The sequence below is a fragment of the Rhinopithecus roxellana genome, chromosome 1 (assembly GCF_007565055.1).
Source record: "Rhinopithecus roxellana isolate Shanxi Qingling chromosome 1, ASM756505v1, whole genome shotgun sequence".
NCBI classification, from domain to species: Eukaryota; Metazoa; Chordata; class Mammalia; order Primates; family Cercopithecidae; genus Rhinopithecus; species Rhinopithecus roxellana.
The window spans coordinates 20,138,053-21,221,820 of record NC_044549.1 but is presented as its reverse complement, the minus strand read 5'-3'; the positions used below and the strand labels follow the sequence as shown (position 1 = coordinate 21,221,820).

Here is a 1,083,768-nt window from a genome sequence, read left to right as displayed (position 1 = left end):
CCTTAAGTTAAAAATATCATGAGTCAAAATGCATTAAATATACACCTAACCTGCTGAACATCCTAGCTTAGACTAGCCTACCTTAAATGTGCCCAAAACACTTACAATAGCATAAAATTGGGCAAAATCATCTATCACAAAGTCTATTTTATAATAAAGTGTCAAATATCGCCTGTGATATATTGACTACTGTAGTGAAAGTGAAAAACAGAATGGTTGCACAGGTACCCCAAATACGGTTTCTACTGAATGCATATTGCTTTTGCACCATGGTGAAGTTGAAAAATCAGAAGTCAAACAAACTATCATAAATTGGAAACCTACATACTAGCCCCTTAATACCTACATACCAGTTCCTTCAGGAAGTATTAAGCAAGTCTTTACCAAAAAAGGCTTTACACTTAAACTAGACCTTTAGTTAACCCCCAAACACTATGGGGGTTTCCAGTTCTCTGTGACATTCACTTCATAAATGTTTCGCTATAAACATAAGGCCCTAACTTTACCCCTCCCAAGAATTTTAGAAAAACAAATTGAGGTAGCACAAAATGGAAGAAACTAGAAGTACTGCTGCAGAAGTACAAAGCAAATGAATGCAAACCCATTACCTCATTTACTGGGAATAGATTTTTGAAAATCTGTTTCTGATATGTCTGCATATACATGCACAGAAAATGTCTGGAAAGGTACATGAAAACATTCCTCTTGGGACTCTGAGGAATCTGAGGTAGGAGATAGTTTTTAAATTTTATCCCTTTTATGGTTTAAAGTTTTAGCCTTGTGTATTCTTTCTATTATTATAAATAAATATATGTAACTTTTTCAATAATAAAACAATGGTTTTCAGCAAATAATAAATCTGAGAAAAGGAATTAACACCTATCATTTGTGTAGCGTATACCAAGGATGGTGCTGTATACTTTACATATGTTTATCTCATTCACTCTGTGCAAAAGCCCCACGTAACATAATGTGTTTGCCCTTTGCATGAATGAGGAAATGAGACTGAAACTGGTATTATTCTACACCGGAGCTTTATGGTTAAGTAAATTTGCATGATGCCAGGTTACACAAAGTTAAACAGTTTTCTCCACTCCAGCATTTCTTAGAGCTTTCACAATGCTCATGTCCATTGTGAACTACTAGAGAAGACATGTATGCGAGTATGTTCTCAATGTTATTGGAACTCAGAATCCTCCTCTCAAGAAGGATCTCTCAGAGGCAGGGTTCCTCAGCATGTGTTTAGAAACACTGCGCTGTGAGATCATCTGCAGAATGGTCTTAGTCGAACAGTGTGACTGAAGGAATGCATCCTGGGTCTCAAGTTTGCCATCTGGTGATGGTATTTTTCTCTTGTAGGGTTCCGAATCTTTTGAAGGGATTATAGTCTAGTGACCAGAAAACTAACTTTGATAGTGATCACACATCCTCTCTTCCACAGTTGGTGGAAGTCCTGGAGTCCTGGAATGCTGTAATGACTGCTGCTTTTAAGGCTTCCATGTCCTTAACCACATGACAAAGTTTATAAGGTTTGCCATCTATCCAGCTAGAAACTCCAGAAATTCATGGAATTGATGAAACTCCTAGGCACAGAAATTAAGATGTTGGCATTTATGTAAGGGCATTAATTACTACTGATAATAGACAAATGTGTAAAGAGTCACCAGTATTTACACATACATACAACACGCACATATCAAGATGACAAAGAAGAAAAAGAAAAGAGTTAAACAGGAAATAATACATTTATTCTTTCATTCTACTCAATGCAGACATTGTGCTAGGCACTGGGGATAAAGTAGTGAACAAAAGACAAGATCCCTGTCTTTACCCAACTTACACTCAGGGAGAACTGGATTTGTATCGATGCTGCCACTAATTTGCTATGTGACTCTGGGCAAACCATGGGGCTTCCATTTCTTTATATTTTAAACAATCCAGTTGAGGCCTTCCCTTCCTGAACATTTCAGTTCTAAAGTCATTAGCTGAGGAAGAGCAAGGCAGGTATCTGTGGTAGGGGGTAGAGAGGGGCAATGGCCCAGAGTAGGTGTTGGAGCCCCAGTGCGGTAAAGAAAGCATTCATAGGCCAGGTGCGGGCGCTCACACCTGTAATCCCAGCACTTTGGGAGGCCAAGGTGGGTGGATCACCTGAGGTCAGGAGTTCAAGACCACCCTGACCAACATGGTGAAACCCCATCTCTACTAAAAATACAAAAATTAGCTGGCCGTGGTGGTGCATGCCTGTAATCCCAGCTACTCAGGAGGCTGAGGCAGGAGAATCACTTAAACCCGGGAAGCGGAGGTTGCAGTGAGCCGAGATCATACCATTACACTTCAGCCTGGCAACAGAGCAAGACTCCGTCAAGAAAGAAAAGAAAAGAAAAGGAAAGAAGGGGAGGGGAGGAGAGGGGAGGGGAGGGGAGGAGAGGGGAGGGGAGGGGAGGAGAGGGGAGGGGAGGGGAGGAGAGGGGAGGGGAGGGGAGGAGAGGGGAGGGGAGGGGAGGAGAGGGGAGGGGAGGGGAGGGGAGGGGAAGGGAGGGGAGGGGAGGGGAAGGGAGGGAAGGGAAGGGAAGGGAAGAATTGATAAGAGGGAGACCTAGCATGAGATGCCAGAGCCCAGGCAGGATAAAGAAGGTATCAATAGGATGGGGGTGGGGGGAGGGGCGGGTGACCTGTCATGGAAAGACAGAGCTCAACCAGGCAGGGCAGGAGAGCGACCCAATGAGAGATATCCAGGGTGGAAAATCAAAGCCAGAGCAGGGAGAGGAGGGTGGCCTTCAGGGACCACGAGCGGTCAGGAGGGCATCTAGACAGGCCAGCAATGCAATGTAGGAAGCCCAAGCCCAAGCTCAGTGAGGAGGGTGTCCACATGGAGTGACCACCTGGAACAGGGAGTCAGAGCCCAAACACAGAGCGAAGGGGGCCCCCGCATGGATGGGCAGTGGTGGTGGAGCTCGGAGATTGGCTGCAAAGAGGATGACGGATCAAACAGGCAAGCACAGGAGGATGCCAGGAGCCAAGTTTCTCCTTCAGAGCTCTGGCTCTGACTTCTCATGCTGCGTTGCCCACCTGTATAGATGAGAAGGGGAAGGACGTTACAAACATGGAAGGGGAGAAAATGTAAGTTCCATGAGAATTTCAAAACAGGTCATCAGAAATAAAGAAAAGCTACATGCTGTTAATTCTGAAGGAAGCAATACCTCCAGGAAAGATGGCTGTCAGACAGACGCATAAATGAAGTCAGGAACTTCTCATGCAAAGGAGGAAAACTGTTATGACAAATACAACAAAGTCAAGTATTTCAAAGGAAGGGATGTGATATTATTTCTTATTTCCAATACTTGAAGTAAATAAATTTTATTGTGCCTTTAGCATAAAAACCTATAGTGTTGCATTGGAACTGAATGTATCACATGAATCATAGTATATATATATATATACACACACACACAAAGAGAAAGAGAATACTGTATATATTTTAAATATATCTAATAATATATACTTATATATAAACAATATATAAATAAATATAGACATAAAAGTGTGTTTATATACATACACATGTTTATTTGTACATGTTTTTTATATATATCACATATTTACATACACATGTTCTCTAGCTCTGGCCACTCATAGGGCTGGAAGCAGTGACACCCCATTAGCAATGAGCACTCCCAAAGCCCAGAACTTGATTTATACATACAATTTTCCACTAAGAGGAACATGGCTCCTTGGAAAATGGCTAATTCCCGGACTGCAGCAGAGAAAGTCTTAGGTGAGCCAGGAATATCTTGTGCAGAAAGCAAGATACAGTGAGTGTATAGCAAATGGACACAGAATCCAGCTTGAAAAGATTCCCCATTATCAAATGGTGGACAATTTCAGCATCAAAATAAATAATGCTTATAAATAAACATTATTATAAATAATAGGTGTTTATAATAAATAACATTTTTATTACATTATACATAAGTCCTAAAAATAATAAATAACACGTATAATAGATTATAATCCATTAAACAAAATAAAAAAACTAACGAATCTGAAATCCCAGGGTGGCACCCAGCAATCTGCATTTTAACAAGTCCTCCAAGTGAGTTGATGTCTGCTGAAGTTTGGTAATCACACTACTCTGGGGTAATTCTCCCAAAAGAAGTAAATCAAATTTACAGCAAAGTAGCAAATGGCAAGAGATTAAATGGCATTTTCTTGGCATTTTCTAATTTGTTTGTTAGTTTATGGGAATACGCACAGCCTTAAAGAGAGCCAGATTTTCAGAAAGCCCTGCTAAAATTCATCAAGAGCCTGTGTTTCTGTTGTCTGTGCAACCACTCTTTTTTGTTTCATTTTATTCACTTATTCTTTTTAGCAGGTTTTTAATGAGCTTGTACCTGGAAGTGTCAAGAGGCTCAGAAATCCCCTTTATGTCCCTGCAACCTGAACTGTGACCCCACTGGAAAGTTAAGAACATAGAAACCTGCTTATCATACCTCTTGCAGCACTGATGAAGGCTAATCTCAACTTCCCCATCTCAGAACAGAGCCTCTGAGTGTCTCCACTGGGGAAACCACCAGTGCCTTTTGCTGCCCCTTCACTGGTGAAAGCTCTGAGCTACTGAAAACAGAGAAACCTTAAACTCATCCTTCAGTACATCTATACAACACAGCACCCTCCGTTTCCACCTAGTAGTTAAGGGAGGGCAGGCAGAAAGGGATCCAAAAAGCTTTTCCAGGCCAAAAGGAAGTCACCTGGTCAGGTACCTCTCTTTGCATCTTCTCACTTTTTTCTATAGCCCTTTGTTCTTAGGAACTTTCTACGCTCTCCAGAGCCAGGTGTTCCAGATAGGATCTTCAGGGCTGATTGCTTCGTGGAGGCATCATTTTGTGCAAAGTCATTCACTTAACACTAGTGGAAGTTTATTGTCCATGAAACTAAAATATGTGCCCATGGGAGATGCTGAACTCTGATTCATGTAACCCTGAATGAAGCTCTCTGCGCTCCAGAAGGTGGAAGAAAAGGAACTCCCGAAAGTCTTTTTTAGTTTTAAATTTACTTCTTCATTTTGCTCTAGAGAACCTCAGTCCCTCTGTTTATCTCTGCGGATTTGTTTCCTTTATCTTTCTTTTTCCCTTTCTCATCTTTTGTTTCTTCCATTTGCCATCTCCAAAGTCTGAGCTGGTTGGCAGAGGTGTATAGTAAAGATTAAAAGAGCAGAGAAACAGCCATGGTTAGGTTGAGAGGCACAGTGTAGGGTTAGGTTGAGAGGCACAGTGCAGGAAATAGTTTGATTTTCTTCTTTTCTTTCCAGAAAGCCCAATTCAAGTGAAAGGCAAACCCCAAATTTGTAGTAACTAAGCAAGAGAATCAGTTGAGAAATAGTCCCGTATAAACACGAGTCCTTCTAAAAATAGTAGTAGGAAGTCATAAGCTGATCGGAGGCAATATGGGTTGAAATTTGCAATGTCCTGTGTGAAATAACACTATCCTTTCTATGTTGACAAGATAATATTCTGGATCCTAATTCTTTCCATTTAGTAAAGTATAATTATTTAATGAAATCATCAGTGTAAGTTATTTATTACTACATAACAGGTCACCTCAAAACTTAAGGATTTAAGATACAACCACCATTCATTTGCTCATGACCATGCAATTTGGACAGGACTCTGCAGAGATGGCTTTGTTCCTCATTTTTATTTAGCTGAGTATTCTGGAAGCTCAGCTGGGGCAGGAGAATCCAAGCTGACCATTCTCACATGTCTGGGTCTTAGCTAGTTGATTAGAAAGTCTAAGTTGGCTGGACCTGTCTTTACCTCATAGTCTTTTCTCCTCTGGGGCCCCTTTCTTCCTGAAGCCTCCGCAACAGAATAACCTTGCTTCTTCACACAATAGTTGAGTTCTAAGACAGCAACAGCGGAAAATAAGACCTCAGTCTACAACCAGAACTTGTTCAGTGTCACTTCTACCATATTCTATTGATCAGAGAAATCACCCATGATTATTGCAGCACTATTCACGATAGCCAAGATACGGAATCAACCTAAGTGTCCATCAACAGATGAATGGATGAAGAAAATGTGGTGGATATACACAATGGAATACTATTGGGCCATAAAAAAGAATGAAATCAATTAACAGCTGTAGCTGGGGCAGCTGAGGAAGTCAGGCTCCCCATGCACTTCCCCAAGAAAGGAACATAATCCAGTAGCTAAGAAGCAACTGCAGACCTCGCCTCCACTGCATCTTACAGGCCATAGTGTGGAAGTAAAAGAGTGGGAGTGTCTGATCATCATGGCGAACAGGAGACAGGACTAGCTTACAGCTCTGACTTGCACAGACAGAGCAGTGTGCAGAGGCTTGCATTGTGAATTTTAGCTCAAGAATGACTGCAAGAACAAACCAGGAATCCCAAAGAGGACCCACACACCCTTTGAAGGAAGCAGACTGCTCCTGCAGGACCCAGGAGACACCCCAAATACTGTGAGTGCCCCAGCTGCGGAAGTGGGAAAAGAAGATTCTCCGCTCCCGAACACACCTCCACTGGGGAAACTAAAGGTCCAGTTTGCAGGAGAAGTTTCTGACCCTACCTGAAGCTGAGTCCATTTAGAGAGCCGAGCAAAATACAGGGGTAGAGGAAGCAGCGGGAAAGGCCCTGGGAGCTTCCTGGGTCCCCGAGTCGGCCATTCCTGCCTGGCACCACAGGGATCCTTCAAGAGGGCGGCCAGAGGTGTGGGGGGAAATGCCACAAACACAACAAAATCTCTAGCTAAACTTTGTATTTGAACCAGGCAAGAAGCCTCCTGTCCAGAACTCGGGGGAGGACAGGAATCTTGCATGCAGACTCCACAGGCATGGGAGGAACCAAAGTCCTTTTCTTTCCAAGCTGGGAGGCAGGTAGCCTGGGGCAAGTTCTCAAGCCCTACTTGCCCACTGCCTGGACACAGACTTGAGACCGTTTGCAGGGGGGCATGGTGGAAGACAGACTGGCCCTTCAGATTGCGTGGGAGCTGGGTGAGGCCTGTGACTGCCAGCTTTCCCCACTTGCCTGACAACCTGCATGACTCAACAGAGGTAGTGATAATCCTCGTAGGTACGCAACCCCAGTGACCTGGGAACCTCACCCTCATTCCCCACAGCAGCTGAAGCAAGATCTGCCCAAGGAGAGTCTGAGCTCAGACATGCCTGGCCCTGCCCCAACCTGATGGGCCTTCCCTACACACCCTGGTAGCTGAAGACAAAGGGCATATACTCTGGAGAGTCCTAAGGCCCCACCCACCACCGGTTCCTCTCCATACTACCATAGCTGATGCTCTCTGGAAAGCACCACGTCCCGGCAGGAGGCCAACCACCACAAAATAGAGCATTAAACCACCAAAGCCAAGAACCCTCACAGAGTCCATATCATTCCCCTGCCACTTCCATCAGAACAGGGGCTGGTATCCATGGCTGAGAGACTCATAGATGGTTCACATCACAGGACTCTGTGCAGACAACCCCCAGTACCAGCCTGCAGCTGGGTAGACTTGCTGGGTGGCCAGACTCAGAGGAGAGATAACAATCACTACAGCTCTGCTCACAGGAAGCCACATCTGTAGGAAAAGGGGAAGAGCACTACATCAAGGGAATACCCCACGGGACAAAAGAATCTGAACAACAGCCTTCAGCCTTAGACCTTCCCTCTGTCAGAGCCTACCCAAATGAGAAGGAACCAGAAAACCAACTCTGGTAATATGACAAAACAAGGCTCTTTAACGCCCCCCAAAAATCACACTAGCTCACCAGCAGTGGGTCCAAACCAAGAAGAAATCCCTGATTTACCTGAAAAAGAATTCAGGAGGTTAGTTATTAAGCTAATTAGGGAGGCACCAGAGAAAGGAAAAGCCCAATGCGAGGAAATCCAAAAACAAGGTACAAGAAGTGAAGGGAGAAATATTCAAGGAAATAGATAGCATAAAGACAAACCTCAGGAAACATTGGTCACACTTATAGAAATGCAAAATGCTCTGGAAAGTCTCAGCAATGCAACTGAACAAGTAGAAGAAAGAAAGTCGGTTCTTCAAATTACCCAGTCTAGCAAAGACAAAGAAAAAAGAATAAGAAAATATGAAAAAAGCCTCCAAGAAGTCTGGGATTATGTTAAATAACCAAACCTAAGAAAAATCAGTGTTCCTGAGGAAGAAGAGAAATCTAAAAGTTTGGATAATATATTTGGGGGAATAATCAAGGAAAGCTTCCCTGGCCTTGCTGGAGAACTAGACATCCAAATACAAGAAGTACAAAGAACACATGGGAAATTCATTGCAAAAAGATCATCTTCTAGGCACATTGTCATCAGGTTATCTAAAGTTAAGACGAAGGAAAGAATCTTAACAGCTGTGGGACAGAAACACCAGGTAACCTGTAAAGGAAAACCTAGCAGATTAACAGCAGATTTCTCAGCAGAAACCCTACAGTCTAGAAGGGATTGGGGCCCTATCTTCACCCTCCTCAAACAAAACAATTATCAGCCAAGAATTTTGTATCCAGCAAAACTAGGCATCATATATGAAGAAAAAACAGCCTTTTTCAGAAAAACAAATGCTGAGAGAATTTGCCACTACCAAACCACCACTACAAGAACTACTAAAAGGAGCTCTAAATCTTGAAACAAATCCTGGAAGCACATCAAAACAGAACCTCTTTAAAGCATAAATCACACAGGACCTATAAAACAAAAACACAATTTAAAAAGCGAAAACAAAAAGCCAAGTTACACAGGCAACAATGGCATGATTAATGCAATGGTACTTCACATCTCAATATTAACACTGAAGGCAAATGACCTAAATGCTCCACTTAAAAGATACAGAACTGCAGAATGGATAAGAACTCACCAACCAACTATCTGCTGCCTTCAGAAAACTCACCTAACCCATAAGGAATCACATAAACTTAAAGTAAAGGGGTGGAAAAGGGCATTTCATGCAAATGGACACCAAAAGTGAGCAGGGGTAGCTATTCTTATATCAGACAAAATAAACTTTAAAGCACAGCAGTTAAAAGAGACACAGAGGGACATTATATAATGGTGAAAGGCCTTGTCCAAAAGGAAAATATCACAATCCTAAACATATTTTCACCTAACACTAGAGCTCCCAAATTCATAAAACAACTACTAATAGACCTAAGAAATGAGATGGACAGCAACACAATAATAGTGGGGGACTTCAATACTCCACCGACAGCACCAGACAGTTCATCAAGACGAAAAGTCAACAAAGAAACAATGGATTTAAACTATACCTTGGAACAAATGGACTTCACAGATATGCACAGAACATTTAATCCAACAGCTGCAGAATACACATTCTATTCAACAGTGCATGGAACTTTCTCCATATGATAGACCATATGATAGGCCACAAAATGAGCCTCAATAAATTTAAGATAATTGAAATTATATCAAGCACTCTGTCAGATCCTAGTGCCGTAAAACTGGAAATCAACTCCAAAAGGAATCTTCAAAACCCTGAAAATACATGGAAATTAAATAACCTGCTTCTGATGATCACTGGGACAAAAACAAAATCGAGATGAAAATTAAAAATGTTTCCGGCCGGGCGCGGTGGCTCAAGCCTGTAATCCCAGCACGTTGGGAGGCCGAGATGGGCGGATCACGAGGTCAGGAGATCGAGACCATCCTGGCTAACATGGTGAAACCCCGTCTCTACTAAAAATTACAAAAAACTAGCCGGGCGAGGTGGCGGGCGCCTGTAGTCCCAGCTACTCCGGAGGCTGAGGCAGGAGAATGGCGTGAACCCGGGAGGCGGAGCTTGCAGTGAGCTGAGATCCGGCCACTGCACTCCAGCCTGGGTGACAGCGCGAGACTCCGACTAAAAAAAAAAAAAAAAAAATGTTTCCAACTGAATGATAATAATGACACAACCTATTAAAACCTCTGGGATATAGCAAAGACGGTGCTAAGAGGAAAGTTCATAGCCCTAAACACCTACATCAAAAAGACTGAAAGAGCACAAACTGACATTCTAAGGTTACACCTCTAGGAAGCAGAGAAACAAGAACAAACAAAACCCAAACCCAGCAGAAGAAAGGAAATAACCAAGACCAGAGCAGAACTAAATGAAATTGAAATTTAAAAAAAAAAAAAAAAAAAACACGCAAAAGATAAATGAAAGAAAAAACTGGTTCTTTGAAAAGATAAATAAAATTGATAGACCATTAGCAACATTAACCAAGAAAGGAAGAGAGAAAATCCAAATAACCTCATTAAGAAATGAAATGGAAGATATTACAACTGACACCACTGAAATACAAAAGATCATTCAAGACTATAATGAATACCTTTACACACATAAACTAGAAAACCTAAAAGAGATGGATAAATTCCTGGAAAAATACAACCCTCCTAGCTTGAATTTGGAAGAATTAGATACCCTGAAAGACCAATAACAAGTGGTGAGATTGAAATGGTAATTTTAAAATCACCAGCAAAAAAAGTCCTGGACCAGATGGATTCACAGCAGAATTCTACCAGACATTCAAAGAAGAAGTGGTACCAATACTTTTGACACTATTCTACAAAATAGAGAAAGAGGGACTCTTCCCTAATTCATTCTATGAAGCCAGTATCACCCTAGTACCAAAACCAGGAAAGGACATAATAAAAAAATAAAACTACAGACCAATATCCCTGATTAACATAGATGCTAAAATCCTTAACAAAATACTAGCTAACCAAATCCAACAGCATATTAAAAAGATAATCCACCATGATCAGCTGGATTTTATACCAGGGATGCAGGGGTTGTTTAACATACACAAGTAATTAAATGTGATACACTACATAAATAGAATCAAAAACAAAAATCACATGATCATCTCGATAGATGCAGAAAAAGTATTTGACAAAGCTGGCATTCCTTTATGATTAAAACTCTCAGCAAAATCGGCATACAAAAAACATACCTCAATATAATAAAAGCCATCTATGACAAACCCACAGCCAACATAATACTGAATGGGAAAAAGTTGAAAGCATTCCCTCTGAAAACTAAAATGACACAAGGATGCCCACTCACACCACTCTTCTTCAACATAGTACTGGAAGTCCTAGCCAGAGCAATCAGACAAGAGAAAGAAAGAAAGGGCATCCAAATCAGCAAAGAGGAAGTCAAACTGTCCCTGTTTGCTAACGATATTATCGTTTACCTTGAAAACCCTAAAGACTCCTCTAGGAAGCTCCTAGACTTGATAGAATGATTCAGCAATGTTTCCAAATACAATATTAACGTACACAAATCAGTAGCTCTTCTATACATGTGCAGCAACCGAGCAGAGAATCAAATAAAAAACTCAACCCCTTTTACGATAGCTGCAAAAAAATAAAATGAAATACTTAGGAATATACCTAACCAAGGAGGCAAAAGACATCTGCAAAGAAAACTACAAAACACTGCTGAAAGAAATCATAGATGATACAAACAAATGGAAACACATCCCATGCTTATGGATGGGTAGAATCAATATTGTGAAAATGACCATACTGCCAAAAGCAATCTACAAATTCAACACAATCCTCATCAAAATACCACCATCATGTTTCACAGAATTAGAAAAAGCAATTCTAAACTTCACATGGAACCAAAAAATAGCCCGTATAGCCACAGCAAGACTAAACAAATAGAACAAATCTGGAGGCATCACACTACCTGATTTCAAACTATACTATAAGGCCATAGTCACCAAAACAGTATGGTACTGGTATAAAAATAGGCACATGGACCAATGAAACAGAATAGAGAACCCAGAAATAAACCCAAATACTTACAGCCAATTGATCTTTGACAAAGCAAACAAAAACATAAACTGGGAAAAGGACACCCTTTTTAACAAATGGTGCTGTGATAATTGGCTAGCCACATGTAGGAGAATGAAACTGGAGCACTTCTACACTGCTGGTAGGAATGTAAACTATTATAATCGCTATGGAAAACAGTATGGAGATTCCTTAAAGAACTAAAAGTAGAACTACCATTTGATCCAGCAATCCCACTACTGGGTATCTACCCAGAAGAAAAGAAGTCATTGTATGAAAAAGTTACTTGCACACACATTTATGGCAGCACGATTTGCAGCACATGCATGTTTATAGCAGCACAATTCACAATTGCAACATCGTGGAACCAAACCAAATGCCCATCAATCAACAAGTGGATAAAGAAACTGTGATGTAGATATATACGATGGACTACTACTCAGCCATAAAAAAGAATAAATTAATGGCATTTGTAGCAATCTGGAAGAGATTGGAGATTATTATTCTAAAGGAAATAACTCAGGAATGAAAAACCAAACATCGTTTGTTCTCACTGATATGTGGGAGCTAAGCTATGAGGACACAGAGGCATAAGAATGATACAATGGACTTTGGGGACTTGGAAGGGTGGAAGCGGGGGTGAGGGATAAAAGACTACAAATAGGGTGCAGTGTCCACTGCTCAGGTGATGGGTGCACCAAAATCTCCCAAATCACCACTAAAGAACCAATCAGGTAACCAAATACCACCTGCACCCCCAATAACCTATGGAAAAATTATTTAAAAAAGAAGTGAAAGAATCATTCTACCAAAATTAATATTTCTAGAAACATCAAAAGCCACAATAAAGCAATTCCCCTTTATGTTGTAGAACATCAGTTGAATAGCATTGCTTTATAAAGCCATATGACCATAATAAAAAAACTAATAGAAAATGAATGATATATATCACAATTGAAATCAATAAATCAATAAAAGAAAATAACAGTGACTCTTAATAAGCCATTCAGCATCCTTAAGATAAAAATAAAGAAATAAAATCCTGTCATTTGCAACAACATGGATGAGACAGGCAGACATTATGTTAAGTAAAATAAGTCAGGCACAGAAAGAAATGTCACATGTTCTCACTCATGTGCAAGCTAAAAAAAATGATCTCACGGACATACAGAGTAGAATGGTGGTTACCAGAGGATGGGAAGGGTAGTAGGGAGGGGGAGATAAAGAGGAGTTAGTTAATGAGTACAAAAATATGGTTAGATAGAATGAATAAAATCTAATGCTCAGTAGCACCATAGGGCAACTATAGTTAGCAATAAATTATCGTGTATTTTAAAATAACTGGAAGAATCGTTTTAGAATGTTTCCAACACAAACAAATGATAAATGTTTGAGATAATGGATATTTCAACTATCTAAATTTGATCATTGCACATTATATGCTTGTGTCAAAATATCATATGTACTCCATCATACAACCATTATGTATCCATAAAAAATTTTAAAAACCAATCATCACAAGACCAGTCCAGATTCATGCTACAAAAAGCATGAATTTAAGGTGGCAGGATTCACTGGAGGCTGTGATGATTAATTTTGTCTGTCAACTTGGCTAAGCCATAGTATTCAGCTATTTGGTCAAAAATTATTCAGATTTTTTGTGAAGGTATTTTTTATTTAATTTTGTTAACATTGTCTCTTACATTTTATCTAATTTACAAATAGCCTGGCAACGGAAGTTCTGATAAACTGAATTAAAATCCCAGTGCTGAGCTAAAGCTGCACCTTATTTATAAAACTCCTTATTTTCCCCTGATTATTAGTTTATCTCATCTCAATTGTTCAAGATTTTCCATTTTTGGATGTTATTAATTTGCCTGAGTGTTTTGGAAGAGACTACCAAATAACCTAGTATCTATTCTTTCCTTCTTTAAAAAAAAAAAGAACTTCTTTAATTTCAGGGGAGCTAATGGCCTGCAAGCAAGTCACGATATTTACCAACCTCCATTGAAGCAAAGTGTGGTTATATGACTAAGTTTAGGCTATTGGAAAATAGGCAGAAACAATGATTGCACCTTCCAGATTTCCAGATCACGTTAGAAATTACACATCACATTAGAAATTCCAACCACTCTATTTTCCTCTTCTATAGTCTTGAATGCCACCATGGACATCTCAAAAAATGGTAGAACCATCAAACAAAAGGAGCCTCGTTCTTGAATGTCCTCATAGATCAGAGATGAAGATGAAGGTATTTTATAGATGAAAATAAACACTTAACATTTAAGTCAGTAGACTTTTTGGATTTTGATTTTTTTTCTTTTTTTTTTTTTTTGACAGAGTCACACTGTATTGCCCAGGCTGGAGTGCAGTGGCATGATCTCAGCTCACTGCAAGCTCTGCTCCCCAGCTCAAGCAATTCTAATGCCTCAGTCATCTGAGTAGCTGGGACTACAGGCATGCACCACCATGCCCAGCAACTTTTGTATTTTTTAGTAAAGAAAGGGTTTCGCCATGTTGGCTAGGCTGGCTTCGAACTCCTGGCCTCATGTGATCCAACCACCTCAGCCTCTCAAAGTGCTGGGATTACAGGTGTGAGCTACCCGTGCCCAGCCTTAAGCCAGTAGACTTTGAGTAAAGTGAATTCCCCTCCGTAATGTGGGTGGGCCTCATCTGTATTGGGCCATTTTTGTGTTGCTATAAAGGAATATCTGAGGCTGGGTAACTGATAAAAGAGGTTTAATTGGCTCATGGTTCTGTAGGCTGTACAAGAAGCATGGTGCCAACATCAGCTCAGCTTCTGGTGAGGGCTCAGGAAGCTCACGATCATGACAGAAGACAACGGGGAGCCAGCATGGCACATGGTGATAGCAGGAGCTAGAGAGACAGCAGGAGAGGTGATACCCTCTGAAACAAGATCTCACGCACTCAGAGAACTCACTATCACCAAGGGGATGGTGCTAAGCCATTCATGAGGGATCTGCTGCATGATCCGATACCTCCCTGTAGGCCCACTTCCAACTCTGGGTATCACATTTCAACATGAGATGTGCAGGGGTCACACATCTAAACCATATCATTATACAATCAGTTAAACGCCTTTTTTTTTTCTTTTTTTTCCCAGACAGGTTATCCCTCAGTCACCCAGGCTGGAGTGCAGTGACACAATCATATCTCGTTACAGCTTCAATCGCCCAGGCTCAAGCAACCGTCTTGCCTTATAGCTGAGACTACAGGCACTGGCTAATTTTATTTGGTTATTTATTTATTTATTTATTTTTATTTAGATACAGGCTGTCTATATTGCCGGTCTGGTCTCGAATTCCTGAGCTCAAGCAATCCTTCCTTTTTACCTCCCAAAGTGCTGGGATTACAGGCATGAGCCACCATGCCCAGCCCAGTTGAAGGCCTAAATAAAAAAGACTAACCTTTCATAAAGAAGAAGAAATTCCTTTGGAATTGAAATGTAACGTTAACTCTTCCCAGCCTGCTGTCTCAAATACATGCCTTATTTTGAATTCTAAAACACAAAGCTTAAAACTAATGTTAAAGTAATAAGCTTGTATTAGTTTGCTAAGGCTGCTGTAAGAAAGTAGCACAGGTCTGGGACTTGTCAGCCTCCACAACCACTTACGCCAATTCCTTAAAATCCTCCCCCCAACCCTACATTTGTATGTTGGTTCTGTTTCTCTGGAGAACTAATACAGGGGCCATTTTGCAATAAGCACCATGCATTTTACAGGATATGAAGGCCCATAATCCCCAGAAAGCTTAATAATAATGTATGATATTCAAGGATACTCAAGGAGTTTGTGATCTAGTTAGCAAGCGTATAAAACATTAGAAGACTCCAAAGACAACAATGCAGAAGTCACTAGTTGATAAATGATTTACAAGTGTAAACACTGCCTCCCAGAGGAATGTTGGAATGACAAAAATACTGGTTAAGGGAACTTGCCAGCCTGGTGAGCCCATAAAATAGTATAAATGTATAACTAAGCCAAGTTGTCAGTAAGCTTCTCAAGAAAGATAATGCATTTTATGGCTGGCAATAAAACTTGGGGTAGATAATATCTTCATCCCTGGCATTCGCCGTATTGACCTCAGTGTACCATTTTCCATGCTTTATTCTGAAGTCTAAAAACATTAAGCTTAAAACTAATGTAAAGTCATGGGGTTGTATGAGTTTGCTAAGGCTGCTATAAGAAAATATCACAAATGGAGTAGCTTAAACAACAGAAATTTGTCTCACAGTTCTGGAGGCTAGAAATTCCAGATCAAGGTATTGTCAGGGCCATGCTCCCTTTGAAGGTGTTAGAGAGGAATCTGTTCCATGCCTCCCTCTTAGTTAGCTTCTGGTAGTTTGCTGCCAAACTTTGGCATTCGTTGACTTGTAGACACATCACTCCAATCTCCACCTTTATGTTCATATGGTGTTTTCCGTGTGTGTGTGTGTGTGTGTGTCCAAATTTCTATTTTTTATAAAGACATAAGACATATTAAAGTGGAACCTACCCTACTTCAGTATGGCCTCATCTTAACTAATTTCATCTGGAACGATCATATTTCCATAGAAGATCACCTTCTAAGGTACTGGGGATTAGGACTTCAACATATGAATTTTGTGGGGGACAGACACAATTTCACCCATAACAATGGATTAAAGTACTAATAAATTAAAACCTAAGATTTTTTAAAATAACTCAAATTCTACCTCTAACTATTTTTGGGGTCTGACTTGTTTGGGTTAAGGACGCTTCTTCGAGGATGTGAACTTGGTGTTTGCTTATGAGTTGTGTTTCTACACTCTGCCACTAGAGGGCAGCATCATCGCTCTTGTCTTTTCCACTGTTCAGCCTGTTCTGCAATATCTTCAGTCCTCAATCATCCTGCATACTACATACACAATAGATACGGAATGTATTTCAGACACATATCTCGAGGAGTGGGAAGTGGGGAAGGCATCTTATCCTGGGGAGACTCGTGTGCCCTGGCCATCACTGTCCTGGTGGTGATCCTCCCTTTCCTGAATCTCTGACCAGAATCAAACACCAGAGATATTTGAACAGAAACTGGCATCTCTTCTCTGAATGGGACACAGGAAGAGGGGTGGGGGTATGAAGACAGATGGTCCTTAGAATAAGGCAGGTCCATCTGAGAAGGAACTGAGCCATTCTCTATGCAATAGTCTAACCGCTAAAGTGGAAAGAGCCCTCACTTCTGGTGCCTGGAGACTTACCTCTGATGATGGGCTTGGCCACTAACTGCATACTCTTGGACAAGTCACTAGCTCTCCAGTCTCAGGGTCTTCATTTACAGACAACATCTTAGGACATATTGATAATATCTTCCTTAGACTTTCTCTCTTCTTTCTGCATCTAGAGCTCCCTATTCAATACTACATGTTAAGAAAGATTCCTTAGGTGCTATAATAGAGACCAAAGAAATATGGTTATCTTTAGGGAATTATAATTGCAGTGAGAAGAATTTATGGATAGGGATAATTAGAGGACTAAACAGCATCTGATCCAATAATTCCCCAGGCTCTCTGCTACAGGAATTTATAGACAGAAGAGAGCAGTATGAAGTAGTAGGAGGGAAAGGTTTGGAATTTGGCCATAAAGAATCTTCAGAATTAAGCTGATAGGTTGAAGGAAGAGAGGGCGTTTAATTCAACATAGATATGGGAATTGAAATAAAATTTTTGGGAGAACAGAAAACAAGTCAGCCTGATTGGTAAAAGCCGTACGTTGAGAACATAAGATGAGCACATAACTATACATTGAATCACATGCAATTGACATTATTTGATTTGTTTTGATACCCAAATAGTCTAAGCTTTGAGAATAATGTTAATTAATTTAGACTTGGTATCAGAGGCAAGCTGCGTCAATTTCTGAGCAAATGAAAAAGGGTTATTCCATTCTAAATTGCTAAGCCCCTTGATTACGTGGGTGAGCTTATTCCTGTATGTTTTAGAGGCGGTATGTGTTTGGGCTTCAGGCACAGATCAACAAATCAGGTGTTATTTGGGCTACACTTTCAGCTTTTTACTTGAAATCTTTAATCCTCCCTTTAGAAGATGTGAAAATAGGCAGAACAGCCCAAGATCATGAGAGGACTCAGATAAGGAGCACTTTTTCACCTCCATTTGAACATTTCCTTAACCATCATAATTCTTCTGACAACTCATACAAGCAGTCAAGAAACATGTATCATCCCAGCTTTAAGGAATTAAAGGTTAAAGGCACTAAGAAATGCTGATGTCCAATCTCATAGCTGTTGGTTAAATTACTTTTGAAAGAGAACTAATGGAGACGCAGAGCAGAATGATGGTTACCAGAGGCTGGGAAGGGTAGTAAGGTTGCAGGGTAGGATAAAGTGAGGATGGTTAATGAGTACAAAATACAAGTAGATAGAAGGAGTAAGATCTAGTGTTTGGTAGCACAATAGGGCAACTATAGTTAACAATAATTTATAGTATATTTTAAGATATCTAAAAGAGTGGAATTGGAATATTCCCAAAACAAAGAAATGATAAAAGTTTGAGGTAATGGATACCCCGGTTACCCAGATTTGATCATTATATACTATGACAGTATCAAAACATCACATGCACCCCATGAGTATGTGCAACTATTCTGCACTCGTAATAATTAAAAATTTTAAAAGTTTTAAAATTCTTAGCATAGGATTAAATTAGTATTATGATAATAATACTTAAACATGTAAACATAATAGTTATGAAATTCTTATAGATTTCTAGAGCCATAAAAATAAAATAATGTATTATTTTACACATTTTATAAATCAAACAGAAATAAAAGTAAAAAATATAAAACTTCTAGAATAAATAATTAAAATAAAAGAGGGCAACCTAGAATTCGTTAGGTTATTGTCCTTAATAGCTATAAAAATTAAGTAGTCCTATGAGATAGCATATTTGGAAAAAGTGCAGGATTGCATCACATTCAGAAGGCTTTAGACGTAGAATAAAATCTGTTTAAATTTCCTAAAAGCTAAAGAATTGCAAAATATCTCATCAAGTGACATGACATCCTGGGTGGGAGTTGCAGATTTTCCGGAGTAGGCAGCAAAGACAGGTAATTATAACTCCAACTCAGGAAGGTGCACACCCTGTATATGGAAGGCTAGAACACAACCTATGCAAAGGGTTTGACATGTGACTGTAATGAGATTCAAATGTGCCATGATGGTCACTGTCAAGAATCCTATCCCATTCAGTACCCCTGGGTCTAATATCTCACCAGCTGCCTAGGTATTCCCCAACATTACCTGCCATAAACCAATCACTTTCTTAAAGCAAGGCTGTTTTAACAGAGAAAGACTCAGAATTAAACACAGATATACTTAAGAGAATCAAGACCACAATGTTGATATTTTCTATTAAGGAATTGTGTATGTCTAGCATTGTAGGTATTTGTAATTTTCAAAATGATTTTTTTCTATTCAGATTAGTTTTATAAACCCAATTTATCAATGTGCAATTCAGTAACAAACTTAGGCCTGTGATTTTATAAAATCTCATTAAGTTTTTACACAGTATTTGAATATTTAAGAAAATTAAATTTCATCACAGTTGTTTATAAGTTTAATAAATTAACTTTTAAGTTTAATAAATTACATTTCTAAGAATAACATAAGAACTTGGGAGGATTCATGAGTTAATTGGAGCATATGTGTTTCTCTCTACCTGCTTTCTCTAGAATTTGGAAACTATTTGTGAGTATTCTTAACTTATGGCAATATAGTTATTTGCATAAGTGCAATAAGAATGTTTTCTTTTGCAACAGAACACCATGAGAAATACTGGTTAGTTTACCAAAGCTTTGGCTGGAATGGTATGCTTTGCTTTAAGGAATCAAATCTGACTTGTAGAGCCAATATAAGCCCCTTGGGAAAGCTGTCCTCATACCCTGTCTATGCAGCCCCTGTACAGGGTTCCTGACCTGCGGTAGGTAAAGAACATCACTTTCTAATAGACTCAAAACCCCCAAGTTATCTTGGGATCTCAAGAGGAGAGGAATTTATCCAACTCATAAGTATTTGAGGATACAAATCCATGGCTAGGCTCAGCTTTAAAAAAGTCTTATCTGATAGTCCTTATGGAACAGAGTTCCATCAAAACCAATTTTAAAAGCCTATGTGGAAAATAAGTATTCTTGCTGCACTTCATGCAAATAATCAGGTCAAGTATAATAAGACTAAAGTTTATTTTGTAAACACATCAGTCCTATCATGATTTGTCTGTGTGTGTTTCTTGGTTTTTGGTTTTTGGTTTTATTTGAGACAGAGTCTCGCTCTGTCGCCCAGGCTGGAGTGCAGTGATGCAATCTCGGCTCACTGCAACCTCCGCCTCCTGGGTTCAAGCGATTCTCCTGCCTCAGCCTCCCAAGTAGCTGGGATTACAGGTGTGTGCCACCATGCCTGGCTAATTTTTGTGTTTTTAGTAGAGATGAGGTTTCGCCATGTTGGCCAGGGTGGTCTCGAATTCCTGACCTCAGGTGATCTGCCCACCTCGGTCTCCCAAAGTGCTAGGATTATAGGCATGAGTCACCGTGCCTAGCCCATGATTTGTTTTTAATAAAAACAGGGACTGGAGAGAGAAAACTTATGTTTCAAAAAACTATAGTACACCTGATGTTAGCTGTGCTTGACTTTTTCCAGCAGTTTGGCCTAAATTCTAAACTGTCGGCAGGCTACAAGTTCCCAAACTAACGCTTTCAAATCTTTACTTTTGAAACTGGGAATTGCATTCCTTATTCTGGTACTCATTATTTACCTTATAGTATGCTGTTCCCTTAAATGTGGTACTAAAACTATAGTTGACAATACTAACACCTTTATCACGCAAGCCTTGGACTCTCAGCCAGGCCTGCATGAGTATGCTCTGACAGTTGCAAAGTGGTTCCACTCCTTTCAACTTGGGGTCAACACCTACCCCCACATGACCCTGGTCAACAGGAAGAAGTTAAAATGGTCTTTGCCCTTTTTCTGTCTTCATTAGCCAACACCTGAAGATGAGGCACTATAAAACTCAAAGGGTTTTTTGGGATTTAAATTGCCATTGCAAGATTATAACTGAGACAGTGAAAGAGATCTGACATAACCAACTTCAACTTGCTTCTAACCTCCAAGCTGTCCTTGTTCATTCCTGGGTGCAGGCCCAACTAACTTTGGGAGGAACTTATAGTTTATAGGTTGAAACAAAGATGATAACAGCCCTTTCCCGAAACAAATCCCCTTCTTGCCTGGGGACTAGACTGATTTTATAGGACTGAGAAATTAGCCACAAAATTATAAATTATCTTTTAGGAGTCATGTAGCTAGAGGCTACAAAATTCTGACCCTCCCCAAATTGCTCCTGGGGGGTAAAATCACTATTGTAAAGCCTAAGACCAGTGCTTGAGATGTTTTGCAGACCCTGCACTTGATGGATCAGCTAGCACCACCCACATTGATAAACTGGCTCATCTGATCTTGTGGCCCCCAATCTGGGAACTGACTCAGCACAAGAAGACAGTTTCAACTCCCTATGATTTCACCTCTGACCTGACCAATCAGTACTCCTTGGTGGCTTCTCCTTGCCCACAAAGTTGTCTTTAAAAACTCTGATATCTGAATACTCAGGGAGACTGATGTGAGTAATAATAAAATTCCAGTCTCCCACAAAAAAAAAAAAAAGTAAAATGCTTAAAGGGAAATCTAATTATTTAAGATTATATTCAAACATTAAAGGCTCCCTAAAAATGAGTGTTAAAATTTGTTAGACTTAGAATAACAATATTCACAAACTGGACTTAAAAGTGTAAGACAGGATGAAGCTTTTACATTTTTATTACCAGAAATCCACTCTATCCACTGAAAATCTCTCAAAACACCCTTCCAAGTTTCAAGCAAACATCTCTTCCTTGCCATTAAGGGATATTCTCTTATATTATTTCATGCCTATCCTCTATTCTCTCAATTTTCTCTACCTGGAATGCATATGAAACAGAATATAGAATTTCTAGATACATTCTTCATGTATATTAACTTTCCTTTCATACTTTTAATCTATCATTTTCTTGTATTTTGGGAGAATTTCCCACTTCTCAGCATTTATTTTTATTGTTCCCATAGCATCCATTGACTTTTGCTTCACCTTATCAATCCACATCCAAGATACAATTAATACAACCTTGATTAATGAGCTTCTCTAGAAACGAAACAATGAGGAGCGTACCATGACCAAGCCTCCCATTTCAACAATAAGCTGGAAGTTAGTGCAATCAGAGGTTGCAGCTTCCCAAGCAAAGGAGATTGGAGAATTACAGAAATCACTAAGGAGTTGGTATCATATCAATAGCCAAACTTGATATTGCTTAATAATCAGTCCCCACCCTTCACTTTCCTGTGTATACAGCCACAGAGGCTTTCCATCCACAGGGTTTTGTATGCTTTATAAAATGTCCTTCAGTCTTTCCTACATTAACACCTGCACTAGAAATCAAACACTGATTTATGTAAAGGTTTTCTCCACTTTGGTTATGACAAATGAAGCACAGGATACTCCAAGAAAGTTTGGCAAAAGCTCAGGAATTGAGATCCTAGGTTTTTGGAAGAATGGAGACAAAATACAAATATAAAGTAAGGGAGTAAACCTCCATCCCCATCTCTTCTTTGATAAGGTTTTCCTTTCAGAGCTAAAGGCTTTGGAAATATATAAACACTATAATGCCTGATAATGATAAAGAGGGATGGGCAGACAGTCAGGGGCTATTTTCCCCAGGGCAGTCAAAGGAGCACCTCTGGGAAAGGACCACTCTCAGGAGAGTGGTGCTTTCCCCCATCTGTCTTAGCCTGTTGCGTTGCTATAAAAGAATACATGAAGCTGGGTAATTTATAAGAAAAGAGGTTTATTTGGCTCACTGTTCAGCAGGCTGTATAGGAAGCATGGCACCAGCATCAGCTTCTGGTGAGGGGCTCCAGCTGCTTCTACTCACAGTGGAAGGGGAAGGGGGGCTGGCATGTGCAGAGATCACATGGTGAGACAGGAAGCAAGAGAGGAAAGGGAAGTGCCCAGTCCTTTTCAACACCAGCTCTCAGAAAAACTCTCCAGAGAACTGATAGAGTGCAAACTAATGAGGATGGCACCATGCCATTCATGAAGGATCCACCCCCATGACCTAAACGCCTCCCACTAGGCCCCACCTCCAACACTGATGACCAAATTTCAACATGAAACTTGAAGGAGACAAACAAATCATATGTAAGCCACAGAAGCACCCCACCATTCTTTATACTCCTTCCCAGCTTTATTTTTCTTCATATAACTTGTTATTGCCTCAAATTATAAAACTTATTTGTTGACTTTGTTATTGATTGTCAATTACATCTCATGGGAATGTAAGCTTGATGAAGACTGGGACTTTGGCTTAAGTACTGCTATAGAGTACCACTGTATTCCCAGTTTATTGAACACTGCTTGGCACAGGGTAACTGCTTAATAAACAGTCACTGGATGATTGATTCCATTGGTACCCAGGGGTTAAGTGTAGCCTGAAACTAATTTTTCTCATCCCATGATCTAGAGTTGAAAACTTTTCATATTTTTGTTATAAAATATTTTTCACAGTTTCAGAACATTTACTGAAACATACTTTTTTATAAATCAAAACCTTTATAAATTGTACTTATTGATCTAAGGTTTCCTAGCACGAGTAAAGAAAATATGACTGTCTCATTTTGGCTCAAGTTCACAGTTTGCTAATTTTTCATGTCATTCCATAAAAATGTGAGTCATAAACTACATTACATAAAAATGTAGTCATAAACTACAAATCCAATAATGTAGCCATAAAGTTGTCATGATAGTGTTCCAATATATTGCTCATTTCAGGAACTAGAGGCAGATAGCCCTAGAGTATGGACGTAGCCCTGAACCAAATATTCCTCCTTTGAGAACTCGTTGAGTTGATTTTACTTGTAATCGCTGTGTGCAGACTACAGGAGTGGAAATTTCTGCTCTCTCACAAAGACTGTAGACTATTTGCACTTATAAGTTTTCAAATTTCCAGGCTTAATCTGGTTCATGCTAATTATTCCTGGTGTTTCTGCTCAGGCCTAGATACCAGTAATGCCAGCTTCACGTAACTGCTACTGATTACTCGCTCACTCACGCCTTTGAAACCCAAACTTGCCAAAAATTATAGAATCTTGTGGGTCTAGCAAACAGCCCTGAGAGATAAGACATATATGGGACAGAATGCCATGACCCCCAAGGACTGTGGCATGTGGGTGTTTTCATATGCCAGAAACATCCTAAGGTTCATGGCATTATTCAAGATAAACCTTTAGACACTCACATCTGCTCTTTTCAAACTTATGTGACAAAATGAATGTGTCCAGTTCTGGGGCCTGAAGAATCTGCTCACCTGACTCTTCAATGTCAGTGTGACATGTATGAGACTAGGCAGCCTTCTGGACTTGCCAGTGCTTCTGGGAAGCTAGGGAGCCTTCAGAACTTAGTTGACCACATTTCAGCTCCAGCTGTGCACAAGGCTGCCTCCTTTCCTCCAGGTTTGGGTCATCCCTCAAGGATTTGTGCAATCCTCCTTCCTTTTCTCTCATAGCAAATACAGGTCTTTGTAACTAACATTGTACTAAATTATTAGGTTGACATTGAAGAGAAGACATTGCTTTTCAATGGCAATAACCACAATTACTTTTGCACCAACCTAATAGCTTTCCACATGCTTCCATTTCTAGATTCATAAAGTGTGACGACCAGAAGAGCTCCATGGTTCATTCAATTCAATTCCTTACTTTAGAGAAAAATACATGGTGATTGCCAGAGATCTAAAGGCTGGTTAATGGTAGAGCCAGAATCAGAAACAAGATTTCTTGACTATCCACTGGGGGGCTACTTAGATCACAGACTAGGTAAGGGGTTCTGACTTTTTACCCAAGCATTCCATAAAAGACTTTTCCTTGTTTTAACCTTTCACCTATTGTAGCAGAGGGGATGGCGTGGTGGCCATGCTATGGTGCATGATGACTTTTTCCTCTTAGGGACAACACCCCAGTCCTCCTTTCCCAGTCTCTCATGGCTTTGCAACCACGTGTCCTAGAGATCATCCCTTTTATCTTCTCTGAAAGATCACACACCCTAGGAAGACTTCTGGCCTACTATTCCCGTGGAGAACTTAGGTGCTATAGTGATGTCTCACAAAAAAGAATTGCTGTGTCCTGCAGCTTCTTCTGCATGATATAAAGGAGGAGTATAGTAAATAACAAAAACAAAGATTTCAGGTGTCTGCACCAAAATACGTACATTCATTTATTTGTCATTGCAGCAACAAGATAAACAAGTGTAATTCCATGGTCAAGGAGTTACAAATAGTAGTAAGCCCAGTAACCTTGAGCATATCTATAAGGCAAATAAAACAAATTTTTTTTTATAGCGTGGGCATCCAACTTTAGATAATCTGGAAAAAAGTCACTCTAGCCCCTGAATACCATGATATGCATGATGTGCAAAAATGAAAGTATCACTCAAAATATTTTCAAAGCTAAAAATAAAATATTTAAATTCAAATACTTTAACCAAATTGGAAATGCAAACAGTACACTGAGAGTCATCCTTAGCCAGCTGTTCTCCAACAAAAAGATCAAGAAACAAAACCAAGAACAAAGACAATGTAAAAAAAGAAAAGGTTTATCTAGAAAAACTGGAAGCTCATCAAAGTCACATTTCTTCTTCTGATTCTTGTTCTCGTTCAGCATTTTTCAGAAGTCCAACTTCTGAGGAGCAGAGCCTCTTAAGTCTAGATTTAACCAACCTGAGGAGAAAGAAAAGCATCTCAAGTTAGACGGTGTTTAAAATGGAAACCCGGAGCAATATGCACCTGTATGCCACAAAGTCTAGATGATTTGGGCAACTGGGGAAGGCAATCCAAAAAGGAAAATTACTTTTATTTGGCTTTGGAGTTGCCTGAACATTTTTGTGGATTAAAGCAGGGTATAAGTAAACAGATACAATGTGGCTTTCCAATGTATTGCATCATTGTTTAATTAGGCATCAGAAGACAACTTTGATTATTCTTTTACATTTTTTCTTTTCTTTTTTTTTTAAATGAGACAGAGTCTTGCTCTGTCACCCAGGCTGGAGGGCAGTGGCACAATCTTGGCTCACTGCAACCTCCGTCTCCCAGGTTCAAGCAATCCGCCTGCCTCAGCCTCCTGAGTAGCTGGAATTAGAGGCATGTACCATCACACACAGCTAATTTTTTTTTTTTTTTTTTGAGACAGATTTTTGTTGTGTCGCCCAGGCTGGAGGCTGGAGTGCAGTGGCGTGATCTCAGCTCACTGCAACCTCTCCCTCCCAGGTTCAAGCAATTCTCTGCCACAAACTCCTGATTACCTGGGATTACAGGCACCCACCACCACGGCCAGCTAATTTTTTTTGTATTTTTAATAGATATGGGGTTTCACCATCTCGACTAGGCTGATCTTGAACTCCTGACCTCGTGATCCACCTGCCTTGGGCTCCCAAAGTGCTGGGATTACAGGCGTGAGCCACCGCGCCCGGCCAATTTTTTTACATTTTTAGTAGACAAGAGGTTTCACCATGTTGGTCAGGCTGGTCTCAAACTCCTGAACTCAAGTGATCTCCCTGTCTCAGCCTCCCAAAATGCTCGGATTATAGGCATGAGCCACCGTGCCCAGCCAACTTTGATCATTTCTAAAACAATTAAGAGAATCGCTGGTCTGTGGCAACCCAGATGAAACCAAGCTCAGTTGAGTTTCTCCATTAAAGCCACATCTTACTGTGTATTGCAAACAGGTGCTATATCATATAAAGGACGTGCATGAAGCCCTCCTCTAGGGTTGGCAGCCCAAGTCAAGGCCCATGTCAAGTCTGGGCTAAATTTAGCCCCTGCTTCCTGCTACTGGCCCCCTGCAGGGGGATCTTTTGTGCAGCGGACAAGCTGTTCACCTGCACATGATGCCTCTGCCGTGATGAATTAAGAAGCTCAAAGAAGTACCCTCCATCATGGTGACTGTTTTCATAGTTTAAGAGAATCTGGGCCGGGTGTGGTGGCTCACGCCTATAATCCCAGCACTTTGGGAGGCAAGGTGGACAGATCGCCTGAGGCCAAGAGTTCGAGAACAGCCTGGCCAACATGGCAAAACTCCATCTCTACTAAAAATACAAAATTAGCTGGCCATGGTGGCACATGCTTGTAATCCCAGCTACTCAGGAGGTTGAGGCAGGAGAATCTCCTGAGTCTGGGAGGTGGAGGTGGCAGTGAGCTGAGATCATGCCACTGCACTCCAGTCTAGGCGACAGAGAGAGACTCCATCTCAAAAAAAAATTAAAAAAAAAAAAAAAACAAAGAGAATCAATAGGCCTGGGGGAAGCAGGGATTATAATTTTTGATACTGGAAGATGTGACACTGATTAGCAGCTGAACCTCACCAGGCTCTCCACTTCTCTGATGTGAGAAAGAGTATGTCGTAAGAACTAGGCAAAGCTTTTCCTGTGCATCATTGTTATAAAGGCATTGTGCTGTGACCATATCAATAAAGCATAGTTAACTCCCAGAAATACATAGGAATATGCAAACAAATTTGATAAGCCAAATCATCAATATCATTCGTCACAAATGAAAAACTTCACCAGTCTACCTGCATCTTTACCCTTATTTTCTGCCATAGTTTTTCTGATGAAGGTCTGGCCTGCCTGTATCAATATGTAATGGCTTTCCTTGTGCTCTGAGAGGGATTTTTGAGATACTTCTGTGGAACTATATATCAGAAAATTTAACCCTTGGTCTTATCTTTTCAAGAGCAATATGAGAGTAAAACTGAAAAGCATATAAAACATGATTTCAAAACAAATGAAGCCTATATTTAAATAGCTCTACAACATAGATCTATTACCTATTAAACAGCAAACAAGGGTTTACTGAGAATCTACTATACGTTTGGCAGTGTGCCAGGAGGTGTGGGCACTACGGAAAGGGTCTCATACTCTAGGAGACACAATCTAGCCAGTAGATAAGACTAACCCACATGAGCTAATGGTGAACATCACAAGAGAGATCCCAATTGTTAAAATGCATGGTGGAGATGACGGGCTGTAAAAACTCTTCAGGGGAGATGAGCAAGAGCTAGAGTCATCACAGAAGGTTTCACAGAAGAGACGCGCATTTAATGTGAACATGCCAGGTGGAGGGAACTGCGTGGTCAGAAAGATTAGGATAATACATGTTGGGGGTAGAGGGGAAGGTTGGAAAGTAAAAAATGGAGTGTCCAGTTTCCAGAGTACTATAAGTGGATAAGAGGCCCATTAGGGGTCTGAAGGTTTTTGAAACAGGAAGAGACAGTAGTCTTCTTTTGGCTCTGGAGAGGAGTTGACATGAGGAAGAGCATTTCCTTGGATGCTGGCACTGATCTTGAAGGCTTTCCAGCCCCTAAGGAGATGAGGCCCAACAGTCAGCCTAGAACAACAGGGGAGAAGCCAAGTTTCACTCAATGGCAGAGCCAGCCTTGACAAGGAGCACACGCACATGCTTTGGAGGAACTGAATGGGACTAATAGAATGAGAAGGTGGAATTTCCTAGTACCCAAAGCACTTAGACCTCTAGAAGGAAGCAACTATAGATCAAAGTGGGCTGACCTGCAGCTGAACAGAGACAGCTGAGAGCTAGACAAAGGAATCATTTCTTCACTCAGTGCCTCAGCATGACAGCTGCTTCAGCAACGACGCATAAAGAAGCACAGAGCAGGAGGGGTGACTTGGGGCCCATGTCTAAAGAGAAGAGTGGAAAGTTGGTTCTAACTGGGACCTCACTGGGCCTAGCAGTAGCTACTGCATTTTAGGAATCAGAGAACCTGCTAGATGTGTAGTGTCCAATACGGTAGCCACTATCCACACATATATGGATATTTAAATTACTAAAATTAATGTGGCATGAGCCACATTTTAAGTGCTCAATAGCTAGTGACTACTATATTAGACATTGTAGATACAGAACATTTCAATCAGCACTGAAGTCTGAAGGATTAGGTGCTGGAGCCTTCATGCCTGGTCATTGAGATCAGCCAAACCAATTGTGGTTCAGTGTTAACCACCTTAGAGAAAGGAACTGTGATCACCCCTTTCTATTCCTGCTCATTCTTCAAGCTGCAGCCTCATTCTCAATTGTAAAGAGGCCTCCCCTGATTTCAAGAGTGCTTTGTTCTTCTACTATTTCTGTTTATTGCACTGTGTTTTCATTGTGCATCTCCCTAATTTAGTCCTAATTATAAGACTACAAATTCCTCAAGGGTAGGGTCCATATCACATTCATTTTTTTTTATACCAAAGAGGAATAAGGAAGAGGAGAAGGAGGAGAAGAATAACAAGAGAAAGAACAACAACACAATAATATTTATTGAGCTCTTATTATGTCCTAAGCTTAAATACTCGATCTCATTTAGGTCTTATTATTTCCCCATTTTACAAACAACAAAACTAGTACTTAATGTGGTTAAGTAATTGGCCCAAAGTCATACAGTTGATAAATAGTGGAGCTAAAAATATGTGTTCTTATAACTCTCTTCTACTGCTCCTTACCCACTTACGAAACATTATACTGGAGTTCTAATAAAAAATGTATTCAACTGGATCTGACTTTTAGAAATATTAGTCAATGTCAAATTAGGCAGACACCTACATTTAATGGAACACACACAAGTTGGTCAAAAAAGGACTCTAAACTTAAGAAGTGCTATAATTGAAGTATCTACACATGGGTAAATGGAGGACTCACTATATAGGCAGTGCAGGGTGAGGGAGACCATTCAGAAGAGAGAAGAGGAAATAGCATACATGGAGACAAGGAGGCACAGAGGAGTGTGATGAAGGGTAATACGAGCATCAGATGCACAGCCGAGGCACTCTTGAGTGACTCCAACTTTAAACCAGCATTTATTCCTTTTACTAAGAATTTTTGTGTTTGCAGATAATATTCTGCTATGCTACCCTGTCTTATGGGATGATAAGGAATGAAATCCCCTTTTGAATTTTCAATTCAATACCACTGAGTCTTGATAATCACATACCAAGGAACAGAACTTCCATGAACAGAAATCGCTAACTTACCAGGTGATGAAAGCATAATTCATTCCAACGATGACAATGGTTACTGCATAATGCCAACAAAAGCATATGGTAAGAAACAAAATATTTTCATGATCCACCAGATCCCATGCAGGACCTCCACTGGGGGGATACAGGACAAATCCAATCTGTAATTTAGAACAAAAAGCACATATTAAAATAACCAACCACATTCCCAAAAATAGTGCATTTCAAAATGCTTGCTTCCAAGGTAAATAACTAAGTTAACTCCAATTATCTAAGATGTAATAGATAAAACATCAGGTTTTGCTACCTGTTTTAGTAATATATAGAGTCTCTAATATGTCATATTTTCATAAAAATTTTAAAAGGACATTTAATGATCAGTTTTCAAAATATAAACAGTCATCTCGCTAGGAATGTCTGAACTTTAAGAGAATGTTTTCGGTTTCTACATGGTGCAGTTTCACTCTGTTATTTCAAAATTGGAGTACAAAAAGGTTTTAAAATAAATAAATGCCCACAGTTAACATTATATTTAATGGTAAAAGACTGAAATCTTTCCCCCTAGTATCAGGAACGAGACATGGATGTCTGCTTTCACACTTCTATTCAATGTTGTACTGAAAATCTAGCTAGAGCAATTAAGCTACGATTCAGCTAGAGCAATTAAGCTAAGATTTAGCTAGAGCAATTAAGCCATGAAGAAAAATAAAAGGCATCCATACTAGAAAGAAAGAGGCAAAAATATCTACATTCACAGATGACATGATCTTATGTATAGAAATTCCTAAAGAATCCACAAAAAAAACTATTAGGGCTAATAAATGTAGAAGCAGGATACAAAATCAGTACACAAAACAGTTGTATTTCTACACAAAAGCAATGAACTCAAAAATAAAATTAAGAAAACAGTTCTGGCCAGGTGTGGTGGCTCACGCCTGTAATCCCAGCACTTTGGGAGGCCGAGGCGGGTGGATCACGAGGTCAGGAGATTGAGGCCATCCTGGCTAACACGGTGAAACCCTGTCTCCACTAAAAATACAAAAAAATTTAGCCAGGCTTGGTGGCGGGTGCCTGTAGTCCCAGCTACTCAGGAGGTGAAGCAGAGGAATGGCGTGAACCCAGGAGGCGGAGCTTGTAGTGAGCTGAGATAGAGCCACTGCACTCCAACCTGGGTGACAGAGTGAGACTCCGTCTAAAAAAGAAAGAAAGAAAACAGTTCCACCTACAATAGCATTAAAAAGAATAAAATAAGAATAAATTTGATCAAGGAGGTTTAAGACTTGTACACCAAAATCTGCATAACATTACTGAAAGAAATCAAAGAAGACCCAAATAAATAGAAAGCTATCTCATATTCATAGACTGGAAGCTTAATATTTTTGAGATGGCAATACCACCCAAAGCAATCTACAGATTCAATGCAATTGCCATCAAAATTCCAATGTCCTTCTTTTTTTTTTTTTTTTTTTTTTTTTGCAGAAATGGGAAACGCTGATCCCGTAATTCATATGGAATTGCAAGGGACCCAGAATAACCAAAACAACCTTAAAAAATAAAGCTAGAGGACTTCAATACTACAGAACTACAGTAATCAAAACAACAGTGTGGTACTGGCATAGTGATAAACATTTAGATCAATGAAATAAAATTGAGAGTCTAGAAATAAACTCATATGTCTATGCTCAATTGGTTTTTGACAAGGGTGCCAAAGCCATTCAATGGGGAAAGAACAGTCTCTTCAACAAATGGTGCTGAGATAACTGGGTATTATATGCAAAATAATGAATTTGGACCCTTACCTCATATATAAAATTAACTCATATATAAAATTAACTCAAAATGGATTAAAGACCTAAATATGAGATCCAAAACCACAAAATTCCTAGAAGAAAACAGGGAGGAAGCTTCATCACTTGCAATTTGTTGATTTTTTAAAGCTATGACACCAAAAGCACCGTCAACCAAAGAAAAAACAGAAAAATTGGACTTCATCAAAATTAACTTTTGTGTTTCAAAGGACACTATTAAGAAAATGAAAAGACGACTCACAGAATGAGAGAAAATATTTGCAAATGATATATCTGATAAGAGATTATATCAAGAATATAAAAAGAATTCCTAAAACTCAACCAAAAAAATTTTAATGGGCAAAGGACTTCAAGAAACATTTTCCCAAAGAAAATACACAAATGATCGATAAGCACATGAATAGATGATTGATATCATTGTTCATCAGGGGAATGCAAATCAAAACCACAATGAGATACCATTTTTTATTCATTAGGCTGGCAATAATAATAATAAAAATAACAAACATTGGTGAGGATGTGGAGAAATTGAAATCTTTATATATTGCTGATGGAATATAAAATGGATAATCCTGATTATCTGGATAATGAGGATAATAAGACATTAAAACGAGGATAATAATATATCCTCAAAAAGGGCCATTGCAAGGAAATGCCTAAGCACTGTAACTGACACATAGCCAGTATATGGTAGACATTTGTAGGATTATCCATGATATTATCTTGGTTTTGAATTTCATTTAGTTTTAGAAACCTGAAATACATTCATGCATTTATCTATCTGTCTAATTTTTTATTGGGATAAAATTCTGCAGCTACTGTGGTAACAGTTTTGCAATTCCTCAGGAAGTTAAATACAGAATTCCATATGACCTGTCAATTCCACTTCCACCCAAAAGAACTGAAAATAGGTATCCAAACAAAACTTGTATACGAATGTTCATAGCAGAACTATTAATAATAGTCAAAAGATGAAAACAACCCAAATATTCAAAAACTGACGATGGATAAGCAAAATGCGGTATACTCATACAATGGACTATCAATCAACCATAAAAGGAATGAAGTATAGGCAACAACATGGATGAAACTTGAAAACAATTATACTAAGTAAAAAGAAGGCAGACACAAAAGTTCACATATATTATGATTACATAAAATATCTAGACTATCTACTGTCTGATAGATGATGGTACCACCATGTGCTTGTCATTTCATCCTCACTCATGTACATAAATGTCACAATAATTCTTAGTCCTTGAAACAACCTCAAGAAGAAGACATCATCATCCTTGTATGTCACAGGAAAAGACTGGAACTCAAGGACTTCAATAACTTCCCCCGGTATTACAAAATGGCTGAATGACTACGGTAGGGATCCAAACCAGTAGTTTCTGGCTCCAAAAACTCCATGTTCTTTCTCCCACTCCATACTCTTTTCACCATATAGCCTTTCCATATGGGGCAATATGAAGGACAGTGGCCTGGATAACAAGATCAGTTTGAGTCATCTCAGCAGTTCTGGTATGGTTTGAACAATCAGTACTGAGATGGAAGGTGGTTCCACGAGGACATGGCACTATATTACCATTAAAACATAAATGACAGACCGTTGGCCCTTGAGCTACATCTCTAATTCCCAGACATGCTTTGTCTGGCCTGCATATTTAAAACAATAATTTGTGGCCGGGTGTGGTGGCTCACGCCTGTAATCTCAGCACTTTGGGAGGCCAAGGCAGGTGGATCACCTAAAGTCAAGAGTTTCAGACCAGCCTGGGCAACACAGTGAAACCCCATTTCTACTAAGAATACAAAAAATTAGCTAGGCCTGGTGGCACATGCCTATAATCCCAGCTCTTGGGAGACTGAGGCAGGAGAATTGCTTGAACCTGGGAGGCAGAGGCAGCAGTGAGCTGACATCACGCCACTGCACTCCTGGCCCACAGCCTGGGCCACAGAGTGAGAATTTGTCTCAAAAATAATAATAATAATAATAATAATAGTTTGCTTAAGTTCCCAACACTTAAAAAATTAGGAAACATTACACAAAAGTTTGCATTCTCAGCTTTTTTTTTTGTAAAAATAGATCTGGCAACATTAGGCCTGCATTCCTAAATGGCAAACATGAGTGGAAGCATGTAGCCTCCATTGATTCGTCATTCAGTTTACCTTCCTGACCAAGTGGAGCGATCCAACCAAAGTTTTCTATTTTTGTCCTGGCCCAGTGCATTTTATTTGTCAACCAATGTCAGAGTCATACATTTTCCCAAAATATCTTATTAGTTGAAATTAGCAAGGTACTTTACAATAACTTCCTCTTTCCCTTCTTTATATCCCAGGAGACAGAATGCATTTATTGTCTATTTTATAGATAGGAAAATTAAGTCATGCACGCCCCTGCCCCTCCATCCCCAAACAGCTGCAAAAACGTTTGCATCACTGCCGCTGTGCCTCACCCACCAAGGGCTGGGGCCTCTGCATTAGAACATGGATATATTCTAAAGGCAAGAGGTGTCAACATCTGTGGCAGAAGATACATCAGTCATTAAGTTAGAGGTATGAGCTCACAGTACTCAGAAACTGCAGGTGGAAAATGTCACCCTGCTGGTTAGACTGTTGTTTTGGACATATCAGTGTTTTGCAATACCCCTTTTATATACTGCTAGGAAAGCTCACTGTGGGAGCCAAAGTGACCAGAGCCCAGGTCCCTGAAGCCCCTGGAAGAAAGCAAGAATTGCTAGGTCCTCTATGCTCACTGTTTGGAATGACAAGAGAGAAAATCAAGTCACATGGTCAACTCCCAGTTCAAAGGCCCAGTTATCTAAGCTGGGGTCTCATGCCTTCCTCTTACAATGAATTCACGGAAATTGAGAGAAAAATTCTGTGCAGAAAGGGGAATTTTAGGGAAGATGGGTGTTAAGAGCTGTGGACTAGCCCTCCAGATCCCACCCACAGTCCTGCCAACATTCCTCCAACGCCATCCACATGAGCTGCCCACCCCAGGCCAGCTCCCAGAGGTAAGGGTCAGCATTTGTAGTGGGTTAAATTGTGTCCTCCAATATGTTGAAGTCCTAACTCCCAGTATCTCTGAACGTGATTGTATTTGGAAACAGAGTCTTTGCAGATGTGATCAAGTTAACATGAAGTCATACTGGATTAGAGTTGGCTCTAAACCCAAAGACTGGCATCCTTATAAGAAGGCCATGTGAAGACATAGGAAAACAAAGAAATACAGGAAGAATATCTTGTGATAATAAAGGCAGAGAATGAAGTATTGCTGCCACAAGCCAAGGAATGCCAAGGATGGTTGGCAGTTGGCTAGGAGATCAGCATGGGACTGATTCTCTCTCTGAACCCCAAGAGAAAACCAACCCTGCCAACACCTTGATTTCAGATTTCTGTTCTCCAGAAGAGTAAAAGAATAAATTTCTCTTATATGTCACCCAATTTCTAGGGATCTGTTATCATAGCTCTAGGAAACTAATACAGCGGTTGAGTTCAAATAAGCAAAAGGGTATCACTTGCCCTAAACCTTAAGCCTAGACACATTGGTGACTCTCTTCTATCTTTCACCTTCTTCTGGAAGCTTCCTCTGCTCCCCTTCCTCTGGAATTAGCAGTCCTCTCCTCAGGGCAGCATGCATTGTCAAGTTATAACATATATTTTTCCCAATAACCCCATGAGATATTATTAATATTTCCATTAATATAGAAACGGCACGGAACATATTATCTATGGTGATTCATGTAATTAGTGTGGTAAAGCTAGCATTCAGATTCAGGTTGGTCTAAACTGCGGGCCCAGGGACTTGTCACTACATGCGATATTCATAATTGCTTTTTGGAGCTTCCAAAATAAAATCTCAAGTCATCTCCATTAGGCATCATTAATTCTACCAAACTTTTTGCTGTTTACATCAGGAGAAGAGAAACTTGGAGCCCCTCTCATCGCCAATCTCTTTAGCACCCTCAGAGCCTAATGCTGAAAGCTAAAGATTTGACTGAAGCCACTGAACAGAATTAACTGATGTGACTACAGTGAAAGCCATAGAAACATCCCATAGTCATTCGAGGCCAAACACAAATAAATTAGGAAAGCTGAAACCCCAAATTAAAGCTAGAAACTGCCACAACTCATTAAATCCTCCTTTAAATACAGAAACTTCACTTTTATTTGTCGTCTTGTTTCCTTATATAAAATTCCAAAAAAACCTCAACCTGCAAAAAAAAAGTTTTTCTTGCTACAACCTGTATGCCATTCCTGAACATCTGGTTTCGACTAGTTTAGACTAGTTTAAGCTTCATTGGTATCACATTTCAAGTGTAAATAATTATCTTCTCTTATAGGCAATAAGCCTGGGGCCGATTTCCTATAGCGAAGTCTGAATTTCCTGTTGTTATCTGATTATCCAATCATTTCTTTCAACACTAAAAGCCTAAGCAAATGTTTGATCTGCTGCCGCATCAGACCTCAAACGATTACTGCTTAGTTGGGCCTTTTTGTCATTTAAAAATGAACTTTTGTCCTTCATAAAGGCAAAACAAAGACTGAGCTTTCATTTGGGCTCAGGATCTATGCAGTCGTGGGAGGAATCCCTGTGGGAATCAATGGAGCTGGGAGATGCAGTGGAAGCAACTGTCCAAAATAAGAAGAAGCAACAACAGCAGGAGCACCTTCCTCATTCCCTGATTGTCCCCACACCTGGGCAGTGAAAATGACTGGAGGGAGCTTGGGAATGAGAAGGTGCAAAGCGAGCTTTTGAAATATTCTCCCACATAGAGACACAGGGAAAACATGATTCATGGAATAAAGGGGCTTGCAGGATTTTTTTTTTTTTTCTTTTTTAAAGTGTATGATGTGGCTAGGTTATTGAGAAAACATTTTTGACTGTGATGTGGTTCAGGAAAGAAAGCGTTGCTAATAAGTTGGAAGGGAAATTCCCTCTCCATTTACGTATTACCCAATCATTTATATGTGTGTGATAAAAAAGTGGCCAGTCTGAGTATTTGTTTCCTTCAGTTCACATCTCCATACTTATGGTTCCAAGAGTCTAGGTGAGTGTTTTATCTAATCCCTCTATACACAGTTTATGCACGAGTATTAACATATTAACCATACATGAAGAAGTAGTGAGAAAAAAATATGGTAATATGGTGAAAAGCAAGTCATGACATAATATTGTTAGCTTAAGACAGCGTTTTGCCATAAACATTCATATACCACACTTATCAACTGGAAGCATAATAAATTCACCTAAGTTTCTAGACATTTTTGTTTCAGAGGAGTACAGTAGTGGGAGTGTCACTATGCCTAAACCTTCATTTCCTGCCAGTGTGTGTGTTTACATTGGTATTAAATGTTCATTTTTCTTTAAGGCTGCAGACATTATTTAGGCTGACCACCAGGAAAAAAGGAAACAGTCTAGTCTAGACATATTGGTAGATGAAAAATTTTCTAAATAATCGTGGATTTATGCCCAAAGGCATTAATCTCTTCCTTAGAAAAGCTTTTGGGAGAAATATGAAAACATTTATCTGCCAAAAGGGGCAACACTAAGCCAACCTATTCCCAGTTGAGGCATAACCCACAGCTTCCTCCTTCAGACCCTAGACAGTAGTCACTATTAACTGAACACTAATTAATTTCATTCATTCTGCTCTTATGTTTATAATTCTGTTCTCTTTGGGTCTCCCCTCTTGTCCTGCCTTTCTTTATTTGAATGTTTAGCCTTTTAACAAACTTGGTCTAGTAAATATATGAGGACTCCTAAACCACACAAAGAGGATATACTTTCCTTTTGACTACCTGGATCATTTACAACCACTGACATTGGGCCATGTTCCAAAGGAAGTCTCAACACATTGCAAAGAGAACACATTCCCTGACCATAAAACAATTACATTAGAAAGAAATAAGAAGAAAAAAAGAATATTTTTGGAAACTTCAAAGTGTACTCCTAAATAACTCATAAATTAAAGAGAGAAGCACCTGGAAATAACATTCAAAATTACCCAACAGTGAAAACTACATCAACACATTGAAAAACTACAAACTAACACATCAAATTTTACGGAAGGCAGCTCTAGCACTGTGCAGACAAATGTATTTGTTTAAATGCTTTTATTTTAAACCAAGAAAGACTGAAAATAAATGAGATCAGAATCGAACTAAAAAAAAGACTGAAAAAAAAAAAAAAAGACAGAGAAGCAGAAAACAGCCTTACAACAAAGCAAAAAATTAACATAAGAAGAAATGGACAGATCCAGACCTGTAATATAAAACTTCAACAGACTTCTATTAGAAAGTGAGAGATCAATCAGATGAAAAACCATTAGGAATATAGAATATATAAAAAACACAATCAAAGAGTCCCAAAAGCCTGGTTTCATCCTCCACCTTGAAAGGAGTCCTTTTACTTTCTTTTAGTCTCACTGGAGCCAAAAAAACCAACCGTCACCGTCTGCTCTGGGCTTGTGGGCTCAGCTTGACTCTTGCTCTGCATTTCTGTTCTACATCCAGCGCACAAGTTTCTTTGGCCTCTTTTTGTTTGTTTTGCTTCATTGCAGTTAGTGTTTTCTACTGTATTGTTTAAATTTATTTTTAACATTTTCTTTCCAATTTTCTATTTTTTTCTATTTTTCTATTATTTTATTTTATTTTATTTTATCTGTCATTGTTATGTGTGAGGAGCAGACAAGATACACAAGACACAGTAACATATATAGAGTGTTTTATATAACATTTTACATAATTAAATTCACCAATTATCAGCTTCTTCACATTATAGAGTATTTGTTAGTTTTTTCTATGAAGTTTTCCGTTAAAATAACCGTTGGATCTAGTCCCTCTTTACTGGCCTTTGCCCCAACAGCCTTTCCACTTTCTTGCATGCTTAAATAGTACATCTTTTCTATCCCATTTGACAATGATATTTCTCTCCTGCTCCCCTACCAATGCTTTTTACCACTCCTCATGTGCAATACAAATCTCTAAAATAACCTCATTATCCCAAATCTCTGCTCTCTGGTGACTAAAAATCTCTTCTAAGGAGTCTCCCCTGATTAAACCAAAATTCACCTTCCATCCTAGACTTTGTTTACAGATATGTATGCATGTTGGATTATGATTCATCGCTCTCTATAAAATGTATGTTCACTGATTGGAATTCATGCTTTCAACAACACATCAAGGTTAAAGAGTTGACAGCTTAAAATGGAAAAAGCCTGGGGCCTCGGGTCGGACGAATCCAAATTTAGATCCTAGCTCCATTATTGTATGAGACTTGGTCTCTCTGAGTCTTCCTATCTGTAAATTGGTGATGATAATGCCTGAATTCCAGGCTGTTGCAAGGAAAAAATAAAACAATGTATATATAAAGGTTTGGTACAGTAGCCAACATATAGTTATTTCTCAATAAATAATAGTTTGCTCTCTTTTCTGCCTTCTATATGTTTCTTAAGCTTATTACGCTATAAGCTGCTTTAGTGTCAGGAACTGCTTCTAACTAAAAGCGTCAGCTCAGAGTTCCTACATAATGGATGTCCAGGTATGTGATGAAGATGTGCATGCACCACTTCCCAGCTGCTTGACAATTCTCCCATCAAGGCTATTGGGACAGTCAAACATCACTTCTCAGAGGCCCATGATCTTACTACAGGCCATACGTTGGAGGGAAGTCTCTGGGGTCTACAGCAAACTGCCTCATCAAATAAACAGAGAAGTTACAAGCAAAGGGTCCAGGTACATTAACTAGAGACCCCAACTCACCTGAAAGAACCAGCTCCCCTGAAGCAGAATGAGGCTTGACCGCAGTAGCTCCAGAAGTACATTGTTCCGAACAAGGAACTCTAGAAAGGCAATGAGGCCTGTCAGAAAGACGACCAAAACCAGCAGCTGGTGCACAAAGATGTCCAGTATTTCCCGGCCATGAGTGTGGTTGTAGAAGATAAAAGCTGATGGGGAAAAAACAGATTATCTTCTTCAGTGGAACCAAGGGTCACCCACTGTTTCTCTCTCGCCCTCTCTCTGTAAACAGAATTTTACACATACACACATTTGTCCAAAAGAGCAGGTGCCCACTGATTCCCACAGTACTGCATTTCTGGGGACATTACCACCTCATTAGAATAGAATCTTTGAAATCTAACCTTCTTTTTGTTTTCCCTGACCTTTATTCTCTAACATATTGTGACATTTTCAAAGAATGGATTCTCATTATCTCAGGGTGTTAACTGTATTTTTGAATGAATATCTTTTCCTCTTTATCCAAATGAAAAGTATTAAGATGAAGTTGGAATCTCCATAAGATGAAAATATTTCAAAGCATCTTCTAAGCAGGACAAAGAACAGTAAGCATGGCAAGTGTAATAATTCAGATGAGCACCTAGATGAATAAATCAAAGCATCGCCTTAAGCAATTCAGTCCACTGGAGGAGGCAAACACATATAAATCATAAGGGTGGATTTTGACAGGTATAACAACAGACTCTGGAAGCTCCCAAGAAGTAGTAAATAACTGCATTTCTTCATCCCATGGACAGGTTCCAGCTTCATCTTTTTCATGAAGACAAAGAGAAAAGATGTTCATTCAAAATATGGTAACACCCTGAGATAATGAGAACTGGGCTATTAGTTGTTGACATCCATCTTTTGTCCAGCCCTTGTTCCCAAGAGGTATGGGCAAAAGTTCTTATCATCAGATGCCAGAGGTAAGGTAAGTAGGAAGTGACTGCCTCCTGATCAATTTGTGGTTATCTATTTCCATAATCAATCTATTTCTTACCTGTGTAATACATGAAAACAAATCATTAAATGCTTGTTTTCTTTTTTCTCCCTACAGTAACTGGGGGACCAGCTGAACAAAAAATATTGTTTTAATTAACTTTCCAAAATTAGGACCCCATATTTTTTATGTGACTGCATTTTTTGGACCCTACTTGTCATGACATGGCAGAGTATTACTGTATCAATATGAAAAAGCCTATTAGTAGATAGTGGAAGCTGTTCCGCTGTATGTGGCTGCCTCATTTCAGTGTATTCATGCTTTATTACTCTGGGATCAGTTTTCATTTGTTAAAAGTAAAAAAAAAAAAAATGATAATCTTCAGAACAACCCAGAGATGAGTAACCTTCGTAAGTGGTCCTTTGAGACAGATGTGAAATGTGAACATAGCAATTGAACAATTGTGTTTGCCCAGTTCTACTAAATGAGTCAGTACAGCACGTAGATCTTTGGCACTCTGCCTAGGACACCCAAATATTTCATTATGGCCCAAATATATGGCCCTATCAATCAAGGCTGCAACAAGATGCTAGAAGTATATTAATATGAAGGGCTACACAAATGCCCACTAATAGAGAAAGGTACATGAAAATACTCATTAATACTTACCCTCCACAAATAAGGCATTTGACAACATTAACTTGGTTAAGGAAACAGGAAGTGAACTGATGGTGAAACATATTATGTTTGCCACACCAAACAGCCCAAAGAAGAAATACATGGTGAAATGATGCCAGCCTAGGAGTTGGTTCCAGTGGCCCTGTTTATAGTCATATAACATCAGATAGGGCCCTCCAGGAATAAACTGCTCCCCAGCCATGCCTGCAAAGAAACATATCACAGTTTTAGCAACTCTGCTTTACCTAGAATTCAAGAAGATGCAGGAGGATTAGCCCATTGCTTATTCCAATCTAATGGTCTCTTGTGACATTGATTCTTCTCTCTGAGGTGTTCCCTAACAGCTGAGCACTGGCACTTAAGGCTTGTTTTGGAGGTTCAGATGCTGGTTCAAATAAATAGTTTTAGTCAAAGATAGCCAATTGAATTAAACAGCTATTTCAGATCTTCAATGCCAATGATCTTAGTTCCACTGCCCATTCCAATCTAATGACTAAGATACATCCTGAATTATTTGGAGATTTGAATTTGGGAGACAACTCCTATGGAAATTGATTACTTCCTTCTTAAATACTACATCTTTCAGTAGCTGCCATAAAGTAGGGGGTTGTGCTTGGTACCAGATAAAAATGCTAAAGAGTTCAGCTTTTCTCCAATTATGATAACTGAGAAAGCCCAGACAAGACTGAGCACAGTGGCTCACACCTGTAATCCCAACACTTCGGGAGGCCGAGGCGGGCAGATCACTGGAGGTCAGGAATTCGCACCGAGCCTGGCCAACATGGTGAAACCCCATCTCTACTAAACACACAAAAATTAGCCGGGTATGGTGGCAGGCACTTGTAATCCTGCCTACTTGAGAGCCTGAGGCACAATTGCTTGAACCCAAGAGGCAGAGGTTGCAGTGAGCCAAGATAATGCCACTGCACTCCAGCCTGGCTGATAGACCAAGACTCCATCTCAAAAAAAAAAAAAAAAGAAAAAAGGAAAAAAGAAGCCCAGACAGATACAGCAGATGATCTAGTCTGATATGCAAACAGTTAAACTTTCTTACAGATACTGCCTTATTTGTTAATCTATAGGATTTGGCAAGGAAATTTCCCTCTTTGGAAATGTTACTGTGTAATTTGATGCCATAACAAAGACCTGTTGCCATGAATAAAGCATGAAGAAATCTAATGGGAAAATCAGAAAATTTATCTTTTATAACGGAGCGGCTAGAGTGGAACTCTCAAGAACGCAGAACATTTTCACTGAATCTTCAGATGGAAGATTCAGTGGAAAGGCCTTAGAAGTTATCTGGCCTAATCTCTTTCTCCAGCTTAGGAACCAAGAAAAAAAGATGTGTGCAGAAGGCTAAAGTCTTCTACAGCCTATCAGAAATAATGTATTACTGAAGTTTTTCCATAATTACTTGATTAATTTCACATGATTTGCAAAATGGTTTTTGATAGGGTTTGTTCTGTCAGAGATCGGAACAATTGATATAAAATTATTTCAGAAGCTCCAACCAATTCTTTAAAAGAAACTCACTTTGGGCATGCAAGTTAACTATTATGACTAATTCATTAAGAAATAGCTCTTTGTATAAGTGTAAATTATTACCTTCCCAATGAATTGTATCTGATAGAAATTACAATTAGAATATGTGTTGAGATTTTTTTAAATAAAAATTCCTTTTAGCAATTTCATGATTTTATATTGTTTCATATTTTACATATGAAAACACCCAAAAGGTAAAAACAGAAAACAGATGGTCCACTCACCAGTTAAAGCCATGCCAACTATTATAATTCCCTCCAAAATTTCCAATCGACAGAATAATGTTTTGGAACCAAGGTAGCAGGTGCGCTTTTGCTTTTTGAAGATATACTTCAGAGTACTCATTGTACACCACCAAAGACCCATGATAAAAAAGAAGGTTCCAGGGAGGGCATGACCTCTGAAATTCCCCATGATCTACAAATATAAGAACACACAGAAAATAAAAAACATTTTATTGCCAGAATCTGGACAAAACCTCACTTGTTTCCATCAAGTACACTGTCTTCTGATTATGGATACAACACTGAGGATGATTCTGAGGATCCTACACTACTGTGCATAGTAGTAAATGCCACTACAATATCAATAATATCAATGAAAACAAAATAAAAACTCACATTTGTTGAATACTTACCATGTACTCTGCACTGTGTCAAGTGTTTTATGTTCAGTCTTCAACCTAATTTACGCAACATACCCCTGAATGAAGCACTGTTATCCCCTTTTTCTTTAGGGATACTCATTTAGAGAAGTTAGACTACTTGCCCAAATCTCACAAACATTAAGCAAAAGTTCCATTATTTTTAACACAGAAATCCAAAGAATTTCTTTGCATCGACAGTGGGTACTTCTCCATACAGTGGCCCTTCAAGCCTCTCTGAAGGAAAGTGATATGAAACTTTTATCTTTATGTTTAAAACTTGAAATGATGTGAAATTGCCTACACATTTTTTTAGGTTGATAATTTCAAAATATCAAGCATCAAGTGTATGGAAGAAACAATTAGTGTTCATTAAATATCTGTGTGCTGCTCCCATTCTTTCCCAGCCTCTCCCTCCAGTTAAAAACATGGACCCATGTTTTTAGTTCTGGCTAATACACTGTAAGCTGAACTAGCACATGTCACTTTCCAAGCTGGGTCAGTTAGCAGTCTACATGACTCCTTTACCTCTCTCTTCTCCTGCCTGGGCAACCTTGGTGTGGCATATCTGCAACTCAGAAGGTGATCAACCAGCCTGCTTCAGATTTTGTAAGAAACAATCCCTTATTGTGCTAAGGCAATGAAACTTTGAGATTTACTGTTAAAACACCTTAGCCCCACCTAGCCAGATATCAAGCCAAATCAAATTGCAAATTTTGTTTACATTATTGCCACATGGTGGAGTCAGTTCTGGTTAATAAACAGAAATACCCAGCCGGGCGTGGTGGCTCACGCCTGTAATCCCAGCACTTTGGGAGGCTAAGACGGGCAGATCATGAGGTCAGGAGATCGAGACCATCCTGGCTAACACGGTGAAACCCCGCCTCTACAAAAAATACAAAAAAATAGCCAGGCATGGGGGCGGGCGCCTGTGGTCCCAGCTACATAGGAGGCTGAGGCAGGAGAATGGCGTGAACCCAGGAGGCGGAGTTTGCAGTGAGCCAAGATCGCACCACTGCACTCCAGCCTGGGCGATAGAGCAAGACTCCATCTCAAAAATAAATAGATAAATAAAATAAAAAATAAATAAATAAACAGAAACACCCTCCATTTTTGGTCACTGCTATTAAAAAAAAAAAAAAAAAAACAGGCCAGGCACGGTGGCTCAAGCCTATAATCCCAGCACTTTGGGAGGCCGAGACGGGCGGATCAGGAGGTCAGGAGATCGAGACCATCTCTGGCTAACACGGTGAAACCCCGTCTCTACTAAAAAAAAAATACAAAAAGCTAGCCTGGCGCCTGTAGTCCCAGCTACCTAGGAGGCTGAGGCAGGAGAATGGCGTGAACCCGGGAGGCGGAGCTTGCAGTGAGCTGAGATCTGGCCACTGCACCCCAGCCTGGGTGACAGAGCGAGACTCTGTCTCAAAAAAAAAAAAAAAAAAAGTCTTAAATTATGTGAGTTTTAAATTACGTGAGTAGCCCTTTATTGACACATATCATACCATCAACACAATAATGAAAAGAGAGTCCAGAATCACCCTCGTGGATCTGACACTAGGCCAGGTCAAAGTAAATTCATGAAAGGAGATTTCAGGATTTCCCCTGGCCCAGCAGACTTCTTTATCTCTAGGTGATAATGGGCTTCTCAGTTCAGGACAGACCCCTTTGGGTTACTTCCACCCCTCTGATACGACTGTGAAACTCAGGGGAAAACTTGGAAGCTGACCCAAACACTAAAAGTCTCTTGTATCTCAGGGGCGACCCCGGGCAGTCATTTCAGGACACCCTGGAATCGTCCAAACCATCCAAAAGTCTCAGGCTCAATATAGCACATAGTGCTGTATGCAGGTCCTTGTCCAACTATGCCTGTAATGGCGTGTTTGGGTCATGTTTCTTAACCTTTCTAAGCCTTGGTTCTTAACAAATAAAAGAGGGAGGCAGGCCTAGATGAAACCTGGAGTTCTTTTCTGCCCTAACAGTCTCTGATTTACTATCCTAACCACCACCTTTATCACAGTGTTGCTGAGTTCTATTTCGGTTTAGACAATCATATGGGATTGAGAAAACTTCTATATGGGATTGAAAAGTATATACAGACTGCAAATTTTTTGAACTTTTCTGAAAATGAGTTGTATTTGGTTTAAGAAGTCTTAAACATTTTATATTTCTTAGTACAGGAAGCCCACTTGCAGGGATTTATCTGGAAAATATAAATGGAAATACAGGCACTAGGAGAATGTTAAATAAATTACGCAGTCACTGAAAATAAGGTTTTCAAATAACTTAAATGATAGGGGATATAGTTAGTTAAAAAATAGGATTAAAAATTAGGGGAAGGGGCTTTGATTTTGGATTATCTAAGTCCAAATACCAACTTTATAATTTGTTAGTTACATAACTTTGGGAGAGTTACTGAACCCCTCCGTGCCACAGTTTTCTCTTCTGTAAAATGGGACAAATAACAGTACCTACATCATAAATTTAAAATTAATTACTCCAAAGCAAATAACCCATGGTGCTATTAAATAAGGTCACGCTATTTTCAACCTACCTCTAACTACCAGAGTGAAACAAAAGGAAAACCAAATGCACGATTTTACTTAAATACTAAGATGGATATAGAAAATCAAGAAACATTGATACAATTCATTTGGCAATCACTGTTGTACCGCCTAAGACATTTCTCTTGCTGTTGTCTTAGAGGGTTACTGGGATAATCTGTGGTTATTGAACTCCTTGACTGCAATTAGAGAATAAACTCCTTGAAAGCAGAGGCCATATATCCATTCTTCTTTCAATTTCCCCCTGGACTATCCACTGCCTTACATACTATGAGGTTCTGAATTTACAAGGAGTTACTAAGCTCTTCTTATAACACAAGATCATACATTTGCAAAACATCTCTACTCTGATGTCTCAAAGGCCTCTCACCCTCAACATACCCCAACACTGAACTAATCATCTTGTCAACCCATCTACTGCCAGAAAATAGTTTTAGTTACCCTAAAAGAATCCCTGGTTACCTAGTTTGGTTAACAACACTGCCAATTCACCCCTTTGCCCAAACCCAAATTATGAGCATCATCCTAGAGTTTGGCTCTTTCCTTAAAAACCAATTGGTTATTGAGATTTATCACCTCTGCTGTCTAACATTGATCCCCTCTAGGGGAAGGGGAAGAGGCCCCTTCAATTTCACCTGCTTGGAGAAATCCTTCCTGATGGCCCAAATAGGGGAGGGTCCCTATTACACCCTTTCAAGGCACCCAGTCCTCACATTAGTGACTTCTTTGCATGATTAGTTATTGAAGGTCTGTCCTCCTCAATAGCTGCTATGACCATTACCATAGTATGAAATCCTATGCAACTGACTGTGGGGGCCCCTCAGAGTGTAGGTGCCTGGGCCTTCTCCTTTTTTTTTTTTTTTTTTTTTTTTAGGCTCCTAGTATATTAAAAAAGAAAGAAAATGCCAAAACAGAGTCACAGGAAATTTGGTTGCTTTTAAATATTTAGAATTACCTAGTAAATACTTTTAATATACAAGCAAACATATTGCCTATGTCATAGATAAGATGAAATTTTAAAATGCAGGCTTTCCCTGAATGTACAGCTCTAGGCCAAATAGCCCTCTTGACCCACCCCTATGACAAGCTAAGAGGCTCCTGCTGCCCACAAAGCTGAGAGGATCGATATATCTCAGCACACCAGTTAGGATGTAATAAGGAGGCAATGGGGAATAGTGGAGGGTTTGTGAAGAAGAATATGAGCTGATCAAAGAGGCGAAAGAAAGGAGTCCTCCTTCCTACTTCAGTTATACAACTCCTGTGTCTTCAGCCTTTCAATCTGAAACAATCTGATTGTTCCAATCTTTCTGTTTAAAGATCCAGACAAAATGAAGTCAAAGTATAAGGGTTGTTATATTTGCCTGGCTAAGGAACTCAACAGATGCAGTTACTTCTGGCAATAAAAACATCATTCACCTTACTTCACTTTCATTGTGAAAGAAAACATTGTCCATATCCTCAAACATCACTTCACTCTCATCTCCTAGAAATCATTATCTGTAAATCTCTTTTGTTCCCTGCTTTACTGACGCCTTCAGGTACAACTTATTCCTTGTAAAAGCCAAGTAAAGTAGCATAGAGTTTGATCAGATTTAAACACAAAAGCAGACCTTCTCCTTTGAAGGAGAGCACGGGGCTTTCCTTGACCACAAAAGAGAACATGCAAACAGCCAGCAGAAACCCCAAGGAAAATCCCAGGGCAGGAAACATGAAGGCCCTTCCTCCGGACTTTCCTACCTGATCCCACCACTTACAACCTCCTAAGAAATGCCATTCAGCTGGGCGCGGTGGCTCATGCCTGTAATCCCAGCACTTTGGGAGGCCGAGGCGGATGGATCACGAGGTCAGGAAATCAAGACCATCCTGGCTAACACAGTGAAAGCCTGTCTCTACTAAAAATACAAAAAAGTCTCCAGGCGTGGTGGCACGCGCCTGTAGTCCCAGCTACTCGGGAGGCTGAGGCAGGAGAATGGCATGAACCCGGGAGGTGGAGCTTGCAGATCAGGCCACTGCATTCCAGCCTGGGGGACAAAGTGAGGCTCCATCTCAAAAAAAAAAAAGAAAGAAGGAAGGAAGGAAGGGAGGGAGGGAGGGAGGGAGGGAGGAAGGAAGGAAGGAAGGAAGGAAGGAAGGAAGGAAGGAAGGAAGGAAGGAAGGAAGGAAGGAAGGAAAAGAAAGAAAGAGAGAGAGAGAGAGAGAGAGAAAGAAAGAAAGAAAGAAAGAAAGAAAGAAAGAAAGAAAGAAAGAAAGAAAGAAAGAAAGAAAGAAAGAAAGAAAGAAAGAAAGAAAGAAAGAAAGGGAGAGGAGAGGAGAGGAGAGGAGAGGAGAGGAGAGGAAAGGAAAGGAAAGGAAAGGAAAGGAAAGGAAAGGAAAGGAAAAGAAAAGGAAAAGAAAGAAAGAAAGAAAAGCAGTTCATCTAGGTCTAAAAAAATGGACTGCAAGATTTCATCATTGGCTTCCGGTGTGATTCATCCTAAAAATTCTTCCTCCTCCCCTATCCAAAGAAGCCCTCCACTTCTAACGATACAAGCATTACCCTCTGGCCTGAAAACAAGAAACCCCTCCTGATATCCCCATTACCCTACTTTTTGATGACCACCCCCTGGCATATACACAGACTCACTCCCCACACAAAAGGGAAACATTTGAAAACTCTATCCCTTAAGAGAAAATATTGGGTAGAGCCCAAGATCTAACTCAGGTGTGGGGAAAGAAAAGTGAGATCAGACTGTTACTGTGTCAATGTAGAAAGTAGACATAAGAGACTCCATTTTGTTCTGTACTAAGAAAAATTCTTCTGCCTTGAGATGCCGTTAATCTGTAACCCTAGCCCCAACCCTGTGCTTGCAGAGACATGTGCTGTGTTTACTCAAGGTTTAATGCATTTAGGGCTATGCAGGAAGTGCTTCATAAAACAAGTGCTTGAAGGCAGTATGCTTGTTAAAAGCCATCATCATTCTCTAATCTCAAGTACCCGGGGACACAATACACTGTGGAAGGCCGCAGGGACCTCTGCCTAGGAAAGCCAGGTATTGTCCAAGGTTTCTCCCCATGTGATAGTCTGAGATATGGCCTCATGGGAAGGGAAAGACCTGACTGTTCCCCAATCTGACACCTGTAAAGGGTCTGTGCTGAGGAGGGTTAGGAAAAGAGGAAGGCCTCTTTGCAGTTGAGATAAGAGGAAGGCATCTGTCTCCTGCTCCTCCCTGGCAATGGAATGTCTCGGTGTAAAACCCGATTGCATGTTCTATTTACTGAGATAGGAGAAAAGCACCTTAGGGCTGGAGGTGAGTTGTGCTAGCGGCAATGCTGCTCTTTAATGCATGGAGATGTTTATGTATGTGCACATCAAAGCGCAGAACCTTTTTCTTAACCTTGCTTATGACACAGAGACATTTGTTCACATGTTTTCCTGCTGACCCTCTCCCCACTATTACCCTATTGTCCTGCCAGATCCCCCTCTCCGAGATGGTAAAGATAATGATCAATAAATACTGAGGGAACTCAGAGACCAGCCGGTGCGGGTCCTCCGTATGCTGAGCGCTGGTCCCCTGGGCCCACTTTTCTTTCTCTATACTTTGTCTCTGTGTCTCTTTCTTTTCTCAAGTCTCTCATTCCACCTGATGAGAAACGCCCACAGGTGTGGGGGGGCTGGCCCCCTTCACTCAGGTGCTAGGTGTTAATCCCCAGGTGTTAACAGCCACAAAAACCACAGCCCAGGTCTATACACAGAAAGGGAAAACAACTCAAAATAACCCAGAAAAAGAGATGCAATGGTTTCATTGGTGGAATTCTAATCAAATAGCTAAATTCAGTATAAAATGAATACCATTATGAGAAAAAACTTAAAATTTCATCTTGCACCACCACCAAAATGACGTATTCCTAAGTCTTCATTAGTGACTCACATTTCAAGATACATTTGTAAATTCCAATGCACTAAACAAATCTGAACAGCTTTGCTCTATTTGCCTTAATTCTCAAATTGTATCCACATACTATGGATATCCCCATTACCCTACTTTTCGATGACCACCCCCTGGCATACACACAGACTCACTCACCACACAAAAGGGAAACATTTTAAAACTCTATCCCTTAAGAGATAATATTGGGCAGAGCCCAAGATCTAACTCAGGTGTGGGGAAAAGAAAGCAAGATGTGGTTTTAAAATTTCATTCTCCATAATTCTGTACCAGCACTTTCTCCTCCAAATTTCATTTATTTTGAATGAGTCTTCTTAAAGTATCCTTACCTTCACAGTTTCCTCAATGTCAAGTCCAAATTAGTTCTCTTATCTCAAAGATTTATAATGGCTCCAGACTCAAGATGGAAAAGCAGATGCTGAGTGGCCCTAAATCTAAAATTGCCCACTCTTCCTCCTTTGAGATTAAACCAATGTACTCCTATCTTTCTAGCATGAGCAGATAAACCTTCAGACTAGGTTACAATGCATTTAAACCCAGAGAACACACCCTTTGGAACCTCCTGCCTCCCTATCCAAACATTGTGCCAGAGGACAGTTCTAGTTGCAACTCACCTTGCCATCCTACCTACCAGGCCACTAGCCTCAGTTGTGTGCCACCTGCTCTGAGAACCAAGGCCAGTGAAAGATATTGCCACTCTTGCAGGCCATGGAGACAGCAGACAAAGGGAGTGGTTAGAGCAGCAATAACATAATAGATCGTGTTCTGTAAGGCCTAAGAAGATAACCCACTTTCGTTTTGGTTGTTTTTTGGACTTTTTGTTTGTTTATTTGTTTGTTTGTTTGTTTGTTTGTTTGAGACAGGATCGTCGCCCAGGCTGGAGTACAGTGGGGCAATCTCAGCTCACTGCAACCTCCACCTCCCGGGTTGAAGCGATTCTCCTCTCCTGCCTCAGCCTCCTGAGTGGCTGGGATTACAGGCGCATGCCACCATACCTGGCTAATTTTTGTATTTTTAGTAGAGATGAGGTTTTACCATGTCGACCAGGCTGGTCTTGAACTCCTGACCTCAGGTGATCTGCCCACCTCGGCCTCCCAAAGTGCTGGGATTATAGGCATGAACCACCATGCCCGGCTGAAGATAACCCATTTTCTAACATGCAGTGCCTCAAGCAAGAGATCGCCACAGGGTTGAAGTCATGGCCAAAACCAAAGTTATAGGAATAAGAAAAATGATGAAAGAAAACTGCTGTAGGTCAACAATGCAGTGCAAAGCATTTGGGATGCTCTTCTAATCATCACCTGCATCGTACAGGGACACTTCAGGCGCTTAGGCACCTACTGCAGAACAGACACAGGCCCTCCTCACAACAGAAAGCTTATAATACACTGAAGAAACCACAAAAGACAGAAATGCTAAAATATGTCCCTAAGAAACAAACTAATTACAAGTTCTATAGAGTTGTTAAGATGACTGGCATGCCTAAGATGGGGAGAGGACTCTGTCTAAGAAGATGCCTGGTGGAGGAGGTCATTCTAAAGCAGTGTTGTAGAGGAGGAGCCCGCAGTGACCAGGGGACAGTGGAAAGGAAGCTTCTCAACAGTGGAGAGCAGTTAGGCGAAATCAAGAAAGAAGTGAGAGCTCTGGTCTGCAAGAGGGCTTCTCATTCACTCTCAGCCCAGCAAGCCCAGCCTTCCAAATAAGACGATGAGTGTCTCTTCTTTTTGCAAATGATAGTGCCAAGACACAGGAATACTATTTGAATGAGCATGTGGAGACAAGTAGAGTAGCATCAAGATACTGAGATTTAAATCTGACTTCCCCATCTCTGTACCCCAGAGGCCATCTGTCTCTTGTCAGTGTCATAAGCCCGGACGTGCTCACTCATATTAGGCTTAGCATGTGACCAGAGATGAGTGGCTCAGCAGCTGCTCCCAAAGCCAGAATGACAATAAAGCTCTGTCAGAAGAAAATAACCACTCTAGAGTGCTATGACCTTATTTATTTTATCTTATTTTGATCTCCTCCGTACCTCTGCCTATAGTTCCCACTACCAACCCCTCTCAATGTTTAAATAACTAAAACCATCCACTACACATCAGTTATTCTTAACCAAACATCTAAAATGACAAGAACCCTAAACTTGAAAATATAAGAAAGGATGAGGCAATCCAAAAACGTATGTCTTTAAAAATAAAACCTAAAAACAAAAATTAAGAACAAACGTCATATGGCATCACCTGCTTGTAACCAACTCTTCAAAGTAAATAGAAGTCTGGAATTGTTTGTCAGTAGTGATGCACCTGTGATGGGAAGGAAGGCATTCATTGAATGCCTATTGTATAGTAATAACTTTACATACATACATCTGTTTATTTTATCATTAAGACAACTCAAGGAAATACAGTTGACTCATGAACATATGGGCTTGAACTGGGTTGGTTCACTTACACATGGGTTTTCTTCTGCCTCTGCCACCCCCGAGACAGCAAGAAAGACCAACCCCTCCTTTTCCTCCTCCTCCTCAGCCTATTCAACATAAAGATGACAAGGATGAAGACCTTTGTGATGATCCACTTCACTTAATGAAAAGTAAATATATTGTATCTTCCTTATGATATTCTTCATAACATTTTCTTTTCTTTAGCTTACTTTATTGTAAGAATACAGTACATAGGCCAGGTGTGGTGGCTCACACCTGTAATCTCAGCACTTTGGGAGGCCAAGGCAAGTGGATCACGAGGTCAGGAGTTTGAGACCAGCCTGACCAACGTGGTGAAACCCCATCTCTACTAAAAATACAAAAATTAGCCCAGCGTGGTGACTTGCACCTGTAATCCCAGCTACTCAGGAGTCTGAGACAGGAAAATCGCTTGAACCTGGGAGGCAAAAGTTGCAGTGAGCCAAGATCGTGCCACTGCACTCCATCCTGAGAAATAGACCAAAACTCTGTCTCAAAAAAAAAAAGAAGAAGAAGAAGAATACAGTATATAATGAAGCTACATTTCATAACATACGAAACATGTGTTAACTGACTGTTTATAAAAGGCTTTCAGTCAAGTTTGGGGGAAGTAAAAATCTATACTTGGATTTTTTACTGCAAGGGGTGGCCAGCACCTCAACCCCTGCTTGCTCAAGGGTCAACTGTATTATTATCTCTACCATAGGTATAAGAAAACCAAGGCTCCAAGGTATTTAGTAACCTACTCTACGTCACAGAGTTAGCGAAGACCAGAGCCAGGATTTCAAAGTCCTTGTATGTCTGACTCCAAATCCCTTACCTAAGAACAAAGACTAGAAAAGACTTTTCAATGGCCCCATCAAAGGGTCTCAGTCAAGTACCTTTGAGTAGGTTAAATACCACAGGGAAAAGGCATCTCCTTCTGTTCCTTTCTACCACTGAGCTGCCAGCACAGGTTAAGGAGGTAAAGCTTTGCACAGAGCCAAGAGTATTTATTTACCACCACTGTAGTCAAAGTCAGAGGGCGCAGGACTGCTAACAATAAGGAAAGCTGGGCTTTGTCATTCATTCGTCATGGATTGACAAAGGTCTAGATGCTAGTGATAAACATCAGACTGATCATCAGTGATGTAGTAAGAACATAAAGTTGCCATTCTGTAGTTCCAAGCTACATGTTGCTTCACAATTCAACTCAGTGAACAATGATTTATCACTCTGTATCTAAGGATCTGCTTCAAGTTACAGGGGACTCTACGGTGAGCAAATACATCAGTTTTCTATTGCTGCTGTAACAAATTACTACAAAGTTAGTACATTGAAAGTACACACATTTATTATATTACTGTTCTATGGGTCAGAAATTCCACACTGATCTCACTGGGCTATCAAGGTGTCAGCAAAGCTGCCCCTACATGCCTATCACTAAAACCAAGGTGCCACCAAGGGGGCTGCTATGTCCCATTGAAAGGCTGTAAGGGAGAATACATATCTTTCCCTTTCCCAGCTCCTAGAAGCCACCTCTATTCCTTGGCTCATAGCCCCCCTCCCTCCATTTTCAAAACCAGTAATGTTCCATCTCGGACCACTTCCTAACCATGGATTCCTCTGACTCTGAGATTATCTGGTAAAGGTTCTAATTTTAAGAACTCATGTGATTAGACTGAGTCTACCGAAATAATCCAGGATAATCTCTTCACTGCATGTCATTAATTTAATCACATATGCAAAGTCCCTTTTGCCAAGTAAGGTAATATATTCACAAGTTCCAGGAATCAGGACATAGGCAGGTAGGAACACTGTTCTGCCTACCACAAAAACACGAAAGGGCTTACAGCCTGGCAGGACAAAGAAGACAGACACAGAAGTGACTATGATTCCAAAAAGACGGGCTAAGATTTATAGTAAAGGAATAAAATGCTATACGTGTGCCGAGCCCCTTCATTTAATTCAAGGAAGGGAGAGAGGCGTATGACTAGATTTGGGAAGAACTTTAAAGGTCATCTGAGCTAGACCGTGAACAATGAATGGATTTCAAAAGGTGGAACTAAAAGGAGTCACCCTCGACATAAGGAAGAGCATGAATAAACTCACATTGGAAGGAACATAGAGGAGACATTGTAGTCACTGGGGTAGGAGACAATGAAAAATCCAACTAGAAACTATACACATATGAGAAGCTGGTGAGTGATAGAAATGACAATATAAATTACCAGTCCATGGAAAAATTATTAATGTTACTAGAACTGAGTTTCTATTCGTGGATAAAAATTAAACTAGACTCCCTACTCACATCAGATTCAAAAATAAATTCTAGGTGTATTAAAGACTTAGTTATGAAATTCCAACTTTAAAACTTTTTAGAAGAAAATATTTGAAGACATCTTTATGACTTTGGGATAAGAAAAAAAAATTTAAACAAGATACATAAAGCAAAACAATGAAGAAAACAACTGAGAAAGCTGACCACATCAAAATTTAAAACTTCTCTATACAAATGGCAAACATGAAAAGATGTTCAAGATCATTAGTCATTTGGGATAGGCTAACTAAAATAATAAATACCAATACACACTCACTAGCATGGCTAAATTTTAAAAGACTGACAATTTCAAGTGTTGGTATGGATGTGGACCAGCTAGAACTCTTATACACTGCAGGTGGAAACACAAATAGAACAGCCCCATGGGAAAGCAGCTTGTCACTTGTTATAACATTAAACATACACTTACCATTCGACCCAGCAATTTCACACTAGGTATTTACCCAAGAGAAATGAAAACAATGTCCGCAAAGAGACTTGTACATGGATCCTCATAGTAGCTTTATTTGTAATAATCCAAACCTGGAAATAACCCATTGACATGTGCATGAATGAACAAACTATGATACATCTCCACAATAAAAAGGGACAAATTACTGACACATGTAAAAATCTGAATTAATCTCAAAAGCATTATGCTACATGAAACAAAACAGACGCCAAAGGGTACTTACTGCATAGTTCCATTTATATGAAATTCTAATATAGACAAAACTGTAGTGATAGAAAGCAGATCAGTGGTTGCTTCAGGGTAAAGGGAACAGAATTGACTGCAAAGGGCATTAGGAAACTTTTCAAGTTGATGGGAATATTCTATATACTGATCGTGACAATAATTACACAACCGTATACATTTGCCCAAACTCATCAAATTATACTCTTAAAAGATGTGAACTTTATCACATGTAAATTACACTTCAATAAAGCTGATTGAAAAGAGTGGAAGAAATATCACTTCTGCCCTTCCTTCTCTTGAAGGCTGGAACAGGATTATGATGGTTAATGCTTTGGCAGTTATCTCAGATTATGCAGATAAGGCTCACATCTAGGGGATAGGAGCAGTGCACCTAAAAGAGGCTTATTCCTGAAGACTGTGGATCCACCATTCCATCCCTGCATATCTTATTTTATGTGAGATGGAATCAAACTTTTATCATGTACAAAAGCAAAAAAATTAAATCTACCTTGTATAATAGCAAAAAAACTTCTATATGTCCAAACATTAGCTAACAGTTATTGACTGCTTTCTGTGTACCACTTTTCATTTATGTAACTGCTCTTCATCTTAACTCCTTTAATCTTCAAAACAAACCTCTGAAATAGGTACTACTATCATCCCCATTTTACAGATGAAGAAACTGAGATGCAGTTAGAGATTAACTAACATATCCAAGGTCATGCTGGTGATAAGTAACAGAATCAGGATTCATACCCATCCTTGGGCCTATGCCTCTCCCACAATGGTACCATAAATAAAGTTTTAAAATACATGACAGACAGAAAAAATATTTGAAATAAATGTCAAAGACAAAGGACAAGTACTAGGGAATGTAATTTTTTAATTAGGAATCAATTTGAAAAAGAAAAACTGCTCCCCCATGGGTAAAAAATAAGAATAGACAATTCAACACAAGGCAAAACCCTCATTGTCCAATAATCTTAAGAAAAGATCCTTGATTCACTAGAAAGCAAAGAAAACCAAATTAAAAACAGGTATTTTTCATCTATTTTACTGCAAAATTTTAAAAATCTATTATATCAAGTGTTGGTGAGGGCATAAGGAAACAAGAACACTCATATACTACTAAAAGTGCAAACTGGCATTACTATTACACTTTGCCAAGAATTTGGCAGTAGCTAGGAGAGCTGAAAATGCACATATGACACAATCCAGCCATTCAATGTTTAGTGTGTAATCCCCCAAAATTCCTGTAGACGCTCTCTTGTATATGTCAAAAAAAGTTCATTACCAGAATTTGTTGTAGTAACATAAAATTGGAATAACACCAAAATCTGAACATCCATCAATAGAGAAATGAATAAATAATATGATATAACATGTATACAACACAATATAATACTACCAGTAAAAGATTTTTGAATAAAAGAAGTATATCTATATTCATAAACACACCAAAATCTGAACATCCATCAATAGAGAAATGAATAAATAATATGACATAATATATATGTAACATAATATAATACTACCAGTAAAAGATTTTTTAATAAAAGAAGTATATCTATATTCATAAACAGGAATTAATTTTGAAAGCATTGAGTGAGAAACGCAAATCGCAAAACAGTGGTAAACGTTGATGCAATTTGTGTACTGTTTTTATTTTTCCATTTTTATTTTAGTGGATATATGATTCAGTGGATACATGTGGAAGTTTATTACCTGAGTATATTGCATCATGCTGAGGTTTGGGGTATGAATGATTCCATCACCCATGTACTAAGCATAGTACCCAACAGTAAGTTTTTCAACCCTTGTCCCCTGCCTCCCTTCCTCCTCTAGTAGTCCCCAGTGCCTATTATTGTCATCTGCATGCCCATGTATGCTCAATGTTTAGATCCCACTTATAAGTGACAACATGTGGTATTTGATTTATTGTACCTGTGTTAATTCATCTAGGAAAATGGCTCCAGCTGCAACCATGTTGCTGCAAAGAACATGATTTTCATTCCTTTTTATGGTCACACAGTATTCCATGATGTAAATGTACCACAAATTCTTTATCCAATCCAGTGAGCACCTCAGTTGGTTCCATGTCTTTGCTATTGTGAATGGTGCTGCAACGAACATGTGAGTGCATGTGTCTTTTCAGAGAACAATTTATTTTCTTTTGAATATAATACCCAGTAATGGGATTGCTGGGTCAAATGGTAGTTCGGAGTTCTTTGGGAAACCTCCAAATGCTTTCCATAAGAACTGAACTAATTTACATTCCCACCAACAGTGTACAAATGTTCCCTTTTCTTCAAAGCCTTGCCAGCATCAGTTTCTTTTTAGATTTTTCAGTAATAGCCCCTCTGACTGGTGTGAGATGGTGTCTCATCGTGGCTTTGATTTGGATGTCTGATGATTAGTGATGTGGAGCATTTTTTCATGTCTATTGGCTACTTGTATGTCTTCTTTTGAGAAGTGTCTGTTCACCTTTTAATGGGGTTATTTTTTTTTTCTCATTCAATTAAGTTCCTTGTAGATTCTGGGTGTCAGACCTTGGTTGACTGAATAGTTTGTGAAAATGTGCTCCCATTCTGTAGGTTGCCTGTTTACTCTGTTGATAGTTTATTTTGCTCTGCAGGAGATCTTTAGTTTAATTAGGTCCCACTTACTGATTTTTGTTTTTGTTGAACTTCTTTTGGGGACTTAGTCATAAATCCTTTCCCAAGGCCAGTGTCCAGAATCGTGTTTTCTTCTACAATTCTTCTAGTATTCATATGTCTATGAAATCACGGATGACACAAACAAATGGAAAAACATTCCATGTTCGTAGATTGGAAGAATCAATATCATTAAAATGGCCATACTGCCCAAAGCAATCTACAGATTCAATGCTATTCCTATCAAGCTACCAAGGTCATTTTTTACAGAATTAGAAAATACTGTTCTGAAATTCATATGGAATCAAAAAAGAGCCCCAATAGCCAAAGCAATCCTAAGCAAAAAGAACAAAGCCAGAGGCATCACATTATCTGACTAACTTCAAACTTTACTATAAGGCAACAGTAACCAAAACAGCATGTGCTGGTATAAAAAAAAAGACACATAGACCAATGGAACAGAATAGAGAACACAGAAATAAAATCATGCATGTACAGGCATCTAATCTTTGACAAAGTCAAAGAAGATAAGCTAAGGGGAAAGGACTCCCAGTTTGACAAAGGTGCCAGGATAGCTGACTAGCCATATGCAGAAGAATGAACCCCAACCCCTACCTTTCACCATATACAAAAATTAACTCCACTTTGGGAGGCCTAGTGGGCAGATTGCTTGAGCCCAGGAGTTCAAGACCAGCCCAGGCAACATGGTAAAATTCCATCTCTACTAAAAATATAAAAAGTTAGCTGGGCATGGTGGCACATGCCTATAGTCCCAGCTACCCAGGAAGCTGAAGTGGGAGGATCACCTGATCCCAGGAAGCTGAGGCTGCAGTGAGCCATGATCGTGCCATCACACTCCAGTCTGGGTGCCAGGAGTGAGACCCTGTCTCAAAAAAAAAAAAAAGAAAGAAAAGAAAAAGAAGATGAAAACAATTAACTCAAGATGGATTAAAGATTTAAATGTAAGACCTTAAAGAATCCTAGAAGAAAACCTAGGAAACACCATTCTGGACATTGGCCTTCATAAAGGATTTATGACTAAGTCCCCAAAAACAATTGCAACAAAAACAAAAATCAACAAGTGGGACCTAATTAAACTAAAGAGCTCCTACAGAGCAAAATAAACTATCAACAGAGTAAACAGGCAACCTACAGAATGGGAGCAAATTTTCACAAACTATTCAGTCAACAAAGGTCTAACACCCAGAATCTACAAAGAACTTAAACAATTGAATGAGCAAAAAGCAAATAACCCCATTAAAAGTGAGCAAAACACAGGAACAGACACTTCTCAAAAGAAGACATACAAGAAGAGGCCAACATACATATGAAAAAATGCTCCACATCACTAATCATCAGAGATATCCAAATCAAAACCATAATGAGATACCATTTCATACCAGTCAGAGGGGTTATTATTAAAAAGTCAAATAAACAACAGATGCTGGCAAGGCTTTGTAGAAAAGGGAACACTTGTACACTGTTGGGAATGTAAATTAGTTCAGTTCTTATGGAAAGCATTTGGAGATTTCCTGAAGAACTTAGAACTACCATTTGACCCAGCAATCCCATTACTGGGTATATATCCAAAAGAAAATAAATTGTTCATATCCAAAAGAAAATAAAAAGACATACGGAAGGACATCTTTGTGCATCATTGACAATTGTGAATAAATCTGCTACTCATATTTATGTGCAGGGTTTTATATGGACATTAGTTATCAAGTCATGAGTAAATACTAGGAGCACAATAGCACAATTCTGAATTGTATGGTGATATGTTTATCTTTGCAAGACACTGCCAAACTGTCTTCCAAATAAGCTGTACCATCTTGCATTCCCACTAGCAATGAATGAGAGTTCTTGTTTCTCCACAGTCTCATCAACATTCTGTGGTGTCAGTATTTTGGATTTTAGCATTCCTGATAGGTGTATAGTAGTATCTCATTGTTGTTTTAATTTGCAATTCCCTGATGACATACGATGATGGGCATCTTTTAATATGCTGATTTACCATCTGTATGCCTTCTTTGATAAGATGTCTGTTCAGATCACTTTTTAATTGAGTTGTTTTCATGTCATTGGATTTCAAGAGCTATTTATACTGTTTAGACACATGTCTTTTATCAGATTTATGTTTTGCAAATATTTTCCCCAGTCTGTGGTTTGTCTTTTCATTCTCTTAATAGTGTCTTTCACCATTAATATTCAAAAAATGAATCTAGACATAGACCTTTCTTTTTTCATAAAAATTAGCTCAAAATGGTGAAAGACACCATTAAGACAATGAAAAAACAGAAGTTTTAAATTTTAATGAAATCTAACTTTTATATTTTTTCTTTCATGGATTGTCCTCTTGATATATTATTTTAAAACCCTTTTCCACACCCAAGAGCAACTAGATTTTCCTCTGTTATCTTTTAGATGTTTTACAGTTTTACATTTTACATTTAGGTATTTAATCCATTTTGAATTAATGTTTATGAAAAAGGTATGGTCTATGTCTGATTCATTTTTTTGCATGTAGATTTGGTGGTTAATTTTATGTGTCAATTTGACTAGGCTAAGAAATGCAGAGACAGCAGGTAAAACATTATTTCTGAGTGTGTCTGCGAGGGCATTTCCAGAAGAGATTGGCATTTGAATTGGTAGACTAAGTAAAGACGATTGCCTAGGTGGGCATCATTCAACCCATGGGGGGCCTGAATAGAACAAAAAGGTAGAATAAGGGTGAATTCACTGTCTGTTCTTGAGCTGAGGCATCCATCTTCTTCTGCCCTTGGACATACGAGTGAGCCCCTGGTACTCAGGGCTTTGGACTCTGAGGCTTACACCAGCGGACCTCCCAGTTCTCAGGCCTTCAGACTTAGGCCTCCATAATTGTGTGAGTCCATTCCCATAATGGATTCCCACATATACATATACATACACATACACATACACATACACATACACATACACATACACATATACATATCCTATTGGGTTCTGTTTCTCTGGAGAACCCTAACACAGTGGGTATACAGTTGTTCCAGCTCCATCTGTTAAAAAGACTATTTTTTCACTACTGAATTGCCTTTGCCCGTTTGTCAAAAATCAGCTGACTATATTATGTGGGTAAATTTCTGGGCTATCTATTCTATCTATTCACCTGTTTGTCTATTCTTTCACCAACACCATGCTTTCTTGATCACTGCAGCTTTAAAATAAGTTTTGAAGTCAGGTAGTATCAGGACTACGATTCTGTTCTTCTCTTTCAATATTGTGTTGGCCTATTCTGGGTCCTTTGCCTGTCCATATAAACTTTAGAATCGGTTTAATATCCACAAAATAACTTGCTGGGATTTTGAGTGGGATTGCATTGAATCTATAGATCAAGTTGGAAATAAATGACATCTTTACAATATTGGGCCTTCCTCTTCATAAACAGAATAGAATATTTCTCCATTTATTTAGATCTTTGATTTTTTGCATAAGAGGTTTATGGTTTTCCTCATATAGATCTTATATACATTTTGTCACATTTACATCTAAATCTTTTCTTTTTTGGTACTAATGCAAATGATGTTGTATTTTTAATTTTGAATTCCAGTTGTTCATTGTTGGCATAAAGGAAAACATTTAACTTTTATATTTTTTAAATTTTATTTATTTTTGTTAACTTTTATATATTAATCTCGTCTCCTAAAACCTTGTTAAAATCACTTAGTTCCAGGAAGGGTTTTGCTGCTGTTGTTGATTCTTTCGGATTTTCTACATGAACAATTATGCCATTTGTGAACAAAGAGAGTTTTCTTTCTTCCTTCCCAGTCTGTATACTTTTTATTCCCTTTTATCATATTACTGCATTATGTAAGACATCCAGTAGGAAGTGGCATAGGAGTGATGACATGGGACATTTTGTGTTGTTCCCAATCTTAAGGGGAAAACACCTAGTCTCTCAGCACTAAAGTATGATATTGGCTGTAGGTTTTGTGTAGATACTCTGTATCAAGTTGAGAAAGTTCTCTATTCCTAGTTTGCTGCTTTCTGTTTGTTTTGTTTTGTGTTTAACTTATCTTTTAAAAGAGAAAGACCTAGGAAAGGCTTAGAGCCAAATAACAGAAGACCCTGAATGCCAAGTTCAGAAATTTAAACTTTAACCTATGAACAATAAGAAGCAATTTTTGAGCAAAGATGGGATATGACAGGGATATACATCTCTCTGCCTCCAAGAGCCCTTAAACCATCCCATAATGCAAGAATCTAGTTTCTATTTAAAGACATCCAGAAAGGCAAATTCTTCCAAGTGCTTTAGTAACCCATTCTGATGACAAACAAATCTCACTCTCTGTTGACCTTGCCTTATAGCCAACCTGAATCCCTTATAGGTCCCAGGAAAGATGCAGAACATTCTTTAGTGTTGATAAACTGCTTCAAAGACAGGACTTCCAAGCCCAGTATTACTCTACCGGCTCCCAACCCAGAAGAGAAAGCTATTTCTCTTTGGTTCAGGACAGAGTCACAGGCACCCAGTGGGCCCGATGAGTTTACAAAAAAATGTACAGTTAAAATGCAGTGACCACACCTGAATCAGCAGTGCTGACACATTCATTTGCATCACAGCTTCTAAAGGAGAGAGTCGCTATTGTCAAGAGCTCTGTGACAATAACACCTGAGTGAACGTTTGGCTATCTCCTGGGCCAATCTACAGAGAATGCCCTGTGGCTCTGTTCTCATGGCCTCACCTTCCTTGTCTCCTCTTTACTCCTCTTACTGTCATCCTGCTCTTCTCTCCCCTTTCTGTCTTCTGCCCAACACAACCAATTCTCAGGAGGACACTACAGCACATTTTGGCTTCTGAGCAAATTCTCTACAAGAGCACAGGGACCACCTTGGGAAGGAAAGCCACTCCTAGATAGGATTCCAAAGTCTGGCTTTGTTTGGATTTCCTTGTGTGCAGAAGGTGGAAGACAAGGGCAGTCAATGGAGGCCCAGAGAGCCAAAACAAGGAAATGATTTGCCAACTGAGGTTAATAGATCTCTGAGTTCCCAAAGCTCACAGGTGAAGAAACGACACCAACATCTGGTTCTCCCCACCCCTCAGCTCCCTGATGCCCACTAGAAGACGTCTTTTCCCCAGAGGCTACACCATGAAATTCATTCTAACCTGTTTTTCCTTCAAAAAGCTATTCTGGCTGGGCGTGATGGCTCACGCCTGTAATCCCAGCACTTTGGGAGGCCAAAGTGGACGCACCACAGGAGGTCAGGAGTTTGAGTCCAACCAAGCCAACATGGTGAAACCCTGTACTAAAAATACAAAAATTAGCCAGGCATGGATGTGGGGTGCCCATAATCCCAGTTACTGAGGAGGCTGAGTCAGGAGAATCGCTTGATCCTGGGAGGCGGAGGTTGCAGTGAGCCGAGATCGTACCATTGCACTCCGGCCTGGACCACAACAGCAAAACTCCATCTCAAAGAAAATCCCCAGTTCCTCCTTCCCCTGACTGCCAAAATACAAACAAATATGATTTCATCTAGGCCTTTCACCTTGGGACAGGCCGGGGTGTGGGGCCAGGGTTTGGGTCTCGGGTTTTTCCCACTATTATCAGCCCAACTATCTATCCATTGGACCTGCATCGGAAGGGACAGTGTGAGACATCAGAGAAACGAGACCATTTTTAACCTGAGGAAGACTGCCATGCTCTGGGGAAAGCTTATGGCAAATTTCTGGCTTTGTTAAAAGGAAATTTAGGTTTTTTTAAAGAATTAGTGCCTCTAAGGTTCTTCGGAGATATGTGTGGGAATAAGCAGTGCTTTCACCTGCCTGCTTATTTATTCATTTCTTAATTCCTCCGTGGATCCATTCATGCTTTTGACAAGTATTTATTAAACAACTGTGATATGCCAGGTAACAGTTCTAGCCACTGGGACAGGACATAGACAAGGTCTTTGTTCTTATGGAATTTATCTTTTGGTGTAAGAAGACAGATAAGAAACAAGAATTCTAGGACATTTAAACTCAAAGTGTGGGCTCACACCAGCAGTGGCTGCACCAAGTGGGACCTGGTTGGAATTACAGACCCTCATGTGCCACCTAGACCCACCAAATCACAATCTTTTTAAACCAGATCCGCAAGTGACTCATATGCATATTAAAGTTTGAGAAACACTGATCCAGGACAGAATTTCTCAACAATGGCACTATTGACATCTAAGATAGGATAATTCTTTCTTTCTTTGGTGCAGGGGCAGAGTGAGGGGTTCTATGCATTGTAGGATATTTAGTAACATCCTTGGCTTCTACCTATGAGATGCTGGCAGTACCTTCCCCCAGGTGTGACAACCAAAAATATCTATGGATATTGATAAATGTCCCCTGGGGGGCAAATTCACACTCCTTTCACTAATTAAGAAACATTGGTCTAGGAGATCCTTGATCAAATCCCCTTAGCATCAAGACTTTTTTTCACCTTTTCTCTTAGGAAAAAGAATGCAACAAACTTAGCTGTTAACTGTTTTATCAAAGTAAGTACAACCAAGATCATGTGCACTTTTTTCAAATGATAAGGTACAGCAACTAATAGAACAAACAGAACATCATTTGGAAAAAATGAAGTTTGCGCAACTCCCATGAGAAAACTTTCATACAAAAGTCATTCAAGTTTGCGGTTTAATATTACTACTATGGATAAAGAGACTTAGTATTAAATGTGCATATATGAGGCCAAGGACTTATGATTGGATGTCATCACTACCAATTAATTATATTTGCACTAGGTACAGTCATACAAAGGTCTAGAATATCTCCCCTTTTGGAAAGAGCTGGCCAATTAGACATAATGCCCCATGTCCACCCTCAAATACTGGAAGTAGGGCAGGGAGAAGTTTGTGAAAAGCAAATAAATCACATAAGCAGAGTCTGAAGCCAATGAGGTGATATCAAAACATTGTGCAATTTTGACTGGAGGAGGGGGGAAAGCCAACAGAATAACTCTGGTCTTTCAGTCTCCTTGGTGTTGGGAAATTTATAGTTCATTGTTTATTTTTAAATAATTTCTTTAAAAACTAGGCCCAGCCATTCAAGACCAGCCTGGCCAACATGGTGAAACCCCGTCTCCACTAAAAATACAAAAATTTGCCAGTTGTGGTACCTGTAATCCCAGCTACTCAGGAGGCTGAGGCAGGAGAATCCTTTGAACCTGGGAAGCAGACGTTGCAGTGAACTGAGATTGTACCTCTGTGCTTCAGCGTGGGTGACAGAGTGAGACTCCATCTCAAAAAAAAAAAAAAAAAAGGCCCAGCCAAGGAAAAAGTGCCTGTGACAAGTTAACACACAAGATCATTTCAGCCAGTGATAAAATAACCCAGGGCAGTGTGGTAGAGAGCTCAGGCTCAGTTTGAGGGAGCAGGAACAGTGGTTCCTATTGCGAAGCACAGAGCCGAGCTGGGCAGAAGAACCAAGGCTATGGCAGGGAGTGCATCTGTGAGGCATATGAGGTCATCAGCCCAGTCCTGCCCTCAAGGACATCTGGTTTCTTGGCTCTACTTCCCAGAAGAAACAGCTTATCTTAAAGACATCTGGTGGCTTGCCAGAATTATTCACAGCCAGTGAATGGCAGAGCGCAGAAATGGAATCCAGTTCTCTGGGGTACTGGAGGACGGTGCACTTTCTACAGCACCAAATACCCCTGGTTTAATTTCCCACTGCTGATCTAACAAATTACCACTAATTACAACTCCAGTTTATTATCCTACAGTTCTGGAGGTCAGAAGTCTGCAGTGGGTCTCACAGACGGTGAATCAAGGCGCTGGCAGGGGCACGTTCCCTCTCGGGGCTGCAGGGGAGAATCCCTTTCCTTGCCTTTTCTAGCTTCTAGATGCCTCCTGAATTCCTGGGTTCCAGGCCTCCTCCATCTTCAAGGCCAGCAGCATGACATCTTCAAATCTCTCTCACTGACTCTGACCCCCTTCTCCTGTTGCCACAGTGCCTTCTTCTGAGTCTGATCCTCCTGCCTCCCTCCTTATGAGAACCACAGGGCCTACCTGAATAATCCAGGGTAATCTCCCCAGTCCCCAATCCTGAACTTTAATCATGTCTGTGAAATCCTTTTGACTATGTCAGGTAACATATTCTCCGTTTCCAGAAAATAAAATATGGACATCTCTGAAGGCCATTATTCAGCTTTTCACAACCCTCTTAGGAATGCCAGTCAGACCGAGGATCTCTAACAAGCATGAAAACAAAAAAATTTTTAAATCACCAACAGAAAAGGGGAAGAAGAGAACAGGAATAAAAGGAATCTTTATAGACTCAGGCTCCAAGTCAGCCTGGGAGACAGCAGAGCAAAATGTCATCCAGGTCTCACATCTGGCTTGAACGGCTCATAAAAAATACCAGTATATAGGGCCCAAACTCTAGAGATTCTCCTTCGATTAGTCTGAGTGGACCTAGATATCATCATTTTTTTTTTTTTTTTTTTTTTTTTTTTTTGAGGCGGAGTCTCGCTCTGTCGCCCGGACTGGAGTGCAGTGGCCCGATCTCAGCTCACTGCAAGCTCCGCCTCCCGGGTTTGCGCCATTCTCCCGCCTCAGCCTCCCGAGTAGCTGGGACTACAGGCGCCCGCCACCTCGCCCGGCTAGTTTTTGTATTTTTTTAGTAGAGACGGGGTTTCACTGTGTTAGCCAGGATGGTCTCGATCTCCTGACCTCGTGATCCGCCCGTCTCGGCCTCCCAAAGTGCTGGGATTACAGGCTTGAGCCACCGCGCCCGGCCGATATCATCATTTTTTTAAGACCCCAGATTCTAGAATCAGACAACTCTAATACAAAGACCACTGTGCCCTTGACTTGGGGCATGTTATTTAACTTTGCCTCAATTTCTTCTATAAAATGAGAATGACAGTATCAACAAAACTACTTTATAAAAGTGAGGATAGCCGGGCGCGGTGGCTCACGCCTGTAATCCCAGCACTTTGGGAGGCCGAGGCGGGTGGATCACAAGGTCAGGAGATCGAGAACATCCTGGCTAACATGGTGAAACCCCGTCTCTACTAAAAATACAAAAAATTAGCCGGGCGGGGTGGCGGGTGCCTGTAGTCCCAGCTACTCGGGAGGCTGAGGCAGGAGAATGGCGTGAACCCAGGAGGTGGAGCTTGCAGTGAGCCGAGATCGTGCCACTGAACTCCAGCCAGGGCGACAGAGCGAGACTCTGTCTCAAAAAAAAAAAAAAAAAAAAACTGAGGATAAGCAGACATAATACAAGTAAAGTTCCTGCCACACAGTAGGCACTGCCTCATGTCATAGGTTAGTTTCTCCTTCAAATGCCTCAAAGCTCTCCGGAGGGGTGTCTTCTTCCTCAGGCGGGAACCCAAAGGGATTTCTGTGTGTCTCCCTGTGAAGGGTGGGGCCGGGAGGCATGCTGAGCTCTGGCTCCCCTGCCCTGCCTGGCTGTGATGGGTTCCAGAAGTGCTCACCGCAAGGTACCAAGGGAAGGGCAGAGTTGCAGCCTCCTCATGGGAGTGCACAAAAACAGGAGTGTGTAGGAAGAAACAATCAGAAAGGCGGGAGCTGGGAGTGGAAAAGTTGTGGTGTGGTGTGCTGTGCAGACGTGAAGAATGCTAAGAGCCATCTGATAGTGATCAAGGCTTAGCTTGTGATTCTCAGCTTGGATGAGCTGTGATTCTCAGCTTGGATGCCTATGCAAAATATCTGGGAGAACCATAAAAAATAGGCAAGGTATCTGATCCCCAACCCAGACCCTATTAAATCAGAGTCTCTTGGGGTGAGGCCTGGGAATCATTCTTTTTCCTTTGTAAGATCTCCAGATTATTCTAGTCAACTGAAATTGAAACCATGGGTCTCCTATCTCAAAGCTGTGCCTAAGCTTGGTTGACCTCACCAACTGCATCACTAAATGAAGGAAGGGAGGGAGAGAGAGGCCAGTAATGACTGGGCTCCTATTATGTACCAAGACATTTTACATGCACCCATTAATTTAATCATCATAATTATTATCCCCACTTTAAAGATAATGAGAAAGAGCTGCATTTCATAGGGATTATAATGCAACTCACAATGTCACAGAGCCAAGATTGAGCCCCAAATCTATGTCCAAAAGGAACAAAGGGAGAAAAATGGCATTTATCAAATACCCATCTCTCTAGGAGCTGCATAGCATCCTCTTGATTTCATGAGGTAATATTTTTCTCCCCATTTAACATTTGACAAGAAAGAGGCTTAGAAAGGCTGAAAAACTTGCCCAGGTCAAACAGCTTATAAATAGCAAAGCTGGGATCTTAATTCAGGCCTGTCCATCTCTAAACTCCCATCTTCTTTTTCATCATTTCCACCCATCTCCATGCCTCAAAAACTCACCGTAACAACCATAACAAGAACAATGAAAAATTACCAAACGCTGGCTCTGTATCACACACTGTACTGACAGCTTTCTATGTATTATCCTAGGAAAATAAAATCGTGGCATAAAGACAAAGCAGTTGGTTGTTTAGACTCAGATTACTCAATGAATGGCATATGGGCCAGCAGCATCACCTGAGAGAGTCAAAGCTCAGAATCTGCATTTCAAAAGACCCCTTAAGTACACTGAGGTTGAAAACCTTGCTGTAGATGACTTTTGTTCTAGTTTTTATCTTTCCAAAAAGTTGTTTTTGTAGTGTGTAGGTATGGCCGAAGACTCTCCAGTTATCAGGCCTTACAAGGAACCAGCAAAAGATACAGAAGGAGCCAAGTGCTTCTGTTCTCTGGTTTGAGATGATGTTGGGGAGGGCAGGAGGCACCAAAATACCCTTTCACAAATACAGCTCTTTTTCTCTGAGTGTTCCAGGGTGTTGATCTCTAGGCACACACCATTTGACTCCAAGTACTCTAAGCAGAGATCACTCCTTAACAGGACAAATTATGCTGAATGTGAGACTTGCTAATAGTCCTATGAAAGCAAGAATAGGATAAAGCAACACTTTTCAAACTTGAGTAATGTGAAGATCTTCTAAAAAGGAAAATAATTATTCTTTCAGAGCCAGTATGTTGGCCCAAATCACTTGTATTATAAACTTTCTTAAATAGTAGAAATATAGGTCGGGTGCGGTGGCTCAAGTCTGTAATCCCAGCACTTTGGGAGGACGAGACGGGCGGATCACAAGGTCAAGAGATCGAGACCATCCTGGCTAACCCGGTGAAACCCCGTCTCTACTAAAAAATACAAAAAACTAGCTGGGCGTGGTGGCGGGCGACTATAGTCCCAGCTACTTGAGAGGCTGAGGCAGGAGAATGGCGTGAACCCGAAAGGCGGAGCTTGCAGTGAGCTGAGATCCAGCCACTGCATTCCAGCCTGGGGAACAGAGCCAGACTCCGTCTCAAAAAAAAAAAAAAAAAAAAAATAGTAGAAATATTTACATGGACAACTGTAAAAATGAAACAAATTTACAAATTCAGCAAAACTACAAACCCAGCAAAAATCAAATAAACTAATGCATCTCAAATATGAAAAAAATGATTCTTGCTAAAATAAATCACCAGCATCATTATGGTACTGACAGCTACAATGTATCATCTTTCCTGTACAGAATATGTAATTACTGTATGCCCCAAATTGGGGCATAAATCTCTATTCAACTCTTTATTCAAGCTAATAGCTACTGAAAAGTTATTTGGCATATTAAGCCCATCTTCTTTCTTCCTTAACCCTTGATAATTAAAGCAGTGCTGCTTACTACCATCATGATCCTAAATACAAATGCAAACTCCAGCCCTGAGTTCATTGATTTAACTTCAATAGATGATCATCTAGGTGATACAGATATACTTATAATGTTTCTCAATCATTATTGAGATAAAAATGCTGAGTTATATTATTATAATAGAAAGCTTGCAGACCATGCACACACACACACACACACACACACACATACTCACGCAGACACACACACACAAGAATATGTCAGCACATTTCCAGGAGTTTATCAATCCCAATTAGGGAAACACTGAGATAAATAATTAGGAAAAACTGTACTGAAATAATTAATTAGGGCAAATTACTCTTTACAGAAATATTTCAACTAATAAATGCAAGAAGAAATTACAGAATTTAGAATTTTACATACCCTAATAAATTCATAGAGTCAAACAATGTTAATCAAAGACTGCTGACATCCGAAAGAGAGACAGCTCAACAAGATACACCCAATGGACTCTTGCAGAAAAAAAAAAACCCTGGGTGTGATGCACACTATTTATATAATTACTAATTTATGGGACATACAGGGCCAAAGGAACATTTAAATTATATCATGGGAATGCAATCAGTAAAATCTAGATGATGCAAAATTCTACAGGACAAAATAGTTTCTGCAACAAATGAACTTAAAGAAAAACAAAAAAGAGATAAAGAACAAACCCACAGATCAAAAGAGACTTCTGAGTCATATCTGTAATTGCAATGTATGGGCTTTATTTGTATCCTAATTCAAATAAAAATCATTCAGGATGCTTAATTTCATATGGGTCCTAATAGTATTGCACATACATGTTTAAAGAATCTTTATTTTGTAAAGATATATACTAAAATATTATGGATCCAATAATGTGATGAGTTGGATTCGCTTCAAATTGTGATGGTTAATTTTATGTGTCAATTTGGTTAAAACTCAGTTTTGGGTGAAAGACCAATCTAGATGTTACTGTGAATATATTTTTAGATATTATTAACATTTAAATCAGTAGACTTTGAGTAAAGCAGATTACCCTCTATACTGGTGAATGGAGGTTGGAGGGGCAGGAGTCATTCAATCAGTTGAAAGTCTTAAAAGACTGAGGTCTTCCCTAGGATGAATGAATTCTCCCACGAAACTGCCTTTGGTTTTGAGATTGCAACATCAACTCCCCCTGGGTTCCCACCTCCAGCCCAGCAAATTTCAGACTTGCCAGCCCCTGAAAATTGTATGAGCCAATTCCTAAATCTGCCTCTCCACATCCCACACACAACCTTTTGGTTATGTCTCTCTAGGGAGCCCTAACTTACACAAATATTATCTGGGGGATGGGAGAAATGGATGGAAGAATAGATAAAGCAAAGTTGGCATGAGTTAGTAATTGTTGTTGAAACTGGGTAATTGGCATGTTATACTATTCTATTTTTATATATACTTGAAATTTTCCATTTAAAAAGTTGGGAAGGATAAAAAGAGATGGAAGAGTGAAGGAGCAGAGACACAGTCTTTCTGTACAGGGTCTGTACAAGTAGACATGTTGTTCTGATAGAACAAAATGTCAGAAATCAAGGTTGGCCTAGCGCAGTGGCTCATGCCTGTAACCCCCAGCACTTTGGGAGGCCAAGGCAGGTGGATCACTTGAGCCTAGGAGTTCGAGACCAGCCTGGGCAACATGATGAAACCCCATATTTACCAAAAAAAATACAAAAGTTAGCTAGGCATAATGGCATGTGCCTGTAGTCCCAGCTACTCAGGAGGCTGAGGTGGGAGAATCGCTTGAGCCTGGGAGGCAAAGGTTGCAGTGAGCTGAGATCACAAAAATAAAATATCACAAAATAAAAGTAAAAATAAAGACTGGCCTGAGCAATCTGAGGTTCTGACTCCAAGACTCACAAGGGAGTCTTGGAAGTGATTCTTGATCTTGAACTTCCAGTCTGATTTAGGCTGTTCCCACTATGCCCCCACAGCACTTGCACGTCCCCTCGCTGCAGCATGGCCTCCCACACCATGCTGAGATGACCTCTTTGAGTTTCCATCTTTTTCCACTACCCAGGAACTTCTTATTTATTCAAGCACCAACCTTGCACTTTAAAATGTTGAATGACTGAATCAAAGCTATGCTGAGTGTGGGACTAGCTAATGCCCAGTGAAAGAAAGAATGAGGTAAAGCAGTGTTTCTCAAACTCATATACTGCCTTCTACCCTGTGGTTTTTTTCTGTTAATTGTTAAAGCCTACAACTAATTGCTCCATTTTTAATTTCTTCTTGTTCTCTGATTTTAAATCCCCCTGCACAACCAAACACTTGAGGTCTTATGGGGGAAATGAGTGTTTGTGTGGAAACAATGGCATTCACCACCATACAACTTTATAAAATGAACTTTTAAAATTCTTGTCCTTGGTAGGAGAGAAAAAGCCCATCCAACAAATAGGAGCTTCATTTGCAGTGCTTGCTTTCCAATCTCCTATAAAACAGAAACTATCTGACCCTTAAGGCCTCTTATGAAAGTCATTTTTTTTTTTTTTTTTTTTTTTTTTTTTTTTTTTTTTTTTTTTTTGAGACGGAGTCTCCCTCTGTCGCCTGGGCTGGAGTGCAGTGGCCGGATCTCAGCTTACTGCAAGCTCCGCCTCCCAGGTTTACACCATTCTCCTACCTCCCGCTCGCCCGGCTAGTTTTTCGTATTTTTTTTTTTAGTAGAGATGGGGTTTCACCATGTTAGCCAGGATGGTGTCGATCTCCTGACCTCGTGATCCGCCCGCCTCGGCCTCCCAAAGTGCTGGAATTACAGGCTTGAGCCACCGCGCACGGCCCCCCATGAAAGTCATTTTTACATTGCTCTGCCCTTATGGGAACAGAATTTTAATGTGAATGTTCATTAAAATAAGCTGTTTATTTGGCTTTGTCATAGTATTCTGCATGCTTTTGGAATAAATTCATTGATTCTACAATCAGAATATAAAATCCTAGGATACCTCATTTATAAATTAAATAAATGATTTAAAAAACTGTGCATTGCCAGCTTTTCTTTTAAACTTAGCTTATAGAGGGAGAAGGAAACTGCATTAAAAAAAAGAGAGAGAGAGAGAAAGAGAGACAGAGCCGAGCATCTAAATTCCAATCTCCTTTAAATTCAAATTTAGACAAGAAAAGGTGGAGAGTTTCTAGTCTGCCATGCTTCGTGGAAAATGTTCTGACTCCTGTACAGAAAAAAACAAGGGGTCCAAGTGAGTTGAAATCTCCTTCCATCCTGCCTCTTCCCCTGTCCCTTGATTTCACTCTTAAAATCATTTCTTCAGCCCCAAGAAATCCCCATCTTCGATTCTGCCCTCACTTCACAGAAGGTCAGGTATACAAATTCATGACAAAACCTCAAAGTAAATGAAAAGGAACCAAGAGAATAAATCAATAACATCCTCCTGGACTGCCACTGCCCAAGTTGGTTTGCACACCCCTGAGGGAGAGCAAGGATCCCTGAGAAAACCAAATATAGAGCCTTACAGCCTTAGAGATGCAAAAGGTTCCCAGAAAATGCATCAGTAATCTATGTTGACAGTCATGTTGGAATATAACCCATGTTTTTAGTTCCTGTCCTTCAACCCTTGGCACCACAGTGGATATCTGAAGGTAAAGTGACCAAGCTTAGCGACAACAAAAGCGCAGAACACCCAGTGAAATTTAAATTTCACATAAACAACAAGTAGTTTTTGAGCACAAGTATGTTCCATAGAGTGCATATGTTATTTATTCAAAATTCAAATTTCACTAAGTTTTCTGCATTTTATGTGGTGATCTGTGAAGGGATTTCCATTGGGTAATAAACATTGCAACAGTTCAGGGTGAAGATTTCTCAAGCAACACCAGTCTTATATGGTGTCCTGAGTTGTCTTGGTTGTGACTTCCGGATATTTTCAAATCTCTATTTGAACATCCTATGCTTTTCTGAATTATACCCGGGCTATTCCTAAACCAAAAGCGGTCCTGTGCCTCATTAATACAATTAGAAATTTGGTCTAAAATGTTGGTGGTTCCATCTAGTGAACTGAAGATTCCTCGGCCAAAGTTGCATTGCAAGAGGTCGTTATGAATTGGTATCTTTCTTCTCTATCAACAGATACTAAAACTACACCCACAATAAAATTGCAGGACAGGATGGAGAGATATCTGGAAATCTTCAGATGTTAAAAATAGGTCCATTTCATGTTTCATAAGGTTGGAACCCCTGGTCAAGGAAGATTTCCAATGTTTCTCCCAACCTCTTCACAATTCCCAGAATTCTGTAACCACAGTCATTGAATCATTAGTTTTTTACTGGTTCTGAGTAAATAGAAAAAAAGGCCAAAGCCTTGGGCCCAAAGTAAGAAGGACTATCATGAGGGTAGCTGAGAATGATGGCACTATACTAACTTTGTTCCTCTGAACAGATTTTTAAAATATAGTATACAAGACATTTGAATTCTTGTTGGAGTTTTCTTTTCTTGTCATCAAATACTGGAGTAATCTACAGACATTTCAGTCACCATAAAGCAGTTTTTGAAATACTTTTTTTATTGACCCTCATTTATTCTCACTTTACAAATATCTATTGTGCACTAACTCTGGACCAGGTGTCATAGTCCTCTCTTGTTGACTAACTGCTACACACTAGATCTTCCAAAGAAATCAATAGAAAGAAAGGCGGTCTCTTGCTCAGTGATTCCTGATGTAGGTGGTGACCCAAAAAGCATATATATTATAATTTTAAATTACATTTATGCATTTTAAATACCTATTTTAAAACACTGAAATAAATAGAGCATATAAGATTTTTATGTCTTGGTCAAAAAATTCAGAAACGTGATGATAGCCACATGGACTCACTTTTTGCCTGTTACTGCAAATACAAAAGCCAACTAGGGCCGGGCGCGGTGGCTCAAGCCTGTAATCCCAGCACTTTGGGAGGCCGAGACGGGCAGATCACGAGGTCAGGAGATCAAGACCATCCTGGCTAACACGGTGAAAACCCGTCTCTACTAAAAAATACAAAAAACTAGCCGGGTGAGGTGGCGGGCGCCTGTAGTCCCAGCTACTCGGGAGGCTGAGGCAGGAGAATGGCGTGAACCTGAAAGGCGGAGCTTGCAGAGAGCTGAGATCCGGCCACTGCACTCCAGCCTGGGCGACAGAGCGTGAGACTCCGTCTCAAAAAAAAAAAAAAAAACAAAAGCCAACCTTGAACTAGATTCTTCCTTCCACTTAAAGCTTCCTAATTTGCAAAATACCTTGCTTAATTACTTAGGGGATTCTAAAACAGTCTGTTCTTTGTAGCTTGATTTGTTGGAGTTGTGACCAGTCTGTTGCAATCCAAAACTAATGGATTTCAAAAGAGAAAAGAAAATCTAGAATTTTTTTGGCAGATAATTTTTTTTTTCATTTAAAATAACAAAGTTCTTTATGGCTAACTTGCCTTAAGTCTATCTGCAGTACTATCTAAAGAACCCAACCGCAAGGGGTACAAATTACTTTTAGCCTCATGGTGTCAACTGATGAGAAAACTAAGGCTTAGAAAAGGTAAATGACTTCTTGAAAAGGTTCCCACAGCTAGCTTAATGGCAGAGCTGGGATTTGAAGCTAGTTTGATGGACGCCAGAACCTGAGCTCTTGTTAATGCAGTGGCCCTTAGCATTTAAAGAATGATGACTCAAGTATGCCTGGCCCAGAAGAAAATGCAAGGCAGGAGTAGAAATATGGGAAGATGGCTGAAGATGAGACTTTAAGAGCTCCTCAAGTTAAAGAGGCTGGCAGTAGAACATGCTTCTCTGCAAACAGTGTCATTGCCCATAGAAGGAAAAAGTAAAGGTGAAAAGTGAGAGATGTACAGAAGCACCCTGCACACTGCTCCTCTGCCAGCAGCAGCAGGGTGCTATCAGGGAAGTTACATGGGCTAAATGGTATTTCAGGAAGATTAATTTGGCAGCCTCACACAGAGTATATGAAAGGGAGAAAGAGGCTGGAGGCAAGGAAACTAGCTGAGTGGCTGCTACAGACGCTCATTTCCCAGATGATGAGTCTGAGTCAGAGCTGGGAACAGGGAATAAAGGGACAAATGTGAGTGTTATACTACCCACCACGAAGGAAGAACAGACCAGCCCCGGGACCTCCAAGGTCAGGTCTGTGGTCAGTGACGCTTCTGAGGCAGAGAGAAGAAAGGAAGGAAAAGTGCTTCCAGAGCCGGTACTACTAGTCGCATCCCTGCAGCCTAGAGTACATGCCTGTCCTGCCTGTCTCCCCGTACCACAAGCTCTGAAAAGCCAGGGGACCCTTCATGGGTCTGTTTCTCCCCATTGCTGACTGCAAGTGTCTGGGAGTCTCAATAAATACTCACCGGCAGGCTTTTTTCCTCTACCTGGAATGCTCTGTCTCCACTTTTGGCTGAAAACTCTGTGTAGGAAGAGCCTTGCTCAAGGCACAGCATGAATGTGCCTTCCTCAGAGAGGCCTTCCATGGGCCAGCTGAATAAAGTCAGGTCTTCTCATTTTCCTTTCCATAGAAACTTGTCTTCACAGTACGCATCACAAGGTGTAATTCTGTATTTGTTGTTTTTTAAATTTATTTTTAAAATATCTTTCTGTTGCTGTTGTCGCTTTTCCACCTTCCCCCCACAGTCATAAGCTCCACAAAGTGCTGCCCACCAGAAATACAGTGCAAGACACATATGTAATTTTAATTTTTCAGTAGCCACATTTTTAAAAGTAAAAAGAAACCGGTGAAATGAAACTTAATAATATATTTTATTAACCAAATATATCCAAAATGTTGTCATTTAAATATGTGCTCAATAGAAAAAACTTATTAATGAGATAGTTGGCTTTCCTTTTTTTTTTTTTTCTTTTTCTTTTTTTTAGAGACAAGATTTTGTTTTGTTGCCCAGGTTGGAGAGCAGTGGCTCAGTCATAGCTCACTACAGTCTCAAACTACTGAACTCAAGTGATCCTCCTGCCTCAGTCTCTCAAACAGCCAGGACTGCAGGCACACACCACCACACCTAGGTAATTTTTTTATTTTTTAAAAGACAAGGTCTCACTATGTTGCCCAGACTGGTCTCCAACTCCTGGCCACAGCAATACTCCTGCCTCTGCCTCCCAAAGTGCTGGGATTACAGGTGTGAGCCACAATGCCTAGCCTTTTTTTGTTTTTGTGCTAAGTCAACATTTCCAGACTTGTGTGGAAATTAACACCACATACTCGGAATTTAAAAGCAAGACTGTCATTTATAAAAATGTCATTGCAGGAAGGAAGGCAAGTTTACTGGTCAGCAATTGAAGACTACCTCGGAAACCCATCAAAGACTGGCTTCTTATAGGAAAAGCCTCCACAGACTCAAAAAGCCTCTAGTCTCCTGCCCATAGGAAAGCATGCCCTGGAAATGGTGTGGGGACAAGGCAGAGTGTTAACTACCCCAACTTCTGTGTGTATTTCACACTTACGACACATCTCAGTTGGGACTAGCTACATTTTGATTGTTCAATAGCCACATGTGGCTCGTGGCTACCGTATTGGACAATGCAAATCTTGCAGGATGCCTGAAAAATATTACTTACCTAATAAAGACCTGATGTATGAAGGCAGGGGAAAGGGAAAAGAGAAGGAAAAGAGGAAGAGAAAAAAGATGGGAAGGAAAGAGAAATTAACATCTGTTGAGTAGTTACTATGTTAGATTCTTTCATACAACAATAAATTATGTCATTTAATTCTCATATCAACCCTGGTGAGATAGGTATTATTAGAACCACCTTTATAAATGAGGACACTGGTTTGGAGATGTCACATCACTTGCCCAAGATCATGCTGTCTTTTGAATGAAAGAAGTAGGACAGAGAATGCAGTCTCCCCTGTCATCCTCCCGCACTCACAGAAGTCATACATAACAAGTCTCTTCAAGCCAGCTTGCCATCTAGATTTCTTTCTCCTCCAATGGAAACTTTCCAGGGTTTCTATGAGTGAATCCCACAGACATTCTCCTTCCAAAAGTATGATCTGACCATTGCAGGCTGATGTAGAGGTCTCCTCTCCCTCCTTAAGTGATACTTATTTCATTAGCTGCTGTTGCCCATTAGAATTCTACTATGACCAAACAAAATTGTGGCACTTGAAGTTCCACTCTCTAGCTCTATGCAGTTCCCTTCCTTCCTTCATTCAATTAGCACACATCCCAGGTAACTCTGTTCAAAGAGGAATAAGAAGGAGAAAGAGAAGAAAGAAAAAGAAGGAGAAGGAGGAGGAGGAGGAGAAGGAGAAGGAGGAGAAAGGTAGAGGAGGAGGAGGGGGAGGAAGGAGGAGAAGGAGAAGGAGGAGAAAGGAGGAGGAGGAGGAGAAGGAGGAGAGGAGGAGAAGGAGGAGAGGAGGAGAAGGAGGAAGAGAAGAAAAAATTCAAGCTAAAAGTTATCTCATCTCAGTCAGGGAACCTCCTCTGACCACTCTCCAAGTGCAAGAATCTTCCCCCTCTTCTGTGTTCCCATGGAACCCAGTGGAATTTCTCATGCATATCATCATTGTTTACTTCTTGGATCTCCCTCACTGCACTGTGAGCTCCTGAAAGGCAGAGACTATGACTTTAATCGTTAAATTCCCAGTACCCAGCATTTATTGAATAGGGTTGTTAAATGAGTAAATAAATGAATGAATGGATGGATAAGCCCATAGCTCTGTTTAAATGTAAGAACCACCACCTGGTACCACACAGTCATAAGGGCTAAAAGAGGACTAGTATGTACTCTTGCAGTAGCTGAATTCCACCCAAACCAGTTATCCAGGTGTGGTTCACGGCAACACAAACAGACAACATCAGCAGAACATCTATGACGCCTCCAACTGTTGCATAAGAAGTGATGTTCTAAGCTATGCAGAAGATGTAGCAAAGCCGGGAAGTCAGGAACCTGTGGAAATCATGTGAAATACCCCCAGAATGCAGTAGGATGGAAAGAAGCAGTGCTAAGCATTAGAGTTTGGCCACAGAGCCAAGGATCCCGGTCATGCTGACCTGGGGGGGACAGGGAACATGCAGTGTTGGCATCCTTCTACCCTTCCTTCTAGAAGGACAAGTGGTGGCAGACTGCACGAAGCAATGGGTGCAACCACAGGAACTCAGTTCTCCCAAACTTACAACATCCTGGGAAAGTATGTGCACCCTCTAGGATCATCTTCAAAGATGTTTATGGACGAAACACTTTGTTGCAACTCGAGATTGTGGTCTATGCTAGGTCTTGGGCCAGAACTTCTAAGCTTAGCTGTAGCATACCTGTGTGGCCCCAATGGGAACAGGTGTGCCAGAGGGAAACACAAATCACCTAAGCCCCAGGAACAGCCAGGTGAGGGTGAGGGGTCAAGGACTACAGTAGCCAGACCCCGATGGCCTACTGCCTAGGAATGAGCCCTCCCATCTACATAAATCATATCATGTCCATGTATACCGTGATGTGAAAAAAGGTTGGGAAGCATTGATTAGACTATAGGCCAGCACCAGAGAGTTAGGACTTTTAAGAAGAACTTCATTTTGACAGGCCAAGTAGATTGAAGTCTCTCAAATGTGAGTCCAAGCCAAGGCCAGTCTATTTGTGTGGATGTTTCTGTGAATTCAGAAGGAGGATGGAACGTTGGGGCCTTGCACCATTGAAAACAACAAAATGCACAAGAGTAAGTTCCAGACTGTCAACAAAGGTGCAATCTGGAAAAACAAACAAATCAAGAGAATGATGCTGCATCTCCCGCACAGCTGTGACACACAGGTCAAGGGCCAGAGTCAGGCCCCAAACCACTGCCTGGCACCTCCACACATCGCTTCCCAACAGGGTATGGTCCAGGGAAGAATTACTCCTTAGAGTAGCTTCACAGACAACCAAGGAGGGGTGGCGAGGAGATTGTTATTGTCAGTGCAGCTGGGCCCACTATCCCCACCCCCAACATTTACTCTCCTGTTACTGTTCAGGTTTGTCTTTTCAGGTATAGATTGGAACTCAATATTGGACAGAGCTGGGCAGGTATATAACTGGAGAACCATAATGCTGCCTAAGAAGGACTTGGGGTGATAGGAAAGCCTGGCTTCTACAGAACTCTTACCACCTGAAACAACAAGCAAAAGTATAAAAATAAATACTTCTCCTCATTACTACTAAGCTGGACAGAAATACACTTCACAGTCATGGAGAGTGGCCCAGAGCTGTACTGGGGCCAGCCTAGAGGACGTGGGCAGGAGCTGAATGTGGCAAGGAGGCTCTGGCCACCTGAACAGACATCAGAACAGCCCCACCTGCCACAGCAGCTCTGGCTGACATCACTGTCTCTCTAGATCCTCAGTGACCAGAAAAAGGCCAACACAACTGGCACAGAATGATGTGGGGTGGATAGCTCCAGGGTGTGTGTGTACGTGCTGCAGCTGGCATGGCAATGCTATGTTCCTAGCCAAGCAGAAGCCACCTCAGAGAGCCATATCAGAAAAGGGAAATGAGGCCAGGCGTGGTGGCTCACTCCTGTAATCCCAGCACTTTGGAAGGCCGAGGCGGGCAGATCACCTGAGGTCAGGAGTTCAAGACCAGCCTGACCAACATGGAGAAACCCCATCTCTACTAAAAATACAAAATTAGCCAGGAATGGTGGTGCATGCCTGTAATCCCAGCTACTCGGGAGCTGAGGCAGGAGAATTGCTTGAACTTAGGAGGCAGAGGTTGTGGTAAGCCAAGATTATGCCATTGCACTCCAGCCTAGGCAATAAGAGCAAAACTTGGTAGAAAGAAAAAGAAAGAAGGAAGGAAGGAAGGAAGGAAGGAAGGAAGGAAGGAAGGAAGGAAGGAAGGAAGGAAGGAGGAAGGAGGGAGGGAGGGAGGGAGGGAGGGAGGGAGGGAGGGAGGGAGGGAAGGAAGGAAGGAAGGGGGAGGGAGGGGAAGGAAGGAAGGAAAGGAAGGAAGGAAGGAAGAAGGAAGAAAGAAAGAAAGAAAGAAAGAAAAGAAAGAAAGAAAGAAAAAAAGAAAGAAGAAAGAAAAGAAAGAAAGAAGAAAGAGAAAGAAAGAAAGAAAAGAAAGAAAGAAGAAAGAAAGAAAGAAAGAGAAAGAAAGAAAAAAGAAAAGAAAGAAAAAGAAAAGAAAGAAAGAAAGCAAAAAGAAAGAAAAGAAAATCCCTCACTAGAAAACAAAGAAACCCCTCCCCTCCTCCCCGCCCCGCCCACCCCCCCTCCCTTCCCTTCCCTCCCCCTTCCTTCCCTCCCCTCCCAAAAAACCCCGAAAAGAAAAGAAAAGAAAAGAAAAGAAAAGAAAAGAAAAGAAAAGAAAAGAAAGAGAAATGAAAGTTAAACCCTACCATATCTCATCTCAGCTGGAGGTGCAGACGTTGCCCAGCCCGCATCCATTCACATTGCCTTTGGGAAACTTAGGATGTATCAGTGGGAATTTAAGCTCTCCTAAATCCCAAATTAAAAGGCATCCATGGCCTTCACAGAGCTTCACACGCTAAACTTTGCTCCTAGCTTCTAAAGGGGTTCTTTAACATTTTGAAAACTACCAGAAAGCAGATATCCCCTTTTATGAAAGCTAATGAACATTCACTGACTCGTGATCCATCATAGGCCACAGAAAACTGGGTATCTTCTTGATGTGGATCCCATCCTCATACTGCAAAGGTTGCTTCCAGGTCCCAGTGACACCATGATGTGATTGGCTTATTTGCTCCTCTTTGTTCCCTTACCTCCTGGACCAAGACAGAGAAAGTGAGAGGCTTTTCTTGATGATGAGACACTCTCCTTTCAAGATGTTGGGACAGGAAATGGTGAAGGTAGAGGTTGCTATTGTACAAAAGCATGAAGTTAGGTTGGCAATCCATGCCTGCCTGCTCCTCCAAGAAACTAGAAGCAGAGGCCCAGCTCTACAAGGGGCCATACTTAGCTGCATAATCAGAGGTTTGTGTGGGATGTACAAGAGGGACTAGAGAGGTTATGCAAAAAAAAGCTCTGCAGGTAGGTACCCAATGTATAAGGAACCCAGGAAGGGCAGAAAAGAGGGCCCCTTTTTATGTTAATGTATCCTTTAACTAGCATCTACTAACACCTTAACATAGCCCTAAAGGAAAACCCAAAAGTCATATTCTGTGCTCTCAAACAATTATGTTTTTCATAGACCAAAAATGGTGAGGCCTCAGTGAATAAACAGGAGAAAGACAAGGCAATGAGCACTGTCAGCTGGTAATAACAAGAAGGCACTGTGTGTTCAGAGCTCTGCAAGGGAGCTCTTTCTCAATGAGACCTGCTCTCATCACCTTATTTAAAATTGCCTCAATACCATATCCTCTTTTCCTGCTTTATTTTCCCTGTAACACATTCCCTTTTAATATACCCATAATTTACTGACGTATTTTGTTTATTGCATTCCTCCCTCACTAGAATGAAAGCTCCATGTATATAAAATTTTTTTCTATGTTTCTTCACTGCTTAATCCTTAGCTGTTAGAACTATGCCTGGCATATAGTAAGCAGTTCGGTACCTAAGTGTTGATAAATGGATAGATGAGAAGGATGGATAAAAAGAGTGCCTGGTAGACCTAATGCTTCAGCTGCCAGATTCCTGAAGTTCCCAGAGGAAGAAAATGCTACAGAAATCAAGAGAAGCATTTAAGGCACATATCTTCAACATCAGCTCTTCCTATCCAACCACAATGCTAGATCCCAACATAAAATGAAACAAAATTTCCACAGAATCATCAGCATTAGGCTAGTATTAGCTTTGCCTTGATCAGCTACAACCCACAAAAAGTCACTTGCACAATGTCATAAATACACAGTACAGTCAGATTCAAACAAGGTCTTTATGAATCAAAAGCTCTTGCTCTTTTCACTTTATCACACCAAAGGTTAGTGCAGAAATGCCAAACTAACCTTTGGGTGTTTAAATCCCATTTTGCCTTCTGAGTCATTGATCATCCTTGGTCTCAGCAGATCAAGCACGTTAGAACCGTGGCAGAAGGGATAAGAGTGAAGCAGCCAAAATTGAGCCTTTGTTTCTTAGGTAATGCTGAAAAGTTTCTGGAATAAAAAAATCAATAGGCTGAAATGTGACATCTTACAGTCAGTTTTACACACACGCACACACACACACAAACCTGTATGCATGTCAAAAGCAACTAGTAAGAAAACACAGTATTAAAACTTACCACACTTTTACCTCTGCCCAAGTTCCCCACAAATCATGAGTACTGAAGACGTGCCACTCAGTAAGTAACAATCCTGGGAGATGCTGCTTAATGCTCAAGTCGATTTCACCAGCATACACATTGCAACAGCTCCAGAAAGCTCTCTCTTTTCTTCCTCCCACTCACATGCTTCCCCCTGGGCATTGTACTCACTGCCAGTGGCCACCTCCACCCAACTTACAGAAACCTGGCCCATAGCACCCTGCAATTAATGTCATCAGACATGCAAATCTGATTGTCAACCCATGGAACATGCTCACAGCTCACCAGAAGATACTGTCCTTTACAATCAGGGAGGCACTACTGAGTCACCACTAGCAGATTTTTCTTTAGTGGCTATATAGTAACTATACTCATTTATTCACATTTTTACCAAGTCTGCCTCTTGATTATTTGAGCAGCCAGCTTAGATGTTCAATGTGTAAGCATGGAAAAGTAAAGGCTCCCACAGGGAACAGGGCCACCCATGACTTTGCTTCTCTCACCTGGGCCAATGTGCCAAGCCAACCATCTCACGCTCATCTAAACCCACAAAACGGGAATAGACGAACACTCCAGTCTGCACCCCTCGCCTGAGTCTGAACAAATACAGCTCAGGAATGAATATTCACAGTCGTTAGTGCTAGTTTCAGCACTTGCACCTGCCAACCAATAAGGTTATTTCTCGTCTCCTGCTTAAGAAATAAGGCCTGCTGGAGTGAAAGTAGAGTGCACGTATGAAATAAATAAGAAGGTATATTGTCTTGTTACCATAAAACGAAGTAAACCAATATTTTTAAAATGACTTCTTTTCAAAGGACAGAAGTATCACATACTGTGAAGACCTGAATCACCCTTTTAACTACAGACTCTAAATAAGTATGCAAGTTGTACTAGAAGAAGAAAAGAGACTGCTGTAAACCTTCTGTTAAAGGAGATTAAACATTAAATCAATTAAGACAAGGGTATGGACAGCAGTTTCATATGGTGCACATGTGGATACAGAAACTTGGAAGAAAGTGATGAAATGGGCCCTTGATTCTAATTTCTCACTCCTGTTACACTTGAGAGACCTGAAAGCATAGAGGCAGAACCAGCTATGCAATCTGTGGGGCACAGAGCAAAACGAATCTTTCAGCAGACTTCCAACAAAATGTTTGAGAAGACTGGCTTCCTTTTTTCTCTTTCTACTTCTTTTTTTTTTTTTTTTTTTTTTTTTTTTTGAGAAGGCGTCTCACTCTGTCGCCCAGGCTGGAGTGCAGTGGCCGGATCTCAGCTCACTGCAAACTCCGCCTCCTGGGTTCACGCCATTCTCCTGCCTCAGCCTCCCGAGTAGCTGGGACCACAGGCGCCCGCCACCTCACCCGGCTAGTTTTTTGTATTTTTTAGTAGAGACGGGGTTTCACCGTGTTAGCCAGGATGGTCTCGATCTCCTGACCTTGTGATCCGCCCGTCTCGGCCTCCCAAAGTGCTGGGATTCTCTTTCTGCCTCTTAACTAGCCTTCCCCTTCATACTGTTCAGGGTCTCAGTGGAACTAACCAGCAGACCCTCCTAAACCCCATAACCACCCCCAAGCAAAACCCACTTATCTCCTGAATCAAACAGTTCCTCTAATAAATTAATTTTAGGAACGTGGCTAATGATGGTGGATGGCTTGGGGGTGGAGGTAAACGCAAAAGTGAGGCCCGTAGACAAGCCCATTTAAACCACAGTCTTTCCTAAAAGGATGCCACTCAAGAACAGCTTTTTCCAATCACGACCATCACCGCCCTTTCAATAAGAGGAAGATGCTCAGCTAATTAAGCTAACTTGCTCATCATTTTTCCAGCTGCACAGAGAACACCAGAAACAATATTCACTCACGTTTATCCTCACTTTTTTATTCACCACAGACTCAGAGTTGCCCTCCAAGAATTGTTTCCCAAATCACGCCCACAGTAATAAACAATATCAGCTTAGATGCTCAAATATTTCTTTGACAATTAAGGAAAAATACGAAAGGCTGATCTTTGGCATGCCGACAGTGGAAAAGAGGATATTTCTAAACATCATTTGTTAACTAACTCGCGGAAAAGGAAAGTAATGATGTGCCAAACCGTGAAGGAAAGATGATGCACTTCGAGCCTGTGGCTTTTCCTGAAAATCTACTTTTTCAGAACTTGTCAAGTTTCTCATTAAGAATATTTCATTCCTGGCCAGGTGTGGTGGCTCATGCCTATAATCCCAGCACTTTGGGAGGCCAAGGTAGGCAGATCACCTGAGGTCAGGAGTTCAAGACCAGCCTGGCCAACATGGTGAAACCCCATCTCTACTAAAAATACAAAAAATTAGTCGGGTGTGTTGGCACATGCCTGTAATCCCAGCTACTTAGGAGGCTGAGGCAGAAGAATTGCTTCAATCCAGGAGGCAGAGGTTGCAATGATCCCAGATCGTGCCACTGCACTCCAGCCTGGGTGACAGGGCAAAACTCCGCCTTAAAAAAAAAAAAAAAAAATTTATTCCCACATCTAGCAAAATGCCTCGTGATTCAACACCATCAATGATTGAGAACACATGCAAAGGAAAATTCAAAGGCTTAACCCGGCTTAATGTGAGAGCAGATGCTGTTCTCCATAAAATGTGGGCCCGGAGCCCTCTGGGAGCAGGGATGGGTGCGTTTCCAAAGATAGCCCCCAGCTTTTCACTTCACAACGACTCATCTCATGCCAGAGAGAGGATACCTCAAAGTAAAAATCTCCTCTCAGTTGATCTCTTTCCATTCCCAACTTTTCAAAAACTATTTCCTTCAACGCATTATGAAAAAAAAAAAATGGGTTCTATCAATTTCAGAAAAATTGAAGAAGGATCCCCTAAGGTGGTATGTAAATTCTATTTCCAGTCCAAATATAAGATTCACAGAAACAAGGAAGAAAAATATCCCATCATAGTCTTTTCTGAATCTTCACAATTTCTGTGTTAATGAGAACCTGGAGAGAGTTGCTGACAGAAAGGAAATCACGAGTTTGGGGAGAAAAGGAAGGAGAATAAAGGGAAGAGAAAAAAGTGAGGACGTGGGAATAAGACTGCAATGGAGGCAAAGTAAACTTCTCTTGACTTTGCCTTCAGTGGTTTCACATTGGTAAGCTAATTCTCTTCCTGTAGAAAAATCAACTCCCATCTGAGAACCAATCAGAACACAGTCACTTATCAGGGCATAGAAGCAGTTTCATCAACTCACCCCACCTCTTTTACTCATTACCACCACAAAACATAAGTCATTATGTATGAAGCCAAAAGTAAAACCAGCAACACTTATCACAACTAACATCAATTAGATTATATCAAGTTTCCAATGCATTTCTCTCCAGAAGGCATAATCTGGCCCTTGATTGAGACTTCCTAGTATCATGTCCAGGAGTATGGAAGGCAATCCGGAGCTCATTAGATAAAAGCAGAGAGCTCTCACCTATGCTCTCTCTTTTTAGCTTTTTTTATTGATGCATAATCATTTTACATATTTACAGAGCTCATGTGCTATTTGGATACATGCATACAATGTGTAATGATCAAGTTAGAGTATCTGAGATATCTATCATCCTTGAAACATTTATCATTTCTTCGTATTGGGAGCATTTCAAACCTTCTCTTCTAGCTATTTTGAAATATATAATATATTGTTGTTAATGATAGTCACCCTACTGTGCCATCAAACACTAGAACTTATTTTTCTATATGAATGTATATTTGTACCCATTAACCAACCTCTCTTCATCCTCCTCCCACACCATTCCCAGCCTCTGGTAACCACCATTCTACTCTCTACTTTCCTGACATCAACTTTTTTAGCTCTCACATGTTAGTAAGAACATGCGATATTTGTCTTTCTGTGCCTGGCGTGTTTCACTTAACATAATGACCTGAAGTTCCATCCCTCGTGCTGCAAATGACAGGATTTCATTCTTTTTGTGGCTCAGTATTTCATTGTATATCTATATACCACATTTTCTTTACCCATTCATTCATTGATAGACACTTACGTTCATTCCATACCTTGGCTATTGTGAATAGTGCTGCAATAAACATGGGGGTGCAGGTATCTCCTTGATATACTGATTTCTTTCCCTTTGGATAAATATCCAGTAGTGAAATTTCTGGACTATATGGTAGTTCTACATTTTTTTTTTTTGAGAAACCCCCATATTGTTTTCCACAATGGCTTTACTAATTTACTTTCCCACCAACAATGTATAAGAGTTCTCTTTTCTCCACATCCTTGCCAGCATTTATTACTTTTGGTCCTTTTCATAACAGCCTTTCTAACTGGGGTGAGATAATATCTCATTGTGGTTTTGATTTGCATTTCTTTAATGGTTAGTGATATTCAGCAGTTTTTCATATGCCTGTTGGTCATTTGTATGTCATCTTTTGAGAAATATCTGATGGGATTTTTTTTTCTGATAAGTTGATGGAGTTTCTTGTATATTCTGGATATTAGTCCCTTGTCGAATGAATAGTTGAAAAATACTTTCTTCCATTCAAAGTTTGTCTCTTCATTCTGTTGATTCTCTTGCTATACAGAAGCTTTCTAGTTTAATATAACCCCACTTGTCTATTTTTGTTTTTGTTGTGTATGCTTTTGAGGTCTTAGTCATAATATCATTGCCTACACCAATGTCCTGAAGTGTTTCCCCTATGTTGTCTTCTAATAGGTTTACAGTTTCAGGTCTTAAAACTTTTAATCCATTTTGAACTGATTTTTTTTTTAATATAGTGAGAGACAGCAGTCTATTCATTCAGACAGTTTCATTCTTCTGCACATGAATATCCAGTTTTCCCAGCATTGCTTATTGAACAGGGTGTCCTTTCCCCAATATATGTTTTTGATGCCTTTGTTGAAAATCAGTTGACTATAAATATGTGGATTTATTTCTGAATTCTCTGTTCTGTTCCACTTCTCTATGTGTCTGTTTTTATACCAATGCCATGTTATTTTGGTTACTATAGGTCTGTGGTATATTTTGAAGCCATGTAGTAGATACCTCCAGCTTTGTTCTTTTTGCCTACTATTGATTTGGCTATTTGGGTCATTTTTTGGTTCCATACAATTTTTAGCATTGTTTTTTCTATTTCTGTGAAGAATATCATTGATATTTTGCAACCATCTGAGTAGATGTAAGAGAATGTCAATGGGGCTCCAGGGATATGGAGATTCATGGGCTGTTGTTCTCCAGGGCAAGATGCAGTCTTGTTGGGCCTGAGCTCTCAAAAGGGCACCATGCTGCAGTTACTTCAGTCTTGGGCTATATGTGTGACCCATGGTGAAATCCCTCTCTGAGACAATGCTATCATGTGGGCACCAGGAAGTTTCTGGGTTTTTTTTGTTTGTTTGTTTGTTTGTTTTTTTTTTTGAGACGGAGTACCGCTCTGTCGCCCAGGCTGGAGTGCAGTGGCCGGATCTCAGCTCACTGCAAGCTCCGCCTCCCGGGTTTACGCCATTCTCCTGCCTCAGCCTCCCGAGTAGCTGGGACTACAGGCGCCCGCCAACTCGCCCGGCTAGTTTTTTTTGTATTTTTTAGTAGAGACAGGGTTTCGCCGTGTTAGCTAGGTTGGTCTCGATCTCCTGACCTCGCGATCCACCCGTCTCGGCCTCCCAAAGTGCTGTTAGCCAGGATGGTCTCGATCTGCTGACCTCGCGATCCGCCCGTCTCAGCCTCCCAAAGTGATGGGATTACAGGCTTGAGCCACCGTGCCCGGCCTTCCAGGAAGTTTCTTATACTAGTCTCAGGGTCTGAGAGAGCCAAAGGGCACTCTGTAGCTAGGATTGCAGTAGTCCATTGTGGAAATGTGGAACGCATGGCTCTCTCCCTTCCCTTTTCCTTCACTGAGGAGTCTCTCCTGACTCCCATCTCAGCTGGGCCAGCTGCTTTGCTTTCCTCTCCTTCCATGCCTGAGAGGTTTCCTGTCATTTTCCCACTGAGTTCCTGTGTTCTCTCTGAAATACTCTCTTTGATGTCATGCTTATCTAGTTGCTGTTTTGGTCCTCCTTTGTGGAGGAGAAGAATAACAGGTGTCTCTAGTCAAACATCTTGAAGCCCCCTCCTATGCTCTCTTAATCTCTTCTGTATCTATATCTCTCTCACTGGAAAACACAGAGAGGGCAGAAGCTCCTCTAATCCATACTGATCTGAAAGAAATTAAAGTATAAACTTTACTCCATCTACTTTCTAGTGTTGTTGTTGTTGCCTTTGTCATTATTAAAAACTGTAAGTGAATTGTTCTGGCCATTCAGACCATCGTGGTGGTCATGACAATAATGACTAGCATCCATTCTTCATCTCTACACCCCAACTCTAGTTACACAATCCATGGTACAATAGCCATTGGGAGTGAAAATAAAGAGCTCCAATAACATTTATTAAAAATGCTTTCTAGGTGAAAAAGTGATTTGAAGACCCCCCTCCTTTAAAAGACCAACTCAATTCCACTTTTCCCAAAGACTGATCCTTGAGTCCCATTCTCATCTCCCAGAGCAGGTAAAATTTCTATCAAATAACAGTAATATCTTGTCACCATCTTCAAGTAGGAGCTTTCCCACAAATTCATCTGGGCTATGATATTTTAAGAAACTTAACATTTTCCAGCAGCCAAAAGGTTTGTAAGTTGTATGCAGAAAAGCCACATTTCTGTATAGGCAGAGTGGGAAAGAATGTCCAGGTACCAGCCAATCTGAAGAAAACATGTCTGTTCTGGCAGCCAAGTGTCTAACTAGGGACATCCTAATGACAGAGTGTCAGGTTGAATTTGGGGGATGGGAGAGAATCAGAGAATAGGCCTGGAAACCAAATTTAAAACCTTCCAAATCTCAGAGGAAGAATATACACCCCAGGCTCAAATAGTGGCTCTCAATTATGAACTTCTAGAGCAGTAAATCCATGCATGATCCCAGAACACTCCTCTCTGACCCAGTCTCCAACCTCTGCCAATGAACAAGCTCTGATTCTTTAGCCTTGACCAAATCCTAATGAGACTTTACTCACTTCACTCTCCGTATGTTCCTGTTGGGTTCCAAAGGGCTTCTGGTTCTGGAACTTGGCTGAGCTAGCCCCCTCAGACCTGTCCAAGATCTTGGCCTGCCTGGTTTGGTCCTTACTGCTCTCTAAGGCTTTGAATCTAAGTCATACATTGACCTCAGAAAACTTGTCCCATCTCACCCACCCACCACCATTACCTATGACTCCTAGCTCCAACCCCTTAGGATGCACGATGTAATTGGCCGATATCTTAGCTGAGTGTACCTGACCATAATCCAATGGCAAGGTTGAAGGTATCAAACACAGACAAAATATTTTTTAAAACAGTCATAGACATGAAAGTGGAAGTGCTATCTCAGAAGCCAAGATACATATCAACACAGACATGGTTTGGCAGTCTCTAGATTGTTATGTATAAAATGTTGCACTGAAGGCTTAAACTGCTGGGCTCTTTAAGGGTACAAAAATGTGCATGGAAGTTCACCTCCAGGACAATCAGGGAGAGTGGTGTGTTTCCATTTTAAACTATGTTACTATTTTGGGTTGTCAGACATTGTGAATTTTACCTTGTTTGGCACTGGATATTTTTTTATCCCCATAAATTATCTTTTTGTTTGTTTGTTTGTTTATTATACTTTATGTTCCAGGGTACATATGCACAACTTGCAGGTTTGTTACATATGTATACATGTGCCATGTTGGTGTGCTGCACCCATTAACTTGTCATTTACATTAGGTATATCTCCTAATGCTATCCCTCCCTCCTCCCCTGACCCCACAACAGGCCCCAGTGTGTTATGTTCCCCACCCTGTGTAAAAGTGCTCTCTTTGTTCAATTCCCACCTGTGAGTGAGAACATGTGGTGTTTGGTTTTCTGTTCTTGCAATAGTTTGCTGAGAATGATGGTTTCCAGCTGCATCCATGTCCCTACAAAGGACATGAACTCATCCTTTTTTATGGCCGCATAGTATTCCATGATGTATATGTGCCACATTTTCTTAATCCAGTCTATCATTGATGGGCATTTGGGTTGGTTCCAAGTCTTTGCTATTGTGAATAGTGCCGCAATAAACATACATGTGCATGTGTCTTTATAGCAGCATGATTTATAATCCTTTGGGTGTATACCCAGTAAATATTCCCATAAATATTCTTGAACTCTGTTCTGGAATGAGCTTAAGTAACTTAGATGCAGTTTAATACTTTTGCGAATTGCTTTTTCATGATTTATTAGACAAATATGGAGCAGTGCTCTAGACTGCTAATTATTCCCCACTACTGAGGCAAGACTCTCCTGACTGTTCTACCAGTACTCTGTGAATTATGGGTTTTCCAGTCTGACTGGAAGGAACAGGCAATATTCCAGCCTTTGGTGAGAGCCAGGCTCTGTTCTCTTCCCCCAACAAGCTTGGCCCCCAGTCCCTGGTCGTTTCCCCACATGCAGGTGCTGATCAGTACAATGCTGAATCCTTGAGGGCCCCTCTGCAGTTATCAGGGTCCTCTCTCTCCATGCATCTCTCTCGTTCCTGGTACTCTGTTCTACGAACTCTAACAGCCTTGGTTTCCCCAGCCTCTTCATACCTTCTCCTCAAATCAGGAGTCTGAATTGCACGTGCCTTCCTTTCCCTGTGTCTCAGCCTGGAAATTCTCTCCACGCAGTAAGCTGGAGCAGCCTGAGCATACACCTCTGTGTCTCCTGTTTCTTAGAGATCACTGCTCTTCCTCATCTGATGACTGGTGTTTCGAAAATCATTATTTCATGTATTTTATCTGACATTTTTGGTTGCGTCGGCAAAAGGGTAAATCTGGCCCTGTTACTCCACCTTGGGCAGAAACAGAACTTCTTTAAAACACTTTGCACTCAATACCAGTATCATTACACAGAACAGACACTTCTAAAACCAGTGTTTTTCAAAGTAAGGTCCTTGGACCAGCTATGTCAGAATCACCTGGGACGCTTGGCAAAGACGCACTTTGCTACATCACACTCTCAGATCTATTAAATATAAATTTCCTGCCACTAAAATGTGAAAATCGTTGCCATTGCCATGGCAATTAATTAGCAAAAGACAATGAAATCTTCTGAAAGTCCAAAAATCACTGGAATAGGCAATGGATTAAAAAGTCACTAGGGGTTGGGGGGATGTTAGGGAGAATATTGGGAATTCAGTTTCCTAGAAACCACGGCTCTCTGTTGCTAAATGAATGATTTTCCACGTAGCTGCTTCCTTCTCATTCATTGCCATGGGAGAGCACATGGTGAGATGGGTGCCTCTCCTGGCTGCCTCCACATTAGAGGCTCTCTGGGCAGCAAGCACTAAACCAACCAGGAAATTGCTTAACCAAGATGTGTGTTTCCCCCTCAGTCATTAAATAACCAATACAACAATAGTAGCCATGCTCCCCAGCAATGAGTTCACAATAGTAACAACAATCACATGGTCAACCTTTTGTTCTCCAATCTCAGGAGCATTTGGAATGACCCCTCTGTCATCTTGACCTACCACAGACCCATTTTCTGGGGGAGGAAACAAAGAGTCTAAAAAGCAGGTAGGAGACTTCAACAGAATACAGGCATCTTCCGGCTGAATCCACCAGAGAGGCAACAGGCTACACTACATAATAATTAGCAGTGCTCTAGACTGCTAATTATTCCCCACTACTGAGGCAAGACTCTCCTGACTGTTCTACCAGTACTCTGTACTGGTAGAGTAAGTACTGTAAGTACTGTAAGTAAGTAAGTACTAGTAAGTACTGTACTACCAGTACTTACACTACATAAGCACAATTGGGCACAAATCTTTTCTGAGACTTGGTTTTGATCATCTTGTTCATTCAGAAACTAGTGGCATGGCTCTCGCTGCTGGAGAGAAAGTGATAGAAGCACTCATCCATGCTTGATCCAGCAGAGGAAAGGACAAAACAGAGTGTATCTCACATCCCAGATTATTATGTGTTCCCTATTTGAACCAACTTTTACCCAAACCTACCTATACTTCACTAGCGTTGGAGATATCCAGTGGGCAAGGAAGGAGATGAAAGCAGGTGGATACAGGCAGGGTCAGATTATCCAGGGACTTTTGGGCCATTGGTAAATATCTGGATTTTATTTTAAATGCAATAGGAAGCTACTGGAGGGTGTAACCAGGGAAATGATGTGACTTCTAGTTGTATTTTTCAAGAACCACTCTGGCTGCTTTGTGGTGCATGGGTTACAGAGGGCAGGAGTCAAAGTCAGGAGACCCTTGCAGCAGTGCTATTTCAACCACACCCTGTGGACCAGAGATAGCCTGCAAGTTGTTACCATCTACAAGGACAGGAACTGAGATGAAGTGTTTAGAGGCCTTTAAATATCTTGAAGTAGTTTAACATTGTGGTGATATCTAAGCAAGATTTTTTTTTTTTTTTTTTTTTTTTACAAAAATATAAGGCTACAATGGACTCGGGAGCTGGGGTCGGAACTGGTCCTTTACCACAGATAATTTGAGAGCCCTTTGCAGTAATTCAGGGAAAGGGTGCTGGATGCTTGAACAAGAGTGGATCAGGCACAGAGAGACAGTGTTTCAGTCTCCCAGGATCACAGATGGACAGTAAGAGGAAGCTGGAAGTTCAGGATATGGAGGCTAGAGCACCCAGTGACACCTCTGCCTCTGCCCACCTGCATTAAACCTGAGCACTTGCCAATTCTCTGAAAAGGGGCAACCAATAACTTTGTTTCATTCCTGAAAATAATGTTACACATGGCATAAATGTTAACAGTTCAGACACTAGAGTGAAGCTATCCTGTATCTAAATCCTGATTTCACCATGGTGTGACCTTGCATGAGTTACTTAACCTCTCTGGGCTTATCAATAAAATGGGAATAATAATAGCCTCTTCTCAACAAGTTGTCCATGAGGGTAAAATAAGAAGAAGCCCGAGAAGAGGTTGACACCTAATCAACAGTCACTCAGTCGTTAGTTGTTCATGCATCCTCCTGTGAAGAAAAAGCTTCATAGCAAGATCATGGTCACAGAATCACTCACTTCTGCAAAGTATCTTACATTGGACAAAGTCCCATCACATACATCACTTCATGAAACCTCTGCAATGGCATTGAGAAGTAAGGAGAAACAGGCCCAATTTTCTGTTGAGGAGAATGAGGCTTAATGCATATAGAGAGATTCCCAAACTTGCCCCAGGTGGATGAGGTATTGTTTCATCTGTCTGCTCCCCCACTGGAAACAAACTGTCCAAGAAGTCGCAGAAGCAGCAAGGAGAGGCCAGGTGCAGTGGCTCAGGCCTGTAATCCCAGCACTTTGGGAGGCTGAGGTGGGCAGATCACTTGAGGTCGGGAGTTTGAATCCAGTCTGGCCAACATGGTGAACTTCATCTTTACTAAAAATACAAAAATTAGCCAGGTGTGGTGGTGTGTGCCTACAGTCCCAGCAACTAGGGAGGCTGAGGCAGGAGAATTGCTTTAACCCAGTGGGCGGAGGCTGCAGTGAGCCAAGATTGTGCCACTGTACTCCAGCCTGGATGACACAGTGAAACTGTGTCTCAAAAAAAGAAGAACAAGAGGAAGAAGAAGAAGAAGAAGAAAGGAGAAAACAAGGTCACCGTTCTCTTTGGCAGTCCAGCTTCATGCCCAGGTACATACACACAGAGGTCAATGCAGAAGGAGGAACAGCAACACCAGGGATGGAGAAGCTGGGGGTCAGTTCTCCTGGGTACCTGCTGAAAGGTAAGATGCCTGGAGGGAGTCTGACCCCAGTACTTCCCATTCTTCCCCTACACAACCTTGTTTACTCCCTTTTCACTCTGTCTTCCTCTGGTCTTTACCCCCAAGGTTTAGCCATGACATGATTTTGCTGTGAGCATTTTCCATAATTTTTTTTCTTCCTTGCTAACATTTTTAATATTATTTAATTTTCATTAATATAAAGTATTTAGGCCAGGCAAGTGGCTCACATCTGTTATTCCAGCACTTCGGGAGGCCAAAGCAGGAGGATCACTTGAGGCCAGGAGTTCAAGACTAGCCTGGACAACATAGGGATATCCCATCTCTACAAAGAAAACAAAATTAAGTTAGCTGGGCACAGTGGCAAACATCTGTAATCCCAGTTACATGAGAGGCTGAGGCAGGAAGATGGTTTGAGCCCAAGAGGTTGAAGCTATGGTCATGCCACTGCACTCCAGCCTGGGCAACAGAGTGGGACCCTGTCTCAAAAAAAAAAAAAAAAAAAAATTGATAGATCAATAGATACGCAGATAGAATACTCGAATCTGTCCTAAATGCACTTATTATGATATAGCTCTCAATTTTGGTTTCTTTTAATCTGCCTTTAACAGTTTGCCATGATCAATAGTCTGAATTATGCCTGGCTTGTAAGGAGAGAGAAAGAAAAAATTAGATAATTAGTGAAAAACTCCCTGAGGTGAAGAAAGACATGGGTCTTCAAATTGAAAGGACATATCACAAGCATTCCTGTACACCAATAACAGACAAACAGAGAGCCAAATCATGAGTGAACTCCCATTCACAATTGCTTCAAAGAGAATAAAATACCTAGGAATCCAACTTACAAGGGATGTGAAGGACCTCTTCAAGGAGAACTACAAACCACTGCTCAGTGAAATAAAAAAGGACACAAACAAATGGAAGAACATTCTATGCTCATGAATAGGAAGAATCAATATCATGAAAATGGCCATACTGCCCAAGGTAATTTATAGATTCAATGCCATCTCCATCAAGCTACCAATGAATTTCTCCACAGAATTGGAAAAAACTACTTTAAAGTTCATATGGAACCAAAAAAGAGCCTGCATTGCCAAGACAATCCTAAGCCAAAAGAACAAAACTGGAGGCATCATGCTGCCCAACTTCAAAACTATACTACAAGGTTACAGTAACCAAAACAACATGGTACTGGTACCAAAACAGAGATATAGACCAATGGAACAGAATAGAGCCTTGCAAATAATACCACACATCTACAACCATCTGATCTTTGACAAACCTGACAAAAACAAGAAATGGGGAAAGGATTCCCTATTTAATAAATGGTGCTGGGAAAACTGGCTAGCCATATGTAGAAAGCTGAAACTGGATCCCTTCCTTACACCTTATACAAAAATCAATTTCTAGATGGATTAAAGACTTAAATGTTAGACCTAAAACCATAAAAACCCTAGAAGAAAACCTAGGCAATGCCATTCAGGCCATAAGCATGGGCAAGAACTTCATGACTAAAACACCAAAAACAACGGCAACAAAAGTCAAAATTGACAAATGGGATCTAATTAAATGAAAGAGCTTCTGCACAGCAAAAGAAACTACCATCAGAGTGAACAGGCAACCTACAGAATGGGAGAAAATTTTTACAGAATTAATCTGCCAAAGGGCTAATATCTAGAATCTACAAAGAACTCAAATTTACAAGAAAAAAATCAAACAACCATATCAAACAGTGGGCAAAGGATATGAACAGACATTTCTCAAAAGAAGACATTTATGCAGCCAACAGACACATGAAAAAATGCTTATCATCACTGGCCATCAGAGAAATGCAAATCAAAACCACAATGAGATACCATCTCACACTAGTTAGAATGGTGATCATTAAAGTCAGGAAACAACAGGTTTCTGGAGAGGATGTGGAGAAATAGGAATGCTTTTACACTGTTGGTGGGACTGTAAGTTAGTTCAAAACTTGTGGAAGACAGTGTGGCGATTCCTCAAGGATCTAGAACTAGAAATACCATTTGACCCAGCCATCCCATTACTGGCATATACCCAAAGGATTATAAAACATGCTGCTATAAAGACACACGCACACGTATGTTTATTGCGGCACTATTCACAATAGCAAAGACTTGGAACCAACCCAAATGCCCATCAATGATAGACTGGATTAAGAAAATGTGGCACATACACACCATGGAATACTATGCGGCCATAAAAAAGGATGAGTTAATTTCCTTTATAGGGACATGGATACGCTGGAAACCATCATTCTTAGCAAACTATTGCAAGAACAGAAAACCAAACACCGCATGTTCTCACTCACAGGTAGGAATTGAACAATGAGAACACATGGACACAGGGTGGGGAACACATCACACACCGGGGCCTGCCGGGGGGTGGGAGGAGCTGGGAGGGATAACATTAGGAGATATACCTAATGTAAATGACAAGTTGATGGGTGCAGCACACCAACATGGCACATGTATACATATGTAACAAATCTACATGTTGTGCACATGTATGCTAGAACTTAAAGTAGAATAATAATAACAAAAAGAAAGAAAGATAATCTAGAGATATGTGAAATTTAATAGTTGTTCATCAGGAAATTTTGCTTTTCATTTATGGTTTTCCTTTATGGTATGCTTTTCTTTACCTGTCGATTTTGGGATTTGAGGAAATAATCCATCAACAATTGCTGAAAATGTGAGAATATCTTTCACTTCAATTTGTAGATAAATTAATTTTCATAGCCAAAAAAAAAAAAAAGAAGGGACATATCAGGAGAAAAGGTGTTAAAAAAAAAAAAGTTCCATACCTAGACATATCAAAGTCATATCTGGAACTTTTTCCTTTTTTTAATTTAAAATGTGAGGGTAGTTATATAAAATGTAGGCCTATTTGGATATGAAGAATGTATTCTGAATTTTATGAGAGTAGTTAATAATCCCAACAGTTTGATATTTTTTGGAGGAATCTTTAAGGAACTAATATGTCTTGTTTTAAGAGATATTTGTCTGAAGTTCAAAAATTCCTTAAATTTCACTTTGGCTTCTTTTTCTTCTGTGAAATTTAAGATAAATTAAAAGTAATATTTTTTACTGAAATGTAATTAGTGGTCAACTCTGGGTCTGAGATAGACACAGTCCCTACTAAGAATTGGATCTATTTGGCAACCCTAGTTGTTGATTCAAGTAAGAAAATGGACTAATTATACTTTCAGGTCATTGAGAGGGAATTCAGATGTCTCCTAAACACCTGTTACTACCACGAAATAACTGCGGCACTGAGGGAAGTTTGGCTCCCAAAAAAGTGAAGTTAATAGCAGCTCTACAAAAATTGGTGAGAAAGATTCCACCTCTCAGCTTAATTAGACAAGTGAGTTTTCATGGGAATGAGGCAACAGGATAAAAAAGTAACCTCTGTAAACATCCCAAGAAGAAGGAGTTTCCATCCAATTTATTTGTTTTTAATTAGGACCTTAGGTAGAGCTTTCCTCCAACTGTGACTGCTTGAGGCCAGTTCTAAGCATCATCAAGAATGAAGGCCACCAGCTCACCTGTGAGGGTTTGGAACTTTGGCTGGGAAACTCCTCCCACTAGATCTACGGTTCTCAACCCAGGCCAACCATCAGATCTCTGGGGAGCTTTTCACAGATGCCTTGGCCTCGCTCCACACCTTCTGAAAGAGAATCTCCAGGGGCAGGACAAGCATGGGTGTATTTTTTGAATATTCCACAGGCAATTCAGCTGCACATTGGTTAAGTACCACAGGACTAGTCTGTAGAATTCTCAAGGGCAATGTGCTGTCTTTTGGAGGCAACGGGAATGTTCAGTGAAAAGAGAACTAAAATCAGGGAAATTTTCATATTCTTTGCTTGCTATACAAGTAGTACAGTTTACCTTTCTAAACATCAATTTCCTTAAGCATATCATATTTTTTAAAAATCAATTTTCTCATCCACTAAAAAGAATTTAATAAAATATTGTGTATGTGTTTTTAAGTCTGTGGTAGTTCAGGAATTCTGGAGAAAGGTGCAGGCGTACCACCCGCTTCCTTGCCATGGAAAGCACCACCTTGCTAGTCACTTTTTTAAAATTTCTCTTGAAGGAGAAATAAACTAAGCCACAGCGTATAGCAATCTTTGCACAAAACAACAGGAAGGAAGGAGGCATTTGCCTCTGGACCTGTTGCCACTTCAGGATTGTTGATGGCACCAGAGGGGCCCGGGCAACTCAGAATTGGTGATGGGTGGATGTGGGAAAGGATTTGTTGTCTTCCAAGCTTTCACTGAGACAGCCAAACGTGAGAGTCCTTGGCAAGGGCATTGAAAGTCAATCAAGACTGGAAATAGTCTATCTAATGGCTCACAGAGAGGAGCCAAGAGAGAGGGAACAGTGCAAACAGACCTGTTCAACAAATGAAACCCAATACCACTGTTACGTCTTATAGAAAAAGAACATTCTTTCACTTGAGTGCCATTGTCTGTTCTCCAGGATACAGTATGTTCATGAGATCTCTGGGTCTCAGTGGACAGATTGAGATATGTGTATTTTTTACTGCTGAGACTTTTTTAAAAACAAGGTCAGAACAATGTATAAAATATGGTCCCATGTATATCTTAAAATAATATTTATGTTTAGATCTATATCTGTGAATGGACTCTTGGAGAAGGTCTAGAAAAATGTAGACCAGACTATTAATAAAGGTTAACTGTGGGGAGAGTAGTGGAAGGGAAGAAAATATGTAAATGGAAGGGGAACCATTACTTTTGACTCTGTACAATCTATTTCAATTTTTTTCAACATGGGGATATTGCTTTTTAAATTCTAAACACCACAAAAAGGTAAAAATAGTTAAAAAAAAAATAGCTATCAGCCACCAATGCCATTTGACCACAAGAATACTTTTTCTTCATTGGAAATACTAAAAGCTACAAAGTGTAGGGGTTTGATTGTTTGTTTGTTTGTCTCGTTCTGTTGCCCAGGCTGGAGTGGCAGTGGTGCAATCTTGGCTCACTGCAGCCTCTGCCTCCCAGGCTTAAACGATTCTCCTGCCTCAGATCCTAAGTAGCTGGGATTACAAACACATGCAACCACACCCAGTTAATTTTTGTGTTTTCACTAGAGATGGGGTTTCACTATGTTGCTTAGGCTGGTCTCGAACTCCTGGCCTCAAGTGATCCACCCACCTCGGCCTCCCAAAGTGCTGGGATTACAAGCATGAGCCACTGCACATGATCCAAGTACAGAATATTCGAGTAATTCTATAAGAAAAAATCAGTACTTTAGACATAATTAGAAAAATGATGTCATGAATGAATTAATATTTTTATACTATGTCTATGCTAATGATATCTACGTAGAGACAAACATTATAATGGTGATAAAAATTATTAATGAATTGCTTAACTATCCACATGTGAAAGAATGAAGGTGAACACTTATTACCTTAGGCCAGTTACAACATTAACTCAAAATGGAACAAAGACTTATACATATGAGCTAAAACTATAAAATTCTCAGAAGAAGACATATGGAAAAAGCTTCAGGACATTGAATTTAGCAATCATATCTTAGATATGACACCAAAAGTGCAGGCAAAAGAGAAAAAAATAAAGAAATTAGACCATCAACATTTTAAACTGTTATGCTCAAAAGACACTACCAACTCAGTGGAAAGGTAACCCAAAGAATGCAAGAAAATATCCACAAATAATATATCTGATAGAGAATTAATATCCAGAATATATAAAGAACTCCTACAACACACACACAAAAAAGCCTATAATTTTAAAATGGGCAAAAGATTTACAAATGGCCAATAAGCACATGAAATTATCTTCAACATCACTAATCATTAGAGAAATGCAAATCAAAACCACAAGATGCTTCACACACATTAAGATGTCTGTAATTTTTTTAATTAATTACAGAAAATAACAAGTGTTGGTAAGAATGTGGAGAAATTGGGACCCTTGTGTATTGCTGTGGGAATGTAAAATAAAATGGTGCAGCTCCTGTGAAAAACAGTAGGATGGTTCTTCAAAATATTAAAAATATAATTATCATATGATCCAACGATTCCACTTCTGGTTGTATACCCAAAATAATTGAAAGCCTGAACTTAAATAGATATTTGTACACCAATGTTTGTAGCAGCATTATTCCCAGTAGCCAAAAGATGGTGTATTAATTAGGGGCCTGGGTTCTGCCAAAAGATGGTGTATTAATTAGGGGCCTGGGTTCTCCAGAGAAACAAAACCAACAGGACATACACACACACAAACACACACACATACACAGAAAGATTTATTTTGAGAATTGGGTCACACAATTGTGGAGGCTAGCAAGTCCAAAACCTACAGGGTAGGCTAGCAGACTGAAGGTGCAAGGAAGACTTGCTGTAGTCTCAAGTTCCAAGGCAGTCTGGAGGCAGAATTCTCTTTTCCTGAGTGGAATTCAGTCTTTTTCAATTGAGGCCTTCAATTGATCAGATGAAGCCTACCAACATTATGGAGGCCATATTCAAAGTCTACTAATTTAAATGTTAACCTTATCTGTATTAGTCCATTTTCACACTGCTATAAAGAAATACCTGAGACTGGGTAATTCATAAAAGAAAGAGGTTTAATGGACTTACAGTTCCACATGGCTGGGGAGGCCTCAGGAAACTTACAATCATGGCAGAAGGCAAAGGGTGAAGCAAGGACCTTCTTCGCATGGTGGCAGGAAACAGAGAAAGCAAGAGGGGAAGATCCCCTTATAAAACCATCAGATCTCATGAGAACTCATTCAGTATCACGAGAACAGCATTGGGGAAACCATCCCCATGATCCAATCACCTCCCACCAGGTCCCTCCCTCTCCAAGTGGGGATTATGGGGATTACAATTCAAGATGAGGTTTGGGTGGGGACACAAAGCCAAACCATATCATCATCTAAAAAATACCTTCAAAGAAACATTTAGAATAATGTTTGGCCAAATAGCTCAGTACTGTGGCCTAGACAAGTTGACACATAATTAACCATCACAGGTGAAAACAACCTAAGTCCCTCTACCAACGAATAAATGGATAAACAAAAGATGGTATATACATACAATGAAATATTATTCCGCCTTAAAAAGGAAGAATATTCTGGCACATACCACAACATGGGTGATACTTGAAGACATTTTGCTAAATGAAATAAGCTAAACATAAAAGAATAAATATCATATAATTCCACTTATATGAGGTACCTAGAATAGTCAAATTCATAAAAATAGAAAGTAGAATATTGGTTCCAGAGGCTGATAAAGTAAGGGGTACAGAGATTTATTGTTTAATGAGTATGAAGTTTCAGTTTGGGAAGATGAAAAATGTCTGGAGATGGATGGTGGTGATAGTTAAACAACAATGTGAATGTATTTAATGCCATTGAACTGTACACTTAAAAATGGTTAAGATGGTAAATTTTATGTTATTAAATATTTTACCACAATAAAAAAAGAATTGCTTACATGTACAGGCTTTACTGTGAGCCAGACAATATACTGAATGCTCTCCATGGATTTTCTCATGTAATGCGTTTGAGTATCCCCATTTTACAGGTAATAAAACCGTCTAGAGGAAAGTGACTTGCCCAAGGCCACATTGGTAAGAATCAGATCTGGAATTCAAACCCTCACAGTCTGACACAGTCTGACTTCAAAGCCTGTGTGCTTAGTCACTATGCCACACTGAAAAGAGCAGCTACCTTAGATAAAGAGCAAACTAAAACATTTTTCCAATATTTTAAAGTTGATTCAATACACAAAATATTTGAGGGATGAATTCCAAAAAAGATAGATGCCAAATCCAGAATGGGTATGATTAATAACTATACACCTAAAAGAGCCCTTCATTGATATTCACCATGAGAAGTTCTTAGCCCAAAACCACAGCATCTCCAGAAATAAAAAGAGAAAGCGGGAGGCCCCAAAAGCAGGAGTAGAATGTTTACCTGGCGTCTGCCCCATGTTCCCGTGAGTCTTGAGACACTGCATAGTTTCTCTATTTATTTTTTTAAATAAAAATAGTGCGGTCACAACTTCCTTTTTCAAAAGGGACAGTTATTCAAGTGACATGTATTGAGTGTCTACTAGACAACCAGGTGCTATGTGGATTTTGTTCAAACAAGGTGAAAAGACAGAGTGCACGTCTGCAATGAGATCCAAATGTCTCCTGTTTCCATGTGGAGCACATTTCATAGACAAGATTCACGCTGATATTCTGGCCCCACTAGGCAAATTTTATCAACTAAATATCTCCAAATACGCCCTTTTTCCAATGATCTTCCTTCCATGTACTTCTCAACTATCACCACCACAAACAAGAAGAGCAGTCATAGCTGTATTATACCTAAGGTAGTATAGCCTATTGGTTAAGACTTGGGCTCCAAAGTTAGACTGGTCTACACCTGCCACTTCTTCACTATGTAATCTTGGGCAAATTTCTTAAACTTCCTTTGCTCCTGTCTCCCCAACTAGAAAAACAGGATACAAATAGGTACCAACCCTCACAGGAGGCTGTGAGGAGGACATGACCATTATCGGAACGTCCACCATGTATTAAGTGATCAGAAAAATATAGTCATAGATGTGTCAAATAGCCATATGCGAATAATGGACTGTTCCAGGAATCATGGGAGAAGAATAAATGATCATCTGAGAGAAAAAGGGCCTTTAGAGATCATTTCACAGATGATGGCAAGGAGGACCACAAGGGTTCAATGTCTTGCCTGAGGTCACACTGGTGGTCAACGGCACAGAACAATGCTCTCAGGGAAGAGAAAGCAAGGGAACTCCAAGCTGATCCTCCACTTAGGTGCATATTACAGTTTTTATCTACTTCAATAGTGGTAAATTATGAAGTTATATGTGTTAAAATATGAGTAGATGATTCTATCAGCAGGATGAGAAAGAGCTACTCGGCATACACTATGGGCGTGTATGTGGATGGGGAGGGTTGTAACAATCACATCCATGTCAAAGACTTTAGGGCATGGCCTGTTAACAAAAAGCAGCCTGGGTAACTGCCCTGAGCACCAGACCACTTAAGCGGAGCTCCAAGACAGCCACCATGGAATGAGTCCAAAACGTAGGACCCGGACTCACTGCCCATCCCTGCCCGCCCAACCTGCAGGACCTGGATGGATGCAGTGGAGCAGATGGGAAGGGAATGCTGGGCAAGAGAGGAGACGGGACCCCAGAGATGGATTATTCCAGAAACACCTTTTCTGTGTAACTGCTGACAGTTCGGCTTGCCATCTCCCCACGAATCTACCTCCCAAGCCTCTCTGTCCTTATCACGTAATTCATGCTGTCCCTTCCCACCTCTCCCACCTTTCCAAACTTTCCTCCAACTAACCTCCCACAGATTATCCCAATGTCCCAACATCCACAGGATAGCTCCTCACTTTCCAGCCATAGTGCCTTTGCCCCTGCAAAGGGTCTCCTTCCTCCTAAAATGTTCCTGCTCCTCTATAATCCCTTCCCTTCCTCCCATTCCCAAACCAAAACTGTTTGTCAAAACCCATTCCCAGAAACACAAGTCCTTCCGTGAAGCCATCCTACAACAGATGGCCTTTCCCTATCCCCTGCACTTCCAGAACCTTCTAGATCTTCCTAAGATCAATTCTACCTCACTCCTCATTCAAGACTCTCCTTATAGCCTCATACAATGCCGGCTAGCAAGTGGTCAGCACTCAGTTAATACCAGTTGCTACAGCAGAAGTCAGAATGGCAGCTAGGGAAACTGATGTGCAACACCGCAGGCTGGGAAGGAAGGTAACAAAGAATGAGTACAACAGCAAAGACATACTATGGGACTATGGGCCAGAACTATTCCAAGTGTTTAATGTATGCTAACTCAGTCCTCGAGACAACCCCATGATGTAGGTGCCATTATTATTAGCACATTACAGAGGACGGAACTGAGAAGGAAACTCACCAGAGAAGAGGAAACTCTCCATGTTACAGAGGAGGAAGCTGAGGCACAGGGGGGCTGAGTAACTCACCCTAGGTAACTTACTGTGGGACTGTGAATTGAACCAGGCCGGCTGGCTCTTTACATTGCTTCTCTGCAACACTGTTCCTTCTAAGCCTGCTTCCCTGCAAATCATTTGAGCTGCTCCATCCACTTTGTATGCATTACCTTTCTGAATCAAAAACACACTCAGATTTGTTTTTTGGTTTTTGGTTTTTTGTTTTTTGTTTTTTGTTTTTTGTTTTTGAGACGGAGTCTCACTCTGTCACCAGAGCTGGAGATGGCTGGAGTGCAGTGGTGTGATCTTGGCTCACTACAATCTCTGCCTCTTGGGTTCAAGTGATTCTCTTGCCTCAGCCTCCTGAGTTGCTGGGACTACAGGCATGCACCACCACACCCAGCTAATTTTTGTATTTTTAGCAGAGACAGTGTTTCACCATGTTGGCCAGGATGGTCTGGATCTCCTGACCTCATGATCAACCTGCCTTGGCCTCCCAAAGTGCTGGGATTACAGACATGAGCCACTGCACCCAGCCTGCAACTTTTAATTATCATACTAAATTCCTATCTACTGCTTTCTGAGCCAAAAACTAAAGATCCATTCTATCCAGCTCTCCCGTGACAGTAAATAACATAAGACAAAAGTCTCAAATCCAAAACATTGCTTAAACAGAGGGAATTATAGATGTTTCAGATGGAGTGGGTCTCAGGCTACTCACCTAACTCAGTATTTTTCATCATTCTGTTTCTAAATCCAGAAATGTATACCGGAGCTATCTGCAAGCATGTACGTATAACAATTGCATATTATTTTGATAGAGTTATTGTTTTAATATACAATTATAAGGTCAGGTACAGTGGTTCACATCTGTAATCCCAGCCCTTTGGGAGGCCAAGGCAGGCACAAAACCTGAGATCAGAAGTTCAAGACCAGCCTGGCCAACATGGCGAAACCCAGTCTTTACTAAAAATACAAAAATTAGCTGGGCGCAGTGGCGGGCATCTGTAACCCCAGCTACTTGGGAGGCTGAGTCAGGAGAATCGCTTGAACCCGGGAGGCAGTGGTTCCAGTGAGCCGAGATCACACCATTGCACTCCAGCCTTGGCGACAAGAGCAAGACTCTGTCTCAAAAACAAACAACAACAACAACAACAAAAATATATAGCATATATAGAGTATATATACTATATCGCATACATAGTGTATATATACTATACTATATAGTGTATATATATACACTATATAACATACATACGATTATAAGTTTATGAACACACAGGTGGTCTGTCACATGTTTGTTTGTTTTTTAACTTTTATAAAGGAATATAGGTATCCCACTATGGATGGGAGAATACCGAAAAGACACATATTTGACTTGCAACTACCTCCAGATTTAAGTGAAAAATCCAGCAACTACCTGCATAATCCAGGTTTTACATAATTTATATTAAACACCCTATCAACAGAAGCAAACGTGTTAATTCTGAATAGATCAGATAATTTTCTCAATCTCCCATCAAAACAGTCCCAGAGTCAGGGATAGAAAACGATTTTGGCTTTACAAATGTCCACAGTATTTTCACAGAAAGAAAATAGAGAAATAAATTTATCAATAGATTAAATTTTGGAGTTAGAGGTTTACAACAGGACACCAATCAAATTTCTGTTCCCCGTATATTTAAAACTAACGCACTTTAAAAAAAATGAATAGCAAACCAAAAAAATTAAATTAAAATGTTAGTGAAACGGAAGAGAAAGGAGAGAAGGGTCCAGTTTGTCAGAGCAAGTGTTACTTTTCTCCCCTTGATGACGAGAAAGCTGGTGAGAACAGCAAAAGACACAGGACAGAGATAACAGCAAGAGAAATATGATATCCAGCACGTATCCAAAACTTACCCAACTTGGTCTGTTTACTCAACACTTTATTTTTCCCACTTTGCCAGTTTAAAGTCAGACAGCGGCTGGGCTTTTGTTGTTGCTGTTTCTGTTCTTTTGATCCCAGAGCCCCATGAAAATTGAACCGGGTGTTGGATGGGATCTGGCCACGTCTCGCATTAGGGGTGGAAAAAGTTTTAAACTTGGGTTGCTTCTTTGGGAAAACGAATAAATAATAAGTGGCGAGGAGAGGACGTGGGGGACGTGCTCGGCTGACGTCGGCCCGCAAGGGGGCCGCACAGCTTCTCAGCACAGCTGTCCAGCTGTGCTTCATCTGTTCCGCCCGCGGGGCACGAGCTTCGGCGGCCGCGGCTGGCATAAGCCCCAGCTCATTGGTGGCCGCTGCTCCTCACTTGCCGCGGATTGGCCGGGCGACCCGCCACTCCTGTGGGCCTCGGGCCCGCCCCTCCCGCAGGCCCGCTGGTTGCATCCTAAGGGAACGTGGAAGTGCAGCGCCGTCGCTGATGTGGCACTAGGCGGCTGCACGCCCGGGACGGCTCGGGGCCGAGAGGGAGGTTGCCTACTCCCCGGTCTTTCTCCTGCCCCGAACCTGTTATGCCCCTCCTTTTAGACAGACCGGTTTGTTTAAACAGGATGATTTGTAGCCGTTTGGGGGCTGAAAACAAGGCGGATGATTTGTAACCTTTTGGGGGCTGTAAATAAGACGCGCCTGGTGCTTGGAGTGGAAGAGGCTGGGGCTCCGGGCTGCCCACGCCCCCAAAGGGCGTTCAGGCCACGGCTTGGGATTCCTCTCCCTTCACTTTCTCCAGGGAGCAAATAATAGGGCCCAATATCCTGGGGACGGTATTCTTTCTTTCGGTGGAGGGAAAACCTTAATGAACGCTTCATTGAAGTCCTTACTAACCAGAAGTGAAGTTGTTCCTGCGGAGATGACCAGGGCTGGGTATGAGAGTGGTTCGGCAGACCTGCTTGATTTTTTGTGTTGACTGATGGTCGTTGTAGGGAACCGAGAAATGCTGCTTTGTTATGTGAGAATTGAGAAAGGACTGCGCCAAACGTTGCTTTGAACTTGGGAAAGTTAGTTGGAGAGTTAACCAGTTTTTTGATTAGTAGGTTAGGAGGAGAGGAGGAAAGAAGAGATCTGCAAATCAATTGCCATTATAATTTGTGCATATTGACAGAAACGTGACCTCATTGAAATATTAAGTTGGCAAGAGCCACACTCACTGGGCTGCAAGCCAGAGAAGGCGCCAGACCCTGCATTAAACAGCTTTTACCTGCATTATCACACTTAATTCTTACAACTACCTTATAAAGTAGATATTAAAATAATCTCCAAGACCCAGCACCTATCCCAGCATGCCACATATTTCTCCAAATATATGTTTGCAGTACTCCATCATAGTACATAAACTCATCTGCAATTTGCCATCCCTGCAGGGGTCAGAATTTATTATGAGTGTCTAAAGCTTTCACTACAATGATAATGTCTTGTTCGTTGGTGTATTTGTAATCTATTGCTGTGCAACAAATTACCACACACTTAGTGCTTTGCACAACACATGTATATCACTACATAGTTTCTGAAGGTTAGAAGTCCAGGCATGACCTAAATAGATCCTCTGCTTATGCTCTCACAAGCATGCAATCAAGGTGTCAGCCGGGCTGCATTGTCATCTGCAGTCTCTACTGGGGAAGAATCGCTTCCAAGCTTTCTCAGGTCATTGACAGAATTCATTTCTTTGCAGCTCTAGGACTGACTCCCCAGTTTCTTTCTAGATGTGAGCTAGAGGCTGCCCTTAGCTCCAAAAGACTGCTCTTAGGCTCCCAAAGGCCATCCACAGTTCTGAAAAGTCAGGAGGTAGAGATCACAGGGGCCACCTACAAGTCTGTCTGCCACAATTGGATAGTCAGACACCTCAATTTCAATGGATCTGACTGCAATGTTATCATAACTCTGTAAGACCCCCAAAATCCAGGAGCCTGCTCACCAAGTAAAGTGGCACTACGTGAGTGGAACCACAACACTCCAATCCTTCTGGCAGTCAAGGAAACCCACAAAGGAGCAACGTTTGAATATAGCCCTTGAAAGTAATGTGTTGTGTGTTCGCCTTTCTGAATCATTTGTAATCTCACAATGCTGCACTTTTTATCACAGAAGCCACTCAACAATGGGCTGATAGTCAAGGTATTCATCAATCCTCCACACTCATTACCATCAACAGGCATCTGATACTGACCAAAAACCTACTAAAAAAAAAAAAAATCCTCCTGCTTTTAGGAAGATGGAGTAGACATCAGTATTCCATTTCTCCTGCTAAGCACAACAAAAAATCCTGGACTTTATATATTTTCCAACATAAGAAACTCCAAGAGGTTGAAAGAAGAAGACAGATGAGTTAGAAATCTCAGAACCCAAGGAATGACGTGATGCTGAGTTCCCTGGGCTTTCTTTCTGTTGTTTATTTGTCCCAAACTTGAAGCTGAAGAAGCCAGTAACCCAAAAATGACAATAGGCACAGACAAAAAAGTCTCAACGAACCCTGCTCTCTCTAGTCAAGGACCAGGAAATGAGAAGCCTAGAAAGACAAAAAAACTTTTAGGCTGTAATGGCTCTACTTCAGCCAAACACCACAGGAGAAACCCTGGCCCCACTCACTCCTACATGGACAGAGGCTGAGTAGAAATCCTAGACTCCCGCCTTTTCCAGGCTGTAACAAGGTGAAGAAGCAGGAATCTTTAACAATGTATTACCAAACAGAATTCAGCAGTATATAAAAACAATTATACACCACAACATAGTGGAGTTTTTTCCAGCGATGCAAAATCAAAATTATAAAGTCAATCAACCCAGGCATGGTGCCTCATGCCTGTAATCCCAGCATGTTGGGAGGCCGAGTCCAGTGAATCCTTTGAGCCCAGAAGTTTGAGACCAGCCTAAGCAACATGACACGACCCCATCTCTACACAAAATGTGAAAATTGGCGCAGCATGGTGTCATGACTCTGTAGTCCCAGGTACAGGTGGGACTGAGGTGGGAAGATCACCTGAACCTGGGAAGTTGGGGCTGCAGTTGCCACCGCACTCCAGCTGGGGCAACAGAGTGAAACCCTGTCTCAAAAAAAAAAAAAAAAAAAAAAAAAAAAAAAAAAAAAAAGTCAATCAATGCAATTCCTGATATGAACAATCGAAAGAAAAGGAAAATCACATGAATATATCAATCAATGTAGAACAAGCCCTTGACAAAATTCAGCACCATAAAAATGCTCAGAAAAAGAAGAATAGAAGGGAATTTTCACACTTGATAAAGAACACCTACCAAAGTATATACAGCTGGCCTTATACTGAGTGTGAAAGACTGGATGCTTTCCATACATACTTTGTAATTCTACTTATGCAACATCCTTCAAGTTACAAAATTATACAAATGAAGAACAGATAAGTGGTTGCCAGGTATTAAGGAGATGGTAGAGTAGGAGGGACGTAGGCTTGGCTATGAAAGAACAACATGAGGGATCTTTGTGGTGATGGAAATGTTTATTAATAGCTTGATTGTATCCATGAGATATTGTTGAGATATTGAGATATTGTAATTCTGCAGAATGTTACCACTGGGAGAAACTGGGTAATGAGTACACAGGCTTTCTCTGTATTATTTCTTACAACTTACATGTGCATCTACAATTAACTCAAAACAAAAAGTTTAATTAAAAAAATATTTCTGACTCTATCTGACTCACCTCCTCCTGACCCCCACAATTTAGTAATGCAGTTTGGTCACTGGATGCAGCTCTCTCCAGAAAGGAATCATCTTGTTCAGCTGCTTCCTGGGTCATGTTCTAGATCAAAGGAGCAGAGGGTTAGGAAAATTTGGGATCCTGACCTGACCATTCTTGGGCATGATGTTTCATTCTTTCTCTTATTGGTAGCACTAGGCCAGCTGGGTTGGTGTACCCTTCAGAGTTAGGCTGGATAAAAGGCTAGGGGATTCAAACTTAATTCTGGTTCAGCCACCTGCAATCTCTTGTTGGACTGACCTTGTCCTAGATCGTAAAGGCAATGAACACTTAAGAGTTGAGTTGAGCTGGGCACGGTGGCTCAAGCCTGTAATCCCAGCACTTTGGGAGGCCGAGACGGGCGGATCACGAGGTCAGGAGATCGAGACCTTCCTGGCTAACACGGTGAAACCCCGTCTCTACTAAAAACTACAAAAAAAAAAACTAGCCGGGCGAGGTGGCGGCGCCTGTAGTCCCAGCTACCTGGGAGGCTGAGGCAGGAGAATGGCGTGAACCCGGGAGGCGGAGCTTGCAGTGAGCTGAGATCCAGCCACAGCACTCCAGCCTGGGTGACAGAGCGAGACTCCGTCTCAAAAAAAAAAAAAGAGTTGAGTTGAGTTCACTGCTCACTGAGTCCTCCTATAGTATCCTGTGTGGGCCCATGCAGTGAGCATAAGGGATCTCCATAAACTTTATCAAAATGTACTATCCTTCCTTTACCTGACCCTCTGGACAGAAGGGCTTGGTATGAATAGAGGACAACTGAGGTGAAAGGAAAGCAACAAGCCTGGCACATGAGGAAGATACACCTTAGACCCTGTGATATACAGAAGAGAGAGGGAAATTAATGATACTTTGTCTTTCAGAACTGCCTTAGAGCCTCCCTCCCCAGAGAAAATGCCTTAATAACACTCTCCCAAACTGTTGCAAGCACCTTAAATTTATGCCACCCCCTGTCAGATAATTCTTACCACAATTTGATAACCATTCCCTTAACCTTACCAAAAAGACTGTTGGCAACATCAAAGGATGACCCCAATTCCTATACTTCCCACACCAAGCACCTGTCAACACCTCTGAATGTCTTCATCACTCCCATTCTCAGTCACTCTGGGGGATAAACAAATGCCACTCAGCCAGTGGCACGGACAGACAGGACAGATAGGATGGGTTCCCCTCAGACAGTCTTTCCAAAAACAACTAGCTTCGATATTTCTAACTTAACTAAGAACCCCAAGACTTGCCAACTAGCCAGGAAGCCGCATTGAAAGAACTGTCATTTGTACTCCTTCCCCCAATCCCACTGATGTGGGTTCCCCTGAAGGTCCCAGCAATTGTCGACAATCCTGGTCTTTCTATGGGAACCATGTGCATCCCCAATACCATCCTTCTTGAGAAGCCTGGCATTAACTTGCCTCCCTCCCGGAAACATAGTGGGCCAGGCCTGGTGGTTCATGCCTATAATCCGTGCACTCTGGGGGCTGAGGAGGGAGGATTGCTTGAAGCTAGGAGTTCAAAACCAGCCTGGGCAACATAACAAGATCCCATCCCTACAAAAAATTAAAAATTAACCTGGCATGGTGGCATTCACCTATAGTCCCAATTCTTCCAGAGGCTGAGGCAGAAGGGTTGCTTGAGCTCAGGAGGTTAAGGCTACAGTGAGCTATGACAGCACCACTGCACTCCAGCTTGGGCAACAGAGTGAGACCCTGTCTGTTAAAACAACAACAACAAAAACCATAGTGAGTTGCATCTTAGGAGTTGTCAGAAGAGACCTACTAGCATTTAAACAAACACTAACATCAGATTATACAACTTTCAGATCACCAAGGAGATCTCTTTAAAAAATGAGACTATCCCGAGGCAGGAGAATCGCTTGAACCTGGGAGGCGAATGTTGCAGTGAGCCGAGATCGCACCACTGCACTCCAGTCTGGGCAACAGAGTAAGACACCATCTCAATAATAATAATAATAATAATAATAAAGTGAGACTACCTTGTTACTTGGAGAAGCTTCTCAGAGGGTAAATAATGCATTATTTATGCACACCTTCCTGGTAGTTTTTCCAACAATGGAAGTTGTATAATTAGAAATGATGGGCCAGGTACAGTGGCTCTGGTCTGCAATTCCAGCACTTTGGGAGGCTGCGGCAGGCAGATGGCTTGAGCTCAGGAGTTTGAGACCAGCCTGGGCAACATGGCAAAGCCCCATCTCTACAAAAAAATACAAAAAGTTATCCAAGCATGGTGGCACACACCTGTGGTCTCAGCTACTTGGCAGGCTGAAGTGAGAGCCCAGGAAGCAGAGGTTGCAGTGAGCTGAGATCACCCGACTCTGCACTCCAACCTAGGCAACAGAATAAGACACTGTTTCAAAAAAAAGATGTAAGACTTACCCCTTACTTTAAATGATGTCGTCAATGACACCACTTTGGTCCTTAAAGGCATTCAGGTCAGTCTCAACTCACTAGTCAGGATTGTTACAGATGATAGACTTTCTCTTTACACACCAAGTCAGAGTCTGTAACATCACTCATACATCCTGCTGAATCTAGATTAATGCTTTTGTGGGCCAGGTGGAAAGGTCAACACAGAAACCTAAGGAAAAAGCCATTTGGTTTTCAAAGATAGATTCTGATGGTTTGTGGCATTTGGTCAGCTGGTTTAATCCAGGAGCCTGGGCAGTAAGGGAGGTAGATTTGAAGTCAATGTTCCGGGACTCCTGATATTTAGAGTCCTGTTGATAATAGCCTTAATTAAATGTTGTATGGGACAAATTAAAGAGATTTGGTCCCAGCCCCTATTGGTCAGGTAAATCAGATTGGCTGATGGAGTGGCATATTCATAGGAAAATTTGCCCCAAGTGAAGATGGTATTATAAAAACAAGGGTCAATATTGTTAGGAGACAAATCACTGATATTTCAGGTTTCTGCATATCTTATGAACAGAGACACAGAGAGCCTTTCTTTTAGACTATCACCTCAAGAAGGTAGAGCAAACAGCCTTGGAAAATAAAGATAATGCCTCCTTCCAGAGGAGAGGGCATCTTTTTAAAAAATAAAGACAATGTCTTATTTCAGGGCAGAAGTTGGAAAGGTTTGCTTGCAAGCATTATAAAATATTGGAAGTTTCTAAGCTCAGAAACCTGCTGCATGTTTAGGCATCAACTGGCCCTCACCATGTCATCCTGTAGGATTTGGCATTCTGGGAACCAGCGCAAATGCTGATAATCTTGCTACTGCTATGACTATGAATAATAAACCTCCTTTTGTCCCTGATGCAAGAGTCTCATGTCCTTTGTCATCATCCACAACACTGTAGTAGACTAGTTTGTTAGCTTACATGTAGGGGAAAATCTCAGAACCTTCGGAGTTCTTAACAGAAACACCATGGTCTATTAGCCATCACCACAGATCCCAGACAGCCAAGGCACTAAGGCTGGTACTCTGACCCTGCATCCCATTACAGTAATTAAATCCAGCTTATCCCCACCTGCACTCTCATATTCTGAAATCTTATCATTGCTTTTAGGGAGCCCAGCACTTGGCAGTGTCTCCTACCATACCCTGGCCTATAGTGGATGGTCCCCAGTGCGCAAAAACACCAAGTGGGTTACCCCCTTCCTAAGGAATTCCTTATTATTACAATGGATTCAGTTTACTCTGGGTTCTCTTAGGCAACATAATCAAAGGATGAGCTCTCTAGTCTCATATAATAAATCTACATCCCCAAGCCCTCTGATCCTCCCTCCCTCAATAATCTGCCAAGGCAGATCTGACATTTCCACCTTTTTTTCTTTGTATTTTTTTAGAGACAGTGTATTGCTCTGCCACCCAGGCTAGAGCACAGTGACACAATAACAGTGGCTCACAGCAGCATCGAACTCCTGGGCTCAAGTGATCCTCCCACCTCAGCCTCCCGAGTAGCTGGGACTATAAGTGCATACCACCTTGCCCAACTAAATTTTTTAAATGTTCTTGTAGATATGGAGTCTCGTGACACTTTTCAGGCTGGTCTCAAAGTCTTGGCCTCAAGTAATCCTCCCAAAGTACTTGGATTGCAGGCATAAGCCACCACACCACCTCTTTTATTGTAAATCCTTACCATGCCCAAGCTTCAAGGAGTCGTTCCAGCAGGCTTCTAGTACAGACTCCAAATGTCCTTTCCAGGTTACTAAATTCGGAGTCAGAAGAGAGTGCGACCATGTTGATAAATTCTTCCCTGTCTGGTCTTATATTTCACCACAAATACTCCAATATTCGTATATGTTCTCTTGGTTCCTGCTGATTCATATTAGCTGGGTCCTCAAATTCTTTTGGAAAGCAAGATTTTTAATATTGGTGAAGACTGTATTTCTCCTCTTAAGCTGTTAGTCTGTAGGCAGTGAGATATAGCATGAGCTAATCTCAAGAAGGGGGAACATCGCCCTGTGAAGCAGCCACCTGAGGGAGTTTTTTATGGTTAACAGGAAAGTGAGACTAGTCTCCTCCAGAAGAGGGAAAGCAACTGCTTCTGCCAACCTTGAAGGGTTAGGGCACTTGCTCCCTTTTGCCATCAGAGAAGTCCCTGGGGCTGAAAGTGAAAAATACATATAGAGTGCTGGAAATGAGATGCTGTTCACCTAAGGTAAAGCTGCACTCAGAAGGAGCTGTCTACTACAGTCGCAGCAGAAATCTGAAGTAGAGTAAGAGGATATGATGCAAGGTATCAGCTACAGCCACCAAGCTAATATAAGGGGGAAATGGAGTAGGCAAAAATACTAAATTTAAAAGAAATTAATAAAGGAGAGAAAAGGGAACATATAACAAGTGAAGCAAATAGAAAGTACATAGTAATATGGTAAATTTAAGCAACAATATAGCAGTAATTACATTAAATGTAAATAAACCAAACACTTCAAATAAAAGACAGATTGTACGAGTAGATAAAACACACACACACGCACACAAATGCATATACAGCTCTATGCTGTTTACCATAAAAGCACCTAAAATATGAAGATAAAGAAAGATTGTGTGTAAGTGGATGGAAAAATAAACACCATATGAACAGTAATCAGAAGAAGGCTAATATGGTTATATTTTAATACTAAACAAAATAGACTTTAATGCCAAAAACATTAATAGAAATAGAAATATTTCATAATGATTAAAAAGTTCAATGCACTAGGAAGATATGACAGCTCTAAGTTATATACACCTAATAAGTTATATACACCTCAAACTATATGAAGCAAAAATAGGCAGAAATACAAGAATAGCCAGGGGTGGTGGCTCAGGCCTGTAATCCCAGCACTTTGGGAGGCCGAGGTGGGCAGATCCCTTGAAGCCATGAATTTGAGACCAGCCTGGGCAACATGGGGGAAACCTTGTCTCTACAAAAAAAATACACAATTAGCCAGGCGTGGTGGCCCGCGTCTATGGTCCCAGCTACTCCGGAGGCTGAGGTGAGATGATCGCTTGAACCGGGGAGGTACAGGTTGCCATGAGCCAAGACCATGCCTCTGCACTCCAGCCTGAGGAACAGAGTGAGACCCTGCCTCAAAAAAGAAAGAGAAAAAAGAAAGAAGAAAGAAGGAAGGAAGGAAGGAAGGAAGGAAGGAAGGAAGGAAGGAAGGAAGGAAGGAAGGAAGGAAGGAAGGAAGGAAGGAAGGAGAGAGAGAGAGAGAGAAAGAGAGAGAAAGAGAGAAAGAGAATAAATTAATACAGTGACAGAAAGCACATCAGTGGTTGTCTAGAGCAGGATGGGAGGAAGGAGCAAAAGGGAACATTTCCAAAGGGTACATATGTCAAAATTTATCAAGTTGGTAAATTTTATGTTCTGTGTATTTAGCCATAATAAAAAAGAAAATTATCAAATTGTCACTTTAAATACGTGCAGTTTATTGTATACCAGTTATACCTTAATAAAGCAGTTCAGAATGGTGTATTTAAGTAAAATAATGTAAAAGACACCATTACACAAAAATCTTTGATCCCACAATTATTATTTCTTAAGAATGGATTCCTATAAGGAAATGTACTGGGTGAAATAGTAATAATATTTGTAATATTCTTGAGACACAACTTACATTCAAGAAAGGTTGAACAAATCTCATCTCACTCTTCCAAGTACTGAGAATTATAGGTTAAAAACATTTACCAATTTATCATTTCTAATGGCCTCTTGTTTTCATTTACATTTTTATTAGTATGGACACCATATTTTAAAGAGAACATTTATGAGCTAGAGGGGTTAAAAGGAAGCCATTTAGGGCAATGTGGTTGTGGAACTTAGGTTTTCTAAGGAATGACGGATGATGCAGGGATGTTCACCTGAGGAGACCCCATGGGACCAGAGAGGTAGAGAAAGGCATGAGAGCTCTTAAAGGAATTGTAGTGACATCATTCAGGAGAGGATTAAGACCTTTGCTTTGGGATACCAGAGGGAAATAAAAAGACCAAGTTTCACGTGGATGGAATCCTTCAAAGAAGATTTCAGCACAGGGTGAAAAAGGATCTTTGGGGGTGGAAGAGTGGAGAGGATTATAAAAATATCCACTACTGGAGCTTTAATGCAGTTAAATAATTAATAATAGCTACACTATTATTATACTATGAAGGTTAATATGCTTTCCTAGCCCTTAAACTAATCAAGAAAAGCTGGGGCAACTTGGCAGACACGTTGCAGAGGGAGTTCCTGCCTCAAGTGGGAGTTTGAGCTAGATAGTCTTGAATCATGATCTTTAAAAGACCTCTGATTTGTTATTCTCATTACCCCTATTTCACTTTTTTTTCTATTTGCTCCTGTACTTCTTTGGGAATAGTGACTTATCCATCTCACTATGTTTGCAAATTGAAGGGTGAGAAATATAGCCACTTGTTTGTAAGAACATACTGAGCAGACTTTAAACACAAATTCACTAATCACGGATGATGGAATTATTTCAGATATGACAAGAGAGATTTCCTGGCAGAGTACCTGGTTGGCTCCTTAATCCTATTAAAGTGGTTTATGACAAGTACAACAATATTATTACCCTGTTAATGAATGACTAGCCAGCGCCCATCCCAGCTGATGAGTCTAAACAGACACAATAGTCATTATGAAGATTTAATTTGTTTGCACCTATCACTCCACCAAAGCACTTGAAGGCAGTTTACACAATAGCAATGAAAATATGTGCTATGAAGAAAGGTACTTTATACAGTACACAGAACAATGAGAAGGGAGGAGAGCTGGAAGAAAGTAAGAGTTTGAAACAATGTCTTCCTTAATGGTTGAAAACCTGCTTGAAGGGGTAGTTGCTCAAGGCTTTTTTGTTTACTTTTGTGAACAATGAGTAGCCAGTCAAGGTCTTCAAACTAGCAAGTGACACAATCTTTTTTTTTTTTAATGAGTTATCTTTGTGGAAATGATGCTCAGGGTGAAAGGAGGTAGGGAAAAAAAAACGAATGGTGGGAAGACAAGCTAGGAGACTGCTGAAATAATTGAGATAAGAAACAATGTTAACTAATCCGGTGGTTGTGACAATTGCCAAAATGCTTTGAAACTGCAAATTTAAATCATTTCACAATTGTTAGCACAGGTCCCCAAGGTCCCTGATCTTCTATTAAAACCTTTCCCTCCCACATTATCCTGGCCCACACTCTTCTTTTCTTATTTAAGGTTGTGTAGAAAGATGAGGAAATTGCATTTACCAGAACTTCTCTTGGGGGATAAGATGTCATATGAATTTAAAAGAAATGCTTTAATAACTCACTTGATAGAGGGAGTGAAATCCCAAAGATTGTAACAATAGAAACTCACCAATTCCTTCCATTCCCTCATTATTTCCACAACTAAAGACTGACTGACTGCCGGGGGCCAGACATTGGAAATACAAAGAGGGATAAGAAACACAAAGCTCCTAACTTACATTAACTTAAATTAGAATATCTATTATGGAAAACAGTACAGAAGTGCCTCCAAAAATTAAAAATACGATACCATATGATCCAGCAATCTCATTACTGGGTATGTAGCCAAAGGAAATGAAATCAGTATGTCAAAAAGCACACCCATGTTCACTGTAGCTTTATTCACAACAGCCGAGATTTGGAATCAATCTAAGTGTCCATCAACGAATGAATAGGGAAAATGTGGTATATACACACAAAATAGAATACTATTTATCCATAAAAAAGAAGGAAATCCTGTCATTTGGGAAGACATAGATGAACCTGGAGGACATTGTGCTATGTGAAATAAGCCAGGAACAGAAAGACAAATACCACATGATCTCACCTATTTGTGGAACATGAAAGATTTGAATTCATAGAAGCAGAAGTTACATGGTGACTATCAGGAGCTTGGTGAGGTGGTGGGTGGGGCACAGGGTCAGAAGGTTGGGGAGATGTTGGTCCAAGGATATGAGATTTCAGTTAGATAGAAGGAATAAATTAAAGGGATATATTGTATGGTGATTATGGTTAATTAGAATGTATTGTATTCAAAATTGCTAAGAGAGTAGATTTTAAGTGTTCTCACCACAGAAAAAAATGATAAATATGTGAAGTAATGCATACATTAATTCACTCAATTTAACCATTCCACATGTATATATATTTCATAAGATAATGTACACAATTATACATAATTTTAATTTATCAATTAAAAATAATGCTTTAAAAAAAGAAATACAGATTGAGAGTTGCTTCCAAGATGGCCAAATAGGAACAGCTCCAGTCTGCAGCTCCCAGCATGATCAATGCAGAAGATGGGTGATTTCTGCCTTTCCAACTTAGGTACCTGGTTCATCCCACTGGTACTGGTTGGACAGTGGGTGCAGCCCACGGAGGGTGAGCCAAAGCAGGGCAGGGCATTGCCTCACCTAGGAAGTGCAAGAGGTTGGGGGATTTCCCTTTCCTAGCCAAGGGAAGTTGTGACAGACTGTACCTGGAGGAACGGTACACTGTGCTTTTCCCATGGTCTTAGCAACCAGCAGACCAAGAGATTCCCTCCAGTGTCTGGCTCGGTGGGTCCCATATCCACAGAGCCTTGCTCACTGCAAGAGAAGCAGTCTAAGATCAACCTGTGATGCTCCAGCCTGGTGGGGGAGGGGCATCCACCATTGCTGAGGCTTGAGTAGGTAAACAAAGTGGCCAGTAAGTGCGAACCGGGCAGAGCCCACCACAGCTTGGCAAGACCTACTGCCTCTGCTCTAGACTCCTCCTCTGTGGGCAGGGCATAGCTGAACAAAACACAGCAGACAACTTCTGCAGACTTAAACATCCCTGTCTGACAGCTCTGAAGAGAGCATTGGTTCTCCCACCATGGCGTTTGACTTCTGAGAACTGACAGACTGCCACCTCAAGTGAGTCCCTGAACCCTGTGTAGCCTGACTGGGAGACACCTCCCACTAGGGGCCAAGAGACACCTCATACAGGCAGGTGCCTCTCTGGGAGGAAGCTTCCAGAGGAAGGATCACGCAGTTATATTTGCTGTTCTACAATATTTGCTGTTCTGCAGCCTCTGCTGGTGATACCCAGGCAAACAGTGCCTGGAGTGGACCTCCAGCAAACTCCAACAGATCTGCAGCTGAGGGACCTGACTATTAGAAGGGAAAACTAGCAAACAGAAAGGAATAGCATCAACGTCAACAAAAAGGTCATCTACACCAAAACCCCATCTGTAGGTCTCCAACAGCAAAGACCAAAGGTAGATTAAAACCACAAAGATGGGGAGAAACCAAAGCAGAAAAGCTGAAAATTCTAAAAACCGGAGCACCTCTTCTTCTCCAAAGGATTGCAGCTCTTCACCAGCAATGGAACAAAGCTGGATGGAGAATGACTTTGACGAGTTGACAGAAGTAGGCTTCAGAAGATCGGTAATAACAAACTTCTCCAAGCTAAAGGAGCATGTTCTAACCCATCGCAAGGAAGTTAAAAACCTTGATAAAAGGTTAGATGAATGACTAACTAGAATAGACAGTGTAGAGAAGATCTTAAATGACCTGATGGAGCTGAAAACCATGGCATGAGAACTTCCTAATGCATGAACAAGCTTCAATAGCCAATTTGATCAAGTGGAAGAAAACATACCAGTGATTGAAGATGAAATTAATGCAATAAAGTAAGAAGACAAGATTAGACAAAAAAGAGTAAAAAGAAATGAACAAAGCCTCCAAGAAATATGGGACTATATGAAAAGACCAAATCTATGTTTCATTGGTGTACCTGAAAGTGACGGGGAGCATGGAACCAAGTTGGAAAAGACTCTTCAGCATATTGTCCAGGAAAACTTCCCCAACCTAGCAAGGCAGGCCAACATTCAGATTCAGGAAATACAGAGAACACCACAAAGATACTCCTCAAGAAGAGCAACCCCAAGACACATAATCGTCAGATTCACCAAGGTTGAAATGAAGGAAAAAAATATTAAGAACAACCAGAGAGAAAGGTCAGGCTACCCACAAAGGGAAGCCCATCGTACTAATAGCAGATCTCTTGGCAGAAACCCTATAAGCCAGAAGAGAGCAGAGGCCAATATTCAACATTCTTAAAGAAAAGAATTTTCAACCCAGAATTTCACATCCAGCCAAACTAAGCTTCATAAGTGAAGGAGAAATAAAATCCTTTACAAACAAGCAAATGCTAAGAGATATTGTCACTGCCAGGCCTGCCTTACAAGAGCTCCTGAAGGAAGCACTAAACATGGAAAGGAACAACCAGTACCAGCCACTGAAAATACATGCCAAATTGTAAAGACCATTGATGCTATGAGGAAACTACATCAATTAATGGGGAAAATAGCCAGCTAACATCATAATGGCAGGATCCAATTCACATATAACAATGTTAACCTTAAATGTAAATAGACTAAATGCCCCAATTAAAAGACACAGACTGGCAAATTGGATAAAGAGTGAAGACCCATCAGTGTGCTCTATTCAAGAGACCCATGTCACATGCAGAGACACACATAGGCTCAAAATAAAGGGATGGATGAAGATCTACCAAGAAAATGGAAAGAAAAAAAAAGCAGGGGTTGCAATCCTAGTCTCTGATAAAACAGACTTTAAACCAACGAAGATCAAAAGAAACAAAGAAGGTGATTACATAATGGTAAAGGGATCAGTTCAACAACAAGAGCTAACTATCCTAAATATATATGTACCCAATACAGGAGCACCCAGATTCATAAAGCAAGCCCTTCAAGACCTACAAAGAGACTTAGACTCCCACACAATAATAATGGGAGACTTCAACACCCTGCTGTCAATATTAGATCAACGAGAGAGAAGGTTAACAAGGATATCCAGGACTAGAACTCAGCTTGGCACCAAGTAGACTTAATAGACATCTACAGAACTCTCCACCCCAAATCAACAGAATATACATTCTTCTCAGCACCACATCGCACTTATTCTAAAATTGACCACATAATTGGAGGTAAAGCACTCCTCAGCAAATGTAAAAGAACAGAAATCACAACAAACTGTCTCTCAGACCACAGTGCAATCAAATTAGAACTCAGGATTAAGAAACTCACTCAAAAATCACACAACTACATGCAAACTGAGCAACCTAGTCTTGAATGACTACTGGGTAAATAAGGAAATGAAGGCAGAGATAAAGATGTTTTTTGAAACCAATGAGAATAAAAAGGCACAACGTGCCAGAATCTCTGGGACACATTTAAAGTAGTGTATAGAGGGAAATATGTAGCACCAAATGCCCACAACAGAAAGTAGGAAAGACCTAAAATTGACACTCTAACATCACAATTAAAAGAACTAGAGAAGCAAGAGCAAACACATTCAAAAGCTAGCAGAAGGCAAGAAATCACTAAGATCAGAGCAGAGCTGAAGGAAACAGAGACACAAAAAAACCTTCAAAAAATCAGTGAATCCAGGAGCTGGTTTTTTGAAAACATCAACAAAATAGATAGACTGCCAGCAAGATGAATAAAGAAGAAAAGAGAGAAGAATCAAACAGACACGATAAAAAAATCATAAAGAAGATATCACCACCAATCCCACAGAAATACAAACTACCATCAAATAATATTATAAACACCTCTACACAAATAAACTAGAAAATACAGAAGAAATGGATAAATTCCTGGACACATACACCCTCCCAAGACTAAACCAGGAAGAAGTTGAATCTCTGAATAGACCAATAACAGGTTCTGAAATTGAGGCAATAATTAATAGCCTACCCCCAAAATAAACGTCCAGGATCAGATGGATTCACAGCCGAATTCTACTGGAGGTACAAAGAGGAGCTGGTACCATTCCTTCTGAAACTATTCCAATCAATAGAAAAAGAGAGAATCCTCCATAACTCATTTTATGAGGCCAGTATCATCCTGATACCAAAGCCTGGCAGAGACACAACAAAAAAAGGAAATTTTAGACCAATATCCCTGATGAACATCGATGTGAAAATCCTCAATAAAATACTGGCAAACCGAATCCAGCAGAACATCAAAAAGCTTATCCACCACGATCAAGTCGGTTTCATCCCTGGGATGCAAGGCTGGTTCAACATATGCAAATCAATAAACGTAATCCATCACATAAACAGAACCAATGGCAAAAACCACATGATTATCTCAATAGATGCAGAAACGGCCTTCAACAAAATTCAACAGTCCTTCATGCTAAAAACTGTCAATAAACTAGGTATTGATGGAACACATCTCAAAACAATAAAAGTAATTTATGACAAACCCACAGCCAATATCATACTGAATGGGCAAAAACTGGAAGCATTCTCTTTGCAAACTGGCACAAGACAAGGATGCCCTCTCTCACCACTCCTATTCAACACTGTATTAAAAGTTCTGGCCAGGGCAATCAGGCAAGAGAAAAAAATAAAGGGTATTCTGAATTGAAGAGAGGAAGTCAAATTGTCCCTGTTTGCAGACAACAGGATTGTATATTTAGAAAATCCCATCGTCTCAGCCCAAAATCTCCTTTAGCTGATAAGTAACTTCAGCAAAGTCTCAGGATACAAAATAAATGTGCAAAAATCACAAGCATTCCTTATTCCAATAACAGACAAATGGAGAGCCAAATCATGAGTAAACTCCCATTCACAACTGCTACAAAAAGAATAAATTACCTAGGAATACAACTTGCAAGGGATGTGAAGGACCTCTTCAAGGAAAACTACAAAGCACTGCTCAAGAAAATAAAAGAGGACACAAACAAATGGAAGAACATTCCATGCTCATGGATAGGAAGAATCAATATTGTGAAAATGGCCATACTGCCCAAAGTAACTTGTAGATTCAATGCCATCCCCATCAAGCTACCAATGAGTTTCTCCACAGAATTGGAAAAAACTACTTTAACGTTCATATGGAACCAAAAAAAGAGCCCGCGTAGCCAAGACAAACCCAAGCCAAAAGAACAAAGCTGGAGGCATCATGCTACCTGACTTCAAACTATACCACAAGGCTACAGTAACCAAATCACCATGGTACTGGTACAAAAACAGACATATAGACCAATGGAACAGAACAGAGGCCTCAGAAATAACACCACACATCTACAACCATCTGATCTTTGACAAACCTGACAAAAACAAGAAATAGGGAAAGGATTCCCTAGTTAATAAATGGTCCTTGGAAAACTAGCTAGCCATATGCAGAAAGGTGACACTGGATCCCTTCCTGACACCTTATACAAAAATTAATTGAAGGTGGATTAAAGACATAAATGTAAGACCTAAAACCATAAAAACCTTAGAAGAAAACCTAGGCAATACCATTCAGGACATAGGCATGGGCAAGGACTTCATGACGAAAACACTGAAAGCAATGGCAACAAAAGCCAAAATAGACAAATGGGATCTAATTAAACTAAAGAGCTTCTGCACAGCAAAAGAAACTATCATCAGAGTGAACAGGCAACATAGAGATTGGGAGAACATTTTTGCAACCTACCCATTTGACAAAGGGCTAATATCCAGAATCTACAAATAACTTAAACAGATTTATAAGAAAAAATCAAACAACCCCATCAAAAAGTGGGCAAAGGATATGAACAGACACTTCTCAAAAGAAGACATTTATTCAGCCAACAGACACATGAGAAAATGCTCATCATCACTGGCCATCAGAGAAATGTGAATCAAAACCACAATGAGATACCATCTCACACCAGTTAAAATGGCAATCATTATAAAGTCAGGAAAAACACATACTGGCGAGGATGTGGAGAAATAGGAACACTTTTACACTGTTGGTGGGAGTGTAAGTTAGTTCAAACCTTGTGAAAGACAGTGTGGCGATTCCTCAAGGATCTAGAACGAGAAATACCATTTGACCCAGCAATCCCATTACTGGGTATATACCCAAAGGATTATAAATCATGCTACTATAAAGATACAAGCACATGTGTGTTTATTGCAGCACTATTCACAATAGCAAAGACTTGGAACCAACCCAAATGTCCAACAATAATAGACTGGATTAAGAAAATGTGGCACATATACAGCATTGAATACTATGCAGCCATAAAAAAGGATGAGTTCATGGCCTTTGCAGGGACATGGATGAAGCTGGAAACCATCATTCTCAGCAAACTATCACAAGGACAGAAAACCATACAGTGCATGTTCTTACTCATAGGTGGGAGTTGAGCAATGAAAACACATGGGCACAGGGTGGGGAACATCACAAACCAGGACCTGTCAGGGGGTGGAGGCTGGAGATAAGGATAGCATTAGGAGAAATGCCTCATGTAAATGTCGAATTGATGGGTACAGCAAACCAACATGGCACATGTATACCTATGTAACAAACCTGCACGTTGTGCACATGTATGCTAGAACTGAAAGTATAAAAAAAAGAGAGAAAGAAAGAAATACAAAGTTCCTGTTGACATGGATTATGCATTACAACCCTGTTTGTTTCAGGATCTTTTATTTTGCTGAGCGCTAAGATTAATAGAGTAAGCACTTATGAGGAGACAGAGAAATTGCCTTAAATAATACAAGAAAAGGAAATCAAGGTGGTATATTGCTGTACAGAGAACGGTTAAAAAAGTATGTACATGAGCAGAATATATATGGAAAATAAAAACAAACTAAAAATGGTTTGGAGGTGAAGTGGGAACTTAGTAACCCATATAGGAAAAAGGATTGGGAGGGAAGTCATGTCAAATGGGATTTTCTTTAAAGTATAGTGCACTTAAAGGGAAGTGATTAAAACTATCTTTTCTCTTGTCTCCCTAAATTATTCAGTAATAGCTTTTCATTCACTAGTGCTTTGGTGCATGATTGAAATAGAAGAGATGCCAGTTTTGCTCCTAGGTTAACCCTAAAGAAAGCAAGATATAGACACAGAGGATATTGCTAGAGGATGACGTGACATCTGACCTCAAGGTTTTTGTCCATAATAATGGTGATCTGCAACTTTAGCTATTTGTTAACACTGTCTTTATCCATTTGTCAACAGACAATTTTGTGTTTCCATTTGAAGAATGCTGCAATTAACATAGGGATTCAAATGTCTTTCCAAGGTGGTGATTTCATTTCCTTTGAGTAGATACCCTGAAGAGAGATTGCTGGGTCATATGATGATTCTATTTTAAATTTCTTTAGGAACCTCCATACTGTTTTCCACCATGGCTGCATCCATCTGCATTCCCACCAACAGTGTAAAGAGTTCCCTTTTCTCCAAACACTAATGTCTTTTGACTTTTGAATAATAGCTGTCCTAACAGGTGTGAGGTAATATCTCATAATAGTTTTGGTTTGCATTTTCCTAGAGATTAATGATATTGAGTGCCTTTTCATATAATTGTTGGTCATTTTTATGTCTTCTTTGGAGAAATGTCTATTCAGGTCCGTTGCCCATTTTTTAGTTGGCTTCTTCATTTGTTTTTCTACTGTTGAGTTGTATGAGAGCTTTATAAACTTTGAATATTAACCTCTTTTTTCAGTTTTTAAAATTATTTTATTTTATTTTGTTTTGAGACAGGGTTTCCCTCTGTCACACAGGCTGGAGTGCAATGGCACAATGATGGTTAACTGCAGCCTAAAGGGTTCAAGTAATCCTCCCACCTCAGTCTCCTCAGTAGCTGGAACTACAGGTGCACACGACCACGCCTGGCTGTTTTTTAAAAAAATTTTGTACAGTGGGGAGGTCTCACTATGTTACCAGACTGGTCTCAAATTCTTCAAGTGATCCTCCCACCTCAGCCTCCCAAAGTTCTGGGATTACAAGTATGAGTCACTGAATCCAGTCTTTTCTTTCAGTTTTAAACCACACACGTGTATTAGCTCACAAGTTCTGTGGGTCACAAATCCTGGCTTGCCTTAACTGGGTCCTCTGCTTCAATGTCTCTCACAGTGATGCCGGATTTTTTGCTCCTTAGCTCAACTAGGTCTGGGTTCTTGTCTCACAACCAGGAAGAAGTGGAGACACTTGAAAAGTGAACAAGGGGGGAAGTTTTATTGAGTGATGAAACAGCTTTTAGTGGGGAGGGGACATGGGGGTGATCCCCCTACCCAAAGGCAGGAGAGTTCTAAATATGGCTGAGCCTGTCACTTTTTATGGGCTCAGAATAGGGAGTGTCTGCTGATTGGTTTGTGAATATGCAAAAAAGGTTAAAGCAAAGACACCACTCAAAGCTGGGCATGATAGTGTGGAAAAAAAAATAGGAAAGGATAGGTATACGTAAAATAGGTGATGGCTGGGATTCAATCAGAGGAAAGCACACCAAATGGAAAGGCGGGTTCTCAGTCCAGTTCAAGGATTTACCCAGGAATGTTTCTGACTCGAATGTTGGATTTCACCAGGTACCCACCTCTATCTGCTTAAACATTTGTCTGCCTCCTGCCTCTATCATTCCCCTCTCTGAAGAAGTGCCTCTAAATGTAGTTAGAATGGGCAGGAAGAGCAATCTTAACTGCTTCCTGTTGACAGGGTATGCTGTTTTGGGAAGATAGCAGTCAGATCTCCCTCAGAGGCCTATCTAAGGGTCCACAGTAAAAGGGAGCCATCATTCAAGACTCTGTTTCCACGACCATTTGGAGTTTGAAGGCCTAAAGGAGAGAAGAGACAAACCGGGTTGTTAGAAGATATATATCAAAGTAAAACAAGGGGTAAGGACAGCTAAAAAAATCTTGAGGCTGCTGACACACCTAGATAACTGGTGGCTATAGTTATGCCTACTAAGATTTGGGTGCATGGGGCTTGGCTTTGGATATCTTCCTTGGTCTTATTTTCTCAAACAAAGAAACTTCTGGGTTATGGGCACCCTATGCCTTTGGCAGAATTTACAGGATAATTGCCCAGAACTATAATATTGTTCCAGATTCTTATATTACCCATCCCTTCTTGTTTCTTCTGAGCTGCAGCCAGAAATCAGTAGTTGGTTCATAGAAATAAACAGGGTTAGTCTAAAATATAGGCCCAAAAAAACTTAAAAACAACTAATAAGACTAGAATTTAATGACAAATGTATAAGTTTTGAAACATAATGTATCTCTCTGCAGTCCTCATTTTTGTTAAAAACAAATTATGATAGGACTGAGTTGTTTGCAAAATAAACTCAGTCTTGTACTTGGCTTGATTATTTGCATAAAATGCAGCAAGAATAATTATTTTTCACATAGGCTTTTAAATTGGCTTTGATGAAATACTCTTCCACAAGGAATCTCAGATAAGACTTTTTAAAGCTGAGTGCAACCATGGGTTTGTACCCTCAAATACCTATGAGTTGGGTGAATTCCTCTCTTCATGTGGTCCCAAGAATATGGGGTTTCTGGGCCTGTTAGAAAGTGGCATTCTTTACTCACCACAGGTTGGGAACCCTTATCTACACAGGGACTGACAGGCACTGTGTAGATAAGGTATGAGGCCAGTTTTCCCAAGGGGTTTTTATTGGCTCTGCAAGTCAAGTTTGATTCCTTAAAGACAAGCATGCCCTTCCAGTCAAAGCCTTGGTAAAACACCCAGTTTCTCCAATTGCATCCTGTTGCAAAAGAAAATGGATTCTTACTGTGCTGATGAAAGTAACTATGTTGCCATAAGTGAGGAATACTCACAAATAGTTTCCAAATTCTGGAGAAGCCAGACAGAGAAAATCAAATATGCTCCAAATTTTGTTCACAGGAGTATACCTTCCTGAATTACTAAAGAATGTAAATAGCTCAAAATAAAAGTTTCCTTGACTCTGAAAAACAAAACAAAGATCAGCAAAGTGTTAAGCAAAAAGGTTAAAAACATTAGTTCAGTTTTATCTTAGTTCTGTCCATTCTATTAACTCTTGTTCTGATTGATATTCATGAACATTTTAGCTCTTTGTTTACGTTTTTCCTTTATTCCCATGTCACAGTCTCCAACGTTATCAGAAACCTGCACTTTATGCACCTGTCAAAGTCCTATAGCTGATTATAAACCATCTTTTGAAAAGGATCAAAGCAAGACAATTGCCGGTAAATGACAAAATATCCAGGGTAGTTACAGTCAGACACAATTAACAAAGAAATTTGGTTATCTCTGTGGTTTACAATAACTTAACAAAAGAATCTTAATTATGATTGATAGCATACACTCAGACATTAAGAGTTTTAGAAATCCTCTACAATTTTGGAATATATATTATTATTCACTAAAACATTACCTAAAGATGAACATCACTTTGGCAATCCCATGTAACTAAATATGTTAAATAATCCTGTTTCCAAATAACCCAGGGGCCCTCTGTAGCATCCAAAAGCTAGAGGTCAGGAAAGACGATTTTTGAAGCTGAAGTTTGATTTTGGGAAGCCTGTTTAATATGTTAGAGGTTCAAAGCACTTGATATGATGAAATAGAATTCCAGATTACCATAAGCTATTTATTTACCCAAAATGAGGACTCAAAAAATATTTTTTAAAGGCAAACAAACTTTCATTATCCTTTGCTATTACATGAAAATCTTATTCAAGAGAGAAAGCCAAATTTTACCCTTACATTAGTCTACTGTTAATGTCAACCCCATTTTCTAGTGAAACCTTATAGACAATTCTATCCAATTTTACCAGTTTGACCATGAGGTGAGATTCTTTTTTATTTATTTATTTATTTTATTTTTTGAGACAGAGTCTCGCGCTATCGCCCAGGCTGGAGTGCAGTGGCGCGATCTCGGCTCACTGCAAGCTCCACCTCCCGGGTTTATGCCATTCTCCTGCCTCAGCCTCCCGAGTAGCTGGGACTACAGGCGCCCGCCATCTCGCCCGGCTAGATTTTTGTATTTTTTAGTAGAGACGGGGTTTCACCGTGTAGACCAGGATGGTCTCGATCTCCTGACCTTGTGATCCACCCGTCTCGGCCTCCCAAAGTGCTGGGATTACAGGCTTGAGCCACCGCGCCCGGCCGAGGTGAGATTCTTATAAACCTCTAATAATTCTTTACAAACTTTACTAGAGAGCAGATTTGTGCCTTAAGAGAACTTTGTTGTGCTTTTATTTCAATGCACAATTTATGGAAAAACTATACAATACCCTTTCAAATTTATTTTACGCACAAAATTTATGTTCACGCACAAAATATTTTTGCAAGATTAATTTTTTAAAATCCTTGCATAACTTGTTTAAGCCTTCAGCTCTATCTCATCTAATTCAAAACAATTATTTAACCCTAGGCAAAAACTTACTTTCCAAGCCTTCTTATAATATTTTACTAAAATCACATTTTTTACTGTTCTTACACACCTTGTTTGTAAATCCATTTTCAGTTGTCTCGATTACATGTTATAATGGTAACTCTTAGCAATTTTTAACTTTAATATAAAAGCTGATAAGTTACTTTAATTATGCACTAGACACCAATTAAACTCTGACTCCTTCCAGCATAATTAAGAGCACAGTTAATTTCATATGTCCCTAGGCCTTACCAAGTTGTAAAGCAGGCTAGTCGAACAACTCTCAAAGGCCAAAGAAACAGTTTACAACCTTAAAACATTTAGCAAACCTAGCTAAAACCTGATCTGACCTACAGGATTCAGCCCACATATTTACATTTTTATGACATTTGCTTTTTACTAATTACCTTCAAATTGCCTCTATTTCTCAAAGATTAAAGTCACATGAACTAAAAGGCATTACAGCTTTTAGTTTTCCTTCAAAAATTATTTGATCTAAGCACTTATTTTTCTTTAAACAAATTAATTAGTGCTCTTTTTTATATAAACATCACACATACAACACATATATGATTACACAGACAGACAGAAGAAGATCCAGTAGTTGTAACATTTTTCATCTGCCAATCTCCTAATCTGATTATTGGCTTCAGGGTGGAGCCCTTCAAGAAACAGAGTAATCAGAATAATATGGTTTGGCTCTATGTCCCCACTCAAATCTCATCTTGCAGCTCCCATAAGTCTCATGTGTTGTGGGAGGGACCTAGTGGGAGATGATTGAATCATGGGGATGGGTCTTTCCTACACTGTTCTCAGACAGTACATTAGTCTCACACGATCTGATGGTTTTAAAAACAGGAGTTTCCCTGTACAAGCTCTCCTCTTGCCACCAACATGTAAGAAATGCCACTCTCCTTCTGCCATGATTGTGAGGCCTCCCCAGCCATGTGGAAATGTAAGTTCTTAACCCTCTTTTTCTTTATAATTTACCCAGTCTCAGGTATGTCTTTATCAGCAGAGTGGAACATGACTAATACAGTAAATTGGTACCAGTAGAGTGGGGCACTGCTGAAAAGATTCCCAAAAATGTGGAAGCAACTTTGGAACTGGGTAACAGGCAGAGGTTGGAACAGTTTGGAGGGCTCAGAAGAAGACAGGAAAATGTGGGAAAGTTTGGAACTCTCAAGAGACTTGTTGAACGGCTTTGGTCAAAATGCTAATAGTGATATGGACAATGAAATCCAGGCTGAGGTGGTCTCAGATAGAGATGGGGAATTTGCTGGGAACTGGAGCAAAGGTGACTCTTGCTATATTTTAGTAAAGATACTAGGAGCATTTTGCCCCTGCACTAGAGATGTGTGGAACATTGAACTTAAGGGAGATGATTTAGGGTATCTGGCAGAAGAAATTTCTAAGCAGCAAAGCATTCAAGATGTGACTTGGGTGTTGTTAATGGCATTCAGTTTTAAAAGGAAACCAGAGCATAGAAGTTCAGAAAATTTGCAGCCCAATGATGTGATACAAAATAAAAACCCATTTTCTCAGGAGAAATTCAAACCAGCTACAGAAATTTGTGTAAGTAACAAGGAGCCAAATGTTAATCACCAAAACAATGGGGAAAATGTCTCCAGGGCATGTGAGAGATGTTTGCAGCAACTCCTCCCATCATGGGCCCAGAGGTGGAGGCATAGGAGGAAAATATGATTTCATAGGCCAGGCCCAGGGTCCCCATGCTGTGTGCAGGATTGGACGTAGTACTCTGCGTCCTAGCTGCTCCAATCACAGCTGAAAGGGGCTGACATAGAGCTCAGGCCATGGCTTCAGGGGATGGAAGCCTCAAGCCTTGGCAGTTTCCACATGGTGTTGAGCCTGCGAGTGCATGAAGTCAAGAATTAAGATTTGGGAACCTCTGCTTAGATTTCAAAAGATGTATGGAAATGCCTGGATGCCCAGACAGTAGCTTGCTGCTGGAGCGGTGCTCTCATGGAGAACCTCTACTAGGGCAGTGAGGATGGGAGGGTCGGAGCCCCTACACAGAGTCCCTATTGGGGCACCACCTAGTGGAGCTGTGAGAAGATGGCCACCAGTCCAGATCCCTGAATGGTAGATTCACTGACAGCTTGCACTGTGTGCCTGGAAAAGCTGCAGACACTCAACACCAACCTGTGAAAGCAGTTGGGAGGGAAGCTGTACCCTGAAAAGCCACAGGGGCAGAGCTGCCCAAAACCATGGAAACCCACCTCTTACATCAGTGTGACCTGGACCTGAGACATAGAGTCAAAGGAGATCATTTTGGAGCTTTAAGATTTGACTGCCCTGATGGATTTTGGACTTGCATGGGCCCTGTAGCCCTTTGTATTGACCAATTTCTCCCATTTGGAATGGCTGAATTTACCCAATGCCTGTACCCATGTTGTATCTAAAATGCAACTAACTTGCTTCTGATTTTATAGGCTCATTGTTGGAAGGGACTTGCCTTGTCTCAGAGGAGATGTTGGACTGTGGACTTTCGAGTTAATGCTGAAATGAGTTGAGACTTTGGGGGACTGTTGGGAAGGCATGATTGGTTTTGAAATGTGAAAATCTGAGATTTGGAAGGGACCAGAATAACATATTTTAGCCCTTTGTCCCCACCCAAATCTCATCTTGTAGCTCCCATAATTCTCACGTGTCGTGTGAGGGACCTGGTGGGAGATCATTGAATCACGGGGGTGGGTCTTTCCTCTTCTGTTCTCATGACAGTGAATTAGTCTCATGAGATCTGATGGTTTTTTAAATGGGAGTTTCTCTGTGCAAGCTCTCTCTCTTGCCACCACCATGTATGAAATGCCTTTCGCCTTCCACCATGATTATGAGGCCTCCCCAGTCATGTGGAACTGTAAGTCCTTAAACGTCTTTTTCTTTATAGTTTTCCCAGTCTTGGGTATGTCTTTAGCAGCAGTGTAAAAACTGACTAATACACAGGGCTAGGAAAGCATGCAGTTTCTAGGGCTCAATAAACAGGCATAGCTGGAAGACAAAAACAGATTTTTAGAGGGATCTATCCACTTTCAATTCCTGGGGTTCCATGAGGAAAACAGAGGTTTCTTCCCAAAATGGGGTCAGTGGCACACTCTCTGTTTTTCCCAAGCAGTCTCATGTGCCCAGAAGTTATCTTAGGGCCTCTCATGTGTGCATTAAGAGTGGCAAGACAAAATGGAGAAAAGTAATTCAGTCAACTGAGAAAAAACCTTTTCCAGAAAAACAAGATCCAAGAAGAGAAAAAACATAAAGGTCTCTTAAATATACCTATAGCTTCGATATCCACTTTTAATTAAGCTGAGCATTCTTTAAGAAAATCCTTTTAAATCCCTTGTTACCCAACCTTAGCCATGTGAAGCCACCAACATTTCTGGGTTTTGAACTCTACCAAAAGTAACCTCACAGGTGAAACCAACAAGCTTCAATTAAGGTTATGACTTAACTGAATGTGCAAGGTATATTTTCAAAAAGATGGGAAGCAGTTTTTACAAAATCTAGAACCTCTAAAGGTAACTCAGAGAATGGAAGCTAGAAGTTGTTCATGGGCGGGAAGAGAATCAGCAAATGGTAGAAGTCACACAGCTGTTTACTTGAAAGTAATCATTCCCCAAGCCAGGATTGAACCCAGACCACCATTGTAAAATGTCAGAGACTAAAATTAAGTACTGCCACGTAGTTACATTTCAAGCTCCCAAAGACATAAAACAATATGGTGGCCTGCAGTAAAGTTTGTTACTGACCAGTTTGTTGGGCTAACTTGAACAGTGGGCTTATGGGGTCCTAGGCCAACTTTCTATCCTAAGGCACCCCTCTTTCTGACAGAACTGTACAGAAAAACACACAAAGTACACCAGATTGACTATAGCTTAAGGCAAACTTCATGAATCATTTTTAATCAATCAAAACTTTACAGAGAATATAAGTAGTAATCCTTACCATTTTTTTTTTTTTTTTATCGGTTTGCACAGGGAGAGAGGCCAAAAGACTTGGCCTAACATGGCCAAAAGTCTGACCGTTTAAAAAAAACTTTTACCCTTTTGCTGGCAGGTCAGGCTTCTGGGTTCCCTTCCCTTGAGCTCAATTCTAAGCCAAGCAGTTTAAGGTTTGGTAAATTAGCTTTTCCTAGTTTAGAGGATGCATCTGAGAGGAGTGTCCCATGGTATGGGAATGCAATTACCCATCCACAAAGAGAGGACAGAGGAGGAAAAAGGAAAAAGAAGGCTTTTTTTCCAAGGTGCCCACCCCCAGGACTCAGGATGCATTTAAGGGAGGTACGAACTAAAGATGAATGGTTACCCATTCATGAATGGTTCTTTAGACAAAAGAACTGCCTCAGCAAGTGCATGGACTAAAACAGAGAGAGTGCCACTGACCCCATTTTGGGAAGATGAATGGTTACCCAACTGGGAAGAGGGGATAAGCCATCCCCAATTCCTTTTACTTCCCAGTGAATACCCAGGGTACATGAGGGAGAGAAAGAGTAGGCATCCCTTTTCTTACTTATGTCCTTGTATCCCTGAGTCCCAGCAACCTTGACAGGGTGCCACCCATGGGTGCCAATGTGGCTTTCATTCATACTAACAGACTGGCCAAGGGGGTAGGAATATTTGCACTCACTCACTGATGCCCTGTCCCTGCTTGTTGTCATAACCTTTGCGTTCCCTAGACCTCATTTATGCCATGGATACAGGCATGACCTCTATCCATGAAACAGGAGGCTTGGTTTAATTGGCAAGAATTAGCCATGGTCACCAATGCTGCGCATTTTGACTTCCATTGTTGTCTGCCTCTGGATCCCTCATATTCAATTTTCTATCCTAAGTCTTCAACCTTAAGCTTGGAATTGAGTTTGAGACAAAAGAACTGCCTCAGCGGGTACATGGAATCCTCAAGTCCCAGGTGTCCCTCGCCAGACTGCAGCCAGCAGCCAGGGGGACTGCTCCTCTGCGGCCTCCTTTCCATAAGCCAAATGCTAAGGCACAGCTGAGGAGCTGAGTCCTCCTCAAACAAGGGTGCAAAAAAGGGTGTCCTGTGGCCTAACAAGATGCCTTCCAAAAGGAGAAAAAAATTATTGCATAGAAAAGCTCCCTATATCGGCCAGGCATGGTGGCTCATGCCTGTTATCCCAGCACTTTGGGAGGCCGAGGCAGGCAGATCACGAGGTCAGGAGATCAAGACCATCCTGGCTAACACGGTGAAACCCTGTCTCTACTAAAAATACAAAAAAAAAAAAAAAAATTAACTGGGTGAGGTGACAGGCACCTGTAGTCCCAGCCACTCGGGAGGTTGAGGCAGGAGAATGGTGTGAACTCGGGAGGCGGAGCTTGCAGTGAGCCAAGGTCACGCCACTGCACTCCAGCCTGGGCAACAGAGCGAGACTCCGTCTCAAAAAAAAAAAAAGAAAAGAAAAGCTCCCTATATCTACAGGGCTGTGCTAACTGTTGACAGGGTGGAGAAAAGAAAGAAAAAAAAGCTTAAGTTCAGGGCTGGGAAGATGCCAGGGGTAGAAACCTCTTATTTATTCTTACGCAAGTGGGTTTCTTCAACAGGGAAAGAAACTTTTAATTGCTATCTCCTCCTTCTTGGCTAAACAAGGGGAGAAAAGACTCCTTGGGCACCTAGCAGGAAGGGAGGGCAAGTGAGAAACGCTGGTCAGCAGGCCATGTGGGACCCTTGTGCCATGTGCCCCAGCCGGGAGGGGAGCAGGACAGGGAGCTTGCCCATCTGTATGCCTGTGGCCATTGGGGTAGGGGTGGAACACCCCCACTGTTGTAAAAGAAAAGATAGATGCCATTACAGTCCTGAAAAAAGAAGGAAAATGCCATAGAAAATACTGGGTTGAACCAAGTCCAACATTCCTGACCCCTGAGAGCAACTCGGGGGCGAGGGGTGGGGGTTGCAGTATCCCCTGGCGTCAGAAAAAGTCTGAGGATGAGAAAGCTCAGAAACAAAAGTCAAAGAGATTGTTGGGTCCACATTTTACTCAACCTTCTGACAAATGCCAGACAAGCCTCCAAAATGATGCAGAATTTTTTGCTCCTTAGTTCAGCTTGGTCTGGGTTCTTGTCTCACAACCAGGAAGAAGTAGATACATGGACACTGGAAGAGTGAGCAAGGCAGGAAGTTTTATTGAGTGATGAAACAGCTTTTAGTGAGGAGGTTACCCGGGGTGGTTGCCCTGCCTGAAGGTAGGAGAGTTTCCAATATGGCTGAGCCTAGGGCTTTTTATGGACTCAGCATAGGGAGTGTATGCTGATTGGCTTGTGAGTATGCAAAAAGGGTTAAAGCAAAGACGCCACTTAAAATTGGACACGATAGCGTAGGAAACCAATTAGGAAAGGGTAGGTATATGTAAAATAGGTGAAGGCTGAGACTCAGTCAGAGGAAAGCACACCAAAGGGGAGGGCGGGTTCTCAATCCAGTTCAAGATTTACTTGAGACTATTTCTGGCTTGAAGGTTGAATTTAACCAGGGACCTGGCTGTATCTGCCTAGGTATTTATCAACAAGGCTGCAATCAAGTTGTCAGTCATGTGAAGCTCGATTAAAGAAGGATCCATTTCCAAGTTCACATGGCTGTTAGCAGGATTCAGTTCTTTGCAGTTTTTTGGAATGAGGGCCTCATTTCCTTGACAACTACTGGCAAGAGGTCACCCTCAATTCCTTTCCCATGGGCCTCTTCACATGGCAGCTTAAACCCCCTTATACATACATCGTTTGCAAATATTTCTTCCCAATCTGTAGACTGCCATTCCTTTGCTCTGCAGAAGCTTTTTAGTTTGATATAGTCCCGTCTGTTTATTTTTGCTTTTATAGCCTGAGCTTTTGGTATGATATCCAAAAAATTATTGCCACTGCTAGTATTGAGAAACTTTTTCCCTTTGTTCTCTTTTAGGGAATTTATAGTTTCAGGTTTACATTTAGGTCTTTTATCCATTTTGCAAAACTCCTAGTTTTGGTACAAAGCATCTATTACACTCAGTCCTTTGTATCTGTGGGTTCCACATCCATGGATTCAACCAACCATGAAAAAAATATTTGAGAAAAGACAAATGGTTATGTCTGTCCTGAACATTCACAAACTTTTTTTCCTTTTTATTTTCTCCTAAATGATACAGTATAACAACTAGTTATATAGCATTCACATTGTATAAGGTATTATAAGCAACCTAGAAATGATTAAAAGTACAGTTATTCCTTGTTATATGTGGGGGATGTGTTCCAGGACGCCCAAGTACACCAAACGCCATGCATACTCCGGGTCCTGAAGTCAGCCCTTTGGAGCCCACATATAAGAAGAATTGGTGCTTCATGTACACTGGTTTGACATTCCTCAATAATGTATTTTCCATCTGTGTTTGGTTGAAAAAAATCTGCTTATAAGTGGACCTGCACAGTTCAAGCCCACACTGTTCAAAAGTCAACTGTGTACAGAAGGATATGCATAGGTTATGTGTCAATGCTGTACCATTTTATATAAGAAACTTGATCATCCACAGATTTTGGTATCCACAGGGGGTCCTGGAATCAATCCCCTGTGGATATTGGAGAACAACTATGTATCTTGATGCCTCAGTCAAAATCTCAATATAAGAATTCTGTTTTGTATACATGTCTATTTTTCCAACTAAAATTGAAGTTCCTTGAAGGCAAGGACTGTGTCTTACTCACCTTGGTGTGCCCCACCTATTACCCTGCAGTACATGCAGCCCTTAGTAAATATCCATGAATTAGCAAAGCAGAGAGGAAACTGTTTCAAGATGTTTATAATACTTAAGAAATGGCTTTGCTGGCTGGGCACGGCAGCTCACACCTGTAATCCCAGCATTTTGGGAGGACAAGGTGGGCTGATCACTTGAGGCCAGGAGTTCAAGACCAGCCTGGCCAACATGGCAAAACCCCATCTCTACCAAAAATAGAAAAATTAGCCAGGTATGGTGGGGCGTGCCTGTAATCCCAGCTACTAGGGTGGCTGAGGCAGGAGAATCACTTGAACCCGGGAAGCAGAAGTTGCAGTGAGGAGTTCGCGACACTGCACTTCAGCCTAGATGACAGAGTAAGACTCTCAAAAAAAAAAAAAAAAAAAAAAGCCTTCACTTGTTGTTTCATTCATTATTTCTTTCAGTCATTCAACAAACCTCTTCATATACCATGCTGTTTGCCAAGAGGATGTTCTCAACTTAGAAGGAGAGTACCATAATTTTTTCCCACTTCAAGAAACTCTTCCTTGTCTTCTAGCCACAGAGCTAACAATGACTAACGATGGACCTTTGGGAAAGCAGCATGGTAATATAGCTGAAGTGGCATAGCAATGTTGCCTCCGAGATGTATCCCTCCATGAAATGGTCACACCATGTGATTCACTCGAAACCTTCCAGTAGCTTCCCACGACATTTAGAATAACAACCAGCTAGGTAACAGATTATCCACCCTTTGCATTTTCGAGCTTCGTTTTCCATTACGCACCTGTCATGCACTCCTTTCCAGGAATATCTTGCTGTTTTTAAAAAAAGCCAAGCAAGCTCTTACCTTAGTGCCTTTACACTGATGTACTGCTGTCTGAGACCCTTTTCCCTCATTTCATTCACACTTGAGCTCAAATACCACCTCATCACACAACCACACAGGCTTTTTTGGAAACACACTTAAAAAAAATTTCCATTGTCTCTATTTCCTAACTGTTTTTGATTCTTCATGACATGATGCTATATTTTTCTTTGATTTTTGTTTACCATCTGACATGGTTTGGTTCTGAATCCCCACTCAAATCTCATCTCAAATTGTGATCCCCACGTATTGAGGGAGGGAACTGGTGGGAGGTGATTGGATCATGGGGGCAGTTTCCCCCATGTTTTCTTGTGACAGTGAAGAAGTTCTCAAGAGATTTGATGCTTACACCCGTAATCCCAGCCCCTCAGGAGGCTGAATGGGGGGATCCTTTGAGCCCAGGAGCTCGAGGCTGCAGTGAGCTATGATCACACCACTGTACTCCAGGCTGGGCGACAGAATCTAAAACAAAACAAAAAAAAGTAACGATAGTGATTTTGTCATTGGCCAAACACTGAGGCTTGGGTCCAGCACTACCTGTCCAAATGCTGGTTCAAGTCTGCCCCCTAGAGTAGAGTAACCAGAATGTCTTGACAGTAATAATGAGCTGTGTTAAGGTCGTAATGACACTTGGCTTTTCCGGGAGGCTGTCATATTGTTTTCTGCGTTATTTGAAAATGTGTCAGCTATTACTTTTATAAGCAAAAAAAGTTTCCATTTTAGGAGGGAAAATATTAACTACAAATACAATTTTTCATTGTGAGAGAGTAATCTATGACAGTGTTTTGCCTACAATAGGCAGAATTAATTCAAGTTTTAGGGTTCTGCTTGTTTAGAGTCACACCCTCAAACTGCATATGGTTGTCCCTCAGGATACACAGGAGGTTGGTCCCAGGATCCTCACAGATACCAAAATTTGATGATGCTCAGGTCTCTTATATAAAATGACATAGTATTTGCATATAACCTATTCACATCCTCCTACATACTTTAAATCATCTCTAGATTACTTATAATACCTAATACAATGTAAATGCTATGCAAAAAGTTGCTATACTGTATTGTTTTTATTTGGATAGTTTTTTATTGTATTATTATTATTATGATTGGTTTTATTTTTGAATATTTTTGATCTGTGATTGGTCGAATCTGATGATGTAGTGCATATGGAAGGCCAGGTATATATTGAGATGCTACTACGTGATAGGTGCCTACTGAGTTTTGGGAATGGAAAGATGATTACGATATGGTTTCTCTCACTAAGAGTTCACAGGCTAGAGAGGAAGACAGACATGTAAGAAAATCATTCCATTACATAGTGAAACCTACATGAGGTATACTATAGCAAATTTCAATACATTTTAAGGTCAGTTAAACTTAAAAATTAAAATTTTAGTAATCTAAAAAGAGGCTTGAAAGTTAGCCAAAGTATAGATCAGTGCTGTCTAATAGAAGTATAATATGAGACATATATGTAATTTTTAATTTTCTAGTAACCACATTTATATAAGGGGAAAAAAGATAAAAATTAATGTTTGCAATATATCTGATTTAACCAAATATATCTAAAATATTATTATTTCTATTGTAAGAAACAAAGCAAGATATAAAGGGCCTGAAATCAGGTAGTAGCAATGAGAATGGAGGGAATTGGGTAGATCCAAGTGATATTCAGAGGCAAAATAGGCACAAGTTGATGATTAATTAGATGGAGAATGGGAGAAGTGGAGGAGTACAAGTGGCTCCAAACCCAGGCAAGTTCTTCTACGAGCAACTATTAAATGATGCTACCAGTCACTGAGATAGGGAACACAGAGAGAGGGGGAGGAGAGCACACAGGGCAAGAAAGAACAGTTTACTTTCAAAAGATGAGTTTGAGATGTCTGTGAAACCTGTAACTAACATGTCCAAGGGATGCTTTTATGTATAAGTGTGCTGCTCAGGAGAGAGTCTTCACCACAGGGACAGATTTGGGAGCCATCAGTACATAGGTGGCAGATACCCTGGACATGTTTGAGATTGCCCAGGGAAGATAAGGTGACTGAGACAAGTGCTTAGGCAGAGCTCTGAAGAAAATCCGTATTTAAGGTGTATAGATCTCCCACCAAAGCACCAGAGACAACCAGGAGTGATCGGAGAGGTACAAGGAACACCACAAGAATATAAGTCAACAGCCAGCCAGAGAGGGGGCTTCAAGAGGGAGGGAGTCATCAGCAATGTCTGATGCTGCTAGAAAGTCAAGCAAAGTCGAGAGACGTTTTCACGGAATTTGACAGTAAAGACCTCAAGGGTGACTTTGAAGAGAGCAGTTTCTGTAAAGGGTAAGGATAGAAGTCACATTGCAGCAGACTGAAAACTGAGGGGAAATGTAGATAACTCTTCAAGAAGTTTTCTGTGAAAAGGAAGATAGCTAAGTTGGTTACTATTGGCTATCAAGAATGGTATCTCTTGGTATGTTATGAGGGAAAGTTTTTATGATAGACGTGACAGCTGGGCGCCGCGGCTCACGCCTGTAATCCCAGCACTTAGGGAGGCTGAGGTGGGCGGATGACGAGGTCAGGAGATGGAGACCATCCTGGCTAACACAGTGAAACCCCGTCTCTACTAAAAAAATATAAAGAAATTAGCCAGGCGTGGTGGCGGGCGCCTATAGTCCCAGCTACATAGGAGGCTGAGGCAGGCGAATGGCGTGAACCCAGGAGGCGGAGCTTGCAGTGAGCTGAGATCGCACCACTGCACTCCAGCCTGGGTGACAGAATGAAACTCCGTCTTAAAAAAAAAAAAAAAGATTAACTTGACTCCACTTAAAGACCATTTAAAAGTATGTAATAAACAATTTTATTGATTAAAGAGATGTTAATGATATATTCTTAACTGAAGATTATGACTGAAAAAGTGTTTAATGTGTACTTATGTTCATGTACACATGCACACGTAAATAGCATTCTGGAAGTACATACACCAAGATATTAACCATATTTATCTCCAAGAAGGTAAACAAACATGTTTAAAATTTTTATTCTGTCAGGCATGGGGGCTCACACCTGTAATCCCAGCACTTTGGAGAGGCCAAAGCAGGAAGATCTCTTGAGCCCAGGAGTTTCAGAACAGCCTGGGCAACATAGGGAAACCTCCCCGCAATCCTTACAAGTAATTTTTTAAAATTAGCTGGCTGTGGCAGTGTATGCCTGTGGTCCTAGCTACTGGGGCAGCTAGGGTGGGAGGATCACTTGAGCCCGGGAGGTTGAGGCTGCAGTGAGCAGTGTTTGCACGTGGAAGATGATTGGATCATGAGGAAAGTTTTCCCCAGTGCTGTTGTCATGATAGTGAATGAATTCTCACAAGATCTGATGGTTTTATAGAGCAGTTTTCCCTGCTCTTGCAAGCGCTCTTTCCTGCTGCCATGTGAAGAAGGTCCTTGCTTCCCCTTCAGCTTCTGCCATGTTTGTAAGTTTCTTGAACCCTCCCCAGCCATGTGGAACTGTGAGTGGATAAAACCTCTTTTCTATGTAAATTACCCAGTCTTGGGCAGTTCTTTTTTTTTTTTTTCGAGTGGAATCTTTCTCTGTCGCCCAGGCTGGAGTGCAGTGGTGCAATCTCAGTCCACTGCAACCTCCACCTCCCAGGTTCAAGCAATTATCCTGACTCAGTCTCTCGAGTAGCTGGGACTACAGGCACCCACCACAATGCCTGGCTAATTTTTTGTATTTTTATTAGAGATGGAGTTTCACCTTGTTGGCCAGGCTGGTCTCAAACTCCTGACCTCAGGTGATCCACCTGCCTTGGCCTCCCAAAGTGCTGGGATTACAGGCATGAGCCACTGCATCTGGCCTCAGGCAGCTCTTTATAGCAGTGTGAGAATGAACGAATACAGGAAACTGGTACTGCAGAGAGTGGGGTACTGCAATACAGGTACCAGAAAATGTGGAAGTGACTTTGAAACTGGGTAACTGGCAGAGGTTGGAACAGTTTGGAGGGCTCAGAAGAAGACAGGAAAATGTGGGAAAGTTTGGAACTTAATAGAAACTTGTCAGATGGTTTTGACCAAAATGCTGTTAGTAATGTGGACAATGAAGTCCAGGCTAAGATGGTCTCAGATGGAGATGCAGAACTTCTTGGAAATTGGAGCAAAAGTCACTTTTGCTATGCTTTAGCAGAGCAACTGGTGGCATTTTGCCCCTGCCCTAGAGATCTGTGGAACTTTGAACTTGAGAGAGAGTATCTGAAATTGGAACTTCTGTTTAAAAGGGAAGTAGAGCACAAAAGTTTGGAAAATATGTAGCCTGATGATACGATAAAAAAGAAGAATCCATTTCCTGGGGAGAAATTCAAGTTGGCTAGAGAAATTTGCAAAAGTAACAAGGAACAGAATGTTAATTGACCAAGACAATGGGGAAAACATCTCCAGGGCATGTCAGAGACTTTCACAGCAGACCTTCCCATCCCAGACCCAGAGGTCTAGGAGGGAAAAATGGTTTCCTGGGCCAGGTCCAGGGCTCCCCTGATGTGTGCAGCCTTGGACTTGGTGCCCTGTGTCCCAGCCGCTGCAGCCGTGGCTAAAAGGGACCAAAGTACAGCTCAGGCTGTTGCTTCAGAAGGTGCAAGCCCCAACTCTTGGCAGCTTCCATGTGGGATTGGTACTGTGGGTGCACAGAAGACAAGAATTGAGGTTTGGGAACATCTGCCTAGATTTCAGAAGATGTATGGAAACACCTGGATGTGCAGGCAGAGGTGTGCTGTAGGGGTGGAGCCCTCATGGAGAACCTCTGCTAGGGCAGTGCAGAAGGGAAATGTGGGGTTGGAGCCCCCACAGAGAGTCCCTATGGGGGCACTGCCTAGTGAGCTGTGAGAAGAGGGCCACCAACCTCCAGACCCAGAAAGGTAGATACACTGACAGCTTGCACTGTGAACCTGGAAAAGCTGCAGACACTCAACACTAGCAATGAAAGCAGCTGGCGTATGGGGTAGCTGGGCAGGGGGGCTACAAAGCCACAGGGGTGGAGCTGCCCAAGGCCATAGAAGCCTACCCTTTGCATCTGTGTGCCCTGAATGTAAGACATGGAGTCAAAGGTGATTATTTGGGGGCTTTTAGATGTAGTGACTGCCCCACTAAATTTTGGACTTGCATGGGACCTGTAGCCCCTTTGTTTTGGTCAATTTCTCCCATTTGGAAGGGGAGCATTTATCCAATGCCTCTACCCGCATTGTGTCTTGGAAATAACTTGCTTTTGATTTTACCGGCTCATAGGTAGAAGGGACTCGCCTTGAGACTTTGGACTTGGACTTTTGGGTTTAATGCTGGAATGAATTAAGACTTTTGACTGTTGGGAAGGCATAATTGTGTTTTGAAATGTGAGGACATGAGATCTGGTAGGGGCCAGTGATAGAATGATATGGTTTGCCTGTGTCCCCACCCAAATCTCATCTTGAATTGTACTCCTCACAATCCCTTGTCAAGGGAGAAACTGGGTGGGAGGATCATGGGGGTGGTTTCCCCCATGCTGTTCTTATGATAATGAGTTCTCATGCGATCTGATTGTTTTATAAGGCAGTTTTTCCTGTTCCTGCTAGCTTTCTCTTTCCTAACACCATGTGAAGAAAGGTCTTTGCTTCCCCTTCACCTTCTGCCATGATTGTAAGTTTTCTGAGGCCTTCCCAGCCATGCAGAACTGTGAGTCAAACCTCTTTTCTTTATAAGTTACCCAGTCTTGGGAAGTTCTTCATAGCAGTGTGAGAATGAACTAACACACCCCTTTTCCTTCTTATTTCTACTAAGTCAAAGTCAGTGCTTGCACAAGCAACCAATTACAGTATTAGTTATGAGTAGTACTTTTGGGGGATTTTCCTCTTCACAAAACGGAGTATGTAGCTGCCCTTGGGCACTTGAAGGTCTAAGACAGATGAGGAACAAACAGAGAGAGCATTAGAGAACTCCAGTATCTTTGCTTTCAGGGGAAAACAATTACTGATAGAGTATGGTTCCACAAAGTTAAAACCCAGTGCATAAATCTGACCTCAGAGAATCAGTCTTCACCCATGTAATCAAAACTGCAACCTACCCCGCTCCTGCTGCTCTTGCTCACATCCACCCATTCACATGCACATCACACACAGACTGTCTCAGAACCTGCTACTAGAGGAAAATGAACATCCTGCCTCACGTTAGGACCATAAGCTCTGGCATCAGAATGAACTCGTCTCTGGCCCTAACTCTGCCACCACACCAGCAAGCTACAGAACTCTCTAAAATTTGTTTCCTCATCTAGAAAGTGAAGAAAAAAATAGGTCTGTGATGGTTAATGCTAGGTGCCAGCTTGACTTGATTAAGGGGCACCCAGACAGCTGGTAAAGCACTATTTTTTTCTGCACAGATATATCTGTTAAAGTGATTCTGGAAAAGATTGGCATTTGAATCAGTGGACTGAATAAGGAAGATCCTCCTCACCCAATGTGGGCAGGCACCATCCAATTGGTTGAAGACCTGGATAGACAAAAAAGGCAGAGGAAAGGAGAATTTTCTCTCTCTCTCTCTCTCTCCCCACCCCCCCTCCCTCAAAGCTAGGATGCCCTTTTTTCCTGCCTTGGATATTAGAACTACAGGTTCTGTGTGGCCTTTGGAGTCAGGGACTTGCACCAGTGACTCTCCCTACCTTCAACCTAGGACTGAAAGTGATATCATCAGCTTCCCTGGTTCTGAGGCTTTCAAACTTGGACTAAGCCACCCTACTGGCTTCCCCGGTTCTGAGGCTTTTGAACTTGAACTGAGCCACACTACTGGCTTCCTTGGTTCTCCAGCTTGGAGACAGTTTATGTTGGGATTTCTCTGCCTCCATAATCATGTAAGCCAATTCCCCTAATAAATCCCCTCTCATATATCTCTATCCCTATTTATCTCTACCTCTATCTCTATATCTCTATCATCTATCTATTTATCTATCTATCTATCTATCTATCTATCTATCTATCTATCTATCTATCTATCTATCTCTATCCTATTGGTTCTTTCTCTCTGGAGAATCCTGACTAACACAAGGTCCCACCTCAGAGTAGTGAAGCTTATTTTAGATAGTGCATTAAAGCATCCAGCATAGTACTTGGCAGGTTAATTACCAGTTCTCCTTAAATGATGGCCATTAGACATACTTACATAATTACTTCTGACAAGAAAGTAAACTCAAGAGTCATACCAATGACTTTTATTTGAGATGATTTGTGAGTTGATGTGTAAGAAGGGTTGGTGAAGCTATGTGGGTGGCTCTTTAAATACCTTGTATTACGTTTTCAAATTTTTCTTTATTCTATTAAAATACCTTTTATTCTCTTTATTCCCATAAAAAGGCAACCAAGCAGAATATACTCTCAACTAAGATGCCAGCAGTAAATGGGGTATGATGCAAGTCATCTTGGAGCAGCTACATACCCTGCCCACTGCAGTCACTCAGCATCTGCAGTTGCTTTTTATAGCTGTTTTTACCCCTAACCCCGCCCCCATCCACATCCTGAAATGGTGAATTAGGGCTCAAAGAAAAAAACCAAAACTAGCATCTGATGTCATGAGGCGGAAGCAGAGTATTATTCAGGCCCTTTTTCAAACAGGGGAGCCATGTGTGCTTCTCCATGTTCTTCTTTCCTAGAGCTCCTTTCTTCCTCTACTTTCTTTCGGGATTTTATCTCCATCCTCAGGCATTCTCTTTCATTTCTCTCCTTTCTGCTTTCAGGTCCCTGAAAGGGAAAGAGCAGAAACAGGTAAAAATGTACAAGCAACTGACAACACTCCACATCTCTCTTAATAATCAGACACAGAGAAAGCCCTGATGGTTTAGCAGACTTCCACCTCTTGGTTTCTAGAAATACATTAGCATAAACCTAAGGATGTTGCTAGAGGTTTTGGTCACAAAGAAACGAATAGAGGGGACTGGGCATCAGCAGATGGTCTGGGAAGGAAGTACAACCTGCACACGCCTATGACTCTTTGCCTCTGAACATACTGGGGGGTGTGATCTCATGGCACGATGAAATTAATAGTCCCCTGGTGCTTTTTGAAAAGGAAAGTGTCAAGTGAGATCACACATGGAATGATTCTTAGCTCTCTGTGTTCAGTCCCTCAAATTACATTAATAGTAGAGTTTTCACTAAATTTTCATGTGAGGACTGTGGGAAGAATGAAGTGTTAAGGAATGACACCCAACCAGATTAACAACCCCCAACATGTGTCCCCAGGATTCCACATTATTCACTGACTCATTGAACACATACTGTTGTTGTAGGATCAGGAGATATAACACTAAATAGACCTACTTCCTAGATATTACACCTCGGTGGAGGGATACAGACAGTCATCAATAAGCCTAAAAGGAAGTGAAAAAATAATCCACAGTGATAAGTGCAATGGTAACTGTAAACAGAGTGATAGCGACCTACTGGAGGGTGGGGGCTTGCTTCTTTAGTTTGTATGGCCAGAGGGTGCCTTTCAAAGGAATTATCAAAACGATGGCATTAATAAATGTGGCCACGGTATCTATTTATGCTTCTATTTTAAAAAATAAACAAGCAAAACCATTACTCCTCTCCTATTCAAACTAGAAATGTTGGGAAACCCCATAGTTTTTATCAGGTGAAGTCAAGCAGTGGTGAGTGGCGGTCACATAAGCAGGGTCATGCTTGCTCAGCCGTGCCAGCTGAGAGTTATTGAGGCATCTATCTGTTTAACACAGTGGTGTCAGTCACTCTACAATGTTAATGCAGTCATTAAGGTCTCTTATAAGAAAAAATAGAGTGATGATTAAAGACCATCTGAGAAATGCTTGTAAATAATGCTCGGAAATACATTTTATCACATCACTTAGATGCTAAATGTGAAAATTATCAAAATAAGCCGACTGAATTTTTAAATATCAAAATGAAAGAATTTAACATTGCTGGTCATGATCAGGACATAGAAACCGTTTCTGGTTCTTTTTGATGTAAAAATATGTAAAATTTAAATCTAGGTATTAGTATACATTTGGTCCCCAAACAAAAGACGATATAAATCATTTTTAAATTTGCTGAAAAATAACACTTTTTAATGTAGTTAGCCTTAGGAAAGTGTGTAGATTATCAAATAGGGAAAAGTTGAAGTGTATCTGTATATGTTCTGAATTTCTTTTTTTTTTTTTTTTTTTTTTTTTTTTGAGATGGAGTCTCGCTCTATCACCCAGGCTGGAGTGCAGTGGCCGGATCTCAGCTCACTGCAAGCTCCGCCTCCTGGGTTCACGCCATTCTCCTGCCTCAGCCTCCCGAGTAGCTGGGACTACAGGCGCCTGCCACTCGCCCGGCTAGATTTTTGTATTTTTTTAGTAGAGACGGGGTTTCACCGTGTTAGCCAGGATGGTCTTGATCTCCTGACCTCGTGTTCCGCCCGTGTTGGCCTCCCAAAGTGCTGGGATTACAGGCTTGAGCCACCGCGCCCAGCCATGTTCTGAATTTCTAATTTTGCGTTAAGATTTTATAAAGTACTCTTTAAAAACTGATATAAAATATTTAAATTAAAATTAGTTATATAATGTGCAAATTTTAAAAATTTTATAAATTCCTAACAGGTTTCTACTTATTATATATAACCATGAAAAAGAGTCTCGAGTTTAAAAAGTAGAAAATGCTTCCCTAAGTATCTTGGAACTCAAAAGGAAGAACGTGGAAAATGAATGCAACAAGCATATTTTACATTTTAGAGATAATACGATGAAGATCTTTTTAAGCAAAATGACTTTATACACTTCTAGGGCTTATAATAATAATATTAGTTAATGTCGTGAAAGACAAGGAAAGACTGAGAAAGTGCTCCAGGGTAAAATAGACCACAGGGACATGAACATCGGTAGCAACACATGATTTCAAATTTCACTATAAAGAATATTATTGGGACAACTGGCAAAAAATATAAATAAGGTTTATGAATTAGAGATAATAGTATTATATCAGTATTAATTTCCTGAGTTTAATTATTGTATTGTGTTTATGTCAGAGAAAGTTCTTGTGCCTGTGTTTGGCGATGGGAAGAGGAGAGATAGTGCAGGCAAATATGTACATGCTAACATTTGGAGGTAATCTAGGTGAAGGGTGTATGGGAATTCTTTGTCCTATTTTTGCAACATTTCTATAAGCGTGAGACAATATGAAAACAAACAGTATTTTTTTAAAAAAGCAAAACAGGAATTCTTTTTTTTCCTCCTTGAGAGTCTTGCTCTGTTGCCCAGGCTGGAGTACAATGGCTCCAATCATAGCTGACTGCAGTTTCAAACTTGGGCGCAAGGGATCCTCCCACCTCAGCCTCCCAAGCAGTCAGGAATACAGGTACAGGCCACCATGCCTGGCAGTTTTGTTTTTTTTTTAAATTTTCATAGAGACAGGATTTTACTATGTTGCCCAGGCTGATCTCAAATTCCTGGCCTCAACCTTCCAAAGTGCTGGGATTATAAGAATTCTTAATAATAAGGTTTAAATACAGTAAAATGACAGCTGTTCACTATTCTCCCTTCCTTGTTCCTCTTCTGATCAGGTGGAGAAAGCAGCCTACTGAAGGGAAACCATATGGATAGGGTCACTCTGAGCAAAAGTAAGGTGTCACCTGCAAGGCAAAGATGCACAGTGACAGTCTCAACAGTGAATCTGCCAGATAGACAGCACCATGCTCAGATGGACAATGAAACACAAAGCACCCAAGTATCTTCACCAGTGGACTCACGGAGTCTAGCTCCAGAACCAGGAGTCATTACGCTTAGGTTCAGTTATTTGTTTTGTCTACTACACGGCAGCAACCCATTATTATTCCGGTTTTGCAAAATTAAACAAAAAACCAAACACCTACAAAAAAGAAGCATTTTGCTCAAGGCCAGTCAGTGAGCATGCTGCAGAGTTGAAACTACCCCCACGTTAATTGATCTTTAGTTTATTACTTTATTTATCAAGTTTAGCATCATGAGTGGAGTTTCTATGCTTCCCCCCATTTCATGTCTGTCTCTTCTTCCTTTTACTTTACTGAGACTCCCGTGACGTCACTGTGAGCACCTAGCCCACTCCTATTCCTGGATACTTACTAGACAGTGTTTGGTCGTTCTTGTATTTTTTAAGTATAGGAGAACAGGCCGGGCGCGGTGGCTCAAGCCTGTAATCCCAGCACTTTGGGAGGCCGAGGCGGGCGGATCACGAGGTCAGGAGATCGAGACCATCCTGGCTAACATGATGAAACCCCGTCTCTACTAAAAAAATACAAAAAACTAGCCGGGTGAGGTGGCGGCGCCTGTAGTCCCAGCTACTCGGGAGGCTGAGGCAGGAGAATGGCGTAAACCCGGGAGGCGGAGTTTGCAGTGAGCTGAGATCTGGCCACTGCACTCCAGCCTGGGTGACACAGTGAGACTCCTTCTCAAAAAAAAAAAAAAAAAAAGTATAGGAGAACAAAACACCATCATGGACTATTTGCTAGAGGATTAAATATGAAAGGAGAGAAGCCACAGGGGCAGTTTTTTTTCTCCCAAATTGTAAAAGGAGAATGAGTTACAATTATTTATAATAAGGTTGATGAAAGTAGGCTCAAGAAACTAGGGGCCTGAGTGTGGTGACTCATACCTGGAATCCTAGCACTTTGGGAGGCTGAGGCAGGAGCACTGCTTGAGCCCAAAAGTTTGAAACCAGCCTGGGCAACATAACAAGACCCTATCTCTAGAAAAAAAAAAGTTTAAAATTTAGTCAGTCATGGTGGCACATGCCTGTAGTCCCAGCTACTCAAGAGGCTGAGGTGGGAGGAACACTTGAGACCAGGAATTCAAGGCTGCAGTGAGCCATGATCAGGCCACTGCACTCCAGCCTGGACAACACAGTGAGACCCTATCTCGAAAAAGAAAAAGAAAAACTAGAAGACTTTGGTAAGAAAAATGTTCTGGGAACTCTTCCTATACCAGATGTCTTCAATTATAAATAATAATTTTTAAAAATTCAATCTGGGTTGTGTTAAACTGAATGTCATTTTTCAAAGATCTTATCACTAAGCTGTAAATGAAGAAGTTACATTTGTTCCCCTCAATGTTAAAGAGGACAAAACCTTTGGGTTTCCTTTTCTAAAGTGGCTTAAATATTCAGTAGCTCTGTTACATACCAAAGAGGCAGAACGTTTGGTTCTAAAGCACAGCTGTCGTTCAAAGGACTCTGAAAATTTCTCAATTTTGGAATGGGATCTGCCTTTTGATTCCAGTGGCTCCTTGAATGACCCATCCTCTGAGTATTTTCTGTAATCCCGCACGTGGCTACAGCATCGAAATTCTTGGTCCTCATGAGAATGCCTTCTAGGAAGATGGTCAGATGATCGGCATCGGAATTCCTGGTCCTCATGAGAATGCCTTCTAGGATGGCGGTCAGATGATGGAATTCTGGGTAGCACAGGAAGCTGAGAATACAGAATGGAAAAATTTACAATATAAAAGGACTGTGCAATGTTAGCACAGAGGCAGAATGTTTATAAACTACTAACTAAATGAATCTCATGTTGAATTGATATGTTATCTTTGTGAAAGGAAAATAAAACTTGGGGCCCCCAAATCACTAAGCTAAAGGGAAAAGTCAAGCTGGGAACTGCTTAGGGCCAACCTGTCTCCTATTCTTTCAAAGTCACCCCTCTGCTCACTGAGATAAATGCATATCTGATTGTCTCCTTTGGAGAGGCTAATCAGAAACTCAAAAGAATGCAACCATTTGTCTCTTAACTACCCATGACCTGGAAGCCCCCTGCCCACTTTGGGTTTTCCCACCTTTGCTTTGAGTTGTCCTGCCTTTTCAAATCGAACCAATGTTCATCTTGGTTGATTGATGTTGATTGATGTCTCATGTCTCCTTGAATGTATAAAACCAAACTGTGCTCTGACCACTTTCGGCACACGTCGTCAGTGTGTCACGGGCATGAATCCCCAGTCTTGGCAAAATAAACTTTCTAGATTAACTGAGACCTGCCTCAGATTTTGGGGGTTCACATTTTGGCAACCATGAAGGGATTCTGAGTGGAGATGCCCCTGACCTTTGACAAATCTATTGGTGCTTGGTACCAGCATGAGCTAACTTTATGGCTCAAACCAATAGGACAATTTGCTGAGGTCTGAAAGCACCCCCTCCAGAGAGTCCCTGATCTCCCAAAATTTGGTCAAGATCTAAAGTTTATTTTGCTGTACAACTCCTCTCTCTCCCTTTTTTTTTTTTTTTTTTTGGAGTTTAGTTTTACTTGCTTCCAACAGGGAAGGCAAGATTTCCTGTTTCCGTGAGGATGGAAGGCAGGTAACTTTCATGGAGTTTGAGCTTGCTTCCAACAGGGAAGATGAGGTGTTTGCTTTTTTCTTTTCCTGCTTGTTAGGATGGTAGAGAGCAGTCCACAGCCTGAGACCCATCCCTAGGTAAGGAACTGAATTAGCATTTGTCTTGGCTAAAGTTAAGATTGACATCCAGGCCAGGCGTGGTGGCTCATGCCTGTAATCCCAGCACTTTGGGAGGCCGAGGCAGAGGGATCATCTGAAGTCAGGGGTTCGAGACCAGCCTGGATAACATGGTGAAACCCTGTCTCTACTAAAAAATACCAAAAGATTAGCTGGGCGTGGTGGTGTGTGCCTGTAGTCCCAGCCGGGAGGCTGAGGCAGGAGAATCGCTCGAACCTGGGAGGCAGAGGTTGCGGTGAGCTGAGATCATGCTATTGCACTCCAGCCTGGGCAAGAAGAGTGAAACTACGTCTCAAAAAAAAAAAAAAAAAAATTAATATCCAGTTCCAGCTGGCATTAATTTCTCTTTGCCATTAGAGCACTCAGTGACCATATAAGTTGTGCCATCGTTTGTTTTGTTTAACTGTTTTTTTACTGTTATTTCTGTTTTTGTTATTTCAGTCTTTTTCCCATTGGGTTTGATCAACTCTATCTGACTTGATCAAATCAAAGGAAATTTCCAAAATTATGGGGAACAAGGCCTCTGAAGTGGCTATGTTCCCACCAAAAAAGTGGTATGGTGGGGGGAGAAAAATAGCCAGCAAAAGGAAAAATAAAAAAAGGAAAGATTTTTTTACTTTGACTACTTAAGAGTCTTTATTTACATAACAAGGCCATCTTTTTGCTATCCAGGCCAAACTGAAAGCAATGGCTGTCACCTCACACTGCAGTTTGATAGCTAAGGTCCTGCCTTCTTTTTTCCACCATGGCAGCCTGGGTTTTGTTTCTTAAATAAAGCCCTTTCTGGTTTGATACTTGGTACTTCTGAAATAATTGTAATTTGTCCTAGCTAAAATATGGTAATAAGATTTAAAAAGTTTTTTTCAAGGAGATCAATGATTAAAGTAAGCTTAATTAAAAGCTAATATTGAAGATGTGTGTGTATATGTGTATGTGTGTGTGTTTGTATTTAAAAGGCCTTCGTGTTTTTGGTTGTTTTTTTGTTGTTGTTTTTGTATGTTTGTTTGTTTGTTTTGTCTCCTAGGACCTTGTCCTTTTTTAAGCAAAAGTTTTTTTCTTCACGGTTGACTGAATCCTGTTTTCTTCATTTACTTCTGCTGTCTCTCCTTTCTCTTGCACCCTCTGCTGCATGAGAGACCTAAAATAGTATATAATAGCCCAGGGTTCTTTAACGAAAACAGAGAAGGTGCCAGACTCCCTTTGGGGGAGAAATCTGTTTTTCCTTATGGAACCACAGGAGTGTAAACAGACAAGTTTGTCTCAGATTTTAAACTGCTTGCTTTTGTATTCTGTCACCTGATTTATTGTCTAAAATAATTACTGCAACAGAAGATGCTCTTGGGTTTGTAAAGAAGAATGTATTTAGACACTTAGAAATGTCTTTATTTAAAAAAAAAAAATTAAGTGCACTGTAAAAACATCACATGGGCTAGCCTCAGGATAATTCTCCATTTTTGGAAAGCCAGGATTCAGTGTGGGCTCTGCCCAAAGCTCAGAGATCCAGTGGAAAGATAGGTAGTCCCTATGTAAACAAAATTAGTCTCCTTATACAATCCTATAATAGATTTTTATAATTTTATGTTTTATTTGATGTCCATCGTTAATCTTCCTCTAGCATACTAGACTTTTATTCTCCATACCTTATAATGTAAGTTTTGCTACTAGATTTTTCACCTGAGTTGCTTCCTTTAATACGTAAACTTAAAGCTATTTAGCTGATAACTGCCTAGGGTTGTGAAACTGGTTATCAAGAATCTGAATGTCTAAGGAAAAAAAAAAACAACAGTTTTTATGAATCTATAAGATGTACTTCTTTCAGCATCCCTAATACCTCTATGTATTTATGTGTTGCGTATACAGTGTTTCACTACTGAAAATATATAAAAGAGCTCTAATTAATTGGTTTAAAGAAAAATAAAAGCACTTGAATCAATACTTTATCAGGACAAAAGAAAAGACTAGTCAAATGTGTTTTCAACTTTATGTAACTTAAGTAAAACCTTTAATAAGCAAGCTAACTTTAAAATTATTGGTAAAATAATACTAGAAATGTTTTAAGAATTGCCAGCATACATATTTGTTTGCATTTATTAATCAAGTAATTTTATGCTTATCCCTACCAAATACTATAAGGTGACAAAATTTGACACAGGGGTTACAGAACTATAAACCCAGCCAAAACCAGAATGATCTTTACTTGTGCAATATTTAATAATTTGACAATGACATTGGTTTAATAAAAATAGCTACATTTTGAATTTAGTAAGGTTACCATAACTTCTCATCTTGTGACTTTAGGCAGTCTAGTCCACAGGCAGTGAGGTTTGTTTTGGCAAAGGACTGTTATTGTCTTTGTTTCAAAGCTAAATTATAAACTAAGTTCCTCCCAAAGTTAGTTCAGCCTATGCCCAGGAATAAACAAGGACAAACTTAAAAGAAGGTTAAAAGCAAGATGGAGGCCGGGCGCGGTGGCTCAAGCCTGTAATCCCAGCACTTTGGGAGGCCGAGACGGGCGGATCACGAGGTCAGGAGATCGAGACCATCCTGGCTAACACGGTGAAACCCCGTCTCTACTAAAAAGACAAAATCTAGCCGGGCGAGGTGGCGGCGCCTGTAGTCCCAGCTACTCGGGAGGCTGAGGCAGGAGAATGGCGTGAACCCGGGAGGCGGAGCTTGCAGTGAGCTGAGATCTGGCCACTGCACTCCAGTCTGGGTGACAGAGCGAGACTCCGTCTCAAAAAAAAAAAAAAAAAAAAAAAAAAAAGCAAGATGGAGTCAGTGAAGTTCAATCTTTTTCACTGTCTCAGCTATAGTCTTAAAATGGTGGTTCCATAACTTTAAATGATGACTATTACAGTTTTCATAAATAATCCAGGTAAACAATTAAAATAAAATGATTAGGTAAATGTAATGGGATAAATACTTGTAGACAAAACTGTCATAATTTAGAATCTAAAGTTAAATTAAACAATAGATATTTCATCATTTGGGTATTTTCCAATAAAAATATATTTGTAAGAAAACATTCTTTCTTAAAGAAAAGGTGTGTTATTTTAAAAGAGAAGTACAATTTTTGTCTAATTCAAAGCTTATTTAAAGGTCATATGTAAAACAAGGTAACAGGAAACAAGAGAGATGTAAAAAAATAGTTATAAAAATAAAGAGGGAGTTTCTTTGTAAGAAAGCTTGAAGAGAAATAATTTCATAGGAGAAAGACTCTTGTATGGTAAATTTAGTCCTAGAGTAAAATGACTGGTTGTTTAAGAAAGAGGGATGCTCAGGACAAACCAGAAAATCCAAGCATGTCATGAATGGTCTGTGTAAGACATAACAAAAGGATTTTATTTTATTTTATTTTAATTATACATTAAGTTCTAGGGTACATGTGCACAATGTGCAGGTTTGATACATAGGTATACATGTGTCATGTCGGTTTGCTGCACCCATCAACTCATCATTTACATTAGGTATTTCTCCTAATGCTATCCCACCCCCAGCCCCCCACGCTCCATCAGGCCTCTGTGTGTGATGTCCACCCACACAGGGATGATCACTTGGACACATAGAAATGTGCTCACCTATAGTCAATAATGCATATAAAGTTACAAATACAATCACGCATATACAATATACACAAGCACAGATGTGCTAATGGTCAGTCCAAAGCCCACACCTAAGATTCATAAAAGTATGCTACTTACTTGAGTGACAGAAAACTCACATAAAAGATACACTTTATTGGCCACAGTATCTGAAAGTGAGAGAAAGACAAGTCAGATCCCAGCCTTCCCACCACAGAAGAAAAGATTTCACCTGCCACTCCTTTCAGTGATCTGTGTCCTGTGTCCAAGTGATCTCATTGTTCAATTCCCATCTATGAGTGAGAGCATGCGGTGTTTGGTTTTCTGTCCTTGTGATAGTTTGTTGAGAATGATGGTTTCCAGTTTCATCTATGTGCCTGCAAAGGACACAAACTCATCCTTTTTTATGGCTGCATAGCATTCCACAGTGTATATGTGCCGCATTTTCTTAATCCAGTCTATCATTGATGGACATTTGAATTGGTTCCAAGTCTTTGCTATTGTGAATACTGCTATGATAAATGTGTGTGTCCATGTGTCTTTATAGTAGCATGATTTATAATCCTTCGGGTATATATACAATAAATATATGTGTGCATGTGTCTTATAGTAGCATGATTTATATGTGCATGTGTCTTATAGTAGCATGATTTATAATCCTTCGGGTATATACCCAGTAATGGGATTGCTGGGTCAAATGGTATTTCTCGTTCTAGATCCTTGAGGAATCGCCACAGTGTCTTCCACAATGGTTGAACTAATTTACAGTCCCACCAACTGTGTAAAAGTGTTCCTATTTCTCCACATCCTCTCCAGCATCTGTTGTTTCCTGACTTTTTAATGATTGCCATTCCAACTGACGCGAGATGGTATCTCATTATGGTATTGATTTGCATTTCTCTGATGACCAGTGATGATGAGCATTTTTTCATGTGTCTGTTGGCTGCATGGATGTCTTCTTTAGAGAAGTGTCTGTTCATATCCTTTACCCACTTTTTGATGGGGTTGTTTGTTTTTTTCTTGTAAATTTGTTTGAGTTATTTGTAGATTCTGGGTAATAACCCTTTGTCAGATGACTAGATTGCAAAAATTTTCTCCCATTCTGTAGATTGCCTGTTCACTCTGATGGTAGTTTCTTTTGCTGTGCAGAAGCTCTTTAGTTTAATTAGATCCCATTTTCTATTTTGGCTTTTGTTGCTATTGCTTTTGCTGTTTTAGTCATGAAGTCCTTTCCCATTCCTATGTCCTGAATGGTATTGCCTAGGTTTTCTTCTAGAGTCTTTATGGTTTTTGGTCTAACATTTATGTCTTTAATCCATCTTGAATTAATTTTTATATAAGGTATAAGGAAAGGATCCAGTTTCAGCTTTCTACATATGGCTAGCCAGTTTTCCCAGCACCATTTATTAAATAGGGAATCCTTTCCCTGTTGCTTGTTTTTGTCAGGTTTGTCAAAGATCAGATGGTTGCAGATGGGTGGTGGTGTTTCTGAGGCCTCTGTTGTTCCATTGGTCTATATATCTGTTTTGGTACCAGTACCATGCTGTTTTGGTTACTGTAGCCTTGTAGTATAGTTTGAAGTCAGGTAGCGTGATGCCTCCAGCTTTGTTCTTTTGTTTTTGGATTGTCTTGGCAATACGGACTCTTTTTTGGTTCCATATGAGCTTTAAAGTAGTTTTTTCCAATTCTGTGAAGAAAGTTATTGGTAGCTTGATGGGGATGGCATTGAATCTATAAATTACTTCGAGCAGTATGGCCATTTTCACGATATTGATTCTTCCTAGTCGTGAGCAGGGAATATTCTTCCATTTGTTTGTGTCCTCTTTTATTTAATTGAGCAGTGGTTTGTAGTTCTCCTTGAAGAGGTCCTTCACATTCCTTGTAAGTTGGATTCCTAGGTATTTTATTCTCTTTGTAGCAATTGTGAATGGGAGTTCACCCATGATTTGGCTCTCTGTTTGTCTGTTAATGGCGTATAGCAATGCTTGTGATTTTTGCACACAGATTTTGTATCCTTAGACTTTGCTGAAGTTGCTTATCAGCTTAAGGAGATTTTGGGCTGAGATGATGGGGTTTTCTAAATATATTTATTAAAATACCAAAAACTTTTATATGATCAAGTTGTCATAATATTATTATTAGGTTTTGGTTTGCTAAAAAAGAACTGAGATTTAAAATGTTTTTTATTTAAGGTTCTTAACATCGTGTATCTCTGTTTATGCACTTTTAAAGTACTTGTGTCATTGAGTTACAGGCTTGGACTCCTGGGTCTAAAAAGGAAACCAAGTCCTGTTAAATGTTAAATGCTGACAGCAACTAAAGCCCTTTCTTCAGGCCCTGTAGAAAATGCCAATCAAAATAAACTGCATTCCTGAGAGCCAGGGCCAGAAATTAAAGCTATTCAACTCCTCAAGGCCTGGGGACTATCAAGGAAGAGGTGGGTGTGTGAGATTGTAAGGGCCAATTTTGAGATATAAAATAAGTTCAGTTTCTCTATAATTTTTTTTGAGAGAAAGTCTTGCTCTATCTACCAGGCTGGAGTGCAGTGGTGCAAGCTCAGCCCACTGCAACCTCCGCCTCCTGAGTTCAAGCAATTCTCCTGACTCAGCCTCTCAAGTAGCCGAGATTACAAGTGCCCACCACCAGGCCCGGCTCATTTTTGTGTTTTAGTAGAGATGGGGTTTCACCATGTTGGTGAGGCTGGTCTCAAACTCCTGACCTCAAATGATCTGCCCACCTCGGCCTCCCAAAGTGCTGGGATTACAGGCATGAGCCACTGCACCTGGCCAGTTTCTCTATAAATTAATCATCAGTGTCAAAGGCATACTGATGCAAGACCAGCATATGGGCCCTTATGTCAAATTAACAAGAATTTCTTGAAGCATTAGCCAACTCCTTAATAAATGTTATAAAGGTTTTTAAAGGTTTATGGAAGTTATATCTTACAGTCAGGATTAAAATTTTATAGATTGTTTATAACATTTTGAAAAACAAATGTAATTGGCTTGATTCAGTTTTTATTAGGGCTTATTGTTTGGAAAATTAAGTCTCCTATTTCAAAGAATGAAGATTTCATCTTTTTTTTTTTTTTTTTTTTGAGACAGAGTCTCGCTCTGTCACCCAGGCTGGAGTGCAGAGGCCGGATGTCAGCTCACTGCAAACTCTGCCCCCCGGGTTTACGCCATTCTCCAGCCTCAGCCTCCAGAGTAGATGGGACTACAGGCGCCCGCCACCTCGCCCGGCTAGATGTTGTATTTTTTAGCAGAGATGGGGTTTCACCGTGTTAGCCAGGATGGTCTCGATCTCCTGACCTCGTGATCTGCCCGTCTCAGCCTCCCAAAGTGCTGGGATTACAGGCTTGAGCCACCGCGCCCGGCGGATTTCACCTTTTTAAAAAAATCTTTTATCACTTTGGTTAAATGAAATGACTTATTTTATAATGACCTGTGACCCTATTTTGTGATATCAAGTGTTTTAAACCTTTGATATTTGATGAACTTTCTAAATCAAATAATAAATTATGTCTTTTTCTGACCTAATCAGTCCTTTAAGATAATAGGTTCCCTAAAGTCCAAAAATGACATAATTGGCTCAGTTGGCATAACAATTATACAGGAAGCACTGTCAAATATAAAATGGTGTTTGGTTTTCTTAGGGCTGTATTTCTATAAATATGTTATTGGTATGTGTTCCAAAATTATGGGAAACTCCTATAATTCCAATATGACTTAATGGACATTATCAGTAATAATTATAATTGTTAGGTTAAATTATTGTGTGCCACACAATAATTGCCACAGAAGTAACAAATTTACTTGTCAATTGTGTCTTTAACTATGGCTGCCCTAAAACTTTTTTGTCATCCATGGACAATTGTTGTCTTGTTTTGGTCCTCTTTAGAAGGTGGTTCTATAATCAGCTATAAAACTCTAACAGGTGCTCTTGAATGCAGGTTTCTGATAACTTTGGAGATTGTGACACAGAATAGAAGAAAAACATCAGGACTCATGGAGAGCTGAAACGTGTATGACTATCAAGCAGAACAGGAATTAACTGCATCAACTAAACTAATAATAGAAGTCTGAAGTAATCTTTTTAACTTTTTGCTTAAAACGTTGCTAAGACTTTGTTTTGTTTTTCAGAGTCAAGAAAACTTTTCAGCTATTTACAATAGGTTTTAATAATTGAGTTAAGTATAGTCCTATGAACAAAATGTGGGGCATATTTGTTTTCTCTCTACCTGATTTCTCCAGAGTTTGGAAACTGAGTATTCTTAACTTATGGCAATACAGTTATTTGCCTAAGTGCAGTAAGCATCTTTTCATTTATAGCAGGACACAGTTGGAGAAACTTGTTATTTCACCAAGGCTTTGACTGGAATGGTGTGCTTTCCTTTAAGGAATCAAACTTGACTTACAAAGCCAATAAAAGTCCCTGGGGAAAACTGGCCTCAAACTTGTCTACACAATTCCTGTACAGGGTTCCTGACCTGTGGTAAGTAAAGAATGTAACTTTCTTACAGGCCTAAGAGCCCCAGGTTTTATCTTAGAACCTCAAGAGGAGAGGATCAACCAACTCAGCTCAGCTTTAAAAAAAGTCTTATCTGAGATTCCTTCTATGGAACAAAGTTCCATCAAAGCCAACTTAAAAGCCTATGTAAAAAATAATTACTCTTGTTGAACTGTACACAAATGATTAGGCCAAGTACAATAAAGCAAAGCAGTCCTACCATGATTTGTCTTTGGTAAAAATGGGAAACTGGAGAGAGAAAAACTGTTTCAAAAACTATAGCATACCTGTTGTTAGATTTTAGACTTGCCTAATGTTTTTCAATTTTTGTTATTTTCTACATTTTGGATCAAATTCTAAATTTTCTTGGCTACAAGTCTTCAAACCAATGTTTTCCATTTTTTCCTTCTTTTTTTCCCATATTTTTCTCATTTGGAGTCACCAAAATCCAGGCCATGCTTTCAAAAAGCCCTGCAAACTGAAGCTTGACAACTTAAACTTCAGAAGAAAATAACAGCAACCTATTTACATATATAAGCCACTTTCATACCTGCCTACTGATGTGTGGACTTCAGAGTAATGTGGCCAATATTGATATTCCACAATTGTTCTTTTGTTTGTTGTTGTTTTTCTTCCTTCCTCCTCCTATTTTCTCTTCATAGGACATTGCTAAAAATGAGCCTGCCTCGTAACTTGAAACCTACCTGTCTAGGAATAAACCATTCTTTCCATGAGAGAGCAGATGAAACCTGAGACCAGAGACTCATTTCCTTCTAAAATACTTATTCCAAAAAATTTTATTAAAAAAAAAAAGGAGGGAAATGTGAAAGAAAAATAATCTTGGGGCCCCCAAATCACTAAGCTAAAATGAAAAGTCAGGCTGGGAACTGCTTAGGGCCAATCTGCCTCCCATTCTTTCAAAGTCACCCCTCTGCTCACTGAGATACATGCATATCTGATTGCCTCCTTTGGAAAGGCTAATCAGAAACTCAAAAGAATGCAACCATTTGTCTCTTATCTACCCATAACCTGGAAGCCCCCACAAGCTTTGAGTCTTCCTGCCTTGCTTTGAGTTGTCCTGCCTTTCCAGATAGAATCAATATTCATATTGCATATGTTGATTGATGTCTCATGCCTCCCTAGAATGTTTAAAACCAAAGTGTGCTCTGACCACTTTGGGCACTTGTTATTGGGACCTCCAGAGGCTGTGTCACAGGTGCGCATCCTCGAGCTTGGCAAAATAAACTTTCCAAATTAACTGAGACCTGTCTCAGATTTTCAGGGTTCACATTTTCTTGATCAGTAAGACTTTTCTCCTACAGTGAGGCAGCAGAGTCAATTGGTTAAAACATTAAGTAGAACATCCTGAGACTAGCTTTGTTGCTTACTACTCCATCATTAGAACACTGAAACAAAAGATGCCAATCCTTAAGTTGATATGTAAAAATAAATCCCAAAATTATTTTTTAAATGTTTCAATGGAGCCATAAATGTTTAGGAAATACAAAGGTAAATATTCATGTAATTTTTACATGGAGAAACAATTTCTAAGTAAAAGAGCAATGGAAGAAGTCATAAGGAAAAAAATCAACTTTACTATATAAAAATATAAAGCTAGGCCAGGCACGGTGGCTCATGCCTGTAATCCCAGCACTTTGGGAGGCCGAGGTGAGTGGATCACCTGACGTCAGGAGTTTGAGACCAGCCTGGCCAGCATAATGAAACCCTGTCTCTACTAAAAATACAAAAAAATTAGCTGGGTGTGGTGGCAGGCACCTGTAATCCTAGCTACTTGGGAGGCTGAGGCACAAGAATCACTTGAACCTGCGAGGCGGAGGTTGAGGTGAGCTGAGATTGCGCCACTGCACTCCAGCCTGGGCAACAGAGCGAGACTCTGTCTCCAAAAAGTAAAAATAAAATAAAAAAATATATAAAGCTAATGTGTATTAAAAGCAACATAAACAAATTTAAACTACAGGTGAAAAAATGAACTTTAAAAAATTTGCTACATATTACTAATGTTTAATAAATATCCTAAAGATACATCAGTACGTCTCACACACATAAAAAGAGATCATATAATATAATGACATCAATCATTAACATCACAACTGGAAAATGGGCAAAGGACAGACAGTTTAGACAAGCAAACTTTTTGAAATAATTATGACACTTGCTCTCTCAATTTCTCGGACTCACTCAACTCACTCCAGTCCAGCTTCCTCACCCACAGCTAATTTTGATCAGGATGTTGGTCTTCATGTTGCCAAATTCTGTGCACTTTTTGCTCTTGGTCTTAGTCATTCAGTAGCATTCAACTCTGTTATCCACAGGAGCCTTTTGAAAACACTGTTTCCTTGCTTGCTACCACCGCACCCTCCTGCTTTCCCTTTGATCTGGCTGCCACTGTGATTTAGACATGTGCTCACTTCTTCCTTCTATCAGCTCATAGCTGTTGGGGCTCCCCAAGGATCTAGACTAGTCTTCCTTTTCTACCTTTCCTTTCTCACTGGTCTTTGATCTTTTTCTTGAGTTCACCTGCTCCTGTGTAGTGCAGGCACTGGCACAGGCTCCTCCCTGCCAGTGACCTCATCCACGACCCTACTCCCTCATCTTTCTAATGGCTAATCATCCTTCAGTCACAGCAAAAACTGCATTTCCTCAGAAAGTCTTTTCTACCTCTCTGATTGGTTCAGGTTCCTGCCAGATGCTCTCTTGGGTTCCAGTACTTCTCCTCTGGGAAACTTATCACAACTGTAATTAATAATTTGGGTAGTTTTGTTCAGTGCCTCTCTTCTCCACTAGATTGTGTGCTGCATCATATCAAGGGCTATGCTTTACTCTCTGCTAGTACCCAGCACCTTGCCTTGTTCATGGCATGGGTTCATTAAATATATATTGAATGTACAGTATAAAGATTAAAAGAAAAGGAAATACCAAATGGTTATGAATGTTAATATTTAATTAGCAGTCAAAGATTCTGTAAAATAAAATAACAACATTTTACCTTTCAGGTTAGCAAAAAAAAAAAAAATGTGTTTTAACAATACCAACACTGGCAAGAGTACAGGGAGACAGGAACTATCATCCCTTACTGATGGGATTATAAATGTGTGCAGCCTTCTCAGAAAGCCTTGAGAAATATGTGCTAAGAAGCTTAAACTATTGGTGTCCAAGAAGATGTAAAAAAGAAAAAATAATAAGCTTAAAATATTCCCCTCGTTAGATCCAGCCATCTTATGTTGTTATGGGTTGAACTGTATCTCTCCAAAAATCATAGGTTGAAATCCTAACCCCCAACAGCTCTGAATGTCACTGCATTTAGCTATAGGGCTTTAACGAGGTGATTAAGTAAAATGAGGCCATTAGGGTGAGCCCTAATCCAATCTGACTGGTGTCTTACAAGAAGAGGAAATTTGAACACATAGAGAGACAACAGAGTTGCTCACTCACAGAAGAAAGACCATGGAAAATCACAGCGAGAAGGCAGCCATCAGCAATCAAACAAGCGAGGCCCCAACAGAAGCCTTAATCTTGGACTTCCTAGCCTCCAGAACTGTAAGAAAATAAATTTCTCCCGTTTAAGCCAGCCGGTGTGTGGTATTTTGTTATGGCAGCACTGGCAAACATATGCATATCTTTCTAGATATGCATACCTAGAAACTTATTCTCAAATAATCAGAAATATGGTTAAAGATGTGTAAAGCTGCTAAGATACCTAAGATAACTCTGTATATATTAGTTCATTTACTAAATAAGTCAGTCATGGTAGTAGGTGCTGTGGATAGGATGGGGAGCAAAACAGTCTCTTAGAGATTGCATCTGCACAGGAGATAGATGTTTAACAAATAGGGCATGTGTCTGCGTCCTTGGATAAACGCTATAAAGGGGAGTTCAAGGTGCAATGAGAAGGTAGAATGGGGTAAACCTATATATATTGGGGTGGGTGTTAGGGGGGTAAGGAAGAAGGATCCAGAGAGAATTCTGTGAATGTGTGACGATTGAGCTACAAGCTGAAGGATGAGCAAGGGTTAGAGGACAAGGACTGCTTTCTGCCTGGAGATGAGCACCACATGGGCAGATCCACTGCCATGGAAGAAGCTTGCTGGCATAGTGGTGCTGGGGAGCACAGTGGACCAAGAGGAGCCAAGAGAGCTGGAATAAGGAGACATTGAGGGATTTCAAGTAGGGCAATATCCCAAGATTGGTAATGTTAAAACATATCAAACTCTTACCAAAGGTTTTCTTTGTGATGTGCTATTGTTTTCTTCCTTTTCCTTTTTTTTTTTTTTTTTTCTTTTTTTTAGTATTTTTCATAGTTATATCTGGGTAGCATGTATTATATTGTCAGGAAAAAAAAAATAATACATTAAAGTTTTGCAACCGGGAGTGAAATGGAAGTTTGTACAAACGTCCTTTTCCGTTAAGGAGCCTAAAAAGAATGGCAAGAGTTTGATCACAACACAAAGTGTGTACTTAAAACTCCCTACAGCAGATAGGTTTTCCAGTTTGTCTCTTGGCTTTGGCATATGACTTTGTGGAAAATGAGCTTAAAAGAGAACTGTAATTAGGACACGGAGAAGCTCCTCCTCTTTAAAAATGTTTACTTGCTATGCGAGTTCTATTTTTGGAATTTTATATGACCTCCTAAGGTAATTTTCCTCAATAAGACCGAAAACAATGTCCCAAATGGCTTAAAATAGCCTCACCTATCTATCCCCTACTTTGTGAATCATGCTGTAGAACCTGGGTTGCTATCTTCTCACACTCTGAGCTCGCCCTGGGCTTCTGGGCTACCGCGTTGCAGCAGACACCGACTGAGGGACATGACTGCCCTGTACGCCGACTCTCCTAATTAGAGTGCTCCAAACAGCATGACTCTTTCCCCTGTGGTCCCAGAACAACGATCTCCGTCAAAGAAAATCCCATGCACTCTCTATCCCCAAGTCACTAGTTCTCCTTTAAAAAGAAATTGGTTTTTAGGACAGTGAAACTATTCCGTGTGCCACTATAATGGTAGGTGCATGCCATGATACATTTGTACAAACCCATAAAATGTACAACAGCAAGAGTGAATCCTAACGTGTAAAGTATGGACTCTGGGTGATAATGATGTGTCAGTGTGGGTTCATCAACTGGAACAAACGTACCCCTCTAGTCAGGAAGGTTAATCATGGGAGAGGTATGCATATCTGGGAGTATGGGGGCTATGGAAAATCTTTGTACCTTCTACTCAATATTGCTTTGAGCCTAAAACAGATCTAAAAAAAGAAAGTGTGTGTTTTTGTTTTTTTTTTAAAGTGCCAATAAACCTAAAAGGAAAGGTGGGGAGGGGGAGACTGGTTATGTAATATATTCACCTCAAGAGCTTAACTACTTGATGTTCTTTATTTTGGCTTTAATTGCAATCACCCTTCAATTGTATCCCTCCCACCTTGTAGTCAGTGGTTAACAGCATGATGAGACATAATGAGAAAGATCCAGGTGCTGGGATAATAAGACCCATATTGAGTCCTAGTGCACAGTATGTGCCTGGCACTCTGGGGCCATGTCCTTGATAGCTAACTTCAGAATAAAGTCTGCAAGGGAGTGATTCTTCTCCTTTTACAGATGAGGAAAATGCATCTTAGTGAGGCTAAGTCTTGCCTAAGACTTATGTGACTAGTGACTTTATTAGAGAGATAAAGTGACATGCCTAAGCATGTGACATCTGGTTCCTGGCTTAGCAGTACTAAATCCTTTATCTTTAACAACAGCAACAACTTTATTCTATTTCCATGTGAAACTGCCTGTAAATATGACTTTTAACCATGTGCCAATTTAAACAGAATTCTATTATACAGTTAGTAATAATAATCTATAGGTCTTTAGGAATTCATCTAAAAGAATTTTATATGAGGAGTATTTTATAACGTAGTCTAATGCCATCATCAGAGCCAGAGGACTACAAATGAGTAGACTAGCTATACATGGAAACACGATCAGGGCAAACATTCAAATGTTCAACTGGTAAAATGATATTTCTTTTAGAAATAATAAAGATAAGCTTAGTAGCCATGTACTGTACATCCTTTTGGGAAGCCAAACAGTGTTTTAAACTAATCAGTAAAATAATTTTGTTTAATTGGGGAAATGAACAGACCCTGCTTGGTCACACTATTACACACTAAATCAATGCAAAACCGTCATCAACACCCTATCACAAGTTATACAGTGGCAAACAGAGGAGAGCTATAAGAAGAAACTCCTGTGAGCTTATAACACTTCACACCTTAGGCACTTGGAATCTTTTCCTAAAGCAAAATTCAAGGGCTTGTCTTACTCATCCCAAAGCTGCAGTAGCCAAACTAAGCCCATCTAAACCATATGCCACTGAGATCATAACCCCAAATGACATTAAATTAGGTCATGGATAATAATGTTTTCCCTACTAGCTCTCCACTCTCTGGTGATGATGCTCGTTATGAAAATGTATTAGTCACCTTGGGCTGCCATAACAAAATACCATAACCTGAGTAGCTTATGCAACAGAAATTTGTTTCTCACAGCTCTGGAGGGTAGGAAGTCCCAGATCTAGGCTCTGGCTAATTCAGTTCCTGGTGAGGGCTCTCTTCCTGGCTTACAGATGGCTGCCTTCTTACTGCACCCTCACATGACTGCTTTTTTTAAATGCACACATTGGGAGAGAGAGAGGAAGAATAAGCTCTCTGATGTCTCTTCTTATAAGGGTATTAATCCCATTAGGCCAGGACCCCACCCTCATGAACTCATCTAACCCTAATTATCTCTCAAAGGCTCCATTTCCAAATACCATCACATTGGAGATTAAGGCTTCAACATATGAATGGGGCACGGGGAAGCACAAACATTCAGTCCATAACAGAACATATGCTACCTGCCAATGTTCAATATAAAATTACCAATGATCTTCCCATTGTAATATAAAAGAGAAGCATAAAAGACAATGAAGTAAAGGGAAAATGAAAAACTCTAGAATTTTGTGCAGTAATTAATTGAAGGCATCTGGAAAAAAATTTCCAAGTGTCAACACCTCTGACAGAGGAGGAGGAGGGGGTGCAGAGGGAGGAGATGGAAAGAGAGAAAGCATCTTATTAGGTATGTAAACTAAAAATAAAATCCTAAGCCCCCCATCAACTGAACAGACCCCCTCTTGGCCAAAGGGATTCCATAAAAACCTTAAAACCTTAGTTCTGAGCCATGACGGGACAGGAGGTCAGATGCGCCTCGTTGTACTCCCTGTCATGTATGGTTTAGACACAACAATTGACCAGCATTCATGTTAACATAGAGATCATAACACTGACAGAACAAAGTATTTGTGGCAATAAGATACCTAATTATAAACAGAATCTAAGGCCATGCCAGGCAAGGGTTAAGTCGTGCACCCCTACACTTAAAGAATAAACTATGTTCTGACTGCCACAAGGTTTTTACTTTCCTCTAGCAGCTAAACAAGCACCGGCCCTGACATATGCAGCATTAAAACAATTTGTAGCTCCATCACATGCTGACTAGCTGATTCTCTTGTTCCACCAGCCATTACTACAGTTTTGATTGGACAAGAGACTGATTTCAATAACTTTCTCCTGACAAGACTACCAACCATGGACTGGTCCTAGCCGGTTTATGGGGGCTGCACACTCACTCACCTTCCTGCCCTGAGAAGATCTTTTCATGAATAGGGCCTAATTGTAATATATTTAAATGTTAAGTCTCCATCCCAAAGTGAGCATGGGTCGTACATGCTACATGCATGTTTGTTCAAAATTCCTGTGTCCACAGAACTGTGTCAGGACCACCTTCAGGAATATTCATAGCTCCTTCTATAAGCTGTTACATATGGATGTTTAGCCAACCTGTTCAGCATAAAGCTCCTACCCCTTACCCTTCCTCCTTTGAAGTGCCTGTCTCCAGTCTTTCTGGAGGCTATGCTTCCCAGGCTGTGGGATGGCCACCTTGCAGGCTGTAAGCTTTACAAGAAATAAAGGCCCCTCTCCTTTTCTAAATGTACACATTGTATACATTTAGTGTAAAAAAAACTTACTTTTTTAATAAATAAGTTAATAGGTACCAGGCACTGTCCAAAGCACTATATATATACATTACTTATTGAATATTCACAGCACCTTTATGAGGTCTGTACTATGATCGCCAATCCCATTTACATGTGGGGAACTGGAGGCAAAGAGAGTTCAAGCAGCTTGCTCAGAGTTATGCTGCTAGTAAATGAAGGACACAGGAGGCCAGCTCCAGAGCACTTGCTCCTGACCACTCCTCTCTGCTGCCTGTCTAGCAACTCCTCCACCTTAGCACCTAGAAGAAGACAGAAAAGTCCACAGAACATTATGCTAAAAGCTCCCTATAGAGTTGTCACTGGTACCTGAAATTCTATCATTAGTTTCATTTCCTTGGATAAAGGAATTGCCTCCTATGAAAATTAAATTCAAATATAACCTGAAATACAAGAAGCCACTGCCAATCATGACACTCGATAGTATGTGTTCTCTCCCAGGGTTGTGAGAACTCCCGTAAGAGGGCCATGCCCCACCTGCCCTGTAGTGAGATACTATAAGAATGAGAGTGTAGCCAACTGAAAGTAGATCAACGATAAAAACTAAAATTACAAACGTCTTTCATCATTTTAAAGTGAGAGCATAGAGGGAGAATATACAATGGAGAAAGGCAAGTTTATTAAAAAAAAAAAGACAGCCGAGTGCAGTGGCTCACACCTGTAATCCCAGCACTTTGGGAGGCCAAGGCGGGCAGATCACCTGAGGTCAGGAGTTCAAGACCAGCCAGGCTAACATGGTGAAATTCCATCTCTACTAAAAATACAAAAATTAGCCAGGTGTGGTGGTGCATGCCTATAGTCTTGGCTACTCAGGAGGCTGAGGCAGGAGAATTGCTTGAACCCCAGAGGCAGAGGTTGTAGTGAGCCGAGATCTCACCACTGCACTCCAGCCTGGGCAACAGAATGAGACTTCATCTCAAAAAAAAAAAAAAAAAAAAAAAAAAAAGAAGAAGAAGAAAGAAAGGAAAAAGAAAAAGAAAAAAGAAGAAAAAAAAGGAGGCATCACACTACCTGACTTCAAACTATACTGTAAGGCTGCAGTAACCAAAATAGTATTGTAACAGGTAACAGGTACCAAAACAGACACATAGACCAGTGGAACAGAATAAAGAAGTCAGAAATAAGACCACAGTTATATAACCATCTGATCTTTGGCAAATCTGACAAAAACAAGCAATGGGGAAAGGATTCCCTACTTAATAAATGGTGCTGGGAAAACTGGCCAGCCATATGCAGAAAACTGAAACTGGACTCCTTCCTTATACCTTTTACAAAAATTAACTCAAGATGGATTAAAGACTTAAATGTAAATCCCAAAACCATAACAACCCTAGAAGAAAACCTAGGCAGTACCATTCAGGACATAGGCATGGGCAAATACTTCATGATGAAAACACCAACAGCAATTGCAATAAAAGCCACAATTGACAAATGCGATCTAATTAAACTAAAGAGCTTCTGCACAGCAAAAGAAACTATCATCAGAGTGAACAGACAACCTATGGAATGGGGGGAAATGTTTGCAATCTACTCATCTAACAAAAATCTAATATCCAGAATCTACAATGAACTTAAACAAATTTACAAGAAACAAACAAACAAACCCATCGAAAAGTGGGCAAAGGATATGAACAGACACTTCTCAAAAGAAGACACTAAAGCGGCCAAACAAACATATGAGAAAAGCTCAACATCACTGATCATTAGAGAAATGCAAAATCAAAACCACAATGAGACACCATCTCACACCAGTCAGAATGGCGATTATTAAAAAGTCATGAAACAATAGATGCTGGCAAGGCTGTGGAGAAATAGGAATGCTTTTACACTGTTGGGGGGAATGTAAATTAGTTCAACCATTGTGGAAGACAGTGTGGTGATTCCTCAAGGATCTAGAACAAGAAATACCATTTGATCCAGCAATCCCATTACTGGGTATATACCCAAAGGAATATAAATCATTCTACTATAAAGACACATGCACACATATGTTTATTGCAGCACTATTTACAATAACAAAGACATGGGACCAACACAAATGCCTATCACTGATAGAGTGGATAAAGAAAATGTGGTGCATATATACCATGGAATACTATGCAACCATAAAAAGAATAAGATCATGTCCTTTGCAGGGACATAGATGAAGCTGGAAGCCATCATTCTCAGCAAACTAACACAGGAACAGAAAACCAAACACCACATGTTCTCACTCACAAGTGGGAGTCGAACAATGAGAACACATGGATCCAGGGAGGAGAACAACTCACACACTGGGGCCTATCAGAGGGTTGAGGGCCAGGGGAGGGAGAGCATTAGGATAAATACCTAATGCATGCAGGGCTGAAAACCTAGATGACAGGTTGACAGGTGCAGCAAACCACCATGGCACATGTATACCTATGTGACAAACCTGTACGTTCTGCGCATGTATTCCAGAACTTTAAAGAAAAAAGAAAACATCTTGGGTGTACATCGGTAGAGACTCATTCTATATCCTTCAAACTATATCATGTGGGCAAGTACATACGGTGCCTTCTCTGGAGCATAGAAGAAGCACTGTGAAGGCCCATCTGGAGTTACAAAAGCCCTGGGCCAATAAACTCAGTTTCTTCTCTCAAAGATCTTTCATTTAGCACAATCTTCCCTTCCACGAGCCCCAGACTACACAGAACAATGTTAAGAGAACCATGTTAAGCTGAAGGAGATGATGACTAGAAAGCTAAACAGACTAAACGTATTAAAAAGGCACTTCCACAGAATAAATACATGACAGGGAAACTGTTTTACTTCAGTTTTGTATTCATGTGATGTTGGAGAGAGAAGGCAAGTCAGTTTAATAACAAGAGAAACTTCATATTAAGTTTCTTTCACTAAGGACAACAGAACAATAACGTCGGATTTCTTTATTTCACTTTAATTCAGCAAACACAGGTTCTAATGAGTCTGGAGAAAAAGTAGCATTCTATAAAAAGGCCTAAGCTTTACCCTTGTTGTACCTCATTCTTTCTGCCAAATTTGTATTTTCTACTAGACTGACGGTTCCGCAAGTGTGGGGACTGGGCATGTCTCGTTTCACCCTGTGATACTCGGACAATGTTCGGCTCACAGTAGGTGTTCAATAAATATGTTAAATAAATTAATGTTGATCATTGTGGTTTTGTGTGAATCATGAGACTGATGAAGATGTATTAGAAACTACATTCAAGGAGAAGTGGGGGAAAAAAAGAAACCACATTCAAAGTAGGCAAGGGGGAAAGCTCTTCTCCTCCTATGCATATAATACTGAATGTAATACTGATGGTTATCGAGTATTAAAAGGTTGAGAGAGGGAAAGGCCTTAGAGCAGTCGGGAGAGAAGAAAAAAAGTAAGGATAAGAGTAAGCTTTTCTCTTTAAGGTATTTTCATTAGCTCAAAGCAGACGAAAAATTGAAAACCAAATTGTTCCTTAAAATAAGAAAAAAATATATATATATATATATATATATTTTAGACAAGGTCTCATTCTGTTACCCATGTTGGAAAGCAGTGCCATGACCACCATTCACTGCAGCCTCAACCTCTTGGGCTCAAGTGATCTTCCGCCTCAGCCTTCCAAGTAGCTGGGACTATGGGAGCACCACCACACCCTGCTATTTTTTTTTTTTTTTTTTGGAGAGATGGAGTCTTACTATATTGCCCAGGCTGGTCTCAAACTCCTTAGTTCAAGTGATCCTCCTGCCTTGGCACCCCAGAGTGCTGGGATTCCACGTGTGAACCACAGCACCGCACCAAAAGTAAGAATATTTGATTACATTTTAGAGATAGAAAGAGTTAAGTACTCAAGTATAGATTCACTTATACATATACAGCATTATGTACATAAAGAATGAAGTATTAGACTTCCCAACTACTTTCCAGGACTCTGCCCATTGACCTCTGGTTCCTCTGATTTGTGCTCTATGCTTACTGTTTCTCCATTCTATTCAGTCATATTTTTAACTTCTTTAATCCAGCAATTTTTATTCTGCATGTTAGTCTAATAATTATGGAATTCATTGCTGACTCAGAGAATCTAAACAGATTAATTCAGGCAAATGCCCGAAGCAGGGATGAGCAGATAAAGATGTCACAAGGACACAGTTTACAAATGTTATACATAATAGATGCTGTGATTCCATAGATTAAGGCAAACAACATTGTAACCTAAAAGTGAATTATGTAAATAGGGTAACTATCTCCGTTTTAAAAGCCCTATAGATGCTAACGTTTATTCAAGGAACTAGTAAACTATGTTTCTTTTTTTGTTTTCATATTTCCTGTAGCTCCAAGGGGCCATTGTAATAAATAGTAAATTATGGTTTTTGCTTTTGTTTATCCCTGTTCTCACATCTGGAAACTGGAAACTAATCACACTCCTGGTTCACACAGCCTGCTTATTGTGGAACATAGATTAAAATGAGAGGCAATAAAGTAGGTGTCTATTTTATAACAGAACATGAAAGGTCAGAGGTAGAAGGGTTCTTAGAGATCACTCAGTCCAACACCCCCATCTTTTTCACTTTAGCAACCTGAAGCTGAAAGAAGGGTTGAAGATTGCCCTTTGTCCCTGAGTATGCATTTGGCAAGGGATCTATTTTGAAATATTTGTGTCTCAAAGAATTCTCATTCCTCAAACTTGCTGATCACCAGGAGTAACAGAGGTTGCCTTATACACTTTCACAGGTCTTATAGACATTATGTGTCTGGGAAGCCTGAAGTTAAAAATAAAATAATGTTACCCCAAACAAAACTTACTTGGTTCTGGGGTTGGCAACAGCAGGGGATTGGGAAACTATCCTCTGGTAGCTGACATTTGATGTGACTTACAAAAAAGAAAAGCTGTATTACTGCTGTGTAACTGTGAAGCGGAGGACACACATGTCTACCGTGGAGCCTTCTAGCATCACAGGAGAGCAGAGAGAATAGCCACCTGTACCTGCCACTGAGTCCACAGCTGACCAAGCCCAACCATTCCCCTCTTGGGAGCTTTTCTGCATCTTGTGCCCCAGATACCAGGTGCTCTGCCTAGCCATAACAAAACAGTGCCGAGGGCAGGAGAATGTTAGCTCCCTCTCCCATCTAGAAACCAAATGGCCTCCCTGAAAGAAAAGCAAGTATGTCAAATGTCTCAAAGGTAGTGACTTGTTATGTGGGATCCCCAGTTCCTTAGAAGGTCTACCAAAGAGTGGAACAATTTTCAGTATTTCAAATGGAAATCACACATTGAGCCACAAGGCTACACAGACTAAGGATAGCATCAAGTTTCTTTCCTTTGGCTTAAATTCTGTCACTCAGTGGGATTATCTCAGTCTTACCAGGAGCTCTGGAGAGTGGTTAAAGATATCTCAGATAACTGAAAATGAAGAAATCATTACCCATTAGATGAAAATCGGGTCCCTTGAAAGATAAGATGGAATAATAAGAGAGATTTCTGTGGGTATGAGAAAGACTTGGAAGTACTGGTTTTAAACCAAAGAAAACTTTATATCCAAAGACTCCTCAAAAAATTATTTAAGAGAAACCCCCTCCCCTATTCCAGCTCTCCCCTCTGGTTCCATGACAATCACTCACTGGGCAGGGCAGGGAGGTTTTCCTGTGACTGGTGGCTTGTGGTCGGTGGCGTTCCCGGAGTCCTCTCTGATCCTCCTCTCTCCAGCTGTGGCCCCAGAAGCTGCTCATCCATTTGGCAAAAGACACATCATCATCATCATCATCTTTGTGCTCCATGTAAAGGTGATGCCAAATATTGAAGGCCTGCCCCTAAATCCGACAGAGGGAAATATCACCCAACAGGGCTGACGATGAAACCCAGGATCTCCCCAAAAGACAAAATGAAACTGGTCTTTTTAAAATGGTCTCCGATACTGGCATCCTTAAAGGAGAAAGATTTACTAAACAACCACTTCATCATCAGGCAGCCTTGGGCAATGTCTATTTATAAATTGTGCAGCCCACATTCCCCTCCCCTTGTCTTTTTAAATTGAGAGGCTTTCTAATCCTTCCATTGCTGGGGCTTGTGCCTCACAGCCTAAGGGTGGGAAGCAGAGTCCACTGCCTGGTTTTCCCTGTGCTTTGCTGCCAATGACATGTGATGGCATCTCCAGCTGTCAATGATGATGGAGCATGACCCTCACAATATGCCTGTCAGCTCCAGGCAAGCTCTGAAATGGGGCCACATACTAGGAACACACTGACCACAGCTTGCCAGGTAGCCAGCTGTTGCCATGTCATATCTAGAGCTAGATACTCTCCATATAAAATGATATTGATATAAAATCCAGCTCCTGGATCAAAACGAGTAGTTTTTAAAATTGAGGTATTACTTATACATGTACAAATGTAAATAATATACAAGTACATGTAAAATGTACAAATCATAACTGCACAGCTTGATGGATTTTTATACATGTATACCCCTGTGTTACCACCACCACGCAGGTAAAGACATAGAACACTGCCAGCACCCCAATTGGCTCCATGTATCCCCCTTCCAATCCATACTCCCTTCAAAAGTTTACCATTAATGATCTGTGTCACCTTGTTTTTGAACTTACTTTCAATGCATTACACAGTATGCATTATCCTATGTTATTCAACATTATGTCAGTGAGATATATCCACGTTTTTGCAGTAACAGTAGTTGATGCTGTGTGTAGTATTGCATTGCATCAACATGCCACAATTTTTAAAAATTCAGTCTACCAGTGATGGTCATTTTAGGCTATCATTTAGGTTTTTTCTAGTTGGGGCTTTTGTAAATAAAGTTTATATAAATTTTATAGTCCCTGTCTTTTAGTGGGCATTTGGGCATTTTTTTCAAGGTAAAGAGAATATTATGTTTATGGAACTCCTACTTTGCATCAAGTATGGAGCCGCCAAGTATTCCATATATGCTCATTTTCTTTTCTTCTTTTCTTTTCTTTTTTTTTTTTTTGAGATGGAGCCTTGTCCTGTTGCCCAGGCTGCAGTGCAGTGGCACGATCTCGGCTCACTGCAACCCCCACCTCCCGGGCTCAAACGATTCTCCCGCCTCAGCCTCCTGAGTAGCTGGGATTATGGGCGCCTACCACTACGTCCAGCTAATTTTTGTATTTTAAGTAGAGACGGGGTTTCACCATGTTGGCCAGGCTTGTCTCAAACTCCTGACGTCGTGATCCACCTGTCTCGGCCTCCCAAAGTGCTGGGATTACATGCACGAGCCACCACGCCAGACCCCATATATGCTAATTTTCTTATAACAACCCTGTGACTGGGAGATCTGTATGACATTTTATTGATAAGGAAGTTGAGATGCAAATAGATCACCCCTTGCCAAAGTGAAATTAATACTAAGTGGCAAAGCCAAGTTTGAAGTGGGGAATAGAAAAACAAAGTCCAGGCTCTTTCCACCATCCTGCCAGTATTTCAAGAGAACTTGGAGAAGTCTTGCATTTTCAATCAGGAATTCTTGGCCATTTGCCATACGAAAATCCTTCCTTGAGCTGCAAAAAGATAAGCTTGGTAACTGTGACCAATGTTTGTAGAGCATGGTATCACAACTTTTATGTTACTAAGGAAAAGTAGCCAAAGCTTAACATATCTTGTAACATTTTTATTTTTTGCAAATGGCCAAGACTTCCTGTGTTATCACAACTCATTGCTGGAGGAATTAAGCACATCCTGTGGGACTTCACTGGAACAGGACTTTTTGGAAGAGCGTGGCTAATTTCCTCCAGACTGCACCCCATATGCCTTTTCTATTTTCTTTCTCAGTTTTACTTTGTATCCTTTCAACATAATAAATCTTATCCATGAGTACGACTATATATGCTGAGTTCTAGCAAATCCCCAAACTGGGATGACAGCTACTATCACAAGTAGGATTTGCTAAAAAACAACCCAAATCACTGAAATATGGCTAAAGCAAGGTTTGGGAAAAGGGAGGATGAAGAGGACATGATGGTGAATCTTCAATGCCCAGTGGCTACCTAGCCATCTGTAGTACGAATCAGCTGCTGAGATGATGTCTGTTGTGAGAGGTAAAAGTTACCTACAGAATTCAAAATAACAGACTCAACCCCAGGACAATTGGTTCATTAGATTCCCTGGATACTTTTGGCCACGGGTAGCTAAAATGAAGGGATTAAAAAGTGCAGCCTGGCTGATGCCTTTGGGTTTTGCTCTCTCCTCTAGATGAGAAGAGAAAGGGCCCAAACATTCCCAAAACACATTTTGCATGGGCCACAAATGTTAAAAGTTTGCATTGCTTTCTCTTCCAAGTGGGAAGGAAGAGAAAGCAATGCAGACTTCTACCATTTTTGTTAAGTCAGTTCCAAGAGCTAGAACAAGGCTTTAGACAAACCAGCAAGAAAGGGGAGTGGGGGAAATAATACCCCATCGCCTGGTACAGCAGCCCCTTGCATTTCAACTAGAAATCTCTCAGCAGGTATAATGTAAGTCATACATGCTGAATTTACCACTTTACTACTAGGAGTTTGAGAAAACCTGCAATGAAAAAAAAAGAGAGATTTTTAAAAAATGGCTTCTATTTTGTGGCTATTGCACCTGAGTGAATATATGACAAAAATTGATTAAAATATTATATGCTGATAATTTCATAAATGCTTGAGGGATTACCCCAGTTAGGGAAAGTGACTCTGTAAGAAATATTAGGAGAATATGCACCTCTTGATTTTTGTTGCTAGTAGATGAATTACAATGTAAACTCTGAGAATTTAAATACTGAAATCTCCATAACTGATTATTTTGCTATAATTTTTGCCTGTTGAAGCCTACGGGAAAAGGTAGACAACATAGAAGGATAGCGCATCTCCACTGGAAAAAACACCTTTGGAGTTTTAAAAAGCGGTTTTTAGTTTGCTAATAAGTTCTTATAAAATCAGCTGTCTGACTGACCCTCAGAGGCTAATGATTTTCCAGCCTAATGTGCTTATTTTGGAGCGGGTCAATTGGACTCTAAACCTGACAATATAAAAAGGGCTTAGAAAACACGTCTTGTCAATTGGACTTGGAATACAATTGTTTGGCCCTGTATCTTCTTGGCTTTGCTGCTGCTAAAGAAGAAAAGTTGCTAGCTAGTTTGGAATCCTGAATTCACAGATCCTAACTGCCTGGAGCTTATGCTAAGCTGAAACTTGATACTGTCTGTGAGGGACTGTTTCAATCTCTGAAGACAGACATAGGCTCAAGGAACAGAACTCAGTCTCTGGAACTATTGCAGGTTTGTTTACAACACTCCTCTGTGGGGCCATAAACTATGCTATCACATGGCTCACTTGCAGATGCCTACGGGAAAGCGTTTGTTCTTTGATAGGACCATTTGAAACAGAACTAGTTGCACCAGAAATGATTGATCCCAAGAACCCTGTCAAAAGCTGCAAGCTGGGGGAGAGCACATCGCAGAGAGTGGGACCCCTCCATCCACTCCTGACAGATAGGGCTCTTGACCCCTTCTAGGGATAGCTTACTGCTATTAATTTGTGTTCAGCTTGCCAGAGTATTTTGAAATTTGCAATGATGGATTGATAGTCTGACTCTTCTTTGCTCACCTCTCTTCTTAGTTAGGCAGTTTGATTGCTAAACGCAGCTGCTCCTAGACAGAAATTGATATTTTCTAGGCTGCTTCCTGAATAAATAATCAGGACAAAAGGGATAGGGTAATGTAAACACAGTCTGAAAATTTTTGATAATTCAGGATTTTGTCCTAGCCCATTCTGAAACATGATGTGGTTTTTCTGGCTGTTACATGAAACAGTGATTTTCTATGTAAATCATTTTGTCCCTCTAACACCCAACCCTTCCTACCCTTCCTCATAAAAGGTCTAGATAAGAATAAACAATGGCTGGTGAAGTTATGATTTCTGAATGAATCACACTGCTGTGTAATAGCAAAGAAGAAAAAAACTCGGCACCTGGGGCAGGAGAAAGAGGACATTAATGATCTGTTTTTTCAGAACTGCTCCTGAACACCAGTGCTGCCTTTCCAGGATGCTGTGAGGGCTTGAATTCAAACTGACTGCTGAGCCTATGATCACACCCAACAGTACTGACTATGAGAGAGCAGCAACTGGCCCCAGCTCCTCTAGCTTCCAAGAACACCTCCAGATATTGTCCATGCTCATGAGCAAAACTGACAGAAACAAACTGCCTTTAGGCAGTCCTACTAAAACAAAGAACTTAACTGAATTATTTAGACTGGACAGGGAAACTGTGGGCTGAAGTCCTCACAGTGGGAAGCCATACTGGGGGCTCCGCTAACCTGTGCTACCTGACTAATGCATGTTTTCACGGGGTAACTGAATTTGAATTCTTCGTTTCTAAGAATGCTCCCTGGGATTGTACTTCCTGTGTAAATATCTTGACTATCATGGCCTGCCTCAGCCCAAGAAGGCATGCAGGTCAGCTTCAATTTACTACCCAGAGATGTGCTGTGCTTGAATTGATGCCTCCGGCTAGGTTAAAGAAGGTTAATACAAAAACTTAAGGAGAAAGCCACCTGGCTTCCTAAAATTAACCTTTATAGCTAATGGGATTTGTTTTAATTGGCTAAATCCAAGACCTCCGGATTTTAAGTAAAGTCAATATTCAGGTTAGTTTCATACTGTGTCGTGGGACACTACTGATAATAATTTTGCTATAAAATGCCTTGACCAAGGGGATCAGCTACACAGAAAATGGTTAACATGGCAGGCCTGAAACTGCTGATCCTTAGAAGGACCGGCTTGCAAGATTAGCCCTTAGCTGGCTTCTGGGAACTTGGCTGGTAAACAGTTATTGCAGTAACATAACATTTTCCTTAAATTATAAGAGTGGTCTAAACTGTTTGCCCGACCAATGTGGTTTATGCTGAACAACTGACTTTCTTCTGCAAATCTGGAGTTTGTGTATGTGGTAGGCAGAGTGTGCCTACCTGACCAACACCCAGGAAATATCTGGGGTACCGAGTCTCTATTAAGCCTCCATAGTAAACACTTGCCTTGCACATGTGCCACAACTCCTTGCTGGAGGAATTAGGTGTGCACTTTGTAACTCCACTGGGAGAGGACTCTTGGAAGCTTCAGCCAGATTTCCTCCAGACTTGCCCTATGCAACTTTTCTCTTTACTTGTTTCGCTTTGTATCCTTGCACTATAATAAATCTTAGCCATAAGTACAACTATATGCTGAGCCTTGTCAGTCCTTTTTAGCAAGTCAAGAACCTAAGAGTGGTCCTGGGGAACCTCCTAATACTGGAATGAAAGGGAACTCTTCAAATCTTTAACCAAAAATTATCCCAAAACAACAAGATGTAAATACACCCCAGAAAGAAAAAAGATTTCGACTACATTATAGAAAATGAGACTTCCAACTCCATTTTTTCCCTAGCTAAGCCTATTTCTTCTTTAAAAATATGAGGAAAAGATAGCTCCCTACTCTGCCTACGCTAAGGTTCTTAAAAACAAACATGGGGCAGCAAAAAAGCAACAGCAGAAAGTGTCAAGTCTTTCAGCACTGGGAGAGAAGCTCTTCTGGGCTTTCTTGGGAGCCCTGGCCTGAGGGGAGGCTCCAGCCCACCCTTGAAGCCCAGACACCTGCTTCCCTAGCAAGGGCCCTGGGCACCTGCCTTGAGGAGTTGCTGCTGGGGACATGTACCAAAGGGAGTTGCCCTTTTGACCCTGCACCTTTTTGAGCCTACAGGATGTGTGCAAAAGCTGCCAACAGTTGCACCTTCTGAGCTGAGAAAGTTTGAGTATTTTCTTATCATGCTGAATGTGAAAAAAATACCTTCTCTTAGAGAATAGGAAGTTTGTGGTGTGTGTATTCTCATAAAGTGACCAGACATCGTGGGTGCCCAGGTAATCAGTGAAAATGATCCTTGGGCTGTCAAGTGGCTTCTCAGTGCCCTCTCTCTTAGGAGACTATGCAATGATGAGAAAATGATTTTCCCTGTATTTATTTTATTTATTTATTTTTATAGAGACGAGGTCTCACTATGTTGCCCAGGCTGGTCTCGAACTCCTGGGCTCAAGCAATCCTCCAACCTCGGCCTCCCAAAGTGTTGAGATTATAGGAGTGAGCCACCACGCCCACCCGATTTTCCTTTTATTTATTTCATTTTCCCAGTGCCATGCCTCTGTGGCAGTAGTAACTTATTTTTTTTTTTATTTCATTTTTTTTTTTCCTTAGCAGTTAAGGGAAGGCATCATTGTTCATACTGATTTCAAGTTTGACTGAACTGGTCTCATTCTAGAAAGGAAATGCTATGTCCAGAAGAGCTAAACTGCTACATCTTCTTTTCTTTTTTTAATGGTCAAAATACATCAATGGTTTTGAGTCAGTTTTTACTTCCCAGAAAGCAGTGCTTAAATACTTGAAACTGTGTGCTATGTTCTATTCAATGACCTGATTGCCAGAATCTTTAGTGGCAATGTGTCATAGTATAATCATCCATTTCCATGTATGTTATCACGTTATACTGTGAAGTTTGCCACTCTTTTGAGGTGGTCATCAGACACACCTTTTTTAACCAAGTGTCCTGAAGCATGTCTCTAAGGGTATATCACCATTATTTTTTATTCTAAAAAGCCATGAAGCATGTATTATAAGAACTGTTTTTAAACTATACCACTAGTGGTGTAAAAAGAAAAAAAAAAAAAAAGGAGACAAAAGTATGTTTTCAGAGATTTGCCTACAAAATATTGGTTATATAAATATCCAGTTACCTTAGCATTAAGCATCATTAAATTCTTCAGGATTTTGGTTAATGGTGGGCTTCATAATATTGTTAGACATTGGAAGAGGTTTTGAAGAGCCAATAAATCATCTCTTCCACAACAGACCTTCAAACACAGCCCTTACTCTCATCTGCCAAAGATGAAATCTGTGCAGCTTTGTCTCCAGAAATGTTATTAGTTGGTTGACCTCTCAAGGTCTCTTCAATCCCGAAGGCACCAATTATCCTAAAACAGATGAGCTACTACTGTTAAAATTTACTACTATGTAAAAAACTTTTTGGGAGGCCAAGGCGGGCAGATCATGAGGTCAGGAGATCGAGACCATCCTGGCTAACACTGTGAAACCCCGTCTCTACTAAAAATACAAAAAAATTAGCCGGGCGTGGTGGCGGGCACCTGTAGTCCCAGCTACCTCCTGGGAGGCTGAGGCAGGAGAATGGCATGAACCCGGGAGGAGGAGCTTGCAGTGAGCCGAGATCATGTCATTGCACTCCAGCCTGGACGACAGAGCAAGACTCCGTCTCAAAAAAATAAAACCACTTTATCAATCCAGTCATCAGTGTGCTATACTTCAGAAAAGGCTTCCTTTCAGTTATTAACTGCAATGTCACAGAATCTAAAGGTAATGTCTCAGCACTTCTGTTGAGTCTACAAGCCTCTCCATAAGAAGTGATCCAAACAAGAACTGGGGGAATTCAGAGTCCTGGGTGCCTCATATTTGACAGGGACAAAATGTTGCAATTTACAATAAAGAAGAGGATCATCATACACATAAAGAAAACTGACAAAAGACAACATTTAGGAAAATAAATGCAAAAACTAAAGTTTGAGTCAAAAAATAATGTGAAGTTTTCAGACTATTAAAACAAAAAAACTTAAATGAAGCTCCATAACAATCTTTTCTGAGGATCAAACGTCATATGTTATTAGTAGGAATAAGGTCTTTATGGAAAGGTATATGGCAACACGCATTTAAAAGCTTTAAAAAAATTTTGCATCCTTTGACCCAGAAATTTCTCTATTTTTTACAAGTAGATACTAAACATACAAGGATGTTTGTTCATATAACATTATTTAAAATGGCAAAAGCTTGTAAGATGTGGAAATATCTTAAAAGTACAACAACTGGAGATCAGGCTAATACATTATATTTTTACAATAGAATTCTATGCAATCATCAAAAATCATAGGATTTAATGACACAGGAAACTTCTCAAAATAAAATAGGTGACAAAATAAAATACAATACAGGGTGATAATTAATTTTATCTGTCAGCTTGCTGGTCTATGGTGCCCAGATATTTGGTCAAACATTAATTCTGGATGTTTCTGTGAGGATGTTTTTGATGAGATTTACATTTAAATAGGTGGAATTTGAGTAAAGCAGATTTCCCAATTAGTTGAAGGCCTGAATAGAATACAGATTAATTGCCTCAGCAAGATAATCAAGAAATAGACCCACATGTATTTCTAGCTGAATTTTGGAACGAGTACAAAAGCAATTTAATGGAGGAAGGATAGCCTTTTCAACAAATGGTGTTGGAGCAATTGAACATCCACAGTTTTAAAAATGCGTCTTCAGCCTCGTGCAGTGGCTCATGCCTGTAATATCAGCAGTTTGGGAGGCCAAGACAAGAGGATCACTTGAGCTCAGGAGATTGAGGTTCCAGTGAGCCACGATTATGCCACTGCACTCCAGCGTGGGCAACAGAGCAAGATTCTATCTCAAAAAATAAAAGAAGATTAGGGCCGGGCGTGGTGGCTCACGCCTGTAATCCCAGCACTTTGGGAGGCCGAGGCGGGTAGATCACGAGGTCAGGAGATCGAGACCATCCTGGCTAACACGGTGAAACCCCATCTCTACTAAAAATACAAAAAATTAGCCGGGCGCGGCGGCGAGCGCCTGTAGTCCCAGCTACTCGGGAGGCTGAGGCAGGAGAATGGCGTGAACCTGGGAGGTGGAGCTTGCAGTGAGCTGAGATCCGGCCACTGCACTCCAGCCTGGGCAACAGAACAAGACTCCGTATCAAAAAATAAAAAACAAATAAAAATAAAAAAGAACATTACACACAAATGAACTCAAAATGGATCATAGACTTAAATATAAATTGTAAAGACTTTTAGAAAAAAAAAGCATAGGAGAAAATCTTTGGGATCAAGAGCTAGGCAAGAGTTTTTACACTTGACACCAAAAGCGTAATCTATAAAAGGAAAAATTGATAAATTATACATCACCAAATTAAAAACTTTTGCTCTATGAAAGCTCCTGTTAAGAGGATGAAAAAGTAAGATAAAGACTGGGAGAAAATGTTTACAAACCATGTATCTGACATAGGACTAGTAACTAGAATATATATTTTTTTTAAATTTCAAAATTCAACATTAAAAGAACAAACAATCCAATTAGAAAACAAAGGCCAGGCCGGGTACGGTGGCTCAAGCCTGTAATCCCAGCACTTTGGGAGGCCGAGACGGGCGGATCACGAGGTCAGGAGATCGAGACCATCCTGGCTAACATGGTGAAACCCCGTCTCTACTAAAAAAATATGAAAAAACTAGCCAGGCGTGGTGGCGGGCACCTGTAGGCCCAGCTACTCGGGAGACTGAGGCAGGAGAATGGCATAAACCCGGGAGGCGGAGCTTGCAGTGAGCTGAGATCCGGGCACTGCACTCCAGCCTGGGTGACAGAGCGAGACTCCGTCTCAAAAAAAAAAAAAAAGAAAGAAAAGAAAACAAAGGCCAAGCATGGTGGCTCACACCTGTAATCCCAGCACTTTGGGAGGCCAAGATAAGAGGATAGCTTGAGCCCAGTAGTTTGAGACAAGCCTAGTCAACACAGGGAGATGCTGTCTCTATAAATTTTTTTTTTTTAAAAACTAGACAGGCATGGTGGCATGCATGTGTAGTCCCAGCTACTCAAGAGGCTGAGGTGGGAGGATGGCTTGAGCTCAGGAGGTTGAGTCTACAGTGAACTGTGATCATGCCACTTTATTCCAGCCTGAGTGACAGTAAAGATCCCATCTCAATAAGAAGGAAGGAAGGGAGGGAGGGAGGGAGGGAGGGAGGGAGGAAGGAAGGAAGGAAGGAAGGAAGGAAGGAAGGAAGGAAGGAAGGAAGGAAGGAAGGAGAGAAGAAGGAAAGGAGGGAAGGAGGAAAGGAGAGGAGGAGGGAGGCAGGAAAGCAGGCAGGCAGTCAGGCAAAGAAAAGAAAACAAGAAAACAAGCCAATGACATCAAAGACATTTCACCAAGAAGGATATACAAATGGTGCCCATGGCCATAACACCCTGAATGTACCCAATGTCATCTGATCTCACAAGATATACAAATGGCAAATAAGTCCATGAAAAGATGTTCAACATCATTAGCCATTAGATAAAGACAAACTAAAATCACAATGCAATATTACTACATACCTATCAGAATGTGTAAAATTTAAAAAGAGTATTAACACCAAATGTTGAAGAGGAAGCAGAGAAGCTAGATCATTCATACATTGCTGATGGGAATAAAAAATGGTACAGCCACTTTGAAAAATAGTTTGCCTATCTCTTCTAAAACTAAAAATACATCCACCATATGACCCAGTGATTGTACTCTTGGGCAATTATCCCAGAGAAATTAAAACCTATCTTCATGCAAGAGCCTGCACATGAATGTATAGGCTTAACACACACAACCTGACATATTCAAGAGAACTATGTTGAGTAAAAAAGTTCAATCTCAAAAGGAATTTTATAATTGTATAAATAAAAATATAATCCTATATAAATACAAATAATTTTTATACAGCATTCTTCAAATAACACAATCATAGAGATGAAGAACAGATTAGTGGTTCCCATGGGTTAGAGACTGGGGAAGTGGCTATCAGAGTTTAGTTTGAGGAAGCTTTCTGATGATAGACCAGTTCTGTACTTTGATTGTGACAATTACACAAAGCTATGGATGTGATAAAATTGCACAGAACTACACACACACACACACACACACACACACACACACACACAAATGAGTGTGTGCATAGTTAGTGAAATCTGAGTAAGTTATATGGAGTATACCAATGTCAATTTCCTGGTTTTGACATTATACTATAGTTATACAAGATGTCAACATTAGAAGAGTAGGTGGAGAATGCATGGGACTTCCGTGTACATTTATTTGCAACTTCTTGTCATTATTTCATGTAAAAAAGAAAAATGACATATCAAGAAAAAGAAACTTCTCTAAATGGGTAGCTACAGGATCAAAATGCCATTGAGTTAGAGGTACTCTGGGAAAAAAGCAACAATGACGACACAGATTTTTAATCTCTTTGAATCCCCACATGAAAACTAATAGAGCAACTGTAGCAGAAAAAAGAAAGAAACCTATGGACAGCTCTACAACAAAACTAAGTGACAAGTTGACCCCCAAGATGTCCTGTACTCCCAAGTGCAGGTTGTGAGGTCAAACCACCAATATAGCTATAGACCTGGTATGGTTGTCCATGCAGGAGGAAGAGGAAAGAAGCAACAGGGCATCCTCCAGACCTGAGAACAGGAGAACCACAAAATAGCCAATAGTTTGGAAAGCACAGGGAACCAATTGGAGAATAGTAGCTGAAACTGGGAAGGATTTGTCCTCTCCAATACTGAGTGAGTACAAAAAGCCTGTGGTAAGGAGGACTGAAAGGGCTGAACTGTCCAGCCACCATAAACTCTCAAATCTGACCTGCTAGGACAAAGCCTCACACTGAGGAGAAACTGTGAAGAGTGGAATCAAAACTGCAGTAGACAGGGACAACAGAGATAAAGAGTTGATCTAAAACAAAATGGGATGGGGAACACAGCCAGCACATCTTAGAAAGCAAGCTGCCATATTTGTAAACACTACACAAACACAACAGAAGAGGAAGCTCTGTGGAATTTCAAAAACTTTCCTGCACCCTATGTCATTCTAAGAGTTCCAGAATTGTACATAAAAATGAGGGACAGAAAATATCTAGGTAGAATCTCACACAGCATTTCTGTTTTAAAAATGAGACTATAGACCTACAGACAATGAAAGCATGCCAAAAAAAAAAAAGTACCTACAAAACAGATCAATGTTGTTAGCCACTATTTCAACATGACCTAAATGATAGTTACAAAGTGATATGAAGTGAGGCACGGTGGCTCATGCCTGTAATCCTAGCACTTTGGGAGGCTGAGGCAGGTGGATCACTTGGGGTCAGGAGTTCAAAACCAGCCTGGCCAACATCGTGAAACCCCATCTCTACTAAAAATACAAAAAAACAAAAAAAAAAACTTAGCCGGGTGTGGTGGCAGGTGCCTGTAATCCCAGCTACTCGGGAGGCTGAGGCAGTAGATTTGCTTGCACCCAGGAGGCAGAGGTTGCACTGAGCCGAGATCGCACCACTGCACTCCAGCCAGGGTGACAGAGTGAGATTCCATCTACAAAATAAATAAATAAATAAATAGTATGAGACATGAAAGAACAAAACAGAATTAGAATAACATACAAATGATATGATAAAACTCAGGAAATACTCAGAAATAAAGAGAAAAAAATCATGTCAGAAAAGGTTAAGCTAGAAGGAATGAGTAAAAAATGCAACCAATAGTGTCTCCAAATAAATAGAGATAAAAAATATTTTTTTAATAAATGAAGAAAGAAATCAGAAGAATTCAAGACTAACCATTACAAAGATATGCAAAGGAGAGTGACATTATAGATAATGAACTCCCCAAAAAAGAAAAGCAAAGCAAGGGAACGGAGCAAATACCGTAACTCAAAAAAACATTTTCCTGAAAAGAAAAAAAAGATTAAAAACTACGTATTGAAAAAGTATACTGGCAGGGAGAGGTGGCTCACGCCTGTAATCCCAGCACTTTGGGAGGCTGAGGTGGGTGGATCATCTGAGGTCAGGAGTTCAAGACTGGCCTGGCCAAAATGGTGAAACCTCGTCTCTACTAAAAATATAAAAAAATTAGCCAGGAATGGTGGCATGGGCCTGTAATCCCAGTTACTCAGGAGGCTGAGGCAGGAGAAGTGCTTAGCCTAGGAGGCGGAGGTTGCAGTGAGCCAAGATCGCGCCAATGCACTACAGTCTGGTGTCAGAGTGAGATCCTGTCTCAAAAAAAGAAAGAAAGAAAAAGAAAAATGAACTATATATTTGAAAATATCGGCCGGGCGCGGTGGCTCAAGCCTGTAATCCCAGCACTTTGGGAGGCCGAGACGGGCGGATCACGAGGTCAGGAGATCGAGACCATCCTGGCTAACACGGTGAAACCCCGTCTCTACTAAAAATCCAAAAAACTAGCCGGGCGAGGTGGCGGGCACCTGTAGTCCCAGCTACTGGGAGGCTGAGGCAGGAGAATGGCATAAACCCGGGAGGCGGAGCTTGCAGTGAGCTGAGAACCGGCCACTGCACTCCAGCCCGGGCGACAGAGCGAGACTCCGTCTCAAAAAAAAAAAAAAAAGAAAATATCAACCCCATACAACCAACACCAGGACATATCATAGTATGTTTGCTATATTGTAAGAGAGAAAGAAAGATTCCTTAAGGGAACCTGGGCAGAGATGGGGAGAGGGAGGTAATAGAGAGCATGAGTTATAAGGAAAAGACAATTAGATTATCAGCAGACCTTTTGCTAGCAATGTTTTATGGCCAAGGAAAATATATGAACTTAAGATACCAAGGAAACATTGCTTTGGAAGTATGGTTGCCAAAAAGCATACTGTCAGCACAATTAGAATAAAAAATATGCACAGAAGCAAAAAGATAAACGAGGAAAGAAAGAAGGTATGAGCTAGGAATTTTATACCTAGCAAAATCAACTGTGGCAGAAATGAACTTGAATGGGACATGTCAAGATGAACTCAAGGGGAACAACATACACCTGGGCCTGTTACTGGGTTGGGGCAAGAGGATGGAGAGCATTAGGACAAATACGTAATGCATGCAGGGCTTAAAACCTAGATGATGGGTTGACAGGTACAATAAACCACCATGGTACATGTATACCTATGTAACAAACCTGTATATTCTGCACATGTATCCTGGAACTTAATGTAAAAAAAAAAAAAATCTAAACAAACAAAAAAAGTATTTACATATTTAACCAAAATATTTTTTTACAATAAGGACCAAAAACACCAAAAAAAAAAAAAAAAAGTTGTACTCAAGGTATTATTTATATCCTGACTCTGTCCATTGAAAAGGCCTAGAAGCAAGGGCCAACCCAAATGCAGTGAAAACCCAGACTGTGGTCTTGAAATGCCAATTCTCATTAAACAACAACAGCAGCAGCAGCAACAAAAGATTAAAAAATAAACGAAGACAAAGAAAACAAAACAAAACAGGGCTTCTTGAAAAAAATGGCTGATTCCTGGTCTGTTGCAGGAAATAAACAAAATGACCTTGGAACCTCTTGACATAATAGAGAACAAGGAAACTATGAATGGCAAGTAGGATTTTTTTGTTTGTTTGTTTTTCAAAAAGACTCAAAGCCTCAGATGGAACAGTCTGAATTTCAATTTCCCCTTATAAAAATATCAACTAATAAACGAAAATGTGAGAAGAGAAAGAATTAGAATATTGCCATTTTGTGATCACCACTGAATTAGTGAGCATTAAGCATAAAGGGTTGCTAATATTACAGAGAGACAATCAGACATTATCTGCCTTCTGCCTTGCAGAGGAATCAAACCTTGGTCTAGTCCAGAGTCTAGGTGCATCTACCAATATAGATTACAAGAAACTTAGAAAACATCAATTTTTGCTAATGGACAAGACTAAACCACAGCATCTGGGGTTGCACACTTGAGTGACAACACAACTTTTTTTTTTTTTTTTAAAGCAAGCAAACTATTGTTGATAGTCAAGATAATGGTTACTTATAAGTGGTAGAAGAGGATTTGTGATTTGGATAGCAGTCATAGAAGAAGCTTCTAAGGCGGTGGCACAGTTCTATTTCTTGGCTTCAATGGTGAAAGATAACATCAAGGGTGTTATCTTTATGATAATCTATCCATTCTTCTACTGGTAAGCTTTTAGGTAATTTCCACTTTTTGCTATTACACGCAATGGTGCCCTAAACAGGTTTTTTGTGTGTGCAGTGTTTTCTATCTAGAGGTGAAATCTCTGGATTGGAGGTATCTGAATCTTCCATTTTATTAAATAGTAACAGTTGAGAAAAGGAACTCACAAAAAGTATTCATAATGGTTGGCTCTCTAAAGTAGTTAAATCAATTTACAATTCCATTTTTTGACATCCTTGCCTCACTGGTACTGCTGGATTTAAAAACTGTTGCCAATATTGTAGATGCAAAAATGAAATTTCATTGTTGTCTTAATTTGTATTCCCCTATTTATTTGTGAGATTAAGGATGTTTTCATATGTATATTTTCCATTTACACTTCTTTTACAAGTAGCTTGTTTATATCCTTTGCTCATTTTTCTTCAAAGTTGTCTTTTTCTTATTGATCTATAGGAGTTCTACATGTATTCTGTATATTAACCTTCTATAAGTTTTAAACATCACAAATACCTTTTCCCAGTATGTCTTATCTTCTGACCCTTTGTAGTATATGTTTTCTGTAAGTTAAAATCTTTTAATGTACCCAAACTGATCTTTTTCTTCATAAGCTTATCCTTTACCCTATCACAAAGTCATCAAGATATTCTCTCATATTTTCTCCTAAAAGTTTAAAGTTTTAGTTTTCTGGGATTTTAATCTATTTGCCATTTTGTGTATGGTATGGGGTAGAATTCTCCTTTAATTTTTGTTATTTAGGTATCTTTATTAGTTTTCTTTGGCTGTATTTCAAATTACCACAAACTGAGCAGCTTAAAACCACACAAATGTATTATCTTACAGTCTCTAAGACTTAGAAGTCTGAACACAGGTTAGCTGAGTCCTCTATTAAGGGTCTCATTAGACTGAAATCAAGGTATTTGAGGTTCATGTGTCTTCCAAGTCCACCCATTATTGGATGAATTCAGTTTCCTGTAGTTGTGGGGCATTTTCTCGCTGGCTGTTGGCCAGGGATCACTCTAAGCTCCTAGAGTTGCTTGCTATGTGACCCCTCCATGGGCAGTTTGCTTCTTCACAGCCAGCAGGAAAAATCTTTCACTTCCAATCTCTTTGACCTCTTTGAAGGGCTCATCTTGATTAGATCAGGTATACTCAGGATCATCTGCCCTTTGATTAACTTTTTTTTTTTTTTTAAGACTGAGTCTAGCTGTATTGCCCTGGCTGGAGTGCAGTGGTGTGATCTTGGCTCACTGCAACCTCTGCTTCCCAGGTTCAAGCGATTCTCCTGCCTCAGTCTTCCAAGTAGCTGGGATTACAGGTGTCTGCCACCATGCCTGGCTAATTTTTGTACTTTTAGTAGAGACAGGGTTTCACGATGTTGTCCAGGCTGGTCTCAACCTCCTGACCTCAAGTGATCCGCCCACCTCGGCCTCCCAAAGTGCTTGGATTACAGGTGTGAGCCACCGCACCTGGCCCCTTTCATTAACCTTGATTAAACCATCTTGAACCCTTCAGACCAGCCCATTCAGCAGCTGAATAACACGGAGTAATCTCTGTTGATATTACCAGAGGAGCCATGTCCAAATTCCTGAGCAACAAAATTATGATATGTAATAAAACAATGTTTCAAGACACTGAGTTTTGGGGTAGTTTGTGAAGCAGCAACAGATAGTCAGAACATAGTTACAAAAACAATTTTTTTTTTTTTTTGCAGTTTTGAATGTTTCTCAAAATTTGACAAAATTGGGTCTTTTCTTCTTTGTTGAAGTTAAGGCTATTTTCCACTGGTGGGAAAAAATGGCAGAAAGATGGAAAAGCATGGACTAGAGGCTCTCAGGTTCAGTGCTAGAGCAATGCTAAGATCAGCACTGCATAACCATGGCTACTAGTCTGAATGCCTTTTATGAGTGAATACTGTAGGCCCATCACTTAGTAATGGACCAGCATTTTCATGCAAATCATAAAAAGAAGCACCTTTCTCCAGGCAGACAAAGTCTGACTTAAGGCTGTGCTGAGCAAAGTGCAGGCTGGACCTCAACCCCCACTTGCCCCAGCATCCTTGTGTAGGGCACCATGAGCATAATCTGTATGTAATATCTTTATAAATTAAAGTGCAGGGCAACAATTCTGCATTTACAAATGACACAAATTCTTGTGGGTGGCAATGAACTAAATTGATGAGATGGAAAGATCTTATAAATTCATGTGAGTGGGAAGAAAGGTGGCAAATGAGCGCATAAAATATACATATGAGCTATCAGTCACAGCTAAGGAGAGGAAACTAGTGTTACTACAGATTGTTCCCTGAAGATAAATGCAGATGCTCCTTCTGACAGCAAAAAGGGCAACCACTTGATTGAATCATAAAGTGACATTCCCTCTGAGAAGTGAAGCAGTACCACCCACTCAACTGATGCTTTCATGGAAGTTGAATAATGCAGAAACCATCAGGATTGGGAAAAAAAATAACGGCATAAGGGCTCAAAAGAAACAGGCTTCTATATATCATAAATGAGATACAAAGCACAAACCAATCAGGTCTTCCAGGAAGCAGCTTCAGTAGTGGAGGTGGTAGCAGTGACCACAGCATGCTAGGGACTGGGATCTAGCTAGAGGCTACAGAGGTGGTTGTGATGGAAATAGACTATTTCTGGTGCTGGCAGCTGCAGCAGCAGGAGCATTGGTGTCCCAGCTGACACCAGTGGTACTGGACAGCAATGGTGGCGCCAGGCTGCTAATATTGACAACAATATCAGTTAGAAACTTGTTCAACAAACACTTCATCAACTTTTTATTTGGCATTGACCATGTTTCAGGTATTGTGTTGGGTGGATAAATAAAGTTAACAGGCACCCATCATATGCCCAACCCTCTTATAGATACAGGAGTACACAGATGACTAGAATATGCTCCCTGCCCTTCAGGGACTCAGAATTGAGCACAGGCAGCAGATATGAGAATGAATAATTATGGCAATATAGTAATTATGAGGAAGAAATAGAAACTGAGGTATGATCTAATACAAAAAGAGAAAACATATTACTTTGCTCTGACATACAGAATGAGAGAAGGCATTGTAGATTTTGTACAGGATACAAAATAAATCAGACACAGCTTCTAATGTTGAGATACTTATAATCCAGTAGATAAGTTAGGACAAATATAATACTATAAAACAAGGCAGAAAAGTAATAAGTTTTGAGAAAGTCCCAGAAAAAGTATTTTGGGAGTTTAGGGGAAGCAAGTAAGAGACAATAAATATTTTTTTAAGTAAATGCAAATCCTACCTATTCCGTCCATACTATTGTTTGGATATGGTTTGTTTGTCCCCACCAAAACGCAGGTTGAAATTTGATCCCAAATGTGGCAGCTGGGAGGTGGGGCCTAATGGAAGGTGTTTGAGTCAATGGGGTGAATCCCTTATGCTTGGTGCTGTTCTCATGGTAGTGAGTTCTTGCTCTCTAGAGACTGGATTAGTTCTCTGTGAACAGATTAGTTCCCAAGAAAGTGGGTTATTACAAAGCAAGGTTTCTTGTTTGGTTTGTCTTCACACATGTTCACATCCTCTTTGAACTTCTTTGCTGTATTTTGATCTAGTACATGGTCTCCTCCAGAAGCCAAGCAGATGCCAGTGCCATACTTCTTAGTAGGCAGAACCATGAGCTAAATAAATTTATTTAGAAATTACCCCGCCTCAGGTATTCTGTTTTTTGGTTTTTTTTTTTTTTTTTTTTTTTTTTTTGAGACGGAGTCTCGCTCTGTCACCCAGGCTGGAGTGCTGTGGCCGGATCTCAGCTCACTGCAAGCTCCGCCTCCCGGGTTCACGCCATTCTCCTGTCTCAGCCTCCCGGGTAGCTGGGACTACAGGCGCCCGCCACCTCGCCCGGCTAGTTTTTTGTAGTTTTTAGTAGAGACGGGGTTTCACCGTGTTAGCCAGGATGGTCTCGATCTCCTGACCTCGTGATCCGCCCGTCTCGGCCTCCCAAAGTGCTGGGATTACAGGCTTGAGCCACCGCGCCCGGCCAGGTATTCTGTTATAGCAACACAAAAATGGCTAGCATAATCTTGAATGTCACTTTTTCCTTCTTTGATATCTTTAGTGAATATTTATTTACTTAAAACAATATTTATTGAGTGCCTATTATATGCTCTTCTGGACTGAGTATTTTTATCCCCCATGTTCCCCCAAAATCCACATGTTGAAGCCCTAACCCTCAGTGCGATGGTATTTGGAGATGGGACTTTGGGGAGGTAATTTGGGTTAGATGAGGTTATGAGGGTAGGGCCTTGGTCTGATGAAATTAGTGCCCTTATAAGAAGAAACACCAGAGAATGTATTCTCTCTCTCTCCGCATGCATAAAAGATGTCATGTGAGAAACAGAGGGAAGGTGGCCTACAGTAAGCCAGGAAGAGAACCCTCACAAGAAAACAAATAGACCAGAACTTTGATCTGGGACTTCCCAGCCTCCAGAAGCATGATAAACAAATTTCTGTAGTTTATGCCACTCACTCTGTTTGTTATAGCAACACTTGTAGAGTACTACAGATTTTGGTACTAAGAGTGGGGCATCTGACCTCCAAAATTCATGTCCTTCTTACATACAAAATACATTCATCATTCATCTCAACCTAATGTGCTAAAAGTCTTAACTCATTACAACATCATCTCTAAAGCCTAAGGTCCAATGTCTCATTAAATATCATCTAAATCAGGTATGGGAGAGAACTAAGGTGTGATTGATCCTGAGGCAAAATTCTCTCCAGGTGTGAATCTGTGAAACCAGACAAGTCATGGGCTTCTAAAATATAATGATGGGACAAGGCATAGGATAGACATTCCCACTCCAAAAGGGAGAAATAGCAAAGAAGGAAGAGGAGATGGCTCTTGTAACAAGTCCAAAATCTAGCAAGGAAAATTCCATTAGATCTTAAAACTAGAGAATAATCCTCTTTGGTTCATCTCTCTGCCCCCCAGCCCCACTGGGGTGGTAGTATCATTCTCACCGCTCTGCAGGGCAGCCTTGCCCCTTCAGCTTAAGGAGTAAGGCCGGTCCACAAGCTCTCTGCCAGGGCAACCCTGACCCTGATGTAGTAGACAAGGGTTTCTGACCCACCAAAACTGGAACGGCAGACCCACTCTTTGAAAAACAGGAGGGGCCGGACCTACTCCCCAGGCCTGTAGTGGGACTGGCAGCCCTGAGGGTTTCTGAATTGCCGTTGGAGTCAGTCTTCCCTTTTCTTGAAGCATAAAGTATTTTCAGAGCCAAATAGCTCTATGGTCCCATCCAGTAAAATGGATGGTCCCATCCAGAAAATCTGATGGCTTTCCTTCATCCTGTCTCATTTTTTCTGTCTCCTTAGTCTCAGCTGGCAGCGTTTCTGCTGGTAAAATCCCATCTCTATTCTTGGCTTCTGATGAGATGGCTGATTAAGTCCATAAGTTGTACCCAATCTCCATGTTCTGGCTCTTTTTTCCTTAACCATTCCTTCTTCAATTCACCTCTCCCCTCTTGCATTTTACTATAAGCAGTAAGGAGGACCCAAGGTGTACCTCTGATACTTAACCTAGATATCTCCTCTGCTACATATCCAATTTCACCACTTGCAAGTTCTACTTTGCACAACACTAGAACGCAATTCAGCCACATTCTTTGCTACTTTATAATAGAGATCACCTTCCAGTTTCCAATTGTTTGTTCTTTGTTTCTATCTGAGATCTCACCAAAATGGCCCTTAACATCCACATTTGAATGAATATTCTGTTCATGTATTTATGTATTCTCTAAAAAAATGGAAACTTTGTTTCTAGCTCTCCTCTTTACTTTCTGAACCCTCACCAACATTGCTTTTAACATCCATATTTCTACCAACACCTCCTTCACAGCAACGTTGGCTTTTTCGAGCAGGTACTTCAAACTCTTCCAACCTGTACCCATCACCCAGTTCCAAAGCTAATTCCATACGTTCAGGTATTTTTCTGTCACATTAGCACCCCCCTCCTAGTACCAAAATCTATATTAGGGTTTTTCAGAGAAACATGACTAATTATAGACAAATAAGATAGGTAGATAGATAGATAGATAGCTAGCTAGCTAGCTAGCTAGCTACAGAGGTAAGCTATGTACACATATATTTATGCAAATATATTTATTAAATATATACAAATATATATTTAGGCCGGGTGTGGTGGCTCATGCCTGTAATCCTAGCACTTTGGGAGGCTGAGGTGGGTATATCGCCTGAGGTCAGGAGTTCGACACCAGCCTGACCAACATAGTGAAACCCCGTCTCTACTAAAAATACAAAAATTAGCTGGGCACAGTGGCAGGTACCTGCAATCCCAGATACTCGGGAGGCTAAGGCAGAATTGCTGGAACCCAGGAGGCGGAGGTTGCAGTGAGCCGAGACCACGGCACTGCACTCTGGCCTGGGCTACAAGAGATACACACACACACACACACACACACACAAAATATATATACACATACATATATACACACACACACAGATATATATATACACACACACACAAATATCTAGATATGTGTGTGTGTGGGATATATATATGTGTAGGACTGCAGATGCCCACAACCATGCCCAGCTAATTTTTGTATTTTTAGTAGACAAAGGGTTTCACTGTCTTGGCCAGACTGGCCTCGAACTCCTGACCTCATGATCCACCCACCTGAGCCACCCCAAGTGCTGGGATTACAGGCGTGAGCCACCGCGCCTGGCCTATTTATTTATTTATTTATTTATTTACACAATTTTGGAGGCTAAGAAGTCCCATGACCTATAGTAAGCAAGCTGGAGACCCAGGAGAACTGATAGTGTATTTTCAGTCTGAAAGTCACTAGGCTCTACACCTAAGAAGAGCTGATATTTCACTTCAAGTCCAAAGGCAAGAAAAGACGAATACCCCAGCTCAAGGAACTTAGGCAGGAGGAGTTCCCACGGGAGGGTCAAGTTTTTGTTCTATTTGGTACCTCGACTGATTGAATGAGGGCCAGCCACATTGAGGGCAATTTGCTTTACTCACTGTGCCAATTAAAATATCAATCTCAACCAAAACACTCTCACACAGGAAAGTAGAGCAAGATGATGTAGAGCAAGCACCACACCCGGCCTAAATATATATTTGTATATATTTAATAAATATATTTGCATAAATATATGTGTACATAGCTTACCTCTGTAGCTATCTATCTATCTATCTATCTATCTATCTATCTATCTATCTACCTATCTACCTATCTTATTTGTCTATAATTAGTCATGTTTCTCTGAAGAACCCTAATATAGATTTTGGTACTAGGAGGGGGGTGCTAATGTGACAGAAAAATACCTGAACGTATGGAATTAGCTTTGGAACTGGGTGATGGGTACAGGTTGGAAGAGTTTGAAGTACCTTGCTTTACTTTACAACCATTTTCCCCCAGAGAAACATGAATTTGAACAACTATCCATGCACAAAATACCTTCACAAGAGCTAAGGAAACCAGGTGAGAGATTATAGCACGTGGTTATAGCATAATAATAAGAAAAGACACATTTAAGTGGGTAGGAAGAACAGTTTTACATTACCCATGTCACCCTTCCCCCAAGACCAGGCAGCACAGCCTGGAAAAAGATATTGTCTGCTTGGGAGGAAGAGAGGAAAGTAAATGTAAGACACTGCCTTGGACCCCAATACCAGGCCTGTCACAGTAAAACTCAGCACTGGGTAGACCCCCCATGCCCCATGACTTCAAGCCAGTAACTGCAGACTGAGACTCTAGACCCATCCCAGCAGCAGATGGGAAACTATAGCCCCTGGGAGACAAACTTGAGTTCCAGCCCACATCACCATCAGCCAACTACAGTGGTTTGGGTTCCAAATAATCCACAGCAACAGGTAGGCCTCAGCAGCTGCAAGCTTCAGATGTACCCCAGTGCTGCACTAGCCTCAGCAGCTGTGGGTTTTGGGTGCACCCAAGTGCTGCACCATCCTCAGCAGCCACAGGATTCCATCCCAGTGCTAAGTCAGCTTCAGTGGCTAATGGGGTTTCAGCCTGGCACTGTGCTGGTCACCGTAGGGAGTACATAGCACTCCCTAGAGCTACAAGGGATGCAGTGGTCACATGCTCAGGGACCACACCAAATGACCTGCCTAGAATATCTGGACAGGCTTACTGTTAGAGGATGTTCCCAGACAAAGCCAGACTGTGAAGGCTGGAATAAGTAACTGCTTCTTCAATGCACACACATTGACACATGACCATAGGGATCAAGAACAATCAGGGAATCATGACATCACTAAACAGACAAAATAAGATGCCAGTGACAGACCCTAAAGACACAAAGATATATCAACTATCTGCCAAGGAATTCAAAACAGCTGTTTTAAAGAAGCTTAAAGAACTTCAGAAAATACAGAGAAACAATTCAATAAAATTAGGAAAACAATAAAGGGTCAGATGAGAAATTTAACAGATAAAATGAAATAATAAAATCAGACCAATTTTGAAGCTGAAAAATACAATGAATGAAAAAATGTAATAGAGAGCATCAAGGATTGATCAATCAGAAGAAAGAATCTGTAAACTTGAAGACAGGTTATATGAAAATATACAGAGGAGAAGAAAGAAAAAGAGTGGGAAGGAACAAAGAAACTTTATAGGGTTTATGGGATAGTATCAAAAGAGCAAATATGCAAGTTATCAGCATTCAAGAGGGAGTAGAGAAAGATAAGGGTGTAAAAGGCTTATTTAAAGAAGTAATAGCAGAAAACTTCCCAAACCTGGAGAAAGATATAAATGGCTAAGTACAGGAAGGTCAAAGATTTGCAATCAGATTCGGTCCAAACAAGACTACCACAAGACATATTACAATCAAACTCTAAAGATCTAAGACAAAGACAGGATCCTAAAAGCAGCAAGACAAAAGAAGCAAGTAACATATAAGGCAGTTCCAATATGCCTAGCAGCAGATTTCTCAGCAGAAACCTTACAGGCCGGGAAAGAGTGGTATGATATAGTCAAAGTGCTAAAGGAAAAAAAGACTGTCAATCAAGCATACTGTGCTCAGCAAAACTGTCATTCAGAATTGAACATGAGATAAAGACTTTCCCAGTCACACAAAATCTGAGGGAGTTCATCACCACCAGACCTGTCTTACAAGAAATGCTAAGGGGTGTTCTTCAAGCTGAAAGGACACTAATGAGAAACACAAAAACATCTGAAAGTATAAAACTCACTGGTAAAAATATGTACATAGCCAAATTTAATTTATAATACTCTGATACTGTAATGGTAGCATTTAAATACCGTAAGGGGATGTGTAAATCACATATCTTTAGTAGGGCAAAAAGAAGTATTAAAAATAATAATTACAGCAACTTGTTGATGGATATGCAATATAAAAATACGTAAATTGTGAAACTGAAAGCACAAAATATTGAGAAAAGGAAGTGGAGTTAAAGTGTAGTAGTTTGTGTGTACATGTAAATAATCAAAGTTAACTGGTTATCAGTCTAAAATAACCTGTTATATCTATGTTTTTTGAAGCAAAAACCTATAATAGATACACTGTGGGGAAAAGAAAGAGAGATTAGACTGTTACTGTGTCTATATAGAAAGAAGTAGACATAAGAGACTCCATTTTGTTCTGTATTTGAGATGCTGTTAATCTGTGACTTTACCCCCAACCCTGTCCTTGCAAGAGACATGTGCTGAGGTGACTCAAGGTTTAACGGATTTGGGGCTGTGCAGGGTGTGCTTTGTTAAACAAGTGCCTGAAGGCAGCCTGCTGGTTAAAAGTCATCACCATTCTCTTAATCTCAAGTACCCAGGGGCACATACACTGTGGAAGGTCGCAGGGATCTCTGCCTAGGAAAGCTAGGTATTGTCCAAGGTTTCTCCCCATGTGATAGTCTGAAATATGGCCTTGTGGGAAGGGAAAGACCTACTCGACCCCTGCCTGACACCCGTGAAGGGTCTGTGCTGAGGAGGACTAGTATACGAGGAAAGAAGGCCTCTTGGCAGTTGAGATAGAGAAAAGCATCTGTCTCCTGTCCGCCCCTGGGCAATGGAACATCTCGGTGTAAATACCCAATTGTATGTTCTATTTACTGAGATGGGAGAAAATGCCTTAGGGCTGAAGGTGGGACATGCTAGCGGGAATGCTGCTCTTTATGCACTAAAAAGGTTTATGGAGATGTTTGCATATGCATATCAAGGCACAGCACTTTTCCTTAAACTTATTCATGTCACAGAGATCTTTATCCATATGTCTTACTGTTGACCTTCTCCCTACTATAATCCTATTATCCTGCCACTTCCCTTTTCTAAGATGGTAAAGATAATGATCAATAAATACTGAGGGAACTCAGAGACCGGGCAGGCGGGGGTCCTCTGTATGCTGAGTGTGGGTCCCCTGAGCTCACTTTTTCTTTCTCTATACTTTGTCTCTGTGTCTCATTGCTTTTCTCAAGTCTCTCGTTCCACCTAACGAGAAACACCCACAGTTGTGGAGGGGCAGGCCACCCCTTCATACACTAAAAATAAAAATCAGCCAGATGCAGTGGCTCATGCCTGTAATCCCAGCACTTTGGGAGGCCGAGGCAGGCGGATCACGAGGTCAGGAGTTCAAGACCAGCATGGCCAACATGACGAAACCCCATCTCCACTAAAAATACAAAAATTAGCCAGGCGTGGTGGCGGGCGCCTGTAATTCCACCTACTTGGGAGGCTGAGGCTGGAGAATTGCTTGAACCCGGGATGGGGAGGTTGCAGTGAGCTGAGATCATGCCATTGCACTCCAGCCTGGGCGACAAGAGCAAGACTCCGTTTCAAAAAATAAAAATAAAAAAAATAAAAATCAAGGAATCAAAAGCCCCACCACAGACACATTTATAATGTTTAAACAGGTATCTGGGTATCCCATGGCCCAGTCAAATTGACACATGAAATTACCCATCACACCACCTATGTTCTGGGCTCTGGCTGTACAAAATGAGAGGTTTTTTTTAGACGGAGTCTCACTCTATTGGCAGGCTGGAATGAAGTGGGGAGATCTCAGCTCACTGCAACCTCTGCCTCCTTGGTTTAAGCGATTCTCCTGCAGTCTCCCGAGTAGCTGGGATTACAGGCGTGTGCCACCACGCCTGGCTAATTTTTGTGTTTTTTTTTTTTTTTTTTTGAGATGGAGTCTCGCTCTGTTGCCCCGGCTGGAGTGCAGTGACTGGATCTCAGCTCACTGCAAGCTCCGCCTCCCGGGTTCACACCATTCTCCTGCCTCAGCCTCCTGAGTAGCTGGGACTACAGGCGCCCGCCACCTCGCCCGGCTAGTTTTTTTTTTGTATTTTTTAGTAGAGACGGGGTTTCACCGTGTTAGCCAGGATGGTCTCGATCTCCTGACCTCGTGATCCGCCCGTCTCGGCCTCCCAAAGTGCTGGGATTACAGGCTTGAGCCACCGCGCCCAGACAATTTTTGTGTTTTTAGTAGAGACAGGGTTTCACCATGTTGGTCAGCCTGATCTTGAACTCTTGACCTCAGGTGATCTGCCCACCTCAGCCTTCCAAAGTGCTGGGATTACAGGCACAAGCCACTGTACTCAGCCCACATAGGTAATTTCTAATAGTGCTAGGTGCTAATATCTTAGACCAAGGAAAGAGAAGAGGTGTATGAAGGGAGGCATGGGTGGGCAGAAACATCGAACCTTATAGTGAAAGTGAAGAGGATTTAAAAGTCTTTGTGCTCAAGAGTGAAATTACAGTTATGCTATAGGAAGAACAATATGATATCAAGGTGCAGGGTAACACATAGAAGAGAGGAACTAGAGGCAGAGAAGTTATCTGGGAAGCAAGCAAATATAGGCTTTAGGGAAGATGAACGAAATGAATAAAAGAGAAAAAAGAAGGGAATGTGATAGTATTAGGTGTTGAGGCCTTTGGGAAGTGATTAGATTATGAGGATGGAGCCCTTAAAAATGGGATGAATGCCTGAGTGCCCCTATAAAAGAGACTCCAGAGAATTTTCTTGCCCCTTTCCACTATTTGAGGACACAAACCAAATTTGCAGTCCTCAACCCAGAAGAGGGCTCTTACAGAACTTGACCATGCTGATACACTGATCTCTAACTCCCATCCTCAGGAATTGTGAGAAATAAATTTCTATAGTTTATTAGCTAAGTAGCTGTATGGTATTTTTGTTATAGCAGCCTGAACTGAGTAAGATGGGAAGAAACTATTTATAGAGCATCTGTTATGTGTTATACATACTCTTAGGAGTTTTCACTTACATGAACTAAGAAGTGTCTGAAGATGTGAAAAGAAAACTATAAGAAAGATACTACAACAAAGTTGAATTTGTTGAAGACTTAACAGCTGATTTTGTGTTTAGGTGTGTATATAAATACAACAACATAATCATTTGTGCTTGGGTAGGTAAGGTTGAAAAAGAGAGACATCTAAAAAGGTCTATGGTTTCAAATATGAGTAACTGCTCAGGTAATAGTGGTATTATTAGAAAAAATGGATAACACAGGCTGGGCACAGTGGCTCATGCCTGTAATCCCAGCACTTTGAGAGGCCAAGGTGGCCGGATCACCAGGTCAGGAGATCAAGACCATCCTGGCTAACACGGTGAAACCCCATCTCTACTAAAAATACAAAAAATTAGCCGGGCCTGGTGGCGGGCACCAGTAGTCCCAGCTACTCAGGAGGCTGAGACAGGAGAATTGCTTGCACCCAGGAGGCAGAGGTTGCAGTGAGCCGAGATCACGCCACTGTACTCTAGCCTGGGCGACAGAGCAAAACTCTGTCTTGGAAAAAAAAAAAGAAAAAAGGATAACACAGAGAAAGAATGAGTGGGGGAAGATGATGAGTTGTATTTTTGACAAAAGTCAGGAATCCAAGAAAAACTGCTGAGTAATTAGTAGGAAACATAGGGCTAGAGGTAAAAAGAGAAGCTATGCCAAAAGATATATAGACTGTGATTATCTGCACAGAAATGGTACCTGAAGCAATGAGATTTACTTTGGTTACTAATGGAGAGATTGAAGATAAAGAAGAAGACATATTCTAATAAATTCCTCACTTGAGGAATATCTAGAGCTGTGCTGTCCAATATGGTAGTCTTTAGCCACATGATACTACTTAAGTCAATTAAATAATGAAAACTGTAGTCCTTGTCACACTACATTTCAAGTGCTCAATAGCCACATGTGGCTAGTGGCTACCATATTGGACATCATAAATATAAAACATTTCCAACATCATAGAAAGCTGTGATGGACAGCACTGATCTAGAGTTTGGTCAGAGTGTAGAAGAACCACAAGAATCTATTCTCCTGAAAGCCAAGGGAAAAAACATTTCAAGGAGAGAATAATCAATGGTATCAAGTAAAAGTGAGTGACAGCCAACCTCTCCCCCACAAAAAAAAAAAAAAAAAATGAATTTTATGACTTCTGAAGCACTTTCAGACTAATTATAAAGTTGTAAACTAGATTACAACAGATTTTGGATGAAATGGGTGCCAAATAAGTAACAGATGTAGACAATTCTTTTCAGTAATTTTTCAGTAAGGAAAAACTGAATGAAAACATCAGACAGCTGAAAGAGAATAGAGCTGTTCTATATGTACGTGCTTAATATAAGCAGGTTTGTGCACTGGCTGGAAGGCTTGGACGCCAGTCAACCAGCTATTTACCAACTCTAGCAATCTGAAAGGCTTTTCATGTAGCAATGACAATTGAAGGGGCAGAATTACATCATTTTAAAACAATAAGGAGCCTTAAAAATAATCTAATCCACCCCTCCTCACATTATAAAGAAAGCAGAGTTGCCCAGGGTCACACACACAACTCAGTGGTATTAAAATCTAGAATATGAATTCAGGTCAGCAGGGCATGGTGGCTTATGCCTGTAATCCCAGCACTTTGGGAGGCTGAGGTGGGTAGATCACCTGAGTTCAGGAGTTCGAGACCAGCTTGGCCAGTACACAAAAAATTAGCCCGGCATGGTAGTGGCCTGTAATCCCAGCTACTCGGAGGCTGAGGCAGGAGAACTGCTTGAAGCCTGGAGGTGGAGGCTGCAGTGAGCCAGGATGGTGCCACTGCACTACAACCTGGGCAACAAGAAACTCCATCTCAAAAAAAATAAAAATAAAAATAAAATAACTCAGGTCTTCCACAACCTAGTCCATTAGACTATCTCATTCAACTGCCTCCTAAGACACAGATCAAAGGTGAAGAAAGCTTCTTCAGTTGAGTTCCACTAATCTACCAAGAAAATGATAATGTCTGTGTTCACATATACACAACTTCAATTTTTTAGAAATGAAATGCAGTACATGACTTCTTGACTTTAAAATTTAGAAAAACTGAGAACTAAGCATCAAATATCTATTACTTTGTAACAAACATCAAAAGAACTTTAAATATTATCTAAGTAAATCTTTACTATAGCCTGAGAGGTAGATGTTTTCACCATTTCACAGATTAGAAAAACATGCAGCAGATCAGTAAGGTCCCAAAGCCAGTAAGCGACACTCTCAACGTGGCTCTACACTACCATCAATTAGGAAATGGAGGAGAAAAGAAGAGAGCAGCATAGGCTAGGGAATGGAAATGAGATGTTTATCTAAGTATAAAAGTAACCAGAACAGATTCGTTTACTAATGCCAACCTTAAAAATAAAGCCAAACAAAATGAGGCCTTCAGATAAATATTAATCTAAAAAATGTTTCAAGAAAATAACACCGATTCCCTTTGGAGAGGGGAACTGTGCAGCTGGGGACAGGGATTGAAGGAAGACTTTTCACAGTGAACTCTGTAACTTTTGGAGTTTAACCATAACAGTGTATTGCTTACTCCAATAAGTAAGAAAAAGGTTTTTCAAAAAAAAAAACTTTAAATATGTTTTAGTTCCTATCAAGTTTGTAATTGTTAGCATTCTACAATCCTCCAACAGGCCACAGAAAAACTGAAATTTCAGAATACAAAAAATCCTAACTTCTGTTCTGAAAAAGGCAAGGCAGAGCTTATATTAAGGGGAGGAAAATTTGCCTTTGGGGATTGGGGGATCAGGAGGGGAGAGAAGCCGATTGCCTGCAATCATCAACTCAATTCCATTCCTATTTTTAGCCCATTTTTTTAGTCTGTTGCTAAGAAACCCTGTTGCCCGAAGGCAATTTACTAATAGGAACTTACATGAAGCAGGAGAAACCGGTGATCCTGAAATTCTTTCAAATCAGGCCATTCTATTTTAATCAGTCCATTTTGGTGCCACTTGATAAAATATCTCCTTTAAATCTTTTTGTAGCTCTACTGTGATGTTGTTGCACTTGAAAGCAAAACAATCATTTACGAAATTTTAATGTAAGGCTTCTGCAAACCAGTATACCAGATATGGAGCGCCATCGTTCTGGACTTTTTCTATTAATAGTTGTCTTTTCTTCATGAAAATACCGTGAATTCCAAACAATGCCTTGCAAGGTAATTTCATGTTTTAAGAGATCTGGGGCAGAGCATCGGAAAAAGAGTTGATAAAGCTATTACAGAAACGAAAGTTTATGAATTGAAATTACGACCTGGGAATGAGAGAAGAGGGCTGAGACAGCTATTGCAAAATAACCCGGGGGGGGGGTGTGCGGACCTGAGCGAGATGTGGGCTGGTGTGTCACGTAGAAATCAGTTCAAGATACAAATACGTCAAGAAAGGCTGGAAGCCGGCGGGAACCCTGACGCTTCGCATTTCTGCCAACTCAGTTTAAGAAACCCCTAACAACGTAGAAGTCATCGCTTTCGTAATTTGGTGCCGACGACAAGCCACAGCGACCACGCTCAAACCGTTTCGACTGCAGCCAACCTAGAAGTGCCATTTCCACCTAGTCTTCTGCCATCGCTAACCTCCCCTATAACCTCAAATTCGTCCAAACTAAAATCTGGCTGTGTTAGTGATAAGAAGTTCAGTGATGCAGCAGGCTTCTTCAGCAGGGAGCTCTTTCCTCACACATCTTTAAAAGTCCTTCCATCTGTTGGTTTTCCGTGCACGCGGGCAGAAAACCGAGCTAACGGCCACAGAGGTTCAAGAGGTGCCAACGTGGCTATAACGGGAAAACTGGATCCGAAATCAACCAGTAAACTGGGTAGCTAGCTCTACGCCCCGCCCACCATCCTTGCCAGCCAATAGCCTTCACAACTCGTCTGCCACTCCCGCCCATTCCAGTGCTACGGCGCTGCTTTTTCCTCTGCTCTGATCTCTTGAGCGCTGCTAGCCAGCTGTATAGGCGGCCCTCCTCGGCTTCAGTAGGCAAGAGGGCCATCTGCGCTTCTCTCCTGAAAGTAAAGGGGACAACACCAGCTACCGCGGGACTCCAGAAGTCAATCTCTCGAAAAGCAGCGGGGCGAAAAGAAAGAAAAAGGATTTCCGAGGACTTCCACTCACACCCACACTTTCCCTTAACCCGGAAGTGATTTCCGCCCCTCCTCTCCCTCTACGGTTGAGACTGGAGGAGAAGGACGGCCAGGTCTGGCCCGGCATGCCCTGGGCTTCCGGTGACCTCTGGCCCTTTTCTGTCGTCCGCTCTCTCTGCCTAGCGTGCTCGCTCGCTCATTGCCTGCCTTCCCTCCCTGGGTCTTCCTTCGCACGCTGCTTGGTGATTGTGGCGCTCGCGACAGGCAGGGAGGCGGTGGCGGAGGACACTCGTTATGGCCGCCTCTAAGCCTGTGGAGGCGGCGGTGGTCGCAGCAGCTGCACCAAGCTCCGGGAGTGGGGTGGGCGGCGGCGGGACTGCGGGCCCGGGCACGGGGGGGCTGCCGCGATGGCAGCTGGCTCTGGCGGTCGGGGCACCCCTGCTGCTAGGCGCGGGTGCCATATACCTGTGGAGTCGGCAGCAACGGCGCAGGGAGTCCAGAGGCCGGGGCGACGCCAGCGGCCTGAAGCGCAACAGCGAACGGAAGACCCCGGAGGGCAGGGCCAGTCCGGCCCCAGGCAGCGGACACCCTGAAGGTCCCGGTGCTCACTTGGACATGGTGAGAAGTAGCCCCAGGCCATAGAGGTGGAAACGCGGGTACAGCTTTTCCTTGGCGAGCTGTGTCGGTGAAGGGGCTTCCCATCAGACGGAAGCTGCCAAGCGGCAGCGCAACACATGGGTTTAGGGAGACTCATTTCTGGCTGCCAGAGGAGGGCACAGAGTAGCCCGATGACAGGTTACTGGCATTCTTTGACAGTTTCCTTTTGGTTTCAGAAAAGTCTTTTGCTTTTCTTCTCAGTGACACAGCATTTATTCCTAGTGTTGTAGATGGGAGTGGGGCATTTGCAAATGTGATGATTGTATTTAATAAGTGAAGGAAGCTAAATTCCATTAACAATTGGTACATTGTGATACGAACTGTTTCTGTGATTCCCAAAGCCTACAGCTTAATCGGTAAGATCCTTTAATAACGAGCCACTCCCCCTTTTGGAGTGTGTTTTTGCTGGGGGTAAGTGGGCAACTGCAGTGACGGTTGACAAAAGCAGAAAAAAAAAAAACCGATTAGATGGCTTTGTGCATAGAAAAAGAAAGACTGCAAAGGTTCTAAAGAGTGAAATGGTGTTCAGTGGCATTTGTTTTACAGCCTCTAAACTGTAAGCAGAACTATCAAGCTCCCAAGGCTCGTTCTCTCTCAGCGGCCCGGAAGCCCCCTTGACTGCAAGCGCTCAGCGACCCCGGAACCTCCCCTGCCATGCCCCAGCCCCGAGGTGTCCTTTTACACTCCGGACCCCTTGGCCTTTCTCAGAAAACGCTCTGCACTGCACTGTTCCCTCTTGTTGCACAAAAGTAGCAGCCACAGCAATGCTCACCAGGCTTGGTTGCACACAGCCCACTGCCCCTGGTCCAGGCCTACACACACATACCAAAAAAATGGGAGTGACTTCTTAAACTTTTTGATTGGAAGCATCTTAAATTCAGTTTTTCCATTTCACCTGGAAATGTACATGACCAAGCCTAATATGCATGATATAATTTCTCTGATGTTAGTCCAAGCATTGGCGTATTTAGTGAATAGCTTTGTATGGTTTTGGTGAACTGACTGTTAAATCCTTTTGGTATCTGACAGCTGTGCAGAGAATTAGCCTGGCTGCATTTGACACTACTGGGATTGGGTGTGGTGGATTTTATCTGGGTCTGGAGTTGTTCAGTGATAGTACCAGAGTAAGTCGAGGTCAGAGAAACGTTTGGTCAAATATCTCCCAGTTTTATACATATGTATATACAGTTGGTCAAGTAACTTCCAATTGTATCCAAGTGTATACACTTAAATACATATGCAAGTCATTTCCATCTTATACTATTCATGTTGATTTTTTTTTTTTTTTTTTTTGAGGCGGAGTCTTACTTTGTTGCCCAGGCTGGAGTGCAGTGGCGTGATCTCTGCTCACCACAACCTCCGCCTCATGGGTTCAAGCAATTCTCCTACCTCAGCCTCTGGAATAGCTGGGACTACAGGCGTGCGCCACCATGCCCAGCTAATTTTTGTATGTTTAGTAGAGATGAGGTTTCACTATGTTGGCCAGGCTGGTCTTGAACTCCTGACCTCAGGTGATCTGCCCGCCTCAGCCTCCCAAAGTGCTGGGGTAACAGGTGTGAGCCACGGTGCACGGGCAAAGACATTTTTACTAGGATGTCAAATTAGCTTTAAAGGAAGTTTTGGTATAGGAATGAACAAACTATTATCTACAGTGTGAGGCTTTGTGCTAGGCCATGAGAAAACCGTATGATCTTTCCTATGGGAGGGTGAAGCATTGCCTGTTTTCTAAAAGGTTTATGACTGGATAGTAGAAGAACCTATGGACTGTGAGAACAAGGATTTCTGAGCTTTATAGTGGGCTCCCCAGCATTGCTACTTTGGGAAAGTCATTTTATCTCCTTGACCTTAGCGTCATCCCTGTGGAATAAGAAGATTAAAATATTAGATCTCTTCTGTTTCTTCCAGTACTAAAAATTGATGATTCTGGTTCTGATCATTTATAATAGCTCACTGCTGCTATTAAAAGTAGTTATGAAGAGGATTCTTTGAATTAATTATCACTTGTCTTACATCATTTTTGGATGTCTGAAATTCTCCAGTCATTTTCTATTTCGTTTGTTAATTTAGTTTTAATCATGGAAGAATAGTAGGTAAAATGAAAGATCCAAAAAGTTTTCAGTTCTGTAAACATTAAAAATAGAGATAGTTTGTATACATGAAACTCGATTTTTTTTTTTTTTTTTGAGACGGAGTCTCACTCTATCACCCAGCCTGGAGTGCAGTGGCGCAATCTCAGCTCACCGCAACCTCTGTCTCCTGGGTTCAAGCAATTCTCCTGCCTCAGCCTCCCGAGTAGCTGAGATTACAGGCATGTGCCACCGTGCCTGGCTACTTTTTATATTTATAGTAGAGACAAGGTTTCGCCGTGTTGGCCAGGCTGGTCTGAAACCTCTGACCTCAGGTGATCCACCCACCTCGGCCTCCCAAAGTGCTAGGAATTATAGGCACGAGCCACCTCACCGGCCGAAACTAAATTTTAACATTTCATTGTGGTTTCAGCCACCCCACCTCATCCCAGGGGTTCTGTACCATTGGTGTTTAATAAAACCTAGCCGACTCCTTTTCAGATTTTAGATTTCCTTAATTCCTCTTTTCCACGTTGTCTGGATCAACACTGATGAATTTAAATTTCATGATATTTCAGAGTTTTTTAGTTTTACTTTACAAATAACTTTTTTTTTTTTTTTTTGAGACAGAGTCTCACTCTGTCACCCAGGCTGGAGTGCAATGGCGAGGTCTCGGCTCACTGCAACCTCCGCGTCCCAGGTTCAAGCGATTCTCCTGCCTCAGCCTCCCGAGTAACTGGGATTACAGGCACCCGCCACCTCGCCCGGCTAATTTTTGTATTTTTAGTAGAGATGGGGTTTCACCATGTTCACCAGGCTGGTCTTGAACTCCTGACCTTGTGATTCGCCCACCTTGGCCTCTCAAAGTGCTGGGATTACAGGCGTGAGCCACCGCCCCCGACCACAAATACCTTTTTATTCATCTGACTGCTGTTAAAAATTAGAATTTAAGATTGGACTCTTTATGTTACTTAAACTGCTTTAAAATGATGTATTTTTGGCCCCAAATAAAACAGGGCAAACCATTTGCATTTACCATTGTTCATCTTGTGGAATTTGTAGGCCTACACCTGGAATCTTTGAATTACTAGATTGTTCTTTGGTAAAACAACAATAAGAAGGTCTTTGTGGTTTTTTTAAACAGAAATTTTTATCTTAACTGTTGGTGACCAGTAAATGTTGAAAGACTACTTTTGTCTTCTTTTAATAGTCTGGTCCTTAGAGTTATTATTAGACTCTCTAAATATAATTGATCAGTAATTGTAATTTCTTATCTCTGGTTGGAGAAATTGCTGTACATTTTGAATAGCACCTCTAAATTGGCATCCTCTATAGGTTTTGCAACCAGAAGCATTTGCTTTCACTGATGGAAAACGGGCAGAATTCCCGATGCCCTAACTGTCCTTTCTCCACCCAAGCAATAACTACAGTTTTTAAGGGAATGAATAAATAGACAAATATTGTCTGTTTAGGGTTTGATATCAGCAAGTAGAATGGAAAATCTGCATTTTTGTCTTTTGACTTATGTTTACCTTAATGTAAAATGATCTGATAGAATTATTGGGCTTCTTTTGGGTTTCAGATTTTCTTTTACAATTAGAGTGTACAATTACCTTTTTTCTGGGATAGCAAAAACTTGTACAGGAAGTGCAAAGGATATTCATAGTTGTTTTAATTAATGGAAATATTGAGGTATCACTAAAGAAAAGCATTTAGTCACAGTTGATAGTGTCTCAGACTGAGGTGCTTAAAGTGTTAGATCATATTCCATTTTGGACCATTATGAAATCTACCATGATGTGCCATTTTGCTTCAGTAATTTTTTTGGACTTAAAGAATTTTTTAAAAATTTTAAATTGCAAGACTTTTTAGAAGATGATATTATCCATAGTACTTCTCAATCTGTGGGCTTGAGTCATCACAAGGGACCACCACACATATATTCCAAGCGTGGTATCCTGGCTATACCAATGTCCTAGATACTTCTTTTTCAAACATTCTGTGACTCTTTAGAAAAATGCACTTATTTAAAAGCGTTATTGACTTCATAGTAACTTTTTGTCCAATTGTTATTTAATCTGATGATAAAAAATGCAGTCATTCTTGTGTTCATATTTAACATTACACAGTTTAACCCACATGAAATGGTTAGGAACCAATAATCTAAGCCAGCCTACTACAGTAGGGAAGGAAAGATGTACCTACACATTTTAGTAAAGGGTCAAGGACTGCATAAACTGTTGTTATTAGTCATCTTGTTTGAAATGAAATTATTGTCTCCCGCAAATGATCTGTTTTATTTTTTTAAAATCAGGAACACCAATGACATTCCTCTCTAAGTTTAGTTTACACTTTTCAATCTTCATCTTTTTTTTTTTTTTTTTTTTTTTTTTGAGACGGAGTCTTGCTCTGTCTCCCAGGCTGGAGTGCAGTGGCCGGATCTCAGCTCACTGCAAGTTCCTCCTCCTGGGTTTACGCCATTCTCTCGCCTCAGCCTCCCAAGTAGCTGGGACTACAGGCGCCCGCCACATCGCCCGGCTAAGTTTTTGTATTTCTTTAGTAGAGACGGGGTTTCACCGTGTTAGCCAGGATGGTCTCGATCTCCTGACCTCGTGATCCGCCCGTCTCGGCCTCCCAAAGTGCTGGGATTACAGGCTTGAGCCACCGCGCCCGGCCTTCAATCTTCATCTTAATCCTTGGCAGTATTTCACATTGTGCGCTAAATGTCATAACTTTTCCTGTTGCTTCTGAGATACTACATTTTCCTGATTTAAAAAACAAACAAACAAATACCAGCCTCACGGATTGTTAGTCTCCTTATCACAACACAGAAGTCGTTTCACCTTTTCTGAAACTTCTCTCTACCTAGGCTCACCGCTATGTGATTTTGTAACACCCTGGACTTTTCCCTTTTATAGCACTTACCACGTGGTACTAGAATTACTCATTCCTGTTTCCTACTATGCTTTTGAATCTGTGAAGGCTGAGACTGGCTGTATCTTGTTCACCATTGTATTCCCGGAACCTAATACAGGTGCATAGCAGGTGTTGAATGAATGAAGTTTCATTTTTTGACTAATAATTAAGGGTTCCTTTGACATCCCTAAGCTTATATTATATATGTGTGTGTGTGTGTGTGTGTATAAATCTCACAAGTGGTTTATTTTTTCAGATTTTCCAGCTCTTCATTTTTGTTCTACCAGTTAATGCTGGATTCTGTGTTAATCTTTTTTTCTTTTTCTTTTTCTTTTTCTTTTTTGAGTTGGAGTTTTGCTTTGTCACCCAGGCTGGAGTGCAGTGGTGCAGTCTCCGCTCACTGCAACGTCCGCCTCCTAGGTTTAAGCAATTCTCCTGCCTCAGCCTCCCAAGTAGCTTGCCACCACACCTGGCGAATTTTTGTATTTTTAATAAGAGGTGGATTTCACCATGTTGGCTAGACTGGTCTTGAACTCTTAACCTCAAGCAGTCCACCCACCTCTGCCTCCCAAAGTGCTGGGGTTACAGGCGTGAGCCACTGTGCCCGGCCCCGTGTGAGTCTTAAACCTCATTTGGGCATACTTTTTGTAAATGAGTTGATTATGTATGACCTGCAACCATAATCCTGCAGAAGCAGTCATTATGCAAGTATATTCTTCCTAGGCAAAGAGTTATTATGATTTAGTAGGTGGGGTTGGTTGTAGATTTTTAAAATTTCAAGACGTGAGATGGGAAAGGACTTTTTTATTGTCTTAGGTTTTATTCCTTACTAGATTTGAATCCTTATTATCTTAGGTATTATTATCCTAGGTTTGATTCATATGAAAGTAACAATTGGTTGGCCAGGTACTTGGCTCACACCTTTAATCCCAGCGCTTTGGGAAGCTAAGGCAGGTGGGTCACCTGAGGGCAGGAGTTCAAGACTGACCTGGCCAACATGGTGAAACCCCATCTCTACAAAAATACAAAAATTCGCCGGGCATGATGGCGGGTGCCTGTAATCCCAGCTACTGAGGAGGCCGAGGGGAGAGGATCATTTGAACCCAGGAGGTTGAGGTTGCAGTGAGCTGAGATCCTGCCATTGCACTCCAGCCTGGGCGACAGAGCAAAAACTCTGTCTCAGAAAAAGAAAGAAAGTAACAGTTGGTCAATAAGTATTGAAACATTGTTTCTCATACAGTAAGTGTTCCAGAGTTATTTAGGGTACAGTGAGTGGACATTGTGCCCCCTGGGCGACAGAGCAAAAACACTGTCTCAAAAAAAAAAAAAAAAAAGAAAAGAAAAGAAAGTAACAATTGGTCAATAAGTATTGAAACAATGTTTCTCATACAGCAAGTGTTCCAGAGTTATTTCCTACTTCCATAAAGCTGTGATTCAAGTATAGTATATGCTTTTTGAGTTTGAGAAATTTAAAACCATAAAACCATTTTAAGAGAAACTTCAAACCACCTCAGGTATATTTTACCTGGGTGTAAGTGTGTCATGATGACAAGTTAATACCCATTTTATTTTCTCACATGCAGATTAATGTACTTAATTCTAGCTCATTTTCTTTTACAGTGACTATGCATGATCATCAGGTTAATATTTTATAAATGCCGAGAATTTACAATAGTTTTCTTATTGCTAGATGTGTATCATTGACAGCTTTTTGCAATGTAGTCATGTAATCATGTCGCAGGACTTGTTTTTAGAGGCTGGTGCTTTTCTGATCTCCGGAGGTTCAATACGTGGGCTAATCCTTTTAGGGTTGTTTTTCCTTCCTGGAGTACTTTCCTGTCTTTTGTTAGTCATTTTTATTTCAGAGCAGATTCTCATGAGTAGCCTTCACTGACTATCCTAAGCAAAACCTGATTTTCTTACTTTGTATTCCACTAGATTTACCTAGATTGTACCTTAATATTGTAGCTTTCATTTCAAAATGTAACCTGTTTTCTAGAGTAGATTTGGTGTCATGAAGAGCTGAGGGGCATGTTCCTAGGTTCTGCCTCATTTGACAAGTCTCAGTACACTGAAGAGTTTTGGTCACATGAATTGTATGGTAGTAAAGTCTGAGATTTTAGTGCACTCATCACCCAAGTGTACATAGTACCCAATATGTAGTTTTTTATCACTCACATGCTCTGCCACCCTCCTCCTCTGAGTGTCCATAGTCCATTATATCACTCTGTATGCCTTTGTGTACCTGTAGTTTAGCTCCCACTTATAAGTGAGAGCATACGGTATTTTGTTTCCCATTTCTGAGTTATTTCACTTAGAATAATGGCCTTCAGCTCCATCTAAGTTGCTGCAAAACATTATTTCATTTTTGTTTTTTAATGGCTGAGTAGTATTCCATGGTGTATATATACCACGCTTCTATCAGTGGGCACTTAGGTTGATTCCCTGTTTTTTTTTTTTTTTTTTTTTGAGACGGAGTTTCACTGCTGTTGCCCATGCTGGAGGGCAATGGCACGATCTCAGCTCACTGCAACCTCCGCCTCCCAGGTTCAAGCAATTCTCCTGCCTCAGTCTCCTGAGTAGCTGGGATTACAGGCATGTGCCTCCATGCCCAGCTAATTTTGCATTTTTAATAGAGACGGGGTTTCTCCATGTTGGCCAGGCTGGTCTCGAACTTCTGACCTCAGGTGACCCACCCACCTCTGCCTTCCAAAGTGCTCGGATTACAGGCGTGAGCCACCGCGCCTGGCCAGTTCCATATCTTTGTAATGGTGAATTGTGCTGCAATAAACATACACATGCAGGTGTCTTTTTGATATAATGACTTCTTTTCCTTTGGGTAGACACCCAGTAGTAGAATTGCTGAATCGAATGGTAGATCTATTCTAATTCTTTAAGAAATCTCCAGGCTGGGCATGGTGACTCATGCCTGTAATCCCAACACTTTGGGAGGCCGAGGTGGGTGGATCACCTGAGATCTGGAGTTTGAGACAAGCCTGGCCAACATAGCGAAACTCTGTCTCTACTAAAAATACAAAAATTAGCTTCGCATGGTGGCGTGCGCCTATAATCCCAGCTACTCGGGAACCTGAGGCAGAAGAATCACTTGAACCCAGAAGACAGGTTGCAGTGAGCCGAGATCGCACCACTGCACTCCAGCCTGCGTGACAGAGCAAGACTCTGTCTCAAAAAAAAAAAAAAGAAAGAAAGAAAAGAAAGAAATTTCCATACTGTTAGAAAACATATGTTTCCCAATGTTTTCTTAGGTGTATTACCTGAAGTATTTACTTTAGATCATGTGTCTCACTTGAATAATTTTGGATTTATGTGTATGTGTATATGCAATCGCTACTCTTTAATAGTTTTCTGCTTGTTGGCTCAAAAATTTACCAACCACCTAATATGTAGTCAGGCATCACTTAACAATAGAGATGCATTCCAACAAGTGCATCATTAGTGGATTTCATCAAGTATACTGATACAAACCTAGATAGTACAGTGTACTATGCACCTGTGCTATATGGCATAACCTGTTGATCCTAGGCTGCAAACCTGTACTGCATTTTATTGTGCCGAATACTGTGGGCAACTGTAACACAATGGTAAATATTTAGGTACCTAAACATAGAAAAGGTACAGTAAAAATACAGTATAAAAGATAAAAAATGGTGGCCGGGCGCGGTGGCTCAAGCCTGTAATCCCAGCACTTTGGGAGGCCGAGACGGGCGGATCGCGAGGTCAGGAGATCGAGACCATCCTGGCTAACATGGTGAAACCCCGTCTCTACTAAAAATACAAAAAACTAGCCGGGCGACCTGGCGGGCGCCTGTAGTCCCAGCTACCTGGGAGGCTGAGGCAGGAGAATGGCGTGAACCCGGGAGGCGGAGCTTGCAGTGAGCTGAGATCCGGCCACTGCACTCCAGCCTGGGCGACAGAGCGAGACTCCGTCTCAAAAAAAAAAAAAAAAAAAAAAAAGATAAAAAATGGTACACCTGTTTAGGGCACTTAACATGGAGCTTGTCGACTGGAAGCTGCTCTGGGTCAGTGGGTGAGTGAATGTAAAGGCCTAGGACATTACTGAATACTACTGTAGTATACTGTTTAAACACTGCACCCTTAGGCTACACTAAATTTATAAAATACTTTTCTTCAATAATTTTTTTTTTTTTTTTTTTGAGACGGAGTCTCGCTCTGTCACCCAGGTTGGAGTGCTATGGCCGGATCTCAGCTCACTGCAAGCTTCGCCTCCTGGGTTCACGCCATTCTCCTGCCTCAGCCTCCCGGGTAGCTGGGACTACAGGCGCCACCACCTCGCCCGGCTAGTTTTTTTTGTAGCTTTTAGTAGAGACGGGGGTTTCACCGTGTTAGCCAGGATGGTCTCGATCTCCTGACCTCGTGATCCGCCCGTCTCGGCCTCCCAAAGTGCTGGGATTACAGGCTTGAGCCACCGCGCCCGGCCCTTTTCTTCAGTAATTAACCTTAGCTTACTGTAACTTTTTAACTTTACGAACTTTTAAATTTTTTTAACTTTTTTTTTTTGAGATGGAGTTTCACTCTTGTTGCCCGGGCTGGAGTGCAGTGGCGTGATCTTGGCTCACCGCCACCTCCATCTCCCGGGTTCAAGCGATTCTCCTGCCTCGGCGTCCCTAGTAGCGAGGATTACAGGCATGTGCCACCATGCCCAGCTAGTTTTGTATTTTTAGTAGAGACAAGATTTCTCCACGTTGGTCAGGCTGGTCTCGAACTCCCGACCTCAGGTGATCCGCCTGCCTCAGCCTCCCAAAGTGCTGGGATTACAGGCATGAGCCACCGTGCCTGGTCTTTTTAACTTTTTAAAATAACATTTAGCTTAACGTACAGCTACTTGGAAGGCTAAGGTGGGAGGATTGCTTAAGCTCAGGAATTGGATACCAGCCTGGACAAATAGGGAGACTTTGCCTCTTAAAAAAATAAATAACACTTAGCTTAAAACACAAGCACATTGTACAGCTTCACAAAAATATTTTATTTCTTTATATCCCTACTCTATAAGCTTTTTTAAAAAAAAAATTTTTTTTTAAACTTTTAAACATTTTGTTAAAAACTAAGACAGATATGTTAGTGTAGGCCTACACAAGGTCAGAATCATCAGTATCCCTGCCCTCCTTCTCTACATCTTGTCCCACTGGAAGATCTTCAAGGGCATTAACACACATGGACTCATGGAGCTGTCATCTCTTATAAGAAGCCTTCTTCTGGAGTAGCTCTTGCCTTCAAGACCTGCCTTGAGGCTATCTTATAGTTAAAAAAAAAAAAAGTAGGAGTATACTAACATAACAAAAAGGATAGTTTATGTATAGTAAACACATAAACCAGTAACATAGTTGTTTATTGTCATTCTCAAGTGTATGTACTACACATTATTGTATTTGTTATACTTTTTTTTTTTTTGGAGATGGAGTCTCTCTCTGTTACCCAGGATGGAGTGCAGTGGCGTGATCTTGGCTCACTGCAAGCTCCGCCTCCCATGTTCACACCATTCTCCTGCCTCAGCCTCCTGAGTAGCTGGGACTACAGGCACCCGCCACTATGCCCGGCTAATTTTTTTTGTATTTTTAGTAGAGACGGGGTTCCACCGTGTTAGCCAGGATGGTCTCGATCTCCTGACCTCGTGGTCCACCCGCCTTGGCCTGCCAAAGTGCTGGAATTATAAGCGTGAGCCACCGCGCCCGGCCTCTCTTTGTTTTTGGGATGCAGCCTCCCGCTGTTGCCCAGGCTGGAGTGCGGTGGCACGATCTTGGCTCACTATAACCTCCACCTCCCAGGTTCAAGTGATTCTCCTGACTCAGCCCCCCTAGTAGCTGGGATTACAGGTGCTCACCACCACACCTGGCTAATTGTTTTGTGTTTTTAGTAGAGATGGGGATTCACTGTATTGGTCAGGCTGGTTTCGAACTCCTGACCTCAAATGATCCACCCACCTTGGCCTTCCAGAGTGTTGGGATTACAGGCATGAGCCACTGCACCCAGCCCCAATATATGCTATGCTTTTGTACATCTAGCAGTGTAGTAGGTTTGTTTACATCAGCAGCACCACAGACACATAAGGAGTGCATTACAATGGCTGTGACATCACTAGGCAGTAGGAATTTTTCAGCTCCATTATAATCTTATGGGACCACCATTGTATATTCAGTCTGTCATTGACTAACACATTGTTATGTTGCGTATAACTGTACATTTTCATAATGGGATTTTAGTGTTTCTGTCAGTAATAGTTCTTTTGCGAGAATGACAGTTGTTTGTTTCCTACACTGGTCTCCAGTATGGTCCTTCAGGATAAAGACTACACTGTTGGTTATTGTATAGTAGAATCACATCAACTAAAATTCAATCGTACTTGCTTGGCAAAAAGAAAAAAATGTAATTATACTGATTCTGTTTGTCTTTCACTTTAATGACCTGTTGTCTTGGAGCCAGTGGTGCATGAGACAGTGATACTTGAGTCTGTTTCCTTTGTTTCTTTTTTTTTTAAGATGGAGTCACATTCTGTCCCCCAGGCTGGCGTGCAGTGGTGTGATCTCGGCTCACTGCAACCTCTGCCTCCCGGGTTCAAGTGATTGTCCTGCCTCAGCCTCCTGAGTAGCTGGGACTACAGGTGCCTGCCACCATCCCAGCTGATTTTTCTATTTTTTTAGAGATGAGTTTTCACCATGTTGGCCAGGCTGGTCTTGAACTCCTGACCTGAGGTAATCCACCCGCCTCGGCCTCCCAAAGGCAGGAGCCCCTGTGCCCAGCCAATTGAGTATATTTTAAACCATTATTAGATACCTGAAGATTCATGATTGTTGTGCCTTTTTGGCAGATTGAACCTTTTATCAGTAAAACTATCTGGACATCATCTGATGCTTTTGAATGGTATTTTGTCTATATTGCCTTTTTTAAAGTTTTTGTTGTTTAGTATTCACCTTCCACAACTTTTTACATTCCTTTTTAAAAAAAAAAAATTGTTGGGCCTTAGTATGTCATTTGGTTTTACATCATGCCTTATAGGCAGCAGGTAGTTAGTTTCGGTTTTAAACAATTCGAAAGTCTTTTAATGCAGGGATCTAAACTACTCACATTTATTGTTACTATTTCCATGTTTAGCGATTACTGCCATGTTTACTCTGCTTTTTTGTTTCTTATTTTTCCTTCCTTTCTGCTTTTTGTTGTGTTGGTCATTTCCCTATTTGGGGTTTATTTTTAGTAGTAAGGAAGCTGTACATTTCTATTTCTTTTCTTGTGTTCAATCTCAAATGTTAGTTTAGCTAGGTATAAGACTTTAGTTACAAAATAATCTTGCTTTAGAATTTTGAAATTGTTACTTAATTGGTTTTTAGTACCAAATGTTGGTGACAGTCTGGCACTGGATTGTTTTTCTTTTTAAATACTTTCAGGATTTTTGTTGTGAAATTTCACCATAATGTCTAAAAATGCATGTCATTTTTCTTCAACTCCATGAATTTCTCTGATTCCTTAGATTTTTTTTTTCCTATGCCTTTCGTTTTATAACTCCACGTAGGCAAATGATGGAACTTCTGGATTTATACTTTGTGTCATTTCATTTCTCCAAACTTCCCATCTCCCTATCCTCTCTTTCCATGGCATTCTGTCAGGTTTCCCCCATTCTCTACTTGTTAATTCGCTCCTCAGCTTTCTCCTTTAATATATAGCCACTCTGCTGAATTAATTGTAATAAAGTTTTTTCATTTTCAGAATTTCTAATTGGTGCTCTTTAAAAGCAACCTTTTTTTAATGATGGCAAGATAGCCTCTCATTTTTTTGAAACTAAATTTTTTTTTTTTTTTTTTTTTTTGAGACGGAGTCTCGCTCTGCCGCCCAGGCTGGAGTGCAGTGGCCGGATCTCAGCTCACTGCAAGCTCCGCCTCCCGGGTTCACGCCATTCTCCTGCCTCAGCCTCCCGAGTAGCTGGGACTACAGGCGCCCGCCACCTCGCCCGGCTAGTTTTTTGTATTTTTAGTAGAGACGGGGTTTCACCATGTTAGCCAGGATGGTCTCGATCTCCTGACCTCGTGATCCGCCCGTCTCGGCCTCCCAAAGTGCTGGGATTACAGGCTTGAGCCACCGCGCCCGGCCTGAAACTAAATTTTTTGTTTGCTTGGCTTATCCTGCTTTCTCAGATACTGCTTTTGTATTTGAGTTGGGGGCCTCTTTTTGTATGGGTTGGTTTTCCCTTATTGTTAGCAATTCTTGATAGTGTGGTCTTTTTAAAAACAGAGGCAAGGTATGGTATGCCCTGTCACTGTCACTTATCTCTTTAAAGAGGGTCTGGTCTCAATGTCTCAATGTTGTTCAGGCTAATCTCAAACTCCTGGGCTCAAGCAATTCTGCCTCGGCATCCCGAGTATCTGAAACTATAGGTGTGTGCCATGGTACCCGGCCACTTGTCTCTCTTGTAGAAGATCCTCACTCCTGAATGACACAGCCCTACTCTATTGTGATTTCTCCTTCCTCCAGTGGAGTGGGAGGATTGTTGAGGTTGTCTCAAATGCAAGTTTTCTAGCAATCACCCTGATGATTGCCCCCTAGAGCCTACAGCTACATAAGGGATTCCTAGTTTTGCTTATTGTGGGTGTTTTGTGGGTGTTTCTCTGTCAGTCCTGTGGCAGTCTCTGTTAGTCCTGGCACGTATTCATAGTCCTGAAACATGATGTATCCTTGAAATTAAGCTTACGTTTCAAAGCTTTTGGAAGATAATTAAGTCTACTGACAAATGGAAGATTTTAAGTTCATCTATTAATTTATATGTGCTTGTCTTGGTTCCTTTCATCCTCCCACATCAGTTTTAAAATATACATTCTGGTTGACACTAGCTAACTTAAAGTAGCTATGTAATATTCTGAGCTTAGATACTTAGAGCTTCCTAGAAATCCTTTGCACACTTTAAATCCTTTAAAAACTTTAAAGTTCTACAGCCTTTTTGAAAAAGTCTGAGTGTTTTTGAAATTAAAAACATATAGACCTCCAGCCTGGGCAACCTGGCAAAACCCCAGCTCTACTAAAAATAAAAAAATTAACCCGATGTGGTGGTGCGCGCCGGTAGCCACAGCTACTTGGGAAGCTGAGGCAGGAGAATCACTTGAACTTAGGAGGTAGAGGTTGCAGCGAGCCAAGATTGTACCTCTGCACTCCAGCCTGGGCAACAGAGAGAGAGGAAAAAAAAAGTATATATGTATATATCTGTGTGTGTGTGTGTGTGTGTGTGTGTGTGTGTCTTTTAGCTGGGCATGGTGGTGTGCACCTATAATCCCATCTGCCTAGAACATGGAGGTAGGGCGATTGCTTGAGCCTAGCAATTTGAGACTAGCCTGGGCAATATAGCAGGGCACCTCTCATGCTTTTTTGGGGGGAGGGGTGGGTGGGCAGAGACATAGTCTCAGTCTGTCACTCCAAGGCTGGAGTGCAGTGGTGTGATCTCGGCTCACTGTAGCCTCCACCTCCTGGATTCAAGCAATTCTCATGCCTCAGCCACCCGAGTAGCTGGGACTGCAGGCGTGTGCCACCATACCCAACTATTTTTTGTATTTTTCGTAGAGACGGGGTTCTGCCACGTTGTCCAGGCCAGTCTCAAACTCCTAGCCTCAAGTGATCTGCCCGCCTCAGCCTCCCAAAGTGTTGAGATTATAGGCATGAGCTACCATGCCTGGCCACAATGTGCTTTTTGACTCAACAGTCCTACTAGTTAGAATCTAGTCCGTGAAGATATTTGTATGAAGCAACTTACATTATAAACAGTCATTCTGTCTTCCTGTTTTTATCAGTTTGTTGTTTAATTACTGTGGTCGGAGTCTGTGAATGTTGATTAGTGTTTGATAAATTGTTTCTTTTCATTTCAGAACTCTCTTGATAGAGCCCAAGCAGCCAAGAATAAAGGCAATAAATATTTTAAAGCAGGAAAATATGAACAAGCTATTCAGTGCTATACTGAGGCTATTAGCTTGTGCCCTACAGAGAAGAATGTCGACCTTTCTACATTTTATCAAAACAGAGCTGCTGCCTTTGAACAGTTGGTATGTACTTTAGGTTGTTTCTTCTGTTCCTTTTGTTTCTCTTTATTTGCTTAAATTTTCAGTTAATGCTACTTAAATAAACCTAATGTATTTTTTGAAGTTGTTTCAAAATTCTGGGATGTTGTTTTTATTTCCCATTAATTGCAAAACTTTTTAAAGAACAAATTCTGTAGTTTTGCTGACTGCAGATATACTCCAAAGTTAAGTATATTTCAGATTTTATAAAATTAGATAGTATAGGAAGTTTCTGGTGACTCTATTCTCCTCAACAGTTTGAGGCTATTTCTTTAACTTTTTGATATTTATATGTGCTTTTGTAATGTATTGCAGATGTTAACTCTTTGTTTCTATTAGGAATACTTTTTTATTCTAGGACTTTTAATACTCAGCCTATTAAGTTTGAACTGATTTCTATTGAACAGTACTTTCTTCAGTGTGATTTTTTTTTTTTGAATACTTTCAATTACAGCAAAAATGGAAAGAAGTGGCACAAGATTGTACAAAGGCTGTTGAACTTAATCCCAAATATGTGAAAGCTCTCTTTAGACGTGCAAAAGCCCATGAGAAGCTAGACAATAAGAAGGAATGTTTAGAAGGTGAGGGTCATTTTGTGTTTACATATGAAAATTACTTAAGATTTTGTAGTCATTGGTAAATGTATATGAAACTGTGCCTTGTGAGTGCAAGAATCAGTTGTTTTTAGAAGTTGGATTCCTTTGCAATTAAGACTGTGTCTTCTAGTTTAAATTAAGATTGCTGATACTTAAGTATTATCTCTGTTCTCAACTATGGAATTAAATGAGTATTAAGATTACGAGTTTATATACTACACATTTTGAACTTAGCAGCTCATCAGCATTAGTATAATTCTCTGAATAAAGAAATCAGAAAAGAGGTTTTAGCAAGTGATAGTGTTTCTAAGGTTCTACATATTTCATTTAATAGGTATAAATACAGCTTTGAGAGCTATGTTTATAATATGTATAAACATAGCTTTCAGATGAATCATTAAAGAAAACATTGTTTTTTGCCCTCGGCATTTTCAAACATTATTTTATACCCAATTGGAAATTGTTTTATACCTAATTTACACCTAACTGGAAATGATGTAATTGGTACAAAGCATCAAAGTGAATTTGTCATTCTCGGTAAATGCCATAAATATTCTGTGATCTCTGATTGGTCATTTCTCTGCTTCCCAAGCTGCAATTACAGTATACCTCTGGCCTTTGAAGTACATTCTTCTAGGTGACATGAAGCAAAACCAAAGTATAATTTTCTACAGTCTAAAAGTTCTTTCCATTTCATATTTAAGTCTGTTTTAAAAGCATCAGTAAAAGGAAAAGGCCCCTTTCTGAAAAGAAAAGTATAGATTCCCAAATGAGGGTATTTTAGAGAACATTTTAGCAAAATTTGAGGTTCTTGTGGTGGCACATACTTTGGTAGTATGTGGAAAGAGTATTGTTTTAGAAAAGGGAATCCTGAGTTTTGAACTAGACCTTGAAGTTGCTAACATAATAACTGGTAGAGAGGAGGTTGATTGAAGTGTCACGTAGAAGAAACAGGATGGGGAAAAAAGACATTGACATTGGCACTAGCCATGGTTATCAGGGGAATATAACAGCAGATTGACTTGTTCGGTGGAGCAAGGATGTGGAATTACAAGAAATTTAATTCAGAAAGAGAAGAGACGTCATTGTTTGAGTGCTTTGAATGAAAGACTGAGAGGTTAAGGAACCACTTATCTTTTGAATTTCCAACCACTGCGTGCGTCTTGAGCTGTGACATAACCAGATGAAAAGGTATGGAGGCAGATTTATTTGAGAGCTCTGTGGCAAGATGGCTTTGGAGACAAGGAATAACTCTGAGGCCTATAAAAAACGCCAGACATGAGAGAGCCACACTATATTGATATGCCTTAGAGTTGCTAGCCAGAAGAGAATATTCCTGGATTCCTTGTTTTATTTGCTATATATAGAATGTTAGAGTGGTGAGAAACACCAGAAATCATGCGGCATAGCCCCTTTCATTTCACAGGTAAAGAAAGCAAACCCCAGAGAAGTGGAGTGACTTTCTGAGCTTTCAGTTTGGTCATAGAGAATATAAAGTTAGGTATTAAGAATCAATCAATTGGAAATGAAACAGTCCCATTTGGTCATGAATTTAGTTTGGCTTTCTGTAGTTACATTGTACCCATTTGATGCTGCTGACCATCTTTGCAGTAATTTTATATTTACTGTTGTGGTTTTCATCATTTCTAGATGTCACTGCTGTGTGTATATTAGAAGGGTTCCAAAATCAACAAAGCATGCTTTTAGCCGATAAAGTTCTTAAACTCCTTGGAAAAGAGAAAGCCAAAGAAAAATATAAGGTACATTTATCTGATTTGGGGAATAGAGGGAGTACTATGTACATTGTGAGGGGTATTTTCTACGTTTATGCTACTTAAGCTTAGGCATAGTGGTAGTGGCAACAACTGCAATTAGAACTGGGTTATATTTCTTCTTCCTATTATCTTGGGCTTTTATGGCTTGTCCTTCTTCAGTAAGAATATATGCTCTATCCAGTACTCTACCCTGGAGAGTATTGGAATTCATCTCTGTTAGGGATTGCCACACTGTGGCCCATAGGCCAAATCCAGTCTGCTACCTGTTTTTATAAATGTTCAGTCACATGTTGTTTTCAGCTGCCTTTGAGATACAACAGCAGAGTTGAGTGGTTGTGACAGACTGTATAGACTCCAAAGCCTAAAATATTTACTATGTGGCCCTTTACAGAAAAATATTTTTCTATATTATTAAGTTTTTAAAGATATACTGTGTAAGTTGAACGCATTAGTTTTAGACTATTATTAACAGGTAGTTTAATTCAACAATCATTTATTAAACAAAGCTACATGTTTGGCATTTTGGAGGGATGGGTTCAAAGACATGGCCTTTGCCCTTATAGAATTAAAATGTAGTGAGAGAGAATGACTGTTACTATGTATAAAAGGCATGCTATAGTTAAGTGCCCAAGGTGAGATGTAAGTAAAGAGAGTACTCTTTGCATCAGTAAACATCACTGGAGATTCATTGTTAAATCCCAGTAATAGCGAGGTAATTGTTTCTTTTTCCTTTAATAATAGCTTGCTTTTTTCTTGAATTGGTTTTAGTAATCTGTATTTTTAATTTTACATCTCTGGATGTTAGCTGAGTGAAACACTTAAAACAAGTTTCTTCACTGCAGGACTTTAATAATCTAATAAGGCGTGTCATGAATCTCTTAAGAGGGGTATAGCTGAAGTGATTCCCAGTCTCTCTCTCTCTCTTTTTTTTTTCTTTCTTTGTCACCCAGGCTGGACTGCAGTTGTTACCTTGACTCACTGCAACCTCTGCCTCCCAGGTTCAAGCAATTCTCATGCCTCAGCCTCCCATGTAGCTGGACTACAGGCATGCACCACTACGCCTGGCTAATTTTTTGTACTTTAGTAGAGACAGGGTTTCACCATGTTACCCAGGCTGGTCTCAAACTCCTGAGCTCAAGCAGTTCACCTTCCTCAGCCTCCCAAAGTGCTAGAATTACAGACGTGAGCCACTGCGCCTGGCCCCAGTCTTTTTAAACTATGAATTTTTTTTTCCCTTGAGCATCTCATAAGACTAGTGTTTCTCGAAATCACTTTGTAAAACACCATGGTAGAGTCCATAAATTGAACCTCGAAGGAGCCTAGTTTCCTTATACATAGTGTGGAGTAATTAGACTGGTTGGATTGCAGGATGGTAAGAAAATAGAAAATAAAGTTAGGCATATTTATCACTTGATAGATGACCATTTGACTTAAAATATTTTATTATCCTAAATTAAAACAAATTGAATCTCTCCCCAGAGAGCGCCCACAGATTAGTGTGGGTTTTCTCTTAGGTTTCCTTTTTAGTTCTCTTTGGATCCCTCATTGATCTATCCTAGATTAGATAATTTACTTACAAAGCCAATTCCTTTTTTTCTTCCTTCGAATATGAAGACATTACCAAAATAACAGTAATGATATTTGTTACACATACAATTTAAAATTCTGTGTTTCCATTAAACTCTTTGGGCTGAATTGTGTAGATAAAGGATGCAAAATACATTATGAGAGCCCTTTGGGTGTGGTGTTCCCACTTCATTTAAAACATTATAATGATAATTGTGTTTCGGGAGGAACAAAATACTCCCATAATTGTGAATTAGGTTGCTATGCCTCAAATAAATAATCAAAACAGGAAATGTGATTTCAGTATGGTTTTCAGTGGCACTTACCTGTAATAAAGATCTTTAGATGAAAGCCCAAGGTAAATGGACTTAACATTTTCAGCACCTGTGTAAGATGTGGTCTTACATCTTTGTAGAGGGAAAAGGCTCTTATTTAAAACCTGCTTTGACCAGCTGGGACTGGCAACTTCACCTTTTCCACTGTCTTTTGTTCTGTGGCTTGGAGCTTAATTTTAGTTATTTGAAAAATGAAAATCCAATTTTTATGACAGTTATTCTTAGTGTTCTACAATGTACCTGCTTTTTTGGTTAGTATTTCCCATTCTGATGTCTTTGAACATGACTAAATTTCAGAATCGTGAACCTCTGATGCCATCTCCACAGTTTATCAAATCTTACTTCAGTTCTTTCACGGATGATATCATTTCCCAGCCCATGCTTAAAGGAGAGAAGTCTGATGAAGATAAAGACAAGGAAGGGGAGGCTTTAGAAGTGAAAGAAAAGTAAGTATATCAAGCATAGTGTCTGCTTAGTGGTGTTCTGGTGGCTTTGAATATTCCTTAGGGCCCAGATGGGTTCTGAGCCATGTCACAACAGCAGCTCTCTATCTACAGATAGAGATAGACAGAAATATAATTTAAAATTATATAATATTATTATTATTATAAAAACACTTTTCTTTCTAGCATATGTCTGTTACTTCTCTGGTGACTCAAGGTTTTACTGCCAGGAGTCTGCCCTGCTTTTACTCAAGTTGCTATGTGATCTTCTCAAGAGGACTCCCATTGAATCCAGTGACTGACTGTGTTTGAATAGAGGCAATAACTTGAAAATTATTGTATAGCTCAACATGCAGATGTTCTAGTACAGGGAAGTATTTAATTTGTAAACTGAGATACTTTTAAGGATGTCCAAAGAGTGAATTTTTTCAAGGTTTTTTCTGCTTGTCTAGGAAGATGCCTGTTTTGGAGGGCTTCCTGTTGGGGTCTGTAGAGAGCTGAAGAGTACAGGATACTATGTTTCTAGCTGGACACCTAGTGATATAATGTCGTATAAGCCATCTAGCCTGCTTTATTCCATTCATATTTGTCAATACTTGTATTTTTCTGTCAAGGGTAGCCCTCCTCCCTGAGAGAAGGTACGATATTATTATCAACATGATATTTTGTAATGAGTTAGGAAGAAAAGGAAATACTGTTCTAGTAGCTGAGCATAACTGGGTTTTGCATCTGCAGCATATTACAGGGTTTGAAGAAACAAATTGCTTTTGATTTTTATCTTCCAATTTTTCTACCATTGCTGGTGACCTTTTAAGAGAAGATACTATGCATAATTATACTGCAGTGTACAAATTTTAGTTCATTGATACACAATCTTTGAGAAGATTGTAGTTGGGAAGTAAATGTTTAAGATGTCATATTAGCTCTTGTGACTGTTATGCAAACAATTTCTTCTTCTGGTTAGGAAATAGTCCTTGTCCCAGAAAAACTATAATGAATTTAATACTATTATTCTAAAAGCTTTATTGAGAGATGGTAGGATGTAGCTAGCTAACATCAGCACACTAACTGGAATTGGACCTAAGTTTTAAATGCCATTTTAGGCCGGGCGCGGTGGCTCAAGCCTGTAATCCCAGCACTTTGGGAGGCCGAGACGGGCGGATCACGAGGTCAGGAGATTGAGACCATCCTGGCTAACACGGTGAAACCCCGTCTCTACTAAAAACTACAAAAAACTAGCCAGGCAAGGTGGCGGCGCCTGTAGTCCCAGCTACCTGGGAGGCTGAGGCAGGAGAATGGCGTGAACCCGAGAGGCGGAGCTTGCAGCAAGCTGAGATCCGGCCACTGCACTCCAGCCTGGGTGACAGAGCGAGACTCCGTCTCAAAAAAAAAAAAAAAAAAAAAAGCCATTTTACTCTGAGCGTTAGCTTTATCATCCTTTAAATGGAGCTAGTAATATTTACCTTACGAAGTTATTGCGAGGTGTAGAAATCATCCTTATAAATAAGTAGCACTTATGTTCTTCAGTGACATTACTTTTAATCTGATTTAAATCATTGTTTGTGTTTTCTTTCTTTTCTCTCTCTCTCTTTTTTTACTTGATACGGAGTCTCTTTCGCCTAGGCTGGAGTGTGGTGGTGGCACAGTCTTGGCTCACTGCAGCCTGTGTCTCCTGGGATCAAGCGATTCTCCTGCCTCAGCTTCCCTAGTATCTGGGATTACAGGCACACGCCACGATGCCAACTAATTTTTGTATTTTTAGTGGAGACGGAGTTTCACCATGTTGGCCAGACTGGTCTCGAACTCCTGACCTCAGGTGATCCGCCCACCTTGGCCTCCCAAAGTGTTGGAATTACAGGTGTGAGCCACTGCACCTGGCCTGTTTGTGTTTTCTTAGCCTGGTGACCTGAGAAACAAAACTAGAATGTATGCAACATTTGAATGTAATTACAGGAGTGGTTAGGATACAGCTTATAAGATTTTTCACTGACATAACTTTTTTTATTTATTTTTTTAAGATACAGGGTCAGGCCAGGCATGGTGGTTCATGCCTGTAATCCCAACACTTTGAGAGGCTGAGGTGGGCAGATTGCTTGAGCCCAGGAGTTTGAGACTAGCCTGGGCAACATGGAGAAGCCCTGTCTACAGAAGACTTAACAAAAATTAGCTTGGCATGGTGGTGTCCACCTATAGTCTCAGCACTGGGGAGGCTGAGGTGGGAGGATGGGTTGAGTCCCAGTGGCAGAGGTTGAGAGTGAGCTGAGAACATGCCACTGTACTCCAGTCTGGGGAACAGAGCAAGACTCTGTCTCAAAAAACAAAAAGGAGAGAGGGGGTCACTCAGGCTGTACTGCAGTGGTGCGATCATAGCTCACTGCAGCCTCCAACTCCTGGAATCAAGCTATCCTCTCGCCTCAACCTCTTGAGTAGCTGGGACTCTAGGTGCACACCACCGTGGCTAATTTTTTTTGTTTTTAATTATGAAGATGGGGTCTTGCCATGTTGCCCTGGCTGGTCTTGAACTCCTGGGCTCAGGTGATCCTCCCACGTCAGCCTTCCAGACTACTGGGATTATAGGCATGAGCCACCGCGTCTGGCCTGACGTAACTTTTAAGTCATTTGCCAGTTTTCTCTATACAGATATAACAACTGAAATAAGAAAATGTACTTTAATTTACAATGCCTTATGTTTGGAAGATATCTCATGTACCTCATGACACCTAGTAGAAATTTCAGTTAAAAAGATTACATCTACAAGCATCTCCATAAAAGTCATCATCTTAGAAGAATAATAAGAGATACTGTGTTCACTGCTCTTTAAAACATAGAGAAGGCTGTTTTTTAAAGTATTAATTGATGGAAGAGTCTTCCTTTAAATTCGCTTCTTTAATAAGTTCAGTTATTAATTCTAGGTCTAGGTCTGCTCACACCTCTTGCCTTAGCTTCTGTGACTCTAAACTCACTTATTTCCTATTTCCCTGTTCCTTCTGTTAACCATTAAACACCTGTTGAGTACCGTTGATGTGCATCAGATATGAAGGTGAATAAGACAGGATCCTTGCCCATATTGCATATCAGTCTCTCTTTCATTAGCTCATCTTTTCAGTATCTAAATGTCTAAGCTGAGGTATTACTCAGGACTCTGCTGCTTCCTTTTTAAAACTCCTTGTCCAAGGTTTCAAGAAAATCCCCATCTACATAAAAAATCCTAATCTGTTTAACCGCACCGCCCTTTCCCCACCCCAGCTCCATCCCACACTGGCTGATTGTCTTGTTAAGGGGAAATAGACAGTTGCTTAATGTACTCAGGTGTGCTAAATGTAGCATGTTTTAACATTTAATTTTTTTTCTTTCTTTTCTTTTTTTTTTCTTTTCTTTGTTTTGTTTCTTTCTTTTTTTTTTTGAGATGGAGTCTCGCTGTGTCAGCCAGGCTGGAGTGCAGTGGCACCATCTCGGCTCACTGCAACCTCCGCCTCCCAGGTGCTCAAGTGATTCTCCTGCCTCAGCCTCCTGAGTAGCTGGGATTACAGGCACACGCCACCATGCCCAGCTAATTTTTGTATTTTTAGTAGAAACGGGTTTTACCATGTCGGCCAGGCTGGTCTTGAACGCCTGACCTCAATGATCCGCCCACCTCGGCATCCTAAAGTGCTGAGATTACAGGCGTGAGCCACCAAACCCGGGCACATTTAATTTTTTCTTAGTAAATAATTTCCTATGTTTGTTTTTATTTTCAGTTCTGGATATTTAAAGGCCAAACAGTATATGGAAGAAGAAAACTACGATAAAATCATAAGTGAATGCTCAAAAGAAATAGATGCTGAAGGCAAATACATGGCGGAAGCATTACTACTACGAGCTACCTTCTACCTGCTTATTGGCAATGCCAATGCGGCCAAACCAGATTTAGATAAAGTCATCAGTTTGAAAGAAGCTAATGTGAAGGTACATTAAAAAATGTGTGTGAAGAAATTATTAAATAGAAGGTGATGCCTTTCATTATGTTTTGCCAGATTTTTTAAAGCATTTCAACTGCCATTCTTCGAAGGGCTGTTTTTGTTTTTGAAGAAACTGCTCTTAACAATAACGTAATTGGTGCAGTGAATCTGAAAATATAAATGTCAATGATATTTATCTTTATTTAGAAAAGAACGTTTTTTTTCCCCTATAGCATCTGGTAGTTTCATCTTTGCCCTGTAACCACTGCCTACTGTATTGGACTGTATTTGGGCAGTGGTAAAAGTGATAGAGCAATTCTATAGATAATGCTGTAAGTAACGTGTAATATGTAGCACCAGGTTATAAAACACTTAACACATTAATATATTCAGAAAGGTTTTATGTTACATGAAAAAAGGTTCTAAAAATAGGATGTATAAATAAGCCAAAAGTTTTGCTGTTGTACAGTTGAAACAGCCTAACATTTTCTAAATATTCTTTTTTTTTTTTTTTTGAGACGGAGTCTTGCTCTGTGCCCCAGGCTAGAGTGCTGTGGCGCGATCTCGGCTCACTGCAAGCTCTGCGCCCCCCCCGCCCCCCCGGGTTCATGCCATTCTCCTGCCTCAGCCTCCCGAGTAGCTGGGATTACAGGCGCCCGCCACCACGCCCGGCTAATTTTCTTATATTTTTTTTTGTAGAGATGGGATTTCACCGTGTTAGCCAGGATGGTCTCGAGCTCCTGACCTCGTGATCCGCCCGCCTTGGCCTCCCAAAGTGCTAGGATTACAGGCTTGAGCCACCACGCCCGGCCTGAGTATTCTTAATGTGCTATATGTTACGCATTTCATAATTAAGATTCAGGGGCATCTGTTGAATTGTTACATTCTATTCAGTGTAACAAAACAGATTTTAACCACCAATTAACTATATTACTTATTAGTTTGTTAACATCTCTGACCTGTTTCCTCATTGCATTAAATGAACTCTGTAGCCTCTCTCATCTGCTATATTTGGGGGGATATAATAGTTGTTTCTATGACCTAAATAGTGTTAAAAGTTTCTTTCAAAATGAGATTTTCAAATTGAAGGTACCCTCATAATATTATCTTTAATATTCTGCTGATTTTCCTAATGATTATAATGATTATATGTTATATGTTTTTGTTATAATTGTGGAGGATCTTACTATTTGTTCTATATGTATGTACTATTGCTTTGAACAAAATTTTAAAGAAACATTGTTTTCATGATCACATGACTTTTAATGGCAAGTAGTAATGATGCCTACCATATGCCATGTACAAAAATTAACTCAAAATGGATTAGAGCCCTAAATGTAAGAGCTAAAACTATAAAACTCTTAGGATAAAATAGAGGACTAAATGTTACCTTAGATAAGCAGTAGTTTCTTAGATATGGCACCAAAATCACAAGCAACCAAAAAAAAAAAAAAAAAAAAAAAAAAACACGATAACTTGGACGTGATCAGACTTCTGTGCTTGGCTGGAGGTGGTGGCTCATGCTTGAAAATTAGCTGGGCATGATGGCATGTGCCTGTAGTCCCAGCTACTCAGGAGTCTGAGGTGGGAGGATCACCTGAGCCTGGGAGGTCGAGTCTGTGGTGAGCCATGATTGTGCCACTGTACTCCAGCCTGGGTGACAGAGATCCTGTCTCAAAACAACAAAACAAAACTTCTGTGTGAAAAGACACCATCAAGAAAGAGAAAACACATCACTCAACATGGGAAAAATATTCATAAATCATGTATCTGATTAGGAGCTTGTATCCAGAATAAAGAACTCTGCTAAGAGCTCAACAATAAAAAGACAACCTAAGTTAAAAATGGGCAAAGGATCTGAATAGACATTTCTCCAAAGAATAGACAAATGACCAATAATAAATGACAAGATGGCGTCATTAGCCATTAGGGAAATGCAAATGAAAACCACAGTGAGATGCCACTTCACACCTCCTAGGATGGCTATAATCAAAAAGACAATAAGGCGCTAATAAAAAACATGGTGGATAATAATAAGTGTTTTTGAAGATGTGGAAAATTGGAACCCTCATACATTGCTGGTGGAAATGTATTAATACAATGGCAAAGCCCTTTTGGAAATTAGTTTGGCAGTTCCTCAAAAAGTTACCGTATGATCTAGTAATTCCACTCCTAGGTATATACCCAAGAGAATTGAGTACATTCATTAACACAAAAACTTGTACATGAGAGCTGGGTGTGGAGGCTCACACCTGTAATCCCAGCACTTTGGGAACCCAGGAGTTCTAGACTACTCTGGGCAACACAGCAAAATCTCATCTTTATTTTAAAAAAACTTTTTTAAAAACCTTGTATATGAATGTTCATAGCAGCATTATTTATGGTAGCCAAAAAGTGAAAGAAGCTCAAATGTTCATCAGTTGGTGAATGGATATGTACAATGGAATATTTTTCAGGCATAACAAAAAGAATGAAAAACTGATACATGCTACAATATGGATGAACCTTGAAAACATGCTAACTCGAAGAAGCCAGATACAAAAGGCTATATATAATGTATGATTCCACTTATATGAAACATCCAGAATATACAAATTTGTAGAAATAGAAAATAGATTGGTGGTTTCTAGGGGCTGAAGAGTGTAGGAGGTGAACGGGGATGGAGAGTGACTGCTTATTTGTATGGGATTTCTTTTAAGGGTGATGAAAATGTTCTGGAATTAGATAGTGGTAATCAATACACAACTTAGTGAATATACTAAAAACAGCTGACACGCACACTTTAAAAGGGTGACCTTTGTGATATGTGGATGATAGAAAAAAGCTGTTATTTAAAGAAACTAGATTGGAGGAGAAAAAAGTAATGATGAACCTTTCCTCATTTGGGGTATATAGCTTCGAGCAAATGCTCTCATCAAAAGAGGCAGCATGTACATGCAACAGCAGCAGCCTTTGCTGTCCACTCAGGATTTTAACATGGCTGCTGATATCGATCCTCAGAATGCAGATGTTTATCACCACCGAGGACAGGTAAGTCTGCTTTCTTACCTAGAGGTCTGACTTTTGGATTGAGTTATTTGATAACATTTTTGAGAATTTCTTGTATAATTTTCTTGATTTTTCTTATATAATTTCTGATAGCTGTGAACAAAGCATCACAGTGGTTTACAGTTTGAATTGGCCTTTGTTTAGTCTGTCTTGAATATTTGTCTTTAATTTTGGTATTTACTTAGGAAAAAAGAGTAAAGGCAGGCAAAAACTGTTGGCTTACTAGATCAAGTTTGTTTTTCTGGTGTTTCGGTTCATAGGTTTTCAATGAGTGAAACATTAATAACATTTAGTAAGGAATCTGAGTTAATTCTAGAATCAACAGGATGATTTTTGTGAGCTTCCTGCTATATAAGGAAATAGTCTGGACTGTCCAAATAGTAAAAATAAATATATTTATCTTTTGAAGTTTTGTAACAGGCATATTAGTTTTTTAGTGGAAATATATAGAGAAGAAACGGTTTCCAATTACTGCCTCAGGTGGGGAAAACATGGCTTTATAATGGGCTTAACATGGCTTCTTAGAATGCCTTATGGTAGAAAGTGTGGGCTATGCATGATAATAACAGAAGAGCTGAAGTTCTTTCTAATGGAGAATTTTACCTAATAGGGTCATGGGTCCTGCCTGGGAAGTGCATTATTAGGTGATTTTGTTGTGCGGACATCATAGAGTGTACTTGTACAAACCTAGATGGTATAGCCTCCTATACACCTAAGCTGTATGTTGTAGCCTGTTGCTCCTAAGGTACAAACCTATATAGCGTGTTAGTGTACCAAGTATTATAGGCAGTTGTAACACAATGGTAAGTAACTGTGTGTCTAAAACATATCTAAACATAGAAAAGGTACAGTAAAAATGCAGTATTACAATCTTTTGGGACCACTGTTGTACATGCGGTCTGTTGATTGAAATGTAATTATGCATGACTATTTCTTTCAGAAGGGTGTTAAGTGTTGAGATAACCTCTTAAAATTCTTGACATTTTGATCTTTACTGGTAGTGTCTGAAGATTAATTTGAAAGGTAATTATCTGATGTCTAACCTGCCTTGATATTAGAATGTACAGGATGTTTCGTTTTCTAGAAGAAGGGGTTTCTTGCTTAATAGTGGTCAGAATTGCAGTGCAGAAATGGTTGGCTTGTAGTCCTTTCTAAAAGTTGGATACCATTTTTAAGTTTTGGAATCTTGCCTTTTAAATTTCAAGATTTTTAAATTCTCTTTCTAGAAAGTAATTATGTATTGAATAATTACTACATGCTCAGCATTATGCTAAGCTGTAATAATAGAGATGAGACACAGCACATACTTAACTGGTGGACCTATTTGAATTACATTTATTTACGTATTTTTTTCTTAGCTGAAAATACTCCTTGATCAAGTTGAAGAAGCAGTGGCAGATTTTGATGAATGTATTAGGTTAAGACCTGAGTCTGCTCTGGCACAAGCACAGAAATGTTTTGCATTGGTAGGTACTGCTATCTTTTGTATTTTCCTAAACATCACCTTTATTTTCCAGTGTCAACAAAAATCAGTATCTCATTGTCTACAAAGTCTTCTCTTTCTTTCTTTCCCAAAGGGTAACTACTGAGGAAAAAAGGTGCTGATTAATACCTAGCTCTTGTATTTCTCTAGACATTTGTTTGGGTTCATCTTGATAGATGTTTGTCCCTGATTTTATATTTCCGTAAACAGAACTGGTCTCCCTGCTTCTCCACCATAAATCAATATAAAGAGCAAAAACATTTTGAGGAAATACTTTGTAAACATGACACCATGTAACTTGCTCTCTCACCTCTGTTTCATGGAACTATTTCTTAATATTCAGAAACACAAAGCTCAAAAGGTTGTGTTTTTTTTTTTAAAGTGCATTTCTAGTAAAATAAGGTACTTCCAGTTAGCTATATGGCTAGAGTTCTAAAAGAATTTTCCGTTTAAAGGAAGAAATTGTGTCACAAATGTATATTATAAATGAAAAAAAATGACAAAAATTTTACTAGCTTTAAAATTCATTTATTGCAAAGTTCACTTCTTACAGATTGGTATGCCCTCTTCTACAATATTGAACATCTTGAAATTGTATAGTGGCCATGGAGTCGTAGTTGTACATAACGTTTGGCTCTCTGCTGCTGAGATACCTACTTGGAACCCTTTTAGATGCTGCAGATTATGTTAGCAAATCACCTGTTTTTTGGAAATATGTATGTAATTTTGTATGTTTATGTTAACATTCCATGAGTTTTTGAGTTCTTGATTTGACGGGCCTGTTTTGATTTTTTATAGTACCGCCAGGCATATACGGGAAACAACTCTTCACAAATCCAAGCAGCTATGAAAGGTTTTGAAGAAGTCATAAAGAAATTTCCAAGGTGTGCCGAAGGCTATGCACTATATGCCCAGGTAAATGTTTTTTCAGATTTTTAAAAAATAACTGCAAACGTATGCTGCATCTCAGTGTGGAAATCAGAAAACAGTGCTGTCATGGTTGCAGCTTCTTTGGAAGCAGGTGGCTTTGTTGCTGATTGATTCTCATGGCTCCTGGTTGGTCCTGAATCACCTCAGAAGAGGCTCCTTTGTTACACAGTTTGGAAATCATGTCCCTAAACTCAATAAGCTTCAGGCAAAAATTTCTCTCCTATCTTCGTTTGGATTGGTTTTGCAAAAAGGAATTGCCTTAGGAAAAAATTACCGTATGCAATTGGTGGAGAAAATATCCACAGAAAGGCATTTCTTTCTGTTTGGTCACTGCCGTTTTATATGGCTAGATTGTTGTAACAGTTTAATTTATCTTTGCTTTATCTAAAATTCTTGAAACTCTCTTGGTTTAGGATTGAAGGTATGGAAAGCAGGATTTATATCTGAATTGTTTTAACTTTCTTATTGTTGTCTGAAATTCTTGAAAACTTCTTAGTTTTAAATCATCCATTTAAATGAAAATGATTAGCTTCTTGTAGGTCATGGTCATACATTTTCCCCTCAAATAAATGACCTCTGAATGACTCAGTTTTCTTTCTTAAAGCTGAAAATTGGTTTTGGTATCTGCATAAACTAGCCATCTCAATACTCTATATCGGGGTACAGGTGCTTCGTGGCCTCTTAGGAATGGGGCCGCCCAGCGGGTGAGCATTGGGCAAGCATTACTACCTGAGCTCCACCTCCTGTCACTGTCAAATCAGCAGCAGCATTAGATTCTCAAGCCTGATGATCTGAGGTGGAACAGTTTCATCCCAAAACCATCCCTCCTCCTCCCACCCCCATCCATGGAAAAATTGTCTTCCACAAAACTGGTCCGTGGTGCCAGAAGTGCTGGGAAAGTGTTGGGGACTGATGCTCTATATACTTAATTTTTCTTTTTAATTACAAAAGACATGTTGGGTTTTTCTCCACAGCACAGAAATAGGAAACAATAACAAATTACCATCCCCTGGCTGTGCGTGGTGGCTCCTGCCTGCAATCCCAGCACTTTGAGAGGCTGAGGCGGGCAGATCACTTGAGCCAGGAGTTTGAGACTAGCCTGGCCAGCACAGAGAAACCCCATCTCTACTAAAAATACACAAATTAGCTGGGTGTGGTTTGGTGCACACCTGTTATCCCAGCAACTCGGGAGGCTGAGGTAGGAGAATCACTTGAACCCAGGAGGCAGAGGTTGCAGTGAGCTGAGATTGCACCACTGCACTCCAGCCTGGGCAACAGAGGGAGACTGTATTTACAAAAAAAAAAAAAATATATATATATATATATACATATATATATAAATAAAACCATCCCTGGTTGACCCCTCTCCTTACACCATTCTTTTTTTTTTTTTTTGAGACGGAGTCTTGCTCTGTCACCCAGGCTGGAGTGCAGTGGCCGGATCTCAGCTCACTGCAAGCTCCGCCTCCTGGGTTTACGCCATTCTCCTGCCTCAGCCTCCCGAGTAGCTGGGACTACAGGCGCCCGCCACCTCGCCCGGCTAGTTTTTTGTAGTTTTTAGTGGAGACGGGGTTTCACCGTGTTAGCCAGGATGGTCTCGATCTCCTGACCTCGTGATCCGCCTATCTCGGCCTCCCAAAGTGCTGGGATTACAGGCTTGAGCCACCGCGCCCAGCCTCCTTACACCATTCTTAAGGTTGCTTATTTTGTTTCTAATTTCCTTCATGGTATCGCTAGGCAGGTTATAAGAACAATTTCACAAGGATTTTAAGGGTTTATTGAGGATGGAACTATGAGAAAATTGGTTTGTGTTGGATCAGTTCTTTAGAGGTAGGTCTTATATATAACTGCATTGAAGTGTACATTTTAATCCTATGAATGGGTACACTTGAGTTGATGCCTTATAATTAGTAACAAACCGGGAAGTGACAGCAACATCTTCATCATTGTCATGGAATTCAGAAGGGCTTTTTTTGGTGCAGATTTCTCTAAGCATCTAGAAGAGCAAAGGCCACCGAATAGCAACCGCTACTGGGGCACAACTCTTCTGCAGAACTTTACCAATAGCATATTTCCCTATTACCATTCTGCCTTCAAGATAGGTTTGGTTTGTATGAGCTGTCTTCTCATCAGCATTAGCATTATTACAGTCATTTTGCACTCAGATTTCTTTTCTTTGATCTGTTTTCTAATTTTAGCTTCACTATATAGTATATGTAACTTTATATATGCATACAGTACGTGTATGTATGTATGTGTGTGTGTGTGTGTATATACTTAGTGTACCTTTTTTGGCCCTCAAAGCTTTGGTTTAGATGCTGGCCAACTCGCAAAGTTACAACTTGAGCATAGTCTGGTATCCACAGAACTGTGCCTTACATTTCAGCCGTGGGATTTGCCTTAAGATAGCTGATTATAGCTGCTTCTTTTGTTTTCAAAATAAGTATTTATTACATTATCGTTAACTATGACAAACAATTGGGGAAAATCATAAATGTTCAACAGAAGATTGAATTATGTTTGCAGAATTGTGGTACACTCACTTAATGGTATATTATGCAGCCATTAAAAGTTACAAATACATTAAAGTTAACAAAGCAAGATATAGCACTGCCTGTTATTAAAGGGAAAATTGTATACAAAATGAACTAAACCATGTGAAAGAAACGAATAGGGAGGTAAATAGAGATAGATAAATATATCAGGAAGGCATTCATGCTCACAATGGTGGAAGCTATAAAAATATTTCTACTTTCTACATCTTTCTGATTTTTATTATAAAGAAGATGTGCTGACAATATTTCTTTGATATTTTTAAGAGAGATTTTAAAAATATTTCATTAAAGTTAGCTTATTTTAGGTATGAAAAGACTAAGAGCCATACAGCCAAATATAATGACTCACATAGTTCTTAAAAGTCATCTTATAAATAACCAGGGTTAACCGAATATGGGCTAGGTATTAGATAATATTAGGAAATTATTTTTGGAGATGTATTAGTTGAAGCAGTTATAGCTGCTTTTTAAAAAATCAGTAATTTCAAAGTAATAGCTCTGAAGACATTTAACACATACATCTTAATTTATACCTCCAGATGAATATTGCCCTTAAGATAATTCCCTGGCTGGGTGCGGTGGCTCACTCCTGTAATCCCAAAACTTTGGGAGGCCAAGGTGGGTGGATCACCTGAGGTCAGGAGTTTGAGTCCAACCTGGCCAACATAGTGAAACCCCATCTCTATTAAAAATACAAAAATTAGGCAAGCAAGGTGTTGTGTGCCTGTAGTCCCAGTTACTCAGGAGGCTGAGGCAGGGGGATCACTTGAACCCAAGAGGCGGAGGTTGCAGTGAGCAGAGATTGTGCCATTGCACCCCAGCCTGGGTGACAAGAATGAAACTCTGTCTCCAAAAAAAAAAAAAAAAAATTCCCTTGAGCTGTATTATGATAAATCATGAATAAGTGATGTGACTGTACCTATGAGAATGTGATATTAGAGCTGTCACTAAGAATGAGATTATCTGTATTGAACAGTTTACCAGAGATTATCTGCTATGGCAGGTAACCACTTGCTGAAGAAAGAGGACAGTTAAGATTTTATATTTATAGCAGTGCCACCTAAAAACTCCAACAATTAAGTTGTAAAATGTAAATCAGTCTGTATCCCCAAAACATGATAATTTTGTAATAATGAATAAATGAAGTAAATTTTTATAATGAATAATAAATACACTTTTAACTGCTTAGGTTGACAGTTACCTTAATATAACTGCAGTATCTCCTCACATAGGCATTAACAGATCAACAACAGTTTGGTAAAGCTGATGAAATGTATGATAAATGTATTGATTTGGAACCAGATAATGCCACAACATATGTTCATAAAGGGTATGTATTTTTGTGGTTGTTCCAATGAGATAATGAATTTCTTGCATAGTAATAAAATGTATTTATTTTGGCCACTGAGGAAGGGTACTGTGGTAGAGAAGTTAATTGATAAACTTCTTAATGCTCCTGGATGTCTTTTCATTCTTACAGAAATTAGTTAAGGAGGCTAGGCGCAGTGGCTCACACCTGTAATCCTAGTACTTTGGGAGGCCAAGGCGGGCGGATCACCTGAAGTTGGGAGTTCGAAACCCGCCTGGCCAACATGGTGAAACCCAGTGTCTACTAAAACTACAAAAAATTAGCCGGGTGTGGTGGCACATGCCTGATTCCCAGCCACTGAGGAGGCTAAGGAGTGAGAATCACTTGAACCTGGGAGGCGGAGGTTGCAGTGAGCCAAGATTGCACCACTGCGTTCCAGCCTGGGCGGCAGAGTGAGGCTCTGTCTCAACCAAAAAAAAAAAAAGAAAGAAAGAAATTAACGTACTATTTTTGCTCTATGTCAAGGGTTTTAATTTCAAACTGAATATCCTGTCAGCTGTTGCTTATATCAAAATAGGAAGCATACACAAGTGTTTGTGGCCTTTGTGTGCTTGAATTATCCTGAGAAATTTCACTTAAATTTATATAAAGTGAAAAATAAGGGATGCAAGATAAGTTAGTAATAGAGCTTAGACCTTGAACACTTTTTGTAATAAGGAACTTAGACTAGAAAACCAATATAAGTTGAGAAAAAAAACACAATTTGATGCTGTTAACTTATAAGTTCATTGAAGGTAGAAATTGAGTCATATTAGTACATGTGTATTTCTACTGATACTGGGCCATGGTCATATCTGACTCTTTTTTTGCATTTGCAGTTTACTTCAACTTCAGTGGAAGCAAGATCTGGATAGAGGTTTGGAACTTATCAGCAAGGCTATTGAAATTGACAATAAATGTGATTTTGCCTATGAAACCATGGGAACTATTGAAGTACAAAGGTAACTTCTGGAGTCTGTTATTAGGAAACATATGGCAGCTCCATAGATATTTAGCTTTTTGTTCTTGTTATATACGTGTTAAAGTCTGTTATGTTCTTTCCTTTTTATTCCTGTTGGGGGAAAAAAATGCCCGTAATGTGCTTAGGCAGTGACATAAGGATTGGTAGCCAAGTTGCCAGAAAATCTGGACCCTCCTACAAAGAAGCTTCCAGCCAAATAACTGGGCAAGTTGCAACATCAATTCAGAGCCCCTGAATTTTCTTTAAAATCAGAGTTGGATAAGAATCTTTTTTGCGGCTGGGCGCGGTGGCTCAAGCCTGTAATCCCAGCACTTTGGGAGGCCGAGGTGGGCGGATCCCAAGGTCAGGAGATCGAGACCATCCTGGCTAACACGGTGAAACCCCGTCTCTACTAAAAAAAAATACAAAAAACTAGCCGGGCGAGGTGGCGGGCGCCTGTAGTCCCAGCTACTCGGGAGGCTGAGGCAGGAGAATGGCGTGAACCCGGGAGGCGGAGCTTGCAGTGAGCTGAGATCTGGCCAGTGCACTCCAGCTTGGGTGACAGAGCAAGACTCCGTCTCAAAAAAAAAAAAAAAAAAAAAAAAAAAAGAATCTTTGCAGCTCTGTCCTTAACCTCTTATTTAGTGTAAATTTTTATCCAGAATTGCTCTTGAGATCCACCATTAAAAGGTGACAACTATTTTATATATGGGTTTACTGTGTACCATCTTAATATTGGCATTGCCATTCATTTGAGTTTCCTACTCTAGGCCAAGTACTGAAATTTAGATGTTTTCTAAGTACTCTTTCAATTCATCTTCACCCCCATCTTTAATAAAGGTGGAGATTATGTGATCCCTAGTTTAACTGATGCCCAGACTGCTTAGGTTTACAAGGTTGCACAGTAAGCCAATAGAGAAGACAGGGTTTGAGCTCTGATATCACTGGTGCCAAAGTCACTGATCTTGACACTATCACTTGTCAGGAAGCAGCATGAGTTTTCTTAATTCCCTATCATTCAGCCCCTCCTGTAGTCCTCTCCCTGCTCTACAGTAGGCAGAATATATATAGGCTGGTAAAAAAAAAAAAAAAAATGTGTTTCTTTTGAACCATTCTGTATCCACAGTGGCATGTAAATACTAAGTTTTTTTTTTTTTTCCTCCTTTTTGTGAGATAGAGTCTCCAGCCCGGAGTGGAGTACAGTGGTGCAATCTTGACTCTGCAATCTCTGCCTCCCGGGTTCAAGCGATTCTTGTGCCTCAGCCACCCAAGTAGCTGGGACTACAGGAATGCACCACCATGCCCGGCTAACTTTTTGTATTTTTAGCAGAGATGGGGTTTTGCCATGTTGGCCAGGCTGGTCTCAAACTCTTGGCCTCAAGTGATTTGCCCATCTCAGCCTCCTGAAGTGCTGAGATTACAGGTGTGAGCCACCACACCCAGCCTCAATTGTTTCTTAATTGCTAATTTGTTAATGTGAATAAAATATTCTTGTACTAGAATAGTATAGGGTGGTAGTTCTTAATCTTTTTTGAGTAACGCTGTGGATTCTTCTTAGAATAATGCACACAAAAACACTTTGCTTTTAATTTAAGGCTTTCATAGATCCTGGGTTAATTAAAGACCTCTGATTTAGGGTTTGATGGAATTTTGTTCACATGTTAATTGAACTTTTAAAAAATCCATTCTGAACCTTACCTTACAATTAAATAAGTGGATTTGAATAAATGAAATCGCAGATTATCCTAGGATTTTGCAGATTTGCTTGCTCTTGGCCTAATGCCAGAACATGAACTCTCGAAAAAGTTTTTTTAAAAATAAGTCTATCGTGTTGCCATATATTGTAATAGGGGATTAAATACAGTCACCCTAGTGGTACTTCTTACTGGCATATGCATATGGAGTCTAACTGGCACATAACGCCAGTAAAATGTACCTTACTAACACGTATGCCAGTTAAACTATATATTCAGGTAGGTGTGTATGTGTGTGTGTGTGTGTGTGTATATATAGTAGGGACTTAATATTCTTTGTAGGATCGCATATATATGTAGCTAATACTAGTTACTTAAAACGGTTCTTAGATAGCTGTGGATTTGACCAGAATCAGGCAGAGGCAGTAAATCTGAGTATTGTATGTAGGTATGAGTGTGCAGTACATCAGGGAACTCACATAGACTGCCTGAAGAGTAGAGGTGCATGGGGTTGGGGACGTGCTGGTAAGAGATGAAGCGGAAAGAGGGGAGCCCACATCAGTCTGTGAAGGTGAGGCCCTTGCATGTCATTAGTGTCCCAAGATTATGTTACTGCTTTCCAAAGGACTCTCATGTTATAACAGTAGAAACATGCAGAATTTAGGAACCAGACGGAATTGTGATTTTTAGATAAGCCAATTAATTTCCGTAGTCTCACTGTTCTTATCAGTAAACACAGAATACAAGAGATATAATGTAAGCACATAATATTTGTAATAGTAGTTAACATTCATTGAGTGCTTTCAATGTGGTAGGTACTCTTGTTTATTATAAAAGAAGCATTTTACCAGAATCATAGTAGAAACTTAGTGGTCAGACTTCATGTAGCATCACTTACAACCTTCATTGAATATTGTGAAGTGCTTGTTGAATCTGAGACTTAAAAATTTTGTTCTTTTAGAGGAAACATGGAGAAAGCCATTGACATGTTCAACAAAGCTATTAACCTGGCCAAATCGGAAATGGAGATGGCCCATCTGTATTCACTTTGCGATGCCGCCCATGCCCAGACAGAAGTTGCAAAGAAATACGGATTAAAACCACCAACATTATAAAATAGGGGGAAAGCAGACTGACCCTCTTTTTAAAAGTTTACCCCTCTTCAACTGAACCCTAAAGACACTGTCATGAACTGTGTTGAATGGTGGAAATTAGTATTTCTGTTTGTGGTGTTGTTACTTGTTACATCTGTTTCATGTCTAGGTGTTGTGGGTGTGGCTGTTGAAGGAAGTTTGCAGTCTTGCAGCTTTTATTCCCTGTGCAACAAAAGATTAGAACATGTTAAAGGGATATTTAAATAAAGTTGCAAAGAGTACAAGTGATAATTGGCCATGCAAATAAAAACTGATTTGTTGATTTTTTTTTTTAATGGGGGTTGGGAGTTGATTATGTTCTGGATGATTTCGTCTTTATATATATGTGTGAATAATGTAAGTATTTTACAGCATGTTGATTTTTAAATTAACATAGTAAATGCTGTAAAATAGATTTATATTCAATTAACCGCTTTCAGTTGATTTTTTGAAAGAAACAGGTTCAATGGGGGATTAAAGTAAAATTGAGAGACCCTTTAAACCATTGTCAGCATGCACAATGCCTCTGATTCTGCAGAGCTTTAGAAACTTGGTGGCACTTATTAATCCTCTTGGCCCCTTTCCACTCTAATGGATAATGTACATTCTTCTTAAAGTCCACAACAGCAGATTTTCGTACAGTAAATTATGCAGATGCAAAATATTCTGATTGATATATGTGCTGGAAGACTGAGTATTGATGGGGGAGTGGACCAGACAAAGAGGTAAGATGAAACAGAAGTGTGTTTATAATTGTCTGTAACTATTTTCTATAATAATTAGTACTATTTAATGATGTGCTTTTAAAAGTGTAGGATAGAGGGTACAGTGGCACTGTATATACTATTTATAGTCTCAGCTACTTGGGAGGCTGAGGCAAGAGGCTTGAGACCAGAAGCTCGAGGCTGTAATGTGCCATGATGATTACACCTGCGAATAGCCACTGCACTCCACCCTGGGCAATATAGTGAGACCCCATGTCTTTAAAAAATTTTTAGAACTTTTTAAAAATCAAAGTGCAGATTACTTGTATGTATAACCCAAATAAAGGTAGAGTAAGTGTGATATATGGGAGTATTGAAATAGCTTAAAATTTCTAGTGAAGAAAATGTGGCTAAAGGGTCAAAAAGGATGTAAGACTTGGAGCCAGAGCATAGTATTTCCTGAAATAACAAGTTTAGTGCTTTAACTATGGCTACATGTGCTTAAGGAATTTTGAGCCACTTATTTTTGAAGATGCTGAGGACATGTAGAGTGCTTTTTTTGTAGTGAGCTAACCTTGATCTCTAAGGACTAACTACCCACCCAGGTCCAGGTCTTCACTAGGGATACTGACAGCAGTGTTTTATCTTTACTCTGCCCCCTTACTTAGAAATCACTTTAAGATTTATTTCGAATTTCCACTTTTATAGAACATCCTTGTGCTTATATGCTAGATTGTTCTGGTGAGGGAAGGGTTGTGTTCTTCAGCAGTCTTTTGTTTTGAAATACTCAGGATGGGGAGAGGTTTATTTAAGAACGAATTACAATTATGGTTTACACTGTTGGGAGTAAAGGAGCATTTTTACACCCCTTAAGGGTGCTTAATTCTGTTGAAACCAAAAAGATTTGTCTACAAATGCTATCTTTTAAAGAAACTATTAGAAATGACTCCCTTTCAAAGTCAATCTTTGGAAAATATTGGGGAGACCACTAATTAGTTGGTGCAGTTAATATAATTCAAGATGATTTGGATGATGGAAAGTTTGAGACCTCTGCATTTTGTTTTTAAATTATGCACCTTCTGATAGGCCCCGAATACAGAAATGTTCTACATCTCTGAATGATCTCTGACTTTAAAAAAGTTTTTATTTGCATGGCTATATTTACATTAACACATTTTCTTCTACTCTTCTCCCTTCTTCCACCTTGGGGTTGGGTGGAGAAACACAAAGGAAACTGAAGCATGTGCCATTCTATACTGTCGTTCCAAATTTTCATGGACTATTGCCTATTGTGAAAATATTTGAAACTGCACTGAAAGCTGCATCTGTCTGTATCTTTCTTTTGTAAATGACCTCACATGTACATTCACCAAATAAATATTACATTCAAGCTCTTCTATCTATTCTTTAAATAGAAAGGTAGGTAGTTTAGGCTGGGCACAGTGGCTCACGCCTGTAATCCCAGCACTTTGGCAGGCTGAGGTGGGCAGATCACAAGGTCAGGAGATCAAGACCATCCTGACTAACATAGTGAAATCCCATCTCTACTAAAAAAGCAAAAAATAGCCGGGTGTGATGGAGGGCGCCTGTGGTCCCAGCTACTCAGGAGGCTGAGGCAGAAGAATCGCTTGAACCTGGGAGGCGGAGGTTGCAGTGAGCCGAGATCGCGCCACTGCACTCCAGCCTGGGTGACAGAGTGAGACTCTGTCTCAAAAAAAAAAAAAAAGAAAGGTAGTTTATTCATTTATTATGCTATTGGGTAAATTCACAGTGAATCTCTTGTCAACTCAAAATAACTTTGAAAATAGGAATATCTGGAAATGTTAGTATATGAAGCAAAATAAGTTTGTTGGTATGAATGGTGGAGTTTCTCGAGAGCATCCACCCCTCCTACTGTGAAACAAGGCTCCACAGAGAGCTGGTAGAGCCAACTTACTTCATTCTTTGCCTCTACCTTACCCATACATGCACAGCAGCCTGGAAGGTTGCCAATCAGACATGGACCCTGCGGATAAGTTTATTTCGAATGTGGTTTCACCAGCGGGATTGATCATAGTTGTCAACCACGTGGAGTCTCTCAGAAAGCATACCTGAAATAATCATCCTTGAAAATTGTGGTATAAGTAGAGAATACATCCCAAAACAATAAAAAGCAACTTTGGCTGTAAAACAATTCAAACAGAACTTTCTGCCCCCTGGGAACTCAAATTGCAGTTTAAATAGTTTGGACCTGTAGAAGTCAACTAATTGTTATCGTAAGACTATAAACAGAGGGACAATATAATCTAACCAAACCAGGAAACTTATGAGTACAGAATAATAATTACCCAAGACTGTCCGATATGGGATTTGTATTTATAAGGAAATAACTTAGGAGTTGTTGTGGGGATACGGGTTATAATTAGTTCTATTCCCATCTTCTGCTAAATTGATTTGTGAACAAAGTGACAAAATTTTAATTTACTTGCAAGCTTTACCATGCTGATCAGATGAGTAATGATTCCCCAAAAGATAGCCACATCCTTATCCCTGCAACATGTGAATGTTACTTTAGTTGGCAAAAAATGGGCTTTGCAGATGTGATGAAGGGTCTTGAGAAGGGGAGATTATCTTGCATGATCTGGTGACCTTAAAATGCAGTCACAAATGTCTACATAAGAGGAAAGTTTCAGACAGAAGAGGAAGTAGCAGTGTTGCCACAGAGGCAGAGCCTAGAGTGATGTGGCCACAAGCCAAATAATGTTGGCAACTACCAGAAACTGGAAAAGGCAAGAAACGGATCCTGCCCTAGAGCAGAGCACAGCTCTACCAACACCTTCATTTTGGCCCCATGAATTTGGACTCCAAAAGTGTAAGAGAATAACTTTTTCAGCCACTAAATTTGTGATAGTTTATTACATCAGCCATAGAAAGGAATATTCCTTTGGCTATTGTGTACAAGCAGATAAATGGTATAAAGGAATTCCTTTGAGTATGCTAAAGTAGAATGACTCCTGGGTCAGACAATAGACTTAATTATTTAGAACATAGCATGCAACATGAGCTTGAGCCCCAGATCCCATGGGAGCGACACGGGGCGATCTAGGTGGATACTGCACATGCAGTGGGTTTGCGCCACAGCCCAAATCTAATGAGGCCACAAGCAAACTGACCTGAGTTTTGCATCAGAGGGAAACACTTTTTATTGTATTGGATAGTAAACAAACCTGTCCTATGCTCCAGAGGAAGACAGTCTCCATCTTCCAAAGCGGTCATTATACGAACATGCTCGATTGGACAGTTTGGAACAAAACACCAATGCCTCTACTCACCAAATGTATGGAGAACTGACTCCCCATCTCTACGTGTTCTTTTATGCATCTCAAGCTTAGTTTTTCACTAGTGTAGAGCATTTTACAGTGTCTGCCGTGGACAAGAGCATGGTGCAGGGAGAAATACTACTGGCCTGAGCATCAGGTGACCGTAGCTCTAAATCAACACTGCTTTTTTTTTTTTTGGAGAGACAGTTTGTTTAACTCTGTTGGCCAGGCTGGAGTACAGTGGTGTGATCTTGGCTCACTGTAACCTCCGCCTGCCTTGCCCTCCCGAGTAGCTGGGATTACAAGCACGCGCTACCACACCTGGCTAATTTTTCTATTTTTAGTAGAGATGGGGTTTTGCCATGTTGGCCAGGCTGGTCTCAAACTCCTGACCTTAAGTGATCTGCCCGTCTTGGCCTCCCAAAGTGCTGGGATTACAGGCATGAGCCACCGTGCCCGGCCTCTGAATCAACACTGCTTTCTAACGGAGCTAAGATCTAAGTAAATGAATATTCGACTCGACAGCCTATGAAGTTACATCACGTCCCAGGCTCTTCCCAGATCAGACTCCCTTAAGGTAAGGAAATCATTCCAGAATTATTTGGCCAGAAAACTTGGCGAGAGAACAAGTGCAACCTGTAGGAATAAATTCATCCCAACTCAACATTTACTAAGCACTCATGACGGTGAGGGTTAGCCATAAAAAGATGAACACAGAGGAGCTCAAAAACTGAGTTGTGGTGGGCTGGATAGTAAATGAACTTGCCATATGCTTCAAAGGAAGGTAGTCTCTAAAACAGAAGTACAATGTGCCATGGAAACAAGAGTAATAAATTGTGCTAAGCTTTAAGGAATAAATAGGACTTAGGTAAGGAGCTTTCCAGATTGTGGGGAAACAACCACCACAACAAATCTAAGTAAAGGCACAGCATGAGCGTGAGCACAGCATGAGCGTGAGCACAGCATGAGTGAGCACAGCATGAGTGAGCACAGCATGAGTGTGAGCACAGCATGAGTGTGAGCACAGCATGAGCGTGAGCACAGCATGAGTGAGCACAGCATGAGCGTGAGCACAGCATGAGTGAGCACAGCATGAGCGTGAGCACAGCATGAGCGTGAGCACAGCATGAGCGTGAGCTGAAAATGAGACACTCAAGGTGGAGTCCAGCAAAGTGAAGTTGTTCTTAAACGAGTGGGGTAGAGCCAGCAGGAGAGCTACGTGAATGAGAATTAATCAGCGTATATTTAAGACCATGCATGTAGCTGAGATGACTCAGGACAAAATGTAAAACGTGAAAGAGCTAAAAATAAAACTATTAATATAAGGACCTTTGACATCTAAGGGACAATATTAAGTGGTCAGAGAGGCAGTATGAACAACGTCACATCCACGGTGTTGAGTTTGAGAGGCCACGTGGTCGGTCTACACATTGGTCTTTAGTAATCTGCCCCGAGAGTGTCACTGGAAAGATGAGGGCAGAATCGCTGCGAGGGTCTGAAAAGCAACTGAAAGAAACTAAGAAATTGGGTGAAAAAAATCAGAGAGAGTAGTTTAGAGGATGGCACGCTCTTTGTTCTGAGGGAGAAACTGTGAGAATGAATCTACAGACAAAAGACTTAAAGCCTAGTTAGCACAACGGGATATACTTGGAGGATTCAATATGCTTCAGGAAGAGCTAGGACGACATTTGGAATTCCTGAACCCTGCCCACCCTGTTCTATTCTTGCAGATTCTTGTTCATTCGATTATGAATCAACTGTGAAGTAAATCATTGAACAAGAAGCGCTATCTTTGTAGGTATGTGTTTTGGTTATTTGTACATCAGGGGCTGAACTTATTCATTGGTGATTTTAACAAGACCATTTTATCCTAAAGTGCTTTCTCTTCCAACAGCTGGCTTTTTCTTAGTCTCCAAACTTCATTCACAAGTAGAAATGAATGAAGGTAATTTGATAGGAAGTGTGAAACTGTCACACACAGGTGGTTAGGAGGCATAAGGAAGAGCCCCTATTTAGTCTGGAGCACACGCGTCATTTCCCTTTCTATCCCTCCTGGCTTCACTGTACCCACGCACCACCAAAACTTAAACAGCAGTGCCTGAAAAGTAGCACAACAGACTTAGAACCAGTGCCAATAGAGCAGAACATTTATGGTGAAACCTAAACTCTTGTCGAAACTTTTTTTCACTTGGTATACTTTGCACAGACCTAACTTTTGGTATCCGGAAGGAGTCCAGTCGATGTCACAATCTACTCCTTGGTCATTTAAAACCCCATAATGTTACTTATTTATTCATTTGCAACCAATGCAACACTCATTATCTATGAGCTCTCAGCTTCAAACAGCTAGGTCAAAGTCAAGTAGAACTGTCACCACAAACTGCACATCCTGACCTATTTCAGCAGAGGTCATCATCCCTGTGAGGAATTCACTTAAATGTGAATTCATTAAATGTGTTGCCTTTTACCTAAACTGCAAGAGATATTGGTTCACAACTTGTGATAGCAGACTTCAAAGTGTTATGCAAAAACAAAAATAAAACATCGTCTAATTCATTAGAAAGTCAGAGAGTACAGGGGTGTGGCAGTTAAAACTTAGTTGCAATGTTCTTCCACTCCAAGTGGGAATCTAGTGTTCATTTTATTCAGATATCACTTTGCAAAAAGGTAAAATCCAGGGCCAGGTTACCACACATTTTCTAAGAATAAAATGCTACATACTAATTATAGGAGATGCCTACTTCATTTGTTTCTTTTCGTATTTTTCAAGAGTACCAGAAGGCAAGATCACCTGATACGCCACCAAAAGGACAATTCATTTAATGAAATACATAAAAACAAGAGGCTGGGTGCCGTGGCTCACGCCTGTAATCCCAACACTTTGGGAGGCCGAAGCTGGTGAAAAACTTGAGGCCAGAAGTTCGAGATCAGACTGGCCAACATGGTGAAACCCCATTTCTACTAAAAATACAAAAATTAGGCCGGGCGCAGTGGCTCACGCCTGTAATCCTAGCATTTTGGGAGGCTAAGGCAGGTGGATCACTTGAGGTCAGGAGTTCAAGACCACACTGGCCAACATGGTGAAACCCCATCTCTACTAAAAACACAAAAATTAGCCAGGCATTTTGTAAAAAATTACAGGCACATGCCTGTAGTCTCAGCTACTCAGGAGGCTGAGGCCTGAGAATTGCTTGAACCCAGGAGGCAGAGGTTGCAGTGAACCGAGATCGCGCCACTGCACTCCAGCCTGGGCGACATCGTGACTCTGTCTCGAGTTTTAGCATCCCCTGCCTTACCTGTTACAGGAATGCTACGTCTCTGTAAAGCGCCTTTGCTTCTGTAGCATCAAGACAGTGAGGAAGGCTCGTCCACCGGCTTTCAAACTTCTGAGCAGCTCTTTGGAGGAAAGGAAGTTTTTTGGGGAGTAAGAGAGAATCCAAGAGAGGGTTCCTAGGTTCCACACAGCACATCAACCAGATCTTTCATTTTTTTATACAGATGTGGGCTTTACAGTAAGACTATTTAAAAAAGAAAATAATTTGTCATGAGACTAGAGTAAAATATATAAAAAGAAGGAAATACTTTTTTTTGAAAGAAAATGATTTCACACTATTGCAAGGTTTAACTATTTCGGTGTGCCTGCTAGGATAGAGAGCAGTGGCACTATAGTCTAGGGTTACCTGAAAGCACCTGACATCCTTTAAAAGGATCTGTGAGGTTGCTTTTTTGCAACAGCCAAAATCTGGAAATAGCCCAGATCTCCAACAGCAGGTAAATGGATAAACAAATCGTATAGTACTCAGCAATAAAAAAGGAATGAATTATGAATTACTAATGCACACACCAGATGAATCTCCAAGTAATTTTGAGGTCTGATTGCTTCTGTCTAAAAATGAAAGAAGTAATTTTGAGTGAAAGTAATTTTGAGTGAAAGAAGACATACAGAGTATGTAATTTTGAGTGAAAGAAGTAATTTTGAGAGAAGACAGAGAAAAAGCACAAATGGCATGATTTCACTTTTATATAATTTTAGAAAATGCAAGCTAATCTATAGTAATAAAATTTATCAGTGATTGACAGAGGACTAGCCAGAGGGATTATAATAGAGCACATGGAGACTTTTGGGTGTGGTAAATATGTTATCTTGATTGGAGTGGTTTACAGCTGTATATGTCAAAGTTTACCAAACTGCACACTTATTTTCTTAAAGTAAAATTATGCATCAATTGTAAATTAAAAACTTAATTTAAAAAAGTCATTTGTCTTTCTCTTGTTCTTAGTACACAGTGTTGTTTTCCAGAAGTATATATATATATATTTCCATATATATATATAGAGAGAGAGAGAGTCTCTGGCTGACCTCAAACTTGTGGACTCAAGGGATCCTCCTGCCTCAGCCTCCAATGTAAATAGGACTACAGGTGCATGCTACTGCGCTTGGCTCAGTCCCTAATTTTTAACCACAAAAGGATTCTCAAACCAAACTGTCTAAGAACTACTAGGTTCAGTGATTGTTTATCTGTGGAGCTAGAAAGTGTTACTGGGGAAAAAGAAAAATAATGGAACTTTCAGACACTCAACGCTATCAAAAAAATCTTTTGCAGAGATTCATACTAAATTGCCTTCACTAATGGCACCACTGCCATTCTCCCATGGGGCTCTTTGTTGACCCAGTCCTTCCTGCAAGACCAGGAGGGCCTGGGGTTGAATGAGCAGCTCCTTTTTAAATTTGAAGAGCCCAAAGGCTGGTAAGAGGCGTGGGGCTGCGAAATTCTCTGGCAAACACCAAAGATGTATCACCTTGCGTCCTATAACTACTCATGAACCAAAAATGGAACTTCAAGGTACTGGCTTGGAAAAGAATAGCACCAGACCACGTTTTCTAGATGATGGAGATTCCAACTCCAGCAATGGGATAAGAGGTTCATGACACAAATATATTTATATTAGGTGACTCAATCACCAGGATACCAAGATCTGGTACTTTCACAAACTGCTTGGAGGCAACTTAAGTATGGAAGAAGCTTCAGAACCAGCCCAGCTTTCTGCTCTCTGGTTCCAGGCTGCATCCTTTTTAACGATTTAATGTGGTGTGGAAAATGTCAGCATAATGAGGCTTTCTCATCTCAATAGAGAACCTAGGAAGGACAAGGCTGAATTTACAAAAAAAAAAAAAAACAACTTCATGAAAGAATTTAATAGGGAGTTGATTATGTTGTAGAATCGTATCTTCCTGTTCTGTGACACATTAGAAACATAAACTTTAGGGCTTTTTCATCTCCACAGCATAGAGGTCTGATCGCTTCTGTCTAAAAACGGGGATTTGCTGGCGTATTTCAGCCAGCTTCTTCAGGTCTGCAAAACACAGGAAAGTACACTATTAATAATTTGCAACCCCTCACTAACCGAGGTGATTTCTTCCCTACACTGTATAAACCACCAGAGTCGTAGTAAGTAACTTAGTAACATAGGTCTTATCTAGGTGCACAGATGGCCTGGCATCGTTTCAAACCAAACCAAGAAAACTCAAGCTGATATACTCCCCAGGGCTTGGCCAGAGAACCAGACCCTAGGATATCCTCAGAGATCAATGAGGAGGGGCATAAAGGAACCCCTACAAATGACAGGGACTTCTCAGCTATGGAGTCTGGCCTCAGAACAATGGGGACATCAGAGACCTAAACCATATCTGGGAAAATCTTACCTACGTCTGAATACACGATTGCTTCTTCTGTGCCAGCTTTGGCTAGGACCTCCCCCCTGAAAAAGATGCAGAAGAGAATGAGTGGATTCACTGATGTCTGGTGATATTCAAGGTCTGTTTTTTCCTCCCAAGCTCACAGGCCAAAGGGAAAAGTATGAGATTGAAAACAAGAAGGTAGTGGTACAGATTTCTGTCCTAAGATTTAGGTAGCTCTGTGACCTTATGGCAAGGTATTTTAAATCTCCATTTCCTAATCTATAAAGTGGAAATAAGCTCTGTGAGGGCTTAGTGATAAAATTGTGGATCATGTTTCATAAATTGCAAACCACTAGAAGATGGTGGTTATCTGATGGTTATAAAGATCTGGGAATAGAGCTACCTACAACCAACAGGAAGCTCCATCTCATGCCCTCATGAGTGCATTTCAGTGGACCCCTTTACAAGAGCAGTCCAGACCTGTCTTCATACCTGCCTGGGCTGCTACCCTACGTGAGAGTGATGAAGCTGGGCCTAGGCAGGGCCCCAGATCTGCTGGGGTCTGTGCCCTGGTGGCTGTGATGCCTGAACCCCTGTGTTAATGGGCTTCAGTTTCAGATTTAAGGGAAAAGAGTTCAACCTCTGAAGACTGGGTGGAAGTGTTGTGGGGGATGGAGGGTAACCTCACACTGGCAGGTGCCCTGCACTAGGGAACAGCCACACTCCTTCATAAATCCAGGGTAAGGATGAGCTGTAAAACTATCTTCAGGAAGGGTGCGGTGGCTCATGCCTATAATCTCAGCACTTTGGGAGGCCAAGGTGAGTGGATCGCTTGAGGTCAGGAGTTTGAGACCAGCCTGGCCAACAAAGCGAGACCCCATCAGTACTAAAAACACAAAAATTAGCTGGGCATGGTGGTGTGCACCTGTAATCTCAGCTACTCAGAGGCTGAGGCAGGAGAATGGCTCGAACCCGGGAGGCAGAGGTTGCAGCAGTGAGCTGAGATCGCACCACTGCACTCCAGCCTGGGCGACAGAGTGAAACTCCATCTCAAAAAAAAAACAAAACAAAACAAAAAAGAAACTGGCTCCACTGCTTAGTCTCTTGGCCCAGAGCAAGGGTTCAAACCCTTATCTAGAGAAATGAAGCTTCTCCAAAATAATCTGACATAACAACTGATTCTGTTTACCAGATAGCCACAAACAGACTTTTGGCACAAATGAGCTACAAGCACCACCATTTATGATACATAACTGAATTATTTTCTGATTCTTCCCCATTTGCCCTGGCCTTCAAACATCTCTGGACAGTGGAATTTGATGCAAGTTCAAGAAAATTTTCAAGGCAACTTAAGTCCTTCAATGTCCCTCCTCAAGCTTAATGTGCAGGAGGCCAACCGGAATCTCACACAAGTCATACCTTCCAAGGCCTCCCCACCACACACACTGAGCTGAGCCCTACCTATAAAGGCAGAAGAGAGAAGCCCTCAGAAACCCCACAGCAATATTTAACTCTTCTCAGTCTTGTTACTGGTATACTCATCCTGAAACGTAGACGTACATACCAGTGTGTGTGCATGCTTTCGTACAGAGAACTGGTGTGGAACACATCCAAGTTCTAAAGGCAGATGTCCTGGATTCAAACACTATTTCTAGCCACTTCATCTCTGTAATTCTACCATCTATAAACTGGGCTTAATAAGAACAAGTTCCCGAGAGTTCAAGTTGAGACCATGTGTGTGAAAGTGTGATGTAAACTGTACAAATGTAGACCGTAAGGAATGCCTATGAGCGTATGTCTGTACTTGTGTCTGGGCAGGCTTATGTGCTGGCTCCACTGAGTAATAAAATGCTTCTCCCTTTTGCAGGGGAGAGGGTCATAGTTTCACTTACTGAACCCATCCTTACTGTTCCTCTGGTCATTATACTGGGAGCAAAGTCCTCACCCTGGAACTCATTCCTACCCTGGGACTAGCCAGCCAACTTCAATTTTAACCAAAAATGTCAGTCTCTTACTACAACCTGCCTGCCACTGCCGCCTTGTTTCCCCATGGGATCCAAGTATGACTGACAATGGAGGCCACCAGAAGCTCAGAAGAGGGCTAAGGCCAAGTGCTTGATCATGAGAGCAGGGTGATTTCTTTCCACATGGTTTTCAAGTGGAAGCTCCTCTCACAGAGACAGACAGAACGCTGGCAGGATATGTGGGGAAATGGCAGTGAGAGGTGGGCGCCTGGCTGCTCAGGAACCGGAAAACCCATCTGCCAACAAGCCACCTCTGAAGCTCCGACTGAGCCTATTCTCACTTAGCCTCACTCACCAAGGGTTCACCACGGTGCTGTGTCCCCAGGCAACATAGGAGGCTTTGTCATCCCGGGCAGGAGAGGCTGTGGCCACATACACCTGATTATCAACAGCCCTGTAGTCAACAGACAGGGAAGAGGTAAATCATACATTATAAATCTGACATTTTTCTAACCCAAGTAGATAGATCCTTCTTTTAAAAAATAGGACAGTTCAGGCTAACTCAGATGTAGAAGGAAGCCAGAGCCATGGAACCTTCTCTTTAAAAAGTTACCTCACTGCATAAGCCAGTGGTTCTCAACAAGGAGCAATGTTGTCCACCAAATTTGACAATGTCTGGAGATCTTCCTGACTGTCATGACTAAGGAGATGCTACTGACATCGAGTAGGTAGAGACCAGGGATGCTGCAAACATCCTACCGTGCACAGGATAGCCCCCAAAGAATTACACACCTAAATGTCAACAGTGCCACTGCTGAGACACCCGCCGTAAGCTAACATAAGAGAAGAGCTTCTCTGGTTAAAGCAAGTCAAGGTGGCCGGAGAGAACGGGAGTGGCCTCATGAAAGCAATACACCTTGCAGCCCGCATGGTGCTTCCGTGCCCATGGTGGCAGTCCCACCACCTCAAATAGAACAAAAATGGCAGCTCGCAGTCCAGGTACATCAAACCACCTCACCCGGGAGCCCTCTAGACTTCATGGACCCATGTTGGGTCATCTCAGTATCCCAGAAACTTTTCTTTCTTTTGACAAAACTGTACCTTCATTAATACTCATGGCATCTTTTTTTTTTTTTTTTTTTTTTTTTTTTGAGACGGAGTCTTGCTCTGCCACCCAGGCTGGAGTGCAGTGGCCGGATCTCAGCTCACTGCAAGCTCCGCCTCCCGGGTTCACGCCATTCTCCTGTCTCAGCCTCCCGAGTAGCTGGGACTACAGGCGCCCGCCTCATCACCCGGCTAGCTTTTTGTATTTTTTTAGTAGAGACGGGGTTTCACCGTATTAGCCAGGATGGTCTCGAGCTCCTGACCTCATGATCCGCCCGTCTCGGCCTCCCAAAGTGCTGGGATTACAGGCTTGAGCCACCGCGCCCGGCCTACTCATGGCATCTTATACCCCTACCCCCATCTTCCACCATGTAACCAGCTAAACTCTTTCCTCTCCATTAAAAATTACCACCATCTCTAGAAGTGAGAATAGCAGCTACCTCTAGGCAGAGGGAGGAGTATTGACTAGAAAGGGGCAGAAAAGGAAGCATCCTCGGGGGCTGGAAATGTTCTGTATGTTCATCTTGGTGGCAGGTGAACACACAAAACTTTACCAACCTATATGCTTAAAATTAGTACACTCTTGTATTACTTCAACTTTTAAAAATTCTAAAGAAAACCATCATCTCTGACCAGCATTTCATGGGCTGTAGAGCACTTTACAGACAGACACACTCACACACACAGTCACACTCATTTTCCCTTCCATCTGACGTCCACCTATGCTATTTGCCCTTTACCACCTCTCAGCCTTAGAAGACTAAGGAAAGGCACCTGTGACCTGCCAAAGATGCTTGTGCAAAGCCCTGGAGTTACAGGTTAGAAGAACAAGAGCTTCTAGTGAGTTTCTTGGCACAGTACCGTCAGGACTAGTAGGACGGTGTGAAGGAGGGGGTAGGATAAGCATCCTGATCTGAATGGCACAGAATCAGCTGGGTACAGACCACAGATCTCTCCCTAGGTCAAGCTAAACTAATCCCTGCCTTTTCCCTGGCTTCTGGGGCTCTGAAGACATAAGCTCCGTGGGTCTCAATGTCTCTGTAAAAGTTGCTGGAACTGACTTAAGACGGAACAATCCACATCTAATCACAGAAAAATGAAATCACTACCCATCTAACACACTGAATATTGAAATGCCAAAACCACAGTTTCGGTGGGGCTTGGGGCTCACGCCTGTAATCCCAGCGCTTTGAGAGGCTGAGGCGGGAAGATCACTTGAGGCCAGGAGACTGAGACCAGCTTGGTCAACAGAGTGAGGCTCTATCTCTACAAAAAATAAAAAATTAGCGAGGCATGGTGGCACATGCTTGTAGTCCCAGCTACTCAGGAGGCTGAGGCAGGAGGATCTCTGGAGCCCAGGATTTCAAGGCTGTAATGAGCTATGATTATACAACTGCACTCCAGCCTGGGCAACGGTAAGACCCCATCTCTTAAAAAAAAAAAAAAAAAAAAGTAGTTTCTAAAATCCATGAGGTTGGTACTGTGGCTTCTGAGGAGAAAGTGCGCAGCAGTAGAAGTCCTCCTTAGAGCTTCATCCTTTCCAACTGCATTTGGATACAAGGGCATCCTGAGTCAGGGGCAGAATCCACATCAGGAAGGCTGGTACCTCCACCCAACCGGAAATCTCTACAAAGAGGACATACCGAGAGGCTTGAATATATGGTTCCTTTCTTACCGGCTTCGCTGAAGCAACTCCCAGTGGGCTGGTCCAGTGGTCAGATTAAAAGCTCCTGGATATACCAACAGCTGGCAGCCTTGGGGAGAGAAAAGCCAAAGAACAGTGGATGCAGTGAGCACCCAGCACCACCAGTCCTCCCCACTGTTCTTAGCCAGCAGGGACTGAACTCAAACTTTCCCAAACACAAAAAGATGTCAGCCAAGTCAGACAGTACCAGCAGCAATTAAGATATGGCTCTGAATTCCTTTAATACAAACATGTAAGTCACACACATATGGACACACAAGAAAAGTGGTATTGATGACCAAAATCACATGTGACCTTGAGACAGAAATAATACAGGATGGCTGCAAGAGAACAGAAAATTCTAGGCAGCAGTTTCATATGACTAGCAAAAATACTAGAAATACTCTACTAAAAATACAAAAAACTAGCCCGGCGTGGTGGCGAGCACCTGTAATCCCAGCTACTGGGGAGGTTGAGGCAGGAGATTGCTTGAATCTGTGAAGCAGAAGTTGTAGCGTGCCAAGATCGCACCACTGCACTCCAGCCTGGGCAAAAGATTGAGACTCTGTCTCAAAAAAAAAGGGGGGGGAACCCATAAAGGTAGATGGCCCAAACCTCCTTGTGCACGACTCTCTTGAGTACACACACACTCCATTTCTTGAGTGTATACTTTTCACTTTGCAGTAAATCTCCATACTTTCACTATTTTCTGACTCATCCTTGAATTCCTTCTTGCAATAGTGTCAACAGCATGGACATGGCTGGGGTTAAGGTCCCACTGGTGTTTGGGGGCCTCCCCTAGCCCACCAGCATCAACTTCACTTAAAAAAAAGTACAGAAAGCCTGGGCAACATAGAGATACCCCATCTCTACAAAAAATTTAAAAATTAGCCAGGTATGGTAGCACGTGCCTGGAGTCCCAGCTACTTGGGAGGCTGAGGTGGGAGGATCACTTCAGCCAAGGAGACCAAGGCTTCAGTGAGCCAGGATCACGCCTGCACTCTAGCCTGGGTGACAGTGAGACCCTGCCTCAAAACAAACAAAAATAAGGTAGAGAACTGTCATTCACATTTCTCTCAGCTCTGGCTAGGTGCAGTGGCTCACGCCTGTAATCCCAGCACTCTGGGAGGCCGAGGCGGGTATACACCTGAAGTCAGGAGTTTGAGACCAGTCTCACCTCGAAATTATGGCCAGGCGTGTGCATCACCTGGGAGGCGGAGGTTGCAGTGAGTCGAGATCACACCATTGTACTCCAGCCTGGGCGACAAGAGCTAAACTCTGTCTCCAAAAAAAAAAAACAAAAACAAAACAGAAACAAAAAAACAAATTTCTCTCAGCTCCATATGTCAGCTCCACATGGCCAATGACCACTTTTTGTAATTCTTTTCAACTGAAATTAGGGGCAGAGTAGTTGCCCTAATGCTTATTGATATATGGCTCAACAGACTACTGACCCCAGAGCCCATGACCTCCACCTTCTGAGCAGGCAGTCAAACCATTTCCACCCACTTCACTTGGTTAAGTGACAGTCTCATTGGAAGTAGCTTCAAGCAGTCTAGTAATACGGATGCTGATATTTGTTGAGTACCACACGAGGGGCTTTATAGGTTCTCTCTTCTTAATCCTCATATCATTCCTATGACTAAACTGAGAACCACACTGCTCTAGAGGTTAAATCATTTAAGCAAAGCACTGTGCCAATTAAAGGGAAGAGTTGGAACTAGAACCCACATCTTTTGAACTGGCTCTTCCCAGATACTGGCACATTTCTCCTCGTCTGGACCAAAATATCACAGACTACATTTCCACTCTACCCAGTGTCTAGGGGTACTGAGTGGTGAAATCCACTTCATTTCTACTGGGCTTCCAGTGACTCTCCAAACACAGTAACAAGAAGGACTCAAGGGTAGACCAGACCTTTATGAGCATAGCTCCTACCTTACATGATGTGTTTAATTACAATCCCTGAAAAACCCTGTTATCCACATGCAGCAAAAGTCTGGGAAGCCTCATGGGGGTGAAAGGGCTGGTGATGGAGAGATTAAAGAGCCCTCTCCCAGCTTTTATTGACGAAGGATCCCACATAGACCAGCCTAGAACCAAGCCTCCAAGCATCCACGTAACACAGCTGTTGCACTGCCTCACCTCTCTGTGCGTAGATTTGTGCAAGCTCTGCAAACCGCATGTCGTAGCAGATGCCCAGACCCACTCTGCAGTAAGCTGTTTCCAAACAGAAAATGCACATGTGAAAAGTTAACTCCCTACAGCATGGTGTGGCAGAGGAGCTTCTCCATGACTTAATGATCACAAAACACTGACAGGGATAAATTAACACAGGACCTGAGGACAGAGACCATGTACGAGCTCATTCCTACTTGGACTTCATCTCATAAAGACATCATTGACATCAGCAGAGTAAAGATGAGAAATGCATTCTAGCTGAATGCTTATTATCTAGATGGGAGGTACTCAACCATGGCCTAATAGGTATACTCTGGAAGCCATAACAGGAGGCTACAGTCAAATCAAAGGGCAAAATCGTGTCAAATCCTTAGTTCTCAAATAAGCCCGAACTTTCTAGATCTGTGATAATTCTCTGCCTTTCTCACTTATGGTCTTTCAGTTAGGTTATGTGAAGACATTGGAGAGAGACAAAAAAGAAATAAATACCTGATTGTCTTCTACTGAGATTGCTAAAGAGGCAAACTTATCTGGTACATACGAGTATCAAATGTGGAGAAACTATCACCCGCACTCAACGTTTCAGATTCTTGAAATGTAATTTTTCCAGGAACATCAATGTCAAACAGATGGATCTGCATCACAAATAATGGATTTGATTACCTCTTTTCCAGCATGTAAAATGGAATGGCAGTAATGACAATATCTTTCCCTGGGCGGATATAGAAGGTGCTCTAAGATCAACTATGCAAAGAGTACCCCCAAACTGCTCATAATCCACCCCACAAGCTGACTGACACCTTATCAAAATGAATTCTACCACAGGGAACTGGAAAAATGATGCTTACCTTTTATAACCCCTATTTTATATGTGGTATGCAAATCAACCTCTAGGTTTCTCATGGCAGGTAACTAATGTGTTGCTTTTTAAAAATATAAATGCTAGGCCGGGCGCGGTGGCTCAAGCCTGTAATCCCAGCACTTTGGGAGGCCGAGACGGGTGGATCACGAGGTCAGGAGATCGAGACCATCCTGGCTAACACGGTGAAACCCCGTCTCCACTAAAAATACAAAAAATTAGCCGGGCGCGGTGGCGGGCGCCTCTAGTCCCAGCTACTCGGGAGGCTGAGGCGAGAGAATGGCGTGAACCCGGGAGGCAGAGCTTGCAGTGAGCCGAGATTGCGCCATTGCACTCCAGCCTGGGCGACAGAGCAAGACTCCGTCTCAAAAAAAAAAAAAAAAAAAAATATATATATATATATATATATATATATGCTAAATAAAGACTTCTCAGAGTCAGGCTGGACACGGTGACTCACGCCTGTAATCCCAGCACTTTGGGAGGCCAAGGTGGGTGGATCACCTGAGGTCAGGGGTTTGAGACCAGCCTGGCCAATGTGGTGAAACCTTGTCTCTACTAAAAATAGAAGAAAAGTTAGCCAGGGGTGATTGTGCAGCCCATAGTCCCAGCTACTCAGGAAGCTGAGGCAGGAGAATTGCTCAAACCTGGGAGGTGGAGGTTGCAGTGAGCCGAGATCGCGCCATTGCACTCCAGCCTGGGTGACAGAGCAAGACTGTGTCTCAAAAAAAAAAAAGAAAAGACTTATCAAAATCAAACTGACAAATTGACAGGAGAGGTGGAAAGTGGGTGGGCATTTAAAAATAGGAAAAAATTCTGCAAACCAAATTCAGCAAAAGAATAATGCATCACTTCCAAATTGGATTTATTCAAAGAAAACAAATGCTGTTTAAGATTAGAAAATCAATCGATTTTACTAAAGTAACAAAGAAGAAAAAATCACATGATCATCTCAAAAGATGTATGAGCATTTGGTAAACTTCTACAGCCATTCCCGATTTAAAAAACAAAACAGAGGCCAGGCACAGTGGCTCACGCCTGTAATCCCAGCACTTTGGGAGGCCAAGACGGGCGGATCACGAGGTCAGGAGATCGAGACCATCCTGGCTAACATGGTGAAACCCCGTCTCTACTAAAAATACAAAAATTAGCCGGGCGTGGTGGCGGGCGCCTGTAGTCCCAGCTACATGAGAGACTGAGGCAGGAGAATGGCATGAACCCAGGAGGCGGAGCTTGCTGTGAGCTGAGATCATGCCACTGCACTCCAGCCTGGGCGGCAGAGCTAGACTCCGTCTTAAAAAAAAAAAAAAAAAAAAGAAAGAAAGAAAAACTTCTAGGAAGGGAACTTTATTAATCTGATAAAGACTATCTGCAAAATACCTAAACAAACATCATACTTGATGATGAAATACTGAAAACTCTCCCACTGAGATTGGGAACAAGACAAGGACACCTGCTTGATACAGGTACCAGAGAGCCTAAACAGGGCAAGAAAGAAAAGAAAAGAAGTAAAAACTGTAACAACTGAAAAGAAAAAATGAAATCTGTCATTATTCTCAGATGATATAATTATGTACCTAGAAATTTTTAAAAATCTACAGATAAATTATTAGAATTAATGAGTGAGTTTAGCAAGGTTGCTATAAGTTTTTTTCATTAAAAAAAATTTTTTTTTGACACAGAGTCATGCTCTGGCACCCAGGCTGGAGTGCAGTGGTGTGATGTTGGCTCACTGCAGGCTTGACCTCCCAGGCTCAAGCAATCCTCCCACCTCAGCCTCTTGAGTAGCTGGGACTACAGGCATGCACCACCCCCACCCCAGCTGATTTCTTTTGTATTTTTTGTAGAGAAGGGGTTTTGCCATGTTACCCAGGCTGGTCTCCAACTCCTGAACTAAAGCAATCTGCCTGCCTCTACCTCGCAAAGTTCTGGGATTACAGCCAGGAGCCACCATGCCTCACCACAAAGTCAATATTTTAAAAACTTGCTCTACTTCTATATATTAGCAAGACACAGAAAATGGGCCGGGCGTGGTGGCTCACGCCTGTAATCCCAGCACTTTGGGAGGCCAAGGCAGGCAGATCACCTGAGGTCAGGAGTTCAAGACCAGCCTGGACAACATGATGAAACCCTGTCTCTACTAAAAGTATAAAAATTTTCCAGACATGGTGGTGTGTGCCTATAATCCCAGCCACTTGGGAAGCTGAAAGAAGAGAACGGCTTGAACCAGGGAGATGGAGGTGGCAGTGAGCCGAGATCACACCACTGTACTCCAGCCTAAGCGACAGAGCAAGACTCCATCTCAAAAAAAACAAAACAACAACAACAAAAAGAACAGAAAATGAAAAAGCATCTAAAAACACCAATGAGGAATAAATCTCACAAATGTTATACAAAATTATACCCAAAACACTATAAAAAGAAATTGAGAGAAAGTAAAGAAAGCGTAATAAATGTCAGGATATATACGACATTCATGGGATGGAAAACTTAATACTAAAAAGATATACTTCAAAGAGTTGGGTTAATAGCCCAGTGCTGGCTGTCCTTCCAGCAGGTGCACAGTAGCTCCCATCAGACCAGCTCTCTCGTAGTTAACTATGAACTCTGGACAAAATAAAAGGCACGACTACTTAAAGCACTGAAGAATGACCAAAACAAAGCAGGTAAAACCTGAAGAGAAGAACACAAACATGTGGAAGCAGGGAACAGCCCTGGGTGAACTTCCCGGTTCTATTTACCGCTGTTACCCTGAAGCAAGGTCTTAGCTGCTGTGATAAGTGGTGGTGAAAATTACCCATAATCACACTGGCTTGAAGAACCAGAGCTGGAAACCAAGGGGGGAAATCCTGAAATGGAGAAAGCAAAGAGTCGAGAGCCCTAAATTCTACATATAAAATCTTTCTAAATCTCTGGCTGATCACTGAGTTAAACAGAAGTGGGGCAAAACAACCAGACAGAACAGAGCAGCTAAAGTTGCTGCCCACGTTACGAAGAAGATACGAGTTTGGTGTTTGAATGCGACCAAGTTAACTATCAGTTAAAACAAAATATTCAACACTTTTTGGAAGACTATAATAGAATCTGGAATCTCTACAACACATCATCCACTATACAATCTTAAATTAGTAGATACTCAAAGAAACAGAAGTGTGACTCACACTGCAAAGAAAAGGCAATCAGATGAACACAGATCCTGCTATGACCCAGATGTTACAATTTTGTTGTTGTTGTTTGTTTAGACATGAGTTTATTTACATCAAAGGCCTTTTAAAGGCCTAAGAGTCTCATTCTGTGGCACACAGATGTGATAATTATCAGACTTTAAAGCAGCTATAGAAACTGACTAAGCTCAAGAGTGTAAAGAAAAATATGCTTTTAAGGAACCAACAGAAAACATAGAGTACTAAAAACTATAAAAAAGAAACAAAAGGGTATTTAGAACTGAAAATCTTACTATCTGAATTTTTTAGATGTCACTGGGTTGGCTTACAGAAAACTGAACAAGACAGAAGAAATAGTGGAAAAGTCTGAAAGATCAACAGAAAGTAATCTGTAGAAGAGAAGGAAAAAGTATTGGAAAAACAAAAACAGAAAAACAGAGCCTGGTGACCTGAAAAAATATTTAAAAATATAATGTACATATACTGGAGCTCCATAAGAAAAAGGAACAGAAAAATATTTAACAAAATAGTGTCAAAAAAACTTCCCAAACACAGTGAAAGATTTAAGTTTACAGTTTCAAGAAGTACCAAGGAAGACAAAGACAAAGGAAACCATATCTAGGCATATGAGAGTCAAAATACTAAGAACTAAAGATTATAAAAACATCTTGAAAGGAGGAAGAGAAAAACAACAAATTATATCCCAGGGAACAATACAAATTACTACCCACTTCTCATCAGGGAAGGAAAAAAAAAAAAAAAAAAAAAGACTAGATAACAACTACTAGTGGAAAAAAAAAAGAAAACTATCAATCCAAAATTTTATTCCAGCAAAAATATCTTTCAAGAATGAAAACAATGTAAAGACATATTCGTAAAGAAAAACGAACAGAATTCCTAGCTAACAGATCCTCAGTACAAAAATTCTAAACGAGGGCCTTTGGTCTGAAGGATATACCAGATAGAAGAAGGATCTTCAGGAAGGAAAGAAAAACACCAGAAATGATAAATATTTGGATAAGCATAAAGATTATTTTCTTAATTTCTTTAAAATACATATGACTATTTAAATCAAGTATTACTGTTTTGTTGGATTTGTAACATATATACATGGACTACAAATGACAACTATAGCATAAACAATAAGGGCAGGGGCAGTGGGGTAGAAAAATGGACTTATACCATTATAAGGTTCTTAAATTTCACATAAAGTGGTATCATATGAACTCTTAAGTAGCCTATGTAAAGTTAAGGATGCATATTATAATTCCCAGGGCAACAACTGGAAGAAAAAAAAAAAAGCAAAGAGGTATAACTAAAAAAATAAATTGGCCGGGCGCGGTGGCTCAAGCCTGTAATCCCAGCACTTTGGGAGGCCGAGACAGGCGGATCACGAGGTCAGGAGATCGAGACCATCCTGGCTAACACGGTGAAACCCCGTCTCTACTAAAAAATACAAAAAGCTAGCCGGGCGAGGTGGCGGGCGCCTGTAGTCCCAGCTACTCGGGAGGCTGAGGCAGGAGAATGGCGTGAACCCGGGAGGCGGAGTTTGCAGTGAGCGGAGATCCGGCCACTGCACTCCAGCCCGGGCAACAGAGCGAGACTCCGTCTCAAAAAAAAAAAATAAATAAAAAATAAAAATAAATAAATTAAAACAGAACTCTAAAAAATATTTAATTAATCTAAAATAATACAGAAAAGATGAACAGAGGGAAAAAAAGTAAAATGTCTGTATCCCTAAATTCAGTCATATCAATAAGTGCATTAAATAGAAATGGACTAACCAATTAAAAGACACAGATTATCAGAATAAAGAAAAAATTAAGATATAATTATATGCTGTTGACAAGAGATATACTTAAAATATGAAAACACATATAGCTTGGGAACAAAGAACTGGAAAAACCATGTACTAGCAAACAGTAGGCATAAGAAGCCTGGCGTGGTTACAGTGATAGCAGAGATAAAGCAGAATTCAAGACAAAAGGTATTACAAGAAAAAAAAGACATTTCATAATGATAAAAGGGTCAACTCATCAAGAAGACTTAATGATACTAAATGTATATGCATTTTTTTTGTTTGTTTGAGACGGAGTCTTGCTCTGTCTTGCCTAGGCTGGAGTGCAGTGGCACGATCTTGGCTCACTGCAGCCTCCACCTCCCAGGTTCAAGCGATTCTCCTGTCTCAGCTTCCCAAGTAGGTGGGACTATAGCCATGAGCCACCACACCCAGCCAATTTTGTATTTTTTTTTTAATCTTTTTTTTTTTTTTGAGACGGAGTCTCGCTCTGTCACCCAGGCTAGAGTGCAGTGGCTGGATCTCAGCTCACTGCAAACTCCGCCTCCCAGGTTTATGCCATTCTCCTGCCTCAGCCTCCCGAGTAGCTGGGACTACAGGTGTCTGCTACCACACCCAGCTAATTTTTTGTATTTTTAGCAGAGACGGGGTTTCACCATGCTGGCCAGGCTGGTCTTGAACCCCTGACCCCAGGTGATCCACCCACTTTGACCTCCCAAAGGGCTGGGATTATAGGCATGGGGCACTGCACCTGGCCATCTATATGCATTTAATACTAAAAAGATGGCAACTCTTCCCAAAGTGTTCTCTATATATTCAATGAAATACTAATAAAAATTACTATAGGTTGGCAGGGCGCAGTGGCTCATGCCTGTAATCCCAGCACTTTGGGAGGCCGAGGCAGGCAGATCACTTTGGGAGGCCGAGGCAGGAGATCAAGACCATTCTGGCTAACATGGTGAAACCACGTCTCTACTAAAAATACAAAAAAGTAGCTGGGTGTGGTAGCAGACGCCTGTAGTCCCAGCTACAAGGGAGGCTGAGGCAGGAGAATGATGTGAACTGAGGAGGTGGAGCTTGCAGTGAGCCAAGATTGAGCCACTGCACTCCAGCCTGGGCGACAGAGCGAGACTCCGTCTAAAAATAAAACCAAAAAAACAACAAAAAAAATTACTATAGGTTGTTCCTTTGCAGAAATTGACAGGTTGTGTCTAAAATTTATATAAAAATGCAAATGGTCAAGAATAACCACCTGTGCCAATCAGTTAAAACCCTAATACATGTATGATATAATGAGAGGGACTAGGGGACTTCATAGCACATTCTTTTGTTTTTTCCACACATTGTTGCTGGCTTAAAGATAACAAATTGTTATGCCACACTTCCTACTTACCTTTCTGTACTTTGCTAGTAAAGTTCCATCAGGCCCAAACACAGCACAGGTGTTATATAATTTCCCAGCATCCTCTTCAGGGATAGAGCCTTTCATTGAGAGAAGAAATGTAACATAAGAAAAAGAATAGAACAATTCTTTTGTGAGAAAGGGATAAAAGCCTGATAACTTGGGTCCAAAAATAAAGAACCCATCTTTTACGGTTTATTTATTCATTTTGTTTTTAGAATAAGGCAACACCTCATTCTATAATACAGAATAAGTATTCCCTTCTATGGGTTATTTAATCATGTTTTTTTTTTTTTGTCCTTCTCGAATATGATCTTTCAGAGATAAACTGCAGAGTGTAGACAGGATATGATTAGGTTAGATGCCAAAGACAGGCTTAAAAAAAAACCAAACTGTTCCTGAAATTCAGCCATGATTTTGAGCAACACTTAATCTCTAACATTAGGGCAAAATGAAAAATTTCCCATTGCTTAACTTGAATTCACCAGGTCCTGCAACAAAACTGTATCCCAAAAGATGAGAATGTAAAGTCAGAAGCCTCTCCATCACTGAATGCAGTTTCCTCTCCAGGCTTCTTGCTTTGCCTTCATTTCTAATTCTTAATATATCATCGTACAGAAAACATTTTATTTGCTATATTTATAGAACTTTTTCTATGCTTATTTTTTATTTAAGCAAATAAAACCTTTAAACATTTATTCCAAAACCACAAAAATAAAGTTACCTTTATGTATGTGGCCTCTATGGAAAAAAATTTTTTTCTCAATCCTCTATTAGTATAATAAAAAACATGCCTGGCATGATGGCTCACACCTGTAATACTAGCACTTTGGAAGGCCAAGGTGGTCAGACCGCTTGAGCCTAGGAGTTTAAAACCAGCCTGGGCAACATGGTGAAACCCCATCTTTACAAAAAAATACAAAAATCAGCCAGGCATGGTGGCACACACCTGTAGTCCCAGCTACTCAGGAGGCTAAGAGGTGGGAGAATCACTTGAGCCTGGTAGGGTGAGGCTGCAGTGAGCCATGATCACACGACTGCACTCCAGCATTGGTGACAAAGCAGGATCTCACCTCAAAAAAAAAAAAAAAAGAAGAAACTCTCTGCTTCAGCTTCCCAAGTAGGGAATACAGGTGCATGCCACCACACCTGGCTCATTCAGATGTTTTTAATGTTTAGGCCATTATACCTTGTGGGTATGAAGTTACCTCCAATGAGATATATGCTGCATTCCTTTGCTACTTCAGAAAGCTTCTGTGTGGATTCACCAGGAATTTTCTCTGCATATTCAGGAAAATATTTCGTTCCATATGGAGAATTAAAGCATTCCTAGAAAAATATTGGCAGAGAAAAAAAAAAAAAAGATCAAAACACCCATCCATTTTAAAGTTCTGCTGTAAGAGGCCATAGCTGCTGCTTCTCGCTCTGCTTTCAGTCGAAGGGTTAAAACACAGCTAATAAGAAAAACACTGACATCTCAAGGGTAAACAGCCCGTAGTCACAGGCAAGACTACAAAGCTAGCCTAGTGGGTTAGAAGAGACAAGTCACATGGGCTCTCCCAGAGTTCATTTAAAAAAAAAAAAATGTTGGCGGCTCAGTGCTAAAACCAACATGTTCTGGGCCTAAAAAGACTTAATTATAAAAGGAACAAAGTGTCCAAGCACTGAGTATTTCAGTTTTCCGTATGTCCCTCAATATACTAGGATTTTGGCTTCTTCATCTCAACAAAGAGGAAGATCCAAAAGCTAAAGACCTATGACCGTGTTGGCACATTCTACTTTACAAAGACCCTTGCTAAGGTCATCCTCCAGTCAAACACAAAACAATCTATGGGCTCCAAGGGACACTGCTGGACCCCAGGATACAAGAGGACAACCAGAGCTAGCAAACACTGTTCTGCTGGGTCTACAGGGCCCAGAACAGGATGGCTGCCCCCATACTGACCGGCAAAGAAACTATTTTGGCTCCTTGCGTTGCTGCCTCCCGGATAAAGCTACAAGCTCGAGTGACGTTATCTGATTTGACGGAAGAAATTTGAAGCTGGATGAGGGCCATGCGGAAAGCTGAGGACAAAGAGAAAAGAAAACAGCTGTCAGAGGCTTGAACTGCTGGATTCAGACAGAGGCATGGTTCTCAAATGGAAGGCAGTTCTGTCCCCTGGGGAACATCTGACAAAGTCTGAAGATACTTTTGATGCCACAACTGATGAGGTGTGAGTGGCATCTAATGAATAGAGACCAAGGATACTGCCAAACTTTCTACAATGCATAGGACAACCCCCTCCAGAACAAAGAATTATCCTGTCCAAAATGTCAATAGTGCTAAAGTCTATCTGGAGATGGAGCAATATGCATGGACAAAGTCCCATGCTAAGTGCAAGAATCTAGAGTGAACCAGCTTCTTACTATGCAGTGTAGGGAATGAAATGAGAATATGGCTTAAAGTAAAAAGACTGGGTTTGAATATGGTCCTGTCCCTTACTATTTGTTCTTGGACCTCTCGCCTATCTGCAATCCATATACTGAGCATGTCCCAGCACAGAAAGTGCAATTCCTTGGAAGTTGCTCACGTACTTCCCATGGGCAGCCCAGCTCGTGGGAAGGGAAGATGTCTGTCTCAGTTTCCCCACTACTGGCTGGGTCACAGCACATTGATCCCGCTGCTGGCAAAGGGAAACCCTGGCAGCCCGTGAGCTGCACACATGCCTACTCACACAAAACAATCTATGGGCTCCAAGGGACACTGCTGGACCCCAGGATACAAGAGGACAACCAGAGCTAGCAAACACTGTTCTGCTGGGTCTACAGGGCCCAGAACAGGATGGCTGCCCCCATACTGACCCCAGGCACCTATAGCAGTCTGCACTTACCCCATAAACATTCCTGTGTCCAAGAGAACATGACATTAAACAGCAAATAACACCATGAGAGGTTGAGAGAGATACTGCAGAAGGAAAAGCGAACAGCACTTTTCCTTGCTCTCTGAACAAGGGGACTGGGTCCCACAAACGATGTAGCCAGCCCTGACAAGGTCTGTGCTCAGCCCTGGAGCAAGGAGGCTGGCGGCTCTTCCAAGCTGATTCCTTCCTGGAGGTAGTAGCTAGACATCTATTTTTCTTCTGTTTTTTAGAGTTCCCTTTTAGCTTTTATGAAAATCACTTTCCATTAGCAAATATTTTTAATTTTGAGGCAGGGTCTTATTCTGTCACCTAGGCTGGAGTGCAGTGGCACAAACATGGTTGACTGCAGCCTCGACCTCCTGGGTTCAGGCAATCCTCTTGTCTCAGCCTCTTATGTAGCTGGGACCACAGGTACGCACCACCATGCCTGGCTAATTTTTTAATTTTTTTTGTAGAGACAGGATCTCACTTTGTTGCCCAGGCTGGTCTCGAACTCCTGGGCTCAAGCAATCCTCTTGCCTCAGCCTCTCAAACTGCTGGGATTACAAGCATGAGCTACCACGCCTGGCCAGATAATAATTTTTAATATAAAATTTTCTGCCGGGTGTGGTGGCTCACACCTGTAATCCCAGCACTTTGGGAGGCCAAGGCAGGTGGATCACCTGAGGTCAGGAGTTTCAGACCAGACTGGCCAACACGGTGAAACCCCATCTCTATTAAAAATACAAAAATTAGCTGGGTGTGGTGGCAGGCAACTGTAATCCCAGCTACTCAGGAGGCTGAGGCAGGAGAATCACTTGAACCTGGGAGGTGGAGGTTGCGGTGAGCCAAGATCACACCACTGCACTCCAGTCTGGACAACAGAGTTAGACTCAGTCTCTAAAATAAATAAATAAATAAATAAATAAATAAATAAATAAATAAATTTCCTTGTTTGAGTTACTAGTGTTGTCTCCACGTTCTGCCTGGACCCTGATGGATACATAGTTCCTGCTCACGGTCTGGGGGGACGCCGCAGTAAAGGATCCAAAGCTCATCATAACCTCTGAAGCTCTGCAAAACTTCAGGAATTATTAGTAATGGCCTGCCCAAACTCCCCATCCCACCTCTGCTCCAGTCTGAAAATCCTACCATTTGAGAGCTATCTCTGGGTGTTTCCTGTAACAATGCAAATGTCTCCAGAAGAGGCAACAATGATAAACCTGGCCTCTGATGAAGGCCTGTTCGGCTCAGGGTTAACTAAAAGGAAAACTCAGATGTCCCATTCCTCAATCTATCCTAAATATAGTGAGAAGCACTAAATTTAACCCAGAAGGCAGCCTGCTAAATAGTTACGGAATCTGAAGGGCTACAAAAGAAATTAAAACAGGAAATAACAGCTGGGGTTATTCTGGGGCAAACAGATATTTTGAGCTGGTACCAGAACAGCAGACAAATCCACTAAATGTCTCCCCTCCATTTCCCGGGGTTAAGCCATCCTCCCGCCTCAGCTTCCCAAGTAGCTGGGACTACAGGGGCGTACCACCACGCCGGGCTAATTTTGTATTTAATTTCAGTACAGACAGGTGTCGCCATGTTGCCCAGGCTGGTCTCCAACTCGGACTCCTGAGCTCAAGCGATCCTCATGCCTCAGCCTCCCAAAGTGTTACTATTACAGGAGTGAGCCACGTGCCTGGCCATGTCTCTTATTCTGAGGGTGGGAAAGATAAAGCTCGCCATGGCTATGCTGATGGCTTCCTCTCCTACACATCTCACCCACAAGGGCGGGGTCCTCAACTAAGCCTAGGACTGCCTGTCATTCTGCAAATGACCCACTCTACAGACGTGCTGCAGCAGGGAAACCCCGCCACTGGGCAGTTCCTCATGCTAAGGACGAGACGCCAGTCACTCCATCTCATCTGTAAAGTGGAGACACAGTGACTTTTAAGGCTGCCCTAATATTCATCATAATCTAACAACGAAGGCCCAACGAAGGGGAGGAAAAAAAACAATAAAATACTGTGAGCGAAGGAACCAACAAGAAAATAAAATTTAAAGCACTGTGCCAGGTCCTTTACACATAAACTTCTATGAGGTATCATTAACATCATTTTACAGATAAAGAAACGGGGCTTGCAGGGAGAAAAGCTGCACAAAGTCACTGAACAAAGTAAGTGACACAGCAAGAAACCAAGTCAGAATCTGGAGCTGGAAAGTGAGGGGGGAAAGGAAGAACCGCCTGGGCACCTTTGTGCAGTGCGGGGCTGGAGGAGGTCAGGCAACTTGAAAACACCCAAGGGAGTCGGATCCTACCACCGCGGCCCACACCGTGGAGAAATACACGTCCATCAGCCTCTCTCAAGCAGGACGCGGCGGGTGCCGGCGCGGCCTGGGCGGCCTGGTGCTTTCGGGGCCTCGCCCGCCACCCCGGAAGCCTGGAATCCCGGGAGTGCGCCCGGCCGCCCCGCCACGCGATCCCGGACCCACGCGGACGCCCGCATCAGGGAGGGCCGCGCACGGCAGGGACGCGGGGCGAGGGGGCTGAGCCGGCCAAGCCACCGCCGGCGCCGCTCCAAAGCCTCCCCTCCGGCCCGAGCTCGAGCTGCAGCGCGCGGCCGCCCCACTTACTGGCCATGGCTCTCCCGACAAGCACCACCTGCGGCGCGGGCTGAGCTCTGGAGTCCGGGTGGACCTCGGCGACGCTACGGTGGGCGGGGCCCGCGCCAGAGGCCCCGCCCCACCCCACCTCCCGGCCCCGGCCCCGGGTAGAGGGGTCTGCGTTCATACCAGTGCGCCTGGAACACCAGGACGGACCAACGAGAAATGGTTAATTACCACAGTCCGGAAAAAGCATGCCTCGAAAGGCAAAGGGCAAAAGGGAACAGCCTAAGTCGAGGTGGTGTGCTGGTGAATGTTTAACAACCGAACTTTTCAGGGACGAAAGCCCTGATTTGTAGCGTTTGCTGATTCTCCGCAAAAGGACTAACTTTTAGCTGGTTGAATCAACTCTGTGGCCAGGGTAACATCGTATGCTGATAGGCTTGAGCTATTTGAACAAGTCGCTGTGACGGGGATGGAATGACCCTGGTTGGTTTAGGCACACGAGACGTCTGTAGGATCTGACTACAAGGCTGCTAGACCAACGGGAAAGATGCTGAGGGTTCAGCGCGAGGCCCTCAACGAGTCAGTCCTCGAATACATTGTCATCTCTTTGCTACTATTCTTTTTTGTTTTGTTTGTTTTAGGCAGGGTCTCGCTATGTCACCCAGTCAGGAGTGCAGTGCAGCAATCTCGGCTCATTGCAGCCTCGACCTGGGCTCAAGCGATCCTCCGTCCTCAGCCTCCCAAGTGGCTGGACTACAGGCACATGCCACCGCGCCTGGCTATTTCTATTTTTTTTTTTTAAGTTTTTTACTTTTAGTAGTGATGGGGTCTTGCTGTGTTGCCCAGGCTGGTCTCAAACTCCTGAGCTCAAGACCCTACTACCTTAGCCTCCCAAAGTGCTGGGGTTTATAGGCGTGAGCCTCTGGGATTATGGGCTTGAGCCGCTGAGCCCAGCCTATTGACTCTGATTTTTGCATTTTTATTTATTAGATTGCTTTTAAATTTTCGTGTTTTGTGGTTTTGTGCCTTGTCAAACTTGTGGAACAAAATTCCAAAACTTACCACCTTTTGGAATGCCCCAGAATAGTTTATACTGAAACAGATCCTGGTTTGTAAAAGAACACTATAAAAACATTTTGGGGGCAACTAGGGAGATTTAAATATGAATGAGATATTCAATGCTTTTATGAATTATTTTGTGCGCTATATGTTGTGATTGTGCCAATGTCTTTATTCTTAGAAAATGAGGAAGTATTTAGGGATGAACTGTCAGAATGTTTGACTTGAAAATCGTCAGCAAAAAGAAAATACATAAGATAAAGCAGATATGGCAAAATGTTAATTATTAAATCTAGGAGGAGGATACAGCTTTTCATGGTACTAGATTAAAACTTTGTAGAAGTTTAAAATTTTAAGCTTTCATAACAAAAAATTGGGGGGGAAATACGTAGCAGTTATGGTCTTTCTGCAGCTTAAGAGACTATCTGGACTTGGCTTTGTAGCAGGAAGACCTTTAAAACCTTTTAATTTCTGCTATGCTCATTAACCTATGAGGTTTCAGGGTCAACCTTTGGTCACGGACAACCTGTGAAAAAAAAATCCATCTAGACTTCCAATTTTATTGGCATAACATTGTATCTAATAGTGGTCCTAAACCTGGCTGGACATGTTATTTGAAGTGCTTGTTCAAAATGCAAATTATTTCAATTTTTTAGAAATGGATTCTTACAATGTTGCTCAGGCTGGTCTCAAACTCCTGGGCTTAAGTGATCCTCCCACTTTGGCTTCCCAAAGTGCTGGCCTTATAGGCATGAGCCATGGCATCCAGGTGGAGATGCCCAGTAGGCAACTGGACCAAAGCCTCAAGCTCAGAAGATGTCTGGGCCGGAAATTGACTTAGGAGTCATCAGCAGTTTTAACTAAGAGGAAGCTCCGAATTTGGATGAGAACACACAAGAGGAGTGTAAAAGGCACATGCAGAAGAAGAAGGGACTGTGGAGCCTGGGAAGGAGCCACTAGAGAAGGACCAGGCTGAGTGCAGTGGCTCACGCCTATAATCCCAGCACTTCGGGAGGCCGAGGCAGGTGGATCACGAGTTCAGGAGTTCGAGAGCAGCCTGACCAGCATGGTGAAACCCCATCTCTACTAAAAATACAAAGATTAGCTGGGCGTGGTGGCACATGCCTGTAATCCCAGCTACTCAGTAGGCTGAGGCAGCAGAATGACTTGAACATAGGAGGCGGAGGTTGTAGTGAGCCAAGATCATGCCACTGCACTCCAGCCTGGGCGACAGAGCGAGACTCCATTTCAAAAAAAAAAAAAAAGAGAGAGAGAGAAGCAGGACCAGGAGAAGGCCATCAAGACCAAAAGCCTATGGGTACTGTCCCTCTGTCACATGCAGGGAAACTGCTGACTTGGGCACTATGGGTGTTCTGGGCACTAGGGGTGTTCCTAGAGAAGGAAAAGCTAAATGAAAGTGTGTTTTTTAAACCTTTCTTTAGAACTTTCTGGGCATAATGGAAAAGCTAGTCACTGGGTTCTGGTTCTGGTTCTGGCTCTGACACTGGGATGTTAATACCTAGGGCAAATCACCTCACCCTCAGGACCTTTTACTCACCTATATGTAAAAGGATTTAGAGGTAATGGAAGAAGAATCTGGCTGAAGGGTGAAGTTTGTGCAGCCCTGCCTGCCACCACTCCCCTGTCCCTTCTCTGCAGCACCTCTGCCTTATCTCCATGTTCCCGTTCATCTAACATATGAAAATAGGCCAAAAAACAAAACTACCGGGCCAAATGGATCTTGAAAGCCCAGCTAAAAATCTGATGGGCCTTTTCAGTCTCTATTCTCATTTATACTCATGTCTCACAGGCTTAATGACCATTTCCAGGCTGTTACTAGTCAGATTTTAATTTTTACTCCAGACGACCTGTTTCAACATCTCCAGCTGCCACCATCTCTATTTACATGTGTTAACATCAGTTCAAACTCAACTATGTAAAGCTAAATGTATCACCTCCAAGAGCTTCTCCACCCAGCACTTACAGGCACCACAATTTATGCCCAGTTTTCTAATTCTCCCTGCTTTCCAGCCCTCCAAGAAAATCTAAGTCACTTCAGTGACTTTCGAGTCTTTCATTCCCCACCTCTGGTAAGGGACAGGACTCTTCTTACTCTCCTGAAATGTCCCTGATTCCTCCTTTCAGTTCCCACCACCACCATCCACAGGTAGGCCTTGCTCACCTTAGGGAGACTGCTACAGGCACTTCCTAACTGGTCTCTCCTTTCCCTCAGCATTCCTCCAGCTGCCGCTTCATAGTGTGAGTTGAGTCTGCGGGAACGTGAGCTCAGTTTTTGGGGGAGAGGTGGATATGTGTTCCACGTAGAGGTGGAAAAACTCTACGTGTTTTTCCTCTGCTCTTACATCACCATCACAGCAATCATCAACACAGAAGAATTCTGTGACCAAATGTGAGGGGGTTCCTCCCTACCACCAAGAAGTGGACACCAGCTGGGTATCCTCCTACTCAATTCCAACACTGTCTACCTGAGGAAGATACACCAGGCACCAGCCATATGTCTTGGACTCCAGAACTTCTGACAACCACTTTCAAGTTGGGGTTGCTATGACTCCATCTCTGTGTTTGAATGATTTGCTGGAGCAGCTCACAGAACTCATGGAAACATGTTTCCTGGTTTATTATAAAGGATGTTGCAAAGGCTACAGATGAAGAGGTATAGGGCAAGGTATGGGAGGAGGGGCACAAAGCCTCCATCCCCTCCTGGACACACCACCCTCCAGAACCTCCACGTGGTCAGCTATCCCGAAGCTCTCCAACCCCAGTTCTCTTGGGCTTCTATGGGAACTTCATGTCATCAGCATTCCTTCCTTCAAGGGATAGGGCAGGAGCTCTCAGGAGAGTTTTAAGACCCAGCATCTGCAAGATTAGAGTCCTGCCTTGGGGCAGGTGAAAAGGAGAGCAGGAGAGGCCGGAGAGATTCTGTTTCCTGGGGCCTGCCCCTGAGGCCTAACACACCTGGCATTATAACAAAAGACTTAACAAGGCTATAGGAGTCAGGGACTGTGCTTGAAAACGTGTGTATGTATGTGTGTGAATACCTTGTAACACCACAATATGCAAATGCTAACAGCAGTCAGAAATTAGGGGCTGAAAATCAGAACTGAGTCATTTGCAGAGAATAAGAGATCTATGAGTAGATGCAATCCGAGAAGGAAAGAGTATGATACTACAGAAAGCAAAGGATCAAACTTGGGAATTATCATATTGAGTTAGAACTGTGTACAGGGAGGAGTCAAAGAGTGTGTATGCATCTAAATATACACATACATGCACAGATACATAGAATTTTTAAATTTCTGATGCAGTTCTCTGCAAATCAGGAGACCTGAGTTCAAAACTTTGCTGACACACCATGTAACTTTGGACAAGTTGCTTAATGTTGGGAAACCAACTTAATATTCCCACATGGGTTAGACAGGTACCTGTGGAGTTAAGCTGGCAACCTGAAGAGAAAAGCAAGTACTGAGAAGGCCACTAGCTCTGGCCTACTGTTTCCAGGACAGCAAACAGCAAAGAGGTGGCACAGTAGGGCAGTTATGACCATGAACTCTTCTGCGTGGATGTAAGTCTTCATTTCTCTAGGGTAAATACCTAGGAGAGGGATTGCTGGGTTGTATAGTAAACTTATGTTTCTTCATAAGAAATTGCCAAACTGTTGTCTAGAGTGTCTGTACCACTTTGTACACCCACCAGCAATGTATGAATGTTCTAGTTGCTCCATATCCTCACCAGCACTCGGTATTGTCATTTTTTGTTTTTAATTTTAGCCAATCTAACTGGTGTGTAGTAGCATCTCATTGTGGTTTTGATTTACTTTTCCCCAACAGCTAATGATGATCTTTTCACATGCCTATTTGCCACCCATGTTTCTCTGAAGAAATGCTTCTTTTCCCCATTGTTTTGTTTTCTTATTGTTGTAGTGAAAATTTTTATATATTCTGAACACAAATCCTTTGTTGGTATGTTTTGCAAGTACAGTATTTTCCCCCAGTATCTAGCTTGTCTTTCCCTTCTATTAAGTGTCTTTTGCAGAGCAAAAATTTTAAATGTATTTTTAATTTCTTTCTTTTTTTTTTTTTTTTTTTTTTGAGATGGAGTGTCGCTCTGTCACCCAGGCTGGAGTGCAGTGGCGCGATCTCGGCTCACTGCCACCTCTGCCTCCCGGAGTCAAGCGATTCTCTTACCTCAGCCTCCCGAGTAGCTGGGATTACAGGCGCACATCCCCAAACTCGACTAATTTTTGTATTTTTAGTAGAGAGGGGGTTTCACCATGCAGGCCAGGCTGGTCTCTATCTCCTGACCTCGTGATCTGCCCGCCTCAGCCTCCCGAAGTGCTGGGATTATAGACGTGATTCATTCTTATGGATTGTGCTTTTCCTATGTCTAACAACTATGGCCTCACCCATAATTATGAAAATTTTCTCCTGTTTTCTATTAGTTTTATAGGTTTACATTGCATATTTAGCTGTATGATCCATTGAGTTAATTTTTGTATAAGGTTTGAGATATAAAGGGTGAGGTTAATTTCTTTGTATATGGGTATCTAGTTGTTTCAACACCATACGTTGAAAAGACACCCTTTCTCAATTGAATTGCCTTTGAAACTTTGCTCAAAACAACTGCCCATTATTTGTGGGGGTCTATTTTTTTCATTTTATTTATTTTAATTATTTCCATAGGTTATTGGGGAACAGGTGGTCTTTGGTGACATGAGTAAATTCTTTAGTGATTTGTGAAATTTTGGTACACCCATCACCTGAGCAGTACATTCTGCACCCAATTTGTAGTGTTTTATCCCTCACCCCTTCCCACTCTTTCCCTGAGTCCCCACATTCCATTGTCTCATTCTTATGCCTTTGCATTCTCATAGCTTAGCTCCCACTTATGAGCGAGAACATATGATGTTTGGTTTTCCATTCCTGAGTTACTTCACTTAGAATAATAGTCTCCAATATTATCCAGGTCTCTGCCAATGCCATTCATTAATTCCTTTTTATGACTGAATAGTATTCCATCATATATATACATACATATATATCCACTTGTTGATTGATGGGCATTTGAGCTGGTTCCATATTTTTGCAATTGCAAATTGTGCTGCTATAAACATGCATGTGCAAGTTATCCTTTTCTTATAATGACTTTTTTTTTTTTTTTTTTTTTTGAGATGGTATCTTGCTCTGTCACCCAGACTGGAGTGCAATGGCGTGATCTCAGCTCACTGCAACCTCCACCTCCTGCGGTCAAGCAATTCTCCTGCCTCAGCCTCCCAAATAGCTGGGATTATAGGCGCCCACCACGTTGCCCAACTAATTTTTGCATTTTTAGTAGAGACAGGGTTTCACCTTTTTGGCCAGGTTGGTCTCAAACTCCTGACCTCAGATGATCCACCTGCCTCAGCCTCCCAAAGTGCTGAGATTACAGGTGTGAGTCCCACGACCAGCCAATAACTTCTTTTCCTCTGGGGAGATACCTGGCAGTGGGATTACTGAATCAAATGGTAGTTCTACTTTTAATTCTTTAAGGAATCTCCAGTTTTCCACCGTGGTTGTACTAGTTTATATTCCCACCAGCAGCATAGATGCATTCCCTGTTGACAGCATCCATGCCAATATCTATTATTTTTAAATTTTTTGATTATGGCCATTCTTGGAGGAGTAAGATGGTATCACATTGTGGTTTTGATTTGTGTTCCCCTAATCATTAGTGATGTTGAGCATTTTTTCATGTTTTTGGCCATTTGTATATCTTCTTTTGAGAACTGTTTATTCATGTCCTTAGCACACTTTTTTTTTTGTGGTAGAACACAATTTTACTGTTTATATGTCCTGAATTTTTTATTATGCTTAAGAACCCAAATATTAATATATTACGTTCTAGGGTACATGTGCACGTGCAGATTTGTTACACATGTATACATGTGCCATGTTGGTGTGCTGCACCCATTAACTCATCATTTACATTAGGCATTTCTCCTAATGCTATCCCTCCCCCTCACCCCACCCCACGACAGGCCCCGGTGTGTGTTCCCCACCGTGTCCAAGTGTTCTCACTGTTCAATTCCCACCTGTGAGTGAGAACATGCGGTATTTGGTTTTCTGTCCCTGTGACAGTTTGCTCAGAATGATGGTTTCCAGCTGCATCCATGTCCCTACAAAGGACACGAACGCATCCTTTTTTATGGCTGCATAGTATTCCATAGGCACACTTTTTGATGGGATTTTTTTCTTGCTAATTTGAGTTTGTTGTAGATTCTGGATATTAGTCCTTTGTCAGATGTGTAGATTGTGAAGATTTTCTCCCACTCTGTGGGGTGTTTACTCTGCTGATTGTTCCTTTTGCCATGAAAAAAGCTCTTTAGTTGAATTAAATCCCAAATATTTATCTTTGTTTTTATTGCATTTGCTTTTGGGTTCTTGGTCATGAAATCCTTGCCTAAGCCAGTGTCTAGAAGGGTTTTTCTGATGTTATCTTCCAGAATTTTTATAGTTTCAGATCCTAAAGTCCTTGATCCTTAAAAGTCCTTGGTAAAAAAGAATATTTTTATTAAGCACTACATAACACACTGCATGCCACATAAAACTCTGCATAACATTCTCGCAGGGGTAAGTGACCATAGCTGAATTCTTTTCTCATCAATCAGGAAAATGAAAATGCTTCCTTAATCAATGTTCTCCAGTCTCTGACACATAATACAATTAACTCCAAAAATGTGCCTCTCTTTCCATCAAACTCCACTGATATGGAATCAACCCAAATGTCCATCTGTGACAGACTGGATTAAGAAAATGTGGCACATATACACCATGGAATACTATGCAGCCATAAAAAAGGATGAGTTTGCGTCCTTTGTAGGGACATGGATGCAGCTGGAAACCATCATTCTTAGCAAACTATCACAAGAAGAGAAAACCAAACACCGCATGTTCTCACTCATAGGTGGGAACTGAACAATGAGATCACTTGGACCCGGAAGGGGATCATCACACACTGGGGCCTATCATGGGGAGGGGGGAGGAGGGAGGGATTGCATTGGGGAGTTATACATGATATAAATGATGAATTGATGGGTGCTGACGAGTTGGTGGGTGCAGCACACCAACATGGCATAAGTATACATATGTAACAAACCTGCACGTTATGCACATGTACCCTAGAACTTAAAGTATAATAAAAAATAGAAAAAAAGAAAAAAAGAAAAAAAAAAAAAAGAAAAAAAAAAAAAAAAAAAGAAAAATGGGCAACCTGTTTTTCCTTGCCCAGTTAGTGAACTTGTGGGTGTACCCAGTGGCCACTCTAGGGATCGCTATAATCAACAAGACACAGTAACAAGTGTTGGCAAGCAAGTGGAGAAATCACTCATATTGCCAGTAGGGAAGCAAAGTGGAATAGTTTGGAAGTTCCTTGAAAAGTTAAACATGGAATTAACATACAACTCAGTAATTCCACTCCTAGGTAAATATCCAAAAGAAATGAAAACGTTTAACACAAAAATTGGTACACAAATATTCACAGGGCATTATTCATAAAAGCCAAAAAGTGGAAGAAACCTAAATGTCCACCATCTGATGAATAAATGAGTTACATCTATACAATAAAATACTACTCAGCCACAAGAAATGAAATTCTGATACATGCTACAATGCAAATGAAGCTTTAAAACATTATGTTTTGAGGTTGGGCATGGTGGCTCATGCCTGTAATCCCAGCACTTTGGGAGGCTGAGGCGGGCAAATCAATTGAGGTCACAAGTTCGAGACCAGCCTGGCCAACATGGCAAAACCCTGTCTCTGCTAAAAATACAAAAATTAGCCGGGTGTGGTGGCACACACCTGTAGTCCCAGTTACTCGTGAGGCTGAGGCAGGAGAATTGCTTGAACAGGGAAGGTGGAGGTTGCAGTGAGCCGAGATCTTACCACTCCACTCCAGCCTGGGCGCCACAGTGGGACTCCATTCACCGCCCCCCACCGAATATATATATGTATGTTTTGAAGAAATAGATGTGATTTAAAAATTAGAAAAAATATGTATATTAAGTGAAAAAAGCTGGCAATGTGTGATTCCTTTTGTAATGAAATGTCCGGAATCCACAGAGACAGAAAGTAGAATGGTGCTTGGTAACGGCTGGAGGGAAGAGGAAAGGAGAGTGACTACTAACAGGTATAGATTTGTTCTGTTTTTCTGAGGTGACGAAATGTTCTAGAACTAGAGTTGCACAACTCTGTGGATATTCCAATAACTACCGAAAAGGGGGAGCTTTAAGGCATGTGAATACTTCAATAAATATGTTAAGTTCAAGATGTTAATGTTCAAACTGAGATACTACATTCATTACTCATTCAACCTATAGGGTTGGGGTTCCCCACATCAAACTATCAATTTTAACTAGGACTGCCAATTTACGGCTGGTTAGTCTAATGTCAGAGTATCATGCTAAGGAGTTAAAGGTCCTGTGTGAAACACAGTGACAAAAACAGCTGAGTATGTCAATACAAATTTATCATAATGACCAAGTTTTATTAATGGTGAGGAAATGGCATCAATCCTATACAGGAGAAATAATTGTATACCTTCATAGACCAAAATAATTTCCAGGGAGTGTGGAGATAAGAGGAATACTTTCTCTTTTCACTCAATTTCTTTGAGCCTTGGTTTCCTTCTCTTGAAAATACAAAAAATAACAACCTCCTAAAGTTGCAACCTGTGCAATCATGAAAGCCCATGAGAGGTGGCCAACCCAGAGTGATTCCCAGCTCTGTGGTCAGTGGGCCAGTGAAGGAAGGATGAGCTACACAAGTGCCTAGAACATTCAATGAAATGTATTTTCATTTAATAGTCATAAATAATCCTATAACTGTGTAGTTCATGGTAGTAGGTAACTTACTAAATGCCTTCAATTCTCTCATTTTGTGGTCTTAAGAGATTTGCAAATAGGGAAAAGAAAGAGAGAGACAGTGTCTTTAAGAACAAAGTTTTGAGCAAACTGTATTAATTTATTTACAATTGTAATTTATAAACAGTAACACAAACATCTTTACATTAATATTATGAAAAATGTCCCATGGCTGAAATGGGTGAAAAATGAGACTGCAGCACATTTCTAAAGGGGTGCCAAGAAAAGGGAAAAAATGCAATACAACAGTTTTAGGGGAGAGTTATACAAAGTAATGCACCCAGGTGCAATTTCATGCAGATGTCTTCAACCACTCAAACTGTTTTTATTAGATATTAGAATAAGATTTCCTGAATTATGTTGCCTTCTATTCACTTGATTTCCATAAGTAAATCAAAATGACTGGCTGTTAACCAGGTACATCTAAATATTTCTCCCATCAACCCCTTCGAGATAATCCATTACATTTTAGGACATGTCAGATTGTGGGTATTGCAACTTCCCAAATGGATTTTACAAAATATCATTCCATGGCCCTAAATGTGTTCCTGGATTTCTCTTACCAAATGTGTCTAATATGGACCACTATACATGAAATGAAGAACTCTGCAAAATACAGCAGAGCAATTTTCAGTACATTAAGACAATGTGTCCAAAAATAATTTCAAACCACTGGAACTTCAATGAGAGGATAAAACCAAAAGAAGAGAAAGAAATTCAGAAAATGATGACAAAAACAATTGTACTTTATAAGCTCTCTGATTATTTGGCATTTATATAAGTGGATATTACTGTGGTTACAGACTATAATCCTCAATGAGGACAAATCAATGTGGCTTAAACACTTAGTTTAAAATATAAATCAAATAATCCACTTGTAATAAAAACCAATGACATTTTTACAGACACAATTCTGTCCCCAAAATGTTAATCTTAACAGCCTACCTACTTATTTTAATGCTTTCAACTGCTCTTTAGAAATCATTAGGATGAAGTTTCTTATCTTTGAAGCATTTAGTGTCCAAATAATTAGCTAATGGAGCAAAGGTGATTTAGAAAATGATGTTTCAACATTTTACTAGCTGTACTGTATTTTGAGTTGGCAGGAATCTTCAACCATTCCATTAAAAAGATTTCACTCTTCTTAAGAAGAACAGAAACAGTGAGTGAGTTATTTATGTTTTTAGTTTCTGATATTGCTCAGTGGGTAAAACAATCTAGCAATTAAGGAAGTCTCCTCAACTAATTCTATCTCTAATTTTCAGTGAAGACACTGCAGATATGTATGTGTACAGCTGTTTTTGAACCCGAAAGTGATGCATGTTCCCTTAAAACAGCTCTTCAAAACAGAACTGCATTCTGTATCTTTACTTAGTCCATAAGGGCACAGGGTCAGTTACTTCAAAGTAATTTAATAACTGACCTTTATAATACATCATTTTATAAAACCAAAATGCAAAAGAAACATTTTTAAAAAGTTTACTGTCCACAGATTGATTATAATAATTTACACTTTCTTAGACCTGCTATTTAAGCAGCCCCATGAGTAAATGAAAGGTCTCCAGTTAGTATTCACCAGGAAGTATATGTCCATGTTTCTCTTGGTTGTCTTAATTTCTTTTTAAATAATTTTCTTTTATATTAACTTTCCAAAGCATCCAAAACTTTCATGATCTGCTGTTTTATGGCTTTAGTAGCATCCCCTGCATTTGGAATCAAATACCTAAGGGGAGGGAAAAAATACATATATATATAGACACATATACATATTAATACAGTGCTTTCCCTTCAAGACTCAGCTGATAGGTCGCCTCCAATGGGAAGCTTTCCCTAACCCACAAAGCCAGCAGAAATGCCTCCTATGTACTCCCATAGCTTATTTGAACATAATCCAAAACTTATTTTGAAAGAGAGAAAACCTAAATGCAAAGGCAATGTGATTTTTCATACAGTGTAAAGCTAAAATTCTTTGAGCCATTATTAAATATAGGTAATAGCTAGATAAAACACAAGATAAAAAATATAATATTCCACTCCCCAATACAGATGTACCTTCAATTAGCTACAAAAATCACATATGAATTGTTGGTATCCAATTCCAAAGACAATGACAATTCCAACACTTAATAGTTTGACTTTAAGCAAGTAATTTAAGTTCACCAAAACAGATTCCTACCTAAAAAATAGCTGTAGTTATCCAAACTTTACAGAGGGTTATGTACATAATAAAATGGTGTTGTAAGGTCTGAAATATTTACAAAAGACAAGACATATGATAACTATTACAAAATAGCAACACCATAGATTAAACGTCCATTTTCTTTTCTTGTAGAATAAAAATAGTGTTTTTTTTTGTTTTTTTTATTCTTTATTTTTTATTTTTTATTTTTTATTTTTTTTGAGACGGAGTCTCGCTCTGTCACCCAGGCTGGAGTGCAGTGGCCGGATCTCAGCTCACTGCAAGCTCCGCCTCCCGGGTTTACACCATTCTCCTGTCTCAGCCTCCCGGGTAGCTGGGACTACAGGCGCCGCCACGTCGCCCGGCTAGTTTTTTGTAGTTTTTAGTAGAGACGGGGTTTCACCGTGTTAGCCAGGATGGTCTCGATCTCCTGACCTCGTGATCCGCCCGTCTCGGCCTCCCAAAGTGCTGGGATTACAGGCTTGAGCCACCGCGCCTGGCCTGTTTTTTTTTTAAAGCATTTTCTGTAAAACCTAACAATTCCACTGTATAAATCATCTGTAAGTGTTACATATGCAAGCCAGAATAGAGAACCATAAATATCAATGAAGAAAGACAGAGGGAGAATCTAGTTACTTTATCTTCCACTGTTAAGACTATTTTCTACAACTCTGAATTAAAAAAAAGATGTTGATCTATATATAATAAACTTCAATTTATTTAGCAAAATTTATGGGAAAGCCTTTAAAACATAATTCTCAACTTTTACTATACATGACAAAGTCATAATTCAAATCTCCTTTGGTTAAAATTAATTTATCAGTAGATATTAAAATGTGTATACCTCAGAGACCCACTGAATCTAGTTGCAGGAATTTATCCTGAGAAGATGAATTGGACAACTATGTAAATACACATTTTTTTAAAGGCCCACTAGAAGATTAATAGTGAAACATATGAAATAATGTACATGCCAATGAACATGAGGCTTGTTAAATCAATCTCCTGAGAAATCCTTATAACAGAATATCTACCATTAAAAAGTTAAGAATTTATATTTATTGGGCTGGGCACGGTGGCTCACGCCTGTAATCCCAGCACTTTGGGAGGCCGAGATGGGTGTATCACAAGGTCAGTTGATCAAGACCATCCTGGCTAACATGGTGAAACCCTGCCTCTACTAAAAATACAAAAAATTAGCCAGGTGTGGTGGTGGGCGCCTGTAGTCCCCACTACTCGGGAGGCTGAGGCAGGGAGAATGGCGTGAACCAGGGAGGCGGAGCTTGCAGTGAGCCAAGATCGCACCACTGCACTCCAGCCTGAGCGACAGAGAGAGACTCTGCCTCAAAAAAAATAATAATTTATATTTATTAAAATGTAAATATATCACACTATACTGTTTTCTTAAAAAATCAGAACACAAAAACAAGCCTGTATCACATTTATCTAGTTTTTAATAGAGAAATAACATATGCATTAAAAAAATCTGAGATGATACTCATCAATGTGTTAACAGAGAATTAGAATGACATATTCTTTATATCTTTATTAATTGAAAATATCACTATGTAAATATTTATTCTTACATAAAGCAACAAAGTGACTTTTTTTTACAAATCGGGTATTATTTTCTTTTAACAAAGTACATAAAACAGTACAGATTCATGATGTTTGCTACCTAATTGTCAGTAAAAGATCAAAGAAACTGAATAATTTCCCCTTTCAATTGAAGTTGATTATTTAAAAGTGCTCCAATATTACCTTAAGCTTACTCTTTATCCAAGCACTCCTGTAAACAAGAAGTGTAATCCTAAATCTCAGGAGGGGAACAACTTGAACTGATGCAAGGTGGAATAAACCACAAATCAGGAGTCAGGAAGGCTATATCTGGATCTGTCACAAACTAAGTGTCAGGATCTGGGAAGTCATTCAACCCCTCTGGGCTTGAATTAATCTACAGATTTAAAAATGGTTTAGTATCAATATCAGTGTGGTCCACAGCCCTTGGGCCAGTCTGTGAACTGTTAGTGACCCACAGTGAGATAAAGGTGGGGGCTTGTACCAGGCTGTAAACTACCTATATCATCCAGCACACTGCTTAGTTCACTGACAGTTTGTCAAAACAAGAATTTTTCTGTGAAGGAAAATAAAAATATTGACATACTCTAAAACAAGTTTCTTATTTCATTGCAAGCCAGCAATTAGTGCAGCACTGGTGTAGATTAACAATAAGGATCCTTGGGTCAGAAACTTTATGAAATTTGCTATGGCACTTACTCAAATCATGTGCTAATGGCTAAACCACATATGGCTAAGGACTGGGGAGAAAGAGATAATAAGAAACGCTATAAGTGGTTCACCTATCCTTTTCCACCATCCGTTCCCCAAAATAGAGAAACAAACTCTTTATAGTGAACTGCAGTAATTCAGATAATATCATCATAAGGAAAATCTTACCTTTCAATTGCCAAGATTTCTATTCCTGAAGCACTGCTATTTCCATACTTGAAGGTAATGAGTTCAGGATGTTTTTTTTTGGATGTAATTTTAACTACAGAATTCAGCGCTTGTCGAGACTGTATATAAGCCAATCCTTTCCGTGAAACAATCTCCCTTAAACAATACATATGTGTTGCAGTAACCAACAGATGACTTGAGACAAAAAGAGCATTAAAAGAAAAAAAAATTTAAGTAAATGTCATTCAAAACAGGTGTTGTTTTGAAACAACCACCCCAATTATTAAAAATGTTCAACTCTAAATAAAATTATTTGAGTTAAAAAATATAAACAGAGGTTAATCTATAAACAAGTAAACTACATATTAAAGGCTTTTAATTGTATGCAAAATTAATATTTTATTAACAGATAATCCTGCAATGATTTAAAAGTAATATAATAAATGTAATAAAAAGTTCCATACAACATAGAAATCATTACAATAATATATCTTTTATTGAAATGGAGTATATTACTTTTCAAATTTTTAATACTATTACCTATATTCATAAACTATTCTCATTCAATGCACCATATCCTATATCTAATATCCAAGATCACTAGGCAATTGTTGGGTTTCCCTAACACATTTTGTAATACTCTGTAACTGGATCCTGAAGGCAAAATGAGCATAGTATTATTAACACTCACCCACAACCCCTCTATCTCAGCTTCTTTTTAATATAATACTTTCACATTTTTATGTACAGTAATACCATATGACAATTATCAGACAAGCCCAGAATGTGAAACATTCTGCAGGATGACTGACCTGGACTCAAAGGATTCATTCATCATGAAGAGAAAAGGGAAGCGAGGGAGTGGGGGGATGAGTTCTGCTGCACACAGGGTGAGACTAAAGACACGTAACAGACAATGCAATGTGTGAACTATGAACTGGATCATGGATCAGAAAGAAAAAACACACTTCAAAAGATACTTTGGGAACACTGAAAAATTGGGGTATGATCTGTATGATAAATGATGTTAATTTACAAAAATTTTTAGGTGGGGTAATGGCATTGAAGTTGTGCAGGAGAATGCTCATATACTTGGGAGGTTTATGCTGAAGCATTTAGGGGTGAAGTGTCACATTTGTAGGCTTCTTTTGAAAGGTTTGACAAAAGTGTACATATACATGTATATGTACATATATACATACGAAATGGGGTGGTATTAAAAGGTGTTAACAGTTGATCAAAGAATCATAAGGGTGTTCAATGTACTATTCCTTCAACATTTTTGTATAAAATTTTTCAAAACAAAAATTACATAAGAAATACTGTTATAATTCAAGACCTATTATACAAGTAGACAGAAGGAAATTATATCTTATTGTACTAGGATAAATATTCTTCTGTAGTTCAGTTTTGTATTATTAACTTCCCCAAATTCAATTTTACTTCTGATGAAGACATTTTTAAAAGTACCTGGGAAACATGTGTCCACTTTCTTTTACTTCCTTACAAGGAAAATGATGTTTGACATCTGGCTTGTTTATCCAAGTCTGAATGTTTACAACCTCTTTTCTATCATCATCTGACATTGAAGAACTGTCAATTTCATCTATAAAAAATATAAAGTGTTAAATATGGATACTACCAACTTTTAAAATGATACATTCCCTAACAGTCTAAAAAAATTTCAGTAGTATTTTGAAGATATGGATTAAAAAACAAACAGGCTGGGCGCAGTTGCTCACACCTGTAATCACAGCACTTTGGGAGGCTGAGGCAGGCAGATCACCTGAGGGCAGGAGTTCGAGACCAGCCTGGACAACATGGTGAAACCCCGTCTCCACTAAAAAATACAAAAAATTAGCTGGGTGTGGTGGTGCACACCTGTAATCTCAGCTACTTGGGAGGCTGAGGCATGAGAATTGCTTGAACCCAGGAGGTTGCAGTGAGCTGAGATTGCACCACTGCACTCCAGCTTGGGTGACAGAGTGAGATTCTGTCTCAAAAAAAAAAAAAGAAAAAAAGAAAAAAAAAGAATAACACAATTCTAATCCTGCTACTCTATTTCCTTATGCCACTGATATTAATATAGAAATATTATTATCAAACATCACTTTCATATGGTAACAAAGTCAACTGTAAATATTAAGAATACATTTTTTTTTCTTTCTTTCTTTCTTTTTTTTTTTTTTTTTTTTTTTTTTTTGAGACAGAGTCTTGCTCTGCCACCCAGGCTGGGGTGCAGTGGCCGGCTCTCAGCTCACTGCAAGCTCCGCCTCCCGGGTTCACGCCATTCTCCTGTCTCAGCCTCCCGAGTAGCCGGGACTACAGGCGCCCGCTTCGTCGCCCGGCTAGTTTTTTGTATTTTTTTTTTTTTTAGTAGAGACGGGGTTTCACCGTATTAGCCAGGATGGTCTCGATCTCCTGACCTCATGATCCGCCCGTCTCGGCCTCCCAAAGTGCTGGGATTACAGGCTTGAGCCACCGCGCCCGGCCAAGAATACATTTTTAAAGATTAAACTATTTGGGGAATTTTAATTGTTTTGATATGCATAACCTAACTATGATCTGACTAGTCTGTAAAGAGATGGCTGAATTGTTAAACAATAGGCACTATCTTGAGGGTAAATGTATCTATTAAAATGTCAAATGTGATTTCCCATAACCTAGCAATCTGGCTGCTAAGAATTTACCCTCTGAATATACTTTCATCAAAAGCTAATCTGCATATATATCTTTATATAAAGATCTATTGCCATTTGAAACAAAAACCCTGGAAAACCACCAGTCTCAACTGGAAGATGGACTAAATAAAGTACAGTATGTTTATATGATAGAAGGAGAATGAGATACATGAGCTGAAATGGGAAATATGCAACATGTTTTACTAACTGGAAAAAGCAAGGTGAGATTTGGGAGTCTTTTTTCCTCATTCTGTACATTTATATATTTTTTCCCAAACTCAATACACATATTAACCAAAATTAGTTATGACTGCTTACCTAACACATATTAACCAATATTAGTTAAGATTGCTTAATTAGGATGAACTGGGCAGTAGAATTATACACCAAAGACTAAATTTTTTTCTTTTCTTTTTTTTTTTTTTTGAGACAGAGTCTCGCTGTGTCGCCCAGGCTGGAATGCAGTAGCACAATCTTGGCTCACTACAACCTCCGCCTCCTGGGTTCAAGCGATTTTCTTGCCTCAGCCACCCAATCAGCTGGGATTACGGGCATGCACCACCATGCCCAGCTAATTTTTGTACTTTTAGTAGAGAAAGTACAAAGATCAACCATGTTGGTCAGGTTGGTCTTGAACTCCTGACCTCAAGTGATCTGCCCGCCTCGGCCTCCCAAAATGCTGGGATTACAGGCGTGAGCCACCGAGCCTGGTCTAAATTATTTTTAAAAAACATAACCACAGAGAAGACAACCTTCCCTGACACAATATCACCATCTTGTGGCCCTTTAGGATACTGCCTCCAGTTTCAAAAGACTTCAGAAGTCTCAATTTTGTAATTTTCAGTGCTTTAGTCCCACAACTCTCAATCTCCTAGGTGATTGATCAAAGGAATTTCAATCCCATCACTTGGATTTATATACTATTTCTACACTGATAGCCTTCAAATTATCATCAGTTTAGACCTCTCTCCTCAGCTGAAGACACCTATAATCAATTGCCTCTACTTAACATTTCTGCTTGGATTTCTAATAGTTACAATTCAAGGTGTCTAAAACCAAACTCTTTTTTTTTTTTTTTTTTTTTTTGAGGCAGAGTCTCGCTCTGTCGCCCGGACTGGAGTGCAGGGGCCGGATCTCAGCTCACTGCAAGCTCCGCCTTCCGGGTTTACGCCATTCTCCTGCCTCAGCCTCCCGAGGAGCTGGGACTACAGGCGCCCGCCACCTCGCCCGGCTAGTTTTTGTATTTTTTTTTAGTAGAGACGGGGTTTCACCGTGTTAGCCAGGATGGTCTCGATCTCCTGACCTCGTGATCCACCCGTCTCGGCCTCCCAAAGTGCTGGGATTACAGGCTTGAGCCACCGCGCCCAGCCTAAAACCAAACTCTTAATAGAAAGCCACAGATTCTCCAATTATTTCTACAGAATCTCAATTTTTTAAAAAAGCAGTTGATTGGCTACTCCCAGAATGACTGCTGTAAACACTCCTGATGACTGAGCAAAGCCCTCTGTAGCTAAGTGTATTACTACACCTGTGTCGTATTCTTCTTCATCCCCAATGCTGAAAACAGGCTTCACACCACGGTAAGGCTTGCCCACTCTGTCACTGCTGCTCACATGCCTATATTCAAAGAATTTTAGGGGAGAAATAATCACTTAAGAAGTTTTCAAAGATTTTTACCAAGCATCATTTGAATATTCACACAAAATGTAAATATTCCTTATCCCCCGCAAAACCCTGTGCACTACCCATAGTTTTAGGAGAGCTATGTTAAGGAAATCAAAAGAAGATAAAGAAATTATGTTAGCAAAAGTGGCATAAGGCCTTGGTGGACTGAATGCTCTTAAATATGTAAAAATTAAATTTTAAACAATTTTAATATCCACATTAAAACTAATGCTTAGATCTGTTTGGCCTTGCGCAAGTTATTTAGACTTCTGTGCTTCTGATTCCTCCTCTGTAAAATAGTGCTAACAATATCTACCTGTCAGGGTTATCGTGGGAACTAAATTGGTTAATTTTATTGTAAAACTATTAGGACAACGCCTGGTACTACCTTCATGTCTGTTAGGTAAAATAAGTTACTGACACCAAATATTCAAATTCCAACATGAGTGGTTAAGGTTTCTCATATAAGTGCAAGTGTCTTAAGGATTATCTTCCCATTTTTTTATTACTGTTACTTTTGTTTCAATAGAAATGAAGATTCTACTTTTGTTGTGCAAATATAAGCCATAAAAATGAATCTGCCTCCGCCAGGCACGGTGGCTCACTTCTGTAATCCCAGGACTTTGGAAGGCTGAGGTGGGTGGATCACCTGAGGTTGGAAGTTCAAGACTAGTCTGACCAACATGGAGAAACTCCGTCTCTACTAAAAATACAAAATTAGCTGGGCATGGTGGTGCATGCCTGTAATTCCAGCTGCTTGGGAGGCTGAGGCAGGAGAAACAATTGAACCCGGGAGGCGGAGGTTGTGGTGAGCCGAGATCGCGCCATTGCACTCAAACCTGGGCAACAAGAGTGAAACTCCACCTCAAGGCCAAAAAAAAAAAAAAAAAAAAAAAAAAAATCTGCCTCTTTTTCAAAAGGCAGAAGCATGTAAACTCAAGCTTGACTAGGTCTATAGGAAGTGTGACTTCTCTTTTTAATATAAAAATTAATACCCTACTAATTTTCAGGTAATCCCAAATAAACTAAGAGGTAAAATTAAAATGTGTCAACAAAATACTACATGTTTCTGAGGGGAAAAGCATTGTTTTACTTGTAGGATAAGCATCAGCTAAAATTACCTACTACAAAGGAAGACTCTAGCTTTTTGGGGTGTGTGCATGTAATGTATGAAAACACTCAGAATCTTCTATTTTCAAGAGATATTCCAATGTGAGAAACAACATCAGGTTACATGCCTTTAGTTGTTATTATTATTATTATTATTATTATTTTAGAGCCAGGGTCTCGCTCTGTCACCCAGGCTGGAGTACAGTGGCACAATCTTAGCTCACTGCAGCCTCGAACTCTTGGGCTCTAGCAATCCTTCTGCCTCAGTCTCCCACGTAGCTGGGACCACAGGGGTGCAGGACCACAGGGGTGTGCCACCACACCTAATGTTTTTATTTTTTCAGAGACAGGATCTTGCTATGCTGCCGACTGGTCTTGAACTCTTGTACCTGTGATCCTCTCACCTCAGCCTCCCAGTGCTGAGATTACAGGTGTGAACCACCACACTTGGCCTTTACTTAGGTTTAGAATTCAATTTTCCCAGAAGACAGAGATCAAATCGATACTTAAATTTTAAATATACATCATCAATAAAAAATTTTTTGTAGCCTAATTCTGTTGATTTACTTCTTCCAAAATAACATTCCTCAACATAATGAGAGTTTAGTGTATAACAAATATTCATTGGAAATTACAAGTTAGGTTAATCAATACATAGGCTTAAAGTCTGGTTAAACAAAAAGTGACATAATCATTTGGTTTTATGTTAAAATATATCTAATGTAAAACTGTCCTATAAATTACCAAACTATGCTCATCAGAGAGAGATAGAAAATGATATAATTTGGATGCCTTTGAAACTCAGATTCAGCTTTCTTACAAAAGAAAGAGGTAAGAGCTTTATCTAAAAATGTTTTGATGCCATCTAGATTGTAAAATTTTAGATTAGATTATGAGTTCTCTCCTAATATTAAAGCACAATTAAACTGCCATAACATAGAAAGTAACAAAGATAAATGTTTACAGCAAATAAGCATTTGCTATAACTAGATAACCAAATAACCAGAAAGTATGAGTAAAGAGACAATTCTAAAAAACAAATTATTAATTGTTGATCAAGATTTATAATACAATGCAAAGTCTTTATAACCATGAATGCTAAGAATTATTGAGACATTTTTGGAAAGACTGTCTAAAAATGAATAAAATTCAACAGCTGGACTATTTTTTTAAAGCATAATATCTACACTTTTTTGCCATGGTAATAATAGAAACATCTCTAGTATGGTTTGAGTAGGCTTTAATTTACTGAGCTTAGAAAGAAACCTATTTCATTCTAACTTCTCATTTTTCTAAACAAATATATCTAACTGTGGATCAGAGATAATTTAAGTTACAAAAATTAATAATTTGGGAACTTGGGAGTTAAAAAAATTAGACTAATTCAATGGTCCTATAACAGAATAAAATGGAAAGGATGATTGACAAATAGATTATAATTTTAAAAGGAGCAATTTCCTTTAAAGTAGTGCTAGGTAAAATTATTAGCAGAAGTCCTGTAATTGGCATTGTGTAGGAATAGTCACAATAAATCAAAACTCTTAGAAGATAAGTTATTAGAGAGTAAAGTATTATTATTATTATTATTATTATTATTGAGACAGAGTCCAACTCTGTCGCCCAGGCTGGAGTGCAGTGGCACGATCTTGGATCAATGAAAGCTCTGCGTCCCGGGTTCACCCCATTCTCCTGCTTCAGCCTCCTGAGTAGCTCAGATTACAGGTGCCCGCCACCATGCCCAGCTAATTTTTTTTTTTTTTTTTTCCAGTAGAGATGGGGTTTCACCATGTAAGCCAGGGTTTCACCGTGTAAGCCAGGATGGTCTTGATCTCCCCACCTCGTGATCTGCCTGCCTCAGCCTCCCAAGTGCTGGGATTACAGGCGTGAGCCACCACACCCGGCCAAAAGTATAGTCTTAGAGAATGAAGTATTATTTTTTAAAATGCTACTTCAAGTCACTGAGAATACTGAAGTGACCTGAGAAAAATTCCATTCCATTATTCCAAAGCTTAACTTACATTCAAAATATGACTAGAATTTCTTTTTTTTTTTTTTCTGGCCCACTTAGGATTTACAGAATTTCTTTTTAAATGTTTGTAGGTGTTGCTGTAATTGATATTCTAAATTGCTGAAAACTTCTGTGAGTATAAGAACTGTAAAGTCACACAGAGTTAAGTTAGTAAAGTTCTTCTGTTATCCTAATTGAAGATCCAGTAGATTTTTAAACCTTAAACTTATTTTGTCTTTTAATGAGAAACACCTCATTTTATTTGGGTTAGAGAAGTGACAAATTATACATTAAAGTAATCCACCACCTAGAAAAAAAACGTAATTTTTTTTTCAACAAAAACCAAAGGCAGAACCCTAGAACTGTAGTGCCTTAGATTTATATATGCTAACTCAACCTAAATACATACATCTTATTAAGAAACATCTAAAAATATAAAATTACATAATGTACATTAATTAACAAAAATTTTGAACCATGAATGGTGCCTATTTTTAGGTGCTATAATTTTCTCTGCTGCTAGGCAGGAGATAGAAGCAAATGAGCACCAAAGCAGTTTTTTATATATATAAATAACCTGCCAACTCGTGACCACACACATGCTTTCTTTGTTTCACCTTCCCCTGTCTCAGAATAAAAACTGCAGGTTTTGAACAAACTTAATTTTCATCTGTGGAATGCGTGATACAAACAAGCATGCAGGAAAAGAAATTAAAATGATCAAGCAAAAAACAAAAGAAAAGTATATCAAACAATATGACACACTCCTAAAAGCAGAATGAGAAAAGTTTAGCATTTGAAATAGCTGCATGAAATTTGAGCCAAGACAGCATAAGGCTTATAGATGGCATGAGGCATATTAAAGGAAAAGGATGGTTCAAGAAAAATGCTCTACTCATTGGCTTACCGCTCTGTACATGATCTGTCTGGCCAAGGAAGATTGAAAGACATTCTATAGCAAATCAAGGCAGAGGACAGAACAAAATGATTATAAAAAAATGCAACAGCTTTAAAACAAAAAATATGGTACAGTTTAGTCAGTTTTTCTCACCCAAAGTGTACACTATAAAGATGTTTCCATCATCCCAAGTACAAAGAAAAACAAAGAAAAGCCAATTACAAGTAAATCAAGGCAGCGGTCTTTTTGACTTAGTTATCACCAGTCCATTTTAAAATAAAACAAATTTTAAAATAAAATTGCAAATGTTCATGCTACAAAATGCAGCAATAATAGTCCTCCAACCTAGAAGCACCAACAAAAGGTAAAAGGGTTAGTTAGCTTTTGAGAACAGACATAACTTTATTGCATAAACAAGTCTTTCAGGCTTGATAAAACACCTTGGTAATTATCAGTTGACCACTTTGGATAAGGTACAATTTTTTGGATCAATGAAAATAATCTATTACCTTCTCAGCTATTTACTAAATGCAAAAAACTGTACTTTTGTATGCATATATACTATACTTAATAAAGGGACAGACAACAAATCCCTGACATTCAGTTCTTAAAGTAAAATACGTCAATTTTCCCAGGATACTGCAAGACATGAAAGTGAAACCAAATACTATAACACATTTCCAATATAAGGCTTCCTTAAAAACAAATTATCTGTTGCAATTATAAGACTAGCTTTGAACTCTAGGAACAGGAAAGATCAAACAGACTCATACATGGAGAAAAAAATGTATCCTCAGTTACAATAAGAAACAAGATACATAAAACAGATATTTTTAAACTTGTTTATCAGTTGTTAACCACGTCCCTCATTTGTAATTTACAAGGAAATGGGGTTTTGTAAATGAAATTCTATGAAGGTCTGATCTTAAACATCAGAAGGTGGGTTTCTGCTAAGTTTAGCATGACCAGATTTTCTAGGTTTTAAATTCTTGGAGCAGAGGAAGAAGTTCTTACTATGAGATCACTGAATTCAGCAGATGATTCTCCATCCACTTGACATTTGGGAAGCAGCTACTATATGAAATGTAATACATACTGGGACAGGAATTATTTTTAGTGAATGGCATGATGTGACAGATACATTATTTGCATCTTTGAGTAGTAAGAGAGAATAATTATGGATATAAAGTACATTCCTGCAATTCTAATGAAAACGATGAAATCATCTAATAGAAAATGTACTTTATGATCCTTTTCTGGAACACATTCAAGTCAACTAACATTTACTTACTGTACGACATTATTTCTTTAGTTTTAATTATTCATCATAAACTCATACTGTATAAACAACTCACCGATCCACAGGAGTTGATGTATTCTCTATAAAACTGATAACTTTTTCCCTCACGTTAACGGATTTTGTCTTCAAAGCCACAGTCATTTTATTTACTAGTGATTTCATTCCTCTATCATTTGAGCCATTAGGAGATTCACCCTAAAAAAAGAACATAGATGGATTAACTGCTCTCTAAATGACTAGAAGACATACTACTGCTAACGGTTATCTACATGCTATAGACTGAATTGTAATCCCACCAAATTCATATGTTGAAGTCCTAACTCCCAGTATATCTTAGAATGTGACTGTATTTGGAGACAGGGCCTCTACAGGCATAATTAAGGTTAAATGAGGTATTTATAGGTGGTCTCTAATCCAGTCTGACTGGTGTCCTTGTAAGAGACAAAGACATGAGCCTATGAAAACAGACAAGAAGCCATGTGAGGACACAGAGGGCAAGGCAGCCATCTACATGCCAAGGAGAGAAGCCTCAGGATAAACTAAACCTGCCAATACTTTGATCTTTGACTTTTAGTCTCCAGAACAGTAAGACAATAAATTTACATTGGTTAAGCCACCAGTCTGTGGTATGATATTTTGTTGCGGCAGCTGCAAACTAATTCATTAGGTGAAACCACTTTAAGAACAGAAGGTAGAGGCCAGGCGCGGTGGCTCACGCCTGTAATCCCAGCACTTCGGGAGGCCGAGGCGGGTGATCACGAGGTCAGGAGTTCAAGACCAGCCTGGCCAAAATAGTGAAACCCCCGTCTCTACTAAAAATACAAAAATTAGCCAGGCGTGGTGATGGGCACTTGTAATCCCAGCTACTTGGGAGGCTGTGGCAGACAACTGCTTGAACCTGCGAGGTGGAGGTTGCAGTGAGCTGAGATTGTGCCACTGCACTCCAGTCTGAGCGACAGAGTGAGACTCCGTGTCAAAAAAAAAAAAAAAAAAAAAAAAAAAGAAAAAGAATAGAAGGTAGAATAAAATATTAGGATATACTTGTACATATATGTGTGTGGAGTCTGACATTACCTTCTTTATTATGAAAGAAATAGTTAAAACTACTGACCTTTCTTATCTCAGACTAGTTTACAAAAATAAGCAAAAGTATGATCAAACTACTATTTGCACATATATGTGTGTGGAGTCTGAAATTACCTTATTTATTCAATAGGAAATAGTTAAAACTATTAACCTTTCTTAGACTAGTCTACAAAAATAAAGGAAAAGTATCATCAAACTACTATCCATGTAGCTAAACTTTTAAATATTTATCCCTTGTAAATGCTTGTTTTTTAAAGACACTGCCACTGAGGCCTTTATTTTCTGAAGAAAAATTATCCTGATGTACCAAATGTAAGGGATGCGAGTATAATTCTTTTTTGTTTGTTTTTTGTTGTTGTTGTTTTGAGACAGAGTCTTGCTCTGTCACCCAAGCTGGAGTGCAGTGGCACGATCTTGGTTCACTGTAACCTCAGCCTCCCAAGTAGCTGGGATTACAGGCACCTGCCACCACGCCTGGCTAATTTTTGAACTCCTGACCTAAGGTGATTCACCTGCCTCGGGCTCCCATCATGCTGGGATTACAAGCATGAGCCACTGTGCATGGCTGTGGGTATAATAATTATTTTTTTTTATTTTTTTTTATTTTTATTTTTTTGAGACGGAGTCTCGCTCTGTCGCCCAGGCTGGAATGCAGTGGCCGGATCTCAGCTCACTGCAAGCTCTGCCTCCCGGGTTTATGCCATTCTCCTGCCTCAGCCTCCCGAGTAGCTGGGACTACGGGCGCCCGCCACCTCGCCCGGCTAGTTTTTTGTATTTTTTAGTAGAGACGGGGTTTCACCATGTTAGCCAGGATGGTCTTGATCTCCTGACCTCGTGATCCGCCCGTCTCGGCCTCCCAAAGTGCTGGGATTACAGGCTTGAGCCACTGCGCCCGGCCGGTATAATTCTTAAATTGTTTCATGGGATTGCTCACATACACCTTCCTAGAAGGAAATTCAGTGATGGGTGTCAAACATTTAAAAGTGATCCTCTTTTTTGCCAATTAATTCCTCTTTAGAATTAACGGGAAGGAAGTGCCCAGAAATTTGGGTACTATTTGATGGAAAATTATACAGTCATTACAAACTCATACTATTTTTAAATAGCATTTTAAAATGCTAGAAAATGCTCATATGTTTAATGAAAAAGCAGAAAATAAAATTCTACTTTGCTATGATCACTACTTTTAAAATAAAGAAACACATTCACTAAAAAGGGTTTGATGAAAATACTTCAAAATATGAATGGCAAAAATATCTCTGGAACAGCTACAGGTGATTTTGTTTTCTTTATACTTTTCTTATTTATATATGATGCTACAATGAACATCTGGTACTTTTATTTTTAGAAGAAATGTCATTAACAACACAAAAAAACTATGTTTCTATTTCTATATCTAAATTCAAAGCCAAATTAAACTGCAAAACTTCTTTGGTACTTTGAAAAGAATGCTCTCTAAGATAATTTCTAAAATAGCCTCAATCAGTGTTTTTCAAATCTGAATATAAAAGCTTCAACAGAAAAACTATCCAGTGATGTGAACAGGAATATAAATTAGAATGTTTTTTGGAGAGCCATTTGATAATAATGCAGAAGTCTAAGGACTTTGGTAACATTTTAATCAAGTTATTCCACTTCCAGGACTAAATAATCATGGCATATGCAAATTTATCACTACAAAAATTAAACAGTGTTTGTAACAGAAAAAAACTGGACACAATGTAAATACTGAATAATAGAGAACTGAATAAATTATAATATACCCAAACAATGAAATACTATTTAGTTATTTGTAAGTGAAAATTGCAAACATTTACTAAGTAAATGGTGATTTCACACAAAGAGCATCAAGTTAAAAATAAGATTCTCAGGCAAGCCTTATCTGCTGATGTGAAAATAATCTGATTTTGATTTGCATGGCCAAAGATAAACCTCAACTAACACAGGTAGTGAGTTACAATTTCATAATAACTACTATTAAATATTTGGTGACAGGTACTATACTTTCCATTTACTTCCACAAGTTAATCCTTAGGAAGGATTACTTTCCATTACTTCCACAAGTTAATCCTCAAGTTATCCTTAGGAAGAAGGTTATGTTGTTAACATTTCTATTGCACAGGTGGAGAAACCACAGCTCAAAGACCTTGCTGGAGATCATGAAGAAAGTAAGTTGTAGATGAAATCTGAACCCAGGTATGTCAGACCTGTAAGCCCAAGCTACTAACCATGACCTTGTACTGCAGTTTCCCTTCTATTTCTGTTTTAAAAAATAATCACTAGGTAGATGAGGACCATTATTTATGAAAATAATTTAATGACATCTAATTCAACTAACATGAAATACTGAAGTACTGGAAAAGCACAAAAGACCTATTACCCAAATATTTCCAAAGTAGAACAGAAAAACAGATTTATCCACTGTAGCAAAACCGGGTAGCAATACACATCTCAATAACTAAAAATCAAATAGGATTGGCAACTGGTTCTTGTCTTCCTCTGCCTGACCAATTCTCAAATGTGGATAGACTCAGGTTCAAATCATTTAAGTCTGTGATGGGGATGGGTACAGATATAGTGTGCATGAGATGATTATGAGCCCTCGTATTCTGGCAAAAACTAACTGGGAGACGCCTGGAATCAGCTTGCTTAAGAGTCCCAGCTATTTATAGGACCCAGATTTGTCCCCATCGATATTTAAGCTGGAGCACAAAACTGTTACTACGTGATACCAAACTACAGATGGACAGGGAGAAATTTGATTTCAGCAGCTGAACTTCAAGAGCTCCCACCTAGTTTAGCTGTGAAGGCTTGCTGTGTCATGTCATCAATCTCACAATAAAGGCTTGCTGTATCATTTCATTAATCTCACAATACTATGATTCTTCACGGCATGTGTTTAAAATGTTTTGACTCCATTTCTGTTATGGTAGGGGTTTAGTAGTTAATCACCTTTTCTGGGAACTTATCCAAATCCGGTAACGTACTCTCTACATACACTTACATCAACAGAATTGATACTGCTCCTTGAGCCTGAGGTACTAGCAATCCAATGGCCATATCCATTTTCTGGTCCATCCACATTAATGTCTGCCAGGTGCTGCTGCAGTGCTTAAGATAAATTAAAAACAACGACAACAACAAAACCTAAAATATCAACCCCCTTTGGAAAAATTCATTACCAACGAAATATAATAAATATGTCACAGCTGAGAAAAAAGGACCGAAGGAAATAATCACAGGTATTTCTTTCTGCACGTCTGTGATGGAGAAAAGGCCTCCAAGCTAGAGCAAACCTTCCTCTTCTTCCTTCTAAAACCCTCTGTACACGGACAACATTTCTTAAGTGACGCCAAAGGTGATGATAACTGTATAGGCTTTAGTTTTCTTCTCTGGAAGGAAATCTTTCAAGTATTAACAGATAATTTCTGCAACATTTTTATGACATAAAGGATTAACAGAAAACCGATTGTGACTTTCGTTATACCATAAGGAGACATCAATCAATCTCTCCCATAATAAAGAAGCATTGTTAGGCATTAACAGTTACAGAAAGAGATACTATTCTTGGTGAATAAATAATCCATGGTTTTAAAAACGTTTCCAAAATCTGGGCTACACTATAAAAAAAATGCTTTTCAGACACTTTTGAGAATTACAAGCTTAATAATCAAGTTTTATATCATTACCAGGATTCCTAATAAATAACAGTGAGCCTAGGGCCAATACATGTTTAACACTACTTATTAAAATAACCCTTTTTGTACATCACTCTGGGTATGAACCTCAAAAGTCGTTAGTTATCAGGTCATGATAAATAGAAGATAATCATAATCCTTGTTAATATCAACAAAGACCAAGAGGAAATACATCCTAATGTTCCAAAAATCCTAAGTTACAGCCTAACTCCCATGATTAAAGCCTACGATTCCATTACCCTCAACATATACTGATTTGATTTTTGGAGCTTCAGTTGCACAATTGGTTAGCATGTGATTCTTATATATTGATTTGATTTGATCATAAATTTTCCCCAGCATTTACAGCTCAGTATTTTTGTAATCTCTTTTTCTAATGTAAGATAGGCTCTTTTAAAATCTTATTACTCTGCCTGCAAAGTAAAATTCTCAATACTTGCCTGCAGAGAGCTTGACAATTATTTGACTCTCCTAGATTATCAAATATTAGTCTGCAGTTCTGAAAACATCAGTTTATTTTGTTCCACTTAGCTAACATTTTTTAAACAGAGAATACCTTCAAGTAGTTCAAAAATAAAATAATAAAACACCTAGAGTCCAAAGGGTATACTATAAAAAGTATTCCTTGAATTCTTCCTTCCCCGTCCCATCATTTAATCCTTCTTCTCCATAGAGGCAATCATGTGGACAGTTTTTCATTCATCTTTACAAAAATATTTTTTGGAAACAAATCTATTAAAATAGTCTTACATCAAATAGTCACTCATTTCAACTGCCTATTACGTTTGTCTGCTATCTGTAAGTCCTCCTCGCCTTGCCTTTTCTGAAAATATTGAATGAATGAAGAGTCCACCCATTAACTAATGTGACCACTCCAGATCAACTCTATTGATAATCAATACAATTTCTTCTGAAACACAGAGGAAAACAACTAATAAATTAAAATCTTACCCATAAATCCTCCACTGGCAATACTCACATATTCTTTGTTTTTCTGTAACGGAAAAGAAAATTTAAATTCTTCCAAAAATGCGACTTAATTAAAACTTCAGCTAGTTCTAAAACACTGATAAATACAATATCAAGTTATATATTAAATTTCAGGGCTTTCTTATTTCCTTGACATTTTGGACTTTGGCACACAGAGAGGTATATCCATTTACCTTACGTATTGTAAGGGTCTGGCGCTTGGGTGGGAAGAAGGGGACAACTTCAAGGCTATTAACAAGTCTTGATTTTACTTGTATTATCGTTTCAATAGTGCAATGTTCAAACCAAAATTAAACTGTATTTTAGGATGTAATCAGAGTGATTTTTAAAAGCTTTCAAAATATTTTGGGTCCTCTATTAAAAGATAATATAAAAAGAAACATTATGGCTAATTATGAAGAAATAAGGAAATGTTACCATTTTGCAAACTACTAAAAACATAATGGATCTACGTAATAAAAACAACAATAAAAAAGAGGAACGCTAAAAATACATCTAAATAGTATTCATCATCTAAAAGAGGCAGGCATCACCCCCTCAGGACCTCCTTCTCCTCAACAAAGAAGTCTGAACACATCTCTAGATTTAGACTACTGGCTTACAGGAAATACCAGGGACAGAACATGATAAATGACACCATGTGAATGTCATCAGCAAAATCCAGAATGTGGGGAACTCTATAACACAAATTAACTGCTTTTCCCAACAAAAATATGCAAGGAAAAAAATTTAAAAAAGGAGCCTATAAACTCAAAGAAACTTAAAAGACATTAACCAAATGTCAACGTCGTTTTAGATCTTAGGAAAATCAGGGAAACTTGAACACTAAATTTTTTTTAATAAAGTATGATAATGATGTGGTTATGTCTTTATAATGAGTTTATGGCATTCAGTTCTCCCTACTTTTCAATTTCCTTGAAATTTTCCATAATAAAAATTCGGGAAAAAATTTATAAAACCACACAAAGAACTTGAATAATTTTAAAAAGTTCACAATATTCCAAACTCTTGCCCTATGACAGCCCTCACAATATACAGTATAGTTTACACTGAAGCGTTTTTATTTCATTTTGTTTTTGAGGATAGGGTCTCGCTCTGTCACCCTGGCTGGAGTAAAGTGGCATGAATACGGCTCATGGCAGCCTCAATCTCCCAGCTCATGCAATTATCCTGCCTCAGCCTCTCAAGCAGCTGGGACTACAGATGAATACATCCACACGCAGTTAATATTTTTATTTTTTTGTAGAGACAGGGTCTCATTATGTTGCCCAGGGTGGTCTTGAACTCCTGGGCTCAAGTGATCCTCCCATCTCAGTCTACCAAACTATTGGGATTATAGGTGTGAGCCACCCTGCCTGGCCTGAAGCATTTTTAGAATAGACCAGTTAAATTTATGAGTGAAACGAGTTTGGTTCCTTATTTTTGTTATTCCGTATGCTTCTAAACTCTTTCCTTTAATAAAATTTAAAATTATCCTACAATCTCTCTCCCAAATACCCTCTTCCTTCTCTGATTTTGCTTTTCAAGGATTTCGTCTTTAATTTTTTCAAACCAGATTCTCAGTAAAATACAACATAAATAGAAATGAATCCAAATTGAGTGGCTTGTGTATTACCAGGCCTACCATCTTGCTGATTCCATAGTTCAGGACCATACAAAGTAAGGACTTTAACACATAAACTGCCAAAGAATACCTAATAAGTAACTATTTTAATACAAAACAAGCCATCACTGAGTGACGTTTTTAAAAAAGCAGAGAAGCAGGCTGCATAAAATCACTAATTCAAATTAGCTGTGTTGAAGACGATACTTAAACACAAAAAGGAAAGATGGCCAGGTGTTGTGAATGAATGTGCATATGCATTTATTCAGTTTCAAATGAAGATATTAAAATGAATTATATAGCTACTGTAAAAAGTACTAGGACATAAATACACATAAAGATCAATGTAACATAATAGGCCAGGGACGGTGGCTCACGCCTGTTATCCCAGCACTCTAGGAGGCCGAAGAGGGCGGATCACTTGAGGTCAGGAGTTCGAGACCAGCCTGGCCAACATAGTGAAACCCCGTCTCTACTACAAATACAAAAACTAGTCAAGCATCGTGGCGCATGCCTGTAGTCCAGCTACTCGAGAGGCGAAGGGAGGAGAATTGTTTGAATCCAGGATGCGGAGGTTGCAGTGAGTCAAGATCACGCACTGCACTACAGCCTAGGCAACAGAGCAAGACTCCAGCTCAAAAAAGCAATAATAAACAGAAAAAAATAAAAGATCAATGTAACATAATAATCCAGAAATAGATCTTGATGCATAGAGGAACTCAGTATATTAATAAGGTGGTATTTCAAATTGTACAATTTGTAAGCTATTTGGAGAAAATTTTTTAAAATTCCTACCTTAATTCTTACACAAAATAAATTCCAGATGGTTTGAATTAAACATTAAAAAATCATATGAGCATATGAGAAAAACCTGGAGAAGACCTTAACAAGTCACAAAACCAAGAAAAATACAGATAAATCTAACAAGCAAAAAGTTATCTACGCAAATTTTTTAAAGGTGGTAACATTAACCAAACAAAACTGAAATAATTTATGTCAGCATACCTGTAAAAAGTGTGCCAGGACCATGTTCATATACATGTCTTCTTCCTCCCTGCCACTGCCCATAAAACAGAGGTGCTCCCCACCAGCTATGGAGCCAGACTCAATAGACTGCTTCTGTGCTTCCAGCAAGGATTTTACTGACTGTGCAAACTCAGATGGATTCTGGAGCATCTAGATAATTTTTTTAAAGTTAAAAACTTGACAAGCCTGTGTTTCACATATATTTGTAAATTTGAAAATTTTTAAGGAAAAACCCCAATATTTAAAGAGCTACAACGAAAATGAAGGGAAAAAAAGACTTATAAATAAAACCCCTGGGATAAAAGAAGTATTTATAAATGTATCTATAACACAATAGAACAAAAATTGAACATTCACACAAAGATTGACACAAAGAAAATACGTCTCTACTAGAGAAAACCTGTTTCGTTCCTGTTTCTTCTTACATAACAAGTAGCAACTGTGTCCTTAGGTATCAAGACAGAAAGAGTATAAAACTATAGATCAAAACAAGCTCTATTTTTCAGTTTCCCCTTAGATGGTAAACCATGTATTTCTTAGAGGATAGTCAGAAATAACAGAAAGCATTTGTTGATCGGCACTATTGCAGGTAATGGAGATACAAGGATGAAATATTCATTTCTTACCCTCAAGGAAACAAGTACGACAATGACTACAAAGATGTTTAAAATTTTAATGGAGATACACAAAAAGTATGGTGAAAAATAGAAAAATGGACAGACCACATAGAAAAGCAATTTGTAAAAAACAAAAGCAAATATAAACAGCACACCCACAAAAAATAATGTTCAACCTCATTGGTAATTACAACTATTTTTCACTCATCACTCTGGTAAGATGCGAAAAGATTGATAATGTCCAATAATACCAATGGCATTCTCATTTAGAGTTCTGAAACATAAGAAGGTTTCACCTTTTTTTTTTTTTTGAGACGGAGTCTCACTCTGTTGCCCGGGCTGGAGTGCAGTGGCCGGATGTCAGCTCACTGCAAGCTCCGCCTCTCGGGTTCACGCCATTCTCCTGCCTCAGCCTCCCAAGTAGCTGGAACTACAGGCGCCCGCCACCTCGCCCGGCTAGTTTTTTGCATTTTTTAGTACAGACGGGGTTTCACCGTGTTAGCCAGGATGGTCTCGATCTCCTCTCGTGATCCGCCCATCTCGGCCTCCCAAAGTGCTGGGATTACAGGCTTGAGCCACCGCGCCCAGCCGGTTCCATCTTTTTTTTTTTTTTTTTTTTTTTTTTTGAGACAGAATCTCCCTCAGTCACCCAGGCTGGAGTGCAGTGGCGCGATCTAGGCTCACCGCAACCTCTGCCTCCCAGGTTCAAGCAATTCTCCTAACTCAGCCTCCAGAGTAGCTGTGTTCCACCTTTTTAAAGGGCAATATGGTGGTCTCTAGTAAAATGTATATATCCACACACCTCAACAAAACAATTTTACCTTTAAGAATCTATTTTACAGAAATATTTGCATAAGTTTACAAAATGTATATAAAGATGTTAACTGCAGCATTATTACAAGAAAACAAAAAATAACCCACATACACATCAATCAGGCAATAAATTATAGTATACCTACATGTACCATGGACCACTATGCATCATTAGAAAGAATGTACTTAAATCAAAACATCTCTTAGAAACCGTTATGTGAAAAATCAAGTGGCAAAACAAGAAATATGTAAATAGATATTAAAAGTCTGCAAGACTAAGTAAGTTGATAATATTCTTTAAAATTTTTTAAAAATTCAAGCCTGGCATGGTGGCTCATGCCTGTAATCCCTGTACTTTGGGGGGCCGAGGTGGGCAGATTACTTGAAGCTGGGAGTTCAAGACCAGCCTGGCCAACATGAACCCCCTCCTCTACTAGAAACAAAAAAATTAGCCAGATGTGGTGGCGCACACCTGAAGTCCCAGCTACTCGGGAGGCTGAGGCCAGAGAATTGCCAGAACCTGGGAGGCTGAGGTTGCAGTGAGCCAAGATCACACCACTGCACTCCAGCCTGAGTGGCAGAGTAGAAACTCTGTCTCAAAAAAAAAAAAAATTAATTTAAGTATTCATGAATCACCTGAGTAAACTGTTAAAATAGGAATGACAGAGGAATCAAGGGAAGAGAAAAGCACAGAGTTCAACTATAGAATATGGATGAGCTAAGATGGCCTTTCTTACAATATCCAAAACTCTGATTTCTTATGTTAGTTTTCTCTCAATATTACCTAGGCCCTTTCACACACCCTTTCAGTCTCAGCATCAAATTTTTAAGACAAGTTAGGAAGGGAAAAGGTAGACTTAATATTTAGCTAAGAGATTTCTCATCCCACTCCTGTGTTCCCCATCCCTGAGGCTTTAATGATCCCAGAATGGCTTAAATGACATTAGCCTCAATTTTACCAATGGCTCTATACATCTCTGACAATTATTTACTTTACCATTCTTCAAATTAAATGACCTAGGATAGTAGTTTTAATAACTAAGTACTTATAAGCCAGATACTATCCTTATTAAATATTAGTTTATTATATGCATAAATACTCATGATTAAAAATGGTTCATACTATAAAGCCTACAGAATTCTTACTCAATTACAGTAAGAGCTGATATCCGAAGAGTACTTAGTAGGTGCAGTGCACTATGCTAAGTGCTCTACTATGTAGCTCAAACTAAATTCAGAATTTACTGACATAACAATGGTAAGCAATAGTAAGCCATAGTGAGCATTGTTTCAACTACGCTTTATGATGCCAAAAGGGTATCTGGGCCGGACGTAGTGGCTCAGGCCTATATTCCCAACACTTTGGGAGGCTGAGGTAGGGGGATCACCTGAGGTCAGGAGTTTGAGACCAGCCTGGCCAACATGGTGAAAGCTCCTCTCTACTAAAAATACAAAAAATTAGCCGGGCGTGGTGGCGGGTGCCTGTAATCCCAGCTACTCAGGAGGGTGAGGCAGGAGAATAGTTTGAACCCAGGAGGCAGAGGTTGCAGTGAGCTGAGATCGCACCATTGTACTCCTGCCTGGGCAACAACAGCGAAACAAACAAACAAACAAACAACACAAAAGCATATTTGGGTGAAAAGTAAACCTGACAGCAACACTTTTCTTATAAGGGCAGAGACTCCCTTCTTAAACAGAAAGAAAAAAATTCCCTAATCTGGGACCTATACATTTATTTATGAACTAAAGGAAAAAAAGTTACTTTAAGAATAATTAATCAGCATTTATACTAACCAGATCTGAATCTAAGTGGAAAGCAGTTGCTAAATGCCCAGCATTATATTGCTCTGCAGGACGGCAATCCACCACAAAGAACCGGACTCCTTCCTAAAGGGGAAACAACATTTGATATATAGGAATTTCCCATGAGGTTCACATTGCACAACATAATATTCACAGTTAACCAAAGGAAGGGGATAAGTTTATGAAAACATGGATCTCACATGGAATTAGGAGGACCTAGTTAGTATAGAAAATAACCTGAAGGTTCTAAATACTTTGATTTCTTTTTAACAGTTAAAACATTTTTCTTTTTTAGATGTTGTTCTTTACTGAAAAGTCTTAAAATACATGGGAGAATGTCTGTTTGAGCTATAAAACAAATTATACTGGAATTTGACAATGTACCATGTAAACACTACATAGTTGTAAACATAACTTTAGATATGCTTTTCTTTTTTGCAAATAAATCTGCAAATTTATCAACAGTTCAATTCACGTAAGAACTAAACATCTATTTAGTGTGGGTGGGATGAAGGGAGAATGTTCTGAAATACCAGTTTTAACTAAAGAAGTTCATGTGGGTCTCTTTAAACTGGATAACATGTTTTCATTTGTTTTTTAATATTAGTCTGAATAAGAAAAAAGCGAGATGCTTGTATTTTGAAAATTCTTAATAACCAGCACAGATACAGTAAGAAATCCAACGAAGAAAGATCTACCATAAAAGGCTATCTTCCCACGTCCATTCCTTTCCTGACCTCAACCTTGGAAATACACTACACCTTCCAAATACACACCACGGTTAACTGTTGCACTACTAGTAATAAAGACCATATATTAAAAACCACCATCAAACTGACTTATTAGATTTTCATGAAGAAAATTACATTTTCACAATTCTCGTTTGCTATAAGTTGTATCGAACTAAACCATGTAATTCAATTAGCTGTAAACTACCAGAAACTGTTAAATGCTAAATTCACCCTTTTAAGTATTTTATACAATGCCACATTCAGTCACTCTACTGAAATATGAAAAAAGATATGTCGATTTACAAAAACTGGTGTCAAGAATGTCAACAATAATTAATTGTAGACAATTAAAACAACACACAAGCTGACATGTTTTAAAATGACCCTCTGAACATAACATTTAACACAATCATTCAAAAAGCCAAAAGAGCCACCTTGTTGCAGTAAATTGATTTTGTGGGAATCACTGAACAGGGAGGAAGTTGTTTCCTTGTATTTAAAATGAACAGTCCCCTAACAAACTGGGTTTCCTTTACTTACCCCCTGTAGCTGATTCGCTTGAAGGATCTCTGACACTGAGATGGCCAGACAAAGAGCCTGACTCAGATCTGCATCATCATCCTTAATTCCCAACAAAGTACTACCAAAGAGATGGTGATTATCCTGTTTGAAGGGAAATTTTTAAACATTATGAAAAAAAATCAAAATTTCTTCCTAAAAATATTCTAATTAAACCATAACAGGTAAAATTATAATATTCTTGAGTTGCGATTTTTAAAAACTTAATACTAATCTCAAATTTTATATGCTAAGAACTATAAAAAAGTCACATAAAGTCCGTTAGTGTTCACACAAAATGAAAGACTAAGAAAAAAATAACACATTCTAAATAGCTATTTTCTATACTACCACCTGTAGTTAATATTGAATTTTAAAAATGGTTACTTACAATTTTTCATATCTTAATAAAAGCAAAAATGTGGCAGAAATCGATTGCATAAATGAGTTAAAATACTGATCCACGGCCTGCTCTAATTCACAACTGCTAGTACAGTTTCACTATGTCTGAAGAATAAAAGGTGCAGCTCTTGAAAGAGAAAAAAAATTAGATGTCTTTTTCATTCAGTATTTTAAACTACTGTCCTACCATCTGACTTATCCAGCATTGCTAGGAACTGAAGAGTTCTATATAAGAAAATTATTAAAATAGTTGAAATTGGTCCCTAGAAATAAGTCTTTTAAAATTAGTTATTTTTAAGGGAAAATGATCATAAAAGGTTTCCTTTACCTGCTTTCTAAAACACAGTATACTAAACATAATTTAACTTTATCTTGACACTTCAGTGACATGACGAGTACTAACTAGAAATTATTATGGCAGAATGCTTTAAAAAAAAAAAGATAATAATGCTCTCATGGGCACCTGAAGTCACACACAAACCTGCTGGCTTTAAAAACTTGTGCCTCTTCCACTATTAGCTTTTGCTTCTTAGAGTTTCATTTTTCAGGAGTTCACATCACTCACACTTCTAATCTGGTGTCCTTTATTAAGCATCTGTCTGGTCTAAGGGTCTAAGTCTTTATGGGGCCTAAATGACCTCTCATTATAAGACAGCTCTGCATCACTAAGACTGTACAAGCCTGCACTCCAGAGAAAAGTGGCATAACTCTACCTCCTCCACTGGATTACTACTGTAATAGAATTTTTTTTTTTTGAGACAGCGTCTTTGTTCTGTCGCCCAGGCTGGAGTGCAATGGCGTGATCTCGGCTTACTGTAAGCTCCGCCTTCCAGGTTCACGCCATTCTACTGCCTTAGCCTCCTGAGTAGCTGGGACCACAGGTGCCCGCCACCACGCCTGGCTCATTTTTTGTATTTTTAGTAAAGACGGGGTTTCACTGTGTTAGCCAGGATGGTCTCGATTTCCTGACCTTGTGATCCGGCCGCCTTGGCCTCCCAAAGTGCTGGGATTACAGGCGTGAGCCACCGCGCCCGGCCCTGTAATATAATTCTTCAAGTCAAGAAAACACTAATTTAGCAAATATCTCACAGTCAATTTTCTTATGATCAGATATAACAATAATCAGAAGAGAGGTAAGATGCTTTCTACTATCTTTTTTAACTAGTCTCTTCCTCCACTAGGAAGGGTCTTTATGGAGAGAAAAAAAAAAACACACACAAAACTACAACACATAAAAGAAACAGAAAAAATTGACAACCTAGAGTATTTTAACTAAAGTGAATACAAAGTAATAAAACAATGTACAAAACGTGAAATACAAAATAGTTGACCATTTCTTGTCTTATACCTTCCTAAAAGAAGCTGGTGTTTTGCTGCAATAATACTGAGCCAGAGAGAAAAGGTCTTCTATATCTTCTATATTCAGACTGGATGGAGTATTTTGCAAGAACTCTGAAACATGATTATAGACATAATATTTAGTAGTTTGTGAAAAATGCAAACATTAACATTATTTATGTATCAGAGCTGAAATATCTTCATAAATACTATGCAAATAGAGTCTCAACAGTGGTGCTTTTACAATGTCTTGTGGAAAAGTGGATTTCTCCAAGTGAGCTGAAACTGTTAATGTAAATCTCTTGTTAGTGAAGGATGGTGTCAGGCAATCAAATAAAATTCATTAACCTTAATTAGAATTCTATGATTTATTTAACAAACATATATGAAGAAGTGCCAGGGCCCCTGAACATACAAAATATCTAAGAAATAGTTACTGACTTAAAAGAACTTTTGTCTTGTATGAAAAAAATAAAAATAAATCATTATAATATAATAAGATAAACATTACTATACAGATAGCACAAAGTGCCAGGCAATATAGAGAGGAAGTAACTATCTCCATGTGGGGAATATGGTGGGGAGAACCCAAAAGGAGAACCAAGGTTTCACAATTGAAATATCATATAAACTGAGTATTGAAAGGTAAATTAAGGATGGGTAGGGAGGAACAGAGGAGGGCGATCTATCTGAACAGTGAAACCAAAGGAATAGTATATGGAAAGCAATGAAAGAGTGAACAAATATGAAGGAATGAATGAAGATGGCAAAATAAAGGAAAAGAGTCTTCAAGGTCTGTACCTGGAGAGTGTTTATATAATTTGCGAGTTGAATGGAGCCTCAGAGCTCTTCTAATCTCCTAAATTTGTGAATGAGGAAACTGAGTAACTTACACAGATAAGGAGACCCGAAATGTTTTCGCTACATAAAATGATACTTACGGATAACTTCTTCTTTGCCGTCTGACTCTTGTGTTAAAATAACTTCTCTGTAAAAGGGAATCAAATCAATTTGAGTTAAATATTAACAGAGCACCCTGAGAAAAGAGGAAAAAAAAACAACTAACCAACCAGATACTTACTTTGCATTAACAAGGATAATTAACATTAAGAAATAAATAAAAAATGGATCTGCTTGTTGTAGATATCCATCCCATATTGCCTGAGTGACTTCAATGGAACAGTAACATGCAAAAAGACTTCCAAGCTGTAATCAGGAAATGAAATGAGAGACATAAACCACTGGAGGTGACTTGTTCTCTTAAAAGTATTAAAGCAAATGAATAAGAAACATTACATCAAATTATCTGCACCTGATATTTAATGCGTACCTTAATCTTAGTGTATGAAATCCAAAGGCAAAACATGTGAATTCAAGGGACAATGGAGCCACTTATTAACTGTGTGACTTAGGACATGTCAACCTCTTTAAAGCTTCCATTTTTACTTCTGTAAAAAAGAGGAATACTGCTACCCATCTTCTACTACTATTGTGAAAAGAATACCTAAAGTAACCACACATATCTTTGCCATAGCATAACTAACGTAATTATGGTCTGAGCTCCATAAGAGTAACGAAAATAATTACAATATAATAACAGCACAGTATTTAAATTACAAGGTAATTGTGAGGATCAAACATGGTAATTTAAGAGCAGCTAATAAAACTCTAATCATAATATAAATATGAATTGCTCCCAAAGCTCACTTGTACATCACTTGAAAGAGACTAGGCTGGGCACAGTGGCTCACACCTGTAATCCCAGCATTTCAGGAGGCTGAGGTGGGTGGATCACCCGAGGTCAGGAATTTGAGACCAACCTGGCCAACATAGTGAAACCCCGTCTCTACTAAAAATACGAAAATTAGCCAGGCATGGTGGTGCGTGTTTGTAGTCCCAACTACTCGGGAGGCTGAGGCAGGAGAATCACTTGAATCTGGGAGGCAGAGGTTGCAGTGAGACGAGATCTCACCACTGCACTCCAGCCTGGGTGACAGAGTGAGACTCTGTCTCAAAAAAATAAATAAATAAAATAAACAACATTCATATCCTTTGATATATTTCAGGAGCTAAGAGTTGTTAATTTATAAGCATCTCTACAACCCAACTGTGTTTTAAGTTGCATGAAGTAATATTTTTAGGTCATTCAACTTTCATTAGATACAGAAATAATTCCATCTACAGGTTTAAATTTAAAACATTTTTAATGGCTAAAGAGAATTAACGGGAACACATATATTTAGTGCACTCTTTGTGCAATACTAAACTAATACTAAACTATTATCACATGTCATTAAAAATATCTCTTACTTAAATTCTCACAACAGGCCTGGAAAGTAAACACGTTTCTTCCCATTTTGCAGGTGAGAAAGTAGATTTCAATTACTCCCCATTTTTTTCAGGTGAGGAAGTTGGATTACTTTCTCAAGCTCACAGAGCTCGTGAGTGGTGCTGGGAATACAAAAAAGCCTGAGACTCCACAGCCTATGTCATTGCCATCACACTTGACCACAGGCCTTTTAAAATACATAATGCTACTAATGTTTTTTTGTGGTTGCTTTCAAAATTATGATTACAAACACAGATTAGAAGAGGTACATACAAACAGAATAGCAATATACAGTCATCTTTAAGCTCACTTAGCTCAACTAAAGCTACCACTGCATTGCTCACAGTGGTTTAGGAATTACTCTTTAATTGTTTCATCTCCTGATATTTAACAAATTCTATTTCATCAACATGATACTAGTAGCAAGAATAAACTATCTGGCATATCAGCTGAAGAGAAACCACTCAGTTCAAACCTCCAGCTACCAGCACTAATTCAGAGCTCTGGCATCAGAAATGGCATTTCCTAGGCAGAGAGACCACTATTAATTATTAAAATGCTTAAGAGAAATAGTTCACTTCTTAAACATAAAAGTAGATTCAGTGGCAACATATGAATCTCAGAGAAGCTACAGTTTTATAGGTATTTATTCATTTTAACTCAAAGTGGTAAGACTAGGCTTGGCTCACACCTGTAATCCCAGCACTTTGGGGCCTGGGTGGGAAGATTGCTTGAGCCCAGGAGATCGAGATCAGCTCAGGCAATACAGTGAGACTCTGTCTCTACAAAAAAATTAAAACATTAGCCAAGCGTGGTGGCACATGCCTGTAGTCCCAGCTACTCAGGAGGCTGAGGTGGGAGAATCACTTGAGCCCAGAAGGTGGAGCTTGCAGTGAGCCAAGACTGTGCCACTGCACTGCAGACTGAGACACCAGAGCAAGACCTCATTTCAAAAAAAAAAAAAAAAAAATGACAAGACTGTGGCCAAGAGGGAATTAAAGAACAGGCTACTGAGGTTTGAGATTTAATGAGCCCAGAAGTGAAACCAGTTAGAATTCTCCAATTACCCATTTCCTGATTGTTAACTCATCCTATCATCCTCTGAAGTAGGTATAGTACTATTATTATTTCCACTTTGCAGATGAGGAATTGAAGCTCAGAGGCTGTCTTAGATCACACAGTTAATAACCGGAAGAAATGGGATTCTTCCTGAAGAAAAGTTAAGCAATACATAATAAGACAATATGAATATATAGTCTCCTAGCACCCAATCATTGTTTTAGAAAGATCTTCAAGCTAACCAGAAGAGCAGTTCTCAAAGTGTCGTCTGGGGACCTCCTAGAAGTCCCCAGGATTCTTTACAAAGGATCTGTAAGGTCAAAACTATTGTTACAAATATATGTAGAATTTACCTGCCTTTTTCATATTTATTCCCTCGAAAATGAACAAAAGAATTTTCCAATGGCTACATGATATGTGATATTAACACAGATTGAATAAAGAAGCAGATATGGGCCAGGTGTTGTGGCCTCACGCCTGTAATCCCAGCACTTTGGGAGGCTGAAGCAAGCGGATCACCTGAGGTTAGGAGTTTGAGACCAGCCTGGCCATCATGGTGAAACCCTCTTTCTACTAAAATTACAAAAATTAGCTGGACATGATGGTGGGCACCTGTAATCCAAACTACTTGGGAGGCTGAGGCAGACGAATTGCTTGAACCCGGGAGGTGGAGGTTGCAGTGAGCCAAGACTGCGCCACTGCACTCCAGCCTGGGCGACAAGAGCAAAACTCCATCTCAAAAAAAAAAAAAAAAAAAAAAGAAGAAGAAAAAAAAAAGCAGATATGATAATCCATCTTTGATGTAGCCAAACATTAATGAGATTTGCAAAAATATAAAACAATGCCACTACTCTGATTTTCTTTTGGAAAATAGTTGTTTTTTATTTTTAAAAAGGCTATTTATATCAACATGTAATAAATTTATAATTACTTTTAAATAAATTAATAAACATTTAAAATTCCTTAAATTTTTTTTTTTTTTGAGACAGAGTCTTACTCTTTTGCTCAAGCCAGAGTGCAATGGTGCAATCTTGGCTCACTTCAAGCTCCGCCTCCCGGATTCAAGTGATTCTCCTGCCTCAGCCTCCCGAGTAGCTGGGAATACAGGCACACGCCACCACACCCAACTAATTTTTGTATTTTTAGTAGAGATGGGGTTTCGCCATGTTGGCCAGGCTGGTCTCAAACTTCTGACGTCAAGTGACGGCCTTCCTTAGCCTCCCAAAGTGCTGGTATTACAGGCGTGAGCCACTGCACCTAGTCTAGTTTTAACTTCTTCTCAACATAATCCATATGGATTATCAACAAATTTTAAGAGTGTAAAGGGTCCTGACACCAAAAGGTTTGAGGACCACTGACCTAAAGTAAGACTTCCCATTGAAAATACAAATACAGAATGATAGAGTGCTGAGTTATACTTTATATTCTTTTATATTAACCATTTGATAACCTTAAGTTATTTTCCTCGTGACTGTATACAAATTCTTATACACACCATCAACAATTTAAACAAAGTTCTCAATTGAACTGATATATGTATCATGTATTACATGTATATATTCATATTTATTACATATATGTAAATAGTTGTAATATTCACTTGTAATTAGCTGTAATATTAGTTACATTTACAAATACATGTAAAACAATAAAAGTAAACTTCATATCAAATAATCTGAACACAACTGAAGAGCAAAAGAAGTTATTTTTAAATGCCAATAATTTTACCCCTTTGGTTTAAACAGTAATGATCTATAATTAGCACTTTTCTTTCTCTTCCTTGAAAAAACACCCACCTAAGTATAGCTTTATATAAATCTATTTTTCATTAAATGTTCCTACTTTCACTTTATTACCCAGTTGAGTGCATAGGAGTCTGGAGTAATTTTCTTTGTATCAAGATAAGAACAAAGCTCAGGCTCATGGTATTGGATGAGCAACCTGAAGAGATGAAATGGTCTCCCTTTCTGGGAACAATCCCTAGAAGACAAGAAGCAAAATTTTTTTGCATTAATAGATCAGAAATAATCACATCAGTAACCAGTCTTCCTGCTATACCCTCCACAGCATTCACTGGAAGCCCACCTGACAGTAGCAGGCAGAGGTCTTTTGCTAACACCTTTTTCAATGTCCCTGACTTGACAAAAGTTGTAGAAACAGTAGGTCTAAAGCCACTCTAGGGAGATTCTCACAGGTGAACCCAGGCAGCACTCAAGTGAGAGAACTACAGGGATCACTGAAAACAAATTTAAGTTATTTTGATAAGGCTGGGATCCCAAAAGGAGATCTGGAGAGTCCTTTCTTCTCTGCCAAAAAAGAGGAAATTCTAAAATCTAGGCTTCAGGTTAGCGCCACAGTTTATAAACTCAATTAGAAATGTCCTTTAGCAAAGGTACAAGTCTGAAATGGGCAGGTGAACATTTTAGAAATAGTGGCCTTAAAAATTGTTGAAGTGGCTCAAGTACCAACTCCTCAGAGCAAATTCCAGAAGGTGCCAAAATACTCATCTTGTTCAATAACTGTCCTACCTCAAAGGGTTATTGTGAGAGCAAAATGGAAAAAATGAATCTGAATATTGTTTTAAAGTACAAGGCACCAAACATGGCCATTAACATTTTTATCTAAAGCCTTTTTAAAAACAAATACCACATTTTCCTGCCAGAGACTTCAAAAGTAGAAAGAGAGTACTCTACTTATTGCCTGGGTGGTGAAATAATCTGTACACCAGATCCCCGTAACACACAATTTACCTATATAACAAATCTGCACATGTACCCCTAAACCTAAAATAAAAGTTAGAAATAATCACAAAGCACCTACAGATGCATTTTGGGTCATGGATTTCCTAGTTTCTAGTCATCAGCTCAGGAAGCATCTCAGCCTGCTCAGCTCTAAGAAGACTCCTCTGCCACAGGTCACAGTAGCCACTCACAGCCTTGATCTGAAAAGTACTGTCCCTCTACCCAGGCACCCAAGCATCTGAGCTGAGAGATGACAAACCCTTGGAGCAGGTCCAGATGTGGTCCATGAACTAGGCTCACTCCTCAGGAAGTACATTTACTTCCTCCTTCCATACTCAGTCCCTGATCTCGAATTCAGAAGCCTTATCTTCTAACTCCCACATAAGTAGCACTCTTAGAAAATCTTTCAAGCCCAGAGGATTTGTTAAGATGCTATTACATTCACATTAGTTCATCTTCTTGTGTCCATGTTTGTGATAACGCAAACAGAATACTTCACGGAAAAAATCCCTTAAAAGATACTAGATTTTTGGTAGTGGATCTTACTGGATATAGGGAGATAATTACATGTTTTTGGGGGAGTTTTTTGTTTGTTTTTTTAAGACAGGGTCTGGCTCTGTTGCTCAGGTTGGAGTGCAATGGCGTGATCTCAGCTCACTGCAACCTCTTTGCCTCCTGGGCTCAAACCACCCTCCTACCTCAGCCTCCCAAGCAGCTAGGACTACAGGTACATGCCACCATGCCCAGTTGATTTTTTGTATTTTTGATAGAGACAGGGTTTCTTCATGTTGCCCAGGCTGATCTCGAACTCCTGGGCTCAAGCAATCCTCCCTCCTTGGCCTCCCAAATTGCTGGGATTATAGGCATGAGCCACCACACTGGGCCAGAGGTAGTTATTTTTTAACTCATACAGTTAAAAACAAAAAGCAATACTGCAAACACAGTTACTTCCAGACAGTTTGGTTAAAGTATGGTGTTACTGTTAACAAGGTGCTGACTAACTCAATCTTCATTTAGACCAGTACGCTTCACTAATTCCTCAGTTCTATAAATTTACTCCATTCAGCTTTTGTACTGAAATACATTCTAGTATTACAAGGGAAGGAGGCGAGAATGTATCTAATGAATCAGCAAAAACTTACAAACAGGTCAAAGCACAGGTCATCATAATAAAAGTCAACTATTTATTGAGGAAATACCATGTGCCAGACAAAGTAATAAGCATTTTACAAAGTTATTTCATTTTATCTTACATTTTATCAAACAAACCTATGAAATATACACCCAATTTACAGATGAGAAAACTGAGGCTCATCTGAAGGTAAAATAGCTCACTTCAGCTCACTGAAGGTAAAATAGCTATGAAGTGATGGAGCTAAGACTTGTACACAGAAACTGGACATTAAGTCATTATGCCATACTGCCCCCTTCCATATCTAAGTTGATATTTCAACAAGTGGTATTTTTGTAGGGGTACCATCTCTAAAAAAGCAAACTGTAAAGAAAATGAAGTAAAAGGCCTCATGTAAAAAAGTCAATGAAATGAATGACACAGTTTTAAAACATTTTTTAATTTTTTTTTTAAGACAGGGTCTCACTGTTGCCCAGGCTGGAGTGCAGTGGCAGGATCATGGCTCACTTCAGCCTCGACCTCTCTGGGCTCAGGTGATCCTTCCACCTCAGCCTCCTGAGTAGCTGGGACTACAGGTGCACACCCCCATGCCTGGCTAATTAAAAAAATTTTTTTGTAGAGTCAGGGTCTCACTATGTTGCCTCAGCTGGTCTCAAACTCCTGGGGTCAACTGATCTGCCTGTCCTGGCTTCCCAAAGTGCTGGGATTACAGGTGTGAGTCACTGCACCTGGCCTCACAGTTTTAACATGACAGCATTAATAAAGAGTGTTTTTTTCTTTTCTTTTTTTTCTTTTTTTAGACAGAGTCTTGTTCTGTCGCCCAGGCTGGAGGGCAGTGGCCTCACAGTTTTAACATGACAGCACTAATAAGGAGTGTTTTTTTTTTCTTTTTTTTTCTTTTCTGAGACAGAGTGTCACTCTGTCGTCCAGGCTGGAGTGCAGTGGCCTCACAGTTTTAACATGACAGTATTAATAAGAAGTGTTTTTTCTTTCTTTTTTGAGACAGAGTCTCACTCTGTCATCCAGACTGGAGTGCAGTGGTGCAATCTCGGCTCACTGCAAGCTTTGCCTCCCGGGTTCCCGCCATTCTCCTGCTTCAGCCTCCTGAGTAGCTGGGACTACAGGTGCCCGCCACCACATCTGGCTAATTTTTTGTACTTTTAGTAAAGACGGGGTTTCCCTGTGTTAGCCAGGATGGTTTCGATCTCCTGACCTCATGATCTGCCCGCCTCGGCCTCCCAAAGTGCTGGGATTACAGGCGTGAGCCACCGTGCCCGGCCAATAAAGAGTGTTTTAAGCAGGGCAGAGTGGCATGAATGTATAGTCCCAGCTACTCAGGAGGCTGAGGAGGGAAGATCACTTGAGACCAGGTTTTTACGACCAGCCTGGACAACACAGGAAGATCTTGTATCAAAAAAGAAAAAAAAAAAAAAAAAAGTCTTACAATGTAATGTAAAGGGAATAAAAAATAATTTCTAAAATCTAAGATGTTAAGTCAATGCCAGAATTTGTATGACTCTCAATCTATCACTTTCTGATACTGCAGGTGGAAGGACGTTTTACAGAGAAGGCCCCAGGCTGGCAATTCAGGTGCCCAGACACAGAACTAGATTCATACTGGCAAGATTACCTCCTCCTTAGTCTTAATACTTATCCTACTGCATAAATACAAGGCAAAAGAATGCTAAGGCAGAATACACAGTGAGTAGGGGCATACACTATAGAAACAATTGCCTAGTTCATGATCTTGTCTTCTGAAAAAGTGGGGAATCTCTGGGAGTCAGCCATTGCAACAGCATCTATTCATTTAATAGCTGTACACTGCAAAGCTGCTCTCAACTACAAGGCACTGTGCTTGATGGGATTCTGCCATCTTATATGTGAATCTGTAATAAGAAGATATGGTAGTGGTAAAACCCACTCTCTACTAAAAATGCAAAAATTAGCCAGGCGATAGTGGCACGCATCTGTAAACCCAGATACTTGGGAGGCTGAAGCAGGAGAATTGCTTGAGCCTAAGAGATGGAGGTTGCAGTGAGTCAAGATTGTGCCACTGCACTCCAGTCTGGATGACAGAGTGAGATCCTATCTCAAAAAAAAAGGAGAAAAAAAGGCCGGGTGCCGTGGCTCGCGCCTGTAATCTCAGCACTTTGGGAGGCCGTGGCGGGCAGATCACTTGAGGTCAGAAGTTTGAGACCAGTTTGGCAAATGGTAAAACCCCACCTCTACTAAAAACACAAAAATTAGTCGGGTGTGGTGGAATCACATGCCTGTGATTCCAGCTACTTGAGGGCTGAAGCAGGAGAATCGCTTGAACCCGGGAGGCTGAGGTTGCAGTAAGTCAAGATCACGCCACTGCATGCCAGCCTGGCAACAGAGCGAGACTCCGTCTAAATAAATAAATAAATAAAAGAAGAAGATATGTTAGGTCGGGAGTGGTGGCTCACACCTGTAATCCCAGCACTTTAGGAGGCCAAGTTGGGCGGATCCCTTGAGGTCAGAAGTTCGAGACCAGCCTGGCCAATGGTGAAACCCCATCTCTACTAAAAACACAAAAATTAGCCAGGTGTAGTGGCACACGCCTGTGATTCCAGCTACTCAGGAGGCTGAGGTATGAGAATCGCTTGAATCCAGGAGGCAGAGATTGCAGTGGGCTGAGATTGTGCCACTGCGCTCCAGCTTGGACGACAAAGTGAGACTCTGTCTCAAAAAAAAAAAAAAAAGAAGATATGTTAAAATGGAGTTCTAGCAGCATTCTGTGAGGCTCAGGGTTCTTTCCAGGGCTATTAATGCTGACCCTGGCTGGAGGGCTGTTCCATATGGAAGTCATAGAAGCAATAACTAGAGAACCTGACAACAGTATGTTACAAAGCACAATGCAAAAGTCTTTCCCCTCTAGTCCTAACTACCATCACCACCATTCTCTAGAGGCAAAGCTGGGACATCTTGTATCTTGCTATTGCTGGCTCTGTTAGAGCAAGAGGTGGCCATGAGAAGTGCTAAAATATAGGCAGTTGAGAGACCTAGCACAACAGAATGATCCCTAAATATGAATTCAAGTCTTGGCTCTGTTATGACCTTAGCCTTGTTTTCTGGTATCTTTAAGTCTGTTTTCTTTACATAAAGCAGTATGGCTTCAAGTAGCACAGAGATTCTCCATCCTGGTACACATCAGAATCACCTGGGGAAATTTAAAAATATCTATACCTACACTCTTTGCAGTCCACTTATATTTGAAACTCTAAAGGCTTATTGGGGAAAAATAGAAGTACAAAATATTTATTGGGGAAAAACAAAAACAAAAACAAAAACAAAAAACTCTAGGGACCAGTATGTTTTAAAAGTACTTTGGGTGAAGAGTCATTTCTCCAAAGAAAAAATACAAATTGCCAATAAACACATAAAAAGATGCTCAGCATCATTAGCCATTAGGGAAATGCAAGTCAACAACCATAATGAGATATCACTTCACACTCACTAGGATGGACTACAATCAAAAAGACAAACGTTCACGAGGATGTGGAGAAACTGGGATCTCCACTGACTGTTGGTGAGAACATATGATGCAGCTGCTATGGAAAAATCCGGCAATTCCAGAAAAGGTTAAATATAATTACTATATGGTCCAGCAATTCCCCTTGTAAGCACATATCCCAGAAAAGTGAAAATACACATCTGCACAAAAACTTGTATGTGAATGTTCACAGCTTCATACTCCTAACAGTAAAAAAGTGAAAACAATCCAAATATCCATCAACTGATGAACAGGTAAATAAAATGTGGTATATGCATACAATAAAAAATTATTTGGCGGCCGGGCGCGGTGGCTCAAGCCTGTAATCCCAGCACTTTGGGAGGCCGAGACGGGTGGATCACGAGGTCAGGAGATCGAGACCATCCTGGCTAACACGGTGAAACCCCGTCTCTACTAAAAATACAAAAAACTAGCCGGGCGAGGTGGCGGGCGCCTGTAGTCCCAGCTACTAGGGAGGCTGAGGCAGGAGAATGGCGTAAACCCGGGAGGCGGAGCTTGCAGTGAGCTGAGATCCGGCCACTGCACTCCAGCCTGGGCGACAGAGCGAGACTCCATCTCAACAACAACAACAAAAAAAATTATTTGGCAAAAAAATGAAATATGATATGGTACAATATGAATCTAGAAAACATACTGCTAAACATTAAAGGCAGTTACAAAAAACATATAAGGTACGATTCCTTATATAGAGAATCATACCGATCATTCCCATTTTGGGGGAAAGTGGAGAGTTGACTACTAATGGGTATGGGCCTTCTTTCTGGGGTGATAAAATGTTCTAAAATTGGTTGTGGTTATGGCTGTACAACTCTGTGACTATAATTAAAACCAGTGAATTGTACACATTAAAATGGTGAATTTTAAGCAATGTAAATATCTCAATAAAGTAGTTTTTTAAAAAAAGAAAAAGTGCCTCAGTTGATTCTAACAAGCAACCAGGGTAGAGAACCATACAAAACACTTATACCTCGTACAGTGTGATATCACATAGAAAGTAGTAAAAAATAAGAGTCAGTTAACTATCAAGGTCCAGATTAGTGGTTCTCTACCTTGGCTACATGCTGAAATTAGTTAGCTCTGAACAAACTGATGCCGAGGTCCCATCATCAAGAGATTTTGATTTAATTACTCATGTATGCAAATAGTCATTAGGATTTTTAAGAGCTCCCCCAATAGTTCTAATGCGCATTCAAGGTTGTACAGCCAAGCCACTAGTCTAGACCACGTTTAAAGTTTCTTTTGGTACTAAAATTCTAACTATCTGATCTATTGCACTGGGAACTACAACAATTCTTTCTGGCCTCATGAGCCACCATGACCCCCACTACAATCCCCATCACAACCACCTGCACATCTGTCTGGTCTCAACTTAAATGCCACTTACCACGGGAAAGCCACCCCTGACCTCCAGGGTAAGTTAGGTCGCCCAAATTATACATCCCCATAGCACTCTATATTTCACCTTTCTAACATTCAGCATACTTCAATTTACTTGTTCAATGCCTAGATTTCTAGGATTTCCTTCCAAGCTCAATAAGGTAGCACTCCAAAAATTTTACTTTTCTTTTGGACACTGTAACGTTTTCATTTTATAGGCAAATAAATTAAAATAGGAATACCACCAAATAAACTGGAAGAATTATATATATAAACTCTAGAAATTTTTAATTTTTAAATTCTTTTTTAAAAGTAAATTTCTGTGTATAATACAGCATGTTATAAAAAACACATACATGGTAAATGGTTACTACTGTGGAACAAAATAATGTACCTATCCTCTCACATTCCCACTTTCCCCTCTGTGGCAAAAACAGCTATAATCTACTTATTTAGCAAAAATCTTCAATATAACACACTATTATTAACTAGAGTCCCCACATTGTATATTAGGTCTTTTAACTTGTTCATCACATCTATTTGCTATTTTGTATCCTTTTGACCTAGATCTCCCCACTTCCTCCCCAACTCCAACCCCAGTATAACCACTGTTTCAGAAGTATACATTTTTAACTAAAGAATCTTTTAAAAAACGTTTATAACCACAAAAATAAAATAATAATTATGGCTCAAACAACCTTCAAAATTATTTGAACCTTTTACTTTACTGCCAAAGTAAATCTAGTAACTTTAGCTCAAGGCAAACCAGACCTGTATTCACTTTAAAAAACTACAATAACTAAATCATATTTTACCTGGGAATGTACTTATTCATTATGGCATAAAAGCAGTTGTATAAATCGCTGCGTGGCAGTTGAAGATGCACCAATGGTTTGAGTAGATGTATCCAGCTAAGGGATGTGCTATATTTAATGTTACGTGATTTACAATAAAAGGTAATTACAGATTCAATATCCAAAAGTAATTCTGTTGCCTTCTCCTCTGGCACTGAAAGCTGGTCTAGAAAATAAATTGTTAAAAATAAAGTTACCCAGGGCCTGTTAGAGGCTGTTATTGGACATAACACTTCTTTACAAATATATAATACTATGTTAGTGCATTTAGAGAAAGACAAAGTGAAACTACATGAAAGTATATTTTCCCTTACACTTAACAATCATTGGTTCACAGATCCAAAACCCAAGGAAAACACATAGTCAAAACTCTTTATAACAGTCTTTTAACTTTAAGACAGTTAAAGAAAATTAAGAATAACAGTTTCACTTAAGCATGTTTTCTTTACCTAGTCCGTTGAGAGAGAAGGGAAAGAAACAGAAGACTTCTATAAATTCAATATTTACTAAACATTAGCACTTAGTAATACCTGTCAAACATAAGAATGGCCAATCTGGATTAAAGGGATAGGCAAAGATAGGCATAGCCCGTATTCCTGGGAAGCAAAACTGTTTTCTAAACAGATGATTACCTACCCCATGATGGGCAGCTGTTGCTATAACTCAGGCAAAAAGAGGGAAAGGAATTCATTCTCCACTACCAAATTCTCTTTCTTTTGTCCACACCAGCAATAATGTTTCTGGTGTGCTTACCACACATAGGCCTATCAAGCCAATAATTTAACTAAAATATGATGGAAAGAGAAACAAAAATACAACAGAACACTAGAGATGAATTTAAAAGAAGAATAAACTAAATTGATCTACACTGTGAATTGAAATAGATATTGTGGGTGATTGGAAACCTATTCAATCACAATTTATAATAGTTTCTCTATAGCAGACCACAAACTATGATTGATAGATAAACTTTTGCAACAAAACTCCCCTTTAATTTGAGGGCTGTATACAATCATACAGATCTTCAATTATACAAAAATCAAAGTTAAGACTACAACAAACCCATAAATGTACATGAAAAATCTAACACATAATGCAAAAGAAACAGTAAAAACTAGGATATCATGCTTGTTTCTTTGAGACAGAGTCTCACTCTGTGCCCAGGATGGAGTGCAGTGGCGCGATCTCAGCTCACTGCAACCTTTGCCTGCTGTGTTCAAGCGATTCTCCTGCCTCAGTCTCCCAAGTAGCTGGGACTACAGGTGCCCACCCCCACACCTGGCTAATTTTTTTATTTTTTAGTAGAGACAGGGTTTTGCCATGTTGGCCAGGCTGGTCTCGAATTCTTGACCTCAAGTGATTTGTCCACCTCGGCCCCGCAAAGTGCTGGGATTACAGGCGTAAGCCATTGCACCCAGTCAAAACTAGGCTCCCTTAAAATCAATAGACAATATTTCATAAGAATTTCAAAAGAAAAGTTCTAAAGCTATTTACAAGCCTTTTTCATATTTTGAAATTATAAGAAAATAATTCTGAAGAGTGATTCCTCAATCCAAAAATTATTTCCAAAATTTAACTCTGCTTGAAAATGATTATTAAGCTTACCCATAAACTGCAGGCAATCTTTGTGAATAGTGTTCTGTTCTGGCAAGTCTAAAATACCATCCCATGATGCCAAACTATCACCTTTTCCTGCAACATTCAGAGCAATCTGGAAGAAAGATTTAAAAAGCGACTAGCTTCATATGTTATTCCTCATTCTTGGAAAACATGCTGTAATAATTAAAGGCCTGAATTTAAAAATAATAACAAAGATTACAATTAAGGTATCCATACTCCACCAAATGTTGAGTATTTAGCCATGTCACATCCAGCAGAATTATTTTAAATCCTCTTACATTAGATATTTCTTCATGTTGATTTAGGGAATACAATAAATTACCCAAAATATTTATATATTTAGATATGTAAATTTACACAAGCAATCATCTTTCCTGTTTTTTTTTAATGTAAAAACAACAGAATGTACTGGCAAAGAAAAAGTACATCTGTGGCATGTATATTTTAAAATTATACAGAAGAATATTTAATAAATTGAGAAAATGTTTTTGCTGTTTTGTAAGGTTTTTTTTTAAAAAATGTAAAATAAACTGTGTTGATTTAAAGAATCTTAAGTAACATATCCAAATGCAACAGGTAGGCCTACTAGAATTCAAATTTAGACAAATCACCTATAAAAACACATGTATGAGACAACTAAAGAAATTATCTTATGATCTTATGATGTTAAGGAATTACCAGTCTTTTTTTTTTTTTTTTTTTTTTGGAGCCTCGCTCTGTTGCTCAGGCTGGAGCATAGTGGCATGATCTCGGCTCACCGCAACCTCTTTGCCTCCCGGGTTCAAGCGATTCTCCTGCCTCAGTCTCCCAAGTAGTTGGTACTACAGGCACCCGCCACCACACCCAGTTCATTGTTGTATTTTTAGTAGAGATGGGGATTCACCATGTTGGCCAGGCTGGTCTCAAACTCCTAACCTCAGGTGATCCACCCGCCTCAGCCTCCCAAAGTGCTGGGATTACAGGCGTGAGCCACTGCACCCGGCCAGGAATTACCATTCTTTTAAATGTTTCAGACTTTTAGTATGCTAGCAAGGATTTGCTTTAAAACAGTCCAGTGAGTTGGGTGTGGAGGAAAGGCTAAGGATACTAATCAAACATTGTTCTAAATGTTGATACCAGTTAAAGTTGGGTTATGGGCACATGGGAGTTCATTATACAAGTTCTACGCTTTTGCATGTACTTAAACTTCTATAATAAAATGCTCAGAATGCTATGTACAGTTTTAATTCCTTCTGTTACATATATGCATAGGGCAAAAAGGTAAAAGGGTAAGCACCAAGACCTTACATGTTTTACCTATAGGTGGTAGATAACAGATTTTTATTTTATCCTTTGTGGTTGTTATGTCGTACATGTTTCCACAAATACATGTATTTCTTTTGTAATCATAACAACATCTTAATTCAAAATTTTAAAAAATAATAATACACATGCACTGGTGAATAGCTGAACAGAGGAAAACAAAGGGAAAATTTCCTATAACCCCAACAGCCAGAGGCATACTTTCTTTCTTTCTTTTTTTTAACATTGCTATGAGCATTCTGTATCTGCAAATATACATCCTATTTTACTCACTGATTGTATCTTGTTTCACGAAACAATTTTCATAAATACCACTTCTTTTCGTTTGTTTTGAGATGGAGTCTCACTTTGTCACTCAGGCTGGAGGGCAGTGGCGCTATCTCAGCTCACTGTAGCCTCACCTCCTGGGTTCAAGCGATTCTCTTGCCTCAGCCTCTTCGTAGAGATGGGGTTTCATCATGTTGGCCAGGAGGGTCTTGAACTCCTGACCTCAGGGGATCCGCCCGCCTCAGCCTCCCAAAGTGTTGGGATTACAGCATGAGCCATTGCGCCTGGCCCCATAAACACCATTTCTAATGGTTACAAAAGCATATATTCCATTCCAAAATCTAAACCATTATTGTTAAATATACCAAACACTACAGAAACACACATTTTAATAAGCTACTGTTTGATAAATCTTCTAGATGCGGCGTGCTCATAAGATAATAAAGTTTTCTGCAACTAAGACAGCTGAGGCAACAAACTTTTAAATATATTATTCTTCAGTGATTACATTTTATTCATTTTAGTTTCCAGTTACCTTCCAAACTTTGGCCCTCAGATCAGCAGGCAGTGGTCTTCCTTGAATTATATTTCTCAAAGTTTCAAGATCACAACCTCCTGCTTCCAGAGCTTCTTCAAGATCTCTTTCCCTAAAAAACAAGTCCTATTTATTAAAATAAACTTTACTTCATACTTTTTCTTATTCAAGATTCATTTATAAGCATGGCCTATTAAAGGCTTGTCTAAGACACAAAAGTTCTTAGCAGCCAAAATGTAATGCCAAGGCATACACAACCTATTTTCTTGGTGGGAAATCTCAGGCTTCATATAGTCAATTTACTCTCATTTTACCCTTAGTTGTAACCAGTTTGGTTGTCTTTTCCTAGATTAATTTAAAGAGGAGATGGGGCAAGCTGGCTGACAGCACTGTGAAGTCACAGTAATAACAGTGTTCCTAGCAGAGGTAATGTCTTTACATAGCAACTATGTGTGGGGCACTATTTCAAACATTTTATGTGTTCTTTTTAATCCTTATAACAATCCCTATGAGGTAGGTTACATTATTGACCCCACATACAGATGCAAAAATGGAGGCAAAGAAGGGTTATAGACATTTAGGGGACAACTGAAGAAATAACTTTATTGGTATTAAAAAGTTACTATTCTTTCAGGTGTTTACCAGTATTATGGTATATGGTCACGTGTCATATTAGCAGTAGAGCCAGCATTCAAATTTTAAGTCTGGTTCCTGAATTCGTGTTCTTAACATTATGCTCAATTCAGTCAAGAATTCAAAACACTGCAGCCTGAGACTATTTAGTAAATGACTATATCAATATCATGCCTAGAGCAGTGCCTAGCTTAAAATAAGTATTAAATAAATGTTAGAGGGGAAAAAGGATCTATTGGTATATTAAATAAAAATAATAATATCACATCATCTATCGGGGAATCTGCCCCCAATATTTCAACATAGGTTCTTTCTATTTTCCATAAGTGTTGGATGGCTGAGAAATAAAGAGAAAGAGTACAAAGAGAGGAATTTTACAGCTGGGCCACCGGGGGTGACATCACATATCAGTAGGACTGTGATGCCCACCAGAGTCTCAAAACCAGCAGGTTTTTATGAAGGATTTCAAAAGGGGAGGGGGTGTATGAACAGGGAGTAGGTCACAAAGATCACATGCTTCAAAGGGCAAAAAGCAGAACAAAGATCACATCCTTCTGAAGGCAAGAGGCAGAACTCCTGTTATCTATGTTCAGAGGTGCACATACTGTCTTGATAAACATCTTAACAGAAGAAACAAGGTTCAAGAGCAGAGAACCGGTCTGACCAAAAATTTACCAGGACGGAGTTTCCCAATCCTAGTAAGCCTGAGGGTACTGCAGGAGACCAGGGCATATCTCAGTCCTTATCTCAACCACATAGGACAGACATTCCCAGAGCCGCATTTATAGACCTCCCCCCAAGAATGAATTCCTTTCTGAGAGTATTAATATCAATATTCCTTGCTAGGAAAAGAATTTAGTGATATCTTCCCTATTTGCACGTCTGTTTATAGGTTCCCTGCAAGAAGAAAAATATGGCTCTTTTTGCCTGACCCCGCAAGCAGTCAGACCTTATGGTTGTCTTCCCTTTTCCCCTAAAAATCGCTGTTATTCTGTTCCTTTTCAAGATGCACTGATTTCATTTTGTTCAAACACACATTTTATAATCAATTCGTACAGTTAACACAATTGTCATAGTGGTCCTGAGGTGACGTACATCCTCAGCTTACGAAGAAAACAGGATTAAGAGATTAAAGTAAGACAGGTAAAAGAAATTGTAAAAGTATTATTTGGGAACTGATAAATGTCCATGAAATCTTCACAATTTATATTCCTCTGCTGTGGCTCCAGCAGGTCCCTCTGTTCGGGGTCCCTGACTTCCCGCAACAATCATCAAGTAAATTACCAAGCAGTTTTGTTCAGTCTACTATGTTTAGGAGAAGAGTAGGAATTTAATTTCATTTGTATAAGGTAAAAATAATTAAAAGAAAACTTTTACAAAGGTATACATTGTTTTCTAGACAGAAAATAACCAGTTAAATTATCAATTCTGGCCGGGCGCAGTGGCTCATGCTAGTAATCCCAGCACTTTGGGAGGCCAAGGTGGGTGGATCACAAGGTCAGGAGTTCAAGACCAGCCTAGCCAAGATTATGAAACCCCATCTCTACCAAAAACACAAAAAAGTAGCCGGGCGTGGTGGCAGGTGCCTGTAATCCCAGCTACTTGGCAGGCTGAGGCAAACAACTGCTTGAACCTGGGAGGCAGAGGCTGCAGTGAGCCGAGATTGCACTACTGCACTCCAGCCTGGGTAACAGAGCGAGACTCCGTCTCAAAAAAAAAAAAAAAAAAAGAAAAGAAAATCACTCAATTCCTTAGGAATTTTCAAAAACTGAGGTTTCAGTCATTATTTACGATTTCAGCACACATTAAAAATCTGTACAAATTTTTAAGAGCTTCATAACCTGGACAATTTATAACATTTCTTGAAGCAGCCTAAAAGGCAGTTCATTTCACTAGGATCAGGAAATCAGGATTTCTGTCCCATTTTTGTGGTTCTGAAGAAAATAAATTACTCCCACTCTTCATTTTTTTCAATAAGACAATGAAAACCTCCCCATTGATAGGCATCTAAGAATATTAGTTTAAATGTATATATTTCATAAAATGTTGCTCTCCTAAGGGAAAGGAATTAAATGAAAATGTAATCACTTACGATCATACTCAACAGAAAAGTACTCATTGTATTTGAAAGGTTCCTTGACAAAGCTACTACAAATTCATAGGAACAGAAGATAACTAGTGACCACAGAAGAAACATTTAGTTTTTTTATTATATGGTCACCGAAGTGTTGGAAGGGAGAGGTAGAGAAAAAGATTTCAAGTCTACTGTTGAGACAGAGTTCAGGTCTATAGCTGATAAACACTGGGGTTTATCTATTCTCTTCTGGCCAAAATGTACAAGGCAGGCTGTTAGTAACCATGAAACAAAGAAAATTTAATGGCATCTTTGGCGAATAAATACCATATATATTTAAATGGTCAAATGTATCAAATAATGAGGGACTAAAAACACTACTTACTGAGATGAAATTATTTTACTAGATGAATGAAGAACTGGAATTATTCACTTTTTAGTGCAAAATTCTTTTCTTTTTGAAATATTTTTGCCAAATCCCTTACTATTCCCGACAACAAAGCTTGTATTTTATTGCAAAATGCCCAATCCTCAAAGTACTTTTTAAATCACAATAATGTACAAGCACATCTCTGTTGATACAGCTGCTGTTGGAGTCTTTGATGCTGTCCCCAGGGAACCACAAATGTGCTCTCCAGCAGTAGAACCATCAGCAAGGGCTCCTTTGAAGACTAGAAAATGCTACACCTTAAGTAGTAAAAGATACTTCTTACAAACCTAAATAATTAAAAGTAACACGATTTTCTGAACAAGGCATCCAAAGGTACAGTTACTAGACCTTCGACAATATAAATGTGCTTAGAAAAGTAGTAAAGAGCTGAAAATTGTTAAGGTAAATAATTCATAGAAGGATCAAGCAGAGATAAGAATTCTATGGCATTTAGCTCTCAAATAGAATTCCTCTTCCCCTAAACCAAGTTTCTACTTTTAAACAAGTAATACAATTCTAACATACAAAAGCAAAATCCATGTCTGGTGTGGTATGAGTAGGTGGACTGTGTTTTGTTCAGTCTTCTTTGACCTTATAGCAGCTTCTCACTGACCTTACAAATTAAAGGTTGGTACAGTTACACTGGACACCCAGACGAGGTTTTAAAACAGAAAAGTACAGGCCTTGTCCATTTATTCTAGGAAATACAAAAAATAAGCAAAACGATCTACTTTGCTCAGAAAGTTCAGGACAGACCAAATCCAATGCTTCTGAGGTTGGAAGGAAGGAGAAACTCACCTCCTCCTGACTCTGTGACTTTTAAACTATTAACACGTGTTGGTATAATACCACAGGTTCCTGTCATGATCTATCAATAGCATATTTTCAAAACCTAAATAAAACATAACAGAATACCCCCTCACCTGATGTTGTGTGGTAAAATCACCTACTCTAAGCATTGTAGCCCAAGTTGCTTCAGAATTAGAGGCAAACAATGTCACTAGATTTACACGGAATTAGTTTAATGTTTATATTCAAGCTAGCAAATGAATTGGATTTTTCTTCTTCCACCAAATGGTGAATAACATATGGAAGCATTTGCACAATGTATGGGAGAAGGAAGCATGATTTTTCAAGCACTACCAAATTTAATATGCATTTCCAAATGCTTCTATGATTAATTCATTATTAGAAATTTTGTAATTTTCTGAATAAACCACATTGAATCATACAAAAATTATGATTTTTAAAAGCAATTGGATTACATATATTTTGTTCCTAAAATTTAAAAAGTTATAGAAAATCTCCCACTAGCAAAAAATGACTATATATTAACATTTTTCTAAATTTGGTTTTCCTCCCAACCATGTTCTAAAAACTTATGTTTCCCATCATTTCAAAATTTATGAAAACTGTTTAAATGTACACACTCTCTCGCCAAACAGGGCATAAAAACAAGAAACAAAACTTAGTTCATCTCCTTTTTTTTTTTTTAAGAAGTATCTTTCTTCACTTAAAGAAACCCCATACACATTAGCAGTCACTCACTATTCCTCCCCACCAGCAACTCCTCCCCTGCCCCGAGCCTCTGCCAACCACGAATTTACTTTCTGTCTCTACATATTTACCTATTCTGGATATTTCATATAAATGGAATCATATAATGTGTGGCATTTATGCCTGGTTTCATTTAGCATAACATTTCAACATCTACCCATAATGTAGCATGTATCAGTACATGCTTTTCATTGTCAAATAGTCCACTGTATATGAATATACCATATTTTACTTATCCATCCACCACATAATGAGTTTTTGAGTTTTTTCAACTTTTTGGTTTTTATAATTATCTTATTTTGAACATAAGTATCAGTAGTTCAACTGGTTAAGTGTATGATACATATGTATTATTTATTAATTATTTATTCTTCAAGAAGTCTGAAAGAATTTAAAGATCAAGTCTATTAAAACCTCACTCAAAAACCAAACCCAAACCAGGCCAGGGGCAGTAGCTTACACCTGCAATCCCAGCACTTCTGGTTGGATGGCTTGAGCCCAGGAGTTTGAGACCAGCCTGGGCAACATGGAAAAAAACCTGTTTCCACAAAAACTGCAAAAAATAGCAAGTTGTAGTGGTGTGCGGCTGTAGTCCCAAGTACTCAAGAGGCTGAGGCAGGAGGATCAACTGAGTTCAGGAGGCAGAGGCTGCAGTAAGGCCAAGATCACACCACTGCATTCCAGCCTGGGCTACAGAATGAGACCCTGTCTCAAAACACAGGCTACAGAAGACCTTGTCTCAAAAAGCAAACAAACAAACAAAAAACAATAAAACCAAACCAAAGAACCCGTCACGCTCATTAGGATGACTACTACTTTCAAAAACATAAAATAACAAGTGTTGACAAAGCTGTGAACTCTTGTGTAGTTAGTGGAAATGCAAAATGATGCAGCCACTATGGAAAACAGTATGACAGTTTCACAAAGAATTAAAAATAAACGTCCCATACAATTCAGCAATTCCATATCCTGGAATGTCTGAAAGAACTGAAGGCAAAGTCTGAAAGAGACTTTTGTATACATATGTTCACAGCAGCATTATTCCCAGTAGCCCAAAGGTGAACGCAAACTGAGTGTCCATTCACTGAGGAATGAATGAAGAAACAAAATGGGGTGGTGTACTTTAAGTATAAATATAACGGACTATTATTCAGCCTAAAAAGGAAGGAAATTCTGACACATGCTACAACGTAGGTAAACCTTGACGACATTATGGTAAGTGAAATAAATCCGTCCCAAAAAGACAAATACTATACAATGCCACTTATATGAGGTACTTAGAGTAGTTAAATTCATAGAGACAGAAAGTAGAATAGAGGTTACCAGGGCAGAGGGATGGGAGAATGCGGAGCTCTTTAACAGATACAAAGTTTCAGTTCTGCAAGATGAAAGGAGTTCTAGAGATTATATGCACAACAATGTAAATGTACTTAATACTAATGCACACTGAAAAATGGTTAAGATGGTAAACTTCTTACATTATGTATATTTTACCACAATTTTAAAAAAACAACTCAAATATATTATAAAAATTCATAAATTTGAGCTTCAGTATCAGATCCAGGTTTCAATTTTGGCCCTTCAACAGCCATGTGACCTTACAAAAGGAAAAAGCACCACAGTGCTTATCTTATAGGGTCAGTTAATGCTTAAATAAGTTTCTAAACACAAAACTTTCAGCGCAATGCTTGGCTACATAATTCTTTAATAAACAGAATCCATGAATACTATTACTTTTGCTATTATTACTGAACAATAGCTTACTTTCTTAAAATGACTTTTTAACCATAATCATTTTAGAGAATTTTGCCAAAGCATAAAAAAATTAAAAACCAACCACAATTCCATTACCATGAGATAATCACTTTTTGTTACTTTTCAGTTTGTCATGTGTGTATTTACAGACATATATATTTATAGACATATATATTTATAATAAACTCAATTATACTGAAAATATAATTTTGAATGGTATTCCCTGGGTTTTATTCTGGGGTTTTCATACTTTTTAGATTTCCATCTTGAGGTGATTTTTGTATACAGTGTAAAGAAGGGGTCCAGTTTCAATTTTCTGCATATGACTATCCAGTTATCCCAACACCATGTATTAAATAGGGAATCCTTTCCCCGTTGCTTGTGTCAGGTTTATTGAAGATCAGATAGTTGTAGGTGTGCAGTCTTATTTCTGGGTTCTCTATTCCGTTCCATTGGTCTATGTGTCTGTTCTTGTACCAGTATCATGCTGTTTTGGTTACCGTAGCCCTGTAGTGTAGTTTGAAGTCAGGTAGCATGATGCCTCCAGTTTTGTTCTTTTTGCTGAGAACTGCCTAGGCTATCTGGGCTTTTTTGGTTCCATATGAATTTTAAAATAGTTTTCTCTAGTTCAGTGAAGAAAGTCAACGGTAGTTTAATGAGAATAGCACTGAATCTACAAATTGCTTTGGGTAGTATGGCCATTTTAACAATACTGATTCTTCCTATCCATGAGGATGGAATGTTTTCCCACTTGTTTGTGTCATCTCTGGAGGTCATTACCCCTAGCAATCTAAGGCAGGGACGGAAAATGAAATACTGCATGTTCTCAAACATATTACTTCTTTGCTTAGCGTATTAAGTAACTGTGACTTAAGAAAGGATACTTTACAGAATCATTAAGTAGGAAACAACGTGGCATATGTGCTACTTTAAACTGTTTCATTCTAGCTCTCCAATACTTAATATTGGAAGTATAAACAGGCTAAACAAGTTCAACTTATAGCTGACAACAAACTGTATTTTAAAGGTTTTTAGTATGATAAACTTGGAAGTAACATAAAAGATATAAAAATATGTGGCTCAATTTTTGAGTGGAGAAAATAATTAATTTGAGGGAGTAAGCATCCTCCCCGCACTCCCTGTGGATGGAGACAAAGGTAAAGGATGGAAGGGTGGCAGGGATTAGTTAGAAGAGTCTTCATGTGGCTTCACTTTATGTCCTCAGTCTTGATTCCATGGCCCAAAACTTAAAGCATGTTCTTGACAACACTCTTGACTTCTTCACTCCTTGGTCTTTCTGTCACATTCAGAAAGCTGCAAATTCCTAACATTAGGTTAATCTAACCAGTCTGCTTTCTTTGTTCCTATACTCTACTCAATGTGGGCTTCTTGGGAAAATAAGACAACTCTATGATGCTATCATATAACGATAGTGCCTGGAAATCTCCTATTCACCACTTACTTCAGACTCCTTACCCGGCCACTTTACCTCATGTGACTTTACTTATGACTCCAAAGAGAAAATACAGGCCAGCAGGCTTCTCTTCCCTTTGATCTCAGCCCCCTCCAAAAACAAACAAACATAAGCAACTTATTATTCCAGTCATTATTTTCTTCTTTCCTGTATCCACAGGAGACTTAACTATCTCTTCTCTAGTCTAAGACTGATAACTTCACCTGGCTCTTATCTCCACTCACTGCCCAATCTTTCAGAAGCCATGTGCCATCCATTATCCCTTCTCTCCTATCTTCCACTTCTGTCTCTACTGGCTCTTTCCTCCGAGACAATATGCTCAAAAATTGTCATTGGAAATAGCAATGTTCACCACAAAAACGTCTCCACACTTTCCCTTTCCATCCAGCTACCAAACTTTTGGTTGTTCCTTTCACAAAGAATTCTTGACAATATATGTAACCACTTTTCCCTCATCTTAAATCTCTCTCTTCCCTCTCTTGCCAACCCCCTTCCATTTCTCGTCCCTCTTTGATCCTCACCACTCCACAGGGACCACTCTCTATCATCTCCACCTCCTTTCTTAACCAAATCTAAAACACTAAGATATTAATAGAATGTTTTCTGGGTTGGAAAAAAAATGTTTTAAATTCATGAAGCCTCTCAGTCTATCAACTAAGCTAAGTCAGCTTTACTAATCTTCAAAATTCTTAAAATTGAATCCTTTTCTGTAATTATAAAAATAATGAAGACTAGCAGTTTTAAAAGGACCAAGTAGGGCCTATAATATACGTAATCACTCTACACTTAATAGCAGAGTACAGAGAAATTACAAAGAAAATCCAGTTACCACATTAAAAAATTAATTTTGTGTCTTAAAGTGGCCAAGGTCTAAGATTTATTATTGTTTTCTTAATATAAAAATACAAAAGCTACACTACAGGGAAATCAATAAAAGCCCAAAGCCTGACACATAAACATCTTAAATATGTTATTTCTGTTGCATAGGATATTATTCAAACCTGTGAGTCTGCTAACAGTATTAAACAGAGCCAAGAGAAAAAAAAGAACTCAGAAATCTTCACTGAAAGTACTTCTAGCATTCAAAAATATAACCTGTGATTATCTCCTTTCCTTTAAAATTTTCACATTTACTTACTTGAAGGGTCCTATATATAAATATAACCTGCTTCCCATCAAAAAGTCATCTCTCTCCTTCCCTTTACAGTTCAACTTCCTTGAAAACAGTAGTCTCCACTCACCTAAACACTCTCATTCACCCAAAACCTCCATCCCTCTACTAAAGGTGCTCTCAGAAGTCATTAGTCATCTTTGTCAGCTCTCATCCCCTTTACAAACACTGCAAAGTTTGACTGTCTCCTTAAAACACTCTCTTTTTAGATTTTCCTCTGCTTTCCTAACCCATATTCTGAATTATTTCCTTCCCTGACATAAGTATTCTTTTATTCAAACCTTCAACACATATGTATTGAGCACCTACTACAGGCTACCCACTGTGTGAGGCACTGGGGATGCAGTACAGAAAAAAACGTCAATGCTCTTATGGAGCTTACATGCCAGATGGCTATTCCAAGGTTTTAGTCCAAGTCCTATCATCTAAATCCTGTTGAACAGAGGTGAGAGCGCCTATGAGGTGCAGTTTATTCATATTTGTTTAGAATGTAAACTACTGTGAGCACAGATTAAACCTTGACAGCCCAGCTTGTCCATGTATATATCCTAATCAGGTATAAGCCTCTGACCAATTATTTAAAACTCTAAAGCGAACAGCTAATTAGTCATAAGCACTAGCAAACTGTGGAACAGTGAGCAAGCAGTGGCAAGCTGCATGTATTGAATTGTGGCTTCATGGCTTAATTTGTGCCACCACATTTCTGGGGGTTTCTTAATGCCCAGGTAATGAGACATCAGGACCAAAGCTTTGTCTGAACGTATTTTGCTACTATTATTAGGACGCTGGTTACAAAGTATTACCATAACAAAACTCCTTACTTAGTTCTTGAATATTCTGTATGACATTTGGTAGAAATGAAAAGAGAATAACTTTGTTACAGATTCACTTGTACAGTAGATACGCATGGAGCTCAATGACCACAGTATGTCTTGTGCAACTTATTTTTAAATACCAACCTCAAACCATCAAAACTTTCCAAGTATTTCAATAGTATGATAGCACATTCAGAAAAGAACTTGACAACTTAAAGTCTTGAGAGAACACAATTTGATACAATTTGATAATTGTGAAGTTATCTAGATTTGTGTCAGAATCAGACATGCTTGTTACAAGCATTTTAACAAGTTACAAATTTATATGCCAAGGGGAAAAACACCCATTCACCAGCTTTAAAAAAAATTGTAAAACTTTGCATTAGGACCAGATCCACGAAAACAGCTTTGGGAGATTCCCTTATGAATAATGTAATCTTCCCTAGAATTTGTGTTTTAATCATGATCTTGGGCCAAGTAAAGAAGGTGCTAAATCTAGTCCTCTTGGCTTGACAAGCCAAACTTAACAGTTACAGTATTTCATCACTGTATGCAATAGGCAAAAGAGATAGAGATCACAGAAATGTTATTTTATAAGCTACTAAAATTAACTACAAATGGAACAGGTGTTCTAAATCTTAGATTTATTTTTGATCTACAATCCATGTAGATCAAATTACACCAACGGTACCAATGGTGCTCCTTTCTCTGCTAAGAAAAAAACTCAGTTGTTGCCTAAGTAAAAAATAAAAAGATACACACAAAAAAGTTTCTCATAACTACATGTATAATGTTGCAATGCATTTGCTGTAAGATTCTGACTAGAAAATTGGAGAGTAATTTCTCTAATGAGCAGTCAACTTCAGCAAGTACTCTAAATCCTTTCTTCTTCCATGCTTTCTCAAAATAAAAATCCTCAACACTGTTCCCTTCTATCTATATATATGGAGTGACTTTTCAGTATTTTTAAGGCACTAAGAAATGCATCCTTGTTTTTTTACCCCCACTAACTATATTTGGAAACTAAAAACAGAGTGTATCTTTTGCCTAAGACAGAGAGTGGTATGAAAACAGCAAGAAGTCAGAGAGAGATATTACCTATGTCTATTACAAATTTCCACTTTATTCAAAGTATAACGATAAAAGAAGTGTCACCAACGTTCTTTGTCTTGAAACTGTCATTTCAAGAAACATAGTTGTTATAAAGAAACAACTATAGCAAATGAAGTGACAACACTTTGCAACATATGGACAATTCTCAAGGGTACTATGCCAATGGGGTTCATAGTTTGACAAAGAAATACATATTGGGTTTTTTTTTTTTTAAGCTGGACTGAAACCATCAGAGAAGATTTTTTTTCATAAGAGGATTTCACTGAATTTTATGCTGATGGTTATTAATCTAAATGGAATTCACAAAATAAAGGATTTCTGGTATTCAAATTGCGCACATATATGAGACGAATAAATCTTTTGCATCACAAAGTGATGCACAGAGGCTTCAAAACAAAGGTTAGAAACTGTTTAAAGGAAAAATAACACATGTACATTATTATTATTATTATTATTATTATTATTATTATTATTAAAGACAGAGTCTCGCTCTGTCACCCAGGCTGGTGTGCAGTGGAGTGATCATAGCTCACTGCAGCCTCGATTTCCCCCGTTAAAGCAATTCTTCTGCCTCAACCTCCCACGTAGCTGGGCCTACAGGTGTGTGCCACCAAGCCTGGCTAATTTTTTTATTTTTAGTAGAGACGAGGCCTCACTATGTTGCCCAGGATGGTCTCGAACTTCTACGCTCAAGCAATCCTCCCACCTTGGCCTCCCCAAGTGACAGGATTATAGGCATGAGCCACTACGCCCAATGCATAATTATGCTTTCTCATAGAGCTGTTTTAAGATCAAAATGAAATGTTTATATAAGCATTATATATAAAGAGTAATGCTCTATGTAAATGTATAGTATTTTCTTATATAGGCTGAGCATCCCAAATCCAAGAATCCCAACTCCAAAATGCTCTAAAATCTGAAACTCTTGAGCACCAACATGATACTCACAGGAATGTTCACTTAGGCATTACGGATTTCAGATTTTTGATTAGGGATGCTCAACCGGTTAAGTATAATACAAGCATTCCAAAGAGATATTCAACCTGTATCTCCTTGCTAAAATTATTAAATACCACCGTAACAACTAGTTTAATGTAACAACTACTTTAAAAAAGAAGCAAACACTACAAGATTCCCACCCAACTATCAAATGCAATGTCAGCTAAAGGATAAGAAAAAACTCCTTTAAGCATCAAGAAAACAGATGAAGACTTGCAACAAATGATGTAATCAGACATTATTTTCTTAACTCAGGTTAAAAAGTTAGGCAGACCCTTAAAACAAATAGACAGTAAATTTCAGAAAATAGGTTTAAGTGGCTCTTATGTTCTTTATTTCTATAAAAAAGAATTTGATTTCATGAGCTTAATGGAAGGTACTTACTTGCTTTCCATCTGTAATTCTCAATATCTAACTCATTTTAAGCCCTGCCCCTTTTCAAACTGTTTAATCCTATTCTTTTCTGCTAGAGCCTGTAATTTCCAAAACACCAGCATTTAGATATCTTCAGAAGTTATTTTCACACAGTATTCCTAGAGATAAAATGATGAAAAAATTGAAGTGTCCAAGGAAGGCACCACAATGCACATTCCTGGTCTTAAAACCGTTTCAAATTTTTTTCTAAAACCTTACACAGCAGCTTGAATATAACCACTATTCAGTGAATGTTTGCTGAACTGAGAATGTTTTTGGTAAACTCTATTTTGCTTTTTGACACATGAGAAAAGGCACTGTCTTTATACCAAAAAGAATCCACATTTCAGCACTATGCAGCAGAAATGCTTTGTCAAGCATATTTTCTCAGTTCTGTCCAGAAGACTCCTACTGAAAAGTTGGCTGCATACTGCAGTATATTTAACTGGGTGCTCTGAATCGCTCACTATACTTACATAGGGAATGCACTTGTCCCCTCTCTGCAGTGAGTACACAGAGATAAAAATGAATTAATTGAAATACATTTATTTAGCATGCAAAAAGCAATTGCTAACTCAAATTATGGATATTAAAACATCTACAGGAAACAAAATCCTAGAAGTGAATTATTACTTAAGAATTACCTTTAGGCTGGGCGTGGTGGCTCACACCTGTAGTCCCAACACTGTGGGGTGCAAGGAGGGTGGATCACCTGAGGTCAGGGGTTCGAGACCAGCCTGTCCAACATGGTGAAACCCCATCTCTACTAAAAATACAAAAATTAGCTGGGCATGGTGGCACATGCCTGTAATCCTAGCTACTTGAGAGACTGAGGCAGGAGAATCGTTTGGACCCAGGAGGCAGAGGTTGCAGCGAACCAAGATCATGCCACTGCACTCCAGCCTGGGTGACAGAATGAGACGCCGCTTCAAAAAAAAAAAAATTACCTTTAAAAATTATAAAATTTACATTACAATTAAAGACTTCAATGTAAACAGTATGTCTTTTTCATTTCTTTGCCTGCCCTCTAATTATAGTTTACAAAATCAAGTAACTGTCACATCATAACCCCAATTCAACAAATGAAGTTGATTTTCTTATTTCTTCTAAAGTAGTATCTAGCCTTCCCAGTTCCACAAGTAGACAATGTTCTTCTTAAACAAAGTTACTTTTTCTTTTGTATTTAACATATTTCTTTATTGATTATATCATACCTGAAATTTCAGACACTTAGTTCTTAAATGACATTTAAATCTTTTCTCATATTTTAATGATTATTAAACAGGGAGCACTGATAGTACTATTCACAGAGTACAGAAAACTTTGAAAAATAACTTCTTATTCTCAAACAATTCCTACTCACATCTCAGATTAACAACAATAGAAGATTCTTGTGGAATTGATATTTTTACAATTTTAAGAAAAGTTTAGCAACAATTTAAGAAGACTTTAGCAATAAAAAACACTAAAAGCTGAATATTAATATTTTTTAATTAAACAAACTCCCAATTTCAACAGTTATATAATTAAAGTCAATACCAAAACAATTTTTAAGTTATGACTTTAGATCTTTAGACATTATTTCAGGAAGAAAGTCTTGGAAAATGAGAACATATGTTCAAATCCAGTGCTATTTTTCTTCAGTACCAAGAAAGGTAATTACCAATCTTTTCACTGTAACAATTCAACACGTTTGATTTTACAAATCCAGATTCTCACAACTTATATTATTTTTTTAAAATTAAATTCAAATCACTTCAAACTAACTATAAGTATTTTTACAAGAATTTTAGCACACCCTTTTAAGTTTACATGGCTGAATCCCAGACAGCTTGAAAGACGAGGCATTTTCTGATTACTCTGGCTTTCCATAAAGAATAAGGATTATATCAACAGACAATTCCACAGCTCACAAAAACACTGGAGTCAGGACATTTGTATGAAATGACAGCTTAGTATGTTACTGCACATAATTATATGAAAGTCTTTATTCATTCATGCGTACATTCACTCAACCAACATTTACTGAGCCGCCTGCCTTTTATCAGCCACTGCCCTTGAGAAGTTCATTATCTAAAGAGCAATGGTAAGTCATGTAATTACACATATTTTAGTATAACATGTAAGGTGATACAATGTGACATATACAAAGTCCTCTGACCTACTCATTCTGATATACATATAATCTAGAACCCTGATAACTAAAGTGTGGTCCATAAACCACCATAATCAGCAATACCCAGCAGCTAGTCAGAAACAGAATCTCAAGTTCCACCTCAAAATCTACTGAATCGCAACTACAATTACCTGGGTAGCATTTTAACAAGCTCCCCAGATAATTCCAATGCACATTTAAATTTTGAGAAGCACTGAACTAGAACATAACTGAAAATCAGCAAAAACAATGTCATAGAGTCCACATACTTTTAAGATCTTCAAGGTCCATCCTGAGCCTTTTTAAGAATGTATATACAATTTTAACAAGTTCAATGACTTAGTTTCACAGACTAGGAACAAATTAAGAGATACTACCGACAAAAAAAAAAAAAAGAAAATAGGAAAAACTTACAAAAAGCAATCTCGAAAAGGGACTGCTGTGTCATTTAGCATAGGAACAATTTGTCTAGATAGGCCCCAAAAGTCTCACCAGATTACAATAACACAACTGTAATCCATGTTCTCAAACATGCCTCCTGTATCTAGACCATAAATTCCTTGAGGACAGACATGTAGTTTTATCCTTAAATTACATTTGTAAACTGAATGACTCAAATCATTAAGATGAGTTTGAGCTAAGCAGTAAGATATACGATATATTTTAGAAAAAACTCCATCTGACGGAGTTAAAAACATTTGCTCCAAAAAGAGAGAAAGACAGAGAGCGAGGGATGGAGGGGCAGGAAAGAGAAAGAGAATGTAACACACCCAGACGGATGGGGCACACCTGTAGTCCCCAGCTACTCATGAGTATGAGGCCAGTTTGGGCGCCATGGCGAGACCTCGTTTCTTAAAAACAAAATAAAAAAAGACTAAAGCATCCCCATTCTATAACCCATTCACCAAGCACTCTAAGAACACAGGCTTTACTGAACCTATGGCTCCCAATCCCAAAGTCTTCCTGACTCGATTCAAACCCTCTTCTGGGGGGACGATGAGAGTGCCAGGAGAAAAAGGAGAAAGATTAGAAGAGGATGGAGGGAAAACAGAAATCACTGACCATGTCAGTGTTCCTCCATTCATGAAAATAAAACCTGCAAAAATACAAAGACACACCAAAGATACAGCAATCCTACAAGAGAACAAATGCTATCTCTAGTAAACATTCACTCCATGTCCTCTGCCTCTGCGAACCAGGAACATGCTCACAATCCCTCAAATCTAAGAACTCCCCAGAGACACCTTAACTGTGGAAACATCTCCCCTCATGGCACTCAATGAGCTGGTTAAGGCCAGTTTATGATACAATTCACCGTTCCAAACCAGCAAATTTCAGGCTATAATCAACTAGGTCACTGTCTGAAAAGTGTTGTAATGTCTGTCACTGATTCTTAAAAGGTTCTTTTAATTACTTAAAAACTTTTTTACTATTTTTCCAGACCTATTTTTTTTTTCTCCTGCCATTCTTGCAGGATACCAGAAGCAAAAAGACGTATTTTTCTGCAACTTCTCTCCAACCAGGTAGTTCTCATTCTTACTCTCAAAACAAATTAGTTGCCTTGTCTACGCCCTTGCTTATGCTGTTACTCCATTCAGAGGCCTTTCCCATCTCTTAATCTGATTCTGCACCAATATGTTAGCCCCAAGCCATATGTGGATATTTAATATCTGAAATGTGGCTAGACCAAACTGAAATATAAGGTAGATGTAAGATGCACATTGGATTTTGAAGACTTTGCACAAAAAAGATGTAAAATTATATAATTTTTAAACTAATTACATGTTGAAATACGTTAAATAGATTATTAAAACTGATTTCACCTGTTTCTTTTCAGTTTTTTTTCTTTTTTTTGAGACGGAGTCTCACACTGTCCCCGGGCTGGAGGGCAGTGGCTCGATCTCCGCTCACTGTAACCTCTGCCTCCCGCGTTCTAGCGATTCTCCTGCCTCAGCCTCCTGAGTAGCTGGGATTACAGGCACGCGCCACCACGCCCTGCTAACTTTTGTATTTTTAGTAGAGACATAGTTTCACCATGTTGGTCAGGCTCGTCTTGAATTCCTGACCTCAAGTGATCCGCCCGCTTCGGCCTCCCAAAGTGCTGGGATTACAGGCGTGAGCCACCGCGCCCAGCTTCTTTTTAGTTTTTAATGCTGCTACTGGAGAATTTTAAATTACAACATGTGGCTTCTATCAGACAGCCCTGGAGTTTAAATCCTACTCATTCTTCAAAGCCTAATTGAAATGCTGCTGCTTTCATGAAGTTTTCCACCAGTGACTCCAACTGCCCCAGCCCCCACTGCCAACCTCTCGTAATACTTTTAATCACACTCACAAAGAATGAGATTAATTTTACCTTGTTATACCTCCCCAACTCCAACATAAGCAAGTTGAAGAAAAAAACTACATCTAGATCACCATGAAGTGTTCCTCTGACACCTTGGAGAGCCCAGCGCTAAGGAATGTTTGATGTCTGCTAATGGAGAACTGAATTTCTTAATTACTAATTATCTATCCCTTTCAACGATCTCTGGGATTAAAGTCGAGGTCTATGAATGTCCTATATTATTTTTAAAGTGCCCATGAGCTGTACACATACAATATAACAAGTAAACCCAAAACTAATACATGTGGTCAATACACTTAGATCAACTGTAAAACTTAGACAAGCCTCTAAAGGTCCCTTTTTCAAAAGTGATGTTGTAGAACATAACATCGTATTGTGAGATCAACTATTTCAAAAGTAGAAGCCTTTCCCAAAGATTAACACTGGGTAAGCAATTTACCAAAAAATTATTGGCGGTCCTCCCCCACAATCCCGAGTATAAATCAGGTAAGCATGCAAAACCTTGGGTGCAGCAAGAGCAAAGTCCCACACTGCATCCAAAGCTCAGAAATCGAGCTGTGAGAAACATGGTAGTAGGGGAAAAGACGACTTGCGTGAAGGAGACGCATGATGAAAACTGTTGGAATGCAAAACGAAGTAACAGCCAGAATTAGAAAAAAGTATACCAACTACGTGGAAGGGATCCTCCCAGGGTCAACCTCTGAACCCTCAAGCAAAGTTCGCAGTGGTCATTTCAAAACATCTTTTCTTCATATTGTATTTTAGTGCCTCAGATCTGCATCCAACAAACTTCCGTCTTCAGCCTACTCCAACTCCCACAGCCAGGGACTCCGGCCAAACCCAGCCCTGAAGCCACCCTCTCCAGGACACTTTGGAGACTGACGGACGACATGGGAGGACCGTTCTGAGGCCCAGCGCCTGGATGACACCCCTCTCCTTGCGAGTCCCGCCCCAGTCCCTTGGGCAGAACCAGGCAGGCAGGGGGCACCCGGCAGGCAGAGGGGGCGGGGCAGGGCACCGGACTTCGCCTAGGACCGGCCTCTCCGTTCTATGCCGACGCCAGACGTCTCCTCGGGGACCGGCAGGATGTTGAGAAGGAAGAATAAAGGGGCACTGGGAATTAGCCCTAGCTTTCACTCACCAGCCGTCGCCGCTCGACGTTGGCAGCGGCAGGACCTCTTCTCCTTCCGCCATTGCTGTTGACGTCCACGTCACTTTGCCGAAAAGTGGATCCCGCGCTGAGACCAACGCCGAGACCCAATGTCGTAAAAGGTCTTCGGAAGTCCAGCACTGAGCTTCCCCAGACTGGAAGAAAGAGGGAGGTGGCAAGGGACTGCAGGAACGCAGCGTCACGGCGTCCCGAGGCCGAAAGGCAGCGTCTTGGGGGAGGAGACTTGGTGGAGGCAGCTGCCCCTCCGAAGACTACATGTCCCAGGATGCCACGGTGCCGCGGACTGGGCGGGGTGGGCGGAGCTCGACGGGAGCCGTCCCAGTTGGAGGCCTTGTGTGATAACAGCGTCTGTTTTTGGCGTCCAGTTAGCGTCTTCATTCCAGCTTGGCGTCGAAATTAACAAAGTTAGAATTTAGAGTCCTAACTATTTGAGAAAGCCAGGGAAATGGGAATTGACACAGGGAAGGCGGACGTAGGAGAAGAGCCACAGTTCAGTAATTTCCTGCTGTAGCAATTTAATTTGAAGAAAGAAGTGGGACGTAAGGAAAGGGGCAGACCACCCCTATTTGTGAGGCCCCGTCAGAAGTATAAGTGAAGGCCCACATACCTTTTGTCTGAATATTTAAAAGTTGTAAATCAAGCTAAATACTAAAGGAGATACGTTCTAGCCTCCTAACTTAAATATATCTTCCTAACAGTCTGAAAGATCAAGTCCGAATTTAGAATTCTAGGACTGGAATTCCAGGCAAGGAGAGCTGCCAAAATCCTCTTCCCATTCCACTTCCCCTTCACACCACATGGGCGGACACTTGGCCACCACCGGGGCCTTGGGATGAGCACACACTCGGGAGGATGGACCTAAAGAAATGCTTTTGCAAGTCCTGAAAACAACAGTGATGAAGTAGTACTGCATGTAACAATATGGATACATCTGAAAAATACGCTGTTAAATGAGCAAGACAGATGGCAGACGGATAGGTAAAGTATGGTATCATTTATATTTGGTGTTTGAAAGACAGTATATTAAAAATAGATCCATATGAGCTTAAAATGCAGGGGAATGATACATAGAAATCTCGGAATGGCAGTTACATTCAGGGAAAGGGAGGAGTTTGCATTAATTTTGTAATATTTTATTAAGGGCCCAAGGTGGCCACATAGGTGGCCAGTATTCTTTATAGAGTCTATACTTAGGTACGTAAAGTGTTTCATAATTTTAAAACCTATTTTTTATTAAAATAAATACAAAACATAGTACAGCTATCTCATTTACAACCAAAAACATGTTCACTCTCTTCCCTAAAAGGAAATAATACAGATCAGCATGGTACTGCACCCACTTCCAAGACCCGGATCTCTGTAATGTTCAGTCCTCTGTTAGGGAACATTTCTTTTAACATAGAATGAGACTTTAGATGTCCTCTATCAAAAAGAATAAAATACGTGAATCTAGGTCACATTACCATTCTAATATTCAGGACCTCCCCTGGGTCCCTTCAATTGTTGCCAGTAGGTTTTCAGAAACTTTTCAAAAAATGGTTTTAAAACCTATTCAGCCATTGACATGAGAAGCGGTTGTTCACTGGTTAGGAAGATCTTAGTACTCAATTATGATTCATTTTGAGTATAATTAAATCAGCAACTGCTTTATAGTCTCTAGTAGAATATTTTCCCATTAAAAATATGTCACTTGACATTTTTAAACAGTTCTTTATTCTGTCAAAGTAAAGTGGAAAGTTCTGACTTCTATGTTCTTTAATGGAGCCAGAGCCAGCTTCATGGGCATGTAGTCTATGCAATAGCATGAGACCACATGCTTAGAAGAGCTCTGTGCTTAATTTCACGCTCTAGTGTTGCCATCTTGAAATTCTTAATAATTTGGGAACAAGGAGACACTGGTTTTAATTTTGCACTAGTCCTCACAAATTAGGGAGCCAGGTCTAGATAGGGTCAATATCTTAGTGATGTATAACCCATTGGGGACAAGATTTCAACCAAAATTGTCTAGCGATAGTATCTTCTGGGGATTTGTGTCATTGGTTTTTTTTTTTTTTTTTTTTTTTTTTTTTTTTTTTTTTTTGAGACAGAATCTCAGTCTCTCACCCAGGCTGGAGTACAGTGGCATGATCTCAGCTCACTGCAGCCTCTGCTTCCTAAGTTCAAGCAATTATCTCGTCTCAGCCTCCCGAGTAGCCAGGACCACAGGCGTGTGCCACCATGCCCGGCTAATTTTTGTATTTTTAGTAGAGTTGGGGTTTTGCCATGTTGGCCAGGCTGATCTCGAACTCCTGACCTCAGGTGATCCAGCCACCTTGGTCTTCCAAAGTGCTGGGATTACAGGTGTGAGCCACCATGCCCTGCCCATTTGCTCTTTATTCATCAACCTGTTGTGAGTTCTACTCAGTATTTGCTCCAAGGTCATGATATTCAAGATTTGCTCCAAGGTCATGACATCCTTTTTCTTCTAGTGATAATTCTAGAAATTATCTAGAAATATTCTAGAAATCTAGCTGAGAGGCCAAATAGTACTTGAAACTTGGAAGGCCTTTGACTCCTTTTTCTTTATTATTGTTTTATTTTTATTTTTCTGAGACAGGTTTCACTCCCTCAAGTAGAATTTGTTAAATTTTCATAATGGACCTCTGCTTAAAACAAAACAAAAACACTTTTCAAGAACTAGAGAAGATTTCATTATGAAATCTTGGGGTGTATCCCCTACCTGCATTTGTGCATCTAATTGTAGTTCCCACATCCAAATGGGAAGGTGTATTACTTCATATTATCCTTGGATAAAATCAAATCAAAATGTATTTCTTATAATGAGAAAATTAAAATGTCTTGGTTTTAAATGAAATTGTAGAGAACATAAAAAGATTTTGCATCTATTATTTGGTGTTCTGAGCCATATAATTATGTCATTTATACTGTATTACATGTACTTAATTTGTACCATGCCTATGACACATAGTAGAATCTCCATAAATATTTGTAAAATGAACTAGGGAATTTTCTGAAGTACGTTTGTAATGGATTAAGCTATTCACCTATATAGAAATGGCTGGTTGGGTTCAGGGACAGGTAAGGATTATGAACTCATCTGCATGGTCATAGTTGTTATGTGAGTAGAATTTAATTCAGTTTTCATTGTAATATTATTTTAGCATTTGTTAAAAAGAGATGGAGAAATGATCATAGCTCTTGATCATTTATTCCATATTCGTGCAGCCTTTTCTTGACTTTTGTGCATTCTTAGGTAAAGACAGAGACCTAATGAGATGTTTTAATCTACTGCTACACAACAAATTACCCCAAAACTCGATGTCTTAAAGCAATAAATACTTAACTCACAATTTCTGTGCATCAGGAATCTAGAAGCAGCTTAGCTTGATGTTCTGGCTTAGAGTCTCTTGAGGTTGGAGGCAAGATGTTGGCCAGGGTTGCAGTCATGCAGTCATCTAAAGGTTTCAGTGGGGCTGGAGGATCCAGTTCCATGGTGGCTCACTCACATGCCTGATGAGTTGGTGTTGACTGTTAGCAGGAGGCCTCAGATCCTCCCCAAATGAGCCTCTCCATGGGCTGCTGGAACATCCTCTTGACGTAGTGGCTGGCTTCCCACAGAGTAAGAGTTCAACAGAGACCATGATTGAAGCGACAACATTTTTTTATTACCTACCCTCAGAAGTTGTAATTTCTGCAGTATCGTATTGGTCAGCTTTATTCAATGTGGGAAAGAACCACAACAAAGGCTTGAATACCCAAAGACAAGAATCACTGGGGGCCATCTCAGAGGTTGGCTGCCACATGAAGTGATATTAAATCCTACACATTCTTCACTGTTCAGTGAAACTTGCCCCTGAGATTCCTGCTCATATCATCTCAACCCTTCTTACATTCTGTCGCCTCTCACCTAGTTTAGGACCATCAACAGGTACTCTCATCTGGGCACTGAATCATACAGCATCTTGTATTCTTTAACTCTGAGAATGGCAACTGTTTTTAAGTTCCTCTGTAGCCTCCACTGCACCAAATGCAAGGCTGAACACATAGATAATGCCTAAGAGTTCTTGTTAAATAACAAAATATTGATTTTTGTTTCTGCAGCTATTGTGTGAGAGTTTCAGAATTCTAAACTTTCCCAAGAATTTCCCTTTTTACCTTACAAGGACAAATGTTTTCACAATTATCAAAATTAGTTCAGTTATTTGTCATTTTAAAATCCCATCAGGACCTGCATTCCCAGACTCTTTAAACTACTGAAGCTTAACATTTAATTGAATGATGAACAAAACCAAGTTAATTCCCATTCAGAGATGACAAGTGAACAATTGGCAGCAATTTCAACATCTGCTTTTAATTCCTTTTAAAATGTTGAGCAAACTGATAAAAAAAAAAAAAAGAAAAAGAGCTGGAAACTCTGTTTCTTCATTATCCTTCTAGTAGTTGTCTTCGCTAATTGAAGTTGACTCTAAATAGGTTTTGTAGTTGGACCCAAAATAAACATTTGGATAGGGATTGACCCATTCTTAGGTTTGAGATGTTTGTGCTTTAATGTGGGAGTCTGTTTAACCCTTTGCTCATTCCAATTTTGTTCCCAAATGTTACAGGCAAAAGGCTTTTATTGGGGTTGAGTACTTCCTGGTTGGAAATAGGGATAGTAAACAACATGTTAGCTGGAACTAGCCTTAGTTTTTAGAACTGAACTTCCTGCTTTTTCATGAACTACAGGCTCTAAGGACACACACACACACACACACACACACACACACACACACACACATACACACAGGCACAGTCTGAAAACAGAATCCTTCAGACAATGGCAGTGCTATTCTTGATGTATAATTTATCTCTATTTGTCTTATACACTTATATTCACCCTTCCTTTTTGGTATATATATGTGTTACCAAATAAAATCATTAGCAAGGAATCATCTAAGGTAACTGGATGGAATTATATGATATATGCTTTTGACAAAGTGTGTTAAAAATATAGGTATATGTTACAGTTTATCTGAATATGTTATTTACAAGCTGATTTCTCTAATACCCAAGCTAAATTATACAGCTTGTCATTGTCATTTTCACATCTCAAATTCACGTAAGAAAAATACAAAAGTAAACAAAAAGAATTTTAGGATATCATGAACGTAAAAAATGACTACAGATACAAAAGCATCCAGAAGTTTAAAGAATTTATTCTCTATAATTTTGCTCACACTTTTTTTCGGGACAATAATAAATTCTCTGTTGTTAATTCTCACCTATAATCTGGTAACTCCTGTATCTCCATTTCCTACCCATTATTACTATAACAATAATGTTGCCATAAAAAACATTATTATTTTAAAAATTATTAATATTTTGAAAACATTCTGTGACAATCTGTCAGCAGAGAGAAAGCCCATTTGTCTTCAGCCTATTTGTCTACCTTCAATTTCGATAGATATTCAAAAGAAATTTTTTTTTTTTTGGCACTCTGCATATATAAATCCAGTCATCTACTAGGAGCTTACACTTGGACGACAGACATTCCGAACTCAACATTTGAAAACTAAACTCATTTTGTCTACGTACCTGCCAGTCTCTACCTGCCATTTCTTTTTGTTAATTTTTCTTTATTATTTACTTTTATTTTGTTAAATTTCAAAGACTATGTGCACATCTACCTGCCAATTCTATGGAGTTGAATTTTTTCATTAAATCTCCAGTCATCTAGCCAGAAACTTGGAACTTAGTCTGACTTCTTTGTCTTTCTTCCCATTGGTCATCATGGCCTATGATTTTTTCCCTTTCTAAATATTTTTCAAGTTGGCTTCTTGTTCCCTTCTGCAGATTTTCTCTTGTTTTTGTCCTGGTTATATTTTAGATGAAGGGGTTCCTTAATTAGTCTGTACTTCTTCTATGCTCTTCCCCATGCAGTCAACACTTCCTCTATCCCAGGGGTTCAAACCGGCAATCCTCAGGCTGAATTTACTTAGCAGTTTTTATTTTGTTGTTGTTTTTAATAACTTCAGTGTCTTTATATACTTTTCATTCTGCTTCCCGCAAGACTTCCCATTGCTTCAAACCAGACCCTATTTGTTACTTGCTAGGTTCTCCAAGGTATTTGAATTTGTGCCTCTTGCTGCACATTTTCTAAAATGAAAATCTACCTAAATTGCTTCAATGACTCACCACTCCCTGAAAGAATATCCAAATTTCTTATAACTGATACAGTATTCTCATAATCTGTCTCATTAAGTGCTTTCCCATCTTTCTTTTTGGTTTTTGTTTTTTTGAGATGGAGTCTTGCTGTGTCACCCAGGCTGGAGTGCAGTGGTGTGATCTCAGCTCGCTGCAACCTCCACCTCCTGGGTTCAAGCCATTCTCCTGCTTCAGCCTCCCCTGTAGCTGAGATTATAGGCACGCACCACCACACCTAGTTAATTTTTTTTTTTTTTTTTAAGTAGAGACGGGGTTTCATCATGTTGGCAGGTTGGTCTTGAACTCCTGACCTTGTGATCCACCCGCCTCAGCCTCCCAAAGTGCTAGGATTACAGGCGTGAGCCACCACGCCCAGCTTCCATCTTTCTTTATAAAATATACTTCAGCCATTCTGTATTCAAGGCTTCAAATATACCCTGCTGCTCCATGACTTTATGTCTTTCTTAAAACTATTTCCTCTGCTTTGTTAATTCTACTCAGTCCCTCAGCTGGTTGCTCCTAGCTACAAGCCTTGAGCATCATTTCCTCTGTAACCCTCTCTCCCAAACAGAATTATTCATTTCTGCCTTTTGCTGCTGCTGCCCCTTAAACATACGTCAATCATTGCCATTTGATTTACTTGAATTTGGATTTCATATTCTTTCATTGATAATTTATAGGATTGTTGGGAGGATTAAATGAGTTAGTAGAAGTGCTTAGAACAATGTCTGGCACATAGTAAATGCTCTGTAAGGGTTTGTACTTATATATGTGTGTATGTATGTATATATATATATATATATATATATATATATATGCGTGTGTGTATGTATATAATCCATTCAATCATTTATTCCTACAGCAAATTACAGTTGTGTATCAGGTATAATGCCAGGCATTGGAAATGGAAAGGTATAACCTGGTCCCAAAGATCTCATATCTAGTGGAGAAAACAAACATGTAAAAACATAATGAAAATAAAGTTGGAAACAGGGTTATAGCCCAGAAAATGGATTGGGTCTAAGGACATGAATCATGGTAAATTTTGGTTTTGATTATTTAGGTAAGATGAGAGATTACCAGTCAGAGACAGAGAATGGCAATAGGCACTCTCATATGCCATTTATGGGCGGTCAATTGATACAACACTTTTGGGTGGAAATTTTGAAATACTTACAATTAAAATATACATACCTTTTGAAACATGCATTTCCAAGAACTTATAGAAATATTTATACAATCGAGTAAGAATATATACAAGGATACTCACTGATATTTTGTTTGGCTTGTAAATGCAAAAAAATGGAGTCAGCCTAATTGTCCGTTATTGAATGGTTCGTCTGTATGATGAAATACCACGCTGATGCTAAAGTAGAATAAGGTAAAACTGTGGATGCTAACACAGAAATATGTTTATGATATATTAATTTATAAAAGCAAGTTTCAGAACACTGTCTAGTATTATCACATTTTTTCTAAAAAATTGAGATGATATTTGAACATGCAAATAGAAATTAAATAATATATGTGGAATTGTTAACGGTGGCCAATTTTAGTGGGTAAGATTTAGGGGGAACTTTGGTTTATATGTCTATAAATTGTTAGAATATTTTTTTCCAATGAGCATGTATTACATTTGTAATATGAATAAAAGTTTGGTGAGGCTAGGCATGTGGCTCATGCCTATAATCCTAGCACTTTGGGAGGCCGAGGCAGGCAGATCACCTGAGGTGAGGAGTTTGAGACCAGCCTGGCTAACATATAGTGAAACTCCATCTCTACTAAAAAAAAAAAAAAATACAAGAATTAGCAGGGCGTGGTGGCGCATGTCTGTAGTCCCAGCTACTTGGGAAGCTGAGGCAGGAGAATCGCTTGAACCTGGGAGGCGGAGGTTGCAGTGAGCTGAGATCACACCACCGCACTCCACCCTGGGTCACGGAGCAAGACCCTGTCTCTAAAAAAAACACAAAACACAAAAGACAACAACAAAAAAGTTTGGGCTAGGCACAGTGGCTCACACCTGTAATCCCAGCACTTTGGGAGGCCGAGGTGGGCGGATCTCTTGAGTCCAGGAGTTCAAGACCAGTGTGGGTGACAGAGAGAAACCCTGTCTCTACTAAAACCTACAAAAATTAGCCAGACATGGTATCATGCACTTATTGTCCCAGCTACTTGGGAGGCTGAGGCAGAAGGATCGCTTGATCCTGGGAGGCAGAGGTTGCAGTGAGCCAAGATCCTGCCTCTGCATTCCAGCTTAGGCAATGGAGTGAAACCTTGTCTCAAAAAAAAAAAAAAAAAGAAAAGAAAAGAAAAAAGTGCTTGGAATTTTAGAAAAATCACTTAGAGATTTTCTTCAGGAGGTTAGTCAGTCACTGATACCAAAGGTAAGATAGTAATAGCAGGTCAAAGCAAGGCAGAAAAACATGTGACAGGCTTAACTGTGAGAGGGAGTGGTACATGGTATGTATATATATGAAAGCAAATGGACAAGGCCCTCCTGGACATTCTAGTCCCTTTCCACAGCATGTTCTTCTTTCTCTTATACTGGTCTCCTCTGTGTTCCTTGAATAAGCCATACTGTTTCCCAACACGTGACCTTTGCTGTCTCTTCTGTCTTGAAAGATCACCCAGCCCTGCACACCTTTGGACTCCAACATATGTACACATAGCATCAAGTTACTTCCTACTCTTACTTCAGTGCTCAGCTCAGTTGTTTCTTCCTCAGAGAATGACAACAAAGCCTTTTGGAATATAGCCAGTCCCTTTATCATATGTGCCCTTTATCACATCTCATACATGACATGTGAGTTGAATGGAGGAATCAACAAATTAAAAATGGGAAAGGAGAAGGAAAGCAGAGAGTAATGTAGACTTGAATAGTGTTCAGGTTTTAAAACATTTCTTCTTGATCTATATGGACATGTCTACCTGCTTCTCTTTTAAGTTTACTTGTGGTTCTTTGTACATGTTTCTTATGTGAGGCTATAAAGAATCCTAAAATCATCAATAGATTGTGAACTCCTTCATTCTCATCGTAGCACCTCACATTGGACAAGTTTCAGCAATCATTTATTGAGCACTTGAGTATAGACCAAATTCTGTTTCAGGATTTAGAGGGAATGGTCTTACCTACCTCCCACCTTTCCTACATTTATTTCTTCATTCTCTTTCTCAGCAGAAGCTCAGTCCAGCACTGTGTTTTTCAATCCTTTTAGCCTCAGAATAATCCAAGGAGCTTAAAAACACACACACATAAAATGATGTGGGAACCTCACCCCCAGGAATTCTGATTCTGCTGGTCTAGGGTCAGACACAAGCACAGGTGAGTTTTAAAAGTTTCTTAGGCAGTGCTAATGTGCAGGCAGCATTGAGGACCACTGACCTAGACTAATCTTGAAATAGAAACTCGAACTGGAGAACTGCAGAACATCTGACTTCTGGAAATCAAAACTTGAGTGGTTTCAATGATATTTTTATTACAATTGATCTCTAAGATGGTGTTACACCCACGGAAGGTGCTAAAAAGGCTATAACTGATGCATTGCCCCTGAATTAAGGTTGATGACTTTGGACCAGAGCACTTGGTTGTAGGAAATAATGTGATTACTTGTACACCTGCTTCAGGGGCAGTCACTCATGGTGGAGGAAAGCAGACTAAATGCCTATGGGCACTTTTGCCAACTTTTAGGTTCTGTTCTCTGACACTCATGTGTCTCAAAGACTTGCAACAAATATTATTTTATGAGTTTAGTGCCTGGGTAACCTGAGACCCTGAAAGGTTTAGGCTTTATTTTCTGGCACAGTCCAGTAGGCAGGACTCCTGACTCCCAAACCCCAGAGATTATCTCCAGTTGAGGAAACCGTGAAACAAGTCGCCTGATTCCTAGTCTTAGCTCAGCCACTAGCCAGGTAGATGTGTGGCCCTGTTTAAGTTATCTCTGATATTGGGGCCTCAGTTTCCTCAGATGAGGTAAATTGAGCTAGATGGTCTATCCCGGCCCCCTTCAGCTTTAACAAGTGTCGCTAGGTGGCACTCATGTAACTCTAGTGAGGAGCCATTGGAGCAAGTTGGCTGCCAAGCTCCTTCTGTCCCTTAAACGACCCTGGGACCTGTCAGGGGCAACTTAGAAAAGAATGCACTTTTAGGAAGACTGTTTAGGAGTCTTTTTTTTATCAAGAATAGCTTTTGAATATGCGGACACTTGTTGTATTTTACCAGTTGCTTTCAAGCATTATGTACTTCTGGTTTTATATTCCTATCCTTTTACCATCTCAAATTTTAAAATATTGTATAGAAAACGATTTCTGTGGCTTAGCTACATTTGTCACATTGTCCAGACATACTCGTTTGTGTGACGTAAACACATGAGATATTCTCTTAGCAAGTACTGAACTCTGCCAGCTGTAAGCCACTGCATCAGTAACTTTTAAGAGGAGAAAGATTCACTATCCCAATACTGGACTTCAAGCACATGGGATTCTGCCCTGGGATGTCTCCCCACTGGATGAAGTCAGTCAGATATGGTTCTTGTTTAAAGACTTGCTCCCCAAACCTGGTTTGTCTTGGTGTCTGACATTGCTAGGGAGGTTTATTCTCACTCAGATTCATTTCAGAAATTCAGTCCTGCTCAATCTGGCTTCCAAATTCAACTCACAGGTAGGGGAATTGGGAGCCTCCATCTGCCTAGCCAATACAAACAACTTTTATCGTTTATAATCCTCCTCTTGATTGCTTTTCTCTACTACAGTGTTTTTACTTTCCAACCTCATGTCAGTTCTACAAAGCTTAGCAGATACCCATTTGTGGCTTCCTTTCGCACTGTTGCTGTCACTCATTATTCCTTTTAACATCCCCCAGGTAAATAACTCTCTGGGCTCAGAAAAGATTTGGAGGAACAAACTAGGTGTGTAAGCACAGTGAGGTTACTGAAGTGTTCTGGAGTTCTGATTTTCCATTTGTAAAGTGAAGCATGTATGTTCTTACCATCTCTATCACCTGAATTATTATAAGGATAAAATGAGATAATTGATATGGTTTGGCTCTGTGTCCTCACCCAAATCTCATGTGCAGTTTTAATCCCCACATGTCAGGGGAAGGATCTGGTGGGAAGTGACAGGATCGTGGGGGTGGATTTCTCCCATGCTGTTCTCATGATAGTGAGTTCTCACGAGATCTGATGGTTTAAAAGTATAGCACTTCCCCCTTTGCTCTCTCTGTCTCTCCTGCTGCCATGTAAGATGTGCCTTGCTTCCCTTTTACCTTCTGCCATGATTGTAAGTTTCCTGAGGCTTCCCCAGCCATGTGGAACTGTGAGTCCAACCTCTCTCCTTTATAAATTACTCAGTCTCAGTGTGAAAATGGACTAATAGAGAAAACTGGTACCAGCAGAATGGGGGCACTGCTATAAAGATACCTAAAAATGTGGAAGTGACTTTGAAACTGGGTAATGGGCAGAGGTTGGAACAGTTTAGAGGGCTCAGAAAATAGGAAGGTGAGGGAAAGTTTGGAACTTCCTAGAGGCTTGTTGGTTTTGACCAAAATGCTGATAGTGATACGGACAATGAAGTCCAGGCTGAGGTGGTCACCCCTGGAGATGAGGAACTTATTGGGAACCAGAACAAAGTCACTCTTGCTGCATTTTACCCCTTCCCTAGAGATCTGTGGAACTTTGAACTAGAGAGAGATGATTTAGGGTATCTGGTGGAAGAAACTTCAAAGTAGCAAAGCATTCAACAGGTGACCTGGCTTTTTTTTTTTTTTTTTTTTTTTTGAGACAGTCTTGCCCTGTTGTCCAGGCTGGAGTGCAATGGCATGATGTCGGCAACCTCCATCTCCCGGGTTCAAGTGATTCTCCTGCATCAGCCTTCTGAGTAGCTGGGATTACAGACACGCGCTACCATGCCAGGCCAATTTTTTGTATCTTTAGTAGAGACGGAGTTTCACCCTGTTGGCCAGGCTGGTCTTGAACTCCTGACCTCGTGATCTTCCTGCCTGGGCCTTCCAAAGTGCTGGGATTACAGGCGTGAGCCACCACACCCTGTCCAACCTGTCTTTTTATAAAAATGTACACTCATATGCGTTCACAAAAAAAAATGACCTGAAATTGGAACTGTATCCTGCAGAGCCATGGAGGCAGAGCTGCCAAGGCCTGGGGAGACTACTTCTTGCATTAGCATGTCCTGGATGTGAGACTTGGAGTCAGAGGAGATTATTTTAGAGCTTTAAGATTTAATTTCCTTGTTGGGTTTTGGACTTGCATGGGGCCTGTATGCCCTTTGTTTTGGCCAATTTCTCCCATTTGGAATGGGAGCATTTACCCACTGCCTGTACCCCGATTGTATCTTGGAAGTAGCTAACTTGTTTTTGATTTTACAGGCTCATAGGCAGAAGGGAACTGGCCTTGTCTTAGATGAGACTTTGGACTCGGATTTTTGAGTTAATGCTGGAGTGAGTTAAGACTTTGAAGTAATGTTGAGAAGGTATGATTGTGATTTGAAATGTGAGAAAGACATGAGATTTGGGAGGGGCTTGGGTGGAATGGTATGATTTGACTGTGCCCCCACCCAAATCTCATGTGGAATTTTTTTTTTTTTTTTTAAGACGAAGTCTCGCTGTGTCTCCCAGGCTGGAGTGCAGGGGCGCAATTTCTGTTCACTGCAAGCTCCGCTGCCCGGGTTCATGCCATTCTCCTGCCTCAGCCTCCCCAGTAGCTGGGACTACAGGTGCCCACCACCACGCCTGGCTAATTTTTTGTATTTTTAGTAGAAACGGGGTTTCACCGTGTTAGCCAGGATTGTCTCCATCTCCTGACCTCGTGATCTGCCCACCTCGGCCTCCCAAAGTGCTCATGTGGAATTTTAATCTCCACGTGTCAGGGGAGGGACCTGGTGAGAGGTGATTGGACTATGGGGGCAGATTTCCCCCATGCTGTTCTCATGATAGTGAGTTCTCACAAGATCTGATTGTTTACAAGTGTAGCACTTCCCCCTTAGCTCTGTCTCTCTCCTGCTGGCTTGTGAAGAAGGTTCCTTGCTTTCCCTTCACTTTCCACCATAATTGTAAGTTTCCTGAGGCCTCCTCAGCCATGCCTCCGATACAGCCTGTGGAACTGTGAGTCAATTAAACCTTTCTCCTTTATAAATTGCCCAGTTTCAAGTAGTTCTTTATAGCAGTGTGAAAACAGACTAATACAATAATGTATGTGACAGAGCTAAAATTCTACAGGTGGGTTCTTTGGCAAGCAGATGGTGAGATGGAGTTAGGAGTACCAGAGGTGTTTGGGGGGAATTTACACCTGTAAAAGAATAGAAATAGGCAGGACTGAGCAGGGAGTTGTCAGAGTACAATGCTTTCTCTGCTAGTCCAGTAGGGAGCATCTCTGCAGAGGTGAACAGTTGTAGGAGTCCACAATGGGTGGGAATGGCTAGCTCCTTGTACCCACCACCTTGTTCAGTTATTGATTGAGGACCACCCTACTAAGAGTACAACTTCAGCTCCAGTGCAGGTTTTAAGGAGCTAACAGCTGGAATCTGTCAGTTAACTAGACTTCTTAAAGCTAGGTAGCGAATCCTTTCTTGAAAAGGGGAGCCTGAGTGGCACATCTCGTGTTTTCCACAGCCAACCACTAATATGACTCTGCTCAGGGCCACTGAAGACATTTATAAGTTATATCTCAAGATCATGAGTTCCCTTTTTCTGATTACAAACTTCTGCTCTTTGTTATTGTTCATTTTCCCTCTGAGCACTGAACATGCTCCTCCCTCCATCTGTGACCTTATCCATCTGTCCCCCTTTCTCTTGACAGCTTGTCACCTTCTTCTGATTTCTCTTGCCTTTCTGTCAAGGTTCAGTAGTTTGGACTCAAGGATCTAGCAGTTTAATCTTTCCTTCGCTTGCTCCTCTTAATCTTTTGAAAGTTTATCTGCCTGTCAGAGTAATTTCTAAGTCTGAGTTACCCCATAGCCTGCCTTCTTTCCTCTGAAATTTGCATGAGTGAGCTCTACTGGAGAAATTTATGTAAATCTTCTGAAGCATAAACTACACTTCTGTAACAGCCAGTTTCATCAAGTCTTTTACTGTTGCAATCTTTTTTATCTGGTTTTATTGTCTCCCTATTCTGCGTACGTGGCACTTAACTCATAGATTATTGACATTTATCCTGTGCTATCTGTGCCAAAAATATCTAAATACTTAAAACAACTGCTTCCACTCTTCTCCCTCCAACTTTTATATGGTAACTCTTGAGGGTTGGGCCGTAACTTAACTTGTTGAATCCCCAGCACAGTGGCATTAACTTATTTAGCACTGAAAAAAAAAAAGAAATGTGTTGCATGTATATTGCAGGCTAGATACAGTGTCAGGTTCTTTATATATGTCATCTCACTAATCCTTTTTTTTTTTTTTTTTTTTTTTTTTTTTTGAGATGGAGTCTCATTCTGTAGCCCAACTTGGAGTGCAGTGGCATGATCTTGGCTCACAGCAACCTCCGCCTCCCAGGCTCAAGCTATATCTTGTGCCTCAGCCTCCCAAGTAGTTGGAACTAGAGGTGCACGCCACCATGCCCAGCTAATTTTTTGTATTTTAGTAGAGATGGGGTTGCACCATGTTGCCCAGGGTAGTCTTAAACTCCAGAGCTCTAGCAGTCCACCACCTTGGTCTCCCAAAGTGCTGGAATTACAGGCATGAGCCACTGCACCTGGACTCATCTTACTTAATCCTTAATCTTCACAGTACTCTCATTTTGTGGGTTTTAATAGTCCTACTTTATAGATTATCTGTTGCTTGACTATGTCTACCACTAAATATAACTTCCTTAAGGGAAAATATTATGTCTGATTAATTTCTATAGCTTTCTATCTCCACTTCTCAGACAATGCCTGACACATAGATGATGTGTCAGATGATAAGATAAAAATTAAATGAGGGATCAAATAAGTGACAGAACCAATGGTGAAGGGGCAATATCAAAACTGAGGCCCAGGTCTCTTCAATTCTAAAGCTTGTACACTTTGTGCCAAGCATTGTGGCTCTGTCTGAATGAAGTGTTGTCAACTACCCAAGGGCTTATAACAGTTTAGTAATCAAAGCTGAAGGAGAAGAAAACGATCTTCTATGCCATACTTCAATAAAAATAGGGACAGAAACTGTAGTTTTCACTTGCTTTATTTATTTACTTCTTTTTTTTTTTTTTTGAGATGGAGTCTTGCTCTGTTGCCCGGGCTGGAGTGCAGTGGCCGGATCTCAGCTCACTGCAAGCTCCGCCTCCCGGGTTTATGCCATTCTCCTGCCTCAGCCTCCCTAGTAGCTGGGACTACAGGCACCCGCCACCTCGCCCGGCTAGTTTTTTGTATTTTTAGTAGAGACGGGGTTTCACCGTGTTAGCCAGGATGGTCTCGATCTCCTGACCTCGTGATCCGCCCATCTTGGCCTCCCAAAGTGCTGGGATTACAGGCTTGAGCCACCGCGCCCGGCCTTATTTACTTCTAAAGAATGTATCTAATATCGTAGGGAAGACAGTTCAGTAATTTTCTGTTTTCTCTTCAAACATTGGATTGTCATTGTTTAATTATTCTCTTACCTTGGTTTGAGGTCAGTGGCAACTTAATGAATAGTACTGTGGGCCAGGTGCAGTGGCTTACACCTGTAATCCCAACTCTTTGGGAGGTCAAGGCAGGTGGTAGATTGCTTGAGCCCAGGAGTTCACGAGCAGCCTGGGCAATGTGATGAAACCCTGTCTCTACAAAAAATTAGCCAGGCATGGTTGTGCATGCCTGTAGTCCCAGTTACATGGAAGGCTGATGTGGGACTATTGCTTGAGCCCACAAGGTTGTGTGTAGTAAGCTGTGATCACACCACTGCACTCTAGCCTGGGTGGCAGAGCAAGATGCTGTCTTGGAAAAAGGAAAAAAAAAATAATAAAGTAAGTAAATAGTACTGTGTTTGGGTATCACTCAGGAGGCCTGTGAATTCTATATGGCTTCTATTTCTTACCACAATAACAAAATTAGCTAATTTTGCATATGCTAACACTGGTGATAAAATGATAAAGTATGAGTTAAATAAAATGCCATTTAACAGAAAATTATAATTAAGTGCTTAATTGATCTTCCTTTCTGCTAGAATTTGGCTTTTAGTCAACTGAAACCTTTTGTTAATAGTGTAATGATGTGGCAAACATCAGAAAGAAGACAGCTCACAGTTCCCAGCAGTAGGTGTGTGTTTAAAACATATGTTGAAAACTGAAAAACAATAGATCTGAGATTCCAGAATTTCCATTCCCACTACTACTTATTATGGAACTCAATAACCATGAATGCATTTTAGAAATAAATGAGGCCTTCATTCATGAAGCATTTTATGAATCTTCCCTTGTAAATGCCAAATACTTTTAAATCTTTTGATTGATTACATGATGAAATGTATTCATAAGCAAGCTGGACCACTCCATAATAGTTCTAATGGTTTCTCTATTTATGTACCTTTCAAAAATAGCCACAATATAGTGAAGGAGGACTAAAGAAACATGTCTTTTTAAAATATATGGGTAGTAACCACATGGAAGCATATATTAAAAGTTTCTGCTCAAGCAATGAAACCAAAACAGTCTGTAAAACTAAATGATCTCTAAAGTTGTTCACTCGTGGGGGGAAAAAACTATGGCTCTAGCTCTAAAAACATTTAGCCAATGTTAAAACCTAAGTACAATTCACATGCCCTGTTATTCATGACTTACATGATACATTCTTGTTTATGAAACTCAAATCTGGAGGGAAGTTAGCAAGTCTATGTAAATTTATTCATTTGTTTTTATTAACTCATCATTCCATCTCCATATTTAACAAAGTGGTCATAATATACCAAGAGATCCTGGTTGAAGGAAGAGGCATTTTCAGAATGTTTTTTTCTTTATTTCTTTTTGTAAAGGTAGTGACAGAATTTCAAAACCCAGCTTTATATTCCATGGTTATAATTTTGTACCATATTTACATGAAAAAAAACTCACTTTCGCAGTACCTCTCTTGATTGTAATAATATCTTGCATTCATATCCTACTTTACAGTTTAACAAATTATCTTTTTCAGTATTTAAACTTCCTATCATGTTCACCGCATTGGCTCTTCAAAACCTTCTCATCACTCTTTAAGTAACTAGTCTCCTTGTTCCCTCATTCATCGCCTCTGATCCGCTTGGTGTCCCTGACCTGAGTGCTTGGCAGACATTGTCATTTGGAGATGAGCAAGCTGAAGCTCAGAAACATGAAGAGACTCGCTGGTGGGTGGTGATGACTCAGATTACAATTTAGATTGTGTCTGTATAGTTAATTTGAAAAAAAAGTTTCTGAATGAAAATAAATCATTTGGACAACCAAAAAATGCTGACATCATTTTAGGAAAGTTGATAATTGATAGACTCACATCAAGACTCTTGGCCTGGCCGGGTGGGGTGGCTCACACCTGTAATCCTGGCAACTTAGGAGGCCAAGGCAGGAGGATTGCTTGAGACAACATAGTGAGACTCTATCTTTACAAAAAATTTAAAAAGGTTAGCCAGGCAGGGTGGCACACGCCTATACTCCTAGCTACTCGGTATGCTGAACTGGTAGGATAGCTTGAGCCCAGGAGTTTGAGATTGCAGTGATCTATGAACATGCCACTGCACTTCAGCATGGGCAACAGTCTGAGAGCCTTTCTCTAAAAAAATTTATTTTGAAGACCATTGCCCCACCCACAAGCATCCTTAATGACTTTTAAACAGAACTTATCTCTGGACATGTAGTCTTCTTGCTAAAGACAGATCACACATATGAATTTGGATTTAGACCCTGCTGACTCCCTGTGTGGCAGGTCTGGGTAAATATAGTGCCTGGCACATAGTAGGTGCTGAACAAATATTTGTTGAATTAATACATGGACTTCAGAATTTTCATATGGTCTCATTTTTTTAAAGCTATTTCTTTGGCACAGTCCTCTTGAAAAACAATAAGTGCAATGTGTAGCAAGAACCACAAGAATGTGTGATACTCCTTGATCCAGATATTCTACTCCAAAGAATTTTTCATAAGGAAATACAGTTGTTCCTCGGTATCTGTGGGAGATTGGTTCCAGGACCTCCAGTGGATACCCAAATCTGCAGATGCTCAAGTCTCTTATATAAAATGGTGTCATATTTGCATATAACCTACACACACCCTCTGGTATACTTCAGATCATCTCTAGATGACTTATAATGCCTAACACAATGTAAATGCTATTTAGTTTCTGTACTATATTGTTTTATTTGCATTATTTTTTGTTGTATTGTTGTCGTTTTGAGACAGTGTCTCACTCTGTTGCCTAAGCTAGAGTGCTCAGTCTCAGCTCACTGCAACCTCTGCCTCCTGGGTTCAAGTGATTCTTGTGTCTCAGCCTCCCAAGTAGCTGGGATTACAGGCATGCACCACTACATCCGGCTAATTTTTGTAATTTTAGTGGAGATGGGGTTTCACAGTGTTGGCCAGGCTGGTCTCAAACTCATGGCCTTAAGTGATCCACTCTCCTCAGCCTCCCAAAGTGCTGGGATTACAGGCGTGAGGCACCGCAGCCAGCTGTCTTGCTGTGTTTCAATTTTTTCAAGTATTTTTGATCCACGGTTGGTTGAATCTGTTGATGTGGAACCCACAGATACAGCGGGCAAACTGTAATCCCATAAGAATAAGAGGAATAGCCGTAAAGATGTTCCCAGTGTTATCAGTCCCAGCCAAAATACTGAAACAGTCTCAAAGTCCAGGATTTAGAATCTGTGAAAGGCACTGCTCAGCTGTTTCTTCCCTATCCCTTCCTTTGCCCTTCCTAAATGTATGGGTAGGCACATGACCTAGGGTGATCAATCAGTTTGTCCCATCTCCATAGCCCACAGTGATTGGTTTAAAGATGAGTCCGTGAAAGTCCTTTCCTATGACTTTTCCTTTGGAATTGGTTAGGAAGACCTCCTCTTTCCTCTAGGGTCTAGAACTGGAAAAATATAACCCTAACATTCTCAGCCACATGCAGAAAGCCTGGCTATAATTAGACCAAATAAGGCCTATACACAAGCAGAGACAAGAGGTGAAGAGTGACAGAGACTCAGCTGACACATTCCTGAAAACATCATCTGAACCTTGAATCTAGTCACATCTAACATCTCCCCTATGCTCACCCCAGTTATATGAGTCAATAAGCCTCTGCTTTTCTTAAGCCAGTTTGAGTTCTGTCACTTACAATTAAGAGTCCTGATTACTGTATCCACAGAAAGGAATGGTGTGTGGCCTTTGAAATAGCAATTATATGAAAATGTGGAAAATGTTTATAAGAACGTTAAATGGAAGTAAAACAAGACAAAATTATAGGTGTGTATGTATAAGTATACAAGGAAAAAGGTGGATGCATTAATAGTGATTACTCTTTTTTTTTGTTTTTCCTTTTTTGAGGCGGAGTCTCACTGTCGCCTAAGGTGGAGTGCAGTGGTGTGATCTCGGCTTATAGCACCCTCCACCTCCCAGGTTCAAGGCATTCTCCTGCCTCAGCCTCCTGAGTAGGTGGGATTACAGGCATGTGCCACCAGGACCAGCTACTTTTTGTATTTTTAGTAGAGATGAGGTTTCACCATGTTGGCCAGGCTAGTTTCGAACTCCTGACCTCAAATGATCCACCCACCTCAGCCTCCCAAAGTACTGGGATTACAGATGTGAGCCACTGCATCTGGCCAACAGTGATTACTCTTGAATGGATGTGAAAGGTATAGTACTTTTCCTTTTGCTTTATATTCTTCTATTAAAAATATTTCAGCATGTATAATATTGCTATTTTCATTTAAAAATAAATAAGATGTCACCCAAAAAGTACCTATTTTAGGATTACCATGATACAAACATACTAATTCACCTGGAATATCATATGAAAATAGTTACTGTGTTACAGTGAGATTACAGTTTGTATTACGGTTCTCTAGAGGGACAGAACTCATAGAACTAATAGGCAGAACTAATAGAACTAATATACATATGAGAGTTTATTAAGTAGTATTAATTCACATGATCACAAGGTCCCACAATAGGCCATCTGCAAGCTGAGGAGCAAGGAAGCCAGTCCAAGTCCCAAAGCTGAAGAATTTGGAGTCCAATGTTCAAGGGCAGGAAGCACCCAACAGGGGAGAAAGATGTAGGCTGTGAGGCTAAGCCAGTCTAGCCTTTTCATGGTTTTCCGCCCCCTTTATATTTGCTGGCAGTTGATTAGATGGTGTTCACCCAGATTAAGCGTAGGTCTGCCTTCCCCAGCCCACTGACTCGAATGTTAATCTCCGTTGGCAGCAGCCTCACAGACACACCCAGGATCAATACTTTGTGTCCTTCAATCCAATCAAGTTGCCACTCAGTATTAACCATCACAAGTCCACCCCTTGTCAACTTGAACCTATACACAGCTCCTCCTACCTTTAAGCCAACAGACTAAGAAGGGAGTTACAGTGTTAGCTGGGGTGATTTACCCAGACTATTAAGATGAAATCAGTCTACTACTCCACGATGGAGGTAAGGAAGAGTATGCATGGAATACAGGAGACCATTAGGGTGTCTCTTAGTATTACCATACCCTGTGATTAAGGTCAATGGGACACTACAACAGCCCAATCCAGGCAGGACTACAAATGACCCCGATCCTTTAGGAGTGAAGGTTTGGGTCACTTCGTCAGGAAAAAAAACCATGGCCTGTTGAGGTGCTTGCTGAAGGCAAAGGGATTACAGAGTGGGTAGTAGAAGAAAGTAGTCATCAATACCAGTTACAACCATGTGACCAGCTGCAGAAACGAGGACTGTAACTGTCATGAGTATTTCCTCCTCCTTTTGTTAAAAACCTGTTTGTGCATGTATACACTTGTACTAAGAAAATATCTTCATTTAATTTCCTTTTCCTTTATCATGTGACATAAGATTTATAGACTTCATGTCAGCATTTAAGTACTGCTAACTTTATGTAATAGTATTTGGATTGGGGATTGATGCATTTCCAGTTATACGAAGGATAGTTTTATTATGTTAGGTGTAATTACGACCTTATTATTGTCTTTATTTGAAGATTATGTACAATCTCAGGAGCAAAAGTTTTGCTAGTGGATCACTAGGGGTGATGATGAGTGGTGCCACTTCCACTTCCACCCCTTGATTCCTGGACCCGTGAAGCCTGGCTATGGGAGAGATAGTATTATATATTGGATGCTGATTCCGAGCATACATGGCCTTCTGGAGAACTTTGTCCCAGCCCTGCAAGTATTGTCACCTAGTTGGCATTGTAATTGTGACTTCAAAGGGCCATTCCATCTTTCTATCAATCCAGCTGCTTCAGGATGATGGGGAACATGGTAAGAGCAGTGAATTTCATGAGCATTAGCCCACTACTGCACTTCTTTAGCCATAAAGTGATTGCCTTGGTCAGAAACAACGCCGTGTGGAATACCATGATGGTGGATAAGGCATTCCCTGAGTCCATGGATGGTAGCCTTGGCAGAAGCATTGAGTGCAGGATAGGCAAACCCAAATCTGGAGTAAGTGTTTATTCCAGTGAGGACAAACCTCTGCCATTTCCATGATGTAAGAGGTCCAGTAAAATCAACCTGCCATCAGGTAGCTGGCTGATCACCCTGAGGATTGGTGCCATATCGAGGGCTCAGGGTTGGTCTCTGCTGCTGGCAAACTGGGCACTCAGCAGTGGCTGTAGCCAGGTCAGCCTTGGCGAGTGGGAGTCCATGTTGCTGAGTCCATGTGTAACCTCCACCCTTGTCACCATGGCCACTTTGTTCATGGGCCCACTGGGCGAAGACGGGGGTGGCTGGGGATAGAGGCTGAGTGGTGTCCACAGAACAGGTCATCCTATCCACTTGATTACTAAAATCTTCCTCTGCTGAGGTCATCTGTTGGTGAGCACTCACATGGGGTACAAATATCTTCACTGCTTTTGACCACTCAGAGAGGTCCATCCACATACCTCTTCCCCCAATTTCTTTGTTACCAGTTTTCCAGTCATGCTTCTTCCAAGTCCCTGACCATCCAGCCAAACCATTGGCCACAGCCCATGAATCAGTACATAATCGCACATCTGGCCATTTCTCTTTCCATGCGAAGTGCACAACCAGGTGTACTGCTAGAAGTTCTGCCCACTGGGGAGATTTCCCTTCACTGCTATCCTTCAGGGATGTCCTAGAAAGGGGCTGTAGTGCTGCAGCTGTCCACTTCCGGGTGGTGCCTACATATCATGCAGAACCATCTGTGAACCAGGCCCTAGTCTTCTCTTCCTTTGTCAACTGATCATAGGGAACTCCCCATGAGGCCATTGGTGCAGGCAGGGTGGCAGTAGTGGAGACCATGGGCATTGGAGCCACTTCTTCATGTAACTTACTTGTGCCTATGGGACTTGCTCGAGCCCGATCATGTGTATACCACTTATATTTGATGACGGGATGCTGCTGTGCATGACTCACTTTATGGTTAGATAGGTCAGAAATCACCCAGTTCCTGATAGCAGTTCAGGTCGCATGGTGACTTGATGACCCATAGTCAAACGTTCAGTTTCCACCAAAGCCCAGTAACACGTCAAGAGCTGTCTCTCTAAAGGAGAGTAGTTATCTGCAGAAGATGGCAGGGCCTTGCTCCAAAATCCTAGAGGCCTCCACCATGATTCACCTATGGGGGCCTGCCAGGGGCTCCAAACAGCCTCCCTGTCTGCCACTGACAATTCAAGCAACATTGGATCTGCTGGGTCATATGGCCCAAGTGGCAGAGCAGCTTGCACAGCAGCCTGGTCCTGTTGCAGAGCCTTCTTCTGTTCTAGACCCCACTCGAAACTGGCAGCCTTTCAGGTCACTCAATAAATGTGACACACCCAAAGGAGGAATGTGTTGCCTCCAAAATCCAAATAGGCCCACTAGGCATTGTGCCTCTTTCATGGTTGTAGGAGGGCCCAAATGCAGCAACTCATCCTTCACTTTGGAAGGAGTATCTCAACAGGCCCCACACCACTGAACTCCTAGAAATTTTACTGAGGTAGAAGCTCCCTAAATTTTAGTCAGATTTATTTCCGATCCTCTGGCATGCAAATTTCTCACCAATAAGTACAGCAGCTTTGCTACTTCTTGCTCACCGGGTCTAATCAGCATAATGTCATCAGTGTAATAGACCAGTGTGATAGCTTGTGGAAATGAAAAGCGGTCAAGGTCTCTCTGAATTAGATTATGACACAAAGCCGGAGAGTTGATATACCCCTAAGGTAGGACAGTAAAGGTATATTGCTGGCCTTGCCAGCTGATGGCAAATTGCTTCTGGTGGGTTTTATGGACAGAAATGGAGAAAAAGGCATTTGCCAAGTCAGTGGCTGCATACCAGGTACCAGGAGATGTGTTAATTTGCTCAAGCAATGAAGCTACATCTGGTACAGCAGCTGCAATTGGAATCACCACTTGGTTAGGCTTATGATAATCCACTGTCATTGTCCAAGATCCATCTGTCTTCTGCACAGGTCAAATAGGAGAGTTGAATGGGAATATGGTGGGAATCACCACCCTTATATCTTTCAAGTCCTTGATGGTGGCACTAATCTCCACAATCCCTCCAGGGATATGACATTGTTTTTAATTTACTATTTTTCTAGGTAGAGGCAGCTCTCATGGCTTCCATTTGGCCTTTCTCACCATAATAGCTCTCACTCTACCAGTCAGGGGGCCAATGTGGGGGTCCTGCCAGCTGCTAAGTATGTCTATCCCAATTATGCATTCTGGCACTGAGGAAGTGACCACAGGATGAGTCCAGGGACCCACTGGGCCCACCGTAAGTTGAACCTGAGCTACGACTGCATCAGTGACCTGACTTCCATAAGCCTCTACTTTAATTGGAGAACCACAATGACATTTTGGGTCCCTTGGAATCAACATCACCTCAGCCGATGTCCAGTAGTCCCCGAAGTGTCTGATCATTTCCCTTTCCCCAATACATAGTTACCCTGGAAAAAGGTAGAGGTCTCCTTGGGGAAGGATGGGAGAAAGATTAACAGCATAAATAGTCAGTAGTGTAGTGAGGTCCTTCTTCAAGGGGACCGGCCTCCCATTTATTTGAGAGGTTCTGGGCTTGTAAACTGCCTGAAGTCTGGAAATTGATTGAGGGGCCATGATTCACTGTTTTCATAATTCAAATTAGTCTTTTGTCCATTCGACCTAGAAGTTTCCTGCTTATATAAATTAAGTAGGAATGCAGTAGGCTTCCTATCAATTTCACTTCTAGGAATACCATGACTAATCAGCCAATGCAGAGCTCTACATGAGTCAGACTATTCTGATTGCTGCTTTGCTTCTGCTGTTCATTACAGTAGCTATGCCCACCTTGCCTTTGACAGTTGAGTGCCACCATTTGGCCCCTGCCATCTTGGCATCCAATTATTCCCATTGTATTTAAATTTTGTAGTTGAGTGACTGAGGTTCCCACTGTTAGATCTGACATACAGAGAACAGCAATTACAGGGCTGTTCAGAAATGCAGGTGCTGCTCTCACAAATCTATTTTGCAAAGCACTGTGAAGGGTATATCTTCTGGAACCTCCCAGCTGGGATGAGTAGGTCTAAAGTAACTAATATACTCCATCATCCCAATCTCCCTAAACCTTTGGATTCCTTCCTCTACATTAAAGTAAGGGAGATCAGGCATTTCCAGCTTGTTCACAGTGGGCCACCTTTTCATCCATATTTCATCTAACCAAGCAAATAAACTGTTAGAACCTTTTTTAACTCCCCGAGCTGCAACATTAAATGCAGATATATACAATAGGATATAAAGGGGAGTTTATTAAGTAGTAGTAACTCGCATGATCATAAGGTCCCACCAGAGCCCGTCTGCAAGCTGAGGAGGAAGGAAGCCAGGCCGAGTCCCAAATCTGAAGAACTTGGAGTCCGATGTTCAAGGGCAGGAAGCATCCAGCATGGGAGAAAGATGTAGGCTGCAAGGCTAAAGCAGTCTAGCCTTTTCACAGTTTTCTGACCACTTTATATTTGCTGGCAGCGGATTAGATGGTGCTCACTCAGATTAAGAGTAGGTCTGCCTTCCCCAGCCCACTGACTCAAATGTTAATCTCCTTTGGTAACACCCTCACAGACACACTCAGGATCAATACTTTGCATCCTTCAATCCAGTCAAGTTGACACTCGGTGTTAACCATCACACAATTGTTTAAACTTTTTAGAACTTTTTTTTTTGAGACAGAGTCTTACTCTGTCACCCAGGCTGGATTGCAGTGGTGTGATCATAGCTCACCGTAGGCTGGAACTCCTAGGCCCAAGGGATCCTCCTGCCTTAGCCTCCCTAGTAGGTGGGACTACTGATGTGTGTGTGTGACCATGCCTGGCTAATTATTTATTTTTTTAATTTTATTTTTTCAGCTCTTTCTCTAAAGGGGATAAGACTCTGAATCAGGCAATCTTAGAAGATTGGAGGCTCAGTATCTGCTTCTGAAGCCAGGAGTTAGAATCCCTGAGTTCATCATTTTCTTTCATCACGAGTCTCACTATGTTGACCAGGCTGGTCTGGGACTCCTGGTCTGAAGCAATTCTTCTTCCTTGGCTTCCCAAGTGCTGGGATTATAGGCATGAGTTACTGCACCTGGCCCCAAAACATCTTGAGATGATTTTACTTATTACTGGCTTTTCGGTGACGAAAGAAATATTTTAAAGAATAGAATGTTCAGGGCACGGTGGCTCATGCCTGTAATCCCAGCATGTTGAGAGGTCAAGGCAGGAGGATCTTTTGAAGCCGGGAGTTCAAGACCAGTCTGGCAACAAAGCAAGACCCTATCTCTACAATAAATAAATAAATAAATAAATAAATAAATAAATAAAATAAAATAATTAAAAATAAAAATGAGTCAGACATCATAGCACATAAACTCCAAGGTACTTGGGAGGCTGAGGTGGGAGGCTCATCTGAACCCAAGAGGTGAAGTGTATGAGATGTTAGTGTAATTAGTAATTTATTATTCTAAAGCACTGCTTGCTGCAAAGGGGGAGAAATGTACAATTAATACAAAGTATAACATTTCTTGATCTCAAGTGGATAAAGATCTGTTTTAGAGCTGGGCAACAATGTGAAAAATAAGTACTCTGAAGTAGTCATTTATCTTGTCTTTACCTCACTGTTTTCTTGTATAAAATGGATATATCATTGTAGCTTTCTTGACAACCGCCTAGGATTTGTGTAGCAACTGAGACTAAAACAAGATATCTTTGGCCTATACTTTAGAGAAAAGTATACACATCAGAAGTGACCAGCTTGATGAATTTTCAAAAATTGAACATGCCCATGTAATGAAGGCACAGGACAAGAAAGAGAATATTACCGCATCCCAGAAACCTCCCTCATACCCCTTCAAATCACTAATCCCCTGCCAAAAGCGTATTCTGTATCCCAGTCTCTGCTACTATAGATTTTGTTGGTGTTTGAACTTTATATAATGGACTCAAACAGTATGTACTCTTTTATACCTGACTTCTTTTGCTCAACATTATGTTTGTGAGATTAATTCATATTGTTCTCTGCAGTTATAGATTGTTCCTTTTTCTTGCTCTGTAGTATTGAATTTTATGAAAATACAATCGATTTTTCAGCTTCTCTGTTGATAGGCATTTAAATAGTTTTCCCTTCTGGCTTTATGAATTGAAAAATAAATACATGCCTTTTTATTGGATATATACCTATAAGTGGGATTGCATAATCATGGCTTGTACATATGTTTGGCTTTAGTAGATATCACCAAACAATTATTCAAAATAGATGGTTCAGTTAATACTCCCACAAGTGATGTATGAGATATCTGTTTGCTATGTACTTTACCAACACTTGGTATTTTCTCTGTTGAGATTTAATATACACAAAATAATTTGGTAAATGAAAAATCTTCAAATGCACAGTATTTTCCAGTTTTATTTTCCTAATGTATTTGTGTTTTTCAAAGTAGCTTAAGATGACTAGAAGTTAACACTGTGAATCTCACTTCACTACTTGCAGCTTTTCTTCAGATTGCTGTTACCCTCTGGGGTGGCCTTAATCAAACTGTGCCTTTCTTAGTCTAAGTAAAAGTAAGCCTAATAAACAGGTCAAATTAAAATTTTCTAATGTTACTTAAATGTTTTGCAGAAATACTAATTATGCTCTTTAGTTCTGTAGACAACAGAAACAAAATTCTAATTCATAGAACCTGGAGAAGCTCTAACACAGGCCAGGAAAATTAAGCAAGCAGCACGTATACTCACTTGAAATGCAAATCTCATATCCTATGCAGTTAGTTACCTAAACACTTAGAACAGAATTCATCTGATTTCTTTTTATGTCTACTGCCTAACTTGTTTATGGAATCTTTTAAGTAGTTCTACCCTAGATGGTTTGTTGGTTTGTTTGTTTTGGTGGGGAGGGGTGCGAATAAGATAAATGTTGGATAGAAGACAGGAAGGGAAAAGTCTGTACTAAAAATGGCTGTGGTTATTAGCGGACTAAGCACAGTTCTGGATCTGTTCTGCTAATCAGACAAAAATGATGAAATGCTGGGAACTCTAATGACCAGATGTGACTTTCCTCTTCACTTTCTGCAGCTGCTGACCCTAATCTTCCTTACTGCCTCAGTCTCCTCTTCCACTTGCTTTAAGTTGATGGGATTTTGCTCTGTTACCCTCATTTATAGAACCCTACTTCCATCCTAGAGTGTGACTCTGAGGTCTTGTTTAACTAATTAACAAAACATGTTCACAAAATACCTTTTATGTGCCCGAGAAAGAGAACTCAGAGGTAAATAAGAGCCAGTCTGCCTTTAAATAGTTCACAGGCTAGTGAAAGAGTCAGATATGTACATATCTGGCTATAAGTGCTAAAATAGCTCTAATAAAGCATTGTATAAACATAAAAGAACTTTGTTATACAAGTGGATATAGCACAATGAGGAGAAAGATACTTCATTCTCCGTCTCTCTGCAGTTTCATTTTATTTTGTTACCTCAGTCTCAGGTTACAGTTATAGTTATTTAAGTGGAAAGAAAACCATAATCTGGAAAATATATGAGTGTAGTATCTATGATAGAAAATGCTCGTCTTTTATATTCTTGTTTCTTTGCTTTGGGTATTTGTTTTAGTTTTTAGAAAAAATTTTTTTGGCCTGTTTTCACAGTTCTTTCTGAAAATCACTGATGATTCCTATACTCAAAGCTCATGAGCTATCTCCTACTTAGGTTCACTTCTTTTCTGTTTGTTTGTTTGTTTGAGACAGGGTCTCACTCTGTCACCCAGACTGGAGTGCAGTGGTGTGATAGCTCACTGCAGCTTTGGACTCCTGGGCTCAAGCAGTCCTCCCACCTCAGCCTCCCAAAGGGCTGGGATTACAAGGGTGAGCCACCACACCTGGCCTTGGTCATTTCTGATACATTATTTCCATCAGGCTCAACTTTTGCATTTTCAAGGTTTCTCCTTCAGGTTTTTCCCCTTGTTTCCTTTTTATCTTCCCTCTTACTTTCTTCTCTTTCTTCTCTTTCTTCTCTTTCTTCTCTTTCTTCTCTTTCTTTCTCTCTTTCTCTCTTTCTCTCTTTCTCTCTCTCTCTCTCTCTCTCTCTCTCTCTCTCTCTTTCTTTCTTTCTTTCTTTCTTTCTTTCTTTCTTTCTCTTTCTTTTCTTTCTTGGCATTCCTTACCTTTTTGGATTTATTTTGTTTTGCTTCTGCAGAGCAGCCTTCCTAAGAATCAGTTGAAATATTTCTTGTCACTTTTTCTCTGTCTTCAATCTAGATGACTTCTAACACCTTGCACTTATTTCTGAAAGACTTTCGTTCATATGCCTTTGTTTTCCAACTTAGTCAATGTTGTCTGATCCTCTGTATTGCTTAATTGTGTTTCAAATGAACCTAGCTGTCACATGGTATGGAGAGTGAATAGCTTACCTCTAGTTCTTGTCCTCCTTCTCCACTCAGGCTCAGAAGCTTCTCCAAGCCAGTTGTTCATCAGCCTGTGGTGTGTCCATCCTACTCTTTCCATCCTAAGCCCTCCTGTTCATAGGCTTGTTACATGTATTTGAGAAGAATTTAGTGGACATTTTCTCTTTATTCCTCCATGTGTGCAAAAATAAAAGACTTAACAGTTGAGCAGATTGGTAGAGTGTATACTAATGAGTCTCAAACCTTAATGTGCATAGGAATTACTGGGGTATTCTAAAGGCAGATTTCCAGGCCTTGTTCTTAGAGATTTTGATTCAGTAGCTCTGGCCCAGGGCCTAGGAATCTGCATTTAACAAGCAACTCAGTTGCTTCTGATAGATGTAGTTCTTGGACCTAATTTTGAGAAACTTCATTGTGCTGTAAACCCTCTAATGTATTCCCACTTAATAGCCACACATGTAATGTACAGCATTGAGAGGAGGCAAATCTGTCCCTGGCCCCTTCATGCAGACAGGCATTACCAGCAGCTTTTTTTCCTTTTTAAATTAATATACTTTATTTTTTAGAGAAGTTTTAGATTTATAGAAAAATTGAATGGAAAATACAGAGGGTTCCTAGACTGCTTAAAAAATCCCCTATGCTGTACCTAGTCATCTTTCTTCCCTCCCCCAAAGCCCTGGCAATCACTAATCTTTTTACTGTCTCCATAGTTTTGTCTTTTTCAGAATGTCACATAGTTGGAGTTATACAGGATGCAGCCTATTCAGATTGGCTTCTTACATTTAGCAATATGCATTTAAGTTTATTCTGTGTCTTTTCATGGCTTGATAGCTCGTTTCTTTTTATTACTGAATTGGAATAAATGGAACAAATACTATTCCATTGTATGAATGTGCCACGGTTGATCAGTTCACCTATTGAAGGACATCTTGGTGTTTCCAAGTGTTGGCAATTATGGCTAAAGCAGCTATACACATTCATGTGCAGGTTTTTGTGTGGACATAAGTTTTCAACTCATTTAGGCAACCAAGGAGCACAATTGCCAGGTAGTACGGTGAGATCAGTTTTGTAGGAAGCTGCCAAACTGTCTTCCAAAGGGGTTGTAACATTTTGCATTCTGACCAGCAATGAATGAGAGTTCCTGTTGCTCCGCGTGCTCTCCAGCATCTGGTCGCATAGTGCTTTGGTTTAGCCATTCTGAGTTATATAGTCATATCTCGTTGTTTTAATTTAAAATTCCCTGATGACATCTGATGTTGACCATCCTTTTTTTTTTTTGAGATGGAGCTTCACTATGTTGCCCAGGCTGGTCTCGAACTCCTGAGCTAAGGTAATCCTCCCGCTTCAGCGGCATGCGCCACCATGCCTGGACAGCAGTTTTAAATTTTAATGAAGTCCAACTGTCAATATTTTTTCATGGATCATGATCTGATGTTGTGTCTAAAAATTTATCACCACTAAACCCAAGATCACTTAGATTTTTTCCTATGCATATGAGTTTTATAGTTTTACATTTTACATTTAGGTCTACGATACAGTTTGAGTTAATTTTTGTGAAGCTGTTCTTTTCAAAGTGAAATACTGAGTGAATCCAGCATTGCTGGCACCCTCTTCTCCTCCAACTTTTCCCTCCTACTTTTTATAATAGAAAATTTAAAACACATACAAAAATGGGGGAAAAATAGTATAATGAGCCCCCAGGTAACAATAGTCCACCTTCAAAAAGTCTCAACATTTTACCAGTTGTATTTCATCAATTACCCTACCAGCATTTCTTTATTTGTTTTTTCTGAAATTTTTATTTATTTATTTTTTTGAGATGGAGTCTTGCTCTGTTGCCCAGGCTGGAGTGCAGTGGCACAATCTCGACCCACTGCAACTTCTGCTTCCTGGGTTTAAGCGATTCTCCTTCCTCAGCCTCTCAATTAGCTGGGATTACAGGCGCCTGTCACCACACCTGGCTAATTTTTGTACTTTTAGCAGAGACGGGTTTCACTATGTTGGTCAGGCTGGTCTCAAACTCCTGATCTCAAGTGATCCACCCTCCTCAGCCTCCTAAAGTGCTGGGATTACAGGCATGAGTCACGGCACCCAGCCTGCTGGAGTTTTGTAAAGCAAGTTCTGAATGTCATCATTTCGCCATTAATATTTCAGTACAAACACACCTCGGAAATAGCGCATATTTGGTTCCAGACAACTGCAATAAAGCAAATATCACAATAAAATGAGTCACACACCTTTTTTGGTTTCCCATTGCATACAAAAATTATTTTTGTGCTATACTGTAATCTATAAGTATGCAACAACACAATGTCTTGCTCTGTTGCCTAGGCTCAAGTGCAATGGCATGATCTCGGCTCACTGCAACTTCTGCCTCCCAGGTTCAAGCGATTCTTCTGCCTCAGCCTCCCGAGTATCAGGGACTACAGGCACGTGCCACCATGCCAGGCTAGTTTTTGTATTTTTACTAGAGACAAGGTTTCCCTATATAGGCCAGGCTGGTCTTGAACTCCTGACCTCGTGATCTGCCTGCCTCAACCTCCCAGAGTGCTGGGATTACAGGCATGAGCCACTGCACCCAGCAGCTGTCGCAATTTTTTAAAAGATGACAAAGAAGTTTGCTGCATCAATGAACTCTTCCTTTCATGAAAAACGTGATGCTGTTTGATACCATTTTACTCACAGTATAAGTTCTTTCAAAATTGGAGTCAATCCTCTCAAATCCTGCTACTATTTTATCTACTAAGTGTAGGTAATATTCTAGCTCCTCTGTTGTCATTTCAACAATGTTAACAGCACCTTCACCAGGGTAGATTCCATCTCAAGAAACATTGTCTTTATTCACAATAGGAAGCAATTCATCATCCATTCAAGTTTTATCATGAGACAGGAGCAATTCAGTTCCGTCTTCAGATTCCACTTCTAATTATAGTTCTCTTGCTATTTCTACCACATCTTCAGTTACTTCCTCCACTGAAGTCGTCTGTGAAAGCTGGAATCAACCTCTTCCAAATTCCTGTTAAGGTTGATATTTTAATCTTCTCCCATGAATCATACATGTTCTTAATGGCATCTAGAATGGTGAATTCTTTCCAGAGGCTTTTGATTTACTTTGCCCATATCCATCAGAGGAATCACTATCTATGGTAGCTATAGCCTTACAAAATGCTTTTTTTTTTTTTTTTTTTTTTGAGACAGGGTCTAACTCCTGTCAACCGGGCTGGAGTGCAGTGGCACCATCATGGCTCACTGCAGCCTCGATCTCTGAAGTTCAGGTTATCCTCCTTCCTCAGCCTCCCGAATAGCTGGGACTACAGGTGCATGCAACCACACCAAGCTAGTTTTTGTATTTTTAGTAGAGACAGGGTTTCACCACGTTGCCCAGGCTGGTCTTGAACTCCTGAGCTCAAACACTCTGCTCATATCAACCTTTCAAAGTGCTGGGATTACAGGCGTGAGCTACTGTGCCTGATCACAAAATGTATTTCTGAAATAATAAGACTTGAAAGTCAAAATTACTCCTTGATTCATGGACTGCAGAATGGAGTTTATGTTAGCAGGCATGAAAACAACATTAATCTCCGTACATGTCCATCAGAGCTCTTGGGTGATCAGCAGCATTGGTCAATGAGCAATAGCATTTTGAAAGTGATTTTTTTTTCTGAGGAGGTCTCAACAGTGGGCTTTAAAGATTCAATAAACCATGCTGTAAACAGAGGTGCTGTCATGTAGGTCTTTTGTTTCATCTATACAGGACAGGCAGAATAGATTTGGGATAATTCTTAAAGGCACTAAAATTTTCAGAATGATAAGTGAATATTGGCTTCAACTTAAGCAGGTGGATCACCTGAGATCAGGGGTTTGAGACCAACCTGGCCAATATGGCAAAACCCCATCTCTACTAAAAATATAAAAATTAGTTGGGTGTGGTGGCAGGCACCTATAATTCCCGCTACTCAGGAGGCTGAGGGAAGAGAATCACTTGAACCCAGGAGGCAGAGGTTGCAGTGAGCCGAGATCATGCCACTGCACTCCAGCCTGGACAAAAGAGTGAGACTCCATCTCAAAAAAAAAAAAAAAAAAAAAAGTCATCAGCTGCATTAGACCTTAACAAGAGAACCTTTGTGTCCTTTGACACTTTGAAACTAGGTATTGATTTCTCCTCTCTACCTGTGAAAGTCCTAGACAGTGTCTTCTAATAGAAGGCTGTTTTATCTATGCTGAAAATTTGTTGTTTAGTGTAGCCACTTTCATCCATTATCTTAACTAGATCTTCTGGATAACTTGCTGCAGCTTCTACAGCACCACTTCCTGCTTCACCTTGCACTTTATGTTCTGAACATGGCTCCTTTTTCCCTTCCTTTCCCTTCCCTACCCTTCCCTTCCCTTCCCTTCCCTTCCCTTCCCTTCCCTTCCCTTCCCCCTTCCCTTCCCCCTTCCCCTCTCCCTTCCCTTCTCCCTTCCCTTCTCCCTTCCCTTCTCCCTTCCCTTCCCCCTTCCCTTCCCTTCTCCCTTCCCTTCCTTTCTCTCTCTCTCTCTCTCTCTGTTTCTCTTTCTTTCTCTCTCTCTTTCTCTCTTTCTCCTTCTTTCTTTCTTTCTTGCTTGCTTGCTTGTTTATTTTCTTCTTTCTTTCACAAGTGTCAGGCTGTGTTACCCAGGCTGGAGTGCAGTGGCACAATCTTGGTTCACTGCAACCTTCACCTCCTGGGCTTAAGCCATCCTACCTCAGCCTCTTGAGTAGTTGGAACTACAGGCATGTGCCAGCACATCCAGCTAATATTTTTTTTTTTTGTAGAGAATAAATCTCTCCATGTTGCTCAGACTGGTCTCAAACTCCTGAGCTCAAGCAATCCACCTGCCTCAGCTTCCCAAAGTGCTGGGGTTACAGGTGTGAGCCACCATGCCTGGTGGCTTCTTTCCTTAAACCTCATGAACCAACCTCTGCTAGCTTCCGGCTTTTCTTCTGCAGCTTCCTCACCTCTCTCAGCCTTCATAGAGTTGAAGAGAGTTGGGACCTTGCACTGGATTAGGTTTTGGCTTAAGGGAATGTCGTGGCTGGTTTGATCTTCTATCGAGACCACTAAAACTTTCTCCCTGTCAGCAGTAAGACTGTTACATTTTCTTATCAGTCATGTGTTCACCGGAGTAGCACTTTTAGTTTCCTTCAAGAACTTTTCCTTTGCATTCACAACTTGGTTAACTGGCACAAGAGGCCTAGTTTTCAGTGTATCTCTGTTTTCAATATGCCTTTCTCACTAAGTTTAATCATTTCTAGCTTTTGAGTTAAAGTGAGAATCATGTAACTCTCCTTTTTACTTGAACACTTAGAAGCCATTGTAGAGTTATTAATTGGCCTAACTTCATTATTGTTATGTCTCAGGGAACAGGGAGGCCTGAGAAGAGGGAGAGAGATGAGGGAATGGCCAAATGGGGGAGCAGATAGAACACACACAACGTTATTCAATAAGTTCAACTGTCACATGGGCATGGTTTGTGTTGCCCCAAAGCAACTACAATAGTCACATCAAAACTGGCTGATCACAGATCATCATAACAGATACAATAATCATGAAAAAGCTTGAAATATTGTGAGAATTACCAAAAGGTGACACAGAGACATGAAGGGAGCGCCTGCTGTTGGAAAAATGGCGCTGATAGACTTGCTCCATGCAGAATTGCCACAAACCTTCAATTTATAAAAAGCTCAATATCTGCTAATGTCAATAAAGTGGAATGCATTTAAACTAATTATCCCTGTATTTATCACTAATTAAAAACTATAAAAATACTACTATAACCACAATACGATTATCACACCAAATTAACAATAATTGCTAATAGCATCTAACTCCTAATCTATATAAATATCTCTCTTGGTCTGATGTCTCATAATCCTTTCTAAACACATAATACTATTGGCTTCAGGGTGCCCCCAATAGACGTCTTTTCCCTTACATTCTCTTTATTCCTATACTTCATCGGGACTGAGGGACCAGGATTTTTCAAACAATATACCAGCTTCTCTAGAGGCTTTGACTTGGGCTGCTGACAGAGAAATCTTTATTAAATCCTCAAGAGTGATATTATTCAAGAGACACACAAGGGAGATGAGTGATGAGAAGAGGAGGTGCTATTAGGAAAGTGGCCCCAGGATGTCAGATTTATCACAGAATCCTTTTCATGAGGCAGTTAATCTTTTCCATTTTAGTTTCAGGGAGGATATTTAACCCCATGGAATTAGGAGTTCTTTCCTACTTTTGCCAAGCTGCTAAAACCAATGAATATTCAAGTGAAACCTTATCCAAATTTGGGGCTCTGCTGACCACTGAGGACCCTTTGTCTTGAGTTATTGCTCCTGAAATCTTCACACAGCTGTCTCTGGAGAGAGAAATATAGGGGCCAAGTTTCTTGGATGAGCTGCAGTCAGTTTTCCAAGGATATGGTTGATCCCAGAAAATACACAGCTAATTTATAAGACACTAGGAAGAAGGCAGCTGCCTTGAGGATAGCATATTGAGGATTCCAGAGGTCAAAAACTGACCTTAGTCCATATGGGAAACTCTCACTAGTGTGAGCCAAAGAAGCCTGCATGAAGCTCTAGGCCATCTAAAAATTCCTGACGATGCAAAAGAGGTCAAAGATGAACATCTTGAAATACAGACTGTTTCTGTGTTGGCTGAGAGACTGATGGTATCTCATCTGGCTGGAAGGAAGTCAGGGAGTCAGGAACTCCTTCCTTCTACTGATACTAGTCCTGATCCTAGGATTTAACCATTATTTTCAGTTTAATACATACATATATATGAAGTAAATTCTTATGGAAGAAGAAGATTGTTTCCATGGTCTTTGAGTCCATAGAAGCCAATAAACCACGTTAAACACAGCCTCAGATTATCCATCTTCCTGCTTCTTAATGCCTCTGCAAGATCATGCATTATCTCATAGGATTGGTATGTGACAGATTCTATTTTGAGTCTTCCGATGATTCCTTCGTTTAGTCTTTCTGAGAACCAGAGTTCAGAGGAATCTGTGCAACTGGGAGTTGCCCCCAGTTCATAGATCTTCCAGTCCTAATTTCAAAGAGGTCAGTGTCTTTTAAAGGGCCATGTGGAGGCTCCCATGTGTTTAGGAGAATGAATTCCTTGTGCTAAAAAGTTATCTACAGAGCATCCTTGACAGAGTTCTGTTCGGTGATGTAGTGACATAAGATGTCTCTGGCTGAAGAACTTTTTGAGTGCTTAAATAATGGAACTATTTTAGTGAACCGAATAAACCCAAGTTAATAAAACTCTCCATTGATAGGGAGACGATTCATTCCCAGTGAAACTAGCAAGACAGGAACCTCACATAAACAAGCAGGCTGTCCTAACTTTTTAGAAGATGCTGCCGCTTTCAGCTGCAGCCATCATCATGCCATCTTCTTGACTGATATTTGGCTTGTTCAAATGGTTAGTGCACGTGTAATTACCCACTCAAAAAGGGTTTTTCATATCTGCCATTCCAAACTCCAGGCATGGCACATTGAACTTGAGTGTCTGTCGGGGGTTAAAGTACTAAATGGTTAAGCTCTACACATAAAAATGGTTAAAGTGGTAAGTACATAAATTTACCACTTTAACCATTTATTTTAAAGAAGTCATAAACAGCATTTATTACCTTGGTATATCATACTGGTCTTGTTGCCGTTCCTTCACATTTAAGTGGCTTTCCATCTTTCCTCCCTTCTCTCACAGTCCGGCTACACAGTGCATCCCTGAACTGTTAGGCCACAGCAGCAATATGCTTATTCCATCCACATCCCTAACATCATGCATTCACAAAATCAAAGTTCTGGTCCACAAACACTTCCCTATAGGAAGTTCAATGGTTATGAAAGAATCTGTAGTAAACCAGACCTCCCAGGATGGCGAGCAAAAGTAAGACGATGATGGAAAGCAACAGCTTGTTGGTTGTCACTTTTCTGGACATTGAACGGAGAATCTTTCGACTGTTGCTCAAGTTTTCACTTGTGTTTACCAGTCTACTCTTGGTGCATTCTAACTGGTCTTGTCGTTCCCCCAGCTCTTCTATGATTTCTGAGCCAAGCTGGTCAGTCTCCGTGGCAATCCGATGAGAATGTTGAATACTGTGGGTGGCCTAGTTCAGACTTTCAGTGCCTTGAGGAAGCATTGCCCTTTGAGACCGTAGCCGATTCATGTGCTCATTCTCTACAGCATGTATGACGTATTTCATGTCTCCTCGGCCTCCAGGTGTGGCTGTCAAAGGTGTGCTGCTCACCTCCCGATGGAGTTTGGCAAGGTCCTTCTGGTAGTTTTGAAGCTTAGACATCATGGGGTTAGGGAAAGACAGGGGTGCATAGCGTAGCTCCTCATCTATCTCTGCCAATGTTTCATTTGCTTCCCGTTGCTTTTCATCAAAATCCCTGATTAACTTCTTCTCTTGGGTCCCCGCCGTCCCCAGCAGCCGCTCGGGCACCCCTTGTAGGTCTTCGCGGAGGCCGTGGAAGATCTCCTACAGCTTCTTGAAATGCTCCGAGGAGGCGGCGGAGGTGGCCATGGAGCAGGCCGCACTCCAGCAGTGGCCACCGAGATCCGGGGCACTGGGCCGTCTCCTAGCCCGGGGGTCAGCCGCCAAGTCCTGTGACCGTCACGGCGACCACCGCACCACCGCAGCCCAGGACCACTTTCACCATTTTTACGTGTAGAGTTCAGTGGCATTAAGTATATTCACATGGTTGTAAAGCCATCACCATTGTCCACCTTCAAACTCTTTTCAGCTTGCAAAACTGAAACTTTACATCCTTTAAACAACTCTTCATTCTGCCCTTCGTCTTCCCGTGCTAATCTTCTCTGTCCCACTTTCTTTCTCTATGAATTTTAGGGTACTTCATATAAGTGGCATTGTATAGCATTTGTTTTTATGTGACTGGCTTATTTCACTTAGCAAAATGTTCTTAAGGTTCATCCGTGTTGTTGTAGCATGTGTCAGAATTTCCTTCCTTTTTAAGGCTGAATAATAGACCTTTGTATGTATATGCCCCATTTTGTTTATCCAGCCATCTCTCAGTGGATACTGGGGTTGTCTCTACCTTTTGGCTATTGTAAATAGTGCTGCTGTGAACATGAGCAGGTATATACCTAGGGATGAAATTGTTGAATAATATGGTAGTTCCATTTTCAAGTTTTGGAGGAGCTGCTATAGTGTTCTCCCTAGTGGCGGCACCATTTTACGTTCCTACCAGCAATGCACAAGGGTTCCAGTTACTCCACATCTTTGCCAAAAGTTGTTATTTTTGTTTTTTTTAAATAACAGTCATCCTAATTGATGTGAAATTGCATCTAATAGTGATTTTGATGTGCATTTCTCTAATCATTAGATGCTGACTATCTTTTCACGTGTTTATTGGCCATTGTGTACTTCTTTGGAGATTTTTTTCAAGTCCTTTTGTTCATTTTCAACTGGGTGTTTTGTTTTTTGTTGTTGAGTTGTAGGAATTTTAAAAAATATATACTGGCTATTAATGTTTTATGAGATACACGATTTGTGCATATTTTCTCCCGTTCTGTGAGTTGCGTTTTTACTCAGTTGATAGTGTCTTTTTTTCCCTACACTATTGGTCATATTTCAGAGGCAGAGTATTTATCTGAGTAGAAGTAGTCATGATATAGACCTGAACTTCACCATTAATAGGCAGCTGGATTTTTTAAAATTGTTGCTATTTTGCTATTTTATTTTCAAGGTCTCTTTCAGTCATGCAGGAGTCAGTTGAAGTATTGCTATAGCGACTGCTTTTATGATGAAGAATTGTCAATTTACCTTGGAAAAAGCCTATGATATCTGTAAAATATCATGCCAGAGGCTGAGTTGTTTTAGTAATAATTCTGCTTTTGTAATGTGATTTTATTTAAAGAAAATCTAACTTCATATTTGTTTGTCATTATAGGATTAAATGTGGGCTTGACTAGCAACTGAAAGTGTATGAGGCAATGGGATATGAAATGGATATCTCTAGTGCAATTTATTTATTTATTTATTTTAATTTAATTTAATTTTTTTTTTTTGAGACGGAGTCTCGCTCTGTTGCCCAGGCTGGAGTACAGTGGCCGGATCTCCGCTCACTGCAAGCTCCGCCTCCCGGGTTCACGCCATTCTCCTGCCTCAGCCTCCCGAGTAGCTGGGACTACAGGCGCCCGCCACCTCGCCCGGCTAGTTTTTTGTATTTTTTTTTTTAGTAGAGACGGGGTTTCACTGTGTTAGCCAGGATGGTCTCGATCTCCTGACCTCGTGGTCCGCCCGTCTCGGCCTCCCAAAGTGCTGGGATTACAGGCTTGAGCCACCGCGCCCGGCCCCTAGTGCAATTTATAGGCAAATGGTTTACAAAAGGTCATGGAAAAGTATCCAGGTAAGTAATAATTGCTAGTATGTGTTGAGCCCTTTCTAGATGTCATTTACTCTGACACTAAGTGCTTCGGGTGCATTTCTCACCTTTCTAGCAATTCTGTGAGACAGTTATCATAGTTCCCCTTCATCCATGGTTTTCAATTTCCATGGTTCCTGTTACCTAAGGTCAACTGTGGTCTGAAAATATTAATAGAAAATTCCAGAAATAATTCGTAAGTTTTAAATGCAGGCCATTTTAAGTAGCGTAACAAAATCTTGGGTCATCCTGCTCCATCCCGCTGGGGATGTGAACCATCCCTTTGTCCAGCATCTCCACACCGTCTGTGCTACCCACCCATTAGTGACAGTGACTTGGAGCCCTCTAGGTTATCAGATTGACTGTCGCAGTATCAACAGTGCTTGTGTTCAAGTAACCCTTATTTTACTTAATAATCACCTCAAAGTCCAAGAGTAGTGAGGCTGGCAATTCAAATATGCCAAAGAGAAGCTGTAAAGTGTTTGCTTTAAATGAAAAGCTGAACGTTCTCAACTAAATAAGGAAATGAAAAAAAATAGTATGCGGAGGTTGCTAAAATCCACAGTAAGAATTTTATCCATTTTTGTCAAGAGAAAAGAGAGAGAAATGTGTGCTAGTTTTGCTGTTGCACCTCACACTGCAAAAGTTATGGCCACAGTATGTGATAAGTGCTTACCTAAGATGGAAAAGGCATTAAATTTGTGAGTGGAAGACATGAACTGAAACATGCTCCAAATGATAGCAATTGGATCCAGTACTATCTATGGTCTCAGGCATCCACTGGGGGTTTTGGAACATGTGCCATGCAGATAAGGAGGACTATTGTACTGTGCTGTTGTTACCTTTTAAAACTGTGGTTTAGTGAGAAATAACTTCTTCAAGGTCACATAGTTTGTATAATAAATGGCAGGGCTGGGATTTGAACTTGGGCAGTCTGTGCTGAGAACCTATGGACTTAATAACTGTGCTTTCCTACCTCATCCTGATTCCCCAAGGCAGGAGTATTTTTTTTTCTTTTCTTTCTTTTCTTTTCTTTTCCTTTTCTTTTTTCTTTTTCTCTTCTTTCTTTCTTTTTTTTTTTTTTTTGAGACCGCCACCTCCTGGATTTAAGCAATTCCCCTGCCTCAGCCTTCCGAGTAGCTGGGATTACTGGTGCATGCCATCATTGCCAGCTAATTTTTTTTATTTTTAGTAGAGACAGAATTTTGCTATGTTGCCCAGGCTGGTCTTGAACTCTTGGCCTCAAGTGATCCGCCTGCCTTGGCCTTCCAAAGTGCTGGGATTACAGGTGTAAGCCACCGCATCTGGCTGGGAATATTTTTCAAAATTTAAATTGCCAAGGTTTAGCACTTGGCTCAACTTGACATTAACTGAATTTTGTCTGAAAATGCAGAGAGTTGATTCTGACAAATGGATACATTTGTATTATGTCATACAGAAGTCCAGAATTTACCTCGAGAACTCTTTGCTATTGACCCAATCACCATTTCACAAGTATTGAAGGATGAGGGTCTCTACAAATGCAGGAAGTACATGTAAAATATTTTGTATCCTCTGGATATTTTATCTTGTCTCAGTAGCTGAAAAGTACTTAAAGTTACAGTTTCTTTTATTTCTGTAGGAAGAATTTGTTTGACTGAATCATATAGAAATTTGGAATTCAAATCTGCTTTCAAGAAGAATGTAAATTCTTAAAAGCAAAAATCAGATTGTAGGGATTATTGAAAATTTAAGTAGCATAATCAATGTAATATTATTTTGTCCTCTAAGAAATACTGCACATTTTATCTATTCATTGTTTGGGAAATCATTAATGGTTTTGTTTGTTTGAGAGTTGCAGGTGATCATTATTTTGAAATTCTAGCATTTTGGGTTATAATGAAGGAAGCGCTTTTATAGCTGTTGCCCACAAGAAAATGACACCATCTTTCATGCTCACCACAGGGAGTCAGGCTCAGTGTACATCTTGTTTTGTTGAACCTGTACAATGGATGGAATGCACTTTTGTTGGGAGTGACGATAGTATCTTTTGATGCACAAGATTTGTAAATTATAATGATATCCAGTTAGTCTATTTTTTCTTTTTTTGCTTCTGCCTTTAGTGTTATATCCAAGAAATAATTGCCAAATCCAATGTAGTGAAGCTTTTACCAGAGTTTTCTAAGAGTTTCATCCTTTCACATCTGATGTTTAGGTACATTGTGAGATAATTTCTGTATTTGGTATAAGGTAAGGATCCAACTACTTCTTTTTTTTTTTTTTTGCATCTGGAGATCCAGTTTTCATGATGTTCATGATGTCATTTGTTGAAAGACTGTTCTTTCACCACTGAATGGTTTTGGTCCTTGTCGCAAATTATTTGATCATATATGCCAGATTTTATTTATGGGTTCTGTATTCTATTCAATTGGTGTATATGTCTAGCTTTATGCCAGTACCACACTGTTCTAATTACTATAGCTTTGTTGTAAGTTTTGAAATCAGGAATATGAGATTTCCAACTTTGTTCTTCTTTTTTTAGATTATTTTTGTGATTTGGGATAGATTATGAATTTTGGGATAGATTTTTCCATTTCTACAAAAATTAAAAAGCCATTGAGATGCTGATAGGCATTGCATTGAATCTGTAGATTGCTTTGGGTAGTATTAACATCTTAACAATATTAAGCCTTTCAATCCATAACATGGAATTTCTTTCCATTTATTGATGTCTTCTTTGGTTTCTTTTAGCAGCATTTTATAGTTTTCAATGTAAAAGTCTTTCCCCTCTTTGGTTAACTTTACTCCAAATTATTATTTATATATATATGTGTGTGTGTGTATATTAAATATGTGTCTATATTATATATATGTGTGTGTGAGTGTGTGTGTATGTGTGTGTGTGTATATATATATATTTTGGTGGGGGGAAGGGATAGGATCTTGCTGTATTGCCCAGGCTGGAGTGCAGTGGCAGGATCATCGCTCACTGCAGATTCAACCTCCTGGGCTCAAGTGATCCTCTCACTTCAGTCTCCTGAGTAGGTAGAACCACAGGAGTGTGCCACCACCAGCATGCCCAGCTCATTTTTTTTTCCTTTTTTGTTGAGACAGAGTCTTGCTCTGTTGCCCAGGCTGGAGTGCAGTGGCACAATCTCAGCTCACTGCAACCTCCACCTCCCAGGCTCAAGCGATTCTTGTGCCTCAGCCTCCTGAGTAGCTGGGACTACAGGCATGCACCACCACACCTGGCTAATTTTTGTATTTTTAGTAGAGATGGAGTTTCACCATGTTGGCCAGGCTGGTCTCAAACTCCCGACCTCAAAGGATCCACCCACCTCAGCCTCCCAAAGTGCTGAGATTACAAGTGTCAGCCACTGTGCCCAGCCCCCCAGCTAATTTTTAAAATTTTTGTAGAGACAGGGTATCTCTATGTTGCCCAGGCTGATCTTGAACTCCCAGGCTTCAACTCCCAAAGGACTGGAATTATAGGTGTGGGTCACCACACCTGGGACCCCAATTGTTTTTTATGCTTATAAGTTGAATTGTTATCTGAATATTCTTTTTGGATTGTTCATCCTTAGTGTAGAGAAACACAGCTGATTTCTGTGTATTGATTTTGTATTTTGCAACTTTGCTGAATTTATTAAACAGTTTTTTCAGTGAGTTCTTTAGGCTTTTCTACATATAAGATCTTGTCACCTGTGAACAGAGAGAGTTTTACCTCTTTTCCAATTCAGATATTTTTCTTTTTCTTGCCTAATTGCTCTGGCTAGGACTTCTAGTACTATGTGGATTAGAAGTGGTGAAAGTGGATATCCTTTTCTTGTGCCTGATCATAGAGGAAACACTTTCAGTCTTTCACTGTGGAGTATGATGTTAGCTGTGGGTTTTTCATATATGGTCTTTATTGTGTGGAGATAGTTTTCCTCTATTTCTAATTTGTTGTTGTGTTGTTGTTGTTTTTAATCATGAAAGAGGCTGAATTTTGTCAAATGCTTTTTCTGCATCAGTTGAGATGATCACAAACCCTGAGCTTTTATAACCAGGAAATGGCTCTAATTCCCAACCCAAAAAGTTATCAGAGGAGGCCCCAGCAATTTAAAAGTTACAGTTTTGTTTCATGAAACCCTATTCTCTTCCATGCCTATTGGTGAATCCAAACACTTGTCAATTGCAGCAATTGATATTGCTAGATATTTTCCTTCGCTGACCTGTCAACTGTATTCTTAAGCCCAGCAGTAACTAACTATACTATTCCCTTCTTTCTTGCTAACAATTGAAGGAAAAAAAAAAAAATCAATTTGAACTAATTAACAAATGGCTAGGAGCCAGGTTTTATGGAATGAATTTAGTTTTATTTTTAAAAATCTTACAATAGATTGACTTCTTTTTGGTATACAGTTCAAGGAATAAACATGCATAGATTCACGTAACTGCTGCACAATCAGGATACAGTTCTGTTACTCCCAAAAAACTCCTGCCTGCCTTCTCTTTCTTGTCACATCCTCCTCCTACCTTGAGCCTCTGGCAACCACTAATCTTCTTCTTCTGTCTTTTTGAAAATGTCATATAGTGTGTAATATGTCTGTGACTAAAAGCTTAAATATGACTGATTTTGCTAAGAACCATTTTGAGCAACACCCTTCTTATTCTGCAGAACTGTCCCGAACTGTGAACCTGATATCATAATCATCATGGTAGGAGGTCATAATCAAAGGTTCATATGTTAAACTGGCCTCACAGTACAAGCCTCTAAACTTCTATCTGTCTCTAACTTCTCAGTGGAGAAGGGTGTTGGCCGCAACTTAAGGCTAGTGGTTGATGATTGGGATTAAGCTTTTAGCACCTATGCCACAAGAAATAATAGGAAATAAGGTTACCATCTGTGGTACATGGTCATTTCATGACCATCATGTGTTATCTATACATGAAGGACAGTGAGGATGAAATGTAGTAAGCTAAAAACTAAAGGACTGTACAGATAGTATTTCAGAGAAATTATAAAGCAACTGTCTTTTGCTTCTAATGTGGTGGTCAATGAATTAATTTTCTTGGTTTGTTGGATGAAACAAATTTAGTAAAATGGAAATAGTCATATTGTGTTGATTAGAATGCTTTTGACTGCAAGCAGAATATCCAGCTAAAAGTGACTGAAATAATGAGGAGATTTATTATCTCACACAAAAAGACATCCAGAAGTAGGTGGTTCTAGGGCTGAGTCAGTGGTCTCAAGAATGTCATGAAGAATGAAGCTTTTTTGTTGTTGTTGAAACAGAGTCTCGCTCTGTCGCCCAGGCTGGAGTGCAGTGGCTCCATCTGGGCTCACTTCAAGCTCCGCCTCCCGGGTTCCCGCCATTCTCCTGCCTCAGCCTCCGAGTAGCTGAGACTATAGGCGCCGCCACCACGCCTGGCTAATTTTTTGTATTTTTAGTAGAGATGGGGTTTAACTGTGTTAGCCAGGATGGTCTCGATCTCCTGACCTCATGATCCACCTGCCTCAGCCTCCCAAAGTGCTGGGATTACAGGCGTGAGCCACCGCGCCCGGCAGGAATGAAGCTTTTTTTCATCCTCCATTCCACTGTCCTCACATGAAAACTTTTGGTGTCTTACTTGCAAGATGGCTGCTTCAGCTCCAAGTACTGGGTCCTTAGACAATTGCATTGCTATGTAGGGAGCCGGGAGCAGCTCAGGTGACAAGAGAGCTCTTCTCATGTGTGCTTGTTTTTTGTTTTTTTGTTTTTTTTTGTCTTGAAGGAAAACTGTTTTCCAAATCCCCCCAACAGACTTAGTGTTATGTCCCATAGTCAGAACTGGGTCCCTTGGTCATTCGTTAACATGAAGGCAAAGTGGCTCTCTAGCAGTTGTTATCATGTGACATGAGCTGGGACAGGAGGGATGGAACGTGAGGAAAGTGACTCCTGGAGAGGCAACAGATTTGCCTCACTCCGTTGTGAGGATTAAATGCAGTAATGTGGGTAAAGCACCTCTAATTGGGCTGGCACATAAAGGGCTCAATCCTCATTAATTCTTTTTATTTCATGTTTCCCTTCTCCCCTTCAGTTTTCTTACCTCATTTTTCACCTTTAAGAGAAATATGGAAATCCAGAAGTTTTGCTGACCTTCCCTAGATAAAGGCCCTGCTTGTCTCTCCCACCCTCGTCTACTTCTTGGAGTTCTGCAGCTTGAGTTTCCACAAACCAGTTGGGATCTCCTGGACCTCTCAAAAGTCCCTCACCTTAGACTGAGGAATACATTTTTATGGCTGGTCCATAGATGTCAATTATAGACATAAAATTGAGAAATCCTTATAAAGAAAAAAGAAAAAAACCCATCAGAGTATGTTATTATTACAATGTTAGCCTCCACTAGAAAATCATCTATTTCAGTGGAGTGAAGCTCTTTCCATTCAAAAAGAGCAAAAGGCGCCCCTGTCTGTGCCTGTCTGTACTGATTGCTGGCTCTGAGCACCATAAGATGTTTCTTGCCATTAGAGCAATGATTTCAATTTTTCCATTCCAACTATGGTGAAAATGAATAAGAAAATGGAGTCCTGCCTCTGGAAGCAGGATACAGGTTCCACACTAATCAAAAAAGGAAGATTCATTATTAGACAATATTTCACTCCCCAGACTTTGAAAGTTCCTACATTTGTCAGAGTAGCTCTGAATCACTTCACAGCCACCGCAGGATTAGAATGGGGGTATTGTACAAGCCTGACCCTTTGCAGTTAAGTTTAAGCTTTTTTCCCCTTCTAAATGAGCTGCTCTTGCTACTCTCTGAGTCACTGCAATCCAAATCTCATAATTTCATCTCCTTCTCTTCTAATCATTTTACCAGATAGCAACTTTAAAGGGGCGCAGGCATGCAGATTTTTTTAAAGGGGCCATAACACCCTAAAATACATTTAACTAAGAAGTGCCAATGAAATATCGACACTGTCACCAGGTAATGGAGAATGAAGTTTTCAGGAACTTGCTTAGTAGTGATAAATACTTCAAAGGGCCACATTTCTATTTGCCAAACCAAAGCAGATTTAGCAATGGAATCATGAGACAGTCCTAATGAAGGTGACCCTGGGCTGAGTGCCTGAGTGACTCTCGGGCTCTAAGAAACCCCCTTCTCAGACATGGGCTTCCCTGTCTCTAACCCAGTGGAAAAGCCAGCAGAAATCTGCTGTGCAGTCCTTTCACTTACGAACATCCAGAGACAACAATGTTGACAGCCACAGGCCACAGCACTGTGCAATTCTGTTGGACACATTGCAAAGGAAAACCACCAGCAGCTGTCTGAAGCTGGTTTCTCTTATTAAAATTTGGTTAATAAAGCCTGTACCATGAAACACGCCAGATAAAAAACCAGCCTTCCTCAAGAAGGGCTTATTGCAGGCTGGGAAAGATACTGTTTTGTCCAAGTCAGTAGGTTTCTATCCACCTGAACACCTCTGCATGGACTTAGGTGCTCGGGATAATACAGAGGGAGTTGGAAGCCTGGTGCTGCCCTGTGAGAGCATTCCCTTTTCTGTCTTTGGGAATGGGAGCAGACTGACATACGGGAAACTGAGAGAAACCTGTGTGAGGAGGGTATGGAATCATGCACAACTGTGTGGGCTGAGTGCAAGTGGATTCAAAAGGACACAAAGTTTGGTGTGAGATGATGAGTACCTTCCAAACAGGGGCCCAGTTGGCTCATTTTGGTATCCTCAACATAGTGCACTTGTCACACAAGGTAGGGATTTGGTAAGTACAATTCAAGTAAAGGTCAAGTCTACACTTTCATTCACCTGTAATTTCATCCTGCCCCATTTTATACCTTACTGCCTTTGCCCTTGCACTTAAAATATACACCGAAATAAAAGCACCTCAAAACCCCAATGAGTTTCTAACCAGTCACACGCTGACACACACACTTACACATTCAGAATCTCTCATTGATTCTCGTTGTTCTTTCTCAATCTCACACTCACTTTGTATCTCTCCATCTCCAGCATTGTTGCCAGGAGTTGGAGAAAGGGTAGAATAGCACTTACTTTTTTGATTTTTCCAAATTTTCACCAACCAGTTCACAAAAGCACAAGGATGAAGAATTAGAAAAGTGGAGGGAGGACCTGGTGCAGTGGCTCACACCTGTAATTCTAACACTTTGGGAAGTTGAGGCAGAAAGATCGCTTGAGCCCAGGAGTTAAGACCAGCCTAAGCAACGTAGAAAGACCCCATCTCTACCAAAAAAAAGAAAAAAAGAAAAAATTAGTTGGGTGTGGTGGTGGATGCCTGTAGTCCCAGCTACTCAGGAGGCTGAGGTGGGAGGATTGTTTGAGCCTGGGAGGTCAAAGCTGCAGTGAGTGATGAACCCACCACTGCATTCCAACCTGGGTGACACAGTGAGACCCTGTCTCAGAAAAAAAAAAAAAAAAAAAAAAAGGAAGGAGACAAGAGCAAGACGATGGGAGAGGGGAAGAGAAGAGAAAGAATAGGCGAGAAAGAAAACCAGAGAAGTTAAGTTTCCCATTGTAGGTAGGGCGTGAACTGTGAATGACAATGCTTTTCCTCTGTCAGGGTTAAGGAGGATGGCTCCCAGATTGTACAGCAGAGTGAGAGTCCTGCAAAGATAAACTGCTTTGGATGCACTGATTTGTGGAGAAGGAGAAAATAGGAGTGGAACAATCTACATTCTGTCATAAATTCTGGCCATGCATTTTTCTTGAAGAGTTTAGCTTCTCATGGATATGACTTGTGTTTTTGTATAGCTCCTTTTCATTAAGCTAATTCTAGCATAAAGTTAAATGACAAATTCTTTGTTGGGAAAATGTTGGACCACTTCGTGGATGCAGATGCCTTCTTGGCAGCTGTGATGGCTAATTTTTTATGTCAACTTGGCTGGGCCATGGGGCACCCCAATACTTGGCCAAACATTATTCTGGATGTTTCTGTGAAGGTATTTTTGGATAAGATTTGCACTTAAATCAGTGGACTTCGGGTATAGCAGATGGCCCTCCGTAATGTGGGTGGGCCTCATCCAATCTGCTGAAAGCCTAAATAAAACAAAAGACTGACCTCAGAGCAAGAGGGAACTCCCCAGCAGACTGCCTGTAGACTTCATCTACACTGGCTCTTCCTGCTTGTCCAGCAGACTGCCTTGGATTTGAACTGCAAGTCTTTCCTGAGAGGCCTTTCCCATCAGATTTTGGACTTGCCAGTCTCCACAATATCTTAAAATCTATCTATCTGTCTATCTATCTATCTATCTATCTATCTATCTATCTATCTATCTATCTATCCATCATCTATCATCTGTCTATCTATCATCTATCCTGTCCATACACCTGTCTGCACTTTATTGATTGTGCTTCTCTGTAGAACTCTGACTAATCCAGCATCCCCTAAGCTGACAAGCAAGGCTGAGAGGTAACAAATGTGCTCTTGCCTTTCCTAACCAGTACCATAACTGAGGAGTGTGGACTAAGAGGCCATGAGCCCAGGATCGTAAGTCATTGGGCCTAGGTGATGTGTGAGCCTTGTCCCTTCCTAGTGCTCTGCCCTGGATAGATTACCTAAGCTCCAGAAACAATTACTCAGATGACTAAAGCATTGCCAGTCTCTGTTGTGTTCATTTTCTATTGCCATTGTAACAAATTACCATGCACTCCATGCTTGAAACAAGGTAAATTTATTCTCTTATATTTCTGCAGATCAGATCAGAGTGTCAGCAGGGCATCTGAAGGCTTCAGCGAACAATCTGTTTCTTGCTTTTTTCAGCTTCCGGAGGCCACTTACATTCTTTGGATCATGGCCGCTTCCTCACATCACTCTAACCTCCTGCTTCTGTTGCTGGGTCTCCTGCTACTCCTTTTATCTCCTGCCTCCCTCTTATAAGGCCCTTGTGATTGCAGTGGGCCCACCCCAGTCACCCAGGATCCTCGCCTCCTGTCAGTGTCCTTAATCATATCTGCAAAGTCTCTTTGGACATTTAATACAACATTTACACATTCCGGGGATTAGGACGTGGACATAATTGGTGGTGGGCAGGGGTGATTATTCTACCTACCACACCTGGTCAGAGGTAATTGGTTACAGATGGAAGGTGAGATAGGGGAAGGGTTCTAAGATTTCATAGTTGGTACCTAAAATTATTTTATATTTTAGAAAAGTACTCGATTATGTGACAAATGCAGAAATTTGCAACAAAGAAATGCCTTCTTGGCTCCTAAAGAGGTGGAGCTATATTTTTATTTAACAATGACAATTCTGCTCCTAGAATCATCAGAGTAAAGCTTCCCCCGTCTCTAAAAAATTAACATAAAAATGTCTTAAAAAGTATAATATTGTGGCCAGCTAGGTACACAAATCTGTGGGATTTCATGTCCTGACAGATTCACTAAGCATTCCATCCAGTCTCCCGTAAGGGACCTTTGGCAGGAATTAAAGCCTTTTCAGAGAGACCCTGAGAACCTTCCTCAAAACATTAATTCAAGTATCATAAATCTACACCATCATTTGTATTCTAGAACATGTCATCCCAACATAAGTTCTAGAATTGTTGTGCCTGCAACATGCTGAGTACAGTTTTTGAGAATCAATCACTGTCAATGCTTCCCTCTTGGCCAAATGGATAACTTTAGGGAAGTTTCTGGCCCTTCTTTTTGGTGCATGGCTGTATTTTGAGTCCTAAGTATATTGTCATAACCTTTGCTTGGTCTGTTCTTAGTGGAAAAAATAAGATTTAACTCTATAGAAAAGGGAGACCATTAAAAAAATCAGTTTTCAAAAATCATCCTGATGTTCAATTTAGTTCAACAATTGTTGGGGTGGCTATAATAATTTCAGGCTGGGTGTGGTGGCTCACACCTATAATCCCAGCACTTTGGAAGGTGGGTGGATCACTTGAGGTCAGGAGTTTGAGACCAGCCTGGCCAACATGGTGAAACCCTGACTCTACTAAAATTATAAAAATTAGGCTGGTCATGGTGGCTCAAGCCTGTAATCCCAGCACTTTGGGAGGGTGATGCGGGTGGATCACCTGAGGTCAGGAGTTGGAGACCAGCCTAGCCAACATGGTGAAAATGACAAAAATTAGCCAGGCGTGGTGGCATGCACTGTCCGGAGCCGTGAGGCCCGGAAATTGCTGCGGCCTCTGTTGCTTAAGCTCCGCATTGTGGAGACAAGATGGCGCACTTCCTGGTTCTTCATCATCAACTTTTCCCGTGCGCGCGAACTTTTCCCACGCCCGTAGATAACTTCCCGCGCCCGGGAAAGACTAAGTCTACCGAGCATGTGCCTGGTGATGTCTCTCATTATTCTCCTCCCCGCCTGCTCTGAGCCCTTCCTCTTCCCTGCCAGCCTATATAAGGCATTGCACCGCCGCCATTAAAGGAGACTTGATCAGGATACTGTCTTGTCTCCATTTCTTGTGTCTCTTGTCTCTCTAAATTCCCACCCCCTCCTCCAAGGTCTGTGTTAACGATCCCGCTGGACGAGACAATGCACCTGTAATCTCAGTTACTCGGGAGGCTGAGGCAGGAGAACTGCTTAAACCTGGGAGGTAGAGGTTACAGTGAGCTGAGATCACGCCACTGCACTCCAGCATGGGTGACAGAGCAAGACTCTGTCTCAAATAAGCAAACAAACAAATAAATAAATAAATAAAATAACAAAAATTAGCCGGGTATGGTGGCACACGCCTATAATCCTAGCTAATCAGGAGGCTGAGGCAGGAGGATCACGAGCCTCTTGAGCCTGGGAGGCAGAAGTTGCAGTGAGCCAAGATTGTGCCAGTGTACTCCAGCCTGGGTGACAGGGTTAGACTCCATCTCAAAAAAAAAAAAAAAAAAAAAAAAATGAAAATTTCAGATAGCCAGTGAAGACTCATAGTTTGAGCCTGATCTGATGGTTAGGACTCACCTAAACGTGGACACCCCAGGTTGCTTGCTCTTTTCTGGTGATGGCACTCTCTTACGGAGTTCACCTGCCTTTAGGCTCAAGGACTTCAAATAAATACTGGAGAACTGGTCTAGAGCTCAAGAGTGATTTATTCTCCCCATACCAAGGACATTTTACTACATATAATTATGCCTCCCCTCTTCTTCCTTCTTCTTCTTTTTAACTCTAAAATTCTCTTCATTATCTATTTCAAATTGATTTTAGTTCAGTCAATCTAGTTCCCCTTGTTGAAACATTCCAGTCATTTCAAGCCCTTCAGACATCTTTGGTTCTGTTACTTCACTGTCCATTTTTGTTTCCTCCTTTTCTTTTTAAAGCTTGACTTTACTGATGGAAGAAGGACATTTTCTTGTTTTTCAGCATGATGTGAATTGCCATCATGGCAAAGGAGGCCAACCATGTTATAGCTCCTGTCACTGTGTAGGCAAGACCTAAGAAAAGGCTATTACCCCCACACCATGTCAGGGTGGAGAGAACAACTGATTTTTCTCCATGGAACCTGGTTACTGGAAAGTCTAAGAAGACCTGTTAAGGATCTGTCTCAACACTTCACATTTGTAGTATTGCGTATACTGAATATATTAGGTTGACGCATATAAAATTGCGCTTTTTTGTTGGTAAAAAATGGTGAAATATTTAATCTCATATGGTGCAACTTAATCTTTACCAAGCACTGCTCTATATCTTGCTGGAATGAAAATGAAAACAAGCCTTCCCTCTACATAGTTGTAAGCTACAAAAGAGATTCTGACACAGATCTGAACGACTTACAGACAACTGAATAATGAACAAATATATTTAATTTCCTTTGACAAACCCAAGGAAATGAAAAGAATACAAACCTAAATTTTTAAATATGAATCAGGAGACCCAGGCAGGCTATATAGTCCTTTAATAGGCTAAGGTTTGAATTCCTACCTCAGGGAAAATTCTTTAAGGGGAGTGAAGAACAAACAAACAAACAAAAAGATCACAAAACATTTTTGGTGGTCGAACTAAAGGTGGTACATTCATTTGGGTTTTCGCAAGGCCAGTATCCCCATGCTGGGGAGAAAGTGTTTGAAGTGGGTTTGCTATCGTTAGCATTTTAATGATGTCATTTTGATTATACATGTGGCCTGAGGTTTTAAAACATCTGGTGCCTTTTGTAAACCAAACTAATAAACAAAGAAAGGCTTCTCATAGCAACGGCACAGGACAGAGGCATTTCCCAGCAAAGCTATTAAAGGGCCTCAAATCACTTGGCAACGTGCTATTTAAAGGCACAAGGAAAATTAGTAGGGAACTAGTTCGGTCTCTCCTTTTCCGTCAGAATTCCTCATTGTCACCAGGCCCTTGGGTGCCACCTCAACCCATCTGCTTTCTCCCTCCCTCAGTTCTATATGAGAGGGTCTTCTCCTCATACACAGAACATCTTTTTTCCCCTTAGAAGTGGTAGGCACTTTCTTAGTCTGGTTGGATAATACTCACACCAGAGCTCTACCCAGGTAGTGCAGGTATAGGCCTGAAGCTTAGCACTGAAGTTCTACTTACACAGATTTTCATTTGAGAGGGATTAGCATGAAGACATGACTGTGAATGTAGTCACCCAGGGAGGGCATGTCCAGAGAGGAGAAACAGAATGTCTCTGTTATTGGGAACATGCCTCTCCCTCATCCTCCCAACCCTAAAGTCATCCTAACGCATTGTGGTATAGCAGTGCATGAAGTTTTTTTCTTGCTCCTTGAATGCACCCATAACTGCTTTGATGGTAAGGCAGCCCCAAAATTGACAGAATCAGAAGGCCTAACCTGAGAGACTAGTTTTAAGCAACTTTCAACCTCTGCTTAAATTTTTTTGAGGGAGGCCGGGCGCACCTGTAATTCCAGCACTCTGGGAGGTCGAGGCGGGTGGATCACGAGGTTGGAAGATCGAGACCATCCTAGCTAACATGGTGAAACCCCGTCTTTACTAAAAATACAAAAAAAATTAGCCGGGCGTGGTGGCAGGCGCCTGTAGTCCCAGCTACTCGGGAGGAGGCAGGAAGAATGGCGTGAACCCGGGAAGCGGAGTGCAGTGAGCCGAGATCGCGCCACTGCACTCCAGCCTGGGCCATAGGCGAGACTCCATCTCAAAATAAATAAATAAATAAATAAATAAATAATAATAATAATAATTTTGAGGGAGAGAGGAGTTTACTGAAATTCTTATTCAAAGAGTTTACTCTTTGATCTGTACCTATAATGCTCCACCAGAGGCAATTTATGGCTTTCATTTTCATTTTCACAGAATTAGACACCCTGCTAAAGGAACTAACTGAAGGCATAGCTCCACCTGGTCAGTAAACAAAAGGAGACAAAAAGTTGAGAGGCAGAGATGGCATCTCATCAGTGGGGGCATTTCTGACTGAGAAATGCGCCCACTTCCCTGTCCGAATGGAGATGTCCACACACCTGTTCTAGGATGGAAAGGAAGAAAAGTTGGAGCAGGGAACTGGAGCACACGCCATCATTCCCTTCTCCCCAAGAATTTCTTATTCAGCCTCCCTGAAAGGTAAAGAAACTAAGGAGGTGGACAGTTTTGTGTTAAAATTGACCCATTAGGGGTCTCATTGAACAACTAGCCAGCAGCCTTGGGAGGATGAACACAGCGGTGCTAATTGGGCTGCAATTTCAAAGTCATGTAGAAGCCCTGGAATGATTCTGCCTCCAGAGAATGCTACCTCAGGGAGAATCAAGAGGAGACTTTAAAATTAAATCTAAAGAACAGAGTTAGTGTAAATTGCATTTAAATATATAATTTCTTAAAGGTAGTGTTTGGTGCTATGCTAAAGTTAAGTTCTGTTTGTTTTCTTTTTTTTTTTTTTTTTTTTGAGGCGGAGTCTCGCTCTCTCGCCCGGACTGGAGTGCAGTGGCCAGATCTCAGCTCACTGCAAGCTCCGCCTCCCGGGTTCACGCCATTCTCCTGCCTCAGCCTCCCGAGTAGCTGGGACTACAGGCGCCCGCCACCTCGCCCGGCTAGTTTTTGTATTTTTAGTAGAGACGGGGTTTCACCGTGTTAGCCAGGATGGTCTCGATCTCCTGACCTCGTGATCCGCCCGCCTCGGCCTCCCAAAGTGCTGGGATTACAGGCTTGAGCCACCGCGCCCGGCCAGTTCTGTTTGTTTTCAAATCAACAGCTACATTTGTATTTTTACATTAAGTGAAAAAATTCAGACTCATATTTAAGCATGTGTCAGCTTGGGCAGCAAGGGAGACCCCATCTCTTAAAAAAAAAAACAGAGAGATAGAATTAGCTGGGCATGGTGGTGAGTGCCTGTAGTCCAAGCTACTTGAGAGACTGAGGTGGGAAGATCACTCGAATCTAGGAGGTCAAGACTGCAATGAGATGTGACTGCACCACTGTACTCTGGCCTGGGCAACACAGCAAGACCCTGTCTCAAAAGCAAATATGTAAATAAAAGTAAAAATAAGCATATGTCTCCTGAGTTGGACCATATATCCCTAATCGTTAGGGCACCATCTCCCACATGCTGGCTTTGTGCCTAAGGGAGGGAGGAACACGGCGTCTTCAGTGTAGAGCCTGTCGCACACTTCACGTGGATTTGGATGAACTGGACCTGTCCCTTGAGTCCAGAGCTCCTGTGGTCTGTGATACTTTTCCCTAGAATAAAAGGTTCTGTAGGCTCAGTTTTGGTAATATTTAGTCTATATTTACTTAATCAAACTCCTATTTTCATAGTCTTCCATCTCCTCCCATCCTATCTGGCATGCTTCTCCTCACAGTTTTTTTTTAACAGATCTCTAGGCCTGGTGTTATTTAATCTTTCTTTCTTTTTTTTTTTTTTTTTTTTGAGACAGTCTCAGTCTGTCACCCAGGCTGAACTGCAGTGGTGCGACCTCGGCTCACTGTAACCTCCACCTCCCAGGTTCAAGTGATTCTCCTGCCTCACCCTCCTGAGTAGCTGGGATTACAAGCATGTGCCACCACGCCTGGCTAATTTTTTCTGTATTTTCAGTAGAGACCAGGTTTCACCATGTTGGTCAGGCTGGTCTCAAACTCCTGACCTCGTGATCCGCCTGCCTCGGCCTCCCAGAGAGTTGAGACTGAGAGAATTCTACAAAAACAAAAACAAAAAAAAGCAAAAACAAAAACAAACAAAAAAAGCCTTGCTAAACTAACCTTTATCTTCCTAGTTACGTTTCTACAATTGCCATTCTTTGTTCAGTCTAGCATATGAGCACTTAGACTTAGTCACTTCTTTTTTTAGTGTCCATTTTTCTTGTAAGGGCTCACATGTACATGTAAAGGCATAACATTCATATGCTTTTCTGTTGTTAATCTGTCAGTCCCAGCTGGAGCCCCTGGGAGGGAAGAGGAGAATTTTATCCTCCCTTACACATTTTTTTTTTTTTTTGGTATACAGATTTGATTGGAAAATAGAAAAGTATAGAATCTCAACAACCAGCAGCCAGGTTTTCTTTCATCTCCACAAAGAAAAGTGGTATGAAAGGATACTATAGGTTATGTTGAGACTATAATTACCAGCAGGCAAGCCTTCTATAAAATGGTGTGTTCGATTGAGTCGACCATACAGTTTTTTGAAAGTGGGAAAGGCAGCTGCCCGCATCCACACAATGAAGTCATCATTGAGGAAGCCATTGTTTCTTGGATCCTTTTTATCCAAGTCATAGATAGGCTTGGGCCAGTTTGGAGGCTTTGTGGTTCCTGTGGGAAGAAAATAAGTGATATGATAGAGAAAAAAATCATCTCTTCTCTTCAGCTTTCTTTAGAATGTAGAGAATGAAAGAACTTCTGCATTCTTGAGGAAATAGAAATAGAAATTATAGTTTTTAAAAATGTGTGTATGTGTGTGTTAGCTACCTGAGTGTGCAACCATGAAAAATAATGGCTTTAAAGGTTCTAAAGATTCATGATATTTTCATTAAGTTAATAAAGAGCAGAATATTGGCTGGGTGTGGGGGCTCATGCCTGTAGTCCCAACACTTTGGGAGGCCCAGGTGGGTGAATCACTTGAGGTCAGGAGTTCAAGACCAGCCTGGCCAACATGATGAAACCTATTTCTACTAAAAATACAAAAATTAGCTGGGCATGGTGGTGCACTCCTGTAATCTCAGCTACTTGGGAGGGTGAGGCAGGAGAACTGCTTGAACCTGGAAGTTGAAGATAGCAGTGAGCCGAGATCGCATCATTGCATTCCAACCTAGGCGACAGAGTGAGTAAGACTCTGTCTCAAAAAAGAAAAAAAAAAAAAAAAAGAGCAGACTATCAAATTATATGCATACTGTGTCTTCAACTACATTCAATGCATATAAAGCGTTTAAAAAAATAGAACAAAATGATCATGGTGTTTGCATTCAGTGATAAACATAGGAAATACCTTTTTAAAACTTTTATTGGGAAATATCTTTATTTTATTTAATTTTACTAGTAATCTAAGGAGTGCAAATTAAACCAAGATGCCATTTTCATCTAAAAATTGGTTAATATTTAACAACAAAAAAGTGACAACCATTGAAGAGGCAGTAGAAATGAGAACTCTTGTACAGAGCAGATAGGTGCACTAACTTCTTCGGCAATCTAGGAACATGCATTGAATGCTTTAATATTTTGCATACATTTTGGCCCAGAAATTCTGTTTCTAGGAATGTATTCTAAGGAAATAATCATGGCATGAAGATTGAGTTACATAGATGTTCACTGCAGCACTGCATCTAAGAGCTAAAGCTGGAAGGAGAGAGGAGAAATTGGTAAGTGGGAGGAAGTGGAAAGCAAAGGCATTGTGAGCCTGTTCTCAAGCCAGGAAGCCTGGTAGGTTTGGGAGCTGCAGAAATGTTGGAAGCACAGGGTGGAGGGTGGTTCCAGGAGAGGAGCCCGTTGGGTTTACTGTCATTCTCACACTTCCCACTTTACAACAGGAGGCATGTTTGTCCCTCCCACTCTATAGGAGACTTGAGAACAGTGTCATCCTCGTCTGTGTTTTCAATAGCAATGAGTCTAGTGCCTGGCCCACAGTAGGTATTAAATAAATGCTAGATAAAGGGATGAAAGGTTCCAGTTAAATCTGATGACAAAAACCATTAAGAATTGTAAAGAGCTAGTCAGAAAGAGTAAATTGCTTAATGAAAATTTTACTTCCATAAAGCCAGTTCTACTATTTGTAGGATGCTAGAATGCTAAATAGGGAGTCACTCTTTCTCATCTCTGCCTACGGACTAAACTATGTTCTAAAAGAAACCCAGACCTGTTTTCTAAGCTTGGGCTGTGATGCTTGTAAAAGTATATGTGGAGTGTTGTTGGGTTAATCTGCTGACATAGGTTTCTACACTTATATTCCCCTGGGAAATAATCCTCTGCTGGAGCATCTTCTGCAAATATTGTACAGTCCACTTATTTTGGCTTTTCCCAAGACCACAATCACTGATGCTAGAAGAATTTTGATCAAAATTGAAATTGCCTTTGGCACCTGCACTGTGGACTTCACCTTCTGTCTACTTTGGCCTGAGCTCATGACTGAAGGCAGTGTGTGCTATGAGCCACTGACATCAGAATCACCCAGGGGGCTTGTTAAAAATGCAGGTTCAAGCTTATCCTCCCCTACCAACTCCTACTTCTATGCCATCCCATGTCTTCAGAGAGTATGAAAAGTATGGTCTAAGAGACATCAACTTCATTTTCTAAGTTCATTCGGGTCGTTTGTATTGATCCATTTATTCATCTATAAGCATTTCTTTTTTTAATAAAATTATTTTTTTCTTGGGAGCATAGATTCAAGATGGCCTGAATCTATGTTCCTAAGCATGTCTTATACAAAACTGCGAAAGACCGAATCTCTTTCTTCAAGGATTACAGGCTGTGGGCATGACAGGTATATAAACAGATAATTAGAGTATAATGTGGTAACTCTTACAATAGAGGTAAGAACAAAGTGCAGCAGGAGATGAAAGCTAAGGACCTTTCGTGTATAGGCCTATGGTTATGTGGTAAGAAAATGCTACAGAATGTGGCCAAGTCCCTTTTGAAAACAATGATGAGAGAAAGCTAAGGACCCTTCATGTATAGGCCTACAGTTATGTGGTAAGAAAATGCTGCAGAATGTGGCCAAGTCCCTTTTGAAAACAGTAGTTCAATTATAGATACAGTGACCATATATATCAGTTTGCCTAGCACAGTCCCAGTTTATGTCTGTTGTTCATTATCTCATCTAATTTAGCTTGTATCCCACACGAGGTACATATAATTTCATCCTTCCAGCATCCAGCCATGATCTTATCTAGTAATATGTGAGATGTCCATGTGCAGTGAATGGAATGCTTACTTTTACATATGATTATACATGAAAGTCAACCAGAGACCCTTCCAGTCAAAACATAATAAAACATATCCCTGTAACTCATGCAAGCTGTTAAGCATTCCAGCCAGTTAGGCAATAGTTTCTTTCTGTGTTAGCCTATGAGATGTGTGAAACCGCCAGGCTGCAAATCAACGGGGTCAGTGAGAAATGTGGAAAATTATGGGTTAGGTTATGGATACATGATGCATGTGTGGGAACTAGGTACTGAGCAGTCCTGCTGAGAGTAGTTTGAACTCTCTTGCAACAGTGGTTCTGTTACTTTATTTTATTTTATATTTATTTATTTTGAGATGAAGTTTTGCTCTTTCGTCCAGGCTGGGGTGAAGTTGGCTCACTCCAACCTCCGCCCTCCAGGTTCAAGCAATTCTCCTGCCTCAGCCTCCTGAGTAGTTGGGATTATAGGTGCCTGCGACCATGCCTGGCTAATTTTTGTATTTTTAGTAGAGATGGGGTTTCATCACGTTGGCCAGGCTGGTCTCGAGCTCCTGACCTCAGGTGATCCACCCACCTTGGCCTCCCAAAGTGCTAGGATTACAGGGTTGAGCCACTGCACCTGGCCTTGTTACTTATTATATGGTGTGACTATATAACTATTGTATTGGTAATAGTTTCTTATTTGCTAATAATTCATTTTAGCTGTGAAGAGCTAAAAAATGGAAAACACGTATTTCATGTAAAGTTCAGTACAGTTTTTCAAGATGATTGAACGTTATACTTGCAATATTGGTTGATATTTACCCCCCACCATGGGTACCATAGTGGTCTCAAATGACCATGTGCAAATCAAAAGATATACATCTGCCGAAGAACATTAGAATCTACTTCAAAAGTTTATGCTTATTTTTTAAACATTGTGTCCAAAGACAACAATCTGTAGAAGTTCCACTTATATATCATTGTGTGAGCATGACTTTTCATTTAGATCAAATGAATTTCCTTCTAGTTTCACTTTTTTATTACATTTTGTTTTGTTTTGTTTGTTTAGAGACGGGGTATCGCCATGTTGCCCAGGCTGGACTGGAACTCCTGGGTTCAAGCGACCCTCCTCCCCAACCTCCCTCTCGAGAGCAGAGATTGCAGGTGTGCACAGCTATGCCTAGCTACTGGTTGTTGATGTTTTCTTTTTTTGTAATCAAAGAGCAGCTTTTAATGTGTTGGCTTAGTGCAAAAATAATTTGTAAATAGTTAAATGAGGTCAATTTTATATGAATGTATTCAGATACTTCAAATAGAAAAATCAAATAGGTTAATTATAATAATGATTTGATTTTTGTGGGTTTGATTCCTCACGAAGTCAAAGCAAACCTTTTAGAAGTTCAATCTTTGATGATGAAAACTGTGACATTATTATAAACGTTACTATAAGTTCAGTTACAAAATTCAACAATTGGCCAGGTGTAGTGGCTCATGCCTATAATCCCAGCATTTTGGGAGGTCAGGGAGGGTGGGCCACTTTAGCCCAAGAGTTTGATACCAGGTTGGGCAATATGGTGAAACCCCATCTCTATAAAAAACAGACAAAAAACCCCCAAACAAGTTAGCTGGGTGTGGTGGCACGCACCTCTAGTCCCAACTACTCAGGAGGCTGAGGTGGGAGGATAGCTTGAGCCAGGGAGGTGGAGGTTGCAGTGAGCTGAGATTGTGTCACTGCACTCTAGCCTGTGCGACAGACAGAGACTCTGCCTCAAAAAAACCTCAAAAACCAAAAACCAAAACCCCCTAAACAGAATTCAACAATCAGGTTTAAATTGTTTGGTTCTGTAGTGACAACATAACTGCAGATTTGGTGGAGCACAACATCCGAGTAAAGATAATGCTGTTAGTAAATTGAGAAATTGACAGAGAAGAAATGTACTTAAAATTAGTCATGGTACATACATAATTCACAGTTGTATCCAAACAGGCTACAATATTTTGTTAATCAAAAGAAGAGCTGTAGTTGTACAAATACAAGTATTTTTGTATATTAACAGTTAGAAAAACTGAATTTTCTTTTTCTTTTTTTTGAGATGGAGTCTCACTCTGTGGCCCAGGCTGGAGTGCAGTGGCGCAATCTTGGCTCACTGCAACCTCCGCCTCTCTGGTTCAAGCGATTCTCCTGCCTCAGCCTCCCAAGTAGCTGGGACTACAGGCACCCACCACCACGCCCGGCTAATTTTTGTATTTTTAGTAGAGACGCAGTTTCACCATATTGGCTATGCTGGTCTCGAATGCCTGACCTTGTGATCTGCCCCCCTCAGCCTCCCAAAGTGCTGGGATTACAGCCGTGAGCCACTGCATCTGGCCAAAAAACTGATTTTTCCTTTGCAAAATTTTTATAATGACACATGTTAAATTAAACAAATACTTCAATGTGGTATTATATGTGGTCTCTCATTGCTGGGCATCATCAACCAGACAGAATTTTAGAAGGGTTTGAACCTCTAAATAACTTTTTTCTGTATCAAACCATGTGTCCTACCACAACCCTGAGATTTTTCTGTAAATAAGCCCTCTAACTTTGGTTGCATTTTGTTCAAAGTAGTTGAAAATCTTTAAACAAAGTATCTGAAATACGGAATACCAAAAACTCTAGTTTTAGAAGATTTAGAGAATTGTAATTATTGAAAACCATGCTTGCAAACAAGAAGGCATTGAAATTTACCCCTAAAAGAGCAAGGGAATCATTGAATATACTACATAATGGGAGTTCAAAATATGTATAAGATTTAATTTTAAAATTCTGTAATTATGCTTTGGAATCTCTTGATATATGTGAAGACTCTTTTGATAGTGCTCTTATTTATTTATTGTTTTTATAGAAACAGGATCTTACAACATTTCCCAGGCCAGTATCAAACTTCTGGCTTCAAGCAATCCTCCTGCCTTTGCCTCCCAAAGTGTTGGGATTACAGACATGAGCCCCTGCACTTGGCTGTACTTCCAATTGGACAAAATTTTCTGTGTCAGAATGATACTATATTGAGAAGGTGTAGGATTTTATCTACATTTCATGGTGCACTCCAAAGAACCAAAATGAGAAAAAAAACTTATGGGAAGTCAAAAAGACAGTGCTTATGTCAATATTTGGGTTAAAATAGTAACATACTTCAATAAAAAAATTAGAATTGAGAATATCCTCCATTTAGTAAAATTGGCCATAAGCATAATAGATACCTCAGCACTATAGAATATTTTCTCAGTAAAGGAAGTTAGGGTCAAAAGAAAAGAATCAGCTAAAGATGTAAACAATTTCCAATTGATTAACCATTAAATGAGACTTTAAAAAAGATTACAGGCAAGGCCTGGGGGCTCATGACTGTAATCCCAGCACTTTGAGAGACTGAGTCAGGAGGATTGCTTGTTTGTTTGTTTGTTTGTTTGTTTATTACATTCAAATCCTTGTCTCAGGAGCATTATTTGAGGCCAGGAGTTCAAGACCAGCCTTGGCAACATAGTGAGACCCTGTCTCTAAAAAAATTTAAAAATTAGCTGGGTAGGGGCTGGGTGTGGTGGCTCATGCCTGTAATCCCAGCACTTTGGGAGGCAGAGGTGGGTGGATCACCTGAGGTCAGGTGTTCGAGACCAGCCTGATCAATATGGTGAAACCTTGTTTCTACTAAAAATACAAAAATTAGCCAGGTGTGGTGGTGGCATGCGGTGGTGGCATGTGCCTGTACTCCCAGCTATTTAGGAGGCTGAGACAGGAGAACTGCTTGAACCTGGGAGGTGGAGGTTGCAGTGAGCCAAGATCCCGCCACTGTACTCCAGCCTGGGCGATGGAGCAAGACTCTGTCTGGAAAAAAAAAAAAAAAATAGCTGGATGTGGCAGCATGTTCCTGTATTCCCAGCTACTTGGGGTGGCTGCTGATTGGGAGGATAGCTTGAGCTTAGGAGGTCAAAGCTGCAGTGAGTGGTCATTGAGCCACTGCACTTTAGCCTGGGCAACAAAGTGAGACCCTGTCTCAAAAAAAAAAAAAAAAGAGGTTACAATTTTGTGAAAAAATTAACAAGGCCTTGGTAAAAATATATAAATTCATTAGAAAAATACACAGGTACATGATGAAGACAGATATGGCCAATAAACTCATTAAAGCATGTGAGTATGTATGAATAATAATTATTCTGCTTGTTATCCCTTTTTTAGATTTACTTTTATTTTTTAAATTTGTAAAAATTCACCTTTTTCTGTGTAAGAGCTGGTAACTAAAAATAAAAAATAAAAATAAGATTTACATTTTACTTATTTGTTTTTGATATATTTGTACATATTTATGAGGTGCATGTAAAATTTTGTTACATGCATAGAATGTGTAATGATCATGGTGTATTTTTTTTTTTTTTTGATGTGCCACTGGATTTGATTTCTAGTATTTTGTTGAGGATTTTTGCATTCATGTTCATCAGGGATATTGGCCGGATAGTTTCCATTTATTTTGTTGGGTCCTTGTCTGGTTTTGGTATCAGAGTAATAATGCTAGTCTTGCAGAATTAGAGAGTTATAGAAAGTTCCCTCATCTTCAATTTTTTGGAATAGTTTGAGGAGGATTGGTATTAGTTATTCTTTATACATTTGGTAGGATATTGCAGTAAATCCATCCAATCCTGGCTTTTTCTTTGTTGGAAGATTTTTTATTACTGACTCAATCTTGCTCCTCATTATTTGTCTGCTCAGGTTTTCTATTTTTTCCTAATTCATACTTAGTTCAAACTTGAACAAGTTTGAATCTTTATTGAAACTTAGTACAAACAAGGTTGTATGTTTCCAGGAATTCATTTCCAGGGACCAGCAGGCTCCTAGTAGACAATACCCGAAGCTGGTGATCATCAGCTTCCCAATAAAATCTCAGGAGTTGGGTGAGCAGGCTCAAGCATGTACACTAAGAGGCAAAATGGAGGCATTTAACTGATACATGATTTTCCTCTAGGAACATTTGACTGGTAAGGAAAAAAAAAATGCCTCAAATGAGCATATGCACAACTTTAGTAAACCCATGGTGCATGTGCCCCCACCCCGCCGCCTAACCCTGCCAAATGCTGGCAGGCCATTGTGTGTGCAGACAGCCCACCCCAAGGGAAAATCAAGGCAGGAGAGATGCAAATTCCAGAACCACACCAATGTATAAAACCCCAAGTCAAAGGCTGAATAGGGCACTTGGATCTCTCGAGTCGCGCGCTTGGCCCTTTTCCGAGGATACTTTACTTCCTTTCATTCCTGCACTAAAACTTTTTAATTTTCACTCCTGCTCTAAAACTTGCCGCCTTGGTCTCTCCCTCTGCCTTCTGCCCCTTGGCCGAATTCTTTCCTTAGAGGAGGCAACAATCAAGTTGCTGCAGACCCCTGTGGATTCACCACTGGTAACACCTCCCATCACTTCTCTGTTGAATTCTAGTATTGTAAGTTCCAAGAGTGATTACGTACTCACTCTCTGTGGTTCCTGTCTGTGGAAGAAGCAAGTACCAGATACATCTAGTCAGCCATCTTGAAGCACCCCCAGGACTCAGCTTATGTTATCTTTTAATGTTTAGAGAATAACTGGAATAGTTTTTTTAAAAGTGGGTTTAATGTACATGCTATTTTGATTTTTGAATTCTTTTTTTTTTTTTTTTTTTGGAAAGAGTCTCCCTCTGTTACCCAGGCTGGAATGCAGTGGTGCAATCCTGGCTTGCTGCAACCTCCACCTCTCAGGTTCAAGCAATTCTCCAGCCTCATCCTCTCAGGTAGCTGGGACTACAGGCATGCACCACCACACTCAGCTAATTTTTTGTATTTTTAGTAGAGACAGAGTTTCACAATCTTGGCCAGGCTAATCTCAAACTCCTGTCCTCAAGTGATCTGCCTATCTTGGCCTTCTAAGAAAATAGTTTTAAATTGGATTATTTTATAAGTCCATCAATATGATGTCAATTTATTGATTGATATATAAAAATTTTAAGTAAGTATATAGCTATTCAAGTGCCCCCTTTCACTCTCTAAAGGGTACCAGTTTGGACAAGAAATTACATGTTCATCCTTATTATTGCTGAAGCAGTAAGTGTCTTAAACCATTGTCTATTCCCTAATGAAAACTGGAAGAAACCAGGGCATCAATCTTTTCATGTTTTTGATAGGTGTGCATTGGAGATGTTCATGGTAGGGAGAGTTAGAACAAAAAGGAGTCAACAAGGAGATAAAGAAGGAGGATTCATAAACATTTCCCCACATGTAAGAAACAAAGTTTTCATAAAGAGATAAGTATATTGAGCTACTGTATGGATCTTACCTCTAAATTCATCAGCAAGATTCTTGGAACTTGGATTCTGAAATTTGACATACTTATCTGTCCACCAAGTAAGTCCACTCTTTAGCATTGGCACTTTGATTTGTACAGATGAATTAATGTTGTGTAAAAGAATTATGGTGTCTGTAAGGAAATTAAAAATTATGTTAGAGATGCAGTCTAGCAATTTTGCCACCCTTTGAAATGCAGAATCAGACACAGCTGACAAATCAGGGATTTTGCAGACTCTCAACACTTCTACATGCCATGGATGTTAGAATCACAAGACTATTCTTTTTCCTGCCAAAATTGAGCCAATTATTGAAAAATACCCTTAAACTCCATTTAACTCATGTTCCTTGACTATTCCTTCAGATATTTGGCAAGACAGAAATTATTTGCAAATGATATACTGTAAGTCAGTGCTCTGGCTTAGTCCAGATGATGTTTACAGAATTAAAATGGAACAAAACAAAAAACTGCCACTGAGCTTCAGAGGTGAATTTCTGGACATTTAGGTTGTTACACACTCATGAAAGGGTACATCATGGAGATAGGAAAAGTCACCTACCATTGAACATGCGATAGGAAAAGTCACCTACCATTGAACATGCTGTTGGCAATAGCACCACAAGGAACGATAGGGGTCTTATTGTCGGACATTTTAAATGGGGCACAGTCGTCAACAGCCTGGATGCAAGAGGATACGGCAATGAGACATGCTTTTGGTAAACTCTCTTAGAATGTTAAAAGTGAGAACATTGGCAATGTAAATCACCCCCCAGTGACTTATTGGCAGTGACTAAGATTACAGACTGCTGCCTGGTTTTCTTAGGCTTCTGGTTTACTGAGACTGGGAAATTTGTGTGTTTTGGAGATATGTATGTGTGTGGATGTGTGTCTCTGTGTTTCTTCCTCATTAATAATACATAGCATACCTAAAATGTCTGCAAGAAGGAACTTTACCTTACTGGCTGTGCTATATATCACGCTAAACCTATAATGAAGTACATTTTTAAAACCTCTTTTTATTGACATGTAGCTTATTTTATTTTAGTGGTTAAAACAGTAACAACTTACTTTTCACTTGTATCACTATCTAATGGGGTTGTGGAGGTGGTGGGGGGCTTTGTTCCACACAATCACTCAGGGCCTCGACAATATTGAAGTATTACATTCAGAAAAGTATAAAAATCATGAGTCTACCACTAGATGACTTATCACAGGGAATCCATGCACACAACTACCAAATACATTTTTAAAAGAGTGGTTGCTAAAAATCACTTCAGTATAATAATGTTGCTATGGAAAAAAATTTCTTTCTAGCTTTTCTTACGCACGCTGAGTATCATCTACCAAGAGTAAAAATGTATAATCATAGGTTTTAAAAGGTATTCGATTAAAGCAAAAGGCTTTTACTCAATCGAATAGAATCTAATTTCCTTAAAGTAGGCTGGATTGAAGGCCCCAATGACAGGAAGGACAATGGTAGTTAGGCTCAGCCACGCTGAGACTAACTACTCAAGGTTGCTATCAAAATGGTGCATGAAGGGATCACCGTTCAGTTGGACAAGATTCACATCACTGCTCTAAAGAGGGAAAGTGCTACTTTTCAATAACAGTTATCCTGAATACCTAGTCCCTTCAGTTTACACAAGAATGAAATCAGCATTTCTGTTTTGTAGCATTTGAGTTTATCTTCTGTCTCTTCTTTTAGACTGAAAAATCCACTTGGTTTAAAAAAAGAAAGAGTATTATAGCAGATTAAATCAAGCCTTACTTTTATGTCTTTGCCCATCAGTTGTCTATTACTTCTGGATCGAACATATCGATACAGGTTCTGATAGAAGCCATACAATTTGTAGTACATATAAATATTACCCTGTGTGGGAGAAAAGAAGAGGAGAGTAAGAAAAATTAACTGGAATATTAATAAACATGGAAATTTTAAAATAAAAGCACAGAAAAAAATTGATAGAAACTCAAAGCCTATTTATGGGAAATAGAAACCCAATAAATCATTTAAAAAAAATCAATTTTGGGGCTGCGCACAGTGGCTCACGCCTATAATCCCAGTGCTTTGGGAGGCCAAGGCAGGAGAATCACTTGAGGCCAGGGGTTTGAGACCAGGCTGGGCAATGTAGCAAAACCCTGTCTCTACAGAAAAAGAAAAAAAGAAAAATTAGGCTGGTGTGGCATGCGCCTATAGTTCCAGCTACTCTAGAGGCTGAGGAGAGGATCCCTTGAGCCCAGAAATTCAAAGTTACAGTGAGCTATGATCGTGTCATTGCACTCTAGCCTGGGTGACAGAGTGAGACCCTATCTCAAAAAAAAAAAAAAAAAAAAAAAAAAATACAGTGGGAAATCCTGGTCTAATCAGAATTGTTGGAATAACTAAATAACTATTTTTGCATGTTTTTTTAAGGGCTGCTACGTTCTTTTCATTGAAAAATTTTTATAATCAAGCATATTTTCAATACAGAAAATCTGGTTTTATAAATGTCATCATGTCCCAGAAATATGAGGAAAAATGCTTTGCCTAGAGGTTGTGGTTGACAGCAAAAATCACGTGATTTTACAGCAAATCCATGAAAAAGAATTTAAAATTCAAGCCATTGAGCAATTTAGGTGCATGTGTACACTGAGCATGTGAAAGGCACGAGATTGGAAGTTCCTTGCAGCCCACTCTAGGAATTTATTTATTTATTTATTTGTTTATTTATTTATTTATTTATTTATTTTTAATTTATTTTTTTTTGAGATGGAGTCTTGCTCTGTCGCCCAGGCTGGAGTGCAGTGGCGCCATCTTGGCTCACTGCAAGCTCCGCCTCCTGGGTTCACGCCATTCTCCTGCCTCAGCCTCCCAAGTAGCTGGGACCACAGGTACCCGCCACCGTACCCTGCTAATTTTTTTGTATTTTTAGTAGAATCGGGGTTTCACCGCCTTAGCCAGGATGGTCTCCATCTCCTGACCTCATGATCCACCAGCCTCAGCCTCCCAAAGTGCTGGGATTACAGGCATGAGTCACCGCACCCGGCCTAAAATTTTTGTTTTTTTAATTTCTAGGATCTAATGCAGTACCTGGCACATCATACTTGCTTAAGAAATGGTGAACTATTTGTTATAGAGAGAAAGATGTAATAATTCACTGATCCAAAAGAAAGAAGGTGATTTTCACCCTAGCAATAAGTAGCCTTGTTGTCAGGAGAGATACGTCTTTCATGTATGCTGCCATGTAAGTAAGGCTGCCCAGCCACAACCTACCACCATGGTTCTACCTTTATGGTAATATATTAAGGCCCTGGAAATTCTCCAGGCAGACTTGATACAGATTTTATTAATAGCACATATGGAAATATCCATATGGATTTAACTATCATATTCATAGATTTTACTAACAGCACATATAGAAATGTCCAATGTAGCTGTTTAAAATGAATACACTCCATACCTCCAAAATAATGAAGACCTGACTCCAAAAATATAAAAGCCTAACTTTTATTAAGTGCTTCCCATGTGTTGGGTGCTATATTCAGTGCTAGAAGTACAAAAGCATTCCTTTATAAGTCCCTGAGTCCATTGATTCTTTTACCCTGTGCAAAAACAGCATTTTGGAAAGGCTTTGGCCTTATTTCCTAAGGACCTTAAGAGCATCTTCTTTAAGATGAGTATGGAAAATGGGAGGTGCTACCCATGGTAAACAGGGAAGTAAAGTCATGGTAAATGTGGCCAGCTTTAGAATGCAAGAAAGGCTGAAGAGCTCAGTCACTTGTAAGAGAATAATTTCCGGAACACTGAAAAAGGAGATGCTGGGCCATGGCGAAGAAGCAGGCTGCATCAAGTCAACAGGGAGTGTTGGCATGAAGGCAAGCAAGCCAGGCTTAGTGGGAAGGACCCATTACATCTCCTCATCTAAAGCAGGAACCTCTATTGTTGACCCATGGTGATAGAAAATATGAAATCCACAGAATGCAATTTACCTTACATTTTCTTGGAAGCTAAAAAGAGAATTCTACTTAATCAGAGTTATATGTTCACATAAATGACAAAATAAACAGGCACAGAATACTCGGCATACTAGGGACTGGGGTGTTTCCATAACCTCTTTTCAGTGATTCTTTGTCCAAGATTTAGCTGAACGAGGCCTCCAAGATCATCTTCTTGATGGTCCCTGGAAGCACAATTCACTTTATGGTGTTTCTTCTCTTTAAATTCAGTGGCACTTTGTGCAGGATTTCTTTGTTTATTTTAAGACAGAGTCTTGCGTGGATTCATTGCTGTGGTTCCGCAGTGTCATGCATGGTAGCTGCCAAGCTGAAGGCCCTGTGATTGCTCTAAGTAGTTTAGTTGGGTTTTTATGAGAAGGCTCTGCCTGAAGGGAATGGTTAGCAGCTGGTAACACTTCATTTGCTGTTTTAGTTTTGAAGGACACTGACAGATGGGAATTGAAGCCCTTTTGGGTTTTTTTTTTTTTTTCCAAAAACTTTAGCATTCTGAGCCCTCAAGACAAAAGGAGAGAGGAAAGAAGAAAGGAAGGAAGGAGGGTAGTAAGAGAGGGTGAAGAGAGTGAGGGAGGAAGGGCCAAGATACCATCAGAGTGAACAGGCAACCTACAGAATGGGAGAAAATTTTTGCAATCTACTCATCTGACAAAGCGCTAATATCCAGAATCTACAAAGAACTCAAACAAATATACAAGAAAAAAACAAACAACCCCATCAAAAAGTGGGCAAAGGATATGAACAGACATTTCTCAAAAGAAGACATTCATACAGCCAACAGACACATGAAAAAATGCTCATCATCACTCGCCATCAGAGAAATGCAAATCAAAACCACAATGAGATAACATCTCACACCAGCTAGAATGGCAATCATTAAAAAATCAGGAAACAACAGTTGTTGGAGAGGATGTGGAGAAATAGGAACACTTTTACACTGTTGGTGGGATTGTAAACTAGTTCGACCATTATGGAAAACAGTATGGCAATTCCTCAAGGATCCAGAACTAGATGTACCATATGACCCAGCCATCCCACTACTGGGTATATACCCAAAGGATTATAAATTATTCTACTACAAAGACACATGCACACGTATGTTTATTGCGGCAGTATTCACAATAGCAAAGACTTGGAATCAACCCAAATGTCCATCTGTGACAGACTGGATTAAGAAAATGTGGCACATATACACCATGGAATACTATGCAGCCATAAAAAAGGATGAGTTTCCGTCCTTTGTAGGGACATGGATGCAGCTGGAAACCATCATTCTTAGCAAACTATCACAAGAAGAGAAAACCAAACACCGCATGTTCTCACTCATAGGTGGGAACTGAACAATGAGATCACTTGGACTCGGGAAGGGGAACATCACACACCAGGGCCTATCATGGGGAGGGGGGAGGGGGGAGGGATTGCATTGGGAGTTATACATGATATAAATGATGAATTGATGGGTGCTGACGAGTTGATGGGTGCAGCACAGCAACATGGCACAAGTATACATATGTAACAAACCTGCACGTTATGCGCATGTACCCTAGAACTTAAAGTATAATAATAATAAAAAAAAAAAGTTTCAGCAAGGCTGACAGGAAATCCCCAAAGACACCCATCAGAAGAGTCCCCACTCCCAGGAAAGAACCCACCTCGATGTCCCTGCTGTGCTCAGCCACTGGCTGAGGTGGCCGTGGAAGCATGACCTTGGTGCAAACACACTGCTTTCAGAGCACAGCAGCTGGTGATATCCCTCAATTACACTCCCTGCAGGAGATCTGAGAGGAGCCTTTTCATGGCCTTCACAGTCTTACTTGTTAGTCAAGACTTAATCAAATGAAAAATTTGATTTCCTTCAACTCCTCAAATGTACTTTAAGGTCCTGTTCTGTTTCTGGACACGGCACCTTTCCCCCTGCAGCATCCTCCATGCGGACCCGGTCCCCCATCCTTCCCCTTCATAAGTAACTCTACATGGGCTGAATCTAGGTACAGGGCGGCCTTCTCTTGAGCTGCTCACTGAGCATTCTACCTCAAGGCCCTGCTCCCATCTGAAATTCAGCTGGTTCCAAACCAGACTCATCACCTCCTGAAAAACATTCCTCACTTCTCTCCTCCCCTCCCTCCTTCCTTCTCTCTTCTCCTCCCCTCCCCTTTCTAAGGATCAGCGCTCTCCCAACCTCCTCCTGCTCCTTCCCCGTTTCCCCTCAGAGGCTTTGCCCAGTAAATCTCTCGGATGTCTAACCCTGTCTTGGCATCTGCTTCTCAGAGGACTTGACTAACATGAGACTTAAATCAGCCCGTGAGTGGGGACTTCTCTCAATATTTATTTGGCATTTCTCACAGTGCCTGACAGCCAGACTGTCCCCTTGGGAAATAGGTAATTGCACATGTGGAATGACTTGGGGAGACCCCTGACACCAACCTACTGTGTGACCTTAGCTAAGTTACTTCACCTCTTAGCACATTAATTTTCTCACTATAAAATTAGTGGTTAAATTCCATGTAAATTCACACACAGTTCCTGTGCTGATATTTAGAGTAAAACCTGTTTGGTAGATAAGATTTATGTTACAAAGTTGGATAGGTAAAGAATTGTGCAACTTAGAAACAAAGAAACAAAGGAGGAGAATAATACTCAAAAAGGAGGGAGGGGATATGAACTCAACACTCTTTCGGATTCCCCACCACCGTCCTGCTTTATTTTTTATATTTTCAGTTTTGGAAAGCATTTCATGGAAATTGTGAACTTACTGCTAAGTGTTACATAGGAATAGATCAGTGTAAAGTCAACTGAAGTTTCTTGAATTTCACCTACCATCATTTTTCCTGAAAGGTAAAAGGGAATAGAGCAGGTGCATTCTTTGTCAAAATTAGAGGCATTTTCCCGCAGTTTTGCACAATTTGCACATATTCTTGTGTAATTAATCTGTCAGGCAAGGAAAAAAACGATTAATTAAAAAGTTACATGGGTACATATCTTAAAATTCAAATCTGGAGTCCAACCAAGTCTCCGCCTGTCTGGGTCAGGCGCATAGAGTCTGGGACACGAATGTGGCAGCCCATGTGTAGGGCCAGTGTTTCTGGGGATGTTCAGGAGGTGTGGGCCTTCCCACAGTCTTTTATCTGGGGACTGGCAGCATTTTGCCACTGGCCCAGAGTTCAGTGTTTCTGTTGCATATTTATATAACCCGTTGTGATGAAGCTTTACCCCCGATCATAAAGAGGTGTCAGTTACTAGGAAGGTATTAGTCAATGACTCATGAGAACTAGGCTTACATCCTGAGTCTAATCAACTTTATGGGGAAGTCACTTCACTGTTTTTCCATTCTATTGTATGGAAAATATTTATACTAGTGAATTATTCTACATGGCATCCAGAGGAAGTTATTAAAAATGACCAAACAGAAAAAGAAGTGTTTCCAAAATGTAAGATTATTGACATATGTTGAATTATTCTGGTCCTAAAATGCTGTTGCATTCTGTTTTTTAAAAGTACAATTCTGTGAAAAATAGTTTAATGGACTCCTTAAAAAAAGAAAAAAAAAAAAAAAGGGTAGTATGTCCCAAATGGGTGGCTCCTGTGAGCTCTGGCTGAGGCACTGAGTTCTGTGAAGATGCAGCTAGAAGAGTAAAGAGGAGAGGCTCAGGAGAGTGGGCACAGGGCTGTACTTCTGCCTTATCTGCAAGAATGTTCATCTCAGGGGCCCTGGGGCTGTCCTGGGTGCTGCAGTGGGCTGCTTCTGCCTTGCCCTCACTGTCTTGAGGAGTGATTAGACGATTATGGGAGTGTGAGGAGCAGGGAAGCAAGGGAGTGGCTTTCTCCTTGGTAAGGTGCTAGTAGAAGTTAAGATTCCTTTGAAGGGAAGACTAATAAGGAAGACAGAAGGAATTTTGCATCCTTGTAAAGCTACTAAGGGTTTTGAAGCCCAAAGGTGAAGTGTGAACACTAAATTGAAGATTAGTGAAAATGCTACACTTACTTAGATGCTTATATGTAGCTAAATCATTCTTTAAATACACAGCAAGACTTGAACTATTATTTTGAAAATGTTTATGCCATTTCTGTTCGTGGACTACATTTCAATTTATAAAAAGCATTAAAGAACAGGGCCGTATCCCAATGGAGAGACAGCATACTGAATGGTGTCTGAGGAAACTGGGGTTCTAGTTCAGCCAATCTCTGACCTTGAGTTAAGTGCTTAACCTCTAGGGCCCACATTTTGCCCATCAACATCATTTCATGCAGCAATTAATTGATCTGTGAGGTTATTGTAGTAGTATACATGCTACTTCATGAATTCCTCTTGTGAGTTCTATCAGTGTAGTACTCAAGAAAATATTTCATGATCAAATAATTTTTGAGTAGTTGATATCCATGGTGCTTTTTTGCCTAAAAAAATCCCTTATCTATTGTCTATGCAATGACAGTATCCTCAGTTTGCTGCTTGAGTGGACTTGTACATGAATAGCTATGAGATGGAGCAACGATCACAGTCTGCTTCTCATAGAATTTTGGAGAGGCAGAAATTATTCTTGTTTAAAGTGAACTGCAGAGAGAGCACATCCTTGTACCCCAGGGCTGAGTGAGAAGAAAGGCTCAGAAGTCTTTTCTATGATGTCTGTGCCTGATCACATTGGCCTGGAGTGTGTACTCTATATTATCACCCAATAAAATGAAACACTGGTTTTTGAGTATAAAAGTGAAGTGTCAGAAGCAATCCTATCTGAAGCAACTAAAGAAACAAAGTTAGTTGGAAAATGCCTGTAGATTTCATGAGATAAAAGCATTCTGTTTGCGGAGTGGCCATGGCCAATAGTTGGTATGGAATGAGGTCACCTTCTCATGCATGGGTACCTCTTAGTGAAGGCTGCACTCCACAATGGGTGGGTGGGGGGCAGGGTTGCAAGGGAGGAAGAAAGAATGACGTGGGAAGGAAGAACCAGAATGAAAGGGATTGGTGAGGAAGAAAGTAGAAAAGTAAATTGCATGAACTCTGTGGAAATGGACATCAACGTTGTAAGCCCATTCCTTTGCTATCCCCTTCAGCAAGGTAAGGTTCATCTCCTCCTGCCATTTTGCCTCTGCCACATGGTGGAGGCTGGTGGGAGTTTACATATAACACTGGAGGTCTTGCTGTCATTTAATTCCCAGGGAGATAAGCTCTGGGAGCTGGAAGTGGGGAGGAAAAAATGTTAAGTAGAGAGGCAACAGAGCAGTGTGCTTTGGGAGGAGGAGTAGAGCCTGAAAAGACATTTTCCTCTTTGGGTTCTACACTATCTGCCCTAGTCCATTCTTTCAATAAGTGTGTGCCTATCACATACTGGGCAATGTGCAAGGAAGCGGGTGGTGATGCAGTAAACAGCCAGCCATAGCTAAGCTCTCTGTTCTTACTACATACTATTTCACCTATTCTGTTCTCAGCTCATTGAGGGCACGAATCCACTCTTCCTCATCTTACTCTTCTGCATAGTCAACAGAACCCTTAGGCACCTTCAGACACTTATAAATTTTATTTTATTTTGAGATGGAGTCTCGCTGTGTCACCCAGGCTGGAGTGTGGAGGTGCAATCTTTGTTCACTACAACCTCTGCCTCCCAGGTTCAAGTGATTCTCCTGCCTCAGCCTCCTGAGTAGCTGGAATTACAGGCATGCACCACCACGCCTGGCTAATTTTTGTATTTTTAGTAGAGACAGGGTTTCACCATGTTGGCCAGACTGGTCTTGAACTCCTGACCTCAGGTGATCCACCCGCCTTAGCCTTCCAAAGTGCTGGGATTACAGGCATGAGCCACCGCACTGAGCCGACACTCAAAAATTGTAAACTAATGTTGGTAGACTTGGCCTTCATCTTAATTTTGCCAGTAGCCATGCGGGGAGAGGGAATAGATCAGCTTTCCATGGTTACTTCTTTCAGAGTGGAGCTCATGCGGTCTGGGATGTCCAGAAATCTGCCTGGAGTTGATATGGATGAAACATATACTTAATTCATTAGATTGAATATGGGCATGGCCAATCAAGCCTTAGACTAGCTCTTGTCTTCCCTCTCTAGACCAGCTTCAGGGATTCTCATCCTCAAACAGCTTGTTAAGTTGGCAAAAGGCTTGTTCCTGGGAGGTCTGCCCTCAGCATCAGCTTTTCTCACTCTGAGTAGAACTTAGTTTTGCTAAATATCCTTAAGATGCCAGAAAGACTTGGGCTTTTGTCTTTCCTGGATCTCAGAGGGAGTTCATCTGCAAAGGGAAAGACACAATGCTTGAAAGTGGGGCAATATTGAAGATCTGTATCTTGGACACTTTGCTCTTTTTTTTTTTTTGAGACAGAGTCTCGCTCTGTCACCCAGGCTGGAGTGCAGTGGCCGGATCTCAGCTCACTGCAAGCTCCGCCTCCCAGGTCCACGCCATTCTCCTGCCTCAGCCTCCCGAGTAGCTGGGACTACAGGCGCCCGCCATCTCGCCCGGCTAATTTTTTGTATTTTTTATGTGGAGACGGGGTTTCACTGTGTTAGCCAGGATGGTCTCGACCTCCTGACCTTGTGATCCGCCCGCCTCGGCCTCCCAAAGTGCTGGGATTACAGGCTTGAGCCACCGCGCCCGGCCGACACTTTGCTCTTTTTATCAATATGACTCATGGGTCTCTGGCAGTCATGTGGCCTTGACTCTCCTTCTGCCTCTATTAGTCACTTGGTCTCTTCCCTGCCAGCATAAGAAAAAAGCTTCAGCCAGGCGCAGTGGCTCACGCCTATAATCCCAGCACTTCAGGAGGCCGAGGTAGGTGGATCATGAGGTCAGGAGTTCAAGACCAGCCTGGCCAACATGGTGAAACCCCATCTCTAATAAAAATACAAAAAAATTAGCCAGGTGTGGTGGCAGGTGCCTGTAATCCCAGCTACTAGGGAGGCTGAGGCAGTAGAATTGCTTGAACACGGGAGGTGGAGGTTACAGTGAGCCAAGGCTGTGCCACTGCACGGCAGCCTGGGTAACAGAGCAAGACTCCATCTCAAAAAAAAAAAAAAAAAAAAAAAAAAAGCTTCTAACTTTGTCAGTCCCTTGCACACAAATATGTCTGAACTCACTGGCATGAGAGTAACTGCCCTCAAGAGGGAGCAGGGATGAACAAAGCCACTCTACACAGACTCTGTCACCATCTGTGACTGCCAGCAGAAAGAGGGATGATCCCATCTCATACAGACGCTCTTGAGGGGCTGTGTTCTCAAACTGACCATACTCACGTATGGTGCCAAAGCTGAAAATTCTCAGAAACTGCATTCAAAACGTAAGATGGGACAAACCTCTATTTCCTGAGTGCTCCTTGCAGACAATATAAGGATGATGCCCATACAAAGGCAGAATATTCCTGTTGTGAAAAAGACAAAGAGGACTCTCCTGGCCGTGAAATATAGCCGGTGGGCGGGTAACTCCTGCTGCTTCAGGGCAGAGTTGTCTGGCAATCTGGACGGGCGATGCTGTGGTCTCTCCTCCATTTTGGTCCTGCAGGTGACTCAGATACTTTTGGGACATTTAGAACATTTTTACTCATAGTAATACCACATAATGGTAATGTGAAATGAATTATGTGAACCCTTCCTTTGAAGTTGCAAAGTCTTTCTGCTTCCTGGATTATTCCTTAACCAGATCTGGTATTTAACGGGAGCTCAGCTCTCTCCAACCAGCCATTACTGAGTATAACTGACTTAGGCTCAAAAAGGTTCTTGTGCTAAATGTCATGCCTAGGATGGATAGTCCCTGGCAAGGTCTGCAGAACCAACATCTGGTGACACTAGGAAGCAATCACGATGGGCTATTTCTGGGATTTGGTGAGTAATTCAAGGCAAGCCCTTCCTGAGAGGGGGAAATGGATTTATCTTTAGGAACTTGCCTAGATCCTTGGAGATTAATACAAAAAAATAAAAGTTAGGTCTGTCAGCTTTTCTCCAAATGTGGCTGTGGCTTAACATGAATATAAACTAAATTGGAAAAATGCTCTCAGATCATAGCTAACTTTGCTATTTGTGATAGGAAGAGAGCAGCAAACAGGGAATTGTAGAACACAGATGTCTCATCTCAGCAGCTTCCAGTTTTTTTTCATCCATAAAAAAGACTCTAGTAGAAAATGTAGATTAAAAACATCTCCTCCTAACCTCTCTTAAGTGCATGCTTTGGAGTAGCCTGAATGAGGCCAGAGAAAGGAAGAGGAAGATAATCAGTGAGATGTTCAACATTGAAGTACAATATTAGGTCTGGTTCTGGGTTTTTTCCCTTGTTAGAAATCCACTAACATTATTTTCCTTAGGCCATTAGTAATTAATAATTACTTTTTTTAAAACGTATTTAAGATTTAGAATTAGAATTTTTAAAATTAGGGAGCATGTGAATTTCTAATCTAATCTTCCCTTTTATTAAGTTACATTAGACAGAGAAGACATCCTGGACTATTTTTGTATCAAAGAAAGTAATGACTTTGACAAATGTACCTGGTTTGAAAGAATACAAAATTGATGCAAATGCTTACATTAGGAAGTTTCCAATTCAGAGTTAAAACTTTCCTCTTACAAACTGTGTAAAGAGCAAAATACCAATGGGAAATTTTCAGCATGACATTTGAATCTAATTTGGAGGTGGCAACTAGTACGGTTGCTGGTATCAGACAGCCTTGTGTGAGAAGATGGCAGTGAACACTTCTAGTTAACATTTACCATTTGTTTTACTAAATAAACATGGTCAAGAGCTTGGGTTTAAAAGGCAGTAAAAAGCTATGAGATTAGATTATAAGAACAGGGTTGACCTACACAACATTGGGGTATGTTTGTGATTCAAATACTTATTCCAACATTGGATTGGATGGGATTATATTACATAATGCCTAGCAAGAGGGTAATTACAGCAAAAAACCAATGAGAATAGTGTTTCTCAGACAGTTTATAAAACAACAAAACCAGCTAACCCAAATCCCAGACTAAAAGGAGCTTCACAGGTGGTGTATTACTCAGGGTTCACCAGAGAAACAGAACGAGTAGATTATATGACCATATATGTACATTATAAGGAATTGACTCACGTGATTATGGAGGCTGACAAGCCCAAAATCTGCAGAGCTGATGTCCCAATGCAAGTCTGAAGGCCAACAGGCTGCCATAGAACCAGGAAGAGCCAATGTTTCAGTTAGAAGGCAGTCAGGTAGAATTCTCTTGGGGGGTTGGGGAGAGTCAGTCTTTTGTTCTATTCAGGCCTTCAACTGACAGGACGAGGCCCTCTCACATTATGAAGGGCAATCCTCTTTGCTCAGGTCTACCGATTTAAATGTTAATCTCATGCAAATATACCATCACAGAACACCCAGAATAATGTTTAACCAACTATCTGGGTATCCTATGGCCTAGCCAAGTTGCCACATTAAAATTAGCCATCACAGGTAGTAAGTACAAATATTTCTGGGACAATATTCTTGAGAGACAGCTAGATATACATTCTCCAGGTACTTTTACATTCATCTGTTTCCCTCTTCTAAATAAATCTACTTTCAATGTACAAATATACCTTATATGCGTTGCCCTTCGATATTTCCAGAACAGGGTTTTTTTTCTCAGCAGTACTGACATCTTGGGCCAGATGTTTCTTTGTTGTGAAGGCTGTCCTGTAAGATTGTAAAATGTTTAGTTGCATCCCCGGCCTCTATTGCCCATGTTTGAGAATCACTGTTCTATCTAGATTGATACCAATACAGCGATTTGTTAACAGCGGATATACTGTGGTATCACTAGAAATGTCAAAGTCTAGGTGCAGTGGTTCATGCCTGTAATCCCAGCACTTTGGGAGGCTGAGGTGGGAGGATCACTTGAGCCCAGGAGTTTGAGGCTGCAGTGACTTATGATGGTACCACTGCACTTCAGCCTGGGAGACAGAGCAAGATCCCATCTCTCTTTTTTTTTTAGGAAAAAAAAAGGGAAACAAAGAAAAATTTTGAAGTGATTTCTAACTTGTTTTCATTTAAATAGCCTTCTCAGGCATTAGCAGACATTTGCATATTTGGGGCAAATATAAGACATTTGCCTTATATTTCATTGTCTTTCCTATTAACTGCTGGGATGAAAATATATATGCTAAATATAAAAATATATATTAAATATACACATACATTATATGGATACACACATGTAATATTCACGATAGTCTCATGTTTCGGTGAATTCATAGCAGCTTGGCAGATTGGTCTGAATTCTGACAGCACAGACTGCAGTGTCTTAATTTGCAGAGCTCTCCTCTGATAACAATCATACCTGATGGCTTTTTTTCCCATATTTATCTAAGACATGTCACTTAACAGGAAGTTAAATGCCTCTATTGAGAAGGTATGTGGTCCATTTTCTTTCTTACCATCGCCCAAGAATATCTCCCTTCTTAGGGCTAAAGGGATGAAAATGATAGGGTTAAGTTTAGCGATAGCTTAAATGTTCATTCTGTAGTAGTTGTTTTTCTTATAACTTATTGGGCTCTAGTGGGAATCCTGGAGAATGGAACCTACTCCTCTTTCCTCTGAGTCCCTCTGTGGCTTTCGGACCACAGAGGTGCAAAGTGCATGAGCAACAAGTTGTTGGTATGCAGGCCTGTGTGATTTCCTGGACTTTGACTTGCTAGCCTGTTAGGCTCATTTACAATTTCAAAAAATTTGAATTTTATATATTAGTACTGGCATCTGTTTGCTTTCCTATCTCTTCTTTGCTGTATACGCTTCAGTCTCCAGATAAGTTGGGTGTCTTGAAGTGGATATGGGAGACTTGGGTCTGACCTTCTGGTTCTGCTACTAAACTAGTATATGTCCCTTCTCAGATTTAGTTTCATTGTCTATACAATGTGACTTATAACACTTTTTCCTTTGGGACTATTTCAGTGATTAAACATGACAGCTTATATATAAATGAAAGTTGTAAACACAGTGCTTGGCACAGAGTGGGTAACCAATCAACATTATTTAAGTGAGTAAGAAAAGTAAGTGAATTTGAGCAACAAATAAAAAACAATACTATTACCTTATAACTCATAGAATAAAATAAGTATCAACGAGTCCATACTGATGTAAATAAATAATTGAACAAACAAGTAAATGGGGGAAAAGAGATAATTATTTCTTAAAGAGGAATTCTGTAATAAATGTAACACATGTTGAAGGAATGAGAAAAATAGAAAAACCATTACAGTAATGGCTGTTGCAGGCAAGAAATACCAATGTTCACTAGAATTAGCAGGCAAAAGTTTGAGGAAAAACAGATACTTGTATAGCCTCAAAGTATTGCCCCTAAAATAAATATTAATTATAAAGGGAAGATAATAACTTTATAGTAGAAAAAACTGGCAGATAGCACCTTAGCCAGGTGATCAAGGTTGACATCACTGGTAATAAGACATGTTAACATTATGTACCCTTGATATAATAAATCCAGAAGGACATACTCGCTTCTGTAGTAGTCTGGTCAAAAAATGCATAACTTCAATCAAATCATGAGAACATTACAGACAAATCCAAATTGAAGGACATTCTACAAAATACACGATGGATACTCTTCAAAAAAGTGTGAAGGTCATGAAAGACAGGGAAATACTGAGGAACTGTCACTGGTCTCAAGAAACCAAAGAGACACAACAACTAAGTAAGTGCAATGTGGGATCCTAAAATGAATCCTGGAATAGAACAAGGACATCAGTGGAAAAACTGGAGAAATCCAAATAAACTCTGTAGTTTAGTTAATTATATGGTACCAGTGATGACTTCTTAGTTTTGATAACTCTATTATGGTTATACAAGAAGTTAACACTGGGAAAGCTCAGGGAAGAAGATATGGGAATTCTCCATTTTTTAAACTTTTCTATTAAGCCTGAAGTTTCAAAATAGAAAACAAAAAAAAAAGTTAATGAGTAAGATAACTGTGATTATATTGTTGTCTTTTTATATGTTTACAAAGTGCCAAATTCACTTGATGCTCTTTCTACCACTATCCTGCTGATGTGGTTTGGCTGTGTGTCCCCACCCAAATTTCATGTGGAACTGTAATTCCCAGTGTTGGGGGAGGGACCAGGTGGGAGGTGATTGGATCATAGGGGTAGATTTCCCCCTTGCTGTTCTCATGATAGTGAGTTCTCACGAGATCTGGTTGTTTAAAAGTGTGTAGCACTTCCCCCTTCACTCTCTCGCTGTCTTGTTGCCACGTGAAGATGTGCTTGCTTCCCTTTCATCTTCTGCCATGATTTTAAGTTTCCTGAGGCCTCCCCAGCCATCCTCCTTTATAGCCTGTGGAACTGGAAGTCAATTAAGCCTCTTTTCATTATAAACTACCCAGTCTCAGGTAGTTCATCATAGCTGTGTAAAAATGGAAGAATACAGAAAATTGGTACCAGAGCAGGGAGACATTGCTATAAAGATACCTAAAAATGTGGAAGCAACTTTGAAACTGGGTAATGGGCAGAAGTTGCAACAGTTTGGAGGGATCAGAAAAAGACAAGAATATGAGGGAATGTTTGGAAACTCCTAGAGACTTGAACAGTTTTAACCAAAATGCTGATAGTGATATGGACAATGAAGTCCTGGCTGAGGTGGTCTCACATGGAGATGAGGAACTTATCAGGAACTGGAGCAAAGGTCACTCTTGCTGTGCTTTAGCAAAGAGACTGGTGGCATTGTGCCCCTGCTTTAGGGATCTGTGTAACTTTGAACTTGGGAGAGATGACTTAGGGTATCTGGCAGAAGAAATTTCTAAGCAGCAAAGTGTTCAAGAGGTGGCCTGGCTGATTCTAAAAGCCTATGCTCATTTGCATAAGGGAAGAGAACTTATATTTAAAAGCAAAGCAGAGCATAAAAGTTTGAAAATTTGCAGCCTGGCCATGTGGTAGAAAAGAAAAACCCATTTTCTGAGGAGAAATTCAAGCTAGCTACAGAAGTTTGCCCAAGAGGAGCTGAATATTAATAGCCGAAACAATGGAGAAAATGCCTCCAGGGCACTTCAGAGACCTTCGTGGCAGCATCCCCCTGCCACACAGGCTCAGAGGCCTAGGAGGGAAAAATGGTTTCGTGGGCTAGGCCCTGGGCCCAGCTGCTCTGTGTAGCCTTAGGACATGGCACCCTACTTCCCAGCTGCCCGGTTCCAGCTGTGGCTAAAAGGGGCCAAGGTACAGCTTGAACCATTGCTTCAGAGGGTGCAAGCCCCAAGCCTTGGCAGCTTCCACGTGCTACTGGGCTTATGGGTGTGCAGAAGGCAAGAGTTGAGGTTTGGGATCTTCTGCCTCAATTTCACAGGATGTATGGAAATGCCTTGATGTCCAGGCAAAAGTCTGCTACAGGGGCGAAGCCCTCATGGAGAGCCTCTATAGGGTAGTGCAGAGGGGAAATGTGGGGTTGGAGCCCCTACACAGAGTCCCCAATGGGGCACTGCCTAGTGGAGCTGTGAGAAGAGGGCCACCATCCTCCAGACCCCAGAATGATAGATCCACTGACAGCTTACACTGTGTACCTGGATATGCTGTATGCACTCAACACTAGCCTGTGAAAGCAACCATGGGAACTGTACCCTGCAGAGCCACAGAGGCAGAGCTGCCTAAGGTCTTGGGAGCCCATTCCTTGCATCAGCATGGCCTGGATGTGAGACATGGAGTCAAAGATTATTTTGGAGCTTTAAGATTCAATGAGTGCCCTGCTGGGTTATGGACTTGCATGGGGCCTTTAGCTCCTTTGTTTGGACCAGTTTCTCCCACTTGGAATGGGAGCATTTACCCAATGCCTGTACCTCCATTGTATCTTGGAAGTAACTAACTTTACAGGCTCATAGGTGGAAGGAACTTGCCTTGTCTCAGATCAGACTTTGGAGTTGGACTTTTGAGTTAATGCTGGAATGAGTTAAGACTTTGGGGGACTGTTGGGAAGGCATGATTGTGTTTTGAAATGTGAGAAGGAAATGAAATTTGGAAGAGGCCAGGGTGGAATGATACAGTTTGGCTTTGTGTCTCCACCCAAATCTTATGTTGAATTATAATTCCCATTGTTGGGGGAGGGACCTGGTGGAAGGTGATTGGATCATAGGGGCAGACTTCCCCCTTGCTCTTAAGCTGTTCTCATGATACGGAGTGAGTTCTCACAAGACCTAGTCGTTTAAAAGTGTGTAGCATTTCCCCCTTCACTCTCTTGCTCTCCTGTCACCATGTGAAGATGTGCTTGTTTCCCCTTCACCCTCTGCTGTGATTGTAAGTTTCTTGAGGCCGCTCAGGCATGCCTCCTATACAGCCTGTGAAACTGTGAGTCAAACCTCTTTTCTTTATAATCTACCCAGTCTCAGGTAGTTATTTATAGCAATGTGAGAATGGACTAATAATACCTGCCACCCTTTTTGCTGGGACCATGCCTCAGAGTTTACAAATCTGCTCCCCATGTACTATCTCCTGGAACCCTCAACAATGCTGTAAGACATTCCCACTTTGAGCTGATGAGATGGGGCTCAGAGAGGTAAGGGGCTTGCCTAAGGTCACCCAGCTGCTCTTTCCTTTCTCCTGAACAGTTACATCAGAAACCAGTTGGTGACAGAAAAACTCAGTCTGCTCAACAAGGATCACACACAAGCTGGTGATACTTTATTATATAAGAGAGTTGTCAAAAGGACAGATTCATTCCTGTTTCGGAATCCCCACATTCCAGTGATCCATCTGCTGACACAGTTAACATAAACTATTTGCTGATATTTACTGAGTGCTTGCAATGTATCAGAATCATTAAATAAGATGCAACTTCCACTGTGAAGACTGGAATCTTCATTAGGACACAGACTTAGAAAAGGCCCAGTTTCAAAGATTCTGACTTGCACAGACTGAGCACTCCCATTTCCAGAAGTTCGAATACCTCCTTTCTTATCTAAATGAGAGAAAAGGAAAAAAAAAAAAAAGATTAAGATCAAGCCAAAATGGTCTTGGTGAATAAATTCAACCATCAGGACTCCTTGGTATTTACCCAGCTGTTATGGCCAGAATCAGAGAGGGCAAAAGTCCTAACACACATTTGATTCAGAGTTGAAATTTTAAAAATTATTATTATTATTATTATTATTTTGAGACAGAGTCCCATTCTGTTGCCCATGCTGGAGTGCAGTGGCGTGATGTTGGCTAACTGCTATCTCTGCCTCCCGGGTTCAAGTGATTCTCATGCCTCAGCCTTCTGAGTTGCTGGGATTAGAAGCATGTGCCACGATACCTAGCTAATTTTTGTATTTTTAGTAGAGACAGGGTTTTGCCATATTGGTCAGTCTGGTCTTGAGCTCTTGGCCTCAAGTGATCTGCCTGCCTTGGCCTCCCAAAGTGCTGGGATTACTGGTGTGAGTCACTGCACCTGGCCTATTATTATTATTGTTTTGTAGAGACAGGGTCTTGCTTTGTTGCCCAGGCTGGTCTTGAACTCCTGGCTTCAAGTAATCCTCCCACCTCAGCCTCCCAAAGGGCTAGGATTACAGGTGTGTGCCGCCATGCGTGGCAGAATTAAAATATTTATATAAATGAAGGAAGAGGTACTATATAAAACATTAGGTTCATTAAAGTGCAGCCATTCAAAATAAAATGCTATATAAAGGTGTTTCAGGGACTCCGCAGTGTGCTTTCTGTAAGCAAGATTATATATGATAGTTCAGTATAGGATTTTATTGCCTTAGGATAACTGCTAAGAATGACAGCAACAGAATAAAAATAACTATGGGAGACAAAATATTTTTGGATATTTCTTATTATTAGAATTAGAAACTTAGTAGGTTAGTCAGATTTAATATTATAACTGAAATAATCAACTGTGGCCTCATGCCTGATATCATATTTGTTACACCAGTTTTAAGAAACCAGTCAATTCAGGGGACAAAAATGCACAACTGCGTATGTGTGTGTGCGTGTGTGTGTGTGTAACTGAGCAAACTGTTTTTTACCTGAACTGATGTCTGAAATAACTCATCGATGAATTATAATCAGGTTTGGTCAATCTGGAGATATAGTTTTATGTGATTGATTAATTCATTCAGCATGTTTGGAAGAGTATTTCCAAGACTCTTTGATAGTTACTGCCATGGTTCTTGGTTGGTGACTGGTAACCATTTTTTTTTTTCTAACAGCTACTGTGAAGCATCTGGCTAGATTGAACAATTAGCCCCATGCTAGCATGGTAGGTGGCAAGGTCAATTTTTCAGATTATGATGATAATGAATTGCTTTTAAAAATATATAATGAGCTAATACTGTGCCCATAAAGGCATTCAATCATTCAATTCTAATCCACTGAGACATCAAAAAATTTCCCCACCCCATGAAATAAAAATATCTTTCTAAATTAAGTAAGTGGGTTATTGGGGATGTGGAGATGCTGGCAAAGAGGCAAGTTTGTACCCCTGCTTCCCCAAGCCGAGCCAAAAGTGCACATATAAGAATGAAAGACAAAGACGAGTGTGTCTACAAAGAAAGGCACAGGAAAAGTGCAGGTTCTTCAGATCTTCTTGTTTCTCAAAATGGTCCCTAGTGAGGAGAGGCCATTGGTCATTTAAGGAGCAACAGAGCCGATTCCCATGAAACACATGGAAAGGATACAGTTATGTGTAAGGGGAGGAGGTGGCCTCTATAATTATAGTTAGCTCAGATTAGAGAAGATAGAAATCATTTCAAAATCTAAAATGTGCTGGCTCCTCATGTCAAATACTTTATTACTGTGTTTGAACTCAAGTTCAAATAGAGAAAAAATGATTAAAAGCAACTGCTGGTTACGTGGTACCTCGGGAATGTCCATCATTCTCCTCAACTTCTGATCTCTCCAGTTCCAGTCAAAAACCAGAAATTTTAAGGGGTTCAAATTAAAGCCACCTGAAAGAGAGGGACAGAGTTGCTGCAGTAAAGACCTCATGACATAAGCTTATTAAAATGATTTTTTATTCTCTGGGTTACTTTTTGTCTCATATGTTGTCCTCTCCCCCAGTAACTCATCTCTGCACAGGAAGTGCTGCCCTTCCCTGATGGAAACAAATGCAGCACTCTGAGACTTGCTCTTCTTATCAACTCATCACTCCTTCTGAGGAAAGCAGACAAGCTCTCTTGCTAAGCTCCTCAAATGCTCACATGCTGGCCAAGCCTCCATTTCATGAAGACCCAGAGGCTGTAGTCTCATTCCTGACAGGCATTTGCTAAGCTAAATCCTGCAGTTTTGGGTAGTTGCCTTTCAGAGGAGTTGAGTCAATGGAGTCTGCATGGTTCTGAAGAGGTGAGTGGGGAGAAAGATGAGGACAGGGCTGGGTGGTTCATTTTAGGCAGAAAAGGAAGTTGAGATGAATAGGCTCTATTCAGCTATCCTTTGACGAGGTTGGTAAATTACTTAATTACTCCATTCTCTGTTTTCCTGTCTGTCTACAAGACAATTATGGACTGTGAGGGCTGAAGGGGACCTCAGGGATTATCTAGTCCTCAGATGTCTCACAGTTGGGCATACAGTCAGTTCTTGCCTCTGCTCCAAGCTGTTCCACGTCTCTTGTGTTAACAGTACCTGCAGCCTTCCTCTCCTGCGGCACTTCCCCTCAGCTTTTCCTCATGGTATTTAAATATTTTCCTCTTTGCCCTAATACTTGTTCATGCTGTTTATAATTCAAATGCCTGTTATTAAAAACATTCTGCAAAATTAAAATAAAAATGGTGAACTGGAAAAGACAATGAGTTGATCATCAGTCTTCCCTTAATATAAGTGCTGGCAGGAAAGCAATAGGTACAGCCTCTCTGGAATGAAACTGAGCATAATATAACAGCTTCAAAATGCTTTTATTTGATCTCGAATTCCTGACCTCAAGTGATCTGCCCATCTCAGCATCCCAAAGTGCCGGGATTGTAGGCATGAGCCACGGTGCCTGGCCAAAATGCTTTTATTTGATAAAATAAATTTCCTTCTATGACATATCCCAGTGAAGCATCAGAAACATAAACATAGCTACTTGCAAAAATGATCACTGCCATATTATTTATAATAGCAAAAATTTAGAAACAACCCAAAGTCTACCATAATAGAATTGCAAAAAAATAAATTTACAATAGAATATTGTAAATAGCGTAGCTATACAAATGAAAAATTAAACGTGCTTCATGACAAGGAAAGTAAGTCCTCATGAGATATAGCAAGTGAAAAAGGTAGGTTATAAAGTTATGAAATGCAGTATAATCAATCGCTGCTGTATAAAAATAAACATACAAATGTATAGAAAAAAGACTGAAAGGAAATATATTCATTATTAACAAGAGATTGCCTCTAAAGTGACTTGTTTTCTTCTCTGTACATTTTTGCATTTTCCAAAGGCTCCTACAGTCAGAAAATCCCCTTCATTACTAAATTAAAACAACACAATTGTCTGTAATTGTACACATACCAATGTCATGGGATATTGTTCAATGACTGAAAACTCTCCTTATATATCAAACATATAAACATTAAGTCATAAACAGCTACATATGTGCTATTGGTGTCACTCTGTTAGATTTCCCATTTTTAGGGTGCTGGGACTATTCTCTTTAAACACTTTGTATGTAGCCAAAGACCTGTGGTTAATGAATATTAAACCATTCATCCAATTAGAATCAGAAGTAAAAATTATTTTCATTAATATTGTAAAAAAAAAAAATCGCCCTTTAAATGATTTTTCCATCTGAAATAAGCCTGCATATTGAGGTCTCACAACTCTGTAGAGATCTGATTTCAATAGTCTGGATAGCTTTGCTTTTTCTCTTCCTCTCTTTCTTTTAAATACAGAGAAGAGTAATCCTGTTGCATGGGGTGGGGGTTGGGGAAGTCTGGTGACACACAAAAAAATCTGGATGCCAGGAGGGACTGGTGGTGAATCTTTAGCTAAAAGCTGTTAGGGAGACAGGAACCAACCTGAGAGTCCATCCTTAGCTTCTCCTGATACCCAGCCAATCACTCCCAAATCTGTGTCTCATAGAACGCCTTGGTGCCTCTCATCTGTTCCTTAACTTTCAAATGCCATAGGATGTCCACAAGACAAAAATCCAAACTCCTCGGCTTACTGTTCAAGGGCTTTCCTCAAATTTCTTTCCAATTGCATCAACTGCCACTATAGCCCACAAAGTCTCCAAGCAAGAAAGTTGGTCTCTTTAATAAATAACTAATATTTGCTAAGTGTTTAGGGTGTGACACTTAGTGCGCTGAGCCCTTTATTGGCATTTTGTTTTTATAACAAACCTTAAAGTAGCTGCTATTACAATCCCGGTCGTTCGCACAAACAGGCTGAGAAGGGTGAAGTAACTTGCCAAGGTCACAGAGCTGGTAAGTTGCTAGACCTAAGATTTGAATCTGGAGGTCTGAGTCCATCACAGGGGCTCTTAACTGCAACACTGTTTTGCCTCCTCCTAATTCCTTGTGATATACCATGTGTATGTGCCTGCTTTCTGAGAATCTCACTGGACTGTTCTCCCATTCGTGAATGCTTCCCCTGACCCTCCCGGCCTATTTCAATCCTCCCCACACTTCAAAGATCAGTTAAAGACCCTGCCCTGCAGATTCAGGCCAGCATAACTATCTCTTTCTCATTTCAACTCCTGTACCACTTAGAAGTGCTCATTTGGCTCTTGGCATTTACTGCCTCATGCTATCGATCTCAGTGTATGTACATTTAGTTCTTCAGCTGGATCAGGAGCTCCCTGAGGAGAAAAGGCTCTAGAACCAGGAAAGCTGGGAGTCATAGACCTTGGGGAGGGCGACATAACCCTCTGAGCTTTAGTTCTCTCTCATAAGAAATAAAATGGCTGGCCTGTAAGGATGCTGTCGAGTGCTAAATGAGATAGCATATGTAAGGGTGTCAAGCGTAGCACTGCGTACAAGTAGGAACTCAAAAGTGTTGTTTCCCTTCCTTGTCAGGGGCAGCCAAATTTGTTACTTGTTGGTATTTGTACAAAACTCTGCATATAGTGGGTTCAACTAACCCTGGATGGTTTTCATCTGGAGAGAAACAATAGTAGTTTTGGCTTTTGGTTGCTCCCTGGCAAATGACCATCTCTAAAATGAGTTACTACACTGATGTGCACATTACTTTTAGGTATATAAAATAATCTGAGAATAGCTCCAGACAGTTATTTAAAAAAAACCTCTATGATATAATACATAAGTAATTTGAAAGTAAGTATTGAAAAGAAATCATCGAATCTGCCTGGTAGGTAGAAGAGGTAATAAGATAATTGGCAGGTTAGCAGGTTCTTAGGCTACTGGCTTTGAGAAAGTCGGCAAACTATAAAAACCCACCAGTGGATATTGTCTAGAGTACTTTCTATAAAGCACTCAAAGAGAAACACATTTGGGAAGAACAATTATGGAATGCTTGCATTACATTCACGGAAACTACGTTTTGTTTTAGTATGTTTTATATACCAGCCCTCAAAATGGGAGTCTCCCCGAGACTCCGTGGAGTGAACGGGAATGCTCAACTCAAGCAGTGGCCGCGCACTGGTGGAATGAAGGCCATGTGACCCACTAACCTGCTTATAGCAGCTGGAATTGGACTCTGTTTAGGTGGGCACATGTACTTCAGTTTGCCACAGTCCTTATCATTCCCTAATGTGCTATACTTGCTGGTTGGCTTCAGAGATTAAAGGCTGAGTTTCTACTTCCTGAATTAACACAGAGGTCTGGTTTCTGTATATCCTGAATTTAGTTTCTGAGACTCACATGTGGGTAAGGCAAACTCCCAGCCCTGGGCAAGAGTACCACTGCCCTCTTGTCATACCTTGTTTAACAAGTTCTTTAATTCTCCCTGGAGTTCCTACACCCAGGTGCACCACACGCTTCTCCAGCAACTTTACCTGCTCCTGGACCTGTTCCAAGATGAAAGAGAAGAAAAGGAAGTCATTAAGAAAGTGCAATTTTACACCAATTTCTTAACTTTATCTCAAAGTTAAGAAAGTGAAATGCAAATGGAGCTACGCTTGTGTAGGGTCAACTTCCAGGGCAGAAATGAGCATATCCCTAGAAAACTGGTAAATCTTCAAGGAATCAAAGGGTCAAGCCTCAGGGATGGAGCATGCAGAAGCAACCGCTGTAGGGGGGAGGTAGGTATGCAGAGGCATAGAATTTAAAAAACCAGAAAAGTTGTTAAATGTTACATAAGGAAGGAACTCAATAAAATACTTGCTAAGGAGATTAGCAGAAGAGGTTGAAAAGAAAAAGCTGAGGTCTGGGAGAGGCCTTTAGGGATCACAGGCCCTTGCTTACCTTTATGTGCTTTGCAAATAATTTTATAACTTTGCTGTCTCCTCTAAATGCGGTCATCGACCTAATGAAAAGAAGTAGGTGAATGCTTAAGAAAACCAACTCATTCTAGGCCACGATGACTACTTAAGTATTATGTCTTGCTTTATTCAAAGGATGTGTGCATATGTGTGTATATATGCACATACATACACACAAATTCGGAGATTTGCAGGTTAGCCAATCTTTGCAATGAGAGTGGGGTAGCCTTTTATTCAGGTACATATCTGTGTTGGCTTCACACTGCCATACACAAGGTCAACCTTACTTAGGTTTCCTTGATTACTGAAACACATGATCTGCCTTTCACTTGTAATACAGAATTCCAGTATTTCAGGTCCCTGGCAGAAAATTCATCTTCCAACTATGCAGTGCAGTTCTCATACAAAATTTGGTTGCAAGAGATATCTTAGAGCGGTGATGTCAGCCCATTCTCTGTGGAGCCAAGGGCATCTACAAAGGTCTGCCTGTGGTGGCCATGAGGGAAGCCGGGGGATGACACGGAAAGGGGAAAGAAGGAGGGCTTCTATCCTTCTGTCAGAGCTGTCCTTTCTTATCTACTTTGTAGACTAAGCTTCTCTATAAAATTTTATAGGTAGAAATGGAGCTTCAGCCAAAAGAAAGAAAAGGAGGAAGGAAAGAAGGGAAAGAGGAAGCAAAGAAGGAAGGAAAAAAAAGTAAGAAAAAACCACTGACACAAAGGACTGGTGGAATTAAAGCTATGAGGGCGGGGGTTATTGTAAATGAGGTGATCTGGGAGGTGGGTGTGAGGACTGAGGGGCACTCGAGAGTGATGCCCCCTGTACGGGGGTCAACTAGTGCTCAGCTCTGCCAGTTGTGATGATGTGAGATTATGGGCCTAAGATCCTCTGATTTTTAGAGAAGCCAGAAATTTAGATTTTTATATGTGCAATCTGATTTTAAATATGGGCAAGTCATTCAAAAATTTTTTAGGTGCCAAATACTTGTGGGGTAAACTTAGCCTTTGAGTTGTCGCTTTACAGTCTCTGGCTTACACCAGCAGGACAGGCAGTCCACTTAGTTTCTAGGTAGTCAAGAAGCTAGATCTATCCACATCAATCCAGACCACCAGCTCTGAGGGTGACGACGCTGGTGGCACCTGACATGCCTGCCTTTCTACCTCTACTGTGGCATCAGGTCGTCAGCTGGTACCAACAGCTGTTCTATAAACAGCCACATAACTATCTATCCAGGATTCTTGTTGTACAGATGATACTGAGAATGCTGCTATCACTATGTCACAGAGGGAAAAACTGTATTTCTCAGGGAACTTTTTTTTTTTCTTCTTAAACCCACAGAATGTCATCAATCTGACAACTGATAGTATTTCCCAACAGATCCTGGCTGTTGGAAAGTGCAGGCCCCCAGTTGGGTCCACCTTTGCAACTGAACAGGGCTTTATGGACGTGATTTTGAGCACCATTTCTAGCTGGCTTCACCTAATTTTCTGTTCTTTACTTTTTCCTTGCTTCTATTTTCACCACCTGTTTTTCATTTGTTGAACGTATTTCTATATATCACCTATATTTGAGGATAGACCTAACATGGGTTTATTAGTTTCCTTCACATATCGTTATTATATTTTGAGAAATACTGACCAGTAAAAACATACGAGTTTGCAAAATAGTGAATCATGCTCTACAAGTTCTGTTGCCTCAAGTTTTTACTTACACATAAGCTTTCTCCATGGCAAGGTTAACCAGGAAGACAATTTAAAGTAAGTCACGGCTCTCAACAGAACAGATGTTCTCACAAAAGTTAGAATTATTAAATATTAGTCTTTATGAATAGAGCTTGTTGTGCCTACTAAGAAATCACCTTCTGCAAATCACCTAACCTTGAAATGGATCATAGTATTACTGGGGACACAAAAAAAATACTGCAAATTGGTAAATGAAGTGTGACAACACAGTACTTTTATGTCCTCAGTAAGGAATTTATGTACAACAAAAGCTCAAATCAATTTGATAGCTTTATTTTAAGAGTCCACCTCCAGGCCAAACTCTTTGCCCTTAGCATCTGAATCTGAAAAGAGGTAGTTTTTTTTTTTTTTTTTTTTTTTTTTTGAGACGGAGTCTCGCTCTGTCACCCAGGCTGGAGTGCAGTGGCCAGATCTCAGCTCACTGCAAGCTCCGCCTCCCGGGTTCACGCCATTCTCCTGCCTCAGCCTCCCGAGTAGCTGGGACTACAGGCGCTAGTTTTTTGTATTTTTAGTAGAGATGGGGTTTCACCGTGTTAGCCAGGATGGTCTCGATCTCCTGACCTCGTGATCCGCCCGTCTCGGCCTCCCAAAGTGCTGGGATTACAGGCTTGAGCCACCGTGCCCGGCCAAAAGAGGTAGTTTTTAAAGCACTGAAAAGTCAATGTGAATTCCCATGATTTTAGGACTGGTAAGTACAGCTGCCCGGAAGCAGTTGGAATCTTCAAGATCAATTATGTTTAGAGCAGAAAAAATGGAAAGAAACACAAGTGTTTCACTGGGAGATTATATGCTACAATTTAATGTATGTGCACAATGTGATACAATTTAATGTGTGTCTCCACTTCAGTGGAGAAAGGAGGGTTTGAAGGACTATTAAAGTTTAACAACTACTTTTCTAAATTCATGATTACATTAGTTCATTTAGAAAAAACAGATGTAAATAACTATTGAGTGTCTAGATTTGCACCTTAGTCTATTTGACCACGTTCCTCTTTCTTCATGACTTGGATTTTCCTTTGTTTTGTCTCTTGTCAAAGCCTGGCCCAGAGCCAGGCTCTCAGAGAGAGCTGGTCCTAGCAAATCCCATCTGACTCTCACAGCTCTTCTCTGAAAGCTGAATGTTACCACTGACCAGTGGAAGCCTTTTTGTTTATTCTACAAAAACTACAGTAAATGAAAAGGTACGTGAAAGTACTTAGTAAAGCACTGACTAATTATCTTTAAAACATAATCTTTTTTTTTTTTTTGAAACAGAGGCTCGCTCTGTCGCCCAGGCTGGAGTGAGTGGTGCAATCTCGGCTCACTGCAAGCTCTGCCTCCCGGGTTCACGCCATTCTCCTGCCTCAGCCTCCCGAGTAGCTGGGACTACAGGCGCCCACCACCGCGCCCGGCTAATTTTTTTGTATTTTTAGTAGAGACGGGGTTTCACCGTGATAGCCAGGATGGTCTCGATCTCTTGACCTCATGATCCGCCCACCTTGGCCTCCCAAAGTGCTGGGATTACAGGCGTGAGCCACCGCGCCCGGCCTAAAACATAATCTTTACCTTTAAATTTTTGTTCCATTTGGAATTTATCTTGTTATAAGCAGTGAGATACGAATCCAACTTTGTTTTTCCAGATGGCTACTCAGTTGTTCAACACCATTTATTAAACAATCCATCTCTCCCTACTGTTTCTGATTTGTCACCTTAGGCATGTGCTACATTTTCATATGCATTGGGGTCTGTTCCTGAACTTTCAATTCTATTCCACTTGTCTGATCTGTCATGTATGTGCTAGTTCCATACTGTTAATTATTTAGACTTCAGAGAGTGTGTGTGTATATATATATGTATATATAATTTGTAATCTCTAGTGATATAATCCTCTCATTAGTATTATTTTTCAGAATTTCTTTGCCTATTTTTAGTTGTATATTATCCCATAAGAATTCAGAACTCGTTTAACCAGTTTAAAAAAACAAAACAATTCTATTGTTTAACTAGGAATGTGTGAAATCTGTAGGCTATCCTAAGTAAAACAGACATGCTTACAATATTGAGTTTTCCTATTCAAGAATATGGTATACATTTTTGTTTGTTCAAGTTTTCTGCATCCCTTAGATGATACTGTCTGTACGTAAGTTTTGCTAAGTGTATTCCGTGGTATTCTATCTTTTCTCTTCTTTCTTTCTTTTCTTTTCTTCTTTTTTTTTTTTAAATTTATAATGGAGATGGGGTCTTATTATGTTGCCCAGGCTGGTCTCAAACTCCAGGGCTCAAGGAGTCCTCCCACCTCAGCCTCCCAAAGTGATAGGATTATAGGCATGAGCTGCTGTGCCTGGCTTCTGTCTTTTCTTGTTACTATTTTAAGTCAGATCTTTTCTTCTAACTGGTTGTTTGGGGTATGATCTCCTTGCTTTTAGCCGTGTCCTCTATAATGTGTGCTCTCCACACAGCAGCCAAAGTGAACCTTTAAAATGATGATTCAGATCAAGTAACTCCTCAAAATCCTACAATGGCATCCTATCTTTGGGGTCTTTTGTGCTTATTCTCCCCTCTACCTGTAATGCTTTTCTTACAGATAGCTGCTGGGCTTTATTCTTCACTTTGTTCAAGTCTCTGATCAAATTGTCATCTCCTTAGAGAAGCTTTCTGTGACCACCCTTTTAAAAGTAGTCCTGATCTACTTATATCCCTTTGCCATGCTTTATTTTTTCCTTACATATCAGTGTACCTGATGTTATGATGTATCTTCATTTGTTTATTATCTGTCTCCCCCACTGAAATATAAATTCCATGAGGGCAGGGACTCTGTTTTGTTTATTGCTACATCTCCAGCACATAGAACATAATAGTTTGGCATATATCAGTTATTCAGAAAACATTTATGATACGGAATAGGTGAACCTTCCAACCTGATGAGCTCCAGGGCTCGGGTGGCTGAGCCGCAGACGATCAGCATCAGGACCGATTTCTTCTCACTGTGGTTTTTCCTAAGTTTTACCCACTTAGGACAAACTGGAAAAAAGACCACAAAACAATTATTTGAAATATAGCAAAACAGGGCCCACCTCCCAAGTTCAGTATTTCTTCTTTGTTGAGTGTTTAAGCAAAATAAAATATAGTGAGCATGGTTCATTATAATTACAATTATAATTCAATTTTCTGGTTATTGTAAATAATAGATTAAAATGAAGTATCATTAATTTATAACACAAAACAAACATGCCAAGTCCCTAAATGTGACTAATTTTAAAATTAAGTAAAAAAAATTTGGAATATTACATTTTTGATATTTTAATTTATGTTTGACACTTCACAATGTTGATTAAATAGGAAATGAATTCTGATTCAGTCATGTTAAATTTTAAAGGGAAATTCAACATAAGATATAAAATGGAACAAACATTTAAAAACAGCAAACATTTACTAAATACTGACACGGTGCTAAGCACTTTACATAGATTTTCTTTTTAGTTCTCATAATCTAGTGAGGTTGATTCTATTATTACCTAGATTTACATTTTCTGAATTTGAAGCTAAGAAAGGTTTATGAACTCAAGTTTAGTGTCATCAGAATTGCTTGTAGTTTGAAAGAAGAATGGAAACTCTCTATATCTAAACTGTTTCATTGCTGGCCATAAATAAATGACCAGTTGATATGAATAATTTAGTTATTGCTGGCTACATATAATACATATTGAAGGGCCAGACACAGTAGCTCACGCCTGTAATCTCAGCACTTTGGGAGGCAGAGGGGGGAGGATCTCTTGAGCCCAGGAGTTTGAGACCAGCCTGGGCAACATAGGAAGACTCTGTCTCTACCAAAAATAATTAAAAAAAAAAAATTAGCTGCTTGTGGTGACATACAACTGTAGTCCCAGCTACTTGGGAGGTTGAGACAGAAGGATCGTCAGAACCCAGGAGATTGAGGCTCCACTGAGCTATGACCAGACCACTGCACTCCAGCCTGGGAGACAGAGTGAGACCCTGTCCTTCTCCAGTCTCCCAAAAAATACATTTTGAAAAGATAAAATTAGATTGGCTTCACAATAGCCATGGTCTGAGTTCTAAATAAACATGCAAACAGAATTTCAGAATCTCACAGATGGAACACATATCACATAGTCCATCTTCCCTATTTTTCAGATAACAAATTAAGTCCAGGGGAGTACTCAGTGACTCATCTCAGGTCAAACAGCAAATTGGTGGGGAACCTGGGACTGGAACACCATTCTCTGGATTCCTGGAGCAATAATGGCCTAATGTGTTATAAAACAAAAACAAGACCAAAACCTAAATTTCCAAAGCCAGAGCAAAATAAGGATAAGTTTAAATAGATTAAATGATCAGAGTTTACTTACTTTCTTTTAGGTATGAGGAAAGACTGTGAGTCAAATCATTGGCCTTGAGGAAACAGGAGTCTAGAAATATGATAAACATGCTATACAGAGAATTTTGTAAATGCACACACACAATCAAAATAGATTATATGTGAGTTATGAGTGATGTATAAGGTTGTAAAATATTAGTGAATTGGGGCCCATTATATATCTTGAAGTGTTGCCTATATTTAAAATAACAGCAGCAGCAACAAGTAAACTTTTAACCTGTCACGGATGCCTGTAATTTCTTAGAGCAGTGAAATAGGAGCTTCTTATATCACTCAGCAGATTAATGAAGCACCTTTATTTTCCAAATCCATCAAATGGGGACTACACAAATGCAAAATGAAGTGGCTAACAAATCTATGTAAAGATGTTCAAACTCACTAGTTATCAGAGAAGTGCATGTTAATATAATGAGATCATACTTTACACACTCATTAGAATGGCAACTATTAGCAAGATGTGTAATACTAAGTGTTGTTGAGAATGCAGAGTGATGGAAACTCTTGTGAACTGTAAGTGGAAGTGTAAACTGGTATAGATATTCTGGAAAGTAATAATATTAATATGTATATACCCTATAATTCTATCACTTCAATTCAAGGTAAATAATAGAAAGAAATTCTTGTGTGGTCTATTAAGGTACACACACAAGGATATGCATCTTGGCATTATTTGTGATACCAGGGTACTTGAGGCAACCTAAGTGTCCATATCTGGGAAAATGGATGAGTATATGTGATAGATGGAAACGCTGGAATATTATGTTGCATTTAGAAGCAATGAACTAGACATGCATAAAACTACAGAGTCCTATCTGGAAAAAGTGTCAAGTGAAGAAAGAAACAGAATGAAAGCATTAGCACAGAGCCATTTTAGATACACTTTAATATATATATACATACACAGGATGACATATAAGAAAATATATATATATATATATTTTAAAATGCCTATCATATGAAAATAGAGTTTGGATTAGGGAAGAATGGTAATAATGTCTCAAAATACAACACAACATAACAATACAATAAAAAACAATATAACACATTAAAATAAAACAGGGGCTGGACTGACCAAAATGAAATTTATGTTGTGACCCAGCACATATAACTCATTTAGTGAGTAATTCAAAGCTGTTTTCTCCTGCATTGTTGTGGAGCCTTTGGTGGTCTTTATAATGTCCCAAGTCTGGATATGATCAGACTCACCTGGAGAACTGAAGGTACAGATTCCTGGGATGGAGTCTCTTTTGCATAGTGAATTAGAATCTCTTGGGGGTGGGCCTGGGGATCTGATGTTTAAGAAGTTCCTGGGTGATTCAGTTGCAGCTAGCCTATAGGCATTTAGGAATCACTAATCTAAACCACACTGCAGCTCTCAGGAGACAGCAGAGAGGTTAATTAGCTCCGGGTGACTCCAGCCTTGAAATCCTAATTCAGTGCCCGTGTGTATGACATTAACAATGTACAGTGCACAATATTAATTGAAAAGACATGTTCCTGCCCTAGAGACACAAACAACCTCAAATCAAAACCAAGTTAGAAGCTCGACAAACTAAATAGGAACAATATGTTATTATTTATATCTACTTTATATGTGTATATATAAGGGGATTTATGTCCCTCCTTGAGCCTATTCCAAATAACCCACTGTATCTCCTTCCCCACATCTAGCTTAAATCTCCTCTCTGTTCTTGGTCTCATCGGTGTAGTGACAGTGCCTGTTCTCCCAAAGCTTCCTCTGATGTCTCAGTTTATTGTGTCTTAAATGGCCTAATTTTTTAAACTAAAAATAAAAACCTGTCCTTTTTGGTTATAACATTATTTCAAACATATTTTCTTTCCTCCCCAACCAACCCATGACCACACATTCTTGCCTAACTATTTTACTGACCTCTAATAAAACAATAATATCAAACAAATTCACCATGGAACTCAAATGACTCCTTAAAAGTTTCTTCTGAGCTTTGACTCCCTATAACTCTAGAGAGGAGCAAGGTTTATGATGTTCCATGAGGTTACAGAACAGCAGTGGTCCCACCGCTCACAAATCCTTTGTAAGTTAAGTTGCTCTAACAAAGAACTAGAATGGAAAACTGACCATTGAGTCACAGTAAAAATCAAACTTTAGTTAAAGCTTCAAAAGTGGTTTTGTTAGAATAGTTCCTGTAATAGTGCAGTGAGGACATAGTTTTCACAGCAGAGGCAGTGGTGTGCTGAGAAGAGTGGATTCTAACTGCTGTTGGAACTGTCTGGGCTTAGTAAGTCTAAAAGTCCAGATCCTGCTCATGTGCAAATGCACTCCTTCAATTCCCTAAAGGGTAATCTCCTTGGAAAACAAAGAGACAGGGGACTCATGTCTCCAAATCCAATGTGTGTTTTTAAAAAAGGATATCACAAAAGAATTATAAAAATTCAGGAAACAGATTGTTTTTCAGCTTCTCAAGCTTCTAGAAAGCATAAAATTGTTATGGAAAAAGGAAATCAAGCCACCCTCTACTTTTTCCAAAAGCAATATTAGATATCCCTAGTAGTCTATAAATAGCTCATCTGAAGCAGTTGTACCCAAACTTTTTATGGTTTGATTTTATGATAACATCTATTTCTCCCATGACTGCCTGAAAGAGTTAAAGGATGCATCATAATTTTGAAATTAATTAAAAGTAGTTGTTTATGCTGGGTGTGGTGGCACATGGCTATATTCCTAGCTACTCAGGAGGCTGAGGTGAGAGGATCCACTCAAGCCCAGGAGTTCGAGGCTGCAGTGAACTACGATGGTGCCACTGCACTCCAACCTGGACGAGACAACAAGACACTGTCTCTAAAATAAATAAATATTTTTTAAAAATTAGCTGTTTACATTTTGCAGTATCTTTTAGCTTAATTATAAATACACCAAGGCAGAGGATCTAAAACTCTAGTAGGCTTAAGAATCCCTTGAGGCAAAGTGTCAGCCTTGCAAAACATGCAGAATTTTGTTCCTACCTTTTGATAGTTTGCTTGAAAGAGTCTGGCCTGCAACCCGAAATACTATTCTAAAAACCATGACTAGAAATCCATGATAAGAGCAACAACAAAACTAAATTACTTATTAAGGCTAAAGCTCTTGTCTATAAGAGTTGAGTAAATCAGTGTTTCACAACTATACTTTTAAATGTGTACTTTAACTTCTATCCTCATGACGAATTCCTACTCGTTGAATAGTCTGTTAAAAAAAATGCACACCCAACAATTAGCCTTTTGAAAAAAAAATAAGATCACAAATCTTAGTATTAGATTTGACAAATACTGTTTAGCATCCAGTAAGGATATAATCTATCAGCTAAAACTATTTGATATAATCTATCAGTTAAAACTATTAGATTGAGGAAAGAAGTATTATGTTTCTTTCTTTTTTTTTTTTTTGAGATGGAGTCTCACTCTGTTCCCCAGGCTGGAGTGCAATGGTGCGATCTTGGCTCACTGTAACCTCGGCCTCCCGGGTTCAAGTGATTCTTCTGCCTCAGCCTCCCAAGTAGGTGGAATTACAGGTGTGTGCTACCACGCCCAGCTAATTTTTGTATTTTTAGTAGAGATGGGTTTTACTATGTTGGCCAGGCTGGTCTCAAACTCTTGACCTCAAGTGATCCACCTGCCTCAGCCTCCCAGAGTGCTTGGATTATAGGCATGAGCCGCTATGCCCGGCCTGAAAATATGTCTCTTTAAACAATTATTATCATTATTTTTTTTAATAGTGATGAGTTCTCACTATATTGCCCAGGCTGGTTTCAAACACCCGGGCTCAAGCGATCCTCTAGCCTCGGCCTCCCAAAGTGCTGGGATTACAGGCATGAGCCACCACACCCGCCGGAAAATATGTTAATTGACTGCCTGAGACAACTAACCATAATAGACAGTTATGTTTTGCTCCTTGTCATTAGGAAAATTGAAGCTTGGCTATACCTGGCAGGTTCAGTTCTTCTAATTCAATCACCGAGCGTCTGCTGCTATAATAATCCTTCATCAGCTTCTGTAGGTCTTCAGGTAACCCTGGTTTTGGTTCTGATTTTGCAAGAACATCAGTAATTTTCTTCTAAGATATGAGAAGGAAGAAAAATGGGAGGACGTACTTTAAAATGGCATTTGGTTGGAATAGGTTAATTCCTCTGGCATTTAAACTGCACATAGCTTTTGGTGTTAGCCAAGTGTGAATGTGGGTTTTAATAAATATATTTGAGAAAATTCACTAAATATTTCTTGGATATAACTATTGCTTTGAAAAATGAAAAAAATGATCTAGAAAGCTTCTTGCAACTCTTGGTCTATGACTTCCAGGAGAACTACATTTTTGCAGGCGTCTCCATACTAGGGTATTATTTTCTGTTAAAAGTAAAGAAATTTCATTGCTATGGAAAGCTCTCTTTTAGCCCTAGATGATTTATATTCCTGTAGGATTAGAATTTTGAGAATTTCTTGCCCAACCTGCTTTGTGAGGTGCTGAGTCTTAGTTTGGATTTCTGGCATTAGTATAAAACCTACAGTAGGAATCTGAGCATAGGAGCCTACTGAGGAGGGGACTTAACACCCTAGATTCTCAGGTCTTGGATAGCTGACAGTATTAAAGTGGCCCTATGGAAAGTAGAAAAAAAAATTACAGGAAATACTTTCCAACATCGATTTTGATTTGGATTCATCTGTATAGCATGTATTGAATGCCTGCAGTGTAGTAGAAACCCACAATCATTCATTTATTTCCATCATAAGCTTCCCTTCTCACTTTCTTCTAATGTTCCATCAAAGATCCAGAAGGAGTATTCCCCACCCCTGATCCCAACTTTTTCCCTCCTTCTACAATATCCTCGTTTCTATACACTTGCCAAGAATGGTCAAGGCTCTGTCAAAGGAATTAACTTTTAAAAATACGTCATCAGTGGGCACATTTTAGCATGACCTCAGTCAAGGCTCAACTATCTAGAGTTTTGACCTCGAGCCACCACAAACTTAACACTCCTGAAGGCCATTAGTGTACAAATTATCAAAGAGAAGTTAAAGTCACTTCTTTAAGGACTTGCCAAACCTCAGCCAATTTGGCATCTCCCATCTTGCTATTTGACCATTTGTAAGAAAAGAAAACATATGCACACACACTCTTAGTTTTCTAAAAGCTTGCTGTTAAGTAATTGGTTTGAGTCCATCTTCTTTCCTCTAATCCCAATCGTATTTCCTCGGCTGACTGCAGCAGTAGACCCCTCTTGGCAGGGAGAGAATTACACCGCTGTTTTCACAACTGTGGGAGAAGGTCATAGCTAACCATACTTTCTCCAAGGCTGAGCCATCAAAAAGTTTGTATAGGAGAAAGAGTCTTTCCTATGCTCACTGGCAAATATCAAAATGCAAGAGGAGGGGAGTTTTTTGACTTAATTTATGGTTCCAAATTAGTCAGAAGTGCCTCATACTACCTTCATCTGCTTATTATTTTCTTTTTAGTCATACTTTAAGGTATAAGGTCTTAAAATCTGGAATGAGTAGAAAAAGGAGGTTGGTATATTTTTTTTCATGGACAGAGCCAGAAGGGCTGGGGGAGGATAGCTCTGGACTCCTTCTACAATTAGAAACCTATGTCTGACATCTGACCACACTGAAAACATAGGGTGGGTAACAAAGATATATGGCACTCCACAAGACCAAAATAGGAGTCAGAAGAATTTATTCTTAGCTCCAACAGAAACACTTATGAGTAGTGACCTTCGGAAAGTCACCAAACCTCAAGGAATCTTACAATGTCTGCATCTCTTTGGTGGGGATTACAATAGCTGCCTCATGAAAGTATGACATATAAAAATGTGATGGAAACCATGTGGGGCCATACAAATTTAATAAATTATTAATATTACCTTTCTCCTCTTCCTGGTCTTGGTGGTATTCTCTTTTCTTTCCTTTGGTTGTATCAAAAAACATTCTTTAGGCTATTAAGAAATACAAATGAGAACATTTTAATTTTTTCATGATAAAATGTCAATTAGTGGTATGAACCCCAAAGTACTTTCTGCCATGCATGTCGTCTTCAGAGTATCTTGGTAATACTCCACAGAAAGAGAGATGCTGGAAGATCTACTGTAGGTTACTATGCAGCGGTTGGGCTGAGAGAATTTGAGAAAGTCAGAAAGTACAGATGACTTAAGACTGGAAAATCTTTGAACAAAGATATGCGTGTGAGTGAGTATCTGTGTGCTTGGTGTAGAAGTGCAGGGTATTGGAGATTGAAGACAGTGACTGAGTTTGTATAATACAGCAGAAATCGGTGTGATTAAAATTAAGATGTGGTAAGACAGTCTTTGACTAGAGTGACTAGGGTTTTCCATGAACGAGCTGTGTGTGAGCCTACATTTCCAAGTCACTGGTTTATTGTTTTGTATTATTCATTCCTTTCCTCTTTTCAATAAGCATAGAAAATCCAAAGTAGGATATATTAACTTACGTTTTTATAAACCAGCTGCATCAAATGCCTTTACTATAATGACTACAAAATGAATGTCTTTGCTACTAGTCTGATAACAGTCTCAGCACCACAGTATCTAGAGTAATCTGTTCTGCCTGTTGCCTTGACCCCCGAGTACCCTATACAGTTTAGTGCTATTTTTACCCTGAGGGTTTTTTCTAATGTAGAAAAACAGGAAATTTGGACTAAGACCTTGATTTATAAAATAGAATGCCCCAGATTCCATATTTATTAATCATAAGCAGGAGTATAAAATGTTTCCTGTGCTGGATCTTTTATGCAACACTGTCAAACAAGTTGCCAAGTAAGATATAAAATGTAAGTGAAAACTTATTCTGAATTTTCCTTGATTAACTTTCCATTCCAACCAGAGAATATGCAGTTTAAACTGATAAGCTACTAACTAAAGCGATCCTGTCTCCACTGGCTCAGTGAAAATGATTACAGATGAATCTTTCTATGAAAGCTTGCAGACAGCCTGCAGACTGAGAATGTCTATGGCCTGAAGTCAGAGAGAAAGATATAATACTACATAATTTCTTCAAGACATGTGGCCAAAGACCAGCAGTTTCAAGATTCTCTTTTAGTTATTACAGAAATAGATTTTAAAAGTTCAGGATTAAAGTGACATGGGAAATCTTGAAATTTTAGTTTCCTTTCAGATAAAACAAAAAAACCTGCGAAGAGCAATTGCATCATAGCTAAAGAAAAGAGAGATATGGCTTCTTTTATTTAGAAAGTTAAACTGTCTTGTGGATGTTGATACATGCCAATTTGATGCTGGTACATGCTAATTAGAAACTGTGCCAAGGCCACTAATATGTCACAGAAGCTGCCAGATGGCCATAAGAGTACAATTACAAACCAGGCCAGTGCTCAGCTCATGTTCCTAAGGCAAAGGCCGGGATATGATTAGCAGATCCCTTAAACTATACTGTATTATCTCCACCAGTATGAAAGTTTTTGGGAAGCATATTTAGAAATCTGTTTCATCTTCTTATTTAGCGTATGGAGGTGTTCTCGAGGAACCCACTTTAGTGTACTGGTTGTATTTGTGCTAGGTTTACAAAACCAATGAACTAAAACATGACATAAATCTAGAAATAAGCTCAATTGTAAGAATATGGACTCTTTAATTCTGGGAGAAAAAACAAAAATGTAATTCTGAATCATGCAAAGGAAAAAGAAACATGCTCAATGAACTGCTTTAGCCATATATTGCTTCAGGTAAATGACAGGTTCAAATTCTTACATCATCCTAAAGGAAATGCAAAATAATCTTTGGTTTTGGAGACTAGTTACTTTAGCTGGCTGTGGTAGGGTGCCAGTGAAGAGGCCAATTTTATGGGGTCAATTTCCGTAGAGGTAAGATGACTTTATAGAGAAATTCAAATCCACAGTATTGAAAATGCTTACATTTAGTTAACTGCCTTATGAATGCTACTGCTTACCCTCAGGGAGACTGGGTAGGAAGATATGGAAGAATCCAGCCAAGCCACTAAGCATTTCTGGAAATCAATTCCAAAACTGTGTGACTTTCACAGTTGATAGCAATGTCATTTCTTTATATGAAATGTAGCAATTTTAAATACATAGTCTGAAGAATCACACTCCCCTAAAAAACTGTGGCTTTTAAGGGAAGCAACTAGAGCATATTTTCAATTCCTTAAAGTATCAAAAATTACTTTACGAATGATTCTCCTGGTTAAACATGGCAAATGAACCTCACAATGCCAGTAAACTGAAAATAAAGGGCATTGAAAAGGACCTGTTGAGCAGGATCTATATAAAACCCAAGACACCAGGAGAAAGACCAACAGTAATGGAGAGATTTCAACAACTTTTTGGAAAATGGAAAGTGGCTGGAGCTGGAGAAAAGTGACTTGGCACAGAGAGAAAGCTAGCATCTGGGTTTCAGAAGGGGTAGAAGCTAACAATAAGTGAGTCTTTGACTCACTGAACTCTGAGAAGGTCCAGTATTTGGAGGCACAAAGTATTACAGAGAGTGAAGGGTTAAAAAGAAAGAGATTGGCTGAAAGTTTATATTTAGAATGATTAGCTAACCCCGTCCCCTACTAGGTGATATCTCCTACCCTGGTAGCCAAGCAACTATTCCATTACTGCTTCCTTTCACCTTGCGTGTCCTGCCAGCCAACTGGAGATCTATTCTCTTAAGAGATCAAGAGGATCAAGGCTGGGCCAGGGGAGAAAGGGCAGAGGCAGAGGCTTGTCTAGCCTGTTCCATGCCCCTATTTCATGCTTATATATTGCAGGCAGGAGACTACTGAATGCCTCTTTGGAAAAATGTAATGGCCTAAAAGAAATACCATCAGAGAGTGACATTTGGGAGTTCCATAGCAAAAAATCCAGCTTGTTATCCTATCACCCTACCATGAATACACTAACCGACAAACCCTACTCATCAATGTTTCAGTGTATCTGTCTTCAATAAGAATGGATAGCTAAGATTCATCAGTCATCTAAGGAAAGTCTCCAACACAAGAGCAAATAAATAACAAAAAGAAAAATGAACTTAGAGAAAAGTGGGATGGTACCTCAAAATAATGATAATTAATATCCTCAGAGAGATAAGGGAAGATTTTGCAACAATGAAACAAGAACAAGATGCTGTAAAAATGGGAAAAACAGTTAAGTATTAAATAAGAAAGGTGGGATAAAAATATATGAGGAAGGCATGAAGATAAAGTAGAGGCAATCTCCCAGAAAGAGATGAAAAATGAAAAGAAAAAAGTGGTGAGAAAATCAGAGAACCACCCCAAGAGATTCAATTTTCCAATAAATGGTATTATAGAAAAAGAGGTGACATAAAACAGTAGGGGGCTTGGCATGGTGTCTCATGCCTGTAAACCTAGTGCTTTGTGGGGCCAAGGTGGGAGGACTGCTTGAGGCCAGGAGTTTGAGACCAGCCCTGGTTACATAGTGAGACCGTCTCACCAAAAAACAAACAAACAAACAAAAAGGCCGGGCATGGTGGCTTCCGCCTGTAATCCCAGCACTTTGGGAGGCTGCGGAGAGCGGATCACGAGGTCAGGAGTACAAGACCAGCCTGACCAACATGGTGAAACCCCGTCTCTACTAAAAATACAAAAATTAGCTTGGCATGGTGGTGCACGCCTGCAATCCCACCTACTTAGGGGGCTGAGGCAGGAGAATCGCTTGAACCCGGGAAGCAGAGGTTGCAGTGAGCCGAGATCGCGTCACTGCACTCCAGCCTGGGTGACAGAGTGGGACTCTGCCTCACACACAAAAAAAATTCGCTTGTGTGGTGGTGCATACCTGTACTCCTAGCTACGTGTAAGACTGAGGCAGGAGGACCTCTTGAGCCCAGGAATTCAATGTTGCAGTGAGCTATGATTGCACCACTGCACTCCAGCATGAGTGACTAAGTAAGACCCTTGTCTCTAAAAAGGAGTCATCAAGGAAATAACACATGACAAAATAAAATAAAAAAAAAAAAAAGAAATAATATGTGACAAACTTGTGCTGCCTGAAGGAAACTTTATTGAACATGAAACTCCAAATGGAAAGCCCATTAGGTATAGGGTACAATGAATATGAAAAATACCCATTCCAAGGAGCATCACTATAAAATTTCAGAAAATTATGGGCAGAGAAGATTCTAAAATTTTCCCCTCCAAAATATAACATACAAAATACAAAGGATCAGAAAAAAGAATAGTGCCAAGATCTCTAAAAAGCAATAATGGATATTAGAACTTAATGTAATGATGCTTTCAAAATTATGAAGAAAGTTTATTTGCAAATTAAACTTTTATACCCAAAGTATCAATCAAGTGTAAGAGTAGAATAAAGACATATTCAGATATATGAAGTCTCAAAAAATTTACATCCTACCTGCAGATACTTAAGGCTGTATTTCAGAATACAAAGGGTGAAACCAAACAAAAGGAAGCTATGGGATTTAGCCAAAAAGGAGTCCAGCCCAGGAGGGCGCTGAAGGGGCATCCTAGGATGACAGTTAAGAGGTCTCAATTGTTCAGTGGGCCTGGAGAATAACCAGTTTGGAGTGAAACAGAAATATGGAGTTTTGCAGGAAAACAAAACAAAACAAAATGACTAACCTATTTGAACATATGGAAAATATTACTCATGGGCATGTGGAAGAGATGTTGGAACATATGGAAACAATTAACAATAGGAACAGAGAAAGCCATGCAAATAAATAGATGAAGCAACTATTAATGCCATGAAAATAAAGAGTTGTATAAGAAAGGAGGGATGTATAGCTTCTTTCTCTCAGCATTGAACAATATTTCCATCATCATAATGGTGTATTAGTGACATTTGTTTTGACCAAAATGTGGTATCTCGTTGGCAGGGGAGGCAGTAGTTGGTGAGGGAATAGGAAGTATAACAGATGGGAGAACTATGTCCTCATATGCTAAGTCAGGATGTCAGTAGATTACATCAGACATTGCTAAGTCAAGAAATATCAGTGTAAACTATAAGGCAGAAAAGTAAGGAAAAAAGCTAGAGAAGCTGAATTTTTCTCTTAGTAAATAAGTAATATTGTTTGATTTTTAAATTTTTTAAATTTTTAATTTTTGAGACTGCCTAGGCTGGAGTACAGTGGCATGATCTCAGCTCACTGCAACCTCCGCCTCCCGGGTTCAAGTGATTCTCCTGCCTCAACCTCCTGAGTAGCTGGGATTACAGGAGTGTGCCTCCATGCCTAGCTAATTTTTGTATTTTTTGGAGAGACAGGGTTTCACCACATTGGCCAGGCTTGTCTTGAATTCCTGACCTCAAGTGATCTGCCCGCCTCAGCCTCCCAAAGTGCTGGGATTAGAGGCATGAGCCACCATGCCCAGCTGGTATTTTTAAAAAAGATATGTATGATTATTAGGTTGGTAAGAATAAAAAAATTTAAATTGCCATTTTATAACAAAACAAGCATGTTCATTATTAAGATAAAAACAACTTAGAAGTGGCTTTTAGTTTCTTTTGGACATGGTAAAAGTTATTCAATACACACTCACCAAAATGTCGAAAATTAAAAGGCCAATAACTCCAAATGTTGACAAGGATACACAGCAACCAAAACTCTCACACACTGATGGTGGGGGTGCAAAATGGTACAATCATTTAGGAAAAAGATCTGGCAGTTTTTTTTATGAAACTGAAGATGACTCAGCAAGTGTCATGTATTTACTAAAGAGAAATAAAAATTTATGTTCTGCCCTGATGTGAACACTATACAGACATCACTATGTACCCCAGAAATACGCAGAATTATTACGTGTCAATTAAAAATGTAAAATACAATAAAAAGCTTAAAAACCATTCCCCAAGAAACTTGTATGTGAATATTCGTGGTGGATTTATTCATAATAGTCCCAAACAAGAAATAGCCCTAGGCTCGGGGGGCTCACGCCTGTAATCCCAGCACTTTGGGAGGCCCAGGTGGACGGATCACCTGAGGTCAGGAGTTCAAGACCAGCCTCGCCAACATGGTGAAATCCCATCTCTACAAAATACAAAAATTGGCCGGGCCTGATGGCGGATGCCTGTAATCCCAGCTAGTCGGGTGGCTGAGGTGGGAGAATCGCTCAAATTCAGGAGGCAGAGGCTGCAGTGAGCCGAGAATCGCATCACTGCACTCCAGCCTGGGCGACATAGCAAGACTCCATCTTTGAAAAAAAAAGAAATAGCCTCAGGTGTCCATCAATAGAAGAATGGATAAACAAAATGGTACATTTGTATAAGTGAATACTACTCAGTGTTCTCAACTGAACTGTGTTGCCTAGAAAGTCGTATGTTAAAACCCTAACCTCCAATGTGACTATATTTGGATACAGGGCCTTTAAAGAGGCAACTGAGTTTAAATGAGGTGTCATAAGGGTAGAGCCTCAATTCAATGTGACTGGTGTCTTGATAAGAAGAAGAGACAGCAGGGATATGCATAGACAGAGAACAGACCATGTGAAGACACCGTGAAACAGCAGGGATATGCATAGACAGAGAAAAGACCATGTGAAGACACAGTGAGAAGGCCATCTGCAAGTGAAGGGAGAGGCCTCAGGAGAAACCACACCTGTAGACATCTTGATCATGGACTTCCAGCTTTCAGAACTGTTGTTTCAGCCACCCAGTCTGTGGTATTTTGTTATGGCAGCCCTAGCAGACTTAATGTGCTCAGCAATAAAAAGGAATGAAATACTATACACTGACATGGAGGAATCTAAATAATACTGTGCCGAATGAAAGAAGCCTTAAACAAAAGAGCATGTAACTGTATGATTCCATTTCTAAGACATTTTAGAACAGGCAAAATTAATTTTTTAGAAAAAAAATCGGAACAGTTGTTGACTCTGGGGCAAGGAATTTAGCATAGTGATTGACCCAGGTGGCATGAAAGGATTCTGGGGGTTATGATCCTGTTTTCTTTTAATCCAGATTGGGCTTTGGGTTACACAGTTGTATTTATTTGTCAAAATTCATTGAATGGTATATTTGACATTTGTACATTTATTGTATATTAACTTTACCTCAAAAGAAAATACATAAACTTTAAGACAAATATTAAACATTAGTCATTGATAGGCATGCTGAAGTATCTGGGGTGAGTGTACTGATTTTGCAAACTACTCTGAAATGTGTCAAAAGTAAAGTGATTGATGAAGAATGTACTTGAACAACACTTTATGAAATTCTGGACTTTGAAGACATGAAAGGTGAGGGCTTGAAGAAAGAAGAATCTTACTGGAAACGGAAGGAAAGGGACTCTGTTATGCAGTGGTAGAAAGTTTAGCAATACAGTTCTCTGAAATTATATGGAAAATGTGTCTACTGGCATGGGGAATCTAGCTAAGGAGATTTTCAAATAGTGTTGAAGGGGACACCTGATTTCTTCTTGGCTCTTACAGTAAAATGAAGAAGGAGTTAAATTGAGAGGACTATTAAAGATGAAATCAAGGGTAAGACTTAAAACCATTTGTTAAGACCTCAGAAGAAACAAAGATGGTGCCTCAGAATACTATTCAGTCACACAGGAGCACTTTAAAGAAATTAGGGGTGTGCTCACAGATTTTCTCAAACAAGATGCCTCTAGGAAGCTTAAGGGATATTGGCTCATATTCTCTCAGCAAGGGCCCAAGGTAGAGAAGAGATTAGGGGTGTGACTTCTGCCTAATGGAGTGAACCCCCAGAAGCATCACAGGTGACACCCACAGTTTTTAAAGGAGGTATATATGTAGAAATACCACTAGTTTGGGCTGAGAGAGTCAGAGAACAATGAGAGCAGAGGCCTTTGGATATGGAGAATTCTGTCAAGAAGCAGGCTGCATTAGATTCTCAGTTGCCAACACATGCTGCTTTTCATAGAAAAAGAAGAAGAAGAAGAAGGATAATTGGAGGACAAAACAAAGCCCAAAGGACAGAGCCAAGAACCACGGAGAATTGCTCTGAGGCCTCGACACTTAATAAATAAACTGATATTTGCTTGGATGGCCTTCAGAATGCTGTGTACCAATGACTCCATGTGCCTCCTATTTGCCGCCTTTTGAATAGAAATGTCAATAAAGGTTATCCTACACTTGTCCCACCACTGTGTGTTGAGCATGTGGGAGAGGTAACTTGTCTCTTTAGTTTCACAGGTTGAGAAGAAGAAATGTACTCTAAGCGCTGTACTTAAGGAATTAAAACTGAGGAGCCCCAACTGCACCTGGACCTGATTTAGATGACAAGATTTTGGATATTGAGCTCACACTGCAATGGGATGAGACTTTGCAATCCTTGGAGGGGTGAGTATATTCTGCACGTTGAAGGGATATAAGTCATTGAGGGGTCAGAGGAAGAGTGTGGTAGCCAGATTCCAGGATAGGTCCTCAAGATCTCGATCTCCTGGTAATCTCTTTGTAATCTCTTCCCCATGAATGTGGCCTGGATTTACTAACTTGCTTAATATGGCAGAAGTGACGAGGTGTTAACTCTGAGAATAAACTATAAAAAGATTGTGGTTTCTGTCTTGGGTGCTTTTGCTGGTTCCCTCTTGGATCACTCGGCCTGGGGAAAGGCAACTGCAGTGCTATGAGGCAACCCTGTGGAGAGGCTCAAATAGTGAGAGATTGAGATGTGCCAATAACTACACAAGCGAGCTGCAAGGTAAACTCTCCCCAGCTGAGCCTCCAGCCCCAGCCCACAACTTGGCTGGTACCTGATAAGAGATGCTAAATGTTTTTGTTTTATTTTAAGCTGCTAAGTTTTGGGCAATTTGTCAATGAAACAATAGATTCATACAAAGAACAGAACTGAGAAAACATAATGAAAAGGAAAAAGGTGAATCAGAGAATGAATAGGACATAGTCCTGTTTTCTTTCAACAATAGATAAGCATAATCTTGGAGATAAAGAGTGGAAGAAATATGAAATGACCAATGCTCAAATAAAGCAGTAGCAAGAGAATACAAGAGTAGAGAAAGGAAAGTAAGAAGGGAAAGGGAGAAACACTCCTGCTGAAGATTCCTTTATGATTAAAGGAGATAAACAGAAGGACAGCAGAAGAAAAAAGAAGTCCACTGCGGTCTCTGAGCAGGAGAAGATGGGTCATGGAACCACTGAAATGCTACTGACATCATGGAAGCATCAAGGAAAAGTCACAAAATCCTTTGTAAGGGTTTATGTTCTGGGAACCATAATTACAAAGTCACTAGGGCTGGCTCTGAAATGACTGATGTTGAAGAGGGAAGAGGGTGATGCAATCTCTAGGAGGAGGGAACTCATCATTTATTTTGGAAGTGATTACTAGGGAAAAAAGAACTGTTGGCAAATCTTTATACTCACATTATTAAGCAGGCCAAGGATGATTATTTAGATGTGAAATGGTTGCTAGAGATGAGGTAGTTGCATGGATTTAAAAACTTTAAAGTTATAAATCTGCTGCCTAAAATACGAACACACTAGAGGCAATAATGTATTCAGTGACACAAATGTGAGGCCCAGCTACGGCAAAGGAGGGAACATCATCTATCTTGACAGATGCTCTTGCCTGGTGATATTAAAGCCTAAATGTGTATTACAGCTGACAGCATCATGCCAAGTGGTTCCTGTACAAGCATAAAGAAAAACTGAAAGAACGGCACAGCCTTAAACAAATCTGAAACAAATCTAAAATTTAAATATAGCATAAAATTTTAAAAAAATTGATCCAGAAAAAATGCAGTTATATTTAGAAAACAGACATCTGGCCATATCTGTCAAATAAGAGCCCCAAACTGTGTTAGGTACTATAGTGGACACAAAAGAAACCCTGGCCCCAAGGGACTTATGAACCAGCTGGAGACTCAAGTTCTATGAGTGTAAACAATTACAGAAGGGCTCCTGAAAGGACAGACAGTATGCCTGACAAGTCAGTCATCCTTGGGGTGGTGGGATCAGTTCCAGAGGGAGAAGAGCAGTGGCAGAGAGAGGACGAAGGAGGCCACGGGGAGCTGGGTGACTGTGTGGGCAGCCAGGGATGGAGAGGACAGACTCCAGTCCTGAATGTCAAGGTGGAGGAGCCTTTCAAGAAGGGAATTGTTTTGGGAAATCAGGGATGTGGCTGGAGGAGGGATAGGGCATCACAAGGCCCCAAAAGACCTCTGCAGGCAGCTGTGTCAGGGAGCTGACGGCTCACAAGCTGGACAAAGGGCTGAGATGGGAAGAGTCATGAGAAAACTGGGAAAACCGGTATGGTCATTCATTCCTTCATTCACAAATAATGAGTGCCAATTAAGGGCAAGGTTCCGTGCCAGGTACTGTGGAGATGCACAGATAAAATCTGTCCTTGAGGTGAGCCTCCTGGGGATAAGCAGGGACCAAGATGGGCAACACTCATGTGAGGCAGAGGGGCACACACAGATTCTCATGTCAATTCAGAGAAAAAGGGTATTTCTCTGGCCAGGGAAATTAGGATAGGGTTGGAGAAAGGGGTTAGGGCATTTTGCTTACCGAGCACTTGGACTCTTCAAAGCAATTTGGTGGTGAAAGAAATTAAAGCAAGAGAAAGGTGATTAAAATGGGCAGTAACAGCTTAAGGTTTTGTAATTATTTTTTTGCTTGGCAGAAAATAGCAATGGCATGTGACCAACAAAACACATTAGAACATAGTTAATCCGATTTTCCTCAGCTGAAAGAGAAAGGACAGGTAAAAAGGGAACTGAAAGCAACAGTATCCTTGTAGCCTGGCTCATAGCCAACCAGATGGGCGATGACCCCCAGAACCTGTCTCTCTGAGCCTCTCAGCCTTGTAAAGTGGGTATCACCTACCTCCTAGGGATGCTGTCAGGATTATATGGTACAGTGTGCTTTATACAGTGACAGTATTAACTGCTCAATAAAAGGTCTTTTTTGTTTTACCAATGGGTCCAGAAAGAGTAAGGAACAAACAAGAAGAAAATCAAGGGGAAACCAAGAAAAAATGAAAGCCAATGGAGTATAAAGAAGAATACGTGCAAATAAGTCCTGTAGGTAGACATTGATTAGAGGCAAAAGTCAAAGAGGGCATGACTATGGTATGATTAGTGGGATAAGCTACGGAAAAACTAAACCCCACCTTGAGGAAATAAATTGAAAAGCTAAGAATGTGTTACCCTGTAGGTTTCCAGAAGAATGATTAAAATTAAAACCAGTATAGGGCCTTTGAGCAAAATATTTAATGGTTGGAGAAAAAAACCAAGATGATTATATATTAAACATGTATACCTTTCTGCATATCCCTTCCCAGGAAGAAAAAATAATGGACAAAATAAAAAAGATTATAATATAATTATTAACTATAGCTATAATAATTAACACTTCAGTGATTCTCTTTGATAACCACTGTTTGAAGTGCTTATCAAGTACCAACTCATTTAATCATCATTACAACTCTGTGAGGCAGACATAATTATTACCATTTACCAAGAAGGTGACTGAGTCACAGAGAAATTTAACTTGCTCACTTGGGTGGGCAAGTTAAGCAACACTACACTAAATTGCTTCTTACAGTTACCCTGAGCTGGGTCACAAACTTTGGGTAGAATAACACTCTGGCGTAATGAGTTTAAAGCACCTACAGTAAGAATAAGAACCCAAATTGTTGCAACGAAAAATACAGTAACTTTGGATTGGTAGTAGACACTCCCTTAAAAATTCACACATAAGCCATGCACTGTGGCTCATCATCCCAGCACTTTAGGAGGCCAAGGGAAGGAGGATCACTTGAGCCCAGAAGTTCGAGACCAGCCTGGGTAACATAGTGAGACCTCATCTCCACAAAAAAATAAAGAAATTAGCCAGTGTGGTCCCAGCTGCTCAGGAGACTGAGGTGGGAGGATCACTTGAGTTTGGGAGGTTGAGCCTACAGTAAGCCATGATTGTGCCACTGTCCCCTAGCCTGGACAACAGAGCAAGACCCTATCTCAAAAACAAACAAACAAAGAAAACCCCCCAAAACCCAAATCACACAGATTTATTAGGTTGGTGCAAAAGTAATTTTTTAAAATTAAAAGTAATGGCAAAAACCACAATTACTTTTGAACCAAACTAAATACCAATCAGGTTTGATGGAAACCCAAGGAGAAAAAGCTACAAATGGATGTGAGTAGCATTTCTAAAATCAGTAGGAAGATTTAAAAGGCAATAAGAGGTCACAGATTTAGGAAAAAAAGATTATCCAAATGGCCAATTCTGATAATGCAAAGACCACAGATCCCCTGTTAAGAATGCATATGACAGACCATAATGCTGGGTAGAAATAAGGTCCCAGGAGCCTGCTGGCAGCATGGCCTGGTGCTGTAATCATGCACTCGAGTGTGTGATAATCTTCTCTATCTATGCTATTTGTCTTCTTTTAGGAATTGTACCCAAAAGCATAAGGCTGAATTTTTGGCAAAAATGTGATGTAAGAATCTAAGATACCATTATTGTGAAATACATTTATATAGTTAAAAAACATTAGGAACCAGGAGCAGTGGCTCACACTTGTAATCCCAGCACTTTGGGAGGCCAAGGCAAGGAGATTGCTTGAGCTCAGGAGTTTGAGACCAGCCTGGGCAACACAGAGAAGCCTCATCTCTACAAAACATAAAAAATGTAGCTGGGTGTGGTGGCTCATGCCTGTGGTGTCCCAGCTACTCGGGAGGCTGAGGTGGGAGGATTGCTTGAGCCCAGAAGGTCAAGGTTGCACTGAGCCATGATTGTGCCACTGTACTACAGCCCGGGTGATAAAGCAAGATCCTGTCTCAAAAAAAAAAAAAAAAAGGAAGATAAAGAATTAGAGCAAAAACCAGACCTTGCTGGTTTACAATGAAGGAAGCATGGCCCCTGGCCTTTTCAAACGGAAAAAAAGTAAAAGGCTCTCTTAAATCCCACCAACAACCGATATTAGGACACGGGGAGTTCAACAACAGAGAGGAGGAAAAGGCTGATTTCAGAATTTAACAGCGGTGGCTCTCCCACAGTGACCCCTCACCTGTCTGGTTTCTTCTGAGGGTACAGGAACTGGAACTGTCTCCTGCTGCATCACTTCTGTCTCTCCTCCTCCTTCACCATCTGATGCTTCTAGAAAACATAAAGTTTGAAAATCAGAAAAGTCTCTCTCTCTCATTGCTAGTGCAATCTTGGTACCACCTTTCTAGAAGGTTCTATCTCTTCACTTTTTAATTCTGCCTCAAAGAAGCTGCACTTAAGGAAATGATCCAAAGTGAAACAGATATTTAAGCACCAAGATGGCAATCTCATTTATAAAACTGGAAAATTAAAGATTACTTAGATGTGTCACCTTAGGAGGGAATGTTTTATTATAGAATACTCATACAAGAGGACGTTTTGCAGCCTTTAAAAAATGGTATTTATTAAGAGTTTACAATGACAAAAGGCTGTCTTATGATGATAATAAGAAGTGGTCAGGGCGAGAATTATTGAGTGGCTACTACATGTTCAACACTATGCTTCATAGACATTATTTTATTTAATTCTTACAGTATAACTACTGATTACAGATATGAAATCCCGTTATTCTTAGATAAAAAGACTGCTGTTTAGAGAGGTAAAACCATTTGCCCAGGGTCACACACCTGGGAACTAAAGTCTATTTGAGTCCGAAGCTATCCCCAGCAAGTGATGCCTGCACCCAGAACCAACCAGGCCTTGACATTAGATGCTGGCCCCAGGGGGAAATGTTAAGATTGTGACAAAGGGATTACGGGTCATGAGAAATTCCTAGTTTGAATTTTTTAACCTTTCCACAATAGAAAAAATAAATTCTTACCCTAAGAATCAGGAAAAATAAAAGTTTTAACAGTTTTCCTATTTATAAAGCTCTCCTGAAGAAACATGGTGACCAGAAGGTTCTTATTTCTCCTAATATGACACTGCCTTTCAGGTTTTAGTGCTTGCTTCCTTTAAACAAATTTTTGATCTATCAAAGACTTTACTCATTCCCTTGAGTTTCTCTCTATATCTCAAAGTGAGCCTCAAATGTGAATTTGTGAACATGTTCTGTCAGAGTTCATATTTAGGTCCAACTTAACCAGTTTGGTAGGCTCGAGATTTTAAGTGTTTGCATACTGTGATGGCAAATCTTGTATGTCAACTTGACTGGGCCATGGGGTGCCCTAATATTTGGTCATACATTCTGGGTGTTGCTGTGAGGGTGTTTTTAGAGAGATTAACATTTAAATGGATAGACTGAATAGAGCAGATTAATTTCCATAGTGTGAGTGGGCCTCATCCAAGTGGTTGAAATAAAAGCACTGACCCATCCTTGAATAAGGGAGAATTATTCCTGCCTTTCGACTTGAACTGAAACACTAGCTCTTCCTGGGTCTCAGGCCTATCATGTTTAGACTAAAACTATATCATCTTCTCTAGTTCTAAGGCCTTCGGACTAGAACTAAGCTATCAGCTCTCCTGGATCTCCAGTTTGCCAACTCGCCATGAAGATCTTAGGGCTGGGCTGGTTAGCCTCCATAATCATGTGAGCCAATTCCTTAGACTAAATCTCTTTCTTTATATAATCCTGTTGGTTCTGTTTCTCTGGAGAACCCTGACTAATATGTGTATGTTTTTTTTTTTGAGACGGAGTCTCTCTCTGTTGCCCAGGCTGGAATGCAATGGTACAATCTCAGCTCACTGCAACCTCCACCTCCCAGGTTCAAGCAATTCTCCTGCCTCAGCCTCCCGAGTAGGTGGGATCACAAGCACCCACCACCATGCCTGCCTAATTTTTGTATTTTTAGTAGAGATGGGGATTTCCCATGTTGGCCAGGCTGGTTGTGAACTCCTGACCTCAGGTGATCCGCCTGCCTCGGCCTCCCAAGGTGCTGGGATTACAGGCGTGAGCCACTGCACCCAGCCTAATATGTATACTTTTAAGTGTGCAGCATGAGGAAAAAAGCCTACCTAATGGGGTACTGAAAAATAGCAGGCAGATTAACAGGACCTTTGAAAATGAACAATTAAATTGTCATTAAAAGTATTTATAGGATCTTTGCTTCTAGGAAGATAGCTGTAGTAGTTACACTGTTCCCTATCCCTCTGGCGAAGTACAATGAAAAATCCTAGACATTACGTATTTTAAAAAATAGAAAGACTCTGAAAGGTTGAGAGAAGATAGCAGACCAGCTAGGGATTTTAGGGACCAAGAATAATTCCATGGCAAACTCCCTGGGTTATCTTTTTGCCCCACTATCCCAGACTAGGAGCTGAAGAAGGCAGCTACCTGGAAATGCCAATGGAAGCAGACCAAAAAAGCCCCAACAAAAGTCTGCTCTCTCTACCAAAATGACCAAGAAAGAGGAAGCCTAGCAAGACTAAAACCTTTCAGACAATAACCACTTGACTGCAGCCAACACCACAGAAAAAACTGCGACCTCATCCTTACCACCAAAGACAGAATGGGGAGCCTAGACTTCCACCCTTGACAGAGTGTAATGAGGCATCCCATGATGGACCCCTCAAGGCTCCATCTCCTACCAGGGTGATGTCAGAGACATACGGGGAGCTGGGATTTTTATCCCCAGAGGGTGGTAATGAGCCCTCATCCATCCCCCACTGCCACCACCACCACCACCACTGCAGTATCAGTGGTGACCACATGAGGAGCCTGGACTTCCATCCCCTCCTGGCTATAATGAATTATATCTTTCCTCTCCCACTGGGATGCTGTCAGAGGAGGCTTAGTGGAGAGTTAGGACTTTCTACATCACTCAGCAGTAATGAGGCCAAATCCACACTAATAGTTCCAGTAACCATTAAAAAGGCTATATAGAGAGATGTACTCAAAAACACCAAGATAAATCAAAGTGGGATTCTACAATATGTTCAAGTAATCCATAGGAAGATAGGGGACCAACCCCTGCTCCTCCCCTGCACAGAGCTGCAAAAATTAGTGAACAAAGAAAAAAAACACATACACAGATTTAAACCCCCAACATATCAATGAATATATTAAATGTAAATAGCCCAAACATACCAATTTAAAGACAGAGATTGACAGAATGAATTTAAAAATATGGCCGAACTATATGCTGTTATAAGAAACTGACTTTAAATATAATGATACAGGCAAATTGAAAGCAAAGGGATGAAAAAAGACATAATATGAAAATATTGGTCAATGGAAAGCAGGAGTGGCTATATTAATTTCAGGGAAAGCAGACTTCAGAGCAAAGACAATTACCAGAGAATGAGAAAGACATTACATAATGATAAAGGGTAATCTGTCAAGAAGACATAGCAATCCTAAATGTGTATGCACCAAACAGCAGGCTCTACATGCTTTGTAGAACTACAAAGCATGTGAAGCAAAAACTGGTAGAAATAAAATGAGAAATAGATAAATCCACAATTGACTTGTAAACTTTAACAGTCGTCTCTTAAAAATTGAGAGAATGACTAGATAGAAAATCGGCAAAGATACAGAACTGAGTGGCACTATCAAGCAATAGGATATAATCAACATTTGTAGAACAATCCAATCAACAACGGCAGAGTACATACTCTTTTCAAGTGTCACAGAAGGTATACCAAGGCAGACTATATTCTAGGTCATAAAATGTCAACAAATTTAAAAAGAATTGAAATTGATAAACAGCATGTAAAAAAGCTTTCGGCAACATTATGGCTAATAATGAAGGGCCAAAGCTTTGCTCCTGATTGGGAACAAGGCAAAGATGTCAGGTCTTCCCAGTCTTATTTGACACAGTGCTAGAACTTTTAACCAGTAAAATATCATAAGAAAAGGAAATAAAAGGCATATACATTAAAAAGGAAGATAGCAAATTGCCTCCATTTGCAGACAACATGATTGTGTACATAAAAAGTCCCAAGAAATCTAAAGGCTACCCCTAGTTATGTGAAAATTCTTATACTGGCTTCTATCAATGGGGGGTCCTTTCTCTCAATATTCTCCAGCCCATCTTCATCTGGGATCCTTACGGGAAACTATGTTTCTCCTTCTTTCTCTTGCCTCTGTACTTCTTTCTACACTGTTGGTAGCCTGTACCTTGTAAATAGGCACATAATTTTACCTTGTCTTACAATGTGTACTGGTGTTGCATAAATGTTAGGTTTTCTTTCCATCTGAACTGTAAACTCTCTGAGGGTACATATGAGTACCCAAAGTACTTGACCCAGTGTTGACTAAAAGTAAAAAGGACTCCCCATACCTATTGCTTTATGTACATTTTTATTATAAAGTAACATATATTCTCTATGTAAAGCATTTAATTCAAATTTCCTTATATCCTCATATCATAAAAATCCTCTGAGGTAAAAAGAATGACCTACAAATAAATAATTGCCAGGATCAGCCCCATAAATGTTTAAAAATCAATGAATGATCTTAAAAAATATAAACTCTGTATTCCTCCATTCCTCAGAATCTGCTAGCTGAAGAACACAGTCTATATCTAAGCAATCTAGTTGAAAATAAATACAGTAGTCCCTTGGTATCTGAGGGGACTGGTTCCAGGACCTGTTTCACTTACCAAAATCCACAGATGCTCAAGTTCCTGATATAAAATGATGTAGTGGGGGGTGGAGCAAGATGGCCAAATAGGAACAGCTCCACTCTCCAACTCCCAGCGCGAACGACACAGAAGACCGGTGATTTCTGCATTTTCAACTGAGGTACTGGGGTCATCTCACTAGGGAGTGCCGGACAATCGGTGCTGGTCAGCTGCTGCAGCCCGACCAGCGAGAGCTGAAGCAGGGCGAGGCATCGCCTCACCTGGGAAGCGCAAGGGGGAAGGGAATCCCTTTTCCTAGCCAGGGGAACTGAGACACACAACACCTGGAAAATCGGGTAACTCCCACCCCAATATTGCGCTTTAAGCAAACGGGCACACCAGGAGAATATATCCCACACCTGGCTGGGAGGGTCCCACGCCCACAGAGCCTCCCTCATTGCTAACAAAGCAGTCTGCGATCTAACCGCAAGGCAGCAGCGAGGCTGCGGGAGGGGCGCCCGCCATTGCTGAGGCTTAAGTAGGTAAACAAAGACGCTGGGAAGCTCGAACTGGGTGGAGCTCACAGCAGCTCAAGGAAACCTGCCTGTCTCTGTAGACTCCACCTCTGGGGACAGGGCACAGCTAAAAAAAAAACAACAACAAAAAGGCAGCAGAACCTCTGCAGACGCAAACGACTCTGTCTGACAGCTTTGAAGAGAGCAGTGGATCTCCCAACACGGAGGTTGAGATCTGAGAAGGGACAGACTGCCTGCTCAAGTGGGTCCCTGACCCCTGAGTAGCCTAACTGGGAGACATCCCCCACTAGGGGCAGTCTGACACCCCACACCTCACAGGGTGGAGTACACCCCTGAGAGGAAGCTTCCAAAGTAAGAATCAGACAGGTACACTCGCTGTTCAGCAATATTCTATCTTCTGCAACCTCTGCTGCTGATACCCAGGCAAACAGGGTCTGGAGTGGACCTCAAGCAATCTCCAACAGACCTACAGCTGAGGGTTCTGACTGTCAGAAGGAAAACTATCAAACAGGAAGGACACCTATACCAAAACCCCATCAGTACGTCACCATCATCAAAGACCAGAGACAGATAAAACCACAAAGATGGGGAAAAAGCAGGGCAGAAAAGCTGGAAATTCAAAAAATAAGAGCGCATCTCCCCCTGCAAAGTACCGCAGCCCATCGCCAGCAACGGATCAAAGCTGGTCAGAGAATGACTTTGACGAGATGAGAGAAGAAGGCTTCAGTCCATCAAACTTCTCAGAGCTAAAGGAGCAGTTACGTACCCAGCGCAAAGAAACTAAAAATCTTGAAAAAAGAGTGGAAGAATTGACAGCTAGACTAATTAATGCAGAGAAGGTCATAAACGAAATGACAGAGATGAAAACCATGACACGAGAAATACGTGACAAATGCACAAGCTTCAGTAACCGACTCGATCAACTGGAAGAAAGAGTATCAGCGATTGAGGATCAAATGAATGAAATGAAGCGAGAAGAGAAACCAAAAGAAAAAAGAAGAAAAAGAAATGAACAAAGCCTGCAAGAAGTATGGGATTATGTAAAAAGACCAAATCTACGTCTGATTGGGGTGCCTGAAAGTGAGGGGGAAAATGGAACCAAGTTGGAAAACACTCTTCAGGATATCATCCAGGAGAACTTCCCCAACCTAGTAGGGCAGGCCAACATTCAAATTCAGGAAATACAGAGAACGCCACAAAGATACTCCTCGAGAAGAGCAACTCCAAGACACATAATTGCCAGATTCACCAAAGTTGAAATGAAGGAAAAAATCTTAAGGGCAGCCAGAGAGAAAGGTCGGGTTACCCACAAAGGGAAGCCCATCAGACTAACAGCAGATCTCTTGGCAGAAACTCTACAAGCCAGAAGAGAGTGGGGGCCAATATTCAACGTTCTTAAAGAAAAGAATTTTCAACCCAGAATTTCATATCCGCCAAACTAAGTTTCATAAGTGAAGGAGAAATAAAATCCTTTACAGATAAGCAAATGCTTAGAGATTTTGTCACCACCAGGCCCGCCTTACAAGAGACCCTGAAGGAAGCCCTAAACATGGAAAGGAACATCCGGTACCAGCCACTGCAAAAACATGCCAAAATGTAAAGACCATCGAGGCTAGGAAGAAACTGCATCAACTAACGAGCAAAAAAACCAGTTAATATCATAATGGCAGGATCAAGTTCACACATAACAATATTAACCTTAAATGTTAATGGACTGAATGCTCCAATTAAAAGACACAGACCGGCAAACTGGATAAAGAGTCAAGACCCATCAGTCTGCTGTATTCAGGAGACCCATCTCACATGCAGAGACATACATAGGCTCAAAATAAAGGGATGCAGGAAGATCTACCAAGCAAATGGAGAACAAAAAAAAGCAGGGGTTGCAATCCTAGTCTCTGATAAAATCTGACTTTAAACCATCAAAGATCAAAAGAGACAAAGAAGGCCATTACATATTGGTAAAGGGATCAATTCAACAGGAAGAGCTAACTATCCTAAATATATATGCACCCAATACAGGAGCACCCAGATTCATAAAGGAAGTCCTTAGAGACTTACAAAGAGACTTAGACTCCAATACAATAATAATGGGAGACTTCAACACTCCACTGTCAACATTAGACAGATCAGCGAGACAGAAAGTTAACAAGGATATCCAGGAATTGAACTCATCTCTGCACCAAGCGGACCTAATAGACATCTATAGAACTCTCCACCCCAAATCAACAGAATATACATTCTTCTCAGCACCACATCGCACTTATTCCAAAATTGACCACATAATTGGAAGTAAAGCACTCCTCAGCAAATGTAAAAGAACAGAAATTATAACAAACTGTCTCTCAGACCACAGTGCAATCAAACTAGAACTCAGGAATAAGAAACTCAATCAAAACCGCTCAACTACATGGAAACCGAACAACCTGCTCCTGAATGACTACTGGGTACATAACGAAATGAAAGCAGAAATAAAGATGTTCTTTGAAACCAATGAGACAAAGATACAACATACCAGAATCTCTGGGACACATTTAAAGCAGTGTGTAGAGGGAAATTTATAGCACTAAATGCCCACAAGAGAAAGCAGGAAAGATCTAAAATTGACACTCTAACATCACAATTAAAAGAACTAGAGAGGCAAGAGCAAACACATTCAAAAGCTAGCAGAAGGCAAGAAATAACTAAGATCAGAGCAGAACTGAAGGAGATAGAGACACAAAAAACCCTCCAAAAAATCAATGAATCCAGGAGTTGGTTTTTTGAAAAGATCAACAAAATTGACAGACCGCTAGCAAGACTAATAAAGAAGAAAAGAGAGAGGAATCAAATAGACGCAATAAAAAATGATAAAAGGGATATCACCACCGACCCCACAGAAATACAAACTACCATCAGAGAATACTATAAACACCGCTACGCAAATAAACTAGAAAATCTAGAAGAAATGGATAATTTCCTGGACACTTACACTCTCCCAAGACTAAACCAGGAAGAAGTTGAATCCCTGAATGGAACAATAGCAGGCTCTGAAATTGAGGCAATAATTAATAGCCTACCCACCAAAAAAAGTCCAGGACCACATGGATTAACAACTGAATTCTACCAGAGGTACAAGGAGGAGCTGGTACCATTCCTTCTGAAACTATTCCAATCAATTGAAAAAGAGGGAATCCTCCCTAACTCATTTTATGATGCCAACACCATCCTGATACCAAAGCCTGGCAGAGACACAACAAAAAAAGAGAATTTTAGACCAATATCCCTGATGAACATCGATGCAAAAATCCTCAGTAAAATACTGGCAAACCAGATTCAGCAGCACATCAAAAAGCTTATCCAACATGATCAAGTGGGCTTCATCCCTGGGATGCAAGGCTGGTTCAACATTCTCAAATCAATAAACGTAATCCAGCATATAAACAGAACCAAAGACAAGAACCACATGATTATCTCAATCGATGCAGAAAAGGCTTTTGACAAAATTCAACAGCCCTTCATGCTAAAAACGCTCAATAAATTCGGTATTGATGGAACGCACCTCAAAATAATAAGAGCTATTTATGACAAACCCACAGCTAATATCATACTGAATGGGCAAAAACTGGAAAAATTCCCTTTGAAAACTGGCACAAGACAGGGATGCCCTCTCTCACCACTCCTATTCAACATAGTGTTGGAAGTTCTGGCTAGGGCAATCAGGCAAGAGAAAGAAATAAAGGGTATTCAGTTAGGAAAAGAAGAAGTCAAATTGTCCCTGTTTGCAGATGACATGATTGTATATTTAGAAAACCCCATTGTCTCAGCCCAAAATCTCCTTAAGCTGATGAGCAACTTCAGCAAAGTCTCAGGATACAAAATTAATGTGCAAAAATCACAAGCATTCTTATACACCAGTAACAGACAGAGAGCCAAATCATGAATGAACTTCCATTCACAATTGCTTCAAAGAGAATAAAATACCTGGGAATCCAACTTACAAGGGATGTAAAGGACCTCTTCAAGGAGAACTACAAACCACTGCTCAGTGAAATCAAAGAGGACACAAACAAATGGAAGAACATACCATGCTCATGGATAGGAAGAATCAATATCGTGAAAATGGCCATACTGCCCAAGGTTATTTATAGATTCAATGCCATCTCCATCAAGCTACCAATGACTTTCTTCATAGAATTGGAAAAAACTGCTTTAAAGTTCATATGGAACCAAAAAAGAGCCTGCATTGCCAAGGCAATCCTAAGTCAAAAAGACAAAGCTGGAGGCGTCACGCTACCTGACTTCAAACTATACTGCAAGGCTACAGTAACCAAAACAGCATGGTACTGGTACCAAAACAGAGGTATAGACCAATGGAACAGAACAGAGTCCTCAGAAATAATACCACACATCTACAGCCATCTGATCTTTGACAAACCTGAGAGAAACAAAGAAATGGGGAAAGGATTCCCTATTTAATAAATGGTGCTGGGAAAATTGGCTAGCCATAAGTAGAAAGCTGAAACTGGATCCTTTCCTTACTCCTTATACGAAGATTAATTCAAGGTGGATTAGAGACTTAAATGTTAGACCTAATACCATAAAAACCCTAGAAGAAAATCTAGGTAGTACCATTCAGGACATAGGCATGGGCAAGGACTTCATGTCTAAAACACCAAAAGCAATGGCAGCGAAAGCCAAAATTGACAAATGGGATCTCATTAAACTAAAGAGCTTCTGCACACCAAAAGAAACTACCACCAGAGTGAACAGGCAACCTACAGAATGGGAGAAAATTTTTGCAATCTACTCATCTGACAAAGGGCTAATATCCAGAATCTACAAAGAACTCAAACAAATATACAAGAAAAAAACAACCCCATCAAAAAGTGGGCAAAGGATATGAACAGATATTTCTCAAAAGAAGACATCCATACAGCCAACAGACACATGAAAAAATGCTCATCATCACTGGCCATCAGAGAAATGCAAATCAAAACCACAATGAGATACCATCTCACACCAGTTAGAACGGCAATCATTAAGAAGTCAGGAAACAACAGATGTTGGAGAGGATGTGGAGAAATAGGAACACTTTTACACTGTTGGTGGGATTGTAAACTAGTTCAACCATTATGGAAAACAGTATGGCAATTCCTCAAGGATCTAGAACTAGATGTACCATATGACCCAGCCATCTCACTACTGGGTATATACCCAAAGGATTATAAATTATTCTACTACAAAGACACATGCACACGTATGTTTATTGCGGCACTATTCACAATAGCAAAGACTTGGAATCAACCCAAATGTCCATCTGTGACAGACTGGATTAAGAAAATGTGGCACATATACACCATGGAATACTATGCAGCCATAAAAAAGGATGAGTTTGCGTCTTTTGTAGGGACATGGATGCAGCTGGAAACCATCATTCTTAGCAAACTATTACAAGAACAGAAAACCAAACACCGCATGTTCTCACTCATAGGTGGGAACTGAACAATGAGATCACTTGGACTCGGGAAGGGGAACATCACACACTGGGGCCTATCATGGGGAAGGGGGAGGGGGGAGGGATTGCATTGGGAGTTATACATGATATAAATGATGAATTGATGGGTGCTGACGAGTTGATGGGTGCAGCACAGCAACATGGCACAAGTATACATATGTAACAAACCTGCACGTTATGCACATGTACCCTAGAACTTAAAATATAATAATAAAAAAAAAGATGTAGTATTTGCATACAACCTATGTACATTCTCCCATATACTTTAAATTATCTCTAGATTACTTATAATACCTAATAATATAAATGCTATGTATAGAGTTGCTATACTGTATTGTTTAGGGAATAATGACAAGAGAAAAAAGTCTGTACATACTCAGTAAAGACACTTTTTTTTTTCAAATATTTTTGATCTGTGGTTGGTGAAATCTACATATGTGGAGCTCGTGGATATGGAGGGCTGACTGTAACATAGTTTTAAAGGTATGTGACACTTATGCAACAAAAACTACGAGAAAGATTAAAATACCTTGCTAATAAAATGCTCTAAATCTGATTTACTTCTTGTTCCAAAAAGTTACTTTATCTGATACCTTTTAACATTTAAATGAGATCATCTTATATCACTGTAAATTGGATAATGTAGTTGTTTCCTTAGTCTGTGCTGTTTTTTGATTCCAAAATAGAAAACTGCTTTTCTGAAGTAAGGAGGCTAGTTCTGTGATTTCCATTAAGAGAATACTGAAAGAAAAGTATGGGGACCCAATCTAGCCAGGTTGGCTCCAGTACTCAGGTTCCTCCAGGACTGCTGGGATTTGAGGAGGCTAAGCTGGGCCTGTGCCACTCAGTCCCAGTGGTTGATTCAGCCAGTTAAGTGGAGTCACTAAGACTGCATTGCCTCTTCCCCAACTCCTTGAAGAGTCTACTTAAAAAAAAGACACTGCCAGATGGGACTGGTTAAGTTATTCCAAAAGAGGAGTCATCAAGTACACTGTCCTTTTTCAACCCCTGGCAACAACAGTAAATGAAAATAGAAGGCTGCACATCTTCTCTTTCCCTCAATCCCTACCTTCATCTTCTTTTTGGTAAGTATCTGAAATCCAGTTTCCCATCATTTTCCTTAGGTTTTTAGGTACTTGCTTGCATAAACCCTTGAAGACCCTGGGAGGGGCCCTGGCAATGGGATCACATTCAATTGTTCTTTAAAATGTGCAAGAGTATGTTAAGACCGCTGTCTTCACCACAATATCTTAAGACCGTTGTCCGTTTCCACTCAGAATTCTCCTGCCACATATCTCCCAGGGAGTAGTGCTGGATGGCTGGGAGCATTTTTGGGGATCCATTTAGAGGAAGCTAGTTGCACATACATTTAGTTTGAATTTAATGGGAGTTTTATGTGGTTTGCAATCACTTTTGCCTATGATCAAATGATTGCTAGCTGTTCTAGTGCTGGCTTCCTGCACTAGATACCCTGTGCTAACTCACCAGACATAAAGTGGGCAAGGCCAGAGGATGTAGATCATGACACAGATGTGCTTAGAGCATCAGTCCCTCGCGCTGGGAGTTGGAGACTGGAGCTGTTCCTATTCGGCCATCTTGCTCCGCCCCCAGATCTGAGCATCAGTCCCTAGAACCACGTGGGAAGTGGAGGAGGAACCAGGTTTGGAATGTAGGAAACCTGAAACTAGTCAGTGGAAGATTCTTCTAATCATAAAAAATATAAAACTGTAAGCAGAGAATTAGGTTCTCATTTTTGCCTATTTGAAATTGAACGTCTCTCCTGTAGGATACATATAGTAGATGGTGCACTGTATATGACTGAAAAGAAACTGTATGTTTTTTCTTTATTTGATGAGGATGAGTAAAATACAAATTTTCAGAATTGCTGTGGTTGGGGCACCATTGTTTTTTTTTTTTTCCTTATTTAAAATAACTTGTTTCATACCTAATTTTTAAATTTTGTTTTTTTTTTTCTTTTTCTTTTATACTTAATTTTGTAGCAGGAATTTTGCATTCTTTTTCTAAGACAGGGCCCATGACATTGCATAAGCTCAGGCCTCAGAAAAACCTACATCTGTCCTGGCAAACAACCTTGCTCCTCTGTCTTTATTAGTTCTCATAGTTAGGAAAAGAACAACAGGTTAGGGGTTGTGGCTCACGCCTATAATCCCAGTGCTCAGGGAGGCTGAGGTGGGAGAATCCCTTGAAGCTGCGAGTTCAAGACCAGCCTGGGCAACATAGTGAGACTGCATTTCTAAAAAAGAAAGAAAGAAAAAGAACAGAAAACGTAATATGGATGAATTTCAACAGCATGATGCCAAGCAAAAGAAGCCAGGCCCAAGAAGTTATATAATGCATGATTTTATTTATTTTAACATTCTAGAAAGGGCAAAACTGTAGGGGAAGAAAAAGGATCAGTAGTGACCAGAGACTGGAAGTGGGGGACTTCTGGGAGGTGATTTAAAAATAAAAGCATCAAAGAGACCTCTTAGCAAAACAATAGAGGAATAGAAGGAAGTTTCATGAAGCTGAAAGCAGCTTCTTTTGAAGCAAGGATAGTGTGGGGGATTATGGATTGTTGGATTAAAATATCTGGGGTTCAAATCTCAGCTTCAGCAATGATTAGTTGTGTGATGTTGGGCAAGTGTTACAAATTAATGGAAGTTAGCTTCAATCATTATTTTTTAAAGTAAGGTTTATTGAGGAATATTTTACATATACTAAAAATAACTTTTACTGAACAGTTCTATGGATTATGCATACAGTTGTGTAACTGCACCCAGTGGGATCAGCATACTTTTAAGGTAAAGGACACAGGGTAAGTAGGTGTTGGGTTTGCAGAGTAATATGAACATTATTGATAACTACTCAACTCTGCTGTTCTAGTTATACACTGCCCTAGGCAGTGTATAAAAATGGAAATGGCAGTGTTCTGATGAACTTTATTTATAGAAACTTGTCCTGGCTGGATTTTTTTTTTTTTTTTTTTTTTTTTGAGATGGAGCTTCACTCTTGTCGCCCAGGCTGGAGTGCAATGGCGCGATCTCAGCTAACCTCCAGCTCCTGGGTTCAAGCGATTCTCCTGCCTCAGCCTCCTGAGTAGCTGGGATTACAGGTGCCCGCCACCATGCCTGGCTAATATGTGTGTGTGTGTGTATATACCTATATATGTGTATATATACACACATATATGTATGCATAAATACATATGTATATATACATGTGTGTGTGTGTGTGTGTGTGTATTTATTTTTAGTAGAGACGGGGTTTCACCATGTTAACCAGGCTGGTCTCAGACTCCTGACCTCAGGTGATCCACTCACTTCAGCCTCCCAAAGTGCTGGGATTATAGGTGTGAGCCACTGTGTCTGGTCTCTTGGCTGGATTTTTAATCAATTTAAAAAATGTTTCAAGGGTTTTTTTTTTTTTTTTAAGAGTTTAAACTTTTCATTTTATTTTATTTTACTTTAAGTTCCAGGATCCATGTGCAGAATGTGCAGGTTTGTTACATAGGTATACATGTGCCATGATGGTTTGCTGCACCTATTGACCCATCCTCTAAATTCCCTCCCCTCACCCCTCACCCAACAACAGGCCTTGGTGTGTGATGTTCCCCTCCCTGTGTCCATGTGTTCTCATTGTTCAGCTCCCACTTATGAGTGAGAACATGTGATGTTTGGTTTTCTGTTTCTGGGTTAGTTTGCTGAGGATGGTGGCTTCCAGCTTCATCCATGTCCCTCCAAAGGACATGATCTCATTCATTTTGTGGCTGCATAGTATTCCATGGTATATATATACCACATTCTCTTCATGCAGTCTATCATTGATGGGCTTTTGGGTTGGTTCCATGACTTTGCTATTGTAAACAGTGCTGCAATAAACATGTGTGCATGCGTCTTCAGAGTAGAATGATTTATATTTCTTTGGGTATATACCCAGTGATGGGACTGCTGGGTCAAATGGTATTTCTGGTTCTAGATCCTGAGGAATTTCCATACTGTCTCCCACAATGGCTGAACTAATTTACATTCCCACCAACAGTGTAAAAGCGTTTTTATTTCTCCACAGTCTTGCCAGCATCTGTTGTTTCTTGACTTTTTAATAATTGCCATTCTGACTGGCGGGAGAAGGTATCTCATTGTGGTTTTGATTTGCATTTCTCTAATGATCAGTGATGTTGAGCTTTTTTTCATATGTCTGTTGGTCACATAAATGTCTTCTCTTGAGAAGTGTCTGTTCATATCCTTCGCCCACTTTTTGATGGGGTTGTTTTTTTCTTGTAAATTTGTTTAAGTTCCTTGTAAATTCTAGATATTAGATCTTTGTCAGATGGGTAGATTGCAAAATTTTTCTCCCAATCTATAGGTTGTTTGTTCTCTCTGATGATAGTTTCTTTTGCTATGCATAAGCTCTTCAGTTTAATTAGATCTATTTTGTCAATTTTGGCTTGTGTTGGAATCGCTTTTGGAATTTTAATCATGAAGTCTTTGCCCATGCCCGTGTCCTGAGTGGTACTGCCTAGGTTTTCTTCTAGGGTGTTTATGGTTTTGGGTTTTACATTTAAGACATTAATCTATCTTGAGTAAATCTTTGTATAAGTTGTAAGGAAGTGGTCCAGTTTCAGTTTTCTGCATATGGCTAGCCAGTTTTCCCAGCACCATTTATGGAGATCATTTCCCCATTGCTTGTTTTTGTCAGGTTTGTCGAAGATCAGATGGTTGTAGATGTGTGGTGGTATTTCTGAGGTCGCTGTTCTGTCCCATTGGTCTATATGTCTGTGTTTGTACCAGTACCATGCTGTTTTGATTACTGTAGCTTGTTTCTGAGTATATAGTTTCTAGTTGTTAGGTACAGATGTCTATGTATGATCATAAACTTGTGTTTTAAAAAATGTTACATGCTGGCTGGGCACGGTGGCTCAGCCTGTAATCCCAAGACTTTGGAAGGCCGAGGCGAGCGGAACACGAGGTCAGGAAATTGAGACCATCCTGGCTAACATGGTGAAATCCTGTCTCTACAACAACAGTGTGGTGGCAGGCACCTGTAGTCCCAGCTACTTGGGAGGCTAAGGCAGGAGAGTGGCATGAACCCAGGAGGCAGAGCTTGCAATGAGCCGAGATCATGCCACTGCACTCCAACCTGGGCAACAAAGTAAGACTCTGTCTCAAAAAAAAAAAAAAAAAAGTTAGATGCTTATGAATTTTAATCTCTTTTATCTATCAATTATTGGGGTGTGTATTAACATCTGCCCCTCTCATTTTGAGCTTGTCAATGTTTTATAGTAATTCTACCAATTTTTATTTACATATTTCATAGCTGTCTTAGGCGCATGCAAGTTTAGAATTGTTATGACTTCCTGTAGAACTGTTCCTTTTATCATCAAGTTGTGGCTCTATTTTTAAAAATCCATTTTATTTAGTTTGGTATCATTTTGTGGGGGAAGTTCTACATTTCTAGAGGTCATCAGCTGTTCTCTGGGAAAGCTACATTATACACACTGAAAAGTAATGCTGGATACACAGCTGTAGTTAAACAGTCTAAGTGTTTTGCTAAAATTACTCAATCCCTAGGAGCCAGAATGTTTTATTTGGCCAGGGCTGGGAACTACTCTTCAAGAACCATGTTCCCAGCTCATTAAGAGACTCCCACCAGCATCACTGAGAAGGAACACAATTCCCATATCCAAAGAACAGGACCCTGAGACTGAACTCTGTGAAGGCCGTGAAGCCGTGCCAGCAACACAGATTACAGGGAAGGGAAGAGGAGGAAAAGGCAGTGGAGGCAGTGAGCAGCCTAGCCAAGGAGGAAGAGGCTCTCACTTCTGAATCCACCTATACTCACAGAGGTTGTGTAACCTCTGTATTACACAATGAAAGGTCAATCTTTTATGGCTTCTGCACATTTTTCAAAATAATTACTACAGATATGTTATGACTAGAAAAGAAGGGTTTATAGTCAATTAGGCCACATGATCAAATAATCATATGGCCTGTAAGTGTATCTCTCATTTACTCTAATTATTCAGAATGCCTGTTCTCACTCTATCCTTGTCTCCTTTCCTTTTCCAACAAAATCTCACCCCTACCCTTTAAACTTCAGTTCAGGTTTTCCCTCTATAAAGATCTTCTGAAGGCAGAAACAAGAAACAAGACTGTCTTAGGGGATAATGTAGCAAGCAGTTACAACTTTCACTAGGAAAGGAAAATGGGGCAGGGCCTGTATGAAATTGAGGAATTCACTGAAGGAGAGTGCAGGAGGAGCAGCAAACCCAAGACAGGCTTGTCATGCCCACTGCAGGGCATCCGGTTGCTTCGAGGGAGCTGCTTGGAGGAGCTCAGGAAGGTTCGGCCCTCAGCCTCCTGGCTTCTTCAAGTCCTGTGGTCCTGGGGTCCAGGTGCCGGGACACAGGACCGCTCAAAGCTGTGGGCATGTGGTGCTTCATCAGGCTTTCTATTGGCGTCAGTCCAGTTTTGTTTGTTTTTTTCCAGTTATCATCTCTTTCTTTTTGCTTTTTTGCTGTCTAACATATGGCAAAAAACTGGGCATGATCTATCTTCTCCATTTCTCAAGCTTCTTAAGATCTCGTCTTCTCTCCAAAAGATTTGACAGAACAAATGCTTCTGGATATAAGCCCCTGTGATTTGGTTCTCTATCAGAAGTTTTCTTGTCACTCTGAACTGGAAAGAGGAGTGGGTGATCCTTTTTCTCCTTTCATTTTGCCATTTTTAGTGGCAACAGCTATAGCCTGATGTACATTAAAATAATGCTCCTATTTTCCTACCTAAGGCAACAGATCTAGAGTTTGCTTACAAAATATGTCACCTGTACCCACAGAAAACTTTAAAGCTAGAAAATTTGGACTAGGATGGTAAAACACTGAGCTGGAGTTACTTCACGGGTCCTGATACTCTGACGGAAGGCAAAGTACTAAGAACAAAAAGATCATTTGAAAAACACAACTAAAGAAAAATGCCTCAGCTTTTTATGGGATGCTTAAATGCTACAAAATTTCTGTTGCTAGCTACAAGTCAGCAGAACTTAATGGTTATTTTCTAAAAATTTGACTGTTCCAGGTTAGTAATGCTGTATTCATTTATTTTTAAATATGCACACAGGAAGTGAGGTGCAGTGGTATGCATCTGAGTCCCAACAACTTGGAAGGCTGAGGCAGGAGGATCACTTGAGCTGAGGAGTTCAAAGATACAGTGAGCTGTGATGATGCCACTGCACTCCAGCCTGGGTGACAGAGCAAGACCCTGTCTCTTAAACACTGAGACACACACACACACACACAGAGGAAAGGCTCCTCAGGAATCATCAGTCCACATCAGGGGCTTAGGTGACATGACATGAACTTCAGGCAAGTATTAAAGCTCCCAATCCTTCTTCCTTTCTAGTTTGTTTGAAATGTTTGAACATTTATATATTTGGGGGCAGTTTTCAAGCTATGAGCAATTTCAATTCAATCTTTTCTACCCAACTTTTACAGTTAAATGAATAGAGCCATGGATGCTGGTGGTGGCATTTTGGGTCTGAATACTTGTACATTTGGAAGCGTTACTATATAAATTCTTCATTCTTGGAATAGAAACCAATTCTAATGATAACAGCTCTTATATAACCCTTATTCTGTACAAGGCACTGTTCGAAATGCTCTTCGTAAATAACTCATGTAATTCCCGTATCAATCTTATGAGACGGGTACTGTCGTTATAATCTGTTTTACAGAGGGAGAAATGGAGGCACCTGCTCAATGTTAATAAGAAAGAGAGCCAGGATTTGGGCCTACACAATAGTGATTCAAAGTCTGCTCTGTACAATATTGCCCCTCAAACTTGGAAGGCAAATCAAGTAGCTTGCTGGGGGCACTGGTCTTTAAGCAAGTTATTAGAATTCACCGGGCTTTATGGGTAGAGCCCAGTTTCATATAATAATGTATGTTCTATTTAACTAACATTCATCTACATGTGGCAGGCAGCCTCCCTCCTCCAAGAAAACCCAAACCTAATTGAGTTCAGATATCTGTCAGTAACTCTCTACCACTCCTTCCACCCCATCCTATCTTTTAGCTAGGGAGAAAATATATCCTGGTTTGCCTTGGCTAGTCCTGGTTTATACTTGTTTTCCCTATATCTCATCTATTTTGTTAATATTATCTGTCTTATTGCAGAAATTCTTTAATATATTAATATGGATTACTACAGTCCAAGTAAGGAAATGGAGATGAGGCCATCCTCGAATTTATTTGATCCCCAAACCCCTCACTGCAGAACACCTGTTAACAGCTCCCAGAACAGTGATAGAGAGGCCTAAATTTTAGCTTTAATTTTTGTGATCTTGAGCAAACCACTTTATGCCACAGTTTTCTTAATTGTGGATTGATGAAATCATACTGCTGTGATTTATGATTCTCTTCTGGTTCGGGCCAACTTCTGTTAAGAATGCTATATACCCTGGATGCGTCAAAATTTCCAGACTGCGGTGGAATGCTGAAGTCCAGAGGAATAGGGTAACATTAAAAAAACATAGGTGAATGTGGCCCACATGTAGGTATGTGAGTTACATAATTTCCCCTGAACAGAAATTTCATAAGAAAAAAGCCTATGAGGCTACATCTAGACCTGCTATCCACCCACCCTTGTTATAGAGTGGAACCCCAAGGAAGAGAAGTGATACGATGGAAAAACACAGTATTTCTGAAAGAGTACCCTTTGGCATTCACAGAGACTTCAGCTACCTCTTATACTATTCATACATCATGTATCCCTTAATGTAAATCATTCAAGGTAGGTATAATGCTCACCGGCCCTGCTTCAGAATGCTTAATTTTCTCACCCAGCTTCTCAAGGGAAAAAGCCTTTTCTTACAGCGTTTTTGGGTATAGCTTAGGACAAGGTCCTTCATTGCTTCATCCTTCAAATTTCTTATTGATAAACTGGGCTTAAGGAATTAGTCTATCAACTTACTACCAACTATACGAAAAATATTCATATAATGATTTGTGTTTGGATTGATCTTTGAGAACCACAACCCTAAAGTCTTACATGATGGGGTGAGATAACGCTGAGATGTAAGTCTAATGGAGTAAATAAACAAGAGAGAATGAAATTAGACTTGGTTTATCAATGCCATACTACAAATTTGATAGCATCATAATTTTTAAAAACCTTTTTTTACCCTTTTCCTTCATATAAAAATGGTACGTATTCATTGTGGAGATTTTAGAAAATGCAGAAAAGTAAAAAAAAAAAAAAAAAAAATTTGGTGCCACTATAAAAAGACAGTCCTACTGTAAAAGATATCCAGCATTCCAATTTTGGTATTTACTTTTGTCTGTCTCTGTGTGTATATGAGTAAGACTATGTATATATACACATAGCTTTACATGTCTGGAATTATGTATCGTACGCAAATGTTTTATCCTTTAATATTATGAGTATTTCCCCATGTCATTAGTCTTGAAAAACATTTTTAGTGGCTGTATAGTAAACCATGGTTTGTCTACAATATATTTCTTTGTTCTTCTATCATTATTTAGATTATTTCAAAAATTTGGCTTTGCAAATATAGTATAATAAACATCATTATATGTAACATTTTATATATTTCTGTTTAGATTTCCAGAAGAGAAATTGCATTGTAAAAAGGTATACATGTTTTTAAAAGGTCTTAACAACTTCTAAACTCTATTCTGCAAGCGTTTGGGTCAATTTATAAGTCATCAACACTGTATAACACTGTGTATGTTTTATCACACCCCAGCAAACACTGAGTATTACCTTTCTAATATTGTAAATAGGTAAAAAATAATATAGCATTTTACTAATTTGCAATCATTTGATGAGACTAAATATTTTACTTTTTATTTTCTTATATGCATAGAATGTTCTTAACTGTTCATTTGTCAAGGAAAGTTTTAATGTTTCCCTTATCAACTTGTATGGCTCTATTAATTTTAAGGTTAATCTTAACAAATTATTTATATATTCATTTTTAGAGACAGGCTCTCATTCTGTTGCCCAGGCTGCAATGCCATGGTGCCATCATAGATCACTAGAGCCTTGAACTGCTGGGCTCAAGTTATCCTCCTGCCTCAGCCTCTTGAGTTGCCAGAATTACAGCTACATGCCACTATGTCTGGCTCATTTTTTAAACTTTTTTAGAGATGGGGTCTTGCTTTGTTGCTCAGGCTGGTCTTGAGCTCCTGGCCTCAAGCAATTTGCCTTGGCCTCCCAAAGCACTGTGATTACAGGCGTGAGTCACCATACCCAGCCAAGATTAATTTTTAATGTTGCCTAATCTTTTAATTTTTATAATTGCTTTTGATTTACAGATGTTTTAAATTATAATGAGATCAAATATATCATTTTCTCATTGCAGTTATGCTTAGAAAAATTATCTCTATTTCAAAGTACATAATCTAGTGTTTAAAATAATTTAATGTTTAAAAAAAGCATGTAACTTAAATCCATATGGAATAGATTTTGTTGAGTACAACGTGAGGCCCTAACTCTGTTACCTTTTAAAATATATAATCAGTTGTCCCAATGTCTTGCCAAATGAGTCTTCTCTTCCTCACTTTCTTGTCATGACACTTCTAAACACAAATTATACATATGCTATGGTATAATTCCATTGCTCTGCCTATGAGTTTTCTACTGCTACTACACCTTAATGTTATTAAAAAACACACTGAGCTTTCTTCTTTTTTATTTTCCTAAATGGCTATCACATTGGGGTGCACGGAGTAGAAAGGAAGCGAGAACCAGATTTAGGCCAAAATCTCCAAGAGAACTGGGAAAGGCCTGAGGCTGGATGGGGGTCAGTAGAGATGTAGGTAGGGAGGTCAGGCTAAGTCAGGTACCAAGCTGTGTCCTTCCAGAATGCCCTGGTTCACATCACACCTCTGCCACTCAATAGCTGGCTTTGGGCAAGTTAGTTCCTCTTTGTGTGCTTTGGTTTCCTAAAATATAAAGTGAAGTTGTTGAGAGGATTAAATGAGATAGGGAGAAACACTCAGAATAGTGTATTGCCCGTGGTAGACATCATTATCACTCATTTGAAGCTATCTTCCACTGCCGTCATGCCACTGTAAATTACTACAGCATGGGGATTACAATTACAAGCTCCCTAGAATCAGGATGCCTAGACTGGAACCTTACCTCTGTCATTTACGAGCTGTGTGAGCTTGGAAAAATTACTTGCTTTTTTTGTGCCTTAGTTCCTCATCTATAAAACTATATAATAGTACTTACTTCACAGGGTTGTTACATGGAGTCCTGATATAATGAATGTAAGTTACTTAACACACAGTCTGGCACACAAGTAAATTCTCACAAAATGGTCATCATAACCATTATGTCACTTGATTACCCTGGGGCATTTGGTACTGATGTTAACTCTCAACTTTTTGACACTCTGTCCTCCTTTGTCTTCTGGAACACTGTGATTTGGTTCCCAACCCATCACTTCATGCACTTTCGTCTTTCACCTACCCCTTAAAATGCTGTCATCCTCCAGGATTTCCTCCACTATCCTATTCTTTGGTGACCAACCATACACTTTCTTGATGGTCCTTTTTCTAAGCTAGGAGATGGCAATTTTTTAAGTTCAAGGACCAGATAAATATTTTAAGCTTGTGGGCCATATGATCTCTATCACAGCTACACATTGTATAATATGTAAACCATTGAGAATATGTAAAGGAGTACGCATAGCTATATTACAACAAAACAAGCCATACAAAAACAGGCAGCCAGCCCGCAGCCAGCCCACATGCCATAGTCTGCTGGTTCCTACTCTAGGTGGTGGTTTCAGCTCAGGTATTTGAAAACTCATCACATTGCATCTGTCCTCCCTTCTGAGCTGTGGGCTACCTTAGGGCAATGTGTCCTTTCATCCTGGGATGTTCTGGAGGCAGCACAGAATCCAGCAGATATATATAATCAACTTCTGCTAAAACACTCAATGACATGGCCACATAATATGAGTGTTTACAGCTAAAAAGTTTGCTGTGCTACAGGGAAGAAATGAGCCCTTCAGTAGCTACCAAAACAAACTTTTAGAGAAGACTTCATGGCCTCCGTAGTGCACTGAAACATCCAGTAGAATTAATTTTTCTTTCCCAAATGTGAGAGGGAAATTCAGGTCCAGGAAACTCACAATTTCAAGGACCAAGTAATATTGCAGACATCAAAATAGAGCTGTTCAGGGTTATCTATAAAACAGGACACACTTTATAGGAATGGAACAGCTGTTTCCCCATTTCTGTTTTAAAAGGGGAAATAGGCTATAGGGCTCTGGGGTATATGCTAAGCATATGGAGAAAATTTATTTGCTTAAAGAAAATGTGACATGGAGTTGGCAAAGGGCTCGGTTTTTAAGAGATAATATCCTGGTGGGTGAAATTAAGAGGATAAGAAGAATATATACCAAGTCATTTCAGCATTGTGATTAATGAAAAAGGAAACAGTCATAAACACTGAAAGGAAGAAAAGAAAAGTAAAGTTGAAGCTGAAAAGAACTGAATATGCTCTAGGGAAGACACTATAAGAACTAAGTATCACTTATAGTAATAATGACTTTAGTAAAACAAATTTTAGATACAGATGACACTGGTTTAGGAAAAAATAAGAAAACCAAAACCTCAGTCAAAAGTAACAGTGTGAGTATTCAGTTTCTCTAAATACAGTGTAAAGGATCCTTATAGAGCTAGGGATAGCTGAAAAATATGTTAAAGACTCTGGGGGAGAATTTTAGACTTCTGGAACATAGTTAGAAACAGGTAATAGACAAAGAAGCATGTTTAAAATTTTCCTTTTTAATTTTCAAGCCCAAACTTAATCAGCAGTAATATTTTTAGTATAAATATTTGCTGAACTCCTTTTACGGAGAGATTACTATTTTGTGTGACTTAACATATCCTCTCAAGTAGCAATTACCAGAGAGCACTCTTTAAAATTTCTTAAAATCATAAAATCATTATTGCTGTGAAAAAAGAACCTAAATTTTTCTTTAAAAGAGCAAAGGTAATGTTGGTTTCCTTCAACCTTCTTCTTCCCCTTCCCTACTAGAAATTATTAAAGGACTCATTATGTGGTCACATGGACATTCATTCATTTATCCCTCAAAAATCTAATGAGCACCTACTATGTACTAGGCACTGTGCTAAGCCCTGAGGAGGAAAGATGAAGAAGATGTGGTTCTTACTCTGAGAAGCTGACAATATAGCGGGAAAGACAGACACGTGTATAAGCAATTAAAATGCAATGTGATACTACAGTGATGGAGAACAGGTGTGAGGTAGGGGCTAGGGGTGGTAGGGGGTACAATAAAGGGAAGCACCAGGGAGTTATTTCATGGGACTGTCTGCATACTAATCGTGGTGGCACCCACACAAATCTGTACATGTATTAAAATTCATAGTTGTATGCCAAAAGAAAAAAAGGCCAATTTTACTCTATGATACTTAAAAGTTAAAATAAAAAAATTCTGATAGATGCCTATCAACAAGACAGAATGGATAAACAATGGCATATTCATACAGTAGACGCTACTGAGTAATAAAAGGATTAGACTGCTGACAAATGCAACAACATGGATTAATCTCAAAAGCATTACTGGGTGAAAGGAGCAGATAGGATGAAGTACATTCTGTCTGATTTCATTTATAGGAACTTCTAGAGTAGGCAACATTAACATATGCTGTTAGAAATCAGATCAGCTGTTGCTTCTGTGTGTATGGGTAGCGGGGTGGGGTGGGGTTGATTGGGAAGGGATCTTAGGGAACTTTTAGGTGTGATGAAAGTGTTCTAGGTCTTGGTCAAAACTGATTGAACAGTACACTTAAGATGTGAGTACCTCAATAAATGTAAATTCTAACTCAATTAAAAATATGCATTTAGCTATTGGCTTGTCTTTCACAGCATAACATTTCTAATGGTGTTTAAAGTTGCAAAAAACATTAACAATCTCTCTACCATATGTTATCAGTTTATTTTTAAGATCAATTGAATTTTTTTGGTGTCTTAATGAAGTAAAATAATATCTAATAATAAATCTTATGACAAAGATAATTAATAAAATGTGCAGAGAAGGATAGAACTCTACATTCTGCTGTAGATCTGTTGAGGATCTGTTGAGGATCAACAGATCTGGGTGAGGATCTGTTGCTGTATTTTAGGAAAGGCAAGAAAGAGGCAAGTCTCAAGAGGATGTTGAAGGGTAGAAGTTCAGTGCACAGACCAGGAAAAGAACATTCCAGAACAACATGTGCAAAGTCACAGATGTGAGAAGGGCTGGCATTGTGCTAAGCACTTTGCCTGGACAGTTTAATACTCATTATTATCTCCATGTTTCATAGCCCGGGCTTGACAAGGCACGGGGCCTGGTCCAGGTTCCTCGGCTGTCGTGTAGGCAGAGCAAGCATTCTCACACAGTAGTGCAGACTCTCATTCTTGTCCTCCTTCATGTGCTGTCTCCTGTCCTGCTGGGGTGTCTGGCTTTAATCATGGCACTGATGGGACCTAAGAGAGGCTTTTACCTGATCAGAATCTACTTTAAGAAGATAGCTAGACTGACAACAATGGATCATTTGGCTGTACTTACCAGCCTTTCTTCCTGCTTCCCTTCACCTGAAAGCAGAACTATTTCTAACAAGATCACTAGTAACAGCAGCTGAACAGTGATCACTAAGGTCTGTCTCCACGCCCTCCATTCCACAGACTCCTTTGTCAAGAAGTTCTAATTGTGGGATTAGGTAAGCAGTGAGATGATGGCCCCATAAGTTTCTAAGTGGGAGATGGGATGCTCTTGGGGTCCCCAAATCCCAGTGGGAACTATATATGGGGTGGAAGGTCCCTGACTGGGGAATTTTGTGCAGATGTCCTCACCAAATCTCCTAGATGATACTGAGATACTGAGGTAAACAGGATTTGCTGGCTAGCTATTTTGCAGCTAGATAATTAGATTTCCTAGCCCAGGAACAGCTAAGGTACAGAACTCTGTCAGGCTTAGAGGTTTTAGAGCCATCGTGGGAGAGATGACATTGTCTCTATGTGCTGTAAGGATTTGGGTTCTTGGCTGGACCCATGGAAAGCTCTCAGAAGAGCCTGGGCCCTGCTCCCTAGGGAAGTGCTTTCTACTGGACAGAGATGAATGAGGATTAGGCCAAGGGTTTGGCAATGGAGAATTGTCTCAATTGAAAATGGCTTTAAAATAATCACAACAAAGCTACACAGAGCTCTACTACAAAGTGTGTTCATGTTCATTATTTAAAAATGACTGTGAGTCCCACAAATACGCTGGATGTCAGCAATTTACAGATTTGAAACTGAGACTTAGGAAGGTTAAGTGACTGAGACATGCATAGCTGCCTGCCTGTCTGCTTTCCTTCCTTAGTTCTCTCTCTGCCCAACTTTCTTCTTTCATGTTTTCAATATCTAGCTCTTAGTTAACTATAGATCATTTTATTCTAGAAAAAAATTTAAGGCAGCTTACAAGGTTACAAAAAAAAAAAAAAAAAAAGAAGACTGTATAAATTAAAAGTGGGAGTGAATATGAAAGAAAAATAAGAATTGGACCTGAAATGAATCGAAGACTTCTGATAAAGATATAATGGCCTAGACATTTGCTACTGATGGGGCACAAATTTGATTCTACATTTGCAGGAACCCATGTGAAAAAGGAAACCTGGTCACTATTCATAGTATGCATAAGCTAAAATGACAATGACAAAACAATCAATTACTCAAGAGAAGTACAACTATTTTAGGTTCATAATAATTACAACTTGGCATAATGCACAGTAGCTTCCTTTGATTATTAAACAAAACTAGGTCTTCAAAGGTGGTTTTGGTTTTCAACTGTCTTTTCAGTATACAAGATAATTCACTATGTGAATTTTAAAAAAACATGAAAAGCATACTATCTCTCTGAACTCATATAGCAAATTCCATTACGGAAGTCAAAGCAGGTGAGACCCCAGTGAGCCCACTAGTTGTAGGAACTGTTCTAGGACTCAGGGATATGGGTAGAGTGACAATTTCCACATGTACTACAGGGGAAGAGATAAAGCCACTCACTGTGGCACAGGAATACATAGATCATCAGACAGATGTTATATCTTATTTTGTAAATTTTTTTAACTTGGTGGCAAATATTAACATGATCCATTATACCACAAGTTCCTTATAATGGCTGTTTTTAATATAGAAAAGCATTATTCCAGAGTACCATTTTCTCTGTTGTACATCTTGCTGCATTCATGCCCTAGGGCTAGAGTTTATTTACACTGGCTAGTTTATACTTTCCTCACTAAACCCTCCAGTTTCCCTTACTTTTATGCCAAAAAAAGGACACAGAGTTTTTCCTTTTTGTAATTTACATCTGTAGAAAATATGTCCAAGTCAGGATGTCCCTTTCATCCACAGGAAGACTCTGGGGCCACCTGACTCATCAACATGACAAACCCAGAAATAGAAAATGCAATCTAGCTAAAAGAGAGAGACAAGTGGAAACTTTTAAGCCAGCACACAGCTAAGGTGTTATGTCATATGAAATTAATTCTCTGAGGTCAGCGATTAGAGTTAGGTTACAGCTCAAACATAATTCTGCCTGCTAATTACCTGATCTACTACAACATTTATTTCACTGAGAGATGCTCAGCTATGACTTCCAAGGGTGGGCTAGGGATAGATGGAAGACAGCAGACAGCCAGAGAAACAGCAACTCCTTCCTTTTGCAAACAGATGTGTCTCCCAGGCCCCTAACTAAAATGATTATTTCCTGCTTTTCTGAGTGAGGGATCAGATGTGTCCTACTCTTCCCTTTCCAACAAAACGAAGCACCTGAGATCCCAGACTCTTCAGTGAAGTGCAAAAGATGACTGAAGAAATTGAGTTACGTTCCGTCATGAGAAGCATTAGAGTAACATGATAATAAAACCACCCTCCCTATGGGAAAGAGGAGGAAGCCAGGGAATAAATGGTGTGGCTAGAATGATGCATTTATATATTTCTTTCACTTCCAAAGACTGACCTCTCCCAGTAAAGAGATTTGGAGCGGCACTAAGAAGAAATGGCAATTGCCAAATGGAGATATTGGAATAATGCAAGTACTGTGAACGGGGCAGCTCTGAAATACAGAGAATAAACAGCCCTTACTTAAAGGGAAGCATCAAGCAGTGCCTGAGGGATTGTGCGGGAGTGGCTGGTGGGGATGAGGTACAGAGTGAAAACAGGGGGATCTGAGAGTTAGCACCTGACATGTGAACGCATATACATCTAATCAATTCACACACCATTGACATCAATCATAAAAAGAGCAGCAGCAGTAGCTGCTGCTGCTGCTAGACAGCACACAGTGCCAGGTCTTGTCCCTAGAGCCTTGTGTCTACTACCTCGCTGAGGAGTGCTGTCCCCTTTCTTCTCACATGGGTCCACGTGGCCTTTTGCCATTTGGGGATGTGTTTCCTCTTCTAGGATGTCCTTAATGTTCAAGAAAGGCTATTGGTGCTGGGTGGTGAGGACTGTGAGGACAGGGAGGGAACCAGGACCTACCCTGTGACTGGTTTGCTGCAGGCTCCTAATCACATGAGGCGCTGAGAAGGTCAGGGTCACCAGCTGTGACCTGGGGGCCAGTGGAAAGGCCTGTACTCCCCAGCCTCTTGCTTTCTCTCATTATTCTCATTTCTGCCCCTAAATCTACTCACTGTGAAAGAAAAGAAGGGAAAGACTGATGCCTGTAGCTGAAGTGTGCAGTTAAATGGTCAGAAACTAGACTTCTCACATGTAATTGAATCATCATTGTGCTGGTGACAGAGTTAAGACAGTTGAAGAAATGGTTGCTAGTCCAACTTCCAATTTTCAAGTTATTGTTGGGGTTGAAATATCTCTCACCTCAGAATTTTTATTTTGGAAACTCTCCAAAGCACACTTTTAACCACATTCAAGTAACTGAAACAGGAAAAAAATAGCAATATTTTCAGCCACATTAAACTCTAACCAGATACTCTTAAAAAACTTTTTGTATGTACACAGCACCTTTTATTGTAGCGGAGTCATGTTGTTCAGTTCTGAACTGTATCCGCCATAGACTGAAAATACTAATACTTTAAGAGCCATGGTAACCACCTGACAAATACATTCTCTCCACATAGGAGGTAAAGAGGACCCTAGTGCTATCTCTTAATTCTCCCTCTCTACCCAGGCCACTGGAAATCCAAGTGAAATTAATGTAATGAATATTTACTGAATACCTTCTTTGTACCAGGAACAAAGGTGAAGAACACTGGGAAGTTGGCATAAATTTAACCAACCTGCAAAGTGAAAATGATAGCAGGTTTAGGACATCCGTACAAAGTGTTAGGGCCAGGACCTACCTTACTGGCCCACCTGAAAGACAGCATTTCTGACACTTTTTCTTCTGTTAACCATCAGGCAGAGAGAAATGCTTTTGGCCTTTAGAGGAAGAGCCGTGTGAAGGAAAATTAATGATAGGCTGCCTGCAGTCCATGAATTCCCAGGTCACTATCCTTGGGACCACCCAGAGCACAGCCTGGGAGTACCCTGTTCAGGCAGTACTTAGACCCCCAGCAACCACTTGGACCCTTCCATTCTCCACATGAGAGCCAAAAAGATCTTTCCCAAAGGTAAATGGGATCATGTAACCTTCCAGGTTAAAACTCCACAGCAGTTTGCTTTTATACTTAAAATAACATCCATACTCCCTAGTACCACCCGCAGGGCTCCCCCAACCAGGACCCTACTTCCTCCTTCAATCCCACTGCCTCCTCTTTGGCCCACAATACCCCACCCATGCTGACATCCTGGAGTGCTAGAACATGCAAACTCCTTTCTTGCCCCAGAGCCTTCACACTTATTGTTCTCAGACCTGAATGCTTCCTCCTCTAGCTCCTTCACATCACTCCCATCTCAGGTTAAATGGCGCCTCTTCAGAGAGAGGTCTCCTCTGACATCTGAGGTTCACTCCCTCCCCCAATTCTCTGCCACGATTTTCTCTTCCTTTCTATTGCAGCACTATCACAAGATGTACTTATTATCTGATTTGTTACCTTGTTTTTATTTGATCCTTCCCATAGACTTTACATTCCAAGATAGGACGGACGAATAACGTCTGCTTTTTAAATATCATTTCCCCAGTATTCAAGATATGCCTGGACATAGTGGACATGTAATAAATAATTGTTGAATAGATGAATGAAATGAATATAATTGCAAATAATAAATGTTTTATAAAGAAGGGCATCTTTATATTTTGTTTTTACTACCATAAATACTGTTGTACTACCATAAATCCAGATTACTATTAGAGGTTTTTCATGTATTCATTTTAACCAGGACCACCCTGACTGGACTTGAGAAGCTGAGAGAATGGAGAGCTGATGTATAGCTGCAATTAGAACATTTCAAAACGATTGCTTTAAAACACTAGGTTTGGCACACAATGCATTTTGAATAAGGGGGAGAGGGGTTAGTCCTTCTAATTTAAAGCTATTTGTGGTTGAGAGCAGAGTTCCTATTATGTATGTGGCATGGTGTTCCTTAACTCAAGAAAAATTATAAAGAAACTTAACGTGAAGCACCAGAACACTAAGAATGAATAGCACAGTATATTCCTGGGGAGCTATTGTGAAGCTGGCCTAAGGGGGAATACCCTTGTCACTTTGTCATTTGGCTCTGGCCTAGGCTGCCAAATCATGGAGTTGTTGGAAACTAAGAAGTACCCTGGGTGCCAGTCTTGTTTTTCCAACCATGCCCAGTGGCTAAAATGGAAGACCCCGAGTCTTCACACTGTGTCCTGTGTGGTTCTTCAGCCAGCAAAACCAAATCTTGTAGGTTACCAGGAGCCCACCCACAAGAGAAAGGGAGGTCTAGAATTGTCTTACTGCCTAGGGAAGATCTCTAGAAGCCCTGCAGTGGGTCCTGCGTACCTGTACAAAGCATGAACAGCAGTCTTTCTCCAGTCACCTCCTGATTTGCTCAAGGGATAGGCCCAAACTTTTCCCTTGGTTTCCTCCATGCATTTAATTTCTCTGTTAGGACTATAGCTCCGCTCAGCACCTAGTTTATCTGCATGGGGTTCTGCTTCCTTGCATAATTCTTATCTTTCCATATCTCTTGCTACTCATTCCCTATCTGCTGCTTGGGATCAGGCCCCAACCCAAGTAGCACACCTGGAATTGTGCTGCAGCCACCTGCCGAGATTCTCCTTGCAGTGTTGAAATATCTCACTTGTAACATATGCTACTGGTTCTGCTTCTGGGAGCAGCCTCACCTATTTCTAGCCCCTCCATGAGGCCAGCCTCTGAGGTCCCAGCATCCTTCATCAACAAACATGCATTGAGGTGACACCAGGGGCCCCCTCAGAGCACCAGGATAAGTTTGCTTGAGGTGGGAGTGTAAATTAGTTCAACCATTGTGGAAGACAGTGTGGTGATTCCTCAAGGATCTAGAACTAGAAATACCATTTGACCCAGCAATCCCATTACTGGGCATATACCCAAAGGATTGTAAATCATTCTATGATAAAGACACATGCACACGTATGTTTAATGCGGCACTATTCACAATAGCATCACATGTACACATATGTTTATTGTGGCACTATTCACAATAGCAAAGACTTGGAACCAACCCAAATGTCCATCAATGACAGACTGGATTAAGAAAATGTGGCACATATACACAGTAGAATACTATGCAGCCATAAAAAAGGATGAGTTCATGTCCTTTGCAGGGACATGGATGAAGCTGGAACAAACTATCACAAGATCAGAAAACCAAACACCACATGTTCTTACTCATAAGTGGAAGTTGAACAATGAGAACACACGGACATAGGGAGGGGAACATCACACACAGGGGCCTGTTGGGGGTGGGGGGCTAGGGGAGGGATTACATTAGGAGAGATACCTAATGTAGGTGATGGGTTGATGGGTGCATCTAACCACCATGACACGTGTATACCTATGTAACAAAACAGAATGTTCTGCACATGTAGCCCAGAACTTAAAGTATTAAAAAAAAAAAAAAAAAAAAGTTTGCTTGAATTCAGGGATCACTTTGGGGAAGCTGTGACTGAAGTGGTTTATCTAAGGCTTTATGTCAAATACAGGGCACGCAGTAGTATCAAAGTTAAAGCTGAGCCACACAATTTTCATGAGTACAAAGCTGGATGCCATAGCCCTGTCCTTGAGGCACAGGGGCAGCTGCCAGGGCTGAAGCCATCCTACGCTTTCCTGCCAGGGTGCCTGGGTTGACTCTGTGTCCTCTGCCTAGGATGCCCTCCTTCTTACTCTTTTCCTGCCAGAAACCTACTGCTCCTTGCCCAAGGTGTCCAGTTCAAATAGGTGCATCCCCACCCCCACCCCGTGAGGCCTCCCTGACCTCCACCTCAGGAAGACTCAGAAAACAGGTTACTTAGCCCTACGTTAGAACACCTAGCCTATTAAAATGAGAATTGCATACCGCCTCTCCTATTAGACTATGAGTTCCTGAGTGACAGAGACGGGACAACATTTTATTTTGTCTTTAAAGGACGAAGACCTAGCACAGAGCTAGGTGCCACACCTAGCATGGTTGGTGTAATACCTCTTTATAAGATGTGCAATTAATACAGAAAACAGGATTAGAATGAAATAGCATTTTTAGACAGAAGGAGGCTGGGAGGGGAAAAAGACTTCTAACTCGTGTATTTTCCTGTTCAAAAGGAACCTTTTAGCCAAGGAGAAGACATTGGTCCAATTTGAGATGTTGCTAGAATTATCCCTTCCCTCTCTTTTTCTCTACATTTCAGAGAACCAGTGCCTGTTTGGAAAAGTACTATGGGCACACAAGGAAGAAAGCGATGCAGTGATAAATATCAACAAGGCTACTGCACGATGATAGCGATGCCAAAGAAGAGCATTACATAATGACATCAAAATAGGCCACTCGAGGAATGTCTTAGAGCTAAAACAGCTGTCACCTGGTATTTTGGCATTATTGAAGAACATGAAGAGATAGTCCCTGGAAACTGGAGAGTACAGATTATTTGCAACAACAATTTTCAGAGGTCAAGAATATGTTTTCCTCATTTTTAAAAAAAGTTAACCTCTTATTATCATTTTCACTTGAGAAAACTATGATGCTCTAAAATGTCTAATACCTAAACACTGCCTATAGGTAGGCATCAAAGGAAGAGAGAAGCTCCCCTCATTATACCAGTTCCTAAATAAACCTGTAAACTTGGAGATATTTCTCTATTTTATAGATTATCCAGACCTTTCACTTTTACTTATAAATAATCCCACTCTTAAGGAACATTAAGAACAGGATAATATGTGAAATTCTAACTGTCAATTTTGCTGTTAGTAAAATGTCTGTTAGGACAAAAGTTTACAACCCTGGAATTGAAAAATGACTAACTGGTTTAATATGTGTAATTTTCTTATTTTTTTTTACCTTCTAGCTCAGTGAGATGCTGTTCTGAAGTTGCTTTCCTCTAGGGCTGCTACTGTCATCTTTTGTTCACTTGGCTAAAGAGGTCAGGTGCTTCATCCATTTAAAGATGCATCAATTCTATGATGTGTTGTGTATTGACTATGTGCCAGAGGCTGCAACTGCAAAGGTGGAAGGTGCACTCTGCACTCCAAGAACTTCCCATTAGTCGGGGAGAGACAAGTATGCTTGGCAATTGCAGTAACATGGGATTGAGGGTAAAGTGTGGTTAAACTCTGAGTGCCTTGGGAGCACTATGGAGGATTACATGATCCACCCAGAATACAGAGGCGACAGTGGGAAGGATGGGATTTGGGATGTGAGTCAAGAAAAAGTAGGCATGCCTGGGGAAACTTATGTCCTGTGATCTAGCTCTGCTACAAGAATTCACTTTTCCTTTATAATTCATAGAAACAAAATAATAGACAAATTAATTTATACCTCATATTTTCTAGAATTAGCAATATATATATCTGTCACCACCTTGCAGATATGTGCAGTAATAACTGTTTGTAAAATGCAGCAAAAAGCACAGTATTAGGCTTTCCTGAATCATTTTAAAGTTATTAATTCACAGACTCACATAATATTAGTACTAAAATAGAACTAAGACATCTTTTTCAGTGCAATACCTTCACAGAGGAGGAAACTGAAGCTCAGAGAGTCAACAAAAAACAAAACAAAACAAAAAAACAAAAAAACAAAAAAACAGCAACAACACAACCACCAAAAGATTAGGAATGTTTTTCTTGATTTTTCCCTTCTTTGCTTGGTTGCTTGGTCGCCTTTGAGCGGGTGGGACTGAGACATCTTTAGAGAATGTGTTCTGCTTATGGACTCATAATTCTTTCAGTTATCTATAGGATGATACCTATAAGTCAGTCCAATACAGTCCCTCATTTCCTCCCCATACAGATGCCCATTTTGGGTAGATGCTGTGACAGAAAGGCCACAGGCAGGGGAAAGAGTATCTGTCCTAGGGGTCAAATTTTGAAAGTTAACTGATGAACTAATATCAATCCATAGACCCAAGGAAGCTTAAACTGCGATGGAATTTTAAGATAATTGTATTTTAGGATCTACATAGGCTGAGACAATTATGTTAGTGCTTGAACAGAGGCCGCATGGATACTCTGAAACTGGAAAATGAACTATTAAAACAACAAATGGCTAGTGTTTCATAAAGTTCATTTCAAAAGTCTATATCACTAATACAACTGTAAGTGAAAAGCTGTCCTGTAACTCTTTCAAAGCTGACTGATCAGAGGTGAAAAGTCTAATTTAGGATCATTTAATATCTCAAAAGCTCTTAAATATGCCATGTGAAAAGGGAAGAGTTTAAGAAATAACTAATTTTTCTGTATTAATAATACAATACTATAGCAATGCTATCTAATAGAGATATAAGCCGTGTATGTTAGGTTAAATTTTCTAGAAATGGTAAAACCAATTTTTAAAAATCATAGTAAATATACAGAACATATTACCATTTTAACCCTTTTCATGTGTGCAATTCAGTGAAACAAAGTACAACTACACTGGTATGCAACCATCACTACTATCTATTTCCAGAACTTTCCCATCATCCTCAAATGAAATTCTATATCCATTAAACTATTCTCTCCATCATTCCTTCCCACCAGCTGTTGATAACCCTATTCTACTTTCTACTTCTATGAATTCGACAATTCTGGGTACTTTATATAAGTGGAATCATAACAGTGTCTGTCATTTTGTGCCTAATTTATTTCACTTAACATGTCTTCATGGTTCATCCCTATTGTAGGATGTATCAGAATTTCAATCTTCTTTAAGCCTAATACTCCATTGTGTATATATATATACTGCAGTTTATCCGTTGATGGACATTTGGGTTGTTTCCACCTTTTGGCTATTGTGAAGGTAAAAAAAAAAAAAATATAGTGTATCTGTTTTACCCAATATATCCAAAGTGTTATCATTTCAACCTGCAATGAATATACAAATTATTACTGAGATATTTTACATTAGTTGTTTTCTAATGTCTTTGAGATCTGCTGTGTATTTCACGATTACAGCATATATCCATTTGAATTAGCCACACTTTAGGCTCTTAATAACCATATGTGGTTAGTAGTTAATGTACTGGATAGCACAGTTCTATAGGAGAGTTTGCATTCAAGATTTCATAAATCATGATTCCTTCTGGATGCCACCATGATGAATAATTCCACCTTATTTTTTTCTCACATAGCCCTAGTGTCTAGAGCCCTAGTGTTTAGAAGTCAGACTAAACTGAATGCAGATCCTAGTCTCTTACTAATTAGCTCAGTGATGTTGGAAGGATTACTTAATCTTTCAAAACCTCAGTTCTGTTTTTTGTAAAGTTGGAAAAAAAGACTATTTCTCCCATAGGGTTTCTGTCTGAATTAAAATCAAATAACATAAATAAAGTGCTTAATGTACTTAATGTAGTGTTGCCAAAGTGTAACATAATAAATAGCAACTATAATAAAAATAATCCACTAGATTATAGGTTCACATGGGCAAGGGCTATGTCTATCTTTCAGTGTGCCTGACACATGGCAATTATTTATTTATGTGAATAAATAATTGAACTCTTCCCTCAGTCTTTATAAACTTTTGTTTCCATGACATCTTTACGCCTTCACAGAGATTGCATGATGATTTCGAATACCTACCTTGCCATGAAGACACAGATACTTTATGGTATAGAAAGAACATGAAACTCTTACTCTCATCATTTCCTTTTCTTTTTTATTTAAAAAATTTTGACTACTTCCTTTCCTTTTCCTTGAGAAATCAGGGATGATGGGGCCAAAAAGACTAAGGGCCAAAGGGGCCCTTACCCACAGGGGCAATGAGCAAATATATAGGTAGTCTGAGGATAACAGATAACAGAAACCACCTTATTCTCACTGTTGGGGAAGGGAGTTACAAGTATGGAAAGGGTTAAAAGCTAGATTGCCTCTATGGTGTTAGATTGGAAATAGAGCTATCAGTGTGATCTCATAGTCTTTAATATAAATAGAGCAATAGATATAGGCGTGTGTGTGTGTGTGTCTGTGTTTCCTAGCCTATTACCTGAAAGGGCCTGGAAGCAATGAGCTCACACAATCCCCAGATCTTGGTTTCTAAATACCATTTTCCATAATGGATGGAGGTCTTCTTGAAGATATGGCTAATTCCAGAATTGGGCAGAGAACGTACAACATGCTTATGGAACATTTTATTACCAGAAGGTAAGAAAGTACTCAGAAAAACATGAGGGCCACATCTGAGATCATTTGAGCATTAAAAGAAATAATGATATTAGTGAGTTATAACTCATTCAATAAAACAGCAATTTATGAGCTCATGTTGATAGAAACAAAAAAATAAGCGAGGAGAAGGGAATGTTCTTCTTCACACTAAGAAAGTTTATTTAAGAGCAGTATGTTTACCTAGTCTCCAAGTATCTCCCCACAAAATATTTATTAACTGCAAAAGGAAAAACTATAATTTTACAGTGACTAAATCTAATAGATATCACCTTAAGCAAGTGGGTTTGATTACAAGACTAACTCTATTTATGTGACTCCTGATATGATTAAGAAGAATACAGCATTGTTTCTGTAGTATTCCTGCCACAAAAATACACAATGTCCATCTTACAATGAGGAAACATCACACAAATCTAAACTGAGGAACATTCTACAAAATGTACTCTTCAAAAATGTGAAGTCACACACAAAAAAGGAAAACTACAGAACTGTTCAAGATTGAAGGAAAGTAGAGACAAGACAACTAAATGCAACACATAATCGTGGGCCAAAAGAAAAAAACATTTTTTTTTCTATAAAGGATATTATTGAGACATTTGGTGAAAAGCTGAATGGGATCTATGGATTAGAAAGTAAAGTTGATTTACTGAATGTAATTGTTATACTGTGGTTATGTAGAAGAGTATACTTATATTTTTAAGATAATCACACTAAAGTATATAATATAAATTAATTCAGAAAAATATATGCACACACCAAAATAAACTCACAGGGATAGAAAGGAGGATGAGAGAGAGAGAGGGAGAGAGATAAATAGACAGAGAGAGAGAGAGACAGAGAGAGAGAGAGAGAGAGAGAGAGAGAGACAGAAAGACAGAGAATACAACCAGTGGTAAAATGATTAACATTGGAGAACCTGAGTGAAGAGCATATAGAAATTCTTTGTTATTCTCGTATCTTTTCTATAAGTCTGAAATTATTTTGATGTTAAAAATTAAAAATAAAGAGCATGGGCTCTGGAGTAACTCAGATTCAATTTTGAATCCTCAGTCTTCTATCTATCATCTGTGAGACCCTAGGAAGTTATGAAATTATTCTGATCTTTGGTTTTCTCATTTGATCACCAGGAGTAGGACTAATTTAAAGGGATGCTGTGAGTATTAAATTAGATAATGCATGACTTGAGCACTGGGCAGGTGGTAGGCATGTCTGGTAGATAATCTGATACATAATGGATGCCGAAATAGACATTTGTTGAATAAATGAACAAACTCCTCCCTTCTCTCCAACCCCTCAATCTGAACAAGTGATGCTACTTAAAGAAAATTAGATGCTTCAAATTTTAGCAATCCAAAGCATGAAGTTTTTCTTAACACTTGAATAATATAAAACAAAATGTCAAATAATAATAATAAATGATAAACATACCACCATGCATTCTGATGTTGCTCTAGAGTTTCCTCAGCACTTTGCCCTCATGTCTCCTGTGACACTAAATGGAACAGGCAGGCATTCCAGTTTGAGTCCAACACAGTGTTAATAATAGCGAATGTTTACAGTGCCTTGAGTTATGGGTGTCCAAGAAGGGGTCATGCCCTTGTTACTTAAATCTCAAACAAGGCTTCCATCAATTCGTGGCTGCAGGGTACAAAATGAGGTGCAATTTAATGTCCATCTGGGCATCTGTTCCTCAGGTGCTAGCACTGCTGTCTGTGGTTCACAGTATATCTGGGGTAGCAACACAGCAAAGAAAGGGACCCAGGTTGTGCCTGGGAAGTTTCTACTCTTAGCCAAGATGTGCACATGAATTTAAAATTACCCAAGAGGGTGTTTCAGAGTTGCTGGCCAAAGAGTGGTGTCTTCTAATCTGGAGAGCAGCTGCTGGGCACAGACATGCAAACACACACACACACACAGACACATGCACACACACAGACGTGCTCACGGAGCCTGTGCGTGCCTCTACTTGTCTGCTCTGGGCAGATGGTTCCTGGCTTTTGAGTCACCTCATCCTGCAGCCCAGTCCAGTTAGACCCTTTCTTCCACAGAGACTGGCAAGCTGTGGGGTAAGGGTTTTGGTAAGGCTGCCTGTCTTCAGAGCATGAAGGACACTGCCCGGAGAGGAAAGAGGGCAATATTTAGTGTTTGGGCCCACTTGTTGTTGGGCTCTCCACTGCCTCTCCTTTGCAGAGCTATCACTGGCCCCCGGGTGCAAACTCTCGGTGGCTTTCAAGCCTACAAAACAAAAACTGAGAGGGTGTCCAAAAAGAGAAGAAGAAAACGCTGTTGTTGGTCCTGGGTTCCACTGTTGGATTTTGGCGGGGATGAGAAGAAGGAATTACCAGGCGTGATCAACAAAGGTACCTGCACGGTAAGCTAAGTGTCCTCATCCTTGCTGAGAAGATGGGATGTTTCTGTGTTATTCAACAGCTAGGAGTGGCGAACACCACTCTCCAGAAGTAGGATCTTGTGAATATTATGCAAGGGAATGTAGTGTGATTAAGAGCTCATGACAGATGATGACTTTTAGGCTAAAATGACTAAGAGTTGCTTGCAAAATAGAGGAACTATCCTGACAGTAGGTAAGTTTACTTACTAAACTTAAAGTGATACACATGAAAGAAAGCCAAAATGAAACTTTAAATTGTTATTCTGTTAAGAGTAAGATGAATAGTCAAAGATTAAAGAAAAAGTATGTTTGGATAAATGCTTTCCTTCTTAGTAGCTTGATTTTGTAAGCTGATGTGAATGTTCAATATGCCATGTCAAAATCATCACAATGTGTTGAAAATGGAGAAGTATACTGAATAGGTTAAATTGCAGAGGAAGAATTCTCTTTTCATGGAAAGATTAGTGGAAGAAACTAACATCTTCAAATGGCAACTAGATTGTATCTTTTTTCTTTTGTTTGTTTACCTTCTGTTGATGTTAAGATTTAATGAATGAGAGCCAGAGAACAGAAGCAGGTTTCTGAGGTAAGGTTTTTGAGAGGTCTTGGGAGACACCTATCAAGAACTTGTTTTGTAACACCCCACAGAAGATGACTGGATATCCATGGGCACATCACATCTGGATACAAATGGGAAATGATGCTAGGCTGCTGCCAAATGATATCACAGAAAATTCTGCTCACTGTACTCCTCAATGGGAGGATTATTCAATGTTTAGGGTGGCTGCACAGTTGTGTATATAGGACCTCCATTGAAGAGGGATATGTGTTCAGTTAAAATGGTTGTGACATATTCAGTTATTCTTTTTTCTTTCCATACCAATTAATGATTACGTCTCTTTCTTTATTCATTATCTGTTCACATCTCAGGAAGGAATAGAAGAGGTGCAACACATACACTGTTTACACTACCATATTCCACATGTGTATTAGATTTGTATAAAGGAGAACATGGTGTAGTTAATACTAGAGAATGCATTGAAATTACGGCAATGTTCCTTTAGCTACAGTTAAACATGTTTTTCCTGTGATGACATTTTCTGATTTATCAATCTGCTATCTCCCAAAGCCAAATATTCCAAGTAAATATTTCTCTATGTTTATCAGTTGACACTATTATGAAACTCTCATTATGCTTAATTAAAAATCAGCATAAATACTGTAAGAGCTGTTTGTTAATAAAAATTTCTAAAGGCACCAATAATATTCATGGGCTCTTTCCACCTGGGTAATTAACGTCTACTCTAATGAGAAATTTCTAAGTAATTTCCCAAAGCAGTGTGGGGTTTGGGTTCTTATACTAACCAATACAAAGATACTCTGTAAAAGTTCTGCAGCAAAGGAAAGCATGCATTATTTAAAAAGTGAGTGACAATTTATTTTTAGAGTTTACCTTCTATTAAAGTTCATGTGTAATTGTCTTTTTTGCTTAAACTTTATTTAAGCAATAAATTAGCAATAAATTTAAGTAATAAATTTAGTCAAGACTTGGTCTTAGGTAGTGGCGCTGGCAATGGAGATGAAGATATTTTATTGTGCCATCAAAATGATGGTGCCTTTAATAGAGCATTATTGTAGGAGACTGCCATTGCAACTTGCCAAGAGTTAGGCAGGTCCAAGGATGCAACAAACCTAAAAGTAAGGGGCTCTATCTTCTTTTCTTCCGATTACAGACCGTATTATTCTATGTCCTAACCTAAAGCAAAATTTTCATTACCAATGTAATAATACCCGCTTCACCTTTCTAATATGTTACTTTAAAAAACATTTAAGGAAAAAGTGCTAGTAGCTTTTATTTTCCTTAGGGTAGAACTAGTGCCTACCAGCAACACACAATAAGTTTGTTTAGTTATATTAGGGGAACACTTTTATAGTAATAGCTTAGTTTGTTTGCTCATTTGTTCATTCATTCATCAACTATTTAGAATGCCTACTCTGTTCTGATTACTGGGACTATAACAGTGAATGAGGCAAACATGGTCTCCAGATGCCCTGAGTGTAGGAATCTGCATAGAGAGTCTGATTACTAGTGATCTGAATCTGTATATTGTGCATGTTGTTCAACATAGATATGGAGACAATTTTAGATACCATCTCAGCATCAAATAATTGAATTGGAAAACACATTTGAGTGTAAATACTTGAGCCTTCTTTGAGGGATGTTAACATTTCAGTGCAAGCTATAGATGTTAGACAAAAAACTCACATACTAATACCATCTGCTTCTTCAGAATTGGGTCAGACAGGAATTCTAAAGAAGACAGAAGAAAATTTGTATTATAGCCTCTTAGAAGTCTAGGGTTCAAATCTGACAGTAGTGCAAGATTTTCTGTTTAATCTGACGGTCAATCACTGGGGGCCACAGTGAAAAAGCAGGCCTATTGTGCTTCTCATCTTGGTCGAGGAGACTTTTATTACAACGTCATTTTATACCTACAAGGTGTTTTATACTGTGTATGAAACTCACATTATCAGTTACTCACTTGACCCTACGTTGTAGGAAAGGCAGGTATTACCGTTCCCTGTTCAGCAGATGGATAAACTATTTAAGGGACTAGCCCAGCTAATGTTTTCTCTAATGCACAGCCTCATGGGGTAATCTCTTAAATAAAGGACTAGAAAAATTCTGTGTTTTCAACATGAGTACTCACAGCCCTGACCTATTGTTTGAAAGTGGTATTAGCAAACAGGAAACCATGCAGATAGAGGAACGTTTCATGCCTCCCCCCACCACCCTCTTCCTGCCTCCATTGCCCTTCTAGGTCCTTACCCTAGAGTTTTTCCTTCTGGCCCTTCAAAAATCAGTTTAGTTGCTTAAAGAGATATAAGCTGCTACCTTTTTCTTCTTCTTTTTGGGTGGAATGATGAAGTAGAATATGGCAAACTGGGCTGTAAAGCTCTGAACTGACTCCTAATATTATTGTAATGAAATAAAAAATTATTCTGAGTGATAAGATTTTAAAAAGTTTGTGACTGTTTAGGACAGGAACAGTATAGTATATTAGTATATCCACCTACATGCAAAATGCAAATGGAATTTTACACTGCTGGTTAGTGCCACCAGCCTAGCAACATAAAACACTGTCACATCAGATCAGACCATTGTCCACCCAGTCCAGATCCTGCTTCTGGTGCAAGCATAAGTAGGCTGTTTGAAGAAGCAGTTTATCATGGGTAAGAGGAAAAACTCACAAGAAAAAATACTCTACATGGAAAAATGGTAAGCACAGGTAATGGAGAATTATACAGAGCTGAGCAGAGCAGTGAACACAGAAGGTTTTTCTGATGGATTTTGAGAGTTAAGCCACATAGCTAGTACTATTATTAGCTATGACCAAGCAAATACACGACTTTCTTTCTTTTTTTTTACATTCTTCCTGGAACTTCCTGTACATGTATTTAAAGTTTGTTGTAATTCCTTGGAGGCTTTTAGATACTTTTTTCTCTATCTGTGGCTTGAAATGGATGACATGTATCTTCATGATGGATCTAGGGACAATCACTTGACTAGGAAACTGGAATTCAGGGGAGGATAGCAAACTAGATAAAGCTGCTTCTGTGCTTCTCCTTAGAGTTGCTGTTCCTGGCCCTGAAACAAAAAAAAATACAGAGGCAGCTGCTTCTGAGCCATGATATTAAACTGACAGGTTGTGACTAGGGACACCAGCTCCTTGTTTCAGCTGCTACTAACATCTCTAAACGAAGCTATTTTAAGAACCTTTGCATTTGGTCAGGGAGCATGTGGGGTTAAGCCTTATGTTTTCCACTTCAGTTTTAGATTCTAAGCAGGTGCAGTTAGTAGTTCAAATTTTGAAACTTATTACCTTATTGTGTGGCTCTATATATTGAGAGAATCCCACTTCAACCAGCGTATTCTGCTTTGGTGTTGGATGGAATTCTTGCAGATTTTCATTGAAAAAAAATTTTTAGGTTATTGAAACACGTAAAAGAAAAAGAACCCTTCAAAAATGACTAATAGAGTCCAACCATCTTGATTTACAGATGAAGAATTGAGGCCTGAGAAAGTTAGTGGTGGAGAAATAGGTGTTTTTGTTTTTGTTTTTTTTTCTCTAAGAGACAGTTAAAAATGATCATCCTGTAGAACCCAGAAAACTCAACTCTGTTCTTGTATAATACTGACTGTCAAACTGCATTGAAAAAGCCATGGGACCAAAAACTACGCAATAAACTCCAAGTACCTGCCTTCCAAATGTCATGTTGCGAAACTGGTCAGAAGCTGCTGGCTTCTGACAGATATACAGTTACAAGGGAATATGATCTGATTTTAGTATTCGGATAGACATTATAGCAAGCATACTATTTGTCAAAAACAACAGCCACCACAACCACACACTGTGCTGAGCATGAGGTGTATCACAAAAGAAGACCCAAGCCATGTTTGGAAGAGGCATACATTTGTTCATTTGCTTACTTAGTTATGTAACAAACAAACGAGTGCCAGACACTGTTGTGGGTCCTGTAATCCAATGCTGATCTCGGAATTGTAACACAGTAGCATCTAGATACAGAGCAATGTCCAACCACTAGAATACAGTGAGGACTGTTTGAATTGAATACGTGAATATCAAACAAAATCAGAGTCAAAACCAGAATGTACCACAATGCGTTTAATGCCTAAGGGCATAGATTTTTCCAGATGGCATAACTGGCTTCTAATTCCATTTCTGTGTGTTCCTCAACAAGTTACCCTCTAAAGCCTCATGTTTCCTCAGCCATAAAATGCAGATAAGAATTGTACCTGCCTTGATAAGTAATAAGCACAGTTAGTGGCACATAAGTGGTCAATAATGAGAGGCTGTTATTATCATTATCATTAATATAGAAAACTCCCACCATGGTGCTATATACTGGGTCTATAAAAAAAAAAATCAGTCTTGACAATGTGGTCAGTTCAGGCTGAAAAATGCTGTAAGACCTACTTAGATTGCACACAAACACAAAACTTTGGATTCCCTGGACCAAATTAAGAAGCCATGGGCTAGAAACGTCATCTAGAAATAAAAGGAACTGGCATTTGAATCATGTATTTTCTTTGGGCCCCTAAGTTAAGAACCAATGCTCTAGACTACACATCCATGGACAGGTATGAATTTAAAATGCCTCATTTCATGATTTTGGAATTAAGAAAAATCCCAGAAAATTGATTATTAATGTAAACCAGAAATTTTCTTGACCGATGTTAAAAAGGTAGAAATGTCCTTTTCCCTTCCCTGAGGTTCTCTGGCCCTAAGCAAGTAATTTTTTATTTTTATTTTTAAAATTCTCTTGCTATCTTCTACCATAACATTTAAATCATGTAATGAAGGTTCCATAATCAAAAAAGTGTTAATTTCTGGCCTCACAGTCCAGAGGATTCTGAGGAGACAATGAAATTCCTAAACGTGCAAATTATTCCAGAATGGGAAATGACTCTTCCTGTCTCGCAGTAGTTATTTATGTAATAGTACCTTGGGAGAATGTTAACAGTAGAGCATTAAATTACTCCTTTTAAAACAAGGAATTTCCAACAGGGTTTTATTTGTTCTTTCCTAATTTAAAAAAGACAGCATTTATACTCACAAGACTGCAAGTTTTACTAGCCTATCGTTAAGTGGTTAGGTCAGTTTCAGAAAGACTGTACTAATGCATTAAATACCTGCCAAATGTGCGGAAGAAAAGCTCCAATCCAAATCATGACACACCCGTGGATTCACCACTCTCAAAGTAAACAAAGTGTTCAGAAATTCTACCAACAAAGTGTCAAAAGAGGCTATAATGCTCACTGAAGGGAGAAAAACTTTAGTTTACTTAAAACCCACATGTACTTTGTCATTTTCCCAGATGGCATCATAAAACTGCAATCATGACTTAAATAACCTAGTTTCTTCAGCACAGAATTCTATTATATTCCCATCTACGTCTGGATAGTTCCTCTCTAAAAGGCAATTTCAGTTGTAAAGAAACTCAAAAGGTCCAGCTAGGTCTAGTGGAATTAATCTGTATATAAAACAAGGATTTTTTTTTTAACTGTATGGAAGAATATAAAGATTTTCACCTGTACCTGCTGCACTAAGCATTTTGAACTGGTAGCTCCAAATTTATATCTCTTGGCTGTGTAACAAAATCCACAAGTATTTATTCTTTGAGACTTAGATCAGATACACACTGGTGGCAAAATGCCAGTCACCACTGTAGTGGGGCTCCCTTCATCTGCTGACCAGAAAACATTTTTCTCAGAGTTTCCCTTAGCATACTTCTGTTATCTCATTAACTTTCTGCATATTTTTAAAAAGCAGCAATATAACCTCTGGCATCTTAAATTTTCCAGACGTATGAAAACATACTACAGGGATCAGAGCATTAGGTTAGGAGTAGTACAACCACCAGTCAGAAACCATTTGAGTGAATCAGATGGGGTATAACTCATCCAAAGCATTCAAAAAGAAGCTTACATTTACAGCAGGAAGGTGAGCAACATGCTTTAGGCCAGGTAAGCATGCACATGCTTCTGGATCCTACAGCCCTTACCAGGGACACACAGTTAGAGAAAATGATGCCCATACATGAAGGCAGATCTTTTTCAACTAAGAAATCATTCTCCAGCTCTCAACCTTTCTTTGGGTAAAGAGTCAAAGTGGGGTTTCTTGGTGCAGGTTCCAGATGGGTGGCTCCAGATCATCTGCCACCATTACCCCCATTTCTGCTGGAGTCCTTCTTGCCCCTGAGGCCAAAATATATCTTGCATAATCCTGAGATTAATAAATCTGGCTAGATGGGGGCAGGGGGGTCCTTGGAACAGATCCAGATTAGGTTACATGTAGAATCAGTCATGCCTAGGCTGGCCTGGAAGAGGACCGAGCTTTCAGTCTGACATGATCATCTGCAAGCGTAAATCCCTGGAGAGTATTCCACAGCTGGAAGCTTGCACCTCTGCTTATAATGGTAACCTGACTGTACTGACTTGTTGCTGTGTCCATTTGATAAGTCAACCTCTTTTGATTTACTATGTGGTATCTGTATCTGATTGTTCCATCAATCCTAGTCTACTATTGACAGTAATTTCATATTTTCTCCATATGCTATACACAGCACATATGGATATTTTATCTAATTGAAACCCCTAGGAGGTATAATCTGACTGCCTTGACTTCTAGACTCCCAGGCACAACTTTCTGTCCATACTGTCTGATAGTGAGAAGCTACGTGATTTGAATGACTTCCAAGATAATGTTTCTAAGTTTGAAGTGAGAAAAGAAAGCTCGTTGATTAAAAAAAAAATTTTGTTTGATAAAAGGAGAACTTATAAGCTGCTTTCAAAAAACTACTTGCACCCCAGGAGGTTAACAGCCTGAGTATGAAGCATGCCATGTGGAGAAGGAGAGTGACAACAGTAATAAGCATGGGCTTCTGAAAAGGGAACTGGTCTTCTGAAATGTCTCCTGGGATTGCATCAGCTTGACCTACCAGTTGTTTTTCATTTCTACTTTCCAGACTACCTTTGTGTAAGGATTAATGACCTTCCCTCAGCCTATTAACTCAGACTGCCATTAATTTCTAGGAAATACTTTGTCAATTCTGCTTAAAGGGTACATGAGAAGTGCTATGTTTTCGGTTAATCTTACAGCCCTTTAACCAACCTGTTCAATGATTACTGAACCTTCCTGGAAGTCCCTTTTGCCGCAGAATTAGTTAACATTTTAATAATAGTCTTACTTGTAAGCTATGAAACTGTTAGATATGAATTGTAGTCGATCCAAAAGAAATGCCTTCCAGGGAGCTAAACCGAGTTGTGAGAACATGTGTCTAAAAAGATATTACTAGTCTAAATTCCTATTTCTCATGTCTTTCCTGAGTACTTATGAACCAAATGTTGCCACTCCCAAATCAGTATTATAGGTTATTTCAACTTTAAGCTCTGGCAGGAGAATACATTATCTACTAAATCAGCCTTGTCAACAGGCCAGAAAAATCTATATAGGCATAAATGTTTGTATGCTGTTAGAGGAAAGTGTATGAGACTTAAACAATGCTTACTTGTGAACACCCTTTCCGAGACTAGGCCAAGAGAACAATAGCTACACCTAAGTATAGTAAAAGAAACAATCTGTAAATGAAGACTCTTATATACATAAATCATGCCATGAGCAGAAAGTTAAATAAAGGCAGATACTTTTACAGAAAGATTACAGTTAAAGCATAGGTGAGGTTTTGGCTGTTATAGGGAGAATAAACTATAGAGGTAAAAAAACATGGAAGTGAAGAAACAAGGATGGCAATAGCTAGATATTGAGCTAGCTAAGCTATAAATGGTGAGTCTCAGCCAGTTTTGGGGGTAAGGGAAAATAACAGGGGTGACTGTTTTCATCCCTGCTTTTTCTGAGTTTCTTTTGATGAAAGTTTTTCTTGATGAAAGCTTACAAGCTGAGAACATCAGTGCAAATCACCAAAGCAATGGGGTCAAATTCACTGCTTCTCCTGCAAAACAGGAAAAGGCTCTTGAGCTTAACTTTTAGATTCCTGGGCATGCAAAGCAGGCCTTGGTCAGCCGGATCTGTACTGGGTTCTTCTCTGCCTTGGTCACTGTCCTCTGGGTCTTGGGAACACAGGCCTATGTTCCAAGCCATTGTTCTTTAAACAAAGTTGTGAACTGCTAACAGTTTTATTTAAAAGTTTATAAAACGGTAACCACATTGCTACATCTTTCTGGAGTATCTCAAACAAAGTGTGGTTCACATTTCTTGTTAAAAAATAAGTGTAGCTCAGAGTTATTGAATAAACAAAGACAACTGATGTAGTTAACAAGCTTTGTGTGACCACAGCTATGTCATCTTGGTCTTGATTCCAGCTTCGGGCAGAGGTCAGGGTGAGCCATCCAGCAAAGGGGACTCCTACCAGTCAGTCCATCCAGATGCTTTGCCTGAGCAAGCTTCTTTGCAGCCCCTACCCTGTAACTTGGCATGACTGGCAACGGAGGTGGCGGTGAGAGAGGGCCACTCTCATTGTAGAGTATTGGAGATGCAAATGTGTTGGAGAGGACACTTATCTGTGCTCTCCAACCCAAACACATACAGGCAGCGATTGTCTTCATTTCAGAGAAATGAAGGCCATCTCTCCTCAGTGGATGGCTAGAGGCCCCAATTGGGTGACATGGCCCCTGGGCCTTTAAGCAAATAAGGCATGTAAGAGGACGCTTCTAATAACTGAAAACCTCTGAGTTAATGCGGCTGATTAAGCAAGCTGTCAGGAACCTTGGCAGACCCGTGCTCATGATTCTTATTAATAAGGCTGATATTTACATAACTATCAGCTGTTCATTGATAATCCTGCCAACACACAGGGCATAGACTCTTTTCTTTAGGACAACACAGACAGATCTATCTTAATGCAATAATTTGTTATTTGAACAAACATGTTTATTGCAAGGCCAGTGAAGTGAAACCCAAAGGTTTTCTTGTTTGAATTTCCTAGGGGCAGTTTGTGATAGCTGCTGGAAAGGCTTCTAATACAGCACAGTGCTGGCAACCAATATTCTCTCCTCCATCTCAGCTTTGGCCCTTAACTGCCCACACCTCCTTTTTGCTCAATATGAAGAACGGTTGTTGTTACCTGCCCAATCCGTGCTTCCAACTTGCCTAGAAAAAACCTGATTCAAGTTTTGAGGAACAAACTCCTAAAGACTCTAGATCTTCAGTCACATAAAGGAGCTCACACCTAGAGTAGATTTTGCAAATATTAAAAGAGCTATTCCATCACTGGTTTGCTTTCATGCTAATACTTGTGTGGCAGCCCCCAGTGGGGCCATAATAACCTTCAGAATGGAGCAGCTTTGCCCAACTTCCTGCTGTGCTCAAGACTTCGGGTTCTGCACGAGTGCTTCTGGCTGACCCTCGCTGTCCCATAGCTCTTGCTGCCATTGTGAGCTGCTGCCTTCTCCACGGTCTGAGTAGGCTCCTCTCAAAAAGCTGCTTGGTCTGCTTATGTGGGGAGACTTCAAATCACCAGTTTCTTATTAAAGACTCTTGGCCTACAATCAAAGGGTGCACAGAAATATACAAAAGGCAGGGAAGGTCTTTCACAAAGACTAGATCTCTGCCCCCACAGTCGGTCTGCTTCATTTTTATAGCACTCAGCCTTCCAAGCCTCAACCTCACACTTTTTTCCTCCACTGGCACCTGTAATGCCATGAGCAGAGGGCATTACATTGCTTTTTCCTTTGAACTGTTCTTGCCAATCTGCTCCACCCTGGCAGAACTTGGTGGTAGATGGAAAGGCTATTTTTGATGCGAGGGCTTAGCAACACTCCCTAAACAGAAAACCTCTCTCCTATATACTTATAGCACTGCAAAATACTTTTAATATAATTTAGTCACTGACCTCAGAAAAAGGAGAAAGTTGGCTTTGCAAATTATTGTCTTTCATAGCCAAGTAAATGAACAAACCCAGAGGAAGCACAGTGTCCCTGGGGTCATGAATTTAGTCAAACACGGAGTAGCTGCTGAATGCAAAGCATGGCGGAGGACACAGAATGCAGCCTGGCATCATCCTTGCCTTCAAAGAATTATCAGTTTAGTAATGGAAGTAGGAAGAACACAAAAAATATAAAACAATATGGAATATGAAAAGTGTCACAACAGAGGTACAGATAAAGTACTGGAGTGATTTGAAGAAAAGAGAGATTTCACACCTGTGGAGAAGCAGAAATCACACTGATGAGGATCCAATTTCTTCTGTGAACATCTTAGGCTACTTTCATTTCTCTTTCCTTATTATCCCCTTTCCAAGGATATTTAGCTATCCTCTTAACACCCCAACCCCTCCTGTGTTGGACTGGATCAGACAGTGCATGTGTTACACTTTGAAGGGTATATTTATTTCAAACACAATCAAGAATTCCAATGGAAGTACTTCACTGAAAGCAAGGTTGTGAGAGTCTCTTCAGTTCCTTTTGCTTCTTCTAACCCGATCTACTTTACCTGAGGTCACTGTTACCTGCCTGTAGAGCTGGACTGCTCCTCCCACCAAATACCGAAGCTTCTTCCCATAAAAGTCTCTGGTCCTGGTCTGTGTCCTCAGTCAATGAAGTCAATGCACTCCTCCTCATAGGCAGTGGGGAGCTGTCGTTTTAGCTGTAGTATTAACTGTCCCTCAGTAAAGGAAAGTAGGACATTACCTGTGCCTGGGATTCTTTCTCAGCCTTAGTATAATGCTGTCTCAGAAAGTAACTGGTTACCACCACTCAGGCGGGGCTAATACATGTGTTTATTTTTCACCATAGTCTAATGACAATTCCAGTATGTAACACCCAGCTCCAGAGGCCCCCAAGTACAAAAGTGGTCAAGGTATTCAAAATCTGTTGGCTGCTATCCTACATGCATGCAAGTGAGATGCCAGTGTCATCACACACTTTCTTCTCTGTTTTCTATATACCTGGGCTAAAAAACTGATCCAAAACACACAAGGAAGCTAAATCTTGGTCAACCACTCCACCAGGAATGGAAGAATCAGGAAAAGCTGATCTTCCTCATGAACTGCCTGAAAGAATTCTCTTCAAAAGACACCAGGACACCTCCTCCACAGCACTTCCCCTGAATATACAGCAAGGCGATACTAACCTTGCGAGGTCTCACACTCCACCAGATATCTCAGTGATGCTATTTCTCATCATCTTGCTATTCTCAGCTACCAGCAAAAATGTAAGTCTCAAGGGTCAATAGTCCCCTCACTTATTCTATTTTCACTCCTGTATAATTTTGCATTCTTCCCTCTGATTCTTCCCTTCCTCTCTGACTTGCCTCCAAATCCTTCCCATGGTGTGCTCTGAATCTCTCTGAAGACATGCAGAACCATGCAAAAGCACAGCTTTGCGGCCAGGCAGAACTGGATTTAATGATTCAAATGTGGACTTGCTGTGTACCTTAAATGCATATGGCCTCACTGTGCCTTATGACCTAATCTGTAAAATCCAGATGATAGTAATTACTTTGCAGGGTCTGGTAATATTATAATGCATAAGACAGTCAAGTATAGTACATGGTACATTATACGTGTTCAACAAATGACAAATATTGCTATTTTGGGACTCTTACATTTACCCTTTTCACAGACTGCTCATTCTAAGTCCTGTTCTATTTCTTGTCCAACCCTTTCCCCAGGATGTACAACCCTTGAGCATCTCAAGAGAAGGCTACTTGTGCCCCAAAAGCCCACACACCAAAATCTGAGTGGCAGCACTGTCCTAGCCCACCATGCGGCTTCCAGGCAATTCCTTTCCATTCTCTTGCTATCAAAATACCTCTGCTCTCACGGCTCACGCCACACTTGCCTACTCCTCAGTTCTGCCACCTACTGGCTTCTCCTCATCATTGCACTTTCTTTAATAAGGACTTCGACAACTGGGTCAAACTTTTTTCCCCTCCTAATTCCCTCCCAGCTGTGGTTTGTCTCAGCTTGAACATGGATGATCTTTACAACATTGTGGCTTCATAATTCAACTCCAAAACCCTCTGCCCACTCTCAGCGACTCAGTTCCATAACCACACCTGGAATGTTCTACCTCTGCATACTTATGATACTTTACCATACTTAAGTGGTTCAAATGTCTGGCTCTCCTTGGTGGCCTGTTAGGTTCCCACTGCTACAGAACATATCTTATGAGAGGTTTTAACCTTATCCCTAGGACAGTTCTGGTACACAGTGGGTATTTAATAAATATTTATGGAATGAATAACATGAAACATTTATATAGTTTTCTAGAGATAATCTTATTTGCTCATCACCTTAGGAAGACAGAAACATTATTATAATTCCCCTGTGTAAATAGGGAAATGAGGCTCAGAAAAGTTAAATGACTTAGTTAAGGATACATAATTAGACCTCAATAAATACTTACATTTTATATCACCTAGGGGCTGGCAGGGGCTTTTCCTACCATCCTAACTACAAGACCAGCTCTCTTCTTCCTCTACCTTCCTTACCCTTGTATACTTGTTTCTTACAAAATCTTATCAAAAAATTTGGAAAGATGATAGCTTACCCTTTTAATGCACATATGAATAATTCTGATAGGATTATGCATCTCTGCGCTTTAAAGGGTGTCCCGATATGAGACTCTTGGTATCTTTTCAAAGGAACTACGTAATGTTATATTTGATTGCTCCTAGTGTGTGTACTAAGATGATAAATGTTCAGTCTTTTACCCACATTAAGTCAATTTCAAAACTAAAAAATGCAGAAATCCAATATTGTATTCTCTGATTAATTCAATCCTGCATGTAAGCTTCCTGAAAAAGCCTGCAAAATGACAGTTCAAAATTCCTCTGGGTTACAAATGAAAAATGATCATTGGCAAAAATTTGAAAACTCCCTTTTAATATATAAAGAAGAGTTCTGCAATTGGGAAAGCAAAAACCTGCTTCCTGAACCACTCTACTCCACATCCCATGCATGGCTGAATCCAACACCATCTTAACTGGAATTATTTATAATCCCAAATTGAGAAGTATCGAGTTCCAGGTAATGAATGAAAAGTCTTTCTTATCAGTTGGAATCTTTAAAAATGTTTTCCTAGTTTAAGGAAGCCATTTGAGACCCTAAAATATTTTCCTAGTTTAAGGAAGGCATTTTTAAAAACAGATTCTTGATAATGGTTTGTTTTCATGGTGAGTTCCCACCTCTGTATATGGCAATGACATTCAACATTCTTTGGAAGGCATGGATATGCTACACACTGAGGCATATAAAGTTTTCAGGGTTGTAGGTAATTATACTCCAGTAGGGAAGGAATAGATGCACAAAAATAACTTCATTGCCTGTACTGGTATTGATTAGCAACAAGAGCCAAAGGTCAATTATGAATAATACAAATAAAGCTTATAGAGTCGGTCAACTATAGCTAACAATTCTTGAGTGCTTGCTATCTGCCTGGTACCATGCTGAATACTTTAATACACTAACTTATTTAATTCCAAGAATCCTGTGAGGTAGGCATTCTAGTTGTCATGTTACAGATGAGAAAGTTTGCCTGAAAGAAGTTCAGTAACTGGCCTAAGGTCAAAGAGCTGGTTAAATGGTGGAAATGGCATTCAAATACAGGTTTTTTCACTCTAAAACACAGTGCTTGTTCCTTTACATCTCGTTGCCTCCTTCTACTGAAGCTTATCATCACCAACACAGGTACCGTGTAGTTTGTTTTTTCATCTGTCATAAAATGTGAATCTGCTAACTGGGGAGGGAATCACAGGGACGCTTTCAGCCGGCTGTGTCGCAAGCAGTACAGACTCCAGTGGGTTGGCAATAACAAATTACAGCATAGCCAAGAGTCAAAGTAGTCCCTGACCTATGGTCTTGTTGCTATTCTTGTTTTACTAGATTTTTCAAATAGCAATGTGGCACGTACCATTAGTATGCCTAGCTAAACATTAAAAATCACTGTTACCTTGCCAGATATGCCACTGTTGATAAAATTTTAAAAAACCAACAAAATAAATGATAAGAGTTTCTGCTGAGTAAAAATATTACACAAAGCTATTCAGAAAAAGTGCAACAAAGGCATTGCAACCTAGAAGGTAGCAAGTATCCTAGCTGAATATTTTGTTGAAATGGAGGCCTAATCCTGGGCTAGGAAAAATTTAATAACCAAGTAGTCTTTGTGATGTTTGCTGAATAATGAAGAATATTCAAATCCAGAACTAATTATTAGAGTCTATTAATGGTGCTGAAAGTAAGCTAATAGTTTAGAAAATATTCATGATGTACATGTTCACAAATACGTAGCTTTAAAAACAGAGTGCAATCTCACTTTTAGACATAAATCCAACAAAACATGTATATATATAGACTTGTATACTGAAAACTACAAAATGCTCATGAAAGACATCAAATATCTAAAAATAGAGACACTATGTTCATGGATTGGAATACTGGGTTGTCCCTCCATATCCACAGAAGACTGGTCCAAGGACTCCCTTTCAGATACCAAAATCTGAGGATGTTCAAGTCAGTGATATAAAATAGTACAATATCTGCATATAATCCATGCAGATCTTCCTACATCCTTTAAAAAATGTCTAGATTACTTACAGTATCTAATATAACAGTGGTTCCCAACCTTTTAGGCACCAGGGACTGGTTTTGTGGAAGACAATTTTTCCACGGATGGGGTGGTTGGTGGTTTGGGGATGAAACGGTTCATCGCAGGGCATCTGGAATTAGAGTTTTTCTCATAAGGAGCATGTAACCTAGTTCCCTCGCATGTGCAGTTCCGCAGTTCACAATAGGTTTCGTGCTCTTATGATAATCTAATGCGGCTGATCTGACAGGAAGCGGAGTAATGACAGTAATGCTGGCTTGCCTGCTGCTCATCTCCTGCTTTGTGGCCCAGTTCCTAACAGGCCACAGACTGGTATGATCTGTGGCCCAGGGGTTGGGAGCCCCTGTGATGCAATATAAATGCTATGTAAATAGTTGTTATACTGTATTGGCTTTCATTAAAAATTTTTTTATTTTTACTTTCTGTGGGTACACAGTAGGTGTATATATTTATGGGGTATATGAGATATTTGGATACAGGAAAGCAATGTATAATAATCACATCATGGGAAATAAGTTATCCATTCCCTCAAGAATTTATCCTTTGTGTTATAAACAATCCAATTATGCTCTTTTAGTTATTTAGAAATGTACAATTAGATTATATTGACTATAGTCACTCTGTTGTGCTATCAAATACTAGGTGTTATTCATTCTTTCTATTTTTTTTTTTTATTCCTTAACTACCCCCATCTCCTCCCCACCCCCTACTACTCTTCCCAGACTCTGGTAACCATCCTTCGACCCTCCATCAACATGTGTTCAATTATTTTGATTTCTACATCCTACAAATAAGTAAGAACATGTGATGTTTGTCTTTTTGTGCTTGGCTTATTTCACTTAACATAATGACCCCTAGTTCCATCCATGTTGTTGTAAATGATAGGATCTCATTATTTTTTATGGCTGAATAGTATCCATTGAGTGTAAGTACCACATTTTCTTTATCTATTCATCTGTTGATGGACCTTAGGTTGCTTCCAAATCTTGCTATTGTGAACAGTGCTGCAATGAACATGGGAGTGTAGATCTTTCTTTGCTGTACTGATTTCATTTCTTTTGGGTATGTACCTAGTAGTGGGATTGCTGGATCATATGGTAGTCCTAGTTTTAGTTGTCTGAGGAACCTCCAAACTGTTGCCCACAGTGGCTGTACCAATTTTCATTCCCACCAACAGTGTGTGAGAGTTCCCTTTTCTCCACATCCTTTCCAGCCTGTCTTTTGGATAAATCATTTTAATTGGGGTAAGATCATATCTCACTACAGTTTTGATGTGCAGTTTTCTGATGATCAATGATTTTGAGTACCTTTTCATATGCCTGTTTGTCATCTGTATGTCTTCTTTTGAGAAATGTCTATTCAAATCTTATGCCTATTTTTAAAATTGGATTATTCAACTTTTTCTTATGTAGTTGTTTGAGCTCCTTATATACTGTGGTTATTAATCCATTGTCAGATGGGTAGTTTGCAAATATTTTCTCCCATTCTGTGGGTTTATCTTCACTTTGTTGATTGTTTCCTTTGCTGTGCAGAAGCTTTTCAAGTTGATGTGATCCCATTTGTCCATTTTTGCTTTGGTTGTCTGTGCTGGTGGGGTATTGCTCAATAAATTTTTGCCCAGACCAATGTCATGAAAAGTTTCTCCAACGTTTTCCTGTTTCAGTTTCATAGTCTGAAGTCTTATATTTAAGTCTTTAATCCATTTTGGTTTAATTTTTGTATTAGGTAAGAGATAGTGATCAAGTTTCATTCTTCTGCATATAAATGTCCAGTTTTCCCAGCACCATTTATTGGAGAGACTGTCCTTTCTTGAATGCATGTTCTTGGTATGTTTGTCAAAAATGAGTTCACTGTAGTATATATTGGTTTTAAATATGTATTATTTTTAAATTTCTTAATAGTCTTTTAAAAAATATTCTTGATACGTAGTTGGTTGAATTCACGGATACAGAACCCAAGGGTAAGAAGGGCCAACTGTGCTTGACACAGCAAATACATCGATTTAGCCCTAACTGATATATAGTGTTAATGGAATCCCAACTAAAACCTCCGCAAGAGTTTTGCAGATAGAGGCAAGATGATCCTAAAATGTATATGGAAAGGGAAAGGTAAATAGAATAACTAAAACAGTGTTGAAAAAGAAGAGAAAGTGGGAGGAATCAGTGTACCTATTTCAAGACTAACTATAGTAATCGAGACTGTATGTACTGGTAAAGGGATAGTCACCAGAGAATCTATGAACATACCATGCAAATATGCCTGCCTGGTTTTTGACAATAGTGCAAAAGCAACTCAACCAACAAAAGATAGCTTTTGGCCAGGTGCGGTGGCTCACGCCTGTAATCCCAGCACTTTGGGAGGCCGAGGTGGATGGATCATGAGGTCAGGAGATCAAGACGATCCTGGATAATATGATAAAACCCCGTCTCTACTAAAAAACACACACACACACACAAAATTGCCGGGTGTGGTGGCGGGTGCATGTAGTCCCAGCTACTCAGGAGGCTGAGGCAGGAGAATGGTGTGAAACTGGGAGGCAGAGCTTGCAGTGACCCGAGATTGCGCCACTGCACTCCAGCTTGGGTGACACAGAGAGACCCTGTCTCAAAAGAAAAAAAAAAAAAAAGACAGCTTTTTCAACAAATGGTGCTGGAGAAATTGGACATCCATAGGAAAAAAGTGAATCCGAACTCAAGTCTACCACCTTAAACAAAAATGAATTCAAAATGGATCATGAAACTACATGTAAAATGTAAAATTAAAACTCTTAGAAAATAAGAGAAAATCTTTGGGATCTTGGCCCGGACACAGAGGTTTTTATACTTAACACTAAAAGTATAATCCATAAAAAAAATTGGTGAGTTAGACTGTATCAAAACAAGACTTTTGCCCCATGAAAGACCCTGTTAAGGGAATGAAAATAATATCTTGATCCTGGGAGAAAATGTACCAAACTACATATGTGAGAAAGGACAAGCATTTAAAAAATATAAAGAAACTCTTAAAACTGAACAATAAAGAACAATGCAATCAATTCAATTAGAAAATGGGCAAAAGACATGAGCCAGCATTTCATCCAAGTGGATATACAGATGACAAGTGATGAAAACATGTCCCACAGCATTAACTGCTAGGGAAATGCAAAGGAAAATCCAAATGAAATATCACTGCACATCTATCAGAATTGCTAAAATAAAAAAAAATAGTGATGACACCAGATATTGGCAAGGATGCAGGGAAATTAGATCACTCATACATTGCTGGTAGGAGTGTAAGTTGGTACCGTCACTCTATAAAACTACCGTGTGAACCCAGCAACTGCACTCCTGGGCATTCATCCCAGGGAAATGAAAACTTACGTTCACACAACAACCTGTACACAAATCTTTATGGTGGTTTTATTTGCAATAGCCAAAAACTAGAAAAAACTCAGATGTCCTAGATAAATCTTCAGAAAATTGTGCTAAGTGATAAGTGAAAAAAAAGTCAATCCTAAAAGGTTACATGTTGTATGATTCTATTTATATACTGTTTTCGAAGTGACAAAATTATATAAACGGAGAACAGAGTAGTGATTGCCAGGGTTTCAGGAGAGAGTAGGGGGTGGGAGGAAAATGGTTGTAGCTATAAAAGGTGAACATGAGGGATCCTTGTGGTGATAGAAAAGTTTTCTAAGCTGTATCAATGTCAATATACTGGTTGTGACATTCCACTATAGTCCTGTAAGATGTTACCACTGGAGGAAACTGGTTGAAGAGTATGTGGACTCACTCTGCATTATTCCTTACAAATGCATGTGAATCACAATTATCTCAAGGTAAAAAGTTTACTTAAAAAATTAAAAGCATATATTTTTTGTTTATGAAAAATAACAAGAAGATATGTATCAAAATCTTTATCTCTAGGTGGTAGTAAATCAGTGATTTTCATTTTCTCCTTCGGGATTATCTGATTTTTTTCTAAAATGAACATACATTGTTTTGGTAACTAAAAAGTTACAGAAGACATCAGCTATAAAAACACAGAACTAATATCTAATGACATAAGCTGCTCAACTCAGCATATCTGGTAATATGTTAGGCCAGGGGTCCCTGTTTTGATTTTGAGATTTCTAAGTGTCTGATGACGAGTGCATAGAGTATGTTTAAAATGAGCTACCCTTTTCTTTCAAAATTTTACACTTCAATTTTTTCCATTCCGTATTCTATTTCTGCAGTTATCCAGTAACCTCTACTCCTTCAAGATATTTATGAAACCCCATAAATTCTCAATTTATGGAATCTTTAGCATCAGGTTGGATCCACAGGTAGTGAAAGTTATGTGTATCCAGGAGAATGTTATATTTATAGATAGCCAAACTGAATGGAATTTGACCAGAAAGTCCCTGCTGTTAACTCCTGGAATGAGTCCGTCTTGTGAGAAGAATAGAACCATGATCCTAATACAGAGGTAATAGATTCTTCTGATCCTTAGTCACTTAATTCTAAAGGATGTTGAATGCAGGGAAATAAGACATGAGGATAAGGTAGGGCCTCAGAGTAAGTATGAATATTTTTTTTTTCTAAAGAGAGAACCTAAAATAATAATAGCCATAATTTATGTTTGCTTAGTGCATACTACATCCCAGGCATTATTCTAGAAGCTTAACATGCATTGACTCATTTAACCCTCATAACTAGTGGCTTTCCAACTGGGGTAAGTGTACTGGGCATGCAAATACAAGATATGCACATGCAAGGGTATTTTAAGGATATTTGTCTTTAGACCTTAACTTCCACTTGTACTTTATTTTTTAGCTGCCTGAGAATCCAACTACATTCATATTGGCTTTTTCATGTTAAAAAAAAAAAAAAAAGCCAAACTTTTCACCCAAAACAAATCTTATTATAGTTCATTGTCTTGTATACCATTGTCTTTGGGGTAAACAGACTCCTGGAAACCAAAATATGCTATGACGGGAAATACAACTGGTTTCAGGGACACGTGCTGTAATCAGGATATCTTTAGCCAGCATGTCAACTATTTTCAATCACAATAAATTCTTATTTAATAATGTTATAGAATATTTACTCTTCTACCTCCTACTAACAAAAATAAACTTTGAAAACCATGATAAAAAGTTTTAGATCCAGCTTAAAAATGTGTGAGGAAGTATGCATTTTTTCTAAGTTCTTTACAGAGTACATTTTTGAGGACCACTGCTCATAATAGCCCTAGGAAATAGATATTAATATCTGCAACCCCATTTTACAGATGTGGCACAAATAAGGTCCAGAGAGATCAAGCAACTTGCCCTAGGACACATAGCTGGTAAAGACCAGCATTAAGATTCTAACCTGAGAAATCTGACCCTAGAACCTGAGTTCTTAACGACATGCTATATACTGCCTTTACAGTTTCAATTAGTATTTACTCAGGCCCAACACGGAATCAGAACAATGTACCGTGAATCACGAGAGGAGACACTGAGGAAATAATCCTGTCTTAAGGAAAATACTGGAAATACGTCTAGAAAAAGGATTTCACTTCTGCCTAATGATACTGGTAGAAAACGGTTAGTTTTCCAATATTATTTTTATTCTTGTCAGATATGGCAGAAACAGGAATTTGGGATACTCAAGTGGCTTCAGACACAAAGATTATGTGGGAAATTGAGGAGCTAGTATGCTTTTGTAATATAAGTCAGGCACATAAGTTAGAACATGGCTACACTTCTGGTGACAGAATAACTTATGATGCTTATGGCTAGGGACAGGGTAGAAGACTTGTGCTGCAAAGCATTTATCAGCATCTTGAAAACTGGCTGCTCTTGTTACCTAATTTCTTACACTGCTTCTTCCCTTACAAAACATGAATCTTTCCAATCAAATTCCACAAAGTTCATTTATTAAAACATTTTGTTTTCGAAGAAGAAGGTGAACATGGACACACATACATACATGCACACCCCTTAAAGGTACGGTTTCAAGAATGACATTTTCCAAATGACCTTGGGTTAAAATTACTTGTAATCCCAAGCTACTTTGAAATGTTTAACCTCTGCACTCATTTCAAGTTTTCTTAAAATACACTTTAGACTACATGGGATGGAATGAAGCAGGCAAGCTCTAGGGAGAATAGGAGATACCATATTCCTGAGGCCAGTCAGCCTGTCAGCACTGGCATACCTGCAGAGAGCTCCTAGGACAGTGGTGATGAGACAAGTTGTGCAGTTCTGATGGAAAGGTTTTCTTGAGCATTTGGGTGTCCTAATTACAGCCTTATTTCATGATAGGAGTGACTCAGGGTCAAAGGCAATGGGAAATGCTACAGAGAACATGACTGCAACCCCAGGATGGTCTGTCTGGCTTTGGAAAGGCGGAGGCTAGTGTTGCAGAGGAAGAGCCCAGGCAGGGGATTGCAGAACAGTTTCATAACCTACCACTGGGAGGTCCTGGGCAAGTCATGCATCTCTGTGGCCTGGTCTTGCTCTCAAAGACTATGACTCAGAAAATCTGAGGTGGAATTGCTTTCTCTAAATTTCTTAGAGAATGTTATAAGATAAAGGAATAACCTCTTCCCTGAAAAATCACGACCAGTATGATTGAATCCCATGCTTGCATTCCTAGCTGCACTTTTCCAAAAGGTGTTTTCAATTATTTTCAGTGAGCTAATGTTCCCTTGACTATCTTAAAGACTTAGAAGATTGGGACAGTTAAATTGAATCTTGAAGAAAACAATAGCAAACAGCTGCACAATGGACCCATGTGGACAAAGATGCCTGGGGCCTTACCAGAAGGGGCATTCACAGAGTGCTTCAAAGTTCAGGGAGGGACTGCTCTTGGCACAAGCCTTCCATGGAAGGAGCTCAAAAGGGGCAGCTGCAGACAGTGGAGCAATGAGCTTTGAGAAAATCTCAGTGAAGTTTTCTGTGGCTCCACGCACTCCTATCAGGAGAAAAGCTAGCTGTCTTTGGGGCGGGGGTGGAGTAGGGAAGATGAGTGTATTATTTCCTCCCTCCAATTTTGTTCAGTACTAGAGGAGGTCTTAGAGATCATCTGAGTCGATTCCTACATTTCGCAGCCTGGGAAACGGAAGACAAGACTTGCTCCATGTCACTGAACTAGTAGGTGGCAAAAATGGAGACTAGAATCCAGTTGTTCCTAGTATGACATGCTACTTAAAAAGCCTGACTAAATCTTCCTCAGTTAGCCACAAGTGTCTTCTTTTCCAGATTATTAACAAGCAATGAATTCTTACTTTATACACATGCCTATGAAATTTTTATTTATATTATACTACCTTTTCACTCAAAGGTAAGACATCAGTAAAGTGATTCAGTCATCAAATACCATGTAAAGAACCATAATGGGAAATGCATAGTTCTAGTCTGTTAAACTAAATTGTTCAGTTTTAGAAACATTTCTGCTTCCTATCCTTTTTGCTTGACATGAGGCTTTGACTTATAGGTGGATGCAGAAAAATCTTCATATCTTCATCTCCATCTACTCTTTAGGGCTTTAAATTCAGTTAATCCATTACTTGCATAAAGTTAGTAAAACCAAAGAAAATATTTAATTTCGAAGAGTATTAGCTAGCATTATTAAGTAGGAAAGAGCAGGAAAACCAAGTAAATCTCTGGATTGTTTCGCTTGTGGATATGCATGTAGTAATATTTGAAAATGCAACTGAACTCTAATTAATAAAATACTTCCTGTAGGGCAAATACAGCCGGAAAAATTGGAAAGCAGATCAATAAGATTACTACATTTCTTTAAGCCACTGAAAACAAGACCTAGACGTTGGAATGTATTAGCAAAGTAGCTATGTCTAGACACTTCATGTTAACTATATTATATAACTTTTACTCTTGGATACTTTACTGGTAGGGAAATGGATAAAATGATCCTCACTGATGCTTTCTAATACTGGTGCTTTACAGAGCAGAGGTGGGAAATGTCCTCATTTCATCAAAGGATACTTTCTCTCTGGAGAGTGTAAACCATGAGTGATTCAACTACATGCAAACAGTGACTTACTTAGTGCTTCTAAAAAATTTCTGAGTCAGAAGAACAAAAAATAAAAATAAAAAAAATAAACATTTAAATCACAAAAAGGAAAAAAAGAGCTCACTAAATAAATACTACCCAGAGAAAGAAACTGGTTTCATATTGTAGTGAGTTAAAAGATACAAAAAAGTGGGGCAGATAGAGAAGAGAGAGGAAATATGAAGAAAAATAAATTACAAAGCACAAGGATGAGAAGATATAAGTCAAGATTAGCAAGAAGAATGGGAGACTCAAGGGAGTGATGAGGAGAAAAAGAAGAGAGAGAAAACTACAGAGAAGCAGAGAAAGGAAAGAGCAAGAACTTGACGTCTGTGGAAGACTGAGGAAAATGGTGTGCTTTGACACTTTTGAAAATGTAATCGTTTTCTCAGTAATTTATTATGAATTACCAATGTGCAGAATATTCGTTTTCTACAAATATAAAGATTTTGAAATTATTTAGGTTTTAAAAGTTAATTTCAATCAGAAAATGAATTATTTAGTTATCCATATATTAGCTATGTCTTGATATATTTCCTCTGACAATAATAACTTACTCTTTTGACTTATTTTTAGTTTTGGGGGATCTAGGTATCTTTATTCCATAATGTCTGAGTGTTACACTGAAAACCTGTATTAACTTCTGAAATGAAACTTTTTTTTTCTGTATCAATTTAAGCTTTTGGTTTAGGCAAGGGATGTCTAAGGGACACAATGAGAACTTTTCTCTTTCATTGCATTTTCCATCCCAGCAAGCTCCCAAATTTCACTTTAAAAACCTACAAAAGTAGTCTAAAAAATTATAGTTGGAGCCAGGTGCAGTGGCTCATGCCTGTAATCCCAGCACTTTGGGAGGCTGAGGCAGGGAGATCACTTCAAGTCAGGAGTTCCTGACCAGCCTGGCCAACATGATGAAACCACGTCTCTACTACAAATACTAAAATTAGCCAGGCATGGTGGCAGGTACCTGTAATCCCAGCTACTTGAGAGGCTGAAGCAGGAGAATCGCTTTAACCCCAGAGGTGGAGGTTGCAGTGAGTCGAGATCTCACCACTGTACTCCAGCATGGTGACACAGCGAGACTCAAAAAAAAAAAAAAACAAAACAAAACTATAGTTGAAACAATAGGAGAAAATCTTTGTGAGTTTGTGTTAGGAAAAGATTCCTTAGGTACAACACCAAAAGCACAGTCCATAAGAGAACACTGATAAATTGGACTTCTTCAAAAACTTTTCCTTTGTGAAAGACATTATTAATATAATGAAATGGCAAACCAAAGACTGGGGGAAAAAACTGCAAGTCATATATCTGAAAAAGTCTTGTATTCAGAATATATAAATAAATCTCAAAACTCAATAACAAGAAAACAATTAAACAAAAAAAAGGCAAAAGATTTTAAAAGTCTTTATAGGAAGACCTCACTAAAGACTATACTTGGATGCAAAATAGGTCTGTGAAAAGATGCTCAACACCATTAGTCATTGTGGAAATACAAATTAAAACCACAAGGAGATACCACTATTAGAATGACCAAAAACAAACAAACAAACAAACAAACAAACAAACAAACAAAAAAAAACCAAAAAAACAAAAAACAAAACAAAAGAAAACAAAACCCTATCAACCAAAACCAAAACCAAACTAACCCACTGACAATACCAATTGCTGTTGAGGTTGCTGAGCAACTGCAGTTTCTCATACACTGTTGGTGGGAATACAAACCAGTACAATCACTTTGGAAAACAGTTTGGCAGTTCTTTATAAAATGTTAAACATTCATTTACAACAAAGCCCACTAATTCCACTCTAGAGAAACACTCACAAGAAAGCTACATTCACTTAAAACCTGTACATGAACATTAATAGTGCCTTTATTCATAACTGCCCCAAACAGAAAGTAATCCAAATGTCCTTCAACTGGTAAATGGATTAGCAAACTATGGTACAGTTGTATGATAGCATATTAAACAGCAGCAAAAAGGAACAAGCTATTGGTACACATGACAATTTGGATATTATCTCAAGTACATTCTGCTAAGTGAAAGAAACCAGATTCAAAATTCTATGATTCCATTTATATGACATTCAGGAAAAGGTGAAATTAGAGGAATAGAAACAAAAATCAGCGGTTGCTAGAGGTTGAGAATAGAGAGAGGGGACTGATTAAAAAGGGAGCTGAAAGATTTCTGGGGGTGATGGAAGTGTTTTGTATTTTGATTATGGTGGTGATCACACTACTGTATGCATTTGTCTGAATTATAGACCTGTCCTAGACACAAAAGTGAATTTTACCATATGTAAATTTTAAAAAGTGAAAAAATGTGTTAGCCATTGCTCCCAACTCTCCAATGATTTTTATCAAAAATTTTAAGAGGCTCTACACTAAATTGCTGCAATGATTTATAGGAAGACACATATTTTGGACTTTAGCCTGGTGGGTAATAAATATCACTTTAATTTTTCTTAAAAAGGTATTTGATCTGGGTACACAGCTTAGGGCTAAAAAAAATTTGTAAAAAAAGTATTTGAGTATCAACTAGGAGTTAGGTACTGTTATAAGTGATAAAGCACAGATAAGAGTAGAACCTGGATTTTTTTTTTTTTCTTTTATGGTATTAGAACTAGAGGGGGTCAGCTGATTCCAAGACATTTCTCAGTAGTAATACTTGGAATGATATAATCAATGATATTGATGTCCAAACAAGTACAACTAACTTCGTGGCTTTTCTGTCCCTTTCTTCTGTGGTACTGAATGACTTCGAGTTGTTTTCTAATCAGCTCAACAGGTTAACTACTTGAGACTGAATAAAATAAAGCAGCCCATGGCAGGTCAAAGACTCTCTACCACTGCCAGAAAGGAAATGCAACTGTTCTATGCTCTTTATGCAGGTTTGCTGCAGAAAGGTACATGTTTATTTCATTAAAAGCTATTTTATTACCTGAAGGAAACCAAACGTCAAGTTTAGCTCTCTAACACGAATCATATTTTATTCAAATGCAGATGTACTTTTGAACTACAGCAGCCATTTGATTAACTTGTCCAATGACTAAACTCATGACCCTCTATATTAAAAGTGGTGACCTTTATGCTGAAGAATCTAACCCAGAGCTAAGTTATCCATTAAAATGCAACTTGGGAGTATATTACTCTTCATGAAAATGTAACCACCTCTTTTCCTGCTAGTGGAGGTCTCCAGAGAAACACAGTGAATAAAAGACATATGTAACTTCTTTTATTTGGCCACTTAGGAGGGGGTCATCATCCACATGCATAGCTCTGATTCCCAGGTGACAGACAAAAATGACACAACACTGCAGTGGCTGAAGAGTACTTCAGAAACATTTCAGTTGGAGGAAAGGCACTTTGTTCCCTCATGAGAGATGGAAAGCCTGTAAGTTTGAGGATGTTATTTGCCTGCATCTTATAGCTGTGCTGAGATGAAGGATGAAAGAGGAACACAGAGGGGCCTTGGTTGATAAGAGAGGAAGAAATGGGGACATTTTTGCTTCTGAGACAAAAGAGGAAAGAAACTTTGGATTAACGTATGGTTTTGAGAAATTACAAGTACTTAGAGAAAGCATAGTCCCAAATGGGCAACATTTGTATAAAAAGACCCTGCTATTAAAGTAAAAGTCAGTCATTTTTCCCTACGTGAGGAAGCAGAAAGAAATGAATTCTTTAAGGGGAAGGGAAGATATAAAACATCAGTCCTCTTGGTGTGAAACATTTTAACTAGTTTATAATCACACTATCTACCATAATAAGCTGCTCTAAAATATTAATGTTCTCTTCTGGCAAACTTCAGGTTATCAACTCTGGTTGTACAGCAGAATCACCTTAGAGACTTTTACAACAACTCCATATCCAGGGATTCTGATTCAACTGATGAGGACTGTTTCTCTTGTGATTCTATTGAGCAGCCTGGGCTGGAAACCACCACTTTAGGGAACATGGCTTAGTTTAGGAGATTCAGCAGAGATCTGCACCATAAATACATATTTAAAAGTGGACCACAATTCAACAAATGACAGAAAAATCTGAAGCTAACGACATCGACAAGGAATGAGTTTCTGCATTATGAGATAATTCTTGGATTCATTACATTACCTTTACATAGTGGCTACTTCATTTATAATTCCCTAACTTGATGCGAGGCTGGGACTGATTGGGGATAGGTATTTTCACAGCCAAATTCCACCTAGGCAAGTGAAAAAGAAGCTACAGCTCTGAGATGATAATATGAACCAAGTGAAAAGTACGATGTGATTTATAAATATTCAGTTTTAGGAACACAAATAAGTGGAAAAAGTGAGGTTGATCTGTAATATCCATATGCTCATGCTTATACATAAGTGACGATTTCTCTAACTTAGGGCTTTACAGTCAAATCCCTTGCATAGACATAGTAAAACCACATCAGTTCCTCTTTATAAAGCTCCGTTTAAGAGACATGACTATCATAAGGTTCTTACTTCCTGTAATACTGTATTGTTTTCCCGTTTTTAGTGGCTGTTCCTTCTAAACAAATCTTCGAAGCATTGAAAAGCTTTATTCATTTTCTTTGAGTTTTTCTATATATCTGAAATCTGAAAGTGAGCCCAAAATGTGAATTTGTAAGTAGCCTTGATCAAGATTCATATTTAGGTACAAATTAACTAGTTTGGTGAACCTAAGCTTATAAATGTTTGCATATTTTTATGTGGGTAGCATGAAAAACCCCTCTACTCAATGGGCTAGTGAAAAATAGCAGGTAGGAGATGAAAGGGACTTTTAAAATGAGCCATTGCAAAGGCTGCCATTAAAGTTATTTAAACATGTACAGGAAATAACAATATGGAGCTTTTGGTTAACTGGGGCACAAATGCAGAATCTAGAAGCCTAGACATGCAGCAAATGACATGCGTCTCGTGGCCTGAGGCTTTATTTTAAAAATTTGAGCTCCTTTCTGCTGGCATGGGGGTAGCAGAATAGCCAGATTTTAATACAACCATTATTATTATTTTATGAAAGGAAGAAATAACACAAATTAACTACAATGGATAAATGTTCTTTGTAATTCAGCTGTCAACTTCAGCTTACATAAATTTTATTTTGATAATTATGCTCACAACCTTAGTACTTTTGACCAAAAGCTACCATGGAACTTCTAATGGCAAGAATCAGGCCAGGCACAGTGGCTTATGCCTTAATACTAGCACTTTGGGACGCCAAGGTGGGAGGACTGCTTGAGCCCAGAAATTTGAAACCAGCCTGGGCAACACAGGGAGACCCCCTTCTCTAAAACAAACAAACAAACAAACAAACAAACAAACAAACAAACAAACGGTGATGTTAAAAAAAATTTTTATGAAGTTGAAAACACAATTCAGTTAACACTGATTACTTTAACACTTTAAAAAATGTGACACTAAATGTAGGCCTCATATTTCAAACAAGATAAAGAAGCATGTACTAAACAACTAGTATTCATTTCTAAGCAAAAATCATTTGCTTTTCATGGCATCAGAGACAAGAGGGGAAATGTCACAATGATTATGATCTGAAATAATGGTTCTCAAATCTTGCTGTGCATTAGAATTAGCTGGAGAGCTTGCTAAAATACAGATCACTGGGCTCCACCCCTAGAATTTCTGATTCAGTAGGCCTGGGGTTGGATCTAGGAAGTTCATTTCTTGCAAGTTCCCAGGTAATGCTGATGCTGCTGTTCCACACAACATACTTTAAGGGTTACTTATCTAAAATAATCCTTTGGCAATTAACTAGTTGGTCGAGATAAAAACAAACAAATAGTTACAGGTGCAAGCAAGCCTGAGATAAAGTAAAACTATTTAGTTAATTCTCATGTTGAATATTTTGGAGAGTCTTATGTTGAATATCCTGAGGCATTAAGTAAAAAAACTCATTAAGTAAAAAAACTCTCACTTTGACCCTGTCAGGTACTGACTGCCACCATGTCTGACCCTAAACAATAAAATCCATACATGATTTTATTTAGAGCTGGAAATTGCTGCAAAATAATTTTAATTTCATAAATATAGGCAGTAGAATATATACATCCCAAAGTACTAGATTAAACCTGAACTTTACTAAACATTAAATAAAACCACAAGGGCAGGAGTTCTCAATTTGTTCTTTTTTCAAAGCCACAGGAGAGCTAATTCTACAGATTGTGGAATGTACAATAGGCCATTCTCACAAAATGAACCCAAGGGGTGAATTATATCTCTTCAAACTAGGTGGTGTCTTAAGTCAACAAAGGTAAGTCTTTGACTACTATGTTGACAGATTTTGTGACATGCATGGACCTCACAGAAACAGAAACAGGTAATAGTACATTTAAGTAAGGGTATAAAAAATGGGTGTGTTTGTGTGGCATCTATAAAGTCTTCCTAAATAAAATTTGTTGGAGCTCGACTATAACCAAAAAGTAGTTACCCCGTGGGACCCTGCTTCCCAGAGCTGCATTCTTCTGACCAGAAATATGAATGCCACACTGCTGTTTAGGGTCTTCAAAGCTGGCTCATTCCTCACTCAGATATTACAGGCTGTCTTCTTCAAGAGATTCCTGGAAATGAATAATTTCTCACTGATAGAAGAAAATAGAAACCATTAACTAACTACCAGTCTTAAAGCTGTAAGTTATGATAACTGAATTTTCTTATCTGTGATGACAAAAAATTTTGACTTCCCTCCCCAGGAGTACAGAGGAGTTCCTTTTAAATTTTTGCTATACTGTATTTGTAAATTCTTGCCTATGGAGTTACATGAGTAATAAGTAGTATTTACTTTGTACATGTGCAGCTTAGGTCAGTATGTTAAACAGATTCTATTCTATGAATTCTATGCAGCACACTTTATGATATATGACTTTTTAGCAACAATGTTCTTGGTTTGTTATAAACAACATAATGGGAAAATAAAGAGTTGTTTGTATTTTGCAATTCCATTTTAAAGATTGAATTGAACTAAAAATGTCTAGAACATGCCAATATTTTCAGAGGCTCATGTAGCACTTTTAGGAAGATGGGGAGGGAATACCATAAGATACGGGAACAGTTTTTCCTCAGATAGCCTGAAGTCTAACTATGCCATGCCTTCTACTCTAAAACAGTTAGTGATTGAAGGCAATGTTGTCTTGGGAAGACATCTGACAGTGTCTGGAGACATTTTTGATTGTCACAACTCAGAGGGTGCTACTGGCATGGTAGAGGCCAAGGATGCTGTTAAACATCCTGCAATGCACAGGACAGCCCTCTGCAACTAAGACTTACCCAGAATGGAATGAGAAACCCGGCTCTAAAACAACTAAGAAAAGACATCATAAAAATAATAAAAGATGTGATGTATCATTGTAACATTTATTTACCTGTATTGATGGATATATTTTTAAAAATCCCTTTCTAGAGAACTTTTTATGACTGCTACTCTCATAAAATCACACTATACTGGCATGCAGGCTTCAAGGTGGCAACAATTAGGGTACAGAGGCCAAACTACAAGATGTTATTCCCAACCAAAGAATCTTCATGAGTCGTTAATCCCTAAGCTATTCACAGAGAGATTTTCTACACATGAGTATACATGGAAGATAAGGGTTGTCAAGTATAATCAGATTCCTCAAAGAGACTGGCATTGACAAACAAGATTAAAGTTTGCTTAAGAGTATGACAGTGGGATTTCAAAGAATTCTGTTGGGTTTCCAAAAGCATAAACTGACCATCAGGGTATCTGCGAGATAATAATAAACCACGGTATACAATTTGTTTTATGAAAGGTGATTTGTTCTCCATCTTCATTGCTGACGAAAAAAAAAAAAAAAAAAAAAAAAGAGAGAGAGAGATAAAAGATGATTTATCTCTTGAAAATGTTAAGATTAGAAGGACTCTTGGGTGGTTTAGGTGAAGTTCTGTCTTGAGAGAGGATTATGAACCATGGAGGTGGACTAAAGTCCTGCAATTCTTTTCAAAAATTAAGGCTCATCAAATAAGGGGCTAGAAATATCAGCAAGACTAATGGATATAACACTGGCTGTTGAGAGTGTCTAAAATAACACCTTCATTATACAAGATACTCAACAGATATTTCTTGAATAAATAATGACATAAATATGTGACTCCTTTTTATCTTCTGCAAACACAGACCTAAAACCAATTAATATTCTCAACTCATCCTTTAGGACAGCACCATGGGCTGGTTTCAGAGGGACTGCTTTGGTAACCATGGCAGGAAAAGTGTACACATCCATCCTAAAATAGGACTATGCAAGAAAAGGCAGTCCTTGCCTTATTCGGGTAATAACTAACTGATGAAGCATTCCATATCTGTTCTCACAAGCCTTCCAGTTCCAATGCAAATAAAGCATTAGCTGATATGACCAAGAAATGACATCGATTCTAATCATCTGATGAACTCACATAAGTCTTTCTGCCATCCTCACTGCCTCTTGCTATGGGGAGAAGAGAACAAGGCATCACTCCTTCATATCTAACCACTTTCAGCCTTTCTGAGACTGGCAGGAGGAAATCTAAGCTGGATTTCTCAAAATGTGGTCCACAGATCACCTATATCTGCATCGCCCCAGGTACTAAATTCAGATCCTGGGCCCCATCTCTTACTATAAAATTGAAATTGTCCAGGGTATGCCCCCAAATCTACATTTTAACATGTTCCCTGGGTGATTTTTATGCTCACTAAAGTTTGAGAAACCCTCTGTAAAGGGATAGTTTGTTCAGGGGAAGTCAGAACCCTAGAGTTACTAAATTTTTTTCCCCTCCTCTTAGCTAGGTTATGAGAGCTTTAAGAAAAATGATGGCTGGGCACCGTGGTTCATGCTTGTAATCCCAACACTTTGGGAGGCCGAGGCAGGTGGATGGTTGAGCTCAGGAGTTTGAGGCCAGCCTGGGCAATATAGTGAGATCTCTGTCTCTATTAAAAAAAAAATAGAAAATTTTAATTTTTTATTAATTAAAGAAAAGAAAAATAACTAGCTTATTTCAGCAGAGGGATGGAGTAAAAGTTAAAAGAGTCTGCAGAAGACCCAATGTTGACACCGTTAATTTTGTGAAGCATTTAATTTCTCATATGGTGAATTCTGAGTTGCTTGATCTAGCCACTCCAAACCACTGTTTCTCAACATGCCATGAAAACTTTTGTTAGAGATTACATTACCCATATATGAATTATTTAAACTTTAAGAAAAAAAAAATCCCAACATCTATGTTTATTTTATGTGAGTTCTTTTTCAAATAATAGAGATATCAAACCTTGATTTTTTTTTTTTAGGTTATCATGAGAGTAATGAGGCACAGGAATTGTAAAACGGCAGTAACTCCCCAAACCTGGGATTTGCTGTGGGATTAATTTTTGTTCTAAAGTGTGAATACAGGTATGTAATGTTTGGGGCATTCATATAATCTCATATAAAATAATGAAACCTCACAATGAATTGAAAATCAAAGGATCTGAAAGAGGGCTCTGATTCCACACCCTTACAAAGATTTTTAATAACCAAAAGTGACACTGGCTGTATCTATCCAAAAATAAAAAATCTACTTTTTTGCTGACATGATAAAATAACTCTTGATTTTTCATGAACTGTGAAGTAAACTCTTCTACAAAATAATAACATAAACATCACTTCAATGCAACCAAGGACATAAAGAAGTTCAAATGCAATATTCATACTATCAGTCAACAAATACTTACTAAGCAACTATATGGAAATTAAAGATGGTTACAAATTCTTTGCCATTCATCCTGTCAAGAGGTGAAGGCTATTTCCTCTACCTTGAATCTAGGCTGGCTTTTTGAATACTTTGACCAACAGAAAGCACCGATAATAACCCTTTACCACTTTGGGGTGTAAACAAGCCTCAGAATGGCCTGGTGACTCTCACCTTTGCATTCTTGTAAGCCAGTAGCCATGCTGTAAAGGAGTCTGTACTAGACTGCTAATGCTGAGAGGACTGGGGAGAGAGGCCCCGGATCATGAGGGGTCATTTTCTACATTTCAGCTTTAGCTGAATGCTACTGCAGAGGTCTTGGCCACCTCATTTGGAAAAGAGAGCCATCTAGTTGAACCTAGTCCAAGCTTGCCCAACGTGGGCCACGTGTGGCCCAGGACAGCTCTGAATGTGGCCCAACACAAACTAGTAAGCTTTCTTAAAATATTATGAGATTTTTTGCAATATTTTTTCTGGGTTTTTTTTTTTTTTTTTTTTTTTTTTTTTTGAGATGGAGTCTCACTCTGTTGCTTAGGCTGGAGTGCAGTGGTGTGATGTCGGTTCACTGCAGCCTCCACCTCCCAGGTTCAAGTGATTTTCTGGCCTTAGCATCCTGAGTAGCTTGGATTACAAGCACTCGCTACCATGCTCAGCTAATTTTTGTATTTTTGGTAGCGATGGGGTTTCGCCATGTTGGCTAGGCTGGTCTTGAACTCCTGACTTCAAGTGATCTGCCTGCCTCGGCCTCCCAAAGTGCTGGGATTACAGGTGCGAGCCACTATGCCAGGCCAATTTTTTTTTTCTTTAGCTCATCAGCTATCATTAGTGTTAGTGTATTTTATGTGTGGCCCAAGACAATTTTTCTTGCAATGTGGCCCAGGGAAGCCAAAGATTGGACACCCTTGACCTAGTCAATAAAAAATAAATTGTTGCTGTTTGAAACAACATTTTGGAGTGGTTTGTTATGCAGCAATAGATAATTAAGACAACCATTATGTTTTATATTACATATGTGTTATGTCATTGTTCTACATGTAAGAACTGTAACAGAAAAAAATTAGGCAAAGTTCTACATTTTCTCCGGATTTATCAATTATTGGTTAAAATGCAAGTAGGTTGGTAGTAAAGGTTTTATTTCTAGAGGGTGTTTCATTTCAATAACTACTGTTACTTTCCCTCCTATATACTTCAAGACTTTGAAAAGTTAATTTACTTTTCTTCAGTTGTTCTAACTGAGTGGGACTAAATATATTAGCACCAATGTGATGTTTGTATACTAAAATACTGACATGAAATTGTTATCAAACCAGAATGTATTGTTACCTTTTTTATAAGCAAGCCCAATTCTAACTTATAAATAGGATAACTCAATATTGTTAGTACAATTAATAATGTTTTAGCTGGCTGTTCAACTATTGACATTCCATTTTAGAGTCTGAGTAAGTGAAACTGGGTGTCCTAAATTTCTATTTCAGTAATTCCTTATTATTCTTATTTTTTTTGAGACAGGGTCTTATTCTGTCACCCAGGCTGGAGTATAGTGATGCGAACACAGCTCACTGTAGCCTCTACCTCCTGGGCTCAAGTGATCCTCTAGTCTCAGCCTCCCAGTAGAGGGACCACAGACATGCACGGCCATGCTTGGCTAATTTTTCTATTTCTTGTGGAGACAGGATCTTGTCATGCTGCCAGGCTTGAACTACTAGGCTCAATTCATTGTCCCGCCTCACTGGGATTATAGGTGTGAGCCACTGGGCACAGCCAATTCCTTATTATTTTTACTGAATTAGATAAATCTAATTCTGTACTGTTTTACTTTCTATGTTAATTCTTGTGGGGATGAAGGCTATCTTGTAATTCCACAACCTGGAATGTTACTCTTCTCCCCTCTCCATTTCCTTAAATCCTCCTTATCTTAAATACACACTGCCATGCATCAACTTTTTGTACTATAAATTCCTTGAAGGCTAAATCCAGCCATGGCTTAACAGCTAACTACCTTTTTCGTGTGTAACTACTCTTATTTTTAAATCTGGTTGCTGTCCTGAAACACTCTCAGTGAAGTACAAACATAATTGCTTCTCAGATTGTAAGAGAAAGAAATGACTTTGGTTGTTCCCTGAGTCTACTTCTTAAGAACACCATGCATCACTGATTGGGAGCTCACAGGATAACGGCAGATAGAGAGTTTCTGCATGATGGTATGTTGCCATTTGCTTGGAACCTATGAGCAACATGTGAAAGTATGCAGTCCCTAAGTTCTCTGTATGTCAAGTACAAGCTATCCAAGCATCTACTCTTCTTTCAAAGGACGCTAAATGCAAAACACAGCTGTCTGTGACCTTGGGAGACCTAACTGGAATCTGCAAACAAGCTTATGTAAGCGTACCCTGGCCAGCCTTGTTCCAAAAGCCCTCTCTAATTAAATGAAAGTTTTGATTTCTTATGTGGAATAGTAAAGGGTCTTCTGGGAAGAGACATCTCTTGCAGGAACTGTAATTTGAAAAGTAATCTTTCTCTCTATTGGATCCTCAACTATACAGTACATAACAGTGGGCAAGAAATAATAGCAGAGCTGTTAAAACTGAGTAAGTCTGAATAATTCCCAGGCTGCATAAAAAGGTCTTATTAAACAACTTTATTAATGACCTGGAAATCTGAGAAGAAGTTACATTAATAAGTTCCTCAGATGGCACTAAAGGTGGAGATGGTAGAAGAAACAGAGGTGAGGTCAAACAATATTCATGGATCCCTGGATATTAGAATAATGAACAGCAAAGTACACTGTGAGTTCAGTCTGGCAAAATACAATGAAGTACAAGTATCCAGGAAAAAATAACTCAGAAGACTGACATTCAGTGGGGATGAAACCTCGAAAGCATGTCAAAAGCAACTGGATAGATATTGTAACCCACAGATTAGATAGGATTTTGCAATATAACAGAAATAGCAAAGCATAAAGTAGATGTGAAGCTGTCCATCAGAGGGGCTCAACACATGCTGACAATGAGAAAAGAAAAAGAAGGGTGGTGGGGGGCGGTGAGTTGAAACAGCTCAGTTATTAAGTCCTAAAGTGTAAGCACCTGGACTTTGGCTTTAAACATTCTTTCAGAAAGATGAAAAGCATCTGAGACGCCTTTAGAGAGGAAAAATATATTTACAGAGATAAGCATATGATGAGAGATTAAAGGAATGAAACAGACAAGCCTCCACTGAGCAGTGACAAAAAGAGGTACTTAACTCTGATCAAAATTATTGTTTACATTTTTAAGGGTTTTCCGGGCACGATAACGAACAAATATATTTCTTAATTATACATATGGCAGATGAAACAGTGAATTTCCAGGAAGCATCAGCCCTGCCCAAAGCCATGTAGTTGAAAGAAGACTCAGAATCACAGAAATTTAGGCAGGAAAGGATCTTAGAGATTATATAGTTTTGTGTCTTCAAAGTGAGGTCTGAGGCCCTATTGCCTGGAGAGCTTATCAGAAATGAAGATTTCTAGGCTCCAACTCAGCTCTCCCAAATTGAATCTTAATACTCAAGAAGGATTGGCTCAAGAAGCTTGCAGAGTTTAAGATAAGTTTATAGATAAGGAAAGTCAGAAGCTCAGAGATAAATTGCCCCAGGTCAGTCATCAATAGGTCCTGGTTTCAGGTCCAACGATGTTACTATCACTGTGGGATGAGATTCTCCCCAAATCTATAAATTGCCTTTATAATTAGTTATTACCATGTTGTGTAATTTTTCCGAGAATTTATATTATAGACATTGCTTCATTTAATTCTTGTGTATTAAGGAAAAGAAGATAAAAGAAAACAGAGTCTGCCATCAGCGGGTATAGGAGACAGTTAAAAAAAAAAAAGAAAACAGAAGACAAAGATTGGGATAGGAAGTAAAAAGCAAAAACCCGAAGCTTCGAATAAAGCTTCGAAGGTAAGAGAACTTATAAAAATGCAAGAGATGTTTAAAGAACAAATTATGGTCTTCCTAACTCTTAAGCTTCCTAAAAAAAAAGTAAAATCTCTGCTCATTATCATAAGCCCTTCTCTCCTGTAAGGTAAAGGACACAAGGATGAGAACCAGACTGTGGGTTGTCTCTGTATCCGTTTCTGTGGCAGCAACTAGCACGTTCTAGATTGTTCTCTTGTGTCATTAGAAGTCCATGATTTAAAAAGGTAATCATATTACATTGATATATCTTCTTTTAGCAAAAGCTGAGTAGGAAGTATTTCAGGTTGATCATTTCTGGTTTTGACGATCTCTATCTAATGTAATCCTTGTAAGGAGAATCTGGGTTTGACCCCAGGATAAACCAAAACAAAGGGAACTAACATAGACCAATAAAATAAATCCTAAAAAAATAAGCAATTAAAATAGCTTTATACAAACATAGCTTTATAAAAAATCATTATTATAAAAGAAAATCAGGCCAGGCGTGTTGGCTCATGCCTATAATCCCAGCACTTTGGGAGGATGAGGCCAGTGGATCACTTCAGGTCAGGAGTTCGAGACCAGCCTGGCCAACACAGCGAAACCCTGTCTCTATTAAAAAGACAAAAATTAGCCAGGCGTGGTCATGCGCGCCTGGAATCTCAGCTACTCTGGAGGCTGAGGCAAGAAAACCGCTTGAACCCAGGAGGCAGAGGTTGCAGTGAGCCGAAATCGTGCCATTGTACTCTAGCCTGGATGACAGAGCGAGACTTTGTTTCAAAAAAAAAAAAAAAAAAAAAAAAAAAAAGTCAAATGTTGCACATGAATAGAAAATAAGATTAAAAAAAATTGGGAATGAAACTTCAACAGAAAGATGTATTTCTAAAGCTAGTTTTTACTAGTTTTTAGATAAATAAGAAAGCTTATTTTATTATAATTTTGCCAAACATACTGGCTATAGAATAAATTTGAAAAATGATTTCTGGAGCATGATAAGAGATCCACAGAGAAAAAAGTAGCACAAAGATAGGTATTGAAGTTACATTTTAGAGTAGAAAAGCCCTCTGGAAAACAGATTTCAAAGAACAAGTTAATACAAGGGAAGAAAGCCCCTGATTTTTAATAAAGCCACAACATTTGACATCTTGTCTGTTCCCAGAGTGTAGGGATTCAGCAACAGAAACCTTTGCCTTGCATTTCGGAGCTGGCCTGGGAAAGCAGTGAAGAGCTCTCCACAGTCTGTGCCTGGAGGGCCCAGGGGGGCTGTCAGATTTACAGCTCTGGTACTCCACTGCAGGATAAACAGCTTGGGATTCTTCTTTAATGACAACAGTGTTCAGCTCTTTTTGAGGTTACAGCATACATAAACAGGATCTGCCTCATATTTTCCAGTTGAGAAGGAGGGAAGGGAAAAAAAAGGCCCCCACAAACCTTTTCCCGCAGTTAACAGTAGAAGACAACTTGCTTTTACTTGCATGCAAGACTGAAAAAAGGGAAGGAGAACCATGGCGTGCAAAATGGCCCCACGGAAAGGAAACAGGAAAACTATTACTTCCTCCGTGAAAACTTCAGTGGGCAATCAAAGGGAAGAAAGGTAATGAATGTTGAACTCTGGTGTTTTAAAAGGAAAGGGACATAAGCTTAAAAAGAGTTAGTGGAAAGGTTCTTAATAAAGCCCTCCTGGTGCCAAGACCCACAGAGGAATCAAACAGGTCTTGCCCATACGCACCCTGCTCTTTATTTGAACGTAGAGTGAACACTGGCTGTCATGTTAGAAGACAGATCAGTAGGTTATTTCCTAGGCTCCCTCAAGGTTTATTACTGGCATGGAAAACTTCCTGGCCTTCTTTGAGGAGCACTAACAAACTGTGCTAAATGAAGATATTTACTCATAGAATTCCCTCTCTTGCATCCTGGACTCAAGTTCCTTATTTCATTTTGGATCTGAAGAGAAAACCTCAAGATTTCTGTTTTCTTGACCTAAGCCTAAAAGTCCCCACAATCTCCTCTACCCTAATCTTTTCTAGGAAGCTGCAGACAACATTTACCCTGTTTGTATTTAAATGTATACTTTCATGACAGGACAGCTTGCTTCATTTTGCTGTCCTGGGCCAGCAAACTTTTTTTGTGAAGGACTTGATAGTAAATATTTCAACCTCTGTAGGCCATGCAATCTCTATCACAAGGACTCAATTTTCCTGTTGTAGGATGAAAATAGTCAGATAATACATAAATAAATGAGTATGGTGGAGTTCCAATAAAACTTTATTTATAAAAACAGGTGGCAGACCAGATTTGGCCCACAGGCTATAATTTGTGACTCCTGGTACTAGTTCTCCCCTGTTCTATAATATAACAGCATACTTAAAAAGTGGTGGGCAGATGAAAGAAACATGATGGTTTCCATTTTATTACGAACATACACATAAACTAATTATATTTTGCCTCTGATATTAATCAAGATATATGTTAAGGAAGTGGACATAAAAAAACTTTTAAAAGTGCTCTTCAAACATATGCTATCATCATTATTCTCACTACCCTGTGACAAAAGCAGCCTCAATGTTCACTCCTCTGGCGAGGTTTTCGGTGACAAGTTAGAGGAAGTGGGTAGGTAGTTTATGGTGGAAGCAGAGGATTATTTCTCATATTGAAGTGATTCATGAGTCCCTACAATTTGAGAACCTCTGTTCTTTAGCAAGCTGTCCAAAATAAATAACAATACATTATCAAGTGAGATCAGGTGATAAGTCCTCATCACCTCTGTCTAGTACATATTCTGTATTTTGGCTGTGTTCAAGCAAGCCCATATTTTTGGAAGGCAACCCAGATTTCCTAATTGTTGCAAAGAAGACTGTACCAGCTGGGGGTTGGAAGTGGGGTGCGATGGTCGGTTGACAGTTAAAATGCTGGAACTGGATGCCAGAGAAGGAGTCACAACTTTACAAAGCAATGCAAGATATTGCACCATTGCAAATGCCTCAGTTGATGAAATCAGTCATAAGAGAAAACCAGACACCATTAAGGGCCATCTAGAAAGGGGAGAATCCAGGAAGTCAGCCAGAGACAACTGTTTCTTGAGCTCCAAGCCTGAATCAAGGAGAGCTCTCAAAGTCATGTTCAAGTTTGAGCTCAGATTTGGAAATGCACAGAATGAACTAGGGCAGGAGGGCAATGAGAAAATAATCTCCTATCAATTTTACATACATTCCATTTCTGAGTGAATAATCCTTGGGTCTGGGCTTGGGGAGATAGAGCTGAAAGATTTTGGCATATGAGATTAGAGTGGCCAAGATCAGTAGACCTTTAGTTCACAGCTTATTGCCTAGTGTTTGGTCTTAAAATGAGGTCCATGTCACACTAAAGTGGGTGATGAGTCCATCTTTCTCTTCTGGAAGAATGACAGTTTTAAGTCCATCAAAGATGACAGTTTTATCCTAACATGTGCTAATTAGTTTGGCACAGAGACAAATAGTCCTCTGAACTGCTGCAGATGAGAGTTCATTATACTTCAGTTTCAGTCTGCTGAACAAGATACCAAATTGTAAAAATGTAATTAGGTGATATGGCAAAGTCCCCCTGAAGACACCTGGTTGATGGGCCACTGGTTCACACTTGAGAAATAATGAAGTTGGGTGCCCAATAAGTGTAAGCCTTGAGAGCTGACAGGAAAAGGTGCCAGGGCAGGAAGAAGACAATAAGAGGTGAAAAGTCAGGAGGGAGCGTCAAACAAGGATCATCTGGGGAGGAGCAGTCTTGGCCAGGAAAGAGCAATTTTGGAGCAGAATAAAAGAAGGACCTGAGAATGGACCAAGGAAGATCTGTCCAGGATAAAGATGTGTCCACAAGTTGACTTCCAACACTCACCCGAGGACATCAAAAATGGCGCTTGGCTCTGACTGGAACCAGGAGGAGAAGACCCACACCTCGGGCTTTTCTGAACTATGCCCCCCACCCTTCTCCCATGTAAATTTTAGTGAATGCTTTGAAATCCAGGCAGGCTCAGGAAGAGGAAACAGTATCTACTTTGACTGTCTTTCTCAGGTGAAGGCCAGGCTACAGTAAGATGGGGAGGATGGCAGTCTTGGAAGGAACTGAGCATTACTGAGGCAGTTCTTCCCCACAGAACACAGGAGGTCACAGTCCCTGTCCCTTACTGTCTTCTTGACGTACAAGTTTCTCCATCTTACCCAGCTAGTTATGTAGCAAATGCAGCTCTCAGGAGATGAAGTGAGTAAGAGAAAATCAGGATAAAATCTAACTTCTTTTCTTTACTTCCCCAGCATAGATTGAGAGTGGTATGTCTGAAATAGGGGGTAGTTACAAGAACTTAAAAAGAAAGTTTGGAAATGCCAATCCATCCAAAAAAAAAAGGAAAAAAAGGGAGTAGCTTCTCTTAAAAACAAACAAACAAACCCCTTTCTTTTAGAAAAAGAACTTGGCTTTATGTATGGCCTTCTTTGTCTCTTTTGATCTTTATTGGTTTAAAGTCTGTTTTATCAGAGACTAGGATTGCAAACCCTGCCTTTGTTTGTTTTCCATTCGCTTGGTAGATCTTCCTCCATCCCTTTATTTTACAAGAAGAGCTATCTTAAATATATATGCACCCAATACAGGAGCACCCAGATTCATAAAGAGAGTCCTTAGAGACTTACAAAGAGACTTAGACTCCCACACAATAATAATGGGCGAGTTTAATACCCCATTGTCAACATTACACAGATCAATGAGACAGAAAGTTAACAAGGATATCCAGGAATTGAATTCAGTTCTGCACCAAGCGGACCTAATAGACATCTACAGAACCCTCCACTCCAAAAAAACACAATATACATTTGCCTCAGCACCACATTGCACCTATTCCAAAATTGACCACATAGTTGGAAGTAAAGCACTCCTCAGCAAATGTAAAAGAACGGAAATTATAACAAACTGTCTCTCAGACCACAGTGCAATCAAACTAGAACGCAGGACTAAGAAACTCACTCAAAACCACTCAACTACATGGAAACTGAACAACCTGCTCCTGAATGACTACTGGGTACATAATGAAATAAAGGCAGAAATAAAGATGTTCTTTGAAACCAATGAGAACAAAGACACAACATACCAGAATCTCTGGGACACATATAAAGCAGTGTGTAGAGGGAAATTTATAGCACTAAATGCCCACAAGAGAAAGCAGAAAGATCTAAAATTGATACCCTAACATCACAAATAAAAGAACCAGAGAAGCAAGAGCAAACACATTCAAAAGCTAGCAGAAGGCAAGAAATAACTAAGATCAGAGCAGAACTGAAGGAGACAGAGACACAAAAAACCCTTCAAAAAATCAATGAATCCAGGAGCTGGTTTTTTGAAAAGATCAACAAAATTGATAGACCGCTAGCAAGACTAATAAAGAAGAAAAGAGAGAAGAATAAAATAGACGCAATAAAAAATGATAAGGGGGATATCACCACCGATCCCACAGAAATACAAACTACCATCAGAGAATACTATAAACACCTCTATGCAATAAACTAGAAAATCTAGAAGAAATGGATAAATTCCTGGACACATACACAGGCGGGCGTCTGTAATCCCAGCTACTTGGGAGGGTTCCCAAGACTAAACCAGGAAGAAGTTGAATCCCTGCATAGACCAAAAACAGACTCTGAAATTGAGGAAATAATTAATAGCCTACCAACCAAAAAAAGTCCAGGACCAGACGGATTCACAGCCGGATTCTACCAGAGGTACAAGGAGGAGCTGGTACTATTCCTTCTGAAACTATTCCAATCAATAGAAAAAGAGGGAATCCTCCCTAACTCAGCATCATCCTGATACCAAAGCCTTGCAGAGACACAACAAAAAAAAGAGAATTTTAGACCAATATCCCTGATGAACATCGATGCAAAAATCCTCAATAAAATACTGGCAAACCGAATCCAGCAGCACATCAAAAAGCTTATCTACCATGATCAAGTGGGTTTCATCCCGGGGATGCAAGGCTGGTTCAACATATGCAAATCCATAAACATAATCCAGCATATAAACAGAACCAAAGACAAAAACCACATGATTATCTCAGTAGATGCAGAAAAGGCCTTTGACAAAATTCAACAGCCCTTCATGCTAAAAACTCTCAATAAATTAGGTACTGATGGGACGTATCCTAAAATAATAAGAGCTATTTATGACAAACCCACAGCCAATATCATACTGAATGGGCAAAACCTGGAAGCATTCTCTTTGAAAACTGGCACAAGACAGGGATGCCCTCTCTCACCATTCCTATTCAACACAGTGTTGGAGGTTCCGGCCTGGGCAAGCAGGCAGGAAAAAGAAATAAAGGGTATTCAATTAGGAAAAGAGGAAGTCAAATTGTCCCTGTTTGCAGATGACATGTCCATACATTTAGAAAACTCCATCATCTCAGCCCAAAATCTTCTTAAGCTGATAAGTAACTTCAGCAAAGTCTCAGGATACAAAATCAGTGTGCAAAAATCACAAGCATTGTTATACACCAGTAACAGAGAGCCAAATCATGAGTGAACTCCCATTCACAACTGCTTCAAAAAGAATAAAATACCTAGGAATCCAACTTACAAGGGATGTGAAGGACCTCTTCAAGGAGAACTACAAACCATGCTCAACGAAATAAAAGAGGACACAAACAAATGGAAGAACATTCCATGCTCATGGATAGGAAGAATCAATATCGTGAAAATGGCCATACTGCCCAAGGTAATTTATAGATTCAATGCCATCCCCATTAAGCTACCAATGACTTTCTTCACAAAATTGGAAAAAACTACTTTAAAGTTCACATGGAACCAAAAAAGAGCCCACGTTGCCAAGACAAAACTTCCAACACTGTGTTGAATAGGAGTGGTGAGAGAGGGCATCCCTGTCTTGTGCCAGTTTCCAAAGAGAATGCTTCCAGGTTTTGCCCATTCAGTATGATATTGGCTGTGGGTTTGTCATAAATAGCTCTTTTCTTTCCTAAGCCAAAAGAAAAAATCTGGAGGCATCACACTACCTGACTTCAAACTATACTACAAGGCTACAGTAACCAAAACAGAATGGTACTGGTACCAAAATAGAGATATAGACCAATGGAACAGAACAGAGCCCTCAGAAATAATACCACACATCTACAGCTATCTGATCTTTGACAAACCTGACAAAAACAAGAAATGGGGAAATGATTCCCTATTTGGTAAATGGTGCTGGGAAAACTGGCTAGCCATAAGTAGAAAGCTGAAACTGGATCCCTTCCTTACACCTTATACAAAAATTAATTCAAGATGGATTAAAGACTTAAATGTTAGACCTAAAACCATAAAATCCCTAGAAGAAAACATAGGCAATACCATTCAGGACTAGGCATGGGCAAGGGCTTCATGTCTACAACATCAAAAGCAATGGCAACAAAAGCCAAAATTGACAAATGGGATCTAATTAAACTAAAGAGCTTCTGCACAGCAAAAGAAACTACCATCAGAGTGAACAGGCAACCTACAGAATGGGAGAAAATTTTTGCAATCTACTCATCTGACAAAGGGCTAATATCCAAAATCTACAAAGAACTCAAACAAATTTACAAGAAAAAAAACAAACAATCCCTTCAAAAAGTGGGTTAAGGATATGAACAGACATTTCTCAAAAGAAGACATTTATGCAGCCAACAGACACATGAAAAAATGCTCATCATCACTGGCCATCAGAGAAATGCAAATCAAAACCACAATGAGATACCATCTCACACCAGTTAGAATGGCAATCATTAAAAAGTCAGGAAACAACAGGTGCTGGAGAGGATGTGGAGAAATAGGAACACTTTTACACTGCTGGTGGCATTGTAAACTAGTTCAACCATTGTGGAAGACAGTGTGGCGACTCCTCAAGGATCTAGAACTAGAAATACCATTTGACCCAGCCATCCCATTACTGGGAATATACCCAAAGGATTATAAATCATGCTGCTATAAAGACACATGCACACGTATGTTTATTGCGGCACTATTCACAATAGCAAAGACTTGGAACCAACCCAAATGTCCATCAATGATAGACTGGATTAAGAAAATGTGGCACATATACACCATGGAATACTATGCAGCCATGAAAAAGAATGAGTTCATTTCCTTTGTAGAGACATGGATGAAGCTGGAAACCATCATTCTCAGCAAATTATTGCAAGGACAAAAAAACCAAACACCACATGTTCCCACTCACAGGTGGGAATTGAACAATGAGAACACTTGGACACAGGAAGGGGAACATCACACACCAGGGCCTGTCGTGGGGTCGGGGGGAGTGGAGAGGGATAGCATTAGGAGATATACTTAATGTAAATGACGAGTTAATGGGTGCAGCACACCAACATGGCACATGTATACATATGTAACAAACCTGCACGTTGTACACATGTACCTTAGAACTTAAATAATAAAAAAAAAAAACCAGAAAAAGAACTTGGCTTAATTTTTTCTGTATATAACTGAACAGCTTAAAAGCAAAACAAAAAAAAAGGCATCACATAGTGAGAATTTAATAAGGAAAATCATACACAAAGGAAACAACAGGCCAGGCATGGTGGCTCATGCCTATAATCCCAGCACTTTGGGAGACCAAGGCAGGCAGATCACCTGAAGTCAAGAGTTCCTGACTGTCTGGCCAGCATGGTGAGACCCGGTCTCTACTAAAAATACAAAATTAGCCAGGCATGGTGGCGGGCACCTGTAGTCCCAGCTACTTGGGAGGCTGAGGCAGGAGAATTGCTTGAACCTGGGAGGCGGAGGTTGCAGTGAGCCGAGATCGCGCCATTGCACTCCAGCCTGGCCCAAAGGAGCGAAACTCCGTCTCAAAAAAAGAAAAAAAAAAAGAAACTCAAAACTCACAATGATATGAAGTCTTTATTCATAGACAACTTTTGATGGGGATGGGCAGTATCTTATTACAACCCCATACATCCACTTAAATTGGCACAAGGTTTATGTGTAAGTTTTATACCTTAAACTGTACTTGAGTTGAAAACTAAACTGATGGGGAGAATAAATCAACATTATTTAATACTCAAGTCCTAAGTAAAAGCAGAGGACTCAAAATTGGCACTAGTATAAAATTTTCTTTAAAATTTCATTGGTTAGAAGAGATCAAACAATCATTTCAGATATCTCTATTAGTTTTACTCTAATCACACTCTTTTTCAAGTATTATGGTGATCAATTTTCCCTGCAAACTTGCAAGGGATAAACAACTGACCTCCCCACAAAATCTAACTTCAGTTAACAAAGGATGATATTCAGTGTTTCTCACATTAAAGGAATTCAGAATCATGCTCTGGCCGTAACAGGAGTAAGCACAGAGAACTTCGTGTTAGCTGTCTGGTATCACTGTCCAAATCCACGGTTTCTTTCTGCATACCTTATGACAGTGCCACGTGTACATCCTTAATCAAATACTGTTAATTTTTAATGCATGAGTTTTTTATTTGAGGATCAAACAAGTTAAGAATTATGTTTGAAATAAGAAGAAAAAAAAGAAAAATATCTTAATGTACTATAGACTTTAATTACCCTATGAAACCAGATTTTTTTTTTTAAGTTTCCCACAAAATGAAGTGGATAGTGTGAGTCCTCTGTTTCTCATATCCAGGGTAGATACCAGCTCCCTCTCGTAAGGCAAATATTTCTGCCTATGCCCTCACAAATAGACTGGCCCTCCACTCTGCCACCTCCTCTTACCACAAATTCTGAAATTTCTGGCAGAAAAGAGATCTGTCAAAACAGGTTACTTGTATTTTTATTGGTTCCTCCAGACCATGACGACATTTCCTGATAGGCAGTGCCAGGAAACTATTAATGTCTGTGAGAAGCAGTGAAAGTTCTTATGAGTATAAACTGTCTGGTGTCCCAGGAGACTAAAGCCTGAAGGAACCACTAGTTTTTAGACTATGACATTGATTCCACTGGCTGCTGTATCAGAAATCCAAAACACCACTATCAGAGGAGAAGAAAAAGTGTCTTTCCAAAAAGAGAGGCCTGGAACACACAACCAGCGATTTCCTTTCTCTTAACCACTTGCCTGCTTAGAACAGAGCAGCTGAGCATTATGTGGGCAGCTAATGGCTGGCTCAGGTAAGGCTGTTGCACAAATTAGGTAATTTATTCAAGAAGTTAATAGATCTTTTCCCAAGCAGGAGGGGTAATAATGCCTACACCAGGATGAGGAGAGTGTGGCTTTCCCTACAAATGATAGAAAGAATGCAGCTAACATCCATGTGCAGAAATAGAATTGCACCTTTTTGAAGGACTTAGGTGGTCCTGCTGATGCTGGAAGAGCACTGTGCTAATGCTCACTATGTGAGCACTTGACGCCGCTGAGCCTTAAAGGAAGCAGGAGCTTACAGAATACATGAAACTAAATGAACAAAACTTGTTTGAGGCACTAGACTTGTATGAGGCTTTCACGTATGTCAACTGATCTATTATGAAGTGCCCAAATCATGCGGGTACTTGCAACATTCTATCTGGGTTTGTGGAGCAGAACGGCAGCTCCCTGCACTGTCACGTCCCTCTATTTCACAGTGCCACCTGCTGGGCGAGGGTGAGAGCAAGCTGAACTTTCTTGGGAGTGGTACCTGTGAATTCACAAAATAACCTCTGAAATCACAAAGAGAAGAAACATCTTGGAGACCAGCCTGGTCAACATGGTGAAACCCCGTCTCTACTAAAAATACAAAAATTAGCCAGGCATGGTAGTGCGTGCCTGTAATCCCAGCTACTTGGGAGGCTGAGGCAGGAGAATCGCTTGAACCTGGGAGATGGAGGTTGCAGTGAGCCGAGATGGTACAACTGCACTCCAGCCTGGGCAACTGAGCAAGACTCAGTCTCAAAAAACAAAAAACAAAAAATTATTGTTTCAGAATTTTTCATGTTTTAGAAGAGTAAACTGATACATATACTATGTATTATATGAAACTTGTAGTGGGTTATTTGGCAGCACCCACTAATCCAACATTAATATTCCTATATCACGATATAGGAATATTTACATTAAACTGTTAAAGAATCTAGATAGACGTGTGTTAGTTCAGATGATGTTTTGTAGTTAAATGTGTTTACTGAGTCAAAAGATACTATATCTGTCTCTCTGACACACACACACACACACACACACACACACACACACACACACACACACAGGCTCTTTCTCTCATCATTCATGTTTACCTCACTATGCCTCCATCCAGGTTTATAATAACATGGCAAAACTGCCTTAAAGGCCATTTACACATCTACTAGCAGTGTGCAAGTACACCTCCTCATTCACTGTATCTTTGTCAATACCAGGTATCACCATTACAAAATTTGCCAGTTTGACATGCAAAAAAAATGGTATTTCTTTGATTAAATGTGCATTTCTCTGATTGCCTTGGAGTTTTACATATGCCCCATGTAATCGTTCACAATTTTATGAAGTAGTTATTCCTAAATTCCCATCATTAATGGTGGATTCAGGTTGGCTTGACTTTAAAGCTTATGCTGTGGAGGCACTTAAAAAGGTTCTTGGAGGTGCCTTGGGTCTTTGGGACACAGACAGACACAAGGACATGAATGACTTGCCTGGGTGGTAGGGTAGGGACAGTTTTGATTGCATCTGTTTACTAATACTGTGCTTCTCTACTCTGCTTCTCTATTGTACTATACCCAGAGTCCTCCTGGGTGGCCATTAAAGCCTCTTTGAAATGTCAGCCCACTTCACTCAAGGCTTGGATAGAGCCCACAGAGACTATTTCAAAGTAGTGTGGTATATATTTAGCACTTACTCAGTGTGCAGTACAGTTTTTAAACTAGTTAATCATTAATCAGTTTATTATCAAACCAGCATACTACTAAAAATTGAATCATCTACATAATCTTGTGAATTCTAGTTGTTCTTCCTTCCCCCTAAGGGCTTATATTTACATTAAATAAACCTGTATCTGAATCAAATCTGCAAAATTCAGATTATTTGACAGCATTTTAGATGATGTGAATTTACCTGAAAATCACTCACTATCCTCAATCATGTATACTAATGGAGGAATGGGAAGAATCAGAGCCAGGGATTCAACAGACATTCCAAAAGCCTCCACCTTTCTTATATATACACCTTCACCAGGGTGCTTAGTTACCTGCTTTCCAAGTATGAGTTTCTAGACTTTCACCTGCGCTGCAGGGAGGCCAGAATAACTTGTATAAATGCCAAGAAAGGCAAGAAGAGAGAAAGAGTCATGATAATTCAGTTTGAATAGGTATATCTTAGTTTAGTTCAACTGTGAAGCTAAAATTTCCCTATTTAAAACCAACCAACCAACCACAAACAAGATCAGAAACGTAGCCAGGGCTTCAGAGTTGCAAAGCTCCTGTATTCTAGGTGACTGGTGCCCTGGGAATATGCATCTCAGTGGCCCTGTGACAGTTAACCTAATCACAGTCCATGTTTGCCCTTCTGTATACAAAGCACACTTGACTGAGGAACCTCACTCAATATGTGTATGGGACACACATTTTTATGTGCCTTCTGAAGAAGACAAATATTCTTTTGAAACAGAATATCCTGTGAGAAAACAAGTAATGACTGGCTATAAATATGGTATGGTCATGTAAAAATCTTTAAACTATGACCCAGGATTTCAGGAGTTGGTCTGGTCCCTGGGTGGTTTAAGAAGTACAGCCTTCCACATTATCCTTGCTTTAATCACCACTATCCATGACATCACCATCCAAACCATTTATTTAGTCTGTTTTCAGGATCACCACATGGCAAATGACTGCCTACACAAACAAAACAATTCAGTTCCATAAGAATTCTTTGCAAATGAGACCCATGGAGAAATAAAAAAGTATAATTGTCATCTGAAACACACATTTTAATTTCTGTAAGAGGTTTTATAAATGAGCGATTGACTCTCATTAAAATAATAAAAAGAAAAGAATCCCACAAAGAGCTGCAGGAGGCATTTCTGAATCTAGCAGACATAGTAAAACAAAATCATTATACTGCTGTCAGCTCTTAGCTATCAGAAATTCCAGTCTGAATTCAGACACTGACAGGTGGGCAAGGGAAAATAGATGGTAATCTCTTGAAGAGTAAAGACCATGTCTCTAACTTCTCTTAGCCATTATAGCAGTGGCTCTCAAACTTTAATGTGCACTAGAATAATCTGGAAGGGTTTTAAAAGTACATATTGCTGGGCCACATTCCCAGAGTTTCTGATTCAGAAGGTCCAGTGTGGGGCCCAATACTTTACATATCTAAAAAGTCCCCAGGTGATACTGTTGATCCAGGGGCCGCATTTTGAGCACCACTACGTTACAGCATAGAACACAGTATTAGGTAAATGATACCTGGCAATAAACATTTACTGATGGAATTGAATGTTAAAAAAATTGTTTAATGTTAAAAAAAAAAAATTGTGTTGGGGTGGGGGGGGGTCAGGATTAGCTGGAAAAAGAGAGGCCGTGGGACTGGGGAGCTGGTGGCAAATTGGTCCTTTAGGATACACAGGAAATGGTCAGAAGTTTTGTCTATTAGTAAGTTAAACTGCAAAGCAGAAGCTCATGAAATGTTTACTTTGATACATCCTCCTCTTTCCCAAACCACCACACATCCTAAATACATTCCCAGAAGACAACCCCACAATCCTAACAGGAAAGAGCCCTTGAAGGTTTACAGCAGACCTCAAATTCACTTTCAAAATCTCCATTCTTCTGGGTTCTCTGAAACCAGAAGCAACAAAACAAAGACCAAACAAAACAAGAACTCTTCCACCTGCTTCTAGAGGTCCAGAAAGTTGAGGTTTGAAAGGAGAACTAGAAGCAACTTTTCCAACCTGAAGTGTGAACATTCAATACTGGCACCAATGGGTTTGGCTGACAATATGTATTCCTGACAGTCTTGGGGATAAACATGTGGAGAGACTTTAACATTTAATTAGGTTTTTCTCTATACTTCAAATAACAGAACAAATCAGTTTATTTCTTTAATGGAATCCTCTTTATAGGGAGAAAAAATTAGATGCTTTAAAAATTAGTTTTCCTCTGTACACTGAAGTCCAGAGTTCTGATGAAATTTTATTCAGGTTGACTTTTTTTCTTGCAACCTTGCATACTAGAAAAAAAACCAACACACACAATTCGCTAACCAGTTAAAAAGTGGTTAAAAAGTGGTATTTAATGAAAAGTCAAGTCCCCAGATTAAAATAATCCTTAAAATAACTTTTAAAAGACTATCAAACCCTGGATAAGAAAGTATTCAGATCTGCATGTTAGTTGCTAATTATGCAGGCTGGGAGAGAAGCTTAGGAGTCTTTAAACTTGATTTATAAAGTTTCTTTTTCTTTTTTTTTTTAAGTCAATTCACCTGGAGAAAATTAAGGCCATCATTCTTTGAGTTATAGTAAAAAGCTATTCAGATAATAATACTATAATAACAATTACACTAAGAATAAGAATACAATAATTCAGATATATAGTAATAAGTCATTCAGACCCTTCAATGGTTGGTTGAGATCATTATAATACTGAATGTGGAACCAATTTTTAAATTTTCTGTTAAAATTTTATTTTTAAACTGAGGAGAAAGGGAAAATGAGAAGCAGTACCAGGGCTTATTTGGGAACAAGTGAGCCAGAGGTGAAGTTCTGGGGCAAGCAGATTTTACATGGACAACAAGTAGTGGGTGAGGGTACTGATATCTCAGCAGTAAAAACGAAACAAAACAGGGTGCCAAGTGGTAAAATAATGACAAAGAGGCATTTAATATAGTTCAAAGTTCTTCTGACTTTGGCCTCAATGAACTCCAAATGCCATCTTGAGGATGCCTGAGAACTCCTAGAAATTTTGCCTTTATGTGTCATTTCTATCCTCCTTTCATGCTGAACAAAAGGTCTGCTGGCTCAGAGAGATTAAGCAAGCTGCTCAAGGTTATAGGACTAGAACCAGGTCTCATGATGTCCACTTTGTACAAGCAACTGAGAGTTGGGGGACTAGTTATCACAGTAATCCAGGCTGGAGGAGAGGAAGCTTGGGCCAGACCAGTATAGGGCGAATGCTGAGGAACCAGGACAAAGCTTTTTCACAATGACATCTCAGCCTGGAGGAAGGGTTTATTTCTTTAAGACTAAGATATATGGCTTTTAAATTTCTTTTATGGTTTTGAGATTTCTGAAATTAGTATGCAGCTTAGAATCAATGTTAAAAGGGAGGCAGCAGAGGTGATGTAGTTCTAATTGCCCACACATGTGCCAACACACAGATCTTTTGGAAAAGACTGAAGCACTTCAGAGCCTGGAGAGGTTGGTGTGACTGACCCCGGTATGAGGGACTGGCTGCAAGGCATGCAAAACACAGGGGACTAATGGAGAAGTAATGAAGCTAAGGCTTAAAGGGCTCGAAATCTTCTGTTAAAAGAAGGCAGGATAACCACAAGAGGATATTTCCAGATCTCTAAGTATTACTGGGGAAGTAATATAGAGTGGTGGTTAAAAATAAAGGCTCTCAATATGGGAAGATGAAAAAGTGTGTGGAGGAGATGAGTAGTAGTCTTGGTTGCATAACAATGTGAATGTTCTTAATGCTATTAAATTGAACAGTTAGCAACAGTTAAAATGACAGATTTTGTATTACATATATTTTACCACAAAATGAATAAATGAAAAAAAAAGTGAAGTCTCTGGAATCAATCTTCTTGGGTTCAAATCGTGCCTCTGATATTTCCTAGCTGTGAGTTGGGTATTGCACTAACTTCTCTGTGCTTCAGTTTTCTCATCTCAGAATGGGAGGATAAGGGCATGTACCTCGGAGGTAGTGAGGATTAAATGAATTCGTATGTGTAAAGCACTTAGAACAGCACCTAGAATGCAATAAAGGCCCAAGAAATGCTAGTGGTTGTTAATGGTGTTGCAATTATTAGTACTGCTCTTATTATGGGGTAAAGCAATTTTTTAAAAATATTTTATTTTATTTTATTTTTTTTCTTTCTTTCTTTCTTTTTTTTTTTTTTTTGAGAGGGAGTCTCGCTCTGTCGCCCAGGCTGGAGCGCAGTGGATGGATCTCAGCTCACTGCAAGCTCCGCCTCCCGGGTTTACGCCATTCTCCTGCCTCAGCCTCCCGAGTAGCTGGGACTACAGGCGCCCGCCACTGCGCACGGCTAGTTTTTTGTATTTTTTTAGTAGAGACGGGGTTTCACCGTGTTAACCAGGATGGTCTCGATCTCCTGACCTCGTGATCCGCCCGTCTCGGCCTCCCAAAGTGCTGGGATTACAGGCTTGAGCCACCGCGCCCGGCCGAGGTAAAGCAATTTTTAAAAAAAGTTCCAGCTTCTTTCTCTTCTTCTTTTCATTCTCTGCAGGAGGTATTGATAAGAAATAAAATAGTGAAAATGTGGGTAGAAGGAGGAAGAAAGTAAAACAAGGGCCTGGGAAAATTAACACCGTGGAATAACCAAGAATTGCCTACATCGGCCAAACATTTAAGTTTTAATCTCTAAGCAAAACTGTGTAGGGTCTTCAACCACCTGTGAAGATTCTGGAAAGTCACGTGCTTGGCCCCAACTTGGACTCACCACATCTGGCTGTCTAGAGATGACGAGTCTCTCATTGCACAAACATACTCACTGTGTACAGAGGGATCACTTGTTTTTGGTATTTTAGGTTTATTTGGAAGACAGTATGGTTTTCAAAATCCAAAAATTGTACCCTGCCTTCCTATTTTTTAATTTTTTTTTTTTTTTAATTTTAACAGTGCCTTTCTGCCTTGATTAGAATGAAAGGTCACCTTCTATGTGCACATCTACTGGCTACGTAAGAGAGAAAGCCCTGCTAATAAATCTTGGGGCAAAGCGTGTGGTTTCTGTGTGTGGCTATTGCTATGCTTCATCTCATCACCTCGTGTGGTTAATGAGCACGTGGTTCTGCAGCTTGCACCTCCATTTCGAAGGCATGCAGGCCACTGATAGATCTGCATGGCTCAAGGAGATGCCCTATTTGTTTTTTATTTTTATTTTTTCAAGACAAGATCTGGCTCTATTGCCCAGGATGGAGTGCAGTGGTGTGTGATCTTGGCTCACTGCAACCTCCGCCTCCCAGGCTCAAGCTATCCTCCCACCTCAGCTTCCAGAGTAGCTGGGACTACAGGCACACACCCTATGCCTGGCTATATCTTGTAGTTTTTGTGGAGATGGGGTTTCACTATATTGGTCTCAAATTTGTGAGCTCAAGCTATCTGTCTGCTTCAGCCTCCCAAAGTGCTGGGATTACAGGTGTGAGCCACTGCGCCGAGCCCTTATTTGCTTCTTAAGTGGTGGTTTTTACTCAGCGAGACGTGGTAGCTAAGAGTTTTTATGTATTTTTTTTTTCCTTGGGTGGAGATGCTATTCTACTGTGCTCTGATTTCATTTTCTTGTTTTCGTTCAGGGCATTGGCATACTTTAAAGCTACCTTGCTAGGCCAGGGAGCCACCTTCTCTTAGAAGGGCATCAGGAAGACAGGTTTTGGATGTGGTGTAAAGGGATGGAAGAGGAGGTGGAATTGGAAACAGTTCAACTACTAAGGCAAGAGTCTCCTCATGGTTTCTCCTTGCATGGTACTTCACTCCTTTACCTCCCAATAGATTTTATTTTCTAAAACGTAGATCAAAAAACCGTTAGTGGCTCCTCATGACATAGAAATTAAATCTCAACATCTTCAGTCTCGTACCGGAGCCCACCCACCATGAGACACACACCTCCAGTTTCCTCAAATCCCTTTACCATGCCTGGCACAGCTGAGGGCACATGTACCTGGAGCCCGTCTTCCCCCCATTTCCCCAGCCCTCCTCCTCCTCCTTTCCCTCCAGCAGGAAAACTGCCTGGGCGACCCTTAGTCATATGGGCTACATTTTAAATTAATCGTTTCATACATGTGTGATTTACCTCACTAACCAGGCCAGAACTCCCCAAGCTGGAGGCTCATAGGTTGAATCCAGTCCACATGCATGTTTTGTTTGGCCTACATGATGTTTTTGAAGAATATGAATTAGTTGTCAGCATTTTTTAAAAATCGAGAGATGACACATACACACAGAAATCTGGATTTCTGATTTCTCTTGACAAACTGGAAGCTCTGACAATTCTAGGCCGGCACATATGGACGGTTCCAATCAGACGGAGGTGTGTAAAGACTGACTTCTTCCGGCATGATGGGTCCTTTTCATTACCGTACAGTCCCAATCAGTACTCTGTCCTGCACCCGGCCCCCTCCTGCTCGCTCATAAGCCTTCCTGGCTCTTAACGCTGTTTGAATCTTCAACCTCTGAACTGCACCCTCTACCCTGGGAGGACAGAGCCTTTGTCTTCATCTCCTCACCTCCTCAGGGCCTAGCACACCATTATTTACTAACAGGTGCTAAAAAAACATGCTTCCTGAATGAATGGAAGAAAGGCTAGAATGAAGAAGCAGATGAAAGCAGTGATGATCACGGAGATGAGGCTAAAAGAAAACCATAGACAAGGACATGGGTGTGAAGCATTTTTTATTGTCTCAAAAAAGATGTCACAGGGAAGGCTTGTCCCATGATAGCCTCAAATGCCAGAGATTTATAAAGCCCTTTAAGGAAAAAGAGAAAATTAAGAGGCATTGTATTTTTAAAATGATAGCTTCCCAGAAACTGGACAGAAACAAACCAGAGTATCTAACGAAGCTCTTCAACTCCAAGTATATGTTTTTGCATCAACAGTGAAGTGAGTCAATCTGTTCTTTCTTTTAAGGAAAACCATGAAACTTTAAGCTTTACTTTGTAGTGCTGACCAGGTAAAAGAGAAATTACCCTAAAGGCAGCCTTCATTTCAAGTCTATCTACAAAATCTAAAAAGAAAAACACTGGAAGAGATGGATGTTACCAAGGACCTTTTCCTGAGTTTGCACCAAATGCCTTGTCCATGCTGTCCAAACCGCCCTTTTGTGCTCAAATGCAAGTTAGAAGATCAGAAAGAAAAGGGTTCTAGAATACTAAACACATCACTCAAGTACTAAACTTTATTTTAAAGTTCACATATGAAACTGGCTCCAGAAGAGAAGCCATGGCTTAACTCTATGTTCTAACAAAGGAGGTTATACAGCATCCTCCTTCTACTGAAAAGCCTCTGAGTGGGACAGTCAGGAAAAATGGGCCCTGTGGTCTGTTGATGCTTCTGGGTTTGAGGGTGTAAAATGAAGTCAGTTCGTGGTGAGGTGCTTGGGAATTTAAAGGAGAAAAAAAGTGGAGAGAAACTTCTCAGTTTGTCCACCAAGGGATTTGTGTTTGAAATGAAAGTTGGAGGAGCAAAAGCTGAGCAAAGCTTTAAATTGGGTATGTGAGTATCTCAAGCTTCCGGGACAGACAGGAGTTCACCAATGGGAAGCTTGTAGAAGCATCCAAGAACGGACATGTGCCTCACTTGACTATGTGTCAAGTTTTCTCTGCCTGCCTTCAGAGATGACCTCATTTTTCATTCCAAACAATAACAATGGAAAATCATACCCATTTATAAGCATCTGATTGTACAAAGTTTCATTCCGTAAGTTGGAGCTCATCACAGTTTCTAAAATCCCCAACTCTGTTCAGTGCCTTGAACATAGAACACTGTTCAGATGCCTCTTAATTTTCTGCCTGAGAGAGGCAGCAGGGTATAGAGAGTAATAGCATGGGCTCTAGAGTCAGATAGATAGGGGTCTCAGTCTTGGTTCTGCCAGTCAGTAAATGTGGAGCCCTAGAAATGTTAGGTAACTTCCCCAGCCAGTTTCCTCAACTGCAAAAAGAAAATAAAAAATTGTACATATTGCCTGGGATTACTCTGACGCATGAGTGGGAGAATGGACACAAAACACTTAGCATAGTACCTCACAGAGAGTCAGCCTCTAATAACTAGCTATTGTCATCAGACTCACAATGCCAAAAGATTTAGATGGTCAGTTGGGTAAAAGGCCATCAGGATCTTTGAGGAATGCATAGAAGTTGGCCTGGCATTGTGCTCACAGTTGTTAATTCTAAACAAGGATGAGGGCAGTGACCCTGTTAAAAAAACGTAGGGTTTGAGTGATTTTTCCAGGAGCAGGGATAGGTTATGCTGAGCCAGCCATACTCACATCTATACCTTCTGTGACCAAATGTATGCATTTATGAAACACCCGGGCAAGCAGGGGGCTTCTCTGCATGAAACCAACTGTCCCATATGGGGCCTGATCCCACAGCCTTGGATTTCAACCTACTGAACTAACTGGTAACAGATAACCAACTGGACATTCCCTGTTGGCAGGAGGTGAGCAGACTTTTACAGAGACATATCACGAGAACTTTAATGAGATGCAGAACACAAAATGGATTTTAGTGTTACTCGAGAACATGTAATGTTTCAGAGTTTGGAGAAACCGCAGCTACTCTGTCCATTCCAATTTATAAGCAGATTCTATAGCTTGAGAGGTCTGGGCTTTTATTAGCCTTTTTCCTTGATGATGTAATGAGTATTTGAAACTGACATGCCTAAGGCTGGGCAAGAAGCTTGGCCTAGAGATCATGTTATCTTTCCTTAAAGTAACATCTCACTGTATTTCTGGTTTCCTGTAGAAAGATTAGACACTTGGAGAACATAGTCACAGAATATTAGAATGGGAAGGGTCTTTAGTCACCTAGTCCACTGGAGGGGCAGAGAAGCCACGTGGCAGGCAAAGATTATACAGCTAAATCCTGGCTCTGCCAGCACCAGAGCTTCTCAGCCTCCAGGTCCAGGGCTTTCCACTAAAATCTGCTGTCCTAGCCAGCCAATCATTAGTTCTCTTACAGAGCTACCCCAAAGTTGTGGGAAAAATCACTTGCCCATTTTTTTTTTTCTTTTCTGAGACGAGTCTCGTTGGAGTGCAGTAGCGCGATCTCAGCTCACTGAAAGCTCCGCCTCCTGGGTTCGCGCCATTCTTCTGCCTCAGCCACCTGAGTAGCTGGGACTACAGGCGCCCGTCACGACGCCCGGCTAATTTTTTCTTTTGTATTTTTAGTAGAGACGCGGTTTCACCGTGTTAGCCAGGATGGTCTCGACCTCCTGACCTCTTGATCCGCCCGCCTCGGCCTCCCAAAGTGCTGGGATTATAGGAGTGAGCCATCACGCCTGGCCCCATTTTTTTTTTTAATGGTCTGGAGCTGCTACCTGGTTGTTCCAGCTTCCTAGAAACTCAACATTAGCTGTGTTAATTATATTATGACAAACTTGTTAATCACAAGCAGATAAAGCCAGTAAGTGCTGGAAGCATTTCTGACCTAGAGGCTAAAATGTTAATGATATCTCTATTTAGCTCAACAAGAACAGATTATAAACTTTTGTTATCTTTGTATCACCAGGTAGTAAGCATTCAGCCACTGAAATTTATTTTAATATTAAATAACTTTTGTTTAAAATAAATATTTCTAGGCTATAAGTTTCTAAAAAGCCTCCCATACAAATTTAAAAAGTAGATGGGAGGTCTGGAATATGTAACAATGTTTATGGAAAGATGCATTGGAGACTTGCCAGTTTATCAGCTGGAAATGTGGGGGAATCCCAGAACTGAGAGTCAGACTTGGTTCCTAGCCAGAGTCTTTCCACACCCTCAGCTGGTAATAATATTTGGTATCCCACCATTTTTGTAATGTAAAATGCACCTACGTAGCTTTCTTCTCTACTCCCTGCCTTCCCCTCCCTTCAAGCCCCGGCTTAAGACCTTGGTATACCATAGCTCACACTTTCATGCTACTTTGAGCAAATATGAATCTTCTTTTATCTGTGTCTTATTTCCCCAACCAGATCAAGCAGGCTATCCTTTTCCAAATGCCTAAGACTAAGCTTGGACTCCATACACTTGTGTTGTCCACAATACAATCTATCCTATCAGAAAAATGAGGGTATTATACAGATAATCTTTGGACTCCTTGAAGGTAGTTATGAAAAACTTCCTATCTACCCTTCATATTGTAGAAGGGTAATTTAATATAAACAAGAAAGAATGTGTATAATATTAAAAACATTCTGAAATTTAAGGCTAAATTTAAGAGTAATCACAAAAATTACTCTTCTCTCAAGAATGTTTGACTACTAAAGAACAGGGAGAGGAAGAGATTAAAATATAAATGTGAAAATGGACATATCAAAATGCTGGCTGTGGTTTTTAATCTCGGTGGTATAGCAATGGGTAATTTATATTTTTATCTTTGCATCTTTGTATATTTTCCACATTCAATGAACACGGGCTACTCTTATAAACTCTAAAATAAAGGTAAAGACAGTCTTTAGTATTTACAAATATATACGGAGAGACAAATCAGTTTTTTTCTAGCATTAGATAGTGATTGTCACAATGTGATAACATGTCCTAGGAATTCCCGAGAACAGCATATGGCCACATGGATCATACAGTCAGCATGATTTTCTATCACCTGGATGGACTGAGTGCGCCCGTGATGTTGGGGATAACAGAACTAAGAGGTGTTCAGTAATGCTAAAGATCTAAGGAAAGCAACAGAGACGTTGCTCAGGATCCTCAGTGCTTGAGATGATAGTCCTGTACTGGAAACCCTATGCATACAAGAAGAAATTGATAAGAGCAGGACAAGGAGAACTGGGAGACCTGAATTGGGATAGGAGCCACTGAGAATGTTCTGAAGGGCAGGCCATGAGGACTTTGGTAAGAGTCTGAGGCAGGAGACTTCCAGAAAGACAACTGTGACCTGACAACAAAATACTATGGGCCAGGAGGTAAAGGGTAAAGCATGGAAGCAGAGATGATCAGCAAGAAGGCCCAAAAGAAGCTCTGCAAGCTGGGAAAGGGCATTCAGAAGTTTCTGGAAGGGACCATGTTGTGATTAATGAAATCCAAGCTTAACAGAATAACATGAGACTGAATTTGAAATGATCTCATACTTCTGAACATTTCAGTTTTCGCATCTGAACTCAACTGAGACACCAGTGACGGTGAGAGAAAGGGGGCAAGGATATGGGATCCAGAGGCATGGTGACAGAAGGTGTGCATCTCATCCCAAGGCTTGAGGTTATTGGTAGGAACTGCTAAAAGACAGTGCAGCCTAGAGGGAAGGGAAATCAGTGATCTGTCCTCCTTTGATCCAGCTGTCCAGCATAGTTTCTCTGAGTCACATCTGCAAGATTATTCACGCTGTATTCCCAAGTCCTGGGCCAGGAGTGGATAGCTCAAATGCCAACAGGGGCAGGCAGGTAACATAACGTAACATAACATAACATAACATAACATAACATAACATAACATAGTGAACAAAGCAGGTCAAACTGGCTCATGGTGCAGGCAAGAATACATGCTCTGCCTGATGGGACAGCCACTACCAGCTCTGGCCAGCTGCAAGAATGTGGGACTGGGTTTTCCAGATCTGAGCTTTCAAGAAAAGTCAGATATCTCCATTTCTTTGTGAAATTTGCTATTATTGGGAACTCATGTTCTTTCAAAAAACCATCATGCAAGTCAAAGAGAACACATCAAGAGGGAAGGGGGAATGTGATGTCTGGGTTAGTTTGTGACCTCTGCTCTGAACCTCATTCACAGTACAATGGCAACTTTGGTTAAGGAAGGGATTTAAACACTACTTGCTATCTTGAAAGCACACAAATGTTTGACCCTTGGCCAGCTTTTACAATACTAGGGAAGCCCAAGTGGTAAAAGATTTGGAAATAATGTAGCTCTTCAAAGCCTTGAGGAAAATATTACATACTTTTAAGTAAGCCTAATGTCCGGATATACAAAGAACAAAGTATAGAATTTGGGAAGAAGTTAAGCGTGGGCCAGAGTCAATGCTTGGAAACACTTGGATGCAATTTAGTTTGATTCTAGTAGGAAGTTGCACATGAATAATGGAGAACAAAATCTGGCCCCAAGAGGCAGTTTTATAAAATAATACAGACTCAGCATGTGTTGTGGCAGTCACTAAAGAATTGATTAGTAAGGGTTTCCGTGGCTTTGGATAGATTTCCAGGTAAGAAAGATAATGCAGTAACAAATAGAATGCTCAAGTGTAGACCCCTAAATGCTCAGGGAAATGAGAGAGTGTAGTAAGATTCTTACTGCCTATACCAGGTTGAATACCCATTGTCCCCACTCCCCAAAATTTATGCACCTGGCATAACCTGTGAATGTGACTATATTTGGAAATAGGGTCTTGGCAGATGTAATCAAGTTAAGATGAGATCAAATTGGATTAGGGTGGGCCCCAATCCAATGACTGGTATCCTTATGAGAAGAGAGAAATTTGGATACAGACACAATGAGGGAAGACAACTATGTAAAGACAGCGGCAGATTTGGGAGTTATGCTGCCACAAGCCAAGGAATGCCAAGGACTGCTGGCAAGCACCAGAAGCTACAAAAAGCAAGAAAGTATTCTTCCCTACAGCCTTTGAAGGAAGCATAGCCCTGCTGACATTTTGATTTCAAACTTCTAGCCTCGAGAACTGTGAGAGTATATATTCTTGTTACTATAAATCACCCAATTTGTGGTAATCTGTTATGGCAGTCCTGAAACTGTGTCTTTTCAAGACACTTCTGGGGCAGAAGGCTTGCTATGGTGAACTATACAATGACTTACTATGCCCCAAATTGGAGTAATATATAGGCTTTAAGAGAAAAAGGCACAGGAAGCATACTGTTAACAGAGTAGGAGCACCCTTGTTTCAGGAGAGAATGGAAATAAGAAATAATGACTGGTAACCAAAGGGAGAGCAGGAGAACAACTCCACAGGTGATATACATAGCAGTTATCCCAGGGATGAACTAAATTTCATCTTAGGGGAAATTATATATTACAGGTTTTAAAAATTCCTGTGAAAAAACAAATCCTAGAAAATAATAACAAAGCATTTAAGGATATTTACATATTTAAAATATGAATTTATTTATATCTGTATCTCGTATCACATCCAGAAAGTTTAACCTTATACAGTATATACTCAAACAACTGGTTTACATGAGGTTGGGGAAGGTACTTTCCATTTTGCCTTTGTAAAATTTTAGAATGTAATTATTTTAAAATTTGGTTATAGAAATAAACACTGCATTAACTTACCCATGGATTCTCAGTTAATACTTGCTCCTTGGTTATCTTCATGTCTCAGGCCCTCTTTCCTATACTAGCCTCGAATTGCTAATCTATGCCCAAGAAAATGGAGGAGAGCCTTCATCAGTTTCACTTAGAAGTTCACTTAATAAACTCCAATGGAGTGTATTAGTATAGCTCACATATGCCATAGTCAATTACATGTCAAGAAAAGCTTGAATACATTTGCCTATTATAAGTGTGCATCATGGGGTCCTAGTCAGTTCTGAAGGAACTGAACTCTCAGACTACAAATTATGCCCATTAGTAGCCTAAATAACATGTGACAAATAACACATATGACATAACAATATAGATCATTTAAGGGTGAGTTGGTAAATTGCATGTGTTTCCTGCTTGACATATTTTATATTTATCACATGTTTATATTTATGTATAAATACACAAAATATTTTATAATATACATCATATTATAAATATTTTAATAACACATATTAATAAATATATGGCATATAAAATATATTACATTAAATTACATACTTATACTATATAAAATATATATAATAAAATGTATGTTTTTAGAAACATAAGCCATTGGTTTATATTATTAAATTTTGAAATAAATTATTTACTACTCCTTTTTCAATCTTCTGGATTAATCTAATTGCATAGCATATATTGAGGTGGGTGTCCAAATAAGTTTTAAAAACCTGTAACAAAACAGAATGTGGGAAAAAATAAGAAGCTGGACTGACAGAGAAGAATTGTGATCTATTTAAATTTCTGACTTGTGGAAAGGGTTTCACTGATTTCAACAACTGTCTTTATAATAAATATATATTATTCAAATGATGGTTTAAAAATAAATTTACACTAATAAAATATCACTTTTATGTGATTTCTCTATCAAGGATTGGCATAAGATTGTTTGCAAGAAGAAACTGCTACCTAAACATTTGAAAATAAGTTTGGTAGAGGGCATTATAGAGCTGACTTTCGGATCAAATTCTTTAAGATTCTTCCACAAGGAGTCACTTCCATGCTCCCAAAGAATGTGTCTCACAGAGTTATCTTCTAAAGTTAAAGCAGCTAATTTAACAAAACCTGGGGGAGGCTGGGTGCGGTGGTTCATGCCTCTAATCCCACCACTTTGGGAGGTCAAGGTGGGTGGATCACTTGAAGTCAGGAGTAGCCTGGCCAGCATGGTGAAACCCCGTCTGTACTAAAAATACAAAAACTAGCCAGGCGAGGTGGTGCACACCTGTAATCCCAGCTACTCGGGAGGCTAAGGCAGGAGAATCGCTGGAACCTGGGAGGCGGAGGTTGTAGAGAGCTGAGATTTGCACCACTGCACTCCAGCCTGGGCGATAGAATGAGACTCTGTCTCAAACAAACAAACAAACAAACAAACAAATTGTGAGAATTTACAGAGACTTCTCTAAAAAAACAGAAAATAATGAAAATGACTATGATCTAATTTGGATCTTACCATAATCAGATAAGCATTCTATTTTAGCATTAAAACATGTTTATAATCAATTTTAAGAGATTTTAAATTTTCATACTGAGCATTTCACATAAATCTAAAAAAAATATGCCTTTCTCTGGATATTGCCCCAACCGTCTCTCAGCATAAGTTCCTGACTCGTTAGAGGGCACATTTAAAAATCACTCGGAGTTATAAGGGAGGTTAATATGGCACCAGAGTGTCATGTTTTTGAGAGGAATTCCTTTTATTTATTCATCTATGAAACTGAACTACCAGAAATGCTGGTACATACACAAATTTTCAAAATTTGCCCCAAACACTACCCCATGATGCCCCTAATAGATTCATTCCACAGGTGAGTCTGTGTGATCAAAAAAAGCATGTTCCTTTTCACTTAGGCCACTACGAAGCTTAGAGCTAAACTGTGATTTACTTCTAAGAACCGTAAAGAACCACATAGTATATGGTCCTTTGAACAACTCAGAAGTTAGGGTCACTGACCCTCTGTGCAGTTGAAAATCGCATATAACTTTTGACTCCCCTCAAACTTAACTACTAATAGCTTACTGTTGACCAGAAGCCTTATTGATAACATAAAAAGTCAATTAACAAATATTTTATATGTTGTATATATATTATAAAGTGTAGTCTTACAATAAAGTGAGCCAGAGAAAAGAAAATGTTAGAAGACAATCATAAGAGAAAGTACATTTACTATTTGTTAAGAAAATATATTTACTATTCATTATTCTTCAAGTAGGCTGAGAACAGGGAGGAAGAAGGGACTCTTGCTGTCTCAGGAATGGCAGAGATCGACAGAGTTCCAACCCATGTTGTTCAACGGTCAACTTATTTCTGTTTCTCACTATTATCTCTGGCTTTATATTTTAATCATTTTTATTACCTCAATGAATTATTTTAATTTTCTGTACTGCATATATTTTGGAAGTGAGGTATAAATAGATTAATCAATAAAAAGAAGACTCTCTCTTTAAACTGTGACACTCTAGTGCCATATTAACCTCCCTTATAACGCTGAGCGATTTTTTAAAAAGCTCTCCCCAAATTAATCCTTCATCCTTTGGTAAGTTCGGTAAGACCCTAGGGTTTCATAACAAGTTAGAAGAGCAATAGCCTAACCTCTAATCTTTGTTGAGTGTGCTCAAACCTCAAAAAGAGATGATAAATGAAACAATAGTTTATTTGTTACCATGACTTATAGTTGCCACTTTTCTATAACATCGAGAAGCTATGTGTTCCCAAAGGTAGAACTTCAAATAGTAAGGAGAGAAGGTAAAAGAAAAAACAAGGAAAGAAAACTGTTTGCAATTGTCAGACACACATTTCTACAGTTTTTTTCCAGTTACATTCAGACATCGACTTTGTTTTCGGCATAAAAAATTTATGCCCCCTTTTTTTGCTATATTCTTTTATTCATATAAGATGTAATCCATTAGGTTTGAAAACAGACTATTGTGTGTGTGGTAACTTTAATTCCATGACACAAACAAAAGTGCTTTTCCATAACTGCCCAAGTCCATATTTAAGCAGTTAGTCTAGGCCATCATATCAACCTTATATAATTCTGCACAACAGATTTTTTTTCTTAAAGAGTAAAATACAATTTTAGAAGCAGAAAGAAAATGTACTGGAGAAAAACCTAGGGCTAGTCAGGAAAATCTGGAATTCCAGTCTTTGTCCATGTACAGGGGCTGGGAAACATAAAACCCACCTGGACTTGATTGCTTCCTTTAGTGAGATGTCAGCAGAGTGGAAATGATTCCTGATTTGGCTTTTATTTTCCCTCTGTAAATAGCAGTCCAAAAAAGTGGTGCAAGAATCACCTGGCACCTCAATTACTATGCTCAGTTTCTCCCCTGACACTGCGTGGTGGGATGTGTCACAATAACTTTGCACCCACAGATATGGCTTCAGGGTGGGCCCTGACTGAGATGGAGTGAGCTCCGTGTCACGGCTTGCCTTGGTTAGCCACAGCTGCAGGGAAGAGCTGACTCTACTCTTCCTCCTCTTGCCCCAACCCACCCCAAACAAATGCTTCAAGCAGCTGCCATACTTGAGGGCTGGCAGTGCCGAAGGCTCTGAAGGTCTGGAAAGGAGAGAAATGAGGGGGCTCTGGGACTAAAGCATAACCAAATTAAGGGATTAAACAAGTGATCTAACTTTAACTCTATTGCTAGTTTTCCCAGTAAAATAAAGACAATGGAAGGATTTTGTCTGGACCTATCTGTCCCCTTCCCTGAGGGCTGTTTACCAGAGCTTGGGACCTGGTTATCTGTGGGGCAAACAGGGCCAGAATGCAGGAAGACAATGCAAGCACAAGGGGACTTGGATTGTGGCTGGTTGGCCCCTGTATGCCAGGTTGCCTGGGACAGCACCTTACTATTAATTGTGAACCCTTTCACTTTCACAAGCTATGGTCCAGTGTTTCTTGGAGGGTATATTTACACTATAGGGGGTACAATTCGTTCTTTCGTGAGTATGCTCAGCTCACCATAGAAAATTTGCCTACTAAGTGCCAGAAGCTACCTCCATCCTATCATTTTTTGCCCACCCTGTCATTTTGACAACCAAAAATGCCTTCCTTTTTTTTTTTTCAAATGCCTCCTGGGGAGAGCAGTGAGGCCCAGACGCACAGCCACTGAATGCTCTCTCAGTTAAGAGAAGAGGAAGCAGAGGCTAAGAGAGGTGAAATGATTTGATTGAGGCTATAGCTAGACAGTGGCAGGGGCATTGTTTTTTGACTTCACATACAGTGAGACTTCCAGAAGGACAAAACTCTACTGTCTCTTGACAGACACCTGCAGTTGAATCACTGTTTGTGGAGGCACAAACTGCAGGGAAAGAATTTACATGTGGTAATACCAGTCTTTTATTTGTGGCCACTTAATCATTTGCAGTCAGTAGCTTTATGACCCTCGCTGGTTTCAGAGGTTATGAATAATAATGGTATTCTTTAAGGAGGACAAGACACTTTAGTTTTTTAAAACCCACAGAATTTGGAGTTAAGTCATAAAAGTTTTCCAGAAAGGAAGAGAGAGTTGTCATTAATTTTTAAATACATGAAGCTTAAAGACAGATTTACAATAATAGCATCAATAAATATGCTTTGGAAGCACCTTTTTTTCAAGGAATTCAAAACCATTTTTTTCTTCTAAAAATGTTTAAAGATATATTGTTCTCAAAAGAAGCCAATAACAACACTTACGTCTGATAGTTCTTACTAGTTTCACTTCCTTAAAGGCATTTAATCCTGAAAATAACTCTAGAAAGGTAGGCAGAGAAAGTATTATACCCATTTTACCAACAAGGAAATGAAGGTTAAAAACTTCAATGGCTAAACATTTAGCAGTTTTGGACCTTCAAAACCTGAGGTCAGTACCCTTTACATTATATCTTGAAAACTCAAGTCGGGAGCACTGTTGATAGTCAACTATTATATTTACTTAAATAACAGCCTCTTTCTCCATGATTTAGGAGGAAATATTTTTTTCCCTCCAGCTAATTACTCATGGTCATTTGTTCTGGCTACCAGCAGTAGTCCTAAACCATGGAAAATGGGAAAACTGGGTTACTTGGCCACTCACCACTCACTGAGCACTTACTATGCATCAGGCCCTGGCTGAGGCATTGAAGATTCGAAGGCTAATCAGACCTGGCTTTACCAGGTTTGAAGGGTTCAAAACCACCCTGAGAGCATTTCGAGTATTTTTCTCAATTCTGTCAGCGTTGACTTACCTGGAGCTGAGATGGCCAAGTGGTTGGCTGTGATTGTGCCCAGGCCGGGTCATTCCCTGTAATGCCAACGGGACCCCTCTTTTGCTAACCTCTCTCCTCACAAAAACATCAACAACAACCAATTGTAACAACAAGTCCAAATCCTGGGGGGAGTTGGGGAATTCTAGATTATATAATCTCTGTATATACAAGCTCTAGAGATAAAACTATGGTCTACCAGTTAGGCTACTATTAGGAAATTAAAAGAAAAAAAAGGTTGTTTACTTTCAGTGACAACTTTGAGAAATAGATGAACAACCTGATACTTTTAACTACATTGCCAAATATAAAAATAATTCTGAAAATTCTGAATTTCCCTTTTTAAGACATGTTTGAGGCATAGGGAGGAGTGGACTATCTAGAATTAGGAATTTTCACAACTGTAAAGAAGTTACTAGGATCTAAACAGCTGGAATATCCTGCCTCTGATCAGTTTCAAGTATTCAAGATTAGATTCATAGGGTTATCAGTGCCCTGAGAAATTTGATGAGCCTGTTACTGAGAATACAGATAGCTGTGCAGCCTTGGGGGAAAACCAAACCCTCATCATGTTACAATTCCTCACTATTCTCTTGTTCTCCATATCCTTTCCTTAAAAAAATAAAATAAACAAAGTAAGCATGTGGCAAACATGTTTCCATTTTTCCACTAAGAATGCAGATGTGACAGCTTCTTCCCCTTTTCTTCTCTCATCTACCCCAGCTCCATCTCCTCCCCCTTCCCCAATGACCTCATCCCTGCGCAGAAAGGACACCAGCTGCAGGGAGGGTCAGCCTCCACCAAGTGGGATCATTATCATCATTAGGAATACCAAGAAGCCCAGAAGGCCTTGCTGACATGTGCAATGTGTTACAGCTTTCTGTGGTTTCCCCACATTCACAGCAAAGCTGCTGTCTGGAAATGTAAAGGCTTTGCCTTCCTAAAAATAATGTTACCAGAAGAATATTTAGACAGATATTTCTCAACAAATCAATCAGTCACTGCAGCAGCAGTGATGAGAACCCACCAAGATGAAGAACCTGGTGGCAGCCTCAGAAATCATTTGGGTCCAAATGTCCCACTTAAGATAAATGAAGTCCCCTGATTTTTCAGGGGGAGAATTATAGGAGGTGTTTGTGAGAGGAGGGATGCCTGGGAATTAAAAATTAGAAAAAAAAAAAAAAAATTCTAACACAGCAGCACAATGAAAGCTAATGGTTTTATCTTTATTTTATATACATATTTTCACAGATTTATGTTCATTCCTTTATTCACTCTTTTCCACTCTCCTCTTTGTCAATTAGTGCCAACTCAAGAGAACAAAGCTGTGAGATTTTTCTAGACATAATAATAATGGCAATCACCATATACTGAGTGCTTACTATGAGCTAGATACTGCACTATGTGCTGTAAGCATCCTTTTCGACCTCTTTGCACAGCTAGATCATTACTTCCAAGTTATAGACGCAACAACTAAGGCTAGAGAGGTCATATTCACAGCTTTAAATATAATCTATACACTGTTACCCAATTTATATTTCTAGCCTACATCTCTTGTGAGCTCCAGATCTGTTTTTACAATTACCTGCATACCATCTCCCCTTGGACATATCACAAGCATCTCAGATCAAACATGTTCCAAACTGAGCTTAGGATCTAGTCCTCTCCTTGCCCAGGCTAGGCTCTCCTCTAAACATTCTTAACTTCAGTAAACAGCACCTCACATCAGAAAAATGGAAGTCATCAGAGACACTCCTATTCTGCAATGTCACCAAAGCAGGGAGCCACTAAGTCCTGCCAGCTCTACCTCCTAAATCTGTTTTGGAACCATTGACCACTCCATTGAGTGCCACCATCATCTGTCACCTGAAAAAGGGCACCAGCCTTTTTCACATTGGTTTCCTTCTCTCATCTACTGTGTGATGAAGTACAATAATCAGAGTGATTTAAATACAAATCAAGTTTTTACCTCATTAAAAAAATCTTTCAATGGCTACTCATTGCTCTTAGAAAAGACCAAGATACTTGCCAGTGCCTATAAGGCCCTGTATAATCTGGCTTCACTACTGTAGCTCTGTATCTTTTTACTTCCCTCTCTTTCACTGGGCTCTAGTCTAGCTTGCCTTTTTTCAGTTCCTCTTTTGTCTCAAGTTCCTTCCTTACTTGGGGTCTTGGAGCTGGCTGTCCTTCAGCCTGTGATGTTCTTATATACTCTCTGTTTGGCTAACTCTACTCATTATTTGAGCCTCAGCTTACCTATTGTTTCAAAAATAGTTTTCACTGCCCCTCTTGATAGATTACCCCCGTGTTACTTCTTCTTTATACTATGATGTAAATACTTATTTAAATATTTATTTTTCATTGGTTTCCCTAACTAGAATATAAAGTTCATTAGGGCAAAGACCATGTCAGTCTTGTAAACAACTGCATCTCTTGTGCCCATCACAATGCCTGGCATATAGAAGATGCTCAAGCAAAATTTGTTAAATGAATAAATGAGGCAAGTAACTGGCTCAAGGTCACAGGATTTGAACCCAAATCTCAACGAGTCTTGTTCTAAAGCACACTGTCTTTTAAAATCTTGCAAAGCAGGACTGAGTTTATCATAGAAATATGGTATATACACACAATGAACTACTAGCTAGCCTTCAAACAGAAGGAAATTCTGTCCTTCCAACAACATGGATGGAACTGGAGGACATCATGCTAAGTGAAATAAGCTAGGCACAGAAAGACAAGTATGTATGATCTCATTTATATGCAGAATCTAAAAAGCTGATCTCTATTGCACTGCATAATGACTACAGTTATTCAAAATAATATACTGCATATTTCAAAATTGCTAAAAGGATAGATTTTTAATGTTCTTGTCACAATAAAATAAGTTGGTGAAGTGATGGATATAACTAGCTTGATTGACTCTTTCTATAACGTATACATAGATTAAAATATCACATTGTACCCACTAAATATACACAATTTTTTGTCATCTTGTAAAAAAAAGTTTTAAAAAATAAATTCAACATATCATAATCACCTTCCAGGGATGTAAATTTCTCAAGTCTCCAAGTCCTTACTGACTCAAATGGATGGCTAGTTATATGGTTAAAAGGAATAAAATCTGGGAGTATGGTAGGATGGGGTGGAGCCTGTCTCCCACAGCAAATGAGACATAATAAATACCCACTGGCCTGCAAAAGTTGTCAAAAATAGAGAAGTCACAGTATGGATGAGGGAAAAGAGAACTTAGAGACTGCTGAGCTGCTATAAGCCTCAAGAAAATGAGATTCAAGAATGAAGGAAACAAATATTTAATACAGCTGAAAAGAACAGAGGCAGAAAGACTTTGAAAAGACAAAATATAATCTTTCAAAGGGGGAAGAAAACTCATTGGACATGATTTTCTGCATATATTTTCTCTTTTCCCTACTTGTATGTACAGAGAGCAGAAGAGGCACAACACAGTAAAGAATGAAATACTGCATATGCCTGAAGAAAGCCTCTCTGAGCTTTGAGGACTGGTGATTAATTTTTGTCAATTTGAGACACAGGATACTTGTCTCCATCATTATAATTCAAAAACCATTCCCTGCTGGGGGTGGGGGAGGGGAGTCGTCACTGACCTTCACATTGAGGTAAAGAGAGATGAGCAAAGAAGGCTGTGACCAGCACAGGTTATGTTAGCCCCTTACCACTCTTGTTCTGCAAATGCAGTCATTTTCTTCCACAAACATGCAGGACTTTACATTTTTCCATGATGAATGTAGATTTGTTACATTTGCCCTACTTGTCAAGGTCTGGGAACTTTGGTTCTACTCCTCTCCTTCAATCCATTTCTTTTCTTGAACAGTCTCAGGTTCACATAAGAAGTACTCGATTGTTAGGAACTTTAAAATGTTTATTTCTCATGTCGTTGTCCCTTTGTGTGGAAGAAACGGTTATAGCAACTGGGTTATCAGCTATGTGGCAAAAGAAAAGAAAAAAACCCTGTTCTCTATTCCTCCCTCATGTTCTCCATAAAAGGCAATAAAATTCTTCAGTAAATATAGTATCATCTGGCATAGTTGGAATTGTTCTGATTAATTATGTACTCTGGTTAACAATGTCTGAACCATACATGGATTACCAATTTCCAGATAATTAAAATAAAATATACTCAGTAATAAAATAATACAGAGCCTGATATGATTTGTCTTTGATTAGTCAAAAGGTGCACAAAGATCTTGTAGCACCATGAATCACAGTTTAGAGAATTTTATTACAAGATGGTGCTCACAGGCTAGCTAACGAAACATCAGATAACAGATTTCACTGTATCTGGTATTGGCTGGTCACAGAGCCAATGTTTTTTGTTACTGGCTGGTCTTCTTATTAGAATACAAAAAAAATCAGTTTATATTGAGTTTGACATTTACAGCACTAAGCTCTGTGATTGGATCATTCTGTTTGTTTAAGAGGAATCTTACGAGCTTGCAGACTTTAAAAAATTTCAGTGGCTATTGTTTTCATCTAGTGCCACAATTTTTGCCCTTTGTAGATCCTTTAATATGTAACAATGACTATATTTAAAGGGCAAATTCCAGCATTTCTATTAATATTACAATGTTTTAGGGAGGGACCACGACCGAGAGCTTATGGCAAAATAAAGAGAAAGGGAGCAGAAGGGGACCTACGTGAAATAAAAAGGGACTCAGATCATATAGCTGAGGAAAGAGGAAGGAATGGCCATGGTCCCTGTTCTCACTGTTCCTGAGGTGCAGCCTGTGCCTTTCTATCCTAGTTTTCAGCTGTCATTATTTTTTTAAATAAAACTGTAGTTGGGGTCAGCATGTGATATACGTTCATGTTGAAAGAAGAAAAAGGTGAGATAAATCAAGGCACAACGTGAGTTATTCTTTCTCCTGAATTTTACTGTTTAAAAGATCTCTGGTAGGTCTAAAACCATGGTACGTAGACATAAAACACCTCCATTTCACCCATAGCCAGGCTATCTACACTCATCCCCCTTCCCCAAACCAAATACATACAAGTAATTATATTTTCTTGGTAAGGCAATTGTTGATTAATGAATCATCTTTCCTGTAATTTTTATTACTTTTTTTTTTGTAGCCTTAGTTTGGCTAAGTTCCCTGGCATTCCTGTTGAAGTATGTAATGGAAAATTTGACCTCACATTCTTTGCCTTTTTGTAACATCACAAAACACTGATATAACAGGGCTACTAAAAAGCAGATTGGAGATGAAGGGATCCACATAAAGAAAAAGCTCAGTGTGAAAGGAACAAAGATGCAGTAAATCATGTGGAAGGTAAACATTTAGTTTCGCAGACCTGAAGTTACATTCATCTTCAAGTGCTTACAGCTTAGGATGTCATAGAATTTCCATCATAATTTTGCTTTTCTAAAGAGATTGCAAACCAGCCATAAAAAGCCATTCTCAAAATTAACTTGGAACACAGGTAGGCCATTTTGTAGATCCCATAGCTTATTTGAAAAATGGTGATTTAGTGTGGGACAGGCAGAAGAAAGGTGTCAGGAAGTGATTTCTTGCATTTAGCTATATCTGAGCTGAAATAAAACTCTGGCAACCACCCTTCTGTGATCACATCCGACTGTCTAAGGAAAATGTAACAGGTCATACAGAGTCAACTTTGGTTAACTGTAAAGCGTGGGATTTGGCAGCAAAGACACACTTCAGGACAGATTTTTCAGCAAAATTCATAGTGGAATAAATGAACTCGTTATAAAAACTTTTTTTCTTTTTAAAATGAGACTCTCTTCCCTAAGGCAAAGAAATCATTTTTTCAAATGCATAATCCAGACTCAAGGGACATCTACCCAGCCACTGACTCAAAGTTTCTCCCTCTGCAGCCCTAATGATCCTACGACCTGAGAAAATATTAACTTGGCTGTGATGGGAAAAGAGTCCCACATGGCTCCCAGCACCACCCTCTCAAAATGTCACAACCTCTTGGCATAGGACATCCTGTTCAGCCTGTAATAGTCATTCAAATGAAGTGTTTCATGATAACAACATTGGCTTATGCGTGTACTGTCAACCGAGATTGTCCTAATGGCTCTAAGAATGCATATATAAGGGACTGTTCAGTCTATTAATCATCTAGATGTGCTGAAAAAAGGAAGAGGGTAAAGAGCGGATGCAGAGAAGTCTGTACAAATCACTACTAGTTACTCAGGCTGCTGGGAAAATGTGCAGATATTTCTGGATGCTACCTAAACTGTTTCTAAAACCATTGTCACATCTGTGTACTCATCTATAATAAAATGGAACGCTATTATCTGGAACTATATAAATAATTCTCGGGGAGAGAACTTTCATATACTGTTTATGGCCTGGATAAATAGTATTTATTTGAATAATCAATACTTTTTTTTAAAGAGGGAGTTAGATGAGAATTATGCAAATGAAATATGCAAATAAGCCACAAGAGAGAACTCTTTGTTTAATCTTATGTTGTAAGTGATAAGAGATGGTTACCTGTTCCAGAGACTGTCTTAGTTTCCTACTTCTCACTGACTTTTGTGGGTGCAGAAAGAAAAAGAAATATTTAGATAGGTTGGATTAATTCATGTATCCAATTATAAAATGAAGGTAGATTGATCAAGAAAGTTGTTAACTATAAGGCCGGACGTGGTGGCTCAGGCCTGTAATCCCAAAACTTTGGAAGGCCGAGGCGGGCAGATCATGAGGTCAGGAGATTGAGACCATCCTGCCTAACACAGTGAAACCCCGTCTCTACTAAAAATACAAAAAAAAAAAAAAAAAAAAAATTAGCTGGGCAAGGTGGCAGCGCCTGTAGTCCCAGTTACTGAGGAGACTGAGGCAGGAGAATGGTGTGAACCCCGGAGGCAGAGGTTGCAGTGAGCCGAGACCGCGCCACTGCACTCCAGCCTAGGCAACAGAGCGAGACTCCGTCTCAAAAAAAAAAAAAAAAGAAAAGAAAAGAAAAAAAAAGACAGTTGTTAACTATGAAGAAAACCATTGGGGGCAAATTAGAACATGCCAACATGCTATTTAATATCGAATTTAAGGGAAGCATTGAGATCGTGAATGAAAAATGATTTGGTGATATATTAAAATATCAACTCCAGGGATGATGCTCTTCTAGATTGTTTTGGATTCCTAAAAATTTCCTAGATCTTATTTGGTATCTGGCTTTTCCAAGGTACTCCTGGTATCCCGCATATTATAAGACTGTATCTTACACTATCTAATTTGAAATAAATTTTACTCTTTTCCTTTCAATTAGGTATTAAACCAAGTTGGTATTTTGGTAGAACTCCACTGAAATCTTTATACTGTGAATCTTTATACCATGAAATATAATCATAGATTATATTTCATCTGCTCTTTGATATTCCTGTAGCAGGTGAGTCTTGGCTGTATTTCTTATGTACTTCACAGGCTGTACTACTGTGACCAAGACCACTTAGAAAAGTTGCTCAGTTTTTTGAGGTCAAGTTAATAAGTAAAGCAGACTAACTGAATTAGATAAAATGCATAATGGTTTTCACTACTACAGTGAAAGGTCTGGGAATGTCTCTATGTTTGATGAACTATTATTAGATGATGATAATTTCAATACCAATACAACACTGGTGAAAAGCAGAATTTCTCATTCTTTTTATAAATAAACATTAAATTTAGGAGTTTTTCCAACATCTGTTATTGCTGAATTAACGCAAAATTATTGTCTCCCAACACAAAATTCTTATTAGGCAAGCAATATTGTGTGTGCATTTTTCAAAGACATTTTATACATATGCAGGCAAACATGTACATTCATTCTTTCCTCTTTTTATTACATGCAAATGGTAGCATACAATATAGACAATACGTTCTGTACTGTGCTTTTTGGACTCAACAATACACCTGGGAGAGCTTTCTCTATTAGTATATAAGGAGCAGCTGGGCACCGTGGCTTGGCACCTGTAATCTCAGCTCCTTGGGGGGCTGAGGTGGGAGGATCGCTTGAGCCCAGGAGCTTGAGGCTACTATGGAGGACATGGACTGAGATCATGTCCTTTAAAAAGAAACAAACCAACAAAACTCATAAATAGCTTCCTAGTTTTTGTTATGGAAGCATAGTATTGGATAAATGGATAGTCCTATTTACTTCCAGTCCCTACAAAAGTACATTTAGGTTATTTCCAATCTTTTGCAATTCCAGTGTTTGTTAATTTTGAAATTAAACCAAGCAGTCAGTAAGACACTACAACTTGACTAGTATTGCCTGTTTGCATTCCCTACTCGAATTCTCTATAAGCAAAAAAAATGGTGAAAAAAGAATTTGGCTAATCAGCGTTTGGATAATTCAATATCTTATTATTCTATCTGTTGTCAGTTAAGCAATTTTTTTTTTGGATAGGCTCAAAATAATAGACTCATTACTTCATTACTTTTCTTCTTGTTATTAAGAGTTATATTTTAATGAGAAGAAAAGAGAGGCTGGGCATGGTGGTTCATGCCTGTAATCACAGCAGTTTGGGAGGCCAGGGCGGGTGGATCACCTGAAGTCAGGAGTTCAAGACCAGCCTGGCCAATATGGTGAAACCCTGTCTCTACTAAATATACAAAAATTAGCCAGGCATGGTGGCAGGTGCCTGTAATCCCAGCTACTCAGGAGGCTGAGGCAAGGAGAATTGCTTGAACCTGGAAGGTGGAGGTTGCAGTGAGCCAAGATTGTGCCACTGCACTCCAGCCTGGGCGACAGAGCAAGATTCGAGACTCTGTTTCCAAAAAAAAAGAAAAAAAAAAAAAAGAAAAGAAATGCAATTAAAAAGGAAAACCTAGAGATTCACAGCCAGTTAGTGTGGCTGTAAAGCTACTCAGGTAATTGTGAGGAATAAATTAGTAGAGCTTTAGTTTTTTAAAGGTCTTAATCTGTACTGGGGGTCAAGTTATCATCACTGTCATTTTCTTCAAAAGCTTTTAAAAATTCACTTATACACAGCTTTATGCAATGAGCTTCCCAAAGCAAGCAAGATGCATAGAGAAACTTATCAGGACAGAGCTAAAACAAATGCAGGTGTGCCTCAATTTACAGAAGGGGATTTGGGACACTATTTCTATGTTATTTATAAATTTTATGATTTGAACATAAAGACTGCTAAAAGGGTTTCTGTAGCAACTTTGTTGGGAGATAAAAATTTTGTATTACTCAGTTTGTCTTAGGGTATGATTTTCAGATTTCTACATGTTGCGTTGGCTTTACTTAAAGTGAAGATAACAATGTGTGTGTATGTCTGTTTGCTTTGTTTTAATCTTTTGTTAAATTTTAAAATAACTTCAAACTTAAGAGAAAAGTTGCAAGAATACTACAAAAAATCTTTTACCCTTCACCCATATTCACCAGTTGTTAAAATTTTTACCACTTTTGCATTTTATTATCTTTTACATACACACACATTTGTTTTTCTAAACCATCTGAGTAAGTTGCAGACATCATGTCCCTTTGCCTCTAAATATTACAATGTATTTTCCTAAGAATAAAGAAATTCACTTACCTAGTGACAATACAATGATCAAAATCAGGAAATGTATGTAAGCACATTATGTTTCATCCCCACATTTTATTCAGATTTTACCAATTGTCCCAATACTGTTCTGTTTGCATTTCCTCCCCTTGACAGGATCCAACTGGAAGAACCCACTCATTTAGTTTTTATGTCTCTTTGGTTTCTTTTAATCTGAAATCGCTCAGCTTTATTTATGTGTTTCAGGATACTAATATTTTTTAAGAGTATCTTTTAGTTTAGGTTTTTCTGATATTTCCTTAACATTAAATTAATTATGCATATTTGGGGCAGGAATACTATAGAAGTAATGTATCTTTCTCACTGCATAACATCAAGAAGCACAAGATGTCAATTTGTTCCACTATTGATGATGGTAACTTTCATCACTTGGTTCAAGTGTCACTACCAGGCTTCTCTACTCCAAAACTACTATTTCCTATGATTATTAATAAGTACTTTGTGGAAAATTCTTTGAGATATGTAAATATCCTGTTCTTCACTGAATTTTTAAAAAATTGTTCCAGCAGCCATTGATACTTCCTACCTGAATCAGGTAACTATTCAGGTAACTATTTGCAACTATGATGGTTGCAACTTTTCTTTCTTACACATGTAGTATCTACCTATTATCACCATGAACAAATTCATGAATTCTTATTTTATTCAATGGGTCACCTTCCATTTTATAATTATTTCGCTGTTCAGGTTGTTTCAGATTAGGCCAGTGGGAGTCCTTTCAAGCTAACTCTGGTGTCCTTCTGACATGTCCTCATCATTTTTTGAGACTTCCTAACATCCTGGCATGAAAAGATGTTCCAGGCTCATCTTTTTTTTCCTCCAACAGTCCTGCAGTCAGCTACTTCTCCAAGAAGCCTCTGTTCCTCTTAGTGGGAGATGAGATGTAGAAGCTTTATGTGTTGCATGTGTTCATTGCTACAAGGTGTCATTGATTCTAGACCCTTTTAGTTGACAGAACTAGGAAATTTTTCATGCCTTAAAAGGCCTTCATAAAACTGAATTTAGGAACTCATACTATACCATAATTCCTTTTATATTAAGTTTATGCAATGTGTAGAGATGGTACAGGGGTTTTTAGTTTTTGGTTCTATCTTACAATGGACTTATAATTACATTGACTACTAAACATTGTTATCCCAGATGAATCTGATGAGATCCCTGAGAACAAGGACTATGTCTCATTCATCTTTTTATCCTCAGAGCCCAACAAAGTTCATATCACATAATAGACAATCCATAGAAATTACATGTATGTGATGTGCTTCCAAAGAATCCAATGTAGGGGAAAGGAATAAAGATGTAACAAAGTTGGCCATGAGTCGATGACTGCTATAGCTCGTGATGAGCACATGGGGGTTCTTTCTTTTCCACTTCTCTCTACATTTGAATTTTTCTATTATAATAAAATAAATTTAAAGGTAATCAAGAAATGCCCGCATATCAGAATGATAAAAGTTTCTGCCTCTTCTATGGTTCAATGTATTTAATAGTTTGGTGGGGTGAAAAAGGCCAAAGTGTTTGATTACCAGGAACCAGAGGGCATTAAAAAATTCAAGTAGATAATTCGGCTGCGTGCAGTGGCTCACATCGCAGCACTTCAGGAGGCTGAGGCGGGTGGATCAGGAGTTTGAGACCAGCCTGGCCAACATGGTGAAACCCTGTCTCTACTAAAAATACAAAATTAGCTGAGTGTGGTAGTATGCGCATGTAGTCCCAGCTACTCCTGAGGCAGGAGAATTGCTTGAACCCAAGAGGCGGGGGTTGCAGTAAGCCAAGATTGCGCCATTGCACTCCAGCCTGGGTGACAGAGTGAGACTCTTGTCTCAAATAATAATAATAATAATAATAATTTAAGGAGGAATATGCTCATAGTCTGGTCATTCATTTATGAATTTAATTGTTTAAAATATATTTGATTTAAGGGACTTGAAAATGTAGATGGCTTTCATCATCAAATTGCTAATCATCCTAGAAAGCACAAACTTGAAACACAATTTGGATAACAATTTTGAATATATATTTATGATATCAGTTCAACCCCTAAAAAATAACATAAGATAAACAGGTCTTCAAGCTATCTGGAGAAAACCCCCTAGCATTTTGCTGACTACATGGAGATAGCAAAACGGCTTTTTCTTGACATCCCAAGTTGTTTTTTGATACTGAAACAACTGACAGTCAAACATTAAAATAGGAAAGTGGACCACTGAAGTGACTGAGATATTCTACTGAGAAAAAACACCACAAACAAATATACTCATATGTATATACTGTTTACTGATCACAGTGGATATTCTCCTGAGGCTGCATATTTCATAGAAAGTCTGGGTTTAAAGCATACCCCTCCTTCCCATTAGGAAAACTGACACTAATATTCTTTATCAACATTATTTCAAGCAAGTGTTCTTTGAACTATGAGGGTTTCCTATCATAAATCTAAACTCACTGTCTTACCTAAATACTAGACATTTCCTATCAAATTTTTAAAAAAATGTGTCTGCTCAGTTTGACTGAGCATGTTTAAGTGACCAAAAGCAGTCAATTCAGATGGTATTTGAGGCCCCTAATAATTTCCTCTATTATTTAGGCAACACAAAGAACATTTTGGATTACTGGAATGAAATGGCTACCTTTTAACCAGTGTTGATTTAAAAAGTACATTCCTTACTAAAGCCAGTGTGAAAATGCTAGTGAATTCTTTCCATTACATCTGGCCATAATCAGAATGCTAACATTCTGCAGCCTGCACATTGTAAATAAATACAGACCAAATAACTTCTTACTGCTGCCATGAGTGTACATTTTCTCCAGACAATAAGTGGTACATTAGCACATTATTTGTCTCCTGGCTGCAGCTTTTCCCCTACTTCTGAGTTCCTGGATATACTTTTGAGACAGTCTAGAAAAACCAATCTTGTGCTACACAGAGATCAGGAACTTTTCCCCCAATGGAATTTAGTGTCCATAATCACCAGCATCCAGTCTTGTCAATTTCAATGGATGATGATGCAAACTACTTATTTTCTTAAGTGTATTAATGGGTCACTAATGTAAGCAAAATAACGCATGGTGGGGTGAATAATAGCATCCATGTTTCTTCAATCAAATAACCATATTGTGTGTCTGGTTGTGGTTTCAAATAAATCTGGATTAAATAATATGATTCATATATAAAAAGGCTGGCTAAGAACGGGATTTTGGTACTGCTCAGTTATACATAAAATAGCTACTTTGGTACTAGATGTTCACTTAGGAAAATAATATTGTTTCCTCTGAGACAGGTATACGGGATACTTGACCTCTAAATCCTAAAAACGATTCATGGAACGAATAAAATCTACAGGAACGAGAACAGGGCTGAGTCACCACATATTCTCAATATATCAGGGTTTTTTGTTTTTTTTTTTTTTAATTCAATTCTGAATTGTCAAATAGGCACTTTCTGAAACGTATTAAGCTTTCTAATTTCCTACCTACCATTTAAAAAGCTCCCATCCTAGTATCTGCTTTTCAGGCTACTTTCCAGGGTAAGAATTTAAGATAGTGCAGTTGAGGGGCAGTAAATGATTTGGTGCAGGCAACTTAACACAGAGTCCAAGTTCAGGAATCCTGGTCTTGAAGACAGTGTTTGCTTAAGTTTTACAATGTTACAAACATTAGTCAAGACCTTCAAGAAGATAACACAAAGCTCTAGGAGCTGTAATTTTCAAAGGGGATTTGGGAATGAGGGTTTGATGGAAGCCTTCCAGAGCTGCAGCTGCCGAGGTTGTGGGTTTTTCATTGGCTGCCACTCCATAGAGGTGAGGCAGGAGGAAGAATTCTTTGAGGGCAAGTTCAGACAGTGAATAGTTCAAGGATGCAGCCTGCCTGGAAATGGCAAACAGTCAATGGACACACAAACCACAAATGTTATAAGGCACGATTAGTTTGATTTTTTTCTAAGGTTTTAAGGGGCCGAAATAATTCCATTACCATACAGTAATCATAGAGTAAAATTAATATTTATAAAGTAATGCTATCCAGCAATATAGTTGAAGATAGTTTTCCTAAATTCTTGTTTTTTTTGGTTACTATGTCTCATCAATAGTAATAGTAGGGTGGAAACCACACTAACTTTCATGTCAGGGGGATATGGATTGCAATTTGGCCCTGGTACTTTGTGTTTGTGTGACTGAACTTCAGCATCATTTTCAACAGGAGAATAATACCTACCTTGCAGGCTTGTTGCAGGGAATAAATGTATTAATGTATGTTAGGTGGCAGCAAATAGTAGCAGCTTAAAAAATAGTTAATTATGTTATCATTGTCATCAGTGTCATAATTAATGGCCCTTTGTTACAGACAACTGCATTACCATTTATGCAATAGTTGTAAGGGAGTTACCTACAAAGCAACAAAAGCTGTATTCAACTGCCCATAAATGATTCATACTATTTTAAAAAATGTTTCTTTATGGTTTTATGTTTACAGGTTCTTTTTATTTTAAAGTTTGTCGGTATAGCCTATATGTCAAAAAATAGAGATTTTTATGTGTTCTTGTGATATAACATGCATTTCTGTGAGCTTTACAATGTTATGAATCCGTTTTTGCTAAAGGGGAATTCAGCTAGCTGTCTCCTCTCTGCCTCAGACAGACTTCACAATGATTCACAGATAACAGAAACCACCAGCTGCCATTTCGAATAAAATGTTCTGTTGGCTCTGCATACTTTATGGCAAGCTCTAAGTCACACGTCCTCTTCTTATTTCCACTTTTCTTCTCTAAAGCCAGCTATAACCTGCCTTTCATAAATCTTAAGAGAGTAAATCAAAATAATCAATCTGGAATTTGACCTAGTACCAACTAAGATTACCTACAACAGAATCAAGGACCAAGGCAACCATCTGCTCTCCCTGAAAGAGGCATACACATCAGTAATTTCCCTTACCACATTTAAATAATTGTCCTTCAAGTATCATATTTTTCTCCATGTTTTAACACCTACAATCTTCCTCATATTTCATTATTTATTCCCATAGGGCAGGGGTTAGCAAACTGTGGCTAATGGGCTAGATCTGGTCTGTAGCCTGTCTTTATAAAACCTGTAAGCATGATTTTTACATTTTTAAATGGCTGAAAAAATTAAAAATTAGAATAATTTTTCATGATGCAAGAAAAATACATAAAATTCAAATTTAACTGTCCAAAATACAGTTTTATTGAAACATGGCCATGCTCATTAATTTATGTATTGTCTTTGGCTGATTTTGATCTAGTTTAGTAGTTGCTACACAGACCACATGGCCAGCAAGGCCTAAAATATTTACTATTTTTACTTTTATAAAGAAAGTTTGTTGACACTGCCCTAGTGGGATGTTTCCCTTGGGAGAAAGTGAGGCAAATACATGTAAGATACAATGTCCTCCCTCCCTGTCTTTGCCTTCTTGTCCTAGATCCTCAGCCTTAGAAGGAAAATTGGCTTAGCTTGACTTTTCCTTAAGGGGAGAGAATAGGTTAGTAAAAAAAAAAAGAACATAGGAGGAGCCAAGGGATGCGGGTCTCAGGTCACGTTTGGGTGTTGGGTTTTAATGCTAGGTCTGGACAATTACTTTTTTAGTTCTGTAACATGGCTTCTTCCTTGTTGGGCTCTCAATTCCTTTATATTTGAAAAAAGGAATCCTTCACTCACTCACTAGATCACCATGATAATAACGTGAACCCTACCACCAACTCCTTCCTCACCCCACTTCCCAAATCAATCCAGGATCAGTGGAAACGAGGGTAATAGGAATTTTGGGAACATTTCTATTGGACTGCTAGATGAAAGTTTAAAACCTATTGTTTTAAACCTATGGAGATAGGCCTCCATTGTGACCGCAGAACTAATACAATGAATAACTCTTCCTGTTTTCCACTGGAGAATGGGGTACTTTAGGCATATGAGACTGAATCACTTGTTTTCTGGAAATTCCCTGTTATAAATATGACATTTAAATACATAGTCTAAAAATGTTGATGTCTGGGAAAATACATTCTAAAATATAGCAGAAAAAAGTAGAATCTGAGAGCTGGACAAAGGGATACAGGCAGAAGATACAGGCAAAGATCATTTTATGTTAGGAAGAGAGTAACAGAGATGTTTATATTCACACAGATATCATCAGGTGGTAAATATAGTTCTAATCAGACTTCATATCTCATAGATTTTATATTGTAATGCAAATCTATACATTTTTAATTCCTAAGCCAAGAATAGCTATATAGTTGCACAGTAAAGAAAATTTTACCACAGTGTACTTTAAAAACCATTTATACCTTATTAGGTTATAAATTGACCAAAGCTTTTACCATACCACATCCCTGCTGCAAGGAGGGAAAATGGATTGATTTCACTGTACCAGTCTCCCTTCTGCTAACTATATAGCTGATTTGTATTTATGTGGTAGAGGAAAAGCAGCAGTTATTGGATACTGGTTTAATGTAGAAGGTTAAATTAGTTGTGGGGACAGTGATTACTCATGATTCCAAACGGTGAACAGAGCTTGGAGTCTTAGCCTGCTTTTTTAGTCACACTGCCTTACTAAAGCAACTTTGGAACAGGTGCTCTCAATGGGAAAACAGGTTCTGAGAAAAGACTAGAGTAGATGAGACATGCATGAATGAGAATGAGCAATAATGCCTTAAGGAGGGAGGACGAATCATTACCCTATTACAGATATGATAAAAATTATCAATACTTATTACAATTAGAGTTGGAAAAGCTCTTAGGGGCAATGAGTCCAAGTTTCTTTCATGGAAAACCAACACGCATGCCTGGGAGCCACTGTCTAGTTTTGGCCTAATCACTGACTTCTGGTGGCAGAGATCCTTTTCTCACCCAAGCCAGCTCTTTTCATTTTGGTACACCTCGAATGACTATACAGTAAAAATGCCCCAAAAGAGTAGAGAAAATAATATTAAACTAGAAGATAGGAGTTCCAAATTCCAATTTCAGTCCGATCGTTAACTCTAGTTGTGTGACTTTATGCAAGTGTTTGGTGCTTGTTGGGCCTCCACTTCCTTATCTGTAAAACAAGGGTTCTGAGGTCCTTTCCAGTTCTGAATTTCTCCATTTCTATACTTTCCATTCCACACTAGAGAAATGTGAAGCAGTTGTGAGAAAGTTACAAACAGCAGTGAAGTTTTTCTTCTTAGAGTCCTCACTCATGTCACACATGGGCTGCTTCTAAATGTTCCAAGATCTCTTGGTCTTTATCTCAGCTTTCCAGATGACATATAGTTTGATTTTATTTTGACTGTTGACATCTCCTGGAATGTTATCATGACTCAGAATCTGCCCTTTTGGTCACTATATAGCCTAGTGACAGGCTAAGCTACAAAAGCCCTCTTTGTATCAGTTTGTCTAGCAGAATTTTGAAGTTGCTGTTTTTTATTTTAAAAAAGAAACCATCAGAAATGTTGTAGTGTTCTCACACACTGAGTCTTATTCTATCTTCTATGGAATGTCAGTAAACTACTCAGTATTTGCTTTTTTATTTTAATGATTAGACTATTTAGGCTGGAATAAACCTTGAGCTCAAAAAAAAGCTATGTCTTTCATAAACTCCAATTAATGCACACTGGTATGGTCTATGTATATATAGGCTATATTTTTAGAAACAAAACCACTATTTAATGTGATAGTAACTTGGCAAAGGTTGCAAATGCAACAGTAAAATGAATGACTATTTAGCTTTTTATTTATGTAACTAAAGTGGATACAATTAAGAAGACTGTGCCTAGGGGACTTTATTGAACAATTATCATAACCAAAATCAATAGTGTTATGTGGCTAAAACAACGCTTTTCTGTACAAATAAGTAAATTTATTTTTGTAATATATTTTAAAATTAATTTTAATATTTTATTTATACATGTGAAAATAAAAAATATTTCTTTTTAGACAAATAAGTCTGAACAAATTTTTAAGTTTTTATTTACTTATTTTTTAAAGAGAAGCTCTTACTATGTTGCCCAGGCTGGCCTGGAACTCCTGAGCTCAAGCAATCCTCCTGCCTCAGCCCCCAGGGTAGCTTGGGACAATAGGCATGCACCACCATTCCAGGCTCAAAAATTTTTTTTAAAGAAAAATAACTGAATTGAGTTTAGGTGCTCAAGTAACTGCTAACAACGGACTCATGTGCTTGCAAAACATCAACAGGATATATATCTATATGTATATGTTTATATGTGTGTGTGTCTGTGTGTGTGTTATACATCTCAGTAAAAAGGCATATTGAAACAAATCACCACTGAATAGTTCACAGTAATGAGTCTGGAATCTAATACAGTTGGTATGACAGCTTATCAGAGTCAACTCTTCCTAAGAAAATAAGAACTGACTCCTAGAAATGTGCTGTTATCATTGACAAGGAACTAGAGATTATTTTCTAACTGGATAAATTATAAATATATCCATCAATGGGAATAAATGCTATTCCATCATTGTCTCTTTTAGCCTTATATTTTATAATTTAGATTTATTTATTAAGTGCCTACTAGGTAAATGCACAGTATTTTAAAAAACATTCAATGCAAAATTTTATAATTAGTAATAAAATGTATTACCTCAGTCTTTGCTAAGGCCTATTATCCAACATGAATTAAATCATACTCCATCTGTAAGAATGAATATTAAACTTATAAGGAACGATAGAAAAACCACCTTAGCAGAAAGGCCAAGCAACCACCAGTTGTTGCCTGGAATATAGCAATAACCTCCTAAATGCTCATCTTGAATCCAGGATTGGAAGAAGAGTCAAAGAAGTAAGGGTTAAGGGCTAAGTAAGAGCAAAGGCTGAAAAATGACAGCCTGGGTTTGATAGGTTAGCTCTGTGACTTCAGGCAAATTACTTAGCTTCAGTGTGTCTCAGTTTCCTCATCTGCAAAACTGGGATAATAATATCATTTAACTCAATAGAATGATGTAAGAATTAACTAAAATAATCTGTATAAAGCAATTAGCATGCTGCCTGGCATCAGTGTTTAATAAATGTTAGTTGCATTTGCTTTGTCATTATTATTATTGATCTCCTAAATTCCCAGAATAGCCAGAGTAAAATTTAATCAATATAAATCCAACCCCATCATTTCAGTACTTAGAAATTCTTTAACAGCTTCCCATTGGATGTAACAATAGCGTTCAAACTCCTTACCATGGTCTGCAAGTGGCCCTGTCTACTCTTCAACATCTTTTCTAACCACTTTCTCTCTCACTCCCCACTCTAGTTTCACTTGTTCTCTTTCTAAGCATCATGGGTATTTTTACACCTGTCTCTACACATGCTTTTCCCTCTGCGACAGTCTTCCTCTCACTTATTGCTTGCCCAGTCCTAAACTCTGTGTTGCCGAAAGCAAGTCAAACTGTTCAAATGTGTGCTGCCTTCAGAGATTCGAAAGTGCACTCAGGAGGTTGAAGTAATTCACACAACATTTTCCACATTCTAAACAGCAATGCCTTGGGAAAAACAATGTTGGGCCACAAAACAATAAGCATGTATTGAAGTTGAGCAGTGTGGGAGTAGGAGGGTACATGTGGGAATGGAAGGGAAGAACTCATCTGTGGTTTCCTGAGCAGGGCAGGCATCATGAGGCATTCATAAAGTCTGTTCCCAAGCTACAAGGAGCTGCTGGAGAAGCACTCATTCCTCTTTTTGACTCTAGGCCAAAAGAAGTACAGCCCAGGTTTGGCCTATTGAAGAGTTTTATTTGGCCCAAAGTTAAAAAAATTGTTTTTAAGATTCATTCATTCATCAAACATTTATTGAACACCTACCATGTGTGAGGCTCATTTCCAGATGTAAACAGCAATGAACAAACACAAAATCATATAAAGTCCCTATCCATGTGGAATCTACATTCTAGTGCAGAAAACAGGTAATAAAAAAGAAACTGATGGAGTATTCTAGACCATGACATGTGGTAGGGAGGAAAACAAAGCAGAGAAGGAGAGGAAGGATGTGTGTATTCGTGTATGTAAGTTTAGATAGTGTGTCCAAGGCAGGTCTCACTGAGAAGATGACATTTAAGCAAAGGGATGCAGGGGATGAATGGGCCATAGAGATACCTGGAAAAATAAGGAACAGCAAGGACAAAGTTCACAAGGAGGAAATGAGCTGGTATATGTGATGAACAGACAGGAGGCCAATGTAGCTGCAGAGATGAGGTCAGAGAGTCTCATGGGTTATTGGGGGGGATCTTGGCTTTCACGCCGAGTAAGATGAGGAGACTCTGGAGGATTGTGGGCAGAGGGGCAATGTGATCTGACTTAACACTTCTGGCTGCAGGAGAGAAAGAATGGAAGCAGTGAGACCAGTTAGGAGGCTACTGCAACAATCTTGGAGAGCGACAGTGGTGGTTTGGACCACAGTAGTGCAATAGAGATCCGTAAGAAGTGATCAGATTCTGAATATATTTTGAGGGTAGAGCCAACAGGATTTCCTGATGAATTAGAGGTGGGTTTTGAAAGGAAGACAGGAGTCAAGGACAACTCCAAGGTTTCTGCCTTGAACAAGTGGAAGAAAAGAGTTGCCAACATTTAAAATCAGGAGATTTAATTTAATAATCCAGACTTCCAGCTCCTCTCAAAATACTGGAAGATCTGCTCATCCACATACCTGCATTTTTCACATGATAAAAAATGGACAGGAGCTGAGAAGCAGTTGCCCCATTGAGACAGGACACTGGCCCTTTGGTTCACTATAGACCTTGCTCCTTGTTTTATGTCTGGCCTTCTGAATAATAAATAGCTGTCCGTGCCTGTCTGTCTCCTGCAGACAGCTTGAGTTTAGGACCCCTGCCCAAAGTTCTACCATATACTGATGGCAGCAAAAATATAACATAAATTTGCCCACAATTTTGACTAAATGAAGGGCATTTTTGACAAAGTATTTTAAAACAGGCCATAAAAAGGACACCTGCTATGGCCTACTCTTCTAGATTTCTCCTCCATGGCAATTTGACAGCATCCTGATACAGAGGTCCAGCCTTGTGGTAAAAAGAAAAGCTTCTTGAAAAAACCTCCTCTTTCACATATTCTGATTTCATTAAGTCTAAATCCCAAGACTCATGTCATAGTCTGTGTCCATACTGCCTGGGAGTGAGGTAAGGTACTTGACCACACCAGCGCTAATATCGCATCTCACTACACCTGTGCTTTCTAAACAAAGGAGTTCTGAGGCCCAGGCTGGTACCAAGACAAACTGGCTCTAAGCCTGTGTTATGACTGTCAAGCCTGGTAACCAGCAAATTATTTATCTTCCCTGGGCTTATCAACAAAAAATGGAGGTGGACTACAGCAGAGCTTCTCAAACTCTAATGTATATATGAATCCCCTATTCTAAATGGTTATTTAGCTTCACTTACATGAAAATCACTGGCTTAGAATAAAGTGCCTGGTAACAATGTCTCTGTGGACGACCTGATATGTTTCTCCTCAGCAAATAGAAATAACATGAACCCAAAGACTTGTTTCACTTTGTCTACCAGGAAGCTCAGAGCCAAATGCATTGTTCAATATAACAGCAAAGCCATCTTACCTTAGGGAGTTGAGTATAACATCTTCCCCTTTCCTTCATATTCATCCTAATGGTTTTGATTTTATTTATCTATTTTAACCCTAGGCAACATCAAATCCTTTCTGAAAGTGGGTGGGTAAGGAAGAAAACACTGGAAGGAAGGAAGAGAAGAAGGAAAGTGATTTAAAAAAAATCTTCCCAAGTTGGTGTTAGGAAAGTCAGCAAATATGGGTTGTGAATGTGATCAAATAAATACAAACCTAATCATCTGGCTCAAACCCAAAAGCAGTTTTGTTTCAGAGGCCTGTGCCCTTTAGACCAACAAAAATAGCCACAAACAGTATGGGGCTGTGTAGTGGCAAGAAGGACAAGCCCTACTATAGGCATAGGAAAATTATTCCACTCAGCCTTTCTGTCTTTTAGCTAAGTATGGTCATTGACAGAATTGGGAAATCTTATGGCCTTGATTAACGCCCTGTAACAACAAAGAGTCTGTTTTACTATCAGGAAGAATTCGAAGAAAAATGCGTGTTAATTAGTAACACAAAAACTATGGGTAAAGTAAGCATCAAGACAGATATTTTGTGGTAATAAATCAAACTCGATAAACTTGCATTTTTTACCTTTGGCAGCAGTCAGACAAGCATATTAAAAGCCCAGGATATCAGTCCTGCTCTGGTGCCCTGAGAAAATCCTGCCTTGAAAGTCAGGATACCCTGCTTGGCTACAAATTTGTTTCTGACCTTGGGCAAGCCTTGTAACCACCCTGGACCCCCTCCATAAAATGAAGACAGCGTGGAGAGTACAGATTCAGAAGCCTCCATAACTGAGCTCCACTTAACCAATTCTATCCCTGTGTTTCAACCAGGACATGCTGAATAAGAGGCTACAAGGTCACTCGCTAGTATATCCCATGCATTTCTTCAAACTGCTTAGAGTTGTATTTGTTCCCAAACCTGCTTGTGCCTATTGGATTTGTTACTATAATTACATAATTTAACTAAATATGATGTAAACTGGTGAAATATAACCATGAAAGAAAAGAGTTGCTTTCTTTGAAAAGTACATTGAATAGTCTAAGAAGACCTGATAAAGGCAGGTGACTTAAACTGACTATCAGGGTAGATGTAAATGAGACAATTGTGGAAGACAGGAAAACAATTTGTAAAAATCTGGAGGGATTCCTTCTACAGCCTGCTCTATAGGAGTCAAAATTTAACAAAATTGAAATGGGAAATCATAGAAAATGCAATCACTAAGGTATAATTAATGTGAGAAAAATGTTAGGAAACTGTAATTGGCAGACCTATAATCAAAGAAAAGGCCTTGGCCCTACACCAAGGCTTCTAATGCAATGGGAAAGGGAGTAAGAACCGTGTTGAAATGTTACAGAGGCCCCATGGCTCTTATTTGAAACCAGATGAAACAGGCGACCATGACACTGAAAGACCTTTCCGGGATGGAGCTGGAGAGGGAGTGTGGAAGAGTTGAGGGAGGAAGGGACACACAGACACTACTCTCGATAGTCTGGCATATCCTCACCAGTCTGTAAGCTGAAGAGGGACTGAACCCACTTCTACTGAGAATCATAGGCTGGTATCTACTAGGTTCCCAGGAAGTAAAGATTTCTTTAACTTCTAGTGTTTTTCTTCTACTCCTCCCTCCTAAGTTTTTAAAATGTTTGATACAATTATTTGATGAGTAATACTATATGTTGAGTTTACCTGGGCAATGTGCACTGTGAAGGAGAACACAGAATGCTTTGGTTTCCTGAGTAAGACATACAGAGCAAGAGTGGTTCTAGGTAGAAATACTAGTTTTCAATGGCGAGACCAGGCCTGTAATTTTCTGCAGCATACCATGACATCATGGTTTATGTGAGGCCAACTCCATAAATCAAGCCTTACCTAATTAGAGATTCTTCTGGAGATCTACATTATTAGAGCAAATAATTAAAACAGCCCAAGCAAAAACAAAAGCCAGATCTGTTTACAAAAATGTTCTTTCCCCCGAAAAAACTATTTTAGTCTCATACCACTTACAGTTCTTTCACATTTAGTAAATTATAGACTCGGAGCATTTCTTTTAGTCTGACTTCACTTTCAAGGAATTCTTCAATTAACTTTACGTTGCTTTAAGCTGTTCATCCAATGAGAAAACAATCTGTGGTTTCTGACTCCTCTGTGTGCCAATGGCTGCCATCCATGTTTGACTTTCAGACACACTGTCTCTTGAGAGCCAGGCTCTGTTTGCATAAAACCAGTCAGTTGTCATAGCATTTTGACAAGCACTATAGAAAAACAAAGAACAATACTTCGTGGTGGCTAAACTGGGAGAATTATCTCTGTAAGGGTTACTGCATTGGGGATACACAAAACGTCCATCCACACCCAGCCACCTGGCCTGGGCCAGAGGGTGGCACATACTCCACTTTCATCTGTGATCTTTCCATTCTCAGGCACCATCTCTTTACTACTGATTTGTTTCTTTCTCCCTTCCTTCTTTTTCCTAAATGGTTAAAACACCTGAAACTCATGGAGAGGTGTGGTTACTCTAACAGCAAGCAAAAATGTCAGTGGAAATCTAAAAAGCAAGAGATTGCATGGCCTTTGCAATGGTTATGGTGCATCTAGTGTCAGATCTTCAGCCAAATGTAGTGCAATAAAAAAGCATGAGCTGAGAGGTGATACCTCAGTCCAAAACTTTGAGTATTCTGACTCTAGTGTAGGACCTCAATTCTCTTTGCCTGTTGAGGCCCATGCACTGATGTTTTAAAAGAAGTGCAAATAACAACTGGGCAGCGGAAAATAACCATGGGAACAAATGATGGAAACATATGATGACTGCTGAAGAAAAAGATCCTTAGGTTTTCTACCTATCCTGGCTGAGTCAGGCAGAATGGAATCTCCCTCACTTTCTTTTCCCCTGTGCCTGGCCAGTTTCTGGGTATCCCTCATCTATGTCCATTCCATGAATGTACGTGTGAAGCCAAGAGAATAATAAACCAAGGGTGTCTGAAACTGTCTTGAATACTCAGGTCCAATATAAGATGCATGTGTAATTTTTCCAAAATCATGCTCAATGCTGTTTCTGTAATGGGATGTGCAATTGTTGAATTGCAGGCCTTTCCAAAGAAATGGAATGAATACTCTAGCAGGGTTGTGCCGTAACAAGCATGAAGGCAGAGATGGTGGAACTAGAATGAATGCACAGGCCAGGTGAAGCCCAACGGCTGATATTGGACTTGGCACTGGCTCAACTTGGGGTGGCAGTGGAGTGGAGGACCAATGTAAGGTGTGCTCCTTTTCTTCAGGATAGAATTGTGTTTGATGTTTGACTTCTCTCTTAATGCTACTGCAGTTGCATCTGAAGCAAAAGACTTGTAGGATTCCCAAGAGACTCAACCTTATTCTAACACCATTTCTTTCCCATGGGTTTCCCTCTATTTTTATTTAAAAATTTAAAAATCCCTATGTAAATTTTATAATGTGTGCTGGTTACAAGCTACTGCAAATGCTTTGTGGAAAAAGGAGATGGGTATAACTATGTCTGTCTTGGTGCCCCCTCATCTCTCTCTCTCTCTCTCTCACACACACACACACACACACACACACAAACACACACACACACACACAGAAACACAAAGGGACCTAGCATCCAAGCTCTTCTAAGAACAGTTTCATAAAGTATCAGCTATTCTTCATTTAATCAGCAAATCACTGTTCTATTGAATTATTATCTATTCTTTAATCATTTAGGGAATATCTAAAGCCCCCAGAAGTTCCTAGAATGCAAGGAAAGGGTAGGCTGAGGAAGGGGAGGTTCCCTTTACAAAGCTTTCATTGGCATCTGAATTTAGATATTTTGAGATTTAAAAAATATAAGCAACCAAGACACTTGATTTAAAATTCACTGATTTGTTCAAAGTAGTGCTCTATGGAGGGCCAGTGATCTTCTAAAACGGGGTCACAGTACAGATTTTGCTTCAAATTCAAGAGCTCACGATAACTCCTTTCTTGACTCTTTGTTCTTTCTGGCACTCAGATTTTCGAAGTAAAACAAAACATTACAGGAATTTTCTCTACAAGGAGACAGTTCTGACATTCTGGGAAGGGTTCCTCCTCTCCCAAAGCGTCTTGCTTAACGCTGTGCATCATAAGCTTATTTCTTGAAGTAAAAATGCTTAAGATGCTGAACTTGGAAGGTAGCAATAAAGCAAGGGGGATAAAGTTGAGGGCACAAAAACTTGAGCCTCACTTTTTAACAACTCCAAAGAAGAATAAACTTATTATGTATAAGGAGAGCTCTACAGGGTGTCACTAGAAATTCAACTACTTCCAATGGTTTTGCTTGATGCCTGGAAAAGCAGTGACATTGGCACAAGTGTGTTCTATGTGAGAGCAGCAAGCTGGAGAATTTTGCATCAGGATTTGAGGTCTTAGGCAACTGATGGGCCTTGAAAAGTACAGCACACTGGCACTAAGAAAATTCAAAATTAGGCTGGGCGTGGTGGCTCATGCCTGTAATCCCAACACTTTGGGAGGCCGAGGCAGGTGGATCACGAGGTCAAGAGATTAAGACCATCTGGCCAACACGGTGAAACCCCGTCTCTACTAAAAATACAAAAATTAGCTGGGTGTGGTGGTGCATGCTACTCGGGAGGCTGAGGCAGGAGAATCACTTAAACCTGGGGGGCGGAGGTTACAGTGAGCTGAGATCGTGCCATTGCATTCCAGCCTGGCAACAGAGCGAGACTCTGTTTCAAAAAAAAAAAAAAAAAGCAAAATTATTCATTACTTTCTAATAAAATAGTTCTTAGTTAATAGTAACATATATACTCGCTTTGCAATTTTTAAATTAAATCACTAAAAGTAAACACTTTTAAGAACTTTAAGACTATTTTAAAAATGTTATCAATTATTATTCATTTTCAATCTGCTGCTATTCCTTTTGGTAAGAGTAAGGTGAGAGAGGTTACTCTCCTGTCAATTCATGTTTTTGTCTTTTAGCTTATGGCAAAAGATATAACCCAATTGTAGTCCTCAAAAGAGAATGGCCAGAGCAATGCTAAGTCTCGCGTGCCCTACCTATCTGAGGCCTTCCAAATGATTAGCGCCTAAATGAATCAGTTCTATCTAGACTGACAGCATCTATTTTCTTTTGGAAGTTCAGTGACTACAGAGGGAATATTTTGGCTTTCTAGTGCAAACATGTACAGATTTTGAACTTGGGGAACTTGCAACTTCTGGTTGTAAAGTTGTATCTACTAAGAAACCACGGCACCAAGTCCTAAATGCGAGAATCCAGTTTTTAGAAAATCTGCAAATGATTTATTTGCAGAATAGTGAAGTGAATTGCAAAGAATTACATGAAACAGAAAGAGGGCGTGGGAGCAATAAAATAAATGAAGATACAAGGCTTTTAAAAGGTTACATGGGGAAATGAAGACATTAAATGCCACTTAATTTTAGAAAATAAAATTACAAGGTATACGATATGCTAGCAATGTTCTGGATGATAGTAAGGCTTTCCAGGGAACAAGAAAACTTGTATGGCTACTACCCAGGGTAATTACTGAATCAGTGATATTACTCAGAAAATAAAATTGCACATAATACATAGAGCTTTCAAGCCAGTTTCCTTGTGCCACATTCCCCCCGCCTTCAATCTCATTCTAGCCACTTCCTTTATGTGAAAAAAAGGAGTCACTGTAGCTTTCTGGAATTTTCTTCTATACATTCCAAGTACATTAAAAAAAGAAAATAAGTCATGAAGTTGGATGACAATATGATGAAAAATTATCTTACTCCTTAATTTTGATATAATAGTTTGAAAGATGATAGTTCTGTAGAACGTGAATCACAGTTTTACACAAACATACATCAGCTTACATTCATACTGTTTAAAAACAGAAGAATTTTAAGTAGAAAAGGAATGGAAAGACAGTCAATAGCAAAAGTCAAGATATCTAGAAATAATTTTAGAGGAAAAAAGTATCTACTACTGTCTTTAAGTACGTGAAAATACAACAATTTTACTTATTTACTTTTCTCTCTTTTAGAAAATTACTTTAAAAATCTTTTTAGAACTTAAATCACTAAAAGTATACTTTTAAAGAACTTTAAGACTATTTTTTAAATGTCATCAGTTAGTATTAATTTTCAATCTCCTGTTATTCCTTTTGGTAAGGGTAAGGTTTGACAGGTTACTCTCCTGTCAGTTCATATTTTTAGGACTTTTAGCCCTTGGCTGTGTCACCCAGGCTGGAGTGCAATGGCATGATCATAGCTTACTGTAGCCTCAGTCTCCTGGGCTGAAGAGATCCTCCTGCCTCAGCCTCCTTAGCAGCTGAAACTATAGACATGTGCCACCATACCAGGCTAATTTTTGCTTTGACACTGATTTTCTTTTGGATATATGCCCAGAAGTGGAATTGATGGATAATAAGGTAGATCTATTTTTATTTTTTGAGGAACCTCCATACTGTTCTCCATAATGTTGTATTAATTTGCATTCCCTTGAACAATGTACAAGGGTTCTCTTTTCCTCACACTATGCCAACACTTATCTTTGATCTTTTTGATAACAATCATTCTAACAGCTGTGAGTGATGTTTCACTGTGGTTTTGATTAATATTTCCTTGATGATTAGTGAGGTTCAACACCTTTTTATATACCTTTTGGCTATTTATCTTCTTCTGAGAGATGTCTATTTAGGGCCTTTGACGATTTTTTAATGAGCTTATTTGTTTTTTGTTATCGAGCTGTAGGACAGTCTTATATATTAACCCCTTACCTGATATATGGTTTGCAAATATACTCTTCCATTTCATAGACTGCCTTTTCACTCTGTTGATTTTTTTTTTTTTTTTTTTGCTATGCAGAAACTTTTAAGTTTGATGTAATTTCATTCATCTATTCTTGCTTTTGTTGCCTGTACTTTGATATCATATCCAAAAAATCCCTACCCAGACTCATGTCAAGAAACATTTTTTTTTGTTTTCTATTAGCAGTTTTATGATTTCAGTCTTAAGTTTTAGTCTCTAATTCATTTCAAGTTGATTTTTGTATATGGAGTGAGACAAAGGTCAAATTTCATTCTTCTGCATGTGGTTATCCATTTTTGACAACACAAAATGAGCCTCATCTGACTTGGAAGGGCCCTCCCAACTCCAGAGCAACTACAAAATATGCTGAAGCTTTGTGGCCACAACACTGCATTTTAATTTCTCACACTTTAATTCTGCTAGCTTCACCTTTCTTTCTTTTTTTCTGTTTTGAGACAGAGTTTCGCTCTTGTCGCCTAGGCTGGAGTGCAATGGCACGATCTCAGCTCACTGCAACCTCTGCCTTCTGGGTTCAAGCAATTTTCCTGTCTCAGCCTCCCGAGTAGCTGGGATTATAGGCACATGCCACCACGCCTGGCTAATTTTTGTATTTTTAGTAGACACGGGGTTTCACCATGTTAGTAGCCAGGATGGTCTCGATCTCTTGACCTCGTGATCTGCCCGCCTCAGCCTCCCAAAGTGCTGGGATTACAGGCATGAGCCCCCGCGCCCAGCCTTCACCTTTGATACATACTGGTCACTGTGCACAACTTAAAAATCCTCCTGAATACATTTCTCAGAGTTTCAAAGTCTTTGCCTGGGAAACTCAAGGCAATTATGGTGGCTGAGAAGTTCCACAATCTGCAATTTGCAAGCTACAGATCCAGGAAAATTGGTGATGTAGTTATGGGCTTGAGAAATAGCTGATGGTAGAGATTCCAGTCTGGATCTGAAGACCTGAAAACCAGGAGCACTGAAGGCTGGAGAAGATCAATGTTTCTTTTGTTTTTCTATTTTTTTGTTAGAGACAGGGTCTCACTTTGTTGCCTTGGCTGGTTTTGAACTCTTGGGCTCAAGGGATCCTCCCTGCTGCTCGTCCCAAAGTGCTGGGGCTACAGGTGCATGCCACCACATCTGGCTCACAACTTTACATGTCAGATAATCCAAGGACTCTCAAATTTCATTAACTGACTTTCAACAAAGATCTCAGGATACATGTTGCTGACAGTACGAAGCATATATACAAGAATTTCACTCTTTGGTTACTATGGTGCTTACTCTCATTTGGTAGGTGGGTGCCAGGTAGGTCTGAGTACATAAATAGGACAGAGGGTTAAAGAGGATAAAGTGGTGCTGAAGAAATGTGATGAGCTAACTAACAGTTACTCCTAATGGGAGAGTTAACTGTGGTAGCGGAGTAGTCAGCATGGTCATCGGGAGGTGCTACAAGTGTCATCTAACTTCACTGCTCCAATCTACATTGGAGCCCCAAAAGCTTTGCTGATGTAACATGTTAGTGCTTTCCGCTCTGTATAACGGACCAAATGGACGGGACTCTTCTCCAGCACTCAATTCATTTTCAGCTTAATTGATAATCAGATACAGACATACAATTGATCAGATATTTTATAAATACTGATTTTTGATGATAAACATTTTCAGGAAATATCATTTTGACAAGGGAAATATCAAAATGAGGCTGCTATAAAAGTCTTTATGAAGAATTATACACACGTGAGAAACTGGGGAATTTGAAAGACTAACAAAAACCCATTTAAAGCTCTCCATCACTGTTCAACAACATTAAAGCAAATCTTATGTAAATATAAAATGATTCATAAGGAAGCTGTGAACTATAATTAGATGGAAATATTCTGATTGATATTTTGGACACAACTAATTCTTGCTTCGCCATGAGATAACATAGACTAAGGTGTCATGAAATCTGCATCTGTTCCTGGAAGCACTATTAAAAGAGATACAGGAAATGTCTGCTTTATAAGTTTATAGCAACTTTGCACATATCTAAAATGTTACAACAACTCAGATTCAAGAAATAAGTGAAAGGATAAAAAGGATTCAAGAGCAGCCAATTTATGAGTTGCACAGACTTTACATGTGAAAGAGCTTCCTAGTGTCCTCTTATTTTATATGCATATTCATATGGCAAAGTATTTTAGTTTCAAGGTCACAGAAGATTAGGAGCATTCACATCAGGGAGGAAGGTTCGGGAAGGCACCTCACAGAGGTCTGCCAGTCTTCACAGCCAAGAAACCAGAAAAGCTACAAAAAGCTGACCTGGCTGTGTGCAGTGGCTCACGCCTCTAATCCCAGTACTTTGGGGGGCCAAGGTGGGTGGATCACCTGAGGTTGGGAGTTTGAGACCAGCCTGACCAACATGGAGAAACCCTGTCTTTACTGAAAATACAAAATTAGCTGGGTGTGGTGGCGGGCGCCTGTAATCCCAGTCACTCGGGAGGCTGAGGCAGGAGAATCGCTTGAACCCAGGAGGCGGAGGTTGCAGTGAGCTGAGATCACGCCACTGCACTCCAGCCTGGGCAACAAGAGCAAAACTGTGTCTCAAAAAAAAAAAAAAAACAAAAAACGCTGACTCAATAGCCCCAATGCTCAGCATTTAGAAACCGTCTAGGAGAGTGGTAAAGAGACCTCTAAATCCACAAAAGGGCCTGCAAGGATCATCACACTTGCTGAAATGAAGTGTTGTGAATAATAATCTTGGGTCATCTGAAAAAGGTTAAATTATGGTCAGCACATGTTCTTTTAAGGTAAAAGCAATGAAAATATCTTAGCAAATAAAAAAAATAAGGCAATCTGTCTTTGTGAATTTGATTAGCATGAATCAGTTTTCTAAAAAAACAATTTTTGAGCAAGTATTTTTGGGTTATCCACACATATACATCACTTCATTATTCCCTACAATGATCATATGTGATACAGATTATTTTACGTTCAGTAGTCCCTCCTCTCATTTATCAGATATTCAATGAATGCCTCCTGTGTACCAGGCCATGTGACAAGTGCTACAGGTATAAAAATGGGCAAAAGCAGAGACACAGTCCCTAACTTCAAGGAACTTGCAGCTCGATGAAAGCAAAAAAGATGAAGACACTGAGGCACAGAAAATTTAAGAACAAGTTTCTCTTCTGTAATTTCAGTCGTAGCTGTAGCAACGTTTACGTTTACTCAATAATCTTAGCATTCGGTTTCAAGGACCATCAGAATTCTAGAAGCAATGAACTTGAAACCAAGAATCTGTAAAAAATACTATCCCACAAATAAATGGAAAGATATCCTGTGTTCACAAATCAGTAAAATTAATATTGTTAGAATTTCCATACCACCCACAGCAATTTATAGAATTCAATGCAATACCTATAAAAATTCCAGTGAGATTTTTCACAGAAATAGAAAAAACAATCCTAAAATTCATATGAAACCACCTCAAATACTCCAATCTTGAGCAAAAAGAATAAAGCTTGAAGCATCATACTACTTGATTTAAAAATATACTATAAAGCATAGTAATCAAAACAGCATGGTACTGTCATGAAAACAAACATATAGTTCAAGGGAACATAACAGAGAGCCCAGAAATTAATCCACATCTTTAGGGTCAACTGATCTTCAACAAAGGTACCAAAAATGCACAACAGGGAAAGGACAGTGTCTTTAATAAATGGTACAGGGAAAACTGGATACCTACATGCAGAAGAATGAAATTAGACCCTTATCTCATACCATACACAAAATTCAACTCAAGATAGAGTAAGGCCTTAAACATAAAACCTGAAACTATAAAACTATTAGATGAAAAAACATGGGGAAAAAGCTTCTTGATATTGGTCTGGGAAATAATTTTTGGATATGACCCCCAAAACACAAGCAACAGGAGCAAAAAAAGAAAAAAAAAGAAAGAAAAAAGAAAAAGACAAAGGGCTTTGCATCAGATAAAAAGTTTTGACACAGCAAAGAAAACAATCAATAGAATGAAGAGGCAACCTATGGAATGAGAGAAAACGTTTGTGAACCAATCATCTGATAAAGGGTTAATATCCAATATCCAAAACACATAGGGAACTCAAAGAACTCAATAGCAAGAAAATACATAACCCAATTAAAAATGGGCAAGGAACCTGAAAAGGCATTTCTCAAAAGAAGACATCCAAATGGCCAACAGGTATATGAAAAAATGTTTAACATCGCTAGACATCAGGGAAATGCAATTTAAAACCACAATATCACTTCACATCTGTTAGAATGGTTATTATCAAACAGACAAAAGAAAAGTGTTGGTGAGGATGTGGAGAAAGGGAACTCTTGTACACTGTTGGTGGGAATGTAAATTAGAATAGCGAATATAGAAAATAAGTATGCAGGTTTCTAAAAAAAATAAAAAATAAAACTACCATATGATGCAACAATCCCATTTTTGGGTATATAGCCAAAAGAAATGAAATAAGTATCTTGAAAAGATATCTACATTCCCATGTTCATTGCAGCATTATTTATAACGGTCAAGATGTGGAATCAAGTGTCCATTGACAGATGAATGGATAAAGAAAATGTGATATATATATATATATACACACACACACATATACAATGTAATACTACTATTCAGGGTTTACAAAGAAAGAAATCCTGTCATTTTCAACAATGTGGATGAACCTGGAGGACATTACGTTAAATGAAATAAGCCAGGGACAGAAAGACAAATATTGCATTATCTCACTTATATGTGGAACCTTAAAAAATCAAACTCATAGCAGCAAACAGTAGAGTGGCAGTTGCCAGGAGCAAGGGGCAGTGGGGAGGGGGGCAGGACAGAGGAACATGGGGAAATGTTGTTCAAAGGGTACATAGTTTCAGTTTGACAGGAATTCTGTTGATCTATTGTGAAGCATGGTGACTATAGTTAATAATAACAACATACTGTACACTTGAAAATTGCTAAAATAGCAGATTTTAAATTTTCTCACCACAAAATATGTGAGATGATAAATATGTTTATTCGTTGGATTTAATCATTTCACAAGGTATACATACATCAAACATCACATTGTACCGGTCAATGTACACAATTTTTATTTGCCAACTAAACCTTAATAAAACTAGGAAAAAATATCATTTCACTGTTTAGAAGGAGCTTATTTTACAAAGAAAACAAATGAATATGGTCATTCCATTTTCTGCTAAATATAATTTCAAACATTCTCTACATACTTTCTATCTAATAAAACTTACTGGCCGGCCAGGTGTGGTGGCTCACGCCTTTAATCCCAGCACTTTGGGAGGCCGAGGTGGGCGGACCACCTGAGGTCAGGAGTTTGAGACCAGTCTGACCAACATGGTGAAACCCCGTCTCTACTAAAAATACAAAAATTAGCTGGGCGTGGTGGTATGTGCCTGTAATCCCAGCTATTCAGAAGGCCAAGGCAGGATAATCACTTGAACCTGGGAAGTGGAGGATTCAGTGAGCTGAGATCGCACCACTGCACTCCAGCCTGGGTGACAAGAGCAAGACTCCATCTCATACACCACCACCACCACCACCACTACCACCTCATTGGCCTTGAAATGGGCTGCTGTTAGAATACGCAGTTGGGTACAGAAGCTCACGCCAATAATCCCAGCACTTTGGGAGGCCAAGGTGGGCGGACTGCTGGAGCCCAGGAGTTCAAGATCAGACCTGACAACATGACAAAACCCTGTCTCTCCCCCCGCAAAAAAAAAAATTGGCTGGGTGTGGTGGCACAGTCTGTAATCCTAGCTACTCAGGAGACTGAGATGGGAGGACTGCTTGAGCCCAGGAGGTAGAAGCTGCAGTGAGCTAAGATCATGCTACTGCACTCCAGTCTTGGCAAGAGAGAGAGAACCTGCCTCAAAAAAAAAAATAAAATAAAAAATAAAATAATAATAATAATAATAATAATAATAAAATAAAGAATATGCTTCCTGGATCCAGCAATCAATCCATTACTAGTGATTTAATCTGGAAAACTTGATGTCAACTGATTTTATAATTGGGGCAACCATGTATGTCTGCCTTTTATCATGGTAGTTTAGCTGAACTGAGTCTATGAAATAATTAGGCCCACGGTGGGGGAATCTGAAATCCTCCTGAAGCACTAGAACCTTTCCCAGCCTTCCCAATATTAGAGAAAATTCGTATTCCCAGAAGTTTCCACCCTTTACAAGGCTCCCGATTTCCCCCAAAGTTAGAAAATACTACACTAGAAAGCTGGAGTTTCCCCTGCATGAACAATTTTTTGAAAAATACAAAGAATATTTTCTTTGGTTTTGGGCTTTTAATGATATAATGAGAAAATATGATGAGATTCTCAGGAAAGAAAATGGGAAAACAGCACTGAAATTATTTTTATACATCTCATATCTGGCAGGCCTTCTGATTGGTTGACCAAATAATAATCCTACCAATCTCCTTTCTAGTGTAAAGATATAAAACAAGAAATAATTTTAGATATTTTATCCTTTTGGAATATAAAAGACAGGTAAAGACATTATAAATCCCACTCAAGTTTAGAATTAAACAATATTTCATTTTGCATTTTTTAAGGTTGCTTTTTGAATACTTTGAGCTCAATGATGATATTCATCCCTTGCTTCCCACATACCATCTTCCTCACAAAGGTTTTCAAAAGAAATCTAATTCAGGTAAATGATAATTGATATGGGAATTATCAGAATCAAAATACGAGAAAGCAGCCACACAATATCTTATACTGCCAAACAAGGTAACTGTGACTAAAAGTGGAAGTTCTCCATTTTTAAAAGTTTTTATTATTATGATACTAAAACTTGAATTTTAATAGTCTGATAAGAGTATCTATGTATTAAACAGTTCAGCCACTCATCATTCTATTCATTCATTCAACCAAAACACAGTGTTTTACAGAGCAGAGATCTTCCCTACCTGATGGGCTGTTGGACCCGTGAAGTGGAGCCTATGGGTAGAGATGGGACAGTCTTCTATCCAAGAAGGAACTTTGGTTTAATACATGAACTTTTTTGGCAGAACATCAATGAGATTCTATCCACTGCTTCATCCAATATTCAAGAATTTTGAGTCTTCCCTCAGTCAGCCACAATAAATGCCAACATTCCATGATCTCAACAGGCTTTACAGATATAGATGGTCAGGTATTTAGTTTATAAAATTAAAAATGGAGGGAAGGAAGAGAAAATGGAGTCCAACTCCATTTTGGAGGAATATGGCATCCAACTAGTCCTCTGGGTATTTTAAATTATATCTTTTTATTAAGTTAGTCTCTTTTAAATAAAACATACAATGCAAGTACTACTCAAGAAACACGCTGGGCATGGCACGATGCTGGGAGGAGGTTTTTAGGTTTTGGTTGCTTGTTACTCAATAGATCAACATGTGTTGAGTTCTACAGAAAAAGAAACATTTCCCTCAGGAAAAAAGAATTCCTAGATTCATAACCTACCTCACTTTTACAGAAAGTATATCCAATACAGACATCCTTCTTACTAGTGAAAGATCCAGAACCATTAGGGAAAAGTAATTTGCTGTCATGAAGTGTCTCCTTTGTCTCCGTCATGCTCAATATCAGAAGCTTCAATCTTCTATTACCACAGACCACAAGCCCTGGTACCATCATCCTTGCACCACAGAATCCTGGGTTTGTACTTCCTAAATTGTGTATTTTTCTATTTCTTCTATTAAATAACTGTGTTTTAAAAGGGGCAATTATTTGTAGACTTAAACTATGATGCAAAAGAAAAACTCTCAGATGATATAGAATGCTTTAGCTAACATGTATAGCAACATGTTGAGGAATGCCAGATTGTCACCAAATACAGCTGGAAGTCGCTGCTCTTAGTTGGATTCTCTGAAGTAAGCATGGTCCTTTCTAAATACCATTAAAAGTAATAACTTCTCTACTTCTTGAGGCTCTAAAAGGCAAAATTGAGGACAACAGCTATAAAGAGGCAGGTTTCTTTATAGCTATATACTCAGTTATATGCCTTTTCTCTTGTTTCCAAATCTCGCTGCTCCCCAACTCATTTTTCTTCCTTCCATACAGAACACAATATACTACTAAGGACAATGTTGTGGGAAAAAAACATACTGGGAAATCACAAAAACGACAGTTTACATCATTTGATAAGAATAGCAATACTTTACCAAATGGAAAATCCCATCAAATGAAATGTGGCTCCAATCAGATGACTTACCTAAAAATAAGAGAGACAGAAAGAAAAACGTGAGAAATTGGTGTGGTACTCAACCCTCAATATACTAGTTTCTAAAACATATGGTAGATATCTTAACAACTGATGGACAATCCAAAACAAACAGAAACTACACCAGATCAGGAAACACCAATTCCTTTAGAAACAGTAACTGATGTTAGAAAGGAAATGGTAAACATGGAGCAAAAGCAATGGTGAAAGAAAGTGGTATTTACTTTAAAACCACTTGGCTCTCATACATATTTTAAGGGGTCAGTTATGAAAATGTGGACACATATACATATCAGGGCTACAGCTAAACCATGCATTGCACCCTCTTTCTCAAGACCTCTGGTTACTAAGAGACGGTCAAAGCTGCAGACTTTCAAATATCTTTGCCTCCTATGACTCAAGTAAAAGGTGCCAGTGTATCATGTGCTACTGTAATTTCCTCTGTTGATTTTCTTTCCCCTTAACACTTAGATGTTTTGGCTGTTTGCGTTTTTATTTTCCAAAGTGAACACTGATGTTCATGAAAGGTGCCAGATTAACAACCCGGGGAAATTAAGAGCTTGGTCTATCAAGTGAAAAGGCTTAGTGTAGTGGAGGTGACGAAAGTTTCCCCTACACTGTGCTTGCCTATGTACATTAGCTCTGACCCACAGTCACCCCAGCCCTCCAGTCTTCATGGTCCATTAATGTCTTTGACTGCTCAGGTTGCTAACAGGAGCAGACAATCTTGTTTCTGCCTTTAATGCTATCATTATTATTACTACTACTGCGAACTCTAACTCCTTCAGTGAAATTATGGGGAAATTTATATTGGCTGCCATTTTGTTTCAGGACAACAGGAAAATAAATTGAACTGAAGATAGATCTTATATTCTTGGTAATACTGTAGGTTAAAATCCAAGAATTTCTTCAAACAGGAGGCAAAGCTTTGAGTGATCCAACTGAAACAGGCCTCAGTAAGTTCAGTCACCTGCACTCAATTTGAATTCTCATTTGGGAATATTCTAATATTTAAAGGCCAAAGAGGCTTTCTTTTTTCTTTTGAGTCTACTGCAAACCAGTCATTTTTATTATTCATTAGCAACTATGATAAAGGTTTGAGTGGATGTTGAGGCTAAAACTATCATTACATATAAAATCTGAAAATCAATGTCAAACAGAAAAAAATTTCTTTCCTATATTTATAGGTGTTCCAAGTTTCTGAACTATGTAGGCACTTTGTAATTATTAATGAATCCCACTCATGCCCAGGAATAAAATCACTTTGCTGCATCTAGTCAGATAACCAACAACTGTCTATTGATGACATTATGTTGTTTCTCCATGCAAAATACAAGGGCCAGAGCAAGACAATACTCCTCCTAGTCTAGAGTTTATAACAGTAAGAGAAGCAAGGCTAGCAAACATATGCAAAACATTAATGGAACAATGAAGTACAACGCTGAATGCTGCTGTGTAATAGACTTATAATTATTTAGTAATTATTTGCAAGATCATAGTATCAACCCCACCATTGTTCCCTGTCTTTGCTATTGCCCTTCTTTTTGTCAAAGACTATATTCTTTGCAGCTAGAGTAGATTTCCGTCTTGACATCACCAGCACTTCCTCTAAATTCTAATCTCTAGAAGTCCTGGAGAATGAGAATTGCAGGATACCAATGACTACAGCAAACACATGGTAACACTTAGATGAAGGGTACCCTGGCTGCAACTCATATGAAAATCTTGGAAAATTTTAGTTTGGGAAACTTTGGCTGTTTTTTTTCTTTGCCATGCATAGCCTTTATCAAGCAAGTCCTTATGGTATTAAAACATTTGGCACTGGTTCAAGTCTATGCTATTGCTGGCAGGGAATCTAATTGGGAAGGAGGGGTGGAGTAGTTACCTTTATCAGGAATGACCTTAAAGTTATGGAAAGGCTCCTTCCTTCCCACTGCTTAGCAGCCTTACTGAAAGCTTTAAACCCAGATGTGAGAAAAGAGAATGTCTCCAAGAGCAGCAGCAATTTATTGTAATTATGTTAGTACAAACATCAGGAAGGTGGAAAATGTTACGGCAACTTAGTGGAGGAGGGAAACACTTTGTGTATAGGTCCCAGGCAAGGTTGGGCTGGGGAAAGCAACCATAACCTATAATTCCCAGGGAGCCCTCAGTTTCCAAATTTGCAAGAAAATTAGAAGTTAACTATTTCAAAAACTAATAACTATATGCAATGCAGTACCCAGTGGGTGAGAGACTGTAAGAATCTGTTCACTAGCAGACACCAGTAGCCACCTCAGTGGCTGGCAGTGGCCAATTCCCTGTTGCCACTAGATAACTAATATATTTTTTCTATCAGTACTATATCACAATTCCTAACAGTGGCAGTCAAAGCAACAAGGCCCATTTTGCCTACACGATACTCTAGCTTCCATCAGTGACACTTTTTTGGTTTAAGGCACTTTAAAGGTTGACCTTCAAATGCAATTACAGCAAAATCTATACACTTTTTGGGCCAGTTCTGGGCCTCTCTGTGCCTCAGCCACCTAACTGAGAGTTGGTTTTGTTCCTGACTCTCTTCTTCATTACATAATGGATCTCCTACTGGTTTCTCCTGACTAGACTTTTGCATCTTTCATGATTTGATTTCTCTCATTTCATCTTCTCATTTTTTTTTTTTTTTGTGGTGGGAGATATACAAGCAAGGATTTCCAGAATTTGATATTTCACACAAAATGCATTAGTGAGCCATGGCAAAAATCAGTTTTGTGGGCAGACACATCACCAAAGCTCTCCTCTACATGGACTAGCTTTCTAGTCAAATTAAAAAATTTCAGGAAATAAGATATTTTCATCTCAAAAAAGAAAAGATAAAAAGGGTATGTCTGAGAGACTCAAATCATTGACTCTCATGGTCCTGAAGAGAAAACAGAAAAAGTAATAAAAGCCTTAAGAGCAGAAAATGACAGGTGATTTCTCCTTTTCTTCCCATTTCAAACATTTACCAATAGGCTAATGAATGCCAAGGATGCAAGAAAAAGCGAGTCAGAAAACTGCAGGCCACAAGATGGTGTAAACCTCATGTGGAAAATACCAGCTAAGGCACTAAGAAAGCCAGTAAGTAATGAAAGATTTATAAAGATGAATATGCTCTAGTTTTGGACAAAGAGTACACAGAACAAGACCAAACAAAAATACTTTTTAAAACAAGTTATTTTTTATCCTTCTCAATGCACATTAGAGATAGTTCAATTTTAAAAGCTTGCAGTGGTTTGGTAATCAAATAGCTTAAGACAATGCATGGTTCTACCCATCAAGAATGCTTGTTTACTTTGGCTGACATGCCGCAATTATTAATTTAATTATCTGATTCAAAACAGAGTAAGATCTTAGTTTTAATTTCTTAACTTAAGTAGCAAACTCTGGGAGTTACTATGCTAAGTGCTGAGTGCAACCCAAGCTGATTTTTTTTTTTTGGAAAGAAAAGATATAAGACAAATGAGCTGAATTCTCATCATTCCAAAGGTGAGTTTTAATAGCACTAAACAAAAACGGTAAAACTACAACTTCTGGGATTTGAATGATAGCCTTCGTGACTATATAGAAAAAATACTTTTTTTCAAAAGAGATTCTGGGGCAGAAAATTTTAGATGATAACCTCATGAAAAGGAGTGAAAAATTGGAACCAAATATATCCATTTGTGGGTAGTAGTTATGATAATTATGGGGAAGGAGGAAAAAAGGGTGTTGGCAAAGTATTCAAAAGAAGTACCTAACTATTCCAGTCATGAAGAAATCTGGGGATTATTTAGGGAAATGACTTGTAAAAAGGAAACAATTCAAAGACAACAAAAACAAAATTTAAATAAGAGTCAAAGATCAGATGAGGGCTGGGGAAAACAGTTTGGGTTAGTTTCTGAGGTTATCTTAATGGGGTCAGCCTGTCTTACTGCCCCAACCCCTAGAAACCACCAGTACACCTACCTGCATCCCACACAGCTTTATAACTACAACAAACTTGACCCAGAGGTCTACAGCTAAGGGCTTTCTGGTCTAATGCTTTAGGGCTTTCCAGAAACCTTTTTTCTATAAAACTTCTATTCTACTTCCTATCAAACTGCCTTTCCCTTCTCTACCATTCTCCATTCTGGTTCTGGCATGTGTGGACTGAAAAAGCAACAGTGGAGGTGGGAATGAATGGGGACACAGCTGGTCTGTGGCAAAGAGATGGTGGGTAGGAAGCAGCTGCATTTTGGAGGATTAGGATCTTGGAAGCCAAGGAAAGCTTCTTCCAAGTTCTCTCCTTTCAGTCCTTTCCTCTCTTGGGCAATAACAGAAATTCCACAAAACACACAAACCTTCTGAATTCACAACACTCTTCCTCATAACCAAGTGTGTTTATTATGACTGCTTACATTTTCTGTGTGCCTTGCATTTAGATTTTTCTAAGAGTTTCAAAGAGCCTTAAACATTTTCATTAAAACACATATTTCTGGCTATATTTTATAAATACAATTTAACTTTAGAATGATTGGAATTCAATTTGTTAAAAGGTTATTCTTCTAAAATTTGGTTTATTACACTACACTCACATTTCCTAAACCAGGGTTCTTAAAATCTAGACTTCATAAGAATCCTCAGGGATGCTACAAATATGGATTCATATTTAGTAGGTCTTAGGTGGAACCCTGGAGTCTACATTTTTAATAAGCACCCAAGGAGATGCCTATATGGTGGGGGTAGAGGGACCCCATTTTGAGATCCCATTCTAATCTGAGCCCCCTAACCTCTCAGCTTCACCTTTTTCAAGACAGCCTGTTTGAGTGACAGTAGTCAAGCAGTCACACTGAATATTGAGCCAAAAACACAAAGTGAGCAATCTGGGAAAAAGAAAATTATCACCAACAACCTTAAACAATACAAGGTGCTATACAAATACAGGAAAGAAAGGGAGGTTTCCTGGTTGTAACTCCACTTCCTTGAATAAGACAAGGTTTGGTATTATGAATGAATTAGTTGGCTTTCCTATTCATAAGAGTTGAACCTTTACTGGCTTTCTGGTTATGTCCTGCTGCATTCTGGCACCCCCTTTCCCAGCATGATGACAGCCTTGTAGAGCCAGTCTTGATTTCTCAAATTGCAAGCAAATTAGAACCTAACTACTTAGAAAAGTAATAAAAGTGAAATCTAATATCTAATGGGTATGAGGCTATGAGAATCTGCTTGCCAACAGACACCAATAATTCTCCTGCCTCTAATCTCTCAGTGGCTAGATTTTCCCCACCTGCCCCATAGGGGGAAACTCAAACATTAAGAATCTCAGTCAAGCTCAGAAGCCAGAATTCATTTTGATGACATTACGTGCTTCCACTTTTAAACCCACCAATCCTATCTGTTAGGTACTATCACCACCCAGTCCCAGTTTTCAGTCCTCAACCCCCACCTATGGTGCTCTCTCTTCATGCAGCCCTCCTCTTTTGGTTTCATGACATCCTGTTGGCTACTCTGTTCTGTTGATGATGATTTTTCTTAATTCCTCGTATCTTGCTTTTGACCTTATAACTGACTACAACTATTCTTTCAAACATCACCTGCAGCTAAATTTGATGGGATTTTCTTAGTCCTTTTTCTCTACCACTCTGATGGGTGACCTCATTGGATTTTTCTTTCTGTTGGTTGTCCTCCCTTGGTTTCAGTGGTAACACAGTTCTCTTATGAACACAAGGAATATTTGATCTGCTCAGTATTAATCCTTCCAACCTGGCACAATACACAGAGAATACAAGATATGTTCAGCTACCATTATACACAATGTTCTTGAGCCCAAGACAGTTTCAGTTCACTCTAAAGAAAAATCCCCTCCTTGATTATATGCAACCCAGTATCATCCTACAGAAGTTGCATTTTACTTGGGGTTAAGGTTTCTTGGAGAATATGTGAAGGGGAAAAACCCTCAATTTATGTCAAAATTACCTTGCAAATAAATCCCCTAGGAAGTCATCATGCAGGAAGCCAATGTACCGTCTCTCAGTAGGCCCAATCAAGGTAGATTTTGCCTCTAGTTTTGGTAATCATCTGAGTAAGGCAAGATGCTTACCCTGAGAGAGGGATGTGGGAACAGACATGTACAGAAAAATCAATATACACCTTCCATTTCAGGTTCATTCCCAGGCATAGACTCACTGAATACAACCTGAGAAGACTTGTTTGCACAATGCAAATTTTTATGCCTTCTCTCTTTATATTCATTTGCTGAGCAGGTGTAGTTGAATTCATGCAAAGTTAGTGTTTATATGATACAACTTCAACGTAGAACTTAATCGTTATTGTTCAATAAATAAACATATGCCTATGCTGTTGACTTTTAGCATCTGAAGGGCAAACGAACAACAGAGGCAGACACTAGATCAAGTATGAAGATGACCTTAAGAAAACTGTAAGTTTTCTTGCAAAAACTTCTTGAGTACACAAATCAAAGATACTTGTGAGGCACTGGAAAAAACACTGTACTTAGTGTCAAGGGACTGAGATTCTAATTCCAATTCTGACACACATTAGTTAAGTCACTTACGCCATCTACAAAATGGATACAGAGAGTAACTGCTTCACAGGGTTGCTTTGAGATTCAAAAGAAAAAATGCTTGTGAATGCATCTATCATAGTCACTTGCACATGGTAGGCACTTGCTACAGGTTTATTCTATGTGAATCTGTTAAACTGAAGCTGAGAAGACAAAACAACCATGTAAGGGAAGAAAACACTGACAGTGCTGGGCATATGGCAGGTGCTATGTAAGTATTTACTGAACTACATTGAGACAGACATCAAGCTGGTTTGACTGAGTCAATATGTAACTTGCCAGTTCTAACATTCTTTTATTTTCTCCACATGGTCATTGGTACAAAGTCCACTTACGGCTTCATAAACATGGGCTTACAACAAAAGTGCTTCTAATCAGATTTGGCAGGAAAAGGAGAGAAACACAGGGTGAGGTAAGTGTGGGGCTACAGTGCTGAATAACAGGGATGGCAGTACCTCAGTATGTGAGTCACACAGACATCAAGCAGTACATAGCTAGAGATAATTCACAGGTAAATGCTGCACAATCTATTACGTCATCTCTCCTCTGCCCTTTCTTCATCAATCTTGTCGCCTGGACTCTGATGCAACCCAGCAAGAATGTCTGATTTGCAGACAGCAGAGAGAGCTTCAGAACACACACATACTCATCAGAGAAGGCAATATGAACCCAAACTGAAGTTCCTGCTATTTCCTTTTGTTTAAATCATGCTTTAGAGGGGAAGTCGTAGGGGTGGGATGTATAACTAGAGATCAAGCCACCTGGTCTAAGGCCTAAGGGATTAGGCTTCACCATTTTGGACAAGTCACTCCAGGTCCACAGGCCCCATTTCCACATGTACAATTAGATGAGCTTCAAGGTTTTTTTCAGCTGTGTAATTTCATCATTAAAAATTCAGGTCAATCACACCCATATGATGGACAGATAATGCATTCGGTTTCAAAAGCTAGGCACAAAATCAGCTTTAGTTTTTCTCAATTATCTAGGTCACTCAAATTTTAGGCTACTTCCATCCTACTCTGAATTACTACAAGTGTGTACCTATGTACAAATCTTGCAAAAGTAAGTAAGCAGTGGCAGGCAGAAACTGGTGGTTCTAGACAATGTGAATATTCACACCTGAGATTATAGAGATACTCCAGTCTAAGCCACAGAAGCTTAAAAGCAAATGTGTATCATGGGATATAATGTGTTAAGACCTATCTTCTGTATGGACAATGTTTTGAACAACAAGAAGTTTTGAAGGTACAAAAAACTGATAATAATTCATAACTTAAAAGAGATGCTCTGACCCTAACTCTAAACCAAAATCATGATCAGTCTGTGCATGACTTACCCAGCAGCTTTTCAGTACAACACTATCAGCTCCAAAGAAAGAATTCATTAGAGACACAGGCCTGTACAGGAAGTGGTCAGTCCCAGTGAGCTTTGGGCATGTTTTCTACTTGCAGTGGCACCGCACCTTTCCAGACACACATCACCGGCAGATTTGTGATAGAATCTCCAGAGAGGGGCATTTCCAACAAAGCTTCAGAATCGGGGGGGGGGAAATGGACAAGCCCACTGGAGATGAAAACCAAATATCTCGTTGTGCTTCCCTCATAGCTGACACCGCGTAGGGTCCCCGACCTTCCATGCTGAGCAGCTCAGGGGAGGGTAAGTTGCCCCACCACACCTGGTGCAGCATTCAACAAGACACCCAGCCCTGTAATTATTCAGCCAAATGATTTATGAGGTTTGGCAGCAAAGACACGACAGACTGGTTTAAATTCAAAGGATCCAACCTACAGGTATTTTGAAAACCTTGGCCACATCTGCAATGTGTACTGCTTCGTTTGGGAGGGGAAAGAAGAGAAAGGGAGAAGATGTGACCTGCCTGACAGGAAGACAAGACCCAACTAGATGGAACATGTCTCCCTACTCCCTCCCCACCCTGTCATTTAACAATGTTCTGGCTGACTTTCTCCCTGTGAAAAGCCATCAGACCCAGAGTTTTAAAGATGTAAAATCCCAGAACCACCAATACATTCTCCTACACTGGGCTCAGTTGGTTTGTTCAGATTGGTTATTGATGGTATAATCTTTTTGATCAACTAGAGCAGTGGTCAGCCAACTTTTTCCCTAAAAAGTCAGATAGTAGTATTTCAGATTTTGAGTAGCTAGCTCTGTCGCAGCTACTCACCTCTGACATTGCATCACAGAAGCAGCGATAGATAATATGTAAATGAAGGAGTATAGCTATGTCCCAATAAAACTTTATTTACAAAAACAGATTAAGGGTCTGATTTGATCTGCTGGCCACAGTATGCTATCAAATAGGTGAACTGAGATAAAGTGAGAGGGTATGGCTAGTACTACCAAATTTATCACCACTTAACCCTATTTAAATCTAAGTCAATTCTGGGAGGATGGCTAACCTCTAAAATGACTAAACCTCTAAAATGACTAAACTGCATTAATAAGTAGGCACAATAAGATATTTTTGGGAAGAGAGTGTGTGTATGTTTGTGAAATATAGAATAATTCAAAGGGAACTGAACAGTTTTAAAAAGTCTATCACCCAGTAACTAGGCTATCTTATGGAAAACATAGCTGGCATTAAATCAAGGAGCTACTCTTACAAGTGTCTTGCCATAGGGTGTGACTACACATTTATATACAGCATAGTTACTGAGTAACACATTTGTTAAAGTGTTCAATTATTTGTAAACCAACCTGTATGTTATTTGTGTACACGTTTCAATATGCTTCAAACGATAAACACCAAACTGTAAACAGTGGTTACTCCTGGGGAACGGGGGTTAGAGTGTTTATTAATTTTTTTTAAGAGACAGAGTCTTGCGCTATCGCCCAGGTTGGAGTGCAATAGCACAATCATAGCTCACTGTGGCCTTGAACTCCTGGGCCCAAGCAATCCTCCTGCCTTGGCCCCCCAAAGTGCTGGAATTACAGTCATAAGCTACTGTGTCTGGTCAGAATTTTCACTTTTAGGAGTATTGTCTGAATTTTCATTTCCCATCAAATTTTCACCTGTTTTTACTCTTTCTTCCAGCTCCTTCTCCCCTTCCTTGATTTGGCCTAGCAGCAGTCACACATATTACTAGATCTACAGCTGACAATATTCACGCAACAGCAGCTGCCAATAAATATACGATATTCCTCACTTACCAGGAGGGATGCATAACAAACAAGAAAACAAATAAATACACAAGTTATTTTCAGGTTGCAGTAAATACTTTGAGGGACAAGGTGATAGAGGAGCCCCCTCTGGATGACTTTCTTCCTACAAAAAGCAAGGTCACCGGACAATATTACTGAGGAGGTGATAATTAGATAGAGACCTGAAGGATCAGAAGAAGGCAGGAAGAAATTTTTGTGGAACAAATTCCAGGCTAATTGTAAAGTTTTCTGGTCTTGACTCTAGGCCAGTGTTTCCAGTCCTGATTATACATTAGAATCAACTTGGGCACTCCAAAAAATAGAGATGCCCGGGCCCCATTGCAAGCAAATAATACTCTGGAGGTGAAGTCTGGTATTTCTTTTCTTTTTGTTTTTAAGCCAGGACTGAGAATCACTGTTCTAGAGTCTAGAGATATCTTTATATCAACACAAACAGAGGCCCACAGTCTAATATGGAGGGAATTGGACTATGTGTGAAACTGAACTATTAAATTTCAGCATGGCATTTTTTTCTTTTTTAATCTAGCAGATTAACTGGATGCACTGTGATGAAGCCCTGAGGACTCTTCCCCTTGCCATTGAGCAAGAGACCATGAGATACAACCCAGAGCTTTTAATTGGGACCTTTTGCCTGAACCTCTGGCAAATCATAAAGCAATGAACCATCAAGTGACAGACTTCTTTGATGTGTTTAGCAAAGGGCTGATTGAAAAGCCTACACCCTGAGATCCCCTCTAAAAGATTCCAGACTAACAGATTAAAGACTCACTGAACCACAAGAAGAAGTTCCCAAGGCAAAGATTTAGCCTATACAGTGTAAGGATATATATGTTCCCATATTCATGCACCTCCTCTACCCAACTCTAAATAAAGTCTGTTGATAATCTTCTAAACAATTTTAGGCAGTTGTTGCAATTTCCTTCCATCCACTCATCCACCTATCCATCCATCCAACATATGACTACTATTGCACACTTACTCTATACTTACAACTGTGATGCGGGGAATATACACACCTTCCATTCCAGTGGGAGAGAAACACAGTAATAATCACAAAAGAATGTGACATGTGCTATGAGACAGTGCCCCTCTTTTTCCTCCCTGCCACAGTGAGAGTTTATCACACTTTCTAAAATTTGCTTAAATATGCTTCCTCACCTAGAGATCCTTAAAAAATAAAGACTGCTTTACTCAATATCTTCAAAACTACATACAATTCATGGCATAAAACTGGCATTCAACAACTGTAAGTTGAATCAGTAACTGAGATATATATGATGGACATAGGTAAACAGTACAAGTGCCTATGGGAGGCACAGAAGGCTTCATAGAGTAGCGATGTTGAAGCTAAGTCTTGAAGAGTAACCCAAAAATCTTGTGGTAGAGGTTTTTTCTCTGGGTGTGTGCTTGAACTTTATGCCAAAGGAAGTGGAGAACTACTGAAAGTTTCTAGTTGGGGGAAGAGATTAGGTTACAGTTTAAGAACTGTGGCAGAGTGCCGTGGCTCACGTCTGTAATCCCAGCACTTTGGGAGGCCGAGGCAGGCGGATCACGAGGTCAGGAGATCGTGACCATCATGGCTAACACGGTGAAACCCCGTCTCTACTAAAAATACAAAAACAAAAAATTAGCTGGGGCGCCGTGGCATGTGCCTGTAGTCCCAGCTACTGGGGAGGCTAAGGCGGGAGAATGGCGTGAACTCAGGAGGTGGAGCTTGCAGTGAGCCGAGATCGCGCCACTGCACTCCAGCATGGGCAATAGAGCCAGACTCTGTCTCAAAAAAAAAAAAAAAAAAAAGAAAAAAAAAAAAAAAGATTCATCTCTTTGGAAGCACTGTGGAACGTGAATGTGAGTGTGGGGAAAAGTAAGCTAGGACATGTAGACTAAGATACTGCAGCTGCTAGCAAAGATGGACTCAGAGTTCATTTATTCTTCTTGGACTTCCTTCTCCTGTGCTCAGATCCCCTCCTTTACTGTCACTGTGACAGAAATTATTCTGTCCTGTTCCATTATGCTTATTGTTAAGATAACAAATCTTTTGTGAAACAAGGTGGAGACATATACATACCAGTCAATTAGAAACAGTGGGAGAGGGAGAGAGAAGTTTTAGCTTTCTGCAAGAATGACAGGAGGGGCCATTAGCCAAACCATAGACTACTGCAGGAGAGGGCTGCTTAGGCAGAAGATAATGAGTTCAATTTAGGCATTCAAGAGGAGCTTGTTAGGAATCAGCTGGAAATAATGAATAGAGCTCAGAAAATGTGAAACACAAGTTTAGGAACTGGAGACATATATGTCATTGATGAGGCTAGTGGTGTGCCCTTAAACTAGCACTCAGAAAAAATGAATAAATACATAACTAAGGCTCTAATATACAGCTTTTGTTGATTTCCATGGTGTAAATACTCCCACCTTGGTCAGTTTCAAGCTACTGACACAAGGACCATTGAAGAAATAGTTGAGAAGAGATATGCACAACTGGTTTTTAGGAGCTGGCTCCAACACACTGCTGACTGAAGCCAAGAGTGAACAAAATTGTCCAGCAACAAAATGAAAAGTAAAGAGAATTGGGAATAAAATCCAGGGAAGTATGGACATTTAAGAGATGGAAAGAAGGTAAGCCAGCAAAGGGAACTTGAGAAACAACAGTCATAAGAATAGAGAAAAAACAGAAACAAAAGGGGTCATAGAAGCCTACAAAGAATTAATTTCAAGATGGATAAACTGGCCTCTGGTGTTAAATGCTGTTGAAAGGTGGAATGAGATAAATGACAGTAGAAAAGTGTCCATGGAGTGACTATGAGGATGTTGGAGGTAACCTTTGTGATGGCGATGGACTTCCATCCATTCACCCACCCACCCATCCACCCATCCATCCATCCATCCATCCATCCATCCATCCATCCATCCATCTAACATACAACTACTATTGCACACTTTCTCTATACTTACAATTATGATGCAGGGAATATACATGCCTCCCATTCCAGTGGGAGAGAAACACAGTAATAATCACAAAAGAATGTGGAGTGGTGGGAGGCCAAGCATGGGTGAGGAATTAATGGGCAGTGGACAGGGAACAGATCCCACTGGAGGAATGAAAGGGAAGATACAGGGAAATGGCGAGAGGGGAAATTGAATGGAGGCAGAGGGGTGTTGAGGGAGCTCCCATCTCACCTATCCTTGTCAAAGTGGGAAATCTGAGCATGTTTTTAGATTGAGGGGGAGAAGGTGAAGAGAAAAGGGGAGACTGAAGATACATAGCATAGAGGGCCCACTTACAGATGTCTGTTCTAGAGGAAATCAGCAGTCATGGAATTAAGATGGATTACAGATGAAGTAAATTCACCCTAGGAAGGAGAAGGAACTCTTCTTTCTCTGGAAATGGGACACCAAGTGGTTATTAGAAAGACTAAGTTTTGAGTTTTGTCTTTCTTTAATTAGCTCCAATATACCTGCATTTTTCTCCTACAAAAGTGGCACAACCCACAAGTCCTACTTCCCTTGGTAACTGTGTTTGGTAAAAATCTAATCTCAAAAATGTACATTCTTTGAGTACTTATACATAGTTTACCCCACTCAAAGAATGTGTTGGTATACAAACATTTAAACATGCAAAATGGGTTGTTACACCAAACATTTAAACTCACTCTACTTAAAGATGTTTCCAATGGGCTACCCTGTAGTTAGAAAACATTCCAAGAAAGACACTTTCAGATCTAAATTAGGGCTATTTAGGATAGATTTATCCTTTACAAATAGTTACTAATTTATAGAACTAAGTATTAGGTTGGTGCAAAAGTAATTGCAATTTTTGCCATTAATAACTTTTCAGATGGTAACAGATCTTGCTGAGATTAAAAACTTTTTCAGAAGGCTGGGCACGGTGGCTCACGCCTGTAATCCCAGCACTTTGGGAGGCTCAGGTGGGCGGATCACGAGGTCAGGAGATCAAGACCATCCTGGCTAACACGGTGAAACCCCGTCTCTACTAAAAAAATACAAAAATAAAATAAAATAAAATAAAATAAAATAATTAGGCGGGCGTGGTGGCGGGCGCCTGTAGTCCCAGCTACTTGGGAGGCTGAGGCAGGAGAATGGCGTGAACCCAGGAGGCGGAGCTTGCAGTGAGCCAAGATAGCGCCACTGCACTCCAGCCTGGGCGACAGAGTGAGACTCCATCTCAAAAAACAAAAAAGCAACAATAAAAAACCTCTCTCAGTAGTACACTATGATTCTGAATTTCCACACCAGTTAACTGGTTTTAACTCACAAGTTAAACTAAACACCAGTTAACTTGTGTTTCCACAAGTTTTCCATACCAGTTAACTGGTTTTAGCTCTATGCTCTAGCAAGAATCTGAAATGGCTCTTTTGGATAATTTTATTCAATTTGACCTTGATTCTTGATGTAGAAATCCTGAGCCTATATTTGTAAAGCAGATTATCTTCAAAATGTATTATACTTTAGTTTACATTTTATTAAGGTTTGTGTAATAAGACAGTGACTTATGAGTTAAATTGCCAGATATTTGGTATTTGAGGGAAATCAAAACTCGATTACTTCATGCTATTCTTATTTTATCTTTTCATAATATTATTTATTTTCATAGCTCTGTGTACAAAGTTTTAAACTACTAATAAATCTGCTCAATTATTCACTTCAGAGGAAGTGACAGTATGGATCCCTGAAATATTCTTTTTACATTTTTCTGGAAGCACTTTTGTTGGTTTCTCTGCTATCCTCCCCACCCCGCCCCCACCATCTATTGTGAATATTACTGGTGAGTCAGGCTCTGGCAATTGAAAAAGCTTCCTACGTATTCTAATGTGTAGCCAAGATTGAGAACCAGTGGGGTATCAGAAAGAACAATGGACTTGGAAGACTTAGGCTCAAAATCTGGATTTGTCACTTAATGGTGACATGTGACTCATTTTCTCAATAATACAGTTGTGAGGATTAAAAAGATAACATGCAGCCATTTCCTCTAGGTTTTCTAGTTTGTGAGCATATAGTTGTTCATAATAGTCTCTGGTGATCTTTTATATTTCTTGGTATCAGTTGTAAAAAATGCCTCCTTTTATCATTTGATTTTTATTTGGACTTTCTTCTCGGTTAGTCTAGCAAGCAGTTTATCAATTTTGTTTATCCTTTCAAAGAACCAACTTTTCATTTTGTCCATCTTTGTATTGTTTTTCTTTTTTCTATTCCATTTAGTTCTGCTCTGATCTTTGTTGTTTCTTTTCTTCTGCTAACTTTGGGTTTGGTTTATTCTTTTTCTAGTATCTTGAGGTGTGATGTTAGGTTGTTAATTTCAGATCTTTTATTTTATTGATGCATGCATTTAATGCTATAAACTTTCCACTTAGCACTGCTTGTGATATATCCCATAGGTTAAAGCATGTTGTGTTTTCATTTTGATTTGTCTCGAAAAAATGTTAAACTTCCATTGTAATTTCTTCATTGACCCAGTGATATGGTTTGGCTGTGTCCCCACCCAAATCTCACCTTGAATGGTACTCCCATAATTCCCATGTGTTGTGGGAGGGACCCAGTGGGAGATAATTTGAATCATGGGGACAGTTCTCCCCATACTGTTCTCAGAGTAGTGAATAAGTCTCACAAGATCTGATGGTTTTATCAGGGGTTTCTGCTTTTGCATCTTCCTCATTTTCTCTTGCCACCCCCATGTAAGAAGCACCTTTTACCTCCTGCCATGATTCTGAGGCCTCCCTGGACATGTGGAAGTGTAAGTCCAATTAAACCTCTTTTTCTTCCCAGTCTTGGGTATATCTTTATCAGCAGCATGAAAACTGACTAATACAGTCAATTGGTATCAATAGAGTGGAGTATTGCTGAAAAGATACCCAAAAATGGGGAAGTGGCATTGGAACTGGGTAACAGGCAGAGGTTGGAACAGTTTGGAGGGCTCAGAAGAAGACAGGAAAATGTGGGAAAGTTGGAACTTCTTAGAGACTTGCTGAATGGCTTTGACCAAAGGCCTGTGAGTGATATGGACAATAAGGTCCAGGCTGAGGTAGTCTCAGATGGAAATGAGGAATTTGTTGGTAACTGGAGCAAAGGTGACTCTTGTTATGTTTTAGCAAAGATATTGGTGGCATTTTGCCCTGCCCTAGAGATGTGTGGAACTTTGAACTTGAGAGAGATAATTTAGGGTATCTGGTGGAAGAAATTTCTAAGCAGCAAAGCATTCAAGAGGTGACTTGGGTGCTATTATAGGCATTCAGTTTTATAAGGGAAGCAGAGCATAAAATTTTGGAAATTTTGCAGCCTGACAATGTCATAGAAAAGAAGAACCCATTTTCTGAGAAGAAATTCAAGCTGGCTGCAGAAATTTACATAAGTAACGAGGAGCCGAATGTTAATCCCCAAGACAATGGGGAAGATGTCTCAAGGGCATGTCAGAAGTCTTCACACAAGCCCCTCCCCTCACCAGCCCAGGCCTAGGAGAAAATGGTTTCCTGGGCTGGGTCCAGGATCCCCATGCTGTGTATGGCCCAGGGACTTGGTGCCCTGTGTCCCAGCCACTCTGGCCATGGCTGAAAGGGACCAACGTAGAGCTTGGGCCGTGGCTTCAGAGGGTACAAGACCTATGCCTTTGCAGCTTCCACGTGGTGTTGAGTCTGTGAGTGCACAGAAGTCAAGAATTGGGGTTTGGGAACCTCTGCCTAGATGTCAGAAGATGTATGGAAATGCCTGGATGCCCAGGGAGAAGTTTGCTGCAGGGGAAGGGCGCTCATAGAGAACCTCTGCTAGGACAGTGTGGAAGGGAAATGTGCGGTTGGAGCCCCCAGAGTCTTGGGCATTGCCTAGTGGAGCTGTGAGAAGAGGGCCACCATCCTCCAGATCCCAGAATGGAAGATCCACCCACAGCTTGCACCATGTTCCTGGAAAAGTGGCAGACACTCAAGGCCAGCCCATGAAAGCAGCTGGGAGGGAGGCTGTACCCTGCAAAGCCACAGGGGTGGAGCTGCCCAAGACCATGGGAACCCACCTCTTTTATCAGTGTGACCTGGATGTGAGACCTGCGGTTAAAGGAGATCATTTTGGAGCTCTAAAATTTGACTGCCCCACTGAATTTCAGACTTGCATGGGCCCTGTAGCCCCTTTGTTTTGGCCAATTTCTCCCATTTGGAACAGCTGTATTTACCCAATACCTGTACTCCCATTGTATCTAGGAAGTAACTAGCTTGCTTTTGATTATACTGGCTCAAAGATGGAAGGGACTTGCCTTGTCTCAGATAAGACTTTGGACTGTGGACTTTCAGGTTAATGCTGAAATGAGTTAAGACTTTGGAGGACTGTTGGGAAGGTGTGATTGGTTTTCAAATGTGAGGACATGAGATTTGGAGGTGCCAGGGGTGGAATGATATGGTTTGGCTGTGTCCCCACCCAAATCTCATCTTGAATTGTATTCCCATAATTCCCATGTGTTGTGGGAGGGACGCAGTGGGAGATAATTTGAATCATGAGGGCAGTTTCTCCCATACTGTTCTCATGGCAGTGAATAAGTCTCACAAGATGTTATGGTTTTATCAGGGGTTTCTGCTTTTGCATCTTCCTCATTTTCTCTTGCCACCCCCATGTAAAAAGTGCCTTTTGCCTCCCACCATGATTCTGAGGCCTCCCCAGCCACTTGGAACTGTAAGTCCAATCACACCTGTTTTTCTTTCCAGTCTCAGGTATGTCTTTATCAGCAGTGTGAAATGGACTGATACATCCAGTGATTGTTCAGGAACGTGCTGTTTAATTTCCATGTATTTGTATAGGTTCCAAAGTTCCTCTTGTATTGATTTCTAGCCTTTTTCCACTGTGTTCTGAGGAGATATTTGATATAATTTTGATTTTTAAAAATTTGCTAAGACTTGTTTTGTGGCCTAACATGTGATCGACCTCAGAGAATTTTCTATTTGCTGATGAAAATAATATATATTCTGTAGTTATTGGGAAGAATGTTGTTGCAAATGTCTATTAAGTTCATTTGATTTAAAGTCCAATTTAAGTCCAATATTTCTTTGTTAATTTTCTCACTTGATGATCTGTCTAGTGCTGTGAGTGGGAAAATAAAGTCCGCTACTATTATTGTATTGCCATCTATCTCTTTCTTTAAGTCTAGTAATCTTTGTTTTCTGAATCTGAATGCTGGAAACACAAAACCTACTGAGACTGAGCCAGGAAGAAATAGTACTCCTGAACAGACCAATAATGAATAGCAACATTGAATCAGTAATAATAAATCTCCCCCAAAAAACAACAACAAAAAGCACAAGATCAAATGGATTCGCAGCTGAATTCTACCAAATACACCAAGAGCAAAATCCAATACTCCTGAAACTGTCCAAAAAATCAAGGTGGAAGGAATTCTCCCTAACTTATTCTATGAGGCCAGTATCATCCTGATGCCAAAATCAGACAAGGACACACACTGAAAACTATAAACCAATATCCCTGATTAACATAGACACAAAAATCATCAACAAAATATTAGTAAATCAAATCAAACAATACATCAGAAAGATAATATATCACGATCAGGTAGAATTTATCCCAGGGATGCAAGGATGGTTCAACACACATAAATCAATAAACATGATATGTCACATCAACAGAATTAAGGACAAAAACCATATTATCTCAATAGATGCAGAAAAAGCATTTGAAAAACTTGGCATCCCTTTATGATAAAAATCCTCAACAAACTAGGCATAGAAGGAACATACATTAACATAATAAAGACCATATATGACAAACCCACACCCAATATCATACTTAATGAGGAAAAGTTGAAAGCATTCCCTCTAAGAACTGGAACAAGACAAGGATGCCCACTTTTACCACCCTTATTCAACATAGTATCAAAGTCCTCATCAGAGCAGTCAGGTAAGAGAAAGAAATAAGAGGCATTCAAATTGGAACAAGAGGAAGATAAATTTTTCCTGTTAGCTGCTGATACGATCTTATATTTAGAAAACCCTAGACTCCACCAAAAAACTCTTAGATTTAACAAATGAACTAGTAAAGTTCCAAGCTACAAAACTGAAATAAGTTGTAGATGATATAAACAAATGGAAAAACATTCCATGCTCATGGATTGAAGAATCAATATTATTAAAATGACTACATTGCCCAAAGCAGTCTATAGATTCAATGTAATCTCTATCAGATCACCAATGTCATTTTTCACCAAAGTAGAAAAAAAATCCTAAAATTTACATGGAACCCAAAAAGAGCTCAAATAGCCAAAGAAATCCTAAGCAAAAAACAAAGCTGGAGGTATCACATTACCTTACTCAAATTACACAAGACTATAGTAACCAAAATAACATGGCAATGGTATAAAATAGTTATATAGATCAATGGAACAGAAAAGAGAGCCCAGAAGTAAGACCACATACCTACAACCAAGTGATCTTTGACAAGGTCAACAAAAATATACATTGGGAAATGACAACCTGTTCAATAAATGGTGCTGGGAAAATTGGATAGTCACATGCAAAAGACTGACACTGGGTTCATACTTCTTACCATATACAAAAATTAACCCAAGATGGATTAAAGATCTAAATGTAAGATCTGAAACCATAAAAATCTTAGAACAAAACCTAAGAAAAACTCTTGTAGACATTGGCCTGGGCAAATAATTTATGACCAAGTCCTCAAAAGCAAATGCAACAAAAACAAAACTGAAAATTGGATTTAATTAAACTAAAAAGCTTGTATACACCAAAAGAAACAATCAACAAAGTAAATAGACCATCTATAGAATGGGAAAAAATATCTGCAAACTATGCATCTGACAAAGGGCTAATATCCAGAATCTACAAGAAACAAGAAAAAACCAAATAATCCCATTTAAAAGTAGGCAAAAAACATGGACATTTTTCAAAAGAAGACATACAAGCAGCCAACAAACATGAAAAAAGTCTCAACATTACTAATTATCAGAGAAATGCAAATTAAACCATAATGAGATACTCCCTTATATCAGTCAGAATGGCTATTATCAAAAAGTCAAAAAACAACAGATGTTGGCAAAGATGTAGAAAAAAGGAAACACTTACATACTGTTGATGGGAATGTAAATTAGTATAACCTGCAGCGGCACACTTCACAAATAGGTAGATCGGCCATTTGAAATGGTCATACATTTCTAATGAGAACATTCTCTCCTTAAAGAAGAATAGGCTGCTTATTTGTAAATTAGTGGGCATTTTCTACTGCAAATTGAATGAGAATGGGCATATTTCCTGTTATAGTCCATTATGGGGGGAGATGGGAAGAAATTTTTTGGTCTTATATCAGGACTGATCCCCAGTGACATTTGCCCTTCTGGGAACTCACGGACCAGATTATGGGTATCTTTGTAATTGGAGGATATTTACGGAGCACCTGTATTTTTATTTAATTCCCAAAAGTCTCTGCCTTTTATTTCCAACCAAAGTTTAAGCTACTTGAGGGAAGGGGCAGACTTTATGCTTTTTTCATTTGCTCTCTGCATAGATGGAGTCAGCAAATATTTATCTGTTGGAGAAAACATGAAGGGAAATTAAATGTTTGCTTCTTCCACCTTCTTTATGGAATTCCAGAAAGTTTTTTTTTTTTTTTTTACAGATACAGGTAATTTTTTTTTCTTACATTTCTTTTTTCCTCCCGTGGGCACCTAATAGGAAATGGGTTTTCAACTCTCGCTGCATATCAGAATTATACCAGGAGGCTTTGGAATGATACTGATGCCAGATATCATCTCTAAGATTCAGATTTAATTGGTTTTAAGTGAAGCACAAGAACTGGTATTATTTAAAGGCTCTCCAGTAATTCTAATTGTGGTCATGACTGAAAACCACCATTGGAACACATAACAGATATTCATTTAATACACATTTGTTAGTTTGACTTTAAGTTGAGAGGAGGTGTAATCAGGGCTGGGGGCTGAACATGTAGTGTTCACTTTGTTATGTCCTCAGCACTCAGCAAGTGCCCAAGGGCATAAGGCTCTCAATGAAAGCTGTGTATAGATAGATGAATGGATCAACATTAAGTTCTCTGATGGCTGGGTGCCATGGTGCAGTTGGCAATTTGTGGCTTCTGGTTCAAGTCCTGATATAGAAACAGAATATCTATCTCTTTCTGTCTATCTTTGCCTCTCTCTCCTCTTTTGACTACCCTCTCTACCACCCAATGACAATTCTGTTAGGACTAGCCTTTCTGTTTTGTTCATTATTTTATTTCTAGAGCTTAGGCAATATCTGGCATACAATAGCTGCTGGGTAAATATAAGTTTAATATATTTCTCTTTCTCAAACAAATAGAGGCAAACAGAATTGCAAAAATAGTCATTTTATGGTATTTAAAGGCTCATACTTCTTAATATTACAGTCAGAAATAAACCACTGGCATTATTGCTTTTGGTGGGTATAATTCTGTCTTGCACTCTTAAGCACGTACCAGGTGTTTTGGAACTAAGGAAAGAATTACTCCAGTTTCAAAATCCACTTGAAATCTTAACATTGACTACCTTTTTCAGTAATGAGATTTTATGAAACTGATCTGAGTAAGTAAAAATTTATTTCTATTTTCCTTTATATCAAATCAATGTCTAACTTTTTTTTTTTTTTTTTTTGAGACGCAGTCTCCCTCTGTCACCCAGGCTGGAATGCAGTGGTGCGATCTCGGCTCACTGCAAGCTCCGCCTCCCGGGTTCCCGCCATTCTCCTGCCTCAGCCTCCCGAGTAGCTGGGACTACAGGCACTGCCACCACACCCGGCTAATTTTTTGTATTTTCAGTAAAGACGGGTTTTCACCGTGTTAGCCAGGATGGTCTCAATCTCCTGACCTTGTGATCCACCCCCTCGGCCTCCCAAAGTGCTGGGATTACAGGCGTGAGCCACCGCTCCCGGCCCAATGTCTAACTTTTAATATTAACATGTCAATAACATATTAGCATACTAAATAGGATTACCTTAGGTATTTGTTCCTTAGGCATTTTTCTGCAAATATATATATATATATAATATAATATATAATATATATAAAGATACTAAATTGAGTATTTTGAAAAAATTGCTTTGAATGTAACGCTTCCACTATCTGAAAATGTTTCAAAATAAAGGCAGAGTAGCTTGCAAGAGCAGTGAAACTGCAGGAACAGGAGAACTAAGACAGCAATGTCATAGTTCCAATAAGGAAATGGAGTCAAGGGTTTGAGTCAACTGAGGAAAACATCCAGACAGAGTGCTGTAGTGTTGGGTCTCCAGAAAATGTGGGGGACACAGTAACTGGGTTATTAGATACTAGAATGGAAAGTGATAGTCTTCTTGTCTGGGGGATTTTCCTGTTGCCCCCCTCTTACCTCACTCCCACCTCTACATTTAGTACCTAGAATCCTATGCAGTCAAGAGCCCCTGAGAAGGTAGAGCAGAACTCAGACCAGAGCAGATACAGCAGGAATCAGAACAGAGGTTGGCTTTGTGAGCTTTGGAGTCATAAGCCTCACTAAACTTACACTTAATTTATCTCCAAGAAAATTATAATAATACCCATGTCATACAGTTGTTGCTAGGTCCAAACAAGATAATGTCTATGAAAGCACCCTATGAACTGTGAGTGAATCACAAGACAAATGCTAAATAAGTTTATGAGATGGAAGAATTTGTTGAGAAAAATAATTCCTAATTTTTCCCTTGCAGTCCATAAAAAATGTACCTGCTCTAAAGGTATAGACACAGTCACAGTACACTTCTAATAATTCCATAGAGAAATTTGTAAACAGAAAGTTTCCAATTACTCTGAATGCTGAAAGAAGCTTTAATAGAAATCAAGGCAGAAGCCAGGAGAATGAAGGCATCTGCCAGATTTGGAATAAAAATTACCAATGAAAGAATAGCCCAAGAACAATGGGCCAATGGTGGAAGTTTAAGTGTTACTATAATATGTTTCTGTAAAAATTATAGAGGCAATCCAGACAATGCTTTTTTTTTTTTAATGTTTAAAAGAAACAGAAAGGATTAATTTCTTTTTTGTTTGCACTATCTAACTGCCAGTCAGAATCAAACCAAGAAAATACAATTGGACTTTGGAAATGGCCTTTAAACAAAGCTTTTCTTATAAGAGAAACCTACAGAATTGAAGATAAATTTCAGACTTTCTTTTTTTTTTTTTTTTTGAGATGGAGTCTCACTCTGTCGCCCAGGCTGAAGGGCAGTGGTGTGATCTTGGCTCACTGCAAACTCTGTCTCCCGCGTTCAAGTGATTCTTCTGTCTCAGCCTCCTGAGTAGCTGGGACTACAGGCATGTGCCACCACGCCCAGCTAATTTTTTTTTTTTTTTGGTATTTTTTAGTAGAGGTGGGGTTTTGCCATGTTAGCCAGGATGGTCTCTATCTCTCAAACTTGTGATCCACCTGCCTAGGCCTCCCAAAGTGCTGGGATTACAGGTGTGAGGCACTGCGCCCAGCCAAATTTCAGATTTTCTAAAAAGAATGTATGGGTTGAATTAAAATAAAGATAAAAGATCCCACAGTTCTTTTAGTTTTTGTTCACTTATAGAGAAAAAATTATTGAAACTGAAGAATATAAAAACAAGATTCTTAAGAAGTATATATTGACAAGCAATGAAATCACAGCTTATCCTTGTATTTTGGTGTACCAGCTTCTTTTTTACTTTCATTTGATTAGGAAAAAAAAAAAGAGCTATCCTTTTTTTTTTTTTTTTTTTGAGGCGGAGTCTCGCTCTGTCGCCCGGTCTAGAGTGCAGTGGCCAGATCTCAGCTCACTGCAAGCTCCACCTCCCGGGTTTACACCATTCTCCTGCCTCAGCCTCCCGAGTAGCTGGGACTACAGGCGCCCGCCACCTCGCCCGGCTAGGTTTGTATTTTTAGTAGAGACGGGGTTTCACGGTGTTAGCCAGAATGGTCTCGATCTCCTGACCTCGTGATCCGCCCGTCTCGGCCTCCCAAAGTGCTGGGATTACAGGCTTGAGCCACCGCGCCCGGCCGAGCTATTCTTAAGAAAGAGAACGATGGCCTGGAAGACACTATCCTCAACATCTTTCAGGAATCCAACAGGATGAGACTGGCAGCTTTGTTCTAGAACTATAAGCATTATTGTTTGCCAGATCAAGTTAATGAAATGTTTACTGCTAGAATGTTATTTTTAAGTTAATAAAAACATTTCTTTTTGCTGACTTGCTCATTGGACATATGCATGCAATTTAAAATGGAATTTCAAAAAAGTTTCGTTACATGCACCTGTGAAGAAAATAACTGAGGTCTTGGGACTGTGCTAAACTAATTCTGACTTTCGGTCATGTTAATAACAGAGTTGTTAGTCTTGTCAGACATGTGGCTTTCTATTTTAATAAGATTAAGGCCAGAGGGTTCAAACTCCCTTAGTTTAAATAATCTCTTGCACTTAAATATTCTTAAATATTTTTCTTTTTCTTTTTTTTTTTTTTGAGACAGAATCTCACTCTGTCACCCAGGCTGGAGTGCAGTGGCACAAACTTGGCTCACTGCAACCTCTGCCTCCCAGGTTCAAGAGATTCTCCTGTCTCAGCCTCCTGAGTAGCTGGGATAACAGGTGTATGCCATCACGACTGGCTAATTTTTGTAGTTTTAGTGGAGGCAGGGTTTCACCATCTTGCCCAGGCTGGTCTCAAAATCCTGACCTCAAATGATCCACCCACCTTAGTCTCCCAAAATGCTGAGATTACAGGAGTGAGTCACTGTGCCTCGCCTTTTTTTTTTTTTCTTAAGAGACAGGGTCTTGCTCTGTCCCCCAGGCCAGAGTGCAGTGGCATGGCCCTGGCTCACTGCAGCCTCAACTTCCTGGGCTTAAGTGATCCTCCTGCCTCAGCCCCCTGAGTAGGTGGGACTACCGGTGCATGCCACCACGGTTGACTAATTTTTGTATTTTTTTGTAGTGGTGGGGTGTCACTATGTTGCCCAGGCTGGTCTTGAACTCCTGGGCTCAAGCCGTCCTCCTACCTCAGCCTCCCAAAGGGCTGAGATTATAGGCATGAGCCACTGTACCTGGCCTAAATACTTCTTTGTATACTCTCCTAGTATTTTTTTGTCCTAACTACATGAGGGTTTCTCTACCTTGGCACTATAGACATTTTGGTCTGAATAATTCTTTGCTGTGGAGGGTTGTCCTGTGCACTGCAGATACTTAGCAGAATCCCTGGCTTCTACTCACTACATGCCATAATACTTCCTACCATCCCCTGGGAGTGTGGCAAAAGAATCCCCTGCTTAGGGCCACTAGACTAGAGGAAGAACCATTGTCCTCCTTCTGCTTGAGTTCTGAGGCCCACACCCATCACCACTTCATGTAATCTTCATCAATTTCTTCTCTCCATGTGCAGTTGGTAATTCTCTTTGACAAACAAGTATCTTAATTCTCCCCATTAAAAAAATAAAAATACACCTACCAACCTCATATAAGCTCCGTAACTCCTGTTCTCTTCTATTTCTTTCACTACCAACTTTCAGAAAAACTAATCATCACTAGTATGTCTACAACTGTGTTGCTAAAAATAATGTATGCCAGCGATATAGTTTTTCTTTATTTAAAAAATATTCTAAGCCCCCTGAAGCACACATACTATTCTGTTTATTTTACAATGATATGTCTTTATGGCAGTGGAGTTGAGGGCATATCGAATGCCACAAGCTTCATGAAAGAACACCTGTTCCTGGGACACATCCTATTCAATTTACAGATTGATGCAGGAGCAACATCTACCAACCATTCTATTGATGTAAGCTATCTTTACATCTTATAATTTGAACATATTGGAGATATCTGGTTCTTATTAAAATAAAAACAATTTAGATTTTCTATCTTTTGTCCTCATAACAATTAAAACACAAGTGAAATACATTTTAATATCTTACAGACATTAATTCATCTGTGAATAAACTTCCTGCTGTTGACTTGGGTCCATGTGCAAACTGTATCTTATGAAGTCCTATTAGTATCAAAGTATTGTGATACAAATGTGTTCTGTGGTCATACCGACTTTAACCTCCAATGTGTTTTATGGATATATCCAACAGAACTTTAAAAAGCTTTTCTCAGGCCCAGCGTGGTGGCTCACACCTGTAATCCCAGTACTTTGGGAGGCCGAGGTGGGTGGATCACATGAGGTCAGGAGTTCGAGACCAGCCTGGCCAACATGGGGAAACCCCCATCTCTACTAAAAATACAAAAATTAGCTGGGCATAGTAGCAGGTGCCTGTAATCCCATCTACTCAGGATGCTGAGGCAGGAGAATTGCTTGAACCTGGGAGACAGAGGTTGTAGTGAGCCAAGATCATGCTATTGCACTCCAGCCCGGGCAACAGAGCAAGACTCCATCTCAAAAAAAAAAAAAAAAAAAAAGCTTTTCTCGTGATTACGAAAGAAATTCACAAGATTGAAGAGAAATTATCAGACTTTAATTTTAAAAGTATGGGTTGGCAAGTTCACCGTGGTTTTTTGAGATAGGGTCTTGCTGTCACCCAGGCTGAAGTGTAGTGGTATGATCTTGGCTCAAGGATCCTCCCACCTCAACCTCCCTAGTACCACAGGCGTGCACCACCATGCCCGGCTAATTTTTCTATTTGTTGTAGAGATGAGGTTTTGCCATGTTGCCGAAGCTGGTCTTGAACTCCTGGGCTTATGCAATCTGCCACCTCAGCCTACCAAAGTGCTGGAATTACAGACGTGAGCCACCATGATGGGCCCTAGCTCACTTTCTTGAGACTAATTTTAGAGAACCAACTGCAGTTTTCTCAACCTTTTAAAACAACCTTTGACCCCTTGGATGATTTTTCGTTCAATCTTCTCTTTACTCCAATTAACTTCTGAAGTTTATTTCTAGTAGTCTGTGTTTTAAGTTTAAAAAGGACAAGTAGAATATGCAACTTCTAACCATATATACCTCTTACCCCACCCCTTATACCTTCCTCATGGCAACCCCTTTAAGTATTTATTTTTAACACAAGTTATCTCATTTCCACTAAATCTTTTCTTCTAAGAGCAATATCCTCAGTTTATTTAACCTGGGAATTCCAGTTGTCCAAATTCCTTACTAACATAATCTTGCGTTTGTTAATATCTATATACTGTGCTTTGGGGCTGATGTTTATCAACAAAGAATCTACTCAATAAATATTAGCTGAATATGATCCTTTATTTTATCATATACTTATCTTACCTTCTCAACCAGGCAGAATGCTGAGTAAAACACAGATCTTTCTATTCGTACTACACATCTTCCCACATGCTAGGATTCCCTCCCCCACAGTAGCCAAAGTAATTGGCCAGAGAGGAGGCCTGGTAGATTTGGCAAAGGTGTTCATTGTTTCTAAAAAGCACTTGAAGGGGGAAATTTTGGGCAAAGATCTTTAAGGGTAGATGCCTCATGGCAGTGTGCAGAATGAGCTTCAGTGACCAGGGGCTACAGGAGCACTGATCACATCAGAAATTTATCAGAAAGTTAATGCAAATGATGGAATTTCATAAATCTTTAGAGTTCACAAAAAAGTTATCCAGGCTCATGAGCTAATGCAGACTAACTGGTGCCTCCTGTTTCTGCTCTGTCATTATCTATCAGTAATAAATGGTTTGATCCTAAAAATATATTATGTGGTTTCCATTCTTGGCTCTAGATTACATGTGGAGAAGACAAAATATAGCCTTTAATTTGGTTTGACAGGACACTCTACATAATAAATAAATGAATGGCTACTAGTAAAATTATACTCAGAGAATGCAGTTTTGGCTCTCAAACAATCACATTCCAATTTCACTTTTTAAAAATTCTGCTTCAGTCAATTTGTGATGTATTTCCAGAACGATGGATCAATTATTTCATACCTGAGCACCTGATATTCTTTTACCTTTGTAGCTGAACACACACACACACACACATACATACACACACACATACATACACACACACATACATACACATCCTTTTTTCATGCTAATTAACATATCACAGAAGTTAGGAGATTAATCAATAAAACAAAACAACGAAAATCTATTAGGTAACTGATTTATATCTTGTGGTATAGGATGTTTTCCTCTCTTGGCCTTCCTCTAGCCTGTTTTGCGACCAAATCTGTGCTGTTACTTCTTTCAGCAAGTTATTCCACATTATGAGATTATTTCATCAGATGGTCCATTCTCCTTTGCTTTCATCCTCTGATTTTACTTTTCTTGCTAGCTACAGGTAGAGTTACATGGAATATTGGGGTTTGAACAGTTGGAAACAGAGATTCTAGGTAAATAATGTGGTACTTCCCATTTCTTTTTTTTTGAGACTGAGTCTTGCTCAGTTGCCCAGGCTGAAGGGCAGTGGCGTGATCTCAGCTCCAGGCAACCTCTGCCTCCTGGGTTCAAGCAATTCTCTTGCCTCAACTTCGCAAGTAGCTGGGATTACAGGCACCTGCCACCACACTCGCGTAATTTTTTGTATTTTTTTTGTTTTAGTAGAGACAGGGTTTCACCATGTTGGCCAGGCTGGTCTAGAACTCCTGACCTCAGGTGATCCGCCTGCCTCGGCCTCCCAAAGTGTTAGGATTACAGGCGTGAGTCACTGCGCCCAGCTGGTACTTCTATTTCTTTATATCAGTGCTAGAGAGATTTCTTGGCTACTTCAATAATTCAAAGAAGTTAGAGAACAATGTCCCTGAGAAATTTTTTTCAAATGTCACTGAAGGCAAGTGAGATAATAGCTGTAAAAAGATTTTGCACCATCTCAAAGAAAGGCATTTTTAATATTTCCATCATTGCATGTATTATTCCTGATGGGCACAGAACAATGACTTCCCTCATATTCACCCAGCGGGTACAAAAGCACCGCTAATATGTGGGCACCTCAAAGACATCCACCCTACACATTTTCGTACAGCACTGCATGTATTGCTTTGATGTAAGAGACTAAAAAACATGTTGTTAACACAGCTGTCTTCAGTTGCAAGCCTACATTATATGAATTTATTTATTTTTTATTGCTGCATAAATTACCATTTCATAGGGTTGGGCTGTTCAATTGTCATCACAAATTTTATAAGTACATTTTTGAAAAATGAAGAAGGATCATTCTATGAAATACTACATATGGAATTAACAGAATCATGCAAATGAATGGTGGTCTTGTTACTTCCATGATTAACCACTTCAGTGATTCAAAAATACTTTAAAAAATTAGCTGAGTGGGCCAGGCATAGTGGCTCATGCCTGTAATCCCAGCACTTTGGGAGGCTGAGGCAGGCGGAATGCTTGAGCCCAGGGGTGCAAGACCAGCCTGGGCAACAGAGTGAGAGATTCTTATTCTATAAAAAAAATTTAAAAATCAGCTGGGCATGGTGGCATGTGCCTGTAGTCCTAGCCACTCAGGAGGCTGAGGTGGGAGGATCGCTTGAGCCCAGGAGGCTGACGGTGTGTTAGAGCCATGAATGCGCCACTACATGCTAGCCTGGTTGAAAGAGTGAGATCCTGTCTCCAAAAAAAAAAAAAAAAAAAAAAACCTAATGCTGAATGAAAGTTTGCTCTTCACTCATAAATACACACCACCAGATGGATGCAAAATGTATAAGCATGACAGGCATAAAAGAAGATACGGTACAAAGAGATGAAGAAATGCATGAATATAGATAATACTATTAAAAAACACATACTAAAGTACATATATCAAAATATATACCATTAATATTGTTTTAGTTTTTTTAAACGAATAACATTATACAAAAACAAGACTAACAACTGTCACAAAAGTATAAACTTCTATTTATGTATATTTATAAACAACTAAAAGAGCATATTATGTTTATCAGAAAAATAAAATACAAAAATGATTATGCTTGGCTTTTATTTGTTGTTTAATTTTTTGTAGAGGCAGGATCTCATGTTACCCAGGCTGGTCGTGGTACCCAGGCTGCTCATGTTACCAGGCTGATCGCTCAAGTGATCCTCCCGCCTTGCTGGGATTGCAGGTGTGAGCCACCATGCCTGGCCATGCTTGGCTCTGCAATGTTGTCTCACGAACCTTCACTAATATTTATATATATGCATGTGTGAATAAACACCTATACACATTTCTTCCTCTTTTGCGTAAAGATGAGAAAATAGAATGCAATTTGGAATCAGGCAGATCTTGTTTAAATACCAATTCCAACTAATTTTTTTCAAATGGTGCTGAAGGCACAATGTTGGACAAGTTATTGAAACTCTCAATTTTCCACTTGTAAAACAGGGATTCATACATATACTAAATCTGCATTAAATACCATATTTAGCATATAGGTATATAGATATACACTGTATAATGATCAAATCAGGGTAATCACCTCAAACATTTATCATGTATCATTGTATCATTTATCATGAATCATTGTGAGTGCTAGGAATACTAATAAGAGTGGCCAGGGAAACAGGACATGCAAATAAGGAACTATAGGAAAGTGTTGGATGCTGTGACAGACATGGATCCCACAGAAGCCAGAGGGGTGGAGGGCCTGACTCTTCCTAAGTCATTTCAGGAAGGCTTCACTTAAGATGTGACATCAGAGCTTAGTCCTGAAGATTAAGTAGGAGTTTGCCAGGAGGTCAGGGACAAGTTTAGCATTGGGGCAGTGGAAACAGCACGGTTAAAAGTTGGAAGGTATAAAATAACAAAAGTCAGGTGTCAAAGAACATTGGCATCACATCCCAGCACAGGGTGTTTGTGAGGCTCAGTGGCACAATGCTCGGACAGAGTGGGAGTATGTAATCCCACATAAATGTGAGAGGTCCTTTGTTTCCAAAACCTTTGACTCTTCCCTCACCCCTATATTTCACTAGCAAGCCCAATTGTCTCTTTATTGTCATTCTACCAAAGCTCACATCTTCATTATGCCTCATTTGGTTAAATGAGTCCCAGTTGTCCGGCAAACATGGTACGTAGCCAGTATTGAAGGGTTTCATCTACCCGACTCAAACTTAGTATAATGTTAAAGGAAGAAGCACTGGCCCAGGAGGCTGTCCTGTTCTGCCGCTGAATAGCTAGAACACGTCACTCACTCTCTCTCTCTCTGGCTCGTTTTAAACAAGTCACACCTGTAACTAATAATAATGCAGAAAGGGTAATAGTGAGAACTTACCAAGTGCTAGGCAGGGTGCAAGCTCTGCAAATACGCTGTCCCATTTGATTCTCACAACAATCTTATAAAAATGATACTACTGTAAGTCCTCAATTCCTTATTCACAATTCTGGAATCTAAAAACTGCTGAAAGCCAGCAATTTTTCTTAAGTTTGTAATAAACTCATTTGGATAAAACCTGAACTGAATGTATAAAAAAGTGTGTATCATTTTTATTCTACTTATTGTAAATTCCCATATGGTTTCTGTGGAAATAAAAATGTGCTGGTTATGAGGAACTGCCTCAGACCTTGGTGGGGCAGTTATCTAACATATCTGATGTACTATACAATATTCCTTTCCCCAAACTGAAAAATTCTGAATTTCAAAACATCTGATGCAAGACTTCAGAGATTATGGGTGAGCAAACTGAGATACAGAGAGGTTAAGTAACTCGTCCAAAGTCACAGAGGTAAGATTAATAGATCCAGGTCTCAAACCCAGGTCACTTTGGCACCAGCTCCTAGACTCTTAACCATTTAGCTAAACTTGCTCCGAGTGTCCAATAAACTACTCCAAAGAGAGCTTACGGTACTACTGCATGTCTCACTATATAGTCCTTACTGTACTGCCGTGAATTAGGCTTCTCATCATTTCTAAGACACACCTTCTACTTTCCAACTTCTAAGTAATCTTTGCTTAGAATTCTTTCCCCACAGTGCTGCTTTAATAATTTCTGTCCATCTTTTAAAGCTCAACTTACATACCACTTCCTTCAAAATAATGTTCTTAATGTCCTTAACCACAAATTAGTTCTCCTACCTCACCCTTCACAGCACTTGGTCTCTCTCTCTAAGACAATACACAAAATTCAACTTCATATTATAGCTATGTGTGAACTCATCTTGTCTCCCAACTAAATTGTGCCCTCTGTAAAGATTGGGAGGGACCCTGTCCCATTCCTCTTTATATCCTTACAATTCTAGAGCAATGCCATGAATATTATCATTGTTCCATAAATGTTGCTGTAAGAATAAAAAACCAATGATATTTTAATTAATGATTTTTGTATGGACATATAGAGGTAATATTTAACACTCATGTAATAACAGGTTTCATTTTTTCTTTAAAAAAACATTTTCTAGTGGAATTTTCATAAAGGAGTTTTATCCTATTTCTCATTAGACCAAGTCTTAAAAAAAAATCTGGGAAAGAAAAATAAACCATTTCTACGTATGAACAACCTGACTCCAATGCTGGTTCATCATCTTCAAAATTTAGTTCCCACACAAAAATTACTCCATTAGAAAAGTGAACATGATATAACATCTTCAGAATCATTCTACTATGATACGTTTGGTTAACATCTCTTAACTCCGAGCCATATATACAGACAAGCTTTTTATCTTTTTAGTGTTGCCCAGAAGAAGGCCGTAAAGAGAGAACATAATAAAATTTTAGGTAGAGTCTCATTTTAAAAAATATTGTTTTTTGAAAAATTTATTTATTTAAAACTGAAAGATAATTGTATATATTTATGGGGTACAGTGTGATATTCTGATATAGGTATACAGTGTGTAATGATCAAATCAGGGTAATCCCCTCAAACATTTATCATTTCTTTGTGTTGGGAATCTTAGAAATCTTGTCTTCTAGCTGTTTGAAAATATACAATAAATTGTTAACTACACCCTCTAGTTGCCCTACAGTGCTACAGACACTTGAACTTATTCCTTCCATCTAGCTGTAATTTTCTATCTGTTAACCAGCCTCTCCATATCCACCTCCCTTTCCTCCCAGCCTCCAGTAACCACTGTTCTACTCTCGACTTCTGTTTGTTGTTGTTGTTGTTGTTTAGACAAAAGTCTTGCTCTGTCACCCAGGTTGGAGTGCAGTGGTGCAATCTCGGGTCACTGCAGCCTCCGCGCCCTGGGTTCAAGTGACTCTCGTGCCTCAGCCTTCCAAGTAGCTAGGATTACAGGCCTGCCTGGTTAATTTTTCTATTTTTAGAAGAGGCAGGGTTTCGCCATGTTAGCCAGGTTGGCATTGATCTCCCGGCCTCATGTGATTCACCCACCTTGGCCTACCAAAGTCCTGGGATCACAGGGGAGAGCCCTGGTGTCCAGTCTCTACTCGCTACTTCTATGAGATCAACTTTTTTAGCTTCCACATATGAATGAGAATATGTGGTGTTCATCCTTCTGTGCCTGGCTTATTTAACTTAAGGCTCATCCATGTGGCCTCAAATGACAAGATTTCATTCTTTTTTATGGCTGACTAGTATTCCATTGTGTAGATATACCACATTTTCTTCATCCATTCATCTATTGATGAATACTTAGGTTGATTCCATATTTTGGCTATTGTGAATAGTGCTGCAATAAGCCTGGGAGTGTAGATGTCTCTTTGGCATATTGATTTCTTTTCCCTTGGATACATATCCAGTAGTGGGATTGCTAGATTCATTTTTTTAAAAACTTAAATGGTTTTTTGGAGATGGTTGGATTTGAAATTTTTTGCTTCCATGAGGGAATTACTGAAGATGACATATTATTTTTATATATTATTCTTAGTCTATAAATTCTAAATGCTTTACTATTAAAATTTTATTTATAATACTTTCCAGAGGTAGAGCTTTAAAAATGTTTTCTTTTGAAATCTTCATTTCTTGTTTTATGTAAAGAATGACTTTAGGTGGAATTATGAGGAACTTCAAAACAGAATATTAATCTTAAAGAGGACCATCTGGCATAATAATTTGCACATGGAAATTTGGGCCTGTTTCTATTTTTCCTGCAATTTTTTCTTTTAGGTTAATGATGTATATATGCATATTATGTGCTTTGAACTAGCTTCCTAGTAATGGTAACAGATTTTTCTTATTGGATCCATACTTGTAAACGACTGCCTAGGTTTAGGCCATCAGACAAAGTAAGTTAACTAGTTTATGAAGGAACTGATCCAGTAGTCCTGATTTCAGCAGTGTCATGCTCCATCCAAATGATTCCATTCTCTTATTTTTCTGATAAAATTTAAGAATTTAAATAACCTTGGTTAAGATATTCTACTGTTTGTGCTATACATTTTAGGGCCTGTATGCTAAAAAAAAATAATTTTTTTGTTGTTGAAATTTATTTCATGGAGACATTAAAATAATTTTATTCTTTTTGGAGGTAATTACTTGCTTATGTTCCCAGGAAAACAAGTAATTTAGGTATATTGGCTATCTTCCTTGACATCTCTCATAGCTACTCTATCCAACTCTACTCTAACCAACTCTGACTCCACTTGTATTGCCCATAGGCCCCCAGCATACCTTTCTGAACCACAGAAATACCCTTACTTTCTTTCCCTGCGTCAGATCTCTCTATTCTCCTAATTTGTCCTTCATTCAGTTACCAGATCAAACTTTCTAAGATGGAAAACTGTTAATGTTATTTCCTGGTCTAAGTCTCTTTTCTGGCTTCCCCATTGCTCCTGGAATGAGGCATCAGCTCCATTGTGATACAGTCTTTCTTTCCAGGCTGTGCTGCCTGCCTGTTCCTCCAGCCTTGTGCCTCTTACAAGGGAATTGTGTACAGTGCGTGCCAGGTTGCTTCATCCCTCCATGTTCTATCCAAAAGACTGTAATCCCAGCACTTTGGGAGGCCGAGACGGGTGGATCACGAGGTCAGGAGATCGAGACCATCCTGGCTAACACAGTAAAACCCCATCTCTACTAAAAAATACAAAAAACTAGCCGGGTGAGGCGGCGGGCGCCTGTAGTCCCACCTACTTGGGAGGCTGAGGCAGGAGAATGGCGTAAACCTGGGAGGCGGAGCTTGCAGTGAGCTGAGATCCGGCCACTGCACTCCAGCCTGGGCGACAGAGCGAGACTCCGTCACAAAAAAATAAAAAAGAAAAAGCAGCAAATCCTAACATACAGACACTAGGTGCTATTAGTAGTTAAGAAGGATTCCCCTGTGTATCTAAGTACTTGCTAAAGGGTGATCATAGGCTAGAATAAGAGGATAGAACTCCTGCAAGGTGCACTCACACAGGGAGTTTCAAACTCACTCACAGACTCTTCTCCTTGGACCTACATCAGGCGCTCATTAGAAAGACTGGGGGCAAGGTAGGAAGCCAGAGAAAATAACTGAGCAGGAGGAAAGAACAGAAGAAATATTTGAAGAGATAATGGTCAAACATCTGCTAAAAAATAATCAAAGACATTAAACCACAGGTCCAAGAAACCCAAAGAACTCTGAGTAGGGTAAGTAACAACAATAAAATAAGATAATAAAATCATATCATATTCAAACTACTGAAAATTAAAAATAAAGAATAAATCTTGAAGGTAGCCAGTTTTTTTTTTTTTTTAAAAGATGCATATGCAGAGGAATAAAGATAAAAATTATGGCAAAAATTTATGGCAAAATTATGCAAGTCACGAGAAAATGAAGTGGTATCTTTAACATGGTGAAAGAAAAACCACTGCACTAGACTGCTAGTTACTTGAGTAACATGCAGGTCCACCATGGGTCCTACTAGTAGTAGTTTGGCTGCAGTTCTCTTGGGGGGTTAGTTTCCAAGTTCATGATATTTATGAATTTCTTTTGGACACAGTTTAATAACTTACCTACAACATCCAATAAAAATAAACATCCTTATCCAATTTTATTCTTTATGTATGAATTCTATATAATTATTTGGTTATAAGCAATAATGCGTAGTATATAGGCCACAGTATCTTTTTACTCTCCTCAAGTAGAGTAATATACTATACAGCCTTACTATGTTCCACCTACTAAGTGCTTTATATCTATTAAAACAGACACTGGGCCAGGCGCAGTGGCTCATGCGTACTTTGGGAGGCTGAGGCGGGCGAATCACCTGAGGTCAAAAGTTCGAGACCAGCCTGGAAAACAAGGCGAAACCTTGTCTCTACTAAAAATACAAAAATTAGCTGGGCATAGTGGCATGCGCCTCGAGTAGTCCCAGATACTCGAGAGGCTGAGGCAGGAGAATCGCTTGGACCCAGGAGGCGGAGGTTGCAGTGAGCCAAGATGGTGCCACTGCACTCCAGCCTGGACAACAGAGCGTGACTTTGTCTAATAACAACAACAAAGAGACATTTGTATTACTGTTTGCTTGCTAGCCCAAAGAAAATATGCAATAATGGATGCTGTTGATTTTTCTAAACTTTCCTTCTACAACTCAATATATATATGACTTCTCAATTTGAGTAAGAATGTCACTATTAGAATGACCTTGATATGAGTATATACTCAGGACTCTGCTGAGATGTCCCTTTCCTAGGCCACTCTAAAACAGAATCCTCTCTTCCTCTATGTTTCTCAGTTCTGTTGTTTACCCTAGTTTCTCTTTCTCATAGCACTTATTTCCACATGAAGTATCCTTTTGCTTTTGGGACGGAGTCTCACTCTGCTGCCCAGGCTGGAGTACAATGGCGCAATCTCGGCTCACTACAACCTCCGCCTCCTGGGTTCAAGCAATTCTCCTGCCTCAGCCTCCCGAGTAGCTGAGATTACAGGCGCCCGCCACCATGTCTGGCTAATTTTTGTATTTTTAGTAGAGATGGGGTTTCACCATGTTGGTCATGCTAGTCTTGAACTCCTGACCTCAGGTGATCCACCCATCTCAGCCTTCCAAAGTGATGGGATTATAGGCATGAGCCACCGTACCCAGCCTGAAGTATCATATTATATATTCAATGCCTGTCTGTTGTCAATCTCCTGCACTAGAACATTTGACCATTGGAACTGTGTCTCTCCTGGTCATTGCTATATCCACAGCACTTAACAACAGTTCCTGGAACTAGAAGGAATTTAGTATGTATTTGTTGAATGGATGCATGAATGAAGGACGAAGTAATATGTCAACAAACAGAAATTCCTTTCACCTGAGGAATCTGGTAGATTGGAGTGGGGAGGAACAGAAGCAGGCGGAAGTTGAATTCCTGCTAGGTGAAAGGTACTTCACTGGCCTTAATCTAGATAATCTAAGATGCTCAGTACAGTCCCTGGAACATTAGCAGACACTCAGAATGATTAATTGTAATTAATGACTGTTGCTCTTTTGTCATAAATGTGTCTTAATGAACTTGTGAAAATGGTATTATTTTCTGACTTTGCACATTCAAAAAGGTCAAATAACACCCTCAGGTTTACAGAGTTCGGAGTGATCCACCTAGGTATGGCAAACACAAGAGCCCATCCCAAGGGGTGGGAAAGAGAATATAGAAATGTTCATCTCCTGAGGACTAAATTATTATCTTTATATGAATACAAGTAAATTAATTTTAACTACATGTCATAAAACAACAGGTTTTTTCCCCTCCAAACATAAGTTTTTTGTTTTTGTTTTTGTTTTTGTTGTTGTTGTTTTGAGACGGAGTTTCAATCTTGTTGCCCAGGCTAGAGTGCAACGGCATGACCTCGGCTCACCACAACCTCCGCCTCCTGGGTTCAAGTGATTCTCCTGCCTCAGCCTCCAGAGTAGCTGGGATTACAGGCATGCACCACCACACCCAGGTAATTTTGTATTTTTAGTAAAGACGGGGTTTCTCCATGTTGGTCAGGCTGGTCTCGAACTCCCGACCTCAGGTGATCCACCCATCTCGGCCTCCCAAAGTGCTGTGATTACAGGCGTGAGCCACTGTGCCCGGCCCAAATATGAGTTTTTATTCCTGCTAAGTTGTTTGACCTGATAGTGACAGTCAACAAGGTAAGAAATGGGCTTTACTAAATTTAAAAAGAAAAATCCTGTTTGTGATCCCTTCTAAAAACTGCAGGTCCAAACCATAATAAATCAACCTGTGCTTGAAAGCATGAACTGTGTATACTGGCACCCCGTTCAGCTAAGATAAAAATGACAAGTCCTTCAATGATAAATTATCCTTTCCATGTTATCCAATGGAAATACTCATATTGTCCAATACCTACAAGCATTTAGAAGGATTTAGTTTAACTTTCAAATTAAAAGACCATTAAAAAGAAACAGTTCCCCAGTCTGCCTCTGAAAAATATTCAGAAAACCTTCTTGTTCTTAAACTTGGAAGGAATTGGTACATAGTCTCAGATTTCCTTTTATCACACAGCAATTGAGCCAGCTATGTGGAACTGTGGGTTACAGGAAACAGTGGGATAAAATAGAAAACAATGCAAGATCTTTGAAAAGTTACTTAACAATTAACTTTTGTCTAACAATATTGTCTATCAAGAACACCTAAAACTTAGAGCAACCATCCCTCCACCTGCCACCAACAACGAACACCAGGCCTAAGAATAGAGGTATTTAACATGTAACATGATACCTGCATCCCAATCTCTGCCTTCATTATAAAGCTACCAAACTGGGGAAAAAGTGAGCTTAAACAGGTTTTTGAGTGCAGATCCATTTATTTTTCATCAAGTTTGAAGTGTATTTATTATTCTTCTTACAGAGTGGTTTTCCTCCTCAATCTATTTACTTACCTATAGGATGTGAGTATAAATTCTATAAGATCTGAAGGGAGGATGTTGATAAGTTTCATGAAGTAAAGCAACATTAGATTTCTACCAATAAAACCTGGCAATAAAGCTTAAACTTTCAAAATAAGGGAAAAAAAGAGAGAAGAATTTTCATATGTATTTATAACTGCATATTTTAGATTTCTACTTTATATGAATATGTGGTTTAATATTTAGAAGGACTGAATTAACAATCATGAGACAAGACTCACAGAATTAAGGCATTAAAACATACCAGTTTTTGCAATTTTGCATACACACACAGAAAATCAGTGTTCTTATAACATGTATTCTCAAATGAGTATTTAATTTTTTTTTTTTTTTTTTTTTTTTGAGATGGAGTCTCGCTCTATCGCCCAGGCTGGAGTGCAGTGGACGGATCTCAGCTCACTGCAAGCTCCGCCTCCCAGGTTTACGCCATTCTCCTGCCTCAGCCTCCCGAGTAGCTGGGACTACAGGCGCCCGCCACCTCGCCCGGCTAGTTTTTTGTATTTTTTAGTAGAGACGGGGTTTCACCGTGTTAGCCAGGATGGTCTCGATCTCCTGACCTTGTGATCCACCCGTCTCGGCCTCCCAAAGTGCTGGGATTACAGGCTTGAGCCACCGCGCCCGGCCAGTATTTAAAATTTTTTAACATCCACTAATGAGATCACAGGAAGAGAGAGAAAAAAACATTTTTATTCATTTTGTTTATGATGTTTCCATATAATGCTCCTAGTTTTTCAGAGAATTCACTGACTTTTAAAGCAGATCATAAAATCTAAACCTTGGCTTCTATTATTTAGGTGGCCTCATTTTGCCCTTCATCTTTCTCAATAATTGTCATTCTATCCATTATTCCTATAGTTCTGCACCTAATTTTGTGAATAGATGAAAGGGGAGCTTTTAGTGGTTTTTGTCCCAAATTCTCTGGCCTATTTCTGCTCTCAGCTTTTACTGCCAAAGGCGTGAAGATCAAAAGATGCTCTCTGCAGACGTGTTTACCTCCTTGTAACAAACCGTCTCACAACAAAGGAGTTCATTATTTACATCTAACATGAAAGAAAAAGTTCCAAAGTAAAAGGCCTGCATCAGACAGATGCAAGTGATGGAATTTTCTTGCCTCACACTTATGGAAGTTCACATCATTAACACCCAGTTAATCTAAATGTCTTCAAGAGCAAAAAATATATCTTAGGGTAGGGGTAAAGCTCTGGCTTTCTCATGCAGTTCCTTGGCTTTGCCCATACCTTCAATCTTTCCCAACAGGGTGGTGACATGGGCACATTTCATAAGCATAGAAAGCTCTCGCGACAGCCTGTGGAAACATGAACCGTTATTTACTCTGGAAAGAATGACTGGGAGCAGCTGTGCCCAGCAGTAAACAGCACTAGAGGCAGAAAATGAGACTGTGTCGCCAATGTGTTATTATTATAATAACTAATGGAGAGAAATAAAATGGATTACCAGCACTTACTCAAATGGAGAGAAATAAAATGGATTACCAGCACTTACTCAAATGGGGAGAAATGAAATGGATTACCAGCACTTACTCAAATGGGGAGAAATGAAATGGATTACCAGCGCTTACTCAAATGGGGAGAAATGAAATGGATTACCAGCGCTTACTCAAATGGGGAGAAATGAAATGGATTACCAGCGCTTACTCAAATGGGGAGAAATGAAATGGATTACCAGCCCTTACTCAGATGGGGAGAAATGAAATGGATTACCAGCGCTTACTCAGGTGGGGAGAAATGAAATGGATTACCAGCGCTTACTCAGGTGGGGAGAAATGAAATGGATTACCAGCCCTTACTCAGGTGGGGAGAAATGAAATGGATTACCAGCGCTTACTCAGATGGGGAGAAATGAAATGGATTACCAGCGCTTACTCAGATGGGGAGAAATGAAATGGATTACCAGCGCTTACTCAGATGGGGAGAAATGAAATGGATTACCAGCCCTTACTCAGATGGGGAGAAATGAAATGGATTACCAGCGCTTACTCAGATGGGGAGAAATGAAATGGATTACCAGCGCTTACTCAGATGGGGAGAAATGAAATGGATTACCAGCGCTTACTCAGATGGGGAGAAATGAAATGGATTACCAGCGCTTACTCAGATGGGGAGAAATGAAATGGATTACCAGCGGTTACTCAGATGGGGAGAAATTAAATGGATTACCAGCGGTTACTCAGATGGGGAGAAATGAAATGGATTACCAGCGCTTACTTAAATGGGGAGAAATGAAATGGATTACCAGCGCTTACTCAAATGGAGAGAAATGAAATGGATTACCAGCGCTTACTCAAAGGGAGAGAAATGAAATGGATTACCAGCACTTACTCAAATGGGGAGGCTTCCGATGCTGCTGTAAGACAGAGGCTCCTCACAGTTTATGATATCATCAGACTTCTTAATGAATTTACAGTCTAGTAATCCTGCCATGGAATCCGTTTCTAATTTCTAATCTAAGTCAATTCGGCAAATGAACAAAACTAGGGTACTCTATTGGGTCAAGTTTATTTCAACCTAAGGGAAAGAGATGACTAGCTATCTTCCTATTCCCTTATCAAATTTATTAAGCCCATAAAAAGACTGGTTTGAACGACATCTTTCCCCACACTTTGCATATCAGTCTCTATTTTTATATATCTGCAATATCACTACCCTCTATCTGTCAGAACCAGGTTCCTCTCAATAATATTCGTACTGATTCACTTACTGCTTAGTCAAACTATATTATAGATACTTAACCATCTTGTCCATTTGCTGACTACACTCCATGTCAGTGTGCTAATTTTATGACTAATCCATATTTCCCATCAAGACTACATATAGCCAGGTCAGCAACCAGGTTTACATAATCTTACCTGTACCAAATCCTACCAAAAGAGTGTATAGGTGCTTTTTAGAATGATCTATATCCAGAGGCCCCAACATGATTATTCATTCATTCATTCATGCTAGGAACCAATTCTGTTCTCTTTTATGGGAATGGTGTTGCAGGGAGAGGACTCCTTTCAAAAGTTTGAGGGTCAGTGTGTATCCTAGACCCCACCATACAGACTCCTGTGATTCCACAGTATGAGGTCCTGATGAAAGCAGGTCTAAAGCCACAGTTCACCCAGGTCTCTGTCCCTATACTCTGGTACCAACTTAGATCAGGGAGTGGCTACAAGACAGAAGCTGATGGGGGAAGTGGGAATTTTGGAAGTGAGGCTCAGAGAGGTTAAACGATACTAACATATTTTCATCTGCATCTCCTGTGAGACCTCATTCCTGAGTCCCATACCAGTATTTCTACCCGGATTCTACGGACATCTCATATTCAACATGTAGAAAAGAGGACTCCTCATCTCTCCTTTCAAACAGACTTCTTTCCTTGTGCGGTGATCTCACTTATGGGTTCCAGCATCCATATTCTCTTAAGAGACACCAAAACCTGCCAATCCTTGCTGTCAAATATCTTGTGAATACAGCCCCTCCACTTCAATCACACAGGTAGGAGCACTGCCAAGCCCTATTCCTTCACATGAATGACGGCAACAGCTTCCTAACCCATCTTCCCACCTCTAGTCTTTTTCCCTTTAATTGCATCCACACCAACATTTATCTATAATATCCTCACAACATTTGCTTCTTAAAATCTTTCTGTGGCTGGCTGTAGCAGATAGTATAATGTTTAAAGTATTTAAAATGGTAAAAAATCCTTTGAGGCCTATCCTAGCACTCTCTCTTAAGTACTCTACCTCTCTCCCAGCCCAGGTCATATCCCATATACAGAATGTCTTGTCATTTACTGAATGAATTGTTTTCCTTGCTCTTTTTAAACTCGTGACCCTGTACATGCAATGTCTAGAACTATTTCCTACTTATCTACTAGTGAACTACAAGAAAAGCAGGGATATGCTAAGTTTCAGTTAGGCAAAATGTAGAGAAAGTGTTCTGCAATTAGGTAGAAGTTTGGGAGTGAAAGCGAACACAGATGGGGTGGGGAAGCACAGAGTATGTGAGAATGAGACTTCAAAACTGACTAGCGAACCTTTACATTTACTTTACATTCATTTCCTTTACAGCATTTATCTCAGTTTATTACATGCTTAAGAGGAGTTCAGTCTCATCCACCTCACACACCATAAGGCCTGAAGGGCAGTGAGGGTAAGGTGGGCATTCCCTATTCAGAGAGCGATTGTAGTCTCTAAAGCCAGACTGCCTGGGTCTGAAACTAAGCTCCAAAACATATCAGATGACTTTGGACAAATTACTTATTATTTCTGTGACTCCACTTTCTCAGCTGCAAAATGATAAACCATTTCAGCAGGTAGTTGTGAGAATGAATGATTTAATGCATGTAAAGTATGAGGTTGAACCACATGAAATTACTATTTTTATATTTCAAAATACTCAAATATCAACAAGTTTATATGGCTCAACCAAATTTTAAGACAATGCCTAACTGATTATTCCTTTTTATAATGCTTCTAAACCATTACTCCCTAATGCCTCTGATGTAACAGACTCATTTGTTGAATTTCATATTATCCAATTATCTTTTCTCATTGATATCCCCTTACTAATATCCTCGTCCCTCCACAATACTTATTCATGACTAGGGCACTTGGCAACAACCTTTAACATATCCTTTGTCCTCTCACCATCCCGAGTGACTTCAGTATCCATCTAGACAAGCCATCCAACAATCTATAAATTCCTCACCTCCTTCATCTCCATGGTCATGGATTTCCAAGGTCATACCCTGCAACTAATCATCTAGTGGGGCTGCCTCCTATCCATTATGTGAAGATGACCACAATCTCTGATCCTTCCAGGCCCCCCATGCCTTTGCTCTCACTACCTCTGCTCTCCAATCTCTGGAAAACCATAGTTCCTTGACCTCTTTCCTGGCCTCACTGCTTTACCCATTTGGGATAGCATGACTCATTACTGAAACCATTCTTTCACTAATATCTTTAGGATCAATTCAAACATAGACTTCTATACTTCTGTGACCAAGCTGCTGAGCTCAGCTGGAAAAAAAAAGTCAGCTTTCAGACTGATGCAACTATATAAATCTGCAGTCCTCAGTCACAAATAGGCCATCAACTTGGCTCAACCTCCTACTCATTCTTGCTTAGCTTGCTCTTACTTTACTAAGCAATGTTTCCAAACTGTCATATTGCTCAAGACCCCAAACAAGACTACATCCTTCTCTGCAGATGACATCATTTTTCTACTTCAATAAGACAATTATACATATATTATCCCAATATTGTTCCCCTCCCCTTTTTAGATATGCCTGGACCTGTCCTTGTGCATTTTCTTTAAATTAGAGGATGAGGTATTCTTACTCCAGGTCAAGATCCTGCCCTCCACACATGGCCCCCCTTTTCAGCACTCCCAGGACCAAGCTCCATTAATTATCCCCTTTACTTCCTAAATCTTTAAATTCTCAGTGCCTATTTACTCTTTCCTCTAAACGCAGAAACCCATTTAAATCTTTTATCAAATAAATTTTTTTCTTTTTGCTTCTTGAACCTGGGTTGCACCCCAGAAACCATACCCTTCCTTCTCTTCTAAGCCAAGTGACTTGAAAGAGAGGTCTGTGCTAACTCTTCTCAACTTTCTCACCCTACCCATTTACCTTAAAACAAGACACAATGTCAATTCTGCCCTGGCCACTGCACTGAAACGTCTCTGATGAGACACCAGTGAACTCCATAATGCCATACCTGAGGAACATGTATCAATTCTCTCCTCTCATTTTTTCTTATTTCTCTGTTTTTTCCTTTCCAGTTTCCCCATGGGTTCCTCTTCTTTTGTTTGCTTCTTAAACGTCTATATTACTCAAGGCTTCACCCTTGGTAATTTGTACATTCTATACATTCTCCTTGTGCAATTTCATTTGCTCTTGATTTTAAACACCACTGATACGGGGTGACTCCCAAATCTGTATTTCCAGCCCTGATTACCTGCCATCACTTTCCATGTTTATTTACCTGGATAGCCTGCCTGCAAGGAATTAAACCCAACATATCATTCAGTTTATTTTTTTTTTTTCCCAAAAAATTTCTTTTCAGGACCTACTTCATACTACTATTCAACAGTAAACAAGACAGCAAAACAGCTCCTTTATCTTAATTCCTGTTTCTCACTCATACCCCTAAGTATAATATATGCTATAGGAAGACCAAACTGTCTGTAGTTTGCCATTTTTTGTTCAAAGAAGGCTAAACACTGAGGGCCTATGAACATACTATTCTCCCAGCCTGGAATTCCCTTCCCATGTTCTTTTCAATTCTTAAGACTTTAGGAGAAGTCTCATCCTCCAAGGTACCTTCCCTAAATTGCCATGTAAGGCTAGGTGCCCTTGATCACTGCCTTTACTAGAATGTGCTAAAACTATCTCTTTGCACATGTTTTCCCCAAGGATCCCTAAGGCAGAGATTATATCTCTCCGGGAACAGCATACTGCCTGGTACATGAGTAATACATGTTTGAGATTGCCCAAGTAGATGTACTGAAGTACTGTGATGCTTTTCTGACACTCTTGCATACTGCTGCACTAAACTATTTGTAAATCCTACTCTTTCTCCTTGCTAATACCAGGTTAACTTTCCTGAGCATGCTGTGTCTCTTTCATTCTCCACATCCCTCAAAATCATGTATATAAAAGGCACTCAAGGAATATTGGTTGAATTGAGGTGAAATAAACAGATAGAACACTCCATATCTACATTTCTATTTCTGGCATCCATTAGTGTCATTCTGTAGCTCTGAGCTAAGATTTCCCAGGTGTCTTTCAGTTACTACCAAGGCCCAAAGAACGTTATCAAAAAATGTCCAGACTGTTCTTCAATCTCTGTATGTGTCGTGAGAGACCATTCTAATTGCATATGTGGGATCTCCCATCCAGGTGTATGGACTCACCATATTTCCTCAATTCACAAAACAAGGAGGCAGGATGGGAATCTTCGTGGAATAAAAAATTCATTTGACCCACTGGATCACTATGTACCATATTTCTTCCTGCAATGCATTAAATTCGGGCTCTTATGGCTTAAGTTCATTTCCAGAAAGTGAACACTTCTATTCACTCCTCACAAGAAGCTTCATTCTCAATGTATGCAAAGTGCTTTGAGCTCTCTGTGAAAGGAATGATGTAAACACAAGACATTATTACCAACACTATCCTCTAGATAACCTCATGAGGTAAGTATTAATGTCAGAGGGACTATTATTTTATAGGCAGAGAAGTCAGTTGATTTGCTCAAAGTCAGAGGTGGGGCTAAGAGCCAAGAATACACTCCAAGAGTCCTTTGCTTATATCCATTGCCAGACCTAATCCAAGCTTTTCAGAAAGTTCTTCTTAGAGTCTGAAGAGAGTCTAAGAACTTTATCCTTTCTTTTTCAGACTGTTCTTGCCCCATCTCCTTTCCCTCTCTTATCATTTCTTCTCAACAGGGATCCAAAAGAGAATGCAATGATCACCTAACAGCCATCCAATCCCCCACCTGTGTAGCATGTGGGGCAGTACAGAGGTTCAGTCAGGCATACTCCATCTATTTTCATCCAGGCTTTACAATCAACACTGCTCAGAGTTCTGCCAGGTTGAGTTAGTTCAGTTTGAGTAAATCTCTGTGTCGTTCAAGTACGGCATACTCTGTTGAATTAATTTTCTTCAGTTACGTCTTGTACACATGGCCCATATAACTTCACAGAGATCCTGCTCACCAAATGATTTTTCAAATCTGTCCCACTACATTTACTAGAACGATTCTATTCTCATCCACCTAGCTTTAAAATCTGTTAGAGTTTGAAGATTGAAAATGCCATGTAAATGTGGCATCTTAAATCAAACTGTAGATACAGAGCAAAGGGTTCTGAGTAACAGTAATAACAGTTGTCCTACTTGTTGAATGTTTATAAAGTTAATTGTTAGTGATGAGTGAACTCAGTCTAAGTCTCCATACTATTGTGATGGGGCTCTGCACAAAAACAATCATTTCTGGGGAAGGAGAAATATGCTAGACTGAATTATATCTAGTTCTAAGCTCTAAAACTGTATATAGCCAAAAAAAAAAAAAAAAAAAAAAATCTACCCATCAATTTTCTGGAAGGGTTCAGACAGAGCAGTGGGGCTATGACAGGAACAGAAAGGAAGGGCTACTGGTGGCAGAAGCTGCTTCGTCCCCGGAGATCTGCCTGGAGTTGACCATTTCAGCTTCCAGCCATTCATTACAAGCTCCCACGCCCAGCCTCTGCAGCCTGCTTAGGTCCCTTCCCAAACTCCTCCCAAGTTAAGAAACAATTTATCTAAGGAATTATTCACCTACAAGTTGTGAACATTTTATTTACCTTTCCTAAGAGATATTGTGAGATGTATCCCTGTAAATATCACTTTCTCTGTTAAAACACTGTTGTGCTGAACCCCTATTAACCTCAGAAGGGAAGGCACTAGGTTTGAGAGGCCGAAGAAAAGACCCAGAGGCAGCAAATGAGACATGGGATTTACTAGGGGCTTACATACGGGGAGAGAGTGGAGAAGTGGTGGCAGGCTGGACAGGAGAACCACCTTATGTATAGAAATGGTCCAGTGGCAGCAGGCTGGACAATATAATTGCATGGCCCAGTGGCTGCGGGCTGGGCAGGAAAACCACAACCGCTTGCAAAGAGCATGCAGTTTACAGAGAATTTTCATTTAACACCCTCCCCCTAATGACCTCCATCTGGCAGCCTTCATTTAATCTAAAACTCAGGGCCTCAATTCCCAATAAGCCCATGTTCCACAGGATGAGCAGGGGGCTCAAATATTTATTATAGTAAGGAACGAATCTCCGGGTTGGCCATTCCTGGATTCCCTACCTTGGAACACACATTCAGGTGCACTGGCCATACAGGGTCATTCTAAAGGTATGCTTAAATTGCTGCTATCAGGTATGTTTACCCTACAAACAAACAAATGAAGAAAGTGTCTGGAAGACATTCAGAGACAGCTACAAATTTAATATTTATCTCAATTCCAAAGGTCTGGAAAATCAGTCACGACCTTGAAGAACATGCTGGTACATCCACAGAGTACACTATGCCAGAACCAGCACATGCCATAGCACCTGACTGGGCAACAGAGAGAAATGTGACAGCCTGCACCAGTAAGAACATAAGCCAACCTTTCATCTTGATAAAAAATTATAGAACTCCCACATATACAAAGAACAGGAAAGAAAGTCATAAACCACTTAGACTCAAAGGAAAAATACCTGACTCACATATTTGTTTCACAATTTAAGCACATATCCCTCATTTCACAGTAGGGACTAAGTGATATGTTTGGCTAGCAGGATTAACATTGCTTCAGAAAACATTTTCCTGGACCAATGTCTTTCAAGGTAATTACTAGAAAATAACATTTGTACATTTCCTTTAAAATTTATAAGGTATCATAATTTATTTACAGATACAGCAGTATCTGAGTATACCAGGTACTTCAAGAAATACAATGAAAAGGATCATGTTTCTTTTTGGTTTGAAGAACAATTTTTATACAGTCTTAAAGCCTGCCTGGGAAACTATTGTATCTGTGCACTATGGGACTGATGTTCAAGTGATCTAATATTAACTTAGAAAGAGTTTTCCAACAGTTACAGGGAGCACAGTGGTGAGAGGTTTGTGAAGGTATGATCCCCCGGGGTAGCCTGGAGGTTTCTGGGCGTTAGTGTCCTAGGGGACCTCTTTCTTCAGTGGCCTTCCGAAGCCTCCTTTGTTCACCATACTGTTCTAGACAAATATCCCCAATTTCTCTGTGAGTCATATTGAGAAACAGGTTGGGAAGCTCTAGCTTAGGGAACATATTTCCTTTTGGCCCTAGACACACACAGAGAAGATCACTACAAGAACTTGATTCAATGTCAAAGCGATATGGTGCAAAGAACAGAGTGAGGAATGAGATTTGGGTTCTGGCACAGGCTTTCTCACTACCTAGCTTTGAGCCCTGAGCAGATCACTTACCTGTCAGGACCTTGACTGCCTCACTCTAATATAAATGGTTTGGCCTTGATCCTGTTTAAGGACCCATCCTAAACATCACCTAGCCCAGTACAAGGCATATGGTACCCCTAAGTCTCTGAGTACCATATGCCTTGTACTGGGCTAGGTAACATGGGAGAAACTAGACACAGACACTGTCCCTATTCTCATGGAAACTGTAAGCTAGCTAGAGGTAAGATCACTAATCAAGATAAATATTGATAAGTAAAAATTAAATCTAACTGAAGCATAATGGATTTGGAAGATAGAATTATCACTGCTTATAATAACTCAATGTACTTCCTACTGAGCATATAAATCTATAGGGTAAATTTGCACCACAGAATGAGTCTACGACCTCTGTTTTTATTTAATCACACAACAATCATATGTTCAAATATTCAAACATGGGCTTGAAGATTATAAAGTCATGTGAAATCAGCTTCACCTTGGTTGTACCTGGGAGCTCCAGCCTGGCCTATTGAACATTTTTGCTATGATACATTTTAATTAAATCATTAACAAATGGATGAGGGTGCGGTGGCTCACGTCTGTAATCCCAGCACTTTGGGAGGCTGAGGCAGGTGGATCATGAGGTAAGGAGTTCAAGACCAGCTAGGCCAACATGGTGAAATCCCATCTCTACTAAAAATACAAAAATTAGCTGAGCATGGTGGCGTGTGCCTGTAATCCCCAGCTAGTCAGGAAGCTGAGACAGGAGGATTGCTTGAACCGGGACCCGGGAGGTGGAGGTTGCAGTGAGCCGAGATCACGCCACTGCACTCCAGCCTGGGCTACAGAGCGAGACTCCATCTCAAATAATAATAATAATAATAATAATAATAATAATAATAATAAAGGATGCATATTCAGGTAACACCAAGGCAAGGACGAGTGCTAAAAGTCTTCTCTGACACAAAATGTAAATATCCTGCTCACTCAACATTCTTTGCTGTCCTTCTAACACTTTCAAGCAGTTGCTCCCACTTCACTTCTTTTTGGACCCACAGAGACCCTCATCCCCTTATTTCTGTGCTATATCCTTATATCACAGCCCACTCTTATTTTTACTTTTTTTCCTATATAGCACAGGCTCCACGGATCATCACTTTAAACTTTCTCTTATGTATCTTCATCCCTTCTGTTCCCAAGAAGACTTATCTGCATATATCCACCACACCGGATCAGTCAACGCTAGGGCAAAATCACTGCTAGTGGAAAACCACACACTGTTCTGGGGCAACTATACCTTCATGGTTGCTAGCATTAAGTGGCTTGATCTAGAAAGGTCTCCCTAAGAGTAAGAGCATTTCAAATTTTCTCTGGTGCACTGTTATCCTAATTATTTTACCCTTTGTAGGCAGGCTAAATCCTCTTTGACAGTGGCAGGAGGCAGGGAGAGAAACTAAGGCTGCAAGCAACCTCAACTGCTGGTAAAACCCAGGCTAGCTCCTAAAAGCCATCAAGAGAGCAATCTCTTCCATGTAGCAATGTGTGTGAGTAACATGTGAAATATGGATGAATACTTGGTTTATTTATCTCGGTCATGAACATTCCGGTGAGTATGTAGTTGTGACCATAAACAGCAGGCTAGAGCCATGTCTTAAGGCATCCTCAGAGTTCTTCATCTATGACTTAAATCTTTCCCCATTTGTTCTTAGGGGCTGCAGCCAAATCCTAGCTCTCCCATTTAGCTTTCTAACTTTGGATAAGTTATTTAAACTAACTGTATCTGGGGACAATACCCACCTCATAGAGTTAATGGGAACATTATATTTCTTACTGTAACAGGACCAGGCCTACAGTGCTATATGTGTTTGTTGCTGTTGTTGTTATTATTAATTATAATCTTGTGTATTGAAGCCACCAAACTTTCTCACAGTCATAAGAATGTTAAAACAATATTATCTCTTCCTCTTCTTTCTCCAAACATATTGTTGCTGGAGAAATGATCATGCTACTGAAAGAGCTATATCTGTCTAACCCTAATGACTGAATACATCCTTTCTCTAACAACAAAAGATAATATACAAAATATTCCTAAACCTAAATGACCTCATGCAGAACCTTTTATGTTGCCCATAGTAGTTATGTACCCAAGAGAACAATAAATATCCTTCCTGATGAGGACTGCCCATCATCTTCCACGCTCTCCTCACATGTGACCTCATCTCCCCACTGTTAGCCCTGGTTTCTGCTCTAGCATTTCTACATGTTTTCCCTACTCCTCATCTCCCACTTAGTGCCTCAACCACAATGAACCACCCTCACTTCCCTGAACTCACCATGCATCCCCTCCCCTTCAGCCTTTCCAGCAAACCAGTCCTTCCTGGAATACCTTCCTCTCCTCATTCATGTTGCTTCCTCGGGTAACTCATAGTACTCTCTCTTCAGGACTTCACTTGTGTGATGTGTCCTGCAGAAAAATTTCCTTGACATCCCTAACCCCCAATCACCAAGGCTAAATTTGGGGCCCCTATAATAGCCCTTGCCACTCTGCTATTAATAGATCAGAAGTTCCTGAAGGGCAGAATTACAGCCTAATTGGTCCTCAGTGTTTCCCTAGTTTCTAGCTGTGTCAATATATACATGGGTTGTGCTCTACACATGTACAAATGAACTATGACATAAGAAAATACGTTGGCAGACCTAAAGATGTTTGGCATCTAGAAAGGGGGAAAGGCAAGATCAGTGTCATTATCTTTAAATATCTAAAAATGTCTTGGAAGGAGATAAATATTCTTAAACTAATTTTTTAGACTAAATCACTTATAAGAGAATATTCTATGTAGCTTCAAAAAGAGACACCAGGGCCAAAGGTATAGGTTCCCAGGAGCCTTTCCAGCTCCCCAAAATAATACGGCAAAAAATGTCCTAAAATGTAAAACATGGGATACTTTGACTGGTATTCGGCTGCATAGCACTGGACGGGTTCACACATGGGCTGGCAAAATGAACTACATAATGCCTGTCTCCTTGCAAAGTTAAGATTCTGATGAATTAAATTGTGCTTCTGGGCTCCTGGGTATGCATATATAGCATAAGAGTCATTCTAGATACATAAAAGGATGATCAAAGGTTACATTTTAAGGTATATATATATATATATATATAAGCTTGCCACCCCATGGCATATTGGGGTTAAAAAAATACTCAGAGGATTTCAAACAAAACAAAACAAAATAATCCAACCCACAGACCCAGCATTCCAACACAGAGGATAACACCCACAAGAGGCAAGTCCGGATCCCCTCGGGCATTCTCCGCACCACCTCCCTCATCCTGGAAGAGGCAATTTAACTTTACAACTTTCAAGAAACTTCCCATTAGAAGTGGTTTCCAACTTTAGATTTATTGCATTTTCCAAGGTTACGTCATTTGGGCTGTGCATAATCCAGAGGGACTCAAGGGGCACACTGTAAACTGTGACAATAAATATTAACGAATATGTTCCTGATAAAACCTGCGATCTGCACACACGCACACACACACCCACACAAAAAGGGCCTTTTCACCTTATATGGTGACTTTTAAAAATAGACTCTTTTTACATTTCACTTTGTTGGTCTGCCAAACACACAGAGTACATTTACTTTAGAAACACCAATTAAAAATATTAACAACACAAAAATATATAACTAGAGGTTTAGAGCCAAGGGCACATAAATTAACAGTATTCAATTCAGACAGTAAGTAAACATAAAATGAATAACAGAAAATACTACTTCATCCAAAGGGAAGCAAGAACAATAGCCCTGAAAGTGAAAGTGTTCCTCCCCTCAATCCCAGCACCAGGACTCTGGACTCCCCTACTTCTCCCCTACCTTGAGATGTCAATCTAATGATTAGGAAGCAGGCAAAAAGACTGTAGGAGGGAGGGATAGAAGAAGAGGCTAACGAATGATTTGGGCAAGACCTACAGGAGGTGAGGAGGGAGACTATTTGACTTCACGCTGTAATCTTTTATATTCCTAATCGGAATGTTGTTTCTACTAGTGTTCGCAGTCTTTGGTTTTTCCCCTGTGGGTAGGGACAAACACCTGGGCTGCCTAACTGAGGAGCAGTTGTGGAAAGAGGGCTGGGCTGGAAGTTACGGTCTTTGACCTGACATCCAGGTTCTGCCACTTAACTTTTCCGAGCCCTCGTTTGCCTCATTTGTAAAATGGGGATCCTAAAACCGACCTCATAGTGTTGTTGAGAGGAATAACTAAAACTCGGTGTGTAAAGGTGGCTACTCTAACTAGAAAAACACACAGAAACCGCCGCTGATTTGTCTGTTTGGAGAGAAAAGAACTACTTACTTCTCTCTCGTACTTGGCAGGTTGTGAGATACAACTAATTTTTCAATGTTAAACTTAACCCAGGTTGCGATGGAGCCAATCATTATAACATTGGGAGGCATAATGCTATACACACTTTAGACAATTGATAAATGAAGGAGGCAGGAAAGGAGGAAAGGTGAAAGGAACAGCTAGGCCTAACTCACACCTTTTTTTCTGCAAGTGACAGACGTTAGCCACCTGAATGCATTCTGAACACACCTCCTTTGTACAATGGGAGTGGTCTGAGTTTTAGTCCTACTACACTGAGTGGGCTGGGGGGCTCAGTCAAGAACCATGCTCATAATCTTACTGTTGGGTAATTCTAAAAAAATTACATTAGTACAATCCCTTCCTTTAATTGTTTTCTATACAATTATCCCATGTCCTCCGGGAGCTAATGTGAATGGAGACTCATTATCGTTCTATTTATTGGAGTCTGTTAGAAAATAAACATTTTTATAACAACTAATTTTGTTCCATCTCTAAAAGGCTATAGCATTTTGGTCTACAGATTACTAAATTCAATTTATCAGACTGCAAAAGAAATTACACACATGAAAAACTAAGGCTCAGAAAAGTCCAGAAAATGGATACAAACCATGTAATGAATTAGAGTTACAGACAAATTAAATGACTTAATTCCTCTTCTTTTTAATATTTATATAGAAAATAAAATATTCAAAATTTGAGGAAAATGGCCAGGCCCAGTGGCTCACACCTGTAATCCCAGCACTTTGGGAGTCTGAGTGAGGCAGATCACAAGAGGCCAGGAGTTCAAGATCAGCGTGGCCAACATGGCGAAACCCTGCCACTGCTAAAGATACAAAAATTAGCTGGGCACAGTGGTGCATGTCTGTAATCCCAGCTACTCAGGAGGCTGAGGCATGAGAATCGCTTGTAAGCTGGGAGTTGGAGGTTGCAGTGAGCCGAGGTTGTGCTGCTATACTGTAACCTGGGCAAGAGAGTGAGATTCTGACTCAAAAAATAAGATAAAATAAAATAAAATAAATAAAGTTTGGGGAAAATGGAAACTACTTGAACGTTTATGCAATGAATTTTTTTTTTAATTACCAACATATCCTGATGTGCTTTCAAATTCTGTTACATTTATAACCTATTTCAATTATTTATCAGATTAAAAAAATGAAGGAACAAATAGTTACCAAGGGATGACAATTTGCTATGTTTTTACACACAAGAATCCAGTGGTACAGAGCTCATTATTTCCATTTTATAGATAAGAAAACTTGCTTAGAAACAACTAATAGCTTCCCACTGCCTAAGTGCAAAGCCAAAATTCTTTAAGATGCCAAACTAGTACAGCTATCTCCAGTTCATTTTGACATCTCCTCTGGTCCCTTCTCTGCCTCTTCTACTCCATCATGAGCCTCCCCACAGCCTCAGGCTCTAGCCTCATGATCTACACTGCTGTTCCCTGAACGAGCCCTGCTGGCTCATGCCTCTATGCCTCACACTGCCTGCTCTGCCCCTAGCTCTCTTCTTCTCTTGCAAGAGTACCAAGATTCAAACCAAGCTTCACTGCAAGTGTATTGTGAAATGTTGTCTAATTCTACTAACCGTAGACCCATGTGACCATTTACCCGTGGAATTCCTCCTACCCTTCTGTGGCACATACATGTTTTAATTCTTGTTGGCTCTCAAATGTCTCCTTTCTTTGCAAGGTCCTTGAAAGGTGGGCCTGAGTGCTATGTAAGCACTTTCCTGCTAGGCTCAGTCACACATTGCCACTGTAGCAGCTTTTTCATGGCTGGCATTAACAGGCCCTAGTTCTCTCTCTTCATGGCTTTGCTCAAACCGTGGCAGTTAAAAATAGACCCTGGGTTATTTTCCCTTTCTGTTACTGTTCTCTTAAATTCAAACTAAACCTCCATTTTACCTTCACATAATGATAATAATAATAAAAATAATGCATGCAGGGCTTAATACCTAGGTGATGGGTTGATAGGTACAGCAAACCACCACAGCCCAGGTTTACCTATGTAACAAACCTGCACGTCCTGCACATGTATCCTGGAAATTAAAATTAAATTAAATTGAAAACAAAAAAAAGAAGTGACATATTCATGTTTATATAAAGGCTCAATGGGCTCAGATATCCAGCCCCAATAAATAAAAAGAGGCTATCTTGGAAAATGCTTTGTGACGTGCTGTTTTATATCACTGAATGAAACCTGTGTTTTCATCAAACAGCTTCAAAACACACAGTTTGTTGAATCTAAAAAATGACATTTCAGCAGTTATTAGGCCTATATTAAGAACACACAAATATCCAGGCCTAAGAACTAAAAACAAGCTATGTGTGAAACAGCTTTGTGATGTGCTATTTTATATCACTGAATGGAACCTGTGTTTTCATTAAACAGGTTCCAAACACACACACACACACACCAAAAAAAAAAAAAAAAAAAAAAAGAAAGAAAGAAAAGAGAAAAGGGGGAGGGGGAGTGTCAAGCAAGTAACTACTGATTAGCTTAATTTCCAGTCTGAGGGCTAAACTACTCTGCAGAGGTTCATAGGAGGCCCCAGAGGATGAAAATTCCAACTATTTATGGTATTAAAGAAGTGATTTAATGGCCATACTGCCCAAGGTAATTTATAGATTCAATGCCATCCCCATCAAGCTACCAATGAGTTTCTTCACAGAATTGGAGAAAACTGCTTTAAAGTTCATATGGAACCAAAAAAGACCCCGCATTGCCAAGACATTCCTAAGTCAAAAGAACAAAGCTGGAGGCATCACGCTACCTGACTTCAAACTATACTACAAGGCTACAGTAACCAAAACAGCTTGGTACTGGTACCAAAACAGAGATATAGACCAATGGAACAGAACAGAGTCCTCAGAAATAATACCACACATCTACAGCCATCTGATCTTTGACAAACCTGAGAAAAACAAGAAATGGGGAAAGGATTCCCTATTTAATAAATGGTGCTGGGAAAATTGGCTAGCCATAAGTAGAAAGCTGAAACTGGATCCTTTCCTTACTCCTTATATGAAAATTAATTCAAGACGGATTAGAGACTTAAATGTTAGACCTAAAACCATAAAAACCCTAGAAGAAAACCTAGGTAATACCATTCAGGACATGGGCATGGGCAAGGACTTCATGTCTAAAACACCAAAAGCAATGGCAACAAAAGCCAAAATTGACAAATGGGATCTAATTAAACTAAAGAGCTTCTGCACAGCAAAAGAAACTACCATCAGAGTGAACAGGCAACCTACAGAATGGGAGAAAATTTTTGCAACCTACTCATCTGACAAAGGGCTAATATCCAGAACCTACAAAGAACTCAAACAAATTTACAAGAAAAAAACAAACAACCCCATCAAAAAATGGGCAAAGGATATGAACAGATATTTCTCAAAAGAAGACATTCATACAGCCAACACACACGTGAAAAAATGCTTGTCATCACTGGCCATCAGAGAAATGCAAATCAAAACCACAATGAGATACCATCTCACACCAGTTAGAATGGCGATCATTAAAAAGTCAGGAAACAACAGGTGCTGGAGAGGATGTGGAGAAATAGGAACACTTTTACACTGTTGGTGGGATTGTAAACTAGTTCAACCATTATGGAAAACAGTATGGCGATTCCTCAAGGATCTAGAATTAGAAGTACCATATGACCCAGCCATCCCATTACTGGGTATATATCCAAAGGATTATAAATCATGCTGCTATAAAGACACATGCACACGTATGTTCATTGCGGTACTATTCACAATAACAAGGACTTGGAATCAACCCAAATGTCCATCAGTGACAGACTGGATTAAGAAAATGTGGCACATATACACCATGGAATACTATGCAGCCATAAAAAAGGATGAGTTTGTGACCTTTGTAGGGACATGGATGCAGCTGGAAACCATCATTCTCAGCAAACTATTTCAAGAACAGAAAACCAAACACCGCATGTTCTCACTCATAGGTGGGAACTGAACAATGAGATCACTTGGACTCGGGAAGGGGAACATCACACACAGGGGCCTATTATGGGGAGGGGGTGGGGGGGATTGCATTGGGAGTTATACCTGATGTAAATGACTGGTTGATGGGTGCTGACGAGTTGATGGGTGCAGCACACCAACATGGCACAAGTATACATATGTAACAAACCTGCACGTTATGCACATGTACCCTAGAACTTAAAGTATAATAATAATAATAATCATAATAAAAGAAAAAGACGTTAAAAAAAAAGTGATTAAGAGCATTGTTTTGTTCCTTAAAAGATGTCTGATGATATTATCACATAGAAACCTAATGAGGATCTTTCATGTCTCTCTCTATATAGACACACATATATGTGTAGATACATAATTTTGTGTTAGCATTTCAAAAATATCACAACTATTTGTGAAAAAAACAACATTCTGGCTTCAAGTCTTGGTTGGGTTGGCTTTCTGTTAGTGCTTAGAATATGTGGAAATCAGAATTCTTAAGAATAGCTGCTATGTATACAATGCATGTGGTTCATTCACTGCTTTTACTACTTTCCATGCTTTATCACCAGCTTGGCCCTTTCACTGCCAAAGCAGATCACCCTGATGAATGTTTCATCACTCCTCTACTTCATACAGTATTTTTTTGCTGTATACCAAATAAAAAATAAATGTACAAACATAAACACAAGTATTTTTATTCTTACAGAATGTTAAGCAGGGTTAAGAGGAGGTAGAAAATAGCACCAAGATTTCCAGCCTGGGCAGCTGGGAAAAAGACAGCATTATTAAATCCAGCTAGAGTCCTGGACAGAAATAGGTAGGAAGACCTCTTTAAGAAGATGTTCCTGGATTTGGAAATTAGGAAGCCACTGGTGAGGGCAGAATCTGGACTGTAAGTTGGGGGTGGGAAGTTAGGAGATGAGTACAATGAATTCAGGCAATGTGAAGATGGAAGAGAAATTGGCAGAGTGGGAAGCAGGGAAAGTGGAGATTTTATTAGAAAGTGGGACCACTGGGCATGTTACAAAGTTGTGGAAAAAGAACCAACAGTGAGAAAGAAACTACGGCTACAGAAGGGAAGCGGGTATTTGATGGGCAAGATTTAAGACGCGATGCTTATGATCCAAAGCTTACATGGAAGTGGCTGGGCGTGGTGGCTCATGCCTGTAATCCCAGCACTTTGGAAGGCCGAGGCAGGTGGATCACCTGAGGTCAGGAATTCGAGACCAGTCTGGCCAAAATGAGCTGAGTGTGGTAGTGGGCTCCTGTAATCCCAGCTACTAGAGAGGCTGAGACACAAGAATCACTTGAACCCAGGAGGCAGAGTTTGCAGTGAGCCAAGATCATGCCAGGGCACTCCAGCCTAGGTGACAGAGCAAGACTCCATCTCACACAAACAAACAAACTTAGATGGAGGGGACAGAATTTGAAACCAAGAGCAATACTTCTAAAGACAGGAAAAGGAGAACATGTGTAAAGATGTGAAGAGGCGCCGGGCGCGGTGGCTCAAGCCTGTAATCCCAGCACTTTGGGAGGCCGAGACGGGCGGATCACGAAGTCAGGAGTTCGAGACTATCCTGGCTAACACGGTGAAACCCCGTCTCTACCAAAAAATACAAAAAGCTAGCCGGGCGAGATGGCTGGCGCCTGTAGTCCCAGCTACTCGGGAGGCTGAGGCAGGAGAATGGCGTAAACCCGGGAGGCGAAGCTTGCAGTGAGCTGAGATCCGGCCACTGCCTTCCAGCCGGGCGACAGAGCGAGACTCCGTCTCAAAAAAAAAAAAAAGATGTGAAGAGGTGTTGGGGGCAGAGGAAAGAAAGCAACAAAGAAGAAAGGTAAGGAAGGTGAAGGTGTTTGTGAAGGGTGAGAGTGGTTAGGGAATAAGTGGAAGAAAGGGCATGAAAAGAGTGTTAAAGCTTTGGAATCATGGTTTAGCAATGAGACAGAGGCAATAAGGAATGAATAAATCTGTTATTGACAGTAAGGGCCCGTTTGAAGCTAGAAACTTAAAAACATGTCAGTCAGTCAGTCAATGAACACTTACTGAATAACTCTGAAGTGCCAGGCACCTTACAACCTAGCCAAGGACTCCAAGGTCAAGTCTGGGAGTTAGGCAAGTAAATATGTCATAACAATGTGGTACGTGCTACGTTAGAAGTCTACATAGGCTATATGGGAGAACAGAGAAGATGCATTTAATTCGAAAGTGGGATGGGATGTAGTTTCCTGGAGGGGGAGTTTCTGAAGCCTATCTGTAATCTGCAAAAATGGAGAATGGGCCACTTGAAATTCCATCTTATTTCCTTCCAGGATACATTAACGTGGAAGGTATATAACCATACTCTATGTAAAATCAAGCAATTCAGTACATTGGCACTGAAGGATCTTAATCATCAATTCTCCAGGATGTAATTTCATTATCATCAAAGAGTTTGATAGACAGGACTATTGGAGCTCCAGGAAAATATGATTAATGTTTTTTCACAGTCTTTCACAAGTAAAAAAGTGCCTGGCTTTGGCTGTATATCTTGTTAGAGTCCTCAAGCATTACTGGGAACTGTTCTGAGGAACTGGCTTCCTGATTCAACTTGGGCCACTAAATTCCGGCTTAATAATTACTTCTATTATCTCCCAGAGCCAAGCACAAAGCAAATATTTTCTTAAATGCCTTTGTTAAAAAAAAAAAAATCAATGATCTAGCCTTTGTTTTCACCTTTTAAAAATGTTGTAGGTATCTTATCTTTCCATGAGAAACAAATATTCCGTAGGTCTCTGTTTATACTCCTCGTCATTTACAACTCTGAAAATCAAAGTCTTTACTAAGTTTTGATAATGGGCTCTGTTCCATCCTTTGTGTGAGCATGCCACTTTATTACTACAGAGAAGACGTGAGTTCTGACCTGCAATTTCTTAATAGGAAAAACAGCACCCCATTGCTACAATGATATAGCCACAGAACTGAAAAAGGGCCTTGAAACCACTTGTGTAATCACTTAGGTGATGAAGGACAAATTACCCAGCACTTGATCTAATTTTCTGTTTTAAGCGGGAGAAGATACCCTTTCATTTACCATTCTATAATGGAATCTTTGTAAGAGTCAAAACAGGTGAGAGGAGAATGGCAGGATTTTTCTATTCAAAGTGATTTTGCCTTTGTTAACATTTATTGTGGGCTTATTTTATGCCAGATATGGTGCTTAGCACTTCACAAAAATTATTTCATTTTGTCCTAACAATAATCCTAACAGTCTGTTTTTTGTTTTTTTGTTTGTTTGTTTGTTTGTTTGTTTTGAGACAGAGTCTTGCTCTGTGGCTCAGGCTGGAGTGCAGTGGTGCTATCTCGGCTCACTGCAACCTCTGCCTCCCAGGTTCAAGCGATTCTCCTTCCTCAGTCTCCCAAGTAGCTGGGATTACAGGTGGGCACCACCATGCTTGGCTAATTTTTGTATTTTTAGTAGAGATGGGGTTTCACCATGTTGGCCAGGCTGGTCTCGAACTCCTGACCTTAAGTAATCCACCCGCCTCCACCTCCCAAAATGCTGGGATTACAGGTGTGAGCCACTGTGCCCAGCCCAATTATTCTTATTTTATAATGAGGAAATTGAGGTTTAGAGAAACTGAGTCAGAGGTTGAGTTCTTTTTCAGGATTTGCCATTAACTGATGAGTGACTGTCATCAAGTTTCCTAATGTCCCTTGTTTGTGTGTAAACTGGGAGCCATTATGATACCTATCTCACAGTGTGGTTGGATTCTTATGTGAGATACTGGCCCAAAGTCTGTCTAGCATGAATATGAGATTCCTCTCTTGGCAGCAGGATGGGGTATTAGAGAGAACCTGGGCTGTGGAATTAGATGACCTGGGCTCAAAGTCCAGCTCTGCTACTTCTTAGCTATGTGATGTTGGGCATGGACTTCAGCTTCCTGATGTTCCAGTTCATCACCGGTGAAATATGAAGACCAATATTTATACCTCACAGTTACTGAAGGGTTAAGTGAGATGAGCCCCTCATACAGCTTGCTTAGTCTAAGGCTGCTACAAACTGAGATACTGCCTCCTTCTCCTCCTTGAGGGTCACATGTACAACAAGGTAACTCTCTTAAGGGTGCAACAAAAATAGAGAATGCAACTTCTAAGAAGACTGCAGGACTGCAGGGGAGTTTTAAGAGACTTACAATGTGGGAAGGGAGGCGCTGGTCAACCACAGAGCAGGTCAGTGTGGGAGGTATGCCTTGGTGCCTTCTGCCTCCAGCATGGGCAGACTATTTATGCATCAAGGAAGACAAGATTCCCCATGAAAGGGCACAACTGAATAAGCTGGCTAATTGCCTATGTGGACTCTTTGGGCAATTCTCTGTCAGTATAGACTGAGTTTCTAGGAAAAGCCATCACTGTGGTTTCATTATCTATGAAAAGCACATTCCAGTAGAAATGACAAGAAATCAGTGTTTCAAACATATTTATAGCATCTTCCTATGAGCAAGACAATAGGAACAGCCCTCACAAAGTCATCTTAAAGTCATCTTAGAAAAGATTGGTTGGATTTGGCCGGGCGCGGTGACTCAAGCCTGTAATCCCAGCACTTTGGGAGGCCAAGACGGGCGGATCACGAGGTCAGGAGATCGAGACCATCCTGGCTAACACAGTGAAACCCCATCTCTACTAAAAAAATACAAAAAAAAACTAGCCGGGCGAAGTGGCGGGCGCCTGTAGTCCCAGCTACTCGGGAGACTGAGGCAGGAGAATGGCGTGAACCCGGGAGGCGGAGCTTGCAGTGAGCTGAGATCCGGCCACTGCACTCCAGCCTGGGTGACAGAGCGAGACTCCCTCTCAACAAAACAAAAAAAAAAGAAAGAAAAGATTGGTTGGATTTTATTGAGTTTTTTAAAAATGCTAGGATTTAGGACCCTACTCAAAGGTAAAATGGTCCACTGTGGCATGAAATAGAGACAGATCAACTGCCACCTTCCTAGGGCATAATCATTATATAACTCCAATCCAGACAAAATGACATAAAGCCATCTGTACCTCAAACTGCACCCTCAGAACCTCTGAAGTACGTTACTTCCTTAGAATCTCATTGGTTATCTGATCTCTCAGTCTATGGTAGATTAGAAGCAAAAACTACACATAGGGTAGAAGGTAGAAGCAGGTGAGAGGAACAAAGAAATGATTGGTTATAGCTTAACCACTAACTTAACCAATATAAATAAATGATTGGTGACAACACAGAGGAGGTGGAAAATGAAATACAAAAAGATATTATTTAATACTTCGAATGCTGTTCATATACATAGCATTGACCTTTAAGTATGCAGCTAAAGTATGAATTACTTTAAAATATATTTTTATCAAGATGACAAATTTTTAAAAAGTTCTGGCACTTCTGAGTAAAGGACAGTCATTAGAAAATCCACCTTCACAGACCACTCAGTTCAGCGACAAAAACCAAATCAATGAGAGGCTATTCTGGGTTATTTCCAAAACTATCTACAATCCATTGCCCATTTTGGGAGTATACCTCTATAGTATTCTTTTTTTCATTATGCAGCAAAACAATCCAACATATAAAGTTGAAATTATCATTAACTAATTCAAATAAAATCTGTAAGACAAGTTTTCTTGTGTTTCTTCTTAGGAATATTCATGAGCAATTTAATAATAACTTTCTCTTTTTTCCCTTCGTCAAAATAGTAAACTATAGATATTATTTAAAAATATAGCATAGAAAGAGGAAATTCATTCTTCTGGAACAGCTCTCTTTCTCTCTGTGTGTATGTGTTTAAAAGCTGTGTATCTATGCCTATAAGAACCATTTGCCTATAAGAACCAAAGCACAGTGTTTTCTAGCACCAGAAGTTTAATGTACTGAGAATGTAAATGATCCATTCCTTGTGGCTTCTATTCCACAATGACTAAGCCAACCATGAATGAACTCCACACAGATCCTGAATTCTTTACACTGGTTCTCAGAGTTGGAATTTTTTGGGCTGGGGTAAGATCAGCCAGCACATTATTCTGTTTCCTCAACTTGAACAGACAAAATGACTGGCAGAAGAACAGCTGAGGAAAATGTTTGAATTGTATAGTGATAATTTGCTCATTATGAAAATACTTTAGATGTCTAGCTTAAGCCAAAATAATCCCATTGAAACTGCCCTAATTTGATTTAGGAAACAAATTTTGTGATCAGAGACTATATCAGATCTCAAATAGAAATTGACCCTTATTAAGTAAAAAAAAAAAAAAAAAAAAAAAAAAAAATCACATCTATAAGAGACTGTGGTCTATGTGACTCTTAAAACCTCTGGTGATGCCTGTGCCAAATCTATATATTCTCAGCTTCAAAGTTGGCCCTAGGTCATATGTGCAGTTACATATGGTCCGCTGGAACAAACAGTAATTTTTTTGAATAAATTTCAATCAATTTATTCAAATTAGTAGGGGCAAGTATTCTTTCAGATTGACTTACTTATGGTCAGGCAGCAATGGTAGTACAAAAACACTTGTTTCATCACTATTTCTCATCTTTCTTAGTCTACTATCTCACAGAGTTGCAAATATATAAGCTTTACCAGGTCAAGTCCATGTGATTTTTACCAGGGAGACTGAACTGAAACAAAATCTGGTCATTTGATGACTTTCAAGACAACCTCATTCATTCATTCATTCATTTGACAGAGTACATACTATGCACAAGGTACCAGTGAGCAAACAGACCATATCCTGTGCCCACAGGACTAAGGGTTCAGTGGGGAAGGCTGAAATTCTTTAGATAATAACATAGACGTAAGTAAAATAGCTACTGTAATTACTGGTATAGGAAGGAGGTCGTAGTGCTACTCGAGTGTATCATGTGAGGTCAGGGAGGACTTCTCCAGGAAGTATCACTAAAGGTGAGGGCTGAGGGCTGAGTGGGAGTAAGCCGGGGGAACAGCTGAGGGAAGAGGCCCAAGCAGTGAGCACAGCACAGGCAAAGGCCTAGAAGTGAGAGAGAAAATGGTAAGTGTTAAGTGACTTAACTCAAGGCCAGCACGTTAGGTGCAGAAAGAGTGACGAAGGGAAGGGCATGAGGTGAAACTGTGGGCCAAACCAAGCAGGGCTTGGATCCCTTTTAACAAGTTTTGAGTTATTCCAAGGGCAGAGTCAAACCCAATAATCCCTGGGTGACAGCCTTCCCCTCCCTCCAGCTACTACTGTCTCCGTGATCAGTTTTTCTCTCTCTCTTCCTTCCTTCCTCCCTTCCTCCCTTCTTTCCTTCCCTCCCTCTCTCCCTCCCTCCCTCTTTCCCTCTTTCTTTCACTTTTTCTTTTTCTTTTTCTTTTCTTTCTCCTCTCCTTTTACTCCTGGGGCAAATACATAGTTCTGTTTTGAATATTTACCTAAATCTCTAGCATCATATTCAATGAGCACAAAGCAAAAAGGAAAACATAACAAAGAATTTAACACACAGCTTTTTCTGAACATATGAAATGTTTCAAGAGAATCATGTGGGCTGCCTCCCTTCCTCTTTCTGTCTGGGGAGGCAAATATTGGAAATGGTGAGTGGGAAGGAATATTCATATAGCCATGGGCCGCTTCCTGCTAGGAATAGCACATTTTAAAACTTCAATTATACTATCTGATGAATGAAATTTTGTAGCTGAAAAAAAAGGAAGGTCACCAGGGGAGACTAGTGTAAACAGAAGATAATATAAATAAGTCAAAAAATCTCAGGAATAGGACATCATGTGCATCATGACCCTGCCACTTATTAACTTTGTGGCTTTGGGCAACTTACTTAACTTTTCTACGTTCTGATTTTCCTACCTATAGAACTGAGAATAATCAGGCATCCACCACAGGATTGTTAGGATTAAATGAGATGCTATAAAAATTTCTAACATTTAGTAGGAGCTCTGGTATAACTGTCTTCCTTTTCCAGTAATATAGTCTATTTCCGATGCATAGCATGGACACAGAGAAACCAGAGCAAGTAGCAAGAGAAAATATAGATGGAAGTAAATGAGAAAAAAGTCTTATCTACAGTTATAGTAGGTGGCTCCTTGTGCTTTGTAAACTTTACCTACTTTTGTTCTCTAACCTAATGGTTCCAAGAGACTGAGTGACACCTTAAAATGACCTTATCCCCAATCCTCCTTAGCAGGTAGCAAAAAATATATATATAAAGTCGAAGGTAGAAGCATACCTTTGATTATGAAAGTAAAAGTTATTCTGGGAAATACATATCATTAATTAAGAATATGTATAAAGCAGCAATGGAACAACTCAGCCTGATACCTCCCTAACACGCACACACAGCTGATTAAGAATGTCCTTGGTAATAATTGTGATTGATTTTAAGGAAAATATGAACAAATCAAAGGAAAGAATTATTTCTAACATAAGTCTCATTCTGATTCTCAGAACTTAGAAGACCAAAAAGTAAAAATTCTACTTTAGATACATAATGGCTAAAAGAACCACTACAAATGTTTCATTGTGCAACTGTAATCACCTTTTAAGTGTTGTTGTACCTTTCTGATTAGGAAATTATAATGTAAGGACCATGTGCTTCTTTGTCTCTCTTAGGAAAATATTAAGTACTTTGAAATACAGCCATGTTAGTGCCCTGAGAAAGATTCCAAGGTTGCTATAGAGTTGTTTGCTTTTCCTTCTTTCAACTGATAAAAGGTACTGAGAGTAAAATTGCCTGTTGAAGGTGGGACTATACGTGGAAGCACAGAGAGTTATGCATTCCTGACTTCCCCAAGTAAAGAATTGCTATACAACTGACTTTTTAGACAGAGCTGAAGAACAAAAATCCTAAGTATATTTAAATATTTAAGCACGAAGCCAGCTGCCAGCTATGGAGGGTTTTACTTAAATTTATCTATTAAAAACAAACAGGCCGGGCGCGGTGGCTCAAGCCTGTAATCCCAGCACTTTGGGAGGCCGAGACGGGCGGATCACGAGGTCTGGAGATCGAGACCATCCTGGCTAACACAGTGAAACCTCGTCTCTACTAAAAAAAAATACAAAAAACTAGCCGGGCGTGGTGGCGGGCGCCTGTAGTCCCAGCTACTCGGGAGGCTGAGGCAGGAGAATGGCGTAAACCTGGGAGGCGGAGCTTGCAGTGAGCTGAGATCCGGCCACTGCACTCCAGCCTGGGCGACAGAGCAAGACTCCGTCTCAAAATAAATAAATAAATAAATAAATAAATAAATAAATAAATAAATAAATAAAAACAAACTGAATCATACAAATATGTCAAAATAAAAATTGAGGAAACCAGCCTAAAGTTTTTTTGTAGGCCTAGACTCAGCATTTTTCGAACCAGGAGGTTACAAGGCAAGTTTTTCTTTAGTTACAGTCTTAACAATAAATCACTCTGGTCACTTGCTCACAGGTTTTTGGGAATTTTATCCTGCTTTCACATTTAGGACATCTTCCTCCCAATTTTTTTGGAATTTATTCACCAAAATTTGTCAGGTGGCATTCAACTAACAGCCATGTGCTAGGAAATAAAATGGCTAAAGGATTCTGGATATATCTTGAAAGAATTGGCCACATTTTTAAGACCACACAGTTATGCAAAAAGACCCCTCATAGTACGGATGTGTGCTGGTTACAGTGTGCAGTTTACAATGAGGGTGTCCAGTCTCTAAGTCCTGCTGAGAGGGAGTGGGGCAAATCCATCTCCAGATCCTTCCAACCCTGATGATGTCTTATAATTCTGAGGCTCTCTTCCTTCTTTTCTTTTCTTGCCTTCTTTCTTTTCTTCCTTTCTCTCTCTTTTTCTTTCCTTCTTCCTTTCCTTTTCCTCTTTTTTCCTTTCCTTCCCTTCCACTTCCCTTTCCCTTCCCCTTCTCTCTCTTTCTCTCTCCTTCCTCCTCCTCCTCCTTCTTCTCTCTCTCTCCCTTCCCTTCCCCCTCCTCCTTCTTCTCTCTCTCTCCCTTCCCTTCTTTCTCTCTCCTTCCTCCTCCTCCTTCTTCTTCTTCTCTCTCCCTTCCCCTCCCCTCTTCTTCCCCTTCCCTTTTCTGTTCCCCTTCTCCTTCTTCTCCCCATCTCCTTCCCCCTGCCCCGCCCCAGGCTGAAGTGCAGTGATGATACAATCATAGCTCACTGTAGCCTCCAACTCTTGGACTCAGGATACCCCGATCCTTCTGCTTCAGCCTCATAAGTAGATGGGACTACAGGCATGCATCACCCTGCCCAGCTAATTTTATTTTCTTTCTTTTTTAATTTTTATTTATTTATTTATTTATTTATTTTTATTTTTTGGAGAGACAGTCTCACTATGTTGCTAAGGCTGATCTCAAACTCCTGGACTCAAGTGGTCAGGTGTGAGATACCATGCCTGGCCCGAGACTCTCTTTTCTAAACAAACTTTGGTTCTTCTCTCCAGTCCTATACCATGCAATGTTTTAGTTTTGGTATACTGTTTGGTAACCATGTTTCTAATGCACTACTGTTAAGTACTTATTTTTTGGACATAAGACAGCATTAAAATGATGACATACTCACTCTATAAATCAGAAATGGAATGTTATATAGCTTTAGAATAAAAAATATTTATTATCTTACCACCACCATTGTCTACACAGTTCTGCTTTTAATTTTGTTTGAAATATACTCTCCAGGTCTGATTCTCATATGTTTTATTCAATTCTATATGATGAGGTAATCTGTAAATATAGTAACAACTTCCTCCATGAAGGGAAAAAATGTGCAAATATATGCCCTCCTATTGTTAAAAATGAATTATTTGGACAGATATTCTAAATTCTTATTTCATTTTCAAATTCTCAACTTTCAGGGCCTAGAAAGGTAGTATAGTGGTCGACCCCAGCAGTATCCATGCCTTCTATTTTTCTTTTTACTTTATTAAAAGTATTCAAAAAATGTTATATTTTTATTTGGTAAGGGAAAAAGAATTTAGAGGGGAGGTAGAATAATGATTATGAGTTGTGATTAAATCCTGCAGACACTGTAATCATGACTTTAAAACAACAAAGAGATATTTTTCTGAGCCAAGGACAGTTCTCATGGACTCCTGCCAGTTTTGTAAAGTCCAGACAAGGTCAAAGTTTCTTTTTAGCTTTGGGTCCCTTCTGGATCCATAGGGTAAAGGCCACTAAGGTGAAAGGGTGGGGCAGGAAGGAGTGCAGAGTGGTTAACTAAATATCCAATAATAGGAGAATGGTTACTTAAATAATGGCACGTCCATACAATGAAATACTATGCAGCTATCAAATATCATGGTATGGAAGATTTATGACAATAGCTAATGTTCCCTAAGCAATATGCATAGTATAACAGATACAAAGAGAAGAAAGTCTATGGGAAACTATACAAAAGGTCAAGGGTATAAATCTCTGCATGATTGAATTAAAGGTAAATTTTAAAAATTCTTTGTGCTTGCTTCCCCATTTTCAGTGCTGAATATATTATTACTTTTTTTTTTTTTTTTTGAGACAGAGTCTTGCTCTGTCACCCAGGCTGGAGTGCAGTGGTGCGATCTCGGCTCATTGCAACCTCTACCTCCCAGCTTCAAATGATTCTCCCTGCCTCAGCCTCCAGAGTATCTGGGATTACAGGCACCTGCCACCACGCCGTGCTAATTTTTGTATTTTTTTTTTTAGTAGAGAGTGGGTTTCGCCATGTTGGTCAGGCTGGTCTTGAACTCTGGACCTCAGGTGATCTGCCTGCCTCTGTTAGCATCTGTGCAACAAATGACTGTATCCCTGATGGAGCAAGTGACTATTGGTGATTTGGTCCTTTGTAGTATAGAGCCAGCAAATCTCTACTTTAAATACTGTAGCCAACATACTGGAAGAAGCAGTCCCTATTAAAGGCTAAAAATAAGAATACTTTGGATTCAGGCCTCCAGATGTAGCCACCACCACGTTAAACTACAATCATCTCTCAAATACCTGCAAGTAATTATGATGTGCATGGTAACTTGTACTGAAGAGAGTGGGTTAGATGCATAAAGTCTTTAATAACATTAAAAAAAAAAAAAAAAAAACTACATCATTTACTTTTTCCAGATTAACAGTCTGTAAGACCAAATGCCTTCAGCCCATTCTTTAGCTGCAGCTATATCAACAGGGCAGTTCTGATACAGACATGAAATCGTTTGCGTCAGAAAACACCACCAAAAGTTTTGATAATAAGAAAGGAGTCTTTTGTTTAGCAGCCACACAGAAAAGACCTTTGGATACTGCTTACATACCCTTTCTAGGATGAAAACTCCTTTTCTGTAACAAAAAATTTCCAAATTCTCCATTGATAGTTGTAGCTTTTTCTATTCATTGATTGAGTGAAGACATAGTCATAAAAGCCTATAATAAATTCAGAAAACTTTAAAGCAGCTTATAAGCTATCAATCACAATAGTATCCAGGGCTATTCTGAAGACATAATAGACATACTCATTTCTCACAATGCTTTTGCTATATGGATTGCAGGGCCCCTTTTGTCAACTCTGAAAGCTCCCAGGAGTTCTGGGCTTACAGGTTGAGAACGACTATGATAAAGCATATATTATGTGATGAACCAAACCATAATCTCAAGAACTTATCTTTTCATTGGTTATTACTAGAAATACATCTACCAACCGTCTGCATGTACACACTCACAAATGAGCTGCTAGGAAGAGGATATGAAAACTGCTATGAATGAGTTGCACGCTGTGGGCATCAAAGCGTGTGTGGCACTTCTGAGCCCAAAGGCTTCTCCCACTGGCTGTGTGACAAGAGGTTTAGCATAAGAGGTGGGAATGTGAGAACCCTGACAGGATTTCTCTTTTTTAAAAAACTGGGGTTAAAGTTGACTTCTCTTTCCTTATGAAGGCTTCCTGTGTCAACAGGCTGCCATTCCCCACCCCTAGCAAAAACAGTGGCAGCTCCTAAATGCCAAAAGAATAATTGTCTGGGTTTTGCATGCTGAAATTGACTTGGCAGGCTCTCTACCTTGCAAGGAACACAAAGAGCTTAGTTTAGTCTGTGTGTAAACGCTTCATAATCATTGCTAAAACATCCAAAGCAACATGCTTAAGGGAGAGTAATGATTCTTTGTTTCCCCCCTTAATTGTAAGCTTCTGACATCCATTTATTTACTTATAGTTCCTAGCAGCAGCCACCCTCCTTAGTCAACACGCACTCTTGGCTGCCCTGGGTGCTTTCTAACAAAGGGCTGTATGGAACCACACACAGTGGGTAGAACCCCCAAGCTCAATCTATCCCCATTCCCACAGACCTCAGAGAGTCTGAGGTCCAGATCTATGCAACAAGCCTGGGAAGTACTCTGGGTAAGCCAACCTCACCTCATGAGGGAGCATGGGGAAAGCACTCCTTCGTAGCGATGAGTGGGACTTTGGAAAGGGTGGAGATGGCGCTTCTTAGAGGAAGACATGAGAAGAAACCTTTTATCGGTTTGAAGAACCCAGGACTTAACCCAAATTCATATGGTCTAGTCACAGTCACATTACCACCAAAAAGCATCAAGAAAAGCACAGCAGGGTGACTGTTTGCTCTATGTATTTTCCTTGATGCTTTTTGATGATTCTTGATGATTTTTGACTTAAGCAGAGTCTAACAGCTGTTATAAGCTCCTGCTTTATAATAACTCCCTCCCTACTGCCTAGAATGAACTGAATAATGAACAGTAATACAGAAGCTTGAATTTAATTCACTCTGTGCCTTAATCGCAGATTTGAGCAAACCCAGGCTTTTTTCCTTCTCCCTGGTGGTCTATGTTTTTTCTCTTCTCACCACTTTATGATGCAGGTCTTTGGTGAAAGATACTAGCTGCTTCAATTTTACTGATATAGTCAATGGTGTACCATAATTGCTGAGATGTCTCTCCCGACTTTACACAGATCATTCTTTCTAAAGAGAAGGAATTCAGGCATTAGAAAGTAGGCTTGCAAAGACTGGGTGGGCTCTGAAGCCAGTTTGAATTCCTGTTCTGCCACTTGCCAGCTCTGTGGCTTGGGGCAGATTCACTTAACCTCTTTAGGTTTAGGTTACTTTAACCCATAAAGTGCAGATGAATCACAGTATCTACCTTACAGGGTTGTTTTCAGTGCCTAACGATTTAGTGTACACAAAGTGCCTTAGCATTGTGCCTGCAGACAGTAAATTTTGTGTTGCTGTTGTGTTAGAGAAGGATTAAAACAGTCTTGCTTGGTGGAAGAGACAGACCAGTGATAGCCTCGGTGAGTATCCCCCTCTGAATTAGTAGCCTTCGTCATCTTTTTTGGAACAGTTGTAGCCAGCTTGGACCAAGCAGTCATTTCATGTTAAGTCCCTCCAAACTGGCAGGATCATAGTTGCCTATCACCTCTCTACTAAACAACAAGCACCGGTTCTTGGTCAAATCCCAACTTCTTCAGCTTGCCAATCTCCATCTCAGTTAGGCACAAAATAACACACGCTCTTAAAATACTTGTTTAGCACTGACTAGAAGAACTCCCTCCCTTTGGTGAGGTAGGGCCTGAGTAATGTACTCTCCTCATGATGCTAAAAATCCACTAGTTATTTTCTTATCTCATTTGATGTTCCAAGAGGGAAGGCATGTCTGCTGAACCAGGAGATAAAGTTGTATCATTATGACATCTCCATCAGGATAAGTTATGAGTTCCTATCCTGTTCTAGGTACCAGGCACAGCATCTTACATGTCTCATCTCTAATCCTCCCAATAACCTGTAAAACACTGAGTCCTGAAGAAATGAAGTCGTTTGACCCAATTTGGACAGCAGAAGTTGTGAGGGAAGCAAGATTATAACTCGGCCAGGCTGACTCCAGAGCCTGTGTTCTTTACCCTGCTGTCCACCATGCTGTTTCTTACTGCTTTGCTTATATTTGGATTATAGAAAATACACTGAAGCTCCAAGACACCAAAGATGTTAACTTTTTTTTGAGACGGAGTCTCACTCTGTTGCCCAGGCTGGAGTGCAGTGGCATGATCTCGGCTCACTGCAAGTTCCGCCTCCCAGGTTCAAGCGATTCTCCTGCCTCAGCCTCCTGAGCAGGACTACAAGCATATGCCACCACGCCTGGCTAAGTTTTGTAATTTCAGTAGAGACGAGGTTTCACCATATTCATCAGGCTGGTCTCAAACTCCTGACCTCAGAGGATCCACCAGCCTCGGCCTCCCAAAGTGTTGGGATTACAGGCATGAGCCACCACACCCGGCAAGATTTAACATTTAACCAAAGTAGACGGAATATGAAAAACAAAAGCCCTGAGTTATTAATCCAAATGTGTAATGTTATCAAAGGTTTTATCTTATGAAGCTTATTCTGAAAAAGTGTCAGGGCTGACATATTTTGGAAATGTCTTCAAACCTCCTTTGAAGGTCACACATAAAAGCCAGTCCCGTTATTTTAAGGTCACAATTGGTTCTTTTGACCAAAATAGGCATGAGCTGACCACTAGATTCACTAGATTTGGTTTTAAGGAACCTGTTCTTATTATCAGAAATTGAGTTCGCCTTTAAAGAACCAGGCTTTGCCCCAGCTGAGGGATATTTCAAAGCAGATGACTCCAAAAGTGGAGTTCCAAAGTTGTTCTAAGCAGTGGTAATGTTGTTAAAATGAGGTCACAGCGGTTCTTTGCTCCTTGAAATAATTCTCTCTTGGCTCCTGGGACATAGTTTATTCTCCTGCTTCTCTGTGTATGCCTGATACCCAAGCTTGGTACCTTCCTTCTTCTTTTCTCCCCTTTCCCCCATGGCACTTTCTTTTTTTCTTTTAAGAAAACCACATCTTGTTTCTTTTTTTTTTTTTTTTTTGAGACAGAGTCTCACTCTGTTGCCAAGGCTGGAGTGCAGTGGCACTGTGTTGGCTCACTGCAACCTCCGTCTCCTGGGTTCAAGCAATTCTCCTGCCTCAGCCTCCCGAGTAGCTGGGATTACAGGCATCCACCACCATGCCTGGCTAGTTTTTACATTTTTAGTAGAGACGAGTTTCACCATGTTGGCCAGGCTGGTCTTGAACTCCTGACCTCAGGTGATCCGCCCACCTCAGCCTCCAAAAGTGCTGGGATTACAGGAGTGAGCCAGCACGCCCGGCCAAGAAAACCACTTCTTAAAATGTTTATGTATCCAGTACTATGTGTCTAGTGCTTTCTTTTAAATCTTTTATTATGAACATTTCCAAATATACAAGAAGTAGAAAGAAGAATAAAACCCATGTACTCTTTACCCATCTTCAGCAATCCTCAATATTTTGCCATACTTATTTCACCTCTATCACCTGCCATTATTTTTTTCTGGAGTATTTAAAAGTAAATCCCAGGAGAACATGTCATTTCACATTTAAATACTTCATCATGCATCTGGAAAAATAAAAAGCACATTCTTCACATAAACACAATGCCATTAACACATCTAATAAGATTAACAATAACTTCTTAATGTCATCTAATTTATAGTCTACCTTCAAATTTCCTTAGTCTTCTTTTCTCACCTCATGGATAATCAAACCAGCTGCTATCAAGGCAACATGCTATTGCATTGTTGATAAATTTCAAGGTTTTATTTCATTCATCCCCTTTTCTCTTCTGAAAAATACCTCACAAATGTGAAAACAACGTAATAGATAAATCAATTTTTTTCCAAATTTTTAAACTTACTACAAATTACGAATATTTTCCTACATTATTAAATATTCCTTGAAATCTTGACTTTTACTGGCTGCTTCACTGGCCACAGAATATGTGCACAGATATTCTAAGATCCATTTAATTATTCCCTATTATTTGCTGGATACGTGGTTGTTTCATCTCACTTATTATAAACAGCCCTGTGACGCATATCCACAGTTGACCTTTCTGCCCTCCCTTTTCACCACTGAATACCTCCTGTGCTTCAGCAAAGGGACAATTTGATATTCCCCACTTACTGTGATTTTCATCCACCTGCTACCTATACGTACGGCCTGGGCACCCTTTTTCATTCTCCAAGATAAAGCTTATCTCTGAGATGGCTGTGCTAAGGCCCTTTGGCAGAATTAGTCATTCTTTCTCAAATCCTCCCAAAACACTTTGTGCATTGAACATTATTTACAGTATTTTCTAGTATTTTGTATTTATTCGTGAACCTGTATTTCTACTATTAATATAATAAGCTATGAGCTTTACAATACTTCAGTGTTTTAACTGGTAGAATGAAGAGAATAATATCAACTCCATGTGTCTAAAAAAAAAAGACGTAAGGAATAGGAAGCATGAATCATGTTATTTGGCACAAAACAGAAGCTTTACAAAAGTTAGTTTCCCTCTCTTCCCCTAAAAAGAGAAAGTGTAAATGTTTCAGACTAAACTTATATGCTTCAGAGGCAAGAAGTTATTAAACTTTCTGCCAGTTATAGGAAGATAAATGGAATATACCTGAGATGCTGGGAAAGGGGAACCAAATGACTTAGAAGTTGGGGTTTGCCCAAGGCACTTTAAGGGTTGCAACATCTTCTCTACAACAACCCATCTCTATTCTAGTCACAGATGATTCTAGTCCTTAGATGAAAGAAAGGGAAGACCTCATGTTGGAATGTAAAGATGGAAACGCTTGACCTCCTCTGAATAAACTGTTTACCGCAAGGTCCTTATTATGCTGGGTTGGCCTAGGCAAGAGGAGGACAAAAGGTACTCAGGGTGACCTATTGTTACCTAAAAGGGGAAGAAGATGGTTCACAGAAATAAAAATTTGTAGGAAACTTCAGGTACTCTGAAAGGTACATTTTTATCTTTTAGGATTCACATCTTCTTAGAGCTGGAGGAAACGGGTTGGCCTATGAACAAGAAGTGATGCGATGGAAAGAGCAACAGAGATGTAGGCAAGAGACCTGCCTTCTGGTGTTGGCTTGCGGCATGACCATAGGCACATCAGTTAACCTTGCTGGGATTTGGTTACAGTATAAGGGGATTGGACAAAACTGGCTCCAAGGTCCAAATGGACAAAAATTCAAAGAAAATAGAAAGGTTAAGTGACTGGCTCAATATCACTGTACTTCTAAGAAAAACCAGAGCATGGAGTTGGAAGAAATAGGGAAAGTGATGTAGTTTGAAAACTGTTAAAAGAATCATATGATTTTCAAGAGCTCTGATCTAGGGTTGGAAGTGTGGCATTTAAAAATGCATTTAAACCTAACCTGGACTACATAAAAATAATTTCCTTTCTCTGCTGTATTCTACAAAGATCTGGAAAACATTCTCAGTCCTGTTTCAACCTTAAATGAGAAAAGAATCTTTAAAGAGTCACTGATTTGTAATGGAAAACTTGGATAAATCACTATTTATACTTGAAGATTTTTACATTTCTTTTTGTCCTTTCTTCACAACACACAGCTAAGAAAAGGCATGACGTAAGTCTGCCTTACTGGACCTCATCAGCGGCTGTTTCTTCTGTATCTACAACGCAGCAGCTTCTCTGACTGCAGCACTTAGAAAACAAGAAACCAAAGAACACTTCCAAACTAAAAAGAGTGTAAATGTCAATTAATTGAGCATGAGCATAGAGAAAAAAAAAAAGTCAGAATACCTAGCGTTTTATCTCTAGTCCATTGTTTATAAGGTAAAGTTATTGAAGATTCCTGAATCTTGCAGATGAGGACGCTGCAAACTAGGGAAATAATATCCTGTCTCCTGATGTATCAAGAAACACACAGCCGGGCGCGGTGGCTCAAGCCTGTAATCCCAGCACTTTGGGAGGCCGAGATGGGTGGATCACGAGGTCAGGAGATCGAGACCATCCTGGCTAACACGGTGAAACCCCGTCTCTACTAAAAAATACAAAAAACTAGCCGGGCGAGGTGGCGGGCGCCTGTAGTCCCAGCTACTCGGGAGGCTGAGGCAGGAGAATGGCATAAACCCGGGAGGCGGAGCTTGCAGTGAGCTGAGATCCGGCCACTGCACTCCAGCCTGGGCGGCAGAGCGAGACTCCGTCTCAAAAAAAAAAAAAAAAAAAAAAAACGCAAGTGAAAGATATCATAACAAGCATTCACCTGATAAGCTAAACTGCAAGAAGTTTTCATTAAACACCTACTATCAACTTTTTGGATCCATACTTAAAATTCCTACAGAACCACTATCAGAAAAGCTGCTAAGATCTTCCCTGAGTATATACTTTTACCAATTCACTGCTTTAGTTGTGTTTAATATCTGGGAAGTTATACCCAATTCCACTCATATCTTTTTTGTATTATTTACTCATTTGTTTTAAAATGCATTATATAACAACACCAGGCTAATTTTGAAAAAAAGTTAAAGGAGAAACATAATTCAGTTTATTCAAATATCAACTAACTTCACTTTTCCATTTTTCCTTGCCTTTATATACACATATGTACATTTTACATAGTTAAAATCATAATGTACAGGCAATTTGGATCATGCTTTCCTCAGTTAGTACTATATCATTCATATTTTCCCACAATATTGTTGATGCTTTATAGTAATTACTTCAATGGCTTTTTAATTCTCTCTTTTTTTAAAATTATACTTTAAGTTCTAGGGTACATGTGCACAACGTGCAGGTTTGTTATATCCCGCATGTATACATGTGCCATGTTGGTGTGCTGCACCCATTAACTCTTCACTGACATTGGTATTCCTCCTAATGCTTCCCTGCCCCAACCCCCCACCTCGGTGTGTGATGTTCCTTTTCCTGCGTCCAAGTGTTCTCATTATTCAATTCCCATCTATGAGTGAGAACATGCGGTGTTTGATTTTCTGTTCTTGCGATAGTTTGCTGAGAATGATGGTTTCCAGCTGCATCCATGTCCCTACAAAGGACATGAACTCATCCTTTTTATGGCTGCATAGTATTCCATGGTGTATATATGCCACATTTTCTTAATCCAGTCTGTCATTGATGGACATTTGGATTGGTTCCAAGTCTTTGCTATTGTGAATAGTGCCACAATAAACATACGTGTGCATGTGTCTTTATAGCAGCATGACTTATAATCCTTTGGGTATATTCCCAGTAATGGGATGGCTGGGTCAAATGGTATTTCTAGTTCTAGATCCTTGAGGAATCGCCACACTGTCTTCCACAACGGTTGAACTAGTTCACAGTCCCACCAACAGTGTAAAAATGTCCCTATTTCTCCACATCCTTTCCAGCACCTGTTGTTTCCTGACTTTTTAATGATCGTCATTCTAACTGGTGTGAGATGGTATCTCATTGTGGTTCTGATGTGCATTTCTCTGATGGCCAGTGATGATGAGCATTTTTTCATGTGTGTGTTGGCTGCATGAATGTTTTCTTTTGAGAAGTGTCTGTTATATCCTTTGCCCACTTTTTGATGAGGTTGTTTGTTTTTTTCTTGTAAATTTGTTTGAGTTCTTTGTATGTTCTGGGTATTAGCCCTTTGTCAGATGAGTAGTTTGCAAAAATGTTCTCCCATCCTGTAGGTTGCCTGTTCACTCTGATGGTAGTTTCTTTTGCTGTGCAGAAGTTCTTTAGTTTAATTAGATTCCACTTGTCAATTTTGGCTTTTGTTGCCATTACTTTTGGTGTTTTAGACATGAAGTCCCTGCCCATGCCTATGTCCTGAATGGCATTGCCTAGGTTTTCTTTTAGGGTTTTTATGGTTTTAGGTCTAATATTTAAGTCTTTAATCCATCTTGAATTAATTTTTGTATAAGGTATAAGGAAGGGATCCAGTTTCAGTTTTCTACTTATGGCTAGCCAGTTTTCCCAGCACCATTTATTAAATAGGGAATCCTCTCCTCATTTCTTGTTTTTGTCAGGTTTGTCAAAGATCAGATGGTTGTAGATGTGTGGTATTATTTTTGAGGACTCTGTTATGTTCCATTGGTCTATATCTCTGTTTTGGTACCAGTACCATGCTGTTTTGGTTACTGTAGCCTTGTAGTATAGTTTGAAGTCAGGTAGTATGATGCCTCCATCTTTTTTCTTTTGGCTTAGGATTGTCTTGGCAACGTGGGCTCTTTTTTGGTTCCACATGAACTTTAAAGTAGTTTTTTCCAATTTTGTGAAGAAAGTCATTGGTAACTTAATGGGGATGGCATTGAATCTATAAATTACCTTGGGCAGTATGGCCATTTTCACGATATTGATTCTTCCTATCCATGAGCATGGAATGTTCTTCCATTTGTTTGTGTCCTCTTTTATTTCACTGAGCAGTGGTTTGTAGTTCTCCTTGAAGAGGTCCTTCACATCCCCAGCCTCACTGCCATCTTGCAGTTAGATCTCAGACTGCTGTGCTAGCGATGAGGGAGGCTCCGTGGGTGTGGGACCCTCTGAGTCAGGCACAGGATATCATCTCCTAGTGTGACGTTTGCTAAGACCCTTGGTAAAGTGCAGTATTAGGGTGGGAGTGACCCGATTTTCCAGGTATTGTGTGTCACGGTTTCCCTCGGCTAGGAAAGGGAATTCTCTTCCCCTTTGTGCTTCCCAGGTGAGGTGATGCCATGCCCTGCTTAGGCTCTCGCTCGGTGGGCTGCACCCACTGTCCTGCAGCCACTGTCCAACACACCCCAGTGAGATGAACCCGGTACCTCAGTTGGAAATGTAGAAATTACCCGTCTTCTGTGTCACTCACGCTGGGAGCTGTTCCTATTCGGCCATCTTGGAACCGCCCCCCATGCATATCTTTAAGAAAGACCCTGGGCTGAAGGGGCACAATCAAAATGTGTTTGTGAGTTGTGGGTGGAGGAGACTGAAACTAGGTGGTATAAGAAATGGATCAAGAAACTGAGTGTTTCATTTGGAATAAAGAAGAATAGAGTCCTTTTGGTTAAAGGACTACATTGTGGCAAGAAGAGTAGCTTGGCTTGCTTTAGCTCTGGAGGCAGAACTAGGATACATAAACCAAAGTTCCTGGGAGCTGGATTTCAGCTCACAACAAGGAAGCACTTTGGGACACTCACAGGTATATAACAAGTGAGCAGGTGATGATGGAAAATACTGAGTGCCTGATACTCTGGGTGATGGATGAGATGACTACTGCACCACCTTCTGAAGCTCTTATTTGATTTTCTCTCTGTGGCTTTGACTTTCTCTTAGGACTTAGAATCCTTGGGAATATGAACCTGAATCATACACCCCACTTTCCAATCCCTTGTCTAAAGAATTGTCTATGCCCTACAAGGAAAAATATCACTAAGAAAATGTTTCAGTGATTTTTACTGAAAATAGGAGAAAAAAGATCAAGGAGGCTTATTGCTAAATTAGGTTATCTTGTTGTCAATTTGTCTTTTTTTAGCCATCAGATAGCTTTATTGCAGCTGGCTGAACTGAGTTTAGTGTCTTCAAATGTGGGTGACTAGGGCAATAAAAGGAAACGTTTTGTTTTTTGAAAGACCACATAAAATACCCAACAGGATTTTTTCCCCTAATCTGGCCATGTGAGCACAACCTGGCTGTTCTGCAACTGAGCACTATTAACATCTATTTATAGCCACTATTTTCATAGATGAATCACATTTACCGTAAGTCAGTTAATATTAAAGGGGCCAACCAGCTCTGCTGAGAACCCCATAATCTTAATACATCTCTTTCCATTCTCCTCTCAGGGAACTAAATCTCAGCTTAAAGGTTCTGTGTAAAGATAGGGGGAAATGCAAGTGCAAATGTAAAGACAGCAGACAGTCTGCCCTCTAAACTCAGCAAAGTATGCGGTGTTAAATATATTCAAACTTAAAGCTTTGGATCACTCCCAGCTTTGTTCCTCAGCCATGAGTGTCCTACAGTTAGCACAGACTCACTCCGTGTTATGCAGTCTTCTTGCCATCAAAACAAACAATTTATGTCTAAAATTTCCCCCTACACCAAGTTTAAGTGACACTGCCTTAATAAAATGTTACATGCTTAAAAACAGAACTAATGATGGTTAATGGTGCTGTCAATTAAAAAAAAAAGTAGTGTAGTGCATACTCAGTTCATTTCATGCATGTGAGGGTGTCTGTGAGAGGGCTGGGGGTGAGGGCTAGCAGATCAGCGTATTTATGATCAAAAGTTTACAAAATTCAGTGAAATTAAATGGAGATTTCCAGTAAGTTATGTGGATCTAACATTTCTTCCCCACCCAGCATGAGTGTGCATGTGCACTCACACACACACACTTCCTGAGCTTTTCATAGCCACCAGTGCTGCCCTGAAATTGATATTAATTTATTTGTCTTTGCTATCTCTTATGAGAGTCTCCACGCGTAATTCACCTTTACCAACCCTCTTCCTACAGGTTTTTTTTTTTTTTTTTTTCATTTACTTCAGGCTAAAATTCTTTAAGATAAATAAATGAACTGAAGCGCTTAAAACAGTGCCTGGCATGTGGTAAGAGGTCTATACACAGCTACTTCAGTAGGTTCTCAGTACCCTTTTTCTAAATTTCTAGCCAGTGGTTCACAAATGAATCATCTTTACCATGAGGCAGCTCCTATTCAGAGCCAACCAGCTCTGCTGAGGACTGCACGATTCAATCACTCAATAAATCCCTGCTGAGGTCCAACTCTGTAGGACATGGGGATACAGACATGAACAATAGGGGCCCTGTGCTCACCAAATATTAATAATAAACCCATTAGCAAGTACCATTATCTCCATTTTACATTTAAAGGCTCACAGACGCCCAATGTTGGAGCTGTGATTTAAGACCAGTTTTATTTGATTCCACAATCTCATAGTCTTTCTATTAAGACATGTCTGCTGCCACTTCAAGATGATAGCAGTGGTTGAGAAAAGCACATGAAAATTTAAAAATAACTACGAATTCAAATATATAGGTTTTGCACATAAACAATATATGAAAACAGAGTAACTTTACTGAATAGACTCAAAGGCTAGGGGTTTGTGAATTTACATTACTCACATTTTTGTGCAATTCTGGATACTCAGAATTCAACAAATTGGAGATTGGTCCAGATATGAAAATAAGGTAGGCCGAGCACGGTGGCTCATACCTGTAATCCCAGCACTTTGGGAGGCTGAGGTGGGTGGATCACCTGTGGTCAGGAGTTCGAGACCAGCCTAGCCAACATGGTGAAACCCCATCTCTACTAAAAATACAAAAAAATTAGCCGCATGGTGGCAGGTGCCTGTAATCCCAGCTACTTGTGAGGCTGAGGCAGGAAAATTGCTTGAACCCTGGAAGCAGAGGTTGCAGTGAGCCGAGATCACGCCACTGCACTACAGCCTGGGTAACAAGAGCAAAACTCTGTCTAAGAAAGAAAGAAAGAAAGAAAGAAAAGACAGAAAAGAAAGAAAAAGAAAAGAAAAGAAAAGAAAAGAAAATAAAGAAAGAAAAAAAGAAAGAAAGAAAGAAAGAAAGAAAGAAAAAGAAAGAAAGAAAGAAAAATTAAGTTAGTTAAAACAAAATTGTCTAGCACAATACTTGACATAGTAGGGGCTTCATTTCATAAATGTTGAATAAATTAATGTTAAACCAGGATTTTTCCTTTACTATGTATACCTTTTTATAAGAGCTAAGTAGATGCAGCATAGTGATTTAGTAGGCTCTGAAGCCAGACTGCCTAAATTACGGCCTGACTCTGACTCTGCCACTTTTTAGCAGTATGACCTTTGGCAAGTTATTTAAAAAGGCTTCAAGCGGGCCGAGCGCAGGTGGCTCATGCTTGTAATCCCAGCACACTGGGAGGCCGAGGTAGGCGGATCATGAGGTCGAGATCGAGACCATCCTGGCCAACACCGTGAAACCCCGCCTCTAGTAAAAATACAAAAATTAGCTGGGTGTGGTAGCGTGCTCCTGTAGTCCCAGCTACTCAGGAGGCTGAGGCAGGAGAATCCCTTGAACCTGGGAGGCGGAGGTTGCAGTGACACGAGATCGTACCACTGCATTCCAGCCTAGGCGACAGTGTGGGATCTGTCCCCCCCCCCCAAAAAAAGAAAGGCTTCAAGCTTCAATTTCTTCCTCTGCAAAATGAGGTAATAACAAATGTTTTTGAGAGGATTAAATGAGTTAATCAAAGGAAGGCATTTAGGATGGGCTTGTATATGATCAGGAATGAATACATGCTAGCTATCATTATTATTATTATTTTCTTTCTCTAAATTGGAGTAGTTTTGCTTGGCTACCTCAATATCATATTAAATGACCAAGACCAAAAATGATTTCTTTTATTGAGGCTTTTCACTTACTTGATACAAGCAAAAATATCCTCTAGTCACATCTACAATTCTAAAACAAAAATGAGTAGGAAAATGAAGACTAAAAAGTATGTCTAAATAGCACCTAACTATGTAGAGTAATTTTTAATATACAACATTAATAAAGAATGATTTTTAAAATCTAACTTTTATAATAAGGGATTGGCTGGGGGGGCTGCTGGAGGAAGGTAATGAGTAGAATAGACCTCTATTTACATTTGGCCATTTTCTGTAAATAAATTAAGTAAATAATTACAAACTCTCTTCTAGTCCTCTTGCATGGACACATCCTTACCAAGATCCACCATGATTTCAACTAACTTAAGCCCAAGTAAAACTGACTAAAGGAACTACATAGGAAAACAAAGCAGGATCTACTTCTTACTGCCAACTGCACTGTATTTGTATCCATAGATACAAGACAACAGAGAATCCCAGAATTCTAAAGCGGGAAATCCCGGGACTTCAAAGATCTTCTAGTTTCAGGTCCTAACCCTGCTGTCAGGGGAATCCATTAGCGGGTGAGGAACAGGGTAGAGGTCAAGGGAAACAATCCTTGGTCCTTGTTCCAGCCTGAATGACCTCATGGGGCCAACCTATCCCAATATTCTCATTTTATAAGCAACAACACAGACCCTGGCTAATTAAAGGCAGAGCTGGGATCAGAGGCTGGGTTTCCTGATTCCCAGGCTACACTCCTGAAGGTCATCATTCTATGGTTATGACAGTCACAGATAACAACACATTAGGCTGCGTTAAACTGACAACTAAGCAGGTTTTCTTCCCTTGCAAACTCACCAGGTACTATGTCAGCACTTTATAAAGAATAAAGCATCATTATTTGGTATACACAAAAGCAACTTTCCTTTTTTTTTTTTTTTTGGTACCCTGAAAATCCCAAACCACTGTTGCTATTACAAAATTTTTCTTTACACTAGTATGCACCCCTGGGCCAAGCACAGATGCATTAAAAATTTGCCAAGAGAAACAATGAAGTCACTGATAATACAAAGCATGAGAGTATCATGAAATTCATGTCTTTGTTTGCTTCCTCTAGATACTTAATTACTTCTCATTACTGATCATTTTGTGGTTACTGGCAGAGGGGCAAGGAAACTCCACCACTGTAAACATGAAGAGACATATGCTCCTCAGTAGACCAGAAGTCTGCACATGATGGGTCTGTTCACAAATCCAGTGTGAGCACCACTTCATTATCAGTGAGAATGTTGACGCTACTATCCCCAGCCTCCAAAGAGAATTGGTGGTCTCAGTAAAACTCTAATCTCTTTAAAAGAATAACAAACACAGTATAAAAATGTTTCAGGTCATTCCTTTTTTTACTACTTATGAATATCATCACTGGCAAATGATCTATGCTCTCCTGTCAGATTTCATCTAACCCACTTTAAGAGTGAGATGAGGAAGCTAAAATGTATACAGAGCTCCATTCAGTCTTCTGTTGTAGCTCAGGGCTGCCTTAAGCTAAAAGGGCACTACTTATGAACAATGTTTAGCAAATTACCCTGCTAAATAAAAGCTTACATTATCTTGGTATTCTGGAAGGGATATCCTAGATTAAGGTGATGAGGGCAGAGAAATTTTCATTGATTAGCAGCAGGATACAAGTTGATTCTTATCAGTAGGCTATTGTTCCACACAGGACTGTGTGGGCAAGAGGAAAGCATAGGAATTCATCATGTAAAAATGAAAAAACAAAAATCAAACCCTATGTACTTCCAGGAAATGAAAAGAAGTAAAGAACCAAATATATTTCACTCCTCTTTTAAACTAGACTTTTATTAGATTTTCACAGAAATCTGAATCTGTGGGTGTGGCGAACTTTTTCAAAGATGGCTGCGGTTAATTCCTTCCATTCCTTTGCAATGTGGCCTTTTATCTTCTTCCATGTAGAGGTGGAATCTGTTTCCTCAATCTCGAATCTGGGCTGACATTGTGACATCTTTCACAAATGAGGCGTTGGAGTTTCAACTCTCATGTTCTTGGAATGCTGCCCTGAGACCACCATGTGGGGAAGATGAGAGTCCACATACGGCTGAGATGAGAGGACCCAGCTGAGGCTCTCCTAGTCCAACTAACCAACAGTCAGATACGTGGGAGCCCATCTTAGACCATCCACGCCCAGAATCTCTGTAAGAAAGCTGAAGCTGTGGAGTAACCCACAGAATTCTGAGCCATTGTTATTTAGCCTCCATCCAAGTTTTGGGGTTGTTTGTTAAACACTAACATGTACCTGAGACAGTTGGGCACAAAGTAAAAGGAGCAAGCCAGTCACCCTAACGCATGCCCTTTATGTGTGGAGCACCAGGTCAGATACACCATGGGAGACGTGAATGAAGAATACATTTGTCTTAAAAATATAAGACAAAGGACATAGATGACCCTATCATTCATGTGTGAACATATCTATAAATAAAGCAGAATGTAATATTTACCTATATAAAATATATTTATGTAACAACCTTCCATTATTTCTATAGCCCAGAGTAAGGATATTCCTAGGTGTTCAAGAAAAAAATACAATGGGGGTGGGGAAAGATCATTAGAAATCCTATTTATGTATAAATTTTCATTTTTTTCTTTTTTTTGAATGCTTTTATAGAGCACATAATATACTGTGGTAGTACATTAATATTTTTATAAATAAATAAATATACACACAATGAGGTTTCTCCCAATCTTATCTCTTACACATCCCCAACCTCCCATTCCTACACAAAAATATCCCTTCTATGCCTTTGCTTTTCTCCAATAAATGAGCCCTTCCCTGGCTACCTAGGGAAGAGCCAGTGACAACTACTGTCACACATCATTGTTAATCTATACGGTATTTGTAAGGAGTCTCTTCAGTAAGGCTATAGGCATTTTTTGGACAAGGTGTTTATACCCGTGTATATATGCATTTGTCTTAGGCAATACAGCATAATGGCATTACGGCATGATTTTTAAGAGTGTGAGTCCCTGAGCCAGGTTTCCTAGACTCACATCCCAGTTTTGCCACTTACTAGCTGTGCAGCCTTCAGTAAGTTTCCCATGCTTCCATTTGTTCACTGTAAAATGGAGATAGGAATATTCCTTACCTCACAGTGTTGTTGTGAGACTTGAATGAGCTAATACATGGAAAATGCTGAGAAGAATGCTTAGCACACATAGTAAGTGCTCCCTTACTTCCAGATCAGGTCTTTGGACCTAAAGAGGGTCAATGTCTTTTTTTTTTTTTTTTTTTTTTTGAGACAGAGTCTTACTCTGTCACCCAGGCTGGAGTGCAGGGCGTGATCCTGGCTCAATGCAACCTCCGCCTCCTGCATTGAAGTGATTCCTGGGCCTCAGCCTCCTGAGTAGCTGGGATTACAGGCGTGTGCCACCACACCCAGCTAATTTTTTGTATTTTTAGTAGAGATGGGGTTTCGCCATGTTGACCAGGCTGGTCTTGAACTCCTGACCTCGGGTAATCCGCCCGCCTCGGCCTCCCAAAATGCTGGGATTACAGGCATGAGCCATTGTGCCTGGCAATGGGTCAATGTATTAATTAAGTTCCACAGCTGATTTGTGACAGAATTCTTATGACCTAACACAAGGGGAAAAAATGTGCAAGAATGTTTGAAATAGCATTTTTTCAAATACTGAAAAAAAAAAAGTATTCAAAAACAGTAAAATGAACAAGTAAATGATGTACTATATAATGAAATACTCTTACAGCAATCAAAATACATAAACTACAGTAAAATGGAACAAGGAAGAATCTCAAAAATATAATCTAGGATGAAAAAGCAAGTTTTAGAAAGATACATTCAATATGCTGTTTACATAAGGCTTGAAAACATGCAATACTATACACTGTTCAGCAATATATACACATGTTTTTAAAAAGTATGAAACATGCAGGGGGATGATAAATACCAAGTTCGAGAGTACATGGTTACTTCTGGAGTGGGAAGGGAGGAGAATGGGTTTCAGAAGAGATACATACGTTATAATACATCTATAATACAGTACTTAAAAACTGTTTTCTAATATATAGTAAATTACTAAAATTTTGTAAATTTGTGTGGTAGCACGTAGCAGTTCGTTATAGTTTCTACACTTTTCTGGACACTTGAGTTTTTCAGATTTTTAAAGAAATACTACAAATTAAAAGGAAGGTACTGGCGATGATGAAAGTTTCATGATTTGTAGGGACAAACAGTAAAATTAATAATCTGCTTATATGCCACTGGAGTCAATTACAAGTTCAACTGATATTTTCTCTTCTAGTTAGAAGCCTCAACAGTGGAAGAATTTTTCTTCCTATTATAAGTTCATTTGGATGATTATATAATCAGATGCGGAGCTAATGTATCCTTTAAATATTAATTTATTTTATATTGTTTCCAGAATGGCCAACTACATTAGGTAACAGTGTCTCTGCTTTGAAGATGAGGGTCCTAAATATAAGCCCTTAGCTTACCCAAGGATAGATCTAGAATTTTAGAAGAATGTCAGGAATACAGGAATACGGCCAGGGACCAAGCCTTCATTCCTTTAATACTAGACTTGGCCTTCAAAACAAAGTAACGCAGTAATTCTGTAGCAGTAATCCTGCCATTTCTGTCCTAATGCACTTTTAAAGGCTAACAAATTTTAAAAACAAAACAAAAAACCCCATAAAAACCCCCAACAATTTTTAAAGGAAATACTATAAAGTAAATCTGAAGAAAGTCAGAAGAATTAGCAAAGTCACCATTTTACAATATTATAATTATGTTAAGTACATCTTAAGCAAGCACTTAGGCCATGGTTGGAGGTCTGACCTGGGTTCCGGAGGTGGAATGCTTGGGCGATGAAGTTCAAACACAGCCTGTTTACCCATGGACATAAGTGGCCTTAATCAAAGCAGAACACATTTTTTTAAATGTTTGCTTTAAAAGCAGAAGTGTAAATAAGACTGTGATTTATGAATCTGCTAATACCCTTCTCTGCTGTAGACATCAAAAAGATTGAGTTTGGGGCTGTGGTAAATATAACAAGAATGCAGACTTGTTAAAGCAGTAATAGGTACTCTTATTAAAACTCCATTTCCATTAAGCGTTACAAATTGTCTTCCCTCCTTCCAGGCTTTACAGAATGCGTTCCAGAGGCAGTGATACCGAGGGCTCAACCCAAAAGAAATTTCCAAGACATTCTAAAGGCCACAGTTTCCAAGGGCCTAAAAACATGAAGCACAGACAGCAAGACAAAGACCCCCCCAGTGAGTCGGATGTAATAGTTCCATGTCCCAAGGCAGAGAAGCCACACAGTGGTAATGGCCACCAAGCAGAAGACCTATCAAGAGATGACCTGTTATTTCTCCTCAGCATTCTGGAGGGAGAACTGCAGGTCAGCTGGGTTGGAGTTATCCCCATCATGCTTCAAACAGAAGGTTGCTTGTGAATTTGGTGTTCCTGCTGCCTCAGAAATAGATATCTGTGGTTCATCTGTGGTTCATACATGTGTGTACATGAAAGCAAAGCATAAGTACATATACAAAGAATTCTCCTCTGCCAACTCAAAGTGAAATTAATCCCATCTAAAGGGGCTGTCACGATGACATGTGATTGGCGTACAGGTTGTGAAAGGTCACGCCCTCTGCCCATGTTGGTCATGAGCTTCAGTGCACCTGCATGCATCAACAGCAATAATGCCAGATGACTTCGGGATTGGTTTAAACAATAGGTGCTTTCATACCCCAAGTGAACTGGCTCCTAGACTTGTCCTGGCATTATTAACCTACATGAAAATCTAGAAACAGCTGATACACATATAGGAGAATTTTATTTCCTACCCCCTGAAAATCCAAATGCTAGTACATTGATGGATATCATGATAGCTGCATCAAACACAATAAAAAAATGTAGTCCTCCAATGTTGTATAGTAATCACTTTTTAAAACATTGTGTTATTAGACTACAAGAAGGATGAAGGGATATAGTTTTGATACTTTTTACAGAAGTGTCAAAATGAAATATGATTCATTTATATTTGAAAGAGAAGAGAAAGCACTGCCAGCTATCACAAAAATCACTTGCTGAGACCGCTAGTAGAGACAGCAGGCTTTCTGAAACACTTTTTGTTCCTACAGGCTCGAGATGAGGTCATAGGCATTTTAAAGGCTGAAAAAATGGACCTGGCTTTGCTGGAAGCTCAGTATGGGTTTGTCACTCCAAAAAAGGTGTTAGAGGCTCTCCAGAGAGATGCTTTTCAAGCGAAATCTGCCCCTTGGCAGGAGGACATCTATGAGAAACCAATGAATGAGGTATGTACCACATCAGGGGTGTGTACTTGGGAGGCAGCCAAGCACTAGCCCTGCAGATGAGCACGATCTGTAACTCCTCTTTGATTCCTTACAGTTTTACTTTCTAACGCACTTAAAGCCTACACAAAATAGATAAATACAACAAGTTCAACAGGAAAGTTAAAAAGAATGAATCATAGACAGGATGCATCCACTAGGTTTGTTTCTTGAATTCAACAAAAATCTACCAAATGCCAGAGAATGCTCCCCCGCTCACATGCATGTGCAGACACACACACCCAAAACCACACAACATGCACACACATACATGTGCACACACAAACAGACACACACACCCTCTGGGAACTTGCAGGGTACCCAGGCTGTAATGAAAAACAGATAAAGTTCAACCATAGAGGTTAATTTTTTGAAAACGCTGAGGTATTATGTCATAGAAATTTTGAACATGAATGGAAATAATCTGAAGAACTGTCCAAGAAATAGAGGTTTTAAAAACATATATTTTAGATGAGTGCATACCTTCTTTTTCCTTCAAAGTTTAATGACAGCAAAGACCTTTCCCCCACCAAGTGTGCCTAGCAATTACAACCGCAAAGGTGGGCAGTCCCAACAGGGCCACCACTGGGGAAAAGGCAGTACTGCTTGCTCTTTTACTTGCTGACATTTCTGAAACCCTTTGGAATTATTATTTTATTCTTCTATTTTCCTCTGAGAACTTCATGGAAAATTTCATAATTTTTCATTTTTATAGAAAAGAAACAACTAGGAACATGAGTTGAGGCTGGAAAGTGAAAGCAAGTTTCAGACAAATTTCCCTCAAATAAACTCTGGCAACCTACCTCAGGACTGACCTCTAATGTCCTTGCTATTCTTGTCTTTGGTGTCTCATGAGAGAAGAGACTACTGTCTTGCCAAATAGTGAAGGAGTTTGGTCATATGGATCTGCTTCTCTAAGGGGTGAGGATGAGACCACCCAAAGTCTGTTGACTTGCACTTTAATCCAAATTTTAAACAAAAGGAACCAGAGCTGCATTCAAGTGAATACTGTTAAAACTGTAAACTGGCTCCCAACATATTAACTATGAAACAGTGTCAGGCACAAATTCCCCAGCCCCTGTGAGCTCAAATGCAAATTAATGATCTCTGAATATAACCCTAACAAAACTCTACAAATGGCATAACCCCTCAACACTTAAGTGTGAAATGAAACAGTTTGATTCCAAACTTATGTTGAAATCAGTGGAAAAAACTTTAATTACAAAATAATTCTATTGTGCACATGCAAAACTGGAAATATCCCCTTTCTCCAAATGCTTGCAATCCTAGCTCTGTAATGTGCCCCTGAAAATGACCCATAATCTGGCCCTGCTTTACAAGTCCAACCTTTTTTGATTACTCCTCCAACAGACAGCCCTATACACATACACCTCTCACATTCCCACCTCCATAATTTGTCAATTTTCCTCTCTTTCCTCTACTTCTCCCTTATGGATTTCTCTCTCCTCAGCTACCAGTTTATGCAATTCCTTGAAGCCAAAATAACTCCACACACACAACTCAGTTGTCTATCCTTTTTCTCAGTCTAGGAAGTACTAGGTGAGAGGGGAATGCCTACAAAATAAACAGTAAAGGGGAATTCTGCCTAGGATTTTCCTAGATAGAGCTGAAGAAAAAAAAGGGAGAGAGGGCAGTGCTCCCGCTGAGACCAGCTGTGACTGTACCCTAATTACATCAGAATAAGCACCTTGCATGCTAAAGTTATTCTTCTTTTGCATTCCCCCATCTTGAAGTGTTAACAGCCCCTTCTCCGTTTTATTTTCCTCATGTTCTTTTTGAAAAATCTAAAAAATCTCAATCATGTCTAGGGTAAACTAGAGGTGATTTATCTAATTCTTAAGGCAAAATAATTTAGAAGAACAAACTGCTCTTAGTTACATGACACGACAGGAACACTGACCTAAGATGAAAAACTGGTGGAAGCCTGTGAGCTGGAACCTGGCTGGGGCTGGGGCTGGGAGCAGAGGTGTGGTCAAGAGGGAGGGAAGAGTCAAGGACTCAGTCCACAAGAGTTTCGACTTCCTATTCCTTTCCAGCCTAGGGTTCTATAACAGAACTTACCTTAAAAAGAAATTAATAGCCTAAGGTATTCTTAGTTCTTCCAAAAAATATATTACAGAAAATATGGGCCAGGCACGTGGGGTCAGGCCTGTAATCCCACCACTTTGGGAGGCTGAGGCAGGTGGATCACCTGTGGTCGGGAATTCGAGACCAGCCTGACCAACATGAAGAAAGCCCGTTTCTACTAAAAATACAAAATTATCCAGGCATGGTGGCACATGCCTGGAATCCCAGCTACTTGGGAGGCTGAGGCAGGAGAATCACTTGAACCCGGGAGGCAGAGATTGCGATGAGCCGAGATCGCGCCACTGCACTTCAGCCTGGACAACAAGAGTGAAACTCCATCTCAAAAAAAAAAAAATAAATAAATAAAAGAGTCTCAGTATTATTAGCATAACCTAGGTCAAATCTTAAAATACTTTAAGCAATGGTATAGTTAAGCTTTTAAATTTAATTTTATTCATTTAGTTAATATGTATTGAAAAGCTCATGTATAGGAAAAGTTTTGGTGAAAGAGGAAAAAAGGTTTCCAGGTCTTGGCATTGAAAAAGCAGTCTTGAAGCACCATGGTGAGTTCTAAGAACTGCCTGAAGTCCAGTGTGGCTGAAAGTTGGGTAGGATCGGTGGGAAGATATGGAGTGAAGTTAGGGCCAAGGTGGCAGGAGGTTCAGATGGTGAAGGGTCTTTTGGCCTTGAACAGGAGAGTGGAGTCCCACTGGTGAAAAATCATGCTGTCAGTGATGAGGACAGACTGCAAGGAGGTGAGGCTAGAGGAAGGGAGACCACTTAAGGGGTCACAGAATAAATGAAGGGCACTGATTCCTTCTAGCTTTCCTTCCCGTTCCCTTCAAACAACCACCAACATATACAGGGGAAAAAAAACACAATGGAAAGCAAGAGTGGGTTAAATAAACCTTCTATTTTCTCTCTTTGATTTGAATAAAGTTTAATATACATATCTTGACAATTACAACAAGCTTTCCAAGGAGATACTGTTTTTGGATTGAGAAAAGCCTCTTTTAGTAATTCATTTATGCTTTACTGAATACCTACTATAATTATTCATATATTAATTCTAATGTCAATCTTGTGACAAATTAAATTGAATGTATTTTCTAAGTCAACTATTAACTTCCCTAAAGTAAAGCTGATCCTATCACTATTTCACTCTCAAATTGCAAAAGGAGTTGATTTGAATTTTCCTTACAATGGACTCTAATGTTTGGGCAACTGAAGATAAAATTTTCAGAGGGCTGCAGTGGTTGGAGACAGACTTCCATGACAATCAATACAAGAGCTCCCCTCTCAGAAGATGCCTCTGCCAGCAGGCAATACAACATAGCAGGGTCAGCTTTCACAAAAGGACTGGCTACATTTATTAAAAATCATCAACAGCAGTGTGGCATAATCAAGTATTTTGTGAATTTAAGCATTTGGAAGTCAGAGAGAATTGATTGGGTCCTATATGCTGGGACACCTCAGTTGTATTCCTTTTCTGAAATGACTAGGTCATTTTGTACCCCAGATTTCTAGTCAAGTACATTTCTAGTCAAACACATGCTTTTCAGGACACACAACTTAAATTGGTTTTAAATTCACACTGAGTCACACATTCTAAATCTTTTAAGACAAATGCAAACTGTAAAAATCAATCAACATTATCAGTTACTGCATCTGTATTAATCTAGAAAGTCGGGTGTTTTCAAAACCAAGTTCTTAATAGATCTTAATTTATCACTAGCAAAAGATCCTGAGTTAGCTCTTGCCAACATGTTTTTCTGGTGGCAGCTTACCCTGTGCCAGGCAAAATGGAGCTCAAGGCCAGGAGCTGATAAACCAGCCCAATGAGCCTGGCTGTCTAACTCTATCTGACTGTGATGCTTTTGGCCACTGGCATGTTCTTTACCACCTGGTTCTTCATTTATGAGGTCACCTCCACCTCCACCAAGTGCACCTGGGATATCTGCCACGCGCTCCTCATGTCCTTGGTGGTCTCACTCTTCCTGGTTATGGAGTCCTGTGCACCTGGGATATCTGCCAAGAGCTCCTCATGTCCTGAGGGTCTCACTCTTCCTAGGCTATGGAGTCCTGTCCTGCTGCTGTGGCTAAGTATCCATGGATAAGCTCCTAAGGGTACCAACTGGACAGCTTCTCTGAATCCCTACTTTTGCTAATCAAAAAAAAATTTTTTAAACTACTGCTGGAAGTGTCCCACATGCTGCTCACAATAAAGGCAGATGTGTGACAAAAAAAAAAAAAAAAAAATCTCAGTTTCCTTGCTTGCTTGTTTTGTTTTCAATCTGTGAACTAGGCACCTCTTATAAGCAAGGCACTCTGTTAGATGCCAAGGATTAAAAATAAAATAAATAAATAAAAAGGATGTAGGCCCTGCTTTCAGGGAGTTCACAGTCTAGCAGGGGAGACAAACACATATATCAGGCACAGGTTGATCATTTTGTAAAAAAGATGCAAGTACGGTGCTGTGAAAATCAGAAAGGACTTAGTGCTTACATTTGGTGACATTCACACTACACCAACACATAACAGATTATCTATCCATATATCTATTTTAATGGAAATACCTTGATGTATAATAAAATGAAAATCATGAGCATGTCCTGGCAGAGCGATCCAAGAGGCATATACTGGTAGAGAGAACTATAGGGTGGGCTGGGGCAGAAAGATCAGCTAGGGCAGCTGCGAATCCAGCACTGTGCAAGGATTCTCTAACTTCCTGTCATTCCTTTAATGTAGCTTCTCGGGAGAGAGACACAAGAGTGTTAGAAAGAGGTTTTGTGGAAATTGTTGATACCCACAGGGACACAGATTATTCTCTCAAGAAAAATTTGATTACAATAAAAAGACTACATTTGTGTTGAAATGCACCCAAAAGTATCAATTAACAAGAGAATAAACACTAAACAAGGAGAAAAAAAACCCATTGCTGGCCAGGTGCTGTGGCTCCCCTGGCTCCCCGCCTGTAATCCCAATACTTTGGGAGGCCAAAGCAGGCAGATCACCTGAGGTCAGGAGTTCAAGACCAGCCTGACCAATGTGGAGAAACCCTGTCTCTACTAAAAATACAAAAAAAATTAGTCGGGCATGGTGGCGCATGCCTGTAATCCTAGCTACTTGGGAGGCTGAGGCAGAAGGATCGCCTAAACCCGGGAGATGGAGGTTGCAGTGAGTCAAGATCACACCATCGCACTCCAGCCTGGGCATCAAGAGCGAAACTGTTTCAAAACAAACAAACAAAAAAACAAAAAAACCCATTGCTGAATTAATCAAAACAGAGACATTTCTAAAAGACTGAAAGACGGCTGTATATAAACAATTTGTTAACAGGCTATAAATGTGTTTTCTTTCGTAGTTGGACAAAGTTGTGGAAAAACATAAAGAATCTTACAGACGAATCCTGGGACAGCTTTTAGTGGTAGAAAAATCCCATAGGCAAACCATATTGGAGTTGGAGGAAGAAAAGAGAAAACATAAAGAATATATGGAGAAGAGTGATGAATTCATATGCTTACTAGAACAGGAATGTGAAAGGTAAGGCTGCTTTGGACAAAACAATGTCCCATTCTGCAATCTATGAGCTGGCCACTGTACCAGGTGTCAGGGATACAAAGGTAAATATGATACAGTCTCTGTACTCAAAGATCTCATAGTCCAGGGTGAGGAAAAGGACATGTCTGAAGACATTATCAGTACAACGTATGGATAACCAGATGTGTGATAAGGACTGTGGAACCATAAATGTTGGGCCCCTAACTTTTGAAGGGAGTGCCCTGTGAAGGCTGCAAAGACCATGCAATAGGGATCTAGTCCCTAGGCAAACAAGAATGAAAACTATATTCATGGGAAGGGGTGAAATAAGTATGTTAGTATAGAAGTGGGAAAAGAACCTGCATTTTGAGGGAACTCAAGCTTTTCACATGGCTACAGCAAAGGGCATGATTGTAGGATGAGAAAAGGAAAGGCTTGCCTTGAGCAGCTGGACTTTATACTGTTGGCCTGAAGGAGCAAATGGAAAATTGTGAAAGGGAAAATAAGATGATCAGTTATGCTTTCCTAAAGAACGGTTAAGGGAACATGGAGGAACAACTGGAGGAGCTTTAGACTGGGCACAGGAAACTCACATAGGAGGCAAATATCCAGATGAGAAAGACAAGGGGATGTGTTCCAATGGCCATGAGGTTAGGAGGGGGTGTGCGCAGAACTACTTACAATGTTTAGTCAATATGAATTAGTGACTGGTTAGACTGGAGAGAAGAGCAAGGGAAACAAGGAGCTACTGAGACGCACTCCTGGCTATTCAGGAACACATGAAATACAGGAATGGGGCACAGTTTTCTGGATTGCAGGATTTTGATCAGGCAGGATGGTTTATACTTGGTGAGTGGGTAGGAGATGAGTCCTGGTTTAGTCCTTGAGTGTGAGGTACCTTGGTATATTACAGTATCTGGTATAAAGAATAATATGTATAAAGTCAATCCATGGTAGGAAATACAGGTCTGTAAAAGGATGGGCTGGTGATATGGATCCGCAGTAGGTGATAGCTGAAACTGTGGGTGTTGGTGTGGTGAGAAGAGAGAATGCTGAAAGGGAACCCTAGAATACCTTAAGGCTTGGCAGTTTTCTGGAAGAAAAAGGGGTTGAAAATGGAAGCTGAAAAAAAAAAAATGGTGGAAGCTTAGAAGAACCAGAAGACAAAAGAAGGCAATTAAATGAAGCAAGCAAAGACTTTTTAAAAAGAGAGTGAACAGTCAAATAGCACCAAATAATGCAGAAAAGAATGAAATGTCCCAGGATTTGGCAATGAAGAAGATACTGAGGAACTTAATGAGCCATTTCAATAAGGCGGTAAGGGCAGAAGCCAAATTGCAATGCTTTGAAAAACAAAATAAGAAATAAGAATGTAGAAACTTAAAATGGGAACTAGTATTTTGAGAAGTATGGCTGCAAAAAAGGAGAGTTTGGTTGGTAAATATTTTCTAATCATATGTAGGGTAGATTATTTTGTTCTACCTTGACCCTCTATTCTGAACCACTGTAGACAGTATAAGCATCCATATGAAATTGAAAGGACTATTAACCCTCTCTATTGATACTGAAAAGATGGAAAGTAACCAATCTCAAATGGCTTATTCAACTACTTCCAGTTCATACTTCAGCTAGGTAACTTAAGTTAGTTACCTCAACATCCGGGCTAATAGCAAACTTTCATTTATTTTCCACATACTTTATGGTAGACATTTGTTCACAGTGCCAGAGAATCCATGGCACTTATATTCACTCTATTTTTTCCAGGAGGTTTATTTTTCACTACACAGCAGAGAGGGGGCAGGGGAAAGGTCTTACTAACTTGCTCCTCATGAACTCTGAAATATCTACAGGGGCAGATTAAAGGAGCACAAGAAATCTGACACCAAAGGAAGATTTGACTCAGACATTACAATATAAGATTTGTTATTCAATGAGACAATGTTATATTAAACATTATTTTGAACCTCTGTGGTTTGGCACTAGTGGCCTCATTTGGCCGCCATACTTATTTGGCACTAACTTGCTGAATACAGATACTTTCTTTCATCTTTCATTATTATGAACATTTACCAACCATGGTCAGAGTGTTGCCTGGCATAGAACAAAGAGGTACAGGCTGTCCCTGCCCAGGGGGCTTACCACATTAATGAAAAGGCAAGATGATACAGATTAATGGTAGGAATGTGAAGGGCTATTGGAGGAGAGTTCTGATATTCACTGTGTATCTCTACTATCTTCTGGAGGAAGGCTTGGGGGGGGCGGCTGTCCTGAAGTTATACTGGAATGTTGGGAGGCAGATGGCAAAGATTATTTAAACCAAGAGAGCAAAGAGGAACAACACTGAGAAATGGGAAGAAAAGATCAGTGGGAATAAAGGCCATGGGCTGGAGGAAAAGAAAAATTGTGGGAAAAATGTAAAGTGTATACCACTGAATCGATATATGAAGAATATATTTCTAAATATATAAAATGAATTTAAGAGAAATAATTTAAGAGATTTGCTTTATAGGATATAAAGTTTCCTTTATAGGATTCTTTGCCTTGAAGAATAATTAAAGTGAACACGCAATTAACAAGAAATAGGAAAAAGTGTCTATCACTCTCTGTTTAGCCATTCCAGAAGATATGAGAATATTCATCTGTTTCTATATGCCAAGGAACAGCTTCCAGATGGAATTCTTCGAATGTGACAATATCAAACTTATTCTCAACTCACTTGATGCATATGTGACTTCCCTTGCTTTGCCTGAACAACATCACAATTCCCGTATCTTGGTACTGTGGGCCCATTCACGTCCGCCCTTCCTGCTCTCCTGCCTCCTGCTGGGAGACTGCAGGCCTCATGAGGCATAACTGACTTCTACCTGCTTTAAAGCCATGCGCATCAAAGTAGTATTAAATGAATACCATCTAACGAAACAGGAAGTGGGGGAAACTAATGACTTCAGGTAAATAAATGCTCAGAGGAGGTGCTTACACACAAGACTGTGAAATACCCGTAGCGTGCCTTGCTTTCAAGTGATATGGCAAAACACACCATGACTGAGTCCTTCCAACTTCACTGAGAGTGCTTTCTCTCAAGCACACAGCTGCCTAGCACAAAAGTGAGGCTAACTTATCCTGAAGGGTCAAAAAACAATGTCTACTTCCTTCCTCAAACAAAGTGTTGTAAACCACTCCCAAACTAGCAACCTTCCCAGCAGTGAAATAAAGATATCATAACCCCAGTAAAAGGGAGGTTGGCTGAAAATAGATACAAAGGGCTATCTGGTTGAAACTCCGAAATAAACACGGTAAAGGTTTTGTGCTCACATTCTAAGTGTTGGTTTGTATCTACCTGGAAATAAAACAAAAATTAAGAAATACATGATTGAGGTAGTTAATGAGACCTCAGAGGATGTAATAATGGATGTTAAATTAAGGCTCAATTTCTGTGTTTTCTTTGGAGAATTTGTTTTATGTGGAAAACCCTAAAGGAGACTGATGTCACACATTGAGCTCAGGCCAAAATGTTTGCCAAGTGATGTCGCTGTCGTAATCAGTAAGCAATTGGCTTTCCCACTGAGGGTGGGTGGGGGCAGGGATCGGCTCAGGAAAGCCTGTTCCCAAGCATGTTAATGCAAAGTTTCCTTAGCTGTAATCTGTGCGGTTTGGTTTGTCCATATGGTAATATTCTATCCACGTTTCATGACAACTTTCACTGACCAGCTCCAACATGTGGATACGTGTGTCACCAATGACCTGAATTATGTACTTGGCTGAATTACAGGTGGAGTCTATGTAAAAGGTTTTTTTACACAAAAGCAATGCCAATAATTTTTGGCCTTTCTGTATGGCTTCACAGGAAAGCCAAAACAAAAGTCACTTTTAGTCAATGTAATTTTGCAAAATTTTCCCATAAGTGAAATGCCAATTTTGCCTGTACTTTCAAAAAAGCTTGCATAATTTTTTTTCTTTTTCAGTTCCAATAGAGGAAAAGGCTCTGAAGGAAAAAAAAAGTTGCTTTTTTTTTTTAACCATGCATTCTTTCTTAGAATACTAAAACAAACTATGTATGCTACCCATATATGTTACTGCATTTCTGGTCTTGAAACAACAACTAAAGCAGGAAACAAATATTGTTATGGCAGCTCTGTATAAAACTGTGGTTTCAACCATGGATTTTGTTAAAGCCTTATATCACTTTTCATAAAATCTTGGCCAAGTAGGTTAGCAATGATAGTTCAACTTTGTAAATCAGAAGTTCAAATGGTAGCTTCTCAAAAGCCACAAAGAAAGGAATCAAGGTAGAATTAATCTCTTGTTCCTTTTCTGTCCAAGTTTGACTGGATTGAACAGTGGTGCAGAGGCCTTAGAGCCCTTTAGAGGAAAGTCACCAGGGGTCCAGCTTCAAGTGTTGTTGCCTTGACCACACCCTGGGAAGTTCTTTGCTGTTAAGTTTTAATGAAGAACAAAGCACTTCCACCTCTCCCTTTGTCTGAAACAACTTTATAAACAAGTATTTTCACCATCAATCCTTTTCTATTATGACAGGCCTATTTTTCCAGACTGCCATCAGACAAGGTGACTAAAACACTGCTTGAGCCATATTTGACCCTACTGCTAACTGAGTAAATCAGACCACTTTTAAAGGCTTCTTTCAAAAACATCAAATTTTCTTTCTAGAGGATTTGGATACTCCTTTGAAATACGTAAATGAATGAGTTAATTTATCCAATTTTTTGGTTAAACTCATTAGTTTGGAGCTAGTGCTACTTGCCATTCATTAACTGAAACAAAACAAAATAAAAACAATAATTGATTAAATATATATGTCTACTGCAAGCCAGGTTCCATACTAGATACTGGGCGAATAAGGTAGATATGGTCCTCACCTACATAAAATCCTGAATATTTGTTCATTATGTAAAACAAAGACACCACTGCAGGCTTTAAGACCTGATACTGATTCTTCTAAGGCATTATGAGTTCATGACGGGTAGAAAAAAAGGCACCACTATGGTAAACTAATGTAATAACATTAATGCTCATGAAGACAGAACATTCAGGAGAAATCAATAAACACATTAAACTAAAGTACTTTACTAAAGAATTCAATATCGTGCCATTAAGATTTTCAGCTTCTTTGGCCTTAAATCTCAGCCTTTAAGGATATCCCACAAAGCAATACACAGTGGGTATAAAGCTTTAAAAAAAATAAAGTCTACTTAAAAAAATATTTTGAAAGCCAGCAGTTTTAAATTTCATACACACTAAACTATTGTTGTAGAATACATTGTACTCAAATGCAATCATTTCCTTTCAGTTTTTCTGGCAAGGAGTTATTTGTATTACATATTCTCAAGACTATGTCTTGCAAGTATTGAAATGGATGCCAGATCTCCATTTGACCTTTGTCATGGGCATCTAGTTCTTTACCAGAACAAAATGGAGATCCACCACAAACACATATTTTGTTATTGTAATTCTATACAGAATCACAACACGATCAGCCTTGTGGGATACATGCTAGACCTAACACAGGATCTGAAAAGGGATGCAGAGAGATTAATTACCTCATGTGGGTACTAAAAAACCATTTAGGACCGTACATCATGACTAAACTTTCAACAGATGTCACAAAACCATACTCTTAAAACTGCACAATTCAGCAGTTTCCATACAATGCCTTTTAATTTCAGAGGTCAAAATTCAGATAGAGTGACAATACTATCTGATTGCTTTTCCTACCCAGAAATTTAGTTTTTTGAACTAAATTTTACAAATAATTTTGAATGTGTATTTGAATGTACACGATAGTGAATTTATTGCTTACAAAAGAATACTATTAATGCTAAAAAGAAAACATTAACAAGCCTAGTGAGGGATGAACCGAGAGCTTAGAGATAGCGGGAGTCTGGTCTGCAGAGCTGATCTGCAGCTATGTATAACTTTTGGCAAATTCCATTCCTAAAATCTTTAGTTTTCTTGTATATAAAACAAGGGGCCGGGGCGCGGTGGCTCACGCCTCTAATCCCAGCACTTTGGGAGGCCAAGGCGGGGAGATAACGGGGTCCGGAGTTCGAGACCAGCCTGGCCAAAATGGCGAAACCCTGTCTCTACTAAAAATACAAAAATTAGCTGGGCGTGGTGCCGTGCGCCTGTAATCCCAGCTACTCAGGAGGTTGAGGCAGGAGAATAACTTGAACCCGGGAGGCTGAGGTTGCAGTGAGCCAAGATCACACCACTGCACTCCAGCCTAGGCAACAGAGCAAGACTTTGTCTCAAAACAAAACAAAAAAAAACAAGGGCAGGCTATATGATTTCTGTGTCTCTTTCACACATAAAAATTTGTGATTATGTGACTGTCATGAACAAGTACCTTTTACCTCAAGTCTAGGATTCTAACTCCACTACCAAAAGAGGTCAGTGAGAATGACAGTGACTACCACCAACTTAAAATCCAAATCTGTATGTCCATTCTTAAAGGATATCTAGATTTCGGTATACCCTACTGCTTCCACATATTTGAAACTGAACCTAATATCACCTTTGCACATCCAAGTCCACTCACAACGTTTTTATTCCTGTTAATACAACCACCATGAATCAATCTATCAGATAACTATAAAAAATAATAGAAATCTCAGAAGCCAATAATTTAAGCTAGAAAAGACCTAGCAATCTAGACCAATGCTTTGATTTTTTGAATTGAGAAAAGTGAGGCCTATCAAGTCCAAGATAAAAAAAAGTCACCAAATCTTCCAGCGAAATAGTGCAGAGCCAGACCAGAAGCCAGTTCTCCTGACAATATATTTGATGCTATTCTCCCTAGAATCATCCCTAGGTACTCAAACCATGTGCTTGGTGTTCCGGGAGGCCCAAGATAAATCTAACACACAACTAAAATACAGTTGAAAAGACAAGACACTCAAAATAATCTGTAGATAATTTAGGAAGAATGCAGGTATCCGTTCTGTGGCACAGACACCACTGTTGCAACACTGTGGAAGATCAGGCAAAAAGGAGATTAAAGACAGCAATTATCCAACAGTCCGCACAGCCCTAGGAGAATGCAGGACATACAGTAAATACTCTATAAATACATCTGCTAACTGGCTGGTTGTTACTAGTTTAACAGCCCTATAAAACAGGTAGCCAAAAACTGAACGTGGAAAGGCAACCTCAAACTTCTGTTCCATCTGGACTAAAAAATATAAAGAGGAAAAAGAGCCATTAAACCATATCAAAATGGAAATTTTTGCCTCATAAGTGAAAATCAAGGTGGGATATTATAATTAAAGTGTATCCTGAATTTGCAACTCATAGGTAAGCTTTCCTGGCAAGTGTATTAATTCCTCAGATGAGAAGATGAAGCCAAACAGCCTTGGCCAGCCATGAAGATGATGACTGGCACAAGTGATGAGTGCATATCACTGAACAGAAAGGCCTTATGGAAGAGCTTAGGGTATCAGAGTTAAAAGCATAGACTCGAGTTAGAACAACAAACATGGAGCATGGACCATAAAGCATGGTCCCATCCTCTCATCTGATCTTACTGGCTATTTGACCTTGGGCAAAGCATTTAATCTTGTTAAGTCTCCAATTCACCATCTGTTTAAAAAATGATAGAGATCTCATAGGTTCTTGTGATTACTAATCATATAATGCACAGCAAGTGCTAAGTATGGTGTCTAGCACATACAAAGCATTCAGTGAGCATTAGCACTGTATTTGTCAGGGTCCCCCAGAGAAACAGAATGTGTGTGTGTGTGTGTGTGTGTGTGTGTGTGTGTGTGTGTGTAAACCATTATTATAAAGTATTGGCTCACATGATCCTGAAGGCTGGGCAGTCCCATGAGCTGCTGTCTACAAACTGGAGACCCAAGAAAGCCAGTCATGTAGCCGAAAGACCTGAAAGCTAGAAAGTCAATGGTATAGATTCTATTCCCAATCCTAAGAATCAGGAGTGGCAAGGACAGAAGATTGATGTTCCAGCACAATTAACCCAGTCAATTAATTCAACCTTCCTTCAGTTTTCTGTTCCATTCTGCCTCTCAACAGATTGCAGGATGTCTACTCACACTGGGGAGGGCAGTCTACCAACTAAAATGCTAACCTCTTTGGAAACACTCTCACAGATACACCTCAAAATAGTGTTTAACCAGCTATTCAGACATCACATGGCCCAGTCAAGTTGACACATAAAATTAACCATTATATGTATCTTTCTTCAAATTTGCCTATCTTCAAAGTAGTTTACTTATGTACTCTGCATGATACCAATGGGCACTTTTTTTTGAACTGCCAAGAAAGCATTTAAGTAGACCCTATACTGGGTTCTAATAATGTGACAATTAATAAGAGCTTTCAAGGGGCATATTGTTTAGTATAGGGGAGACAGACACAAAATCAAGTAAGTGCAATGCAAAGTTGCAGGCTAATGACAACAAAGGATACAGAGGAGGCACAAATAAGGGCTCATACCCAAGGCATGGTTGTATCCTATTTTCTTTAGTGTAGGAGAATTACTGAATGTCCTAACGATCTAACACTGTATAACACTGAGCTGGGCAAGACAGTGCTCTGTGAATTTTTTTTTTTTTTTTTAACCATTAAGACTCATTTCTTCTTTTTGGTAAATCACTCTACTTAGAGAAACAGAAATGTTAGTTTGGTGGTATTATGAAAAACGTAGCCTTCTAAATATGCGAAATCAAGACTGAACCAAAGTGAGGGTTTTTAAGTACATCCAAAGACTCCAGTGCTCCTCTGACTTGCCACTGTCAAAAATCCTCACACTAATTGCATCTTCTTGTCTAAAGTTATGTGAAAAATCAAATATTCCCACTCTAAGGTAATTGGGCTTACTTTTGATATATTTTGTTACACAGCTCCTTCCACGGGACCAAGAACATGGGAGAGGTAAAATAAATATTTTTTTGAATGAGTGAATGAAATGTAGGAAAAGTTGGCTGCATTTTAATCTATTATTTTCCATTAATCACTCATTATGAATTAGCTTCTGGATTCATTCCCTTTGGTTAGCATGGTCATGGGAGAATGGGATACAAGACAAGCCCATTTTGATGAGAAAAGCAGAATGAGCTTGAGAGCTTTGGGACTACTCCCAAGAAGGCAGAAGTAAGAGCGTATGGTGCTCTTATCATGGAGCTAGAATAAAAAAAGATCCTAAAAGGGGATTTTAAGATTAAACACATCAAAGACAATAACTCATCACTAAAAGCAACTCACTCAACTCATACTTTGTAGTTTTTATATTCAATATTTTTTCACTAACAAAAACATCATGACCATTTTCCCAAATCACCAACTACTCTACATCACAATTAAAGTAGATGAATACTACTGTATCACACAGATGCATCACAACTTATTTAACAAATTCTCTATTGTGGGCATTTATATTCCTCCTTTGTCACTATTATAAAGAACACTATCCTGAATGGCCTCATATTCCAATTAATTTTTATGCCTTTCTGATTATTGCTTTAGAATTCTTTTTTCTTTCCTTTTTTTTTTTTTTTTTTTTTTTTTTTTTGAGATGGAGCATTGCTCTGTCACCCAGGCTGGAGTGCAGTGGCATGATCTCTGCTCACTGCAAGCTCTGCCTCCCGGGTTCATGCCATTCTTCTGCCTCAGCCTCCCAGGTAGCTGGGACTACAGGCGCCTGCTACCATGCCTGGCTGATTTTTGTATTTTTAGTAGAGACGGGGTTTCACTGTGTTAGCCAGGATGGTCTCGATCTCCTGACCTCGTGATCCGCCTGCCTCGGCCTCCCAAAGTGCTAGGATTACAGGCATGAGCCACTGTGCCCCGCCCTGTTTTAGAATTCTTATATATGAAATTGCTAAGTCAAAAGTTATGAACCTATTTAAGGATTATAAAACCTATAGCTAAACTGCCTGTTGTAAAAGATATTTGTACCATCACTAACAATGCAGAAGAGAGCCAATTTCTTACTTTATAACTTTACCTGAGACTAACCTTGAATCTGACCTCAATTTAAATACGATATGATGTTATAAAGAGTATAAAGTGAATGTTAATGACATGAATCAGACTTTCCCACTGACTTGGGCTTTGTTTAGAGATGTGTTGCTTCTGGAAAAAAAAATCTTAACATATCAAAAAAACACTTAAAGATTACAACACTTCATTGAAAGAGTTTCTTCACCTTGTCAATATAATTTCAGTATATTTCCTTTTCCCTTTCAAATTCAGGTTCTCATGGCCTAGCTTCACTGGTCTTCTAAAAATAAAAAATTTCCTTTGCTCATTCTCTGAAATGTCTGAGGCTTCCTCCTTCACATATCCTATATGAAGCCTTAGAGTCCAATTCCAGGATCCTGGCTCACCTTTCTCACCACATGACATATTTGGCAATAGTTCACAACACTTAGACTGGCCCTACATGGTCCTGAAAAGTCTGATTTGTTGAAAATAGTGGGATCTAAGGCCCACTTTGCCAAATTCTCTCTCTAATTTAAATTCAGTTAGTTTGGAGTGTTTGAGAATTCTACATCAGTTTCCTATTTAACTCAATTTCTACTTGCCAATCCTCACTTCTTTATATTTCCTCCCTACTTATCATACACATACACTCCATTTATTTCCATGAATTTCTCAGTAACACTCTGAAACATCCAAGATGCCTGACAAATAGGTAACTTGAAGCTTCAGAAGATGTTTCAGAAGAAACGCATTAGCAAGATTCATGAGACTGAATATGTGTTTTTTATGTTTTTTCTTTTCTTAAAAATAAGTAATTTCCAACTCAAGCTTTTTCACTCTATATCTTGCATACATGCTTCAGGGTCCCGCATATAGCCCTTCTCTCACTTCCTACTCCTCAAAGATAATCCACTGTGAATGGTTTCTTGTATTTATGTTTAAAAAGATTATTACAAGCATATATCAGCAATTCATGAAGATCATACAATACTTTTCCTATTTTTTTTTAAGTGGTTGCATATTATTCAAATTTATAGATGCAAGTCATTTAGCCAGGCCACCTTATGAGCTTTAGATTGTATTATTTTTATTTTATATTCAACATTCTTTGGTTAACTGACTCTTAATAACTTCAAATGCCTCTTACTTTCTATTTTCCTTTAGAAATGGGCTAATCACTGGTAACAGAGAGATACCACTTCATATCCACTAGGATAACTTTAATCAAAAAGATAATAACAAGTATTGACAAGGATGTGAAACTGGAACCCTCATATGCTGCTGTGTAGTAATGTAAAATAGTGCACTGGAAAATAGTCTAGCAGTTCCTCAAAAAGTTAAGTGTAGAATTATTGCCTTAGTCAGCTGGGGCTATGAAGACAAAATACCAGAGACTGGGTGGCTTGTAAACAACAGAAGTTTATTTCTCACAGTTCTGGAAGGTGGAAATTGGAGATGAGGGTGCTAGCAGTATTCTGGTAAGGTCCCTCTTCTGGGTTGTAGACTGCTGTCTTCTCCTTGTTTCCTCACATGGTGGAAAGTGGGTGAGAAAGTTCCTACAAGGGCCACTAATCCAATTCATGAATGCTCCTCTACCCTCAAAACCTAATTATCTCCCAAAGGCTCCACTTCCTAATACCATCACACTGGGGGTTATGATTTCAACATAAGAGTTTGGGGGGACACACATTTTCAATCCATTGCAGTTACCATACAACTCAGCAATTCTACTCTTAGGTATAGAGCTAAGAAGATGAAAACACATGTCCACAAAAATCTGTACACAAATATTCACAGCAGCATTATTTATGATAGTCAAGAAGTAAAAACAACCAAAATATCCATCAACTGAGGCACGGATAAACAAAACTGTGGTATATCCATGTAATGGAATACTACTTGTCAATTACAAAGAAGCTCTGTGGGCCAGGTGCAGTGGCTCATGCCTGTAATCCCAGCACTTTGGGAGGCTGAGGCAGGTGGACTGCTTGAGCCCAGGAGTTTGAGACCAGCCTGAGCAACATGGCAAAACCTCATCTCTACAAAAAATACAAAATTTAGCTGGGTGTAGTGGCATGCACCTGCAGTCCCAGCCACTTGGGTGGCTGAGGTAGGAAGATCACCTGAGTCCAGGGAGGTCAAGGCTGCAGGAAGCCGAGATCACACCATTATACTCCAGCCTGGGAAACAAAACAAGACCCTGTCTCAAAAGGAAAAAAGAAAGAAAAAAGCAGCAGCAGTCCTGTGCCCATTAAGCAGTGACACCACAGCCACTAGAAATCATTGATCTCCTTTCTGTCGCTATGGTTTTGCCTATTCTGGACATTTCATATAAATGGAATCATACAAGATATAGCTATTTGTCCCTGGTTTCTTTCACTTAAAATAATGTTTTCAGGGTTCAGACATGTTGTAACATGTATCAGTACACTTCATTTCTTTTTATGGCTGAATAAAACCAAAAAGGTCAGGATGGATGTGTAACTTGGTTGATTTAAATGACCAAGATAGATAATAAAACCATAAATGATAATGTAGATTTCTCATGAGATAAAGTTTCGCTGTGTTCTTAACACTTTAAAAGTTAAAACTTTTAATGTTATTAAGAAGCAAAGAATAAAGACTTGGAAAAAGGTAAATGAAGATATACCAAAAAGAAATAACGGAAAGAAAATGATTATTTGCTGGGGGGGAAAAAAAAAGAACGAACATTTAGGTTATATATGAAAATAGAGAAAATGGGGATATTTATTATCCATTCATTCATTTAACTTAACACTATGCTTGGAACTAGGAACTAGGAAAAAAAAAAATGAAGAAGACATGGATCCTGTCTTTGAGGCCCAGGTGGAAATGTTAAGTAGTATGAGGTAATTAATTGTGAGCTGTAACAGAGGCACGTACACGAGTGCTCAAGGATCTGATTAGAAAGATGGATTAGTTCTGCATGGAGGGAATGTGAAGGTTTCCCAGCAGGCAGCAATTAGCTTCAAGGCTGAGTAGACTTAGCAGGCAGAGAAATGCACTCACAGGTACATTAAAAAGATAAATTTGTGGAGCTAAGCCTCTGTTGAGGATGAGTATGTTACAGCCAGGGCATACAGACCCTGTATGCCACAACTTTGGATTTCCCCTTTATCCTGAGACCATGAGACATTCGTCATGCAGAAAAATCTCAACCCACCACTGGCAATTTGTTAGAGAACCTACAGTGTACACAGGCCTTGTGTTAGGTGTGTCTAGAGTCAAATTTGGAAACAACTTAATAATAACAATTATTATTTTGTTATAATAATATATAATATATACGTTATTATATAATATATAACAATAACAAAAACAACAACAACCAGAAAACTCTTATGAGCAAAACATACAAGAGAAATGGATTTCACATTATCCATTATTGTAAACTTCCTGATAAAAACTTACTTTACAGCCAAATAGGATTGAAGAAATACATTTCCATTTGGATGAAGCAAATGGAAAAATAAATCTCATTTCATCCTAAATCCCAGAAAGGGAGATGTGGGTGTGTAATGCGCTACCTAATCCCTTTGCCTAGCCTAAAATTGGCTAATTACAGCAACATGTGAATGAACAAACGGCAATGAGATATAACCAACTGGAAAAGAGAAAGAAACAGGAGCGTCTATTTATTTTAACTGTACCCTGAGCTCTGCCAAGAAGACAGTCCAGTCTCCATCTCTTCATCCTTGAAAAGAGTTGCTCAGCTAACCTTACTTAGAGAATATAACTGTCTTTGGCCATCATTTGAGTTTGGGCCCAAGTCTGTGGGGCAACATTAAGAAAAATAACACTAGTTGTGTGTTGATGCTTCCATCTACAAAATGGGTAAAAATATTCTAGTTATCTACTTTTTTGCATGAGGGTTCTGAGAAGAGTATAGGTAACCATTTGGGCAAAGAATTTGACATCTATAGGCCAAAGGGAAAATATAAACCCCATAAAATGTTTATTTACATATGGAGATAATAGTCAGAATTATAGGGTATTACTTTTTGTCAATCTAAAGGCTAAAACATAATACTCCCCAGGTTACCTATAAAAATTGTTTCCTTGGAAAGTGGCAAGGGGTACTGGATATGACAATATGCATCTGCCACTTCACCCAGCACCTAACAACTGTGAAGACATGTGTTTGTTTACTTTAGAAGCTCTTAGTGATAGGAAGATTTATTGACGAAATGAAACATTTCACCTCTAAAAGCTCCCAGAACCCTGTTTTTGTTACATTAGTCTTGCCAGGAGAATTCGGAATGTGTTTGCATTCTATCAGTCGACAGTGTGAGTTAGTGTGTCCCAAACCAGTTTTCTACCCAGAAAACTGAGAAGGTTGATGACACATTTAGGTAAACATACTCACTGGATGAAGTTATTTAAATTTTTATAGCCTTTTAATCCTCTCTAAGCCTTTGAAATCCATACAGGTTTTTAGACAAGATTTAAGTTCTTATAAGTCAAACCAATGTATAAACCAACTCTATTAAGAATTTCACAGGTTCTGGACATCTAAGCATACCTAATATTGTACTTGAATGTGCAATAAGGGTGAGCTGACCCCACACTGAAGCCCTTCACTGTTAACTGATCAGCCTTATACTTAATCAAAATTTCAGCTCTGAATATGCGTTTTGCCCCAAGAACTGAAATTTCTCATTTGTTCTGGTCAGATGACAACAGCTCTTGTTGACAATGATAAATGAACTCTGAATATGAAGGGTTCACTCAAGTGAAAGAACAGGAAAGGGGTTGCAGACTACGACTCTCATCACCTACTCTCCATGCAATTTGAGAATTCAATAGGCAGTCGAATGGAAATGGAATAAAAATGTGGCAAAATATACACTGAAGTTATCTAAATTAACTAGAACTGAGAGCAACTTTAAGATATTATGAGTTAAAATTAGCAGTGTGATGGACTTTTTAATCTCTACAGATGAAAAACATGACATACTTCATACCCCATTATTAGCCATATTATTTCTTTATGCAAAGAAGATCTTTCAAATAAATTTACTCATTCTCTTACTCTAGAGAGTTTCTGCTTCACCTAAAAGAACTCTTGCCCTGCCATGAATGAGTATTTCTGCATGAAAATCTGACTTTCCATTATTCACTGTGACTCTTGGGAGTAAGTTTGTTAACAAGTAGCTATTGTACAAGGGGTGGCTCTAAATCCTTTTGATACCATGACTCCACCCACACCCCAGCCCCCCTCACCTGACCCAAGGCTTCCACATCATTCCTCCATGGATACATGAAACATACACAAGCACATGGTACAGTGTATACATACAATCAAAATTCAATTTATTTTGCAAGTAGCACCACCAAACCCTAGCTCAGAGTACCTCTGCTCCATTTTCTGTTTGATACTGGATCAGAGAGAAAATTAATTTTATGACAAGAGGCCACAACTTGAAATAGGTATCTCCCTGCATGTCTTTCACCCATGGCCTCAACTTGTAACTCCTAAATTATGACACTTTAGCCATCTACTTGTTCAAGAAATGCTGCACTAGAACATTTGGTCTTACATTTTCCAGGTAAGCATTCCTATGATAGCCTGTGCGCGTGCGCGCGCGCGTACACACACACACACACACACACACACACACACACAGACACACATGCACACACACATACACACTAAAGTTGTCCAATAATTTTTTTAAGTATAGAGTTGTTAACTGGTAAATTATTCATGAAGAGTAAATGGGGTCAGAGTAATCTCACATAGAATTTTAACTAAACCCCTGAAGCTAAATTAAGATTCCCATTAAAAGAAAGAACACACACACACGCACAATAGGAATTTTTTTTTGTAGATGTTAGATTCTATTTTGTATATTCTATACAAAAAATACAAAGAAAGGTCTCTTGTAAAGAACTTGATAATTAGTGATAATAATAACAATTACATTTAATTAAATATTTACTGTCAAACACTGTGTTAAGTGCAGTAGATTATCTCATTTAATCCTAACAACCTTTTAAAGGAGGTAATATTATTGTCCACATAATATTCAGATAATGATCCTGAAGAAGCTCAAAGACAGTAACTTTCCCAAGATCACATTGCTAGTAACTGGAGAGGAGAATTAGGACTCAAGGACTCTCATATCTGAGCTCTTAACCCTTCTCTGCCAGTGGTTCCCAAACCTAAGTGATCATCATTGTTGCCTGGGGAGATACTTAAAAGTATGGATTCCTGAGCCCAACCCCAAACATACTGAATGAAAATCTCCAACAGTGGAACTTGCAGATAGGAACATAATGGTATTTCAAATATGGCTCAAATGTTCTGTTAAGATGCCAAGAGAACACGAGTGAAGCCAGTTGTCACACAGTTGTCTAAGTCAAATCATCTGCCTTGAATAGAAAATAGCATCTCTTTTTCCACGTACACCTCTTCTCACTTTATAATAGAAAGGTCTTATTTGCTAAAAGGTCAAATGAGGTCATGGTCATACTATGTCAGCAATTTGTACTGACTTACCCGGCTGTATGGGCTATGTTATGGAAGATGAAAGTGATACAGCACAGAAATTCTGCTGATTCAGAACTGCCGAGTCAGAACTTCACTGATAGATAAGACACAAAACCAATTGGACAGTTTAAAAATCCTTGGCCATACTCATGGCATGGCCAGATCAATATTTACAAATATTCAATACACAGTTTCAGTACCTGAAAAATTCACTTATCATCTAGTTCATTTATTCATTCATTTCAAAATGCTTACTGAGTTCCTTCCATGTGCCAGGCACTGGATCACACATATGGCCCTTGCCCTCAGGAGGAGAAAAGCATTCAGGTGGTGGAAAAAGAGGTGTTCACTGATTAGGGGATGAGGAATGGCTTGATCCCCTAATGGATCAAGGTAGCATTAGAGTTGCATATTAAAAGATAGACATAGTTCAGACAAGGAGAAAAAGAGAAGGGAAAACAAAAATCATTATAGGTGGACTTAATAGCATAAGGGAAGGGGATTAGGGCAAAAAGAGCAATCAAATTCAGGAAAAAGCAAGGAGCATGGTTTGGCTTAAGTATACATAATGTGAAAAAACAGTGGAAGTTATGGGTGCAATGTTAAGTTCAGCAAACAAAGAGCTGCAGATGTCAAATTAAAGGGGTATGCCAGGCGTGGTGGCTCACTCCTGTAATCCCAGCACTTTGGGAGGCTGAGGCAGGCAGATCACGAGGTCAGGAGATGGAGACCATCCTGGCTAACATGGTGAAACCCCGTCTCTACTAAAAATACAAAAAATTAGTTGGGTGTGGTGGTGGGCGCCTGTAGTCCCAGCTACTGGAGAGGCTGAAGCAGGAGAATGACATGAACCCAGGAGGCGGAGCTTGCAGTGAGCTGAGATTGTGCCACTGCACTCCAGCCTGGGCGACAGAGCAAGACTCTGTCTCAAAATAAATAAATAAATAAATAAATAAATAAATAAATAAATAAATAGGTAATAGGTACTTAACTATTCCACACCATTCCATCAGCATTATGATAATGTGACAAAGTATTAAGAGTACAAGAAGCTGAAGATCTGAGTTGAAGGGCTGCTTCCACTATATGCTAACCAACTCTGTATATTTGTTAAGTCTAAATAACAGTAAGAGTCCCCAAAATATGTTTATCTAGGCTTAAATATACTCTAATTATTCAAACAAGTTTAAAATTATCTAAACATTATATAAATAACCTTAAATATCATTTAAATAAACTTAAAAATCTTTCCGCTCCATGAGACTATTCAGCGTTGTCTTCATCCACATGATCAATACTGAAACTCTACCATATCTCTGTTATAGTGCATGGGAGGGAGTTAGGGGATGGGTGGGGAAAATGGCAAAATACATGAAAAGTGTCTTGCTTTCAAGTTAGGGATGACCATGTCTTCTACTTATATTTCACTGATGCAATCCAAACTCACATAGCCACTTCTCAGTACTGGAAAAGCTAGAAATGTCTGGTTGGGCAGCCATATACCCAGGAAGAGGGGGACAATTAAAGTTTTGAGGACAACTCAGTCTGCCACAATCTTAGTGCAAAACACTTAACCTTTCTGTGTTTCAGTTTTATCTTCATGACCTTGAAGAAGGTAAAAATTTCTTGAAAAGAACACAAAAGTCACCAATCATAAAAGGTTAAAAAATTAAGACTTTATTGAAGTAAGTAAGTTATGTTAATCAAAATACACAACGGGATGAAAAGGCAAGTTACAGATTGGGAGAAGATATCTGCTTACGTATAACCAAGCAATACATACAGAATACATGAAGAACTCCTTTTTTTTTTTTTTTTTTTTTTTTGAGACGGCATCTCGCTCTGTCACCCAGGCTGGAGTGCTGTGGCCGGATCTCAGCTCACTGCAAGCTCCACCTCCCGAGTTCATGCCATTCTCCTGCCTCAGCCTCCCGAGTAGCTGGGACTACAGGCGCTGCCACCTCGCCCGGCTAGTTTTTTTTTTGTAGTTTTTAGTAGAGACAGGGTTTCACCGTGTTAGCCAGGATGGTCTCGATCTCCTGACCTCGTGATCCGCCCGTCTTGGCCTCCCAAAGTGCTGGGATTACAGGCTTGAGCCACCGCGCCCGGCCTAAGAACTCCTACAAAGCAATAATTTAATAAAAGATAAGACTCACAACCCAATATAAGAGAAACAGACTTCAAGGAGCCTTAAAGAGAATATGCAAATGAGCATGTGAAAGGGAGTTTCAACATTATAAATCATCAGGGAAATACAAATTAAATTTACAATGAGGGAGTATTACAGCCCTACCAGAAAGGCAAATATTTATTTATTTATTTAGAAACAAGGTCTTGGCCTTGTCACCCAGGCTGGATGGAGTACTGTGGTACGATCTCCACTCACTGCAACCTCTGCCTCCTGGGCTCAAGTGATTCTCCCACCTCAGCCCCCCAGGTAGTTGGGACCACAGGCATGCGCCAACACGCCCAGCTAATGTTTGCATCTTTTGTAGAGACAGAGTTTCTCCATGTTGTCTAGGCTGGCCTTGAACTTCTAAGTTCAAGTGATTCGCCCGCCTCGGCCTCCCAAAGGTGCTGGGATTACAGGCGTGAGCCACTGTGCCTGGCCAGAAAGGCTAAATTAAAAAGACATTACCAAATGTTAAAGAAGTGAAGCAACCAGAGCTTGCATACATTTCTGATGGCAAATGTAAATTCTATTTATATGAAGTTGCATTTCCATTAATATGAGAGTCCACATGCATGCAGTCCAAAACAGACAGAATTAATCTACAGTAATAGATATCAAATGGTGGTAACCTCTCAGTAAGAAAGTGGATATCAACTGGAATGTGGCACAAAGCAGACCAGTGGCAGAGTTGGAAATCTATAACTTGATCTGGATAGAGATTATATGGATATATACATATGTAAAATGTATCAATCTGTATGCTTAATATTTGTGCACATTTAGTAAAAATAAATTACACCTCAATAAATGAGAAAAATGAAGAAATAATGATTATGCTATAAGATGTAAAGTGGAGTATGTTACATGTTCTAAAGATGCAAGAAATACAATGACAAGACCAGCAATTGTTGTTGGCCCTGATGACAAGAAGATTAGTCCTAATAAGAGCAATCAGAAGACTGGTAGAGGACAAGAGAGTTTGGCTTTGGAATCCTGTGCTTGAGGATCTGGTGAGATATCTAGGAGTAAGCGCATACATGGGCCTAGATGGAACTCAGGCCAGCATTGGCTAAAGGTAAAAATTTGGGAGTTTCAGCAAAGAAGGGAAGTTGAAACAGTAGTAGATGAGAGTCTCAGTGGAGAAATAGTGTGGAAAGCAAGGAGTTGGCTTGTCCTGGCAAATGTCTGCATTCAAAGGGGGATAAGCTATCTAGCAAGGTAGACAAGAAGCAGTCTATGAAACAGAAAGAGAACTTGGAAAGACCAGTGTCTTAGAAGCCAAAAGGAGAATTTCAGGGAGTCACCAGGCAGTCAACTACGTTAACTGGCATGAAGCAGTGGCAGAGGATGAAGTCAGAGTGAAGGCTTTTGGGTCTGAGGATGTCACCAATGACCTCTGAAAGAACAATTTCTTCAGAATGGTAGACACTGAAACCAGACTTCAAGGACCCAAAGAGGGTGGTGAGGATGTAGACGTAAAGAGTGTAATAATACTCCTTCAAGAGGTTTGCCAAGGACTGGAAGGAAAGAGAGAGGCTGGTCACTTGTAGAAACAGTGAGATTAGGGGGAAAAGCCAACTGAGATTGAAGATTCTAGAGCAAAAGAGGATGGATAGAACAAAGTCTCGCAGAAGAGAAGTGGGTGTGGGAGGCAAGGAGGAGGTAGTTGCTACAGTGATGGGGGGTACAATTAGCATGAATCTAAGGTTGCCTGGAAGGCAATAAGCAGCCATAAAGAAAAGTAAAAACAAACAAACAAACAAACAAGAGAAAAGTACAGAAACCTCAAGGCTTACTATGTTTGAAATAAAAAGATGTCAAAATAATGAAAATTAATGTTTGGAAGGCTCTTTGACCTCATTTTAACGGAATATCCTATGCTAAAGGAGCATGGTAAATATATATTTAAAAAGCTCTATTTTAATTTGATAATTCAAAAATGCCAGTGCTAAAAACACTGCCTTCATAGAAACCAAATAATTTTTTACCAGGCAGATTCTACTACTTAAAATGGTTACAAATACTTGATTGGAAAGCAGTGTTTTCTCTCCCTACTGAAAGATCTCTTCCAAAATTAGGAACAAAAATACTAGCAAATGATGAAAATAAAATAAGCACATTCTAATGGTGAAACAGTCTGGTCTATGGCCCTTATAGATCTTTGTTTATTGTAATGAAAGCCATATACTTACTAATAAGAGCAACAATAACCAAAACATTCATCACACTCACTATTGCCAGAAATGTAAGCTACGTGTCTGAAAATTGGGCAGCTTAAACCAGGTAAGCAGACTAAGGTCCAACCAGATTCTGAAGTAGGAGCATTTGCTTAGAAAAACAAGATGTATATCTCAACAGTTATTCTTCCTCGCCAGAGATCTTGCTTAACTCAATTAGCTTGAGCTTGTTTCTATTACTTGAAGCCTTATTTTTCTATTACCAAATGAAGAGTTTTTTTATTTAGGACAATTTAGTACCATTAAATGAAGCAGCAGGGGATGACAGCTCTATTATTATTTCCGCCTCAAAAATAAGAAAAGAGCATTGTGTAGTTTTCTATATGAAGCATCTTAGTAAAAAGAGAAACATACTTTTTTGGAGGCCACGTCTGATCCAACCAGCCCAGGGTCTCAGTTTCTCATGGTGGCTACAAGGATGTTGTGTAGGGTACTGTGAAGATGCAAGCTTAAAAGATGAATTACTGCTAATAGCCAATTTTTGGAATCATCTATAAATCAATCAAAATTCTTCTATATCTCCTTTTTTTGATCCACCTAACCAATATGGAAAATTCTTTAAAACATGCATATGTCTATATATGTACATATATGTATGAATACACACAGACTTACGATGTGCCAGCTACTGTTTTAAGTGCTTCTTTCTTAAACTTTAATCCTTATAACAACCCTATGAGAGAGTTACTATTATAAGCAGCATTTTGCAGATGAAGAAACTGAGGCCTGAGATGATAAATAAGGTACCTAGGGACACAGAACTATAAATGGGCAGGAAAGGAATTAAACCCAGCAGTTTGACCATGTGTTTATATCCTTTATCATGAAACCTCTGAATCTAATAGTTTTAGGTTTAGGTGAACAGAGTATTTGTCCTGCCATACTGCTTATGATTTATAGATTTTAGTTGCTTTAAATAAATCACTTTCATAGATCTTTTTTCTCTTTTAATCTATCAATTTATCATCTAAATTTCAGACTATCTTCACATTGAAGTTACCCCATTACCATTCTGTCTGTGTAACCTCTAAATTCTGTTAAACCTTTTCCATGACAGGCAACTAGAATAGTAGAAAGCATAACATGGATATGTCCCATTTTTAATAAAAAATAAGATCACACTATTGATTTAGTGTGAATCTCTTCCTGACAAGCATTTTGTTGACTTGTTAATCTTTTTGGTTGTCCAGTGTCTGCTGGTAACAATGAACTATAATCCAAGGTTACTTCCCTGGATCAAAACTGTAGTTTTCAGAAATAGTTTGAATTACTACCCTTCACGCCATTTTCTTAGAATGGGCTGACAGCTAGATACCCTTATATATCAAGATAACTTCCTATTACCATGCCATAGAATCAGAAGGTATTTCATTTTCACTACCTTTTTCCACATTCTCCATGGAAATGCATCTGAAAAACTGTTTCTTGTAAAATATGAGCAAACGAGAATGAGTTGAATATCTGTTCAATTCAGTTCAATTCAACAGGTATCTATTCAGCACTGACTCTTTCTCAGGTGCTGGGTATAACAGAAACTGTTATAAGAAACTTCAGGCCGGGCGCGGTGGCTCAAGCCTGTAATCCCAGCACTTTGGGAGGCCGAGACGGGTGGATCACGAGGTCAGGAGATCGAAACCATCCTGGCTAACATGGTGAAACCCCGCCTCTACTAAAAATACAAAAACTAGCTGGGCGAGGTGGCGGGCGCCTGTAGTCCCAGCTACTTGGGAGGCTGAGGCAGGAGAATGGCGTAAACCCGGGAGGCAGAGCTTGCAGTGAGCTGAGATCTGGCCACTGCACTCCAGTCCTGGCGACAGAGCGAGACTCCGCCTCAACAAAAAAAAAAAAAAAAAAAAAAAAAAGAAACTTCATACTTTTGGTTGTCAAGAGACCATGCCCCAAATTCCTACTCAAAAAAAATGTCACATGGTACTAAGAATGTCTTGAATACTAAGAGTCAGTTACACTAATTTTATTGTCTTCTACAAATGTCTAACATAACATCATAAATATTTCTATTACTTAGGAGGTCAGAGAAAGCAAGCCAATCATTTAAATATTTTGTCCCTAAAAAATAAAACATAGTTGACTTAATACTGATTCTTGTAACACCTCATATATTACTGGCAGACAGATTATAGGAAATTAATGAAAAAAACACTCTGTGTTTTGTTTATTGGCATCATTATCAGCAACACATATTTTGTGTACCTACTACACACAAAACATTATGCTGAGCTCTACTAGGGACAAGACAGGTGGTACCACTCACAAAAAAAACAAATGTATAAATCTTAAAAATGTGTGTGTATGTGTGTGTGTGACTCTCTTCCTAAGCTAGTTGGAATCTGTGCTATTTATCAACAAGATAATGCAGAGAAAAATACCTTACCCATTAGGTACATCCCGTCCAGAGTTAACAAAGGAAAAATCACTTGGCTGAGAGCAGAGTTACACAACTTGATTATGCAAAGAGACTGAACTGTGTTTGACTATTTAGCTTTAGAATACACATCGCTGATATTTAAGCAGTGTAAACTGTGTAATATTATTGTCAGCACAAATCGTAGGCTTTGATGTACAGTGAGCTTTCCCGACGAACATCTGGCTAATAGCCAAGCAAAAGTACATAATTTGAAACACTCAATCAGTTTCATTCTGAGGCATTTTGTTTAGTGTTTAATAGCTTCTCCAGGGACAGGAAAATTACAAAAGCGCATTGTTTTGACATGAGCTAAAATGAGTCATCGGTCGTCACTACATTTTTGAGCATTTGGCATTAATCTTCTGAGACAATAAACCATAAACATTAGAAATAAATACCAATTTTCCTCAACAGTTTAGTAAAGGGAGACTGCTCTTCTCATTGGAGCAATTAAGTTGGCATCTCTAAAGGAAGCCACTATCCTCTTTCAACGTGTAGCCATTTTGTGTTTCTAAACAACACTTTCCTTAAGGTTTGTAATGACCATCTAAGACCCAGTCCTTAAAGCAATACTAAAGCTTACTTGATTTGTATTAAGTAACAAGTTAAAAGAATGTTATATACAGTTTAATCCTTTGGTAAATTCTACACCAAATGTTATCCAGTATTTCCACCCAGTATTCCCTGCCTGCCTTCATAATTATCAATAAGAAGCAAAGGAAACTGACTTGAGTTTCAACTCCTGGATTCTCCAGGGTCCAGATCCTACTACCATCATGCCCCCTCCCCTCAGGCATACTCTAGGGCCTAGGCCAATTTCATTTTCCTTTAGATCAGTGCTTCTAACACTTTGCTACATATAAGAATCACCAGAGGAGCTTTTAAAAAACCTGATGCCCGGGGCACATCAATTAGGTCAGAATCTCTGAGGTCGAAGCATCAACTGTGCTGAAAGTTCACACCAGGTAGTTCCAATGTGCAGCTCAGTTTGAGTATCAGCACTTTAGACTTGCATGGAAGAGAAGAAAGAGGGAAGATGACACAACCATCAGCCCATTTGGTACTTTATGGAAGTTCTGATGAATATTAAGTGGGTTAAGAAATGGCTGGAACAAGTAACTTCTATGAAATTACACCTTAGTTATAACATAGGGCTAAAGGTATGGCATCTGGGGTCAAACTTCTTGGGTTTGAAATCTTGTCTATGGCCACACCACCCTGAACGCGCTCTATCTCGTCTGAAATCTGGTTACTTATGACCTCTTAGAGACTCAGTTTCTTCATCTATTCAATGGGGATAACCCTTATAGGGTTGATGTAAAGATTAAATGAGTTAATTTCTATCAATATAAAGGGTTAAAAATAGTGTTTAACATACAGGAAGCACCAGGTATGTGTTAGTTGTTATTAATATCCTCATCATCACCATCTTTGTTTTTTGTATCTCATCAGTGTAGATGAGTTGAATATTCATTTTGTCTTAAACTCAAGGAGCTTGAGTGGTTTTGACTTCCATCCCATAGTCATAAATTTTACTAATGATATCACCATTAGACATGTATAATATTTTTAATTTTTAAATTAATTCATCCAATACATATTTACTGAATACCTACTATGTGTGAAACACTGTTCTAGATATGTGTTACATACTAACTTTTCAAAAAGCTTTCACATACATTTATATTTATTTCATCCTAAAATCCTGACAAGTTGCTTCTGACCTCAGAATTATATGGTTTCAAAGATCCAGTACAACCAGAACACCACATTTAGCACCTTAGGAATGTACTAATAACAGCTAAATAGTTGAATACTTACTATGTGTAAGCCCTACTCTAAGCTCTTAAAGGTTACAAGTCATTTATATACAACAACCCTATGAGGAAGGTACTCTCACCATCCCCATTTTACAGATGAGAAAACAGTGGCACAGAGAAGTTATGCAATTCAACATGCAAACTCAGGGAGACTGGTTCATCACCCTGGGAATTAACTTGTGTTAAGAAAAGATGCCCTGAAGGTGGACCATAATGGAAACACAATCAAGGAGGTGGGAGTCCAAAGCATCTATCATAACAATTTCAGGAACAGTGTACTTTATGTGAGATTCCTAGTACTTTGTCCTAGAAATAGTTTGTTGAAGAATGCAATAGGGGTTAGGAAACTGCTAGAAAAAAGCAACAATAGCAATCACAACAGCTACCATTTAGATCTCACAAAAAAACTAAATCCTTTATATACAATAACTTGTTTAATTGTGTAATTAATATAATTCATAGACAACTTTGTAAAAAGATTTAGGTAGAAGCTGTCCAATATGACCTTAAAATATGTGATTTCCACTTTTAACTCTAGTGCATTAGTAATGCTCATGAAGGCTAAAGGAATGCATCATTATAAGAAATGACCAAAACACCCATAAAGTGTAATAACTTGGTATTGGAAACCAAAAATCTGCTTTTGAAAATTATAACCAAATGTCCTGTTCAAAATAAAACTGAGCAGGCTCTTTATATGATGCAAAATAAAGATCAACAAACATCAGAAACTACATTCTTTTAAAAGATATTTTCAGATCAAAAGAAATGAGTTCCCAGTTTAAGTCTCTAAATAAATGCACACATAAAATCTCCATCTAATATAACGAAAGCACATTCACTGTAGCTGTCTTTGAGGTCCTAGCAAGAAGGAATAACCACATGTTTTTAAAGTATGTGTGTTCCGGCCTTCTCAGGTGATGAAACTAGCAATAGAAATTTGATTGGTATTAATAAATATCTAATAAGAGAGTAACTTGAAATAAAATTAAACTTCCATTAGAGCTTCAGACTCAGTGTTCATGCAATATATCTCATTGAATTGTACCTTCTTGTGATATTCATATGTAACAGTTCAAACCTTATTAAAACAAAGCAAAAACAAAACTGCTAGGATGATGTGAAAAATGCACATTTTTTTTCTTTTTTTTGACGGAGTCTAGCTCTGTCGCTGAGGTTGGAGTGCAAAGGCATGATCTTGGCTCACTGTAACCTCCGTGTCCTGGGTTCAAGTGATTCTCCTGCCTCAGCGTCCTGAGTGGCTGGGATTACAGGCACCTGCCATTGTGCCCAGCTAATTTTTGTATTTTTGTAGAGACAGGGTTTCACCATGTTGGCCAGGCTGGTCTTGAACTCCTGACCTCAGGTGATCCACCCGCCTTGGCCTCCCAAAGTGCTGGGATTATAGGCGTGAGTCAATGTGCCTGACTTCCATATACATTTTTAATGTGTGAGTGGGTGCATGTCATAATTCCAGATAGAAATTTGTCAACATGAAATGTAATTTTTATTCAGCTGATCTTTCCAGGTTTCTATTTATAATGGAAGAGATTGGATAGGATGAAGTTGGGCATAAAGAATCAAGGCAAACATAGGCCCTGGTCATTGTGCAATTCCATATAGTATAATTTGTTTACAATCTTTCATTCCATATACCTACAATACAGCTCTAAAAATAATGCCACCTACAATATAAAGATATACCTTTTTCCTAATAAACTTCAAAAAATGTCAAAATATGCAACAAAAATATAGTATCATATCTAAACCCTCAAATAAGCTACATTTAAATCAAGCCTGCCTGCTTTTGAAAGTTTCCTTGAGAGTCTAATAACTTAGATAAGCCTACTGAGAAATAAATACATTTTGATGACTAACTGGAGAGAAAAAACCAATGTGAGAAAATTAAATGTAACATTAGTATGAGGAATCAGAAATGGAGGTAGGATACCTTTTCTTAATAGAGTCAGTTCTCAATTATTCATGGTGATTAGAAACAAGGAAAACTTCATTTAACCAAGAACAATGGACATATTCATGGTCATTTGTTTTCCCACATGTATTTCAGCAGAAAGCTTTGACACACTATAGGGGGTTCTCTGTAGTGGAGTTCTCTTACAGAATCCCTCCATGATCACCATCATCCATCCTGGATATCCCCATCTGGTCAAGGTCAAATATGAGATAGTGGTATGACAAAAAATATAATAAACTAACCAGCTCAGAACCTCATTGCTTCCCAAATCTCAAAAACACAATTTTGGTTTTCTACTTTCAGTATTCTGGATTTCTCCTCAAATACACCACAATACCCCAGCACTCCATCATAAGGCATCCCATTGTCTTGGCAATAATATTAAGCCTTAGAGAATATAGACTACTCAAGATCTAAAAAGTAACTAGTAAAGAAAATTCAGAATTTGGTGTCAGGCAAATGAACACAAATTAGTTGAGATATATAATGGAAACTTTCAGTTGTTTTTCTTTGCTTTGTTTTGAACTCTATTTACTGTCAAAGGTATAGAACAAGTCAGCCAACTTTTTTTTTTCTTTTATTGAGACGAAGTCTCACTCTTGTCCCCCAGGCTGGAGTGCAATGGCGCAATCTTGGCTCACTGCAACCTCCTCCCAAGGAGGCCTCCTGGGTTTCAGCGATTCTCCTGCCTCAGCCTCCCAAGTAGCTGGGATTACAGGTGTGCACCACAACACCGGTTAATTTTTGTATTTTTAGTAGAGATTGGGTTTTACTATGTTGGTCAGGCTGGTCTCGAACTTCTGGCCTCAAGTGATCCACCCGCCTCTGCCTCCCAAAGTGCTGAGATTACAGGCGTGAGCCACCATGTCCGGCCAAAAGTTGGTGATATTCTTAATCACAATCATTTCTTAGCAAATAAAGAAAAAAAATTTGTTCTGAGAAACAAATCATGTTTCTCTCTAGCACTTTTCTCTAATTGGCCATAATTAAATTTTGCGACTTAAAACACAATATTTATTAGCCATGTATATGACAGGTAAGTGGAAATGGACTTCAGCACCTGTTGTATACATTGATTTGTTATGAAAATTATTTTTTCAAAGAAAATTACTGTGCTTTCAATTGATTATTAGGTAATATTGCTTATGAATATATTGTGGACCAAAAACCGTTAAACCCTAGTCCTTTGGAACCTTGTAGAATCTCAAAACTCTACAGAACAAAGGTTCAGTTGCTATGGCAACAAATGAATCATTAACACTATCACTGTAGAATTATAATTTAAATGAAGAGCACTCCAGAAGATAGTAATTTGGTGCCTGTTCCTTTGTTCTTGGCCCATCAAAATAGTTGGTGTTAACTACTTCCTCTCTTTTTGTTCTTACTACTTTAATAAAGGGTCTCACTTCCTGACTAGGTTCTCTTTTGGGAACCTTTCTCTCAAGGATTCTGTATGAAGCCTCAGTAGCTTAAGGTGACTACCATTCATGAAAAAAACCAAAATCCGCAAAGCCTAGAAAATATACACATTTCACACACAGAAATGCTGTACTAATAGGGCATGCAGACGGTTTAAAATGAAACAGCCCCTCTATAGAAAAGCATACCAATTATGTGGCTAACATTAGGGCAACAAATTTTCCCTTGCCTTCCTTTTGCATATGCCTGTCATTTTCCTCCTATAGTTTCCATTCACTGTTTCAAACATATGTTGCCACTTACTTGCCAGGAAAGGAATATCTGACCTACTCCCTTTATGTATCATGAAACAGCAGACGGAATGGAGCCAGTGAGAGCACCATTAGCAGTTATTCACACTTCTGTTTTCCCTTAACTTCCTTTTTTTTTTTCTAAAAGTTTATTCCGCATATGTGAAGGATGTGTAATCACAAAGACCTCCATGACTCATGCTTTATAATATGGAACCATGGCAATTCCCTGCAGAAGCAAATGGTTCCCTCCTCCAGTGAGCCACATGTCTCCTCTACAAAAGACTATCTTTACAGCTTACAGCTTGACCAAACATAGGTGATGGGTTCCTTTGTCCAGCCCTCACCAAACATCAACATTGTTTTATTTTCTAGCAATCACTGCTAGAGTTTAGCCAACATTTAACCACAGTCTTTTAAGGAGGCACCTGTTCTATGGGTGCAGGCTGCTAGGGTATTGTCCTGAGTCAAGAGAAAACATGATAGAGAGTACTTAAAAGGAAGAGGTTTTTCATCAAAGATGAAGGAGATTAAGGAAGACAACATGTGGAAGTGTGGTGTTACACGTACAACAATAAGAAATGAATGTTTATTTTGATCTGCATTGACTATCCCCTTTTGGTTTACGAAAATCAATCTATAGGTTAAAAAAAATTACCATGGTTCATAGTTATGCTATTATGAACTTAAGTTCCCTAAACTAAATCCAGCAAACACCACCAGGAACTTGGCCTCTTCTGCAAAAGGAGATCAGCCAAAAAATAAGCTCTTGTCCATGAGCGGAAGGAAATACAGTACCTTGAATAACCCACAAACATTACCATTCATATGTTATGGGATACATAGTAAAAAAAAAAAAAAAAAAAAAAAAAAAAAAAGTCCTGCTGACTGAAAGCTCACTAAATATATGAGACCAACTACAGAGCTAGTTGGATTTTGATTCTTTAAAGGGGGATATTTTCCGCTTTTCCAGCAGTGAACATGGGTGACTGCAAGTTGCCTAAAAGAACATGCTATCATGCTTGAACCTGAGACGGCTAAGAATAAAATATAGTTAAGTTTAACCATCCTGGCCACATAATATATATATATAAGCATTCTCTGAGCTATGAACACCTGACTTGTGAACATTCTCTCTATTTAAAAAGCCAGCCTACATCCTGCTCAAAGGATGGCACCTGGAGGGCAGGAGTATTTCCAGAGCTTAATTTTCTTCAGGTTAGTTGGCCTGAGGCTGCCATGAATGTGACAGGGAGGTATTCACCTAGAATCCAAAGTGGGAACCTGGAACACATTTGCTAATTAAATATCATGTTTCATGTAACACATAGGCTCCCAGCTAGTCCACAAAAAGCTAGCTGACCCAAATAAAGCTTGAAGTCTATACATTTGCAAGAATATTGTTCTCTACTCCATACTGTAATAATAAGAGTACATATAAACCTTATGAATTATGCTATTATAGTGCTATAAGATCACCATATTATCAGTTACCTAAATGTAGGTTTTCAGCTTTATGATAGGTTGAGTAAGCCTCCTTGTACTAGTCTGGGAATCAACTCCCTGATTAATAATATCATTTTTATGAGGAAATATCTTACAAATGAACCTTTGAAGCAGTCTTTCTGCAAGATGGTAAACTTCCTACATTTAAAAAATTAAAGTATTCACTTTCCTCCTTGCTATAAGAAAGCAAATTGCCCTAAGATCTATATTCAGAGTAAATTCAGCATTATCCTATGTTGAGCAAAAGAAATCATAAGCAACACAGACTTTAAAAGTATCAAAAAACAAACCCAAAACAAAAAGGTGATAACTAAAAGTGGAAACAAGAAAACAGCACACCAGCACACAAAACTAACGGGGCCAGTGAACCCACCTCTGGCCAGACCGGGCACCAGACTAGCTCCTGTTAGGCATCCATAACAGATGAACAAATGGGGCAGACCTTCACCTGAACTGCTAAGTGCCACCTTCTCTTACACCTTTTCAGATACAGATCTTCTCCCTCAGCACTGAAAGAGTGCTTTATTTATGTATCTTGTGGAATCTACTTAGTTTTTAACCATCCTATTTCCTTTTCTATTAATACCTCTCCAACCAACTCCTAGCTGTAATTGTCTTAAAGCAGGAGATTTGTCTTCCTTTCTGCAACATCACAAAAAAGCTTTGAGTATCATAGCAGAGAGGAAAGAAAATTTACTGAAGCTTATTATATGCTGGTTCTATGTTAACTGGCTCTCCTCCTCCAAAATGTATCTCACTTAACATAGCAGGTCTTTAATAAATGAACACTGAATATCTTGACACCCAGCTTTAAAAAGAAGAAAAGTGTAGAGCAACTCACAGAAATATTTATGGATTTGGCAAAGGGGGAGCCAGATTTTTTACCTTCAAAATGTCTTGGGTTGGAGTGGAGAGAAGTATAACCTAAAGATATTTTTAAGTATCTATATATTTGATAAAGGGATGCTGGCAAACAAAAATCATTCTCAATCAGCATGAAACTCTATTTCTGTTCATCACAGAAAAATAAATTATCTGTAGAGCATAAATGATTGGAGATTAAAGCAATTGAAGGTTACTTTAAAATAGCTAACTTTGATAACTTTAAAAGAATTAGCTATCTGCATTTGTCAAACAAATGACATAATTCTTAGATATCTACATGACAGCAAAAAGATCCATAAAACCTCATACCTTAAAAAACCAAAATCTAGTCTTAGATTGAGAAGACTTCAAATTCTATAAAATGAACAATAGTATTTTTCACTGTTACTAAATGCCTATTAAAAAATGTCTAGATGCCAATTTTGTTACTGGAAATAGATACCTGAAAGCAGAAAGATGTCTTCTAAAAATCCACAGATTTCCTCCCAGTAACACCTGAGAGAACAGACACACAGAGCATCTTGCTTTCATCTTAGCAAGATATTGCCACTCCTCCTCCAGTCACTGTCCTGATCACTCCTAATTCAGCTCTGTTTTGGGGGATCAGCACCAACAGGGGCCTCATCTTCTTTGTGAAGAAAAATACAGGCCAATAGCATAATTAGAATTTATGTAAAAGATAACTTAGAATAATCAATTGAGCCCACATGATTGACATGAACTTGACCCATGGTTAGATCAGGGATAAAATCTGATTGATATATAAGCTAGTTATGTTATTCTCTTTCCCTTTGGCAGTTCCAGACAATAAGGCATAAGGGCAAGTCTTTGAGGGTGGGTGAGATGGAGTAGGGAATTGCGGGAGAGCTTATGGGAAAGGCTTCCTGGCTCCTAAAGAGACACCAGTATAGATGGTACCTTCTCCACCTCTGGGTGTTGCAGGTTTGGATGAGATGCCTGGAACTACCAAGGTCGTGTTGCTATCAGTGTGACAATGAAGCCATCAAAGGGAAGAGATCAAAGCCACAAGAACCAGGGAGTCAGAGGCAACATAGTATGTCTAGAACCTGCTGCAAGGCTGGATTTTTTATTGTGTGGTGATATATTTCACTATTGTTTGCGCCAATGGGAGTTCAGTTTTTTGGATGATTATAGCTGGACACTTCCTAGCCAAAGTATAATTTTTTGGTTACTCACCTTCCAGACCACTTGGAGAAGCCAGGGCACCATTTACATGACAGTTCTCAGTGAAGGCCAATGGTGGGAATTCTTCAAAGATGTGAAGCCCTCACATTACACGGTTCTCTATACAAAACTGGAGACTTGCCTAGTGCACTATGAAAAACTTCTTTTTTTTTTTGAAACGGAGTCTCGCTCTGTCGCCCAGGCTGGAGTGCAGTGGCCGGATCTCAGCTCACTGCAAGCTCCGCCTCCCGGGTTTACACCATTCTCCTGCCTCAGCCTCCCGAGGAGCTGGGACTACAGGCGCCCGCCACCTCGCCCGGCTAGTTTTTTGTATTTTTTAGTAGAGACGGGGTTTCACTGTGTTAGCCAGGATGGTCTCGATCTCCTGACCTCGTGATCCACCTGTCTCGGCCTCCCAAAGTGCTGGGATTACAGGCTTGAGCCACCGCGCCCGGCCGAAAACCTTCTTAATTCAAGATGCAGTTCTCAAAGTGGCATCATTCACATGAGAACAGTTTCCCTTTGAAGTACCTGGAATGAGACTCCAGTGATATTCTATTTTTCACAGAGGTTTGGTAAAAGCATAGCAGAAGCTCTTAGACCATCGCTCTTTACATCAGGCTCTGACTAAGGTATCTGCCTGAACTAAGAAGTAACAACTGTGAAAAATCAGAAAAAAATTATTATATTTAATATAAATTTAGCTAATAAGTGTTAGTGAATCATAGCTATTCTAGATAGCACACTGATTCTTCTATTAATATGTAGACCTAAGAAAGACTAGAACCTAAAAAGTGTAGTTTTGTTAATAATTGGACCTTATATTGGACACAATGTTTATACAATTAGGCAACTGAAAAATCACTGGTGGCTTATTAGTAAGCTGAGCAATGAATGGAAATGCTGTGATGTAAATCTTTACTGGGTTAAGCTAAAACTCCATTTCTTAATTTGATATATTTCCTTTTAGACACAGTTTTCAGGCTGATTTTCAGTATGAGATTATTATTGTTCTAATGTCCATTGCTGATGGTGAAATGGATTAGCTACCCTAAGCTATTGTATCACCAACAAAACAAAACAAACAAACAAAAAACCCAACAAATATTAAAAAGTAAAATAAAATATATACAATATTTAAAAAAATACATCCATAAGATGGCAGGTAATATTAGGAATGTTTAAGGCCAAAGACTGAATAAAAGTGAAAACCTGGAAAGGTAAGCAAAGCACCAAAGCTGGTTTTTGCTTTGAGAATGTTTTGTTAAACTCTATAAACTTAAATTTTAGTTTTCATGACATCATAGGGCATGCAGACAGAGTACAAAGCCCAGGGTCCTCCCAGCCCCACATAAAGCTGAGACTTCAAAGAGCTAACCTGTCAGAATGCCCAGATGGAAGTACCCACATTACCCAGATGAAAGGGGAATTTAGAAACAAAATCAACCTCTACAGGACTGCAAGGAAAACTGCTTTCCCTGAACTATGGCATTGGGAATTAGAGGGAAATAAACTCCACTGAGAAGGTATACCACCAAGCTAGCCCACACGAGAATTTGCAGATTCATACTAACTGGGTGGTCTGAAAAAAACAAAAACAAAACAAAAGAAAAAAATTCCAAAGGTCCCAGGTCAAAAAATTTATTTTAAAAAGATTTTAGGCTGAAAATACCCCTTGGAATGTGGCACAAATGGAAATCCTCTCTAGAGGAAACTACCTTCAACTCAGGGTTCAAGGAATTCCTACATATAAAATTCTAAGATACGTGAGTTCATATAAAAAAATCTGAAACCATAGAGAAAATAATATACAATTATTGAAAGCCAGTGACATAAAATGGCAGAATCAGAGCTGCAAAGAACTCAGATATTTAAATAATCACACAGCATGTAAGACATATTTAATATGTTAGAAAAAAAAACAGGGGATTGATATTTCTAGTTTAAAAAGTAAAAGACTATAGAAAATGGTTAAACTAGAAAAACAGAGAAACTTTGGGAAATGAAATAGGTAACAACTGCAGATCAAGGAATGACAATTAGTAAACTGGAAGAAAAATTCGAAGAAATTATACAGAATATAGTCTGGAAAGCCAAACAGATAGAAAAACTGAAGAGTAGTTAAGGGATGTGAAGATAGAGAAAGTCTAACTTGTGTCTAATCTAGGTTACAAGAGATTAAGGAAAGAAAAAACTGTTCAGAAGCCATAATTGAAATATTAATATAAACTAAGAATTTTCTAGAACTGAAGGAAGACACTAATCTACAGACTCAGGAATCTCAATGAAACCTGGGAAGGACAAAATAAAAGAAATCTGCACTTAAGTACATACAAATGAAATAGTATAATATCAAAGACAAAGGGAAGATCATAAAAACAGCCAGAGAAAAAAGGAATGACAATTAGATAGATGATTTTTTAACAGTAAAATGGGAAACCAGAAGTTGGTGGAGTAATATCTTTAATGTACTGACAGAAAACAAGTCTCAACCAAGCATTCTATATCCAGTAAAAATCCTCAAGAACGACGGTGAAATAAAGACAGATTCAAATAGAGTGTGCAAAGAGCAGACTTCCACTAACAGAACGTCAAAAGGATGCATTTAGATTGAAGGAAAGTGGCCCCAGAGAGAAGTCTGGAATAAAAGAAGAAATAAGAGGCAAGGAAAGTGTTAAATATATTGGTATATCTAAACCAATAATTGACTAATAGAACAATAATAGATTACAATGTCCTATGGAATTAAAGATAGAACTAAAATATATAATAACAATAATATGAAAACTGGGAGGGTATGCTCAGAATTAAAAGTGTTCTGAAGTCCTTAGATTTTTTTGGAGGAGGATTGAGACACTGAGTAGCTTTCGACTTTGAGAATTTAACTTGCGAGATGGAATTCATAGGGTTTTTAATCCCTAATAGAACAGGAATACAGTGTGTATTACAAGGTAGAGAGTGAGAAAATGAATAAAAACAAAATTCAAAAGAAGCCAAGAAGAGAGATAAAAGCAACAAAAAGGTGGTACGGGAATTATCAAATAAGATGGCAAATAATTACCATAAATATAGACAAAATGATCCTGTTAAAAGACAAAAATCGTAAAACTGGATTAAAGCAATTTTAACAATTATAATTCCTGCTATACATTATGTGTATGAGACTCACCAGAACATAAGGGTATGGTAAAGCTGAAAGTAAAAGGTCAGAAAAGACATTAGTAACTACTAATTAAAAGAAAGATTATGTAGCTATGTTAATATCAAACAAAATGAACTTTAAAGTTAAAATCATCTATAAAGAGTTATTATATAATGTGAAGAGATTCCATTTCCTAGGAACAGTATGAGTTTGCGTGCATCTAAAAATATGTAAAGCAAGAATTGCCAGAAACACAAGGACAAACTAATCCATCATCACAGTGGAAGATTATAGCACATCCTTGTTAGTTATTAATAAACCAAACAGACAAAAATCAGTAAGGTTACAGAAGATCTTAACAATACAATTAACAAGCTTTATTTATATAGACAAAACTGTTAAGTTTCACAAAACATAAATTCTCTTCAAGCAGATAGAGAACCTGAGCAAAAAGTAACCATGTAGTGGGGGCCATGAAACAAACGTTAATGCCAAAGGATAGATAACATACTGATCATATTCTCTGAACATAACGTAATCAATGACAAAAAAGATGCTCTTTCTCTACCTAAAAATATGTGTTTAAAAATTGGCCGGGCGTTGTAGCTCACGCCTGTAATCCCAGCACTTTGGGAGGCCGAGACGTGCTGATCACGAGGTCAGGAGATCAAGACCATCCTGGCTAACACGGTGAAATCCCGTCTCTACAAAAAATACAGAAAAAAATTTAGCCGGGCGTGGTGGTGGGCGCCTGTAGTCCCAGCTACTTGGGAGGCTGAGGCAGGAGAATGGCGTGAACCTGGGGGTCGGAGCTTCCAGTGAGCAGAGACCGTGTCACTGCACTCCAGCCTGGGCGACAGAGCAAGACTCCGTCTCAAAAAAAAAAAAAAAAAAAAAATTAAGAAGCACAATTCTAAGTAACTAAGTAAGAGATGAAAGCCCAATAAGATCATGGAGAGAAAAGAGACAATCTAAAGTTCTTAGCAGAGTTATTTTTTTGCAATGAAATTTATGAAACATCAAAATGAATCAACGAAGATGGTTACAGAATTTCTTTCACTGCAAGAGAGAAAAACGAAGATGAAGTGTTTATATCTCCACAAAAAGCAGTCTAAGAAGATTCTTTCCTCTGCTTTACCTTCCACAGCCAGTATATAAAATTGTTCACAGGTTAAGGAGTTAAGAGGGTATACCTAAAACATAAAGAGCCTCTATTTTCAGTGATGGATCAAACAGGCACCTCTACAAAACCAACCAATGAACCAATTCATTAATATTCAGAGGTGCTTTTGTTTTGTTTTGTTTCTTGTAGTCTGGGAGATCTTTACCCAGCCACCAACTTTTCTCTGGGAAGAACCTTTGGTAAATCATAATTACTTATCAAGTAAAGGGTCTCACTCTGTTCCCCAGGCTTAAGTGCAGTGGCATGATCATGGCTCACTGTAGCTTCAACCTTCCAGGTTCAAGTGATCCTCCCACCTCAGCCTCCCAAGCAGCAACAGGTGCACAACATAGTGCCTGGCCCTCTGGCAGCTATTCTAATATTTAATAAGTCTAAAATAAAGTCTCCTATTGAATTACAATGTCATAGACCCATTTTATTTTTATTCTCAGAGCAGACATTTAAAATTTTTCAATAGATGCTGCTCCACATCACCACTTGTCCGAAGATAGTACCTAAGACAAGCATTAAGACAATAGATAGTACCTAAGACAAGCATTAATAGACAATAGATAGTACCTAAGACAAGCATTAATAGACAATAGGAGGCCAGGCATGGTGGCTCATGCCTGTAATGCCAGTACTTTGGGAGGCCGAGGTGGGTGGATTGCTTGAACCTTCCCAGGTGTTCAAGATGAGCCTGGGCAAGATGGCAAAACCCCATCTTTACGGGGGAAAAAAAAATTAGCCAGATGTGGTGGTGCACACCAGTAGTCCCAGCTACTTGAGAGGCTGAGATGGGAGTAGGGAGTATGAACTGAGCCCAAGAGGTCAAGGCTGCAGTGACCCATGATTGTGCCACTGCACTCCAGCCTGGGTGACAGAATGAGGCCGTCTCAACATCTACGTGTATATCCATATCTATAGTGTATATATATATCTGGGTATTCCCATTTCCATTTCATATGAATATATTGCACTTATATAAGCAATTGAAAAATAATTTTCTAATAATGCCATGATTCATTGAAAACTGCTTTCAATATGTTATTCAACTGCTCAAAAGCTGCTGATGGCACCCGACTGTCTATAACATGAAGTTAAAACCCAGACTCCACTACTTGAATTTTAAGATCTATTCGTAGCCTGGACCCATCTTATGTGACCTCTCAACCATGGCTGTGATATCCACCACATGCACAACTGCCTGCAGAGGCCCAGCTCTGCTCCATGAGAGCCAACCAATGACTATAGTAAATCCATGGTTCCCTTGTTCTGCCATTCTCCTTCCTGGAATGCCCTACTCACCCTTCAAGGTTCAAATGAACTTTAACTTCTGATGAAGATTTACCAGGTATTTTGAGGCCTGATACTTTTCTTTTTGATACGGAGTTTTGCTGTTGTTGCCCAGGCTGGAGTGCAATGGCTTGATCTCGGCTAACTGTAACCTCCACCTCCTGGATTCAAGTGATTCTCCTGTTAGCCTCCTGAGTAGCTGGGATTACAGGCAAGCCACCGTTCCCGGCTAATTTTGTATTTTTAGTAGAGACGGGGTTCCTCCATGTTGTTCACGCTGGTCTGAAACTCCCAATCTCAGGCGATTCACCCACCTCGGCCTCCCAAAGTGCTGGGATTACAGGCATGAACCACCATGCCTGGGCAATACTTTTTTTTTTTTTTTGAAATGGAATCTCCCTCTGCTGCCCAGGCTGGAGTGCAGTTGCATGATCTTGGCTCACTGCAACCTTTGCCTCCCAGGTTCAAGTGATTCTCCTGTCTCAGCCTCCTGTATAGCTGGGATTACAGGTGCCTACCATCATGCCTGGCTAATTTTTGTATTTTTAGTAGACACTGGTTTCTAGTAGAGACAGGTTTCACCATGTTGGACAAGCTGGTCTCAAACTTCTGACCTCAAGTGATCTGCCCACCTCAGCCTCCCAAAGTGCTAGGATTAAAGGCATGAGCAACCACACTGGCCGCCTGATACTTTAAAAATAGTCTTACTTCACGCAACTCAATACCTTAATTTAATGTTAATTTTTTTTTGTCGTTGTTCATTTGTTTGTTCTATTTACCCCTGCAAAATCTGGGCAGGAATATGCTGTACACCAAACTTGTCCAAGTCATGGTCCATGCGTTGCAGGTGGCCCAGGATAGCTTTGAATGTAGCCCCAAACAAATTCATAAACTTTCTTAAAACATGAGATTTGTTTTCCGATTTTTTTTTTCTCTCATCAGGTATCATTAGGGTTTGTGTATTTTATGTGTGATACAAGAGAATTCTTCTCCCAGTGTGGCCCAGGGAAGGCAAAAGATTGGACACTCCTACTTTATACTCATTCCCCTCTCACCAGGAACTCATCATAGTGATAGACACACAGAAGGTATTCAACAAATAGTTGCTGAATACCTCCTAAAAGAATACAGTAGGACTAACTCTTATATATCTGTAAATCATCTCTCACTCACGTACACGTGCATGTGTGCACACATACAGAGTGTTCTGTTTGAATATTACACCTTCCTTGATTTAGAAAGGAAAATGTAATACCTCTTTTATCCACTCAATTCCTTTACAGTGAACAAACATTATCAATAAAGGTGGATTTTTAATCAGAAATAGACTCATGCACAAAGAGTGCTACTAGTTGTTGGAGGCTACCATGACTCAGTGAAAAGATATTGCATACAGCCTTTGGGAAGTAGATTCCCCATTCTAGATCTACAGAGTTGAGTTGTATTGTTCTTCATTTCTTGTTGCTGTAGTTGGTAAATGTACACAAAAGCCTTCAAGTCTCTGTGTGTACGTGTGTGTGTGTGTGTGTGTGTGTGTCTGTTTTGGGCAGAGGAGGGAAGAAGAAGGGAGAAAGACATTTGTTCCACAAAGTTTCAACACATAATAGCCACAAATAGATGACAGAGATATAGACAGACAAATACTGTTTTTAACTAAAAGTCAGTCAGCACCTTTCAGAGGTCAAGTGAGCCCTAAGCCACGTTTACATTTTGAGTCTACTGACGTATTTTTTAAAAGGAAGTGAAGAAGTATGAAAGTAAGTTTATGAACTTGTGCTAAATTTTAAATCCTTGAGCTTAACAAAGAAATTTTATTTGCCAAAAAAGTGCACAATAAAATATAATTGGGCTAGTCATAAGATAATTACAACTCTAAGGGGCATAGTCTAATAATGGGACAAATTAGCAATAATAAGTTTGTGCTTCTATAAATCTTAGAATGCATCAGCATTTGGAGATAAATCTGAGTCAAAGTGGAAGTTGCTAAGAGTCAACACCAGGTCTCCATGAAATAGCCCTACAAGCATCCAATATAAGTAAGTGGGCTGAAAGAGTCTCTTTGGTATTACTAGGGCAATAGCCTTAACGGTAACTGAAGGCTGCTTCTGTGTGTTTCCAAACTCAGCTGGAATAGTTTCCGTTAGAATTGATTGTTTAAAAAGAAATCAGCACTATTTTAACTTATGTTTTGTCGAGAAGTGACTGAGCCTACAGTTGACTGCTGAAAGGAAACTCTGCTCCTGCAGTTTTTATTCCTACAGGCTGTGAGACCAGTATCATAGCACAATTTTCCCTACTTGCATGGTTAAATACCACCCCAAAGAAGAAATTTCCTTAGCAAATAATATTTGTGGTCAAGGAAGTAAACAAACCTGATTAAATGAAGGAAAAAAATAGTTTCTGGACCCAGGCCTTATCAGTATTCAGCTGCTTCAAAAGTAAAAGAACCAAAATCTCTAACTGTAAACAGCATTCCATGGTATCCTGTATACACATTTGCCTCAATGGTTAAATTGTACAAAAATGAACTGAGAGCTAACAGTCAATCGGCAATAGGTGGGAGTAGTTCGCACATGATTGTTATCTCTTTCTTCTGCTGAATTCAAAGCACTTCCTTTCATTCATTTCCTCATTCTTTAGGGTTGCAGAATGCTCACTTTGTGCAGGGTATTGTGCTGGTCCTCCTACAGAATCCCATAAAGTGGGAAGGAAGTTTGAGACATCAGAGACAGCAGGTAGGCAGAGTGATTGACATACAGTAGGCTGTTAATAAACGATAGCGATTCCTTTCCCTTCCCTTATCACTCTGGGAACTTCTTTATAGAGGTCCCATATTTGAGCTATGAAACTTACTTTAACACTGACAGCACCATAAATAAAAATGGAGAGAAGACAAGGAGAAAGAAGGGGAAAAAGACAGAGAAGATATTATATGAAGCAGAAACATTTTAGAATTCTTCAGTAAAAAAGCACTCCATTCTGGCTTGACCTCTTCCCATCTGCATATCCCTGAACAGGCTACTACACAGGCTGGGTCTTAGTTCCATGAAGTATAAGGGTTGCTAATTAGATAATCTCCAAAATTCATTCTCACTCTCCTAGTCCACAGTTCAAGTCCAATGAATTAAATGGCAGATGAGAGAAGAACAAAGTTCTGTAACTCTCTGTTAGTACTGTTTATCCCCTAAATCCAAATCTTACTACAAAACACTGAGTGTGATTTTCCCCAGAAGTTCCCCAGAGTCAGTATACAGTTCAAACTCTGGTGCCATCATTCCCTAGCTCTGTGATCTTAGACAAATTACCTAACTTCTCTGTTCCTCAGTTATCTATCTGTCCCATAGGGTTATTATGTGGATCTAAGTTGTTATTATTTGTAAAGCATGTAGTGTCTGACATCAATTAAACATTAAATGTGTCACCTATTATTGTTTTTGTTATTATTATAACAATGAAGTCACACAAACAAAATCAGTATAGAAGTGATTATCCTAGATTATCATAGAAGCAGTACATGACGACAATATTTGGGTGTGTGGTTGTTCATTAGAAGACTGATGATCAGTAAGCTCTTCGACTCAACAGTGTGATATGGTTGTCTAAAATGGTAAGAAAATCTGTTTACACAACCCCCACCCACACATATTCACATAGCCTATAAAAGGGGAGGATAACTCTGATAATGCTGAAATAATAATGATGAAATAATTTGTTCATTTTAAGCACCAACCATTTGGACACAGGGTGTGAAAAGACTAAAACGATATAGGAATAACTGAAGATTCAAGATAAACTTTTCAAATATTTAACAGGCTTTTATGTCAAAGCAATGCATTTGTTCAACATGGCGTCATGGAAAGACGAAGAACAATGAGTGGAAGTTAGAAGCAGCCAGACTTCAGTTTGGAATGGAATGGACTTGTTGGGGAAGTGAAAAATCTCTGGAGCTGTTCGGCACTGATTAATGACAACTAGACTGTGCATGTACCAATTCTTGGACAAAACACTGAAGTTCTGAGAGAGAATTCAGTGTAAGGGTAGACACAAGATTTTTGACATATCTTCCAAATCTATGATTTATGATGTAGACTGGATGCTTAGTGACATAAATTATAATAGAATTTCTCATGTACAGAACCACCAATTGCCAAGCATGCAAGATAACGGTGTTACATGATAACACACAAATTTATATTAAAAGTTCAGACATCTCCATTAGGTTTTTGACATGTGGCCAATCTTAGTGGCCTGAGATGATAAGCAGCAATCTATAAATCTCCAATTTAAAAAAAATGCAACAAAAGATGACATTTCTAATCTATAAAGTAGATAACTAGCTCATTAATGTTCTAAATTAGTTTTGCAGTTAGTATAAGCTAGGTAAATTACTCGATTATTAATTGGGATTTCAGATACTAATCATACTGTTTATGCCATTTTTTCGTGTTTCCCAAAAGAAACATTCAGTCCCAGAAAACACAGTGACTGGGTCACCAATTTACTGTGTGACCTTGGGGCAAGTCCCTTAACCTCTCTGAGCTCCAGTTATCTCATTTATTTAAAAATGGGGAACAGAGAGTGGCAATAAGAAGATCAGATGTTTTCTAAGGCCCTTTAAACCCTAAAATATGATTTTATGAAAGGATCATTCTTCTTAATAAAACTCTAAGCACATTTTTTACTCTTAATTTGTTCATTTTTCTCAGTGAAGACATTTCCAGCCATTACATGAGGAAGTGGAAGATTTAGTCTTACCACCACCACTGACTGCTTCTAGGAGACAGTTTTATTCTGTCCTTCTAGAGTCTAGAAGAAGTTGTTGGACAAAAGAAAGGATTTTACAATTAGAAGTCACCTTCATATCAATCAATTGACTATGTAAATAATGGACAAAGCAGAATTTGGAACAGAAAGGGATATTATAAAATGTAATTTTTATAAAAATTGTCTTAGAATAGTTGTACTCTTATTTTTTTACTTCCTGGATGCTTTATTTTCTCAGGCTTTCTAAGCCCATTTCAATGAGTCTAGAAGTTTATAATTAAACTTTATGCTCAGGAATTGCTCTATTTGAGTTCCAAAGATAAAAGAAAACATATAAATCCGACTTACCCAACTATTCTACTCTTAGTTGGTCAACTATTCCAAAGATATCCTAAACTATTCCAATGACTTCCAACTAATAAAACTTGTTCAACTGTACTTTGAATCCACAGGTCTTTCTCTGCAAATATTTACCGTGAAATCAAGCTCCACATCTACATGGGAAAATCTGTCAGTGGTTTCTTTAAAAATGTATTACTTAAAAAAGAGATGGGCCAGGTACGGTGGCTCGCGCCTGTAATCCCAGCACTTTGGAAGGCCGAGGCAGGCAGATCACCTGAAGTCAGGAGTTCGAGACCAGCCTGGCCAACATGGTGAATCCCTGTCTTTACTAAAAATACAAAAATCAGCCAGGCTTGGTAGCACACATGTATAATCCCAGCTACTAGGGAGGCTGAGGCAGGAGAATTGCTTGAACCCAGGGGGCGGAGGTTGCAATGAGCCAAGATTGCACCACTGCACTCCAATCTGGGCAACACAGTGAGACTGTGTCTCAAGAAAAAAAAAAAAAAAAAAAAAAAAAAAAGAGATGGGCTACAAATTACATGACAAGGTCCCTTTAAAAAATGGACTGAACAAAGCACTGAGAACAATCTGTACTGGCAAGGGACAGGGAAGATGACTTAACAGGTCTTTTCTGTCTCTAATTTCTGTGATTTGAGGGTTTTTTCACTTCTGCAGTAATACTTGTGAGTTCAACATTTTCTCAAAACTATTATTAGTTACCAAGGAAACACAAAATGTTTGTAGGAATAAATAAGCAAATGGACTGGACCTAAATAACAGACTTTTCCTGCTTCCCATTTAATAATCTTATGGTGGCGTCACATTATCAATTCTTCATTCTCTCTAAGTCATTCTACACGCCTACTAGTATGCTCACTACAGTACATAGCCAACTTATGGTATTCCCTGTAAACCAAGGGTAGGACGTCTCTTGCCAACAGATGATTCCTTACTAAACAGACTTCCTTGCTTTGTTTGATGAGGAACAAGACTGTGGCAATGTTAGGGGGCCAACAGGCAGTGGTTGGCTTTGTGAACACCAATGCTAGGGAGAATATGTAAATATGTGCTTTTAAATAACCCAATGTCTACAGAAAAGCCACTAACATGATTCAGAAATATATAATAAAGGCAAAAAGAAACATAATATATATACACACATATACATACACATACAGGGCTCACCCACACTATGAAAATGATGCTTTACAAATGCTCAGAAAAAGACTAAAAGAAACACCGTACATTGAATTATTAATAGTTGGCAGTATTCATGTGGTAGGACTACATGTAAAATTTTTTACTTTTATGCATTTTCCAAATTATGAAGGGTGCCTATTAATTTTAAAAGAAAAAAATTTTGGCCGGGCGCGGTGGCTCAAGCCTGTAATCCCAGCACTTTGGGAGGCCGAGGTGGGTGGATCACGAAGTCAGGAGATCGAGACCATCCTGGCTAACATGGTGAAACCCCGTCTCTACTAAAAATACAAAAAAAAAAAAAAAAAAAAAAAGAAATTAGCCGGGCGTGGTGGCGGGCGCGGTGGCGGGCGCCTGTAGTCCCAGCTACTCCGGAGGCTGAGGCGGGAGAATGGCGTGAACCTAGGAAGTGGAGCTTGCAGTGAGCCGAGATCGCGCCACTGGGGGCGAGAGAGCAAGACTCCGTCTCAAAAATAAAATAAAATAAATAAAAAATAAAATAATAAAATTTTAAAATTAATTTTAAAACCACAAAATATCATCATTTTAATGTTGTAATAATAAAGGACTTCCCATACCCTAGCATCACATGGACACTACTGCTGTAATCAGTTCTCAAGGGTCACTATTCTAGAGTCATAGTCAGCTGAAGTATGAGCAGAATAATTGGAAGGGTTCTGGAGACTGTGGACTATAGGCCTGGGACCAGAGATTCAGGCTACAGATAAAAGTAAAGACAGTCTATATATATAGACCTGCAGTTCATATGTATATTCAGTTACTGCAGTTTGTACGTATATTAAGATTTAACCAGTTAACTGCTGGTTAAAGGCTCTTAAAATACAGTTTAAGTGCGGAGATGTGATGTATTTCATGCAGGTATCTACATGTACAGAGTCAGATAGGTGGCACCCAAAGAACTGAAAGAAGAGTGAAGAAATGAGGTTGATTAGAAAAATGACTGTCTAGGGCATGGAGAGAAGGTGCTTTTACCACAGACATTCCTGTTGGCTCCACATTCACAGTTGCCTACATGTCCCTTCAGCCTTCGTCCTAAGTTGTGTAGCAGCAGAGGAGAAGGGACAAGCAAACGATTGGATCCATGGCAAGGTTATCCAGTGCTCAGTGGCAAAGTTGCTTTGCAAGAAGGCTGTGGGTAAGGTGGTAGAAGGTAGCGTGGGGTGGAATAAACACCGAAAGCTCATATTCTGGCCAATCCAACTGTAGTCTGAAGCAATGCAGGACCATGGAGCTATACATCTCCTTATGCAATCCTGGGTCTGTTCCCACTCTGTTCAGCTTCTCATACAGGACCAGGTCCATAATAATTGCTGTTTTTCTTTGTACATGACGGTGTTTCCATATATACTATCTCACAGAGGCAAAGAAGCAAACATGTCATATACAAAGTTAGCATTACCATCTCATAGCTCAAAGCAGAGCTCCTAGGGAGCAGAGCACACCACTGCTTAACTGATCAAAGAACCAGCAGTGAAAATTGTGGGCAGCTGCAAGAAACATCCCATTAATTATTGCTTCTTCTTTGGCACTTACTATATTTGGATGACTGAAAGACTTGACCAGTCAAAAGAAGAAACAAAGGTAGGGAGAGAAGACATGAAAGAAAATAAGAGCAGTTACTTCAAAAAGAGGAATTGGCTTGATGTGATTAGCAGTACATTAATGGTATTTTTTAAAAGTTAAATAATGATGATGTTGTAATTATGGTCAGTAGCAACTGACTTCACTAATAACACCTGTTACTGTGGTCATTGTCATGGCCTCCTGACAATTAGCTTGAACCAGGGAAACTGGTGATATTAAGCTGTTTTTGACATAATATAATATGGCTAAATCTAGTTGATACCTCCTTGTTTCTAGCCTTGTTACCTACAAACCCCTTCTCCCACATTAGAAAGCAATGAATTTGCTAGAAAAATTTCTTTGTATCATTTCTAAATAACAGCTTAAAGCTAGTAATTGGATTTAGATCATAAATTCAGATTACTAATTGTAGAAAGGACCTTAGTGTCTAGGTATGCTTATTTGTAGGAAATTCCTGATTATGAAATGAAAAGAAAGTCACACAGTAATTGGACAGAACAAGGTTAGGAAGTAAAACTCTCTCAGCCAATTTTGAGGCACAGTGATCATAACTCTACTATTTTCACAAATAGAAACCAAGAGAATTTCACAAATGAAGAGAATTTCAGAAACCAAGAGAATAAAAATTACATCTCGGAAAGAATTGTGGTTGAAAGAGGGAAGGAAATAAAAGTCTACTCATCTACTTATGTGGTCAATGGCGCACAATGCCAACAGCTGGTTGGAGTTTGCAATACACCACCCAAGGTACTCTTGTATCAGATAAAGGTCCTGCTCCCTCAAAACCTTGGTGTTCGTTTGAAGTGAAATGGTCATGATATTCTAATTTTAATAGAACAAGATACGTTGCTGCCACCTTCCAGAAAACTGTCAGTAAATCCACAAATCCACAAAAAAGTAGGATGAGTCTTGGCTTTCCCAGTTCAAGATTCAGTCTAGAAAATAAAGAGAAACTTCTCAGTCAAATCTGAACACTCCTTTACCAAATACACCTCTGAAAGATTCTGAGCAAACCATTAAGAGAAGACTATATATGTAGAAGAAGGCTATATATGTAAACATTGCTTTAAATCCCTGTATCATTACTTTAGTAGCAGTGTGACCTTGGTCAAGCCACTTTAGCTTTCTAAATGTCTTTATCTGAAAAGCATGGTTCGTATCACATCAAAATGTGTTGTGAAGATTAAATGATGAAATGTTTGTAGATCACTAACTATGGTGGTAGGTATGATCTAAAAGCTCAACAAATGAGGGCTATTAATATTGGTTCCTGAAGACAGTGGTCACATAACTATGACCTCACTTGGAAAGCTGAGTCATAGCTGGGTCAAGAGACCGATGTTTCAGGAGTAACACATTAGTAATGTAACCAGGCAAGTAGTGTACCAGGCAAGGGCATACAAGGAGTAGAGGCCCTAATCCTCTTTTCTCTATTCTTCAGAATATAGAGCTAAAGAAAAGGAGGAAATAACACTAACATATTTCATGTGGAACCAGCAAGTCAAAAGAGTGAAAATAAATGCAACACTTGAGTATGGACATGTGAGAAAGAAACAAATGGTAGTGTTAAATGTTAGGAAACGTATTTGCCTATCAGAGGGAAAAAGATGCAAAACAAGCTACAGAACTGTTAGCTTTGGGGTAAAAGTATGCTATCAGTTTGGGGCTGAGATTCAGGTGTTCATGCATCATACAACTTTCATAAAAGTCATTTAATCTCATTTGTAATAAAAAAATGTAGCACAAAAATCTCAAAAAGGATGTTTAATTAAAGCATGAGGTAAGCACAGGAGACTAAAAAGATTACAATGCAATTCACAAATATAGGGCAGAAGAGTTAAAACTAACAAAACTAATAAACTCTACATCCAAAATGTTAGTACACAACTGCAAATCAAATATTAAATTTTAAGTTCAGCTGAAGAGTATGTGTAACTCACTTCTCTTAAAATAGCACACTGTATATGAAAAGCAAGAGTGAGTTCACTTTAGGTTTCTCAGTAGGTACTCAGAGTGATCTAGAAGAATGATAAAGTGAACTCCCAATTTAGCGAAGAGGACATACATTTAATGTTGTGCCCTGCATCTTTATTCCACACCATTTCCACTAACAACTCTGCAAACATCCTTTCTCCACTCCACACTAAGAAAATGAAGCGAGCAGACTATTTTCATCGTTCATTTGACAAGACATATGGAAACAATAATTCTACAGACATATGTACATCATAATAGGAAGCAATCCTATTTTAATGTAATTTTAAGAGGTTTTAAAAGGACTGAAGCTACTAAAATTACTCATCTGAAGCTTGCAAACAAGAATGCCACGTCCCTAATTTATTTAGCAGATTCATATAGTTGGGCTAGAACTTTAGGTATGACTTCTCTTATAATTCAGAGGTGAATTCTCATTCACAAGAAATAGGATTTGTACAAGTAAATCTACCCCAGACTAGAGGATAATATGCTTAATTCAATCATATTTGGCTAATTTCTTTTTTCTTCACATGGTTATTTTTGGCTTTATTTTGTTTGCCCATATAAGAGAACAAACATTAAAACTGGCTCTAAAGTTCTAATTTTATACATTGTCTTGAAAGTACAGCACAAAACATTTAATTTCTTTAAATTTTTTTCCCTGCCAAAAAATGATTAGTTTTAACTGCTTTCGTTAAAACACAGGCATGCAGAAATGGGGAAAGAGGAGGTTCTTTGAGGAAAAACACTGAAAAAAAATAAGGTTTCATCTGGCCTTCCCATCATCACTTGAAGAATTGTTTGGTAGTTAGATCATCAGGAAATAAAACACTATCCTCTGAGGACCCCTACTCATTACAAAGAGGAAAGAGAAGGTTTGAAGTCTAAATCACCCCCAGAGATGTCTCCACAAAACCCCAGACTTCACCTTTCCCTCTCCCGCCTACCCCCAGCAACCAAAACAAAAGTATAATGAATTTACAAAAGTTTACATAAGAATAACAGGATGTGTATTGAAGTCCCTGAAGCAGTAACAGCTTTAGGGACCCAGAGGGAGAAAAGTTACAAGCAGATCGACCCTGCCTCCCAATGACTTGGTTAGCACTACAGGCGGACGCCGGGTCCCGGCCCACTGCTTATTCCCTCTGGTGGGAGCCGGGAACCAGGGTCCATTCACACGGCCGGAAAGTCTGCAGGAGTCGGGGCGCGTTGCTGCGCTGCCGCCGCCGCGGGTCTCTCGGTCACCGGCGCCCCCGCCGACCGCACGGAACACGCGGAGCGCCTTATAAGGCGGAGCAGTGACGTAAGGCCCATAGGCCGGGCGCGCTCTGCGCCCCGCTCGCATTGTTCGGACGACTCCTGGAGCGCGCACAGCCGGCTCGCAGCGCGGCACCACAGCGGCCCCGGCCAGGCCCCCCTCCCGCCCCGGCGCAGGCAGCTCAGGTAAGCCCGGGAGAACAACTCCGCTCCACCAAGGGGCACTGCTGTCAGAGAGCCAGGTAGCAAGTCTGTGGGTAGCTGTTAAAGCTGTCTCAGCATCACAAACTGCAGACAGGTTTCGCAAAGCGCATCCCATGAATTCTAGGTTCAAAACCATTTCCAACTCACACAAAACTTGAAAGTAAAAGTTTTCTCCGGCGGAGAAAACAGATTAGAGATTTAATTTTAAATGTTGAGAGGTGGGAGCTGACTATATTACATACGCTTTCCAAGTGAGCTACACATTGAATCCTGCCCATATTGAGAAATCTTTGGGGAACGGGTGGGGGAGACTTATATTGTATGGCAGCAACCCTATCTCTTGATCCTATCTCTCCCCGGGACTCAAACTCGCTTGTCTTACATGAGCAGAATGCGAAAATCTGTTAGTGCCAGGTTTTCCCCTCTTTTTGTAAATGTTAATATAAGTGACTAGAAAAACACTGTTACGAATACATCTTGGAATTAAGACGAACCTAACTTAAAAAGTAAAATCTTTTTAAACTTCAAAAAATCGTATAAATGCTATTTTGTCTTAAAAGCATATGTCAGTTTGTACAAGGAAGTAACTATCATAGTTTTGAGTTCCAACTTTCTGCTTCAAATGCAGATATTGGAAAAATGACAAACCTCACAGTTATCATTTCTAGAGTAATATTTTGGATAGTAGTATATTACGTAAAAAATGCCAATTTAAAAGGTAAAACTTACAGAATAACTGTATTAATCAGTAGCATTTTAAACCATAATTAGTTACATCTAAATCCTGAAGAGGCTATTGCTACTAGTGAACTCTTACAGTATAATTGAACACTTGGCAGAAAAATCTTCATAATATTTCACTTCATTTTTTCCAACTAAAAGTCAACGGAGGAATTAAAAATAAAAGGTTATGTCAACTTTAGAACACTGGAATAGGAGATGAAAAACTGATCATTCAAACCTTATCTGGTCTAAACATATATTGTACAATAAAACTTTAACAACTGTGTGACAGAATTGTCCCTTTTAAAACAGTCTCTGTTTTATAAGTATATACAATTCAAACTCAGAATCCACAGGCTGCCATTTATATTTACTCCGAGATATAAAAATGCTGGCATTTTAGTTGGCACTAAAATGACCATATAAGATAACTGGAGATACAGTAAGATAACTGGAGATACAGAGGAGCAGCACACTATAACCACTGAGGTGTATGTGTGTGTTACAAATTCATGTTTTTGTATTTAATTGTCAGTGAGAAGAAAATATCAGATCCCAGATTTATCATTGAAAAACAGCATTTAAAAAAATACTCAAAATGTGGGCTATATCTGTATATTTCTAATAATTTCTGTTGGAGGGTTTTTAAAAGTATATGACATTGGTGCCTATCATTTTTGCCTCATAGGAGTTTTTTGGTTTTGCTAATTTTGTGTGGAGCAACGCAAGACTTTGGTTTTCACATTTTAAAAGAAAAATTGTATGTTATTTGGCCTGAGGATAGGCTACATAAACTGCAGGTTAGTACTGAGAAGTAGGATTTTCCACAAACTATTATTTCTAACCGAGGGAAGCCTACCATAATGAGAAGCGTGGGGCCAACACCCATGTCACCGTGGAGAAGTACAGAATATGCAATGGAAGAGTTGTTTATTTGATATAAGCAGTAATTGGAAACTGAAAAATTCCTGCCTTGGAAAAAAGATATTCTGCTCTTCTGAATCTAACAGAGGACGAGACAAACAGAAACCATCAATTATTGTTCCAGCTATACCCAGGGTACCTACCATAAACTATAACTCAACTGTTGAAAATCGTAACTTCCATCAAAACTTAACAGCTGTGTTTCCAGTGTCTGCCTTTTACTTTTTTAAAGCAGGCAAGCATCCATTTTTAAAAATTTTAAAATAACACTTTTTAATATTTCACACTTTTTCCCATTTATTAAAGCATGGTTCAAAGAACAATTGCATATTAAGACCTCTTTTAAAACTGAAAGTTAAGTATGATTTATCATGGATACATTATCTCACAGTGGGCTCTTTGGGTGAGCATTTCTTAGTCCTTGGGACAATCTGTATCATGGAAAAATGTTTTTGATAGAATGAATGTGAATTTCTACACTTCCAAATAAAGCACATAATAATTTTATGCTTAGTAAGTTCATTTGCGCTTTTGTGGTGATTAACCTTAACTGTTAAGACCTGGTATTTTTGTGCTACTTTCCTAATGCTGTGATGGAGACTATAGTAACAGCCAGTATGAAAACACAAATTGAGCCTTGACTTAATTTTCCTATTCTCTTGCAGTTCCCATTAATTTGCCTTCTCAAAAGGCTGTAAATTTTGTTTAAGGGTTCTCTGCTGTACCTTCCCCTCCAAAAAAGTGCCTTTGGTAATAAATGCATTTTGAGATTTAAGAAAAAAAGTGAAAATGTAGGAGGAAGAGTAAGATTCCAATAATTCTTCCTAGGTCATGTTCTGTTCATGTCTAGTGCTTCAGGGCAAAGTGAACATTTTACAAGGTGAATAGAAAAAAAAAAAAATACAGCCTCTCCTATTTAAAGGAAAAAGGAAGGGGGGCAAGAAGAGAACTGTTTATAAAAGACTGAATATTGTGGATGTAAAGCAATATTGGTCTCAACCTGCTTCAGAAACTGAAATGGCCCCATCTGTTGTTCACAGAGTCTGTCATCTTTGAAAAAATCTAATACACCCTACCTTATCTGTTGGACATATTAATTTTACATGATTTTTAGGGTCCATTTAATTTGTATTTGACTATGATTCAGCTTCAATTTAAACTGATTGTTTAGTTTCTGTAAATTATATTTAAATAAGGATTTAAAGATGAAGAGACACTGCATATGCAGCCGGCATCAAAACCTTCAAAGCAGTATTTCTGTGGTTGCTGCTGTCATCACTACAGCATTTTCTAGCCACCGATCAAGTCACGTATGCTTAAAGTGTGCTGCAATGACTTTTAGAACCTCCTCTGGCTGGCTGATCATTTTCTACTTAAAATGAGGTGGGACATTCATGTTTTGAATCACTTTGTTAGGTACACTAATTCCTAGCAGATTATCACCAACACTTATAAGCCCTTGCACATCCCTCTTTTTTTTTTAAAAAAAAAAAAGAGTTGAGATTCTCCTTGACCTTCATCTGCACTAACGTCGTCTCTGCCTGGGAAAGCTGGGCAAACAAATATGGGAAGGCTCGCCAAGGAAAGTCCCTTGTTTCTTTTTCAGATATGAGAGAAACACTCCCTCTTCATGCTTGTTCTCTGAGATGCTTTAGCAGATTAAGATAGGACAGCAGCAGTTTTAGTTCTGAGCCCAAGAACAAGAACACATTAGCAGTATTCTTTTTCCAGTCTGACCATCCTCACATTTCTATGCTCTACTGGCTCCAAAATGTGATTAATTGTTAAGTATAGAATTTTTTTTTTTTTTTTAAACAAGCTTGGGGAATGATGTGTTTGTGGGGGCAGGCGGGGGAGCAGTAGGGAGGTAAGTAGAGTAGATAGGAAAGTATATGATTGGGACAAACAGGATGCAGACATACCTCAACTCCTTGTGTCTGTTTATGATAACTACTTATTCTAGCCTAAAGGAGTTATTATCAGCAAAAGAGAGCATATATTACATCAAAACAGCAAACATTCAACTATGAATTTGAGAAGTACCTTCATAAGGTACTTTTGTTATGCCCAGACCGTTTATTCCCCGAAGAAGACCACCAGAGTCCAGAGTCAAAGCCAGGCGGCAAGGATCTTTAATGCAAGTTCAAACTTGGTCCCTCCGTTCTACAACATACAAGAGGGCCCCGAATGATGCATGTGCCCGCTTTTTATAGCCCGATGTATACAGGATATGTAAGGTTACAGAGGAACAAAGGAATTCTTTTGGTCGCAGCATCACAATTGGTTAATATTCTAAGTTATACATTTAACAGTTTTCTATTTGTTCCCGCGCATTTAATAAAACTACAAACGGTTGTGACCTTATCGGGGGCTCTCTAGGTGGTGTTTCTGAGATATATGGGGGGATGTGTTTGTGCTGGGCTCAGGAAGTTGGGACAAATAGAGGAATGTGTTTGTACTGGGCCCAGGACTGAGATATATGGCAGACACCGGTAATTAGAACAGAACAGAGCAGGACAGGGACTTTCACAACGCTTGTCCTTACAACGTCTGGAATCTATAGATAACTTAATCAGTTAGGTCCAGGGTCGATCTTTAACTAGGCTCAGGGCGCCGCCTGGGCTGTCAGGGCGCCGCCCGGGCTGTTTGCCTGTGGACTTCATTTCTGCCTTTTAGTCTTTTCATTTGATCTCTTTCATTCCTCCCTTTCTCAGGTACCTCTGGAGCCAATCTTGGGTCTTATAAGTCTGATTCTGTTTCAGCGTTTACAGGTTGGTATTGGGCTCTGAGGACCATGAGCTGTATGGTGTCAAACCTTTCCCTGACAAACCGCAAAATTCTGTTAATCACACAAGGTCCTGCGGTAAACAGAAATAGTAGACTTAGCAGGGGTCCAAGGAAGGGGGCTAACAGAGAAAACATATAGGAATTCCACCATTGATTTGCAGCTGAGGCAAACTGCTGTTTTCTCATTTCTATGCTTAACTTGCGCAACTGTTGGACCCGGTTCTCTACAAGCCCTGATTCATTTACGTAGACGCAATAGTCTTCTTTCAGGAACATACATGTACCACCTTTTTCAGCAGTGAGTAGGTCTAGGGCCCTCCGGTTCTGCAAGGTCACCTGAGCTAGGGTTGTGAGCTGTCGCTGAAGGGAGGCAAGGGACTCAGCCAACTCCTCCATAGCCACGGCAAATTGTTGGTACAATTTGTTGCTTTCTATGAGGGTGTGACCTAGGGCTCCCCCTGCCAGTCCGGCCGCAATGAGGGATGATGTGAGGGAGATTCCCGCAATGAGGGGGAGAAATATGGCTCGTGTAGGTCTCGGTCTAGGGGCTGGGTGAATAGCAGTACTAGTCCAGTTACCGGTGTACCCCAGGAACTCGCCGGCAGTTAGTAGAGTTAACCGGGGAACTAATGTGACAGGAAGACACAGTAGGTTGGTAACAGAGGGACCAGGTAGATTCTTAGATAATGTTCCATTACACCAAAAGAATATGCCCGGCGGGGCTCTTAGGGTGGTTCTAGGGGGCGTTACAGTGATGTTGCAGAGGCTGGAGTTAGTGCCTGAAAAACAGTAGGGAAACTTCTCCTGACTGGGGTTCAGGTACAGTGGCACATTAAGAATGGGGGCGTTCGTGAGATTCTGAAGGTCCTTAGCTTGGGTAAAGGATTCCCATGGCAGAGGGACAGTGGTTAGTGGTGGATGCCCTAGGGTGGCACACAGAAAGCAGCCAGACAAGCTGTGAAGTCCTGTAAGGTTAGCAAGTTCTAATCCTTCTTGTAATAATCCTAACCAGGAGAAAGGGCGTAATTCTTGTGTCAGTCTGTCTTCCTGTCATTGGATATCCCCATGGACCAGGGGCCGTACCTGAACTAGGCCACGCCACAGATAGAGGTGACTGCTAGGCCACGTGGAGGAAGAGGAATAGTATATAGCCCCATGTTGAGGTGTGGTCCAGCGGAAGTTCCAAGGATCCTTAACTATCCAAGTATAGATGCCGCCTCTACCCTGCTGGTAGAAGTTCCACCCGGATTGCTCGTTCCACCCTCTGACTGGGTGCATTTTACAGTAACTGTAGGGGCAGCCTGCGTTTTGGTGCCACCAATAGTGTTTGCAATTGTATTTAGTCTGATCAAACTTGAAACATATCATTGGCACCATTGGTTTGGCTATCTGAAAACCAGTAAAATTTAGCAAAATTGGGCACTGCACCCTGAGGAGGGGCAATCAGCACTGGCCAATAATTTCCCGGGCTTATGAGGTTGCCCAGGGTGGGTTCGGTTTTCATAAAGCCAGAATCTCCAAAGGGATTAGAAACTGGTTTTGTGTTTGCCCCAGTGGCCACTAGGGTGACTAACGTTAGGGTTAGACTACCTAGCTGCATGTTTGCAGTGAGCTATGCTGCCGGCGCAGGGTGAGTTCTAAGGGGTTGCTCTTAGCTTTTTCCACAGTCCACGTGGTCGGTGCTTCAGTCGCTGCCGTGATCGGTCCGAGAAGGTCGGAGGTTGGATCCACTGGTTTGACGTGGGTGTAGTGGATCCACGACGCGATGCCTTCTACCTTCAGGGCGGTGGGTGTGGTTAGGAGTACCTGGAGTGGTCCCTTCCACCTGGGTTCTAAGGTCTCTTGTCGGTGTCGCTTAACCAGGACCCAGTCTCCCGGCTGGTACGGATGGGGTGTTGGTGGGGGACCGGTCTCATATAGTTCCTTCAGCTTGGGCCAGATTTCCTGATGAATTTTCTGCAAGGCTTGTAGGGAAAACAAGAGTTCAGAGACATTTTCTGTTTTAGATTTGAGCAGATCATCTTTTAGGCTGGGAACCAGGGGTGGGGGTCTGCCATACATGATTTCATAAGGGGTAAGGCCCAGTCTGTAAGGGGTATTATGGGCCCGGAACAGAGCGTAGGGGAGAAGGACCACCCAATTAGCGCCAGTCTCCAAAGTCAATTTAGTTAAGGTCTCCTTTAAGGTCCGATTCATCCTCTCTATTGTCCTGAACTCTGGGGCCTGTAAGCGCAATGTAATTTCCAATTAGCCCCAAGGATGGAAGCCAAATCCTGACTCACCTTAGCAACGAAGGCCGGCCCATTATCTGACCCTATCTGGATGGGAAAGCCATACCTGGGGAGGATGTCTTCCAGAATTTTCTTTGCTACAACCTGAGCGGTTTCTCTTTTGGTCGGAAATGCCTCAATCCACCCTGAAAAAGTATCTACAAAGACAAGTAAGTACCGATACCCGTATTTCCCTGGCTTTATCTCAGTAAAATCTACTTCCCAGTAGATGCCGGGCCTGGTCCCCCTGAGCCTTGTTCCCGTTGCAGCCTGGGATTGGGGGTAGGCGTTGTTAAGCTGGCAGACTCTGCAGTTGGTCTCGATGCTGCTGCACGACGTTTCGGCTATATGTCTGATTTTGAGCTTGGACCGTCTGATCAGGTCTATCATCCGCTGGGCACCCAGGTGGGTGGTTCGGTGGATGTGTTCTAACACTTGTTGTCCTAATTTTTCTGGTAGGATGGTTTGGTCATTAGTATCAGTCCACCACCCATTCTGGATCTGTTTCAGGGGAAGTTTGTCGATCCACTGGAGATCTTGTTCGGAATATTCAGGGAGATATGGCAAGTCCCGGGGGCCCGGATCAGGGAGCTGGAGTGCAAGGAGTTGGCTGGGAGCCTTTGCCACACTCTTTGCAGTTTGGTCTGCTAGAAAGTTGCCTTGAGCAACTGGAGTGGTTGGTTTCTGATGCCCTGGACAGTGTACAATAGCCAATTTTACTGGTCTCCATAGGGCTGTTAACAGGGCTAGGATCTCTTGCTTGTTTTTTATTTCTTTTCCTTCAGCCGTTAGCAACCCTCGCTCCCTATAAATGGCCCCATGTACGTGCGCCGTAGCGAAAGCCTATTGGCTGTCTGTGTATACTGTCAGTTTCCTCCCTGCCCCTAAGGTAAGAGCTTGGGTGAGCACTATCAGTTCGGCCTTCTGGGCCGATGTCCCCGGGGGCAGGGGTTCCGCCCAGATTACCTCAGTCTCTGAAGTCACTGCTGCTCCAGCATACCTCTGGCCTTGGTGTATGAAGCTACTCCCATCGGTGAACCAAAAGAGGTCAGCGTCAGGAAGTGGGCGGTCCTGCAGGTCCTCTCGAACTCCGTGCACCTGAGCTAGTATCTCAGTGCAATCATGGAGCGGGGCGTCCAGGTCCAGGTTGGGCAGCAGCGAGGCAGGGTTTAAGGTTGTTGGGGGCAGGAAAGTTATCCTGAGGGGGTTTAGTAGTAGTCCTTGGTAGTGGGTGAGCCGGGCATTACTTATCCATCGATTAGGTGGCTGTTTGAGTACACCTTCGATGGCACGTGGGGTAACGACCCGTAATTCTTGTCCCAAGACAAGTTTATCAGCATCTTGTACCATCAGGGCCGTGGCTGTGATCATTCGGAGGCAAGGGGGCCACCCGGCAGCCACTGGGTCTAATTTCTTTGACAGGAAGGCAACCGGCCTCCGCCAGGGGCCTAAGTTCTGAGTTAGCACCGCCTTGGCGACACCCTTACTCTCATCCACGTATAAGTGGAAGGGCTTTCTGACGTCAGGCAGTCCCAGTGCAGGGGCAGAGAGTAGGGCGGTTTTGATCTGTTGGAAAGCCGACTCGGCCTCTTCGGTCCAATTAAATGGCTGCTGTCCCCATGTTGCCTGATATAAGGGTTTAGCCAGCTCTGCGAACCCAGGTATCCACAGTCTACAAAATCCTGCCGACCCCAGGAATACCCTTACTTGTCAGGTGGATTGTGGCCTGGGGATCTGCAGAACGTTTTGCTTCCGGGCGTCTGTTAACCAGCGCTGCCCTCCTTTTAGCAGGTACCCCAGATATGTTACTTCTGGTTTACAGATTCGAGCTTTCTTTGCCAAGGCCCGGTAGCCTAGACTCCCTAGAGCTTGCAAGAGACCCTTGGTCCCTTGGAGGCAAGCTTTTTGGGTCTATGGGGGTGTACTGTCTAAAGGCTTCCATTAATCTTTCTAAGTAGTTAGTTGGGCTTTCTGTCTTTCCCTGCAAAACAGAGTATACCTTAGCCAAATTAGTGGGCTTGCGAGCAGCTGCCCAGAGACCTGCCATTAGAGTCTGGCGATAAAGGTGTAGCCGTCCCCTACCTTCTGCCATGTTATAATCCCACGCTGGTCTGGTCAGAGGAAAAGTCGCATTTATAAGGTCAGGGTTGGCAGTCGGTTGACCGTCGTCCCCCGGGACCAGCTTTCTAGCTTCTACCTGTATTCTCTCTCGCTCCTCCGTAGTGAACAAGATTCGGAGGAGCTGCTGACAATCATCCCAAGTAGGCTGGTGGGTAAACATGACACTGTCTAGTAAAGCCATTAAATCTTTGGGGTTGTCTGAAAACCGAGCACTCTGAGTCTTCCAATTATATAGATCACTGGTGGAGAATGGCCAGTACTGGAGCCTGGGAATTCCCGTGTCATCTGAGGGCCCTATTTCCCGAAGGGGTAAAGCCACTGTGGAGTCAGGCGGCCGGGGAGGGGTAACCCACAAAGTACGCCCTCGCGTCCGCCCCGCCGGCCCTTCAGAGTTACTTTCACTTTCAGCGGGTCCGGGCGCGCTGGCCGCTTCCCGTTCGTTCGCCTGCTCCCTCCTGCAGCTCCACCCGGGGGGCTGGGACCTGGGGACCGGAGGGGTATGGAGGGGGTTCTGTGGACAAAAGGTCCTCACTATCAGGTAGAACAGGATGGGGGGGGCGGTCGGTTGCTTGGATTTTAGCGGCCGAGCAACCAGTGCCTTACAGGGTTCAGAGGCTAATTGGAAAGGGGACAGCCAAGGGGGCAGGTTCTTAGCTAGATCCTGCCATACAAGGATATATGGGATATGATCCAGGTGACCAGCACGCCCAGGCTGGAAAACCTTGGACTTTAGTGATGACAGGAAGACAGAATGTCCCTTCGGGTGGTCACCCTACATTAAAGTCGGGCCATTCGGAGCGGCACAGAGTAATTAGCCTTCCCCTCCTAATTTCCACACTAAGATCATGGCCCCTTACCCTAACATCCTTGAAATTATTTATAAGGAGAGATAGGGGTGTGCTCTGGATATTACCCATTCTGTAATAGTTTGTAGTTCTTTCCTGCAAAAGAATATGGGTTAGAATTCCTGCCAAGGAAAACTGGAGTATCAATAATATCTAGTTGCAAGCGCGCTCCGGAAGCCCGGGTCAGAATCAGTTCAGACAAGTCAGAATCAGGTCAGACAATTCGGATAGGGATCTAAATCAGACGAGAGCCAGGGGACGTCTCCCACCGGTCTCCGCTGGCTGTCCTATAGCGCGTCCGCCAGGACTGTGTCAGCTTCAGTTTCAGACCTCGCGAGTCACAGATTCAGAACGGATTCAGACAGGCTAACAGCCTCAGATTCAGAACGGATTCAGACAGACAAACAGAGACGAGGCTCAGATTCAGAACGGACTCAGAGAGCCGCAGATTCAGAACGGACACAGACAGACAAACAGAGACGAGGCTCAGATTCAGAACGGACTCAGAGAGCCGCAGATTCAGAACGGACACAGACAAACAGAGATGAGCTGGCTCACCTATTAGCAGATCGATCCTAGTAGATCCGTTGACCAGGGGTCTGGTGGGCTTGGGGGAATCCCAGACGAGCCTCCAGATGTTATGCCCAGACCGTTTATTCCCCGAAGAAGACCACCAGAGTCCAGAGTCAAAGCCAAGCGGCAAGGATCTTTAATGCAAGTTCGAACTTGGTCCCTCCGTTCTACAACATACAAGAGGGCCCCGAACGATGCATGTGCCCGCTTTTTATAGCCCGATGTATACAGGATATGTAAGGTTACAGAGGAACAAAGGAATTCTTTTGGTCGCAGCATCACAATTGGTTAATATTCTAAGTTATACATTTAACAGTTTTCTATTTGTTCCCACGCATTTAGTAAAACTACAAACGGTTGTGACCTTATCGTGGGCTCTCTAGGTGGTGTTTCTGAGATATATGGGGGGATGTGTTTGTGTTGGGCTCAGGAAGTTGGGACAAATAGAGGAATGTGTTTGTACTGGGCCCAGGACTGAGATATATGGCAGACACCGGTAATTAGAACAGAACAGAGCAGGACAGGGACTTTCACAACGCTTGTCCTTACAACGTCTGGAATCTATAGATAACCTAATCGGTTAGGTCCAGGGTCGATCTTTAACTAGGCTCAGGGCGCCGCCCGGGCTGTCAGGGCGCCACCCGGGCTGTTTGCCTGTGGACTTCATTTCTGCCTTTTAGTCTTTTCATTTGATCTCTTTCACTTTACTATATGGAAAATGGGATACCCCAGGCCCCAGAGTCACACACACACACAGAGTCCTGGCACAGAATATACACAGAATTTTACAGCTGGAAGGGGCAATGGAGGTCATCTGATCCAAATGCCTCCCTTTACAGAAGAAACTGATGTCCACAGTGTGACTTGCCCCAGAGACACAGCTATGCAGAAGTAGGGCCAGGGCTCCCTGCATTCTTGGGCTACAGCTCACCAGTAGTTTTTCCTTAATTAATGCTAGGAAGAGAGGAGAACAGAAGCCCCAGAAAAAGCCTCAGTACTGTAGGTGTTAATTTAGATATAAAATCCATTAAAAAAAAGAAAGTAGAAAGGTTCAAAGTTCTTAAGTATAAGCAATAAAAAAGCAAAGGATAAGGAAGCATTGTGATAATCAATACAATTTAATCAGGCTACAACAGAAGGGAGGTGATAAAGGGAAGAAAGAGAAAACAAAAAATAAGTGTATTTAAAGGTCCTCCAGCTGGCAAATCTCACTCTCTACTTGGAAGGTGAGAGGTGCCTTGGAAAGACTATGTACTCTGTGGTCAAAGACATTTAGGTCTGAACCACTAACTTGACAAATCACCTTCTAGTACTATCTTACAGCTAAGCATTTTGCATTCCTCAGATGTCCCCAGTTAGCAGAATCCCTTTCAAAATTCAAAGTGACTCAGTGCCTTCAAAACAACCTCCCCAAAAACTGCAGAGGAAGTCACCTATAAAGGCTATAAGCTCCTGGTGATACCTACCCTGCTTTATTTTCCTTCAAACTGTGCACTGTGATGTAACATTAAATTACTCATTAATGATTTATTTGCTTATTGTCTGTCTCTTGGACTATAAACTCATTCAGGGTCAGTTTTACAACCAGCTTTACCTCCAGTGCCTAGGAAAGTACCCAGGTACAATTAGGAGGTGTGTTGCTGGGACAAAAAAGGTGTTGGATAAATATACGAACAAATTACAACCTAGAAGCTGCTTATTTGATACCAAAAAAAAAAAGTGTTTCTGCAAACAATGGGCTATGGAGGGCCCCTTCTTCTAGATTTTGTTTAGGAGCTGAAAACAAATCTTAGCCACTACTTAAAGCAACCATATGGAAGTGACTTACAGAAACCAGTTAGGCTCAGGTTAAGTCAAGGCAGTGACTTAACTAGAAACCAAGTTAGGCTCAGGTTAAGTTAGAAAAACCAGAAACCAAGTTAGGCTCAGATTAAGTCAAGGCAGTGAAATCTGCTTTGTACGGCAGTGTGTGTTATATAGGTAGACTAAGTCAGATGCTTTTCTGCCCACCTTCATCTACCTCAGTTTAACTCCCTCCCCAATAAGATAAGACTTTGTATACATGGTGAAGGAGTACCAGGTGAGTCACCCTGGGGCATGGAATGGCCTTCAAGCAAAATATGGAAGAACACAGTGCAGGAGTTAATGAAGGGTGGACTCCTCTGAATTTCTCTAATCTCTGTGCTTCAGGTGAAGGCCTGGAAGATGCATTTATGGGGCACAAATGGCTTATCTCTGCCATGCAGCAGACTGCCTTTTCCCAAGCATGTACCTAATTCCAAAGTTTCTGTGGGTAACCCAGTGTATCTCCCAGATTTTACAGAAGAGTGATTTTTCTTTAATTTCAAAGTTTGATTACTCCAATGTCAACCTGTGAAGCTAGCCTAGGGCTTGTAATTCTCCTCAGCAGTAGCAAACATTCACTGAGCTAAGCACAAGGCATGACAACAGGCCCAGCAACTAAGTTCACCACACACCATACTATGTCACTAACCCAGCTATAGCTACTAGCATGGACTGGTACCACATTAATGACAAGGACTAAGATCACTAGCAGCTCTTGGACAACAACTTCAATTATGGTCCCATCCCTGCTCTTTTTTAATGGACTGGTAATGCAATGCGGGTAAGAGAGATCAGCTACACATAAAAACTAAGTAAAGATAAACAATATGGGAGAGTGCTTATAAAAACTTCAACAGAATATAGTCAATGGCCAACCTTGCTGCATAGTGACACTGAACTGACATGGATAAATGTTGGTGTCTCCATGGTGAGACTAAAAGAGTAAGAATAATGGGTCGATAAATCAGAATTCTACTCTTCTTAGCTCTGCCATCCATTTAATGGGTGAGCCTCCTGTTCCCTTGGTTTCTACAAACTACAAAAAAGGGAACAATGTCATCCACCCCAAGTATTTCTCAGTTCTCAGTAAAGATTGAATAATGAGCAATAACCCTTATGGGAACTCTGATCAAGTAGAGAAGAGACAATATAAAAATACAAGCTACTGATTATATCACTACAGAGACAAATTAGCTGAAGAAAATGAGGGTAATTTGAGGAAAAGAGTCCACATGTAAATAGAGAAAAGATGAACGTGGCTGTAGCACTTGGGCCTGTGAGAGCTCAAATCACTGTATCTAGAGCAGCCTCAAAGGTAAGGTCAGTCCTCTAAGATGGGCTGCCCTGACCACCAGTCCTGGAACAAAAGTTTAAAGGTGAAATAAGTTTTTCTCTTTCCTTTTAAAATTCATTTTTATGTGAATCAAAACAAAAACAAATCTCTGAGCAGAGATCATAAGTGGAATGTAAAACATCACATTTGGGCTGGCAAGACTTAAGTGTCTGCCTGTTAAATTTGAAGAAAAGGAAGGAGTTGCTTGGTCTAGGAGCCTAGGGAGAACAAGAGAAAGTTGCTGGTTTCTTGCTGAAGTCAAACACCCATGCGGTGAGATACTGTGGAAGTCCCTTAGTCTTAATTTGTTAGTCTGTTAATTGGGCATGGCAGAAGAAGCGAATTACTCTGTGGAATTTTGTGAAAATGAATCCACTCCTGCTAAAAGGAAGATTATCTACTTTTCAAACATTCATGTTATTAAAATAAATACATTATGTTTGAAGTCACATATTATTCTTGAGGCTTTCCAATAAAAGTGAGAGTAACTTTGTCAAGTAATTTGGGGCTCCACTAATCTCCCCCCAAATTCTGCCCCATAAGATTCTTTTTACAGTTCAATAAAATTCATTAGGCTGAACACAGATGCAAAGAATCACAGGCAGAGTTAAGATTCTCTGGCCAATTTCCCCCATCTGGACTTTAATTAAATTTGTCTCCAAGTGAATTCTTCACTTCACCAAATGGTTCTCCTTCTAGAAATGACAAGAACAAGAGGAACAAAACTCTACTTTTCCATCTTCCATTCTAATAACAAGTAATTCTGAGAACTTTAGGTACCACTCAGCCTAAGGGATGGTTATACTCCCCTAGGAAGTGGTTCTTTTTACCTCTCAATCATTTGGTTAAGTATGTACAGAGTTCAAACCCATATGAGGGAAACAGAGATATCATTCCTTTAAGGAGTTTACAGTTGACTTAACGGCAAAAGTAATATACTAAAATTAGAAAGCAGCACAAAATAATATAGACTATTTAGGTAATAAAGCTGTAAGGGCTGTGGGGACTTAGAAAAGGAAAATCAGCCAGGGTTAGACAAGTTCAGAAACACTCATGGAAAAGATGGGAACTGAAATGTAAATGGAGATGACTGAATGCAGCATTCCAAAAAAGATGGCAGACTTATTCTTCAGAAGTCTACTATGAAAGGACAACCTGAGGCTAAAAGAGAAATAAGGTTTGTGCCAAGATCAGAATACCCAGCCCATTATTTAGCCTTCAGAACAACATGGACTTACACAGAAAGGAAGGCAGCTTAAAGTAACATCAGTTTAACCTGACGCTTAAATGTGATGAAGCAGCTGGTACAGTGCCAGACCCATAGCAGATACTGTTACTCTTCTAGTTATGCCAGTCTATCCACAGGGATGATGCTCCTTCATCATCTGGTGCTGCCAGACTGACATATAGGGGCTGTCTCAGGCCAAAGAGGAGGTGCTTTGTAGGATGCAGTCATGAAGAATTCCTGTTCTCAGACACCCAGCTGTGAAGTGGACTAAAGGATTAAGCTTGTTGAAGATCTGTCTCTAGAGTGCCTAACCTTAGCCACTAAAGCTTTACAGAGAGGTTACCCTTTACCTTGATTTCCCAGCTTACAAGGCAGTCCCCCCATGAGAAACCCACAAGAACTTTCCTAAAAATGTCTTACTCATCTGAAGTAAGAAGCAACTTCCTGAGCAGGTAAAGGACCAATGAGAGCTGGTGACTACAAAAGGCTTAAAAGCTAGTTTGGAATCTCCCTGTTTTACCATGCACCCACAAAAAACAAATCTGTAAGACAAATCTTACAATTTGGGCTAAATGGCTTATATCAGATTCTAGCCACAAACAATAGAGTCCCTTTTGAAATTAACAATGTAAATACTTTTTGTCTAGGTGTTAATTTTTCAGTTTAATTGTACTTTCAATTTAGTATGACATTTTAAGTACTTATTTGCTTTTACAGCCTACTTACAACTTGTGAACGACAACTGACACAAATAAACTTGAATCCCATGGAATTCCAATTACAGTTTTCCATTCTTTTGAACCATTGAGACTTGATGAGCCATAAAATCTCTTGACATGTGAATCTGTATACGGTGTTATATAGGAAAGAAGGGAGGAAAGGACTTTAAAGGTTGTTGGGAGTATTTATTTTGTGGAACTGAGATTTGAAGATTGCCAAAGGCTTTGTAGACCTTAGAGTCAAAATTGCACTGCTCTCCCCATGTTGCAGCTAAGGTGACAAGCAGATGAGGCAAGGTCAGATAGTTAAGTCACCAGCAGATTTTGGTCCAAGATTTCCTGTCCATCAGATATGTGGCTTTTCAATTGTTTAATACCTGAGGTTCTGCTTTGTTTGTAGCTGTGAATTAGTAAACTTTAAAAAGCGATGAATAGTGAAGCCAGAGATTTTTTCAAAAACCCTTTTTTTTTTTCAGCTACTCAAACCTGAGATAGTTTGCCTTCTCTTAAAATTCAAATCACAAGGTAAGATACGGTCAGGGCAAACATGGATGGTATTCAAATACCACACACATGAGGTATACTATAGCCATTTCTTTAACTGCCACAAACAGAACATTTCTCACATAAACTAAATGGACAGCATAAGCAGCAGACTCAGGGCCAAGAGAAGTGGGGTATAAAGTCACTGCTCTCACCTCTAGCAGATATGCTGTTGACCACTGTCATATTTTGATGGAATTACTCCTTGCTATGCAAGCTTAATATCCTCTAAAACACGTTCATCTTAAAAGAACCCAACTTACAGGAAAGGAAGTACGATCAGACTGTTTATGCATTCTGTCTTCTCAGTATTCAGAACTTGCTGAAAAGGAAAACATAACCCAAATGCTCTGGACTTACAGTCAAGGGAAAATTAAACAAGGCTCAGATAACCAAAATAATTTTAATTTGTACAAAGCATGCAAGAGGACAAGCGAAACACAGACCAGAAGAAAAATGGTCATTCATGTTCCAGCAGATTACAGAATAAAAACTTTTCCACCTTTCTGTAATTAGAGATCACATAGGGCCCAAACTCTAGCTTTAAAAATATCATGGACGAGATTTAAACCAATCATCCGCAGGGACTAGGAAGAGTGGGTAAAGGTAGAAGTAGGATGCTCACTGTGGCTCATGATCTAATTGTTTGCTCAGCAGGAAGCCAAGCCACACATTAACCCTCATCCTCTAACTGCCTGAACCTCTAAGTACTCTGAAATGTATTAAATTTCCCTATTTTCCTTGTTCCTTGTTTACTGACTTATGACAGCAAAACTGGAGGACCCAAAAAAGTCCTCTAAGGATCAAAATGTTTCACATTTTATACTCTTCAGACTGCTATCTATCCTGTTTCTATGGCAAACTGTGTGACTTCAGTAGTCACAGTAAAACATAGGCATCTGTTGTTGTGGTTTCTAAATTTCTGAAGTTTGAATTTCCCACTAACAAGTTAGGAAACGTTTGGTTTCCCAAGCATACCACTTTAGCCACTGCCTCTGTGTAGGCAGCCAGAGTACAAGGAGGTGAAAACCAGTGAACTTACCCATTCTGGCACACGACTGGTCCCTCCTTTGGCTTTTTATTAAATACGGTGAACTGAACAACAATTAAGGTAAGAAAGCCACGTAAAAAAGGAAAGCCCTTTTTTTTTTTTTTTTTTTTTGAGACCGAGTCTCGCTCTGTCGCCCAGGCTGGAGTGCAGTGGCCGGATCTCAGCTCACTGCAAGCTCCGCCTCCCGGGTTCACGCCATTCTCCTGCCTCAGCCTCCCGAGTAGCTGGGACTACAGGCGCCAGCCACCTCGCCCGGCTAGTTTTTTGTATTTTTTTTAGTAGAGACGGGGTTTCACCGTGTTAGCCAGGATGGTCTCGATCTCCTGACCTCGTGATCCGCCCATCTCGGCCTCCCAAAGTGCTGGGATTACAGGCTTGAGCCACCGCACCCGGCCAGGAAAGCCCTTTTTCAAAAAACAACAAAAAAAACAGAGGCTTAAAAAAGTTTTAACTTTTTGCTCAGAATAAGTTCTCGAAAAGGATACACACTTTGTAATCTACTTTTTAAAAAGAAGAGAATAAAGGAAAGAAAAGCAGCCCACCGAAGAGTAAGGACTAAGAGAAGGAATCATACTAAATCCTCCAAAATACCCACATGCAATATCTGAATGAAAATAACCTGTGACCTGGGAAGAGAAAAAAGGGACTAATGGAGGTTAAAAACAAAATTTAACAGCTACATTGGAATGATTTTCTAAAGAATCATTCCTGGATTCTTTAATCTGCTAAAATACAAAAGGATCATTGAAATATAAATGGATTGTGAGCAATAAAAAAAAAAATTCTTAATAAGATAAAATACATACACACATATTTCTAAGGATACATATATATACAGTACTATGCCCTTGAAGTCTGTCTGAGAAATAGCTGCCTGTTAAAAATATTTTCCAAGAACTTTAGGTTCCTTGAAATGTTCTATAGAAATAGTATTTATGACAAACCCACCTCCTCTGGGGAACATGAGATGTTATTACTGGCAAAGTTACAATTTTTTAAACCATCCAAAAATAATTATGAATTTATGCCAAATGACGAAACTTGCTATATTATTATAATGACTAAGAGAATATTTGCTAATGTCTCAAGATCAAGGCTCAAAGTAGCCATAAACCTACAGGAAATACTGTGACACAATACTGGATTGCTAGTGGTGGTGATTTGGGATCTTTGACAGGCAGAATATTACAACACACAAATTTCACTGGAGAGGATGGCTCATGAGATATAATGTATGAGATAGGAAGTGTGAATGTATAAGTAATGGGGTGAGAAACAGGATTTGGAGTAAAATCTACACTGGCCTTCTGGCTCTGCCAATTACTACCAGGACCTGTGGCAAATTAACTTTTTTGAGCCTGTTCTTATTTGTAAAATAAGAAGACAGTAATACCTGCCTCCTATGACTGGTTCCAGGACTAACATGGTACGTGGCATATAAAAATTGTTCAGCCAGCTGTTATTCCTAGACTATAGAGAGGAGGTCCTACTGTATGTCTATTGCTTAGTTATACCCATACTTTCAAATATGGTAGCTATTTCAAAAATAGAAGAGGTATTTGTTCAAATATTTATTGAACCCCAATTAAGTACCAGGTACTGTTCCCTACCAGAAATACAGTATTGAATAAAACAGACCAATGATTGACTAATCATTGAATAAGATGCGTGTGTGCACATATACACACACCGCTACCTGCATGAAGTTTACATTCTAGTAGGAGAGACAGTCAGTAATCAATAAATACATAAAATATAGTATGCCAGATGGTACTAATGAGGTGAGGGGGAGTCCAGTGGCTCCTGGGGAGACAGCGAGCACAAAAGCACACCATGCTGTGTTCTGTTTGAGGAACAGCAAGGAAGCTGGTGAGTGGGCAGAGGAGCAGAGTGAGCAAAGAGGAGAACAGTAGAAGGGGTCAGGGAGCCAAGTGGGTGGAGCAGAAAGCACGGGAATGAACAAATGAACACTAAAAACATGGTATGGGATAAGAGGAAACTCTTCTGAGGTCAACATTTTTTTGTCTGGGGTTTCTAGCATATAACCTTGTGGTTAGGTAGAAAGGAACACAGACTTTGCAGCCAGTGAATTTTTATTCTGGTCTGTTACCTGTACTGTTTGGAAAATTATTTAACCTCTGTAAATTTTAGTTGTTTGGTTTCTCCTCCATATGCAAAATGAGAATAGTAATACTTACCTTATAAAGTTGCTATAAGTATTAAGTGAGATCTAGTGGCACAGAGTAGACCTTCAATATGCTTACTTCCTTCTCTTTATAAGCCAAGTCTCACGCTGGGAATTGGAGTGTACACTCTAGTTCCAGTTCCAGGGCCACCATAATGATGGCCTTGCATGGTATTTAATCTGCCTGGGCCTCAGTTTTTCAACTAAGAAAATAAATGCAGGTGCTATACATAGACATGATAAAGATAGATATATAACACTCAAGGTGTTGTTATAAGTCAAATAATCTTACTGTTACAATCTATCTTAATAATTTCAAAACAGCAAAAGTGTATGTCTCCCATACCTCCTATATATTAATTCCATTAAAAATAGATCCTACAAAGTTTAATTTCTTTAGCATGAAGTTGTAAAGATGTATTTAGTGATCACGTTTATTTTTATTCCCTTTTCCTGTCCCTGCTTAAGAACACTGATCTAATGGAGAGATCTCCAACAAATGTTTGGCTGCAAAAAACAAGATGCTAAGGAACAGTGTTTGTAAGCTACTTTTGTGTAAAAAGGGGAGAGCATAAGAATCTTTATTTATATTTGCTTATTTACTCATAAAGAAACTCTACAAGTACATAAGAGAAACTAATATCAGTGATTACAGTTGGGGAGATAAACGATGTGGTAAGAGGAAGACTGTTCCTAGTATATCTTTTAATACACACATTTTGAAATATGTATCAAATATTTAGGAATACTAATTTAATCTAAAAATCCACAATTGAAATTTAAAGAGTTAAAAGTACACAAAATAAACTGCAAAATTAATTATCCAACAATATGAAAACCCCAAATGACCTATTTCTCAGACAGCTAGGGTATCTTTCAATCTGTTGCTTTGTATTTTCTTCTGAAGAGCTCAAAAAAGCATTATAAAATATCCTTGGCCGGGCGCGGTGGCTCAAGCCTGTAATCCCAGCACTTTGGGAGGCTGAGATGGGTGGATCACGAGGTCAGGAGTTCGAGACCATCCTGGCTAACACGGTGAAACCCCATCTCTACTAAAAAAAAAAAAAAAAAAAAATACACACACAAAAAAATATATATCCTTAATAGTCTTCCTGACATTTTTGACTATGGAAACCAAGCTCAGGAACAGTATATACAGTGTACTAACCCAGTCAACCCAGCCTGACTTTGAGTCCCCAAGTACAGGAGTCCCCAACCCTAGGGCCGAAGACCAGTATACCAGTCTGAGGCCTATTATTGGGTCACATAGCAGGAGGTGAGCAGCAGGATGAGGCAGCATTACTGCCTGAACTCTGCCTCCTGTCAGATCAGCAGCAGCATTAGGTTCTCATAGGAGTGTGAACCCTATTGTTAACTGCACAGGTGAGGAATCTAGGTCGCATGCTCCTTATGAGAATCTAATGCCTGATGATCTAAAGTGGGACAGTTTCATCCCCAAACCATCCACCACCACCCTCCCCCAAGTCCATGGAAAAACTGTGTTTGACAAAACTGGTCCCTGGTGCCAAAAAGGTTGCGGGACTGCTGCCCAAGTAGACCAAGTCTGTGAGTATCTAAATCCAGCAGACAAAGTACATATTCACATCCAAAAAATGAAGAGCAGGAGTAAGATGAGCAGAGCATCAGTGAGGCTTTGGGAAGGTCAACTATTAGCATTCATTTTGATACGCTGGCATTTCATTGGATATTGAACATTCACAGCATCATTCTCTTCCAGGAAGGGAGAAGAGCTGTGGAGTAGATCTGTGAGCAAAAGAGAAATGGAAGACAGTGGCTGATCCCAAATACATTTGAGTAGCAGATAATTAAGAAGAGTTATACAGGCCAGAGACAATGAATGAATACAAAGAATCTTAAGTCTACCCAAAAATGATGCCCTAAAATAGTGACTTCTCAACCAGACTCAATTTCTCTGCAATATCTGGAGACATTCAGTAGTTGTCACAACTGAGTTGGAGATACTGTGTTACTCCTGGCATTTGGTAGGTAGAGACCAGGGATGCTGCTAAACATCCTACAGTGCACAGGACAGCCCCCACAACAAAGAATTAACCAAAATGTCAACAATGCTAAGGCTGAGAAACTCTGACTTAAAATGACAATCATTATAACTAACCATGTGCATAGCTGAAAAGATCCATGAAAAGCCTTAAAATAGATCGCAATAAACATTATGTAGTCATATCTTTCATTCCAATGTGATTTGTGCTATTTTTCCCCCAGCTGACCCCAACTTTAGGCCAGCACATTGTGACCGATGTGCTCATCTGTGTTGTCTCACTGTCCTACTTTCTTTTCCAATATGGCAAGCAAGTAGCACTTTTATTTTTAAAAAATTTTATTTGATTTTTTAAATGAAAATTAGAACTATATTTAGGGCCTTCAACATGATGTTTTTATATCTAGACATCATGGAATGGCTAAATCAAGCTAATTAACGTATTTGTTACCTTACATACTTATCATTTTTTTGTGGTGAGAACATCTAAAACCTACTCTTTTAGTACTCACCATCCTACTCCTAATGAGAACTGACATGTATTGTGCCAGGCAGTATGATAAGGACTTTTTGTATGGATTGTTTTTTATTAATCCTCAGAACAACCCTATTGTGAGGGAGGCTCTAATATTATCCCCATTCTACAGATGAAGAAAATGAGACTTGTAGGGAGGTTAAATTGCTTGCTCAAGTCACACTAGATAGAAGTTGGAAAGCCAGGATTCAACTGCAAAAACTGAACTCCAGAGTCTGAATTTCTTGCTCTGTACTGCCCTGCCCTGCCTCCCATAGTTTTCTACTGTCTCACTCCTATTGGTGCTTCGGTGCTGGAGAGTGTACATGCTGTCAGTCATTCCACCTGCCCTTTGCCACCTGTACTGTTTACTGAAATCTCTTGCTGGGGTAATAGGGAACAGGCAGTAGGGAAGACATCAGTCCTGCCTTAAAGAAGGCTACCTTGGGCAAACAGACGAGATACAGAAGAATGCAGATCACAGAGTACAAAATCAACTGCAGAGAGAGAGAAGAAGGAATGGAGACAATGAGACACAATGAAAGTGTTAGGAACCTGAGGACAAGCCCAGGAGCACCATCATCACGTTGCATGTAAAGGCAGCTCTGCATGCCATGAACCAGGAGGCACTTTCAGGAATACACATACATCTGTGATAATACAAGGCATCACACGCTGAGTGGCTTTTTGAATACTTCTCCCTAGAGGGACAGGGCAGCCAGGGGAAGGCATCATGGCTGTGGAAGGCCCAGGTAGGCTTTGGAGGATTAAGGGACATCTACTTGAAACTGTTAGTCTGACAAAGACCTAAAGTCTCAGTCTGTTGGAAGACAGGCAGATTTTTTTGGGAGGGTGGGGGTGTATTAGCAATCAAAATGGAAAGTATGGAAAACAGGAAACTTTGATTTAAGGAAGCTTTTCTAAATACTCAAGAACCCCAATTCAGAGTGGTCGTGGGAGCGGGCGGAGCGGGGGAACAAAAAGAAAAGTGAGAAAAATGAGTCGGCTCTCTAGCACAGCAGTGTATTCACAGTAATTAACTTTTTAAAAGTTCCTTCTTGATAGATGTCATCTGAGTAAATGGCATAAAGAAAAATTCATTTGAGTAGGTATTTTTTTTTTTGAGACGGAGTCTCGCTCTGTCACCCAGGCTGGAGTGCAGTGGCCGGATCTCAGCTCACTGCAAGCTCCACCTCCCGGGTTTACGCCATTCTTCTGCCTCAGCCTCCCGAGTAGCTGGGACTACAGGCGCCCGCCACCTCGCCCGGCTAGTTTTTTGTGTTTTTTAGTAGAGACGGGGTTTCACCGTGTTAGCCAGGATAGTCTCGATCTCCTGACCTCGTGATCCGCCCGTCTTGGCCTCCCAAAGTGCTGGGATTACAGGCTTGAGCCACCGCGCCCGGCCGAGTAGGTATTTTTAATAAGAAAAATTAAAAGTGATAGGAGAGGCACAATATTCATGGTATTAAATGAACATCCATTGTCCAAAGGCTCTTACTAGAAAGCTCCCTAACAATACAGTATTGCAGAAGTGAAAACACATTATTTAGATGATAATTATCCTGGTACAGATTTACATGTGCTGTACTTGTTGTCACTCCCCTGTCAGTTCCAATTTCTTCTTCCAGGCCTAGCCTGAGCACCTTTTCAAGTCTCTACCTGGCCCTTTCATAGGGGCATGGACAGTGTCTTTTCTAGCCCAGATTCATGGGCACCTCCTTTGTTCTCAAGATGAAAATATTCTTCTTTTAGCTGCCTAACTACCCAAGCTCTGTGCCTGTGGACTCTCAGACTGGCCTTTTATTGGTTCTGGAACCTCACCTTTCAGAGACCCTTTTTCTCAGTTACTTTGCTCCCTTTTCTGCTCTTAAAAGAGTGAGATTTGCCCCAATTCCAGTCCTTGTGCTCAATTTGAGGATTTCAGTAACTCTTTTTAGAATCCTGCTTCTCTGCTAAAAGCTCCCAAGCTCCTTATAATTAATGGGTCATCTGACTATTTGCATCTTATTTCACTTCTCCTGACCTCTGGGGAGCCTAGTAAGATTAATAGTTCAGGTGATGAAGTGTCCCATTTTTACCGTATATTCCTCTGACACCAAGCTAAAGCTTCCTCTGTAACTTCATGCCCTAATTCTTCTTTCACAATGAAGGAAAATAGTATTAACCCAAATTGCTGGGTCTGGACCCATTTATGGTGTCTCTAAAGGATGTCAATGATGATGACAGGATTTTCAGTAACAAGGACATAAAGCAGACACAGATGTACACTCATATTCAACTAGCAGATGCCAAAAAAAGTGTTACTGTTCTACTGATCTTGCTGACCAAGTCAAATGAATTGTACATTACATTATGGCTATGGTATGCTGTAGCTGTAATTTTTAGAAAACCTTTGACTTGTGAGAGAAATAAAAGGAAGCAGCATACACAGAATAAAAAAGACCGGTCATAGCTATTTTTATGAGTGCTCCTAAAATTTAGACTAAACAGTGAAAAGTCCCATTGAAAAAGCAGGGAGGAAAGCAAGGAAACATAAATTATAGGCCTAATTACCAAAATCTATCTCAAATAAAGAAGCTTTCCAATAAATTCTATGTAATTACTCTACAAACTGCTAGAAATCCATGGTTATTTGACCATGAACACAGCTGCTATCAATGCAACACAATAAAAATTATGTATTAGACAAGAATTGCTAAAAGATAAAATGGGATATAATCATAACCAGGCTATCAAAGTCTAGCTGTGAGAGCAGATATAAAAATAAATAAAGGAGTGTGATGTATGCAGTTTTCTGTTTAGTAATCAACATATTAAATCAGGAAGAAAAAGTAATGTATTCAACTAGCTCTGGAATAATGAGAACAAATACAGGAATTTAAGCCCATCAAAATGAAGTTACATACTTAGGACTAGGGTGACTGTTACACTGTTTCAAACATCTTAAGACCAAACCAGCTTTGGTTGTTACTGGGAGAATAGTGTAAGTTATAATCAGATTGATCTGTGCAAGAATACAGGCAAGTTTGGGGGAAAAAAGAACTGACAATAAGTACAGTGCCTAGAACATAGTAGCCCTCACTGTTATTTGTCTCATCAAGGTCTGAAATGAATTAAATGTCAGCTGACCTGCATAGCACTATGGATGGAACCATTTATAAAAACCAGGCAACTTAGTGGTTTCCATACCCTTATTTCAAATTGGGGTTTCAAACAAAACACAATGTCTTAATGAAAATGGTTTTGTCATTTAGGACTTTTCTATGGACTGGGAGACAGAAAATTTGAAGGCAGAGAATCTCCCATCTATGTTTGACAGTTAGCAAATGACTGGCTTTATTAATGATGGAAACATCAAAGCAGTGACTAAGCCAGTGAATTTGGGGACTTCATCAGGATGAAGCAAAAGGCTGACCAGCCTGAAGAAGCACATGGTGACAGCCCAAACCAGATGCTTTTCCAGAGAAAGACAAATTTGGCACTTATGTTTCAACTGTCTATCCTCTGGAGTAATGGCTCTTAAAGTGTGGCCCCCTATGAGAGTGAAGAAGATATCTTCACAACAACACAACCTTTTTCTCTCTCATTCTGTCAGAAGTGTATATGGAGTTTTCCAGAGGCTCCATGACATGTGATGATATTTCTCTGACAGTTAATGGAATGTGTGAAACAGATCTGAGGATACAGCTGTCTTCAATTAAGCCAGACATTAGTTGCAAAAAATGTAAAACAATGCAACTCTTCTCACTAAATAATTTTGTTTGTGAAAGTATTTTTTCATAAAAATATGTTATTTAAATTAACAGATGATGGATTTATTATTTTTAACAAATGATTTTTTTTTTTAATTTTATTTTTGAGACAGAGTCTCGCTCTGTCACCCAGGCTGGAGTGCAGTGGTGTGATCTCAGCTCACTGCAACCTCTGCCTCCTGGGTTCAAGTGATTCTCCTGCCTCAGCCTCCCAAGTAGCTAGGACTACAGGTGCGTGCCACCACGCCTGGCTAATTTTTTGTATTTTTAGTAGACACGGGGTTTCACCATGTTAGTAGCCAGGATGGTCTTGATCTCCTGACCTTGTGATCCACCTGCCTCGGCCTCCCAAAGTGCTGGGACTACAGGTGTGAGCATGAATGAGTATTTTTAAAATCTTAGTTCAAATTTCTAATACAGTAAAGAGATAGATAAAGCCCATACACTCAAAAGCTCTTTAGGGTCCTCAAAATTTTTTGAGTGTAAAGAGGTCATGAGACCTAAAAGGTTGAGAACTACTGCTCTGAAGCCTTTACTGAATTGTGCTGGAACTATCTCCTCATTCTTTCCTAATAGCCTATAAACACTTTGAAAACAAGATCCTGTATCCCCGTTCATCTCAGGATAGCCTTAGTATTAATGATAGTCTTTGTTGTTTGTAAATTAAATGAACAAAAGTCTTGCCATATTCATAATATCAAAAACATTAAATTCAAGATTTACATAGTGAATACAGTGAAAAATTGGTTTCCTTAAAGTGACAGATGAGAAGCTAAGCTGACTCTGAAGTTATTCTCTATTTACAGGCTGATTTCTGGAACTAATAGAAACAATACAGTACCATTAATGGCTTGTGGAATTGGTTTTATTGCTTGATGATCACCCTAAGTTTATTTCTATGGACCAAGCATCTGAAAAACTGCAAAACGATCTGCGAAAACAGAAACATAATTGATGTTTTAGGGTGGTCAGATTATAGATATTTCTTTTCCACTGTCACTGCTGTTGATATAATGTTGCTTATGTAATAAACAAACATATTTGTCCAGTAGATCTCCGGACTCTGAGGAAAACATAAAATAGTCACTCCTTTGTTAGCAGAGTTGATACAGCCAAAGGAGACTGATGGGCTAGGATGTGAACATCCTAGTTTACCACCTAACCCTGTTCTCCTCAAACAAGCAAGCACATACAGTTCTAATGCAGGGATCTGAAGAAAGGAGAAAAGGACCTGTTCCAACAGTCTTGATTCTTTCTAGAGGCTCTGTAGCTATGAAATAGAGAAAATAATGTTCTTGGAGAACACTGATGGGAAACCCACTCATACCTCATTTTCTTAAATGCCTAAAAACATGTACATGGTAAATATTAGAGCATTCTCTTTAAAAATGAATAAAACTACTTAGGACAGTGCTACAGTATTATTCACAAAAGGGAGTATTTGTTCATTCTTTAATTTATTCAAAAGACATTCATGTGGCTCCCTCTACATGTAAGGGCTTTGTGATAGACACTGTAGGACACACAAATGAATCTGACACTGATACTCATCCTGTTCTCAAGAAGTCTGTATTTTAGTAGGGTTGACTGTAATGTACAAAAATAACATAAAATCAAAAATGGTAAGAATTATAATATAAATTATTATGGGTATGGTGTTATAGCATTTAGACATACCATGTGTTTCATATGTGTATTATATGCTGCATTATTACTGACAGTGTCTCACAGAGGAGATAAAATATAGGTGCACATCTGTGCTGACATATGTGTCTGCAAATAAAAACTGAAAAAACCCTCTGAGTGTATCATTTGTAACGAAGAACCAGAATTATGGTTAGTACCAAAGAATACTGAAGATGACAGATGTGATGTTTCTGAAAAAACAAGGAACTGGTATTGCACATAATAATAGTGATAAACCACAGTAAGTTATAACAATTCTGAGCCATAATAGAAACTAACGAAAAGCTGTAATAAGATACTGCTTTAAGCCAGTTTGGATTTAATTACCTCACTTTTGCGTCCATAAAACCAGCTTCCAAAACCCGTTTTTATTGGCAAGGATTCAATGAATGTTCCTATAATGCTGTGGTGTCAGTACTAGAACATGAATATGAGTACTCCAAGACAGTAGTCTTTTAAACTGGGGTACATGTACCCTTAAAGACTTCCTATGGGTACAGGCATGGAGAGATTTAAGGGATCAACGTCTATGTCCACCATTCATACATATCCTCTTTGTGTTCTATGAGTTCTCCTTTTCCAACAACACTTTCAAAACAAACTTCTTAGCAAACTCTTATCAAGTGGCTCTTCCTGGGTTGGAAACCCCTCTGGGGCATCAGACAAAGGGATGACTATAGAAAGCCTTAATCCTGACAGTCCTATGAGAAAAGAGCAGAGCAGAGCAGCAAGAGCAGCAGCAGCAACAGGTTCAGAACCAAACCATGGATGGAGCAGTGCCTTGTTTCTTCATCTGGGGACAATGCAGGGCAAGTCCTCATGCCTTATCTTCTAGAAATGAGATGGGTACCAGAGGGATGTGTATTTACACATTTCATTAGGTTGAAAAATGAAGTCAGACTTTTCCTGAATGACTGGTTTGGCTGTCCAATTTGTTAATGAGGACTTTCAGATTAGATGACAAATGTTAAAATATATCCTTTTACAACTATTTAAACATTGAATGAAAAAATCTAGATGCCAGTTAAAAAATGTGAAAAGGAGTACTTAGTTTTTCAACATTCTTTTAGCGGATACAAGAACAAACATTTAAAAACCCCTGCTCTGAGAGATACACTTTTTAAAAAGAATACAAACGCAATGATAAGATTTTTTAAGCTGATAGTTCTCCATTCAGAGTGTTCTTGATAAAAATCCTTGTGTGTGGACCAGCCCTATGCAATGGTTTGTGTTCTTTACAATGTAATGTGGGGAAATAGCACAGTAGCACAGGCTTGCTCCTTCTTGACCTTTCTGAGCCTCAATTTTCATAGCTATAAAATGGAGATAATCCCAAACCCTGTAAATTTATCATGAGAATTAGAACCGACAGATGTACAGACTCAGCTCAGTGCTTGGCAACACATCACTGGCACTAAGTAAAGAATGGCAGCTATTATATAGTCTCCTATATTTTAGTCTTTGTGCTTGTGAGAAAAAACACAAATTGAAGCTAAAATCATTTAGTGCTCTTTTTGCATGAAAATGTAGCTACTGATCCACCAACTTTGGTATGCATTTCGAGTCATTTTGTTCCCCAGAAATATGAGGAATAGATTTTAGTTAATTTAGTCATATTCTCTCACCTGATATCTTCTTTGAAAAAAATGGGTGGTCATGTAGGTCAGGAATACAGCCTGTGGTACTGCAGATTGGGTATAAATCAATAACGAACAACAATTGGCAGAATTAATATTCAAACAGTACCCCATTTCCAGGAAACATCTGGCATGTAAATGGTAAAGCCTTGTTATCCACAGTCAGTCTGAGGGCCAGCAGACTTGGCATCATCTGAGAGTTTGTTATAATGCAAATTGTGAGGCCCACCCCAGACCTACTGAATTGGAGTCTGCAGTTTAACAAGATTCCTATGTGATTCAAATGCACTTTACACTGTGAGAAGCACTGGTAAAGAATAGGCCACTAGCAGGGAAGATAAAATCACCAAGTGTACATGTAATTTAGGTGGGAGCTCTCTGTTGCACCTGTTTAATTAAAGCTGAGTAAGGCAAAATGATGGAGTCTAACTTCTACTGACAGACTGACATACACACATGCCACAAACATACATATGCATAGATCAGTAGTTCTCAATTGGAGGTGACTGCCCCCTAGGAGACATCTGGCAATGTCTGGAAACATTCTTAATTCACAACAAAGGGATGCTGCTAAACATCCGGTAGTGCACAAGAAGACTTCCACAATGAAAAAATTATCTGGCCCCAAATATCAATAATGCTGAAGATGGAGAAACCCTGGCACAGGTTATTCCTGCATAAAGGCACCTAAACTGTAACTATTAATGGAAAAAGGAGTCATAATTTGACTATACAGCTTTTAGGGAATGAATTTTAGATCTGCAGAGTTCTGCACCTCAAGATCTATGCTACTTTGAAGATTATAAAAACCGTGGTTAAAAGCAATCAAAATCATTTATCTGCTTTGGCTAGCAAACCCAGAGTTCATGATAACCTGCATTAACATATAATGCAAGTATCAATGCTAAATCCTGTTAATATGCTAAGAAAAATTAATGCAGACAGAAAATTAAGTGACTGTGTTGTCTAAAGTCCATTCCTACTCAAAGGAGGAAGCAGGCTTAGGAGGCTCAACTCCACACCCTCCTCACCCTATACTTTCTTCAAGACCAAAAACTAGCCTCAAACTTCAACCTTCAAATGCTCCTGGATATAAGGCAAGAAATAATGATTTAGGGTGGCCCATTCATCACTATCAGAAGTGCTAATTCCTTCAAACTCAGTAACCAGCTCTCTTTCCCTCTCTCACACACATGTACACGACCACACAACGTGTAATAGCATTACACGCATCCAACTGGGTCTGAAACGAGTCCATCAGGGCCTCCTGCTCTCAGTTCTCACTGGATCCTTGTCCTGTGCTCCCAGATTGATGGCTATGGGTACAGTTTTTTCTGCATATAAATTCCTGTTTACCTCCCCGACAGGCTTTACCAGACTAGACAGCTGACTGTCCTATGGTGCGCTCATGAGAATGGCCCAAGGAAATAGCAGGTTATTGGAAAACAAGTAGTAAGGAAATGCTTAGAGAAAATGCATTCAAATAATCAGAGCTTGGGGAACAGACAGGGGTGCCAACCAAATTACAAAAACCATGAAAAAGATGCTTATGTTTGCATCATGCTGAAAAATATGCATCATGCCCCAGGCTGCAAAATATGCATCATGTCTGCTCCAAAAACACTGAACAAAATGGAAGCAACTGAATTTTTTTCTAAACCTTTTTTGCAGGTTACTGCACTGCACTCACTAATCACCATTCCCTTTTAATACTCTTTTAATTATACTGTGAAACAGTCTTCCCTCCCTCATATCCTAAGAAAACATACCCCCTTCTCATGAAACTGAAAATAACACATGCTACAATTTAATAAACTGAAAATACTTAAAAGTTTTTGTGAAACTGTTCTCTAATAAAATTGCAAGAACTGTGGTGTAGAGAGGGGAAAAATATTTCACTGTAATTATGCTCAAGGCATCGTCAAAACCATTAAATCGAATGAATTCTAATGCTAAGGCAGGAGGAAGAAGCACTTTGCCAAAGTTCTTTTTAACTATTTCACCACCAAAGCAGTTTACCCGTGGACGCTGCCACTGGGTTGAGAAGTCCCATGGCCATTCGAGAAGCTGCCATGCTTATCTTTCCAGGCTCTCACGTGTCTCAAATAGGGATGGGGCATGGCCAGAAACCATGGGCAAGCCTTTTGCCAAGACCTTGGATGAGATCATCATCAACCACACCCCAGCATCCTGCCTAGCATCTTCTGGATTTTACAAGCCACAGCCCTTGGGTCAGCCTCCTATTAAGTCCTCAAAACAGAAAAAACTAAAAGTGGATTCCCACAAAAAAGATGGAGAATTCTTATATGATTATTTTAAACATGTTCCTCCTGTGTAATGTAATTACAGAAAATTACAGAAAATAGCAGATTAGAATCTCAAAAAGAAGGACTCAATTTCCAAGAAGACGACCCTAAATTACTTTCCTTTTAAAATGTTCTCTCAGCCAGCACAGTGGCTCACACCTGTAATCCCAGCACTTTGGGAGGCCGAGGCAGGCGCATCACGAGATCAGGAGATCGAGACCATCCTGGCCAACATGGTGAAACCCTGTCTCTACTAAAAATACAAAAATTAGCTGGGCGTGGTGGCACATGTCTACAATCCCAGCTACTAGGGAGGCTGAGACAGGAGAATCGCTTGAACCAGGCAGTCAGAGGTTGCAGTGGGCCGAGATCGCCCCACTGCACTCCAGCCTGGCGACAGAGTGAGACTCCATTTCAAAAAATAAATTAAATTAAAATAAAATAAAATAAATAATAAGTTCTCTCAAATCCTTACACAACTTTCAAAAAGTAAGTTCTATGATAAGGATGATAGACATGCATTTGATAATTAACTCATCCCTAAGAGAAAAGATACATTAAAGTATTATGAATTCTCTATACCTATCAGAATGTAAATATTCATAACTTCATCCATGACAAGTCCTTTAGTTCAATTCCTCAGGGATTCCATTCTATTTTAGCTTCTGTTTAACTGCAAAGCTATAATTACATCCTCTATAATCAGCCCATTCACAGTGTAACTGAGAGTGCCACAAATTTAAAGCTTTGACCTCACCACTGAGGTGGAAGAGACAGTTTATACTACATGTAAAATACCCTCCTGTTATGCAGACAAATTTAAAACAGAAAAGAAGAAAACAGCATGTCACAGTAGTCATCATTTAAGAGGGAATTATTATGTTCCTGATAACAGAGTTTCTCTTCCATCATGCTTAGCATCAGACTCTCTTCAATAAGCACTTTCCTACCAAACCCCACGCTCTTCTCAAATGTTATAAAAACACCAAACCCGAACAGATGCCTCTCAATTTTCCTCATTTAACTGTCGTCCACTATGAGGATAAGGTATATGTGAAGTGGTTCTCAGAATAATGTTGTGCTAGTGCAAACCAAGTTTTAACTGGCACAGATGTCTATCAGTGAAGTGCATAACTTCTAAGCAATGTGAATACAATTTTTCTTAACTAAGAATGAAGGAGTTGAACGTCAAACATTAATGCACCACATACTTTGGTTCAAGCAAACTATTTGATAAATATAATAACCCTATTAATAAAAAAAAGAACAGCAGCAAGAACTAATACCAAATGCTTGCCATGTGCCAGGACAATGAGAATCTTAGATGAATTACCTCATTTAATATTCATAAAAAGCCCCTGAAGTAAATATAATTATTGCCCCCATTTTTCATATGAGGAAATTGAGGCTCAGAGGTGTTAAATAACTGCCCAGATCAATTAGTTGGTAAGATTAGGGTCAGTCTTGCAGCCAGGTCTAACTGCATCATCTCAAGCTTGTGCCTATTTTCATAGTCTTCAGGCCAGACTGCCTAATAATTATATGTTACCCAAGCAATTTAAACTAAATATTCTTGCCCTTACTCTTTTACTAAGGCTCCTGGTGAAATGCAGCTGTTACCGATCAATGGTAGTCAAATAAAAAAGCAAGATAACTGTTTATCAAGATTTTCCTCTGTCATCAAATTCAGGAACTCTTTTGCATATTGTATATGAACTGACACAGTTCATACAATTACATAATTTCTAAATTACATATATATTTAATTACAGTCGATGAGTTACTAAAATATAAATCACAAAATAAAATGCACTTTACATTTTTCAGATTAAAGAAGCTAATTGATCAAGAAATCAAGTCTCAGGAGGAGAAGGAGCAAGAAAAGGAGAAAAGGGTCACCACCCTGAAAGAGGAGCTGACCAAGCTGAAGTCTTTTGCTTTGATGGTGGTGGATGAACAACAAAGGCTGACAGCACAGCTCACCCTTCAAAGACAGAAAATCCAAGAGCTGACCACAAATGCAAAGGAAACACATACCAAACTAGCCCTTGCTGAAGCCAGAGTTCAGGAGGAAGAGCAGAAGGCAACCAGACTAGAGAAGGAACTGCAAACGCAGACCACAAAGTTTCACCAGGACCAACACACAATTATGGCGAAGCTCACCAATGAGGACAGTCAAAATCGCCAGCTTCAACAAAAGCTGGCAGCACTCAGCCGGCAGATAGATGAGTTAGAAGAGACAAACAGGTCTTTACGAAAAGCAGAAGAGGAGCTGCAAGATATAAAAGAAAAAATCAGTAAGGGAGAATATGGAAACGCTGGTATCACGGCTGAAGTGGAAGAGCTCAGGAAACGTGTGCTAGATATGGAAGGGAAAGATGAAGAGCTCATAAAAATGGAGGAGCAGTGCAGAGATCTCAATAAGAGGCTTGAAAAGGAGACGTTACAGAGTAAAGACTTTAAACTAGAGGTTGAAAAACTCAGTAAAAGAATTATGGGTCTGGAAAAGTTAGAAGACGCTTTCAACAAAAGCAAACAAGAATGCTACTCTCTGACATGCAATTTAGAAAAAGAAAGGATGACCACAAAGCAGTTGTCTCAAGAACTGGAGAGTTTAAAAGTAAGGATTAAAGAGCTAGAAGCCATTGAAAGTCGGCTAGAGAAGACAGAATTCACTCTAAAAGAGGATTTAACTAAACTGAAAACATTAACTGTGATGTTTGTAGATGAACGCAAAACAATGAGTGAAAAATTAAAGAAAACTGAAGATAAATTACAAGCTGCTTCTTCTCAGCTTCAAGTGGAGCAAAATAAAGTAACAACAGTTACTGAGAAGTTAATTGAGGAAACTAAAAGGGCGCTCAAGTCCAAAACCGATGTAGAAGAAAAGATGTACAGCGTAACCAAGGAGAGAGATGATTTAAAAAACAAATTGAAAGCGGAAGAAGAGAAAGGAAATGATCTCCTGTCAAGAGTTAATATGTTGAAAAATAGGCTTCAATCACTGGAAGCCATTGGGCAAGATTTCCCAAAAAACAAATTAAATCAAGACTCTGGGAAATCCACAACAGCATTACACCAAGAAAACAATAAGATTAAGGAGCTCTCTCAAGAAGTGGAAAGACTGAAACTGAAGCTAAAGGACATGAAAGCCATTGAGGACGACCTCATGAAAACAGAAGATGAATATGAGACTCTAGAACGAAAGTATGCTAATGAAAGAGACAAAGCTCAATTTTTATCTAAAGAGCTGGAACATGTTAAAATGGAACTTGCTAAGTACAAATTAGCAGAAAAGACAGAGACCAGCCATGAACAATGGCTTTTCAAAAGGCTTCAAGAAGAAGAAGCTAAGTCAGGGCACCTCTCAAGAGAAGTGGATGCATTAAAAGAGAAAATTCATGAATACATGGCAACTGAAGACCTAATATGTCACCTCCAGGGAGATCACTCAGTCCTGCAAAAAAAACTAAATCAACAAGAAAACAGGAACAGAGATTTAGGAAGAGAGATTGAAAACCTCACTAAGGAGTTAGAGAGGTACCGGCATTTCAGTAAGAGCCTCAGGCCTAGTCTCAATGGAAGAAGAATTTCCGATCCTCAAGTATTTTCTAAAGAAGTTCAGACAGAATCAGTAGACAATGAACCACCTGATTACAAGAGCCTCATTCCTCTGGAACGTGCAGTCATCAATGGTCAGTTATATGAGGAGAGTGAGGATCAAGACGAGGACCCTAATGATGAGGGATCTGTGCTGTCCTTCAAATGCAGCCAGTCTACTCCATGTCCTGTTAACAGAAAGCTATGGATTCCCTGGATGAAATCCAAGGAGGGCCATCCTCAGAATGGAAAAATACAAACTAAACCCAATTCCAACTTTGTACAACCTGGAGATCTAGTCCTAAGCCACACACCTGGGCAGCCACTTCATATAAAGGTTACTCCAGACCATGTACAAAACACAGCCACTCTTGAAATCACAAGCCCGACTACAGAGAGTACTCACTCTTACACGAGTACTGCAGTGATACCGAACTGTGGCACGCCAAAGCAAAGGATAACCATCCTCCAAAACGCCTCCATAACACCAGTAAAATCCAAAACCTCTACCGAAGACCTCATGAATTTAGAACAAGGCATGTCTCCAATTACCATGGCAACTTTTGCTAGAGCACAGACCCCAGAGTCTTGTGGTTCTCTAACTCCAGAAAGGACAATGTCCCCTATTCAGGTTTTGGCTGTGACTGGTTCAGCTACCTCTCCTGAGCAGGGACGCTCTCCAGAACCAATAGAAATCAGTGCCAAGCATGCGATATTCAGAGTCTCCCCGGACCGGCAGTCATCATGGCAGTTTCAGCGTTCAAACAGTAATAGTTCAAGTGTGATAACTACTGAGGATAATAAAATCCACATTCACTTAGGAAGTCCTTACATGCAAGCTGTAGCCAGCCCTGTGAGACCTGCCAGCCCTTCAGCACCACTGCAGGATAACCGAACTCAAGGCTTAATTAACGGGGCACTAAACAAAACAACCAATAAAGTCACCAGCAGTATTACTATCACACCAACAGCCACACCTCTTCCTCGACAATCACAAATTACAGTAAGTAATATATATAACTGACCACGCTCACCCTCATCCAGTCCATACTGATATTTTTGCAAGGAACTTAATCCTTTTTTAATCATCCCTCCATATTCCCCAAGACTGACTGAACTCGTACTTTGGGAAGGTTTATGCATGAACTATACAAGAGTACCTGAAACTAACTGTTGCCTGCATAGTCATATGGAGTGTGCACTTACTGTATATCTTTTCATTTACAAACTTGTATGGAAAATATTTAGTCAGCACTTGTATAAATACATCTTTATGTATTTCATTTTCCATAACTCACTTTAATTTGACTGCAACTTGTCTTGGCGAAATACTTTAACATTATAAAACAGTAAATAATTTGTTATATTTACCATTGCTTGCTGAATTTTCTTTTGGTCATTCTATGTTATATTTCTGCATGTACAATAGAATTTTGTCTTTTGCTTATAGTCTCTATTAATTCTTCCTTAAAAACAAACAGGACCTATGTCCCATTTACGGTCAACTTCTAATCACATATTAGAGGAGGGGAAAGTGGTTCAAATAAATAAAAATTACATCTCTGATTTCAAAGTGAACTATAAGATCTTTCAGAAGCAAACATAACTTCATGCTTGGGATGTATCTCAGTATCTCTAGAGCCCAGCACAGTGCTTAGACTACATTAGGAACTTAAATGTTTATGATAATAATGAAATAAAATACTACTGAATAATTTTGGTTTTCATGAGCACATATAAGCAGATGGTAAAATTTAAAAGCTCTGACATGTGATAGCAAGCCAGAGAAAGTACATTTGGAAATATAATTAACCTTGACAATCAAGAGTCGACTATATTTCTACCAGAGATCAAAATTCCCACAGAACATATATGTCTGCAATCAAATCTGGAACCAGCCACTGTGACATAAACTCCTGAACACTCTGCTTCAAAGCAAAAGAAAAAAAAGAAAATGTCATTCTTGTTTCTTACCTATGTGGTTCCCAAAATAGTCTGAATTACTTAATGTAGGTGCTACCTACCCTGCTCATAAGGGGCCTGCATTCAGAAGCTTATAGGTTTTTTTTTTTTTTTTTTTTAACTCTTACAGTTTTTTTTTAAACAAGCCAATAAAAGCCAAAGATAGTTATGACATAAGTTATAGAAAAGGCATATTTAAAAAAAAATACAGTATATTAGTTGAAAGAAGTAATATAGTGTGAATTTCTTCTGTGATTATTATGCCATTTACAATATAGTTGAGAAAAACTCAGCCAAATCATCCTAGAAATTCTGATATCTGCTCCACGAGACTCCCTGTGGATAATCTATACTTCTGAGCAGAGAACAACAGCTTTCAGGGAACATTTTAACTTACAAGTATGGTCCCCAAGTCACATTCCAAAAAGACGATTTCAGACCAAGTAGCTTATTGCCATTTCCCTTTTTCTAACCTCACAACTGTTAATTTAGTGTGGTTAATTTTATTGCCAGTTATTGATTTTAAATACAATTCATTTAGACATCTAGGCAAACTGTGAAGATCTTTAAGAGTAGAAGAAAGCTTTCACAATCATCCTCCTTTCCCCTGCAAAATCAATTTCGTGATAGTAAAGCGAGGATTTGTTGACAGAAACACTTCCATGGTGACGAACTGCAACACCAACGCTATGGGCTTGCATCATCATTAAATAAATTTGGATGAAAGTTGAGGCTGCTGATGAATGAGAAAGCTTCTGTTTAAACATACTTATCTTAGGAATCAGCAGTGACCCAACTATATTACAAAATACATGATGGTCTAAATGTTTAGTAAAACTATTTTTAAGTCACCTTGGGCCAGAACTCTAGAAGGAATGGCCAACTTAATTTTAGCTCTTTCAAAACAGACAATGATAATGCCGCTGCTTCATGAGATCTTTTTCTAGTTACTGAGAGCGGGTACATGTAATATTTTGGAAGGCATCAATCAACTAGTCATAAAATTATGAACAATGGAAATCAAAAAGAATTTAAGAACAAAGTCTTCCCAACTTTGCCACATAATGGCATAAACAAAACACATGCTTGGGTGGCACTGGGGGAAACAGATAAAGAGGCAGAGATAACCAGCCAAGGGATTCCCATCACCCCAGGTTCCTCTTGGCTGCCCCAAGTGCTGGTGGGGGATGAGAGGAGGAAAGAAATCCATTCTTGGCACACTTGTAACTAATAGAGTTTGGGAGCCAAATTTGGGCTCTTCATCGGCCCACCCATTTTGAAAGGGTTCAATTTCTTATGTGAGCCACAGCAATTCTCTATAATAAAGTTAACACCGTAAGTCCTGTGTTCTATTATTATAATGCACAAATTCTCATTTAATCATTTGTTCCAGATTTTAACTACATAGAGGCTTCCTAAGTAGTTAATCTAACATAACTGGAAATTCACCAAACCTTCAAGGAACACCTCTTTTTTAGAAGTACCTCTACTGGGAGGATTCCTTTAGTATAATAATTTGTATCAGCATCAAAATAAATTTTAGAAGACAGATTAATAATGTGTACATTATTACAAGTGTTACTAATTAAAGATCATCATAACGGCAGCATAATTTCTGCAAAACATCTTTTTTTTCTATAGAATTACACCTAAAATGACACACGGTAGATATCTGGCCTTTAATTTTAAAAAGATTTCTTATATTTTTTTGTGTGCATGTGAGAGGGGAGACAGAGAGCGAGAGAGAGAGCGAGAGAGAGAGAAGAGATTGGAAGATTACAGAACTTCCTTTTTCATTAACATATAATCATAGAACTCCCCCAAAAACCAGGAAGGAAAGAGGAAGTGACACTGGAAAATCTTCAGAAATCTTCATATGAAATATGTGGGGGTGGAGGGTTGTATTCTTTGGTCCATGAGCGCTCACAGAAGACAGACTGTTTTTTCGTCTCTCTGAAAAACTCATACCAAGCTTTCATTAGTCTAAGTCCTGGCTTCAGAACCAAGTTTCATTTTACTCACATTCCCACTAACTCTTTAACTCTTTAAATGGTAGAATCCTATCACAGATTTGAATGATTTTATCATGTTTTTTCTATTTAAAAGCAATGGCAAAAGTTTTCCCAAGAGGATGCCACTGCTCTCTAGGGGCACTGACAAAAATAAAATTGTCATTCTTACTAGAAGGACATTGTGCATTACTACACTTGAATCTTTACACATAAGAAAGAATCGCAATACTTGTTCAATCAAGATCATGATAAAATTACATACTCTTTGTAAGGTCTCTACAACTATATTTTACAATGCTAAGACATTAGGCTTGGGGTCTTCATGACATCCATTTTTATTAGTCCATTTTTATACTGCTACAAAGAATATCTGAGACTGGGTAATTTATCAAGAAGAAAAGTTTTATTGACTCATAGTTCCTCATGGCTGGGGGAGGCCTCGGGAAACTTACAATCATGGCAGGAGGCAAAGCAAAGCCAAGGCACATCTTACCAGGCACAAGAGAGCCAGAGAGTGCACAGAGGAAACTGCCACTTTTAAACCATCAGGTCTCATGTGAATTCCCTTAGTATCACAAGAACAGCATGGGGAACAGCAGGGGAAACCGCCCCACGATCCAATCACCTCCTACCAGTTCCTTCCCTTGACACATGGGGATTACAGTTAGGAGATCTGACTGAGGACACAGAGCCAAACCACATAACCCATAAAGGATAAAATTACGGGATCTGAGAGATGGTCATAGAAGGGATATTTTATCAAAAATGTTTAGAGATTTGTAGTCTAAGGATTCCATGGTCTTTACTGGTTGAAGTAAAACTCCCAATAAAAACGTTTTAGTAGTTTCTTTGATTCTGAATATTTACAAAGTCAGTCTCTTTTAAAATATGTTAGACAAAGGCAGGGAAAGACCTTTAAATTAACCAACACTCTAGCTTTTTCCTATACCCTGGTTTCTGTTATTGTTCAGATTTTTTTTCCTCCAGATAATCATTTTGCTTTGTAATCCCAAGAGGAAAGATAGTCAGGAAAAAATGCATGCCCCAAAACTCTTACAGATCAGCATGTCTCAAAGTAAAATCCAAGATACCTGTATGAGAATCCCTTGATACTAAGTTCCACTCAGAGCTATCAAATCAGAATCTCTGGGGGCGGAGGCCCAGAAAGCTGCATTTTAACAAACTCTTCTGCTGGTTAGTTGTACCCTAAAACTGAACTTCAAATTTTGATCTTTTTCTGGGCTAGCAATATGCTGTAAGATACTGTCTCCCAGTGCTGGGTAGTGGCAGCGAGCTACAGCTCCCAGTCAGCCACACAATCATGGGGGTAAACAACTGATACTGTACAGCAGCAGTTCCCAATTTGGCACAGGGACTGTTTTCATGGAAGATAATTTTTCCATGGCTGGGGGGTTGGGTGGAGGGTTTCAGGATGAAACTGTCCACTCAGATCATTAGGCATTAGCTAGATTCTCACAAGGAGTGCTCAGCCTAGATCCCTCGTATGTGCAGTTCACAATAGGGTTCGTGCTCCTATGAGAATCTAATGCCACTGGTGATCTGACAGGAGGCAGAGGTCAGGCAATAATGCTTGCTTGCCTGCCACTCACCTTCTGCGTGCTGCTCGGCTCCTAACAAGCCATGGACTGCTACCAGTCCGTGGCCCAGGGTTTAGAGGCCCCTGCTCTACAGTGTGCTGTGCTGCTGGACGATTCTGGCCAATCGTAGATGTATGTAAGTGTTCTCTGAGCATGTTTAAGGTGGGCTAGGCTAAGCTATGATATTCAGTAGGTTAGGTGTATTAAACATATTTTCAACTTTTAATATTTTCAACTCACAGTGGGTTTATGTGGTTTTAACCCTATCATAAGTCAAAAAGCATCTGTATTGACAAGCACTGGCAAATGTGTTCTGACCACAGTCCCTCTGTTTAAATTACACCTGTCCTAGAAGTGTGGCTATTCTACCCTCTAGTGGCTGGCATGACAAACAGAAGGCTTATTCTCCATGTTTTCTTTTTATTTAAAAGGAAAGCTCAATAAAAACTCCCATTTTTATTGGGTGGGAAGATTCCCAGTTTTATAACTGTAGCAAAGCATAGATGCCTAAATCTTTGGCTGAGATGCAGCAGGCTGTCTGACACCTACAAGGTCTGTTTCTCTCTCAGATCCCAGGCCCTCAACTTAACTTTGTAGCATTTTTTGGGAAGGGTCCAGAACACACATTAAATAAGGCAGTTAGATGAACCAAAAGAAGGGACTCCATTCAACTTATGGCACAGTGAAGCAAAAACAAGAAAGAGCAAGGAAGACAAGTAATTTGCTAAGGTTCTCAAACCTTAAACCCCACTTAAATTCATTTTACTTAATAAGGCCTTTCCTTTCCAGCAGATGGACCCTTTCCATTCCTCAAGGTACATCAAGAAGGGTAAAGCTTTTGGGCAGTCAATACGTCAGAGCAGGCATCCCCCAAAGGCAACACTGTAGGGTAAGGAATCTTGAGGGAGTCTAGCGAGTTAACTGGCCAACACCTCTAAGTACTTCATAATTTGATAATGAATTAACACCATTTACATGGGAGCACTGACAAATCTGTCAACATTCCATCAGGTACCAGGTTTTACACTTAGAATGCTGCCATAAAAATGTATTCAGGAATAACCTTTGGCATTGCAGTCAGCCATCGCAGGGATCATCACTTGTGACATCATTTAAAATTTCATTGTCAAAACTGTTGATCAAGAGAAATAAAACTTATCTTATTATTTGAGGCAATCTGTTTTGAAAAACTGAAACTAGTTTTCTTATTTTAGTGAGTTATTCTTCCTCCCCATAGCCAAACAGTCCTGGTATGATATTTGAGGGGCTACCTGAGACCATCTTTTTTTTTTTTTTTTGCCTCTGTTTTTATTTATTTATTTCAATAGGTTTTGGGGGAACAAGTGGTGATTGGTTACATGAATAAGCTCTTTAGTTGTGATTTCTGAGATTCCGGTACAACCATCACTTGCACTGTACCCAGCGTGTAGTCTTTTATCCCTCACACCCCTCCCACTCTTTCCCCTGAGTCCCCAAAGTTCACTGTCTCATTCTTATGCCTCTGTGTCCTCATAGCTTAGCTCCCGCTTATAAGTGAGAATATACAATGTTTGGTTTTCCATTCCTGAGTTACTTCACTTAGAACAATGGTCTCCAATTCCATCCAAGTTGCTACGAATGCCATTATTTCATTCCTTTTCATGGCTGAGTAGTATTCCACCGTGTATATATACCACATTTTCTATATCCACTCATTGATTGATGGGCATTTGAGCTTGTTCCATATTTTTGCAATTGCAGATTGTGCTGCCATAAACATGCATGTGCAAATATCTTTTTCATATAATGACTTCTTTTCCTCTGGGTAGATACCCAGGAGTGGGATTGCTGGATCAAATGATAGATCCACTTTTAGTTCTTTAAGGAATCTTCACACTGTTTTCCATACTGGATGTACTACTTTACATTCTCACCAACAGTGTAAAAGTGTTCCCCTTTCACCACGTCCACGCCAATATCTATTATTTTTTAATTTTTTGATTATGACCATTCTTGTAGGAGTAAGGTGGTATTGCGCTGTGGTTTTGATTTGCATTTTCCTGGTAATTAGTGATGTTGAGCATTTTTTAATATGTGTTTGCTATTTGTATATCTTCTTTTGAGAACTGTCTATTCATGTCCTTAGTCCGTTTTTATGATAGGATTGTGCCTCTGTTTTGTTTAGCTCTTTAAAGGCTAGCCATGTTTGGACAACTACAATATACAAATATAAACTCTACAGACCTACAAAGCCTATGCCTCGTCCTCAGCCATTCCTGAGGTTTTCGGATAGGTGGAGGTTAGGTTACTAAAGAACATTCATGCCTGTGGTGGTTACAAGCTAAGACAGAGGGAATTGAGACTTCTCAGAAAGGATCTTTTAGAAAGGTCTGTAGAGGGAGTTATCTGCTGTTCTGGCAAAAGGCAAAGGTGGTTGGTTGTCTAGACTCTTTTTCTGCCACAGACATAGTAGAAATGGAAAGCTCCAGTTTATCTGAAAACTCTAGTTTATAATAGGATATCTTTGAAAGAGACAAAGGTACAAGGTATTAACACAAATATAAATGTTCAAATGTGCATATGCTCTGGACCAATCTGTCAATCAAGTGAGTAGAAATGATCCTTATGCAACAAAACTTGTGTCTCAGTGACATGCACAGCATCTTAGTGTGCAATATGTTTTCCTCAAAGCATCACATATACACAATCGATCAATCCACTGATCATGACACACTAAACTGTGTACCTCTTACTTGCCACTGGGGCAGATATTATGGAGATGAAAGATTCACTGCCCTTGAAGAGCTTATTAACCTGGGCAAGAAATTAAACAAGAAACAAGAGTATCAGACAACATTTAATCAAGTGGGAAACTGTCAATCTCTACCAATAAACTGGAGATTAAGGAAGGCTACAGTAGATTAACAAAGCTTCACAGAGAAAGACTCAGTTAAGTGAAGTGGTTAGGGGAAGGAGCACTGGAGGCAGGCAAATAGATCAGGCTCTGGTTTATGCCTTCTCTAGTCAGTTGTGAAGCCCTGGACAAGTCATTTAACATTTGCGAAATAAGTGAATTCAACTTGGTGATCTTTAAGATCACATCTGGTTCTAACTTCCAGTGACTTCTGAATTTGAAGTCTTGCCACCCTCCTTAAATCATTTAAAATTCCTTTTGGGAAATAAGGTCGGGGCATAAATAAGCCAACAACCTACATGAGTTTTTTTCCTCCAGAAATTAAACTTCTTCCTCATTTTTTCACTTATAGGTGTCAAAACTACTAGATGTTTCTTTCTCTAAGATTCTATGAATTGGCTAGGCATGGTGGCTCATGCCGGTAATCCCAGCACTTTGGGAGGCCAAGGCGGACAGATCACGAGGTCAGGAGTTCAAGACCAGTCTGGCCAACATGGTGAAACCCCATTTCTACTAAAAATACAAAAATTAGCCAGGCATGGTGGCGGGCACCTGTAATCCCAGCTACTTGGGAGGCTGAGGCAGGAGAATCGCTTCAACTTGGGAGGCAGAGGTTGCAGTAAGCCGAGATTGTGCCACTGCGCTCCAGTCTAGGCAACAGAGCTTCATAGCTCTGTTGAGACTCTCTCAAAAAAAAAAAAAAAAAAAAAGAGGTTCTACAAATTAATTTTTTACCCCTAATCATATCAGCTTTTTCTCCCCATTAGAGCATTTTTTCAACTTCAGGACTATTAATGGTTTCAGCCCAGGAACTCTGTGTTGTGGGGAAGCAGGAGGTGTTTATGCATGATGTTTAGGAACATCCCTGGCTTCTACTTACACACCATGTAGCATCCCCCAACTGTGATAATAATGTCTCCAGACATGGCTAAATGTTCCCTGGAGGCCAAAATTGCCCTCTGGTTAAAAATCACCACATTAAAGAGAGGGACCAAGTGACTCTATAAGCCATTTCCACTCTTACATAACTTACTGTGGGAAAAATTTGACAACTCATATGAAAACTCATGTCTGGTGTCTAGAGATGAGAACCTTGAATCTGACTAAACATAAGCCTCAAAGCAACTTTAAAAACCTATATACTGAAGAGTTTTGTTGCGTAATTGTTTCCACTTACTTGACAGACTGGCCCAAGAGCATGTTCATACTTGAACATTTATATTTGTATTATTACAGTATTTTGTACTTCTGTCTCTTTCAAAGATACCTGAATTCTAAACTAGAATTTTCAATTCAACTAGAGCTTTCCATTTCTCATGTGCCCTTGAGAGAAATAAGAGTCTAGAACTCAACCACCCTGGCTTTAAATGGAGTAATGGAGTTGGGGGAGAAAGGAATTGGTTTTCAGCACGAATCCCAAGAACTGAAGAGATAACTCTCTACTGTTTAGACCTTTCTAAAAGGTCCTCTCTGAGAAGCTGTAATTCCCTCTGTACTACTAGCTTATAACCACCACAGGCATGAACGTCTTCTATTAGGATACAGGCTTCCTTCATTCCTCAACCATTCACCTACAAGAATGAACCAACAAACATTTATGAAGCACAAAATACTGCTCGTTGTTGTGCTAGGCAGCTATGCAGACATTCAAGTTTGGAATAAAAGGCAGGAGTTAAGGGGTAGCTTAAAAGGTAACTAAGAGCTCAACACAGAGAAGGAAGTACTACAGGAATTTAGAGGAAGAGCAGGTTACTCTCAGGTGGGATTTGGGGATCAGGCTTCAGAAACAGATGAGGATTGAGCAGGGGATGGAGGATGGGGAGGACTAGGATATAGAGAAGAAAGAAAGGTGCTCCAAAGAGGTGCCCACAAGGTAGAGGTGTGGGGGCAGGCAGGAGGGCAGATAATCAACATTCAAGGAACAGTAAGCAGTGCAATATGGATGAAGTTGAGATGGTTGGGGCAGGGTAAGGCTTAAAGGGCACAGAACTGTTAGATTGTGAAGAACCATGAATACAGCACTAGGGAGTCTCTGTCTTCACAGAAGGCCTCTGCGTAGTGAGGTAACATTAAAAAAGAGAGGGCAAAAAACAAATCCATTATACAACATTATTTTATTTTACAACAACCTTAGAAAGTGGGTATTATGACAACTTTAGAGATAAGTAGATTAAAACTCTGACACATAAGGAAAGCTGTTCCAGGTCATTCTGTTAGTATATCACAAAACTGAGGAGTGAAAACAGGTCTGATTCTGTTGCCCCATTCTCTTTCCATGGCAACACACTGAGTTGCAAGGGGTTTTAAATTCATTTTAAGTTGAACTTGATCCTTTCCACTCTCTGTGGTGATAGACAGGTTGTCTCATGTTGCCTCCTTGTGCTTCACCTCACAAATCTGTCACTTCAGCCAGAACACTCAGAATGTCCCTAAACATATGCAGGGCTTTCCCCTTTCTCCTCCCCACTTCTCTACATGGACACAATTTTCATCTCTTGTCAAGTGAAATAAGACCCACATTAAAAGGTCTGTATCAGTGCTCGCCTCTTCTGAAACCTTCCATGATCACCATAGCCAATAGTGATTTGCCTCTCCTTCCAACTCCACCTGCCTCCCTGAAGCCACTGTTAGGGTGACAAGAGATAATGAATGTGAGAAGCCAAGCCCCACACAAATGGGCAGGCACGGGGAAGACTGACCTGGTGATGGCACTTGGGATAGGAGATGCGAGAAAGCAAGTCCAAAGAGAAGCTCATGTTCTCACTAGGAGACTGTTCTCAGAACACAAAAGGTGCAGTCAGTGTCCACTCTGTCCTAAGGCAAGATTCTGTAAGCAAAGGGCACAAATGCCAAGCATGAAGAATGAGCTTGGATAGGCAATCGATATGTGCAGAGCAGGAGGTACCTATCAGCCTCAGAGATGATGGGAGAGAAAAGCATCAGAAGTGAGTGAAAATGATTCATGGAAGGAGCATCACAACCATTGCACACCTAAACTTACAAGCAGGTGGCTGCCTGGACAATCCTGATAATGACCCAAGATTTTCAGAAAAGGCAATCAAGGGGTCAAGGTCCAGCCACTATAAAGACAAGCACCACCAACTTAGGCCACATTTGGTGTGATTCTGCCTTTACAGAAACAGAAAATTTTCCCAGATGGTACACTCTAAATCTGGATTTCTATTTCTCAAGGAACACTGTAACTTAATAAGGAAAGACTGGCACTCCCAGAATCATTTTTTAGAAATAATCACTATGTATCTTCCCAGGTCAGAAGGAGAAGTGTTAGGGTTCAACCTTGTCAGTCTCCAAATTCAGGAGTACAAAACTGCAAACCAAGGAAGCATCCCAAGTAAAAACTGCCATGGCAAAGGAAAGTTGTCAAGTTGGCTCCTATGTCTCCCCTCACAATACAAGAATCTGCATCAACACAGACACTCTTCAAACAACTCAAAGTAATTCCTTAAAAATGCATTACTATCCTTTACAATTAGTGGTTTGGCTGTTTTGTTTGTTTGTTTGTTTGTTTTTTCTCTTCTCTTTAACAAGAAAAAGCTGTTCTTTTTCTATTCTTATGCCTTTTCATGGTGTTCTTGCCTGAATTCACTATGCCTGAGATCAGTCACTTTTTAAGCCTTAGAAAACCATTGATTTATGTAAACAGGAGCTAACTAAAAACCGCAAGAGGTCCTCAAAAGTTCCATAACACAAGAGACAGACAGTTATTCCTTTAGGACAACAGGGAGGGAATCAGTGAGTAGGGATCATCCTGAGAAGAACAGCTCTCATAGTAATTTACATAAGCAGCCCATTTATTTCGTATGAAATTTTCTGATCATAAGAGTATGTATTAATTACAGAAACTGAAAAATATAAATGCTTCTGAGGCTGCTGATTATAGCGTCTAAGGACAATGAGAAGACTAGGGAGAACAACAGACGATTACTATTTTTTTAGGCCAAACCTATCAAATATGGTCCTATTCCAGGTTTTTCTCAGATTGCCAATGAGGAAGTAAATATGCTTTGGGGAGGCTGTCCTGTCCTTACTGCATGGCTCTGTGCCACGAAGTGGCAAACCCTTCTGAGAGTACAAGTTTAGGTAATCTGTCTGCTTGGTTCAGACACAATGGCCGAGGGGTCAGCTAGGTTACTGGAAGAGAGGCGCAGGATTTCCTTTCCCCTAGCAAGCCAATCAGTCCCTGGATAATGGTTCAATCACCATGCACTGTTCAAGTAATGGGAAGAAATGCCTCCTTAGGTGGCTGTTCTCAGAACTAGTTACATTCTTATCAGTAAGATAAAGTGGCCTTGTGCAGAGGATGTGGGCACACGGGAGGATCCCACAAAATTCATCTCAGGCTCCGGGAAAGGGATGTAGAAGTACCTATGGTGGGAGTAGAAAAGGGCGGCAGTTGAGTGGGAATTACATTTTTCTCTCTGACTGTCTCAGACACTTGAATAGTATCAACAATTTCTCTATCATGATCCTCAAAGCAACATCTTCAATATTTCAACTCTACCAAACAGTTCCACACAGAAGGCCCAACTGTACACTTCAAACTTAGCAGGTGCCTATAACCCAATCTACTATCTTTCTTGAACTGTTTTTTGTCTCACTTCTAATGATGGTCCATCACCTTCCCCACTGCTTAGGTTCAACATCTGGGAACTATTCCCCACTTCTCTGCTTATCCTCCTCTCTGTCATATTCTTTCTTTCTCTGTCCTCCCCGCTTATTTGTACTACTACTCCCCAAGTTCAGACTTTAGGACAGATGGTACTATAAGATAGTTAATCTACTACATTTAAATCCTCACCTCTATAATCCAGCCTTAAATACCATTCTGATCCTGGCAATTCTCCAGCCTCCCAGAAAACAGTACTTAAAATTGCTTAACACCCAAAGTCCATACTTTCTACCATGGCCTTCATCTTTCGTTTCATCTCCCTTTGAAACTCTAGACATATCCCCACACCTTCACCAGGACACCATACTAACTATCCTCCCACATACTACTGGGCTTTCTTACCTTTGATCATGCTGGTTGTAGGGCTGAAATACTCTTCTTCCTTTGATCTTCATACTAAAACCCTACTCATCTCTCATGTGTCACTTCCTCTGGAAAATCTTCCTTACTTTTTAGTTTTCCACTGAGTTTCCAAAACTGCTGTCTGTAATTTTATTATTGCACATCATTCTGCCTCCTAATTATTTGTTACCCCTCTTACACTATCATCTCAAAAGCAAGAATTAGTTATCATTTATTTTTTAACTCCTTACATCAGTGTTTCTTAAAATGCAGTCATTGACCACCTTCATCAGAAACACATATGACTTTGCAGAGTTTCACATTCCCAGACCTATTAATTCCCACTGCAGGGATTCTGCATCCTAACAGGCTCTCTGGGCATATAAAATTTAAGAACCACAGTCCTATACTATCTAGGACTTAAATAGTGCTCATAGTAGGTGCTCAACAAAGGCTCATATGGCTAATAAGGCACCTGGTAGCCATAGCTGGCCTGCATTTGTTCTTTTCACAGAATCACAGAATGTCAAGGCCAAAGGACTTTATAGGTGATCTAATAGAACTACTGCATTTTTCAAACAAAAGACATGAAAACAGGAAAGAACAGTTAATGTCTCTAGGTGAACTCTTAAAAAGAAAGATTCACAAGGACCAAAGTAGCGTAAGGAGAGTAAAAGACATGTGAGGGGGCCATTTCCGGGTCAAAGATGGTTAGAAGTACAGCCCAGCAATCAGTACTGCTTATTCAGCTGCCTTAATTCCTACCCTTAGTAACATATTGCCCATAAATAATTGGAGAGAGGATAGTTAAGAGATAAAGCAGGAAAACAAGAAAGGTAAAAACCATCAAAGAAGTTAGGATTATGACCAAGAAATAGGCATCTTAAGAAGTGATATAAGGAAAAAGACAAAGATGATGACGATGATGATCACAACAGGAACGACTAACACCCGAAACTTTAGATGGTCCAGGGACTTCACTACACGATGTCTCTACTCCCCAAAGAAAACTTACAAGTAGGTATTTTAATCCCCAGATGAAGATTACAAATGAGGAAACTGAGGTTTACATGGGTAAAGTGTTTGCTCAAAGAGACACAGCAAGTTAGTGCCAAAACTAGAATGAAGACCCAAGACTGGCTCCACTGCTTGTGCTGTAGATACCACCCAAAGGCTGTTATAAGATGTAAGCCTGAGAATGACTAAAACAATTAAATGGGTGCAAATGAAGAAATGAGGAAGAAATAGGAGAGGGGAGGGAGGAAAGGATACAAAAAAAGAAAAGCTGAGGTAAAAGGAAAAAAGTTCACAGATGGATAAAAAGAGGACAAATGAGGAAGACAAGTATTAAAGGTTAGTATATTTTATTTTAACAAAGTATTGCTACATCTGATGCTTGGTCTGACACAAAGTGGGCGCAACTGGGTTTGAACGGATTTTGAAAACTTTATTTCGATGTTTATTCTTGGATTGCCCCCACTGCCAACTGAATAATTTCCACAGAGAGAGAGATCGGGAGGTGAATAGGTACAACCACAAACCATGATACATTACAGAATAAAGGCACCTATTTACTCTAACCTTTGCATCAGATACTGGACAACTCTTTAATATAAACACAGCAGTAGAACACTATTTAAAACCAAATGATCTCTCATAAGAGGTTAATGAGAATGAGCTAATCAAATCAAAGGGCTTCCTTTTGAAAGACCCTTTCCTGTATAAAGTGTAAAACTTGTACTGGTAAGTTTCATTGTTTAATGGGGGAGCTCTGAGAAAATCAAGAGAAAAAAGCCAAAGCATCATTATGAAATTTTGGGCTAGCTGCCAGATTATCTCTTATTTCCATTCCACCACTCCCCATAAATTAGCAGTGATTTGTCAAATAATATAAAAGACAAAAGAAAAGAAGGCAATCATATTTCAAATATATTTTTCTTCAGTTTAGCACTTCCTCCTTTTCATCACCATATCCATCATCATTACTTATATACTTTCCCATTAAACACTAAGATAAAAACAAAACTACAAAAACACTGTCAATTCTGATAACACATGGCCTTGGCCAAGCATTCCACAGCTGAGTCCCCGAGGGAGTAAGCAGCCCTGAATTCAACCACTGTCCCACGCCACCTCAATTACCACATATCAAAATGACCAGAGGTCTCTGGGAGTCTTCAACTTCTCAACCTCTAGAGCTAAAGCGTGATGCAGTCCCTGGAGTCAGGACCACTCCTGAGAAAACACTGCTTTCTACACAACATGTTGCCAATACAGCTCAAAAAGTTCAAAGCACTTACAAAATTAATTTCATTTACAGAAAATGAAACATCCTGACTCCAGCTGTCTGAGATCTGATAGTTTCTCCATAAACACTGATTTTGTTCTGGTACATTTGCGCTCCATGATAATGTGAAAGAACAAAAGAGTCCTGTAGAAATTGGGCTATCGAACTGAGACTTTGAATACAACTGACAACACTTCACCTTTCCATACTTCTTTTGATCATTATGACTCAATGCCTTCTAATGACTCTCTATAAACAGGGAGTCTTCTAGATTGCTAAGTCTTTTTCTTTCTTCCCTTCCTCCCTTCCTCTTTTCTTTTCTGTTTTTTTTTTTTTTTTTTCTTGTCTTTTTTCATATGGAATCCTGCTCTGTTACCCAGGCTGGAGCTCAGTGGCGTGATCTCGGCTCACTGCAAGGTGAGCCCCGCCTGCCGGGTTCCCGCTATTCTCCTGCCTCAGCCTCCCAAGTAGCTGGGGCTATAGGCGTCCGCCACCACGCCCCACTAATTTTTTGCATTTTTAGTAGAGACGGGGTTTCACCGTGTTAGCCAGGATGGTCTCCATCTCCTGACCTCGTGATCCGCCCGCCTCGGCCTCCCAAAGTGCTGGGATTACAGGCGTGAGCCACCGCGCCCGGCCGATTGCTAGTTTTCTTTTGAGAATCTATGGATAAAACAAAACAGCACCTTTGGAATGTAATATATTCCACAAATATACTCCTCTTCTTTCTACTGCTCCCTAGGTGGGACCACTTCTTCTGCCTCATTGAACTCAACATCCTTTAGACTTTTAATCCATTCCAAATCCCAGTCTTCATGTTGAACTGGGTTAAGCGTTTTTTAAAAAATCGTTTTCTTCTATGAATGAGCTTTCCAACTTGCTTAATCTCCTCCAGGACATCTGCTTTCTGATGAAACCCAGGAGCCTCCAACTCTGAGTACAACATTCACTGTGTGGTCTTTTTAAAAGAGCTAGATGCATGGAGTTCTCTTGCAATATGCATTCCAAATTTGGACAGAACTTTCTTGGAGCTATTTGACACAATGCTGTATAAAAATGATCCAAGAGATGACACATTTTAATGCTCCATACCTTATTTACTGAAACATGTCCAAGAAAAAAAAAAACACTTTTTTTTTTTTTTTTTTGAGACAGAGTCTGGCTCTGTGGCCCAGGCTGGAGTGCAATGCCGCGATCTCGGCTCACTGCAACCTCCGCCTCGCGGGTTCAAGTGATTCTCCTGCCTCAGCCTCCCAAGTAGCTGGGATTACAGGAGCACGCCATGACGCCCGGCTGTTTTGTATTTTCAGTAGAGACAGGGTTTCACCATGTTGCCCAGGCTGGTCTTAACCAACCAACCTGAAGTGATTCGCCTGCCTCGGCCTTGCAAAGTGCTGGGATTACAGGCGAGAGCCACTGCCCTAGGCTCATTTTTTTTTTTAAGATTTGGTAATGACAATTGGGGTTGTTCTGATAAATAACAAGCCTTTGCTGCCATCTAGAGGTAAAAACTATGTAATGAAATTAAGAGTTACCTAAAAAACAAAAGCTTGCACATCAATGGCGTGGAAACAAGTAGTAGCCCAATAACTTTCAGTTAGGCTGGGCCTGAAAGTTATCAGTGACCGCCATTCCAAGACACATTTTCTTCACCAATACATGTCAGTGTTGCTCAAAAAAACCGAGGTCCACCAATACTGTGTGTCATACCCATCTGTCCTGGCCTTTCACAGTACTGAACTATGCATACCCAGGTAGGCCAGAGTTCCAGGTGATTTAAAGGAAGTTCAATTATGGCAGCACTTTTCCAAGTGTGGTAGGCCGACCACCTGAGTCAAAGAAATCACTCTGAGAGTTTACTAAAAATGTGCATTCCTGGACATATCCACAAACCAGTGAATTACAATGTATAGGGTAAGATTCAGAAATCTACAATTTAAAAAGGATCCCAGTGTACATTTTTGTACACTAAATTGGAGAACCAATCTAAATCTTGATAAACTTACAGGACATCACAGAAACCTATCTTGGGAAGGCTATTATTAATGCTATAGTCACAATATTAGCAGACTTGATTAGTCCGTCACTGACTTCAACTGCACCTTCTACTGCTCATGGCTTGGATAATACGGTTGTTCACAGAAATGTCCTGATCTCTGAGTTGTTTCCTTCCTTTCTTATCTCTTAAAACAATTTAGTGTTGCTTTTTCTCATAGCATATTTACTATAAAATATGTGGAGAACACAGAAAATGTAAGAAAAATAAAAAGTCCACTAATCAGGGTTAACCACCAATAGCATGGGTGCATTTTCTTCTTTTGGTATTTTCTTTTCGTGCGTAAATAATTAAAGCATGTACAGAGTTTTAAATTCTACTTTTAACATTTCTCAGTAAACATTCTCCTGATGCTTTGGCCTCATTAACATAGCATATTGTCATAATTATACTATAATTCATTTAACACATACTATCCATTTAGCTGTCCATTTTTCATCATTATAAACAATGCTAAAATCAAATATCCTTGCCTGCCTCTCTACATCCTAGAAAAGATTCAGAAGGTTCTTGATACATACTACCAAGCTGTTCCCCTAATCATCATTGGAGCTGCCCATCCCACCAAACTCATACTGTGAAAACTTCTAAAAGTCTAAAGGCCCAAGTCAAATGCTATATTCTTCATGAAGTACTCTTAAAGACAGTCTCATTTGAAATTAACCTTTCTCTGGCAATCTCATGGCTCTTTGCTGAGATTAATTTGGGACACTACTCTTGTTTATGTCTCACTACACTGTGATTGCCAAATATCTATTAATCTCCGTATCTACCACTGTCTCTATCAAGAACCGTGCACACAGCACACGTTCAACACAGACCAGATTACTTCCTGACATTTTTTTCTTCAACCTGACAATCTTTAATCTGATATATCCCCAGAAACTGGTACTTTCCAAGCCAAATCCTCCAAACTGACTCCATGTCCTAAACAATGTCTGCTTCTCCACCAACTGTACCATTAATTACCTTTTGTTCTCTTGTTTAATTCAAGATCAAGGAGGTATGCAAGCAGAGAATCCCAACACGGATCCCTAAACCAAAACCTACAGGCATCACCAAGATTTCCACTAAAGCCCCCACAGTGCCTATGGATAAGCCTATTTACAAAAATGGCTGTGAGAAGCTACACATCGTAAGAACTGTCACCTCCAACACTTTTCTCCACATGGGAGGGAGAAGGTAACTCACACCAATGCACTGCCTGGATACATTCATCTACAGAAATATGTGGAAAGCTAAAATTACCACTATGAAAGGTCAAAGGACCATCTCTCCAGGAAAAGGTGAAGCAGCTTGGTGGACCTGATGAAGATCATCCCAAAAAAAGCAGCACATCTACAATTATTTTACTTCTATATGTGTATATGCACATACACATGCTCACAGGCCTAAACCCAAATCTACCCATTTCCTCATCCTACATATATCTAACCCAAAGATGGAGTATCTACAGTCACCCTGATATAGGACAAAATTCACTAGAACAGTTCAAGAGTTTTCTGATGAACACAGAAGTAATTATTCATTCTATAGAACTTTGCTAATTAATCATATTTTGCTAAGAAAAGGTGCTAGCAAAAATTCCTAATCTGAGTCAAGAAAATCAGATTATTTCCATCAAGATGATAGGACAATTAAAATCACAATTTAAGGTCTAAAACTATGATTTCTTTATGACCAGGAGGGAAAAAACAAAGTGATAATTCTTAGATACAAGGAGGAAAAGCATAACAAAAGTGAGTAACAGCCGAATACGTCCTTTGCGTAGAATACCTGACAATCACCGGTGTAGTGAGCATACCTTACTGACACTTGGTCTCCTATCCCATTTTCCCAGTATGTTTCCCCTTCTATATAAACCAGTCCTCAGAATCATATTGCTAGGCTTGTAAAACTAACACAAATTTTAGATTGGTATTGTTGCTTTCAATAGCAATAAGGGCATATCTGAATCGAAGGTCAGTAACATTGAGATCTTTTAGGGAGATATGAATCAGTGTTCCAGGTGCTCGAAAAAATACACAATTTATCATCTCATAGGACATTGTTTATTCATATCTCTTCCCTGAATAAACACTATAGAAAATCAGTTGATTCAACAAAAGCTTGGGGTTAGGAGACTCAAATTCCAATCCTAGATTTTCATTCATGTGACACCGAGCTTTGCTGTCATCAGTCTAAGCCTTGAGTTTCCATATGTAAAACGGGAAAGTGAAATAATTCCTCAGGTCCCTTCCAGTTCCGATAAGCTATGAACATGCCCAACTATTGAGACAAAATGTTGAATTCTACAAGGTCAGACACAGTCCCCTGGCAGAAAGCTAAAGTAATTCTTTTCATCACACTGAAAACTCTCTCATTGAATTGAGAGAAAGGTGAGCCTGTAATTCAGTGTGGACAGAGAAATACAGGACATTTTAAGACAAGGCATGTTTGACACAAAAGGCTGTTCAAAAAAACATTTCAAAAAGCTTCAAGCAAGGGGGGAAAAAAAACTAATGGAATGACATTAAATATTTTTTGTGATCCTTCACTAAAAACTGGAAGCATGCTTCCAATCTAGAAGACTCCCTGTTTATAGAGAGTCATTAGAAGGCATTGAGTCATAATGATCAAAAGAAGTATGGAAAGGTGAAGTGTTGTCAGTTGTATTCAAAGTCTCAGTTCGATAGCCCAATTTCTACAGGACTCTTTTGTTCTTTCACATTATCATGGAGCGCAAATGTACCAGAACAAAATCAGTGTTTATGGAGAAACTATCAGATCTCAGACAGCTGGAGTCAGGATGTTTCATTTTCTGTAAATGAAATTAATTTTGTAAGTGCTTTGAACTTTTTGAGCTGTATTGGCAACATGTTGTGTAGAAAGCAGTGTTTTCTCAGGAGTGGTCCTGACTCCAGGGACTGCATCACGCTTTAGCTCTAGAGGTTGAGAAGTTGAAGACTCCCAGAGACCTCTGGTCATTTTGATATGTGGTAATTGAGGTGGCGTGGGACGGTGGTTGGATTCAGGGCTGCTTACTCCCTCGGGGACTCAGCTGTGGAATGCTTGGCCAAGGCAAGCATTGATGTAGTAGATGGAAGCATTGATGATGGAAGCATGACCCCGGAAGAAATCCTCATGGTTAAGGACTGCTTTAGCCAGGTGTCCTGGGTTGGAGCCAGCAGAGCAAGAGCAAAGGAACTGCCATTCCCCATACTTATCTAACTAAGTCCGCCTCATTGCACTAATGCCACTGTACAAACACCCCCAGGCCCCTGCAATTTCAAGGAGGAGGAGGAGCTAGAGGCCTGGGCAGCATTGAGAGGGATGATGGGCGCATTGAGAGGGATGATGGGCGCATTGAGAGGGATGATGGGCAGCATTGAGAGGCATGATGGGCAGCAGTCCCAGCAGGCAAGTGGCAGATGGCAGTAGGGGAAAGTCAAATTAATTAAAAGCCTGAAGTGGAAAAGTCTAAGTGAAAGGAAAGCAGGAAGAGAATAGTAGAAGGGGATGGACTGCAAAAGAAGGTGAAGACTGGGCATGATGGCTCACACCAGTAACCCCAGCACTTTGGAAGGCTGAGGTGAGAGGACTGCTTGAGGCCAGGAGCTCAAGACCAGTCTTGGCAAGACTTTGTCTCTCCAAAAAGAAAGAAAAAGCCAGGTGTGGTGGTGCACACCTGTAGTCCTAGCTACTTAGGAGGCAAAAGCAAGAGGACTGTTTGGGCCCACAAGTCCGAGGCTCCAGTGAGCATGATCACACCACCGCACTCCAGTCTGACTGACAGAGCAACATCTTGTTTGTAAAAAAAAAAAAAAAAAAAATGGTGGGGTGAAGCTCTAACATAAAAAAAAAAAAAATGTATGTACAGAGTGTTTAGTACTGTGCCTGACATACAGCAGGTATTTGATAAATCTTGAGTGAATAGAGAATGAGTAAATGAAGAAGAGAAGGTCATTCAGTCAAGACATTTTCTCACTTGAGAAAATACGCTAAGAGATAGCAATGGTGTATGACAGGATTAGGAAAAGTAGTTATGCCCAGGTGACATTCAACATTGGTAATTATGCTAATAGAAAAAAACCCATTGGAATCCCTATAGTGAAAACCAAACAGGTTGAAAAGAAGCATAAACAGGAAAAACAACATGCACTAACAATAGTCCCAGAAAAACAAAATATCTTGGGAAAAATTTTACTCTGAAGAGAAGCACAAAACATGTTGTATATTGAAGATTTCAAAATTGTTTTCTCCCGTGTCAGGAGACTCCCTAAAGTACATTTTTATCCAAGCTGGCCTAAGTTTAAGAGGAAGCACAAAAAGAGGGACAAGATAATATACAAACTACTAAAACATTTGGGTGGAAGCCAGGCACGGTGGCTCACGCCTGTAATTCCAGCACTTTGGGAGGCCAAGGCGGGTGGATCACCTGAGGTTGGGAGTTTGAGACCAGCTCAACCAACACAGAGAAACCTCGTCTCTACTAAAAATGCAAAATTAGCCGGGCATGGTGGCACATGCCTCTAATCCCAGCTACTCGGGAGGCTGAAGCAGGAAAATCTGCTTGAACCCAGGAGGCGGAGGTTGCAGTGAGCCGAGATCACGCCATTGCACTCCAGCCTGGGCAACAAGAGCAAAACTCCATCCCCTAAAAAAGAAAATTGGGTAGAAAAATGTCGACACTTCCATGGGAACCAGCAGAAACTCACCTTTCAGTGGTAATGCAGTTCTAATCCCATTAAGACAAAAGTCTTTAAAATAAAGTTATATTGGACAGGTGTGGTGACTCACACCTGTAATCCCAGCACTTTGGGAGGCCAAGGTGGGCAGATAACATGAGGCCAGGAGTTTGAGGCCAATCTGGTCAACATGGTAAAACTCCATCTCTATTAAAAAACACAAAAATTAGCTGGGCTTGGTGGTGCATGACTGTAATCCCAGCTACTTGGGAGGCTGAGGCATGAGAATCACTTGAGTCTGGGAGGTGGAGGGTGCAGTGGGCCAAGATCACGCCACTGCACTCTAGCCTTGGTGACAGAGTGAGACTCTGTCTCAAAATAATAATAATAAATAAAGTTATATTTTAACAAAAGGATTAACAACCAAAAACCATGCTTATTTCAAGCAATATGTAATAATAATATAATAAAAATGCAAATACAACTAAAAAGTGAGAATACTATTTGGAGTTCAAAACAGTAATGTCTGACCTATATGTAACACAACTGAAACATAAAGAATCTTGCCTCCTGAACATCCTGTTTCTGCAAAAGTGTGGCCTCTGACGAACAATGAAAATAGAAGCTGACCTAATAATGCTAGAGTGATTTCACTTGATGAAATGTTTTAAAGCAGATAAAAATCCAAGTGAGTGAAAACAAATCCAATTTGTAACAAAATGTCAACAACCCGATACTTTCAAGTTGAAGTATTTTCCTGGTCCTTCACTTATTTACCTTCAAGGTTTCTGAACTAATCTTGAGATTTTTTAGAATCAAATATCTGATTTTAACAGACATGTGACTGGTCTAATACATGGCTGATAATTACTAAGTAACAGAGTAACACAATTCTCTCTGGATTTGTTTCAAATGTCTTCTCCTGAAGACAGGTGACATACAATTCAGGATGTGACTGAGTTTGGGGCAGGGTTTGCAAACTGTGGTTCACAGGCCAAATTTAACTCACTGTGAATGTTAAAAAACAATCAAAATAAGACTATTTTGTGACGTGAAAATTACATAAAATTCAAATGTTGTTGTCCATCAATAAAGTTTTACTGGAACACAGCCATACTCATTCGTTTACATATTTATTTTCTATGACTGCTTTTACACTGCAACAGCAGAGTTATGACAGTGATGACTGGGCCTGCAAAACCTAAAATATTTATTATCTGGATTTATATGAAAAAAGTTTGCTGACCTCTGGTCTAGTATGAACTAGAACAAGGAACTCAGAAATAAGAATTTAAGAGCTTGATCAACTAATTTTTATAAGCAATATTAGCCAAAAAATCAGTTAAGAACTCTATGAAATCTTATAAAAATGGGGAAACTATATTTCAAGCTGTGATATATTTAGTAAAATGTATAATTCTATGAATGCATCTGAAGTGTTCAACTAAAGAACATCAGATCAACAACAGATAAAAGATTTGTGCCAGGCCGGGCTCTGTGGCTCACACCTGTAATCCTAGCAATTTGGGAGGCTGAGGCAGGCGAATCATGAGGACAGGAGATCGAGACCATCCTGCCTAACACAGTGAAACCCCCCTCTACTAAAAATAAAAAAATTAGCCAGGCGTGGTGGTACACGCCTGTAGTCCCAGCTGCTTGGGAGGCTGAAGCAGGAGAATCGCTTGAACCCAGAAGGCAGAGGTTGCAGTGTGCCAAGATCGCGCCACTGCACTCCAGCCTGGGGGACAAGAACAAAACTCTGTCTAAAAAAAAAAACAGATTTGTGCCACAAAATAACATATTATTATTGAATCTGAGGGAGGAAATGGAAGTTACGTATAGGCCTTCCATATTTATCAGTAGTATCTTTCAAGAGATTCATGGACATTTAGCAAAATTACAGCAGGAACTACCTGACATGCAATTTAGGGAAATATGTATAAATCTCCACCTTTAAATGTTCATAATTGTTGTCAAGAACCACTCATTTAATCATTTGCAAGAATTGCAGAAATTATATGCAGTAAATTAAACCAGACCATGAAGGTTATCTAAGGGTCCATCTGTTACAGCCTTCAAGTGTAGAACAATGACAAATAACAGTCATTTTTCTCCCTCTTCTTTCTTCTTTCCTTCCCCTTGCCTTTTAAATTCATCTTGCCCTGTGTTTTGCCCTTGAATATCTGTCAACACTATCTGCATTTCGACTGAACCACATCAATGTGTAAATCCTATCATATAAACTGATTGTGTTTTTCCCTCTAATTCTGGTACAGTGTCTAAAACAAGGCTAAGCGAGCTTGACAAATGATTTTGAAAACAACATGCCCAGAAGTCGATCCTCTGTTGTGTGTTATTAACATCTCCTATAAATATTCCAAGTCTGAATTTTATATGTAGAGATAATGCCTTACAACATCTACAATGCATGACTGTCTATATGTAAAACTAATACTGTAAAGGTTTAACTTCAGTGTGAAAAAAGAAAAAACACGAAACAAAAAAAACCCTGGGTATTTGGGTTTAAAGAAAAGATCCAAGGTGCTCCCCTACTCCATTTCCAGAAGGAATTCAGCATGGATAAAGCAATATAATTTGAAGAATATACCATAAAATGATATTACAATGAAAATATTTACAAAGCTCATTTCAGCAATCTCAAAAAGAATAAGCACATAGATTCTAGGTGACAAAAGCTGTCACCAGTAAAAATTACAGGCTTATTTACAAAGAGTCTGTTATCCTCTTTCCAAAGGTAATTTATATAATTAAATCCAAATATGGTTACAATAAAATGTTAGTAAGACACAGTTTTACAAGGACTACTAATGCAATTTTGAAAAGAGAAAAGTGGCATTTGCCAAATCTGTCAAAAGCCTGGACAGGAGTTTGACAACTCTGCTAGCAGATCGAGGTCCTTCTGACAAAGATCTCCTAGGTTGAGGTCTTCAAGGTGTGACTATGAAATATTAAGAACTAATTAGTTAACTAACACATACTTAATGAGTGCCTACTCTGTACCCAGATACTACTCTAGGCCCTGAAGCTAAAGCAAACAAGACAAACAAAATACCCACTCACACGGAGCTCTTACAGTCTAGTGCTGGGAAAAAGTAATAATTTAACAAGGAAAAATAATAGTTGGTGCTAAGGGCTCTGCTGAGGATTACAATAACATAATAATTTAATGATAATGTAATAGAACACCTAGTTACTCTAGACTGCCTGATCAGGAAGTGCTGCTCTGAGTAGGTGATGTTTGAACTGAGTACTTAATGTTAAGACAGAGCCAGCTGGCCAGGTCTGGTGGCTCATGCCTGTAATCCCAGCACTTTGGGAGGCCGAGGCGGGTGGATCAAGAGGTCAGAAGTTTGAGACCAGCCTGGCCAACATGGTGAAACCACGTCTCTACTAAATATACAAAAATTAGCTGGGCATGGTGGCAGGCGCCTGTAATCCCAGCTACTTGGAAGGCTGAGGCAGGAGAATCGTTTGAACCCAGGAGCTGAGATCACGCCATTGCACTCCAGCCTGGGCGACAGGGCGAGACTCCATTTCAAAAAAAAAAAGAAAGAGAAAAGAAAAAGAAAGTCAGCCAATCAGAAGGACAGGATAGAAAGGAAAAGAAACAGCTAACGCAAAGGGCTAAGACAGAATGAGTGTGGCCTACTGAGGAACAGAATGAAGGCTGGTGTGGGTGGGACAGCATAAACTATAGGGGAGTAAATAGTAGAAGACCTGGTGGCCACCAGCCATGGTAAGTAATCTGAATTTCATTCTATGTGCCAGGGAAAAAGCTATTGGAGGGTTTAAGCAGGAGAGTGGCCTGATTTCTTTTAAAAAGACCTTTAGCTAGTGAGTGAGGGACAAGGTAGAAACTCTGAGCCCTGTTAGAAGCTTACTGCAGTGGCTAAGGCAACGTATACTCCAATGGAGGCAGAGAGAAGAAAAATGCAAAGAAAGATTCAGGATATGTTTTGGAGGTAGTGACAACAGGACTTGATGGATGAGATATAGGGGTGAAAAAAATAAACAAATAAATCAGGATACTGCTAGGCCTTTGTGAAATTGGGTAGTTGGTGGTTTAATTTATGGAGACAGGAAAGTCTGGAGAAAAAGCAGGTTTGGAGAGTAATTCAGTAGCTGGGTCTTGTTTACATTTGACATCCCTATTAAATAACTAAAGATTTAAAGAAGACAGCCATATATATTAAGCGAGCTCCAGGATCAGGTTTGAGTTACTGGCAGAAATGGTTCTCAAAGCCCAAATGGAAAAGCTGCTTATTTGTAGCTCCAAGTAACCAGTGTTCTTTAAAAGAGTAAACTTTGGAAGACTAATAGACACAATTTGATAATGATATATAAACAAAAGTGTTTCTAAATTATGAGTCTCTTTAAACCGACAACAGATTATTCCTTTAGAGATGAGATTCTTACCACTGATAATTAGAATGCGAAATATAAGCACACAGGCTCTGGTTTCAGACTGCCTGCATATGAATCACAGCTCCCCCATTTACCAATTAAATAGAGAGTATTGGGTAAAGTAAATTAAATAGTATTAGGTAAATCACTTAATTTCTCAGTGTCTCAACTTCCTCATCAGTAAAGATAACAGTAACTAACCCTGGTGTACTTATGAAGATTAAATTAACTAGAATGTGTAAAACAATGAAAACAGTATCTGGCAGGTAGTAAGTGCTCAACAAATGCCAGCTGGTATTATTATTATTATTTTGAGACAGAGTTTTGCTGTCATTGCCTAGGCTGGAGTGCAGTGGCACGATCTCGTCTCACTGCAACCACCGCCTCCTGGGTTCAAGCAATTCTCCTGCCTCAGCCTCCTGAGTAACTGGGATTACAGGCGCGTGCCACCAAGCCCAGCTAATTTTTTGTATTTTTAGTAGAGACAGGGTTTCATCACGTTGGCCAGGCTTGTCTCCAATTCCTGACCTCAGTTGATCCACCTGCCTCGGCCTCTCAAAGTGTAGGGATTACAGGCGTGAGCCACTGCGCCCGGCTGTAAGCTGGTATTATCACCTGTAGTCTCCTGGCACTGTACACAGACGTGTCTTAACACTTCAGTTTTCTAGTTAGACGCTTGGGAAAAGATGGTATCAAAGATTCAGAATGAGTTGGGGAAGCATATGAAACACCCTCCTTAAAAGACATGGAGGCTCAATGTTACAGACTGCTAAGAACATGCTCTTTAAAAATAAGATATCTGTATACCAGTTATTCCTAAATCTGCATCTCAGCCTGGATCTGGCCCTGGAGCTCTAGACTCACATACTTAGCTGCCTACTGGGTACTCGACTTGGTAATTTAATAGGTATATCATTGAAATAAAAAGGGAAAGCAATCAGTATTCTCTTCATCTTCTGTAAGCAGATGATCAAGTAACATTTTCTTTTTTCTTTTCTTTTCTTTTTTTTTTTTTTTTGAGACAGAGTCTCACTCTGCAGCACAGGCGGGAGTGCAGTGGTGCGATCTTGGCTTGCTGCAAGCTCCACCTCCTGGGTTCAAGTGATTCTCCTGCCTCAGCCTCCTGAGTAGCTGGGACTACAAGTGCCTACTACCACACCTGGCTACTTTTTGTCTTTTTAGTAGAGACAGGTTTTCTCCATATTGGTCAGGTTGGTCTCAAATTCCTGGACTCAGGTGATCTGCCCACCTCAGCCTCCCAAAGTGCTGGGATGACAGGCCCTCAAGTGACTTTTTGAACTGCAGAATCTCTCGGCTGTCTTCCATAAGTCACAAAATCCATGCTATAATTGACATTCTCTCAGTTTTCACCTTCACACTGAGAAAGTACCCAGACTGGTCAACTACATTAAAATCTCAGGCATTATATCTACTCATTTCAGCATTAATATTTTCAAATCATTATTCTACTGAATGTATTACTTACTATAAGTCACTTCAAACTGTTTCTGAAGGTTTACAGGGAATAAGGAAATAAATCAAATATTAGATGCCATTAGATGATTCCTGGGGTCTTATGCCTAAGGCATCCTGGGCTGCACACTCAGCACTGCAACTCCCAGCTGCCTTATGTTGGGTCATGACTCCAATTGCCACCAGTGGAGTGACTAGACATCCCCTAAGGACCAGGAGAGTCCCTGCAAAATTCTAAATTCATAGCCTTCCACTCACAAAAGTTTCTAGATTGGATGAGAAATTATATGTCTACCTACATACTCTGTAGCAGGTAACATGCATATACACGCACATTTATTCTGGTAACATCCACCAAATATCAATTAAGTGCCAGGACCCATGGTGACCTCCAGTGCAATGCAGGACTCTAGCACAAAAATGACAGGTTTTAAAGAGCCATAAAAACTTTGTGTTACATACCACATCTAAGAAGACAAGAGAACAGCCAAAAAATAGTACAGTTCCTTAGACAGACAACAAACAGACAGCTACATTAGATGTTATAAACCATGTATAACCAACAAGTATTTGTAAGTGACTGAAATGTTCCACTGCCTTGCTACCATGGATGTGAAGTGGGAACACGTGATAGCGAAAGATTTTTTTTTTTTACAGGCAGGTAGCATAATCCACAATAGGAATAAAAGCCCCAATACAACTATCTTTCCTTTCTCTGATTTAACATATTATTTCTCCTTCGACTTTTGAAACAAAACATAATTCACATATTTTAGGCTGAAATAACAACTGAATACATATGACATCCCTGTCACATAACTTAAGACTTCAAGAAGGCAGCCAGGTAAGTAAGCCTTGTGCTCTAGGATCAAGGCTAGATCCCATCAACATAAGAAGAATCAGGAAATCTGAAATGGTTCAGCTGTGATTTCTTTTGAATTAGAAACAGTGTACAGTTAGAATGGCAATCATTAAGAAGTCAGGAAACAACAGGTGCTGGAGAGGATGTGGAGAAATAGGAACACTTTTACACTGTTGGTGGGACTGTAAACTAGTTCAACCATTATGGAAAACAGTACGGCAATTCCTCAAGGATCTAGAACTAGATGTACCATATGACCCAGCCATCCCACTACTGGGTATATACCCAAAGGATTATAAATTATTCTACTACAAAGACACATGCACACGTATGTTTATTGCGGCACTATTCACAATAGCAAAGACTTGGAATCAACCCAAATGTCCATCTGTGACAGACTGGATTAAGAAAATGTGGCACATATACACCATGGAATACTATGCAGCCATAGAAAAGGATGAGTTTGCGTCCTTTGTAGGGACATGGATGCAGCTGGAAACCATCATTCTTAGCAAACTATCACAAGAACAGAAAACCAAACACCGCATGTTCTCACTCATAGGTGGGAACTGAACAATGAGATCACTTGGACTCGGGAAGGGGAACATCACGCACTGGGGCCTATCATGGGGAGGGGGGAGGGGGGAGGAGGGAGGGATTGCATTGGGGAGTTATACATGATATAAATGATGAATTGATGGGTGCTGACGAGTTGATGGGTGCAGCACACCAACATGGCATAAGTATGCATATGTAACAAACCTGCACGTTATGCACATGTACCCTAGAACTTAAAGTATAATAAAATAAAATAAAATAAAATAAAATAAAATAAAATAAACTGAAAAAAAAAATAAAAAAAAAAGAAACAGTGTACAGATTACAGTTAGGCAAATTGCCAGTGAATAATCAGGGAGATTTCAAACAAATGCATATACTTACTTTGCTTAGGAGCAGCGAACAAAGCAAAGGCCTCTGATAAATTTAATGTCAGCAATTTTCAAAGCTTAGTCTTGGCCAGGTGCGGTGGTTCACACCTGTAACCCCAGCACTCTGGGAGGCCAATGCGGGCAGATCACTTCAGGTCAGGAGTTCAAGACCAGCCTGGCCAACATGGTGAAACCCCGTCTCTACTAAAAACACAAAAATTAGCCAGGCGTGATGGCAGACTCTTGTAATCCCAGCTACTCGGGAGGCTGAGGCAGGAGAACTGTGTGAACCCGGGAGGTGGAGGTTGCAGTGAGCTGAGATCGCACCATTGCACTCCAGCCTGGGGGACAAGAGCGAGACTTTGTCTCAAAAAAAAAAAAGCTTAGTCTTATGGCTAGAAGGAATTTAAGAAGTAGAGTAATCTTAGGCACTCCAACACATTGTCTTCATGGGAATTCTGGCAACTTAGATGAAGGAGGCTGCAGCAATTTAAAGTTTTACTAGACTCAGTGTTTAAAACTGTTGGTTGGTAAAACCCTAAAAAAGATGCTCTTTAAGGGCTCTTTACAGATTATGATACAAAGGCCCAGAGAAGTCACATAGTAGTAGTGGGAAAAGCACGACTTTAAAAATCAATCACACTTAACTCTTCCCAGACCTCTTCTTCAATGTGTGTTCCTAAGAACACGACTTAATTTTTTTCTGTTTCTCCACCTATACAAATGAAGAGAATACTTACCTTTTAGGGATGTTATGAAGGCTAAATCAATTCATATTTATGAAGACATTTGTCACATAATAGATACTCAATACATGTTGATTGCCTTTCTTCCAAGGGATGAATAACTTGAAAGTCACACAGCTAGTGAGGACTAGAACCAAGAATTGAGATTCCCTTTACCACTCAAACAGAATTCAACTATTTCTTAAATGGCCACTATTCGTCTTCAGTCATATCATAAAATAGAGCTTTTTAACACCTGAGTTGGGAGGGGTAGTTATTAAAGTAAATGTGGAACACCACAGGGCTGCAAAAGAGTCAGGAAGTTTAATCAGGGAAATATTGTATTGGCTACCTTTCTAAAAATGACATCTGCTTAGTTTGTAACTGAAGGCTTGACCTTCCGGAAAGAATGCAACAACTAAAGTTGGTTATTTTTAATGGATATTTCACAACTAGTATTTCAAGACTGTTTGCAGCAAATAGGTATCAAGTGTCTAACATGTGCAGGGTCCTGTGGATGACAGAAGTATGAATCCAACTTTGGACCTGTCTTCTCTTGTAGAGAAGAGAGACAGACCTTGAGGAGTGATAAAAACCAACCCACCAACCAATAACTGCATGGTAGGTGTGATGGAACTTAAAAAGTTCAAGGCCAGCCTGACATGGGGGGTTACTTAATGCTACTCTACTTGGGGATAAAATGCCCAGTGCATCAGGAGTTGGTAAACATAGCAAAGCATAGCAGAAACTATTCAAATTGTGTTAATTGAATTCTAGTATTGTTTCTCAAAGGAGTTAGCTTTGTGAACTTGTCAAGTTACTTGACATCTTTAGGTTATGTTTCTCATCTGTAAAATAAGTGAGTTCAAAGGGTGATCTCTATTTAAGGCTCCTTCCAGTTCTAATATTCCAAATTACATGATAATGATCATGACCACAAGAAATACAGTAACCTATATTTACCGCACATCTATTATATGTCAAGCACCGTGCTAAAGCGCATTACTGTACTATCTTACTTAATCTTCACAACTTTATGAAGTGGACATTATTATCATCATTATTTTACACATGAGAAAAAGGAGGCTAAACAGTATCAGAATACTGCAGTCGTGATTTGAATGAAAGCAGTCTGAAGCAGTAATCCCTGCTTCTGACCTCAGTCTGAAGGGCAACCCTGAATTGAAGCAGTTCATGGGTCACCCTTACCCATCACACAAAGTTGCTTCTCGTCACAAAAACTGTCTTATCCATTCTCAAAAAATAATGAAAAGAGAAAGCTTGGGAAAGGATCCTTCCTGGCTAGCAGACAGATCTGAGTTAACGTCACGTTGTCTGTTTCACGTGTTAAAAAGTCTCTTGCACCACTTTCCCCGAGATGCTTGCGCGCTCCCATGGCTGTGCGCGCCCCTGTCGGGCTGACACCGCGACCGCCAGAAGCGATCAGGGCTGAGGCGCACAGAAGGGCTCCGGGAGAGGCCCCGTAGGAGCGCGGGCACAGAGTGGGTACCTGGGCTGCTGTCTGCTCCAGTTGGCTGGTTCTCCCACCACTCGTCTCCGAGATCGTCTGCCATCTCAGCTCAGGACTCGACGTGGGCTGAACACCGCGGGGAGGCGGCCAGCTGCAGAGTATCACGCTGTCTCAAAGCCAGTTCTGTCGGCGTAGCTACACGCGGAGCCCCGGCTAGACACTGTCGCCTCCGCCCCGCGGCGATGACGTCACATCTCCGCCCCGCCTCTCCGGCAGCTACTTCCAGATCCCTCGCAGTTTCCACACAGGCGCCGACAGGCAGAAGCAATTTGGAAACGCAAAATAAATCTCCCCAAAGCTTAAAGACAAAAAGGAACATAAGACGAAAGGAATTGTCATCGTTTTTGAAAAATGTATTCAAAAAATTTTTGTTTAGGTGTTGTGTTTCCCCCCGATAAGATTGTGTCGAAAGTGTGAGACGCGATACGAAGACGATTTTTCTCCGCTCAGTTTCAAAGAACTTGGGCCGCGGGAGAAGACGCAAACACGTGCGTGTGTTTTCGCTTGTGCGTCAGTGTTTCAGAGTTTATGTGTTTGTACACTTTGCTCTTAGAAAACATGCACAAGGATCCATGACCATGAATGTCTGGCCTTTGTAGTAAATGTAGTTCTGCTATTTATGCAATATGAGTAAAGAAAATGTAATTGGTCTGGAAAGGCTCGCCCGCAGTAAGACGCAAGTGGCCAAAGACCTGAAAGTTGTTTTGCCCATACTCCCTCGGTTTTGTATCCCACCCCCTATTTGGGAAACGAAGTAATAAGGGAGTCCATTGCTTCGTAACTCTAGGTAAGAGACCAACAGTGCCTCTTGTCCTATTCCCAACGTGAAGTGGCAGGGAGGGACTAGGAAAACGCGCTGGGCATCAAGTGTTGGGGCTACCTGTGAAGTAATTGTGGACGGTATTTTTCAGGACGTCAAACACAGAGGTAAAAATTATACAAAATGTATTGAAAGCATGCAACGTGCCTGGTCCTATGCATGGAATAGTAAGATGAGTCCATTCAGATGTCACCCTACAGTAGTGGAAGTGTAATGTGTAAGAATAAAGGGCTAGACTTCTAATAGGATACATCCTCAGAAATGACAAGACAGGGAAACTTAATCTGATGAGGACGGGATTAGCCATATGTGGAAAATTAACCTGTGTGCACCCAACTCATAGGTGTTTTATAAATGCATTGCTGCCTAGACTTTGTCAGCACACTCTAAATGCCCCGAAAGGGAAGATATTATGTATAAATATGGCAAATGTAAAATAATCTATAAAGATCAAAAGCAATGTGACTTTTGTGAAGAAATGTAGATGACAGGAGATTTGCGTGATTAATAGATTATTGAAAAAGAAAGGTAAGAAATGCCAGTGTGGAGGAGGAAGCGCTATGGCTAATAAATATGAAAATATGTTCAGTCTGATTATTAATCTGGGAAGTACAAAAAACACCACGGCGAGACAGTTTTTCAGGCAATAAATCACAAAATTAAGAAGTGTGGGCCGGGCGCGGGGGCTCACGCCTGTAATTCCAACACTTGGGGAGACCAAGGCGGGTGGATCACCTGAGGTCGGGAGTTCCAGACCAGTCTGGCCAAAATGGCGAAACCCATCTCTACTGAAAATACAAAAATTAGCCGAGCGTGGTGGCGGGCGCCTGTAATCCCAGCTATTTGAGAGGCTGAGGCAGGAGAATCGCTTAAACCCGAGAAGTGGAGGTTGCAGTGAGCCGAGATGGTGCCATTGCACTTCAGCCTGGCTGACAAAAGCAAAACTCCATCTCAAAAAAAAAAAAGTCTGGCAATACTAAATTATGGAACGTTTATGCATCAATGGGCACTGATGCCTGTTTAGTACCATGAACTATGAATGGTCTTACATTACATGGCACTTCGCCTCAGCCTCCCGAGTAGCTGGGACTACAGGCACATGCCACCATGCTTGGTTATTTTGTTGTTCTTTTTGTTTTTTTGTGGAGACGGTGTTTCATTTTGCTGCCCAGGCTGGTCTTAAACACCTGGCTTCAAGCAGTCCTCCCACTCCAGCCTCCCAAAGTGTTGGTATTAGAGGCCTAAGCCACTGTGTTCAGCCATTTTTTACATTTTTAAAGCATTGTAAGAAACAGAACAAAACAACCAAAAAAAAAAAAAAAAAAAGGTAAAGAAATATATGCAGCAGAGACTGTAGCCCTCATATATGTACTATTTATTATTTATTCCCTCATGCATTTGCTCTAACTTTACAGAAATAAGTTTGCTGACCCCAGATTATATTGCATAGCCAACCTAAGTTGTAGCATTCATTTCTGTTCTATTTGTTATTAGTGAATTGGTTGTTAGTGAATAGGCATCCTGGTTTATAAATCAGTGTATTGTAAAACCATACTCTCCAGTATCTGATCATATCATCTAACACAGGAAGCTCAGGCTGAAATAACTATTAGGTCTTTTTCTGCTCCCTCTTACTGTTCAGTATCTGAATGCGTATTATTCGAGTTTAAAGGAGGAAGCATTCATTTCCCAGTGGGGTGAACTGGAAGGTAGCACTTGACCATGAATGTCTGTGGGCAAAAATGGATAGGGTAAATAATAGTTCCTTGGCAGAAAGATTGGAATGTTGCTTTGAATAACTTATTAAACTTTATTGGGCCTTTCTTTGTGAGTCTGTAAAATAAAGGGGAGAGATTTCGTGATTCCTGTGGTCTCTTCCAACTCCACGTCTTGATCTTGAGTATCAGACCAAGAACTCTGAATTTTTATCATTGTTATTAGAGGCAAAGGACATTCTGGAAGTGTTGTTTTAGGAAAGCTAAATTGGTATTACTGTGCAGGATGGATAATGGATTTGAGCAGAGCTTCCCACCTGGCATGGGTGGGCCATAGACCAACCCTGCAGCCTTTGGAGGAATCGGTGACCTTGGAGCAGTTGCCTCAGGTTGAGGGGACCATCATCTTCGCTCTAGTGTTGTACAAATATCACCATTTTCTATGGATGCCATGATGTGAAAGGTTGGCAAAAACTGAATTAGTAAGAGAGCGATAAAGTTTGAAGGCTGTTTTGCGAATGTTCACCACACAATGAAAAGGTCTTAATCAGTACAGAGGTTCTTAGTCAAGCCCAGCCTATAAGTGTACTTCATAACGTATTCAAACTTTTGCATCATGTAGACAATAATGGTAGTAACAATAACAACAATAGCATGTTCTAGGTACCTCTCTATGCCTTTTATATTGTAATTCATCTAATCATAACTCTATGAGATACTGTGCTGGGACTAGGGTGAGGCAAGCAGAGGCCTAGGACACCAGATTTAAGGAGGCAGTCACTCTCAGGCTGACACTGACACCAACCTGAGAATGCTTGTCTTACTTGAGTCCTGATGCTGGTCCCTTTACTGAAGGCCACAGCTCTAGTTCAGCAGCTCTCCTCAATTCTTTCTTTTGAGTCTAGTAACTACTTACTGCCTTTGCCTCTTCAGACTTAGGAGTGGTAACTGCTCCCTACCATTACTAGTCCTGGGGTTCTACACCATGTTTCATTTCCCTAACCTTACCTCATGTTCAGAAATACTCCCCTTACTAAATTCTTTTTAGTTTTCCAACTTAAATGGGTCATCTTTTGCATGGTAGGACCCCAACTGATAAAATCACTGCCTACTTAGGATTCCCCTCAAAGCAGAGCCTGTGACAAAGGCTTGGGTGCAAGTAGTTTATTTGGGAGGTGATCCCTGGATGCAGGAATAAAGGCAGAGAGAATGAGACAAGGAAGGAGGATTGATATTAAACTGGTTTTGATATAGACAATAGCTGGCTCTTTATCCTGTTGGAGACCCTCTGAAAAAAATAGGATATACCCCAGAATTAGCCTCACAAAGTGATACAGGAGTTAAGAAGAAATTACTTAGACAGATAGTAAGGGTATGGGAGTCCTCAGTAAGGCTTTTCTTTTTAGTGAAAAGCAGCCCCAAATCATTTTCTAACAAAGAGCAGCCTGCAGGCTGGGAGCTTGCACGAATTAATGCTGGCAGGAACTAAGGATTAGATATGTTCAAATAGCGCCTCCATCTTCCCTTCTCTACCAGCCACGTGTACTGCAAGCAGCAGACAAGATGGCACTGATCAACTGGAAATCCCATTTGCCTAATAAGATTAGGGTGGAGTGACCGGCCTTCCCCGTGTGCTATGTAAACATCATAGCTGGTCAAACCAATCTATGAGCCCTATGTAAATCAGACACCGCCTCCTCAAACTGGACTAGAAAATTCGGCACATTTGCCACCAGCCAGTCTTTTCTGCTGGGAGACCCCTTTCTCTATATAAAGAAGAGACCTCTTTCTCTTCTCTTCTGCCTGTTAAACATATGGTCCTAAACTCCTCGTGTGTGCCCAGGTCCTACATTTTTCTGGTGCACATCAATGAACTCCAGGGTATACACCCCAGACAACATAGCATCTTCAAAAGGACAGAAGGCTAGGACACTTATCCACTGACTGTCATCCACCATTGAGTGAGGGTTGTTGCCAGGGATATGAATTGGCAGATATTCCCAGGCTTTTGGAGAAAGCCCTGAGGCAGAAGAGTAAAGCGGTCACACCTCAGCTCACTTGAGGTGGGATGATGACAGTGTGCCTAGAGCTTTCCTCCGTGGCTGAGCCAATTTCAAAGTGAGCAAAGGGGCATAAAAAGCATCTGCTCCAGGTTTATACCGTTTTTCTTTCCATTTTGTAGATGGTGAAACTAAGGCACAGAGAATTAAGTAACTTGCTGAGTTACTAGTAAGTGATTTCCCGTCTGCCCCATGACCTTCATAGCACTCTCAATGTGGTCTGTGTCACCAAAATGACCCACACTCACTGGACTAGGGTAACAATAGTATAGAAAAAAAGGAAGAGCCAAAGTGAGGTAAGTGATTTCCCGTCTGCCCCATGACCTTCATAGCACTCTCAATGTGGTCTGTGTCACCAAAATGACCCACACTCACTGGACTAGGGTAACAATAGTATAGAAAAAAAGGAAGAGCCAAAGTGAGGAGCATTACCACCAATTTGTGTTAATGTTTTGGAAATAGGATGGTGAGAAAACAAGTCAAAAAAATCTATAGGCTCAAATCTTAAAAACTAAAAAAAAAAAAAAAAAAAAAAAAAAAAATCATAGATAGGAGTAGTAAAAGGAGGAGGGAACAATTTAGGGGATAAAATGATGAGGTAGGCCTTAGACAAGGACAAAACAGACCATAAACAATAAGGACAAAATAGACAAAAAACAAGTAAATGAATAAATAAATTCAGATAAAAATGATAAGTTCAGCTAAAAGATAAAAGTGCTATAAAGGAACTACATAGCAATTGTGACCTAGGTGGGAGGGTTAGTGGAGGACTGTGGCAAGAGATGAGGATGGAGAAGTATATGGGGGCCATACCTGAAAGAGCCTCTCAGCAATCATAAGGATTTCAAGCAGGAAACCATTGGGCAATTTTTAGGCTGTGAGATCTGCTTATGTTTTTTAAGCTGGGTGATGTGTAGGAATAGTACAAACAGAAAGACTGGGTTGGAGGCTCTTGCAGTCATCAAAGCGAGATAGCAGTGTCTTGGAATTTGATAGTAGAAATGGAAATGAAGAGAAGTGGGACTGGATGAGATTACTTAGGGAGACAGTGTAGAGAGCAGAAAAGAGTTCCTGGGCTTCCACTATTTAGATGTCAGGTGTAGGAGAGGCCAAAGAGCCAGGAGAAAATAGTCAGAGGGAAGAGGAGAGCGAGGCAAATATGATCCCTTCGAATCAAGAGAGAAGAGTAGTCCAGAGACAAAGGTGCACTGCTGAGAGTCAAGGAAAGGGGGATAATTGCAAGAGTCAGGTTCTTGCAAAGGGAAAACAGATGGAGATTCAGAGACACATGCAGGAGATGCCATCTGATAGGAGCAGGGTCACTTCATTTTAAGAAGATTCCTGAGATGGCAGGACGATGAAGATATTCCTGTCTTGTGACTTCTATTTTCTCCCTGAATTTTGAAACCCAATAATTTAGGACAATGGTTCTCAATTCTGGTTGCTTGGTGGAATTTCCTGGAAAGATTTGTATGTGTATGTAAAGATTTACATGTATTTGTATGTATGTAAAGATTTGGGTTCTTTTAAAATCCTCTTTTTTTTAATACTGCCCTCTTCTTTCGTTATGACTTTGAAGCAATACTGTTGATAACCTGCTCCATTTTCCTTTGACCCGTGTCTGAGCTCCTCTGCAGCTGTGATTGACCATTTCCATCATGCTGATAGCTTCCGTCTCTGAGCACCTCACAAACATGATGCTTTTGTTGTCTTAGGATCTGCTTTCACCTCTCTAAATTTCCTCTTCACCAAGAACTAGTGTTAAATCTCAGCATAGATGGAGTGGAAAGTATAGTGCTTACTACAGGAGAAAATTACTTATTCATGAGAAAAGCTATAGGTTTTCTCTATGTCAGCAAGAACCAACACTTTTGTGAGGTAACTTGAAGCTTAGGCACAGTGGTGATGTATGGTAAATGAGATGGAGACGTCAGAACTGCCTTGGCAGGTTATTAGGGAAAGAGTCAGAAGGCTCAGAGCCCTGGACTTTTTTTTAGAATGTATTTGTTTTTTAAGACCAAAGAACCTGTCAGCTCACTGTGTCCCCTGGGAGGGCCAGAGGACAATCTTTCCACTAAAGCAATAAGATTGCAGTAGTGATTGAGCACCAACTTGGCTGAGAGTCTTAATGGTGACTGTCCTGTGCAGGCTAGGAATGACAGCAGGAGATGCTCTAGTATCAATAGGTACCATAGAATCCTAGAACAGCAAAGGCATTTGGCAGCGTGGAATCATCAGAAGCAAAATGGATGTAATTACAGTCAGAGGTCCTTGATATTCAGGATATCTGTGGTGTTCCATAGACTATGATATTTTGGGGGGCAAGATAGGTAGAAAGCTAATGAAAGTGTTGATTGAATTATATAACAGCAATAACAGTGAACTTGAGCTGGTGAACAGAAGGCACATGTCAACTGCCAAAATGGAATAGTATGATCTCTGGACAGGTTTCCAGATGTCAGCCAGTTTGGAAACCCAGAGCCCATCAATGAAAAAGAATCTAGATCCCCCTGAGGAAGACCCCCTGCAACACCACAAATATATATGGTATTTACCCATACTTTTTCCACAGGAACCTATGACCATTTTTTCAGAGGAACCATACACTGGAGAAATTGGGAATTCCTAGCTCTTTCAAGGACTGTCAGATACAGGGTGAACTACATCAATACCAGGGAATCTAAGGTGCACCATAAACCCCTTTTAGAATGGGGCATGCAGTGGCTGGGTGATAGGATACTTTTTCTAATCTGTTTCACACTGGCTGTCATGGGTCCATAAACTTATGGTCATTCCCCAGTTGCCGTGTGCATAATTGTGATAGCAGCTAATAAAACCATTACATTGGTCCTCTGACCAATCAAGTATGAACCATTATGGTAGGAAGGGCCTAGTGGAAGTCCCTGAAACTGTATCCCTCTCCCTTCTCCTTGGCAAAGATAATAAATCAGAGGCCATACCTCATCCCAGTGGAATTGCAGAGATTAATGCCAACTTGAAAGACTAATGGTGACTAAGGAGTTCAGGTAACCAGTATGATCCCTTCGAAGCCAGGTGGACCATGGCAAATGATAGTAGACTACTGTAAACTGAATCAAATGGTATCCCTAATCAGAGAAGCTATAACAGATAATGTATTTTTGGTTGAATCGATTAACACAGCCACTAGCATTTCATATGTGATTTTGATCTAGCAAATATGTTCAGTTCAATCTGTGAGGAAAGACGATCAAAAGCAATTGTATTCACCTGGGCAGATTGAGTTCCGATTGACTCAAGGCTGTGGATATTTTTCTGTTAACATTCTCAGGGCTGGTTAACTCTCCTGCTCTCCATCATCATATAGTTCAAAAAGACTGTTTTTTTCTCAAAACAAAACATTGATCCATTGTATTGATGACATAGTGTTAATTGGATCTAGAGAGCAGGTAATGGCAAGTATTCTGAATGCCCTAGTAAAATACATGCATGCCAAAGGGTGAGAGAAATTACAAATGTTCAGGCAGCTGGAACAATGGTTATATTTTTAGGAGTTTGGTGATCTGAGGCATACCTGGGAATCCCCTTCAATGTAAAGGAAAATTTTTTGTATCGCTCATCTTCCACTAAGAGAAACAGTATTTTGTGCAGATAGCCTATGCCACATTTGGAAATAGTGTTCTTACTCATTTATTGGGTGACTCAAAAGGCTGCCATTTTTGCTTAGGGTCAAGAGAAGGGAGTGCTCAGCAGCAAGTCTAGGCTACGGCACAAGCAGCCCTGCCACTCAGGCCATAATGACATGGCAGATCCAAAGGTGCTGGGTGATAGATAATGATGCTGTATGGAATCTCTGGAAGATCCTAAAGAGAGAATCACGGTGCCTGCCTCAAGGGTTTTCTAGTACAGCTTTGCCTTCTTCAGCCAAACCATTTGAAAAGCAGCTGTGAGCAAAATGTTGAGTCCTAGCAGAAACAGGCACTTGACTATGGACTATCAAATGATTATATGACCAGAACTGCCCTTCAGGAACTGGCTATTGTAAGGTTGGGTGCTCACAGCAACAATCCACTGAACAACAGAAATGGTATACATGGGAGCACATCTAAGAAGTCCAAAAGTCACAAGATACATGAACAGGTGGCCCAGAGCTCCTTGCCTTTTGTGTTTCTCAGCTCACACCTATATCCTCTGGGTTATTCTCTATGACTAGCTGATAATGTTGGAGGAAAATACTCAAAACTGGTTAAGCTTGGTATGTTGGTAGAACTGAAAATGGATTGCTACTACACTGTGGTCCCACTCAGGGAGGAACCCTAAAGGACAGAAATGAACAGAATCCTGGTGGGCAGAGCTTCAATACATGCATTCATCTCCTTTGAATGGAGAAAATAGTCTGAGGTCAGTGTAAATGTAGGGCCTTGAGCAACAGTGAATGGTATAGTTGATTGGGTGGAAGGTCTCTAAGGTAGAATATTTGAAGTTCAGTAATAAAGAGACCTGAGGAAGAGGCCTGTGAGGGACCTAAAGGAATGGGCACAAAGTGTGTGTATCTTTGTGGCACATGTGTGTGTCCACCAGAGAGTATCCACTACAAGTAAAGCACTGACCAACCAGGTAGACAATGCGGTAGATTGTATTTTTCAAAGATGGCCGCCAATATCCCCCATCTCACATACTCTTCTTGCAATCTGACCTTGACCATTCTCCCATTGAGTGGTGGGATCTGTGTTCCCTTTCCTTGAACCTGGGCAGAACTTTATCATGTCAACCAAGAGAACGTGGTAGAAATGATGTTGTGTGACTTCTGAAGCTAGATCTCAAAATTTCTGCGCATTTCCACCTTGCTCCTTTGGGATGGTCACTTGGAACCCAGGCATCACTCTGTGAGAAAGTTCAAAGTAGCCCACACAGAGAAACCCTGTGGAAATAACACGTGTAGGTATTCTGGCCCACAGCTCAGCTAAGGTCCCTGCTGACGGGCAGCATCCACAGCCAGACCTATAAATAAAGATTCCTCCAGGTGATTCCAGTCATCAGCTGTTGATTGATCCCAAGCTGTGGTCCAAGACTTCGTGAAGCAGAGGCTAGCCATTCCCACTATGACCTCTCTGAATGCCTGACATAACAGAATTCCTGTGAGAAAAAATTTGGCTGAAACCTGCTTGTTGAACTGCTGTTTCTATCATGGCCACGAGAGGGAGACCTTGTTTCTTAGGGACCTGCAAGCTGCCAAAACCATATTCCTTTATTGGTCCCTGCCTAGATTGGCAGTGGATTTTCCTTCCTTCTCCTGACCGGGCCTGCTGAGGTCGGATGGCTGAATTAAAGTTTCCTTTTTCTAATCTTAAGTATCTTGAGTATGTATGGGCTCTGTAAAGATCCTCTCATTTAGGTGAAGAAAAACCTGATTATTAACTTTGCTTGTGTAATGAGAGAATTGGCATGCAGATTGCATATTTGGGCCTGAGGAAAAAGAAATCCAGTCATCTGGGTTTGTACTTCGAAATTAATGGGTGAAGGCAGAGCATCTGCATCCAGCAGCCAGGTCTTAAGGTCTCTATGAGGTAACATCCACTGAAGTAGAGGAGGCACAGAAAGTGGGAGTTTCCATAATGGTCTGCAGAAGCTTTCCTGGGAGAACTGGGACTTGTGGTTTTTGGACCACCAAAATGCTGCTGCTTAGGCCCCTGGTGCATTTGGTGAGAAGTGCAGTGAACTTGGAGGTAAGGGAGGCTGCTAGAAGTCCTTTCTAATTGCCTCCTATGGTTTATTCCTATTGACAAAGAGTTCACCTTTAGTTTAACTTTTTAACATCATTTTTTGAAATTGTAAATGATACATAATTTAAAATGTATTATCTTAACCATTTTTAAGTATATTAAGTACAGTTTTGTTCAGTGGCATTAAGTACATTCACATTGTTGTGCAACCATCACCACCATTCATCCTCAGAACTCTTTATCTTGCAAAACTGAAACTCTGTGCCCATTAAACAAAAACTCCCCTCACTCCAGCCACTGGCAACTACCATTCTACTTGTTACCTCTATGAATTTGACTAATCTGGGTACTGCATATAAGTACAGTCATACAATATTTGTTCTTTTGTGACTGGCATGATGTCCTCAAGGTTCGTCCATGTTATAGCATGTGTCAAAATTTTCTTCCTTTTTAAGGCTGAATAACAGTCCATTGCATTATAGGACACATTTTGTTTATTCATTCATCTATTAGTGGCCACTTGGGTTAATTCCACCTTTTAGATATTGTCAATAATGCTGCTATGAACATGAATATACACATGTATGTCTGAGTTCCTGCTTTCAATTTTTCTGGGTATATACCCAGAAGTGGAAATGCTTGATCATATAGTAACTCGATTTTTAATTTTTTTGAGAAACCACCATACTGTTTCATAGTGGTCCAGTTTTACATTCCCCCACAGCAGTGCACAAGGGTTCCAGTTTCTCCACATCCTTGCCAACACTTGTTATTATCTGGTTTTTGTTTGTTTTGATACTAGTCTTTCTAATAAGTGTGAGGTAGTTCCCTTTCCTTTTCAAAGCCTGCTGCCTTTATATATTCTAAGGGATGGGAATGTCACCATAACATCTGCCATAGTCTTTTTGTAACTGACTATTTCTGTTGTCTCTGGTAAGCATAATAATCAAGAAACAACTGAGAGCCCTGTCATTTCCTGAACCCTCACTGGCAGTTGTTTGCTTCTTAGATAGCTAAGAACATTTGTCTCCTTCCTTGAGGAGGCAATCTGGCATAATACCTGAGAGTGTGGACTATGAAGCCGGATATATGCATTAAAATCCTGGCATTGTCATTTATTAGATCTTAGACAAGTTACTATATCACTATTTATTTTCTTTTCTGTTCTTTTCTTTTCTTTTCTTTTCTCTCTCTCTCTCTCTCTCTGTCTCTTTCTTTCTTTTTTTTTTTTTTCCAAGGTCTCACTCTGTCACCTAGTCTTGAGTGCGTGCACAATCATAGCTCACTAAAGGCTTAAACTCCCAGGCTCAAGGGATCCTTCCTCTCCAGCCTCCCAAGTAGCTGGTACTACAGGTGCGCACTACCACACTGGCTAATTTTTAAATATTTTTTTTTTTGTAGAGACAGGATCTCACTGTGTTACCCATACTGGTCTCAAACTCCAGGGCTCAAGTGATCCTCATGCCTCGGCCTCCCAAAGTGCTGGGATTACCAGTGTGAGCCACCATGCCCAGTGCCTCCATTTCTTTAGCTGTAAAATGGAGCTAATAATAGAGTTATTATGAGGAGTAACTAAGTCAATACATAAAAACATTTAAAGCAGTTTGTGGCACATGGTTGGCAGTCACTAAATGGTAGCAATTGTTACCCCTCTGGAAGATCCCTGAGGCCTTCCCAGAAGCTGATGCCCTAATGCGTCTGTACAGCCTGCAGAACTGTGAATCAATTAAATCTCTTTTCTTTGTAGATTACCCAGTCTCAGGTATTTCTTGATAGCAGTGCAAGAACAGACTAATTCAGAAAATTGGTACTGAAGAGTAGGGCATTGCTATAAAGATACCTGAAAATGTGGAGTCAGCTTTGGAACTGGGTAGCAGGCAGAGGTTTGAACAATTTGGTGGGCTCAGAAGAAGACAGGAAGATGAGGGAAAATTTGGAACTTCCCGGAGACTTGTTAAACTGTTATGATCAAAATGCTGTTAATGATATGGTCAATGAGGTCCAGGGTAACGAGATCTCAGATGAAAGTGAGAAACTTATTGGAAACTGGAGCAAAGGTTATTTTTGTTATGTGTTAGCAAAGAACCTGGTGGTATTTTACCCCTGCCCCAGGGATCTGTGGAACTTTGAACTTGAGAGTGATGATTTAGGGTATCGGTAGAAGAAATTTCTAAGCAGCAAAGTGTTGAAGATGTGGCCTGGCTGCTTCTAACAACCTATGCTAATGATGTGTGAGCAAAGCAAGGACATAAAGCTAGAACTTACATTTAAAGGGGAAGCAGAACATAAATGTTTGGAAAATTTGCAGCCCAGTCATGTGGTAGAAAAGAAAAGCCCATTTTTAGGGGAGCAATTCAGGCTGGCTGCAGAAATTTGTATAACTAAAAGGAAGGCACATGCTGATAGTCATGACAATGGGGAAAATGCCTCCAAGGCATTTCAGAGATCTTTGTGGCAGCCCCTCCCATCACAGGCCTGGAGGCCTAGAAGGACAGAATAGTTTTGTGGGCCACACTCAGAGCCCCACTACCCTGTGCAGGCTTGGGACACTGCTCCCTGCATCCCAACCATTCCAGCTCCAGCCCTGGCTCAAAGGGGTCCAGGTACAGCTTGGACCACTGCTTCAGAAGGTGCAAACCATAAGCCTTGGTGGTTTCCATATGCTGTTAAGCCTGTGGGTATGCAGAGTGTAAGAGTTGAGGCTTGGGATCCTCCACCTGGATTTCAGAGGATGTATGGAAAAGCCTGGATGTTCAGACAGAAGCCTGCTGAAGGGGCAGAGTCCTCATGGAGAACCCCTACTATGGCAGTGCAGAGGGGAAATGCAGGACTGTAGCTCCCACACAGAGTCTCCACTGGAGCATTGCCTAGTGGAGCTGTGAGAAGAGGGCCACTGTCCTCCAGAGTCTGGAATGGTAGATACGCTAACAGCTTGCACTTGTTGCCCGGAAGAGCCACAAGCACTCAACATCAGCCTTTGAGAGCAGCTCTGGGAGCTGAACCCTGCAAAGCTGTAGGGGTGGAACTGCCCAAGATCTTGGGAGCCCACCCCTTGCATCAGTGTGCCCTGGATGTGAGACATGGAGTCAAAGGAGATTGTTTTGGAACTTTAAGATTTCAGGACTGCCCTACTGAGTTTCAGACTTGCATGGGGCCTCTAGCCCATTTATTTTGACCAATTTCTCCCTTTTGGAATGGGAGTATTTACCCAATGCCTATACCTCCATTGTATCTTGGAAGTAACTAACTTGTTTTTTATTTTATAGGCTCATAGGTGGAAGGGGCTAGCTTTGTCTCAGATGAGACTTTGGGCTTTAGACTTTTGAGTGAATGCTGGAATGAGTTAAGACTTTGGGGGGCTGTTGGGAAGGCATGATTGGATTTTGCAATGTGAGAAGGACATGAGATTTGGGAGGGGCCAAGGGTGAAATGATAGGATTTGGATCTCTGTCCCCACCCAAATCTTATGTCAAAATGTAGCCCCAGTGTGGGAGGTGGGGTGTGGAAGGTGATTGGATCATGGAGGCCGTTTTTCGTAAATATTTTAGCACTGTCCCCATGCAGTGGTTCTCATGATAGTGTATGAGTGAGTTCTCATGAGATCTGGTTGTTTTAAAGTGTGTAGCACCTCCCCACTTTCTCTCTTCCTCCTGCTCCAGCCATGAGAAGATGTCTGCTCTGACTTTTGCCTTCCACCATGAGTAAAAGCTTCCTGAGGCCTCCTCAGAAGCAAATGCTGCCATGCTTCCTAAATAGCCTGTGGAACTGTGAGCCAATTAAACTTTTCTTTATAAATTACCCAGTCTCTAGCCAGGCATGATGGTATGTGCCTGTAGTCCCAGCTACTTGGGAGGCTGAGGCAGGAGCATTGCTTGAGCCCAGGAGTTCAAGGCTGCAGTGAGTTATAATTGCACTACTGTACTTCAGCCAGGGCAACAGAGCGAGACCCTGTCTCAAAAATAAATAAATAAATAAATAAATACATAATAAATTACCCAGTCACAGGTATTTCTTTGTAGCAGTGAGAGAATGGACTAATACACCTTCCATACCACACCCTAGTACTTCACCTCCCTTTCCAACTATTGTAGAAGATACTCAGTGTTATCATTTACTATCTTATAAATGCAAATCCTGGAGTTTAAAGAGGTTAAGTAATTGGCTCAAGGTATCATAGCTGGTGAACAGAGGCGCTGAGATTTGTTCTCTTTTGGTTTGACCCTAGAACCCTCTCCTAACTTTTTTTTTTTTATTTTGAGTCTGGTTTGGCAGAATAAATAGCAAGGACAGCATCATCTTTGCTGAGGAAAGATGACTATTATTAGTAGTACGCAAGTGGAGCGTCATCAGTGTTACATCAGCTTTTCCCCTGTGTCTCTCATCCCACGAATGAAGAGCAGATGTGAAAATTGCTGCCAGCCACTCACTTGTCAGATGAGAACTGACTTGGCTGTGCTTATTACAAAATTAATTTTTAGGTTGTGATGGTTTTAATAAGGCATGTGAAATGTAGATGTCCTCAAGATTTATAAACTTTAATTTAGAAGTGTCTTTGATTCTAATACAAATCTGTTTTTACTTACAGTAAGATAGCAAAGAAAAAAGTTTCTGGAAAGGTTCTGGATGTGTCTAAGGAAAATTTGATTAGATGGTCCAGTGTTTCAGTAACACACACAAGAAGCTTCTGAATAACTTGTAAAAGTGAGATGATATGTCCCACTTTGATTTAAATTCCATTACATGTATCCTTAGAAATTAGCAAAAAAATTTTTTTCTAATAATAAGACACATTATTAGATGATTTTGACTCATAAAGAATAAGTTGTTTGGAATAAAATTTGTCTAGACACAAGTATTGGTTCTGTAAAATGAAAGAAAATATCCAAAATTCTGTGCAACTCTCTGTTAAAAGATAATCCTAAGGCTACTTCAGAGATATTTTTGTTATTCAGGATATGGAATGAGCATGAACATTTGCATTTTAATGGTCACAAGAACCATTAAGGAGAGAAACTCCCAAAATATAGTAAGACATGATTGGTTTCAACTCTATGTTGGCTCTGTATGTTTGGAATGCCTTGTAATTCCATATGTTTATCTTTGCTGTATCTTTGATGAAATGATATGTTAAACTAACTTCTTGCAGTACATAAAGGAGGAAATTGTAAAGCAATTTATTTTGTTCTGCAAATGGTGTTACTAATTACAGGTTAGTCTTTTTTCTCCCTCTTATTACAAGAGGCCACGAGACCTCTCCCCAGGCTCACAGTTCTATCTTTCATCTTCCTGCCAAAAACACATCTTTGGAGCACAGGCATCTTCCACTGTTACCGACTGAATTGTGTCCCCCAGAATGCGTATGTTGAAGTCCTAATCTGCAGGACCTCAGGACCTCAGAATGTGACATATATGGAAATAGCGCCTTTAAGTAATAAAGTTAAGAGGAGGTCACAAAGGTAAACCCTAATCCAGTATGACTGATGTCTTTTTAAAAAGCAGAGATTAAGACACAGATAGGGGGAAGATTATGTGAAGACACAGGTAAATGATGGCCATCTATGAGCCAAAGAGAGAGGCCTCAGAAGAAACCAACCCTGCTGACACCTTGATCTTGAACTTCTAGCCCCAGGACTGTGATAAAGTATGTTATTTAAGCCTACCCAGTGTGCGGCACTTCATTAATGGTGACCCTAGCAAACTAAAAAACCCACCATCAGGTCAGATTCAACAAGTCTTTAAACAAACTGGATGTCTTCCCCTGTATCCTGCCTGGCATGGGTTCTACTAATGGCCTTATCATTTCTGTTGATGGCACCATCCGTGTTTTCCAAGTTTGTTAATGGGAGGAAACTGCCATTTGGGGCCAAGTTTCCTTCTTTTGGGGCCAAGCTTCCTTCTGTCTTATAAGGCCATCTAGTATTGTCCCCAAGTTCAATTCAGTCTTTCAGCTAGCTCTTCAGTTTTTTCATTCTTCATCATCCCAGTTCTGAGGCCCTGAAACAGCTTCATTGTCATGCAGCCCTTAAACCCTGACACCTGAACCTACCTTCTTCTACCTCCTCACTTGCAAGGTCTATTTAGGGTCCTTCACCATCACCCAATATTTCATTTCTGCATAAAAGATGGTCTGGTCTCATAATTGGTTTTAATACGTGTAACCTGCCTTCTTCGGTGTCAGCTTCATAGCGTCGTCAAAATAATTTTTCCAAAATACCTATTTTTATACCATTTTCCCACTTAAGGACCTACTGTGTCTTATTGCATATTAAAAATAGAAATGTCTCTTCCCTGTATGTGAAGCGCTGTGTCACTTGACTGACCTTCCTTTATTTATTAAATTAATTTCCTTTACTAGTCCTCAGGTAGATGCTGTGATCTAGTCAGACCATTTCCCTGAGCTCAACTTCCTTTCCACCTGCCACTCAAGACACATACACATACACACTTAGTTTTCTCCTCTCGATTAGAGGAGGAGAAGCTGTTTCTCTTGGGATACTTTCATGATCCCTCCCTCCAAATTCTACATATCTTTAAAAATCACCTCTCCAACAATCTGAAATTTTTATCCCACAGTTAGCTTCTACATAATCTTGAATACCTGAGCTAGAAGAGAGTTTCCTGCCATTTGGTCTAAACTCACATCCAGTTTAGGACTCCCTGCCCCCACCCCTCACCCCACAGCATTCTTCAGGGATTCATTCTTTCCTCATCCTGGTATTAGACCACTACTCGATGATGGGCTGTGGATGAAAAAATGAAAGAACTAGCCTGCTCACAGAAGCTTATGCTATAATAGGGAAGACGACAAGTGGTTCAGTTACAAAGCAGAAAAAGTGAAGGGACAGAGGCATGGGTGAGGCAGATTGTGATGTGGTGTTGGTGATGTGGGGGAGAAAATGACCCTGAAGGGTGAGGAGTTTACCCAGCAGACAGGTCAGAGAAGGTATTCCCAGGAAGAGGGCAGCATGGAACTGTCTCTTTCTGAATTTCTCTAGCACGTATGAATCCAGTCAACAACACTACACCCTGCTCTGTGCAGGCTCTGCTCTTGGAAATCAATTTTCTGTTTAACAAACATCTTGATATCCTCCAAGCAAGATATATATCTATAGATATATCTATAGATACATATCTATAGATATATCTATAGATATATATCTATAGATCTAGATATATATAGATCTATAGATATATATCTATAGATCTATATAGATATATCTATAGATATATATATATATTTTTTTTTTAACACAGTCTTGCTCTGGTGCCAGGCTGGAGTGCAGTGGATTGATCTCGGCTTACTGCAACCTCTGCCTCCTGGGTTCAAGCGATTCTCCTGCCTCAGCCTCCTGAGTAACTGGGACTACAGGCGTGCGCCACCACCCCCAGCTAATTTTTGTATTTTTAGTAGAGACAGGGTTTCACCAGGTTGGCCAGGATGGTCTCGATCTCTTGACCTCGTGATCCACCCGCCTCAGCCTCCTAAAGTGCTGGGATTACAGGTGTGAGCCACCACATCTGGCCCAGAAGATAATTTTTTAAGGAGAAGAGTTATGTTTTCTGTCCTTTTGTATGCCTCACATTGCTTAGTAGTATCAGGCACCAAGTAGGGGCTACTTTATTTGTGTTCTGTTTTAATATAAAGGGGTACTATACACCCATTGTAAGACATATATTTTGATTTCCTTTATTTAGTAACAGTGATGATAGATTTGCCCTGCTGTTCAGCATTACGAATTCTAACCATTTATTCTTCCCTGCCTCCATTTCCTCTTCCCTGCCTCCATTTCCTCTATCTGTTCTTCCATTCACTTTTGTGACAACACTCTATGCCAATAAGATGACTGTAAGGGAAGTGTATTTGGCTGTGAAATAAAACCAAACTAACTGGGCTGTATGGGAATGGAAGTTGTAGCCTGATGGTTTAAACAAGTAAGTTAACCAGCCATAGACTGGTGGTACATACTTGCTTATTGAATGATTTGAATAATCCCTTTGTAATATTTTAGACGTGGTAAGTTATTATCATTCTGGGATTGGTAAGTCATCACAAAATAATTCTTCTCAGGGTCTTACTAAGACCCTTAGGCTCTTCAAACAGGTCTGCTTCTTCCCTTTACCTCCACTCACCACTATCTCCCCTCAAAATATTTGGCTTTTTTTTTTGTGGCAGAGTGAAATAGAATGGAGTATTTGAAGATTGGTCTCTTGCAGGAAAAGAGAACTCCATGGCCATTTTTTTCTTTTGTAATGGAAGTGGCAGATGCAGCAGCTAATTATTCCCTAATATGGATTCTCTCTTCTCCCATACTACTAAAAATAGAACCCCTGAATTTTAGCTGGGCATATGGTTACATAGACTATTCAATTTCCCACACTTCCTTACAGCCTCTTGCGGTCATGTGACTAAATTTGGAGCCAAGGGATGTGGGAGAGAGTGATCCAAGCAGCTACTAGGTTGAGTTCTTTAAAGCAAAAAGCGTGTCCTGTCCTTCCTGCTTTGTTCATCCTCCCTGGGGATAGAATGTGACTGATGGTTAGTATCCTGGACCATGGAGATGAGGGCAACAGCCTTGAGGTAGAAGAGCAATAAGATGGAAGGAGCCTGGGGTCCTGATTGGAACTACCATGTGAGTCCTAGACTGCTTATCCTAGGAGCTCTTATGTCAAAGAGGAATAAATTGTTTGTGTAAGCTATGCTTATTTTAGGTCTCTATTTCAGCAGCTAATTCATAAGAGTAGGAATTTAAAAATGCTTGTGAGGTTCAGCGTCAACTGAATGATATGAACAAGATGAGAAACACACTTTTAAAGATATTTAATGATGGTTTTGAAATCAGTACAAAAATTTAAATACAGAAATGATTTGCTATTGACAAGTCTCAAATCTGTGATGGAAACTCAAACAAGTTACCAGTCTGTTCACCATTCATTGTATTCTGTAAAATATTTGATACCAGTCACCCACTACAGACATTCTTCTCCCCTGTGGGATGTCATACTGCATTAAAACTCTGTATTTACATAACAATAATACGAGTTTGGTCCATTTCACATGGAAGAATTCTGGTTAATTTTGAACTAAATAGGGATTATAGCACAATCCCTAGACTTTAGAACATGTGGTTGTTTCATCTCCTTTTATACTAATATGTTAACATGTTGTGCAGCACTCAAAAGGGAAATACAGGCACATAGATAATTATTTAAAACTCTTTTTTAAATTAAATGGAGTATCATTTAGGTCTGAGATTAGCACCATTGTAGAATGCACAGTATTTGACGTAGATGTTGCTCCTCTAGTGTCTAAAAGTTAGAAACCTATGTCTGATAATACACATACACACACATGCACACGCATACACACACACACACACATATATAGGCAATTGAGTAACAACCAATAAATAAGTTGGAAGATATTTTGAAAAGTGAAATTTGGTTTTAACTAAAAAGATAATTTCTCTCTTGCTTGGTGGGAATTAAAAGCCCATACATGTACAGATAAATACCATTTTACAAATCACCTCATCTGACTTGCTTTAAAACCATTTCAATGTGGCTGTTTAGCAGAAGGAGCCCAATGGATCCATGTTTCCCCCATAGTCATCAGCCCAAAACCAGTGTCCTCAAGAACAACCCAAAGGATATTTGGCCACATAAATGCTGTCTGCTTTGAAAACAAAGGTTGTGGAGGTCATCTTTTTGTTGGGAAAAGATTGTTGTATAATTAGTGGTGACTCAGAACCCCTGTGGTAATGGACTAATTTCTCTTCTTAAAAATTGAGAAGAAACGGTGCTTGTATACTGTATAGGGAAATGAGATATTGGCCAAGAGAAGGATTTTTGTGATGGTAATAATGATTCAGATTTGACAAAGACACATTTCTATGTGTTTTCATACCGTATTTATTTGTGTATTTTTCCATCTATATCTATCCCCTTAACTCACGGTTTTATTTTTGACAAAAAGATACAAGATTCCACCACCATAACCCCACATTATTGCTTCAGGTGACTAATAGAGTCAGCAGCAGGCTAATAGCAAGCTCAAAATGGGTTTTCGGTGTTTTGAGATCAGATGAGGATGCCCAAAGTAGTTAGTATGTGCCCAAGCAAAAACCTGGAAAAATATTTATTTCTCCTTTTTAGACTTATATTGGCCTTTGATTTGTGCCAAGTACAGGATGACATTAAAAACACGGGCTCTTGTTGCCCTTTGACATTCTACATTGCCCTTCTACAGTCCGCTTCTAAAGAAACAGTTCTTTTCCTATAATTTTACTTCCTATACCCGGAAGCAGCACATCTGTTTTTAAATTCGAAATTTCAGAATTATTTTTTTCAAACATTAATTTTTCTGTGTAATTCTGAAACTCCCCCCTCACCAATAAAGTATGGCTTGGATTTTGAAAATTGACTTTGGCTGGGTGCGGTGGCTCACGCCTGCAATCCCAGCACTTTGGAAGGCTGAGGCAGGTGAATCACTTGAGGCCAGGAGTTCGAGACCAGCCTGGCCAACATGGTGAAAACCCATCTTTACTAAATATGCAAAAATTAGCCAGGCATGGTGGCGCAAGACTGTAGTCCCAGTACTCAGGAGGCTGAGACAGGACAATTGCTTGAACCCAGGAGGTGGAGGTTGCAGTAAGCCAAGATCGTGCTACTGCACTCCAGCCTGGGTGACAGAGTGAGACTGAATCTCAAAAAAAAAAAAAAAAAATTGACTTTGGAACCTCAGATTATACATTAATTTGCATACATACTAAACAGAGATATGTCTTCAAAATTCACAGTTACTAAAAATTACTGATATCTCCATGATTAGAACCACACTGTGGTTGTGTGTGTGGTCAAAGGAGGAGAATTTTTAATGCTATATAAGCATAACTGATAACTGCTATTACAAATAAATATTCCACAAATTTGGAAAGTTCAATTGGAGGAAGAGTTTTTTTCCTTGTAATTTCCAGGTGTTTATATTAGTTGGGCCATAGTGAAAATTACATGGAGGAAAGAAAATAGAAAAAAAAGTCACAGAAAAAAAAAATGAAATAGAAACTCTGGTGAGTTAATTACTGCTCATGTCTCCCGTCTGGTTCTCTAGCTGCTTGAGGGTTACTGTCTAATGCTCCACGAAAATGTCTTACCCAGTGCTAGGTACAGAGAAGGCACTGAGTAAATTCATAATGGCCGATTGGTTCACCCATTCTTTTAGAGAAAATAGACACGCAATTCTGATGAGGACTCCTGTTACTAAAAGACACAGCCTCTGATATGAGAGAGATATCCCTTTGACTAAAGCATTACCAGGGTCCCCAGGGCCCCCTCCCACTGGGGCAGTAACACTACAGGTCTCCCCACCATACATTCCATGTCAAGGTATCTACACAAATACAGAGGAAATTAAGCAAGTAAATACGGTATGTAATTGTTATCACTGATATTTCTTTAAGGCATATTTATAAATATTTTAAAGTAAACAATATGAGTGAGTGCCTTTCATTAGCTATGATCTTTCATACTGATATATTTTGACTGATCTGAATAAGCAGGTTATTGTGGAAGCATATAACATGTAACAGCTAATATGATTCCAGTGGGTACAACCAAGTGTCAGTACTTGATACATAAATCTATCCCATCATTCTCAATTACAGGCTGCTGTGTGGAGTATTAAACATGCATCTTAGTTTTTATTTGTACACGATGGTCCAAATTTTCACTTAAATATAACTTTCCAACTATATAAATGTTTTGAAGCAATTAACGTTTTTCATTTGGATTTTTTGGTGCATCATTTTCTTTTCTTCTATAAAATCTCTTTCTTTTCTTTTCTTTTTTTTTTTACATGGGATACAATAAATATCCTGAAAAGGAGGAGTGGACATACTGCCCGGCATACAGTCCTGCAGCCTGTTCTGAGGGCATCTGGAGGAACACCCGGTCTCCGGGCCTGAGCAGCAGCACTGCACTCCCAGACGCCTGGTCCAGGAAGCCCTTTTTGTACTCATCATACGTGTACATCACGGGCTCGTTGTTCTTGAATAGAGCAACCCACACGTTGCCCCCCTTGCAGTGAACGTGGTATGCAAAGTAGTAGACACCAGGGACCTCACAGGTGAAAATTCCCGTCTGCGGGTTGTAGTTCTGTCTGCCGTTATAGAGCAGTTTGTCAAACTTCACTGGGGCCCCCACCGGTGGGAAAGGTGCGGTTAGCTCGGCGGTAAATGCAGGCATCTCGTAGGCTGGCCCTCCATTCTTGCCTTTCTTAGCCCCGTAGGCATGGGGGGGTTTCACACCATCAATTCCCAGCCCCATATCTGGCAGATACTCTCCCTGGGGTGGTGGTGTAGGGGGCATCAAGGCTGGGGGTCCTGGGGGTCCTGGAGGGCCTGGGGGTCCTGGAAGGCCAGGCTGGCCTTGAGGACCAAGAGCACCAGGCTTCCCTGGGGGGCCATGAAGTCCTGCCACTCCGGGTTTCCCTATACCAGGGAACCCAGGGGGCCCTGGGAGGCCGGGCTCCCCTTTGGGGCCTGGAATCCCAGGTGGTCCAATGGGGCCACTAGGGCCCCCAATCCCTGGGATACCTGGGGGGCCCTGTAAACCCTGCTCCCCTGGGATTCCTGGCTCTCCCTTAGGTCCAAGAAGCCCTGGAACACCAGGGAGTCCTGGCACACCTTTGAGCCCAGCTTCCCCCTTGGGCCCTATGGGACCTGGCAAACCCCTCATGCCAGGAGGCCCTACTTCACCAAGGAAACCTGGCTTTCCTGGGAAGCCTTGAAGCCCTGGCTCACCCTTGGGACCTGGTGGCCCCTGTGGCCCTACAATCCCACCTTCTCCTTTGGGTCCAGGAAAACCAATAGCACCTGGAGGGCCCATAGGACCTGGGATTCCAGGCAGGCCTGGCTCGCCTGGAGGACCCCCTATTCCTGGGGCACCTATTGGTCCTTTCTCCCCTCTTGGTCCAAGAGCCCCAGGAACACCTCCCATGCCCCGGTCACCTTTGGGTCCTGGGAAGCCTGGTTTCCCAATCCCTGGAAGGCCTGGGGGTCCTGGTAACCCTGGCAGTCCTTGCTCCCCTTTGCCACCTGGAAATCCTGGCTGGCCTGGGATCCCATCCTGGCCTGGCTTTCCAACTCCGGGTATCCCAGGAGGTCCTTGAACCCCTGGTACCCCAATAGGGCCTTGTGGCCCAGGTTCTCCTGGAGCCCCTGGCTTTCCCAGGGGGCCCTGGGGTCCAGGGAAGCCTGTCACTCCTGGTTTGCCCACTCCTGGCAGTCCAACAGGGCCGGGAGGGCCATGCATCCCTGGAGGGCCCTTTACGCCTGGTGCACCTGGCATCCCGAAGCCCTTGTCTCCTTTAGGACCCCGAAGGCCTTGAGGTCCTGGTAGTCCTTTGAGTCCTCGATCACCCTTTGGTCCTGGTTGCCCTGGTAACCCTGGCCCACCTGGCTTCCCAATGCCAGGAAGTCCGTGAGGCCCTGGAGGTCCCTGTGGTCCTGGGATCCCCATAGGCCCAATTTCCCCTTTCTGTCCAATTTCTCCTTTTGCCCCAGGCATGCCCATGGCTCCTGGCTTCCCTGGCATTCCAGGCATACCTGGCTTTCCAACTCCTGGATATCCCTGTGGCCCTGGTTTTCCTTTAATTCCAGGTATCCCATGACCTGGCAAACCAGGGGGCCCAGGTGGTCCTCTTGGGCCAGGCTCTCCACGGGGACCTTGTTCCCCTCGTAAACTGGCTAATGGTATTTCTACTGGGAAGAGAAGAGAGAGAAGGGGTATGGGAGGAGAGAGAGAGATTGATTAGTAGATTGTCTCTCACATCAATGAAGTACTGACAACCATTATTTATTTCTGACACATTTGCCTAATACTTATCAAGAGGAAAGACTGGGAATAATATGCTCATCTTCTAGAACTTAAAAATCAGTCTGAGTATGGTGGCTCATGCCTATAATCCTACAGCTTTGGGAGGCCCAGGCAGGTGCATCACCTGAAGTCAGGAGTTTGAGACCAGCTTGGCCAACATGGCAAAACCCCATCTCTACTAAAAATACAAAAATTAGCTGGGTGTGGTGACACGTGCCTGTAGTCCCAGCTACTTGGGAGGCTGAGGCAGGTGAATCACTTGAAACCAGGAGGCAGAGGTTGCAGTGAGCCGAGATTGCACCACTGCACTCCAGCCTGGATGAAAGAGCGAAACTCCGTCTCCAAAAAGAAAAAAATAAATAAGAAAGAAAAATCAAGCTGACAATTTTTTTTATGTATTTGAGGTATTTTTTGATAACTGATATGTGAAGCTGCTTGTATCAGCACTGGTTAAGTAAAGAAGCTAAAAAGTAATGAAGAAACATTTTTCCAAGTATAAAACTTGGAGATACTATGGTGTGTTTATTATAGTGAATTTGGAAGATTCAAAGATGTATAAAGAAAAATCAAATTTGCCTATAAGCCCACTACTCAGAGATAACCACTTAACATGTATATATATTTTCATCTCATTTGTTCTGGGTGTGTGTGTGTGTGTGTGTGTGTGTGTGTGTGTGTATTTTAAACAATATTGGAGTCATTATCCAAATTATAGTTGTATTTTATTTATGGGGTACAAAGTGATACTATGAGTCATGAATACAATGTGGAGTAATTAAATCAAGCTAAATATATGTCACTTCAAATACTTATTTTTATCTGGTGAGAAATTTAAAATTTACTCTTTCAGTGATTTTGAAGTGTGTAATACATTATTATTAACTATACTCACTATGCTATGCAATAGATATCCAAAAAACAACTTATTTCTCCTGCCTAACTGAGGCTTTAAACCTTTCATCATCATCTCTCCATTCTCTCCCTCCTACCCCACCCCAAGGCCTCTGGTAACCACCGTTCTCCTCTGGGTTTCTATGAGTTCGATTGTTTTAGATTCCACATTTAAGTGAGAATATGCAGGATTTTTCTTTCTGTGCCTGGCAAAGTTTTTAAATATAATAATTTATGGCCAAAATATTTCCTCTTATGCTTAAATACAGTATGATGTGGAATATAAAAGGAAAGAATAGAGTTATTTTATTTTGTGTGTGGTTCAATAACATCTTACCTTTAGAATCAGTAGATTTGCTTAATTTCTTCAATGTGCTGTGGGATTTCCTAAGCCTCGAATATTAGTTCATTAATTTAACAAATACTTTCTCATATGCAAATCTGGCTTTTAAGTAGGAGAGCTGAGTAAGATATTTTAGAATGATAAACAGTATGGATGAAGTCGAGAGCTTGGTTTAGGAGCAAGAAGCTCTGCTTATCTTTCTGGTCTTGGCATAAGATCGTGACTGGGTCCCTTAAGCCATCAGCATCTCTGCTTGCCTGTCTACACACAAGAATAAGAATAAGACAGCCACACTACAAGATTAAATGTGAAAGGTGTCACCGTTTCTCAAATTGTTATTGAAATACACAGCACACGCTGTTATAATGAACATGCTGTGCCTTTCAGATAAACACAACTCTGGATCTCCCATGCTGCTGGGACTAATGGATAACATGGAGAAATGAAATGTATGGTCCCAATATCTTCTTGGCATAATGCTTATGTCACTAGTTGCACCTTAATCCTGACCATTGTACTTTTCACTGACTTACTGTCCGGGAATAAAATACAAACAGAGAATTCATATTCTTTTAAAATATGAGTACCCATCAGAGTAAGTACAAGAAGTGCCAAAGGCCAGGCAAGCCATTCAATAAAGGAAGGAAAAGAAATGTCTGAGATAATCTTCTAAGTATAGTACGAGCTCCTAAAGAGAAGAAAGTCAGTAATACTTTCTTTATGTGAATAGATATGATTATAGTACTATTCAGGCATGCTATTTCTAACCAGTGAATTGTATAGTTACTGTATTGAGTTATTTGGGGAAGAGTAGGAGAGATGAATCAGGAATCCCTGGTGTCTAGCACAGTGCCTGGAACACATTCTGTTCTTACTGAGGATTGTTGAATGAGCAGTCGTAGCAACTCCAGTTTCCTATGGTGCTTTAGCATTTACTCAGCACTTTACTTAGCATGTATGTCACTGATTCTCTCAACAATCTTATTTTACAAATGAAGAAAAATAGGCTCAGAAAGGTCAAATGACTAGGTCTCTCTCATTTCTGGCATCCAGGCATCTAGGCCTCTAAGTTCCAAATCCAGTAGTTCTCCAGAGGTGGAGCTTCCTGCCATTGTAGGGATTAGTGGGACTGGCTCCACTTACTCAAAGGTAATTGCTCCTCTGATGCAGCAAATGCTAGGTTTCTGAGAACTCCAGACAAACCAAATGAATTTATTGTCAAGTGTCTATCACACTGAGGGGCATTTTGTAGGTGCTAAATAAATATGCCAAGAAAGCAACAGGAGAGATTTTCAGGTGTCATCCCTAGATGCAGTCTGTACTCTTAGTTTCCTTCTGTTGATCTATTGATTGACATATGTAATTAGAGTAGTATTAAAAACACTTGCACTTATCTAATACTTTGTTCGCAAAATGCTTTCATGTGACTTTTCTTTTAACACGGCAGGTCCTTACAACACTGTTCTCTTAGTTCAGAAGACTGACTTGTCACCTTTCTTTGTTTTCACTGCTTTAGCTCCCAGCATCTGACCCAGAGCCTGACACAAATAGGTGCTCCCTATAGATAGTTGCTGAATGTTTGAATAAATAAATAATAAGAGGATAGACTATTTGTGATTTAACATATTTTATATAATCTGATGCTAGTTAAAATAATAAAGCAAAACATAAATGGTAATCTTATCTGTATCTTTAAGGTTTGAACTTTTCAAGAATATGGTTTAGAACACAGTAGGCATTTTAAAAATGCCAATAACAAATTCTAAAACTAAAGTTTCTCAAATAGATCTTCCCCCTCTGATCCCATAATTTAGAGGTTGGGAAAGCTGTTGTTTTATAACAGCCTGAGAGTATGATATTACCTTTGCCTTTCTTGGGTACTGCTTCCTTGCCCATTCTTGGCGCCGGTTGAATTTCCTTCATATATTGGGGTAGGTGCGGATACTCTTTGCCATACTGCAAGTGGGGCATCTCCTTGCCCATGGCAAGGCCATCTTTGGCCAAAGGCATGTGAGGTACTTGCTGACCCAGGGGCTGGTATTGTGGAATTTGTGGTGGCATCTGAGGAGGAATTTGAGGTGGCAGCGGCTTGATCCCATAGTAGGCACCAGCCTGAATGAGCCTGATGGAGCTCAGGGAAATGGTAAGCAGCACTCCCAGCAGCTGCAGAGGGCCAGGCAGCACAGCCATCACCTGTGGGAGGAACCAATGCACCAACTTGGTGAAACTCTGCAAGGCCAGGTGACTTGAGTTTATTTAGAGATAGAAGCGGGGAATAAAAGGGAAACAGTCTTTAACATCAGAACTTCATGATAGAAGGCAAATGAAAAGGAAAATGCTACCTTTCTATAGAAAACAAACAAATGAAAAATAGAGAAGAGTGGAATCTGTCAAATAAAGGCAATTGGTGGGAACACAGACTATGGGAGAGACTACTGGTTGTCCCCCATATCGATTCTGCCTTTCTTCCCCTGTTTTCCCATCTTCACTTGGGAGTAGAGCAGCCCAGAATGAAGACATTTCAGCCAGGCAGGGCCATTTCAGCCATTCTGGCCAATTGTGTGTAGTTGTCATGGGTGTACATTCCAGGAAGAATCCTAAAAAGGAGTGGGCATGTCTTCCCCTTCCTCCTTCCTTCTGACTGGATTGCTGATATGTTGCTGGAAACATATTTTTTTAGGGAATATTTTAAAACATATTTAAAAACATATTTTTTAGGTCCCTTTATTAAGGGACCACACATCTTGGACCATGAGGTGAATGCAGTGCACAGAAGATGACAAAACAAGCTAGAAGAAACCTCAGTCCTGGTTGAATACAAGATGCCATACCAATCCTTAAATCTGGACTTTGTTTACCCAAGAGAGAAGTGAAGTTCTATCTTCTTTAAGTCACTGTTAGTTTGGGCAGTCTACATTTGCATGAAATCTAATCCTAACAGAATACATTCTGATAAAAGGAGGCAAAACTGGTGACAAGTTAGGCTTTGTTAGTAAGTGCCAAAATTATATTCTAAATGGAAATAGTTAATAATTTATAGGCTTTACGTTGCAGTAGAGATTTTTCATCTGCCAGATGAGGGCTGCTTTGATGTAGTCACAAACAAATGTAAAGAGCAAACTGCAACAAAGACTGCAGAAGTCTTCTGAATTGAAGAGAAAAATGCCTCTTCATATGACAGTATGAAATACTTTAAAAATCACTGTCATAATTATGCACCTTTATTTCTTGTATTTAAATACTATGAATTCATTAGTTTAGAAATTGGTTAATTGGACCGTTAAAGTCTATTTTTGTTCTTTTATGAAAGAAAGGAGTTTACGAAGCAAATTAGTTGTATAAATACGAGGGAGATGTTTAACTATTGATAAGAATATGCTGTTTCTAAGCCCATTAATAGCACTCTTTACAAATTGGCAGTAAACAGAATTAATATAAATGGGGCTTATCTGTTTATAAAAACCAGCTTGAAAAGACCTCTGTTTGGAAACGCCCTAGGCCTAAAACCAGACAGCCAGATAAGTGCATTGTTGGCAAATGCACACTAGAGGGCAAGTGTGGTACACACGTAGGTCTGTTCAATATTCTGCCTGCCCAGCCCTGTCCCCTGTAGTACTAACACTGGGCATACACCCATTACATGCTCACACTTTATTAAGGGACTTAATGAAAATTTGAATCTTAAGGGCCATGTCGTCATAATGCTGGAGAGAGAGAGAGAGAAGTGGCAAGTTTCTCACAATGTTTAATGTAAGTATCTTCTGGAAAACTTTGAAAAAACTTCTGTCTATATTCAATTTCCATTCTCACAGGAGTTGTTTTCTTTGCTTTTGTCTTACTTAATTCTGGGTCATAGTTTTCCACTTCTTAGAAAATGTGCGTTGATTTTGCAATATCCTATTCAAGGGTAATGCCAAGAGTGTAAACAGGCTACAAAAAGATTGGTTAATAAAAAGCACCTAAGAAAATACTTAAAATGAATCCCTATCACAAAGTTCAATGCTTTACAATTTTTCTAAATATACTAACTAATCATTTTTCCTCTGGAAAAATGAAAAAACAGTTGCTAGGCCCATTTGGGAATACTAAGATGAATATAATATGGCCAGTGAGCCTTACCATCAAGGAGCTTGTACTCTTAGTAGGGGTGACAGATGTGCAAACTGTTATTGAGAGGCAAAGGATATCCAGCAAAAAGTAAATTTTCCTCCTACTTCTGTTCTCCAGTATCTAAAATCCCTTATATTTGAAGCAACAATTTTTCCTCATATTTTTCAGATAGTCTGTGGATATGCACATATAATATACATCCCTTTCAAACATAAGTTGCAGTATACTATACACACTTCTATTTTTTGCTTTTTTCATTCAAAGATCAGTACTTATTTCTTATCTAGTTATGTGTATCTAAACAGATTCTTTAAGTTCTTCATTTATTAAAATAAGACTTGGAGGTTCTCTTAAGTCTTGTTTAGCTTTAACATTCAATGTCTGCAAGACAGTTACTAGAGATCTGAAAGTGTTAGTCTATACCAGAAATGTGTGGTAATATCTGGTAATGTATAAGCTGGTGCTTAATTCTACTTTTGGGGATGAATGAATTTGGTTATTGAGCCCCAGACTTGTGGTAAAGTCTTTAATAATAAGCTAGCATGTTTGGCCCTTCACCCTTCCATCAATTCAGTGGATGTGTTGGATTATACTTAATAATCTTTAAACCAGGACAATCTAATGAAATACTGGAAAACTGGAAGGAGATGAAATGCCTGGAAGAATACCAGTTGAATTATTTCCTCTCGTAGGCTTGGCCTTTCTCTCCTGTAAACCAGCTCCTTAGGTCTGCCATCTGCCATTTCTCTGGCTCTTTATCCAAATAAACTTTGTTCAGTTTTAACTTGAATATTTATGTAAGGGCCCTGGTTAGAATTTACCACTTTACTTATTCCTACTAATTTTTCTCCTGTCCCTGAGGATATTTTTGGTGGTCAAAGTGGTGTGATGGTTCTCCCAAATCACTAAAAAGAACATCAAAATTGGGTAACTTTATACAAACACCTGGCGAGAAAGAAGGAACCTGCGAAATTTTGCTGGGAAGAAATTGTGGTAGTGGGTTTTCATGCCTCTCTTTCTGGGAATGTGGAGCACAATAATATTGTGAGTTCTCCTTAATATTTTCTTTGATTTCTATTTGTTTGACAGCTGGGTGTGTGTGTGTTTGTGTTCTTGAACATAAGCATATCTAAACATATGTAAACATTGAATCTTTGCCAGCCAAGCTGGCTTAGTGATGGGTGTCATGTCATGTGACAAAAGCACTGTCAAATAAGTCAAAAGACTTGTATTTAAGTTTTGACTCTGCCATTCTTCATGCCTATGACCTTGGACAAGTCCCTTATCTTCACTAAGGCTCAGTTTTCTTACCTATAAAATAGAAATTATAATCTCTGTCTATCCCTCAGAGCTGTTCAGAGGTACAAATGATAATATGAATTCTTTGTAAGCTGAAAAGGACTATTCACATTTAAGTTATTATTAATGGAGTGTGACCAGAAAGACAAATCAAAACCAACTAAAATGTCAAACATTTTCAGAGAAGGATACTAGCAAAGTAAATGTGAGGTTAACTGCAATAATGATAACCTAACATGAATAAAACAGTAATGGCCATTAAATGTACTTGTTAAAAATGATTTAGGAAAAGAACAGCTGAACCAAGGCACCAAGGCAGTCATTCATTCATGTGTCAAGAATTACCAATCCTAGACATCTTGAACAACGCTAAATGGCTTCCTACATTTGGTCAGGGCTTCAGAGAGTTTCAGATTCCTCATATGACCTGTAATGTATATAACAGAATAATATGATATATATATTAACAGAATAATGTGATAGATATATTATTTTGGATGCTCCTCAGCATTCTATTTGTACATTTATCCTCATGATACTTTGGCTTACTATACAGAAGAATGTTTAAACATTTAATCTGTTGGTCCTTGCCTTGAATCCAACTTTCCCTTTCACATAGGCTAACACAGCATGTCTTTGTGTATGTGTGTGTGTCTCTGTTTGTTGTTTTTGATTGTTTTTTTGAGACAGAGTCTCGCTCTGTCGCCCAGGCTGGAGTGCAGTGGAGCGATCTCCGCTCACTGCAGCTCTGCCTCACAGGTTCACGCCATTCTCCTGCCTCAGCATCCCATAGCTGGGACTACAGGCGCTCACCACCATGCCCGGCTAATTTTTTGTATTTTTAGTAGAGACGGGGTTTCACCGTGTTAGCCAGGATGGTCTCCATCTCCTGACCTCGTGATCCACCTGCCTCGGCCTCCCAAAATGCTGGGATTACAGGTGTGAGCCACCGCGCCCAGCCTATGTGTGTCTCTGTTGTGTGTGGTGTGTACAAGCCTCTCTAATCAGCTCCTGGGCTGGTCCTCTGTGCCTCCTACTTGTACAAGATTTGTAGTCTCTCAAGAGCCTCAGATTTGCCACCCTAAAGGAAGGGAAGGTCAGGCAGAATCCTCTTCCAGTGTTCACCAGAATTGCCTTCCTGGTTTTTCCATGCCACTCAAAGAAAATTCTCTCTTGATTGTACTTCTCAGGGCAATTCATTCATTAGATATATCTATTGAACACTTACAAATTGTTAGGAAATGTTCTGAGTATTGGAGATACAGTGGTGAATTAGAGAGTGGAGGTCTTATTGAACTCACATTCTAGTGTGGACAGATAGGTGATAAACGTTAAAAATAAATTTTATAATTTCAGGTTTGAGTGCTGTGAAAAAGCAATTGTGGGTGTCTTAGTTATTAGGGCTGCTATAGCAAAAATACTATAGGCTTATAAAGAACAGCAATTTCTTAGTGTTCATGAGTCTGGGAAGTTCAAGATCAAGGTGCCAGCAGATTGGGTGTCTAGTGAGAACCCACTTTCTGGTTCATAGATGACACCGTTTTGCTGTGTCCTTACGTGATAAAAGGGGCAAGGGAGCTCTCTGGAGTCTCTTTTATAGAAGCACAAATTCTATTCTTAAGGACTTTACACTCATGATCTAATCATCTCCCATAGGCCCCACCTCCTAATATCATCACTTTGTGGGGGTCATATTTTAACATATGAATTTGGGGACATAAACATTCAGTGTATAGCAGCAGGGTAAAGGGATCAAGAATGACGGAGTGGAAGCACTCCGATGTTTTGGAAAGAATAGTAGGGAACGACATCTGAGGAAGTAAATTTTGGATACAGATGTGAAGGTTGAGAAATTTATCTCTCTTAAGACAATGTATGGGGAAAAAAGGAGGGTCCTATTTACTACAATGTTAGTTGAAGGTACCTTTCATAATATAGACTCATTTCAAAAGTATGTTCTTCATCCATGCCTGACCTCATTTTGAATTCTTTATTTACCATATTCTTTTTTCCTGGAAGATAATTATTTTCCTTTTATTTTTCTGTAGATTTCAGTCCTACCATTAGTTTTCTATGGTTGTCATAACAAAGTATCTCAGACTGGGTGGCTCAATAGAAATTAATTTTCTCACAGTTCTACAGACATTGAAGTTCAAGGTCAAAATATTGGCAGAGTTGGATTCTGCTGGAGCCTCTCTCCTTGGCTTATAGACTTATATAAGTAGGGTGGCATTAAAACTCAAAATACCTCCTCCATAGGTCTGCTGTGTGCCTGAAATTTCTGTTAAAGTTCCAGAATTGTAAGCAAACAAAATAAGGAATAAATGAAAATAGTCCACTAGACGGTAATGCCTCTTTTGGAGGGCTCTTTTCCTCAATAGCCAGATTTTATGACTATCTTGCAGCAGAAAAGCCAGAAGCCTACAGAAGCTAAGTGACTTGCCCACAGTCCAAAGATTTGTATGACAGATGATTGATCTATAATGGAGAACAGGGCCCAAGGAACTGGGACTCAGGAAATTTAGGAGTATTGGGCCTGGGACAGTCTGGGAGGTGTAGGTGGATTACCCTTGCTGGGAATGGGTAGAGAATAACATGGAGGTACAAGGTAACAGGAACCCTAGAGAAGCCTAGCCTCATCACAAAGCCTCTCTCACAGTTTCTGGGAAGAGAGGGTGGCCATCACGGCATGATTAATTTGTGTCTACCACATCACCACTTAGAGACAGGAGTTAATGTATTCAAGAGGAATCTCCTGCAGCCTGGCCTCCCAGGAAAGGAATTGTCCTCCACCAAAGCTCCATGGAAACTGGTTACAGTTTACACATAAGACGAACATAAGACCTCCCTGCGTCTTCACAGTCTTTTCTCCATATGTCTGTGTCCTACTTGCCTCTTCTTATTTACCAGCCACACCGGTCATCCTAGTGACCTCATTTTAATTTAATTTCCTCTTAAAGGCCCTATTTTCAAATACGCTTACATTCTGAGGTACTTGGGGTTCAACATATGCATTCTGGGGGACACAACTCAGCCTATCACACCTTCTTTCCTCCAGACCAACTCTATTCCTGCCTCTTCTGTGAAGGCTTCCCCACCTCCATCATCATTATTCTCCTAAAGTTAAATACAAAGTCAGATGTGACTGTAACCAGGCTTACGTTTTTTTTCTTGTTGTTTTTTGTCCATTAGACTAAACATGATTGTAAGCTTTCTGAGGACAAGAAGAATTTGACTTCTTCGTATTTACTGATGGATCCTCACAGTCCAGATTCTTAGTGTGTTGATAGGGGGGCTTTCAAAAATATCGAATTCAGCTTCACTCCCCAATTAAAATTCTGCCTACAGAGGTTGTTGATAGAAAGTCCTCCTATTTTTAACTTGGATATTAATAATGATGGGAACATTTAAAAAGCAGCTCATTATCTTGTACAGTTTTGTTGCTTTTTAAATTGTCTAAGCAACTTTCAGAGAGACTTACCTTTTTTGATTCATATATGGAGGTGCACATGTAGCTTACTATTAGTGGTGGAGGAAAGGAGGGCATGTTGAGAAAATGAATCCCAAAATTTGGCCATAAGATAAAAGATGGGCACATGTCCTTTTATTGTTGTGCTAAGATCATTTTCAAATAAGCCCACCTTAGGGTCATCTGATAAAGGATATGTACCTTTGTTGCAAAATTGATTAGTATTAGAGATATTAACAACTCTTTAACTATATTGATCAATCACCCTCAGGTAAGTAACTCAGCATTATCTCAACGTTGTTTTTTTATTTACTGGAAAAAAGTCCCAGGTACTATATAGTCATGAGGTGCATAACGACACTTAAGTCAGCAAAGGACCCTATTTATGCCAGTGGTCCCATAAGAATATAATGGAGCTGAAAAATTCCTGTTGCCTAGTGAGGTCTTAGCTATCATACTGTCTGTGGTGCAATGCATTATCTTTTCTATGTTTAGATATATTTAGATATACAAATGCTTACCATTGTGTTACAGTTGCCTACAGTATTCAGTACAGTAACATGCTATATAGGTTTGTAGCCTAGGATTAATAGGCTATGCCACATAGCCTAGATATGTAGCAAGTGGTACCATCTAGGTTTGTGACACTCCATGATGTTTGTACAATGACAAAATCAGTTCATGGTGCATCTCTCAGAACATATTCCCATTGTTAAATGACACATAACTGTACTTCAAATACATTATATCATTAATCCCATATCCATTTCTTAGGTCTTTTTTGACATTTCAGTTTCTAATTGATAATGTCCCCATCCTGTATTTATAGGATTGATTATTTTACTGAAATTCAAGACTGTATACAGTTATTCCTGTTAAATTCCGAGTCAAAAAATGAAAACTGTTATTTGATTACTTGTAGGAGCTGCCATCCAATATATTAGCTGACAAAGTTCCAGCTTTGTTTTACAAGGTACAGATCCATCTAACTGTACTGTCAGTTTTCTCCATCTTGTCCTCCAAATATCAAAGCCCTCTTTTTGCGTGAAATAAGGAATTCTTCTGTTACATAAGACAAGCTCTTAGACAGGCTTCCTTACTCTTTGCTTTTCTGACTAGGAATACACGCTTAAAATATTAATTAAGTCACAAAGCCACTGGCAAGGTAAATATGCTGAGATGGAGCCTGATAGGGTTTGGCTCTGTGGCCCCACCCAAATCTCATCTCAAATTATAATCCCCACATGTGAAGGGAGGGACCTAGTGGGATGTGATTGGATCATGGGAGTGGTTTACCCTGTGCCATTCTCATGATGGTGAGTTCTCATGAGATCTGATGGTTTAAAAGTGTTTGGCAGTTCCCCCCAACCCCCATACCTTGCGAGCACGCTCTCTCTCTCTCTCCTGCTACCTTGTGAAGAAAGTTCTTGCTTCTCCTTCTCCTTCCATCGTGATTATAAGTTTCTTGAGGCCTCCCCAGTCATGCGGAACTGTGAGTCAATTAAACCCCCTTTCTTTATTACTCAGTCTCAGGTAGTTCTTTATAGCAGTGTGAAAATGGACTAATAGAGAGCCCAAATAAATAAGCCTGTCAGATTCTGGTCAATCAATCACATGGAGGCAGTGGGCAAGACCATCAAATACACATTCACTGGTTTTGGTCATTCTGCTCATTTACATCTACCAGGATGGCTATAAATGTAAAACAGCCTAAATTATATGCTTCACTAACAAATCCTGAATTCTGTAATTGAGAGCAGCCAATTACCCCCATGTACTAGCTATAGTCAGATAATTACCTCATGGGACCAACAAAACTTGAGAAGTCAATTAGGTTGTGCCCCCAGCTCTAGAAATGAGCCACACACATAATGCCTCTGAAATGAATGGCCAACCACCACATTCCAAAGGTTCTCCAGAGGAGATTTTACAATATTCCCTAGTAACCAATTGTAGGATTTCACATTAGATTTCCTAATATCTAATCTGAATCTCTTCTGCTGAACTGTAAGCTCATTGCCTTTTTTCCATTCTCAAAGGAGTTGGGAAACATCTGGAGAATATTTTTCTTAAAATAATAGCTCACATATTTGAAGTTTGCAATTAATTTTTTTGTTTCTCTAACTGGAATAGTGTTGGCTGCTAAACAGTTTGTAAAAGACTTGAGAGAACCCCTAAAAAAGAAATTCTAAAGTAGAATATATATTTTTTTCTTTCCATAATATGAAAGCATCATTGTTTTCAGAGCAGAAAATACCTAAGTTTTAGTTCTGACCCAAGTAAGTCACCTATCCTGTCTGGGCATCAATTCCCTCATTTGCAGAATGAGAACATTGGCTATATGACTTTGAGGTCCCTTCTACTTCTAAAGTTTTCTTGTAACTGTGAATGTGAAGAACATATCCACACTTCACAAATAAATAATTTTAGGGGCTGGGCACAGTGGCTCATGCCTGTAATCCTAGCACTTTGGGAGACCGAGGCGGGCTGATCACCTGAGGTCAGGAGTTTGAGACCAGCCAGACCAACATGGCAAAACCCCATCTCTACTAAAAATACAAAAATTAGCCAGGCATGGTGGCGCATGCCTATAATCACAGCTACTCAGAGGCTGAGGCAGGAGAATTGCTTGAACCCAGCAGGTGGAGGTTGCAATGAGCGGAGATGGCACCACTGCACTCCAGCCTGGGTGACAGAGCAAGACTCCATCTCCAACTTAGGCACTCAAGCCTTTGTATGTCAGAAAGTTAGATCAATCTCATACTTACAGTTACTTTTCAATATTGCACTCTGCCTTCTTACAGTTGGCTATGGAATAAGGATGGAGAGTTTGTACACCCCCTATCCCCCATAAATATTCCTCTGGTCAAATAAGCTATACTTGTCCAGAAACCAAAGGGGGAAAATAAGAAACACAATTTAGGGACAATAATAATAATAATACATGACTTTTTTTTTTTCTTACCACATTCAAAGGTTGAATACAAATGTGGAGCTTACTGAGAAACCTTTAAAAAGTGGCTATGAAAGATAATAACTTCCTACAATGTGTGTGCTCAAAAATTCCTGCAGTCATTCAGCAAATATTGATGTAGGCTTCCAGTCATAAGAATGACAAATACAAAGTATGCAGGTTGGAAAGGGGAAATAGGTAGTTAATGAGTGTGACATAATCATGCTTTAGGAGCAACAAAAATTTTGTAAGAAAAATGGAAGATCTAACATCCAGAGGCAGCTCTACAGTAAAGTAGGGGATTGTGAGGGCTCTGCAAGAATAAGGTCCTTGCCATTCCTTGGACCTGGCGATACACGGCAAGGTGAGTTCCTTCTTGGTATGGCTCTAGAAGGACTGCGGAACACTGTTATTTACATGGACAGCTTTCTGTTTTCTCTGCACTAGTACAGTTTGTGTAACCAACACAATATAAAATAAGTGTTTTCAGGCCTTTTGCAAGGGAGAGATGTGTGGGGAAATTTCATCTAATGTAATCCATTAAACTGGACATCATAAAAATATTTATTTAGAGCAAACAACTATAATATGTTATATAAAATATAAATTTTATAGTACATTTCTTGGGGGTCCAATTGTTGAAGTTTTATTTAGCTAAGGTTATTTTGAATCATATAACCCTGAATGACTTGATATTAAAAAGTTAAGCCATAAGATTTCTATCTTACATGGGGAGAACATTAAATCATATCAATAGCACTTGGAAAATAAAAATAATTATTCAATGTTTTCTAAAATTGGTTCCTCCTACCCCCTCACCCACCACCACACACAAAGACACCATTCAGTCAGAATGGCAGTCCTACTAAAGTTGCAATAATTTAGTCCACAGTTTCTGAATTATAAAAGAGCTAAAAAATCTTGACAATTTCTTGGTCAGTGAAAATGTGGATTTATTCTTTCCTTGTTGCATGGTTCAAGAGTAGCAGAAGTCATTCCACAGGACTGCTCCCAACAATGAATTTAAATTAAAAAAAATTTAGTTCTAAACTGGGGCTAAGCCTAAAATACTCAATTGTGATAAATCATCATCCACAGAGAGGGCAGTCTCTAAAATCCACCACTTTTCAACCACAGCTCCATCTAGATAATTAGCCTGCGTGGTAACATCCTGCCCTTTGAACAAAGGCAAAGCTTGGAGAGCAACCAAACCACAGCTATCTTGGTATTGGAAGTTCCATTTATTTAAGGGGTGGAATTTATTTTGAGGGATAGAGAGATGGATGTGGTGTCTGGGAGGAAAAATCATAAGGTTTTCACAGTTAATCCACTGAACATTTTTCAAAGAAAAATGGAAGTGGAGAAAGGAAAGGGCAGAGTATTATGTAACAGATGCCAGGTCTTCAGGATATATTAGTTAAGGACGCTGAGAGTGTAAAGGACTTTTCTTTTTATGAGCAAAACTCATAAAGCACTCATAAGGCACCAGAACTTACTGGAACATATGGAATTTCATTGATAAACATGGATCACAAATGTTATTTCTTAGGACTTAGAGTGTGAGTAGAGCACTGAACTGGATATGGGAGACTTGGAGTCTTCTCTGTAAACTTCTCTGTCATGATATCCTTGTAAACCTTTCAGGGCCTCCTTTTACTAAACTGTAAAATGAAGGGAGTGAATTAGATGGGGAGTGGGGGGTTGTAGAAGCCCAGTGCCTAGAGGAAGTAGCGAGAGGCATGAATGAGTCCAGTTGGCTGACTAGAGTTTGCAACGAAGTTAGCAGGAGCAGAAAGTTTGAGCTAAACTGCCTGAATTAAATCCTGATTCCATCATTTATTAGCTGTGTAATATTAAGCAAGTTACTTAACCTGTCTGTGCCTTGGTTTCTTTTTGATAAATTGCTGCTGATGATAACATTACGTGTCTTATGAGGTTTTTGAGAAGATTAAGGGAATTAATACAAGTAAAGTCCTTACGACAGTGTCTAATATAGTAAACACTTTATAAGTGTTAGCTATTATTTAAATTAAGAAAAAGAAAACGGTGGTGGTGGTGGAGGAGGAGCAGTGGTAATAACAGATGGGATCTTGAGCACACGTTCCATGACACTTTGCTTCACTGCAGTATCATCTTGAAGAATTTGTAAGGTTTTTGTTTTTACACTGTTCCAGACCTGTTTTGAAAACTAGGCTGACCGATTGTCCCCTGGCTCAATGTTCTTGAGATCAATGATAACTTTTACTCATTTTCAGGATGCTTTTAAGATTCTACTTATATCTATGTTAAAGGTCTTAGGCTTAGCTTGAGCTGAATGACAGGATCGTGGAGGCATTTTTCTAAATCCCCAGTCTGAGTATGCAATTTAAGACTTCCCATTGCAAGGAAAAATCTCTGAAGTTCTCTTTGTCTGAAGAAAGGCAAGGTAAAGATAGTTTCTAATAAGTAAGTAACAAATATTGTGTTGGCTTGCCCATTTCAGTGCAGTGTGTCTCCTACCTGTTTGCCACATGCAAACACTAGTTCAAAGGCTGGATCTCTTCTTGCTCCCTTTCCCCCAGAAAAACTGGCCACGCTGGGGAGCCTTCTTTGTATTAACTGCAAAGGGCTTTGGCTTTGAAATTCAGAGAACTGAAGACATTTCTGCCAGGTGATAGCAGCAGGTTGCCCTTGTGGGAGTGACTACAGAATGTAGGCTGTCTTTTACTGCTGAAGGAAGTAAAATCCACAAGTAATATATATATAAACCTTTAGGTCAGCAAAATCATCAGCTTACAATCACTTTTTTAGCTTTATCTTTCCATGCTGTTTTGGGGGACTTGAATAATAATATTGCTACAACAAACATTTATTTGTTGTTTACCATATTTAAAGAGTTATATCGGGGCCGGGCGCGGTGGCTCAAGCCTGTAATCCCAGCACTTTGGGAGGCCGAGACGGGCGGATCATGAGGTCAGGAGATCGAGACCATCCTGGCTAACACGGTGAAACCCCGTCTCTACCAAAAAAATACAAAAATCTAGCCGGGCGAGGTGGCGGGCGCCTGTAGTCCCAGCTACTCGGGAGGCTGAGGCAGGAGAATGGCGTGAACCCGGGAGGCGGAGCTTGCAGTGAGCTGAGATCCGGCCACTGCACTCCAGCCTGGGCGACAGAGCGAGACTCCGTCTCAAAAAAAAAAAAAAAAAAAAAAAAAAAGAGTTATATCTAAAAGATTCATTCCTTACCCATAGACCTTTACATAATTTTGTGTATGAAAAAACAGACTCAATTCAGTATATACTTCTTTTTATACACAGTGAAAAGTAGTATCCTCACGTCTAAAATGCCAAATAAATCTCAAACAATATTTAGCCATAGACATTTGTTGAAATACAAAAGGTAAATTTCCCCCTAAGTGAAGCAAATCTGTAATGCATTTTATTTTGAAAAACTAATTCTTGGTGATAAATTCTAGAAGCTGGTTTGGGGAAAGACATGCCATGTAACAGCTCACTTAAGTGTCTGGGGGAATAGAATCAAAACTTTATCTTTGGGAATTCTCTTTGCACTTAGTTCGTAACTGTGCATAAAGTAGTCTTGACAAATCCTTGCCAAATGGCACCATTTTCATCCTGCCTACCCCTTTTCTAAATGTTGAAGTACCATCTTGGTAGTGTGATGGCTGAGAGAGCACCTGAACACTGGATCGACGTTACTCTTCCCCCTGCTTACTGTTTTCATTTTCACTCTCCTGATTTTGTGTCCTGAGGTCTCCTGCCAGCTTCAAGAATGGAAAATCCTACATAATAGCCATTCTTTCTTAGAAATTAACAAAGAGTGCTATTTTTTTCTTTATTTTAAAAGCTCTGTAAAGAATGATGAAGTGTTGACCGATGGTAAAATACTCTTGAGATCAGTGATAACTTTTACTGATTTTCAGGATGCTTGTAAGATTCTCTTTATACCTATGATAAATGTCTTAGGCTTGGCTTGAGCTGAATCACAGGATCATAGAGGCATTTTCCTAAATCTCCAGTCTGAATATGCAATTTAAGACTTCTCATTGCAAGGAAAAATCTCTGAAGTTCTCTCTCTCTACAAAAGTAACCTCTAAGACCCATTTCCTTGTTTGTAAAACCAAGATTGTTAGACTAAGTGACCCCAATGTTACTTTTAGGTCTAAAACTCATGTCGTTGGCCCTGCCTATCTTAGTTATCTTTGTTGTTGTTGTCTTTAATCATGCCAGGGATGGGACATAGTCAGGCAGTAGGTTATTGGAGTCGAGTATTAACATGAAATGGGATGGGTGTTGATAAAAAGGAGGGGAGATGAGCATTTTATTATTTCATATTCAAGTGAACTCTTCAACAGCATTTTGCAAAGTTCCATAATTCTTTTCTCTGTGATGGTCTGTTTTGTGGGCCACATGCTTGCCATGAATTTCTGTCTCCTTGCTGTGGAAACCAGCCAAGAATACATTATTGACCACCTGCTCACTTTCTTACACAAGATGTCTCCCCAGACTTATTTTTTTTTTGCTTTCCTCTCCTGCTGGTTTATAGCTTATGTGGCAATAAAACTCTTTGAGAGTTCTCTTAAGGATGAATTAATGCCACTTAAGTATATTTCCGTTAGCTGCCCTTTTATGGTTCTGTTTAAAAATAAAGGGAGAATCGGGGCAGCTTCGTTCTTATTGAAATTTTCCTTCCTTTTGCTTTAAAGTTACCACTCCTCAGAAATAGTTACACTCCAAGAGAGCTTTGTTAACACTAGAAAAACGTCTGGGAAATACTGTCAGAAGACAAACTTACCATCTTTCAGTAATTTTTTTTCCCCATTGGAAAGATATTTACACTATAAAGAGACCCAGCTCAGCCTGTGTGAGCTTTCCTTGTATTCCTTTAAATATCAGAAAGTGTGTCTGAATTCCAGAGGAACAGAATGCAATCTTGTTCTCCACCCTAATAGCAAACAGATTAAGGATTGGTTGTCATGATTCCATTTCAACTTTGTGCAGTCTGCATTTTATTTTACTTTCCCCATCATTTATATTTTATTCATTCATCTGAATCTCACAGTTCTAACTCTGAGAGTTGGGAAATGTGGTGTCTGTCCTGAGCTCGCCACCAGCCTCTGTGATTCATCTTCTGTAGGTTTGCGGCTTCTCTGCTCTAAGAACGTAATAGAATCTGGGTATTGAGGAAAAGATTCCAGCAAGACAAGCACTACTCTCTAGTGGAGTATTTTTCTCAAAGGTGTTCAAACCAGAGCAACTCCATCTTGAATAGGGGCTGGGTAAAATAAGGCTGAGATCTACTTGACGGCATTCCCAGGAGGTTAAGGAATTCTTAGTCAAAGAATGAGATGGGAGGCCGGCACAAGATACAGGTCACAAAGACCTTGCTGATAAAACAAGTTGTGGTGAAGAAGCTGGCCAAAATCCACTAAAACCAAGATGGTGACGAAAGTGCCCTCTGGCCCTCCTCTCTGCTTGTTGTATGCTAGTTATAATGCATTAGCATGATAGAGGAACACTCCCACAAGCACCATGACAGTTTACAAATGCCATGGCAATTTCAGAAAGTTACACTATATGGTCTAAAAGGGGGAGGAACCCTCAGTTCTGGGAATTGCCCACCCCTTCCCCAGAAAACTCATGAATCCACCCCTTGTTTAGCATAGAATCAAGAAATAATTGCAAGTATTCTTAGTGCAGCAGCCCAAGCTGCTGCTCTGCCTGTAGAGTGGCCATTCTTTTGTTCCTTTACTTTTTTTTTTTTTTTTTTAATTATACTTTAAGTTCTAGGGTACATGTGCATAACGTGCAGGTTTGTTACATATGTATACTTATGCCATGTTGGTGTGCTGCACCCATCAACTCGTCAGCACCCATCAATTCATCATTTATATCATGTATAACTCCCCAATGCAATCCCTCCCTCCTCCCCCCTCCCCATGATAGGCCCCAGTGTGTGATGTTCCCCTTCCCGAGTCCAAGTGATCTCATTGTTCAGTTCCCACCTATGAGTGAGAACATGCGGTGTTTGGTTTTCTCTTCTTGTGATAGTTTGCTAAGAATGATGGTTTCCAGCTGCATCCATGTCCCTACAAAGGACGCAAACTCATCCTTTTTTATGGCTGCATAGTATTCCATGGTGTATATGTGCCACATTTTCTTAATCCAGTCTGTCACAGATGGACATTTGGGTTGATTCCAAGTCTTTGCTATTGTGAATAGTGCCGCAATAAACATACGTGTGCATGTGTCTTTGTAGTAGAATAATTTATAATCCTTTAGGTATATACCCAGTAGTGGGATGGCTGGGTCGTATGGTACATCTAGTTCTAGATCCTTGAGGAATTGCCATACTGTTTTCCATAATGGTTGAACTAGTTTACAATCCCACCAACAGTGTAAAAGTGTTCCTATTTCTCCACATCCTCTCCAACACCTGTTGTTTCCTGACTTCTTAATGATTGCCATTCTAACTGGTGTGAGATGGTATCTCATTGTGGTTTTGATTTGCATTTCTCTGATGGCGAGTGATTAATAAACTTGATTTCACTTTATGGTTTTTCCTCAAATTCTTTCTTGTGTGAGATCCAAGAAACCTATCTTGGGATCTGGATTGGTACCCCTTTCTGGTAACATTTTCATTTATTCCTTATTTTATTTGCTTACAAAGTGAAACTAACCAGGGGACATTCAGTGAAGTTTGGGGCAGTGTTCATGACCCATTCCCCTGAGCTCATGACCACACACCACTTTAGATTTCTTGTTTGTCCCATTCAACAGACATTTTGAACTGCCATGCTAGGAGCTGTAGAGGATTCAGGCACAACTTAAAGGTCACTTCTGCCTCAATGTCAATCCAAGGCAAAGACAGACGTGAAAAAAAAATACAAAGAAACCAGTCCTTCCTTTCCTTATCAGACTTTCTATATTTTCCCCCTTTCTCTTTTTCCTGTGGCTTCCCTGATTCTTTGCCCTTTCCCAGGTTTCTGAGTCCCATCTGATGCTTACAATCTCATCAGATCACTTTGAACTTGAAACACAGTAAAGACTAATGTCCTTCAGAGGCCACAGTGGGACACTGAATCAAAATCATCTTCCTTCTCACTGGTTCAGGGACAAACTTCTTGTAAAGCAAGAAGGAAATGCCAGTGTGATATAAGTAGGGTGGCATTAAAACTCAAAATACCTCCTCCATAGGTCTGCTGTGTGCCTGAAATTTCTGTTAAAGTTCCAGAATTGTAAGCAAACAAAATAAGGAATAAATGAAAATAGTCCACTAGACGGTAATGCCTCTTTTGGAGGGCTCTTTTCCTCAATAGCCAGATTTTATGACTATCTTGCAGCAGAAAAGCCAGAAGCCTACAGAAGCTAAGTGACTTGCCCACAGTCCAAAGATTTGTATGACAGATGATTGATCTATAATGGAGAACAGGGCCCAAGGAACTGGGACTCAGGAAATTTAGGAGTATTGGGCCTGGGACAGTCTGGGAGGTGTAGGTGGATTACCCTTGCTGGGAATGGGTAGAGAATAACATGGAGGTACAAGGTAACAGGAACCCTAGAGAAGCCTAGCCTCATCACAAAGCCTCTCTCACAGTTTCTGGGAAGAGAGGGTGGCCATCATGGCATGATTAATTTGTGTCTACCACATCACCACTTAGAGACAGGAGTTAATGTATTCAAGAGGAATCTCCTGCAGCCTGGCCTCCCAGGAAAGGAATTGTCCTCCACCAAAGCTCCATGGAAACTGGTTACAGTTTACACATAAGACGAACAGTCCTGGTCATTGGCAAGGCTTGGACCCCAGCCCTCTTTTCCCACATCATGCCAGAGGAGGGTCTTGTGCTTCCCAAACATGCACATGGATGGGGCAAATCCTGCCACGTTAAATAGTTAGAGTTATAAGACTTGGTTCTCATATGCCAGGTGGGAGAGCACCTGACAGCCTGGTGCTTTCTTTAGCCATGATTGATGAGTGGCCAGGAGAGACTGGAGTCCAGGTTCTGCTATGTCATATCAGTAGTTTATCCCTGATCACATCAGGGGAAGGGCTGATGCTTCTCTAATCATATAATTTAAATGCTTTATAATCCACAGGGCAGGAGCCTTCTCGTGGCGTCTGACTTTCAGGCTTGCTGGATCATTGTGTATGACCCTAGCCAGGAATGTGCCAATGTAACAAGGGATCCTCACACCCACTACTGTTTCTTCCTCCATACATATTCCCTAATAAACATTGCTTGGCCATTTACTTTGGTTTGCTCAACAACCTCCAGATCCATTCCAGTGCACTACTTGAAGATTGGAGGTCTCAGACTAGAGGAATGCAGAGAAATGCTTTCACTCATTAATTAATTCATTGATCACCTTTTTCAGTACTTAGCAAGTGCTGAGACACAACAAGTGCTGGAGACTCACTAATGAGTGGAGAATGAGGCTCCTGTCCTGGAATGACTCACAGTTTAGAGGGTTTGCCTAGCTGAGGAGTTCACTGCTCAGACTCCTTCCCTGTGTCAGTTTCAATCTCTGTGAAATGAGTAACAGGAAAACATTTAACTGTTCACGTGTGTTGGACTGGATATGAACAGCCCCCCACACACATGTTGGGCTTGGGTAATAGTTGCCAACATTTTTACAATCTCGAGCTGGCTCCTCTCCATCTCCCAGCATGTGATCAGGCTTCTTCTGCTCTCCAATCCTTGATGTGTATCCATAAAAAACAAACTTATTTTAACATCAGTCTGAACAAGACTTGCAAAGAATGCAAATGGAAGACATTGCATAGCAAACATAAATAGCTTTTGAATGATCTCTATGAGTACCTGGCCTTATATAGGTGCACACTGAAAAAAATGATGAGTTATTCATAAGAACTCTGAGGCAGGCCAAGAATTACTAAATATACATATTTTTTGGCATATCATGATATTCTGGATTTTTTTAGAGGAACCATACTAGAGTCTTACTGTTGGATTCTACTTGTTCTGGCTTCTAACACAATCAAATAGCACCATAACCTGTGAAGAAAATTCATTTTACAAAAATAAATATCTATCGGGTCAGGCATGGTGGCTCATGCCTGTAATCCCAGCACTTTGGGAGGCCAAGGCAGGTGGATTGCCTGAAGTCATGGGTTCAAGACCAGCCTGGCCAATATGGCAAACCCCCATCTCTACTAAAAATACAAAAATTAGCGGGGCGTGGTGGTGGGCACTTGTAATCCCAGCTACTTGGGAGGCTGAGGCAGGAGAATCGCTTGAACTCGGTAGGTGGAAGTTGCAGTGGGCCAAGATTGTGTCACTGTATTCCAGCCTGGGCAACTGAGTGAAACTCCATCTCAAAGATATATATATATATGTAAATATATATAAAAAAATATATATATATACACACATATAACTATATAAATATATATATTTTGTATATATTTATATATATTTTTTAATATATTTTATATATTTATATATATATATCTGTCATCTTTTTACCTATCTATTCATTTTCTAACCTATCATTTCTCTCCCCTGCATAGTTATCAAAGCAGGCATAGTGGTACAGAAACACAGGGTAGCTACATAGGGTAAGCTATGCATGATCCTGAGTTCAAAGGGTAAGCTATGCATGATCCTGAGTTCTGATTTGATATAGAAATAAACATTCCAGCATTCGTTAAAGTACCTTTTGGATTAAACACATAAAATGCAATTATATATTATAATTTACCTAAAGCTTTTCCTTCAAAGACCTCAAACTGATACAAAGTTACTTTTAAAATGAAGATCCCCACAATAAAGATTCTACATGAATAGAAATAGTAGCAGCTGAAGTCTTTATTTTATCTTGTCCTACTCATGAAACATACAGGTGTAGATCACAATCAGAGGAGAAACTTCATACTAAAATGCAGTGATATTCGGTTAGAGGAGGGTTTGGCTCACTCTTGGCTGCCATTCCCCTTAAAAACCCAGAAGAGCCTGCTCACTGTGACATGGAAGCCAGGCATTAAACATGGCCTACTTGAAGTCTTGTTATTATTAATAAATCAAACAACACATATTTTGTGAGGGCTTAGACTGTTTCAAACACTACTACACTCTACTAATAATGACTATATTCAGTCACATCACAAACTTTGAATGAAGGTTTACCAAGTTCTGACACTGCGCTAGATGCTTTACATAAATTATCCCAATCCCAGTAACCCTGGGAGGCAGTGACAATTATTGTAATCATTTTGAAGACAAGGAATTGAGGGCTCAAAAAGGTTAAACCACTTGCCTGAGGTCATCACCCAGCTAATAGGTAGCGTAGTAGGATTTGAATCTGCTCGTCTATCTCCAAAGGCCTCACTCTTCAGGACTACTCTGGATTCAAGACACTGGAAGACTACATGGCATCAATGCCTCATTGTTACGTATGAGTTATTTGTTCCCATTAGTAAAGACATCTTCAGGCTGGAAACATCGTCTCCAGGAGGCCACGAAACACACTCCCTACGAGTTCTGGCCATTGTTCAGTGAGCCCTGGATCCTTTGGCATCCCCATCATGCTGCCTGGGATTACTCCTTGAGATCTTCCATATAAACCTGCTCCCCATTTTTAGTAAGATCTAATTTTATTTCATTCTGCCATGTATCACTTAATTTCTAAAAACGGACTTTATTTTTTAGAGCGGTTTTAGGTTTACAGGAATATATGGGGGAGTACAAAGTTCCCGTATATTCCTCCTACCCCCACACTGGCACAATCTCCCCCATTATAAATATCTTGCTCCACAATGTTGCATTTATTACAAATGATGAACCTACACTGAAACGTCATTATCACCCAAAGTCCATTTTACATTAGGGTTCACTCTTGGTGTTGTACATTCTATGAGTTTTGACAAATGCATAATGACATGTATTGTACTGAGTAGTTTCACCACTCCAAGAATCCTTTGTGCTCTGCCTGTTCCTTCATCTCTACCCACCCTCCCCAACCCCTGAAAACTTCCCATCTTCTCACCGTCTCCATAGTTTTGCCTTTTCCAGAATTATACAGTATGTAGCTTTTTCAGATTAGCTTCTTTATTTAGTAATATGCACTTAAGATTCCTACATGTCTTTCATGGCTTGATAGCACCTTTGATTTTAGCACTGAATAATATTCTATTGTCTGGATGTACTATTACTTATTTATGAATGTGATTTTAAAGTCACAGTGTGGGCTTCCCGGAATTCTCCTCTGACTTAAGAAAAAATGCATATGGGCTCTGCTAGGCAGTAACTGGATACTTTAACAGACCAACATTGGAAGGTATTCATGACTGACAATGGTATCATTGGATTACTCCTTCAGGATAAAACAGTTGTCTTTACTAGAGTTCTGGTCACCTAAGGAGGAATGTGTGATGGGGAAGCCAGGAGTCTGAGGCTCACTCAGAGGACCTTTGAGGGAAGGTGGCTTCTTAATGTCCCCATATGACACCATATGGACACCTCATCCTACAGAGGGGGTGATCCCTTGAAAACCTAGCCATGCCTACTATTACACTTTGGGTCCATTAGCATCTTCACAGTTAACATCCTGGGATTTTCATGAAAGCAAAACACAGAAGAGCCGTTGGCTTATTCTCAGCTGCACAGAATTAAAATCACAAAACTAGCTTGATGAGCTAGAAAGGCTCCCGCTCAACCATGACTGTTTTGCAGAAAGCACACTAGACTTGAGGGGCGTTAATTTCAAGTGGAGTTTACGTTGCCTGGCATCTTCTTGGCTAGAATTTATTAAAAGATACCTTTTTGCCTCACACCTAATAAATGATGGTCATTATAGACCTCAAGGTCACTGAAATATCCTCAAATGACTTCTCAATCATTACAGTTAACCTAGTGATGTTAAAATTAAACTTCTAGTTAGAATTAGTATATTTTAAGTTACAATTATTCAAAAATGGTCATCAGTCTATGTATAATATAAAATAATTATTCATGAATGCATTTAACTTTGTTAGAGTGTGATTATATGGATATTCTCTCTTATTTAACAAATGTAAATCAGGTCATAGCATTCTTTTAAAAACCCTCCAATACATTCCTATTATTCATTGAATCCAGACTCCCTTCTGTGACTTACAGATCCCTATCTTGTCTGATTCTTTCCTGTCCCTAATTCCATTTCCACTTGTTGAATAAACATCGGCCACACTGACCTTCTCTCTGTTCTTTGGATTCACCAATTTGGTTCTGCCAGGGCCTTTGGGCAAGCTGTTTTTCTGCCCAAAAGGTCTTCTTCCAGCTCTGCATGTGAATGGCCCCTTTTCATGTCGTGCAGATCTTGGTGAAATGCTGTCCCCTCAGAGGTCACTTCCTTGACCACTCTGGCGGAGGTGGTGCACAAACCCAGTCACTCTCTATCACATTGCCTCATTCATAGCATTCTCAATAGCTGAAATTATCCTGCTTATTTAATTTATTCATTGCCTATCTCCTCTGCCATGTATTTAAACTCTGCAAGAGAAGGGACCTGGCCTGTCTTTTCACTGTTCTGTTTCCCCAGTGGCTGGCAAATAGTAGGTGCTCCAAAAAATGTGGGAAAAAATGACTGAATTGATGACACCATGGATGCTAATCACTGTCCTTTAAGTATGATTCTGTGTCTTGTGAGTATATCTGTATATAAATATATGTGTGTACCTCTTGGTAGAACAACTCTTTTCTGATCTCTCTTTTATTGTCACCTGTGCTATCAGGAAACCCAGTTCACTGGCTATCATTTATTTCTGCACTCTTAAGTGCTTAGCACAACATTTGACACATGGTAGTTGATGAATACATGTTTTTGAGTGAAATAATAAATTTGTAGGCAATGCTGATGAATCTCTTTAAAAAGCGGACTATGCCATTTCAGTGTTGATATCGCGAAGGACACACTACCCTACAATATGATACCTTGGCATACTGAGTGTTTTAAGGTGAAGGTAATTGAGAAAACTTCAGAAGCAAGAAGGTCATGCTTTGACCTTCTCCTGCCTTTCTCTCCTGAAGTCAGCCTGAAAAGAATTATCTGACCTACTTCTCCTGAAAGCAGGTCATACAACCCTCATTCCAAACATGTCCTGCCCTATACCGAGAGGCCACGAAGAATCTGAACAAACAGGCCTTGCTAAGTTCCCATTTGCCCACAGTTAATTACCACTAGACCATACCCTTTTGTTCTCTAATCTTACTTCTGCACAGCTGTTCATAAAAAAGTTTGTCCTGGGTCTTTGGGTCTTCATTTCTGAAGGCTCCCATGTCACATATAACTTATATTAAACAAATTTGTCTGTGGAAGCTTGAATCAAAACAATAAATTGTATGATTTTCTCTTGTCAATCTGTCTTTTGTAATTTTTTTTTTTTTTTTTTTTTTTTGGAGAGAGTCTAACTCTGTCGCCTGGGTTGGAGTATGATGGCACCATTTTGGCTCACTGCAACCTCCGCCTCCTGGGTTCAAGCAATTCTCCTGCCTCAGCCTCCCGAGTAGCTGGGACTACAGGTACATACCCCTACACCTAGCTAATTTTTGTATTTTTAGTAGAGACAGGGTTTCACCATGTTTGCCAGGCTGGTCTCGATCTCCTGACCTCATGATCCACCTGCCTTGTCCTCCCAAAGTGCTGGGGCATGAGCCATCGCACCTGGCGCAATCTGTCTTTTGTTACAGGGGTCCCAGTGAAACTTACAATGGGTAAGGAAAAGATAGTACTTTGTCTCCTTTATAGCATATAGCAACATGATGCTAATATTGTGAATGCCAATCTCTAGTGAAGCTTTAGTGACAGGACACTGTCTCACCAGCCCTCTGAGGTCCCTGCTTTTTGGAAAAGTTTCCTTTTCGAAGGAGCACATGAATAATTGGCAGGCTACCAAGGAGGCAAATGGAGCAGAATGTCTGCCCTTATCAACAACTAGAAACCTTGTGAATCCAATATTCCTGGTAAAATGATGGCCGTCTATGTCAGGGGTTAGCCCCATGGCTCTTGTCCTTCGGGAAATGGTTGGAGGGTAGGATAAGGACTGACATTTATTAGATGCCCTTCATATGCCAGGCAGTGTCTTTGGTGCCAGACATACATCATCTTATTTAATTGTGACAACACTCCTATGAAGAGTTGTCAACTTAAAAATAAGATGAGGAACCAGAGATTCAGAATATTGAGTTACTTGCACAATTTTACATACCTAATATTGACAGAGCTACGATTTCAGTTTCTTTCTGACTCCAAATGCTGTGCTCTTTATACCACAGGCACCACAAAAGCAACCAAATAACAACAAAATCCTTTCCTGTATGATTCATTTGGGTTAACAAAACCCTCTTCTGAAATGCAAGCACTCTCTGATAGAGTTATCCTACGAAGTCGTTCACACACATGAATAACTTAGAATTCACATGTGTGTGAATAACTTTGGTAAGATTAACCTTTACCTATTCTCTAGTGGAGATCATTGTCCCAATGAGAAGGTACCAATTGGAATGAAGCCCTGGCCAGATGGAGAGTTTTTGAGAGTATAGCCTCTCAGGGAGGAAGACCTCTGGTAGAGTTAGAGACTGGGGACAGTAAGAAGGGTGAGGGTGGTGTCTAAGGACTGCACCAACCTGACTCTGCACTAACATTTTCTATCAGGTACTCAGAAAGCTGTTTACTGAGAATTCTGACTGGTAAGATGGTAAGTGTATGAGAGCCAGCATAGCATGAAAGTTATGTGTATGAGATCTAAAGCAGATCCTTAAGCTTCAGGTCTGCCCCTCATGGTCTATGTGACCTTGGTCAAGTCACTTACCCCATGTTCTTCACCTATAAAATAGTGACATCTAGTAATATTACACTTGGGTAATATTACACAAGTGTATCATATTACACTTGGGTGCTGTTAAGGGTAAATGAGATTTCTCCATATACAGTGCTCTGAAAAGTATCTGGTAGCTAGTGATTCATAAATGTCAGCTCTTAGTGTGCAATAGCCCATACCATCTAACGGTCCTATTTGGTCATCAGCAGATTACAGACTGTGAGTCCCATGTGATCCTTCTAGTACATGTACAATCAGACCAGATGATTTGGAGCTTGATTGTAGGAACAACTGTGCAAAAAAGAAAATGTCTTTCAGTATTCCTTAACTTTCAAGAGTTTGAGTTAAAGGGAGCTCCTTATCCAGAAACGTAGGACCCTTCTGACTAAAAGGAATGTTTATTTTGCCCTGACAACTCTGCTAATAATTTGCCTTAATGTCACCAATTTTGATTTTATTTTGAATTTGAAATGGGATTAGTTATGTATTGATCTCAATCAAATGTTATTTTTATGCAGACAAGCTTCCATTGTGTTTTACTGTTTATGATAATCTTCTTATATCACATTCAACAGGAGAATGGGGCAATATTCTTGTTCCAGGCCCAAGAAATTGATATAATTCTTCTAGTATTAGTTTCTCATGCCAACTCATTCTGAAAAATATGACTTTATTGTCATTAGTATTATCTTTACTTCTCACTTCTTTATTTTGGGGCATTTGCTATGTCTTTTACAGTATCTTACACCTCTATACCTTGCTGCATGTTAAGACTCAGAGGTTCAGTGGCAGGATGCCTTATATGTTGATCCACTTTTCGGTATTCAACTGAAAGGGTGACGATGGGCTACAATACAGTTGGGTTGCAGCAAAACATTCATCCTAATGAAATGTGACTTTATGAAAGAAGTGCTCCTAATCCTCTCAAGGACTGAGCCAGGTCATCACGGGTAAATGAAAGGTATTTGAGGTTTCTTTCTTTTTCCAAAAAAACATGTTGGGTCCACCAGCTGTTACCCAGAATATTAATAAAAATCTTGTCAGCTTAGAGTTATTGCTGTTCCTGAAGAAAAGATAAATGTATGTATTTTTAAATCTGGACATATGAGGTTTTAAAAATATTATTGTAGAGTTCTCCTGGCTACATTTCCTTAGCTCTTTTCCAAGCCTTGGGCTGGAGAAACTTAAAAATGTCTCTGTGCCAAAGTTAAATATTAAATGAAAACCTTGTGTCTGAGGAGCTCTAAGATTAATAAATGGTGGCAAAATAGGTGAGATCCCAAATCATCAGAGAAAACAAGCTCTAAAATGAATGAAGTTGTATTGTAAAAAGTGTCACCTTCTGAGCTGCAGGATCAAACCCACAGGGAAAAGATGAACCACAGAATATTTCAGGCTTGGAGGAGGCACCATCTGTTTGAAGGTGTCACGGGACTACACTTATTATTGTTAAGGTAGAATGCAAAAACATATCTGAAGGAACCGGAAAGAGTTAATGCTTTACACAAATTTGTGATGCAATATCATAAGAGACTCCCCCTCCCCTGGAGGACATCATCTCTTTTTTTTTTTTTGAGACGGAGTTTTGCTCTTGTTGCCCAGGCTATAGTGCAATGGCACAATCTTGGCTCACTGCAACCTCTGCCTCACGAGTTCAAGCAATTCTGCCTCAGACTCCCAAGTAGCTGGGATTACAGGCGCCTGCCACCACACTTGGCTAATTTTGCATTTTTAGTAGAGATGGGGTTTCTCCATGTTGGTCAGGCTGGTCTCGAATTCCTGACCTCAGGTGATGCACTGGCCTCGGCCTCTCAAAGTGCTGGGATTACAAGCGTGAGTCACTGCACCAGCCAGGACATCAACTTTAACTGTCAGTAGTACTGGCTTCTGAGAGTCAAGTCCAATTATTATGGTGAATATTAATTTTAATAGTGTCACATTTTCCCTTGAGGTCTATTATATTCTTTCTCAAAGAAAACACTAGGGGAAAATGAAGTATTGTTAAAGGATTATATTAATGAGGCAGGCATATAAAAGTTTACTTTTCCTTTCCCAGATAATTGTAGTGATAATTTGCTTCCCAACCTTAAGTGCATGGATTGAGTGAGCTGTTAAGTCTCAGTTCTTCTTTCCCAAGTATGCCTCAGTGATTGGGGAACATGTGCTGTAAGGTGGCCTGCAAGGTAGAAAGAGCCTATGGGCTGCAGAATCCTGGCCACCTGGATTTGGATTCTGGCTTTGCCACTGATCCGCTGTGTAATCTTAGGGAATACACAGCCATATCTTAGCATGAAAAATAGGAATAATAATCCCTATGGGGATCATATTTGGTAACAAATGCTGAGGCCTGACAATTAGCAGAAACTCAACAAAGGTTAGCTTGACTAATATATAGTATATAGCCTTTGTATTCTTGCCATTACTGTGGTTCCAGGATCCAATAGGATATTCATATTCTTTTTACCAGCCAGCTCTTTTAGGCACATCTATGAACAAAATTGTCTTTAAAAGAAGTAATATCTCTTGGGTTTGTTGAGCTAACATTTCATATATAAATACTACATATTAGCCTAAGAAAGAAAATACCTGTGGTCACAACCACTTTTGTTGCATTGAATGGTGTTTAGAACACTTTTCTGAAATTGGAATGTAATTTTAATAATTTTGATTAGGCATCAGAAGAGAAATCGGTTGTGTTAGAGAAGAGAATGGTATTAAAAACATCTAGCAACCATGAAATGTTAACATTCTTAGGTTGGGTGCCAAGAACATAGATTTGACCAAAAGGAGTTAAAGGACCAATTGAGCATTACTCTGGTTACAGGGATCCCTGACTTACGCGAATGATATTGAGAAAATACCACATCCTAATGACGTAAATTAAAACTATATGTAGTATAAGTTATTCCAAGCTTTATCTTGAAGAAGGCGTGGGGATGAATTTGGGAGGGGTTTGTACAGCAAATGTTAATATCACAAAAGAAGGAATTTGGCCTCCAAAAAGGATTAGACTGGTGCATATGCTTTGAAACATCTTGGATACAGCAGTCTTGCTGTAATTCCCTCTGGCTTCATTGTAGAAAGTGTAAACAAAAAACGACATGATTGTGGATTTTCATTGTATTCCCTGTTCTACTAGATACCCTTAGCTGAATGGATGTGATGTTGGCTGGGGATTGTGAAGTTCATTCTCTTGCTGCTGGTTGGTGTGAGTTTGAGCAGTTGTACCAGACTGGAGCTAAGATTGAAGTCTGTGCTTCCTGTTATTCTGAGAAGGGTGAAGCTTCCTCTAAGAGCAGAATACTGAATCAGCTGGTAATTATGATAGCCAAGACCATGTCTCTATGAGCCATTTCATTATGTAACTTGTTACATTGCCTACACTTGGTGGCCAATGCAGCATGTATTATATTCTGTTATTCCTTGTATCCTCTTTGTTATGTTTTTTTCTGTTAACTATTATTATTAATAACTGTTCTCTTAATAACCATAAAGAGAAAGTATGGTTAACTACTTCATCAATTCCCTTAAAAAATGCAACTATTTTATGTGTTGAATGGTACCATATTTATACTTGAATTATGGGATGGTTTGACATGACAGCTAACGTTTATGGAGAACTTACTATTGGCCAGACACTATTGAAAGCGCTTTACATTGCTTAATTGATTTAAGCACCTATATTAGTTAACACTTAATTCTTAGAAAAATCTGCCTGACTGTAGAGGTTGCAGTGAGCCGAGATCTCACCACTACACTCCAGCCTGGGCGACAGAGGGACACTCCATCTCAAGAAAAAAGAAAAATCTGCCTGACTGAAAGCTACTACCATAATTATTCTTACTTATCTATGTGGAATTCGAGGCACAGAGGTTTTAAGTAGCATGTCAAAAGTCCTACAGTCGGTAAGTAACAGGACTGGAATTTGAGCGCAAGGAATCTACCCCCAGGTTCTAAGCACTTAACTACTAACAACATATTACCTGTTTGAATGGAAACTTTGAATATTGAATAGATCATGATGTACACGCACACACATATATGTACAGGGGCACATACATACTTTTTCATATTCATGCAACTCACAATTGAATTTGCAATTTTATACAAATGTTTTCCTGCTCTTTATATTCATTGAGCTGCCAGATTAAAATTCAGACTTACTGAAGAACAAGAAGAACTTTATTTATTAAAAAATCTCTGGATACCTCTTACATGCAGAGAACTCTAGTATAAATTGGAAACAAAAATAAGCACAATCTCTAATGTTTTGTGAACCTTAAGACAAGAAGATAAGAAAATTCTCACGCACAAAGCTTCTATTTAAAAAGTTCAGTTAGGTGTTGACAGAATTTGGGGGTGATATGGTTTTCCAGGCTTCTGGTGGGTGATAGTCCCTGGGCCTGAGAAGGTGGAGGCTATTCTTACCACAGAGAAAGCAAGAAATCCTGGGTCAGCCAAAGAGACAGTTCTTCTAGGTCAAGCCTCCAACTACTGGAGTCAAATGCATGGTTACTTGGGGAAGCCTGGCAGAGTAGATAGTGACCAATTGACTGAGCTGGCTGGTCCTTAGGTGGTAGATCACCCCATATGAAAGCAAGATATCCCAGGTCAGCCAAAGAGACAGTTTTCCTAGGTGAGGCCTCTAACTACTGGGGTCAAATGCATGGTTACTTGGGGAATCACGGCAGAGTAGATGGTGACCAATAGGCTGAGCTGGCTAGTCCTTGGGTTGTAGACCACCTCAAGAAGCAGAACATGATACTGGGTGCATGGATTCTAGAGCCACACCGCCTGGGTTAAAATCCCAGCTCTGAACCCTATTACCTACGTGACTTCAGGAAAAGTTTGTTTTTTTTCAAAAAACATTTTTGTGCCTCATTTTCCTTTTCTAGAAAATGAGGATAATAATAATACCTACCTCATAGGACTTTAATGAAGATTAAATAAGTATATGCATGTAAAGTGTTTAGAATGATGTCTGGCATGAAGTAAGTGCGATGTAGGTATTAACTGTTGTTATTATTGCTGTCATTACTGGTAGAGGCAGGAGTGGATTCAGAGGTTTAGACAGGCAGGAGGTGCACAGCCTATCTTACTTAGAACAAATGTAAACCCAAGGAACCCATCCCTCCCTCTCATCTCCCAGAGTATATTTCTTTGACTTCTGCTTATTTTGTCTTCTAAAGAAATGTATGACAATGAAATATGTGCTTGTATTCTCTCCTCTTAATTAAAGTTATTTCTGTGTTAGATAATAATTCATTGTTACGATGTCTCCTTTGGAATATGTAACAGGTTCTGCTTCTTTGTTGGCTTTGGACCATTGGAAACTGGGGTAGGAAATCAGATGATTGCAGTTGCAATTCAAAGAGCAAGTTGCATAATCCTCAGGGATACCAAGGTGCAGATATTTTGCCTTGTATGAAGCTAGGGATCTTGAATTTCTAGTTACCAATCTCTTTTGAAATACCTTTCTCTGCCACCTAGAAGGTATGAATGAAAAGTGTGCAGTTAAAGAGGTTGATTCCCACTTATCCATTACAACAAAGGGGACATTAACTCCAAGTACTACCCAGGTTGGGCCAAGAGGGGCCTTTGGTCTGACTGTCCTCCAGCCATGTCTCCCTCAGCTGCCATGGGATGAGAAGCCAAAGGATTGTGCTATGCAGAGCCCACGCTCCTAGACCATGCTCTGGATGCACAGGATCCTGGAATTCTTTGTGCCGATGATCTCAAGCCCTTTCCAGTGTCTGCACAGGCTTTCATTCAGGGTCCTGCCTCTTGACATACACTGTATCACTGGGGTGCAAGCCTAGAACCAACGTGGGGCTAGGGAACAGCTGTTTGCTGGAGGTTGTGGATAGAGTTTTGCTGTGTGAATGGGGTGTTCACATGCACGGCTGTGAAATCTATTGTGGTCCATAGCAGAGTTGAGGGTGGGAACAGAAGAACCCAGCAGCAGGCTGGTCTCCCTGCATCTTCGCATTCAGAACTCCAAAGAGTCTGAAAATTTGAATTTTACCTCCCAGCTTGATATGAAGGTATATTGCCAAGGCAGAAGGATAGAACATTTTTTTTTAGCAGTTTGTTAACTCAACTGATAACTTTTAAGTATTTGAGTATGGTATCTGGACCTTTATTTGTACTTTCGCCCAAAGCATGACAAATGTCAGGAGTGGGCCAGATTAACATAGATACACATTAAAAAGCCCACGCTAAAATGTGTGTGATTTTCTTTGCTAGTATCAAAGTGCTCAAGAAACAGAGCAGTCAGTTCAAATGCAAGAGCAGAGGAGAGCCAACGAAATACCAGCGATGACTATCTATTACCATTTTTATTATTTCCTTATCTCAAAAATGAGATTTCTGAGAAGGGAAAATATGATCATATTAATAAAAACCAACAACGGGACAGTTTCACTAGAAGAAAAAGCAGAAAAAAGCAGAGAGAAAAATCCCTAGAGGTCAGTTGTACCAAACATGGTATGTATCGCCTCTCTGTCAGCCAAAGCTGTGGTGTCTAAAATTTATTGCTGGAATAGCTGGAATTCTTAATAAAAATTCCACGAAACCTGGGGGCTTCTGAGCAGCATATGTGAAATTAAGAGAAAATAAGTATTTCATCTTCTGTGAAGTCACAAGTACAAAGAACAAGGTGTTAACAAGATAACAACTAGGTATGAGAGGGTGTCTGTTTTCTTCTTTTCATGTTCCACGTTTTCTCTGGATATCTAAAGCCAGAGAGTATCGGAGAGAGGAGAGGACTCCATTTTTGTCCCCTTATTGTTCCTGGGGAAATTTGTGCATAGGCTGCTCCTGCTTGGCGAGGTAGCATACCTGACAGGCACACAACTGCCTGACTACTCCTGACCGAGTAGTTACAGCTTCAACACAGGCTGCCAATTTATTCCTGTACCATGTGCAAGGAGGTGCAAACTAGCAATAGCCAGTAGAGAAGAAACTTAGTCTTAGAAATTTGATTCTTTCCATTTCCATTTCAACTCCGAGAATCAGCTGGGGACTCCTTTGAGGAGTCAATCTCAGTCTCTTCATTTACAATCATTGTGTCCTCTGCCAAGTTACAGAATCACCATAAACCTCAGTTTCTTTAGGTGTACCATGAAAATAATAACTAACCTCTGAGGTTTGCAAAAATCACCAACACAGTGCCAGGTCCACAATAGATGCTAAGTGTTTTGGAACTCCTTCAGAATCAGTGTAGTACTTTAAGAGAAATTTGGTATATATTTATATCAGACATATAGTGTTTCCTTTTTTATTTCAATAAGAAAAATTCTACCCTTCCCTAAGTTTATTCAATCATTGTTTCTATATACATGTCATGTGGGTATAGTTCTGGAAAGTAAGTCTATTGGGAGAGCAAATGTGAAATAGAAGATGTTCTTTGACTATTTTCTACCTCTCTTCCAAGGAACTCCTGAGTTAAAAATTCATCTGGCTCCCATTTTCTGCAGAATTTTGCTTATTTGAAATGTTCAAGAAATCAATTGATCTGACTTCAAACAGACGAGGCTTTGCTGGCTGTGTAAAAGCCCTGATTGTGTCACTCCCAAGTCTGGACTTTACAAGCAGCCAATTCCCTTCATACCTTAGTAGAGGACTTCTTTTTGGCTGCCTGCCCTCTGTGCTGAGCCAAATGTTAGGCTGGGAATGGAGGCAATAAATCTCTGTGAGTCTTCATAGTTAGAATTTCTCCTGTTGCTTCTGATAAGGAAATGACAACGTTTGTCAGGTCTACACATGAATGTCAGAGAAATTTGTAATCTAAATCATGCTTAGCTCAGAAAATGGTAAGCAAAATATGCTAAACCTGGCTTTGAGTTAACTCAAATGGTTTTGAGGGTTTGGGTTGTGAATGTAGAATTTATGTTCATTCTTGACTAGATTGCCCTTGGACATTTTTAGAATAAAGAAATTCCTATCTTTCAAAATATTCTGACTAAATATTTAATATTTTTCTATGGGAGAGGGGGCAGCAAAATTCTTTCTAGCTGAAGTTCTTTGCAAAGAAAGGATGTTTTCTTTGCCTGGTAGAGCCACCTCACTGTTTGTACCCCTCCCTCTGCCTCTTTTTCTCCATTTATTTTGGTACTTTCAAGTTTCCTGCTAAGTCTCAATGACTGACTGAAATGAATGCAGTTGGAGACCAGGAATTCCTCAAAGATGGAAAGATTTTTCCATGATCTATTCACATGCTCCGAGATGACTAATGAAGCCAACCCAGGTCTGGCCAACTCCCTACATGAGCACAGTGAAAAGACTTTCTCAAAATAAAACAAGGAAAACTTTTTTTTTTGAGTCTCTATTTGATTTTGAGTGTTTTCTCTCCAGCAACATCACTGACAACATTCACTGTCTGACATTTTAGTAGAAGTGGTAAAAATTCCTTCATACAGCAGCAATTCCTAGGCCTTACTTTCATTTTCCTGAGACTCAACAATATATGTAAAGAAGAGGAAGAGAGTGATGTGATTGTCTATAGTAGAAATACTACAGGGGTTTGGTTAGCCAAGTGGCCCCTTTCAAAGGAACCATGATCATACTGTAGGAGAAACCCATTTAAAATGTTCTCTCTCGAGCCTACAGCCAGTCAGCTCCTGATGATGATTTTGTTGGCACAAAGCAATACAATCAACTAGTTTGGCACAGTCACCATTCGAAGTGAATTTTTCTATGTATTCTTTTTACGGTTGAAACAACTGGCTTGGGTTTTATTGATTTAACTAGCTCTTTCGGTGTCATGTAGATACAGCTTTTCAAACTAGTAAAGCAGAGTCATTGTGTGGCTAAAGAAAACATTGGTTAATCTGAAAATCATGTACATTTGATCTTGGAATGTGTTTTTTACTTATGTTTGAACACGGATGTGTCTGACGTCCTGAGAGTTCATTTCAAGCAAAATATTGAATCACAGAATGAAAAATCTACCCAGATATTTTAGCCCTTATGTAGTTTTCCCTTTTTCTCATGTTCATGCTATGACTTGGGACAGGGTAGATTAGGAAATCATTTTGAGGATATTTCTAGGATAGAAGTCTTTCTGTCACTTTTTACCCTTATCATACATTTTAGAAGCTCTGAGAGAACTGATAAATTACATAGCAAATACAACTCCATTGCTTTTCATTTGTTATGTGATTGCTAAATGCATTAACAAATATTTTCTTCCTGTCCACGGTGATTCAGGCACTGTACTTCTAGACAGTGACAAATAAGACTGGTGAGATTCCTGCTCTCGTGGAGCTTGTATTTTAGTGAAGGGAGCAAGACAATAAACCAAACAAGATAATTTCAGATAGAGGTAACTGCTTAAAAAAGAAACCAAAGGAACAGGATCTTGTGATGGGTTGGGAGTAGCATCGATTTAACTTTAGATGGGCTGTCAAGAAGGGTTTTGCTGAGGAGGTGGCAGCTGAAAGAAGCCAGCCATATGACTCTCTGGACAGTGTGCAGGCAGAGTGTTCAGCAAGTGTCAAGGCCAATAATAATCCTTTATTATGAGGACTAAATGAGCTAGTATGTGTAGAGTGCTTAGAACAGTGCCTGGCATCTATAAGTGCTAATTGTTTTGAATTCACTAAATATTCATTGAGTATCTATCAGGTTCCACTCTCAGTAGTAGGTGCAGGGAATTAAGGTTTAAAGAGAGAGACCTGACTTCGAGGAGCGCAAGCCAGACTTCAGTGAAGTATTTCTCAGTGTGTGGTTTACAGATCACTTGTATCTTCCTCACTGGCCTTCCTGGTTCCCAGTCTCCTCTACATGGAACCTGATTAGAAGGGCTTGGGGAGAGGACCAGGAATCTGCATTTTCTACAAGTATGCTCTAGTTAATTTTTGTCCCATAAAGATTGAGAACCACAGTCCTAATGAATTGGTTGTGATTAAACTGTGGTTCTTTTCAATACAGTATCTGTTACAGCATCCAGCATAACCAATTGCCCGCACTGCAAAGAACACCTCATAATACTCAAGAGGAGCTCTGCTCAGTTTATACAGCCATAAATATAATGGAATTATGTTTCACAATTAACATCCTGAAATCCTTAGGGCTAACTTTTTCATTGATCTTGAGCTGCTGGGGAAGTTGGATTAAGCTGCTTTTGGCTATGGTTTGGAAGGTTTCACTCTCAAGTGTCATTTAAAACCTGCCAAAGAAAAATAAGATTTTTACCTTTTAGAAAGAATGTGCTAACTAATGTTTGCCAAAAGCTCTTGAATCCTGGAAGACATTCTACTTGTAAGTAGATTAGCCTAATTGAAATTCCTCCTTTGGGCTCCTCCTCATACCTATTTTTAGAGTGTGATGTCACCAACAGGCGAGATGAGAAAGATTTATTTTATCTCTCTGTGACGTTCTACTATTAGCTTGATGCAAAAGTAAGTTTTTGCCATTGAAAGTAGTGGCAAAAACCATGATTACTTTGGTACCAACCTAAGAGAATGTATTCTATTCTATTTATTTTCTCACTTTAGAATAACTTATACAAATTTTAAAATGTTTTAGATTCAGAGATCTCAAGGAACACTTGATACAGGATAGATTCATGCTGATCAGGATGAGTAACAGTAGCCTCCAAAGTCCAGTCTAGATTCTATGCTGTAAAAGTGTGAGGCTTCTGTTTTCTCATTAAATACTTTCTGAAAAGGGCCTTAGTTTGAGAACAGCTGTATCCCATTCAGTTCCTTCTTCGTTTCTCATTTTTATCTCTTTACTAGTTTTCATCCATAGGTACTCAATAGCTATGACAGATAAAATGATGGTGATGGGGAAAAGGCCAGCCCTGAGCATGAGGTCAGAACTAATAAAGGTAAATGAACTGATACAAGTTTAAGTCAGGCTAGAATCTTAGATATGGATCTTAGAAGATTAGACAGAATTGACAATGCAGTCAAAGAAGTCATCTTTTGGGGCTACTAGCCTGTCAATTATTTCATTTTTTTTGTTTGTTTGTTTAACTTTTCAGGTTGGCAGTGCTCCCCAACAAAGGGTTTGAAGAATGGGTGAGAAATGTAGACCCCGTAAAATCTGTAGGAATCTAAGATAAAAATCTGTTAATGCTTAGTCAATGTAATGAATGATCAACAAGAACTTAACTGTGACACCAGAGAAAGAGTGTATTAGACAAGAGTTGCACCCCCAGGAAGAAAATCTTCTCCCAACATTTTTATTAGGTTTCACCTGGCAATGTGAATTTTGATGTAAAAACAAGTAGAAAGAAAAGATTCTTTTCTACTTTATTTTTCCCCTTTAAATTCAGCAATTTATTCAAGCTTTTCTTTATTCGTTTCTTTATTCAACAAAGATTTGCTGAATGCCAACCATTTGCCAGGTACCGTCCTAATTGCTGGGGATACAGCAAGAAGACAGAAAAGTGCCTGTCTTTCTAGAGTTTATATGGCTTTAGAATTTCATTTCTTCTTCATCTACAAAAATGATCATAGCCAATTCAGATCCATCAGAGAAGCTAAAATATTTAAAAGGAGCATTCTCTGTAAAAAGTAAGGACTGACAAAGAAACCACATTTCCTTGGAATTTGGTGATCCTTCAGTTTTCTCTGCATATGAATCAGTTTCTGTGCCCATCTTTACATTACTGTTTACACAGTTTTGGCTCTATGCTGGATTTACTGGTGATTTTGGCTAAGATGTTTGTATCCCCAAAATGATTGTTTGCTTGATCATGCATAGGTGATGTGATGGTACTGTCCCCAAATCTTTTGAGTCCAAGTTCAGCACAGCATAGCTGCCTGGAAATTGAAGACACTGGTTCCCATAAAAGAACCACTGGCTCAGAGACCAACCACATTTTTTTCCATTTCTACTGTAACATTTATTTCTCAAGAGTATATAGATATTTATTTATATTCACATTTGTCATCTCTTCTCCAACTAGAGAGAATGTAAGCTTTAAGGGTAGAATGGCATTTTGGCCTCATTCACTGCTAAACTCCCCAATCTAAAACAGTGCCAGCCACAAGGTAGATTCTCAACACATGTTGGTTAAGTGAATTAATAGAGGTTTTACTATCCTTGAAGTCTAATTAGTCATTTACTTCTACTGTATTTGTATAAAGAACTTTTAAAAAACTCAACTATCAGAGGAAGTCATCTTATATCAGGATTTGATTGTTACATTGTAATTGTGGGGCCAAGCACAGGCCTAGTAACTAGGATATATGAACCCTCACTTATTTTTTCAAGTTGTTTAAAGTTTCTTTGCTTCAGTTTCCTTTGTTTTTCTTTACATTTCTGTGTGTCAATATCTTTATTTCTCAAATGGTATTGATAATAAACTTACCTAGCCTAATTTTAGGGTTGTTTTGGTGACTAAATATGTGCAAATACTTGAAATGACATCAAGAAATCTACTAAAGTGAGGTACCAATAGTTTACCCTACTATATTTTAATTGTTACCCATTATTTCTCTGACTCTGTCTATGTTTATTTTCCTTCATTACCATGAATTTGATGCCAGCAGCTCTTAGCATGTTATACATATACAGGTGCAAAGAAACTTAGTACTCTAGTACTTTGGTTTGATAACCCTGGTTTGGTCTATTGAGATAAGAAATTATTTGGTAACTGAGATGTTTTAGATAAGAAAGGATTATCAGGGACCTGGATTTTAAATCCAAGGTCTCTGATAAGAGAAGGTTGGAGTGAGGGCGGGGGGAGGGGGGCGTTGGACCTCAATCCACTGGCAAATATGTGATCTTTCTGTAGGAATTCTTTGTTGAGGACCCTTGGGAGGCAGAGAACAGGCAGGGATGCAGAGCACAGGTGCACAGGCCAAGTACAGGATTCAGAAAAATAAAGGAAATGTGTATCTTTCTGATTGAGCTCTGTAATTCTCCCACAAACACCATGAGTGTTATTGTTTACTGCTAGCACTTATGGACAATAGACCAGGAGATCAAATCTTCTGTCCTGGCTTCTTTCACACATGAGAGACAATTTGAAAAAAAAAACAATACAGTTATTATCCATGATCTCCCTCTTTGCTCTTGTGATCGCATTCAGTGGATAACTTGAGCAGCTACTCTAAAATTTAATCTGACTTTACAGAACCCCCAAACCACATCTTTGGGAATTACAGAACTATGTAAACTACGGTTTTATTTTTTTCTATTTCATAGATGAAAAAGTGGATCTAAGTGACTTGTCTAAGATTGTATAGCAGGTAGAAAAATGATTCCAAATCTTAATCCAAGTTGGTGCTCATTTTGTTGCATTTGGCTTCCTGTAGGTAGAAACCTTTCTTTAATTATTGCATATGAGCTGATTTCATTTGGAAGGATCAGAAAAAATTTATTTATTTAGTGTATACTTAATCCAGTTTTGCAGACCCATATCTGTAACTGACAACCATTTACAAGTACTAATTGTTTCAGCAACTATGTTTTAAATTGATATAAGAGAGACTGGTTAGTGTAGTATCTTCCCAATAGCTGTCTAGGTTCAATCCAAGCTCTACCATTTTACTGACTGGGCAACCTCAGGCAAGTCTTTTCATTGCTTTGTACATTTGTAGTTTTATTTCTTGTCTCCAAAATGGGAAAATTTGTATTATCTCATTGGTTTGCTGTGAATAATTGAACGTATATAAAGCATAGAACCATGCCTAGCACATAGTAAATACTATATGTGTGTTTATTTTCATAGTACTGAGATACAAATGTAGATAAGACCAGAGCACATTAGACTTTATCCTTAAGGGTTCTCATTTTGAACATAGTTTTGTGTAAAAAAAAAAAAAAGTTTCTAAATGAAAAAGCAGCATTTCATTCTGTAGTCTCTTGATGCAGTAATTCAAAGTCATCACTAGATGGCAATTGTGATCCATGTGACTTCAGCTGCAGCAGGTACTAACTGATGGGTCCAACCCTGGCATCAGTGTTTTCTATACCCTACAGCACTGAGAAGTCAGGCAGTTTCTTTCCCACAAAGTGAGCCTTTAACAAAACTCCAGTCAGCAAAGCTTTCATTCAGTGGTCACCCTTGGGGCTTACCCATAGGCACCTAGTCCTTCTGATGACAGCCTCACAGAAGGGTCGGTTTGCCTGCCTGCACCTTGTTATACATTTTCATATCAGGAGTTCCTTTCACCAGATAGCAACAGGACAGTGTCAGGATCCTGGGTCAAGAAGATCCCTTAGTGGTTCTTAAAGTGTGGTCCCCCTGCCAGCAGCCTCACCATCATCTAGCAATTTGTTAAAAATGCAAGTTTTGGGGCCCCATCAGATCTGCTGACCAGTATTTTAATAAGCCTTCCAGATGATTCTGATGTCTGCTGAAGTTTGAGAACCACTGAGATAAACCAGTGCATAGCATCATATAAAAAGGTTGGTGCTGGAAGGGTCCTCAGAGAAGATTTTGCCCAGTCCTCCCATTTTGCTGAGAAGGAAAACAGGTTCAGAGAAGTTAAATGACTTACTACAAGTCATAGCAGTAGGCATGTGGCAGAGCTGGGCTCCAGGGCTGGTGAGTGGCATGTCCCAGCTTTCCTCATATGCCCATCTCCCCTTCTCCCCCTCTAAACTGAGGCCACTAGGTGCACATTCTAGCCTGATACCTACTCATGAAATTAAAAAGTCATTTATTTATGCAGGATTTTGTTCATTTCAATAGACATTTCTATGGTGATACAAAATTGAGTATGATGAATTCACTACAGTCCAGAGTGTGTGCATATGTGTACATGCATGTGTATGTGTGTGTGGTATGTAGGGAGGCATGAGGGAGGATCAAGTAAAAGTCATCATCTCAATTGATAGGAGAGGGATATATGCAGAGTGCCATGGGAAATAGGTGAGTGCAGCAAGGGATTAGGTAAACACAGGTAAGAGGAAGAAAGCTGACCTTGGGTGATAGGTAGGAGTTCAGCAGCTGTAGAAGTCAGGATAGGGCATTTGGGGAGAGGGATCAGAATATACAAGCACATGGAGCCATGAAATAGTGTAGGGGGATCACAAGAGTTTTGTTTGAAGGGAAGGGTGTGGTGGAAGAGTGATCATGTTGTAAATAATAATATTACTACCACTAACACTAATAGCGGGGACTTATTAAATGTTAACTGTGAGCCAAGCCCTGTACTAAACATTTTGTGTCTATTATTGATTTAATTCTTAAATGATTTTGCAAGAGTCTACTCTTATTTCTCCTTTACGAACATGCCTACACTGTGCTAGCTTCCTTAAAACCAAGTGTTACTATTTTCCATTTCTTAGACCAACATTGAACTTAGAAAAAGAGCTTTCATGTTTACTTCTTCCAGGATGTCCATAATGCAAAGTAAGTATCTATTTGCAGGAGATGAGGAGTATATTCTTAATATATATAATTTTATTATAAGCACATTTTCATAAATGCATTAAATCAGGAGAATTTTGGCAATAATTTGGATATTTAAACTCAAAGAATGAAGGTCCCATTATTCTTCAGCATATCAACAACTTTAGAAGTAGCCAATTTTTCATGATAACAGAAGAATTGTGTCTTAAAAGTGGCTAAGAAAGCTCATTTCAATTGCTTGACTCACTAAAGAAAGGAAGCTGAGGAATGAATGAATAACCTGGTCTGAAATCATTGGTCTGTTGTATTTTTGGTTTTGACTATATAAGTGTTCATTGTGAATGTGCTTTCCACAGTCACTGTTAGTGTCTTTCCTTTAGGACTGCCTACAACCAAACTAAAAATTCGAGTTATAATTAAAGTTCTAGTAGGATTCAAAATCTTACCTAAATTTTCCCAGGTAAGATTCAAGATGTTTCTGGATTCTTTAAGATATTTTTGAGTGATTTTACTTTTTCCTGAGAAGATACATTTTCTTTTCTTTTTTTCAAAGTCTCGCTTTGTCGCCCAAGCTGGAGTGCAGTGGTGTGATCTCAGCTCACTGTAACCTTCACCTGCTGGGTTCAAGCGTTTCTCCCTGCCTCAGCCTCCCAAGTAGCTGGGAATACAGGCACCCACCACCACGCCTGGCTAATTTTTGTATTTGTAGTAGAGGCAGGGTTTCGCCATGTTGGCCAGGCTGGTCTCAAACTCCTGACCTCAGGTGATCTGCCCGCCTTGGCCTCCTATAGTGCTGGGATTACAGGTGTGAGCCACCGTGCTCAGCCCTGAGAAAATAACTTTTCTGTTCCTACTTTCTCATCTGTAAAATATCGGCATTGGAGGAGATAATCTAGAAGGCCCTTTCCAGCTCTAATGGTCTGTGGATTTATGATTTAATGATTAAATGGCACAAATAACCCATTTCTTTGTTTTCTTTGTAGTAAAATTTTACTATTCATTAAAGAAATTATAAGACCAAATCTCTCTCCATAAATTTTTAAATGGCATCTCTAAAATAGCTCTAGATTTCACTTTTTAGGATCACCGAGACTCTGTCTAGCTCAGACGTGTTTATGTATTTCCACCTGACATTTTACACATTTTAGGAGCCAACAATAAGGCCATTTTTAAGTAGATGCCATTAGAAATGATTGATAGCCAGTTTATGTTTTAAGGTGAAAGAAGTACACTTTAATGATGCTCTGCATTTCTGATTGCTACAATAACAACTTTCAGCTTTACCAGCCCATATTACAACTTTGATCTTTACGCTCATGTTCATAGCTGAAGGTGAAATGCTTTCTCAAGAAAATCTAGAAAATTCAATCCAATTTTTAACCTTTCTTGTCTAGAGAAGTTGAATAGCCTACAGGTAGGTTGCTTTATCTTGAATCAAAGAAAGGGAAATAACACCTGCAAGGAAGAACCTATTACATTTATTATTATTTTTTAAAAATTTTGTGATTGAGAGCAAAATTTGCATTTTACTTCCCCTGGACATTTTGTCTTTATCACCTGTCAATTTTGGAGTCAATTACAGTATTTTTTCTGTTTACCAATTATAAAAGCAATATATGTTTATTTTGAAAAATTTGCAAAAGAGTATACATAAGGGCACAAAACTGTCTAAAATTCTGCCACCCAGAGTTGGCTATTAATATTTTATTTTTATTTAATTCTAGGTAAACATGAACATTAGGAAACTGGGGCCAGGTGTAGTGGCTCACACCTGTAATCTCAGCACTTTGGGAGGCTGAGGTGGGCGGATCCCTGAAGGTCAGGAGTTCAAGACTAGCCTGGCCAACACGGTGAAATCCTGACTCTACTAAAAATACAAAAATTAGCCTGGTGTGGTGGTGTGCACCTGTAGTCCAAGCTACTACATTGCTTGAACCCAGGAGGTGGAGGTTGCAGTGAGCCGAGATCATGCCACTGCACTCCAGCCTTGATAACAGAGCAAGACTGTGTCTCAAAAAAAATAAATAAAGAGAGAAAAAATAAAGAAAAAAGAAAAAAAGAAAAAGAAATTGGCAACAAGTTATATATTCTATTTTGAAATATTCTTTAAAAAATTAATAGTTAACTCATATGCATAATATTAAATCTCTATCTTCAAAGATAACTTGTTATTATTATATAAAAGATTATAAAACTCTTTAGTTTCATTATTTTGTGATTTTTTAAGAGTCATTTTGACTTATGTTCCTTTTGTTTGTTTGCTTTCGTCTCTCCTTGTTCTAGAAAAGATTTAAGGTAATTTCAGCACCTCTTCTTCCAAGTGAGTATAATGGAGGAAAGCAAACCTCTGAAATTCAAACTACATAGTTTTTTATTTTTTTATTTTTTTATTTTTTTTAATATAAGACCTTTGCTTTATGAACAATAGGTAAATTTTAACAAACTGAGGAATAGCACTATAAAGATTCCTATTGGAACATAAAGAAGCCCTTTAGAACGTGAGTTGTGACTCCCCTTTTATTTCATCGTAAGTAAGCATTTTTCAAAAGCATGTTCATAAACCTGCCAATCAGTGTTCTCTTTGAGGGTAGAGCTCTGGTCTTATTGCTCAATATTCCCTCAGTGTCTAGAACTGTTCCTGGTCCATTGTATTTGCTAGGTAGATGATCGTGGAGTTTAAATGAATCAAATCAAATCAATTCCAAATATTCTTATACTGTCATGATAGGTTGAGTTATGATTTTAAATTGCTTTGAAATAAGAAGCAGTAGTGGTTAAGACCTTTGGTTCTGCTCCCTCTTGCTGATTTTCAAAGCCATGTAAAGATGAAGTGAGAGAACCTTGGTGTAACTCTTAGCATGGTACTTGAGCCCACATAATAACTGCCAGATGGATGCTAGATTTTACTGATCTGTGCTATTTTTTACTATACATATTTTTTCTTCTAAATAAGAATTCATTTTTCCTGAGGACTTTCAGTTAGATTGTTCCATAACAGGTATAAGCTATTTATTTAGGGATTGTATGTAAAATATCTTAAAGACTTTGTAGGTAGAATAAAACATACTGTACAACAAAGTTACATATAATTACTATTTTACATAGTATATATCAGCCTAACAGTTTAATGTCTCATTCATTCATAATGTTTAATGGGAACGTATTTGAAAATAAAGAGTGCTATAGAGCCATAAATGCAATTTATAGTTCTTGCCATAGCACTTTTACTTCTAAGTCTCTCAAGGATTCAACAGGTATAAAATGGACCCTTTTGATGAATGAGCAATTTGGGGCAGCAACTAATGAAACCAGACTTTTTTCCTGCATGTGGAAGCTGTGCGAGAATGCCCAGATCATTGCTGCTAATCTACCTTGCCCTCTGTTTGACAGCATCTCAGGGAATTGTGTCAGCCACATCAAGCCAGGCACATAAACAAGTCCAGTACTGTGAAATTAGCATGTGGGCTCGGAACAATGGAATTCTCTGGTCAGTGCTGTCCCATAGGGACAATGTGAGTCACACATCAACTTTATGTTTTCTATTATCCATATTAATAAGTAAAAAGAAATGGGTGGAATTAATGTTATTAAACCATATTTGGTAATATTTATTAATATATTTATTTATATTTAGTACTATTATTTAACTCAAAATATTAAAAATATCATCATTTTGACATGCAATCAATATATAAAGTATTAATGAGACATTTTACATTCTGTTTTTCATTTCCAGTCTTAGAAATTTGGTGTGTATTTCACACTCACAGCTCATCTCAGTTGGGACTAGCCACATTTCACATGCTCAATATCAGAATGTGGTTAGTGGCTATCATATTGACCAGTGCAGCTATAGTCATTCCTGCTTTGCCACCATTGGAGGTGCCAGAGGGTGGCAATGTGGTGCAGAGGAAAGACAAAGACCAGCCCGGAATCTTAGACTATGACTGTTCCTGACTCAAAAAAACGATTTAGTTTCTTTCACTGGGTCTCAAATTCCTACTCTTTATAATGCGGGTTGTTAATAACTGCCATACTCTTTTCAGGAAGCTGTGGGGAAGATTAAATAAGATATTGTATGTGAAAGTGCTCTGTTAGATCATAAAACACCACACACATGTAAGGCATTATTAGCTCTTTTATTGTAGATTTACTCTCATGACTTGCCCAAGGCCACATTCCAAGTTGGTAGGAGAATGAAGGATAGAATCTGGGGTTCCTGACTTGCAGCCATCTGCTTCAGCTAAAGGCTATTCATACTAAGCTAGTTTTAAAATTTCTTTTTATTTTTAAAAGTCTTTTTATTTTAAAAAGTTGAGGAAGGAAGACAGTGGCAGTAAGAAGTAAATTCCATATTGAACAGTAAGGGTCTTCTTGGCCACAGTCATAATGTTCTGCAGTAAAATTATACATACAGAATATTTATATACTTATATACTCAAAATTACAGCCATCAAAAACTGGAGTTTATTGCTGTCATATAATATAAAACCCCATGTTCTTCAAAGTTTCAAACAACTTTTAAAATGAACTGTGGTTTCCCCACTCTATTTATTTCCAAAGTATAGTACAACCACAAGAAAGCCCTTCCGTAGTGGGCTTGATTAATAAAACAGATATGGATCAATTCAACAGTTTTCCCATGGATATTTTTGGTTACAGATGTAGCTCATTAATTCCCATGTGTGGGACACCACCTCTCTAGTGTCAATCCAAGAGACACAGTAACATCTGAAGAGAAAATGGGAATAATTCAGTTCAACCCATATTATTTAGTACATACTATATGTAAGGCACATTAGGTATCTTAATGAGCAAAAAGCTTGCTTTTACGATTATTGTCACTTAGAGGTATATGTTATTTAACTTGAGGAAAATATAGAATCTGTCTACCAAAATGTGTATGTTCTATGATTCAGGAATCTATATTTTTGGAAGGTAAAAGGGTCAGAAAGAAAACTCCAGATTATTAAAAAATGACTTAAAAAGTTACATTCTGTGCTTTTGGATGGCATGCAAAAGATTAGTTATCATGATCTATTTTGATTTTCTTAATTGTATGCCTATAATGGTGTTCATATTTAAACTTTTTCGATCATTATCTACATTTGTTTCAAATACATTTCTCCATAGAACTTAATAAACTACATAAAACATTAAGAGTTTTATACTATGTCAAGTTAAACCAAGTCCATTTTCACTGAGAAAAAGGTGTACATTCAAAAAATTCTTTATATTTTTTCAATCGAAATTCATTTAAAAAATACTTTCAGCTGTTATTTTCACTCAAAAACTTATAACTTGTAAACTTCAGGCCTGCCTGAATTGATGACCATGTTGAATAATGTAATTTTTATTTTTACTTGCTGAATCATTGCTGTTGACCATTGAATGAAATAGTTTATTGAATAGCCTTTACATTTTATTGCTTTTGCACCCTAGTTTAAAAACAAAGAGCTTAATTTCTTAAAAGTTCAATAAAATGTATTTTTGATATTTCCACCCGAACTTTACAAGCAATTTCTCTCCTCTGCCCTTTAATAACCACCTTCTGTATTTTTATGATTTAGTTTAACATTATTATTATACTTTTTTACTGGGAGAGCTCATCAATGCCCTTGGCAGTAAGATTTTGTTACAAGAAAGCCAGAAGCCGAGCCTGTCATTGGTTGCAATGATTATAAAGTACCTCTGTCAAGTTCAGAGCTTTACTCTGACATTATGACTGTTACCCACATCATGCCTCTTTCCCTAGTTTTTCTAATATCCACAAGTCCTACAATCTGCTGCTTCGATGAACACGTATTTTTTATTCACTGGGTTTGCATTATAAAGATTTCGTTTGGAGAACATCTGGCTTTGATGGAATCCGGCCAAAATAATTAGTGGTACCTATATTAAAAATGTAATGCCTTGGTAAAATCATTAATGTATTTGCATTTCTCCAGGAACTCTAAATGGATTCATTCTAGACAGGCTGCAGTCAATGAGGGATTAACGATAAGGCTAAATGCTGTACTTTTCCTTTTGTTCAGGTATCCACCCCACCCCAATAAGAACACGAAAAATCTGGGGAATCTCAGCAATTCATTCTTTTAATTATGAAATAAAATTAAATAGACTATAAAAACCATTGTACTATTATATATTAGGGAATATTGAGTCGTGTGTCCAAAAGTCACACTTAAGACCAGGCAATAGTAATAAGCATAGGATGGCTGTGGATACTATGAGATAATGTCTACTTGTCAGAAATGGATGGTATGTTGTGTGTTTTTTTTTTTTTCCATCAAAGTTTGAAAGTTAATGAGGTACTTTATGTTTTTATTGCTTCTACTGAGAGATCAATTAAGGAATAAAAGGGATTCTGGCGTGCTGTTATTATTATTTTTCACTGTGAGTATATTCAATACCACATACAAAGAAAGCCATTTCTGTCATATCATGCTCTGTTTCATTCATCCTAGATTGTTTTTAGGAAAATTTAGTACATATCACTTCAGTCATCTGAAAAGAATCATTTCTTCATTACAGCTCATAACCTAAAACTATAAAATATCAGCCAGAAAAAAAATTGGCCCAATTAAGAGAAATATGATAATGGTAGAAAAACATATATAGACATGACAGAGATGATATGATTATTTTAATTTTCCCATTTGCACTGGAATTATTTATGTTACAAATCTCCAGATCTTTTATTACTTAAAACCCTCTGCTGAATCATGAAAAGAAGCTTAAGTTAGCAATTTTCCTCTGCAAAATCTAACTCCTAGCATCTGGTGAACATTTGGATACCTAGTCAAGATCTATGGAAATGATTATTTTAAGACTGTATTCAACATGCCTAGACTTAAAAATCAGCTAGGATCACACTCTGCACATGTATTTTACTATAGGGGATTTGAAAACCTAGTATTAGTAGCAATGGTCTCAAGGCTTTTGCAGCGATGGAAATGGGGATAGGAGACAGGACATGCAGGCAGGCTAGACACTGAGCGTCTGCCAGGGGCCCTTGTGCTCCTGGACAGCGATCTGTGTCTTTACCTGTGGGCCACCCAGACCACTGCCCTGCCCTCTGTTGCTCCTCACACTTACATTTATACTTGACAGGACTGTTGAATCAAAGACCAATGTCCTTGCTGGTGCCTTCCTGTAACACCCCTGGGACTGGTTTCTGTCTCTTCAGCAGATGCTGCTCTGCTTCCACAGCAACTTCTAAAGTAGAAAAAAGAGGATACTTTTACTCAGTGCAATTAGAAATGGATTATCAAAGTGTATTATTCTGGATCATATGAGAAATTGCATAATAGGAATGTATAAATACGTAAAATGCTATTAGTTTATTTTTCTGCATATGCTATATGTAGTTTTTGTCCAAATAAACAACAAATTGTATATCTTTATTGCTTTTCATGGTTATATCATGTGATAAGTTCTCACCAGTTTAATTTCCATTAATACAGATTGGAGATAATTGGAAAGAATTTGGGCATTTGCCATAGAGAATGCAAATTTATGAAGAAATATTAATAATACCTCAGGGAAAAAAGTTAATTTTATTTAAGAAAAATGAACTTTTTAAATAATACATTTCCTATCAATTTACATATGGCAGTATTTGAGTTATAAATTATTCCTGATTATATATCAAATCAGGTGTGATGGGGCTTTAATATGGTGACACTTTTATGTTTTCATTTGAATTTTTGGCACAATTTAGTTGAATAAACTTTGTAAGTTCTCTATAACCTAGACTCTGTAGAAATCATATGGGACTTGTCTCCAATTAAAATGAATTTCAGAAATTTAACTCCGTTTTGGGTAATAGATACTCTCTATTTTGTTTTCGTGTGTTTCACAGGAACTTGTTTAAGAAATATCTACATTTGCTGTTCAGCAAATATTTTAACAGGAACAACTTCAGTCATTCAGATAAATACATCAGTTTGAAAGCCAGTATTTGTTATAAGCGCAGAATTGGATATCAAATTTAGTAGGTTTGAAATGTGATTTAAGTGGTATATTCTAGAGTAGTACTGTCCAATAAAACTTTCTGTAATTATGAAAATTTTTCATCTTTACACTATTCAGTATGGTAGCTACCAGTCATGTGTGGCTACTGAGCACTTGAAATATGGCTAGTGTGATGGAAGAACTTAATTTTTAGTTTTACTTAATTTTAATTAATTTGAGTTAATTAAGCTACCCGTTGATAGTGGCTCTAGTATTAGAGAGTGTAGTTCTAGAATTTCTCTGTATTTAGTACTCAACACAAAATGAAGAAGCACTTGAATGTCTTGTATCTGCAAAATGACTATAAAAAAGCAGTAGTGTTCCTGAAGCACAAGGCCCAGCCTCTGACATGTGGCTTTCCCTACAGAGGCTACACAATGTGTGTTCAGGCCCAAAGGATGGATACAGCAGCATCCTGCACTTTGGCTCAACTTGTGGATATTTAGGCATAAACTTTGGTTTAGCCATAGGTGAGTCGAGAACCTTTGCCTCTGGAAAGCCATGGGATTTCAAATTATCTTTAGTAATAAAGTTTGGTGATAGTAAATGGACTCAACAGCTTGACTTTCCAGTCCGCTCTCACGTAGTATGACTTCTTGCAGAAGACTAGCAGGAAATACAGACAGATATGAAAGGAGATATACCACAAACGTAGTTGCCTCCATGAAAAAAAACTCTCCAGATTCAGACTGGATATCAGGAAGAGCCTTATGAGGAATTTTTGTGCCTCTTTTATATCATTCTTCAATACATATTTCTTATCTACTATGTGCAAAGTATAATGCTTAGTGTTGGAGATATAATGTTGAAGAAATAAATTAGATATTGCCCTTCCCTCATGCTACTGAACTGCATTAGACAATAAGATTTTTTTCATTTTTTCTTCTTTCTCTAAAAATTCATTTTTTTCTTTCTGGTTATGGTGAAAATAAAACAAGAAGATACATAGCATAATACAAATGCTGAAGATCACTGTTATGTACATGTCATGTATCTTACTCAGTTTACCTCTCTCTGAACAACTTTCCCAGACCCGCACCTTGGTAGCTGATGAAACCACTTTTTGAAATGCAATAGTGGAAGCAGAGAAAAAACACCGAAGACACCTCAATTGCCATTTTTCGACCCTCAGACTAAGGATCATTTAACACTGAGTGTTTACCACGTATTATTTAAAGAGGTTCTTTTCTCTCTATGATGCAGAAGAACGTCCTTTAAAATAATTTCTAATTAAAAGACATTTTTGTTGCTGTTAATGTGATGACACTTTTTTACTTTGTTATTCGTAATACTGTGAGAAAGAGTGCTACAATTACTGTTTATGAAATTAATCAAATTATTCAATATTCAAGCACCATTGTAGGAGCTAAAGGGAACCGTTAGCTACACAGGCAATCTGTAGCTCATTGTATTTCAGTTAATTTTTGAAGAATGAGTCACAAATTTGGCACAGTACTAAGCAAGAATTATTTAGTTAGATTTGTTTTTTCTTCTCCACACAGCAGCTGCATAATTAAATATATGGTCTGACCTGCATTTATAAAGTGAATTTTCAAATATGTCACTGATAGAAATCTAAGGATGAAAATAATTAAGAATTAAATTAAATTAATGCAACTACAATACTTAGTACTTAAAATATTTTAAGACCAAAAAGTAATTGTTCTAAATATATTAATCGGTAATGTCCTTGAGGTTGTAGACAGACGCTTAAAAATAATTTTTAAAAATGAATTACGAAGCAATGAAAGAAACCAAAAGATAGATAAACATACATAAATACTTAAAAACCAGTTGCAGGCAAAAATTTCGTGAACAAAATTAAAAGGTGAAGGGGAGTTTGCTTTATTCCTTAAAAAATGTTATACCTTATGGAGGTTTTAAAACATGGTCAGATTCTTTGATTCTCCTCTGTGTTCTCTCCCACTGAATCTGGGAGAGCTTATGAACTGACCAATTGAGCACAGTGGAGTAGGCATTATGTAACTTCTGCAGCAGAATCACAAAAGGCCATGAGGCTGACCTTGATTGCTGGAACATTGTCTTTTGGAGCCCTGAGTCTCCAAGTGAGAAGTCTGACTGCCTAGAGACCACCACGCAAAGAAGCCATATGTAGGCACTCCTGTTGACACTGCCAGCAAATCTCAGTCTTCCTTTTATCACTGCCAGGGTACTAAATATGTGAGCAAAACCATGTTGGGCCCTTCAGTCAACCAGTTGCCAGATGAGTAAGTCATGAGAGCAGAAAAGCTTCTAGACCTACCTCAATTCCTGACTTCCAAAATTGTGATATAAAATGTTTATTGTTTTATGCTGCTAAACTCTGATGTTTATTATGCAGCAAAGATAGCAGGAGCATACCCTCTTATATTTATGATATTTTTACAACAGAAAGTTGGAAAACTGAATGTGGAATACACTCTGGGAAAAGTTGTTTGCAAGAATTAAAAAGCAGTCTTAGTATCTTTCCAATAGAAAGAGCTCCTACAAATCACCAAGAAAAAAATACTCACACCATATAGGAAAACAGGCAATTGAATTTACAAAAGAAGATAATAAAAAGCTAATAAGTATGTTAGAAAGCCTTCAATCTCATTAGTAATGAAAGGAAATGCAAATTAATCTATGAAATTAACCTTTCAGTTATCAAATCAGCCAAGATGACAATATACTTAATGTTGGTTGGGCTAAGTGAGAGTATAAATGGCACAGACTTACTGGAAAATAAATTTACATTATGTACCCAGAGTTTTAAAAATATTTATATTCTTTGATGCTTCTAGGAATTCAGATAAAGAAGTAACCAGAAATAAGGTAAAATAATACAGAAAATGTTTACTACAGTTCTATTTATAGGAATAAAAGTATAGAAATAAGCTAAAAATCAATACAGTTAAGTAAATTATGTATTTTATATTATAGAATATTGTTTTATTATTTAGAATGGAATTTTCAATATTTTTCCTTTGTTAATTCTGATATGGGCACACCATAGCAGAACAGAAAAATCCTAGTATGGACACATACACTGAGCTTTGAATTCTAGATTTGCCATTTGCTTTTCCTGGTGATATGGTTTGGCCTCACCCAAATCTCATCTTGAATTGTAGTTCCCATAATCCCCACGTTATGGGAGGGACCCAGTGGGAAGTAAGTGAATCATGGAGGTGGTTACTCTCATGCTGTTCTCGTGACAGTGAGTGAGTTCTCACAGGATCTGATGGTTTTCTAAGAGACTTCTCCCTGCTTCACTTATACTTCTCCCTGCTGCCACCATGTGAAGAAAGACAGGTTTGCTTTCCCTTCTGCCACAATTGTAAGTTTTCTGAGGCCTCCCCACCCATGCTGAACTGTGAGTCAATTAAACCTCTTTCCTTTATAAATTACCCAGCCTCAGGTATGCCTTATTAGCAGTGTGAGAACAGACTAATACAGTAAGTTGGTACTGGTACTGGGGTGCTGCTATGAAGATACCCTAAAATGTGGAAGTGACTTTGGAATTGGGAAACAGGCAGAGGTGGGAACAGTTTGGAGGGCTCAGAAGACAGGAAAATGTGGGAAAGCTTGGAACTTCCTAGAGACTTGTTGAGCGGCTTTGACCGAAATGCTGATAGTGATATGGATAAAGAAGTCCAGGCTGAGGTGGTCTCAGATGGAGATCAGGAACTTTTTGGAAACTGTAATAAAGGTCACTCTTGCTATGTTTCAGCAAAGAGACTGGCACATTTTGCCCCTGCCCTAGAGATCTGTGGAAATTTGAACTTGAGAGAGATGATTAAGGGTGTCTGGTGGAAGAAATTTCTAAGTGGCAAAGTGTTCAAGAGGAAGGAGATCATAAAAGTTTGGAAAATGTGCAGCTTGATGATGCAATAGAAAAGAAAAACCAAATTTTCTGGGGAGAAATTCAAGCCTGCTGCAGAAATTTGCATAAGTAATGAGGAGCCAGATGTTAATACCAAGACATTGGGGAAAATATCTCCAGAGTATGTCAGAGACCTTCATGGCAGCCTCTCCCATCACAGGCCCAGAGGCCTAGGAAGAAAAAATGGTTTTGTGGGCTGGCTATGTGCATCCTAGGGACTTGGTGCCCTGTGTTCCAGCCTCTCCAGCTGTGGCTGAAAGGGGCCAAGGTACAGCTTGGGCCATGACTTCAGAGGGTGCAAACCCCAAACTTTGGCAGCTTCCATGTGGTATTGAGCCTGTGGGTACACAGCAGTCAATAATTGAGGTTAAGGAACTTCTACCTAGATTTTGGAGGATGTATGGAAATGCCTGGATATCCAGGCAGAAGCCTGCTGCAGGGGTGAAGTCCTCATGGAGAATCTCTGCTGGGGCAGTGCAGAAGGAAAATGTGGGCTTGGAGCCCCCACAAATAGTCCCCACTAGGGCACTGCCTGGTGGAGCTGTGAGAAGAGGGCCACTGTCCTCCAGACCACAGAATGGTAGGTCCACTGACAGCTTGCATTGTGCACCTGGAAAAGCCACAGACACTCAATGCCAGCCATGCAAGAAGCTGGGAGAGAGGCTGTACCCTGCAAAGCCACAGGAGTAGGCCTTGGGAGCTGACATTTTGCATCAGCATAACCCGGATGTGAGACATTGAGACAAAGGAGATCATTCTGGAGCTTTAAATTTGGCTACCCTGCTGTATTTTTGACTCGCACGGGGCCTGTAGTCCCTTCGTTTTGGCCAATTTCTGCCATTTGGAATGGGTATATTTACCCAATGCCTGTACCTCCATTGTATCTTGAAAGTAACATGCTTTTGATTTTACAGGCTCATAGGTGGAAGGGACTTGCCTTGTCTCAGATGACACTTTGGACTTGGACTTTTGAGTTAATGCTGGAATGAGTTAAGGCTTTGGGAGACTGTTGGGAAGGCATGATTGTGTTTTGAAATGTGAGGACATGAGACTTGGGAGGGACCAGGGGCAGAATGATATGGTTTGGTTGTGTCCCCACCCAAATCTCATCTTGAATTATAGTTCCCGTAATCCCCATGTGTCATGGGAGGGACCCATGGGGAGGTAATTTAATCATGAGGGTGCTTACCCTCAAGCTGTTCTCAGGATAGTGAGTTCTCATGAGATCTGATGGTTTTATAAGGGGCTTTTCCCCCTTTTGCTTGGCACTTCTCCTTGCTGCTGCCATGTGAAGAAGGACGTGTTTGCTTCCCGTTTCACCATGATTGTAGAAAGTTTCCTTAGGGTTCCTCAGTAGAAAGTTTCCTTAGGCCTCCTCAGCCATGCTGAACTGTGAATCAATTAAATCTCTTTCCTTTACAAATTACCAAGTCTTGGGTATATCTTTATTAGCAGCATGAGACGGGACTAATACACCTGGACATTTGGACACTTGATTTACCACTTTGGCTTGGATTTTTCATATAAGGAAAATGAGCTGAGTACCTATTCTATTGAATATGGTGATGATTAAAAGAATTTATGTAAGAAATAACAACGCATAATTGTTTTATTTATTTATTTATTTATTTATCTATTTATTTATTTATTAGTTTTTGCCTTAAAACAACAAAAATGTATTCTCTCCAAGTCTGGAGTCTGGAAGTGTGAAATCAAGATATTGGCAGGGCCATGCCCCCTCTGAGGGTTCTAGAAAACAATTCTTCCGCCCCTTCCAGCTCTGATGTTTGTTAACAGGCCTTGTTGTCTCTCAGCTTGTAGAGGCATCACTCCCATTTTGTTATGTGGCCTTAACAGTTTTATACTTACATTTGTGTGTTTATAAATAATAAGCATAATAATTGTTCATGAGTGTCGTCTCTTCTTGTAACTCAAGGACACCATCTGATCTCCATATCTGAATTCATATAACTTTCCAAATTTACTGAAAGTTCTTTCACTCTGGCTCCTTTGATACTTCCATTTCTACCATAGTCCAGTTTCTATACCATAGTCAGATCTTGAGAACAAAAACCAAAACCAATGAGTCAGTTTTCTTGCTTACATCCCTTCAATGGTTCCAACTGCCTTAAACACACCTCTACTCTTGCTCTATTCTCCACACAGCAGATGAGGTACACTTTGAAAAATGTAGATCAGATCATGTTATTCTCCTGCTTCTATACGCCAGTCCCCATACCCAATAGCTCCCCATGGCACTGAGAATGAATCTAAACTTATTTCCTGGCTGCTATGCCCCACATTATTCCCACTCTGCCTTCTTTCCAACCTTGACCCCTACCTTCTTATCCTCCACCCCTGGCCATGCGGGTCTTCAACTTACGAAAAACAGAGAGCTGATCCTTACTTCTAGGGCTTTGCCATTCCTCTGTCTATAATGCTCTTCCTCCAGAACTCTGCATGGCTGGCTGGACGCCTCACCATTTCAGTCTCCACTTGAATATCACTTCCTCAAAAAGGTTTTTCTTGAACATCCAATCTAAAGTTAAGCACTCATTTTTATATATCTTTAATTCTCTTTAATTCTATAGTAGCAGTGATTAGCTTCCTTACTTAATTATACATTTTGTTTATTTTCAGTATGTCTCAACACCTATCCTTCTTCTCTCCCCAACTACTCCAAAGCAGGAAACTTGCTTTGTGTGCTGTAACATCTTTTGCAACCAGAACCAGGCCTGGCACATGGTAGGAATTTCATAAATATTTACTGGATTCCTTACAAATAAATATTATTTGTACTTTTGAAACACAGAACTTAGCACTACAAAAGAAACGTCATGACATTATTTTTTAAAAAGAACAGAAATTGTAAACTATATGGGTATTTTAAAAGGCTTTGATGGTTCTGATTAGAGTTAAGTACATAACTTCAATTTTGAAAAAAGAAAAGCCCACAAACAAAATCACAAAAGCATAAAATTATTTCATGAGTTTAATGAGAGCTGTCTTGTCAAATCCATGCTCTAAAAATTGTATCACCACTCAACAGGCTCCTTGCTTTGAAATGAATAAGGTTCACTTCTCACCAATATTTTTATTGCTGCTGAACATGTGATTTATTTACTGGGTTAGGAACAAGTCTTAATAAAAAGACTTCCCTTTCAGCACCAAAAGTGTTGGAAAAAGTATTTCATTTTTGGAGGCTGGTTTAATACAAGCCTCCAGAATGAGATATCTTAATGACTCCATTGAGTGCATGGGAGTTCAAGCTGTTTCTCTGTCATTCACTCTGGGATACAGGAAACGTAGTGACTGGGCCTCAGTGGCCAGGTATGATAACAAGACTCAAAATCTGAATTGCTATTTACAGATATGCCATAACATTTCAAAAAGTATACAGTATTCTCTCAGATGATCAGGCAGAAGTTTTGATATGCGTTTCAACATAGCCTATCTTCACCAGTTTTGAATTTCCTTCACAAAATTCATATGGTTGTTGTCAAATATTCTTATGGTTCCTGAAGGAAGAGGAAACACATATTTGTTAAACGTGTCCTTTGAACCAGTCTCCTTCCTAATTGCATTATCTTCACAGTTTCATTTAATCCTTACGACTGTGCAGTAAATGAATAAAGGCAATGGAAAGAAAGATTCTATTCTTTCATGCAATGTTGAAGGAGAAGATTGGTGAATGAGGAATCAGGAAAAGAAACGAACTGTCTATTCTTATCCCACTGACATCATCCCAGAGTTTGGTTTCAAGTTTTTTAAGGGATACTGTATTTTATTTTACTAATTCATGGCAGTTGTCTGGAGCATGACAAATGTTCATTGATCAACAATGCTATTAAATTGGGCACAAGGTTTCCATAGGAACTGCACATTTGTGTTGTATAAAAGTGCCAGGATTTAGAAAAAGACAATTGGGTGAGGCATCTTAAGGTTCCTTTAAGCTATTCTTACCTTCTCATAGAGTAGTACATCTGATTTGGCTTCATGCTTCTTATAATGCTTGGAGAGCTAGAGGAAGGGGTGGGGAGGGCTCATTTCCCTTTCTTTATCCATCTGAAGGAACTCTTTAAGCCTCTGGCTGATTTTTACAAAAACTCAAGGCTGTATAGTCTCATAAAACTCTAGGATTGTGACATCTATTTCTACAGAAATAGGATCAATTCTGAACTAACAACTAATCATGATAAATTAGAAGAGAGGAAAAAATTCCCTAAGGTTGTACTAAGGTACCATTGAGAGTCTGGATTGGTAGATCACTGGCTTTCTTTTGAGTACATTATGGTTAGAGAGACCTTAATTTTCCTTTTTTTTTTTTTTTTTTTTTTTTTTTTTTTTATAAAACCCATGCAATGGTCTCATGACTATATTTAATGGTTACAAAGTTCAAAGAAGCCAAAACTAAATCATCTGGTAAAGGAAAACACTGAAAAGATCTAAATAACTAAAGTGTATATGAAATCTTTGGATTGTATTAGTTTGAAATAAAGAAGGTAGGTGTGAGAAATTAACACTTCAATACGTAAGTAAATTTGAGAAATAGCAACATTAGCTTAGAGAGCTAGAGAACAGAAGCTTCCATAGTTGGAAGCTAAAATTAGGTCCTCATGGTATAATTTAAGTGGCAATGTTTTATAGAAGATACCTATAAGATTTTCATTCTAGTACATCCTTCTGATACTTTTGCAATAGATGGAAAATATATCAAATGTTTCCCATAATTCTTCATTCTTGTTGAGGAAATATGGGAGGTGAAATTCTAGCTTTTTTTTGAATGAAACAACTGAATGAAGCTTCAGTCAGGATAAAATATTGAGAATATAATGGTGATGCAGGACATGGTCAGAGGTCTTCTAAATAACAGAAGTCAGGAAAAGATTGAGGCTTTTCCTAATGGTAAATATTAAAGAAGAACATGGCAGGAAGTCTTCTTTTACTTATCCAGATATTTGAGAGTATAGAGCAAATCTTAAATTGAACCAAAAAGAGTGAAGTAGGTGGATTCCTTTGCTTGGGCTAATAATATTATGACATCCTTGTCTTCAATTATCTTGACATTTACATGATGATCAATTTATATATTTAACCATAAAATTAACTGAATAATTGATTAATTAAATACTATAGCTCAGCTAAGACGCCAGTGAAGCCATTTGTATTGGGCAAGTTTAAAAAAGAAATCTATTGGGTGACTACAATTTGACTTAATTTTTCCTGAGGTTAAAGTTGATTTATTCCTGCTTAAGATTAATTGTTGATACGGATTCGGTAAGAGCTAAATCATTAAAATGATGCTCTATAAAATCATTTTATGTACCTTTAAAATAAATATGAAAAACTTCAAGTGTATTTTGGTAGTCACTTGCCCTGCAGAACAACCATAATCTAGACCATGGTAGGAGGAAGCAGGAACGAGAAAAATATGTGCTGTGTGTGTGTTTGGGATATGATCCAGGTTCTGAAACGCTCTAGAATCTTGGTAGAATGAGCAGGTAGAATGAGCTCTGTGCCAAAACACTTTATGATGTGCTGCTTCTTTCAGGAAATGTACCATCTTTGCAGTAAGGAAAGTTTTCAAACAGATGTTTAAAAGAAGCTAAGAGAAGAACTTTCTTATGGCAGTGGGTGAGCTCAGCAATGTGCTGCTGTCCAGAGAGAGTCTGGTGAGAATCCAACTCTTGGATGATTCCTCTTCTTCCCGTAACAATCAAAATACCTTTAATCCAAGGTAAAATTTGATTTCCAGAGAGAGAACACTCCCCCCCAGATTGCTCTAAATTAAGCCTCTTTCAGTAATAGTAACAGCTGTTGTTTATTGAGGATGTCTTACATGCCAGGCTCTGTGTCAAGTATAATTTGACTATATTATACGTCATTTAATCCTCACCACAATCCAAAATAAAGCAATCTTATTATATTTAAGATCATGTAATAAAATCTTAAATTGACCATTACACACACATCACACCTCCAAATATATTATATGAAGCCAGAGTCTATGTTTTGTTCCCTTTTCTTTCCCCAATACACAGCGAGTGACTCATAATCGGTGCCTAGAAAATATCTGTTGAATTAAATGAAATGTCATTTCCTGTGCTTTCTGTGAGAAGCAGGTTTTCATCAATCATTTTGTTCTCTGAAAACCTAACTTTGAAGACCCTAGAGGTGAAAAAGCACTGGAATTTTTTAACCAAAGAAATGTGGATTGACTTATCTCTGTCTTCTTGGGTCCGTGAGGAAGACTGATGTAAAGGAAGATTGGAAAGGGTTATGTGGGAATTGGTGGGAAAGAAGAAATATTAATCTTTGTAAAAATGACTTCTGTTCCCTCTAGACTATATAAACACAAAGAAATAAGAAAAACAAGATACTGTGAACTTGATAGTCTTCCAGGGTGTGTCTGAGATTTAACAGCCTGGTATGGCAATGGTCACTGGCAGACAATGCTCTGAGCTGAGAACTCCAGCAAGACTGGATTTATACACAAGAGAAGGAAGGGTCATGGTGGAAGGAAAGCATGCAAATAAATGCAGTTTTGATTTCTGTGGATTTTAGGGTAGGCTTAGATTTTCTAGCTGCTGATTGAGTCCTTGGCCGCACTGCTCACTGCCCTGATAACTCCTGACAGACAATGATCACCTTGGTATGTGACATATGGGAGGACCAACCAATGACACAGATTCTGCAAACTAAGTCCTCTCTCTCCAACTTTAGCTAATCCATCCAGTCATGTCAGAAACCATTATTGTCAAGGACGGTCACATGGTGTCCACCTGCATGTACACACAGGGTCGTGCAAAGCAAGTTAAACAGACTCCATCCTTCACCTTCAGGAGCTTGCGATGAAAACCAGACAATAGTTGTAGCAAACACAATGGGGTAAACAGACACACAGCTGTATGAGCGGAGGAGTACAGCAAATTAGCGAATTTTGGTATGAACTGTTAGTGCATGTGCTGTTTTTGGGTTGGAAATGAGAAGAAATTCTGCAAGATGAAGAGAATTTGTGTGGACTCTCTGAAGGTAAGGAAGAAGAGGGCTGATGGTGGTGGGATAATCATCCTGCTCCTTTCAATTAGGAGAGAAAGTTTTCCTTTGGAGTCAAGGGAGAGGGTATTTCCTTCAGAGGAATCTACTCAGAGGGTACATGTATTGCTACTTAGGTTTAGGTTTTTCTAAGATATTTGGTTGTAACCAACAGAGAGAAGGAAAATAAAAATTGTATTAAGCATGGCATAGCCTGCCAGAGAAATTTCATAAGCCTTCTTTCCACTGGAAACTAGGCTAAAAAGAAAATAAAACAAGAATGTATTATAATTGAACATTTCACTTATAACCAACTACCATATGCCAATTGACTTTCCAAGGAAATGATTACTTTGGTGAGTTTTGTTTTTGTTTTTGTTTTAAGGGGCAATATTGCTTGCCACTCTCTAGCATTTATGGGCTTTGACATCCTGAGCATTGTCAAGAACTAATCTACTTGCAGAGAATTCAGCTGAAAGCAAATTCCATGCAGGTCTCTACTTCAACCACCCTGAGCTGATAGGTATCTCCCTTCTTTTAAGTACATTCAGACAAAGAATTTGAAAACCTCTCCAGGAATCTTTTCCAGGGTTTATAAACTCTTCACTGCCAATAAGATCTTTCCATATAACTTAAATTCCTTTGGTTCTAATTTAAATTCATTTCCTCTTTTTTCCTTGTTAGAGAGCAGAATACTACTCACCAATAGGCATTTCTTAAAATGCATCTGCTAAACACACATCTTAGGCTTCCTTCCTGAACGTATATGACTTCATTTCAGAAGTCATTTATTTATTACACACACACACACACACACACACACACACACACACACACACACACACAGCTTTGGTCTCTGTTTTTTTCTCAAGATAAGATAACCTGCTACAGATCCCTTAAAATTGTGAGTTTCCATAACTAATTTCATGAGGTTTATTCTCCAGATATTGACATGTAAATCTGTTCTATTTCTCTAGTTCCAATCAGACTTTTTAATTAAATCATAATAGTCTATAAGAATGTTGGAATTTATAGTTTATGCTTCCTTGGAATGGGTGAAGTGAATGATATTCTCAAGATAGTGATGGTCACTTCCTAGCTCTTAACATTTTGGGCAAGAACATTACCTCTAGATATTATGATGAGAGGGATGCCTTGTTTTGCAACTATAAAATGAAGAGATGGACAAAAAATGTTAAGGTTTTATTTACCTTTAATACTCAACAATTCTATGAATATGTTGTAAGTATTCCTTTGGCCAAAAAGAGCAGCTGTTTTCTTTTAACTATCATTAATTTTACCCACAATGGTCAATGTGTGTCATATTATCACTAATTTTTCAAGCGAGAACTTCTAAGTTAAATTTTTAATTGTTTTACTGAGGCATAACTTACATATTTTAAGTCTTGTCAGGTACCTACTCCTGCTTATATGACAGATTAATGTCAAAGGGTGTAAGTTTACAGCTTGATGGGTTTCTGCACATGCTAAATCATTTTGCAGTTTATTATTGCCTAAATGTCTTTGCAAGGCCATTGATATCATATATAAGAGTTTTTATTAAAGAGCTTTTATGCCACTGGAAAGGAGTCTGTAATTCTCTATCTCTTTTATTCACATGACTGTTTCCTGTCTTTCATGTGGTGGAATCTTTTAAAGCACATGGTAACAAAATGAGCCTTTTGAGACTATGATGACACATGGAATTCCCTTTAGAAGGTAATTCCTTTATTTCAAAAACTTAAGTACTAGGGAATAAAAAAAATTATATGATGAAAAGAATCCTCAAAAGTAGGGCATTGAAAAAAGTCCATAGCAACTATGTGTTGATCTTTTTCTCCTGTGATTATCTATTGAGTATCAATTTTCACTTCATTTCCTTTTAAACTTTTGCTGAACTTTGAATTAAGCAGAAAAGGGCACATCAGAGTTAGCCACATTGAAAACCCACTGCCGCCATCTTCTCAGGGGTTTTATAATAAAGGTGGATAGTCTCTTCCTTAAAGTCATTTTCTGCTTGACTTGAAAATGTACTTCATCAAACCTAATGGCTAATTAAGCAAAGGAAGTCTGAATTTAATTATACTCCAGATATCAAAATAGGATGAATAATTGTTATAAAATTTAAGCCATTCTTCTTCTATTACAACCTTATCAGCATTTTATTTTCTGCCTCAAACAACAAATCTGCCTGGGTTTCCAGCCATTTCCTTTGGCCTCCTGTGGGCATCCCCAGGGCCCCTGTCTCCTCTCTTTCTCAGCCTTGACCATCCAGGCTGTGCAGTTGCTTCTTTTCCTTCCTTCCTTCCTTCCTTCCTTCCTTCCTTCCTTCCTTCCTTCCTTCCTTCCTTCCTTCCTTCCTTCCTTCCTTCCTTCCTTCCTCCTTCCTTCCTTCCCTTTCCTTCCTTCCCTTTTTCCTTCTTTTTCTCTTTCTTTCCTTCTTTCTCTCTCTCTTTCTTTCTCTCTCTCTTTCTTTCTCTCTCTCTCTCTCTTTCTTTCTTTCTTCTTCTTTTTTTTTTTTGTCTAAATTGTGGCTTCTGTGCCACTGAGTGCAAAGCAGGTGTTCTACTCTCTGGCTGCCTGATGGGTCTGCTGAGCCATCCACTGACATTTTAAATGTCTTTTCATGTTTTTGACCCATATTACATTACACAGCTCACATTAATTATTCCCTGAGTAACATTTGCACTTTTTGACCACTGGGAGTGCCTGCCTGGCAGTCCCCCAACTTGGTGCTGGACTTGGCAGTGAGCAAAGGGGATGGCATGTTTGCTTTTTTGTGCTTCACTATCTGTAGTGGTACTCCTCAAATTCTGAGTGGCTTGGAGAATGCTCTCCGTCAGCCCTTTTATCTTTTCATCCCCTTCTTTCCTTTGGTTCACCTGTCTTCTTCTGCCCATTCTCCATTTCTACTCACCACACTGAAATCAACAAAGCACTGAGGGAAAAGTGAGGGTAAGGGGATCACTATGAAAGGTCTTTCCTCCCACTCACTTCAGTTCGCAGAAACTCCTCGCCATCCTTCTAAAATCTTGCTTTAAATTAATTCTTCCCCACTTTTGATTCCAAAACCAAAGATTTTCTTTTCTTAAACTCTATCCAGTACTTGGTCCTGGTTTTTGAATACATGACAGTTCTTTCATTTTCTCAATGCACTGACCACTAAGAAGCTCATTTTGCTATGATGAGCCAGTTCACACAGAGTTCAGAGCAACAGAAAAGATTGTTTTAATTTAGGTTCTCTTAGGTATTTATGTCAGCTTGCATGATATATTTATATGAAAGGCTGCCTTTTGGCAAATGTAATTACCTTGAAATATCCTTTTGAGGATCTATAACTATTATTTTTATAATGTTATCGCCTGGAATTCTGAGAAAGAAAAATTCAGATTAGTAGAATTCTAATCATATAGGAAGCTACCCATGGTAATATATTGTTATTTAATATACATTAAATATTGATAGCAATAACATATTAAATGAAAGGTCTATAGGAATCTGGAGCTTTTTTTGTTCCATATCTATCTTACAACCTACCTCCTTCCCTGAAAATTTTCCGTCTGTCATTCAATATTAGAAAATATACAAAATGTTCTGAGGCTGGGTCAGCCAATGCACAAAAAGTTAATTCGCCTTCTTTGCTCTAACCTTAGCAAAGAGAGATCTACTAGTTCAGTCATAGTATGGTATTGGGAAGGTAGCCAAGTGAGAAATTCTGAGAAATTCTATGACACAATTAACAGATCTAATTGGATCTATTCTTGATAACAACTGCCTGCCCACAGGGTGTGGGTTCGTAAGGTTCAGGATAGTTTTGGTCTTAGAGACCACTGCCGCAGAGACGGGTCTGGGTCTCAAAACCATACATGATTATAATTCTAGTCATGTGGACTAAAAAATTTACCAACATGCAAATGAATACCAAAGTTGATCTAGCTCAAGGCAAGTGTTAGAATTCTGAGAGTCCATTGAAATGGAAGAAATGACCAGAGTGATCATTCCGAAGCCCATGTCACTCACTCACTTAAATAATTTAAATTGCCCCACCGATGTTAGCGTCTAAGTCTGGGTCCCCAGTACTGCACTCATAGCCCTATTGACCTCTACATCTTTCTTTCTCCTCTCTTCACCTCTCACTTCATCTATACAGAACTATATTCATTTAAATGAAGTCACCATACTTTCTTACCTTCCGGATTTGCCATACCTTGTTACCTCTGATTTGCCTGGCTCACGCTTACTCATGCTTCACATTTTAGCCTGGATGTCATTTCCTCCAGAAAATCTTACCTGTTTCCTTGAGTTTGGATTAAGTGTTCCTCATATCTGCTCCCAAAAGCCTTGTACTACCTTAGCAGAGCAATCACTCTGGACAGGAATTGCCTGTTGATTTGCCACACCAGACCTGAAAATTAGGACTCTGTCTTGCTCACTGTTATATTCTGAGTGCCTGCCACATTTTAAGGCTGTTGTGAGGAGTAAATGAAATTTCTTATTCATTCAACAATTGTTGAGAGGGCAGGGAAGGACAGAAGATAGGTTACTTCATTCAACAATTCATTCCTGAGTGCCTACTATGGGCTAGGAACTCCATTTGGTTGAAATATATTAGTAAACACATACAAACTGTAAAAAAATTTGTATCTGCTAAAAATATGTATATGTAAGTTACCCAACATGGAGCCTGAAATATGGGGAGTATTTTTAAGTCTTTAATGATAATAATAATAGTAATGATGAAAAGCTAATATTACTGAGCATCTACTATGTGCTAGATACTTATTTAAATATTTTTTCACGCATTTCTCAGCTTAATCCTTACAACAAATCTCTAATCCAGTGCTATTAATATCTCTACTTAGTAGGCAAGGAAAGTGAGACACAGGAATGGTAAGTAACTTGCCCACACAGAGTTATAAAATCAGAATGCAAACCCAGAGTGTTTAACATTTGAACCTGGACTCTTAATGTTTTTATTATTTTTGTTTAATATTTAATATTCTATTATTATCATCTTCATGTCTGTTACGGTCATGAGGCACTCAATAAATTCATGCTAAATAAGATGAAGCTGGAATATGAAATCTTTTCCTAAGATGTTCCCAATGCCACTTCCTTGTGTAATGATGCTGTGGCATTCTGGTACATGTAAGTATGCAACTGAACTTTTTTTTTTTTTTTTACTAATTTTGGCTCATAACATTCCATATCATTTATCTTTCATCACATGGATTCAATAAAGTTTTTCTTACTCCAGAAAAAAGGTTAACTTCTAAGGACAGGACTTAGTGCCAGAAATCAATGCTGCAGAAGTAGAAATCTCATTTAGAAACAACTATCAGTCACTTGGGCAGTTTCAAGTGGATTTCCTCTACGTTTCAAAGAAAGGATTGTAGGATGGGATTAGAAGTAGCCTATCTTCTGTCCTTTCCTGCCCTCTCTAATTAGTTCTAATTAGTTCAAAACCTTAATCAAACTTGCCAGTTTTCAGTTTTTGTATTAGCATTGAGGATTCCCAGAACTTAACCAAGAATGGTTGGAGAAACAAGAAAATGTTTGTTCTCCTCTCTGGCCCCCCTGCCTAATCAACTGAGTATTACTTGAATACCTACTCTGAGCTCATTCATCACAATGTTCTGCTCCACAACAATTTGGTAAGCCTAAGTCATGGTACTTGTCTTCAAGGGGCCATCATCTAATTGAGAAGATAAGATGTGCACAAGAAATAATAGGGATAACATCATACACAGTGGATTACTGTGTTCTCAGTTGTGTGGACTAGTCTTGGGGACTATAGGTGCTCAGAAGACAGGGAATTTGATTAAGGCCAGAAAAGTGAGGGAAGATATTATGGAGGAGATGGGAAGCTGGGTCTTGCAGTGTGAATGGGAACTGGATAAACAGAGGGAGATTATTGTGCATTTGGGGAAAAATTTGGCAATGGAATGGATGTTTGTGAGATTGCAAAGACCCTGGTCTGTTTAGAAGAGAAAAATCATTTTAGAGATTGATGAACAATATGTGTCCATGTAAAGGGTAACCTTGAATAACAAGAAGAACAATAATAAAATATTTAGCGCTGGATGAGCCCTTAGAGAGTATCTGAATTAAGCAATTCCACAACGACAAATAATGTAGCTCCAACTTTACAGCCCTAGTTTGGGCAAGCCAAGCTCTCTGAAAGATCATCATTAGTTAAAAAAATAAGAGCCATCACTACAGTAAGAGAGGTTTTAAGTTATATACCTAATTGGGGTTTGGGCTCCTTCTAATGTTAGCTCATTACTAAGTTGCATGACCATGTAAAAGCTACTTAATTTGGTGAGGGCTCAGTTTTCACATCTAGAAATAATAAGTTTCAATCATTTTATTTCTAGTGGCACTCTGAGCAGTTAAGATTTGTGATTTAATGATTTATTTTGCATTGTACAACCTATGTAATATTTTATCATGTACCTAGAATAGATTTTCAGACTAAACTCAACTAACAGCCTAGATTCTCTTAGATTGTTCTAAGTGGTGTATTAGATGTGCTGTGCCTCTGAGGGGCCATGAACAGTCCAATCATCAGATCAAAGATTTTTTAAGGCTAAAATAAGCCCTACCAAGCATAGGCTGAAATGGAAAATAGTGCTTTGTTAGTTACTTTACATAAATGCGGTGGTGTTGCTGATGATATAATGAGTAATATTTGTTATTTACTAAATGCCTATTTTGTGCCAAGAATTTTACATAAAATATATTTATGTAATTTATATAATAACCCCTCATAGAAATATTATCTTATATGTATAGCACAAAACAGAGATATTATGACTTTCTTAAATTCACTTAACTTATCAGTGGCAAGACTGAGATTCAGTTCCAGGACTGCCAATACAGAAACCTATGCACTTTTCGATAGGAAGCATTGGTCTCCATGCTCAGTGAAGAATTCAGAGGTATAACATTGCTAACATTTAACACAGGTCTTGATTCCATATGAATCTGGGAAAATTCAAAGTAAATGCTGAAGAATTAGACCCCTTGGAAATAATTAGGATATTGAGTTCCCTATTATGTTTAGGCCAGAGAGTCAAATGCCATGGCTGGAATTTAAAAGGGACTGAACAATCTTATGACTAATAATAGCATTTGTAGTCATGAGGATTGAAACAAAAAAGGAGCAAACAGCAAGCTTTAGGGTCAAATATGCAGCACCAAGGGGTTAGAAAAGTACTTTTTGCTCAGTCCAAATGTCATGCAAAGAAGTGCTGAGGGTTGACTGTAATTGTGACTTGTGTCACTAATAGGGCTTTCGAGGAGGGGGATCATGAGTCATCTGATGTGACAGGAAGGCCACCTACTACATTTTCTGTCTGGGTTTTGATTTTGTTTGGAATTGTTGACAAACTATGCTGATTGAAATTCTTATTATTTAATAAGCTTTCTTTTTGTAGCACATTTTAGAACATGCATATAAAAATTTCACTGTCAATATTATTAAATGAATCTACGTATTATCTTCAGGGAGTCAATGAATTTGCATTTTGGTGCTAATCATTCTGACGGAATGTTTGTCTTACAAGTATTTTTTTCCAGTGCAACTTCCTCGGTGTTTAAGATGCTGGTCTGATGGGTGAGCTTTCACAGGCTGTAAGAATTCAGATAAAAAAGGTGCTACCCCACCAACGTGAGAATTAGAATGCTCAAGATAGTCTTTTGCATGATGTTCATGCATCAACCAGTTTTAGCAAATAATTCTACTAAAAGAACTATTACTCTATACTCTCCTAGGTTAATTCTGGCCCTGTAATTATCCACTTATGTATGACAGAGTATGACAAACTGAGATGTGGCACACCAAGTTTTAATTTGGACTCAAATGTGTATCACGTGGCAATCAATTTGCTGACTGTAAATTCTTCTACCTTTGGACGAAAAGGGTTATACCACTGTAAAATATAATTATTTTAATAAGGGCAATCTGAGAAATATCCCAGAGTGAAGGCATAAGACCTTTTAATTCTCTGTCACAGACTCCGTGAAATAGGGAAATGCAATAGAGTGTTCAGAGCCATCTCCAAGAGTCCACTAGTCTTTGCAGAATGGTCTAGAGAGTAAACACTTCAAGCCCTTACCCCAACTCCACTTTAGTGTTCCCACGTACTAGTGATGCAATAAAATCATTCATTTCAAGGGGAGGACCACAGAATAAAAAGTCATGTATTTGCTTGTTCTCTCATGTTTTTATATTCTAGAAAAGATTATTCTTTCTCTGCTGACAGCTTATGTAGCTCTGGGTCCAACAAATTTTTGCTTGTTCTGAGATAAATGCAGAAAAAAGCATTGGGAAGTTGGGAACTGTCATTACAGATACAAGTTCTGATACATAAATAACCTCCTGCTTCTCAGGACAACATGGACAAAATGGGGAACAGTTAACTCATTCTACCTTTCTGGATTCGGGTTATTCACGGGGAGTCAGTCTCAGGAAAGGGCACTACCACCTACCCAAGGGCAAAAGACCAGTACTTCAAATCAGTCTTCATTCTCCTCTTTCCCTTATTTCTCACATCTGAACGATCTGTAAGACCTGTCAGCTCTATCTTTAAAACAAATCCCTAATATATTCACCTCTTACTGTCTCCAGTAATAGTCCAAGCCACCATCATTTCTCATTTGTTTACTGCAACAATCTCTTAATGTTCTTCCTGTGATCACTCTCGTATCCTGCATCCCTCCTGCCCTCTCACTCTCCACCCAGCAGCCATATAGATTCATTACAATTATACATCAGATCATGTCACCTCTCTTCCCCAGATCTTTCAATGGTGTTTTGGTGCTTTTAGAATGACACACAAAGTTCCCTTAGGCTAGAAGTCCTATGTGAATCTCCAACTCCAACATAACCTGACTATACCATGCTTGTTTTCCTACAGCCACAAAGACCTTGCTATTCTTGAAACACACCAAGCTTATTGCTCCCTAAGGACTTGGCATTTACAGTGCCTTTGGTCTAGAATATTATTCTTTCAATTTTAAAAATTATTCCTAAATAAAATAGCTAAAATGTTATTTCCTCAGAGGGGCCTTCCCTATGTAAAGTGGTTCCTTCTCCCTCTATGGCACACCTCTGTTTATTCTTTATGGCACTCGTCATCTGAAAAATTTTATTTATTTGTTTTCTTATTCAATATCTATCTTTCCACTAGAGTGTGAGCACTTTTAGATAAGGAATTTTGCCTGCCTTGTTCTTTGCTTTACTCCCAGAACCTGAGATCATGGCTTAAATATTTGTTGAATGAATGAAGAATGGATGGATAAATGAATGATGGATAAATGGATGGAAACAGGTCCCTGGGACTATTGTCAACAAACATAAAGGGAGCTGCTCACAGGTGGCCAATAAGATGCGTAGTATATTTAAGTTGAGGTCAGTTCCTCAGATAGATTCCATTTCATCATTACTTCTGTTAACATTTTGGAAGCACAAGCTACATAAATCAAGAGCTCCAAGAGTCACTTGTTTCCTTGAGAATCTGGGAATTTTATGGGATAGGCTTTAGAAATTGCTTCCTTCCAGCCAGCCTGTCCAAATGCTTATGCTTTTCTTTCATAGTGGAGGGCACCCTTGGGGAAAATAGAATGTAATCCCTGGTCATGACGTTGAGGTAGGTCAAGTTTTAGGAAGTCCAGTACAGCACTAAGTTGAAAACAGATGGTCTGAATACAAAAAAGATAGAGCTACTTGCATTACAGCCACAACTGTGTGGTGGTGGTCTCTGGCCCACTAATCATAAATACATGTGTCTTAGACACATCCAGGGAGAGCTATGTCAGGGGCTCTCATTTAAAACATGGAAGTCTGAATTTGTCATCCAAGTGCATCTATGGTTAAACTCCCGGGTTGGTTGTGTTTTTCATTTGCCTTGATTTTAAGTGTTAACATGGACATACATCCATAATGTCTTTTTCTCCTCCCCTCTCATCAGAGCCACAGGCTTCTGGCATTCTGTTTTTATATAGGAAACCAGATTAAGTAAAACAGCTTCTTCCCATAAGATAAATCCTCCAGTGGCCAGTCTGGGGCAAGTCAGCTCCTCTTGTGCAACTACATACTCAATAGAACACTGTTAAAATTTCTTTTAATTGTATTTTTTTTCACAAATCCATTCCCAGAGCTTATAATACTCTTAAACGGTAAGCCAAGCAATTACAGTGGCAACTTTATTGAAACAATACCACTGCTCCTTGAGAGAAGGATTAAACAGGGCTCACGACAGCCGTCTGGCAAGATGCTTAGCTCACAAGAGGCTGCCCAATGCCCAGGATCAACGGCTGAAAGAATGCTTTAGAGGGAAGGCACTGAACATCTTACTGATGCAGGTTTCAAGTAACCTTGCTGTAAGAGTTTGTAGCTTTATTCCATAGAAGCTCATGGATTCTGTTTTAGGAGGTGCTAAACCAATTGCCATTTAACAAGTGTGAGCTTTACTGGTTTCCCTTTTTCTTAGTCTGTTACTTGAGGGAGCAGCTGGCATCTAGCAAGTTCTTGGGGTAGCAAATATAAGACTGTCCTGTTCTAATTCCATCTTAAAATTTAACGAGGCTGCATGTGGGGCATGAGAAGACTTAGTGATGGAAGGCTGAAGGAGTTGTTCTTGGTTAAGTTCAGTGTACTTCATGACATTAATTCTGGCTTTATCTTTACTACTTGTGTGAACTTGGGCAAGTTACTTGAATTTCTGTGTTCCTCAGCCTCCTTATCTGTAAACTGGGGACAATAAGAAGAAGTAACTCTCAGGACTGTAATAAGGATTAATTGAGATAATGTTTTTCAAGCACACATCAGAGGCCTGACACAAATCAAGGACTACATGAATATTAGCTACTGTTATCAGAATTTTTGTTACTCTTTTCTGCCTTGCTCACGTTGCGCAAGTTGTTCTCAACTTTGTGAAAACCTTCCTTTCTCTACATTTGAGTCTATAAATGACGAGTTAATGGGTGCAGCACACCAACATGGCACGTGTATACATATGTAACAAACCTGCATGTTGTGCACATGTACCCTAGAACTTAAAGTATAATTAGAAAAAAAAAAGAAAACCTCCAAAAAAAAAAAAAAAAAAAAAGACTTGAGATGCCTTTGTGGCTCAAATGTAGAGAAAGAGAGAAATGTAGAGAAAGAAAGGCATCTCAAGTCTGTTACAGACTTCAGTTGCCTTTGTGGCTCAGTTTTCCCAGTTTGCCTGAAACTGAGGGGTTTCCAGGGATGCAAGGCATTCAGCAATAAAACAAGGAGAGACCTGGGCAAGCCAGGGTGATAAGTCACTCTACTTCTGGAAAGCTTCCATGTCTGTCTAATTCCCAGTTCTGGGATTTCTTTCTTAGACTAAGTAATCTTTCAAAAAACAGCCACTTGTGAGGCTTTTTCAAATTCACCTTGTTTCTGGAAAATCTTTAGCTCTTTCCCTTCATGCCATCATCTCTGCAGATATGGGGCAGAGAAGGAAGTGGTGTGTTTCATACGCCAAAAGAAAGTCACATTTGTGAGGCATCCTCAGCTGCTTGGTTTTCAATTCAGGGCCTATAAATCATGAGCCCGGATGTCCGACAGGGTGGGAGGTGGACTGTGGAAAAGAATCACGATAAACTGAAATGACTTTTTGCCATTGGCTTGGCCAACACACCTTGCCAAGCGGTTTTCCCCTCAATTTTAAACAAATCAGTGTTATAAAGGGAAATGTACTCCATATGTTGCTGATGCCTTTATCCTCAATTCACAAAAATGCCATCTTCTTAGAGAGGTAGAGTTTCCAGGAATTGTTTGGAATCTTTTTCCTCAAAGAAAGTACCACTTGAACAGTCACAAATAACTAAGTTTCTTTTCATGGTTGTTGGTGAGGATAATAACATCTGATTTTGGTTTCTGCTACAAATGGCCCCAAATGCATTCTCTTCTAACCTTTTAAAACCTTTCATTCCAAAGTATGACTTTATTGCTTTCCAAGGACTACAGGTTTTCTGTTTTGCTCACTTCCAAGTTTACCTGAATTTAATAGAGGTCAACAAAACCCTGAAAGGCTCAAGTATTTTTATTAGTGGAAAGAAAGTCACAAACCAAGAGTATTACTTCTATTTACTGATAGAATCAAAATGCTTTTTTCCCCCACCAGCCTTGGTTTGGTAGATGTAAATCATCATTAGGAAGATGAGCGGTAGAAAATATTATCCCTATGTTGCTGACTATTTTTTTAAAATCATTCTGTTAAAAAGAATAAAACTACTTAGTTTGACCTTATAATTCTCTGTATCCCACATTCTCTCTCTCTCTCCTCTCAAAGTAAAATTCACCTTTTTCCTATGATTGGATCAATTGGCTGCTAAGTTGTGATGTGATTCTGTTTGTCAATGGTCTGAGGACCAGATAGGTCTGAAATCCTTTGCCATTTATCAGTCGGGGCTCCACTCCCACATCCCCCAGGTATTAGGTCACCTCCATTTGTTTGTCTGGTGAGAACTGGCTTCCTTTTCCAAGGCTGGAGGCCAGATTGGTTCAACACCAGAATAGGAACCTGGAACTGACATTGGTTTTGCAGATGTGCAAAGAATCCCAGGAGTTTTGAAAAAGGAAAGGCAAGAAAGGGTTTTGAGAAGAGAAAAGAAAGGGTTTTCAGAAGGCTGAAAACAAAACAATTAATCATATGGTGACTATTACATTTGTTTCTATTGGTGACTTACTTTCCCTGTGTTTTCAGACTCTAGTTCAATTTCCTTTTTATGTAACTACTGAATAACGATCACATTTTGGGGGGCTTTCTCTTTGTTTATTGTTTCTTCAAGTCTGAAGCTTTCAGATTGTCTCCTTACTTCTAAACCAGAAAAGGAAGTGATTTCATATGTGAGATAATGAGGCGAAAAAGCAGGACTGACCACTGTGAAGATTTACAATTGAAAAAATAATTTAGAAAATAGTCTTGGAATTGTCACAATAAATTGCCTATAGTGATAATTTTTTCAAGGCCCTCCTCTCCACCATTTACAGTTTGAGAACATGTTTGCCTTTTGGTACCCATTTAGAGTTCCAAAATGGTGGATTTCATCACCTTTGGGTAAGGCCCTGGAGTGGAGCTAGAAATTCTATCAAGAAAATAAAGTATATATTTTTTCTACCTCACATTTACCTACTTCTTCAAGATATTATGACTTAAAGCAGAAGTTTCCAGATTCTTAATAGTGCAGGGAGCATTGACCCTAGATTCATAGAATCTGATTTTGGATATTAACTTTACCACTTAGCCATTTGTGTGAATGTGGGCTAGTTATTTAATGTCTCTAACCCTGTCTCACCTATAAAATAGGAATAATGATAATAATATTAATAACACACATGCCTGGTCCACATGTTAGCACACCTGTGCCTGGCACAAACATTATTGTTAACAGCCAACAGACTGGCTGCACCTCCTGACAGTAGCTGACCAAGTGGATTAAACTTATGGAAGGTTTGTGAAAAACCTCTTTCTTTATGCTTGAATTTCGACAGCTTTGGTTCATTAAATGCTATTTGAAATTTTGCTTATGGGCCACTGACAACTTAGCTTAGTTTAACAATGTCCCTTTTATTTGGACATAACTGACATTCCTTAAAATATACATAACTTTCTTATATTTCTGTATTAAATCCTCCTATTGGTGCTTGGAGGGAATGGAGATAGTGGAGTGGGCTTATTTTCTATGCCCTGTGGTTTCTGCTCAGTCACAACCTGTTCCTCTGCATGATGCCATTTCCTTTGTGGGCAGGGCAAAGAGAGTATCTGGTGAGTAGCCTAGGCAAAAGTCTGGGAAATATCCCAGTTCCCTGGATGACAGTGTTGCTGCTTTGCTCTGGGATTCTCAGGCCATCTTTTTCTAGTTTAACATATAACCCAGAATTTTGTTTCAGTGATACAACCTTTTTAGTGTTAAATGTGTGTGCACATGCACACATACATGCATCCATACTCTTGACGAAACACAGAGTTAAATGGCATTTGAGTGAGTGTATGATTTAAAAAATTTATACTGGCTATTTAAATAGCAAGTATAGTTCTGAGATTCCCCTGTCCCCTCCAAAAAGTAAAAAGGCTGATAGCTAGGTTCTCCTCACACATGAGAAGAAGGGAGTTGGCTCTTAAAAGGAATTTCCTTATGCGTCACTATCTCTCTTTAACTGTGTCTTGACAGGAAAATTCTTTGCATCTTAAGCTTTGTTCTTAAAAACATTTTGAAAAACATTACACCAAAACACTCATCTTCTGGGCAGAAATTAATTTTAATCACTGATAATGCCTCTGTTGCTATTCACAACACTGATGTGATCACACAGGTCAAACCAAATAGATATGGGGTCAGATTCAATGTGGAGAGGCATGTGACATTCTGTGGATACTAGTTTTTGGCTAAATTCCTCATAGAGACATCTTTTGATTGCTTTATTGCCTTCTTTAAAAAGTGGAGTGAGATTAATTCCTGAAAACCAGGATTTATTTTAGAAAATAGCTCTGCAAAATTTATTTGCTGTAATTTGGGTCAATAAATATTTATTGAGCACCAACTGTAAGCCAGAGACTGCCAAGCTTTGGAAACCCAATTATGTCCCTGTACTGAGAGAGTTTATGTTCTGATGTAGAAGATGGACATTAAACAGGTCAGTACCAGTATGATGTGGGGTTGGACAGGGACTATGGAAGGGTGGAGTGTGAGACTGAACTCAGTATAGAGCAGACATCCTCCAACTTTCATGTGTATGTGAATCTCATGGGAGTTTGTTAAAATTCAGATCCCTAGGCCCTGGGTAATTCTGATGTGGGTGGTCCACAGGCCACATTTGGGGAACACTGATATAGTGGGTCAGGGAAGGCTGCGTTGAGAGTGAATCAAGGTTGAAAGGATGAAAAGGAATTGTGTTTCTAACTGGTGGTTGGAGAACGAGCCATCTAGGCAGACAGGAAGAACAAAAAGGCCAAGGAGGCCAGAAGGGTAGGCTGCATTCTTTGGTCAGGGCGGGGGAGGGTGTTAAGTCTGCTTATCCAGGGGCAGAGCCTTGGTGGTGTTGCTTCCGTGGGTTAGTCTAAGGAAGGTCACATTTAGGCTTGCATTCTCAGGTGAGCATTTGGAAAGCAAGGCCTAGTTTTCCAGGAAATACTTCCTAATACCAAAAAGGAAAGCAAAAAAAATGGAAAGAAAGAAGAAAAGATGCACCCCGGGTCTAATTTCACCCTCAGACTATTCCCACTACTGGAAGTGAAGTGGTTGGAAAATGCCTTTATAAGCAAAATTTGGTGTTATAATTAGAAAATTATCTCTCCCTAGAACATTTTGTGAAATTCTGCCCTGAGGTGTCAACAGGTCCTTGTGCGGCCCTATCCAGCAGAGATCAACTAACATGTAAAATACAACAGGGTTCCAAGAAAGCCACTGTAAAATCCCAAGTATGTGAAGGAGTTTGGTGTGCTTGCCAGTATGGTTTTTCCGAAAAAGAAAAATTCTTCAGGGATCAAAGAAGGGTGGAGGAAGTGGGCTCCAGCCTTGGGTGGAAGGTTTTGTCATCAGAATAATTCAAGCTGGTGATTTTCTGGCAAGGCAAGTCAATGGGCCAAGTTAGAGAAGTGAGTGTCTTAGCTTTTGATGTGGGGCAAAGAGGAATGGAGACCCAGCAATGAAGGAGAAATGAGGAATTAGAGACAGGCGCTCCCCTGAGTTATGTCTCTGACCACAGTCTGTCTTGAGGCAGCTGGTATCTTCTTCAGTTTCCAGTTCTAGGACAGAACTCACTCAGTGCATGCACCCTTGGATGCCTGCTCACCACATAAGCAGTGACGTCTTTGAGAAGTGGTTGAGGATGATGTAGGGGTGGCACCATTAACACTCTGTGATTTTCCCTTATTATTATTATTTTTTAATGGAGGGGAAATCACGCTAAACCAAAGAAAAAAAGAAATCAGACACAGTAGTGTCTGGAATGTGTGTTGTTGAACGGTGAAGGATGAGGCAAAGAAGGTGCTGGGTGGAGTTCACAGCTAAGAGGGTAGCTCTGGAGTAAGACTTTTAGGCCCAAATCCTAACTGTCCCACTTAGTGGCTGTGTGATTTTGAAGGGGTCACCTAACCTCTCCCTGCCTCAGTTTCTACATCTGCAAAAAAAAAAAAAAAAAAGAGTAACAGTATCTGTCTCATGGGGTTGTTGGTGGGATTACTTGAATGAAACATAAGGCTCTTAGAGCAGTATCTGCACATAGTAAGTGCTCAATTAAGGTTAACTATTATTTTATTAAACATATATACATGGACAGAGACTAGCAGATTTTTAATCTTATTAATTTTCTTACTTGTTTTATTTATTTTATGTGTTTCTTACTAGATGGCACTTTCTCCAGTTTTGTCTCTGGAAGTGCCCCGAGTTCGGCAGGGCGTGGGCCCAATCATGTGATCCTCTGTCTTCCCTAAACTCTTCCCTAGCAAGCAGGGACCAAAATTAAAAGGAAGCAAGGGACAGCCCAGTGACCTTTTCCTAAACACACCTGCCACGCTCGTCAGGGAGAGTTGAACACCTACACTCCCTAAGGAGTGATGGCTAGTTATAGGCAGAAGCAAGGAGGACAATGGTTAGCTAACTGAGGCTTTGAAGCTCCTTGGTTTTACCACTAATATGAAGCAGACAGCTCCTTAGTTGGATGTGAAGTCAAACCAACACCTGGTGCCCTCTGAGGGCTTGAGAGCCTGGTTATTCAGCCCTGAAAGTGGTGTACTGTACCTTTCCTCAGACCAGTGCAGCTCTGCCCTCTTAGTGTGTCAGCAATGGTGGTGAGAAGTGGGTTAATTTACTGTGTGTGTTTTGATAACTGAACATGTTTCCCTTATCACAGGGCCTGCTAGAGAGACCAGGGCCTTAGCTGTGGCCTCCGTCTCACAACTGTACAGCATATCTTCATACATATTCAGGGTATCCTCTTCACCATACTGCATTTCACTTTTCTGTCCTTAGTTCCCATTTAACTCATTTTCTTCACTTACTTTCATCTATTTTATCTTACTATGTTATTTGTGTCATTGTAAGTTGATCCAGATCCTTTCAGAACAAGGAAAGTTAAACATTTGAAAACACATATATGGATCAATCCAAGGCACTGATCATCAAACTAGATTGGTGTAGCTCCTTTACTTACATTTAGCTCTCCTCCTGGGTGCTCTATGAGAATGTTCCTTTTGCAGTGATTTCAAGAAAACCCAATATTACTCATGAACAGTAAAGTTTATAAACCTTTCTTAAGTAGTTACTAAAATCTACCATTGCAGAGCTGTAAAGGACAGAGCTATTTATTTAGAAATGATATGAAAATTTGCACATCAAGATGACTGAATCGATGTCATTTATATTTTTTCGTGAAGGCAGCTGACAAACTCTGGACTTGCCAGTCCTAACAAGCCAAGGAGTCAGAACTGTTTATTATGATCAAAGATAAAGGGCATTTGGTAACAACACAAGGCTATCAGTCTGAAAACATGTTTAAAGTTTTGGAATTCTAGTGCTGGAACTCTTTTTAGGGTTTGGCAATGTTTCTCTCTTTTTCCTTAGGAGAATGACTACATCAGATATGGTTAGCACCTTCTGTTTCAGAAAATGACTGAACATCCAGTTCTCCTGAGCTGGGTTCTAGGTAAGGAATAAATAATAGAAAAAAACCACTCTGGGAACAAAGCTGGTTTTCATTGAGAAAATTTCCTCTGCTTTTAAAAATAAGATTATGTTAGGAAAATAGAAGTCCTGAACCAGAGATTAACAGCCTTTCCTACTGTCAAAAGTTCACACTGTCACTATTTTTCCAGTACTGAGGAGGGCAGGCAGAAACACAAACCTGTATGGTCTTTTTTGCGGGGTGTACAGTGGAGTGGGGTGAGGTTGTACAGAAGGTGAGATGCTGTCGCCCTTTCCTTTTCCAAATTGTGTATACAGGCTACATATTTTTCCTAACAGTAATTTATTTACCTGTCACTCAGTTCACTATAGTTATACTTAAGGACCATACAACTTGGATCTTTTTCTAAAAATACCTAAGATATTTGTGCAAGTGTAGAATAGAAAGAGATACAAAACTGTAATGTATGCTAAGAAAAAAATTGACATTGAAAAATAGGTATTATTATTTATCATCATATTTGTTCTATGCTGGGAAAATGTTAAACTTGGATGAACTAAATTAATAACATAATTATTTATCTTTTATTGTGTTCATTATGACTCCCCCAAAAAATATCATACCTGGGGGCAGGAGTTTATTCATCTTCAAAACAGGAGCAAAGTCTCCCTGCTTCTTATAAATAAGTGAACTTTTGAGATCTTCTCATTTTAGGAACACGAATCATTGTCTTTTTGTGCTGACTGTTATGTAAATCAAGTGATCTGTCATGTATTAGAGTTTTATCAGCCAGTATTATGATAGATATCTCTCTTGGAACTTTTAGAAAAATTGTGGAATGAGGCTTTCTCAGCATGCAAATAATTCAAGTACAAAGAAAGGGAGAGAAATAAATAAAATCAAGGGGTTTGCTGTCCCTTCTTCCAGATTCCAGTGCTCTCTTTACATTAAAGTGAAGGCAGCATGTAAGTTCTAATAGAGAAAGAATACAAATAACCTTTCTATTTGCCACTGGGACGAGTTCCCAATGGCATAAATCAGTAGTTAGAAGCTCAGAACATAGATTGCCTAGAGAAACGGGGGAAGTTGGACATTAGGCTGGCCCTCAGAGGCCTACTTAATTCATAACAGAGGCTCCATAAATTTGTTAAATGAATAAATTAGCTTTTACATGATTCACTAACCTGGATGTACATCAAAACTACCTGGGGATTCTAATGGGAAACTGGGTTTTTGAATTAAATAACTCCACCATTACCTTGTTTTGTGGGGGCTGGAAGGAGAGTAACATATAGGCCAGAAGAAAAAAAGGTGTAGAGAAAGATGTCTTCTATTTCTGAGGTACAGAGTCACACCTGTCAAATTTGAAAGGTACATTTCTTGCCGGGCTCCTCTCCTCCTTGCAATATGTTCTTCCCCAAACTCCTGGACATCTAGTCCCTTCCTGCTGCCCTAAGCTGCCTGCTGGGTACTTCCCCTAGGACTGCCACCCTGTTCATGGGATCCGTGTTCAAAATTGCCTGGCTCAGCCTCTCCTCTCTCAAATCAATTAAAACTCCTGCTTTATCAGTGACTCTCCAAGTGGGTGAAAGAAAGAAAAGCCCTCAGCACTCCTAGAGGTGCACTTTATAAGACTTACAAAGTATGCCCTTTATAAGACTCAGATTGGTACTTTGGAAGTGTAGTAATGCAGAGCAACCCAGATTGTTCAGAGTCTGCAGGGCTTGGAGAATGGACCAAACCTGACAACAGGAAGGAGTGAGGGCTCAGTGGGCCAGCGCTGGCAGGAAGCTGACCCTAAGACTGTTCCAAAGAGCAGGGACTGCTGCTCTGTGTAATTTGACCCTGCTATTAGCTACTATCGCTGCATGTTTTTTCTTTTTGATATAAAATATATAAGCCTTGACCTTCTGACAAGGCTGTAAAATCTTTGAGTGTAGGAAGATCCTACGTGTAGTACCGCTTTTGCTTTCCCTTTAAAGTGTTAAGGCACTAAATAGATTATCTTTGATCTGAATTGGGTTGGTTATCTGGTGGGATTCATCTCGTTCAGTCAATTTTTAGACAATCTTTAAAAAAAAGTGAATGAGAAAAAATCATTCTTAAAGTATAATTTTTAGTACATAATTATGTATCTGTAGTTACATTTTACCTAATTATATATGTAAACATTTTACATAATTGTGTAAAAAATACAGTTTTTTATTAACATTACACATCTAATTTTAAGGGTTCTAAAATTCTGGCACATCATGAAAGAAGCTAATTTAGTTATGATTCTTTTTGTTTTAAGATAATGTTGAAGACATTTAATGACAACTTTCTCTTAGAACTTTTGGCAACCAGGCATTTAATTAAAAAAAATTGTAGATGAGAAGTGAGTAAAAAATATATCCACTGTGGAGAATTTCTTTATAAGTTTTAAATAATTAGAGAAACACAGGTTGTCTAGGAGTGAGGGTTGAGAATCTTGAATGGGTCATTTCAACAGAGAGATCACTGAAAGCAAACTTTAGTGCTTTCCACATGCCTCTTAACTTTTGCTGGGCAGGCCTGACAAAGAAATGTGCAAGGCCCTGTTTCAGTATTGCAGTTGACAGTTCTGGTAACCGAAACAAAGTCAATATTAAATTCTACTAATAACTCCTGTATTACTGCCTTGTAATAGACTTTCTCCTTTTTAACAATGTGACACAGTGAAGTATTTCTGACTCATTGTCTACAAAGTGCAATATGGTCTGTGAAATAACGGCAATAGAATGAGGAAACATGATGTTTCTTCTCCCAATTAGGACAACCCCTAGTGGTCTCACTCCAGTGATATTTGCATCAGTTTTCCTTGCCTCTGCATTTAACATCTTTCTTGTGGAGGGGTAGAGTGTAGAGGTTAATAGCATGACCTCCAGAGCCAGCTGCCAGGGCTGTTCTCCTGGCTCTGCAATTTACCGTCTGTGTGACTTCTCTGTTTCAGTTTTGTCGTCTGTAAAATGGGAAACAGCGCAAATCTCATAGCTTGTGAGACATAAATCAGTTAATAGAGCACCTGCATATGCTTCCTTAGAGTCTAAACAGAGCAGCCAGACTGATTCTCTTAAAATATGACTCAGATCACATCACTTTTCTGCTCAACACCCTCACTAGTTCCTTATCATCATTAGTGTGAAAATCAAGGTCTTGCTGATGCATTATGAGGTCCTGCGTATTGAAGATTCCTCTTTGACTTCAGCTTCTACCATTCTTCCCCCTTGCTTACTAAGCCCTAGCCTCACCAGCTTCCTTGCTTCAAACACACGAAACATGCTTCCCCTTCAGGATATTTGCATGGGCTTTTCTCTCCTCTTGAAATCCTTATAGCTCACTTCCTCATTTCCTTTAGGTCTTACCCTGAAGCCTTCCTTGACGATGTCTATAAAAAAGCAACTCCACCTAACAATGCTTTCTATATTTTTCTCCACAGCCCTTTACACCATCAGATACATTCTGCATATACTTATTTGCTTGCTGTCTCTGACTCCTTACTAGAATGTGAGTTTCATGAAGGCTCAGCAACTGAAACAATGCCTCACACATAGGAGGTACTGAATAAGCATGTGTTAGATAAATGAATGAATTGATAAATGAATAAAAGTACTTAGAATAGTACCTGACACACCTGACATTAGCTGTCATTGTCATCATGATCATCATCACTCATAGGAATTGAAATCTCCCCTGTATCGCCCCTGGAATATTAGTAGTCAAAAATATGTTGATTCAATTGGAAATGATAACTTATCTTTGTTTATATTCTCTTTGGACACTAGTCAGTCCTTAGCTACAGTTACTAGAGGCAACTAGACTCCATGTGAATTTTGCTGCTTATATTTTATTGCATGACAATGATGGTTAAGACCTGGCTTAAGCAAAAGTGTGATGCAAGTTAAGTTCAGCATACTTCATCTCTCTTTCTGCACTTTTCTTCTTTTTGTGGGCTTTCTGATACCCAGACCAAGGCTCTGTTTCTTCCATTATGGGGAGAAGTATCTTACAGACAAATTCAGAGTTGTTTGTTAATGACTTTAAGTATCACATCTCAGGAAGGTATAAATTTCATGACAGGGCACTAGAGAGGGTAATGCTTAGCACGAAGTTTAGAATATCTAAGAGTGGATGCTGTTGACGTGTGGTAGGGCTGGGAGACAGTTAGCAGAAGTCTTTCTATTGCCTTTTAAATAACATGATGAAGGAGACAACGTCTTAGGTTCATGCATAGTTAGTGGCTTGTATTACCTCATTCTTCATCACAGTCTCCTTCTGAACAACAAAAATGTGAGAAGGCAGAGGAAAATAATGGGTCCCAGTAATATCAAAGTGCTTTCTAATTAAGTTTTTCATTCTTTCGTGAAAAACTTGAAATAGTTTTCCATATTATAACTATAGTGAAAAGAGCACAAGATTGTGAATTAGAAGTCCTGGACCTGTCTCCAATTAAGAAATATTAATATTTCCCTGAAAAGGCCTCAGTGAGGCATGCATGGAGGATGATTTTCCAGATCTAAAATTAATGGTTTCTAGAGTTATATAACTCCAGAAGTTGGAAGTTGATAGCTGAGAGATTCAGAAACAGACTGGAAAAAGACTCCACAATTCAAGAAAATAATTAAACTACTTTCAAGAGGACAAAATTAGGAGGATAGCACCTCTTACTCAGTGAAACCTCTGCTTACTCTAATTTTCATTTTTGTACTACAGACTCTGGGGCTCCAAGAAGTGGAGGAGAATGCAGATCCCTGTGGGCACGTGTTGTGTCTCATTGATAACAAAATACTCCATTGCCAAACGACATGCCTCTCTTTCTCTATTAAGGAAAAATCTCACCCATTATGTGTAGGGGTAAAGCTTTCTAAGGGAAAGTTTGTACTGTGACCACCCATATTTTGTTTGGCTCTAGTTAGCACCATTATTTTTCTCCTTTCATGTTTTAAATGGGGTGAAATTTGCAAGCAGAAAGGAAAACACAAACCCAAGATCTTTTACTATATATGTGTTTTGTGAAAAGTAAATTGAAACCAAATGAATTCAAGACTGACCTTTTTCTTAATAGACTAAACTAAAAATGAGTGTGTTTCCCATTTCCCTCAGTTGGGGCCTTGCTATGATTTTAGATGCTCTCTCAGTGAGCTGTGAGTGACCTCTGGTCCTTGCAAGAGGAACAGAAATTCATGCTATTGTCTGGATATTCCTCTTGTTTTGCTTTTCATGTTTTAAACAAGTCCTTCTGACGTTAGGAGCCTGACGCAAAATCATGAAGCTATGGGGGGAAGAGTGGGAAGGTCTATACATGGGAAGCTACTAGAACTTTCCAAGTGTAAGTCAGACAGCCCACATGTAGAGATGGAACTTCCAGAAAATAACAAGAATGTGGTCCAAATGTCCAGCATACACACAGCCAGGGTGTGTGTATATGTGCAAACACACACATGCACACAACACAACTTAAAGGATGACTCAGCCATGTTTTGGTAGTGACAGCATGTCTAAGTCTGGGCCTTTCAGATTTCATAATCAGCTGATTTAAGAAATTTCAAAAACAGTCATCTTTTCTCTTGAGATTTTGGTAAAGGTGGTAAAAATGGAGAAAAGGCAGCCAAATGGATTTGGCAGAATTAGGAGTATTCTTTCTGATTCTCAGCTTTGGTGGTTTGGAGGTTAAGCCCACTGAGACAAGTAAGTAACAAAGATGATATTTGAAGACTTCTCTCCTCTCACAGTAGAAGGTGGTGAGAAACTTGCTGCTCATCTAAAAGGTGACTTCGCGTACCAAGTGGGGCCAGAAGAGCGTGAGGGTGCATGTCTATGCAGTGAGAGAGTGAGCCTGTGACTGTCTGTCTGTGCTTGTCCTTCTTCTGTGAGCACCACCTATGGAGCCTGGAGCACACCATTTCATGCTAGTTCTTTCTTTATTTCCTTCTTAAAAAAAAAAAAGCAACAGGATACATGAGCAGAACATGCAGGCTTGTTACATAGGTATACGTGCATTTCACGCTATTTCATGCTCTGCATCTATAAAAATGAGGGAGTTTCCACGAGAATCTCTGAGCTTCCCTGTGCCCTCGTACCTTGTCGTTAGCATCTTGGTTCTCAGAGCAGCAGTTTTGATATCACTTGGGAGTTAGTTAGAAATGCAGAGTCTCAGGTCTCAGTCCAGACAGACTGCGTTGGAGTCTGCCTTTCATGACATCCCTAGATGACTCATGGGCACATTAGCACAGGGGAGGCACTGCTCCCTAATCTTGTTTTTCATTCATCTAATTATTTCATCAACAGTCAGGAATTTCAGCACACATTATGAGCAGAACTCTGTATTAATTATGACTAGACTGTTTAATCTGTACTTAAAATGTTAAAAAAGACTATATGTGTAAGTGTGTGTGTGTGTGTGTGTGTGTGTGTGAGGTGGAGGGGACAGAGAGAGGTTAGCAATAGTTATTCAGAATGGAGAATTTACTTGATTCTTAACATTTTGTGATTAAAAGTTTTTAGCTCGGTTTTTTCCCCCTTAGAATGGAAAATTAACTATATTTTTGGTTAGAATGGAGAAAGCCCTGTGCTCAGAGTGCAAATGTATTTGAGAAAGTAAAATAAAGCCTAAGAAAGAAATATCTCTAAAAGGTCTTTGAGTTGAAGCTCTCGGATACTTTCTCATAGTATTATCTGGTGTTAATTATATCCATGTAAAATAACCTTTGATCACCTGTCTATCCGAAGCGCAGTGCTAGGTTCTGCAGAGGACAGAAACATCATAGGATTCTGTGATGTGAAAGCAGGAAGAGGAATGTGGACAGATTTAGTCCCTCTAAGCTCCTCACCTTAGAGGATGAGAAGACTAAAGCTGAGACAGGCTGTGATTTACAAGTCCAGTGTCTTCCTTTAGATAACCTAAAGGCAGAGCTAGGCCTAGAAATCATGTCTTGGAAGGTAGATTAGGGGCCCTGAGGATCAGTTCAGAGACTGTTGCAATAGTTCAGGTAAATGTTAATGAGGGCTTGCCCAAATGTTGATGGTGTGAGTGGAGAAGAGTATACAGATGACAGAGAAATGGCTGGAGTAAAGTCTCTAGAACTCAGACAATTCTTGGCTGTTGGGTAGTAGCAAAGTAGGGAAGTGGCTCTAGAGTTTGGATACATGTGATGGAGAGAATGGTATTTTAATGAACACATGCAGTGGGTGGTGAGAGGAAGTTTTAGTTTTGAATTTATCACATGGAGAAACCCAGGAGCTAGCCTATAACTATTCTACCAGTGGCACTTGTTTCTGCTTTTCACATCCTCCCTCATTTTGGTGGTCCTTCTCTACTTCTTCAAATTTGACGTATCTTCCCCTCTTCTATGGAGCATTCCTTGACTATAAAGCTTCCCTGTACTCCTCCTCTAATGCTCGGAGCTCACGTTATTGGCATCACTTTTGAGTACCTAATGTTAAAAGCTGCAGGTGATCTATTTTATTCGTCATTAACACTGACATTCGTCATTCAACAGTCTCAGTCATAGAGCATACATTCTAATAGGAAAGACGCATCATAAATAATAAATATACATACAGTACATACACAGAGCAATTTCAGATGGTGACAAGTGCTATAGAGAAAATCAAATACAGAGATGTGATGGAGCCTGGGGGCTAGTATTGTATTAATTTTTTAATGGAGTGGTTTAGCTTCTAATTGTGTATGTTTTCTCTCTCCAACTAGAATGTAAGGAAATTGAGGGCAGAGATCCAGCTTTCTGTTACTTTGGCATCCTTTATAATTTCTTTTTGAATCAGTGAGTGACTTGAACACTTACTCTAGATCCTTCTCTGACATGAATTCTGCTATTTCTCTTACACAAATATTTGTATTCTGAGCTGGCCAGGTAGCACTAATGCTATCAGTAAGAAGAAAAATACACATTGTGGAAGACAGTGTGGTGATTCCTCAAGGATCTAGAACTAGAAATACCATTTGATCCAGAGATCCCGTTACTGGGTATATACCCAAAGGATTATAAATCATGCTACTATAAAGACACATGCACACGTATGTTTATTGTGGCACTATTCACAATAGCTAAGACTTGGAACCAACCCAAATATCCATCAATCACAGACTGGATTAAGAAAATGTGGCACATGTATACCATGAAATACTATGCAGCCATAAAAAATGATGAGTTCCTGTCCTTTGCAGGGACATGGATGAAGCTGGAAACCACCATTCTCAGCAAACTATCAAAAGGACAGAAAACCAAACACCGCATGTTCTCACCCATAGGTGGGAACTGAACAATGAGAACACATAGACACAGGGCAGGGAACATCACACACCGGGTCCTATTGTGGGGAGGGGGAGGGGGAGGGATGGCATTAGCAGAAATACCTAATATAAATGATGAGTTAATGGGTGCAGCAAGCCAACATGGCACATGTATACCTATGTAACAAACCTGCACATTGTGCACATGTACCCCAGAACTTAAATTATAATTTAAAAAAAAGAAGAACAATACAATTTGGTATGAACTGGGTTATAAATTAGGAAGTGAAGAAGAAATGCCCAGATGTGTATCCACAAATATTTCCAAAGGAATTGGTCTTTCAAGATGTAAGCAGGTGCACTGAATCTTAAGTATCTCATGTCTTTTAAGACTTTGGTCGGTGAGAATTTGTAGCCCTCATTGTTAGAATTGTTTATTTTTCAAGCTAGAGTCACTCCTAGGTGCTGGAAGAGTCTCAAATCACCTTTCTAGTGCCAAAGCATTTTCAGTTAACTCCCCAAAACATGCTTTTATCTCAGCTTCCCCCATCTCTTTAGGCAATTCCAGCATTTTAAACAATTTGGTTGTTTTCCTTTTAACTACTTAATCTGACTAACTTAATTCTGAGTCATAAACTTACAAAGTTTATTAGCAGATCTAATCATGCCAAAGATTTCTTTGTAGCAGCTACCTCTTTAATGTCTCCTGTAGTTAACAGGAAACATTTGATAGCTCAAATAGACACTCAAGTTCTTTGTGCTATTTTAAATTTTGTGTATATTTCAGGTGGGGATTATAGCAAACAGACTCAATTACAACATGTTATTTTTGTTAAACGTGAAAACTCAAGAAAAAGTGTGTTTAACAGGTTGATTGTGAAAGTATGATAAGGTAGATCTGAATCAGTTATACCTAAATCTGTCTCATGAATTACAAACTAACGCCTCTATTTCTGAAACTTCGGTTACCACCTTAAACTCTGGTAGTCATAATCTGGTGTGCGCATGGCTGGTTTTTGTTTCTGTTATGATGGTGCATTAACCGTGTAACACTGGGGACTGATGAATGGCTGCCCAGTGTCTCCGTGCCGGAGCCCTGGTAGATGGAATCTCCCACCAGCGGTGGCCATATGCAAACAGGCCTCCAACATCTTTGGTGCTGTGCTGTCTGCCTGTCCCCTCGAGGGATGCTCCCTCCGATCTGCTCTTCCATCTTTGGTTTCCCTCTTTGGCCTTGTTTCAAGCTCTCTTTCTACCTTAGATGTTGTTGGTTGCTATGGGTGAAAATATCCCAACTGTCAGACTTGTCCTCCTTGGTCCTGGCTTCTCCTGGTAGGGGCCCCTAGCAAATTCTTCCTACCCTTGAGTAGGGACCTGGAGAAGCTCTAAATCCTGTTAATCTTGAGAGTATTTGAAAGAAGAAGTTTTTCTTAAATATCCAGGAATGGAAAGTGCTACAAAAGTTGAAACTTTTGATAGCTTCACTCTTTCTGTTTAGTCTATCAGATGTTAGGATAAACAATATTTAGAATTCTAGAATTCTAGAGTTTTTAATGAAAAAATGATTTACCTTTATACTCACCTAGCTCATACTCCTTACTTTGTTTTTTAATTTTTTTTTTTTAATTTTGCTTTTTGAGATGGAGTCTTACTCTGTTGCCCAGGCTGGAGTGCAATGGTGCAATCTTGGCTCACTGCAATCTCTGCCTCCCGGGTTCAAGCAATTCTCCTGCCTCAGCCTCCCGAGTAGCTGGGATTATAGGCACCTGCCACCATGCCTAGCTAATTTTTGTATTTTTAGTAGAGACAGGGTTTCACCATTTTGACCAGGCTGGTCTCAAACGCCTGACTCAAGTGATCTGCCCACCTCAGCCTCCCAAATTGCTGGGATTCCACGTGTGAGCCACCATTCCCAGCCTGTTTTTTAATTCTTTAACAAATTTTCAGTGATTCTTATGTGCCAGGCTGGGGGGCAAGTATTCTAGATATAACAATGAACAAAATCTTTGGTTCCTGCTCTACAGAGCCTATATTTTGTGCAGTACATATTAAAAAGAAGGAAACCGGCTGGGCGCGGTGGCTCAAGCCTGTAATCCCAGCACTTTGGGAGGCCGAGACGGGCGGATCACGAGGTCAGGAGATCGAGACCATCCTGGCTAACACGGTGAAACCCCGTCTCTACTAAAAATACAAAAACTAGCCGGGCGAGGTGGCGGGCGCTTGTAGTCCCAGCTACTCGGGAGGCTGAGGCAGGAGAATGGCGTAAACCCGGGAGGCGGAGCTTGCAGTGAGCTGAGATCCGGCCACTGCACTCCAGTCTGGGCGACAGAGCGAGACTCCGCCTCAAAAAAAAAAAAAAAAAGAAGGAAACCAACAAATAAATGAATGATTAAAAATTGTGGCAATGCTATGATAGAAACAAAAGTAGGAGGGAGAAAGGACCGGGAAAGCAGGAAAAGGGAAGGAGGGAAAGAGGGAGAGAGCAAGAGAGTAAGAGAAAAAGGAGGGAAAGAGAAGAGAGAACATACAATACAGCTGGTCTTCTGATTTTTAATTATTTTTATTTTTTATAGAGAAACCTGACCACTAACTGCAAATCTCACCCATGGTGGTAAAAAAATTCTTCAGTTTTCTCTTGGAATTTTTTGATACAAAAAACAAGAGACCATGACAATTGAATTATCTTAAGGCTTATGCTGGTTTATTACCCAAAAATGGCTTTTTAATTGTTTAAAAATCATTTATTCTTTCTCTTAAATTTTAACCATTTTCTTCTGATCTCTTAAGATTAACATGCTTTGTGGGGACCACTATGACTAATATAAAATACCTCTTGAGTAATTTTTATTTTGATTACATGTTGAAATAATATTTCAGAACTATTGGCTAAATAAAATATATCATAGAAATTAATTTTACCTGTTTCATTTTACTTTTTAAATGTGACTGCCAGATAATTTATAATTATATATGTGGCTCTCATATTTCCATTAAGTAGTACTGCTATAGGATCTTGCTATGAAAATTTATTTATTATTTGGTTGGATTGTGGTTTAAGATGAGTACTCTTAACAACTATTACTAAACAAAAGAAAATATTTGGTTGCAGAGGATGTTAATTATATTCCCTAACATCTGTCTTTTATAAGAGTTTACTGCAGCTTTTACTCCTGCCAGTAGCAAAAAATTTCTTGAGAACCAAGCAAGTTTGCATTTTGCTCAGTTCTTAGCTTCCTTTCATGCTAGACATTTTTTATTATTTGGCTAAACTTTGTAAATCACCTAATCTTGTCACACTGAAGAATGCTGATCTATCAATAAAGCCCTGCAATCTTATATCAGATGAAGAGGTTAAGCACAAAGAATCTCTCAAAGGCACAAAGATTTGCAGGTAGCAAAGAATTGAAGAATGAGGAAGATAATTGATAATTTAGATTTATCAAGCATAAAACAAATACTGAAATTAACTTTTGATTTGACACATTTAGCTAGACAATTCTCTGATGTGATGATCATGTTAAATGCTATGAGGGAGGAGAAAAAGATCATATTCAAAGCATGTACATGGCACCAGGCAGTCCTTTTTTTCTTTTTTTTTTTTTTTTTTGAGATGGAATCTCACTTTGTTGCCCAGACTGGAGTGGAGTAGTGTGATCTCGACTCTCTGCAACCTCTGCCTCCCAGTTTCAAGTGATTCTCTTGCTTCAGCCTTCTGAATAACTGGGACTACAGGTACCATGATCAGCTAATTTTTATATTTTTAGTAGAGATGGGGTTTCATCATGTTGGCCAGGCTGGTCTCGAACTCCTGACCTCAAATGATCTGCCTGCCTCAGCCTCCTAAAGTGCTGGGATTACGGGTGTGAGCCACTGCACCCAGCCACTTTTTCTTTGTTGTAAGTACAATTTTCTGTCACATGATAGTGATGTGTTTTGAGAAATGCGTCATCAGGAAATTTTGTCACTGTATGAACATCACAGAGTGTACTTACACAAACCTAGATGGCAGAGCCTACTACACACCTAGGCTCTAAGTATAGCCTATTCCTCCTAGGTTACAAACGTGTACAGCAAGTTTCTGTGCTGAATACTGTTGGCAACTGTAACACAGTCGTAACTATGTGTGTATCTAAACATAGAAAAGGTACAGTAAAAATACAGTATAAAAGTTTAAAAATAGTATACCTGAATAGGGCACTTTACATGAATGGAGCCTGCAGGACCTGAAGGTGCTCTGGGTGCGTCAGTAAGTTAGTGGTGAGTGAATGTCAACACCCAGGACATTACTGCACATTACTGTAGACTTTATAAACATTGTATACTTTGGCTTCATTACATTTATAAACATTATTTTTCTTCAATAATAAATTAACCTTAGCTTATTGTAACATTTCTTCCTTTTAATTTTTTAACTTTTTGAATCTTTTAAAATAACACTTAGCTTAAAACAAACATTGTACAGCACTACGAAAATGTTTCTTTCTTTATATCCTTATAAGCTTTTTTCTATTTTGAAATTCTTTTATCTTTTTACTTTTTAGACTTTTCTTTTGTTAAAAATACAAACACACACATTGCCTAGGCCTACACAGGGTCAGAATAATCAATATCACTGTTTTCCACACCCACATCTTCACATCTTGTCCCACTGGAAGAACTTCAGGGACGGTAATACACATGGAACTGTCATATCCTATGCCTTCTTTTGGAAAACCTGCCTGAGGCTGTTTTACAGTTAACCTATTTTTATATATTTAGAAGGAGTACACTCTAAAATAAGGATAAAAATATGGTATAGTAGATACATAAACAATAGCATAGTCATTTACCATCATCGAATTTTATGAACTGTACATAACTACATGTGCTATACTTTTGTTTTTGTTTTTGTTTTTTTAGACGGAATCTCGCTCTGTTGCCCAGGCTGGCACAATCCGGACTCACTGCAACCTCCGCCTCCTGGGTTCAAATGATTCTCCTGTCTTAGCCTCTCAAGTAGCTGGGATTACAAACACATGCCCCCATGCCTGGCTAATTTTTATATTTTGAGTAGAGACAGTGTTTCTACTCAGGTTGGTCAGGTTTGTCTCGAACTTCTGACCTCAAATGATCCGCCTGCCTTGGCCTCCCAAAGTGTCGGGATTACAGGCATGAGTCACGGCACCCCGCCATGTGCAATACTTTTATACCGCTGGCAGTGCAGTAGGTTTGTTTATACCATCATTGCCACAAACACCTGATTAATATGTTATGATGTTACAGTGGCTGCAACTTCACTAGGCTACAAACTTCAGCTCTATGGTGATGTTATGGTAGTACTGTAATATATGCGGTCTGTGGTTGACCTAACGTCTTTATATAGCTCATGACTGTATAGTACCTGGGACTTTTTCTGAGGCAAAACCTAGAATAGTCTTGAGGCAAACTGAAGAACACATTTGACTTGCTAAGGCAAAATGCAGTGTGATCAATTGTTCATTCAAATAGTTTTGTTACTGTTCCTGATTTTGATAGTACTAACTTGCCTTTTTTCTTGGTCACCGTCAGTGACAAGAATGAAAAAAGGAGCGGGAACAAAATGGAAAAGAAAAGATTGCCCTAAGGCAAAAGAGACTTGTTACCACGGAATGTACAAATGTCCATTAAACTCAATATTGGTTTAGATATGGCCATAATATTATTTTCTCAGCCTACTATCCATTTTTCTGTGGCTGTTTGAGATATCCTTGGTTTTTGAGCTACAGAAGGTTTCATTTGTTTTAGACAAGGTAAATGCTGGTTGTTGAGGAGTTATTGATTAAAACTGGGCTTGTGAGCATACTGTACCATGGATGCATGTAGTTTCTGCCGGTTTTCATAACTGAATTACACTTGGTGGTGGTGGTGGTTGTGGTTGGTGTGTGTGAGTAGGGGTTGGTGGTGAGAGAGGGAGGAAAGAGGAGAGTAAACATCTGGCCCAAGTATTGAGGCTTTCCTACCACCTGGAAGAGGAATGAGACACCTTGTAACTCAATTCTTCTCTAAGTACCTCCAGGAATAACGTAATTTCATTAACAAGTAGTCATTTTTAGGCTTTAAAAGGGCTTTTCTGCAAGAAGAAAGCATTGCTATTCCTTTGTTGTAACATTAACACTTGGCAATTTAAGCCCATCCCTTTGGTAACATTCTCTTGAAACGTTACAATAAAGCACACTGGAAAACTAATAACAAAATCTGGGTTCTGTTCCTAATTAGCTGTTTGGTTTCAGGAAATCAACTTTACCTCTCTGGGCCTCAGTTACCTTACCTGTGGAAAGAGAGGGCTTGGATTACTAGAGGCTTTTTTTTTTTTTTTTTTTAAGCTCATTGCTAATTCTTCCCTTTGAATGAGGCCCCATGAGGGTGGCTGGGTGGCAGTGAGGTAGGTAGAGAGTGGTCTGAGGTGCCAGGAACAGAGTTAGCAATCCTGTGTACTGGCCCACCTGGGGATCTTATAAAAAGGCAGATTCTTGGGTGAAGCCTGAGTCTCTACATTTCTTCTAAGAAGATCCCAGGTGGTGCTGATGCTGCTGGTCCATGGACCACACTTTGAGTAGCAAGATGCTAAATGACTTTTTCCCCAACTTTCTCATTCCATAGATGAAACTGGATCCTAGAAAAGAAAAGTGATTTACCCAAGCTCACACAACAGTTGGGTAGTACACCCTATATAAGAATTCATGGTATCATGACTATCAGTTTGATGACAATATCACTTGCTACATCTCTCATATGGCTTCTGCTGTTAAAAGCCATTTGATGATGACCTTTTGTGGTTCACCTGTCTTAGGAGGCATTCTGGGTTCAGTGTTTTGGCTACATTATCTCATTCTCTTTCACGATTTCATCTCTAACCATATGCAGTACAGTCATCCCTTGGTCTACCCAGGGGATTGGTTCTAGAAATTTGTGCATGCTCAAGCCCGCCATCAGCCCTGAAGAACTTGCATACAGGAAATGTCGGCCTTTTGGTGTCCTGTGAATACTGAATTTTCAAGCTGTGCTTGGTTGAAAAAAATTCATGAATAAGTGGACCCTTGCAATTCAAATCCACATTGTTTAGGGGTCAACTGTAGTTGTTAGGAAAATTAAATTTGTTACATTAAGTAATTTCATGGCTTTAATCTCCATTTAGAATTCCCCTTGCAGGTTTGTGCATTGCGCACAGAGAGGAAGTAAAAGTCCTCCAGGGAAAATATCCTGTTTGCTGATTCCATGAATTTTAACAGCTGTCCATTTATGCTCCTCAGGTGATATCGGCTACAACAAAGATGGTTTTTAGATTACTAGGGCCCACATTCTGTGGAACATTATGAGTTAAGATAAAATGAAAGTTAATTACTTCTCAAAGCAAAGAGGTAGCCAATACAAACCATGCTACCACCAGTAAAATAACTGCCACAATGTCTTTCATGTACATCATCCACATCCAATAATGTTTTTTGAGTCCCTGGGGGTGCAAGGCAGTGATTAACAAAATTAATCAAGAAAAGACAGCCTGTGACTGTAGGGACTTTAAAAACTAAGGTAGAATGCATTTTAAAATATCCATTGCCCTAGAATTTGTTCCCACCTTCGTCTGAGGAAAATAAATTTTTTTCTAATCTAGATAGATCAGGATTTCCCAAAATACATTCCTTAGAATATTAGTCTCATGAAATGCTCTTAGAGAAAAAAATGTTTTTTATCACATAAATTTAGGACTGACTGATTAATATATATTTTCCTTTAAGTTTCACAAAGCACAGTAGAATACTAAGGTATCAGAAGTTTTATAATAAATGAGTCATTTTAACTTTGTTTAATAACATTTCCTAATCCTATTTGACCACAGATCTTACCCCTATTCTCCACCTACTCTTCCTCATGTAATGCCTATTAAGATCCTGTAGAAATAACAAACAGTGGCATACACTTTGGAAAATGCTGGTCTAGATTATTTTCCCTAATTTTTCCGTTTGTTTTGTCTGTAGTTATCTGGCTGATGTCTTATGTTGAATGTGTCAGTACAAATTGTTTGGAAATGCTGTTTTTTTAAGGGCATGCATTTTAACTGTCATATTTTAAAGAAAAATAAAAAGGAAGATTTTTAGGTAAAGTGTATAAACATGAGCCCGAGTTTTTCTTTCTGGTTGTGAGAGCTTTCAGCATTTCTCCATGAGCAGTTTGGTTCGCTGTCCTTTGCTGTTCCCTCGTCTGTGAGGAAACTGTGAGAAGACATTTTTAGAATTCAAAGTTAAAAATTCAGGCTTTTGCTGATGTTGGTTGCATCCAGGGCAGTGGTTTTCAAAGTATCATATGTGCATCTAATAGTGAGAAACTTTTAGATGGCACATGGATGAATGTTAAATATTTTATAGCCATATATTTAATTTAAGTGTTTTAGAAGAATTACATGTTGCTAAAATAGTATTTATGTTTAAAAAAAGTAAGTCAATTTAAAGATAAATACCAAATAAATAATGGCAAAAATTATGAAAAGAAGTGTACAAATGACTAAAGCTTGGGAATTAATGCCTAGGGGGTTAAGCAAGAAGTGGGTTCCAGGGCATGATTGGTATCTTTTTAGAGATGCTATCACCTTTGTGCCTGAGAACAATCACAGTATAATGGAAATAATGCTGGGTTAAGATTGAGGAGATTATGGTCTATGGAAACAAAGACAGTATGACTTGATTCCTGCCACTAAGGGCCCACAGCTTTTGGAGATGTTTCATACTAAGTTTCTACTCTTTGCCTGATATCCAAAGAATTAAATGCCTCATGTGTAACCCTACACTTGAACATGCCATGTAGATGAGTTAGTGTCAATGAATAAAATTCAACTCTGACTTCCTTGTTCTTTCGACAAATAAAATTACTAGTAAATTTAGCCAAAAATGCTGAGATAAGTAGTCATTTGCCCTTTTAAATTAGTGATTAATTAATATCAGTGGAACTTTTGCTTTCTAAAAGTTATTGCCTTAAAGAGGCCATTACAATAATTTGGCTGCTTTCTGTATAGAATAGTGGTTCTCTACTGAAGGTGATTTTTTTTCCATCTATGAGACATTTGGCTATGTGTGGAGACACTTTTGATTGTCACAATTGGGGAGGGGAGAATGTCTCTGGGCCTCTAGTAAAAGTCCAGGGATGTTTCTAAAACTCACAGTGCAGAGGTCAGCCTCCTACAGCAAACAAATATGTGGTCCAAATTTCAATAGTGCTGAGGGTGAGAAATCCTGAGTTGGACTGACTTAGGCAGGAAGAACTGAACATAATGATTATGGAGCTCAATCACACGGGCTCATTGGGCATATTTGAACATAATTTTTAAAGCCACCAACACATTATTTTCCTTCAGAGATGAAGTAATAACAATACAGTGAACTAGCTGTGGTATGCTGAATGATGAACCTCCCAAAATGTTCATGTCTCAATCCCCAGAGTCTTATGAACATATTGTTTTCCATGGCAAAGGGGACTTTGCAGTTGTGATTAAGTTAAGGATCTTGAGATCAGGTGACTATCCTGGATTGCTTGGGTGGACCCAATCTGATCACCAGCGTTCTTATAAGAGGGAGGGTAAAAGTCAGAAAGGGAGATGTGATGACGAAAGCAGAGGTTGGAGCTATGTGCTCTGAAGTTGGAAGAAGAGTCCACAAAATAAGAAATGCAGGCAGCTTTAGAAGCTGGAAAGACAAGGAAACATTTGCCCCAGGAGCCACCAGAAGGAATGCAGCCTTATTGACACCTTGGTTTTAGCTCTGTAAAACTTTTTTGGATTTCTGATCTTCAGAATGGTAAGATACTAAATTTGCATTGTTCGATGACACTAAATTTGTGGTGGTTTGTTACAACAGTAAGCAAGAAATACACTATCATTTGGCATAATTTGAGAGTAGATATGTGTTTCCACATATAACATAAATATGTTTCATATTTTCATTGTATTAAAAAACACAAAATACAGCTAAACCTATAGCTATTTGGAACATTTTATTCCCCTAAAGGTTTGGGAGGCATTTTGGGATTTTGCATGAATATTGATGATCATACGGGTGAAGTGCTGGTGGGTGTAACAGCTGGTTGATAGAATCCTAAATAAGCCAACTGTCTTGTGCTGCCTTCTTTTACAGGCACTTTATGGGGATAATAATCCATCAAGTACGTTGGAAGATGCAGAGTACAAGGAACTATTGTGACAGTAGCTGAACTATTTGCAAAATTGCCAAAATGATAAATATTTATTATGCTCTTGCTTTAATGGTTTCATTAATTTTTACAACTATGTTAAGTTGGTTGTTGTTATAATGTTATTAGTATAATAAATTTCTCATCAAATCCTCACTGAAATGCTGCTTTTCAGTTTGAACCCTGAATAAAGATGATGTCAGTTTTCCCTGCTTCATATCAGCTACGTGTGGAAGCAACTGGATGATATTAAGAGCACAGCAGAGTCTTATACTGCCAGCACTTAGTGTATATATTTCTAGGTGCTCTAGTGTGCACATCCACAGCCTCCTGCCCAGGCATAGCTCCCCACTCTCAACCTCATCACATGGAGTGCAATTCTGTCATCTACCCCTCTCCATTTGTGACATGTGAAAGTTTTAGACACACACACATGAACAGATAAGGATAACTAACATTTGCATGATGCCTAACGGCACACAAAGTGCATTTTGCCTCCATTTTCTTATAATCCTTAGCACAAACACTGTTATTATCAATATTTTGCAGATTAGGAAATATAGGCTAAAAGAGTTTCAGTGACTTGTTTAATGTCAAAAAGGCAGTAGGTAGTTGAGGAAAGACTTGAATTTTAATTATTTGACCTGGAAACCACTGGTTGGTCTGCTGCTAGGTGGCTCCACATTGCCTTTGGATTTTCAGAGATGAACAGTTACAGGCCGGGTGTGGTGGCTCGCGCCTGTAATCCCAGCAATTTGGGAGACTAAGGTGGGAGGATCGCTTGAGTGCAGGAGTTCAAGACCAGCCTGGGTAACATAGCGAAACTACTCTATAAAAAACAAAAAAATTGGCCAGGTGCGATGGCTCATGTCTGTAATCCCAGCTCTTTGGGAGGGAGGCAGAGGTTGCAGTGAGTCAAGATCGCATCACTGCTCTCCAGCATGGGTGACAAGAGTGAGACTCTGTCCCAAAAACAGACAAACTCCCACAAACACAAACAAACAAAAACTTAGCTGGGCATGGCGGCATGTGCCTGTAGTGTCACCTACTTGGGAGGCTGAGATGGGAGGATCACCTGAGTCTAGGGAGGCTGAGGCCACAGTGAGCTGTGATCACGCCACTGGTTGACAGAGTGAGGCCCTGTCTCCAAAAAAAAAAAAAAAAAAGAGAGAGAGAGAGAGAGACATGAGTAGTTATAGAGCTCAGTCAAAGTCACTGTGATTATCACACTGAGCACTTATAGCTGGAGTGCCCACTGTGTGGTCCAGTCCACTTGCTCCTAATGTTCTCTTGCTCTAAAGACTTTATTTCCCTGCCTCTGGGCCTTGAGTGACCTCCTATTGAACCTTCACTGTTCTTCTTCTTAGGGTAGGATAAGGAAGGCATTTCTCTGACTTCCGGTTTCACAAGACCCTCTCCCCAGGGTCTTTCCTCCTTTGTGAATTCAATCTTTCTCTGAATTTACTCTCTCTGAAACCTATTAAATAAAGCAACATGGAGTGAAATAAATGATCAGCTACTTTATTGTTCCCTTTTCTTCATTTTCATACATTGTAACAAGGTTTATTCTAAATTGAATGAAATGTATCATTAATATTACATAGTGTATTATAGTAAATTATATTAATAGATGTCTGCGGGTCTTTGGTAAAAAATGTAACTCATGATTCTATTATTATTTTGAGAATGCAACATGTTGTTCAAATTTACTATGCATTGTCTGGGAAATTTTAGGACCTATTTAGGACTATGTGATTAGTTCTGATGAAGTGAGGTTGATGCTTGGTTACAATTGATTACAATGATTTTGGTTTTGTGTGGATTTTTCAAAACTAGCTACCTCTAGGAGATTTTTGTCCTACTATCTGACGAGGGAGATAATATTAAGATTTATTAGAGCCAAAAGTATTTTACGTATACTGAAAACAACAAAGATAAAAATAAAACCTCTCACATGGTTAAAAAGGTTGCCAAATCCTCTGCTGTGCACTTCACATGGGTAAAGTAGTCTGACTATTATATTCATATTTATTTAATCATGGAGAACTGCCATGGTGAATAAACTAGCACTCTTATCAGGAACTTATTCTATTTATTACCATATTATAGACTTAAATAAATAAAATTAACATGATTTGGCCATAGACTTTTAGTATCCAGAGGAAAGTTCTATACGTATGAGTTGAAAACAAAATCATTTACACTATGTGGAAAGGTATCAGAAGAAAAATTCTAAATGGAAAACCAACATAGGAGAATTAATAAAAAGACTCTACAATTCCATAACACGAGACATAGAGAAAAGGTAGAAAAAATACCTATTGAGAAAGGGCATAGTATAGACTGTGCAGGGATGGGTGAGTCTCACTTCTTAACTTCACATTGACACGTTTATATTTGGCAAATTTCTAAGATCATGCAGAAACTAAAAAAGACAGAAGATTAGCAAGGATAAAAATAATATATTAACTTTACTATCCAGTATAATGTGACTAAAATAATATTATTTCATGATTCTACATATAAAATTAAAAGTAGAAGACTGAAATGCATGGCATTTGGAAGATACTAAGATTTGGGGCACACCAAAAGTATGTAAATTCTTATTCCTTCTCATTGCTTTTGATGATGGTAAGAAAGTATTAAGAAGTATTCCTTTCCAGTAGTTTCCAATGCTGCATTTTGCATCATCTGCATTTGTTTTCTTAGAGTCTGAGCTTTCATTTTAGTTGGTTGATGACATTTTTTCTGAGTCTTTATTACATTAAGAATAAATTTATTCCTCAGAATGAGGCACTAAAATAGTGTATTAACATTTTTAAAGATGGTAAAATTTGCAAACTACTCAGAAAGATTTACTTTATGAATAGCATAGTTCAGTTTTAAGTACACTGGAGGAAGTGGGTAGAAAAGCAATGCCTTTCATTCTCCCCTTCCAGCTGCAATTACACCAGCAAATAGGATGATAATTCAGTCATGCTAATCCAGTCCAAAAATATTTCCATTTCTTTTAAGAGTGAGACCTTGAGGTCCACTTGAATTCTTGTACTGCCTCTTCTTCCCAGTGCCTTTTTAAATTTTGGCAACTTTTTGCAATTAGGTAATGGAAGCACAATTCCCGTTCAGAAAAGTACTCTACAAGGAGCCAAATTCAGACATTATAAAGTAAACATAACAACTCTACCTTAAGAAATGATTCCATCATTAAAATAAATACTGACAATTCACAAATAGCAATGGGAAATGGGTTATTGAGATCTGAATATTGTCCATTTCAGTAGGAAAAATATATACAACTGGGTTGAAGTAAGTGATAAACTCTTACTAAAGATTAACAATTGCTCATTCAATATGCCTTATGTATACTGTTCTATCTTTTTACAGCTTTCTGGATCAAATGTCAATAAATAATACCAGTACCCCAACCTTCCTACTTTAAGAAGGCAAGCAGAGAGATACATTTGAGTGTGAATCCTGACTCTAACCTGGTAGCTAGACAGATAGCCTTGGGAAATTTGTCCCATTTAAAATAGAAATAATGACCCTTGCCTTCCAAGATTGTTTTTAGGGATATAGAGAATATGTGTAAAATGTCTAGTACAGTACTAGGCACCCAGGAGGAGTTCATTACACAGTGATTAAACTTGAGAAGAGAGCCCTTCTTGTAAATTCATGCTCTAAATTTGGTTTGGTGGCATGCTGGACTTCCATCACCTGCTACATGACAGGCCTGAACAAGTGCAGAACATCATGGGATTTCAGACCCGATAGCACCGAAGTAGTGTCCAAGAACCTGAACCTGTTTGACTGCTCTGAACAGTGTACATAGTCAATTCACTTAAAAAAAAAAAAACCCAAAAAACAAAAACTTCATTTCAGTTTTTGATACCTAAACCTAATTTCATGAAATGTTGATTTTTTTTTTTTTAAGCTTATTGTTTTGGTCTTATAGAGACAAAGTCCAGTCACAGCACTTCTGATGGGCTGAAAGCATGCACTTAGGTAAACACAGAATGTTTGCAATATGACAATATTGGGTTAAATATTTGGGCTATTCTTTTAATGTGAGCTTTTTCGTGGCACAGTCAGGGTAACTGGAAAGAGTCATTTGATTGAGAGGATTCCTGAGGGTTCATTTAGAATTATTGAGTCACTGAAGTTCAGGCTGGAAGAAATCTTGTGGTCCTATCCACCTGCTTCCCGGAACGACAACCCACTCCTTTGAAAAAAACCTAAAATGTATCCTGTCCCTCAAGAGCTGCCAAAAAGAGAGTTCTGAAGTTTTAAACAATCATGAGGGATGCTTACATATTGTGCCTAGTTGTAGGTCTTCCCACATCTAAATGAAGCAAAAACTTATTTCCATTTTCAATGAAAAGTCTTATTTTCAATGAAATAAGTCTTAGTTTGTGAAACAAGTTCCAGTTTTATTTTATCTCCTGTGATTTTCTTTTTCTTCTTTTCCAGCTGAGAACTTTCATTTATTTATTTTTTTATTCAATCATTCTTTAACAAATATTTCATTGGTAGCTACTATGTGCCAAGCCCTGGCTGAGTAAAATTTTGGTAAATATGGAGAGGAGCAAAGGACAGACTTTGACTTGTAGAATATAGAGTCTTATGGGGGAGAAAGGCATGTAAAAATAATTAAAATATGATAAGTACTATAATAAAGCTATGAAAAAAATCTATAAGAATTCTACAACTCCAAACCACTTAAGGCACTTCTTTTTTAAAAATTTCACATTCATGTTATTTAATTCTGAACATACAAAGGAGAAAGCAAACAATGACCTTCCTGGTGATTTTTCTCTCTGGACTTTCAAAAAGTTCATACAGAAGATAACGATTCTCTCTTCTTCTTTTCTACACTTCACGGTATATTTCACACAATGTCAGTGAGTTCTTCCCTCTGCAACCTAAATCACTTATTCAAAAGGGAAAGTAGGGAGGGAGCTCATGCTCACTGAATGCTAAACACTGTCACCCAGGCTGGAGTGCAGTGGCACAATCTTGGCTCACTGCAGCCTTGACCACCCAGGGCTCAAGTCATTCTGCCACCTCAGTCTCCCGAGTAGCTGGGATTACAGGCATGCACCACCAGGCCCGGCTAATTCTTTTTGTTTTTTAGTAGAGACAAGGTTTCACCATATTGCCCAAGGTGGTCTTAAACTCCTGCCCTCAAGTGATCCTCCTGCCTTGGCCTCCGAAAGTGCTGGGATTACAGGCATGACCCCACCGAACCTGGCTGGCACTTCTAATTATTTCACAGTTGGTGGAGATGGAGAACTTCGGATTTGTATAAAAGGCCTTCCTACATTTGAAAGTTAAATTCAATAGTTTCCCTTTCTTATTCCAAAGAAAACTGCAACTAATTATGTGAGACTCAATCCATCTCAGAGAGGCAGCAGAGCCTCATGGTGAAGAGAACTGGCTCTGGAGTCCAACACCCTGGTTGCATATCACACTTTGCTGCTTGCTAGTCATGTGATGACTCTTAGTCTTCTCATCTCCAAAATGACAATAGTGATAACACTTTTTTCACAGGGCTGTTGTGAAATGAAAGGTGATAACAAATGTAATATACTTAGCACAAGCCTTAATATAGAAGCCCTTCATACACATGAGCTAATATTAGCCTCGTATCTGTCCTTAGTCTTAAGATATCTCCGAGAAGTGGTGAAAATCTCCCTTAGTGACTTGTTTCAGGGACCCAACCAGGAAATTATTTGGGTCTAACCCAAAGCACCACCTGCTTTGGTAATTGAAGACAGTCTTCCTGGGTTTCAGTCTTTGAGGAAATAGAGAGCAGCTGGTCTTTCATATTCTTATGACTTTTATTAAGCCACACTTCATAGTTTTTGTTTCTAGACTAAATATACTCCCCACTCAAACTCTTTCTATCTCCTTTAAACTTTATTCATAAATCTTTTTTTTTAAATCCCTCCCTCCAAAATCTTTCAGTCTTTTTTGGACCCTATGGAACAACGCCACTGGTGTGAAAATTTTACGGATGGAAAATACAAGAGCTTTTTCTTAGAAAATAAGTAGGGTCCATACTTGCTGACCTAGAATTACTGGAAAATCTCAACCGAGATGGTTGAAGTAACAGTTGCTAATGAGGTAACTCAGGAATGGAAGTTTTTGTGTATATTAAAAATACACCCCAATCCATATTTATGTATCTTTCAGCTGCAGTAATTAATCTTGTTAATGTGTTTTTCTTACTCTCCCAAATAGAGATTCTGACTTGGTCACTGCCATGCCAGAAACAGATTGAACCTTTTCTACAAATATAAACCAATTTGCAAAAAGAGTAGAAGAGTTCTGATAATGCCTGTGGAGATAATTTATCTCATCTCTTTTGTTTGACAGATGAGGCAAGCAAACTTAGAGAGGTTAAATGACTTGTTCAAGGTCATACACCAAGTTAGTGAAAGAGTGAAGTATTTTGACTTCCATTGCAAGACTCTTTATATGATATTAAGAACTGTCTCTCCTGTTGATGATTTCAATAGGCCACTATTGATGAATGAAATGCAATTGTCTAACAATGACTGGAAACTCTATTATAGAAGGACAGAGGGAGACTTTCCACAACTTATTGAATAGATATATTTTTTCCATTTTCTGGGGATTATAGAGAGCAAACAGTAATAAGACCCTATAAAGAGAACATAGGTGTGAAGGGTTTTGCTTCCTTGTTCTCTGTTCTTTTCTTTGCTACTATACAAATGCCACTTCTCATGTGTCCAGCTTCCATCTGGATTGAACACAAAAAGAGAAGTCAGTAGTAATATTATTTCATATTCTTAAACTGATCTTCCTAGGCTTTGACAATTACCTAATGAGTATTTTCAAGCACATCTTGGACTTGGAAGATTGCAACCTTGGCTCAGAAAGAAACAATCTTATTCTTCAGGCTATTTTTCTCAAGCTCCGAAAGCTTTAGTGAAATAATGCACATATGGTGCTCATCTCAGATGACTGCTAGAAGTTGCCGAGTTCTTTATCCATAATAGATAGCTATGTGGATAGAGTGAGTATATGTGTCAATATTTATATGGATAATGATCTGTGCTTTTCATCCCTCAATATATAAGACAATTTAATTTCTAGTGGGAGAAAGAAAAATCTGAACATATTTTTAAGTATAAGATAATAAAATGAATCCTAAGGAGTTGGTTTTTGAATAAATTGTCTTATATTCCCAATGTGAAAAATACTAATACATTTTTGCTATTTTACTACTATCTTTCCCAATGACTTCACCTCAGCAACATTAGTAACTATTTTTGTAACTATTAGTAACACCTCAACAACAATAGTAACTATTTTTGTGGAGAATAAACCATTCTGTCATGGATTTTTTTTTATAGCAGACATAAGGGAGTCTTGAGAGGCATCATAGTGCAGAAAATGACAACAACAACAACAAATGACAACAACAACAAGCAACCCAGAAAAATGCAGATCTACGCTACCATCTGGGAGAACTTCTAGATGCCCAATGTGCTCACATTTCCTGGTCTCAAACCTTCTCTTCAGCTGAGCACAATGCTGGCAACATATCCTTCTGGTGAATTCACCTCCCCTTCCATATTCACCATTGTCTTTCCTTTCTAAAGGTCTCCCCTGGGCCAAGGAAGAAAATATCCCAGGCGCTTTTATTACATGTTGTATTGTGTCCAAGTCAGCATGGCCAAGCAGTGGTTGAGAAACAAACGAGCAGTTGTTTGAGAATAATCATTGGCCAATGACTCAGTCCCCAACATTTCAGACAAGTTGTTTTGGGAATTGTATGGCCTCAAGCAGGGAAAAGGCAGACTTGCTCACCCACATGTTAAAGGGTCGAAAGCAAGGAAGATGGTAATTTGTTCCCCTGTTTAAATGTGTTCCACCCACTCACAGCCACAAGTGGGAGTGAAGGATGGGCTTTTGACCTAAAGGTGGAGCCGTACTGGTCCCCCTCATTTCCTTGTAGGGATGTTGGGGAGACCAGTGAGATCATGTCTATAAAGTGGATTGACTGGAATGTGCTCATGTTGTCCAATGTGAATTATGCTAGTAAGATTTTCTTTAATTTTTCTTTTCTTTTCTCACAGTCACAAACCATTGGCAACCTGTGTTGATTTTCCCATGTCCTTACATTCAAGTCCCTCTGCCAGCACACTCTGGGTAATTCATTTTTGGTTTTGTGTAAATGGCCAAGTCCTAGCTCTTTGTCCTGTGAAGCCTTCCCATAGACAGCTGAAGCTGTTCTGAGTGAGGAACTGTATGGAAAAGTCTGGAGGAGTAAAAAGAGGATTTCAAGTTGGCCCTGAAGTCTAGCAAATTCATCATAAATTCACACACTATTTGAGTACTTTCCACCTTGCCTGACATAGTATTCAGAAGTTCTCTATTAGTTCAAAATTGCTTCCCTAAACACTTTGTATATTTTCGCTATAAGATGTTCTGCATTAAGAAGCTATCTGATTTCATGGAAGATTATCCCTTTAACAGACTTTGGACTATCATGTATAAACTTATCCTTATTTTGTGCTCTCCCTGTAAATAAAATCAATTTAAAACCAAGGCTTCTGTGGAAAGTTTCCTGAAGGCCATTCCTATTATCTGGTGTTAGGTAATGACTGGTGAATTTTCAAATAGCTGTGATATTTTGCATTTGAGAAATCTAGAAGCTAACAGATGAGAGCAAGAATAAGAAAGATTTGGACATTGATTACTAAATGATTATTAAAAATGAGTTATACTTACTTATTGATTTTGGTTGTATTTTCAAGCACCTGTCACATCAAATTGTAACTCTTAAAACAGTCTTTTTTTGATGTTCATTCTTTAAATTCCTTTGCATACACCTGCTAAAATTGATGTGTTTATATATATAATTGATGTGTTTATATATAATTATATATATATAGGTTACATATATATAATTTCTTTCTCTCTCTCTCTTTCTCTCTCTCTTTCTTTTTGTACAGACAGGGTTTTGCCATGTTGCCCAGGTTGATCTCAAACTCTTGGGCTTAAGAGTTTGAGCCCAAAGCTTGCCTTGGCCTCCCAAAGTGGTGGCATTACAGGTGTGAGCCACTGCACCCAGCCTAAAATTGATGTTTTAATTGCTATTGTAAATGGTATCTTTCAAAAAGTTTCATTTTTCTATTTGTTTATTGCTTATATAGAGAAGTTAATGGATTTTTGAATATTGATCTTATGTCCATGGGCTAGATAAATGCAGTTATTAATTCTAACAATAAATAATGAAAATTATATTTTTCCTTTCCAGTGCCAATTCCTTATGCCTTTTATTTCTCTTTCTTACCTTAATATACATAATAGGACCTCTAGTATAATTTGAATAACAGTGGTGATAATGGGCATTCTTGTCTTCTTCCAAAAGTTGTAATTAACTATAATGTTTGCTGCAGAACTTTTGTATTCACTCTGTCATATTTAGGAATTCTCCTTGGTTTGCTAGGCACTTTTTGTCATGAATGTGTATTAAATGTTATCAAACAATTTTTCTGAATCTATTGAATTTATTTTGTGATTTTCTCTTTTTTATTAATGTGGTAAATTACATTGGTTGATTTTTGAATCATAAACCATTCTTGTAGTCCTGGAAAAAAGCCTACCTGATCATTTTGCAACCATGAATCTGCTATTTTCCTTTCTTGTAATGTTCTTGCCAGGTTTTGGGATCAAGATTATGCTGTGCTAATAAATAAGAGGAAAATATCTGTTATCACTTTTTATTATTATTTGGGAATGTTGTGTGAAATTGGTGTTATTTCATCTTTAAATTCACTGGTGAAACTATCTGGATGTGGAATTTTCTTTATAAGAAGGTTTCTAAAAATATATTTAATTTTTAAAAATAATATAGGACTATTCATATTTTCCATTTCTTTCTGTGTAGTTTGCTAATAATTTCACACAAATTGTCATATTTATAGGCATAAAGTGTTTTATAATATATTTTAATGATCTTTTAAATGTCAGATGATAGTTTACAATGCTATTAATATTATTCCTGTATGCAGTGATAATACTGAATATGATTATTCACTCTTTTAAGTTCACCAAGACATTTCAAATAGATTATCACTTTTACTTATGCCATTGAAGAGATGAAATAATGCTGATATGAATCACACACTCTTTTTTATCTCTATGACTTCAAATGCTTACACTAATGTGTGAGTATTTATTCAGCCTTAGATGGGGTCAAAATTCTACTTATGTTTGTGTCTAAAGGCTTATGGGTTGGGTGAACTGAGGCACACCACCAATATCTAATTAAAATTTGAAATATTACTTTTCAGTTGTCTTTTATTTTTGAGATGATTTCAAAGGTGAGTTGGTGAATGTGTGAACTCTCTGGATGAAGAGGATGATGTTCAGTGGAGATAGTAAGGGAAGTTAAAAACTAAAAAATATCTGGTGTCAGACATTTTAACTTCAAGCAGTGTAGCTTAGTAATTCTGTCACAAAATTGAGTATCTTTGGCTTCATTAGCAATCTGCTGGATGATTTTTGCAAGTAACCAAATTAACTTATAGTACATTTTTCCAGTACATGAAGTAGAGTTAATATGGTTTTCCCTTTATTGCATCACTGGCGCTGATAACAAATAACAAAATATTGTATATAGTGCTTTATGCCTCAGAAAACGTCCAGAAAGAAGGTCCTAAATGATAAAATTGTTAGAGGCCCTCCTAATCTTCTATAACAATTTTTCTCATGGCCAAAAATAAGGCAGGAAAGATAGCCATTGGAAGAGATCTCTGAGGGAGCTTCAAAATATTAGTTTATTATGGCTCTAGCTTTCTATGTCATACCCACCAAGACAGTCATGCCAACCCAACTGTGAAGCTTCACATGGAGCTATGTGAGAAACTGATGCTAGAAGCACACAGTTCCTCAGATTATGGATGAAATGAGAAAATCAGAAATAACCAAACCAGAGGGCTTATCTCTAGTTATTCCTAGACTGCCTTAGTTAGACATAGTGAATTTCAAGTTGGAAGGAACTGCAGAGGTCATTGAATCTCGTTCCCTAGTATCCCCCGAAAGAAAACTGAGCACCCAAAAATTAGATGATATGTTTAGTGGAGAAACTAATGCTATGGGTGTGTCTTGCTTTAAGGAAAACTAGATTTCAAAATTCTAATTGTGAAAAATAGATAAAAAGTATCACTATTACTTTATCATTATTCAATAAATCAATCTCTGTAGCATTCATTAAGTAGCAAATACCCATACACTTAATAAATGATCCAACTTCAAATATTTGATTTTCATGCAGAGTTTCAGCAACACAGTTGTTGAGGAAAGCAATGTATGCTGATATTCTTTCTGTGCCTGCCCATTGTGAGCTCAATTACATTCCTGGGTGTTTGCCAGGGACAATTTCTAGCATTTTTTCCAAGTGGTGAGGTATGTGAGTGTTGTTGCTTTTACTGAACAAAATGTAGAGCCTGAGCTGCATAGCCAGAATAGAGAGTCAAGTCATAATCTGGGGCTGGAAGACTTTTCATGTGTGAGGCAGTGGCAGGGTATTGCTTTCCTTCTTGTCAGCCACACCTTCAAGGCTTTTTTTTTTTTTTTTTTTAAAGGAGACAATACACTTTATCTCAAAGGTATATTAAAAATGGAGCAGAAGTTGGGTGGAGAAGAAATACCGCAGTCCAAAACCTTTACCTCCTAGTTGACAGGGTGGAGTGAGCAAGGCATTCCTTGCCAAGCATGTTTATTTTGGCCCATAGGTCCACCAGGGAGGTATGAAGGCACACTCTGGCCACAAAGCTGAAAGGTTCTTATGTTACCTCAACTCCCTCCATTCCGGAGAGATTTCCTATAAATAGTCTCAACGACGGTATTGATTGAAAAAAGGAAGGGTTTTTGGATTCATAATTTTCAAAGCACCCATTCATGAAAAAGCAAGAGATCATAAAAGTTGAGAGCATAGGATTGTTTCTTTCCACATGCCTTGAAAATTTCCCATAATTCATGAAATAATTGGGCTAGGTTATAGAGATGTCTGTGCAAAAAGACCTCATGAAAATTTGAAATATAATAATATGTAACATGTATTGGGAACTATTCTAAATGCATTATGTGTAATAACTTATTTAGCCCTTTTTATAACCTTATGTGGTAGGCACTGTTATTAACATCATCATCATTATTGTTCAGATATGAAAACTGGGGTACACTGAGGTTAAAAAGCTTCCCCATGTCACACAATCAGTAATAAGTGGCTGAATTCAAATCCAGGCAGTCTGACTCCAGAACTGGGAATCGAATCTTAATACCTATGCTCTGCTACCTCTATTAAAATGGCACATAAAATGATATTTTAAAAGAAATCCCCCAAAACTAATAATTATCTTAGAATCAGAGTGAAAGTCAGGAAAATAAAATAATAAAAAACAAGAAAAAGAATTTCCTCCCCAAAATATTGTTCTTCAAAATTTACTTTTATATAAATGTTAAAGATTAATACTGTTTAATGCAGTGAATAACAAAATCATATTATTCACATCAAAGGCAAGAAACTGTTTTAATATATAAAGAGGTAGAGAATGATTTAGACAAACTCATGAGTGGTAGTCCCATAATGGATTTTGAAAGGAAGCACAATGTCCCTAATATCTGAGTCTGAAAAGTCTTTTGAGTCTTCTTAGCCAGAAAATTCAAGGACTTTTACTCTTGATCAAGGAGGGCAACCAAGCCCCTCTCCCTCACATTTTGGCATCAAAGTAAGTGATACTGCGGTATGTGTTGCCCATTCACTAATCACATGTAGTGATTTTGATAAAATTATGACCTTGTATTAGTTTTACTTACAAAGCATTTCTTAATTGTTAAAAAAAAAAGTCCATAAAAATGAGAGTCAACATGTCTAAATCGTATGTCTAAAGTTCTTTGTACACTTGTGGTATACATTTGGAAATAGTCTGTCCAATTCATGAAGGGAGCTAGAAAATCTGGTTCAGAGACAGTCCTGGGATATAGCATGGGGATATGGATTGGAAACAGATGATCTTCCCTGGGCCATCGGTGGAGAGACCCTTGCAGAAACTGAAAGTCTAAATCTGAGCTGCTCATGGGATCTTAATCATAACCCAAGCAGTGCACGAACACAAGTCTAAGGTAAAAATTGTCTGGAACTGGTGAAATGTATAGAACTCCACAAAAGAAAATGGAAAACTGCTCCAAAAGGATACTCCAAAACTATTCCAAAAGGAATCTCCACATCTTATGGAATGATCAGCATACAGGTGGGAGGCAACTCTCTGAAGATGAGCTCATAGACCAAAATTATAAAGTATTAGCAGAGACTCTCTGCATAAGGAAGTTAGTTAATGCAACAAATGGAAGAATTCTATTAGATAAATTAAATTATTGATAGCATAATTATCTTTAAAAGACTTAAAATAAGTGTGTTAAGAATGATCAATGATAATAGAATCAATAAAGTTTATGAGAAAACAAACGCACACTGAAAAAAGCATTTTTTAAAAGAAGAACCAATATAAATTCTAGAAATAAAATACATTTATTAAAAAGAAAATGTGTTTTTAAATTTTTTTAAAAACCTCAAGAGTTGAATTAAAGGACTAGATAAGCTCACTACACAAGGAAAGCACTCAGAATGTAATCCAATGAGATAAAAAGATGGAAAATACAAAAGAGGTTAGAAAAATATGGAAGATAGCTATGAGTAGTTCAAGTTGATATGGAAGTACCAAAGTATGAATCAAAGTAATAGTTGTTTTTTTGCCAAGAAAAGAAGAAACGATGTTGCCTACATATAAGAAATTAAGATATTGAAACAGAGAACAGGTTCCCTTCCTTCCTTCCTCCCTCCCTCCCTCCCTTCCTTCCTTCCTTTTCTTTCTTTCTTTTTTTTTTTTTTTTTTTTTTTTGGACGGAGTCTCGCTCTATCACCCAGACTGGAGTGCAGTGGCGCAATCTCGGCTCACTGCAAGCTCCGCCTCACGGGTTCCCGCCATTCTCCTGCCTCAGCCTCCGGAGTAGCTGCAACTACAGGCGCCTCCACCGAGCCGGCAAATTTTTTGTAGCTTTCGTAGACACGGGGCTTCACCGTGTTAGCCAGGATGGTCTCCATCTCCTGACCTCATGATCCGCCCGCCTCGGCCTGCCAAAGTGCTGGGATTACAGGCTTGAGCCACCGCGCCCCGCCAGGTATTGTACCTCTCTTTTCGATAGCTTTTCTGAAAACAAGGACGTTAATTAATTCTTACTGCTCTGAGCTGTGGAAACTTCCTATGGATGAGTTTTGTGTTTGCCTCTATGGAGCCCTTCAGGTTTCACCAGTTCTAGATTTCTTGTGTCTGTTCTCTGTTAAAAGCTCTCAGGCTCTCAAGTGGTTAACTCAACATAATTCAATTAGTGTGTTCTATAGAAGACAATAAAATTGAATACAGTTTCCAAACACTTGCTTTTTTCTCTTGTAGCAGGTTGGGTATATTCTAGATAATTGAATACTTGACTTGCTTCTCTCAAAATTTGATGTCTAGTTTGAGTTATTCTATAATGAACATGGGGGTGCAGATATCTTGACATACTGATCTCATTCTCGTTGGATATATACACCCAGTGGTAGATTACTAGGTCATATGGTAGGTCTATTTTAATTATGTGAAGAACCTTCCTACTGTTTTCCATAATGACTGTACCAATTTACATTCCCACCAACAATGTACAGTGGCTCCCTTTTCTCCATATCCTTCGCAACACTTGTTATATGGAGTATAAAAAAGTCAAACTCATACAAACAGAGTAAAATAGTGGTTTATGGGGTAGGCAGTGGGGGACTGGGAAGATGTTGGTGAAAAGACACACAATTTCAGTTAGACAGGAGAAATAAGTACAAGGGATCTATTGTACATCATAATGACTACAGTTAACGTATTGTATACTTGAAGATTACTGAGAGTAGATTTTAAGTGTTCTCCACAAAGAATATGAGGTAATGCGTATGTTAAGTAGCTTGATTTGGTTATTCCACAATGTATGTTAATATCAAAACATCATGTTGGAAACCACAAATATATATAACTTTTTGTCAGTTAAAAAAAACTGATGTACATATCAAGAGCTTTGAGTTTTCTACCTTAGACCATCCTCTCATCAAAGACATTAAAAAATGCTTTTGAGCCTTACCACATCTGAAGAATGATCTTCTCTACAATCCTCTCAATGTTTTGAAATCACATAATCTTAATTATTACTTGTATTTTTCATATTTGTTTTAATAATTTTATTCCTATTCCTTTGAGATCATCTTCCTTCCCATTAGTTCATGCTCCATATTCTTTAAAAAATTTTTTTCCTTGAGGATTTTGATGCTGTTGTAGATTTATAGAGAATTTGCAGAAAGGAATTATACCTTTAAATGCCACCCCCCCCCCCCACACGCACACACACACACACACACCCCAGATGAGCCTGAATGTGCTACAAATGGGGAAGGAAAGAAGGCAAACAATCCACCATCTCAAAAGGCAGTGAATGGGAGTACCTTAAACTGGCCACAGGTATATATGTGGAATCTAAAAATGTTGAACTCATACCAGTAGAGACTAGAATAATAGCAGGGGCTGAGGGTATGGAGAGGGAGGAAATGAGTGCTTGTTGATCAAAGGGCACAAAACATCAGACAGGAGGAAGAGGTTTTGAGATTAACTGTACAGCAGGGTGACTATTTTCAATAACAATGTGTTGTATAGTTCAAAATAACTAAGAGAGCAAAGTTCACATATCTCACCACAAAAAATGACAACTAAATGAAGTGATGGGTATGTTAATTATTTTGATTTAATCATTCCACGTTGTATACATATATCAAAAAATCACATTGTACCCCATAAATGTTTACAATTATGACTTATCAATCAAAACTAATATTAGGCCGAGACGGGCGGATCACGAGGTCAGGAGATCGAGACCCTCCTGGCTAACACGGTGAAACCCCGTCTCTACTAAAAATACAAAAAAAAAACTAGCCGGGCGAGGTGGCGGGCGCCTGTAGTCCCAGCTACTCGGGAGGCTGAGGCAGGAGAATGGCGTGAACCCGGGAGGCGGAGCTTGCAGTGAGCTGAGATCCGGCCACTGCACTCCAGCCTGGGCGACACAGCGAGACTCCGTCTCAAAAAAAAAAAAAAAAAAAAAACTAATATTAATAATAAGAGAAAGAGTATCTTTGCAGACTCAAAGACTCACCAGCTTTCTCTCCAAAAAACTGGTTCCAAGTGTGTTTACTCATCAACCTAGCAAAGGATGACTAAATTTGACTATTATTAGGTCTGACTTCACATGAATGGAAGAATCGTGAATGTATAGTTCTATTCAATGTATTTCATGCAAACATACTTGAGATGAAAAAAGAGATATGGCCGTTACTACTCAAATTCATTTTTGGCTAAAAAACTTCCCATAATGGTTCTTACTTAAAAATATTTTTCTTTTTAGTGATTACTGCTCGTGTCAGTTTGATGTTACCTTGTTTTTACCTCATTGCAAAATAAACTCTTTAGCTAAATACAAGCATATGTATATATTTCACACCAAGGCAAAAATGTGGAATTAGATGTGAATCTATGAATATATAAACCATCTCTTCCTTGGGTCCTGGAGGTGATGTATTACATGTTTTTGAGTCAGAAATTGTACAGAATTTTGGAGCTCAGGAAGGCTCTGGAAAACATTTTTTTCCACTGGAATGAAGTGAGAGAACTAGTTGTAAAAATTTCATCATTACTCTATGTGTCTATAAAGCACTTTCTCACCTCTGAGCCCACCCCTCAAAGAGCAGGGATCACACCATGGCAATTAGATATTAGAAATGAAATATAAACTTTGTTTCTTTTCCATCAGGTTCTGGTTGTAACACAGCTTCCCTCTATCTATCTCATTAGCAGTTGTAACTTTACTCTCCTATCTTTCTTAAAGAGATAGAGGTTGACTTAAATGGTTATTATGTGGGATATGGAAGTGGAATTCCATTTCTAGTACTACAAAGCATTTCATTCATTCATTCATTCATTCATTCATCATTTATGGAAGATATATCATTTGCCAGACCTATTAGCTCTGAGCCTTGGTTTCTCCCTTTATAGTCTTCAACTCTAAAATTTGCTGATTCTAAGCAAACATAATTCTTCTCAATTATCTCAGTTAATGGATATTATGCCATTCCAGTTTAACTGCAGACATTAACAATGCTCTGCTTTTTAATGACTCAATGCATTTACAGACCCTGCTCCTGTCTGGAATGACCTTCCTTTTTTCACTGATCTGATGAGTTTTCATTCTTTAAAATTGAACTCAAATGACAACCTCCTCAGTCTGGTTTAGAGCATATCTCCTGTCTTTCTACTGTTCCTGTGTTTTTATCTTTCACAGCATTTATCATGTTTTACTATAAAATTATGTGGCAGATAAATTCTAACATACCCCCAACTGTCCCTTTGTCCCTGCCTCTATATATATATATACTGTTGCTGTTTTTGTTTTGTTTTGAGACAGGGTCTTACTCTGTTGCTCAGACTGGAGTGTAGTGTCATGGTCTTAGCTCACTGCAGCCTTGACCTCTTGAGCTCAAGCAATCCTCCCACCTCAGCCTCCTGAGTAGCTGGGACCACAGGTGCAGTCCACCACACTTGCTAATTTTTAAATTTTTGGTCGGTATTTGGTCTCATTTATTGCCCAGGCTCATCTCAAACTCCTGACCTCAAGTAATCCTCCTACTTCAGCCTACCAAAATGCTGGGATTTCAGTTATGAGCCACCAGCCTCCATCTTGTTAGAAGATTCTCTCTGTTGGCATTTTGACTTGCATGCTTTGATGAAGAAAGCAGCCATACTGGGGAGGCCCATGTGGCAAGCAATCGAGGGTGGCCTTCAGACAACAACCAGCAAGAAACTGAGGACCTCAGTCCCACAGACCACAAAGAACTGAATCCTACCAACAACCATATGGGCTTGAAGGTGAATCTTTCTCCAGTTGAACTTTCAGATGATACCTCAGCTTCAGTAACACCTTGGATTGCAGCCTTGTGAGGGACCCTGAAGCAGAGGATCCAGTTAAGCTATGCCCAACTCCTGACCTACTAAAGCTATGATAAAATAAATGTGTATTGTTTTACGCTGTTAAGTTTGTAAGTAATGTGTTATGCAGTAATTTGCTTGTCAATGTGTTTATTTTACTCTCCCTTAGGTTCTAACTTCTTTAGACCTGACACCCTGTCTTATTCATCATCAACAGAAACTAATACTGTGCCTGGCATATTACTATACAGCTGTTTATTAAATGTTTTCTGAACAGTATGGTAGTAAAGTAAGTTCACTGGATTTGCAGAAAGGAAATCATCTGCCACCAACTTCATAAACTTCTTTTCATTCAAGTTCTGAGCCTCAGGTTTTTTATGTGAAAAATCAGAGTTAGACTTAATTGGAGCTCACCTCAGCTCTAGTAGTTTCCATATCTCAGTTTTTCTCCTTAAACGTAAATATTAATGATACATGTGAAATAGTATTATGTTTGTAGATGACTTGATCTTTGATATGTTTCTATGTTCTTTCTAAGTCTGGTATATTTTTAAGTCTGATGTGTAAAAAGTAGTTATGGAAAGAATAGTTTATTTTTGACTTGTAAAAATGATGACTTTACTTAAAAGAAATCCCCAGAGGATTAAATAATGAAAACACAAAAGTTTGAATAAACTTATGAAAAATTGAAATCATTTTTAAAAAGGGCATTTGATGACATGTAGCATGACATTTAACAGCTTTCCTAATTAAATGGACTGAAAACCTGATAACACGGTTTTAGTCAGGAATTTCTCTTTCCACACTGACAGGAAACATTTGTTTTGTTTTAGCCAGACAGTTTTTAAAAATGCTATTTATAATAGCATTGCCAAAGTTTAAAAAAAAAATCTCATTTCTACGTTTTTAAAATTTGCTGTGTTATCGTTTCAAATATTTCTTCCCTTTTACTGAATGCTTAGCTGATAGGAAAATCATTATTAACTCAAATAATGATGGACATTTTTCACATTCTGGTCCAGCACATATGGAGAAAACAGTTCTTATTAAGATTATTAGATACTTTTTAATGAAATCAGTGTATCTATCAGTTGGAGGTAATTTCTTATGCATTATTTCTCCAAGGAGATAAAAACCTAGGCAGAGATGATACTGAATATTTGTTATTTAAAAGAAGAGTAGATGAGGAAGTGCACTTGTTTTTCTTTTATGTAAGACTTGAGCTACCCATCTGCCCATTTATGGACATTTTATTTCTTCTATTTTTAATCTGTGAAAACAGACAACCACTGAAACACTAATTACAAGAAGGAATTAACATTCTTCGTGCTGTCTCAACACAATACTTCTGTATCTTCCCTTAAGCGCATCCTGTCCTATTATGTCCTGTCTTAGGAAAGGAATAGGAAAAAATGATCAAATTCACTCTAAAGTACTGACGATACATTAGAATAGAAGAGAGCCACATCAGACAGAGAAAAATTCTTCCTCCTCATAGTAAGCTACAGATAATCTTCTAAGGAAAACTGTACAATTTGTATCTGAGGGAATCTCTAACATACCCAACAACAACAAAAAACCCACTTGTTTAGGTAGAGTATTTTTGAGTCCTAAGGCCAAAGAAAAATCTTCCTGGTATTTCTTTTATCTCCATCACTCACAACACAAAAGTGCTGTGAAGATTAAGGTATACTATTTTTTATTATGTATGGAACTAGCAATCAAAAATGCTTAATGATGTCTCTTACAAGAAAATAAAATAGTTCCATGGCTCAAAACAAGGAACCCAAAGGAATAGTTTAGGAAGCTCAGAGCTCATCTGATAGGAAATTGTAGAAGTTAAGAACTAGGGTTTGGAACTAAATAAATGAGGGTTTGGATTCAGGTTCTGTCATTGACTAGCCAAACCACATGCTGTGCAAGTTACTTAACCTTCCTGAATCTGTTTCTTTATGTACAAAATGCAGATTATGATTCTTTTCATATATATATATATATATATATAATGAATACAAAATAAAATAATAACATATAATAAATGCTCTCCACAGAACATGCTACAGAATAAATAATAAATGGATAATAAATTATCCTGGTCCTGCATTGATAGAAAAGTAAAATAAAGACTAGAGTTTAAGGCTTGCCAAATGTCATGTGTTTAGTTTGAGAACTTGTGGTGGAGTAAAGAGAATGTCTTCCATAAACTTGAAAGTTCATTACACAAATATTTTTCTACTTAGTTCCTATAGCATTTCTTTGAGAAGAGTAGATATTACCCCTTAATACTGAGGGAACAAAGGAAGGACAGAGAGGAAAGTGGGTTGTATAAGCATATGAGACAAATTTCAACAGAAAGTGGAAACCAACAAAATTAGATTAATCCACTCTCCACCACCTTAACTTTCCACATTAGTCTAAATTTTTGTTCCCTGAATGTATATTACAGATACATGTGTCTAATGTGTTTGAGGAGGATCCAAAAATGTTGGTGAAACTGTGAATGTGAAAGCAAAACCATATCAACTATCCCACTTTATCTGAGTGTGGCAGAAAAACAAATCAGTGACAAAGCCCATGATATGAATCAAATCTCAAGAAGGAGGATTATGCAGCATATGTTCTGCTTCGATATTCCGATGGCATTCGATGCCAGGAACTAATGAGACATTTTGAAGCTCAAGGAGTTCAAGGAACTTGCAGCAAGCAGAGATGAAACACTGTCTCATTATCAAATAGTTTCGCTTTTAATTTCCTTCTAAGTATGGATTTAATTTTTAAAATATTGCCCCTGTTATTTCCTCACATGGGGGATTTTTTGATGATTAGAGCAGCTGGGAAGCCATCCAGCCAAGAACCTTGTGAAGGTTCAGAGTGGGGTTTAGATATTCATGCAGTGGTCTGAAGTCTCCAAGATTTCATCAGGATTCAGGACATGACACCTACAAGTTTCTTCCAGAAGATTTCAGATGGAAGCCTGGAATTTCTGATCAACATCTCAGGCACCTACTGCTCTATCAAGAATTCATTCAGGCTGGGCGCAGTGGCTCACCCCTGTAATCCCAGCACTTTGGGAGGCCGAGGCAGGCAGATCACTTGAGGTCAGGAGTTCGAGACCAGCCTGGCCAACATGGAGAAAACCCATCTCTATTTAAAAAAAAAAAAAAAAAAAAAAAAAAATTAGCTAAGCGTGGCAGCGGGTGCCTGTAATCCCAGCTACTTGGCAGGCTGAGGCAGGAGAATTGCTTGAACCTGGGAGGTGGAGGTTGCAGTGAGCCGAGATTGTGCCATTGTACTCCAACCTGGGCAAAAAGAGTGAAACTCTGTCTTAAAAAAATAAAAAAATTAATTCAAAAAGTATTTATTAACTGTCTCACTCACTGCTTCCAAAACAAGGCACTGTGCTAACCCCTGAGAGAGGTGTGAATCTACAAGGCAATATTTTATGTGGCATAAGTAACTGGATGCTGATGGGACGTTTCCTGTTGCACTGAAATTGGTGTGTATGGTCCTAGTTGAAAACAGAAAGGTGGTCAAGTCTAAAAACATTCACCAATCGCTCCTCACACCCAAAGGTAGATGTACTAAGAGACCTCAGAAGAACCAGCCCTGTGGAAAAGAAACCTAACACTTTCCCTCTCCTCCATGTTATCTGAGAAAGGACATTAAAATGGGGGAAAGCTGGAGACTAAAACCATCTGCCTGTAGAGAAGTCAGCGATCATGGTAGCAGCTTTTCTGTGAGAGGGAGGAGATGGTGAGTGCTTTCTATTTCCCAAAGCCAAGTGAGAGGCTGGGAGTAGAGAGACGAGCAGCTCCAAGAAGCTCTCTTGTCAGAGTTGAGAGGCTGGGAGTAGAGAGGCGAGCAGCTCCAAGAAGCTCTCTTGTGAGAGTTGAGAATATATGCAAGAAGGAGAGCGCCTGGCACCTGCTCCTTGGACTTCCAGTCTGAGAAATGGCAACACAGAAGAGGATGAGGGAGCATGGAGAAGCTCACACCCCACTTTTGGATGTGACGAGGATGTGTGAGTTTTGACGAGGATGTGTGAGTTTCTTCGGAGTCAAGTGGACTTTAGAGATGGTAGCTGGACTGACATTTTCAGGAGAGAGTGAGAAGCTGCAGGTAGACCCTGGCATCCGAAGGAGGGTGGAAGCTAAGTTTCTGCTTCAAGGAAAAATGCCGTGGAGGGGCGCGCTCCTCCCCTTGATTCCCTCCAGCATTCTCCAAAGAACTCCCACTTATGTCCTGGAGAGAAGCAGCACTGGGGCTGGATGGCCATGCATAAATATTTGACAGCCAGTTGATACTACGCAATGAAGATGCGTCAGTCAACGGAAAAAGCAGGTTGAAGATAGCGGGTTGAATACAATTTTTAAAAAGCTCATCCATTTCTTCTTTCTCATCCCATCCCCAAACACTTGAGGACCTAGGTCTCCACACAGGAAGTAGGAAGAGGGATGTCAGAGTCGGGCAATGCCTAGCATCCACAACAGGGCACTGAGCTGGGAGGAGGAGTGAAAGAGCACGGTACAAATATAGCTGTTGGTGGGAGAGAAGAAAGATTTGCATTGAATCTGAGGTTGAAGTTTTAAACAGGATTGAACCTTTAATTGCTGAAAGTGACCACGAAGTTATAGAATCTATCTAAGATGTCACTAAAGGACAGCAAAAGATGGCTTAATAGAGCCAGTCTGAAAGCTGTGATTGGAGAAAAATATCTTGTTGCATTGATTCATTCAACAAATAGTATTTGAGGGCCTAAGTTGTGCCTGGCATTGCTCCAGGCCTTGGGGAACCAGCAAGCAGGGAACAAAAACGAAGTCCCTGCTCTTGAGAGCTTATATTCGAGTGAGGAAAGACCAACACTGAACAACAAACAATTGTATCGTTGCACAGTGGATTCTGTGTAACCACATCCTTTCTATGATGGGAGAATGTACTTAGCAATTCTACTTTGGTCCCATGGATAGACTCGATGCTAACGTTGCTGTTATACACACTGAGTATTTAGTAATTAGGGGTAGGCCTTTTGTGTTGGAACTCCTTCCCAACCCCCAAATCAATGAATTGTGAGAGAGTGTCCATTGTGTGCAGGAAACTGTGGTAGGGGAGTTTATAGAATTGGGACAGGACATAATTTGATAGAACTCATAGTTTAAATCAAAGATGGTATGTGTTAAAAAACAACTTACATTAATCATTTTTCTTAGATATGTGGAGAAATTTTACAAAAATTTAGGATGAAAAATATTCTCCCCAAAAAACAAAACCTGGTTTCAGTAAGGGATCCAGATTTCTCTCTCTCCATGGGAAAAATTTCACCATCTTCACTACTTTCTTTCACAGTTTGTTTCCTCTAGTGTAGATTTCTCATAATTTCAGAAATCGATTAAAGAGGGAAAATGACAGTAAGCATTGTTGGAAAATATGATTTAAAAGTCAAAGAGTCAGACATCAGCTTGCACTGGAATTTGGTAAATTTATAGAGCTTACTGCAGCGAAAAGACAAAATAAAGCACTGCCACTACCGCTTGAATTAGAATTCCTTAAAAAAAAATCCCCAAACAACTGATATTTGCTTGAATGTTGCAGCCCAACATTAGCAAAACATAGAGCAGGAAACGAGAAGTTTGAGAGGCCTTAGAGCAAACAGCAAAGGGAGTGAGCCCTGTTCCGGCACACGGTTAGTAAAAGTGAGGAGTGAACCGGGCTTGGTGACCTGCCCCTGTAGTTTCAGCTGCTCCGGAGGCTGAGGTGAGAGTACTGCTTGAGCCTTGGAGTCCGAGGCTGCAGTGAGCTCTGACTGCACCACTGCACTTTAACCTGGGTGACAGAGTGAGACCTCATCTCTCAAAAAACAATAAAACAAAATTTAAAAACATTATTTTTTTTTTAAAGTAAGGAGTGGGCTATGATAGGTGCTGACTCTGTAGAGGAATACTTAGTTGTTCTCTATAAGTATTCGTGATTATTCTCAGGACTTGTGATCAAATATCTGAAATCCTTTTACACCTGGATTTGTCAGAGTGGAGTCATCTACCGGGAGTGAAGACATGACACCTTTGAGAAAGTCGAAAGAATGCATCTGGTCAGAGATACCATTGTTTTTCTCCCTTAAGCAGTCCCTACTCCAATATGATTGGGTTCCTTATAAAAAGGGGACATTTGGGGACAGAGACAAATATGCACACAGGGAGAACTCCATGTGAAGACGAAGGCAGAGGTTGGGGTGATGCATTATCTACAAGCCACAGCACTAAAGATTGCCAGCAAACCATCAGAAGCTAGTAGAGGCATGGAACAGATATTTCCTCCCATCCCTCCATAGAACCTAACCCTTCCGGCCTGTTGGTCTTGAACTTCTGGCCTCCAGAACGGTTGCAAGTCACCCAGTTTGTTGTATTTTGTCATGCTAGCCCTAGCAAACTGATAGTCATTATAAGTACATTGTTAGGAAAATTGCTTTTCAAGTCAAAAGATAGATCAAATATATTCTTCCAAGTTAATACATGCATATATACAGCATCTTTTCAGTGACTGCATGGGATTCTATACAATGACTATTTTCTCATTTGAAGGACTTGCATGTTTTCTCTCCTTTCACTATTACTGTAATTAGCATTATTCTTTTTTTTGGGGGGGGGAGGGGGGGACAGTCTTACCCTGTTGCCCAGGCTGGAGTGCAGTGGCATAATGTTGGCTCAGGGCAACCTCCATCTCCTCAGTATAAGCGATTCTCCTGCCTCAGCCTCCCCAGTAGCTGGGATTATAGGCTCCCAGCATCATGCCTGGCTAATTTTAAAAATATTTTTGGTAGAGAGCGGAGTTTCACCATGTTGGCCAGGCTGGTCTCTCACTCCTGACCTCAAGTGATCCTCCCGCCTCGGCCTCCCAGAGTGCTGAGATTATAGGCAAAAACCACCATGCTCAGCCCATATTAACCATTTTTAAGTGTACAGTTCAATGGTGATAAATACATTAATGTAGTTGTGCAGCCAAGCTCCAGAACTCTTCATCTTGCAAAATTAAAACTCTATACCCATTTAAAAATAACTCCCCATTTCCTCCTTCCCCCATCCCCTGGCACATCATTCTATTTTCTCTGTCCGTAAATTTGACTACTCTAGGTATCTCATATAAATGGAATCATATAGCATTTGCCATTTTGTGACTGGCCTATTTCAGTTAGCATAATGTCCTCAAGGTTCATCCATGTTGTAGCATGTGTTAGAATTGTCATCCTTTTTTTGGCTGAATAATATTTAATAGAATATATATATGCCATATTTTGTTTATCCATTCATCTATCAGTGGATATTTAGGTTGCTTCTACCTTTTGGCTACTGTGAATAACCCTGCCATGAACATGGATTGTAAAAATATCTCTTGGAGACCTTGCTTTCAATTCTTTGGAGCATATAACCAGAAATGAAATTGATGGATAATATGCTAATTCTATTTTTAATTTTGTAAGGAACTGCCATAATGTCTTTCATAGCAGCTGTACCATTTTATATTCTCATCAACAGTGCATAAGGTTTCAATTTCTCCACATCCTCACTAACAATTGTCATTTTCTGGTTTTTGTTTTTTGTTTTGCTACTAGTCATCCTAGTTGGTGTGAGGTAGCATCTCATGGCAGCTTTGATTTACATTTTCCCTAATGATTAGTGATGTTGAACATCTTTTCATGTGCTTTTTGACAATTTGTATATCTTCTTTGGAGAAATAATCTATTTAAGTCTTTTGTTCATTTTGAATTGTGTTTCTTTTTGTGATTGTTGTTGAGTTGTAGGAGTTTTTAAAAAATATTCTGGATATTAACTCTTTATCAAATATATGTTTTGTAAGAATTTTCTCCCATTCTGTTGTCCGTCTTGTTGCTGTGTGGATTGTATCTTTGATGAACACCATTATTTTTATATCCTAAGACATACATATTCATCTTTGCACATTTATCTTACATGTAAGAAGAATAGCTTCTTAGGGTGGAGTTACTAATTCACCCTCTAAGAGCCATACCAATTTAGTCTCTTACCAACAGTATATGATCATTACCCCATCTCCATTCCCTTGCCAGCACTGCATGAGGTGTATTTTAAAAATTGACATAGGCATTGAAAATGATGTTTTTATACATGCCACTCTGTTTTTCAAACGGTAAAAGCCTGTTACATTATGGTTAGCTATCAAACAAATGTGGGCCAAATCATGTTCCCTGGAGTTTAACATGTACATAAAGTAAAAACCTATAATTCAGAAAGTAGTTCTGCCCCCAGCCCTAGGGTAAAAAGCTCTTACTTTATTTCTATTAAAAGCTTTCTAATCAGTTCTTATACCTCAAGTGATTTACTTTAATGATTAATGAATGGTGCCACTTTATAAATGAGTAAATAAGTCCACCCCAATAGCTAGAGAAATTACGGGAGAAGCCCATATGCCAGAACAATTCAGTGTCTGCCAAGGATTCAGTCTCAGCCCAGAATCCTTCTACCCATTGCCAGCCCCATTGCACCACCACAGACTTCCGGTTTTAGGGGCTGGAAAGGCTAGGCTGACTGCAAGTATGTAACAACGATGGTGGGAGATGATGTCCCACTGATTAGGTGAGAGTTATGTCACTGCAATTGAGAAAAGGACCTGTCTCAGGAGGATATTTATTTTATGGTTATATTTTAAAAATAACAGTTACAGGAAGATAATCATGCTTTGAGATCTTGGGACCAGATGAAGAAAAAGGCATGCTTTCCCCCTTCAATCATACCACCTGTATAAAGGCATATGAGGTCCCTACACTGACTTTGGAGAGCTTATGCAAAGCCACAGTGCCCTTAGGAATTTCCTCTTCTTTCCCTGCCGGAACTTTCTGTACAGAGCACTTGTGACGCACCACACTCACTTGTCCTGCGTGATTCCGGGTTGGAATGTAAAAGTCTTCCTGTTCCTAAGGTTCTCTACTGCAGTTTATTAAAAACCAGAGAAACTAGGCTTGGTGCTTCCACACAGCTTTTCTAGTTTATTGGCTCTATTTGCTTGTAAAAGTATGTTTTCAATTACACCTAAAAGGTTTGATTCCAACTACTCTGGGAAAAGCAGTATGTATTGTTTTTCATGCCCAAATCGCATACATTCTGGTTCATCGGAAGTTTAAGGTGCAGTGCGCTGACATCAAATGGCCAGCAATAGAACAGAGTCTTGGGAGGAAGGTAAAGGATAACCACAAGGTATAAATAATAGCAGAGAAACAGAAATCAAGTGTTTATTCTGGACTCATTGTGAGCACGGCAGATTATGGACACGATCATAAAGGACAAAAATATGTATCAAACCCAGAAGAAAAAAAGAGACTGTTTGGAACACAAGATCAAAACAAGGAATGCTAATTTCAGATAAACCTCTTTTTCTCCCATCAAACTTCCTAGATGCTTTTGTGAGCCAGCCATAGCTACTTATTTTTCTTTGACAATCATACAAAATTAGGGCTTTAAAACCACAGCCTCAGTGGGGCTAAAGGGGACATTTTTGTTTTCCTCAGAGGAGTATTCCCTTAGAATGATGTGATAGTTGTTATTATTAGCACTTTATCCAGGTCCTAGACAAGGGAATATTTATTCACTGCTGATTAAATATTCATTTGCCCAGAGAGAACGCAGAGATGGATTATACTGGGCCATGCCCCAAACAGGGAAGGGGAAGCAGCCGTGAAAAGTGAAGTGGGAGTTGTGACTAATGTGCCGTGAAAACACCGCTCCTCCACGTACACACGACCCTTGTTGAAACTTCTAACTTCTAATGTCCAACCACGAGCCAGCTAGGCGTAGCTCATCATAGATGAATCAGGGTGGGTGTGGCCTTATCCGTGAGTCACATACTGCACACGGAGCAACTGGGGGCTCACAGTGCTGAGCCAACCACCATCAGGGAAAGGTATCTGCTTTCTGGTCCTGTTCTACCTATTCAACCAGCTATTGTTTTTGTCTCCAGTTCCAGCCTGAAGACCTTAGGATGCATAAGAATCACCTAGAATGCTGGCTTGAAATGCAGATTTCTGGCCTCAACCCATGAGACTCTGATTCAGCAGAGCTAGTGGGGATGTGGAATCATGACGCAGGTAGTCCTTAGACCACACTTTAAAACACTCTGGGGAACTCTGCCCACAGTGAGAATGAGAGTGACTGATTGAGTGCTGTGATTATCAAGTTTGTTTACCATTATTGCCAAGGGCCTGTCTTAGATCTTTTCTTCCTGCCTTGCACTGTTGGTTGCTAAAGACGTCTTGTTTTCTGACTTTGATTAGACTTTTGACCACTCACTTTTCCTAGACCCTTGGTTGACCTTTGTATCTGCCAGTTTGTCTCTGATATCTGCTTCTCTGAATATCATTTGTTATCCTTCCTTCATTCTTTCATTAACAGTACTGAGTACCTGCACTTGGTTTCAGGCTCTGTGCTGGGGACACACTGCTTGGTAAGGCAGACTCAAATCAGGCTGTAACTGGGTTTACAGGCTAGCCATGGAGACAGTTAGTTAAACAGAAACAGTGATAGTATTAGATGCCACAGAGGGATGCTGGCAATGTGAGAGCACAGGGCAAGGCCACTTTATCTAGGCCAGAAGGTCAAAGGAGCCTTCTGGGAATGCTTGGGGAGTTAAGAGGTGATGAGAAGGCAGGGTGTTCTGGGTAGAGAGAACAAAACAATGTAAATAAAAGCCCTAAAAATTAAGAGGTCTGACAATTTCAAAGAGAGCTGTGACTATTGGGTAGGGTGGGACTGGTGACAGCAGATGGTGTGGCAAGGAATGGGACTGAGAAGATGGGCAGGCCCAGATGATGAAGGCCTGAGATGATGTCAGGACTCTGGTGGAAGGCTATGAAATATCTTTGAAAGGTGTTTTTTTTTTTTTTTTTTTTTTTTTTTTTTTTTTTTTTTTTTGAGACAGAGTCTCGCTCTGGGGTACAGTGGTGTGATCTTGGCTCACTGCAGCCTCTGTCTCCTGGGTTCAAGTGATTCTCCTGCCTCAGCCTCCTGAGTAACTGGGATTACAGGAGCACGCCATCACACCTATCTAATTTTTATATTTTTAGTAGAGACGTGGTTTCACCATGTTGGTCAGGCTGGTCTCGAACTCCTGACCTCGTGATCTGCCCGCCTTGGCCTCCCAAAGTGCTGGGATTACAAGTGTGAGCCACTGCCCCCGGCCCTCTGAAAGGTTTTAAACTGGGGTGAGTCACAATCCGGTGGGTACTGAGAAAGAACACTATGTGTGGCAGATGGTGCAAACAATTAAGAGTGAAGTTTCCAGAAGGCAGGAGGTGTGGGATGAGGGGCACTTAGAGAAGAGGTGAGGGAAAATGAATGAAGAGAAATAGCTCCTCCACTGTATCAGGAGGGAAGGCGCAAAAGACAGAATGGCCTGAAGTTAAGATGCATTAAGTTGAGCGTGTTTCATCCTCCTGAGGAGAAAAGAGTAAAGACGCTTTTGAGATGTTCCTGAGAGCATTTTAGGTAATCAGATTTTAGTACTGAATTAAATTCTTCAACTGGGTGATATGCAGGCTATACCAGCTACTCAGTCTTATCAGCTAAAAGATAACACTAGCCATTTAGAAATGTGCTAATAGTATTATTTTTCAGACTGTCAGTGTCTTTAAAAATTAGAATCAAAACAAGAAACAACTGTAAAATAATTAAGAAGTCAGGTGCATGCTAGGTCTAATAACACCCATGAAAGCCCTTAGCACACTAGAGTCACATGACTATGTTAGATTGTGACAACATCTAAGAAAACAAAAGGCATGACATCTGATCAAGCTTGGGATGTGATCATCAATTTTACTATAGGAAATGCTTTAGTGAAGATTCTCAGTACGTCTTTGGCTTTCTGAAGCATATAAGTCCTTTCCTCTCATAAAAGGATGAAGTCAGTCTTTTAGGTACAAAGCTATACCATTTTCCTATTTGTCCTAAAAGCAAGTTCAAGCTGAGAAATCATCTTAAGGTTTGAATGAGGAAGGTCTGATAAAAAAAAAAAAAATACAGAAGAACCAACTCGAAATTCCACTAAAAGGCAATGTTCAGCCATTTCTTTGTCAAGAGAGTTCTGACAACACAAAGGGACTTCAATGGGGATGGCATGCCCAAGTGGACTTTTCTCACAAATGCGTAACACTGGACAGATTTGGAATGTGCTGTTCTTTCTGCTAAAGACATTTTTCCACTCTTGGCCTTCCAAAACCCGGAGTTCAAAGCTTAACTACTAGTTTTTTAGGCAGGAGCAAATTGACCACAACACTATTAGAAAAAGACGTGAGTCAGTGTGTTTGGCTCTTTGTTTCTTTATTGTGTTCTTTGGAAAAGAAAGATTGTAAGGAAAGAAAAGCAGGGAAAGACTGACTGCCTTTGCATCTTTTCCTTGAGGGGTGTTTGCTTAAAAAATAATAACCCCAAACTGAGCTATTATTGAGATTTATATTAAGCAGTTTCAAGTTTTGAAATAGGAACAAAGTCCAACAGACCCATGTGAGGCAAGCTTTTTTTTTTTTTTCTCATTATACAAATAGATAAATTGAGTTACTGACCAGTGAAGTAACTTCCCTGGTCTTAGTTGCATTCAATGAAAAGAAAGCACAAACTTAGGGTTTGGGATTTTAGATAACCAGTTTGATCATGTCAAGCTGACAACCAAAAAGTTAATAATCTGTTCTACTGTATGTTAGGGAGATGAGATTTTCTAGCTTAACAGGAATTCTATTTCATATAATTTATATGTATTTATACATATGCGTTTGCATAGACACATACATGTTAGAATAACATCAACTTTCCACAATCTTTAGGAAATGAGACAGTTTGGATAATTAAAATTTTCCCAGTATTTTATACCTTTAAGGATCGAAATATGCTTGTTTTGATATATACTTAAAATACATAATGTTTTTCATTTTAAAAGATGCTACCAAATATGTCAACAAATTTATAGTTAGCTGTGATTCAGTGATTCTTTTAAAGATGTCCTAAAACCGTACAACTATTTGTGTCCACAGTGAATGCCATTTTGCTTTCTAAATTCTTGTGTTTGTTTAACTTCTTTTTTTCTTACTTTCTTGTTAGGCCTCCATACTTTTCTTTCTTCCTTCTGTCAGTGCACTTACTTGTTGCAACTCCTCTCCTTTTTCTAGGTGGGTGCTTCAAGTCGGTTATGTTCTGAGAACTTAAAGAACCATGTGTGTTAACATTATTCATGAAGTAAAAGTAAATAGGCTCAAAGTGAAGACTTCACATGACTGCTTAAGAATGCAAACCTTAATGACCATTGTCTTTTATTCTTTGAGCACTTTTGATTTACTTTTTGTCCTACGTTGTGTACTACGAAGTTGTGTACTACGAAGTTGAAATTGTCAAAAGTTAAGAATTTTAGATACATGAAATATCACTTTAAATATATTTTGCTTCTAAAACTCAACTTGCAATAATTTAGTTTTTCTCCAGTGATTCAGATACTATTTACCCAATGAGCATTAATTGAATGCCAAGTGCCTCTCTCTGCTGCAGGGCCTCAGGACCTCACAGTATTTCAGGTTCATCCCTGGGACCACCAGTATTCATTGTATAGTACCTTCATGGCAACAAATTTAAGATCTTCTAACCATTTTAGTTGAAAGACTACCATATAAAGACTGTTTCCTGTTTTGTATATTTTAAATCTATGTGTGTTGAATGTCTCAAAAGACACCTATTAGGTAGGTGACTTGCTAGCTTTTTGGCACCTAGTAGATGGGATGGGTCTTGAATTAATTACCCTTGACAGTCCTTGAGTGACAGCCTTCTGCTGGGTAGCGATAGGTATGATGTGAGAGGACACTTGCCCCAGGGAGGGCTCAGAGAAATGCACAAAAAGTGGCCTCTTTTCCATAGTAAAAGAAAGAAAGGGGTTTTCACATTCCCCATGCATTTGTTCTCCAAATGGCTTTTTACTGGTTTCTGTGCCTTTCAACTGCATCCTATGGGTGCAGTAGAAACAGTCCTTGATGGCATCTAGCACAGGGCTTGGCACGTGGTGGGTCTCAATAACTATTGAATGAATAAATAAGATTGATATGGAAGTCCTAACCAAACAAAACAGATAATAGAACTTGAGAGGAAAAGTCTTAAAAAAAGACCTCTTATGGTCTTTCTTCATTTTCATGAACTAAAATCTCTTCCACTATAGCTTGTAATTTACTTTATTCTCATATTGTGCTTTTTTTTTTTTTTTTTTTTGAGATAGGGTCTTACTCTGTTGCCCAGGCTGGAGTGCAGTGGCACAATTACAGCTCACTGCAGGCCCCACCTCCCGGGCTCAAGTGATCCTCCCACCTCAGCCTCTTGAGTGGCTGGGACTACAGGCATGTGCCACCACACCTGCCTAGTTTTTGTATATTTTGTAGAGATGGAGTTTTGCCATGTTGCCTGGGCTGGTCTCAAACTCTTGGGCTCAAGTGATCTACCTGTCTTCATCTCCCAAAGTACTGGGATTACAGGCCTGAGCCAATGTTCCCAGCCACTGTGGGCTTCTTAGAGCCATTTTCTTAAGATAACCTGGACTGAAAGATTTCTTGGTAATTAAGACACAAGGGTAAAAAAGTCAGGACATTTCTGACGGAAAAATTGAAATCATGTAAGGTAGAATTGTGATAGTTAATATTGAGTGCCAACTTGATTGGATTGAAGGATGCAAAGTATTGTTCCTGGGTGTGTGTGTGAGGGTGTTGCCAAAGGAGATTAACATTTCAGTCACTGGACTGGGAAAGGCAGACCCACTCTCAATCTGGGTGGGCACCATCTAGTCAACTGCCAGCACAGCTAGAATAAAGCAGGCAGAAGAAGGTGGAAAGAGCAGACTTGTTGAGTCTGCTGGTCTTCATTTTTCTCCTGTGCTGGATGCTTTCTGCCCTCAAACATTGGACTTCAAGTTCTTCAGCTTTTGGAGTCTTGGACTTATACCAGTGGTTTGCCAGGGGCTCTCAGGCCCTCGGCCACAGACTGAAGGCTGCACTGTCGGCCTTCCTACTTTTGAGGTTTCGTGACTAGGACTGGCTTCCTTGCTCCCCATCTTGCAGACAGTCTATTGTGGGACTTCACCTTGTGATCGTGTGAGCCAGTAATCCTTAATAAACTCCCTTTCATAAATACATCTATCCTATTAGCTCTGTCCCTCTAGAGAACCCTGACTAATACAAGGACTCTGGTACACTGACATTAAATATTGTAGGGAATATGCACAGGGCTTAAGGAGATTTATCGGTGCATAAAAATGCAGAGGCCAGGATGCATCTGGGATGCTGGCAGCCTCAAGGAGAATGTTGTAGAGCACAGCAGCACAAAACTCCAGAAACTCATGGGATGAGGTAAGATCTTAGAGGAGACATTCAGAACAGCCAGATTTTTCCTGATGATGCCACAGCTGCCCACCACACACACACACACACACACACACACACACACACCCCACACGTGGACTCTATATATACTGTGTATTGACATGGTGAAGGGAGAGAGGTGCCCGTGAACTGGACAGGCATTGTGCAACCAGGAAAACTTCCTTTTTGGGGAACTGGTGGGGAGATTGAACTCTTGCCATTTAGTGCAAACAAATAATTAGACGAAAAAACAACCCCCCACCCAAACCAAACCAAAACAAAAACAGACCAAAAATATAAATCAACCCATAAATAGTTTACACTGCCAGCATGACCAGTGCATAGCAGGACTCTGGCAAAGTAAAGAGTTCATTCAATGAACGACAAGGCACAGAGTTCCTTAGTGTCCCTATTTGCAACATGTAGACAATGACACTTGAAGCTGCTACTCACCTAAATGACCGCTGTGCTGGCACTTAAGTAAATATTCAATAATTGCTTTTCATTAGTATTAAATAAACTTCTATTGACCACCTTCTGAGTAGCAGACACTTTCTTATATGTTATCTTATTTAACTTTCACATCAATCCTGAGATGTAAGTTTATTTTAGAGCAGAGAAGCAAAGACTTGGCAAGACTTACTGTCTTGCCCAGGATGGCTGCATTGTTCAGTGGTAAAAGTGAGACTTTATCTCAGGGCTTCTTATGCTAACTTCAGTGCTTTTTATTCAGGACACAGTAGTAACTTCCCATAGATAATTTAAGGTATTTTATTTTGTCCACATAAATGATGCACATTTGGGCATTAAATAAAAAGGGGGATTTAAAACTATCATTTAAAAATTTACAGACAGGTATAAAATGGCTGTCCTTTAAAATCGTAAACTATAGAGAAGATAACCTACAAAACTATTCCTGCTGACTAGCCCGTCAAGACATGTTAGCTGCTATATTATTGAGGAGAGTTTGGGTTCTCTTCTTGAAAAGCACATTCTCAATCACTTTTCCCTAAGCAAACCTTGCAGGTCAGTCTGCTTTCTTTTGCTGCACTTTCTCTTTTTTCTACCAGGATGCTCCAAACCATTTCTGGATGTGATTTTGTTAAGATTCAGCCCACATTAGTAGAAAGAAGAGGACTTCAGGTATGGGATGATCCACGTTTATATTCCAGCCCCAACACTCACTATATTAATGATAAAAAGAAATTGACTTAATCTCTCTAAGCCTCTACTGCCTTATGTGTAAATTGTAGATAAAACCCCTCCCTACAAAATTCAAATGAAGGAGTGTACATAAAATAAATGTTGTAAACTGTAAGTTTCTCCACAAAGGTTATTATTATCATCATTATTTATAGATTATTTTCATGTTTCAAAGTTCCCAAATTAAGATCCTTGCTAACACCCCTTTGCTGATGTGGCAACAATGAATTCTATTTCATAAATACGAGAAGCTTAAACATCTCCAGTGTACTTTTCTGTGGAAAAGGAGTCATGGATTCTTCCTTTAGTCACTGGCTCATGTCTGCAGATGAGAATTTTATTTATATGTATTCAAATGTGATTGAAACACATGGTGATTCTTTTATGGTTAGATATAAAAAATTTACAAGTTAAATGTTATTGCTATCTTTACCATTCACTCTAGAGCTTTCTTATGATACAATTTGTAAACATTTTACGAGGCAGGGGAAAATACACACCCATAATTATTTCTTGATGTTGTCTGGCTCATGACAGCAGGATAAAGTCTTTTATTATTTTAGAAAGAGTTTTCATTGAAGGTTTTTCCAGTCATTCCAAATAAACTTAGCTGTGAATGGAAAAGATACAGCTGATTGCCCTGGCTTCTGGAGTGGCTCTCCTGCCCTTGTCCTGCTCTGTGCTGAGTCAGAAGGAAAGCATGTAGGGTGGCCGACCTCTGAAATCATTAAACATCTCTGTAAACTATTGTTGTTAGAGATCCACTCTGGCTTATTTTCTGAAGGCTTATTAATAGTTTAGAATCTAATCTGCAGCCAGAATGTTTGATCACTTTGCTCATGGCTTTGCCAGGTACAGGATTTTATTGCATGGTTGGCCTGTTGGCATGATGATTCCTGAAAGGCTGTCGGTAAGCCAGCAAGTGCCAGGGGCACATCATTGTCAAATTCCAAGACATGCTACCTCCCCTGACCTGCTGGTGGAGAGCTTAGCCTTCTTCACAGTGTTTCAGGTTGTCCACTGCAGAACACAGAAATAGAGACAAAAATGCTCTGGGAAAATCTATGATAAAGAACTACTTTTCTTTAAAAGGTGGTGAGGTTTCAGGAGGAAAGGAAAGCAAAAATCTGTGAGCTGAATTTGTTTCAGATACCCAGGGATAGTCTGTCTCTGTAGAAATGGTCATATTGAAGACTGAAGCAATTGTATGTCTCAGCAGGTATTTAAACCATGCTTTTTCCCCAAAGGAAAAGAGATGAGATGGTAATGAATAATGGAACTTTTTCAGAGGTTCAGTTTAAACCATTCCTCATCCTGTTTTGTTTGTATAGTGATAAAGAATCCAGGCATTGATAGGGTGTCATTCTGAGGGATTTTAAGCCATTAAAATAAAGGAAAAAAAGGAGGCAAACACCATTTGTACAATATTATTAAAATTACAGATACAGGGATGAAGACTTCTTTAAAATAACATAGCAGTTGGCAAAAGACCATGTAGTCAGGCAATGCATTGAAAATGATATTTAATGAACACTACTGCAGTCATAGCATTCACTGGGGATAGAAAAAAGCATATCTTATTCAATTTTTTCAGTAGTTTATATGCTCACCAAGGGACCTAAACCATAGCACATAAAAAGATAAATAGTTTGTTGTTCAATACAGTATCCATTAGCCACATGTGGTTATTTAATTTTAAATTTAAAGAGATTAAAATAAAATTTAAAAAATTCACTACCTCAGTTGTTCCAGCCACATTTACAGTGCTTAGTAGTCCTAGCACTTTGGGAGGCCGAGGTGGGCAGATAGCCTGAGCTCAGGAGTTTGAGACCATCCTGGGCAACATGGTGAAACTCTGTCTCTACTAAAATACAAAAATTAGCTGGGTGTGGTGGCATGCACACCTGTAGTCCCAGCTACTCGGGAGGCTGAGGCACGAGAATCGCTTGAACCTGGGAGGTGGAGGTCACAGTGAACCAAGATCATGCCACTGCATTCCAGCTTGGGCTATAGAGTGAGACTGTCTCAAAAAATAAAAATAAAAATAAAGTGCTTAGTAGCCATACGTGGCTAGTGGCTATCATGTTGGACAGCTCAGCTGTAGAAAGTAGAATGATTCATCATTGCAGAAAGTTCTATTGGACAGCCCTGACTATTTCAATACAGTGTATAGGTGACATATTACTGACATGTAGAGTAACTGCTTGCTAGTCGAGAATAGGGAAGGATCAATGCTTGTTACCATATTGACGAAGGCTTTAATAGGATCTTGAAATTATGGTTCTTCTGACAGGTTGAAAGGAGAATGGGGGACATTTTCAGTAAAGAAAGGAAAAAGGAATGTTTGGGGGAGTAGTAGCCCATCAGGTAGAATTCCTGTTTATAGACTTCAGGGAGGTGAAGGTGAAAAGAAGCTTTGGAGTGAGATAGGTTGTGAGACTCGACTGTCAAGCTGAAGTGTTTGTTCTACATTTCATAATGCCATTAAATCCTTTTGAGCAGGGTACTGACAATCCTGGGACAATGGTCACATGGAAAATAATTTTTCTTTGTGTAACCTGGTATATGGAGCACCAATATTAACATTAGAATACCATTAGGCATTCATCTTACACCACATGGTTAGCTGCAGAGTTGAGTCAAAGTCCAGTAACACTGTGTATGTGTGTGTGTGTGAGAGAGAGAGAGAGTGAGCAAGAGAGAGCACATATTTATGCTATGGGATGGGGAGGAAAGGGAGATGTGAAATGTGGAAGCTCAGTTCTTAGTTCTCTCAGAAAACCACAGGGAAGACTGGGGTAGTGTTGGTCATTTCATGAAGTCCTAAAGAAATCAGGATATTCTAAATTTTATTCAGAACTTTTATTCTTTCTAAGATGTTCATTTTCATCAAGGAATATTTCAGAATGGAAAGGAGTTTCTACCATATCTGGATATACCCCAATTATATCAAGGCTTCAAGAATGAACTTAGGCCAAATTGTCCCTTCTTAGAACAATTTATGGGGACAGAGAGTAGCACAATTAAAATCTTCTTTATTCACCATCACCTCATTTTATTCCCCCATCCCTATTTCGTTTCTTTTCTTTTCACATTTATTAAGCCCTTATTATGTGCCAAGCCCTGACGGTGCAGAGGTAAATAAGACACAAATCTTTCTGCAGGGAGCTCACAGTCTCTATGGAGAAGGATACACAAAGTAAACCCATGCCATTATAGAATTGAGACAACTGTGGCAGGGCTTGTGCAGAGTTCTAGGGAGTCTGTCAGAGATCCACAAGGCAGCTTGGGTCAAGCTGGTTTCAGGCATGTTCTCACAGAGGGGAAGATACTTACTTAATCTGACTCTTGGAAGAGGAGTATAAATTAATCTAGTAGATTAAGTGAGAAATACTACAAGCAGAGAGGGAAGACCAAGAACAAAAGCCAAAAAGCATAGCAGAATGTGAGCATGGGGAAAAAGCTAGGTTTTGTTTCCATTTTTGTCTTTGGCACAGGATAAAGGAAGGACTTGAGGTATATTTGTTTCTTTTTTTCCCCCCTTTTTTAAAACAATTTTTTATTATACTTTAAGTTCTAGGGTACATGTGCACAACGTGCAGGTTTGTTACATATATATACATGTGTCATGTTGGTGTGCTGCACCCATTAACTCGTTGTTTACCTTAGGTATATCTCCCAATGCTCTCCCTCCCCCCCTCCCTCCACCCCACGACAAAGGTATTTTTATTTCTATATATACTTTCAGGCAGGCTAAGCAGCAGGTGTAGACAACATAGACATTTTCCTAGGTGACTCTCATGGCTTGGGGGAAACATTTAAGTCATCTTTACTGTCATCATCTGGCTATGGTTTATGGAAGTCGTGCCAAAGAGAATAATCTGGGGAGCTAGATACAAGTTCATTTAATGTGTGGAGGTGCCTTTGCTCTAGTGTTTCTCATAGATTCATGGAAACTTCTGTTGCCTTAAGAATGACATGCTAGACTGTCACTCTTTTTACCGGATTTTTGCCAAGCAACTTGTCTTCATTTGGGGAGAGTTTATGGACTAACTTTTAGCCCTTAAAAATTACCCCAGGGAGAAATGATGTTTTTTGTGTTGTTTTGTTTGTTTGTTTTTTGCTTTTCTAATTACACAGTCCTTACTTTTTTGGCTCTGAAATGACAGCATGCTTTTAGAAAAAAAATACAAAAAAGAAAAAGAAATTAAAATCACTGTATTAAAACAAGAAAGAGTGCCAGTAAGAAGTGTCTAGGAACAGAGCCACTAGAATTTCTCACTTTCTTTATGAGTCAGAGGCGTTGTCATAGGAAGTTTATTTTTATTTTTTTCCTGTTATGATAGGACAGGACATCATGAGAGGCAGCACAGGCGGGCAGGAAGACCGTGGACTTGGGCATGTGACCTGGATGGAAGTACCTGCTCTGCCTCTTCCTAGCTGTGTGGCCCTAGGCAAGTTGTTTAACGAGTGGAAGCTTAGTTTTTCTCATTGTTAAATTGGGAATAATAATACCCTCCTTGTAGGGTTGACATGGGGAGTATAGATAATGGGACTAGCACAATGTCTGGTCCTGTTAAATAACAAATAGCTTTTTTTTATTATAACCACCAATAATGTGTTTGAATTTCTCCCTTCTCCTTTAGATGACTATGAGCTACTTATTTTCTTAAAGGAGAGGGTGCTCAACTGTGCCACTTATGGAATACTGACCTCCAGGCACTAACTTTGTGAAGTGGAAAGATAATTCCCAGAGTAATGTCCTAAGAGAAATAGTAAATTGTATGGAGTGGGAGGTCTGAGTGTCACAGATAAACTAAATAATTCCTCATTTAGTAAATTACACCAGAGTATCAGTGTGTTCCTCCTACAGAAATTAGCTCCCTATTGATGGTGAGAAAATAAATGCTCAAAGAAAATATTTGGCCAATGATCTTGGTTAGTTAATGATAGTAAAGATAAAGCAGGGAATTAACAGCTCAGAGACTGATGAGCTAGTTCAAAGAATTATCTAGGCTCCTCATTTATTGAACTTATTGCTCATTCTTGGCCACTTCTTTCTACACAGTATTCAGAGAGTGAGATGGGAACGAAGAGACAACTTCAATTTATCCAGTGTTCTAAAGATTTTTTGGGTAGAAGTGGAGGTTGAAGATATGAGAGAGAAAGAGAGAGAAAGTGAGAGAGAGACAGAGACTTGAATAATTCTGACATTCCTGCTATTATTGTAATAAAGAATTGAGCCATAGAACAAAGGCATGTTATCTACTTCTTTTGTTCCTTTTTCACCTGGGTTTTAGAAATCTCTCTACATATCTTATAGTGACATTCAGTATTTATTACTTAACAACTAGCAAGACTGAAAATACCATGTTCTGAGTGATCTTGAAATAATGCTGCAGGAAGTGATTCTTAAAACTATTCTTAAGCTGTTCCGTAGAATATCAATCCCAGGAGATGCGCTCAGGCAGGGTAGATCTGTCATCAAATGTTTAAGGAACACTTGATTGTAACGTCTTTGGAGGATGAAAAAATATATAGCATATAAAAATTTCTGTGAAGTCATGCAGTGAATAAAAATGCTTAATATTGTTTCATTGAGTGTTTCTAAAACTTATTTGACCACAGAACCTTTTTTGGTATAAACATCCATCAATCCCAGGTAGTCGTGTTTTGAAATGCACTTTGGAAAATGTTGAAGCAAGGGATGTAGAAATTTTATACAAAAGTCATTATTAAACAATTATCTTTCTCCAGTTAAAATAGAGTTTTTAGATCAGAAACCCTGTATTGTATGTGAGAAATTCCCCTTTGGCTGGTCTCAAAATTTAGGTTGGTAAGAATATAGGCCTTTTAAGACTCTTTAAGCCATTTTCTAATTATTATTTGTTTTTTTACTTTCCACTTACCCTTGATCTTGTTTGGCCTTTTGAGATACGTGGGATTGATCTCTGTATTCTAAGAAACAAAAATACTCTTGCTATATCTTGGAAGGTTATCTGGCTATTTGACATTTTATCCCATTTTGACTGATTTTGTATAAATACTTTGAGCCCTTCCTAGGTATTGTAAGTATAATCTATTTACCATACTAAACAAATAACCATAAAATGCATGTTTAATTAGGATCTTTCTGAAAAATACTTGACAAGACCTCACATGTCTCTAAGTGGCAAAGAAGGTAGTTATTTAAAAATTGTTCTGCTTAAGATAAATAAATAAAGGCACAGAGATGATCAGTGATATGCTCCTTACCCCAGAGACAGTCAAGGTGTTTTTGAAATTAAAACACTGAAGATTTTCTGGTGATTTGCAAGTCACATGCACACCAACTCCAGAGCTTCATCTCTATGGACACAAAAAATGATCTTAGAGGATTGCTGTTTTGCTGTGAATATCATAATTTTTACTAAGCAAGCAGCTCTCCTCTGGTGTGCCAAGGATTTTTTTTTTTTGTGGTCCTAATTGATCTCTGTCCCCCAAAGGGTTCTGAATTATGCAAGGATCTCAAGTCTTAACAAGCCATCCCCACACAGCTGTGCAATGGAAATGTTCAACAGAAAGGTATTCACTTCAGTCTAGGCAAGACCCTGGCTGCTCCCTGGAGAGACCCAGATTTAGGGGAGCAGGTTCTGGGCCATCTGGGCTGGAGAAGCCTGTTTGGCCCATTTCTGTCTTTTTTCTCCCAGCTCCCTTCCCATTACTCTGCTGACAGGGAGGGTCTAGTCACCACAGGCTTCCTCAGACTTTGCGCTTGTCTCTCACTGACCCCCAGCTGCCAGGCTTTGTTTATTACTGAACTGAGCATTTAGATTCAGTCTTGGCTGGTGGTAGCCTTGGAAAGAACATTTTCTAAGATTGTTTTAGTTTTCTTTCAAATAAACTTCCACAAGCCTGGACATTTCAGGCATTGCTAATGCCAGAAATGTGGGTGATTTATTCTTAGAGGCTTAAATTAGGATTTTTTTTTTTTTTTTTTAAAGAAAACTAACAATGTGATGTATTACTATGGTATACATTTTAGCCATTGGTTGTAAAGGACACTTTGCTCTGCCTTCGATCTGAAAAATTTAAACCTAAAGGCCCCTTCTGGGAACAGATCTGTTTCTATTGAGACACCCAGCCCCTGGCTCCCTCTACTGGTGAACAACCTCCCTCTCCATTTGGGCAGCTGGGGATTGTAATTAGCTGGAGGCTGGAAAACAGACTAGACATGCCCTTAAACTAGGAACTGTGGATCTGATAGCATATTTTCGCCGCAGATCCCCTTTCTTTCCTCATTCTTCCAACCTCAACAATCTTGGCTACCTAACTCACAAATTCTTAGCTCCCCCTAGTGCCTCCCTTCATGTACTTTTTGGCTTTAATCTTAATGTCTGCCATTTAACAAGAAGCCGCTTGTTTGGATTGAGAGCACTGATCAACACCATGACTCCTGGACTTTAAGGCTGGGCAATCGCTACGTGGATCTTCAAAGAAATACAATAATGTACAATCATCACTGAATTTATGAATGAAGTTTAGGCTTATCGTCAGTGTAGACAGCATGCTAGTTGGAGGAAGATCCTCAATGGGATGATTGCTTGAAAATGCCTCCCACCTGCCCCATCACAGTGCTCTTTATTCAGCTGGTAATATTTGAAATCCTCCTACTGAACTGATGGCAGTTGCAACTTAACCCCTCTGCTGCCATAAACTAGCTATAATTGCCTTAGAACATGCAGCCTCAATTATGGAGGCCATTGGCCCAGACTTCCAAAAAGCAGCTGTTTTATCTAGCTAACAGAGGGGACTAGAGAAGCTCCCCAATAGGCTAGATGCATGTTATTTCCTAGAGAGGTTGACAGCTGACACCCACACCCAGGCCTGTTTAGTTAGAGTTGGAAAAGTAGCACGTGAAGTGATTAATTGTCTTCAGTCTTAGCACATCAAATGATCCAACGCCTAAATATCCCGTGGTGTAAACACATCAATTGGAAGCTTAAGAGAGACAGTCTTCAAAAAAGACTTACTTAAAAGAATGTTTTCACAATCATGCTTAGCCATAGACTGTTAAATTTAACATATAATAAATCAATTTTAGAAACACACTCTTTCGGAGATATGGAAACAATTGTCAGGCATGCTTCAGAGGAAAGTGAAGAAGCATCTGGGCTAACATCTGTCCGCTTATTCAGGGTAAATTGTTTACAGAAACAATACAAGAATAGTCTTTCCTGCCTTCATCACTTTCCATGGTGGAGTGACTTTATGTGTTACCAATAATTGTGTTGTTATTTTAGCAGAGAACATTTCAATGACTTGACTTCCATGGAGTTATTATCCTGGGTCAGAGTCAAGTCTAAGAAATGAGGTTCTTTTCCCACTCGAGGTCCCATCAAAGGATAAGAAGTTTTAATAGATATAGTACTTATAAAGCTTTCACACCTGTGTGATCCAGGCTTCAATTAGTGTTGTATTTAAAGAACCCTGACTCAAACAGAAAGTCGTCTCTCAAGCATTTGAGAGGGTCTGGTTTTAGACAATCCTATGAAAATCTCTTGTAGCACTTCAAAACTCTTGGAAGATTCTCCCTCTTCTGTTTCAGAGGAATCAACTCTCTTAGCGTCACTGTTCTGTCTCTATACTCTTGGTCCCTTGATCACCTCTCCCCTCTGTCACAACAAATCTCATACCTACACATTCTGACCGATGTGTCTCTTAATGTTTTTCCTGATTATCCATTATGGGTATTTTGCTCTTTCTCTCATTAAAGGCCGAGGAAGGTACAAAATGGTTAAATTGGCAGCACATTGTCTGCTGGGTGGAAGAAGAGAAGAATTACGCTGTAAATCATCACATTCTAATACATTTGTTCCTCAAATGAATATTGGAACTAGATCTTAAGCCTCCTGTAAAAAAAAATACAGTTTCTAGAACTCAAGTAAGTGTGGGAAGAACTAGTGAGAACACTGCAGACAGGAAAATAGCTTAGCCATTGCTAAGGTTAAAATGAACTCTCCTATATTTCCCAAAGCAAGGGAGAATCTTAAACTCAATACATTTGAGACCTGAGTCACTATATGTCTGTATAGACTCTATTTTCTACAAAGTAAAATTTACTTTGTAAATCCCTTACTTTGTAGAAAGTAGTTTTATGGACTATATTTTCTATAAGTAAGGAGTTTATGAAAATGGATATTTTATACTCAGCTTTTTTCCCCATTCACTCACCCACTCAACACAGATTTACTGAGCAGCTACTATGTACCATATCCTGGGCTGGTTAAAAACATACCATCCATGTGATGGTGATGACCATTGACTTCACTCTTTACAAGAATTTATATCAATGTGTCCTAGACATTTGGTAGTAGAGGTATAGCTGTAGTCCAAACCTCTACCAAGCTATGGTTTCTGAGAGCCCTGTAGGTTAAGTGCCTACAGAATGCTCAGCATAGTCAAAGACACCTTAGATTCACATTATACGAAGAGCCACATTGTAGTTATTCAAGATTAAGCACGGGATGGAGGCTTTGGCTGTATGAACTCCAGCCTTGGGTGTGCCTCGGGAAAGACATTAACCTTTCTGATTTTTTGCACCTGTAAAATTAGCTTTTAGTTACAATTAGCTCCAAGGTCTTTTCCAGTATTTACCTTTTGTGATTCTCTAAGGTTTGTTTTTTTAATTTCCAAGTAGTTGTAATAGGTACTGGATAAGTAAAACGGCTTATCTTGAAACCTCATCTCAGATACTCTGTTGGAGGCAAGTAACAATTTTAAATTACTTTCTTCTAGGTATGTGAATTAAAGTTTAGAAAAATGTGAAACTTTTACATTTGATGGGGTGGAAATTTATATCCTATTTAAGAGAAGTATGAGGAAATTTTTTGATAATGAGAGAAACCACAAGTATGAGTGGTTCTTGAGAAACTTGTTCTATGAGAATTAAAAAGAGATTTCTTCTAGTGAAAGAACAAAGGAGATGTCACATATGACTGCATCTGCATATCCTGAAAGATTTGCTGAAGGCGAGAAGGGTCAGTTTTTGTTGTCCAGGAGGGACAATGAAAGTGAGCACCAAATAAATACAGGACACTGAAGGTGAATTGTCAGGTGTGTATTCATATTTTACATAGTCAGCTAAAGTTGTTGCTTTTGCTCTTATCCTACATTGAGAAGTTAGAATTCATTATTTTTATTTTAATTGATTATGATCAGTTTTGGTGAACACTTTTTGTTTTAATTCACTTCAGTTTGATCTGATGCAATTTCAATGGCTTCATGGATTTGAGTACACAGGGCTCCAGGCTTACAGACATTCTAACCTTGTGTGACTCCCTTTAACCCCATTCCTGCAAATCTGCTTGAGGAAAAACTATGAAGAACCTTCTTCCTCAAACAACAAACACACTTACTAAAGTGATAGAGGGATCTCTGATTAGCAGCTTTTCTCTGTTGGTGTTGAAATGTGGTTCATGCTCGTACTTCTCACTCCTTATCTCTCTAGAAAGGGGGAGTTTAGTAGAGCTATAATTTAGTACTGTGGGGTGTAACCTGCTGTTAATGTCTGCCAGGTCACTGGAAGATCTTCTTCATTATATTCTTAGCATTTTGTGACAACTTATGAACAGGTTCTTTAAAAATAATGTGTATTCCTAGACGCTTTAGGGATTGAGAGATCCTTTTCATACAATGCTAAAAAGAAAGATTCTCTAAATTCCTAAGGGCGTTCATTCTCCCCTTAATTCTCCTCTCCTCTCCTTTTGGATTTCTTTTCACTCAATAGTTAGAATAGTGCACCATTCACAAGAATACACTCAAGTTTCAAGATCTGTGCCTTCTTTAACTTCTGTACATGTATATTTATAGGGGTCTGGTTGAAGAGAAGCAGGTCAAAGCAGAAACACCTAGCTCCCAGAGGGTTACTTGGAGGACCAGAGGTTTTAGGAAATACAGTGTGTCTCAATCTCTCTGCAAGTTTCCATACCAAAGTGAGTAACCATGGATAAGGAGTAAATTGCTGTTTCTAACTTTTAGCTTGCAAATAAGCACTCAACATTACACTTTTCAGGAGACTTAGGGTTGGTTTTGTAGACATGACCCATCCATTAGTTAAAAACATGTTTTAAGAATTTTTTTTTACTCATAGTATAGCTTTTAGAATTATGACTCGCACATTACTGTGGGTTTTTAAATATGGGGCAAACCTGAAATCATTTTCATCATTAGAACCAAGCTGTTCTTTTCTGTTAAAGAAGGAGGGCTAAGGAGAGGGGCAGAGTAAAGATGGATCTTACACTTTCATTGATTAAAAAACAACAAACAAATAAAAAGACAAGAGCAGACATGGATTTTTACTCTTCCCCATCCCCTCATGTTCACATAAATGAGGGTTGGGGGAAGTTACGTTTTGTAACAGAGCTCCTAATCTTGCTTTTTCTCCTAGGGCACTTCTGTGATTCCTCCAGCTTCTTTTTCAAGTCCCTTTTCACCCCAATCCCTTCTCCTTGATTTTTGTTTCACAAATAAGAATAAAGTGGCATATGTTTTCTGATCATGGAAAGGATATCATTTTATAATTTTGACATTAGTAGAACATCTAAAATGCACGTTTCTGTAGGAACAGTAAGCCCTCAAAATCAGTAGAGCGCCCTTCTTGTGTCTCTAGTGAAAGGGGCAGTTTCTCATCTTGTCTTTTCTGAGAAACATTAAGAAGTCCTCCCAAGCCCGCTGCAATGCATTGGTTGGGTATAGTCATGGACTTGATCAAGAGGCAGCTACATAATGGCAAAAAGAGGAGACTCACGTGAAATATCCACATCCTATGCAGAAGGGGAGATTGGGGGCGACTACATGAAACTTCAACACTGATTTTTCTAAAAGCTTAAGAAGAGCAGTATCATCTTGCTTGGTATGTACCCTATGGAGAAAGGATAGCTTTGCCCCTGGGAACGTTAGATCATGAGCAAACTAAGATGATCTCACTCAGTTATTTAGGGGCTTGAACTTGATGGGACATAGGGAAGGCAGTTACTGCTAAAAGGTTCATAACTGGTCCAGTGCATTAATTGCCAGAGAAAGCAGAAGCAAACCCTTGGAGAATACTTTTATCCCCAAACTTAGGAATAACTGGAAGCTCATTTAAACTGGGAGCATTTCCCTCTCCACCCCAAGGAAAGATGACTTCCCTCAAGGGGATTGGGTGAATGAAGCAGCGTATTTTCATCCTTGTGATAATGGATGTGAGTCAGGCACTACCATAAAAGAAGAATTAACTTGAATGTGCCACATACTTGGTTTGGCCTTGTCCCATACCTGTACTCTTGTCATGGTTGATTACCTATGTACATCAGATATAAAGCAAGCAGTCTGCATTGTGGCATGAGATGAAAGGTATGTTAATATGCTCAGGCCACATACCATCTTGGCCAATAGTAATTTTATATCATTTGCTTAAAGGAAACTGCACTTCTTGCAATATTTTTTTCCAATGAAGAAAAATTTAACATGACTGAAACTTTACATATAACTCTTGCATTTGAATAACAGCACTGAATCCTCTCCATCTTGAACAGATCTTTTAAATATTTTTATTACTTTTGATATGCAAAAGCTAAGGAAAAACAGTTTGGAAGACTTAAGTTAAATTTCTAATGAGTCTTGTTTTGTTAATAGGGGAGAATTTTATACAGCTTCGATGAGTTTTTTCTTTCCACATGAGATAATATAAACAAACAAACAAAAAATAAAGAAGTGAAACATTTCTCTTCTTACTTTAAGAACCTTAAGGGCTAAAAGAGTGGTTTGGTTTCCTGACTGGCAGTTTTGGTTTGCCTTCTCTAAGTGGTCTTGTGCAATTCCCCAGAGGAAACATTTGAAGAGGTTTTTTTCTCCCACATGAGAGAGTTTCATCCCACACAACCCACAGAATTTGATGGCAAACTTCATGGACCAAGTGTCTGGTTTTACAGAAGTGGCTGTGGAGTATGTTTTTCCTTTCACAGGTGCACATTTATTCTACCTTAGGAATAAGAAGAGATCATTTTATTTTAAAGACGGTAGTTTAAACACTGATAATTGGATGCCAATCAGGTAGGTTTTAATTTACTAAATGAGGGAAAAAAGGGTGGAAAGAAGGATTAAAACTTCCAAAGCCTTTCTAGCTGATCTTTTTTTTACAACCATCTGGTGTGCACAGAAGTATTGTATAATCTGGCCTGTATTATTCTCTTACTGTGAAACATATTGAAACGCTTTGTGTTTAGGTGTGTGTACAGAAATTCATGAAGTTCTTTTATACACTTTCTTAGTTCCATCACAATTCTCATTTTAGGATGTCGTGAAAAGATAGCCTGGTGAGAGAGCACATTCTACCCTGGTTTGTAAATTTGGATTTGTTATTTCCTATCTACCAGCCACCTGATTACTTATACTGTCCCCGTGCAAAGGGCACCCGTTCACATCATTTTTTCCAAGCGCTAAAACCTGGAAAGATATTTTTTTAAAGGACTCACAGAAGCTGTCTTGGGGGTTTGGAAAACATCACAAAATTGTTAGCAGACCTTTTGACTGTGCTATTTTTAGGAAGTTAACTGTGTTCTTTCAAAGTACATTTTTGACAATGGGACAACGTTTTCCTTGCCCCCACTGATGTGTGAAATATGTACAATGAAAAACGTCAGTATAACACCCCAAACAGATACATTTTAACCTCAGCAACAGTCAGCAACAGGAGAAAAAGTGATTTAAAAAGAGAAAGGTTTTCGCAATATTTATGCTGCTGTTTCTTCCCTAAAGGAGCCTTTATTTTACCATTCAAAACAGAAGTTTGTTTTCAAACCAGTTGCTAGTTAAAGGAGCAGCGGATCGCGCATCCGTAAGAATCAGCTCTAAACCAAACAGCAAACGCGTTGGCCAGACGGTGTCTTATTCCCCCACAGCAACCCCTGGTAGGTCAGCTGCCTGCAGAAGTGTTATCTTACCTTGAGCACGTAAGATCAGGAAGAGAGGCTCGCGGGCTCCCACGGAGAGGATCGGGGAAGGGCTGTGATCCGCTGCTGGTAACATGCACTTGGCTTTTATGGGCAGGTGGGAGGAGCTGCTCTTCATAGTAGGTGGGCAGGGAAGGAGCGGCGGGCGGGCAGCCTCTGGAGGAGCTGGACACTCTTCTCTGGGGAGGGGAGGAGAGGGCAGAGACGGGAGCCCGCGAGGCGGAGGAGAGACGACGGGGCGGGGGAGGGGGGGCGCGGTCACGACGGAGGAAGGAGTGGAAAAGGGAGAGAGGGAGAAGGGAAAAAAGAGAGGGAACGAGAAATAGAGAAAGGGATCTAGACCACAGATGGGGAAAGGTGGGGGAGAAAATGAATAGCAGAGAGACAGAGAGAAAGACAGAGAGACAGCGCGAGAGAGTCTGGGAGGAAAGGGGAATTGGAGTATTTTCCGTTTTTGCATGACATTTTTTGGCAGAGGGAGTTGTGGGTGATTGTGACTTTTGAAGGTGTTTTCTGGGAATTTGGGAATTTGAAAAGCTACACAGCGGTCCGGGAGAACTGAAGGGTTTCTAAGCGAGGCAAGGGAGGGGAAGCGGGGCGTCCGAGCAGCAGAGCCAAAGTGCAGGCTTGGACCCAGACCTGGAGCCGGAGGCACTGACACAGCCTGGAACCAGGCAGCCCCAGCCCGCAGCCCCGTCCCAGCGCCCGCAGGTGAAAACCGCCCCATCCCTCTCCCTCCAGGCAAGGCTTATTTGACAAGGAAGTTCCCGCGCTCCCTGTCCTCCCAGCATCCAGGGGCCCCTCTTGAGACTTCGGCAGCATCAAAGTAAATCCAGCAACGGGGAGGATCCGCGTGGACTTGCTTGTGGAGAGAGGAACCTCAGAACCAGCCTGGGTCTTCCAGCATCTGCTTATGTAACATAGGATTTCAGAGCTCTCTGCCCTCTGGTTATTTTCGGTATTTAAAACACTCTCATTCCTAACAATCGGAAAACGTCTTGGTGCCACAGCTCTTTCTCAGTGTGTCTTAAACATTAAGAGAGGATTCAACCAACAAGTGGCTAAAGGATCAGTCTGAAATTACTAAGAAATGCATTCAGAGAAAGAAAAACAAGCTCCTTTCGCTGCTGAGTGGTGACTCACTTCCTAGCCCAAGCCTGATTTTTGCCACCAAAGGAATTAAAGCATTTTAAAAGAGAACCTGAGACTTGGGGTGGGAGATGCAGTACCAGGAGGGGGAAAAGGCGGGAATGGGAGCGGGGAGAGATGGGTAGGCTAGAAATAATAAAGGAATGAAATTGTACTGAATATGTATATATGTACTTGACTCAGTGTTCACCGCAACCTTATGAGGTAGGTATGATTCATATAGTGCAGATTTTTTTTTTTTTAATTTAAAGAAAGGCATCTCTAAGGGTTTAAATAACTAGCTTAAGCTAGCGAGATGGGGAGCCACAGCTAGCCAGCTTGCAAACCTTAGGCACTCTTCAGTACACCAGGCTGCCACATAGAACACTTAGGTTGGTCTCAGGTTAGATCCTGATGTCTTTGGCTGGTACCAGGCTCCAAGAGAAGGAAACATGATGGTGAAGAGCAGAATTACTCAAACTTAGCACTACTGAAACTTTCGCGAGGATATTTCTTTGTTGTAGGGATCTCTCCTGTGCATTGTAGAATGTTAAGCAGTATCCCTGGCCTCTACCCACCAGATGCCAGTAGCAGTACCCATTCCGCACTCCCCACCCAGTTGTGAAAATAAAAAATGTCTCTAGATTTAGCCAAATGTCCCTGAGGGGCAAAATCCCCTCCTCTTCTTAAGAACTATTGGTCTAAAAAAGGTCCACAACCATAAAAAAGCATTTTAAAAGAATCTATTAAGAAAATACCCAATAGTGCCATTTGGGTAATAATAATACTTATGTCCATATGTGCCGAGTTTACACTGGACTTAGTTTTTTACATACGTATTTCCATCTGTTAGCTTCAAGAGCTCAAAGCCTCAATTGCTTCCTTTGTAACTAAGCTCATTCTCAATCGGTTACACATGGGAGTCAATGAACTAAACTCCCATGTGCCTGGGATATGAAGCAAGAACAATCATATATGAAATAAAAAATTTAAAATTTTTATTGTAAACACAAATTTGACATCAGAGTTTTCAAATTTACTCATGATGTTTTGCATTATTGATTATTTGCCTTAATTTTTATAACTTTTAATCTCTACGTTCCCTATTCAAATTATATTCAATAATTTTTTGGCTGCACAAAGTTATAGCTAGTGGTTTACCAGCTAGCAAAAAATAAGTGCTCAATAAATATATATAGTCTGGCTAATTGAATAAACAGCAATATTGAGCACTGACAATAGAGAATGGTCAGCATTTGTTAGTTTAATGAATACTTAGAAAGTTAAAACTTTCACATCAACTTTTCTGCCCATTTGCTATTTGGTTTTACTCTCTTCTTACCCTCCATAACTCAGTTTTCCTCTTCCCAAATAGTATGTCTTTTGAGGACATGAACAAATCTACTGAGTGAAGTCTGTCAAATGAATAACACTTGTTATTCGACCTAGAAATAGGACTGCATTATTTATTCTTGGACCTAACCCTGAAATCAGATGTGATTTCACAAGTACGATACCACTTTTGGAACTTTTTAATTTAGCAAAGAAATGTGTTCTGGGGAGACAAAATGGAACTCTTAGAGGAGAATCTGAGTGATAAAGCATGTTAGTAAACACCCTTATCGATTACAGCAAATCATCTTTTCAATCCTAAGTTAATGCCTCTCAAGCTCTCAAGCATTCCAGTTCCATCACATACGTATAAAAAAAAAAAAAAAAAAAAAAAACAGAAAGGGAAGAAAAGCACATTTGAAGAAAATACAATTGATGGCTGTAAGCTGTATTTCTCTTCTTATTTTTAATTATTTCCTCCTTTCAAACCTGAATATCCAGCCAACATAACAAAAGCACTGCTTTCATTTTGTTTGGATGGCACTAATGATTAGTTCATTTCTCCCATTCACACTTGCCTGAATCTGATTCAGTAGCAGATCTGGACAACAAGTCAGGAATCCAGGAATGTGATCTCTTTGCTGACTCTTAGTGTGCCCTTCCTAGAATCTCTCTGAAGGTGACTGAGGTTTGAAATGACCTAGTTTGGTCTTCTGTGGAAGGAAAGGAATCCAATGACAACACACTAGATGCTCTGAAGTTTCCATTTTGTGGCTATAACAGCTACAGATCATTACCTTACTTTTGAGAACTTTGCAAATGTAATCCTTTTTTGGAGTTTGTTTTGAATTAATCAGTTAACAAATATTTATTAAAAATGGATATCAGACAATGTGAGGTATTCAAAGCAGAAGACAATAAGACATCTGTTCTCACAGAGGAAGAAAAGCATGAAATCTTGATAGTTGAATTTTAGTGAAGAGACTTCAGGGAGGAGGTGGCATTTCAGCTGAGCCATGGAAAGTAGCATTTGAATAGATGAGCGATGGACAGTAGTACATTCCAGGCAAGGGAGGGTATGTGTGCAACCAGGGAAATCACAGGAATATTCAGAAGGTGGTGAATTGGCCAGCATCACTGAATAGAAGGGTTCATGTAGTAGAACAATGAGGCTGAGAAATGGAGAGGAGGGATGAGGTCACCTCAGTAGTCTGAACTGTATTCTGTAAGCAATGCAGAATCAATGAAGATTTTTGAGCAATAGAATGGCATGGTGAAAATGGCATATTTTCAAGATTTCATTTTTCTTTGAATATAGAGTCTTTATTGTAACTTTGCAGATAAATGCTTGCCTGTACATCTCAGACTGTTAGGAATAGAGAACACAGAGTGTTTGCATACTGCAGACTTGGAGGCCTAAGCAAGGTGGCAGAAACAGTAGTGGTTCTAGCCCAGTTTCCCTGGAGTGCCCTGTGTGGTTGCCGGAAGGGAAGAGGAAGGCAGGACCCTCTCACGGTGTGGCCAGGATGACATATGGGATTCACATAAAGGGTGGTGTCTTCTCTGTGTGTCCGAGGAGCCCAGTCTCTTTCTCACCTGATGTAGCTTTACATTATCCCTAAATAATATACCTGATCCATGAGATCCTTGAGTTTTCAACGATTTCTGGATCAGAAAACAATGCGATCTGGCTTTAAAAGCTGCACATTCACATCTATGTTCTCAAATAGTTAATTTTCAACTATTTGTTTGTGCTGCCCAGGCCAGATTTCAAGCTCTGATTCTTCCTTTCACTCCTTAGAGCTTTAAAATGCAAATGAATGTGGCTTTTGGCCTAAGCAAAAGTCACAGACAGGTGTGCTCACTTGAAGCAAATCTGACAATTTGAAATACGGTATACAGAAATTTGCTCTCCATCTATCAAATGACTCATCAGTCAGTCAGTCTTAGCCCGTGCTAAGCGTGACCATATATGATCATAGTCCGTAAGGCACTTAAAATTGCCAACTCTCCTAGGGCATTTAAAATGGGATTTTATTTACAAAAATGGAAAACGCTTTATAGCACAGAAGAAAGGCACACCTCTTATGCATTCCAAAGGACTGCTGGATTTTGTGAGTCACTGTTTTCCTGTTGGCCCATAGGGTAGAGCTGACTGATGCGGGTGACCCCACAGATGACTGCCTCACAGCTCCTGATGGCTTTGCAAAGAGTGGTGCATGGAGAGTCAGAAAATCTGGAGTTCAGTCCCAGTTCTGCCACTAACTATCCAAGTGAAAACTTGGGGCAAGTGTTTTATCCTTTTTGGACTCAGTGTTTGCATTTGTAAATGTGTTTGCATTTGTAAAATAAGGAGGCTTAACCAGACCCTCTCAAAAGTTCTTTCCACCTTCCAGATGCCTGCTCTGTGCCAATTGGTGGGCACCCCACTTACTCAACATCCCCATGAAGTCAACTCAACATACAATGCTACACATGCTCAATTTAGGTATGTGTCTTAGGGTTCTCAGGAGGAAGAGAACCAGGAGGAGATACACGCACACACACACACACACAACACACACACACACACCAGTAGCATATATATGAGTTTATCAGGGATAATTGAATCACATGGTTACAAGGTGAAGTGCCCTGCAAGCTGGGGAAAGAGAGAAGCTGGTAATGGCTCAAAATCTGAAAGCCTCAAAACCAGGGAAGCTGACAGTGCAGCACTCACTCAGTCTGAGGCTGAAGGCCCGAGAGCCCCTGGGGGGCTGCTGCTGCAAGTCTCAGAGTCCAAAGGCTGAAGAACCTGGAGTTTGATGTCCAAGGACAGGAGGAGGAGAAGCTGAGTTTCCAGCACCACATGGGAAGAGAGAAAGAGAGAAATCTGACTTAGAAAGCAAGCTATGTGTCCCCCTTCTTCCACTTGCTTTGTTCTAGCTACCCTGACAGCTGATTGGATGGTGCCCACCTGCACTGAGGGTGGGTCTACTTCTCCTAGTCCACTGATTCAAATGTCCATCTCCTCTGGCAACACCCTCACAGACCCACCCAGAAAGAATGCTTCATCAGCCAGCTAGGCATCCCTCAATTCAATTAAACTGATGTCTAATATTAACCATCACAGCATGGAAGAGCTCCTAATTCATTACTGGAGTGTTTGTTACAAGGAGAGTACACCTTAATATTAAACCTTATTTGTATCCTAGGTACAGAATCCCAAAAGGTGGGGCTTACCATTGTTCCTTAAGTAGCTCTTTACTGCAACCATTGCCTCTCTAAGTTTCAAGGCTTGGTAAGCATCTCCCAGACCCAGCCATCAGCCCTTTAACTCTATTCTTCTGAAGCAAGTAGTATTGTCCTTTTGATTGATGGAAATGTAACCACACCACACAGACCTCTGGTTTCTGAAAATTTTCCCTGTTGTGACAGATTTACTTGATGTCTGTATATATTAGTTTGATTTCCTAAGAAACTCTCTATTCCCACTGTAAATGGTTCCTTCTCCCCAGTGCTGTACCCCCTTTATTTAATTAGGAAAAATGTGGTCACCCTTTTTGCTATAAACTAAATTATTGTAGCTCTTTCTAGTTCTCCCAACTATTAGACTTTTATTAAGGTCTCTGAACCCTTTTTTTCAGCTTTCACTCTCCCTATTACCAATGTCAACTAAAGTCACCTCAACCTTTTATTATTACTTAAGAAATTTAATTGTTGAGATTCTCTCATGGGGGCAGGGCAATGGAGGGAGAGCAATGTAGCCCAGGTATTTTTTTTTCCCACTCAAGGGTAGAAAACTAAAAAGCCTTCCAGGGCAGTAGAAATAGAATTCACTCCCACTATGTGCTATCTTAGACCCTAGCTACCATATGGGAATTGTCTTGATCCTAGTCTTCCCTTATGAATAATTCCTTATCTCTGCTTTATCATCTATCTTCTGTTCCGTCTACTCATGGTTTAGTCTCTTATGTTCTTATTAATATTTACCTCATGTTCAATTTTAGTAAATCCAGTATTTTCTGCTCAGTTATTATATCTTATACAGCCTAAGATTTTTCATGATTTGAAAACTCTGATTTGAAAGGCAAAAATGAAGATCTGGGATGAGAGATCTAGCAGGTGTGCTGGCCTGAGACTGGCATGTCCTATTCCCAAATCACCTCCCATGCTGCCTCCAGAGCAATCACCATAAATCCGGCAAAAATTATGTAATACCCTTGTTCAGACATTGTTGATGGCATCACACCATTTACAAAAAACCCTCAATTTTGTGGTTGGCATTCAAAGCCCCTTTCCAAGGTTCAGGCCCAGGCTTTATTTCCATTCTGATTTACATACCTTATGCTTCAGTCAGGGGAAACAATCTGCTTTTCAAAATGTTTGTTTGTTAACTTTTCAGATCCCGCATGGGGGCTAATGGAGCTCCTGCTGCTGGGTCCAGCTACGGACACATGTTCAAATCCTTTATTACTTCCATGCCACCTTCAGGAAATGATTTCTGGTTAGTTTTATGAAATGCCAAGGAAAATTGGTACTTCTCTTATGCAATTTTTTACAGTCTACCTTGTCTTATACATATGTTAACCTCTTTTCTTTTCAACTTTACTGCCTTTTCCTTGAGAGCCTAACCCTTTTTCTTGACACTAAGCCTAGCATAGAGTAAGGTGGTCAGTATGTATCTGTGAATTGTAGAGATTAAAAAATAATTAAATACTCTCTTATCTTTCCCTATTCCCAGTCCTCTTTGCCCCATTTGCCTCAAAACAAAACAAAAACAAACATTTAGAGTTTCCTGGTACATTTCTTGCAGGGTCATAGAAATGAGTTCTGAAGATTAATATGGCTTGCTTTCCATTTTTGAGAATTTTAAATAGTCTTGTAGGGGAGAGAGGAAAATAAATAGATAATTTCCCTTCACTGAGGTAAATTCTATGGGCAAGGCAAGTACGGGGCTCTATAGCAGATCTAATGGAGCCTCCTCATTGGAGGGAGCTTTGAGGTGGTTACTGAGAATGCCAGGTGTAAGACAGAGAATATCTTTAAGTAACACACAGAAAAGAAAAGCTTGGTTCATCTCTGTGCTTTTTGGGATGAAAAGACAATGATATGCTTTATATATTTTGGTTGAAGATCAGGAGGGTCTGGCTGCATGCTGGCCAGGAAACTAACTCCTCCTGCCAGGTGAGTCAGTCGAGGTGGGAGGGTTATTTGAACAGATGTGTTTCAACATTGCTTTGAAATATAAAGGGTCAGAATATGTTCTTTTGTAAATACCACTGCACACTAAGAGTTTTGCCTGACTGACTGAGCAAAAGTTGTACCTAGTGCTGAATGCACTTGAGAATGGGAGCACTTATTTTTGGACCCTCTATGATGGCTTGACACCCTCATGGTGCCTAGTTCCCATCTATTTCCTTTAATAGCTATTTCTAGATATCCTTAGAGAGTCTCTGTGGCATTGAGGGGGACAATTTAGAGCCCCATATACCTTGGCTTCTATATTATTTATGAATGTATTCCCTAAATGTGGACATATAATGGTTGGCCCTTGTCATTTCTGCTTAGAACCACCATATGGTTTTGTGAGCACATTGAGCGTGCCAATACCAGATCTCTTCATTTCTGGCAGCCGGTTTGTTTTCCTAGAAGGAAAGTCAAACTCTTGGAGTTTCATTTTATGCATAAGGAAATAGGTAAGTCTCTTTGCCAGAACATCACAGCTATTGCATATGACTAAATGAACTTTAGATCACTAGGTAAGGGAGTGGGAAGAGAAATGACCTGTTAATAAATGAGACTTAAATTCTTGGGCAAAAAAAGTGGTCAGATCCCATGAAGCTCTGTAAGTTGTAACACATAGTTTTGGCCTTCTTGGATTTTACAGAAGGAATTTGTGTCATTCTGTCTTGGTTTCATTTTATTTTTCTTAGTCTCATTTCTTCTATTTTTTAATTTCCTTATTCTCTTACATTTTCAATTTATCCTTTCTGCATTTTGCATTCTTTCCAGAACACTTCATTTTTATATTTTTATTAGACTTTCTGTGCTGTATTTATTATCATAGGATATAGAGTTATTTATTTATTTATTTATTTATTTATTTTTTAGACAGGGTCTCACTCTGTCACCCAGGCTATAGTGCAGTGGTGCAATCTCGTCTCACTGTGACCTCCACCTCCTAGGCTCAGGCAATCCTCACATCTCAGCCTCCCAAGTTGCTGGGACCACAGGCACATGCTACCACACTCAGCTATTTTTTTTTTTTTTTTTTTGTATTTTTAGTAGAGATGGGGTTTCACTATGTTGCCCAGGCTGGTCTCAAATTCTTGGGATCAAGCAATCCTCCCAACTCGGCCTCCCAAAGTGTTGGGATTATAGGCATGTGCCATCAAGCCTGACTTACAGAGTTTTAGGAGGGCATTGGGGTCTCATCTGGCCACACAGCAAAGGAAGGACACCTGTTCAGGATCAGATGGGCTTCTTCATTCCCCACTCTCTCTGTGGCTGGGCCAGGAGGGTTTCTCACAGCTGGTGACATTTATCAAGATAACTTAAGTTTATATCTGAACAAATGCCTATTAGCTATTATTTTAAGTTTTGTTAGCTTGTCCTTCCTTGTACCTTCTAGAACATATATTTCTCAAATAGAGGGATCCAAAAGACTGTTAGCTCCTTGAAAGCAGGAAATGCTGTGTTACTGAAAGCACTAGTATAGGGTTAACCATGCTAATAAACATTTATTGATTTATTTTCATTTTCAGATGAGGGCTATATACATCTTTAAAATCCGTGAATATATTTTCCTCTGATTTTTTCTCTTTGTGACAAAAATATTACAGGCATGTGTAAATAATCGGCATTTGAGATATTGTTTTTAAGTCCCAAACTTGGGTTTTAATTTTTGAAGAGGATGCCAGTGTCAGTGGCTTTCTCATAAATTAAGAATCCCACTTTGCATGCTGCTAGTATAGGCAAGAGTTTGGGGTTTCATGAGGGGAAGGAGTTGGCCTATTATGATAAGCATTTCATTCAGTTGAACATTTAATTCTATGTTGCTTCTAAATAATGATGATTCTCTTTGAAACTCTAATGCCTTGGAATATTAACAGATGTTATGTAGAAAAGAATATTTCAAATCCATTTTTATCTTAGAAATTCTGCATTATTAAAATTAAACATATTTCTTTATTGTAAGGCTATTCTAATCCTTGAACGGCTAATGTCCTTCTCAAATTTCAAAAGTTAAATGTCATGTATAGTGTTTTCTGAGGTTATTTGACTGCAAAACCAACCCCACAATCTGCCTGCCCTCCAAGGGGCTTCTCACAGAACTAATGCTCTGTGGGCCCTAAATTAGGGAGACTGTAAAAAAATTGACTACATTGGGAGGCCAAGGCGGGTGGATCACGAGGTCAGAAGATTGAGACCATCCTGGGTAACACAGTAAAACCCTGTCTCTACTAAAAATACAAAAAATTAGCTGGGTGCGGTACGCCTGTAGTCCCAGCTACTCAGGAGGCTGAGGCAGGAGAATCACTTGAACCCGGGAGGCGGAGGTTGCAGTGAGCCGAGATTGTGTCATTGCACTCCAGACTGGTGACAAAGTGAGACTCTGTCTCAAAAAGAAAAAAAAAAAAAAAAAAAAGGCTACACTTCCACCACTGGTAATACCAATATCACCACTCTCTCTTAAATACACATAGCCCTTGAGGCTTTTCAAAACAGTTCCATATGTATCATTTCATTCCATTTTCATTGGCTATGATTAGTGTAGGGCAAGTAGTATTTTAAAACTTGGTAAATGCAAAATGAGACACACTATATCAATAGTTGTGCCTTAGCATGTCAAAAAATTTAATGAGTTCCAGTGATCTGTGTAAAGAGAACACAGATCCGTGACTAATTCTTATATAGAGTTTTTCTCTGTTTTTTATTTTGTAAACATTTTTCTCCTTTCAGCACTCTGCCCAGAGGAATTGTTTCTAACGTGTGTAGTGATATCCTCATGATTTCAGATATTGTCCCATATGGGCAGAGATATGCTTCAGATTCAGCACTAACATGCTAAATGTATTTATTTGCCTGTGTAAAACAGATTAATTCAATGCTGAATTATAATGGACTTAGGAGAAAAAGAGTCCTTATTGAAATCCACCCAAAACATCTCATTTATAGTAGATAATTTGGTACAGATTTGTTAGAAATTCTGCATATAGGCAACTCATTTTGAATGGTCTGAAAAGTTTCCTCTGCCTCCACTTTTTATATGGGAAAGGAGTGAGTGGTACCAAAGAGATTCGTTTCCTGATGTCCTTGAATGACACAGATTTATACAAAGTCATTAGGGGCAGAAATAAAAATAACCAAAGTAAAAAAAAGTAAATAAGATATATAGAGATCTTCAACTGCAATACTGACCTTTAAGCAATTGCAGGCTGAGAGGCTTCAAGGGCGTTGTAGCATCTGCCCTGACACCAGGAAGAGACAGGACAGTGTGGTGCGATGCTGAAGTGCCACTCTAAGACAGAGGCTCTGACATTGTACAGACATCCTCTTTCTCCCTGCTGGGGGATCAGTTTCAATTTGGCTGAGATGCTTACCTAATGATTAATGCCAGCTTGTGGGCCAACGACTCATGTTGGAGCACTGAACTATTGAAGACTCAGGAGACATAGCTGGAGAAACCAGACTGAGACTTGATCTGTTAAGAAGAGCTGAGAGTCAAATATCAGTGTCTTTTCTCCATCACATCTTTAGTGCCTACCATGGTGCTTGGAACACAAAATTGTGTTCAATAAATATGTGTGGAAAATATGGGTGATGAAAACAATGGCAGAGGTAGTAAGTCTGATGGGGACAGGCAGGATGAAAATTGGGGTGTAGTGTTGAGTCAGCGAGAGGATCAAGGGTGAAGAGATAAAACCTCATGGTGCCAGGTTCTGGATTAAAAATGACATAGTGGTTGGAAACAGGAAAAGAAGAAAACCAAGAATGTGTAGAGTATGACTCAAGCTGTCCTTATTCAAGGAGAAGCAGGTTAGTAGTAAACTTCAGATGTACACCCTCACGGTTGTATGTCTTATGTATTGTATACTGGCAAATTCTTGTTAACTTTTTAATAGTATAGTATCAGTTCTTCTTGACCAGTCTTTATAAAAACCTGAATTACACAAAACTTTTAAGGAGTTGGCAAAGAAGTAGGAAGACTCAATGGGGATTTCAAATCTGGGTTCACCTCCCATCTGGCGAAACTAGGTAAGCACCACACTCATATACAGATACACAGTAAACAGGATGTATTGGGTGGCAGAGAGGGTCAGCATATGTTGTAAGTTTAACCAGAGACAATCTACATTAGCAGGATAATCAACATGGAGATGTGGAAGAACCCATATTTCAAGTGACAGTCTGAATCGATTTGTTCTGGTCCTTGTTTATCATTGTTTGTCAAGTCCCTAGAGTAAGCTTCAAGAAGCAAGAGGTTTAAGACTTGTATCGTTCTTATTAACTTTTACATTGCATTAGTAGTGGTTAAAGCTCTGGTTTCTATTTATGCCATGGGTCTGTTTTTAGCAAATTTGACTTGTGGCAGTTTGCCCATTATTGACATGTTGGTTTAACGCATATTGGCAATGGAGAATGAGTGGCTTGATTTTCAAGAGATGAGAATGTAAATGTAAATGTCTGAGTTATCATGGGACTGACCATGCACACACTTCACTTGTCACCATCTCATTATGTCAATTTCACAAAAAAAAAAAAAAAAAGAATTGCCAGATGTCTTGGCGTGCATATCTATTGTCCATATATGGGAATCATTAGACTATGTAAATGTTGCCTTTTTGTATTCATCTATGCTTCATGTTCACTGGGTGGACTTATTCAGTAATATAAATATAAGTCACAGACAAAAGTCCTAGACAAAGAGTTCTTTGGGCTAGGGAATAGCATATGATTTTTAAAAACGTGTTTGTTGCTTCCATATGAGTTTTTGTTTATGTTCTGGATTATAGCCATTGCCACCATTGTGCAAAAGCCAGAAAGAAATTTAATCGGGTGTTGCTCATAGGAGTTGAGATTTATTACAGTTTTCAGTTTTCACTACATCTTACTGAGTCAATGAATCCAGAGGCAACATACCTCCACTGCAGAGGTGTAAGGCAGGCACTTTCAAAAAGGTTGTTTCATAGTTCTTTAAAATTATTTCAATCTCTTTGTTAAGTTTGTTTGACAGAATTCCGAATTCCTTCTCTGTGTTATCTTGAATTTCTTTGAGTTTCCTCAAAATGGCTATTTTGAATTCTCTGTTTGAAAGGTCACATTATCTCTGTTTCTCCAGGAGTGATCCCTGGTGCCTTACTTAGTTCATTTGGTGAAGTCATGTTTCCCTGGATGCCCTTGATACTTGTAGATGATTCATCTGTGTCTGGGCATTGAAAACTTGGGTGTTTATTGTAGTCTTGTCAGTCTGGATTTGTTTGTGCCTGTCCTTCGTGGGAAGGCTTTCCAGATATTCAAAGGAACTTGGATGTTGTGATCTAAGCTGTATCTGCTTTAGTGGGCACCCCAAGTTCAGTGACACTGGTTCTTTCAGACTCATAAATGTACTTACCCTGACGGTCTTGGACATGATCTGGGAGAATTCTCTTGATCACCGGGAAGAATCTTTTGTTCTCTTTCCCTACTTTCTCCCAAACAGAGTCTGTCTGTTCTGAGCCACCTAGTGCTTGGGGGTGGTGTGACACAAGCATCCCTGTGGCCACCACCACTATGACTGCCTTGGGTCACACTATAAGCCCGCACAGTGCTGGGCTTGCCTAAGGCCTTCTGTAACCACTTCCTAGCTACTGCCTATGTTTTCTCAAGGCTCTGGAGCTCTACAATCAGCAAGTGGCAAAGCCAGCCATGCCTTTGGCCTTCACTTCAGGGTGAGGTCCTCCAGACCCTGAGCAAGTCCAGAGGTGCTGTCTGGGAGCCAGGGACTACAGTCAAAAACCTTAGAAGTCTACCTAGTGTTCTATTGTACTGAAGCTGAGTTGACACTCGAACCACAAAATGCAGTCCTTTCCACTCTTCCCTCCCCTTTCTAAAGGTAGAGGAGCCTCTGCTCGCTGTGGCTGCTGCCATCACAGGCCCACAGGGAGTACTGCCAGGCTACTGCCAATATTTCCTTAAGGCCCAAGGGCTCTTCAGTCAACTTGTAGTGAATGCTGTCTGCCCTGGGACTCACCCATCAGGGCAGTAGGCTCCTCTCTGGCCCAAAGCAGGTCCAGAAATACTGTCCAAAAGCCAAGTCCTGGAATCAAGGACCCCAAGAACCTGCTTGATGCTGTACCCCACTGAGGCTGAGCTGGCACCTAAGGTGAAAGACAAAGTCCCTTTTGCTTTTTCCTCTACTTTTTTTAAGTGGAAGGAGCCTTACCCTACAGCCACCACAGCTGGGAATGTGCTGAGTCTTACCTGAAACTAGCAAGTCTCAGAGTCTTATCCAAAACTAGCAAGTCTTAGAGTCTTACCCAAAGTCCTGACATAGTACCTGAGTTTCACTGCTGGTTATTCAGGGCCAAAGGGCACTTCAGTTAGCAGGTGATGAATCCTGCCAGGATTGGGTCCTTCCCTTCAAGGCAGCGGGTTCCCTTCTGGCCTGGGTGTGTCTAGAAATGTTGTCTGAAGCTAGGGCCTCATGATTCTGACTGGTGCCCTATCCTACTGTGGCTGAGCTAATAACCAAGATGCAAGACAAAGTCCTCCCTGGTCTTCCCTCTCCTTTCCTCAAGAGGAAGGAAGGGGCCTCTTTTGGAGTCATGAGCTGTTCAGCTTGGGGTTGGGGAGGGATGATGCCAGCAGTTCCTTAGCCAGCCTGGCTGGTGTCTCAGTGGGTCATGCCCCCCCGCCCCACTACAACCCACCCGCCAGGTCCACTGACTCTGGGCCCAGTTCAACACTAGGTTTTGTGTAGGAGTTGCAGTCCTTGTGGCCTAGATTACCTTTCAAGTTTAGGACTCCAGGGCACTGTAGCCCATAGTGGCAAAGCTTGCAGGAACTCAAGTTCCAACCACTGGGATCCATGATTCCCTTCTAGCTAGGGCTGGATTAAATGCTCCTCCTGTGGGCAGTTGTCAGCTAAATTTGGTCAGGTTTTGTGTTTTGTTATATTAAGGCAGTGGTGAGTTCAGTGCCTCACAGTTGCTGTGATCTCCCTCTCCCAGCGCACAGAAACACTTTCTGCACCAAACCACCACTGCCAGGTGCGGGAACAGAGGGATGGGTGTCAGCAATTTAAGACTGATTTTCCTACCTCTTCAGTGCCCTTGTCAGCAATATGAAGTTAAAACCAGGCACCTTGAGTGCTCACCTTATCTTTGGTTCTTATGAAGGCGCTTTTGTGTGTGTGTGTGTGTGTGTGTGTGTGTGTGTGTGTGTGTGTGTGTGTAGATAGATGTTAAACTGGTGTCCTGGGTGGGGATGGGAACAATTTGTAGTGCCTTCTATTCCACTGTCTTGCTCCATCCCAAGTTCCCTGTTTCATAATTAAAACATGATTCCGTTCATTCATATTTATTCACAGATGAAAATGCATTTAAAAATGACCTTACCCTTTTTATGTGTAGTTTCCCTATGTCTAGTTTTTGGTTTCCTGAAAAACATCTGGCCAATTATCCTTTTCTAAAAGTATAATTCATACAATTTTTTTTACATTTCTCTAGCTTATATCTATTTGCCAGTGTATTCACTTCATCTTTGTAAAAGAAATTAAATTCTGAAAAAATGTCACTTTCAGAACTCAGTCAAGAAATTCCATCCTTCACTCTTCCATGGTTTTTTCAGTATCTAGCCTTGTACCTCTCCTAGCTGCTTCACTGATTGTTAAATTTTTAAAAAATCATTTCCCCCTTTCTGCCTTCTGTATCCAAACTGCTGTTCAGTCCTGTTTATTTGATTGCCATCTCACTCATCAATTCATTCATTCGGCTTGCACTTATTGAGGCAAAGGAATAGTCAGTCTCAGGGCACCATGGGCACTGCTGTCTGTAATATTCCATTCCCCATTACTGGCAGAGTTCAGGCCAGTGAATCACTTCTCATTTAGACCACTGAACTTGCCCTTTATGGGCCTTAAGACAAGAGCCACTGTACACAGGTCTGATCCGCCATTGTTCAGAATGCATTAGAACTGAGCATTCCCCTGTCCAGTACCATAATTTGTTTCTTGGTATTTTGACAGTGTTCCTCATTCTTAATACCTGGCTGTGATGGTAGGTAGAATAATGGCCTCCTAAGGATGGCCACATCCTAACCCTTAGATCCCATGATAAATATGTTACCTTATGCGGCAAAGGAGTTCTGCAGATGAGATTGAGTTACAAGTCTTAAAGTGGGAGGTTATCTGGGATTCTCCAGATGAACACAATCTCATCACCATGATGCCTTCAAAGTATCTCCACTCTATCCTGTTCCTAGCTGTAGTCAGAGAAGATGTCAAAAATGAAGAAGGGTCAGAGAGATTCTGCCTTGTTGTCTTTAAAGATGGAGAAAGGGTTCCATGAGCCAAGTAATGCAGGTGGCCTCAAGAAACTAGAAGAAGCAAGGAAATGGATTACTCCCTAGAGTCTCCAGAAAGAAATACAGCCTTATTGATGTCTTCATTTGAGCCAGTGAGATGCATGTCAGACTGCTAATTTACAGCCCTGTAAAATAATGCTTCTGTTGTTATAAGCCACTAAGCTTGTAATCATTTGATATCACAGCAATAGAAAACTAATACAACTTTCCTCCTAGCCACGGGCTTTAAGCAGCTTCCTGATTGGGTTTGGCATTTCCTGCCTAGTGGCCTCTCTATTTTGACCTCTCTATCTACTTCCAACCCTGTCTCTTGGATCTCAAAATGAAGACATCACCCATGCCTCGATATCTGATATTAACTGAGAATTTTTTTTGTTTTTTGTTTCTTTCCTAACACGTTTCTTTGGACTTACCAACCTAATTTTTTTTTTTCCATCTGTAGTACTTTCCTCCTGCAATATATCTTCTGGACTAGTCTAGATTTCAAGAGTTTACATTATCTGACCTCCAGTTCTCTTTCCGACTTTTATCTCCTCTAGATCCTCATGGCCAAGCATGTTCCAGTTAAATTGTACTGCTCACCATTTTCATATACAAGTTGTACTTTGGAGATCTGGATGTCAGGGAAGGCTAGGTTTTGGTGTAGAAACAGAAACAACAATATATCCATGTGGGTCAATTGAGGACTCATGTACCTGATGAAGCAGCTACCATCTCAGCAGCTGCTGGTCACTATGCAGTGGAAAAGAGAGAAGTGCATGAAGTCAGCATTTATATTTGGCCCAGAAGTAACATCTGTCCCTTTGGTTCTCAACCCACTATTCAAAGCAAGTCACATGGCCCCACCCAAGAGGACTATGGAGTGTAAGTCTATCATTATGTGGAAGATAACGTTGCCATCAGTCTATAACCCGCTGTAAGAAGCATTGGGGAATAGCTTCACATCTACCAAGTCTGTCCACAAGTTTACTCTCCGTAAAGTGGCTTCTTAGGGTGTACCTGGTTATGAAATGGTAAAGTGGTTAATATTGCTGTGTCTTCATCTTATGTGCCCTATGGATAATGAGAATTTTAAGGGAGATAACATGGTTGTTCATTCAATCACCACAATCATGCATTGAAGTCCTACTGACTACAAAGTAGCTTTGAGTGCTTTGGAGACTATAATGATGGACCTGAATGCTGCAGGGTTACAGTGTCCTCTAGGCATAGGCAAGGGCTTTGGGAAAATGCTCTCCTCAACTTTGGCAGTCATGAAGGAGGTGGTCAGGAAGGCAGGTGGGATGAATACAAAAGTATGCTGGGCTTATCAATTTTGTCAAGCACTTGCATAGGCATTTGAAGATGTTTGTCTAGTTTACTTCACAACTTCTGAAGGAACTTGCAATAAACTAAGTTTTCTGGAATTTCATTCTAAGGAATATTGCTATTGCAATAAAAAATAAACTTGGGTTTATTGGTTATTGCAATAAACCAAGTTTTATGGGAAACTCTCTAAGGAAGTATTGTGCAAGAGTGGAAAAAACACATGCTTTGGAATTCGGCATCTGAACTAGATTCCCAGATCTGTCTTAGATTACTGTGTGATTTGGGAAAATTACTTAACCTCTCTGACATTTGGTTTGCTTATCTGTAAAATGAATAATAGATTTCTCAAAAGATTAATGAGAAAATACAGGAAATGCATTTATCCAGAGACCTACACTAGGCTCTAAGTAAACGTTGGTTTCCCTCAATCTTCCTCCTGGGACATATTAGGTACTAATATTTCATTTCACTTCATACCAGGTTCTCCACATAGCACTGTTTAAAAATTGTTCTATAGAGACATTATTTTGTATAAGTTTGACTGTTTTATGTAGATTTCTGTCTTTTATGGTACTTTTTATTGAGATGTAACTCACATACTGCAAAGTTCATGCTTTTGAAGTGCACATTAAATGATTGTAGTATATTTGCAAAGTTGTACCAATTTTATAACATTTCGTATCCATTAGCAGCCACTCCCCTTCCCCTGGTTCCTGCCAACCATTAAACTACTTTCTGTCTCTACGAATTTGCCTATTCTGAATATTTCACATAAATTGAATCATACAATATGTGGTCTTTTGTGACTGAATTCTTTCACTTACCATAATGTTCCCAAGGCTCACTCATGTTGTTGCATGTATTTCATACATTTTGATTGCTGAATAATATTTCATTGCATGAATATATGGACATTTCAGCTGTTTTCACTGTTTGGCTATTATGAATAATTCTACTTTGAATGTTCATGTACAGCTTTTATGTGGCCATATGTTTTCATTTCTCTTGGGTGTATCCTAGGAATGAAATATGGTATCTCTGTGTTAACTATCTGAGGAATTGCCATTGTTTCCCAAAGTGGCTGTGCCATTTATATTCCCACCAGCAATGTACGAGGGTTCCGTTTCTCCAAATCCTTGTCAACATGGGTTACTGCCCATATTTCTGATTATAGCCTTGTTGTCTGTCTTTCTGATTATACCTCTCCTAGTGGGTATGAAATTGTATCTCATTGTTGCTTTAATTTGCATTTCTTTGATGACTAATGGTGTTGAACATCTTTTCTTGTGCATCTTAGCCTTTTATATATTTTCTTGTCTTTGGAGAAATGTCTATTCAAATCAGTTTTCTTTCTTTTTACATGATTTCTTCTGTTTTAAAATTTCAGTTCTTTTCTTTAACTTTTATTTTAAGTTCAGGGGTACAAGTGCAGGTTTGTTACATAGGTAAACTTGTGTCATGGGGGTTGTACAGATTATTTCATTACCTAGGTATTAAGCCTAGCACCCACTAGTGATTTTTCCTGATCCTCTTCCTCCTCCCACTCTCCACCCTATGAAAGGCCCCAGAGTATGTTGTTCCCCTCTATGTGTCCATGTGTTCTCATCATTTGGCTGCCTTTTGTAAGTGAGAACATGTGATATTTGGTTTTCTGTTCCTGTGTTAGTTTGCTAAGGATAATGCCCTCCAGTTCCATCTGTGTCCCTGCAAAGGACATGATCTTATTCTTTTCATGGCTGCATAATATTTCATGGTGTATAGGTACTATATTTTCTTCATCTAGTCTATCATTGATGGGCATTTAGGTTGATTCCATGTCTTTGCTATTGTAAGCAGTGCTGCAATGAACAAACACGTGCATGTGTCTTTATAACAGACGGATTTATATTCATTTGGGTGTATACCTAGTAATGGGATTGCTGGGCCAAATGGAATTTCTTTCTTTAGGTCTTTTTTTTCAAGACAGGGTCTCACTCTGTTGTCCAGGCTGGGGTGTAGTGATGTGATCACAGCTTGAACTCCTGGGCTGAAGTGATCCTCGTGCCTCAGCCTCCTGAGTAGCTGGGATTACAGACATCACGTTTGGCTAATATTATTTTTCTTTTTCTTTTTGTAGAGATAGGTTCTCACTATGTTGCACAGGCTGATCTTGAACTCCTGGCATCAAGTAATCCTGCTACCCCAGCCTCCCAAAGTGTTGGAATTACACATATGAGCCACCGTGCCTGGCCTGCTTCTTTGTTTATACTTCTAGGCTTTCTAATTACTTCTAGGGAACACACATTCGAAGTCTAAGTGAGGCACCAGCTCCTTAATTGCAAGCTATTCGAGGTAAGAACACTAAACTGTGAGCCTGAGATCTGGGACCTAGCCCTGGCTCTGTCACATCAGTTGGCCTGTGAGACCTTGAACAAGTAGCTACAAACCTTAGCCTCCTCATCCACTTTATCTAGTTCAGTTAAGATGATCATTTGTCCACAAAAATGTAGTATTGAACATCAGTTATTAATCAAATGTGGTGCAAATTCCTGGGAAACATAAAGGAATAAGGCTTGGTTCCTCTGCTGAGGCCCCTTGATATCTAGATATATTTAAGTAGATATTACAACGTAACAAGTTGCAGTTGCAAGGAAGAGAATGAAATCCTGTACACGCTCCAATAAGGTAGCAGCTTGCTGTCCCCAAAGGCATTTGAAGAGGTTTCAGGGAAGAAAGTCTCTGAAATGTCTTTCACATGAAAATTTCCTCAATCTATGACATACTGCTTCTTTGGTGTATACATTTTGTTGTACTAAATGGAGATATTATGTTGCTTATGAAGATATGAAGTCCTATCGTTAATTACGTTTATTGAGATCACGTTTATTGAGATTACTAGAAAAACTCTGTCAAATAGAATGTTCCCTAGTTTTTGACTCTAAGGGGCAGGGTCAAGTTTTCTTTGTCGTCCCTAGTATATGTTGAATGAATGAATGCTTTTAGACAGAAGAGGAAATTACAAAGTACATTTTAAAGGCCTCAGGTATAACGTTTTTTATCATATTTAAGCTCCAGTAAGAATATCTACCTTGAGAATACTTTAATTCTTAACAGGAAAAATTCAGTTTCCTTTTAGAGAGTTCTGTAATGCTCTTGGTTAGGAGGCAATTATTGCTCCCTTTTTACCTTGTTCCAAAGTTCTTTACACAGTCAACCAAATTGAGTACACATCTGTCCCTTTTCCTCCAATATTAAATTAAAAGATTTGGAGAATTCTGTAGATGGAGAGAATATTTGGGGATCATTTAAAATTTCAATCCTTTATTTTTTGAGACAGGAGTCTTTCTATGTTGCTCAGGCTGGACTTAAACTCCTGGAATCAAGCGATCCTCCATCCTCAGCCTCTCAAGTAACTGGGACTGCAGGTGCACACTAACATACTTTGAAATCCTTTATTTTATGGAAGAACTTTGCATCAGTTATGTCCAATGGTGTTGTTTAGTTCAAGTCCAGGATTCAGGCAGGCAGTCACCCTCTTTGTTAGTTTTCTTCCTCTTCTACTTCCCGTTTGGTCTCTTAAAAAATATGATTAAGTGATCTGAACAGAAATGAATCCACAACATCTTTTAAATTGTGGGCATTAAGTTGAAGTAAGCAATAAAGTATTTTGATCTCTGATAAACTTTTTGATAGACTTTCAAAAAAAGTCTTCCTAAGACTGACTGTGTTAGTCAGTCTAGGCTGTCATCACAAAATACCATAGACTGGGTGGTTCAAACAACAGAAATTTATTTTCTCATGGTCTGGAGGTTGGAAATCCAGGATTGGGGTGCCAGAATGGTTGAGTTCTGTTGAGAGCCCTCTTCCTGGCTTGCAGATAGCCAGCTTGTTGCTGTGTCCTCATTTATTGGTTGGGCAGATGATGGTGGTAAATGCACTAATAGATTGATTCTTCAGTTTAACCATTTCCTCCCTCCTTCCCGTCCTTCCTGTCTGACTCATAGGGAATATTAGGGTGAGGTATTTATAACATAATACTTTGGAAGAATTTATCTTTATTTGCCTGATTAATGATATGTGTGTGTATGGAATAAGTGAAATACATAATACATGTTACTATTCCTTAGCGAAACTTAAATATTGTTTCCAAATGCCCCTCAGAGCTTCTATTTGAACTGCAAACATGGAAAATATTGCAAAATTTACTAGTGAAGTAACTGAGAATTGGATCTGTTATTATTCAAAGCGTTCAAGCAGAATCTGGCTTGGGTAAATATCTGTTGGGGATAGGATAAAGAGATTCTAGCACTGAGTGGGAATTGGAATAGATAACACTGGAGATTACTTCCAATTTTAAGATTTTATGACTCTCATCAGGATATTACATGGGCTTGAGATTTGCCTCCTCTTTTCTACTGTACACTCTTGACAGAGGTGATGACAAGTGATGAAATGCCCCTAAATGCAAGTGGTTGAAGGGTGCAAGGACCAAAGCCAGATTTCTGGAATCCACCATCAAAATTGAGAGCTGGCTGCATTATTAGTGTGGGGAATGTGTTATAATGATTTTGGAGTATTAATACACTAATGTTGAAAAGGGAAGATATTACCGTTACCCAAAGAGCATATGGTTAATACGGTGAGAATAACAGGGAAACAGCTACTCATGAACGAGTGCTTTATATGAATAGGTATTCCTAGCAACATTCATTATATTTATTTAATATTTTGATGTAAAGAAAAATACAAGAACATTTATTACCATCTCGGAAACAAATACCATAGTTTACTTTACCCAGTGGTGGGTGTCTGTTATTTCACAAATCTGTGAAGTCCTTGGGAAGGCAAATCATGCTGTAGAAATATTTGTGCTGCCAGCGTCTGGCACAATGATTAGCACATAGGATCCATGCAGGAGTTGTTGACTGAATGAATTAATGACTGTATCTGAGTGATATGGGTTACTTATTTCCTATATTTATTTTAAAATTTTCCTTTTATGTTTGTGTATTTTAAAGAGTATTGGTGGGAGTATAAATTAGTTCAGCCATTGTGGAAGACAGCATGGCAATTCTCCAAAGACCTAAAGACAGAACCACCATTCGACCCAGCAAATCCAATCACTGGGTATATACCCAAAGAAATATACATCATTCTATCATAAAGACATATGCACCTGTTTGCTCATTGCAGCACTATTCACAGTAGCAAAGACATGCAATCAATCTAAATGCCCATCGGTGATAGACTGGATACAGAAAATATGGTACATCAATACCATTGAATACTAGGCAGCCATAAAAAAGAACAAGATCATGTCCTTTGCAGGGACATGGATGGAGCTGAAGGGCATTATCCTCAGCAAACTAACACAGGAACAGAAAACTAAATACCACATGTCTCACTTATAAATGGCAGCTAAAGGATGAGAACATATGGACACATAGAGGGGAACAACATACACTGGGGCCTTTCAGAAGGTGGAGGGTGGGAGGAGGGAGAGGATCAGGAAAAATCACTAATGGGTACTAGGCTTAATACCTAGGTAACGAAATAATCTGTACAACAAACCCCTATGATTCAAGTTTACCTATCTAGGAAGCCCGCACTTGTACCCCTGAACCTAAAATAAAAGTTAAAAAATTAAAAATAAAATAATGTTAGTTTTGGTGAAAAAAAAAAAAACTGTGCTGTGAGTTATAATAGACTGTGATAACCCACATGTGTTTAAAGCATATAATTTGATAAGTTTAGAAAACATTGTCACAATCAAGATAGTGAACATAGACATCACCTCCAAACATTTCTCCATTCCCCCTTTTAATTACCTTTCCTGCCCATACCACATATCTTTCCCCTAAGAAACTACCATCTTTTTGTCACTATCAATGAGTTTTCATTTTCTAGAATTTTATATAAAAGGTATCATACAGTGTATACTCTTTTTTGTATTGCTTCTTTCAATTGGCGCAATTATTTTGAGATTCATCTATGTTGTGTTGTTGCATGTATCAGTAGTTCATTCCTTATTTTTGAAAACTCATTAGTTGTTACTGAAGAGTAGTACTACATTGTATGGACATGCCATAATTGTTTATTCATTCACTTATTGATGATTTGCATTTTTTTCTAGCTTTTGTCTAGGATGTATAAAGCTGTCAAGAATACTCTTGTACAAGTCTCTATATGGACATATGCTTTATTTATTCTTGGATAAATACATAGGAATAGAATGGCTAGATCATATTGTTTGAGGTTTAAATATGGTATGTTTTAAAGTTTTTAAGAAACTGCCGAACTTTTTTGAAGAGTGATTGTACCATTTAAAATTTTCACTTGCAGTTTATGGGGATTCTAGTTCCTTATCTTCCTTACCAACATTTGGTATGGACAGTCTTTTAAATTTTAGCCATTCTAATGGGTATGTAGTGGTATCACATTGCGGTTTTAATTTTCACTTCTGTAATGACTAATTCTGTAGTGAACATTTTTTCATGTGTTTATTTGCCATGTATATATCTTCTTTGGTAAAGTAACCATTCAAATCTTTCACATATATCCATTACATACATAATATGTAATATGTTTATTCATTTAAAAATAATAATATATTTTAAATATATATGATATTACATATATTATATTTAAGTTGAACTGCCTGTTTACTTATTACTGAGTTTTATGTTTAAAAACATAAAACATACTTTTTTTTTTGAGACAGGGTTTCACCCTATCTCCCAGGCTGGAGTGTAGTGGCATGATCACGGCTCACCACAGCCTCGACCTCCCAGGCTCAGGTGATTCTCTCACCTCCGTGTCCTGAAGCAGCTGGGACTATCGGCGTGTGCCATCATGCCCAGGTAATTTCTTTTGTGTTTCTTGTAGAGATGAGGTTTCTCCATGTTGCATAGTCTGGTCTTGGACTTCTGGGCTCAAGTGATCCACCTGCCTGGGCCTTCCAAAGTATAGGAGTTACAGGCATGAGCCACTCTGCCCAACCCTTAAAAAGTATATTCTTGATTCAAGTTATGTATCAGATATACTTCTTATAAATATTCTTCTGTGCACTTTGATTTGTAAAGTTAGAAATATAGTCCTAAGCACTCTATGTTCTACCTACTTTATGTATGTACAAATATATAAAACAGTACTTAGTTAATACTACTTCAAACCAAGCTTATAAAAATAACACAAATGAGGATTGTGCTATTCTAAGCACAGGAAGCAATAATGGGGTCAAAGCAAGGTTTTTAGCTTCTCATTTGGATTACTTTTGTTTTTTTTTTTACTTGCTAAACACTTGGCTCACATGTTCCTTCTTAGCATGCCAGAATTTATCTGTCTTACCTATATAGAGAAGCTAGAGATGTGAAACACATTTTTGTTATTGCACACTATATTATTTCCTTAATTTAATGTTTAAAATTTTTATCAAGGTAATGCATACCTATGGGTAGGTAATATAATATTTATAGACAAGGCTTATAAAAAGTCAGTAATTCTCTGATATATCCCTCACTATGCTCAGATACCATCACTATCAATTCTGTTAGCTGCCTTTTCTGGAATTGCCTCCATTTTTCTAAATGATAGTCCTTTGTATGTGTATGTGTGTGTGTGTGTGGAGGTGGGGGCGGTGTCCATTTTACCTTATTTAATTTTTAATTTTTATTTTTATTTAAATAGTTTTTGGGATACAAGTGGTTGTTTAGTTACATGCATAAGTTCTTTAGTGGTGATTTCTGAGATTTTAGTGCACCCATCACCTAAGCAGTGCATACTGCACCGAATATGTAGTCTTTTTTTTTTTTTTTTTTTTTTTTTTTTGATTGTCACAAATAAGTTTATATTATATAGTTAGAGATTCTATTACATAATTCATCAATTTTAGATACCACTTTATTTTTTTTTTTTTTTATTATACTTTAAGTTCTAGGGTACATGTGCATAACGTGCAGGTTTGTTACATATGTATACTTATGCCATGTTGGTGTGCTGCACCCATCAACTCGTCAGCACCCATCAATTCATCATTTATATCATGTATAACTCCCCAATGCAATCCCTCCCTCCTCCCCCCTCCCCCCTCCCCATGATAGACCCCAGTGTGTGATGTTCCCCTTCCCGAGTCCAAGTGATCTCATTGTTCAGTTCCCACCTATGAGTGAGAACATGCGGTGTTTGGTTTTCTCTTCTTGTGATAGTTTGCTAAGAATGATGGTTTCCAGCTGCATCCATGTCCCTACAAAGGACGCAAACTCATCCTTTTTTATGGCTGCATAGTATTCCATGGTGTATATGTGCCACATTTTCTTAATCCAGTCTGTCACAGATGGACATTTGGGTTGATTCCAAGTCTTTGCTATTGTGAATAGTGCCGCAATAAACATACGTGTACATGTGTCTTTGTAGTAGACTAATTTATAATCCTTTGGGTATATACCCAGTAGTGGGATGGCTGGGTCATATGGTACATCTAGTTCTAGATCCTTGAGGAATTGCCATACTGTTTTCCATAATGGTTGAACTAGTTTACAATCCCACCAACAGTGTAAAAGTGTTCCTATTTCTCCACATCCTCTCCAACACCTGTTGTTTCCTGACTTCTTAATGATTGCCATTCTAACTGGTGTGAGATGGTATCTCATTGTGGTTTTGATTTGCATTTCTCTGATGGCCAGTGATGATGAGCATTTTTTCGTGTGTCTGTTGGCTGTATGAATATCTTCTTTTGAGAAATGTCTGTTCATATCCTTTCCCCACTTTTTGATGGGGTTGTTTGTTTTTTTCTCGTATATTTGTTTGAGTTCTTTGTAGATTCTGGATATTAGCCCTTTGTCAGATGAGTAGGTTGCAAAAATTTTCTCCCATTCTGTAGGTTGCCTGTTCACTCTGATGGTAGTTTCTTTTGCTGTGCAAAAGCTCTTTAGTTTAATTAGATCCCATTTGTCAATTTTGGCTTTTGCTGCCGTTGCTTTTGGTGTTTTAGACATGAAGTCCTTGCCCATGCCTATGTCCTGAATGGTACTACCTAGATTTTCTTCTAGGGTTTTTATGGTATTAGGTCTAACATTTAAGTCTCTAATCCATCTTGAATTAATCTTCGTATAAGGGGTAAGGAAAGGATCCAGTTTCAGCTTTCTACTTATGGCTAGCCAATTTTCCCAGCACCATTTATTAAATAGGGAATCCTTTCCCCATTTCTTGTTTCTCTCAGGTTTGTCAAAGATCAGATGGCTGTAGATGTGCGGTATTATTTCTGAGGACTCTGTTCTGTTCCATTGGTCTATATCTCTGTTTTGGTACCAGTACCATGCTGTTTTGGTTACTGTAGCCTTGTAGTATAGTTTGAAGTCAGGTAGCGTGACGCCTCCAGCTTTGTCCTTTTGACTTAGGATTGTCTTGGCAATGCGGGCTCTTTTTTGGTTCCATATGAACTTTAAAGCAGTTTTTTCCAATTCTGTGAAGAAAGTCATTGGTAGCTTGATGGGGATGGCATTGAATCTATAAATAACCTTGGGGAGTATGGCCATTTTCACGATATTGATTCTTCCTATCCATGAGCATGGTATGTTCTTCCATTTGTTTGTGTCCTCTTTGATTTCACTGAGCAGTGGTTTGTAGTTCTCCTTGAAGAGGTCCTTTACATCCCTTGTAAGCTGGATTCCTAGGTATTTTATTCTCTTTGAAGCAATTGTGAATGGAAGTTCATTCCTGATTTGGCTCTCTGCTTGTCTGTTGCTGGTGTATAAGAATGCTTGTGATTTTTGCACATTAATTTTGTATCCTGAGACTTTGCTGAAGTTGCTTATCAGCTTAAGGAGATTTTGGGCTGAGACGATGGGGTTTTCTAAATATACAATCATGTCATCTGCAAACAGGGACAATTTGACTTCTTCTTTTCCTAACTGGATACCCTTGATTTCTTTCTCTTGCCTGATTGCCCTAGCCAGAACTTCCAAGACTATGTTGAATAGGAGTGGTGAGAGAGGGCATCCCTGTCTTGTGCCAGTTTTCAAAGGGAATTTTTCCAGTTTTTGCCCATTCAGTATGATATTAGCTGTGGGTTTGTCATAAATAGCTCTTATTATTTTGAGGTACGTTCCATCAATACCGAATTTATTGAGCGTTTTTAGCATGAAGGGCTGTTGAATTTTGTCAAAAGCCTTTTCTGCATCTATTGAGACAATCATGTGGTTCTTGTCTTTGGTTCTGTTTATATGCTGGATTACGTTTATTGATTTGCGAATGTTGAACCAGCCTTGCATCCCAGGGATGAAGCCCACTTGATCATGGTGGATAAGCTTTTTGATGTGCTGCTGAATCCGGTTTGCCAGTATTTTATTGAGGATTTTTGCATCAATGTTCATCAGGGATATTGGTCTAAAATTCTCTTTTTTTGTTGTGTCTCTGCCAGGCTTTGGTATCAGGATGATGTTGGCCTCATAAAATGAGTTAGGGAGGATTCCCTCTTTTTCTATTGATTGGAATAGTTTCAGAAGGAATGGTACCAGCTCCTCCTTGTACCTCTGGTAGAATTCAGCTGTGAATCCATCTGGTCCTGGACTTTTTTTGGTGGGTAGGCTATTAATTGTTGCCTCAATTTCAGAGCCTGCTGTTGGTCTATTCAGGGATTCAACTTCTTCCTGGTTTAGCCTTGGGAGAGTGTAAGTGTCCAGGAAATTATCCATTTCTTCTAGATTTTCTAGTTGATTTGCGTAGAGGCGTTTATAGTATTCTCTGATGGTAGTTTGTATTTCTGTGGGGTCAGTGGTGATATCCCCTTTATCATTTTTTATTGCATCTATTTGATTCCTCTCTCTTTTTTTCTTTATTAGCCTTGCTAGCGGTCTGTCAATTTTGTTGATCTTTTCAAAAAACCAACTCCTGGATTCATTGATTTTTTGGAGGGTTTTTTGTGTCTCTATCTCCTTCAGTTCTGCTCTGATCTTAGTTATTTCTTGCCTTCTGCTAGCTTTTGAATGTGTTTGCTCTTGCCTCTCTAGTTCTTTTAATTGTGATGTTAGAGTGTCAATTTTAGATCTTTCCTGTTTTCTCTTGTGGGCATTTAGTGCTATAAATTTCCCTCTACACACTGCTTTAAATGTGTCCCAGAGATTCTGGTATGTTGTATCTTTGTTCTCACTGGTTTCAAAGAACATCTTTATTTCCGCTTTCATTTCGTTATGTACCCAGTAGTCATTCAGGAGCAGGTTGTTCAGTTTCCATGTAGTTGAGCGGTTTTGATTGAGTTTCTTAGTCCTGAGTTCTAGTTTGATTGCACTGTGGTCTGAGAGACAGTTTGTTATAATTTCTGTTGTTTTACATTTGCTGAGGAGTACTTTACTTCCAATTATGTGGTCAATTTTGGAATAAGTGCGATGTGGTGCTGAGAAGAATGTATATTCTGTTGATTTGGGGTGGAGAGTTCTATAGATGTCTATTAGGTCCGCTTGGTGCAGAGATGAGTTCAATTCCTGGATATCCTTGTTAACTTTCTGTCTCGTTGATCTGTCTAATGTTGACAGTGGAGTGTTGAAGTCTCCCATTATTATTGTATGGGAGTCTAAGTCTCTTTGTAAGTCTCTAAGGACTTGCTTTATGAATCTGGGTGCTCCTGTATTGGGTGCATATATATTTAGGAGAGTTAGCTCTTCCTGTTGAATTGATCCCTTTACCATTATGTAATGGCCTTCTTTGTCTCTTTTGATCTTTGATGGTTTAAAGTCTGTTTTATCAGAGACTAGGATTGCAACCCCTGCTTTTTTTTGTTCTCCATTTGCTTGGTAGATCTTCCTCCATCCCTTTATTTTGAGCCTATGTATGTCTCTGCATGTGAGATGGGTCTCCTGAATACAGCAGACTGATGGGTCTTGACTCTTTATCCAGTTTGCCAGTCTGTGTCTTTTAATTGGAGCATTTAGTCCATTAACATTTAAGGTTAATATTGTTATGTGTGAACTTGATCCTGCCATTATGATATTAACTGGTTATTTTGCTCGTTAGTTGATGCAGTTTCTTCCTAGCCTCGATGGTCTTTACATTTTGGCATGTTTTTGCGATGGCTGGTACCGGTTGTTCCTTTCCATGTTTAGGGCTTCCTTCAGGGTCTCTTGTAAGGCAGGCCTGGTGGTGACAAAATCTCTAAGCATTTGCTTATCTGTAAAGGATTTTATTTCTCCTTCACTGATGAAACTTAGTTTGGCTGGATATGAGATTCTGGGTTTAAAATTCTTTTCTTTAAGAACGTTGAATATTGGCCCCCACTCTCTTCTGGCTTGTAGAGTTTCTGCCGAGAGATCTGCTGTTAGTCTGATGGGCTTCCCTTTGTGGGTGACCCGACCTTTCTCTCTGGCTGCCCTTAAGATTTTTTCCTTCATTTCAACTTTGGTGAATCTGGCAATTATGTGTCTTGGAGTTGCTCTTCTGGAGGAGTATCTTTGTGGCGTTCTCTGTATTTCCTGAATTTGAATGTTGGCCTGCCCTACTAGGTTGGGGAAGTTCTCCTGGATGATATCCTGAAGAGTGTTTTCCAACTTGGTTCCATTTTCCCCCTCACTTTCAGGCACCCCAATCAGACGTAGATTTGGTCTTTTTACGTAATCCCATACTTCTTGCAGGCTTTGCTCATTTCTTTTTCTTCTTTTTTCTTTTGGTTTCTCTTCTCGCTTCATTTCATTCATTTGATCTTCAATCGCTGATACTCTTTCTTCCAGTTGATCGAGTCGGTTACTGAAGCTTGTGCATTTGTCACGTATTTCTCGTGTCATGGTTTTCATCTCTGTCATTTCGTTTATGATCTTCTCTGCATTAATGAGTCTAGCTGTCAATTCTTCCACTCTTTTTTCAAGATTTTTAGTTTCTTTGCGCTGGGTACGTAATTCCTCCTTTAGCTCTGATAAGTTTGATGGACTGAAGCCTTCTTCTCTCCTCTCGTCCAAGTCATTCTCTGACCAGCTTTGATCCGTTGCTGGTGATGGGCTGCGCTCCTTTGCAGGGGGAGATGCACTCTTATTTTTTGAATTTCCAGCTTTTCTGCCCTGCTTCTTCCCCATCTTTGTGGTTTTATCTGTCTCTGGTCTTTGATGGTGGTGACGAACTGATGGGGTTTTGGTATAGGTGTCCTTCCTGTTTGATAGTTTTCCTTCTGACAGTCAGAAGGACTCTCTGTTGGTCTGTTGGAGATTGCTTGAGGTCCACTCCAGACCCTGTTTGCCTGGGTATCAGCAGCAGAGGTTGCCGAAGATAGAATATTGCTGAACAGCGAGTGTACCTGTCTGATTCTTCCTTTGGAAGTGTACTCTCAGGGGTGTACTCCACCCTGTGAGGTGTGGGGTGTCAGACTGCCCCTAGTGGGGGATTTCTCCCAGCTAGGCTACTCAGGGGTCAGGGACACACCTGAGCAGGCAGTCTGTCCGTTCTCAGATCTCAACCTCCGCGTTGGGAGATCCGCGGCTCTCCCCAAAGCTGTCAGACAGAGTCGTTCGCGTCTGCACCGGCTCCCGCTACTTTCCCTGTTGGTCTTCAGCTGTGCGCTGTCCCCAGAGGTGGAGACTACAGAGACAGGCAGGCTTCCTTGAGCTGCTGTGAGCTCCACCCAGTTCGAGCTTCCCAGCGGCTTTGTTTACCTACTTAAGCCTCAGCAATGGCGGGCGCCCCTCCCCCAGCCTCGCTGCTGCCTTGCGGATAGATCGCGGCAGACTGCTGTGTTAGCAGTGAGGGAGGCTTCGTGGGCGTGGGACCCTCCCGGCCAGGTGTGGGATATATTCTCCTGGAATGCCTGTATGCTTACAGCGCAGTATTGGGGTGGGAGTTACCCGATTTTCCAGGTGTTGTGTGTCTCAGTTCCCCTGGCTAGGAAAACGGATCCCCTTCCCCCTTGCACTTCCAGGTGAGGCGATGCCTCGCCCTGCTTCAGCTCTCGCTGGTCAGGCTGCAGCAGCTGACCAGCACCGATTGTCCGGCACTCCCTAGTGAGATGACCCCAGTACCTCAGTTGAAAATGCAGAAATCACCGGTCTTCTGTGTCGCTCACGCTGGGAGTTGGAGACTGGAGCTGTTCCTATTCGGCCATCTTGCTCCGCCCCCTGTAGTCTTTTATCCCTCACCCCCTTCCCAGCCTTCCCCGCTGAGTCCCTGGGTTATCCATTTTAGACTTCATCTATTGACTTGCTTTTAGTATAGAGGAACATTTAGATCTTCTAAATGTCTTTGTTTATATATCCTCCCAATTTTAGTTAAATCAATAGACAGTAGTCATAATAATAATAGTGCAAATAGTTCCACGTACAACTACAATGTATTATGATTCCATTCTTTTCTTCTATATCTATTTTGCCTGGAGTTGATTATTTATTTCAATTTTATCTTGCACAATTTTCTTTGTACCTATTCTTACTATTTCCCATTTGCTCTATCAGACTGGTCATATACCCATAGTATGTTTGTCTCACATGCTCAAGTGTTTTGGTTAACATATTAATTATTTTTTCCCTTGAGATCTTTCCTCTTGAATCTTGAAGTCCCTATTTTTCTGCTCCATTCCAAACACACTGCTCTTGAACCTTCTGCATAGCTGTTACCCTGGGATTAACATTCATACTTGTTTTCCTGTGTTAAATGTCCCAAACCCTGGAACTTGTCTTTTCCTCTTTGGCTGGAACACATACTTTAGCAGCTTCCCAATAAAGAATGCAAAGCAAACAACATTTCCTTTTCCCTCATCTTTGATTGACAGTTTAGCTAGATATGGAATTCTAGGTTGAAAATAATCTTCCTTCAGAACTTGAAAGGAATTTCCCATTGTATTTTATCATCTAATGGTGCTCTTGAGAATTCTTTTTTTTTTTTTTTTATACTTTAAGTTCTAGGGTACATGTGCACAACGTGCAGGTTTGTTACATATGTATACATGTGCCATGTTGGTGTGCTGCACCCATTAACTCGTCACTTACATTAGGTATATCTCCTAATGCTATCCCTCCCCCCTCCCCCCTCCCCACAATAGGACCCGGTGTGTGATGTTCCCCTTCCTGTGTCCAAGTGATCTCATCGTTCAGTTCCCACCTATGAGTGAGAACATATGGTATTTGGTTTTCTGTTCTTGAGATAGTTTGCTGAGAATGATGGTTTCCAGCTGCATCCATGTCCCTACAAAGGGCACGAACTCATCCTTGTTTATGGCTGCATAGTATTCCATGGTGTATATGTGCCACATTTTCTTAATCCAGTCTGTCACTGATGGACATTTGGGTTGATTCCAAGTCTTTGCTATTGTGAATAGTGCCACAATAAACATACGTGTGCATGTGTCTTTGTAGTAGAATAATTTATAATCCTTTGGGTATATCCCCAGTAATGGGATGGCTGGGTCAAATAGTATTTCTAGTTCTAGATCCTCGAGGAATCGCCACACTGTTTTCCACAATGGTTGAACAAGTTTACAGTCCCACCAACAGTGTAAAAGTGTTCCTATTTCTCCACATCCTCTCCACACCTGTTGTTTCTTGATTTTTTAATGATTGTCATTCTAACTGGTGTGAGATGGTATCTCATTGTGGTTTTGATTTGCATTTCTCTGATGGCGAGTGATGACGAGCATTTTTTCATGTATCTGTTGGCTGTATGAATGTCTTCTTTTGAGAAGTGTCTGTTCATATTCCTTTGCCCACTTTTTGATGGGGTTGTTTGTTTTTTTCTTGTAAATTTGATTGAGTTCTTTATAGGTTCTGGATATTAGCCCTTTGTCAGATGAGTAGATTGCAAAAACTTTCTCCCATTCTGTAGGTTGCCTGTTCACTCTGATGATAGTTTCTTTTGCTGTGCAGAAGCTCTTTAGTTTAATTAGATCCCATTTGTCAATTTTGGCTTTTGTTGCTGTTGCTTTTGGTGTTTTAGACATGTAGTCCTTGCCCATGCCTATGTCCTGAATGGTATTCCCTAGGTTTTCTTCTAGGGTTTTTATGGTTTTATGTCTAACATTTAAGTCTCTAATCCCTCTTGAATTAATTCTTGTGTAAGGAGTAAGGAAAGGATCCAGTTTCAGCTTTCTACTTATGGCTAGCCAATTTTCCCAGCACCATTTATTAAACAGGGAATCCTTTCCCATTTCTTGTTTTTGTCAGGTTTGTCAAAGATCAGATGGCTGTAGACATGTAGTATTATTTCTGAGGGCTCTGTTCTGTTCCATTGGTCTATATCTCTATTTTGGTACCAGTACCATGCTGTTTTGTTTACTGTAGCCTTGTAGTATAGTTTGAAGTCAGGTAGTGTGATGCCTCCAGCTTTGTTCTTTTGGCTTAGGATTGTCTTGGCAATGTGGGGTCTTTTTTGGTTCCATATGAACTTTAAAGCAGTTTTTTCCAATTCTGTGAAGAAAGTCATTGGTAGCTTAATGGGGATTGCATTGAATCTATAAATTACCTTGGGCAGTATGGCTATTTTCACAATATTGATTCTTCCTATCCATGAGCATGGAATGTTCTTTCATTTGTTTGTGTCCTCTTTTATTTCACTGAGCAGTGGTTTGTGGTTCTCCTTGAAGAGGTCCTTTACATCCCTTGTCAGTTGGATTCCTAGGTATTTTATTCTCTTTGAAGCTATTGTGAATGGGAGTTCATTCATGATTTGGCTCTCTGTTTGTCTGTCACTGGTGTATAAGAATGCTTGTGATTTTTGCACATTGATTTCGTATCCTGAGACTTTGCTGAAGTTGCTTATCAGCTTAAGGAGATTTGGGGCTGAGAAAATGGAGTTTTCTAAATATACAATCATGTCATCTGCAAACAGAGACAATTTGACTTCTTTTTTTAACTGGATACCCTTGATTTCTTTCTCTTGCCTGATTGCCCTAGCCAGAACTTCCAACACTATGTTGAATAGTAGTGGTGAGAGTGGGCATCCCTGTCTTGTGCCAGTTTTCAAAGGGAATGCTTCCAGTTTTTGCCCATTCAGTATGATACTGACTGTGGGTTTGTCATAAATAGTTCTTATTATTTTGAGATACGTTCCATCAATACTGAATTTATTGAGAGTTTTTAGCATGAAGGGTTGTTGAATTTTGTCAAAGGCTTTTTCTGCATCTTTTGAGATAATCATGTGGTTTTTGTCTTTGGTTCTGTTTATATGCTAGATTACGTTTATTGATTTGCATATGTTGAACCAGTCTTGCATCCCAGGGATGAAGCCCACGTGATCATGGTGGATAAGCTTTTTGATGTGCTGCTGGATTCAGTTTGTCAGTATTTTATTGAGGATTTTTGCATCGATGTTCATCATGGATATTCGTCTGAAATTCTCTTTTTTGTTGTATCTCTGTCAGGCTTTGGTATCAGGATGACGTTGGCATCGTAAAATGAGTTAGGGAGGATTCCCTCTTTTTCTATTGATTGGAATAGTTTCAGAATTCTAATTCTCTAGAATGCGACTTTTCCCTTTCTGGAAACTTGTGCACTCTGTATCTTGGTTGCTTATGGATATTTGTGATGGTGTGTGTGCAACAGGTCTTTTCATTGTGTGAGCATTTAGTAGATCCTCTTGGTTTGTGGAGGCATGTCTTCATGGGGAAATTTTCTTAAGTAATTTAACTGATGATTTTCTTCCCTCCATTTCTTCTGTTTATAGAACTCATGTCAAATGTTGAAATATTCTAAACTTATTATTCTCCCTCTCCTGTTTTTCAGTTTTTAAAATCTTTTAATTCTATTTTTGAGAGATAGCTTTATCTTTTAATCACTCCATTGAATTTGTTATTTTATCACATTTCTATTTTCTAAAAGTTCTTCATTATTTTTGGATTATTTCTTTATCAAAGCACCCTCTCTAGTACATCTGTGTATTTTGTAATGCTGTTTCTTTCCAATCTTTTTGAAAATTTAAACTTATTGATGTTTTTTGTTTCTGTTCCCTGTATTACCTGTATTCTGCAGAATTCTTAGCCTTTTTGAGTTCTGAAATATGAATCAGCTCAGTTTTCAATTCTGGTTGATCTTCCTGTAGCAGATGCTGTTAGTGTCCTGCCAGATTCTTTTTACTAGGCTGCTGCACACATTCCTCAGCTTCAGGGTATGGTGCTTGCTAATAGCTTACATCTGCAGCCTTCTTTGGAAGCTGCTATCCTGATAGAGCATTGGAATGATCAGGTTCAGTTCTATTCCTATCAAATTCCCAATAACATTCTTCACAGAATTAGATACAACTATTTTAAAATTCATATGGAACCAAAAAAGAGCCAGCAAAAGCCAAGGCAATGTTAAGTAAAAGAACAAAGCTGGAGGCATCACTTATCCAACTTCAAACTATGCTATAGGGCTGCAGTAACCAAAACAGCATGGTATTGGCACAAAAACAGACACATAGACCAATTAAACAGGATAGACAAGCCAGAAATAATGCCATATACCTACAACCATCTGATCTGTGACAAAGCTGACAAAAACAAGCAATGGGGAAAGGAATCCCCATTCAATAAATGGCGTTGAGATAACTGGTTAGCCATATGCAGAAGAATGAAACTGGACCCCTACCTTATACAGTATACAAAGGTCAACTCAAGATGGGTTAAAGACTTAAATGTAAAACCTCAAACTATAAAAACTCTGTAAGATAACCTAGGAAATTCTATCTTGACTTAGGACTTGGCAAAGATTTTAGGATGAAGACATCAAAAACAATTGCAGCAAACACAAAAATTGACAGATGGGCTCTAATTAAACTAAAGAGCTTCTGCACATCAAAGGAAACTATTAACAGAGGAGGCAGACAACCTACAGAATGGGAGAAAATATTTGTAAACTGTGCATCTGACAAAGGTCTGATATCCAGCTTCTATAAAGAACCTAAACAAATTTACAAGCTAAAATCAACTCCATTAAGAAGTGGGCAAAGGAAATTAACGGATACTTTTCAAAAGAAGACATACATGTGGCTAACAAGCATATGAAAAAAGTTCAATATCACTGATCACTAGAGAAATGCAAATCAAAACCATAATGAGATGCCAGCTCACACTATTCAGAATAGCCATTAGAAAAAGGCCAAAAAATAATAGATGCTGGCGAGGTTGGGGAGAAAAGGAAACACTGATACATTGCTGGGGGGGGGGGGTTCAGCCCCTATGGGAGGCAGTGTGGCAATTCCTCAAAGAATTTAAAATAGAATTACCATTTGACCCAGTAATCCCATTGTTGGATATACACTCAAAGGAAAATAAATTGTTCTGCCGTAAAGACACACACAGGCATATATTCATTGCAGCACTGATCACAATAGAAAATATGTAGAATCAACCTAAATGCCCATCAGTGATAGACTGGATAAAGAAAATGTGGCCTGTATACACTATGGAATACTGTGTAGCCATAAAAATGAATGAGATAATATCCTTTGCAGCAACATGGATAGAGCTGCAGGCCATCATCCTAAGAAAACTAACATAGGAACAGAAAACCAAATACAGCATATTCTAACTTATAAGTGGGAACTAAATAATGAGGACACAGAGGGATATTAGGAGATGAACAACAGACACTGGGGCCTACTTAAGGGTGGAGAGTGGGAGGAGAGAGAGGATCAAAAAAATACCTATCAGGTACTGTGTTTATTACTAGGGATGATGAAATCATCTGTACATCAAACCACTGTGACATGCAGCTTACCTATATAACAAACCTGCACACATACCCCTGAACCTAAATAAAAGGTAATAATAAAAAGAGAAATTAAGGGATATAAGTAAGCATGATCCAATTCACATTGCTATGAAGCTCTAGGCTCTGTGAGTCTAGAGATCCTCTTTCCCACAAAGGAAATTCTTTCACCTTGGGAACACAGGAAGCATTCAACCTAATTTAAAACTATGTCCCTGGTGACCTAGTGGCTAAGAAAAACCAAATAAAAACAAAACTACAGCTGACACCTGGCATTGTGGCCTACCATCAGGCAAAGAAAGGAATTGTCTATTGGGAGGGCTAATTTTGACCCTTTTCACCATTGAAGTGGTAAAGGTACTGCTATATGAAGAGGCAGGGAGGAGTATGTGTGGCACTCAGATGATCCACTGGGCCACTGGGACATCGCTTGATATAGTCACACCCAGTCTCAATTGTAAACTGGCAAGTGAAACAATAAAGGCTTGCTAGCAAGGGGCTTTGACTACTCAAGGATGAAGGCCTGCGTCTTCCTAATAGGTAAGTCACCTAGATTATCAGAAGTGCTATCAGAAGGGGAGGAAATCTAGAAAGGATGGAAGAAGAGGAAGATGTTGTACATTAGTTGAGGTCTTGAAACCTGTTTCAGCAGGGAGGCAGTAGCTCATCCCCAGTAACTCTCCTCCTGTAAATTTTACTGGAAATTGCAACCAACGAGAACCCTGAAGAAGCAGTGACCAGATGGAGCACATTTAATGTGAGAAGCAAGTGGACTAAGCTGTGTAAGTGATGGACTAGAGCAGATACTATTGGTACCTTACCTAGATTCCCTTTACTAAGGGTGTACACCCAGCCTCCAACTGTTGGAGGTGCTGGCTGCTCTAGTGGCTCACACCTGTACACTTCTTTGAAAGATCATCCTTGGGCCGGGCGCGGTGGCTCAAGCCTGTAATCCCAGCACTTTGGGAGGCCGAGACGGGCGGATCACGAGGTCAGGAGATCGAGACCATCCTGGCTAACACGGTGAAACCCCGTCTCTACTTAAAAAAAAAAAAAAATACAAAAAAGTAGCTGGGCGAGGTGGCAGGCGCCTGTAGTCCCAGCTACTCAGGAGCCTGAGGCAGGAAAATGGCATAAACCCGGGAGGCGGAGCCTTGCAGTGAGCTGAGATCCGGCCACTGCACTCCAGCCCAGGCGACAGGGCGAGACTCCGTCTCAAAAAAAAAAAAAGAAAAGAAAAGAAAGATCATCCTTGGGGAAGGGGAGCCTGTTGGTCCAGGGACGCATGGGAGATTACACTTCTCTCCCTCCGCCTGGGACAGACCTGTTACTGACTGATGCAGGGGTATAATAGCCCAGCATTCTTCTGTCTGGAAGGGATAACCTTTTGGTACTATTCATCCTCTAGCACTCTTTGAGGGATCAGGCTTAAGCTAGACTTCTCTGAAATCACGTTTTTGCCTAGCCTTTTCTTATGCTCTAGCCAACGTCCCTCATTTTCCTATAAGTTACTCCTGAGGATATTCCATCAATACGTCATTTACGCAGGAATCTCCATTTCAGGCTCTGCTTCTAAGGAACCTGACCTAAGACCTTTCTAGGCACTTGAGATTGTATTCCTCCATAAGCTATGTTAGTTACCACCGCTCCATTAGTTTTCCAAAAATTTGCTGAAATTTCTCATACTCTGATGTTTTCTTTCTCATAATTTATTTTGTTTTTTAGAATTGATATATTTTTATTCCTCTACTGACATTGTAGCACATTTTTTGGAGAAAATAGTTATATGCATATATGGTCAATCTCATAAGGAAGTTTAAGTGGTCTATATACAAGAATTTAGGTTTATTCTGTATTTTCTACTAAATATGCCATTTCCACTAAAGGTATGAAGGACTCCATTAAAAACTTTTTCGATAAAAAGACAATGAAACAATATTAAACAAGACTGTCAGAAATTCCAAGAATAGCATGTTGGGGTGAGGTCATCCATTTTGCTTTCAGTTTAGTGTTTTCAAAAACACATTTCATTTAATAGAGTGACATGTATGAAATGTCTACTTTGATGAGATTTACTAATCTCGAAAACACCAAATTCTAATAACTTTATTAATGGGGTAAAACTAGAGTTATAATTACAGACCTCACTAAATTTTCACCAACTTTGTTTAATTTGTTATTATTTTCTTAAAACGTTCAATTGCCATGCTCATATTTCTTGGCTTGCAACCAATCTGTATGTGTATAAATATCTTTAATGATTATGTGATATATGTCACAATGACTTGATGATGACCAGCCAAAAACCGACTTTGATTCTTTTTTTTTTTTTGAGCTTTTTGAGATTTTATTTATGTCTCAGCAAGTGACCAATATTTGTAAATGTTTCTTTTTTTTTTTTTTTTTTGAGGCGGAGTCTAATTCTATCGCCCAGACTGGAGTACGGGGTGGGGGGCGGGGGGTGATCTCGGCTCACTGCAAGCTCCACCTCCCGGGTTCACGCCATTCTCCTGCCTCAGCCTCCTGAGTCGCTGGGACTACAGGTGCCCGCCACCATACCTAGCTAATTTTTTTAAAATTATTATTATACTTTAAGTTCTAGGGTACATGTGCATAACGTGCAGGTTTGTTACATATGTATACTTGTGCCATGTTGGTGTGCTGCACCCATCAACTCGTCAGCACCCATCAATTCGTCATTTATATCAGGTATAACTCCCAATGCAATCCCTCCCTCCTCCCCCCTCCCCATGATAGGCCCCGATGTGTGATGTTCCCCTTCCCGAGTCCAAGTGATGTCATTGTTCAGTTCCCACCTATGAGTGAGAACATGCGGTGTTTGGTTTTCTCTTCTTGTGATAGTTTGCTAAGAATGATGGTTTCCAGCTGCATCCATGTCCCTACAAAGGACGCAAACTCATCCTTTTTTATGGCTGCATAATATTCCATGGTGTATATGTGCCACATTTTCTTAATCCAGTCTGTCACAGATGGACATTTGGGTTGATTCCAAGTCTTTGCTATTGTGAATAGTGCCGCAGTAAATATGTGTGTGCATGTGTCTTTATAGCAGCATGATTTATAATCCTTTGGGTATATACCCAGTAGTGGGATGGCTGGGTCATATGGTACATCTAGCTCTAGATCCTTGAGGAATTGCCATACTGTTTTCCATAATGGTGGAACTAGTTTACAATCCCACCAACAGTGTAAAAGTGTTCCTATTTCTCCACATCCTCTCCAGCACCTGTTGTTTCCTGACTTTTTAATGATTGCCATTCTAACTGGTGTGAGATGGTATCTCATTGTGGTTTTGATTTGCATCTCTCTGATGGCCAGTGATGATGAGCATTTTTTCATGTGTCTGTTGGCTGTATGAATGTCTTCTTTTGAGAAATGTCTGTTCATATCCTTTGCCCACTTTTTGATGGGGTTGTTTGTTTTTTTCTTGTAAATTTGTTTGAGTTCTTTGTAGATTCTGGATATTAGCCCTTTGTCAGATGAGTAGATTGCAAAAATTTTCTCCCATTCTGTAGGTTGCCTGTTCACTCTGATGATAGTTTCTTTTGCTGTGCAGAAGCTCTTTAGTTTAATTAGATCCCATTTGTCAATTTTGGTTTTTGCTGCCGTTGTTTTTGGTGTTTTAGACATGAAGTCCTTGCCCATGCCTATGTCCTGAAGGGTACTACCTAGGTTTTCTTCTAGGGTTTTTATGGTTTTAGGTCTAACATTTAAGTCTCTAATCCATCTTGAATTAATTTGCATATAAGGAGTAAGGAAAGGATCCAGTTTCAGCTTTCTACTTATGGCTAGCCAATTTTCCCAGCACCATTTATTAAATAGGGAATCCTTTCCCCATTTCTTATTTCTCTCAGGTTTGTCAAAGATCAGATGGCTGTAGATGTGTGGTATTATTTCTGAGGACTCTGTTCTGTCAGTCTATATCTCTGTTTTGGTACCAGTACCATGCTGTTTTGGTTACTGTAGCCTTGTAGTATAGTTTGAAGTCAGGTAGCATGATGCCTCCAGCTTTGTTCTTTTGACTTAGGATTGTCTTGGCAATGCGGGCTCTTTTTTGGTTCCATATGAACTTTAAAGCCGTTTTTTCCAATTCTGTGAAGAAAGTCATTGGTAGCTTGATGGGGATGGCATTGAATCTATAAATAACCTTGGGCAGTATGGTCATTTTCACGATATTGATTCTTCCTATCCATGAGCATGGTATGTTCTTCCATTTGTTAGTGTCCTCTTTGATTTCACTGAGCAGTGGTTTGTAGTTCTCCTTGAAGAGGTCCTTTACATCCCTTGTCAGTTGGATTCCTAGGTATTTTATTGTCTTTGAAGCAATTGTGAATGGGAGTTCATTCATGATTTGGCTCTCTGTTTGTCTGTTACTGGTGTATAAGAATGCTTGTGATTTTTGCACATTGATTTTGTATCCTGAGACTTTGCTGAAGTTGCTTATCAGCTTAAGGAGATTTTGGGCTGAGACAATTTGGTTTTCTAAATATACAATCATGTCATGTGCAAACAGGGACAATTTGACTTCTTCTTTTCCTAACTGGATACCCTTGATTTCTTTCTCTTTCCTGATTGCCCTAGCCAGAACTTCCAAGACTATGTTGAATAGGAGTGGTGAGAGAGGGCATCCCTGTCTTGTGCCAGTTTTCAAAGGGAATTTTTCCAGTTTTTGCCCATTCAGTATGATATTGGCTGTGGGTTTGTCATAAATAGCTCTTATTATTTTGAGATATGTTCCATCAATACAGAATTTATTGAGTGTTTTTAGCATGAAGGGCTGTTGAATTTTGTCAAAAGCCTTTTCTGCATCTATTGAGATAATCATGTGGTTCTTGTCTTTGGTTCTGTTTATATGCTGGATTACGTTTATTGATTTGTGAATGTTGAACCAGCCTTGCATCCCAGGGATGAAGCCCACTTGATCATGGTGGATAAACTTTTTGATGTGCTGCTGAATCCGGTTTGCCAGTATTTTATTGAGGATTTTTGCATCGATGTTCATCAGGGATATTGGTCTAAAATTTTCTTCTTTTGTTGTGTCTCTGCCAGGCTTTGGTATCAGGATGATGTTGGCCTCATAAAATGAGTTAGGGAGGATTCCCTCTTTTTCAATTGATTGGAATAGTTTCAGAAGGAATGGTACCAGCTCCTCCTTGTACCTCTGGTAGAATTCAGCTGTGAATCCATCTGGTCCTGGACTTTTTTTGGTTGGTAGGCTATTAATTATTGCCTCAATTTCAGAGCCTGCTATTGGTCTATTTAGGGATTCAACTTCTTCCTGGTTTAGTCTTGGAAGAGTGTAAGTGTCCAGGAAATTATCAATTTGTTCTGGGTTTTCTAGTTTATTTGCGTGTGCTTATAGTATTCTCTGATGGTAGTTTGTATTTCTGTGGGGTTGGTGGTGATATCCCCTTTATCATTTTTTATTGCGTCTATTTGATTCTTCTCTCTTTTCTTCTTTATCAGTCTTGCTAGCGGTCTGTCAATTTTGTTGATTGTTTCAAAAAACGAACTCCTGGATTCATTGATTTTTTGGAGGGTTTTTTGTGTCTCTGTCTCCTTCAGTTCTGCTCTGATCTTAGTTATTTCTTGCCTTCTGCTAGCTTTTGAATGTGTTTGCTCTTGCTTCTCCAGTTCTTTTAATTGTGATGTTAGAGTGTCAATTTTAGATCTTTCCAGCTTTCTCTTGTGGGCATTTAGTGCTATAAATTTCTCTCTACACACTGCTTTAAATGTGTCCCAGAGATTCTGGTATGTTGTATCTTTGTTCTCATTGGTTTCAAAGAACATCTTTATTTCTGCCTTCATTTCGTTATGTACCCAGTAGTCATTCAGGAGTAGGTTGTTCAGTTTCCATGTAGTTGAGCGGTTTTGATTGAGTTTCTTAGTCCTGAGTTCTAGTTTGATTGCACTGTGGTCTGAGAGACAGTTTGTTATAATTTCTGTTCTTGTACATTTGCTAAGGAGTGCTTTACTTCCAATTATGTGGTCAATTTTGGAATAAGTGTGATGTGGTGCTGAGAAGAATGTATATTCTGTTGATTTGGGGTGGAGAGTTCTATAGATGTCTATTAGGTCCGCTTGGTGCAGAGATGAGTTCAACTCCTGGATATCCTTGTTAACTTTCTGTCTCGTTGATCTGTCTAATGTTGACAGTGGAGTGTTGAAGTCTCCCATTATTATTGTATGGGAGTCTAAGTCTCTTTGTAAGTCTCTAAGGACTTGCTTTATGAATGTGGGTGCTCCTGTACTGGTTGCGTATATATTTAGGAGAGTTAGCTCTTCCTGTTGAATTGATCCCTTTACCATTATGTAATGGCCTTCTTTGTCTCTTTTGATCTTTGATGGTTTAAAGTCTATTTTATCAGAGAGTAGGATTGCAACCCCTGCTTTTTTCTGTTCTCCATTTGCTTGGTAGATCTTCCGCCATCCCTTTATTTTGAGCCTATATATGTCTCTGCATGTGAGATGGGTCTCCTGAATACAGCAGACTGATGGGTCTTGACTCTTTATCCAGTTTGCCAGTCTGTGTCTTTTAATTGGAGCATTTAGTCCATTAACATTTAAGGTTAATATTGTTATGTGTGAACTTGATCCTGCCATTATGATATTAACTGGTTATTTTGCTCGTTAGTTGATGCAGTTTCTTCCTAGCCTCGATGGTCTTTACATTTTGCCATGTTTTTGCAATGGCTGGTACCGGTTGTTCCTTTCCATGTTTAGGGCTTCCTTCAGGGTCTCTTGTAAGGCAGGCCCGGTGGTGACAAAATCTCTAAGCATTTGCTTATCTGTAAAGGATTTTATTTCTCCTTCACTGATGAAACTTAGTTTGGCTGGATATGAGATTCTGGGTTTAAAATTCTTTTCTTTAAGAACGTTGAATATTAGCCCCCACCCTCTTCTGGCTTGTAGAGTTTCTGCCGAGAGGTCTGCTCTTAGTCTGATGGGCTTCCCTTTGTGGGTAACCCGACCTTTCTCTCTGTCTGCCCTTAAGATTTTTTCCTTCATTTCAACTTTGGTGAATCTGGCAATTGTGTGTCTTGGAGTTGCTCTTCTCGAGGAGTATCTTTGTGGCATTCTCTGTATTTCCTGAATTTGAATGTTGGCCTGCCCTACTAGGTTGGGGAAGTTCTCCTGGATGATATCCTGAAGAGTGTTTTCCAACTTGGTTCCATTTTCCCCCTCACTTTCAGGCACCCCAATCAGACGTAGATTTGGTCTTTTTACATAATCCCATACTTCTTGCAGGCTTTGTTCATTTCTTTTTCTTCTTTTTTCTTTTGGTTTCTCTTCTCGCTTCATTTCATTCATTTGATCCTCAATCGCTGATACTCTTTCTTCCAGTTGATCGAGTCGGTTACTGAAGCTTGTGGATTTGTCACGTATTTCTCGTGTCATGGTTTTCATCTCTGTCACTTCATTTATGACCTTCTCTGCATTAATTATTCTAGCTATCAATTCTTCCACTCTTTTTTCAAGATTGTTAGTTTCTTTGTGCTGGGTACGTAATTCCTCCTTTAGCTCTGAGAAGTTTGATGGACTGAAGCCTTCTTCTCTCATCTCGTCAAAGTCATTCTCTGACCAGCTTTGATCCGTTGCTGGTGATGGGCTGCGCTCCTTTGCAGGGGGAGATGCGCTCTTATTTTTTGAATTTCCAGCTTTTCTGCCCTGCTTTTTCCCCATCTTTGTGGTTTTATCTGTCTCTGGTCTTTGATGATGGTGACGTACTGATGGGGTTTTGGTATAGGTGTCCTTCCTGTTTGATAGTTTTCCTTCTAACAGTCAGGACCCTCAGCTGTAGGTCTGTTGGAGATTGCTTGAGGTCCACTCCAGACCCTGTTTGCCTGGGTATCAGCAGCAGAGGTTGCAGAAGATAGAATATTGCTGAACAGCGAGTGTACCTGTCTGATTCTTACTTTGGAAGCTTCCTCTCAGGGGTGTACTCCACCCTGTGAGGTGTGGGGTGTCAGACTGCCCCTAGTGGGGGATGTCTCCCAGTTAGGCTACTCAGGGGTCAGGGACCCACTTGAGCAGGCAGTCTGTCCGTTCTCAGATCTCAACCTCCGTGTTGGGAGATCCACTGCTCTCTTCAAAGCTGTCAGACAGAGTCGTTCGCGTCTGCACAGGCCTCTGCTGGTTCCCCTTTTGTTGTTTAGCTGTGCCCTGTCCCCAGAGGTGGAGTCTACAGAGACAGGCAGGTTTCCTTGAGCTGCTGTGAGCTCCACCCAGTTGGAGCTTCCCAGAGGCTTTGTTTACCTACTTAAGCCTCAGCAGTGGCGGGCACCCCTCCCCCAGCCTTGCTGCTCCCGTTTTGGTTAGATCGCAGACTGCTGTGCTAGCAATGAGGGAGGCTCCGTGGCCGTGGGACCCTCCCGGCCAGGTGTGGGTATAATCTCCTGGTGTGCCCGTTTGCTTACAGCACAGTATTGGGGTGGGAATTACCCGATTTTCCAGGAGTTGTGTGTCTCAGTTCCCCTGGCTAGGAAAAGGGATTCCCTTCCCCCTTGCCCTTCCCAGGTGAGGGAATGCCTCGCCCTGCTTCAGCTCTCGCTGGTCGGGCTGCAGCAGCTGACCAGCACCAATTGTCCGGCACTCCCCAGTGAGATGACCCCAGTACCTCAATTGAAAATGCAGAAATCACCGGTATTCTGTGTCGCTCGCGCTGGGAGTTGGAGACTGGAGCTGTTCCTATTCGGCCATCTTGCTCCGCCCCCGCCCCCCGCCGACTTTGATTCTTAAAGAATGTTGTCTCCATTATTTGTGGGCCCATCCCTACTGTATTGTGCTGTATCTATTTGTGTATGTCTTATTTCCCCTACAGAGTTGAAGGCAAGATGAATACCTTATTCATCTTTCTATCTCCACACGTCTATTACTGTTCTGACACATTGTAGATACTCAACTGGGTATTGGTTTAAAAGAAAGCAAAACAAAACAAAAAACAAAATACTCAGTAAATATTTCTGTTTTGAGAAATTTCTTGTAGTCACCAATGACTTTCAAATTGGTTGTGGTATCTCTATTTTTAATCTCTTGCAGGCAAATAAATGTTTTCCCTTGGGTCTGCATACACATTCTTGTTGCAAATAAGACTGGATCAAGGATTGTGGCACAGCTGGTTTGAGAACCAGTTACCAACTCACAACTCAAGCGAAGTCATTCTTGGTGCAGCTGGCTGGCTCACAGTCATTCAGTTTCACTTTGCAGAGGGGCACACTATTTATGTTCTTCCTCCCACATCTGCAGAACTGCTTATAGAGTCAATGAGAATTACAGGATTTTAGCACACTGGAGAGGTTGTATAAGACTTTATTTTGTGCTTATTTTTTTTTCTTTTATTGCCAGAAGACAGTATTAATATTTGGGTGATACACAAATAGTGTTATAGAATCCACATAGTCAAATAACTTCACAGTTGGGAAGGACCTTAAAACTCACTTAGCTGAATGCTCATCACCTCTATTTTAAGCCTAAGAGAGGTGATACTTAAAGACTTGAAGTTACTTGACTAGGTATAGCTACTGTTGAATATAGGATTAGTGATGTTATCTCAATGCAGGTATATTTTAGGAAACTGATGCTCAGTTGTTAGACATACTAAAGGCTATAATGGATTTCTATTGTATTCAATATTTTAAAATCTCGGTTTATTGGAATATTAGAAGTTAGTGTTGTTTAGTTAATTTTTGCTCTAATATTAAGGGACAAAACTTTTAGTATTGAAAATCATTCTAACATACATCAATGTATGCTCCTACTTTGGTATCCATGAGGCTATGGGGGCCATTTTAATCCTTAATCAGTGAAAAATAGACTATCCTTGGTTTAGGATTGTTAGTGTGAGATTCGAATACATAGAATCCAGATTCCAGGGTATACAGGAGTACCTTTTAGAGCAAATTCCTTATGTAAGTTTGTTTTAATGACTTTTAATTTTTCTGACAGAAAGTTGAATGTGTTTTTAAAACGTCTGGATTATTTGAAAGCTAGAGCTAAGTAGGTTCTGCTAATTTAAAAGTTGTTCTAAAGAAAACACCTTCTTTATTTAATTATTTATTCTAGAGATGTGGTCTCACTCTGTTACCCAGGCCGGAATATAGTGGTGTGCTGATAGTTCACTATGTTGCCCAGGCAGATCTCAAACTCCTGGCCTCAGCCTCCCAAGAATCCGAGATTAAGATGCAAACCACCATGTCCAGTCACATCAGTCAGAATGGCTATTACTAAAAAATAAATAACAGATGCTGGCAAGGTTGCAGGGCAAAGGGAATGTTTATACATTTCTTGTGGGAGTGTAAATTAGTTCAGGTATTGTGGAAAGCAGTTGGTGATTTCTGAAAGAACTCACAACAAAATTGCCATTCCACATAGCTATTCCATCATTGGGTATATGCCCCCAAAATAGAAATCATATGGTACTCCATAAAGACACACATATATCTATTGCAGCACTATTTACAGTAGCAAAGACAGGGAATCAACCTAAATGTCCATCAATGGTAGACTGGACAAAGAAAATATGATACATTTATACCATAGAATATTACATAGCCATAAAACTGAATGAGATCATGTCCTTTGCAGCAACAAGGATGGAGCTGGAGGCCATTATCCTAACTGAACTAACACAGCAACAGAAAAACTAAATACCACATGTTCTCATTTACAAGTGTGAGCTCATCTTTGAGTACACATGGACACAAAGTGGGGAACAATAGATATTGGGGCCTACATGAGGGTGGAGGGTGGGAGATCAGTGAGGACTGAAACACTACCTGTCAGGTGCTATGCTTATTACCTGGGTGATGGAATAATGTATACACCACCCCCCTGTGACACAAAATTTACCTATATCACAAACCTGTACGTGCATCACTGAACCTAGAATAAAAGTTAAAAAAAAAAAGAGTTACCACATTTCAATCTTACATACAGTTCTTCTCACAGGCTTCCTGACATATGCAATTCTGTATTCACTGAGGCCACTGCTGACTTGTGAGTTACTTCGTAACTCTTGCAGAATTATTGATAGTGATTTTCCATGACCCGTGAGGTCAGTGAGAATTTGGATTAAAAAAAAAAATGGAAAGAACTCATTACTTTTCTCTTTAGAGCTTGCTTTTGTGGAAAATCTTAGGAAGATGAGGCATTAATAAACATTTTCAGACAGGATAGATTTTTTTGACTAGAGGGGACCATAAAAGTGTATATGGCAATGTTTTTGGGTTATGATGTTCTGGAATTTGTCATTGCAACTAATTGAAAGACTTATGAACCTGTGAAAGTCCAGGAGTTATGGTAAGAACTGTTTTCTTATTCTAGTCCCACCATGATATTACAGAAGGACTTGAAAAAAATATTTCTCTGGGTCTCAATTTCATTGTTGGGAGACATGAACATTTCAGACTAAAGATTTAGGGTCTTTTTCAGCTCTGTTCATGTTTATTTTTTGTTTCTCACACACAGTTTTGGCACGTAATGGGTACTCATTCAAAAAATACTGACTGATCCTGGCCTTCACAAAACCATGTGGTTCTAAGAAAAAGAAGTGGTCCCATGGGTTGGGCAAACAAGCAGAGGATATGGGTGAATAAACCTACAAATTGAGCCTCTCACTGAAGTGTATCGTAAAGAAGATCTGCCTGGCTCCAGACATTTGATAGCATGCCTAATTACTTTTTGACAAGTAGAACTGCTGGTGATAAAAGTTATGTCAACATCTGAGTGAGGTGTAGAATAGCAGTACCTAACTTCTTAAGGAAGGCTTATAACTGAGACACAAGGAAAATAAGGCCAGTAGGAAGGGCATCCAAGTAAATTAGAATAAAGTCCAACCTACAGAATGTTCTCAGCTGAGGTGTAAAAGATTCAATTGTAATTGGCAGAGACAGTATTTGCTTTCTGCATGAGAAGAGCCAGCGAGAACAATGGAAAGGACCCAGCAAGTAAATGAGACATTCCAAAAAGGTGGAGAGAATGATGTAGCTATGTAGCTCAAACTGACCCCCTCCTACTACTTTTTATATTATCTTACCGCTTCTTTTCTCAAAAACAGTTTCCTCTTTCTCTCTCCCTTGTGTCTTCCTGTCACTTCTTGAAAGACTTGTTATTTAGATTACAGCTTCTGTATACCAATGAAAACTTGTACTTGAACCATTAAGTTGAAGAATTCTTACTCAAAGGCCCCTGAGAGACTCTGACAACAGAACTGCTTCTGGGACTTGATAAATGATCAGTCTCTTTGATTTCCTAGGGGAAGCCACCACAACAAAGTCCTCAAGGTCAGAGCTCAGTTTTACACTGAACAAGAAATTGCAAATTTTGACTTTTTGGTGGGTTCACAGGGAGGTCACCAGGACTAGTTCCTACACACATTGCCAGTAACAACAGACTTGCCCACAATGAAAAAAAAAAAAAAATCCTTGGAATATTGTTGCAAAGTATCTGTGGATGGATTTAAAAATTTGATGAATACCGGGCACGGTGGCTCACGCCTATAATCCTGGCACTGTGGGAGGCTCAGACAGGCAGATTGCCTGAGCTCAGGAGTTCGAGACCAGCCTGGGCAACATGGTGAAACCCCGTCTCTACTAAAATACAAAAAATTAGCCGGGTATGGTGGCATGTACCTGAGTAGTCCCAGCTACTCAGAAGGTTGAGGCAGGGGAATTACTTGAACCCGGGAGGTGGAGATTGCAGTGAACCGAGATTACGCCACTGCACTCCAGCCTGGGTGACAGAGTGGGACTCCGTCTCCAAAAACAAACAAACAAACAAACAAACACTTGATGAAATGATTGATCAACTGGATGTAAAATCTGATTAAGTGGATCGAAGAGCAAAGAGTGGCTTAGAGTGCAACTGTAAACACATAAACAGGTGTAGTAAGGCAAGATTGCTCATTTTTGTGACTTTTACGATGTTAAACTTATAGTCTTGTTGCCTTTTCCAAGTCAAAGCATATTGTCTTGGTTTCTCCCTGTGTCCCCTCTCCCCCCAAGAGTGATTTGATGTTCTTCTACTCTCTTGAATCTCTATTCACTCTATTAACTCTTCTCTGATATTTCAGGCAATAGTCTCAACGAATCTTGGAAATCAGGTCTAAGCTTGCATAGGCAGACTGTCTGCAAAGCTAATAATGTTGCTGAAAATCCAGGTCATCATTGTTAAACATGAGGCTCTTTCTTGACCTGGCAAAGCATCACAGCTATGTCTGTGTTTGGAGAACCCAGGTTGTCTGAAAAGAAACATTATTCATTTACAGCATTTTCTGCATTGTTCATTTAAAGGACCCTTTTTGGAAAGATTGTATCAGGGGTCTCTAGACCCTTTCCAATGATAACTCCTAGATAGGACAGTGAAAGTTTTGTCCATAAGAAACTTGACATTTCACTCCAGAAAAAATACTTTTCTTCTAAAAATTGGGGGGGGCACATTTGAAACAAAAGAGACTTAATTCAAAGACAATTATAATTGTTTTATAGCAGTGACAAGAATGTACTAAGACAAAACTCAGTTGAAAGGTCTATCTTGGATTGGAAAGTGAACTGTCCATGAAAAACTGGGCTCTTGAAAATCCTGATTGCCAGTGGACAGAAAACCCTTCATACTGCCCAGTCACTTTAATGTGAGTTTTGGGGAGAAAGAATTTTTGCTTTTGATCTTAGTTTTCAGGCTTGTTGCTTTAATGTGTCATTGTTTTTAATGTAAACATTTCTAAAATGTTTAAATTCTATTTGAGTCCCTGGAGCTGTAAGCTCCTTTTGCACTGATTAGGGGCTGACCATAGACTGAGTCCTTGGTTTTGTTTTTCCTCTAGGTAGAGTTGTAATAAATGTTTCCCCATAGTTTGGACTTTAGGAGTTGGCCCACTGAGCTCAGTGGCTACTCTCCCCTTGCTTTCTCAGGAAGGACAGCAGATAGCACTGCTGTGGAATGCTGCTGAGAACTGCAGGACAGCCCGCTGAGAAAGCCCTTCTGAGGGTCAGTTTGGCAAGAGCCACAAGAAAAGTAGGTGAGGGTTAATGACTCCCTTCTTGCGGCTTGCTGGCAGCGGTACTTTACCTCAAATGGAAATTTCAGAAGTTTCGGTACTGCTCACAAGAGCATTCCTGGAGTCGAGTAGTAGAAAGCAAGGCCAAACATAATGTAGTGACTCTGCTGAACACAGCTCTGTCTCCAAGAACTCATCATCATCATCAAATAGCATTTATTAAAAGCCCACACGCATATGGTGCAGAATAAACCACATTAAACAAGCACAGTTGGGCTGCTCGTCCTCTGGAGGGCAACAATTTAAAACACTAAAAAATCAACTCTGCTTCTGTTAGGCTTTGTTCTTACAACCCAAGAACATTGAGAAAGATCAGTTACATGTTGAAAAACAACACAAATAACAATTATTGTTACACTAAAAATAATATTAAATTAATATAGATAAAAGTTATTTAGTACTTTCTTGGAGCCAGTACTATGCTATTTGCTCGTATTATTGCAAAACTCTATGAAGTAGGCGGCATTGATATATGTATTTTATGTAAGAGGCAACTGAAGCTTAGAGAAGTTAATAATTTGCTTATGAAAACAAAGCTAGCAGGTAGCAGAGCCAGAAATTGAACCTGGGTTTATTGAAATCCCAAGATCATATGGGCCATATTACCAGATCTCATTAGAGCTGACAATTGGCCTTGGGTTGCTTAGTAGAATAGTTATATTCACAAGATAATAATTTATACACTTTTATAGCATAATTATCTGTGACAAAAGTTCATTAGCTCTTTATTTGAAATGGTGCTGATTCCTTTATTAATGGGATTAAGAATTTTCTTTGTCAGGGCAAACCAGTGGGTCTCAAGGGTCTTGACTAGAATACTTTACACACTAAATAGAATGAGGAAGATTAATCTAGATAACTGGTCAGAATCACCTAGACCACAGAATTTTGAAATTCATGCTTCCTAGAATAATCTATGCTGATTAATAATCTTCATACTGGAAGTAGGAGGATTCAAGTAATTTCAACCTCTTCTCCTTACTATATATTTTTTCTAGTTAAAGCAGAGAGCTGACTGAACAGTAGTTGGTGGAACTGCACAAAATGAAATCTGTTTTGGGAACCATGCCCTCTCTTCTTTACCACTGTTCCTTGCCCATGAGGCTGACCATAATGGACGGCAGCATGGAAGTTAGGCAGATAAAAATTTGTATAAACAAATTTTATAGACAGCACAGCAACTCAAAAGTGGAGAAAAATCCAGGAGTGGAGAGCATGTGCAACTTACAGAATACATCTTGTGCTATAAAGAAAGCTTATTTCTTGGCCAAAGAGTTTGGTCCCTCCCTATTTTTATTTACTATTGGCTATATATTATTAACTTCTCTATATTATAACATAATTATTATATTACCTGTTTATATATTGATGTTTATGAACATCTTCCCCAACTTTAGTATTCAAACTACATTTTTGCTTAAGCATATTGATTTACCTATTTAAAACATCATTTGTTCTCTTACCTGAACATTATGCTGACTTTTACGGACATGCCTTTGAACTATTAAGCTAAGTAATATTCAAACTATTTTTTGTTGCTGTTGAAGCATGTGGTGGATGCTGTGGTATGCCTTCTGCATTGCCCCTTCAGGTCTGAAGCATGCATTCCCACACCTGCGAGAAGTATTGGCTGTAGACTTTTCATGGCTGAGTACCACTTTGCAGATTGCTCTAGAATAAAGGGAGCTGCTTTGCTCATGGTTGCACCCTCTCACTGGAGTTAGCTCACATCAGAGAATTGGTCTATGCAGATGTACAAAGACCTGGACTTTTTGTCTCAATTCTGGAAAACTTGGAAGAGTCATTCTAGCTCTGGGGCTCTTGAAGGACTGGCTAAGACCTGTTAGAATTGCACACTGACGTTCAACTTCCCCCTCTGTCCAGTTCTTATTTCTCATTCCTTTATAAGTATTGTTCCATCTTAGAATCTGTTTCCTAGGGAACCCAATTTAAACACCAGTTAGAGTGTCTGAGGAAGCAGACTCTAAAATGCAACTTTGAAGCTGGATTCCCTGCTGGCTGCGGGGAAATGAGAACCCTGACACTGGTATTAGGTGGGGAACTGATAGCCCCTGGCATGCTATAGCAGTGCAGTTGTTAGAAATTTTACAAATTCTGAGCTGGAACAGGACGCCAGTGGAAGGGAATGCACTGGCAGGAGCAATATCTCAGGCATTTGAGAGGTTCTAGGGAAGTAGCAATTACCAGGCCGAGGGAGTCAAATTGCTTTTCCTGGGTACTAGCAATGCACTGAAGAAGAAAGACAAGGAAAGGTTAAGGGTGATTAATCCCCACTTTAAGGTAAAGTATGAAAGCCAGTGAGCTTTCTTGGTAGCATACAAAATGAATTTTACCTTCTATAAAAAGAATAAAAAATCGAAGATCAATTCCAGGACTTAATTATGGGAATAGTGGAACTACAGAGAAGGTTGCCATTTCAACCTCAGCAAGTCTGCTATACCAAGATCAGGGCCTAGGTAGGAAGCAGAAGGACTCTTGAGATTTGAAATGGGGACATTAGGTTAATTTCCTCAAAAATCTTGTACCTGCCTATTTCTTTGAATCCTCTGGGCTCACATAAATAGCCCACCCTACAATACACCCTGTTTGAAGATGACACACAGGCTTTGAAAGACAACACACGCTCTTTTCAGGAACTCTCCTTACCTGCGCTCCTGGACACCAGATAAAAAACTAGAGTTAATTTGCACTATAACCCAGCCAGAGATGTGCTAGGCTATACTATTTCAAATATCAAATTAGAAGAGGTTTACAAAAGGTAATAAAATGTGGTTAAGGCTAGATTTGTAGAGCTATAAGTTGGTGTAACATTTTTGAAAAGGTATTTTGTAAAATATATTAATAGACTTAAACATAATCTTATATTGATCCAGAAATTCTCCTTCTTCGAAGCTATTCTGAAGAAATTATATATATAATATTACACACACACACACACACGTATATATAATATATAGAGACAAAAAATGCCAGTGGAAGGGATTTTTATGACAGAATCCGATTGAAAACAACCACATTTTCAATGATAGAAAAATGTCCAAGTAAATTATGGCACATAGTAGAATGTATTATGCAGGTATATAGTGTTAATATGAAGCACTTTGAGGATAATTGTGACATGAAAATAGTCAAAGCTAAATATCATGTGATGTCAAAACACCAAGACAGACTTTGACAAAATCTTAAAAATGGTTTTCTCCCCGTGGTAAAGTAATAATACTTTATTTTCATTTTATCTTTTTAAATGTATATTTCAATCCTTTCCAAGAGAGAATTTTAAAATTTTACGATGTGGCAAATTTTTATTTTAGAAAGAAGACCTTGTGGTCTAATCTTTTACTTCTGATGCTGGGCTACAGAGGCAGAGGTGAAGGGTGGATAAGTAGGGGAGGGTTCCTTTTCCTGCTTGTCCCCAGAAACACCTGGTCCTTTAAATGAATCATTTGGTTACTTTGACTAGTAGGAAGCAGAGTCAGTGTCCATTATTGGAAATCTCACCCAGTCTCACAATTTTCTCAAACTTTGTAAGAAATGAGGTTCATCTGGGAGGCTGAGGCAGGCGAATCATCTGAGGTGAGGAGTTGGAGACCAACGTTGCCAACATGGTGAAAGCCTCTCTCTACTAAAAGTACATTTTTTTTTTTTTTTTTTTTGGAGATGGAGTCTCGCTCTTTTGCCCAGGCTGGAGTGCAGTGGCCAGATCTTAGCTCATTGCAAGCTCCGCCTCCCGGGTTTAGGCCATTCTCCTGCCTCAGCCTCCTGTGTAGCTGGGACTACAGGCACCCGCCACCTCGCCCGGCTAGTTTTTCGTATTTTTTTAGTAGAGACGGGGTTTCACCGTGTTTGCCAGGATGGTCTCGATCTCCTGACCTCGTAATCCGCCCGTCTCGGCCTCCCAAAGTGCTGGGATTACAGGCTTGAGCCACGGCGCCCGGCCCAAAAATTAACTGCGTGTGGTGGCACATGCCTGTAGTCCCAGCTACTAGGGAGGCTAAGGCAGGAGAACCGCTTGAACCTGGGAGGCAGAAGTTGATGTGAGCCTCGATTGTACCACTGCACTCCAGCCTGGGTGACAGAGAAAAAGAAAAAAAAAAATTAGGTTCAGGGTGTGGGACTGAATTATCTTCTCTGAGGTTGTGAAAATATAAAATATCTTAAAATTATTAAAGCTGTTTGGGATGCAATCTGCCAGCATCTTAAAAAAATCCATTAGTCTCTATCCTGGAAATCTAACTCATACGAATGAAAGCATTGGCATATAATGACACATATATAGTAAACACTGCTATAACACTTGACTTTTAAAATGTGAATTTGTTCCACTTAAGTTGATGTATTAGGGAACACATTGAACATAGTGTGGATTTTGTTTCTGCATTATTTTTTCTGTAAGAAATACTAGAGGATGGCAGGAAACTGCATCCGGCTGAACCAAGCTGCCTGGCAAAACACAAAACAGACACCTCAACTATCTCGTTACCTCAGTTCACTGTGTTATGAACTGCACCTATCTACATCTAGTATTCCAATGTTCCATCTGATTTCAGATAACCGTCCATCTACCACTTCACGATAACTCACAGATTGCAACCCTACTGCTGCCCAGTTCTTCATGTAAATTTCAGGTTTTCTTCATGGATAAGTGCCACATTCATTATAGTATTTATGTATTTCTTAATGTGTATTTAACACATGTACTACCATTTTAAACCAGTTTTTAGGTTCCTATCTTTTTTTTTTTTTAATACTTTAAGTTCTAGGGTACATGTGCACAACGTGCAGGTTTGTTACGTATGTATACATGTGCCATGTTGGTGTGCCGCACCTATTAACTCGTCATTTACATTAGGTATATCTCCTAATGCTATCCCTCCCCCCTCCCCCCTCCTCACAATAGGACTTGGTGTGTGATGTTCCCCTTCCTGTGTCCAAGTGATCTAATTGTTCAATTCCCACCCATGAGTGAGAACATGTGATATTTGGTTTTCTGTTCTTGCGACAGTTTGCTGAGAATGATGGTTTCCAGCTGCATCCATGTACCTACAAAGGACACGAACTCATCCTTTTTTATGGCTGCATAGTATTCCATGGTGTATATGTGCCACATTTTCTTAATCCAGTCTGTCACTGATGGACATTTGGGTTTATTCCAAGTCTTTGCTATTGTGAATAGTGCCACAATAAACATACGTGTGCATGTGCCTTTATAGCAGCATGACTTATAATCCTTTGGGTATATCCCCAGTAATGGGATGGCTGGGTCATATGGTATTTCTAGTTTTAGATCCTTGAGGAATCGCCACACTGTTTTCCACAATGGTTGAACAAGTTTACAGTCCTACCAACAGTGTAAAAGTGTTCCCATTTCTCCACATGCTCTCCAGCACCTGTTGTTCCCTGATTTTTTAATGATTGTCATTCTAACTGGTGTGAGATGGTATCTCATTGTGGTTTTGATTTGCATTTCTTTGATGGCGAGTGATGATGAGCATTTTTTCATGTGTCTGTTGGCTGTATGAATGTCTTCTTTTGAGAAGTGTCTGTTCATGTCCTTTGCCCACTTTTTGATGGGTTTGTTTGTTTTTTTCTTGTAAATTTGATTGAGTTCTTTATAGGTTCTGGATATTAGCCCTTTGTGAGATGAGTAGATTGCAAAAATTTTCTCCCATTCTGTAGGTTGCCTGTTCACTCTGATGATAGTTTCTTTTGCTGTGCAGAAGCTCTTTAGTTTAATTAGATCCCATTTGTCAATTTTGGCTTTTGTTGCTGTTGCTTTTGGTGTTTTAGACATGTAGTCCTTGCCCATGCCTATGTCCTGAATGGTATTCCCTAGGTTTTCTTCTAGGGTTTTTATGGTTTTAGGTCTAACAGTTAAGTCTCTAATTCATCTTGAATTAATTTTCGTATAAGGAGTAAGGAAAGGATCCAGTTTCAGCTTTCTACTTATGGCTAGTCAATTTTCCCAGCACCATTTATTAAATAGGGAATCCTTTCCCCATTTCTTGTTTTTGTCAGGTTTGTCAAAGATCAGATGGGTGTAGATGTGTGGTATTATTTCTGAGGGCTCTGTTCTGTTCCATTGGTCTATATCTCTGTTTTGGTACCAGTACCATGCTGTTTTGGTTACTGTAGCCTTGTAGTATAGTTTGAAGTCAGGTAGTGTGATGCCTCCAGCTTTGTTTTTTTGGCTTAGGATTGTCTTGGCAATGTGGGGTCTTTTTTGGTTCCATGTGAACTTTAAAGCAGTTTTTTCCAATTCTGTGAAGAAACTCATTGGTAGCTTAATGGGGATGGCATTGAATCTATAAATTACCTTGGGCAGTATGGCCATTTTCACAATATTGATTCTTCCTATCATGATCATGGTATGTTCTTCCATTTGTTAGTGTCCTCTTTTATTTCACTGAGCAGTGGTTTGTAGTTCTCCTTGAAGAGGTCCTTTACATCCCTTGTAAGTTGGATTCCTAGGTATTTTATTCTCTTTGAAGCTATTGTGAATGGGAGTTCATTCATGATTTGGCTCTCTGTTTGTCTGTTACTGGTGTATAGGAATGCTTGTAATTTTTGCACATTGATTTTGTATCCTGAGACTTTGCTGAAGTTGCTTAAGGAGGTTTTGGGCTGAGACGATGGGGTTTTCTAAATATGCAATCATGTCATCTGCAAACGGGGACAATTTGACTTCTTCTTTTCCTAACTGAATACCCTTGATTTCTTTCTCTTGCCTGACTGCCCTAGCCAGAACTTTTAACACTACGTTGAATAGGAGTGGTGAGAGAGGGCAGAGGGCACCCTGTCTTGTACCAGTTTTCAAAAGGAATGGTTCCAGTTTTTGTCCATTCAGTATGCTATTGGCTGTGGGTTTGTCATAAATAGCTCTTATTATTTTGAGATACGTTCTATCAATACCAAATTTATTGAGCGTTTTTAGCATGAAGGGCTGCTGAATTTTGTCAAAGGCCTTTTCTGCATCTATTGAGATAATCATGTGGTTTTTGTCTTTGGTTCTGTTTATATGCTGGATTACATTTATTGATTTGCGTATGTTCAACCAATCTTGCATCCCAGGGATGAAGACCACGTGATCATGGTAGATAAGCTTTTTGATGTGCTGCTGGATTTGGTTTGCCAGTATTTTATTGAGGATTTTTGCATCGATGTTCATCAGGGTTATTGGTCTAAAATTCCTTTTTTTTGTTGTATCTCTGTCAGACTTTGGTATCAGGATTATGTTGGCCTTGTAAAATGAGTTGGGGGGATTCCCTCTTTTTGTATTGGTTGGAATAGTTTCAGAAGGAATGGTACCAACTCCTCCTTGTACCTCTGGTAGAATTGTGCTGTGAATCTGTCTGGTCCTGGACTTTTTTTGGTTGGTAGGCTATTAATTATTGCCTCAATTTCAGAGCCTGGTATTGGTCTATTCAGGGATTCAACTTCTTCCTGGTTTAGTCTTGGAAGAGTGTAAGTGTCCAGGAAATTATCCATTTCTTCTAGGTTTTCTAGTTTATTTGCATAGAGGTGTTTATAGTATTCTCTGATGGTGGTTTGTATTTCTGTGGGGTCAGTGGTAATATCCCTTTTATCATTTTTTATTGCATCTATTTGATTCTTCTCTCTTTTCTTCTTTATTAGTCTTGCTAGTGGTCTATCAATTTTGTTGATCTTTTCAAAAAACCAGCTCTTGGATTCATTGATTTTTTGGAGGGTTTTTTGTGTTTCTATCTCCTTCAGTTCTGCTCTGATCTTAGTCATTTCTTGCCTTCTGCTAGCTTTTGAATGTGTTTGCTCTTGCTCTCTAGTTTTTTTAATTGTGATGATAGGGTGTCAATTTTAGATCTTTCCTGTTTTCTCTTGTGGGCATTTAGTGCTATAAATTTCCTGTACACACTGTTTTAAATGTGTCCCAGAGATTCTGGTATGTTGTATCTTTGTTCTCATTGGTTTCAAAGAACATCTTTATTTCTGCCTTCATTTCCTTATGTACCCCAGTAGTCATTCAGGAGCAGGTTGTTCAGTTTCCATGTAGTTGAGCGGTTTTGATTGAATTTCTTAGTCCTGAGTTCTAGTTTGATTGCATCGTGGTCTGAGAGACAGTTTGTTATAATTTCTGTTCTTTTGCATTTGCTGAAGAGTGCTTTACTTCCAGCTATGTGGTCAATTTTGGAATAAGTGTGATGTGGTGCTGAGAAGAATGTATATTCTGTTGATTTGGGGTGGAGAGTTCTGTAGATGTCTCTTAGGTCTGCTTGGTGCAGAGTTGAGTTCAATTCCTGGATATCCTTGTTAACTTTCTCTCTTATTGATCTGTCTAATATTGCCAGTGGGGTAAGAAAGTCTTCCATTATTACTATGTGGGATTCTAAATCTCCTTGTAGGTCTCTGAGGCCTTGCTTTATTAATCTGGGTGCTCCTGTATTGGGTGCATATATATTTAGGATAGTTAGCTTTTCTTGTTGAATTGATCCCTTTACCATAATGTAATGGCCTTCTTTGTCTCTTTTGATCTTTGTTGATTTAAAGTTTGTTTTATCAGAGGCTAGGATTGAAACCCCTGCTTTTTTTGCTTTCCATTTGCTTGGTAGAACTTCCTCCATTCCTTTATTTTGAGCCTATGTGTATCTTCGCAAGTGAGATGGTTCTTCTGAATACAGCACACTGATGAGTCTTGACTCTTTATCCAATTTGCCAGTTTGTGTCCTTTAATTGGGCCATTTAGTCCATTTACATTTAGAGTTAATATTGTTATGTGTGAATTTGATCCTGTCATTATGATATTTCCTAGTCATTTTGCCCATTAGTTGATGCAGTTTCTTCCTAGCATAGATGGTCTTTACTATTTGGCATGTTTTTGCAGTGGCTGGTACCTGTTGTTTCTTTCCATGTTTAGTACTTCCTTCAGGAACTCTTGTAAGGCAGGTCTGGTGGTGACAAAATCTCCCAGCATTTGCTTGTCTGCAAAGGAGTTTATTTCTCCTTCACCTATGAAGCTTAGTTTGGCTGGATATGAAATTCTGGGTTGAAAATTCTTTTCCTTAAGAATGTCAAATAGTGGCCCCCACTCTCTTCTGGTTTGTAGGGTTTTTGCTGAGAGATCTACGTTAGTCTGATGGGCTTCCCTTTGTGGGTAACTTGACCTTTCTCTCTGGCTGCTCTTAACATTTTTTCCTCCATTTCAACTTTGGTGAATCTGACAATTATATGTCTTGGGGTTGCTCTTCTCAAGGAGTATCTTTGTGATGTTATTTGTATTTCCTGAATTTAAATGTTGGTGTGCCTTGCTAGACTGGGGAAGTTCTCCTGGATAATATCCTGTAGAGTGTTTTCCAACCTGGTTCCATTCTCCCCATCACTTTCAGGTACACCAATCAAACGTCGATTTGGTTTTTTCACATAGTCCCATATTTCTTGGAGTCTTTGTTCATTTCTTTTTACTCTTTTTTTCTCTAACCTTGTTTCCTTACTTTGTTTCATTAATTTGATCTTCCATCACTGATACCCTTTCTTCCACTTAATTGAATCTGCTACTGAAGCTTGTGCATGCTTTAGGAAGTTCTCGTGCCATGGTTTTCAGTTCCATCAGGTTATTTAAGGTCTACCCTACACTGTTTATTCTAATTATCCACTCATCTAACCTTTTTTTTAAAGGTTTTTAGCTTCCTTGCAATGGGTTTGAACATGCTTTTTTAGCTTGGATAAGTTTGTTATTACCAACCTCCTGAAGCCTACTTCTCTCAACTCGTCAAAGTCATTCTCCATCCAGCTTTGTTTTATTGCTGGCAGGGAGCTGTGATCCTTTGGAGAAGAGGTGCTCTGATTTTTAGAATTTTCAGCTTTTCTTCTCTGGTTTCTCCCCATCTTTGTGGTTTTATCTAACGTTTATCTTTGATGTTAGTGACCTACAGATGGGGTTTTGGTGTAGATGTCCTTTTTGTTGATGTTGATGCTATTTGTTTCTATATGTTAGTTTTCCTTCTAACAGTCAGGTCCCTCAGCTGCAGGTCTGTTGGAGTTTGCTGGAGGTCCACTCCAGACCCTGGTTGCCTGGGTATCATCAGTGGAGGCTGCAGAACAGCAAATATTGCAGAACAGCAAATATTGCTACCAGATCCTTCCTCTGGAAGCTTTGTCCCAGAGGGGCACCCACATATATGTCTGTCAGCCCCTACTCGGGGGTGTCTCCCAGTTTGGCTACATAGGGGTCAGGGACCCGCTTGAGGAGGCATTCTGTCTCTTCTCAAATGCTGTGTTGGGAGAACCACTGCTCTCTTCAGAGCTGTCAGACAGGGACGTTTAAGTCTGCAGAAGTTGTCTGCTGCCGTTTTTCAGCTAAGCCCTGCCCACAGAGGTGGAGTCTAGAGGCAGTAGACCTTGCTGAGCTGTGGTGGGCTCCGCCCAGTTCGAGCTTCCTGGCTGCTTTGTTTACCTACTCAAGTCTCAGCAATGGAGGATGCCCTTCCCCAAGCCAGGCTGCCACCTCGCAGTTTGATCTCAGACTGCTGGGCTAGCAATGAGCAAGGCTCCATGGGCATGGGACCCTCGAGCCAGGCATGGGAGAAAATCTCCTTGCCTGCCTGTTGCTAAGACCTTGGGAAAAGTGCAGTGCTTAGGTGGGAGTGTCCCGTTTTTCCAGGTACAGTCTGTCACAGCTTCTCTTGGCTAGGAACGGGAAATCCCCTGACCACTTTCGCTTCCCAGATGAGGTGACACCCTGCATGCAATGGGAGTTTTTAAGAACAAACAGGCAAACAAACATAAACCTAGATAATTGGTGCTTCCCGATTTGTTGCAGGGCCCAGATTCATAAATAATTCACTATAATACAAGTTGAACTATGAACCCAAAAGGCTGATGGGGTTTTCTAAAAGACAAATGTTACATTAGTAATATAGCTGAGGGAGAAACACTGTCCTGACTTAAACTCTAAGCATTTTAGACATGACGAGTCAGGTAAAATATATATGTGTCTATATATGCTAATGGATTTTTTAAAGATGCTGACAGATTGCATCCCAAACATACATATATATATATACATATATATATATATGAGTAAGATCAATGCAAGGAAGTATACAATAAATCAATGCTAAATAAGACGTATAAATTAGATATTCTAGGTTTTGGAAGGCTCCCTTTCTGGTTAAAAGCTGCAGAAAATCATGGCAGAGATGGCATTCAATATATGCTTCAAATTATACAAGGAACTTTTATGTCCAATCTTAAAAGCAAGGTTATACAGTATAGGGGAACTAAATATATATTTTAAACAGTTATAGTCTAGAGGGGTTGGAGTTTAGGTGTATTTATAAACATGTGAGTACCAACTTAATGTGATAGTTGAGTGCCAACCAATATGGCCTAGAGTAAATGTTTAGACCATATTTTGATTTCATTAAATACCACAATAAACCATTTCACTTATGTCAATTCATTGGATTAGTGTGTTGGTCAGAATAACCACTAGAAAACTCCAGGAAACTGGCCTTTAGGATTCAAGTTATGAACTTTACTTAATCATCTGTGAATTGAGCAAGTGACTTTACCTTTCTAGGCCTGAAATTTCCCATCTTTAAAATGTGGATGTTGAATAAGATGGTCCTGAGTTTTAGGGTTCTGCAGTTCCTTGACAGACAAGCTTCCATTTTATTTCCAAAGATTTGTGGGAATCATGCTATTTTATGTTTACCTTTCAACTTTCCTGAAATCTGGGCTCTTATGAGCAGATTTATTTGGTATAAAGGAGCAGTTATCGAATGGAGTCTCTTATTTGGGTGAAGGATCCATGGCTGGCATGATCTAGCATGCTAGCTTATGCTTATGAATTCTGTGCACTACCTCTCCAAGAAGAAGGCACAGCCAATGGGTATTATTTATAATACATAGACTATAACTACTCAGATTTTTTTTTTTTTTTTTTTTTTGAGATAGAATTTCTTTCTGTCGCCCAGGCTGGAGTACAATGGTGTGATCTGGGCTCACTGCAACCTCTGCCTCCTGGGTTCAAGAGATTCTCCTGCCTCAGCCTCCCGAGTAGCTGGGATTACAGGCATGCACCACCATGCCCTGCTAATTTTTGTATTTTAGTAAAGATGTTGCTCAGGCTGGTCTCAAACTCCTGACCTCAGGTGATCCACCCACCTTGGCCTCCCAAAGTGCTGAGATTATAGGCATTAACCATTGTGCCTGGCCCAACCACTCAGAAATTTGATGACTTTTTTCCCCTTGAAATATCACAATGATTCCAACAGTGAACATTCATGACATGCAGCCAGGAATATTAATCTTTGTTCTCTTCAAACACCACAAAGAGGCATCTACTTGTAATTCCTCTGTGCTCATGATAGTTCTTAAAAATACGCACATCACACACAACTTTGAAAAACAAATTTTAAGGTATAGGAATGTAGAAAAGAAGGTATAAAAATTTTAATTATAAAGAACTTGCTGTGTACATATGACTTCTGATATTTAAGGAGCAAGTTACAGGATGTCAAATCTGATTTTTTTTCTTTTAGAGTTAATGAGAAAGGACACGTATATGCCTTTAAATAGAAGAGCAAGATTCTGCATTAAGCTTTTTATAAGACATCAGAAACTTGCTAATAGATTTCTTTTCTCTTTGAAACTGTCAGGTTGAAGGCTGAGCGACCCAGTCTCACTTTCTACTGAAGGGATTATAACATGTGGTTTCTTCACTTTGGCTTATCAGGTTTATGACCCTGTCATCTCTATCGACAGCTTTCTTTTTTAAAAAAAAACCATACACTTGAAACAGGTATAATGCAGGTATATACATAAACAGTCAATTTCTTTGAGTGGTTCTCAAGTTAGATTTGTCTTTGGGTTGTATAAAACTTACTTTTGCATAATTTAACTTGCCAATAATTATTGCCAATAATTATTGAGTGATTCAAGAAACTTTTCTATTCAAAACATTTTCAAAATTACCCTTCAACTGAGGAAGAACTTGTCATAAAATACATAACAAGGCAAACATAAAATTGTACTTATGTGGTAACAAACATTGCTGAAAAGGAAGAAGAGTCTCTGAGTTAGAAAGTTAGGATTTTTATTTCTATTGCTATTATTTTCACCGACTTACAACCAATCTCTGTGACACTGTTATTTATATCTTTTTCTACTTCTCACCTCATATAATAATTGTTGAAGCAGAAACAGTTTCTCAAGTTTGGAATTAAAAAGAATTGCCGTTTGCTGAGTGCACATTGCTACCAATGTTGCTGTAAGAAATAAGTAACTTCTGAATCAAAACATAGGAATCTGTAGCAGTTGCCACAAACCAAAGAATCCTCAAAATTTAATATTTTCTTATTTTTGTTCCAACTTCTCATTCTGGGATAGAGGAATTCTGGGATATCCTATTTTCTGCCTATGATTTCTGTGGTCCTTTTTGTTTTTGTTTTGTGTTTTCTCAATAAGGAAAACGTCTGATTAAGTACTTTGTTGACTCATCCTCGTTTAAAGGGAGGTGGCAGCATCTTCCCACTGCGCTCTGTTCACTAGGCAGCAGCCTCCGTCTCATACCGGGTCAGGTAGTTACAGTCCTGGCGGGAAAGCTAGAAGAGGGAGGGACATGATACCTGGGGTTCTTTGCCCAATCTCAAAAAGAGGGTTTCTCCTCAATTATTTTATGCTACAACTTTGTTATTTGCTTTATCCAGGCCAAGTTGAAAGCATCTCATGATTCTATTATTGTTTATTTTGATTTGTTTTGGCTTGAGACACATGTTGAAGCTTTTTTTTTTTTTCCTGTTGAATGGCTGAATGTTTGCATTTCAGAATTTTACTGTTAGAATTGTCATGTAGCGTGAGCCAAGGTTCTTTGGTTCTACTAGATTTTGATTTCACTCATACCAATTAGAGGGAGTTCCAGCAGTCAATTTCTCGTCTTAAAAAGCAGTAAGTTGTTTGTCGTAATTCTGGTCGTACCAACAGCAAGGTCTTCTAAGGCAGCTCCAGAAAACTATTATAGGAAAAGGAATTTTGAAACATGATTTCTGTTGCTGAACTCAATCACTAATATTCTAAATGAAGGTTTCCCCATTTCTGCCTCAATTTCTCCACCTGGAGTGTAGAAATGGGATTGTATAGGGTATAATATAGAAATGATATTTTATTGGGCCACAAATATAAATAATTATAAGACCTTGGCAAATCCTTCAAGACCATTTTTAGAAGTTGCACATTTGAAGCTACACTTAATTAAGCAAAAATGATTTAAGAGGTTTGCCCCCAAAGCACTGTTTGAATATATAAATCTATAACCATGCTTGAAAACATTATTCTTAAAAAGCCAACAGCAAACTGTATAGAAAACATATTCAAGCATATTCAAGTATAATGCACATGAAGAATTCTCATCAGACCAGCTGAATTAAATGGCAAATGGATATGTAACATCTTGGTATGTGGGCAGATTTAAAATCTAAGTGTTCATATTTATTTATTCTAAGAAAAGTATAAATGTCCATTGATTTAAATCAGAGTAAACACATAATATCTACATTATTCTACTTTTCCAATGTTTCTAATAAGGAGATTTTTTTTCTCTGATATGAGCAAAAGTATATCAAGTTTAGGGCTAGAAATTTGGGCCTCTACATAAAAGTCTTTTCAGGAGTCATGATACTCTTTTGGCCATTTCTTTTGCGTATGCTTTGGTTTTATGAGCCTTCCTGCTTCTTGATCTGACCTTTTCAGTACCACATTAAACTGTCGGTTTCCAGTGCTTATTTGGATTATTTTCAGACTGAGCATATGGATTTTATAGTAAGTTGTAACACTATTTTGACTCCTTAGTAACTTTTTCTCATCATAATAGTATTTGCATTATATGGAATCATGTGTGTTTGGCTGGGCCAGGATAAGATGAGGGTGTAATATAGAGAATGTGTTTTAAAGCCATTTATGTAAAAATGAGAATCTGGATGAATGCCATTGCCGTCCAGCTATTGACCTGCAGGATATAATGTACACCACTGGCATGGAACACAATCTGAAGTGATTTAGTAGAAAGGATAAAACATCTTTACTGAGGCCCAAGGAGCAAATGAATACTTTTCATAATAGTTTCTAGAACTTAAGCAAAGAATATTAATATTTATGTACATTCTTGTGAAATACATATACCTTTGTTATATCATTTCATACAACCTCTCCAAAAGTAATGTAATAGAATACATGAAACTGACAATGCAATTAGGATTTATCTCTAATTTTTATCTTTGAAAACAGCTCTGGAGTACTTATTAACAGAAGAGCTGTCAGGAACAAGGTGAACACAGATTTGACTTGGTTTCAATTCATTCATGCTCCACCTGATGCTGGATTTGGGCAATGGAAGGTCTGCCTGAGTGCTGGATGATGGTCAGGAGAGGACCACACAACTGTTAGTAGAACTTAGGCAAGGGTCATCAAAAGATACCCCACAACAGCCATCCTATTCAGTAACTCTTGCACAGTGCCTTGGATTTGTAAAATGCTTTCACATCTATTTCCCCTTTTTGAGCCTCACAAAAACCTTTTTGTCTAAGTAAGGTAGATAAAAATACTCCAGTTTTATAGATGGGAGAGCTCCAGTTTGGAGGGACTAAGAAACTTGCCCAAAGTTACAAAGTAGTAAGTGATAGCTGGGGTTCAATTACCGCTCTTGGGACTAAAGTCCAGCGCTCAGCCTCTATAGGCTGCAAGTAAGATGAGACAGGAAATAAATTTATACATTGTGGAAAGCGCTTCTTTGATGGTCTGTGCTTAATAACAGACTGAAATGCTCTGGGCCATCTTAATTACTGAAATATCCAGATGCCAAAAATTCTCTTTAGTGTTAATTATTGATGTAACTACTTGTGTTTTTGTCTGAGGGTTTGAAAATTCTTTCAATATTCCAGGTCATTAATAACATCAGATGTGCCAGGAAAAGCACATGGTAGCCTTAAGTTATAGAGTGCAATTCCCAGGCAAAAATAGCTCCTGTTGTATTTACCTTTAATAAGGATTATGGTTTGTTGCTTAATCAAGATAACATCTAAGGAAGAGAAAAGCAATCAGCATAGAAAGATTTCCTTAAACACCTTCCCTCTTCCTGTCCTGACTCTCCTTTCACTCCTCTCCAAATATTCTGGGCATGAAACGAAACAGGCAAATGCTGTTTGTGGAATGAGAATTGTTTCCCAGATGGTTCCTTAAATCTTGATCAGTTCTGCCTCAGATTTGGAATGATTTAACCTTACGACTATAATCTCGAGTTCTTCCAATGACAGTTCCGACTTAACCACCTTGAAAGGCCATTCCACATAATCTTGGGGAATGTCTCTTGAAGCTCAACTATTCCTCAAAGAACTCTCATCTCCATCCTTCCTGGTAAATTAGCATTTTCCTCCAGTCGTTTGTCTCACAGAAGCCAGGAAATCCACAGCTTTTTGACTTAATCTGAAAGGGAAATTTCCCAGGAAGACTTAATGAAAGAAAGCAAGCCACAAAAAAGGAAGAAATAAAAAATGACTCAAAATAAAAAATAGAGCAAAAGTAATCAATTAATAATTTTGTGGTCACATAGGTTTTTTTGTTCCAGAAATCTAAAGACAAAGATTGTTCATTTTACATGGCTGTATATTTTTATAGTAAAGATCTTTTTGCATATTTGAACTCCTGTTTTAATACTTTGGTCATCAATCAGTTTTCTAGAAGGTGAAAGTAATTGATTATTTTTCTGGGGCATCTAATTTTTATTACCTATTTATTGGTCTTCTACTAAGTGCAAACTATTGTGTATGTTGCTGGGAGGGGTGGTTTAGGTACAGTGAGGAAATACGCTGATTCTTATCCTCAAGGAGCTACATTAAATTATTAAATAAATTTTCTAATTTTTGTGGATACATAGTAGGTGAATATATTTATGGGGTATGTGAGATATTTTGATATAGGCAAGCAATGTGAAATAAGCACATCATGGAGAATGGGGTATGCATTACTTCAAGCATTTATCCTTTGAGTTACAAACAGTCCAATTATACTTTTTAAGCTATTTTAAAATGTCCTATTGAGTGATTATTGACTACAGTCACCCTATCATCCAATCAAATAGTAGGATTTATTTACTCTTTCTATTTTTTTGGTACCCATGAACCTTCCCAACCTTTCCCTGAGCCCCCCACTACCCTTCCTAGACTCTGGTAACCATCCTTCTACTCTTTATTCATGAGTTCAATTGTTTTGATTTTTAGGTCCTGCAAATAAGTGAGCAATATTTGTCTTTCTGTGCCTGGCTTATTTCACTTAACCTAATTATCTCCAGTTCCATCCATGTTGTTGCAAATGACTGGATTTCATTCTTTTCTTATGGCTGAATAGTACTCCATTATGCATATGTGGCATATTTTCTTTATCTGTTAATCTGGTTGATGGACACTTAGGTTGCTTCTAAATCTTAGCCATTGTAAACAGTGCTGCAACAAACATAGGGGGTGCAGATATCTCTTCAACATACTGATTTCCTATCTTTTGGGCATATACCCAACAGTGGAATTGCTGAATCATATGGTAGCTCAGTTTTTAGTTTCTTTAAGGAAGCTCCTAACTGTTCTCTGTAATGGTTGTACTAAGTTACATTCTAACCAACAGCGTACAAGTGTTGCCTTTTCACATTGTTCACTGTTGGCATATAGAAATGCTACTGATTTTTGTGTTGTGATTTTGTATCTTGCAATTCTATTGAGAATGTTTATCAGTTCTAAAAGTTTTCTTGTGAAGTCTTTAGGTTTTTCCAATTATAAGATCATATCATTGGCAAACAAGGGTAATTTGACTTTTTCCTTTCCAAATTGGATGCCCTTTATATCTCTCACTTGTCTGATTGCTCTAGCTGGGACTTCCAGTACTATGTTGAATAGCAGTGGTGAAAGTGTGTACCCTTGTCAAGTTCCAGATCTTAGAGGAAAGGCTTTCAGTTTTTCCCTACTCAGTATGATACTAGCTGTGGATCTGTCATATATGACATTTATTATGTTGAGATACGTTCCTTCTATCTCCAATTTTCTGAGGGTGTTTATCCTGAAGAGATGTTGAATTTTATAATGTCAAATGCTTTTTCAGCATCAACTGAAACGATCATATGTTTTTTTATCCTTTATTTCGTTGATGTGATGTATCACAATGATGGATTTGCATATGTTGAGTCATCCTTGCAGTCCAGGGATAAATCCTACTTAGTCATGATAAATGTTCTTTCTAATGAATTGTTGAATGTGGTTTGCTAGTACTTTGTTAAGAATTTTTGAATCAATATCCAAGGAGCTACATTAAAGGAAGATAAGAACAGCACATTTAAAATAAATTGGGTTAATTTTTATACCAAGACAGTGAAAATTTTAAAGTTACAGAGAAGGGACACATGGCTCTGTAAAAAGGAGAGACTCTTCTGGAACCCTAATAAAGTTTATATAAAATTGACTAGAAATAGCTATTTCACTCATTTTATTGAGTCTTGGATACCTTCTTATTTTTCTTCTACTTTTTGTTAAGAGTTATTTTCAAATAAGAGCAATTATTTGTGAGTGTCTGAATGTAAGGTAGAGAGGATTCTGCCCCTCAGCTGCTTTAGTGTCCTGAATGATTTCTGGTGGGAATTTCTGCCAGGCAGTTGATGGAGGATGCCGTTAAGTCAAGCTTGGTGAGGAGATGACTTGGAATTGATGTTTTACTGAATTCTTGTCAGAATACATGCTGGGATTCTCAGAATCAGTGAGATGATATAAGTATAATAACTGAAGACATCTGGCCACAACATTTAGAGACTCTTAGAAAAGCAGAGACTTTCTCCATTAACGTCTTGCTTAAATTGTATAGAGTAAGACCGGACATGGTGGCTCATGCCTGTAATCCCAAGACTTTGGGAGGCTGAGGTGGGTGGATAACTTGAGCCCAGGAGCCCAGGAGTTTGAGATCTGCCTGTGCAACATGGCAAAACCCTGTCTCTAAACAAACAAACAAACAAACAAAAAAACAAAAAAAAACCCAGAAAACAAAAATCATAGACTGTTTTCAGCAAGCAGGGGCCTCCTGCTAGTTGGGAAAACATCTGAAAGCTTTGGAGGCTCCCTGTTTCCTTCAGGTGATAGTTTGATAAGGTTATTATTATGATTTTTTTCGATAACACACCAACACACCAAAGGTGATAAATCACTTGAATCACTCAGTAAACTAACTTAGCATAACTGGATTTCATGATCTATTTCTATACTTACTATCCTATCTCCTGAGTGATTATTTGCTATACATCCCATGCTTGTTAAAAAAATTGTTGTTGTTTTTTTTTAGGGCTTCATGGCTTAACAAAAGTCCGTAACTGCCTTAAGTGAGAAAATGGTAGAAAGCTGGAATTGTCTTTCATTTCTTAATTCTTTAACTTGTACAAGGTATGTTTCAGACTTGAAAACAAAAATAACTAGAATTATTTCTATGTGTCTCTGTTTTTTTATATATTTCACATATACCTCAAAATTTATTATGAAGAAAGAAAATAAAGCTGGTCAAATATCTGCACAAGAAAATTTTAGGAGACCCTTCTTTTTGGGAAGTGGAATGGGGTAGGGGGGTGTACAATAGTAGTCTATTATATAAATTAAAAGAATGCTTTAGACCAGTGGCTTGGTTGCTAACTTCATCTGCCTCAGAGGAAAGGAAGACTTTCAGAGTGCAAACATATTTTGTGAAAAGGAGGGGAGTCTCTGTTTGAAAAACAAAAACAAAAACAAAAACAGTGGAAAGAATGGAATGCTTGGAAAAAACATATTTTAAACAGTTGGACAAAGACAGCTGGTTCATTTTTTTCTTCCTGCCAAGCCATTTCTACATAGGATTAAAAAAAAAAAAACACAGTTTGATATTGAATTCAGAACCAAATTTTCAAAGAAATGCATTGCCAGGGAACATACATGGAATTCCCACTGATAATAGCATAAAACGTGAAAGGATACAGTCTGACCTCCCAGTGTGGTCTCTCCTTCTAGAACACCAGGTAACCAGCTAACAATGTATCTTTGTACATACACAACTTGTTGCTAGATTGTAAGTGACTTGAATTTCAGTTCTTAATTGGTTTTTTTAAATAGCAACTTAATAAATAATAGATACTCAGTAATTGTCGATAGTACTACATTTAAGATTACAATTCAGTGAGACTGCTAGGATCTCTGTTAGTGGGGTCTGCCAAGAAGCAGGCACAGGCACCAAGACAAAATTAAATTTGCAAGAATATTTTAGGGGAAATTTCTGGGGAAAATGCCTGAGAGCAAAAACAAGGAGGGAACTGGGAGAGACATCAGTTTGTAAACACAGGTCTGACAGCAAATGAAGGAGAGAAGGAAGGAGGAAAATTTAGGTGGAAACATGTTTGACTGAAGAACAGTTCTAAGAAAAGGTTGACCTCCCTGCTGAAGAGTCCTTGGGCCAAAGTTGCCTATCAAAAGATTCTTGCATTTCCGAGGAAAAGGCCTGATTTAGTGTCCCTGTTGCACTTAATCACTGGCCTGCGAGTAGCTGGTGGAAAGTGAGACTTAGGAGCAAAGGCATTGGATGAGATTTGAGAGTGCCACCTCTCCAGTTGTTGTCAATAACCCGCCCTGCAGAGGGAGATCCAAGAGGCGTATTCTCATGGCTAACATGTAGTCTTTGGTCAAATTTTGTGCATTTCTCCAGCAACGAGGGGAGCTTTCTTTTGGAAACATCTACTCGTGGCTGTGAAGATGAACTGAGATAATGTATATAAAGGGCTTAGCACAGCAAATAGCATGCAGTGATAGTAAGAGACAGGTCTTTTCTTATTATCATTAATAATATTACCTGCCTAGCTGGTATTTTCTGAACCTTGTTATGTACTAAGCACGATCATGGGCACTTTGTATGCAGTGGGGCATACTAGGAACACACTAGCTTTGATGGTAGACAGAATGGAGTTTTAAACCGGGACGTGGCACTTACTAGCCATGTGATGACATTGGCAAATTATTGAAAGTCTTTGAACCTCAGTTTCCACATCTGTAAGGCAGAGAGAAAGTATCCACCAGAGAGGGTGGTGGTAGCGATATCAAAGAAATAATACATATGACTAGTGACTAGTACATATGATAAATACTATATATGGTTTTTGTTATTATCGTTTCTAAGAGTTGCAAGAACTCACAAAAATTATTGGTTCTGAAAGGCTTTCCTGCGTGGACTACATCAACTGGGCTCTCCATGTCCTGAGGTTTTCTTCAGGATTTGGACAATGGAAAGATCTTGCAGGAGTGTGGCAGGGAAAGACAGTGAGGTCAAGGATATAGTATCCCTTGGTCCCTTCCTTGTGACACTGGCTGTGTCCCTTTACCAAATGTCATGATTCTTCTCAAGATAGTGGACTCCAACCAACTCTCACTCATTCTGGGTTCTGATAATTGCTTCTTCTTCTCTCTCTTTCAACTGGTGGTTAAAACAGCTGTTACTCTTTCTAGGTTACTGAACTAGCCTTTGTGGTTCCCCCAAACTCACACATCCCTCAGAAATACACCCTTTCTCTGAATTATTGTACTTTTGGGTATGCCTTCCTTTCCTATTAGGACCTCCTTTCTTCAACTCCACACCTTGTGGCCATGAAATTAATGAGCATTAGATGTTAAAAAATAATGACCTTTTAATTAGGGAATATGAAAGACAAAAAGGGTGGTAAAGTATTTGGGATCTAGCACCAAGATAATTGGTTTAATTTAAGAAAAACTCACAAGTTCTTTCAAAGAAAATGGTATTTGAAAACAACCATGCTAAGACCTAGGGAGAGAGTGTGGACAAGAAGCTCCACCTCTGATTGCTGAACCCCTGCATGATTTGGGGTGTGTCCCTTAACCTCTCTGACCCTTGAATCAGATCATTGGTGAATATGGGACTGAGATCTTTTTGACTATAACAATACTGGCCACCAAAACATTGTTTATGGAGAGATATTTTATTTTTTGGTTCTTGGAGAGGTGCTTTGAAATTCTTGAGTAAAGGACAAATGTAAAAGGGCAGATGATTTTCATCTTCTGTTTGTGTTGGATTCTGCTTGGAAGAATCTTCTGAAGTTGAGGACATTGACAGGAAAGATCACAGGGACTCCTGTTAGTGGGGGATGGACAGGCAGGGAAGATGATCCAAGGGAGGGTTCTCCTGTTTTTCTGGCCAGTATGAAGTCTAACATTCCTGAAGTAAAATAGTTTGAAATCAATAGTCCCAGGTAGAAACACATTATTAAAGGAAAAAATGGAAAATCAGACACCATCAGTGTGAACATGAAAGCTCTAGCCAGCAGACAATTTCAAACAGATTTGCAAAAGATTTTTCTGAGAGCTACTCAAATGGGATTCTGTGTTTTCTTGGACCTCAGACACCAGACATGGGGCCCAGATGATACCTATAGATTTGAGACAGATGACCTGTTCTCACTCTCTGTTTTTTGGCATTGAGAACGAGCAAGGAGGGCTTTCTCTTTGGGTGGGAGATGTTTTCTTAATGACTACAGGAAAAGTTTTGGCTCTTGGTCCGGAAGTGGTCACACACCACCCTAATTAATTATGTTTAAAGGATATGAGCAAAGCTACATTATTGAAGATAAATTGGATTGGCTTTGCTTTCTTTTTGGGAGAGAAATGGAAAGTGCTCAGTAGCTGAAACAATAGATGCCAGGAATTAGAAGAAAATAATAATAAAGCCTCTGAGAGCTCTGAATAGGGTAGGGTCTTTCTTATTTCTTCATATACCCCTGGCTGGCTGTCTTTTGCAGGTCTAAGTTAGGTACCCCTTGTGGTCTTACTTCATGCCGCCATTAACCTCTCTTTTGAAATGACTGGCAGTTCACAGAGCACACTTTCTCATCACCACAGTCCAGTTACTCTCTTTCGTCTCAGGTGCCAAGAACACCCAGCACAAGGAACACAAGGCCAAGTTGAGGGTGGGGTGCGACTCCCTGGCTAATATTTAGTCATAGAAAAAATAGAAAATATGAATCAGATGTTCTTGTTCAATACTTACTACTTTGACTGTTTTGGGCAAGTCTCTACCTCACTCAGGCTCATCTGTAAAATGGGGCTATTGTTAAAATCCAACTTGTATTATAGCTGTCTTTATATGTAGACATGCTATGTAAACTGGAATTTACTATGTAAAGGTAGTTGTAATTAACATGAAATATGTAGTAAAAATGCTATTTTTTTTTTCAGTTTGTCTGTTTCCTTGTTGCCTTTTGATAGATAGTAAACACTTTGGGGAATTTACCTCTGTGCAATTGATCCATTTATATTTATTGAGCTTCTGCTTTGTGCAAAGCCTTATGCCATATGCTATGGAATATACAAAGGTGACTAGCACATGGCCCTGGCTCTCAGATTACACAAACTAGTGAGAAATTTGAGACTCTCAAAAATAACTACTAGTGAAGTAGACTATCATGCTTATTTTTTTTCCTGCCTTTCCCAATACAACCTTCTTTTGCACTCCATATGGCCCTAGTGGGGTTGTGACCATGGACCAGAGTTCTCAGTATCAAGGATGATGGGCTGTGGTAGGCAGAAATTTGGCTCCCTTGTATTACTCCTATGAATATGTTATGTTAAATGGCACAAGGAACTTTGCAGGTATAATTAGGGTCACTTACCAACTGACCTTAAAATAGAGAGATCCCAGTTAGGAAAAGAAGTCAAATTGTCCCTGTTTGCAGATGACATGATTGTATATTTAGAAAACCACGTTGTCTCACCCAAAATCTCCTTAAGCTGATAAGAAACTTCAGCAAAGTCTCAGGATACAAAATTAATGTGCAAAAATCACAAGCATTCTTATACACCAGTAACAGACAAACAGAGAGCCAAATCATGAATGAACTTCCATTCACAATTGCTTCAAAGAGAATAAAATACCTAGGAATCCAACTGACAAGGGATGTAAAGGACCTCTTCAAGGAGAACTACAAACCACTGCTCAGTGAAATAAAAGAGGACACTAACAAATGGAAGAACATACCATGCTTATGGATAGGAAGAATCAATATCGTGAAAATGGCCATACTGCCCAAGGTAATTTATAGATTCAATGCCATCCCCATCAAGCTATCAATGAGTTTCTTCACAGAATTGGAAAAAACTGCTTTAAAGTTCATATGGAACCAAAAAAGAGCCCGCATTGCCAAGACAATCCTAAGTCAAAAGAACAAAGCTGGAGGCATCACGCTACCTGACTTCAAACTACACTACAAGGCTACAGTAACCAAAACAGCATGGTACTGGTACCAAAACAGAGATATAGACCAATGGAACAGAACAGAGTCCTCAGAAATAATACCACACATCTACAGCCATCTGATCTTTGACAAACCTGAGAGAAACAAGAAATGGGGAAAGGATTCCCTATTTAATAAATGGTGCTGGGAAAATTGGCTAGCCATAAGTAGAAAGCTGAAACTGGATCCTTTCCTTACTCCTTATTCAAAAATTAATTCAAGATGTATTAGAGACTTAAATGTTAGACCTAATACCATAAAAACCCTAGAAGAAAACCTAGGGAATACCATTCAGGACATAGGCATGGGCAAGGACTTCATGTCTAAAACACCAAAAGCAATGGCAACAAAAGCCAAAATTGACAAATGGGATCTAATTAAACTAAAGGGCTTCTGCACAGCAAAAGAAACTACCATCAGAGTGAACAGGCAACCTACAGAATGAGAGAAAGTTTTTGGAATCTACTCATCTGACAAAGGGCTAATATCTAGAACCTACAAAGAACTCAAACAAATTTACAAGAAAAAAACAAACAACCCCATCAAAAAGTGGGCAAAGGATATGAACAGACATTTCTCAAAAGAAGACATTCATACAGCCAACAGACACATGAGAAAATGCTCATCATCACTGGCCATCAGAGAAATGCGAACCAAAACTACAATGAGATACCATCTCACACCAGTTAGAATGGCAATCATTAAAAAGTCAGGAAACAACAGGTGCTGGAGAGGATGTGGAGAAATAGGAACACTTTTACAGTGTTGGGATTGTAAACTAGTTCAACCATCATGGAAAACAGTATGGCGATTCCTGAAGGATCTAGAACTAGATGTACCATATGACCCAGCCATCCCATTACTGGGGATATACCCAAAGGGTTATAAATCATGCTGCTATAAAGACACATGCACACGTATGTTTATTGTGGCACTATTCACAATGGTAAAGACTTGGGATCAACCCAAATGTCCATCAGTGACAGACTGGATTAAGAAAATGTGGCACATATACAACATGGAATACTATGCAGCCATAAAAAAGGATGAGTTTGTGTCCTTTGTAGGGACATGGATGCAGATGGAAACCATCATTCTCAGCAAACTATCACAAGAAGAGAAAACCAAACACCGCATGTTCTCACTCATAGGTGGGAACTGAACAATGAGATCACTTGGACTCGGGAAGGGGAATATCACACACTGGGGCCTATCATGGGGAAGGGGGAGGGGGAAAGAATTGCATTGGGAGTTATACCTGATGTAAATGACGAGTTGATGGGTGCTGACGAGTTGATGGGTGCAGCACACCAACATGGCACAAGTATACATATGTAACAAACTTGCACATTATGCACATGTACCCTAGAACTTAAAGTATAATAATAATAATAAAAAAAACCTCATTCACCCCAAGGAAGTAGGGAGCAAATTTCCGCTCCCCAACAAGGTGGTGTTGGAGTGTAAAGCACAGTTTAATAGAACCAAATGGTGCCCTGATTCCCTGCTGGGGCAGTGTCAGCATTGAGCAGGGCTATATGTCTCTTTTTCATGCTAGTACCATACTGTTTTCATTAATATAGCTTTGCAATAAAGTCTTAAATCAGGAAAAAAAAAAAGAGAGAGAGATCATCCTGGATTATCTGGGTAGGTCTAATCTAATAACATAAGCACTGAAAAGCTGAGGTCTTTATTTGGGTAGTAACAGAAGGGGAAGTCAGGGAATTAAGGTACTATTGTTGGCTTGATGAAGGGGTCATGTGTGAAGGAAATGGAGGCCTTAGTTCTATAACCACAGAGAGCTGAATATTACTCAGAAGCAGAATCTTGCCCAGAGCATCCGGATAATAGCCCATCCCAGCCAACATCTTGATTAATTCCTTATGATTCCCCAAGTAGAAGACCCAGTTAAGGCAGGCTGTACCTGGACTTTTGAGATAATAAGTGGGTGTTGTTTAAGTCACTAACTTTGTGTTTATTTGTTATGGCAGCAAGAGAAAACTAACGCATAAGTCAAATAAGTGGTATTTTTCCATTTAGTAAAGTTTATGGAGCCCCTGCCTCATGTCCAATGTCCAGAGCCACGTGGACACAAACACTAAGTAAATACCAAAAATAATTACACAAAGTTCTCTTCAAAGCTTTATGTCCTTTTTATAAAGAATGCTTGGAAGAAAAGTGAATGCTGGATACAGTGGCAAGGACAATGTCTTTTTTATCTCTCTGTCTCCTGACACCTTCCTGGCACATTATAGAAGCTCAACTTCTATTTGTACCACTAAACTGAATGGTTTTACAATACTGTTGATTCAACAGCACATGGTACTGGGGAGTCAAGAGCCAAAGACTTTAGTGTGGTTTGGAAGTTATGCTTTAGGGAATGTTTTCTGCTCTGGTCTTCAACTTATATGTGAAGAAGGAAAAACTTCTTTAAATGCTTAGGTTTACTTCTTTCTCTTTAAAATACAGATCTGCTTGGTCTTCACAATGATTCGTATTTTGATTCATCACTAAGATTAATTGTGATTATTTATGGCTTATGGTTTAAGTGTCCCAACCATCAGCACATTTAAGTCTTAATGCCTGGAGCAGATTCAGGAATCAGCAAATTCAGCAATTATACTCGCTTCTCAAAAATTTAGTGTGATTAGGCTTAGTTAGCATTTTCTCCTTGGTGACTACCATCAGTGTCCAATCTAGTTACCAGTATTTGTCCCTTGTCATGGTTCCAGGTTGTGCAGGGTGCGCTGGTCCTCCCTTTGCATGTTGATACTCCAGGGTACAGTTCCTCTATACACCAGTCAGATGTCTGAATTCTGTCCCCCTCACTCCTTCGATCCCTGCCAGTCCCAGTTATTAGTTCCTCTCCCAGGACTTGTTTGAGATTTGCAAACAACTTGTCCTCTACACTTTCCACTACCTCCATACTGCCTCCTTACTAGCTTACTTCCCCCTATTTTACTGCTTATCTCTTACTCAGGAATGGGGATGCATCTTACGTGACCCCACATTTACTTTTCTTATGATTCTGATACCTAACAGGAAATATCCACATACTCTTAAATTGTGATATCCTTCTGTAGGATGGCTAATGAATACTGTGCATTTCTGAGCTGTGAGAATTTAAGAGTTCCAGTAACTTTGATCCATAGAAAATATCTGGGCTAAATAAACAAATAAATAAAATATTCTATCATGATTGACTCTGTTCTACAGATGTGCTGTTCTTGAAGTTCTTGCTGTTGTCCTCAGAATCATATCTTCACATCTGAAAGGAGGCAACAGCATTGAGCAACAATCTGGGACTCTTTGATATCTTCCCCTGAGAAGTGTTTAATGTTGCCATAATCTTGACAGTTCAAAAGCTAGTTATGTGGTTGATATTTTACCAATGAGATGAATGTGGTGAATATCACTTTTCCTTTAATTAGTTCTGTCAGTACAAACCTGGCAAGAGATAATAGTAAAGAGATATTGGCATTTAGGCGTGTTCATACTTACTTTTATGATTTAGGATTATGACAGCTTTCATGGTCAGTATCCTAACAGCAACCCTGTCTGGTTTATAAATTCTGAAATTACAGTGTTTTACTTCTTTCCTATTCCTGCAGACAGGAGCAGCAACACTCATCAGACACTGCAGTTTCATCAGATATGGCCATGTAGCCATGAAAACATTTTATTTTGTATTAATCAGCTGATATTTATTATTCATGTGGAAAAATAGGTCTTTCCTTTTCTTTTTTTTCCGACAAAGTTTGCTGTATAATTTAATATGTGTGTGAATGCTTTCTTGTTTTTGTTTTTGTTTTTTTCAACTATTCACTGTGTTTTGCATGATCAAAGTTACTGTCTTCAAAACTTAAAAAAAAAGGAGCTGTTTGTCTTTTCCATATTATTATTACAGAGCGTTGGAACACATGTATGACCATGCTTTTTACTTTTCTGGTTTGAATTATTAGAATTCAGAACTTATTCTTGGCATTCTACTAATAGAAAAACAAATGAAGAATTATTCCCTTGTTGATTAAAAAACTTATCATTTTTTTCCACGCATGACATTTTCATGAGGGAAAGAAGATAACAGACAGAAGCTGGTTAGGCTAGGAGAATAAACAATAATAATAATAATAGCTACAGTTTATTAAATGCCTAACCCATGCCTGATAATTTATATAAATAATATCACCTTCTATTTCTGATAATATGGTGGGACAGATACTCAAATAAACTTTCCCAGTGAAACCATCAAAAAATGCTATCCAATAGTGCTTAAAAGGATTAATGAGCAGGCAATAAGGTAGATAACTATCTGGTTAAAATCTGGATCGATAAAACAGAAGTCCAGACAGCTAAACTACTGCTAAATTTTACCTTATCCAGAGGACATTTACTGACATAGTAGCCTTTAGATTCAATTTCCTCACAGAGTTATGAGACAAGAAACAGAGACCATGGGACACTGGGACAAAAACACTCTCCCTTCAATGGTGAGAGTGAACAACAGGGAGGGTGAACTATAAATTCCGCATCCTCCACTAAGAGAGATAAATATTTGGAAAATATGAAAGAGCTTAAAAGTCACACAGGAGAGGGTGAGATATCTAATGTAAGTGTAATTTGAGTTTTATTAAAAAATAATAAAGAGAATGGGAAAAGGTAATATCCAAAGAGATGATGGCTGAGGATTTCCCCAAATTATTGAAAGACATAAATCCTCAGATACATAAATTCCAATAAATCCAGAGCAGACATTAAGAAAGAAATCCTTACCAAAATACGTGAGTAAGCTACCAAATACCAAAGACAAAGAAAATATCTTTAAAGCAATCAGAAGGAATAAACTGATCACCTACAGAGAAATGGTTGACAGCTGGTCTCTTGCAGCAACAATGAAAGCCAGAAGAAGAGAAATAGTATATTCCGTATGATAAGAGACAATAATTGCTGATTATGAAGTTTTAACCTAGTGAAACTATCTATAAATCAAAGGCAAAATGACAACATTTTCAGGCAAACTTAAACTGAAACTCAACTGACTACCCAAAGATCATCATTAAAGTACTTTCTAAAGGATATCTTTCTTTTTATTTTTTATTTTTAAATTTACATCATAGTATTATATTTTCCCCCTGCTTTCCAACTTTATTTTAGGTTCAGTGGGTACATGCGTAGGTTTATTACATGGGTAAATTGCATGTTGCTGAGATTTGGTGTACAGATTATTTTGTCACCCAGGTAATAAGCATAGTACTAGGATAGTTACTTTTCCATCCTCACCCTCCATTCTCAACTACGTAGGCCCCAGTGTCCAACATTCCCTTCTTTGTGTCCATGTGTTCTCAGTGTTTAGCTCCCACTTATAATGATAAGATGTGGTATTTGGTTTTCTGTTCCTGTATTAATCCACTTAGGAAAATGGCCTCCAGCTTCATCCATGCTGCTGTGAAGGACATGATCTTTTGCTTTTTTTATGGCTGCATAGTATTTCATGCTGTATATGTACCACATTTTCTTTATCAGTCAACCATTGATGAGCATCTAGGTTGATTCTGTGCCTTTCCTAATTATGAATAGTGCTTCTATGAACATATGTATGCATGTGTTTTTATGGTAGAATAATTTATTTTCCTTTGGTATGTACCCAGTAATGAGGGTTGCTGAGTCAATGGTAGTTTTGTTTTATTAATAAGTTATTTGAAAAATCTCCAAACTGCTTTCCACAGAGGCTGAACGAATTTACATTTCCACAAAAAATGTATAAGCATTCCCTTTTCTCCACAACTTTGCCAACATCTGTTATTTTTAGTCCTTTTAGTAATAGCTATTCTGACTGGTGTGAGATGATAGCTCATTGTGGTTTTGGTTTGCATTTCTTTAATCATTAGTGATGCTGAGCATTTTTTCACATATTGGTTGACCACATATATGTCTTTTTTTAAAGAAGTGTCTGTTCAGGTCCTTTGTCCATTTTTTAGTGCAGTTGTTTATTTTTTGCTTGTTAATTTAAGTTTCTTATATTAATAGATTCTGGATATGAGACCTATGTTGGATGCATAGTTTGCAAATATTTTCTCCCATTCTGTAGGTTGTCTGCATACTCTGTCGATAGTTTCTTTTGCTGTGCAGAAGCTCTTTAGTTTAATTAGGTCTCATTTGTCAATTTTTTTTTGTTACAATTGATTTTGGAGCTTTGTTGTAAAATCTTTGCCAAGGCTGACATCCAGAATGGCATTTCCTAGATTTGTCTTATAGATTTTTGTAGTTTGAATTTTTATATTTAAGTCTTTAATGCATTTTGAGTTTATTTTTGTATATGCTGAAAGGAAGGGGTCCAGTTTCAATCTTTTGCATCTGGCTAACATAACCAGTTATCTCAGCATCATTTATTGAATAAGGGGTTCTTTTCCCCATTGCTTGTTTTGTTGATTTCGTCAAAGATTAGATTATTGTAGGTGGGTGCCTTTATATATGATGTATCTAACTTGTTTCATTGGTCCACATGTCTGTTTTTGTACCTTAACCATGTTGTTTTGGTTATTGTAGCCTTGTAGTATAGTTTGAAGTTGAGTAGTGTGATGCCTCCAGCTTTGTTCTTTTTGTTTAGGGTGACTTTGGATATTCTGGCGCTCTTTTAGTTCCATATGAATTTTACAATAGTGTTTTTTTTTTTTCTACTTGTGTAAAAAATGTCATTGGTAGTTTGATAGAACAGCATTGAAATGGTCATTGCTTTGAGTAGTAAGGCCATTTTAACGACTTTGAATCTTCCTGTCCATGAGCATGGAATGTTTTTCCATTTGTTTGTATCATCTTTGATTTCTTTCAGCAGTGTTTTGTACTTCTCATTGTAGAGATCTTTCACCTCCCTCGTTAGCTGTATTTCAAAGCATTTTATTTTATTTTTTTCTGTGTGGCTATTGCGAATGGGATTGCATTCTTGATATGGCTCTCAGTTTGGATGTTGTTGTTGTATAGAAATGCTATTGATTTTTGTACATTGATTTTATATCAAAGGATATATTTCTAAAGAATATATTTCAAGAAGGATGAAAATGATCCTAGATGGGAAATCTGAGATGCATTAAGAAATGCTGAGCAAAGATAATGGCAAATTTAAATAAAGATGGCACTTTGGGAGGCCAAGGCAGGTGAATCACCTGAGGTCAGGAGTTCAAGACCAGCTTGGGCAACATGATGAGACCCTGTCTCTATGAAAAATACAAGAATTAGCTGGGCATGGTGGTGTGCATCTGTAATCCCAGCTACTCAGGAGGCTGAGGTATGAGAATTGCTTGAACCCTGGAGGCAGAGGTTGCAGTGAGCCAAGATGACACTGTTGCACTTCAGCCTGGACAATAGAGAGAGACTCTATCTCAAAAAAATGAGAAAGGAAAGAAAGAAAGAAAGAAAGAAAGAAAGAAAGAAAGAAAGAAAGAAAGAAAAAAAGAAAGAAAGAAAGAAAGAAAGGAAGGAAAGGCATGAGGAATAGGTCAAAACTAAAATACTGAAATAAAAGGCAGAACTAAAATACTGGAAAATAACAGCACTTAAATTGGGAAGGGAATGAATAAAGTTAAAATTGTGTTGTTCAATAAAGAAATGAAGATATTTTTATGGTATGCATGTTATAATTTCTAGGAAGACCATTAAATAGTAAAATGGTACATGTCTTTGAAACTAGTAGAGGAAAAAAGGTGATAAAAAATAACCAATTTTATTTAAAAAGGCAAGAAATGAGAGAAAAAAGAAATCAGGAAAAGGCAAGATAAATAGAACCTAATAGCATATCTCAAAATTAATGAAACAAAAATTGACAGAAATTAAAGATAAATAAATTCTCAATTATAAAGAAGGTCTTAAGATATCTATCAGAAGACAAGTGATGGAGCAGATAAGGAATCAGTAAGAAAAATGAAGATTTAAACAATACAATTTACCAACTATATCCTAATACACATGTTTAACATTGTACTCACACAATGCAGAATACAAATTTTGTACAAGAACACAAGGGACATTTGCAAAAATTGACCATATAGCGAGTCTCAATAATTTCCAAAGTTACCTGTCATTCTTTGAACACAATTCAGTTAAGCTAGAAATCAATAGCCAACAGATAACCAATAAAACTTCATGTGTTGGGAAATTAAGAAATACATTTCTACATAAACCCCAAGTCAAAGAAAATAATCATAGTAAAACCAGAAAATATTTAGAATGGAATGATGGTGAAAATACTACCATTAAAACTTATAAGATGCAGATAAAGCAGCAATTAGAATTCTAGCTTCTAATTATTATATTAAAACAAAAACAAAGATTGAAAATTAATGACTGATACAGCCATCTTAAGAGGATAGGAAAAGAAAACTGAAGTAAACGCAGAGAATCTGGGAGAAAGGAAATAATGAAGATATGGGCCGAAATTAATGTAATGGAAAATAAGCATAGAGTAGAAAGGATGAGCAAAAACAAAAGTTGGTTGTTTGGAATGACTAATAAATTTGACAAATCTTTGATCATGAAAAAAAGAGCTATCCCAAGTAAATAATGTGAGGAATATAAAAGAGAATATAACTGCCACTATTAAGGAGACAATAAAATGATAGTATGAATAATTTCATGCCAGTTACTTTGAAAATTTATATGAAATGGACAAATTCCTAGTAAAATGTTACAAAAATTGATTTTAAAAAATAGGACACATGAAAGGTCATAATCATTAAAGAAATTGAACAGGTAGTTAAATATCTTCCCACAGAGGAAAACTCCAGGCCTAGATAATTTACCATGCTGTCCAACCAAACATTCAAAGAACAAATAATTTCAACTTCATAGAAACAATTTCAAAATAGAGTAAAAGAGGGAATATTTTACAGTGAAAGAGAATTCATTTTATTTTATTTATTTATTTTTTGTGACATTGTCTTATTCTGTTGCCCAGGCTGGTGTGCAGTGTCACGATCACTGCTCACTGCAGCCTCCACCTCCCGGGATCAATTGATGATCCTGCCTCTGCCTCCAGAGTATAGCTGGGAATACAGGTGCATGCCACTGTGCCTGGCTAATTTTTGTATTTTTTGTAGAGATGAGATTTTGCCATGTTGAGGCAGGTCTTGAACTCCTGGGCTCAACTGTACGTCCCACTTCAGCCTCTCAAAGTGCCGGGATTAAAGCGTCAGTCACCGTGCCTGGCTATTAATTTTATGAGGCTATTGTAACCTTGATACCAAAAACCAAATGTGGACAGTACAAGAAAGGAAAATTACAGGCAAATCTTATTTAGGAGCATAGATAAAAATAATCTTAAGCAAAGTATTCTCAAAGCCAACCCAGCAATATATGAAAAGAATAATGCATTATACTGAAGTTGTGTTTATTGCAGGAATGCAAAGTTTTTAAGAAACATTAGAAAAGTCAATATTATTCCCCATGTTGACAGATCAAAGCAAAAAGCAATATGTCAATAGATGCTGAAAATCATTTCATAAAACTCAAAATACATTCATGAAACAAATTCAGAACACTAGAAGTAGAGAACTTGTTAACTTGAAAAAAAGTAACTAACAAAACCTTGTTACAGAAATAAAACTTAATGGTGAAACTGAAAATTTCTCTTTCGATACCAGAAATAAAAGTTTGCCTATTTAATTGCATTAATTAACAAAAGAAAGGAAAAAATAATGCTAGCATAAAAAATATAAGCTATAATAAACTGGAAATAAATCTAGGAAGGGAAAAACCTTTCTGGAGGAAATCTTTTTTTTTTTTTTTTTTTTTTTTTTTTGAGACGGAGTATCGCTCTGTCGTCCAGGCTGGAGTGCAGTGGCACCATCTCGACTCACTGCAAGCGCCACCTCCCGGGTTCATGTCATTCTCTAGCCTCAGTCTCCGAAGTAGCTGGAACTACAGGCGCCCGCCACCATGCCCGGCTTATTTTTTGTAGTTTTAGTGGAGACAGGGTTTCACCTTGTTAGCTAGGATGGTCTCGATCTCCTGACCTCGTGATCCACCCAGCTCGGTCTCCCAAAGTGCTGGGATTACAGGCGTGAGCCACGGCGCCCGGCATATCTCTAGCTTTTATAGCAGCTCTGCAAGGATATCAGTATCATCCATCAAAGCGGTAAAGCAGCTTACACCGATATCACACATACCTGGGAAGTAGAGATGTGAGGATTTGAATGTAGGAGTGTTCAACTCCAAGATCTGTGTTTTTTCCCAAATAGTGGCCCTAATTTTGGGCCTCCCCAAATGTGCTCAGCCCTACATGACTCCTGAGACTTAGATGCTTGTCCCTTTTCCTAGCTAGAGAACAGTGGCAGGTTGCGTCATTTCTAAGGTATTAAGCACTAGCTGTATGACTAGTCCCTAATCTTAGGTTGTCTCAGCCTCCCTTGAGGGTAAAATCTGGCAATCGACATTGTGTCCAAGGGCAGGTGTTTCCAAGGTGAGCCTTGGCACAGGTCTCACCTTGTTGGAGGAGACTCTGCCCAGAGGGTTTCCAAGGTGAGCCTTGGCACAGGTCTCACCTTGTTGGAGGAGACTCTGCCCAGAGGTACTGAGTGGTGCAATCTAGAAATAGCCGGGAGAGGAGTTGAGCTGAGATGAAGTTTAACCAATGAGAGACTGCAGATGAGAAGGAGCTAGTAGTCAATAGCTTGCCCTTCCTCATCCACCCTCTACAAAGAACTCTTCTAGGATGTAATGGTTCTATGTGGCCACACTGGAGATGTCCCTCCCTTGTGACTGAGCAATCAGTTGTTTGTTCTTTTTTTTTTTTTTTTTTTTTTTTTTTTTTTGAGACGGAGTCTCGCTCTGTCGCCCAGGCTAGAGTGCAGTGGCCGGATCTCAGTTCACTGCAAGCTCCGCCTCCCGGGTTTACGCCATTCTCCTGCCTCAGCCTCCCGAGTAGCTGGGACCACAGGCGCCCGCCACCTCGCCCGGCTATTTTTTTGTATTTTTTAGTAGAGACGGGGTTTCACCGTGTTAGCCAGGATGGTCTCGATCTCCTGACCTCGTGATCCGCCCATCTCGGCCTCTCAAAGTGCTGGGATTACAGGCTTGAGCCACCGCGCCCGGCCCTGTTTGTTCTTATAAAGCTGTGGCCAGCTGAGTAATGCACCATCTTATATGTGATCTTCCTTTTCCCCTGACTCACTCTTCCTTTCACGCTTGCTTTCCTGAGATAAAGCGCCCCAAACACTAAAACCTTACCATGGGGCCTGATTTCCAGGAAATCTGAACTTGGACATCTGTTAAGTTTCAACTTCTCCAAAGTTTAAACAGTATGTCACAGTCTGTTAGTAGTTTATGCAATCATTTTCAGTGCATCACCATCAGCATTTGAAAACATAATGAAATAGAACAGGAGCAAAATATCAGGGTATATCTTATATACTGAAGATAAGCACCATTTCCTAAAACTGTTGTTTCATGTATGTGTGTATGTTTGAGGGTGTGAGTATGTGCATACTGAGTTGTGATGTTAAATGTGTATTTTGCTGTGTGCCATGGTCAGAAATGTTTGAAAGTCACTTGTCTAGGCAGCAGCTATATGAGGTGATGAGTTCATGTTATAACTATGACATCTAGTTGTGCATTCACAATGTCCTATCAGTGGAAACTTTCGGTGCTCTAATTTCTTACTTTGAAAAGTAGTAAAATGTCTTTAAAGCCCTCATATGATTTTCCTAAATGGAAACAGCTTACATTTGCTTAGCCGTTATCTTAAAGGAAGAATCTTTTGAAGTATTATTTCTTTCCCTGGAAGCTAGATGGCATGCCTTATTTAGAAAAAAAAAGGGGATTATCTAGTGAATGGGGTTTAATTTAATCATGTCTAAATGTGTTTATTTATTTATATGCCTTGTGAGACTATGGTTGAATAGGCGGATACATTTTCTAGTAGCAGTCATTGACAATCCAGGCAACCCAAGTAGTATGCATCTTACTTTTCCTTAATGGTGTTTATATTTTGAAAAATATGTTCACTTTTTCAAGTATGATGACTTATTGATACTCTTTCTAACATCTTGATTTGGAGAATGCTGGGGGTTGGGAGAGGGAATATAAGTCTCAAAGCTATGAATGCACTTGCTAACTTTAAAAACAAACATGTGGGGCAAGTTTTAGTTTATAGTGTGTGTACTGATTTAACCTGAAGATAATAACTAAGAACAGCTGTTGAGTTGCATGCGGTTAAATTTTCTGAGATAAAATACTCTGGCAAGACACTTGAACAACAAACAAGAAAGTTTGTGAAGACATGACAATCTTGAAAGTATGATCCAAAAATTAAATAAATGGCAAATGTTGTGTTAATCTCTCTGATTCTAAAAAATATTTTCACTATCACCAGGGAGGGTAATTTGAATGGATTAACACCCTGTTCCAAATGCAACGACATAGTTAAGTTGCCAAAGCCTTATCGAATTCCTTTTAATGTTATAATAATTCCTAAGTGGCAGACGGATGGACCTAGCTTTCTCACTTGATAGTCATAACACAATCTACAATTACTGCCAAGCCCATTGAGAATTTAATGCATTTGAAAATCTCTGAAGAGAAATTTTGAAGTTCATGCTATCTACACCCAGATGGTCAAATCATTAAAGCTTGGTAAAGACTCTGAGAGGTTATCTCTTCACCATTAGTTATTATGCAATAACTAGCGAGCACCACTCAATGTCCAAATAATAAGGGATTTATAAACTATTTTGAATATGTTTACTTATTCATAAGTATTAGTGATATGCTAAGTAAATTTAAAGAATAATGTTTAAGAGGAAGAATGATCATTCATTTCACTTTTGTAGAGCTATTTCAGAAGGTATGTATTGACCAGAGGAGATTTGATTCAATATCCATTATTCTTATTGTGGATTCAATAGTAACAAAGGCCACATAAAGGGAGCACACTTTGCAGAAGTAGCCTTGTCTAAGATGACAGGTCTGCTGGTCATCTTCGTATCTGTACAGAAGTTCCATCATGGACTGCTTGTTATTTGGTCTGCTTGTTGACCGCCTCTGTGGCAGGTCACAATTCCATTCTCTCCTCTGTATTCATCTTCTTTGTCATGTGACTGTTCAGTTTCCCTCATTAAAAGGCTACAGTTTATTTCCTCACCCTTGACTTTGGGGATTGGTCACAAGGCTTGTTTTGGCCAATAGAATTAGATGCAAGTCTAGGGTGCCAGTTCTGAACCTAGGCCCTGGAGACTTTGTGTGTATCAACTTACTGTCTTGTGCTTCTGCAATCCATGAGAATAACATTCCCAGGCTAGTCTGCTAGTCTTAAGAGAAAGCTGAGAGACATATGGGGACGGAGGTAACTATTCAGCCACGTCCAGCCTGGATTAGCTACCTCTAGTAGACCTGCACTGCATGAGCCAAATAAGTGCTTGTTGTTGTTTGCCAATAATGTTTAGTGGATTTTGTTATGCAACATTATTGTAGCGATAATTGATTGACAAGTCCTCCAAATCCACATGTGATTTTCAGGAAGTTTCTTGGCCCTATCGGATTTTAGAAGTTGATCTTTGTCTTTTTACATGTCTAATTACATGAGGAATTAATTCGAGCTCTGCAGAAACAGAAAATTAAACACTGCATGTTTTCACTTATAAGCGGGAGCTAAACAATGGGTATATATGGATAAGTGGAGTGGAATAATAAACATTGGAAACACCAAATGTTGGGAGATTGGAAGAGGGTGGGAGATAAAATGTCACGTGTGGGGTACAACGTACACTATCAGGATGATGGGTATACTAAAAGCCAGATTTTGCAACTATGTAAGATATGCATATAACACAACTGCATTTGTATTCATAAGTCCGGAAAAATAAAAAATAAATAAAATGTGGCTTTTCAGAAATATACACATTTGAGTTAAGAGATTAAAGCAATTTGCAGAACCAAAAAGAAAGAAAAAATGGATCCCTGGATTTATTCTTCAGCTCTAGATCCATGTACTTACTCTTTCTAGGCTCACTCACAAAAACATCAAACAGTGGTTAAGTTTGTCAGGATATCACTTGACCTCTACACACCACGTACTAAAATATACATATGTTCAGCTGCTCTGGCCAAGACCATCTCTGTAGTTAGTCAGGTTCAAAAATTACATCTCTACTGGTTCTTTTCCTTTCTCTTCATGTGCAAGGTTATAGGAGGCTTCATGTTGGAACCCAACTGAGTTATGAAAGCATTCAAAGACACCATTACCTCAAGTAATTTTGATATAATGAGGAGTTATCACTGGGTACACTGAAAATGTTAAAATTATTAGTACAATAATGCAGCCTAAACTTCTTTCCCTAGGTATTATTTCTAGAATCACCTAGGAGTTTATTGAGTAAAAAGTCCAGGATTACAATCACCGTGCTGTACAGTTCCTACCTTATAATAAGTTAATGGCTTCTTACAGAAAGAACTCATATGTGACTATGCCATATCTTGTCCAGCTGCAGATGCATTGCTTCCGTAAAGATTTCTAAAGGAGGTCCTAGCCAGAGCAATCAAGCAAGACAAGGAAATAAAAGGCATTAAAATAGGAAAAAAAAGAAGTTAAATTATCTCTCTTTACTGATGTTATAATTCTATACCTAGAAAACCCTAAAGACTCCACCAAAATGTTCCTGGAACTAATACATGACTTCAGTAAAGTCTCAGGATACAAAAATTAATGTACAAAAATCAGTAGTATTTCTACACACAAATAACATTCAAGTTGAGAGCCAAATCAGGAAGACAATTTTTTTTTTTTTTTTTTGAGGCAGAGTCTCGCTCTCTTGCCCAGGCTGGAGTGCAGTGGCCGGATCTCAGCTCACTGCAAACTCCGCCTCCCAGGTTTAGGCCATTCTCCTGCCTCAGCCTCCCGAGTAGCTGGGACTACAGGCGCCTGCCACCTCTCCCTGCTAGTTTTTTGTGTTTTTTTAGTAGAGACGGGGTTTCACCGCATTAGTCAGGATGGTCTCAATCTCCTGACCTCGTGATCCACCTGTCTCTGCCTCCCAAAGTGCTGGGATTACAGGCTTGAGCCACCGCACTCGGCCCGGGAAGACAATTCTATTTACAATAGTCACACACGCAAAATACTTGGAATATGTCTAACCAGGGAAGTGAAAGACTTCCACAAGGAGGACTATAAAACACTGCTGAAAGAAATCATGAATGATAAAAACCAGTGGAAAAGCATCTCATGCTCATGGATTGAAAGAATCATATCATTAAAATAACCATACTGCCCAAAGCAATTTACAAACTAACAATGTCATTTTTCATATAATTAGAAATATCTAATTTAAAATTCATATAAAACCCAAACAGAGCCTAATTAGCCAAAGCAATCCTAGCCATCACACTACCTGATTTTAAACCATACTGCAAGGCTACGGTGACCAAAACAGTATGGTGCTGATATAAAAACACAAAGCAGTGTAACAGGATAGACAAACCAGGAATAAAAAAACCACACACCTACAAGCATCTGATCTTCAACAATATTGATAATAACAAGCAAAGAAGAAAGGATTTTCCTTTTAATACGTGGTACTGGGATGACTGGCTAACCATATGCAGAAGAATGAAACTGGACCCCTACCTCTTATCATATACAAAAATTAACTCAAGATTCAGATATAAGACTTAAAACTATAAAAATCCTAGAAGAAAACCTAGGAAATACTCTTGTAGACATCTACCTTGGCAAAAAATTTGTGATTAAGTCTCCGAAAGCAACTGGAACAAAAACAAAAATAGACAAGTGGGATATATTTCAATTAAAGAACTTCTACACAGCAAAAGAAGCTAACAGAATAAACAGACAACCTACAGAATGGAGGAAAATATTTGCAAGCTGTGCGTCTAACAAAAGTCCAATATTCATAATCAATAAGGAACTTAATTCAACAAGTAAAAAACAAAAAATTCAATTAAAAATGGGCAAAGGGCTAAACAGACCCTTCTCAAAATAAGACATATGTGCAGCCAACAAATACACGAAAAACTGCTCAACATCACTAATCATCAGAGAAATGAAAATCAAAACCACAATGAGATGCCATCTCACATCCATCAGAATGGTTATTAATAAAAAGACAAAAAAAGAGAAAACAAGAAGAAAAAAAAAAAACAGATGTTGGTGAGTGTGGAGGAAAGAGAACACTTATACACTGTTGGTAGGAATGCAAGCTTGTTTTAAGTTTTTTGAGAAATCTCCAAACTGTTTTCCTCAGGGGCTGAGCAGTTTGGAGATTTCTCAAAAAACTTAAAACAGAACTACATTTAGACCCAGTGATTCCATTACTGGCTATATACCAAAAGGAAAATAAATTGTTCTACCAAAAGACACATGCACTTGTATGTTCACTGGAGCACTATTTACAATAACAAAGACATTGAATCAACTGAGATGTCCATCAACGGTTGACTAAAGAGTCATACATATGTATTATGAAATACTATATAGCCATAAAAAGAATGAAATCATGTCCTTTGCCACAACATGGATGAAGCTGGAAGCCATTATCCTAAGTGAATTAGCACAGGATTAGCACAGGAACAGAAACCCAAATACTACAGGTTCTCATTTATAACTGGGGGCTAAACATCGAGTATACATGGGCATAATATGGGACCATAGACACTGAAGACCAGCTGGGGTACGGGTAGGAGGGGAGTAAGGGTTGAAAACTACTTTTCAGGTACTATGCTCACTACCTGGGTGACAGGATCATTTATTTGTACACCAAACTCAGTGACATGCAATTTACCTGTATAGCAAATGTACCCCAGGAACCTAAAATAAAAGTTGAAAAAAAAAAATCAGGAAATTCAATTTCCATGGGGAAAAAAGTGCTTGAAAAGAGAGGTCCTTCTCATCTACTGGGATCTCTGTAGCTGATGGGTCGCTCCTAAAATTTCTTAGACATGTTTTGCCTCTGCTGTCTCATCAAGCAGAAGTGAGTGAGTTTAGCACTAGGGTAATGTGTGTCTTTTGGCATATACAGTCACAATGATACCTCTTGAATACTTGTGAAACATCTATTACATTTCAGTTAATTTTGTTTGATATAATGAAGCCCAGACCAAGCTCTTATCACCAAGAGAATGTGTACATATGAAACTAGCATAATATTATTATCATGAATGCCTAGAAATTCTAGATAAATTTTCCTGTGAGATTCAGGATGGTATAAGACACTATCACTTCCACCATCAAAATGACTGCCTTAAAGAGGAAATGTTTAGAAAAATTCAAATTTTCTACCTTTATTTGAAGCACTCCCTTCAACATAGATTCTCTAAGTATTTGATTGAGTTTGGATGCAGGCTTCTGGGTGTTCCCAGGGAACAAGGCTATTCTAGAGATGGCCCAAAGATAGCTAGCCAGTACTCTGTATTTATTTCCTATGAAGACCAATGCAATTAGGCTCGTAGTTCTAGGACTAGGGACCAGCTCAGTCACATTTTTGGAGAGATTAGTTTAGTAGCTCTCAAACTACAAACCACTTTAAATTCAGCTCATTGGAGGCTTGCTAAAAAGAAGTTCTAAAGCCCCACTCTAGGAGATATACTGAATCAGAATCTGCGCAGAGGCCTGAGAATATTCAGTTTAACAAGCTCCCTGAATGATCTTAATACTCAGAAAGTATCCTCAAAAACAGGCCATATCTGGCTGTCATGAAGCCTTAAGCTACTTTGGCCATATGTGTCAGGCTTATTGGACATTTTAATTGCCTCACCAATCAGTCAACAAATATTCTTGAGCATTTTTTATATGCCAGGTATGTTACAGGATCTAGTGATTCAATAGTAAACAACTGAGACAAAGACCTCCCCTCAAGGAGTTGACATAGTTTCCTGCAAAATGCCTTGATCCACTAGCAGCGTTAACTCTTTCTAAAATCACATTTATGTAGGTCAGGATAATCCAGTGGCTCCTTAGAGTTCAAGAGTTTGATAAATGCGTCTCCTACCTCAACTTAAAGATGGCCCACTCTTATAGCTACACTCATACCACTAGCAGCCCAGTGTCTTTGAGCCTATAACTACAAACTCATTTAGCTCTCTTGAGCTGAGGGACCCAGCTTCTCATTTTCTGAATTCCTTGAAACATGCTCACTGAACTTAAGAGTAAGTGTCAAGCTGCCTACTTAGAACTTTCTGGCATAGTCACAGCTGAACATATTGAATATCAGAAAGCTATTTCTTGTAGAAAGTTTTTTTTTTTTTTTTTTTTTTTTTTTTTTTTTTTAGCTTAGAAAGTCCACACCAACTGTTCTTGCTTATTTCTTCCTAGAAATATATGCAGAGGTGCTAGACCCCCACATGAGAAACATGAAAAGAATTCTCAAATGTTTTATTATTCTGATAACACATGGGAAAAATACGTGCTTGGAATTCCATTAAGATAGGTCATAAATTTCTCTGTGAGTTAGATCAGGTAGGTTGGAGAATACAGTGACTACTCTGTATAAATCAGTACTCTGTATTAGATCTGGAGGAACCTGCTTTCCCAAACAAGAGTACCTTTTATGGCTTCCCTGAAGATACTTAATTGGCTCTATAAGTTTCTTCCAGGGCACACTGACTCCCCAAAATGTAACAGTCCTTGTCTCTGAACCACATTCCAACTCAGTCTCTGTGGATGTCTACAGAGAACATATGAACCTGATTTGGGACTCCAAGCGATTGTCTAAAATATCCCAGAGCACATGGGCTATGTCATGAAATGTGCTAAAATTACACAAGAATTGCCATTTAAAGCTTGTTAGGTCTGTCTGAACAGTGCTGACACTTGTGAGAACTTGTGGAGGCATCAACAGAACTTGCTGAGGCCCTAGAAGCAAACAGGTGTTTCAGGAGCCCAGCCTAGCGAGTTCAACTCAGGCCAGGAGGGACCCTGAAATACTGATGCAGAGATTATTATTCCTCACCCACCCTCTCCATGATTCCCAATGTACCCAACATCCATCTGAGACGTGGCCCTTTGCAAATGCCAGTAGAGTCTGATTTGTGAATGCTGACTTGACTGGACTGTGATCAAATATGTTTCCTGTGAGTCTTTGCTGTCTCCATGTATCTACCACTAGACCTTGAGAGCTACGAAAATATTGCAGCAGCTACACTTAATGCTTCAGCCAGACTCTGGTATTAAAAGCTACAATGAGGGTGGGAGATTGAAGAACCTCCTAGCCACAAATGTCAGTCTTGCAATAAAAACCACAATTGGGAACCTGACGGGGAAGCCCTAGGGAAAGGAGCTGTCCCTGGTGTTGGTGCTGATTGCTCACAGCTTGTTGGCCCTATCAGGAACAAGAAAAAGTGTGTGGGAATAGGCTGAAGGTCTTAGTGTGTCCCATCTGGAGAGGTGTGAGGAAGGGAGAGAAGAAAACAGGACGAGAACAGGAAAGAAGAGAGGAAAGGAAAACAGCATTGATATAAATACAAACTAGATAAAGATGTTCAGTTTGAAGGGCTGCTCTTTCTTTCTCAATACCTACTTTATGATATGAGGGAAACCAGATACAACCTAATCATAGGATTGTTTTGTCATATCTCCAGTAGTCCATTGTTGGAAGTAAACTTTTGAGGGGTCAGAATTATAGCATAAGCAAGTTTAATTACAAATTTACAATATCAAGCTACTGCTCAGTTTAAGGAGAGGGCAGTTTAAGCAGAGGTTATGCAAAAGGGTGACAACCCTTAGAGTTCTAAAAAAGAAGCCTTTGACCAGCATAATCTTTTCTGTTTAATCTGGAAACATGAGTCATGATTCTGTTAAGTAAAATCATCAAAGTGCATCCAGACGGACCTCCTAAGTCTATAACCATCATCAAGTGTCCATCAATAGGAAAAAACATATAAAATACCCTGCTGATTATGAGAAAGGTCTCAACAAATCCATCCTACTTTATGGGTGGTGCCCTGGAAATAGATGGCACTTGTTCTTGCTTTGATTTTTCTTTCTTTATGGTCTGTGGTTGTCTTTCGTGCACCATGTTATTTACGTCACCAATTAAACTTAGAGTTTAGGGCAATAAAGGGGAGACCTGACACTCTATAGCCTGTAGTTGAAGCATTAGCTGCATCTCTATACTCTGCTTTGAAGCTTCACTCTATGAACACTAGACACCAGACAGAAGCTGGTCCCCTCCTACATTCCTTAGCTTTGCTGGTTCTTGGCCTACTGTTTGATGTCTATCTTTCAATAGGCATATCAGACATAAGAGCAAGTTCTGCTTGTTTGAATCCTAATGCTAGATTTTGTCTGGCATCATTGTTGCTATGTCTTCTACTTTTCCATCTAGTGACTAATTTCAATCACTGTCTTAACTCTTATTTCAACAGAACTTTCAGAGCAAAGAACTGTGAAAGGCAGTGTTGTGTAGCAAACTAACCCAAGAACAGAAAAAACTGGATATTTTGTTTATCCATTCTATCTTTCCTGATTAGGAAGACAGATTCCAAAGCCAGATTGCCCGGCTTTAGATTTCATCTCTGGCCTTGACTGACTATATCCTTGAGCAAGTTACTCAAAGTCTCTGTGTTTTGGTTTCTTTATCTATAAAACAGAGATGGTTACGATGGAGCCTACTTCATGGGACTTTTTTGAGCATTTACTGAGATCCATTTCCTCTTCTATAAACTGAACCAATGAAAGCATAACTCACGCTTAATATGCTAGTTGCCTTATGTCTTATCAGCTCTGTGCTGCTCTAACAAAATATCACAGACTGGGTAATTAATAATGAACAAAATTAATTTTCTCATAGTTCTGGAGGCTGAGAAGTCCAAGACTGAGGGACTGGCATTAGACAAGGGACTTCTTGCTTTGTCACCCCATAGTGGAAGGTAGAAGAGCAAGAGAGGCCAAGAGGCACCAACCCCACCCATGAGAGTGAAGCCCTCATGGCCTTATCACCTCTTAAAAGTCCCACCTCTTAATACTGTTACAGTGGCAATTAAATTGAAACATGAGTTTTGAAGGGGACAAACATTCAAACTGTATAGCACCTTACATCATCAGATCTTTTAATCCTTACAAGTCTTTGAGGTAGCGCCATTATTATCCCCATTGTATAGTTCAGGTCAGAGAAACTAAGTACCTTTTTGGAGACTAAACACCCACTCAATTGTGTGGCTAGATCTTAAATATAGGTCTAACTTCAAAGACTGAGCTTTTGACATTATGTGACCTTAGACTGGCTAATTGTTCCAATCCAGGCCCTTTTCTGTAACTCCTAGGCTCCCAAGCCTTTATCTTACTTAGCCCTTGTGCTCAGCCCTCAGATTATGGTTACTTGGGTATAGAAACACAGATAGAAGGGACTGATTGTAGCAGGAGTGAATACTGTAGAGCAAGGACCCTTTTGTCTTTCCTGTCTTCTGAGTTCAGCTCATTCAAAAAAGTCGCCATGTAGCTGTGGTCTTCACTGATGGGGTCGGAGGGCTTTTGCTTCACACGAAGAAATCCAAATGGGCATATGCAGGTGCATCTTGTGTTCACAGTGACATTCTTCCAGAAACTCAATGTGAATGTAGCTAAGCAAAATACGTAAGAGGAGTTTATGAAAAAAATAAAGAAGAATGTTTTTGAAAGTCAGAAGGGTTTTAACTTAGAAGAATGTTGAATGAATCACTTTGAAAATATTCTGTTGAACACCCAAATTAGCAAAATGCAAGATATTTCAAAAAGAAAGTTCATTTTAAATTCAAATAAAACCAAAAATAATTAATTATGAGAACATTTCCTTGCAGTGAAATCTAAACGCCATGCAAAGACTTTCCCTAAATTAGAGTTTGAAATAAAGCTGTGTGTGTGTGTATTTGTGTTATGTGCATGTTTTGTACATACTCTTTCCCAACAAAGTGATGCAAGAGCCCAGTTTGAAAGTAACAGTGTTATGATTCCTTTAACCCAAAGAAATTCCAAGCTTGCTAAACTGTTTTTTTATATTGCTTTTTTTGGATTTTTCATGTTGGAATTTATGTGCTTTAGAAGTGTTAAAGGAAAAAGGAAACCCTCAAACTACTCAAAGATTTGAATCTCACTGTTATCTAAAACTGTAATTAAGAGAAAGATTAATAAAATAGTAAAATGAATTAATTAAAACCTTCCATAAAAAGGAAGCAAGCATCTAAAAATAAAAACTACCATAGAGAATAAATAATAGAACTCTTCAGATTAAATGAGTAAGTCTTTCCAATTATTACACTCTCAAGCACACTGAAGGAAAACATAATTCTGTAATTATTACTATTATTGTTCTTAGGTAATTAACTTACATTATTAATCTTTCCTGTACAGAATGCCTTTCTGTGTAATTAAATGTCATAGTATTCATGGATCCTACTTTATGGATCCTTACAGAGTCAGTGTGATTGCTGACTCAGAGTGTGACTATATTTTTTCATTATGAGCTATTCAAATGAAAGAACTAATACTTTCAGGTGACAAATGTTTTCCTCCTTTATTCAGAAAAAAATATTTTATTACTTTTTAATATTTTCATATCCATAAAGAACAAGATTTATCTATTCCATCTTGAAGTTCTCTTTCTTTTTTTATAATTTCAATTTTTATTTATAGATTAAAGGATACATATACAGGTTTGTTACATAGTAAATTAAGTGATGTTGAGGTGTGGAGTCCCAATGATCCCATCACCCAGGCAGTAAGCATAGTACCCAACAGGTGGTTCTTCAGTTTATGCCTTCCTCCCTCCCTCCCTGATCTGGTGTCCCAGTATCTGTTGTTCCCCTCTTTTCATTCATGTGTATTCAGAGTTTAGCTCCCATTTTTAAGTGGCAATGTGTGGTATTTGGTTTTCTGCTCTTAGGTTACCTTGCTTAGGATAATGGTCTCCAACTCCATCCATATTGCTGCAAAGAACATGATTTCATTCTTTTTTATGGCTGCATAGTATTCCATGGTATATATGTACCATATTTTGTTTGTCCAATCGATTGTTAATGAGCACTTAGGTTGATTTTGTGTCTTTGCTAGTGAATAGTGCTACAATGAACATACACATATATGTATCTTTTTGAGAGGATGAATTATTTTCCTTTGGATATATACCCCGTAGTAGGATTGCTTGGTTGAATGCTAGTTCTGTTTTAAGTTCTTTGAGAAATCTCCAAATTGCTTTCCACAGGGACTGAACTAGTTTACATTTCCACTAACAATTTGTAAGCATATCCTTTTCTCCACAGCCTCACCAGCATTTGTTGTTTAATAATCACCACTCCTGACTGGTGTGAGATAGTATCTCATTGTGGTTTTGATTGGCATTTCTCTGATGATTAGTGATGTTGAGTAATTTTTCATGTTTACTGGCCACATATATGTCTTCTTTTGAGAAGTGTCTGTTCATGTCCTTTGCCCATTTTTTATTGGATTTTTTGGGTTTTGTTTGTGGATTTGTTTAAATGCCACATAGATTCTGGATATAAGAACTTTGTCAGATGCACAGTTCGTGAATATTTTCTCCCATTGTGTAGGCTGTCTGTTTACTCTGTTGGTAATATCTTTTGCTGTGCAGAAGCTGTTTAGTTTAATTAGGTCCCATTTGTTAATTTTTGTTTTTGTTGCAATTGTTTTTGGAGACAATCATAAATTATTTGCCAAAACCTACGTCAAAAAGGATATTTCCTGGGCTTTCTTCTAGGATTTTTATAGTTTTAGGTTTTACATTTAAATCTTTAATACATCTTGAGTAATTTTTGTATATGGGGAGAGGTAGCAGTCCAGTTTCATTCTTCTGCATATGGCTAGCCTGTTATTCCAACACCATTTATTGAACAGGGGTCCTTTCCTCATTGGTTGCTTTTGTTGATTTTGTCAAAGATCAGATGGTTGTAGGTGTGCAGATTTATTTCTGAG

At 39.6% G+C, this 1,083,768-nt stretch overlaps 9 protein-coding genes, 1 long non-coding RNA gene and 1 pseudogene across 19 annotated transcripts; 3 read left to right on the top strand and 8 right to left on the bottom strand.

Annotated features, from left to right (window-relative positions):
- Positions 1 to 25,123: 25,123 nt before the first annotated feature.
- On the bottom strand, positions 25,124 to 106,830 carry TMEM45A (transmembrane protein 45A). 5 transcript variants are annotated; one of them, XM_030940110.1, is made up of 7 exons: positions 106,482 to 106,809; positions 82,542 to 82,688; positions 42,929 to 43,121; positions 41,154 to 41,366; positions 39,530 to 39,714; positions 29,970 to 30,115; positions 25,124 to 25,659 (listed from the first exon to the last, which is right to left on the bottom strand). In XM_030940110.1, exons 2-7 carry the CDS (start codon positions 82,584 to 82,586, stop codon positions 25,566 to 25,568), a joined length of 876 nt encoding a protein of 291 aa, XP_030795970.1. In that variant the 5' UTR covers positions 82,587 to 82,688; positions 106,482 to 106,809; the 3' UTR covers positions 25,124 to 25,565. The 5 variants fall into 5 exon arrangements, with proteins under 5 accessions (XP_030795970.1, XP_010367145.1, XP_010367146.1 ...); XM_010368843.2 differs by lacking the exon at positions 106,482 to 106,809 and adding an exon at positions 82,817 to 82,956; XM_010368844.1 differs by lacking the exon at positions 82,542 to 82,688 and having other exon boundaries at positions 106,482 to 106,830.
- A 38,785-nt stretch (positions 106,831 to 145,615) lies between these two features.
- Positions 145,616 to 204,920, bottom strand: LNP1 (leukemia NUP98 fusion partner 1). Of its 2 annotated transcripts, none has more exons than XM_010368842.2 (4): positions 204,018 to 204,920; positions 173,664 to 173,852; positions 150,568 to 150,855; positions 145,616 to 146,156 (listed from the first exon to the last, which is right to left on the bottom strand). In XM_010368842.2, the coding sequence occupies exons 2-4, from the start codon at positions 173,817 to 173,819 to the stop codon at positions 146,007 to 146,009; spliced, it is 594 nt and encodes a 197-aa protein (XP_010367144.1). In that variant the 5' UTR covers positions 173,820 to 173,852; positions 204,018 to 204,920; the 3' UTR covers positions 145,616 to 146,006. The 2 variants fall into 2 exon arrangements, with proteins under 2 accessions (XP_010367144.1, XP_030795957.1); XM_030940097.1 differs by having other exon boundaries at positions 204,463 to 204,541.
- A 149-nt stretch (positions 204,921 to 205,069) lies between these two features.
- TOMM70 (translocase of outer mitochondrial membrane 70) lies at positions 205,070 to 244,828 on the top strand. The gene is made up of 12 exons (XM_010368841.2): positions 205,070 to 205,841; positions 220,741 to 220,914; positions 221,384 to 221,510; positions 223,176 to 223,285; positions 225,499 to 225,647; positions 229,382 to 229,589; positions 232,478 to 232,612; positions 233,989 to 234,096; positions 234,912 to 235,028; positions 238,831 to 238,928; positions 239,786 to 239,908; positions 242,563 to 244,828. The coding sequence occupies exons 1-12, from the start codon at positions 205,518 to 205,520 to the stop codon at positions 242,714 to 242,716; spliced, it is 1,827 nt and encodes a 608-aa protein (XP_010367143.1). The 5' UTR covers positions 205,070 to 205,517; the 3' UTR covers positions 242,717 to 244,828.
- A 7,079-nt stretch (positions 244,829 to 251,907) lies between these two features.
- Positions 251,908 to 272,237, bottom strand: NIT2 (nitrilase family member 2). Of its 2 annotated transcripts, none has more exons than XM_010368839.2 (10): positions 272,081 to 272,237; positions 268,519 to 268,637; positions 267,782 to 267,902; positions 266,565 to 266,653; positions 259,892 to 259,985; positions 259,315 to 259,389; positions 257,161 to 257,239; positions 254,737 to 254,835; positions 252,442 to 252,497; positions 251,908 to 252,092 (listed from the first exon to the last, which is right to left on the bottom strand). In XM_010368839.2, the coding sequence occupies exons 1-10, from the start codon at positions 272,235 to 272,237 to the stop codon at positions 252,001 to 252,003; spliced, it is 981 nt and encodes a 326-aa protein (XP_010367141.2). In that variant the 3' UTR covers positions 251,908 to 252,000. The 2 variants fall into 2 exon arrangements, with proteins under 2 accessions (XP_010367141.2, XP_030795935.1); XM_030940075.1 differs by having other exon boundaries at positions 271,766 to 272,103.
- A 9,858-nt stretch (positions 272,238 to 282,095) lies between these two features.
- TBC1D23 (TBC1 domain family member 23) lies at positions 282,096 to 346,071 on the bottom strand. 2 transcript variants are annotated; one of them, XM_010368835.2, is made up of 19 exons: positions 345,822 to 346,071; positions 327,744 to 327,855; positions 325,625 to 325,730; positions 323,981 to 324,185; positions 316,237 to 316,360; positions 312,074 to 312,198; positions 311,934 to 311,980; positions 311,003 to 311,106; positions 309,235 to 309,357; positions 307,955 to 308,047; positions 304,710 to 304,880; positions 302,063 to 302,105; positions 300,418 to 300,524; positions 296,383 to 296,522; positions 295,037 to 295,081; positions 290,875 to 290,963; positions 288,136 to 288,271; positions 286,666 to 286,860; positions 282,115 to 283,752 (listed from the first exon to the last, which is right to left on the bottom strand). In XM_010368835.2, exons 1-19 carry the CDS (start codon positions 345,872 to 345,874, stop codon positions 283,671 to 283,673), a joined length of 2,100 nt encoding a protein of 699 aa, XP_010367137.1. In that variant the 5' UTR covers positions 345,875 to 346,071; the 3' UTR covers positions 282,115 to 283,670. The 2 variants fall into 2 exon arrangements, with proteins under 2 accessions (XP_010367139.1, XP_010367137.1); XM_010368837.2 differs by lacking the exon at positions 295,037 to 295,081 and having other exon boundaries at positions 282,096 to 283,752; positions 345,822 to 345,895.
- Positions 346,072 to 346,229: 158 nt separating this feature from the next.
- LOC115900285 lies at positions 346,230 to 494,431 on the top strand. Its single transcript, XR_004059941.1, has 3 exons — positions 346,230 to 346,829; positions 456,401 to 456,555; positions 493,572 to 494,431. It is a non-coding gene; the product is annotated as an uncharacterized LOC115900285 (long non-coding RNA).
- LOC104666704 lies at positions 382,845 to 383,540 on the bottom strand (annotated as a pseudogene).
- LOC104666703 (cell cycle control protein 50C) lies at positions 397,641 to 422,394 on the bottom strand. The gene is made up of 7 exons (XM_010368834.1): positions 422,203 to 422,394; positions 417,729 to 417,839; positions 412,690 to 412,791; positions 411,512 to 411,599; positions 410,913 to 411,053; positions 401,814 to 402,023; positions 397,641 to 397,831 (listed from the first exon to the last, which is right to left on the bottom strand). Exons 1-7 carry the CDS (start codon positions 422,392 to 422,394, stop codon positions 397,641 to 397,643), a joined length of 1,035 nt encoding a protein of 344 aa, XP_010367136.1.
- Positions 429,499 to 888,058, bottom strand: CMSS1 (cms1 ribosomal small subunit homolog). 2 transcript variants are annotated; one of them, XM_010368828.2, is made up of 11 exons: positions 887,937 to 888,058; positions 813,451 to 813,769; positions 461,243 to 461,331; positions 448,167 to 448,238; positions 446,236 to 446,365; positions 442,268 to 442,327; positions 440,819 to 440,921; positions 436,163 to 436,223; positions 435,678 to 435,765; positions 431,681 to 431,769; positions 429,499 to 429,797 (listed from the first exon to the last, which is right to left on the bottom strand). In XM_010368828.2, exons 2-11 carry the CDS (start codon positions 813,512 to 813,514, stop codon positions 429,714 to 429,716), a joined length of 840 nt encoding a protein of 279 aa, XP_010367130.1. In that variant the 5' UTR covers positions 813,515 to 813,769; positions 887,937 to 888,058; the 3' UTR covers positions 429,499 to 429,713. The 2 variants fall into 2 exon arrangements, with proteins under 2 accessions (XP_010367130.1, XP_010367131.1); XM_010368829.2 differs by lacking the exons at positions 813,451 to 813,769; positions 887,937 to 888,058 and adding an exon at positions 498,946 to 499,009.
- Positions 499,431 to 782,394, top strand: FILIP1L (filamin A interacting protein 1 like). 2 transcript variants are annotated; one of them, XM_010368832.2, is made up of 5 exons: positions 499,431 to 499,888; positions 690,184 to 690,445; positions 691,188 to 691,361; positions 696,850 to 697,028; positions 779,247 to 782,394. In XM_010368832.2, exons 2-5 carry the CDS (start codon positions 690,194 to 690,196, stop codon positions 782,041 to 782,043), a joined length of 3,402 nt encoding a protein of 1,133 aa, XP_010367134.2. In that variant the 5' UTR covers positions 499,431 to 499,888; positions 690,184 to 690,193; the 3' UTR covers positions 782,044 to 782,394. The 2 variants fall into 2 exon arrangements, with proteins under 2 accessions (XP_010367134.2, XP_010367135.2); XM_010368833.2 differs by lacking the exons at positions 499,431 to 499,888; positions 690,184 to 690,445; positions 691,188 to 691,361; positions 696,850 to 697,028 and adding an exon at positions 746,069 to 746,339 and having other exon boundaries at positions 779,247 to 782,389.
- Positions 832,573 to 984,648, bottom strand: COL8A1 (collagen type VIII alpha 1 chain). Its single transcript, XM_010368827.2, has 4 exons — positions 984,524 to 984,648; positions 887,937 to 888,056; positions 840,737 to 841,067; positions 832,573 to 837,522 (listed from the first exon to the last, which is right to left on the bottom strand). Exons 3-4 carry the CDS (start codon positions 841,062 to 841,064, stop codon positions 835,616 to 835,618), a joined length of 2,235 nt encoding a protein of 744 aa, XP_010367129.1. The 5' UTR covers positions 841,065 to 841,067; positions 887,937 to 888,056; positions 984,524 to 984,648; the 3' UTR covers positions 832,573 to 835,615.
- Positions 984,649 to 1,083,768: the final 99,120 nt, after the last annotated feature.

Excerpts from the sequence above, each read along its gene's own strand:
- TMEM45A (XM_030940110.1), bottom strand. The coding sequence starts at position 82,586 with ATGATCAATGACTCAGAAGGCAAAATGGGATTTAAACACCCAAAG. Across the intron at positions 43,122-82,541 it reads TGGGATTTAAACACCCAAAG|ATCATGGGGAATTTCAGAGG; the intron begins GTTAGTTTGGCA and ends TTATATTTGTAG. Across the intron at positions 25,660-29,969 it reads AATTATGCTTTCATCACCTG|GTTGGTTAAATCTAGACTTA; the intron begins GTAAGTTAGCGA and ends CTTTCTCCTCAG.
- LNP1 (XM_010368842.2), bottom strand. The coding sequence starts at position 173,819 with ATGGAGCACAAAGATGATGATGATGATGATGTGTCTTTTGCCAAATGG. Across the intron at positions 150,856-173,663 it reads AAACCTCCCTGCCCTGCCCA|CTTCCTGTGCTACCCAGAAT; the intron begins GTGAGTGATTGT and ends CTGTATTCTCAG. Across the intron at positions 146,157-150,567 it reads CCAAACGTTCTGCCTCTTTG|GGACCTGAAAGCAGAAAGGA; the intron begins GTATGTAACAGA and ends TTTCCCTTTCAG.
- TOMM70 (XM_010368841.2), top strand. The coding sequence starts at position 205,518 with ATGGCCGCCTCTAAGCCTGTGGAGGCGGCGGTGGTCGCAGCAGCTGCA. Across the intron at positions 229,590-232,477 it reads TGAAAGAAGCTAATGTGAAG|CTTCGAGCAAATGCTCTCAT; the intron begins GTACATTAAAAA and ends TGGGGTATATAG. Across the intron at positions 238,929-239,785 it reads ACAACATATGTTCATAAAGG|TTTACTTCAACTTCAGTGGA; the intron begins GTATGTATTTTT and ends TTGCATTTGCAG.
- NIT2 (XM_010368839.2), bottom strand. The coding sequence starts at position 272,237 with ATGAACGCAGACCCCTCTACCCGGGGCCGGGGCCGGGAGGTGGGGTGG. Across the intron at positions 267,903-268,518 it reads CCAAAATAGTTTCTTTGCCG|GAATGCTTTAATTCTCCATA; the intron begins GTCAGTATGGGG and ends ATATTTTTCTAG. Across the intron at positions 259,986-266,564 it reads TACTAGCAAAGTACAGAAAG|ATCCATCTGTTTGACATTGA; the intron begins GTAAGTAGGAAG and ends TTTGTGATGCAG.
- TBC1D23 (XM_010368835.2), bottom strand. The coding sequence starts at position 345,874 with ATGGCGGAAGGAGAAGAGGTCCTGCCGCTGCCAACGTCGAGCGGCGAC. Across the intron at positions 312,199-316,236 it reads ACTCCTATGCACTCAACTGG|CTTGGAAGTCTTTTTGCATG; the intron begins GTAATAAAGTGA and ends TCCTGATTACAG. Across the intron at positions 309,358-311,002 it reads CACCAGCTTCTTTTAGGAAG|GATAATCACCATCTCTTTGG; the intron begins GTATAAGACAAG and ends CCCTTCAAACAG.
- LOC104666703 (XM_010368834.1), bottom strand. The coding sequence starts at position 422,394 with ATGGAGGAGAGACCACAGCATCGCCCGTCCAGATTGCCAGACAACTCT. Across the intron at positions 412,792-417,728 it reads ACCTTTCAGGAAAAATGATG|GGTAATATTTATATGTACTA; the intron begins GTAGGTGAAATT and ends TCTCCCACACAG. Across the intron at positions 411,600-412,689 it reads TGATGGGCAAAGACATAAAA|GCTGTTGACGACTGTGCCCC; the intron begins GTAAGGCTTGAT and ends TCTTGCATCCAG.
- FILIP1L (XM_010368832.2), top strand. The coding sequence starts at position 690,194 with ATGCGTTCCAGAGGCAGTGATACCGAGGGCTCAACCCAAAAGAAATTT. Across the intron at positions 690,446-691,187 it reads TTCTGGAGGGAGAACTGCAG|GCTCGAGATGAGGTCATAGG; the intron begins GTCAGCTGGGTT and ends TTGTTCCTACAG. Across the intron at positions 691,362-696,849 it reads ATGAGAAACCAATGAATGAG|TTGGACAAAGTTGTGGAAAA; the intron begins GTATGTACCACA and ends TTTCTTTCGTAG.
- CMSS1 (XM_010368828.2), bottom strand. The coding sequence starts at position 813,514 with ATGGCAGACGATCTCGGAGACGAGTGGTGGGAGAACCAGCCAACTGGA. Across the intron at positions 442,328-446,235 it reads AGAAGAACTGAACCTGCCAG|ACTCCTGTTTCCTCAAGGCC; the intron begins GTATAGCCAAGC and ends TCATATTTCTAG. Across the intron at positions 436,224-440,818 it reads CGAGCCCTGGAGCTCATCAG|GTCGATGACCGCATTTAGAG; the intron begins GTTGGAAGGTTC and ends TCTTTTCATTAG.
- COL8A1 (XM_010368827.2), bottom strand. The coding sequence starts at position 841,064 with ATGGCTGTGCTGCCTGGCCCTCTGCAGCTGCTGGGAGTGCTGCTTACC. Across the intron at positions 837,523-840,736 it reads AGTACCCAAGAAAGGCAAAG|AAATACCATTAGCCAGTTTA; the intron begins GTAATATCATAC and ends TCTTCCCAGTAG.